Source organism: Cetorhinus maximus, chromosome 4 (genome assembly GCF_964194155.1).
Source record: "Cetorhinus maximus chromosome 4, sCetMax3.hap1.1, whole genome shotgun sequence".
Classification (NCBI taxonomy): Eukaryota; Metazoa; Chordata; class Chondrichthyes; order Lamniformes; family Cetorhinidae; genus Cetorhinus; species Cetorhinus maximus.
In genome coordinates, this window is record NC_135882.1 from 84434822 (window position 1) to 85588254 (window position 1153433).

The following is a 1153433-nucleotide window of genomic DNA, read 5'->3' on the forward strand; positions in this document are numbered from 1 at the left end:
ATGGTGCTGGGGAATGAGCTGAGCCAACTAGACCAGGTGCCTGTGGGGAACATTTGGGTAAGAATGATCATTGTATCATTAGATTTAGATGATTATTGTAGAAGAGCAAGGACCAATTTAAAGTAGAACTTCTAATTTGGAAGAGGGCTAACTTCAATAGCATAAGAGGGGATCTAGCCTGGGTAAAATGAAACCAAAGATTGACAGGAAATGGAACAATGGGTGACCTTCAAGGAAATGCATTAAACAAGGGCGAAAGGTCGGTGAATCAAAGTCAGGGCTCTTTGGATTAACAAGGAAGATAGCAGAGAATATGGTGAACCAAGAAATGATGAATTCTTCAAAAGAGAACCAAGCCAAGAATAATAAATTGAGAGGTGAAGTGAAGAGGAAAGTAAGACTGGAAAAGAGAGAATATGAGCTCAGAATGCAGTTAAAATAAAGGGAACCCAAAAATCTTCTACCGGCATTTAAATAGTAAGTAGGCTGGTCCTATTAGGGACAAAGATATGCTGAGAGGCAATGCTATGGAAATGCTAGAATACTTAATAAGTACTTTGTATCAGTTTTTACTAAGGAAGAGGAACCTGAAAAATATTGGTAGAAGCAGGAATGACTGAGATAATGGATTGGAGAGAAAATTGATATCCATGAAGTATTGGAAAGGCTGGCTATGCTTAGAATGATGAGCTGCCTGGTCCAGGTGGCTTGCATCCCAGGTTGCTAAAGGAAGTGGGGGTGGGGATAGCAGAAAGATTTGCCTTAATCTTCCAATCTTTCCTAGATATGGGGGAGGTGCCAAAGGATTGGAAAGTGGCAAATGTGGCACACTTGTTCAAGAAAGGTTGTAAAGACATTCCTGATAACTAAAGGTTGGTCAGTTTAACATCAGTAGTGGGTAAGGTTTTGGAAACAATAAATCAAGGAAAGAGCTGACAGGCACTTGGAAAGGTTTGAATTAAGGAGGGCCAGCACAAATTTTCAAAAGGCAGATTGTGCTTGACAAAACTGATTGAATTTTTTGATGAAGCAACAGAGAAAGTTGATGAAGGGAATGCCATGGATTTGAAGAAAGTCACCGAGTATCACATAAAAGTCTGGTTAACAAAATTGAGGCTCCTGGAATAGGAGTGTCACTGTCAGCTTGGGAAAAAAAAATGCCTCAAGGACAGAATACAACAAGTCATGGGGCTGAATTTTGACCCCCATTGGGGAGGGTTGTGCAGGGGTGGGCGGGAGCGAGCGCGATCCCGATAAGTGCCCCCAATCGGGTGCGCGCCGCTATTTTATATGGGCAGGCCAATTAAGGCCTGCCCAGTGTGACGCTCACCTGGAAGTGCTGAGTGCTCCCTGTGCAGATGGGGCGGGGAGGGTATTCCCCGAGTTGGGAGTGCACGAAAGAGCACAGAAATCTCCCTGAGGCACCTTTGTGCCTCAGGGAGATTTGTTTAAGTTTAAAGTTTCTAAATAAAGTATTTGAAAACTTTTAAAACATTTCCCCTCATGTGACAGTGTCACATGAGCTGGGACATATCAATGATTTAAAAAAAAAATTATTGAATTTTTAAACACGTCATGAAACTCATCTCACTCTTGGATGAGGTTCCATGAAAAACGCAATGGCCGTCTGGGCTCTTCGCCTGCCCACCAACCTTAAGGTTGGACGGACAGCTCATTTAATTGTTTAAATTAGTTTTTAATAGGCCTTTGACGGTTCAGTGGGCGCGTAGCCGAGTCAGCTGCATGCCCACCGAACTGAAAATCAAAATGACGCATGGTGACGTCAGGACGCCCACCCGATGTCACCGTGCGTCATTTTACACGTCGGTGAATGGGCCCCGCCCCTCTCACCGACCGGAGATTTCAGCCCATGGTAAATGTTTGTTTTTCACACTGGAGGATGGTATATAGTGGTTCTGTTATCATCTCTGTGAGTCTTAGATGGGGTTGTCCATGGGGAGGATTTATAGGTACTGCTGGAGGCAAGGCTGTTGGTAAAGTTAACTTTTATTGAACATTCTACTAACAATGCACAGCACAAAGCTTCACACAGAACTATCTCTCAGCATACTCTGTTGTCACATGATCTTACATCTTTGATGATGTAGACTGTTGATTTACACTTTTAACATTAACCCTTTATGCTATAGTGGTGTTCTTCAAGAGTTACTCCTGACACCAATGCCTTTATGGATATATAAATGACTTGGAAAACAGAGTAAAATTTCAAAATTTCCCAATGATACCAAACCTGGAGGTAAACAGTGAGAATGAGACCAGTTGACTGCAATGGGACATAAGCTAGCAGAATGTGCAGATAAGTGGCAGGTGGAATTTAATACATAGTAGTATGGGGTGCATTTTGGCAGAAGGGATTGAGATAGGGATATAGAATTCAATGGCACAGTTCTGAAGAGTGTGCAGGGACAGAGGGAGGTTCATGTGAAAAGATCTTTGAAGTTGGCAGGACATATTGCGAGAGTAGTTAGCAAAGCATATGGGATCTTAGGCTTTATAAATAGACGTATTGAGTAAAAAAGCAGGGAAAAAGCTGAACCTTTTTATCTGGTTAGGCTGTAACTGGAGTATTGTGTCCAGATCAGGTCACATTACTTTTGTCAGGATGTGAGGGTACTTGAGAAGGTGCAGGGGAGATTTACCAGAAACGTTCCAGGGATGAGGGATTTTAGTTACAAGGTTAGGTTGGAGAAGCTACGAGGTTAGGTTGGTGAGGGAACCAACAAGTGAAAAAAACCTACTAGACCTTATTCTCACCAATGTAACTGTTATAGATGCATCTGTTCATGACAATATCAGTAGGATTGACCACTGCACAGTCCTTGTGAAGACGAAACCCCGTTTTCACATTGTGGATACCCTCCATCGTGTTGTGTGGCACGACCACTGTGCCAAATGGGATAGATTTTGAGCAGATTTGGTAACTATAAAATGGGCATCCATGAGGTGCTGTGGGCCATCAGCAGTAACAGTATTGTATACAACTATAATCTGTAATGTCATGGCATGGCATATCCCCCACTCTATCATTAACATCAAGTTGGGGCATCAACCCTAGTTCAATGCAGGAGGGCATGCCAGGAGCAGCACCAGGCATACCTAAAAATATCAACCTGGTGAAGCTACAACACAGGACTACTTGCGTGCCAAACAGCAGAAGCAGCATGCAATAAACAGAACTAAGCATCCCACAGCCAATAGATCAGATCTAAACTCTGCAGTCCTGCCACATTCAATTGTAAATGATGGTGGACAATTAAACAACTGGAGGAGGAGGCTCCACAAACATCCCCATTTTCAATAATGAGGGACCCTAGCACATTGGTGCAAGAGACAAGGCTGAAGCATTTGAAACCATTTTCAGATAGAAGTGCCGAGTGGTTGATCTATCTCGGCCTCCTCCTGAGGTCCCCAGCATCACAGATGCCAGTCTACAGCCAATTCAACTCACTCCACGTTATATCAAGAAATGGCTGAAGGCACTGGATATTGCACAGGCTATGGGTCCTGACAATTATCCAGTAATAGTACTGAAGACTTGTACTCCAAAACTAGCCATGCCCCGGGCCAAGCTGTTCCAGCTACAACACTAGCATCTACCCAGCAAGGTGGAAAATTACTCGGGTATGTCCTGTCCACAAAACACAGGACAAATCCATCCCAACCAATCACCGCCCCTTCAGTCTACTCTCGATCATCAGCAAAGTGACTGAAGGTGTCATCAACAGTGCTATCAAGTGGCACATACTCAGCGATAACATGCTCACTGACGCCCAGTTTGGGTTCCACTGGGGCCACTCAACTCCTGACCTCAGTAATCCAATCATGGACTAAAGAGCTGAACTCAAGAGGTGAGGTGAGAGTGACTGCCCTTGACATCAAGGCCACAATTGACCAAGTGTGGCATCAAGGAGCCCTCACAAAACTGAAGTCAATGGGAATCAGGGAGAAAACTTTCCACTGGTTGGAGTCATACCTAACACAAAGGAAGGTGGTTGTGAGGTTAGTCATCTCAGCTCCAGGACATCACTGCAGGAGTTCCTCAGGGTAGTGTCCTAGGCCCAACCATCTTCAGCTACTTCATCAATGACCTTCCTTCCATCATAAGGTCAGAAGTGGGGATGTTCACACATGATTGTACAATGTTCAGCAGTAGTTATCAATCAGATCACCATTAAAAACCCAGTTACACCTCTGATTAAAGCTTGACTTTGCAATAGGGGTTCTAACAGTGATATGAGATCAGAAAAGGACAAGCCTCATCCAGTCAATTGATTTGTTGAGGGGTTGCGGAGGGGGTTAGGTGGAGGGCATAGGGCAACCTGTGGCAGAGCAGTGAATAACTTCCGAATTTCTCTGTTAATCTGTGCCTGCGCTAAATCCAGAATTTGCGATCAGATCCGGAGAGGTGATCAGAGTGTCCGAAACCCCACAAATTCTGGCCGTAAGAGCGAGTGACATAATAGAGAAGAAAACGCTAGTTGCGCGTTGGCCGCCTGCTCTCCCTGTGCAATGTGTGCACGTACACTGGGGCATAACTGCGACCACAATGCGAGTTCGAGCTGCTTCCCTTCCAGACCATGAGGGCCAAGTGGAGGGAGAAATGGATGCGCAGATTGAAGCGCAATTGGAAGACGATGAGGCAAGATCCCAACTAAAGAACAGCGAGACCATGGTGACTGGCGGCTGTGTCTAAGTTTTGGTTTATCAGTGGTCAGTGAACGATTTTGAACCTTTCATGTTTGTTTTATCAGTTACGAAACTTTGTTTTGGCAGTAAGGCCTGGTATTCAATGACCTTCTGCATGTTCTGCTGAAATCTCTCCAGCTCTTGGCTAACTCAACAGCCTCGGCCAGCTCGATAAAATTGTTTTATGCAATAAAATTAACATTATTTTGAAAGCCTTAAAAAAAAGCACACTGGGGCATCAGAGTTTGGGCCTCACTGGAAAATAAAACTGACCAAAAAAGAAAGAATCTGGCTTCTCTTCTGCTCTCCCCGTGTTGGCCAACACCTTGCAACATAACTCAGCCCAGTTATTGTGTAAGAAAACAGCAAAACAATCAGGGCAAGTGGAACGATTATATGCGGTTGGATGTCGCCTTGGTCCCGCCTACAAGTGAAGTTCCGGTGTAACTTTTAGGTGCTATGGTGCTGAAAAGTATCATAGCTGGAAAAGGCCGAGTGGATCGTGGGTTTCCAGAGCGGCTGCTGCCAACTCCAGTCACTGAAAACAGTGGAGAGCATGTCGGCCGAGTACAATCCGCAGGAAGGGAAGCCGGGTCACAGCGGCGAGGATCCGCCTGAGGACCAACTTTACTCCGGCTCAATGCTTCGCTCCATCTCGGAGCTCCGGCTCCGAGCGCTGAAGCACAGCCCAGCCTGGCCACTGGGCTTGGAGAATGAATTCCTTCTCAAATTCCTCAGAGCCCGGGACTTCGACATCGAACTGGCGCTGAAGGTGAGGCGACAGAAACAGGCAGACCAAGAGCAAGGGAAGGAGTTAGCTCTAACAGGGCAGGGGGAGAGAAGGACGGTGATGTCGGGGTTATAGGATGTGAGATTCCCACCTGGCAATCGGAGATTTCCAGCGAGCAGAAAGAATAACGTTTCGACACCTAAACTTTTCGATGTTTCCAGTTCTTGACACCTGCCTCGGGTGCCGCAGTCGCTAGCTGGGTTGTAAATAACATAACACTGGTGTTAACCTGGTCATGAGCAAAAATTGAGAGAGAAATATCTCTTTGTCATTCACCCTATTCAAAGACTCGGTGTCACTGCAGCCCGAGCACCATGGATAGTGACGATCGCGGCCCAAATTTCCTTTCCATCACATGGCTGAGCAGGAATATCTCCGCTCTTACCACCTGACATTGGCACATGTTGGAAGCATTTACAAGTTGATATTCAACCTGTTGGGGCTGTGTTATTAATACACCTTCTTTATCCCAGAATTTCTAGTTTAGAAACAGGGACACTATCCATTGGGCCACAAGACCTCCATGGAGTGCCTCTTTAGGGCTGAATCTATGTGTTGTGCAGGTTCCAATCACTTCCACAGTCAATAGAGCCTAGGAGACTCAGCAAAGGTAAGTTTGAAATTATTTCTTTAGGCAGGTAGGAGCAGCACTGCTCCTCTCAGCTCCACATAAATAACCTGTGTTGCAATTGCCCTGGGGAATCCCTCCACCATGAACATGCTGCACACCCATGTCCCTAGGTCACACTGCTAGTCATATTGGCCCGATATTGACCAGTCTTAATCCATTCTACTTGATCCATTTTGGAGGAAGCTAGATAAATATATGAGGGAGAAAAGAATAGAAGGATGTGTTGATGAGGTTTGATAAAGAAAGGTAGGAGGAGGCTTTTGTGGAACATAACCACTGGTATGGACCAGTGGGCTGATTGGCCTGTTTTTGTGCTTCAAATACCATCTGAATATGTAGCTATTTAATCGAGCAAGCTGCCTCTTTGGCACCCTGTCTCTGTCTGGTTGAGTCCTCAAAACAACAGCTCCCTCTTCACCATGGGTATGATTGACCAACCAGGGTGCTCTGTCTTCTGGCCACCCCAGTTTATTTTTTTGTGTATATCGCTGGCTGGCCTTTCTTGGTTTTAAGCCCAATGTTCTTAAAAGTGGGGTAAGGGTAGTAAGTACAATTTAATTCTGAAATGTCAACACTTTAAGCATGATTATGTTATGCAAGTTTGTTCAATTTATCCTGTCCGGTGGGGGGGTTGGGGGGGAGGTGAGAGTGAGGGGTTAGGTCAGAATTCCATTTTAATTGATAACAGATCCATAGATGTTCTCTCTTGCAATGTGGTTCTGGGCAGGCTCTCACAGTATCTCCATTTCGGGAGAAGGATTCCCGTTGACAGCTCTGATGCTCTCCAATGCTTCACTGTCAGTTTTTAGCTCAGCATTTTTATTTAGGATTCGACTTGCTAATTGGAAGTAAATGAGAATTTTCTATACAGGAGGATACACTAACCTGATCATTCTAATGATGCACGGTTTCCGTTGCGAGCGGTAAAGGGCATCATGTCAGAAGCTGTTTCTGCTACAGTCAAACATCTGAGGTATCTCACACTGATCCATGGCCTTCGGGGTCTAGAGATATTTTCCACTTTTCCGTGGAATAATGTGAATGGGACGGATCCCATCGCTGTGAGGGTGGAAATTGGGTGTAAATTGTTGGCTGTTCAGTTTCCTTTGTCTGCTTGGGGGGCGCAGCAAAGAACTCCCACACCAAGTTGGATTTCAGGCCACAGAGCCTGGTGCACTCACACGGTGAGACACTGGTGGGAGAGCAGTGGGGCTCTTCTGGAAAGGGACACTGATTAGTGGGGCTCCAGGCTGAGAATTCCAAGAGAGGAGACAAAAGGCTCCAGGGACCTCTGGAATGAACTTGCAGGGCTGAGGATGGGGGCGAAAGGAAGGAGCCACAATATATCAGAATTGTCCAGGGGCCTGGAATTAGGGTTGCCAGCTGTGATGAAATGTTTTCCTGGAGGTTTCATCACAGGACTTTCCCCCACGCTTCAGCCATTAGTCGGCCAACACGTCTGTCCTTGTGATGCACTGCCTTCCTACACCAATTGGAAAGCAAAAAGACTCATTACCCAATTGGATGATGCTTGACTGTCAGACAAACTGCCTTTTTCTCCCATTTTCAATACTTCAAAGAGAAATGTTCAAAGAAAATAACAAAAAAAAAACAATCTTTTTGAATGTTCAATGATTTTTCTCCAGGGTTGCACACAGCTTTCCTGGCGATAGGCAATTCCTGGAGACTCCAGGCCAATCCTGGAGGGTTGGCAACCCAATCTGGAATGATGATTAAACCAAACTTTTTAAAAATTCATTTACAAGATGTGGATGTCACTGGCTAGGATAGCATTTATTACCCATTCCTAATTGCTCTCGAGAAGGTGGTGGTGAGCTGTCTTCTTGAACCGCTGCAGTCTATGTAGCATAGGTACACCCACATTGCTGTTAGGGAGGGAGTTCCGGGATTTTGACATATTTCCAAATCAAGATGGTGAGTGGCTTGGAGGGGAACTTCCAGGTGGTGGTGTTCCTATGTTTCTGCTGCCCTGGTCCTTCCAGATGGTAATGGTCGTGGGTTTGGAAGATGCTGCCAATGGAGCCTTGGTAAGTTTCTGCAGTGCATCTTGTAGATGATACACACTGCTGCCTCTGTTCGTCGGGCGTGGAGGGTGTGAATGTTTGTGGATGGGGTGCTAATCAAGTGGGCTGCTGTGTCCTGGACAGTGTCAAGCTTTTTGAGTGTTTTTGGAGCTGCACTCATCCAGGCAAGTGGGAAGTATTCCATGAAAGTCCTGATTTGTGCATTGTGGATGGTGGACAGGGTTTGGGGAGTCAGGAGGTGAGTTACCCACTGCAGGATTCCTGTCCTCTGACCTGTTCTTATAGCCACAGAATTTAAATGGCTAGCCCAGTTCAGTTTCTGGTCAATGGTAACCCCCTGGATGATGATAGTGGGGGATTCAGCGATGGTAATGTCATTGAACATCAAAGGGCAATGGTTGGATTCTCTCTTGTTGGAGATGGTCATTGCCTGGCATTTGTATGGCATGACTGTTACTTGCCATTTGTCAGCCCAAGCCTGAATATTGTCCAGGTCTTGCTGCATTTGCACATGGACAGATTCAGTACCTGAGGAGTCGCAAATGGTGCTGAACATTGTGCAATCATCAGCGAACATCCCCACTTCTGACCTTATGTTGGAAGGAAGGTCATTGATGAAACAGTTGAAGATGGTTGGGCCTAGGACATTACCCTGAGGAACTCGTGCAGTGATGTCCTGTAACTGAGATGATTGACCTCCAACAACCACAACCATCTTCCTTTGTGTTAGGTATGACTCCAACTAGTGGAGAGTTTTCCCACTGATTCCCATTGACTCCAGTTTTGTTAGGGCTCCTTGATGTCACACTCAGTCAAATGCTGCCTTGATCTCAAGGGCTGTCACTCTCACGTCATGTCTGGAGTTCAGCCTTTTTGTCCATGTTTGAACCAAGGGTGCAATGAGGTCAGAAGCTGAGTGGCCCTGGCGGAACCCAAACTGAGCATCAGCAAGCAGGTTATTGCGAAGCAAATGGCGCTTGATAGCCATTTGTTGATGACCCCTTCCATCACTTTACTGATGATTGAGAGTAGACTGATGGAGTGGAAATTGGCAGTGTTGGATTTGTCCTGCTTTTTGTGTACAGGACATACCCGGGCAATTTTCCACATAGCCGGGTAGATGCCAGTGTTGTAGCTGTAATGGAAAAGCTTGGCTAGGGGTGCGGCAAGTTCTGGAGCACAAGTCTTCAGTAATATTGCTGGAATATTGTCAGGGCCCATAGCCTTTGCAGCATCCAGTGCCTTCAGCCGTTTCTTGATATTACGTGGAGTGAATCAAAGTGGCTGAAGACTGGCATCTGTGTTGCTGGGGACCTCCGGAGGAGGTCATCCACTTGGCACTTCTAGCTGAAGATTGTTGAGTGCTTCAGCCTTATCTTTTGCACTGATGTGCTGGGCTCCTCCATCATTAAGGATGGGGATATCCTCCTCCAGTGAGTTGTTTAATTGTCCACCACCATTTACGACTCGATGTGGCAGGACTTCAGAGCTTAGATCTGATCCATTGGTAGTAGAATCGCTTAGCTCAGTCCTTCACTTGCTGCTTATGCTGTTTAGTAAGCAAGTAGCCCTGCGTTATAGCTTCATCAGGTTGGCACCTCATTTTTAGTTATGCTTGGTGCTGCTTCTGGCATGCCTTCCTGCACTCTTCATTGAACCAGGGTTGATCCCCTGGCTTGGTGGTAATGGTAGAGTGGAGGATATGTCGGGCCATGAGGTTACAGATTGTGGTTGAGTACAATTCTGCTGCTGCTGATGGCCCATAGTGCATCATGGATGCCCAGTTTTGAGTTGCTAGATCTGTTTATCCCATTTAGCACAGTGGTAGTGCCACACAGCACGATGGAGTGTACCCTCAATGTGAAGACGGAACTTCGTCTCCACAATGACTGTGTAGTTGTCACTCCTACCGAAACTGTCATGGACAGGTGCATCTGCAGCAGGCAGGTTGGTGAGGATGAGGTCAAGTATGTTTTTCCCTCTTATTGGTTGCCGTAGACCCAATCTAGTAACTATGTTCTTTAGAACTCGGCCAGCTTGGTCTGTGCTTGTGCTACCAAGCCATTCTTGGTGATGGACATTGAAGTCCCCCACTCAGAGTACATTCTGCACCCTTGCCACATTCAGTGCTTCCTCCAAGTAGTCATCAGCTGAGGGAGGGTGGTACATGGTAATCAGCAGGAGGTTTCCTTGCCCATGCTTGACGTGATGAGGGTTGGAGTCAATGTTAAGGACTCCCGGGGAAACTCTCTTCCGACTGTACAGCACTGTGCCTCTACTGGTGGTGGGACAGGACAAACCCAGGAATGGTGATGATGTCTGGGACATGATCTGTAAGGTATGATTCCATGAGTATGACTATGTCAGGCTGTTGCTTGACCAGTCTGTGAGACAGCTTTCACAATTTTGGCACAAACCCCCAGAGGTCAACAGGGCTGGGATTGCCGTTATTGTTTCAGGTGCCTAGATCGATAACAGGTGATCAGTTTCATTCCTTTTTATTGGCTTTTTAGCGGTTTGAGTGGCTTGCTAGGCCATTTCAGAATCAATCGCATTACTGCAGATCTGGACTCACATGTAGACTCCATGTAGAAATGTAAATGCACAAGGAGTTTATAGTGTTTTAGTTTAGATGAGGATGATCTGTGATGCTAATCCATTTGAAAAGCAGTCCTTCAACTAAAAAGTTTTGAGAAACACCATCTGAGGAACAGGCATGTTTTTTAATACTTTCCCTGTTGGTATCCTTTTGAGTGAGCCAGAGGATTATGCTGCGATTCTCTTCATATTTCAGCTCTGGAATGTACTATAGTAAATGACGTGATAAATATTAAAATAGATGGAGATTTCATCTTGGATAGAATCAGAAATTTCAACATATTTAAGGCTAGATGACATCCAGCGAAGGATGGTCAAGGAGATGGTATAGGTGCTCTGTGAGCCCTTTACTCATCTCTTCAATAAAGTCGGAATTGTTCCTTTAGATTGGAAGGTAGATCGTCTATCTCCAGTTTTCAAAAAAGTAGACAAATCAGAGCCGGGGAACTACAGGCCCATCAGCCTATCATCTATCATAAGAAAGATGCATAGCAAGATCCTAATAGATGTTCCTTGTGATCATTGGGAAAGAGAAGGGGCCATTAGTGATATTCAATAAGGCTCCCAGAAAAGAAGGTTGTGTCTAGAAGCTTAATTGAGTTTCGTGAAGAAGTTAAAAGGTTAGTGGATAAGGTTAATCTGATTGACATTTTCAGAAAACCTTTGATACTGTATCACACGCTAGGTTACTTCACAAGATATAATCTTGTGATATCAGTGGGAATTTAATACACTGGATTAGGAATTGACTCCAATTTGACAGGGGAAATGTTGTATTCCACAGTTGTGGGTTGCCCTGGTGGCAGGTTACTCATGGTATCCTCCAGTGATTGATACTCACTGCTTTTATGAATGACTTGAGCAGTGGTGTTGGGATATGGTCAGAAGATTTACAGATTACACTAGAATTTTTACAAGTGTTAAATCTGTAATGGAGTACAGCCTTCTGGAAAAAAAGGATTTAGATGTACTAGGGGAATGGGACAATCATGGAAAATGGTGTTTTAACCTGGAGAAAGAAACTCTGGTGCATGTACGTAGGACCAAGACAGAATGTACTTACCATTGATAGTGAACAATGCTGAAAGTGCTTGAGTCTTTCAACTGATTTAGTCATTCGTCACCAGATCTGGGTAGACCGCAACAATGTCTGCTATGTCAAACTGCCCACTACTCCAGCATTGTTCTGTTCTGTATGCAAAGAAAACCTTCCTCCAGCACCGTCTGTTTTCTTAAATCCCTCTCCCTGCTCCCTCCACCCTCACCTCCAACAACAAGCATGAGGTGCTCATGGACCACTTGTCACTAAGATGAGACTATCTGTTCAGCTGCCTCTGCTTCATCCCTCCGTCCATTAGCTCACTGGACCAAACATCCCTCAATGTTCCCCCACTGTATCCTGGCCCTAAACTCTCATCTTTTCGAGATTCTCTTTTATTGGAACATCAAATACTGAATTTTCTTGATTCATTGGAGACTGCTTGGGAAGTGGGAAGGCTGGCAATGTGGTGGGGAAGGTGTTGGGAGCAGAACTAAATGTCGTCCTGGTGTCATGTCATACTGCCAGCAGTGAGGACCTTGACAACATGGCCTCCCACTGGGCAGCCAATTGAGCTACTCAAGTGATCAATTAAGGGTCTCTTCCTGCACCTGGGGGCATATTGCCCATGATGGGAAGACCCACCGACACACAGGGAGACCATCAAGTAAGCCGTGGCAGCCTCCCACCAGGTTCCGGGGAGTGAGTGGTTGCCCTCCTTGAACAGCACACCATGGTCCATGGAGGGTCCCCTCGGTGGCAATGGCCACTCCTACAGAGACAATGCTGCCAGTGCACCACAATTTCCTCCTCACCCCCACCCCCCTGATCACCATGGCCTATCTACCTGGCCCTGCTTGCCCAAGCCTAGCTTATCTCTCTTTGAGGGCACCCCACCATTGAGGTGCCCTCTCTCTGAGGTTGCGGCCTCAGCCTTGGCTACCGCTAGCAGAGGCTGCTGAGGCTGCCAAGCTGCTGGCCCTCTGATTGGGCTGGCAGTTCTTGAGGACGGCAGCCCTGGTGGTGGCTGTTTAATTGTCTGCTGCCGGCAAAATGCCACCCTATGGTCCTATCAATTGCTAGAACATGCTTGGTTCCCATTTTGGCCCCAGTAGCAAGACTTGACCATTAGAGACAAAATTTAGCCCATTATCTTCAACCCCTGTCACAAACGTTATTGATTCCATCTCCCTTTCTGGCTGCTGCTTTAGGCTGAACTAGGCTGTTCACCATCTCTGTCCTATTTGATCCTGAGCTAAGTTTCTGGCCCCTTAGCCTCACTATCATCAAAGCCACCTCTTTCCAAGTCTGCGATATTGCCTATCTCAAACCCTGCCTCAGCTCATTCCGCTGATGGAGAAACACTCATTCTTGCCTTTCTTACCTCCAGATTCAATATTCCAATACCCTCCTGTCCGGCCTCCTATTTTCCACCCAAAATAAATTCCAGCTCAACCAAAGCCCTGCCGCATGTTTCCTAATTCGCAACAAGTTACATTTACCCATCATTGTTCTACTCACTGACCTACATTGGCTCCTGGTCAATTAACGCCTCAGATTTTAAAATCTCTTCCTCATATTCAAATGCCTGTATGGCCTTACCCCTTCACTGCACCTGGTGTCAGAGTGCATATCCAACATCCACCAGCCTCTAGTTAAAGATTAGAAAGGCTAATGCTATTGTCATTAGTCCGTTCTACAAACTGTATGCTGGCCACCAATTTATCTCACTCTGTCTCTTCAGCCACCAGACTTCACCCCAAGCTGAGATTCCAACCCCATATACTGTCCAATCACTCACTTCCAGCTCCATAACATCAGCACCTGAACTATGGTCTCTGACCATCTTCAATCGAAGCACATCCATGTCTTTGTAATTTCTAGAATCGACTATTTTATACCTCTCCTGGTCAGCCTCACAACCTCCACCCTCCCTGTAAACTCATAAATTCAGCTCATCCAAAACCCTGCTGTTCGCATCCTATCCTGCACCAAGTCCTGCTCACAGAACACCCCTGTGCTTCTAACCTATATTAGCCCCTGGTTTCCCCAACACTTCAAATTAAAAATTATGATACTTGTGTTTAAAATCCTTCACGGTGTTGTTCCTTCCAAGCTCTGCAAACTCCTCAGGCCATACAATCCTTTGAGCATCCTGCGTTCCTCCAACATATGGTTTCTAGTAAATCCTTCACTCTCTTTGGCTCACCATTGGATGCTATGCTATGTGCTGGAGATCTCTCTACCTTTGTTTCCTCTCTTAAGAACTTCCTTAATGACCACCTTTTTGTTCAAACTTTTAGCCAGCCCTTCTACTATCTACTTTGGGGAAACATTCATTTTTGAAACTAGTGTCACTAGCACATTGATGGATACAGCAAAGCTAGCCAGAGGCATAAGAGTTCATTCAGGCTGAAGTGACCTTGACAACCTGTCAATTCTAAAGTTTGGCTGCCAGTCAGATTGCAGCATTCAGGATAACTCTGTTTCACAGCTTTCTTGGTGAATCTTAGCTAACGTATATAATGTTCCTCAAAAAAGTCGAGGTAAGTTAGTCTTTCACTTTGTGTTCAGTTAACAGGATAATGGTATGTGGGAGGAGTACCCTTCTGTTGCATTCTGACTCCTTTCTTCCTCAGAAAGTGCACAACATAAACCCTCTTCAGCCATTTAATTATTTATAGTCCCAGCAGAAATGTTGCAAAATGTTGTCAATGTCCCAGCAATCTTTGACCTCTCATATTCACATTCTTGTTACCTCTGTTTTCTGTCAACAAATCGTACAACATTTACAACTAAATAAATATGTGATTTCTGTGGAATAACAGCTATGTGGAAGAAAACGTCAGAGTTTTTTTCATTATTAGTTCAAAGTGTGCTTTCTGAAATGGGAAAGCATGAAGAAATAAAGATAGGCTTGAAGCTGATAGAGTATCATATGGTTATCATTGGGCTAGTCATCAAGGGGCCTAGACTAATAGTTCAGACATCATGCATTCAAATTCCACCATAGTAATTTGAGAATCTGAATTTGTATTAAAACCAAATCTGGAAATAAGAGAATGGTAACAGCAAAAGTGACCATGAAGCTGTTGGATTGTTATAAAAGCCTAACTGGTTTTCTAATGTCCAATAGAGAAGGAACATGCCATATTTACCCTGTCTAGCTTAAACATGACTCCAGGCCTACACCAAGGTGATTGACTCTTAATTGTCCCCTGAAGTAGACTAGCAAGCACTCAGTTCTATTAAGCAGCGTAAAGAAAATTAAGAATAAAACAGAACAGACAACTTGGCTGCATCTAATCGGGACACAGTAAAGGCACACCTAGTCCAGTTGGTTGTGCAAGAAATCTCCTCACTAACATCTGAGGATTGGTTCCAAAATTGCGAGAGCTGTCCCACAGACTAGTCAAGCAACCTCTGGATATAGTCATACTCAGATAATTATACCTATAACAGTAGCCTATCAGATTTCTTCATCAACCTTCCTGGATGTGTTGTGACCCAGCTCAACATTGATCCTGGATCCTAAGAAGTATCATTAATTCAGGTTGAAGATAGTCAAATAAATCGTTTTACAATTACCACCTACTGCCCTCCCACAGCTGATAAATCAGTATTCCTTTATGTTCAAAACTACTTGGAGGATGCACTGGGGTACTAGGAGCACATAATGTACTCTAGGTAGGGGCCACAATGTCCCTCATCGAAAGTGGCGTATTAGTACCACCATTGATTATTGACATAGCTGCCAGACTGGGCTTGCAACAAGTTGTAAGAAAATAAACATGAGGGAGTAACCTACTTGACCTTGTCCTCACCAGTCTACCTGTTGCACATCGCTCTGTTCATGACACATTAGTTGGAGTGATCACCATACACTCCCTGGTTATCCCTTTTCATGGTTTGTCCCTGTGCTAAGTGAAAGAGATTAAGAACAGAGTTAGCAGTTCAAACCACAGCAACCATGAGGTGTAGTTATCTGCAGCAGCAGAATTGTATGCCACCTGTATCCTTCATTTCTGCCTTACTCTCAAGCCAGCTGACAATCCCAAGTCCAATGAATGTAGAAGAGTATGCTGGAAACATCGCTAGGCATCCTAAAAATGAGGTACCAACTTGGGGAAGCTACAACACAGGATTACATACTTTGTTAAACAACAGAAGCAGCACGTTGAACAGAATTATTCTGCTACCAACGGATCAGGTTAAAGTTCTGTACCATGACACATTCAGTTGTGAATAGTGGTGGACAATAAGCAACTAAGGGAGGAACACCCCATCCTCAACAATGGCATATGAGTATAAATGACAGACTTAAGTGTTTGCAGCATCTTAGCTGGAAGTGTCTAGTGGATGATATTTCTCACCCTGCTCTTGAGGTTGTTGCCTTCATTACTTTAAATGATAGGAAGAAACAGCTGAGTGCACTGGAAGGAAAAATAAAACTTGCATTAATATAACACCTTTTATGACCACCGGATGCCTCAAAGCATTTACAGTCAATGAAGTACTCCTGGAGTGTAGTCACTGTTTTAATGTAGGAAGGCTGCGTTTGCTGCCAACGCCATGCATGCACAGTTGCACTGTTTTACTCTGTTACATCATCTTGGGTGACAGAGTAGACAGCGGCCAGGAGAAAAGATGGCGCTGCTCAAATCATAACAGTTGCATTTTAAGCAGCTTGGTATAATTGGCCTTGCTTTTTCTTTATTTTTGGATTCTTTCTTTTAGATTATTTGATTATTGTAAGATGCTGCAATCTGTTTTTAGTCTCTCAGTTTTCATCCTCATTTATCAATACTCTCCCTTTTGATTTGTCATTTATTAATTTCATTTATTATTATTTATAAAATTTATTATTTATAAAACAACTATTCTAATAAAGTCCATAATAGGACAAGACACCAAAACAGATAAAGTCTTTCAGGTTTTTTTTCTGTTTGCTGAATTAATGCAGGGGTTACTGATGAGTGGGGATATGTGGTATAGTATTATGGGATTTGTGTTTATTGCTATTGACTCAGTTATATGTGATGGAATTTCAGAGAATACTTGAGTGTATCCATTGGTCACTTGTACACCTGTAAAATAAAAAGGACAAGCTGCAAATGCTAGAACTCTGAAGTAAAAACAAAATGTTGGAACAGCACATCAGGTCAGTGTGCATTCATACAGAACAAACACGGGATAAGATGAAGAATGCATATCCAAAGAGCTATAACCCATCACTTATCATTATAGATTCTGACAGGTCTAATGTCCATTTCCAGCATTTTCTGCTTTTATTTCATACTTCTTCATATATTCTGAAATACATAGGTATCAAAAATGGACAGCAACTGCAGAAGTTGCATTGTTTATTACCTGAGGTAATGCTACTGTGTATAATTTTGAGGTTGCTATTTTCAAAAAGTGAATGAGTGATTCAGTAATATTGCTTATTTATGAAGCACAATGGAGCTGCAGAAGAACACTGCTGAAGAAGTGTTGCCCTGTCAAGCATGCAATTAAAACTCGCACATGCATGATGCACCATGATGCATTCATTTGTATGTGACTTCATGATCTCTTTGCACAGCATTATAGTGCATTTAATGTATTTGACTTAATGTTTTACAATGCAAAATAAAGTTAGAACAGTTCCTCTTCACAATGTAAACAAAAGGTGGCATTAGGCATGGCACTATTCACTTTTTTTTATTCATTCATGGGATGTGGGTGTTGCTGGCTAGGCCTGCGATAGCATTTATTGCCCTTGTTCAGATAGCATTTAAGAGTCAACCACATTGCCATGGGTCTAGAGTCACATGTAGGTCAGCAGATTTCCTTTCCTAAAAGACATTAATGAACCAGATGGATTTTTATAACAATCAACAATGGTTTCATGGTCATCTTTAGACTTCTAATTCCAGATTTTTATTGAATTTAAATTCCACCATCTGCCATGGTGGGATTTGAACCCAGGCCCCCAGAGCATTACCCTGGGTCTCTAGATTACAAGTCCAGTGACAGTGCCACAATGCCATCACCTCCCCAACTTCTTATGCCCTTTACATGAAATTCATATTCTGTTCATCCTGGACTAATTTTAAAGACAAAGAAGAAATAACAATGCTGTAAATTTGAAACCAAAAGAGAAAATGCTGGAAGCACATAACCAGCCATTCAGAAGCTATAAGGGAAAATAATTCAGAACTTGAAATCATGGCCTATCTTTTTTAAATGTCAAAATATTTTCTCTCGATATTTCCTAAATGTTCACATTAAACTGCGGTGCGCAGAACTGGGATTGTGTTGGTCTAAAGCACATTGCCAAGACTGATGAGTAATGAGATGTGCTTGGTATATTGACACATGTGCAAAGGAACTGACAGGCTGGCCACAGCGGAGTGACAACAGTGGATTTCTGCACATAAGCGGACCAGAGTGCACGCGCAAGAGGGTATTGGCAGCCATCTTGTGTGGTCATCTTGCGTTGGCAGGAGATGTAGGAAATACAGCAGCTAATTTGCACGAACAGCACTGTGATAATCACCAGATAATTTGTTTTTGTGATGTTGTTTGAGGGCTAAATATTGGCCAGGACATTACTCCCTTGATTGTCTTTGAAATAGTCTAATGGAATTTTTGACATCACAGACTGGGCCACAGTTTAACATCTCACATGAAAGAAGGCACCTTGGCCTCCTGTGCTCACTGACCTATGCTGCTGCTCCTGGTCAAGAATGCCTTGAATTTATAATTCTCATCCTTGTTTTCAAAGTGATCCATGGCTTCACCCCTCCCTATCTTTGTAATCTCCTCCAGCCCCACAATACTCTGAGATATCTGTCCCCCTCTAATTCTGGCCCCTTGAGAAAACCTGATTGTAATCCCTCCACCATTGGTGGCCTCATCTTCAGTTGCCTCGGCCCTAAACTCTGGAATTCCCTCCCTAAACCTCTATCTTGCTTTCCTCCTTCAAGACTGTCCTAAAAACCTGCCTCTTTGATCAAGCTTTTGGTTATCTAGCCTAATATCTCCATATGTGACCAGCACGTTGGGGACTTTTATTAAAGGCACAATATAAATAATCTCTTGTCATTAACAGTGCAGCACTTAATCTGGATTGAGGCATAAAACCATTACCATCTGACACAGAAGCAGGAGTGCAATCAACTGAGCCACAGCAAAGTGAAGACTATGGATCTCAACAACAACCCCAGCTGTGGCACTGATGATCAATGCTCCAGAACCAGTCGTACCCCTAACTAAGCTGTTCCAGTATATTAGCATCCATCTACAGTGCGAAAAATTGTAATGCATTTCCTGTCAACAAAAAAGGAAGCAGGACATATCAAACCTGACCAAATACCACCTGATTAGTCTATTCCCAATCATCAACAAAGTGAAGGAAAGAGTCATGAAAAGTGCTACTGAGCAACATCAATCTGGACCATTCAGTTCCAGACCACATTACAGCCTTGATCCAAATATGGACACAGACCTAAATTCCAGAATTGAGGTAAGACTGACTGCTGCTGACATCAAGACAGCAATTGACCGAGTGTGGCACCAAGCAGCCCTAGTAAAACTGAAGTCAGTTAGAGACTGTCCGGTTGCCACGGTCATACCTAGCACAAATGATAATAGTAATGGTTGTTGGAGGTCAATCAGCTCCAGAACATTGATGCAGGAGTTCCTCAGGACAGTGTCTGAGCATATCTATCTTCATTTGCCTTCCTAATTACTTGCTGTATCCGCATACTAACTCTTTATGATTCATGTACAAGGACACCCAGATCTCTCTGTACCGCAGCATTCTTCAAACTCTTTCCATTCAAATAATATTCTGCTTTTCTATTCTTCCTGCAACGTGGGTAACCTCGCATTTTCCCACATTGCACTCTATCTGCCAAATTTTTTCCCACTCAGTTAAGGGCTGTAACTTCCGAGCGCCAGGGTAGTGTAACTGCCGGGCACCCCAAAGCTGCGCTGGGGAGCCCACCCGGCAAGTTCCCAGGTAAGGTTTGCACAGCAATGGACAATTGCCCTGCACTGGGAGCCATCCGAACATGCGACTTAAATCACAAAACATTGGCTGGGGTTCTGACTGTCTTACATCAATAGTTGCCCAGAAAAAGTTAGAAGAATCAAAACCAAATCTGGCTTCTGAGTAACTATTGTACAAACCCATGCATCGACCCCTATGAGACACCCTCCACATCTCCAAACCGCACCCCACCCCCCACACCCCGACTACCCCCCATGGGATTTCCACCTCCTCCCCAATCCCCTCCCACCGTCTATCTGCCCCACAGGGCTCCCCCCCTCCACCATGGGACTTCCCCCTCCCCGCTCCTCACGGGTATCTCCCGCCCAAACCCCGAGGGGACTCCCCCACCGCCAACCATCCCCCCAAATGGAACTCCCGCAGTCAACCCCCCCCACCATGGGACTTCCCCCCCCAACTCCCTACTATCCCCCAGCCCGATTCAACCCAACCTCCCTCACTGCTGACTGCCCGACTGTCCCCTCCTGACTGTGCGACCCTCCAACAAGTGCCGGACTCTGCCCCACCCTGAGTACCCAACCCATGCGCCCACCCCCACATTCTAACCACTGACAAACCTACCTTTTTTTATTATTTATTTATGGGATGTGGGCGTCGCTGGCTAGGCCAGCATTTATTGACCATCCCTATTTGCCCTTGGGACTTGAAAGTGGCTGGGCCTCTAAACCTACCTGATTTATGGTAGCCGGTGCCATAAAAAAGGGGTGTGGCCTCCATGAGTCTGACTCTGAAGCCCTCAACAGAAGGCCTTGGGAATGCTCTGCCTCGAGGGTGAACTTCCGTTGGGGTTTTTCCATTTGTCCTTTGCAGCTTCAGTAAATGATCTGCAGAAACCCTGAAAAACTGGCACAAAATGTGATTACGCTGTTGTCCTGGAGCTTCCTTGGCTTTTCTGTTAGAGATATAGCAGACAAACCCCCACAGAAATTCACTCCCTATATGACCACAAAAGCTGATGTATTAGGAACTTTTCAATAGTCAGAAGAAGTAACCTGCAATACTCTTTGTAGTCACATTTCAATTACGAGTAATAAAGGTATTAAGGTCTTGATATTAAATTTCTATGCCCATTATTTTAGGAAAAGTATTAACATGTATGAACGTTATGAGGCACACTTACCTCCATGCTCAAATTACCAATGTACTCGCTTAACAGGTACAGTCCTTTGTTAATAGTGCAATTTTTTGATCATTAAGTGTGGGTTTTGTTTGAAAAGAGCTCTTTAAAATAATGAATGGGTTTGACAGGGTAGACATAGAATGAATGCTTTCACTTATAGGAGAGCTCAAAACTAGGGGTCATCAATATGAGATAGTCACTAAGAAATCTAGTAAGGAATTAAAGAGAAATGTCTTTTTCTCAATGTAGAATTCACTGCCACATGGAGTGGCTGGCCAATGGCATTGACGTGTTTAAGGGGAAGTTAAATAAGTACATGTGGGAGAAAGGAATAGAAGGAAATGTTGATAGGGTTAGATAAAGCAAATAGAGTGGGAGCAGGTTCACATGGAAAATCAACACCAGCATTGGCCGAATGGCCTGTTTCTGTGTTTTTAGTTCGATTGAAAATAATAAAATTGAAATAGGGCAATTAAAACAAAAAGAAAATGAAACATAATTTAGTTTATGTGAAAAAGAAAACACACAAAGTAAAGCAGTAACCAACACCCATCCAGGACCCTCCACTCCTGCCTGTCCCTCTGTCCCCACCCCATCTTCCAATCCCAGCCCTGGCCGTGTATTCACCATAACCCCTGACCTTCCCCTCTCCGACGCTGAATGTTCAGTGCTCAGCAAAGGACTTAGTTTCATACCCTTACGCCCTCATCTCAATGAATTTCGGGCTCGGCACGATGCTGAATTCTTCTTCCGCCGCCTTCGTCTCCGTGCTCACTTCTTTGGGCAGGAGGCCTCACCCCGTTCAACGGATCCTTTTACCCACCTCCAATATTCTCCCTCCACCTGGACCCCTCCCTCTGGATTCTACCTTCTCTTGATCTTTTCATTGAAAACTGTCGGCGTGACATTAGTCGTCTCAATTTCTCTGCTCCTCTCACCCATTGTAACCTGTCTCTCTCTGAACTTACTGCACTCAGTTCTCTCAGGTCCAACCCTAACATTGTCATCAAACCCGCTGACAAGGATGGTGCTGTTGTCTGGCGCACTGACCTCTACCTCGCGGAGGCTGAGCGTCAACTGGCAGACACTTCCTCCTACCTCTCACTGGACCATGACCCCACCACTGAACATCAAGCCATTGTTTCCAGAACTGTCACTGACTTCATCTCCTCTGGAGATCTTCCTTCCACAGCTTCCAACCTGATAGTCGCCCAACCTTGGACGGCCCGCTTCTACCTCCTACCCAAAATCCACAAACAGGACTGTCCTGGCAGACCGATCGTGTCAGCCTGTTCCTGCCCCACGGAACTCATTTCTCGCTATCTTGACTCCCTTCTCTCTCCCCTTGTCCAGTCCCTTCCCACCTACATCCGTGATTCCTCTGACACCTTACGTCACATGAACAATTTCCAGTTCCCTGGCCCCAACCACCTCCTCTTCACCATGGACGTCCAATCCCTCTACACCTCCATCCCCCACTGTGATGGTCTGAGGGCTCTCTGCTTCTTCCTCGAACAGAGACCCGAACAATCCCCATCCACCACTACTCTCCTCCGTCTGGCTGAACTTGTTCTCACACTTTCTCCTTTAACTCCTCTCACTTCCTCCAAATAAAAGGTGTGGCTATGGGTACCCGCATGGGCCCCAGCTATGCCTGTCCCTTTATGGGGTATGTGGAACATTCCTTGTTCCAGTCCTACTCCGGCCCCCTCCCACAACTCTTTCCCCAGTACATCGATGATTACTTCGGTGCTGCTTCATGCTCTCGTCGGGACCTGGAAAAATGTATTAATTTTGCCTCCAATCTCCACCCCTCCATCATTTTCACATGGTCCATCTCTGACACTTCCCTTCCCTTCCTTGACCTCTCTGTCTCAATTTCTGGTGATAGACTGTCCACCAATATCCATTACAAGCCTACCGACTCCCGCAGCTACCTCAACTACAGCTCCTCACACCCCGCTTCCTGTAAGGACTCCATCCCATTCTCTCAGTTCCTTCGCCTCCGTCGCATCTGTTCTGATGATGCTACCTTCAAAAACAGTTCGTCTGACATGTCCTCCTTCTTCCTTAACCGAGGTTTTCCACCCAAGGTAGTTGACAGGGCCCTCAACCTTGTCCGGCCCATCTCCTGCGCATCCACCCTCACGCCTTCTTCTCCCTTCCGGAAACATGATAGGTCCCCCTTGTCCTCACTTATCACCCCACCAGCCTCCGCATTCAAAGGATCATCCTCCACCATTTCCGCCAACTCCAGCATGATGCCATCACCAAACACGTCTTCCCTTCACCCCCTCTGACGGTATTCCGTAGGGATCGTTCCCGCCGTGACACCCTGGTCCACTCCTCCATCACGCCCTACTCCTCAACCCCCACCTATGGCACCTCCCCATGCCCACACAGAAGATGCAACACCTGCCCCTTCACTTCCTCTCTCCTCACCGTCCAAGGGCCCAAACACTCCTTTCAAGTGAAACAGCATTTCACTTGCACTTCCCTTAACTTAGTCTACTGCATTCGTTGCTCCCAGTGCGGTTTCCTCTACATTGGAGAGACCAAACGCAGACTGGGTGACCACTTTGCAGAACACCTTCAGTCTGTCCGCAAGCATTACCCAGACCTCCCTGTCGCTTGCCATTTTAACACTCCACCCTGCTCTCTTGACCACATGTCTGTCCTTGGCTTGCTGCATTGTTCCAGTGAAGCTCAACGCAAACTGGAGGAACAGCACCTCATCTTCCGACTAGGCACTTTACAGACTTCTGGACTGAATATTGAGTTCAACAATTTTAGATCTTGAACTCCCTCCTCCATCCCCACCCCCTTTCCGTTTCTTCCCCCTCCTTTTTGTTTTTTCCAATAATTTATATAGATTTTTTTTTCCCACCTATTTCCATTATTTTTAAATGTATTTCCACCAATCGTTTATCTATACCTTTTATGCCCTTTTAGTCTTATTTCACCCCACCCCTACTAGAGCTATCTGTACCTTGCTTGTCCTGCTCTCCACTCTTAATTAGCACATTCTTTTAGATAATATCACCACCTTCAACACCTCTTTGTCCTTTTGTCTGTGACATCTTTTGGTTATCTCCTCCTCTCACTGCTTGCTTGTCCCAACAACCCCCACCTCCCTTCTCCCCCCCTTAAACCAGCTTATATTTCACCCCTTTCCTATTTTTACTTAGTGCTGTTGAAGGGTCATGAGGACTCGAAATGTCAACTGTGCTCTTCTCCGCCGATGCTGCCAGACCTGCTGAGTTTTTCCAGGTATTTCTGTTTCTGTTTTTGTTCAGTACTTTTGTTTGTAGGTCACTGGTTTTGAAATCAGGGCCTGAACACTAAAAGTAATGTTGTGCTCTGATTTCTACTGTGTAGTTTGAAAATTTTGCTTGGTGAGAGGTTTTGGCCTGTGTAAAGGGTTGTGCACTGTGAGGTTCATGCTGTGCTAGGATAGTGTACACTTTAACAAAACATCAAATAGTTGCATAATCCCCATTGAATCAAAGCTTAATTTCCTTCATTACGTGCTTTCTTATTTTGGTCTGCTATTGTTGAGTCATTGTGATTATTTAACATTGCACAAAACTGGTTAAACAGGACTGAGCACTCTGTGTTAGTATAAATTTTCCATCAAGAAGTGGTGTAACTGTTTTAAGAAAGTATTTCCTAACTAATAGTTTTTGACAACCGAATATATCCACAGTATGATATTAACGCGACGCCTTATCATTGTACAACACAATCAAGTAATCTGGCTCTCCCATTCTGGTTAATTACCCTGCGCAAGAATGGTAGGGTCTGAGGACCACTGGATTTTGGGACTTGGACCTCATTCCCCTATCAATGGCGATGTGGGAACAGGTCACACAAGATTAGTGGTCATGAGAATAGTGGAGCTGCGGGCGGTTCATTGTGGGGCTTAGTTTGTGTTGGGGAGCAAGGTAGGAGATCTAGGGAGTGTGAAAGTCAGGGATTTTGTTCGGAGGGAGATCCAAAAGTTGCTTTAAGTCCTGGGGGCAGAATTTCCTGTGCCCGCTGGCGTGAGACGTGTTTGGCGGCGTGAGCGGATAATATGGCGAGAAAGCCAAAAATCAGTTTCATGACGTTAGAAGCCTCATTGTAATATATTTGCTTATCATTATAAGCCCATCGGGCCGGAATCCCCCATGCTGAATCATCTGCCCATATTGGCATGATTAGACATCAACATGTTTCACAGCAGCACTTGGTGGGCTGCACTTCGAGGGGAACTCGGAGGTGAGTGCACAGTAACATTGCGCAGTGCTCGACAGGGTCGCCCATTGGACTTCAAGGTCGAGGCACAATAGGAGGGGGGCAAGGGCTGTTCTCAGGTTGAGATGCATTGCTGCCCTGCTAGTGAGGGCTGCCCTGCTGTTGAGGCGAGTTGTGGGGTGGGTGGGGGGCAAGGGCTGCCCTGCGATTAATGATGGTGCACAAGCACATGCAGGGGAGGAGGAGGGAAGCAGCCACACATTAGGGAAACCTTGTATAAAGGTGACCGTTCCTCTGCAGCTGAGACAGTTCAGGCACAGCAACATTGACATGCTTGGAGTTGGGCCTCTAGCTTATCTGCCCACTCAAGCAATGCAGAGGCGTGAAATTGCCACAAAGCGTTCCAGAGCTTTTCACCCCTCGAACACAGACTGCAAACTAATGAGCGTTTTAGTGGACTGCAGAATAGTTAGATGACTGCGCACGTTGTACAATGTCCTTGCGAAAGCTGGCTGTGGAGCAGTCACTGGTGGAGGTGCTCACAGCCTCTTGCAATGTCACCATCCCGGTTTGGGCCAGTCTCCCCCATGGTTCAAGCTAACAGTGCAGCCTTGCAGCGCAGGTTAGGAGAATGCCTATGCTGGAACTGAGAGCACAGCATGCAGTCTAGTGGGTGAATCGGTCAGGTGGAATGGGGCGGAGGTGGGTGGGGTTGCGGGCAGCTATTTAGCGCACTAAACTCTGGCCATCCAAATGCATTAAAGGGCCTTCAGACTTGAGCAAGAGAGGTTCTTAGAATACCCAAGCTAACATACACGCCTCTCTTTTTCATCCTACAGAAGGAGTACATCAGGAGCATTGAGCCTGGTGAACTAGCTATGTGCCTTCTGGCGTACAGAGAGCAGAGTCAATAGAGAAGAGAGTGACAGGGCACCTGGCTGCGCAGAGGGAGGAGCAGCACCCTCTGGAAGAAGAGGCAGCTGGGGCTCCCACATATGCCCTGAAGAGCCACGGTGAGCCGTCACTGGTCGGCGCCTAGCTAGACCCAGGGTCTATAGGTGCCGCCTTTCATTCCTGCAGATGACCGAGAACCAGTGTTGCCAAAGACTGCACATGACCAGGGAACTGGTCAGTCACATCTGCCAATTTCTGCAGGATTTGGTGCCACAGGGACATGGAGGGCATCTACTGCCTGTGACCATGAAAGTAACTGTGGTGCTCAATTTTTTACGCCACTGGCTCCTTTCAGGGCTCCACAGGTGACCTCTGTGGGATATCACAAGCCTCCACCCACAAATGCATCCATGATATCATGGATGCCATCTTCGTGACGGCACACAACTTCATGCATTCCGCTCGGGACTAGGAGAGCCAGGATGCAAGAGCGATTGGAATTGCCCAGATCTCGGGTTTCCCACAGGTGCAGGATGCCATCGACTGCACTCACGTGGTGCTCTGATCTCTGTCGCAGCAAGCGATCAACTATGTCAACCGCAAGGGCTTCCATTCGCTGAATGTGCAGCTGGTGTGCGACCACCACAAACACATCCTGCAGGTCTGCACACGGTTTCCAGGGAGTGTCCACGACTCCTACATTCTCAGTCAGTCACAGATCCCTGACGTCTTCCAGGGTCCACAGAGGCTGCAGGGTTGGCTCCTTGGAGACAAGGGCTACCTGCAGAGGAGATGGCTGCCTCAGACTGCAGCAGACAGAAGGTACAACAAAACGTATGCTGAAACTCACAAATTGGTGGAGCAGACCATCGGGGTGCTGAAAATGAGGTTCTGGTGCCTGGATCGGTCTGGTGGAGCCCTGCAATATTGTCCACAGAGGGTATCATGCATCGTTGTTGGCTGCACCCTTTACAATCTGGCACTGCAATGGGGAGAGGAGCTGGCTGAGGAGGAGGAGATGAAGGAGCTGGATGTCTCTGATGAGGACGTCAACGGGGATGAGGGTGAGGAGCTCCTTAAAGGCAAGCATGATGGGGATGAGGCCATCGCACTGGCCAGACAAGGCATGCATGCTCAGGAGGCCCTCATAGCTCCTAGATTTGTGGATGATGATGACTTGCAATGAGGAGACACTATAGAACCTCACCTTGCATCTGTGAATGTTTAACTCCTGTCTGGCAGTGCACATGCCCACTGTGATAAGGTTTCTGTCAAGGGTACACAGCAGAGACCCTTATAGCCATTTGATTGCAGGAGGATGATGATGGCATTCCATAGATCTTCACATTGCCTCTGCGAGTGTCTGACTCCTGTCAGGTCAAGCGCAACTCATTTGCGTTCTGTGATCAGGGTCTTATCATGGAGACGCAGCCTTAAATACACCTGATCCTTTGTCAGCCTTCAACACCTGATCCCTTCAGGAGCACAGCGTCACTAGTCACAGTTGCTGAAGAGATGGGGGCCAGACCAACCTTAAAAAAGTGCTGAGAGCACACAGACAGAATGAGAGAACTCTGTGACACCTGCCCACTACATTCTGGCAGCAATGACCAGCACCGCTGAGATGCAGGCATCAGTAATGTTTCCAGGGAGTGTGAGAATGGACAATCACTTTGCTTTGAAGGTTACACACTGCACAGGGAAAAGGTCCTGGACTGAAACACCTGCCTTCATCTTATGCAGGAACCAAGGTTTCACATCTGAATGACACGAACACTGCTCATCAGAACAAGGAGCCATAGTCAGGGAGACATTCCTTGGAGTTTATTTACAACAGTGAATATTATGTACAAGGGATTAACACTCATGCCCAGGCTGTGCAATTACATCTTAACATTCCTGACCCTGCCGCTACGTCTTGGTGCTCCCCGGGCATCCACAGCAGAGGTGGAGGCAGCCTGCTAACAGCTACGCCGTCTGTGATGACCTTGGCACACATCCTCTGGAGGGCTGTGACCTGGTGGGCCCCGGCCTGCTTTTGGGGTCCTGCTGTGTGGCAGTGGCACCCTCCTCAGCCTGTGGAGCTGGAGCTGCTGAGGTAACAGGAAGAGTGGATTCGGATAGGCCGGACATACCCGGAGTCACCGGGGTATGTGTCGCTGCGCTGGGTGGAGGATGTGGGTGAGCGCTGTGACGGGTCTTCAATGAAGGTGTCTTCAGATTCCTCTTTAGAGGTTTCTTCAGAGCTTGATTGGAGGCCCTGGGTCGTGGTCCCAGATGTGCGTGTGCAAGCAAGGAAAGATAATTAGTGTATGGCAGTGGCCTGTGAAAGAGGATACATTACTCACGGCATGGCTGTCTGATGGATGTTGCACTGCTGGATCCTCTCCTGGTAGAGCAGCGCCAACCTCACCGTCAGCACAGGAGTGGTTCAGATCCTCATCAGCTAGCTGGATGACTATTTACAAAATCCATTAGAACCTTGATTTCAGGCATTCCCCCACTGGCCTGCGACCTCTTCCTCTTGTGTGCCAGCTTATCCTCACGAATAGAGATGGGGAGGGTGCAAGCAGGACGCCTGCCGGGCCAGATGATAAGCATTCCTGGCATGTGTGGGTGGTGAGTGGTCCCATGGACAGGATGAGGACAATGAAGGTGTGTGTGAGAGAGTGAATCGTAATGTCCCTTGAACTGGCAGTGAGTGAGGGCCCTGTGGATGTGTGATGGGTTTTGAGTGTGTGAATTGAGAGTGATGAGAAGTGATGAGTGACTTACCCTGGCAGAATGGAGGAGATCATTCATCCTTTTTCGGCGCTAGGTGGCTGTCCTCTTTTGTGGGGCATTGGCGCTGACCACTGTCTCCCATGCTGGATTGATCCTGTGGCCAGAGCAGTGACAGAGAACATCACAGCAAGCCTCCACTGGGTCCAAAAAGTACTCGAGGGACACGTCATTGAACCTAGGGACTGCAGTCTTTTTGCTTTTCGGGGCCATCCTGCCTTCTGTGCAGCAGCTGTGGTCTGGAAGCTCTGAGAGGTGTGTGCGCAGCTGGACTTTAAAATGGTGCCAGGCATGATGAAATGGCGAGATGTTGGCGTGACGGGCAAATGAGAGCCTGCCCACCATGGAAACGGCATGTTTCCCGGGAATGCATAATTAATGTGGCGGGTTTGGAATGAAATGGCGTGAAAAGCCACCATTGCGGCCAGCAGGTAAAACATCATTTTACCCGCCTACTATCACACTGAGTGCAAATCTGGAAAGATTCCACCTGATATGTGGCTGCATGAGATATGCCACACATATACCCAGTAGACCTCTGGAAGGATCAGCTGGCAAAAACATTAAATATCACTAGCACTGGGTTGCCTTCCAGTCCACAGGGTCACATGTCATCTTGAAGGAGAGCATAGAGGTCAGCGACTGCTTCCCTAGGCAGCCTCAACCATCTTTAACTATGCCTCTCCATCATCTGCAGGTAATTAATGTGCATATGGGCACTCAATGATGCGCCGGTGCTCTTCATCACACTGGTCCCTGTTGTCTCCATCCTGAGCAGCCTAGGCATCTGCTGCCACCCCTTGTTGATCTTCTGGCCATTGCTGTGCCGGACCCAAGGCCATCATCTCAAAAATCCTTCTCTCCCCTGTCCAAGACTCCAGGAACACTGGGTGAATGAGACCCATGTAGCCTCCAGAAAGCGAAATGTGGACAGAAGGCTGGCAAAAATAGTGTTTACCACTGTTTACATGGCCCTTGTTCCTGATCTTGCACCCGTGCACCAATGGGAACCCCTCTGCTTTTCTTTGACAATACCCTGGTCTCCAACCACCATATTCTAGTCTCCTCCCACATCAGTTTGTTGTTGATTAATGTCACTTGACAATCCCTTCATCACACTTGACATTCCCTCAATCATTAATTTTTTAAAAATCTGGAATTGAAAGCTAGTCTCAGTAATAGTAACCATGAAACTATCATCGATTATTGTAAAAATATATCTAGTCCACTAATATCCTTTAGGGAAGGAAAGCTGCTTTCTTTATCTGGTCTTGCCTACATGTCACTTACAGCAATATGGTTGACTCTTAACTGCTCTCAAGGGAAATTAGGGAAGGGCAACAAATGCTGTCCTTGCCAGTGATGCTCTCGTCCCGTGAATAAATACAAAAAACCCTCTTACCCTCCCTTGGTCAAACTTGGCCTCCCCCCATCATCTTCAACCCCCCCTCCCCCCCATCATACTTAACCTTGGTGAACATTGACTCTCCCTTGGTCATCCTTCACCTGCCCTCAATCAACCTTATTCTTCTTTCTGTCACCCACCACCATCCCTCTCTCAGCCACCACCATCCCTCTCTTAGCCACCACCATCCCTCTCTCAGCCAACACCATCCCTCTCTCCAACTTCCTTTGTCAGCCACCACCTGCCTCTTCCGCCCGTGACCTGCAGAGTGAAGCTTCTCAGCCTCCTCTCTCATCTTCCAGCAGACTTTCCTGTAAACATAAAACAGCTCCAACTCACTGCAAATCTACCTTGAAGTCTGCCTCACTTGCTCCATGCCAGCTTTAACTAGTTGTGAAAATGAAGCCCCATGTTTCCTGTGCATCTCTGATTTAATCCCAAATGTGCCATTTAATCTCAAAACCTCATGCCTTAATCATGTTATGATATGACAGATTGTAATTGCCGGCCTGACCAAATCCCAAAGGGAAACTTGGCCACACTATCACAGCGATATTGCAATTTCTATTTTTATTACAAGAAGTTATGTGTACTGAAGTCAGAGGTAAGATTCCATTACCAGTTCTGGATATATTAAATTAAAACATTTATTAACAAAAGAAAACTTAAACATACAAGATTACAGTTACTCAGTTAAATTTAGTCTTATAACATTTCCTAAATGATTTCTAAATCACTACACTCACAAACACCTTTTTCCATACAAGTCCCTAGAGATTCTTAACCTATAAAACATCCAGTAATATTACTGCAAGGCACCCACTGCTGCTATAAGGGAGGTATTTTACAAGCTTCTCTCTCCCTCGACAATGGAAATCCAACGCGATTAACAAAACCTGGCTTTCTGGACCAACCAGACACTTCTCTGGGGTGGCTAGAAGCTGCTTCCTTCACAAGACTGTGCTTGCACAGCACTCTCTTCAAGACCACATGGCCACACACCTCTTACAGCTTTCAATCTTTTCTTAAGTACATTTTTCCCCTTTCATCTTTAAACCCATTGTTCACAACTGTCTTTTGAAAGTTACCTTTCCCAGAATCTAAAATCTTTCATGTTGTCTTTATGGCCACTACTTTCAGGAAAAATAAACTTAATAACTCTGCCTTATTTATTTATGATGTTTGCCATTGTAAAATTCCCTTTGACCTCTTTGAAATTCAATAGCCAAAGATACACTTCTTATTTATCTCCTAATGCAAATTCCTATTCATGTTTATCTGTATCCCATCTTAGCTCACTCATTTCCACTTAAAATGCCTGCTTTTACACCTAATACCTTTGATGATTTATACCTTGCAGTCTGACTTTCTTCAGTTTAATTAAATTAGTTGCACACATACACGCACACACACACAACACACACACAGCCCCCACAAGCCTGTTTCATAGTATTCCACAATAATATTGGAAAAAAATGATATTTTCTTTACAGTCTGTATCCATTTTATGCTAAGGCATTCCAGTAAAGTTCCAACTCTATGATGTGCGCACTGCCACCCTACCTCCAAGCTGCTACCAGGATAATTCGGCAAGTTTATACCAATGTCGGGAAGTTGAAAATTGTCTTTCCATCCTTTTCAGCACCCCCTGTCCACCTCCCTCCCCGTACACTCGGCTGGCATTAAATCCTGTTTTCAAGGCTTGTACATGAAGGGTGGTCAGTAGGGTGGGAATTAGCAGCTTCAGGAGAGGTCAAGATAAATCTGAAATTTTAAAAGTAAAAGCAAATGTTTGGCATTATCTTTCTAATATTAAGGGTGAGAGGATTCCTATTCATTTCGTCAATTACTCAACTTAGAACTTTTAACATTCTCTTCACAGCTACTATCAAATTACCATAAATGGAGAGCCGAATGCCCTGAGATAAGTGCAGATCTGAGGCCTGTAACAGTCATGGGTCTCCTAAAGGCTGGTTACCATGGGGTTTTGAGGTCTCGTGATTCCAGTGGAAGCAGGGTTTTGATATATAGAATTGGTAAGTATTGCATCTTCCAAGTCTTGCACTCTACTTGATCCTCTAATCCTAGCACTGATTTACAGAACAGACCATTAACCTACAGATAAGTAACATAAAAATACAATATAAATGAATATCTGTAATTCATTGAACTGTTATGGTTGTGATTTACATTGCATTTATATGTGAGGAATGTACAAACAAATCTACTCGGTGTACAGAGACATCTTTAATCAAGGTAAAAGCATAACTGAACAAACCATATTGAACTTTCCTGAGCAAGGTGGGACTAAAGGTGTAACATCTTGAGGAAATTGGGTGAGGTCATGGGCCAGGATTTTATGGCCCCTCTTGCCTGGCGGCATATTACGGTCCAGCCAAACTGAATGGAAATTTAAATGGCTCACCGCATCCACCAGGGTGGAGGTGCCGCGGCGGCGCCATAAAATCCTGGTCATGGTAACAGTGTTGCAAAATGGCAGGATAAGGATTCTCACACAAAACCACTTCTCACATGCCAAGTCAAGCTGGTAATATAGCTCAAAGGTGTTTGGAAATTCCAATTTCTATTTCTGATGCCAATTTTTTTTTGTTACACTGCTAGACAAGCATGTCTTTAGTGTGACTATTACTTGGTACATTATAAATGAACTCTTTCCATAAATATTAACTTAAATAGATAAAAAATGGGAAACAGGAATTAACAGGAAGTAAGAAAGGTTAAAATTATGTGATACAAAGCTTTTGAAGATTTAGTTATCTTATGAAGCTGAAAAATATGATCAACTGATTTGGCTTTCAATACTTGCAAGACCAACACAGTCTAAAAGAAAAAGTATAATAATGTATGCCTTTTATATATCTGGAACATTTATGGAAAAAAATATAAATATAGCTCTTAAGTGCTACAGAGTACAGGAAAGAAAGGTCCATACTTTATTGAGAACAGACGCAATGGTTTAGAGAGTAAAGATACCACTCTGAAAACAGAGCGAGAAGCTCCTGTTCGATACTAATTTTGCGCTGAATTTGATGATCTTAATCCTGAAAAGGGAGAAGCTTTCTGATCTTAATTGCTTTTCAGGAATCCCTGTTAGAAAGTATGTGTATATAAATTTCTGGTGAAGACAGGCTAGAGTTCAGCTGTGATGCCTTATGTAGTAAAATAGTATGTTCAAATTCACTATCTTTGCTCATACATGAAGCATAGCTATTTGGTTGAGGTACTGGAGGGGCTAAATCCTGAAGCATACTTCATTAACAGCCAATGCTTTCTGGAGAGGAGAGAAAAACTATCCAAAGAAGAAAGTAGTTATTTTGAACTCCTTGTTGCAGTAGAAGGATAGCACTGATCTCTCACTGTTGCTTCTACCCCAAGTAGAGGAGGAAACCTCCTTCCCAGTGAAAGGTAATTTACCTGAAAGTTTGGCTGTAAGTTTTAAAAGAGGGATTCAATAAATTTAAAACTTGGTTTAATTTAGTTGCATGCAGCCTAATTACTGGATCACAAATTAATCCTTTAAACTGTTTGAGTTCAACAGAGATATAGCCATCAGGCAAAGACTCAGACACTGAATTAGCGAATAATACCAAAGTTTATTGAACATAAGCAAAATAAAAGAACAGTACACTTATCAATTACTTATCAATTATTTAATAAAAAGAAAACATAAGTATACTTATCAACCAAACCCTACAGACTCAAACCCCGCGCTGACAGAAAACGTCCTCTATCCCCGAGGATATCAATTATCTCAACCCTTTGCGCTGACAGGTATTCGCCTCTGCCTCCGAAGGAAACTATCCAGGGTCCACGGCAACAGGAATTCGGCCTCTGTCCTTGGGCCCAGTGCTACACTCATGATCTCTTTGCTGACAGGAATTCTCGCCTCTGTCCAACTTGGCTTCCCTTCACTTGGTGTACAAAACGAGATGGTTCCCATGGCATGTTTTTATACCTAAAAAGATGTGTGACCCCATCTTAGCCAGTGTTGCTGGAAATGGCTAATTGGTCATTAATATTTTACGGGTTAATTTGATTCATTCTGGCTAATTGTGCAAATTGCCTTAAGCTTAAACAATGGGTTTGCTTCAAGCTTTGTCCCTTATTTTAAGACTTACAGGCAACTCATTCATTAAATCAGAATCTCAGCAGTCAAAGTTGATGCATAGGATAGGATCCCATGGAATTCAGGCTCTCTTTCCCAGACTTTGTGACAGCACTTCAATTCTTTCATAGAGATATTTGTGGAAAAATACAAAAATATAATATTTCTTATTGACATTGATTATTAATTGCGTATCCTTCAATTACAGGGCAATTGGGGTAGTTCCTTCTAATCCAATCATCTGTTGCTAGTCGGTGAATATTATATGAGGTTAGTTTCTCATGTATAATTGTTAGCAGTATCAATTTGACATCTTTTCTAGTATAAGATAGTGACTTGACCAAGTTTGTTCTTTGTAGGTTACATAATTATATAAAAAGCCCATAATAATAATAATAATAATAATAATAATATGGTCAAGTTTGAGCAAGCACACCAAATTCTACAAAAATAAAATCTAGGCCAGATTACATCTCCCTGGGATGAGGGTGAAATATAATGCCAATATATTGATCCCTCAATAAACCTAATCTAACGGAGCTGTGCCTTTACCCAGGGTGGAGGTTTCTCAGTTCAATCATCGTTCTTCTCTGATATTTGACTGTAATAATCAATACAATCACAATGAGCAGTTGAATTCCAACCAAAACTTGAGGTGATTGAAATCCATAAGGGAACTTTAGTGTCCAGATTAAAGTTCCACCTATACCTTTAACTCCAACAACCAGTGTCTCTTCAGCAACCTTTGCATTCCACTGTTGTAGCAGGTAGAAATGTTGGTTGAAGGTTTGCTACAACTTTGTCAGGTGCCTAGGCAACAGTGGAATAACGTACCCAAATCTATTGACATATTCGTGTAGATGTTTCTTCATGTTATCCTTAACAGCAATGTTTAACTAGTGATGATAATACAGATTGTGTGATAGTTCTGATTTTTCTCCAAATCTCCTTGCTCTATTCCGTCCTGCAAGGCCATGATGTGTTTGCATCAGGTTGGTAATCCCATATCAGTTACATTGATCATTACTGGCACCATTCCATGATGTGCATTGTGTGTGAATGACGACTAGACTGTTGCTAGGGCCTGGCCAATGCTTAGGACACTCTAATATCTTGGTAACTGTTCTTGATATATTAACAGGAGATTGTGGTTTAAATTTGGGTTTGATGGCTTTGACATTAAGGTCTCTTTCTTTCCTTTTGGTACATGCTCAAGTGATCCATTGTAAGACTCAAAATTTTCCTGTTTTGGACCAACCAATGGGGATTATATCACTGTATCCTGTTAATGAGGGGAATGTCAGGGTGTTATATACAGACTTCCCTGTTAATTACTATTCTGAGAGCCACTGGAAATTTGTTCTCCAACTATACACATATAATTACCAAAATGATGTTTCTAGCACCATCTAAGCCAGCATAACTACCTATTGTCTTCATTTTGTTCATATGTCAGTGCGGTGCGTGAATTTCAGAGGTCTCCATTTTTCTACCCCATATGTCCCAATCATGTTTCGGTCTTAAAAACCAGACCCAATAAGCCTTGGGTTCCATCTCATCATAGAGATCACATGCCATACGTACTCCTCATCCCTGTTCTACTCTCCAAACTTGCTGCTTCCCTTCTAGAACACATCCCACAGAGCAATCACTCTTAATCTCACCTGTGTCGTTCCAAACTTCTGCTCTTCCTGCATTGCGTGGTGTCACCTGTGAGAGTCTACTGTATGTTGCTTTTACACATTTTTGCCACCCTGGCATTGTAGATGAAAACATTCCATCCACGGTGAATACAACCCACAAGGAGAAGTTCAGATAGAAGGCCATAGACATCACAAAGCATAATCTCAGGAGATCCATTTATAAAAGTGTAGCATTTACTCTCTCAGTTTTTAAACTGATTAATATGGTGTTTTCTGTCTTTACCTTTGCCTTTCACAGTAGTAACATGTTAGCCTATTGAGCAGGGTAATCTGTACACAGCTTCTTTAATATTGTTTTTAAAGCTTTATTTATTCTCTTGACCACTCCAGAAGACTGTGGATGTGGCTGGTGTGAAGTTTGAATTACTTACGATATTTAAGTAAAATTTCCTGTGGTGAAATGTGAGCCTTGGTTACTGCCTACCTGCAATGCTAGTCCCCACCTACAGATTACCTCACTCAAAATTCTCTTACAAAAGTGTTGCTAATTCTAAGTTATTGATATATAAGTATTAATGTCTTAACTATTAAATGAAATGGACTTAAAACACCTTCCAACTCTCTGTTTTTAACTGTATCCACCTTGTGGATATTCCTTACAATTATAATTCTCAGGACCTTAATTGTTCCAATCCAAATTTTGGGCAGAATTTTTCCGTCGGTGAGTTAGGAGTGGGGCCTGCTCACCGCCGCGAAAATGACGCAGGAGGATGTCGGGGGGAACCCCCAACGTCATCCGACCCCATTTAAATATTCAGGAAGGCGGGGGGGACGGCGCGATCAGCTGTCCGCCCGCCGACCTGTCAATGGCCAATTGAGGCCATTGACAGGATAATTAAGCCAATTAAAGGCCCTGCCCATCCAACCTTAAGGCTGGTGGGCAGGCCAGGAGCCCCAGCGGGCTTCTGAAAAGCATGAAACCTCATCCACTGGCAGGATAAGGTTTCATGTCTGTTTTAAAAAACTTCAATAAAGTTTATGTGATAATTATTAACATGTCCCATCTCATGTGACATTGTCACATGAGGGGGACATGTTAATAATTTTTTTATTTTTCTATTTTTCAACTTTCAAAAACTGTCAGTGCTCCCCGAGGCAGCACTTAGTCCCAGGGAGATGTGGGCTCTTTCTCTTTTGGGTGCATGCGCGAAAAAGCGCACTCTGACAGTTGGAGAATCCCTACCCCCCCCCCCGCACAGGCAGCGCATAGTGCTTCCCGTTGGGCAGCCCGCTGGGCGGGCCTTAATTGGCCCGCCCACACAAAATGGTGGCTGGGCCCATTTCGACGGCAGTGATCGGCTGCCTGCCCGCCGCCGAGCCGGTGGGGCCTGCCCACCCATCAAGGGCAAAATTCTGCCCTTTATCTCTTTTTCTTTAATTTTACTCACTTCGACAAGTACAGTGTTTAATTCTATCCTGATTGTTTTGGAGTGAGTTCTTCTATGGAATATGTGTCAGTGCCTTAATGATTTAAGGATGTTATCTCACTCTACTGGCCACATTAGCCATTTCATGCCATGCTGTTTGCCCGAGACCTGTTCTTCTTTTCAAGTTCACCAAGTATTTTCTGACCTGTGAACCAGCCCATTTTTGAACTGATTTCTTGCATATTCTGTTTGTCACTTCACGCGTAACATATCTGTACATGTACAATATCATGCCACACATTGTTAACCCTCGTGATCTTATGAAAAGATCTTGAAATCTTTGCTTATCTCTCCCATGTATGGTCCCAATGCCTAGGTGGTGGCCAGACTTATCAAAAGCAGTTCTCTTAGAAAAATCCATAGGCAGGGATAAGAATGTCTCCATGAGGAAGCTGTCAATTTATTGGTCTCATTTATACTTTCCTTTCACTAGAGTATATTGCCATGAAAATATAATAATTTTCATAATATTATTGTGATTTATGGTATAAGTGGGTTAATAGTTTCTCTGTGTATATCTCTGTATGTGTGGGATTTAATTGAATTGGAGACAGCTGGTCTGGAGTTTTTGAGTTATCAAAAAGAAGCTAGGTTTGAAATGCACAATATGCAAACATGGCTGAAGTTTTAGAATGTGAGGAAAATTTGCATTTACAGATAAATTAATTTGAATTTCAAGGAGATGGTAGGATGTTACACGTAACCAAAAGAAGCTAAGCCAAACAGTGTGTTTATTTTTCCCAAAGGTTACTGATAAAAATTAGTACTATGAAAGATTTATATTATGAGAAAAGTAAAGTTGCAAAGACATATGGGAACAATGGAATTTACATTAAAAATAGAGAAACATGTATAAAGGAGATGAGGCTATGGGTCAAAAGGAGAAGGAATTCTAAGACCTAACAAGTGTGAAAAGCCTCTAGCCTCTGTGCATCAAGTTGCTGTCTACAGGAACCGAAGCTGAGAAAACTCACTGTGAGTATCACTGTCCAGGGTATTGTGAGGCTTTGCCTGGGTCTGTTTAAATATATTTGTTTTTACTGTTGCTTTAACATAAATGTAACTGGGAACCAGATTAATTAGGGGTTTTAGGAGTTATTATAGTAGTAATTTGTAGACCTATGTATGTGCTTGAAATCTTTTCTTTTGTTAATAAATATTTAATTTAGTTTTGTAAAAGATCTCAAAGTCTTGGTGGACTTATTTCTACTGAATTCAAGGCCTGTGTCTCAAAATAAAATACAAATTGCAGAACAGTTGTGGCAGCTGTTTCAAGTTTCCCTCTGCAATTTGAGCAGCTTGGCATTTACCATCCGCTGTGCCATATTAAAATTTTAGTATCAGATTGATATATTCCGTTGAACAATATGCAAGAAGGACAATTCCAAATCCCATTTGGTGCTGTGTTTTTTTTTCCCTGTCTCCATCTTCTCTTTCTAAATGGGACCATCAATTACCATTGTATTGCATTCATGAGTCATGGAGAAACTTTACAGTCAAATAAAATATTTTTGTAACATCTTTAAAATGGAAATCAAATATTTCTACTCAATTCTAGGCATAAGCATATTTTGCTTGTTCATTCTTTATTTTAAATGACATTTGAATTTCTCAAAAGAAATTTGGTAAATTACACTAGACCTTTTATATCTCAAAATTATTCTAAATTCAAATGACAGTGCTGCTGGGCTAACTGGTTTCCTTTAATTTTCCTATATCCATAGAAACTATGTTGTAATATGTCTTTAAGGAATAGCAGTATGACATCATTAGAAGGGAAGAAAGATTTAGGGCCGAATTCTCCCATCTGGGACTAAGTCTAATGGCGGGGGCGGGGGGTGGGGACGGGGAGTGTTTCCCACGGCGGACCCCTATGGGAAATCCTGCAGTATCTTCTGGCCTCGATGTAATTAATTATGCAACCGGGCGTTTTGCGCCGTTTCCTGTGGCGGGCCGGGCTTGATGGCACGCGCCCCACCATAATTACCAGGCGCCATATTTAGAAGGTGCCCGGACACCCACAATGTCAAACCAAAAGGAGAGATGTCTGCAAGGTCATCCGCAGGCCCAGCTCTGAAATTTAGTGACGCCTCTCTGCCCATCCTCCTGGACCATGGTGAGATGCGCAGGAATGTACTCTACCCGCCTGATGGGAGGAGGCCAAACAGGGACACCAATGCTGCATGGGCGCAGGTGGCCGATGCTGTCAGTGCCCGGGGGGGGTGCAAAAGACGTCAACAACACAACACTGGAAGAGGACGAATAACCTTATTCACTCCGCCAGGGTAAGTCTCATCAGATGGTCGCATAAACCACAAAGACTCCAATATGTCAGGGTCCAAGGCCCAATGACAATGGCACGTCCTACTTTACAGCCCTACTTCAGTGCATCCGTGCTGCTGTGAAGTGACCACTATGTCTCCTTCACCCTTCAGCACACATGGAACACTGCTTGGAAGGGAGGTGGGAGATGAAGATGTGGGGGACTGGCTTAGGCGCAGAGGGAAGCAGCAAACTCTACAAATCACATGCCTGTCTGAGCCTTCCCCTGGCATGTGGATGTGTTCAGCACTCTGGAGGGAGCTGGTCCACAACCCTTCTGCCCAATTCACACCAGTGATAACCTGCCACAAAGGTGGGCTATCTGACAAGGGGATGTGTGATAAATGAACCAATTTCCACTGCTCCAAAACATGCAATTCCCCTCAAACATGCTGTTCTCTTTGATCAGGAAAAGATCCAAAACAACCCATGAGAGTGTGAGTAGACGGGAGGGGGTGGTGCCCATTTCTCAGGTCTTTCACAGAGTTTGAGGAGACGGCATCTGAGCTTGCAGGAGTCGAGTGGGACTGAGCAATTGGCTCGGGGGAACTCAGATTTGGGCGTCCACCTAGTAAGGATTCAACCATTCAGTGCAAACTGGAGGATAGAATATGCCTCCATGTTGGAGGCAGCTAATGCTGTCACTTGCATTCTTCTTTCCCACTTACAGGTGCCTCCAGGAAGAGACCAAGACCCAAGGAGGAAGAGGAGAACTCCCTATCAGGCCTCAGCCCCAGCCCAGAGATGAGTCAGGAGGGAGCAGAAGAGGAGAGCTCCACAGCTGTAGTGGCATCAAAGTGGTCACTTGCACCCTTCACCAGCTCAGGAACACACACCTCATTGTGCTAGTGCTAGTTTAGGAAGGGTCTCACCACCTGGTGGTCACCACACGGACACTTTTCCACAGCAGGAGGAGGCAGCTTCAGCTGAACTCCCCGGCTCTTGGAGGACTGCTGGGGAAGAGGCATCTGTGAGGTCCGAGTCAGATGATGAGCCTCTGGAATTGGCCTTCCAACTCATAGTGGAGAGTCAGCAAGAGACAGGAAAACATCACGCAGAGCTGTTGGAAGCCCTCAACGGAGATGCATGCAAGTCAGAGGAGTCTGTCCGCCTGCTGTCTGATGAAGTGGTGCCTATATGTGCGTGCATGGAAGTCGCCATGGGGAAGATGGCCAACGCCATGGAGATAGTCGTCCAGCAGAATGCCCAGTTTCTGCCAGAGATGCGCGCAGACCTGCACTCCATCACGCTAGCCATGGGCAAGTTCCTGAAGTGGTATCATGAGGGGGGAACGGGGCACCTCGACCTCACTCCAGATGTTCCTTCCCCTCAAGGAGTCAGGCTGAGGCCCTCAAGCACCCAAAGGGAGGAGGAGCAGCAGCTGGATGCCCCTGGGTCATCCACTCAGGGATCTCAGAGGTTCCCTCCTAACCTCCTTTGCCTGTGACCCCTTCAACCTCGTCCTCTGTCACCGGAGAGGGAGCAGCTGACCTGCCAGACAGCCAAAGGAAGTCAAGGCCCTCCAGGCCTTGGTTCTTTAGAGGATGACCGCCGAAGTCATCAAAGGCAATAGGACAAACAACTCCACAGGCTGTCTCCAACCCTGCTGCAGATGTCAGGCCAGCACCCAGAAGAAGTGATAGGCCAAGAAAAATCCCCAAATTTTGATCACAAGTGGTTGCACAGGTGAACACAATATGGTCACTGATTAATCTGCAATTATATCCACTTTGGTGTCAGCTGTGGCTCAGTTCATAGCACCCTCGCCTTTGAATCAGAGGGTTGTGGGTTCATGTCCCACTCCTGGAAAACCAAGAACTGTGATTGTACTCGAAAGAAGTTGCAATCTGTGACTGTTGGTAACTCGAAAAGAGTTTCACTGCCTAATGTGCACTGTTTTCTTTCAGCAACATTATATAAGCTTTGCAAGACGCCCCTGCCCACCGCTAGGAGTTCAGCTGCACGCAGCCAGACCATAAGTGATTCTGGAGGGAGGAGTGTGTCTGTGTGGCAGGGTCTTTCAGAGCCCCATGAAAGCACTCTTTTATGCATGCAGAACCTTCATCCATCACACTGATCTCTCTGTCCAAGCATTTTCAATGCCACCTGCTGGGATTCTCTTTCAGTTGTCCATTTGAGCTGACCTGCATCTCCGCCCACCCGCTGATCACACTCCCATGCAGCACCTGTGCCCATCCAACATGAGGCTCCGCTCAGTTTCAATTTGACCACATGGTAATCATAACATTCTTCATGAGCTCCCCTGCAATTCCCCCTCCCCCAGTCACCCATGTCCTTTCCCCCAAAACCATCGATCCCTCTGGCATAATTTGACCCTTCCCACTGTCACCTTCCAGCCTGAACCCTTTGTATTCCAGACTATCCAGATGAATGTGCACACTCCCTTCCTCCCAGAGAACCCCACCCCCATCCACATTGACCTCCCCCACCTCTTCATTCCCACCCCCTGTGTCTGTGTGATCCTCTGTGTCTCCACCAACAACCTTCGCCGCCCCTTCCACCGATACTGTTGTACCCTCCCAGCCTATGGACTCCCTTTTCCCCCTGTCACCCTAACTATCCTGTCCTACCACATCCAACCTGAGTTACCTCCCCAGGAGTCAGATATTGACTCCACCGACCCTTCCCTGTGAGCACATTCATCTGGACATTTCCACCCCCTTCCCACTCCCCTTCACCAACCATCTGTACCTCCCCAAGGCAAAGTCCTTGGAAGAATGCTGAAACCCATACCAAAGTTCCTGAAAGAATGCTGAAACCCATACCAAAGTATCTGAAAGAATGTTGAAGTCCATGCCAAAGTCCCTGGAAGTCTGAAGCCTCAGCGAAGTCGAAGTTGCTGCGTAGATACCTCCCGCTTTCCGATAGCTGCTCTGCAGAGGAGCCATGTGGATGAGGCTCCTCCCACCATGCAATGCACGTGTTTCTCCAGGGTCCGGCAGTGGTAAGCCTCTATCATCATCTTCTCCTCGGATGGCTGCGAGCTGAGCCAGGCCCTAAAGGTAAGTCCTGACCTTTTGCATGTCACACTGGTCCAGATATGTTCTGGACCAGCATGTTTCCCCACCTGCATTGTGGAAAATTGGGCATGGGGGAATGATTCTGGTCAAGCCTTCATTTGCAAATTGGTTTCACGCTGGCCTCTAGCGGGATTCCAGATCCGCCATGGCGGACAACATCAGAAGATCCCACTGTATGTTCACGCTGGTGTGAAACCGATTTTTGGACCTCCCGCCGAATTCTCCACGCTTACCCGCCATTGATCTCACTGGCACAGGCATGGGAGAATTCCGCCCTTAGTTTCACTTTTGCTTTCAGCTGAGCACACACACAAGTTCTGATGTCCTCAAGCTTTTTACCTACGTATTGCTGTTCTCATGTGCCCAATCTTATTAAATGAACCCACAACATGTTTACCCAATTCTTTATCAATGATTGGTGATTATATCATTATAATAACACAACATGTTGATCAGCAGTGTAGAGACCGATGGCAGCAAGATTAAGTACAGGTACAACATAGTGAACAGCCTTAGATCATGCTACATGGGATAAGACGACCCTTGATGTTTTGGTCAGATCACATCGAAGTTACAGCATCACAGAGTGTTGAAAACGCAGCAGGTGACTGCACAGAAAAGCTTTGAAGACTCAGCACTGAGATAGTGCTCAAGTAAAGAGCTGGTAAGCAAATGGATCTCCTGTGCTAAGATTGCAGCGCATAGATAGCCTGTCAGTTCCGTGAGTGGGAGAGCACATCAAGAGGACCAGCACCAGTTTAGCTCAGTCGGGAAGGGCGTGTGACCATAAAATTATAAAAATCTGGCCAGAGAAGGTTGTGATTATAACAGATAGCTTCAGGAGTTGCTGAACAATTGGTTGAATAAAATGCAAAGACGCCATTACTCTCTGGTGCATTCCCTCCACAACTCGTCTTTGTGGACTGATTTTCAGAGAAGCGCGCAAAAGCAGCCACAATGACACTCATCCCAGGTACCACAGAAAAAAGAAGTCAAACGGATATTGCCAGAATGTCTACAAAATTCCCCAGTTTGAATTGGGATGAAACTGATCTACTATCTGGATTCAAAATATTTAAGCAGCGTACATAGCTATGGTTTCTTAATTCCGATCCATCTGAACCAGACAGGCAAAGCATAAAAATTTGCTTAGCAATGGGAATAAAGGATGAACATGTCTGGGTTAACAGAAAAAGAGCAAAGGATCCCCAAAAGATATGGACTACATTGGAAGATTGGCTCAGAATCAGGTTAAGTTCCCGTACTCATTGACTAGAGTTCATGTCATTTCGAAAACAGCCTACAGAATCTATAAACCACTTCATCAGCAAATGCAAAGAAAAGGGTATGTAGTGTAATTTTTCAAATGTAAAGCTAGAAGTCAGAATTGTTGAGTTGGGCGATTGCATTCACTCACATGGAAGCACTCCAGAAACTGCTAGACAAGTCCAAGCATATAGTATCGAAGAGCTACTCAAGGATAGGCGTAAATACGAAGAGATCCTCACAGGTCGAAAAAGCTTACAGGTCCAAAGTACAACCCCAATTGTTGATACACTCACTGGAACACCCAAACCTAGCAAGACATGTGGAAGGTGTGGGCATCTACATGAACCAAAGAAATACCTAGCTTTTCAGCAACTCTGCAAGGCATGTGGCAGAGCGAGCCGTTGGCAGTGGCAGTGCACTAGAGGAAAGGCTGATGCAACTTCAAGGAGCCATGCACTGATCCAAACAGACCGGGCACAATAAGTACCTTCAAGCAATAAGAGTGACCATCTGGTATTCTGTCAGAAATGTATACATGAGGTGATTGACAAGCCATAAAATGACGATGCCATGCATGATGAGGTGAAGAACAGTGAACAAGTGTTTCACACCGCCAACCTCGTGGATAACATAGATGCCATCACGCTGTCCGAAGTATTTGCCAAGATACGAATTATCTGAGCTAAGAAAGTTGGTAACTATTTGTTATTGGCCAAGATTGACACAGGGGCAAGTGCTAACATACTACCTCTGCGAATTCTAAAAGGCATGTATCCACAGACATGGAAGGCCATGGCAAAACCTACTGCAGTGCAACTTTTAGCAAACAACAGTTCACTAATTTCATGTGCAGGATCCATAGTCCTGGAGTGTAAGGACAATCAATCCTCTTGGGTGTCACAGATGCTCTACATCACGGAAACTAAAGGTCCAGTGATTGCAGATCTACTGGCATGTCGTGACTTCACATTAGCAAAAATCCATGGAATCAGTCAGACACCTCAAGGCAGATCAACCTCAGAAACTACTTCTATCACCTCAGTTCACAAACTATCATCAATATGCCCAGAACTTTTGACAAAATTAGCAGTTTCAAGGGAGCGGCAACATTATGCTTGCAGGAGAATGCAAGTCTGTCAGTTGATCCAACACATAAGTGCAGCATCCACTTCCAAGATAAATTGAAGGTTGAACTAGACAAAACTGAGACAGATAGAATCATTAGAAGAGTACAAGATCACACAGATTGGTGCAGCTCAATTAAATATGTCTGAAAGAAGGATGGATCATTGAGAGTATGCATCGATCTACAACATTTAAACGCAGTTTTGAAACATTGTCCTTACAAAATACCCACATTAGAAGAGTTAAATCTGAGATTTGGAGGTGCAAAGTTCTTCTCAAAGCTAGATGCCAAGCTTCTCAACATTTCCTACCCCATTCGGACGTTACTGTTTGCAACAATTTCCTTTCAGGTTGTTAGCCAGGATTTCTTTCAAGCTCACATGGGCCAACTACACGCACTACATCAGGATGCACCTGTGTTACTGATGACATAGCTGTTGTGGCAGAACAAAGCAAAAGCATGATCATAATCTGCATTTATTGATGCAAGTGGCACATAATGAAGGGTTGGTGTTCAACTGTCTGGAATGCGACATCAACGTGTAGCAGATCAATTTCTTCGGCTCTATTTCTTCCAGTGTTGGCATAAGTCCTGATCCAAGTAAAATAGAGGATGTTAAAACCATGCCAACTCCTCAAAATAAGGACAATATTCAAAGATGTCTAGGTCTCTTTAATTTCTTGTCCCCAGACATTCCCAATTTCGCTCAAAAATCTTCATCGCTAAGGGAATTATTGAGAAAGGGTATGCCTTCCCTGTGGCACAAAGACCGCCAATACTTCTTTGAAGCACTGGAACAGTCATTATCAGAAGCACAAACATTGACATTTTACAATCCTGGGGAGACAACTACCCTGGAGATAGATGCCTCACAGAGCTGTCTGGGAGCATGCATACTACAAAAATGTAAACCAAATGCATTTACTTCAAAATCTCAGTCCATAACACAATCCAACTACTCCAACACTGAGCAGGAAACATTAGCTTTAGAGTTTGGAATCATGCATTTTCATACCTATCGGCAAAAGATTTGTGGTAGAGACCGACGAAGCGCAAGCCACTGGAGATGATTTGGTGAAAACCATTAACCAATGCACTGCCAAGATTGCAACATCTCTTGATAAAGATCCAAGGCTATGACTGTGAGATTAGGTATAAGCTAGGTAACTCAATGATCACATCTGATACACTTAGCAGATTGTTTAATCCAGCGAAAACAAAAGATATATCCTTAGATCTACAAGTTGACTTCATTGACATCAAACTGGAAGATGTTCTCCAAATTGACCTGGTACATTTTGCACAATGCAAATGCCATCAGCTACAAGAAGAAACTGCAAAAAAATTCTGCACTGCAGAAACTGTGGAAAACCATCATCAAAGTGTGGCCTGTCTCAATTCAGTTGTCCACGAACACACGAGACCATATATGAGTGATAATGTTGTTGAAGAATATCAGGCTGCAAAGATTCCAGTATGATAACCTGTTTGCCTTTGAGACCACTTTAGCCTTATCAGGACAAGCTAGACATCTCCCAGGGAGTCATTTTTAAAGGCAAACAGGTTATCATACTGGAATCTTTGCAGCCTGATATTCTTCAACAACATTATCACTCATATATGGGTATCGATCAGACAAGAAGACCAAAAAAGAGACAGTCTATTGGCCGGCTATGAATAATGACATTGAAGTTGTCATCAAGAAGTGTGAGGCATAGCAAGAGCATTTACCAAGTCAGCACAAAGAACCATTAATTCCACATGAAGTTCCCCCACACCCTTGGTCCAAAATCATGTTCAACTTCTTTCACATTCATGGCACTGACTTCATTGTCAATGACTTTACCAAGACTTTACACCATTATTCGGCAATTGCACAATACGTCAAGCACAACTGTCGCGCACACTCTAAGGCCAGAATTTTTCCATCGGTGAGTTGGAGGCGGGGCCTGCTCGCTGACACGAAAATGACATGGGATGACATTGCGGGGGGAATCCCCGATGTCATCCCGCCCCATTTAAATATTCAGGAAGGCGGATGGACAGCGAAATCAGCTGTCCGCCCGCCGACCTGTCAATGGCCAATTGAGGCCATTGACAAGATAATTAAGCCAATTAAAGGCCCTGCCTGTCCAACCTTAAGGCTGGCGGGCAGGCCAGGAGCCCCAGCGGGCTTCTGAGAAAACATGAAACCTCATACCCTGGCGGGATGAGGCCTCATGTCTGTATTAAAAAACTTTAATAAACTTTATGTGACATTTATTAACATGTCACATGAGGGGGACATGTTAATAATTTTTTATTTTTCTATTTTTTAAGTTTATAACACTTTCAGTGCTCTCCGTGAAACAGCACTTAGTCTCAGGGAGATGTGTGCTCTTTCGCGCACAAGCACGAAAGAGCGCACACTGACAGTTGGGGAATCCCTCCCCCCCCCCCCCCCCCCGCACAGGAAGTGCATAGCGCTTCCCGTCGGGCGGCCCGCTGGGCGGGCCTTAATTGGCCTGCCCACTCAAAATGGCAGCAGGGCCTGTTTCGGCAGCGGCAATCGGCTGCCTGCCCGCTGCCAAGCCGGTGGGGCCCGCCCGCCCATCAAGGGCAAAATTCTGCCCTAAGTCTTATTTTCAGTTTATTTAGGGTGCCTCGAGAGGTCATTATGGATAATGGTCCACACGTTATTGGTAAGCCATTTCAGGATATGTTTGAGAAGTGGAATATCGATCACACTACTACTCCTTATTATCCTAAATCTAATGTCCAAACTGAACGAATGATTCGCGTGATGAAGTCCCTATTTGTCAAATGTAGAGAGACCAAGCAAGATATACACATTGCAATGTTACATCTGAGAGGGACACCTTTAAGTGCAACTATTCCATTACTGGCAGAGCTCATGTTTGCCAGAGTACTGCATACCAATTGACCCGCTCTTACCCATTCTTCTCTCTCAGAAACTAGAGAGAAACTTTTAAAATTGCAAGAGAAGTTGACCAACCTGCACGATAGAAATGCAGGTACATAATTGTTAAGTTTACAGTTGAAACAACAAGTTTGCTTCCAGGATCCCACAGGAGGTACATGGCAACCAGCCGAGGTGACAAGTATTTGTTCAGAGCCAAGGCCCAATGATGTAATTGCACACAAGGTGAAACAGAGGAGTAACTGAGGACACATCAGATACCTTTCCAGTCCACTGTACAGTCCTATTACATCTAGGATAAGATCCCAAATGCAACCAGGAGCAACATTGAAGCATGACAATCCCAAGGATCACTATTAACCTTCAGACAAGGTTACTATTACAAGATCTGGATGTAGCAGCAGATTACCTTTACCTTTACGCTTTAGAGACTCAGATTGATCAGTTCTATGTACTTATGCAATGATAACTAAACATGAAATTATATGATAAATAGTTATACTTCTTTGGAAGGGGGGGAAAGTATCTTTAAAAAGAAAGGGGGATGTTGTAATATGCCTTCAAGGAATAGCAGCATGACATCACTAGAAATAGCCACTCTCCAAATTTTCCCGTCCCATCCACAACAATGCCCGCAGCTGGCGGGACCGGAAAATCCCGGCCTTAGTTTCACTTTTGCTTTGGGCAGAGAGCACACCAGCTCTGATTTCTTCAAGCTTTATACCTTTGTATAACTGCTGTCATGTGCCCAGTCTTAATAAATGAACTGACAACATGTTTACCCAATCCCTTATGAGTGATTGATTATATCATTACAATAACACAACAATCTAGACTGTGAGTGTGTTTCTTTTAGTTTTTTTTCAAATCTCTTGTTCTTCACATCAAGGTACAATCCTTTATGTGTTTTAAAACAAAAAAGTCTATCGTGGCTCTGTTCAACATACTGTCAAGAAACTTAAAACAAAATGTCCAATATATAAAGTTACATTTAAAAATACAAAAGCTATGGAGATTTTTTTTTAAAAATCAGCTATAAGCTGAAAGGGTTAACTTCTCTGCAGAATTTCAAGGGGCAGAGCAAATCGTTCTTGGAGGCTCTCAGTTGTGTCACCTTACGCACCTTTTTTTAAAAACTCTCTCAAAAAAAAGGAACCAAACTCCATTTTAAACTCTGCTTCCTTAAACTTTTGCACTTTTCCCTCTCTCTCTAATTCCTACAAATTTGTCCTTGGGAATTAAACATGACAAAAATAAATAATCCTTACTATAATTAACTCTGAAACAAAATATTCTGCATCTTACGTTAAACTTGACTTGTTCCAAATCGTTTTTTTAGCCTGTGCAAGAGTTCTTTTCAAAATTCACTTTTTCTGGTAACCAGAATCAATTTCCAATTCATACAATTGAACATTTAAAATTTAAACTGCCGAGCACGTGTGTTTCTTTTATCCGGAATTAAAGTTCCCATATACCCCGACTAAAAGTTTCATTGTGATCACGAGCAAGACTTCTAGTTAATAACTTAACAAGTTCATTAACCTTAAAACTCACAATTTTTTTAAAAATTGCACAAATTTCAAGTTAAATAAAATCTTCAACAAAAAGGATGTTATGAATAATTTCCAATTGCATTTCTGCCACACATCTCAGGGCTTCAGATTAGATTTTTGGGTAGAGCACGAAATACAGCTTGATGAATATAAACAAGAAATTGTTTTGTTGAAACCATAGTTACAAGAAGTGAGAGGACCTGGCTGGATGACTGTGAATTTGCAATTCAGAGTGATGCCAACAGCTCAGGTTCAAATCCCATACCGGCTGAGGTCATCCATGAATGCCTTCTCAACCTCGCTCTGCACCTGAGGTGTGCTGACCCTCAGGATTAAACTCACCGCCGGTCGTCTCTCTGTAATAAGAGAGCAGCTTATGGTCCTCTGGGACCACGGCTTCTTTCACTTTATCCCTGGATCAAAGATCTGAAATTGTATATTGGTCTTGTTGTAAACTGCATTTGGCCTGTTCTTTCAAATGCTGTTTCAGTTCAAGGATTTCTCCATCTATATATCAGAGTTCTGAACTTCTAATCTGGATGGTTCAGGCATCCCATAGTGCACAAAGGTGTCCACTATACACCAGAAAGTGTCGCCCTATCGCTGGCTTCCACATACTGTTCATAATTTTCTCATTGATAAAGGCAACAGCATCTCAGTAGCTGACCTATCTGTCTTTTAAGCATTTGGAATTTCATGTTTGGAAGCCTTTACTGAGTCAGCATGGTACGGGTGCAGGATCCATGGCTATCCTGGCTCTATCTTACAACTTTGATACCTTCACAACTCAGGTGTCTTAGCATTTTACCTCTGTCCCACCTCAGGGTCTCCACTAATGTTAGTTTTAAAAGGGGGATTTAATACATTTAAAACTTGATTTAATTTAGTTGCACGCAGCCTAATTGCAGGATCACAAACTAACCCTTTAAACTGTTTGAGTTCGACAGAGATATAACCATCAGGCAAAGATTCAGAAACTGAATTAGCAAATAATACCAAAGTTTATTGAACATAATCAATATCAATTAACTAATAAAAAGAACACATAAATATACTTATCAACCAAACCCCACAGACTTGATCCCTGTGCAGACAGGAAACACCCTCTATCCCCAAGGATATCAATTAGCTCAAGCCTTCACGCCAACAGGTATTCGCCTCTGCCTCAGAAGGAAACTATCCAGGGTCCACGGTGACAGCAACCTGGCCTCTGTCCCTGGGCCCAGTGCTACACTCATAATCTCTTCACTAACAGGAATTCCCGCCTCTGACCCCAAAGATAAAACTAGTTTCCCTTCACTTGGTGTACAAAACAAGATGGTTCCCATAACAACTTTTTATACCTAAAAGGACATGTGACCCTACCTTAGTCAGTGTTGCTAGAAATGGCTAATTAGTCAATAATGTGGTAAGGGTTAATTTTATTGGTACCGGCTAATTGTGCAAATTGCCTTAAACTTAAATAATGGCTTTGCTTCAAGCTTCATCCCTTAAGACTTACAGGCAACCCATTCATTAAATCAAAACTTCAGCAGTTAAGGTTGATGCGTTCCTGGTAGGATGGGATCCCATGGAATTCAGGCTTTCTCTTTCCCAGATTCTGTGATGCACTTCAATTCTTTCATGGAGATGTTAGTGGAAAAAATACAGATATATACTGTATCCTGACTTCTTATTGACTATTAATGATCAGTTACTTAACTGGGCAGTGGTGGTGCAGTGGTTAGTGCTGGTGCCTCACAGCTCCAGGTACCTGGGTTTGATCCTGCCCTCAGGTGTCTGACTGTGTGGAGTTTGCGTGTTCTCCCTGTGTCACCGTGGGTTTCCACCAGGTGCTCTGGTTTCCTCCCACCATCCAAAGACATACTGGTTAGGTGGATTGGCTACGGTGTCCCCTAGTGTGAGTGTGTGCTCTATGATGGACTGTCCTGGGTATAGCCCGTCTAGCGCCCATTATCTGCCTGGATAGGCTCCGACTCCCCACAACGCTGAAATGGATGAGTGGTTCTGGAAAAGTGAGTGAGTGAGAGTTACTTCTGGGTAACTAGAGTACTGACCCTCCACCACCAGCCCCCACAGAACTCTGCCATCCCCCTGACCCACCACAGGACAACCCCGACTACCCCCACCCCCCTCCTACTAACCCACACCTAAACCCAAATACCTCCCTCCCTACCGACCCCGCACAGGCCTCCTCCATACCCGCCTACCTTACAAACTTACCTTCTGCCTGGATTTTTAAAGTGTCTGGACCTTTAAGCCTATCTGCTTTACGGCAGCTAGTGATGTAAAAAAGGAGGCGTGGCTTCCTTACCTCTGACTCAGCTACCCTCAACACAAGGCCTCGGGAACCCGCTGCACTGCACTGTTCTTGCCCAGCCTGAGTCGGAAGTTCGCGGGAGAAAGGAGCAGCTTGATTTCCAGGTGAGCAGGAGCGGAGTAGCAATCCAACTCTGATTGCCACTCCACGGGCCATTATATCAGATAGGTTTCTAACGTACGATTGTTAGCAGCATGAACTTGGCATCTTTTCCGCCCACGTGTTAGTATAAAATGGCAACTTGACCAAGTTTGTTCTTTGCAGGTTGCATGATTATATGAAAAGCCAATAATAATAATAATAATAATAATATGGTCAAGTTTGAGCAAGCACACTAAATTCCATGAAAGTAAAATCTAAAATCTAAACCAATTTACATCTCCCCAAGATGAGGGTGAAATACAATGCCAATTTATTGATCCCTCACTAAATGTAATCTAATGGAGCTGTGCCCTTAGCCAGGGTAAGGGGTTTTTCAGCTCAATCATCATTCTTCTCTGACATTTGCCTGCAATAATCAATACAATCACAATGAGCAGTTGAATCCCAACCAAAGCATATGAAACAATTGTAATCCATGAGGGAATTTTAATATCTAAAGTTCCACCAGTATCTTTAACTCCAACATCTGGTACCTCTTCGTCAACCTTTGCATTCCACTGTTCCAGCAGGTAAAATTGTTGGTTGGAGGAATTAATTCCTTGCATGAACTTTGTCAGGTGTCCAGCCTATGGGGGAATAACATACACAAATCTATTGACATATTTGTGTCGACGTTCCTTCACCTTCATGTTATCCTTAACAGTGATGTTTAACACCTGATGTTAGTATAGGTTGTGTGACAGTTCTGATTTTTCTCCAATACTCCTTGCTCTATTCCTTCCTGCCAGGCTCTGGTTTTGTGTTTGCACCAGGTTGGTAATCCCATATCAGTTACATTGATCATAACTGGCACTTAAAGGTTGACTCTGTTTCTCTTTCCACAGGTGCTGCCAGACCTGCTGAGTATTTCCAGCATTTTTGGTTTTTAATTTGAGAAAATATCCTTGCCTTCCTCTTGCCCTTTCTCCCCTCCATACCCCTGTCACTGTCTGCAGCCTGCTAAATGTGATCATTTTTCTTGTTTGTTATTCTTCCCTCTTTAACTATTACATGCATGGGCAAGTTTCTTCCACATGGATCAACACATTATACATGACAACTTCCGGAATATCATACATGGTACATAGTTTGTTGCTAATAATCCATATTCCAACTGCTAAATTGTCCTGTTTGAAATAATGGTATTGTCAGTTACAGTATAATACTGCTGGTTACTGCAGCCACTTGCATCATTCACTTAAGATTTCAACACATTGATTAATGTACCAAAGAAATAATATGAGGAAATTATTAAATTAAAATACAGAAGTAAGTTAATTCTCTTTGAAATTCCCTATTATATGGCAGGTGATGGTTTCAAAGAATAATAAATAATAACAAACTCTAGAAATGATAGCTGGGAGAGGCCAAGAGACTTTGAAAAGCGAAAAGTTTTAGGAGATTAGCTTCAAAGAAATTTCAATATCCATTTAGAGTTGGGCAGGATTTTGTTCCCCTATAATTTATGCTTGTGTAAAGAAAGCAGAGTTTGATTCTTATAAGAATTTGGTGCTAGTGGCCAATTTTATGTCTGACGATAAAGGAGTGAACCCACATAATGTACATAGAGTGCAATGCATGGGTCACCATGGACCTTCAATGTAGCAAGAGGCAGCACATTTCCATTTTGTCAGGCAACTGTGTCTCTGGATCAGGGTAGCTGTGTTCAAGCACCAGTTGGCCTGATAACATTAGGCTGCAATCTCTAGTGGCAGACAGTTCAGAAGAGTGGAATAAACTATGTGAGTTGCCATCTGCAGGGGCAGTGGAGAGAGTTAGCAGAACACCAGAGGTAGCACGACCTGGTTTGATTCTTGTGCTATGCACTAAGCAGATCAAGGAGAGGAAGATTAAGGAGGACAATGTGTGACTGCAGGCTTGGTGCTGGATGGAAACGTTCATATTTTTTGGCATTTTGGAACTAAATGTAGAACAGAGGATAGCAATACCAGTACCAGTAAATACCAGTAATACCAATGTCCTTCAGTGAGCGTAAATAGAGCAGTGAGTAGGATTTAAACTAATGCGACAAGGGGTAGAGAGAGCCTATTTTCAGACTAGAGAGACCGTTATTAATTCTTAGTTGAAGTAAATTATAAGATACTATAAGGTGAGAAATGGAAAGAAAAAGCTAGTGAGAAAATACTGTTGTAATAAGGGCAAGGGGTATCAAAAAATTAAATGAAAAAATCACAAAAAGCTACAAGGCCAACTGCTCCTAAAAAATGAAGTCAGGATTTAGGAGCGGGTGAATGCATAAAGCATTCAAAACAAATTTAGAGCATTAAAAGAATGATACAGTCTCTATAACAGATGTGGCTTAGATTTAGACAGGACTAGGAACTGAATATTCTTAAGGGAGGATTTTCCCCTCGTCGGGCGGGCGCAGTGGTGGGCGCAGGAGCGGCCACGAAACAGTCTACACCCACAGTCGGGCCCCGAACATGATTTTATGCTGTCTGGCCAATTAACGGCGTGCTGGGAGCCTGAGCGCTGCCGGAGTGGGGGCGGGAGGAGCGTGATCGCTGAAGTTTGTGCATGCGCGGGGATGCGCTCACTGAAAGCTCCCTGGAGGCACAGAGTTGCCTCAAGGAGCTGAAGGATTTAAAAATGAAATACAAAGATTTGAAAAATAAGGGAAACATGTCCCCACATGTGACTCTGTCACATGACAGGGACATGTTGAAAATGAGTTTAAATTTTTTTTATTGTTTTGTCCACTGTTGGATGAGGTTTTGCAAAAAATGCAAAGGCTGCCTGGCATATTTGCCCGCTCACCAATTGTAAGGTTGGACGGGCAATGAAAAATTCAACATAATTACCATAATTAAGGGCATTAATAGGTCTCTTAATTGTCGGCGGGCATGCCGCTGACTCTCGTAGCGCCCGCCAACCGAAATACCGTAAGCGTCCTGATGTCATCATGCGCTATTTCACGCTAGGCCATGTTGGGCGCGTGCCCGCACGCCAAGCTGAAACTCCTGCCCTTAGTTACTACGTCTTCAGGGAGACAGAGAGGAGAAAGAAAAAGCCAGAGGGAGAAGTGTTTGTGAAAAATTCTAGCTTAGTCTTGGAATGTAAGCATATCCTGGGATCACACCAAAATAGAATGTATAGAATGAAGAAAAGGAAAGAGAAATGTTATAGTTCTTGGTGGACATTCCAGGTCACCAATAATGAAGATAGAAAGGTGGGGAAATCTACAGATAATTCAGAGAGGCATGTAAGAACTTCAGGGCTAATATTGGGTAAATATAACTATCCCAACAGAGGTTGGAATAAGGATAATTGACTGCTATTTTATCACTGATGTGAGTTTCTTTTTTTCAGGGCACTGGGACCCCAAGCATTTTTCAGCCTATGAAGTATTTCGTGTCAGTCTCATTACATCAGAACTAATTGTGAAGGAGGTGAAAACCCAGTTAAATGGTGTGAAGGTTATCTTTGATCTTTGTGGCTGGCGATTTGCTCATGCTTTGAAGATCAGTCCAACAATTGCCAAAAAAATTGCAGCTGTGCTTGTAGTAAGTTTCACATTTCAACTTAAAATTCAAAACCTGTTTTAAAAAACAACAGTCTCAATTTCCACTACTGTTTACCCTGCCACTGCCAACTGGCCAAGTCAACTGCCCTACCTCTGCCATATCCTGCATCCCCTCACAGTATGCCCACATCATGGACCCATTTCTTTCATCCAACCACACCCCACAGCTCTTTCTATTACTGTTATAAAATGATATCCCCATTGCATTTGTTCTCAACACTGCTACCGCATTCCCAGTGCTTTGAAAATCCACAATACTGGTACCTTTCTTCCCATAACCCACCACCTGGTTCTACTGCAAGACCAACTGACCTCCACACCCAGATTCACAATATCCTTTCCTGGTGACAAGGTTTATTTCTGAAGCTTGAACTTACAATGTTTACTCTTTAGAATTTAAACATTATATGTAGAAGATTTTCCATGTATTTGCATTACAGTGAAAAGTCACATTGCTTTTAATGCGACCAAAAGCTGGCTTCAGTTTCATGTTTTCAAACTAGCAACAAATTTAAACTCTGTAATAATGACCAAATGAGCAAAGTTTACTAAAAAATAAACCCAGAAATTGAGGCAACAAAATCACCTCCCAAAACTTGAACATTTTGACTGTTGTTCTGGATAGGGGAGAGAGGCAAGCTGAACTCCTTTATGTTTTGCCATCTGTCTGAAAGGAGAAGTGTTTTAATTTTTGTAATAGGGTGTTATTGTTTCCTCAAACCCTCCTGTTTGTGAAATCAATTTTAAAATGACTCACAGCAAATTCTCTTTAGGGTTAAATCAGAAGTAGTGTTGATTCATACTTTCAAACCCGGGGGATAGTTATCACAATTTACATAAGAACATAAGAAATAGGAACAGGAGTAGACCATTTGTCCCCTCGAGCCTGCTCCGCCATTCAATAAGATCATGGCTGATCTTCCCGTGTTTTGATTTCCATGTTCCCATCTAACCCCAATAACCTTTCATTTCCTTGCCTAACAAGAATCTATCTACCTCTGCCTTAAAAATATTCAATGACCCCACCTCCGCCACCTTCTGAGGCAGAGTTCCAAAGTCGCATAACCCTCTGAGAGAAAAAAATTCTCCTAACCTCTGTCCTAAAAGGGTGACCCCTAATTTTAAAACAGTGCCCCTTAGTTCTGGACTCACCCACAAGAGGAAACATCCTTTTGACATCTACCTTGTCAAGAGTTCAGGATCTTGTATACTTCAATCAAATCACCCCTCTTTCTTCTGAACTCCAGTGGAAACAAGCCCAGTTTGTCCAACCTTTCCTCATAGGATAACCCACTCATTCCAGGTATCAATCTAGTAAACCTCCTTTGAACCACTTCCAATGCATTTACATCCTTCCTTAAATAAGGAGACTAAAACTGCACTCAGTATTCGATGTGCGGTCTCATCAATGCCCTGTATAACTGAAGCATAACATCCTTACTTTTATGTTTAATCTTTCATAATAAAGGATAGCATTCCTTTAGCCTTCTTAACTATTTGCTGTACCTGAATACTAATTTTTTGTGACTGATATATTAGAATACCTAGATCCGTCTGCACCTCAGAAATATGCAGCCATTCTCCACTTAAGTAATACTCTGCATTTTTATTCATCCTGCCAAAGTGAACAGCTTCACATTTTCCCACATTAAACTCCATTTTCCAAACCTTTGCCCACTCACTCAACCTATCTATATCCATCTGCAACCTCCTCATGTCCTTTTCACAACATACTTTCCTACCTATCTTTGTGTCATCTGCAAATTTAGTCACCATGTCTTCACTCCCCTCATCTAAGTCACTGAGTAAATTGTAAAAAGTTGAGGCCCCAGTACAGACCACTGTGAGACTCCACTCGTCACATCCTGCTAATCAGAAAAAGACCCATTTATGCATACTCTCTGCTTTCTGCCAGCCAGCTAATCTTCTATCCATGCTAATATGTTACCCCCTACACCATGCGCTTCTATTTTCCATAATCATCTTTGATGTGGCACCTTATCAAATTTCATTAACACACACAAGCGCACAAAAAGAACATAGGAAAGAAAAGAGTTTTACAACTTTAAAACTAAAGACAAAGATATGGATATTAATTCATGTGAATGTCAGAATCCAGTGAGAGTTCCTTCACGTAGGAGTTAAAGTTCACATGGGTTCAGCTAGCTGAAAGCAGGAGTTGCCAAATTCCTTCAACATTGGTGATGGTGCAGCGAGATGAGGTTGGTATCCAGAGACTTGTTCTGCTCTACAGGCATTGGCAGGAATCTTCCAGAGAACCAGGTTTCAAAGAGGCTGAGACTTGAGACATGCTTTGTTGCCAGCCTGGAGTCCTGCTTTGGTGTTGGCAGGCTGGATGTTAACAGTAGACTGCCCTGGGAGTTCAGGAATCAGAGAATCACAGAATTGAGAATATAATAAATGTATGATAGACGATACAGGATATACTTAAAGAATATGTTCACTCGAATATCCATCATATTTAAAAATGATGGCATGAAATATAAAATAATGTAAAATATATTAAAGGTATTATAATGAATAAATATAAAGAAAGTATAAAAAAACCAAAGCCATCATTAAATGTATAAACTTGAATTAAATAAAAATTGAGATGAGAAGCTTTGATAACTTGTACCGAGGTGGTCCATACTATAAAATTATGGAAGATGTTTTGTTTGAAGTGCATTTTTAAATTGGAAGACCTGAAAAGAGTTGAAATGTAATACAGTAAGTCCCACTTAACGTTGACTCACTCAGTAGTTTCACTTTAACGTTGCTAATAAAGTAGTGACAATACATATGTTTAAAGTTGCTAGAGTTCAGTTGGGATGGAGTGTGCTAGTTTTGATCTGAGCGCTGTAACATTGGGGAGAATTTTCCCCATGTCAAGCGGGCCGAGCGGGCGCGGACCTGATTGCCACCCAGCTCACAATGGCCGGCAGAAGAGGGCTACTGTGCATCACGCAAGTCCGGAGAGTAGGCCATGGGGCAGGCCAGGCCGGAGGGTAGGCCAGTGGGGCAGTGTGCCCCTCGTTTCTCTGATGAGTGCCTAACTGCCCTCCTGGAGGAGGTGGCAGCACAGCGAGAAGTCCTGATTCTGAGGGACGGGAGGTGGAGGCCTGGCCAAATGTGCGTGGGAGGAGGTGGCTGAGAGTGTGAGCTCCCATGATGTGATGTGGCGCACATATATTCAATGACCTCCTGCGCTCAGGAAGGGTGAGTACCATGTTGGCTGAGGTCACTTAATGCAGCGTCACCCTTTCTCCCCAGCGCCATGCACCCCCCCCCCCCCCCCCCACCCCCCCCGCAACTTTGAGCACAGAAACGGCATTAAATCCTTCACGTCATGGATCCCTCGCTGGGTGGGCCAGCAGATATTGCCCATGCCTAGCTCAACCTGAGAGGGTTGAGCTAGGATGGGTTCTGCACCCGCAGCATGTGTGACACTGACACCCAGAGTGTAGAATGGGGGTGAAACTCAAGGATCTGCATCTAGGCAGAATCCTGGAACTGGGAAGCATGTCGAAGTCAAGGTGCTAACATACTGGGAGGCAAGCTTCCAGGTGGTGGGGCACCAATCCATCTGCTGGTGTTTGCGCTCCACGTGCTTGTGCCTCCTTGCTTAGCAAGGTTACACTTTGTGGTGCCACATGTGAAGGAGGCAGCATTTGGGCAATGGCAGGGCTGGGGTCAGCCCTGGCTTGTTTGGGTAAGTGTGCGGCAGCTGCAGGGTGACGAAGAACTGGAGTCCTGCAATGTCCCACTCTGGCTGGGGTGGCAGGGATGCGATGGGAATCCAGGTATGGGGCGGACTAATCAATGCTCCTTTTCAGGAGAAGATTGCATACAATGCGAGTGGATGTGGACAGGCGGAGGCCAGGCCCATATGACGATCCTGACACCTTTTGAGCAGCAGGCCATGGATCTTGAGAGGCGCCATGCCCCCAGGTCCACTGGTGGCGGTGAGGCTGGGGTGCCATGGGGAGGTATGTTTGGCGAGCACTCAAGTCACCTTGTGTGTCACAGAAGCCATGGCACTGCTGAATGCTCAGTGATTGAAGTTAGCAACATGGGTTTACTCTTGATTATGGAAGGATGAGCGCATAATGATCTGGGGAGCAGCATGCAAGTTGACATTGTCTGCACTGTAACTAATCAAATGTCCTTTTTCTTCCTTTCAGCATCACCGGAGCAGGGCCGGGAGGAGGAGGCAGTGGGGCCACCTCTCACCCCTGAGGGCCCAGAGGAAATCCACTCACCAGCATCACACCATCTCTGCCAGGCAGGCACCAGTGCAGATACCAGCACCTCGGTGGGAATTAGATCTTTGGCTAGTGCCCCGGGGCACAGTGGTGAGGGCACTTCACACTCACTTGAGGTGCGGGCAATGACAGAGAATGCCCATGGCGCCGGCAGTCGGAGGACTGCTGGGGACCAGGCAAATGCTCGGTCAGTGGCTGATAATGAGCCTCTGGAGTCGTCCGTGAGGCAGCAAACACTGGAAGTGCAGCAGGGTCTGCGGGAGGATCTGGCGGAGATACATGAGGCTATGCCTGGCATGGTGCCCGTGCTGGAGGAGTCCATGCGAAGCATCACTAATGCATTGAGCCTCATAGCCGAGCGCCATGCTTCCTCCAGGGAGAGAGTGGCAACTCTCATGGAGAGGCTCCTCCAAGATAACAATCAGGGCTTCCTGGGGTTGCGCTCGGACCTGCAAGCCCTCACAGTGGCATTGAACTCAGCTGGTCATTGCCTGTGTGAGAGATGGTTTGGCCAACAAGTATCCCAGCTTGGTGCCCATCCATCTACGGTGAGCAGGGGGTTCCCAAGCGACCTCACGTCGGCGCAGCAGCTGCCTGTCGTCTCTGCGGGCTCCTCTCAGGGCACTCCAGATGAGGGCAGCAGCTCCTCCGCCCCTCTGCCAGTAACCGTGGTATCCGATGAGGCTGCAGCAATTGGGGAGGTGCCAGCTGTGGAACTGGCCACTCCCTCCCAGGCTGGGCCATCAAAGACTCCAGGGGCCAGAGGACACCCGCCATGGTCATCGAGGCCAACAGGACACACAGTGAACAGCTGTCTCAGATGCCAGTGCCAGCGATGGGGGGGCACCTAGATGTAGCACCTGTAAGCATAAATTTAAGGCACCTTAGGCACACCACGAGTTTCTCGCTGGTGCTTTTATGTTGGCCCATAGTAGTGAATTTTTGGTGTGATGTGCAACACCTTTTTTTTGGTTTATGAAGTTACATGTGTTCTCAATAAATTTTGATATGTTGCCATGCCTCAGGGTAATTCCTTACTTCTGCAAGTGGACGGGAACCCATGATGTTATGAGTGAGTTGTTTGACATTGAGCTTTATTGACAAGGGCCTTAGTTAATGTTACTATCCAGGCTGATTTAACACTCAGGTATCGAGTGTGGAGCCTGCAGCCCTGTTGTGTGGTGAAGGCCCATCTGTGGTGGACTAGCTGAAGGTTCTTTGGATTAAAGTCTCCTGAGCGTCCCTGCCTCCCTGGAGTATGGCCGGGTCAGCGTCTACTCCCTCAGCATTTCCCTGCGTGTGCTCATCCTCAGAATCACTGCTAGGATCATCGTCTGCATCTGGAGCATACGCGACTATGTCTTTCTCATCCACTGTGTCACTCCTTTCCAGCGCTAGATTGTGGAGAGTGCAGCATGCAACCACTATCAGCAACACATGATCTGGGGGGTATTGGAGTGCACCCTCTGAGTGGTCCAGGCATCGGAAGCGCATCTTGAGAAGACCAATGGCTCTCTCTACCAAGCCCTTGTGGAGGCGCGGCTCCTATTGTACCACTGCTCAGCTTCTGTTCTTGGATAGCAGAGAGGCATCATGAGCCACCTTCTGAGGGGATAGCCCTTTCACCCTGCAGCCATCCATCAAGCCGGGCCGGAGCACTGAAAAGCCCCGGCACCTGGGAGTGTCTGAGGATGTAGGCATCGTGGGAGCTGCCTGGGTACCTTGTACAGACTTGTAGAATCAGCATCCTGTGATCACACACTATCTGCACGTTCATGGAGTGGAAGCCCTTCCTGTTGATGAAGGCACCGAGCTCACCCGCTGGTGCCTTGATGGCCACATGTGTACAGTCTATTGCACCCTGGAAGCGGGGGAAGCCAGCAATGGCCGCAAAGCCTCTGGCTCGCTGTGTCTGGCTTGCCTGGTCCCAACGGTAGTGGATGAAAGTCAATGCACGCCTGAACAGAATGTCTGTAACCTGCTTGACACGAGTGTGGACAGCTGACTGGGAGACTTTGCAAAGATCACCCACCGACCCCTGGAAAGAGCTGGAGGCATAGAAGTTGAGGGCAGCTGTAACCTTTAGCGCCACTGGCATGGGGTGTCCACCCACATAGTTAGTGGAGATCTCAGGGCCTATCACCTGACAAATGGAGGTCACTGTCTCCCTTGAGAGACGGAGCCTCCTTCGGCACTGCACCTCAGACATATTGAGGTAGCTGCATCGCCGCCTGTACACCCTGGCAGCAGGATAGTAGCATCTTCTGCGGTCCCTTCCGCCTTGGACTTCCTGTTGGCCCTGCACCCCTTGTGCTCCTCTCCTCCCAAAGGTGGCTCCCCTGGAGGCTGAATGTGGACTCCTGGCCTCCTCCCCATTCTGGCCCTTCCTCCTTAGAGGAGCTGCCTCCAGTGGAGAGCACAGCTCCCATTCCCAGGCTAAGGGAAAGCTTTCTGAAAGCTGCAGGCCCAAAAAATGATCTTTACTATAGAGTCCCGACCAAGGCTTTTACGCCTGTGCAAGCAGCTGTAAGAGTTTTGAAGTAAGTATTCCTGCTCACACAGGCAAGTATCAGTAACTTTCACACTTAAATATCTGACAGATAACATTCGCGACCCCACTCACCCCTCTTATCCCGCCCATGGATGAGGTTTATACAAATGTCTCCTACCCACCTGTCCGTTGCACCAGTGCACCGAACAGAAGATCGCACGGGCCTCGAAAAATTGCAGCCAATTGCTGCCTCAAGGGCCTTAAGTACATGATTAATTAATGGTGGGCGCACATCTGAGAATATTGCGCACCCACCCACCTAAATATCGTGATGGTGCGTGGTGATGTTGGGACGCTCGCCCTATATCACCATGCGTTATTTTACGCGTCGGTGTGTGGAGCCCGCCCCCGCACACCAACGAGAAAATTCTGGCCATTGTGAGTCTTCTTTTCAAAGCCATTTCCCTAAACCAAGGGTCCTTAGACAGCACCTTCCAAACCCACGACCTCTACCATCTATAAGGACAAGGGCAGCAGATAGATGGAACACCACCACCTGGAAGTTCCCCTCCAAGTTACACACCATCCTGACTTGGAAATATATCGTCGTTCTTTCACTGTTGCTGGGCCAAAATCTTGGAAGCACTGTGGGTGTACCTACACCAATGGACTGCAGCGGCTCAAGAAGGCAGCTCACCACCACCTTCTCAAGAGCAATTAGGGATGGGCAATAAATGCTGGCCCAGCCAGTGAAGCCCACATCCCGTGAATGAATAAATAAATATTTTTTAAAAATGCAACTAGAAAAGAAATTATACTGGGGTTCTTAGTGGGGACCAGCAAATTTGTTGGAGGGCTGACCTTAGAAGTTGCTTGTAGGAATCCTTAGAACAGAGAAGATTAAGGAGGGATTTGATAAAGGTGTTGAAAATCTTGAATGGTGTTGCTGGAGTAAATAAAGAGAAACTTTTTTTTTCCAGTGGCAATAGGAACATAGGAAATAGGAACAGGAGTAGGCCATTTGGCCCCTCAAGCCTGCTACACCATTCAACTATATCAAGGCTGATCTTCTACCTCAGCACCATTTTCCTGCACTATCCCCTTGATTTCTGAATACCTAGAAATCTATCAATCTCTGTTTTGAACATACTCAATAACTGAGCCTCCACGACCCTCTGGGGCAGAATATTCCAAAGATGTACCATCAGCCCAAATTAATTTTGTATCATGAGACAAAGTTTCCACTTTGGATACAATTGCCAAATTGGATGCAAATTGTGCATAGAATTTTGCTGGTTAGGTTAGATTTCAAATTTCCACTAAAATTCCATTATTAACCACAACCATAAAATCGTCCACCAATCAGCACATACTTGTTTTTTTCCTTTGCATTGAGAAATATCGATTGGTGTATTTAAAAGTGTGACCTGGTGCAGTTTTATTAATGCAGCTGAAAATGGGGTTAGCACAAAGCATAAGCATTTTTAATGCGACTTAGTCCTCCACCTGTGATTGTAAATCGCTGAAAATGACTTTAAAAATACTGAATAATTTGCTAGTTTAATCGATGTACACTAATAAGTTTCTTAGTAAATTGATATTTTTTTAACATGTATAAGTTTTTAAAACATGCTGCTAGTGCCTTTGCACCTGAGAAATTTAGCAGCGTTTGAAGAGCTTTCCAGAACCAGTGGAATCAGTGGAATTTCACCACCCTCGTTATTTCAATATGATGGTTTGCCCAGTTTTATGAATAGGGTTGGCTTTGGACAAAATGATCTTTAATCAGCACTAAATATTGCGGAAACTCGATTTACGCTTGACACAACTTACGCTTGAGTTTCCACGATCTTTTGCACTGGTTCTGCCAATTTCATTCAAACAACACTGATAAAGCTAGTGTACGCTAACAGGAATTCTATCCCAGCATACTTACAGGCAATAGAGGAGACTAATCTTAATTGGCAAATTACATTGAAATCAGACCCAGGTCCTAGAAATAAACAGCTGGTTTGTTAATAGGCTGCCTAGAAATTGCTTTGTGCCCACCTGGAGTTGGGTCTCATGGACAAGATGAGCTTGGAAACTGCATGAAGTGACATAGGAGAGAAATTAGAGAAAGGTACAATTTCAGAACTAGAAGCTAGAAAACATGATACAAGATCCTGTTAGCTTTAACATGGTCATTCATTTCTAAACCAAGGTTAATCTGTTGAAAAACCACTGTGTTATGGTTGTGTAAAATTATACTTTCAGAATGTGGCACCAATATGAAATATAATGAGTATCATTTCCTGCCATTCTTAGGACTCCTTTCCACTGAAGGTCCGAGGTATCCACATGATCAATGAGCCCGTACTGTTTGATTCCGTCTTTGCCATAATTAGACCATTCCTGTCTGAAAAAATCAAAGAGCGTGTGAGTAACCCTTCGCATTTCATTTTTATTACAATTGGAGTGAAAATACTGCTTGTACATCAGTTGAAACAGAAACACATCAACCAGACTTGTTGGAAATACATTTAAGCTAAGCTATAGCTGACTTGGGAAAGTTGTTGCTGGCAATGAGCGCTAAGTGATTATTTCACTTCTCAGCGTGAATGCAAAGAAGATTACTGTTTCATTCTCCACCACTATCATCTAGATGAACAAAAGGTAACAGAAGTACACCATAATGGTGAGAACCAGTAAAGGGCACCATATTGTCTTTATTAGGTGGTTAGATTTCAAGCACAAAATTGTTGGCTATATACAAAAAAATGATACTTTTTGAAAACCGGCGAGAGAAATTGAAGAGCATATAACTTAAATTGAATGTGTTTTGCCCACTTCAGATTCACATGCATGGAAACAGTTACCAGCACAGCCTTTCCAAACACTTCCCAGTTCAGATTCTTCCTCCTGAATATGGTGGCGAAGGGCCTGCTTATGAGGAACTCTGTGAGGAATGGACCAAATTTGTGCAGCAGTCTGAGAAAGATCTTCTTGAACTTTCACTTGTTACTTGATACTTTGTAGCACAGTCTCTGGGGTCTGAAGAACACTACATTGATTGTGTCACATCAATGTAACATAACTGCTAAAAACAAGCAGGTGTCGAGTTATGCACTATGATGCAGTGTAAGTAGAAATTCCTTTGGAACAAAATGTAGGTTTTGTTTGATATTGCAGATTACTGTAGATTAAGAGTACTTTACTATGTATTTTGGTTTCTAACTGAATTGTCTTAAATTTTAATAGTTAAAACTTTAAGAACTGAGGCCTTCTGTATTCTAACTAATTTGTTTGCTCAATTTTAATGGTTTATAACTGTTGGAACGGAAACATATAACCATGTGTAGAAAACATATTGAAAGCCTGTTGTAATATGCAGATCTCCTCTGTAATTTTAATTGCCATACACAATGTTTGAGGTAGTCATATACAACAGTTTTTAGTTAAGAAAATTGCAAAATTATATGCAACAAAAAACAGTAAATTCTACAAGGCTTTGCTGTTACCAAGAAGGCATGTTCATTGAGATCTCAGATCAAATCTGAAGGTGAAAGTGCTTGATTTTTTTGAAGTACGAGGTGCTAAACTGGGAGCACCACATATTGGCTATGTGGACCAATTCTCAGGTCGGTGCTGTGTTGGGCAGGATTCCATGCTGGCTGCCTTACCTTGAAAAATATACCCCATGATGTCTGACAAATAAAGCAATGTGCCTAAGGAGGGGGAAAAAAAAGAACATCTAGGCCCAATTTTTAGTAGGTGAGCAGCTGTGTGTTAGAAACTCACCTGCTGCTCCAGAAGTGTTGCTTGAGGCATTTTAATTCCTGGGCCTCATTTAGTAATCTAGGAGCAGGAGTAGACCACTCAGCCCTTCGAGCCTGTTCTAGCATTTAGTCAGACCATGATTGATCTGTTACCGTAATTCCATTTTTCTGCCTTTGACCTGTGGCTCTTTACCTAACAAAAATCTATCATCTCAGTCTTTAAATTTTCAATTGACCCAGCGTCTGTGTTGGAAGAGAGATTTAAATCACCCTGGCTGACTACCAGAACGTTCTAAGTGGCAACTGTTGGAAATTTTTATGACCCAGAGGTGTAGGAAATTTTTATGACCCAGAGGCCAGCTGCCAACAGCATGTGAGTGGTGCAATCACTTGCCAGGCTGTTCTGAAATTGGTGGGTGGTGGGAGGGAGTGAAATCACAGCAGGGGAGGTTTAAGTTTTCTTTGTAGTGTGTGTGGGTGGTATTGGGAGGGTGGGGTGGGGCTGGTGGTGAGTACGCTCACCCCTTCTTCTTGTGGCCCCAAAAGCAATTTTGAAAGAAAACTAAAAGCTTACCTTTTTGGGCCTCTCCTGCCCCTGATCCATTTCCATGCTGGTTTGGTTTGACAAAAAGCACTGCCATTTCCTTCACAGGCCACCTAGTAGAGATGGGGCAGAATTTTTCATTTGGCGGGTGGGCTCGGTGGGAACGGGCAGGGGTGGGCACGGAGTCAATCACCACCTGCAATCGATCAGCTCCGTGCCGCCATTTTACACGGGCGGGCCAATTAAGGCCCACCCAGTGTAAGATGCGACTGGTAGCGCTCAGCGCTACCTGCGCAGGTGGGGGAAGGATGGAGAGTTGGAGCCAGCGCTCTTTTGCGCACCTGCACTGAGCTGCCTCAGGGAGATTGAATCGATGTTTAAAAAAGTAAATCAAAGGTTTAAAAATTAATTTAAACATGTCCCCTGTGTCACATGAGATGGAACATGTTTTTATATTGATGAAAATTTTTTAAATTAATATAAGCTTCAGAAAACCTCATCCCGCTTGTGGGTGTGGTTTCCTAAAAAATGCAAAGGCCGCTTGGGCTTTTCGCCTGTCCGCCAACCTTAAGGTTGGATGGGCAGTGTTAACAATCACAATAATTACTTTATTAATGGCCTTAATAAGCCGTTTACATTTTGGCGCGTGCGATGCCTACTCTAGCACACGTCATTTCGTGATGGCACGCGGTGATGTCGGGACGCACGTCATTTTACACATCGGCGTGTCGGGCCCGCCCCCACATGCCAACTGAAACATTCTGCCCATAGCACTGAGATCTCCATGCCAACATCAGATTGTGATGTACGTACTTTAAAAAAGGACTCCTCTAGTTTTGGAAGAATGTTGTTGTGGCCTGTTAGCTGGAAAATTAGCTTCTGATGGCCCTAGGAGGATAGGTGGCCCTGATCATTTTAAATGCTCACTCACCTATTTCCACCAAGCACCGCAGGTTTAAATTTGTTGCACAGTTTTTATATTAAGCCAGAAATAGTCTAACTTCATAGAAGGGAAATAAATGCAAAATGGAAAAAAAGTTTAATAAAAATGCTAATTCTTACAAATTGCAATTGTTGAATTTTCAATACTTCTCGTAATGCCAGCAAAGTGGTAGCATAGAAAGCTTAACCTTGTTTTTACCAACAATGTTCTGTCTGATGCTCTGTTCTATCTCAACCAAAAGCTGCAAACAATGACACAGTAACTAAAATGCCACTAGAGGGCAATGCAGTGCAACAATTTACCTTTTGGCAGGATGATTTTGAAATGGGCGAGAACTCAGCAAAGAACTGCGCTCATCAAGAGTTTGAGCTTCAAGGTTACACTGTTGTAACCATATCACCTGCAAGTCTGTCTCCATGCTAGGAGCACAGGATTCATGAATTTACTCTTGCTTACTCCTAGACCTTGAAACTCATATCTTTAACTGCATCCACAGTTTTTTGCTTTTATCTTAGTGTTTAATTGACTGCCACTTCTCTTCAAGGAATGCCTACCTTGAAGAAGTTTTGCTCTTCTCTCCGACAGGATTTCCGTCTCTCTCTTTTGCCTTGTTCGCCTTCATTGCTTTCCATTTCTCTCCTGGTGTTTGACAAGGTGTTTACTAAAACTCGCTTTCACAGCCATATTTCCTTCCTCAGTGACTGTCTCCGTCTCCGAATTACCCCACGTGGATTTCAACTGAAGTTCGATCCCTCATGTTTCAAACCCACCCAGGATTACAGATATCTCCGGCACAACGCTCCTCGGACTGCTGTTCTCATCGCATTCTGAGATCCACACCCAGTGCCATGTGCCGCCATATGAACACACTCGACCTCTCCCTCCGGCAGCACCACTGCACCTTATCTCTAAGCTGCCCATGCCCCCAGTTTCATTTTATTCTTCGTCTCATCCGACGCCTCAACAAGAAACTTTGTCTCTTTCTTTCAGGTGCAAAGGAACGCAAGCTCCAACAACTCATCGACACCAACACCCATCCAGGACCCTCTACCCCTGCCTGTCCCTCTGTCCCCATCCCGTCTTCCAATCCCAGCCCCGGCCGTGTATTCACCATACCCCCTGACCTTCCCCTCCCCGATGCTGAATGTTCAGTGCTCAGCAAAGGACTGAGTTTCATACCCTTGCACCCTCATCTCAATGAATTTTGGGCTTGGCGCAATGCTGAACTCTTCTTCCGCTGCCTTCGTCTCCGTGCTCACTTCTTTGGGCAGGAGTCTTCTCCCCATTCAATGGACCCTTTTACCCGCCTCCAATATTCTCCCTCCACCTGGACTCCACCCTCTGGATTCTTACCTTCTCTTGATCTTTTCAATGAGAGCTGTCGGCGTGACATCAATCGTCTCAATTTCTCTGCTCCTCTCACCCAATCTAACCTGTCTCTCTCTGAACTTGCTGCACATCGTTCTCTCAGGTCCAACCCTGACATTGTCATCAAATCTGCTGACAAGGGTGGTGACCTCTACCTCGCCCAGGCTGAGCGTCAACTCGCAGACACTTCCTCCTACCTCCCCCTGGACCATGACCCCACCACTGAACATCAAGCCATTGTTTCCAGGACTGGTACTGACCTCATCTCCTCTGGAGATCTTCCATCCACAGCTTCCAACCTCATAGTCTCCCAACCTCGGACGGCCCGCTTCTACCTCCTACCCAAAATCCACAAACAGGACTGTCCCGGGAGACCGATCGTGTCAGCCTGTTGCTGCCCCACCGAACTCATTTCTTGCTATCTTGACTCCATTCTCTCTCCCCTTGTCCAGTCCCTTCCCACCTACATCCGTGATTCCTCTGACACCCTACATCATATCAACAATTTCCAGTTCCCAAGCCGCAACCACCTCCTCTTCACCATGGACGTCCAATCCCTCTACACCTCCATCCCCCACCGGGATGGTCTGATGGCTCTCCGCTTCTTCCTTGAACAGAGGCCCGAACAATCCCCATCCACCACTACTCCCCTCCGTCTGGCTGAACTTGTTCTCACACTGAACAATTTCTCCTTAAGCTTCTCTCACTTCCTCCAAATAAAAGGTGTGGCTATGGGTACCCACATGGGCCCCAGCTATGCCTGTCTCTTTATGGGGTATGTGGAACATTCCTTGTTCCAGTCTTACTCCGGCCCCCTCCCACAACTCTTTCTCCAGTACATCGATGATTGCTTCGGTGCAGCTTCATGCTCTCGTCTGGACCTGGAAAAATGTATTAATTTTGCTTACAATTTCCACCCCTCCATCATTTTCACATGGTCCATCTCTGACGCTTCCCTTCCCTTCCTTGACCTCTCTGTCTCAATTTCTGGTGATAGAATGTCCACCAATATTCATTACAAGCCTACCGACTCCCACAGCTACCTCGACTACAGCTCCTCACACCCCGCTTCCTGTAAGGACTCCACCCCATTCCCTCAGTTTCTTCGCCTCCATCGCATCTGTTCTGATGATGCCACTTTCAAAAATAGTTCCTATGACATGTCTTCCTTCTTCCTTGAATGAGGTTTTCCACCCACGGTGGTTGACAGGGCCCTCAGCCGTGTTCGGTCCATCTCCCGCGCATCCGCCCTCACACCTTCCTCTCCCTCCCAGAACCATGATAGGGTCCCCCTTGTCCTCACTTATCACCCCACCAGCCTCCGCATTCAAAGGATCATCCTCTGCCATTTCCGCCAACTCCAGCATGATGCCACCACTATACACATCTTCCCTTCACACCCCCGGCGGCATTCTGCAGGGATCGTTCCCCCCGGGACATCCTGGTCCACTCCTCCATCACCCCTACACCTCAACCCCCTCCCACGGCACCTTCCCATGCAACCGTAGAAGGTGCAACAGCTGCCCCTTTACTTCCCCTCTCCTCACCGTCCAGGTGCCCAAACACTCCTTTCAAGTGAAGCAGCATTTCACTTGCACTTCCCTTAATTTAGTCTACTGCATTCGCTGCTCCCAATGCAGTTTCCTCTACATTGGAGAGACCAAACGCAGACTGGGTGACCGCTTTGCGGAACACCTTCGGTCTGTCTGCAAACGTGACCCAGACATCCCTGTCGCTTGCCATTTCAACACTCCACCCTGCTCTCATGCCTACATGTCTGTCCTTGGCTTGCTGCATTGTTCCAGTGAAGCTCAACGCAAACTGGAAGAACAGCTCCTCATCTTCCGACTAGGCACTTTACAGCCTTCCGGACTGAATATTGAGTTCAACAATTTTAGATCATGAACTCTCTCCTTTATTGCGATCCCCCTTTTTTCCAAATATTTATATAGATTTTTCTTTTCCCACCTATTTCCATTATTTTTTAATGTATTTCCAGCCATTGTTTTATCTCTACCTTTTAGCCTATTTTGATCCCTTCCCCCCACCTCACCCCCACTAGGGCTATCTGTACCTTTATTATCACATTCCTTAGATAATATCACCAGCTTCAACACCTCTTTGTCCTTTTGTCTATGACATCTTTTGGTTATCTCCACCTATCACTGACCCTCTCTCCAGCTCTACCTGCCCCATCCACCCCCCCCTTAAACCAGCTTATATTTCACCTCTTTTCTATTTTTCCTTAGTTCTGTTGAAGAGTCATACGGACTCGAAACATTAACTGTGTTCCTCTCCGCAGATGCTGTCAGACCTGCTGAGTTTCTCCAGGTATTTTTGTTTTTGTTTTCTTTAACATCTTGTTGTTCACACTACAAGTACTGTTGTGCTTCCAAAATGAAATTTCTGCCTGCACATTTTTGGTGTGAGGCACGCTGAGCTCCTTATTGGTGAACACGCACTAGAAATGTGCAGAGTAGGCAGATCATAACGTTACGCTGATTTGACACCGATGCTTCCAATTTGGAGCACAATGCTTGAGCTAATGCTGCCCCTTAAACTTGCACAGCTGAACACGCATACAGCAGCAGGAAGGATTCTCCACCAGAACTATGTAATGGGAAATCAAGTACTTTCAGGTTAGTTACTAATTGATTTCTACTGGCCGTTGCTGTGAATGCACTGGTGGTTTCTTGAGATGTGTAAAGTTGCTAAAGTCTACAGGGAGTGGTGTGGCACATGCTGAAGGACCTTGGCCTGACTTCTAAGATTCTGCACAAAGCTACTTGCTCCCAGACGTGCCCTCATTCTGCATCAGTCCATTTGAGCCATCACAACAAGCCGGAGGGTGGTTAGTGTGTTACAAGAGCTGTCTTTTGATGATGGGGCTCACGATTCTGGTGCATAACCTTTGCACATGTGGGCAGTGTGCAAACAACAGAAATCAAGCTACCACACAAAATGCGATAGCGGAAACAATGCTTCTGCTGCCTGGACCACTCTGGAGAAGGTTTTCAGTTCTTAGCAGAGCACGTGTTAAGATTTGTTGAGTTCAGCTGCATGCTATAGCATGTCATCATGATAAGGGAACATTCTTTGGTACCAGTTATACGGAACCAGCTGAGGTGCAGATGGAGAAGGGGGAAGAGAAAGGTAGGAGGTAACCAACACAGACCCTTTTTGCTGGGCTGTGCTTGATCGACTCATCCAATTGTAATATGAGTAAATACAACCCCAATACCAATTCCTCAAGAGTCCCACCTCACCTTCTGACAATGCCATAGTACTGAAATGGCTCTTATCAAAGTCACAAATGACAGCCCGTGTGACTGTGAAAAGGATAAATTATCCCTCTCGTCCTTCTTGACTTTACTATCACTGATCACACCATCCTCCTTCAATGCCTCTCCACTGGCATCCAGCTGGATGGAATTGCTCGCCTGGCTGCATTGTTATGTATCCAGTTGTAGCCAGAGAATCACCTGCAATTGTTTCTCTTCCCACTCATGCACAGTAACCTCTGGAGTTCACCAAGGAGCTACCTATGACTCCTTTCTGTTTCTCATCTACATGCTGTCTCTTAGCGACATCTTCTGAAAACATGGCATCAGTTTCCACATATATGCTGACAATGCCCAGCTCCAACTCACCATCACCTCTCTTGCTTCTTCCACTGTCTCTAAACCATCAGACTGCATGCCAAATATCCAGTACTGAATGAGGAGAAATTTTCTTCAATTACATATCGTAAAGATCAAAGTCATTATCTTTGGTCCCCACCACAAGCACTGTCCTAGTCACCCGCTTCATCCCTCTCCCTGGCAAATCTCTGAGGCTAAACCAGACAGTTCTCAAGCTTGGTGTCATACAAGACCCTGAAATGAGCTTCTGATCTCGTGTATACCATCATTAAGACCACCTCTTTTCACCACCGTAACACCACCTGACTCCACCCCAGCTTCAGCTCATCTACAGCCAAAACCCTCATTCATGCCTTTGTTATCTCTAGACTCGACTATTTCAATGCAACCTTGGCAGGCCTCCCACATTCCACCCTCAGTAAACTTGGTATCATCCAAAGCTCTACTCCCGTGTCCTAATTTGTACCAAGTTCCTTTGACTCATCACCACTATGCTTGCTGACCTACATTGGCTCTCAGTTAAGCAACGCCTTGATTTGAAAAATCTTATTGTTGTTTTCAAATCCCTCCATGGCCCCTTCCCTCCCTACTTCTGTAATCTCCTCCAGCCTTACAACCCTCAAAGATATCAAGGCTCCTCTAATTTTGGTTTCTTGAGAATCCATAATTTTAATTGCCCCACCATTGGTGGCTATGCCTTCAGCTGCCAGGGCTCTAACCTCCTAAGCCCCTCCATAAACCACTCCACCTCTCTATCACACGTGCCTCCTTTAAGAAGCTCCTTAAAAGCAACCTCTTTGACAAAGCTTTTGGTCATCTGCCCTAATATTCCCTTATGCGGCTGAGAGTCATATCTTTGTTTTATAATGCCTCTGTGAAGGGCCTTGGGATTTCAAGCCTTTCACAGTCTTGAGGAACCAACATCATCTCTGCACGAGCAGCGGCAGTTTGGACAGGCTAACTGACAGGCAACAGCAAGGACACTGGCTAAATGGCAGTGGTGGGATCACAAATGCTGTCACTCTTCAAGAAAGGACAGCAGGTTTGTGTACCACGGAGCCACTGCCACTTACCCAGGAGGTACTCAAGCAATCCTAGGAATTTGTTGGAGGACAGATTTCTGGCCTGCTGTGACACCCTGCAAGCCCCTGTGAACACTGGTATCCACAGTGATGGTGGCAGCAGTCTGAGCTTGCATGTCTTCAGTCTGAGCTTTCAATGCAGCACCCAGATTTTGGGTGGTTTCTGTTTGCGCTGCAATGGAAGATGGGACATCAGCTGTCAGAGGCTGCATCATAGTTGGGTCCATAGGAGTTCTAATGGAGTTTATCACCACTTATGCTCCAAGTTCTGCACAGAATCCTGTGCTAAGTTAGTGCTGGACTCCCCCATCTTCCTTGGCATTGAATACAGGATTTCTTGCAGGCCTACCAATGCAACGAGTATTTCATTGTGCACGTCCGTCATCCTTCTAGTGTACACCACTCCATCAAATTGTGTGTCTCAGTTCTCACAAGCAGATTCAACATGTGACCTTGCCCTCTGACAAGTTGGCACCTGCACTACCCTTATCCCATGTCTGGCTGCAGGCTACTCATGCCTGGTGTCTGACCACGTAGAGATTCCATGTCTAAGATATCCTCCAAATTATGTTCAGTGACAATATCTGAGCTAGTGGCTGTGAGTGCGAGAGTGAGTGACTGTGTTTCTTCTTCTTCTTCACTGTTTTCCTGCTCGTCCACCACGCTGGGCCAGATTATAGGTCTTGGGTACCTGAAAGGTGAAAGGTAAGGCTGCATTGAGGGAAGGGGGTGGGGAGAAATACAAGGTGCATGTTTAAACCATCTGCAGCATTAGAGGTTGTGGGATGAAGGGAAAGTGGGGTGTGAGAATTTTTGATGGTTTCAGCTCCAACACGAATCACGACCACAGTCTTGGCTGCTCCAATGATAGCGACCACTATCTCCTCCATCAGTGTAAGAACATGCAGCTGAGCATGTCCCTTACTGTTGGTTAGCTGCTGAGATCTCTGGTTATGAATGACTTTGTCATTAAAGAGAGAGGGAAGTATGTCAATGAGTATGATGCAATGAGCTTGGTTTATACAGCCGCCATGGTTAAATAATTGGTAATGTGTGTAATGCTGTGAGATGTGGGTGTGAGACATTCAGCAATGTTAAGTATGTGAGGGTGAGATGAAGCTCTGTTAGGTATGAGTTGTGATTAATAGAGATTGTTGGTTGGTGAATGATGAGTGTGTGGTGCATTGAGCAGTGTGTGAATCTGCTTGTGCAGTTGGTGGGGTATGGCATTTGAAGATACATTGACTATTTGTGTGAGTTCATTGAACTTTTTGTACACTTCATCCAGGCCCTTGGGAGTAGACATCTGGTATTGACTTCCCATAGATGTCTGGTCCTATTGTCTTCACAAAGTTTGTCTGGTGGGTCTCCTGTGGACAATCTCCTCCTCTCCACCTCCTGTACCAAGGCCTGCTCTTTCCCATATTATGCTATTATTTAGTGTTCCTCACATCAAAATCACATTTAAAATGACTTACAGCAACTGCTCCAGTCATAATGTGCCTATACTTTAAGAGTTGGAGTTGGCTTTACGTATTGCAGGCTAGCTGTAGCTCATGCTAGCCTGTCACAATTTGGCACCCCCTGCTCATGCATGAAGCTACTCAATGGCACTGTGCTGTCTGCATCAGAAGCATTGGGTGCAAACTAATCCTGCATCGTGATCCACACACCCATTTCTTGGGCCCTGCCCAGTTTGGAGACCGTGGGTGGATCGACCCAGATTTGCACTAAGTGCGTTGGTGGGCAGGTGAAATGATATTTTACCCGTTGGCCGCAATGGTGAATTTTCAGGCTGTATCGTCCCAAACCCACCACATTAATTGTGCATTCCCAGGAAACATGCCGTTTCCATAGCGGGTTCTCATTCACCCGCCACGCCATCAACCTGCCGCTTCAGCACGCCGGGTACCATATTTAAAGTCCAACTGTGCACCATAACTGTGCTCCCAGGCCATGACTGCTGTAAAGAAGACATGGCCCTGAAAGGAAAAAAGACTGCAGCCCCCAGGTTCAATGACGCATTCCTTGAACACCTTTTGGACGCCATGGAGACCCACCGTGATGTCTTCTACCCCCACTCTGACCGCAGATTGGGCAGTAATCTCACTAATCCGGCTGGGGAGGCGGTGGCAGCGGTGGTCAGTGCCAACACCCTTCAAAAGAGGACAGCCACCGAGTGCCGTAAAAGGATGAATGATCTCCTCCGTTCCACCAGGGTAAGTCGGTCTTCTCATCACTTTCAACTCACAAACCCCATCGCACATTCACAGGGATCTCACTCACTGTCAGTTCAAGGGACATCATCATTCACTCTTTCACACTCACTGTCATTGTCCTCATCCCATCCATGGGACTACTCACCACCCACACAGGCCAGGCATAATTATCTAGCCTGGCAGGCATCCTGCTTACAGTCTCTCCATCTCTATTCATGCAGGACAAGCTGGCACACAACAAGAGGGAGAGGTTACAGACCAATGGTGGAATGCCTGAAATCAAGGTCATCGCAAGCTTTGAAAACAGAGCCATCCAGCTGGCCGGCGAGGATCTGCACCTTTCCTGTGCTGATGGTGAGGTCGATGTTGCTCTACCAAGTGAGGATCCAGCAGTGCAACATCCATCAGACAACCATGCCGTGAGTGATGTGTCCTCTTTCACAGGCCACTGCCATACACTAATTATCTCTCCTTGCTGCCACAGGCACATCTGGGAAACAGTCGACATGGTCCATGACCCAGGGCCTCCAATCAAGCCCTGAAGAAACATCTGAAGAGGAAGCTGCAGGCACCCTCTCTGAAGTCCCATCACAGCGCTCACCCGCACCCTCCACCAGCGCAAAGACACACACCTCTGTGGGACCTAACTTTATAGTAGCCTCCGTAAGGTTCAACAGGCTATGAAAAATAACAGACAATTGCACCATTAATGGGCTTATTAGTCCTCTTAATTGTCGGTGGGCGCACTTCCGACTTTTGCACGCACCCGCCGAGCGAAATATCACGCAAGCGTGGGATGACATCGCGACATTCGGCCACGGGCACACGCCCACCCGATCAACGTAAAATTCAGCGCATTGTTACATTATTTGAATTTGTATTCCCTCAAGGAATCATTCTGTACATGTTTTGTTTTTTATTTTGGGTGTCAGCCGTGGATGAGATGTGCATCTGAAAGCATGATAGAGCAACTTAAAGTCATTGGGGACTTTAGTATTGAGTATACCGCAACACAGAAGGCAAGCTTTGGGAAAAGACCAGAGGCTACCCAAACACATGTGAGTGTTGGAACTGTGGGAAGAATAACAAGTTCCACAAAAGAGTGATGTGTCCTGCCTTTGGGAAAATGTACAAAAAGTATAGAAAAAGCAATCATTTCACAGTGAAATGCTGTGTAAATGAATCGCCTGCAAATGGCAAGCGACAGGGAGGTCTAGGTCATGCTCGCGGACAGACCGAAGGTGTTCCGCAAAGTGGTCACCCAGTCTGCATTTGGTCTCTCCAATATAGAGGAGGCCACATTGGGAGCAACGAATGCAGTAGTCCAGATTGAGGGAAGTGCAAGTGAAGCACTGCTTCACTTGAAAGGAATGTTTGGGCCCTTGGACGGTGAGGAGGGAGGAAGTAAAGGGGCAGGTGTTGCACCTTCTGCGATTGCATGGGAAGGTGCCGTGGGAGGGGCTTGACGTGTAGGGGGTGATGGAGGAGTGGACCAGGGTGTCCTGGAGGGAATGGTCCCTACGGAATGCCGACAGGGAGGTGAAGGGAAGATGTGTTTAGTGGTGGCATCAAGCTGGAGTTGGCGGAAATGGCGGAGGATGATCCTTTGAATGCGGAGGCTGGTGGGTTGAAAAGTGAGGACAAGGGGGACCCTATAATTATTCTGGAAGGGAGAGAAAGGTGCGAGGGCAGAGGCGCGGGAGATGGGTCGGACACGGTTGAGGGCCCTGTCAACCACAGTGGGTGAAAACCTCGGTTAAGGAAGAAGGAAGACATTTCAGAAGCATTGTTTTGGAAAGTGGCATCATCAGAACAAACGCAACGGAGGCAAAAGAACTGAGAGAATTGGATGGATTCCTTACAGGAAGCAGGGTGTCTCAATTTCTCTGCTCCTCTCACTAACTCTAACCTGCCTCCTTCTGAACTTGCTGCACTCCGTTCTCTCAGGTCCAACCCTGACTTTGTTATCAAACCTGCTGACAAGGATGGTGCTGTTGTTGCCTGGTGTACTGACGTCTACTTCGCAGAGGCTGAGCACCAATTCACAGACATTTCCTCCTACGTCCCCCTGGACCATGACCCCACCACTGAACATCAAGCCGTTCTTTCCAGGACTGTCACTGACCTCATCTCCTCTGGAGATCTTCCTTCATTGTCTCCCAACCTTGGACAGACCGCTTCTACATCCTCCCCAAAATCCACAAACAGGCCTGTCCCAGCAGACCGATCGTGTCAGCCTGTTCCTGCCCCAAGGAACTCATTTCTTGCTATCTTGGCTCCGTTCTCTCTCCCCTTGTCCAGTCTCTTCCCACCTACATCCATGATTCCTCTGATGCCCTACATCATATCAACAATTTCCAGTTCCCTGGCCCCAACCGCCTCCTCATCACCATGGACGTCCAATCCCTCTACACCTCCATCCCCCACCAGGATGCTCTGAGGGCCCTTAGCTTCTTCCTTGAACAGAGGCCCGAATAATCCCCATCCACCACTACTCTCTTCCGTCTGGCTGAATTTGTTCTCTCACTGAACAATTTCTCCTTAAACTCATCTCAATTCCTCCAAATAAAAGGTGTGTCTATGGGTACCCGCATGGGCCCCAGTTATGCCTGTCTCTTTATGGGGTATGTGGAACATTCCTTGTTCCAGTCCTACTCAGGCCCCCTCCCACAACTCTTTCTCCGGTACATCGATGATTGTTTCAGAGCCGCTTCATGCTCTCGTCTGGACCTGGAAAATTTTATTAATTTTGCTTCCAATTTCCACCCCTCCATCACTTTCACATAATCCATCGCTGATAGCTCCCTTCCCTTCCTTGGCCTCTCTGTCTCAATTTCTGGTGATAGACTGTCCACCAATATCCACTACAAGCCTACCGACTCCCACAGCTACCTCGACTACAACTCCTCACACCCCGCTTCCTGTAAGGACTCCACCCCATTCCCTCAGTTCCTTTGCCTCCGTTGCAAGCATGACCCAGACCTCCCTGTCACTTGCCATTTATCAAGAAAAGCAGTGGTCCTAGTACTAACCCCTGGCGAGCCCCACTCTCCCCTTCATGGGAACATACCTCAACCATCCCAAAAACATATTCTCTTTAGAGGCAGCCATTGTTCCATTATAGTTTTGTCAGGGAATCTCTGAATCCGATTTAGCTGGATCAGATTCTTTCTCACCCAATTGAAGTTGGTCCTCCCCCAATTAATTATTTTTATTTTTGATTATTCCTTGTCCTTTACCATAGCTAATGTCAACCTTGTGATACTCTGATTACTGTTCTCTAAATATTCCCTTAATGACACTTGATCCACCTCATTCACCAGAACCGGATCCAGTAATGACTCATTCTCATTGGGCCTGAAACACAACAATCTCGAAAATTCTCCTGAATACACTTCATATACTCAACCCCCTTTCTGTCCTTTAGACTATTACTATTCCAGTCAAAAAAGAAAGCAAAAGTGACACAGGTGCATTGGTGCATGGAATGTGTGCACCCTCATGGATAATGCCATAGTTAACAGAGCTGAGAAAAGAACTGCTCTTGTCGCTAGAGAGCTGGCTAGGAACAGATTGGCACCCTTATTGAGAAGCGTCCACCTGATGACCGCCAGCTCAAAAAAATTGGTGCAGGTTACACTTTCTATTGGAGTGGCAGTGGAAAAGAAGAAAGGTCTGAAGCTGGCAGAGGTTTTGCTGTGATGAACCATCTTGTCAGTAAGTTGACTTGCCTTCCCAAGATTGTTACTGTGCCAAAGTCAGTCAAGCTTATCATTCTTCATGACTTCAACAGAGGAGTTGGTGCAGATCACCAGGCATGGGAAGGGGTTCTTTCGAAAAACGGGGTAGGCAGTTGTAACAGCAATGGTCTCCTCTTGCTGAAGATCTATGCTGAGCATTAGCTCTTAATCACCAACGCTGCTTTCTGCCTCACTAATTGCAACAAGACGTCTTGAATGCACCCCCGTTCTATGAATTGGCATCTAATTGACTATGTCATCACCAGGCAGAGGGACAGGCAGGATGTGCATGTAACAAAAGCCATGTGCAGTGCTGACTGCTGTAGTGACCGTTATCTTAGCATTTCAAAAAACATCAAGATCTATCCCCCTAGATGCCCCCAGGGCATGAAGGTCCAGATGTCTCAAGGCTCAAACAGGCAGTCATGAAGGAATCTGTCTCAGAGAAACTCAAGAGTTGTCTGTGTGCAGCAAAAATGGACAGTCACTGCACTGAGGATGACTGAGCAAAGTTCAGGGATATGTTGTACTCCAATGCTTTAGAGGCACCTGGCCCTACCTCTCGTAAGCATCGAGATTGGTTCGAGGAAAGACAATGAGGTAGCCCAGGAACCATTGGAGGAGAAACATCACTTCTGTAGGATAAAAACAAAAAACTACTGCGGATGCTGGAAATCCAAAACAAAAACAGAATTACCTGGAAAAACTCAGCAGGTCTGGCAGCATCAGATGCTGCCAGACCTGCTGAGTTTTTCCTGGTCATTCTGTTTTTGTTATCACTTCTGTAGGGTTTACCTCAATGAAAAGCCACCACTATCCAAGCACAATGCCTACCAAAACATCCGCAGGACTGTCCAAGCCAAGCTCTGAGAGGTGCAAGGCACCTGAATCAGAAAGCAGAAAAACTTCAGTCATATGGAGGCCACAAATTCTGGAAGAGATTCTACAATGCTCTGAAACCTGTCTATGGGCCCTAGTCTACTGGTTCATCGCCAATCCTTGGCATCGACAGGTCAACATTGCTCACAGGAAAAGTCCAAATTCAAGAAAGATGAGCAGAGCACTTAAACCACGTCCTCAATCGGCCATCATCTATCAATGAAGAAGCAATAGGCTGTCACAGTTTGCATCAACTGCTCTCTTGATGGCCCTCCCACTCTGTTAGAATGATGAACATAATCAAACTCCTGTCTAGCAGCAAAGCTCCAGGAGCTGATTTTGTCCCATTGAAGTCTAAGGCTGGAGGTCAATGCCTGGCAAAGAAGCTCACTGGAGTCTCTCAGCCTATGTGGAGCATGGAACCATTTTGCAAGAATACAAAATTTCCTCCATTGTCCACCTGTACAAGCGGAAAGGAACTCATCAATCTTGCGGCAATAAAGGAATCTCACTCCTCTCCATCACTGGCAAAATATTCACCAGAATCATTTTGAACCACTTATTGCACATCTCGACCAGGATCTGCTGCCAGAGAGTTGGCGTGGTTTCAGAAAAGATCGTGGAACCACGGATATATTGTTCGCAGTTAGCCAGCTCCAGGAGAAGTCCCAAGAACCGAATATGGACCGCTACATCATGTTTCTTGACATGGCCATAAGGCCTTTGAAACAGTCAGCTGTGAGGGCCTTTGGAAAGTAATAGAGAAATTCAGTTGCTCTGAGAAATTCATCACAATGATTTGACAGTTCAATGACAGCATATGCATGTGTCCTGGATAATGGTGAGTCTTCTCACCCATTCCCAGTCATTAATGGATTTAAACAGTGCTGAATGCTAGCGCCCACCCTCTTCAGCATGTTTTTTTCTGTCTGATCTATGATACCTTCCATGATGGTGATTTGGCATTGAAATCCGACGTCACATGGATGGAAAGGTGCTCAATCTGAGACAACTCCCAGCAAAGACCAAGGTCTCCAAAGACATACTTCATGATTTCTTGCCTGCCTAGCTCCCGGTTCAGAGTTGGATATGCAATGTAGCAAGGACTTGTTCGCCAAAGCATGCGGCAACTTCAGCCTTACAATCAGCATGAAGAAAACTGAAATAGTAGACCAGCCTGCTCCAGGAAAGCCCTATATCAACCCCAATATTTCAATATACTCTGCCGGCAGTGGATAAGTTCATTTATTTCGGCAGCACACTATCTCGGGCTGTCTATATTGACGTTGAGACGCATGCATGAATTGCCAAAGCAAATGTGGCCATGGGCAGACCTTGAACATTAGTCTGGGATTGAAGAAGGGCAAGTCTGCCTATTAATCTGAAAGCCTATAGATCAATAGTCCTGCCCACTCTGCTCCAAGAAAATCATCTATGGAGAGTTTGAGTTTGCACTCTCATTGCACTCAAAGGAAGTGCTGCAAGGACACTCTGAAGGCTTTACCTTGGAGTTTTGATATTGACTTCGAATCATGGGAGAAGGTCGCCCTGGATCGCTGCTCCTGGTGCAACCAAATAAAAAATGGTGCAGTCTCCAAAGCAAGCACATATCAGAGGCACAGAAAAATGGAAAGAGAGGAAATCCCGAGTCAGCAATTCATCCAAAACTCAATCATCTGCGGTATCCTGTCCTAGTTGCAGCAGAACTTTCTGGGTGCAGGTTGGCCTTAGCAATCACCTACCAAACACATTAGATAATGGACATGGTCATCTTCACCTTGAAGGGTAAACAATATCCCAGCCTATGTTAGGGTAATTTAAGTCCTTGTTATCGCTTGTAACAATCCCATAGAGACCATTAACTTTAAAAATAATGAATTTCCCAGTGACTGATGGAAATAAACTGAAGGACAGGATTTCATATTTTAGGACTTTTACTGTAAAATCAACATAAATCAAACAGTACTTAACAGGCAATTAATACATTGAACTAAAGAAAAGGTACTTTCACATGAATTAACTAATGCTGGCGTGGTATGTCTTATACTTCCTCTCGCTGTGCACCGTGCTTCTGGCAGATATGTAGCATTACAAGATCCAGTTCCAAGATACTCCCAGCTTTCCAGTAGGCTCATTTCTCCTGCCATGCTAGGTTGAATCTTCCAGTGTCCTACGAAAATTATCCCACTCTGCCTGAGTAAACCGACTTCCATCAGCATTTCCTTGTTGCTTAAATCTTCAAAAGTCCCATTGGTTCCGTTTTCTTCTTTTCAAACAGAGAACCAACTCTCACCAGCATCCCACTTGGCTGCTAACACAAACACAGTCTTTCCCTGCTCTCTCTCTTGCCCTTGGTGTCTCTGTGCCTCTGTATCCAAAAAGCAACTTCCCCTTTTGTGTCCCATTTTTTCCTTCCCTATCTTTCCAGAACAACTTGCATCCAGGCATGTTTAGGATGCTGTAAAGATCCCATCAGATTGGAAAATAGTAACTCCTCTATTCAAGGAGGGAGACAGAAAGCAGAAAACTACAGGTCAGATATTAATCTGTTATAGGAAAAGCGCTAGAATCTATCATGAAGGAGGGTATAGCAGGGCATTTAGAAAATCTTCAAGCAACCTAGCAGAGTCAACATAGTTTTTTAAAAAGGAAATTGTGTTTGACTAATTTATTATAATTCTTTGAGGAAGTAATAAGCAACATGGATAATGGGGAACCTGTAGATGTGGTGTACTTGCATTTCCAAAAGGCTATTGATAAAGTGCTGCAACAAAGGTTGCTATGCAAAATAAGAGCTCAGGAGTGGAATTTTACGGCCCGATCATGGTGGGGGCAGGGCCGTACAAAGCGATGAGTCGTTCAAAAGTCTTGTGACTTTGGCGGGACTGTAAAATTCCGCCAGTGTAAAATTCCACCCCTTAGTATAGAGGCTAACATATTAACATGGATAGAGGATTGGTTAGTTAACAGGAAGTGGAGAGTAGGGATAAATGAGTCATCTTCAGGTTGGCAAGCTGTAACTAAAGTAGTGTCACAGAGATCAGTGCTAGGGCCTTAACTATTTACAATCTATATCACACAATCACAGAATTGTTATGATGCAGAAGAAGGCCATTTGGCCCATTGTGGCTACACCTGCTCTCCGAGTGAGCATTATGACTCAGTGCAATTCTCCTGCCTTTTCCCCGTAACCCTGCACATTGTTTCAATTTAAATAACCATCTAATGCCCTCTTGAATGCCTCGATTGAACCTGTGTCCACCACATTTCCAGGCAGTGTATTCCAGACCCGAACCACTCACTGTGTGAAAGCTTTTTCTCACATTACATTTGTTTCTTTTGCAAATCACTTTAAATCTGTGTCCAATTCAACAACTCCTTGTTCCATAAATCTCCAAATGTCCCATCGGTTCAATTTTCTTCTTTTCAAACAGAGAACTAATTCCCTCTAACTCCTGCTTGGCTGCTGTATCAATGATTTGGATGAAGGGACCAAATATATGGTTACTAAATTTGCTGATGACACATGGCTAGATAGGAAAGTAAGCAGGGTAGAGGACATAGGAATCTGCAAAGGGACATAAACAGGTTAAATGAATGGGCACAAATGTTAGCAGATGGAGTATAATGTGGGAAAATGTGAACTTGTCCACTTTGGCAGGAAGGATAGAAAAGCAGCATGTTATTTAAATGGAGGGAGATTACAGAACTCAGTGGTACAGAGGGATCTGGGTGTTCTGGTTCATGAATCACAAAAAGTTAGTCTGCAGGTACAACAAGCGATTAGGAGGGCAAATGGAATGTTGATGTTTATTGCAAGGGGAAGGGAATATAAAAGTAGGGAAGTTTTGCTACAGATGTACAGGATATTGGTGAGACCATATCTGGAGTACTGTGTACAGTTTTGGTCTCCTTACTTAAGAAAGGATATAATTGCATTGGAAGCAGTTCAGAGAAGCTTCATTTGACTGATTCCTGGGATGGATGGATTATCTCATGAGGAAAGTTTGTGCAAGTTGGGCCTGTAGCCATTGAAGTTTAGAAGAATGAGAGGTGATCTTTTTGAAAGTAGAAGATTTTGAGAGGACTTGACAGGTTGGATTCTGAATGGATGTTTCCCCTTGTGGGAGAGACTAGAACTAGGGGACACAGTTTAAAAATAAGGTGTCTTCCATTTAAGACAGAGATGAGGAGAATTTTTTTCTCTCAGAGTCTGTGCATTTCTCTTCTCCAGAGAGCAGTGGAGGCTGGGTCGTTAAATATTTTTAAGACTGAATCAGATAGATTCATGCTTGACAAGGGAGTCAAAGGTTATAGGAATAGACAGGAAAGTAAAGTTGAGGCTACAATCAGATCAGCCATGAAGTTATTGAATGGCAGAGCAGGCTCAAGGGCCGAATGGCCTTCTCCTGCTCCTACATCATGCAACTGTATATATGTTTAATATCCAGTCCTTCCTTTTTATGAGTCAGGTCTCTGTTATTGTCACAACATCATATTCCCATGTGGCTATTTGCACTGAAGTTCACTAACCTATTTGCATGTTTACACACATGTCCTGTAAATCTAATTTAGATCATATTTCATTCCTTGTTGGTCTGACCCCACCTCATGGGCAGAATTTGCCGTGCCCGCTGGTGGTGGGCACAATAGGTGGCGTGCGTGGAAAATATGGCGTGGCCTGCTTCATGATGGCATGAAGGCAGATTGTGATCATCTGCTCAGCCTGCCGACGTGTTTCACAACAGCACGCAAGTGATGTGCACTTGGCGGCCTTCACCTTGGGGGAACTGAGGTGAGTGAGAGCAGCGTTCTCCACAGCTCGCCTGTTATTCACTGGCCTCGGGGTACTGGGGGCAACTGATGCCTGGCCCCAGAGGTGACTGCTGTGGGGGGGCGAGGGGTTGGGGGGTTGGGGGTGGGACTCCAGGGACACTTACTGGCCAGCCCCAAAGGCGATTGCTGTGGCGGGCAATGGGTGTCCAGGGGCAAGTGCTGGCCAGCCTCGGAGGCAACTGTTGTCAGTGTCGGGAGGGGGGGGCGGGGGTCAAGTGCTGCCCTGGCACTGCATCCCGCGCACAGGCAATTGAGCTGGGGAACAGGGTAAGTGAGGCCACGCATTAGGGACACCTGTATAAACTGACCATGCCTCTGCAACTGAGACAGATCAGGTGCAGCCACAGTGATATGACTGAGGTCAGGCTCCTAGCCTGCTCATTCAAGCATCGTGGGGGCACCAAAGAGCAACCAATCGCTCCATACTTTACACCCCCACACCCCTGTCCCAACTCCCCAGCACAGACTTCGAGTCCGACACCACTTTATTGGACCGTGGAGCAGTTGGACTGCACACGTTGTACAATCTTCTCGCCGACACTGGCCATGTAGGAGTCACTGCTGGAGGCGCTCACAGCCCCTTGCAATCTCAGCATCCTGGTTTGGACCCGTGTTCCCCATGTCGCAGGTTGAAAGGGCAGCCATGCAGCGCACTCATGCCTGGCCATCCGAGGGGTGACCAGCACTCTCCAGGAAGCATTAAGGGGCAGTGACACAGGGCCAGGAAAGGTGCTAAGTACAGCCATGATAACCACGTCTCTCTCTCTTTCATGCTGCAGGAGGATCACATCAGGATCATGGATCCTGGTGACCTGGCTGTATGGCTGATGGCCTACAGAGACTGTAGAAGACGGAGTAGGGAACGACTGAGGCTCCTGGCTGCTCAAAGGCAGGAGCAGCAACCTCAGGAAGAACGGGCAGCAGGGGATCCTGCACACGCTGCCCTGGAACGACAGTGAGCCGTGGGCGGTGGGTGCCTAGCGACACCCAGGATCTATAGACGCCGCCTGCCATTCTTGCAGATGACTGAGAACCAGTATCGCTGATGACTGCGCATGTCTAGGGACCTGGTGGCTCACATCTGCCACTTACTGCAGGACTTGGCGCCAAGGGGACATGGAGGGCATCTAGCGCCAGTGGCTGTGAGAGTGACCGCGGCGCTCAATTTCTATGCCAGTGATTCCTTTCAGGGCTCCACAGGTGACCTCTGTGGGATTTCACAATCCGCCACCCACAAATGCATCCATGAGGTCATGGATGCCATCTTCTCCCTGGTACACAACTTTGTGCATTTCACCCGGGACCGGGACAGCCAGGATGCAAGGGCCATTGGATTCTCCTGGATCTCGGGATTACCACAGATGCAGGGTGTGATTGACTGCACTCATGTGGCGCTCAGGCCTTTGTCACTACACTTGGTGGACTTTATCAACTACAAGGGCTTCCACTCACTGAATGTGCAGCTGGTGTGCGACCACCAGAAATGCATCCTGCAGGTATGCGCACGGTTTCCAGGGAGTGTTCACGACGCCTACATCCTGAGTCGCTTGCAGATCCCTGCAGTCTTCCAGGGTCCACAGAGGCTGCAGGGTTGGCTCCTGGGATACAAGGGCCACCTGCAGAGTCCGTGGCTGATGACACGCGTGCGGCGGCCTCAGACCGCAGCAGTGCGACAGCATAATGAGGCGCATGCAGCAGCTCGCAACTTGGTGGAGCAGACCATCGGGATGCTGAAGATGCGGTTCTGGTGCCTGGACTGGTCTGGTGGAGCCCTGCAATACAGTCCACAGAGGGAGTCATGCATCGTCGTCATCTGCTGCGCCCTTTACAACCTGGTGCTGCAACAGGGAGATGAGCTGGCTGAGGAGGAGATGAAGGAGCCGGAGGTCTTCTCCAATGAGGAGGACGCCGATGGGGATGAGGACGAGGGGGTCCTCGGCGGTGACGATGTCGGGGATGAGGCTCTCGCCCTGGCTAGATGAGGCAAGCGCACTCAGGAGGCCCTCACAGCTGCCAGATTTGTGGACATTGATGACGACATGCAGTGAGGTGTCCCCAGAGATCCTCACACCGCAGTTGTGAACATTTGACTCCAATCTGGCTTATGGCAACACCAATACCTTCTGTGAGAATGGTCCTGTCATGGCAATGTAGTGGAGGCCCTAATAGTCACTCAATCGCAGGAGAATGATGATGATATGCAGCGAGGTCACTCCATAGGTCTTCACATAGCTTCTGAGAATGTCTGACTCCTGTCTGGCCGAGGGCAGCTCATTTGCGCTCTGTGATCAGGGTTATCTCAGAGACACAGCCTTGAAACTTTAGATATACCTGATGCTGTGTCCGCCTTCAGCACCTCAGCCCTCCAGGAGCTGGTGCACAGCATCACAGGTCACAGATGCTGGTGTGATGGGGGCCAGCCCCACCTTAAAGGTGCTGAGAGCACACAGAGAGAATGAGAGAACTCTGTGATGCCTGCCCACTACATTCTGGCAGCAATGACCAGCACTGCCGAGGTGCAGGCATCAATAATGTTTCCAGGGTGAGGCTGGACCATCACTGTGGTCTAAAGGATGCACAGAGCACAGGGAAGAGGCCCTGGACTGAGACACCTGCATTTTATCTTGTGCAGAAAGGTTTCACATCTGAGTGACGAGAACACTGCTCATCAGAACAAGGAATCACAGGCAGGGTGACATTCTTAGGAGTTTATTGACAATCATGAACAGTATGTACAAGTGATCAGCACCCGTGCCCACGTTGTGCAACCACTTTTACTTAACTTTCCTAACCCTGCTGCTATGTCTTGGTGCTCCCTGGACATTCACGATGGAGGCAGCCTGCTGACTGTGACGTCGTCTGTGATGACTTTGGTGAGCGTCCTCTGGAGGGCCGAGACAGTGGGCCATGGCCTGCTTTCAAGGTCCTGCTGTGTGGTAGTGGCACCCTCCTCAGCCTGTGGATCTGGAGCTGCGGAGGTCACAGGAAGAGGGGATTCGGATGGGCCAGTCACTCCCAGGGTCACCTGGGTGGATGGCCCCGTAGCATGCACCTGCTGATCCTCCTCCCTGTGGGTGCCCGAGAGCCCCTGGCTGACTCCATGAGCGGAAGGGGTAGCTGAATTGAGATCGAGCTGCCCAGCACCCCTCTCCTGTACACACTGTTGGAGATCAACTATGGCATCAGCGTTGGAGTTCAGCCCGCACTGCAGTGCAGGAGCGACATCCTGGACCAAGGCCTCCATGTTGCTGCCATCCTGCCAGTGTTGACATCGGTGTGTTGGCATGCTGGCGCTATCATCTCAGCCTGAAGTCAGACGGACTCCTCCATCGTGCCTTGCAACCTGAGGAGTGCAGTGGACATCCTTTCCTGATGTTCCCGAGATTGCCTTTGCAGCTCCAGCGAGTCCAGAGGCTCGTTATCTGACTTGGACTCAGCAATGTTCTGGCCTCCAGCAGTCCTCCGAGTGCCAGGGACCTGGGAAATCTCTGCCTCCGCCTGCTGTGGATCAGAAAGTGTGATGTGATCACCAGATTGTGATCCCAAGGCTACTCTAAAGCTAGGTCCCATCGAGGTGTGTGATAGTTTGTCAATGCAATAAATGGAAATACACTGCTAATAAAATTTAAGTTTAGTAGCAATTGGGTGTATTATTTTTGTTGAAGGTGTTATTGCTATTTATCTGACTTAACAACAAATGATGAAGGGATCCACTTCCTAGTGTGGGCCATTTGTCTTGGGTTTGAAGAATTAACAGTTCTTGTCAGTGGAGAAAACCTTTTTGCTACAACAAACACTACTAATCTACCTCTCCCTTTGAATTTTACAAATGGTAAGATGCTGAAAATTCCTTTCAGCTTTCCGATAGTGTTGCTCATTATACAATCTACTATATTGTTCTAATACTCTAGATAATTACACAATACAACAGGTGTATTTTGTTATCAAGTTTCCTGCCAGCCAAATATTCATTGCATTGGGCGCCGTTTGTCTGCAATTCTTCAGAATTGATTTTTAAAAAATCAGTATATTCTTAAAACATTAAAATGTGTGAATATATGTATCTACTTTGTTATATGCCTTGGCTTTTCTTCCACACGATTTTATTGAATAACCAAAAATGTCTCCTCCAGCCTCTTTAGATTATACATTTTCAATGAATGTTCAAGTCAGATTTTTACATTTAGGCAATAAATGCTGCTGCTCCTGATTAGCAGGTCAGTAATGATCATACATTTAAGTTTACCACGTAAATTTGGATATGGAACCATACTTAGTTGAAAATCTATTACAGGAACGGCTTTTTGCTTGGCTTCCTGAATAATAAAAGGAACAGTACTGAAGATGTCCACTACAATGTACTTTCTGCAATATTGCGGCTGTTGCATTGCTCATGAAAAGTGATTTATTGCAACATGAATGCCCACAGGACTGATATCCTTGTATGCTTACCAGATATAACTTAAGTTTCATCAATGTTTAATTAAAACATGTTGAACTTATTAAGGGTAATACTTTCAATAGGTAATATTTTAATACATCATAACATCTATAATTTCAATCTGTAATACTGCCCACAATTTGGTGTCCAATTAAAAAAATAAAGATTTTCATTTATGTAGTATTTTTCATGACTTGGGGATGTCAAAACTGCCTTATGACCAATGAAGTAGTTTGAAGCGTTGATATGGTTGAAGTGAAGGAACTGCAGCAGCTAGGCCCTCCAATCACCAATGCATTAAGGACTGAAAAATTTGTTTTGGTGATACTATTTGAGGAATAATTACTGGCCAAGCATGACCAGGATCCTGAAAATGAAGAATTCATCATTAAGGAATTGAAAGAATAGCTGAATAAATGTTTGTCTCACTTTCTGTTACTTTGTTTAGATGCTCTCCATAGTCAAATGTTCAAGAACTTTCCTAAAAACCTGTTGCAAGCATTACAAATCAAACCTCTGGCAGGACACTACCACACTTGGAGCATCTCTGTGAAGGTAGGAATTAGGGAGCCTTTTCAACTGTAATTCTTTTATTTAATATACTTTGAGTAAATTATAATTATGCTTAACTCATAATTACACAGTTCTTTAATATACTCATTTTAGGTTTAAAAAGTAGAAACACAAGTTGATAGGGTTTTTGTTGTCTTTGAGAGATTTTCTTCAATTTAAGTTGTAGTTTATCAAAAAAAAACCATAAAATCAAGGTTTAAATGATGAAATCTGTTCATTTTTATGTATCTATAGTGAATCATTTTCTGTTGAATAAAGTTCAACTCTGATTGGAGATTTTTGAGGGCTGGTATATTTTGGCCTGATCTATGTTGAAATGTAGCTTTTTAAAGCCGGTTTGCAAGTTGACACTGAAGACAAGGAAAGACATGTTATTTTTAAAGTGCAAAATATTTTTTAAAAAGTTATGTTGAGGGCCAGTTAATGGAGGGGAACTGAATACATTTCAAAGTTGGCACCCATTGTCAACATCAGGACTCACAGTTGAGATAAAGGGCAAATTAGGTACAGGTAGAATTCCTTTTAATCTATTTTAACAATCCCTACCCAAAACTTTTAACATTATTTTTGCTTTCAAGTGTACTAAATGCTCTGAATTACTATTTGACATCAAAAGCTCTAATTTGGAATGAATTTGACATCAAATTTGATAGTGCACTCAAAACCAAAGCCAGCGCACTCAAAGCTATAGCCAGCGAGCTCAAAGCCATCCAGCGTGCTCAACAAACTGCACTGAAAAATACAAGGAAATTAATTACGTAAATAATATCTGAATTTATTCGGTTTTTTGTTTAGTCCAAAAACATTGTTCCACTGTACAGTACATGCTTGGCAGCATCACCTGATCCCCATCAGTTCTTAATTCATTTTTAGTCTCAGGGTCTATATTTTCCACTCACCCCCAGGTCTTGGGATCTAAACTCTCCCCTCTGTCTCCCCTTCCAGTGTCATCTCTCTCTCCCCCATCTCTGTCTGGCCTCCGAACTCTCCCCCACACCCCCCTCCCTCCTGCCTCCAGACCTTGGGCCCCACCAAATTCTGGGCCTCTCTCTGCGGTTGAAGGGCCTCTCTCTGGCCTCTCTTCCACACCCCCCTCTTCTCGCCCCGACCTCTCTTGCCTCCCTGCTCCTCCTGCCCTGACCTCCCTCGCCACTCCCCCACCAACCTCCCCAATACTTCCCTTGTTCTAACGATCTGCGTTGTTCCCATGCTGGCTTCAAACCTGCAACATTGGCTGTCCAGAATATGTCACTTCCGGCTTCCAGCTGGCCCTTTAAATGGAGATCTTCGGTTGGCGGGGGAAGGGAAAAGTGGGGAGGGAAAAGTGGGGAGGTGGGAGGGAAATGGGGTGAGGGAAATGAGGACAGGGGGAGATAAAAGGGGGGAGGAGCTAAGGGAGCATGGAGGGGGGTGAGGGGGAAGAGGGGGCTGAGGGGTGGGCGATGGGGGTGAGGGGTGGGGAGAGGGGGGTGAGAGAAAGGGGATGAGGGGCTGAGGGGTGGGCAAAAGGGGTGAAAGGTGGGTGAAGGGGGTGAGAGAGAGAGGTGGGGGGAGGAAGAGAACTGCTGAAATCTGAGCGGTAGGGAATGGGTGTTCTTTTCTGGTTTGGATTTTTACACTTGTCAAGGTAAATGCAAAGGACTGAGCCACCTTCCTGCTGGGATTTTCCAGCCCTGCCAGGGGCTGTGGCTGGGCATGGTGGGGGGGGCAGGGTTATAAAGAAAAATATATAAGTACCTCACCAAAACAGGGTCAGCTTTTTCTAAATTTAGCTCAGTTTTATGATGTTTGAAGCTATCAAAATTCAGAAATATGGAAAATAAATTCTATGATCACTTTTGGTGTCCAAATGCTTAAGTGATGCTGCTAATTGCAAATGTTTGAGCACTTTGGTTTGGGGAATATTGATGACATTATTGTCAGTTAAGGTACTTGTAATGGGTTAAAATTCTGGAACTCTCTCCCTACAGCACTGTGGGTGTACCTGCACCACATGGACTGCAGCGGTTCAAGAAGGCAGCTCACCACTCCCTTCTCAAGGGCAATTAGGGATGGGCAATAAATGCAGGCCTAGCCAGCAACGCCCACAACCATGAATGAATAAAATAACATGATAGTGAAATGATTGTTTTTGAGTGCAACTAATATCAATGTGTACAAATGGACGCTGTTGAGCGCAAATGATGTCAAACTTTTCAGTTGGGGATGTGACTCAGCAACGACTTGAAAGAATATTCAAACTAGGACTTTATTTGCCCGCCCCACCTTATTCCATTTAGAATTACTTGATGAGAGGAAAGACCTTCTGTCATTGCCCCAAGTTGAAATGAGATCTAAAATAAAAACAAAAAATGGTGGAAAGAAACAGAGGGTGGAATCGTCCCAGATGTGCACTAAGTGCGGTAGCAGGCAGGAATAAGGACGTTTTACCCACTGCCCGCAATGGCGGCTTTTCATGCCATATCATCCCAATTCTGCCCCATTAATTATGCATTCCCGGGAAACACGCCATTGCTGGTGGGCGGCCTCCGATTCACTCACCGCGCCATCACCTCGTCGCTTCCTAATGTCGGGCACTATATTTAAAGTGCAGCCACGTGCACACCTCTCAGTGCTTCTAGCCTAAGACTGCTGTACAGAAAACATGGCCCCAAAAGGCAAAAAGACAGCAGCAGCCACCCCACCCCAACCAATCCAGTGATGCGTCCCTGGAATGTCTTTTGTATGCCGTGGAGGTCCGCCAAGATATCCTCTACCCCCGCTCTGGCCACGGCAGGGGCAGCAACATCACCAATCTGGCTTGGGAGGCCAACACTGACCACAAGATATCGGCCATCCTGTACAACAAGAGGCTGAACGGTTTCATCCGTGCCGCCAAGGTAAGTCAACCATCTCATGGTAAACTCACACACTTACAAACCATCACACATTCTCATCTCACTTACTGCCAACTCAGGGGACATCACCATTCACTCTCACATCTCCATCTGGCCTCATCTGCTCTGGAGATTGCCTCCTCATCCTGCCCATGGATCCACTCAGCACACACACACACACATGCACACCTGCCATGCTTCTCATTTGGCCGGGCATGTGCCTTGCTCACACTCACTCCATCTGTCTTTATACAGGACAAGATCGCTCAGATTACATAGGAGAGGTCCCAGACCGGTGCTGGAGTGCCAGGCATCAAGGTCCTCACTTCCTTTGAAGATCACACGTTACAGCTGGCCGGAGAGGATGTGGACCATTACTGCAGCAACGGCGAGGTCGGTGCCAAGTATCCAAATGAGGATCATCCACTAGATCATCCCTCTGGCAACTCAACTGTGGGTCCACTGTTCTGTGTAGCGTGGCAGCCATGCACTAATAATCTCCATTTTCTCCCATAGGCATGTACGTCATATTGCCCTCAAGCAACCTTGGCCCCGACTCCAGTGCTGATAGCACCTGGATGAGGACCCAAGGGACAGCACCCACGAAGATCCGTCACAGCGCTCACCCACATCCTCCACCAGCGCAATGACACACACCTCGGTGGGACCTACATGTACAGCAGACTCATGTTCACAATCTGTTCCACAGCAGGTGGAAGCAGGACACCCTAGGTCACTGCACTCGAGGACTGCTGCAGGCAAGGGGCCTGCTGAGTCTCCTGATTAAGATGATGAGCATCTGGACTCAGTCCTCAAACAGTTGTTGGAGCTGCAACAACAATCACGGGAACAGCAGAATGGGATGACAGCTGCACTCCTCAGATTGCAAGGTACAATGGAGGAATCAGTCCGTTTTCAGTCTGAGGTGATCGCGCCGTCATGCCACTGTACTGAGGTCAAGATTGGCAGGATGGCAGCTGCTATGGAGACCTTGGACCTGTGCAGGCTCATCTCCATCACTGATGCCATAGTTGGCCTCCAACAGTATGAACGTGAGAGGGGTATGAGGCAGCTTGATCTCACTCCAGCTTCACCTTCTCCTCAAGGAGTCAGCCAGGGGTCCTCGGGCACCCATAGGGAGGAGGTTCAGCAAGTGCACACCATGGGGCCATCCACCTAAATGATTCTGGGAGTGTTCCATCCAAATCCCCTCTTCCTGTGACACTAGCAGCTACAGCTCCACAGGCCGAGGTGGGTGTCACTGCCATTCAGCAGGACCTGGAAAGCAGGCCGGGGCCCTCCAGGTCTCAGCCCTCCAGAGGACACCAGCCAAGTTCATCACAGACAGGGTGTAGCAGTCAGCAGGCTGCCTCCACCTCCGCTGTGGATGTTGGGGGAGCAACAAAACATAGCGGCAGGGTTTGGAAGGTTAAGAGGATGTAACTCTTTCGAGTTATCAACAGTCACAGATTGCAACTCTTTCGAGTACATTCACAGTTCTTGGTTTCCGGGAGTGGGACATGAACCCGCAACCCTCTGATTCAAAGGCGAGGGTGCTATGAACTGAGCCACAGCTGACATTGCACAGCCTGGGCATGGGTGTTAATCACTTCTGCATAATATTCACTGTTGTAAAAAAACTCCCAAGAATGTCTCCTTGCCTGTGGCTCCTTGTTATGATGAGCAGTGCTCATGTCACTCAGAGGTGAAACCTTGGTCCCTGCATAAGATAAAGGCAGGTGTCTCAGTCCAGGGCCTCTCCCTGTGCTTTGTGCAACCTTCCCATCAGTCATGCCGGCACCTCAATGGGGTTTGTTATTGCTGCCAGAATGTCCTGGGCTGAAAGCACAGAGTTCTGTCATTCTCTCTGTGTGCTCTCAGCACATTTGAGGTGTGGCTGGCTGCCCATCTCATCAGCATTTGTGCCCGGTGACATTGTGGTCCTGATGGATTCAGCTCACAAAGGATGTCATAGTATCAGGAGAAGTCAAAGTTTCCCCACTGCATCTCCATGATATGACCCTGTTCACAGAGAGTAAGTCAGCTGCCATCAGCCAGACAGGAGTCAGACATTCACATAAGCTATGTGAGGATCTATGGAGTGTCCCCATTGGATGTCATCATCATCCTCCTGGAATGTAGGGACTATGGGCCTCCGCTGCATCACCATGACAGGAGCCTTATCATGGAGGGTACGTGCACTGCCCTCAGCCAGACAGGAGTCAAATGTTCACAGATACAAAGTGAAGAACTATGGTGTCTCCTCACTGCATGTCGTCATCATCCTCCATGAATCTAGCAGCTATGAGGACCTCCCAAGTGTGCCTGCCTCATCTGGCCAGTGTGATGGGCTCATTGCCGCCACCCTCGCCTTCGAGGGCCTCCATGGCCTCATTCCCGTCGACGACGTCTTCATTGGAGGAGACGTGCAGCTCATCCATCTCCTTCTCAGCCAGCTCCTCTCCCTGTTGCAGTGCCAGGTTGTAAAGGGTGCAGAAGGTGACGATGATGTGTGACACCCTCTGCAGACTGTATTGCAGGGCTCCACCAGACCAGTCCGGGCAACGGAACCTCATTTTCAACATTCCTATTGTTTGCTCCTCCAAGGTGCAAGTTGCAGCATGAGCCTTATTGTAGCTTTGCTCTGCTACAGTCTGAGGCCATTGCACGGGTGTCATCAGCCACGTCCCTCTGCGGGTAGACCTTGTCCCCAAGGAGCCAACCCTGCAGCCTCTGTGGACCCCGGAAGATGTCAGGGATCTGAGACCTACTGAGAATGTAGGAGTTGTGGACAATCCCTGAGAACCGTAGACCTGTAAGATGCATGGGTGCACACCAGCTGAACATTCAGTGAGTGGAAGTCCTTGCGGTTGATGTTGTTGGCTGCTTGTTGTCATGGTGATGTGATCACCACGTGAGTGCAGTCGATCGCACCCTGCACCTGTGGAAAACCCGAGATCTGGGCAAATCCCAGCGATCTTGCATCCTGGCTCTCCTGATCCCGGGCAAAATGCACAAAGTTGTGTGTTTTTGCCAAGCTGATGTCCATGACTTTTGATGCATTTTTGTGGGGAGGCTTGCACTATCCCACAGGGGTCACCTGTGGAGCCCTGACAGGAACCACTGGCATAAAAATTGAGCGCCTTGGTCACTTTCATGGCCACTGGCAGCTGGCACCCTCCATGTCCCTGTGGCGCAAAATCCTGGAGCAGGTGGCAGATGTGACTGACCAGTTCCCTAGACATACGCGTCCTTGGCAACAGTGGTTCTCGGTCATCTGCAGGAATGAGAAGGGCCATCTATAGAGCCTGGGTCCAGCTGGACACCGACCAGCATCAGCTCGCTGTGGCTCTTCAGCGACGTGTGCGGGTGCTCCAGCCACCCTTTCTTTCTGGGGCTGATGCTCTTCCCTCTGTTCAGCCAGGTGCCTCCGTCACTCTCTTCTCCTTCGTCTCCACACTCTGTAAGCCATGAGGCATACAGTTAGGTCACCAGGCTCCATGCCCCTGATGTACTCCTCCTGCAGGATGAAAGAGAGAGATGCGTGGGTTAGCATGAGTGCACTAAGAACCTTTCTTGGTTAAGCCTGAAGGCCCTTTAACGCATACCAGAGAGTGCTAGCTACTACTTGGATGGCCAGAGTTTAGTGTGCTTCATAGCTGCCTGAATCCCCACCCACCTCCGCCCCACTCCACCTGACTGATAGGCGGCAGCTTTGCCCATTGGACTGCATGATGTGCTCTCAGCTCAGGTACAGTCATTCTCATAACCCGCACTGCAAGGCTGCACCATTAGCTTGAACCATGGGGGAGACTGGTCCAAACCTGAATGTTGACATTGTAATGGGCTGTGATCAACTCCACCAGTGACTGCTCCATGGCCAGCTTTCACAAGGAGATTAAATAACATGCCCAGTCATCCAATTGTTCTGCATTCCACTATAATGCTCATTAGTTTACAGTTTATGTCCAAGGGGTGAATAGCTCTGGAGCATTTGATATTTGATGTCACTTTCATGCCTCTGCGTTGCTTGAGTGGGCAGATAAACTAGACGCCTGACTCCATGCATATCAATGTAGCTGCGCCTGAACTGTCTCAGCTGCGGAGGAATGGTCACTCTATACAAGGTTTCCCTGTTGTGTGGCTGCTTCCGACCACCCCTCCCCACCCCCTCCACCCCCCCCTCCCCCCCCCCACCCCCACCTCCCCCCCACCCCCACCATGTGCTTGTGAACTACCATCAACTGCAGTGCAGCCCTCGCCCCCACACCCCAACTCACCCCAACCGCAGAGCAGCCCTTGCCTTGGCACTGCACTGTCAGCCAGGCAGGAAAAAGTGATTTGCCTCTGCCCCTCACCTGAGTGCGCAGCACCTCAACTTATAAGTCCAACAGGTCACCTTTGCGTCCTTTGCGCAACTCACCTCTGAGTTCCCCTCGAAGTCCAGCTCGCCAGGTGCAGGCCTTATAAATGCTGTTCATGTACGGATGATCCAGCTTGGATAGATGATTCAGGCAAGCAGGGCTTATAATAATATGCAGATGTGTTAAAATGAAGTTCCCGATGTCCGGCTGCAGAAAAGGCAGCTCGTCACTGACGGGCGAAGCAGATGATCACAAACTAGTTTCACGACATCATAAAACCAATTTTTGGCTTTCCTGCCATATTGTCCGCTCATGCCCATCACCAATGGGCACGGAAAATTCTGCCCAGAGTTAACATTTCAGGTTTTTCAGGACTGAAGATAGAAATGCAAGAGTTTTTAAGGTAGTGAAAAGGGAGAAGGGGCAGGAAGAACAAACGAAAGTGGTAATGGATATAGTAAAGAAACAAAGGGCATGTTCAAATTAGATGTGAATGGCTACATAAAAAACATCTGAGTGCAGCATGAGGGGATAAAGAAAGAAGCAAGACACGACCAACATAATAAGAATAGAGAAGGAAAAAGCACACAGAACATGATGGAAGCAGAGGTTAAAACATAAAATTGTTGAACTTGATGTGAGTCCAGAAAGCTGTCGAATGCTGAGTTGAAGGTGCTGTTCCTTCAGCTTGCTTTGAGCTTCACTGGAACACTGTAGCAAGCCATGGACAGAAAGGTCAGCACGGAGGCAAGGTGGAGAATTAAAATGACAAGTGGTCGGAAGCTCAGGGTCAGGCTTGCGGACTGAACGGAGGTGTTCCACAAAGTGGTCACCTAGTCTGCATTTGGTCTCCCCAATGTGGAGGACACCACATCAAGAACAGTGAATACAGTACACTAAATTGAAAGAAATATAAGTAAATTGTTGTTTCACTTGGAGGGAGAGTTTGGGACCTTGGACAATGAGAAAGCAGGAGGTGAAAACCTAGGTGCTGCATCTCCTATGCTTGCACGGAAAGGTGGTGTAGGGAAGGAAGGGGTAATTAGGAGGTGACTGAGGAGTGGGCTAAGGTGTTCGCTGAGGAAATGGTCCCTACGGAATGCAGGAAGGAGAGGACAAAGGAAGACGTGTTTGGTGGTGCGTTCACACTGGAGCTGGTGAAAATAATGGAGGATAATTCACTTGAATACGGAGGCTGGTGTATAATGTGGGAAAATGTGAGGTTGTCCATTTTTATGGGATGAATGAAAAAGAAGCATATTATCTAAATGGTGAGAGATTGCAGAGCTTTGAGAGGCAGAGGGATCTGGGTGTCCTAGTGCATAAATCGCAAAAGGTTAACATGCAGGTGCAGCAATTAATTAGCACAGCTAATAGAATGTTATCATTTATTGCAAGGGGAATTGAATGGAAGAGCAGGGAGGTTATGCTTCAGCTAGACAGGGCATTGGTAAGACCACATCTAAAGTACTGTGTACAGTATTGGTCTCCTTATTTAAGGAAAGATGTAAATGCATTGGAAGCAGGGAGAGAAGGTTTACTAGATTAATACCTGGAATAGGCAGGTTGTCTTATGAGGCAAGGCTAGACAGGCTAAACTTGTATCAGCTCAGGGCCCACTCGCCGACGCTTAAAATAATGCATGGTGACGTCGGGGGGAACTCCCAATGTCACCGCGCCCGATTTAAATTTTCAGGAAGGCAGGAGCACAGCAAAATCAGCTACACGCCCGCCGACCTGTCAATGGCCAATTGAGGCCATTAACAGGATCAATTAAGTAATTGAAGGACCTGCCCGTCCAACCTTAAAGTTGGCGGGCAGGCCAGGAGCCCCGGCAGGAACTAGAAAAAATATGAAACCTCATCCACGGGCGGGATGAGGTTTCATGTAGGCTTTAAAAAATTTTAATAAAGGTTTTGTAAAAATTATGGACGTGTCCCAACGCATGTGACATTGTCACAAGAGGGGACATGTAAGGAAAATTTTATTTTATTATTTTTGTCTTTTTTACATGTGCAGCTGATCTCCCTGAGGCTGCACTTAGCCTCAGGGAGATGAGTGTGCTCTTTTGTGCGCATGCGTGAAAGAGCACATTCTTGATTTTGGGATTCCCCCCCGCACAGGGAACGCATAGCACTTCCCTGCGGGTGTCATGCTGGGCGGGCCTTAATTGACCTGCCCACGTAAAATGGCGCCGTGCCTCCAATCAGGGGCTCCGATCGGAAGCGCGCCTATACGCGCCGCCCATCAATTTCCCCCCCAACAGGGGGAAAATTCAGCCCAAGATATACCTTTAAGTTTAATTTGTATTTCTGTATTTTGTGAATTAAAAGGATGAAACCTGGGATCTAGTTTCATTTTTAAGTGGGGACAGCAGGTCTAAGGCTTTGTTTGTGTGCCTGCATTCTAATAAGATTTTACAACTCTTGAAGGGAAGTTAAAACAAACGTTAAAAAACTGTGCCTAGCAACAGGGGTCCAGAGAGAGGAACCCACAGAGACAGAGAAAACTAGAAAAGCAGTTTAAGTTCAGTTTGAGTTCAGTTGGAAGCAGCATAGCAGAGGGACAGATAGCAAGTCCTAAACTGAAGTTGAAGCCAGCATTCCAGAGAGGCTGGACAGAAGAGGAAACTGCAGGAGCAGGTTCCAGAAACTGAAGAACAAAGTCCCCAAAACCAGGGAGTGAAACAGGACAAAATCCCAAGAAGATCTTCTAGTCAAAGGAAGGACAGGAACCTGGAAAAGGCTCTGTTAAGTGACGTTAAGAATGAGAAGCAGAGAAAGGCTCCAAGCTTAAATGGAGAACGCTGCAGGACGCAGATTTAAAGCAATATAAGCTTGCAAGAAGCTCGAAGATCCAAAGGGCCAGCTGAAGGTCTCTAACTCTTTACTATGGGCATGTGAAGCAGTGGTGTTCTGTTGGCACAGCTGAGTCAATGAGAGAGAGTGCGTGGAAGAAAGCTTGAATGCACATGGTGATCCAGGAGAGTTCAAAACCCTGGAGGTGGACCCTTGAGAAACATGTCTGATAGAAAGCATCGTTTGGGAGAAGATTGCAAAGTGAGTTCTTCGAGAGTGGAGATTGGAAACCCTGTGTGAAAGGCGGAGCTCAGTGAGACCAGTTGGCTCACAGTGTGACAAGTGTCTGGGGAGGGAGTCGATGAGAAATCCATAGCATCTGTTTGGGGTGGCATCTGTCACTTGGTTTCAGAGTGTGGTGTGTCTGACCACAGGTCGCCTATTGATTTACATGGATTGTATACTTATCAAAACATTTGAATATAAAATAGCTTTTGTAATTTCTGTTAGCCTTACAAATCTGTATATATTGGTAAAGATATAATTGTGGGTGAAGGAGTATTGTAATATAATTCATCTTTTCTTGTTTAATAAATGTTTTATTCTTCTGTTAAAAGCTCATCAACTGACTCCCGTGACCCTGTTCAGTAGCCACTCTTCGTGTATCTAAACAAAAAAGTTAGGATCTATCAAGCCAGGCTCCACCCTGGGATCTGGCTTGTCCAATAATAACATCAGCTGGGATCATAACAAGAGTAACAGATGACTTGATTGAACCATATAAGATCCTGAGTGGATTTGACAGGGTGGGTTTGGAAAGGATGTTTCCTCTTGTGGGAGAATCTAGAACTGGCGGCCACTGTTTAAAAATAAGGGGTCACCCATTTAGGACAGAGGTGAGGAAAAATGTCTTCTTTCCAGAGGGTTGTGAGACTTTGGAATTCTCTTCCTCAAAGGTGTTTGAGGCAGTGTCTTTGAATATCTTTAAAGCAGAAGTAGATAGATTCTTGATAAGCAAGGGGTTGAAAGGTTATTGGTGGTAGTCAGGAGTGCGAAGTTGAGGTTAAAATGAGATCAGCCATGATTTTATTGAATAGTGGAGCAGGCTCGATGGGCCTACTCCTGCTCTTAATTCATAAGCTTGTATGGTGGAGTGGAAAATGAAATCTAGTCCTACAGGTTTAAGGGTCATAGAACATGGCCACCTTCTGCTTTGTAACAATTCTAAGATTCTGTGATTACTGCTCAGAAATTGCTCAGTTCATCCACTAAATCTGCACCAGTGTTTTTGTCCACATGAGCTACGTAAATGATTCCACTCTGCTACTTGCTCCCATTCCTTTAATATTCCTCTTTAAACAATGATCTATTTTTTACAAAAGATTTTATGACTCTACTCTAACAACACTTTAGAAATTGTGCTAAACTTGTATCAAACCTTAGTTAAATGCATTTGGAGTACTAGACAGTTCTGGTTGTCTTATTATACAGAGCATATAGGGTCACTGGACAGAGTGTACCAGAAGATTTACAAGGATGATATCAAAACTGTGGGATTATAATCATCAGGAAAGGATGAACATGTTGGGTCTCTTTTAATCTTGAAAAATCAAGGTGGAGGGGTGACCTAATAGAAGTCTTTAAAATTATATAAGGTTTTGATAGAGTAGACTCAGAAAATATTTCCAGTTGTGTGGAAGAGCAAAGCTAGAGAATATTAATATAATTAGTCACCAAGACGTCAACTGTGGAACTCATAGAAACTTCTTTATCCGAGAATAGGAATGGGGAACTCGCTACCACAGAAAGTAATTGATGCCTATTGTATAGATGCATTTCAGGAGAAGATGGCTAAACATATGAGGGAGGAGAAAAAAAGTTTATGCTATTATTTACATGAGGAAGGATGGAAGAAGGTCATAAGAGCTTCAGGAGTAGGAATAGGTTGTTAGGTCCTCAAGCTTGTTCCGCCATTCAGTAATATAATGACTGATCCTTGACCTCAATTTCACTTTCCCACCTGATCCCTATATTCCTTGATTCCCTTAAGAATTCAAAAAATTAGCAATCTCTGACTTGAATATACTTAAGTACTGAGCATCCATAGCCCTCTGGGGTAGAAAACTCCAAAGATTCACAACCACCTGAGTGAAGAAATTTCTCCTCAAGTGAGTTCTAGATAGTTGACTCTTTATCCTGAGCATACCGCCCCTGGTTCTATACTCTCCAGCCAGGGGAAACAGCCTCTCAGCATCTGCTCTCATAATCTTACACGTTTCAATTCTACTTAATCTCTCCTCATAGGCCAGCCTTTTTATCCCAGGAATCAACGAGTGAATCTTTGTTGTACCCCTTTAAAGCAAGTATATCTTTAGTATGGAGACCAAAATGATGTTTGAATGGAGTATAAGTGCCAGCATTGGCCAAATGGCCTGTTTCTGTGCTGAAACTTCTATGTACTTCGATATCAAACAGCTAATGTTTTATATAGCTAGAACTAGTTGGCAATCTAGGCAAATTAGGACAGTTGTTAATGATAAAATTAATTCTGTTTTAGATGAAAGGAGGTTGGGTGAAAAAAAATGCTCTCAGGCAACTTGTACAGATAGCTGGAAACTTTCCTTTCTGAATAGTGTCCTCATTGTAATTCAAATGGGCAGATTTTCATGGAGGAGATGGGGAAAGTTGAGTCAGGAAACTTTGCGACCCAGCAGACCCATCTGCTTTAAAAGGCCCTCAGTCATTATATTTTTGTTCTGGGGAAACGGGGTAGGATGGTGTTGGGCAGGCCCCAAGTGGCAATGGAAGCAGGTGGATGGCAAGGCTGGCAGGCTAGACTTCCATTTACTGGGACATCGACCCAGTATTACTGATGATTGTCAGACCTTCAAACTCTTGCCACCACACCAATCCTCATATCCCCCATCCCAGTCTATGTCCATCATACCTCCTCCTTTCTTCATCATAACACCTCCATGCCCCTCATACCCCATAGCCCCTTATAATCTCGAGCCCCCTCCAGGCTCCCATATATCCTCCAAAGCCACTCGCCCAGTATCCATATTGGCAGACCTTAGGATGTATTTGAAAAGGACATTAAAAACAAATAAGCTTCTAACAATCTAACCTCATACTAAGATGGCATAGTGGGAAAAAAAAACATTCAAAAAACATTAAATCCTCTCAAGCGGTCAATCTGTTGTAAAAAACAAACATCTTTTTCACTAACCATATTAAAGACAGCTAATTCAATCTTTAATAACCATCTTCAGCTACTTCCTCAATGACCTTCCGTCCATCATAAGGCCAGAAGTGGGGATGTTCGCTAATGATTGCACAATGTTCAGCACCATTCGCAACTCCTCAGATACTGAAGCAGCCCATGTCCAAATGCAGCAAGGCCTGGACAATATCCAGGCTTGGGCTGACAAGAGGTAAGTAATCTTTGCGCCACATAAGTGACAGGCAACAAGAGAGAATCTAACCATCCGCTGCTTGATATTCAATGGCATTACTGTCACCAAATCCCCCACTATCAACATCCTGGGCCTTACCATTAATCAGAAACTGAACTGGGCTAGCCATATAAGTACTGTGGCTACAAGAGCAGGTCAGAGATTAGGAATCCTGTGGCAAATAACTCACTTCCTGACTCTCTAAAGCCTGTCCACCATCTAGAAGGCACAAGTCTGGAGTGCGATGGAATACTCTCCAGTTGCTTGGATGAGTGCAACTCCCATAATACTCAGGAAAATTGACACCATCCAGGATGAAACAGCCCACTTGATTGGCACCCCATCCACAAACATTCACTCCCTCCAACACCAGTGAACATTGGCAGCAGTGTGTACCATCTACAAGATGCACTGCAGCAACTCACCAAGGCTCCTTAGACAACACTTCCAAACCCAAGACCGCTACTATCTAGAAGAACAAGGGCAGCAAACAGAACACCACAACCTGGAACTCTCCCTCCAAGCCACTCACCATCCTCACTTGGAAATTTATCACCATTCCTACAATGTCGCTGGGTCAAAATCCTGGAACTCCCTCCCAACAGCATTGTAGGTATACCTACACCTCGTGGACTGCAACAGTTCCAGAAGTCAGCTCACCACCACCTCTCAAGGGCAATTATGGATGGGCAATATATGCTGGCCTAGCCAGCGATGCCCACATCCCATGAATGAATAAAAAAAACCTCATTTGAAATAAGTGTTTTGGGCCTTTTGAAACTCAGCCAAGCATTCGTTGCCACAGGTATCATAACCATTCCAGCTCACAGACAATGGAACCTGTTGAAATCGTAAAAACAGATGGTTAGGTTTCTTTTAAGCTACACCTGATGTCAAACAAAGCAGTCCAGGAGCTGGATACTTTTTTTCCCTATAACTGACAGTTGCTGAAGATTTTTCATTTTACAAGTATTCTGGGAATTTAAATCACTTCAGATTATTACACCAGAGATCCCAATCATGGCAGTAAAAACATATCTAACCGTTAAAACTGAAAGAACATTCTTTTTCGTATTTCAAAGCCTGTCAATGAAAGAATTCCAGGAGCAAATGACTGTTTTCTTGATTCCCACTTGGGACTGGGGCATCCCTTGTGCTTCACACCTCTTCTGAGAAGCTCTGAACCACATTTACTCACTGAAGGGGCCCAACTCCACTAAAATTACCCAGGCGGGGTGAAGGTCTAAACTGCCCACCCCTGCATTGGAGCCGACAAGAGCTGGAGTGATGCATGTGGGCGGGCTACCTGCAACCTTATCCCATCAAAAATTGCTGGAAATGGGAATGGGACTGGAATCCCAGATCAAATCCCATCTGCCATTTTTAAAGGAGTCCTAAATTGTCTCGGCATAAATCTGGGATAGTGTGTTTTTACTTCTGTTAGACCATTTCTCTGTGCTTTCCCTCGATTCTTTGGTTATTCCATTCTTTTATTTCTTTCCACATTTAAGTTCTCTTTGCTGGGAAAACAGACCTTTATAGATGCCCTTGTGCTGCACTTTGGGGATACAGTTGTGCTTAGAATTACTAATAAGAAGCAAGGTGAGGTCTAAGAAAATTAAGTTGAAAGAAACAAGAATAAGATTTCGGGGTTCGGGAGCCACAGATACCTAAATAGGCAGCCAACTAGTCATAAGTAATTTTAAGATAGTTCATTGAGTTCATTAAGAAATAACAGTTTAGATATGATACATTAACTAACTAAACATAAAAAAGTATACGACCCGTAACAGCATTCCGCTTTCTCGTCGAAATGTTAGGAAACTCTTCCCTCGATCTCTTGATCTACCTCCTCCTCCTCTGTTTCATCTTCCATCTGAAGAACGTAGCTGCCCAACGAACACTGCCACCTCATCAGCACTTTAGCAGTACCTCAGCCTACTACCACCAATTTGACACCAATCTATATATCCTTTTTTGGGGGCTGGTAGCTTACCCAGTGTCAATCATCTATCTAACTATTCTGATCAGTCAATACAGGACAGGTACTCAGAGTGTCTGGGCAGTTACCACTCTCCTTGTGTGTTGCCCCGCTTGAGGTCAGCTTTTTAATTTACATCATGCTGGTCCTTTTTAAATAATTGCATAGATAAGGGAGTACAGAAGATGCCATGTTAACTCAGGAATGACAACATGAACTAAATGACCTTGCCTGTTTCCACAGACCATTTAAAAATTGTTGCCTTTTTAGAAAGTTTTTTAGGGGGTGTTATATTATACAGAAAGTATGTTTATTCAAGACCCCAATTTCTTCCACAAGTAGGAGTAACAGGAGGGAATAAACCTTACAGAAAGGGTTTTGATAAGTTATAGTGAAAATTTTAATCAGATAATTTATGGGGCTGCATGTTAGCATAATGCTTTAGTGTGAAGTTTGGTGCAAGTTCTTGAAGCCCAGTGAATATGTCAGGATGTAACTATTTGCATAGGAATTTCCATATGAAACACTTCTATGAAAATTAAGATGTCTGTCCCAACTTCACTGAACATCACAGTGATGAACATCACAGTGAAAAGATATATTCTGAAAAGTCACAGCACTATAAATAGGCAAGATAATATTTTACGTTCATTTGTTTGAAATTAGGGGCCATTACAGCACAGCAAGCTGGACAATTCTTTTCCTATGATGGGTTACCAAGATCCGTTCGCAACATTAAGTTAAAATATAGCTAGATTTTACATATATTAGAGTCAACTGTAATTTATAAACATACAACATCAATTTCTTGTACAAAAACACACTTTATAGTTTAGTTGCACAATATAGATACTGTTACGGGAATGTTTTGGATAATTTATTTCTATCTTTCTAGTTCAAGTTCTTTTGTGATAAATTTTTAAATTTTACAAACAACAAAAAATTGAGTAACTTCTACAAAATCCTGAGTACTAATATGGACAGCCAACAAGTGGAATTTGTGTCCACCATGGAAGGTAAATGATAATTACTGCTGCCGATCTGAAAAGATTCTTTGAGCAAACCATTTGAATTAATTATACAATATGTATAATATAAAAACAAAGACTGAAATTATATTTTATATCCTACTTAATCATTTATATTCAGAAAGTTGAATCAGTCGTAATATTTTACTTTGCATTATTATTGGCATCCCAACCTCCTACTATTTGTACTGTATTCCTGATTCAGTGAAGCTGCCAGACGGTGTCCTGTGTTACAGTTAAACAGAGGAGACATTGGCAAATGATTAAAGCAGGCTGAGAGATGAACATTATTCTCCAGCTGCACACTATTAGTTATAAAGATTCATAGTTACTTCCAAAAGTCATTCATTCTACCAGATGCTTTCTCTCATTATAGCTACAATGTGCTGACATTACATCACCACAATATCACTGCTTACAAGACTTTCTAATTCTAAAAAATAATCTAAAATTGTTTTTCCTGCTAATTTTCCCCCTGTCTCCTCTCCTGGAGAAATGTACTGCTCATGATACTACAGTTCCAAAGGCAACAGCTATCCTGGGGTTGCCTTATACAATTGGGCAATATATATGTTTGCAATTAATGGAATCTTTCTGTGCACAGGTTGATTGTCATGTTTTATTCTAAGTAAATTATTATATGTAGAGCTCTTGGAATATTTTAAGACGTAATAAAGCACTATACATATTGAAGTTCATTCCATCCATGCCTTCACAGTGAATGTCAGCAAAATATTCAACCTTGAAGACATCACAGCCAGATCTTTTTCTCGCCCTGTGGCCATATACTCACATTTCCAGCAGTGATCACTGGATGGCCAGCAGAAGTTGGGACTTTGGATGGTTGCTCACCTCCTTAGCCAAAGTGCATAGCAGCTAATTGTGGTGCTTTCTACTGGCTGAGATTAGGTAACCATTCACAAACTAGAAACTGAACCTGGGCCTTCTTGGCATGTAGATCTTAGCTATTCTGTGATTCATTGAATAATCTTCCTAAACCATTAAGGGAGCACTGATTGGTTTTACAGCCAAAACCTAGGTCTTGAAAAGCAGAAAGCATGATGGTGAAAAAGCACTATTTCTCATTGAAATGATCAAACAATGGAACTTTGTAAATTGCAGTTTTCTGCTGGTAAAAGTAACTGCTTTATATGTGGTAACCCATCCATAAATGCCATATTTTTGTACTCTTCCATAGTGCAAAAAAATGAATATTGATCCTTGCATATCATATATATGTAGTGCGTGCTTGGAACATCAAAAACTCCATCATCACCCACTCCATATATTTTATGCTCCTACGCAATTAACTGTTATAAATGGATCTGACATGCAAACATATGAATTAGGAGCAGGAGTAGGCCACTCGGCCCCTCAAGCCTGCTCCACCATTAAATAAGATCATGGCTGATCTGATTTTAACCTCATATTCCTGCCTACCCCCAATAACCTTTCACCACTTGCTTATCAATAATCTATGTACTTCTGCTCTATAGATTTTCAAGGACTCTGCTTCAACCACCCTTTAAGGAAGAGAATTCCAACATCTCACAGCCCTCAGTGAAAATCTTTTTCCTCATCTTTGTCCTAAATGGTGACTCCTTATTTTGAAACAGTGACACCGAGTTTTAGAATCTCCCACAAGAGGAACTATCTTTTCCACATTCACCCTATCAAGTCCCCTCAGGATCTTATATGTTTCAATCAAGTCACCTCATACTCGTCTAAACTCCAGCGGATACAAACCTAGCCTGTCCAGCTTTTCCTTATGAGATAACCCGCCCATTCCAGATATTAATCTAGTAAACCTTCTCTGAACTGCTAATGCATTTACATTTTTCTTTAAATAAGGAGACCAGTACTGTACCCAGTACTCCAGATGTGGCCTCACCAATACCCTGTAAAACTGAAGAATAACCTCCCTATTCTTGTATTTAATTCCCTTCTCAATAAACGATAATTACTTGCTAATTACTTGCTGCACCTGCATACTAATCTTTTGCGATTCATGAACTAGGACACACAGATCCCTCTGCATCTCAGAACTCTGCAATCTCTTACTGTTCTGATAATATGCCTCTTTTTTTATTCATCCTGCCAAATGGACAACCTCACATTTTTCTACATTATACTCCATTTGCTAGATCATTGCACACTCACATAACCTATCTATATCCTTTTGTACTCCCTTTACATCTTCTTTACAACTTACTTTCCTACCTACCTTTGTGTCACCAGCAAATTTAGCAACCATACCATCGGTCCCTTCATCCAAATCATTTATATAAATTGTGAAGAGTTGAGGCCCCATCACTGACCCCTGTGGCACACCACTCTTCACATCCTGCCAACCAGAAAATGAGCCATTTATGCCTACTCAGTTTCCTGTTAGCTAGCCAACCTTGTATCCATGCCACTATGTTACCCCATACACAATGAGCTTTTATTTTCCGTAATAACTTTGATGAGGCACCTTATCAAATGCCTCCTGAAAATCTAAGTACAGCACATCCACCAGTTCCCCTTTATCCAGCATCTGTTACTTCTTCAATGAACTCTAATAAATTGGTTAAAACGATTTCCCTTTCACAAAACCATGTTGACTCTGCCTTGAAATTACCTTGAATTTATCTCAGTGCCCTGTTATAACATCTTTAATAATAGCTTCTAACATCTTCCCTATAACAGATGTTAAGCTTACTGGCCTATAGTTTCCTATATTTCAGTGACCGCTAAAAATTAATCTAAAATAGGAAAATGCACTGCAATAACTATATAGTTTAAAACTTCAGCATATCTGAACAGTCTTAATGCATTTTTAAAAATATATTTAGGTGTGCTTGTGGTGTTTTACCTTATTTCATCATAGGTTTTAGCCCCTTCTTGTCGTGTGCACATTCTAATTGTAATCTGATAGCTGAAGAGCTGTTGGAAGTGACAGTCATGCTGGATTTGATTATTTGCTCTTTAAATGTAGCTTTCAGAAACCCTATTTATGCAGTTCAATGGCTCCCTCAGAGAAGCCCTTATGAATGGAACGCAACATTGGACATCCAACACTTCTCTGAAGCTGTTAAGGTGGCCTAGTATTTAGCTGATTTTTTTGTTAACGAAGGTATGACAGACAACAGAAATAATTTACAGCTTTTAGGGCTTAATTTCTGTGCACATCCTTGTGTTCCACCCGGTCATTTTTTTTTTATTCGCGGGATGTGGACGTCACTGGCAGGGCCAGCATTTATTGCCCATCCCTAGTTGCTTTCTTGAACTGCTGCAGTCCCTATGGTGTAGGTATACCCACAGTGCTGTTAGAGAGGGAGTTCCAGGGTTTTGACCCAGCGATAGTGAAGGAACGGCGATATATTTCCAAGTCAGGATAGTGTAGGGCTTGGAGGGGAGCTTCCAGGTGGTGGTGTTCCCATGTATCTGCTGCCCTTGTCCTTCTAGATGGTAGTGGTTGTGAGTTTGGAAGGTGCTGTCTAAGGAGCCTTGGTGAGTTTCTGCAGTGCATCTTGTAGATGGTACACACTGCTGCTACTGTGCGTCGGTGGTGGAGGGAGTGAATGTTTGTCGATATGGTGCCAATCAAGCGGGCTGCTTTGTCCTGGACGGTGTCAAGCTTCTTGGGCGTTGTAGGAGCTGCACTCATCCAGGCAAGTGGGGAGTATTCCATCACACTCCTGACTTGTGCCTTATAGATGGTGGACAGGCTTTAAGGAGTCAGGAGGTGAGTTACTCGTCACGGGATCCCTAGCCTCTGACCTGCTCTTGTAGCCACAGTGTTTATATGGTTAGTCCAGTTCAGTTTTTGGTCAATGGTAACCCCCAGGATGTTGATAGTAGGGGATTCAGTGATGGTAATGCCATTGAACGTCAAGGGGAGATAGTTGGATTCTCTCTTTTTGGAGATGGTCATTTCTTGGCACTTGTGTGGCGTGAATGTTACCTTCCACTTGTCAGCCCAAGCCTGGATATTGTCCAGGTCTTGCTGCATTTGGACATGGACTGCTTCAGTATCTGAGGAGTCAAGAATGGTGCTGAACATTGAGGTTTTATGTGCAAATTTAGGAAATCATTAACAAGATCACTTTTCCCTGAAAAATAATTACTTTTTCTTTTTCAGCACAGAAGAACTTCAATCATTTTTCCAATACAGCAGAAGAAGAGAAGGCTTTGATTTATAGTTATCCACCCATTTACACTGGAAACATTTCTAAGTTAATGCAAATTCATTTAATTGATTAGAATTATTTCAACTCGAATTTCCTCAGTCAATTAAATATGATACAACCACTTTATTGTAGTTCTTCCATTGTGTTCCCTGAATACAAATTGATTATTTGATGTATGTTTTCTGACTTGTGGGGAAGTGCTTTTCACTGTAGAGTATCTATAGTGTTTGAAAATTAGTAACTTCAATCTTCACTTGTAAAATAACTCAAGACAACAACGTTGATATTTTCCAAATGGAATTCAGACCTTAAAAGTTTCTGGCAATATTTCATTGTAAGTTGTGTGACCTTTGGTTGACAGAGGGCATGACACCAAGCTTCCCATTTCCACAACTCTGTTGCATCTCCCCAGTTGTGCTGCAGACCGAGAGGCACTATGCTGTTGTTTCCATTTTTGTTGCAGCCTTTTGTGTGGAACGGTCAGCTAAACCACTGCCCTCCCTTTCTGAATGCACTCTAAAAAATCCAGGAACTCACCACAGCTCCTCAAAAACAATCCAGAATATTTCCAGACACTTGGCAATGGTAGAAGTTCTTAATCACCTGCCTGCAGTTTGGGTGCCTGGCCCTTTAAGAAAATCTACTGTTGGGGCCATCTTGCAGTTCTGTGCCTGTTGTTTGCAGAGTGAGGTTGCCTGGACCTGTGTGGTCCAAATTTGGTATGCTGGCACACAGCTATTCAGGCTGTATGACGTTGGGATATCATTCATTCAGTCTTCTGCCAACGCAGAGGAGGATGTCATGTGAGCTGTGAAGGAATGGCTGGTATTTTATTACAACCCAGCAAAATGACCCTGTGACCCTTGTACCGCCAAAATTTGCACCCTGGGTTTTTCACAGCATACGAATTGAAATTGAAAGAAGAAAGAAATTATTTGCATATTTTACACACTAATCTTCTCTACAGTTCCTCCCTCCTGCCCCATTCAGATGATATTCACTCCTTGATAGAAAATGTTCCACACTTGTTGTTCATCCTCTAGTACCTCAACCAATTGATCATTATTCATTTGTGCATCTCAAACAGAAGAGTTTCAGCAGATTATCACACCCCAGAGGATGGAGAAACATCTAAACTGATCGTATCCTCAGCCAATATCCATACATGTATGTTTCCATGTGGTGGTGTTGGCTAGCGATGAGAAGTGAGAATTCTTGCTCCTTTTCTCCTCCATAATGGAAGTACTGAACCCAATTATAGTGCCTATACTGAATACCTGACTGAAAGCACTAACACAGCAGGGATCAAAGTTGGAACTTCTGGGTTTGCATGGGTCAGATGAACTTGTTGAGTCTTTAGGGGAAAATGTTGCATAAAGCATATTACTAAAAGCAAAACCAGGGAGAGAAATCATGGTCCCTGGTGCTTCTCCTGTTTCCGGGCTCCAAATTGCTCCCCCCACCCCCCACCGCCACCAATCCCTGCCCCACCTCCGACCATCTTTATCTCTTCCCCTCACATCCTTTCGGTGCCCAGAATTGGGAACTGTTGTCACAGTGGGGTTGAATTTTTTTTTTAAATAGGTTTAGCAAAACTTCTTGGCTTTTATACTCAACACCTCCTTGTAGAAAACCCATCAAAAGCTCAGGTTTCAGTGTGATGCATTTTACAACCACGGCTTTGTCAGACACCTACACACAGCTTGGTCATTCATGTTATGCAACCATCTCTTCTTCTTTGAACCAGGCCCTATGGAATATCCAGGCAGCAACATCCAAAAGATTTCAACCTCACAAGCACTGTAAACAGCCATCCTAAGTGAGAATATCTTGAACTAACAGTGACATATTCTATTGGCGCATAACTCCTGGTTTTCTTTCCAAGTTTAAAAATTGCAGAGCCTTCCAGTAAATTAGCACCAACCAATGTTAACAGAAAAATTACATTTCACATCGAGTAATAAATATTTTCTCATTTTAATTTGAAACTAAGCACAGTTATAAATGCCCAGCCTGGAGCATACAACCAGGGGGCAAAGTACTGCAGATGCTAGAAACAGAAAATGCTAGAAATACTCAGAAGGCCAGACAGCATCTGTGGAGAGAGAAATGGAGTTAATGCTTCAGGTCCATGATATGCTCTAATTCTGATGAAGGGTCTCTGACCTCTGTTTCTCTCTGCACAGATGCCACCAGACGTGTTGAGCATTTTCAACACTTCCCGTTTCTACTGGAGAAAAATTAATCCTTTTTGCCAGCCCATCAAAAAGCAATCAGACTTCTTGTGAGCCTCTCATTTCCCCTTCCACAAAAAACCCAGCAGCAGCTGCCTGAGATCTAACTTGGCGCAACATTAAATATTAAATATGATTTCAAAAAAAATTAAGGTATGAAGAAAACACATAGATCTTGCGAAGCAAAAAAATCAATGACAAAGCAATAAATTGATCATTTTTAAAAAGTAATTTAAAAAGATGATCATTAAGAAGTGTTAAGCCGCAGAGGTGAGCCCAATAAACTAATAAAATCTTCTGTTACCTTTACACCTAAGAAGCAGAGCAAGAAAGATACAGACTAGGCCCCAAGATTTGGTCACCAGGGAAGGGGGATGGAACTGAGGTCAAGCTAAGGGGTTGAGTTGAACGAACACTGACCTCGCCTTCACCTCTGGCGGTGCAGACTCCAAGCTGATCTTGGTGGAATTCATACGAAAGTGGGGGTCAGAAGCATGTTGGCCTTCAGCCTGGATTTTCCGCCTCTCCCCGGCTGGTATGGATAGGCTTTTTGGGAGGGAGGAGGAGTGGGAGGGGCAAGGTGGGTGTGTCCCCCCCACATTGAGTAGCCTCTTGTATGTGTGCGTCCACTTCACTCTTAGTCTAGGAGTTCTCACTTTATCATTCAATTTCGTGGGAGGATTTTTGAGGTCAGGAGGGATTTTCCCCACCATTGGATTTACACCTCATGTTGTCAAAGCCCCAACACCACAGTCCTGACTGGAGGAAAAAACAAATAAAGATTGTAAGCCCAAGGCCTCACGATCAGCGAATTAGGAAGCGGCAGGTTCTGCCATCGCAGAACCCCAGGCCGTGTCACAGTGAAAATAAACTATGGGATACAGAAACACAGCACACAGTCTGATACCCAGACAGTCAACAATTTGTTGGGAACCTGCCTCGTTACATTAATGAGATGGAGCTGAAAGAATTTTTCACAGGATGCAGTAATGTAATGGAACTCCGTATTAACACCAAGAGTAGTGGCTGGAGGGGCTTGGGAAAGGCCTGGCACAGGGACCAGGGCCTACACACCATTGAGGGAGGAGACTCGGGAAGGGCTGGAGAGCTGAGGCACTAGATGCTTTATCTCTTACAGAATCACTGGCCTTACCCTGTTCCTTGACATGTTCTTTCTCATTCCTATTTCAAAAAACCATCCAGGTAATTCCAAGAGCTTTCACAGCTTCTTTGAACTTTGATGGCAAACTTTTGTAACTATTAATGGGTTTTAGCAACTGCTCTTGTGCCCAGGCCTGCACATTTGCATATGTGCTCTTTTATCCAAAATCCTGCAGGTCTTGTCTGGCGCACTGACCTCTACCTCGCAGAGGCTGAGCGTCAACTCGCAGACACTTCCTCCTACCTCTCCCTGGGCCATGACCCCACCACTGAACATCAAGCCATTGTTTCCAAGACTGTCACTGACCTCATCTCCTCTGGAGATCTTCCTTCCACAGCTTCCAACCTGATAGTCTCCCAGTGTCGGACGGCCCGCTTCTACCTCCTACCCAAAATCCACAAACAGACTGTCACGACAGACCGATCATGTCAGCCTGTTCCTGCCCCACGGAACTCATTTCTCGCTATCTTGACTCCATTCTCTCTCCCCTTGTCCAGTCCCTTCCCACCTACATCCGTGATTCCTCTGACACCCTACATCATATCAACAATTTCCAGTTCCCTGGCCCCAACCACCTCCACTTCACCATGGACGTCCAATCCCTCTACACCTCCATCCCCCACTGGGATGGTCTGGTGGCTCTCCACTTCTTCGTCGAACAGAGGCCCGAACAATCCCCATCCACCACTACTCTCCTCTGTCTGGCTGAACTTGTTCTCACATTGAACAATTTCTCCTTTAACTCATTTCACTTTCCTCCAAATAAAAGGTGTGGCTATGGGTACCCGCATGGGCTTCAGCTATGCCTGTCTCTTTATGGGGTATGTGGAACATTCCTTGTTCCACTCCTACTCCGGCCACCTCCCACAACTCTTTCTCTGGTACATCGATGATTACTTCGGTGCTGCTTCATGCTCTCGTCGGGACCTGGAAAAATTTGTTAATTTTGCTTCCAATTTCCACCCCTCCATTATTTTCACATGGTCCATCTCTGACACTTCCCTCCCCTTCCTTGACCTCTCTGTCTCAATTTCTGGTGATAGACTGTCCACCAATATCCATTACAAGCCTACCGACTCCCACAGCTACCTCGACTACAGCTCCTCACACCCCGCTTCCTGTAAGGACTCCATCCCATTCTCTCAGTTCCTTCGCCTCCGTCGCATCTGTTCTGATGATGCCACTTTCAAAACAGTTCCTCTGACATGTCCTCCTTCTTCCTTAACCGAGGTTTTCCACCCACGGTAGTTGACAGGGCCCTCAGCCGTGTCCAGCCCATCTCCCGCGCATCTGCTCTCACAACTTCTCCTCCCTCCCAGAAACATGATAGGGTCCCCCTTGTCCTCACTTATCACTCCACCAGCCTCCGCATTCAAAGGATCATCCTCCGCCATTTCCGCCAACTCCAGCATGATGCCACCACCATACACATCTTCCTTTCACCCCCCCCGGCGGCATTCCGTAGGGATCGTTCCCTCCGTGACAACCTGGTCCACTCCTCCATCACCCCTACACCTCAACCCCCTCCCACAGCACCTTCCCATGCAACCGCAGAAGATGCAACACCTGCCCCTTCACTTCCCCTCTCCTCACCATCCAAGGGCCCAAACACTCATTTCAAGTGAAGCAGCATTTCACTTGCACTTCCCTCGACTTAGTATACTGCATTCATTGCTCCCAATACGGTTTCCTCTACATTGGAGAGACCAAACGCAGACTGGGTGACCGCTTTGCAGAACACCTTCGGTCTGTCCACAAGCATTATTCAGACCTCCCTGTCGCTTGCCATTTCAACACTCCACCCTGCACTCATGCCCACATGACCATCCTTGGCTTGTTGCATTGTTCCAGTGAAGCTCAACGCAAACTGGAGGAACAGCACCTCATCTTCCAACTAGGCACTTTACAGCCTTCCGGGCTGAATATTGAGTTCAACAACTTTAGATCATGAACTCTCTCCTCCATCCCCACCCCATTTCCGATTTTTCCCCCTCCTTTTTGTTTTTTCCAATAATTTATATAGATTTTTCTTTTCCCACCTATTTCCATTATTTTTAAATGTATTTCCATCCATTGTTTTATCTCTACCTTTTAGCCTTTTCCGATTCCTTCACCCCACCCCACCCCCACTAGGGCTATCTGTACCTTGCTTGTCCTGCTTTCTACCCTGAATTAGCACATTCCTTAGATAATATCACCACCTTCAACACCTCTTTGTCCTTTTGTCTGTGACATCTTTTGGTTACTTCCACCTATCACTGGCCCTCTACCTCGCTCTTCTTGTCCCAACCCCACCCCCCCTTAAACCAGCTTATATTTCACCCCTTCTCTATTTTTAATTAGTTCTGTTGAAGAGTCATGCAGACTCGAAACGTCAACTGTGCTCCTCTCCACCGATGCTGCCAGACCTGCTGAGTTTTTCCAGGTATTTCTATTTTTGTTTTGGATTTCCAGCATCCGCAGTTCTTTGCTTTTATCCTGCTGGTCCTGCACAGTACTGAAGTTCTACTCAGTTTCTCAGTAGCCATGGCTACAGCCTTGAACTTCCAGATGTTTCTCTTGCATACAAAATACCTGCAGTAGATTCTGTGCCAAATTATATTGTCATTAAACATTTGGTAGAAGGACTTGCTGACACATCCAGCACACAATAAGGATAATGCATCCACTATGAAGAGAAGCTCTCAAAGGTGATCAGACTTGCAAATTTCAATTTACCACGTTTTGCTGCACCCAATTGGAAGGATGTCGAAGGCAGATTCAAATCCCTTCATGGTCAAAACTGGCGCCTTTGAGCTGCCCTGCCCAGCCCAGCTGCCTCATGCTGCCGCCGCTCTCTTACCCAATGCCACCCAATCTGACATCAAAACCAGCCACAAAAACAGAAATTGCTGGAAAAACACAGCAGCATCGTGGAGAGAAGAACAGAGTTAATGTTTCGAGTCCGTATGAAACGTTAACTCTGTCCTTCTCTGCACGGATGCTGTTAGACCTGCTAAGCTTTTCCAGCATTTTCTGTTTTTGTTTCAGATTTCCAGCATCCGCAGTATTTTGCTTTTATCAAAACCAGCCAGACGCGTGGAGCTGGGAGGAGAGGCAGAACAGCAATCATTGGTTGATTAGCCTGTCAATCAGGATGGTCTACGTGCTGGATTGGCTGCTTTGGATGCTGACTACCCAGGTTGACAGATCACTTGGCCAGTGAACCCAGGCCCCCCCAGAGGGAGGGACCCCAGTGATTATGACCATCCGCACCCACCTCTTCTGGGACATGACGAAGAGAACAGTTATCAGTTTTAAAAAAACTATAGTTTTTCTGTAGGTAGCTTTTCTGTTATTTGTTATGATGATTGAAATTTGGAATACTGTGTAGGTTTCTGATTTCCACACTTGAAATGGGAATTTAGTAACTGAAACGGAACAAGATTCTTCGCAACCCTGGTGCTGAGATGAGCTTCTGACCCGATCTCTGTTCCATCACGAAACTGCCCCTTTCCAGTTCTGTGACATCTCAATTCATCTGTTACGGAAATTCTCACCCTAGACTTTGTGATCTCTAATCTTGACTATTCCAATGCTTTCCCAGCCTCCCTCCCATCTTCCATCCTACATAAACCTAAGCTCATCCAAAGCTCTGTTGCCTGAAGCCTAACTCAAACCGGGTCTCATTCACCCATTATCCCTCTGTTCACTGATCTACATTGGCTCGTGGTCTGGCCTTGATTTTAAAATTCTCATCCCTGTTTTCAAATCCCTCCAAAGTCCCACCTTTCCCTACTTCTGTAACCTATTACGCCCCAACAACCCTCCACTATCACTGGACTCCTTTAATTCTAGCCTCTAGAGGCTATGGCTTCAGGCGCCTCGGCTCTAAGCTCTGGAATTGCCTCACTAAATCTTTCTACCTCCCTTTCCTCCTTTAAAATGATCCTTAAAACCTACCTCTTTGACCAAGCTTTGGGTCGTCTGTCCTAACATTTCCTTATGCCACTGGATGTTAAACTTTGTTTGATAACACTCCTGTGAAGCATCTTCGGATGATTTAATATGTTCAAGGTGCTATATAAATGTAAGTTGTTGACTTGCCCACACATTGGAAAACTTGAGATCATTTGTTTTGCTCTTCTTTTCAAGTTTGGCTGTGAGGATTGATTAGAGACTGTTGTATAGTCCGGATAAAAGATTAAGGAGCAAATTCACTGGGAAATATAAAACATTAAATTATATAGGTTAAATGAACCCAGAATTTTATTTTGTCAGTCAGGCCAGATGTACCGAAGAATACAAATTTCTTTTTGACAAATTTAAATAGAAAATTTTAGAAAAAAAATTACTTACATAGAAGATTAATGTTGAAATGATTTCTGATAAGGTAGTGGAATCGATGACATTAGATAATATTTGAGTGCAGTTCATGCTTAACTTAGTGAGTTGAATTCCTATAAAGGGGATGCTTGACTTTTTTCTGATAGCCTTAAATGTATGGAGATATCAAATCAGATGGGTAAGAGATATATGCTGAAAGAAAAACATGCTGCTCTATATCGTATTTCACATTTCGGGGAGACAGTGGCATCGTGGTAATGTCACTGGACTAGTAATCCAGAGGCCCATGCTAAAGCTCTGGGGGCATGGGTTCAAATCCCATCATGGTAGCTGGTAGAATTTAAATTCAATGAATGAATCCTGAATATAAAGCTCATCTCAGTAATGGTGACCATGACAACTATCACTGATTGCTGTAAAAATTCATCTGGTTCACTAATGCCCTTTAGGGAAAGAAATCTGCCATTCCTTCCCTAGTCTGGCCTACATGTGACTTCAGGCCCATAGCAATGTGGTTGACTTAACTGCCCTCGGAAATGGCCCAGCAAGCCACTCAGTTCAAGGACAATTAGGGATGGGCAATAAACACTGGCCTTGCCACTGATGACCACATCCCATGAAAAAAAGATGCCACAGACAGAGAATTCGTAAAGCAGATAACAGCAATAGTGAAAATAATAGTATCTGAGTTAATTCCCACAGTTCTTATTTTTGCTCTGAAATACACTTGGTGAGAGTGCTTACCTATCTGTCTGCTGAAGCGATATTCAGAGAACAAGATGTGATCCCCAACAATTGAGGAGCTAACACATCTGTTATATGGCCTCCATATGTATTCCCTTTGGTGACCTGACTACTTCAGGATAGTAGGTGGCAGTTGGATGAGGTGGTAAGTGGCATGGTGGGCTGGATTGCAGGGTGGGTAGGGTGGCAGGTCAATGAGGTGGTAGATGATAGGGTGGGTAGGGTGCCAGCTGGGCAGGATGGTGAGGTCGGATTGGGGGACAGTCAGAGGGGTAGAATTGGAGGGTTGGGGGGAGTCAAAGAGCCTTGCAGGAGTCAGGGTGGAGATTGGAGGAGAGAACTGGGGGTGAGGTCAGTGGGGGGGAGACCAAGGTGGGGTGTTGGGTGGGGGATGTTGACAGTGTCAGTTATATGGTAACCCAGGAGTTAGACGTGGTTTTTTCCTGCCTCCAGAACAGTTTGCCTGTTATGAACAACCTGGGAGCTAACTGTCAGGTAAACCCACCAAACCCTTTAGATGATACTTAATCCAGAGTTACAGCAAGGGACAGGCACAGGGTTGCTGACAAAATTATCTCGCATGACTGCCACCAGAGTTGAAGAAACTTCAGAACCCTGATGCCAGCCTAATCTTTCAATGAAGGTAACCAAATACCTGAAAATAAACAATGTACGAGCAGATTATCCAGGGCCTGACATAGTTCAAGGTCATCTGGCTATAAAGACCCAGTTAGAACTGATGGGATAACAAGACCAAGGCTAAGAGAGTGAATTACAGTGACTGTGTATGTTATTTTATATTTTTTTCCTTTGTAATGAAATAAGAGTTAATCTCAAAACAAAAACAGAATTACCTGGAAAAACTCAGCAGGTCTGGCAGCATCGGTGGAGAAGAAAAGAGTCGACGTTTCGAGTCCACATGACCCTTCAACAAATAATTCTGTTTTTGTTTTGGATTTCCAGCATCTGCAGTAGCTTTTTGTTTTTTATCTCAGAGTTAATCTCATTGTATTTCTCCATGAGAAGGAGGTGTCACGACAACATAAAATTGTGACTGAGTGAGATCTACCTACAACTTCACCAGCTAACCAACAACACATTGAACTGTTTAAAGTTGACCTTTTTTTTTAAAAAAATAAAAAAAGACACTGACCAAAGATGGCTACCACCAGTCACTGATGCCTGGTTGTAAGTTGACCACTTTTCTGGAAACTTCCTATGTGGATTTCACTGCAGACCTGCCCTGACAGGTTGCATGAAATTTAACACCTGATGGTTGTCAAGGTCCACTTCAAAACAGAGACTCTCGAAAGGAAGGCATTAAAATGTAAAGTGCTGGACTTTAATCAACTGTAATTCTACCAAGACAATGGGAGCTGCTAACCACCCGGATACACCCAACAGACACCTAAAACCCACTTTGGGATGAAATAACCCCATCTCCTGTTGGTTTCTACTATCTTGAAAAGTGCCAAAAGTTTCTGAGATGAAAGATCAAAAATGCGATTGCTTGTTCTACAACAATGACTGCAAGGCATGTTAATCAAATTACTTCTTGGAATACATAGACAGGGGGTTTAAGAACTGCATTTTGCCAAGTCAGAAACAGAAAGAAAAATCAAAGTCGCCTGGAAACACTGCTGAAGGGTGCAGTTACCTGAACTTCAATTCAACTCCAAGAATTTGAAGGAAACCAGTTAACTTCAAATGGCTGCAATGTTCAACAAGGACAAGCAAAGAAAATCTGGTTTGATTAGCTCCTTATTAAAAAGTAAATACATTTAGATTGGAAAAGGCATTTACAAGGAAAAGGAATTTTGAAAAACCTTTGTTACGATTAACTGAGGGGGCTGAATAAAGGGGAGCAGTTCACTTCTCCTCACCTGGTCATAGCATAGGGTAGGAGGGTTTTGCATTATCAAACATTTCTTCTGGTGATGGTTCAGAGTTTCCCATACTTTCATATAATAGCTTAGGAGCATTTGAAATCCAATGTTCATCATTTTTTACTATATTCCGGAACACCTCAAGGGAGCCTTTGAAATAGGTCACTCCTCTCTATTGATGTGGAGTTGGACACTGGGCAATGAGGGCTCGGGGAAGAGATGAAGACTGGGGAATGGGAACTTGGAGGAGAAAATAAAACTGGAAATGGAGGCTTGGGGACCAAGTCAGACTAGGATGGGGATCTGGGTATGGGAAGCCATGAGGAGAAGGGGAATGGGGAGAGGAGAGGCTGGGGGTCAGGGATTTGAGTTCAAGTGGGCAGTAGAGAGAATAGAGTGGATGTGGGGTGTGAAACCTAGAAACCTTACAATGGGTAATTATTGAAAGATGGGGTGGAATTTGATGCTGGCCAAGGGAGTATGTGAAGAGTTGGGCAGGGGCATTGAATAGTGCAGGAAACGCTGTGTCAAGTCCCTGAAATTGGGACCAAATTATGCTAGCTGTAGGGAGGAAGTGGGATGGCAATGCCAACGGCATGCGATGGATGGTCATTTTAATAGTCTTTCATGCAATGAATACTCATTAAACCACACCTTTTAGCAACTAAATGCTACCTTAGCAATTAAGCTTCAGGCACATGGGAATCACAGGCCTTCAATTTCACAACTGGTTAAAGCTGTTGGTGAGCAGTCAAGTCAGTCCTCGAGGCGACCCGCTGCATGTTACCACTTGGAAACTTTGTTGGAAGAAGGGAGAGGAAACTGAGAAGCATTGAAGGGAGGTTCAAGGTCACTGAGAGAAGGCCAAGGTCACTGAAGAGAGGTCAAGAGTCACTGGAGAATGTCTAGGGTTAATTAAAACATGAGAATATAAGAAACAGGAGCAGGAGTAGGCCATTCGGCCCATTGAGCCTGGTTTGCCGTTCAACAAGAAGATGGCTGACCTGATGTGACCTTGACTCCACTTTCCTGTCTGCCCCCCATAACCCTTGACTCCCTTGTCATCAGAAGTGTGTCTAACTCTACCTGGAAAAGATTCAATGACCTGGCCTCCACTGCTCTCTGGGGAAGAGATTCCAAACACTAACAACATTCTAAGAGAAGAAATTTTTCCTCATCTCCATCTTAAATGGGAGGTCCCTTATTTTTAAACTGTGCACCCTTGTTCTAGATTCCCCATGAGGGAAACATCCTCTCAGCATCTACCCTATCAATTCCCTTCAGAATTTTATGGAAGCCAAGCCATGCCTCTTTTTAAAGCAGCAGCTCCTGTATTCCAGTAAGTTTAAATGTCCCAAAGCCATGGGGTAGGGGGGAAGGTAAGTGGGTGAGGTGGGTAGGGTGAATTGGAGAGGCATAGGGTTGAGGGGATAGTTGGGTGGGGATTAGTCAGGGGTTCGGGGGTAGTCAGGTAGTTAGGGGAGGGTAGAAGGGGGGATAGTTGGGTCGGGGATAGTCAGGTCCAGGGATACTTGGGCGGTTGGGGGTAGATGGGGTTCAGGGGATAGTTGGATTGTGGGGTAGTCGGAGGCCAGGGGGTAGTTGGGGATCAGGGAGGTGGTCAGGGCGTCTGTGGTGTAGGAGGGGGTAGGCAGGTGGGGAGCTAGTTGAGGGGTTGGGGGTAGATGGTTATAGGGGTGGTCGGGTGGTAGATAGGGGGTCAGGGAATAATCAGATGGTGGGGTAGTTGGGGGGGTCACAGGTAGTTGGGGGTCAGGGGGTTAATCGGGTATCTGGGATGTAGATGGCAAGGAGTCAAGTGGGGGCTAGTCGAGAGGTCAAGGGCTAGATGGGGTGGTTGGGGTAGTTGAGAGGGTTGGTGAAGGTGAGTCGGGGGGAGCTAGGCAGGTGGGGAGGGTAGTCGGGTGGACAGGGGATGGTCGGGAGTTAAAGTCGGGGTGTTATGGGCAGTCGGGAGAGGTCAGTGGGGGCTCGGGGGTAGTCATGTGGAGGGTAGTCGGGTGGACAGGGAATAGTCGGGAGGTGTAGTCCGGGGGGCGGGGGGGTGGGCGGTGGTCAGGGGGTTTGTCTGGGGATCCAGTGGAGAGTCGTGGGTCAGTAGTATAGTTACCCAGGGGTTAGAACTGGTTTTATTCCTTCCAACATTTCCTGGGTAACTATTCATGTAAGTAAGTCAAAACCATCCAAAGTCTCTGAACTTTAACTCAGAGTTTCAGAGGGTTCCAGATGCAGGGTAATCGCCTATCGGAAGTCCAAACTTCCCCCACAATTCCCACATTGTTAGTGTGTGGGGACCTCCAAGGGGCTCCCCAGTGCGTCTTGGGGGATACCACAGAGGTACGACCATCGAGAGATCAGAAGTTCTGTGCCAACATACCATCTCTTGGGGTTGCCCATGCTTGCTATTGTGTTGCAGCTGGGTTCCTCAAGAACAATGCCATTCCGGGTCAATTCAGGGTGACTCCGCAATGTTTTTTGTCTTACCCAAATCAGGTCCCAAGGGTTCTATAACTGTTCGGGTTGTGTGTAAACTTGAGGTGATCTTACCTGATATCCACACATTGGTTTTCTTTATCCACTCTCCCTGTCTTCTTTAGATAGTCATATGTATTGCCCAGAATGCAGACAGGTGCTCGTGTTGATTTACACAGTGGGCAGCTCCCAGGCTTCTGCGGTTACCAGGAGGGTGATTGATATGAAATAATTTATAGATCTGATGCCAGCCCTCCCGTTGGCAGAAACAGAATGTGAATCATAATGTTTAGCACAGATATGATGGGCAAATGGCCTCTTTCTGTGTCACAACTTTTCTATGGTTCTATGGTTTAAGCTGAGACCAACTTATTCCCCCTAGCACATCCAAACATAGGTAAGGGTCACTGGCCATCAGGACATCCAATGGAGTGCCAGTCCTGGTTTGGAAGGCACTACCCATACCATTACTTTGTCCCATATCTCAGGGAGCTTAGGTGGTTTAAACTCAGTTCCCTGTCTCTCCCTGTCAGCAGCTTCTTGCTCTCATTACTTCCACTTTCATGTCTTGGATTTGCCTGTGAAATGGGTTCTTTGTTCAGAATTCATCTACAGGGAACTCCTCACCTGCAGATATCACCTCACTCAATGATGTTCCTTCTTCGTTTGCAGGATTGTTGTTAACTTCTGGGCGATTATCATATAAGTATGTGTAATTAAGCAACAGATTATACTAGGATTTAAAAGATTCTTCAGCTCTCCCTTCATCTGTATCCATCTTGTGGATCATCCTTATTAAGTATTATTTCTCCTTGGCCTTCAATTATCACAATCCAAAATTCCTTTCACTGTAATATTACTCCTCTGGCCATTACCATCTCAAGTTTTTTTGAAAGTCAGTTTCTCTATAGAGTATGTGTCAGTGCCTTGATCATTTCAAAATGTTTTCTTACTCTTCAGGCCATATTACCTATTTCAAGTTACACTGTTTGTCAGGTAGCTGAGCAAGTCTGGGAACTGTTCCTCAGTGCAGCTGTGTCATGTACTCTCACATGTTAGTTACTTTACAATTTCCCCATCTGTCAGATTGTTCCCTAAAGCTTCAATTGAAAAGCTCCCTTTCACTCATCATGCTTGGTGATAATCTCTCTGCCCTGTCCCACAAATCCTTGTTTTGCATTTGTGGAAGGTTAATCAGATCTATAGGGATCGTGCTGTGTATTCTGCCAATCAGCTTCAGCATCCAGGATATCACTGTCTTTAAAAGGATGCACCATTCAATAATTCTTCCTGGCTTTCAGGTAATTTTCTCAAGGGATCAAAGCGGTCTCCGTCTCAAGGTCTTTGCTCATCTCCCCTGTACGATCCCAATTCTCAAGTGTTGGCCAGATCATCAAATTCAGTTGTCTTAAAAGTTTGTAGGCAAAGACACAATTATCTCCTAGAGAAAGCTGCCGCCTTATTCATTTTTTTTCATGGGATGTGGGCATCACTGGTTAGGCCAGCATTTATTGCCCATCCCTAATTGCCCTTGAGAAGGTGGTGGTGAGCTGTCTTCTTGAACCGCTACAGTCCCTGTAGTGTAGGTACACCCACTGTGCTATTAGGGAGGGAGTTCCAGAGTTTTAACCCAGCAACATTGAAGGAACGGTGATATATTTCCAAGTCAGGATGGTGAGTAACTTGGAGGTGAACTTCCAGGTGGTGGTGTTCCCATGTATCTGCTGCCCTTGTCCTTTTAGATGGTAGTGGTTGTAGGTTTGGAAGGTGCTGTGTAAGGAGGCTTGGTGAGTTTCTGCAGTGCGTCTTGTAGGTGGTACACACTGATGTCACTGTTCGTCAGTGGTGGAGGGACGGAATGTTTGTGGAAGGGGTACCAATCAAGTGGGCTGCGTTGTCCTGGATGGTGTCAAGCTTCTTGAGTGTTGTTGGAGTTGCACTCACCCAGGGAAGTGGGAAGAATTCCATCACACTTGTGCCTCGCAGATGGTGGACAGGCTTTGGGAAGTAGCTCAGGAGGTGAGCTACTCACTGCAGGAGTCCTAGCCTCTGACCTGCTCTTATAGCCACAGTATTTATATGGCTAGTCCAGTTCAGTTTCTGGTAAATGGTAAGCCCCAGGATATTGATAGTGGGGGATTCAGTGATGGTAATGACATTGAATGTCAAGGGCAATAGTTAGATTCTCTCTTGTTAGAGATGGTCATTGCCTGGCACTTGTGTGGCATGAATGTTACTTGCCACTTGCCAGCCCAAGTCTGGATATTGTCCAGGTCATGCTGCATTTGGACATGGATTGCTTCAGTATCTGAGGAGTCGTGAATGGTGCTGAACATTGTGCAATCATCAGCAAACATCCCCACTTCTCATCTTATGATGGAAAGAAGGTCATTGTTGAAGCAGCTGAAGATGGTTGGGCCTAGGGCACTACCCTGAGGAACTCCTGCAGTGATTCCTGGAGCTGAGATGATTGACCTCCAACAACCACAACCATCTTCCTTTGTGCTAGGTATGACTCCAACTAGCGGAGAGTTTTCCCCGATTCTCATTGACTCCAATTTTGCTAGGGCTCCTTGAGGCCACACTCGGTCAAATGCTGCCTTGATGTTAAGGGCAGTCACTCTCACCTCAGTTGTGGAGTTCAGCTCTTTTGTCCATGTTTGAACCAGGGCTGTAATGAAGTCAGCAGCTGAGTGACCTTGGCGGAACCCAAACTGAGTGTCAGTGAGCAGGTTATGGCTAAGCGAGCGCCGCTTGATAACACTGTTGATGACCCCTTCCATCACATTACTGATGATGGAGAGTAGACTGATGGGGCGGTAATTGGCCGGGTTGGATTTGTCCTGCTTGTTGTGTAAGGGACATACCTGGCCAATTTTTTACATTGCCGGGTAGATGCTAACGTTGTAGCTGTAGTGGAACAGCTTGGCTAGGGGCTTGGCAAATTCTGGAGCACAAGTCTTCAGTACTATTGCCAGAATATTGTCAGGCCCATAGCCTTTGCAGCATCCAGTGCCTTCAGCCGTTGCTTGATATCATGTGGAGTGAATCGAATTGGCTGAAGACTGACACGTGTGATGCTGGGGACCTCAGGTGGAGGCTGTGATGGATCGTCCACTCAGCATTTCTGGCTGAAGGTTGTTGAGAATGCTTTAGCTCTATCTTTTGCACTGGTGTATTGGGCTCCTCCATCACTAAGGATGGGGATATTTGTGGAGCCTCCTCTTCCAGTGAGTTGCTTAATTATCCACCACCATTCATGACTGGATGTGACAGGGCTGCTGAGCATGGATCTGATCCGCTGGCAGTGGAATCACTTGGCTCTCTCTATCACTTGCTACTTATGCTGTTTGGCATGCAAGTAGACCTGTGTTGTAGCTTCACCAGGTTGACACCTCATTTTTAGGTATGCCTAGTGCTGCTCCTCGCATGCCCTCCTGCACTCTTCATTGAACCAGGGTTGATCCCCTGGCTTGCTGGTAATGGTAGAACGGAGGATATGATAGGCCATGAGGTTACAGATTGTGGTTGAGTTTAGTTCTGCTGCGGCTGATGGCCCACAGCGCCTCATGGTTGCCCAGTCTTGAGTTGCTAGATCTGTTTGAAATCTTTCCTATTTAGCATTCTTCTTTCACTTGAACGTACATCACTACCAAATTAATATGTTCCATTGACCTACACCCAAGGTGAGTTATTCCAATTCCCATTCGGTGTTGTGACCTTTTTCTCCTAACTCTCGCTCCTACCCTCAGTCACTTCCTCATACCGTTTTACACATGCAATAGTTATCATCTTATCTCGTTCATGAGCCCTGGAGAAATTTTACAGTCTAAAAACGTCTTCAAAATATCTTAGAAACAGAAAGCAAACATTCCTGTTTGATTCCAGGCATTAGTGTATTTTGCTTCTTTGTTATTTCCCTTAAGCAACATTTGATTTTCGTAAAAGTAACCCACTAGATTGCGCCGGAATTTTTCATTTTAAAATTATCCCAAATTCAAATCACCATGTTGTTGGGCTGACAGGTTTTGTTAGTGTTCAATTTATTTCTTCCAAAAACAAACTTTTTTTGATACCAAGAAACCACCTAGACTGTATTTCCATAAGCCTTTTATTTAATTTAGAATTTCATTTATCCCCTTAATTGTCCGGTAAATGTTCCTTTGAATACATGAAATAGCAACTCTTGTTGAGTTATTTTATCAATTCCAATTTCAGAAACAATTATGCCCAGGCTTGTTGGCTTTAAATAGTGGTTTTGAAAAGTCTGATACTCATTGTTTAGTGTGTTCACATCAGATCTCCCGTTCTCAAGCTCTTTGTCTTGAAAGATAACAAATGGTAACAAACAGCCTGAATTGCTAAGGCCAAGTCTATGAAGGGCAAAGCCTTTGTGTTGTGCTTTAATTCTCAAAATTCTTGAGTTCACTTAGAGCTGCAAATTATCATCACTTGCTTAAAAAAAAATCAATTGTCGCTCTGACCAAGAGCTTAATGGGTTAATATGTCAAATCATATCTATAAATTTAGAAACTTAAAAATCTAATAATGACCAATATACATTTAGTAATCCAAAGGTTTGTGATGAATTGAAAAGGAAGCAGCTTTCAGCACAAAAGGGTTAGCTCTGTTGCGTGTTTAGGGGGTGCGGAAGAAACCTGGCACTAAATTCCGTCACTTTACATAATTCCTAAAAACGTCTCCAGTCAAAAGACTAAACTCCATTTTAGAGTTGCTTTATTAAATTATTTTCTTAGCTTTTCCTCAGCTTTTCCCAAATGTTAGATTAAATTCAATTGGTTCAAAACATTTTAGTATTTTCTAAGGCGTTTCTCGCCCAATATCTCGAGTTTATCCTTTCCCTCCTTTAAAACAATTTTCAAGTTCCAATATTTGCTACTTAACTAAATTTGAAAGAAATAGTAAAATGAATCATTAATTTGAATTTTCAGCAGTTCTTTTTTAACTCATATGTTTTGAAAAGCTCAAATTGATTGCTGCCAAACTTCTTCCAAACTTCAGGCTTATTTTATATTTTGGTAACAAACTGTGTTGCTTTATTAAAGTCAGTGCAGAAACTCACAGCATTTTAAATTAATGTTAATTGTTTCCAAACCTTTAAAAAATTCCCTTTGCTCTTTTGAGAACTTTATCAGGAACCAAACCTTAAATCTTTAAACTTTGTAAGAAGTTTCTAACCCAAGGTCAATCCAATTCAGGATCAGTTGTTTCAAAATTCCAATTTACACTATTGTGCGTGGGAGACTGATAACGAAGGTGAGAGCCCATGGGATCCAAGGCAATTTGGCAAATTGGATCCAGAATTGGCTGAGTGGCAAGAAGCAGAGGGTGATGGCTGAGGGGTGTTTTTATGGCTGGATGCCTGTGTCCAGTGGGGTTCCACAGGGATCGGTGTTGGGTCCCTTGCTGTTTGTGGTATATATAAACAATTTAGACTTGAATGTAGGAGGGTTAATCAGTAAGTTTGCGGATGACACGAAAATTGGTGGGGTGGTAAATAGTGAGGAGGATAGCCTTAGATTACAGGAGGATATAGATGGGCTGGTCAGATGGGCTGATCAGTGGCAAATGGAATTTAATCCAGATAAGTGTGAGATGATGCACTTGGGCAGGACAAACCAGGCACGGGAATACATGATGAATGGTAGGACCCTGGGAAGTACCGAAGATCAGAGGGACCTTGGTGTGCATGTCCTCCAGTTCCTTAAGGTAGCGGGACAGGTAGATAAGGTGGTTAAGAAGACATATGGGATACTTGCTTTTATTAGCCGAGGCATAGAATATAAGAGCAGGGAACTGTCTAAAACGCTGGTTAGACCACAGCTAAGAGTGTTGCGTGCAGTTCTGGAATCCACATTATAGGAAGGATGTGATTGCACTAGAGAGAGGGATGTTGCCTGGGCTGCAGAGTTTTAGTTATGAGGAGTAGATTGGATAAACTGTGGTTATTTTCGTTGGAGCAGAGGAGATTGAGGGGGGACATGATTGAGGTGTATAAAATTATGAGGGGCATAGATACGTTAGAAAGGAAGGAACTTTTCCCCTTGGTGGCAGCATAGGTTTAAGGTAAGGAGCAAGAGGTTTAGAGGGGATGTGAGGAAGAATTTTTTCACTCAGAGGTTGGTGGGAATCTGGAACTCACTGCCTGAAAAGGTGGTAGAGGCAGAAACCCTCAGAACATTTAAGAAGTATTTGGATGTGCACTTGCGATGCCATGGCATACAAGGCTATGGGCCTAGTGCTAGAAAATGGGATTAGAATAGTTAGGTATTTGTTGGACCGGCGCAGACTCGATGAGCCAAAGGGCCTTTTTCTGTGCTGTAGACCTCTATGACTCTATGAACATTAAAACTACCCTGTTCTCACATGTGTAAATTTGTATCCAAATTAAAAGTCCCAGGTATTTATCAACTTTTTTCGAATGGTGATTTTTGGCCAGAAATCTTAACCTGAACCATATAACTTAAAACATTGGTTTGTTTAATTGTGCTTTCCTTTAATCCAACTCATTTAAGTACTCTGTTCTCAAAGTACTAAGAGACTTCTTTGCAAAATTATAGTTTAGGGAAGAAAACACACTAAAGCTCTCACACACACATTATCCACACAGATTCTTTATTACACACTTTCTATTCTCCATTCACACTACATCTGTCTTAACAATGCAAAACTTAAGAAAGGTGGTTTTGATTCTTCTTTCTTCAAGTAAAACCGTAATTAAAACTAAAGGGAAAATCAAATGTTGACAATAAAATTTTCTTATACTCAAAACTTACTCTGAAACATCAAGCTGCAGTGAGGGGAAAGATGGATCTTTCAAAGTGACCGAAACTCACTTTCCCTCTGCCCCGGATTTAAAATACAGCCACTTAAACAACAAAACGCAAGACCAGAACACAAAACGTTAACCGAGCTTAGTGCAAAGACTTGTAGGCGCTTTGCATTGATATATGGACACACAAGAAAATCACAGGACACTAATAATATATACAAACAGCAACTTACACACACGTTTTTACTTTTGTTGATCTGGGATCCACTCAGGGTTCCAACCATCCTTATCAGTTAATTCTTTATTTTTGCATATTTCCCTAGCAGGTATTCTGTGATGGGCCTCTGAGTGCCCACCTCCTTCCCTGCCATACTCTCAGGTTAAGTTCTATAGCACGGCTGGCTCTTGCCTATCTAGTGCTTGCAACCCATCGCTTCCCCTGGGACACCAATCCTATGCACAAGGCTCTGCACCTTTGTGAACGTCCATTAAGTATTCCCACCTGCCCATCCCTGGGTCAGTGTGTCTAACTCAATCGTGACTCTTCACCTCAGATGAACACCCATTAAGATCCTTCCCCTGGCTGTCTGTTAGTCATCGGCGATATTCTACACAATGTTGTTTCACTTTATTATCTTTTACCATTTTTTTCCCCTTACTGTCAACCACTCTGACTCCATTCAAATCTGCGGAGAGGAGCACAGTTAACATTTCGAGTCTGAATGACCCTTCAACAGAACTAAGTAACAATAGAAGAGAGGTGAGATATAAGCTGGTTTAAGGGGGGTGGAACAAGTAGAGCTGGATAGAGGGCCAGTGATAGGTGGAGATAGCCAAAAGATGTCACAGACAAAAGGACAAAGAAGTGTTTAAGGTGGTGATATTATCTATGGAATGTGCTAATTAAGGGTAGAAAGCAGGACAAGCAATGAACAGATAGCTCTAGTTGGGGTGGGGCTGGGGTGGGGTGAAGGAATCAAAAAAGGCTAAAAGGTAGAGATAAAACAATGGATGGAAATACATTTAAAAATAATGGAAATAGGTGGGAAAAGAAAAATCTATATAAATTATTGAAAAAAAAAGGGGAGGGGAATCGGAAAGAGGGTGGGGATGGAGGAGAGAGTTCATGATCAAAAATTGGTGAACTCAATATTCAGTCCGCAAGGCTGTAAAGTGCCTAGTCGGAAGATGAGGTGCTGTTCCTCCAGTTTGCGTTGAGCTTCACTGGAACAATGCAGCAAGCCAAGGATGGACATGTGGGCATGAGAGCAGGGTGGAGTGTTGAAATGGCAAGTGACAGGGAGGTCTGGATAATGCTTGTGGACAGATCGAAGGTGTTCTGCAAAGCGGTCACCCAGCCTGCGTTTGGTCTCTCCAATGTGGAGGAAACCGCATTGGGAGCAACGAATGCAGTAGACTAAATTGAGGGAAGTGCAAGTGAAATGCTGCTTCACTTGAAATGAGTGTTTGGGCCCCTGGACGGTGAGGAGAGGGCAAGTGAAAGGGCAGGTGTTGAATCTTCTGCAGTTGCATGGGAAGGTGCCATGGGAGGGGGTTGAGGTGTAGGGGGTGATGGAGGAGTGGACCTGGGTGTCCCGGAGGGAACGATCCCTGCGGAATGCCGCCAGGGGGGGTGAAGGGAAAATGTGTTTGGTGGTGACATCATGCTGGAGTTGGCGGAGGATGATCCTTTGAATGCGGAGGCTGGTGGGGTGATGACAAGGGGGACCCTATCATGGTTCTGGGAGGGAGAAGAAGGTGTGATTCTCTCAGTTCCTTCGCCTCCGTCGCATCTGTTCTGATGATGCCACTTTCAAAAACAGTTCCTCTGACATGTCCTCCTTCTTCCTTAACCAAGGTTTTCCACCCACGGTGGTTGACAGGGCCCTCAACCGTGTCCGGCCCATCTCCGCGCATCCACCTTCACACCTTCTTCTCCCTCCCAAAAACATGATAGGGTCCCCCTTGTCCTCACTTATCACTCCACCAGCCTCCGCATTCAAAGGATCATCCTCCGCCATTTCCGCCAACTCCAGCATGATGCCACCACCAAACACATCTTCCCTTCACCCCCCCGGCGGCATTCCGCAGGGATCATTCCCTCCGGGACACGCTGGTCCACTCCTCCATCACCCCCTACACCTCAACCCCCTCCCACGGCACCTTCCCATGCAACCGCAGAAGGTGCAACACCTGCATCTTTACTTCCCCTCTCCTCACCGTCCAAGGGCACAAACACTCCTTTCAAGTGAAGCAGCATTTCACTTGCACTTCCCTCAATTTAGTCTACTGCATTCGTTGCTCCCAATGCGGTTTCCTCCACATTGGAGAGACCAAACGCAGGCTGGGTGACCGCTTTGCAGAGCACCTTCGATCTGTCCGCAAGCATTATCCAGACCTCCCTGTCACTTGCCATTTCAACACCCCACCCTGCCCTCATGCCCACATGTCCATCCTTGGCTTGCTGCATTGTTCCAGTGAAGCTCAACGCAAACTGGAGGAACAGCACTTCGTCTTCCGTCTAGGCACTTTACAGTCTTCCGGACTGAATAATGAGTTCACCAATTTTTGATCATGAACTCTCTCCTCCATCCCCACCCTCTTTCCGATTCCCCTCCCCTTTTTTTTTCAATAATTTATATAGATTTTTCTTTTCCCACCTATTTCCATTATTTTTAAATGTATTTCCATCCATTGTTTTATCTCTACCTTTTAACCTTTTTTGATTCCTTCACCCCACCCCAGCCCCACTAGGGCTATCTGTACCTTGCTTGTCCTGCTTTCTACCCTTAATTAGCACATTCCTTAGATAATATCATCACCTTAAACACTTCTTTGTCCTTTTGTCTGTGACATCTTTTGGCTATCTCCACCTATCACTGGCCCTCTATCCAGCTCTACTTGTCCCACCCCACCTTACATCAGCTTATATCTCACCTCTCTTCTACTTTTACTTAGTTCTGTTGAAGGGTCATTCCGACTCGAAACGTTAACTGTGCTCCTCTCCGAAGATGCTGCCAGACCTGCTGAGTTTTTCCAAGTATTTTTGTTTTTGTTTTGGATTTCCAGCATCCGCAGCTTTTTGCTTTTATCTGTTCAAATCTTTATAATTTCCAAGGAGGCCTCAGCAGTCAGCCAGACCTATCTAAACACAGGTGGTATAAAATAAACAATACTCACCCCAGTGTCTGTTGCCCGTGGGGACGTCCCTCTTTAATCGGAGCCGTCAGCGGATCCTGTTCGTGTCGCATAGTTGTTGTCTTACAAATGCCACTCGGAGTCCGGAGTTGGTCAGAGAAAGGTATTCTTTATTACGAGCATGGAAGGGAAAGGTTCAAAGCTGCAAAATCTCTCAAAACAGCAGTTACAATAACATACATTCATAGACCGTAAAGGTTCAGCTGGCTGTATAACCGAGCATTTTTTGGCCTCCTGCTCATGGTCTTCATGTGCCCCTTGTAATCTTGCAGACAAGCAAGCTAGAAAAACAGAAAAAAAGCTCAGGCTTATCAACTACAGTAACTTCATCACTGTACACACATAGAAAAACAGGAGTGTAGATCATAGGTTGTGGTGGAAAAATACGGCGAGAGAGACAGCTTTCATGAATATAACTCACATTAATCACATTAGCCCTTTATTCCCCACATCGCTAGGATGACTATTAGCAATCGGTACAATTTCAGTGACCGCTGGAATCGAAGTTCCTCTCAACTCTGCTTCCCTCTTCCCTCCCTTGATTCCCCCGCCTTCCTTCAAGTACCTCACCCTCCATCTCACGATTCTCCCATCGACTTCCTTCCCCCTCCCTCCATCCCACCCATGCCTCCTCGTTTTTTGCATTTCTTGCACGGCAGTTGCTGGTGTGAAATCAGAAGTGCAAATACTGAACGATGAGGGACACAAACTGTAAGGTAAATGCAATAATATTTGGATAAGTCATGTGATCAGGCATCGTGTATTTTGGTCAGAATGTCATCTTACCAAAGCTCCTGGAATGTCTCCAATTCCAGCTGGGTCTTTCTCTCTACAAGGAAGGTGATTTGGCAGCGGCCGGGCTGCGCTATCTCTCTGCAGCAGGAACTGAAACTGAGGGGAATGATGAAAGGTCGCAGCAGACGTCAGACTGCAACAGGAAATCGCCGCCCACTATATCTTAAGTGTATGTTCGTGAAGTAAGTTTGTGGAAATAAGCTCTGACAGTTTTTCCATGCATTGAGAATGGCAGCTTCCCGCTCGCACGTCTATACAACGGTGCTGTGTGTCTGCCTTTCCCTGTTCTGGGATCAACTCTCCACCTCTCCGCTGAACCAGCGGCCTATCATTGGTAAGAGGGCTCTAATACACGGCGGTAGAGAATAGTGTCAAACGTTCTTGGCGAGAGGGTGCTACCCTCAGAGTAGAAATAACTGAGAACAGAAGTTGTGCCATTGTAAGCTCCAGACTCATATAGATGGTTTTTTTTAACTCATTCGTGGGATGTGGGTGTCGTTGGCTAGGCCAGCACTTTATTGCCCATCGCTGAGTTGCCTTCTTGAACCGCTGCAGTACCTGTGGTGTAGGTACACCCTGTTAGGGAGGGAGCTCCAGGATTTTGACCCAGCAATAGTGAAGGAACGGTGATATATTTCCAAGTCAGGATGGTGAGTGGCTTGGAGGGGAACTTCCTGGTGGTGGTGTCTGCTGCCCTTGTCCTTCTAGATGGTAGCAGTTGTGGGTTTGGAAGGTGCTGTCTAAGTAGCCTTGGTGAGTCCCTGTTGTGCATCTTGTAGGTGGTACACACTGCTGCTGCACCCTGTTCATTGGTGGTGGAGGGAGTGAATATTTATGGATGGGGTGCCAATGAAGCAGCTGCTTTGTCCTGGATGGTGTCAAGCTTCTTGAGTGTTGTTGGAGTTGCACTCATCCAGGCTAGTGAGGAGTATTCTATCACATTCCTGACTTGTGCCTTATGGATAGATGGTGGACAGGCTGTGGGGAGTAAGGATGTGAGTCACTAGCTGCAGGATTCCTAGCCTCTGTCATGTTATTATAGCCACAGTGTGTATATGGCTAGTCTAGTTCAGTTTCTGGTCGATGGTAATCCCCAGGATGTTGATTGAGGGGTGTGGAATTAGCAGTGGTAATGCCATTGAATGCCATGGGGCGATGGTTAGACCACCTCTTGTGGGAGATGATCATTGCCTGGCACTTGTGTGATGCGAATGTTACTTGCCACTTGCCCAAGCCTGGATATTGTCCAGGTCTTGCTGCATTTGAACATGAACTGCTTCAGTATCTGAGGAGTCGCGAATGGTGCTGAACATTGTGCAATCATCAGCGAACATCCCTACTTCTGACCTTTTGATGGAAGGAAGGCCAGTGATGAAGCAGTTGAAGATGGCTGGGCCTCGGACACTACCCTGAGAAACTCATGCAGTGATGTCCTGGGACTGAGATGATTGACCTCCAACAACCAGCTGAAGGTATGTATGCAGGTGCAGCAGGCGGTCAAGACGGCAAATGGCCTTCATAGCGAGAGGATTCGCGTACAGGAGCAGGGATGTCTTGCTGCAATTATATAAGGCCTTGGTGAGACCATACTTGGAATATTGCGTGCCGTTTTGGTCTCTTTATCTGAGGAAGGATGCTCTTGCTATAGAGGGAGTGCAGCAATGGTTTACCCGACTGATTCCTGGGATGGCGGGACTGAAATATGAGGAGAGATTGAGTCATTTAGGATTATATTCGCTGGAGTTCAGAAGAATGAGGAGGAATCTCCTAGAAACCTGTAAAATTCTAACAGGACTAGACAGGGTAGATGCAGGAAGGATGTTCCTGATGGTGGGGGAGTCCAGAACCAAGGGTCACAGTCTGAGGATACGGGGTAGACCATTTAGAAGGAGAAATTTCTTCACCCAGAGAGTGGTGAGCCTGTGGAATTTACTACCGCAGAAAGTAGTTGAGACCAAAACATTGTATGTTTTAAAGGAGGAGTTAGATATAGCTCTTGGAGTGAAAGGGATCAAAGGATATGGGGAGAAGGCGGGAGCAGGCTATTGAGCTAGATGATCAGCCATGATAATAATGAATGGCGGTGCAAGATCGAAGGGCCGAATGGCCTACTCCTGCTCCTAGTTTCTATGTTTCTTTTGTGCTAGGTATGATTCCAAACAGTAGTGAGTTTTCCCCCGAGTCCCATTGACTACAGTTTTGCTAGGACTTCTTAATGCCACACTCGAAATTTGTCCAAAAATTTCAAAGGATTATGGTCTGTATAAATGATTGTTTCTGATTAGTTATTTGCAACATAAATTTCAAAATGCTGCAATGCTGACACCAAACTCAAAGTCTCTTTGTCGACTATTGCATATCTTCTCTGTTGTACATTCAGCTTTCGTGAAAAATACCCGATCGGTTTTTCAATTCCAGTGTCATCTTCTTGTAACGGTACAGCCCCAATGCCTATATCGCTTGCGTCAACGGCCAACTTGAATTGCTTGGCATAATTGGGTACTGCCAACACTGGTGTCGTAGTTAATACAGTTTTCAAACTATCAAATGACTTGTGACATTTCAGTGTCCATTGAAACATCTTGTTCTTTTTTAATAGTACAGTCAGTGGAGCAATCACTTGGCTAAAGTTTGGTACAAGTTTCTGGTAAAACCCACTCATGCCCAGAAATCTCAAAACTTATCGTTTTGTTGTAGGCACAGGGATATCCACAATAGCCTTGACTTTCGCATCTCTCTGAGCCACCTTACCATGTCCAATGGTATGGCCTAGATACGTAACTTGTGCTTTTGCAAATTAATTCTTAGCCAAGTTCATCACCAAATTAGCTTCTTGTAGTTGAGTAAATAATTCTTCCAGATGCTGTAAATGCTCCTCCCACGTCTTACTGAAAACAATTAGATCATCAATATAAACCGCACAATTGCTTAGACCTGCAATTACTTTGTGTGTCAGCCTTTGAAATGTCGCAGGTGCATTTTTCATACAGAATCACAGAATCACAGTGCAGAAGAGGCCCTTCGGCCCATCGAGTCTGCGCCAACATGTGAGACACCTGACCTACCTACCTAATCCAATTTACCAGCACTTGGCCCATAGCCTTGATTGTTGTGACGTGCCAAGTGCTCATCCAGGTACTTTTTAAAGGATGTGAGGCAACCCGCCTCCACCACCCTCCCAGGCAGTGCATTCCAGACCGTCACCACCCTCTGGGTAAAAACGTTTTTCTTCACATCCCCCCTAAACCTCCTCCCCCTCACCTTGAACTTATGCCCTCTTGTGACGGACCCTTCAACTAAGGGGAACAGCTGCTCCCTATCCACCCTGTCCATGCCCCTCATAATCTTGTACACCTTGATCAGGTCACCCCTCAGTCTTCTCTGCTGCAACGAAAACAACCCAAATCTATCCAACCTCTCTTCATAATTTAAATGTTTCATCCCAGGCAACATCCTGGTGAATCTCCTCTGCACCCCCTCCAGTGCAATCACATCCTTCCTAAAATGTGACGACCAGAACTGCACACAGTACTCCAGCTGTGGCTTCACCAAGGTTCTATGCAACTCCAACATGACCTCCCTACTTTTGTAATCTATTCCTCAATTGATAAAGGCAAGTGTCCCATATGACTTTTTCACCACCCCACTAACATGCCCTCCGCCTTCAGAGATCTATGGCCAAGGTCCCTTTGTTCCTCAGATGGCATGACATTAAACTGATATAGTCCACTTGGTGTTAAGAAAGCTGATATCTCCGTTGCTCTCTCCGACAACGGCACTTGCCAATATCCTTTTAGCAAGTCAATATTTGTGATAAATTTCAATTGTCCCACTTTCTCAATGCAATCCTCCAACCGTGGTATGGGATATGAATCTGCTTTTGTTGCCATATTTACTTTTCGATAGTCCATACACAGTCTTTGTGTTCCATCTGGTTTTGGTACCAATACAATAGACAAACTCCAGTTACTGCAACTAGACTCAATGATATCACTTTGGAAGCATGAAATCAATTTATTTTTGTACTTGTGATAACTTTGCCAGATTTAATTTATAAGGTTGTTGCCTTATTGAAGATGATATTCTATACATACATCATGTAAAGCTAAATGTGTCTTTCCCAACTTATTTCCACAAATAGGTTTGTGTGACTCCAGTAGCTTTTCCAAATCACTTTGACACTTACTTGGAAGGTAACTCAATATTGCATTTAAATTTTCAAGCACCCCTTCATTATCCAATTTGATTAGAGGAAAATCAATTTCAGAGTTCTGCACCTCTACCTCTTTCTCATCATCCACGATCACTAACTTTTTGTTCTTCTTCCCTGTCAAAGTACTTTTTAAGCATATTTACATGACACACCCTCTATTTCTTTCTTCTGTTTGGAGTATTTATTCAATAATTTACTTCATTCAATTTATTTTCAATCCTGTAAGGCCTACTAAATCTTGCATTTAATGAATCACCTAGTACTGGTAACAAAACGAATACTTTCTCTCCAGAAACAAAGCTGTGGGTTTTAGCCCCCTTATCTGCTTTCACTTTCATCACTTGCTGTGATATCTTTAAATGTTCCCTAGCCAACTCACATGCTCTGTTCTATCTTTCCCTGAAATTTGATACTTAATCCAGGAGAGTAGTTTCTGAATTTTGACCCACCAATTTCTCCTGAATCAATTTTAGTGGTCCCCTTACCTCATGACCATAAACTAGTTCAAAAGGGCTAAAACCAGTCGATGCATTAGGAGAGTCTCTAATAGCAAATAACAAATCCCAATCCTGTGCATAACTCTGACAGTATGCTCTTATCATAGTTTTTAAAGTTTGATGCCATCTTTCTAAAGCTCCTTGTGACCCCGGATGATAAGCTTTTGACTTAAACTGTTTTATCCCCAAACAGTTCATTACTTCCTTAAACAGCTGTGACATGAAGTTTGACCCTTGATCTGACTGTATTGCCTTAGGTAAACTAAGTCTTGTGAAACATTTAATTAACTCCTCCGCAATCTTCGTAGTTGTAATATTTCTTAAAGGAATCACTTCAGGAAACTTAATAGACACATCCATTATTGTTAATAAATACTGATTTTCACTTTTAGTCTTAGGGAGGGGTGCTACACAATCCATAAAGATGCTGGTAAAAGGTTCTTCAAATGCTAGTATTGGAATTAAAGGTGCAGGTTTAATCACTGCTTGTGATTTTCCTGTTACTTGACAAAAATGACAGGTTCTACAGAATTTGACTACATCCCTATGCAATCCTGGCCAAAAAAACACCTCTGTATCTTTCCCTGTGTTTTCCTAATTCCTAAATGTCCCCCATTGGAACTTCATGAGCAATCCTCAGGATCTCATTTCTATGACCTAATGGCATAACAATCTGATGCACCTCCCTCCAGCTTTCATTTGCTGAGATGTAATCTGACCTCCATTTTCTCATTAATATATTCCATCGAAGATAATAACCTATTGGAATACATTTTGCTTCAGTTTCTGAATAAGCTTTCTGATATAACTGTTTTAATTGCAAATCATTTTTCTGTAACTCCACTAACCTCTTAGGGTTAAACGCTTCAACTGAACTGTCCTGCATTCCTTCTTTCTGAACAATGTTATCAAATACAATGCCAGCTAATTGGATTTCAACATCATCTTCTTGCCTTTGAACTGCCTGCTTATCTTGTTTATTTTGTTCTTCCCGATGAGCCTTTGACCTTATTATAATACAATCAGGAAACAACCCAGGACATTCTTTCTGTAGCACTTCTGTTGAAAACACTTCTACCAGCTGCTCAACTACCATAGGTATCACCCACATTTGTAATTCAGCTATATTATTACCCAGAATAAATTGAACCCCTACAATGGGCAATTTTTCCACCACTCTAACTATAACTTCAGCATGCTTTCATCTGCTCTTTAAATTTACCTTCCACACCGGAATAGATTTAGCATCTCCATGAACCCCACTTATTATTACCTTCTCCTGCAACACTCCCTCTGAACAACAAATATCACTATCCCACAACATTAAGGATTGACTGGCCCCTGTGTCACTTAAAATTTTAACATCTTTACCTACTCCACCCTGTACACATGGAAAGATTTCCCTTCACATACAAAGCCTTTAAACATTTCTGCAACCTGCTCCTCAGAATTCTCTTGAGTAAACTGTGAACACAATCCCACTCCTTTACCTTTCGCTGATTCTCCCTGTTTTACCTGTACACAAACCACTGGTTTCTCCTGTGCCTGAGCCTCAGAACCCACAGTACTTTTACTTCCGAGCTTTTCTATACCCCAATAATTCCTACAGATTGTTCCTGCAACCTCCGACACACTGACTTTGTGTGCCCCACTTTATTACAATGAAAATACCTCAATTTTCGAATGTCACTTCTACCTCCAGCACCTTCCTTTTTGTTTTGAGGAAAAACTTCCTGGGAACTTCCAGCTACTCCTCTTCCCTGACTAAAGCAAAAAGCAAAAAACTGCGGATGCTGGATATCTAAAACAAAAATACCTGGAAAAACTCAGCAGGACTGACAGTATCTGCGGAGAGGAACACAGTTAACGTTTTGAGTCCATAAGACTCTTCAGCAGAATTAAGGAAAAATAGAAAAGAGGTGAAATATAAGCTGCCTTAAGGGCGGGGAGGGGGGTGCCGGGGGGTGGGGGGGGCGAGTGGTGGGGCAGTTAGAGCTGGATAGAGGGCCAGTGATAGGTGGAGATAACCAAAAGATGTCACAGACAAAAGGACAAAGAGTACCCTGACTACCTGCCTTCCTTTCACCTTCCCACTTTTTATCCTTTTCCAATTTGAAAGGGTGAGGAAAAAAAGGTTTATCTCGGACAAGCCCCCAATTGTTATGACCGATGCAGTTGGTAAAGTGGAGTTAATTAAAAATCCCAGAGGGAAACTTTAGACAACTGTCACAACCCATAATTTTAAGTGTTATGTTTGAGATGTGACTCTAAATTCAGGAATCAGAACACTAGTTCTCGAGGTTTTACATTAACTAAATGAAACATTTTATTAATTTACACAGGTTAAAATATATGTACACAGGTTACAAATTCCTACTCATAATTTTTAACAAATTCTCAAACTAATCTCCATTGAGGCAACAGCAACATAGACTTAACCAAACACCAGGCAAAGCATTTTCACCTTACAAATTCAGAATTAGGTTATTTTCACTGTGGGGTCAGTTAGAGGCTTGCAGCTGCCTTTTGATCTTACATTGCCTCTGCCTGCACACCCTCACTGAACTTTTTAAATAACTCCTCTTTACCAACTGCATCGGTCATAACAATTGGGGGCTCATCCGAGATAAATTATGTTTCTAATTCCTCAATTGGTTAGGAATTGGTGAGTGGTTTATGAGTACAAGAGGCACTATGAATTCAGGAGTTGAATTCACTGAAGTTATACCTACCACCACTGATTGAATTCAAATTCTTACTGTCTAACCAGTGTCTTTGAACTTTACCTTTTAACAATGAAACCCCATTCATTGTACCAATTTTATTAGTAATACAAACATATTGCTTGGTAGCTGTCAGAAAGGCATCAAGTTTTCACCCTACTTCTTGAACAGTCTATTCAAAAAATGCAAATGCACATTATCTCTCTCACATATCAAAACTAGTACATATCAAAGCACCCAGACTAGCTGGCTTTAATCCAATTAAGACACACCCGCAGACCAAGCCTCTATCTTAAAAGAAAAATATTTTCCAAAATATTATATACATTAATAGCTTCATGACACAGGACATACTGAGGATGGTGATGGTGATGTCTGGGGCATGACCTGTAAGGTATGATTCCGTGAGTATGATTATGTCAGGCTGTTGCTTGACTAGCCTGTGAGAGAGCTCTATGAATTTGGCACAAGCCCCCAGATGTTAGTAAGAAGGACTTTGCAAGGTCAACAGGGCTGTGTTGTTGTTTCTAGTGCCTAAGTTGAAGCCCAGTGATCCATCCAGTTCCATTCCTTATAGAACAAAAACAAAAACAGAAATACCTGGAAAAACACAGCAGGTCTGGCAGCATCGGTGGAGAAGAGCACAGTTGATGGTTTTGCTATTTTTACTTCGTTCTGTTGAAGGGTCATGAGGACTCGAACCGTCAACTGTGCTCTTCTCCACCGATGCTGCCAGACCTGCTGAGTTTTTCCAGGTATTTCTGTTTTTGTTTTTGTTTTGGATTTCCAGCATCCGCAGTTCTCTGCTTTTATTTTTGCTTCCATTCCTTATAGACTTTGTAGTAGTTTGACACAACTGAGTGGCTTGTTAGGCCATTTTACAGGCCATTTAAGAGTCAACCACATTGCTGTGGATCAAGAGGAGTGGGGGTTGCAGGGGGAATGGTGTGGGGAAGAAGTAAAGGAAAAAAGCATTTGTCCATAATGAGTGTAATGTCAAAAATAACAAACAGCTTTGTCTGAAAGCAAAAACATGAAAAACAAGATTCAAAGCGGCACATGGTGAGAAAATAGAAAAGAAAATGGGGGACAGAGTTCATGGCTCTGAAATTGTTGAACTCAGTGTTGAGGCCAGGAAGTCTGTAAAGTGCCTAATCAGAAGATGAGGTCCTGCTCTTCGAGCTTGTGTTGAGCTTTACTAGAATACTGCAGAAGGCCATGGACAGAAATATGAGAACAAGGCGATGAATTAAAATGGCAAGCAACCAGAAGCTTGGTTTAACATGCTTATGTCAAATATTGATTTTTAATTCAAGCTAGAAACAGGAATTGGACTTTTTTAAGGCTGTTTCGAAAAATCTGACACAAGCAATTTCAACCTATGGTTGAAGATGGTCGAATCTGATCTACACCAGCATACATCCCACAGACAGCCAACCTACAAAACTCATTATAAACAGTGATACCCCCTGGGAATTGTAAACATCCCTACTCTTACCTTATCAAAGACATCTATGGCAGCCTTCAACATTATTCAACAGCTGAAGACACACCATTCGAAGGACTAAAAGCCTTGATTTTTTTTTAAAGATAGCTCTCTAGATGAGCTAATTGAGCTATAATTGGAATATACAATTTTTGCTGCAGCTGTAGAGAGAAGTCATGTGACCAGCTAACCTTCCTGTATTTTTAAGCATGTACTCAAGAACATCAGCAACAGTTTAGTTTCCACTTCTCCTCCCAACTAAAAGCTGAGCCCTGTCTGCTAATGTGACTCCATTCTGTGGTAGACATTTTTTAAAAGAAATAATTCAACACCACAGCTGTCTCTCCAGAGGAACAATCAACTCAGTCATATATATTTGAAAATGGAAGCAGACAAGGCAGCAAACTACGAACTGTGAACTTCTTTTATTTTTACGAACTCTAATTTGGCCAAATCAACCCTTTCCTACTCTGTAAGCTGTATTTGTGTGTGTGTGTGGTTTCCATAAGTGTGTGTGTGTCATAGAAGTCAGAACATATTTTTTATATTTTACTCGGGTCCATTTTTTTAAATGTAAAGAACTGACTAATGGCTTGCTGCGTTGTTCCAGTGAAGCCCAACGCAAACTGGAGGAACAGCACCTCATCTTCCGACTAGGCACTTTACAGCCTTCCGGGCTGAATATTGAATTCAACAACTTTAGATCTTAAACTCCCCCCACCCCACCCCCTCCCCCCATCCCCACCCCGTTTCTCCCCCCTCCCTTTTTTTTTCCCAATAATTTATATAGATTCTTCTTTTCCCACCTATTTCCATTATTTTTAAATCTAAAACTAAAACTTTGTTAGTCTTTCCACCCCACCCCCACTAGAGCTGTACCTTGAGTGCCCTGTCTTCCATTCTTAATTAGCACCTTCAACATCTCTTTGATCCTTTTGTCTGTAACATCTTTTGATTATCTGCTCCTATCACTGCTTGCTTATCTCCACAATCACCACACCCTCAACTTCTCTCTCTCCCCCCGCCCCCCCACCTTAAACCAGCTTATATTTCATCTTTCTCCTAACTATGCTTCAGTTCTGCCGAAGGGTCATGAAGACTCGAAACGTTGACTGATTTCTTCTCCACCGATGCTGCCAGACCTGCTGGGTTTTTCCAGGTAATTCTGTTTTTGTTTTGGATTTCCAGCATCCGCAGTAGCTTTTAGCTTTTTGTTTTTAACCCCTTACTTTGTTATACTCAAGAAAACCTGTAAGACTTGTCCTTTATAATCACAGCATGTAAGCAGTTAAGTACACACTGAATTGCCAAGTATAACTTTTTTAAAACAAAAACCCTGTTGCAATCAAATGAGAAGAGGGAAAAGAGGAGAGCCATTCGATTCCTCACCTGGTTGTAACAATAGATGGCCAGATCCATTCTCACCCCAGTGAAGTTGAATTCCCCCCAGTTAATTATTCTTACTCTGAATTGTTCCTTGTCCTTGTCCATATTCAACTTAAACGTTATGATACAATGATCACTGTCCCCTAAATGTTCCCTTGCTGACACGTGATCCACTTGGCCCACCTCATTCCCAAGCATCAGGTCTAGTAGTGCCTCCTTTTCCCGTTGGACAGGAAACAATTGGCATAAACTAGCCTACGTTGGAATCTGTGATAGCCGTTGACCTGAGATGTTGGCCAGAATTTCCGCAGCCCGTCCATGGCGGGTTTTGTGGCAGGCGGGAGTGGAGAATCCAGTGGGAGGCAAAAAGTCGCAAACCTGCCATTGTAAAAACAAATCGCAATTCCCCCGACGGTGTGTTTGTGCGGGTCGCCGACTCATGGCGCGAATGCCATTTGCATTCATTAGCATGTCATGAATGCCCATTAAAACAGCTGCTCGCCGGAATCTTGCCACATCTTCCAATCATCCGTCACGCCAGCAGAAAATTATGTCGGCCTCAAATCCGTTTGAAAAAAGGTGGCGTGCACAAGTTGGACCTCAGTGTGCTGGTAACTTCGAGGTGAGTGGAACATACCTGCCAAAGTGCTGCGCCAGTCCTGTTGCGCTGAACACCACTCTGTTGGGGCTGTAGGGTTGGATTGCTTCTTTTCTTTCCTTTCATTGTCCCGAGGAACACCGCTGTGCAGTGGTACTCATGCAGGCCTCCATTTTCAGAGACTAGCACCTCAACTGGGGGTGGGCTGTAAGGCGAGGGTTGGGTTGACAAACACGATAGGGCCAATGGGGAGGGAAGGCTGTGGAATGGCAGTGAGAGGGAAGGGTGAACATGATGGGGGCCTTCCTGGGGTCATCCTCTAACCACTTTTTGCTGCAGCGTCTGCCTAGGAAGAAAGGAGGATGATCTCCTTGTGACGAAAGCCACTTAAAGCCAATGGCTTCATTAGCACTGTTAAAGGGCTACTCAGAACTTCCCAGTCACTGCATCTCAAGAGTAACACATAGGAATGTAGAATTTTTGAATGCAGGCAATAGTGAAGGAGGCACAGCTGCATCATATATGGCATTCCATCAATGAAGGCCTGTTACATATTCACTAGGTGTGAAACTCCTGATGGGCCAAAGGGCATCCACTCATTAACAATGAGCAACTGATTGGTTATAAATATGCCACATCAGAGATTAGAGCACAGAGCTAGGTTGGGTCACTCATCTCATTTAAACTTTAGTATCCCACGCAGGGCTCAAGATGTTACATATCTGCGATGCCATCTTGGCCACCTCGATGTGTGTCCTAGTGTCTGAGGGACAAGGCAGCATCAGCCACCATGCAGATAGGGCAAGAAAACCTATATAACCTTACAGTTTCCAAATGTGTCATCTTCTGAGCTTCACTTTCTTGCCCCTTGAATAATTAGTGTCTTCAATGTTTCCTTTCAGAGAGAAGGCAAAAGCAGACGTGGATCCAGGGTTCAATGCTGCCTTTGTCAGGGTCTTAATGTAATGGAGGAGGCGTAAGAGGGAGAGGCGACTCTGCGTGCAGCTCCAGCAGGAGGGACATGATCAAGCGGAGCCACAGCATGAACAGGAGGGTCAGGAGGAGAGACCCAGACAATGGGGCGACTCACCAGGCCCAGGGTTTATCGTCCAAGAGTCTCCTATTTACAAATGAGTGAGAGGCAATGCCGTGCACGTCTGCCCTTGTCCCGAGATCTGGTACATCACATATGCCACATTCTTCATAAAGACCTGACACCACGTGGAGTCGGAGTGTATCCTCTGCCAGTGGCTTTGAAGGTGACCACAGCACTCAATTTCTTGGGCTCTGGTTCTTTCCAAGGATCAACAGGCGACCTGTGTGGCATCTCTCAGTCTGCAACACATTGATGCATAAAGGAGGTCACAGATGCGCTTTACAGGCAGGCCCATCATTATGTCAGGTTTGCTTTGGACGAAGATAGCCAGGCTGCGAGATTCACTGTCTCAGGCTTCCCAAGAGTGCAGTGAGCAATGGACTATACCCATGTGGCTAAACAAGCTCCATGGTAGCAGGCCCTAATGTTTATAAACCGCAACGGCTATCATTCCATCAACGTACAACTGGTGTGTGAGCACCGGAAGCACATACTGCACGTTTGTGCATAGCACCCTGGGAGTTGCCATGTCTCCTACATCCTGAGTCACTCACAGGTGCCTGAGATTTCCAAGGGGCCATTACACCTGCAGGGTTGGCTACTTGAGGATGAGGGGTACCACTGAAGTGCTGGCTGATGACATCAGTGCGTCGCCCTCAGAGTTGTTCCGAGGAGAGGTACAACGCTGCTCACAACTCCACATGCTCTTTTATAATGCAGACCATGGCATTTCTAAAGATGCATTTCAGATGCTTGGACGCTCAGATGGCTGACTTCAATACACTCCCGACAGGGTTTCCCGCATCATCACAGTGTGTTGCGCCCTTCACAGCCTGGCAATGCAAAGAGGTCACCCCCTGCCAGAGGATGAACTGGAGGAGGATGAGAGCTCATCGGAGGATGAAGATCTGGAGGCCCAGGAACCTCAAGCGGCTGCTGAGGGTCAGTGTGAGTGCGATCACGCCGTGGAGGAAGGAAGACGTAGGAGATGTGCCCACGATATGCTAATTGCTGACAGGTTCCAGGAAGATTAAAGAAAAGTGAGGGAATATGGCCACATCTCTCCTAGCCCTCAATGCCATTTTCTTTCAACTCAGGGGATATCCAGCCACTTGTAGCAAGAACGAGCCCCGCAGTCACACTTGCCTCATGAATCTCCAGGCCATGATCTTGGCTTTGGTCTGTAGGGCCCTGTGAGTGAGCTGGGAACTGAGAGCCCACTTAGGAACAAGATCGATGCGAGAGAAGACTTGAGGTTTTCGCCGCCATCTAATGATGCAAACACTGCTGCCACTGAGATGTGGACATGTCTAGGGATCTCCTCATCCCATACATGTCTTTTCTTCTGCCATTATCACTAAGGAGACAAACATGCCGCTAGAATATCAATGCTGATGAGCTGCCCTCACTCAATGGTGTTCCTTGAGGAAGAAGGTTAGAAACGCTTACATCGCACATTTCCAATAAAGATTTAAAATACTTAAAAAGATTTAACCACTTCTCCCTGACATCACACTAGGGTGCAGAGACTCGTTCAATTGAGGTTGACATCACAAGAATGGTAATCTCACAGTGGGACACTATCACTGAGTGGGAGGAAGGCTAAATCTCAGAATAAGAGGATTCCAAAGTACAAAATCATAATGTGACCCAAAAGTGACATCAGCTTTTCTTAACTTTACTAACTCAAGTGCTAAGCCTGGGTGCAGCTCCAGCATCTGCAGCAGAGGTTGAGGCAGCCTGCTGACTGCTACATCCTGATGCCTGCGATGACCATGGCAGATGTCCCCTGGTGACCCGTGGCCTGGGGGGCCCCAGCCAGATGAAGGTCACCTGGTCAGGGGCAGAAGCATCCTTGGTGGCCTGAGAAGCTGGAGTGGATGGGGTCACAGGCAGAGGGGGCTGTAAGCGGCTGCACACCCTTGGAGTGTCCTGAGAGGAGGCCCCCGGGGTGTCCGGCTGACGTTTATCCTCCCTGTGGGTGCTGAAGGCCCCACCCTGACTCCTGCAGGAGATGGGGGATCAAGGTACCTCGTCCCCATGTCGCCTACATTCTGATGGTGCCCACCAGGATATGTGGTCATGGAGTGCAGGGCTGAACACAAATCCGGCAAGACCCGCTGGACCAAGGAGACCTCTAGGCGCTCGCATGTTGGAGCCACGACATCAAACAGAACATGGGGATGGACTCCTCCAGACTTTTGCTCTAGTCTGCTGAGTGACTGTTGAATCTCTGCCTGATGTTCCACCGCCTGTCGTTGTATCTTCAGCATAGATTTGGCAGCTGCTTCCAGAGGCTCATCATCTGACTTGGACCGAGCAGGTGGCTGGTCTCCAGTAGCCCCACGAGTGCCGGAGACCTGGGCTGTCCCTGCCTCCGACTGCTGTGGGGACATGTGAGTGAGATGTTCCCCAGAAAGTGAGCCCGAGCCTAATCTACAGCTGTGTCCCACCGATGTGTGTGTCTCTGAGCTGGCGGAGGGTGCGTGTGAGTGCCGGGACGGTTCTTCCGGAGTTTCCTCTTCGGCCATGGCCTGGGGGCTCACACTAATGCTCAATTGGCTTGGGGGCCTTGATCTACTGATGGTTAGAAAATAGAAAATGGAGTTTCAGTTAATGAGCATGAGCTATATAAGACTGCATGTGACTCACTGTGATTGTCAGGATTTGGTGAAGCTGTGGTCTGTACTGGGTTGGTGGAAGAGGCTGATCTCCCCGTCCCCACAGGAGCCATCCCTGTCCTCCCCAGCCAGCTCGGCTGCAGCCTCCTCAAATTTAGTGAGGGCAATGATCTGTGATCTCTCGTGCCTATTGTGTGCCAGCTTGGCCTGTATGAAGAAGGAAGAAAGGCATATGATGAGAAGGGATGGTGCAGAGATTGAGTAAGATGCATGTCCCTTGTGTGTGGTGAGCCCTCCCCAGAAGGGCCAGAAGATGGAGTGTGCGCAACATTATAGATGGGAAGGTGGTGATGTGAAAGTCTCGGTGAGTGAATGAGTGTTGATGTGTGTCCCCCACAAATAGTTGCGTGAGATCCCAGAAGAGAGTAGCCATGAGTGTATGATGCCATGATGAGAGTTTGATATTGGAGGGAGTTGAAGGATGACTTACCCTGGCGGAGTAGATGAGATCATTCATCCTCTTCCTGCACTGGGTATCACTCTGGGCGTGGGTGCCAGCCGCGCTGACCTGCTCCACAACTGTCTCCCAGGCCAGAGAGGTGAGGCTGCTGTGCTTCCTGCAGCCATCCCTGGGATAGAGCGTGTGCCTGCACCTCTCTGATCAAGGCTTGGTGGGTGAAGCGGGGCGCTGCCTTCCTGTTCAGGCTCTCGACCTTCCTTTTCTGGCTGCCAGACATCTCTGATGGGCTGGAGAGAGTGAGCTTGTGTGTTGGACCGGCCTTTAAAAATGGCGACCGGACCTGCCAACCCACCAGCTGACGACGGCCGCATGAACCAACTCCCAACCCGTCAGATGTTTCGGACCCGATATGCGCCTTTGCATAATTAATGAGGCTCCAAGCGCAGAATCGGGTGTGAGCTGCTGAGTCATGGACAGCGGGCTGGGTGCTGCCGAAACTGCCTGCTACGGCACATAGTCTCATTGTGGGAAAATTATACCCGTTAACTGTTTCTCTCATCACAGGCTGAGTGTTTTGCAGCATTTTCTGTTTTTATTTCAGATTTCCAACATGAATAATATTTTGTTTTTGACATTTAATGACATATGTTTACTTAATGTTTACTGAGGTTGAACTTTCTTCCTTGTTTTAGGTATTCTGGCTCAGAAAGCATCAAGTCATTTGGCAAAATCTGGCAGCAGCTACATTGCGGCATCATACGTAAAATATCTAGAATCTGCTGGAGCAAGGGTTGTACCCATAAGGTAGGGATGGACTTCCCTGTAAACTGCATATACAGTGTGGAATTTAATGCACTTTTGGTGGTGAGCTTGGAGACAAGGGTCATTTAATTGGGAGGGTGGGGATCCCGGGAGGGTGGGGGACCCCGGGAGGGTAGGGACCCCGCCACATTCCCTCCTCTGCCCAATTAAGTCTGGGGCAGGAAGGCTTGTGGATGGTCTGCTCTTTCTTACGACTTCCCTCACCACAGCTCCCCCCCCCCACCCCGCCCCCCCAACTTACCCTCACTCACCTGTGGCCTGGGTTCCTTGTCAATCCTAGGCCCCTGGTGGGTGCATTGCCAGTGATGCTGATGGGAAATGGAGTGCATGATTCCTACCCCTGGGGTCCTAACTCCTGGGAAGGCCTGCTGCTGGCCAGTAATGGGCACTTAATACCAGCAGGCTTTCCTCGAGGGCTGCAATGCGGGGCTCCTGCTGGTTCTCTAGCTGGTGGGCAAGTCCCCTGTCTCCAACATTAAATTCTGCCCTCAATATGAGCCCTGATTTTTGCACAGGGGAAGCTGCTGCAGTAAAGTCAGAGCTGATGTCCCCATGTTTAACCATTTGAGTACTGTCCTGTGGTTTGAATATCTGTAGAATATGTAAATATAATTGTTTAGAATGTGTCTCCAAGGCTGCTCCACCCTCATTAAACCTTTAAACCATCATTTCTTTCTTGACGGTCTGCATCTCCAGTTCACTTTTCAGCATATCTGTTTCAGATCCCTTTCTGCCATTCTCTCTTCAAATAGACCATCCGCAATGCAAGCCTCAGCCATCCATCTTGCTCAGCTACGTTCGAGGAAGGTCATTTAAATTAATAGCTAAATAATTCCAGTCCATTCACCCAGAACATGCAACGCTCCCCCATCACAGCATCCACTAATATCGACAGAAATGTTAACACCATCATCTTACCCAGATATTTATCTAGCAGTAGATTCGGTCTTTTTTCTTGTGGGCCAAAAATTTGCCAAAATTATTCCTATCTTTTTCTTTTACTGGTTCAGCCCTGTGCTCATTGTTCTGGACCATTAGATTTGGAGAAGTGTTCTAGATTTACCTTTTCTATATCTTTTATGACTTAATCAGAAATTATCTCCTTTCAAGGTGAAAAACTCTTCAGACTTCTCAGGTTTTGTTTCATAATCATGATCCTTGGTGCCAGGGATCAGCCCATATGTCTCTTTACTGCATTACCTCTAGGGCTTGAATATCTTATTTTTGTTTTGATGATCAAAACTGGACATGGCACTGAAGGCAAAAATAAAAGTAGCTGGAAAAACTCAGTAGGCCTGATAGCATCTGCGGAGAGGAATACAGTTAATGTTTCGAGTCCGTATGACTCTTCATCAATGCTGTTAGACCTGCTAAGTTTTTCCAACTATTTTTGTTTTTGTTTCAGATTTCCAGCATCCGAAGTATTTTGCATTTATCATGGCACTCAGGATGTGGTCTTACCAAAGCACTGTGCAATTTAACATTTAGGTGACAATTCAATATTTTATTTGCTTTGTTGATTAAGGAACAAGTCTCCTAAAACCCCATTACTTAATCTCGCTCAGCTATTTTGACATCATTTGGGGAGCTAGCGTCAGCTTGGCTCAGCTGATAGCATTCTTGCTTGGGATCAGAAGGCTGTGGGTTCCCTCCAGTATAACCTCCGCTATGTTGTAGAAAATGGATGAATGAATAACTTGGTTTGTCTATCTGTCAATATCTCAAAGGGGGTCACTATAGCACACTTATTTAGAGTTTATTTAAAGAGCATTGGATCAATCATTTCCATTGGAAAATGTTTATTTCTTAAGCGGTTTTACAACAATGTGGGTGGCATGTTCAAATACGATGCAAGGATGGGGAATGATAAACTACATAGATGGGCCATTTTTAACCGCCTCAGTAGGAAGATGGATGTTGGGGGATTGAGGGAATGGAAGGCAATCACTCAATCCCCTCCTAGTCAGAGATCCAGCCAATTTTAAGCTCTGGGACTAATTTTGATGCAGTTGGTCAGCTGCTTGGCCGATTTTAGTGGTGAACAACAGCTGTAGGGAAGATGAGTGCAAAAACCGAGCATTGGAGGCTACTCGCCAGGATCAGGAAAAGATAGGAGGCAACAGGGCAAGCTTAGGAGTGAGGTGATAGTGAGAGCAGAGCCAGAAGGATAAAAGACCGTAAGAAAGAGCGAGACTGCGAGCAGAGCTGGGAGAAGAAAACAGCGTAAGAAAGAGCGAGACTGCGAGCGGAGCTGGGAGGATAAAAGGGCATGAGAAAGAGCGAGACTGGGAGCGGAGCTGGGAGGATAAAAGGGCGTGAGAAAGAGCGAGACTGCGAGCGGAGCTGGGAGGAGGAAACAGCGTAAGAAAGAGCGAGACTGCGAGCGGAGCTGGGAGGATAAAAGGGCGTGAGAAAGAGCGAGACTGCGAGTGGAGCTGGGAGGATAAAACAGCGTGAGAAAGAGCGAGACTGCGAGTGCAGCTGGGAGGATAAAAGGACGTGAGAAAGAGGGATACTGCGAGCGGAGCTGGGAGGATAAAAAAATGCGAGAAAGAGTGAGACTGCGAGCAGAACCAGTGAGGAAGAAGAGCCCCGGCTGCTGCTCCTGGTGTGGACTGACCAGATTTGTAGAAAATCATGTGTGACGTCATAGGGAACTAGGTACGTGATTGGTTGGTAAGTATTTTACTTACTTGTTTTGCTTACTTAACGTTTAATACTGGTACAATTTATTGGTAACTGCAAGGCTGTCTCCATAATAAGATTAATTTAGATTAGGTAGTATTTATAGTATAAGAAGTAAAGTAAGGTCCCTAGTATATATTTAATTTTCTTTAAACTAGAAGAAGTAATATTTAAGGGAATAACTTAAGGGTAAGTCAATGCAGGGCAACTCGGTCAAGTGGAATGCTCATCCTGTGCGATGTGGGAAGTCAGGGATGCTTCCAGTGTCCAGGGCAACCACGTGGAGGAAGTGGCTCCATCTGTAGCTACTCGAAATCAGCGTTTCAGAGCTGGAACTGTGGCTGGAGTCACTGGAGCATCTGCAAGCCTGAGATCTTCGTGGATAGCACGTACAGTGAAGTGGTCGCATGCAGGTAAAGATTGCACAGGCAGAAAAGGAATAGGTAACCACCGGACAGAGTAAAAGCACCAGGCAGGTAGTGCAGGTCTCCCATGAGTCCATCTCCCTCTCTAACAGATTTTCCATTTTGGATACTGCTGGGGGAGATGGTTTCTCAGGAGAATACAGCAAGAGCCAAGTCCATGGCACCACAAGTGGCTCAGCTGCACGGTGCTGGAGGGAAAGAGAGCAATAGGGGATTCTATTGTTAAGGAAACAGTTCGATGTTTCTGCAGCCACAGACGTGACACCAGGATGGTTTGTTTTCCCCCTGGTGCCAGGGTCAAGTATGTCACTGAGTGGCTGTAGGACATTCTGAAGGGGGAAGGTGAACAGCCAGAAGTCGCAGTCCATATCAATACCAACAACATAGGTAAAAAGAGGGATGAGGTCCTATGAGCAGAATATAGGGAGCTAGGAAATAAATTTAAAAAGTAGGACTTCCAAGGTAGTAATCTCAAGATTACTCCCAGTGCTACATGCTGGTGAGATCAGGAATAGGACAATAGACCAGATGAATGCATGGCTGGAGAGATGGTGTAGAAGGGAGAGATTTAGATTCCTGAGGCATTGGGACTGAATCTGGGAAAACTGGACAAGCTGGACGGATTGCACCCCAGCAGAACCAGGTGTCCTTACAGGGTTATTCGCTGATGCTGTGGGGGAGAGTTTAAACTGGAGTGACAGGGGGATGGGAACCTGAGCAGGGAGACACAAGAGTGGGAAACAAAGATAGAAATGAAGGACAGAAAAGTAGAAAACTAAAGTGGAAGGCAGAGGAAACAAGGGCTAATAGCAAAAAGGGCTATAGTACAAAAAAGGTGTGTAAAAATGTTAAAAAGACAGATCTAAAGACACTGTGTCTGAATGCACGGAGCTTTTGCCATAAGGTAGACAAATTAACAGCACAAATAGATGTGAACAGGTATAATATGATTGTAATTATGGAGACATGGCTGCAGGGTGATCAAGACCTGAAACTGAATATCCAAGGGTATTCAATATTTAGGAAGAACAGGCAAGAAGGGAAAAGAGGTGGGATGGCATTGTTAGTTAAGGATCAAATCAGTGCAATAGTGAGAAGGAATATTGACTCAGGAAATCTAGATGTGGAATGAGTCTGGTTGGAGGTAAGAAGCAACAAGGGGCAGAAAACATTAGTGAGAGTTGTCTATAGGCCTCCAAACAGTAGTGGTAAGGTAGGGGATGGCATTAAACAGGAAATTAGAGATGCATGTAACAAGGGTGCTACAGTAATCACGAGTGACTAATTTGCATATAGACTAGGCAAACAAATTAGCAATAATACTGTGTAAAAATGTTAAAGAGACAGATCTAAAGGCACTGTGTCTGAATGCATGGAGCATTCGCAATAAGGTAGACAAATTAACAGCACAATTAGATGTGAATGGGTACAATATGATTGCAATTACAGAGACATGGCTGCTGGGTGACCAAGACTGATGAATTCCTGGAGCGCGTATGAGATGGTTTTTTAGACCAGTACGTTGAGGAACCAACTAGGGAACAGGCTATCCTAGATTTGGTATTGTGCAATGAGAAGGGGTTAATTAATAATCTTGTTGTGCAGGGTCCTTCAGGGAAGAGGGATAGACTTATTCATTAGGATGGAAATGAAGTAGTCCAATCTGAAATGAGGGTCTTAAATCTAAACAAAGGAAACTATGAAGGTATGATGGGTGATTTGGCTACGATGGATTGGGGAACTTCAGTAAAAGGCTATGTCTAATATTTAAGGAAGGAATGTATGCATTGCAACAGTTATACATTCCTTTCTGACGGAAAAATACAACAGGTAAAGTGGCGCAACCATGGCTAACAAAGGAAATTAAGGATAGTATTAGATCCAAAGAGGAGTCATATAAAGTTGCTCGAAAAAGTAGCAAGCCTGAGGATTGGGAGCAGTTTAGAATTCAGCAAAGAAGGACCAAGAGATTGATTAAGTGGGGAAAAATAAGAGTCCAAGATTAAAGTTGCAAGGAACATAAAAACAAACTAAATTTTCTATAAGTAGGTAAAGAAAAAGATTAGTGAAGGCAAATGTAGGTCCCTTAAGTACGAAACGGAAGAACAGTCCCAGCAGGTTCGAGCGTGACAAATGTAACCCACTCTTTAAAAAAAAGAGGGAGGGAGAAAAAAGGGAATTACAAACCAGTTAGCCTAACGTCAGCAGTAGAGAAAATGCTAGAGTCTGTTATAAAGGATGTGATAACAGGACACTTTGAAAATATCAATGGGATTAGACAAAGTCAGCATGAATTTATAAAAGGGAAATCATGTTTAAGAAACCTGTTGGTGTTTTTTGAGAATGTAACTAGAAGAATAGATAAGGGAGGACCAGTGGATGTCGTGTATTTGGATTTTCAAAAAGCTTTTGATAAAGTCCCACATACGAGGTTACTGTGTATAATTAAAGCACGTGGGATAGGAGGTGATATGTTGGCATGGATTGAGAATTGGTTGACAGACAGGAGACAGACAGTAGGAATAAATGGTTCTTTTTCGGAGTGGCAGGCAGTGAATAGAATGGTACCGCAGGTATCAGTGCTTGAGGCTCCAGCTATTCACAATATATATCAATGATTTGTGTAGGGAACATATATTTTTATTTTCTGTTGGACTGTGTGTTAAAATTACAGTGGCTGCAGGTTGAAAGACACATCCACTGGAACAGGATGAGAGATATATACAACAATGCAGTCCTGGAACAGAGTATGCTATAGAAGACAGGTTGGTGCCAGAAAGGAGTCCTGGACCAAGGGAGCTGCCTGACAACAGCATTTTAATTGGCTCCTGACCAGGTGACCAGGCTTTGTGTGAGAAGCAGTGCAGCTGAATAGCTCCTAGCCTGAAAGGAACCATACCGAAAACCTCTCTCTCCTGTGTGTGGAAGATTCCAGTAATTCCATGATAAGTTATCTGGCTTTTTCTTCTCATTTCTCTATAACTTGCTCTCTCTCTCTCTGAGGAATCTCCTGTAAAAAGGAAAAGAGGAAAACCACTGTTAGAGACATTGAAAAGCAAGTTCTCAACCAGTGAACTAAATACTGGAAGTGCTGGAAGACCACCTCGTGTCATCAACAAGAATTGAAAGGAATTTGGAAGACATCAATCAAAATCAACTCATCGAATCCTGTAGTCTGGATTGGTGCTATTGAACTGTTTTATCCCACCCTTAAAATCTGTGTCTTGTGTGTGTGTGTATATAGGGATTTAAGAAGGGGGTAGAGTTTAAATTATAGTGTTAGAAGTTAGCAGTTCATATTTCTTTCTTTTGCCACTGGTCAATGACAGTTTGTTCAACAAGCAGTTCTTTACTTATTAAATTTACAAACCTGGTGCTTGCATTCTGTTTATCTAAATTAAACAGTTAGATAGAATTGGGACAATCTGGTGGTTTGGTCAAAATTTTCACACATGTCGTGGCTCGGGGAACAGTGGGGCTTGATATTACAGTGCACTATCCTCAGTGAGTCATGACATTTGGATGAGGGAACCAAATGTAATATTTCCAACCACTGCAGTAGGAAAAACAGAATGGCAGTGTATTATTTAAATGGTGATAGATTGGAAAATGTTGATGTACAAAGGGACCTGGGTGTACACCAATCACTAAAAACAAGCACGCAGCTAAGAAGGCAAAAGGTATGTTGGCCTTCATTGCGAAGGGACTTGAGTACAGGAGCAAGGATGTCTTACTGCAGCTGTACAGGGCCTTGGTGAGACCACACTTGCAGTAATGTGTGCGGCTTTGGTCTCCTTACCTAAGAAAGGATATACTTTCCATGGAGGGAGTGCAGTGAAGGTTCACCAGACTGATTCCTGGGATGGCAGGATTATCGTATGAGGATAGATTGGGCCGATTATGCCTGTAATCACTGGAGTTTAGCAGAATGAGCGATCTCATTGAAACATATAAAATTCTGACAGGGTTGGACGGACTGGATGCAGGGGTGATGTTCCCCTGGCTTTGAGGGTGGGGGGGTGGGCGGTGTCTAGAACTAGGCGTTACAGTCTGAGGATACGAGGTAGGCCATTTAGGACTGAGATAAGGAGAAACTTCTTCACTCAGAGGGTCGTGAACCTGTGGAATTCTCTGCCGCAGAAGGCTGTGCAGTCCAAGTCACTGAATGTATTTAAGAAGGAAATAGATAGACTTCTAGGCTCTAAATATATCGAGGGGTATGGGGAGAGAGCAAGAGTACGACATTGAGATAGAGGATCAGCCATGATCATATTGAATCGCAGGACAGGCTTGAAGGGCTGAATGAACTACTCTTGCTCCTATTTTCTATGTTTCTATGATCTCCAAGACATTCCTAGTCACATGTGCAATTAACCCACTTGTTGAACAGGTTAGTGAGCGTACAGGATATCTATTTACTGCAGTACATTTGGCCACATACTCTACTCAATCTAACTGGCAGTGTCAGTGAGAGTTGAAAACACATCTGTTATAGCAGTTACAATAGCTGTTTGTTGACATTACCCCAAGGGCTATCATTACATCATTATCAATGTTGGGTTATTTTCCACAACTAACAAATATCCCACCGGCAGTGTTGTAAGTTCACAGTTTGATTGACAGCTCAAAGAGGTCATTAAAGGACCAGCTGTCTTTGATGTGTGGTTCTGAATACAAGTTTGTTTGTTTTGATAAGGGATTCAGTACTTGAAGGGTTTTTAACATTTTGAATGGGCTTTCATGAATGGGAGTTTTGTTATTATAGTAATAAATGTAATTGATATTTATTGTGTGCAGTTTTGGTCTCCTTATTTCACCTCAACGTGGCTTGGGTGTGGTGAGTTGGCATGGAGGGTGTAAGGGCAGAGGGTGATGGGTGGGGGGCATGGGTTCACATGAGTAGGCATTAGGTTGGCTTTGGGTCTATAAGGGCCCATGAGGTTAGGGAGTGTATGAGTTGGCATTGATGGCACATTAGGAATGAATGGGGGGCTAGGAGGTTGTGAGGTGTAGGGGTTAGAGGGCCTAAGAGTTAACAAAACAATTGGGGTGAAGTCCCAGAGAACTGAGATTGGCCATTTAATCAGCTTGCCATCACAATAGGCAGCCCCTTTGACTGCCTTTGCCCTGCATCTGGGGCGGAGGGCCCAGCTCCCACCCTGCTTCCACCCCGGAGCAAAAGTTGCATCATTCAGGGCACTTTTTCCCGAGGTGGATGTGCTAAGCTGGGAAATTCCTAACTAAGCTACCCACTTCGGGAGTGAAAATCTGGCCCTACATCTGCTGGTTTCCCTTTATCCACCCTACTTGTTATGCCCTCAAAGTATTCTAATAAATTTATCAAACACAGTTTTCCTTTCATAAAACCAGGTTGACCCAATTGGATTTATCATGATTTTCTAAATTCCCTGCTACTGCTTCCATAATAATAAAATTCAGCATTTTCCCAATGATAGATGTCAGGCTAATTGGCCTATTGTTTCCTGTTTTCAGTCTCCCTCCATTTTTGAATAGAAGAATTACATTTGTAGTTTTTACGCCCACTACCTCTGCAACCACTTCTTTTGGGGCCTTGGGTGTAGGTCATCAGGTCCATGGGACATATCAACCTTTAGTCCCATTAGTGTCCTCATACTTTTTCTCTAGTGGTAATGCTTGTTTTAAGTTCCTCCCTCCCTTTTGCCCCTTGATTTTCTCCTATTATTTTGTCTTCTAACATGAAGACAGATTGAAAATAGTTGTTCAAATTCTCTGTTATTACCTTGTTTCTGATTCTTAATTCCCCGGCCTCATTTATGCAAAGGGAGACGGTGGCAAAGTGTTAATGTCACTGGACTAGTAATCCACAGGACCAGGCTAATGCCACCACGATAGCTGGTGGAATTTGAATTCAATTAATAAAAAAAATATGGAATTGAAAGCTAGTCCCAGCAATGGTGACCATGAAACTATTGTCAATTGTCGTAAAAACCCATCCGGTTCACTAATGCCCTACAAAGAAGGAAAGCGCCACCCTTACCTGATCTGTGACTTCAGACCCACAGCGATGTGGGTGACTCTTAACTGCCCTCTGAAATGGCCTAGTAAGCCAGGCCCTTCAAGGGCAATTAGGAACAGACAACAAGTGCTGGGACACTCACATCCCATGAAAGAATAAGTTTTAAAAAAATATTTAAGGACCAATGCCCATTTTAGCTACATTCTTCCTTTTTATATTCTTGTGGTAGCTCTTACTGTCAGTTTTTATATTCCTTGCTCATTTCATCTTCCAAATTCTCCCCCTTTATGGTCACCCTTTGCTGGTTTCTAAAATTTCCCCAATCTTCTGGCCTACCCCTCTTCTTCGCAGCATTGTGTGCCTTTTCTTTCAATTCGATACTGTTCTTGACATCCAGATGATGCATCCTTCTTGTAGAGTCTTTCTTTCTCACTGGAATACATCTTTGTTGAGAGTTATGAAATATCTCCTTAAATGTCTGCCACTGCTTCTTTACCATCTTACCTTTTAACCGATTTTCCCAGTCCACTGTAGCCAACTCTGTCTTCATGCCTTTGGAATTGCCAATGTTTAAGTTTTAAAGTACTAATTTAAGACCCAAGTTTCTCACCCTCAAACTGAATGTGAAATTCTACTATATTCTGATCACACTTTCCTAAAGCATCTTTTACAATGAGATCATTAATTAAATCTGTCTCACTACACATTACCAGGTCTAAAATAAACTTTGCTATTTCTTATTTCCATCCAAACTGTCTATACATCTTGATCTTCCAAGCCAAGATCATGGCCAGAATTTTCCTGCCCATGCAGGCAACAGATTCCATTGACTTCGGCAGGACCGGAACCACCAGCAGGAGAGGCTGGAAAATCCTACCCCATATCTCACTACTATACTGATCTCATCCTTTAATAGCAGAGCTGCCACCTTTTCCTTTTTCCTATCTTTCCAAGATGTCAATTACTCTTGAATATTCAGTTCCCAGCTTTGGTCACATTGTAACCATGTCTCTGCAATAGCTATAATATCAGATCCACTTATTTCAAATTGTGCTATCAATTCATCCATCTTGTTATGAATGCTGCATGCATTCAGAAAAAGAGCCTTTAACTCTGTCGTTTTACCATTTTTTCCCATTCTGACCTTATTTGCTGGTGCACTTCTCTTTGTATGCGCAGCCCTTCCCTGTCACACTCATTACCCGTATCGTGATCATTACCCATGTCGTTGCTTTGCACTATTGTCTTGCCCTTTCTTGTTAACTTTCTAAATCTCTCCTCACATGAATCCCCCCCACCCCGACCCCCCCCAACTATTTAGATTAAAGCCCTCTAAATCTTTAATTATCTTTCACCTCCTTCCAGTGAGTTCTCATTTAATCAATTTTCTTTAACTGGCTGAATGATTTGTAGTATCAAGCCTAAATTGGAGTTGGTGCATGTCACAAATTGAGATTTTCCTTAACATTGTGTTCCTCAGCATTCAGTTGTGCAATTCTGCCAGATCAGGTACACTGTCTTTCAGGCTTATGCTAATGAGTGGCAAGTAACATTTGTGCCACACAAGTGCCAGGCATAGACCATCTCCAACAAGAGAGAATCTAACCAATTCACTTTGACGTTCAATGGCATTACCTAGGCTGAATTCCTTACCGAAAGCATTGCGAGGTTCACCATTGACCAGAAACTTAACCGGATCAGCCATATAAATACCATGGCTACAAGAGCATGTCAAGCTGGTAATACTATATCTGACTCCCTAAAACCTTTCGATCATCTACAAGGTACAAGTCAGGAGTGTGATGGAATACCTTCCACTTGCTTGGATGAGTACATCTCCAACAACACTCAAGAAGCTTGACATCATCCTGGACTAAGCAGCCTGCCTGATTAGCACCCCATCCACCACCTTAAACATTCACTCCTTCCACCATCAGCGCACCGTGGTAGCAGTGACCACCTACAAGATGCACTGCAGCAACTCATGAAGGCTTCTTTGACAGCATCTACCAGACCTCTACCTGGAAGAACAAGGGCAGAAGGTGCTTCTGCAAGTTCCCTTTGAAGTCACACACCACTCTGACTTGGAAATATGACACCATTCCTTAATCGTTGTTGTATCACCCTGGAACTCCCTCTCTAACAGCACTGTAGGAGTACCTTTACCACATAGACTGCAATGAGTCAAGAAGGCAGCACAACACCACTTTCTCAAGGGCAACTAAGGATGGGAAATAATTGCTGATCTTGCCAGCAATATCCATTTCCCATGAACGAAAAAGAATTCCAATCCACTTGCAAAATCCTTTACCACCCGATTCTGATTAACTTGCACCATTTACAAATGTGACAGGAACTTGTCAATTCAGTTACCACTGGCATTGTCTAATGACAGCTTTGAACGAATAAGGTGGGCTTTTTTCATAACTGAGTTACCAGAGGAGCCATCATCATTTTGGAAGTGATGCTTTTGTTTTCCAATTCCAGCAGGGTTAAAGGATGCGTGATAATGGAACCAATATGGGGACAAAGGTTGGAATCTTGCTCAGTTCGGCAGGTTAAAGTGTCAAAATTAATTAGAGGGGCCAAGGCCCTTTATGGCTAAGTTTAATAGTACAAACCATTTTGTTTAGTTTCTTGTTTTAAAACTGTTGAGCAAAAAGAGACAGTTGTGATCATGTTTGTGTGTGCTTTGGTTGTTTTAGCACTCTGATTATATATAATTAATTAAAAATGCTGATATAACTATAAAGGATAACCAATATTATAATTTTTAGTTATATTTATATAATATTTAATTCTTAAATGTGTGATCCTCCAGGATTGAAATCAAATTTTATTTTATTGAAGTGAAATTGCTTGTTCTATTTTCAAATGTAATAAAGTTAATCTAATGTAGATGTTTTTCTTCTCCTATAGCATTGAACTAACTGAAGCTCAGTATCAAAAACTATTTTATTCCATAAATGGGTAAGTGGTTTAGTAAATCACAACAGTCTTCATTTGAAATATGGATCATTTTTTACATTGTATTATTGAAATTTGGCATTTTTATATCAGAACTGTAGTAAGTTATAAGATCTTTTACTAACAGTGCTTTTGAGAATAAAAAGCATTTTAAGGGCTATAGTGTAAGAATTTTTTTTCTATTGCAGCAACAATTACTTTTACTAAAGTACTTGTGCTTAAAAGGTTAAACTACGGGAATTGAGAGGACAAGGTTTACAAAAGGGAATTCAGTTTGCATAGTGTAAAATAAACAAATGTGTTTTGATATGTTTGCCTTTTATCTGCTGTGGTCCTGAATAATAATAATATCAAGCCAAACCAATGAAAGAGAGTTGCATGAAGAGCTGATGTTTTTACCAATGCACCGCTGCTTGAGCATCATAGTAGCTCCTCACTGTGGGAAGTTAATGCCCAGTTGGTTATGAGTTGTTGCTGCTAACACTGCCGTCAGCCTGGACTAAGGTGCTGTGGTTGCTCAATGTGTTCCTTATCTATAGAATTATCTCTGCAATTTAAAAGAAATTAATATTTTTATTGACAAAGATTTTGATTATTTCTATCTAGAAATACATGTAAACGAAAGGGCAGAGTGTGCTATACAATTGTTGTTAAATCTGATGGCACTAATATAGTGAATTAGTTACCCTATCAATGAAGGTTAGCACTGTGCGACTGAGGTACACAGTGCCCTAATATGCTAGTAATGTCAATTTGTATTTCGCTGCTGTTTAACATCGCTTTAACATGCTGTTTTTGTCATGAAGTCAGCAGGCAATGTATCAAACTGACAAAGGAAAAGTTCTTTATGTAATAACCAAATTTTGAAAGCACAATTATGGCAATGGTTACAAAGCCAACTCACATGTTGGGTGTTTAATCAGATCCTGCCATGAAATAATACTGATGTTAAAACGTTAGTGTGACCAAAAATGTAGCGCTGTTCAGTTATGGTTATCTTCTTACAAAATAATATATTAGGAGTGCAAAAGGATTCCAAAGAGGTATGTGCAACTGATGCTGCTTTTTTGCTTTTAGACTTGGTAGACTGTGAAAAGGGACTAAGCTAAATTTATTTAAATATGGAAAAATGTTTGAGAACAATATTCAGTTTGGAAAAGTTGCTCTAGAGAGGTATTTTGTGAAAAGTTAGAACTAAAGTCTAATTAGAGATAACCTTGTGTCTTATTATGAAAAATGCTATTGCTTAGCACAGTAAATGTGAACTTAGCTGAAGTATTCAATAGGGACCAGGTTCAGTTCTATTTTAGCAGGGAATAGAGAGATATGGGGGTTGGGGCAGGGTAAAGATGGAAATGGTGCTGAATGACACCTTTTGCTTTCCTGTATTTTAGCACATTTACAGATGTTTCAGCCTTGGCTTTTGGTACTGCCATCATTGGGAATAGTTATGTTTATGTTAAAGTTAAAGATAAAGTTCAAGAGAGTCGGGGGGCAGAGGTGAGTATGGTGGCCATTACCAAGGAGAAGGTGCTAGGAAAACTGAAAGGTCTGAAGGTGGATAAATCACCTGGACCAGATGGATTACACTCCAGAGTTCTGAAGGAGATAGCTGAAGAGATAGTGGACGCGTTAGTGGTGATCTTTCAGGAATCACTGGAGTCAGGGAGGGTCCCAGAGGACTGGAAAATCGCTAATGTAACCCCCCTGTTTAAGAAGGGAGTGAGGCAAAAGACGGGAAATTACAGGCCGATTAGCCTGACCTTGGTCGTTGGTAAGATTTTAGAGTCCATTATTAAGGATGAGATTTCAGAATACTTGGAAGTGCATGGTAAAATCGGGCAAAGTCAGCATGGTTTCATCAAGGGGAGGTCATGCCTGACAAATCTGTTAGAATTCTTTGAGGAGGTAATGAGTAGGTTAGACAAAGGAGAGCCAATGGATGTTATCTACTTGGACTTCCAGAAGGCCTTTGACAAGGTGCCGCACAGGAGGCTGCTCAGTAAGATAAAAGCCCATGGTGTTAGAGGCAAGGTACTAGTATGGATAGAAGATTGGCTGTCTGGCAGGAGGCAGAGAGTGGGGATAAAGGGGTCCTTCTCAGGATGGCGGCCGGTGACTAGTGGAGTTCCGCAGGGGTCAGTGTTGGGACCACAACTTTTCACTTTAAACATTAATGATCTAGATGAAGGAACTGAGGGCATCCTGGCTAAGTTTGCAGATGACACAAAGATAGGTGGAGGGACAGGTAGTATTGAGGAGGTGGGGAGGCTGCAGAAGGATTTGGACAGGTTAGGAGAATGGGCAAAGAAGTGGCAGATGGAATACAACGTGGGGAAGTGTGAGGTCATGCACTTTGGTAGGAAGAATAGAGGCATAGACTATTTTCTAAATGGGGAGAGAATTCAGAAATCTGGAGTGCAAAGGGACTTGGGAGTCCTAGTCCAGGATTCTCTTAAGGTTAACTTGCAGGTTGAGTCGGTAGTTAGGGGAAAGGCAAATGCAAAGTTGGCATTTATTTCGAGAGGACTAGAATATAAAAGCAGGGATGTGCTGCTGAGGCTTTATAAGACTCTGGTCAGAACACATTTAGAATATTGTGAGCAATTTTGGGCCCCGTATCTCAGGAAGGATGTGCTGGCCCTGGAGACGGTCCAGAGGAGGTTCACGAGAATGATTCCAGGAATGAAAGGCTTAACATGTGAGGAACGTTTGAGGACTCTGGGTCTATACTCGATAGAGTTTAGAAGGATGAGGGGGGATCTGATTGAAACTTACAGAATACTGAAAGGCCTGGATAGAGTGGACGTGGGGAAGATGTTTCCATTAGTAGGAGAGACTAGGCCCCGAGGGCACAGCCTCAGAGTAAAGGGAAGACCTTTTAGAACAGAGATGAGGAGAAACTTCTTTAGCCAGAGAGTGGTGAATCTATGGAATTCATTGCCACAGAAGGCTGTGGAGACCAGGTCATTGAGTGTATTTAAGACCGAGATAGATAGATTCTTGATTGGTAAGGGGATCAAAGGTTATGGGGAGAAGGCGGGAGAATGGGGTTAAGAAACTTATCAGCCATGATTGAATGGCGGAGCAGACTCGATGGGCCGAATGGCCTAATTTCTGCTCCTCTGTCTTATGGTCTTATGATGTCTCCTCCCACTAGTTGATTAATTACCCACCACCTTTCACAACTTTATTTTGTAGGATTTTGACCTGACCAGTTGGTGTGGGATCGTTTGGCTCTGTTTGTCACATGCTGCTTTTGCTGTTTGGAATGCAGCTTCATCAAATTGCAACTCATTTTCGAAGTGTCTAGTGCTGGATGCTCTTCTACATTCCTCATTGAACCAGAGTTGGGCATCTGAATTGATCGTCTTGAAGGATTGTGGGAAATACAGGGTCACGTGGTTGCAGATTGGGATTGTGGACCATTCTACTGCTAATGGCTCATGGTGCCTTATGGATGCCTAGTTTTGAGCAGTTAGATCTCTCTTAATCTATTCCACTTAATGCGGTGGTAGTGCCATATAAACATGTTGGAGGATGAAGACAGGACTTGAACTCCATGAGAACTGTGTGTGTTCATTCCTACCAGTGCTTTATTGGACAGATGTATCTGTGACAGGTAGATTGGTGAAGATGACATCAAATAGGTTATTCCCTCATGTTGATTGAGTCAGTTCAACATAATTTTTCCTTACTGCTGTTCAACTATTGCAATAAAATGATGTTTTGAATTGATATTGTCATCTCTGATTATTTTTAGGCTGCTTATCCCAGGTGGTGGGGCAAACCTTCTAACATCTGATTTTTCCAAGAATGCAGCCTTGTTTTATAAACTCGCACTTCAGGTAACTACATGTATATGTGTTATATAAACATGTTGCTCAAATTAGCAAGGAAGACTTAGCATTTACATGATGTCCATCTTTATCACAGGCTTGAGAAATGTTATATGTATGGATTTAAGAAGGCATTTCATAAGCTTCTGTATAGGAGGCTTTTTGGTATAATTACAACATGTACTTGTAAAGGAAAGGAGCATGGTTGGATTTTGGTTGAAGGACAGAAAACACAATTGCTTGTTGAAGGATTTTTTTCTGAACTAAGGGATCATGCTCTTGACATATGTTCCATTCTGTATCTAAAGATGGTGCATTATCAATATTTGCAGACAGAAAAATTATAATTAAACATCAAGTGGACTATAAGTGACTTCAGGAGATTGTGGAGATAAACATCAGATGAAATTTAGTGAGGAGAAATGTGGAGTGATTGTTACGGACAGGAGAGAGTTGGTGAGATGGTTCCCCTTTTTCCAACTCATGACTACTCGCAACAAGATGTGTTTTAGAGAATGCTACATCTTTTGTAACCATCTTTTCTCGTTTGTGTATGTGTGCGTGTGTGTGTGTCCTGTGTGCTAACCCCTTGAGTGCTGTGACTTTCAAGAACAGATGCAAAATAGGCTTTCTCGTAGTTTAAAAGAAAGAATAAACATTTATTTTCTCAACACTCGAAATGTAATCGCAACAACATCTACTCAGTCATTCACACAAGACACACTGCATACTCGCATACGGGCACACAAGAAAAGATGGTTACAAAATATGTAGCATGCACTTAGCTTTCTTAAAGAATCCAAAAAGTCACTGTTACTGTGTGTTCTGAAGAGGTACGCTGGAAACATTGGAGGCCTGAGGATTCGGTCTTGGTTCACTGAAGCCAATGGAGGTTGGAAGTTTCTGTCGATGAACTCACAGGGGCTTACTGTATGCAAGAGCAGGTTTCTGGCTTTTCCAGCCAAAGTTGTGATTGAGCCCCTGTGGTGAAGATATAATCTGCAGGTGAAAAAGTACCCCCATTTCTCTGCCTGTAGCCTAATTTCTAGGCAGGTTTCTTCCTTTCTCTGGGCAAGATGTCTTCCCTCTGTAGTCTTTGTTTCCCAGACTGACTGCCCTGGGCTGTCCTTTTAAATTAATAAGTTGTTTCCTATCACAAACCAATTTCTGCCATGTGACCCAGTATCGGTGTTCCTATTGTCCACACAATTGGTATGATGGGCTAAGCAATTGTAACACAATGGAAAATATTTGAGATCTCCACCAACATTCCAGTTATGAGTAGCCTCTGAAAATCTTCATTTGCATTTTCATCCCCATAAGGAAAGAATGAATCTCTCTAATTGAAATGGAGAGGGGCGGCCATCAACATCTGGGACTTCTCAGAGACAGGCGCAAATATGAGTCAGTCCCTGTGTCTGTACAGAAAACACAGGTCACCTGACCCCCTTGGACTCCACCTTGTTGAGATAAATTGTCCAGTTGCATTCTGCTTTTTTAAAAGTAAAATGTCCATCTTCAGAAGTTTGCGGCCATAACTACATGGGTGTAACATCTTTTTTATTCAATCACAGGATATGCGCTTCGCTGGCTGGGCCAGCATTTATTGCCCATCCCTAGTTGCTCCCTGCAAAGGTGATGGTGAGCTGCCTTCTTGAACCGCTGCAGTCCATGTAGTGTAGGTACACCCACAGTGCTGTTAGGAAGGGAGTTCCAGGATTTTGACCCAGCGACACTGAAGGAACGGCGATATATTTCCAAATCAGGATGGTGAGTGACTTGGAGGGGAACTTCCAGGTGGTGGTATTCCCATCTATCAGCTGTCCTTGTCCTTCTAGATGGTAGTGGTTGCAGGTTTGAAAGGTGCTGTTGAAGGAGAATTCCTGCAGTGCATCTTATAGATGGTACACACTGCTGCTACTGTGCGTTGGTGGTGGAGGGAGTGAATGTTTGTAGATGTGGTGCTAATCAAGCGGGCTGCTTTGTCCTGGATGATGTCAAGCTTCTTGAGTGTTCTGGAAGCTGCACTCATCCAGGCAAGTTGCGAGTATTCCATCACACTCCTGACTTGTGCTTTGTAGATGATGGACAGGCTTTGGGAAGTCAGGAGGTGAGTTACTCGTCGCACGATTCCTAGCCTCTGACCTGCTCTTGTAGCCACAGTATTTATATGGCTAGTCCAGTTCAGTTTCTGGTCAAAGATAACCCCCAGGATGTTGATAGTGGGGAATTCAGTGATGGTAATGCCATTGAACAGCAGGCGGTGATGGTTGGATTCTCTCTTGTTGGAGATGGTCATTGTCTGACACTTGTGTGGTACGAATGTTACCTGCCACTTGTCAGCCCAAGCCTGGATATTGTCCAGGTCTTGCTGCATTTGGACATGGACTGCTTCAGTATCTGAGGAGTCACAAATGGTGCTGAACATTGTGCAATTATCAGCGAACATCCCCACTTCTGACCTTATGATGGAAGGAAAGTCATTGATGGAGCAACTGAAGGTGGTTGGGCCTAGGACGCTACCCTGAGGAACTCCTGCAGTGATGTCCTGCAGCTGAGGTGAGTGACCCCCAACAACCACAACCATCTTCCTTTGTGCTAGGTATGACTCCAACCAGTGGAGAATTTTCCCTCTGATTCCCATTGACTCCAGTTTTGCTAGGGCTTCTTGAGGCCACACTCTGTCAAATGTGGCCTTGACGTCAAGGACATCAAGGGTGAGGTCTCAGCTCACCTCGGGAGCTCAGCCCTTTTGTCCATGTTTGAACCAAGACTGCAATGAGATCAGGAGCTGAGTGGCCCTGGCGAAACCCAAACTGAGTGTCAGTGAGCAGGTTATTGCTAAGCAAGTGCTGCTTGATAGCACTGTTGATGACCCCTTCCATTACTTTACTGATGATCGAGAGCAGACTGATGGGGCGGCAATTGGCCAGGTTAGATTTGTCCTTCTGTTTGTGTACCAGACCATACCTGGGCAATTTTCCACACAGCCGGGTAGATGTCAGTGTTGTAGTTGTACTGGAACAGCTTGGCTAGGGGCGCGGCAAGTTTTGGAACACAAGTTTTCAGCACTATTGCCGGAATATTGTCAGGGCCCATAGCCTTTGTAGTATTCAGTGCCTTCAGCCATTTCTTGATATCACGTGGAGTGAATCGAATTGGCTGAAGACTGGCATCTGTGATGCTGGGGAGCTCCAGAGGAGGCTGAGATGGATCATCCACTCGGCACTTCTGGCTGAAGATTGTAGCAAATGCTTCAGCCTTATCTTTTGCACTGATGTGCTGGGTTCTCCCATCATTGAGGATGGGGATATTTGTGGAGCCTTCTTCTCCAGTGAGTTGTTTAATTGTCCACTGCCATTCATGGCTGAATGTGGCAGGACTGCAGAGCTTAGATCTGGTCTGTTGGTTGTGGGATTGCTTAGCTTTATATATCACTTGCTCCTTATGACCTTTTGCAAGCAAGTAGTCCTGTGTTGTAGCTTCACCATGTTGACACCTCATTTTTAAGTATGCCTGGTGCTCCTGGCATGCCCTTCTGCACTCTTCATTGAACCAAAGCTGATCCCCTGGCTTGATCCTAATGGTAGAGTGGGGGATATTCCAGGCCATGAAGTTACAGATTGTGTTCGAGTACAATTCTGCTGCTGCTGATGGTCCACAGTGCCTCATGGATGCCCAGTCTTGAGTTGCTAGATCTGTTCGAAATCCATCCAATTTAGTGTGGTGGTAGTGCCACACAACATGATGGAAGGTATCCTCAAAGTGAAGGTGGGACTTCGTCTCCACAATGACTGTGCGGTGGTCACTCCTACCGATACTGTCATGGACAGATGCATCTGCAGCAGGCAGGTTGGTGAGGATGAGGTCAAGTATGTTTTTCCCTCTTCTTGGTTCCCTCGCCACCTGCCGCAGACCCAGTATAGCAGCTATGTCATTTAGGACTCGGCCAGCTTGGTCAGTAGTGGTGCTACCGAGCCACTCTTGGTGATGGACATTGAATCCCCCACCCAGAGTACATTCTGCATCCTTGCCACCCTCATTGCTTCCTGCAAGTGGTGTTCAATATGGAGGAGCACTGATTCATCAGTTGAGGAAGGGCGGTACGGGATAATCAGCAGGGGATTTCCTTGCCCATGTTTGACTTCATGTGGTCCGGAGTCGATGTTAACGACTCCCAGGGCAACTCCTTCCTGACTGTATACCACTGTGCTGCCACCTCTGATGGATCTGTCCTGCCAGTGGGACAGGACATACCCAGGGATGGTGATGGTGGTGCCTGGGACATTGTCTGTAAGGTATGATTCCGTGAGTATGACTATTTCAGGCTGTTGCTTGACTAGTCTGTGAGACAGCCCTCCCAATTTTGGCATTAGCCCCCACAAGTTAGTTACGAGGACTTTGCAGGGTTGACAGGGCTGAGATTGCCTTTACTGTTTCCGGTGCCTAGGTCAATATCGGGTGGTCCGTCTGGTTTCATTCCTTCTTTGTGACTTTGTAGTGGTTTGATACAACTGAGTGGCTTTCTAGGCCATTTCAGAGGGCATTTAAGAGTCAACCACATGATTGAATTGCAGTAGAGGACCAGAGTTCGGATGTAAAAATGTTTATAGATGAGCAGATAATTTGATAAAGTCTTTTTAAAAAGCAAGTCTGTGGGATCCTAGGTTTTTAAATATGGATATTGTGTACAAAAACAATGAGGTAATGTTTACATTAATCTAATCATTTGTTAGACCACAGTTAAAATACTATGTCAAGTTACTATGTCATATTTTCTTTAGGAAGGAGAAGGTACCAAAAAATTCATTAAGATGATGCCAGTGCTGAATGCTTTGTTCATCAGGAGAGACTACAGAAATTAATACAAAAACAGAAAATGTTGGAGAATCTCAGCAAGTCTAACAGCATCTGCGGAGAAGAAAAAACAGAGTCAACGTTTTGAGTCCATATGACTCTTCTTTAGAGCTAAAGAGAAGTAAAATGTGATGAAATTTATGCTGTTTTAAGGGGGACGGAGCAGGTGAAGCTGGATAGAAGGCCAGTGATAGGTGGAGACAATGGAGAGATTGCCAGAGATATCATGGACAAAAGGACAAAGGGGTGTTAATGATAGTGGTACTGGCTAAAGAAGGTGCTGATGGTAGCATTAAGAAAGCAGAATGTGATAATACCAGGACAAGGGTAAGCACTGTGGAAAGAACAACATGAACAACTGACAGATGGCCGTGGGGGTGAGGTGGGGGGAGGGGATGATGGTGGGAAAAAAGATTGAAAACAGTACCACTATCATTAACACCCTTTATCCTTTTGTCCATGACATTTCTGGCAATCTCTCCTTTGCCTCCACCTATCACTGGCCTTTTCTCTCCTGTTAGATGCTGTTAGACCTGCTGAGCTTTTCTAGCATTTTCTGTTTTTGTTTCAGATTTCCAGCATCCGCAGTATTTTGCTTTTATCTTACAGTAATTAATGTTCTGCTTGTTAAAGCAAAGCAGATTGAGTCAATTTGGCTTAGGCATTCAAAATTATGACAAGTTTATATAAGGTAAATAGGGAAAAGCTATTTCTACTGGTTGGCGAATCTGCTGTAAAATCCCATGATTCAAAGTATTGCACAACTGTTTTTGAAATGCAGTCACCTTTACTCAGACAAACATGCGAGATTGCAGAGTGCTATCATGCAAACAGCAATGAACCAAATGACAAATTGATTTCACAGAATCACAGAACTGTTAAAGCGCAGAAGGAAGCCATTCAGCCCATCATATCTGCACCAGTTCTCTGAATGAACAATTCACTTAGTGCCATTCTCTTGCCTTCTCACTGTAACCCTGCACATTCTTCCTTTTCACATAACAGTCTAATTCCCTTTTGAATGCTTTGATTGAACCTGCCTCCACCACACTCTCAGGCAGTGCATCCCAGACCTTGACCGCACGCTGTGTGAAAAGCCATTTTTCAGTGCCCCCTCATCTCAATCATTTCACGAGGAATAGTTTCTCTCTATCTCCTCTGTCCAGACCCCTCATGATTTTGAATACCTCTATCAAATCTCCTCTTGGTCTTCTTTTCTCCAAGGAAATCAGTTCTAACTTCTCCATTCCATCTTCATAACTAAAATTCCTCTCCTTGGAACCATTCTCTTGCATTGAATTTCATCTACCCCTTGTCTGACCTCTCTACCAACTTGACTATGTCCTATGTTCTTAGATTATCCTCCTCACAGTTCACAATGAGACATATTTTGTCTCATTCACAAATTTTGCTGTTGTGTCCCGTACACTAAGGCCTAGCTCATTAATATATAACAGGAAAAGCAGGGGTCCCAACACTGACCTCAGGGAAAGTCCACTACAAACCTTCCTCCAGCCCGAAAAAGATCCATTAACCACTACTGTCTGTTTCCTGTCACTCAGCCCATTTTGTATCCATGTTCCTACTGTCCCTCTTATTCCATGAGCTGTAACTTTGCTCACATGTCTGATGTACAGCCTGTATCAAATGCTTTTTGGAAATCCATGTATATCAGCAACATTACCCTCTCTGTTACTTCAAAAAAAAACTTTAAAATCCAGTTAAACATGATTTTCCCATAAATCCTATGTTGGCTTTCCATACTAAATCTGCATTTGTCCATGTGACTTTAATTTTGTCCCTAATTATTGTTTCTAGAAGTTTCCCCACCACTGAAGCTAAACTGACTGGCCTGTATTTGCCAGGTTTATCTTTGCACCCTTTTTTTTGAACAGGGTTGTAACAATTGTAATTCTCCAGTCCTCTGGGTGATCCCTGAGCCTAAGGACGGCTGAAAAATTATGGCCAGTGTCTCTGCATTTTCCACTCTCACTTCCCCCCGTTTCCTTGGATGCATCTCATTTGGTCATGGCAGTCTATTAACTTCAAGTACTGACAGCCTATCTAATACTTCCCCCTTGTTAATTTTAAAACCTTGTGTTGTTGAAATTACCTCCTCTTTCACCATCGCTTGGGAGCACCTACTTCCTGAGTAAATCCAGACGCAAAGCATTCATTTAATGCCTCCGTTATGCCAGGCTGTAACTTCCGGCTAGCGTCAGAAAGTGCTGGCCCACAGAAATTAGAAGAAATAAATGCACACTTATCTAGTCTTGAAAATTGCATGGCCACCATGGGTGTCCGGAGCTGAAGTCGGGGACGGGTGGGGCCTGAGGTTGGAGGGGGGGGAGTGCGAGGTATGGCTGAGGTCAGGGGGTTGTAGGGGCTGAGGTCAGGGTGGTGCGAGGCTGAGTTTGGGGGTGGGGTCAGAGGTCGGGTCGGGTCTGGTTGGGAGGTCCAAGGTTGGGTCGAGTTTGGTGGAGGGGGGGGGTGTCCGGAGGTCAGCTGGGGGTTGTGGAGGTCGGGTAAAGATGGGGGCATTCGAAGTTTGGGGAGCCGGAGGTCGGGGGTGGGGGAGGTGGCAGCGTTTGGAGGTCAGGGTGTCCGAGGTTTGGGGTGGCAGTGGGGGTCGGGGCCCGATGTTGGGGTGGGGGGTTGGGGTGCTAAGGTTGGTGGCAGGGGTGGGGGTGGCAAGGTGGGGTTGTCGGAGGGCTGGAGGGAGATGGGGGAGTCCTGTGTTGGGGAAGAAGGGAGTGGGGGTGTTGGAGAGGAGTGGGGGTGTTGGGGAGCCCTGTGGGGTCGGCCTGGGTCTTTACAATAGTTACCCCAAAGTTAGAAGAGGTTTTAATTCTGCTCACTTTTTCTGGGTAACTATTGGTATAACCCCGGCAGAAATTTCGAAATTTGTGATTTAAATCGCATTTTCGGATGGGTCCCAGCGCAGCACAATCTTCCAGAGGAAGTGTGCACTTCTAGGCAATTGCCGTGCAAACCCTTACCTGGGAACTTCTGAGCGGGATTTCCCAGTGCATCTTTGGGGCATTCCCCAAATCCGACGCTGGGGAGTGCAGAAGTTACAGGCCGCTGTCTGCCTCCATGTGTAAATCCCCTTTTAGGTCTCTAATTGGCCCTACTCCTCCTTTAACCACCGTTTTACTATTTATATGCCTGTAGCAGACTTCAGGATTCCTTTTCATGTTGGCTGCCAGTCTCTTTTCATAGTCTCTCTTTGCTTCTCTTATTTGCTTTTTCACCTTCCCTCTGAACCTTCTATATTCAGCTTGGTTCTCAATTGTATTTTTGACCTGGCATTTGTCATAAGCGCACTTCTTCATCTTAATCTCTATCTCTTTTGTCATCCAGGTCTTGCTTGATAATTTCCTACCTAGCTCCCGAAATTCTGACTTCAAGATAATGTTGGTTGAGGGAGGAATGTTGGCAGGGTCTTGGGAAAGTTCCTGTTCTTCTTTAGCTCGGGCTTTGGGACCCTTTTCAACTACCAGAAAGACATGTGGATCTTCAATTTAAAATGTCATTTCACCCCTACAGTGCAGTTCTTCTCTATACTGCACCCGAGTAAGAGTAAGGGAAAACCAGTGGATGTGGTGTATTTGGATTTTCAGAAAACTTTTGATAAAGTTCCATATAAGGGGTTAGTGTGAAAAATTAAAGCACATGGGATTGGTGGTAACATATTGACATGGATTGAGAGTTGGTTAGTAGACAAGAAACAGAGAGTAGGAATAAATGGGTCTTTTTCAGAGTGGCAGGCAGTGATTAGTGGGGTACCGCAGGGATCAGTGCTTGGGCCCCAACTATTTACAATATATATCAATGATTTGGATGAGGGAACCAAATGTAATATTTACAAGTTTGCTGATGACACAAAACTTGGTGAGAATGTGAGTGGTGAGGAGGACATTAAGAGGATTCAAGGCGATTTAGACAAGTTGAGTGAGTGGGAAAATACATGGCAGATGCAGTTAAACCTGAAATTATCCACTTCGGTAGGAAAAACAGAATGGCAGAGTATTATTTGAATGGGGATAGATTAGGAAATGTTGATGTACAAGGAGACCTGGGTATTCTTGCACATCAATCACTGAATGCAAGCATGCAGGTGCAGCAAGCAGTTAAGAAGGCAAATGGTATGTTGGCCTTCATTGTGAGAGGACTTGAGTACAGGAGCAAGGATGTCTTACTGCAGCCAAACAGGGCCTTGGTGAGACCACACTTGGAGTATTTTGTACAGTTTTGGTCTTACCTAAGAAAGGATATACTTGCCATAGAGGGAGTGCAGTGAAGGTACACCAGACTGATTCTTGGGATGGCAGGATTGTTGTATGATGAGAGATTGGGTCAACTAGGCCTCTATTCACTGGAGTTTAGAAGAATGAGATGGGATCTCATTGAATGTATAAAATTCTGACAGAGCTGGATGGACTGGTTGCAGGGATGATGTTTCTTCTGGCTGGGGGGATCTAGAACAAGGGGTCACAGTCTCAGGATACAGGTTAGGTCATTTCGGACTGAAATGAGGGGAAGCTTCTTCGCTCAGAGGGTGATGAACCTGTAGCATTCTCTACCACAAAAGGCTGTGGAGGCCAAGTCATTGAATATACTTAAGAAGGAAATAGATAGATTTCCAGACTCTGAAGGCGTCAAGGGGTATGGGGCAAGAGTGGGAGTATGGCATTGAGGAAGAGCCATGATCATATTGAATGGTGGAACAGGCTCAAAGGGCAGAATGCCCTACTCTGCTTCTATTGTCTATGTGTCTATGATTGTGGACGCCCTCAAGGTGAGAGTATTACCAACTGAGCCTATAGTAATTATTTCAATAATAAAAAAATCTACTCTACATAAATAAAATATTTATAACCAGATCCAGTCAATCATCCCAAGTCATTCTAGCAATTTCTTTGTTTACTGTACATAACTGCAAATTAGAACCACATAAGTTAGAGGAAGATAAGGGTTTACTGCCTTCTACCACTGATAAGTTCTGATTCCTTCAGAGACTTCTCTTTATCTGGACCACACTGCTTGGAACTTTTTTAGGACATCCCAATTCCAGCAGTAAAAAATGTTGCTTGTCTTGATCTGCATAACATGTGCTAACAGTTCGTGATTTCCACATTTAATTAGTGGGTGCTCTCCTGCAGCATTATGGCAATTAGTCTCTCAATAGGAGAGGCCAATGTGGGTATTAGAATGTAATCTAATGTATTTCATGAGGGACAAATAGAGAATGGTTGATATAGGAAGTTAGAGCAATGACTGCAAAGCTCAACTTCATAACACCCATATTTTCAACACTATCGGTGCCATTTTGCTTTCAATATGAAATCCGCACCACATGTAGACACTTCCAGCCTGGTGTGTGCAAGACGCTATTTTGGGGAGATCAGTGTGGGCATTAGGACCACACTCCGAAGTTTGTAGAGTAGACAGAGTTGTGATGTCGAACGGCATGTGACACTGATTTGAAGGCACTGCTGCCATTTGCGATCCCACTCCTCCAGCTAATGTCCTCACTTGAATACACATAGCTGACCATGCATTCAGCAGCAGGAAAGACCTCACCAACCAAAGCTATTTAGAGGGACCATCAACCACTCTCTCAGATTAGTTGCTGATTAATTTTGACTGGCTTTGAATCATAGAATAGTCTCTTTCTATACAGTAACTATTCAATCTGTCATACCCATGTCAGCTGTCTACAAGAGCAACTGGTCCCATTCCTCCACCTTTTCCCTGTAGCCTGGCAAATTTTTTGCTTAAGGGAATTATCTAATTCTCTTTTAAAACCAATGATTGAATTCACTCTGCCCTGACCCCTCATGATTTTGAATGGCTCCATCAAATCTCCTTCAAACCTTCTCTTTTCTCAGGAGAACAGCTCCAGCACCTCTGATCTATCTCGGAACTAAAGCCCTGATCCCTAGAATCATTCTTATATATCTTTTCTGTATCCTCTCTAATGGCTTCACATTCTTCCAAAAGTGTAGTACCCAGAATTGGGCACAATACTCTAGCTGAGACTAAACATCCAAACATGAAGCAAGAGTAGGCCACTTGGCCCCTTGAGCCTGCTCTACCATTCAATAAGATCACGGCTGATCTGATTGTAACCTTCCGCCTATCCCGATAACCTTTGACCCTCTTGTTAATCAAGAATCCATCTAGCTCTGCCTTAAAAATATTCAAAGGCTGTTTCCATTGCCTTTGAGGAAGAGCGTTCCAAAGACTCACGACCCTCTGAGAGAATAAATTTCTCTTCATCTCCATCTTAAATGAGCGACCCCTTATTTTTAAAGCATGACCCCTAGTTCTAGATCCTCCCACAAGAGGAAATATCCTCTCCACATACCAGTGTATTATGAAGGTTCACCATAATCCCCTTGTTTTTGTGCTCTATATCTCTATTTGTCAAGCCCAAAATCCTGTATGTCTTAATAACCACTTTCTCATCCTGCCCTGCCACCTTCACCAAAGCCCCTACCAGTGCAGTCACTAGAGTCCTGGTATTTAGTCACAACAGCCCTCGCCACACTCTGATCAAGCTCCAACGACTTACACCAATCACATCCTCAAACACTTAGTCACCACAACCCACACCATTTACAGTTATCAGAGCCATTGCTATTTATAAACACAAGCTTCCACCATTTTTAAACTCACTACAATTCCTTCTTCCATTTGCAGTTACCACAACCCAAACCAATTACAGGCACATAGATACTGTGCTGATTATTCATAGGTCAGTAAATGTACTGTTGATAGTTTAAATTAGTCCAGGCTTGGGAATGGGATCGCACAGTGGGTTAACGCTTTAGCTTGAATCCACCCTTGATGGATGAGCTGTCTCACCTGCAAGGGTGCAAGCTGAAATGAGCTTGGCGCTTTCAACCAAATGCAGAATGTCACTCGATGTACTTAGTGCAAGATGGCGACTTCACAAAATGAGAACTGACTGACATATACTATAGGCAGAATTTTACGGCTCCATTGCGGCGGGGACGGGACTGGGCCCATTGACTTTGGTGGGAGCGGAAAATCCCACCGGTGGGAGGGGCCATAAAATTCCACCCTATGAGTTTATCGAGCAGTAGTCTGAAGTTAGTTACTGGGTTATGGTAGTTTGTGTGTATTGGACAGGCTTGTGCTTGTGATATTGTAAACCACTTCTTTGGATTGAATGTTTTATTGTGCAGTACACCTGAAGGAAATGAACGTTGGCATTGATGAATGGAATGTCTCTTCATTCTGGCACCTGGTGTCAGCACCATCAATAACTGATACAGACTACTCCTGTCCAGAAAAATGACTCAAAATGAGATGCAAAAGGCTAAATCGGATCTCAAACTTGGGGAAGTTGAGAAATGGAGAAGTTGGAATTGGGAAATCGAAAGCAGGGTTGGGAGGAGATTTTTGAATGTCGGGAGGGAACTGACCAGCTCAGCAGAGTGAACTCTGTAGTTAGTTGCAGGGGAAGAATTGGTGTGCCTGACTCAGTATTGACTGTGGTGAACTGGAGCTGGAGGTGGGGTGGGCGCATGAAAGACATCAGGCAGGAGACAATCACAAAGGTCAGGACGCAGTGAGGCAAGCCTTAAAATTTTGAAATCAGCTTGGCGAAGTATGGGGAGCCAGCTCAGCTTTGCAGACAAGTGAACAAGGTATTTAGTGCAAGTGAAAATGAGGATGCGGGCTGTGGCATTTTAGATAAATTGTGCATTGTTGCAAGTTCACTTATTAAGTGTATTCATCAGGCCGCAGAGTTCATCTATTTTCAGTGTAAAGCACTCCCATCAGTTATAGTTTAATACAATTAGATTCAGTGTAAAGTATTCCCATTAGGTATGGATTTGCAGAAGTGCTTGGTGGTTTGCAGAGTAATGTGAAGTTGGGAGGAATGGTGCTACATGTGCAGAAGACCTTGATTCTGACTTTAGGCCTTCTGGTCCAGCCACTTGCTCCCAGTCATGATGCTGTAGTTCCCAACCCCTTTGACCTGCAGCAGGAGAGGGCAATTGAGCAGAGGTAGCACAGAGGAGAAATAGCTCCTTAAAAAGGGAGGAGAAGGGGAATAAGGGCTCTCAGCAGGAGGCCTTTTTTACTGAGGGTCTTCTGGGAGCATTTCCCTAGCCTCAGCCGAAGCCAGGAGCAATCATCTCCATTTTACGAAGGATGTGCTCATGGAACTTTTGCCACCTCTTGCAGGCAGACTTGCAACATCAGAGGAGGCATGGCAGCTGTGGCTGCGAAGGTAACCGTTGCAATAAATTTCTTCATGCCAGGATCCTTCCAGGTTGACGCAGGCAGCATCTGTAATATCTTCCAGTTTGCCGTCCACTTTAATTTAGACAGCTTCTTTAATTCATACCTCATCTTCCATGCCATTTCACTGTCTTAGTTATTTTAGTACCTGTCTTTATTTATCACTAAAGGAGGGGCATCCTCTTTTATCATCTTCCAGTTGTTACTCTGTTCCAGTTTTTCCAAATGTCTAATTTCTTCTGAACACTTAACTCCTCTGGAAGTCTGTAATCTTGGCTGGAATTTTAAGCAGAGGCAGTGCCTCCCCCGCAAGATGAAAACTGAGGAGCAAGCCTACCTCTGCTTGACCAGGTCGCCCCACAACCGTTGAAAAGCTGTTGGGTCAATCATCTCTGTCTTCCCAGCAGTGTAACCCGTCATTGCTGGGAGCACAGGAACTCCCATTAAAGAGGAGTCATATTTTTAGACATTCATGATAAGCCTGGGGCTTTGCCGGGGGTGTGGAGGGGTGGGGGAGGTGGTTGGGAAACTATCCCACAGGTGCCCAAACAAGATGAGCCACCCCTACCCCACCCTTCACCTCAGCCTACAAAAAGGCTGCGAGGCTATTATTAGCTCGCTTAAGGGCAATTTGTTTATTCCTTCATGAGTGTGGGTGTCACTGGCTAGACCAGCATTTATTTTCCATCCCTAATTGCCCTTGATAAGGTGATAGTGAGCTGCCTTCTTGAACTGCTGCAGTCCATGTGGCGTAGTTATACTCACAGTGCTGTTAGGGAGGGAGTTCCAGGATTTTGACCCAGTGACAGTGCAGGAACGGCGATATAGTTCCAAGTCAGAATGGCTTGGAGTGGGAACTTGCAGGTAATAGTGTTCCCATGAGTCTGCTGAACTTGTCCTTCAAGATGGCAGAGGTTGCAAATTGGGAATGTGCTGTCAAAGGAGCCTTGGTGAGTTGCTGCAGTGCATCATGCAGATAGTACACACTGCTGCCACAATGCGTTGATAGTGGAGGGAGTGAGTCTTTGATGTATTGGATGGGGTGCCAATCAAGCGGGTGGCATTTTTGTGGATGGTGACAAGCTTTTTGAGAGTTCTTGGAGTTGCACTCATTCCAAGCAAATGGAAAATATTCTATCACACTCCTGACTTGTGCCTTGTAGATGGTGGACAGGCTTTGGAATTCAGGAGGTGAATTACTTGCTACAGAATTCCTAGCTTCTGACCTGCTCTTGTAGCCACAGTATTTATATGGCTAGTCCAGTTCAGTTTCCGGTCAATGTTAACCCCCAGGATGTTGATATTGGGGGATTCAGCGATGGTAATGCCATTGAATGTCAAGGGGAGATGGTTAGATTCTCTCTTGTTAGAGGTGGTAATTGTGTGGCACAAATGTTACTTTCCACTTATCAAACCCAAGCCTGAATGTCTTGCTGGATATGGACACGGATTGCTTCAGTATCTGAGAATTCACAAATGGTGCTGAACATTGTACAATCATCAGTGAACATCACTACTTCTGACCATATGATGGAAGGAAGGTTATTGATGAAGCAGCTGAAGATGGTTGGGCCTGGGACACTACCCTGAAATCTTAGTTAAGGCTTTCTCTTTGTAGGTGCTGACAGAGCTGTTGTGTATTTCTAGCATTCTCTTTTATTTTCAGCATTTGTAGTTTTCCCTCTTAGTTTTGAAGTACAATGGTTTGCTAACTCAAGGGTTAAGGGCTAGATTATCACAGAGTTGGGGAGACTTCGGGGACCTTTAAAATGGCGGATGAGACCTGAATCCAGAAGTTCTGCCCCCATTTTCCAGCACATTCCGTTTTCATTGCTAGGAGAAATTGGGGTGGGGGAGGTGGAGGGGGGGTGGGGGGGCGTGAAAATTACACGCTCAAAATGTGAATCAACTGGCACATTTAAACTCTCTGCACAATTGCAGACCCAATTTTCACCCCAGGAATGGCTTCAACCCACAATATATGTTCCACGACCTCAAGGTAGAAATGTGAATGCTCATGAAGGGTGGATAAGATATGTAGAACTATCAAGTTATTTAAATTCCCTGCCCTTTAATTTAAAAAAATTGCCTGCCTGTGTCTCTGAGTGAAAAAATTGGCTCCAGCAGTTTCAATAGTTGTTTGTTGACATAACCCTAAGGGCTTCCACAACATGTCATTATCACAGTGCAGGGGTGGGGGGTGGGGGGGTGCTGTAAGCTCACTGTTTGATTGACAGCTCCAGGAGGCTATTAAGGGATTAGCTGTCTTTATGAATACAGATATCTGTTTTTATAACCGACTAAGCATTTGAGAAGATTTAAATGTATTGAATGGGTTTTCATGAACGAAAGTTTTTTTATATAGTGAAGCTTGTAATAGATACTTAAAACTTTATTTTATTTTATCTCAGCATTTTTTTAAAAATTCATTCATGGGATGTGGGCTTCGCTGGCTAGGCCAGTATGAATTGCCCACCCCAAATTGCCCTTGTTCAGAAGGCATTTAAGAGTCAACCACATCACTGTGGGTCTGGAATCACGTGTAGGCCAGACCAAGTGAGGATGGCAGATTTCCTTCCCTAAAGGACATTAGCCACATGGCTTTTTACAATAATTGACAATGGTTTCAAGGTCATCATTAGACTTTTAAATTCCACCATCTGCTGTGGCAGGATTCAAATCTAGGTCTCCAGAGCATTACCCAGCATCTGTGGATTGCTAGTCCAGCGACAGTACCACTGTGCCATTGTCTCCCCTGAAGGGGGATCATGACTCCTAAGTTCTGGATGGGTGGATACTGGGTAAGATTCTGGGCATGGAGGGTGTAAGGACAAAAGGTAGCAGTGGGGGCATGGGACAACATGGGTTGGCATTAAGTTGGCATAGGGGCTAGAAAGGGTCATGGGGATGAGTGACTGGTTATGAGTTTGCATAGGGTCTGTAATGGGCTACAGGGATGAATGGGGCTGTGTCATGTGTTGGCACTGGGTTGGCATAGTTGGTGAGTGGAGGGACATGGATTTGCATGGAGGGTATGAGAGACCAATGGGTGTGGATGGAGTGCATGGGTTGGTAAGGGTTGACATGGATGGGGCATGGGGAGGGGATATCAGGGCTAGATGGCCTAATATCACTTTGGCACTTGGCAGCCCCTGTGGCCACCTCCAATCTGTGTACGGGGGCGGCGGGCCCAACTCTATCCTGCATCCGCCCACCACCCTGGAATGAAAATCGGGGACTTTATCCAAGGTGAGTGCGTCAATCCAGGAAATTTCCGACTCGAGCTACCACTTCTAAGATGAAAATCCAGCCCTGTATTTACAGTAATGTTCAAGATTCTTTCTTGCAAACATGAAAAAATTAGCGTTCAACATCTAATAATTTAAATTTGCCTGTCAGTCTTCAGAATTATGCTTTTTTCCTACTGATATGTGTTGTGTGCTTGGTTAAATAAAGAAAACTTAAATACATTACTGGGTAATAAATTGGTTGTAAGGATGCTTTCATACCTTTATATTTATGTGTATGATCTCCCACCTCCAGAGTCACTAATTACCATCAGCCACAATCCCAACTGAGAAAAGAACATTCCATCAGTGACTTATTTCTATCATATGGGGACTGTATGTCAACCATGAGTATGTATATAACACTGTTTTATATTCAGCATACAGCAATTGGACAGAAGCTAAAAACATTAGAAGAGATTGGACAAAAGTGAGTGATCTGCCTAAATGAAAGTAGCTTGGGGGTAACGGCATCATTTTGTTTGCTAAACACTTGTACAAAAATAGTAGACTTATCTGTCAACGTAACTTATGCAAGGGCACTTCAGTGATGAAATACAAAGCACTGGTTGTACTAATAGTTGGTAGCATTGATTCTGTCAAACTTGGGTATTAAGTGCAAATTTTCTGATTTTAATAGGCGAATGATCATGGAACTCATTTCCCAGTGTGGGGAACTTGCCTTGGATTTGAAGAGCTGACTGTTTTGACTAGTGGAAAAAAACTTCTGATTGCTACAAACACTTCAAATGTGCCTCTTCCTTTGAAATTCACCAAAGGTAAAAACAAGGCTGAGAAAGTGTGAGTAATTTTGACTTTGGAAATTAAAATCAGGAAAGATATATAATGGGCGGCTGAACTGATAGCTCAAATTTTATCCTAGCCAAACTGGAGTGACCCCCTGCGTAGCCATCTCACAGGAACATCATGACCATTCTCCAATAAGCAGGAAACACTCCTGACACCTGAAGGGTTTCATTGTTATTAAATGTTATAAATAATATACTAGAAGTAACCACTTGGAAAGGTGAGAGCTAGCTTTGGATTAACATTTCTGTATATTACCTTGCTGTAAATTTAAAGTTTCCTGTTCATCCAGCTGCACTGGCAATTTGTTCCATATACTATGTTGTATTTCTTTGCATTTAACTGAGTTTTTCTTATTTTCACTTTATGGCACGTAGTTCAGGTCCAGTCCTTCATCTGAGAAAAGAAGGTTTGCTTAATTGAAAGGGATAAAACTTGAATCTATTAGATTAACCTGCATGGAGAAGCACAACTGCAAGATTGTTTATGATAAGGATTAAGCCCCAAAGCAGGATGTCAGCATTTAGCGTAAAATGAGTGGCCAGTGCAGAATTGAGGAAGTGCTGGATTGTTTTGAGTTAGACATTAAACCTCTTTGCCTGTTCAGATGGATATAGGTGTCAGGTGTGGTTCAGTTGGTAGTATTTGGGCCTCTTGAGTCAGAACGTTATGGGTTCAAGTTCCAGTCCAGGACTTGGGCAGAAAAGTCAAGGCTGACTCTAGTGCTAGTACTGAGGGAGAACTGCACTGTTGGAACTGCTATCTTTCAGATGACACCTTGTCTGCCCTCTCTCATAAAGGATCCCATGGCACTAATTTGAAGAAGAGGAGGGGAATTATCCCTGGTGTTCTAGCCAATATTTACACCCCAATCAACATTACCAAAACATATTATATTGTCACATTGCTATTTCTTGGAGTTTGCTGTACGCAAATTGGCTGCTGTGTTTCCTACATTGCAACAGTGACACTTCATATTACTTCATTGGCTGTAAACTGCTTTGAGACACCCAGTGCTGAGAAAGGCACTGGGTAAATGCATGTTTTTCTTTGTTCCTGTTCCCTTTGTTAATAGTTGGTTGATTATATTGTTAAAGATACATAGGTGATGCGGATTTTTTAATTAAAGACTAAGAGCACTTGTAGAGAGGAATGGCTGAGACACTGAATTAGTACTTAGGGGGCAGATAACTGTAATGCTGCTTCCTGTGAATAAACCAACTATCAAGGAAAAGAAAAGATCTCTGTCTTGTTTCATGCTTCACCATCCTGCTCAGATTCTTCCCCTCTTTCCCTCCTGCTTCTCCATCTCTCCCTCCTGCCTCTCCCTCCTGCCTTTCCCTCTTTTCCTCCTGTCTCTCCCTCTCTCCCTCCTGCCTCTCTTTCTCCCTTTTTCCTTCCCCCTTCCCCCTCTATCTATCTTCCCCCATCTCATTCTTTCTCCATTTGTCCTTGTCAAAGAAGAGCAGAGATCTCTTTCCATATCTTTACCAACATTTTCCTATAATCAATAATATCAAAAAACAAATTAATTGGTCATGTATTTTATTTTATGTTTGTAGCATCATCTGCAGAGACTGAGCATTTGCATACTTAACAACAGTGGGGGCATAGGTGCTGCATAAACACAACGGGCAAGTTTACCCATCCTGCCTGCGGCAGCTTTTGTGGCAGGTGGGACCCAAAAAATTGGATTCCCACCGGCATGTAAACAGTTTGCAATTCTTCCGATGGCAGATTCATGGCGGATTGGGTATCCCACTGACTAGGGATGTGGGCGCCATTTGTATTCATTACCATCTCATGAATGCTCAGTAAATGTGGTCATCGTCGGAATTACACGGCACCTTCCAATCTTGCGTCATGCCAGCAGGAAATCACACCGGTCAGCTTTACATTTGAAAAATAGTGGCATGCAGTGGTTAAACCTCATTCACTCGCGACTTTGAGGTGAGTGCAGCATTCATAGCCTAAACTGCCACAGCGCTGAGCTGGTCTCGTTGCGATGCCAATGGAACGCCACACTGCTGGGGGCGTAGGGTTGGTCTGATCCTGGTGGGTACCCTGTAGTTCTGAAGGACACCACTGTGCAGTGGCACTCATGCAGGGCTGAACACTCAAACAGAGACCAGCATTTCGACTAGGATTGGGGTAGGGGGAAAGGATACCGGACATACGGGCAGGAAGGCATTGCAAGGGGTTGGGATGGAAGGGAGAACGATGGCAGGCAGAGGGGAGACCAAGGGGTGACAAGCTGAAGGTCGACAAGGGAAACTAAAATGCTGACAAACAAGGGGGTGGACGGGATACCACATGTATGAATGGGAGGGGATGCAGACAGCCTCCAGAATTGGAAACGGGGAGGAGGAAGGTTGTATTAGTATAGCACAAGAGGGATGGGTCACACTGAGACTCATAAGGGGGTGGTAGTTGGAAGGGAGACAGTGTAACAGTGTATTGTTCAGTCATGAGTACAATGGGGAACTCGTTGAAAGTCATAATCCTTTGTCTGGGGCCAGCAGGTCAGAGTCAGAGAATAGAGACATTCTGTGGGCTCTGTGGACCTCACAATCAAGAGCCCTGGGGTGCAGCGGGCCATGCTACACGGCTATGCATGGCACGCACATTGTACTCCCACTACAGGGAGGGGCAAGGGCTGTGTGCTCATATGGGATAATGCACAGCTTGGTGCATGGGGTGTTTTCACAGTCCTTGTCCATTTGTTTGTCTGGCTGTGTAGCAGTCTGCAGATGGGATGGTAATCATTATGGGAGGCATCTGCAGTTATATTTGGGGAACATATAATAAAGAGAGGGTGGGTATGTGAAGCTTTCTTGGGGTGGGGGGTTCTCTTCTGTAGGTTGTCATGCACACAGCCTCTAGATGGGGAGGGTAGAGGTCCACATGGAGCAGGGGCACGTAAACAGTGATGGGCTCAGGAGGTAGGGTAGCAATGTTGACCATGGCAATAATGGCATCCATTATTACTGGGAGAGGCTGGAGAATATCAGGAGGGGCCTCTACCTTCACAATGTGAGGCTCCAGGTAAATATCTGGGATGTGGACAGTGAGAAGGGGAGCGTCGAAGCTGGTCTTGAAATAATAGTGCAGAACCATCATCTGGCACTCTTGAAGTGACGACGCAGTTGTAAATCGAAAGTAGAAGCACAGAAGGGGTCTGAGGCAGTGTAGGAGGAGCACACTGCTGGACCAAGGGGCCATTTCTGGGGCCGCCCCCTAACTTGTTGGTTCCACAAGATTAAAATTGAGTCAGAGCTGAGAGAAAGGAGGAAGACCTCCCTGAGAAGGAAGCCATTGGAACCCATGCCCTTTCGCGTGCTGTAACAGGGAAATATAGGAGTCACTGGCTTAACATCACTGTCACTGCATTTCAACATTAACACACAGGAATGTGAAATTTGGGAATGCAGGCAACTGTAAAGGAGGTGTAGATGCTGCATATATGGCATACCATCAATGAAAGACTTTCATGGGCTTTCCAGAATTGGCCAAAGGGCAACCAGTCATTAATTATGAGCAACTTATTGGTAATTAGTACGCCAGATTTGAGATTGGAGCACTGAGCTGGGTCAGATCTCTGTGGGATTGAGATGTTGAGCCTCAGGGATGACATCTTGGTCATCTCGATGTGTCCGTTAGTGCCTCAGATACAAGGCTGCACCAGCAACAGGGCTAGTAGGGCAAAAGCCACTATAGACCATGACAGTTGCATTTGGCTCAAGATTGTGAGCTTCACTGTTTTTACCCGTTATTCATTAATTATTCAATCTATCATTTCAGACAGGAGGACAAAGCAATAATGGATCCAGGGCTTAATGCTGCCTTCTAGACGGTCCTAATAGAATAAGTAGGTGAAGAAGGAATAGGCGATGCCAAGCGCAGCTTCAGGAGGAGGTGCAGGGTGCAGGGCAGCCACAGCAAGAACAGGAGGATAGGCCCAGGCAACTTAGGGGACTTGCTAGATCAAGGGACTACCAAAGAAGATTGTCTTGTTTGCAGATGAGTGAGAAACAATAGCATGCACATCTGCGCTTGTCCTGGGATCTGGTGGATCACATTTGCCACATTCTTCAGGAGGAATGAACACCCTGTGGAGTGGGACGCCATCCCCTGCCAGTGTCCATGGTCAATTTCTTTGCCTGCAGATTGTTCCCAGGATCGATCCAGTCTGCTGAGTGACTGCTGCATCTCTGCCTGATGTTCTGCTGCCTGTTGTTGCATCTCCAGCCATTGTGTTGGCAGCCGCTCGCAGAGGCTCATCATCTGACTCAGACTCAGCCGATGGCTGGTCACCAGCAGCCCCCCGAGTGCCGGAGACCTGGGCTGTCCCTGCCTCTGACTGCTGTGGAGACGTGTCATTGAGGGGTTTTCCAGTAGGTGACCCTGAGCCTAAACTAGAGTTATAACCCACTGAGGTGTGTGCTTCTGTGCGGGTGGAGGTTGTGGGTGAGCGCAGTGACTGTTCTTCCTCAGTGGCTTCGTCAGGTTCCTCCTCCGAGGGTGCCTGGGGGCTGGGGCTTAAATTGGCCCTCCTTGTCTGCCTAGATCTGCTGGTGTCTATAACAGAGAGAATATAGTTTTAGTTCATGAACAGGCATAACACAAGATTGCATATCACTCACTATGAATATCCGGATGTGGTGAACTCATTCATACTGTGTTGCTGGGACAGGCTGATCTCCCCTTACCCGCATGAGCGATCCCTGTCGCCCATCCCCACCACCCCGCAGCCAGCTCAGCGGCATCCTCCCCAAAATCGTCTTCAAATTTACTGAGGTGTATGATGTTGGCCATCCCTCCTCCGGTCTGGGATATTCCCCTTCTGTTGTGGGCCAACTTGGACTGCATGAAGACAAAATAAAGGAATGTGATGAGAAGGGATGGGAGGCTGGGTGAGATGCATGTTCCCTGTGTGTGGTGAGCCCTCCCCAGAAGGGACTGAGGATGGCATGTGAGCAACATGATAGATGAGATGGTGGTGATGTGAAAGGCTTCTGAGCAAATCAGTGATGATATGTGTCCCCCGCTAATGGTTGTGTGAGATCCCTGAAGAGAGTAGCCATTTGAGTACATGATGCCATGATGAGAGTTTGATATGGGAGGGAGTTGATGCTTGATTCACCCTGGCAAAGTGGATCAGATCACTCATCCTCTTCCTGCACTGTACGGCGTTGTGGGTGTGGTGTCCAGCCACGTTGACCTGCTCTGCTATGGTCTCCCAGGCCGGAGAGGTGATGCTGGCACGCGTCTTGAAGCTGTCCCTCGGATAAAGCACATCCCGATGCTCCCCTACTCCTCTGGTCAAGGCCTGGGGGGCATTGTGGCAGAGGCAGGGGGTGCAGCCGTCTTCTTCTGACTTGTAGTCGCCTTCTTTTGGTTGGAAGGTTTCCTGGAGGCAGCTGGGCTGGCGAAAGTGAAATGTGTGTGCTCGGGTGGCGTTTATATATAGAACCCGGACCTTTGATCTCATTAGGTAATGGCAGGGCAAACAAATCAGTTCCTGACCTGCCAGGTCAGTTGGAGTGATGCTCGCCTGTGCATAATTAATAAGCTTCCAAGAGTGTTAACAGGCGTGAATACAAACCATTCCAACCTGTAGTAAATGCACCATGGAACTCGCCCACTGCCGCACTTAGTTTCAAAAATGGAAAATTCTGCCCAAAATATTTTTTTCTTTTCCTCTTCATTTACTGTTAAGCTTAAGAATGTGTTAAGTTTATCATAGCAGATCCTGAAAGCCCAGCTCTCAGTTGTAATCCTAGTTTGGATCCATTAACAACCACATCAGACTACGGTATCTTGTAAAGCAACACTTATTTAGTTTGTCTCAACAAATCTTTTCAACAAAACTTTGCTATTTGATTATCATGCATGTCACTTACACTTAGTCGACATTCACAGTCATTAAGTCGACCTGGGACAGGATTTTTTTCTTGACGATCTTTCTATTAGTGGTGATTGAGGAATTGGGCCTGGGTTTTCGCTGAGTTGTGGAGAGCCTGTGGGATATCCAAAAATGCTGAATGGTTCCATATCCAACAGAACCTATTTTCACTGGCGGCAGGGGTGAAGATCGGGGGTGGAATGTGACTCTCACATGCGAGAAATCCAAATTCAGCAGGCCCCATTTTCACTGGAGCAAGGGTCTTATATCACAGTGTATGATTTATGAATATTTAGAGTGGACGTAAATACTCTTGAAGGGTGGATAAGGTCTGTGAAATTGTTAAGCTGTCAAGTTATATAAATCCTCAGCCCTTTAAACTTTGAAAAAAAACTACCTGCCTGCTTTTTTTGGAGTTCCCCAGGGTAGTGTCCTAAGCCCAACCATCTTCAGCTGCTTCACTAATGACCTTCCCTCCATCATAAGGTCAGAAGTGGGTTTGTTTGCTGATGATTGCACAATGTTCAGCACCATTCATGACTCCTCAGACACTGAAGCAGTCTGTATCTATATGCAGCAAGACATGGACAATATTCAGGCTTGGGCTGATCATGGCAAATAACATTGTGCCACACATGTGCTAGTCAATGATCACCTCCAACAAGAGAGAATCAAGCCGTCTCCCCTTGACATTCAATGGCATTATCATTGCTGAATCCCCCCACTATCAACATCCTGGGGGGGTTACCATTGACCAGAAACTGAACTGGACCAGCCATGTAAATACTGTGTTGACAAGGGCAGGTCAGGGAATTCTGCGAAGGGTAACTCACCTTCTGACTCCCAAAGCCTGTTCACCATAGCATCTGTGGAGGGAAACAGACCAAATAGTTCAGGTCGATGACCTTTCATCAGAACTGCTCTGTTCTGGTGAAAGGTCATCGACCTGTAACATTAACTCTGTCTCCATAGATGCTGCCAGACCTGAGTTTCCCCAGTATTTTTGTTCTAATTTTATATTGATAACATATGCCGTGTAGACTGCCGAACCAATTGGTAAGATCTGTCTTAGTTGTATCTGTCATTTAATGCGTAATTTATAGTTCATAATTGACCACAATTTGCTGGTTAATTCATGTTTAACTTTTGTTGATTCTGGATGCTAGAATGAAGGAGGTTTTCGAAGATAGTATTTAGTGTTTTGCCTTGTTTGACTCTTTATAGTAAACATTCTTCTGTTTTAAACCATGGAATCTTTTAGTAAATAACTGGGATTTCGGGTTGTTGGATAGATTGGAGAGGTTGGGATTGTTCTCCTTAGAAGGCTGAACAGAGACTTGATAGAGATGTTCAAAACCATGAGGGGGCTGGGCAGAGTAGCTAGGGAGAAGCTGTTTTCGCCCGTAAAAGGATCAAGAACGAGAGGGCACAGATTTAAAGTGATTTGCAAAGGAATTAAATGTGACGTGAGAAAAAACTTTTTCACACAATGAGTGGTTCGAGTCTGGAATGCACTGCCTGCAAGTGTGGTGGAGGCAGGTTCAATCGAGGCATTCAAGAGGACATTAGATGATTATTTGAATAGAAACAATGTGCAGGGGTACGGGAAAAAGGCAGGGCAATTGCAATAGATCATAATGCTCATTTGGAGAGCCGGTGCAGACATGATGGGCTGAATGGCCTCCTCCTGTGCTGTTAAGATTCTATGATTCGGTTTCTGTTTTTTAAGAAATAGTTACTGCTTTCTTCCATGATTGTAATAAGTACAATAAGCTTCTTCACAATAAGTAAGTTAGATCTTTATCAAAAATATTTTAAATGTAACCTGTTTGAAGAAACTATGAATTATATTAGGCACTTGGTTTTAAATAAAAATTTGTGAAATGTAGGTATGTGCAACAGAATTGAGATAACAACTGAGCAAAAAAAAAATTGAGTAGGTGTGGCACTGGGCATCATCCATACAGAATACAAAGAAGTAATGTATATATCGGAAAACTTACCTGAGCAGTCTAAAAATGATTCTGGTCGGAGAACAAGTTCAGGACTAAACCTCTGATGTATGTGAAATACTGATAATGAGAAATAACCGATTTTGATAAATGAGGAAATAGATATAAATAAATATTTTATTTTGTTCAGACATGTTGGACAGTCGAATGTTTAAGAACTTTCCTGTGGATCTAATGAAGGCATTGGCTGCAGAACCTTTAACTGGAAACTTCCATCGCTGGAGCCTCTCTGTGAAGGTATGGTATTTAGCACTTTTAGCCACAGAGATCTTACACAGAAAACTAAAGGGTTAATGTGCTACATTTCAGCAGGGTAGGATATAGCTGTGTATTATAAATCATTTGTATACGTGCACTTCCTGTCCACGGACATTACTTTGCCATAATTTATGTCAACATATTTGCATTTCCCATGTGAACAATTGCTTATGGCCATTTGTTGATACACCAAAATGCCCATCTGCCATTTTTTTCTCAGTAACTGAAATTTTAGAATTCCAAATTAAGATTCTTGGGAAAATAAATTTTAAAAAGAGTATCCAAATAGCATGATTAAATTCATCTGTGGATGTGTTTTTAATACCATAATAAAAGTTTTAAAAGCCTCAGATTCATCAAGCTTGGGGCTTGGACTCGATATGCCTACTGAGTGGTGACTCTGTTAGCTGAAGGTTGGTCCTGCAGTCTAAGCAGGTCTCGTGTGTATTGATTCCCACAATGCATCTGTAGCATTTAAACTAACCAAATCATATAAATTGACAAAGCATTCAAACAAAATCTATATTGTGTTTTTCAAAATATTTTAAAGGAAAGCTACAAGAAAGATTTCATAAGCTTGAATGGTAAAATGGTGAAGGCTTTTTTTAAATAAAGAAGAAGATGACATGATGCGGGATTACACAAGTGATTTGGGTTTAGTTATAATTACTGTAGCCTTGGTTTTTAAGCGGGGGAGGGACAGTGGGGGGTGTGGTATTGGGAGAGGGTGAAGTGGTGGTAGTGACACAGGATGAACATCAGGAAAGAGGAAGCTGGTGTGTGGGGCTGAGATTTTCAGGAGGCAGGAGACCATCACTGGGGACCTGAATGAACAGTCCTCGGAAGTCTGCTAAATGGGAGTTAGGAGGCAACCACAGTTGGGGAGGCAAGTGTGGGCAGAACAGACTCCTAGTCCAGAAGGAAACCATTAAAATATTGTTCATACCTGGATGAATTTCACAGCAACTTTGCCTGAATTTCTTGGCACTACACACAGCTCATTTGTCCTGGGGTAACCATCACCAGTCCCTGACTTCTTCAGGTTGAGGATGGAGTCTGGGAGGGTGTCTTCCATCACCCGTGCTGTTAATGCCATGGGAGAGAGGATAATGAGGAGGTTGCAGGAAAAGTTAGCAAAGAGATGTGGCTGCATCATAGGAGGTTGTAGCATATGGAATTTCAGGCATCCACATTCATAGCCAGAACAAAGGAATAGATGGAGACCATGGCAGGCCTAGTCAAAAGACACAGTGGGCTGACTTTTCACTCCCAAGTCGGGAGTGCAGAGTCAGGAAAATTCCTGACTCCACAACCTGACTCAGGAGAAATTGCCCTGAATATTTGGACTTTTGCTCTGGTTGGGGTGGTGGGGTGGGGTGGATGGTGGTGTGCCAGGAGCTACCTTCATTATGTGATTCAGGCTGGGTTAAAAGGCGAAGCTGCTAAGGAGTTCCTGCTGGGAGGAGGGAGGTATATGAAGGTGTTGCTGTTGCTTTGAGAAGACATCAATCAAGAGTCAGGTGAGTACTAACCATAATAATTATCCAACTGGTTGCCTGACACTAGAAGAGATGGTCCATCATGCGGTCACCTGATTGGGTCATCAGCCACCTCTTTAAGGGGTATCTACTTTCCCCCAGAAGCCAACCATGGACCTGTGTCGGTGTTTGAAAAGCTGAGAAAGTTGCAAATTACTCAGGATAAATGAGTTGTGGCAGCTTCCAGGATACCTTGCATAGACGTGCAGGAAAGCCTTAGTGTGGTCACACACCATCTGCACATTCAGGGAATGGAAGGCTTCTCAGTTCACAAAGGCGTCAGGTTGATGCATTAGTGCACCTATGGCAACATGGGTGCAGCCGATAGACCCTTGCACCTGAGGGACGCCTGATAATTCTGCCAGCGCTGTGGCCCTCTGCGCCTGCAATTCCATCTCCCTCAGGAAGTTTATATGCTCCCCATCTGAGAAAAGAGGGCATATGTAACTGCCTTGATGTAGCTGTGTGCGGCTGACTGTGAGCTGCTGCAGCTGTCGCCAACTGATCCCTGGAATGAGCCGGCAGTGTAAAAATTCAGAGTCACTGTGACCTTCAGTCCCACTGGCAGGGCATGTGGATCGGCAGACTATGGTTCGAGATCTTGTCGGACCATGGCACCTATGTCGGTGGTTAATTCCTGGGTTAACGTGAACTGCCTTCTACATTGATTCTGTCATATGACCACCGCAGTCAGTAGACCCTTACCTCAGTGTAATACCTGGTTGTCCTCCTCCGCCTCCTGCTGGCTGGTGTGCACTGCGTTGCCCCTAACTCCTGCCTAGTCCCCTCCCTCTGGCCTCACAAAGGTCACACTCTCATTCCCCTATGGTGGGAATGTGTGAAGGTGCCATCCCTATTTTGCAGCTTCTTTGCCACAATGTGCACTCTTCCTTTTTTCTGGCACACTTTCCTTCTTGCCACCTGGGTGCCCAAGTCATGGGGGGCAAAACCTTCCAAGGCCACAGGCCCACACTCCAACTTCCCTGGGTGTTAGCCACAAACCTGTGATTGAATAGAATTGGGCTTCACACATTTAAGGAGAAAGTCTAAATTTACTAGAGATCTCTGGAGAGGTCATGTACCCTTTTGGAGAGCTTTAAAAATGTTGACAATAGAGTTGGAAAGATAAACTTTCTTTTTCTAAAATAAATATGTAGTATATAAAAGGTCTCAGTAAAAACTATTTATCATGATGTGATATTGTAATTATCAGGCTTATTATATTACACAACTTGAGCCAATTCAGAGCAAATTTGGACTTTACATCAAAATAAAATACCTCTCTTTTTCATCTCATTCCTACAGATTCCTTTTGTTCCATAACTATTATTATGGGGTCCTTTGATCTTTATATTGTTTATTTTAAAGATGTGTACAGAAAATGTCGCTTTCTTTCCTTAATGCTTATGTGATATTTCTATTCATTTAGCATTCAATAAATATATACAGTAGATATTTGCAAATGTTTTGAAACAACTTTAATTGGCTGCATTTTTTGAACATGGAAGAGAAATAACCTTTCAACATCAATTATCTTCATAAAACAAAGTGGTGCCAGAAACCCAAACGTGATATGTGCTTGACTAGTACGTAGGCTCAGCCTAGGTCTCCCGAATAATGTGATAGGTGGATAATATTATCAGAGGAGTTGTAGCTGCTTTTTAAACTCTGATATAGCATTGGCCGGGATTTTTCACTGGTCGGGTGGGCTCAGCGGGGGCGGTTGCAGAGCTGCCCACAATCGGCTCCGCACCGCGATTTCATGCGGGTGGGCCAATTAAGGCCCGCCCGCCCAGCGTGCCGCCTCAGGGAGATTGAAGCGATTGTTAAATAAATAACTGAAAACATTAAAAATGTAATGAAATATGTGCCATCATGTGACTGTGTCACATGAGATGGGACATGTTTTTATTTTCAAAGAAACTTTTTATTTAAGTTGTAAAAGCTTTAGGAAACCCTATCCCGCTCCTGGCCTTTTCACCTGTCCGCCAAGTGTTAGGTTGGATGGGCAGCATAACATTCATGTTAATTGCCTGTTTAATGGCCTTAGTAGGTCTATCAATTATTGGCGGGCACGCAGCCGACTCCGGCATGTGCCCGCCGAATGAAACATCAGAAGACAGCACGATGATGTGGGACACACGCCCAACGTCATCGTGCATTATTTTTTGTTCCGGCGTGTCGAGCCCGCCCCCCTACACTGAATGTAAAATCCTGGCCATTGTGTTTACAGCTCACTGTGAAAAATGCTCCTCAGTTTGTTCTACTGTGAACTTATAAAGCAAATTTAAGATCAGCATTTTCTTTCTAACAAGGATTGTCATTTCTGACCAGGACAGTCATTGGTCTTTATGCAATTGAGTAATTCTATTTGTGACTTATTTTTATCTTAATGTTAACCTTTTGATGTTGATCAGTTATGAGCTAGAGTGAATACTTTTGTCGGTAAAAGTAGTTTTCACATAGCTGACCTGATTTTGAGGATGGAGGTGAAAACAAGTACTTCAAAACTTAATTCCTTTTGATCTAGAGAATCTTGTCGAATTAGCCATAATGTAGTGTAGATGAAGGACTACAGTGTCCACTTTTCTAATATTCAATGCCATTAGCAATGATTCTTGTCAAATCGTCAGTAATGCCTTAAGGCAAGTTATCCAACTCAGCGGAAATCTACAACTTAGTGTGAACACTTCCTCTTTCCTGATGTCTTTACGAAAGTACAATAAAAATTGCTAGAATCAGTAAGTATAATTGTAGATATGGCTGTCAGTTATTGTGAAAACACTGAATGCATTATCTAGATCCTTTCTGAAATTATAATGAGGGCCCTGCCCCTTTAAATTAAATAGATTAATTATCATCAAAGCTGTACCCTTCCTGCACACTGTCTCCTTGGTGGTAGGAAGGGTGGAGCAGTCTTGGGCATCAGTGAAAATATTGATGTAGCTTTTTGATTAATGTGTTTACGTGTAAATAATTTAATTTATTTGTGATGGAGGAGAGGAAAAAGGAAATAAAACTAGGTGCACATCCCTGCCTTCACCATTTGAATATTTGGCCCCTACCAGAGGTGCGTTTCAACCATGCAGGAGAGGCCTTTCACTTGTTGACATCTCTTCATTGCCCTATACCTGTGTTGCTCCTCTCCTTAATTATTTTTCAATGAACTAGATACCTTTATTTTCCTACACAAAGCTACATTTTCACAATCTGCTGTATAATATAGACAATTGCATATTGAATCACATTAGAATCTTTTTGTGATTTAATTCCAGAATTTTACAAGCAATGCAGAATTAAGAAACTTTTACAAAATCTTGACGACTAATGTGGACAGTCGGGGCATTGAATTTGTATCCACAATAGAAGGTACTTGCAAATAACAGTAGATATTCAGTAAAAGTGGGGCCCTCTTAGGATTGCATTAAATTAATTTAATATTCGCAAAGTGCTGTGTTGTGCTCTTATTATTTGTGAAATTTTCCTTAGTCATAATACTGTGGTTCCCCTGGCCTATGACGCTGCTAAATACTTAGTGCGCGTGTACAGAGAAACAAGTTGGCACTGAGGGAAATGAGCTTTCTCAAGCTGTGAACTATTTATATAGCTGCACATTCAGTTTCTGTAGTGCCTCATTTGGCCTAGAATGGCCCGAAATGTGATTGCAGTATGTTGTACTTTACCACCAGCAGTTTGCCACTTTTACAGGGTTGCTTAGTTCAGTGAGGTGCAGTCTTCCAATGTCTACCCTGTCAGAGCATGAGGGCAATAACAGAGGAGCTCCGTTTCCAAACTGAAATCAGTGGAGAATGAAAGTCGTTCATTAATTCGCTGCTGATGTGACATCCCCAGCAGAAAATTAGATTATCAAAACATGTTTTGAATTTCTTGGAGATGTATTTTGGTTCTTTGAGCATTATTTCTTAATTGTCCACCTCAATGATTGATTTTTTTTAAAAAGATCTTCGAAAAGCTAACTTTTTCTGCTATTTCTGGTTGACACTTGAAGTATTTATGCAGTAAAAATGGACTGCCCTGTACTCAACCAAACAATCTGCACCCTGTTCCTGAATTTTCATACAAGTCCCTTCTCTCAAACACCCCCCCCATGTCGGCCTGCATTAGGAGATATGGGTTGATGCCAGTGAGTGTACACAAATTAATAGTTATTCACTGTACAGAAAAGTGATACATCTCTAGGGAAGGTAGGACTATCCCAGAATACCCACATTTGGCTTTGCCATCCCACCTGATGCAGCACCAGTTCATAGGTTTAAATCCCAATACACAGATTTGTAATACACTGTCCCAGCGTGACATGCGCCAGGAAGCGCTATGCACTCCTTGTGTGGGCAGTTGGGGGTTCCCTCAGCCAGGAATGTGCTATTTTGCGTGTGCCAAAGTGTCGCCTCAGGGAGATCGGCTCCGATTTAAAACTTTGAATAAAGATTAGAAAAAAAATTCTCTACCATGTCCCCTCATGTGACAGTCACATGAGCTGGGACACGTCCATAACTTTTATTGTAAAATATTCTGTATTTTTTAAATCGCTCATGAAACCTCATCCCGCCCGTGGATGAGGTTTCATGTTTTTTCACAAGCCCGCCTGGGCTCCCGGCCTGCCCGCCAACCTTAAGGTTGGACGGACAGGTCCATTAATGGGTTCACTTGGTTTTTTAATGCATTTTTAATGGCCTTAATAGGCCGTTGACAGGTCAGCAGGCCCGCCGAACTGACAATCTAAATGATGCGGGGTGACACTGGGACGCATGCCCGACGTCACCCCATGTCATTTTACACGTCAGCGAGCGAGCCCTGCCCCCGCTCGCCAACCGAAAGATGCTGGTCCATGTGTCATTTTAAGAGTATACTTAGAATACAATCTGCAGTTAGAGGGCATGCATGTAATTGGAGCATTTATTCTGGGAAGTCTTACAATTAACTTCTAAGTAGGGTATTAGAAACTTGGGGAGCCTTTATTAGTAGATGTGTCCATTGATGAGTTAAAGGTAGAATTAAGGAAATAATGGATTGTTTGCTTTATTGCAGCACGCAATTACCCTATTTATGGAGTTCAATGGCACCCTGAGAAAAATGTTTTTGAATGGAGCAGAAAGGAGAAGATCCCACATTCCCCCAGAGCTGTGGAACTTTCATTGTTTTTGGCTGAGTTTTTTGTTAATGAAGGTATGGACAATGAAATAAAATAATTAACCTAATTTGTACAATGTAAAGAATTTAGTTTATATTGATTGTCATTAGCAACACGATTTACAGCAATTTTAGTCGATAGAATCTTTGTGGAAATTTTCAGAGTTGAAACTTCACATGAGGATGCTTGTGCCTGTTGGTAATTTTAATGCCTTACTGCAGTTGACAAGTTGTTAAATCTATGTTGTATCCATCTGCTCTCAGCAAATGGCAAAATTAATATTGTGCTAATTGCAAAGACTAGAGAATGTAGGACTAAATTGACACGTGAAAACCTGTTAATACTTTGCACTCCTTCTTACTCCCCGCCACCAATCAATCCTATTTAAACCAAGGTACAAACATAACATTTGTTAGAAACAGAAAATAGAACAGTTGTTGCCTGTTCGGTTTCTTCTTTAATCTAATTAACACACCTCCATACTCGAACTCTCAATCTTTTTTGTCTATTAGCTCACTGAAAGTTACTGCTGTCCTGTGTCTTCCAGGGGCCTGGCATCTATGAGCAGTGGACTTGTAGACCCAGTTTTCCTGGCTTTAGGCTTCCTGGTAGTTGAATTCTTCACCACATTGTTGTGACATGGCAGATGATGTGTGCCAGGTGGACCAAATCCACAAGAGAAACTTGATATCATAATGGTTTTGCAATTTATATTAGTTACGAGAAAATATGTGCCCTGAATTCATAAGTAATGAGCTTTAGAGATTTTTTTAAAAATTACATTTAAATATTTATTAACAAAATAAAAGATTTCAAGCACATACATATGACAACAAATCCTAAAATTCCTAACTGACCTGACTCCTAGTTACACATCCCCTTTAAAGCAACAGTCCAAAATAGATTTTAGATTAAGAACAGAACCAGCAAGTTAACACAATACCCACTTGACAGTGGAATTCCAAATGGCTTTCCCCCAACTTCAGTCTCGTTACATAGCAGACTTATGCAAAAATGGCTGGAGGTTTGTTCAAGGCTGTTTCACACATTCCTGTTAGATCTTAAATGGCCTTCTCTCACATAGCCTTTCATTCTCCTTTATTTATGTTTCCCTCTTTTAATATGTAAAGCCTATTGTTCCATATGTTTTTGAAACTGTATCTTCCTCATAATATAAAAACTTTCATGTTGCCAATATTGTCAGGAACCTTTGGGAAAAAATAAACACATTCCTTAGCCTTGCTTATCTAGCTCGTTGTAAACAAAGGTCCCTTTGAAATCCAGCAACTCCTTCATTTATCTAAAAATACAAATTCCCTTCACACCTTACATGCTAAGGCAGCATCCATGTTTAATCATTAGCATGTCAAGCACATTCCTACACCTAGCTTCTTTTGATGATTTCAAGCTTGCAGTCTACTTGACTCCAAATGTAATTAAATCACACAGACAGACCCAACTATAATCACACCCATAAACCTACTTCACATTAAACCAGAAAAATATTATGAAAATTATTACACTTCCGTCACAACATAAATGAAACAATTTCCTGTATTAACTGTCCCATTTCCTGTGTTTTGTTTTCTTGTTCTTGTCATAATCACAGATCTCAAATGTCAGTAATGAAATTCTAAAAACCTGAAGACTATTACTTTCTTATTTTTCAGCTCGGAAGAATTGGCATCAATTTTCTGATGAAACTGAAGAAGAAAATGCTTTGATTTATAACTATACACCCATTTACAGTGCAAATATTTCTGGCTTCGAGCAAATTTATATAATTGATGGCAACTACTTCAGTTAGAGTTGGGCTTTGGCAGACCAAAAGGGTAATTTTGTGTCTTTGTGTCCTCGGTAGAGAGCACTTGTTTGAAATCTTGCTGCATGATTTTCCGAAAATTTAGAAGTCTGAAATTACACATTAAATCTGATCACTTGACTTGATCTCAGAGTCTACTTCCTGTATCTAAGCAGTTCTGGTAACTGGGGCCATAGCAGCAAACAATTAGTTATCCTGTAGCCGGTGGCAAGGTCAAGATAAACTTACTAGATTTTCTAAGACCCATTTGTTACTGAGCCTTCCTAGCTGCCTCTGATCTACTCGTGTCAGTAAATGTACTGCTGGGGATTCAGCAGTATGTTTTGGTAACAACACATCATGATGCCAGTGTGCATCAACCAGAATGTAACAGACTTGCAATTATATAGAACTTTGATGACCCCAGGACTTCATAAAGAACTTTACAGCCAATGTGATACTTTTGAAGTGTAGTTGCTGTTATAATGTACCAAATATCAGTGTATGAGTATGTAGGAATATCACTGCTGATTTGCACTTGCATGAAATAGGCTCCACATTGAATGCAGTTTATATATGGGGGCTGAAATTCCTGCAGCTCATAGTTTCTGTGAGTCACCACAAATATAAAACCAAATTCTACATTTTGTACTCACATGAAGTTTTCAATGACATTATCTAAATAAAGACTTATCACCTATCCCAAAAATGCCATCCTTATGCAAATGAGGTTCATATCCATCAGAACTGAATGATTACACCTATTTGTAAATAACAAGGCTATCTACACTTTAAGGCTTTTGCCTCTTATTCTCAGTGAAAATAAGTTTTCTTTTGGGGAAGCGCATGGCAGAAAATCATGAAAATGCTGACCATGTTTTTTGTCCATTTGAAGAGACGAGTAGAAAATCATTAGTAATACCCACCTGATGTTTGTGATATGTGTCCCTAGTGCACAAGCTCCTTAAAATGAAAATTTATCTTCCGTCTTTTATTGGTTGTGGGAAGATTCTTTGAAATTTGGTAACAAATAGCATATAAAACTTCAGATTTACTTCAATACATTAAAAACTTTAAATTATGAACCCAGAGCTACATTATTTTCCTCAATATTCACAAGTGTGCTGTTGCCATACAAAAAACCATTTCAATCTTTGCAAACTTTAAATGGGCCAGCCACTTAGAAAATGGCAAAAGACAGCAATCCATTGCTGTATTTTCACAGAAAATCTTGGGATACTTGAATTAACTGAGCTGTATCTGTAAATCAGATTTTCTGCAATTAAAGGAGATGAAATGAGTCTTTAGCGGTAATGTGAGAAAGGAAACTGTGTAGCATGTAAAATGGGTTACCAATTCATTTCTCGTCTGTGTTACGCTGCTTACCCAAGACCAGTAACATACCCAACATTTTTAAATTTGGAAATAGAGTATTGTTTAGGGCTAAGGTAAAAGCAAAATACTGTGGATGCTGGAAATCTGAAGCAAAAACAGAAAATGCTGGAAAAACTCAGCAGGTCTAACAGCATCTGTGGAGAGAAAAACAGAGTTAACATTTCAAGTCCATGTGACTCTTCTTCAGAGCTAAAGAGAAGTAAAGATGTGATGAAATTTATGCTGTTTAAGGGGGGGTGGAGCAGGTGAAGCTGGATAGAAGGCCAGTGATAGGTGAGGGCAAAGGAGAGATTGACAAGGATGCTATGAGCAAAAGGACAAAGGGGTGTTAATGGTAGTAGTAAGAGCTAAAGGTAAGTGGCATTAAGGTAAGAAAACAGAATGTGATAATAGCAGGACAAGGGTAAGCACACTGGAAAGAACAATATGAACAAGTAACAGATGGCCCTTGTGGGGGTGGGGTGGGGGGAGAGGATGGTGGTGGGGAAAAAAATCAAAAATAGGATAAAAGGTGGGGATAAAACAATGAATAAAAATGAAAATAAATAAAAATAAGTGGATAAAAAATAAAAATGATTATTGAAAAAAGAGGGTAAAAAAGGGGCGAGGATAGAGGAGAGAGTTCATGGTCTGAAGTTGTTGAACTCAATGTTAAGTCCGGAAGGCTGTAAAGTGCCTAATCAGAAGATGAGGTGCTGTTCCTCCAGGTTGCGTTGAGCTTCACTGGAACATTGCAGCAGGCCAAGGACGGACATGTGGGCATGAGAACAGGATGGGGTATTGAAATGGCAAGTGACAGGAAGGTCTGGGTCATGCTTACGGACAGACCAAAGGTGTTCCGCAAAGCGGTCACCCAGTCTGTGTTTGGTCTGCCCAATGTAGAGGAGACCACATTGGGAGCAGCAAATGGAGTAGACCAAATAGAAGGAGGTGCAAGTGAAGCGCTGCATCACTTAAAAGGAGTGTTTGGACCCTTGGACGGTGAGGAGGGAGGAGGTAAAGAGGCAGGTGTTACAACCTTTTTTTACCCCCTTTTATTCAATATTTTTATCCGCTTATTTTTATTTATTTTTATTCATTTATACATTGTTTTATCCCCACCTTTTATCCTATTTTCAATCTTTTTTCCCCACCACCGTCCCCTCCCCTCATCCACCCCCACAAGGGCAAGCTGTTACTTGTTAATGTTGTTCTTCTCAGAGTGCTTACCCTTGTCCTGCTATTATCACATTCTCCTTTCTTACCTTAATGCCACTTTCAGCACCTCCTTTAGCCCTTACCACTATCATTAATACCCTCTTTGTCCTTTTGTTCATGACATCTTTGTCAATATCTCCATTGACCCCACCTATCGCTGGCCTTCTATCCAGCTTCACCTGCTCCACCCCCCTTAAACAGTATAAATTTCATCACATTTTACTTCTCTTTAGCTCTGAAGAAGTCATATGGACTCAAAACATTAACTCTGTTTTTCTCTCCACAGATGCTGTTAAACCTGCTGAGTTTTTCCAGCACTTTCTCCTTTTGTTATTGTTTAGGGCTGTTGTGACACAGCATTGGCCAAGACGAGTAAATTGCAAGGCAAGTTATTATAATTTAACCTTTTGAAATACTGTTATGTAGCAACATATAATTATACATTTAAGTGTTTCATTATTTTTGAGGAAACAATTGTCTATGTAGGAAGTAGACTTCCATTTATTGTTGCAAAATGCATTTCACATCAGTGATCTGATCCACTAAATATCAAAAGAACGGATTTCTGTGCACTGCCCAATTCTACAAATCACTGCTATTTATCAACAGTTCAGGTTGTACCAAGACTTTGGAATTTGAGACTGAGATCTGTGATAAAACTCAATAAAATTGACAAATTCGACCTTTGTGCTTGTTTTCTTGGTTGATCCATTGACACACTGAGTAGTGTGTGTGTGTTTTTTGTATTCAAGTGCAGAATACAGCTATAATAAAAGCTAAATACTGCAGATGATGGAAATCTAAAATAAAAACAGAAAATGTTGGAAAACCTCAGCAGGTCCAGCAGCATCTGTGGAAAGAGAAACAGAGTTAACGTTTTGAGTTTGTATGACTCTTCTTCAGAGGTGAAGAGAAATAGAAATGTGATGGATTTTATACTATTTAAGAGGGGGTGGAGCAAAATAGAAAGTCAGAGATAGGTGGGAGCCCAGGAGAGATTGACAAAATTATCATGGATGGAAGACAAAGAGAGCATTAATAGTAGTGTTAAAGACTAAAGAAGGTACTGATAGTGGCATAGAGGGAAGATTGCAGAATGTGTTAATAGCAGAACAAGGGTGAGTGCTCTGTGAAAGCACAAGGGACAGATGGCCAGTGGAGGTAAGGTTGGGGAAAAAAATGGGTCAAGATGGAGGAAAGAGTTCATGGCCTGAGGTTGTTGCACTCAATTTTAAGTTCAGAAGGCTGCAAAGTGCCTAATCGGGAGATGAGGTGCTGTTTCTCCAGTTTGCATTGGACTTCACTAGAACATTGTAGCAGGCCAAGGACAGACATGTGGGCATGAGAGCAAGAAGGTGAGTTGAAATGGCAAGCGACATGGAGGTCTGGGTCATGCTTGTGGACTAAGTGAAGGTGTTTCTCAAAGCAGTCACCCAGTCTGCATTTAGTCTCCCCAGTGTAAGAGACCAAATTGGGAGCAATGACTACAGTAGACCGAATTGATGGAGATGCAAGTAAAGCACTGCTTCACCTGAAAGGAGTGTTTGGGGCCTTGGTCGGGGAGGAGGGAGGTGGTAAAGGGGTACGTGTTGCACCTTCTGCAATTGCATAGGAAGGGGATGAGGAGCTGGGGGTGATGGAGCAGTGGATCAGAGTGTCATGGAGTGAGCAGCCCCCGACAGAATGCTGACAGGGTGAGGAGAAGATGTGTTTGGTGGTGGCATCATGCTGGAGTTGGCAGAAATGGTGGAGAATGATCCTTTGAATGCGGAGGCTGGTGGGGTGAAAAATGAGGACAAGGGGGACCCTATCATGGTTCTGGGAGAGAGATGTGAGAGCAGAGGTACGGGAGATAGGTTGGACGTGGTTGAGGCCCTGTCAATCATAATGTCAGAAACACTATTTTGGAAAGTGGCATCATCGGAACAGATACAACGGAAGTGGAAGAACTGGGAGAATGGGATAGAGTCCTTACAGTGAACAGGGTGTGAGGACTGTAGTCAAGGTAGCTGTGGGAGTCATGTAATGAATATTAGTAGAGAGTCTATCATCAGAAATGGAGAGAAGTCAAGAAAGGGAAGGGAAGTGTCGAAGATGGACCATGTGAATGTGAGAGTGGGGTGGAAATTGGAAGCAAAAATCGATAAATTTTTCCAGGTCAAGAGAAGAGCATGAAGTGGCACCAATGCAATCATCGATGTACCGGAAAAAGAGTTATGAGACGGTGTCTGAGTAGGACTGGAACAAGGAATGTTCCACATTTCCCACAAAAAGGCAGGCATAAGTGGGGCCCATGCAGGTGCTCATAGCCACACCTTTTATTTGGAGCAAGTGAGAGAAGTTAAAGGAGAAATTGTTTAGTGAGAGAACAAGTTCAGCCAGGCGGAGGAGATTGGTGGTAGATGGGGATTGTTCAGGTCTCTGTTCAAGGAAGAAGTGGAGGGTCCTCAAAATGTCCTGGTGGGAGGCGGAGGCGTTGAGTGACTGGACGTCCATTGAGAAGAGGAGGCAGTTGGGGCCAGGAAACTGGAAATTGTTGATATGGCATAGGGCATCAGAGGAATCTCAAATGTATGTGTGAAGAGATTGGACAAGGGGAGAGAGAATGGAGTCAAGACAGGAAGAAATGTGTTCCGTGGGGCAGGAACAGGCTGACATGATGGGTCTACCGGGACAGTCCTGTTTGTGGATTTTGGGAAGGAAGTAGAAGTGGGCTGTGCTGGGTTGAGAGACGATGAGGTTGGGAGCTGTGGAGGGAAGAGCTCCAGGGGATATGAGGTCAGTAACAGTCCTGGAAACAATGGCTTGATGTTCGGTGGTGGGGTCATGGTCCAAAGGGAGGTAGGAGGAAGTGTCTGCGAGTTGGCGCTCAGCCTCTGCAAGGTAGAGGTCAGTGCGCCCAACAACAACAGCACCATCCTTGTAAGCAGGTTGATAACAAAGTCAGGGTTGGACCTGAGAGAACGGAGTGCGGCAAGTTCAGAGGGTGACAGGTGGAATGGATGAGTGGAGCAGAGAAATTAAGATGGTCGATGTCATGCTGACATTTCTCAATGAAAAGATCAAGAGCAAGTAAGAGGCCAGAGGGAGGGGTCCAGGTAGAGGGAGGTGGGTGAAAGGACATGTGGAATGGGGGGAGGACCACTGCCCAAAAAAGTGAGCACAGGAGTGAAAGTGGCAGAAGAAGAGTTCAGCATCGTGCTGAGCCCAAAATTCATTGAGATGAGGGCATTAGGGGATGAAACTGAGTCCTTTGCTGAGTGGTGAACGTTCAGTATCAGAGAGGGGAAGGTCAGAGGGTATCGTGAAAACAAGGCAAGTGCTGGGATTAGAAGAAGGGACGGGGTCAGAGGGATAGAAAGGGCGGAGGGTCTCTAATGGATGTTGGTACCAATGAGTTGTTAGAGCTTGTGTTCCTTAATACCTGAAAGGAAGAGAAAAAGTTTCTTGTTAAGGCATTGGTTGAGATGAAGAACGAAATGGAACTGGGGACAAGGGCAGCTTTGAAATAGGGTGAGTCGGTGCTGCTGGAGAGAGAGATTGCGTGTGTATGTATGGTAATGCATGGCACTGAGTATGGATCTCAGGATTCGGTGAGAACAGCTGTCAAAGGAACGTTATCTGTCCCGGAGAAACCTGCAATCCTGGGTGGATTCAAAACGTGAAGGATGGAACTTCAGTTGGAATTCAAGTGAGCTAAGCTGGAAACAGAGACAGAGGCTGAGGAAGGAAATATGGCTGTGAAAGCGAATTTTGGCAAACACCTTGTCAAACACGGAATATAGCTAAGTAGCTCAATCAGTGATGAAGTTAATCTGTCAAATCCACTTTACACCATCTGGAATTGAGGTTTCCCAAATTTGCACACCTGTCACCAAAGAGATTACCAAAAATGTGTGCTAGATTTCGGTCTAATCCTTTGATTTATGCAATACTCCCATGTATTTTTTAAATCCAGTTTCAGATATTTCTGCCATGAACCCTGTTAAATTAAGTCTGCTAACAAATACAATTTAACAAATTAAAAACAGATATATCTTGTTGCTGAATCTTTATTGTTAATAAATGTACTTCACATATAACTCAAGTTTAGTCTCGTTTTCTGTTAAGTAAATGCTTCTAATGTTTGCAACAGATAGAAGGCAGAGTTTTGCCGTTGGCGAGCAGGGGGCAGGGCCCGTTCGCTAATGCATAAAATGATGCAGGATGACGTCGGGCAGAACCCCCGACATCATCCCGCCCCACTTAAATTTTCAGGAAGGCGGGGGCGCAGCAAAATCAGCTGATCATTTAAACAATTAAAGGGCCTGCCCGTCCAACCTTGAGGTTGGCAGGCAGGCCAGGAGCCTCGGCAGCAAATAGAGAAAACATGAAACTTCATCCACCGGCGGGATGAGGTTTCATGCAGGGTTTTAAAAATTTTAATAAAGTTATTCTGTTAATTATGAACATGTCCCATCTCATGACATTGTCACATGAGTGGGGCATGTTAGGGAATTTTTTTGTTCTATTTTTAATATTTTTCAACGTGGAAGCAATCTCCCTGAGGCAGCACCGAGCCTCAGGGAGATGTGCATTCTTTTGTGCGCATGCGTGAAAGAGCGCACTCTCGCTTTTAGGGAATCCCCACCCCCCCCCCCCCCCCACCCGCACAGGAAGCACATAGCGCTTCCCGCCAGACATCACGCTTGGCGGACCTTAATTGGCCCGCCCACGTAAAATGGTGGTGCGGCCTGCTTCGCTGGCGGGGATCGGCCAACAGGCAGAAAATTCTGCCCAGTGTGTTTGGACTAAATCATTTAAATTGTACAATTGAATTGAATGTGCAGTAGGTTATGCTTACCATATGGCTGTCAAACACTTGTCTGATTGGAAACTGCCCAGGTTGCAGCAGATAAGTAGTATCCAATCACAAAGCTAAAAATCAGTAACTAGGCAATCGAATAAGACTAATGGTACATTTTAAAAATGTATTCATGAGATGTGGGTGTTGCTGCCTAGGCCAGTATTTATTGCTCATCCCTAATTACCCTTGAGAAGATGGTAGTGAGCTGCCTCCTTGAACCACTGCAGTCCATTGGGTGTAGACGCACCCTCAGTACTGTTAGGGAGGGAGTTCCAGGATTTTGACCTAGCGACTGTGAAGGAATGGATACATATTTCCAAGTCACGATGGTGAGTGGTTTGGAGGGGAACTTCCAGGTGATGGTGTTCCCATGTATCTCCTGCCCTTGTCCTTCTAGATGGTTGTTGTCATGAGTTTGGAACATGCTGTCCAAGAATCCTTGGTGAGTTTGGCAGTGCACCTTGTAGATGGTACTCACTGCTACCACTGTGCATCAGTGGTGGAGAGAGTGAATATTTGTGAATGGGGTGCCAATCAAGTTGCTTTGCCCTGTGTGGTGTCAAAGTTCTTGATTGTTGTTGGAGCTGTACTCATCCAGGCAAGTGGGGAGTATTCCATCATACTCCTGGCTTGCGCCTTGGAGATAGTGGACAGGCTTTGAGGAGTCAGGAGGTGAGTTTCTCACCACTGGATTCCTAGCCTCTGACCTGCTCTTGTAGCCACAGCATTTAAATAGTTAGTCCAGTTCAGTTTCTGGTCAATGGTAACCCCCAGGATGTTGATAATGTTGATAGATAGTTGGGATATGAGCAGACTATCAACAGTTGCTGTAATATAAGTTGTGCCTGAAACTAGTTCAGATTGAAGTCAGACAGACATGTCTGATGAAGTGGAAGGTTCAATTGCAGGTAAAGGGCAAAAAATCCCTTGTTGGAGAAAACTTCGCTCAGACGCAGGCCCAGATGGGTTAAGGTCCTTCCCCAAGTTCTGAAAATTTGGGTCAAGAATGATTGTATTCTCAAAGGAATAGGAAACCAGTGGTTAAATTGGATTTGTAAATAAATGAAAAACAAGAAATGTATACAAGTTGTATGGAATTTGAACATTGTGTAAAATTTCATCAAGGAGGAAAGAGGGTAATAGCACCTTTTGTGGCCATTTGTGTGAATGTATGTATATAAGTCAAAACCAGATTAAACCAGTTCAGTTGGATACTAGAACTCCATGTGTATGCTCCAGTTTTTTTGTCCTACAAAGATAGCACAGTATTAAGTTTAAAATTACCTGCTTGGCCTCCTCTGGCCCATGATCCACGTCCCAGCAGATCTGACATGATGGGGAAACTGTCGTTGCTCCTTGTTCAGCTCTGCAACTAAACTTGCAGAACAGGTCTTGATTACAGAATCAGACCCAATGTGCGTGATTAAAGAGGATCCAGCTGCCTGTGCTTCTTACTTGCTCAAAAGAGCAGGTGAACATAGGGAGATAGCAGGAAGGCATAAAAATCAGAGGGGTAAGTGACTGGCTTCATTTTAATTGCCCAAGATTCCAGCAAGCAGGTGGGAGCTAAAATCATGGCCAGTAAATATAATATAAAAATGAACATAGAAGTTGCTGGTTGTTCTAAAAACAAAACTGTTTCAATAATGTTCATTAGGGATGGAAACTTTTGATCCTTGTTCAATCCCATTAAGTGGTTAATCACCATTGAATGATCTCACAGCAACCAAAGATGGACAATGAATATTGCCACACATTTCCCAGTTCTTCTTTAAAAGGATATTGATACAGATCGAGGTTTGAAAGGGATACTTTCATTAAGGGGTCAGATTCTGTTAAGTTATACTAATTTACAAGGATAGCAAAAGCAGAACTGTGCTCACCCATAGGACAAATGCTTGAGGCAATAGTGAGATGTGCTGACTTGGTTATGGTGTGCAAATATGGTGTGTGATTTTTTTTTTATTATTTGAATAGGCCCTTAATGGAAGAAGAATGTGCGCAGGAGCTTTGTCATCAGTATCATTAGCTTCTGAATGGGAATTTTAGCCACATGCAGCTCCTAAAGCAAATCTTGTTGGCCCCATGAAGGCAGAAAAGGTTTTATCGTGGCTTCCATTATGCTAGCAGTAAGCAGCTACAAAAAGGATTGCCAGAGCTGCATAGTGTTGGCGGTTGGAAGGAAAATGACTGGAAGCATGAATCTGGAGAAAACATTGCAGCAACTTGCTAAAGTTTTTCCAACAACATCTCCCAAACCTGCAACCTCTGCCACCTAGAAGGACAGGGACAGCAAGTGTGTGGGACACAAAAACCTACCTACCCTTCCAAGTCACAGACCATCCTGATTTAGAAATATATTGCTGTTCATTCATAATTGGTGGGTCAAAATCCTAGAACTCCCTACCTAATAGCACTGTTGGAGTACCTACATTGCACAGACTGCAGCAGTTCAAGAAGTAGGCTCACTACTATCTTCTTGAGGGCATTTAGGGATGGAGAGCATCCACACCCATGAATGACTTAAAAAGAAGGTAAATAATTGGAATATTTATTTCAATTTAAAATGATGTACATAAAGCATGATAAAGAGGGGTAGAGAAATTTGGGGTTAAGGGGTAAGAGATAAAAAAAAAATGTTTAAAAAAAAACACCAATAATATTTAACTTGAGGAAATGAGACTCCATACTTGTAAAATTAAATTTTCAGGACCAGCAAGGGTGTTTGGCAATAATTGGCATTTATAAGGCCACATTTCCTCTTGTGGGTGAGTTCAGAACAAGGGGTCACTGTTTTTAAAATAGGGGTTGCCCTTTTAGGACAGAGGTGAGGAGAATTTATTTTCCCTCAGAGGGTGGTACGACTTTGGAGTTCTCTGACTCAGAAGGTAGTAGAGGCGGGGATCATTGAATATTTTTAAGGTGGTGGTAGATAGATTCTTGTTAGGCAAAGGAATCAAATGTTATCAGGGGTAGATAGGAATGTGGAATTCGAAACACAAACAGAACAGCCATGATCTTATTAAATGGCGGAGCAGGCTTGAGGGGCTGAATGGCCTACTTCTGCTCCTATTTCGTATGTTCGTATGTTCATTTACTAAGTATGCTTTGAATGTTCTTTGCAGGTCTTCCTCTTTGAAGCAGAAGCCATCCTTCTTTGAAAGTCCATGTTAAAGCTGCTTTGATGGAGGTTGCAGAGAAAATGAATAAAGGTTAAAACTCAGCTGAATTATTTGTGTCCGTCATGGAAGGGATTTACCAACTCTATATCCTTGACACTTGGTGTTCTCATGGCAACTCAGGATGGGCCTTGGCAGTGTTGTCCACATCCCAAGGCCAATTATTTTTTAAAGTTGTCTAAGCTTCAAGTCGCAGGCATTCGTCTACAGTGCAGGCCATGTATTAGTAACCTACTGAGCTTGCTTTCAGAGGGGGGAGAGTTAATCCATAGGCTTTTTTGAGGTTATAATGAGTTTCTTGCAAAAGTTGTCAGAAAACAGTACACTTCCAATATCACTGCAGTGAAATTTGCCCTAGACTTTTACCCTAGACAGAGCATAGCAATTTATTGGCCGTCCCAAAATAAAGAGGTCAAGCCATACATCACATTTCCCAAAGATGTTGTGATTGAGTCTATGTGGCCTCTTCTTTAACCTACTAAGGAAAAATTACAAAACGATGACCATTTCTGTCCACTGAAAGATAAATGCAATGATATTGTTGACTATTGAATAAACCTACACTTTTGTAACAATCATCAATAAAGTAAAATTTTTAAAAATAGGCTGTCTCATGTTGAAACTATGGGCCCCTGCTGGCATGTGAAGGCAGGGGGCTTGTCAAATGCAACATGTGGCCTATTGAGGCCCAATTAATGGCCATTTAATGGCCTCATTCCACTTCCGCCAGTATTTTACTCACGGGTAGGAGGAGGCCTACGCCAGGTGGGCAGTCCAGCAGTTGTCACTGTTTGGGTTGGTGTCAGGAACGAGAGAGGTGGGAACCTCCTTTGTGGGGGGTCCCTGTACCCATCGGAGGCAATCCCATTCCAGGACATACCCACCTTCCCCCACCATGGCCTCTCAAATCCAGCTCCCCCAACGCCGCTCACCGGAGTCTGCCAGCCAGGCCTTGTCGATAGCATGCACTTATCTTGAAATCTGGCTCCATAACCTCCTCTTGTTTGGGGACTGCCCGTCATCCCAGCAGTGGCCAACACTCAAACCTGGCCACAGAGCTGCCAGCCAATAAGATGGGACTTTCTCCCCAGGAGGGGGGTGGAAATCTTGACCTTAGGCAATTAATGCTGCTTCCAGCATAAAATCCCAGAAGGGAAAGCCAGTAAAATTTGAGAAATGACTTGACTGGTCCGAACTAGTATGGAACTCCAGTTCAGACTAGTAAATGTCATTTCGAAGTTTTACTGTTCTTTTCCTTCTGGGATGGCCACGGGGCAGCTGGATTTTTGGTGGGTGGGCTCACTATGGATCTTTTAGTTGGGGATAATACGGTGCTCCGTAAAATTCTGCCCTTTATAATAGTACATATACAAAGGATTATCGTTATGTCTGGTCACACTGCAATGTCATGTTAATGGGTCTGATCTTTTGTTCTTTGGTTACACGTATTCTTATTAATGTGGCAATGCACAGATTTAAAGAATGTTTTGCTTTTCAGAAGAGTCAGCAGTCTTTGCACTCTTTACTGGGATTCATTATCTGAGGAAAGGCAGTGGAAACAAACTTTTCAGTCAATGCTTAACAGGCCTTGGAATGCCTATTCATAGATGTTCTTTCCGCCTCCATATATTTGTTGAAGAAATAATTCACATTTATTAAGCAGCTCTTACAATATTGTACCCATTGTTTTTGACTTATTGATCAGAGAAATTTAAATTGTTGCTTTCTTAATTGAATAATTTTTATAGCATCTTTCAGGCTCAAGATGTACCAATGTACTTCACAGCTAATTGCATGCTTTTGAAGTGTATTTACTGCAGTGTCCATATGTGCGTGTTAACTATAAGATAAAAACATTATGTAGATCAAACCAGTTGCAGTGACTAAACTGGCTTTAAGTCTATTTGTATAGACTAAATTAGAAATCATGATGTTGAAAAGAGGGAATGCTTACAGTTAGCATGTAATCCAATGTACAATTTAATCATTTTAAACAACACAAAATATTTATCATCCATACTAGTTTTTAACATGATACCCAGGGTAATGGACTTTCTAGATAAGTAAATACTGTTTACATAGTATTTCTATCAATAACACCCTCAATACACAAGAATGTGCATATATGTATACAAGATTTTTTTTTAAAAAGTTACACAAAATGTGGTTTATTCAAGAGATTTACACACGAGGTCCAGTATCCAAAGGCTACCTTCAGTGCACATGTATCTGCTGCATTAGTAACACTACACATTTTGTAATCAGTAGAAACTTAGCAGTTTCAAAGGACTTTTGAAACAATAGCAATTCCTGCCCATAACGGACCACTACTTTTTACTGCCTTTTCTAAAATCCATTGTTATATATGGCTAGAGGAGCAGGTTTGTAATATAGTTACACTGTTTGATTTAGAACAATGCATAGCAAAGTGAAAGATGACAGTGCCAGACTTTAGGCATCCAGCCCTGCCAGCAGAGGCTCAGTGGAGTGAAACTTTAGGTTGTCTCTGTGCAGTAGTGCAGACCTGGGGTCATCATGTGTATTGGGGTGGACGGTGCCTGTACTGACAGAGGACCAATGAATCTGAGCAGCTTCATGCTGCTCGAAGGGTGGAAGTGAGGCCTGAGATGGCCTTCAAAACTTCCTTCTTTGGATCACAATGAGCTAAGCTTCACTTGATTGATCATCTCCGGGTTTGATCACCTTTGCTTGGAAATGATTTGGATCCTTTCAGGAGGCCTCAACGTTACACATGCTAGCCGTCAGCTGGTAAGAATTCCTTATGAAGACATGCAGGGCTGACTTTCCAGGGCAATCTATGAATTGTCCAATCTCCATGTATGGAGGTTGCAAAAAATCTGTTCACCCCCATCTCCCATCACCAGAAAATGGCTGGAGCTAAAAATGGGGTGAAATCTTGGCAAAGCTGGACAAATTCTGACCACAGGCATGGCTCCCAAGCTCTCTACTCTTGGTCTTGATCAGAAACTTGAGGCGTCTGGATTTGCCTTCCCATTTTGTTAATGATGTGCTTACTGGTAAGAAAGGAAGTAAAACTTCTCTGGAGAAAATGTTTCCAGAAACCATGTTTTGCTTAAATTGTTAGTTATCTTCCTTGTCTTTACAAATGTGGACAAAGACCAATAGCAGGAAACTTTGTTCATTTGAACTCCATTGCCTCAAAATTAGAATGCACCATATTTTAGAAATTTTTGTATATAACAAAAGATTTTTTCAAAAAATTTAAATCTGCTTCAATGGTTTCATGAACTTTGTGTTTTAAATATTCATTATAAACTTCCTTCTTTTCCTTTTCCCTCAGTATCCACAAAGCATCAAGTTAGACATTACTGTTAATATTAATGGGGATTTATTTGACACCCTGTTACATTAGCAGACAGAAAACCTCTTACTGCTACATTAATTGGTCATCTGCTAATTTCATCAAAAGTAATTTCTAGCCTATAATATCCATGCTATTCCCAGGGTATTAATGCCATTTTCAAACTGATTTTTTGGCCTAGAAATTCAATTGCATCAGGTCTGTTATACAAGCGTAAGATGATACCTAAGGATCCAGTATGGAATTACTATCTACAATCTATATAAATGACTTGGATGAAGGGATCAAATGAATGGTTGCTAAATTTGCTGATGGACACAAAGATAGGAGAGTAAGTTGTGAGGAGGACATAAGGAGCCTGCAAAGGGACATAAATAGGTTAAGTGAGTGGGCAAATATTTGGCAGGTGGAGCATAATGTGGTAAAATGTGAACTTGTTCACTTTGGCAGGAAGAAAAGAAAAACAGCATGTTATTTAAATGGAGAGAGATTGCAGAACTCTGAGGTAGAGAGGGATCTGGGTGTCCTGGTAACTGAATCAGAGAAAGTTATACGCAGGGACAGCAAGTGACTAGGAAGGCAAATGGAACATTGGCGTTTTTTGCAAGGGGAATGGAAAATAAAAATAAAAAGGTTTTGCTACAGTTGCACAAAGTGTTGGTAAGACCACATCTGGAGTACTGTGTACAGTTTTGGTCTCCTTACTTAAGAAATTATATAATTGCATTGGAAGCAGTCCAGGGAAGGTTCACTCGACTGATTCCTGAGCTGAAGGAGTTATCTTATGAGGAACGTTTGGACAGGTTGGGCCTGTATCTATTGAAGTTTAGAAGAATGAGAGGTTATTTTATTGAAACATGTAAAATCTTGAGGGGACTTGACAGGGTGAATGCTGAGACGACGTTTCCCCTTACAAGTGAGACTAGAACGAATTTAAAAATAAGTGGTTTCCCATTTAAGACAGAGATGAGGAGAGATTTTTTTCTCAGCGTGTCATTAGTCTGTGGAATTGTCTTCCCCAGAAAGCAGTGGAGGCAAGCTCATTGGATAGTTTTAAGGCTGCGTTAGATAGATTTTTAATCGACAAATGAGTCATGGGTTCAGGGGTGCAGACAGGAAAGCTGAGTTGAGACCACAATGAGATCAGCCGTGATCTTATCAAATGGCAGAGCAGCATTGAGGGATCAAATGGCCTCCACCTAACTTGTATGTCTATATATTTTTATGTATGGAATGGTGTGCTGAAGTGCCTTACTCATCAGTGATAAACTCCCCTAGCAAATCATGACTCAAGGACATTGCAAGAGCACTATTTAATGGTTTTATCGATTCCATAGACATTAATTGCTGGTTTAATTGACCTCTTGTGTTGCTAGTTAACTACTGAACTTTCTCTTTGCTATTTTCTCCATTCTACAAGGATTCTGAATTCTGGGAACAACTTCTGTGCTAATGGTACAAGATTGTTTTTATTTTGTCTATTCTGCAGTTTCTTCCAGCAACTGGTGGTCTGGTCAGTCTGCCTTTGGTGCTGGAGGATGAACAGGAACAGCCAAGAAGACAGACGAGAACAGGAATGGTTGCGAGAAGAGGAAGGAGAAGAGTGTAGGACTGTATAGGAGTCCAGCCACACTGTGGATCTTCGGTGAGTAGCAATGCCTCAGTTGCCATTGCTTCACCAAGGAGGATGAATGAGCTACATTACCTGCTGCAGCCACAGCTTAGGCCTCAAAGCAGGGCATGAACAGCAATGCCTATGGCAGTCAAGATCACAGTAGTCCTTAAGTTTTGCTCCAGGGATCATTCCAGGCCGCAGCAGGTGATGTAGCATGTGCAATCCATTGTTTGAATATGGGTTATTGGATTCTATGCCAGGAGTAATGCAATACATTCCCCAGATATGCAGCAAAGCAGGACAAGGAGCATTAAGTTTTGCCTGAATTGCAGCCTTCCTTAGGGTTCAAGAGGCCATAACCTGCACCCACATTGTCTTGCCACCCGGACACCTTTCTCAATAGAAAGATATATCATTCCCTGAATATGCAGCTTGTTTGTTATCACAGGCAGCACATTGTACAAGTCGCTACCCAGTTTCCTGGCAGCAGGCATGATTCTTTCATCCTGCACAAGTCCTCTGTGCTGTCTTCATTCCTAGGCTGCCAGGTCACAGACTAGTTACCTGGCTACAAGGCATATCTGAAGTGACTCATAACTCCTGTCAGAAATTTTGACACAAGTGCAGTCTGCAGACACAGGCTGATCTCGTAAGCCATAATGCCACCAGAAATTGAGTAGACCAACGGCATTCTCAAGCAAAGCTTCCACATGCCTCGGTACATTTCCTGATTTTTGGTTATGAACAACATGCTGCATAACATCACTAAAATGAATGAAATGAAAGAGCACCATTGACCACCAGTACCATTTGCTGCCAGAGCTCTTAGAGAACAACTGATTCAAGAGGCCTTCAAGAACTACCCCTCCCTTCTTTAATACACCAACAGTGCCTGCATCCAGATATTCATAATCAATATCTGAGTGCTTTTAAAGTGGAGGCCAAAAGGCTTGCTTTCCCATGCCCTAAACAGCCACACAGTTAATAAGCAGTGAGAGTAGTGCTGGTTGGAAGGCTCTGATTGCTGCACCAGTGTGAACAGATGTATGCAGCCCCATCCCCTGAATGCCTCTTTTGGGGCACAATTGAACCTCTAGGCCCTAGAGTCTAGGAGGAGGATTTTTCCCTCATGATGCGGGCTCGGTGGAGGTGGGCGGGGGCAGTCGGGAAGCCGACCACTGCCCACAATCAGGGCCAGACCGCGGTTTCACGCTGGTGGGCCAATTAAGTGTGAAACACGAGCGGCAGCTCTCGGCGCTGCCTGTGTTGGGGGAGGAGGGGGGCGAGTGTGAACTTCACGCATGCGCGTGGGTGCGCACTGAAAAAGCTCCCTGAGGCACAGAGCTGCCTCAGGGAGATGAACATTTTTCAAGATAAAAAATAAAGATTTCTAAAATGTTATAAAACATGTCTCCTCATGTGACATGTTATTAATTAATTTTAAAATTTTAATTTTATTTTTATTTGCTGTTGGAAGCCTCATTCTGCCCATGGATGAAGTTTCCTAAGAAATGCAAAAGCCGCTTGGCCTTTCCGCCCACCTGCCAACCATAAGGTTGGACAGGCAGTGAAAAATTTCTTTCAATTACCTTTTTAATGGCCTCAATAGGCCTTTTAATTGTCGGCAGGTCTGCTGACTCCGGCATGCGCCTGCCAACCGAAATATCACGCATCATTTTACACTCGGTCAGGTCGGGCACGCGTCCGCCCGACAAGCTAAAAATTCTCCCCTAGAAGTACACTACCTCTGGATGGTTTGCACGATGTGCTCCATGTGAAGGCTATAAATACATTTTTCTGTGGGCTCAGACTACAAGGGTACTTAAAGCTGCCAGGTGCCTTCTAAGAATGTGGAATGAAGTAGACTGAATCTATTAATTTGGGTATTACAATCATGCCACATGCTCTACTCAACAGAAGACCATGACCAAGTTTTCAACTACTTCAGTGAGCAGAACACGGCGATAATGAGAATAAAAGGTTTCTTTAATCACCTAGTCTATAATCCATAGAATGGCCTAAAATGTGTTTCACATAAAATGTTTTTAACATTCACAAGACTACAAAATACTGGGGTGCTAACGTTATCTTACAAATGTGTTAAGAATTAATACTTCATAAATCCATAAAAAAGTATTTTTGTACAAGTTGAAAACTGACTCATTTAAATATTCTACAGAGAAACAGTTACTACTGTCAGAGGGACTGATTTACTCTCAGCACGAGTCCAGTAATGTTTTTCTGTTTCACAGTGGATTTTACTTGAAACAAATCACTTGACTGTACTGAATTCACTGCTTGCTACAGTGTACATACTTTAACTAGATGCTCCATACAAGATACCATTATAGTACAGCAAAGGACAAGATACAGTCAATAATCAGAACCAAGTATTTCATAATCAACTTGGATATGCCTAAAAATTAGTCCTTGACTTGAGTTTTGATCAGAAATGAATTATTATGTGGGTGTACTTGCCCACACCTGATATCACCTAAAATGTTTTCTCTTTTCTCAGAACTGTAGTTTGAAATACATCTTCGTCGGTGGCCTATCCATCCATGATCATTTGTTGTCAGTCATTTACTTCGACCTGGAAGAGATGCAAAAAAAAAAAATCAGCATTGACGCTTTGCAGCAAAATAAGCAATGCTGATTTCAGAATATATGAATCATGCCTTGGCAGCATTAGTCCTTTCACCATAAGCTGTCTGAAAATGTTTCTTAATACTTGGATGAAAAGAGCCTGAAGACACATCAGTATAAACGTATAATTACAAATCTCTGTTATGATTGATCACTGCGCCTTGCCTAATGGTTTAATGGGTAAGTGCAATGCATGGCATAGTTATGAGTTCATACAAAACAGAAATATTTCAGAATTGACCTCTAGCCTCTGCTGAGCTGGCTGATCTTATTGGGGTGAGCAATGATTCCTTACAACAGTTATTGCATTATAAAAGTACTTCCTTGGTTGTAAAGCAGCTTTGGGGGCATTCTGAGGCCGTGAAAGGCAGTATATAGAGGAAAGTCTTTTTTATAGTTGACCTCATTGTCCCTGGGTTAGGAAAGAGAAATTGGTCAGGAACCCTTCCAAGCTCCTTTAATCACGATGTAATGACCCCTGCTGGGACATGCACATGTATTGATGTGAGACTAGGAAAGTGATGCTGCTTGACTATGATGGTTCAATAGTTTGCTGACTCTCAATGCCTATAGTAATACACTAAGCATGATCTCTTGGGCAAAGTACTGGAAAGCTGCCAGTGGTCATGAAACAATATCCCAGGAAGAGTCAGTGCTTCTAGAGAGTATGGGAGGAAATAGATCATTGGGGCATTATTTTCCGCAGAGAGATTGTTGCTTTCCACCTCCATCAGATGAGGGGGATACACTGTCCAGGATAGTATAAGCCACCAGAATTCCAATGTCTCTGTATCAACTAATCAAAGGCATGTTTAGCAGGGTGAATATTTGTTTCACTGCTAATTTAACTCTTTCAAGTTGGATCACTGTCTTGACCCTGGCTGAAACCATTCTGAACTTGACAGGTGGGCTTTCAGTGAGGCTGGAATTTGAATTGGGGTTTTCTGTTTCTTAATAACTTCACTGCTTATAGAGCTACTTGCCCACCATTATATAGGTGGTGTTGAGTTTCTGCTTGTATGTGCTAGTCATGTCAGCACAATCCATGCAGAACTGGCCAAATCAGGGCAAAAGATCATGAAATTTTAAATGTGATTGAGCTACGTTCAAAACTACTTACATTTGTGTTCTCTGTAATCTTTTACGGTGGTTCAAGATTCAGTTTGCCTGAATTAGTTCCTGTCCCAGAATGAATAAACAGCAAAAACTGGTCTTGTATACCTTAAAATGGAATACCAGTAAAAACTGGAAAATAAAAGTATTGGTTCGAGCTGTGTTTTCCTTCTGGGGCCTACAAAACCGGGCACAGCCCCAAGTTGAAATGATAAAATTCTGAGCATTGTGCTGATTCGGGAAGACTCTTCAAGTGACCCTAATTTTCTGAGACACGAGGCAAGTTTTAAAAACTTTTCAAATCAAACAATATTTAAGTTCCTAAGAAACTGTCCACCAGTGAAATTTAAGCGCTCAGTTAATTTTTTTATTGAGGCATTGGAAGTGATTTCAAATCAGGTTACTCACAGGTGGAGGACAGGATGGCCTCATTAAAAATGCTTAGTTTTGCTGATAAATCCATTTTCAGATGCTTTAATAAAACTCCACTGGTGACCACTCTTAAATACGTCAGTAAAAACTTTTAAATGGAAATTAAAAAGAAGAAACAATTATGTTATTAAACTACCCAATTGCGCTGCTTTGTGGAAGATTTTACATTTGTAATTATGCTAATTAATTTAACAGAAAACTGAAGGCAGCAAAATTTCAAGTGCACTTTTGGCACAATTTCCCAATTGTGCCCAAAGCAGAAACCATGCCTTTGAGTTAAACCAGTGATGGTGTGCGCTGCTGAAGGTACCAGTTTGAGTGCTAAAGCATCTATTGCCTCTGAATCAAGTCATTAATTCAAGCCCCATTACAGGACATGATTACATAGTCTAGGTTGACAATCTAGCATAATACTTAGGGAGTATTGCACTGTCAAGAAGTGCAGTCTTTTGAATGAGAGGTTAAACTGAGGCCCTTTCTACTCTTCTAAGTAGATGTAAAAGATCCCATGACACTATTTCAAAGAAATGAAGGAGAGCTCTCTCACTATCCTGCCCAACATTTATCTCCCAAATAACACCAATGTAAATGAACTGATTATTATCTGCTTGTTGTTTGTGGAACTTTGCTCTATGCAATTTGGCTCTCACAATTGTCTAGTAAACACTTTAAGAAGTAATTCAGTGGCTGTGAAGCAATTTGGGACATAAAGAGGCTATATAAATGCAAGTTCTTTCTGTCTGTATGATATATTGAAATCTGTAGGTGATCACCAGATTTGATTTACTATCTGGTCTGTCTGTGATAGGGGTTTTCAATGTAAAGTTACTAATATTTGTAACTAGCCTGGCTCTCAGTGCCTATTCAGTAATCAAGTGTTCTTGCCCTATGAAACTTAGCTGGTCTGCACAGTAGGGTAAAATGTAGGAATCTAGTTTTTGAAAGAGGGCCTATTATTTCTTAAGAAGAGGGTAAATTGTATTTGATAATAATCAGGGCATTTTACTTTAATATTCTTTAAATTGGAACTGAGGATCTTTTACTAATACTGAAGCAGTGTTTTTCATACTCCCCAACTGAAGTAATTTTCCTAAACTTGCCCAGCTGGGGCTGCTTCCCACTCCCCCTTTATCCCTTCCCCTTCTTTATCCTGCTAGGTCCCCTTTTGTTTCCGCTCTCCTCTACCACTCACCCCCTTACCTTCTCATATTGCTCTCCCCCTTCCTTTCACTCTGCCTCCTTTCATCCTCTCACCCCTATCTTCCAGTTCCCCTCTTGCACTGCCTTGCTCCTATTATCCATTTCTCTCTAACTCTGCTTGTTTTTGGCTCTCCCTGTACAAAGGTGTGGGGAATTCAATAATTTAAGAAAAAGTGAAGGCATGGAATTACTTCCTGGTGTGACAGGTTATTGTATTAATGCCCTGTGCCAAAAATAACTACAGGTATATAATTTTAGTTCCATCCCAGAAGTACCACCTGGAGAGGCCAGTTATCCTCCTCAACAGGAAGCATAGGCAGATATCTAGTCACCACCTTGGCTAAACACTATTGGCATTGTGGGCAGACCTAACATGAGCTGAATAGAACAAGAATAAATTTCCATAAAAAAGAAAGCCTCCCGATGTTAATACACGGTGTCTTCTGATATGAAAGATTGTTAGTTGTTCAAACTCAAGCGATAAGTATCACTTATGGATAACATAATTCATAGTATAGATGGCTCAATTACTAAACCATGAACTGTAAAATGTTATTATATCTCAAAGTAGGAAGTGAAAGATCATATGTATATATCTCAAATTATGTTGCACTGTAGTCGGTGTCACTAGAATTACTGTGAATTGCATGCAGTTGGTGCGCTAAGCCACTGGATGGCACAACTGCATCAAAGTGCAATATTAGAAGTAGAATGAGTTCTATTTTTACTAGTAAATACTCTAGAAAACAAGCATCTCCATCCAATGCTACCTGGACCACGATGCCCTGCAAATTTCCACTGGCGATCCTTGTGCTTTGCATTGTATGGTCTCAACTATCTCCTCATCAACTTGGTGCTCTTAGACAATCATATGTCATGACTACCGTTTTCTCCAGCCAGTGTTTACTCTGTTTATATTCTTTTGAAATGCCTTGCCAAGATGACCCTTCTTGTAGCTGTAACAATTTGTCTTCAGAAAAGGATATTTCTGTGCCCAATGTTGGCCTAAGCACTGGTAACAGTAATATTTAATGCTCCTGCTATTACATTTTTGTTGTTAGAGCCTTCTGCTTACCGGGATGCAACTTATTTACTTCAGCAGACAACTAGTAGTTGTTAACTCTGACTTGTCTCGAGTCACGTTCCACCATGTCCATGGACAATGCTGATTAGCAACTTATGTCGAAAGTTAACTTTGGCAATGTCAGCAACTTACTGCGAATGCGTTCACTTTTGAAACCACACACAAATCTGTACCGCAATGTCTTTCCTGAAATTCCCCAAAGTTACAATGGGTGGATAGCTTTTTCAAGCACACGATAAACTCGCCACTGTCCTCAATCCGAACTGATAGTTTTCTGCAATCCCCAATGGCTTGGGACTGTAGTGCTGCTCAAGCTTACACAAAATGCCGACAGCGGTGTGTCTTTTTGCTTGGCAGGGGTGAGCAAATTCTTGAGCATTTCATCCACTTCTGGGTCTGCTTCAGATTATCGCCCTTTTCCTTTACCCCACTGCCTGATTAACAGCCGGGTTATCAAGATCTTAGAGGATATTATTAGCGATGCAAAACATCTCTAGCTACTCCACATACTCATCAAAAGACTCTTGGCCACAACTATATTTTCGCAGTCGCCCAATAATACTTGTTGGTATAGCCATCTCTGAAAGCCAGTACAACCACATGTACAAACAGCCTTTTCCCTAAGACTGGATTTTTAAAACTATTTTTCAGCAAAAAAAACTCATAGTTCCTCTGCTAGTTGGCTGGAAGCTTCTCAAACCCAAATTTTTTTGACTAGGGGATATCTGCAGCTCCACCTCACTGTCAGACTGTGATATCTTTGCAGGACAGAAAAGAGATAGTGTGCCACATGTAAGGTTATTTACCAACTGAAACTGGTTTATTCTGGTCTGACTATGTACATGTACATGTACAACTGGCCACCAGATGGTGCTATTACACCATCACACTATTACATAGACAGCACAATTTCACAGTCTATTTTTCACACAAAATCATCAAGAAACAGAGAGTGAAATTCTACTTTAGCAGGTGCATGAAATGGGCAAGAGTGAATTGAGTGCTAGTTGTAGATCCTACCCTGTTTCCATTGAAGTCATTGGAAAGGAAAAGCAGCTGGGGTGTGTAACGGGTGGTCAATTCACTATTGACAATTTTGTGCTTCCTGCCAAAGCTGAAGTTCAATTCTAAAGTTTGATGCTAACTGCCCCACTTCCAAAGTTAACCATGTGACTTCATACAGAAGAATATTGCTATCTTTACATAAAACAATGAAAGTGACTAAATAAAAGCACACAGCATGTAATGTGCATGCAAACCTTCACTTCAATTTCAAGGAAGAGCATATTTGCAGAAAGGAAGATTTTAATACAGTGTCAGCAGTTGTATTGATAATTTCTTCCCTTAAGGTATTACTTTGCTCAGCAAAGGAGGCAGTGGTGTATTGGTATCATTACTGAGCTAGCGACCCAGGGTAATGCTTTGGGGTATGTGGGTTCAAATCCCACCACAGCAAATAATAAAAATCCGGAATTAAAACTCTAATGATGACCATGAAACCATTGCTGATTATTGTAAAAGCCCATCTGGTTCACTAATGTCTTTTAGAGAAGGAAATCTGCCATCCTTACCTGGTCTGGCTTACATATGACTCGGATGGGCAATAAATACTGGCCTAGCCAGAGATGCCTGGGTCCCATGAATGAAAATAAAACAATTTACTAATTTTCAGGAAACAATCATTTGTTGAAATAAGGGAAATATCAGGTGAAGAAAATCCATTTCCATACAGGTACATTACACAAAAATTTGAATTGTTCCCTCCAATCTCACTCAAGGAAAGAGAAAAACTCCTTAGTAATCAGTGATGTCTTATTTTGGACCAGTTTAACATTGCCCATTTTCCATTTATAATGCTCATGTTTACCCTTTATTTCACTTTCATCACAGTGATGTCTCTATCAGCCTTTCAATCATTAACACAAGTCATATACTAAAGTTGCATTTAGTTAATGGAAATAACTTTAGTAGTTAACCATTACCAATTAAATGTTTTCCAATAAGCAAAATGTGACAGCTGAATCTTTTAATACTAGTTACTGTAGCTGTTAGGTTTCTGGGCCGAACCTTAAACTCCCAAAAATAGATGGGTTGGGATTGTGTTTTCCTGGCCTTGGTAAAAGTGGCAGCTTCAAAGAGATGAAGCTATGAGCAGAAAAGGTTTATGTGAATGATTCCAGGAATGGGGATAGATTATGTGGATAGAGTGGATAGGCTGAGGTTGTTCTCAGAGAAGGTTGAAAGGAGATTTGACAGAGATGTTCAAAATCATGAGGGATCTGGATGGAGTAGATATGGAAAAACTGTTCCCATTGGCAGAAGGGTCAAGAACAAGGGGATATCAATTTAAGGTGTTTGGCTAAATAAGCAATGGCAATATGAGGAAAAGCCTTTTTTTATGCACCGAGTGGTTAGCATCTGGAATGCACTGCCTGAGAGTGTGATGGAGGTGAATTCAATTGTGGTTAACAAAGGTGACTTAGTTAAATACCTGAAGAGAAAAGAATTCCAGGGCTATGGGGAAAAAAAACAAGAGTTGCTCTTGCAGAGAGCCCACATGTGCAAAATCAGGTTGAATGGCCTCTTTCTGTGTTGTAACTATCCTTTGGACTGGAGTTAATGCACCTCCACCACTGGGTTTGAGGGCAGGAGGAGGGGGGCTGGTTAAATCCACTGGGCTGCCTGCTTGTCACCTTCCAGCCTGCCTGTCACCTTACCGCCTGCCTGTCACCTTCCCGCCTGCCTGTCACTTGCCCACCTGCTTGTCACCTTCCAGCCTGCCTGTCACCTTCCAGCCTGCCTGACACCTTCCAGCCTGCCTGTCACCTTCCAGCCTGCCTGTCACCTTCCCACGTGCCTGTCACCTTCCCGCCTGCCTGTCACTTGCCCACCTGCCTGTCACCTTCCAGCCTGCCTGTCACCTTCCAGCCTGCCTGTCACCTTCCCACCTGCCTGTCACTTGCCCACCTGCCCGTCCCACTGCAATTATATCAGCACGGGTGGTGGCATCCGGAAACCTGCACCCCGCCTCGCCCCTTAGCCAATTGAAGGCCTTAGGTAGGAAATTAACATCCGCTTGAGGGCCTCATCCAACCACTGCCAACATTTGACATGAGGCGGGGGAGGCCAAATGGCCCGGCTGGCAGGTTTTGCTGCTCAGGCTGGTGGCGGGCGGGATGCGGGGTCCCTTCTTAAAAGGCCCCTTGGGCTCATTGGAGGGTACTCCCCGCAAGTTGTTACCACCCCCAGGTTGCCCTCCCCCATGGCCTCTCAAACACCAGCCCCTTGTCTTCATTGCCAAGGCCTTCCAGCTTGGTACCCAGCAAAACCCCATCCATACCTAAATGATCCAGTGCCACTCGATTGGTCCAAAACTCCTGGAGAGCTGCTGTACTCTGTTTGGCAGCAGCTTTCTGAGGCAGGACTTCATGATCCAGAAGGTGAAACCCCCACCTCAAGCCTACTAACAGCATATTGGTCCCTGATGTCCCCCTCGGCTGGCTCCTCCCTGACCTTTCAGCTGGGGGAATGGGGAATCCAGTGACCAAGTGCCAGTGGGAGACTCCTTCTACTGAACTTCAGGGCTTGGCACTTAGCAGAAGGTGTAAAACATGCATAAATACATTAACTGTCAAACTCATTTGAACTGTCAGAAGTGTCAAAATGAACCATGGAAGGCAACTGTCAAGCTGTCAGGGTATTTAAAACACCTGCCCTTTAAATCTTTGAAAAAAATGTCTGGACTATGTTTCTAAAAATCTGTACTTGCTACTTCACTCTGTTGACATAAGCTTGAGGGCTACCATTACTGGATTAGTGCTGCATGACTGAATTCACAACCTTCCATTTTCACAGCAGGATGCCTTCCATTTCACAGTTTGATTGACAGCTCCATGGTTATAGGTTATTTTAAGTGGAACTATGAATTCCAATGTTTGCTTTTATAAGTGATTAAGCACTTGAATTCCAGTGTTTGTTTTTATAAGGGATAAATCACTTGAATGAAATATTTGTTTTTATAATGATGTAATTGAAGGAATGTAAATTTAATGAATGGGCTTTTATGATTGAGAGTGTTTTGTTTTAAAATAAAGTCTGCAATAGACACTTTATTTTGAACTTTATTTTATTTAATCTCAGCATGGGTCCTGAGGTCTGTCCATGGTGGTTACTAGGTGAGTTGGCATGGTAGGTGTATTAAGTTGGCATGGGGTTATAAAGGACTATGGGGTTGGTAGAGGGGCGTAGGTTAGCATGAAGGTTATGAAGGGTTATGGGAGTGGGTAGAGGGACATATGTTGGCATGGAGAGTATGAGAGGTTTTGGAGGTGGGGTGGAGAGGCATAGGCTGGCATGGATGATATGAGGCACTATGGGGGTGAGTAGAGGGACATAAGTTTGGCATGGTGGGTATAAGGGCAAATGGGTTGGTGTGGATGGGGCATGGGGAGTATATGTGGGGGTGTCCGGGGGGTGTGAGGGTTGAGGGCTGTTTTTGGTTTCATTGCATTTCTTCAAAATCTTGGACACAGTGCCAGAGCACAGAGGCAGGCCTTCCACCCAGCCCACCTCTGCACCTGGCAGCATCTGCACTTGCTCCAGGGGTGGCGAGCCCGACTCCCAGAGAATCCTACCATCGGAACAAAAATCCCAACTTCTGGAGCACTTTTTCCCAGATTGGGCTTGTGGAGCCAGGAGATGTCCCAGCCTGGGATTGAAAATCCAGGGCTTAGTGTCAATTGGTGCTAAATTAATGGTGTGTTTTGTAAAAGGATAGTACAGAGAATAGGAAGATATATAGAGTGTTTACTAAAGATAACATTGTCCTAGCACAATGAGAAGGATGTCAACTGAAACATTAGCTTTCTCTGGGTTTAAGCTGCTGACTGATCTGATCTCAATTTTCTATTTTTATTCCAAATTTCCAAACCTCAGTTTTCCTTTGCAACTCAGTTTGTCAACACTCAGCCCTCACAACAGTATATTTAAAGCGACTATCAATAGTGCTGGGAAAAGATGTGCTATGATATTTTCAACTAAATAAATTGAATCAAGCCTCCCTTCCCCTGCTATCTGTCTGTAGCCCACTCTGACCACCATTGGAGGCCCGACCAATCCTTTAGGTGAGATAGCTGAACTAGTTAGGTACAGTAAAGAAACATGACCTAAAAAGTGCTCTGATTATACTATAGGTTGCAATTCCACTACATTGCTGAAAGTAGGAAGCATTGATCTTTTGAAAATTAATGATAAATGAATAATATCAGAGTAAAGTAGGCTCTGCTGCTTAAATTTAACCTAAATTTTCAAATATTCTCTCCAACCATTAATAATATGGTCTTTGAAAAATGAACAGTAACTGTTGCTATTAATTTAAATGTCTGAAAGGACAAAAGGAAGAAAACCCCAACTAAGGAAACCCATCAATTCTCGGCCTACAAATAAATATAATCCAACTCGAATCTTTTTATATAATCTTATTTTTTGAGTGAAATGTTGCTTTTAGCCTTTGAAATAAAATTATTTTCAATTTCTTAATTCTTTATCTATGGGGAAATTCAAAGCAAACTCTGACTAAGAGGGCACTCTGAGAAGCTCATTATCTGTGGCCTATGAATAAATACAATATAATGTTATTTAGCCTCGCTAGGGATATGTTCTTATTCCTTATCAAAATGAATTTTGCTGCAGATTTAAATTAATATAATTAATCCTAGCTTCAAAATCCTCAATTTAAATGCCATCTGCTTAGATTACTCATCTATTTTTAAAGCCTTCTTTCCACCCTATCTTTTTATTTGTTCTGTGTGTTCATTCCTCCCTGCACAATCTCCTTACAGCTTCAGCCCTACTTCCATCTTCAGAGTTACGTAAAGAAGCGGGCACCACATGAAACAAATATTATCTGACAATGTTCCCCAATTCCCGGCCCAATTTTCAAACATGTTGATGAGCACGTGCAAATTCCATTGTTTGTGTAATCCTGTAAACCAGATCTTCAGTGACATGCAGCTGATTTCAAACATGGTGCATTGTGTATGCCATGGTCTATAAGCAAAGTCATAATGAATTTGAAATTAATACATGCAGTTGTAATGAGTTATAAATGCAGGAAACTTCTGTTTTTTTTTCCTTCGATTGAGCTAATGAATGATGTAAAAGTGCATTCAATATTATTGTTTTACATGGAGGACCTGGTAATACTGAGGTTCAAATCCTGCCCTTTAATCTATGAGGTCTGTGTTTGAACCCTGACAAGAACGATGTGATGAAAACTTCTTCTCTGCTGGCAGTATTAATCATGTTTCTTATTGACGTACCTCTGAGGAGTCCTGATTGCCATATACGTGATTTTATTGGCAAAAATACTGTTAACCCACCTGATGGAGTTTACTGATTTTTTTTATTGCTTAAATGTTGTGTTAAGGGGCTATGAACTCACACTATATATTTTTACAATATATATATATCCTCATGGCTAATTTCTCAAATTAAAAAAAAACTGGACAAAGACTTTTAAACTCACTAAAGCTATGTCTGTCTGTGACCTGGAACAAAAAGGGCTATTTGGCAGTGTCGAAGGAATTTGCACCTTCTTATCTCTGAAGAGACCCTAACAACCCCCTGGGGGCTGTAGAGACCAAATTCAAAGGGAACTGTACAGAGGCCATCCATAATTCATAAGCCAGGCCTGGTCAATCGGGGCTGATTTGTCTGCTGGGACAAAGGAGCCTTTAAGATTTAATGGTTGAAACATTAACCATCTCAGGGACCCAGAGAAAGAGACATGCACCTTTTGACAAAGCCAAAGTGGAGAGGTGGGAGTCATGTGACATGATTCCCCTCCCCCATCTGAGGAACCAATAATTTGCCTTGTGCAGCTGCAAAGCTCAGTCTGCCATCTTTCCATCTACCAAGCACAGAAAATGGGCTCTGTCCAAGTTTGAACGCCTAGCCCCATTTACACTGTTTGTAGTAGAACTTCTGTACCATGGCCTATAGGACTGATTCATCTCTATGTGCCTATCTCATCTTGGAAGCCAACTCTACTGAAAAAGTCCAGAATCAGTTCAGCCTGCCGGCCTCTATGAAGGAATACTATATTGGACTTTGATTCTGGACTTTGGGCTCACGTGAAACAACAATTCTTTTCTCTGTGGTCTTTGCCCTGTAAATCTTTTTTTCTCTATCCCTCTTTTATTGTATGAGAGAAAAGGAGGCAACATTGTTACCCTCCTTCCACATTTCAGTGTGTGAAAATAAACTAACCCTTTGAGTTCATCCTATCTCAGGTTTGCTGTGGGGTTATTATCAGGAATTGGATCACACCAAAGCCGAGGGGTTGGGTAATATGCCACCGCTTATAAAGGGGGAAGCAAATCAAACATTTTTCTGTTTACAGATGGGTGATGAGAGGAGAAATCAAGGCTGTCTAAATTAACCCCCCACCCCCGTCCTGTCCATAACTGTTGGAATAGTTTCCAAAGTGCCCTTTGTAGAAAATTGAAAGAAAAAAAATGTTGAAATTATGGTAGAATAGATAAAGAGAAGGTATTTCCAATGTCAGTAGGATGCTAACCAGAGCAGGAAGACAGGGATTGGTAGCAGAGTGGTAATGTTACTGGGCTAGTAAGTCAGGGGTCTAGAGTAATGCTCAGGAGATATGAATTCAACTTCCAGCATGGCAGCTGGGGGAAATGTAAACTCATATTATAGATATATTTGGGATAAAAAGCTAGTCTGAGATAATAATGATCATGAAACTAACCAATTGTTGCAAAAGCCCAAATCTGCTTCCTGACCTGACCTGGTCTATATATGACTCCAGACCCACAGTAATGTGATTGACTCTTAACTATATCTGAAATGGTCTAGCAAACTACTCAGTTGTATCAAACCACCATATAAAAGTCAAATAAAAATAAAACCAGATAGATCACCCGGCATCATCCAAGGCACCAGAAATGACAAAGGTTCAGCAGTAAATGCAGAAGACAAGGCTGAAGCGTTTGCAACCATCTTTAACCAGAAGTGCCGACTGGATAACCCATCTCGGCCTCCTCCTGAAGCCCCCAGTATCACAGATACCAGTCTTTAGCCAATTCAATGCACACCACATGATATCAAGAAATATCATGGTATTGTCGCTGGACTAGTAATCCAGAAATGTAACCTGGGTTCGAATCCCACCATGGCAGATGGTGGAATTTGAATTCAATAAAAAATCTGGAATTAAAAGTCTGATGATAACCATTGTCGATTGTTGCAAAAAACTCATCTGGCTTTAGGAAAGAAAATCTGCTGTCCTCACCTGGTCTGGCCTACATGTGACTCCAGCAATGAACAAGAGCAATTAGGTATGGGCAATAAATGCTAGCCTAGCCAGCGACGCCCACATCCCATGAATGAATAAAAAAACAAAAATCTGAAGGCACTGCCTACAGCAAAAGCTATGGGCCCTGACAACATCCTGGCTGTAGTACTGAAGACTTGTGCTCCAGAACTAGCTGCACCCCTAGTCAAACTGTTGCAGTAGAGCTACACTGGCATCTACTCAACAATATGGAAACTTGCTCAGGCATGACCCAACCACAAAAACACATCCAATCCAACCAAGTACCACACCATTATTTTACTCTCGATCATCAGCAAGTGTTGGCAGTGTCATTGATGGTGCTACCAAGTAGCACTTACTCAGGTACAACCTGCTCACCAATGCTCAGTTTGGGTTCTGCCAGGGCCACTTAGGTTCTGACCTCATTACAGCCTTGGTCCAAACATGAAAGAAAGGGCTGAATTCCAGAGTGTGGTAAAAATGACTGCCCTTGATAAGGTAGCAGGATTGCATTTGACCGAGTGTGACTTCAAGGAGCCCTAGCAAAATTGAAGTCAATGGGGGTCAGATGGAAAATTCTCCACTAGTTGGAGTCATATCTAGCACAAAGATGGGTGTGATTGTTGGAGGCCAATCATCTCAGCCTCAGCACTGTAGCAGTTCCTCAGGATAGTGTCTGAGGCCCAACCATCTTCAGCTACTTCGTCAATGACCACTCCTCTAATATAAGTTCAGAAGTGGGCATGTTCACTAATGGTTGAATAGTGTTCAATATCATTCGCAACTCCTCATATATTGAAGCAGTCCATCTCCATATGGACTGGACAGCATTCAGGCTTGGGTTAATAAGTGGCAAGTAACAGTCATGCCACACAATTGCCAGGCAATGACCAGCTACAACAGGAAAGAATCTAAACATCCTCCCTTGACATTCTATAGCATTACCATCACCGAATCCCACACCATTAACACTCTGGATGTTACAATTGAACAGAAACTAAATGGACCAGCCATATAAATATTGTGGCTACAAGAGCAGGTCAGAGGTTGGGAATCCTGATTCCCCAAACCTGTTCACTATTTAAAATGCACAAGTCAGGACAGTGATGGAATACTCTCTACTTACATGGATGAATACAATTTCAACAACACTGGAGGGGTGGAATTTAACCCCCATCCCCTTGGGAGCAGACTCGGCGGTGAGGGGCCCATTTAGTTGGGCAGGAAGGTCTAGGATGTACTATCTATTGCCACCACCCCCAACTACCCGAGTAAGTCAGTGGTGGGTAATGTCGAGGTTGGCCTTGAGACCCTTAGGTGGCAATTAAGGGCCACTTGAGAACCTCATCCTGCCACTTATATTCTACCAGCAGTGGAAGAGGGCCCACACCACCTAGATAGGCTGCTAGATATACTCTGGTGGGCCTGCCTATGAATGGGATAGAGGAAGGGCCCTCTTGTTCAGGCATCTTGTGTGTTGTGGAGGGCCCCACCAGTGACAAGACTGATTCCTGTGAAGACTCCGTAGATTTATGGCAATTGTTAAAAAATGCCGAGGGGGAGATGAGAAATTTGTTCACTCAGTGAGTTTATATGATCTGGTATATATGCACTACCTAAAATAGTGGTGGAAATAGATTCAATGATAACTTTGTAATAAGAACTGGATATACACTTGAAAAGGAAATACTTGCAGGATTACGGGGAAGAACAGGGACTAATTGCATCGCTCTTTGAGAGAACAAGCTCAGGCACAATGAGCCAAATGATTTCGTCCTGTGCGGTATTCTTCCATGATTCCATGTCTTCTTTGGCTGTCTTCATGTCAGAACACATTCTGGACAAGGCTTTCCTTTCATCACTATCACATCTAGTTTGCTGAGCCCACTAGGGGAACACCTCATAGGAATAATAGAGTTAGTAAACCTCCTCCAAATGCAAGGATCTCTGGATGACAAGGTTGTGCAGGGTGCAGCATACTTATATAACTTGGGAGACACAATGCGGGGCTAATAAAAGTGAGCCTCAGAAATGTCATGCCACCTAAACTTTTAAGGAGCCCTGTGTTGTGCTTCATTATGATCCTATTGGTTCCCTGACTCTTACTAAACCTGTGTTGCTCAGTTGTGGTGTGGATGTGGAGGGATGAGCAATCTATGTTGGGACATCTTTTATTCCCCCAGATGATGTCCTGTCATGTTCCTGGAAGATACGATTAGTGGGGTGGAGGGGAGGGGTGGGTGATGGTTGAAAGTTGCACCAATTTAAATCTTAATTCCCTTTTGATCTGTCATAACTGTTTGTTACTGCTAATCAAGCTCTCTGGCATTGTAAACTAACTATTGTAAGCATGGAACCTTATTTCTTCAGGTATTAATTGTTAGTGATTTTAAAAGTATTAAACTTTTAAAGTTTTATTTACTTTTCCTCTCTCCTTTTACTCTTTTCCTCTTAATCCAACCTTTCTCTTTCCTTATTTCTCTTTGTATACCTGATTTGATTTGAATTCACCCACTCTATTTTACATTTCCTTCTCAGCCCTTACCCTATCAACCAAATTAGTCAAGGAGTTATATATAGATGCTTATCCTGTTCACTCAGGTTCAAGACACCCTGTTTGTCACACTGTGATGCTGTCAGCTCATACTTTCAGCACCTTGTCACACAAAATATTAAAAATCTAAACATGTCAAGGCATGTCTAACAGTCCTTTCATAGCAACTTATGACTCATTGTGGCAGCTGCCTGGGAACCTTGCCCAGACTTGCATTATTCTGTTTCTGTGATTTCGAGACAAGTTGCCCATTAATTAAGCAGTAGCCCTTCCAATTTACAAAGGCTACTGGTTGGAGGTCCAGTGCCTTGATGGCAACATGTGTTCAGTCAATGATGCCTTGGACGTGTAGATGGCCAGTCACTGCTGCAAATTACTGAATATCAATGGGCAAAGTGATGTACTGGCTAGCAGGGCATTATGAATAGATTAGTGCAGCTGCACACTACAGACTGGGATACAAAGATGTCCCCTGTTACAGCCTGGAATGAGGCAGTGTCAGAAGGTGCAATGTAATAAGTTAAGAGTTGTGGGGCAGAATTTTACTGGAGTGGGGGTGGGGAGGGGGAGGGTGTGGGGGTTTGTGGGAGGCATGCTGCTTGCCTCGCCAGAAGAAAAGTCATTCCAAATGGACTAACTTTAAAAAAGGCTGCCCTGCAACCACATGCTGGCCTTAAGTACTTGAGAGTGGAATTTCCACCCTTCAGTGAGACTTCCCACCCCTCAGTGAAAGGATGTGCAGCCCTCAAGAACTGCTGGCCAATCTGAATGGTTGGAAGCTCTAGTAGTTCCAGTAGTGCCAGAATACATAGAGGGCACTGCTGGAACTGCAAGTAGGCTCCAGGATGAAGATAACATAAATCCCAGAGACAGGTAAGTCCGAGGTTTTGAATGGGGGAGGATTAGGGAGCCTGAGCAGGAGGGGAGTGTGAGGAAGTTTGGAAGGGGGGGTGGGTTTTGGTGGGAAGTGATAAGGGGGGTTAACATCTTGGGGAAGGTGGGGTGCCCCCGATGCACACAGGCCACACCCATGAAGGATATACTCCCCCCCTTCTTTTTGTCTTTTAACTGGTTTTGTTAAAAGCCTGACTTCTGACTCCTGCCCGCCAACCCACACCGACCATATGATAGTGTGGTCATTGCAATATTCAGGTCAATTGGCTTGTTAACAAGCTCAATTGTCCATTAATTATTTTTCAAAATGGTGGGCGGGCTGCTGATGTTGGCGCTTGCCTGCCTAATGTTTTATGGCAAACAGGTCAGGGGGTGGGCAGGAATGTGGTGGGCTAGCAACCAGTTATATTTTATGTGTCCTCCCCCCACCAAAAACACACCTGGGGGGGTGGGGGGGCTAAAAAATCCAGCCCTTGGTGACTTTGACAGCTACTAGCAAAGAATGACCTTCTGGTGCAGCAGGTCTGATACAGGCTACAGAGGTTGTAACAGCCTGCTTGGAGAAGGTAGTCTCCATAAAAATGACTCTTGGCCTGCAGACCCTCTGGTCTGGGTAAGGCCTCCTGTGAACAGTCCATTCACTTGCTGTGTTCTTGTAGGCTCAACTGCTGTTTGCTGAGGTTGTTGTTGCTTCTCTTGCTCAATCTCTTCTTTCATCCAAATCAATGTAGATATACTGGCAGCTATGATAAGCTGTGAGAGTTTATCAAGGTAGGTAAGACAAAGAATCTCAGCACAAAGCAGTCTGGAAGCAGAAAAGTCTCCTGGCAATCTGAATAACATAAGAATACACGGTTCCCTATAATTCAATTGCCTCCTGGTGAGTGCTCTCATTAATAGTGCTTCACATGGTCCTGAGGAGTCCTGTTTGGGTTTACTAGCTTTTTGGGCACTGGATTAGACTTTGGTAATTCTGTATTGAAATCATTCAGTGGTCCTAATGACATCATAGGACCATAATATGCACACATTGAAGAGGCACCACCTTTCTCTGGCAGGTACGTTGCCAGATAAAAAAATTGTGTGGTTAAAATGGTAGCCAGTGGCAAAGCAGTGGGAATGGGGCGGTAATTACTCTGAAGCATTTTTAACAGTGCACTACCCCATTCCTGCTATGCAAAGTGGATTAAAATCTCCCCTATAGGTTGGTGAAATTTAACTTGAGGTAATAAAATTTCTACCACTCTCCATCAAAAATATGCTTTAACCCTTTGAGTTAAAAGGAGCTTCCAAAACCAGTGTAAACATTTCCACTTCCCATTGTTACGGACAGGAGGGGGTTTAATTTAAACTGCCCTGGGTTCCCCTCTCACCACATAGAATAAAGAACTGTTGTTTCACATGAGGCCGGAGTCCAGATTCAAAGTCCAATGGTGTATTCTTTCACAGAGGTCAACAGCTGAAGATCGATGCTGGGTAATTCACTTTTCCAGTAGTGGTGACTTGAAGGATGGAGTAGGCATGTAGAGATGAATTAGTCTTATAGGCATTGATACAGAAGTTCAGAAGTTGCAGTAGAAACAGTGTAGATGGGGGCCAGGTGTTCAAGCCAGGACAGAGCCCATTTTCTGAGCTGCTGCTTGCTAGATGGAAAGTGGCAGGCTGAATGCCAGTACAGCAAGGCAGTGCAACTGGATTGCTCAGCTATGGGGGTGGTTGGGATTCTGTGACTCCCACCCCTCTACTTTGGCTTTGACAAAGGATATATATTCCTTTGGATTCTTGAGATTGTTTCAACTATTAAGAATTTCAAAGGAGGGCACAGGGTCCTTTGTCCTAGCAGACTGGTAGTCTCCATTGGTCAGGCCTGGCTTAGGAAATGTAGATGGCCTTTGTATAATTCTCTTCAAATTTGATCTCTGCAGCCACAGGGGTAGTTAGCATTTCTGCAGAGATAACGAGGTGTCAGCTTCTCAGATGTTGCCAGAAAGTTCCTTTTGTTCAGGGTTACAGGCAGATATAGCTTCAGCCTTTTTAAAGTCTTTATCCAGTTTTTAAAATTTTATGAAGGAGCTATGTTGATATATATATTTCTTAAAAATATGGTGTGAGGTCTTAGCCCCATGTCACCATTATCAGCCACAGCAAGGTATCTCTGAGTTCTAGAAGTGGCGTCAGAGTAACACAGTATAGTATGTGAATGGCATTAATGATTCGATTAGAGCCTTCTAAACCAATAAAAATGAGAGTTTCCATTTTCATTTTGTAACTAAGATTAAAGTTGCTAAAATTTCAAATAGTTTAGGAATGTAGATCTACTATAGGTTGTTGTTGTTTTTTGGTTCCTAGATATTGTTAATAATCACACTTTCAGGTTGTAAAGATCAAAAAGCCTTTATGTTTCATTTTCCATGTTGTCTTTATCAAAAGAGAGATCAGATTGAACTGCTTATGTACGCAGAAACCTCAGTGTCTCGTGCAGCTGTGAAATGTGGCCTCTCAGAACGCTTACACATAACATATTAGTTCCTAGCTATTTATAGATATTTACAGATAATTTAATAACATATAACAGATCCCAGACTTTAGATTTTCTGCTGTTGATTTTAAATAGTAGTATATTAGTACTGAGTCCTGAATGTTTCTTAGCGCATGCATCAATGCAAGCAATTTCTGGTATGCATTTAAAGCAGCGGTGTATTGAGCAACATACACTATCTACATACAACAGATTTTGTTATAATGATCTCAACTACTACATATTACTTCTTATAGCATGTATTTTCCTCAATCCTGCCTGAAGCTCCAGAAATAAGGAGTGTTCAAACATTAATAATGAACCTCTAATAAGAATTATTTGTGTGCATCCTTTGAGTTTGTATTTACAAGGTTCAATGGCAGTAGAATGACTGACATGCGCTAATACTAAGTATTAGAATTGCATAGCAAGCAATGAAGGTAAGTATTTTACCGTGAATTTAGTTTCTATTCCTGTGGATTAGTATTGTAATAGTAAAACACTAAACCTTACTTACAGGTAAACAGGTGTTAACTGTACATGGGAGGGTTTCTGGGGAGCGTGGTAGGAGTATGACTCAAGTCCACCTATGAAATCAACTGAAACCACAACACAACCACAAATAAATACACAGATTCACAAGTTAAAAGAATGAAATGAATAAAGAAAACAGATATAAAGTGATAAATATTAATTAGAAATAAAAATGCAAATATTTAACAAAAAAAAAACACATTGTTGGCCCAATATCCCTCGGTTAGCTATTTTTAACAGATGTTTTAAACCATTTCACAAAGATACGGTACATTTTACTCATCTTTTCAAAGGGACCTATGGCAGCATGGACTGCATCTTGAATGATTCCAGAGTTTAGTCTCCACTAACCTACCTGGAAAGTGATTCCAGTTATTATTAATCATTCATTGTATGAATGAATGATTTCTAAAATCAGCTCTGAACTTTCCTTTTTGCCAGTTTAATTCTTTATTTATTTTAAATTGAACAATGCTTCCATTAAAACAGTAAACAGGGGAACTCGTTATCTGTTGGTCCACTAGTATTGATAGCAGAAATTTCTAGGCTGGAGAGGTTGTGCGCTTTTTTAAAGTAAATTATATGCTGTTCAAGATAAAGGATATCAATGATGGAGAATGGAATGCTTATTCTTATTCTTAGAATGAAGTCTTAAATTCAAAATAAACTTCCTGCCAAGCAGTCCAATGTTGAACAATAACCCAACTGTACCTAAGTTATGGCCATTGTTTTTGTCCTCCTCCAGTTCACAGAGTCAGTCTTCCTTGATTTAAAGTTCCAGAGGAATTCACTCTGCTACTTGCTACAAGCAGGAACATCAGATCTCACCAAACTGCTGCAAGGTGAAGAATTCCCATTCACAATGTGCAGCAGATTTATTCCCAGAGCAGTAACAACATCTGAAAGTGGTGTTGGGAGGCATAAGGTGGTGAGGATGGTGCACTTTTCATAGGTGGCAGATTTGCTCAAATTTAGAGTTAAGCATAGCCACAGCCATTGAGTTAGAAGCAGGGATGCTTCCTCCACATTATCCCTTTCTGTTTCCTAAACAAACAATCACATTTTTGAGTAAGATCCCCAGTTTAATATCAATTAATGCCAGCTAGTGGGCAGTTGTGCAGTAGACCAGTATTTACAAGGAAATGGAATGAGATTATTCAGGCTATATTTCACTGAGTATCATTAAGGCTATTTAAAATGTTAAAAATATTTTCTAAATGGTATTTAACAACTGCCACAATGTAAAAGAACATGATACTGTTTTATACCCTATGGCTGGAATTTTCCACTCCTGTTGGCAGTGGGCTTGGGTGGACAATATGGTGACAAGGCCAAAAATTGGTTTTATGCCATTGTGACCAGTGTGGGATCTTGCAAGCCTCCTTCTACAAATGTATCCAGCGGGTCACGGGCGCCATCTTCGCGAAGGCACAGAACTTTGTGCATTCTGCCCGGGACCAGGCAAATGAGGAAGCAAGAGCACTGGGATTTGCAGAAATCTCTGGTTTTCCACAGGTGCAGGGTGCCATTGATTACACTCACGTGGAGCTTAGATCTCCATGGCAACAAGCCGTCAACTACATCAATCGCAAGGACTTCCACTTGCTAAATGCTCAGCTGGTGTGCGTCCACCACAATTGCATCCTACAGGCCTGCGCACGATTCCCAGGGAGCGTCCACGACTCCTACATCCTCAGCAGGCCTCAGACCCCTGACATTTTCCAGGGTCCACAGAGGCTGCAGGCTTGGCTCCTTTGGGACAAGGGCTACCCGCAGAGGACGCCCATGCAGCAGGCTCAGACTGCAGCAGGGAGATGGTATAACAAGGCTCAAGCCATGACCTGGACTTTGGTGGAGCAAACCATAGGCATCTTGAAAATGAGGTTCCAGTGCCTTGACAGGCCTGGTGGAGCACTGCAATACAAGTCCCCAGAGGGTGTCGCGTATCATTGTAGTTGGTTGCGCTACACAACCCGGCGCTGCAATGGTGGGCAGACCTGGCTCAGGAGAGGATGGAAGACCTGCATGTCTCCTCTGATGAGGAGGACATTGAAGGGGATGAGGGTGATGTGGTCCTTGAAGGTGGGGGTACTAGCGATGCAGCGATTGCACTGGACAGATGAGGCAGGTGCGCTCAGGAGTCCTTCATAGCCACAAGATTCGTGGAGAATGATGACAAGATGCAGTGAGGACAATCCTGACATCCTCACTTTGCATCTGTGAACGTTTGGCTCCTGTGTGGCCGATGGCAGTGCACATACTCTCATTGCTCAGGCTCATGTCGTAGAGACACAGCGGAGGCCCTTATAGTCGATGGATTCCAGGAGGATGATGACGACATGTAGTGAGGACGCTCCACAGATCTTCATATTGCCTCTGTGAACATCTGACTCCTGTCTGGCTGAGGGCATCTCATTTGCGCTCTGTGATCAGAGTCACATCATGCAGATGCAGCAGTGATGCTTTAACAGCACCTGATCATTTGTCAACCTTCAGCACCTTTTTTTAATATATATATTCATTCACAGGATGTGTGCTTCTCTGGCTGGGCCAGCATTTATTGCCCATCCCTAGTTGCCCTCGAGAAGGTGGTGGTGAGCTTCCTTCTTGAACCACTGCAGTCCATGTGGTGTAGGTACACCCACAGTGCTGTTAGGAAGGGAGTTCCAGGATTTTGGCCCAGCGACAGTGAAGGGCCCATCAGGTTTCATTCCTTTTTTGTGTCTGTGTAGTGATTTGTTACAACTGAGTGGCTTGCTAGGCCATTTCAGAGGGCATTTAAGAGTCAATTAAATGGCTCTGGCCAATTCAGGACCATACCATCACTGGGCACAGATGGTGAAGAGATGGGGGCCCAGACCCACCTCAAAGGTGCTGAGAGGACACAGAGAGAATACCGGAACTCTGTGACGTCTACCCACGACATCACTGATGTGCCCAGTGAGAGTGAATCCAGACCATCACTTTGGTCTGAAGGTTACACACTGCACGGGGAAGAGGCCCTGGACTGAGACACCTGCCTTTATCTTGTGCAAGAACCAAGGTTTCACATCTGAGTGACACAAAGACTGCTCACCATAATAAGAAGCCATAGGCAAGGAGAAATTCTTGAAAGTTGTTTACAATAGTGAACATTATGTACAAATAATTAACACCCGTGCTGAGGCTGTGCAGCTACATCTTCTTAACCCGGTGTGGAGAGGGGGGAAGGGAGGGTGGAGGACCTTCTCGTGAACCTGCTCCTGGGCCTGGCCAAGTTGGCCATTAACAGGTCCTGGCGGGTGATCAAGAGGGTTGTCCGACCCGAATGTTTGCCCCTTTTCCACGGCTATGTTCGCGGCCGGGTGTTCCTGGAGAGGAAGCACGCGGTGTCTGCTGGCATTGTCGAGGCCTTCCGTGCTTGATGGGCACTGCAGGGACTGTGGCGTTTTATGGCCCTCTTAATCACATTTTGGTTTAATGTTTGTAAGTTTCTTTTAAATTTTGTCTTTGTTTTTTCAGTTTCTCTATAAGGAACTGTCTTTTAATTTGTCCCTTGATTTGTTAATTTAGTTTATTTGGTTTTGACTCGAAAGAGTTACATCTTCTTAACCTTCCTAACCCTGGCAGCGGAGGTGGAGACAGCCTGCTGCCTGCTAAACTCCGTCTGTGATGACTTCGGCATGCGTCCTCTGGAGGGTCGAGACCTGGAGGGCCTTGGCCTGCTTTGGGTATCCTGCTGAGGGGCAGGTGCACCCTCCTCAGCCTGTGGAGCTGGAGATGGTGGGGTCACAGGAAGAGGGGATATTGGATCAGCCGGACATTCCCGGAGTCACCTGGGTGGATGGCCTCGGGGGTGTTGAGCTGCTGATCCTCCTCCCTATGGGTGCTCAACGGCCCCTGGCTGACTCCTTGAGGAGAAGGGGAAGCTGAGTTGAGATCGAGCTGCCCCACACCCACCTCGCGTTGACACTGTTGGAGGCCAACTATAGCGTCAGCGATGGAGCTCAGCCCACACAGCAGTGCAGGGCCAATGTCCTGGACCAAGGCTTCCATGGCAGCCGCCACCCTGCCAGTGTTGACCTCGGTGCATCGGCATGCCGGCACTATCACCCCAGCTTGAAGGCGAGGGACTCCTCCATCGTCCCTTGCAATCTGAGGAGTGTACCAGACAGCCCTTCCTGATGTTCCCGTGATTGTCTTTGCAGCTCCAACAACTGATTGAAGACCGAGTCCAGAGGCTCATCATCTGACTCGGACTTAGCTGATTCCTTGCCTCCAGCGGTCCTCCGATTGCCAGTGAACTCGGCTGTCCCTGCCTCCGCCTGTTGTAGAACAGATTGTGTGCCGTGCTCACCAGATTGTCATCTCGAGGCCGCTCTACATCCAGGTCCCACTGAGGTGTGTGTCACTGCACTGATGGAGAGTGTGAGTGAACGCTATGATGGGTCTTCAATGTTGCTGCCCTCAGGGTCCTCATCCGAGGTGCTCTCAGTGCTGAAGTTGGGGTCAAGGTTGCCTGAGGGTGATGTGTCAGATGTGCCTAGGAGAGAAAGTGGAGATTATTAGTGCTTGGCAGTCACATTACACTCAGAACAGCGGACTCAGAGTAGTGTTGACAGAGGGCTGATCTGGTGCAGGACCCTCACGTGGATGCTTCCGCCAAAATCACCGTCGCAGCAGGAACGGTCGATGTCCTCTCCAGCCAGGTCCAACACATGACTCTCGAACAGAGTAAGGACCTTGATGTCCAGCACTCCACCCCCCCGGTCTGGGACCTTTCCCGGTGATTGTGCGCGATCTTATCCTGCATAAAGACAAATGGGGAGAATGTGAGCAAGGCGCATGCCAGGCCAAATATGAAAGATTTCAGGTGTGCGTGTGTGCTGGATGCAGCCATGGATGGGATGAGGAGGCAGTCTCCAGAGGAGATGAGGCCATATGGAGATGTGAGTGTGTGTATGAGAGAGTGAGTGGTGATGTCCCTTGAGCTGGCAGTGAGTGAGATGCCAGTGAATGTGTGATGGGCTTGTGAGTGTGAGATTTGAGAGTGATGAGATAGTTGACTTACCTAGTTGCACAAATGAGATCATTCATCCTTTTTCCGCACTGGATGCCAGACCTCTTGTGTGCAGCATTGGCATTGACCACCCAACCAGAGGCCGGCCACCAGCGAGATGGCATGTTTCCTGTGACTGCATAATTAATGAGGCGGGAAGGGGACGATACAGTGTGAAAATCCGCCATTGAGGACGGCAGGTAAAACATCTTTTTCACGCCCACCATCGCACTTAGTGTAAATCTGGGACGATTCTGCCCTATGACTCCTGTTCTCGTGAAGTTCAAAACACTGATTTCAACATATTTATTCTTCTATTTAAGCCATTTCCACAGCCTCTTCCTTCTTTGTCTCTGCTGTCATGTTATTTACTGTACAAGACACAAGGCACCAATCGCTCATAAGGAATTGGGTAAACATGTTGTGGGTTCATTCATTAAGACTAGGTACATGAGAACAGTTATACAAAGGTATAAAGCTTGAAGACATCACAGCTGGTGCGTGTGTGCTCTGCTCAAAGATAAAGTGAAACTAAGGGCAGGATTTTATGGCCCGCCATGATCATCTCGTCCCACCGAAAGTCAATGGGCCAGGAAATCCCAGCCAAAGACTAGATCACATGCCACATTTCCCTTCTGGTGATGTCATGCTGATATCCCTTAAAGACATATTATGACATCTGCTAGTTCCTTCAGCTCTATTTCGGCATGTAGCTCCCAATCTTCATACGCTTTCACTCACCACTGTCTCAGCCTTCAGTCACAGACCCGTCATCATCTCAGCCCCACAATCTGGAATATTTCCCCCGACCCACTCCATCTTTCTTTCTCTCTCCTTCTTCAAAAGTCTTGGCCATGACTTCAGTCATCTGCTTTTTCCACCCTTTGCTAAGTCTCTATGTATTTTTGCCTTCCTTAAGAATATTGTGACAATTTATTAAGGCTGTCAAAAGTGTTTTTATATTCTTTATTTATTCATCAGGTTTCCTTGCCTCCTGTCCTGAAGGGTTACTCATGCTAGAGTATAGAGCCAGTGGTGTTGTGGCACTTATTGATCCCTTGTATATTTTCTGCCTATGTGAAACTTTCCACTGGTTGAGCATTTTTAAAATTCATTAACAATGTGGTTGTCATTGTTAAGGCTAACATTTATTGTCCATCCTTAATTGCTGTTGAGAAGGTGATGGGGTGTCGCCCTCTTAAAGCACTGCAGTACTTGTGGTGAAGATATCCCATCAGTGCTATTAGGGAGAGACCAGAAATTTATGCCCTCCAACCCGGGGTCAGGATGGCAAGCAGAGTGGTATAAAATCAGGTACCATGCCATGCCCACCACCTACACATCCTCGTTGCATCCCGCCTGCAATTTGATCAGTGGCAAATGAGGTGTGGGAGGCCCGCTCATCCTTGGGTCAACTGAGACTCTTAACCAGCCACTTAATGGCCACTTGAGGGCTTCCCCCTGCCACCACTTGGATTTCACCCACTATGGAGAAGGCCAGCATCAAGTGTCCAGACTACCAGATGAAACCTGGCAGACTGGTGGCCAGACAAGCGGAGGTTGTCTCCTTTTCGGCCACCCTGTGCCCATCAGAGCCCCCAACAGGGTAATTCTCCACCCCCCCCCCCCCCCCCCCCACCGGCCCACCCCACCAGTGTTTCCCTCACCCAGCACCTTGACGATCCCAGCCCACCATGCCCTTTGTGGGGCCTGCCAACCTGGACCTAGCGATACCCTGGACTTGCCTTTAAGTCCGGTCTTTTCTTTAGGACTGCGTGCAGTCCCAGCAGTTGCCAGTGCTCACGGTGGTGCTGCTGGGACAAGAGAGTTCCCAGTCCTTTGATTGGCCAGCTGCTCTCAGAGGCAGGATCTCTTTCTTGATGGGGGCAGAAGTCCTGCCTCAAACCAGTTAGTGGCCCGATAACTGTAAAATGGCTGTGGGGCAAGCCGGCTAAGAGGGGGCAGGCTCACCACTGACTTTTACATCAGGGCACAGGGGCCCTGTCCCTAGCATAAAATTCAGCTCAGGGAATTCCAGGATACTGACCCAGTGACAATATATTTCCAAGTTAGGATTGTGTGTGGCTTGGAGGGAAACTTGGAGGTATGATGTTCCCATGCACCTGCTGTCCTTTTCATTCTTGGTGGTAGAAGTCGTGGATTTGGAAGGTGCTGTCATAGGACCCTTGCTAAGTTGCTGCTGTGCATCTTGTAGGTGATAAACACAGTTGCCACATGCACCGATGTTGGAGTGAATGAATGTTTAAGATGGTGGATGGAATGCCAATCAACCATGCTGCTCCATCCTGAATGGTATGGAGCCTCTTGAGTGTTGCTGAAGCATAGTCCTGTGGTTTAGTCACTATTTCTCCTGTCTCTGATCCAGGAGCTCCAAGCTCAACTCCCACTTCAGGAATTGTTGGCCATGGAAGCAGTGCTAATGATATGGTTCAACAGGTTGTTAATCAGCCTGCTAATCCTTCCAACATAGCCCCACCTTCTCCAAAGGGGAAAAAGGTGTGTGTGTGAATATACAGAACAAACAACGATCCGGGTTAGTGTGGAGAATATTCCATCACACTCCTGACTCGTGCCTTGTAGATGATGGGCAGGCTTTGGTGCGTTATGAGATGAGTTATTCATCACATAATTCCTAGCCTCTGACCTGCCTTTGTAACCACAGTATTGAAGTAGCTTATCCAGTTATGTTTCTGGTAAAATAGTGTCCCCTCACCCCCTAGGATGTTGATGCCAAGGTATTCAACAATGGTAAAGCCATTAAATGTTAAGGGGGGATGGTCAGATGCTCTATTGTTGGAGATAGTCATTGCCTGGCAGATGTGTGGTGCACATGTTAATTGCCACTTATCAGCCCAAGCCTGAAAGTTGTTCCGGTCATGCTGCATGTGGGCACAGACTGCTTCATTATCTGAGCAACTACAAATGGAAATGAATACTGTGCAATCCTCAGCAAATAACCTCACTCTCTGATATCCTGGGGCTGAGATTATTGGCCTTCAACAAGAATAACCATCTTTCTTTGAGCTAGTTATGACTTCAATCAGTTGAGAATCGTCTCCGGCTTCAATTTTGCTTGGGCTCCTTGATGTCACACTCGATCAAATGTTGCCTTGATGTCAAGGGCAATTACTCTCACCTCGCCTCTGGAGTTTTTTAAAAATTCATTCATGGGATGTGGGCTTTGCTGGCTGGGCCAGCATTTATTTTCCATACCTAATTGCCCTTGAGAAGGTGGTGGTGAGCTGCCTTCTTGAACTGCAGCAGTCCATGTGGTGTGGGTACACCCATAATGTTGTTAGGAAGGGAGTTCCAGGATTTTGACCCAGCAACAGTGAAGGAACAGCAATACATTTCCAAGTCAGGATTTTGAGTGACTTGGAAGGGAACTTCTCGGTGGCGTTTCTCTCACCTGTCTCTTGCCCTTGTCCTTCTAGATGGTAGCGGTCGTGGGTTTGGAAGGTGCTGTTGAAGGAGCCTTGGTGAATTCCGGCAGTGCATCTTGTATATGGTACACACTGCTTCTACTGTCGGTGGTGGAGGGAGTGAATGTTTGTGGATGTGATGGCAATCAAGCGGGCTGCTTTGTCCTGGATGGTGTCAAGCTTCTTAAGTGTTGTGGGAGCTGCACTCATCCAGGCAAGTGGGGAGTATTCCATCACGCCCCTGACTTGTGCTTTGTAGATGGTGGACAGGTTTGGGGAGTCAGGAGGTGGGCCACTTGTCACACTATTCCTAGCCTCTGACCTTCTCTTGTAGCCACAGTATTTATACGGCTAGTCCAGTTCAGTTTCTGGTCAATGGTAACCCCCAGTATGTTGATAGTGGGGGATTCAGTGATGGTAATGCCACTGAACATTAAGGGGCGATGGTTGGATTCTCTCTTGTTGGAGATGGTCAATGCCTGACACTTGTGCGGTACAAATGTTACTTGCCACTTGTCAGCCCAAGCCTGGATATTGTCCAGGTCTTGCTGCATTTGAACATGGGCTGCTTTAGTATCTGAGGAGTCGCAATTGGTGCTGAACATTGTGCAATCATCAGCGAACATCCCCACTTCTGACCTTGTATGGAAGGAAGGTCATCGATGAAGCAACTGAAGATGATTGGGCTGAGGACAGTACCCTGAGGAACTCCTGCAGTGATGTCCTGGAGCTGAGATGACTAACCTCCAATAACCACAACCATTTTCCTTTGTGCTAGGTATGACTCCAAGCAGCAGAGAGTTTTCCCCCTGATTCCCATCGACTCCAGTTTTGCTAGGGCTCCTTGATGTCACACTCGGCCAAATACTGCCTTGATGTCAAGGGCAGTCATTCTCACCTCACCTTGGGAGTTCAGCTCTTTTGTCGATGTTGAACCAAGGCTGTAATGAGATCAGGAGCTGAGTGGCCCTGGCAGAACCCAAACTGGGTGTCAGTGAGCAGGTTATTGCTAAGCAAGTGGTGCTTGATAGCACTGTTGATGACCCCTTCCATTTCTTTACTGATGATGGAGAGTAGACTGATGGAGCGGTAATTGGCTGGGTTGGATTTGTCCTGCTTTTTATGTACAGGACATACCTGGGCAATTTTCCACATAGTCGGGTAGATGCCAGTGTTGTAACTGTGCTGGAACAGCTTGGCCAGGGGCATGGCAAGTTCTGGAGCACAAGTCTTCAGTAAAATTGCCGGAATACTGTCAGGGCCCATGTCCTTTGCAGTATCCAGCGCCTTCAATTGTTTCTTGATATCACATGGAATGAATCAAATTGGCTGAAGGCCGGCATCTGTGGTGCTGGGGAGCTCCAGAGGAGGCATGAAATGGATCATCGACTCGGCATTTCTGGCTGAAGATTGTAGCAAACGCTTCAGTTTTATCTTTTGCACTGATGTGCTGGGTTCCTCCATCATTGAGGATGGGGATATGTGTGGAGCTGCCTCCTCCAGTGAGTTGTTTAATTGTCCACCACCATTCACGGCTGGATGCAGCAGAGCTTAGATCTGATCCGTTGGTTGTAGTATCACTTAGCCCTGTCTATCACTTGCTGCTTAGGCACATAAGTAGTCCTGTGTTATAGCTTCACCAGGTTGACACGTCATTGTTAAATATGCTTGGTGCTGCTCCTGGCATGCCCTCCTGCACTCTTCATTGAACCAGGGTTGATCCCCTGACTTGTTGGTAATGGTAGAGTGGGGGATATGCCAGGCCATGAGGTAACAGATTGTGTTCGAATACAATTCTGCTGCTGTTGGCCCACAGCACCTCATGGATTCCCAGCCTTGAGTTGCTAGATCTGATTGAAATCTATCCCATTTAGCATGGTGGTAGAGTCACAGAACACGATGGAGGGTATCCTCAATATGAAGCTGGGACTTTGTCTCCACAACGACTGTGTGGTGGTCACTCCTAGCAATACTGTCATAGACAGATGCATCTGTGGCAGGTAGGTTGGTGAGGATGAGGTCAAGTATGTTTTTCCCTCTTGTTGGTTCTCTCACCACCTGCCGCAGACCCAGTCTAGCAGCTATGTCATTTAGGACTTGGCCAGCATTGGTGCTACCGAGCCACTCTTGGTGATAGACATTGAAGTCTCCCATCCAGAGTACATTGTGCACCTTTGCCACCCTCAGTGCTTCCTCTAAGTGGTGTTCAACATGGATGGAGCACTGACTCATCAGCTGAGGGAGGGCGGTACACGGTAATTAGCAGGAGGTTTCCTTGCTTTGGGCTGATGCCATGAGACTTCATGCAGTCCAGAGTCGATGTTGAGGACTCCCTCCCGACTGTATACCACTGTGCCGTCACCTCTGCAGGGATGGTGATGGTCATGTCTGGGACATTATCTGTAAGGATGACTAGTTTGTGAGACAGCTGTCCCAATTTTGGCATTAGCCCCCAGATGTTAGTAAGGAGGACTTTGTAGAGTCGACAGGGCTGAGATTGCCATTGTCGTTTCTGATGCCTCAGTTGATCTGTCTGGTTTCATTCCCTTTTTTGTGACTTTGTAGTGGTTTTGTTACAGCTGAGTGGCTTGCTAGGCCATTTAAGAGTCAACCACATTGCTGTGGGTCTGGAGTCACACATAAGCCAGACCATTAATGAACCAGATGGGTTTGTTTATAACAATCAGCAATGGTTTTGATTATCATTAAATTTTTTAATTCTAGATTTTTATTGGTTTCAAATTCCACCAATTGCCATGGTGGAATTTGAACCTAAGTCCCTAGAGCTTTACCCTGGATCACTAGTCTAGCGAGAATACCACTATGCCATCACCTCCACTGTTCATTGCCCATGTTTGAAGTTCAATGTTGTAATGAGGTCTGAAACCAAGTGGTCCTGGCAGAATCATCACCGAATATTGGTGAGCCGGCTATTTGTGTGGTAAGTATGAGCAATGTGGTTATGTTACTGGAGTCATAATTCAGGAGCCTGGGCTAATAATCCAAAAACGTGAGTTCAACTCTCACCATGGCAACTGGGAAATTTAAATTCAGTTAATTAAATTCCACTAGCAGGACAGAGCCACCAGAGGTGGTGGGCATTGTGGTATAGAGTCAAGAGAGAGCGGCCTGGGAGTTCTCAACATTGACTCCAATGGGAAGTGGGGTGGTTCATGGCCCGGGAGGGGTGTGAGGGGTGTCCGAGTTCCGGGGTGGTTTGGGGTTCAAGGGGTGGGGGCGCCTGAGGTCGGCGGTGGTTGCGGGGGTGGGTGATGTCCGAGGTCAGGGTAGTGAGGGGTCAGAGGTCAGGGATGTGGGCGGTTGGAAGTCGGGTGAGTTGGGGGTGTCGGAGTTCAGGGGGGTTGGGGGATCAGATGTTGGGAGGGTGGGGGGGTGTCAGAGGTCAGGGGGTAGGGGGGATCAGGGTGTGGGCGAAGTCCTGGGGTGGGGTGGGGGATGCAGTTGTGGATGTGGCGGTAGTCCCATGGAGTCAGTCTGGGTCTTTACTATAGTTACCCAGAAGTTAGAAGAGGTTTTAATTCCTCTAACTTTTTCTGGGTAACTATTGTTATAACCCCAGCGGAACCATCGAAGTTTGTGATTTAAATCCCATTTCCGGATGGTTCCCAGCACAGCACAATTATCCAAAGGAAGTGTTCTGGACAATTGCCGTGCAAACCCTTACCTGAGAACTTCCAAGAGGGATTCCCCAGTGCATCTTTGGGGTACCCCTCCCGAATCCGACGCTGGGGAGCTTGGAAGTTACGGCCCAAACTCGGAAGTTATGGCCCAGGGGGTTGGGCATCATATTTTGTTTTATTATGCTCATGTGAAGCACCTTGGGACATGTCATTACATTAAAGGCTCCATGTACATTGTTGTTTTGTACCAAGGACCATCCCATCGTCCACCTGGAGACAAAGTTCCTTCACCACAGCGAGGACACACTCCATTGTGTTGTGTGGCACTATCATCACTCTAAATGGGAGACTGGCAACAAGAATTGTTGAAGCTATTTATATAGCTCCTTTAATGTAATAAAATGTCCCAAGGTGCTTCACAGGAGCATTATAAAGCAAAATTAGACACCAACAGTTGGTATTAAGGCAGATGGCCAAAGTTTGATCAAAGAGGTAGGTTTTAAGGAGCACCTTAAAGGAGGAAAGAGAGATAGAGAGGCAGAGCAGTTAGGGAATTCCAGAGTTTTGGGCCTAGGCAACTGACGGTACAGCCACCAATGGTGGAACAATTAAAATTGGGGCTTCTCAAAAGGCCAGAATTAGGTAAGTGGGTTATGTCAAAGGGTTGTGGAGCTGGATGAGATTACAGAGATACAGGAAGGGCAAGTCTGTTGCGGGATTTGAAACAAGGATGTGAATTTTAAAGTCAAGGCATTACTTGACCAGGAGCCAATGTAGGTTACTGAGCATAGGGATGATAGATGGCAGTGACCCTGCTGAAACTGCTGAGCTGCCGGTCCTCTGATTGAGCCAGCAGCTCTTGGGGGCTGGCAACTGGCCTTAATTGTGACAGCAGCCCCTGCGACAGCATGACTTCAACCTCCATGGTGAAATTTTGCCATGGTGTCATAGTCAAATACAACTCAATCACTTGTAAAGTTTGCTTTGTATAAGTGTGGCTAAAGACGTTGAATTAGGTGTTTTTTAGGAGTTGCTTGACAAGACATTACCATTTAGATTGATGCCGTGAGCATTAATTGCTTCCCTTAAAAAAAGAAGCACAAAGCATTAGGCACTTATTGAACAATAAAGATAGGGTCATTAACCATCCAGTACTTGCTAGTTAGCTGCCCATGGGATATTTTGCTGTGGATTCCACACATTGAGGTGTCAGCTGTGGCTCAGTTCATAGCACCCTCGCCTTTGAATCAGAGGGTTGTGGGTTCATGTCCCACTCCCGGAAAAACCAAGAACTGTGATTGTACTTGAAAGAAGTTGCAATCTGTGACTGTTGGTAACTCGAAAGAGTTTCCACACATTTCTCACCACTTGCCTCTAAGCCAGAGGAAGGTGTGTTTCCTGAAGGCAATCAATGTGTTTCATGCACCTTCTCAGTTTTACCAAAAAACACCTGAAAGTTGGATGGTGCAATGGACAAATTAATTACAGGTATATTTTCTATAGGCAGATGACCAGTAAATTGTCAGTCAAATTATTGAAGCTAGTTATTTCTGCCTTTTCTGTGGGGAAATTGAGCATAGTATGGAGAGAAAACAGAGGAGAAAATAATCCTAAAAAATAGTTTATGAAAATACCTACTCAAACCCCAGTGACTGAATAATTTAATAATAAGTATATTGGGTTAGATTTCAGTAGTGGGGGGAGTGGGGGGAATTCTACCCTGGGTATGATATTAATGTATGAAATTATTGAGGCAATATGCTTTTTGTGAACTCTGCTCTTTAAGAGAAAGCAGTTTGACTCTTTTTGTCAAAAAAGTTAATGCCTTGGAATACAAGTGGTCTGATTACATGTGTCTTATGCGCCATAGCTTAAAATATAGTACTTAAAGTGAACATAAATCTGAACTACTTTAAGAAATTCTGAGATGCAGTTAACCTTCAACTAACATCCAGGAACACTACAGTGGTATACGTCAAGACAGGAAAGGAGTGAAATGAAATCCTGAGGTGCAGTCTCAGCGGAGGATCTGATTTAGCTCTGAGAATTTGTCTGTCAGTTTCTCCTTGTGGGCTCTGTGATATTTCTACACCAACTGTCAATTCCTTCTGGTTATGTACATTATTGTTTTAATACAATGATCCATCAGAGAAACCTAAAGAGCCACATATTGTGTTACAAACTAAACCAGCAAATGTGCCTCAATGTACATACTAAGTGGGTTTCCCGTATCTGCTACTTGATATAAAACTGTAGCAAGAGTTTCCGTGTAATAAAATTCTTGTTTTGAGTACCAGTTTGAGCAAGAATCCAATCCCTTGCAAAACTGTTCTGCACGTTAAATTTTTGACATCATGTTATGGATCAGATTCTAATAAAATGTACTTCTGGTTCAGACTCTAATATAATGTAAGGAGGTCTTTTCAATGAGTAGACCTGATTTAAAATATTCTGCTGTTCAAATTTTGCCATTAAGCAAGTCACTTCACTATTAATAAAAGTAAAAATTCAATCCAAAGATTCTTATTGTCTCTTCCTGCTATAAATAGGAATTATGATTGTAATTGTCATTATTAGTCAGAGTACAGTAATTTTGTTTCCATGTACTTGTTTAAACTTTCACAGCTGTTGATGTTGATTTTTGTGTTGATAAAAACTAGAATTGATTTTTGATTTACCTTGACACATTAGATGCAATGGTATTAAAAGAAATCTCAGTAGGCTAGAAAATCACTGTCAGAAATATTAGTAGATGAACACTTGACATGTCCATGTGACATTTCTCTTATCCATTATCTTACTGAAGGCCATATTCCACTTATTTTAAATGGAATGCATATGGATCTCTGGTATGGGAATGGAAATAATTGCACTGTTATACAAAGGACAATCTTCTGAGATTGGGTGAGGGTACATTAATGATGCTGAGTAGGAAGCAGGTTTTCTATGCATCACTCATCTTGATGAACAACTGAAAATTAAGAAAATAAAGGAGATGGCTGAAACGGAAAGAATGAACAGTATTTAGTTTGTGTTTGCTGTGACATGAAAAAAGTCAAATAAATAACTTGGGAGAGGAAATTGGTTTAGTCAACAGTGCCAAACAGGTTCAAAGTGAATCAGCAGCCAATTTTTCACACAGCAGTTATTTCCCAAATTTTACTAAGATTCTTACTTTCAACCAAGTAAAAGTGAAAGTGAGACTATGAAACCAGTCTCCAAAAGGAGTGAACTTTAGTTGAAAGAAGAACAGCCTGGTGAAAAATCAGCTATTGATTTGCTACAAATCTGTTTTATGCTGCTGGCAAAGATCAATATCACCCCCACCGACTTAGTGTGAAATTACCATAAAATCCTCACATTACTCTTTCGACTGAAAGTGGCATGTGATCTCCTCTACTCAGTTAATAACACCAATTTCTCTTCATCATTTCCTTTGAGTATGTTACTAGAAGATAACACAAGTTCTCAGCATCTGCCATTGTCAACACATCACAGCATACTCTGTCACTCGGACTGCGTCTCCCAAGCACAAACTGATCGAGGCACATAGGAGATTTTGGGGACAATGCACTGGGTGCGTCAGACTTGGTAGTGATCAGAGAATCAGCAATGTTGTCTCTTAGGGGATCTGCAGCTTAATGACCTAGCATTTACAAAAATAATACTGGCAGAGGATTAAGCCTCAGTGCAGTCATCAATGGTCGTATCAAAGAACAGCAGACCAGGTGCAGGATTCCAGCAGCCCCATGTGTAGTACATTGGGAGATGGTTTACCAACACTACAAACCATTATAGAATGAGTGGCAGGTCTAGAGTAGCAAGGTGCTAACAGCAGTCAGTGATCTTTATCAATGCTCAGAAAGTGACTGCAGAGACCTGGGGTGTCACACTGGAGAAGGATGTTTCTTCTGGCTTTGTCGTGCTTTGTGAGCAGGTACAAATAACCATAAGGCAGGGGTTCACTGATATTATTGGTACCATTAGGCCTGCCTGAAGCCATGCAGGGCCAGTATTTGCTACTTGTGGCAAGACCAAAGTGTGCCAGGATAATGATGCTATCTCAGGGTAAAGTGCATGTATACTCTCTTGCCAGCTCCCTCCAATGCCTAAAGAAAGGGCACCAGACCAGCCCATCTCACCATGAGATGAGGGCCACATCAGTCCCAAAAGGTTGCTTTTGGAATGCAGCATCTTACACATTCTTGACACTCAGGATAGAGCTTTGACAGAAGCTCCGTATAGGGTTCAAGAGTGCACAGAACATATACTTAAACCAAGGGGAAACAAGACAACTATAGATATTATGGAGTCAGAAATCCAGAATTGATGGTGGTGAGATAGAAGCAACAGCATTTTCAAGGTTAGAATTTGGGATATGAGCCAGTTCCACCAGCCATACTCATTTTTATTCCCTCTTGGTTTTCCAGCCCAGGTTCTGGATGGAAGGGACCATCTCGCACATTATGATATTTACACTGGCATGTATGTACAAATGACAAGCATGAGGTGAGGCATCACAATTCTCATTATTTATGATTGCCTTTCTATTGTCATAACCTACATGCAGACAAATGAGGCATTAGCCTTCTCCTGACCTGACCGGCTCAGTGGAAGTTCAGTGCAAGTGATTCATTTAAGGTGCTTATCACCTGGAAAACATTTACCTTGTTCTCAAACCTGTCTGCATATTTCATTTTTTTCTGCTTTGGGGAACCACTGAGCTGGCCTTTGATTTGCATAGGTGACGGACCCTCTAATTACCAGCACATTTCTGACGCTACTCATTGTAAGAGAAATTATTGACCAGTACAGGGTTTTTTTGCATTTTTTGCAGAAATGTCTTGTTAAATGAATTAAATTTGTTGCCTGGGGAGTAAAAAAGGATGTAGATGATTGGTCGCCTAAAAATCAATAATAATTGAGAAGGCAATCCACTGTTTATGGTCCACTGATATTGAAAGTTCCATCCCATGAACCTTTCCCACAATGGAATTGTATGCATGCTTGTTCAAATGTAAAGTAGAATCCTATCTTTATTTGTCATCCAAACAGGTCAGCTTCTAGCAGGAATGAATGGCAATCAAGAATCTGAACTGTCCAAGCTCAGGTTTATTGTAGTCGATTGCAACAGTTCGAGACTACCCAGATAATAACGGTAACACACAGATGGGGGATTGAATTGGAGATCTTGAACAGTAAACTTTTGTTTTCCTCAGCCTTTGAGACATTTCTCACAGTACGTGAATCTGTGTGAAAGCAAAATGGCTGATAGCTATGTCTTCTTTATATACCTACTTCAATTTGAGTAAAGAAAATCTGACACATCTTACATGATATTCCAACTGTGACATCAGCTTGACAATGCTTAAAAAAAATGTGGTGCCTAAAGAAAATTCTCATTATTTGATGTGTCCCTGCTGAGATGTAGTGTGAATCTAAGACAAATCAGTCATTATTGCAAAGGCCATGTCTCACCCTGGAGTGATCCAGAGACGGGTGTGTTTTCAGTACTTACAGCTGTCCTCTTCCTCAGTGAAAACGCTGATCACATAGCAGGCATAGACAAAACCAATGAGCTGTGGGGAGAAGAGACAAAGAGAATCCAAAGTTATATACTGTTTGGAGTATTTTTCACTGCATCTATCCTATAATCCTTGGACCAGCACTAGCTAGTCCCTCTATTCTTATCATTTAAGATGGAGTTTATTTAAGAATATTTTAAAGATGATTTTATGTCCATGTTTCCCCTTTTTAATTTTGGTTGTCGTCAATTCAAGATAGTTGAATGCCAGTAATGCCGCTCTAAACTTTACTTCTCATTGGCCGCTTTGAAATCTTTGGTAGGGAATTGGAAGCCACAGTTGTGAGATGAAGGGACCATGTTTTAGTAAAATATGCCATCTAGTCTTCTGGAATTATTTTTATGAAATCCAAAGCAATATTTGGTGACCCAGACATGAGTAAAAAAGCAACTAAACTATCATAAAACAACTGTTAAGTGCCTAGAAATCACACAATGATCACCAGCTACTTATGATGAAGAAACACACTTTAGGCAGGTCCTTAACAAAAAAAACTGGAGTTGATTTTCATGTTCTTAGTGCCCCGATTTGGCAGATACCAGTTCTTCTGGATTCCTACTGGTTTAAGATCTTCTCGTTGCACCTAGGGTGAGTGTCTGAGGATCCTGCTTGAAGCAGGCAGAAGCTTCATCACTATACAGAAGGGGAAGGGGAAGGGCATCATACCATGTTCTGGCCCATGGATATACAGGACCTTGAGCCTCCAACCCCCACATCCTGTGAAACTTGGTAGAAACAAGATGTTGGATGGACCTGTTAAAAGTCCAGGAACTTTAAAGGCCATTCCTGCAAAAGAATTTTGCATTCCCCACTCCCATGTCCACCACACCCCCCTCCACCCTGTCACCCCAACAGCTGGTACTTGGGTTTTCATGAGCCTTTGTTCCAGTAGTCCTTACTTACTTATTGATTTTTTGATTTAAATCTATTTTGCTCAATTTCCTTTTATTGGCATCAGAGTGTGTGCCACCAGCAATTCTTTGAGCTGATGTGTCCAGAGGGAAATGGCATTAGGAAGGATGCATGATAGATTGGGTTCCCAATGAAGTGATGTGGGCCCTCCTGCACACACCCGCCCCTGCCCCCCATTTCTCACTTTGACCGATGCTGTTGATGGACAACCCTCTCCTCAATGATGGCTGTACCAGCAGATTCCACTAGTGCCACCATGAACAACAACAACAACAACTCATATTTATATAGCAGCTTTAACATAATAACATTTCCCAAGCACTTAAAGGAGCATTATAAAGCAAATTAGACACTGAGACACATAAGGAAATATTAGGTCAGATAACCAAAAGCTTGGTCAAAGTGCTAGGTTTTAAGAAGTGTCCAAAAGGAGGAAAATGAGGTAGAGAGGTGGAGAGATGTATGGAGGGAATTCCAGAGCTTGGGACCCAGGCAACTGAAGGCACGGCCACCAATAGTGGAGAAATAAGGATGCCCAAGAGGCCATAATTAGATGAACAGATTTGGAGAGGGAACGAAAACAATAACTTTGGTCTTCCCAATATTTAATTGGAGGAAACTCCTGCTCATCCATTACTGGATGTCAGTAAGCAGTCTGACAATTTAACAACAGTGGAGGAGTTAAGAGAGGTGGTGGTGAGGTAGATCTGGGTGTCGGCAGCATACATGTAAAAACCATTGCTGTGCTTTTGGATAATTAAGGGGCATTAAATAGGAAGAGAAAAATGATAGATCCATGGGGGACACCAGAGGTATTGGTGCAGGAGCAGTAAGAGAAGCCATTGTAACTGATGCAAAAACAGAATTACCTGGAAAAACTCAGCAGGTCTGGCAGCATCGGCGGAGAAGAAAAGAGTTGACGTTTTGAGTCCTCATGACCCTTCAGCAGAACTGAGTAAAGTTAGGAGAGGGGTGAAATATAAGCTGGTTTAAGGTGGGGGTGGGGGGAGAGAAGTTGGGTGGGGGGGTGGTTGTTGGGTCAAGCAAGCAGTGATAGGAGCAGATAATCAAAAGATGTCACAGACAAAAGGAACAAAGAGGTGTTGAAGGTGGTGATATTATCTAAGAAAATGTGCTAATTAAGAATGGATGGCAGGACACTCAAGGTACAGCTCTAGTGGGGGTGGGGTGGAACGACCATGGGGTGGGACGTCCAATCCCTCTACACCTCCAACCCCCACCAGGATGGTCTGAGGGCCCTGAGCTTCTTCCTTGAACAGAGGCCTGAACGATCCCCATCCACCACTACTCTCCTCCGTCTGGCTGAACTTGTTCTCACACTGAACAATTTCTCCTTTAACTTCTCTCACTTCCTCCAAATAAAAGGTGTGGCTATGGGTTAGCTATGGGCCCCAGCTATGCCTGTCTCTTTATGGGGTATGTGGAACATTCCTTGTTCCAGTCCTACTCCGGCCCCCTCCCACAACTCTTTCTCCGGTACATCGATGATTACTTCGGTGCTGCTTCATGCTCTCGTCGGGACCTGGGAAAATTTATTAATTTTGCTTCCAATCTCCACCCCTCCATCATTTTCACATGGTCCATCTCTGACACTTCCCTTCCCTTCCTTGACCTCTCTGTCTCAATTTCTGATGATAGACTGTCCACCAATATCCATTACAAGCCTACCGACTCCCACAGCTACCTCGACTACAGCTCCTCACACCCCGCTTCCTGTAAGGACTCCATCCCATTCTCTTAGTTCCTTCACCTCCGTCGCATCTGTTCTGATGACGCTACCTTCAAAAACAGTTCCTCTGACATGTCCTCCTTCTTCCTTAACCGAGGTTTTCCACCCACGGTCGTTGACAGGGCCCTCAACCGTGTCCGGCCCATCTCCTGCGCATCTGCCCTCACACCTTCTCCTCCCTCCCAGAAACATGATAGGGTCCCCCTTGTCCTCACTTATCACCCACCAGCCTCCGCATTCAAAGGATCATCCTCCGCCATTTCCGCCAACTCCAGCATGATGCCACCACCAAACACATCATCCCTTCACCCCCCCGGCGGTATTCCGTAGGGATCATCCCCTCCGGGACACCCTGGTCCACTCCTCCATCACCCCCTACTCCTCAACCCCCACCTATGGCACCTCCCAATGCCCACGCAGAAGATGCAACACCTGCCCCTTCACTTCCCCTCTCCTCACCGTCCAAGGGCCCAAACACTCCTTTCAAGTGAAGTAGCATTTCACTTGCATTTCCCCTAACTTAGTCTACTGCATTCGTTGCTCCCAATGCGGTCTCCTCTACATTGGAGAGACCAAACGCAAACTGGGCGACCGCTTTGCAGAACACGTGCGGTCTGTCCGCAAGAAAGACCCAAACCTCCCTGTCGCTTGCCATTTTAACACTCCACCCTGCTCTCTTGCCCACATGTCTATCCTTGGCTTGCTGCATTGTTCTAGTGAAGCCCAACGCAAACTGGAGGAACAGCACCTCATCTTCTGACTAGGCACTTTACAGCCTTTTGGGCTGAATATTGAATTCAACAACTTTAGATCTTAAACTCCCTCCCCCCATCCCCACCCCGTTTCTTCCCCCTCCCTTTTGTTTTTTTCAATAATTTATATAGATTTTTCTTTTCCCAGCTATTTCCATTATTTTAAAATCTACAACTAATACCTTGTCAGTCTTTCCACCCCACCCCCACTAGAGCTGTACCTTGAGTGTCCTGCCATCCATTCTTAATTAGCACATTTTCTTAGATAATATCACCACCTTCAACACCTCTTTGATCCTTTTGTCTGTGACATATTTTGATTATCTTCTCCTATCACTGCTTGCTTGTCCCAACAACCACCCACCCCCCTCAACTTCTCTCTCCCCGCCTAACTTAAACCAGCTTATATTTCACTCCTCTCCTAACTATAGTCAGTTCTGTTGAAGGGTCGTGAGGACTCGAAACGTTGACTCTTTTCTTCTCCACCGATGCTGCCAGACCTGCTGAGTTTTTCCAGGTAATTCTGTTTTTGTTGAGCAAAAGTGAATATGAGTGAGTGTGTGAGAGAATGAATGCATGTGAGAGGTAGTGTGTGAGAGAGAGAGTGAGTGTGTGAGAGAGAGAGTGTGTGAGAAAGTGTAAGAGAGTGTGTGAGAGAGAGTGACAGTGTGTGAGAGACCGTGTGTGTGCACGCGCGTGTGTGTGCATGCGTGTGCACGTGTGTGTGTGTCTGGCTCACTCCCAGTCTCAAAGTTCTCACTCATCTCATTCCCACACACCAACATGAACTCTCACTGACTCTCACAGTGGGTGAGGGGTTGTGGGGGGTGGGGGTGTGGTGGGGGGGGGGGCGGGGGGCGGTAAATGAACACCCTGAGGCTGGGATTGAGCCAAACACACTCACTCTGACCCTCTCACACTCTAATGGTCATCTTTATTAATTACTCTTTTTTTAAAGTTATCTATTTATTACTTTGACATTGCTTTATTTTTGCTCAGCAAGTTGTTTCTTTTCTTCATACTCAATCTCTTTTTAAGCTTCATGTATCTTTCCAAAATTTGGCTGCTTGAGTGGGAAAAAAAATGGAAATGCATCACCTCCCCCCCCTCCCCCCCACAACCTCACACAATAAGGTTGGGCAAGCCTGACCTGGTGTGTGTGGGTGAAGAGAATTAGTGTGCTTTTCACTTTTTGTATATTAGTTTGCTTCTCATTTTCAGCCTACACCACTGGTTATGAAAAGGAGAGCCAAATGCGAAAAGGAGGGCCAACTGCATAAGTAGCTCCCTGTCAGTACACACCCCTCCATCAGCAAGGCCTCTGATGTGCCAACTTGTGGTGACGCACAGAAAGTGGATCCTTCACAGCTCCAGGCTAAAGCTTCAGAGGAACTCAGGAGGCTTGGCCCCCAGACATGCAGTGTGCAGGCCCACCAGCGTGTGGGCACACCCTGGCACACATGATCCAAACTTCCAGCTGTGGACGAATAGCTCCACTGCCTTGTGGCTACCTCAGGAGTTGAAGGTTAAGGCAGTAAGCCCTGACAAAAACCTGGAGTGGAGCCCAAAGACGGAATGATGTTTAAATATGTCATCTTTGCAGCAATGCCCCCACAACCAAGCTAATGACAAACGTAATGCTTTGCATTCCTTTGCACCCAAGTGGTGAGGTCAAGAGGGGGACCCTGACATTTAGGCAGACCAGGGTCTTTATAAATGTTGCACATGGGAGGCAGCAGATAAGCCCAACTTGATTGGCATAGAGAATGGGTGCTCTCTGGCAGTGAGCAGCCACTGTCCACCTCAACTTGGACAGCCTCTGCTGAGTAAGGTGCTGACTCACCATGGTCCATCTACTTCAATGAGCGCTTGGAGCTTAGTGTCTCTGCTCAAGAAGTGGATGGAATCCATTGTACCAGGCAGACAAACAAAATAAGTAAAAAGAAAGATGATGCCAACTCTGATTGTCAAGCTGGAACATTCAGGATTATGTGTGCATAACATTGACAGATAACTTGCAATTGAGAATGCACACAAAACACAATGTTTGACATGGGACTTGATAGACTGAACATTGACATAGCTTCCCTACAAGAAGGCTCGCTGAGAGTGTATCACTGAAAGAAAAATATTACATATTTGTCTAGCAGGGGAAAAGTTCAGAGGAAACACAAGGCTTCACTATAAGGAACTCCCTGCTCTCGATGAACAAATGGTTCAGAATGCATTCTCCCTATCTGCCTCTCAACTCGAACAATGTCAGTGAACAATCATGAGTGTCTATGCTCCAACACTATGCTCCACTAGAGGCAAAAGGCTAATTCCATGAGGAGCTTGACACTGCTATCAGCAGAATTCCTAAAACAGAATATCTTTACATACTAGGGGATTTCAATGCAAGACTGGACGCTGATTGTGAGGCACGCCTGCCTTGGGCATCATGGCATGGAAAAGATAAATGAAAATAGTCAGAGGCTACTTGAGCTTTGCTGCTGCCATTAGTTGTGCATAACTAACTCTTTCAGAACAAACCAAGCCAAGGTATTCTGGAGTCATTAAAGATCAGGGCATTGGCACCAGCTGAATCTAATCATTACTAGACCTACCTTTCTAAGCAACACTCTCAAGACACACAGCTACCACTGCATTTATTGTGATACCAATCACTCTCTGGCATGCAGCAGGTTAGGATACAACCCTGGAAGCTTTTTCATTCAAAGTAGAAATCCGTCCTTGTATCAACATCAGCCTTATTGTCTGCCCAGATAAAAACCAGCTGACCTTTCAGTCGATTGACCAGCTGCCCTCCTGCTTTTCCACACAGAGCACAGAAGCAAAGTGGAACTTACTTGGTGACACCATTTACAATGGGTGGTAGATTCCTCATTGTTCAAGCACATCCAAGCTGTAAGATAGTCTCCTGGGGATCCTCTTATATCTGAAGAGAACATGATCTGGCAGTTCTTGTTGTCGTTGGTGCTTTGGGGAGTTTCTGCAACTACTCCACCTCTGGCCTTCCTCTAAGCACTTTGGATGCTGTGAGTTTCATGTAGATAGTCCTTGAAATACACTGAACCAAATTTCACTGCTTGCCTCCACATGGACCAGTTGGCTGCAGTGTTTTCCCAAGGCCTACTTAAGAGTTTCATCCCACTGCCACTGGTATTAACTCAATGGTGGGCAATAGGCTCAGCATTCTGGGAGCATGAAAAGCAAACCCATCCGGGATTGCTTGCCAGCTCCCAGGGGACTCCCTTCTTCAAAGGCACTCAATGCCTTCTCGAGGGACCTGGCATCGGGAAGGGGAAGGCACAGAGAGCCATCTCCTGTCCTTGCCACTTAGCCCCTAACAACCCCATGACCCCCACCCTGCCAAACCTTTCCTATCATCACTCACCTATAGCCTGGGTCCCTCCATGATCCCTAGGTCTTGGATGAGTGTTGTTCCTGCAGCAGCTGCTGCCTCCCCAATGGCACTGCTGTTCAATAGAGCTGCCAGCCTTTGATTGGCTGGCAGGTCTCAGCAGGCGGAATTTCCGCTCTAGGGTCCTGGGTCACGGGTAAGGCCCGCCATTGGCCTGTAAAGTGCCTGAGTGGCACTTCATTCAGTGGGCCACCCTTAAAAGAGGCAACATGGGACTCTCACTGGCTCTCCAGCCAATGGGCAATACCCCTGTTGTCTTCATTAAATACACCTTCTGAATGCAGTAAGAGCTGCTTAAAGCAAAGTTCAACTGACTGCTCGGCATTACACAAATGACTACTGACTACAACTTTGCTAGAATATCCAGATGTCCTTTGGCACAGGGAATTCTACGGGCATGGATGACAGGATCAAATAGGCAACAGCAAAGAAAGCAGTTTCACTGAAAACAAAGGCAGGGGAGGTCATCATCGACCGCAATAAACAGTGTCGGGTGGAACACTACTTGGGGTTGTACTGTAGGGGAAACATGGTCACCAAGTGTCTTGAACGAGTAGTTGCGATATTATAGATTTTGTAAAGAAAAGCTAATCTTCCTTGTTAAATGGACAGAAGAGGCCTTAAACATGGCTGTCAAAGTCAGCTGACCTTTTCAATGGCAATGTGGTCAAGCTTTCAGAAAAGTTTAAGAGCATTGCAGGAAGACATTCCCAGACATGAAAAGACTTTTGAAATTCAATGAGTCCTCAAACAGACAATGGCTTTCCCTGAAGGTGTGAAAACATTGACCGCTTTTGAACACTGCAGTTTATAAGGGGACCTGCCGAGTCCACCTGAATAAAGGCAACTGGTTGACTGCAGAGCTATTGCAGCTGCTAATTGAATCTCAACTTTCAACCCCTTCACTTCAGAAAGAAAGGAACCCAAGCAAGCGGCCCACAGTGATATCTCACAGAGACTGATTTGAAATCTCATCCTTTAGTTTTTTTTTCTTTATCTGCGTTTTAATCTTAATCTGTATTTTAGATAATAACTTCATCACTTTTCACTTAAATAACTGTTAGCAGTAGTTTTGTAATCTTTACCTTGTTTAAGACTGAGGCTTGCCTGCTGGATTATTTTTAAATTGAACCACTCAAATTAAAAGGGGGGGCTACACACACACACGCACACACACTCTCTCTGTTAGGCCAGAATTTGTCGCTCATTGGGCAGGTGCGCACCCGACCCAAATGAGTGTAAAATGATACGTGATATTTTGGTCGGCAGGCGCATGCCGACAATTAAAAGGCCTATAAAGGCCACTAAAGTAATAATTGAAATAAATTTTTTGCTGTTCATCCAAACTTACAGTTGGCAAGCAGGCAAAAAGTCTTTGGATTTTTTAGGAACCCTCATCCACGGGTGGGATGAGGTTTCTAACAGCTCTTAAAAATTAAACAAAAATTTTAACATTTCATTAATAATATGTCCCTGCTCATGTGACAGAGATGAAGATTTTAAAAATTACAAGTAAAGAATTTAAAATGTGAAAATACACATCCCGCGCATGTTACAGAGTCACATGAGCGGGGACGTGTATTTTCACATTTTAAATTCTTTACTTTTAATTTTTAAAATCTTCATCTCCCTGAGGCAGCTCTGTGCCTCAGGGAGCTTTTCCTGCACATACCCGTGCACATGTGCAAAGTTCCCCGCTCGCCCTCCTCTCCCCCACACAGGCAGTGCTGAGCGCTGCAGCATGCGATTCACGCTGAGTGGGCTTTAATTGGACTGCTGGTGTGAAATTGTGGTTGGGTCCTGATCGCGGGCAGCGGTTGGCTTCCCAACCACTCCCACGCGCCCCCACCAGAGCCCGCCCAACGAGAGCAAAATCCTGCCCCTAGTTTACAGACCACTTTAAGGAAATATCTTTACGTGGTTGTGACACCAAGGAAGCTCTAGACACCATAGAAGCCTGCCTGGCATAGCAATGCTGGATATCGAACTTACAGTGGAGGAACTTAGTAAAGCTATTGACTTGTTTGTCATGGGCAAAGCTTCAGATACTGATACCACCTGAACTCATCCAGCACGGGAAAATAGCTCTCCTGAAGAATCTGCACAATCTTCTCTATCTCTTCTGGAGGGAGGGGGAAGTGACCTAGGATATGTGTAATGCAAAGATTGTGAACCTGCATAAGAACAAGGTCAACCACAGCGATTACAACTACTGAGGCATGTCCTTGCTGAGCATCGTGGGAAAATCTTTTGACCATGTTGCCCTTGTCAGTCTGAAGACCCTGGCTGAACGCATCTGCCCCGAAACCTAATCTGATATCGGAATTGGAAGATCATTGCTGAAAAGAGAAACATATTGCAGAATCCTTTTGTCTTGCACTCATCAGGACAAAATGCAGGAATGTTAAATTCCAAACGATCACAACAATTTATTCTAAAGAAGAAAAGGCTGCTGATTGGTTGGCAAATTGACTGTGATTGGCTGAGGCATTGCCATGGAGAATGCAACTGGGAACCATAGGCTCCCCAAGCACCCGGGTAAGTCAAAACAGACACAAGGCTTGAACATTTTCCTTTTGTTTGCAGAGAACGGATCCCTGCATATGAATGTATGTCACTTCTAGCAAGCATGAGCCAAATTATGAGCTTGACGTCATCTTAAATTGGTATTAGTGGAGCTATTAGTGCACTCGGGACTGTTCAGCAAGAGCTGCCAATCTCTGAATTACACCTAACGGTTGACATTTTGTTTTGGGTTTTGCAAGCACAGGCTGGTTGAACATCGTCTGTCCTCTACAATTGCAGCTCAGAGGCTGGGAATTCTACGGCGAGTAACTTATTTCCTGACTCCCCAAAGCCTGTCCACCATCTACACGGCACAAGTCAGGAATGTGATGGAATACTCTCCACTTACCTGGATGAGTACAACTCCATCAACACTCAAGAAACTTGACATCATCCAGGACAAAGCAATGTGCTTGATTGGCACTTCATCTACCATCTTCAACATCCACTCCCTCCACCACCGATGCACAGTGGCAGCAGTGTGTACCACCTACAAGATGCACCGCAGCAACTTACCAAGGCTCCTAAGACAACACCTTCCAAACTTACAACCTCTACCACCTAGAAGGGCAAGGGCAGCAGACACATGGGAGCACCACCACCTTCAAGTTCCTCTCCGAGCCACTCACCATCCTGACTTAGAACTATATTGTCGTTCCTTCACTGCCGCTGGGTCAAAGTCCTGGAACCCCCTTCCTAATAGCACTGTGGATGTATCTACACCACAGGGATGGCAGCGGTTGAAGAAGGCAGCTCACCACCTCAGGGGCAATTAGGGATGGGCAATAAAAATGGTGTGATAGCCAGTCCTATGAAAGAAATAGTTTCTGCCTATTACAAACAGTCGAAAGACCACACTATTTGATTCAATCTGCCAATCGTTGGGACAACAATCCACAAGTGACATGGTTTTTTCAGTCTGGCAGATTCAAGAGAAATACCATGTACAAAGGAAACCATGGTATATTGCCTTCATCGATCCCATCAAGGCATTTGATCATGTGAACAGAAGTGGTGATTTTAAACTGCTAAAGAAAATTGGCTGCCCCCTCCCCCACCGAAGCTGCTCAGTGTGATTTCCTCTTTCGATGACATCATACTGGGTAAGATCAGCTATGAAGGGGCAACATCACAACACTTTGAGATCTGTAGTGGGATTAAACAGGGTTGTGTTCTAGCACTGACACTCTTTAGCATATTCTTCTCTTTGCTGCTGTCATATGCCTTCAGATCATCTACAGAGGCTGTCTACTTACATACCAGAACTGGTGGAAAGTCTTGCTCGCCTGAGATCCAAGACAAAGATGCACCAAGTCCTCATCAGAGAGTCGCTGTAGGTTGATGATGCCGCCCTAATGTTCCATACTGAGGAACGACTTCAGCGGCAAATGGACAGGTTCTGTCATGCCAGTAGAGAGCTTGTTTAACAATCAGCACCAGGAAGGCAAATGTCATGGTCCAAGATGTTGCCATACCACCAACTATCAGCACTGACAATGTGATGCTGGAGGTTGTTGATGGTTTCACACATCTAAGCTCCACAATCACCAGCAATCTGTCACTTGATGCTGAAATCAACACACACATCGCAAAAGCTGCAGTTGTTTTATGGAACAACAGCAACCCGGCTGAGAATACCAAACTGCGAGTCTAGCAAGCCTGTGGACTCAGTCAAATCCTCTACATTGTGAGACCTTGACAAAATATGCTAGGCAGGAGAAAAGGCTGATAGTTTCCACCTTCATTGTCTCAGACACATCCTTGGCATGATAAAGTCACCAGCTCAGAGGTCCTGGGGTATGTTACTAAGCTAATGACATCTCCACTGGCTCAGCCACGTTCATCGGATGGATGACAGCCATATACCCAAAGACCTTCAGTGCTGTGAACTGGCCAATGGGCCATGACCTCTTGGGCGTACATATCTCTGCTACAAAGACACCTGCAAGCAAAACATGGAGATAGCAGCATGGGCAAGGACACAAACAACTGAGACAGTTGCCAACGGCCATGACCTCTGGAGACCAATTATCTTGAGGGGCATTGGAACAGGCAAGGTAAAACAGGTCAAGAAGGCAGCCCAGAGAAAACAGGACAGCAAATCCTGCACCTTCCCTGCCCACTATCTTTACTTACAGCAAATGCAGCAGAGACTGCAATACCAGAGTAGGGCTCTTGAGCCACACCAGGTGATGTTTAACACTGATTTGACCACCATGGTGTAAACCATCATCTCATGACACAGAAGACTACCAAAGAAGAAACACTTAATAAAATTCTTATATTCATTATCCTTTTCAAAAGGAATATACACCTGTATAATATTAAAAATAATTCATGGCGTAGAATTTCCATGGAGGAAAACAGGAAGACCATGATCCCTGTCATAACTTCAATTGCTTTTAATGCTATTTCTTGAATTTTCACTTCTCTGCCAAAATTATGGTGGGGATTGGGAGAAACCCTGCAGAAATTCTAGCCCCAAGGTTTTTTCCTACTAAAGGGCATTTCCCAGAAGGGAAAAAAAAACAGTAAAAACTGGGAAACAAGAATACTGGTCCGTAGTGGTCTTGTATACCTTAAAATGGAACACCAGTAAAAAGTGGGAAATAAGAATACTGGTCCCAACTGTATTTTCCTTCTGGGTTATTGTATCATCGTCGACATCCTTCTATCCATGTTAGATGATAGACATGCAGTAAATCAAATGTGTTGTGGATGGGGTAGCTTCATATGGTGCACTTTTGTTGGTGGCTGGAGAGACCAAACTGTGGGAGGCAGGTTCTACTGCAAGTACCGCATATGAAGTAGTTATCAGGTGTCACTGTGAATTGTTGCTTTTGGTGTCGGCACCTGTTGCCAAGCTCCTGTCGCCACTGATCATCATGGTGGCACATGCTGGTTCACAGGTGATGTTGCCTTTTTCCTCTGTTGTCAGCTAGTGTCCCCCAGGTGTCAGAGTCAATTTTTAGGGCCTTCACGCATTTTTCACGCGGAGCTTTGGGCATCCTACTGGTCATCTGACTCTGGCTACCCCTCCATACAGAAGATCCTTGGGTATACGATCGTCTTCCATACTGCAAACATGCTCAAGTCAGTGAAGACACCTCTGCTTGACGAGTGCTAACACATTGGGAGCTTGGCCTTTGAGAGGACTGCTACATTCGTGATGTTTCCTTCCATGAGATGTCTAGAACATTCCACAAACAGGGAAGATGAAAGTTGTTGAGCTTCCTTTCTTGATGGCTGGAAGTCATCCATGTTTCACAGTCATAGTACAATGTGCTGAGAATTAAGGCCTTATTAACCCGCATCTTGGTCCAAAGTACCAGTGTGATGTTCATCCATGCATGATTTGTGATTCGGGCAAAGGTAGTAGCTGTTTTCCCTCTGTGCACATCGAGTTCTGAGTCAAGAGGCAGATTGACTGCATCTATGGACCTAAGGTAGCAGAAGTTGCTAACCATTTTCGGTGGTGTGTTATCTGGCATGATCAGGAGGGGAGATGTAACACCCTGTCCCATGATCATGGTTTTCTTGACGTATATAGTTAAGGAGGACAAGGTACAGGCATGGGAGAGACAGTCGATGAGCCTTTGTAGCTGAGTTGCTGTGTGAGGAACTAATGCAGCATCGTCAGCATATAGGATTCTTTGATCAAGATGTGCTATATTTTTGCCTTAGTTTTTAGTCTGGATAGATTACAGAGCTTGTCATCTCACCTATATGCACGTAAACTCCTTCCTTATCTGCAGGGAAGGCAAAGGTCAAGAGCATGGAGAAGAATATACTAAAGTGGGGGCTAAGACACCGCCCTGTTTACTCCATGCTTCATCTTGAAACTGTCTGAAGAGGAGTCGTCAAACTGTACAATGCAGTTCATGCTGTCATGGAAGAATTGGATGAAACTCAGGAGCTTTGGTGGGCAGGCAACTTTCCACAATTATATTCATCCGGTATTCAAGTTGCAGGCAGGATGGGAGTAGGGGCAAAGTAATGCTAAGAGCTATTCTCCAGGGTTTAAGCAAATGTAGGTGAGAGTTTAAAAAATAATTTATCTTCTGTAATGTGGTGCACTGATGAATTAGTTCCCTCCACCCCTCCCCCTAATAAGATCACCTATACAAATCACAGACAGTTCCATGTTGTTAATAGCTCTGTTAAAAAAAAATGTTGTCAATTTAAATTAGGATATACCTTCAAATTATCAAATGTTCTGATACACAATTAAACTTTGACATGCAAAATATTTATTTAGAACTCAAGCTGTGCATTTGGAATGGGCGTAAGGGAGGGAGGAGGACTTATAGACAGGAAATGCTAAAGTATGGGAAAGACTGCAGGGCATCTTTTAATTTTTGTCCAGATTTCCCACCCATCAAACTGGCTACCCATCAAGCGGGAAAGAACCACATCTTGAATGATGGGGAAGCCCAGCACATCAGCGCAAAAGACAAGGCTGAAGCATTTGCTCTGAAGCACCAGAAGTGCTGAGTGGATGATCCACCTTGGCCTCCTCCTCAGGACCCCAGCATCACAGGTGCCAGTCTTCAGCTGTAGTAATTATGGTTTTATTTAGTGTGTAATGTTACTTTCAAGAATAATACTTATTAGGCAAGATCACATGATCTGTAGTAACCATTGGAGAGTAGCGCAGGCTACCTCAGCAGTCGGTATAGAGACAGAGTTGGAGTTGAAAGCACACGTGTAGTTGCTGCTGAGTATAATGTACATAAACTTAATATTTCCATACAAGAAGTGTCTGCAGATCAACTCTCCCATTAGTAGTACAACTCGGCCATCCTACAACAAACTGGCGACGAGGATAAAACAGGATTGAACAAAAGAAATCAAGTCAGCAAGAAATTGGTGCTGTATCTTGCCCAGTGGTTGTAAGTAGCAAGCTTCATTAGAATTGAAGAAGTTATCCCCTCTCAAAATGCTACAATTTGGGAGAATTGATCCATTTGAACCTGCCACAGATTATTGGTCTCAATACACAGAACGCTGCACATTCTTTTTTCAAGTGAACAAGATTACTGGGGAAGAGAAGAAACAAGTGATCCTCTTGATTACTTGTGGGAACAAAACCTACAGCTTGATTCAAAGTTTGATGGCACCCCAGTGCCCCAGATTCGAAGCATTTCTCTGAACTGGTTGACGTCATGAACAAGTCCTACATGGTTGGTCACAGCAGCCCGTATCTGATGATTGAAACCATACTTCAACAGAAGACATGAAATAACCAACCAGGATGGCATCTTATTGTGGGGAGCATGAACAATAGTGCCTTCAAAGGGAAGGCAGCCACTTTTAATTGAACTACACAGAGCACATCCAGGAATTTCCCAAATGAAGACCATAGCACACAGCCATCTATGGTGGCCAGGGATAGATAGCGAAATAGAGAGTTTAGTAAAGCACTGTGTGCAATGTCAACAACTGCAAAAGTTGCCAGTGACAGCTCCGTTATACCTATGGGAGTGGCCAGGTAGACCCCGGGTGCGGTTATACATTATTCCCAGGAAAGGCCCAACGTAGTCACTATTTCTGCTCATTGTCGTTGCCCCTTCAAAATGGTTGGGCATATATAAGGTGAAGTCACCAATGCCAGCCGCTACAACCGAGAAACTATGTCAAAGTTTTGCCATTCACGGACTTACCAGAAGTAGTTGTTTCCGATAACAGCACGGCATTTACAAGTGCTGAGTTTCAATGGTTTAACAGGCTCCACAGTATCACTGGTTAAAACTGCACCATACCACCCTTCCTCAAAAGGACTGGCCGAAAGGACATTACAAATATTCAAGATAGGCATGAAAAAGCTAACTGGTGATTCCTTGGCAACCAAGCTTCCTTTTTCATTACAGGACTACTCCTCACACAACAACAGGTGCCGCACCTGCGGAGTTATTGTTGAAACGCCGTCTCAGGGTGAGGTTGACCTTAATAATGTTGAATTTAGAGAAGAAGGTAGAAAGGAGTCAGGGAAGCCAGAAAGCTAGACACGATTGGCATAGTCACGAGAGGAAATTTACCACTGGAGAACCAGTATATGTGGAAAAATTTAGGGAAGGACAAAACGGGTTACTGGGTGAAATAAGTGCGATGTCTGGACTCTATCTTACCACGTGGAGTTGGAAGGCCAGATCATCTGTAAACATGTGGACATTTAAGGAAGAGAGCGGTAAATCACCAAGATTTGGTTCCACCAGTGACCATAACCGGGTCTGTGTTTCCTGTTGAGGATACTCAACCCAGGACTGACATGTCTGATGTTCCTGTAAGAGTTGAGGATACAGAACTGCAAGTGCCCACCGAAGCACCTGATGTTCAGGCAACTCCAGAAAAGGTTCCTGACAAAGAATCTGAAGTTGTGGAGCTGCAACGTTCCATACATCCAAGGAAACCACCTGAAAGACTGAACTTGCAAATTCCTTACCCAGTGTAAATATTATGTTGTCTTAAAAATATGTACTTGTAAATATAATATGTACAGCCGAGTTAAAGGGGGAGGAATGTAGTAATTATGTTTTATTTAGTGTGTAATGTAAGTTTCAGTTTCCGGGGGAGGGGGGAAGAGATGGATTGTAGGGTGGGCGGATTGTATAAAGGGCAAGACTGTGGGGGAAAGAGATTATGGGGGACAAAATTGTGGGGGAGGGCGCATGTTCACATGGGCAAGAAGGTGGTTGGTGGGGAGATCGCAGCGAGGGTCAGTGATCAGGTGTATGGGGTAAATCAGGGAACAGAGATTATGAAGTTAGGTAGAGTGGGTCAGAGAGATTTCTGGTAAGGGTTTAAAGGTAGCTTTCGATGGGTGGAAACATTCCTGCTCCTGGTGCTTTATATGCACTTACCTTATGGATCCAGCCATTCTTGCCTCCTTTTACATGTTGGGTTTCCCCTGACTGGCATTTATTAAAAATAGAAAGCTTGTAGCAATGGTGGCAGGCAGCTACCTTATAAGCTTTCAATGACTGATACTCCTTCTGAGAATGAATAGATTGCCCATTCCCCCACCCCCATTCCACCTCTGTTAAAACTGCAAATGGATGGGTTCCAGGCAGCTTGGATTTGAGTTAGAAAATTTTAAAAATTTTAACTTGCCACCAAACTCACCTAAAATTGGTGACTAAACTGGTGGCTAAAATTACTGCCACTGCTGCTCTGAGATGTGTGGCCTAAACAGGAAGCGACTAAATTTCTAAATTTAGCTTCTGTGTAAATGACGGATAATATAACAGTAAAGTGCTTTAAATGGAAACTAAAAGCACATGGTTTATCCTTTTATTATATTGCAGGCATCTTTAATCCATTAGTATGATGTCAATGAGACTCAAGGCTCAATATTGGGTGGGCCTTGGGCTTCAATTCCGGCATTAAGGGATCAATCCCTGTACCGAATTTGTGCTGGCCAGCAGCCGTGAATTGATTTCTCAGCCCATCTCTTCCCCCACAGATCTTTGTGTTTATCAGAAATCCTAGCAATTATATTATGGATCTAACAATCATTTATTCAGGCTTACTTTATAAGTTCAGCTAGAAACAGTGTTACAAGAACAAATTCTTCCCCCTAAGATTTTTAGCTCTTAAAACACTTTTAAAAAATGGGTGAGAAAGCTCTTAAAAATGGATGAGAAATTGCCTTGTGATGTAGGCCTTGTGCCACTGTACCAGTGTCCCCCATGCCATACGCTGCTTCCTGCTTGGAAAAGTGCACATGCCAGTGCCCACCGATGCGACGTCAGGACTTCCAAACTTGAATAATGATCATTCAGGCAGTTGCTGTGTCATTTACTCAAAATAAAACAAGCGTGAAGCTGCAAGACAGGGCCTGCAGTCATGTTATTTAAAGGGTCAGGCACCCTGATTGCACATAAGTTAAAGTTTTGGAACTATTTCCATTGCACTGTGTGTGGAAGTACTCTGGAGTGTTTTTATAGTTTTGGTGAGTCCCTGCATTTTCCAGTCAGTGTTGCCCCATCCTCACAGGATTAGAGTGGAGTGGGGCAGAGGAATAGCTGACCTGTTAACACAAAGGCTACAGCAGGTGTGGGGCAGCAGTGGCAGTGCCTCTTGGGTTGCAGCACAACAGGGAGTTGGAGCAGAGGCTGCAGAGAGGAAAAGATCTGCATGATTATCTCTGCCAAGTTGGAGCCGGACTCCTCCATGCTCCTTAACAGTGACAGGGGGCTAGCTAATGCACCCAACATCTTGGCATGTGTGGCCATTCAGTGCTCTCCTGTATGCTGTCTCACTGAGGCCCTCATCTGAGTCTCCTGTAGCAGAACCCATCTGTGACCTCACCCTTTGGTGAGTTGGTAAATGAACCATCCTTTACCTTTGGCCTGGCTGCAGCGCACTCATGCCCAGATGACTCACCAGGTGATGATCTAAACTCTATGCTAGCCTCCAGGGTACATGCAGTGCCAATATCTGAACCGATGGCATGAATGTCACGTTAAATGATGGGGTCTCTTCATCAAGTCTGTGCTTTTTCTTTCTTTCTTCCTAGAGTTCCTGTGACTGGACAGGCAACAGTTCTTGGGTGTCTGAAAGAGGGACTCAGAAGGGAAGGTTGGGACAAAGGATGGGATGTGGGGTGAGAAGCAAAATGTCCATGATCACACCATCAGCAGCTTGCTCATTGTGCCAGATAGCAGGATAAGAATGAGCTACTCACTTCGGTCATAAGAATAGAAAAAACATTTTTTCTTAAAAGGTGTGAAACTTATACGTGTTGATGTTCAAAGAGGCTTGTCTGTGTTCATACAAGGGATGAAAAAAGTTAGCATGCATGTACAGCAACACATTAGAAAGGCAAATGGTATATTGGCATTTATTGCAAGAGGATTGGAGTTGAGGAATAAAGAAGCCTTGCTACAGTTGTACAAGGTTTTGGAGAGACCACATCTGGATGTGCAGTTTTGGTCTCCATATTTAAGGAAGGATATACTTGCGTTGGAGGCGATACAGCGAAGATTCACTAAATTAGTCCCTGGGATGATGGGGTTGTCCAATGATGAGAAGCTGAGTAAATTGGGCCTATGCCTCTCATTCTTCTGAATCCCAGAGAATAATCTCATTGAAACATACAAGATTCTGAAGAGGCTTGACAGGGTAGATGCTAAGAAATTGTTTCTGCTTGTCAGGGAAGTTAAAACACAGGAGCACAGTCTCAGGGTAAGGGGCCAATCATTTAGCACTGGGATGAGCAGAAATTATTTTACTCAAAGGGCTGTGAATCTTTGGAATTCTCTAACTCAGAGGATTGTGGCTGCTCCTTCAGTGAATATAGTTAAGTCTGGGATAGATAGATATTTGGTATCACGGGGAATCAAGGGATAAGAATAGTTGGAGTTATAAAGAAGCACTGAAACATGAACGTGAGGCTGGAAACATTCAACATGATGGATCCCTCTATCTATTCTGATGTTCACTTTGCAATAATTTACATTGGAGCAATATTTTTATGTAACTGTCCTTCAACATACAGCCTGCCTTTAGGAAAAGCAGCCTGGCTGTACCATGCGGTCTGCAAACAACACTGCTGTGGCCTCCTAACAGTGCAGGGGCAGCAGGCAGCATTCTGGAACAGATAGCAGTACCAGGGACACCTGGACTAAAGCTACAATCATTCACGTGAGGTGGGTACACAAAGATTGTGTATTGCTCACCTGAATCTGAACAGTTGCGGGCAGGTCACAAATCGTGACCCTCCATGCTTAAATAACAGGGGTGACCAAATTCTAACCCAATAATTATCTTAATGAAATATTTATTTAAACAAATTAGTTTCAAATTTTATTATGTTAATGAAGTAAAGTGATCGTTAATTAATGATTTAATGTCCTTATTAAGATTTCCAGCTGCCATGCTAGATTGTAGATGTTCCCTCATGCAAGGGAAATTCTGCCATAATAATTTAAGGGATCTCTGATGACATTTTGACATTATTTGATTGGAGATTTTCCATATGATAAGGACAATAGGCGGAATCATCCCAGATTTGCATTAAGTACAATAGCGGGCGGGTAAAACGATGTTTTACCCACTGACCGCAATAGTGGCTTTTCACGCCGTATCACCCCAAACCCACCGCATTCATTATGCATTCCTGAAAACACGGTGTTTCCATGGCAGCCGGGCTCTCATTCGCCTGCCATGCCATCACATTGCTGCTTCATCACGCTGGTCGCCATATTTAAAGTCTAGACGCGCGCAGACATCTCAGTGCTTCCAGCCCACAACTGCTGCAAAAACAGGATGGCCCCGAAAGGCAAAAAGACTGCAGCCCCCAAGTTCAATGATGCATCCCTCCAGTGCCTTTTGGATGTAGTGCAGGCTCACCCCATTCTCTCAGTTCCTTCGCCTCCGTCGCATCTGTTCTGATGATGCTACCTTCAAAAACAGTTCCTCTGGCATGTCCTCCTTCTTCCTTAACCGAGGTTTTCCACCCACGGTCGTTGACAGGGCCCTCAACCGTGTCCAGCCCATCTCCCGCGCATCCGCACTCACGCCTTCTCCTCCCTCCCAGAAACATGATAGGGTCCACCTTGTCCTCACTTATCACCCCACCAGCCTCCGCATTCAAAGGATCATCCTCTGCCATTTCCGCCAACTCCAGCATGATGCCACCACCAAACACATCTTCCCTTCACCCCCCTTGGCGGCATTCCGTAGGGATCGTTCACTCTGTGACACCCTGGTCCACTCCTCCATCACCCCCTACTCCTCAACCCCCTCGTACGGCACCTCCCCATGCGAACGCAAGATATGCAACACCTGCCCCTTCACTTCCTCTCTCCTCACCGTCCAAGGGCCCAAACACTCCTTTCAAGTGAAGCAGCATTTTACTTGCACTTCCCTCAATTTAGTCTACTGCATTCGTTGCTCCCAATGCGGTTTCCACTACATTGGAGAGACCAAACGCAGACTGGGTGACCGCTTTGCAGAACACCTTCGGTCTGTCCGCAAGCATCACCCTGACCTCCCTGTCGCTTGCCATTTTAACACTCCACCCTGCTCTCTTGCCCACATGTCTGTCCTTGGCTTGCTGCATTTTTCCAGTGAAGCTCAACGCAAACTGGAGGAACAGCACCTCATCTTCCGAGTAGGCATTTTACAGCCTTCCGGACTGAATATTGATTCAATAATTTTAGATCTTAAACTCCTTCCTCCCATCCCCACCCCCTTTCTGTTTCTTCCCCCTCCTTTTTGTTTCTTCCAATAATTTATATAGATTTTTCTTTTCCCACCTATTTCTATTATTTTTAATGTATTCCATCGATCATTTATCTATACCTTTTATGCCCTTTTAGTCTTATTTCACCCCACCCCCACTAGAGCTATCTGTACCTTGCTTGTCCTGCTATCCACTCTTAATTAGCACATTCTTTTAGATAATATCACGACCTTCAACACCTCTTTGTTCTTTTGTCTGTGACATCTTTTGGTTATCTCCTCCTATCACTGCTTGCTTGTCCCAACAACCAACCCCTCCCCTTCTCTCCCCCCCTTAAACCAGCTTATATTTCACCCCTCTCCTATTTTTACTTAGTTCTGTTGAAGGGTCATGAGGACTCGAAACGTCAACTGTACTCTTCTCCGCTGATGCTGCCAGACCTGCTGAGTTTTTCCAGGTATTTTTTATTTTTTATTTTTTGTTTTGGATTTCCAGCATCCTCAGTTTTTTGTTTTTAGTCTCCTGTGGTTGCGGAGACAAAAGACTGATTTGCACACCTCAGCAGTTACCCATAAATCCATCTCCTGCAGATTTATATCTCAGAATGTGTAAATAGTTCTGATATGAATGCAAGATGACTATTTCCTCTCCTGGAATGCACAGGAAAAAAATGGGTTAAAAAGATGGCTGTAAAATATTGCAGTGTGTGCTGGTGTCAGTACAAGAAGACCAACTCCTGAAGTAGCAGCCAAAGTCTCTGTCTCTCTCTCTCTCTGTTGCTGGAGGCAAGGCTCAGCAGAAACCACAATCAAAACGGAAATGGGAAAGCCTTTTCAGCTACCCTGCAGAATCATGTGTCTCCAAACCAACTGTAAAACTATCAAAATCGCCCAACTTAACATCCACAATGTACCACGGGCAAGCCAAAGACTTTTTTTTTTACTTTTATTTGGACTCTTAACTTCTCATTCCTGTGTGTGTGTGTGTGTGTGTGTGTGTGTGTTTGCAGCTTTATTATTTTTTCTTGGGTTTTAGTAACTAATAAACTTACTCTTTCTTTGACTCAAGAAAGCTTAGTTAAATTGGTTCCTTCTAAAAGTAAATACATTTGAACTGGGAAAAGGTATCCATGAAGGGATCCCTTTTAAATTAACCTTGTTGCAACCAACCAAGGGGGTTGAATAAAGAAGGGGAGCCAGCTCATCCCTCCTCACCTGAGAACATCACAAAGTTGGGGTCCCGTTCAGGAAGTTAGCAAACTGGAGGGGCCTCACCCAGGGACCGGTCATACAACCAGTGACCTGGCGAATCGTATTACTTAAGCTATGGAGAGGACTTTAAATTAAATTGTGTGGGTGTGGGGGAGGGTTCACGTAAGGGGAAATTTAGAAAGTTAACAAGGAAGGACAAGGCAATGGTGCAGGGTAATGATATGGGTAATGATAAACAGAGTGTGACAGGAAGATACTGAGCGTACAAGCATAAGATTACACCAGCAAATATGATCAGAGCAAGGAAAAATGGCAAAAAGACAGTAAAGCATTTTATCCAAATGCATGCAGAATTTATAGCAAGATGTATGAATTGATAGCACAGATAGAAATAAATGGGTATTATGTTATAGTCATTACAGAGACATTGCTGCCAAGAGACCACGGATGGGAACTAAATATTCCATAAGACCATAAGACATAGGAGCAGAAATTAGGCCACTCGGCCCATCATGGCTGATAAGTTTCTTAACCCCATTCTCCCGCCTTCTCCCCAAAAGCTTTGATCCCCTTACCAATCAAGAACCTATCTATCTCGGTCTTAAAAACACTCAATGACCTGGCCTCCACAACCTTCTGTGGCAATGAATTCCATAGATTCACCACTCTCTGGCTAAAGAAGTTTCTCCTCACCTCTGTTCTAAAAAGTCTTCCCTTTACTTTGAGGCTGTGCCCTTGGGTCCTAGTCTCTCCTACTAATGGAAACATCTTCCCCACATCCACTCTATCCAGGCCTTTCAGTATTCTGTAAGTTTCAATCAGATGCCCCCTCATCCTTCTAAACTCCATCGAGTAAAGACCCAGAGTCCTCAAACGTTCCTCATATGTTAAGCCTTTCATTCCTGGGATTGTTCTCGTGAACCTCCTCTGCACCCTCTCCAGGGCCAGAACATCCTTCCTAAGATACGGCGCCCAGAATTGCTCACAATATTCTAAATGTGGTCTGATCCGAGCCTTATAAAGCCTCAGCAGCACATCCCTGCTCTTATATTCCAGTCCTCTCGAAATAAATACCAACATTGCATTTGCCTTCCTAACTACCGACTCAACCTGCAAGTTAACCTTAAGAGAATCCTGGACTAGGACTCCCAAGTCCCTTTGCACTCCAGATTTCTGAATTCTCTCCCCATTTAGAAAATAGTCTATGCCTCTATTCTTCCTACCAAAGTGCATGACCTTACACTTCCCCACGTTGTATTCCATCTACCACTTCTTTGCCCATTCTCCTAACCTGTCCAAATCCTTCTGCAGCCTCCCCGCCTCCTCAATACTATCTGTCCCTCCACCTATTTTTGTATCATCTGCAAACTTAGCCAGGATGCCCTCAGTTCCTTCATCTAGATCATTAATGTATAAAGTGAAAAGTTGTGGTCCCAACACTGACCCCTGCGGAACTCCACTAGTCACCGGCCGACATCCTGAGAAGGACCCCCTTATCCCCACTCTCTGCCTCTTGCCAGACAGCCAAGCTTCTATCCATGCTAGTACCTTGCCTCTAACACCATGGGCTCTTATCTTACTGAGCAGCCTCCTGTGCGGCACCTTGTCAAAAGCCTTCTGGAAGTCCAAGTAGATAACATCCATTGGCTCTCCTTTGTCTAACCTACTCGTTACCTCCTCAAAGAATTCTAACAGATTTGTCAGGCATGACCTCCCCTTGATGAAACCATGCTGACTTTGCCCTATTTTACCATGCACTTCCAAGTATTCTAAAATCTCATCCTTAATAATGGACTCTAAAATCTTACCAACGACTGAGGTCAGGCTAATTGGCCTGTAATTTCCCGTCTTTTGCCTCACTCCCTTCCTAAACAGGGGGGTTACATTAGCGATTTTCTAGTCCTCTGGGACCCTCCCTGACTTGAGTGATTCCTGAAAGATCACCACTAACGCCTCCACTATCTCTTCAGCTATCTCTTTCAGAACTCTGGGGTGTAATCCATCTGGTCCAGGTGATTTATCCCCCTTCAGACCTTTCAGTTTTCCTGGCACCTTCTCCTTGCTAATGGCCACCATACTCACCGCTGCTCCCCGACTCTCTTGAACTTTGGGGATGTTACACGTGTCTTCCACCATGAAGACTGACGCAAAGTACCTATTCAGTTCCTCTGCCATTTCTTTGTTCCCCACTGCTACTTCTCCAGCTTCATTTTCCAGCGGCCCAATGTCCACTTTTGCCTCTCTCTTACCCCTTATATATCTAAAAAAGCTTTGCAATCTTCTTTTATATTACTGGCTAGTTTACCCTCATATTTAATCTTCTCCCTCCTTATTTCTTTTTTAGTTGTCCTCTGTTGGTCTTTGTAGGCTTCCCAATCCCCCGGTTTCCCACTGCTCTTCGCCGCATTGTATGCTTTCTCTTTAGCTTTTATGCTGGCCCTGACTTCCCTTTCCAACCATGGTTGCCTCGTCCTCCCTTTAGTACGCTTTTTCTTCCTAGGGATGAATTTTTGCTGTGTCTCCCAAATTACTCCCAGAAACTCCTGCCATTGCTGTTCCACTGTTTTTCCTGCTAGGCTCATCTCCCAGTCAATTCTGACCAGTTCCTCCCTCATGCCTCTGTAGTTGCCTTTATTCAACTGTAATACCGTTACATCTTATTCCAACTTTTTCCTCTCAAATTGCAGGGTAAATTCTATCATATTATGGTCACTTCCTCCTAAGGGTTCCTTCACCTTAAGCTCCCTTATCAAATCTGCCTCATTATACATCTCTAAATCTAGAATTGCTTTTCCCTAGTGGGCACCACAACAAGTTGCTCCAAAAAGCCATCTCGTAGACATTCCAGAAATTCTTTTTCTTGGGATCCACTACCAACCTGATTTTCCCAGTCTACCTGCATATTGAAATCCCCCCATGATCACTGTAACCTTGCCTTTCTTACACGCCTTTTCTATCTCCTGGTGTATCTTATGCCCCACATCCTGACTACTGTTCGGAGGCCTGTACATAACTGCCATTATGGTTTTTTTACCTTTGCGGTTCCTCAACTCTACCCACACAGATTCTACATCATCTGATCCTACGTCATTTCTTGCTATCGATTTAATTTCATTTCTTACTGACAAAGCAACCCCACCCCCTCTGCCAATCTGCCTATCTTTTCAATAGGATGTATATCCTTGGATATTTAGCTCAAGGCTATTTGATGTTCCAAAAGTACAGGAAGAAAGTGAAAGGAGGTGAGGTATCTCTGTTAATAAAGGATGGAATCTAACTGAAAGAAAAGGCATACAATGTTGTGAAGGCTACTGGTAGACCAGAAGATTGGGAGAATTTTAGAAACCAGCAAAAGATTACATTAAAGAAAGAGAGGGAGAAATTAAAATAAGAAAATAATCTAATAAGAAATAAAAAGAAACAGCCATTACGAGCTTCTCCAAGTTAATTAAAAGGAAACAATTAACTGAAGTAAACATTGGTCCCTTCGAGGATGAGACTGGGGAACTAATAATGGGAAATAAGAAAATGACAGAGTTTGGACAAGTATTTTGTGTTTGTCTTTACAATAGTAGGCACTGAAACATCCCAAGAATAGTAGAAAATCAAGGGGCAAAAAGGAGGGAGGAACATGAAACAATCATGGTCACTACAAAAACTCATCAATGCTCCTTATACAGCACCTTCCAAACCCATGACCACTACCATCTAGGACAAGGGCAACAGATACATGGGAACACCACCACCTGGAAGTGCCCCTCCAAGCCACTCACCATCCGGACTTGGAAATATATCACCATTTCTTCACTGTCGCTGGGTCAAAATCCTGAAACTCCCTTCCTAACAGCACTGTGGGTGTACCTACACCACAGGAACAGCAGCAGTTCAAGAAGGCAGCTCACCACCACCATCTCAAAGGCAATTAGGGATGGGCAATAAATGCTGGCCCAGCCAGCGAAACCCGCATTCTTTGAATGAATGAAAAAAACTAGAGAAAAAGTCCTAGGTAAACATAGGCTGACAAGTCTCTGGACCTGATGGCCTGCATCCTAGGGTCTTAAAGAAGTGGCTGCAAATATAGCAGATGTATTGTTTGTAATCCTCCAAAATTTTTAGATTCTGGTAAGGCCTCAGCAAATTAGAAAACTACAAATGTAACACCACTATTCAAGAAAGGAGGGAGACAGTTTCCTGCAGTTAGCCTACCATATGTCCTGAAAACATTAGATTCCATTATTAAAGAGGTAATAGCAGGACATTTAGAAAATCATAATATGATCAGGCAGCGTCAACATGGTTTTATGAAAGGAAAATCATGTTTGATTAATTTATTAGAGTTCTTTGAGGATGTAACAATTAGGTTAGATAAAGGATAAACGTTGAATTTCCAAAAGGCATTTGATAAGGTGCCACATAAAAGCTAACTGCACAAGATTAGAGCTCATGGTGCTGGGGTGATATATAGTATGGATAGGGTATTAGCTAACTACAGGAAATAGAGAGTCAGGATAAATGGGTCATTTTGAGGTTGGTAAACTGTAACCACTGGGGCGCCACAGGGATGGGGTCTCTACTATTCACAACCTATATTAATGACTTGGGTGAAGGGACAGAGTGTATTGTAGCCAGATTTGCTGATGATACAATGGTAGGTGGGAAAGCAAGTTATGAGGAGGGCACAAAGGGCTGAATTTTCCCAGGAATGAGGCCCCCACTCCCAGCATAAAAGTTATAGGCAAGCCAGCCTGTGCTTGGCAGGCTCGCTATGCTGTCCTTCAACAGATATCAGGAAGTCCCAGCAGTGACAGCTGCTGATCAAACAAATGTCCGGCAACTCTCTTGCCCCTGCACTGCCACTAGAGGTATTGGCCATTGCATGGACTATAGCGAATCCCATTGAGAAGAGGATCCAGGATTCTGAAACATGGTGAGTTTGGGGCGCGCGGGGGGAAAACAAATCATGGAGAGGGGGCTTCTAATGGACACCGGGTGCCCAAACAGGAGGTACTCCACCTGGCCTGACCACAAGGCTACCAGCTTTACTGGGTTGCCTGGGAAATTAGCATGGACCTCCCCCCAATTGGAAAAAATCCCAGCAGGGCAGGACAAGAGCCTTAAGTGGACACTTGATGCCCCCCATGCTGCTGGTAAAATGCCTGCAGTGGCGGGTTGGTGAAGGGCATGGCACTGCTGCCATGGCGCTCAATTTTATGGCCCCCTCCCCCACCTGCCATCACACACTCGGGGATTGGTAACGTTTAGCCCAAAGAACCTGCAAAGGGATAATGATGGGTTAAGTGAGTACGAAAAAAATTGGCAGATGGAGTATAATGTAGGAAAATGTGAGATTATACTCTTTGGTAGGAAGAATAGAAAAGCAGAATATTATTTAAATAGAGAGAGACTGCAGAATGCTGCAGTACAGAGATACCTGGCTGTCCTTGTATATGAATCACAAAGAGTTAGCATAGGTCAGGTACAGTAAATAATTAGGAGGGAAAATGGGATGTTGGCCTTTATACAAGGGAGATGGAATAAAAAAAAGTAGGGAAGTCTTGCTACAACTGTACAGAGTATTGGTGAGACCACACCTAGATTACTGCATACAGTTTTGGTCTTTTTTAAGGAGGGATATACTTGCATTGGAAGTAGTTCACCAGGTTGATTTCTGGGATGAAAGGTTTGTCTTATGAGAAAAGGTTGAGCAGGTTGAGCCTATAATCATTGGAGTGTAGAAGAATAAGAGTTGATCTTATTGAAATATATAAGATTCTGAGGGAGTTGACAAGGTAGATGTGGCGCCGATGTTTCCCTTCATGGGGGAACCTAGAACTAGAGGTCATAGTTTCAGGTAAGAGAGTCTCCCATTTATGACGAAGGTGAGCAGGAATTTCTTCCCTCAGAGCCTTGTTAATCTTTGGAATTCTCTATCCCACAAAACAGTGGAGGTTGGGTTAGGACCATAAGACGTAGGAGCAGAAGTAGGCCGTTCGGCCCATCGAGTCTGCTCCACCATTCAATGAGCTCATGGCTGACCTGATAATCCTCAATTCCTCTTTCCTGCCTTTTCCCCATAACCCTTGATTCCCTTACTGATTAAAAATCTGTCTATCTCAGTCTTGAATGTACTGAACGACCCAGCCATCACAGCCCTCTGCGGTAATTAAATATTAAATATTCATTTATATTAATATTATATTTATGTTTATATTAATATTAAATATTAATTCGGGTTATTGAATATATGCAAGGCTGAGTTAGACAGATTTTGATCTATAAGGGAGCCAAGAGTTATGAGGAGCAGGGAGGAAATTGGAGTTGAGGCCACAGTCAGATCAGCCATGATCTGATTGAGTGTTGCAGCAGGCTTGAGGGGCCAAATGGCCTATTCCTGCACCGTTTTCTTATGTGTTAATGTAAGATATTAATTCTATATTGCACTTTCAGTTACCACACAAAGCCCAATTTCGCCCACCATTTTCAAAATACTTAAAACTAAAATAACTCTTTTTGCCTTTAACTAACACATCTTTAAAAAATATTTAAAGTCAAAGGTCCCACAACTAATTAGCATTTCTCCTGAAAAACACTGCCACAATACACTAAACATGTCTCAATTATTTTTGATGTTCTTCCTAATTCTCATCTTCAAAGGCAGAGGCAAGGAAACTAATTTCTTAGAAACGGAGTTGAGTGCAGCTTCTCTTTGAATAACATTGTACATGTGTATCTATTTTTCACATTTAATTATTCATGTCAATGCAGATTTTCTTTAAATTAGGGATGCACAACCCCATCAGTAATTCATAATGAGTTATAGCATCTACAATATGTCATGAGTACATGAGTCACTGTTCAATGGGTAATTTCCCAAATGGTATTGTGGGATTTGTTTCAATTATTGGGTAATGCTTTGATTTTAATTACAGAAGGCTGTTAATTCCCTGTTCATATTCCTGTGATGTTAGCCTCACTTATTTGTTGCAAAACAATATCACAACCCATCATTTTCATGAGAAAATGGAATCCTCTGAGGTGGTTGTGAGCACTTTGCAGATATTATAGCCCAGTTCTTAATGTTAATGAACTACTGCAGAAATTAACTTTTACTTTGGTTGGATTTGCTAACCAAGATGTTTAGGTACCCATTTTACTATTCCTTGGAGCTGCTCTAAAATGTCCATTTTAATACATGCACTACGGATCTTCTGATGAAAAAGCCAAACCAGTAATCCTGACAATGAGCTTTGAAATGCAACTGTGAGCCTTTTAACCAGTTGCAATAGTATGGAAAGCCCAAGGCTGCAATTTTCTGAGCAATATTAGAATAATTGAGCATTGTATAGGGAGAAAATCCAGATTACTAGCTAAATTACTAGAAGCCTCCTGAAACGAGTTAAGGAGTGATAGCCAACAATCTCCCAGGAGCACCTGGTGTAGCTGGAGTGGTAGGAAGAGTGAAGGTAGTATTCAAGAGCTGACAGGACATTTTAAAAAAATACATTAGATCTGAGGAAATTTACTTAGATAAGCCTACATATGATTTGACAAGATAAGCTCCAGCTCCAAGAACATATACAATAAAATCCTCTCTCTTCACAGTTTATTGTTCAATGCTGCAAGATGCAAAGTAATGAGAACAGGTTATCTAGATGTATAGGGGTTCTAGATGTACAGAGGTACATAACTGCACAGATGAGGAGAAATAAGTGGCATTGATGACACCTCTTGACAAGAGGTCCATCACATTTTCCTATTATAACATGCAAGGATTCAAACCTCACAGAGCCTGTTTGCAAACATAGATTTCTGTCTGAACAGAATTGTCAACACAAGCCATTTGTGGCTGGGGAAAATATGTTCCAAAATCTGGATGAGTATGGAAGAGTTCACTACTTGAATCTATAATAGATAGACAGTTGTCTGCCTGGCAATCAGCAGGTTGTTACTAGTGGGATACGCAAAGATTAGTGCTGGGCCTTCAGTTGTTAACAATCTATACTATTGATTTAGGTGAAGAGACTGAGTGTAATGCATTCAAATTTTCTGATGACACAAAGCTAGGTGAGAAAGTAAATGCCAAGGAGGATACAAAGGGGAATTCTTACTACCTTTAAAGATTTTCAGAGGCTGGGACAAAAAGTGGGTCCTGATCCCAATGCTGATGCCTGGCCACTCACCTGTGCATTCTCACTGGAGGTGGCCAATTAATAGGCCACCTCAGGGAGCACCATCCTTGGGCAAGACAGTCACCTGGCTGGGCCAATGGGGGATGTGCAGTGTTGTCCTGGCGGCAGCCCACCACAAGAGGTACGTGCTGTGGAGGCACCTTCCGCCGATGTAGAAAAATTTTAAAATAAGCTGTGGACACAGCTGCCAGGCCAGTGTAGTGGAGGTGGACCCCTTCCACTGGATGACCTGTGGCTGCAGCTGTGGCCCTATGGCAGAAGAGGTTCCAGGGGAAGGGATGAATAATGAAGATTTCACTTGCTCACAGGATTGGGCCTGTCTGCTGCTGGTAAGATCCTAAAGGCATCCACAATCAGACCTCAGAGTGGGCAGTTAATTGACACTAATTGCCTAGCTGACACTGCAAGGACCATAGCTGTTTCCATTGCTTATCCTCCTCTAGCAGCATTGGCTAGAGGCAGGAACTGTTGCCCTCTCCTGCCTGCCACCAAAATCACCTCTGGTTGGCTGTTAACATTCCACCCAAAGGGCAGGATTTTACACGTCGGCGAGCGAGGGTGGTGCCCACTCGCCGACGCGCAAAATGACACGCGGTGAAGTTGGGCACAACTCCCGACATCACTGCGCCCCATTTAAATTTTCAGGAAGGCAGGGGCCAGCGAAATCAGCTGTGCGCCCGCTGACCTGTCAATGGTCAATTGAGGCCAATACAGAGTCAATTATGTAATTAAAGGACCTGCCCACCCAACCTTAAGGTTGGCGGAAAGACCAGGAGCCCTGGCAGGCATTAGAAAAAGCATGAAACCTCATTCGCGGGCGGGATGAGGTTTCATGTAGCTTTTAAAAAAGCTTAATAAAGTTTTTGGGAAAATTATGGACATGTCTCAACTCACATGAGGGGACATGTTAGGGAAATGTAACATTTCTATTTTTAGGTTTTTAACATTTTGAGCCAATCTCCCTGAGGCTGCACTCAGCCTCAGGGAGATGAGTGCGCTCTTTCGTGCGCATGCGTGCAACAGCGTACTCTCGATTTTGGGACTCCCCCCTCCACACACAGGGAGCACATAGCACTTCCATGCAGGGCGTGCGCTGGGCGGGCCAATGGCGCCACGCCTCCGATCGGGGATGCTGATCGGAAGTGTGCCTGTGCGCGCCCACCCATCAACTTCCCCCCCCAATGGGGGGAAAATTCAGCCCAAAGAGTCTGCAAAGGGATATGGATAGATTAAGTCAGTAGACAAAAAGGTGGCGGAACGCGTATAATGTGGAGAAATATGAAGTCATTCATTTTGGTCGGAAGAGTAGAAAAACCTTACGGTTGGCAGGCAGGCAAAAAGGCCAAGTGGCCTTTGCACTTTTTTGGAAACCTCATCCACGGGCGGGATGAGGTTTCAAAAGCAAATAAAAATAAAATAAACACTTAAATTTTCATTAATACCATGTTCCTGCTCATGTGACAGAATCACATGAGGGGAGATGCTTCATTACATTTTTATTTTTTTTTATATCTCTTCAACGCCCTGAGGCTGCTCTGTGCCTCAGGGAGATTATGAAACGCGCACTCATGCGCATGCACGAAGACTGTACTCTCCCCGCTCACACTGCCCCCCCACCCCGTCCGCACAGGCAGCGCTAAGCCCTGCTGCTCGCATTTCACGCTGGGCAGGCCTTAATTGGCCCGCCAGCATGAAATTGCGGTCCGGTGCCAATTGCGGGCAGCGGTCAGCTTCCTGACCAGCCCTGCCCGCCCCTGCCGAGCCCGCCCGACATGGGTGAAATTCTGCCCTAAGGGAATCAATGAATTTGGGGATTAGGGAGGAAAGTGGAGTTGAGGTCAAAGATCAGACATGATCTTAGATGACGGAGCAGGCTCAAGGAGCTGTATGGCCTGTGCCTGCTCCTATTTTCTTATGACTTTAGTGTTAGGAAAACTTAGATAAGCCTAACTGATGCTGAAGGATAGATGCTGAAGGATGGACGTCTTAACGGTAGCTGATCCTGCTGGCACTGGCACAGCTGTCTCAGTGTAGTACGGAAAGTCACAACTTTCTACTTTGGTTTTATTTTTACCCCTATTTAGGTACATGGCAAAGGGCTGTAGGTCTCTTTGGAAGGGCAATAGGGCCATTGACTACTTTCAAATGATGTAAGCACAAATTGGATACAATTGGAAAGTGCATGAAAAGAGAAAAACTTGAATGTACCAAGTGTGATGAAGTATTAGTATGGGCATGAGCATTTATAGATGGTCCATCAATGTTAAATTAAGTACAGCTAGTAAGAACTAAATTGAGGACTTCGGTCAATGTGTAATCTGGAGGTTGTAGCAGGGAATGAGTTTCTGAATCTTGACTGAAGGTAAAAATCGTTTCAAATATAATAAGCTTAGTTGTTATTCTTTCATCAATAGATGCTAATTATTAGGAGCCTTGAAAGAAACACAATAGCATGAAGCAAAATGGAAAATTAAAAACAAAATACATACCAAGGCTCTTCACAGGAGTGTGATCAAATAAGCCACATAAGGGAATGTTAGGACAGATCAAACCAACTTAAGGATATAGGCTGCAAAATTTGAAAAGATCTGAAAACAATCACAGGGATCATGATGCGTGAGTAATCCACCTGTTTTGTTTCTGACAGGCAGCGTCAGCGGAATCGTCCGGTCCCATTGTCAACAGGCGTCGTGGCGTCCGGGGGGTTGGGGAGCAATTTGGCATGAGGGGCAGAAATTGGTTTCACACCAGCATGAAAGCATGGTAGGATCATCTGATGGTGTCTGCCAGGGCGGAACACGAATCCCGCTAGAGGCCGGTGTGAACCCGATTTGTATTCCAGTAATGGGACCCGATTTTCCGTTATACCGGCAGGAAAACAGGCTAGCCCAGAATACACCTGGACAAGTGGGACATGCAGAAGTTGGGACTTACTGTTATGTCCTTGCTCAAATTGCGGACATCCGAGGAGAAGAGGATGCTGGAGCCTCACAGTTACCAGACCCTAGAGGATCACATGCATTGCATGGTCGGTGGATTCTCATGGAAATGGCTCCGTCATGAGGCAGCCCATGGAAAGTGGGGGGTCAGCGTTAGTGCTACAGGTCTGCTTCAGAACACCACGGTCTTGGCCATGAGCTGCTACGGGTGATCGGCCAGAGGGAAGAGAAAAACATCAAGCAGTGAGTGGGAGAGGAAGGTGTACCAGGGGCAAGTGGGAGAGATAGGTCTGGGTTTGACTGGGAGAGGAAAGTGTACCTGGGGAGAGTAAGGTTAGGAGTGGAGGGGGGGGAATGAAGGTGTCCATGGAGTGAGGTTGGGATGGGGGAAGAAGGTGTCGGGGGAGTGAGGTTGAGAGGGAAGGAGGAAGTACAGGGGGAGGAGGGTGTAACGGGCGACAATGCAATAAGTGGGGAGGTAGGTATAAGGAAGAAGGAAGGAGTAACGGAGGGAGTTCAGAGTGGGGAATGAGTTCAGCGGTGTGCGGGGGGTTAGGAAGGTGTCCAGGGGGAGGAGGAAGTAAGGGTGGAGGAGGGAGTAACGGGGTGGGGGGGGATGTCTAGTTGAACATGCAAGGGAGGGGTCTGTGGAGTCAATGACTGCCTCCAGGGGAGCGCACTGAGGGTGGGCATGGTAGGGGGTGCTGGTGAGTATGAGAGGGAGCAGAGGGAGCCCGTAAGGTGGGAGGGTGAGGGTGTGTCGGTAGAGGTAGAAAGGACGGCAAGGGTGGTTGGTGAGGACTCAGAGGCAGACACAGACACTGAGAGTGGGAAGGATGAGGTAGGGGAGGTCAGTGTGGATGGAGGTGGGATTCTCAGGAAGGTAAGGAACACGCCCAGAACACACCTGGACAAGTGGGACAGACAGAAGTTGGGAAAGACAAGGGTTCAGGTTGGTAGGTGACTGTAGGGAGGTGGAAGATGATGCCAGGGGAGGGGGGTCAAAAGTGATAGGGGAAAGAACATGGTGACTGGGGGAAAGGAAAGGATGGGGGAGCTGATGATAAACTTGACAACTGCCATTTCGCAGAAATCAAAAGTGAGAGGAGCCTCGTGTTGGACGGGCACAGGTGCTGCATGGGAATGTTGCCAGTGAGTGGGCGGAGATGCAGGTCTGCTCAGATGGACAACTGAAAGGGAACCCCAGCAGGCAGCATTGGAAATGCTCAGGACAGTGAGATGAATGTGATGGAGGAAGGCTCCACATGCATGGGACAGTGCTTGCACGAGGCTCTGAAAGGCCCTGCACCCCCCTGCCTCCCCAACACACACGCACTCACACACAGACACACACACACACACACACACAGACACACACACACACACACACACACACAGACACACGCACTCTCTCTCTCTCCCCCTCTGGCTGCATGCGGCTGAACTGCTAGTCAAGTGGGATGAGGTGAGGGGACTCATAATGCCCGTCAATGAAGCTGAAAGACACCGTTACACATTATTCAGTGAGAGAGAATATATTTTCAGATTATGAAGTGACAAAATGTGTTCACCCGTACAACCACTTGTGATCAGAATGTCTTAACTTTTCTAGGCCTACCACTTCTAGGTGCTGCCCTGACATCCGCAGCAGGGGTGGAGATGGCCTGTGCAATGGTTGACCGTGTTGCTCCTGATGACTTTGGCATGCGTCCTCTGGAGAACAGAGGTCTTGAGGGCCGCAGCTTGCTTTGGCTCTCCTCCTGTGGGCGAGTTGCTCCTTCTGCAATGACAGAGGACGAGGTTGAGAGGGTCACAGGCAAAGGGGACTCAGAGGGAGAGGACAGACTCTGAGATTCTTGAGTGGATAATTCAGGGGTGTCCAGCTTCTGCTCCTCCTCCCTTCAGGTGCCTGAGGGCCTCGTCCTGACTGCTTGAGAGGAAGGATGACTTGGAAGGACGTCGTGGTGCCCCATTTCCCTCTCGCGTTGCCACTGCAGGACTTATCCCATGGCTTCCGCGATGGAGTGCAGGTCTGTGTGCATCTCCGCGTTCTGCTGGACCAGGGTCTCCATGGCATTGGCCATCCTTCCCATGGAGATCTCCATGTGCACACATGTGGGCACCACTTCATCAGAGAGAAGGCGGACACACTCCTTTGACTTACGTGAGGGCTTCCAACAGCTATGTGTGATGTTCCCGCACATTCTGCTGACTCTCCATGATGAAGTGGGAGGCCTAATCCAAGGGCTTGTCATCTGACTCAGACTCGGACCTCACAAATGCTTCTTCCGCGAGTTCAGTCCTCCAAGTGCTGGGGAGCTTGGCTGAACTTACCTCCTCCTGCTGCAGACATGTGTCCATGCTGTGACCACAAGATTGTGAACCTGAGTCTGCTATAGATCTAGGTACCACTGAGATGCATGTCTCTGCATTGGTGGAGGGTGTGGGTAAGCGCTGTGATGGGTCTTCCAGGCTGTTAATTAACAGATGTTCAATTCAGGAGGTGTCCGCTTGGTTGGAGGTGAGGACCTGAGGGAATGGCTCACTGAGGGCTTGGACCATGCCTGTGGTAATGGTGAGGTCAATGGTGAACACCCACATGAGGATCCTGCATCACATCATCCCTCAACGCAAATGTGAGCGTTCTCCCCCCTGCTTTTGACTCTGCTGCCATGCACTAATTATCTCTACTTTGGTTCGGAAGGAGCTCTGCAGTCGCTTGGCAGACCTGACCCTCACACCATCTCATAACCTGCACACATTACCAGCTATTCACGAGAGCAAAATAACCCAAGCACATTACACCATACTCAGTAACACAATTCCCTTTCTCTTGCAAGACAAGGTGGCACATAACCAAAGGAGCAGCATGGGGGCACAGGCAAAACTGTGTATCCTTGTAGTAATTATGGTTTTATCTAATGTGTAATATACCTTTAAGAAGAATGCAGTTAAGGAAGGTCACATGATCTTAGTAACCAATAGGAGAGTAGCACAGGCTACCTCTGTAGTTTGAGTCAGTAGTGTAGAGATAGTGTTTGAAGTGAAAGCACACGTGTAGTTGCTGCTGAGTACCTTTGCGAATAAATATAAAGTTTCCACCTAAGAAGTGCCTGTTGATCAACTCTATCTATAGTACCAGCTCGGCCACCACTTACCACAAACTGGCGGCAAGGATCCATGGGATCCAACAAACTGGCGACGAGGACAAAACAAAATTAAACAAAAGAAAACAAAAAGAAATTGGCACTATACCTCACCCAGTAATCATAAGTAGAAGTTCCGTTCGAATCGAAGAAGTAATTCCCTCTCAGAATTACGCAATTTAGAAGAATTGATCCTTTTGATCCAGCCATGGATGATTGGTCTCATTACATTGAACACCTCATGTTCTTTTTCCAAGCGAACAAGATTACGGGGGAAGAGAAGTGATTTAAGGTAAGAGATAGAAGGCTAAGAGGGGAGTTGAGGAGAATTTTTTTCACCCAGAGGGTGGTGGGAATCTGGAACTCACTGCTGAAAGGGTGGTTGAGTCAGAAACTCTCATAACATTTAAGAAGTATTTAGACATTCACTTGCATTGCCATAGCCTCCGGGGCTATGGGCCAAGCGCTGGAAAATGGGATTAGTTTTTGTTGACTGGCATGGGCACGATGGGCCGAATGGCCTTCTTCTGTGCTGTAGACGTCTAAGAGGCAAGTGATCATCTTAACTACATGTGGGAATAAAGCCTATGGTATGATTCGAAGTTTGACGGCACCCAGTGCCCCAGATTTAAAACTTCTTAATGAATTGGTGGACCTCGTGAAGGGTCATTATCAGCCAAAGCCCTCGGTAACTATGCAAAGGTTCAAGTTTAACTCAAAAAGTAGAGTCCCAGGGCAGACAGTTGCATGCTGTGTGGCAAGTTTGAAGCAGTTAACGGAACATTGTGAGTTTGGTACATCTTTAAACGACATGCTCAGAGATCGTTTAGTGTGCGGTGTGAATGAGTACACGATTCAGAAGAGATTATTGTCCGAAGCAAATTTGGATTTTAAGAAGAGGCTAGAGATAACACTGGCCATGGAAAGCGCAGTAAGAGATTCAGAAGCCATACAGGGCGTGTAAAATGGCGCCATCTTCCACTTTGGGCGGGAAACCCCAGCCAAAAAGGGTGTGAAAGTGCAAAACTCTGCCGAGAAGTCGGAAACACCCCTTGTTTGCCGGAAAATGATAAAAAATGACTAAGCAGCAAAAACAAAGAATAATTTCAATAGAGGTGGAAACAAGCAATCTAATAGCGATTGGTGGTTTAAAAAAATTGAATGTTACTATTGTTACAGAAATGGACATATAATGAGACAGTGCAATAAAAGATTTGAGCAGGCTCTTAAACAAGAGAAAAAACCCAGTGAGATCTACAATGTAGAAGAGCCTGAAAAAACAAATTCAAATATTTATTTGTTGTTTAATTTGAAGGTTGGAAAGACAGAACCAATATTTGTCACAGTGAAAGTAAATGGCAGACCTGTTAGGATAGAAGTGGACACAGAAGCTCCACTACAGTAATTGGGGAACATACCTTCTGATATCTGAATTAAGGTGAACATCAATTAAATTTAGAAGAAACTGCTGCCAAATTAAAAACATACACGGGTGGAGACATTCAAGTAAAAGGCACAAGTAAAGCAATTGGCCATTCTGGAAGCCAATCGGCAAAGCTACCAGTGTTGGTATTGAGAGGCAAAGGACCAAGCCTTCTAGGATGGAATTAGCTAAGGGAAATCAGCCTTGAGTGACCACTGAGATTCCAAAAGGAAGCTGGAGGCGTTCCTGTTTTGGGAAAGGAGCGTGTACGGACTCAACAACCTGAAGAAATGCAGGCTGTCTTAAGCTAAAACCTGGAAGAACAGCAAAAGGAACTCAAAGAGACCTTGCCTAATGATAGAGTTTGAGACGAGGTGAGAAATCTCCGAAAGGAAAACGAGAACCTGCTGAAAGCCCTTCACACACTACAAGATCCCCTCAGGTCTAAGTTTGTACCTCTGGAAAGTATGAAGAGAAACAGAAAGAATTCAGCACTTCTCTGAATAAACTGAAGAATGAGTTGGCAGAGAAGACACAACAATGCTCAATTTTCCAGGAGGCAGCAAACAAATACAAAAAAGAGATGATGGAGCTGAAGAATCAGCTACATGAAGCCAAAGAGACTTTGGAGGCAAAAGTCACAGAATTTTCTAAGAAGCAGATGGATGATGAAATTTTGGGAGACTCAACCACTGAGCTCACTCAAGTCGAGCTTGCACCTGAGAGTAGTCTGGCCAATATTGAAGTCAAAAAGAAGGCCGAGATTAAAGCCAGCGCTAGAAAGGAGAAGGCACGTAGAAAGAAAACACAGGAACACAAATAAGACTTTAACCCTTGCAGCATTCAAGTACACTTTTGTACATAGGCCTTGAAATCAAATTGCAAATGCTGATGCACTGAGTCGTTTGCCTTTACAAGAAAATGATGAAGGTGTCCCAGTTCCACAAAAATTGTTATTTTTGTTAAATTTCTTATTTTCCTTGACGGCATATTCTCGACAGATCAGAGACTGGACAAGTCAGGACACAGTCCTATCTCAAGTATGAGAACAAATGCTTCATGGTTGGTCACAAGAGCCCGTATCTGACAAAATGAAACCGTACTTCAACAGAAGACATGAAATAACCAGCCAGGATGGCATCTTATTGTGGGGAGCACGAGTGATAGTTCCTCCAAAGGGAAGGGAGCCACTTTTAATTGAACTACACAGTGCCCATCCAGGAATTTCCCGAATAAAAACCATAGCACCATATCTATGGTGGCTTGGGATGGATGGTGAAATAGAGAGTTTAGTGAAGAATTGTGTGTAATGCCAGCAACTGCGAAAGCTACCTTCAGCAGCTCTGTTGCACCCTTGGGAATGGCTAGGAAGACCATGGGTATGATTACGCATTGACTATGTGAGACCTTTCATGGGAACAATGTTTCTGCCCATTGTCGATGCCCACTCAAAATGTTTGGGCATATATGAAGTGAAGTCACCAACATCTTCTGCTACAATTGAGAAGCTATGTCAAAGTTTTGCCATTCACAGACTAGCAGAAGAGGTCATTTCCGATCATGGCATTTACGAGTGCTGAGTTTCAACGGTTTATCAACCTCAACGGTATCACTCATGTAAAAACTTCACCGTACCACACTTCCTCAAATGGACTGGCCAAAAGCACAGTTCAAATGTTCGAGACAGGCATGAAAAAGCTAATTGGCGATTCCTTAGCAACCAAACTAGCACACTTTCTTTTTCATTAAAGATTACCTCTCACAAAACAACAGCTGCCACAACTGCGGAGTTATTGATGAAACGCCGTCTCAGGATGAGATTGAGCTGAAAAATGCTGAATTTAGGGAGGAAGGTGGAAAGAAGTCAGGGAAGTCAGAAAACTAGCCGTGACTGGTATAGTCATGAGAGGAAATTTACCATGGGAGAGACGGTATACGTGAAGAACTTTGGAGAAGGACCAAAGTGGCTACCAGGTGAAAAAAGTGCAGTGACTGGACCTCTATCTTACCACATGGAGGTGGAAAGTCAAATCATGCAGAGACATGTGGATCATCTAAGGAAGAGAGAAACAAATCACCAAGAAATTATTTCAACAGTGTTCATGACTAGGTCAACGTTTCCTGTTGAGAGAACTCAACCCAGTACAGACACGTCTGATGTGTCTGATGTTCCAGTAAGAGTTGAGGATATAGGACTGCAAGTACCCACTGATGTTCAGGCAACTCCGGAAAAGGAGGATCCTGACAAAGCATCTGAAGTTGTAAAGCTGAGATGTTCTACATGCATAAGAAAACCACCTGAAAGACTGAATTTGTAAATTACTTACCAGTATAAATATTTTGTTGTCTTGAGAAGATTGTACTTGTAAAAATGAAATGTATTTCTGAGTAAAGGGGGAGGAATGTGAGGATTATGGTTTTATCTAGTGTGTAATATACCTTTAAGAAGAATGTTGTTAAGGAAGATCATGTGATCTTCGTAACCAATAGGAGAATAGTGTGGGCTATGTCTGTAGTCAGAGTCAATAGTGTAGAGATAGGGCTCCAAGTGGAAGCATACTTGTAGTTGCAGTTGAGTGCCTTTGTAAATAAACATAAAGTTTTCACCTAAGAAGTATCTGCTGATCAACTCTATCTATAGTACCAACTCAGCTACCATTTACAACAAATTGGCGATGAGAATCCACAAGATCCAACAATCCTCAACCCCATGGCAGAGATAGCAGTAACGGCTGAAGATGATAGTATCCTCAGGCTTAATCCCCCTTCTCGGATCCCACTTTCCCCATAACCCACAAATTTTGGTATTACAATTTGTGTGCACCTATTGCCTTCCCTGGCTCCCCACCCCTCAACCTGACCCGTGTGCCTTTCTCCTTTTGGATACACAAGAACTGTCACTGGCCAGGCAGTGAGAAAAGAGCATGAAGACAGTGATAATGAAAAAAACACCATCACTCACTCTGACACTCCCCCTAGCTCAGCTATGGCATTATTTCTAATGGCCTAGAGACAGGATCTCCGGGTGGTATGACACAGGTCATGAGAAGGGGGTGTTGTGCAGGGCGGTTGGCATGGCACATGAGTTTTGCTGTAGTTTAGTTGAGGATTTTGATGCAGTGGCATACAGGGGAATGCTGATGTGTATGCACACTGAAATTCTTGCAGGTCAATGCCAAGGAGTACATAGAGGTCCGACACCAAATTTGCACAGTGCTTTTAGCAGAGCTTGGAGTCCACCCTCTCCGGCATGGTAGTGGTAGCTCCATGGAAACATTCGTGGGCTGCATCTATCATGTAGTGTCTGAAGGCTGATGTCTCAGATTCTGTTGCAGCACAAGCAGAAACCACAGAACACCTGAAAGCTACATTAGAAGCTCAGCCTGAAGCTATGCAAGCTGTTTGCTGCCACGAAGGTTTAGCCTGATGTCACATGGTTGTGGATACCAGTATTAAAGGAGCTTGCAGGGTGTCACAGCTCAGCAATCTGTCCTTATGTCCGAGGGTTGCTGAGGCAAACCAGTGACTCTGTGGTGCATGACCATTCATCCTTTCGCAGGATGACAACATTCATCCTCTCATTACTGCCACTCCAGCAGGGCCCTTGCTGTTGCATATCAGCCAGCCAACACACACTGTGGCCACACATGGCAAGGCGATACAGTCCAAAACTGGGCCTTCTAGGCTCAGAGCTTCACAAGGTCATCTTGTAAGGCCACCTGCAGACTCCTGCAATGAACATCAGCGGCCTTTCACCAGCCATGCAGCAGCCACTGGGGTAACACTGCATAGGAGCACTAGGACAGGCATTAAGGCCACGCACAAGAGTGATCAGTTGACATTTGTATGCAATATGACAATGTTTCATTCATAAATTTGGCTTGGATTAATTGTATTGCGGCAGCTTTTATTTGATCATTGTGGTCAAGAGGACACTGGCCTGGATTTTCGCTGAGTTGTGCCAACTTGGAAGTCCTTTAAAAATGGTGGGTGGGCCCAGGTTCTGGGATTCCCACCCCATTCCCACTTCCAGAGGATTCTCACAGGCACAGGATAAGGGTGTGGGTAACCAGCTGGCAAGCAGCATTCACATCCTTGTTGGCTCCATTGCAGGCATGGATAGTTGAACTCCAAGCCGCAACCCCACCCCCCCTCCCAACCCCGCCAACCCACAATCTTTCCATAAGCATGTGTGGTTCACAGCATCTCAGAGAGTCATGAACCACGGGTGAAACCCTAGTCCCTAGTGAGGAATCAAAAAAACAGCCACTTGCTCCTTGAACTATTTCAATGACAGGCTTTGAAATGCAAAAAAAAAATCTGTTTTTTGTTTCAGTTAGGTGCTGTATTGTAAGTTAGATGTGTTTTTACTGCAGTGACTGATTATAGGATTCTGTCCTAGAGAAGTAACTTAACTGTTACATTGATCAGCATTGTGTGAATGTTGAGATGCATTAGAATATTTTTCCTATTATGAACAGTGCCATTATAGATTCAAAACTGAAAAAAAAGCACTGCTTGGGAACTCGACTGTCATGATCTGAAGTGATTTAAATGTCCAAAGATCATGAAATTTGAAAAATAAAAACTGGTCTGCAGCTTTCACTTAGAAAACAAAAAGCAGAAAGGTGCTCCTGGGTGTTGTGTATCACTTTAAAAGACTGTAAGTGAATGGTCGCTAAAGGAAGTGATGTCACATCTCACACCCGGGAGTTGTTAGTGCAGACTTGAATATGCTCCTGTACTTGTGGTGTGTTTATATTTTCTAGTTACAATAAATAACCCACCTATTCATTGTATATAAAAACAAAAAACTACTGCGGATGCTGGAAATCCAAAACAAAAACAGAATTACCTGGAAAAACTCAGCAGGTCTGGCAGCATCGGCGGAGAAGAAAAGAGTTGACGTTTCGAGTCCTCATGACCCTTCGGGTTCTGCCGAAGGGTCATGAGGACTCGAAACGTCAACTCTTTTCTTCTCCGCCGATGCTGCCAGACCTGCTGAGTTTTTCCAGGTAATTCTGTTTTTGTTTTTTATTCATTGTATATTGTTTGTATTCCTGTGACTCCTACATCAGTAACACAGTAAAGGAGCAAATAATATAACATTAGATTGCTTCGATTAACAAACCATTTGGCACAGCTTAGAAAAAGGCCACGGCCATCTGTTTTTGCAGTTTCAATATACTTCATTGTTTACATTTGTAATTGTTTGTTTTGACAGCTCAAACCATTATGAATGCTTAGCTGAGTTCCAAAGGTTAAAGAGCCATTTATCTCAGCAGGGGGCTGTGTAGATAATTTAATTAACAGTTTTAAGAAGTTATCAAATACTTATCTATCTTTGATATAGTTACTGAATACCTGTGTGGTTTTTTTTACAGCAGTTTGACCACTTGATGGGATTTAACATTTTTTGAATGGCTTCTTTAAATGAGCATTTTTGTTTCAGTATGAAGCATACTGAAGAGTGAGAGCACTACTAGATTGTTAGATTATTTTATTTGCATGTCCATTTCAAAGACATTACAGTTGAAGTTTATTGGGTGAGTGGCTATGGAGGACGCATGGCATGAGATGGCATGGGGAGCGTGGAAGGTGTATGGGAGTGGTTGGTGAGAGGGGTGAGCAGTGAGGATTTGAGGGTCTGACATACATCACTACAACTGGGCTGATCTCCCAGGCTGGCAGACTATAATACCATCATTATAGCCTGCCAGCCTCATCATCCATCTGCCTCTGTTGACGTTTTGGCCCTGGCTCAGGAGATGGCAGACCCAACTCCATCCTTTCCCTGCCTCCCAAGAAAGAACATATGGCAAACGGGAGCATTTATAAAGGAGACAGGTCTGCCGAGTCGGGGAGTTTCCCTGCTCCACCTTCTCACCTCATCCATGGAAATCCAGCCCTGTGATGGTCAGTAATAAAGGGAACAAAAGGTGAGGGACAGTTGGTGAATAGAGAATTAGGGCTGTATCAGTATACCGCAATCATATGTATTGATTATGACAGCCTGGCCAGAAAGGGGGTGCATTTGTTGCCTACTCTTTTCCCTCTTCTGCTGGTCTTCTCCTTCTCCTCCCCTTCCTCCTCAGCTGGTTGCTGTCTAGCTAGTGGCAACAGCTATACCCTCATGATGCCGAGGTTGTGCAGATTGCAGCAGACCCCATAAATCTTGACACCCACCCCGGAGAGTGCAACGAGTCTTATCTAGAAAGGTTCAGACAGTAGAAGCATTGTGTAAGTATTCCACTGTTCTGCACTATCACATTTCATGTGGCAGCTGAAATTTGCATACTTCCAGCAGATGCTCACTGCACATAGACTAACACCCTCAGCAAAATGGCTCCTGGCTTAGCCTGCACGAAAATCATGCCTACACACATTTGGGAGGCAAAACAACAGACAAAGTGCTGAAAAATTGGTTGTCATCTGAATTTTGCAGCCATGAACTTGTATTCTATTCAATTCCAGCATGTTTTTGCACAGAGTAAACTGTAAAAATCTTGAGTCAGCTGAATGAGTTTCTACAAGAACATCAGAAATAGGAGCAGCAGTAGACCATATGGCCAATCAAGCGTGCTCTATCATTCAGTACAATCATAGCTGATCATCAGCCTCAACTCCACTTTCCTACCTGCTCCCCATGTCTCTTGATTCCCTCAGAGACAACATCTGTCTATCCCAACCTTAAATATATTCAATGCTGGAGCATCCAGGACTCTCTGGGGTAGAAAGTTCCAAAGAATCACATACCTTTTAATGAAGAAATGTTTTCCTTATCTCAGTCATAAATGATCTGCCCCTTATCCTGAAACTGTTCTCCCATGCTCTAGGCTCTCAGCCACTGGAAACAACCTCTCAGTGTCCATCCTGTCAGACCCCTTCAGAATCATGTCTCTTTTAATGAGATCACCTCATGTTTTTCTAAACCACAGACAATACAGGCCAAATTTACTCAGTCTCCCATTATAGATCAACTCTCTTATCCCAGGTACCAAAACTGGACATTCACTGCATCACGTCCAACATAAATACATCCTACCTTAGATATGGAGCACAAAACTGCACTCAGTACTCCAGGTGTGGTTTCACCAAAACTGCACAATTGTAACAAGACTTCCTTATTCTGTACTCTAATCCCCTTGCGATAAAGGCCAACATGCTATTTGCCTTACTAATTGCTTGCGAACCTTCACTCCACCACCTCCAACACAAGTGTTTCCATCCTTAGATAAGGAGAGCAAAACTGCACTGAGTACTGCAGGTGTGGTCTCACCAAAGCTCTGGACAATTGTAAACTTCCTTATAAAACTTCCTTATTCTATACACCAATCTCCTTGCAATAAAGGCCAACATACCATTTACCTTCCTAATTGCTTGTTGTACCTGCATGCTAATGTTCTTTGTTCCTTGTAGCAGTACACCCAAGTCCCTCTGAGCATCAACATTTACAAGTTTCACATCTTTCAAAGAAAATTCTGCCTTCCTATCCCTACACCAAAGTGAATGAGTTCACACTTCCCCACATTACAGTCCATCTACCATCCTGTTTCCTACTCACTGGACTGTCTATATCTCTTTGCAGCCTCCTTTGTGTCTACCTCACAGCTTACATTTCCACCTAATGCATCTTTGTAGATGCATTACTGTCAGTCTCTTCTTCTAAGTCATTAATGTAGATTGTAAATAGCTGAGGTGCCTGCACTGATCCTTGAGGCACTCCACTAGTCACAGCCTGTCAACTTGAAAATGCCCCATTTATCCCTACTCTCCGCTTCCTGTCTAGTAACCAATCCTCTATCCGTGCTAATACATCACCCCCAACTCGATGAGCCCTCATCTTGTGTAGGTAGCTTATCAAATGCCTTTTGGAAATCCAAACATACTACATCTACTGGTTCCCCTTTATCTACCCTACTTGTTACATTCTGAAAAAACTAACTGTAGTTCCTATTTCCTCTCTTCCTCCTTTCTTTAATAGTGGAGTTACATTTGCTAACTTCCAATCCGCTGGGATTTTATTTCCTTCTTTTAAAATGTTTTTATTCTTAGAGGGAAAAAGGACCTGCTATCTCTATTGAGCATTCATAGCTTGTCTGCCAAAATATATGTCATTCTGAGCAGATAAATATATTCTGAATTCTGGCTGGCAGTTTTCTCCATTACAGTTGGTGTCACACCAAAGGCCAAGATCTACACATTGGTTGAATATAAAAAAGGATTACAAGGCATGCACAGCTAACAGTAAAACTAATTCCAATCCTTGAAATGTGTGATAAGCCTGTTTTCTGCCTGTCCATGGTAATATCATTTCCCTTTCATTTATACTTCAGCAACCAACTAACTAAGCAATCGTTTTATAGGCATTACTAATTATTTAACGGCATTTTGCAAGCTAAACGCCACAGAAACCTTATGATAGATCCTCAAATTGTCATCAATCCTCTGCTTGCTCAGACCATGCTCAGTGACCTGTGGACAGTAGCAGCCTATTCAGTGAAAGCAACACATCTGTACTAAGCTTTTAAGTAAAGCAGTTTAGTGGCAGAACATACTGGGTGTAATCAGCTCAGAATATTTTATTAAAGGACGTTTTCTAAAAATACTCTATCCATTAAGCAGTACTTCAGGACATGTTCCACAATGGTTACATCCTCTGGGAAAAGAAATCCCTGTAGATCATGTGAAAAAGTACACTTAGAGTAGCAAACATTGCTGGGAACCCAGGCTGGGTTCATGTTTTCCTGCCTCATGTTAGAAACACAATGAAGTAAATGACCACGTTTAGAGGTCCAGTCTTCTAATAATAGATTTTCAGGATGTTGGCACATCACTTTGCTTTAAAATTACAAACAATTGCATTTTACTCAGAATATTTGACTGGTGTAGTCCACTGAACAGATCTTGAGACGAATACTTGAGGATTGCAAGGTCTTACCTTAGCGTTAACATTGCATTTAGCCACCTTCCTTGGCATCAAAATGTTAAGAAAATGCTGAAGATGTTAGGGACAGCTGTGAATGTGCTAACCCGAGAAAAAGTATTTTGACTTTGTGAAATGGTGTGAAATGTGTGATTGCAAATTGGCCATTTTACATCTCTCCTGATTTTTATTCCTAATGAATCCAATGAAAACAAAAAGTGGAAGAGATGTAAAACCTGCCGTTGATTCGCAACCTCCTGATTTCCACTATCATACAATGTCAAAAGGAACTCGGTAACGTTTGACTGTGTGTGTGACCTCAACAGAGTTGAGAGTTTGATGAGCTGAGGGAATCATAAATACCTTTCTAAAATTGTTTGGGCTGAATTTTGCCATTGGCGAGCAGGGGGCGGGGCCTGCTTGCTGATGCGTAAAATGACGCGGGATGACATCGGGCAGAACCCCCGACGTCATCCCGGCCCATTTAAATCTTCAGAAAGGCGGGCCCGCAGCAAAATTAGCTACAGGCCCGCCGACCTGTCAATGGCCAATTGAGGCCATTGACAGGATCATTAAAACAATAAAAGGACCTGCCTGTCCAACCTTATGGTTGGCGGGCAGGCCAGGAGCCCCAGCGGGGAATAGAAAAAACATGAAACCTCATCCACCGGCGGGATGAGGTTTCATGTAGGGATTTAAAAAGATTAATAAAGTTTTAGTGTAAATTATGAACATGTCCCATCTCATGTGACATTGTCACATGAGGGGGACATGTTAAGGATTTTTTTTTCTATTTTTACTGTTTTTAGAACTGTCAGCGATCTCCCTGGGGCAGCACTTAGCCTCAGGGAGATATGCGCTCTTTCGTGCGCATGCGCGAAAGAGCGCACTCTCGCTTTTGGGGAATCGCCCCCATCTGCACAGGAAGTCCACCGCCTCCCGGTGGACGTCACGCTGGACGGGCCTTAATTGGCCCACCTACAAGCGGGGCCCGCTTCTCCGGCGGGGATCGGCTCCCTGCCCGCCGGAGATTAGGTCAGGCCTGCCCACCTGGAAGGCAGAAAATTCTGCCCTTTGTACTTAACATTTTACTGTGTTTGTATTTAACATTTAATGTATGCACTGTTTAACTGCAAGTACTGTTTAAGTTCTAAGTCTCATCCAGGGACCTACGCAGGAAGATAGAAACTATCCATTGGCAGCAGCTGAAATAGTTAATTCAGGAAACTAGCGTGAACTGGTCTTGCTGTACCTGGGCTCAGCTAGTCCCTTTGTTTAAAATATATGAATTCAGACATTCTCAGTGCGACCAGCATTGTGACCTCAATGGAGTGTGAGAATTTGGTGAGCTGAGGGAGTTCAGTGAGGATCGGAGGGAGCTGTTCCTTTGCTTTTTCTAACTTTTTCACCCTGTAGGAACTGGTTCTTGCTCTACTACAGGAGACTAAGCTTACTTTTTGGTGAGTATCTGGTAAGTGGTCAAGGTCTATTTTATTCCTGAGGTTTAAAATAGTACAGGAATTTGGTAAGTATAATAAATTTATAAAAGAAAATAAATAATTGAATAAAATAATTAAGTAATTAATTAAAGCACATAAGTATGGCAGGACAGGTGATGTGTCATGGTTGAAGCATGTGGGAGCTCCTGGATACCAGTGTTATCCAGGGCAAGCATGTCTGTAGTAAGTGCCTGTGGCGTGAGCAGCTTTGGCTTAGAATCATTGAGCTGGAGGCTGAGCTGCAGACACAGCTACACATGAGGAGGGGGAAAGATACCTGGATGCTTTGTACCAGGAGGTGGTCACACCCGTTAGGATCGGATCTTCCGATTTGGAAGGTGGTCAGAGACTGGAGGGTGCGACTGTAGCTGAGACAGGTAAGGGGACCCAGAGGGCAGCAGTGCAGAAGTGCAGCCTCTGCAATTGTCCAACAGGTTTGAGGTTCTTTCAGCTTGTTTGGATGAGAGTGGTGGCTGCAGGGTGGATGAGCTGAATGACCATAGCACTGTGCTACAGGAAGCCATTCAAGTGGGGGGAGCACAGAGGAATGTAGTGGTAGTATGAGACAGCATAGTGAGGGGGATTGACACAGTTCTCTGTAGCATGGAGTGAGAATCCAGACGGCTATGTTGCCTGCCAAGTTTTGGATAATTGCTCAGGGCTGGAGAAGAAATTGTAGTGGGAGGGTGTGGATCCAGTGTTCATGGTCCATGTAAGTACAATGACATAGGCAGGATGAGGAAGGAGGTTCTACATAGTCAGTATGAGGAGTTAGGCAAATTAAGAAGCAGAACCTCAAAGGTAATAGTTTCTAAATTATTACCTTAGCCATATTGGCATAGCACAAATAAGATTAGAGAAATGAATGCATGACTCAAAGGCTGGTATGGGAGAGATGGCTCCCGGTTCCTGGGGCACTGGCACCAGTATTGCGGAAAGTGGGATCTGTATCACTGGGACAGTCTACACCTGAACCGTGCTGGGGCTGGTGTCCTCACGAGCCGCCTAATTAGCGAAGTAGAGAGGGTCTTAAACTGAATAGTTGGGGCAAGGGATCAAATTTGTGAAGATGTGGTAAATCAAAGAGTGGAGACCAAGCAAGAGAGAAAGGTACTAATATGGGAAATGATAGATCATGACAGGAAGGGACAGAGAGTACAAATCTAAGAGTAAATCAGCAGATAAGGCTGGAAGCTACAAAAATAATAAAAGGACAAAACTCAAGGCTCTGTATCTAAACATGCATAGCATTGGAAACAAAACAGATGAACATGATAGTGCAAATATAAACAATTAAGTACGATCTGATAGCCATTACAGAGACATGGCTGTAGTTTGAGATAGTTTAGGACCTGAATATTGAAGGATATGTGACACTTAGGAAGGTCAGCAAGTTAGGAAAAGGTGGAGGGGTGGCTCTGTTAATTAATGATGGTATTAGCACATTAGAGAGGGATAACCTAAGTTCAGGAAAGCAGGATGCAGAAGCGGTTTGGGTTGAGATGAGAAATGATAAAGGCAAGAAGTCACTTATGGGAGGGTGTACAGGCCCCCTAATTGTAACTACACTGAAGGACAGAGTATAAAAGAAGAGTTAATGGGAGCTTGTCAGAAAGGTACAGCGATACTCATGGGGCATTTTAATCTACGAATAGACTGGAAAAACCAGATGGGCAAAGGTAGTGTAGATGAGGAGTTCATAGAATGTTTTTGAGCTAGTTTCTTAGAACAGCACGTTCTGGAGCCAACCGGAGAGCAGGCTATACTAGACCTGGTGTTGAGCAACAAGACAGGATTAATTGATAACCTCATAGTGAAGGGACCCCTCAGTAGTAATGATCAAACTATGATTGAATTTACATTCATTTTGAGGGAGAGACGAATGTGTTAGACTAGTATTTTAAAAGTAAATAAGGGCAATTATGAGGGCATGAAAGCGGAGCTAGCTAATGAGGTTAAGGGATGGGTCAATAGAGGTTTAGTGGCAGACATTTGAAGGGATATTTCAGAATACACAGAATAGATACATTCCAATGAGAAAGAAAAATTCCAAGGGTAGGGCCCACCACCAATCGTTAACTAAAAAAGTTAAAAACAGTATCAAACTTAAAGAAAAAGCGTAAAATTGGGTAAAGGCAGGTGACAGGTCAGAAGATTAGAAAGAATATAAAGAACAACAAAGAATGATAAAGGCTAATGAGAGAAAAATTAGAGTACAAGAGAAAGTTAGCTAGTAATATAAAGACGGATAGTAAGAGTTTCTGTAGACAATTAAATAGGAAAAGAGTTAACAAATTGAGCATTGGCCCTATAGAGAGTGCGTCTGTGGAATTGATAATGGAAAGTAGGGAGATAGAGGATGAATTAATCAGGTACTTGCTTCGGTCTTCACAATACAGGACACAAGGAACATCTCAACAATAGCTGTAAATCAGGAAATGGAAGGAAGGGCGGAATTCTACTACAGGCCAGATGGCCTAACATCTGTCGTAGGAAAAATGTTACAAGTTATTATTAAAGATATTAAAGCAGGGCACTTAGATAAACGCAAGGCAATCAGGCAAAGTCAACATGGTTTTGTGAAAGGGAAATCATGTTTAACCAATTTATTGGAGTTCTTTGAAGGAGTCACATATGATGTGAATAAAGGGGAATCAAAGGATGTACTTGTACTTAGATTTCCAGAAGGTATTTGACAAAGTGCCACAGCAAAGGTTATTGCAGAAAATAAAAGCTCGTGGTGTAGGGGGTAACATACTGGCATGGATAGAAGATTTGAGAGCCCACAGGAAGCAGAGAGTTGGCATAAATGGGTCTTTTCTGGTTGGCAGAATGTGACGAGTGGTGTGCCACAGAGATCAGTGCTGGGGCCTCAACTTTTTACAATTTATATAAATGATTTGGATGAAGGGACTGAAGGAATGGTTGCTAAATTTGTTGATGACACAAAGATAGGTAGGAAAGTAAATAGTGAGGAACACATAAGGAGGCTACAAAGGGACATAGATAAGTTTAGTGAGTGGGGAAAGATCTGGTAAATGGAGTATAATGTGGGCAAATGTAAAACTGTCCATTTTGGAAGGATGAATTAAAAAGAAGCTTATTATCTAAATGGTGAAAGATTGCAAGTTCTGAGATTTAGAGGGATCTGGGTGTCCTCGTGCATGAATCACAAAATCTAATATGCAGGCACCGCAAGTAATTAGGAAAGCTATTAGAGTGTTAGCATTTACTGTGAGGGGAATTAATTACAAAAGTGGGGAGGTTATGCTTCAGTTGTACAGGGCACTGCTGAGACCACATGTGGTGTATTGTGTACATTACTGGTCTCCGTATTTAAGGAAAGATGTAAATGCATTTGAAGCAGTTCAGAGAAGGTTTACTAGACTAATACCAGGAAAGTGCAAGTTGTCTTATGAGGAAAGGCTGGACAGGTTAGGCTTGTATCCACTGGAATTTAGAAGAGTAAGAGGCGACTTAATTGAAACCTTTAAGATCTTGAGGGGTTTTGACAGGGTGGATGTGGAGAGGGTATCTCCTCTTGTGGGAAAATCTAGAACTAGGGGTCACTGTTTATGAATAAAGGGTCGCTCATTTAAAACAGAGGTGAGGAGAAATCTTTTCTCTCAGAGGTTGTGAGTCTTTAGAATTCTCTTCCTCAAAAGGCAGTGGAAGCAGAGTCTTTGAATATTTTTAAGGCAGAGCTAGATAGATTCTTGATTAACAAGGGGGTGAAAGGTTATCAGGGATAGGCAGGATTGATTGAGGTTACATTCAGATCAACCATGACCTCACTGAATGGCAGAGCAGGCTCGATGGGGCCGAGTGGCCTACTCCTGCTAATTCATATGTTCGTCTGTTTGTAACTTGAGGTTGTAATTGTTTCCAATTGTATCCAACTGAGAGCTACTAAAGCAGTTTTCCTTTACATTCAGACCTGTTCCCCATTCATTTCTATGGTTTTAAATCGCCGCTAAAAGCAAGCTATTTATCCAGATTTTCTTTGGTAGTTACCTGGGGTTGCCAGTCATTTACTTTTTGCATGAAGAATCACTTAGCTGTCAATCAAAATTTGCTTTAATTTTTAAACATGAAAGCTTTGGAAGCAAGTCCCCATGAGATGCCACTTATGACCAGATATGAAAGGGTACATTTTGGATTAAAAATGGCTAGCATACCCATGATTTTACAATTCATGCTGGCTGCATGAAGTTTTAAAGGGGCAGTATCACCATGATGCCAACTTTTATCCATCAGTAGGCAATACATCATTAGCAATGCAGCAGTAACTGTTGCAGATGATGATCAAAAGGTTAGTATTAGTTTCTAGGAAAAGTACACTGAAAAAAGCATACTTTGTGCATTACAGCAGCTGCTGTAGCACAAATATTCTCCATGTCAGCATGACAGATTTTCCCCAGTAATGGGCTGAATTTTTTGGAGACAACGGAAGTCCAGCCACTGGGGATGAAAACTTGAGGCAACCTCACTTAAGCGGGCAGTGGGACACGAGGCAGCTTATTGCTGGCAGCGGCAATTAAGAAGCCACCACTATGGTTGTCATCCAATTAAGAACTATGGTCCGCCCACAAGAGCTTCCTGACCAATCAGAGGGCCAACACCTCAGCACCGTCGCCAACGGTGGCCATTGCTGAGGCTGGAGGCGCAGGGAGTGGACTTCTCAATAGCCAGTTGGCTGCCTCAGAGGCAGGTAAGTAAGGGAGATAGACACAGTTTTCTGCATAAAGGCTCTGTTGGCTGTCCAATGCCAGAGGCTGGAGAGAAACTTGCAGTGGAAGGGGGAGACTCCAGTTGTGGGTACATTAGAAAGCAGGACCACAAGATAATAATCTCCAAATTACTACCTCAGATATGAGCAAATTGGCAAAGGATAAATAAGATCAGAGAGCTGAATGCATGGCTCAAGATTAGTGTGGGAGAAATGGGTTTTGATTCATAGGGCACTGGTACTAGTACTAGGGAAAGAGGGAGCTGTACTGTTGGGACAGCCTTCACCTGAACCATGCTACACCAGTGCCCTGGTGAATTGTATAGCTAGGACTTCTAGAGAGGACCTTAAACTAAATAGTGGTGTGGGGGCGGGGAGTGGGGCGCAGGGTTCATGTTGGGGGAGATTTGAAAAGTTAAAGAGAAAGGATGAGGCAGTAATGCAGGCTAATGATACAGGTAATGATAACCAGAGTGTGACAGGAAGGCATAGAGCATACAAAATTGAGTGTGCACTAGCAATTCAGGCCAGAGTAGGCAAAAATGGTTAAAGAAACAGAATTAAAGGCTCTTTATCTGAGTTCTTGTAGAATTCATAAAGAGGTGGATGAATTGATAGCACAAATAGAAATACATGTGTATGACAAAATAACCATTGCAGGGATTTGGTTGCAATGTAGCCAAAGCTGGGACCTGAATATTTAAGGGTATTTGACATTTCAGAAGGACAGGAGGAAAGGAAAAGGAAGTGGGGTAGCTCTGCTAATAAAGGATGAGATCAGTACAATAGTGAGAAATAATTTTGGTTCAGAAGATCAAGGGGTAGAATCAATTTGGGTGGAGGTATGAAATAGCAAAGGAAAGAGGCCAGTGTGGGACTAGTTTATAGCCCCCCACCGCCCCTAACAGTAGCTACACAGTAGGACAAGTATACATCAAGAAATAATTGGGGTTTGGAAGAAAGGTACTGCAATAATCATGGATGACTTTAATCTTCACATTGATTGGGCACATCCAATTGGCAATGGTAGCCTGAAGGATGAGTTCATAGAATGTATTCAAGACCAGGGACCAGGCTATTTTGGACCTGGTAATGCGTATTAAGACAGGATTAGTTAAGGACCTAATACTAAAGAATCAGCGAGATATAATACTAAAGAATCACAAGGGTGATCATAACAGAGTGAAAAACATGGGTCCTTAATTAGTGTTTGAAACTTAATTAAGGCAATTACAAGGGTAGGAAGAGAGAGTTGGTTAAAGTGGACTGGGAAAATAGGTTAAAGGTTAAGATGGTGGAGATGCAGAGGCAGACATTTAAGGATATATTATATAACTCTCAACAAAGATATATTTTATTAAAGAAGACTCTGCCTGAAGGATAGACCATCAAATAACATCTGTCATAAGGAAAATGTTAGAATCTATTATTAAGAAGGTTATATCAGTGCACTTAGAAAATCTCAATGCAATCAGGCAGAGTCAACATGGTTTTGTGCAAGGGAAATCATGTTGGACTAATTTATTAGAGTTCTTTGAGGAAGTAACAAGCAACATGGATAAAGGGCAATCTATGGATACGGTGTACTTAGATTTCCAAAAGACATTTGACAAGGGGCTATATCAAAGGTTACTGCACAAAATAAGAGCTCATGGTATAGGGGGGTCTATATTAGCAAGGGTGGTGGAGTTTTTAGCCAACAGGAAACAAAGTAGGCATAAATGGGTAATTTTCAGGTTGGCAAGATGTAATGAGTGGAGTGGCACAGGGGTCAATGCTCGGTCCTCAACTATAGTATAGTTGCTAAATTTGCTAATGACACAACAATAGGTAGGAAGGTAGGAATATTACTGAAATAAGAGAAATGTCTAAGCTTTTCATCTTGCACTCATCAGGACACTTGCAAGAACACCAAGGTAAGGGGGAAAACAACAATTAATACTATATGTGAAGAGAGTGCTGATTGGTTGGCAGGGGCATTGCCATGGCCAATGCACCATTGATGATGAATGATAGTTAACTGCAAAGCATTGCTTGAAATTTAAACCAAGCAGCTTGCCCTGATTGGTCAAGGCATTGCCCTGCGGGATGAGTCAGCGAATGGCTGTCACTTGTTTTGTTTTAGGTGCAATGCATGTACATGTTCTTTCTGTTTGCAAAGAACAGGAGCCTGTGTATTAATATATGCAGCTTCCAGTACATGCAAATGCGCCACATTGTGAGCCCAGGTGAGTTCCTGCAGTGGCAAAGCGAGAGAGAAATGGGGCACCTCAACGTCCCTTCAGGTGCTCCTTCCCCTCAATGAGGCAGGCCGGGGCGGCACCCGAAGGGAGGAGGAGCGGCAGCTGGACACCCGTGGGTCATCCACTCGTGAATCTTAGAGGTTGTTCATCGTTTCCGAGTCCCCTTTGCCTGTGAACCCCTCAACCTTGTCCTCTGTCACAGCAGAGGGAGCAGCTGGCCCACAAGTAATTCCGGAGGGAGAAATGTGTGTTGCAGGGCGTTTCGGTGCCTCGTGTAAGCATTCTCCCACACCTGTAGATTCTTCTCGCATCACACTCATCTCAAAGTCCTGAGCATTTTCAATTCTGCCTGCTGGGGGTCGCATTCAGTTGTCCATCTGAGCTGAACTGCATCTCCGCCCACCCACTGATCACACTCCCATGCAGCACCTGATCTCACCCACCATGACTGTCGTTTCACATTCGATTTGGACAGCATGGTGCTAATTCTGTTTTACTTTTGCTCCCCTGTCCTTTACTCTCCCCCAGTCACCCGTTCCCTTTCCCCAATCACAGTCGACCCCCTTGGCAGCTTCCATCTCCCCTCCGTGACCTACCAGCCACAACCCTTTTCTTTCAGGGATGTCTGGGTGAACATGTACATTCCCTTCCTTCCTGAAAATCCAACCCCCATCCACATTAGCCTCCCCAACCTCCTGCTTCCCACCCCCAGGGTCTATGTCTGCCTCTGAGTCCCCAACAACCACCCTCGCTGTCCCTTCTACCGCTACTGTTAGTCCGCAATGTGAACAAAGTCCTGGTGGTAAATCCCAACTTTTGCACATCACATTTGTCAAGACATGTTCTGCACTGGTGTGTTTTCCCGCCAACATGGGCAGATGACCCCAGGGGGATGAGTCCAGTGGCCTGGCCTTATAATGATATGCTGATGTATTACAATGAGGTTCCCAACATCCGATGGTGGGTACGCAGCCCTCTCTGATGGGCTGAGTGGCCAATTGTAAAGTGGCTCCATGATGTCGTGAAACCAATTTTTGGCCTTCTCGCCATATTATCCGCTCATGCCAGCAAACATGCCCGACACCAGTGGGCATGGAAAATTCCACCCCTGGCGTGGGACTTGAACCCAGAGTTTCTGGCTCAGAGGCTGGGATACTACCCACTGCACCACAAGATCTCCTTGTCAAAGCTTCCACAAGTATATGAAAAAGGAAAAGAGTCGCTAAAGTGAGCACTGGTCTCTTAGAGGATGAAATTGGGCAATTAATGAGGAAATGGCATAGGCTTTGATCAAGCATTTTGTATCTGTCTTCAAAGTAGAAACACAAAAAGCATCCAAGAATAGTTGAAAATCAAGAGGCAAAAGGGAGGAAAGAACTTAGAACAATCACTATCACTAAAGAAAAAATAACGTAAATATTAATGAGACTTAAGGCTGACAAGTCCCCTGAACCTGATGGCCTGCATCCCAGGGTCTTAAAGGAAGTGGCTGCAGAGATAGTGGAAGCATTGTTTGTAATCTTCCAAAATTCCCCAGATTGTGGAAAGGTCCCAGCAGACTGGGAAAACCGCAAATTTAACACCTCTGTTCAAGAAAGGAGGGAGTCATAAAGCTGGAAACTACAGGCCAGTTAGCCGAGTGCCTGTCATGGGGAAAATGTGACAATTCATTATTAAGGAAGTAGTAGCAGGACATTTAGTAAATCATAATAGACCCAGGCAGCATCAACATGGTTTTGGGAAGGGGAGATCATGTTTGACAAATTTATTAGTGTTCTTTGACTTGCAGGGTAACAAAAAGGGTGGATAAAGGGGAACCAGTAGATGTAGTGTATTTGGATTTCCAAAAGGTGCCACATAAGGGGCCACCTAAAAGGTTACGACATAAGATAAGAACACATGGTGTTAGGGGTGATATATTAGCATGGATAGATGACTGACTAACCATCAGGAAACAGAGAGTCAGGAGAAATGTGTCATTTTCAGGTTGGAAAATTGTAACTAGTGGAATGGTGCAGGAATTAGTGTTGGAGCTTCAACTATTTACTCTCTAACTTAATGACTTGGGTGAAGGAACTGACTATCGCAGCCAAATTTGCTGATGATACAAAGATAGGTTGGAAATTAAGTTGTGAGGATACAAGGCCATGCTACAGGATATAGATAGGTTAAGCGAGTTGGTAAACATTTGGAAGCATAATATTTGGGAGAATAATATGGGAAAATGTGAGGTTATCCACTTTGGCAGGTAGAATAGAAAAGCAGAATATTATTTAAATGGCAAAAGGCTGCAGAATGTTACGGTACAGAGGGAGCAAGTTGTCCTTGTACATGAAACGCAAAAAGTCATCATGCAGGTACAGCAAATAATTAAGAAGGAAAGTGGAAAGTTGGCCTTTATTGCAAGGGGGACAGAGAATAAAAGTAGGGAAATATTGCTACAACTGTACAGAGCATTGGTGAGACCGCACCTAGAGTACGGTGTGCAGTTTTGGTCATCCTACTTAAGGAGGGTCATACCTGCATTGGATGCAGTTCAGAGAAGATTCACTCGACTGATTCCTGGGATAAAGGGTTTGTCTTATGAGGCAAGTGTGAGCAGGTTGGGGCTATACTCATTGGAATTTAGAAGAATGAAAGGTGATTTTATTGACACCTATAAGATTCCGATGGGACTTGACAGATTGGGTAGGTGGGGGGAGTCACTGAGCGTCGGTGACGGCCTTCATGTAAGGGTGGCCGTTGCAGCCAGGAGAACAAAGAATGCCCATATAAGAGGGTACCCCAAGAACCTGCTGGGTGGCTGCCAGATTTCACCAAGTGGTCTTTCCAAACGGCAGCAGGCCTTCCCCTTGTGGGCAAAATGCTCAGAGGTGGGAAATGGCCTTAAGTGGACACTTAAGTGGCTCAACTGGCCTCTTGGTTGGAGGCCACCAACTTATCTGCAATTGACAAAATGGCATGGTAGTAGGAAGACACTAGCTACCCGCAACTCCCCACCCCCACACCCCATAAACAGGCCTTTTGTCTGTCCCCAAAGAGTCAAAATTCCAGGCCAATAAAAAAGAATGCTGGAAATATGCAGTAAGTGAGCTGCCATCAAAAAGTGATTCAGATGCAACCCAGTTCTGATAACAGGTCACTTGAAAAACATTAACCTACTTTCCCTTTTCAGCTGTTGACTGACCTACTGTGAATTTCTTGAAATTTTTATATTTTTTCACCCAGTCCTTGTTTTTAGAGTTGTAAACAGAACAGGATAGGACAGCATAAGAAAGAATAAAATATGAAATGACATTGATGGCAAGGGAATAAGTAGAGTTATAGAATGGGAATTTAAGAAGATGGTTAAACATAAAGTGAAAGGAAATCCTATTAAAAATGAGTTAAAATGTCTGTACAGCAATGCACATAGTGTCCATAATAAAACAAGGTTGCTGGAGGGAGTCATGTATTAAGAGGACCCAGGCATAGTCAGGATTATTGAGGCGTGACTACAGAAAAATCAGGGTTGGGAATAAAACATTGTAGGGTATTGTGTCTCACTAAAAAGTCTGGAGATTTGTATGGTATGAACATAAACCATTTATTGTTAACCCATAACTATATACATGTGCAAGGTACACCATGCATGGGCGCTGTCTCCCTGCGGGCTCTTTCCAGACTCTACTCATAGTCTACTATCATGTGACTCTTTACATCATACTGTGGGCAGTGCTGTTCTCCAGTCCCACAACAAACGTTGCTCTGCCAAACACCCTTACACTACAATGGCGTGCTGCTATCCCTTAAAGAATATTACAACATCCCCCTTTCTTTTTAAAAGAAAACTTCTCCCCCCAGTGAAGTATAGCTATTTAAAATATAATCTTAATTTGCTACCCCTTCTTCCTCTCTCAAGTCTCTGGCCTTATAAATTCAGATGGTCTTGAGGCTTGACGAATCTTCCAGGTCTCAGTCTCTCATGTTTTGAGGGACGGTAGCCTCAGTTGCTTTGGGTTGACTTTGTCGGTTTAGCATTGAAATTTTAGTGTTCTGTGCTTTTGGTACTTGGTTGTCTCCATTAGATTTGTTTTTTGTGCTCCTTCATGTTGTGTTTCTCTTTATCAACAACCTTCTGCTTTGTTCGGGCACCAAGGGGCAGGATTTTTCATACGGCGTGCGGAGGCAGGCCCGACATGCCGACATGTAAAATTACGTCGGGCATGTATTCCAACATCATCGTGCAATCCCACGATATTTCGTTTGGGGGGCGCATGCCAGAATCACTGCGTGCCCGCCGATATGTAAACGGCATATTAAGGCCACTAAGAAAATAATTGATCTGACTGTTAACGCTGCCCATCCAACCTTAGGGTTGATGGGCAGGCGAAAAGGCCAAGCGGCCTTCGCGTCTTTTAGGAAAACTCATCCACGAGCGGGATGAGGTTTCCTAAAGCTTTTATTAAATATATATATTTTTTTACCTAAATATAAAAACATGTCCCATCTCATGTGACACACATGAGGGCGCATGCTTAAATACATTTTTAAACCATTTATGTAAATTTTCAACATCGATTCAATCTCACTGAGGCAGCTCCGTGCCTTGGGAAGATTGAACGCGCGAAAGAGTGCTGGCACCGACTCTCCCTCTCCCCCACCCTCACAGGTAGCACTGAGCGTTACGGCTCGCGTATTACGCTGGGCGGGCCTTAATTAGCCCATTCGTGTAAAATGGCGGCGTGAAGTCGATCGCGGGTGGCGATCAGCTCCGCGACTGGCCCCACCCACTCCCGCTGGCTGCCTGCCGCCTGAAAAATTCAGGCCCATGGGTTTGTCCCATGCCCTCTGAAGGGTATGTGCACTCTGCTCATTCCTAGGCCAGAAGATTGCAGTCGGTGTGCAGGGGGCGGGCCCGACACGCCGATGTGCAAAATAAGGCGCAATGACGTCAGGCATGAGCCCCAACATCTTCGCGCGTCATTTAGATCTTCTGTTTGGCGGGCGCGCGCCTTAAGGTTGGCGGGCAAGCGAAGAGCCCAAGCTGCGTTTGTGTTTTTCAGGAAGCCTCATCCACCATGAGATTTCCTGAAAGTTTAATAAAATAATTAAACAAAATTTGTGAGATGCACAAACATGTCCCAGCTCATGTAACACTGCCACATGAGGGGACATGTTTAAATCATTTTTCAGATAATTTATTAAAAATCGGTGCCATCAACTTAATCTCCCAGAGGCAGCTCCATGCCTCAGGGAGTGCATGCGCGAAAGAGCGCAAGCCCCGATTCTCCCTCATCCCCCTGCCCACACAGGTAGTGCTGCTACTGGCCGTGCGTCACGCTGGGTGGGCCTTAATTGGTCTGCCCACGTTAAATGGCAGTGCGCAGCCAATCCGTTGTCACCCAGCCCGCCCGCCACAAGTAAGCTTCTGGCCCTAGAATGGACTCGGATTTTCATTCTCCGCGGGGACCGCCATGTTCTTCCTGGATGTTGACGTTTCAAAAGTGGAACCTTCATTTCCACTTGTTGTACAATTTCAACCAAATATTTGTTTACTCTTATTTTCCAATCCTTTTACAAGTTCAGGAAGCTTTTCATTGAGCTCAGCAACTACTCTGGTGACAAAACAAAAACAGAATTACCTGGAAAAACTCAGCAGGTCTGGCAGCATCGGCGGAGAAGAAAAGAGTTGACGTTTTGAGTCCTCATGACCCTTCAGCAGAACGATTTCTGGTTCTGCTGAAGGGTCATGAGGACTCGAAACGTCAACTCTTTTCTTCTCCGCTGATGCTGCCAGACCTGCTGAGTTTTTCCAGGTAATTCTGTTTTTGTTTTGGATTTCCAGCATCCGCAGTAGTTTTTTGTTTTTAACTACTCTGGTGAGTTCAGTTGTCTTTGTTTCAGAGTTATCTGTAAAATCCTTATAAACACTTATCATCTACCTTGGTATTCAGTACCTTTTGGAGCCTTTATTCCATGGCTACTGACTTCTCCTTAGATTCTCCTAATTGACTTATTAGATCGTCAATCTGTTTCTTAGAATTTTCCTTTTCTGTTTTTGGAGTTTGGATTTGCTGTTCCATTCTGCGTATCTCACCTTTTATGTTCTTCAGATTGGATCAAAGCCCAAGGATTTCAATGCTCTTTTCACAATGAAGTTCCAACATTTCGTTGGTTTTGATTGTTAATACTGCATTCAACTAACTGTCCTGATTCATCAGCGATTCTTTCTCCTGTTCCAGGCATTTTTCATGATACTTAATAGAGACTTCTGGTGCTTGAAGTTCATCAAATTTTAATTGAAGACCTATCTTTGTTGAGTTTGCTTCCACAACTTTATCATTTAGGCATTTCAAGTCTTGTTTCAACTTCCTGCGCGTGACACTCCAGAGTTCTCCTCAATGCTTGTTTTTCATTAACAAATTCATCTTTTGTCTGTGAAAGTTGGTTCTCTACACTGAACAGTTTTTCCTTAGCAGAGCCTAATTCCTCTGTGCTATCTTTCAGGCTCACATTCTGTAATTTTACTTCTGCTACTTGTTTCTGAGGCTCTTCACACTCTTTTGTGAGAATGTCTACTTTCTCTTGCCACTCTAGGTTCTTGATTTTCATTTCTTCATATGTATCTTTGGAAATGTAATTTTTTTCCAAGTTTTCTTCCAAATGTCCAACTGTTTTTATCATCTGTGAGGTCTCTTTCTTCTACCCTTGACCTCTTCCTGATATAAAACATTGCTGAGTCTTCTCTACCAACTGGTTCTTCAGTTCGATCAGAGTGACATTAAATTATCATATTTGTTTAGCAGAGCAAACTTTGACCTAAGGGATCCTTGTAATGTGTGAAGGTCTTTCAGTAGGTTTTCTTTTTCTTTGCAAAAATTGGTTGCTTCATCTTGAACTTTCTTGTAATTCAACAGAGATTCCTTGAGTTTCTTCTACTGTTCTTCCATTCTACTGTTTAAAACAGACTTCATTTCTTCATGCTCTGAAGGGTTATGTATTCCTTTTGCATTTGATCTTGAAGGACAATTAGCTGGTCTTTCAACTGTTTATTTTCTTGTTGACATCTTTATAACTCATGCTGTGCTTCAGTGCATTGCTTTGTCACTACTGATAGCTCCAACACTGCTTTTGTTGAAGTAGTATTCAACATTTTTTTTAGCACCTCTTGTTTTTCCATGGCTACGTATTGAGTCTTTAAAGACCCTTTCAGGGCAGCAACTTCTTTGAGTGCCTTTTCTGCCTGCTGTATTGCCTCGCTATACATCTGTTTGAGTTTTCCCAACTCTCGCTTCAATTTGCCAACTGTGGAATTGAGAGTCATTATTTTCTCCTGGTACCTTTGTGTCATCTCCAAAATGTGTTTGTTCAGATTGCAAACAGCTTGGTTCATTGAAAATTGCAGTCTATTGTGCATTTCTAAAGATATATACCCAGCTTGAATCCTGCGTTTCAACTCCTCCAGTTCAGCTTTGATACAAACATTTTCAGATTTTATTTCAGCTTCTTCTTGCTCCACCTGCTTCAGAGCTGCATCCCTGTCATTCACTACTGGCTGCTAGTATAGTTCTGGAAACATATCAGTGTCTTCGAAAAGGAAATCATTTGGGACTCCTGCCTCAGGCTTCCCAAAAAGATAGAGTCCTGGGACTTCTGGGAACTTTTTCTCTGGTGCCCTTGTGTGGTTTGTTCAGTGACTGTCTTTCACTTGGGGGGCTTTGTCTGCCTCCTTTTAAGCTCTGCACAGTCATCAACTTGAAGACTAAAACATTCATAAAAGGTATTTAATATTTCATTGAAGCTGGTTGAGGACTTATCAATGCATTGCATTAGGATTACTTCATCAGCAAGTTCACCAAAGAAATCTGGACTTTGTCTCATTTTGTGCTTAGACCTGGTGAACTCTGATAATTCAAAAATTCCCTTTTCTAGGCCACCCAATTGTTCATTATGTTTGGCCCTGGGATGAGTCCAAACTGATCTGGTGGTTTTAACTTTCTACCCATGGCTATTTAATGTTTTTCTGTAGTTACAGCTTTAAATGTTGTTGCCCTTATAAGAATGTCCTCAAAATGCCTCCTCATCTGTCATTTTTTCTCTCTCTCTCTCTGTTCTTCCAGTGCTTCTCAGTTTCAGTAGGCCCCTGCTGTGGTCACAGGCTTTTTAAAAACTTATCAACTGTTCTCCCTGCAGGAAATGTTGGAAACAGGAAGCCTGGGCTCTCTGTTTGGTTCCTAAATTGGAGAAAAGCACTAGAAGACGTTTTGTTCTGCCTTCTGTATTTTAAAACTTTTCTTCTGCAGTCCAGCTCAGCCCAACACATGTTATGGTGCCAGGTGGGGACTTGCCATTGCAGCTTTCCTCCAGATGTGCTCTGAATCTGCTGTTCCTGATGGCTGCCTATTTTAAAAAGCAAGTTCAGCTTTTTTTTTTACTGTATTTTGCTCACCCTCCTTGTGATTTGGCTAGGTTGCTTGATTCTGCCTTCAGTCAGGTCCTTCTTTTCATCTGCACAGTGGATTATTCTTTACAGTGGATTCTTCTTTTTTCAGCCCTTTTCCCTTTTGTTTTTAATTTTGCTCAACTTTTTTTTGTGATCTGACCGGGTTCCTTGACTTTGCCTTCGTTCAGGTCTGGCAATGGACATCCATGAGTCCTGGTGGAGTCCTTCCGCCTCCACGTCTTCATTGGAGCTTTTTATTTAGGCAATGTCTGACTGTGTCTTCAATTTCTTTTTAAGTGATCTTCAACTGTGTCTTCAATTTAGGTCCCACTTCTCTCAGGCCAGGCTTCAATTTCTTTACTTTTTCATGCTTTGAGATCCTGGGTTCTCTGGGGTTTTGGGGTCCACTCTGCACTTTCACCATTTTGTAAAGGTTCGTCTGATGTCTCACTAAGAGGTCTGGAGGCTTGTATGGTTGAACCTAAATGGTTGATTGTTAACCCATAACTATATACATATGCAAGGTACTGCCATGCATAGGTACTGTCTCCATGCTGGCTTCTTCCAGACTTTGCCTCAGTCTACTATCATGTGACTCTCTACATCATACCATGGGTGGTACTGTTCCCCAGTCCCACATTAACCCTTGCTCTGCCAAACACTCTTATACTATAACAACATGCTGCTATCCCTTAAAGGCATGTTACAACAGGTATAACATATTTGGAAAAGATAGATAGGGAAAAGGGGGAGGTGGAATAGCTGTACATATTAAGGATAACATAGTGGCAGCAGAATAAAGGGATGTAGCTATCAGCCAAGACAAAAATAGAATCCATATGGATAGACATAAAATATAGTAGAAGGATCCATCACACTAATAGATGTAATCTACAGACCAGCTATTAGTGAAAAGATGGAGGAAGAAATATGCAGACAAATTAGACAATTGAGTAAAACGCATAGAATAACCATTGTGGGGGATTTCAACTACCCTGGTATTGACTGGACAGAAGATGTAGGTAAAGGGGATAGGGGACTAATGTTCCTACTATGTGTACAGGATTCCTTTCTAACCCAATATGTAAAAAGCTCAAAAAGGGAAGGTTCTCTGTTTGATCTAAAAATGGGGAATGAGCCAGAGCAGATAAGAGAAGTAAAAATAGGGGAACGTCTAGATAATTGAAATCATAATATAAAATGCTTTAAGATGATGATAGAGAAGGATATGCCTATGACTAAAATCTATTTAAAAGATTGGAGAAAAGCTGATTTTATGGGGCCAAGAATAGAACTTGGGAAAATAAAATAGCAAAAATATTGGCAAACAATGATTTAGAACACCAATGGGAAACATTTAAAAAGGCTTTCAACAGGATGCAGGAAAAATATAACCTGCTAAAAGAAACGCACAAACTAAACACTAGTGGGAGTCCATGGATGAATAAGTACATAAGGAAGGTTGAAGGTTAGGAAAAGGGGCACACATTAAGTACGTAGACATCAGAGGAGTGCAGGGTAAAAATATAAAGAGATTAGGAGAAAAGTCAAAAAATAATTAGGAAGGCAAAGTGGAATTGTAAGATTAAATTATCAAGGAACATAAAACAAAATAATGAAATATTTTAAAGGCACATCAATAAAAAAAGGTGGTGATGGGAATAGGAGCAAGAATTAATATGGACAGGATAATATCACTGGTAACGATAGAGGGATGGTAGAAATATTAAATAATTATTTTGCATCAGTATTTACCAGGGAGATAGAACAGGTGGACATGACATGGAGATGAGCAATGAGATAAGTGCACTTAAAATAAAAAAAGGGGGCTGTATTGAATAAACAAACTCAGCGAGGATAAAGCCTCTAATCCAGATGGCTTGCATCCATTTTTAAAAAAAAATAATGTGAGGTAGTACATGTTGGGAGGAAAAATAGAGAGGTCACTTATTACTGGGAAGGTGCAAGCCTAGGTGGGGTAGAAGAACAAAGGGATCTAGAGTACAAATACACCAATCACTAAATGTTGTGCCACAGATTAGCAAGGCTATTAAAATAGCAAACCAAGCACTTAGGGGTGGATTTTACTTTGGGGTGGGGGCAGGAAGGGATTACCCGCCCCTGCCGATCTAAAAGTCGGCCAGCACCTCGCCCACGTGAAATCTGGCTGACCCATTTCAATATTACACTGGGTGGCTTTAATTCATGTAGAGTGGGACTTGCACCCCTCAGGGACAGGAATCCTGCCCTAGAGATATGCTGGGTGACCGAATTGGCTGGCCGCCCTGTAGTTCCAGCAGCACCAGAAGACAATAGTGGCCGCTGCTGGGACTGCAACCAACCAGCCCCCACGAAGAAATGAAGATATCTCCCAGACTTCAGGTAAGCTCAGGGATATTGGGCAAGCACAGCTAGAAGACCTCAGTGTGGGGGGTGGTGGAGCTGGGTTTCAGAACCGGGGGATGAGGGGGAATAAAGGGGATGTTACTATCTTGGGGGCAGTGTGCCCCAATGGACACAGGGAACACCCCCAAATGAGGGACCCCCCACTTCCTGCCAGATAGCAGCCTGTGCTGTCAAAGCTGCCAGCTGCTTGTCTTCCTTCCACCTTCCCCTGCAGGCCGAAAAATTGCGGTGGAGGTGAATGAGGTCCTTAAGTAGCAGTTAATTGTAATTAAGGGCCTCAATAGGCCTAAGCATGGGTGGGCTGGCTGACACTGTACCCGCCCCCTCTAATATGGGGTGAGCCAGGAGGTGGCAGGCTGTCCACCCGCTTTATTTTATGTGCCCCCCACCTTCAAATATGCCAGCGGTGGTGGGGTGGGGGGGGTGGGGGGTGTTAAATTCATCCCTAGGCTTTATCTCTGGAGGGATGGAATTGAAAGTAAGGAAGTTATGCTAAACCTGTGTCGAATCTTGGTTAGATCACACTTAGAGTACTGCATGCAGTTCTGCTTCCCATATTATAAAAAGGATATACAGACACTGGAGAGGGTACAGAGAAGAGTTACAAGGATGATACAAGAAACATTTGGGTATAAACATGAGGAAAAATTTGACAGGCTGTGTTTCTTCCCTCTTGAAAATAGAAGGCTGAGGAGTGACCTAATTGAGGTTTTTAAAATTATGAAAGATTGTTGATAAGAGTGGATACAGAGAGAATGTTTCCCCTTGTGAGGAAGAGAATAACTAGAGGCCATCAATATAAGATAGTCACCAAGAGATCCATTAGGGACTTCAGAAGAAGCTTCTTCACCTAAAGAGTGATAAGAATGTGGAACTTACTACCACAGGGAATAATTGCAATGAATATTATAGATGCATTTAAGGGGAAACTAAACAAGCATATGAGGGAGCTGGGAATAGATGGTTATGATGGTAGATATAGATTAGAAAAGATGGGAGGAGGCTTGTGTAGAATATAAACATGAACATGGACTGGTTGTGCCAAATGACCTATTCCTGTGCCATATGTCCCATGTAATCCTATGTAGTTGCTCCTAGATGTTTTATGAACTGTCTGTCTAAAACTGCCTTATTAAACTTAATAGTAACGGGGGATTATTTATAGCTGACAACAGCAAACACAGATTACTGGAATACTTCATTTGCTCTCAGAAAGCCCTACTTATTCTTTAGTGGAAATTAAATATGAGGCCTTTAACATTAATGCTTGTTTAGTTTTTCCTTACTGCCTATAATACTGAATCAGCTCTGTAATATCATCTTACATTTTGAAACAGTTCCTCAGGATCAGTAACATTAAGCAGTTTACTGGAGACAATCAGTGTTCCAACACTTGTGTTTATATTTAGTACTTAAAGGTTATCTGAGGTGATTCATAGATTTACCAGCAATACTTTTTGAGCATGTTATGTAACTAAAAGAATTTACCATCTATTTCTTCTGTGCCCAACAAATTCTGAATGGCTAAATTGAGACTGTCCATTTGGCTACTTTCACGGCAACAACCTACTAAAAATAACCAAACACCCAGGGCCTAATTGCTAAATTGTACATGAGCACAATTTTATGCCCAAAGTGCTTATTATTGCTATCTGTCTTACATGTTCATTATAATGATTATGGGCAGCAAGAAAAACAGATGTCACGTCCATTTTGGTGTTTGGGAATATAAGTGCTGCTTGATTCAAATTAATGAGCCTACTTCATTTTATTTGCGTATACATGCTTGGGCTAGGTGGATACTGCCACAAATTATGTTTTGCTTTTCGTTTTGTTGTTTTTTTTGTGATGGATAAAAATGACAATGTGCACAGAATACAGCAGGTCAAATCTGGGAACCTTTTCAGGCATACTGAGAGTGGAAAATAGCAAAGTCTATTGCAGGATGTAAACGCCTATTCCTATTCCTCTTATGTGAAAGCCTGTGCGTGAGAATTGTTTCAATGGGTGGGGATGAGAAAATGGTAAAAGAATTCACAATCTTCTTTCTGAAGTTGTAGTTCTACGGTATTTACTAAAAAGATAGTCTAATCTCTTAACACATTGGGAAGAGTGATGCAACAACACAGTGTCCTAAGCCCAGCCATCTTCAGCTGCTTCATCAATGACCTTCCCTCCTTCATAAATTCAGAAGTGGCAATGTTCACTGATGATTGCATGGTGTTTAGTAGCATTCGCAACTCCACAGCTAATGAAGCAGTCCAAGACCTGAGCAACATTCAGGCTTGGACTGATAAATGGCAATCAACAATTGCCAGGCAATGACCCCTTGACATTCAATGGCATTACCATTGCTGAATCTCGTACCATCAACACCCTGGGTGTTACCATAGACCAGAAACTTAACTGGACCAGACATATAAATACTATGGCTCCAAAAGCAGGTCAGAAGCTAGGAATTCTGAGGTGAGTAATTCAGCTCCTGACTCTTCAAAGCCTGTCCACCATCTACAAATGGTAAGCCAGGTGTGTGATGGAATACTCTCCACTTGCCCTGATGAATACAGCTCCAACAATGCTCAAGGAGCTTGATAACATCCAGTTCAAAGCTTGATTGGAATCCCGTCCACCACCTTAACCATTCATTCCCTCCACTGCCAATGCACAGTGGCAGCAGTGTGTACCATATAACAAAATGCACTGCAGCAACCTACCAAGTTGCCAAGCAACTCTTTCAACAGCACCTTCCAAACCTACGACCTCAACCACCTAGAAGGACAAAAGCAGCAGAGACATGAGAAGGCTACCATCTGCAAGTTCCCCTCCAAGCCTCCAAGTAACCCTGACTTAGAATTATATCACGTTCCTTCACTGTCACTGGATCAAACTCCTGGAACTTTCTTCCTAATAGCACTGTGTATATACCTACATCAGATGGACTGCAGCAGTTCAAGAAAGTGGCTCACTGCCATCTTCTCAAGGGCAATTAGGAATGGGCAGTAAATGCTGGCTTTTCCAGCAACACTCACATCCTATGAAAGAATTAAAAAAAATACTGGCCCCTGTGCAAGAATGCAAAACTTGTTATGTGATGGGTTTTGCCACTACACTCCCATTGGATGGGTGCACACTGTGAGATGTCAACACAGTATTCAGGGACCGTAACACTTAGCTCCATTCTCCAGAACTTTGGACTCAGTGATGAGATACTACCGCAAATCCAAGGATCATCCCATCAAATTGTATGTCTTTGGCCTTCTAGGTGATTGAGATTGCACTATATCGGGTAAAATGTGTTCAAAAACAACCAGAAATAACTATTGTAATGTAAAATGTCACATCTTCCAAGGAAGCATCTCTCTTGGTTCCCCTAGGAACAAACTGCCATTGGACACTCTGAATGCACGTGAGATGGTGCTTTCAACAACAACTGGCGTTTATATAACACCTTTAAAGTGGTAAGTTGCCCCAAGGCGCTTACAGGCGCATTAAAATTAAACATTTGATACCGAGCCACATAAGGAGATATAGGACAGAAGATCAAAAGCTGGTCAAAAAGGTAAGTTTTAAGGAGCATCTTAAAGGAGGTGAGAGAGGTAGAGGGGCTTAGGGGAAAATTCCAGAGCTTAGAGCCTGCACAGCTGAAAGCATGGCTGCCAATGGTGGAATGATTAAAATAAAGAATGTGCAAGAATCCAGAATTGGGGGAATGCAGACATCCCAGAGAGTCAGGGTGGAGAACATTAAACAGAGAGTGGGGGGTGCTGAGAGCATGGAGAGATTTGAAAACAAGGATAAGGATTTCAAAATTGAGATGTTGCTAGACTTGGTGCAAATGTAGGTTTAGTGAGCACTGGGGTGATGGGTGAATTATATTTGATGCAAGTTAGGATATGGGCGGCAGAGTTTTGAATGAACTCAAATTTGTAGAGGGCGTGGGAAGGGAGTCTGGCCAGGAAAGCATTGAAATAATCAAGTCGAGAGATAGCAAAGGCGTGAATGAGGCTTTCAGCAGCACATGAGCTGAGGCAGGGGTGGAGTCCCTTCACTTGCTGTGAATTTACTTACCGACAGTAGTATTTGGAAGGAGCTGTGAATAACCTCCAGGTACTGAAAGTCAACAATGCAGCCTGTCACTGAGATATAAGTGCGATCATCCAGGCTTTTGCTGGCTGCAGCAGCCAACTCCTTCCTCACACAACCGGGCCCATGCTCCCTCCACCATGAACGGTGCATGGAGATATTAAAGGTCATCAGATCACTATCCTGTAAACAACACAGAAAAATACAATTTAAACCCTTTAATCTTTGAATATTCTACTAAAGTTGTAGAATTACGAATTACTAAATGGCTGATTTTGTCGTGGGGTCTTTTTGTTACTTCATTACACACAATCATGTTGTTTATTATAATTCAGCCAACCAAATGAAGCAGAAAACTTCAAGTTTGTTTCTCATTCCATGCTGAGGTAGCCAGTCTCAGGCAGGGTGTGGTAAAAATGTTACATTTTTCTTCAGCACCTCTGAGCTAAGAGGGAAAATTTGCTTGGGTTCCTGTTACCGCTTGCCATTTAGTAACCTCTGTTGAAATTGGGCATGAACATAATGACCAAGCTTTGCTGCGAAGTTCCCTATTGTGATTAGCCTGTTAAGTCACTGCTTAGGCTAAAAAATGAAAACTGGTCAGTTAAGTGAGATACTCGAGGATGTTTCCCAGCAAGGAGGCAACATCATCAGAGCCACATCAGAGGAGTAAAATGGGCAAAAGAATAGTAATGATACAAATGTTCATTTGTGATTGCCTTCAGCATACGTTAAAATAATGTCACATTCAGAAATCATATTTCAGACATTAAAAAAGTTTTAACAAATATAGATTTTAGTTAACATGGAGAATGGGAAATTACTTTGAATGGAAAGTAAATCTTCGGAGAATTTCCTTCCCATTTAACAACAACCAGCTGGAACCAAACAATTCCTTAAAGGTGCCAGTAAACAGCATTAAATTTGTTTTCTTGTACGTTCTCACTTACTACGCAGTCAGGAGTGGGGGTGGTGGGGCTGGTGTGGTTGGGTTGCAGAGCGAACACTCAGAGATTGCCAAGTGTGTGGGGCGGGTAAAGATTCTGAAAGATGGGGGGAGTTAGGGATCGTGGGGGCATGTCTGAGATCACGGAGTGGAGTCAGAGATTGTGAGGGTGGGGAGAGTTGGAGATCGGGAATGAGAATCAGAAATTGCAGGGTGGTAGGGGTGCCATAGATTGAAGCGTGTTGGGGGTGTTGGAGATTGTAGGGTGATGTGGGGGGTGTTGAGGATAGGGAGAGCTGGAGATTGGTTGTCTGCCCCCCAAACCACCTTTGTTGAAACTGAAAATGGGTGGGTTGGAGGTAGTTTGGTGCCAGATTTGGAAATTTTGGGCAGAATTTTATGGCCCCGTTTCGGTGGGGACAGGGCTGTAAAATGTGGCGAGCCATTATAAATCCCATTGACTTCAGCGGGAACGTAAAATCCCGCTCTCGTAAAATTCTGCCCTTTATGTTTAAATTTTTTAATTTTACAGTATTTAAGGAGATGGGTGAGGTAGAGATTTAGGGATATATTTCATCGAGAATACCAATATTTCTCCATGTTTAAATGGACTTAATGATAATTAGAAATTCTAGCTTATGGAACAATCATTAAGAATACAATTGAGAAGCGCATTGAGAAGCACTCTTAAAATGTAGAATTTAATTTAATGAAATTGTTGTTCACATAAGCACTAAACAGTTTTCTTTTTATGTGGGATCCATAGTAAAACATTAAACAGTTAGTGCATGCACCATTAAATAGTTAGTATTATTTATTGTATTTAAATTGCATTATACTGTGTTTGACAAGGTATTCAGGTCTTTACCCGAAAAATTCTTTTTACATCTATTTACATTTATATTTTCATTCCAGAATTTGTTAAGGTGAAATCCCATTTTAGCAATGAGCCACATTTCTTTAAACAGTAAAATTCATGTCTCTCCTTTTAGCATTACAAACTGCTGTCACAACTAGATTTGACAATTACCTAAGTAAAAATTGAGACATCTTAGAAAAGGATGTATATTACCATTCAATCCAAATATTTTAGCCACTTCATCTAAAATATGAGCATCTGTTCCTAAAGGATGAAGCTATCTCTTTGACCAAGCTTTTGGTCATCTGTCCTAATAGTTTCTTCTGTGACTTGGCATCAAATTTTGTTGGATTACACTCCTTTGAAATGCCCTGAAAGCTTTACTATGATAAGGTGCTATATAACTACAAATATTAGTTTTTGACATGATATTTAATGATTTGATATTTTGACTAGCCTTACTACCTTTTTAGTTATTGTCCACCCTTTTTATACTTACAGCAAGTTTTGTCTTTGACTTGTCTCTCTTTAGGTCCACCCCCATTATTTACCAATGGACAGTGAAAACAGATGACCATGGCATTCCATGGTGTACACCATTCAGGCTGTGGTTATTTGCAATACAATTTCACAAGGGGGCCTGAAACAAGCATTGAACACTATTTTTGAAATTCTAAGGGCCAAATGCATGTTTCCTACATTCATTCTGGACTCCCACTGTGGAGTCCTATCCAATAAGGTGAGCAACAATATGTGAATGCATGCAGGCTGCACACCATATTGGATCCTTAAGCACCCAGTTTATGCCTATAAAACAGGAATAGCACAATCTAACTGAAGGATAATTGCTCCTTTTGAAACAGTGCAGTATAATAAGGCTGCCTGTTACAAATTCTAAGTAAGAAAAAGGGCTGATTTCACTGCCATTTTGCAATTAGTCTATTTTTGCCTGTCAAGATTTTCTCTATGGCATCATTAGTCCTCAGATAGCTTGTTGAAGCGGTTGTTATTCATCAATGAGTCTAAATAGTGAACATTGCCAAACTGTTCAACAGTGGGTAGAAGGAAGAAGAGTAATCATGGTCGAAGTCTTTCATGTTCCAATCACACATCTCCTCAGCAGGATAGTTAAGCTACTTGTAACAACAAAATACATTTGGGCTGTTTCCTGCTTTGGTCCTACTTGTTCAAAAATGCACCCAATAATATTTCAGTAATAATCCCCCTTTAAAGCTTGGGTTTTATGCTGTTGAATTATTTTATGTAACTTTCATGGATTTAAAAGGCTTCATATTTTATGGTCTTCCATTTCTCTGTATGAAAAAAAGAGAATTCTCCAAAGTTGTGGACTTGGAGCAAGGTTTGGCATTTTCTTGCCTGTCTTCATTTTATTTGATTGGTAATTTTTGCTTTGGTAATTTATACTGTAGTAGATTGAATCTGATCAACAACTACCATTAAAAGCAGTAGATTTCTAGCATCCATAGCATTTCTTTGTCCCTTTTCCCCTCTTTTGCTGGCATTGGAGATGGCTGGGAGGTGGGAGGGATGGTAAAATGGTAGTGAAAGACGTCGGGAAGGAAGACCGACGCATTTGCAACACCCAGGGATATTCTCAGCGGCGGGAGTGGTAGTGCTTGGCTGCCCATTGACAGCAATTTTACCAGGCCGGCAGAATTTTATCGATGTTAGAATGGCACCCCTGCCTATTAGGGAGTCCACCAGCTACATTGAAGCAGCCTCCTAATGGCTTCCTGTATGGGCCTTCCTTTGCAGAGGCTCCATGGCCCAAGGAGGGGGCCAGCTCAGCATTGGCTGCCCTAAAGTCCTGACACCACCACTGGAGGGCTCATCCCTCTGATCGGTGGGGTCTGCCTGCCTGGCCTCAGCACATCATTGCATCTCTTAACAGCCTTTCCAGAGTGCCTAAAGATGGAGGTGCCCTCTCCTTTTCCTTGCAGCCTCAGCAGCTGGCACCCCTATTGGTGGTGCTGTTGAGGATGTCGAGCTGCCGGCCCTCTGATGGGGTATGGTGCCGTCCTTAATCAGGCTCTCAATTGACAACAGCTGGGAAAATTGCTGCTGCAGTCCTACCATCCACCCTTGCAATCTTGAAACCTGCATTTGGTCCTGGCCTTTATTTCCCTTTTTTGCCTGATTACCTCTGCCATGAAGGCGGCTGGAGATAATGTTGTAGCCTCTGTTTCTTAGTCTCTTTGTCAGTCAACAATGGGCCAAATCTCCCAAGGAGTGGCAATCACCATCAGAATGTACACCACTCTGCTTACTTACCTTGCACTGGAGCCCCACATTTCTTGCCTGGACTTCCGAACTGGGAAATGTGGAGCATACCTGCTCCTGCAGTCCTTCCCTCATAAGGTAGGAGTGTCAGGGAAGGCCAAGCCATGTCCCCTTTTTGTAGCATTAGTTGCCGTATTCCTGAGAGTTTAAATGTCCCAAAACCACTTTGACAAGATAGGGAGAGAAGGTAAGTGCGGACGAGAAATAAATACGTATGATCTGATAGTCATGACAGAGACATGGCTGTAGGATGACAAAGACTGGGACCTGAATATTCAAGGGTACATGATATTTAGGAAGCACAGGAAGCTAGGAAAAGGTGGAGGGGTAGATCTGTTAATTAAGAATGACATTGGTCAATAGAGAGATGACCTTAGTTCTGGAGATCAAGATGTAGAATCAGTTTGCGTAGAGATGAGAAATAGGAAAGGCAAGAAGTCACTTGTAGGAGTGGTTTATTGCCCCCCTAAAAGTAACCACACTGTAATAAGGGGTATACAGGAAGAAATACTGGGAGTTTGTGTGAAAGGTATGGTGATAATTATGAGTGATTTTAATCTACATATAGATTGGATGAATCAGTTTGGCAATGGTAGCCTGGATGACGAGTTCATAGAGTGTTTTTGGGACAGTTTCTTAGATCAGCACATTTTAGCACCAACCAGAGATCAGGCTATACTAGATCTGGTAATGTGCAATGAGGTAGCATTAATTAATGACCCCATAGTGAAGGCGCCCCTAGGTAGCAGTGATCATAATATGATTGAATTTCACATTCAGCTTGAGGGAGAGAGGAGGGATCTAAGACTATTGTTTTAAACTTAAATAAGGGCAATTATGAGGGCAAAAAGACAGCTAGCTAAAGTGAACTTGGAAATTAGATTAAGGGATAGGTCAGTAGAGATGCAGTCGCAGGCATTTAAGGAGATATTTCAGAATACTCAAAAAAGGTACATTCCAATGAGAAAGAAAGACTCTAAGAGAAAGACACACATCCGTGACTAAATAAAGAAGTTAAAGATAATATCAAATTGAAAGAAAAAGCATATAATTCCGCAAAGATAAGTGGCAGATCAGAATATTGGACAAAATATAAAGAACAAATGATTAAAGAATAACTAAGAACGACTACATGATTAATAAGGAGGGAGAAATTAGTGTATGAGAGAAAGCTAGCTAGAAATATAAAAACAGATAGTAAGTTTCTACAGGTGGGTAAAAAGGAAAAGAGTAAGTAAAGTGAGTGCTGATCATCTAGAGAGAGAATCTAGGGAATTAATAATGGAAAATAAGGAAATGGCCGATGAATTGAACAGACATCTTGCATCTGTCTTCACTGCAGGGGATACAAATAACATACCAGAAATAAGTTTGAATCAAGAGGTGAAAGGGAAGGCGGAACTTAAAACAATGACAATTACCAGGGAAAGGGTACTGAGAAAATTATTAGAACTAAAAGCTGACAAGTCCCCATGTCCTGATGGAATTCTAGAGCCTTAAAAGAAGTGGCTGCTGAGGTAGTAGATGCATTGTATTTAATTTTCCAAAATTCCCTAGATTCTGGAAAGGTCCCATCAGATTGGAAAATAGTGAATGTGACTCCTCTATTCAAGAAAGGAGGGAGACAAAGTATGAAACTATAGGCCAGTTACCTTAACATCTGTCATAGAGATATTGTTGGATCTATTAAGAAGGAGGTTATAATGGGGCACTTAGAAAATCTCAATGCAATCAAGCAAAGTCAACATGGTTTTTGGAAAGTAAATCATGTTTGACTAATTTATTGGAGTTCTTTGAGGGATTAACAAGTAATGTGGATGAAGGGGAACCTGTGGATGTGCTGTACTTAGATTTCCAGAAGGCAGTTGACAAGGTGCCATTTCAAAGGCTACTACACAAAATAAGAACTCATGATGTAGGGGGTACCATATCAGCATGGATAGAGAACTGGTTAGCTAACAAGAAGCAGAGTGGGGATAAATTGGTCTTTTTCAAGTTGGCGAGATGTGACAATTGGAATGCCACATGGATCATTGCTGTAGCCTCAACTATTTATAATTTATATTAATGACTTGAATGAAGGGACTGAATGTATAGTTGTTAAATTTGCTGATGATACAAAGATAGGTAGAAAAGTAATTTGTGAAGACGGCATAAGGAATCTGCAAAGGGACATAGATAAGTTAAGTTAAGTGGGAAAAAGTTTTAAGGTGCAGTATAACAGGGAAACATGTGAACTTGTCCACTTTGGCAGAAATAATAGATAAGCAGCACATTATTTAAATGTAGAGAGACTACAGAGCTCTGAGGTACAGAGAGATCTAGGTGTCCTGGTATGTGAATCAGGAAAAGTTATTATGCAGGTATAGCAAGTGATTAGGAAAGCAAATGGAATGTTGTGATTTATTGCAAGGAGAATGGAACATAGAAGTAGGGATGTTTTGCTACAGCTGTACTGGCAGTTGGTGAGACCACATCTACCGTACTCTGTACAGTTTTGGCCTCCTTATTTAATGCATTAGTAGCAGTTCAGAGAAGGTTCACTTGACTGATATCTGGGATGGAGGTGTTATCTTATGAGGAAAGGTTGGACAGGTTGGGCCTGTATCCTTTGGAGTTTAGAAGAATGAGAGGTGATCTTATTGAAACGTATAAGATCTTGTAGGGACTTGACAGGATGCTGAAAGGATGTTTGCCCTTGTGCAAAAGACAAGAACTGGGGGACACAGTTTAAAAATAAAGGGTTTCTCATTTAAGAGGAGATGAGAAGAATTTTTTCGCTCAGAGGGTTGTGAATCTTTGGAATTCTCTTTCCCAGTGAATGGGGCATTGTGAATTGGATATTTTTAAGGCAGCGGTAGATAGATTCTTGACTAACATGGGAATTAAAGCATATCAGGGATAGGCGGAATGTGAAGTTGAAGCCACATTCAGATCAGCCATGATCCTATTGAATGACAAAACATACCCAAGGAGCCAAGTGGCCTACTCCTGCTCTTAATTTGCATGTTCATATGTTCGTAAAGTAAAATGGGTGAGGGGATAGGACGGCAGGTGGGTGGATGATGGGGCAGGGTGGGTCAGGAGGATAGTTGGAGAGTGGGGGCTAGTCAAGGATAGTCGGAGCTTGGGCTCATAGTTGGGTTGGAGGGTAATCGGGTGTCAGGAGGGCAGTTGGGGTGTGGGAGGGGTAGTTGAAGGTTGGGTGGTTGGTCGGAGGTTTGGGGAGTGTAGTCAAGGGGTCAGGGGGTAGTCAGGGTCAGGGGCTAGATGGGATGTTGGGGTAGTCGGAGAGTTTGGAGGGGGGAGTTGGATGATTGGGAGGGTATCTGGGGATTTGGGGGGGAGTTGGGGAGTCGGGGGGTAGTCGGCTTTTGGGGGTTGTGGGGGTTTAGTCGGGGGGTCAGGGGGGTAGTCGGGGGATCAGTAGTATAGTTTCCCAGGAGCTATAACTGGTTTAATCCGTCTAACTTTTCACGGATAACTATTCTGCTAAATGAGTCAGAATCATCAGAAGACTCCGACTTTAATTCAGGCTTTCCAAGGCTTCCAGATGCAAGGAAATTACCCAATGAAAGTTGAAACTTCCTAGGCAATTCTCATGGAGTCCTTGTGTTGGGACTTGAATGAAAGTTAGCGCACCAACAGGGTATGGCCAAAGGAAGGACTGATTAAATTTTGGTAAAGATGCAGATCTGGATCCTGGAATTTTTTAAAGGCTTTGTTAACATTGGGAGATAGTGTGATTGGACTTTTAAAAAAACTATTGTGGGTTATTTTATTTAGAAAGTTGCGGATTATCTCGGTTGCTGTGGTGGAATTTGTCACAGCTGTCAAAATGTAAACAGAGTTTTCAGAGCAGTTTGTTGGGTATGGATTGGCCTAAAGCTTCTGCAGTAAGATGGAAGCTCTTAATAAAAAGATTTCTTTTTTCAACTTTGTAGCTAGAGGGCATCAACCAGGCAGGAAAGAACTTCAAGGAAGAGCTGTGTAATTGGTAATAATGTTGAGTGAACACAGCATGGCGGAGGTGCAATCTTCACTTGATTGAATTGGATTTGACCTCTTTTTTATTAACCCTTCTTCTTAATCCTTTCTGAGTTTATTTCTCAATCCTTAAATCTTATTGATTAAGGAGATACCTGTACCCTGTTTGTTGCCCTGTTCACTCAATTCCCAGATTCCCTAGTTCCCTCATTGTGCTGTTTTCAGCTCCTACTTTCAACAATTTTGTGGAAAAAATTTATGGGGCTGCGGAATGCTGGGCCACATCTAATTAATGGTAAACACCAGTAGATCCCTTGCTACAGCAAATTCTGGCCCAATGTTTGCACTTTCTCTTAGTGAGAATAAATTGCAGCAGATCATGCCATGGTTTTAATCTTATTATCATTTCAGCTGAGTGCTGCAAATTCATACTTCTGTGGGTAAAACCTCTTCAGAGAGCCTGTTTTATTTTCATTTTCTCTGTTTCAGGGTGTATTATGGTCAGTAGTGTGATTTATCATAGTTAAAGCAAAGTGACAGAAAGCAGATGCCAAAGTATCACGTTTTCTGTGGTTTTGCAGCCATGATTTTATTTTTTGCAGAAATTAACTGCTTGCAGAATTTTCTCTCATTTAGAGATCCTGATCTTGCTACATGGCAGTGCTGCTAACTTGTGTTATTTCCAGTAGGGTTACATCATTAAGTTAAATGCAAAACAATTCTTTCACAATACCCTATTGGGATGCAAGGTCAAGTTTTATGTTTACTATTTGCATCAGCATTTTTACGGCTTTATTTTATTTTAATCAGCAGTGCAACATAATAGGTAAACTAACAGAATAAATATCTGGGCATTTATGATGCCAGGAAGTGTCTTGCCTACTGTACGATGTATAAGGCACAGTCTCACATCTAGTTGTGGAACCACATGTTTTTAGAATGTGAAAATTGCTACTAAGAAAATACAGAATCTGTGTATTACTGATATTTCATCTATTTTATAAAATATAACTCAATAACTGCCAAATAACATTGGTGTCAATGCCATATTACCAAACACCATTAGGGCTGTAAAGTGTTTTGTAGATACATTATCGTCACCAAATATAGCTGACCCACCTTGACAAAAAATGCCTCAATACACACAATTTTTGGGGAGACAGGTGCAGGATGGAGTCCAACCCGCTGACCCTGGAAGCAGTGAGTCAGTGGCCACTGGGGTAGGCGAGTGCTTAGGTAGGCTGAGTAGAAGATCTGCCTTGGTTCTCTGGGACTTCATCACAGTTGTGTTAGATGATTTTAGGCCCTCCACCCCTCACCCCTCACATTCCCTCAACCCCCACCCAACCGCCAACCCCCACAGCCCCTTATACCTTCCATGCCAACTCATGCCCCCAGCCACTCCCCGTGGCTCCTCATATTGTCCATGCCAGCTTAATGCCAACTCATGCCCCTTCCATGCCCATTCAGCCAGTATTCACTAATTACAATACCAGTGAGCCATATAGTAACAATGAGAAGCGTGGAACAGCTGAGAGGGGAAAATAACACCCATTCACAAATATTCTTCTGAAAAAAAAATCTGCTGTTCATACAACCCTATAAAAGTGTTGATCAGACAGACCATTGAATTATCAATACCAGAGGCTGCAAGAATTTCACACCTCTTAATCTTGTTCAAAAAACATTGAGGCATTGACAAAAGAGATCACAGAGAGAACAATTTATTATAACCACTTAAAGATCAATCAAGGAAAACGACAATTCACTCCAGTTGTCAAAACAGAACCTCCTGCTGAGCTAATGATTTTATTGATCTGGGCTCAGGGCCAAACATATGTAAGGAGGCTCATTAATGGAACCCTTATCCTGGGAATGAGAATTAAAATCACAGAATTGGGCTCCATCAGCCATTTTTTACTACATTTTGCCATTCTGACTACGTGAAAATCTGGGGCTCTGTGTCCAGAAGGACCAGTTGCACTTCATTGTGCCAAGGTGTGAAAACCGGCACTCGATTCTCTACTCTTTTCCCATGACAACCAAATGGGCCTGTCCCTGAACAGAGTTTAGTATGATCTCACCACCCCCCATTCTAGGACATTCTGTTCTACCTTAAATTAAGCAAACCATTTTAAACATAACTGTTTTATAAAGTCTCACATTCGTAACACGTGCATTAGTTCTACTGCTAAATCTGTGTGGGCATTTTTTTAGGCATCCTGGGTGAATACCATAAATAGATGTCAGTGCCTTAAATATGTAAATGAGGGGCCTAATGTCAGTTGAAGAGGCCCATTGAGAAATTAGCTAGATATAAGTGGGACTAGACTCAATTCCTGACACAGTCAGGGTTCTTTGTCAGTGAGCTACTCACACAGTCTACTCTTGATCATCAGTAAAGTGATGGAAGGGGTGGTCGACAGTGCTATCAGGCAGCAATTACTCAGCAATAACCTGCTCATTAATGTTCAGTTTGGGTTCCGCCCAGGGACACTCAGCTCCTGATCTCATTGCAGCCTTGGTTTGAACATGGACAAAAGACCTGAACTCAAGAGGTGAGGTCAGAGTGACTGCCCATCACGCCAGCATTTGATTGAGTGTGGCATCAAGGAGCCCTAGCAAATCTGGAGTCAATGGGAATCAGGGGACAAAATCTCCACTGGTTGGAGTTATACCGAACACAAAGGAAGATGGTTGTACTTGTTGGAGATCAATCATCTCAGTCCCAGGACATCACTGCAGGTGTTCCTCAGGGTAGTGTCCTAGGCCCAACCATTTTAAACTGCTTCATCAATGACATTCCTTCCATCATAAGATCAGAAGTAGGAATGTTGACTGATGATTGCACAGTGTTCAACACTATTCAAGACTCCTCAAATATTGAAGTAGTCTGTGCCCATATGCAGCAAAACCTGGACAACAGTCAGGCTTGGGCTGATAAGTGACAAGTAACATTCACGTCACACAAATGCCAGGCAATGACCATCTCTAACAAGAGAAAATCAAATCATTAGACGTTCTTCCTTTGACATTCAATGGCATTCCCATCACAGAATCCCCCACCATCAACATCCTGGTCGCTAACATTGAACAGAAACTGAACTCGACCAGCCATATAAATACTGTGGCTACAAGTGCAGGTCAGAGGCTGGGAATTGTGTGGAGAGTAACTCACCTCCTGACTCCCCAAAGCCTGCCCACCATTCACAAGGCACAAGTCAGGAGTGTGATGGGATACTTTCCACATGCCTGGATGAGTGCAGCTCTAACAACACTCAAGTAGTTTGACACCATCCAGGTCAAAGCAGCCCGCTTGACTGGCACCTTCCACCATCCACCTTCAACATCCACTCCCTCCAACACTGACAGCAGTGTATGCCATCTACAAGATACACTGCTGCAACTTACTAAGGCTCCTTCAACAGGACCTTCCAAACCCATGACCTCCACCACCTAGAAGGACAAGGGCAGGACACACATGGGAATACCACCACCTGCAAGTTCCCTCCATGTCACTCGCTATCCTGGCTTGGAAATATATCGCTGTTCCTTCACTGTTGCTGGGTTAAAATCCTGGAGCTCCCTAACAGCACTGTAGGTGTACCTACACCACATGGACTGCAGCAGTTCAAGAAGGCAGCTCACCACCACCTTCTCAAGGGCAATTAGGGATGGCCAATAATTGCTGGCCTAGCCAGCGAAGTCCACATCCCATGAAAGAGTAAAAAAAAGTTGTGTTTTTTTGTTGAAAAATTTATTCTGTATATCCAGAGGAACAAAACCGTTCCCCTCACTCCAAAGGAGCCATGGTTGCCCCCTGGCCCCTGCCCCCTCAATGTAGTCCACTTCAATCTCCCCTCCCAGAACTTATCTGAGGGCTGCTTCTGGTGAGGTAGACAGCCTGACAGAACATCTTCACTTATAAACCTTTTGAATTGAAATTATAATTTCCAAGTGTGATGGCAGTGTACTAGTCCATGTGGGTGTCATTACAGCTTGACAAGCTCACATAAGCCATTTACAACATAAATGCAGACAGAGAAATTTTTAATGCATAAGGTTGATAAACACACACTCACACACCAACCAGAAGTCCATTGATTTGCGGCGAGTCCAGATGATCCCGGAGGCAGGAGGTGCGGAAAATCCCGCCCACTGTTACAAATTTCAGGGGCGCACCATATTCTACCCTCCATATACCTGAGGTCATCCAAAGCTCTGCTGCCCGTGTATTAATTCGCAACAAGTCCCATTCCTCTATCGCCCCTGTGCTCGTTGACCCACATCAGCACCAAGTGAAGCAACATCTTGATTTTAAAATTCTCATCCTTGTTTTCAAATTCCTCAACGGCCTTGCCCCTCCCGACCCAATCCCCACCCCCTGACCCAACCACACACACCCTTGACCTGGCCGTTCACATCCCCTGACTACCCACCTCCTCAAACTGACCGTCCACTTCCCCCAACCCATTTACCACACCCCCAACTGACTGTCCACACACCACGACCCAACGATCCACACCATTGACCCGACGGTCCACACCTCCCAACTGAACTAACTAGCCTCCGACCCAACAGTCTGCACCCCCCCGACCCAACTAACATCTACCAACCTGATTACCCAACCCCCCCCCGAGCCAACTACCCACCCACCCCGACCCCACAACCCCCTCCACCCCCAACTCGACTATCCGCCCACCCTCACCAACCACTCCACCTGGCCTCACCCAGTCACCTACTCACTCATTCACCCACTCACCCACACCCAGCCACCCACTCACCTACTCATTCATTCACTCACCCACATCACTAGCCAGACCACTAGCCTCACTGAAAGACTTGAGACCTTTAAAAACTTACCTCAACATGGCAGCTGATGTCATAAAAAGGGTGCGTGTACGCTGTGCTGCTCCCATTCGCCAGTTTTTCCCCTGGATGGCTGCACCGAAGTGTCATTATTTCAGCCAGGATTGGAAGTCCTGGCTGAAAGTGCGTAAAAAGACAAGCACGCAATGATCTCCGCTGTCAGCAGCAATGCACTTTGCGCCACCGCTAACTGGAAGATCTGGTCCAATACTTCCTTATGTGGCTCGGTGTCATATTTTGTTTTATAATGCTCCAGTGAAGCACCTTGGAGTGTTTCATTACATTAAATGCGCTATATAAGTTGTTGCTGTTGTTAAGACCGTTCATAAATTATGCTGCGATTGTAACTAGATTACTTATTTGAAGCAGGGACCGAACAGCAGAGAAATAACATCAAGTATTTGCAGTGTTTATAAATGAGGGTTTACATCTATAATAAGGTCCAAAAGTATGAAATAACATGATTTAATTTAGTTCAGTGAAGTCTGTTGTGTGCATGGTTTAGGCAAATTAATGCTCGAGAAGCAGATTTGTGTGTGTAAATATTAAGCTTGAAGTTGTTCACTCCAAAGGCTTGCTTTAGTTTAGGTGTAAAGATCTACTGTCTTTGAATATCAACCAACTAAGTAGCTTGGTTAAGGCAGTGGTTTTCCAATGTAGCCCACGGATCATTATTTCCCTTATATCTTGCAATCCATCCCTTGAAACTCAGACAGTTCAACACTATTCTCATTTTTATTTTTATTATTATGCTGCATTTTGTGCGGACCCGGAGGTTTGACAAGGGCTTTTCTTAATTATGTTGCCTTATTGATGGTTAAATCCTAATCCAGAACACTAACTTCAGTTAGTACCAGAAACTTAACAAATATGGAAATTAATGGGCATGAGGATTTAAATTTTATATGCAACTTAAAGGCTCCTAATATAGATCAATAAACTTTGTGAAGCTTGATTTCCCGCAGGCTAAGGAATGGCAGATATGTTTGAATGTGGATAATTATAATACAATATGCACTGACAGGGAAAACAAAAACCAAACAGGTGTACACTACTGAGGTAGTGTCAACTGGAAAAAGTGGAAAAGGAAGATGAATTACATACAGTTACTGATGATTCACTGAAAATGTCCGATTGATGTCACTATATTTTGAGTAGACTGGGCTGGATTTTCCTTTCCTAATCGAGTCACAAAATGCTGAAGTTACTTTTTTTCTGCTGGAAAAACAATTTTCTTCTGCCTTCCTGACACCAAGTCATTTTTGTGTAGCCTTTTGTGGGTTAAGAAGGTTTGGGTGCAAAACGCACAATCACCTCTTGTGAGCTCAAGGTTCCCATCGTGAGGACCACAGGAAAAATGTATTTCTTCCCACACACCATTTTCATGTGCTGGTTCAAGTTTTGGCAGCCCTAAAAATGTACCTGCTGAGGAGCTGGGAACATTCTGAAAGGTAAGTGTAAAATGTTTTGATACATTCAAACATCATTATTAGATGCTGTTTTGTAATTTAGATGTGTTTTTAATGCAGTGATTCATCAGGGACCTCTGTCTTGCAAAATTAAGTTAACCATTGCATTAGAGTCATAGAGGTGTACGGCACAGAAAAAGGCCCTTCAGCCCATCGAGTCTGCACCAGTCAAACAAGTACCTAATTATTCTAATCCCATTTTCCAGCACTAAGCCCATAGCCTTGTATGCCATGGCATTGCAAGTGAACATCCAAATACTTCTTAAATGTTATGAGGGTTTCTGCCTCTACCACCTTTTCAGGCAGTAAGTTCCAGATTCCCACCACCCTCTGAGTGAAACAATTCTTCCTCACATCCCATCTAAACCCCCTGCCCCTTACCTTAAATCTATGCCCCCTGGTTATTGATTCCTCCACCAAGGGGAAAAGTTCCTTCCTGTCTACCCTATCTATGCTCCTCGTAATTTTATACACCTCAATTATGTCCCCCCTCAATCTCCTCTGCTCCAGGGAAAATAACCCCAGTCTATCCAATCTCTCCTCATAACTAATACTCTCCAGCCCAGGCAAAATCCTGGTAAATCTCCTCTGCACTCTCTCCAGTGCAATCACACCTTTCCTATAATGCTGATTCCAGAACTGCACGCAATCCCCTAGCTGTGGTCTAACCAGCGTTTTATACAGTTCCAGCATAACCTCCCTGCTCTTATATTCTATGCCTTGGCTAATAAAGACAAGTATTCCATATGCCTTCTTATCCGTCTTATCTGCCTGTCCTGCTACCTTAAGGGACCGGTGGACATGCACACAAAATTCCTCTGATCCTTGGTACTTCCCGGGGTCCTACCATTCATCGTGCATTCCCGTGCCTTGTTTGTCTTGCCCAAGTGCATCACCTCACACTTATCTGGATTAAATTACATTTGCCATTGATCAGCCCACCTGACCAGCCCGTCTATATACTACTGTAATCTAAGGCTATCCTCCTCACTATTTACCACCTCACCAATTTTCCTGTCATCCGCGAAATTACTGATCAACCCTCCTACATTGAAGTCTAAATCGTTTATATATGCCACGAACCACAAGGGACCTAACACTGATCCCAGTGGAATCCCACTGGGCACAGGTATCCAGTCACAAAAACACCCCTCAATCATCACCCTCTGCTTTCTGCCATTCAGCAAATTCTGGATCCAATTTGCCAAATTACCTTGGATCCCATGGGCTCTTACCTTTGTTATCAGTCTCCCATGCGGGACCTTATCAAAATCGACCATTGTGTAAATGTTGACATGCATTACAGTACTTTTTTCTATTGGAAAAACTGCCATAATGCATTCAAAGATGTAGAAAGGTGTGTTTTGGTAGATCCCTCCTGTTGTGTTTGGTGCACGGATTTAAATGTATAGAAAACCCTGACTGTGAAAAAAAATCATTCCCTGCATTTGAATCATAAAAGAAATAAGCACCTACTCTTGCCATTGAATGATAGGTAATCTGCTTTGAAATGGAGAGGTCACCATCTGTTCTTTGAATTTCAGGCTCTTGCAATTGCAATTATGTTTTGATAGCTGTGGCCATTATGAATGCTTCACTAAGTTCCAAAGGCTGTTAGAATGCTCAGTTGTGTTGTCACAGCTGTTCAGGGGAATGACTGAATATTTTTGGAGGTTGTAATCACAATCTCTGCCTTTGATGTGGTTTCAGAGTAAATGGTTGTTTACTTACATAACTAATGACCAATTTAAAGGATTAACATTTTTTTTCAATGGAAAACAGTTTTTCTTTGCAGTATCAATGACACACGTTTGAATGAGAGTTTTGTTCGATTGTCATAGGTTTAATTTTTTATACCTGCATCTAAAATGATTCCCATTGCTATTGTATGGCTCCTGGGGACTGTACACAGTCGATACTCGCCGCGTGATAATGGGGGGTACATGGAGGGAATGCAGGGGGCATGGGAATCTGCAGAGACATGGGGTGGGCATGGGGAATTTGAGTGGGCATGGAGGTACCATAGGGGATGGATGGGGGGCTGAGGGGTGAGGTTAGAGGCCTTTAAACAATTTTGAGAGCTGGGCTACTGTGTCCAATAACTGACCTTCTAACAAGCCCGCCTCTGCACCCACATTTCTCCCGCACTCCATTGCAGCTCGCAAACTGCACTGCAAAGCCAAAAACTGTGTGAGAAAACAAACATCCTGGGCAAAGTCACACATGAGTTGGGCGTGCAGTTCAGAAGCTGCAAAAGTGCACAAGTCGCATTTTCTTGAGCTTACATGAAAACCTGGGCCAGTTATCAAATGCTGAGGTATATCTCATATGCGTTTGTTGTGATTTTTACCATGCACAGTTTGCTGGTGAGACTACATTTGGAATTTGTTTTTTTTTAGTTTTGGGCACACTACACTGGAGAGAGATCAGGTGAAAATGAGGCAGATGACTCAATCCTTTCCGTTAAGGATGTAGGAGTCTAAGGGCGGAATCGTCCCAGATTTGCACTAAGTACGGTAGTGGGCGGGTAAAACCAGCCACAATGGTGGGTTTTCATGCCATATTGTTCCAAAGCTGCCACATTATTTATGCATTCTCAGGAAACACACCGTTCCCATGGCAGGCGGGCTCTCATTCACCTGCCACCATCACCTTGCTGCTGCATCACACTGTTGCTATATGTAAAGTCCAGCCGCAAGAAAACATCGCAGAGCTTCCAGACAACCATTGCTGCACGGAAGGCATGGCCCTGAAATTGAAGAAGGCTACAGCCCCCAGGTTCGCATCCTTCAAGCGCCTTTTGGGTGTAATGGATGCCCGCCGGGATGTCCTCTACCCCTGCTCTGGCCGCAGGGTGGACAGCAATAGCACTAACAGCTTGGGAAGCAGTGGCAGCGGTGGTGAGCGCCAATGCTAATCAAAAGAGGGTAGCCAACCAGTGACGCAAGAGGATGAATGATCTCCTCCATTCCGCCAGGGTAAGTCACTCTCAGCTCACACACTCACAAACCCATTACACATCCACAGGGCCCTCACTCATTGCTGGTTCAAGGGATATCACCATTCACTCTCTCACACTCACTGTCATTGTCCTCATCCCATCCATGGGATCACTCACTACCCACACTGGCCAGGCATTCTTATCATTTGGCCTGGCAGGTGTCCTGCTTACACTTTCTCCATCTCTATCCATGCAGGATAAGCTATGACGAAACAAGAGGGGGAGGTCGCAGACCAATGGCGGAATGCCTGAAATCAAGGTCCTCACAGACTTTGAAAACAGAGTCATCCAGCTGGCCAGCAAAGATATGGACCGGTCCTGTGCTGGCGGTGAGGTCGGCGCTGCTCTGCCACGTGAGGGTCCAGCAGTGCAACATCTATCAACCATGCTGTGGGTGATGTGTCCTGTTTCACAGGCAACTGAAATGCGCTAATTATCTCTACTTGCTTTCACAGGCACATCTGCCAAACAGCCGATGGAGTCCATGACCCAGGGCCTCCAATCAAGCCCCGAAGAAACCCCTGAAGAGGAATCTGGAGGTATCCTCCCTGAAGTCCCGTCACAGCGCTCACCCACACCCTCCACCAGAGACACACACCTCAATGGGACCTAGCTTTAGTATAGCCCCGGGGTCACAATCTGGTGAACACACCGCACTGTCTGATGCACAGCTGGTGGAGGAAGGGACTTCCCAGGTTTCTGGCACTCAGAGGACTGCTGAAGGCCAGAAATTTGCTGAGTCCGAGTCAGATGAGGAGCCTCTGGACTCGGTCATGTCACAGTAGCTGGAGCTGCAAAGGCAAGCTCTGGAACAACAGGAAGGGATGTCTGCTGCACTCCTCAAATTGCCAGGCATGATAGAGGAGTCCGTCCACCTTCAGGCTGAGGTGATAGCGCCGGCATGCCAACTCACCGAGGGCAACACTGATAGAATGGTGGCTGCCATGGAGATCTTGGTCCAGGACTGTGCTCCTGCATTGCCGTGCGAGCTCAACTCCATCGCTGATGCCATAGTTGGCCTCCAACAGTGTGTATGCAAGAGAGGTGCCGGGCAGATCAATCTCACTCCAGCTACCCCTGCTCCTCTGCTCCTCCAGGAGTCAGCCTGGGGCCCATAAGCACCCATAGGGAGGAGGATCAACAGGTGCACACTCTGGGCCCATCCATCCAGGTGACTCTGACAGTGTCCTGCCCATCCGGCTCCCCTCTTCATGTGATCCTAGCAGCTCCAGCTCCACAGGCCGAGGAGGGTGCCACTGCCACACAGCTGGATCCCAAAAGCAGGCCGGGGCCCTCCAAGTCTCAGCCCTCCAGCGAATGACTGCCAAGGTCACCACAGACAGGGCGTCGCAGTCAGCAGGCTGCCTCCACCTCCACATTGGATGTCCGGGGAGCACCAAGATGTAGCGGCAGGGTAAGGAGAGTTAAGGAGAATTAGTTGCACAGCCTGGGCAAGGTTGTTAGTCACTTGTACATACTGTTCACTATTGTCAATAAATTTCCAAGAAAGCCTCCCTGCCTCTGGCTCCTCGTTCTGATGAGCAGTGTTCTTGTCACTCAGATGTGAAACCTTTCTGCACAAGATAAAGGCAGGTGCCTCAGTCCAGGGCCTCTTCCCTGTGCTCTGTGCAGTCTTCAGGCGACAGCGATTTTCCAGCCTCACACTCCCTGGAAACATTACTGATGCCTGCACCTCGATGGTGCTTGTCATTGCTGCCAGAATGTCATGGACAGGCATCACAGAGTTCACTCATTCTCTCTGTGTGCTCTCAGCACCTTTAAGGAGGGGCTGGCCACCATCTCTTCAGCATCTGTGATGCTGTGCTCCTTAAGGGCTCAGGTGCTTAAGGTGCATAAAGGATTATTTGCTTCTCAAGTTTCATGGCTGTGTCTCTATGATATGACCCTGAGCATGGAGTGCAAGCGAGCTGCCCTCATCCAGAAAGGAGTCAGACATTCTCAAAGACTCTGTAAGATTTTTGGAGTGTCCTCACTGCATGTTGTCATCATCCTCCTGCATTCAAGCGATTATTAGGGCCTCCACTGCATCTCCATGACAGGAGCATTCTCACAGAGGGTATTCATGCTGCCATAAGCCAGACTGGAGTCAAACATTCACAGATGTGATGTGAGGATCTATGGAGGCACCTCACTGCATGTCATCACCATCCTCCACAAATCTAGCAGCTGTGAGGGCCTCCCGAGCACGCCTGACTCATCTAGCCAGTGAGAGGGCCTCATCCCCATCATAGTCACCTCCGAGGACCTCCTCACCCTCAACCCTGTCGGCATCCTCATCAGAGAAGATGTGCAGCTCCTCCATCTCTTCAGCCAGCTTGTCTTCCCGTTGGAGTGCAAGGTTGCAAAGGGCACAGCAGATGATGACGACGATGCATGACATCCTCTTCAGACTGTATTGTAGGGCTCCACTAGACCGGTCCAGTCACTGGAACGGTATCTTCAGCATCCTGATGGTCTGCTCCACCAAGTTGCGAGCTGCAGCATGAGCCTCATTATAGTGTCGCTCTGCTGCAGTCTGAGGCCGCCACATGGGTATCGTCAGCCACAGTCTCTGCGGGTATCCCTTGTCCCCAAGGAGCCAACCCTGAAGCTTCTGCAGACTCTGGAAGACTCCAGGGATCTGTGATCAACTAAGGATGTAGGCGTCGTGCAAGCTCCCTAGAAACCAAGCGCATACCTGCAGGATGCGTTTCTGGTGGTTGCATACCAGCTGCACGTTCACTGAATGGAACCCATTGTAGTTCACCATGTGTTGCGATGGAGATCTGAGCACCATATGGGTGCAGTCAATTGCATCCTGCACTTGAGGGAAACCCGGGATCTGGGCAAATCCAATGGACCTTGCATCCTGACTGTCCTGGTCCCAGGCGAAATGCACAAAGTTGTGTGCCCTCGCAAAGATGGCATCCATGACCCCATAGATGCATTTGTGGGATTGTGGGAGGCTTGTGATATCTCACAGAGGTCACTTGTGGAGCCCTGAATGGAGCCACTGGTGTAAAAACTGAGCGCGTTCACAGCCACTGGCAGTGGATGCCCTCCATGTCCCTGTGGTGCCAAACCCTGCAGCAGGAGCTCTGGAGCACTTTGTGGCACTTTGATGCCTCTGCATTGCTTGAGTGGACAGATAAGCTTAGAGCCCGACCCCAATCATATCAATGTGGCTGTGTCTGAACGTTCGCAGTTGCAGAAGAATGGTCACTTTATGCAGGTTTCTCTAATGCGTGGCTGCTTCCCTCGCTTGCCCTACCCCCACTCCGAATGCTTGTGTGCTATATTCAACGGCAGGGCTGCCCTTGTTCCCCATCCCCCCGCCGCCACCAGTTGCCTCAATGGTAGGGCTGCCCTTAACCCCTCACTCACCACGCCACCAGTCGCCTCAAAAGCTAGACTGCCCTTAACCCCGACCCCCCCAACACTCCTGAAGCTTGAAGTCCAACAGGCAACCCTGGTGATGCCGCACAACATTACTGTGCACTCACCTCCGAGTTCCCCTCAAAGTGCAGCCTGCCAAGCGCATGCCTTTTATATGCTGTTGTGAAACACGTCAGCCTGTTCCGCAGCAGTTCCAACAGACACAAAGAGAGAGCCAGAGCAGCTCCGGGAGTGTCACAGCCAGGGCAAAGATGCAATGACCTCAGCACAGCAGCAAGGTTGAGTACTGCCCTTTATTTATCCCTCTTGATCACACAGGCAGCAGTCCTTCTCCCCAGTCCCAACAATTATCTTTCCTCTATCACTTTGTTCACTGCCCAGCACAAGTTCACATTACACCACCTCTTATTCTTATTACAAACATATCATTTCTTCTTTCTTCCTTCCTACCAGCCACTAGTAGTATTCTCCTCCCATTTGCTAGCCTTTGCACAATCGCCATTTCTCCCAGGACACACTAAACACTGACTTTCCATTCACGACCTCTTTGTCCTGCTTGCATCTTGCTTCTTCTCCTTCTCAGCATATATACTTATCAACACAAACTCCACCCATCTGCACCCAACCTTTCCAGTAGCCACTCAGTAACTCCTGCCTGCTCTTTCTCCAGGACAAAATGGAGCACAGTAATCACAAGAGAAGCAAGATCAGGGGAGGACTAGCTAATCTCATAATCCTGGTTGAAACTATGGAAATTTGCAGGTCTGCCAGAGCTTGTGCTTTAGCCAGTTCAGGACTCTGAGTTTCACTAAACAGGGTCTCTGACAATGGCTTGTATTCCTTTATTAAGTGCTGGAAAATGCACATGAAGCCAGTTTGATACATCAAATCATTCTGTGAAGCATGCCTTCTACAACTGTGCAATATCACAATGCCATCCTAACTTTCTTCCCTTTTCTCTTTCCTCTATATCCTTCTGAACAGCAACAGCCCCAGCGAAGAGCTGAGAGGACAGTCCTACCGAGGAGGCAGCGTTATGTTGCTTCCACGCATCAGCGCAGAGACTAGCAATGAAATTGACTGCATTAGAGAGCAAGTTAGAGGGTCACATGGTGATTTACCCAACACTAGTACACAGGAACAGGCAGTGGTGCCAGCAACAGCCCAGGAAACAGCTCGTTGAAGGGGGAGGTCCTGTTCCAGCTCAGCTGAATAAGGTAGAAATGATGGTTTCAGGGACCCAGCAATGAGAAGAAAGCTGATGGCCTCACACAAGCAGCTGAACAAGGTAAAGGCAGTCCAGCCATGGTGTTTCACCACCCTGGCTGAATGTATAGAGGAGTCTGCTTGCAGCCAGAGTGATGTCCTCTTGCACAACATCAAAACTTTGCAGTTTCCCATGGAGAATGTGGCCACCTCCAAGGGGTGATGTCACTGGAGACATAATCTGAAAGTTAGAGCCAAGCCTTTCAGGAGTGAAATTAGGAAATAACTGGACAAGCAAAGGGTGATGGAAGTTTGTAACTCTCTTCCTGAAACAACAGTGATGCTGGGTCAATTGTTCATTTTAAATCTAAGATTGATAGATTTTTGATAACCAAAGGTATTCAGAGATATGGGGCAAAGGCAGGTGTATGGTAATCTCATTGAATGGCAGAACAGGCTCGAAGGCAAAATGGCTTATTCCTCTTCCTAAGTTTCTTCACAAAGTAGTCCAGGTTTACATGTTTTGTAGCTTTGGTCAAGGCTTAAATGGCTGCCATGCACATTCTGGGCTCAAACCAATGCCTTGAATAGACAGATGTCCACCTTGAAGAGGCTGGCGCAGAAAAGGCATAAGGGCACCAAGCTGTTACTCACCTTCTAAAGTCTGCCCTCTTATAGATCAGCGAAATAATGAATCCCAGCCTCCTGAGCATGGCAGTGGATCAGTGAGGGCGACATATACAATCCTCTCTCAGAACGTCAGCACTTTGCCATTCCTCAACCAAAACCCAGTACGGTACCAAAAAGCCAGTTTGGCCCTGGCAGAAGTGCAGCAGTCTGTTGCCGGGCCCTCTCAGGCTCCAGGAGTCACCAATCACAATAATCTTTAGCAGCCTTCCACCACATCATCTGAAGTTACTAGGGAACTTCCCACTGGGCTTATAGAGTGAAGAAAATGTCTGTTAAGAGAACTATTGAGCACTTGTGAATTAAAAGATTTTAGTTCTCATTTTTGTTTGTAAATAAATTCATAATTTATTTCACATTTGAGAATTTGATGTATTATCTATTTTCATTAAAAGCTGGTTGTTCTGCATTATCAAAATGTCTCTGATATAAAGGTCAGTCAAATGGCTTTGCTGTTCTTTGTGCAGAATGAAGGTAGTGATGAAAGGGGTTACAAGGATGGTTAATACAGGGGGATTTTTGTTAGGTAATTGAAAAGGCCTTTGATCTGGGTCGCTGATCCTTGGCCTGTTTGGCTGCCCCAGCACCAACCCTCCACACCCCAAGTGCTATGCTCTAACATTTCCAACTGCTGCTCATCCTAGTTTCTGAGGCTATTGCTCCTCTTCCTTCAACCATCCCTCTAACTAGACTGCATAAGCAATACCAGGACTGATGACAAAGAGTATCTAGCAGGGTAAATGTAAGCAAAAAATAAAAAACAATAAACATAGTTGCATACCAATTCTTTGGAAATATAATAAGCTTTGCAGCACAAACACCTCTAATGCTCTCCTGCCTTCAGGTAAGTATCCCTTTGAATTCTTGTAGCAGTTTTGGTCAGTTTCTGACCCAAGCTGTGTCTTGCCCAGTTAAAATAGCATGGGATTCCCAGACATCTTGAAACCCCGAGTTCCATTTGTTTATTCAGATCCTGCCAGTTTCCAATGAGAGGCTTTCTGATGTGTTTTAGTGCTGCAGGTTAAAATGGCAATCAGCTGACTCCCAGAAAAAATGTGACCATTAGTCCTTTTTTGGAATTCTAACCATTCACTTTTCCTGTTCCTGTTTGGGGTGCAGATGGTAATAGGGTTGAACTGAGGCAATACATTCCTATGTTGTATACTTAGACAAATTAGTAAACATGGGCTCGATTTTTTGCACCCACCAGAGTCTGGATTGGAGGTGGGCAGGCAATAGAAAATAGTGCTGCTGGCAGACATGCCAGTTCCCCAGCACCATCCCACCCACGGGCCATTTTCACGGAGGTGAGATGGCGGGGCTGGCATAGCTACCTGCCCATCTTTGGTGGATTGCCGATCAGGCTCGTCAAGAGCCACTCAAGGCCAAATAGACAAGGGCAATTGGGATATTTCAATCAATATTCAGGTTCCCACAGGCAGAGAGATCCAGTTTAGCTGCCTGGAGGTGGGCAGCCAGTGGCAGACCTGGGGAAAGGGGTGGGGGGGAGGGGGGGTGGGGCAGTGCTCCAGGCGGACTTAAAAGCCCTCCCTGCCCACCTGGGTGTTCCAGTAGCTACAGACCATTCTACAGAGAGGTCCAGCCACCCTCAATCCCCAAAAGTGGTGGCTGCAAAAGCCATTTTTTCTAAACTTTAAAAAAATTGGAGAGAGGGCACCTCCATTTTGAAGCGCCCTCTCCCTTACTTACCTTCCAATACATCCTGCTGCTGCTTTCAAGCTGGAAGGCCTCTGATTGGCCCTTCAGTTTCAAGAACTTGCCCATTGTCATTAATTGGATGATAAGCCTGCTCTCTCGGCCACTCTGAGGAAAATCACAACTGTGTGACTTACCCACACAGTACAGGCTTCTGACCCCCATTTGAGCCTGATGGCAGGATTCAGAAACCTGCAAGGAAGATCTTGCCCCAATTTGGAAAACAGAGCAGTATAGTAGGTTGGAACATTAGAGTTTCTCTGCAAAGGAGGTTGAATTGTTGGGTGACCCAAACTAGGCAGTTTATTGCCACCACTGATGGAGACTGTAATTACATTGTGATAAGTTTACATAAGCAGTTTCCATTATGACTATGGATATAGTAATTTATTATGGAATATATACAGACACAAGATTTTTAAAACATTATCTCATTTGCTATTTGTGGGACTTTGTTGTGTGAAGTCTAGCTGCTGTGCTCACTCACAAAACAACAGTGACTGCGTTTCAAAAAATAATTCATTGGATGTGAAGTGTGAGAAATGTGATAAGATACAATATAAAAGCAAAATCTTTCTTTCTTTATTTGATAATGTAAATTGTAAGCAGCCTATTTGTCTTAGTCTGTGAGCATAGAACTAGAAGACACAGGATTAAAATAACAAGCCTCAAGCAAGATAAGAGATAATAAACATTTTCTTTCCACTACAGAGGAATGGATACATGAAACTGTCTTGCAATAAAAGCAGTAAATACTGTATTGACTGACACCTCCAAAAAGAAGTTGAATACATATTTACTTGTGGACAGCATATTTTAAAGTTATGTATGACATGTAATCAAATAATAAATGGAACATACCAGGAGTCCATGTCACCTGAGGTAAAGAATCAATTCAGTTGAACTATGTTTTTGAATCTATAAGACTGATGCACTTAAGATTGGGTAAAACTTGACTTTGGTTTCACCTTTGGCTCAACGGTAGCCATTTCCCTTGGGGTCAGGAGGCTGTGGCTTCAATCATCACGCCAACTATTTCAGCATATAAACCAGGCTAGCACTTCAACACAGTGTTGAGGTAGTGCTGCACTACCGAGGTTGCCGTCATTCAAATGAGAAGCTACACCGAAATTCTATCTGCCCTCTCATTTGGAAATTAAAAAATTCCACGGAACCATGTGAAATTACTGGCAGCAGCTCATTATAATAATTCATTATAACAGCAAGTATTACCATTTCATTAACGTCATGGGCAGGATTTTGAGGTTGTCGGACGGGCGCGGTGGATGGGCCCGGGAGTGGCTGGGAAACGGCCCGCTGCCCGCAAATCGGCCCCTGACTGCGAATTCACGCTGGCTGGCCAATTAGCAGCCAGCCAGCGCGAAAGACGCACTTTTTAGGCTCAGCACTGCCAGAGTGGGGGCGGGTAGAGAGCGAGCGCTTAAGCCAGCATGGGCGCGGGGAAACGCACAATGAAAGCTTCCTGAAGGCAGAGAGCTGCCTCAGGGAGCTGAAGATTTTAAAACCATCAAATAAAGATTTTAAAATGCAGAAAAAAATGTCCACACATCAGACTCACTCACCTAAACATATAGATTATGAAAATGCTGCCCAAACATTTTTATTTTTTTTAATTAATGTCGGAAACCTCATCCTGCCCTTGGATGAGGTTTCCTCAAAAATCCAAAGCTCGCCTCGCCGATTCGCCCACATGCCAACTGTAACGTTGGACGGGCAGCGAAAAATCCAGGTTAATTAATACATTACTGGCCTTAATAGGCCTCTTAATTGTCAGCGAGCGTGCTGCCAACTCTCATGGGTGTCCGCCGACCGAAATATCGCGTGAGTGCGCGATGATGTTGGGACGCTCACCCGACATCATCACACGCTATTTTACGCTTGGGCGTATCAGTCGAGAGTGGAAAATCCTATCCATGTCTGTTTGGGAGGAAAGAGAAGTTGACACCACTTAAAGGTTGCCAGGACCTATTAAACAGGAGATGCACTCTGATTGTAGACAACAGGGAAACTTTCCCAGATAGGAAAAAGGCAGGGAGCAATTCAGAAAGAGAATCCAGGTTTTCAGGTGCAGTGTTGGAGGCGTGGTCCACGTAATGGGCAGAAACAGGGACAACCTGTTAGGGAATACACCTAGGATTTTAGCATTGGTGTTAATATTTGTAATGAAGTGAGGGAAAAATTGCTGAGGCTGGACTGAAGGAAAGCAATCAGATGGTGCTCGTAAAGGTAATGGTGATAAGGATTGTGGAAGTATTGGTGTTTTGGGAATGGGAGGGACTGTTCACATGAAGCACTCTTGGATGTGCTGTTCTCTAAGAGCTCTGTCAGCTCAGGGCAGTGGTAGTTAATGCTGCTCCTCGTCTTCCTTCTCCTACTGCTCCTGTTGCCTCTCCTGTTGCCTGTCCTATTGCCAAGCTGGTGATAAAGGCTGATCACTCATTACAATTAAAGTTGTGCAGCATGCAACAGATGACCAGAAATTCAAATACATGGTCAAAGCTGCACTGAAAAGCTCCTCACTTATTTAAATTATTATAAATTTTTCATGGAATATGAATGCAGCTGGCAAGGCCAGCATTTATTGCCCATTCCTAATTGCCCTTGAGAAAGTAGTAGTGAGCTGCCTTCTTGAGGCGCTACAGTCCAGATGCTGTTGGTACACCCACAGTGCTGTTATGAAGACAGTCACAGGGTTTCTACCCAGCGACAGTGAAGGAACTGTAATATAGTTCCAGGTCAGGATGGTGTGTGACTTCGAGGGGAACTTGCAAGTGGTGGTGTTCCCATGCATCTGCTGCCCTTGTCCTGTTAGGTGATAGAGGTTGTGTGTGTTGCAGAATGAGTCTTGGTGAGTTGGTGCAGTGAATGTTGTAGATGGTACACACTGCTGCCACTGTGCTGGAGGGATTGAATATTTAAGGCAGTGGATACGATGTTGATCAAGTGGACCGCTTTGTCCTGCTTCTTGAGCATGGTTGGAGCTGCACTCATCCAGGCAAGTGAAGAGTATTCCATCACACTCCTGATTTGTGCCTTGTAGATGGTGGACAAGATTTGGGAATTAAACAGATGAGCTATTCACTGCAAAATTCCCAGCCTCTGACCTGCACTTGTGGCCATAACTTTTGTGTGGCTGGTCCAGTTCAGTTTCTGGTAACAGCCCAGTATAGTTGGAATTTTCTGGCCCCGATGGCGTCGGGTGTTATGGTGGGCGGGAGCGGGGATAATATGGCGAGAAGGCCAAAAATAAGTTTCATGTTGCCATGAAACCAGTTTGTGATCATTGGTTCCACCCGTCAATGGCGGGCGGCGTTTCCTGCCGCTACACGTCAGGAACCTCATTTTAATACATTTGCATTTAATTAAACCCTGCTCGCTGGAATCATCCCCCCCACATCAAATTTACCACTCACGTTGCTGTGACTTCAGAATGGCATGCTTCACGACTGCCTTTAAAAGGCATGTACCTGGTGGCCTGAACTTTGAGGGGAACTCGGAGGTGAGTGCACACAACTTGCGCAGGGCTCGTGGGCATTCACAGGGGCACAGGCAAGTCACTTTTACCCAGCTGGCTTTCAGTGCAGTGCCAGGGCAACAACTCCAGTGGGGGTCAGGCCAGGGCTGGGGGTCTTGTTCCCCACGGGCAAGGCAGCACAGGCTAAAGGAAATACGCAAGCACCTGCCTTGGGGTTGGTATGGGGCGGGGTGTGGTGAGGTATGCAGCCACGCACTTGGAAAAGCTTATCAAAAGTGAGCATTCTTCCACAGCTGAGACCGTTCAGCAGCAGCTCCATTGACATGCCTGGAGTCAGGCCCCCGAAGCATTTCTGCCCACTCAAGCAATGCAAAAGCATGAATGTGTCACAAAACGCTCCAGAATGTTTCACCCCTTGGGTGCAGACTGAAAATTAATGTCCATTTTAGGGGGCAGCAGAGCAATTGGCCACCTGGCCAAGTTGAACAATCCCCTTGCGAAAGATGGGCATGCTGCAGTTACTGGTGGAGGTGCTCACAACCCCTTGTAATGTCTTTATTAAGGTTTGGATCAGTGTCCACTATGGATCAAGCCAACAGTGCAGCCTTGCAGTGCAGGTTAGGAGAATGCCTGTGCCTGAGCTGAGAGCACAGCATGCAGTCCAGTGCCGAAGCTGCTGCCAATCGGTCAAGTAGAGTGGGTGGAGGTGAGTGGAGTTTCAGACAGCCAATAAGCATATTACACACTGGCCATTCAAGTGGTGGCCAGCACTCCTATGCATGCATGAAGGGGCCTTCAGATTTAACCAAGAGAGGTTCTTAGTACACCCATGCTAACCCATGCACCTGTCTCTTTGATCCTGCAGAAGGAGAACATCGGTATCATGGAGCCTGGTGTTTTAGCAGTGTGCCTCATGGCTTTCAGAGACCAGAGAAGAAGCAGGAGAGAGCTGCGGCAGCACCTGGCCTGGCAAAGGGAGGAGCACATTCCTCAAGATGAAGGGGCAGCAGGGCCTGCTGTGCACACAGCTGAAGATTCACTGTGAGCCGTTGCTTGTGGGCACTTTGCTAGACCCAGGGTCTATAGATGACGCCTGTCATTCCTGCAGAAGACTGAGAACCAGTGTCACCAATGGCACTGAGCATGTCTAGGCAATTGGTCAGTCACATATGCCACCTGCTGCAGCATTTGCTGCCATGGGGACAGAGAGGGCATCACTGCCAGTGGCTGTGAAAGTGACCACAGCACTCAATTTTTACGCCAGTGGCTCCTTCCAGGGCTCCACAGGTGACCTATGTGGGATCTCTCAAGTGTCCAAGCACAAGTGCATCTAGGAGGTCACAAATGCCATCTTCATGAAAGCACAGAACTTTGTGCATTTTGCCTGGGATTAGGAAAGCCAGGAAGCAGGAGTTCTGGGATTTGTGCAGAGCAGGGGTTTTCTGCAGGTGCAGGATGCCATCGACTGCACTCACATCGTGCTTAGATCTCTGTGGCAACAAGCAGTCAACTACATCAACCGCAAGGGCTTCCACTTGCTTAAAGTTCAGCTGTGACCACCACAATTACATCCTACAGGTTTGCACACGATTCTCGGGGAGCATCCATGACTCCTACATCCTTAGCAGGTCTCAGGTCCCTGACACCTCTAGCTGTACAGGCCAAGGAGGGTGCACCTGCCCCACGGTAGGAGACCAAAAGTAGGCTGGGGCCTTCCAGGTCTCGGCCATCTAGAGGACGCCCACCAAAGTCATCAAAGACAACCAGGTGTAGCCATTAGCAGGCTGCTTCCACCTCTGCTGCTGATGTTGGGGATGCATCAAAACATAGCATTAGCATTAGAAAAATTAAGAAACTTTGACAGCACCTCTGGGTCATGGGTGTTCAATCACTGTATATCATGCACTTTTGTAAATGCATTTGCTGTTCATGAGAATGGTCTCTTCATTTGAAAATGTTGTGCACATGCTTCTATGTGCCCTCTTCTTGTGAGGGTGAGCCATGCTCCCACTCAGTGATCGCCTCCCTTTATGAGCCTCACATTCAGGTGATGTGTAGCTAACTCATGGTAGCTACTCAACCCTCGTGTTATGTCAGGGAGATGCGTCAAACTCTTTATTGGAAATGTTTGCAAAATGCGTTAGTAGCCTTTACTCCTTACAAGACAATATGGACAGCAGCTGTGCTTCTTTACCGGTTTCCTGCACGTCCATTCTCACATTCCTCTCTGTTAATGCTCAAATGGAGCAACTGTATTATGAAGCCAATGACTCTTGCAGTGTCTCGTTAAAGCACAGCAAAAGGCAATGGCTCCAAAAGTCTTTCTTTTTTTTCTCAGCTCAGATTCTATATCAATGTTGTGACTCTAAGCAGTTTGAGGGTGCCCCCTGAAAGGGCTCCTTAGTCCAGCTGTGGCCTCCTCCCACACTGCCTCAGACCCCTCTTGTGCAGATTATTTTCCAGTTTTGATTTTAAACTGTGCAACAGCTTTGTGGCTTCAAGATGGTGGTGCTGTCATTTTACTTTCAGGCCAGCTTCATCCCTCCTTCTGTCAGTGCTCGGGTCCCTACAGTTTTCCTGGAACCTCATGATGTGCTGGTAGACCTCCCTCTGGTTATTCTCCAGCCTCCCTTTGTAATTGTGGTGGACATTCCAGGCCTCCAGCTGAACCCATCACTGTTGATGTTCCCATGTCCCATGTGGACCTCATCCCTCCCCATCCTGCAGCTGTTTGCATGGTCACATACAGAGAAGAACCACCGCCTCCCCCAGGACAGTTTTGTGTGCCACACCTCCGCATTACGTTTTCCCCTTTTACAGGCTGCAGATGCCACCCCTAGCCATGACCATCCCATCTGCAGTCCAGTACCGAGCCAGACAAGCCCATCGCCACCTGCAAGACAATGAACCCACCCTGCACACCAAGCTGTGCCTTATCCCAAGTAAGCACACAGAGCTTGCCCCACCTTGGAGCAGGACCATGACGTGTGTTTCATGCATAGCTTTGTAGCATGGCCCGCAAAGCCCCAGGACTGCCTTTAATCTCTCATCACTCCAAGCTCTTGGCCCCAGACCAGGGACTATAACTGTCTTTCAATGAGCCCTCCCAATCCTTCATGACTGATCACAACACAATCTCTCACGACCCCCTTCCAACCCCACCCTACCCCACTGACCCCCATGACTCTGTCTTCCATTCTTTCCCACACCCTGCACCCCTCCGCCCAGCCAACCCACCACCCCCCGCTCCACTGGTTGCAATGCTGCTCTCTGTTTCAGAGTGCAGCCCTGCCTGAGAGCCACTGCACACACTGAATGCTGTCCTGGGCCAGAGTATGGCGGCACCCACCGTGAGCAGACCAACCCTACAGCGGAGGCACTCACCATGAGCAGACCACACCTACGCGCCCACCAGTGTGGCATCACGCTGGCATTGCTGAGAAACGGGAGCGGCGCTGTTGCAGGTAGGCTTTGAATGTTGCACCCACTTTGAAATCACGAGCAAAGTGAGGGTGGACAGCTGCACGCCACTTATTTCTGAACGTGATTTGGACCGGTCTAGTTTCCCGCTGCCGTGACACAAGATTGGGAGGGGGATCTTGATTCTGGCGAGTGGTGTTTTTAAGGAGGATTCATGACATGGAAATGAATGCAAATGGTGTTCCCGACATCGATTAGCGGGAAACCCGGCCCACCGGCAGCCCGCCATGAAAATGGTGAGGGGAAAATTCTGAACTGATTTCCCGCCGGCGGGATTCCGATTTTTGGCCTCTCCAAATTTTCTGCTCCTGCCAGCCGTGAAAACTGTCACTGTTTCAGGTGGATGACCTTTCATCAGAACTGAAGAAAGAAGTGTAAAAGTTTTTAAGTCAGTAGGAGGGGGAGGGGTTAGGAAAAACAAAAGGGAAGCTCTGTGATAGGAGTGATTAACTAAGAAGATTTCATGATGCAAAAGTCAAAGAGAGTGGTAATGGGAATAGTAAAGAGACAAAGGTTGTGTCCAGATTAGGTGTAAATGATGACATAAAAACCATCTGAATGCAATATGAGGGGATAAAGAGAGAAACAAGACAGCAAAAAAAAAGGAAGTCACACATAGAACAAAATGGAGGCAGAGGCTATAATATAAAGCTGTTAGATTTAATATCAAGTATAGAAGGCTGTAGAGTGCCGAGACAATGAGGTACTGTTCATTGAGCTTGAGTTGAGCTTCATTGGAACACTGTAGCAGAGCAAGGACAGAAAGGTCAGAGTGGGAGCAAGGTGGAAAATTAAAATGTCAAGTGACAGGAAACTTGAAGTCACATTTATGTAGCTGGTTTTATTTTGGTTGGTTTGTTTCATTCTTTATCCCCTCATGTTGCACTCAGATGGTTTGTATGTTGCCATTCACATCTCATCTGGACAACCCTTGTTTCTTTACTATTCCCATTACCAGTCTTATTGGCTTTTGCATCATGAAATCTTTTGCTAATTACTCCTGCACTCCACCCTATCCCTTTTGATCTTCCTACCACCGTGCACCCCACCCTGCTACTGGTTTAAAAACTCTTACATTTCTACCTTCCTTCTGTTCTGATGTAAGGTCATCGATCTGGAATATTGTATCTTGCCACAGATGGGAAGGCGATGGTGTAGTGGTATTGTCACTGGACTAGTAATCCAGAGACCCAGGGTAATGCTGTGGGGACCAAGCTTAGAATCCCGCTACAACAGATGGTGGAATTTGAATTCAAAAAAAATCTGGAATTAAGTTTAATGATGACCATGAATCAATTGTTGTAAAAACCCATCTGGTTCACCAATGCCCTTTAGGGAAGGAAACCTGGTGCCCTTACCTGGCCTGGACTACATGTGACTCCAGACCCACAGTAATGTGGTTGACTCTGAAATGGCCTAGCAAGCCACTCAGTTGTAACAAACTGCTACAAAGTCACAAAAAAGGAATGAAACTGGACGGACCATCCGGTATTGATCTAGGCACCGGAAACGACAATGGCAATTGCAGCCCTGCCAACCCTGCAAAGTCCTCCTTACTAACATCTGGGGGCTGGTGCCAAAATTGGGAGAGCTATCACACAAACGAGTCAAGCAACAGTCTGACATAGTCATACTCATGGAATCATAGCTTACAGATCATGTCCACGCCATCCCTGGGTATGGCTTGTCCCACCGGAGGTGGCGGCACAGTGGTATATAGTTGGGAGGGAGTTGCCCTGGGAGTCCTCAACATCAGCTCGGGACCCCATGAAGTCTCATGGCATCAGGTCAAACATGGGCAAGGAAACCTCCTGCTAATTACCATGTACCACCCTCCTTTAGCTGATGAATCAGTGCTCCTCCATGTTGAACATCACTTGGTGGAAGCACTGAGGGTGGCAAGGGTGCAGAATGTACTCTGGATGGGGGACTTCAATGTCCATCACCAAGAGTGGCTTGGTAGCATCACTACTGACTGAGCTGGCCAAATCCTAAATGACACAGCTGCTGGACTGGGTCTGCAGCAGGTGGTGAAGGAACCAACAAGAGGGAAAAACATACTTGACCTCATCCTCACCAACCTGCCAGCTGCAGATGCATCTGTACATGACAGTGTTGGTAGAAGTAACCACCACATAGTCATTGTGGAGGCGAAGTCCCGCCTTCACATTGAGGATACCTTCCATCGTGTTGTGTGATACTGTGCTAAATGGGATAGATTTCGAACAGATCTAGCAACTCAAGACTGGGCATCCATGAGGCACTGTGGGCCATCAGCAGCAGCAGTATTGTATTCGAACACAACCTGTGACCTCATGGCCTGGCATATTCCCCACTCCACCATTACCATCAAGCCAGGGGATCAACCCTGAATCAATGAAGAGTGCAGGAGGGCATGCCAGGATCATCACCAGGCATACCTAAAAATGAGGTGTCAACCTGGTGAAGCTATAACACAGGACTACTTGCATGTCAAACAGCATAAGCAGCAAGTGATAGACGGGGCTAAGTGATCTCACAGCCAACGGATCAAGGGATTAAGCTCTGAAGTCCTGCCACATCCAGTCGTGAATGGTGGTGAACAATTCAACAACTCACTGAATGAGGAGGCTCCACAAATATTCCCACCCTCAATAGTGGAGGAGCCCAGCACATCAGTGCAAAAGATAAGGCTGAAGCATTCACAACAATCTTCAGCCAGAAGTGCCAAGTGGATGATTCATCTTGGCCTCCTCTGGAAGTCCCCAGCATCACAGATGCCAGTCTTCATCCAATTCAATTCATTCCATGTGATATCAAGAAATGGCTGAAGGCACTGAATATTGTAAAGGCTATGGGCCCTGACAATATTCCAGCAATAGTGCTGAAGACTTGTGCACCAGAACTTGCCGTGCCACTAGCCAAGCTGTTCCAGTACAGCTACAACACTGGCATCTACCCGGCTATGTGGAAAATTGCACAGGTATGTCCTGTACACAAAAAGCAGGACAAATCCAACCTGGCCAATTACCGCCCCATCAGTCCACACTCCATCATTAGTAAAGTAATGGAAGGGGTCATCAACAGTGCGATCAAGCGTCACTTGCTTAGCAGTAACCTGCTCACTGATGCCCAGTTTGGCTTCCGCCAGGGCCATTCAGCTGCTGAGCTCACTACAACTTTGTTTCAAACATGGATGAAAGAGCTGAACTCCAGAGGTAAGGTGAGAGTGACTGCCCTTGACATCAAGGCAGCATTTGACCCAATGTGGCATCAAGGAGCCCTGGCAAAACTGGATTCAATGGGAATCCGGGGGAAACCTCGCCACTGGTTGGAGTCATACCTGACACAAAGGAAGATGGTTGTGGTTGTTGGAGGTCAGTAAACTCAGCTGCAGGACATCACTGCAGGAGTTCCTCAGGGTGGTGTCCTAGGCCCAACCATCTTCAGCTGCTTCATCAATGACCTTCCTTCCATCATAAGGTCAGAAATGGGGATGTTCGTTGATGATTGCACAATGTTCAGCACCATTTGCTACTCCCAAGATACTGAAGCAGTCCATGTCCAAATGCAGCAAGATCTGGACAATATCTGGCTTGGGCTGACAAGCGGCAAGTAACATTTGTGCCACACAAGTGTCAGACAATGACCATCTCCAACAAGAGAGAATCTAACCATCGCCCCTTGATGTTCAATGGCATTACCATCACTGAATCCCCCACTATCAACATCCTGGGGGTTACCATTGACCAGAAACTGAACTGGACTAATCATATAAATACTGTGGCTACAAGAGCAGTTCTGAGGCTAGGAATCCTGCGATGAGTAACCCACCTCCTGACTTCCCAAAGCCTGTCCACCATTTACAAGGCCCAAGTCAGGAGTGTGATGGAATACTCTCCGCTTTCCTGGATGAGTGCAGCTCCATCAGCACTCAAGAAGCTGGACATTGTCCAGGACAAAGCAGTCCGCTTGATTAGCACCACTTCCACAAACATTCACTTCCTCCACCACCAACGCACAGTACCAGCAATCTGTACCATCTACAAGATACACTGCAGGAATTCACCAAGGCTCCTTAGACAGCATCTTCCAAACCCACGACCACTACCACCTAGAAGGACGAGGGCAGCAGATAGATGGGAACAACCATTCACCACTGCTCTGTTTCCTGACATCAGCCAGTTTCATATCCATGTTGGTCCTGTGCCTTTTTATATTTCTGTACTTGATTTCTAAAAAAAATATACAAAAGTATTTTGTAGTTAGGTTGAGGTGAAGCAATGTGTACTCCATGTCACTCACCATCCTGACTTGGAAATATATCGTTCCTTCAGCATCACTGGGTCAAAATCCTGGAACTCCCTTCCTAACAGCACTGTGGGTGTACTTACACCACGTGGACTGCAGCGGTTCAAGAGGGCAGCTCACCACCACCTTCTCAAGGGCAACTAGGGATGGGCAATAAATCCTGGCCCAGCCAGCAAAGCCCAGGTCCTTTGAATGCATTTAAATAATGCTGCCTGATCTGCTGAGTATTTCCAGAATTTTTTGTTTATATTCCAGCTCCACACTATATGGCTGATTCTTAAAGCTCTAAGGGCAACTAGGGCAAAATAATTTGCTTAATCAGTATTACAAAATCCCAGGGGCAAATTTAAAAAAAAACACTGCCAGATCATCCCCACACTGGATTTTACAAGCTCTCTGGACACAGGCTGGGATTGAGAGGTCTCAGAAAATGGTGGCAGAAGGCATCAGGAGGGGAGCCCAGTGGTTTTCTGTTACTGGGATACATTACCAGTGCGGGAACCAGTGGCTCAGCTGCTTGCCAATGTAACTGGGAAGACAATTAAACCACTAAATTGCCCAATTAATGGCCACTTCCTGTCCCCAGCAGCATTTTACCAGCATTGGGAGGGGCCACTGTCATGTGGAGACACTGCTAGGTAAATCCTGGCGACTTCCCAGACGGTTCCTAGAATGGAAGCCCTCCTTTATAGCTGCTCCATTGCCTACACAGGGCCCCCTGGCAAGAATGACTGCCCCATGGCTACAGCACAGCCGCTGGAGGTTGGACCCTCATGATCACCAGGGCCTTCCTTGCCTGTCTTCAGCTTGTTAAAAAAAAATCTTACCTTGCCTTTGAGGGGACCTCAGCATGGAAGCTCCTTCTTCCTGCAATCTAGTGGCCACCACTATTAGTGGTGCTGCCAAGCTGTGAGCCCTTTGATCAGGCTGCAGCTCCAGGAGGCAGGCCGCCCTCCTCAATTGGACATCAGTCCTGGCAGCGGCCTCTTAATTGATGCTTTCAGTCCCAGCAATGGGACAATTCATGAAATGAGGATTTTTCAGCCATCATGAATCATGTCTACTATTGGGATGAGTCCAAGGGTCCCTGGCTGTAGCCTTAATTCTGTCAGTCCAAATATTAAGCTGAATTAGACAAAACTTTCACATCCTCACTATTGCCAGGGCCCTCAGCAGTTTTTGACCTCCCCACATGCTCCTCACCTCTCTTTGTGTGAGGAGAAGAAGTCAGCCATTCACACTTACATAACTTTTACATCTTCACAAATAGATCTTAGATGGAGTACAAAGCTGCTGTAACCATTTAGCACACTTCAAGATGGTGTAAATTTGGTGCATTCTGCTGAAAGGAGCTTGATCATTTATAAAGTTAAATATTTCTCCAGAATAATTATTTGTTCCATTTTTTGTTTACTACTGTGGTCAAATTGGATTTGTTAAAAGAACGTGCATCATGGTAAACTTGGATATATGTTAATACATGTCAGAGAGGACATGCTTTTGCTCGATTGCATTGTTCTTTTTTGACGCAATCCTGCGATAGCAGTATAACCAGCACAAAGGATCATGGAACTTTAAGTCCAAACTGCATTCAGTACATCTTGATCCTTTGTGCTAGTTTCAAAAGGACTCTGCTAAAAGCAGCTGCCCACAAAACCGGTCACACTCCCCAAGGTGTGTTAATCACCATTGGGAGTTTTTTTGCTAACTATGCTCAGTGGCAGGCTTTCAAAAAGGCTCTAAAAATTAAGCTGGGATGTTTTGGTGCAAGGACACTAAGAGGCAAGTTTTGAAAGGTTTTACATTTTTTAAAATGCACAAATGTATTCATTACTCCACCTCAACCTAACTAGAAAATACTTTTGTATATTTTTTTAGAAATCAAGTACAGTAATATAAAAAGGGACAGGGCCAACATGGATATGAAACTGGCTGGTGTCAGGAAACAGAGTAGTGGTGAATGGTTGTTTCTCAGACTGGAGTAAGGTTTATAGTGAGGTTCTCCAGTGTTAGTGCGGTAATTGTAAGTTAAACCTTTCATACTGTTATGGGGATCATGTGACAGTACAGACGTATCAGCCCTAAGCGCGGGTAACCTGAGGGGCAGAGATTTTTTAGCCTTGGTATTGGTACAAGCTTGGAGCTCTGAAAATAAAGTTGACTGTTTCTTATAAGAAACCTGCCCAGTACTCAGCACCAGCTAATAGACCTTGTGAAGGCACATTTTCAGCCTAAACCATCGGTGATCATGCAAAGATTCAAGCTCCATAAGGCCTTAAGACCATAAAATGTAGGAGCAGAAGCAGGCCATTCGGCCCATTGAGTCTGCTCCACCATTCAATGAGATCATGCTGATCTGATAATCCTCAACTCCACTTTCCTGCCTTTTCCCCATAACCTTTGATTCCCTCACTGATTAAAAATCTGTATATCTCAGCCTTGAATATACTTAACAACCTAGCCTCTAGAGCCCTCTGCAGTAAAGAATTCCACAGATTGACTACCCTCTGAGAGAAGAAATTACTCCTCATCTCTGTCTTAAATGGGCAACCCCTTACTCTGAGATTATGCCCGCTGGTCCTAGACTCTCCCACAAGGGGAAACAACCTCTCAGCATTTACCTTATCAAGCCCCCTAATAATCTTATATGTTTCAATAAGGTTGCCACCCATTCTTCTAAACTCAAGTGAGTAACAGGCCCAACCTACTCAACCTCTCCTCATAAGAAAATCCCTCCATACTCGGAATCAACCTAGTGAACCTTCTCTGGACTGCCTCCAATGCCTGTATAGCTTTCCTTAGATATGGGGACCAAAAATATTCACAGTCTTCTAGGCGTGGTATAACTAGTATCTTGTATAGTTTTAGCAAGACATCCCTATTTTTATACTCCATTTCCTTTGAAGTAAAGGCCAACATCCCATTTGCCTTCCCTATTACCTGCTGAACTTGTATGTTAGCTTTTTGGGATTCATGCACAGGGACTCCCAAATCCCTCTGTGCTGCAGTCTTCTGCAGTCTTTCTCCATTTAAATAATATTCAGCTCCTCTATTCTTCCTGCCAAAGGGAATAACCTCACATTTTCCCACATTATATTCCATCTGTCACTTTTTCACCCACTCACTTAACCTGTCTATATCCCTCTGTAGACTCCTTGTGTCATCCTCACCACTTGCCTTCCCACTTTCTTTTTTTATCATCTGCAAATCTGGCAATAGTACATTCACTTCCCTCATCTAAGTCATTAATATATATTGTAAATAATTGAGGCCCCAGCACTGATCCCTGTGGAACCATCCTGAAAATGCCCCCCTTATCCCAACTTTCTGTCTTCTATTAGCTCCTCTACCAATGCTAATACACTACCCCCAACACCATGGGCTCTTATCTTACTAAGTAGCCTTATGTTTGGGACCTTAACAAATGCCTTTTGGAAATCCAAATATATTACACCTACTGGTTCCCCTTTATCTTCCCTGCTAGTTACCTCCTCAAAGAATTCTAATAAATTTGTCAGCCATGGTTTCCCCTTCATGAAGTCATGCTGACTCTGCTTGATTAGATTGTGTAATTCTAAATGCTCTGTTATTACAAGTTGAACTCTAGAGTAAGGGCCCCTGGTGAGTCGATCACAACGTACATCGCAAAGTTAAAACAGTTAATGAAGCACTGTGATTTCGATGATGCTCTAAATGACATATTATGAGATCACCTGGTTTGCAGCGTACACAATGACGCCATTCAGTGCTGCTTACTTTCAGAAGTTAATATAGACCTTAAGTGCGCCATGGAGATGGCGTTAGCAATGGAGAGTGCTGAGAGGGACTTGCAGGCTTTGCAGAGTGTACAACATGGCGCCATACTGCAGTTAGTGCAGGAACCTGCCATTGGGCATGGCATGAAGACCAGGGAGGCAACAACGAAGCGGGACATGGCCCCTACCGCTCGACAAACAAAAAGAAATACTGGAAGCAGCTCACCAGTAAGTCAGAAATTAAAGTATTACCGTTGTACCAGAATTTTGCAGATTTAAAGAGGCAGAATGCCACTACTGTCACAAAAAGGGCATGTTATAAAACAGTGCAAGGCAAGATCAAGAAAGCCATTCAGACAGCAGGCAAAGCTAAATAAAGTGCACAATATAGATGAATCAGAAGCTGCTAATACTGATATCTATTCCCTTTACAATCTCAAGGCCAGGAAAACTGAACTAATCACCGTTACCCTTCAAGTAAATGGACAGCCTCTGGTCATGCAGGTTGACACTGGAGCATCGACCACAGTGGTTGGAGAGCACATCTTTAAATACCTCAGCAAAAGTACCCAGCCATTGAGTTTGGAGCAAACCATGGCTCAGCTAAAAACATACACTGGAGAGGCAATACAGGTGAAAGGTATCACCTCTGTACCTGTATCCTAGAGACAACAGACAGCCCAGCTGCCAGTAATTGTTGTAAAAGGTGAAGGACCTAACCTTTTGGGCTGAGATCGGATGAAAGAAATTAAACTCATCTGGTTAGAAGTTTTTCAAGCCCAAACAGAAAGAAATCCTGAGTTGACAAGGGAATATGATGATGTCTTTTGGAATGGGATAGAAGAACCGAAGGACCTTCACAGGATGCAAGGATCCCTCAGGTCATAGCTGGTTCCACGGGAAAATCATGGAAAGAAGCTAAGCAAATACAGTGCCACTCTGAACCAACTGAAGAAACAGTTGGCAGAAAAAACTCGACAATGCTCAATGTTCCAAGAGGAAGCCAAAAGATACAAAAGAGAGACAGAAGAACTGAAGAATCAGTTGATTGAGACAAAAGAGGCAATAGAAGGAAAAGCCATAGAACTTTCCAAGATGCAAATAGATAGCTCAACCCCCGAACTGAACCAAGTTAAGATTTCACCAGAGAAATTTTACCGGCTGAAATGAAAATTAAGGATGTGGCAAACACAAGAAGAAAAAACAGAATTCAAATCTGAAAGACCAATAAGATATGTCTCCAGCACCTTCTCTGCAGCCGAGAATGGTTACTCACAAATTGCAAAAGAAGGCTTATCTGTCATATTTGGCATAAAGAAGTTCCATCAATGTTTGCATGGTCACCACTCCACCATTGTGTCAGATCACAAGCCACTGTTGGGTTTGTTTAGTGAAGATAAGGCAATCCCACCGATAACCTCTGCTAGAGTTCAAAGATGGGCTTTAATTTTATCGGCATACGAATACACTTTTATGCATTGTCTGGATATGCATATAGCAAATACAGATGCCCTCACTCATCTTCCTTTACTAGATATTATTACATATGCTCCAGTACCTCAAGAAGTTATACTTGTGTTGAATTTCCTGGACTCCTCACCGGTCTGTGCGAAGCAGATAAAGAACTGGACAAATCGGGATTCAATTTTATCAAGAGTCTGAGAACAGGTATTGCTAGGATGGTCAAATGCACAAGTCTCTGAAGAGTTAAAACTATTCTATGCCCATAAACCTGAACTGAGTTGTCAAGATGGTATCTTGTTATGGGGAGCAAGAGTCGTCATCCCTTTGCAAGGAAGAGAATTACTATTGACAGAGCTTCACAGTGCGCTTCCTGGTATTTCGAAAATGAAGATGCTCATGCTAAGTTATGCCTGGTGGCCAGGTATAGACAGTGATATAGAAAAAATGCTTAAACACTGTCTCCACTGTGCCCATTTCAGCTCCATTGCATCTGTGGGAATGGCCTGGTTGACCCTGGGTTAGACTATATAAAGGCTATGTAGGTATATTTTTAGGTACCATGTTTTCAGTGATCATCGACGCACATTCAAAGTGGATGGATGTGTATTAAGTTAGATTACTAACATCATGTGCAACTATTGAAATGCTGCACCAATGTTTTAGTATACGTGGCCTACTGGAAGTCATTGTTTCGGGTAATGGTACTGCCTTCACTAGTACAGAATTCTAGAGATTCAGGAACCTAAATGGGATTAAACATGTCAGAACAGTACCGTATCATCCCTCATCCGATGAGTTAGCAGAAAGAGCCGTACAAACCTTCAAAACAGGCATGAAGAAACTATCCAAAGGAACAATAGAAACATGAATTTCAAGATTTATTTTCAACTATCGCATGACTCTTCATGCAACCATGGGTTCAACACCATCTGAAGTGCTAATGAAATGCCGCTTTCATACAAGATTGAGTCTAGTATTCCCTAAATTAGAGGACAAGGTGGAGAAAACCCATACTAGTTAGAAAGTGAATCAGAATGTTTACAGTAAAGACCAAAAATTTACTATGAGAGAGATGGTTTTTGTGCAAAATTTTGCAAGTGGACCGAGATGGGTTCCTGGTACAATTGTCTCTGAAACAGGACCTTTGTCATATCAAGTAGAAGCGGAAAACAGGATTGTTAGGAAACACAAGGATCATCTCAGAAGTAGAGAGCCACTCCAACAAGCAGTTTACTCCACCTGAAATCGACATTGAACCTTTGATCCCTCACTTCAAAGACTAAATCTATAATTGCATGAGCTGCATATATTTGTATATGATATGGGTTAAGATATTTTTGTAAGTAAGAGTGGTAAAACAAAATTAAAGGAGGAGGAATGTAGTAAGTGTAAGTTAAACCTTTAATACTGTTATGGGGATCATGTGACTGTACAGACGAATCAGCCCTAATCTTAGGGGCAGAGATTTTCTAGCCTTGGTCTTGGTACAAGCATATAGCTTCACCAGGAACTCTGTAAATAGAGTTTATTATTTCTTACAAGAAACTTGCCTTGTACTCCTGGTTCTCTGCACATCCTGATATATGTTAATGAAGTAGACTTTGGTGTGGAGGGCACAATTTCAAAATTTGCAGATGACATGAAACTTGGATGTATTGAGAACCATGAGGAGGATAGTTTCAAACTTCAAAAGGACATAGACAGGTTGGTGGAATGGATGGACAAGCGGCAGATGAAATTTAATAAAGTGATTAATTTTGTTTAGGAAGAATGGGGTGAGGCAATATAAAATAAAAGATATAATACTAAAGGGGATACAGGGACAGAGGGACCTGGGGTCATGTGTGCACAAATCATTGAAGGACAGGTTGGGAGAGGGTTAATAAGGCATACAAGAGCCTGGGCTTTACAAATATGGCACAAAGTAGAAAAGCAAAGAAGTTACGATAAACCTGCATAAAACTATGTTTGTTCTCGACTGGAGTATTGCATCAAGTTCTGGGCACCACACTTTAGGAAGGATGTGAAGAATATGATTTTCTGATCCTATGAATGTAAAATTGGATTACTCATAGGTGGCGGATTGTCACTGTGATGTAAGGTAATTATTTGTTGTGATAAACCAATTTGCAGCTATATTAATCAAAGCACACTAATTTGTCACTCTTAAATATATCATGGAATATTTTAAAAGCAATTTTAAAAAATGTTTTAAATGCTTCTTGCTTCTTTAAATGCTTCCTTCATGGCAGTTTTTACATCTGGTTATTGGCAGTGTTTACAAGTAGACTTGAGCAAAAACTCTGTGGAAAACAACACTTTTCAAAATGGGCTCAATTTGAGCCAGAATCACAGATTTCACCCGAAGGCGAAACTCTGCTCCAATATCAAAACTGTTAGAAAAGTATTGTCTTTCTCACAGAATTGTCATGTTCTGTTTGACATATATAATTTACATTATATGCTGATTAAACGTTATATTACGCCAAGAGAAAAAAATCTTAATTAGATGAAATTAGAATTAAACATGGTGTATAACAGTGCAGAGGACTGTATGTCAGTTTGAAGTCAGTGTTGGTGTCTAAGGTGTATTCAGTGCTCTTTCACTTTAGTTAAACGCTGAGTCATGCTTGCAACATGTGTGATCTTTCCAACAAGGAAGAACAGATAGAACAACATCACTCATATGACCTTGCTTTTTATTTGGGTTTGAATATTTCAAGAATGTTCCTAGCAGTTAAAAAAGGGAATGAATAATCTAAAACTTTGGCACTTGTATGGGACTGCACATTGTGAAGAACCGCTTCCAAACAAACATGGATAAAAGGAGGTTGTGTCCTCTTTTCAGGGACAGATGCTAGAGTAACGCAATTCTCAGATGCTGATTAAATATACATAATGCTGATTCTTTCTGTTTGAGCTTAGAGTGTCAGCATCAGAAGGTTATTTAATGGGCCGAGGCGTCATGATTCTGTCCTCTTCCGCACACACTTTCTTGAAGGTCTTTTTTAATATTAACTAACAAATGAAAATTAAGGACAGATAGTTTCCCTGCCTCTGTAATAGTCAAGCAAAGAAACTTCCTAATTTTGATTTAGTGGCACACCACAAGGGGGAACCTACCCAATGAATCATCAGTGGAACAAAAACAGAAATACCTGGAAAAACTCAGCAGGTCTGGCAGCATCGGCGGAGAAGTGCAAAGTTGATGTTTCGAGTCCTCATGACCCTATTTCTACTTAGTTCTGTTGAAGGGTCATGAGGACTCGAAACGTCAACTTTGCTCTTCTCTGCCGATGCTGCCAGACCTGCTGAGTTTTTCTAGGTATTTCTGTTTTTGTTTTGGATTTCCAGCATCCGCAGTTTTTTGTTTTTATATTTGAATCATCAGTGGAGCTGCATGCTCATTACTATAAGGTTTCAGCAGCTGGATCAAATTGCTTGAATATCTGAAAACCCTCAGGAATCCCAGAGGAATAATTAAAACTCAATGAAAATCTTTTATTATAGCATCCTTAAAAATTAGAATAATAATCAATTGGAAACACTGGGCTGGATTTTCCTCAGCAGACACCTACATAGCTGAATGGATACCAGCCACAACGGCCCTGGTATGGCCCAGGCCTAGTTTCCCAGCAAGAGATCATTACGCATTCTTTTTTAAAATTCGTTCATGGGATGGGGGCATCGCTGATTAGGCCAGCACTGCGTGGGCCTGGAGTCACATGTAGACCAGACCAGGTAAGGGTGGCAGATTTCCTTCCCAAAAGGCCACTATTGAACCAGATGGGTTTTTACGACAATTGGCAATGGTTTCATGGTCACTGTCAGACTTTTAATTCCAGATTTTAATTGAGTTCAAATTTCACCACGTGGTGGGATTCAAACCTGGGTCCCTAGGTCATTACCCTAGATGTCTGGAATACTAGTCCAGTGACAATACCACTATGCCACCACCTGTCCCTCATAGTGGGATTCCTATAGGATTCCAGCCAGCAAGAAGGAGCCTCTCAACAACAAAGGAAAATGAACATGGTTCTGGGACTGCCAATGCAGCATCAGAAAAGGACAAAGACGCCTTAACTGAGCCATAAGCCCTGTAGTTTGCTCTGAGTCTTCTACTGAAGGTCACACCTGATCCTGAGACCAAGGTAAGATGTGACAATGAGCTGGAGGAAGATAAAGCCACAACAATAGTCCCTTCATCCATTTGCTGCATTTGGGGGTTGTCCTGCCCTGACCGCTGGCCTAATGCCATGGCTCACATAGTGGCCCTGGAGACTGACAAGAACATGGGTGGCTGGGTAGGAAATCAGCTGGGGTCCCAGGCCCTGTGCACCTGACCAGTATTAGGATTTGGCATTTAGGGAAGGAAGTCTTGCAGAGGAAAGGAGAAGTAAATGCAGCTCAGATGATAAGGTATGATAGGACTCCCGACCAATTCTTATAACTTTTCGGCAAAATGCAGGAAGGAATCCTCTCCCCTGACTCAATGGTGCAAATCTTGACAAGGTCATGTTGTATAGGCAGGGGGATAGAGTTTTGAATGAGAAACCCGGGTTTCCTACACACGTCATGGACTTTCGTCTCCACAGCGGGGGTATTTTTTTATGCCGGGATCTCCAGCTAGAAGTCAGTCTGATTGACAGGTTTGCCTTTCAGTTGAAAGGGGAGCACTCTGGAGCAGGCTGCAGTTGCAGATAAGGAACCTGCAGCTACTACTGAGAGTATGGAATGGTGGAATCTGATCTCTGGGGGTGGTGTCAAATACTGATGCTGTGGGTGGGGGTTCCTGACCCTGACCATGGTGGGGGACATTTAAACCCTGAACCTGGTGAGTGCGTCTGATCACTGAGCGTGGTAGGGTGGGAAGTCTTTGTGAGCGAGGGCTCCATGGCATCCAACTTGGAATGCCATGAAGATGCACTACTGTTTCTCCTGTCCCATCAGCACTGCTGTAATAGCATTTATCTTCTCCCCAAGTTGTCCTTACCTCCCTTCAGCTGCTGGACTTCCTGTGACCTGGGAAACTCAACTGGCCATTGTAAAAGCTGCAAAACTGGTTAAATCGAAGGCAGCCAGTTTCATTATAACATTTCAATGGCAACCCACCTCCTGGAAGAGGGTTGGCTGCCTGCCACCACCCCTGCTCAGTTAAACTTATTAGTCCGCAGGACAGAGGTGAATTGAGGTCAGATTTGAGGTCTTTAAAGTTTTACCATCTCACTGGATTCCAAACCAGCCATTTTTGGGGATTAAAATTCGCCCCAAAGTGACTGAGAAAAGAGGATTAAAATCAATAGCTAAGTTAAAGAATTAGAGATAATTGGGGAAAACAGGAAAGAAAGTAGATAAACACAAAAAGGCTAAGAGGATTAGCAAAGATAAAGAGGAGAAGGAATATGAAGAAAACCTTAGCATCATATTGAACAGCTCACTGGTCAGACCTCAATCTTGAATATTGTGTTCTGTGCTGCCCGCTGAGATGCAACAGAGACGTTTAACTCATGGAGGTGGTATAGAGAGGAGCTGTGGGATATATCCCTAGTCTCAAAGGACTGAGTTCTGGAAATAAACTGTAAATATAAATCAAAAACAGAAACAGAATTACTGGAAAAACTCAGCAGGTCTGGCAGCATCGGCGGAGAAGAAAAGAATTGACGTTTCAAGTCCTCATGACCCTTCAGCAGATAAATCTCCTGTCTATCACAGACCTTCCTTTTGTCCTTGTCTCACCCACCCCTTACTCAAAAGCAATTACAGCAATAACTTTTCCCAGTTCTGATGAAAGGTTATCGGCCTGCAGCATCTCTTCACAGATGCTGCCTGACCTGCTGAGTATTTCCAGCATTTTCTGTTTTCATTTATGATCAAGAACACTGTTATTTTCTCAAAGAACTCTATTAACTTTGTCCAGCACAACTGTACAAATCCATATTGGCTGTGTTTAGTTAATCCACTGTCTATCTAGGTGAATCTTAATTTATCTCATTTTATGCCATCCAGAAGCTTACATGTTAGCAACTTTAGGATAACATTGGTGGTTACCTGGTTTATCCCTTTTCTCTTTTTGAGCAAAGGTGTTACTTTGCCAAAACTCTGACACAATTTTTGTATCTAAAGATGTCTGAAAGATGCTCCTAAAAGCCTATGTTGTTTTTGTTCTGACTTCTCTGAGCATTCTATGATTGATACCACCATCACCAGGTGTTTTTTCCATTTATGGAGTTCCTCAGATTTTCAGCGCTCTTTCCTTGTCTATAGTTATCCTATGTAATTGCTCTTGTATCCTTGCATTCTTACTGTCACAGCCCCCGTGAAAACAAAGGGAAAAGTTGGTTGCATTGCAACCCTTTTTTTAGTGCTGTGCGCTTTTGCCATGACACTTTTGGTGTAGGTCACACTGAATGCCATTGTGGGTAGGTCATTAGCACAGGTGCTGAAAGTATGCAGATTAGGCAGATTGCAATGATAGCTTGTATTTGACTCTAGAGGTGTTATTTTGGAGATCATGCTCCAGCTAATGGCCTCTCTTAAATTCGCACAACTGGCTATGCATTCGCAGCAGAGAAGACTCCCCACAAGGCCTATTTATAGGGGTCATTAACCACTTTCAGTTTAGTTGCTGATTGCTTTCTATTGGCTGTTTCTGAGTTAGTAGAATTGTTTGGAGGCTTGTACTGCCACTTAGGGTTGGTGAAGTTGACTGGGAGTGGCGTGGTATGTGGTGAAGGCCTTGGTTCTCACTTCAAGGGTCCTGTTCACATCACTTGTTCCCAGTCATAGACACCATAGTTTCTAGCCCCTTTGGCCTGCAGTATGACAGAGAGAATGAGCAGAGGTGACACAGAGGAGGATAAGCTGTTTGAAGAGGGAGGGGGAGAAGGGGGAGAAGGGGTCTCAGCAGGATGCCATATCCAACTAGATTCTTCAGGGAGCTTATCTTCATCCCCATCCTTAGCAAGGAAGAGTGCTCTGATGTTTCCCTTTCACTAAGAGGGTGCTCAGCAAAACCTGCCGCCTGTTGCTGACCAATCTGCAACCTCAGAGAAGGGGAGGATAGTATTGCCAGTGGCTGCAAATGTGACCGTGTTGGGGGATAGGAGGTGGTGACGACCTTGTTAAATGCTCGAACGAGAGTGTCCACTCTCCCTGCAATTTGCGCAGCACCAAGGGTGCCTTCTTACCAAATGCTGAGCCCCCCCTTTGCCCCACTCACCTGCTTATGTGGCCTGGGTGATGCCCTGGGGGAAGCCATAGCTGGCTCCCCACTCTGTACCTGTATGTCCCCACCAGTAGCCGATCTGCAGCAGATCCCTCCTGAAATCCATGAACCCACTTCAAGATTCCACCCTTGCCCTCCCAAAAGCTCTTAAGGAACAACTTATATACTTTAATTGGCCGCAAAATCCCTGTCCCGTTCTCCCCCCACCCTGGTGAAGTTTGCTGGCGTGGGAACGGTGTCCTAAAACTGATACATTGTCTGCTACTGATTGTTTTGGGTCTAAGATTTTTATAATAATAATTTAGGAATGAATTGCTAAAAAAATCTTTGTAGTATCACACTCAGCAAGGCAATGGTTCCCCTTAGCCTAAATTTTAAATAGAAGCTCAAAATGGCTATTACTTTACATTAGAAAATGTATCATTCTGAGCACAGAATTTTGCCGATAACCTCTGCCCCACATGTTGCTACTGTAATATTCACAAGGGATGTTTGAGCCACGGCATCAGTTGTGTTGTACATTAGGGTGAAAAAGACTCTCAAAGTCTTGAAATATTCATGAATTTGAGGTTAGATGACCTTAATTTTTTTGTTTGTGTGATAAAATGAACTAAGTGCAGGTATTCACTCAGACTTTCACGTGCCTGGTATGCAGGAGATATCATATAATATTCATCATACTGGTGTGTATTTTTAGCAAAGCCTGGGAGAAATGTTTCTTTAAGTAACCAGTCTGGTGAGTTGGCCCTTGAACATATGTGAAAATTGGCAGAAAAAGCATCTTCAATAAAAAGCACAAATTGATCAAATAATCCTTTCCATTCACTTTTCTTCCTTTTACTTCCTCCCACATACATTTCTTAGTGGTAAGGGATTTAAGAATATTTATGAAGGCAATAACATAACAAAAAGAAATAGGAAAAGCTTTCTCCGCAATTCTATAAGTTGATGTCTGATCTTCTTCCTCAGTCACCTGTCCAAATCCATTTGCAGCCTCCTTGTTTCCTCCTCACAACTTATTTTACCACCTAACATTGTGCAAAATTGGATGCATTACAGTCAGTCCCCTCCTCTAAGTCATTGGTATAGAATATATATAGCTAAGGCCCAAGCACTAATGCTGCAGTTCTCTGATAGGTACAGCCTGCCAGCTCAAAAATGTCCCATTTATTGCCACTCTCCGTTTACTGTTAAACAATCCTCAATCCATGGTAATATGTTACCTCAATCCCATGAGCCCCAATTTTGTGCAATAACCTCTTGTGTGGCATCTTATTGAATGATTTTGAATATCCAAATAAACTACATCCACTTGTTCCCCCTTATCCACCCTCAAAAACACTAGCAGGTTTGTTAAACATGTGATTTCCCTTCACAAATCCATGTTGACTCTGTTGACTCTGCCCAAACATATTATGATTTTCTAATCGCCCTGGTATCACATCCCTCGTAATAGATTTTAACATTTGTCCTATAACTGATGTTAGGCAGGATCGTGTTGTTGGGATTAATCCTGACTCCTGATTCCCACCTCCCACCGCCACGAAAATTCCTGCCATTGATGACAAAGGAAGGAGGTTATGGTGAACCATTATAAGAGCCTGGTTCAGCCTCAACTGCAGTATTGATTTCAATTCTGAACACCACACTTAAGAAGGATGTGAAGGCTTTAGAGAGGGTCCAGAAAAGATTTACAAATATCTTTCCAGGCATGAGGAATTTTGGTTATATGGGTAGATTGAAGAAGCTCTGCTTAGAAAAGAGAACATTGAGAGGAGATTGAATAGAGATGTCCAAAATCATGAAAGGTCTGGGCAGGGTAGATAGAGAGGAACTGTTCCTATTATTGGGTAGGTCATAAACCAGAGGACACTGGTTTAAGGTGCTCAGCAGAAAAACCAACATGAGGAAAAACTTTTTTATGCTGTATCTGGTGAGGATCTGGAATGTGCTGGCTGAGAGTGGTGGAGGCAAAATCAAGTGTGTAATTCAAAAGAGAATTGAATAAGCAACTGACGAGGAAAAAAAAACTTTTAGAGCATATGGGGGAAAGGACAGAAGAGTGGGACTAACCGAGTAGCACTTGCAGAGAGCTGGCACATACATGACAGGCCAAATGATCTCCTTCTGTACTCTAAGCATTCCATGAATCTATTATTCTAATAGAACTTGTATATGAACTTTAATGGAATAAAACACCCAAGGCACTTCATAGAAGCATTTTAAAACAAAAATGACACCAAGACAAAAAAGGTGCAATTAGGGCAAATGTGCAAACACTTAGTCAAAGAGGTAAGTTTTAAGGTGTGACTTGAAGGATGACAGCAAGGCAGGTGGGCAGAGGTTTAGAGAGAGAATTCCAGAGCTAAGGGCTTAGGCAGCTGAAGGCATGACCATCAATAATGGAGTGATTAAGATCAAAGTTACTCAGGCAGTCAAAATTAGAGGAGCACATATACCTCAGAGGCTGGAGGAGATTACAGAGACAGTGAGGGAAGCAGCAATGGCAGGTTTTGAAAACAAGGAAGATGATTTTAAATTCGAGATGTTGCTGAACAGCTGAATGGAATTCATGGCAGGAAGCTGCCAAGCATCTGAATCCTCATAGTACCTCACTGCATGCCTGCCTACAGTGCTGAGAAAAACATCATGTCCACACGAGAAGGGCATGCATGTTGTCTGCATGCTAATGTATTCTGTCCCTCACAATCATCATGACTTTGCACCGGGCGGAATCATTCCGGATTTGCACTAAGTGCGGGAGCAGGTGAGAAAAAAGTGGTTTTGCCTGCCAGCCGCAATAGCGGGTTTTCACGCTGTATCGTCCCATTCCTGGCGCATCCTGCCTCATTAATAATGCATGCATTTGAAACACCCCGGATCGCTGCCAGAATGCAGTGGGCAGGCGGCACAGCGTTCCATCACTCTCGGTGTGCTCTCAGCACCTTTGAAGTGGGGCTGGTCCCCATCTCTTCAGCATCTGTGACTGGTGACGCTGTGCTCCTGAAAGGGTAAGGTGCTGAAAGCTGAGAAAGGATCATAAAGTGTCACCTCACTGCTTTCTCACACCGGGCACCATATCTGAACTGCAGCCGTGTGCACACTTTTCAATGCTTGCAGCGCAGGGCTGCTGCAAAGAGGACATGGCCCTGAAAGGCAAGAAGACTGCAGCCCACCGTTTTAATGACCCGTCCTTGGGATGCCTTTTTGATGCTGTGGAGGGCCACTGCAATGTCCTCTAACCCCTCTGTGGCCGCAGGCGGCCTATCAGTCTCACCATCCAGCTTGGGAGGTGGTGGCAGAGGTAGTCAGTGTCAACACTGCACAGAAGAAGTTCCCAGTCCAGTGCAGATAGAGGATGAATTATCTCATCCGTGCCACCATCACTCTAAGCTCACACACTCACAAGCCCATCGCACATTCACTGGCATCTCACTGACTGACAGCTCAAGGGTCATCACCACTCACTCTCTCACACACACCCTCACATCTCCATCTGGCCTCATCTCCTCTGGAGACTGCCTGCTCAGCCCTCACCATCTTGAGGCTACTTGCACAGATCAACATGTGCCCCCCACACACACCCTGGGATACCCCCCTTCCCCAGTAGAGCCACTTCTCCCCATTCCCCAAGCAAACCTTATCCCTGTAGCAATTGAAAAGCCACCCCCACCTTACGGCTGATCTGGTAGGTAGAGACCTGCCCGTGAGTCCCCCCTAAAAGTGATGTGGTGCTGCCTGCGAAGCTTGGCGCTGTTAACTGCGAGTGCTGCCCAAAGCAAGGCAGGTAAAAAAAAATCAAAGTCCTGAAATGTAGCTCACCAGGTGCACATCACTTATGTTCAGTTGTGAAACATGTCAGCATGCAATCATGCCAAAATGCCCGGATGATCAGGGTGGGGGCATGAGTCCGGAGGGCAGGCACGGTGATGAGATGGAAATACATTGAAATTAGGTTCCCAATATTGGTCGCTGGCAAACGCGGCCCGCCATTGATGGGCGGATTGGATGATTGCAAACTGGCTTCATGATGGCATAAAACCGATTTTTGGCCTTCTCGCCAAATTGTCTGCTCACGCCCGCCATGATGCCCGACGCCAGTGGGGGTGGAAAATTCGGCCTTAGGCACCCATTTAGTGCCAAACAAATAGTGTGGCTCCAAAAGCTTTGAAGGCCAATATCTGTTAATGTCCCTGAGTTCCTCAATAGTTTCTGGGGGGATTATTTTGCTTAATACCACGTTGACAAATTGTAACAAAAACCAAAATAACTCCCTCATCTTGGTCCATTAAGACCTACAGTTTTGAATTGTTATTTAAACTTGACTGAGGTGTTGGATGGCAGCTATTGCCTGGGGAACAACACCCCAGTAAGATGCACTGCGATTAGGGCTGAGGGTGAAAATTGAAAAAAAACAAAAACCGAGTTGGCATGTGTGATTCTAAGGAAAGTGCTGATTGTTTCTACTTTAGACAGCTGTCATTTACAACAGCAGAGACCTTGATGTGTAATTCTGTGAGCCTACTCTGAACATGCTTGAAAACCTGCCACACAAAAAAAAAACCACAGAATCTGCTTCAGGGTTGTTTGGAGATCTGTCTTGTGGATGTCTCGGGTGATTGAAGAATTTAGCCTAATCTGACTGTTGCTCACAGAAACTGATCCAGACATGCTTGGAGGAGGGAAAATGGCTTTTGTTCAGCATTCAGTCTCCTGTCACAAGTATCAGACACTGACAACTCCTGCAAGGCTACCCCTTTCATGGGACAGTAGCACAAATGTCACTGGGTAATTAATGTGGGCTCTGCTCTTTTACCAACACAGTAAGATACCAAGAAGAACTGAAATATAAAACCTGTCAGGGAAAACAAGATGTAGCTTTCATTGTGGTGGAAATTTACTTATAAACTAGCATGCATTCAACACTGCAACAGTGTCTGTTATAAACATTTGTACACAATCGTGTGTTTCTTTGGTGGCCAGTATGGAAAAAAAATTTAAAGCTTATATTTCCGGATGCAGATTTTGTATTCTCGGCAAGGAAAATCCCAACCTGTTTCCACATGATATGCTGTATGGTACTACATAAGGGTTGGAATGGAAACATGCACTAAAACTAATTTCCTGTCATTCATCTGCAAGTTAAGACATTTTTGGAATATCAAAGAGCGACTCTACGTTTTTTGGCACATTAAAACATACATGCTGTTTGTCCAATGATATTGAGGTCAGATTAATATCTACTAAACAAATGTTTTTTTCTGCTTCATGGAAATTAGGGAGGAAATCAGATTGTTGGGTCTCTATCTCTTTTATGGTGTCTTGAAATTTTTGGGTCTGTCGGGGGCATGGTGGGGGGAGAGCAGAGGTAGTGGGATGAATTTGGGCCTACGTCTTTAGGGGAGGCAGGCTCACCACTGAGAGACAATGAGACAGGATGATTCGAGTCACTTATCCATTTTCTTGTTGTTGTGTTCGAAGGGCACCAGTTTTCCATTCTTGAGCAACCCTCCCCTATACACACACACAGCAGCTTTTGATGTTGCTGGGTTTTCTGATTGCTGATCTCTCTATCTCAGAGACCCAAAACAAAGCAGGTCTTCAATGCCCCACTGTGCCTCTAGTTAACAGTCCAGGCCAGAAAGGCAGCATATTTTGGTTGAACTGCTTTTGTTCAGCACTAGAGTTAGTGGGAGGGGTGGTCTGGGGAGGAGGGGGGGGGTGCAGTAGGGAGGGGCGGAGAGATGGGGCAAATGAAGGGAAGGACTATCTTTCATCGAAGGGTGACTTGGTATGATCCATCCTGAATTAATGCTCAAAATGGGACAAACAGCAAATGTGAAAGCATCAACACCCAGCCAAATTAAAGCACATCTTTTATCTACCTAGTTAGTTTGAAGGCAAGCTTTGAGAGTTTCCAATTGGAAAACATAACAGAAAAAGTGAATTTCTATATTAAATAGTGAATGGGTCTGCAGGAATGTATTCAATAACATGGTCGTTTTCAGGACTTTATATAATACTGTCTTCAAATCTTACTACCGAAAAGGTCAAAAGTCAGCCACTTTCTTGCCATATGGAAACCCATATTGTTCATATTCTATTCAGCACAAAACCTGATACCAATATGTGTTTAACATTGTTTTAAGGTGGAAAACCAGCATTGAAATGGTTTACATAGCTTACAAATAGTATTGCAAGCCATAAATGTGCAAACTAGAGCAGTTTAATGATGGGCAGTGAGAGTGCAGATCTTTGTTTTACGATCTCTTTTCCAATAAATGTGTTTTTTAGAACAATCTGAAAGCAACTGATTTCATGGAGAAAGGTCTTCAAAGCTTCCTCTTGGCCAGATCATGCTTAATTTTCCACTGCATCGAGCTCATGCCAATTATTTTTCAAACTTCTATTTTTGCATGGCATAATTTATTCTCTAATAGTAAAAGAAATTGCATTGATAATGTGACTTTCGCATCCTTAGTAAGTCCCAAAACACTTCACAGCCAACGAAATACTTTAAAATGTAGGGCGGAATTTTCCATGCCCATTGGCACTGAGTGTGTTTGGTGGCACGAGTGGACAATATGGCGAGAAGGCCAAAAATTAGTTTCACGATGTTGTGAAACCAGTTTGTATTTGTCTACTCTGCCCGCCAATGGCGGGCCGCGTTTTTCCGCAGTCAGACGTGGGGAACCTCACTACGATACATCTGCATATCATTATAAGCCAGAATCATCCCCCCACGCTGGATCATCCAGGCACATTGGTGTGATTGCACGCCGATGTGTTTCACAACTGTACATAAGCGATGTGCACCTGGCGACCTGCACTTCGCTCAGGACTTTGAGGTTTGTTTACCTATCTTGCTTCAGGCAGGACTCACAGTCATCAGCACCAGGTTTTGCAGACATCACCAGATCACTTTTAGGGGGGCTCGTGAGCAGGTCTTTACCTACCAGACCAACCATGAGGCGGGGGTGACTTTTCAATGGCTGCAGGGCAAGGTCTTGCTTGGGGAAGGGGGAGAAGTGACCTCAGGCAAGGGAAGAGGCTGCAGGACGAGGGCTGTACTGGTGAAGGAGGGTATCCCAGGGTGTGTGTGGGGGAACATATTGAGGCAAGTGGCCTCAAGAGGGTGAGGGCTGGGGTGGCAGTCTCCAGAGGAGATGAGGCCAAATGGAGTTGTAAGCATCTGTGTGAGAGAGTGAGTGGTGATGTCCTTTGAGCTGGCAGTGAGTGAGATGCTAGTAAATGTATGATGGCCTTGTGAGTGTGTGAGTATAGAATGATGGCATGGTTGCCTTACCTTGGTGACACAGATGACATCATTCATCCTCTACCTGCATTGGATGGTCAACCTTTTCTGTGCAGCATTGGGGAAGGGGGAGAAGTGACCTCAGGCAAGGGAAGAGGCTGCAGGACGTGCAGCATTGGCACTGACCGCCGCTGCCATTGCCCACCAAGCCAGAGTAGTTATGTTGCTGCCCCTCCTGTGGCCATACCGGGGGAAGAGGACATCGCAGCGGGCCTCCACGGTATCAAAAGGCACTCAAGGGATGCATCACTTAATGGGGGACCTGTAGTCTTCTTGCCTTTCAGGGCAATGTCTTCTTTGCAGCAACCCTGGGCTTAAAGTGCTGAGAGGTATGCATGCAGCTGCGCTTTAAATGTGGCACCTGGCATGATAAAGTGGCGAGGTGATGGCATGGCGGGCAAATGAGAGCCCGCCCACCATTTCCCAGGAATGCATGATTAATGAGGCAGGATTGGGCTGACATGGTGTGAAAAGCCGCCATTGCGGCCGGCGGCTAAACCATTCTTCTTCCTGTTCACTATTGCACTTTGTGCAAATCTGGGGCGATTCGTCCCATAGTCACTGTTGTAATGTATGGAAGCCAATTTTCACACAGCTATGAGATTAATGATCAGTTAATTTGTTTAGTGATGTTAACTGAGGAATAAATATCGGCCAGGACACCAAGGAAACTCTCCCTGTTCCTCAAATGCTGTTACATTATCTCTTACTTCTACCTGAGAGTGCAGACAGAGCCTCAGTTTAACATATTATCTGAACGTATACTTCTCAAAGCAGAGCACTCCCTCAGCACTACACTGAAATGTCAACCTGGATTATAGGCTCAAGTGTGTGGAATGGGGCTTGAAGCCACAGCCTTCTGGCTCACTGCTACCACTGAGCCAAAGCTGAACACCAGAAAGGAAGACTTGTATTTATATAGCATACTTCATTACCACCAGCCAATTAAGTACATTTGAATTGTAATCACTGTTGTAATGGAGGAAATATTGCAGCCTCTTTGCACACAGCAAGCTTCCACAAACAGCAATGTAACAGTGACCAACGAGGAGGTCTTGTGGAGAAGCTTTCTTGAAGTTTTCGTGGAGGCCAGTTGGGCTGGGAAGGGTCTTGCCAGCCACATGGATGGGGTTGCCAGAAACAAAGGCAGGTCAGTCAGAATGCAGGCCACATTGTGACTTGCCATGGCAACCATTGCAATGCCAACATTTGCACATTAACAAACAAAAGTTGGCAAAGTTAAAGCTTTCCACATTTCAGGGGGCAATGGGAGGCTTGGAGCAAGGACCAAGGTGAGCTGGTGATGTGTTCTTTAAAGTAACTGAATTCTTATATAATGGGGTAGGACCACTCTGTCCTGCTCAGCCCCTTAGTACTACTTTGAAGTGATCTTCTCACATTAGCTCATAGCCGACCCTGTCCTCACTTCCACTGAGCTGGTCTGAACCGAGAGCTGCTGAAGGCCACTCGGCCACCTGATAATACAAAAGTGAAGAAGATAAGTTCCTAATGAGCTCTCTAACAATAGTAATTGGCCTCGTTGTTGATGTGGGTGAGTACACTGGTGCACCCTCCACCTGTCCTCACGAGTATCGCCGATGTCAGGAATGGAGGAGGGGGTGACTGCCCCCATTCCAATCCGATCTGGCTAGCAAAAACCCAGTCCTATGACTTGATGGCACTTCTTACTGTAGGAATTATTGCTTGGTGCATGATTCCTGTTGCTGGGACTAAAGTTGTTCTCCAGTGTACAACACTCAATGGTGGCATTTGTGTCACTTTCAGCTGCTCTTACAACTGATCTAATCTTTAAATTATTATATTATATGTCAGTAAAACATTAGTACTTTAGACAGCCTAATTAATATTTAAGTGGAAGAAAGTGAAAAGGTACACTTTTCCAATAGAGCAGATAGTGAGTAATTGATGATATCTGTCAGTCTGTGAGGAAGTTATATTCATCCATCTTGTTGAAAACTCACAATATGAAATGAGCTGCAAATATGAAGCTGTGTGATTTGGGAAATTTAGTAGTTGAACATTGCACTTAAGAGCCATATTGCAAAAGACAGACTCAGCACCTCAGCTGTAAGTGTTTAATGAGTTCTGTACGTGTATCGCTGACAATAAGCACTTACAATATGCACTTATATGTATTGTAAAGTCAGGTGTATAATTCACACTTGTATATAACTCCCTCTAATAAGCTTTCCTGTGTCCACTGCTACAAAGAGAATGACAAGTTGGGATTGGCTGAATTGTCCTCAATGATTAAATGACCTGTCAAGATTCAGTATCTAAGATAACACAAGCACAATGGTCTGCTGTGCTTCAGTTTGTGGCACGGTTACATCTGAGTTGGAAAGTTGCCAGTTCAAATCCCGCTGCAGGGACTTGAGCAAAAAATGTGGTCTGACACTCCAGTGCAATGCTGAGAGAGTGTTGCACTATAAGAGGTGCCAACTTTCAGATGAGATGTTGAGCCAAGGCTACATCTGTCCTCCCACATGGAGATAAAACATCCCATGGCACTATATTGAAGAAGAGCAGGGGAATTATCTCTAGTACCCTGACCAATATTTAACCCTCAATCAACACCACATAAACAGATTATCTGGTCATTATCATGTTGCTGCCTGTGGGAGTTTGCTGTGCACAAAATCGTCGACTGCATTTCCTACACGGACTGTTCTTCAAAATTAGTTCATTGGTTGTAAAGTGCTTTGGGACATCCTGAAGTCATGGAAATTATTATATAAATACAAGTCTTTTTTTCATTCACTGGAAGATAAGGGCATGCATATAATTTGAGGAGAGCAGATTGGAGGTACTGCTATACCAATAAATAAGAAGCAAGCCTGAGCTACTGGAAAATTAATGCTTTTCCCATCAGGCTTTTGGGCATCAAACAAAATCTATTCTCAACTTAAAGTAAGGGCTGCTGTACTGTGGTGGTTTCCTCATTAAATTCATTTCAACGTCATCACTGTCAGAGTCCCCATTCCTCCACCAGACGGCAGTCACTGATTGCTCCTTTGCGGCATGACCAGTTTATTTTGTTTTGAGTTTTTATTTCACCTGTGTCAGCATTTATTCATAGCCTAATAAAGAATGTGCAATCCTGCCCTCAACTGCAGACTCCCACCCCTTCAACCACATAACCCAACAGTCAGTCCAATAGCAGGCAGTTACAACAATTGTTAAAGCAGGAGATTGGGAGAAGTCTCATGAAAAATTACTCCCAGGTCACAATTTGGGGAGTGCAGTGCAACCTAAGAGTTCCCGCTGGGTAATAGTTGCTCCATGATTTCTCTGAAGTCAATGATAATCCTCTCACTTAGTCAGGGCACAAGACAGTCAGCATTTGTGGACACCCACTGCAATGTTAATCTATGCCTTCATGATAGGAACTGGCAAAATGGAGGGAAAGTACATATTGTAAAATCTACTGTTTTCGTCACATTGACATAAAAATTGCATCCACTACCAACACTTTACTTACTGATGTACAGTGTAAACGTTACACTAAAGTTTGTAGATCTTAAAGAACTATATGAATCCATGGCTTATATTGCAACACCTAAAACTGTCTATGTTTAACTGAGCACATAATTACTTCTATGGGGGCATCACAAATAACACCAACTATGGTATTAGTTGTTTTGAGGTATATTTAAAAATACTGATGATCAATAAATAGGTTTGTCAGGATATGCTAATATAAAGCTTTAACTGTGTTAATGTCACTACATAGCATACCAGAAGCATTGCTAAAAGAAATTAGATAGGAGATTGAAAGGAAGAAATAAAGATTTGTAATTACCAATTTTGTTCAATCTAATTCAAGTTTTCTCTAAGGTGCCTGTTCTGCAGATTTTCAACTTGAAGAAATAGTACTCAGAATTACACAGAATTTACAGCACAGAAACAGGCCATTTGGCCCAGCTGGGCTACACCAGCTTTTATGCTCCACATGAGCCTCCGCCTACTCCTCTTCTTCTAATCCTATTAGGATACCCTTCTATTTCTTTCTCCCTTATGTACTTATCGAGCAATCCCTTGTGCTGTCTGAGTGTGCACCTCTCACTATCTACGGGTATATGTTTGTCATTAATTTGAATAATAAAAAGTTAGCAACAGTATCAATGACTGATTTATCTGCCCTAATAGGAGTGGCTTGATGAAATGACCTTGATTTGGCATTTACTTTTGATGACCCAACAGGTATTGAGGATTTGGCATGGGAAGAATCATAAGGAATGAAACCTTGTCCAATTACTCCATGGTTTAATGCATCAGTGCAATAATCTACTATATCACCAGGCTGGGTAGGTAAATTTTTGATATTCAATTAATTCTATGTCCATTGTCAAGCTTTAGCTTAACAATGCTTCTGATGGTTCATCCACACAAGTGCTGCAGAACATATAGACCAGGAAACCTCCAGGTTTGATGCCTGGTCTGTACTGAGTTACCCTGTCTCAGTTAAGGTGATGGTGTAGCACTCCACTGATAATTATATCACCAGACTAGATGCAGAGTGAAAATAAAATAATTCATGGCTGCCATCCTGATAACTATTCAATAAACTCTGCTGAAAAGCACATGTACATTTTCATCAGATGAGGACATCCAATGATCAATTAAATAGCTGATATTCACTCTCTAAGCTCACATTGCAAGAATGGTTTCCTGAGTGAACCTGGTGTAATTGTATTTTAGTACAAGTCTAACCTTTAGGAGGGGAGGGGAGAAACATTGGGGTGGGTTTTGACTCAAGCTGATTTTCAGAGGGTAACCACTTCAGGGAGGCCCTTTCCTGCTAACCAGAGATAACTGAAGCCCAGTGCAATTTTTATTGCTGCATTTTATTTAAACGTCACCAATCTAACGGAATAGTTGAATCATCCAGGAGCTGCCCATCAGCTCCCAAGTAAATGGGAAAGGGGGGTTTGGGGTAGGCTTACAAAAATGAAAGAGGGGATGGGGTAGGTGGGGTGAAGGAGTCCACAAATATCCTTGTGGAGCCTGGTGGAGCCCTCCTACGCTCTTGTTCCCATGCAGGAACATCTTTTCATTCTTTTCGTCCTTCCCACCAGCTTTTCGGAAAATCTATGGAAAATTCCCCACTCAGGCCCAGTTTAAATTCCATAGGAGCCCCAATTTGCACAATCCTATGAGGTTCCTATCTGCTTTAGGCAGAAGACCCCTCTGCCCATAGGATCCTGCAGGTTAATATCAGAGACAACGAGAAGCCTGCTGGTTTGTAACTGCTTAGCTGGGAAATATTAAAATTGCAACTCCCCCTCCCTCTTTTGTTGAGGAAGGAGTGGCCATTTAATATTTTCATTGCAGCTGCTAAAATTACCAGGTTTTGCTTTTTATTTTCATTGGGTAGAATCTTACCTATGGCGGCTGGGCTGGGCAGGAGTGGGCGGGGGCATGGGGGGAGCCGATCACCACCCGCGATCGGCCGCACACCTCCATTTTACAAGAGCGGGCCAATTAAGGCCCACCCAATATAATGCGTGGCTGGTAGCGCTACCTATATGGGCAGGGAGAGGAGGGAGAGTCGGAGCCTGCTCTCTTTCACACATGCACACAAAAGAGAGCAGCAATCTCCATGAGGCACGGAGCTGCCTCAGGGAGATTAGGTGGACATAAAGGTTTTTGAAAAATAAAGTAAAAAATTATTTAAACATGTCCCCTCATGTGAAGTGTACAAAATTTATTTATTAATTTTATAAAACCTTCAGGAAAACCTCATCCTGCCCGTGGATGAGGTTTCCTGGAAAACGCGAAAGCTGCTTGGCCTCTTCGCCTGCAATCTTAAGGTTGGACAGGCAGTGTTGTTAATAAGGTCAATTGCTTTCTTAATGGCCTTAATAGGCTGCTGACAGTTCGGTGGGTGCACAGCCGCCTCTGGCATATGCCCGCCCAACGTAGTATCGAAATAATGTGCAATGATGTCGGGATGCACACCTAACATCATCTCGTGTCATTTTACACGTTGGATGTTGGGCCCACCCCTGCACGCCAATAGCAATATTCTGCCCGTTATGTTTTGGGACTGTGTCCTTAATTTAAGGTAAAATTAAAGGGGTTATGTGACCTGTTCTGAAGTCTGCCTGGCAGCAAGCCTGGATGGTTTGATTGTTAAAGATTAAAGGAGGCCCAGATTGTTTTACAGGGAAGAAGGTGCAAGGTGTTTTAACTTTGAGAGAACGGTAGCAGCCTGTATGCTAACAGTGGATATACTGTGTGACTCCAAAGTCCCAGAAGAGTGTTGAGAATGTTAGGTTGTAAACAGTTATGCTTTAAACTGTCCATTTACTTCCAAGGTAAAAGAGATTTGGGGTCTCAAGGATAGCTAATCAGTATTTCTACCTGGATATGAGGTGCATGTGATTCATGTTGTCATGGTGATTGGCTTTGAGAGGGGAGTGGATTAAGATCGCCCCTAGGACTCAGACAAAGTTAGTCTGCCAGGATCCGGGAGAGGGACAGCATCTTTAGACAGCAAGGTGCTGTGATTCACCATGCAGGAATCCAGATGGGAGCTTGTGTTTGGATTGGAAAGTCAAATTTGTGAGGAGTAAAAATGAGGCCTAAAGATTTGCCTAGCTTTAGCCTGTGGAAGAAGTCTCCAGGAAAATACCCACTGTGAAAGACTGTTCTGGAGTTAAATGTTTCCAGGCTGGGAGAGGAAAAGGTTGGAAGTAAACTCTTGGGAGCTAAGAATCATTTTGGACTGAATCTGGGAGAATTGAATGTCTACTTAAAGGATATGTAAAGTTTAACTGTGAAGTGTGTTTTTCCGGTTGTGCTAAAAGTAAAAAGGGAAAAGTTTTGTTTACGGTTTAAAGTATAAGTTGCCTACAAAGATAATGTTTAGTCAATAAGCACTTTTAGTCTGCTGGTACAGTAAAAGTCTTAAAACATGAGATCTTGTCATGTTATCCTTTCAGCTATTAACTGGAAGGTTGAGTTTCTTTTTTAAAAAGTTATTGACCTCTATGGAGATTTTAACACAATGATACCATGTGTAAATGGAGTGTTCGGATGTTATTTGTGTCACTGAACTGAGGAGTTTATAAACAAATAGGGAAATGTTTGTCAAATGTTTTTTATGAGAATGGTATCCCTTTAAAACTGTTTATTTTTGCAGCTACATGTAATGTGAATCAGGCTTTGCAACAGTTATGAATACTGAAAAATTGTATAAAAAACCCATTACAACTGTGACATCAATGCTTGAAAATAATAAAGTAGCTCAGCTTCCTGCAGTAATTGTAACTTTAGACCAGAAATTTCCCCCAGTCGGGGGGTTGTGCAGGGGCGGGGACGGGGACGGGCGCAAACCCGATTGGGGACGCACCGCCGTTTTACGTGGGTGGACCAATTAAGGCCCGCCCAGCATGACGCTCGCCCAGAAGCGCTGAGCGCTCCCTGTGCGGACGGGAGGTGATTCCCTGAAAGAGCGCAGAGATCTCCCCAAGATTTGTTTCAGTGCTAAAGTTCCAAATAAAGGTTTTTAACACTTTTAAAACATGTCCCCTCATGTAACACTATCACATGAGCTGGGACATGTCAAAGAATAAATGTATAAATTTTTATTAGATTTTAAAACACTTCATGAAACCTCATCCCTCCAGTTAACTGTATTCCTCTCCGTAGATGCTGTCAGACCTGCTAAGTTTTTCCAGCTATTTTTGTAGAATTAATGTATATTGGAATACAAAACAACAAATATGTATTCATGGGCCAGAACCTTTGGCTCGGCGAGGGAGGGCGTGGCCCGCTTGCCAACACATAAAATGACATGTGGTGATGTCGGGCATGTGTCCCGACATCACCATGTGTCATTCTGATTTTCAATTCAGCGGGCGTGCATCAGAGTTGGCCATGCGCCCACCGAACTGTCAAAGGCCCATTAAGTCCATTTAAAAACTAATTAAATCACTTAACATAGCTTCCCGTCAAACCTTAAGGTTGGCGGGCAGGCAAAGAACCCAGGATGAAACCTCATCCACAGGCGGGATGAGGTTTCATAAATAATTTATAAGTGAAATAAAGATTTTTATTAAAATTCATAGACATGTCCCCGATCATGTGACACTTTCACATGAGGGGACATGTCCTAAAATTTGTTTTTTCTTTATTGAAATTTTTGAAACTCAAACTGATCTCCCTGAGGCAGCTCCGTGCCTCAAGGAGATTTCTGTGCTCTTTTCCGTGCATGCGTGAAAGAGTCCAGGCCCTGACTCAGCCTCCTCCTCCCGCCCGCTCAGAGAATGCTCAGCACTTCTGATGCACGTCATGCTGGACGGGCCTTAATTGGCCCATCCACATAAAATGGCAGCACGCAGCGGATCGCAGGCAACGATTGGCTGCACGCCCGCCTGTGCCTGCTCCTGCCCAAGCTCCCCCTGACGGGGAGAAAATTCTCCCCATGATATAATTATGTTGTTTTATAACAGTAAAGAAGTAAAAAGGTCTGGGAGTGATTACTTATCATTCAATGATTTGTTAACTTTGCCAGCATGGCAAACAAAGCCTAAAAGTCCACCTCAAGAGAATTTGATGCTAAGTTGAAGATTAATTAATTATATATTATAAAATCATGTTTGTCTAAATTTTAGCATAGGTACTTTTTAAAGTTGTTATAATACCTAAGGTATTAAAAACTAAATCTACACACAGAAAAAACATGCTCTTGTTTAGTTTTAAACAAATATTAGACTGAAGTTGCTTCATTGTATTCAATTCAAGTACAAACATTTTATGGGATTTATTCAAATATGTGTTTAATTGGTGGCTTTTTTGTATTTAAGCATTACTTACACTTGTTTGTCTCCAGTTGTTTTAAGGAAACTATTTCACAGCCTGACTGGTTCAAAATTCTATCTTAAACCTTCGCAGAGTGTGAATCAGAGTGCATAGCTTCTGAGCAAGATAAGAAAAGAACTACCATGTGCGAATACTTAGGCCAGAATTATACAGCACCATCGCGGTGGAGCCATGGCCATAAAATGCAGCGAGTCATTCTAAACTCCATTGACTTTGGCAGGACTGTAAAATCCCGCTGGCATAAAATCCTAGCCACAGTTTAGCACAGTAGCCACAGTTTTTTTTTACTCACAAGGAGATAATTACATTTGACAACTACTGCAAAATCAATTTTGCATCATTATTACTGTTTCTTTTATTCTTTTACTTTTAATAAGTTTCTTTTGAAAACCTAGTCATGGTCCAACAAAGTATTTTTTTTCCATAATTAAAGCAAAATACTGCGGATGCTGGAAATCCAACATAAAAACAGAAAATGCTGGAAAATCTCAGCAGGTCTGGCAGCAGCTGTGGAGAGAGAAACAGAGTTAATGTTTCAAGTCTGTATGATTTCTTCAGGGGTCTCTCCACAGATGCTACCAGACCCGCTGAGTTTTTCCAGCATTTTCTGTTTTCATTTAAGTTTGTTTTACTGCCTTCCAAAGTCAAGAAAATCTCATAAGGAATATGATGAAGTCAGTCAGTAAACGCAAATGAAGTGAAGTGGTTTTCTGATTGATCTTTGGTACACTATTAACTTAGCTATATATCTGGGCAAGTGAACATCTCTCTGGAACATTGAGAGTGAAGGTTCTTCTATGGACTGAGATGCTGAACCCAAAAGATACCTAGAGTAAAATAAAGAAACCCAAAAACTAATTGTTGATTGCGAGTAGAAAATTGGTAGAACTATATTTGGAAAGATCTGTGCACTTTTAGGCTATCCTACCCATGAGGTTTTGAAACAGTTTCAGAAAGGAGCAGTGAGGATGATTCCTGTTCTTAAGCTCTAAGTTATGAGTAGAGATTTCAAGAGCTGCACTATTTTTTATTGGAAGAAAGAGTAAAGTGAGGTGTGGGGCAAGATTTTAACTCACTTAAAATCCATCCATTTGCACAGAGTTAAAATCATGCCTATGATCTAAATGGCTGAGATGCCTACATAATGCAGAGGTCAGCAGGCTATTGACAAAGACTAGGAGGACAGAACTAGAAAACAATCAATGACAAATGTTCCACAGGACTCAGGTTTCTCTTTGGATTGTATACATCTTTTGTTTCTTATTAAAGATTTTGATGGGGAAGAACATTCTAATAGTTTGAAGAAACTGATTCCTCCACAGCATTGTGGCTATGTAGAACAGACTCCTGGCAGAAACTGTTGAGACTGGGTTAATTAGCTACTTTAATAAGCAGCTGGGAATAGTATGGATAGGTATAGACCAAGATGATGAATTACTTCACTCGTCATAGCAGTTCCTGTTTTGGGTCAAGGAGTTATGTTGTCTGAAGGAGAACAGGTCGACCTCATTTTGGAGATGTGAGATGCTTTGTTTGCTTATTTGTGGAGATGGGGGAGCTTTTACACAGGAATGAATGCATGAACCAGAATCTAAGAAGTAATACAATTTATGAGGTGTATGGAAAAAAATAGCCTTGATAGGCCAAAAGGCTCATTCTCATGTTTGAAGCACATATCCCCTATTTTATTATTGTACTTCTTCATGAAAATGGATTTTTTTTCAATGTGCTCACAGATGGCTATGCCTCTGATTGGAGCTGATATTTACATGGCATCTTCCAGTTCTAAGGTAGCTGGGAATTATATAGTGGGGCTTACGAATTTCTAGTATAACTCTGGATTAAACTGAAATTTCTTCGGAATAAGATTCAAACAGAACAATTTTACTCTCTCCAATTCTCAGTCTCTGTGTTCCTCTATAAGTAGCTTATTCAGTGGACTGTCACTAGCACTGTCTTACTAAAGTGGTTGTAGATGCTTAAAGGTACCAACAAATTCTTGCTTTATTAATGCAGAGTCCATCTATCATTATCTCTGGCTGTTAGATCTCCTCTGGTGGGGAAGGCTGGGCCATTCTGACTTTGTGTGATGGTGTTGTGCAGCCAATGGAAATAAAAATCAGATGTAAAATATACTGCTGATTCACTATCCCCCTTTTTACACATCTACACAAAGTCAAAATTACCAGCACCGTTACCCCACCCCCACCACCCAGGGAATCAAATCCAGGGGCCAGGTTTTCCCTTTTGAGGTGGGAATCTTGAGCCGGGAAACTTCCTGACGTGTTAATGCGTCCTCCTGCCTGACAGTGCCTGTCCATGCTATTTGCATGCTAGGGTGGTGAGGGTAGGCTGAATTCGGGGCCACTTCCTCCTGCTGCAGGCCCAAGGCAGGAATGGAGGCATACAGATGCCAAGGCAGGCAGGTTAGAAGGCCTGTCCCTGTTCACTACGACATTGACCCAATTCTGTACATGTGTTAGGCACTCTAGCCCTTATTCCTCTCCTCCTGACTCCCCTTAACCCCCAACCCACCCTCCTGCCCCAACCCACCCCCATACCCCCTCTATACCCCCAATGCCCCCTGCCCTCCCATAACCACACATGTCAACTCACCTCAATTCCACTATGGACAGAACTCCTAAGCCCTATAATAACATTAGGAACTCTTTGAGATGCTCATGGAACTGAAAATAAACAAACAGCCATTTTAAATCCTCTTAGGAGCTCATAAAATTGTCAATCAACCAACAGCTATTAAAATTCCACTTGAAAAACACCTAACCATATTAGGTGGTCATAGGGCTGTCAAAACAAACAAACAGTCATTATAAACACACAGCTTCAAAAAACATAATCCTCTGGGGAGCTTTTAATACTGTCAATAAAAACAAAGCTCACAGTCCCCTTGACAGCTGTAGCAGCAACCCTGTGGTGCTGAATACATTAATGGGGTTTGGAGCTCAGCCAACTTTTCATAATGATATTCCATTGCACAGCTGTGTCAACTAAACTTCCACAGCTGAATAATTCAAATCTTTGAAGTAGCCTGAACAGATGACCAAATCCCCATCATCAATCACTGTATTTAAAACATACTTAAGTTATCATACAGCATCTAATTATGACATGTAAACTTGGCAACACCTTTTAAACTCACCTGTCAAAAGGTTCCCGACTCCAAATCATACTTCCCCCATGGTTGATGATCTCTCTGACCTGGCGTGAACCACATCACCTTCAGAAGCCTTCCAAAGCTGGCCCTACTCCATAAAAACTGCAGGGGTTCTGAAATCACCTTCCCTGCAGTGGAGCCACTGGTGTCAGGATAGTTAAGTGCGGGTGACAAGCTGCACCCATAACCCATGAAATGGCAGAAGGCGGGAATGGGGTCAGGAATCCTGGTATCGGGTCCCCACCGCCTCTTTCCTCCCAACTGGACAGCAAAATCCAGCCGCTATTGTAATCATCAGGGGAGGTAGATTCAAAGGCAGGAAATAATTATATGTAATTCAGACCTCATTTTACATTTGTCCTTATTTGTAGATAATATTTTATTTTATATTATTACTTATAGTTAAACAACAAAACTGAGAACAAATTGAGAAGATTTGTTGAAGAATAAGAGTGCCTTTACAGTACATAGCTGAGAAGCCGGGAGGTGAAAAACTGTGGAACTGAAGAGCCATCACTGAAAGAAAGATGTAACTTCAGCATATCTGATTTGCAAAGGCCAAATCCATTATAAATGTGGCCATAGGAATTTATAGTGGAAGAAATTGACACAAAAGTGTGACAAAAATGTGCCTATGGGAAGTAATGGTAACATAGACATAAGGCAGAATTTTCCCTGAATTGCACTAAGTACGGTGGCGAGCATGAGACAAGACGTTTTTCCCGCCAGCCGCAAGGGCGGTTTTTTGTGCCCTATCATCCGCTTCCTGTCTCATTAATTATGCAGCTACAGGAAACACGGCGTATTCCTGGCGGGCGGCCTCTGAATTGCCCACCATGTTGTTACCTCACTGCTCACCCTGGGTGCCATATTTAAACTGCAGCCGTATACACAGCTCTGAATGCTTGCAGTTCAGGACTGCTCCAATAAAGACATGGCCTTGAAAGCCAAGAAGAGTTCAATGCCTGCTCTGGCTGCAGGAGATCCAGGAATCTCACCACTCCGGCTTGGGAGGCATGTGAGAGAGTGAGTGGTGATTCAGCACAACAGGGTTGCTGATACAGCTGTCAAGGGGACTGTGAGCTTTGTTTTTATTGACAATGTTATAAGCTCCCCAGAGGATTATGTTTTTTGAAGTTGTGTTTTTTAATGACTGTTTGATTGTTTGTTTGTTTGTTTGTTTGTTTGTTTTGACAGGTCTATGACCACCTAATATGAAGTGTTTTTCAAGTGGAATTTTAATGGCTGTGTGGCATTGGTGGTCAGTGCTAATGCTGCACAGAAGAGGTTGGCTATCCAGTAGAGAAAGAGGATGAATGATCTCATCCGTGTTGCCAGGGTAAGTCAACCATCTCATCACTCTAAACTCAATACACTCACAAGTCCAGCACACATTCACTGGCATCTCACTCACTGCCAGCTCAAGGGACATCACCACTCACTCTCTCACACACACCCTCACATCTCCATTTGGCCTCATCTCCTCTGGAGACTGCATCCTCAGCCCTCACCATCTTGAGGCAACTTGCACAGATCAACATGTGCCCCCACACACACCCTGGAATACCCCACTTCCCCAGTACAGCCCTCGCTCTGCAGCCCCTTCCCTTGCCTGAGGCCACTTCTCCTTCCCCAAACCACTCCTAGCCCTGCAGCCATTGAAAAGCCATCCCTGCCCTATCATTGGTCTGATAGGTAGAGTCTTGCCCAAGAGCCCACCTAAAAGCAATGTGGTGCTGCCTGTGAAGCCTGCTGCTGATAACCGCAAAGCGCTGCCCAAAGCAAGGTAGGCAAACAAACCTCAAAGTCTCGAGCGAAGCACATGTTGTCAGGTGCATGTCGCTTATGTACCGTTGTGAAACATTGGCATGATGAGCTCATGATCCAGCGTGGGGGATTGATTCTGGTGAGCAGGGCTTATAATGAGATTCTAATGTACTGAAATTAGCTTCCCAACATGTGGCAGCGGGAAACGTGCCCCCCCCCATTGGTGGGTGGAGCGGACAGTCGCAAACTGGTTTTACGACGACGCGAAGCTGCTTTTTGCAATCTTCCGATATTTTCCGCTCCCACCCACTATGATGCCTGCCGCCAATGGGAGCAGAAAATCCCACTTATAAGGTGCATGCAGATACAAGATTTTTAATATATTACAGAGAGGTATTTAACTGTATTTTCCATGTTCTGAATATTATAAGTAGAAGAAATTCCACCCCCTGCCCCATCATCCTGCCCCAGCTTTCCTGAAACCTTGACATCAGCAGGGATAAAATTCAACAAGAATTAGGTGCTTTCAAGTACCTCATCCAAGTGGTCATTCTTTTCTGGATGAACCTTGATACTGACTGTTGGCAGGTTATTTGACATGAAGTCATCGCAGCTGAACCCAAATTCTGCACTTACTCAATACTCACGCACATGACGAGATCAACAGATTGTGATCAGGAGTGAAAGCCCTTGTTATTTTCCGCTCCCTAGCTCACCCTATTACCCTAACTGAGGTCAGATAACTCAGCATAGTTTAGAATTGAAGTTTTTGCCCTATAAGCCTTGATCAACATCACAAAGTTCAGTTCGACTGAGTAGTGCTTCAACAGAATACTTACTTAACTTGAAGACTATGGTAAGAGAGAATTTTAAGGTTTGATCTCTTTCTAAAATCTAGTCAAGTTTTGCATTCAGTATTTAACTTAGCTTAATTTTCAGATTGCTGTTGTCAAAATAAACAGCATTTCTGTCAGGGACTGAACTCTAATCTACTCCTACTAATTTGAACTCTCTCAATTCACATTTTCCATAACTTTGGTGAGGTGTAAAATGAGTGATGTTGGATTGCCTGCCTGTTATATTATAATCAATAGAAAAGAAAAGCAGACAGAGTGCATAATGGGCAGCTGATTTAGTGTCTCTTAGTTTGGTATTTGTGGATTTGGTTTTTCTTTCTCTCTTGTTTCTCTCTTAGTTCCTTTTCCTAGATTTCAGACACCGGTTATTAGGATTCTGTCATGCACATATCCTCTAGATGCATCTTTCATTCACTTAATTACATGTCTCATCACCACTTCCTTTGGTCTTGCACCATGAAACCTTATGTCATTTAACCTGTAATGCCTTTCATTCTATCACATACCTCTCTTTTGTTCTTTTTCCACCCCTACCCTTTCACTTGCTCAAAATCTATTGTATTTCTAACATTTCCCAGTTCCGATGAAAGGTCACAGATCTGAAATGTTAACTCTGTTTCTCTCTCCACAGATGCTGCCAGACCTGCTGAGTAATTCCAGCATTTGCAGGTTTTACTTCAGATTTCCAGCATCCATAGGATTTTGCTTTTGGATTTGATATCTCCATTTTACAGCCTGCCAAACTTTCTTCAATCAAATTTGTTGTGACAGAAAGCATCCTTTGCCATTTTACTTTAATTTCTTAATTCAACTGAATAATTCAAATTTTTAGCAAAAAAAATCCTTTAAATTAACAGGGGTAAACTGTATGATTCCTACACTCAGCAAATACACCATGTGGTTTTTTGAGGCCATGCCAATGAATTATCCTGGTACCTAGAATTTTGTACCTTGAAACTAAAATAGATGGTGGCTCAAAATAAGCCATTGGGCAGAATTTTGCCCTTGGCAGTGGGATTGGTTGGTGCGGGCGGGGGCAGTCGGGAAGCCAACTGCTGCCTGCGATTGACAGTGCTCCACAATTTCAAGCTGGCTGGCCAATTAAGGCCTGCCCAGTGTGATATGCGAGCGGCAGCGATGAGCACTGCCTGTGCGGGTGGGGGAGGAGGGTGAGCAGGCCTAGTGCAAACTTCGCGCATGCGTGTGAAAGAGCGCTGAATAATCTCCCTGAGTGACGGCGCTGCCTCAGGGAGATGAAGAATGTATTGAAAAAATTATTAAAGAGCAGAAAAAATTAATGAAACACGTTTCCTCACGTGACTGTGTCACACGAGTAGGGGCATGTTTTTAATTAAAAATTAAAGTTTTTATTTCATTTGTGTTTGATTTTGGAAACCTCATCCCGCCCGTGGAGGAGGTTTCCAAAAAAATGCAAAGGCCGCTTGGCCTTTTTGCCTGCCCGCCAACCATTAGTTTGAACAGGCAGTGAAAAATTAAGCACAATTGATAACTTATTGGCCTTAATCGGCCTTTTAATTGTTGACGGGTGTGCTTCTGGCTCCGGCGTGCGCCCGCTGACCGAACTATCGCGCGACTACGTGTTGATGTCGGCACACTCGGCCGACGTCAACACGCGTCATTTCATGCTTGGTCAGGTCGGGCACGCGCCCGCCCACCTAGCTAAAAATTCTGCCCATTATTTCAGATTCAGATTTTAATCTTACAGAGAAAGGTGAGGAGGACTATTTTATTTATCAATGTGCCTCAATGCTCACTGCAAAGGATGTTAAAAGCGATACTTTGTACAGTGGGGAAAAGTAAATATTAGTTTGGGTGATTCCTGAGCAATTTCAGGCTATTAAATTCTGTGGCATGTAAATAGTGGACAGGCTTTGGGGAGTCAGGACTTGCCGCAGGATTCTTAGCCTGACCTGCTCTAGCCACAGAATTTATATGGCAAGTCCTGTTCAGTTTCTGGTCAATGGTAATGCCCAAGATGTTGATAGTGAGGGATTCAGGGATGGTAATGCCGTTGAATGTCAAGAGGCGATGGTTATGTTCTCTCTTGTTGGAGATAGTCATTGCCTGGCACTTGTGTGGCACGAATGTTACTTGCCACTTGTCAGCCCAAGCCTGGATACTGTCCAGGTCTTGCTGCATCTGGGTTGGATTTGTCCTGCTTTTTGTGCAGGACATACCTGGCCTAGATGCCGGTGTTGTAGCTGTACTGGAACCAATTTTGGTAACAGTGCAATCAAACAGGCATTTGTGTGGACAACTGGCTGAGCCCTGACAAGGACATTTAGCAATATAAATGTTTACACTAAGTAATAAACATCTTGATGCACGCAGAGAATTTCTCAGAGTACACACCAGTTAAAAGGGCCTCATTTAGCATAATTTCATTACCATTCTGGCATCCTGGAAACTTAGGAAACCTGTGGGATTCCATTGGGTCAATAAATCTATTGCAAGTTAACATTGTGACAGGGAACATCTTCTCACAATATTACAACACTGCTATATATCAGGCCTGTTTATTAGGGCAAATGGTTAGCAGTCATCTTTGAGAAACTAATCCATTGGCTGCAATTCATTGACCCAAAGTGGTACATTTAAGTAAGCAGATATCTATCCTCCATACGTTTCTAATATTTATTAGAGTGGAATTTTCCCTGAATTGCACTAAGAGCAATAGCAGGTATGAAAAAAGGTGATTTACCCGCCGCCTGCAATGGTGGGTTTTTGCGCTGTATCATCCACTTCCCAGCCCGTCCCGCCTCATTAACAATGCATGCACGGGAAGCACGACTGATTGCAGGTGGGCAGGCTTGGATTTTCCTGCCAGCGCTTCATTGCTCTAGGCACCATATTTAAAACACACCAGAGCGCAACCTACTTCATGCCTACATACCAGGGCTGCTCCAGGTGACAGACGGCCCCGAAAGCAAAGAAGGTGGCAGTCCCTAAATTTAGTGACACCTCTCTGGGGCATGTGCTGGATGCAGTGGAAGCCCGCTGAGAATTCCTCTACCCCCGCTTTGGGCAAAGACCAGCCACCAACTTCATCAATCCAGCATGGGAGGCAGTGGCGGTAGTGGTGAGTGCCAACACCCTCCAAAAGAGGACAGCCACCCAAAGCTGCAAGAGGATGAATCACCTCCTCTATTCTCTCAGGGCAAGTCATTCTTCTCATCACGCTCAACTCACACGCTCTCAAACCCATCACACATCCACAGGGGATCTCACTCACTGCCAGTTCAAAGGGACATCACCATACATTCTCACAAACACCCTTGTCTCCCTTGCCCATCATGTCCTTATGCCGTCCATGGCATCACACACTCCACACATGCCAGGCATCCTTCTCATCTGGCCTGGTAGGTATCTTGCTTACATTCTTTCCATCTGTCTCCATGCAGGATAAGCTAACCCGCAACAACAGGGAGACACCCCAGATAGGTGGAGGAATGTCCGACATCCAGGTCCTCATGGCCTTTGAAAATAGAGCCATCCAGCTGGCTGGCGAGGATCTGGACCATTCCTGTGCTGACAGTGAGGTCGGCAGTGCTCTACCAAGTGAGGATCCAGCAATGCAACATCCATCAGACAACCATGCTGTGAGTGATGTCTCATGTTTCTCAGTCCCCTGCCATACACTAGTTATCTCTCTTTTCTCTTGTAGTCATATCCAGGAAGCAGCCAAGAGCGGCCATGAGCCAGGTCATCGATTCCAGACCTGAGGGCACTTTGGAAGAGGAATCTGTAGACACCCCAATGGAAGACCCATCACAAAACTCACCCACACCCTCCACCTGCGCAGAGACATATACCTCGGTGGGACCTAGCTCTAGATTAGCCTTGGGGTCACAATCTGGTTTTCAGACTGCACTGTCTGATCCACAGCAGGTAGAGGCAGGGAAATCAAAGGCAGCCAGCATGCAGAGGACAGCTGGAGGCCAGGAATCCACTGAGTCCAAGTCAGATGACGAGCCTCTGGACTCGGTCATGGGACAGTTGCTGGAGCTGCAAAGGCAAGCCAGGTAGGGATGTCTACTGCACTCCTTGGATTGCAAGGCACAATGGAGGAGACTGTGGGCCTTCAGTTTGAGGTGATAGCACCGGCATGCTAACATATGGAGGTCAATGCTGGTAGAATGGAGGATGCCATGGAGACCTCGGTCCAGGATATTTGTCTTGCACTGCTGCAGGAGCTGCACTCCATCACTGAGGCACCTACTGGCATCCATCAGTGTCAACACAAGAGGTGGCAGGGCATCTCAAACCCATTCCAGTTGCCCTTTTCTCTCAAGGAGTCAGCCAGAGGCACTCAGGCATCCATAGGGAGGAGGATCAGAAGGTGCACACCCTGGGGCCATCCACCCAGGTGACTCTGGGAGTGTCCAGCCCATCCAATTCCCCTCTTCCTGTGAGCCCCGCAGCTCCACCTCCACAGCTCGGGGAGGGTGCCACTGCCACTCCGCAGGACCCTGAAAGCAGGCCGGGGCCCTCCAGGTCTCAGCCCTCCAGAGGATGCCATCAAGGTTATCACAGACAGGGCGTAGCAATCAGAAGGCTGCTTCTACCTCCACTGTGGATGTGGAGAGCGCACCAAGTTGTAGTAGCAAGGTTAGGAAGGCTAAGAAGATGTAGTTGCACAGCATGAGCATGGAAGTTAATCACTTGTACAGAATGTTCATGATTGTAAATAAACTCCCAAGAATGTCTCCTTGCCTATGGCTCCTTGTTCTGATGAGCAGTGTTCGTGTCACTCAGATGTGAAACCTTGGTTCCTGCACAAGGTTAAGGCAAGTGTCTCAGTCCAGGGCCAGTTCCCTGTGCAGAGTGTAACTTTCAGAGCAAAGTGATGGTCTGGCCTCACACTCACTGGACACATCAGTGACGCCTGCATCTCAGCGGTGCTTGTCATTGCTGCCAGAGTGTTGTGGGTAGGCATCACAGAGTTTCATCAATCTCTCTGTGTGCTCTCAGCACCTTTGAGATTGGGCTGGCCCCCCCCATCTCTTCAGTATCTGTGTCCGGTGACAGGGTGGTCCTGAAGAAGACAGGTGCTGAAGGCTGAAAAAGGATCAGATGCTGTTAAAGTATCACCACTGCTTCTCCATGATATGACCCTGTTCAGGCAAGCTGCCCTCAGCCAGACAGGAGTCAGACGTTCACAGATGCAATGTGAAGATCTATGGAGTGTCCTCACTGCATGTTGTCATCATCCTCCTGGAATCTAGCGACTATTAGGGCTTCCGGTGTGTTTCCATGACATGAGCCTGATCACAGAAGGTATATGCGTTGCCATCAGACAGACAGGTGTCAGACATTCACAGATGCAATGTGAAAATTTCAGGAGTGCCCCCACTGCATGTCCACGAATTGTGCGGCTATTAGGGTCTCACGAGTACATTTGCCTCGTCAGGTCACTGTGATGGTCTCATCACCAGCATCCTCGCCTTCCAGGACCTCATCACCCTCATCCCTTTTGATGTCCTCCTCATCGGAGGAGATGTGCAGTTCTTCCATTTCCTCCTCAGCCAGGTCCTTCCCCCATTGCAGTGCCAGAATATGTAGAGCGCAGCAAGCTACGATGATACGCGACACCCTCTGGGGACTGCATTGCAGTGTTCCACCAGACCTGTCGAGGCACCGGAACCTCATTTTTAAGATGCCAATCTTGTGCTCCACCAAATTCTGAGTTGCTGCATGAGCCTCGTTATACTATCGCTCTGCTGCAGTCTGAGGCCACGGCCTGTGCGGGCAGCCCTTGTCTCTGAGGAGCCATCCCTGCAGCCTCTGTGGACCCTGGAAGATGCCAGGAATCTGAGACCTGCTGAGAATGTAGGAGTTGTGGATGCTTCCGCAGCATTGTGCACAGACCTGTAGGATGCGTTTGTTGTGGTTGCAGGCCAGCTGAACATTCAGTGAGTGGAAGCCCTTGCAATTCATATACTGGACTGCTTATTGCCATGGAGATCTAAGCACCATGTGAGTGCAGCCGATAGCACCCTGCCCCTGTGGCAAACCAGAGAGCGCCTCAAATCCCAGCGCTCTTGCTTCCTGGCTTGCCTGATCCCAGTCAAAATGCACAAAGTTCTGTGCCTTCGTGGAGATGGCGTCCATGACCTACTGGATACACCTGTGTGTGGAGGCTTGTGAGATTCCGCACAGGTCACCTGTGGAGCCCTGGAAGGAGCCACTGGTGTAAAAATTGAGCACCGCAGTCACTTTCACTGCCACTGGCAGTTGATGCCCCCCAAATCCCTATGGTGCCAAATCCTGCAGCAGGTGGCATATGTGAGTGATCACTTCCCTAGACATGAGCAGTCTGCAGCGACATTAGTTTTCATTCATCTGCGAATGGGTCTAGCAAGACACCCACGAGCGATGGTTCGCTGTGGATCTTCAGCTGCGTCCAGATGAAGCCCTCCCGCTCCTTCATCTTGAGGCTGGTGCTCCTCCCTTTGCTGAGCCAGGCACCTCTGTCCCAACCTCCTTCTCTGCTCTGTGTAAGCCAAGAGGCACACAGCTGGATCACCAGGCTCCTTGATCCTGATGTTCTGCTCCTGCAGTATCAAAGAGAGAGATGTGAGGGTTTGCATATGTCTCCTCAGGGCCTCTCCTGGTTAAGTCTCTGGCTCCGGCTGCATCTTAAGGCCCCTTCCCGCATGCCAGAGAGTGCTGGCCACCACTTGGATGGCCAGTGTGTAGTGCGCTTTATGGCTGTCTGAAACCCCACCCACCTCCATCCTATGCCGCTTGACCAATTGGCAGCAGCTTTGGCCAGTTGACTTGAGAGCTGTGCTCTCAGCTCAGGAACAGGCATTATCCTAACCTGCGCTGAAAGGCTGTGCTGTTAGCTTGTACCATGAGTGTTACTGGTCCAAGCAAGGGGCTCTGAGCGCCTCCACTAGTGACTGTTCCATGCTATTTTTCACAAGGGGATTCCACAACTTGCCCAGTCATCCAATTGTTCCGCAGCCCCCCAAAACTCACATCAATTTTCAGTCTGCACCCGAGGGGTAATAAGTCCTGGAGCATTTGGTGGCACATTCATGCTTTTGCAATGCCGGAGTGGGCAAAAATGCTTCAGAGGCCCGACTCCAAGCATGTCAATGGAGATGCTGGTGAACGGTCTCAGCTACGAAAGAATGGTCAACATTGATGAGTTTTTCCAAGTGTATGACCGCTTCCTTCCCTCCGTGCCCCCGGCATGTGCTTGTGTACTTTCTTCAGTCAGTGCTGCCATGCACCCCCGCCCCCCTCCATGGCCCCACTGGAGCCCTGCCCCAGCACTGCACTGAATGACAGCTGGGAAAAAGCAACTTGCTTGTGTCCCCCACCGAATGCGCAGCACCTCTACCTTGATGTCCTATGATCTCCCGTGAGGGCTGCACAAGGTTGTGTGCAATCACCTCCGGGTTTCCCTCAAAGATTAGCTGTTCAGGTGCACACCTTTTAAAGGCAGTCATAAATCACACCGTTCTGAAGTCACACCGGTGTGGGAGTTAAATTTGAAGTGGAGGTATGGTTCCGGTATGCGGGCACAATAATGAGATGCAAATGCATTGAAATTAATTTCCTGATGCTGGGTGGTCGAAAACATGGCCTGCCATTTACGGGGGGAGAGGATAATTGCGTCTTGGATTTACATCACTGGGAAATGCGACTAGGGCAACCTCACGATATTTTCCCCTCACACCGCCAAACACACCCACTGCAAACAGGAGCGGAAAACTCCGGCTTTGGTGTATTGACCCCAGCTGATGTTACTACTGGAAAAGGCAGATCCTAGGGTGGAACCTGGCTTGATAGATCCTAACATTTATCTTGTGTTTAGAAAAGTAGTGGGCAGCTACTGAAAAAAGTCACAGAGTCCGCTGATGAACTTCTAACAAAAGAATAAAACATTTATTAAACGAGAACAGATGAATTATATTACACTGCTCCTTCAACCCCAACTATACCTTTACAGATATATACAGATTTGTAACGATAACACACATTACAAAATCTGCCTTATATTCTAATGTTCACAATAAGTATACAGTCCATGGTTTATGCAGTAAAGGGTTCTTCAAAGGTAACAGGCGCACCAAGGCAATTTTTTTCTTCAGCCCTCGATATTAGTAGTAAGTTAGCAGTCTCAATCAGAAAGGCCATTAGATTGCTGGAGGATGCTGTTCCACCAGTGTTGGCTGCCCTCCAGCACTTTGTGCAAGTGTAATCTTACATTTGTGAACCTTGGTAATGAATATTAGTGAGATATCACTGGGGTATCATAGCAAGCCCAACCCTTTACAACTGCTGTACACACATGTACATTTCAAGTGGAAATTACTGGATAACAATTAACCACCCCCTTCATCTACCTATGATCTCCGTTCCCCAATCTTCCATGTTCAAATCATCTAATTTAACACAAACTACAGATCAAAACTGGGATCTTTCCTCTCACTAAACCATTGGTTTTCAGCTTAATTACAGTACCTTTGACTGGGAATAACTAATACAACATAAACATGGAAACCTCCTACTTTGTTTAGCTCACTTTTACAATGGGGAAACTTGCTAGGTTATTGGGGAAACTAGAAGAGGCACCTTTAACACACAGGAAAATAACTGAGAGCATGTGAATGTGATTGGTTTCTTTTGAGTCTACTGGAATATTGCCTTTTGTTGTCAGTATTAGAATTGTGTTTTCCTTTGGTAGGTGGAGATCAATGTGTTTGGAATTGAGAGTATCAATCAATTCAGGTCTTAGAACTCGAGATTGCACAGGCAGAACTGCTAAGAAGAACTGTCTTTAAAATTGCATCAGTACTAAATTAAAGTTTGAAAATCAACCCAGTCAGGCATGCACAGGCGCAGCACTGCATATTCTATTTGCAGCATTTAACTTTCTTAGCTATTATCCCAGTTTACCAACCAGGTTACTTATTTTAAAAGCATTAAAGGAAGAATGTGTGATACAGAGGCCCAGATTTTCGCCCCCACATTGGGTTCATTGAATTGGGAGGTTGCCTGATTTGGCAAACCTAACGTTTAAAAATGGCCTCCTGCAGGTCAGATTTTAAGTCGGGGGTAGTTGGGGCTCAAATAGGAGACAGAGTGGGTGACCCCAGAATGAGTGTGGAGGCTGCCAGGTGCGGAAGCAGGCTGGTTGGAAGTCCTGCCTCTGTGCTCCAGCGCTGTGTTTAAATTTTTTTAAGATTTCCTCCAGCCCTCACCCCCTCACCTGCCCCCACACCTTCCTAGGCCCCATTAATGCCAACCTATGCCAATCCATGCTCTCCGCCCACCCCGTGGCCTTTCATACTCCATGCCAGCCCATGCTACCCACCCACCCTCCATGGACCCTCATGCCACCATGCCAACTCAGTGCCAACTCATACCACACCATAACCCCCATCCCACCCGCCACCCTTTGCCTTTGCTTCCATGTCAACTCACCTAGTATCCTTTCATACTTCCTGGGCAGCTTTGGCAACTTTGACACATTCTGGACGGCTTGAAACTTCCTTGACAGATTTGACACTTCCTTAACAGCTTTGACACTTCCTTGACAGTTTGAAACTTCCTGGACAGCTTAAAGCTTCCTGGATAGCTTGACATTTCCTTGACAGCTAGACACTTGCTGGACAGCTTGACAGTTCCAATGAGTTTGTGCATAAAAAATACATAGGGCTACATTTTCCCCCCCATTCGGGGGGATGTGCGGGAGCAAGCAGGGGTGGGCGGGTTCCCGATCGGTGCCCCCAGTCGGGGGCATGCCGCCATTTTACGTGGGAGGGCCAATGAGGGCCCGCCCAGCGTGACATCTGTTCAGGAAGCACCTGAGGCAAAGTGCAGTCTCAGGGAGATTGTTGGAAGTTTTTAAAAATTGTGGAAGTGTGGAAAAAGATTCCTGACATGCTCCCTCATGTGACAGTCACATGAGCTAGGACATGTCAATTTCTTTAATTTCAACATTTCATAAACATTTTAAAGCCCTCATGAAACCTCATCCTGCCCGTGGATGAGGTTTCATGTTTTTTCAAAAGGCCGCCTGGCCTCCTCGCCTGCCCACCAACCTCAAGGTTGGATGGGCAGGTCCTTTAATTAGATTAATTACTTTTTTAAAGGCCTTAAGTGGCCGTTGACAGTTCATTGACAGCCAACTCGGCTGTGTGCCCGCCGAACTGAAAATCTAAATGACGCGCAGTGACATCGGGACACATGCCCAATGTCACCCCGCGTCATTTTACGTGTCAGCGAGCGGGCCCGCCCTCCGCTCGCCGACCGCAAGATGCAGCCCATAATCATGTTTAATTCTAATAATCCCAAAGGGTGCCTTACCTCTCCCAAAGGAGTCCCAGGGGTACCTATCCAAAGGGGTACCTTACCTCTCCAAAGGGGGATCCTAGCTATTCAAAGAATCCACCAAGTTCAGACCGCCTCTTACATGCTCTGCTCTGTGCACTCCGGGGTTCACGCAAGCCATGTTCAAAAGTCCCACTTAAGTGGAGATGGTTGGTGATATAAATGGCCAGTTGCCTCCACGAATCGTTTATGCACAAACCCCAGTCCGGCTCCAGTCCTGCCCCCGTGAAGATGGGAAATGCCAGGTTTGGGGTTGGGCTTTAGAAATTTTGTCCATTTCTGGAATGTTCGGCATAACGGAGAGCCTCTCTATTGTGGCAAAAAGCACTTTCCTTTCATGCCTGTGAAAGGAATTTAAGTCCAGCCTGAAATGATGGAGTGAAGGTTTCCCTGATTATAAAGGAAATTAGTTGGTGTGCTCATAATTACCCATAATTTGGTTCCAAGTTTGTCCTAAATGAACAGTGTCACTTTGAGAGGTCACAATATTGGCTGGTGTGAGAATTATCCCATTGGTCCTGCAGGGCTCGCCTCAAAGTTGAATTTAAGGTACTTTGTTAGGGTAGCACATTGAGAGTTTACATTTAACCCATCTTATAAGAACATAAGAAATAGGAGCAGATGAACTTCCTCTGGTCCATTCAGCAGGTTCTAGCTCCCCAGCCACAATCTACCCCTCCTCCCACCCCGCCCCCCACCACCCGACACCAAACTCGCTATGTACCCTGTTTTTTGCTCAAATGGATCATTGTGTGGCAGGTTTTCTGACCTGGCTGACAACCAGCCTGTCATCAGTCTGGCTGTTGGACAGAACTGCAGTGGGAAAGGTTTAAAAATTGCCAGGTTCATGCCATTAATTACTTAAATGTTAAGTTCCCAGCTCCAGCTTTGCCTTCAAGAAAAGGGCAGAAAGTCAAAGGACACCACCTCCTACTGGTCTTCAAGAGTGGCACTGTCATTGTCCAAATTGCTCTGCTGTTCCCTTGCTTAATAATTGGTGCAAGGTACAAGCTGACTCATAGATGGAAGATTTCCTCCCTGTATTACATGTAGCGAAATCATAGCCTGTTGTTTATAAAGGCACTGCAATTTTACTACGCACAATGAAGTCCATGCAGTGCTGGCTATGTGCAAGGCTGACAATGCAGGCATCACAGTTTGTTCCAGCATATACAGGAAGTCTTGTCCCCGTTTAGGGGATTTTATTTTGTGTTTTGCCCATTGAGAAGAGGGATGGTACACTGTAACCTCTCCAGTCTGTAACTCTGGAATCTGGAAGCACCAGTTTTCCAGAATTCTTATATAAAAGCAAAAAACTGCGGATGCTGGAAATCCAAAACAAAAACAAAAATACCTGAAAAAACTCAGCAGGTCTGGCAGCAGCTGTGGAGAGGAACACAGTTAGCGTTTCGAGTCCGTATGACTCTTCAACAGAACTAAGGAAAAATAGAAAAGAGGTGAAATATAAGCTGGTTTAAGTGGGGGGTGGGACAGGTAGAGCTGGATAGAGGGCCAGTGATAGGCAGAGATAGCCAAAAGATGTCATAGACAAAAGGTCAAAGAGGTGTTGAAGGTGGTGATATTATCTAAGGAATGTGCTAATAGGTGACATTAAGAGTAGAAAGCAGGACGAGCAAGGTACAGATAGCCCTAGTGGGGGTGGGGTGAGGGGAAGGGATCGAAATAGGCTAAAAGGTAGAGATAAAACAATGGATGGAAATACATTTAAAAATAATGGAAATAGGTGGGAAAAGAAAAATCTATATAAATGATTGGAAATAAGGGGGATCAGAAAGGGGGTGGGGATGGAGGGGAGAGTTCATGATCTAAAATTGTTGAACTTAATATTCAGTCTGGAGGGCTGTAAAGTGCCTAGTCGGAAGATGAGGTGCTGTTCTTCCAGTTTGCGTTGAGCTTCACTGGAACAATGCAGCAGGCCAAGGATGGACATGTGGGCATGAGAGCAGGGAGGAGTGTTGAAATGGCAAGCGACAGGGAGGTCTGGGTCATGCTTGCGGACAGACTAAAGGTGTTCTGCAAAGCGGTCACCCAGTCTGTGTTTGGTCTCACCAATGTAGAGGAAACCGCATTGGGAGCAGCGAATGCAGTAGACTAAATTGAGGGAAGTGCAAGTGAAATGCTGCTTCACTTGAAAGGAGTGTTTGGGCCCTTGGACGGTGAGGAGAGGGGAAGTAAAGGGGCAGGTGGTGCACCTTCTGTGGTTGCATGGGAAGGTGTCAGAATTCTTTTCAGCTGAGGGATCGCAGGGATTGCTTTTGGAGTCGCGAACTCCCCCTCCACCGAAGCAGCCATGGCGACTGCATGGAGAGGAGAGGACCCAGTCTGTTGGGACATTCCTGGACCCACTGGATCGAAGTATCCAAAAGTGGTAGAAGGTGAGGCCAAAAGTGCTCTTTAACTTTAGAAAATTCTTTTAGCAGCTGAGCGGGCCCGGGATGTTTGTGCTCTGACTTGGTGTAGGCAGAGGCCAGCAAACGTAACTTTGACTGACTGAGTGCAGGAAAACTGGGAGGTCATGTGGCTGAGCTGGGAAGCTAAGTGACAGCTTCAAACTTTGTTGTGTTTCTGCTCTTGGCTGTGTGATATACAGGCTCCTTATTCCAGGCTGGAGACTCTGCATCGCAGGCACTGGCAACTAGGCCAAAATGGGATAAAAAGGGGCTGATTACTGTATGCATGTGTGTGTGTGTTATGTTCCTTCTGTCGGGTCGCTTTGCTCACGAACACGGTTGCACGCCTATCTACCAGTGGGTGAGTTAGCAAACAATATACTGCAGATGCAGAGACCAATATAAGATGAAGTACATGCTGTTTATTTACACAAGTAACAGAACACTAATACAATGCATGCTTCTCCAACCAGACCCTATTCTAAACTACTGATTAACATTATAGCCCGCGCTACACAGCAATTGCGTATTACAGTCACGTGGTCAATTTGCTCACATTCTCTTAAAAGTGTATTGCACCTCAGATTGCCACAGTGTGTGTCTGCGTGTGTGTTTGTGTTTGTGTGTGTGTCTGGGGGCTGAAAGGGGCTGATTACAGTAATGTGTGTATGGGAAGAGCAGCTGATTACAGTGTGTCTGTGGAGGTGAGAGAGGCTGATTACAGTGTGTGTGTTGGGGGAAAGAAACTGATTACAGTGTGTGTGTGGGGGCAGGTAGAGGGGCTGATTACAGTGTGTATGTGTGGGAGGAAAGGGTTTGAATACAGTGAGGCAGATTGATTATGAGAGGCTGATTACTAAAGGTGTGTGTGTGTGGTGTGTGCATTTCAAATTGAGATCACATTGAGAAATAGTTTGGGAAGCATTGGTATAGAGGGTACAGATTAGGTAAGAATTTGATAAAACTGCTCGTGTCTTCAAATGTATACCATGAATTGGCACTTACAAGCCTTAAAGAACATTTATAAAGGACTATATTGCTTAACTGTTGACGATGTCCAATTTTATTCAGACCCCTGTACGTTACTGTACCAGCCCATATTTTCATATTTCAGAGTTGAAATTATCACTCTAAAATCCAAACCTCTGGGAAAGAATTTATTACTAAAATAAAAGAAAATAAAAGGCATAAGCAAGCAAAGAGGCTGACAAATTTTGATTGGTTTGCTGGTATATTTTCAATGAATCAGGAGATAAAAGTTAACCATTTTCTCAAAAGCAAAAGCCTCACTGAATGTGTGCTCTTGTTTTTTTATCATAAGAACATAAGGAATAGGAGCAGAAGTAGCCCATTCGGCCCCTCAAGCCTGCTCCGCCATTCAATAAGATCATGGCTGATCTGCCCAAAGCCTCAACTCCTCTTTCGTGCCAGCTCCTCATAGCCCTCAACTCCCCAATATTTCAAAAATCTATCTACCTCCTCTTTTAATACTTTCAGTGATCTAGCTTCCACAACTCTCTGGGGTAGAGAATTCCAAACATTCACTACCCTCTGAGAGAAGAAATTCCTTCGCATCTCAGTTTTAAATGAGTGTCCCCTTATTCTATAACTATGTACTCTAGTCAAGAGTCCCCCACTAATGGAAACATCTTCTCAACATCTACCCTGTCAAGCCTCCTCTGAATCTTGTACGTTTCAATAAGATCATACCTCATTCTTCTAAACTCTATTGAATAAAGGCCTAACCTGTTTAGCCATTCTTGATAAGTCAACCCCTTCATCCCAGGAATCAGCTTAGTGAATCTCTTTTGAACTGCCTCCAATGCCAGTCTGTCCTTTCTTAAATACAGGGACCAAACCCGTACACACAGTACTCCAGATGTGGCCTCACCAACGCTCTGTACAGTTGTAACTGGACTTCCCTATTTTTAAACTCCAACCCCCTAGCAATACAGGTCAAAATTCCATTTGTCTTCTTAATTATTTGTTGCACCTGCATTGTAATTTTTTGTGTTTCATGCACAAGAACACCCAGGTCCCTCTGTGCTGCATTTTTTTGAGTCTCTCTCCATTGAAATAATAGTCTGCCTTTTGATTCTTCTTACCAAAGTGCATGGCCTCACTTTCCTACATTAACTCCATCTGCCAAGCTTTTGCCCACTCACTCAGCCTATCTATTTCCCCTTGCAGGCTCCTTATGTCCTCATCACAACATGCCTTCCCACCTATTTTTGTATCGTCAGCAAATTTGGATACATTACACTCTGACCCTCCTCCAATTCATTAATGTAGATAATAGTAAATAATTGAGGCCCTAGGATTGATCCTTGTGGCACTCCACTTGTTACGTCTTTCCAGCCTAAAAAAGACCCATTAATCCTGACTCTCTATCTTCTGTGTGTTAACCAATCCTCAATCCATGCTAATACATTACTCCCAATACCATGAGCTCCTATCTTGTGCAATAACCTTTTATGTGCCACCTTATCGAATACCTTCTGGAAATCCAAATATACTACATCTACCGGTTCCCCTTTATCAACTCTGCTTGTTATATCCTCAAAGAACTCTAGCAAATTTGTCAAACATGATTTCTCTTTCACAAAACCATGTTGACTCTGTTTGATTGTGCTAAGCTTTTCTAAATGATCTGCTCTTTCTTCCTTAATAATAGCTCCAGCATTTTCCCAACAACAAATGTTAGGCTGACTGACCTATAGTTTCCTGCTTTTTGTCTCCCTCTCTTCTTGAACAGGGATATCACATTAGTGGTTTTCCAATCTGCTCGAACCCTCCCGGAATTCAGTGATTTCTGGAATATTTTGACCAATACTTACACTATCTCTGCAGCCACTTCCTTTAAAACCCTTGGATGCAGGCCATCAGTTTCGGACGACTTGTCTGCCTTTAGCCCCATTAGTTTCTCAAATACTTTGTCCCTCGTGATAGGGACTGTGACAAGATCTTTCCTTCCATTAGCTCCCTGCTTATCTGATATCTTTGGTATGTTTATAGTGTCCTCCACCGTAAAGACCGATGCAAAATATTGGTTTAAGTTATCTGCTATTCCCTGTTCCCCATTATCAATTGTCTAGCCGCATCCTCCAAGGGCCCCACGCTCACTTTAGCCACTCTCTTTCTTTTTATATAGCCTTAGAAGCTCTTGCAGTTTGTTTTTATATTTCTTCTCAATTTACTTTCATAATCAATCTTCTCCATCTTTGTTAGCTTTTTAGTTATCCGCTGCTGGTTCCTAAAACATTCCCAATCCTCTGGCCTACCGCTAGTTTTTGCCATTTTGTATGCCTTAGTTTTTGATTGGATACTCTCCTTGACCACCTTTGTTAACCACTGGTGGTTCATCTTTCTCATTGAGTCCTTTTTGACTGGGATAAATTTTTACTGAGCTTTATGAAATATCTTCTTAAATGTCTGCCACTGCTCATCCACTGACCTTCCCCTTACTCTATTTTCCCAGCCTGCTTTATACAACTCTTTCTTCATACCTCTGCAATTGCCCTTATTTAAGTTGAGGACACTGGTTTGAGACCCAAGTTGCTCACCCTCAAACTGAATTTGAAATTCAACCATGTTGTGATCGCTACCCTCTAGAGGATCCTTAACTACGAGACCTCTTATTAATCCTACCTCATTACACATTACTAGATCTAAAATAGCCTGTTCCCGGGTAGGTTCTGCAATGCGTTGCTCTAAGAAATAATCCCTGATGCACTCTACAAATTTGTCTTTCATGTTACCCCTACCAATCTGATTTGTCCAATCAATATGCAGATTAAAATCACCCATGACAATTGTAGCGCCCTTCTTACACGCCTCCATTATTTCCTGATTTATACTTTGTCCTACAGTCAGGCAGCTCTTCGGGGGCCTATAGACAACTCCCACCCATGACTTCTTCCCCTTGCTATTCCTTATTTCCACCCAAACTGATTCCACATCATGATCTATTGCATCTATATCACTACTCATCACCACACTGATACCTTCCTTTATTAACAAAGCTACTCCACCTCCTTTTCCTTCATGCCTATTTTTCTGGTACGCTGAATACCTTGAATATTGAGTTCCCAGTCTTGGTCACCCTGCAACCACATCTCTGTAATAGCTATCAAGCATATTCGTTTATTTTTATTTGTGCAGCCAACTCACCTATCTTGTTACAAATGCTGCGTGCATTCAGATAAAGAGCCTTAAGCTTTGATTTTTTAACCATTATTACTCATTCTGGTGTTAATTTCTGCTGCACTCTTCAGCTTATATTTTCTGCCCCTTCCGGTCACACTTTGATTATCGTTCTCCTCTTCACTACGCTGCACTTCTGCTCTCTCGTTTCTTCTTGATTTTTTAAACTTCCCTTCAATTGAACCCTGCCCCCCACTAACTAGTTTAAACTCCTATCTACGACCCTAGTTATACGATTCACCAGGACACTGGTCCCAGTATAAATCAGGAAATTACGGAGGTGTGTAATGAAGCCCGTCCCAACGGAACAGCTCCTTCCTTCCATGGTACAGGTGCCAGTGCCCCATGAATCGGAACCCATTTCTTGCACACCATTCTTTGAGCCACGCACTTACCTCTCTAATCTTATTTACCCTACATCAATTTGCACGTGGCTCAGGTAGTAATCCGGAGAGTATCATGATGACTTAATCATCTTTTTCACAATTTCTTAGCTGAAAACCTTTTGACAAATAAGCAGAAACCAGAAGATACATCTGACAAAACACATCCTGGTGGGCCTTAAATCTGAGCAGATGTTATCATGTGAAAATATTTCCATTTCTGGTAATATGTTGATAGATCTATTTTTCAAGCTGATACATGACACTAGTATTTGGCTTGTAGAGAGATGAAGTAGGGTTTCAAGCACATAAGGCATTGTATAAACAAAATAAAAATTATTATCCTGGCTTGGGAATATATTGCCATTCCTTCACTGTTGCTGGGTCAAAATCCTGGAACTCCCTTGCTAAGAGCACTGTGGTTGTACCTACACCACATGGGCTGCAACGGTTCAAGGAGGCAGCTCACTACCATCTTCTCAAGGGCAATTAAGGATGGGCAATAAATGCTGGCCCAGCCAATGAAGCCCACATCCCATGAATGAATTTTTAAAAATTGTTTATTACAAATTGTTAATTTGGCGGGTGTGCAAATGTCTGCCAGATCTGGACCTTTCAGAGACCTTTTCAACATGTATAAAGTAGAGATTTGTTTGTAATTTAAATAAAAAGCCATCTGGGGCACAGTTGTCTCAGTGACAGGGAGTGATATCAGCACAAGAGCAACTTGATTTTTCTACTAAATAAGAGCATAAAGGCACTATCAATCAAAGCGCTTTCAATTTGCGTGTTCACAAAATAAAATGGTAGCTGTCACAAAGGCTTGGATTTTCACTCCTGAGTCAGGTAGTGTGAGTTGGGGGTTGCCCGCCTTAAAAGGAACCTATCCGAATGGATCTTCGCTCGGGGTGGGGTGTGGGGGGGTCAGGCACTGAATTGAGTCAGGCCCATCACCTCTGGACACAGATCAGAGGCGGCCACAGGGGCTGTCGTGTGCCAAGGCAGGCTGGTTATACGGCCCAACTCAATTCTCTGGAATTTCGTCTCAATTATTTTGTTTAAATATTACGCCCTCTGGCCTTCACCCCTCACATCCCCTCACCTCCCCACCCATCTCCAATGACCCCTCATATTCTCCATCCCAAACCATACCCCCACCTAACCCCAAAGGCCCCTCATATCCTCCATGCCAATCCATGCCTCGCACCCACCCACATGACCTCTTCTAGTCTCCACATCAACTCATGCCAACTCCTATCGCCCCTTATAGCTGCATACCAACAATGCTATTTCATACCAACACACCCACCACCCTTTGCTCTACACCCTCAATGCCAACTCATCCAGTATCCACCATAGGATGACCTCAGGAGCCACGTTGAAATGAATTAAAATAAAGTCCTAAATATCTATTATAGCCTTTACCATAGTAAAAAAAACATTAATGAAAGCCCATTCAAGATATTTAAATCCCTCAAGTACTTAATACCTTAAAAAAACAAGCAGACTCATATTCATAATGCCACATCAAAGACAGTTAATCTTTTAATAAGAAGCCGGTTGTTTTTTTTTTGAATTTGTAAAGGGCTGGGGATTTAAATAACTTCACAACTTGATAGTTCAACGACTATAAAAATTTGTAACACTCACATTGTGGGTTAAGGTCCTTGCTGCAGCAATAAAATGGGGTCTGCTTGAGCTCAGCACTGAGTTCAAATGGCCCTGTTGAGTTTGAGTTTCCCTTATGTGTGATTCAAGACCCCTACCAGTCCAAATGGGATCTGTTGGAAATTGGGGGGGGGGATGGCACTTCCAGTTCTGGGTCCCTCCATTTTGGAAGTAGTGTGGAGTCTTCACAACTTCACAAAAATCCGGGTCAAGGTGTCAGGTTCATGTGTGTCAAAAATGGGTTCATCCAACTATTGAAGTTTTCAATTTCTCCTCATTGCTGTGTGCTCTGGTTGAAATATTTATACAAATTTCCCTTAAAAGATGCAATGATTATTGCCTCAATCACGGCCTGTGGCAAAACCAACATCCTACTTCATAAAGGAACTTTTTGTAACCCCTGTCCTCATAATAATTTTAAACTAATGATCTCTTGTCACCAATTTCCCTACTAAGGAAATAGTTTATCTGTGTTTGCTATATCAGCACCCTAATTTAAAAATCTTTATTAATCTTCTTTCAGCCTTCTTTGCTCCATTGGAAATAGTCCTAGCATCTTAAGGGATAAACATTGCCATTTGAGTTACAAACCTGGCAGGGGACTGATTTCTGGGTCGTGAACCTGGATGTGCCCATGGCAGAACATCAAGGATGATCTTCCCGGAGGAGACCGATTAAGAAATCTCCTCTGGAGTCACCATCTAATTAAGGTGTTCCATTCAAAGATCACAAAGTGAAGGGCAGCTGGCAGCCCCACTGTGGTGGTGGTGGGGCGGGGGGGGCGGTGGTGGGGGGTGGGGGGGGGGTGGTATTCCTGAGGTGCACAAAGCAGGAGAGGGCTGCAAAAAATAGAGGCACTATCTAGTGCAGTGTACCCATGCATTTGTGCTGAGGGTTGTCAATTTGGTCCTTTAAAATTAACACTGCATATTTATCTCATAGTGCTCTGATTTCCAGCACTGGTCTCAAGTCCTGTGAGTAGGTGACCTGTAGACAAAGTAGGGGTCCTGATGCTACCAGTAAAATTCAGTTTCCTTCAAAATGTGGCCACTAATTGCTTCAATAATTGCTGCAATTGGCTTCCTCCTGCCGCCAGGCAAGTAGCTGTCATCTCCCTGAAATAACTGGAACAAAATTGCGAGGAAACAGGAACACATTGTGAGCGAGCCCAACACTTATTTTCCTGAATTTTCCATTACCCCAATTCCCCCTATGCCCCCAACGCCCCATCTCCAAAGCTGCCTCTGTTATGACCACAGTCGATGTTAATTGCTGAACAAACCAAATCCCAGAGGGAAACTTGGCTTACGGGAGAGATCCAGTCACACTTTTGGGATTTAAAAAATTAAAGTAAGAGTATTATTAACAAGAATAAATGAAAACTTAAGCACACAAGATTACAGTTGCACAATTAAGGTTAGTCTTACAAAACATTCCCCCAAAACACTCCACTTGGTCAAACCCACAAGTAAACATCTTCCAGGCAACACTCCCTTATAGATGTTAGCTATAAAAGAAATCCAGTAATATTATATAAGGCAAAATACTATAGCTTCAATAAAGGCATTCCACATGACCTCCACACTCATCCATTCTGCAGTGGAATCTACTTCAGAATAAAACTGCTCGTTGCAGACCAAGACTTCTCTGGCTTGACTGGGTGGCTGATTAAAATGGCATCCTCTCCCAGCCCAGAGCTCCAGCTATAGCTCAACAGCTCAAACAGCTCCAGCTATCTCTATCCTAAGCTCTCCACAGTAATTCGAAAATATCTTTTTCCCCATTTATCTCCCGTTCCATTGTTCCCACACCTCTTTGAGCCACAGCACCGTCCAAAATATAAAATCCTTCATGTCTCTATGTTGTCTTTGCTTTTGGGTCAATAAACTATAATATCCCCACTACTATTTACCTATGGAATTCCTGCAAGATGCAAACATGTTTCTTTGTACCCCTGACTCCTATTTGATATTCAAACAAACTCTCAACTTATCTAAAAATGCAATGTTAGATCTAACCTATTTACTTGTATCGAGGCAGGGAATTACAGGCCAGTGAGTCTCATGTCAGTGGTAGGGAAACTATTGGAGAAAATTCTGAAGGAGAGAATCTATCTCTACTTGGAGAGGCAAAGTTTGATCAGGGATAGTCAGCATGGCTTTGTCAGAGGGAGGTCATGCCTAACAAATCTGATTGAATTTTTTGAGGAGGTGACCAGGTGTGTAGATGAGGGTAGTGCAGTTGATGTAGTTTATGTGGATTTCAGCAAAGCCTTTGACAAGGTCCCACATGGGAGACTTACAAAGAAGGCAAATGCACATGGGATACAGGGTAATTTGATGAGGTGGATTCAAAATTGGCTTTGTTGTAGGATGCTTTAGTGACTGGAAGCCAGTGTCCAGTGGCGTACCACAGGGATCTGTGCTGGGTCCCTTATTATTCGTCATTTATATAAACAACATAGATGACTATGTGGGGGGGAGGATTAGTAAATTTGCGGATGACACAAAGATTGGCCAGGTGGTTAACAGTGATGTTGAGCGTCTTGGGCTACAGGGAGATATAGACGGGATGGTCAAATGGGCAGGTAAGTGGCAGATGGAATTTAACCCTGAAAAGTGTGAGGTGTTACACTTTGGAAGGAGTAATTTGACAAGAAAGTATTCAATGAATGGCATGGCACTGGGAAGTTCTGAGGAACAAAGGGACCTTGGCGTGTGTGTCCATAGATCTCTGAGGTGGAGGGGCATGTTAGTGGGGTGGTGAAAAAGACATATGGGACACTTGCCTTTATCAATCGAGGCATAGATTACAAAAGTAGGGAGGTCATGTTGGAGTTGTATAGAACCTTGGTGAGGCCACAGCTGGAGTACTGTGTGCAGTTCTGGTTGCCACATTATAGGAAGGATGTGATTGTACTGGAGGGGGGGCAGAGGAGATTCACCAGGATGTTGCCTGCGACGAAACATTTAAGTTATGAAAAGAGGTTGGATAGACTTGGGTTGTTTTCGTTGGAGCAGAGAAGACTGAGGGGTGACCTGATCGAGGTGTACAAGATTATGAGGGGCATGGACAGGGTGGATAGGGAGCAGCTTCCCCTTAGTTGAAGGGTCAGTCACGAGGGGACATAAGTTCAAGGTGAGGGGCAGGGGGTTTAGGGGGGATGTGAGGAAAAACTTTTTTACTCAGAGGGTGGTGACGGTCTGGAATGCACTGCCTGTAAGGGTGGTGGAGGCGGGTTGCCTCACGTCCTTTAAAAAGTACCTGGATGAGCACTTGGCACTTCATAACATTCAAGGCTATGGGCCAAGTGCTGTAAATGGGATTAGGTAGGTAGGTCAGGTGTTTCTCACGTGTCGATGCAGACTCGATGGGCCGTGCACTGTGTGATTCTGTGATCTCAAACTTAACACCTCTATCCTTTTCATGTTTTAAACATCCCAGACAATCTGACTGCTATTAATCTCTTGCCCAGCTTAGTAAATCACAAATCACACACACACACACTCATAGCCTTCTTTACAGAATAACACAATATTCCCCAAAATATTTCAAAAATGGACCATTCTCATAACGCCAAGGGGCTGGAAAAATTCTGCATTAAGTGCCTCCTTATAATTATAGTTCTCCATCCCTGGCATCAGCCCAGTCAAAATATGCTGGATTTTTTCTTTGGCTTTAATTTATTTTTATTCCTTGGGGATTTCCAACATTTTTGTTTTGCTTTTCTATTACTTGGAGAGTTGTGAAAACTGTGAAAACATTAGTAAACAGCTCTACTTCTGGCCTTTTGATGGAGAGAAGGACTTGATGAAGAAGTTGAAGATTATGGGGCCATAGATGCTGCCCTGAAAATCTTCTGCAGCAACGTCCTTGAGCTAAGACACCTGGCCTCCAATAAGCACACCATCAATGTTGGTGCCAAGAGTGGTTCCAGACACTGGTAAATTTTCCACCTGTCCCCTTTAACTTCAGTTTTATAAAGGCTCCTTGGTTCCATCCTTCCTTCCTTCTTTGGTTCTCTGCTGAGTCTAGTGACATATGAGGCAGACAAAGCATCTAAGTCTGCTTCAATGGCTAATTTTTCCTGGAACAGGTCGCCAGCCTGTCACCAGAGGCTATTGCCTGAAGGGCGCCACTCCACATCAAGCTTGGCTGACCAGGAGACTCTCCCACTCTTACCACCTGCCATTGGTGCATTGGAAAAACTTACAGATTGATAATCAACCTGTTTCACTACATTATGATCCCGGAGCTTCTGGTTCAGAGGGAGGGACACTACTCACTGTATCACAAGACCTCTGTCCTTGGTTTCATACTTAGACAAAATTTGCCTCATGTCAAGGGTGGCAACTCTCACCTCTGGAATTCAGTTCATACTTAGGTGTCAACCATGGCTCAGTTGGTAGCACTCTTGCCTTTGGGCAGAATTTTGCCGTCAGCGAGCAGGAGGCGGGGCCCACTCGCTGAAGCGTAAAATGACGTGGGATGACGTCGGGCGGAACCCCCGATGTCATCCCACCCCATTTAAATTTTCAGGAAGCCGGGGGCACAGCAAAATCAGCTGTGCACCCGCCGACCTGTCAATGGCCAATTGAGGCCACTGACAGAGTCATTTAAACATTTAAAGGACCTGCCCGTCCAACCTTCAGGTTGGCGGGCAGGCCAGGAGCCCCAGCACCAAATAGAAAAATATGAAACCTCATCCACCGGCGGGACGAAGTTTCATGTAGCGTTCTAAAACATTTAATAAAGTTTTACTGTATTTTATGAACATGTCCCATCTCATGTGATATTGTCACATGAGGGGGACATGTTAGGGAATTTTTTTTGTTCTATTTTTAATCTTTTTGAAAGTGTAAGTGATCTCCCTGAGGCAGCACTTAGCCTCAGGGAGATGTGTGCTCTTTCGTGCGCATGTGCGAAAGAGCACACTCTCGCTTTTGGGGAAGGCCTTAATTGGCCCACCCACGTAAAATGGCGGCGGGGCCCGCTTCTCCGGCGGGGATTGGCTCCTTGCCCGCCGGAGATTGGGTCGGTCCGCCTGCCCGGCAGGCAGAAAATTCTGCCCTTTGAGTTAGAAGGTTATCAGTTCATGTCCCACTCCAGGATTTGAGCACAAAAATCAAGGCTGACAGTCCACCCCATTCCAGTGTCAAAGCACAGCACTCAATCAGCACTGAGACTGAGACCCTGTTTGCTGTTTCAGTTGGATGTAAATGAACTCATGGCACCAGTTTTGGTTTCCTAACCAATATTTATCCTTCAATCAATGTCACAAAAACAGATTATTTTTCAAGGCTGTAATGAGGAATGGAACTGTGCGATCTTGCCAGAATCTGGGCATTGCTGAACAGTTTACTGGTGAATAAGCGGTGCATTGTTAACAACTCCTTCCATCAGCTTGCTGAGGATCGAGAGTAGGCTAACAGGGTGGTAATTGGCTGGAATGGATTTGTCCTGCTTTTTGTGGACAGGACATGTCTGGGCAATTTTTCACTTTGTTGGGTAGAAGCCAATGTGGTGATTATACTGGGAGAGCTTGATTAGAAATCTGGCTAGTTCTGGAGCACAAGTCTTCAGGATTACAGATGGGATCTTGTTGGGGCTCATAACCTTTGCTATGTTTAATGCGTTCAGCCATTTCTTGATATCATGAGGAGTTAATTTAATTGGTTGAAGATTGACATCTGTGATGGGTGTGACTCTCAGAGGATGCCAGGAAGGATTGTCCACTTGGTACTTCTAGTTTAAGATTGTGTTGCCAAGTCCAAATTATATATACTGATAATAATGGTGGATGGAGCACTGATTCCTTGGATACATCACTTCAACCCTTCTTCAAACCAATAAACACCCATTTACTCTAACATTTTTATTCTTGTCTAGCAACAAGCTTTCTACCCCTAATCTTATACCATACACTTGAATTTTTCTAACAAGTTGCTTGTGAGGGACCTTAATGAAAACCTGCTAAAAATCCAGATACACTACATCCAATCAGCCACTTCTTCAAATGGAACTGTATTAAATCTGTCAAACATGATTTGCCTCTAACAAATCAAGGCTATCTGTCCTTGATTAACCCATGAAATTCAAAATGCTCACTAATTTCATTTTGAATTATACATCCAAGAGTTAGTCCACAACTGATATTAGACTAACTGGCTTATACTTACCTGATTTATCCTGGGTTCCATTCTTGAACAAAGATGTAAGATTGCCTACACTTCAGTCCCAATGTACAAAGGCTGGGCTGGAATCTTCCAGACTTATAACATTCTTGGGCTTCCTGTTTATGGGTCCTGCCCCTGTTTGTGTCTGCAGTCTGCCCTCTAGCATGATTATAGAAGGAGGCCAATCCACCTCAGAATTTTCCATCCAGCTAGGGCAGGAGGGTGGGTTCCAGAGGCAGGAGCTCAGGCCAGCGCTGCCGACTGCAAGGCAGTCATTGCAGACACTATCAGCACCAGGGGAGCAGTTGAGATATCAAGAAGCCTATGGCAATTGGAGACATCTATCTCTATGAGTTCCACACTCAATAGGAAGGCAGTGAGATGGGAAGACAGCAACCTTGACATTTTCAGCCAGTATCATTTAAATCTCATCAAATGTAACACATCCTCCATCTCTTCGCACAATGATGACAAGATTGCAGTCTGCCCACGAAATGCCCACCATGTATCTCATTAATTAGATTAAGTATCTGCCTGCTGCTGTTGGGTATGTTACCAGTGCCACTCTGCTCCCTACTCCAGGAAAAGAGCAAGGAGACAGGAACATGTCAGGGAGCTGGTTCAACACTATCACTTATAAAACTCTCCCACCCACCCCGCCGCACCCCACCACCGTCCCAACTTTCAAAGCCACCTTCATAGGGCTGGCTGGGAAATTTCCAGCCAATGTGTATGGTTAGGGAGATCTGTAAAATTCTAGACAGACAATCCTCTTCAACTTCTTCTAATAACCTGGTTTGCTGTCAGGAAGCAGTAACTTAACCAACCTGATTTCTGCAATCTTCTTTCAGAATCAATTATTTTTCTGCAGTTATTGTTAATAATTGTTCCACATCTGTATTTAGTAAACTTACATTCCCTGCAACATCAGTTGTTAAAAAAAGCGCAACATACTTATTTACTATCGCAGTCATATCTTAATCTTCTAAAATTAGACTTCCTCCTTCAATCTAGACTGGTTCAAACCACTCTTTAACTCTTGCTTTATTTTTATATGCTTACCAAACTCTTGTTATTTCCTTTTATATTATTGTCTAGCCATTTATCAAAGCATTTTCTCTTATGCACTTCAAGATTGTAGTGCTGAAGTGCGTGCATATCCAGGACATAATGCATTATGTATTCTGTAATATCTTAATTTTTCAGTCATACTTCATGTGATTATACTCAATTTGTTTCAATAAGACCACATATTGTACTGATAAATATAGAATATATTCAGGAACACTGGGTTTTAGCATTTTACCTTTATACGCCCAAAAATGTGGACATTTGCTAAGTCAAAACCCAAGGTCTATCTAAATAAGTAAGTCTAACAAAATTTACCTTAGATATAGCTCTTAACATTATATTTCTTTGCTCTTTGAGCCTTGCATGTTTAATGACTAGCCTGTGCCAGAGCTGCTCATGGCCAGGTAATGGGAAATGCTTAAAAGCAGCCTGCTGTTACTTGGCCTCTAATATATCTTACCTCCTTCTAGAAAAGAACCACTCTTTTCTCTAATGTTCTCTTTGATGACACGTTAGGTCAAGAATGTGGCATTGTGGGAATCACAAGGATAAATGGACATCATACTATTCTGTAGTATCAGAAACTATTTTTTTAAAGTGACAGGCAATATGAGGCAAAAATAATCTAAATTTATAAGGAGACCTTGGAAAGCCAAACTCATGAGACTTTGGTTTTCAAGGCTCTTTTTCATTCAACAGCAAATTGAAATTCCAACAGCAGCCGTATAGGACTGATAACATTATTCTAACAAACTGCAGATGCAATTGGAAAGATGTCTATTTTTAACAGAAACACTGTGTCACCTTGATAAGTATATAGCAATTTTGTATAACTTTGTTTAGAAGGTTGCACACATAACAAAAAAAACTATGCTACATGTTAAGTACTGCAAGATGGAATGCATAATTTAGATAAAATGAAATCTATGTTTCACGGATTTCTACATTTTCTTTGCTAACTGAGGGCTGTGCTAAAATAAAAATTTAATCCCAATCGACCAGTTAAAAGATCAGCTTCCTAAGAGTCAATGTTAACCAACAGAGAACCCTCTACTGAAATTCCTTACTCAAGAGTCAATGGTGACCAATAGAGAACCCTCTACTGAAATTCTTTACCCAGCATCAGTCAAGTTTGTCTGCCTCAGTTCTGAATGGATAAACCATATGGGTCTTGGGTTCTATATAAGAATATTAAACAGTATGCAGCCAAGATAACCATTTGCCTATCATGATCGCGTTTTCACAAATCACATGCAATGTACTCCAGAACAACAGGAGGAAATTTGTGCATCAAAATCTCTGATCCCCAAAGCTTACTAAGCAAAACCCAAAATATTAATTTACCTTCATGTCTCCACTGTTTTTTTCATTCTTAAATCTTATTTAATCATGAACTTTTGATGAATCTTTCAATACCATTACTTTGCAAGATTACACATCTTCAGGGGCATTGGTCAAAATATTCCAGAACTCACTGGATTTCGGGAGGATCCCAGCAGATTGGAAAACTGCTAATGTGATACCCCTGTTCAAGAAGGGAGGGAGACAAAATGTAGGAAACTATAGACCAGTCAGCCTAACATCTGTCATTGGGAAAATGCTAGAGTCCATTATTAAGGAAGAAATAGCAGGACATTTAGAAAAGCTTAATGCAATCAAACAGAATCAACATGATTTTCTGAAAGGGAAATCATGTTTGACAAATTTGCTAGTGTTCTTTGAGGATATAACAAGCAGAGTTGATAAAGGGGAGCTGGTAGATGTAATATATTTGGATTTCCAGAAGGCATTCGATAAGGTGCCGCATAAAAGGTTATTGCACAAGATAAGAGCTCACGGTATTGGGAGTAATGTATTAGCATGGATTGAGGATTGGTTAACATACAGAAGACAGAGAGTCAGGATTAATGGGTCTTTTTCAGGTTGGAAAGACATAACTAGTGGAGTGCCACAAGGATCAGTCCTAGGGCCTCAATTATTTACTATCTATCTTAATGACTTGGAGGAGGGGGCAGAGTGTACTGTACCCAAATTTGCTGATGATACAAAAATAGGTGGGAGGGCATGTTGTGATGGGGGCATAAGGAATCTGCAAGGGGATATAGACAGGTTGAGTGAATGGGCAAAAACTTGGCAGATGGAGTTTAATGTAGGAAAGCGAGGTCATGCACTTTGGTAGGAAAAATCAAAAGGCAGAATATTATTTCAATGGAGAGAGACTCAAAAAAATTGCAGCACAGAGCGATCTCGGTGTTCTTGTGCATGAAACACAAAAAGTTAGCATGCAGCTGCAGCAAATAATTAAGAAGGCAAATGGAATTTTGGCCTGTATTGCTCGGGGGTTGGAGTTTAAAAATAGGGAAGTCTTGTTACAACTGTACAGGGTGTTGGTGAGGCTGCACCTGGAGTACTGTGTACAGTTTTGGTCCCCGTATTTAAGAAAGGATATACTGGCACTGGAAGCAGTTCAAAAGAGATTCACTAGGCTGATTCCTGGGACGAAGGGGTTGGCTTATCAAGAACGGCTAAACAGGTTAGGCCTTTAGTCATTAGAGTTAGAAGAATGAGGGGTGATCTTATTGAAACGTACAAGATTCTGAGGGGGCTTGACGGGGTAGATGTTGAGAAGATGTTTCCACCGCTGTGGGAATCTCGAACTAGGGGACATAGTTACAGAATAAGGGGACACTCATTTAAAACTGAGATGCGAAGGAATTTCTTCTCTCAGAGGGTAGTGAATGTCTGGAATTCTCTACCTCAGAGAGTTGTGGAGGCTAAATCACTGAAAGTATTTAAAGAGGAGGTAGATAGATTTTTAAAATATCGAGGAGCTGAGGGCTATGAGGAGCTGGCATGAAAGAGGAGTCGAGGCCTGGGGAAGATCAGCCATAGTGAGATAGGCTTTAGGGGCCAAATGACCTACTCCTCCTCCTATTTCTTATGTTCTTAAATCCATCAAGCACAAACCCAGTAGAACATTTCAGGGTGAATATAATTCACAAACCACTATGCTTTCTGGTAAACTTATTTGTTAAGCTAATTTGAATTGAAAAGGTAAATTTGAATTTGAATGAGATGTTCATTAAAAGTATTTAAGTTACATGCTAACAGTAGTTAGTGGTAATGATGACCCATTATACTGTGCCATAGTATCAGAGGGAGAAAACCGCATGCATTCGAGTGAGGGTTTGAACTTGGCTGTGCCATCAAATGAGCTAATCTACAGTGAAGAAGGAAATGTGGATATCAAGGCTTACTCATACACATCTCCTAACAGACGGTCACAGTTGGATGCAGAAAGAGGTCTTGGAGCATGTCACGAGTCTGCCCTGAGTTACAAAATCAAGCCACGTGCAGCGCACTCAAAACTGGAAGAAACAATGGTTTAAATGAAGCAGAGGAATCAAAAAAATTCAACTCCTGAGCTATCACTAAAATGGAAATAATCATCAACAAAATATGCGTGTGATGTTTACGTAAGCAAATAAACGTCAGAGAAATGCATTACTCCAATATAGTAACCTGTATATATATATACACACATATATATATATATATATATATATTTGTTCTGCAAATTAGGCACTATTTTTTCCTGAACATACATACTTTGTGATTAAGATTTAGTGTGAAATGAGTTTTGGGAGCTTTAATTATTTTAAAAGAACTTTTATTATAGTTGAAATATCTGATTGTAAGCCCACATTACATTAAACCAATATACAAACTGGTAAAGAGAATGCCTTTGATAATTTTACTCAATGATTTAAAAATCAATCTGGTGGTTGGACAGATTGTAGAAATAATGCATCCATCTTCCATTAGTGTGAGGTTTGTAATTGAGCAGAAGGAGAGGTGGGTGATTGAAGGCTGATAAACTGAGAGAGCAGAAGAAAATCTGAGCAAGTCTCAGTGCTCTGCTTATAAGCTCCAGTGAGCACTCATCAATAAGTGCTACTTTGGATGCATTATTCCCACTTATTTTAATTGTACAGTCAAGGTCAGAGAAACTAAATTCCTTCAGTAGTTGGTGTGTTAATGGGCTAAGAGGCTATGTATGTGCACATATGCACTTTAGTATGCTTTGATATGACCTACCCATGCCAAATTTCAAAGAGCCTCAAAATCAAACCTACACAAAGCTGAACTTTTCTGGCACATTCCAGCCTTTTCAAGGATCTCCTACATTTTTCTACAAAGTTATTTCCAGTCCTGAAGCTGATCATAACTCATTCACATTCAAAGCAGCTGCAGGCAGAAATCAAGGTGTAGTAGCCTAGTGATGATAATTAGGATTAATGGAGGTTATGGCATTGATATTAATGAGGTGGGTACGAGGAAGTGCATTAATGAACCCAGTGAGGCTGGACCACTGAGACTCTGCTAATCTTAATGACAGACCCTCATTAACATATTGTAGGGACACCTCCCACCCAGAAATTGCAGTCAGGATATTTGGGGACGGACCCCAGCACTGGGAAGGGGGCCTCAGCTCCAGGCTGTGATCAGAAGGACTGGGGGAAGTTTGTGGTCAGTGGAGCTGTGAAGAGGCTGGTAAAAGGAAGGGATTGAGGAAGGTTGGCGATTGAGGCTGGGAGAGGACAACTGCTTCCTGGAAGGGCCTAAGGTGAGCATTCCTGCTCTTTCCAGCCCACAAGGAGTGTTAAAACAGTCACTGACTTTGGTGAGCTCCCACCTCAGATCCACCTCTGGGAACCCCACAGGTCAGGCCTCCCCTTCACTTACTGCTAAATGTAAGTCATGCCACCGATAGTGTAATCAGGCTGTGACTCTTGTACTTTAGTTAGGCCTCAGCCTGACTTTTGTGGGAGCCTTGATTGTGGCCTGGTTTTTGTAGTTTAAAATTTAAAGAGGTGGGAATGGAGTTTTCCAGGTATTTTTGTTTTTGTTTTGGATCTCCAGCATCCGCAGTTTTTTGCTTTTATCTTAGTGTTTAATTGACTGCCACTTCTCTTCAAGGAATGCCTACCTTGAAGAAGTATTGTTCTTCTCTTCGACAGGATTTCCGTCTCTCTCTTTTGCCTTGTTCACCTTCATTGCTTTCCATTTCTCTCCTGGTTTTTGACAAGGTGTTTATCTCCACCTATCACTGACCCTCTATCCAGCTCTACTTGTCCCACCCCGCCCCCCTTAAACCAGCTTATATTTCTCCTCTTTTCTATTTTTCCTTAGTTCTGTTGAAGAGTCATACGGACTCAAAACGTTAACTGTGTTCCTCTCCGCAGATGCTGTCAGACCTGCTGAGTTTTTCCAGGTATTTTTGTTTTTGTTTGGGAATGGAGTCAGGTTGCCTAATCCTGGTACTTTAACCTCCTGATCCTCTGCCATGAATTGAGGGGTGGTTAAATTGAGGCCAATGTTTTCATAACCCACCACAGGAAGTTGGGAAACTAAATTCAATAGTTCTGGTCATCTGTCGTATAGCACCAGAAAAATAGCCTTGGGAACGGTTAGATTGTAGCAAGACACAAATCGATTCACTAATATCCTTCAGGGAAGAAAACCTATCACTCCCCTGGTCTGGCCTAAATATGACTCAATATCTGCTCAACTTTTATTGTACTCTACAGCAAACCACTCTGCTGTAAATCAATTTCTACATTATTGGAGCAATAAGAAAATTATTGGATAGACCTATCAGCAAAAGCCCAGGCATCAAATCAAAATGAAACACTGGCAATTCTAATCCAGTCAACCCTGCAGTGCTCTTTACCAAGCATGGAGAGCTGTCCCAAAGACTGATTGAGCAACAGTCTGACATTGTTGCTCTCTGGATTCATATGCAATATTCAGCCAATATTCCAGAGTTCTCCAAACTACTTAGTTCACCAATAGCAGGATATACCCATTACAGTTAGGGACAGATCCATAGCCCAAATCTAGACATTCATGAAGCAATGTGGCCTATCAACAGCATCAGACTTATATACCACCACAATCTGTAATTTCATATCCAAGAACATCCTCTTACCACCCGCCCCCCAGTTTACATTAAGCAAAGGATGAACCCTGATACAATGCAGAGTACAGAATAGCATGCCATCCAGATCCACAGGCATACCATAGAATGAGGGGCCAGACTAGTGAAAGTACAACACAGATTTACTTGCACGCAAAATACCAAAAGCACCAGGCTACAAAGGGGGATAAGTAGTCCCACAACCAATGGGTCAAAACAAAGTTCTACAGCCTCCAACTACATCCAAATCAAAAGTTATGATGGACAACCAAGCAACAAATGGGGAGGGGATGTGAGGATTCATGAACAGGTCCATTCTTGACTATTGTAAGCCCACTACCCGAGTCTACAAGAAAAAGCTGACATGCTTGCCAAGTTTCTTTAGTCAGAAGTGCTGAGTAGTTGATCCTTTTGTTCTCATCCTGGATTTTTCATTATTATTGTAGAGTAAAGGTTAACATCAGGAGCACCTGATACTGATGTAACAACTGATGTAACTATGATGCAATGTCACATGATGAAGAGGCTGAGATCTGGTGGGAAGCAGCAGTGCTACCTCATGTTGGGTACTGAGATGTATATAGATCTGTAAATAAACAAGAATGTTTTTTATGAATAACAGTCTATGGTCGCATTCTTAGGGTAACAGGCAAACCCTAAAGGAACCCCATATGGACGCCAAACACAAGACGAAACATGATGGCAGTGGGGGTGGCACGGACCCAGAAAAACTCCAAGAGAAGGCTGCAGACCTGAAAGACCTACACATCCTTGGAAAAAGGGCAAGAAGAAAAAAGATTGAAGACTCACCTGAGAACGGAGAATTGTGGGTGCTGCAGGTGCAAGCAGACTCACAGACCCAAGCGGAACTTTCCGCTTCTGTTTGCGGCGGGCGAGTTCGGCGGCGTGAGCGGGAACCATCATGAAATGGCCCTAGTCATATTTCTCAGCGATGTAAATTCAGGACGCGATTGTCCCCTCCCCCCATAAATGACGAGCACGTTTCACACCGTCCAAGGTCGGGAACTTAATTTTAATGCGTTTGCATCTCATTATTGTGCCCGCACCCCGGAATCATCCCCCTCATGTCAAATTTACCTCCCACATCGGCATGACTTCAGAACGGCGTGATTTACAACTGCCTTTAAAGGGCTTGCACCTGAGGAGCTGAACTTTGAGGGGAACTCGGAGCTGAGTGCCCACAGCCTTACGCAGCACGAGCGAGAATCGCATGTGAGGCAGTAAGGAAGAGGCCCGTGCATTCAGCGGAAGGCACAGGCAAGTCGCTTTTTCCTGGCTGGCTTTCAGTGCAGTGCCGGGGCAAGGGCTCCAGTGCAGATGGGGCCAGGGTGAGGCAAGGCAACACAGACTGATGGAAGTGGTACACAGGCACATGCCGGAGGGGGGGAAGGGGGGTGGCTGGGGAGGGTGAGGGAAACGGCTACACACTTGGCAAAGCTTGTCAAACGTGACCATTGTTCCACAGCTGAGACCATTCACCAGCATTCCATTGGCATGCTTGGAGTCGGGCCTCTGACGCAAATTTTGCCCCTCAAGCAACGCAAAAGCATCAGTGTGCCACCAAATACTGCAGAACTTTTTACCCCTCAGGCACAGACTGCAAATTAATGTGAGCTTTGGGGGAGCTGCAGAACAGTTGGATGATTGGACAAGTTGCAGAATCACTTTGCGAAAGGCAGGCATGGAACAGTCACTAACGGAGGCGCTCAGAGCCCCTTCACAATATCTTTATCTTTATTCAGGTTTGAACCAGTAACCCTCATGGTCCAAGCTAACAGTGCAGCCTTGCAGTGAGGGTTAGGAGAATGCCTGCACCTGAGCTGAAAGCACAGCATGCAGTCCAATGGTCAAAGCTGCCGCCAAGTGGAGTGGGGCAGGTGGGGTGTCAGACAACCATGAAGTGTACTAAACACTGGCCATTCAGGTGGTGGTCAGCACTCACCAGCATGCATGAAGGGGCCTTGAGACGCAGCCAGAGTTGGAAACTTAACCATGTGAGGTCCTTAGGAGACAAATGCTAACCCATGCGTCTCTCTCTTTGATACTGCAGGAGGAGAACATCAGGATCATGGAGCCTGGTGATCTAGCTGTGTGCCTCCTGGCTTGCAGGGAGCAGGGAAGAAGAAGATTGCGACAGAGGCACCAGACTTGGCAAAGGGAGGAGCACCAACCTCAAGATGAAGGAGCAGGAGGGCCTCCTCTGGACGCAGCTGAAGATCCACAGCGAACCATCGCTCGTGGGCGTGTAGCTCGACACACGGTCCATTGACAGTGCTTGTCATTCCTGAAGGTGGCTGAGAAGCAGTGATGTCAAAGGCTGCACATGTGTACAGAACTGGTCAGTCACATATGCCACCTGCTGCAGAATTTGAGCCAGGGGAACATGGAGGGCATCCACTGCCAGTGGACATAAAAGTGACTGCGGCGCTCAATTTTTACACCATTGGTTCCTTGCAGGGCTCCACAGAGGACTTGCTGCAAGCCTCCACACACAAGTGCATCCAGGAGGTCACAGATGCCATCTTCGTGAAGGCACAGAACTTTGTACATTTCGACCAGAATCAGGCAAGCCAGGAAGCAAGATCGCTGGGTTGTGCAGCAATCTCTGGTTTTCCAAAGGTGCAGTGTGCCATCGATGGCATTCATGTGGCACTTAGATCTCCATGGCAACAATCAGTCCAGCATGTGAACTGCAAGGGCTTCCACTCAGTGATAACAACTGTGCGGCAGCCTCAAACTGTAGCGGAGAGATGGTACAATGAGGCTCATGCCGTAACCTGGAGACACAGCGGTGATACTTTAACAGCGCCTGATCCTTTGGCCGCCTTCAGCACTGTCCCTTTCAGGACCATGCCATCACCGGACATGGATGCTGAAGAGATGGGGAGCCAGCCCCAGCTCAAAGGTGCTGAGAGCACAGAGAGACAATGACAGAACTCTGTGACATCTGCCCATGACATTCTGGCAGCAATACCAAGAACCATCGAGGTGCAGGCGTCACTAATGTGCCCAGTGAGTGTGAGGCTGGACCATCACTTTGGTCTGAAGGTTGCACACTGCACAGGGAAGAGGCTCTGGACTGAGACACCTGCTTCATCTTGTGCAAGAACCAAGGTTTAACATTTGAATGACATAAACCCTGCTTATTATAATAAGGAGCCACAGGCAGGGAGACATCCTTGAGAGTTTATTTACAATAGTGAGCATCATGTACAAGGGATTAACACCCGCGCCCAGACTGTGCAACTAAATCTTCTTAACCTTCCTAACCCTGCCGCTACTTGTTGGTGCTCCCCAGATATCCACGGCGGAGGTTACACCCACCCCCCCCGGAGTGGTGGCCACTGCTGGGACAGTAATAGTCCCTGAGGAAGACATTCAGTGAAGGAGCCAAGACTGTGCGGTGAGTTCAGGGTCTCGCTGGGGCCAGACTGGCAAGCCCCAATGGGGGGAGGGGGAGCAATGTGGGTGGGAGGCAGGGGTGACAAGAGTGGGAATGTGAAGGGGGGATCCACTCTGCAGGGGTGGGAGGCCTCCTATGAGCCAGGTTATGCATGCCCATCCCCTCCTAGCCTGCTTACCAGGCTGACAGCTGTTGCTGGGTGGTCTGGAGAACTGGTGTGGGCCTCTCCCATTGTGAGAAAAATCGATGAATTGTCTATTTAAGGGCTTCAATTAATCCACAGGCAGGTGGGCTGCCCGATACATCCTCCACTTTGGGCAAAACATTCATGGGACAGAACTTTTAGGTCGGTGGGAGGGTGTGATCGGCGGGTCCAGGATCAGCTGGGGAAGGGACCGCCAACCATGATCTGCGATTTCATGCTGGCTGGCCAATTAACAGCCAGCCCGTGTGAAGTGCACGCTGAAATGCTCAGCGCTGCCGGGGTGGGGGTGGGAGGAGGGCGGGCGCTGTCATAAGCAGGGCGCGGGGGAGCACTGAATGAAAGCTCCCTAAAGGCAGAGAGCTGCCTCAGGAAGCTGAAGGCTTGAAAACAATTAAATAAAGCTTTTAAAATCAGGAGAAAAATGTCCAAGCATCACAATCAGTCACCTGAACATATACATGATAAAAATGCTGCTCATAGATTTTTATATTTTTTATTTAATAGAGGAAGCCTCATCCCGCCTTGGATGAGGTTTGGTGAAAAAAGCAAAGCCTGGCTGATTCGTCCATTCGCCAGCCGTAAGGTTGGACGAACCACAAAAAATCGGAGACAATAGCAGCTTTAATTACATTAATTGGCCTCTTAACTGTCGGCGGGCGCACTTCCGACTTTTGTGCGCGCCCGCCAACCGAAATATTGTGCAAGCGTGGGATGACGTCAGGAAGCTCGCCTGATGTCATCTCGTGTGATTTCACATCCGATTGGGTCAGGCGCGCACCCACACGCCACCTAAAAATTCTGCCCATGGAGATCGTGGGGCATGAAATGGACATGGCACTGCTGGCATGGTGCCCAATTTTAGGACCAACCCCGCCTGTCATCCCAAACCTGGCGGGGGGAGGGGTCAGAGTAAAATTCCAGCCTTTGTCTGTCATACGTATTATCTACAAGATGGATTGCAGCATTAAACTTACTATGATGATACCTCCCAGCCCCATAACCGCCAGGAAGGATAAAAGTAGTAACATTATTGAAAAACTATTCCTTCAAGTTTCCCCCAAGCCTCAAACTGATTTGGACATATATTGCCCATCATTCCTTCACCATTTCAGGTTCAGTATATTTTTAATTTTCGAGATGTAGGCACTGCTGGCAAAGGCAGCATTTATTGGCCATCCCTAATTACCCTTGAGAAGGTGGTGAAGAACCTTCTTTGAGAACTGCTGCAGTCTGTGTGGTTAAGGCACTGCTATAAAACCGTTTGATGGGTTTTAACCCAGGATAGATTTTGACCCAGCAAGCAGGGAATTTCTCACCTAAGACCATTGTTACATTGAGATATATTACAGCTCATCTACTGCTGAAACTCTCATCCATGCCTTTGTTACCCCTAGACTTGACTATTTCAGTGCACTCCAGGCCAGCCTCCCATGTTCTACTCTCTGTAAACATGAGATCATCCAAAATTCTGCTGCTCATGACCTAACTCGCATCAGATCCTGTTCATCCATCACCCTTGGGCTCTCTGGCCTACAATGGCTCCTGGTAAAGCAACACCTTGATATTAAAATTCTCATCCTTGTTTTCAAATCCCTCCATAGACTTGTCCCTCCCTATCACTGTAATCTCTTCCAGTTCCACAATCCTCTAAGATAAAAACAAAAAACTGGGGATGCTGGAAATCCAAAACAAAAACAAAAACAAAAACAAAGGTTCTGTTGAAGGGTCATCCGGACTCGAAACGTTAACTGTGTTCCTCTCCGCAGATGCTGCCAGACCTGCTGAGTTTTTCCAGGTATTTTTGTTTTTGTTCCACAATCCTCTAAGATGTCCAGGCTCCTCTAATCCTGGCCTCTTCTGCGTCCCTAATTTTAATCACTCCACCATTGATGTCCACGCATTTAGTTGTCTCGGCACTATCAGTTCCTTCCCAAGCCCCATCTTTGCCTCTCTACTTTGCTTTACCCTTTAAGACATTCTTTAAAATCTACCACTTTGATCAAGTGTTTGGTCATCTGCCCTAACATCTTCTTATGTGACTCAGGGTCATATTTTGTTATACGATACTCTCTACTTGTCTGAATGAGTGCAGGTCTAACAACACTCAAGAAGCTTGACACCATCCAGGACAAAGCAGCCCACTCAATTGGCACCCATCCATAAACATTCACTCCCTCCACCACCGATGCACAGTGGCAGCAGTGTGTACCATCTACAAGGTGCACTGCAGAAATTCACCAAGGCTCCTTAAGCAGCACCTTCCAAACCCACCGATACCATCTAGAAGGACAAGGGCAGCAGACACATGGGAACACCACCACCTGGAAATTCCCCTCCAAGACTTTCACCATCCTAACTTGGAAATATACCGCCGTTCCTTCACTGTCGCCGGGTCAAAATCCTGGAACTCTCTCCCTAACAGCACTGTGGGTGTACCTACACTACATGGACTGCAGCGATTCAAGAAGGCAGCTCACCACCACCTTCTCAAGGGAAACTAGGGATGGGCAATAAATGCTGGCCCAGCCAGTGACACCCACATCCCGTAAAAAAAAAATTTAAAAAAGCAATGCCTCAGTGAAGCAACTTGAGGTGTTTTATTATGTTCAAGGTGCAATAAATGTGAGCTGTTATTGATGTTTTACGAGTTTCATTATCACAAGGCCTACAATGGTTCAGGGAGAAGGCCCACCACCACCTTTTGTCTCAGCTGTGCATCAGTGAATAACACTCTCACCTCTGAGTGAGATAGTTGTGGGTTCAAGTTCCACTCCAGAGATTTGAGCACAAAAGCTAGGTGGACATTGCACTGCAGTGCTGAAGGAGTGCTGCATTGTTGGAGGTGCTACCTCTTGAATGAGATGTTAAAACAAGACCGCTGCAACCTTCTCAGGTGAATGCAAAATATTCCATGGCCCTATTGCAAAGAAGAACAGGAGAAATATCCTTGGTGTCTTGGCCAATATGTAAACCTCAGCCAATGTCACTGAAACAGATTATTTCAGCACTTTCTACATTCTGGGACTCAGGCTGTGTTCCTGGTCTGGATCCCCGAATATAGAACATCTTTCTTGGAAATATTTCAGTCCCCTTACAAAAGGAGTCAATACCTTCTTGCAGGGTATCTGGAATCTTGGTGCCCTCACCGGCAGAAACAGCATTCTACTTTGGTATGGCGCACATCATTCGTATGTGAGTTAAGAGACCCCGAATCTGTGGTTTTTGGTTGGGACATCAGCAGACATTCCAGAAGGATGTAGCCAGGCACCTACACTGTGAAGTTGCAGCCCAGAGTTTCAGGGGCTCTTTTCTCTAAATCATATACTTTGGTGATAATACACCATCGTGATTAAAAAAAATATCTTCACAGTTACTTGTGCTTTTACTTCAGCCACTGAGAAATGTTTAGTCTCTCAAATGGGAAGAAAATTTTCACATGCTTAAACCAAGGTTGTATTCGATCAATAAAGCATGTACTGTAGTAAATCTTCAGGTGAAAAGCTCCTGAACTTTAAAGAACATTTTTTCACCTTTGTTTAGCTGAAGACAATCATAGGAAGCTGATCAATTCTGCCACTTTGTCATTTGTGAATCAATACCAGTGTAAATGTGATTTTCATTTTAACTGGTATAGCTCCATATTGGTGTAATAAATAGAGGTGACTTCAGTGTGGTCATATGAAATATGAAAATATTATTGTATTACAGACTACTCCATGCTGTGGTACTCCATCATAAATGAAAAAAATAATTGATTTATCATTCAATTCTTTCATCTTATGATGTCCTTTTGTATTCTCACCCACTATATTTGGTGTATTTTTATCAGTGATGCATAACAGCCTGAATATTTCATCACTGCAAAGAGATGGAAAATATTTTCTCAGCTATGACACCGCTTGAGGTAAATCTCTATTTTACAAGATGAAATAGTTTCTGGATGCATTGATTGCACATGACAAATGTTTCCACTTTATTCCCGTCACGCAATACTGAAGACAGAACCAGGGCAAAACCTTATTTAGACATTCCAGTTAAGATTATGTTGATTGAATCCTACAAATAAAGTAGGATAAATAGCTGGTTAAGGGTGAGATTGAATATTGCAGAGGAATAATCAAATACTCCATAGAACAGCATAATTCCTTTGCTGCTGGAAGCTCAGTGAGGAGGGGGAGTGGGAGAGTAGTGTAGTTTCAGATGGGAAACCTGGCTTATACCTGCCATGGAACTTTAACACCGCAGCAGTCTTTATACCAGGAATCTTGCCTGGGGGTCAGCCTGATTGACAGGCTTGGCTTTTAATCAGGAAACGAGCACTCCAGAGCAGGCCACATCCACAGGCAAGGAGCCTGCAGCTGCTACTGGAAACGTGGATGGAGTCTGATCCCTGACCCTGAGGGAAGGGGCGTGGGGGGCACTTTTTGACCTGGGGCAACATCTGAAAACTGATCCTGGAACAGGGCGCTAGAGGGAAATGCATTTTATTTTATGGGAGAAGCTGGTGGGTGGGGCGGGGGGTGGTGGTGGTGTAGGGTGGAGGGGACAGATCCCAAGGAAGAAGCTAAGCTTAGGGATGCAGGGAGCAGCAATCCTCCTCTCCTGGCCCACAAGCTCTTTTGATTTACGGGTTTTGAAGCCTGGGGGAGGATTTTTACCCTTGTCGGCTGGGCCCGGCGGGAGGGCCCTGGAGCAGCCGTGAAGTGGCCCACCACCCGTGATCGGGCCCCGACCGCGATTTCATGTAGGCTGGCCAATTATCGGCCAGTCAGCATGAAACACATGCTGGGAGCCTCAGCGCTACCTGGGTGGGGGGCGGCAGGAGGGTGAGCACTGAAGTTTGCGCATGCACGGGGAAGCACTCACAGAAAGCTCCCTGAAGCCTCAGAGCTGCCTCAGGGAGCTGAAGATTTTTAAAATGAAAAATAAAGATTTGAAAAATAAGGAAAACACGTCCCCACATGTGACTCCGTCACATGAACAGGGGCATGTGAAAAACGGGTTTTTTAAATTTTTACTGTTGGAGACCTCATCCCGCCCATGGATGAGGTTTTGCAAAAAATGCAAAGGCCGCCTGGCCTGTTCGCCCACCTGCCAATCGTAAGGTTGGATGGGTAACGAAAAATTCAATTTAATTAATTGATTAATGGGCTTAATAGTCCTCGTTACTGTCGGCAGGCACACTGCCGACTCTCGCACACGCCCACCGACTGAAATATTGAGCAAGTGGGGATGCTCACCCGACGTCATCCCACGCTATTTCACGCTCGTGCGTGTTGGGTGCGTGCCCACATGCCGAGCTGATAATCCTGCCCCTGGGAAACCCGGCTGACCAGGTTTAAACCTGAAAAGGTTAAATGTTAGGTTCCCAATAATAAATTAAATGACCAAACAACCTCCTGGAAGTGGGTTGGCCACTTTCCCCTTTCTTTCACCTCTGTTAAAACCAAAGTGGACTGGTTAGAGATGCTCTGGGGTTGGGTTTCAGATTTTTATAAATTCCAGCACTTCATCCGAACGTAACCACCCTCCCCCCAAACCCCACCATCTTTATGGGTTAAAATTTCCCCTGTTGAGTATGGAAAGCAATTAGTCAGATTTGAGTATTGGGGAGGTATTTGTGGAGCGATATCTTGGGCCAGAATTTTGCCGTGGTCAGGCGGGCTCAGCAGGGGCGAGTGGGAGTGGTCGGGAAGCCGACCGTGATTTCACGCTGGCGGGCCAATTAAGGAAGGGGGCAAGCGAGCGTGCAGGTTTGCGCATACGCGCGGGTACACGCAGGAAACGCCCCCTGAGGCACAGAACTGCCTCAGGAAGATGAAGATTTTTGAAAATGATAAATAAAGAATTTTAAAATGTTAAAAAAAAATGTCCCCTCATGTGACTGTCTCATGAGCAGGGACATGTTACGAATGAAATGTTAAAATTTTTATTTAATTTTTAATTTCTGTTGGAAACCACATCCTGCCCGTGGATGAGGTTTCCTAAAAAATCCAAAGGCTGCTTGGCCTTTTCGCCTGCCCTCCAACTGTATGGTTGGACGGGCAGTGAAAAATTTAATTCAATTAAATCTTCAATGGCCTTAATAGGCCTATTAATTGTGGGTGGGCAATCTGCCGACTCCCGTGCGTGCCCACCGACTGAAATATTGCGCAAGTGCGCGATGACATCAGGATGCTCGCCCGCCGTCATCGCGCATCATCTTACACTCACTCGGGTCAGGCACATGCCCGCCTGACGAGCGAAAAATTCTGGCCTTGAAGATTTGCTCAATAATTTAGGAAATTTGGAGAAGAATTTTGCAAAATTTTCCCTGAGAGATTAAATAAATCCATGCATGGGTGGATTGTGAATGGCCTGTGGAAAAGAATATTTTCTCATTCTGCGTTTTCTATCCTTTTTCCTTGAAATCTAATAGAAACAGACAAGTGAACACTTTGACTTGATGTTAGACTGATAGCACAGCAATAGCATTAGCTATTGATAATGGCATAGAGGTAGAGTTGCTGCACATATAGGATTTATGATCTTAATCTATGTTAATGAGCATGAATACATGATGATACAAATATTACAGGACAATCTTGATTCATCTGACTGGCTTCAGACTTCAAAAGCAGAATGCATGATTCATTACCTTTATTCTTCAAATTTCTTATATGCCTGCCCAACTTTTCCTTACAATTAATTATGTTCTCAACCTTGACTGCCTCCATGGGAAGTCTATTGCAAACCCTCCTTGTTCTGTTATTTTTACCTAACCTCTATTGTGCTTCATTCCATGTTCTTTCATCATTCTAAAGCTCTTGTCAAGCAATGTCAGGATTCAACTAGTTGATACTTTTAAGTATACTGACTGCCTCATTTAGATTCTTTTTTTGGATCTAAGAATACCCAAGTCACCTCAATTCTAGCATAAGTGAACTCAGCTAATGCAGTCTCTCTTTGCAGCAAAAGGTTACTTATAGGATACCTGGCAGCAGACACGTTCCTGTAATATTACACAAGAACTGCACGAAGTTATCTAAATGGGATGAACCAATGTCCTCCATAGACTTTGGGCCAGATTTTTGCTACAGAGGTAGGTAGCTGGAGTCAAGGAATTTTCCAATATGACATACCAGCCTTGGTTTAAAGGGCCCCAGTAGGCCCAATTTTCACTCCAGGGAGACGGAAGCTGGGGAGAGTTCTGCTCACTGGCCCTAGGAGCAGATCCTGGGCGCGCAAGGGTTTGGGCAAGTGCTGAGGCAAGCTGGTTAGAAGGCCCGTCGGTTCATGGGACATCATCATAGTTGTTTTTGAAGCTGCTAGGACCTGTAGCCCTCAACCCTCACACCCCATAATCACCCCACTCCCATACACCTCATGTTCCCCATGGCCTCTTCATGCCAACTCATGCTCCCCGCCCGCACCCCATGCTACCCCATAACCCTCATGGTCCTCATATCCTCCACGCCACTTCCATAACCACTCATCCAGCATCCAAAATGGGCAGAACTCAAGAGGCACCTGGAGATAACAATCTAATACAACTCTCACTCATATACATTTGATAGTGAATAAAACTCCCATTCATGAAATCTATTTAAAGTTTTTAGATCTCAAGTGTTCATTCTCTTATTAAAAACCAGCAATCTTTTATTCAGACCCACATCAAAACAGCTAATCCTTTAATAAGCTCCTAAAAATCATTGATCAAATTGTGAACTCAGAAGCCCCTGCTGAGATAAATGCAGTTATTGAAACTCAACCAATAATGACATAATAGCCCTTGGGAAATGTAAACAAAGAAATCTATTGAAACTGCACAAATAGATGGGTTTTTTTTTCTAACCTACACCAGATGGCTGGTCAAATCAAAATATTCCAGCAGATGGTGCTTTTTTTTAACTCTCACTGACAGCTTAAACCGGTTTTTTTTCCAAGTTTAAATAGCAGGGGATTTTAAAAAAAACTTCAGAGCATGACACTTAAACAGACCTTACCAATCTTCAAGATCATTTGACTCTACTCCACTGATTTGTGTCTCCTACACTGAAGGTTAAGGCCCTTGGAACATCCAAAGTGAGATCTGTTTGAACTCAGCAGTAAGTTCAAATAACCCTGCTGAGGTTGGGTTTCCCCACTTTGTGTATAACACCCTGCCCCCTATTTCCTGCCAGCAAAAAATTGGATCTGTCTGAAATGGGGGGGGGGGAACTTCTGCATCTGCGTCTCGTCAGCCATTTTTAAAGGTCCACAGAGTCTTTCCAACTCTGCTGGAATCCGGCCCTTAGTATCTTGTTTTGTGATTTGTGTTCTGTTCCATCTACTTAACAATCAATGACCACATTTGCCTATTTACTTGTTGCTGTCACACAATTGTCAAATGTAGATTTGTCCATAAATAGGTCAAATCCTTGTCCTGTACAAACTAACACCAAGATGCCTTTACATCTAATGTTTACTTTATTCTTTAATTTCGTAACTTTGCACTTGTCATCAATGAATTTTATTTGCCAATTCTCAGTCTAACTTTCCAATCTATCAGCATACGACTTGATACAATCTACTAGTACTTGGAACGTACGGCCTACATACCTAGCATCACACTGGCACTGAAATTCATATACTGCATTACTCATTTGTGTGATAGGCAGAGTGTCTTTTTGGCTTGATGGCAGCATCCTGTTAGTGGTGAATATCACTCATGTTGCTACTGCATAGTAGCTGTGTGAAACAGCTAGCTTCACTTGTTGCTCAAAGTTTTGAGATACCTTGTCCTTCCAGGGTACTCTGAGGTAGACTGGGCACTTTTCAGGGCCAAAAGTGATGGCCTTCAATCCACTCATCAGTTTGCGTGATATACAATGTGAAATGATCTGATCAGGGTAGTCCTCATCCTGCAGGGTGCCTTTGATGCACCCTATTTCAGCATCAAGCTTGCATGATGAGCAAATGGCTCGGGCCCTATTTATAAGGCTGTGGATAAGGTCAATCTTATAGCATGTGGAAAAATCCCAAGGTATATATTGACCAGTGAAGGTCGGCTTGCAGTGGACTGTGGTAGAGAAACGCCTGGCAGGTTTCTCAATAAGTACATCCCCTTCCTTGATGTTGACCAGAGAAATGGTGCATTCTCCATGGCAACGCCACTTGCTAACCAATCAGCACTCTCTTCACATACAGCATAAATTGTTGTTTTCCCCCTTAGAAACTTAGAAACTAGGAGCAGGAGAAGGCCATTCGGCCCTTCGAGCCTGCTCCGCCATTCACTATGATCATGGCTGATCATCCAACTCAATAGCCTGCTCCCGCTTTCTCCCCATACCCTTTGATCCCTTTCGACCCCAAGAGCTATATCTAACTCCTTCTTGAAAGCATACAATATTTTGGTCTCAACTACTTTCTGTGGTAGTGAATTCCACAGGCTCACCTCTCTCTTGGTGAAGAAATTTCTCCTCATCTCAGTCCTAAATGGTCTACCCCGTATCCTCAGACTGTGACCCCTGGTTCTGGACTCCACTATCGGGAACATCCTTCCTGCATCTACCCTGTCTAGTCCTGTTAGAATTTTATAGGTTTCTATGAGATCCCCCCTCATTCTTCTGAACTCCAGCGAATATAATCCTAATCGACTCGCATCTGTCCTCGTGTCAGTCCTGCCATCCCAGGAATCAGTCGGGTAAACCTTTGCTGCACTCCCTCTATAGCAAGTACATCCTTCCTCAGATGAGACCAAAACTGCACACAATATTCCAGGTGTGGTCTCACTAAGGCCCTGTACAATTGCAGCAAGACATCCCTGTTCCTGTACTGGAATCCTCTGGCTATGAAGGCCAACATACCATTTGCCTTCTTTACCGCCTGCTGCACCTGCATGCTAACCTTCAGTGACTGGTGTACAAGGACACCCAGTGAGAGAATTCAGAAATCTGGAGTGCAAAGGGACTTGGGAGTCCTAGTCCAGGATTCTCTTAAGGTTAACTTGCAGGTTGAGTTGGTAGTTAGGAAGGCAAATGCAATGTTGGCATTTATTTTGAGAGGACTAGAATATAAAAGCAGGGATGTGCTGCTGAAGCTTCATAAGGCTCTGGTCAGACCACATTTAGAATATTGTGAGCAATTTTGGGCCCCGTATCTCAGGAAGGATGTGCTGGCCCTGGAGAGGGTCCAGAGGAGGTTCACGAGAATGATCCCAGGAATGAAAGGCTTAACATATGAGGAATGTTTGAGGACTCTGGGTCTATACTTGATGGAGTTTAGAAGGATGAGGGGGGATCTGATTGAAACTTACAGAATACTGAAAAGCCTGGATAGAGTGGACGTGGGGAAGATGTTTCCATTAGTAGGAGAGACTAGGACCCGAGGGCACAGCCTCAGAGTAAAGGGAAGACCTTATAGAATAGAGGTGAGGAGAAACTTCTTTAGTCAGAGAGTGGTGAATCTATGGAATTCATTGCCACAGAAGGCTGTGGAGGTCAGGTCATTGGGTGTATTTAACACTGAGATAGATGGGTTCTTGATTGGTAAGGGGATCAAAGGTGATGGGGAGAAGGCGGGAGAATGGGGTTGAGAAACTTATCAGCCATGATTGAATGGCGGAACAGGCTCGATGGGCCGAATGGCCCAATTTCTGCTCCTATGTCTTATGGTCTTATGGTCTCATTGCACTTTCCCCTCTCTCATTTTATAGCCATTCAGATAATAATCTGCCTTCCTGCTTTTGCTACCAAAATGGATAACCTCACATTTATCCACATTATACTGCATTTGCCATGCATTTTCCCACTCATTCAGCTTGTCCAAATCACACTGAAGCATCTCTGCATCCTCCTCACAGCTCACCCTCCCACCCAGCTTTGTGTCATCTGCAAATTTGGAGATATTACATTTAATTCTCTCATCCAAATCATTAATATATATTGTGAATAAGTGGGGTCCCAGCACCGATCCCTGTGGTACCCCACTAGTCATTGCCAGCCATTCAGAAAAAGACCCGTTTATTCCTACTCTTTGTTTCCTGTCTGCCAACCAGTTTTCTATCCATCTCAATACACTACCCCCAATCCCATGCGCTTTAATTTTACACGCCAATCTCTTTTGTGGGACTTTGTCGAAAGCCTTCTGAAAGTCCAAATAAACCACATCCATTGGCTCCCCCTCATCAACTCTACTAGTTACATCCTCTAAAAATCCCAGTAGATTTGGCAAGCATGGTTTCCCTTTCGTAAATCCATGCTGACACTGTCCGATTCTGCCACTGTTTTCCAAGTGCTCAGGTATTAAATCTTTTATAATGGACTCTAGAATTTTCCCCACTACCGACATCAGGCTGACTGGTCTATAATTCCCTGTTTTCTCTCTGCCTCCCTTTTTAAATAGCAGGGTTACATTAGCTAGCCTCCAATCTGTAGGAACTGTTCCAGAGGATATAGAATCTCGGAAGATGACCACCAATGCATCTACTATTTCTAGGGCCACTTCCTTAAGTACTCTGGGATGTAGATTATCAGGACCCAGGGATTTATCGGCCTTTGATCCCATCAATTTCCCCAATACCATTTCTCTACTAATATTGATTTCTTTCAGTTCCTCTCTCTCACTAAACCCTCTGTTCCCCGACATTTCTGGTATGTTATTTGTGTCCTCCTTTGTGAAGACAGAACCAAAGTATGTATTTATTTGGTCAACCATTTCTTTGTTCCCCATTATAAATTCCCCTGTTTCTAACTGTAAGGGACCTACATTTGTCTTCACCAATCCTTTTCTCTTCACATACCTATAGAAAATTTTACAGTCATTTTTTATGTTCCCTGCAAGCTTACTCTCGTACTCTATTTTCCCCTTCCTAATCAATCCCTTGGTCATCCTTTGCTGAATTCTAAACTGCTCCCAATCCTCAAGTCTGTTGCTTTTTCTGGCCAATTTGTATGCCTCTTCCTTGCATCTAATACTATCTCTAATTTCCCTTGTAAGCCATGGTTTGGCCACCTTTCTTGTTTTACTTTTGCGCCAGACAGGAATAAACAATTGTTGCAGTTCACACATGTGCTCTTTGAATGTTTGCCATTGCCTATCCACTGTCATCCCTTTAAGTAACATTTCCCAATCCATCATAGCCAACTCACACCTCATAACATCGTAGTTTCCTTTATTAAGATTCAGGTCTCGGAATCAACTATGTCACTCTCCATCTTGATGAAGAATTCTGTCATATTATATATACCTTATACTGATATTCTTGCGAGTGTTCTGATGAGTGCAAGACAAAAAGCTCAGACATGTCTCTTTTTTCATCAATATTCGATATATTTCCAAGTCAGGATGATATGTCACTAGTAGGGGAGCATGCCAATGGTGGCATTCCCGTGTGTCTGTTGCCTTTGTTCTTCTAGATGATAAAGATTGTGGGTTTGGAAAATGTGCCAAATGATCCTTGACAGATTGCTGGAGTGCATCATGTAGACAGTGTACACGGCAGTCATGATGCACTGGGATGGACTGAATATTTAAGGTGGTGGATGAGGTGCCAATAAAGCAGGTTGCTTTGTCCTGGATGGTGTTGTGCTTCTTGAGTGCTGTTGGAGCTGCACTCATCCAGGCAAGTGGACACCTGACTTGTGCATGGTCAATGGTGAAAATGCTTTGAGGAGTCAGGGGGTGCATTACTCCTGCAGCACATCCAGCATCTGACCTACTCTTGTAGTCACAGTATTTATGTGGTTACTCCAGCGAGCTGCTCCCCAGGATGTTGACAGTGGAAAATTCAGCAATGGTAATGCTGTTGAATGTCATAGGGAAGTAGTTAGTTTCTTTGTTGTTGGAGATGGTCATTGTCTGGCATTTGTGTGGTGCAAACATAATGGAAGCAAACCAGGCAGCTGACCAACAGCATGTAGATGCTTCCTGTTTCCTGGCATGTTTGGTGGAGTTAGGGAATCGCCTGCCAACACTACCCCACCCTCCCTACCCCACCGAGTCTGTCCCATCCGATTCCTGCCACAGCTCAAGCTTTTGAGAATCCTACCATTTTCACCTCTAGCATCACTTGATGCTGCAATTGGTACAGGTTTTAAATACAATTTCCTCATGGCCTCTCCTGATTAGCCCTTGAAACCTTTGGCATAAATCCCAGGGTGGAATCATCCAGATTGGCAGGCAGTTAGCGGGCAGGAAAAACAATGTTTTACTCATCGGCCGCAATGCTGGCTTTTCACGCTGTATCTTCCCAAACCCGCTGCATTAATTACGTATTCCTGGGAAACACGCCATTTTGATGGTGGAGGGCTCTCATTCACCCGTCATGCCATTACCTCTCTGCTTCATTATGCCGGGCGCCATGTTTAAAGTGCAGCCACATGCATATCTCTCAATGCTTCCAGCCCATGACTGCTGCACGGAAGGCATGGCCTTGAAAGGCAAAAAGATGCAGCCTTCAGGTTTACTGATGTATCTCTTGAGTGACCTTTGGACACGCGGAGGCCCGCCGTGATGTCCTGAACCCCAGCTCTGGCCGCAGGATGGGCAGCAATATTACCAATCCAGCTTGGGAGGCGGTGGCAGTGGTGGTCAGCACCAACACCCTTCAAAAAAGGACAGGCACCCAGTGCCGCAAGGGGATGAACTATCTCCTCTGTTCCACCAGGGTAAATCAATCTTCTCATCACTCTCAACTCACACACTCACAAATTCATCACTCATCCACAGGGCCCTCACTCACTGCCAGTTGAAGGGACATCACCATTCACTCTTTCACACACACCTTCATTGTCCTCATCCCGTCCATGGGACCACTCACCGCCCACACGAGGCAGGCATACTTATCATCTGGTCTGGCAGGCATCCTGCTTACACTCTCTCTATCTCTATTCACGCAAGACAAGCTGGCACACAACAAGGGAAAGAGGTTGCAAACTGGTGGAGGAATGCCTAGAATCAAGGGCCTCAAACACTTTGAAAACAGAGCCATCCAGCTGGCCGGCAAGGATCTGGATTGTTCCTGTGCTGACAGTGAGGTCGGCGCTACTCTACCAAGTGAGGATCCAGCAGTGGAACATCCATCAGACAACCATGCTGTGAGTGATGTGTCCTGTTTCACAGTCCCCTGCCACGCACTAATTGTCTCCCCTTGCTTTCACAGGCACATCTGGGAGACAGCCAATGGAATCAACAACCCAGGGCCTCCAATCAAGACCCGAAGAAACCTCTGAAGAGGAATCTGAAGGGACCCTCATTGAAGTCCCGTCACAGCACTCACTCCATCAGCGGAGAGACACACACCTCGGTGGGACCTAGCTTTAGAGTAGCCTTGGGATCACAATCTGGTGAGCACTGTCTGATCCACAGAAGGTGGCGGCAGGGACTTCCCAGATGTCTGGCATTCGGAGGACTGCTGGAGGCCAGGCATTTGCTGAGTCCGAGTCAGATGATGAGCCTCAGAACTCGGTCATACCTCAGTTGCTGGAGCTGCAAAGGCAAGCTCGGGAACATCAGGAAGGGATGTCCACTGCACTCCACAGATTGCAAGGCGCGATGGAGAGTCTGTCCGTCTTCAGGCTGAGGTGACAGTGCCGGCATTGCAATGCACCAAGGTCAACACTGGTAGGATGGCAGCCACCATGGAGACTTTGGTCCAGGATGTCACTCCTGCACTGCTGCGTGGGCTCAACTCCATCGCTGAGGCCATCGTTGACCTCCAACAGTGTGTACACGAGAGGGATGCTGGGCAGCTTGATCTCACTCCAGCTTCCCCTTCTCCTCAAGGAATCAGCCAGGGACCCTCGGGCACCCACAGGGGGGAGGATCAGCAGGTGCAAGCTCCAGGGCCATCCACGCAGGTGACTTCAGGAGTGTCGGGCCCCTCCAAACCTCCTCTTGCTGCGACCTCAGCAGCTCCAGCTCCACAGCTCGAGGAGGGTGCCACTGCCACACAGCAGGACTCCGAAAGCAATTCAGGGCCCCCCAGGTCATGACCCTCCAGAGGACTTCCACCAAGGTCATCACAGACAGGGCGTAGCAGTCAACAGGCTGCCTCCACCTCCTCTGTGGATGTCTGGGGAGCACCAAGACGTAGTGGCAGTGTTAGGAAGATATAGTTGCACAGCCTGGCATGGATGTTAATCATTTGTACATTCTGTTCACTATTATAAACTTCCAAGAATGTCTCCCTGCCTGTGGCTCCTTGTTCTGATGAGCAAGGTGTGTGTCACTCAGATGTGAAATCTTTCTGCACAAGATAAAGGCAGGTGTCTCAGTCCAGGGCCTCTTCCCTGTGCTCTGTGCAGCCTTCAAACCAAAGTGATGGTCCGGCCTCACACTCCCTGGAAACATTACTGATGCCTGCACCTTGGCGGTGCTGGTCATTGCTGCCAGAATGTAATGGGCAGGCACCACAGAGCTCCCTCATATTATCTGTGTGCACTCAGCACCTTTAAGGTGGGGCTGGCCCCCATCTCTTCAGCATCTGTGACTGGTGACAGTGTGCTCTTGAAGGGGTCAGGTGCTGAAGGCTGACAAAGGATCAGGTGCTTTTAAAGTTTCATGGTTGCATCTCCATGATGTGACCCTGATCACAGAGCGCAAGTGAGCTGCCCTCGGCCATACGGGAGTCAGACATTCTCAGAGGATATGTCAAGATCTATGGAGTGACCTCACTGCATGTCGTCATCATCCTCCTGCAATCGAGTGACTGTTAGGGCCTCTGCTGCATCTGCATGACAGGTGCATTCTCATAGAGAGTATGTGCGCTGCCAAAAGTCAGGCTTGATTCAACCATTCACAGATGCAATGTGAGGATCTATGGTGTCTCCTCACTGCATGTCATCATCATCCTCCGCAAATCTAGCAGCCATGAGGGCCGCCCGAGCATGCCTGCCTCATCTGGCCAGTGCGAGAGCTTCATCTCCATCATCATTGCCTCCGAGGACCTTCTCACCCTTATCCCTGTCGATGTCCTCCTCACCAGAGGTGACCTCCAGCTCCTCCATCTCCTCCTCAGCCAGCTCGTCTCCTTGTTGCAGCGCCAGGTTGTAAAGGCCGCAGTAGGCAACGATGATGCGTGACACCTTCTGTGGACTGTATTGCAGGGCTCCGCCATATCGGAATCTCATCTTCAGCATCCCGATGGTCTGCTCCAGCAGGTTGCGAGTTGCAGCATGAGCCTTGTTATACCGTTGCTCTGCTGTAGTCTGAGGCCACCGCACGGATGTCATCAGCCACGTCCTCTGCGGGTAGCTCTTTACCTTGAGGAGCCATCCCTGCAGCTTCTGGGGACCCTGGAAGACTCCAGGAATCTGTGACCGACTGAGAATGTAGGAGTCATGGACACTCCCTGGGAACTGTGCGCAAACCTGCAGGATGTGTTTGTGGTGGTCGCACACCAGTTGCACATCCAGCGAATGGAAGCCCTTGCAGTTGAAATAGTTGACCACTTGTTGCGACGAAGAACTGAGCGCTAAGTGAATGCAGTTGATGGCACCTAGCACCTGTGGGAAACCCAAGATTTGGGAACATCCAATCGCTCTTGCATCCTGGCTATCCTGGTCCCGGGTGAAATGCACAAAGCTGTGTGCCCTCGAGAAGATGGCATCTGTGATCTCATGGATGCATTTGTGGGTGGAAGCTTGTGATATCCCACAGGGGCTACCTGTGGAGCCCTGAAAGCAGCCACTAGCATAGAAATTGAGCGCTGCACTCACTTTTACGACTACTGGCAGTGGATCTCCTCCATGTCCCTAAGGTGTCAAATTCTGCAGCAGCTGGCAGATGTGACTGACCAATTCCCTAGATATGCGCAGTCTTCAGCAACACTGATTCTAGGTCATCTGCAGGAATGAAAGGCGGCGTCTATAGACCCTGGGCTCGCTGTGGCTCTTTGGCAGCATGCGCAAGAGCCCCAGCTTCCCCTTCTCCTTAGGGTGCTGCTCCTCCCTCTACGCAGCCAGGCACCTCCATCGCTCTCTTCTCCGTCATCTTGCTCCCTGTAAGCCATGAGGTATACAGCTAGTTCACCAGGCTCCATACTCCTGATGTGCTCCTCTTGCAGGATGAAGGAAGGAGACCTGTGGGTTAGCATGGGTGTACTAAGAACCTCCCTTTGTTAAATCTGAAGGCCCCTTAACACATCCTGGAGAGTGCTGGCCACCGCTTGGATGGCCAGAGTTTAGTGTGCTACATGGCTGCCCTAAATCCCACCCGCTTCTGCCCCACTCCACCTGCTCGATTGGCAGCAGCTTTGCCTGCTGGACTGCATGCTGTACTGTCAGCTCAGGCATGGGCATTCTCCAAACCCGCACTGCAAGACAGCACTGTTAGTTTGAACCATCGGGGAGACTGGTCCAAACCGGGATGGTGACATTTTAAGGGGCTGTGAGCACCTCCAGCAGTGACTGCTCCACAGCCAGCTTTAGCAAGGAGATTGTACAATGTGCCCAGTCTGTTCAGTCCACTAAAATGCTCATTAGTTTGCAATCTGTGCCCAAACGGTGAAAAGCTCTGGAGCATTTGGTGGCACTTTCTTGCCTCTGTGTTGCTCGAGTGGGCAGATAAGCTAGAGGCCCAACTCCACACATGTAAATATGGCTGCATCTGAACTGTCTCAGCTGGAGAGGAATGTTTCCCTAAAGCATCGCAGCTTCCCTCCCCCACAACATGTGCTTGTGGACTACCTTCAACAACAGGGCTGCTCTTACCCCCAACATCCCCAACAAGTCACCTCAACTGCAGGGCAGCCCTTGCACCCCCTCCCCCACCAAATTGCCTCAACTATGAAGTCCAACAGGCAACCCTTGTGACTGCTCTGCATTGTTACTGTGCATTCACCTCCGAATGCCCCTCAAAATGCAGCCCGCCAAGTATACGCCTTTCTATGCTGCTGTGAAACATGTTGGCGTGCAATCATGCTGACGTGGGCGGACGATCCAGCGTGGGCGGATGATTTCAGTGGGCTGGCCTTATAATGATATGCAGATGTATTCCAATGATGTTCCCGATGACCGATGGAACCCAGCATGCCATTGACGGGCTGAATAAATGATCACAAACTGGTTTCAATTCATCATGAAACCGAATTTTGGCCTTCTTGCCATATTGTCCGCTAATGCTGCCAAACACGCCCGATGCCAGTGGGCACGGAAAATTCCGCCCTCAGATAAACCATGTAAATGAGGTTTTCTCTGATCCTCTGCCAAAGTTTCAGCTGCTGATCAGCAAGAACACCTGAAGAAATTCCAAACAGTAACCTTCTTTAGAGGCTGCAAGTCTTGAGTGGCCTTATTTCCTCAGCAATTTAATGTCAAATATGAGAAATCCTGTCTTTTCAGTACATCCATCACACCCAACGTTGCTATTTTTTCAGTGCATTCAACATGTTGTCTGGCATAATGAATTATAAACTCAATTTTATACATTTTTTGCCTGAGTAATTTGTTTCCCCAACGTATTCAACATTGTGCCAGCATGAACAATGAGCATATTGTATCAACTGTACTGAGGAAACAATTTTGGCATTGCACCAAATAAAAAGTTGCTTGTCACAATGGCTATTCTACCAAATGCCCTAAAATAACAATCTTGGATAAACACTATCACTGGGAATTTCCTTATGGCTTCTTTTCCTTTGCTGCCGTAACTTTCGGTGGAAGTTTGACAGTTAATCCAGGTAAATAGGGTTAATGCCAATGTTCAGATGAAGTTATGACAATGAAGTGGGAGAAGCTCAAAGGAAATTTCCAGCACATCTAAGAAATTGCTTATAAAGCAATGGAAAGCTTATCTTCATGTATTCTGTCATGGAGAAATAGCTCTTCATGCCTGACATCATATTGATTAACAATTAAAGAACTAACATTCTTCAACATATATAAACTATTTCTTCAATATATTAAATATGAGATGCCGAATATGAGAAGCCCTACTTCTTCAAAATAATCAATATAGTGTGTAATGTGAAAAGTAAATTTCTCTACATGTTCATATAATATTTAGCATGAGGTAAAAATTCTTCATTGTCTACATTAAGAAGTCCTATAGTAAGACAATTTTTCCAATATGAAATATGTGAACATAATAAAGAAAAAAGGTGAGACTCATTCATCATGCCCTATCCAGGTGTAACTATACACTATTAACCCAGCCTTTAACCAGGCAATCTCCTGGGAAAACCAGTGTTTTTAATATCCTGCCCAACATGAGTACCTATGGTTCCTCAGTACAACATTGAACTTGAAGTAGCTTGGTATATAGGACCAAAATATTGTTGCATTTTGACTTATCCAGTCTAGTTTTCCCATTATACCCATTACCTCATGATGACTTCCTGGGCTGGATTTTCATCGCCAAGGCGGGTAGCAGGAGTCAGGAAAATTCCCATCTTGGCCTGCCTGCCTCGGGAGAAAATGGCCACAAAGGCGGGATCTTCATTGTCAGGGGCACGGGTGTGGGCTGGAACTGAGCTAGCCAACCTGGGAAAGAGGTTGGAGGCAGCCACAGGGGCTGCCTGATTCTGAGGCAGACTGTTTAAAAGGCCCACCTCAGTGCTGTGGGACTTCGTCCCTGTTAGAATAAAAATGGATAAGTCCTCCAGCCCTCACCCCTCACCCCTCACACACTTTCCATGCCTCATCCATGCCACCTCATGCCCCATACCCATCTCCTATGACCCCTGAGTCCCTCCACCCACCTCTGTGGCTGCTGATGCCCCTATGTCAAGCAATGCCCATCCACCCACCCCCCTCATAGTCCCAGATGGCTCCATACCAAGTTTTGGCACTCCACTCAACTCCCATAGCCTGTCATGCCCCCTGTGCCAAGCTATGACACTTCCATGCCCATTGATACACTATATACTGCATAGAACCAAGGAACCCTATAGTGACAGTAGGATGTATAAAAAAAAGCTTTAAAAAAGTAATTCATTCATTACTTTTGGCTATGTTAAAAAAAATGTCATTTTAATGAGCCTGGATGATTGACACTTCCATTGGGTTGTAGTGAAATTACTTTTTTAACATAACGGGATGTATCAGTGAATGAATGACTTTTTTAAAAGCTTTTTCTTACACATCCTGTTGTCACAATAGGGGTCATTGGTTCTGCACAGTGTATAGTGAGTTAATGGGCATGGAAGTACCATAGATTGGTATAGGCGGCATGAGGGACTATGTAGGTGGGTTGAGGGATAGAGCTTGGCATGGGCCATCAGGGGACATAGGGTTGGGTGGGGGGACATAACTTGGTATAAGAGCATTGGGGGCCATGAGGGTGGTTGGAAGGGCATATCAGCATAGGAGAATGAGGGGCCATGGGGGGGTGGTTGGAGGGGCATGAAAGGCCATAAGGTGGTGGGTTGGGCACCTTACCTTGGCATGAGGGGACTTGAGGAGGACCTTTTGATCTCACCTTTTAAAAGGTCCCCTCATGCAGACTAAGGTTCACGAATCCTCTGAGGGGCCATGAACTATGACTCTTTAAAAACCTGGCCCGAGGTGCAGCTCATGCGCTGGAGCCAGCCAAGTCGGGAGTGCTGGGTGACGTCTTTTGAGCTGAACCAGCATGCACCCTTTAAAGGCACTCCCGAAATTCAGACAGCCTGGGAATGGAGTCAGGAATCCAGGAATTGGTACCTCCCACCATTTGTAAATGGCTCCCAAGCCATCCCATTCTTGGCGAAAACCCAGCTCGACCGAGCCACTGCTCTAAACACAGGTGGGCGGTGGTGCAGGGTCAGCAAAAAACATCCTTGGCCACATGACACATGGGCCGTAACTTCTGAGCTCCAGGGGTGTGTATCTGGGGATGTACCCCAAATATGTGCCGTGGAAGGCCCCAGGCAAGGATTGCATGGCAATTGCCTGGGAAGCTCCTTTGGGCATTTGCCCTGCACTGGGAATCATCTGAAAATGTGATTTAATCGCAAAAGTCCAGTGGTTCTGACTGTCTTACATCTATAGTTACCCGACCTCTCGTAAGACTCCGCCCACCACCGACCCCCCACTGGCCCCCACCCCACCACTACACACCCTGAACCCCTCACCCCCCTCCTACCAGCCCCCAGCACTCCCCACAACCCTCATACCCACCCGACAAACCCCTACAGGATTCCCTGCACCCCCATTACCCACGACTACCCTCCCACCCCGACTCAACCTGGCCCAACCCAACCATAACACCCCAGGCCCGCCCGACCTGACTAGACCCCCAACCCCGCCCAGGCCCAACACGGCCTGACCCCCCACACCCAAGGCAGCCCCCACCCCCCCCCCACCAAGCCCAATCCTAATCCCAGGCCCAACCCAACCCAACCCTCCCCCAATGCTTGACTCAACCTGATCCCTTCACCCAGGCCTGACCCGACACGAGCCAATATGACACAACCCAACCCTTTCACCCTCCTAAATCCTACCCACTTACCATATACACTTAGGCTTCTTCCTGGCTTCTCAAAGTGGCTGGAACTTTAAATTTACCTGCTTTACGGCAGCTAGTGCTTCAAAAAAGGGGGTATGGCTTACTTACCTTCAACTGAGCTGCCCTCGACTGTAGGCCTCGGGAACTGCACTACACAGATCCCGCCCAGCCTGCGTTGGAAGGTCGGGCCAGATAGGAGGGGCTGGATTTCAAGGTAAGTAATTTCGAGCAGAGTGGTAATCTGACTCAATTGCCACTCCCCCGGAATTTACAGGCCAGATTTATGTCTATCAGCTGACAACAAGCAATCCCATCCCACCTTCGAAGGTAGAATGAGTTAATGTAATGCTGCTCTGAGAGACCTTGATGGTCATTCCATCTCCTACATGGTTTGAAAAATAATTTGGCTACTATAACCCACTATAAAATTATTACCTTTCTACAGGGCAAATGCATTAAGCAACATTAATGTAATATGCAGTTGGGCAAGTTGAACTCTCTAATTTCTGACTATTTCAGTAGGTATACCTAGGAAGATGAAATAAAAAGAAATAAAACTGCAAATGCTGTAAATATATAGCAGCTTTGCCAGCTCTAAAAAGAGGTGAGTTAACATTTCAGGTAGAGAGTCTGAGGGAGGGAATGTCTAATGAAGTGGAAGTGGTGAAAACACTTTTGGGCAGATTCTACAATTGTTGACCTTAAATTAACCCCCTCTTTGTCAGATTTCACTTTCTTTTCTGAGGTGTATTTTCAGCACATGCTTTGTGTTCTATATTTTGGTTCGCAATTAAGTATTGTATTGCTTTATGTTGAGTATTTCATGAAATCAAAATTTTACACATATTTCACATGAAAAGTTGCCTTATTCAAAACTGCATTTCTCAACATCAATTTCAAATTCCCCAAAGTGAGGCTGAGGAAAACAGGTTTTTAATAGGTCCCTGTGGAAATTCCGAACGGGCTGCTACATAGACCCAGATCACTTATTTGGACTTCTGTGACTACCCCTCCCCCAGAGTGGAGAGACATCATCCATCAATTGTGACACTTCCTCTAATGTGGGGAGACACCAAGTAAACAACCCTTCTCCTGTGGGCCACAGATCACTGCACCATCTGTGCACACTGGTTATTTTTGTAGATTTATAAGCACAAAGCTTTTACAGAGATACTGCCACTTCCAGCCACTGTCCAATACCTCAAACCACTTTCAATCTGAATTTAAGGACTTTCTGACTGACCAAATGCTACAGTGGGTCTGCATATTTATCCTTTCATTTTTATAGCAAATGATTCTCAGGCATCACGGACAAAGACAGTGGATTGCGTTTGGGGCAATTGCTATCAGAAAGAGTGTTGTGCACTTGAACATAAACCTTGTTAAGTTTGCTTTATATTTATCATGCTAGAGAAAAGTTGAAGTTTTAAATTATAAATTAATCAAAAATGCTAGTGTAGATCTTCTTCACCTATTAAGTATAAATATGGTTGTAGAATCAAGGTTAATATTGAAACGTCACCGTGTGTGTGTGTGTGTATACTCACAGTATGGAATTAATAATAAATGCACCCCTAAATCAAAATGTAAAATATAGTTTATGAACTATAGTACTACTGCTGGGTCACCTTGCATACAGGTCATGCATATCAGAAATAGATATTGGGAAGCTGTGGGCCTCTTATCAATGATTTTCTGTTCATTAAACTAAATGACTGAAAAATCAAAGGCAGCTTGCCACAGGTTCCCTAAATGTTCAGCAGTCAGACACAGCCACACCCCAGTTCCATTCATTTCGAAAATCTATGGCCTGTAGAATTTGTTTTGTTAGAATTACCCAACATATAGAAAATATCGGTCTCAATTATTTCTTCTAGCACCACAAACTAAATAAACTTGGTCTATAAAAAAAATTGTTCTGCCAGCATTGTCTTTGGAAGAAGTGCATTTTCCTAGTTGCTAGTTATTGTAAAGAAAACAAGTCCCAGTATTGTTTTAATAAGGCAGTTATATTATATAGTTTGGATGCAAGGTCAAAACAGCAACACAAACAGTGTAATATAATTCTGAGTGATACTGGTCAGAACAAATGTGGTATCAATTTGAGGATGTAGTTTGTCATCACTTTTAATTCATGTCATGTCACATTCATGTGACGGCACAGTGGTATACATTTGGGAGGGAGTTGCCCTGGGAGTCCTCATCATCGACTCTGGAGCCCATGAAGTCTCATGGCATCAGGTCAAACATGGGTAAGGAAAATTCCTGCTGATTACCACGTACCACCCCCCGTACCTCAGCTGATGATTCAGTACCCTTCCATGTTGAATACCACTTTGAGGAGGCACTGAGGGTGGCAAGGGCATAGGATGTACTCTAGTGGGGGATTTCAATGTCCATCACCAAGAGTGACTCAGTAACGCCACTACAGACCAAGCTAACTGAGTCCTAAATGACATAGCTGCTAGACTGGGTCTGCAGCAGGTGCTGAAGAACCAATAAGAGGGAAAAACATAGATGAGCTCATCCTCACCAACCTGCCTGTCGCAGATGCATCTGTCCATGCCAATATCAGTAGGAGTGACCACTGCACATCCCTTGTGGAGACGAAGTCGGGTCTTCACATTGAGGATACCCTCCATTGTGTTGTGTGGCACTACCACTATGCTAAATGGGATAGATTTCAAACAGATCTAGCAGCTCAAGATTAGATATCCAAGGGGCGCTGTGGGCCATCAGCAACAGTAGAATTGTACTTGAACACAATATGTAACCTCACGGCCTGGTATATCACCCACTCTAGCATTACCACCAAGTCAGGGGGGTCAACCCTGGTTCAATAACAGTGCAGGAGGGCATGCCAGGAGCAGCACCACGCCGACCTGAAAATGAGGTCTCAACCTGATAAAGCTACAACACAGGACTACTTGCGTGCCAAACAACATAAGCAGTAAACAATAGAGAGAGCTAAGCAATTCCATAACCAACGGATCAGATCTGAGCTCTGCAGTCCTGTCACATCCAGTCGTTAATGGTGGTGGACAATTAAACAACTCACTGGAGGAAGAGGCTCCACAAATATCACCATCTTCAATGATAGGGGAGCTCAGCATAGCAGCGCAAAAGGTGAGGCTGAAGCATTTGCAACAATCTTCACCCAGAAGTACCGAGAGGGTAATCCATCTTGGGCTCCTCCAGAGGTCCTTTGCAACACAGATGCCAGTCCTCAGCCAATTCAATTCATTCCATGTGATATCAAGAAACACCTGATGGCACAGGATATTGCAAAGGCTATGGGCCCTGACAACATTCCGGCAAAAGTACTGAAGACTTGTGCTCCAGAACTTGCCACGCCCCTAGCCAAGCTGTTCCAGTACAGCTACAACACTGGTATTTACCCAGCAATGTGGAAAATTGCCCAGGTATGTCCTGCACACAAAAGGCAGGACAAACTCAACCCGGCCAATTACTGCCCCATCAGTCTAAAGTGATGGAAGGGGTCATCAACGGTGCTATCAAGTGGCACTTGCTTAGCAATAACCTGCTCAATGACTCTCAGTTCGGGTTCCGCCAGGGTCACTCAGCTCCTGACCTAATTGCAGCCTTGGTTCAAACATGGGCAAAAGAGCTGAACTCCCAAGGTGAGGTGACAGTGACTGCCCTTGACATCAAGACAGCATTTGACCAAGTGTGGCATCAAGGAGCTCTAACAAAACTGGAGTCAATGAGAATCGGGGCACAACTCTCCGCTGGTTAGAGTCATAACTAGCACAAAGGAAAATGGCTGTGGTCATTGGAGGCCAATAATCTCAGCTTTAGTAAATCACTATGGGAGTTCCTCAGGGTAGTTTCCTAGGCCTAACCTTCTTCAGCTGCTTCATGAATGATCTTCCTTCCATCATAAGATCAGAAGTGGGGATGTTTGCTGCTGATTGCACAATGTTCAGCATCTTCATGTCTCATCAGATACTGAAGCAGTCCATGTCCAAATGCAGCAAGACCTGGATGATATCCAGGTTTGGACTGACAAAGTGGCAAGTAACATTTGTACCACACAGGTGCCAGGCAATGACCATCTCTAACAAGAGAGAGTCTAACCATCACCCTTTGACATTCAATGGCATTCCCATTGCTGAACCCCCACTATCAACATCCTGGGAGTTACCATTGACCAGAAACTGAACTGGACCAGCCGTATAAATACTGTGGCTACAAAAGCAGGTCAGAGGCTAAGAATCCTCCTGACTCCCCAAAGCCTGTCCACCATCTACAAGGTACAGGTCAGGAGTGTGATGGGATACTTTCCACTTGCCTGATGAGTGCAGCTCCAATAACAGTCAAGAAGCTTGACACCATCCAGGACAAAATATCCTACTTGATTGGCACCCCAAGCACAAATATTCAATCCCTCCACCACTGACGCACAGTAGCAGCAGTGTGTACCATCTACAAGATGCACTGCAGGATCTCACCAAAGCTCCTTAGGCAGCACCTTCCAAAACCATGACTGCTACTATCTAGAAGGACAAAGACAGCAGACACATGGGAACACCACCACCTGGAAGTTCCCCTCCAAGCTACATAGCGTCCTGACTTGGAAATATATCGCCGTTCCTTCACTGTCACTAGGTCAAAAACCTGGAACACTCTCCCTAACAGCACTGTGGGTGTACCTACACCACAGGGACTGTAGCGGCTCAAGAAGACAGCTCACCACCACCTTCTCAAGAGCAATTAGGGATGGGCAATAAATGCAGGCCCAGCCAGTGACACTCACATCCCGTTAAAAAAAAGTGATTAAAAAAAGGCAATGCCTGGAGTGAAAAGAAAGGAAAATTTGCATTGACATAGCTTCTTTCACGAACTGAAGATACAAATGGTGAGATTTTCCAGTCCAGCGAGAGGTGGGCATCATTGCGGGCAAGACAGGAAAAGTTGGAAAGTGGCCAAAAATCAATCCCAGGAAATCCCGGCCAAAGTGTTTTACAGCAAATGGAGTACTTATGAACTGTAGTCACTATTGTAAAGTAGGAATTACAGCAGTCAATTTGCACACAGCAAGGTCTTACAAGCAGCAATGTGATAATGATCAGATAATCCATTTTGGTGATGTTGATCAAGGACAGGGCACTGGGGATATCTCACCTGCTCTTCTTCAAAATGGTGCCATGGAATCGCTTACATCCACATGAGAGAGATAACAGGGCCTCAGTTTAACATTTCAGCTAAAAGACAGAACTTGCAACAGTGCATCATTCCCTCAGAACTGTGCTGGAGTGTTAACCTAGATTTTTCTGCTCTAGTTTCTGGATTGGGAGTTGAGCCGACACCTTCTGACTCTGAGGTGAGAGTGCTACCCACTTAATTATGGCTAACACAGTACGAAGCGAATCTTAAGAAATGTCCAGATTGTCAGTTTGTCTGAATTCATTTTAAATTTCAAATTCTTTTACAGCAAATGTCTGTTTAGCTCTGCATTAAAATTTTTAAAAGTGACTTCCATTTGGGCAGCAAGTCACTGAATTTTATTGAAGTGCAGATCTGAGGGGCAGCAGTTAGCTAGTCTGACAGCTGAATATCAATTAGCTGTCTTCGCAATTTGCACATTTTTTCCTTCAGTAAATTCACATGTAACTATATCCAGTTGTTTGGGGAGGTGCACTTGTCAGAGTGGAGAAGAGAGAGTTGTTGATATTCAGAGTAAAGATGCTTTGTCAGATAGTTGTGGGGATGGGCAACGCTCCCTTTTTGTCAGCTTCTTTTATCTCCATGTGGGGCTGACATACAGACTATTTGTTTCTCAGGATTTCAGTCCTACATCTGCCATCTTTCCATTACCTTTTTCCAATTCCTCCCATTTTCTCTTTTCCTTTGAGTATTCCCACTGCCTTAGCTATTTTCCTTCTTTCAGAAGTCTTTTCATTACTGAGATATCTTTACTAAGATGGTTTTTTATGCCATCAATTCCTGGAGGCCGATTATTCAGCCCATTGAATTTATCTCTGTGATTGCAATGTTTGTTTATTTCAACCTTCCCCTATTTTCCTGATTCCATTAATATGCTTGTTTATCCTTCAGTTTTCAGTTCTGAAGAACTGTTTCACTCAGAGCACCAACATGTCTTTTCAACCTAATGATGCTGACTGACCTGGGTATTTGCATTTGTTTCAAATGTTTTAGAATATGCAATTTTCACTAGGTGCCAATGGGTGGTGGGTGAGGGAAACAAAAATAAATGTCATACTGATATTGCAGAGAAGGGTGTCTTGTGGTGCAGTGGTAGCGTCCCTACCTCTAGGCCAGAAGATTTGGGTTCATGTCTCACTTGATGGCCATGAAAGGTGTGTGCATAACATGGCCAAACAAGTTGCTTATGAGTCTGTAATTCCTTTCAATATGTTTGATAATAAGTGGTAAGAGTGGGAGAGTTTCCTGGTCAGCCATACTGCAGAAGGCAATGAAAAACCACTGCAGTATTTTACCAAACATAATCATGGACCAATCCAATGGAAGTCCCTGGTCGCCAACACCCTCTTAGGGCATGGTACCTGAAGGAGGAGGAGGAGGTTACAGTAAAGGCCTGTGAGATTTGGTTTAGGAGAAGAGCAGAGGGCGCTTTACTCTGTGTTTATCACATTTCCTGGCTTGGGAATACCTCTTGCTGACACTCGGTGCTTGAAATGTGTTCCATTCTCCAGGATTAACATCCTTCACTTTGAAGAGCAGAAAAATGTGCAAAAAATGTGAAAATAGAGAGGGGAGAATGTTGATGTTCAGAGTAAAGACCCTTTGTCACATTCAGTGCTGATATTTGTGGGGAAGAAGGGAATGCACCCTTGTTGTCGATCTCATGTCTCCTTGAAGGAAACATATGCACTATTTGCTTTTCAGCATTTCAGTCCTGACTTCAGTTTAACTTTGTGTGTTAATTTTTTAACTTGCCCCAATTTCACATTTCTTTCTGCTTCTCAATGTCTCAGTTATTTGTTTGTTCTTTGTATTTTTGGATTTTTTTTCATTGTCCCACTGAGATTAACTTTACTGAGATATAAAAAAAACCTAAATATAAGTAAATCACCCTGATGATGGTGTGCATAATGTTATCGTACCAACATTACCCAATTAAGCCGACAGGCTTATTACGTTGATATATTTTTCCGAAAATTCTCCAGCTAGTGCAGCTCCACCAATAAATAAATCAGGATACAACTATTTTTATGCTTTACCATAAATAAAGGCTATAGTCAAACTGTCAACAAAACAAGTCTGTGCTTTTTTCTGATAAATGGGTGTGCTGCAGGGAAATATCTTTTTCCGAAGGCGACCTAGGTGTGTCTAGCACTCGATCATTGTTAACTTTAATGGGGGGGTTTTCCATGGTTCACTGAAACAGATGACAATTTAGAAACTAAAACATATGTGAGTCTAGATCTGATGGTGACAATTGCATTCAGTTTTATGCACGGTTTAAGAGCATAAGTATGATCAGTACTGCTTTATGTGGATGTATGGCAGAATTACCTTGAATTAATGAGTTTTCATGCTATATATGATGGAACAAACTTTTCTTCTGAAAAGTACAAGATTAATAACCAGAAATTAACTAATTTTAAGGGCATCCACATTTAGATCTGCACTAGTTAGTTTATTAGAAACTGTAATAACTCGATGGAGCGGACATGTTTCAACAAGAAACAGATAAACTTTATTTCAGGGAGCTTTTCAGGTGCTACACACTCGATCAGGACTTTCATCAGGAAGCCCCACCCCTGGATTGCCCACGCTTAGGGCTCATTGGTCGGAGTTTCCCAGAACATCACATGACCCCTGATAGACAGCAGGCGGGGCTATTCCTTCATTTCCTCCCCTTTAGTTTTTCACAATTTTTATTTACAAAGAAACATTTGAATATCGAACAACATATACATACATACAGCTTCAGGAGATTAAAAATCAAGTCTCTGAGGTGCTCCCTTTATATGGCGAGAGCGGTGTAGCTCTACCACTTGAGGATCCTCAACAGGATTGACAGAATCTAGAACTGCAACACAAGACACATCCTTAGAATGTGGTAGTTCTGGGTTTGGCAATTCCACAGAAACATCAGGCATGTCCTTTTAGGTTGATCAGTCACCTCAGGAATGGATGGTTCGACATTAATCACAGGTGGAATAGCCGTTTGTTGGAATGTCTCTCTCGCATGAATATGATCTACGTGCTTACAAACGATTCTATCTTCCAGTTGTTCTTGGAAAGATACTGGACTAGACTCTGAGACAATGGATCCGCGAGCCCAACAAGGTCCACTTCCGAAACTTTGCACGAAAACTATGTCGCCTACACTGAATGTGTGAGCTTTGCTGTGTATATTGTGGTTCAATTTTTCATTACTCTGATTCCACTCTACCTTCCCCTCTAAATTTGGAAACACCAGACTTAACTGTGTACAAAGGCGTAATTCAGACAGTGTTGAACCTGTCATCGAATGTTGCTTGTATGATAACTGAGGAGACAGCGGGAAAGTCGAAATTCTAGAGTATCTTCTGATAATCTTTTCATGCCAGACTTGAAAGTTTGTACAGCTCCCTCAACTAAACCATTTGATGAGGGATGTTAAGGGATTGTTTTAATATGTCTGATTCCATTCAGATTCATGAATTTCTGAAACTCTGTACTGGTAAAGACTGTACCGTTATCAGAAATAACGATTTCCAGTAGGCCCATGTATGCTAAAACAGTGACGCAGCTTCTCAATAGTTGCGCTCGAAGTTGATGATTTGACTTCGTATACATTCATTCGTTTAGAATATGCATCTACAATCAACAAAAGCATGGAACCTAAGAATGGACCTACACAATCGATATGTAGTCTAACTCAGGGTCGACCAGGCCACTCCCATAGATGCAGTGTAGCTGAAAAGGTAACTTCTGTTGTTGCTGGCAGCGGAGACAGTGCTTGACCATGCTTTCAATGTCACTGTCAATGCCTAGCCACCAGACATAGCTTCATGCAAGCATTTTCATCTTTGATATGCCTAGATGCGCACTGTGAAGCTCTGTCACGAGTGGTTCTCTACCTTGAGATGGGACGACAACTCTTGATCCTCACAACAAAATTCCATCTTGACAGCTTAACTCTGTTTCTGGCATGGAATTGTCTTAAATATTCAGATATAGATGAATTTGACCATCCTTGCAAAACAAAGGCCTGAATTTTTTGTTTGTCAGGCACGCGCAATTGGTGGGCCCAGGAGCAGATGGGAAACGGTCCCCCGACCGCAATTGGCCCCCGACTGCGATTTCACTCTGGCTGGCCAATTAACAGCCAGCCAGCGTGTAACGCACCCTGAGAAAGGTTCAGCACTGCCAGTGTGGGCAGGAAGAGGGTGGCAACAACATCATCGTGGGTGCTGGTGAGCACTTCCACTGAGCTCCCTGAAGGCAGACAGATGCCTCAGGGAGCTACAGACCTCCAAATAATAAAAGCACAAAAATGCAGTAAAAAATGCCTGTGCAGCACAATTAAGCACCTGAAAGCATACCTTATAAAAATGCTGTCACCACATATTTCTTTTTATTTTATATCCTAACAAAGATTTCATCCCGCCCTTGGATGAGGTTTCATCAAAAATGTAAAGGCCACCTGGCTGATTGGCCCATTCGCCAACCATAAGGTTGGATGGGCCACGAAAACTCACTTACAATTGCACTGTTAATGAGCCTAATTGCCCACTTAATTATTGGCGGGTGCTCTTGCGACTGCCACGCGCGCCCGCCGAGCGAAATATTGCGCCTGTGCATGATGACGTCGGGACGCTTACCTGACGTCATCTCGTGCAATTTTACGCCCATTTGGGGTGGGTGCGCGCCCACCCGCAGGACGTAAAATTCTGGCCAAAGTCTCTGACTTTCGACAACATTGGATCTCTGTTCATCCAATTTCCAATTTGCTTCACACACACAGGCAAAGTATCCAAGAAATTCAGTAATAGCACAACTTCTTGTGGAACAGGAGCACGAACAATGCTATCTGGTAACGGGAGATGACTGAATACATCCACATCTGCAATGTGTAAGCCAGGACAGTGCATAAAACTATACTCATACACAGATAATGTCAGAGCCCAACATTGCATTCCTGCTGATGCTATTGGCAGAATGACCTTATCCTCACTGAATAAACCCATTAATGGTTTATGGTCTGACACAATGGTGAACTGTTGTCCATGTAGGTACTGGTGGAATCTCTTCACTCCGAATATCACCGATAAACCTTCCTTTTCTAGCTGGGAGTAGGCCTTCTTGGCTGTGGAGAGGGTTCTCGAGACATAGCCAATTGGACTTTCTAATCTATTTTCCATTCTATGTAAAAACACAGTTCCTACGCCATAAGGAGAGACTCTTTCAATAGGTCACAGTGTACCAATAAATATGATGAATGAAAGAGTTTCTTTACTTTCACAAAGGCTTCTTCCTGTTGTGAATTCCACGGACCAACGGTGATTCTTTTTTAACAAGTGCAATGGTGCCAATACTGTTAATAAGTTAGTCAAGAAGTGGCTATAGTAGTTAATCATACCCAGGAAGGACTTGAGTTCAATTACATTGGATGGTGAGTGTGCATCTCTTATTGCCCAAATGTTCTCTTCTACTGGATGAAAACCCATGGCATCCACCATGTGACCCAGGTAAGTAACTTCTGGTGCTTGAAATGTGTATTTTTCCTTCTGTAACCGTACACCGGCTTCCATGAACCTTCTTAGCGTCTCTTTCAGGTTGGCCAAGTGTTTGGTCTCGGCTAGCCCTGTGATCAGAACATCATCTAGGCATACTACCACTCGGGGAAGTCCTTGCAAAAGACTCTTCATTGTTCTGTGGAAGATAGCGCATGCAGATGATACTCTAAAGGGCAGGCAAGTGTACTGATAAAGAACCTTGTGTATGTTAATAGTCACATATTCTCTCGACATGCTCTCAAGTTCTAATTGTTGGTAGGCGTAGCTCATATCCAATTTTGTTTAGGACTTGCCTCTAGCCAGCTTTGCATATAAATCGTCTGTCCTTGGAATAGGGTACTTATCTAGTTTTGCTGTCTTATTTACAGTCAATTTATAGACCCCACAAATGTATATAGTTTGGTCAAGCTTAACCACTGGAACTATGGGAGCTGCCCATTCCGAGAATTGGACAGGTTGGATGATGCCCAGATTTTCTAACTGGCACAGTTCTGCATCCACCTTCTCGTTCAACACATAAAGCACAGGTCTGGCCTTAAATAAATGTGGTGTCACCTGAGGATCCACATATACCTTGGACTGCACGCATTTCAACTTCCCTAATTCATCCTGAAATACCATGTTATATTTCCTTAGCAGTTCAAGAACTCCTCCTGTTTTCAGATGAAATAACTCAGACCAGTCAAGCTTGATTTTCTGCAACCAATCTTGGCAGCTCCACATCACTTTTAGGGGGGCTCACGGGCAGGTGTTTACCCACAAGACCAGTCGTAAGGCAGGGGTGGCTTTTCAATGGCTGCAGGGCTAGGGCTTGCTTGGGGAAGGGGGAGAAGTGGCCTCAGGCAAGGGAAGAGGCTGCAGTGCGAGGGCTGTACTGGGAAGGGAGGTATCCTAGGGTGTGTGTGGGGGCACATGTTGATCTATGCAAGTGGCCTCAAGATGGTGAGGGCTGAGGACACAGTCTCCAGAGGAAATGAGGCCAGATGGAGATGTGAGGGTGTGTGTGAGAGAGTGAGTGGTGATGTCCCTTGAGCTGGCAGTGAGTGAGATGCCAGTAAATGTGTGATGGGCTTGTGAGTGTGTGAGTTTAGAGTGATGAGATGGTTGCCTTACCCAGGCAGCACGTGTGAAATCATTCATCCTCTTTCTGCACTAGATAGCCATCTCTTCTGTGCAGCATTGGCACTGACAGCCGCTGCCACTGCCTCCCAAGCCAGAGTGGTGAGATTGCTGGACTTCCTGCGACCAGAGAGGGGGTGGCGGACATCACAGCGGGCCTCCAAAAGGCATTCCATTGACAAGTCGCTGACCTCTTCTTGGCTTTTGGTACTATGCCTTCGCTGGAGCAGCCCTGGACTACAAGCATTGAGAACTCTGTGCACGGCTGCAGTTTAGATATGTCACCCGGAGTGAGGAAGCGATGAGGTAACTGCATGGCAAGCGATCCGGATCCCACCACGGCAGATGGTAAAATTTGAATCCAATAAAAATCTGGAATTAAAAGCCTGATGATGACCACAAAGCCATTGCCGATTGTCATAAAAACCCAACTGGTTCACTGATTCCCTTTAGGGAAGGAAATCTGCTGTCCTTACCTGGTCTGGCCTCCATGTGACTCCAGACCCACCAGCAATGTGGTTGACTCTTGAATGCCCTCTGAACAAGGGCAATTAGGGATGGGCAATAAATGCTGGCCTAGCCAGCGACACCCACATTCCATGAATGAATTTTTAAAAAGCAGTTCTGTTTTTAAAATGATCTTCAGTTATTTAAAATTAGGTACTCACACATAGTGGACTAAGCAATCAGTTTAAAAATTCTTATTTTTTTGCTTATACTCCTCTGGCACTTTTACTTCGATTCAGCATCTCACCTTGTTCCACCCCTCTCATTTGTCATTCAAAATTATCATTCTCTTCCACCCTCCCAAATATGATAACAATCTTCTCACCAAGATAGTTTCACTGTTATCTTCTCTCAGCCTCTGCACTGAATGGCTTTGCACCCTCGGTGATTTCAACCTCAACTCATCATGTTCTCTCTCCTCTGAGTTCACTCTCCTCTTATCCTCCCTAAATATCTCCCTCCATGTAATCTCCCCAACCATACACTTGCCCAACGCCCTGACTTTAGGGTCTCATGTGGTTTAGCTAGTCCCATTGAGTCAATCACAAATAAGGTCATTTCTGATCCCTTCCTCATATCACCCTCCACCCACATCCCCCTTCCATGCCCAACCCTTCCTCCTTTCCCTCCTGGAAAGACTATTCCTCAATTCACTTACAACTACATTTTCAAAATCCTAAGTCTGGTCTTTGACCCTGTATTCACCACAACATTTCTGCAGCTACCAATTTACTCAACCAGACCCGTTGATGTCCTCATCCCCCCAAAAAATTACTCCTCCTGGTATGGCCTGATCTCTGCTTCCTTAAGTCGAAGTGACGCATACTTGAACAGATATGGTGGACACCGAGTTTTGCCATTCACTGCTAACTCTGGCTAGACCACATAAAGGACTATCAGGTCCTGCTGTTGTCTACTAAAACTGCTCACTATTCCCCTGTCTTCTCTACTCTCACCTCTAACAATAATTGAAAGAAGCTGATAAACGTCTTTGTCACAAAAACCGAGATCATCCAATCAGCTGTTCCGCCCCTCCCACTAGACCACTGGGCTAAACTTCCTCTAAACCTCCCCCCACCCTAGCCCTGAACTTGCAGCTTTCTCTAGTTTCTCTCCTAGATCCCTTCATACCCCCTCCAAGCTCATCTTGCCATGAGACTCACATACTGTTCCCTTGAACCTATTCCCACTAAGCTGTTGACCACCAAACTTCCCCTCCTGCTCCCCATGTTAGTTGATATTGTAAAGGGTTTTCTCCCTTCAGGTGTTGCCCTCCTCTCCTTCAAATCTGCCATTAATCACCCATCTCCTCAAAAAAGCCCTTGACCCCACCATCCTTGTAAACTACCTCTCCATTTACAGCCTTCCAAAGTCTTTGTACATGTTGTTGACTTCAAAGTGCATTCCTATCTTTCCTGGAACTCCATGTTGAATCACTTTTCTGACCCTGCCACAGTACCAAAATGGCTTTTATCAAAGTCACAAATGATATCCTATGTGACTGTGACAAATGCAAACTATCTCTCCTTGTCCTTCTTGACCTGTGACACAGTTGACTATGCCATTCTCCAATACCTCTCCACTGTTGTCCAGCTGAGTGGGACTGGCTAATGACTCAACCCTCTCCCTGACAACTGCCTGAGAATAAAGCAATCTGTTCACTACCGTGGTGTCATACTTGATCCCAAAATGAGCTTCTGACCGCATATTTGTGCCATCACTAAGACCCCCTATTTCCACCTCTGTAATATTGCCCGACCCCACCCCTGTCTCAGCTCATTGGCTGATGAAACTCTCATTCATGCCTTTGTTGCCCCTAGACTTCACTATTCCAACACACTCCTGGCTAGTTACCCCCTTTCAACCCTCTGTAAACTTGAAGTCAACCAAAACTCTGCTGCTGAGTTCTAACACACACAAAGTCCCTTTCCCCCATCACGCCTGTGCTCGCTGATTTATATTGGCTCCCAGTCAAGTGACCACTTGATTTTAAAGTTCTTGCCCTTGTTTTCAAATCCATGGCCTTGCTTCTCCTTATCTCTGTAATTTGCTCTAGCTCCACAACTTTCCGAGCTCAACCAATTCTGGCCTCTTGGACATCTCTGATTTTAATCACTCCACCGTTGGTGGCCATGCCTTTAGTTGCCTAGACCTGAAGCTCTGGAATTCCTACTCTACACTTCCTCCTCACTACCTCACTTTCCTCCTTTAAGACACTCCTTAAAACTGACCTCTTTGACCAAGCTTTTGTTCCTCTGACCTAACATCTCCTTATATTTTGTTTGATAATGCTCCTGTGAAATGTCTTCAGATATTTTATTATGTTAAAGGCACTATATGTTATGATTAGCCCATTTTCATCTATAGTAATAAAACTGCACCAGGTTACTACTCCTAAATATATCAAACAACATTTTAAAGCTTTTCTTTTAAAGAAGTGTTCTAAAACACCGTCCGATTTCACTGATTTGTGGGAGATTTTGTGCTCAGTGATATGCAAATAAATTTACACAGCAACTTGATCAAAAAAATCACTCTGAAAGCTAGCACAATTTTGAAAATAACTGTGCCTGGATTGTTGATTGTGACCAAAGCAGAAACCCTTGGTCCAGATGATTGACTCCTGCAGGAAGCAGCAGTGACTCAGACATGTACACTTGATAAGAATTTGGAAAGGGATGCGGAATTCTATACAGTTAATCAATGAGGATTACTTGATTCTTGGAGCTCTATTACCTCACACTAAAAATCACTACAATCCATTGGCTCCCGAAAATTGTGAGGGAGCAGCAAAATTTTCATTTGAATGTCAGGGATCAACTGTTTTGCAATTTTCTTTAGTTTCTATTCAATTACTGTAGAAACAGACTATTTAAAAATTAGTAATTTATAATAAAACAACAATGTGGATGCCCAGAGGACCATTTTGCTCTTTACACATCTCTATGATACACACATGAAAATGGCAATGTGCAAAATTACTTTTTATTACATATGAAGGTCAGTAAAATCCACTTCTGCATTGAGCTACATAATGTGAAAATGAATTGTTAGATAATAATCAGAGCAATTCCTAAGTGGAAAACACATAAATCGCACCAAGAAAAAGATTGACGATTTTGGACAAAAAAAATTAATTTCTTCCCATAAACAATGTGTTGCCTCCTCATTTAATTGTTTGTAGCATTCAACCAAGTGCAACCTGCACTGTGAGCTGGCTGAATGCTCAACAGGGAACCTAGCAGTGTTTGAGGCTAGCACGTGTTCCAGCTAGCCTCTAGCAGTCTGTCCCTCTCAAAAGTGAGCTGCATTCATATATAAGGAAGGTGGTGGCCATTGTCATGGAGTAGACAGAAGGGAAGAGGCCATAATGCTGCAAGGAGCCACAAAGCCCTCAATGAACGCCTTAAGAGAGAATGGAAGAAGGTGGCAATGGTGATGAACTCCTAGAGCCTGGCCACAAGGGCATGGCAGTAGCGCCAGAAGAAGGTTAATGGGTGGTCAAAGTAAGTGTATGCAGCTTCATGTGACATCTTCCACCAACCACAGCATGAACCCCTCACAGTAATCAATGTACCAAGACCCTGTTACTCACGCAGTAGCAGTCTTGAACACTCAGGATCCAGGTGTAATGTTAAGATACTCCAACTCACCCTCACACACCCACCAATGCTGCCAGCCTCACATCCACCTCTAGCTGCTTTCACATGCCTCAAACCTTTTAGCTCTGGCAGGCACATCACCTGATCACAGATACAATTTCTCCCATTCTGCCAACTCTCTTTCAGGACAAGTTTGCACACAATGGAAGGGAGCAGAGCAGAACCAGCAGGGGGACAGGGACACCTGCATTTCCTGCGCCCATTGGAGTAGATGACTCTCCTCATCGTGGGTCCAGTTGGAGCAGAGCCAGTTACACATCTGGTGTCACTCAGAGCATTCAGGATGATGGCGTGTTACTCTTTATGCCCCTTCGCAACCCTCACCCCATCCCACTTGCCTCATCCCAGCCTTCCCCCTCTGAATTTCTGATTTCAGATACTCAAGTAGCTGCTCAGTGATGGTAGCTGCAGGAGGAAGAGAGTCAGCAGCATGCCACTAATGAAACAGCACTGTCACTTGATCTGACAATCACAGCCACCAACTCAGATACTGCCACCACACAATCCGCAGAGGCTAGTATAGAATTGGCCTCAGTGTGCTCTGAGCCACCAGGCATGAGTGGGCTACAGCCAGGTCAGGAAGTAGAGATACAAAACAAGAACAGAATTACCTGGAAAAACTCAGCAGGTCTGGCAGCATCGGCGGAGAAGAAAAGAGTTCACATTTCGAGTCCTCATGACCCTTCAACAGAACTGAGTAATATTAGGAGATGGATGAAATATAAGCTGGTTTAAGGTGGTGGGGTGGGAGGAGAGAAGTTGGGGGGGGGTGGGGTGGTTGTAGGGACAAGCAAGCAGTGATAGGAGCAGATAACCAAAAGATGTCACAGACAAAGGAACAAAGAGGTGTTGAAGGTGGTGATATTATCTAAGAGAATGTGCTAATTAAGAATGGATGGCAGGACACTCAAGGTACAGCTCTAGTGGGGGTGGGGTGGAAAGACTGACAGGGCATTAAAGGTATAGATTTAAAAATAATGGAAATAGGTGGGAAAAGAAAAATCTATATAAATTATTGGAAAAAACAAAAGGGATGGGGAAGAAACGGAAAGCGGGTAGGGATGGAGGAGAGAGTTCAAGATCTAAAGTTGTTGAATTCAATATTCAGTCCGGAAGGCTGTAAAGTGCCTAGTCGGAAGTCGGAAGATGAGGTGCTGTTCCTCCAGTTTGCGTTGGGCTTCACTGGAACAATGCAGCAAGCCAAGGACACGCATGTGGGCAAGAGAGCAGGGTGGCGTGTTAAAATGGCAAGCGACAGGGAGGTTTGGGTCTTTCTTGCGGACAGACTGCAGGTGTTCTGCAAAGCGGTCGCCCAGTTTACGTTTGGTCTCTCCAATGTAGAGGAGACCGCATTGGGAGCAACGAATGCAATAGACTAAGTTAGGGGAAATGCAAGTGAAATGCTGCTTCACTTGAAAGGAGTGTTTGGGCCTTTGGACGGTGAGGAGAGAGGAAGTGAAGGGGCAGGTGTTGCATCTTTTGCGTGGGCATGGGGAGGTGCCATAGGTGGGGGTTGAGGAGTAGGGGGTGATGGAGGAGTGGACCAGGGTGTCCCGGAGGGAATGATCCCTACGGAATGCCGCCAGGGGGGGTGAAGGGAAGATGTGTTTGGTGGTGGCATCATGCTGAAGTTGGCGGAAATGGCGGAGGATGATCTTTTGAATGCGGAGGCTGGTGGGGTGATAAGTGAGGACAAGGTGGACCCTATCATATTTCTGGGAGGGAGGTGAAGGCGTGAGGGCGGATGCGCGGGAGATGGGCCGGACACGGTTGAGGGCCCTGTCAACGACCGTGGGTGGAAAGCCTCAGTTAAGGAAGAAGGAGGACATGTCAGAGGAACTGTTTTTGAAGGTAGCATCATCAGCGACGGAGGCGAAGGAACTGAGAGAATGGGATGGAGTCCTTACAGGAAGCGGGGTGTGAGGAGCTGTAGTCGAGGTAGCTGTGGGAGTAGGTAGGCTTGTAATGGATATTGGTGGACAATCTATCACCAGAAATTGAGACAGAGAGGTCAAGGAAGGGAAGGGAAGTGTCAGAGATGGACCATGATAGCTTGTATGTCAGCTCACTGGAAAGTAAGGTTGCTGATGAATTCTGTAACAGGTGAAGACTTTGATGGGGCAGGGTTCTGCACCATTAAATCCTGTGATCCTGGCCAATCCAAGTGCCCATTCATCCTGCTTCTCCTGCTTAGAGAGGACAGGATGTAATCGCCTCTCTTAAATGTAATGATGGACAATGTACTGTGAGATGTTGGCCTGCTCCCACCTTCAATCATCCGGTCACGTAGACATTTAATGAGTCTGTGACCTTTCCAGTCAATGCCAGTGCTGTTCTCATTCTGGTATGAGGCTGCATGTCATATTGATGGAAGTGGCAGTGTTCTGTGGTCACCTCCCTATTGGATCTGAGTTGCTTCAGGCATTGCTCCTGTGTGAGGTGGAGGTATGGGAATTGCTTTCTGAAAGCAGGTGGTAGATAGGCCCTTCAATGGAGAGGTCTCTTTCTCCTCGCTCTTCACAGAGCTTCTCCTCTCTGTAGACTCTGCTTCATTTCTGCTGACTCAGAGGCACTGCGACTACAGCCCCATACTTGTTACAGGACTAAATCCTCAGCCTCCCTGAATGGATGCACCTCATCAACAGTGCCATTTTATGTTATTGGGCCTTCATAGCACCAGCATGGGTCGCACTGTGGAGTGCAATTTTGCAGCCTTTATTTTAAGACGCATGATGGTATGTCTTCTTTGAGCTTCAAGAGTTAATTTGCCATGTATTCATTTTTTGCAAGGTTTCTTCCACTAGGAACCCTGAAACACATTTTTTGCAGCATTTTTCTCTAGCCTCATCTTTTATTTGCAAACTGCACTCTAATTTCTGGCCTTTTATAGTCCCAAGTCCCCAAGCTAGCTGTACTTGGGAGGATGTTTTATATCAGAATGTTCACAAAAACTTTCTTAACTTGCAGTCAACAGACCTTATTTTCTAGAGTGCTACTTCTATCTGAGAAGGAAGTCCATGGCAGGGGTACTTTCCTTGGTGGATCCAGAGGTATTTAGGTACATAAACAGTGGGAAAGATTTAAAGAAACAATTCAAAATATTAAGCAAAAATACATTACATTAAATTACAAAAACTCAGCAAGAAAGATCCATCTGTAGCTTACCAAGAAAGTGTTTGGATGAGTACAAGGCAAAGAGCTTTGACATGTCTCTTTTTTCAGCAATACTCAAGTTCTCACCACTTGCACAGATCAACATGTGCCCCCACTCACACCGTGGGATACCCCTGTTCCCCAGTACAGCCCTCGCCCTACAGCCTCTTCCCTTGCCTGAGGCCACTTCTCCCCTATCTCCAAGCAAGCCCTAGCCCTGCGGTCATTGAAAAGCCACCCTCAGCTAACAGCTGATCTGGTAGGTCGAGACTTTACAGTGAGCCCCCCTGAAAGTGATGTGGTGCTGCCTGCGAAGCCTGGCTCTGGTGACCGTGAGTGCTGCCCGAGGCAAGGTAGGCAAACAAACCTCGAAATCCCGAGTGAAGTGACGGTCGCCAGGTGCACGTCGCTTATGTACAGTTGTGAAACACATCGGCGTGCAATCACACCGAAATGAGCTCATCATCCAGTGTGGGGGGATGATTCCAGCAAGAAGAGCTTATAATGAAGTTCTAATGTCTTAAAACTAGCTTCCCTACGTGCGGTGGTGGGAAACGCGGCCCGCCATTGATAGATGGAGCGGACGTTCGCAAACTGGCTTTACGACAACATGAAACTGATTTTTGCAATCTCCCGATATTTTCCCTTCCCACCCGCTAGGATGCCCGCTGCAAACTGGAGTGGAAAATCCGGGCTATAATATGATCAGGCAGACTCCACACAGTTTTAACAAAACTTATTTGACAAACCTATTAGAGTTTTTTAAAGGTGCAATAAGCAGGGCAGCTAAAGGGGTGCCTGTAGATGTAGAATACTTGAATTTCCAAAAGGCATTCGATAAGGTGTTACATAAAAGGTTAACGTGCAAGAGAAGGTTCTCTTGGAGCTAGAGGGAATATGTTATCATGGATGAAGGATCAGCTCATGGACAGGAAGGCGAGAGTAGGGTCAAATGGGACACTTTCAAAATGGCAGGCAAGCTGTCACTAGTCAAACTAGTGCACAGGAAACAGTTCAGAGATGGTTCATTAGACTGATTCCTGGGATAAAAGGGTTGTCTTATGAACAAATGTTGAGCAGTTTGGGCCTCTACCCATTGGAGTTTAGAAGAATGATAGGTGATCTTATTGAAACATATAAGATTGTGAAGGCGCTTGACACTTTAATATGATCAGACAGACTCCACACATTATACATTAATGATCTAGATGAAGGAACTGAGGGCATCCTGGCTAAGTTTGCAGATGACACAAAGATAGGTGGAGGGACCGGTAGTATTGAGGAGGCGGGGAGGCTGCAGAAGGATTTGGACATGTTAGGAGAATGGGCAAAGAAGTGGCAGATGGAATACAACGTGGGGAAGTGTGAGGTAGGAAGAATAGAGGCATAGACTATTTTCTAAATGGGGAGAGAATTCAGAAATCTGGAGTGCAAAGCGACTTGGGAGTCCTAGTCCAGGATTCTCTTAAGGTTAACTTGCAGGTTGAGTTGGTAGTTAGGAAGGCAAATGCAATGTTGGCATTTATTTCGAGAGGACTAGAATATAAAAGCAGGGATGTGCTGCTGAAGCTTTATAAGGCTCTGGTCAGACCACATTTAGAATATTGTGAGCAATTTTGGGCCCCGTATCTCAGGAAGGATGTGCTGGCCCTGGAGAGGGTCCAGAGGAGGTTCACGAGAACGATCCCAGAAATGAAAGGCTTAACATATGAGGAACGTTTGAGGACTCTGGGTCTATACTTGATGGAGTTTAGAAGGATGAGAGGGGATCTGATTGAAACTTATAGAATACTGAAAGGCCTGGATAGAGTGGACGTGGGGAAGATGTTTCCATTAGTAGGAGAGACTAGGACCCGAGGGCACAGCCTCAGAGTAAAGGGAAGATCTTTTAGAACAGAGATGAGGAGAAACTTCTTTAGCCAGAGAGTGGTGAATCTCTGGAATTCATTGCCACAGAAGGCTGTGGAGGCCAGGTCATTGAGTGTATTTAAGACCGAGATAGATAGGTTCTTGATTGGTAAGGGGATCAAAGGTTACGGGGTGAAGGCGGGAGAATGGGGTGAAGAAACTTATCAGCCATGATTGAATGGCGGAGCAGACTCGATGGGCCGAATGGCCTAATTTCTGCTCCTATGTCTTATGGTCTATGGACAGGATAGATGCTAAGAGGATGTTTCCCCTTATGGGGGAATATAGAACTAGGGGGCACAGTTTCAAAATAAAGGTCTTCCACTTAAGATGGAAATGAGGAGAAACTTCTTCTCTCAGAGGGTTGTTAGTGTTTGGATTTCTCTTCTCCAGAGAACAGTGGAGGCTGAGTCATTGAATATATTCAAGGCTGAGCTAGTCAGTTTATTGAAGATGGAGTCAAGGGCTATGGGGAGTAGGCAGAAAAATGGAGTTAAGGCACCAATCAGATCGGTTATGAACTTACGGAATGGTGGAGCAGGATTGGGGGGACAAATTGCTTACTCCTGCTCCTACCGCTTATGTTCTTGTGAGTGCCACAAGGATCAGTGCTGGGGCCTCAGCAAATAACAATCTATATTAATGACTTAGATGAAGACACTGTAAGTAAATTTGCTGACAATACAAAGCTAGAAGAGAATGTACGGTGTGAAGCAGACAAAAGGAGGCTGCAAAGACAGATTCAATGAGTGGGCAACAAGGTGGCAAATAGAATATAATGTGCAGGCGTTGTGAAGTTCTTTACTTTGGGAGTAAGAATAAAAAGCAAAATGTTTTTTTGAAAACTATGGAACTTCTAAATGTTTATGTTCAGAGAGACTTTGGTATATATGTACAACGTACACACAACTTTAGCACGCAGGTACAGTAAACAATTAGGAAGGCAAATGGCATGTTGGCCTTTATTGCAAGGGGAATGGAGAATCAGAAGAATCAGGAAGTCTTGCTACAATTGTGTAGGGCTTTGGTGAAACCAGACCTGGAGTACTGTGTGCAGTTTTGGTCACTATATTTAAGATAACATATACTTGCATTGGAAGTGGTACAGCGAAGGTTCACTAGATTGGGTCATGGAATGAGAGAGTTGCCCCATGATGAGAGATTGAGTAAATAAGGCCTATACTCTCTGGAGTTTAGAAAAATAAAAGGTGAAATCATTGAAACATACATGACTCTGAAAGGCTTGACAGGGTAAACACCGAGAAGTTGTTTCCCCTGGCTGGGGAATCTAAAACACGGGGCACAGTCTCAGGATAAGGGGTTGATCATTTAGTACTGAGGTGAAGAGAAATTTTTTCACTTGAAGGGTTGTGAATCTTTGAAATTGTTAACACCAGATGGTTCTGCATGTTCTATCACTGAGTGTTTTTAAGGCCAAGATAGATTTTTGGTCTCTCAGGGAATCAAAGTGATATGGCAGCAGGTGGGAAAGTGAAGCTGAGGCAGAACATCAGACATGATCCTATGGTCAAGCAGGTTGAGGGGTTGTATGGTCTACTCTTGCTCCTATTTCTTATGTTCTTATGGCCTTAAAAATACTCAGTGATAGAACATGCAGAACCCCCTGGTGTTGACAATTCCAAAGATTCACAACACTTCGAGTGAAAATATTTCTCCTATACCATCTTACAACAAAACAAAATAAAAGCTTAAAATGGCTTACTTTCCTAGGCCTAGGCTGGATTCACCAACTTGGCTTGGTGGGGATGCCATGATGCAAGAGTGCAACCACCAACCCAAAACAAACACCGAGTTGGTCATTCACCTCATTGCTGTTTGTGGAATGATGCTGTGGAAAATTGTTACTATCTTTGCCTATAAAACACTCATTTATACAATACTTCAAAAAAGTGACTTATTGCGTGAAAAGCTTTGAGGTGTTTGGTCAATGAGATAAAGCAAAATAAAATTGCAAACAAGTGCTAAAATGGATCATTAAATAGAATCTTTAGCAAAGGAGAAGAAAAATAGTTTAAAAGCAAACTGAAAATGGGAATCATGTTTTTAGAAGTATAAGTAAATGATATAAAAAATGGGAAAATGTGTAAAACATGCAGAATGGTCATATTGCTCATGGGCATACCAGCCATCATTCTCCCCAAGTACAAATATTGGATATATCTCATGTGTTACAATCCTCATAGATGTAGAGACCAATTACTTTTAAAAATAAATTTGAACATCCAGTTAATAGCTGAAAAAATTACACATCAATATTTCACAATTTAAGATGTTTATTGTAACAAATGACTAAAAACACGATTAACTAAACACCATCTTTATAGGCAACGTTTACTTTAAACCACAGAATGGAATACTCCCCTCGTTATTCTTAGCTCAACCAATAAAACACACTTCACAGGTATACCTCACACTATCCAACATGATCAATTTCCCCAGAATCAATCCAAAGTGATTCTTAGCTCCCAAGGATATATTGCTGTTCTTTTCTTTTCTCAGCTGGTAACCTGCAATCTTAGAATTACCTTTCACAGAGAGGTTTTCTTTTCTCAGAGACTCCCTCCAACCCAAACTAGGTGATTTTTCCAGCCACATTTCAACTCCCCACAAATTTGGTCTTTTCAATCTAAATGCGAGTTTACACCTGCATTGCTGTGCAGTGAACCACAGGGCAGAATTTTGCCCTTATCGGGTGGGCTTGACAGGGGTGGGTGGGTGCGGTTGGGAAGCCAACCTCTGCCCGTGATCGAGGACGGAAGGCGATTTCATGCTGGCGGGCCAATTAAGGCTCACCCAGCATGAAATGCGAGCAGCAGCACTCAGCACTGCCTGTGAAGGCTGGGGGGGTGGGGGTGGGGGTAGTACGATCGGGGCGAGCATGAACTGCGCGCATGCGTGCGAGTGAGCATTTGAAAATCTCCCTGAGGCACAGAGCTGCCTCAGTGAGATGAAGAGTTTTTTAAAAAATGAAGAAATTAAAATATTATAAAACATGCCCCTTCATGTGACTCTGTCAGATGAGCAGGGGCATGTTATTAATTAAGTTTTTAAATTTTTGTTTTATTTTTATTTGCTTTAGGAAACCTCGTCCTGCCCATGGATGAGGTTCCCTAACAAGTGCAAAGGGCACTTGGCCTATTCGCCCGCCCACCAACAGTAAGGTTGGACGAGCAGCAAAATATTTCTCTTAATGACCTTGTTAATGGCCTTAACAGGCCTTTTAATTGTTGATGAGCACGCTGCCAACTCCAGCACATGCCCGCTGACCGAAATATCATGAGACTGCGTGTTGACATCAGAACGCTCGCCCGGCATCAACATACGTCATTTTATACTTGAGCGGGTCGGGCACACGCCCACCCGCCGAGCTAAAAATTTTAATGGCCTCTAGCTGTTACCTTTCTCCCTGATCCCAGATCCAGGCAGACTCCAAACACTGCCTGTGATACTCAGTAATATTCTAGGAAAGTTTGTAACCTGATCTTTACAATAGCTTCCTCTATATCCTTCTCCATGTCAATATGAATCACATGGAAATTGAATCTAGGTAGAAATGCTTATAAACCATCCTTTATAAATCCTTTACATATCCTTATAAACTATCCATAGCCCAATTCTTTTTCATCTTGAAACTAAATGGAAAGTTTGAAGCACAACTGTTCACAACCTGACATTCTCAATACTTTTCTGGGACTTTGGAGACTCTCAGTTTCCACTTTTAACACAAGGCTGTTGCCACTGGCTGCAACTTGCACCTTCTTCCCAGTAAAACAATCTAAGATTTCCTTTGAGCTCTAACAATTAAACCACTCAGGCTTACTGTCAGGCAGACTTCAGAACAGGTCACATTATACCCCCTTCCACTTCTCCTTAAATTTAAAGACATTATCCCAAAACATAACAATGATTTGACCTCATAATTGTAACACATGTGAAAAGCTGGTACTGTGCATATAATTAGAATACGAATATGTAAATGATGAGGTGATATACTGCGCCAAGGCACGAGGAACATTTCAAATTGTTACTGTAATATACTATTTGAAACACAAGTTTATAAATGCACAAAATAAAAGAAAATATTGAGGTAGATATCAAGAACCCAGATGAGGCTACATTTTAATGTTACAGTATGCACCTTTCTGACAAAGGTGAAAGAAAAGAATCAGGCTATTAACCCATGTCTTCAGGCAGACTTCATCTAAGCCAGCAGGCTGTAAGATGTCTCAGTAACATACACACCATCCCACAGCATTAGGGTACAGCTGTCCACCGTCAGTAATTTATTATCTATTGACAAACTCATCAGCTTCCGCCTTTTGCTAACATTAAAACAAATTTTTACTTGTAAGGGGTGCACCTTGCAAGCTCATCACATATAACCAGTTTTGTCAGAGACTAAGGAAGCATTTTTTTAAGCAGCCCCCATTACCTTCAGTGCTTGCTGAGCACTGTAATAGGAGGGCAGCTCAACTTATGAATTTCCATAGAAGCATTAGATTGAAGGAACCAGTAGTCATTCAAAAGAGGTAGCACATCTGATTTCATCAATTATTTATTGTGCCACTTGCAGCAATCTCTTGCTATCAGACACCACAATGCACAAGATGACATTTGGTTGCCTACCCAAATGGTGAATGCTCAACATTGTTACAAAGAATGAAGGCGGCCCTCCAAGTTTCCCTTCTCAATGGTCTGCAGAATAGAGAGCATTTATCTTGACAAGCCTATAGCAGGAGAAGGTCCCCTATATTATTAGTATGACAGTCCAACCCGTAGCTCATAAGAGATATTCATTTGTATCAGCTGCAGTTGAGGCATCATTTTTTTTCCTGCATAATAGAAGCTATTGGACAGTTAAATCTGCACTTCATCTCCATTAATACATACTGCTGTCACCAAATTCCCTGCATTTAATTTAAAGATGCAAATTTCATTGATGTATTGTTCAGGGACTGATAGAGAGCATACAAACTTTATGAACATTACAAAATGTATAAGACTGCCATGGTTTTAGGGAAGGTGGAGAGTAGCTGCTAACACTGGGAGATTAGGGTCAAATTTTTGGGGGACCAAACTCCATGAAAAGAAATACACAGCAGCTTTCAAATGACAACATTTCCTGTTCAACATCACATGGCTCACAAATTGGCAGAAATGCAACCTGAAATGTAAATCAAAAAAGTTAGGGGTAACGTTTTGAATTCAGTATCCTAGCAGAGGTCTCGCCTGTCAGAAATGTGGGCATGCCATGAGCAGCGGAATTTCAGATATGCACTCCCAACAGGAGTCAGAAAATCTCAGTTGATTCCTCTTGTAGTGTCCTGCAACATGGAAATTATGGAAAAATTATTCCATCAATTTTAATGACTGAAGAAGGGCTTTCTATAATATTTCAGTTTGTATGTTTTAGGTTTCCACAGCATTTATTTACCTCTCTTTATTTGTTACATTTTTTTGTGTGGTAACAAAATGATCTAGTTCCAAGGCACTAGCAACTCTCTGGTATATCACCCATTCTGCATGCATACGTCTAGATAAGGGATTTCTTGTGCTATTTGACCATGGAGAAGGAAAGCAAACAGCATGTGAGGTTATTTTAATCCTATCCTCACTCAACATTCATTTCCAGCAGACATCATTTAACAGTCATCGGGGCAGGAGTCATCCATGACTTCATAGTTTGAGATATTAAATCCAACTATGGGATTTGCAATGCCACCTCAACTGAAATCAGTCAATTCAAACGGACAAGGAATCAAACCTGGGACCGTCTCAAGGATTCAAAAATTTAGTAAGTGGAATGTTTGTCACTCAGTCAGCTTCACTGGGGTCTGCATATACTGCTTCATCGCATAGTCAGCGAAATTTAACCAGTGTATATGGTACAAAGAAAATGCAATGAAACATAAATTTACCATGAATTAGGGAGGAGGGTTAAACAGCTTGAGACTGTAGTTTGGATTTCTGTTCAATTCACACTCACTGACAGTAATTTAAAAATGAATCCTTATTTATAATAGCAAACATGAAAATCTGGCTCAGTAAACCTGCAGTCCGCTCACACGTCTTCTTTTTATATAAAAAAATTAAAGGTGTTCAAGGCTTCTATTTCACATACACTCCTAAAGTTACCTTTGTACTTGCCTAATTTGGAAGAAATGCTTTTCTGCAACCACACTCCCCTTTTACTCTTCAAATCAGTAACTAGGCTCTGTTGGTATGGTTGGCCATTTTCTAAACAGTTACTCCGTAGTTGGTGGCCTGGTTGTGCAGTGATGTCATAGATCTTGCCTTTATACCAACCAGCCTATACAGGCTGGCATTGGACAACTAGACTTTCGGATTTGACTCATGACTCCTGCCCATGTGTAGCTGTAAAGATGGAATACAACATGGGCCTGTGCTTAAACCAGAACATCACCAAGCAATTCATCTGCACAAACAATGCTTCTGCTGCTGGTACATCTTGAAGGAGCTTTTCAGTACACTTCTGACCAGGTATCCAGGTCAGTGGTCATCTACTGCACGCTGCACAATTTTGTCATCATGAGGAACCAGCTGTTACAGTTGTATGATGTTATATGTGCCTGCATGCCATTGTAATGTAAATGTGCTTAGCAGAGCAAGGGTTAATGTGGGACTGGAGAACAGCGCTGCCCATGGTATGATGCATAGATTCACATGGTAATAGACTGACAGAACAGTCTAGAGAGAACACTCTGGAAGTAGCCTACCTGCATGACAACAGCACCATGCATGACAGTAACCTGGGATCTGTAAATAGTTAATGGTTAACGATAAAGGGTTCATGTTTAAACATACAAGTCTGAAGACCTTCTCATCTATGAGACACAACAGCCAACACCATATTACAACATGGCTGGCAGCAGTGGTCACTTCCAAAAGATATCGCATCAGCAGTGATATGAAAAATGGCATTTTAAACAATGAACCTAGAACAGTACCCCAAGGTATGAAAAGCTAAAAGCAGCTGAAGCTGGACTAGAGAGACATGCACTCAAGAAGAAGAATAGAAGAAACAATGAAAGAAGCTTCTTTACGGACTTAGAAGCTGAGGAATCCACCAGAGTGAGTGGAAGTCCATTGCAAGACCCCTGAGTGACACAGAGCAAAGCAAAGCTACAAAATTGCAAGACTCTGAGTGATGCAGAGTCAAAGAACCTGGGGGTTCATTCACAAAACAGTGAGCGAAATTATAAAAACAGAAGCTGTACTTACATTATAGATTAGGTACTGCTCAGAATATCCATAGAGAAGCTGGAAGACAGTGGCAAGTTAAAAAAACACACAAAAAAAAATTGCTGGCAGAGTCAAGAGAGAAACCAGTAGGGCACAGTAAGAAGAGAAAAAGCTTGCAGAGTTAAAGAGACAGGGAACCACTCTCAGTCAGGAACAGCAAAGTTTTTCAGTAAAAAAAGAGTTGCTGCTGTTCTGAAGATTTAAAAAGAAATAGCACTGAGAATAAGGGTTCTTGTTAATCAAACAGGGCTGCCGAGTTGACAAATCGTGGTTTTAAAGAAAAAGAAGCAGCCAATCACTGGAGAGCCCATCAAAATGCTGAAAGTGTGGGACATTCAAAAAAACAGAGGAATATTTCTGCATAGTTGAAAAGAAACAAAAGAATTGCCCTGAAATCAGTCTTTACAGCCAAGAGGAAGAAATTTCTACAGTTTTAATAAGTTTAAATAAAGAAGGCCCACGATGGCCGGGGAATCTATCTAAACCCAGTAAAGAATGGGGATCTCACAACAAAGAAAACCAACAGCTGCAGACAGTTTGAAGTGAAAAAGGTTACTGCACTGACAGACTTAAAAGGGCAATGGCATTTAAAACTGTAAGTACAAGAAAAAAAACAAATGGCCATGGGCAGAAAATTGCAAGAAACCCCAGAGAGGCAGCTTTGTGCCTCAGGGAGATTTCTGCACTCTTTCGCACAGATGCACAAAAGAGCGCAGGCCCCGACTCAGGCAACCCCCACGCCATGTGCAAAAGGAGCTCTCAGCGCTTCTGGGTACACATCACACTGGGCGGGCCTTAATTGGCCCACCCACATAAAATGGCGGCACGGACCTAATCGGGGGCACCAATCGGATCTGCACCTGCCCACGTCCGCCCCCACACAACCCCCCGATGGGGGGAGAATTCTATCCAGAGTTTCTTGAAGATTCTGACACAGTACCCAAACTGCAACAGCAGATGGCAGCATGGAGTGTATGAAGGAAAGCTGTCTGAGGTAGCTCAAAAGAAGCAAAATGTGCTAAAAGTAAATGAAACTGTTCTACACAAAAAAGTTTGCATCGGAGCTGAACAGGAAGATTTGAAGCACAAAATTCAAGCTGAGTCAATGAGGCAATGCATTGTCAGCCAATGTGAGCTGGAAAGAGGCCAACAAGAAAATAAGCAGTTGAAGGAACAGTTGATTGTCCTTCCAGATCAAATGCAAAAAGAATGCATGACCATTCAGCAACATAAAGAAATGAAGAATGTCTTAAACTACAGAATGGAAGCACAGCAGAAGAAACTCAAGGAGATTTTGCTGAATTACAGAGAAACTCAAAATGAAGCAGGTAAGCTTCTCAAAGAAAATGAATAACTGTTGAAGAATCTTCACACACCAAAAGAATCCCTCAGGACAAAGTTTGTACCTCTGGAAAATTACAACAAGAAGGAAAGTGAATGTCACATCACTCTGAACAAACTGAAGAACCAATTGGCAGAGCAGACTCAGCAATGTTCAATATTCCAGGAGGAAGCTGAAAGCTACAAGCAACAGACTGAAGAGCTGAAAAAGCAGTTGATTGGAAAAGAGGAGGCATTGAAAAGAAAAGCCGTAGAACTTTCCAAACTGCGAGCGGATAATGCAGCCATGAGTTGCACAATTACAGAGCCGAAACAGGTTAAGACTTCACCAGAAAAAGGCCTGGCCACCAGTGAATCCCAAATGAAGGACAAGGACAAAGTTCTGTTGCAGACAGAAGAAGAAAAAATAAAAATGAGATTGGAAACTAAATCCAACACTGAAACGCCAGGCTCTAGAAGAAAAGGCTGAGCTGAATGAAAAGATTCCTAATAAACCCTATTGCAAAAGGGTTTGAAACTAAAACAACAAACAAGTGTTTTGCTGAACAAAAACAAACCTGGAAAAACTCAGCAGGTCTGACAACATCTGCGGAGAGGGATACAGTTGATGTTTCGAGTCCGTATGACTCTTCATCAGAACTAAGACATATAGAAATGAGATGAAATATAAGCTGGTAGAAGGGGGTGAGACAGGAGAGCTCGATAGGGGGCCAATGATAGGTGGAGGCCAAGAAGAGACTGCCAAAGATGTCATAGACAAAAGGACAAAGGGGTTTTGATGGTGGTGATATTATCTATAGGATGTGCTAATGGGGACATTAAGGGAAGCAAGCTAGTGGCAGATGGCCCTGGTGCGGGTGGGGTGGGGGGAAGGGATCGAAATGGGCTAAAAGGTGGAGATGAAACAATAAATCAAAATAAATTTAAAAATAGGAGGGAAAAGAAAAAAATATAGTTGTAAAAAAATTTATAAATTATTGGAAAAAGGGGGATTGGAAAGGAGGTGGGGATGGAGGAGAGAGATCATGGTCTGAAATTGTTGAACTCAATATTAAGTCCAGAAGGCTGTAAAGTGCCTAGTCGGAAGATGAGGTGCTGTTCCTCCAGTTTGCGTTGAGCTTCACTGGAACATTGCAGCAGGCCAAGGACGGACATGCGGGCATAACAGCAGGGTGATGTGTTAAAATGGCAAGCGACAGGGAGGTCTGGAGGTTTGACAAAGTGTCTTGCTGAAGTTGTGAAACGAGTGGCAATGAAGGCTCCATTTGTGAAACATATACATCCAGCAAGAACATGGTGCCACCATGGAAAAAGACAATTTGAATCCACTCTAGGAATGAACAGAATGCACATTCTCTTTGGAAGGAATAGGACAAACCCACAGTGTGCGAAAAAAGCAGGCAAGTTGTTAATAAAGAGAAACACAACTTGAAGGAGCACAAAAGCAAATCAAATGGAGATAGCCAAGTACCAGAAATATAGAGTACTACCACCATTCCTCCAAACCTGACAGACTGAGATATGGGGAAATTGTCAAGCTTCAAGACAGTCTGAATTTATAAAGTCAGAAACTTGAGATGGAGGAGCAGGGATAGCAAGTAAAGATTTTATTACAAATAGTTATAGTCCATTGGAAAGGAAAGTTTTCTTTTGAGAAGAAAGGAGAATGTTGTATGAGGTTGTATGTGTCTGCATGCCATTGTAATGTAAATGTGCTCAGCAGAGCAAGGGTTAATGTGGGACTAGAGAATAGCACCGCACACTGTATGATGTATAGATTCACATGGTAGTAGACTGAGAGAATAGTTGGGAGAGAACAGTCTAGAAGCAGCCTATCTGCATGGCAATAACACCAGGCGTGACAGTAACCTGGGGTTTGTAAACAGTTAAAGGTTAACAATAAATGGTTTATGTTTAAGAATACAAGTCTCAGGATCTCATCACTGAGACATCTAAAGAACCCATATTACAACAGTTACCACCACTACTCAGCAAGAATTGCAGCAGCAGGAGGAACATAAAGAGCAGGAACAGTATCAACCACCAGTGCCCTTGGTGCCAGGACTCTCAGAGAGCAGCACTTCCAACAGTATAGCACGTGAACCGTCCATACTTGTGCCAATGCATGAACAGTCCTGTAATCCTTTTCATTGCCAACCTTATGTACAAATACCAGAACTAAAAGCAAATTTATTTTTAAAAACTCACTTCTGTCATGTTCAGGCCCAGTTGTGGCCTGTAGTGCCTTGGCATGGGCCAACGCAGTCTGGCTCATCTGGCTGTGTGGCACTAACAAGGGCACTGGTAGAGTGGATAGTGGGGATGAGCCAAGGTATCACCCTGAGAGAGAACATCAGGTGCCTCTCCTATGAAGCCAAGGCCTCTCTCCTGAGACATCACTTATGCACTCATGTGACTTTGTACAAGACAGATTGTGATGTGACGCTCAGGAGGTGCATGTTAACATTGGCCCCTGGAGCCAGTTTGGCAGCCATCTAAGCTCCCATGGAAGCAGTGTAGGCCATTTATTCCACCGGCAGGTTTTGCAATGCACTTCTCATTTTCTGGTATATGCCAGCTTTCTTTAGTATGCTGGGTCCTCAAAGTCAGCAACTAAGTCCTCTGCAACACAGATAATATGTTATCTTGCCTTCCAGCAAGATGCACCCATGGCACCCAATCTATCTGCCTTAAATCCTGCACTTAGTGCTCAGTGAAGATGCTTCCTATAGCCTAGGCTCTAAAGTATACGTGGTGCCAGTCTCTGATTTAGTGCATGCTCGTGTCAGAACAAGTGATGATGCCTCTTCAGTAAGACTGATCTTCTCATGCAAGAAAGAAGGGAGTGTGTTAATGACAGTCTTAAGAGATGTTTAGAGAATGTCCCTGTCATTGTCAAATAGTTATACCATGTGTAAGATGCAAGGTGTGGAAAGTGAGAGTTTCAATAGTGATGAATATATGTGTATGAGAGGAAGGAGGCGGAATGAAATGTGGTGCAGTGATTATAGGAAAGTGAAAAGAAGCAGATGAGGGGACTATTGCGGGTAGTGAGGCTTGAGATGTACAGGTACATGGTGAGCAAAGATACATGTCTTGAAAACTCTGGTGAGATCATTGTACTTCTTTCAGCATTGCAGCCATATTTCGGGATGGCACTTCAGCAATCGTAGCAATCTGTTGGAGGAGAGATTCCTGGACTGTTGTGACATCTTGGAATCCTGTTTGAACAGTAGTGTCCACAGCCATGATGGCAGCAGTCTGAGCTTGCAGGACAGCAAACTGAGCTTTCAGTGCAATATGCAGACTTTTGGTAGAAGCCAATGGAAGCTGAGACAAAAGCCATCATGCTCAGCCATTGTTGTTAGTTGTAAAGCATTCTTCTGAATGATCTCATCGCCTCCAGCAGCCACAATGCATCCTCCCTTTAAGAGGTTGCTATAAACAAGGTTGCTAGCTTCAAATGGTGCAAGCATGTAAGAATATTGGCTCCCCCCTCATGATACATGCAGCAAAAGAACAGTGTAGCTAGTGCTGGCTGCACATGATAATTATCATAACAGACAAGCAGCATAAAGTTGACATGCTGCCTGCATTACATTGAACAGGTGCTCAGTAATCGTGCAACATGTGTCCTGCACCCATTTTCAGTGGATATTCAGTTCAGCTACCCAGGACTTTGCTCATCTATACATCTCAAGCAGAGCAGCATGGAGACTTGACTTACAAATGCAGCCAGTATTAAATAGTACAGACCAGGAGCTCAGCTTTATTTAACCATTAATGTAGTAGACTGATTATTCTACGAGAGATCATGGGTTGAATTTTATGTACCTCAGTGGTGGGTGGGAGTCTGATTGGAAGTGCATGGATCACCGACCCCCATTCCCCACGTCTTTGAAAGACGTTGCATAATACGCTGTAGCAGCCAATCAACAGCCGCCCAGCGGGGAGCTCCCCAACAGCATTGAGAAATGGGCAAAACGCCCAATCAGTCACAAAAGGCGGGACATCCGAGAACAGAGAGGGCAGGCCGTAGGTCATGGCCAAGCATTTAAAGGCACCCCTGGCACAGGACTCCAGCAGCTGCATCAGAAAGCATTCTTTAGATCCTTACAAATTTTGCCTTGAAGATTTTGAATTCCTGTGAACCATTGCAGTAGGTAAGAGCTTGTTTATAATTGTGTATGACTATTTTGCTGGTTTGGAAGCATTTGTATTTTTGCTTGGGAAGCAAAAGGGAAGAAATACCTTTGGAATGCAGCCTACCCATTTCCCTGATGAATAGTAAGCATTTAGGAAGATATGAAAATCAGGCCTTTAATTCTTATCTCTCCACAGGTAACTGAGAGAATGGAGCCAGGGGCTGGGGAGGGCAAAAGACCAATGATGGCCCCAAAGTTTGACGATGACTCCCTGCAAGCCCTCCTCCAGGCTGTCAGTGATAGGCTGGAGGTTTTCATGCCCGCTGACAGGAAGAGGAGACTTCCCAGGCAGACAAAAGCAGCCTGGACAGAGGTTTCAGCAGAGGTCAGCAGCCTTGGGGTCGTCTAGTGAGCCTAGCTGTAGTGTCACAAAAAGCTGAATGAGAAGTGCAAGGGTGAGTGTGTCACCATTCTGGAGATGGACAGATCTGAAAGGATGTGATATGGGTCAATTATGGGATTGTCCTAGTGTTGCCCAAGTGTGTAAGGCAGCATGATGCAGACTGTTACAATCTTCTTTTGTCTGACATAAACATACCAATCATACACAAGGATTGGTGAAACAAAAATGTGGGTTAATTATTTGAAGATAAGACTAAATACCGATAATGTTCACTGAGAGCTAAGTATAGTACATCTAATCTCTACACTGCTGCTTGTAGACTACCTACAAGTCATGGGACTAATTCAAGGTGGTAATGACTGACTGTTGTTTAAGAAATGCTCCATGAAAGGTACATGCACATCATATCAAAATACAAACATGTCACTCTGCATGGCGGTGAGGATTAAGAAGGTGGGCAGGAACTGCCACAACTGTTAGCTGACAAAGAGCATTGAGAATAGTGTGCTGCCAACAAAAACATAATGGTCACACACTTAAAGACCTGACTGTAGCACAGTGCCATCATTATGATTTTCTTTTTTAATTGCAGGGGAAGGGGGTGCACAATGTCAGAGAGAGTAACAGGAGTAGAGGCAATGTCCCCAGCATTGACATCCTGACAGCCATCGAGGAGATGGTCCTGGATTTGGCTGCTAACAAATGGAGCCGGGCCATAGGTTGAGGTGACGTAGGAGGATGGCCCCAGGGGGTGAGTTTCCAGCAAACAGTCCTAAAGAGGCTGGGGAGGGGATGGTGCTTGAACCTGGGGAAGCTGGCAGGAGGGTAGCACTGATGGTTTGAAGACTTACAATGACGAGGAAGCTGTGCCTCTATGTTGAAGGGTCTAAGGTTCAAACACTGATTCACACCTCCCAATGGTTCCAGTGTTTGCAATGAGGAATCATGTTTCAGTAAACTCACCTCAAACGCACCCCTAATTCTCCTTCCTTTGTTCCTCCCACGGATGCAACATCGGCAGCTGCAAGCGATAGTGCCGAGGGACCGACATTAACCTCTGAGGAGGAGAAGGAAGCCTCAGAGGGTCCAGCATCACATTCTTTCTCCACACCCAGAGCCACTGCAGATACATGTACCTCGGTGGGTTTGTATGGTGTTTGGTATTGAGAGATGGCTGGTGGTTTTATATTAATAATGGTTGTAATAAAGTTAATTGAAGCTAAAATTGATGAAATACCTGCTAAGTGGAAAGAAAAGATAACTAAATCAACGGATGCTCCAGCATGTGCTAAGTTTCCAGCTAAGGGAGGATAAACTGTTCAACCAGTACCGGCTCAGGCTTCAACTCCGGCTGAAGCCAGGAGTAAAAGAAAAGACGGGGGAAGGAGTCAAAAACTTATATTATTTATTCATGGGAAGGCTATTTCTGGTGCACCAATTATTAGTGGTACCAGTCAGTTCCCAAACCCAACTAGAGGACAACCGCCAAAGTCATCCCAGGCAAGGGGGCATAACAGTCAGCAGGCTGTCTCCAGCACAGCTGGCAGCAAGGGGGGAGCACCATGCCACAACAGCTGGAAAAGAATCAAGAAAACCCCGCATTATCATACATGGATGCCCTATTATTTGTGAAATCTGATCATTGTTCTGGGTTATTGTGTACATAAATTAATTTTTTTTCAAATTATTATCCAGCTGCATTTGTGCATTATCTCTGGGTAGTTGTTTGGATTTGGATTTCTTTGATGCTCTTATGTGAGTTTGTGATTAGATGGGTCTCTGTACTTGACATTATTTAGCTGACTCACAGTGCCCTTACATGTTCCTGGTGGTCATGACAGGAGCTACGAGAAGAAGGTGCCAAGGGCCAGGGAGGTGCTACTGAGCCAGAGTCATTCAGCAACCGGAAACTTCTAAGTGCCTGAGCTTCCATTGTCTCACAGGCACCCAGACCCTCCTGTGAAGCAGCCTGCACAGCTGCCTGCTGCAGCTCACCCTCCTCTTCATCGACTCCTCATCAGAGAAACAGGCTGTCTCCATCAATTCCTGTGTGATAGAGTGTCCCCTCTCTGGAGGGCCAGGTTATGCAGCGCACAGCAAATAACTACCATAAGGGACATTCTATCTGGTGCATATTGGAGAGCACCACCTGATCTATCCAGGTATGTGAACTGCATCTGAATTGAATCAATGGTGGCCCTGGTCATAGTGTGACTATTACTGGACCTATACTCAGGCTCTATCTGTGGACTTCTTACTAGAGTCATCAGTCATCTCTTTAACAGGTATCACTTGTCACCAAGCAGCCAGCCATCCAAAGCTTCCAGGCCAGTAAACATCCCTGGTATCTGAGGATGTATGTGTTGTGGCTGCTTCCTAGGTAATGAGCACACACCTTTATAATTTTTTGATGGTGGCTGTACATTTAGTGAATGGTATCCTTTTCGGTTTATGAATCCCCTGGCTGTCCAGTGTGGTGCTTTCATGGCTGCATGGGCGCAATCAATTATCCCTTGTACCTGTAGGAAACTAGCCATGGCTGCAAAGCCTCTTGCACTCTCCGCCTGACTTCTGTTGTCAGGCGTAAAAGATATATGCTGATGGGCACACCTAAACATAGCATCAGTGAAGACCTTAATGTACTGAGGCTGGGCGATCCCATTGAGGCCTCTGCAGCCAGCCTGAAATGAGCTGGAGGCAAAGAGGATCAATGCCACTGTCACTTTTAAGGCAACAGGCATCGGGTGGAGACCCGCACAATTGGAGGCTATCTGAGCAGAAAGTATGTCATACATAGACATGACTGTCTCCCTTGATAAATGAAGTCTTCGGAGGCACTGTTGCTCCATCCTCTGAAGGTAAGACATTCTGTACATTCGGTTGGGAGGGTTCTCCTCAACTGGTTGCCACCTTCCTGCACCTCACAGCTCACCTGCCCCAGGCCAGCTGGCCTCCTCCTTCTCCTCCTCACTGGAAGAGGTGCCTTCAACAGAATGTACAATTCCCATAGGGGACAGCATTTTACAGCACAAATGGTTTAGTGCTCAATGATGACCAGAGCAATTCCTTTTTGGCCCCTTCCCTGAGGAATTGCCCTGATGCCGATGAAAATGATAAGAAAAGAAAAGTTTTCAACATTACCTAAGTCTCAGCAGATTCTTCTGCTAAGGACAGGCAGAGTTACACTTGCAGCCTTTATAGCCACCTTTTCAGCAGTGCCCGGAAAAAAATGTGGCTCCCGCCGGCCGTGTTTCTTGTGCACCCACCACATTATGGCATGGGCAACATTTTATCCCAGTCAGTTAGATTCTAAACTGCCTTAAACACTCATTAGTTATGTATTTCAAAATGGCGGGCAGGCTGCCAATTATGGTGGATAGGTGTGATGATGCAGGTTCGCGACCTGATGCCACCACACTGGCTGACAACGCATCCATGGAACGGCAGCAGTCACACTTTTCCGACATAAAATCCGGCTCCATGAGTTGTGTAAGAAGATAAGTGGAAGAGGGGTAAAAAAAAGAGCCAATAAACATCACAATCTTCAGCTGATGTACTTTACATCGTTTTAAATTGTAAGCTAAATGCTTTGGTTGCTTGTGTTTTCTACACAGTTCCTCTCTCCCATCAAAGCTCGAAAGAGTTCTTTGTGTTACCCCAGTGGGAGAAGTTCTCTCAGTAGAATATGCTTTGGGAACAAACAGATCCACATTGTTCTTCCCAGACAAATGTTCTGCTGTTGTACAAAGTTGCTGAGCTTTAATATTCATTGCACAACAGTTTCTGAATGAAAATCAGTGGCCAAACCTGTGCTATTAATCTTTAAGTAATAGGCAAAGGATAAGGCAACCCATTCTATTATAAATTTCCATACCATGAGTTATGTTTAACTTACTTGTTCTTTATTTTAATTTAATTTAATACAGCAATGTAACAGGTTACCTACCTTAAAAAAAAGTACCTTAAGAATCTTCAAGGTTGTTCGTTAATGTCATGAAGATATATTAATGTCTATAATGTTAGTGGAACTTATTTTTAAAATAAGACTTCTAGTGGTGTCTGTGTTTATGTTTTTAACTGGATTAAAGCCAGCTGGTCTAGAGGCTTTGGTGTATAGAAGAGAAGTAGTTTTGTAATCCTAATTAGGTAAACATGGAGGCAATTTGCATTTTTTCTTTAAACAAACTGGTGTAGCTTGGATTCAAAGAGAGGGAGTGAAATATTACACCCAACCAGGTGAAGCTCAGAAACAATGTGTTTGTTTATTTTTTCCCAAGGATTACTAATAAAGTAGGTATTATGAAAGGGTCTTATTTTTAGAAGAGGTGAAGCTCAAAAGACATAGTGATACAATGAAAATTTGCATTTAAGGAGGAACCTATGTATAAAGGAAGAGAAGGCTGTTGGTAAAAAGGAGAGGGTTTTGAAGATCTAAAGCCTCAAGCCTGTAAGCCTCAAGCCTCTGGCTGCAAGGACCCAGAGCTGAAAGAAACTCATTTTGAATGTTACTGTCCAGAGTATGCTTTGACAGGGGTCTGTTTACATCTATGTGTTTTACAGTTGCCTTAATGGAGGTATAACTAGGAGTCAGATTAATTAGGGGATTTTTAGAAGTTATTATAGTAGTAATTTGTAGACATATGTATGTGCTTACACTCTTTCAATTAATAAATGTTTAATTTAGTTTTATAAAAACCTCTTGAGACTCAGTGGCCTTATTACTGCTGAATTCAAAGCCTGCATCTCGAAACATACAAATTGTAAAAATTGGTTATGACAGTTGTTTTACATTTCCCTCTGGGATTTTAACAGCTCAGCATTTACCATTGGCTGTGTCATAATAGTTAAAAACTTTGAACTGAAGTTGAAATGTGTTTTGAGCTGTAGTAATAGCATTGGCCATTCTACACTGAAGCTCCCATTAAGTTAAAAAGAAAGAGTATTTGATATAAAGGTTAACCTATCGCTATGAACTGTGCAAAATGGTTTGTGTTGTGAAAAAAATTGCAGAATGCCTATCAGTCAGTAGGAGTACCAGGAGCCTGCAAGTCAGTCTTTCAGAATAGGAAATTGCCATTCAGGAGGAAAGTGCAGCTGATAACAATGAAAGGCAGTCTCATATATTAGCTAGAGGGCTGTGATTTTCAGTAGTGGGGATCACCAGGCATGCACTGGGTTCAGGAGTTCAGGTTATTTCTGAAGCGACAGTAGCTTTGCAATAGTTGTATGAGATATAACTAGAAAAAGAACTTTGCCAGTGTTCTACTTTTGTTTCTGATTCAATGCTGTATTTGACAGGAATGAGGACTGGTGTATGAAGTTGGAAGTGATCTGATTTGACCCAATTTGGAAAATAAATTAGGACAGTTTTGGAGAAGGTCAGAATGCAAGTAATGCCTACTACGCCCACAAAGATACTCGCACAAACATCTGGGCATTTACATTGAAATGCTGCTACTTAAGAACCAAAAATAGACAAAGTGACAAAAAAAACTGTTGGGTGAAAGTAGGCTGCCTGGCAGTGGAAGTGCCACACAGTTCTAGCACTGGATTGTCCTAATTGGAGGACTAGGTGTTCTAATCCAAGGGTAAACAACAGCAGTAAAGTTGAGGACTGGTGCCATTGAATGATTTTGCGCTGTTATTTTAATGTGTGCAATTCACAAGGCTGGAGGGGAAGGTTACAGAAAATTACGTACATTAGAAGCATAGCCCAGAAGCAATAAAATCACTAAAAAAAAATCCGCACAGTGTTCACCATATTACATATTTTTTGTCAACTATAATCGACAACTAGAATAGATACATTTGAGAAAGCTACCTTCAACCTTTCCAATTAAAGGAGAAAGCATGGCAGCAGAAATTAGCTGCAAATCATCCACAAAAATATAGAACTAGCAAAAAGGACTTAGTCAAATGTTATCACACCTTATGAGGAAGAACAAGTATTGAATGGTATGTTTGTTGTGATTTTTAACCTAGTTCCCAAGGGGAGCTCAAATTCCAAGATCTTTTCAGCGCTATAAGCTTACTGGTTATTGGCAGCTTCCCAAATTCCAGCACTATAATCGCCTTTGATAAAACACTGTATCATTTTAAGCCCACACAATAAACTTAAAGCTCAATTTCAATTTACAAATTTATGTTCCTTTTTATTTTACACTATTTCAATGAAGTTGTCCTACCACATCGACCAGCACAAAAATGCCAATACTGCTGACAAGAATTTTCACAATGTCACAATGCTGCTTCACATCAACTGTTAAGCTTTTCATTTTCAATAATTCAGAAGAGCTCTCACCATTACCAGCCAAGCTGTCCCTCATGCGGAGGTAGAGACAGTAATGGAATATCTGACTGAGCTGATGTACTTTAGGTTTAGCTTAATGCCTTATCTGTACCTCAATATTTACTAACTCCAAACGTTAGTGGTATTTGCACTCTTTCTCCAAATGCTTGCCCCAAAGACTTTCAATGCTTGACAAGGTGAAATTATGCAGCCATTATTCTCAAAATAAAAGTGCAGGTCATAGCCTTCCTGAACGGAAAAATTACACAGATTGCTCTTTTTATTACTTTGTACTTCAAGGAAGGTTGGCAGGGAATAAATTGACATTAAGTCAAATTTGCCACTAAGGCCTGAATATTATGAAGGGACTCGGGACCCTGATATTGGGGTAAAAAGTGGGTCCTATGCCCAGGACCTTCCAGGCAATTATACCACAGACTGCCTCCTAATTGGCCGACTTGGGTCCGCATCCCAATTAAAGATGATAGGTGGATTCCTGCTGTTGGTGACCCAATCAGAGGGCCATCAGCAATGCCATCAGGAAAGGTGCTGCTCTCCAGAGACACCCGGGCGTGGACATGGCCACAGAAGAGAGACAGGCAGTCAGGCTGACTATCCCTCTCAACCACCTGCTGCCTGGGCTTGTTGATGGCCACCTTGGCCAGGCCCAGGAACAGATCTGCCAGCTCCCCACTGCATTGGGTAGCCAAAGATCAAGAACTTGGGACTGAATTTGAAGCAGAGATTGAGGAGCAGACCCTTCAGATAATGGAAGAGGGGTTGCAACTTTGCACACTCTGTATAAATATGAAGCATGGACTCCTCCAGGCCTTAGTGAATCAGCTTAACCATCTATTGCATAACTGCCGCTTAGCTGCAATAACATTTAAATTTGCCATTACAGTTCAACTTCATGTGGAGTCTATATATTGCACCTATGGCAAGCAAATTCATCATGGCCTGAATTTTCAGCTCGGTGAGCGGGGGCGGGGCCTGCTTGTCAAGGCGTAAAATGACGCACGGTGATGTCAGGTGGGCATCCCGACATCACCCCGCGTCATTTAGATTTTCAGTTCGAACTGTCAAAGGCCTATTAAGGCCAATTAAAAATCAATTAAAGTAGTAAACTGAGCTGCCCATCCAACCTTAAGGTGGGATGAGGTTTCATGAAGGGTTTATAAATTTAATAAATTTTTCCATTAATGTTCATTGACATGTCCCAGCTCATGTGACACTTCACATGAAGGGACATGTCCTAAAATTTTTTCTTTTCTTTATTTAAATTTTTGAAACTTAAACTAATCTCCTTGAGGTACAGAGGTGCCTCAGGGAGTTTTCTGCGCTCTTTCGTGCACATGCACGAAAGAGCGCAGACCCCAACTCAGGGAATCCCCCCCACTGCCTGTACAGGGAGCACACAGCGCTTCCGCGTGCGCGTCACGCTGGGCGGGCCTTAATTGGCCCGCCCACGTAAAATGGCGGTGCGGACCTGATCAGGTTCATGCCTACCCCCACCCTCTCCCACACAACCCCCCCGACGGGGGGAAAATTCTCCCCCATGGCTTCCCACTTATACCATAAATAGTGGTGATACTTCCAGGATATTTTATAAGATCCTTCCATTGAACAGAGGTTAACCTTTTTCGTTGTAAATTTTCTTCGATGACAACACCATCATACTTTGATCTCATTGTGTACAGCACATGTGGTATATTATACTGTATGATGGGGAGTAAGCCATGCTAATTGGCTTATGGCTGATCCTGCTGACTGATAGCAGTGTTATGTTTCACTGCTGGGATTACAACTTATATCCAAGTCTGGTAAATGTTTCATGTGCTGTTATACTTCTGCATTGCCATATTTGGGAGGTGCTTATATTGTGCAGAAAGCAATATATCAATGATGTGTCAGCCAACTGTTGATAGTTAGCCAGAAATACACACCAGGTTTTTGAACATTTATTTCATTCTTATTGAATTTGGGGTAATTTTATTTTAAAAATCTTACTTCCAGAGAAGAATTTTCTGGTCAGTGAGCAGGAGCGGGGCCCTCTCGCCAACATGTAAAATGACGCGCGGTGACATTGGACAGGCGTCCCGACATCACCATGCATCATTTAGATTCCTAGTTCGGCAGGCGCGCAGCCGACTCGGCGCCTGCCGAACTGTCAAAGACCTATTAAGGCCTGTTAAAACTAATTAAGACAGTTAAATGAGCTGCCCGTCCAACTTTAAGGCTGGCGGGCAGGCGAAAAGCCCAGGCGGCCTTCGCATTTTTCATGAAACTCCATCCACGGGTGGGATGAGGTTTCATGAAGTGTTTTAAAAGCCAATAAAATTTTTTTAAATAATTCTTTCACATGTCCCAGCTCATGTGACAGTGTCACATGAGGGGACATATTTTTAAAGTTTTTATTTCCCTTTTATTATTATTATTTTATTTCTCTTTATTTAAATTTACACATGTCAAACTCCGATCTCCCTGAGACACCTCAGTGCCTTGTGCGCGTGTGCGAAAGAGCGCAGGGAATGACTCAGGGAATCCCCACCACCTGCACAGGGAGCACCCAGTGCTTCCGGGCAAGCATCATGCTGGGCGGGCCTTAATTGGCCCGCCGATGTAAAAGGGCAGCGCGTCCCCGTTCGGGGGCGCCGATCAGGTTCGCGCCCGCCCCCGCAGAACCCCCCCAACAGGGGGAAAATTTGGCCCCCCAGAATTTTTTCCTTTAAAACTCCGTCTATCCTACAGCTTTAACATTAAGTGGACAAGTATATGGGACTAATGCTGGATAAATAAATTTCCCTGTAACACATCCATTCAAAGGTATTAGTTTCATTGTGTATGGCCACTGACTCTGGGCCAGACGGACAATAAGTTGTACCTGTGATTAATGCCCAAATAAACTGTGAATAATTTCCAACAAGTTTACCGGTGAACTTACTGACACTGACACAATGGGCAGGATTTTTCAGTCGGTGTGCGGGGGCAGGCCCGACACGCCAACGTGTGAATAATGATTTGCGATGATGTTGGGCGTGCGTCCCGATGTCATCGCGCAGTCCCGTGATATTTCATTTGGCAGGCGCGCGCCAGAGTCGCTGCGTGCCCGCCGATATGTAAGCGGCATATTAAGGCCATTAAGAAAGTTATTGATGTCATTAGCAACCTACCATTAGTAAGGTTGGCGGGCAGGCGAAAGGCCAGCCTTCACGTTTTTTAGGAAACCTCATCCATGAGTGGGATGAGGCTTCCCAAAGCTTTTATTAAATAAGTAAATAAATTTTCATGAATATAAAAACATGTCCCATCTCATGTGACACAGTCACATGAGGGGACATGTTTAAATAAATTTTTAAACCTTTTATTTCGTAATTTCAAAAGCCCTTCAATCTCCCTAAGACAGCTCCGTGCCTCAGGGAGATTGAAGTGCTCTTTCGCGCGCATGCATGAAAGAGCACTGGCCCCGACTTTCCCTCCTCCCCCCGCCCGCACAAGTAGCACTGAGCCCGCCTTTGTAAAATGGCGGCACGGAGCCGATCGCGGATGGCGATCGGCTCCGTGACCGTTCCTGCCCACTCCTGCCGAGCCCACCCGCCGCCTGGAAAATTCAGGCCAAAGGGAAAATCCTATACTTTATCCTATCCTATACCCTGATCCCATGTCAAAATGGCAGGATTTACTCCAGATTGCTTAAATCAGGTAAGTAAACCTTACCATTCTTTATATTAAAAAAAACATTTTTCCAATGTCTGAGTTCTGTCCCATGGTGGGCAGAAATTCATTTAAAATTAATTTTCCTCTTTTTTATTTAGTGTGGATAGCCAGCTCAATTTGTATAGCCATTCTTTTATTACCTGTAAGGGAAAGATTTTTAAAGAATATTAGGTGGTTAAATGCTTTCAGTGGTGGTCTATCTCAAAAGTTAGTCTGCTCCAGTCAATGAATCACAATCTCTGTTACATCAGCTAGAGGGGAAATCGCCCTCACAAGGCCACCAACAAATCCATTCTCTCCTTTATTTTCTGCATCAGTGAGAAAGCAATCCAACAGCACTTATGCATTGGGAGGGGTAAAGATGGTGAGGATCCATTTTAATTGTTCCCACTGGGTGTGACATTAGCTACAGCTGCTCCCCACCCACTTTTCCTTTCTGTTGAAATAAATGACAAGGAGAATTGGGAAGGGTGTAAAATATATGGCCAACTTGTGTAGCCTGATACATGCTTGGGAATGGACAAAATTGATCCCACCAATTACCTAGACAATGAGCAAAAACAGTCTATATGAAAGTGCCATTGGTCTATGTGGTATATGGGTCCCACTCGAAATGAGAATGGCAATCTCCACTCAGCTGCAGTGGGCAAGAGCTCAGATTCTAACTGTGGCTAATTATGTTCTGAGTTGGCACTCAGTTGGCAATGTCACTCAGAAGGGGTAAGAAAGTGTAAGAAATGGAAAAATATCACATAGATCCAGTAAGAATTGCTCAGGGTTACCAGAATGGGTAACGATTTGAGGATTTTGTGGAGAAGCGGATTAGGGCATAAAATAAAAAGTTTATACATTTTAAGTGTCAGCTCAGTTGGTAGCACTGTTTCCCCTCAGTCAGAAGATTGCACTTTCAAATTCCACTCCAGGCACCTGAGTGCAAAAACCTTGACTAACACAGCCTGAGGGGGTGCTGCACTTTCGGAGGTGTTCATCTTTTGGAAGAGATGTTAAAGCAGACCCTGTATGCCCTCTAAGATTGACATAAATGACCACATGGCACTATTTTGAAGAAAAACAAGGAAGTTTTCCCAGGTGTCCTAGTCAATATTTATCCCTCAATCAACATAAAAAAAACAGATCATCTGGTCATTATCACATCGCTGCTTGTGGGAGCTTGCTGTGCACAAATTGGGTTGCTATGTTTCCCACATTACAATAATGACCAAGCTTCAAGAGTACTTCATTTCTTGTAAAGGATTTAGGGACATACTGAGGCCATGAAAGGCACTATACAAATGTAAGCCTTTCTTTCCTTTTCAATTTGGTAAATGGTGTCAGGTGTTAAGCGCTAGTATGTAGGTACAGGCTGAAGGCTAAGCAGCAGGTGTGTCTTGGCCAGACACACCAAAAATAATAGATATCTAAGAAATAAAGGAACACACAACAAAATTCTTTAAAGAGCCAAGCACTTTTTCCAAAACTTCAGAAGAAACATGATTGTCAAAATATATCGAACATATGAACATACAAATTAGGTGCAGGAGTAGACCACTCGGCCCCTTGAGCCTGCTCCAACATTCAATGAGATCATGGCTGATCTGATTATAATCTCAACTCCACATTCCTGCCTGCCCCCAATAACCTTTCACCCCCTCGCTTATCAAGAATCTATCTAGCTCTGCCTTAAAAATATTCAAAGACTCTGCTTCCACCACCTTTTGAGAGAAATAATTCTCCTCATCTCTGTCTTAAATGGGTGACCTCATATTTTTAAACTCTAGCCTCCAGTTCTAGATTCTTCCACAAGAAGAAACATCCTCTCCACATCCACTCTGTCAAGACCCCTCAGGATCTTATATGTTTCAATCAAGTCAGTCTTACTCTTCTAAACTCCAGTGGATGTAAGCCTAACCTCTCCAAACTTTCTTTATAAAACAACCTCCCCATTCCAGGTATTAGTCTAGTAAACTTTCTCTCAACTGCTTCCAACATATTGACATCCTTCCTTAGATAAGGAGACCAAAACTGTACACAATACCCAGATGTGATCTCACCAATGCCTTATATAAGTGAGGCATAACCTTCCTACTTTTGTATTCAATTCACTTTACAATAAACAATAACATTCTATTACCTTCCCTAATTAATTGCTATACCTGCATACTAACCTTTTGCAATTCATGCACTAGGACACCCAGATCCCTCTGCATCTAAGAGCTCCGCAATTTAGATAATATGCTTCTTTTTTATTCTTCCTGCCAAAATGAAAAATTTTGCATTTTTCCACATTATACTCCATTTGCCAGATCTTTGCCCACTTATTTAAGCTTTCTATATCCTTTGTAACCTCCTTATGTCCTCGTCACAACTTACTATCCTACCTATCTTTGTGCCATCAGCAAATTTAACAATCATATCTTTGGTCCCATCATCCAAATCACTTATATAAATTGTAAACAAGTTGAGGCCCCAGCAGTGATCCCTGTGGTACAGCACTCATTACATCTTGCCAACCAGAAATGACCCACTTATGCCTACTCTTTGTTTCCTGTTAGCTAGCCAATCTTCTGTCCATGCCACTACACCATGAGCTTTTATTTTTGCAATAACCTTTGAAGTGGCACCTTATAAAATGCCTCTGGAAATCTAAATATAGTACATCCGCCAGTTCCCCTTTATCCATAGCACATGTTATTTCTTCAAAGAACTCCAATAAACTGGTTAACATGATTTCCCTTTCACAAAAACATGTCGACTCTGCCTGATTACCTTGAATTTATCTAAGTGCCCTACTATAGCGTCCTTAATAACAGCTTCTAACATTTTTCATATGACAGATGTTAAGCTAACTGACCTGTACTTTCCTGCTTTCTGTTTCCCTCCCTTTTTGAACAAAGAAGTTACATTTGTTATTTTCCAATCAAATGGAACCTTCCCTGAATCTAGTGAATTTTGGAAAATTAAAACCAATGCATCAACTATCTCATTAGCCACTTCTTTTAAGACCTTATGATGAAGCCCATCAGGACCCAGGGATTTGTCAGTCCTCAGCTCCAACAATTTGCTCACTGCCACTTCCCTGATGACTGTAATTTTCTTAAGTTCCTCCCTCCCTTCCATTTCCTGATTTACAGCTTTTTTCTGGGATGCTCCTTGTATCCTCTATAGTGAAAACTTATGCGAAATATCTATCCAATTCATCTGCCATCTACTTATTTTCCATTATTAATTCCCCAGACTTACTTTCTATAGGAATAAAGCTCACTTTGTTAATTATTTTCTTTTTTAAGTAGCTATAGAAACTTTTACTATCTGTCTTTATATTTCTAGCTATCGTTTTCTCATACTCTAATTTTTTCCCTCCTTATTAATCTTTTAGTCATTCTTTGCTCTTTTTTATATTCTGTCCAATCTTCAGTCCAGCCACCCATCTTTGCGCAATTATATGCTTTCACTTTAAGTTTGATACTATCTTTAACTTTTTTAGTCATGAATGGTGGCTCCTGCCCTTGAAGTTTTTCTTTCTCGTTGGAATGTATCCTGTGCATTCTGAAATATCCCCTTAAATTTCTGCCACTGCATCTCTATTGACCTATCCCTTAACCTAATTTGCCAGTTTACTTTAGCTAGCTCCACTTTCATGCTGTTATAATTCCCCTTAATTAAGTTTAAAATACTAGTCTTAGCCCCACTCTTCTCTCCCTCAAACTGAATGTAAATTTCAATCATATTATGATTGCTGCTACCTCGGGGCACCTTCACCATGAGGTCATTAATTAATCCTATTTTGTTGCACAACACCAAGTCTAGTATAGCCAGCTCTCTGGTTGGTACCAGAATGTGCTAGAACAAAGAAAAGTACAGCACAGGAACAGGCCCTTTGGCCCTCCAAGCCTGCGCCGATCATGTTGCCTGTCAAACTAAAACATTTTGCACTTCCGGGGTCCGTATCCCTCTATTCCCATCCTATTCATGTATTTGTCAAGCTGCCTCTTAAACACCACTGTCGTACCTGCTTCCACCACCTCCTCTGGCAGCGAAGTCCAGACACTCACTACCCTCTGCATAAAAAACTTGCCCCGCACATCTCCTCTAAAGTTTTCTCCTCTCACCTTAAATCTATGTCCCCTGGTAATTGACTCTTCCACCCTGGGAAAAAGCTTCTGACTATCTACTCTGTCCATGCCACTCATAATTTTGTAAACTTCTATCAAGTCGCCCCTCAATCTCTGTCGCTCTAGTGAGAACAATCCGAGTTTCTCCAACCTCTCCTCATAGCTAATAACCTCCAGACCAGGCAGCATCCTGGTAAACCTCCTCTGCACCCTCTCCAATGCCTCCATATCCTTCTGGTAATGTGGCGACCAGAATTGCACGCAATATTCCAAGTGTGGCCTAACCAAGGTTCTATACAGCTGCAGCATGACTTCCCAGTTTTTAAATTCAATACCCCTGCCGATGAAGGCAAGCATGCCATATGCCATCCTAACTACCTTATTCACCTGCGTTGCCACTTTCAGTGACCTGTGGACCTGTACACCCAGATCCCTCTGCCCGTCAATGCACTTAAGGATTCTGCCATTTACTGTATAATTCTACCTGTATTAGACCTTCCAAAATGCATTACCTTGCATTTGTCCAGATTAAACTCCATCTGCCATTTCTCCGCCCAAGTCTCCAACCAATCTATATCCTGTTGTATCCTTTGACAATCCTCTTCACTATCTGCAACTCCTCCAACCTTAGTGTTGTCTGCAAACTTACTAATTAGCCCAGTTACATTTTCCTCCAAATCATTTACGTATATTACAAACAGCAAAGGTCCCAGCACTGATCACTGTGGAACACCACTAGTCACAGCTCTCCATTCAGAAAAGCACCCTTCCACTGCTATCCTCTGTCTTCTATGACCAAGCCAATTCTGTATCCATCTTGCCAGCTCACCTCTGATCCCGTGCGACTTTACCTTCTGTACCAGTCTACCATGAGGGACCTTGTCAAAAGCCTTGCTGAAATCCATGTAGATAACATCCACTGCCCTTCCATCATCGATCATCTTTGTCACTTCCTCGGAAAACTCGATCAAGTTAGTGAGACACAACCTCCCCTTCACTAAACCATGCTGCCTCTCACTAATACACCCATTTGCTTCCAAATGGTAGTAAATCCTGTCATGAAGAATCTTCTCCCTACCACTGACAATTACAGGCTCACCGGCCTGTAATTTCCTGGATTATCCCTGCTACCCTTCTTAAACAATGGAACAACATTGGCCATTCTCCAGTCCTCTGAGCCCTCACCCGTAGCCAGTGAGGATACAAAGATTTCTGTCAAGGCCCCAGCAATCTCCTCCCTTGCCTCCCTCAGTACTCTGGGGTAGATCCCATCTGGCCCTGGGGACTTATCCACCTTAATATTCTTCAAGACGCCTAACACCTCTTCTTTTTTGATCTCAACATGATCCAGGCTATCTACACACTCTTCTCTTTGGTGAATACTGATGAGAAGTACTCATTTAGTTTCTCTCCCATTTCTTCTGGCTCCACACACAGATTCCCACCTCTGTCCCGGAGTGGGCTACCCTCTTACTTTTTACCTATGTATAAAAAGGCCTTGGGATTTTCCTTAATCCTGGTTGCCAATGACTTTTCATGACCCCTTTAAGCCCTCCTGACTCCTTGCTTAAGTTTCTTCCTACTTTCTTTATATTCTTCACGGGCTTCATCTGTTCCCAGCCTTCTAGCCCTTACGAATGCTTTCCTTTTCTTTTTGACTAATCTCACAATATCCTTCATTATCCAAGGTTCCTGAAACTTGCCATACTTATCCTTCATCCTAGCAGGAACATGCCAGTCCTGAGTTCTTAACAACTGATGTTTGAAAGCCCCCCACATGTCAGTTGCTGTTCTAAGAAGGTACACCGAAAACATTTTATGAATTCTTCATTCAGGCTACCTTTGCCCATCTGATTTTTTCAGTCTATATGTAGATTAAAACCCCCCATGATCATTGCCATACCTTTCTAACAAGCTCCCATTATTTCTTCCTTTATACCCCACCCTACCATGTGGTTACTGTTAGGGGGCCTGTACATGACTCCCACAAGTGACTTCTTTCCTTTATCGTTTCTCATCTCTACCTACATCACTTCCATATCCTTTTCCTGAACTTAGGCCCTCTCATCTCTACCCAAACCTCTTCTACATCCTTTTCCTGAACTTAGGTCCTCCCTCTCTATTGTGCTAATACCATCATTAATTAACAGAGCTACCCATCCACCTTTTCCTAGCTTCCTGTCCTTCCTAAATGTCATGTACCTTTCAATATTCAGGTCCCAATCTATGTCATCCTACAACCATGTCTCTATAATGGCTATTAGATCATTCTTATTTATTTCTATTTGTGCTATCTGTTTATCTGTTTTGTTTTGAATGCTACATGCATTCAGATACAGAGCCTTTAGTTCTGCCATTTTATGATTTTTGTAACCTCTAGCCTTACCTGCTGATTTACTCTTGGATTTTTACTCTCTGTCCCTTCCTGTCAGGGTCTGTTTATCCTTTCTCATATTAATACCTTTCTCCCTTGCCTTGTTTCTAATGTTTGATTTACCACATCTTCCCAAATTTTATCCTTGTCCCCACTATTTAGTTTAAAACCCTCTCTACTTCCCTAGCTATGTGGCTCAATAGAACACTGGTCCCAGCATAGTTCAGGTGTAGACCATCCCAACGGTACAGCCCCCACTTTCCCCAGTGCTGGTGCCAGTGCCCCATAAACCGGAGCCCACTTCTCAAACACCAGCCTTTGAGCCACACATTCATCTCTCTAATTTTATTTACCTTAGGTCAATTTGCATATGGCTCAGGAAGAGATTATTACCTTTGAGGTTCTGTTTTTTAAATTATTGTAATTTTATCATTGTAATTTTAATATTTAGCAATTGTAAAATTTCACAGAAAATAATTCAGAATATAATCATGATCACTAGAACGTCTGGGAACCCTAATTTGAAAGTTGCAGAGATATTCAGTAATCAAAGGACATTTTAAATGCATGTGTCACGGAAATGGGTTCCTATCCATTTGGAATAAACATTTATTTGTTTAACAGAAAACATAACCATGCTTAAATTGTCATTGTTCAGCTAACCATGTGTCATAAAATGACAGTGAGCTCAGAGGAACAGCAACAGTCAACATGATGAACAGCATTCTCATTATTCAATTAGTGGGAAGACACGGGGACATGACGAATTATAATACTGTTGCATTCATAGTGAATGATCATAATTCAGATTTCATGTGGATCCAAATATTGATTACTGTTAATCCCCAACATGATTTATTAATGCAGAGGTTTTATTCGTTTTCTTCTTGGTCGGATGTCAGTTAAAATAGAATACATCCACTGAAATAGTGGGTTGAATTTCCCCACTTATTTTTGGAATGCAAGGCATCTTCATATCCGGGTCTATAACCCAAAGACGAGATCAATGTATCTTCTGCTTCAGCCTTTAAAGATGGTCAATTAAGAGCTCACTTCTGGAATCACTGTCCAATTGGGAACTGGGATGGGTTGAGGAGGAGGGAGGGCACATTAGCCGGTGCAACTTAAAAGGCAGCCAGCAGCCTGCAAATGGCTGCAGTCAGAGTGATGCTGAAGAGACTGGAACAAAAGAGATCAAAATGGAAGAGAAATGGGGAAGAACTGCAGCACATCTCACTGCCGCCTCCTTGGAGATTATGCTGGAGATGCCACGGGCAAGGAGACGTGGCCTGTTTCCTGAGAGTGGGAGGAGGAGGCCAGCCAACATGACCAAGTAAACATGGGTGGAGCTGCACAGGAAGTCAGCAACTGGAGTGTGGTCAGGGCATCAATACAGTGGCAGAAGTGCTTCATGACCTTCAGAGGGGTCTGGCAACGTGAGTGCCCTGCTTCGTTCAAGATGGCAGCCATAAATAATCACATCATCCATAAATAATGCACACCTCTGCACGGAATGGCTGAAAGTCACACTATTTGCAGCAACACAGAGAAATGTGTGCCTTAGCTAGTCTGTTTATTTGTCAAAGGCACAAGCTCCACTCTTACTCACAGCTAAACTGAACACTGCTCTCTGCTCTTCCCAGTGTGATAACCATCAAATTTGTCAAGGTCCTTAGTTAGTGCTGCTGACCTGGCAGATTTTGCACTTAGCTGTTGCATATAGAGGCGGCAGCCCAGGCTTGTCCTGGTGATCCATCTGTGTTGTGCTGGCTGAACGTTCCTGGGATTAAAACATCCCGTGTGTTGCCGCCTCCCTGAAGTAGTCCCAAGTCAGCTTCTACCCCCTCAGCATTTTCCTGTGCCTGCTCATCCTCGGACTCACTGCTGGACTCATCGTGTGCAGCCACAGCCAGTGCGTCAACTTCTTCATCGTCTACTGCGCCCCCCCTTTCCAGCGCAAGATTGTGGAGAGCGCAGCATGCAACCACTATAACCAAGTACGATCTGTGGGGTACTGGAGTGCACCCCCTTGGCGGTCCAGGCACCAGAAGCGCATCTTGAGAAGACCGATGGTTTTCTCCACCACAGCCCTTTTGGAGGCATGGCTCCTATTGTACCGCTGCTCAGCTTCTGTTCTTGGGTGATGGAGAGACATCATGAGCCACCTTCTGAGGGGATAGCCCTTGTCACCCAGCAGCCATCCATCAAGCCGGGCTGGAGCACTGAAGAGCCCCGGCACCTGGGAGTGTCTGAGGACATAGGTGTCGTGGGAGCTGCCTGGGTACCTTGCACAGACTTGTAGAATCAGCATCCTGTGATCACACACTATCTGCATGTTCAAGGAGTGAAAGCCCTTCCTGTTGACAAAGGCACCGGATTCACCTGCTGGCGCCTTGATGGCCACATGTGTATAGTCTATTGCACCCTGGAAATGGGGGAAGCCAGCAATCACTGCGAAGCCTCTGGCTCTCAGTGTCTGGCTTGCCTGGTCCCAACAGAAGTGGATGAAGGTCAATGCACGCCTGAACAGAGTGTCTGTGACCTACTTGACAAGTGTGGGCAGCTAATTGGGAGACACCACAAAGATCACCCACCGAGCCCTGGAAGGAGCCAGAGGCGTAGAAGTTAAGGGCAGTTGTGACCTTTGGAGCCACTGGCATGGGGTGTCTGTCCACGCAGTTAGGGGGGTCTCAGGCCCAATCATCTGACAGATATAGTTGACTGTCTCCTTTGGGAGACAGAGCCTACTTCGGCACTGCACCTCATACATATTGAGGTAACTGCTTCGCCGCCTGTATACCCTGGCAGCAGGATAGCGGCGTATTCTGTGGCCCCTTCCACCTTGGACTACCTCTTGGTCTTGTGCCCCTTGTGCCTGCACCTGTCCTCCCAAAGGTGGCTCCTCTGGAGGCTGAATGTGCACTCCTGGCCACCTCCCCCTTCTAGCCCTCCCTTCCTCCTCAGAGGAGATGCCTCCAGTGGACAGATCAGCTCCCATACGCAGGCTAAGGGAAGGCTTCCTGAAACCTGCAGGCCCAGAAAAGATTCCTCACTGCAGAATGCTGACCTGAAGGTTAAGAGACCAGGCAAAGCAGCTGGGATGCCTTCTGAAGTACTGCAGATCAAACAGGCAAGTTTGAAAAACTTTCAACAATAAATACTTCACAGAGCAGATTCATGACGCCACTGACCCCTCTTATCCAGCCGGTGGATAAGGTTAATACAAACGTCTCCTACCTGCCTGCCCATTGCGCTGACCTGAAGATTGCATGGGCGCCGAAAAATCGGCATCGATTGAAGACTAAAGGGCCTTAACTGGCCCATTAATTAATGGCAGGCACGCATCAGACTTCATCACGAAATATCGCAATGGCGCACGGTGATGTCGGGACACTCGCCCGATGTCACCGTGCATTGTTTTACGCGTGGATATGCAGAGCCTGCCCCCCACCGTCCAACAGAAAATTCTGCCCCGACGAAGAGTCATACAGACTTGTAACATTAACTCTGTTTCTCTCTCCACAGATACTGTTAGACCTGCTGAGTTTTCCAGCATTTTCTGCTTTTGCATCAAATTTGTCACCCTCTTCTGATCTGCACAGTGAACTCCTTCTATTCATCACACTCTAGTTCTTCACCTTGTGAGAGAAGGGAGCAAACAACCCAGAGAGAGTCACACTCTCCCTTGCTGGCAATCCTGACACTAATGGAGAATGAATCCCTTGAGATTGGCAGTGAGGCAGTAGGCCAGGCCATTGCCAAAGGTAAGGTTTATTTGTTTTGTGTACCTTCACTCTCTTTTCGCCCTTGGAGAATGATGTGGAGCATTGGAAGGACTCTGCGGGTTGATTAACAGCGTGCTTTGTACAGCGTGAACACTCCTTCCATGGCCATCCTTGAGCGGGGCTTGAACCCGGGGTCTTTGCCTCGAAGGCAGGAGCGCTACCAACTTAGTCACAAGTCACTCCTGATGGCAAGATTGGAGTTCCACAGAGAGAGGATGAAAGTTTTAACCATTCAGTCAGGATTGGATCAGCTCCTTAATTTGTGCACGAGTTGACAGTTGGATACTAGCAAGATGTCAGAGCTACACGCTATCTGTCAGTTTCCAGAGGCACCGCACCCCTTCGGAAGAAAATGGAGGCGCTCATCCATGCTATGAGTGCCATAATTTCTCAGGAATATGAGCACATATTCTTTCCATCCTCTCCATCCTCCACCCCCTCTCCTCCATTCTTATACCCCTCTCCATCCTCAAACCCTCTCCTCCATTCTCATATCCCTCTCCATCCTCAACCCCTCTCCTCCATTCTCATATCCCTCTCCATCCTCCACCCCCTCTCCTCCATTCTCATACCCCTCTCCATCCTCATTTAAAGAGTGGCCACCCTCATATCACCCTCAATGTCATATTTATCAGGCCAACAAATGGATGCAGCAAGAGTGCTATGGCCTGCACACTATGTCAGCAACTTTGGTAGCAGTGATGGCTCAGGAACGTATAGAAATGCAACCAAGTGCTCACTGTTCTTTGTTAGCAGGGATGTGCAGGTGGACACTGACATGGCAGAGAGAGGCAGGGGTAATGGCAATGGGAGCTTTCACCAAGTTAGAACCAACCATCCGTCACTCCCTCTGCTCTCTGACCGAGATGCAGACACTGCTACCTGGCAGCTGCCCAGAAAGCTTGTACTCACTTGTGGTGGTCACATACCAATTTCAGGTTGAAGGATGGTGGAAACCTTTCCTGTTTACAAATATCAGGTTGCCCTGATAAAGCCTTGATGGCCACATGGGTACAGCCTATATCACCCTGCACCTGAGGGAATCCTGCTATGGAGGCAAAGCTGACAGCCCTCTGGCCCTGACTGGCAGCATCCACTTGGAACTGGAAGTAGTCCAATGTCCTCCCATGTAGGACATCCTTCACTTGAGTGATGTAAATATAGGTGGCAGATTGTGAGATCCTTCAGGTCTCTCTGCTCTCTGGAATGACCCAGATGCAAAGAAATTGAGTGTGATGGTGTCTTTCATAACTCAGCCAATGGGTGGCCTCCCGTTCCTTGTGGTCCCAGGTCATCTTCCAAGAGGCCACACAGGTTGGCAACCACCCAGCCAGATGGCCACATGGGTACAGCCTATATCACCCTGCACCTGAGGGAATCCTGCTATGGAGGCAAAGCTGACAGCCCTCTGGCCCTGACTGGCAGCATCCACTTGGAACTGGAAGTAGTCCAATGTCCTCCCATGTAGGACATCCTTCACTTGAGTGATGTAAATATAGGTGGCAGATTGTGAGATCCTTCAGGTCTCTCTGCTCTCTGGAATGACCCAGATGCAAAGAAATTGAGTGTGATGGTGTCTTTCATAACTCAGCCAATGGGTGGCCTCCCGTTCCTTGTGGTCCCAGGTCATCTTCCAAGAGGCCACACAGGTTGGCGACCACCCAGCCAGATAGCCACAGCCTTTGGATGCAATGCTACTCCGACAGGTTCGGGAAGCAGAAGCTTTGTCTGTACACCTTTTACAGGCGGTAGAGCAGCGATTTCCAAACCATGGGGCATGACAGTAAGGCTCAGGCAGCATCCAGCCCCACCATTACCTTGCTCGTCTCTCGAACCTCAATTTTTCCCACGTTAAGCGCGCACGCTTGGCGGGTCCAGGAGGGGACGGGAAACGGGCACTCAACCACGATCAGCCCCCGGCTGCGATTTCACGCTGGCTGGCCAATTAAGGCCTGCTCAGCACGAAACACATCTTCGCAATGGTCAGGAAGGGCCGGGCGGGGCTGGGAACCTGTCAGGTGCTGGGACCAATGGCAACCTGTTGGTGGCTTTAAAACCGGCAAGGCCGCTTCCCTGAAAGTTGCCAGGAGAGAATCTTTAGAGTCAGTCCGGAGACTGGAACAACAGTCTCACCAAAGTCAGGTGGGAGGGCAGGTTGGATGGGCACTCAGCCCCCCTGTTTCTTGGACGAGTGCCTCGCGGTCCTTGCGGAGGAGGTCGGTGTCAGGTGGGACACCCTCGTGACTAGGGTTGGCAGGAGGAGGTCACCTCACAAGACCAAAAAAGCTTGGGAGGAGGTGGGGCAGCCCAGGTCAGCAGCCACGATGTTGCCAGGCACACATGGGTGCAGTGCCACAAAAGGTTCAACGACTGCTGCACTCAGCAAGGGTGAGCACTGTGTTGGCATGGGCCAGTGTGTTGAAATGTTAAGGACTGGCCGTCCCCCCGTGGAGCTCAGGGGTGTTAGAGTCTGAGTGCCGACTGTCAATGATGCCAAAGCTGGCCAAGGGAGTGAGCCCTGGCTGCTTGGACTGAGTGCCTTGTGGGTTAGGGCCACGACTTGGATGTGCCCTGCAAGGTGTTCCTCAGGTGGGGTTGGCCAGGCTGCAATGGCGCTGCAGGTAGAGAGTGGACTAATCAATGCTCCTCTGTCCTTTTAGGAGAAGAGGAGCCATAACAACATCGAGAGGTCAAGGACAGGCGGAGACCGCCCCCCCAAGCCTCTCAATCATGACAAGGTTTGAAATGGATGCATTAGAGCTAAAGACCCACCACCCACCTCAGTCAGCCAGTCATAAAGAGGCAGGGTCTCTGATGAAGGTAAGAGTGCAGTGCATAGAGGTGAGAGTGTCAGATTGTGCAAACATTCTTGCGTAGTCTCATCTTTATGGGAGCCTCAAACCTGGAGTCCCCATTGATCAAGGAAAAGCGAATGGCACCATGATGCAGATCTCCATTGTCTCACCAGGGTGCCTGGCATGCACAGTGACAGTGTGATTACTTAAACTAATGTCACGTTGTTGTTCTCCCTTAGATTCGCCAGCACGCACTCGAATGCAGGACCCCGAAGAGCCACCCTTGACACCAGATGACCATTGGGCTTCAGATGCACCTACGTCACACACACTCTCTGAACCAGGCACCAGCGCAGATACCAGCACCTCAGTGGGTGTTAGATCGTCGGCTAGAAAAGCAGTGCATATTAGTGAAGGCACTTCATACTCGCTTGAGGAGCAGGCGGAGGCAGAGATTTCTCAGGGCACCGGCAGTCGGAGGAATGCTGGAGACCAGGACGATGCTGAGACAAAGGCAGATGATGAGCCTCTGGAGTCGTCCATTAGGCAGCAGATGCTGGATGTCCAGAGGGATGTGTGGGAGGATCTGCCAGAGATCCATGAAGGTGTACGTTTTGTGGTCTCTGTTGTGGAGAAGTCCATGCAGAGAATGAGCACTGCATTGACCGTCATGGCCGAGCACACTGCCTCCTCCATTGAGAGAGTGGTGACTCTCCTGGAGAGGCAGCACCAGGGACAGAATCAGGGATTCTTGAGGTTGCACTCGGACCTGCAAACCCTCACACAGGCAATGGCCTCAGGTGCTCAGTGTCAGTGTGGGAGATGGATGAGGCACTTAGTGTCCCAACTAGGTGCCTGTCCAACAATGGCGAGCAGGGAGGTCCAGGCTTATGTTGGCACATGGCCTGCTTGTTATCTCTGTGGGCTCCTCTCAGAGCGCTCTGGTTGATGACAGCAGCTCCTCTGCCCCTCTGCCAGTGACCATGGCAGCTGAAGGGGGTGGGGGTGGCAGCAAGACGCGCAGCACTTGTAAACATGAGTTTAAGGCAGCATGAGCACAAAAGGGACTGTTCATGGGTGATATTCTGTCCTGCCATGTTTTGTTAATATGTTTACTGGTGTGGCCATTAACCCCATATATTGTTATATTTATTTGGTGTGAGTGTCAAAATGATATAAATTTTGCTTTTTCTTAATGGTCTGAGTATGCTTCACCATTTTTTTACGTGCAGGGCATGCCAGTATCTAATGCTGGAGGTGAGTGGCTCTAAGCTTTATTGAACAGGCACTGAATGGACTTTGGGTTCAAAGCAAAGGATCATTTCAAACATCCAGGATGAAGGCAGCACCCCTGGCATGAGGTGGAAGCAGATCTTTGGTAGCCCAGCTGAAGGAGCGTTGGATCAAGGCACCCCTGGTGTCCCTGCCTCCCTGGAGGATACAGAGGTCCACCTCCACGCCCTCAGCATTTTCCTCAATGTGCTCCTCTTCTGACTCACCACTGGATTCATCCTCTGTGGCCTATGGAGCTGCGTCAAGATCCTCTTCCTCCAGTGAGTCCCCCCTGCCAGTGCCAGATTGTAGAGATCACAGCATGCAACACTATCAGTGACACCCTCGCTGGGGGGTATTTTAGTTCTCCCCCTGAATGGTCCAGGCATTGGAAGCGCATCTTCAGAAGACCTATGGTTCTCTCTATCCCCGCCCTTGTGGAGGCATGACTCCTGCTATACCGCTGCTCTGTCTCTGCTCTTGCGAAGTGTCATAAGCCACCTTTTCAACGGATAGCCCATGTCACCCAGCAGCCATCCATCCAGTTGGGCTGGAGCACTGAAGAGCCTCGGCACCTGGGAGTATCTCAGGATTTAAAAGTCATGTGAGCTGCCAGGGTACCTCGCACAGACTTGCAGAATCTGTGTCTTGTAGTCACAAACTATCTGGACATTCATCGTGTGGAATCCCTTCTTGCTGACAAAGGCACCCGGCTGACCCGCTGGCACCTTGATGGCCACATGGGTGCAGCCGATTGCACCCTGGATGCGCGTGAACCCAGCAATCGCTCAAAGCTCTCTGGCTTGCTCAGCCTGGCTGGCCTCGTCCATTCGGAAATGAATAAATGTCATTACCCACCTGAACAGAGCAACAGAGCATCAGTCACCAGCTTGATGCAATTAGGGACAGCTGATTGTGGGACACTGCACAAAGATCCCCCACTGGCCCCTGGAAAGAGCCAGAGACATAGAAGTTGAGGGCCACTGTGACCTTCAGAGCCACTGGCATGGAGTGTCCACCCATACATTCGGAGCTGATCTCAGGCCAATCATCTGATAAATGGAGGTATCTGCCTCCCTGGAAAGACAGAACCTCGTTCAGCATTGCACCTCGAACATATTGAGGTAACTGCATTGCCGCCTGTAAACCCTGGCAGCAGAACAGTGGAGTCTTCTGCGGCCCCTTCCTCCTTGGACTACCTGCTGCCCCTGCGCCCCTTGTGCCTGCGCCTCTCCTCCCACAGGTTGCTCCCCTGGAAGCTGCATAGGGACACCTGGCCTCCTCTCCCTTCTGCCCATCTCTTCCTCCTCAGAGGAGGTGCCTCCAGCAGAGACCACAATCCCCATTATCAGAATGGGGATTGATACTTGGCAGGGTCCACATGATCAAAATTCTCCAGGGCCCTTGGAGACACCAATGAGTCCTGAAATGAAGCCTGGAAATGCTAAGAATGAAGCTCAGAACAGAGATGAAGCTGTCAAGTTCAAATAAGCAACCAGCAGCAAACTATCTCCTAAGCTCTTCACTACTCACACTGGCAATGCTGCTGACCCTTTTTATCCTGCCTTTGGATGAGGTTTTGTTAAAAGTGGGCTGCCCACCTGCCCGATTTGCCCATGCGATAAGCACCAAATCGCACAGGCAATGTAAAATCATGAACAATTGCCTTTTTAATGGCCTTAAGTGGCCTTTTAATTGTTGGCGGGCGTGGGTCCGACACCCACGTGCACCCACCAACCTGAAGATCGCTCACGTGCGAGATGATGTCAAGACACTCTCATCTCTCATTTCGTGCTATTTCACGTCCGTTCAGGTCGGGCTTCTGCAGACTCGTGCCTGCCCATGAGGTGTAAAATTCTGCCCTCAGTCTGTCCCTCCAGGCCATGGACTCCTGTTCAACCTGTTAAGCCCAACCCTGTCACTCTGGCGCTGTGGATGCCCTGGGCTCCAACATCAACCACCTCAAGACCCTCAATCTGTGCTTCTGCTGCTTCCTGGCTAAGGTCCATGGGCTGGAGCAGCTCAGATGAAGTAATGGATTCGCGAGTACATAAAACAATAACATTGTTACAAAGTACTTTATATTCACAGATTTTCATATTTATATGGTAATTATAGTATTCAAACTTCAATAACTATGTACTGAATGTTACTATGCAGTTTTATTGCTTTGCTTTTGTTGGTATCTGGGGTCACGTTAATTTTCAATGGTTAAAATCAGGTCATATTGGAAAATATTTTAGGAAGCTCTGTAGTATAGCCTTCTCCTGTCTCTGGGCCCCCATTCATTCTCTCTGCACTGTTCAGCTCCATGTGTGTGCATAGCTTACTGCAGCTGCTGCTCGTCTTGCACTGTGATGCTCCTACCACTGTGTCAGCCCATGTGCTTCATGCTAGACCACCCCCTCTGTGTAGATGGTATCCATGTCACTGTGGAGTTTCAAAGACACATTATCCCCATTGAATTGGCAGAGTTTTTTGTAGGAGGCTTCAGCGGTTTCCTTCAGCCTCAGTAACAATTTTAGTAGCAGCAGTGTCACTGAGTTGCCCCAATAATGACAAGGCTCTTCCTGTGGCTGACCTCAGCCTTGCCAATTTCAGCCTAATTTTAGCTCTAAGTGCCTGTCAGTTTCAGGCCTCAATGATTTCACTGTGTTCTCACCTCCTCTGCATTGACAAGTTGTATGTACTGCGTGGATCCCATGCACCATTGGTAAAATTCCCTTGTCCTGGGGATATTGCTGTGAAGTTTTTTTTCCTAAACAATGGCTTCTCACTACTGCCGGGCGGGTTCCCAATGCCTCAGTCAGAACACCCTGGGAAAGGCAGTCGGAGGCAGAACACATCAGCAAACCAGCCTAACCTATTTTCTTTTCACATTTTCCCAGCCCTCAGCCTCCAAGCCTGCCTCAAAAGGCCTGGGAAAATTTCCCCCAGTATGTCATAAATTCTAACTTAACTTGAATTGTCAACAAAAATGATTATTCTCCCACTTTGTAAAGGGCAAAGCTGCACTCTACATTGTAAAACCCAACATCCAGAAGCGCAATTCCTTTTTTTCCCTTTTCGGATATTCTGAGCAGGTTCATCAAAATTGCCAACCAATAAATACTGAATTTGTTGCTTGGAAAGTAACATTGCTAATTACTACATATAAAGATGGGTCACCTTGAAATATTAGGTACAGGATACTCAGAGAATAAGATATGAGCAATCGCTGCAATTAACAAATGTTAGGTAATTATTCTATAGACATTATTCCCAGAGGACACCACATTAGCTAATTTCACATTCCACAGCATATTTTGTTCTCATATTTCTATTTTTTAGTATTAAGAAGAATGAAAACTGGATTACAGAGAACCTTTTTGTAAATGAGGCCGAGGTAATTAAGAATATACAGCACTTTACAAGTTAACATCAAGGAAAGTGAGTTGCAAGGACGAGAGTGGTCAAACTAAGTGGGGACATGGAGAAAACAAATCATTGTGACATCTCACTAAAGGGAGATGCTGGTGTGACTAGATTTGAATTTATCATTCACCCCTAAACCATTGGAAGCTAGGAAATGTTCACCTGGCTCTGTACATAATGATTGTTTTCAAAGCTGGTCCTTACCTTTGAGAGTCCTCCAACTTCCAAATAGAAGCAGAAAATGAATACGTTCCAGGCGACCCACAAGGCGGTCCAGATAGAGTACTAAACACATAACAAAGATAGAAGGAAAAACAATTAAATCAGTGAGAAAAAACACAAGAAGATATAAGGCAAAGTGAATACACTGAATTTCTCCTGCTCCCCTACTCAACTGTCCTGTTAACGTTAAGAAATTGAAATCAACAATAATACAGGTGCCAAAAAGTTTAGACTTTGTCAAGAATATAACTACCACAGTCCTGATTTATTCACAGTACTAACCTGCACAAAATGTTATTGTCATCATTAATATCCAGAGAGACAGGATGGGAAACATGCTTAGAAACATAAATTTTAGGGACACATCACTATCTAAGGTGTCATAGATCCTCAGAATAGACTAGTTGAGCATATTTTAATGTGTTCACAATGCTTAGATTCAAGATTCTCTTCTTGAACAATTTTTTTTATTCATTCATGGCATGTGGATGTTGCTGGAGAGGCCAATATTTTTATTGCCCATCTAATTGCCCTCGAGAAGGTGGCGTTGAGCTGCCTTCTTGAACTGCTACAATCCATATGCTGTAGGTACACCCACAGGGCTGTTAGGAAGGGAGTTCCAGGATTTTGACCCAGCTACAGTGAAGAAACAGTGATATAGTTCCAAGTCAGGATGCAATGTAACCTGGAGGGGAACTTGCAGTTGGTGGTGTTTCCATGCACCTGCTGCCCTTGTTCTTCTAGATGGTAGAGATCACGGATTTGAAAGGTGCTGTCAAAGGAGTCTAGGCGAGTTGCTGCAGTGCATCATGTATACGGTACATACTGCTGCCCCTGTGCAGGGTGGAGGGAGTAAACACTGAAGGTGCTGGATGGTGCCAATCAATTGGGCTGCTTTGTCCTGAATGGCATCAAGCTTCTTGAATGTTTTTGGAGCTGCACTCATCCAGGCAATTGGAGAGTTAATCCTGTTCTGATCAGAATGTCCAGTGAAAGCTATCTTGTGCTAAAGGTGCGTGCCAGCCTGTATGGTTCCATAAATTCCAGATGTTCTCAGGTAACTGGCTCAAATAAATATTCTTCACACATGAAGCTGGACCAGCTATCCTTTCTGTCTTACAGCATTGAATTTTAACTTCCAACACTGGTGGATTGGCGGCATGTCAGAGGTTAAAATGCAAGAAATCTGAAACAGGAGCACAGCCCAATTCAAACCCATCCACTTCTGGTTTTAATGAGAGCTGGTGACCAAGCCGCTCATGTGAAGCGCATCAGTTATTTAAACATTATAATTAGGCTACTGGTTTTCATTCTAACAAGCATTCTATCTTCAACTACAAGTGGCAGGGTTTCCCTGGTATCAGGAAACTCATCAGCTTAAAGGAAGTGAAAAGGGTTGAAGTCATAAGTGTTGTTACAGAGCTGCTAGTGGGCAAGGAGGAGCAGGAGTGTTTCCCTTTATCCAAACAAGTTACCCAGTAAAACTTCCCCCACCCACACCCCCAGAATACTAAGTGCTCCCCACTCACACAAGCCACAGTCGGATCTCACAACCAACACCCAACATACTCTGGACACTATCAGACTTCCTGACCACCATCCAAAACTCCACCCTAATCACCAATTGATACCCCCGGCTTCCCCCAACCATCATTATGCTTATCGATCTTCAATCCAACCAGCTGATCACTAACTGCACCCACCTTAACCACCATCGGAGTACTCCCCTGTAAACAGGATCCTCAAACCAACATCCAAACCCCATTCCTCCTCCCCTACGATTGGGACCCTGCCATGGAACCCCTCCCTACAATCCATGGAGCCCTACCCAGTGCCTGGGGTAACCCCAAGCTGATTGGGCACCACTCCATCTCCGCCATGAGGAATTCAGGAGAGCATTGGAGGAGCAGCATCAGGCAAACCTTTGAATGAGGTGCCAACCTGGTGAAGCTACAACACAGGACTACATGCATGTTAAACATGCTAGACAACCAACAGATCAGATTAGAGCTCTGCAGTCCTGCTACATTCAGTAATGAATCATGATGGAGAATTAAACAAGTAATGGGAGGAGGAGGCTCCACAAACTTCCCCATTGTCAATGATGGAGGAGCCCAGAAGGTTAGTGTAAAAGATAAGGCATTTGCAATCATCTTTAGCCGGAAGTGCTGAGTGGATGATCCATCTTGGCCTCATCCTGAGGTCCCCAACATCACAGATGCCAGTCTTCAGCCAACGCAATTCACTCAAAATGGTTGAAGGCATTTGATACATCAAAGGCTATGGATGCTGACAATGTCTCAGCTGTAGTATTGTAGGTTTGTGCTCCATAACTAGCCACACCCTTAGCCAAACTGTTCCAATACAACTACAACACTAGTGTCTACCCAACAATATGGAAAATTGCTGAGGTATTTCCTGTGCACAAAAAAACAAGACAAATCCAATCCTGCCAATCAGTTTACTCTCAATCATATGCAAAGTGATGGAAGGTGTCATCGACAGTTCTATCAAGAGGCACTTGCTCAGACCTGGGTGTCCTTGTACACCAGCCACTGAAAGCAAGCATGCAGGTGCAGCTAGCAGTTAAGAAGGCAAATGGTATGGTGACCTTCACTGCGAGAGGACTTGAGTACAGGACTAAAGATGTATTACTGCAGCTATAGAGGGCATTGCTGAGACCACAACTGGAGTATTGTGTGCAATTTTGGTCTCCTTACCTAAGAAAGGATATACTTGCTATAGAGAGAGTGCAGCAGAGGATCACCTGACCTAACCTCCCTGATTCCTGGGATGGTAGGGTTGTCGTTCGAGGAGACATTGAGCTGACTTGGCCTGTATTCACTAGAGTTTAGAAGAATGAGAGGGTATCTCATTGAAACGTATAAAAATTTGACAGGGCCGGACAGGAGTGATGATGTTTCCTCTGGCTAGGGGGTCTAGAACAAGGGGTCACAATCTCAGGATACGGGGAAGGCCATTTATGACTGAGATGAGGAGAAACCTCTTCACTCAGAGGGTGGTGAACCTGTGGAATTCTCTACCATAGAGGGCTCTGGAGACTAAGTTAATGAATATATTTAAGAAGGGAATAGATAGATTTCTGAACTCTAAGGGCATCGAGGGGCATGGGGAGAGAGTGGGAGTATGGCGTTGAGGTAGAGGATCAGCCATGATCATATTAAATGGCGGAGCAGACTCACAGGGCCAAATGACCTACGCCTGCTTCTATTTTTTCCTATGTTTCTATGTTTCTGAAAACCTGCTCACCCGATGCTCAGTTTGAACTCCAGAGAAGAGGTGAGAGTGACTGCCCTTCACAATGAAGCAACATTTGACCAAGCCTGAGCAAAATTGAAATCAATGGGAATCAGGGTGAAAATACTCCACAGGTTAGAATCATGCCTAGCACAAAGGAAGATGGTTGTGGTTGTTGAAGGTTAATCATCTCAGTTCCAGGACTTCACTGCAGGAGGTCCTCAGGGTAGTGTGTTTGACCCACCCATCTTCAGCTGCTTCATCAATGACCTTCCTTCCATCATAAGGTCAGAAGTGGGGATGTTCGCTGATGATTATACAATGTTCAGCACCACTCGCAACTCATCAGATGCTGAAGCAGTCCATGTCCAAATGCAGCAAGACCAGGACAATATCCAGGCTTGGACTGACAAGTGGCAAGTAATATTCATGCCACACAAGTGCCAGACAATGGCCATCTTCAACAAGAGAGAATATAACCATCTTACCTTGACATTAAACAATATTACCATCACTGAATCCCATCCATCAACCTATTGGGGGGGTTACCATTGACCAGAAACTGAACTGAATGGGCCACATAAATACTGTGGTTACAAGTGCAGGTTAGAAGCTGGAAGTTTGACAGTGAGTAACTCATCTCCTAACTCCCCAAAGCCAGTCCGCCATCTACCAGGCAAATTTTTTTTTAAATTTTCATTCCTGGGATGTGGGTGTCACTGGCTAGGCCAGCATTTATTGCTCATTCCTAATTGCCCTTGAGAAGGCGGTGGTGAGCTGCCTTCTTGAACCGCTGCAGTCTATATATTTAGGAACACAAACAGTGCTGTCAGGGTGGGAGTTCCAGGATTTTGACTCAGCAACATTGAAGGAACAGCAATATATTTCGGGACGGCATGTGGCTTGGAGGGGAACTTCCAGGTGGTGGTGTTCCCATGCATCTGCTGTCCTTATCCTTCTACTAAAGGTCATGGGTTTGGAAAGTGCTGTCAATGGAGCCTTTGTGGTTGCTGCAATGGTCCTTGCAGATGTTACACACTGTTGCCACTGTGCGTCGGTGGTGGAGGGAGTGAATATTGAAAGTGGTGGTGGTAGAATACTCTATGCTTCCCTGGATGAGTGCAGTTCCAACAACACCCAAAAAATACCAACACCATCCAGGATAAAGCAGCCTGCCTGATTAGCACCCCATCCACCACCTTAAACATTGACTCCCTGCACCAGAGGTGCACAGTGGGAGTGGTATGTAACATGTACAAGATGCATTATAACAACTCACCAAGGCATCTTCGGGAATGCCTTCCAAACCCGTGACCTGTGTTACCTAGAAGGGTAAGGGTAACAGGCGCATGAGAATGCCATCAGTTGCAAATTTCACTCCAAGCAACAACCCAAACCAACTTACATACAAACATATATGTAAATTAAGAACAGGAGTAGACCATTCGGACCCTCGAGCCTGCTGATCTGACTGTGGCCTCAACTCCACATTCCACCTACCTCAGATAACCTTTAACTCCCTTGTTAGTCAAGAATCTATCTATCTCTGCCATAAAAATATGCAATGATCTTGCCTCCAATGCTCTCTGGGGAAGAAAGTTCCAAAGGCTCACGACCCTCTCAGAGAAAAAATTTCTCCTCATCTCCATCTTAAATGGGAAACACCTTATTTTTAAACTGTGTCCCCTAGTTCTAGTCTGTCCCACAAGGGGAAACATCTGTTCAATATCCACCCTGTCAAGTCCCCTCAGGTTCTTATATGTTTCAATAATATCACCTCTCATTCTTCTAAACTCCAATAGATGCAAGCACAACCTGTCCAACCTTTCCTCATGGATAAAGCCCAATCCCAGGTATCAGTCAAGTGTACCTTCTCTGAACTTCTTCTCATGCATTAAATCTTTTCTTTAATAAAGAAACTAAAACTGTACATATGTCTGGATGTGCTCTCACCAATGCCCTGTAGAACTGTAGCAAAATTTCCCTACTCTTATATTCCATTCCCCTTGCAATAAGCAATAACATTCAATTTGCTGTCCTAATCAGTTGCTTTACCTGCATACTTTTTTTTTGTGATTCATGTACAAAACAAAGAGTAGGCACAAATGGGTCACTTTTGGGTTGGCAAGATGTGGCAAGTGGAGTGCTACAGGGATCAGTGATGGGGCCTCAGCTACTTACAAACTGTACCAGTGACTTGGATGAAGAGACCGAATGAATGGTCAGTAAATTTGCTGATGACACAAAGATAGGTAGAAATGAATACCCAGATCCCTCTGTACCTCAGAGTTCTGCAACCTTTCTCCATGTAAATAATACACTGCTTTTCTATTCTTCCGGTCAAAGCAGACAATTTCACATTTTCCCACATTATACTCCATCTACCAATTTTTTTCTCGCTCACTTAACCTACCTATATCCCTTTGCAGATTCCTTACGTCCTGTTCACAGCTTACTTTACTACCTATCTTTGTATCATCAGCAAATTTAGCAAGCACACATTAGGTCCCTTCATCCAAGTCATTGACATAAATGGTAAATAGTTGAGGCCCCAACACTGATTCCTGTGGCACTCTATTTGTCTCATTTTACTAACCGGAAAATGACCCATTTATGTTTACCCTCTGTTTCCTATTAGCTAACCAATCTTCTATTATACTAAAATGTTACCCCCTATACCATAAGCTCCTATTTTGCGTAGTAATTTTTGATGTGGCACCTTATCAAATGCCGTCTGGAAATTTAAGTACAGCACATCCACAGGTTCCCCTTAATGCACGTTATTTGTTACTTCTTCAAAGAACTCCAATAAATTAGTCAAACATGATTTCCCTTTCACAAATCAATGCTGGGTCTGCCTTATTGCATTAAAATTCTCTAACTGCCCCACTATAACCTCCTTAATATTGGTTCCAGGAATGAAACCGGATGGACCATACAGCATCGACCTAGGCACTGGAAACAACAACGGCAAACACAGTCCTGTCAACCTGCAAAGTCCTCCTTATTGAAACCTGGGAGCTTGTGCAAAAATTGGGAGACCGGTCTCACAGTCTAGTCAAGCAACAGCCTGATATACTCACGGAATCACACCTTACAGATCATGCCCCAGACATCACCATCAGCATCCCTGGTTATGTCCTGTCCCACCCAGCAGAGGTGATGGCACAGTGGTATACAGTTGGGAGGGAGTTGCTTTGGGAGTCATCAACATCGACTCCTGACCCCATGAAGTCTCATGGCATCAGGTCAAACGTGGGCAAGGAAACTGATAAATCAGTGCTCCTCCATGTTGAACACCACTTAGAGGAAGCATTGAGGGTGGCAATGATGCAGAATGTACTCTGGGTGGGGTACTTCAATGTCCATCACCAAGAGCGGCTCGGTAGCACCACTACTGACCGAGCTGGCCGAGTCCTGAAGGACAAAACTGCTAGACTGGGTCTGTGGCAGGTGGTGAGGGAACCAACAAGAGGGAAAACATACTAGACCTCATCCTCACCAACCTGCCTGTTGCAGATGCATCTGTCCATGACAGTTTCAGTAAGGGTGACCGCAAGTCCCTGTGGAGATGAAGTCCCATCTTCACATTGAAGATACCCTCCATCGTGTTGTGTGGCATTACCACTGTGCTAAATGGGATTGATTTCAAACAGATCTAGAAACTCAAGACTGGGCATCCATGAGACACTGTGGGACATCAGTAGCAGCAGAATTGTACTCGAACACAATCTGTAAACTTATGGTCCAGCATATCCCCCACTCTACCATTACCACCAAGCCAGGGTATCAACCCTGGTCCAATGAAGAGTGCAGGAGGATATGCCAGGAGTAGCACTGCGCATGCCTAAACATGAGGTGTCAACCTGGTGAAGCTATGACAAGGACCACTTGCATGCCAAATAGCATAAGCAGCAAGTGATAGACAGAGCTACATGATTCCACAACCAATGGATCAGATCTAAGCTCTGCAGTCCTGCCACATCCAGTCGTGAATGGTGGTGGATGGTTAAACAACTCACTGGAGGAGGAGGCTCCACAAATATCCCCAACCTCAATGATGGAGGAGCCCAGCACATCAGTGCAAAAGTTAAGGTGGAAGCATTCGCAACAATCTTCAGCCAGAAGTGCCAAGTGGATGATCCAACTCGGCTTCTTTCGGATGTCCCCAACATCACAGATGCCAGTCTTCAACCAATTTGTTTCACTCCATGTACAATCAAGAAATGGCTGAAGGCACTGGATACTGCAAAGGTTATGGGCCCTGACAATATTCCGGCAATAGTACTGAAGATCTTGCCATGCCCCTAGCCAAGCTGTTCCAATACAACTACAACATTGGCATCTACTCAGCAATGTGGAAAATCAAACAACTATGTCCTGTACACAAAAAGCAGGATAAATCCAACACAGCCAATAACAGCCCCATCAATCTATTCTCGATCATCAGTAAAATGATGGAAGGGGTCATCAACAGTGCTATCAAGCGGCACTTGCTTAGCAATAACCTACTGACTGATGCTCAGTTTGGGTTCCGCCAGTAACGCTCAGCTCCTGACCTCATTAAAGCCTTGGTTTAAACGTGGCCTAAGAGCTGAACTCCAGACGTGGGGTGAGAGTGACTGCCATTTGACCGAGTGTGGCATCAAGAAGCCCTAGTGAAACAGGAGTCAATGGGAATCAGGGGGGAAAATTCTAGGCTGGTTGGAGTCACACCTAGCACAAAGGAAGATGGTTGTAGTCGTTGGAGGCCAATCATCTCAGTTCCAGGACATCACTGCAGGAGTTCCTCAAGGTAGTGTGTTTGACCCACCCATCTTCAGCTGCTTCATCAATGACCTTCCTTCCTTCATAAGGTCAGAAGTGGTGATGTTCGCTGATGACTGCACAATGTTCAGCACCATTCGTGACTCCTCAGATATTGAAGCAGTCCATGTCCAAATGCAGCAAGACCTGGACAATATTCAGGCTTGGGCTGTCAAGTGGCAAGGAACATTTGTACCGCACAAACGACAGGCAATGACCATCTCCAACAAGAGAGAAACTAACCATCACCCTTTGACATTCAATGGCATTACCATCGCTGAATCCCCCACTATCAACATCCTAGAGGTTACCATTGACCAGAAATTGAACGGGACTATCCATATTAATACAATGGCTACAAGAGCAGGTTAGAGGCTAGGAATCTTGCAGCGAGTAGCTCACCCCCTGCCTCCCCAAAGCCAGTTCAACATCTACAAGGAACAAGTTAGGAGTGTGATGGAATACTCTCCACTTGCCTGGATGAGTGCAGCTCCAACAACACTCAAGAAGCTTGACACCATCCAGGACATAGCAGCCTGCTTGATTGGCACCACATCTGCAAACGTTCACTCCCTCAACCACCGACAAATAATGAGAGTAGTGTGTATCATCTACAAGATGCACTGCAGAAACTCACCAAGGTTCCTTAGGCAGCACCTTCCAAACCCAGGACTGCTACTATGTAGAAGGACAAGGGCAGCGGACACATGGGAACACCACCACCTGGAAGTTTCCCTCCAAGCCACTCACCATCCTAACCTGGAAATATATTGCCATTCCTTCACTGTCGCTGGGTCAAAATCCTGCAACTCCCTCCCTTATAGCACTGTACCTAAACCACATGGACTGCAGTGGTTCAAGAAGTCAGTTCACAACCACCTTCTCAAGGGCATTCTCAAGGGCATTTAGGGATGGGCAATAAATGCTGGCCTAGCCAGCAACACCCATATCCCATAAATGAATGTTTAAAAATTTCCCTATGACAGATGTTGTTATCTGGCCTGTAGTTTCCTGCATTCTGTCTCCCTTCTTTCTTGAATAGAGGAGTCACATTCGCTATTTCCAAACTGATGGGACTTTTCCAGAATCTAGGGAATTTTGGAAAATTAAAACCAATGCATCTACTTTTCCAGCAGCCTTTTCTGATAAGACCCTATGATGACTTGGCACTTGGGGATTGTCAATTTTTAGTTTTAATATTTTTTCTGTATTCTTGCCCTGGTGATTGTAAATGTTTTTAATTCCTCTCTCCCTTTCATCTCCTGATTCAATTATTTCTGTGATGTTACTTCTATATGCCACAGTGAAGGCAGATACAAAATATTTTTTCAATTCATCCGCCATTTCCTTATTTTCCATTACTAATTTCTCAGACTCACTCTCGAGAGGACCAGCACTCACTTTACATACTCTTTTCCTTTTCAGATACCTGTAGAAACTCTTACTATCTGTTTTTATATTTCTAGCTAGCTTTCTCTTATACTGAAATTTCTGCTTCCTTAGTCATTCTTTGCTGCTTTTTATATTTTTTCCAATTTTCTGACCTGCCACTCATCTTTGCAGAATGATACCTTTTTCTTCAACTTGATACTATCTTTAACTTCCTCTATTAGCCACGGATGGTGCATCCTTCCCTCAAAGTCTTTCTCACTGGAATGTATCTATTCTAGAATATTCTGAGATATCTCCTCAAATGCCTGCCACTGCATCTCTACTGACCTATCCCTTAATCTAATTTCCCAATTAATTTTAGCTAGCTTTGCCTTCATGCCATCTTAATTCCCTTCACTTAAGTTTAAAACACTGGTCTTAGATCCACTCTTCTCTCCCTCAAACTGAATCTGAAATTCAATCATATTATGATCACTGCCACCTAAGGAGGCCTTCACGATGAGGTCATTAATTAATGCTGTCTCATTGCACGTTACCAGATATAATATAGCCTTCTCTCTGGTTCACTATAGACTGTGCTGTTCTAAGAAACTGCCCTGAAAACACTCTATGAACTCATCATCCAGGCTAGCTTTGCCAATATGATTCATCCCATATGTAGATTAAAATCATCCATGATTATTGCTGTACCTTTTGCACAAGCCCTATTATTTCTTACTCTATACCTCATCCTACAGTGTGCTTACTATTAGCGGGGCCAATAAATCTTTGGCAGCAATCCTATGGATACAGATATGAGGGATGCTGAAGAATGATACTAACAAAGATTTACAATCATCTGCATCATCAATCAAGAGTTCCTGGTTTGAATCAAATGAAAAAATATAGCCTGCATATTTGTCATGTCAGCCCCAGTCACTTCCACAAGTGACTTCTTATCTTCACTATTTCTCTTCTCGACCCAAACTGATTCTATATCCTGATCTCTAAAATGGAGGTCATCTCTCTATATTGTGTCAATGTCATTCAGTTAACAGAGCTACCCTCCACCTTTTCCTAGCTACCTGTCCTTTCTGTCTTTTTCATCTTGCAGCCATGTCTTTTCTAATGGCCATCAGATCATACATATCTATTTCTATTTGTGCTGTCAATTCATCTGTTTTGCTAAGAAAGCTATATACATTCAGATACAAAACCTTCAATTCTGCCTTTTTCCCACTTTTGCAACCTCTAGCCTTTTTTTCTGGTGATAATTTGAAAGATATTGCTGTTCCTTTATTGTCACTAGGTCAAAATCCTGGAACCCCTCTTCCTCACAGCACTGTGGGTGTACCTACAACACATGGACTGCATTGGTTCAACAAACTGGCTCACCTCCACCATCTCAAGGGCAGTCAGGGATGGACAACAAATGCTGGCCTTATCAGTGATGCCCTCATCCCATTAACAAATATATATTTCAAAAATGTTTCTTTGAGCTGTTTATGTCTCCTATTGTTCATTATAACATTTAGCACATGTTAGCTGTGATGCTCACTAAAGTGAGAAATTCTTGATGTACCCAGTCTGTTATTGTTGGCTTATCTTGGGGGACATTAGGTGTCTTACTTGAGTAAGAAATCTGGCTGGAGGCAAAGATCTTTTCTTCAAAATACTGTTATTTACATAACTATTTCCAAGGTTATAGAGCATCAGGACATACCTACAACTCCTTTCTTAAGTTCTTCTCACTCATCACTCTCTGTGAGTGACATCAATATAGCATAGCTCCTTATACACATGCTCAGTAGCTGTTACTAGAGTAGTGTTGGAGTTAACCCTTTATTCTACACCAAGAAGTAAATGTGTTTGATGTGATAGAATCAGACAGGCCAATAGCCCAAAGCCAACGGTATCCTTCAATTGTAAAAGCTTGAGTCATTTAGCAAATAGAGAATAAAAGGGTAAACAAAATATTATCAGAGATGGTACCTTTGGCCGCAGTGATCCTATGGATAGAGATATGAGGGATGCTCGAGAATAATATTAACAAAGATATACAATCATTTGAATCATCAATTCAGAGTTCCTGGTTTGAATCACATGAAAAAATATAGCCTGCATATTTGTCATGTTTGCCCCAGCTTAGCTGACAACACTCTTGCCTCTGAGTCACAAGGTTCTAGGTACAAGGCTTATGCCGTGTTTCCTACATTACAACAGTGGTTACACTTCAAAGGTACGTCATTGGCTGTAAAGCTTTGAAATGTCCGGTGGTCATTATGTCAGTGCTTGTCTTTCTTTTTTTGGGGGCACAAATCTATTAGGGCTGATTTTAACTTGGTCAAATTAGCATTAACTGGGTGTTATTTGCCTCAAAGTGGCATTATAATTATACTGCTCCATTAACCACCAACACTCCAGTTATCAGCAGTTAAAGGGGCCACTGCAAGGTGTCCAAAGAGCCTGCCTGTTCAAGGTGACAAGATCTCTTACTATGCAAGTGCAATCCTATGATGTACATTGGGTCCTGATTGCCATTTTAAGACAGAACTGAGTGACATGTACTTCGTGCACTGTCTAGTCACACTGGAATGCTCCTCCAGGTTCCACTGTGAAGAACCTGTTTTTTAATTTTTCTTGGACTGTCGCTTTAAAATTGGACAGTGGATTTAAAAAGCTATCATGGCAGCAGTTGAAATATATGTTCACTGGAGCAGGATGAGGAGTATCTACAATGTTGCCACCCTGGAACACAGGGTGCCATAAGAGAACAGGATGGTGTTGGAAAGGAGTTCTGGACTAGGGGGAACTGCCTAACAACAGCATTTTATTTGGCTCCTGACCAATTGACCAGGGTTGTGCGTGGTAACAGTACAGGCAGAACAGCTCCTAGCCTGAAAAGAGGGAAGACCTGAAACCCCTCTCGCCTGAGTCTGTAAGATTCCAGCAATTCTGTCATAATATCTAGCTGGCTATCCCTCACACCTCTGTAACCTGCTTTCTCTGAAAACCCCTGTCAAGGGGAAAAGGAGAAAAATCACCAGTAAAGACACTGAAAAGCAAGTTTTTCAACCAGTGAACCACAGACTGAAAGTGCTGGGAGACCACCTCATGTCATCAACAACAAACTGCAAGGAACTTGCATCAACCCATCTAATCCTGTACTCCAAATTGGTGTTATTGAACTGTTTTATCTCACCCTTAAAATCCATGTTTTGTGTGTCTCGTGTGTGTGTGTGTGTGTGTGTGTGTATAGGGGTATAAGAAGGGATAGAGTTTAAGTTATTGTGTTAGAAGTTAGGAGTTCAAATTTCTTTCTTTTGCCACTAGTTAAAGGCAATTTGTTCAACAAACAGTTATTTACTCATTAGATTTACAAACCTGGTGCTCATATTCTGTTAACCTAAATTAAACACATAGGTAGAATTGGGGCAAAATCTGGTGGTTTGGTCAAACTTATCACATTTGTCGTGGCTCGGGGTACAGTGGGGCTTGATATTACAGCGCGCTATCCCCAGTGAGTTATGACAACACATAAGTAAACTGATCAGCTCCAACCCAAGATCCCTCCTCCACAATTGCAAAACTCCCTCTCCCTCTCACCCCTGGCCTTACCTTCTGGCTTCCAAAGTGCCCAACATTGCATCAGCCTGAATACAACAAACAACATTGGGGGACCCATGTGGCACATGCAACTCGTTGGGTTTCTATTCAAACCCCAATGCCGGAGCCTTGAAGTGGCTCCAGCCTCAATACTTTCGGCACAGACGGGTGACTGACATGTTCCACCAGTCGAACACCCAAAAGCTAAAATCTCCCCCATAGTTTGGCAAGAGTAATGAACATGGTATAATACAAAATTTTCCATTAAAGTGTTATTCACTGTCATATTTTCAGCACTTTGGCAGTGTATAAACAGCAAAGGAACATTTTTCAAGCAAAAAACAATCAACTGGAAGGCATTTGTGCTAGGATCCTGCCATCAAGATACTTCTCTGAGTTCCTTTGTACTTTTTGAGCTTTCCTTAATCCATCTGGCAAGCTTCGAGTCCTTTCATTTCCACATGTCAAAGTGAAAGGCAATGGCTCAGCAACTGCTAGCTCCTTTTACAATCTAATGCATGCTAAGATCTATTAAATATACAAACTGCTAGAATCAGATCTTTAGGGAAGAAGTGAGGACTCTCTCACACACAAGAGTCTGGTGATGCTGAATACAAATTTATGTGGCTGGGACCAATTTTTAAAACATTTATGTTTTGCCATTCCATTTACCTGCATTGTTTCTAATACGGTCAGGCCACCACTAGATATTCACCACACCTCCCCCCACCTGCATTGAAGATTTCTCAGGAGCTTGTCTGAAATTCCCTAGCGGCATATCCTTTATTCCATTATTAGGGAAGAGGAGGAGCAGCACAGGATTGTGCAGCAGTTAGGAAGGATGTAACCCACCAGTTATTACTACTCAACAAATATTATAGAGGCAAAACAGATGATATGAAGGCTATTATGAGGAATTGTGTTGAAGAAGAATGGATTTTGTCAAAGAAGCAGCAGGGCAGCTGTGTCACCCATCGTAGAGGGCCTGTCACTTGCACCCATCCGCCTGCACAGTTTTCTCTGTAGCTATAAAGATGTGCACTACCCTCAACTCTTCGGCACCAGCTCATTTTATGCAAGCATGCATATTCTGTGCAATATTGGCCAGGCTAGAGTATGGGCATTCATCAGGTTAGTGATACTCTTTCCAGAATAGCATGCAAATTGATCAACTTTAGCATCACAGCAAAGCAGCAGTGAGATAGAGTCATGCAGTTTTATAAGGTGGCTGGCTTTACCGAAGTCCTGACTGTAATCAATGACACACACTTTGATTTGCATTCTCCCACAGTACACCTCCTCCCCAGCATAACAACAATTCCAGTTAATGAAGGAGTCACGTCAACAAATAGATGCTAAATTTCTGATCTGTGACTCACAGACACAACATTAATGCTAATTTCTGTGCTTCAGGGAAAGAGATGTATTGAATAGAGATGTTAAGAATTGAGAGTTCAGTGACTACCGGAGCTACATTTGATTCTCTGGATATAATACTTGAGTTAGGTATCACCAAAGAAACATCACTGCGCAATTCTCCTGTCATCCAAGGTTTGCTCCATAGTAGTTTGTATGTATTCAAGACAAGCATCCAGCTGACTGAATTCATTCCAAGCAGCTTCTCTGGCATACTGCCTCTTAATGACTATCTCAAGTCAACAAGTTCTTCCAATAGAGCACATACCACCACCAGGAATTTCATCAGGAGTTCTCCCAATCGGTACTCTAACTTTGTTGTCAAATCAGTGGAAACCCCCTTTATGTGGTTTATCCAAGGTTTCTTCCTCGCTTCACCCAAAGCCACAGTGGCCAATCAGGAAAAAAGGCTGAGAAAATTCTTGATGTATGCTACTCGACACATGCACTTGAATTTTCCTCCTCAATAAAAATAACAAACTGCCATTCGAGTCTCATCCTCATCACAACCTTAATATATTACAACCCGATGGAGCTTCTGTTGCTACACAGACAAGCACAGCAGGCAACTTGTATTTTGGAAGATCCAAGCAACAATAAATTATTGAAAAGCCAGATAATCTGTCTTTGAGTGTATTGGTTAAAATGAAATAACAGTCAGACACTGGAAAAATGCCCTGCTCCCTGTAGGCCATGGGTTCTCTTACACCTACTTGAGTAGGTTTTTGCTTTAAGCTCCCATCAGTAATGCACTTAAGTGCCATCTTAGATTATGGCTCTAATGATCTATAATGGCTATTGGTCTTCTGGCACACTTTCTTCCCAATCTCTCAAGGAATTTCTAAGTCTTATCTAAGGCAGAACCTTTGTTGACACCTAACATGATCCCCTGTATCAGAGGAAACAGGGCTGAGAAGAGGACTCTATAAGATAGGAGTTTCCTCTCCCCAGTTTCAGTGGACTCTGTGTCAGCGTAGAGTTCGGTACTCAGTGAGGTGTGGATTGCCAGCCTCCTGAAGGATGGAAGGCAGAAAGACCATTTCTCCTGTGAGTGGTGCAGCTGTGGTGAGGTTGGGGCTGGGGGGTATGGTGTGCGGGGAGGGGAAACAGAGCCTAAGACCCCTGCCGGATGCAGCAAGCAGCAGAGTTTAGGGCCTGCAAAAAAAAACATACAGGCAACCACAGAGCCCGAGGAAATGAAAGATCTTTCCACTGAACCCATGTTCACTGGTAGGGTTAACACTGTAGGGTACTTGCTGGAATAATCCTAGAGTAATTGCCAGGGATGCACCCCATTCAATTTCAGGGCATTTGTGTTAAACTCTATGATAGGGTTTGAACTTACAGGTTTCTGACTCAGAAGCAAGATTGATACCAAGTCAACCAAACTAATACTTTTAGACTACAATAATACAGCCTTTACATTTATACTTCATGCAGATCAAGAAGGGCTTTTTTTTCAAATTCACCAAAGAAATGGAACCCTGCAGTGGAGGATACATTGATACTCTTGTCTTAAAGATCTGCTCAAATTTCTTATTTACGTTATCTTTCTACTGTGTGTAAGGGCTTTTCAAATTCACCTTCCTCAGCAGGTAAACCTAATTTCACTATTCTAATTACATGCAGATAATTTAACTAGTGTTGGTGATGAAGTTAGCTGTTCTGGTGATTCAATTGCACTTTTTGGCACGGAGGGCAGAATTTTACTGGGTGGCGGGGCATTTTCTCAGTGGCAGGCTGCAATAGAGATCAGCTGCCCACTCCAAGGTGGCAGGCAGCTAATTTGCAAATATAAAGGCCCTATTAAAGGTAATTTTACAGAACCACTGGCATTTTTCTGACAGGAAAGAGCCCCACGACACCACCCCACCCCCCCGCCCCCACCTTCACCGCGTCAAATAGGGAGGACCTCAACTTAATGGGTGAGTCCATCATGAGGCGTTCTGGGGGTCAGCATCTGAGACTGAGGCTCTATGGCCCAAAGTGCTTTTAGCATATCTGCCTGAGCTCCTGAGGTCTCCTGCCTGTTTCAGCAGTGCCCACCTCTCTCAATGGTGCTGCTAAGGCTTCAAAGCTGCCAATCCCCCGATTGGGCAGGCAACATTATGAGTCTGCCCGCCACCTTTAATTGGATAGTGGCTCCACAATTAGGAGGCCACCTGTGGTAAGATCCCTAAACCAGTTCCGCTGCCGACAAATCCAGGCTTGGGACCCTCTTATTGAGGTCCCAATGCCCATGGTAAAATCCAGGCCAGAGTGTCTTCATGGTGCTAGTAATTGGCATTTTTGTCTTGCGCCCAAGCTAGAAGATCTGAATACAGAAGAAAATAATGAAGCTATTGTCACGTTGGCAAACCTTGCATCCTCATCAATAAAAACACAATTATACAATTAGAAACAAGTGACAGTTAATTCTAAGCAGGTTCAGTTCATATGGACTGCATTCATCAACTTTAAAATACTATCAATATTTCCTTTCTAGAGATCCATTATTAGGCATTCAAAACTAATGAAACCTTTACCAGACTTATGAGCTGTTACCTCACATCCCACAGGATCTGTATGGGAAAAGCTGGAGGGTTTAATCTTCTGCCACAATTCAATTCTGGGTGAGAATAACCTTTCACTAATTCAAGCCTCAGCAGCTAAACACTATTTTTTCCTTTAACAAACATCTTGAAAAAGTCAATTCTTTCTCTGGCATCCCGATATCACCTTCTACTTACTGGCAGAAGCGAGTATAACAGCAGAGTTATTAGTCCCACAGCATTGATGCAGTGCTCATGTCAGGTATTTATTCACTGAGAAGAAACAGAAGGAGGGGGTAGCCAGAGTACAATAGGGCATAGGTACCGCATGACTCACTGAGCAAACTACTCAAAGCAGAAGCTCTACTGCCACAGAGCATGGAGAGCCGCGCATGTTGATGAAGCTCATGATCACTAGGGAGGCTGTTATCTTTCTGGACCATCTGGTCCACAAAATATACAGCGACAGTCAACTATATTCACCACACTGCTAGTGGCAGTAAAGGTTACCACTGCCCTCGATATTTACACCACGGAAACCTTTCAAAGCACCACAGGGATATCTCAGGAATCATTGGTGTCCTGCTCACTAAATAAATAACTGAAGTCCTTTTTCACTACGCTCCTAGCTAAAGACCCTTTAACTGTGGCACCAGCAGCAACATCAGGCTGCTCATTTCCCCGGGGTTTTAGGTTTCACTGATTGCATTTGTGTAGCTTTTGGTATACTTATGAGCAATCTACAGTATAAACAGTGGAAGTTATTTTTCAAAAAATGCGTAACTAGTATGAGAACCCAAACAAAAATCAATGCTTGTCAATGCACGGCACATTGTTGTCTGTGCTGAGTGCTGCTTGAGTGCACAGAATGTGAAGCTGTGAGTTTAGTGAGTGAGGGTGTTCGATGAAGAGGGGAAGTATAAATTAATTAAGAAAATAAATTTAACTGACATAATAAGGATGGCCATACGGATGATGTGTCATGGCTGCAACATTGTGGGAGCTCCTAGATGTCACTACAATCCATGGCAACCACATCTGTAGTAAGTGTTTGCAGCTTGAGGAGCTTCAGTTCAGAGTTGATGAGCTGGAGGCCACATGCAGACATTGTGATGCATCAATGAGGGGGAAAGTTACCTGGTCACTTTGTTCCAGAAGGCAGTTATACCCCTTAGGTTAGCGTCATCTGATTTAGTCAGTAGTCAAGGACAGGAGTGTGTGACTGTGAATCAGGCAGGCAAGGGGACTGAGAAGGTGGGAGCCTCAGTCCTTGCAATTGAGCAACAAGTTCAAGGTTCTTGCAGCTTGTGTGGGCAAAAGTGAGGGCTACAGTGTGGATGAGCAGGCTGACTATGGCACCATGTTACAGGAAGCCATTCAAGAGGGGGGAGTTAAAAGGAATGTAGTGGTAGTGGGGAAAGTATAGTCAGGGGGATAGACACTATTCTCAGATGTTGAGAGCGAGAATCCAGAAGGCTGTGTTGTCTGCCCAGTGCCAGGGTTGGGGAGATCTGCTCAGGGCTGGAGAGGAACTTGCAGTGGGAGGGGGAAGGTCCAGTTGCCATGATCCGTGTAGGTACCAATGATATAAGTAAGACTTGAAAAGTGGTTTTACATAGGGAATATGAGGAGCTAGATATGAAATTAAAAATCAGAACCTCAAAGGTAGTAATTTCTGGATTATTACCTGAGCCACTTGCAAATTGGCATAGAGTAAATAAGGTCAGAGAGATGAATGCATGGCTCAAAGAAGTGCATTCCAGTTTGTGGGGCACTGGCAAAACTGGGGAAAGTGGGGTCTGTACCGTTGGGACAGGCTTCACCTGAACCATGCTGGGAACAGTGTTCTAGCGAATTGCATAGCTAGGGAAGTAGAGAGGGCTTTAAAGTAAATAGCAGAGGTGGGAAGAGGGATCATCTAAAAGGAGATTGAGTAAATTAAAGGGAAATGACAAGGCATTAGGTCAAGGTAGCAATAAAGGTAATGATAATCAGAGTATGGCAGTAAGGGACAGTGAGTGCAAACGTAAGAGTATGCCAGCGTATAGGAACAGAGTTTACAAAAACAGTAAAAAAAACTGAATTAAGGGCTCTGTATCTGAAAGCCAGCAGCCATCGCAATAACCAGATGAGTTGTCAGCTAATATAGAAATTCATATGTATGATTTGATGGCCATTACAGAGATGTGGCTACAAGGAAACCAAAGCTGGGACCTGAATATCCAAGGGTATGTGGCATTCAGGAAGGACAGGAAGCTGGGAAAAAGTGGTGGGGTAGTTCTGTTAATTAACGAGGGCATTAGTACTGTAGTGAGAGAGGACCTTAATTTTAGGTGAAACTAAGAAACAGCAAGTAGCAGAAAACATTGGTGGGAGTTATTTATAGGCCATCAAACAGCAGCAGTAATGTAACTCGCAGTATAAATCAGGAAATTAGAGGTGCATGTAACAAGGATAATATAATAATCATGGAGTTTTCAATCTAAATATAGACTGGGTAAACTTAATTAGTAGCAATGTTGTGGAAGACCAATTCTTAGAATGTATGCAAGATAGTTTTCTAGAGTACTATGTTGAGGAATCAACTAGGGAATGGGCTATTTTAGATCTAGTAGTATGCAATGAGAAAGGGCTAATTAATAATCTTGTTGTAAAGGAGCCTTTTGGAAAGAGCAACCATAATATGATAGAATTTTAAATTAAGTTTGAAGTGATGCTGTTCAATCAGAAACTAGGGTATTAAATCTAAACAAATGAAATTATGAAAGTATGAGGAGAAAATTGGCTATGGTGGATTGGGAAACTACTTTGAAAGATACGACAAAAGACAGGGCAGCGAAATGGCAGAGAAACTAAGGATAAAATGTTCCATGCCCGTGTTCAGGCATCATGGTGGACATGATCGGACAATGTGATGGGAAGGCCAAAAACCAGTTTCACAGCTCATGGAACCAGTTTGCAATTGTCCGCTCCACCCACCAATGGCGGGCCACATTTCCCACCGTCAGGAACTTCATTCTAACACATCTGCATATCATTATAAGCCCAGATTGTGGGAAGCATCCCTCCCACGCTGGAACATCCAGACATGTTGGCGTGATTGCGTGCTGAAGTGTTTCACAACTGATTATAAGCGATGTGCACCTGGCAAACTGCACTTCGCTAGGGACTTTGAGGCTTATTTGCCTACCTTACTTTGGGCAACACTCATGGTCATCAGCGCCAAGTTTCACAGGCAGCACTACATCATTTTTAGGGGGTTTCACGGTCAGGTCTCTACTTATGAGACCAGCCGAAAGGTGGGGGTGGCTTTTCAAAATCTGCAGGGCTATGGCTTGCTTAGGGAAGGGAGAGAAGTGGCCTCAGGCAAGGGAAGAGGCTGCAAGGCTAGGGTATTACTGGAGAAGGGAGGTATCCCAGGGTGTGTGGGGGGGCATATGTTGATCTGTGCAACTGGCCTCAAGAGGGTGAGGGCTAGGGAGATAGCCTTCAGAGGAGATGAATCTACATGGAGATTTGAGGGTGTGCATGAGAGAATGGGTGGTGATGTCCCTTGAGCTGGCAGCGAGTGAGATGCAAGTAAATGTGTGATGGGCTAGTGTGTGAGTTTAGAGTAATGAGATGGTTGCCTTACCCTGGCAGCACAAATGAGATCATTCATCCTCTTTCTGCACTGGATGGCCAACCTCTTCTGTGCAGCATTGGCACTGACCACCACTGCTGCTGCCTCCCAAGCTGAACTGGTGACACTGATAGGCTTCCTGTGGCCAGAGCAGGGTAGAAGGCATTGCAGTGGGCTTCAACAGTGCCCAGAAGGCATCCCAAGGATGTGTTACTGAATCAGGGGTGCTGCAGTCTTCTTGCCTTTTGGGGCCATGACTTCTATGCAGCAGTCCAGGGCTGAAACCACTGAGAGGTGAGTGCACAGCCGCACTTTAAATATGGTGTCCGGCGTGAGGAAACGGTGAGGTGATGGCGTGTTGGGTGAATCGGAGGCCGGCCACCAGCAAAACGGTGTACTTTCCGGGAATGCATGATTAATGAGGCAGGATTGGGGCAATACAGCACGGAAACCCGCCAATGTGGCCAGTGGGCAAAATGTCCTTTCTCACACCCGCTACCACACTTAGTGCAAATCTGGGACGATTCTGCCCTTTGTGTCTGTCTCCACGGAGGAGAATACTAAAAAACTCCCAGAAATAATGGAGAATCAAGGGACTAGTGTAAATAAGGAAATGCAAGGTGTTAATATTAGTTAAAAAAAGCACTAGAGAAATGAATGGGACTTAAGATTGACAAATCCCTTGGACCTGACAACCTACATCCCAGAGTGTTAAAAGAGATAGCTGTAGAAATCTTAGATACATTGGTGATCATCTTTCAAAATTCTATAGATGCTGGAATAGTTCCTGCAGATTGCAAGGTGGCAAACGTAACCTCACTATTTAAGAAAGGAGGGAAAGAGAAAACAGGGAACTACAGACCTGTTACCCTGGCATCAGTCCTAGGGAAAATGCTAGAATCTATAATAAAGGATGTGATAACTGGACACTTAGAAAATAATGGTAGGATTGGGCAAGTCAACTTGGATTTATGAAAGGGAAATCATGTTTAACAAGCCTGTTGGATTTTTTGAGGATGCAACTCGCAGAATAGATAAGGGGAAACTGGTAGATGTGGTATACTTAGATTTTCAGAAAGCTGTTGACAAGGTCCAACACAAGAGGTTTGTAAACAGAGTTAGAGCGCATGGGATTGGGGATAGTATACTGGAATGGATTGAGAACTGGTTAATGGACAGAAAACACAGAGTAGGAATAAATGGGACATTTTCAGGTTGGCAGGCTATGACAAGTGGGGGACCGCAAAAATCAGAGCTTGAGACCCCAGTATTCACAATCTATATCATTGATTTGGATGTGGACATTAAATGTAATATTTCCAAGGTTGCAGATGACACAAAACTAGGTGGGAATGTAAGTTGTGAGGAGGTTGCAAAGTCATTTCAAAGGGATTTGGAGAGGCTGAGTGGGTGGGAAAAAAATTGCAGACGGAAATACAATGTGGAGAAATGCGAGGTTATCCACTTTGGTAGGAGAAACAAAAATACAGCGTAGTTCTTAAATGGTGAGAAGCTGGGAAGTTTTGAACTTCAAAGGGGCTTGGGTGTCCATGTTTATGAGTCACTTAAAACTAACATGCAGGTACAGCAAGCAACTAAGAAGGCAAATGGCATGATGGCCTTTATTACAAGAGGATTTGAGTATAGGAGTAAAGATGTCTTATTGCAATTATATAAAGCCATGGTGAGACCGCACCTGGAATATTGTGCGCAGTTTTGTTCTCCTTACCTAAGGAAAGATATATTTGCCATAGAGGGAGTGCAACAAAGGATCACCAGACTAATTCCTGGGATGGAGGGTTTGTCCAATGAGGAAAGAGTAAATAGGCTGGACCTTTATTTTCTGCAGTTCAGGTGATCTCATTTAAACATACAAAATTCTTACAGGTTTGACAGGGTAGATACAAGAGGGATGTTTCCTTTGGCTGGCGTGTCTAAAACAAGGGGACATAGGGCTGAATTTTCTGGCTGGCTGGGGGGCGGAGTGGGCGCGGGCAGACGTCGACCCAATCGCCGCCCACAATCGGGTTTGCGCCGCCATTTTACACGGGCGGGCCAATTAAGGCCTGCCCAGCGTGAATCGTGGCTCCCGAGGACAGAGGGAGTGGGTGGGCAGCAGTGGGCCTGCAATGACCACCAGGTCCAATGGCGACCCCGCGGCCTGTTTTAAAAAGTTGCTGCAGCCTTTCAAAGGCTGTGAATCATGGCCAGTGGAAGGGCTCCCCAGAGCGCAGCTGGTGAGCAGGCCAGGCAGGAGGGTGGGATGGGGCGGCACTGTGCCCCCGTTTTTCTGATAATTGCCTTGCTGCCCTCCTCAAGGAGGTGGCAGCACGGCGGGGGGTCCTGGTACCCCAGGACGGGTGAAGGAGGCCCCCCCACATGACCAATTGTGCCTGGGAGGAGGTGGTGGAGGTGGTGAGCTCCCGTGACGTGGTGCGGCACACCTGGGTCCAGTGTCACAAGCGCTTCAACGACTTGTGACACTCAGGAAGGGTGAGTACCATGTTGGCATTGGTCACTTAACCCAGCAGGTAGGCTTCCCCTCCTTGCTGCCTGCCCCCGCCCCACCCAAGTCTGAGTGTAGTGACTGCATTGAATCATTGACGGCATGTGTCCTTCGCTGGGTGGGCCAGCAGATATTGCACAGGCCGAGGTCACCCTGAGAGGGTGGTGAAGAGATGGGTTCTGCATCCGCAGCATGTGGTACACTGAGACCCACATTACTGTTTTAGGGGCAACCTGGAGGAGCTGCACTAGGCGCAGTGCTGGAACTCCAGGACATGTCAAAGTCAGGGTGATGACATGCTGGGGGGGGAGCTTCAAGGTGGCGTGGCAAAGAACCATCTGCTGCCCTCTGCGCTCCACATGCTTGCGCCTCCTTGCTGTGGAAGGTTAGACCATGTGGTGCCTAATGTGATGTAGGCAGCATTTGGCCAAGGGGGTTGGGTGGGGGTGAGCAGGCTTAGCACCTTTGTGTGAGTGTTCAACAACAGCAGGGTGAGGAGCCCTGATATGTCCCACTCTGGTTGGGGTGGGCCGTTCGCAAAGAGAGTCCAGGTACAATTTGCACTAATCAATGCTCTTCTCTCCTTTTCAGGAGAAGAATGCACATAATGTGGCAGAGCGTGTGAGGACTGGCGGCGGCCAAGCGCAGTTAGCCATTTTCAGCCTATCTGAGCAGGAGGCCCTGGGTTTGGAGAGGCGCCATGCACCCAGGTCCACTGGTGATGGTGAGGCTGGGGTGCCACGGCCAGGTATATTTGCCCACCAGTGAGGTCACCATTGTTCCCCCAACAGCCATAGCAGTGATGATTGTTAAATGATTTAATTTTGCAACATGGCTTGACCATTGGTTATGGAAGGATGAGCGCATAATGATCCGGGGGACAGGGATGCACATTGACATTGTCTCCATGTTAACTGGTCCTTGTTCTTCCTTTCAGCATCAGTGGAGCAGGGCCGGGAGGAGGAGCAGCAGAGGCCCCCTCTCACATCTGAGGCCCCTGAAGTCTCATCAGCGCCACGCCATCTCTGCCAGGCAGGCACCAGCGCAGATACAAGCACCTCAGTGGGAATTAGAACATCGGCTACTGTCCCAGAGCACAGCACTGAGGGCACTTAAAAGTCACTGGAGGAGCTGGCAGAGACAGAGAGTGCCCATGGCACCAGCAGTTGGAGGACTGCTGATAACCAGGCAGATGCTCAGTCGGTGCCTGATGATGGCCTCTGGAGTCGTCCACGATTCAGCAAGCGCAAGAAATGCAGCCGGTTGTGCGGGAGCATCTGGGGGAGAGGCATGAGGCTATGCTTGGCTTGGTCTCCGTGGTGGAGGCAGCTACATGGATGATCGCCGAAGCAATGAGCCTTATGTCCAAGTCCCGTGCGTCCTCCATGGAATGAGTGACGACTCTCGTGGAGAGGCTCCTCCAGGAGAAGAATCAGGGCTTCCTGGGGATGTGCTCTGACCAGCAAGCCCTCACATCGACATTGACCTCAGCTGGTCAGTGCCAGTGTGGGAGATGGTTTGGGCCCCAAGTTTCCCAGCTCGGTGCTCATCAATCCACGGTGAGCAGGGAGGTCCGAAGCGACCTCACGCTGGCGCAGCAGCTGCCTGTCGTCTCTGTGGGCTCCTCTCAGGGTGCTCCGGATGAGGGCGGCAGCTCCTCCCCCCTCTCCCAGTGACCATAGCTGCGACGACTGGGGAGATGCCAGCTGTGGAACTGGCAGCTCTCTCCCAGGCGGGGCCAGCACAGGCTCCATGGGCCAGAGGACGGCCATCAGGATCATCGAGGCCAACAGGACAGCAGAGTCAGCAGGCTGTCTCAGATGCCACTCCCAGCAAGGGGGCAGCACCAAGATGTAGCACCCGGAAACGTAAACATAAGGTACCTTAGGCACACCACGGGTTTATCACTGATGCTTTTGTGTTGGCCCGAGATGAGGTCTTTATGATTTGCTTTGAATTGGAACACCATTGTCATTTTGTTAAAGTTTGCTAAAGTTTCTTTGCTTGTGATATTAAATTCAGACATGCCACCATGGCATGTAGGTGGATGGTTTCCAAAAATGTTATGAGTGATTTGTGGAACATTCAGCCTTATTAACAAGGCCCTTAGTTAATGTTCCTAACCTGGCAGATTTTGTACTTAGGTATTGAATATGGAGCCTACAGCCCAGGCTTGTCCTGGAGGTCCATATGTGATGGGCCAGCTGAAGGCTCGTTGGATTAAAGCCTCCCGGGTGTCCCTGCCTCCCTGCAGTGTGCCCAGGTCAGCGTCTACCCCCTCAGCATTTCCCTGTGCGTGCTCATCCTTGGACTCACTGCTGGACTCATCGAGTGCAGATGCAGTCACTGCATCGACATCTTCATCATCCACAGTGTCCCCTCTTTCCAGCGCAAGATTGTGGAGAGCACAGCATGCAACCATTATCACCGACACATGATCCGGGGGGTGCTGGAGTGCGCTCCCTGAGCTGTCCAGGCATTGGAAGCACATCTTGAGAAGACCAGTGGTTCTCTCCACCACAGCCCTTGTGGAGGCGTGGCTCCTATTGTACCGCTGCTCAGCTTCTGTTCTTGGATGGCGGAGAGGCGTCATTAGCCACCTTCTGAGGGGATAGCCCTTGACACCCAGCAGCCATTCACCCAGCCGGGCTGGAGCACTGAAGAGCCCCGGCACCTGGGAGTGTCTGAGGATGTAGGCGTCGTGGGAGCTGCCTGGGTACCTTGCACAGACTTGTAGAATCTGCATCCTGTGATCACACACTATCTGCACATTCATGGAGTGGAAGCCCTTCCTGTTGACGAAGGCACCGGGCTCACCTGCTGGCGCCTTGATGGCCACATGTGTACAGTCTATTGCACCCTGGATGCGGGGGAAGCCAGCAATGGCTGCGAAGCCTTTGGCTCGCTGCGTCTGGCTTGCCTGGTCCCAATGGAAGTTGATGAAGGTCAATGCACGCCTGAACAGAGCGTCTGTAACCTGCTTGACACAAGTGTGGACAGCTGATTGGGAGACACCACAAAGATCACCCACCGAGCCCTGGAAGGATCCAGAGGCATAGAAGTTGAGGGCAGCTGTGACCTTTAGAGCCACTGGCATGGGGTGCCCACTCACACAGTTAGCGGAGATCTCAGGGCCACTCATCTGACAGATATAGTTGACTGTCTCCATTGAGAGATGAAGCCTCCTTCAACACTGCACCTCAGGCATATTGAGGTAGCTGCTTCGCTGCCTGTAAACCCTGGCAGCAGGAAAGTGGCGTCTTCTGCAGCCCTTTTGGGCTACCTCTTGGCCTTGCGTCCTTTGTGCCTGCGCCTGTCCTCCCAAAGTTTGCTCCCCTGCAGGTTGAGTGTGCACTCCTGGCCTCCTCCCCCTTCCGGCCTTCCTTTCCTCCTCAGAGGAGGTGCCTCCAGTGGAGAGTTCAGCTCCCATTCCCAGGCTAAGGGAAGACTTCCTGAAACCTGCAGGCCCAAAAAAGATTCCTCACTGCACGGAGTGCTGACCTGAAGGTTAAGAGTCCAGACAATGCAGCTGGTGTTTTTAAGTATTGCAGATCACACAGGCAAGTTTCAGTAACTTTGAAAAATCAATATTTGAGAGAGCACACTTGTGACTCCACTGAGCCCTCTTATCCCACCCGTGGATGAGGTTTATACAAATGTGTCCTACCCTCCTGCCCGTTGCGCCCACACGCCAACCCGAAGATCGCACGGGTGCCGAAAAATCGGCATCGATTGGTGCCTCAAGGGCCTTAAGTGGCCCGTTAATTAACGGCGGGGGCACATTGGAGAGCATCGCGCGCCCGCCCAATGAAATATCGCGATGGTGCGCGGTGACATCAGGACGCTCGCCCGATGTCACTGCGCGTCATTTTACGCATGTGCGTGCAGGGCCCGCCCCTGCATGCCAACGGGAAAATTCTGCCCATAGTCTCAGAATAAGGGGCAGGTCGTTTAGGACTGAGATAAGGAGGAATTTCTTTACTCAGAGGGTGGTGAATCTTTGGAACTCTCTGCCCCAGAGGGCTGTGGAGGCTCAGCCATTGAGTATGTTCAAGACTGAGATCGATAGATTTCTACATATTAAAAGCATCAAGGGATATGGGGATAGGGCAGGAAGTTGTTGAAGTAGAGGATCAGCCATGATCTTATTGAATGGCAGAGTGAGCTCGAAGGGCTGAATGGCCTACTCCCGTTCCTATTTCTTATTTCTTTACATGGCCCTAGAAATTCAGGTGTTTCCAAAATCTGAGTGCTTGGGGGGCAAAGGGTTATGTATAGAGGCATAGGGCAAAATCATCCCAGATTTACACTAAGTGCCGTAGTGGGCGTAAAAATCAACGTGTTACTTGCCGGATGCAATGGTGGATTTTTGCACCGTATCATCCCATTCCTGGCGGGTCTCACCTCATTAATAATGTATTCATGGGAAACATGCCGGATCACTGGTGGGTGGACTCAGATTTTCCGACCACAACATGACCTCAGCACTTCCTCACTCCGGGCACCATATTCAAAGTGCACCAGAGCGCAGCCTACTCCATGGCTACAACTCAAGGCTGCTCCAGGCTCCAGATGGCCCGAAAGCAAAGAAGACAGCAGCCCCCAAATTTAGTGATTCCTCTCTGAGGCACATGCTGGACACAATGGAAAGCCGCCGTGATGTCCGCTACCCCCGCTTTGGCTGCAGGAGGTCCACCAGAGTCACCAATTCAGCCTGGGAGGCAGTGGCAGCGGCAGTCAGCACCACTGAAGCACAGAGGAGATCAGCCATCCAGTGTAGGAAGAGGATGAATGATCCCATCCATTCCAGTAGGGTAAGTTAATCACCTCATCACTCTCAACTCACACATTCCCAAACCCATCACACATCCACAGGGATCTCACACCTCAAGGGACAATGCCACTAACTCTCACACATACCATTGACCAGAAACTGAACTGGACTAGCCATATAAATACTGTGGCTACAACAGCAGTTCAGAGGCTAGGAATCCTGCGACGAGTAACTCACTTCCTGACTCCCTAAAGCCTGTCCACCATCTACAAGGCACTGTCAGGAGTGTGATGGAATATTCCCTACTTGCCTGGGTGAGTGTGGGTTCTACAACACTCAAGAAGCTTGACACCATCCAGGACAAAGCAGCCCGCTTGATTGGCACCACATCCACAAACATTCACTCCCTCCACCACCGATGATGCACAGTAGCAGCAATGTGTGCCATCTACAAGATGCACTGCAGGAATTCACCAAGGCTCCTTAGACAGCACCTACCAAACCCATGACCACTATCATCTTGAAGGACAAGGGCAGCAGACACATGGGAATGCCACTGTCTGGAAGTTCCTCTCCAAGTCACTCACCATCCTGACTTGGAAATATATCGTCCTTCCTTCACTGTCGCTGGGTCAAAACCCTGGAACTCCCTTCCTAACAGCACTGTGAGTATATCTACACCACATGGACTGCAGCGGTTCAAGAAGGCAGCTCACCACCACCTTCTCAAGGGCAATTAGGGATGGGCAATAAACGCTGGCCCAGCCAGCAAAGCCCACATCCCGTGAATAAATTTTTTAAAAAGCACCCTCACATCTCCATCAGGCTCATTTCCTCTGGAGCTGACATCCTCATCCCATCCTTGGCTTCGTTCACCACACTAACATTCTATGCAGTGCAGGCGTCCTGCTCACATTCCCTCCATACGTTACCATGTAGGAGAAGCTGGCTGACAACATCAGGGAGAGGTCCCAGACTGGGGATGGAATGGCCTATATTAGGCCCCTCACTTACTTTGAGGAGCGTGCCATTGTGCTGACTGATGAGCACGTGGACTGTGCCTGCGGTAACGGTGAGGTTGACAGCGAACACCCACATGAGGATCCTGCATCACATCACCCCTCTCTCAATGCAACTGTGAGTGCTCTCTCTCCTGCTGTTGACTCTGCTGCCATGCACTAATTATCTCTGCTTTGGTTCACAGGGAACTCTGGCAAGAGATCAATGCCCAGTCCCTCAACTCCATCCAGATCCTCACCTCCAGCCAAGAGGACTCTTCTTCCATTGAAGAGCTGGAAATAAGCAGCCTGGAAGACCCATCACTGCGCTTCCCCAAACCCTCCACCAGCGCAGAGACACACACCTTGGTGGGACCTAGATCTAGAGCAGGCTCAGGTTCACAATCTGGCGGTTACCGCATGGACACATGTCCGAAGCAGGAGGAGGCAGGTTCAACCGAGCTTCCTGACACTCGGAGACGGCTGGGGAAGAGGCATCTGTGAGGTCCGAGTCAGAAGACGAGCCTCCGGGTTTGGCTTTCCAACTCATGGTGGGGGAACATCACAAGAGCTGTTGGAAGCCCTCAACAGAGTGGCAGGAGTGTGACTGCCTGCTCTCTGATGAAGTGTGTGCATTGAGGTCTCCATGGGAAGGATGGTAGACGCCTTGGAGACCCTGGTCATACAGAACGCGGACATGCGCACAGACCTGTACTCCATTGCTGGAGCCATGGGTGAGTTCCTGCAGTGGCAACACGAGAGGGAAATGGGGCACCCCAACATCCGTCCAGGTGCTCCTTCCCCTCAAGGTGTCAGGCCGGGCCCCTCGGGCACCCGAAGGGAGGAGGAGCGGCCGCTGGACACCCCTGGGTCATCCACACAGCAATCTCAGAGGCTGTCTGCTCACTCCGACTCCCCTTTATCTGTGACCCCCTCAACCTCGTCCTCTGTCACTGTAGAGGGAGCAGCTTGCCCACAGGAGGGCAACGAAAGCAAGCTGGGACCCCGAAGGCCTTGGCTCTCCAGAGGACGCGTGGCAAAGTCATACATAGAAACATACATAGGAGCAGGAGTAGGAGTAGGCCATTCGGCCCTTCGAGCCTGCTCCGCCATTCATTGTGATCATGGCTGATCATCCAACTCAATAGCCTGCTCCTGCTTTCTCCCCATACCCTTTGATCCCTTTCACTCCAAGACCTATATCTAACTCCTAGATATAGAATGTATATATATTCATCAGAGGCAACTGGGACGCCATTACACAGGCTATCTCCACCTTTGCCAAGGAAGTCAGGGCAACACCTAGAATAAGTGGTAGGCCGAGAAAAGATAAGAATTTCTGATCACAAGTGATTGTATGGGTGAACACATTTTGTCACTTCATAATCTGAAAATATATTCACTTTCACTGAATAATGTGTAATGGTGTCTTTCAGCTTCATTGACAGGCTTCGCGAGTCCCCCCACTGCATTCCCCGGCCACTAACAGTTCAGCTGCACTCAGCCAGAGGGAGAAGTGTGTGTGGCAGGGCCTTTCAGAGCCTTGTGCTATCACTCTCCCACACACGTGGACCCTTCATCCATCACACTCATCTCACTATCCTGAGCATTTTCAATGCTGCCTGCTGGGGTTCCCTTTCAGTTGTCCATCTGAGCCGACCTGCATCTCCACCCACCCACTGATCACACTCCCATGCAGCACCTGTGCCCGTCCAACACGAGGCTCCGCTCACTTTCGGTTTCGACAGCCATGGTCGTGGCCAAGAATATTGTCAGCTCCCCACTCATTTCCCCTCCTTCAGTCACCCACGTCCTTTCTCCCATCACTGTTGACACCCCGGCATCACCTTGCGCCTCCCTACTACCATCTACCAACCTGAACCCTTGTCTTTCCAGGATATCCAGGTGAATGTGCACATTCTCTACCATCCTGAGAATCCCACCCCCATCCACATTGACCTCCCCGACCTTCTCCTTCCCACCCCCCGGATCCGTGTCTGCCTCCAAGTCCCCACCAACCACCCTCGCCGTTCCTTCTACCACTGCCAATGCACCCTCACCCTCCCACCCTACCGGCTCCTTCTGCCCCCCTCACACTCACCATTCCCTCCCCAGGAGGCAGCCATTGACTCCACAGACCACTTCCTTGCACGTTCACCTGGACATTCCCCTCCCTTATTCCCTCATCCATCTTTACTTCCTCCTCCATCTTTACTCCCTCCTCCGCCAGATACCTTCCCCCCCCTGAACTCCCTCGTCCCCTTGGACCCCTTTCCCCCTCTGAACTCCTGGCTCCCCCTGGACACCTTCCCTGTCCAAGCTCTCTCGTCCCCCTCAGACATCTTCGCCCCTTCAACCTCCCTCCTCCCCCTGGATATCTTCCCTCCTCCGATCTCCCTCCTTCCTCCGGGCACCTTCTCATCTCCTAACTCCCTCCCTTACAGCTTCCACCCTTACACCCACCTCCGCACTTGCTGCATTCTCCCCGTTACACCCTTCTCCCCGCCGTACTTCTTCCTCCCCGCCTCCCCTTGAATGCAGCAAACCCCCTGACACCTTTGTCCCCGCCTCCCAACCTCACCTCCCTGACACATTCATCCTCTGCACTCCCAACCTCACCCCTCCCAACACCTTCATCCCCATCCCAACCTCACCCACTGCCCCCCACCCCCCACCGGTACACCTTCCTATCCTACTGACAGCTAGACCTTCCTCTGCACCCCCGTCCCCCCACCCCCGTGAATCATCGGTCACAGCCTATGGACAAGACCGTGATGTTCCGAAGCAGACCCAAAGCATTAATGGAGGCCTCCCACCTTCCGTGAGCTGCTTCACGGTGGAGCCTTGTCCATGAGAATCAACCCAGTATGTCATATATGTTATCCTCCAGGCTCCAGTAGCTGTAGGGCTTCAGCATTTTCTACTCATTGGATGCCTGCAATCTGAGCAAGGCCCTAATGGTAAGTCCCATCTTCTGCATGTCTCACTTGTCCAGACATGTTTTGGGCCGGTGTAATGGTAAACTGGCATGGGGAGAATGATTCAGGTCGGCGCTTACCTTGAATCCCATTATCAGGATGCAAATCTGCTTCGCACCGGCCTCCAGTGGGATTTGCAGTCCAGACACCATTGGATAATCCGGCTTTCACACCGGCATGAAACCAATTTCCACCCTTCATGCCGAATTGTCTGCCCCCCCCACCCATCATGACAGCCACCACCATAGAGTACAAAAGCAAGGATGTTACGATGAACTTCTACAAAACTTTGGTTTGGCTTCAACTGAAGTAATGTGTCTAATTCCAGGCACCACATTTTAGTGGGGGGGGCTATAAAGACTTTAGAGAGGATGCAGAAAAGATTTACAAGAGTCGTTCCATGGATAAGGGACTTCAATCACATGGATAGGTGGAAGAAGCTTGGGTTGTTCTCCGAAGGGAAGAAAAGGTTGAGAGGATTTTTGTTAGAAATGTTCAAATTCATGAGAGGTCGAAACAGAATAGATTAAGATAAACAGTTCCCATTGGCAGAAAGGTCAAGAACTAGTGGGCACAGATGATAGGCAAAATAAATGATTGGCAAAAGAGCCAACGGCAATGTGAGGAAAATAGTGAGTGATCAGGATCTAGAATGCATTGCCAAGGCAAATACAGCTGGGGCTTCCAAAAGAGAATTGAATAAACACCTGAAGAGAAAAAATTTGCAGAGCTCCGGGAATAAGCAGGGGAGTGGGACTAGCTGAGATGCTGTTGCAGAGAGGCTACATGAACACAATGAGCCAAATAGTGTCCTTCTGTGCTGTAACCATTGATTCCGTGATTCTAAAGTACCCAGCATCAGAATGGTGAGATTTGAGGCTCCTGAAATATTGGCCTTGGAACTCATTGCCATAGAGCAGATACAGTGCAACAGCCCTTAGACGAAAACCACAGATTGGTTCAGAGGTCCACAATCAGATGAAGCAACGGTCAGAGCCCTGAAGTCTGCAATTGGAGGGGCTGCGGTGGTCAGGTCGGGGGTCGGGCGGGGTGGGCAGCATCAATGGAGTTGGAGAAGCGAGGACAGATTTTGGGAGCAATGATTGGGTCCTTTAATGCCTGACCGGGAGTAGCAGGAGTGCACCTCAGAGAAGTTACTTTATTGATTGGCAGGTGATTGTGGGACCAGTTTCAAGAACAGCCTGTGATGGTGCTGACTGGCTTAGGACAAACAAATGTAAGAGCAGAGACCTTGCATGCATAAGTTTGTCATCGAACTAAAACATTAACTCTGTTTCTCTCCCCACAAATGCTGCCAGATCTGCTAAGGATTTCTAGCATTTCTGTTTTTATTTCAGATTTCCAGCATCAGTATTTTGGTTTTGCAAGGCTGATAACAACTCTGATCAATCCCATGTCATAGCAAAATGCGGATACTTTGACACCCATGCACAAACTAAGGATTAAGGAGACATTTGGGGTGTTAAAGCAACATTACAGATGCAGGTATAAATTAGAAGGGTTTTAAAATATGGACCAGAATTTTACGCTGTTTGTGCGGGCACGCGCCCATCCCAGGATCATGTGAAATTGCATGAGCAGATGTCAGGCGTGTGTCCCAATGTCATCACGATCGCCCGTAACATTATTGTGTCCGGGCGCACGTGGAAGTCGGAAGCGCTTCCGCCAACAATTAAGCAGGAATTAAGCCCACTAAGGAGCCACTACAAAGTACAATGTTTTCACTACAAAGTACATGCAGGGTGGGATGAAATGTCTAGGGTTAGATAAAATAAAAGAAGACATTTGAGGGATGATCTGCTACGTAGTCTGCTGCCAGGTGCTTGCATTTACAGTATTCTCACAGTTTGCAGCAGTTTATTGAGCTCATTTCATTTTTAAATTACTGCCGCTCCCTGAGGCAGCTCCACAGCAGCCATCAGCCTTCAGGGAGCGTAAGCCCACACCCCAGGTGTGGCTATGGGTACCCATATGGGCCCCAGTTATGCCTGCCTCTTTATGGGGTATGTGGAATATTCCTTGTTCCAGTCCTACTCCGGCCCCCTCCCACAACTCTTTCTCCGGTACATCGATGATTGCTTCGGTGCTGCTTCATGCTCTCGTCTGGACCTGGAAAAATTTATCAATTTTGCTTCCAATTTCCACCCCTCCATCATTTTCACATGGTCCATCTCTGACACTTCCCTTCCCTTTCTTGACCTCTCTGTCTCAATTTCTGGTGATGGACTGTCCACCAATATTCATTACAAGCCTATCGACTCCCACAGCTGCCTTGACTTCCTCGACTGCCTTGACTCACACCCTGCTTTCTGTAAGGACTCCATCCCATTCTCTCAGTTTGTTTACCTCCGTCGCATCTGTTCTGATGATACCACTTTCCAAAACAGTTCCTCTGACGTGTCTTCCTTCTTCCTTAACCGAGGTTTTCCACCCACGGTGGTTGACAGGGCCCTCAACCGTCCCCGGCTCATCTCCTGCGCATCTGCCCTCACTCCTTCCTCTCCCTCCCAGAACCATGATAGGGTCCCCCTAGTCCTCACTTATCACCCCACCAGCCTCCGCATTCAAAGGATCATCCTCCGCCATTTCCGCCAACTCCAGCATCATGCCACCACCAAGCACATCTTCCCTTCACCCCCCGGCGGCATTCTGCAGGGATTGTTCCCTCCGGGACACCCTGGTCCACTCATCCATCATCCCCTATACCTCAACCCCCTCCCATGGCACCTTCCCATGCAATCGCAGAAGGTGTTACACCTGCCCCTTTACTTCCCCCCTCCTCACCGTCGAAGGGCACACACACTCCTTTCAAGTGAAGCAGCACTTCACTTGCACTTCCCTCAATTTAGTCTACTGCATTCACTGCTCCCAATGCGGTCTCCTCTACATTGGAGAGACCAAACTCAGACTTGGTGACCGCTTTGCGGAACACCTTCGGTCTGTCCGCAAGCATAACCCAGACCTCCCTGTCGCTTGCCATTTCAACAACCACCTTGCTCTCATGCCCTCATGTCCGTCCTTGGCCTGCTGCAATGTTCCAGTGAAGCTCGACGCAAACTGGAGGAACAGCACCTCATCTTTCAACTAGGCACTCTACAGCCTTCCGGACTTAACATTGAGTTCAACAACTTCAGATCATGAACTCTCTCCTCCATCCCCACCCCCTTTCCGATCCCCCTTTTTCCAATAATTTATACTTTTTAAATGTATTTTTCTTTTCCCACCTATTTCTAAATTTATTTTGATCTATCATTTTATCTCCACCTTTTAGTCCATTTCAATCCCTTCCCCCCACCCCATTCCCACTAGGGCCATCTGCCACTTGTTTGTCCTGCTTTCTACCCTTAATGTCACCATTAGAACATTCATTAGATAATATCACCAACGTCAACACCCCTTTGTCCTTTTGTCTATGACATCTTTGGCAATCTCTTCTTTGCCTCCACCTATCACTGGCCCTCTATCAGTCTCATCCCCCTCAAACAGCTTATATTTCACCTCTTTTCTATATTTCCTTAGTTCTGATGAAGAGTCATACGGACTCGAAACGTTAACTGTATTCCTCTCTGCAGATGCTGTCAGACCTGCTGAGTTTTTCCAGCTATTTTTGTTTTTGTTTCAGATTTCCAGCATCTGCAGTATTTTGCGTTTATCCCTCTCTTCTCTTGGTGCCCGCCCTCTTCCCACTCCCCCTGGCAGCGCTGAGTCTTTCTCAACGCACATTTCATGCTGGTTGGACGTTAATTGCCAGCCAGCATGAAATTGCATTCGGGGGCCAATCACAGGCAGAAGCGCATTTCACATCCACTGCCAGGCCCACTGATCATGCATGTCTGCCAAACGTAAAATGCAGCCATGCTCTGGTAAAAATGGTAATTATAACAGGCTGTTTCATGCTGTACATATTTTATTTCATGTTGTACAATATTGTTCTAGAAAAAGGTCTCACTACGCACTTGAATGACAAGCAGTCAAAGGCAAGGTAGGAGGAGCAACTACCAACAGCAGACCAGCCATTATAACCAAGAAGACAGGCGTACGAGGCTTTCATTTACCAATTCTTCCTAGGAGCTCTGACACAGCAACTTCTACTTTTATCAGTTAAATTTAAAATCACAGAACAGGTAGATATATGACTCTTTAAGTTTTTGTAAAGAACTTTTGTTATGAGGATGTACTTTTAAAAAAAATATACATTTTTTAATTCTCCTTTTTATTGGCTGGATTTAAAAAAACAACTAACTGTAATCCTATTCAGACAATGGAGCCACCATAATGCCAGCCAGCCACCATTTACAACTTGCATTGCATTCAAGTCGGATGAAAAGAGAACAGGTACCCAAAACCCCTGGGAAGCATGAAAGATCCCATCTCCTGTTGGTATTCACACTATCCTGAAACTCTTCCAAAGCTTCAGAGATGAGATATCAAAATGCAATTTTTTTTTGGTTCTAAAAACGCTGACTACAGCAGACATGGATTAAATTGGATTCCTCTGGAATGTACAGCCAGCAGGACTTTAAGAGCTGTTTACCAAGCCAGAGAGATCAGAATGCAATACTGAAAGGCTGCAAAGAAGTTGTTTCTCTCTATCTTTATCTCTTTAAAGTATTATGCCAAGGTTTGCAAAGTAACCATCCTGAGAAGAGCAATCTTCTGCAAACAAAGATCTTTGGGAAATAAAACATGAAAACCTGCTCCATACAATTACATCCAGGAAGACAACTGAAAAAAAGGGCTGCAACGTGGAATCACTGCATTGAGAACAGCCAAGGGACCATATATTCCTTTGTTTGTTTATCTTCTTCACAGACTGTAAAACATCTTTCAGGTTATCCTCTTATTCAGCCATTTGTACTAGTGTGCATGTGGGCCCAGGGAATGTTTGCAACATATGAATGGTGTTTGCAATTTACCTTTTTTTTAAATTTAGGAAACAGTGTTCATAAACTTATGTCGATTTTTGTTTAAACTCAGGAAACCTGTCTGGCTAATCCTTCATAATCTGAAAGTGTACATAGTGGGACTCCTCCAGCATTAGCAAAGCACATCCTCTCTAAATTCACAAAAAAGACCTTGTCAGACCTGGAGTGGTAGGATAGGGGAGACATTTTTACTCCTCCTCATGTCATCACAACACTGTACGTATTGTGTCAGTTTTATTTTGGGAGACTAAATATTGCTGGTGTATAATTCCAATTTATAATAAAATCTGAGATTAAGAGACACATTATTGCCAAAATAATGTTATAGTGCTTGAGTTCATCTCTTGTATTGTGTTCAGTGTTTTCCTCCCATATTCAGCTCTTTTGATTAGTGAAATCCTGATGTTCGTGCCATCTTCTAAGGGCTACCTAGCTAGAAATAGTAGCGTTGGGTGGCTGTTACACCCACACAAGGATGCTACATGCAATTCAGAAATGCCATTACCTATATAGGCACCTTCTCTATGCACTTGCATTAGAGCCAGGTGTCTTCTTTGGCTGAGTTGATCATTATATGTAATTGTAGTCGTTTATGCACAGCCATATGATCACAAGATCATAAGATAATTATGAATTAGGGAACTATTTTGCCCATTTCATCCATCTACCCAGAAAGATTCCGAAGTTCCTCAATTGTGGCACTCAATTATTTGTTAAAAGCTTCCAGGGATTTTGCCTCCATTACCCTATCTGCAAGTTTATTCCACATATTGATGGCTCTTTATGTGGAAATTGAATTTTCTTATGTCAGCTGTAGAACTGACTTTAATTACTTTGAACACATTCAGTATTTCTACTGCCATAGTTCAATTAAAATATTTACACATTTATTCATATTCCATAACTGAGTCTATACAATTAACCTTTTATCCTTATACAATCAGCTCTTAAATACATTAAGGTCAATTTTAACCTTGAACGAATGTAGATATAAGATAATTGGCAAAAATATCTGAGATAACATGAGGAAAAAAAACTTCAAGCGAATTGCAGTGATCTACAGTGCCTGAAAGGATGCCTCAGGTAGATTCAATAATAACTTTCTTAAGACAATTGGATAAATGCTGGAAAAGGAAGAATATTGTTGGGCTATGAGGAAAGAGCAGAGTAGTGAGATTGATTCAAATAGGTGACATAGGCATGGTAGGCTGAATAGCCTCCTCTGTACTGTATTATTCTATGATTCTACAAAATTACTCATAATTTCACACAAACTCACACCAAATTCACAATATTATTCAGTATATCCATAAAGGGCATTGATGTAGAAGATGGAAAGTGCACTCTGCTTCGGTGAGAGTTCTTCTGCATCTGTCCTTTGCTTTATCTGTTCTGGGAATGCTGGATTCATAAAATGCATCCATTCCCCAGCAATAACTGCCTTTACTATATAAAGCAGAGAAAAAAAAATCACCCAAATCAAGTAGAAAATGTGATTTTTATACATGCAATTCTCTACCGGCCCCTTGTATATTTTTCTAGCAGGGAAGTAAAGTGCTCATAGAATACATAGAATAATAGAAGTTAATGGGCCTTAACTTCTGAGCTCCCCAGTGTCGGGTTTTGGGGGTACCCCAAAGATGCGCTGGAGAATCCTTCTGGGGAGTTCTCAGGTAAGGGTTTGCATGGCAATTGCCCAGAAATGCACACCTCCTCTAGACAATTACACTGCGCTGGGAACCATCCGAAAATACGGTTTAAATCGCAAACTTCGGATGATTCCACCAGGTTATATCAATAGCTACTCAGAAAAGGTTAGAAGAATTAAAACCTCTTGTAACTTCTGAGTAACTAATGTAAAGACCCAGACCGACCCCACAGGACTTTCCCCACACCCTCGACAACCCCCCCATGGGACTCCCCCCACCCCCAGTGCCGACCTATGACAGTCCCCATCCCCCTGACCTGTGTCATGAAGCTATTAATGTATATAATATTTTGGAAAATAGCACTTAGCCTCAGGGAGATGAGTGCGCTCTTTCATGCGCATGTGTGAAAGAGCACACTCTCAGCTCAGGGACCCCCCCCCACCGCCGCCTACACAGGGAGCACATAGCGCTTCCTTGCAGACATAATGCTGGACGGGCTTTAATTGGCCCACCCACGTAAAATGGCGGTGCACCCCCTATCAGGGGCGCCTATCGGAGGCACGCCTCCACGCGCCCACTCCTGAACTTCCTCCCCCGACAAGGGAAAAATTGTGCCCATAGATTTTAAAAGACCCAGGCAAAGAAACGTGATATTCTGAACAAGTCGAATTCCAAGTAAGTTTTCTTAACTTCAGTCCTTTGAAGACAGCAGCTTGAGGCATAGATGCCGAAGGCTTTTTCACACACTTTTAAGATCTTAAAATGCCTTCCCTTTCACACAGCCCTTGCTCCTTCTTTATGCATATCTTTCTCTTTGAATGCAAATCCCCATTGTTTCACTATGTCTTTGGGCTTTATCTCCCTGATAATAAAACCCTCTCATAGCACTAAGTTTTACCAGTAATCTTGGGGGAAAAGTAAACAAACTGTTTCTAAACTTCACATGGCTAGGTAACACACTTCACCCCTCATTTGAAAACAATTCAGTCTGGTTTATTTCAAAATGCAAATATTCCCTTGACACCTATGTTTCTAGACTTCCCCATGTTTATCTAATTAACATTTCAAACCTAACCTCTTTTCTTAGATCAAAACACCTTGACTAGCTGCTTCTAATTCAATTAAATCACACACACATCCTACTCTTAACTCAATTTTACAATAAATTCCCAAAACCTGATGAGAATTGTTATATCTTCTTGACACGATCTGAAGTCCCGTTATCAGCTGCAGTGTTCCAACAGGGCCAAGGTTTTTACACCTTCAGGGACAATAATTGTCTGTTTGAGGACCCATTGAATTCCAGAAGTCTTTTCATGTCTGGGTATGTCTGCCTGCAATCCACTTCAAACTTTCTGGAAGCTTGACCAAATTGCAGTGAGGTCAGGTGACTTTTGGCAGTCATTTTGAAAGCTTCTTTTGTCCATTTAAAAAGGAAGATTAGCTTTTTTTTAAACAAAATTACATGTTTGTGACAGCTCCTATTTATAGGAGCACAAATGAATCCCTAGTTAATGCCCACCACCTGCTTATAATTAAACAATTTGTATGCAATGAACAGCTTTCCTTCTCCTTTATATAAAAATTAGTCTTTATATGTACAAGCAATTTTTAAAACAAATTAAACCAAAGACCTCCATGTTCTGTACAAAGCATTACATTGAAAGATGCCCCTTCTCTGGGACCCCTAACAAGTTCTTCATTCATGCATTTCTTTATATAAAACAATACGGCAGCTGATGACTTGAGTCCTACCATTTTATTTTAGAGATTTCCTTTCTCTCCAGCATTTCTTTCAAGCCAGCAAGATTAACCAATCCATAATCTTTTCTCACTCACACTTTTCATGGGGCCTACAATATCCCACAATGAATGACTATCTGCAGAACATTTCATGGGTATATTATCTTCAGAATGCTCATTGTACAGTAATTCACTTAAAATATTTGACAAATACAATTCCATATCCACTTTCTCCACAAGAGGCGGGCAGCATGGCGGGCGGGAAGGCAAAATGTCAAGAACGGGGTAAAAAAAAAGTCGCAATTTTCCGCTCCTGCCTTTCATGCCAGGTCGGGTAGTCCGCAGTCCCAGGCCGGGTAGTCCGCAGTCCCAGGTCGGGTAGTCCGCAGTCCCAGGTCGGGTAGTCCACAGTCCCAGGTCGGGTAGTCCACAGTCCCAGGTCGGGTAGTCCGCAGTCCCAGGTCGGGTAGTCCGCAGTCCCAGGTCGGGTAGTCCGCAGCCCCAGGTCGGGTTGTCCGCAGTCCCGGGTCGGGTAGGCCGCAGCCCCAGGTCGGGTAGGCCGCAGCCCCAGGTCGGGTAGTCCGCAGCCCCAGGTCGGGTAGTCCGCAGCCCCAGGTCGGGTAGTCCTCAGTCCCAGGTCGGGTAGTCCGCAGTCCCAGGTCGGGTAGTCCGCAGCCCCAGGTCGAGTAGTCCGCAGTCCCGGGTCGGGTAATCCGCAGTCCCAGGTCGGGTAGTCCGCAGCCCCAGGTCAGGTAGTCCGCAGTCCCAGGTCGAGTAGTCCGCATTCCCAGGTCGGGTAGTCCGCAGTCCCAGGTCGGGTAGTCCACAGCGTCAGGCTCAGGTAGTCCGCAGTCCCAGGTCGGGTAGTCCGCAGCCCCAGGTCGGGTAATCCGCAGCCCCAGTTTGTGTAGTCCACAGCGTCAGGTCGGGTAGTCCGCAGCCCCAGGTCGGGTAGTCCGCAGTCCCAGGCCGGGTGGTCCGCAGTCCCAGGCCGGGTAGTCCACAGCGTCAGGCTCGGGTAGTCCGCAGTCCCAGGTCGGGTAGTCCGCAGTCCCGGGTCGGGTAGTCCGCAGTCCCAGGTCGGGTAGTCCGCAGCCCCAGGTCGGGTAGTCCGCAGTCCCAGGTCGGGTAGTCCGCAGTCCCAGGTCGGGTAGTCCGCTATCGCCTCAGACTGAAGGCGGACTCCTTCATCATGCCTTGCAATCTGAGGAGTGCAGTGGACATCCCTTCCTGATGTTTCTGAGCTTGCCTTTGCAGCTCCAGCAACTGTGACATGACCAAGTCCAGAGGCTCATCATCTGACTCGGACTCAGCAATGTTCTGGCCTCCAGCAGTCCTCCGAATGCCGCACACTTCGGGAGTCCCTACCGCCGTCTGCTGTGGATCAGACAGTGCGTTGAGCTCACCAGATTGTGATCCTGAGGCTACTCTAAAGCTAGGTCCCACAGAGGTGTGTGTCTCTGCGCTGGTGGAGGGTGTGGGTGAGCGCTGTGACAGGACTGCAGGGAGGGTGCCTCCAGATTCGTCTTCGGGGGTTTTTTGGGGCTTGACTGGAGTCCCTGCATTATGGACTCTGTCGGCTGTTTGACAATTGTGCCTGTGAAAGCTAGGGGAGATAATTAATGCATGGCAGTGGCCTGTGAAACAGGACACATCACTCACAACATGGTTGACTGATGGATGTTGCATTGCTGGATTCTCACTTGGTAGAGCAGCGCCGATCTCACCATCAGCACAGGACCGGGCCCGGTCATCGCCGGCCAGCTGGATGGCACTGTTTTCAAAGCCTTTGAGGCCCTTGATTATGGGCATTCCACCACCAGTCTGTAACCTCTCTCTCTTGTTGTGTGCCAACTTGTCCTGCATGGATAGAGATGGAGAAGGTGTAAGCAGGACGCTTGCCAGGCATCCTCTTAAACTTATCTGGCTTGTGCGGGTGGTGAGTGGCCCCATAGGGGCAGGATGAGGACAATGACGGTGTGTGTGAGAGAGTGAATGGTGATGCCCCTTGCGCTGGCTATGAGTGAGGGCCCTGTGGATGTGTGCTGGGTTTGTGAGTGTGTGCGTTGAGAGTGATGAGAAGAGTGACTTACCCTGGTGGAACAGAGGAGATCATCCATCCTCTTGCGGCACTGGGTGGCTGTCCTCTTCTGAAGGGCATTGGTGCTGACCACCACTGCCACCGCCTCCCAAACTGGATTGGTCAGGTTGCTGCCCATCCTGCGGCCCGAGTGGAGGTACAGACCTCCACGTCATCCAGCAGTCACTCGAGGGGCCCATCATTAAATCGGGGGTCTGCAGTCTTCTTGCCTTTGAAGTCCATGCCTCACGGGCAGCAGTGGTGAGCTGAAAGCAATGAGCTCTGTGCTTGCGGCTGGCCATTAAACTTGGCACCCAGTGTGATGCAACAGTGGGGTGATGGCCAGCAACGAAAGAGGAGCCCACTGGCCATTGAAACGACGTGTTTCCCTGGAGAGCATAAATAATGAGGTGGGCTCGGGGCGATATTGCGTGAAAACCCAGCATTGCCATCAGCGGGCAGCATGCCATTTTACCTGCCCGCTACTGCACTTTGTGCAAATTTGGGGAAATCCCACCCAATGTTTCCGTGGGACTGGTTGGTTCACAGTGTGACAAACATCTGAGTGGGTTGTTGAGAAATCCATGGAACCTGCTTTGGTCATATCTGTCACTTACTTTGGAGTGTGATGTGTCTGACCACAGTTCACCTGTAAATTCACATGTACCTCATATTTATGAATGTTAGAGTCAAGGGTAGTTATTGTAAATTGTTTATCTATCTGAATTCATGTCTGTAAAGTTATTGCTGGGGTAAAGGAATGTGTGATTTGAATCATCTTCTTGTGTTTGTATTGACAATTTTCCAACTCCTTTGTCTGGTATAGTATAGTTCATTTTTTTGTTTAATAAATATTTTATTCTTTGTGTTAAACATTCATCAGCAGACTCCTGTGAATTTGTTCAGTAACTTTCCTCCACGGTTTTAAAAAAAGATAGGATCTATCAAGCCAGGTTTCACTCTGGGATCTGACTTGTCCAGTATTAATACCAACTGGGATCGTAACAATACCAATAAAACATTGCAAGATCTGCTTTTAATTGAACACAACTGTTTTCAACAAAACTGATCTGACCAAAAGAAATACCATACCCCAGAGGCATCATTCAGGCTATAGGTAGATTTGTTTGATTTCAAGTTTTCCTTCTGTATCTGCTGCCTCTTTAAGTTGTTTTAGAAAACATCTCTCTCTGCAAAGTATTGCCCTGTGGAAATACTGCAGTGTTTACATCGATTGGCCCATGCTCTCATGAATACATGGCCAAAAGAGCTAAAAAGCTATTTAAGATTGTTTTTTCAGCTGTAAGGAAATCCACTCTAATAGCTGTAGCGCCAGTTATTCTTCAAAATCCCGAACAACTAGCCTCACTTTAGTCTTATGTTATGATCCCCATAGAGGCTGATAACTTTTAGAAAGAAATTCGAACTTCCAGTTAATAGCTGAAAGAATGACAGGTTAAGATTTCACATCTTCAGACGTATACTGTAACAAATGGCTAAAAACGCTATTAACTAAACACTGGGGAGGATCTTCCGGTCGGCGAGCGGGGGCACGCTCACCGACATGTAAAATGATGCGGGATGACACCGGGTGTAACTCCCGACATCAACCCGCGCCATTTCTATTTTCAAGTTGGCGGGGGCACAGCTGAGTCAGCTGTACGCCCATCGATCTATTGAGGCCATTAATAAACCAATTTAGGTAATTGACAGGGCTGCCCGTCCAACCTTAAGGTTGGTGGGCAGGCCGGGAGCCCTGGCGGGCTTAAGAAAAATCATGAAACCTCATCCACGGGCGGGATGAGGTTTCGTGAGGGTTTTTTAATATTTAACAAAGGTTTAAGTAAAAGTGATGGACATGTTCTAACTCATGTGACAGTGTGACATGAGGGGACATGTCAGGGAAATTTTCTAAGCATTTGTCTTAGTAGTTTTAATTCCGAGGTGATCTCCCTGAGGCAGCACTTAGCCTGTGCGAAAGAGCATGCTCTCGGCTGAGGGAACTCCAGCCCCCCCCACCCGCACAGTGAGCACATAGCCCCACTTAAAATGGCAGCGTGCCTCCAATAGGGAGCGCCAATCGGAGGCATGCCTGCTCCTGCACATCCCCCCCAATGGGGGGAAAATTTTTCCCATCTTTGTAGACAACATACTTTAAACCACAGAACGGAATACCACTCTCTTTTTCTTGGCTCAACTGAAAAAAGTGCATTTCACAGGTAGGCTTTACACTGTCCTTTATGTAGATATTCAATTTTCCCAGAATCAACCCAAAGTGATTCTCAGCACCAAAGGGCTGTTCTTTTCTTTTCTCAGCCGGATAAATTGCAATCTTAGAACTGTCTTTCAGAGGCTTTCTTTTCCCAGAAACTCTCCCTCTAGCCCATGCTCGGTGAGTCTTCCTGCCTTGATTTAACTCCCACTAATTTAGTCTTTTCAATCGAGCGCAAACTGCCACCCACATTCCTGCACTGTGAACCATAGAGATAAAAACAAAATACTGCGAATGCTAGAAATCTGAAACAAAAACAGAAAATGCTGGAAAATCTCAGCAGGTCTCGCAGCATCTGTAGAGAGAGAAACAGAGTTAATGTTTTGAGCCCGTATGACTTTTCTTCAGAGCTATTCCATAAGGACTCAAAATGTTAACTCTGTTTCTCTCTCCACAGATGCTGCTAGACGTGCTGAGTTTTTCTCGCATATTCTGTTTGTGATCCATAGAGACTTGTTTGCTCTCTCGTTGTTCCCTCTCTCCCAGATTCAGGCAGACTCCAAAACACTGTCTTTGATATTCAGTGATATTCTAGAAAAGCCTGTAACTCGATCTTTACAGTGGCCTCTTCTGCATCCTTCCCGTGGCAACATGAATCATATGAGCCTTGTATCTAAGGAGAAATGCTAATTATCTATCCTTGAGAACCCAACTCTCTTTCACCTTGGAACTTAATGGACAGTTTAAAGCACAACTATTTACAACCTGATATTCTCAATGCTTTTCTGGGACTTGACACTCACAGTCTCTACTGTTAACACACAGGCTGTTGCCATTGTCTCCAAACATAAACACTTTGCACTTTATTCCCAGTAAAATAATCTGAACCCTCCTTTGATCTCTAACAATCAAACCACACAAGTTTACTGTCAGGCAGACTTCAGAACATATCACATGAGCTCTTTCAATTTGCCTCAAGTTTAAAGGCACAGTCCCAAAACATAACAATCTTATAAACCTCATAATTGTAACACTCAAAAGACCCATTGGCAAGGACTTTTTCAGTACCAATCAACACCCTATGTGAAAAAGTTGCAGACTGGTATCTGAGAATAAACTCCAAACTTTCTCCAAAAATCTAACTCCCTTTGTTTTATCTATCTTAATAGTTTATCCTTAAGTTTATTGGCAGCCACCAAAACTGCACAACCATGAGGATTTCTACTTCTGTTATGAGGCTGTTCTATGGTCTTTATTTTATGGTCTAATCAACTAAAATCACAACTTCTACATCCACTTTTATATCTGCTGGGACCACTACTTCGAGATCTCCCTCTTGCACTATCAGAGGTTATTTGCCCAATCTGTAATCATTTTTTGATGCTGATTCACATCTGGACTCACCATGAGTACTTGCACTGTGCTTTCTTACTTTCCACTCTTTCACCCCATTCTGCCAAATATTGTACCTCGTATCTTGGCCATCATCTTGAACATTCAACCAATATTTAAACTTGCCTGTAGCTTTTTCTGCATGTCCCACAATTGTCACATCCTTCCACTCACTAGACCCCTTTAGAATATATGTCATCCAAGTACCCACTTTGGGCAATTGGCCTATGATGTCATAGCTCTCTGTGTTATGAATCACTCACATTACCACTACCTAGCCCTTAATCTACTATCCATTCCACAGGACCTTCATCACAGAATGCAGGAGGATTTCAGGAATGAGGTGCCTTGTTTACTTCTTTCAGCTGCTCAGAACCTGAGATTTTGTAATTAATTCCAATTGATGGTGAGGAATGAATCTTAATAGTTTGTCATATTTGATAAGCATTGTCTTACTAACACAACCTATTCCTTTTCATTTCCAAATGACTTGTCTCTTTGATAGTATACTAAATCTCCTGCTTTAAACTCTGTCTCAGATGGTCTAATATTATGGCCTGAATTTTCCCGTCGGTGATTTGGGGGCGGGGCCCACTCGCCGACGGGAAAATGACATGGGATGATGTCGGGAGGAACCCCCGATGTCATCCCAGTCCATTTAAATATTGAGGTGGGCGGACAGCGAAATCAGCTGTCCACCCGCTGGCCTGTCAATGGCCAATTAAGGCCATTAACAGGATAATTAAGGTAGATAAAGGCCCTGCCCGTCCAACCTTAAGGCTGATTCCGCCGTCCGCCCGCCTTCCTAAAGATTTAAATGGACCTGAGGTCATCCCATGTAATTTTCCTGTCGGCGAGCGGGCCCTGCTCCCAAATCGCCGACGGGAAAATTCAGGCCTATATCTTCCAAATATCTGGAGTGAATTCTTTGCATGAAGTGCTCATGCCAGGGCAGTTGTCAACTTGCAGTCTGGTTGATCAGATAAAATTTTTGCAGCATTCTATTGATCACGGTATGAAACCTTTCACAGAGTCCATTGCTGAAAGGACTTTCAGCTCTGGTATTCATGACCCTGGAATTCATATTTCATAGAATTGGCAAATTCCCCTCCATTATCAGTCAGAAACTTCACTGGTGTCCCAAATCCAGCCCCTCTCCATTTCTCTATGATGTTGTCTGTAATAATCCTTGTGTCTTTACTAAGTATTATTATAGAAAGGCCAAATCTGGTTGCTAGGTCAATGAAATCTAGGATGAGCATATTTCTGTCTTTATCCCATAACCTTTGATCCGGCAACTACCTTGTCAAAGTCACGTGCCAATAAAAGGCTTATAATTAGAAGTGTTAGCATCCTCTCATACTTCTTTTTCCACATATCACACTTCTCACTGATCTTTTCTGTAAGCCTCTTATAAGCTTAATCGACTATAGCTGCATCTTTTAGAAATATTTTTAACCTTTGGCAAGTAGGATGAATGAATTGTCTCTGTAACTTTAAGACAATTATTCTCCCTCTTTGAGTCTAACACCTGATGCCATTAATAGTTGGCTAACATTCTGATGAAAAACCTTAGGCTTTGTTAAAGGGATACAGTAATGTCCTGACTGGGTAAATTGCAGATCAAATGACTTTCCAAGCGTAATTGTTTTATCATGTTCTATGTCAACTACTTAGTGAATCAAGATAACATTTTAACCGATTTATCCCATATATTGTTGAAGTGCAAAAACTATTTAATACCACACAATTAAAGGAGTCCACAACTTATACATTCATCACAGGACTAAAACTCTTTGTGACCATCATAATTCAGATTCATCATTTTCTTCTTCTTCCTCCTCAAAATTCTCTTTGTCATGTGTCATTTCAAGGACTCTGCCTCTTCGCTTTGAGCAGATATTTTGAATCACATCTAAAGCTGTTCCCTGGGCATTTCTTCATTCCATTATTTTTGATCCAATTGTGTCTTCTGCTATAAAAGCAAGATTTACTAATGGTGCCTGTCTTTAATATTACTTATTGTAATCCTTACTCTGCCTGTCTTTAATATTACTGTTGTATTGATGTCTGCATTCAGGATCTGGATGATTTCAGAATCTGACAATCATTGAGTCTTTGTTTCATCATGGAATGTCACTTTTGTTCCATGAAGGCGGAAGGAAGTCACTGTTCCCCAACAACTGTTTTAAGGCAGTAGACATCAAGTCCAACAGTGTCTCCTTCTCTGAGAATACAACACCAGTTAGAACGGCTGTCTGTATGAGACACCTTAGCACAATCCAGTAATTTAAACACCAGCACCAATTTAGCAATTCCCAAGTGGAATTCCATTAACTTTTTATTCAATCTGTTAATGTCCATGATATATTCCTCCATGAATAACCATCTGTGTTTCAAAATCTATCAAATTCTGACCATGACTCATAGGCATTTAACAGATCATCCTTCTTGTAGGTTTCAGCCAAGAACTCCAATAGAAGGTTCAAACCTTCATCATTATCCAATTGATGGGCATTCTTTGCACAAAATACTTCTGGTTTTACTTCTTAAAGGAAATGACAACACCGAGGCCTTACCTTAATGTTTTCTCTTTGGTAGGGACACAATCCGTGTCCATGTATCCACTTCATTCTTCCACTCGTCATATGGTTCAGACTCCAAGAATATCAGAGGGTACATCAACAAGTTACACTTGCTTTCTGTATTTTCCATAATAGCACCCACCTAATTTCTACATTGCAATTACACTTTTCAGAAATACACTGATAGTAAGAACCACAAGATGAGTATTTTCCATTCTTCCTAACTCACGGACACTAAGGCTAATTGTAGTACTCCAACTTCACTAAGATCAGTTTTATGACAAGTTAATGTATTATTGACTCATTTAGTGAAATTCCAGTCACAAGATGGTTAAAGATAAGGAAGACCTATCAGCTTATTTCGGCTCATCTACCTACAAATGTATTACAATCTTCCTATTGTCGCATATAACAATTTCTTAAGCGATTAAAAAGGTATCAGCCCTACCTCAGTTGGTAGACAGTCTGTTTTCTAAATCAGAAGGTCGTGCGTTCAATTCACACTCCAGGACTTGAACACAAGAATCTAGGGAGTACTGCACTGTCAGAATTGCTTTTTTTTTGGATGAGGTGTTAAGCTGAAGGCCCATCTGCCCTCTCAGGTGGATGGAAAAGATCCCATGCCACTATTTCAAAGAGAGCAAGTGAGTTATCCTTGGTGTCCTGGCCAATATTTATCTATCAATCAACATCACAAAAACAGATGATCTGCTCATTGCTGCTGTGAGAGCTTGCTGTATACAAATAGACTGCTGTTTTCCTGTATTACAACACTGACTGCACTCCAAAAATACTTCATTGGCTGTAAAGCACTTTGCAACATCTGGTGGTCTTTAAAGGTGCTATATAAATGCAAGTCTTTCTTTTTTTGCTTTTTTGCTTCCAGCCCAGAAGGAAAAAATAGTTCGGACCAGTACTCCTATTTCCCAGTTTTTACTGGTGTTCCATTTTAAGGTACACAAAACCAGTTCGGACCAGTATTCGTATTTCCCAGTTTTTTCTGTTTTGTTACCTTCTAGGAGGTCTTTCACCTCCAATACTCGACCTGAAAGCCCATTCCATATGTAAAACTAATTCCTTTCTCTATTGAAAAAGGATTTTTTTACATCAGTGCCACATTTGTCTTATATTAGTTTAAACCTGACTTACAGCCTAGGTTTAGTTAAAACCATCACTACTTCTGGCTTGTGCTCCACATTTTGACTCTATAATTCAGCATTCTATTGGGTTCAGAATAAATCGATAACACAGAAGAACTTTACTTGACTTTGACCCCTATTATATACAGCCACTGACAGTTTATAACAAAACACAACTACATATCATATTCCCTGTAAAGCCTGATTCCAGTTGAGATCTTATATTACCACTGTTTGTTGCTGTAATTTTGAATACCATGGCAATTTAATATGTTGGCACTGCAACCTATTTTACCGTAGAATCATAGAGCATTGATTCATATCTGTGACTCATCAGATTACTGATCCAAGTAAGAGAGAGGTGACAGGTAGAGATCATCAGCATCGCTACAGATCTGAAGGAAAATCCGAGAGAGAGTCTCCATGGACCAGTCCTTCATTCAATTGTCAAGCCAATGGCTGAGATCTAGGAGCAAGCTACCTGGCCACCATCTTGGCCTGGTAGTAGCATGCAGTATTTAGAGAACAGGAGAAGAACAGAGGTGTCTCATCGTTTGTCAATGAAAATCAAATATAAACTTTCCTAGATAATTGCTCTATTCGTAGTTACACGACTTGCTAGAAATTTTGTCCAGCATTTTGTTTCTTTTAACCAAATTGTGTAAGTTGGTAACTTACCACCACAATGTAGCGAGGCCTGTATTGAATTGTTCCAAATAAGCCCAGTATGACAACAATTATGTGAAGGAAGTTGGCCAGAATGGGAGCCCACTGGTAACCTAGGAAATCAAAGACCTGCCTCTCCAATGCTGCCAGCTATAAGAGAAGACAAGAAAAAGCTTTTTAGAAATTGGAAACGGATTTATGTACATATTCAACTCATATTATAATTGGCATCTACAAATACAGTTGGCACAAGTTTGGAAAAGCACTAGACATTTTAAAGTAATTTAAAAGGTTATAGGGCATAAAATATAATTCTCTATAAAAATTACTTCCCAGTTAGGATCTATTAAAACAATTCAAAGCACTTCAACCACTGAGTAACTGAATTCAGTATACCACAAGAGGGCAGCAATCACCAAACCCCCATCCCCAAACCCCACCATCCCTCCTTCCCCACCCCTCCCCCATAGATACATGTATTGGTTTCATTTCTTGGTACCTTACATGGCCTATTTTTCACTTGTCTCTTGTAATCAGACATTGGTTCTGCCGTGTCATACAGAGACCCAAGTGTTTAAGAGGGTGTAATCTTGGGGACAGGTTCCCCAGTGTTTACTGAAGTTCCTTTAGCCTAACAGCTTGATTGTAAACTCACATTTTGTGGGGGTTTTTATGCCATCATATCCACAAACATGGTGACTTTCATTTATGGCAAAACAATTTCATGTCTCACATTAGCAGTATTCCTATAATAAAAGAGCACCTAAAGATTGTCATAGCCTCAGTGTAGACTATTTTATATTTAGCAGTGTGCATCCTTTAAAAATTTGCAGCTAGTACAATGATGTAATGGACCAAAGAACACCAACATTAGTGTCATACATTGAGAGGATCTCTGCCCCATCTCACCTCATCTGCTACAAAAATCCCCATTCATGCTTTTGTTACCACTAGACCTCTATTCCAATGGTGCCCTGACCAGCCTCCCACTTTTCGTCCTCTAAAAACTTGAGCTCATCCAGTTGCCCCCCTCCATACCAAGTCTTGTTCACCTACTACTCTTGTGCCCACAAGCTCCCAGCCCAGTAAAAGCCTCAATTCTCATCCATTTCTTCAAATCTGTCCATGGCCTCAACCCCGCTATCTCTACAATCTCTTCCAACCCTAAAACCTGCAGGGATCCCTATATTGCTCCAATTCTGGCCTATTGCACATCTTCTATTTTCATCACTCCATCTCTGGGGTCATTGATTCAGCTGTCTCGTCTATAAACTCTGGAATTTCCTTCCATACCTCTCTCCTCCTTAAGACACTCCTTTATACCTGCCCCTTTCACCAAACATTTGTTCACCTGTCATAAAGTCTGTGTCAAATTTTGTTTGATAATTGATTCTGTGAAGTGCATTGCATGTTTTACTGTTTTGAAGGTCCAAGCTGTTGTTATTGTTGTTGATGAAAAGTTCAGTCCCATTCATTTTCTCCCACATTATCACCGCCAAACCTTATCCACCACCATTTTCAAACCTCTGAAACATAAAACTCATTACTCCAAAATCAGGAACTAGCTTGAAGTGAAGCAGGGAGGAGGTGGTGGCGTTGACGGAGTGCTATTGCCACTGGACTAGTAATGCAGAGGTAATGCTCAGAAACAGCTTGACAAAGTCAAACTCATGGAATCATACCTTATGGACAATGTCCCATACATCTCCATGCCTCGGTATGTCCTGTCCCACCAGCAGAGGTGGTGGCACAGTGGTATACAGTCAGGAGGGAGTTGCCCTGGGAGTCCTCAGCATTGACTCTAGACCCCATGAAGTCTCATGGCACCAGGTCAAACATTGGCAAGGAAACCTCCTGCTGATTACCACGTACCACCCTCCATCAGCTGATGAATCGGTGCTCCTCCATTTTGAACACCATTTGGAGGAAGCACTGAGGGTGGCAAAGGTGCAGAACGTACTCTGGGTGGGGGAACTTCAATACCCATCACCAAGAGTGGCTCGGTAGCACCACTACTGACCGAGCTGGCTGAGTCCTAAATGACACAGCTGCTAGACTGAGTCTGCAGCAGGTGCTGATGGAGCCAAGAATAGGGAAGAATATACTTGACCTCATCCTCACCAACCTGCCTGCCACAGATACATCTGTCCATGACAGTACTGGTAGGAATGACCACTGCACAGTCATTGTGGAGAAGAAGTCCTGTCCTCACATTGAGGATACCCTCCATTGCGTTATGTGGCACCACCATCGAGGTAAATGGGATAGATTTTGAACAGATCTAGCAACCATGAGGTGCTGTGAGCCATCAGCAGCAGCAGAATTGTATTCGAACACAATCCGTAACCTCATGGTTCGGCGTACTCTACCATTACCACCAAGCCAGGGGATCAACCCTGGTTGAATGAAGAGTGCAGGAGGCCGTGCCAAGAGCATACCTAAAAATTAGGTATCAACCCGGTGAAGCTATAACACAGGACTACTGGCATGCCAAACAGCATAAGCAACAAATGATAGACAGAGCTAAGCAATTCCACAACCAACAGATCAGATCTAATCTCTGCAGTCCTGCCACATCCAGTCATGAATGGTGGTAGGCAATTAATCAACCCACTGGAGGAGGAGGCTCCACAAATATCTCCATCCTCAATGATGGAGCAGCCCAGCACAGCAGTGCAAAAGATAAGGCTGAAGCATTTGCAACAATCTTTAGCTAGAATTGCCGAGTCGATGATCCGTCTCAGCTTCCTCTGGAGATCCCCAGCATCACAGATGCCAGTCTTCAGACAATCCGCTTCACTTCACGTGATATCAGGAAATGGATACAGCAAAGGCTATGGGCCCTGATAATATTCCGGCAATAAGGCTGAAGACTTCTGCTCCAGAACTTGCTGCGCCCCCCTAGCCAAGCTGTTCCAGTACAGCTACAACACTGGCATCTACTTGGCTGTGTGGGAAATTGCCCAGGTATGTCCTGTATACAAAAAGCAGAACAAATCCAACCCGGCCAATTATCGCCATCTATTCACTCCATCATAAGTAAAGTAATGGAAGGGGTCATCAACAGTGCTATCAAGCGGCACTTGCTTAGCAATAACCTGCTCACTGATAATCAGTTTGGGTTACGCCAGGGCCACTCAGGCCCTGACCTCATTATAGCCTTGGTTCAAACATGGACAAAGGAGCTGAACTCCATAGCTGAGGTGAGAGTGACTGCCCTTGACCTCAAGCAGCATTTGACCGAGTGGCGTCAAGGAGCCCTAGTAAAACTGGAGTCAATGGGAATCGGGGAAAAAACTCTCTGTTGGTTGGCATCATACCTAGCACAAAGAAAGATGGTTGTAGTTATTGGAGGTCAATCATCTCAGTTCCACGTCATCACTGCAAGAGTTCCTCAAGGTAGTGTCCTAGGCCCAACCATCTTCAGCTGTTTCATCAATGACCTTCCTTCCATCATAAGGGAAAAAGTGGGGATGTTCACTGATGATTGCGTAATGTTCAGCACCATTCACGATTCCTCAGATACTGAAGCAGTCCATGTCCAAATGCAGCAAGATCTGGACAATATTCAGGCTTGGGCTGACAAGTGGCAAGTAACATTCACGCTACGCAAGTGCCAGGCAATGACCATCTCCAACAAGAGGGAATCTAACCATCGCCCCTTGACGTTCAATGGCATTACCATCACTGAATCCCCTACTATCAACAGCCTGGGGTTGCCATTGAACAAAAACTGAACTGGACTAGTCATATAAATAATGTGGCTACAAGAGCAGATCAGAGGCTAGGGGTCCTGCAGCGAATAACTCACCTCTTAACTCCCAAAATCCTGTCCACCATCTACAAGGCACAGGTCAAGAGTGCAATGGAATACCCCCCAATTGCCTGGATGAGTGCAGCTCCAACAATACTCAAGAAGCTGGACACCATCCAGGACAAAGCAGCCCACTTGATTGACACCACATCCACAAACATTCACTCCCTCCACCACTGACATAATGGCAGCAGTGTGTGCCATCTACAAGATGCACTGCAGGAACTCACCAAGGCTACTTAGACAGCACCTTCAAAACCTACAACTGCTGTTATCTAGAAAGACAAGTGCAGCAGACCACCTGGAAGTTCCCCTCCAAACCACTTTCCATTCTGACTTGGAAATATATCGCCTTTCCTTTGTGTCGCTGGGTCAAAATCCTGGAACTCCCTCCCTAACAGCACTGTGGGTGTACCTACACCACAGGGACCGCAGTGGTTCAAAAGTTCAACACTACCTTCTCAAGGGCAATTAGGAATGGGCAATAAATGCTGGCCTTGGCAGCGATGTCCACATTGTATGAATGAGTTTTTAAAAATGTTTAAGGGTGTGCTTCTTTTACAGTTTTAAAGTGCCAATCTCTCTTCTAACACTCAGATAGTCGGCCCAAAAATGCACAATCCAAAAATGTGCTCCTTATAAGCTCTGCCTTTACAGGTCTCGTGATTCAACTCTAACAATTTACCTATTGGGAAGAATCATCCCCCCTGTCGGGGGGGAAGTGCAGGAGTGGGTGCGCCTCCGAGCGGCGCCCCCAATCGGGGGCACACTGCCACTTTACGGTGGGTAGGCCAATTAAGGCCCGCCCAGCGTGACATCCTCCAGGAAGCGCTATGCACTCCCTGTGTGGGTGGGGAGGGGGGGGGGATCCCCAAGCCGAGAGTGCACTCCTTCGCACCTTCATGCGAAAGAGCACACTCATCTCCCTGAGGCTAAGTGCTGCCTCAGGGAGATCGGTGCCAAATTCAAAAATGTGAAATATAGACAAATAAAAGTTCCCTGACATGTCCCCTCATGTCACACTGTCACATGAGTTGGGACATGTCCATCACTTTTAATTAAACTTTTTTAATTTTTAAAGAACCTACATAAAGGTAGCAGGTTTCGTGCTTTTTCTAAAGCCTGCCAGGGCTCCCGGCCTGCCCGCCAACCTTATGGTTGGATGGGCAGGTCCTTTAACTACTGTAATTCATTTTTAAATGGCCTCAGTAGGCCATTGACAGATTGGCCTGAAAATTTAAATGATGTGGGGTGACGTCGGGAGTTCAGCTAAATACTGGATTTTATAGATTAACATATTTATGTCTCCAATTGATCCAAGTTCGGGACCAAAATTGTGTTGGGTAATACACACAGTAATAATTATTTGTCAACACACAATGAGGCATCAGAATTACAAATATGATATCACACAGCATTTCCTGACATAATGAAACATAATTTTATCCATTAACTACTAATAGTGACAAAGTAGACAAGGGTGTGAAGTAGGGAGCTTCACTTTCTGACATTTGCCTTCTCGCTACCTGAAGAAAGCAGGAAAATATACTCTAATATCCTGTAATGGTATTCATTTTCCCTTTTCCAATTCCAGTTGTAGCATTGGGAATAACTGGTGAATGAAATTTACATCTTTACTCCAACGGGTGTAGCTTTTTATTATTTGAAAAGGATTTTTTTTCAAATTTCCATCTACAACTTCCCTTTTTTGGTTACATTCTCACCTTACACCCTACATAAACATGTGTTTATCTGAAAACTTTGCTTCTCATATGCTCAAGTCTTGTTCACCCGAGCACAATGAGCTGTGCTCACTGACCTACACTAGCCCTCAATCTGACAAGGTGTCAATTTTAATATCCTCATAATTGTTTTCAAATGCCTCCACAGCCTCGCCTCTCCCTACCTTTATAACTTCTTACAGCCTTATGAGGCTCCAAAATCTCTGTGCTCCTTGAATTATGGCATCTTGCATATCCCCAATTTTTATCACTTTGCCAGTAGAGGCCATGCTTGCAGCCACCAAGGCCCTAAGCTCTGGAATTTCATCCCTAAGCCTTTCCACCTCTCTTTTCCTTTCAGATACTCCTAAAAATTTACCACCCTCACTAAGCTTTTGATCATCTGTCCTGATAGCTCCTTCTGTGGCTCAATGTCAAAAATATATTTATTGATAATGGCCTTATTAAGTGCCTTGGAACATTTTGCTACATTAATGGCACTACATAAATCCTAGCTGGTGCTGTTATTCTTGTACATGGGAAACTATCCTTCAGGAATGAGCAATAATTCCACAACATTCTCTCAGGTGAACTCGCTGAACAGCAAATCCAATGGTTCATAAATCCAAATACGCTTTGATCCTAACCAAACAATGCAATTTAAGGCACAATCCCCCTAATATTAATCTAAATTTAAAAATAGTAGCCTGAAATTTCCAGCCGATTGTGCTGTTTCTTTTGGCGTAATTTGTCCAAAATCAGTCTAACTGGTGCAAAAGATTGAGGAATTTTAAGTGCAATTTTCGCTCAGCACGACATAAGATTCCATGCTGGAAGAAGGCTTTGCCCACAAAATAGGCCATACCGTCAAGGTGAATTAATCACCATTGAGAATTTCCACTAATTATGCTCATTTGCAGACATTCAGGAGGTCTTTAAAATTTAAGTGGTTCTTCAGAGCACAAGGGCACTAAAATGTAAATTTTAAAAGCTTTTGAATATGATTTTTGTTTTAATATACCAGGAAGCTGACAACTGTATTGCAATGTAATTATCAAATTGTTTTATACATTTTTTAATAGTAAATGTCAGTCATTTAAATTCAGGTTACTATTAGGCAGTGGATTGGCACTGTGATTAAAAACGCTTATTTCTTCTGATAAACTTATTTTCAGCTTTTTTAATTGAACTTCACTAGATTACCACTCTTAAATATATGAAAGAAATTTTTCAAAGCAAAATTCTGCATTTAAAAAAATTATGCTTTAAAATGTTGTCTGACTGTGCTGGTTCATGGCAGCACTTGCACTTAGTGATATGCGAATGAGTTTGAGCGGGAACCTGGGGGAGAAAAACACTTTTCAAAACAGGCGCAATTTTGGAGGCAATTTGCCGGATTGTGCCCAAAAGTGGAAACTTTACCCCAGTGTTACAGACATGTGCCAGAATGTGACCACTGTTTAAAATGTAACCACATCAGATTATCCGTCATAAAAACAGTGGAGTTACAGCTGGATCCTATTTGTTTACTCAGCTGCAACAGTCCCAGTCACACATGCTTGGCCATCATATCTCTCACACCAGACATCATTTCACGCTTTAGTAAATCTTCTCAACATCAGATCAAAATAAGTATACAGACACTAATGAATTAGTTAGCCATTTTGAATATTACAGAAACTTAGATAGGCCCTAATTTAATCTATAAATATACATGACCATCACAATTTCTATTTACAGCTGCCCAAATATAATTTTGGCAATGTGCACTTTGAAAAAGGTGACCAGCATTCTTAGAGTGAAGATAAATGAGGGTTCCATTCAATATTTATTCAGTGCACTGGATGGACGATAATTGGTCACAGGTTTCCAAATGTAAAGAGGAAAGAAATTAAATCAGCCAGGAGTCCTACTTCTGATCAATTCAATGACTCCTCTTGAAAAGTTTACATGTGGACATTGGTGATGGATATGATAGTAATAGTCTCTAAGGGCTTCCTTGACCAACTGTCTCTAAAGATAAATGCACCAGGCATGGCGCTACCAACCAGAAAGGGCCAAGGAGGTCACTGCTACAGGCAGCTTTTATTGGTTTCAATGATAAGTTGGGGTTGAGGAGTGGAGTGGGAATAACCAACGTACCAATTCTAATCACAGCCACAAATAAACAACAACATGTTCATATAGTACCCTTAACATAATAAAATGTCTCATGGCGTTTCATGGGAGCATCATAAAACAAAGTATAATACCAAGCAATACTGAGCTACATAAGAAGATATTGGGCAGGAATTTCCTGACTCTGTGGTGGTGGGCTTGGAGGTGGTGGAGCGGGGGGGCGGCCATGTTGAGACAGCTCCCAAATGCATGCCGGCCACTGGGGCACTTTCCCAGGCACAGGCTGGAAATCGGCTGCTACCCGGTCCATGGAGATGGCAGACAATTAGGCTGGTTAAGGCCCCAATAAGGGCAATTTTGTAGCCTGCACCCTCGAGGTCTCCTGCCTGCCTCAACAGCGTCAATTTATTCCAGCAGGGGTGCCGAAGCTGCAGAGCTGCTGATTCTCTGATTGGGCCTGCAGCATCGGGAATCCATCCACCATCCTTAATAGGATGGAGAGTTCGGAGGCTGCCTCCTGGAAGATTATTTTGCTGGTCTAGCTTTCAGCAAGTGCGGGCTAGGACCCCCCATTCAGTCCCAATGTGAGGGTCCCGAAGCCCATTGTCAAATCCAGCCCATTAGGTCAGATGACCAGAAGCTTGGTCAAAGTGATAGGTTTCAAGGAGTGTCCTAAGGAGGAAAGTGAGGTAGAGAGGTGAAGAGGCGTAAGGAGGGAATTCCCAGAGCTTGGGGCCTGGCAGATGAAGGCACAGCCACCAATGGTGCAGCAATAATAATTGGAATGCACAAGCGGCCAGAATTAGAGGAGTACAGATATCTCGGAGGGTTGTGGGTTGGAGGAGATTACAGAGAGGCCTATCCATGGAGGGATTTGAAAACAAGGATAGAATTTTAAAATCAAGGTAATGCTTGGCTGGGAACCAATATAGGTCAATGAGCACTGGGGTGATAGGGGAACAGGACTGGATGGAGTAAAAACATGGGCAGCAGAGTTTTGGGTGACTGCAAGTTTATGGGGGGTAGAATGTAGGAGATGAACCAGGAGTGCATTGGAACGGTCAAATCTAAAGGTAACGAAGGCATGAAGGAGGTTTTCAGCAGTGGATGAGCTGAGACAGGGATGAAGTCAGATGATGGGCAGAATTTTCCGTGCCTGTTGGCGTTGGGTGTGTTTGGTGGCATGAGTGGACAATATGGCGGGAAGGCCAAAAATTGGTTTTATGCTGTCATGAAACCAGTTAGCAATTGTCCACTCTACCCATCAATGGCGGGCCACGTTTCCTGCCGTCAGATGTCAGGAACTTCATTGTAATACATCTGCATATCATTATAATCCCAGCTCGCCAGAATCTTTCTCCCCACGCTGGATCATCTGGGCACTTTGGTGTGATTGCACACCGAAGAGTTTCACAGCTGTACATAAGCGACTTTCACCTGGCGAGCTGCACTTCGCTCAGGACTTTGAGGTTTGTTTGCCTACCTTGCTTCAGGCAACACTTGCAGTCATCAGCTCCAGGCTTCGGAGGCAGCACCACATCACTTTTAGGGGAGTTCACGGGCAGATCTCTACCTACCAGATCAGCTGTAAGGCTTTTCAACAGATGCAGGTCTAGGGCTTTCTTGGGCAAGAGGAGAAGTGGCCTCAGGAAAGGGAAGAGGTTGCAGGGTGAGGGCTGTAGTGGGGAAGGAGGTTCTCCCAGTGTGTGTGCGTGGACACAAGTTGATCTGTGCAAGTGGCCTCAAGATGGTGAGGGCTGAGGTGGCAGTTTCCAGAGGAGATGAGGCCAGATGGAGATGTGAGGGTGTGTGTGAGAGAGTGAGTGGTGATGTCCCTTGAGCTGTCAGTGAGTGAGATGCCAGTGGATGTGTGATGGGCTTGAGTGTGTGAGTCTAGAATGATGAGATGGTTGTCTTACCCTGGTGGCATGGATGAGATCATTCATCTTCTATTTGCATTGGAATGCCAACCTCTTCTCTGCAGCGTTGGTACTGATTACCACTGCCATTGCCTGCCAAGCTGGAGTAGTGATATTGCTGGACCTCCTGCGGCCAGAGCAGGGTAGAGGACATCACAATGGGCCTCCACAGCATCTAAAAGGCTTTCCAGAGATGCATAACTGAACTGGGTTTTCTTGCCTGTCAGGGCCATGTCTTCTGTGCTGCAGTCCTGGGCTGAAAGCACTGAGAGGTGTGCGCACGGCTGCACTTTAAATATGACACTTGGTGTGAACAAGCAGCAATGTGACAGTGTGATGGGCAAATGAGAGCTCACCCGCCATCAAAACGGCGTGTTTCCCAGGAATGTATGATTAATGATGCAGGATTGGACCAATACAGCGTGAAAAGCCGCCATTGCAGCCAAGGGTAAAGCGTTCTTTTCCCTGTCCGCTACCGCACTTAGTGCAAATCTGGGATGATTCCGCCCGATGGTACAGATGTGACAATGGGGGGGTCTTAGTGATAGCACAAATATGTGGCTGGATGTTCATCTCAGGGTCAAATATGTCACTAAGGTTGCGAACAGTGTGGCTTAATCTCAGACTGTTGGCATGGTGGGAATGGAGTCGGTAGCTAGGGAATGGAGTTTGGAGTGAGAACCAAAGGTAATGGTTTTAGTCTTCCCTATATTGAATTGGAGGAAATTTCTGCTCATCCAGCACTGAATTCAGATAATGAGTCTGATAATTGAGCAAAAGTGGAGGTGTCATTGGTTAAAAGGTGAGGACAAGATTGGGCTCAATTTTCAGGTCTGCTGCACTCAATTGTCTGCCAACACTCACTGACTAAGCTTCCACGTGGAGAATGTAAATTAGACAAGGTGCCAAGATGTTTCTGGCACCCACAGGGCTATACCTCGTCACAAGTGACTAGCTTCAGGAGAGGAGAAAAGGGACAAAATTAAAAAAACGAAAATGAACACTTGTCATTTTAGATCAACAATGAGATTTGATGGACAGGATTTTACGTCCCGCAGGCAGGCGTGTGCCTGACCTGATCGAGCGTAAAATAGTGCCCGATGGCATCAGGCAAGCATCCCGACTCACGTGATATTTCAATTGGTGGGTACGCGCGAGAGTCGGCAGCGTGCCCGCTGACAATTAAGAGGCCTATTAAGGCCCTTAATCAATTAATTTAAACATATTTTTCTCTGCTCGTCCAACCTTACGTTTGGCCGGTGGGCAAATCAGCCAGGCGGCCTTTTGATTTTTTAGCAAACCTCATCCACGGACGGGGTGAGGTTTCCACAATTAAATAAAAAATAAGTAAAAATTTTGGGGCAGAATTTTTATTCTGTTCATTTTATCATGAGTTCGTCCCAAGTCGGGACATTTTTTCAGATTTTAAAAGTCTTTATTTTGATTTTTTGGGAGCTTTCAGTGCGCGCTCCCCTGTGCAGACATTTGCGCTTGCACTCCTCCCGCCCCCACCCAGGCAGCACTGAGCTTCTCAGTCGGGGGCCGATCATGGGCTGTGGACTGTTTCCGGCCACTCCCAGGCCCGCCTGCCCCGCCCGCCCAACAACCCGAAAATCCTGGCCGATAAATATATATCCAAAGGCAAAAATTGATCATGAGTAATAGTGCAAATCTGCAGGCATGACAAATATCTTAAAGTTCCCAGGAGAACCACAGAAACTATAAGTAAATTAAGTGAGAACCAAACAGGAAAACTAAATTGTTGAGGCAAATGAAAATGGAATATAAAATAATGCTTTAAAATTGCATGTGCTTTTGGTTATGTGCACACCTCTATGTCATGTAGAGGATTGCAATATAGTGTTATGATGGAAGAGCTATTCATTGCGCCTAAGGTTAACTCTAATGGAATTGTCATACATTCCCCTACTCTCACATGGAAATAAAGCTACACATTTTGAAATATGTGTGTCATTACAGAGACTGATTTACAATACACAGCAATATTTTACATTCAGTACAGAAGGCTACATCATTTCCAGTTTGTCTATAGCCATAGTTACAAACATAAGCACTAAAAATAAATAGCTGCAGTGACCCAGGATTCAAACAGCTATCACAACCACACTGGTTAGCAATCATGAATGGCACAATATTAAATTGTTTAAATGCATGAAGCCAGAACAAATATACATCCCCATCAAGAGGCCATCAATAGTTTATTTTTGTGAACAATATCTTGACAAAAGAAGAAAACAAACCAGGATCCTGCCAGGAGCTGGCTCTCAATGGCTAAATGGGGTTTATGCAAGGTAAACAGTGCACTGCCACACTGTCGGATTACAAATACTGGTATAGTCTGCTCTGAAAGTCTCCATCAGATTCTGCCTTATCTTATTGGCAGCTCAAGTGAGTCAATACTGCAAAAGATGTTACACTTATATAAAATATATATTTAGCAGCACGTTTTCCTTCCTTGCTTATGTTAATTTCAACTTAATGTAGGGCTACTAACTCCAAAAATAATATTTAGAGGGTTAAATTATGAGGAATACAAGCTAAAGTAAATTTGGCTTGTACTCCTTTGAATGTAGAAGATTGAGAAAGAATGTTCCTTCTTATAAGCTTCCTTATAAGGTTGAGGAGTTCGCACTTATGCAAAATTTCCTGATAATTCATTCATTTGATTTTAGGGATCAGCCTTTGCCCTCCTTTGTACCATTTCAGAGTTGAATTTTTTTAATGTTTTTATGACTAGAATTGAAAGTGCAGCCTAAGCAGATCCCTATACAGCTTCCAACTTGAATTCTTCTGATCTTCCAAATATTTGAACATTCTATTTTAACTAATTTAACCCACTAAACCCCAGGGCCTAATTTAAAATCCAGGCCTGACTGCCAGGCAGCCATGATGTGTGGCATGCAGGCAGGAGCAGGATGAGTGCAGCAGGAGATAGCCAGCGGGCAATTATGGGGAGAGCCTCCAGAACAGTAAGCGAACTGGGATTAAGGAAAAGGTGATCATTGTCAGGAGGTGTAATTTAGCAACCATTGTACATTCATTGCTCTGGAATGTTTCAAAGGGTGAACAGACCCTAGAGTAACTCATAGCCAATGGCAAATAATGTGAAACAGACCACAAGTCTTTTGATGGTGACTTTTATATTGTAAACTAAGAAGCAATCAAATGCCATACACCATTTAAATTATTAATGTATCATTAAGTTCCTTGCGAATATTCAGGGGCTAAGGCATCAACAGTGAATTAAGTAAAGCAAATACAAATGAAGATATTTTATCGATAATGTCCACATTAAAGTAACAAACAATGATTCAATGTCAATGCACACCACACAAATAATTGGCTTTTGTTGCACTAAAGTACCACAGTTTCAGAATAAATGTTGAGCTCTTGTTTTATACATTATAAGCAATGAAACAAGTCTGGCAGCACTTTAATCTCTTCAAAATGAACATATTGAAAATTTTCAGTTCATTGCACAAGATCTAATTATTTTAGCAATATGTAAATTGTATTTCATCCACTCCCATTACCGGCAGTGCAGGAGCCATGCAGTGCAAAATACGGAGACTGACATGGAACCAATTAACGTGGAGAAGGAAATGTCAGTCTATCGAATGAAGGAAAAAAAGCCCTTGCATTTAAATGGCAACTTTCACATACTCAGGATAGACCAAAGTGCCCGGCAGCCAATTAAGTATTTTTAAGGTGTAGTTACTTCTGTAAAGTAGGCAAATGTCACAGGCAAACTTACACACAGCAAGATCCCACAAACAGCAATGAGATAAATTATCAGATAATCCCCCTTTTAATTGATGTTTATTGAGACATAGGTGTTGGCCAGAGCACCAACAGACCTCTCCTGCTCATCTTTAAACAGTGCAATGGTATCTTTCTTGCACACGGAGTCCCATCTTGTGTAGCAGCTCATTCCTGAAGTGCAGCTAGAACCACCTCAAGATGCAGCACAAAGCAGCAGGAATGGAAAGTACGGGGCCTATTGAGCCTAGTAACAGTTTGAATACAAGTCCTGAGTCTGTGCTGTGCTAGTTACTCACATTGAGCATCCTCAGTTGTGGGGCTGGAGGAAATTACAGAGATAGGGAGAGGTGAGGCATGGAGGGGTTTGCAAACGAGGATGAGAATATTAAAATTGAGGCATTGCGAGGCCTGTCTGACAGAACCTACTTAGATCAAGTTTGCTTTAACTTAACCATTGGGATTGATACTAACACCCAAATACAGGTGGGTTGGGATCAAGCCTAAGGATAAAATTTTTAAAATCTCTAACCCAACCTCAACCCAATTCCAACCCACCCACTTCCAGGTTTTACGGAGGTGGGGCAATGGGTGAGCAGCCACCTCTCCTAGGAGGTGAGTTTACAAATTAGGTCTTTTAATGAGACTGGCAGCCTCCAATTTTACTTGTTTTGCAGATTTTGCAGTGGTTCTCTAGGTTTCCCAGGGGGAAAAATTTTCCCGTGCCAGGGGTGAAGTGCAGGAGCGGGCGTGGGCAGGCACACCTCCGATCGGCGCCCCCAATCGGGGGCACACCGCCATTTTATGTGGGCGGGCCAATTAAGGACCACCCAGCGTGACATCTGTCAAGAAGCGCTATGTGCTCCCTGTGCGGGCGCTGGGGGGGGGGGGGATTCCCTCAGCCGAGAGTGCGCTTTTTCGCCCATGCGCACAAAAGAATGCACTGATCTCCCTGAGGCTAAGTGCAGCCTCAGGGAGATTGGCTCCAAATTTAAAAATGTGCAACAAATGATAGCAAGATTTCTCTGACGTGTCCCCTCATGTGACACTGTCACATGAGTTGGGACATGTCCATCACTTTTACTGAAACCTTTATTAGATATTTTAAAACCCTCATGAAACCTCATCCCGCCCGTGGATAAGGTTTCATGCTTTATCTTAAGCCCACCAGGGCTCCCGGCCTGTCACCAACCTTAAGGTTGGATGGGCAGGTCCATTAATGAGGTTAATGAATTTTTAAATGGCCCCAATAGGCCGTCGACAGGTCAATGGGCGCACAGCTGACTCGGCTGCGCCCCCGCCGACCGGAAAATGGAAATGATGCGGGGTGACGTCGGGATTCCACCCGATGTCATCCCATGTCACTTTATGCATTAGCGAGCAGGCCCCGCTCCCACTCACCAACCGGTAGATTCTCCCCCAGGTCTCAATAAACCCAGCAGCTTAAATGAAGTGGGGATTGATTTGGGGAAAAGGTAAGTGTGTTCACAGCACTGCTTGTGGGCCAGGGGGATCAGGACTACGTTCTTAGACTCCAAGTTCCCCCATTCCATCACCCCCCCACCACTCCCCCAACAATTAAAAGGCCCCTGGTGTCGACGAACAGAACCCCTGGGATTAGATCTTCTCAGGGTTAGCCTGATCCAGAATGGTTCTCACCCAACTGGAAGCTCAGCCTGTCAATCAGATTGACTTCCAGGACAGGAACCTGTCAGGAACAAAAGGCCAAAATTCACAGCTCCACAGAACGTGGGGAACGCAGATGTGTTTCCTGTCCGAAACTCCATCCCGGCCATCCTGTCCAAGTAAACCATCTCTGTAAATATCCAAGCCATCATCCCGCTATCTCTCATGAAGTGCAAGTTGCACATGGTGTCAACATGGACCTCTGGCTTTCCATCTGTTACCCTTTCCCTCAACCCAACTCTTCCCTTTTGCATCTTTGCTTTCAGTAACCCAGGAGCTGCCACTTGACCAGTCAGTGCAGCCTAATCACAAAGGGCAAGAGCTTCATCAAATTTCTGATGAAGAAACACCATCACTTGATCTGATACTTGAAGCCTCCAGCTCAGACACCGACATCGGTCCTCCAACAGATTACAAGGATCACTGTGGCGGCACCTGGAGGGAGTGGCAGCAGCTCTGTAGTGCACAAACCTGCTGTTCTCTCTCAGGAAGAGAGCATTAATGCTCCCACCACTGCCACTCTGCCAGTGCCCAATGTCAACTACCGACCTAGACAGCTGCCACCTATGTCAGGGTGGTATAGTCCAAAGTCAGGCCCAGAGCTGCTCGAGGCCATCCTCTAAAGATATCTGTAGCCTCTCACCGAAAGTCAGTAGCCTTCCACTAACTATGCTGCAGCCACTGGGGTAGCACTGTGAAGGAGCACTAGGGAAGGCAACAGTACACCGAAGGTAGCCACTAAGGGAATATACTAGTTCAGTTTTGTATGTATTATTTGTCATGCCCAGTAAAGGCATGTCATGTTATGAACTTCCAGTGAATACTTTTAAAAATTGAACACAAACAAGCTGTTAAGATGGCTGCCACAAATCATGTGACTTTTTGCATTTGGAATACAGACAGCATCAAGTCTCTGGCGAATACAAAAATAAATATGGACATAGGTGAGGGCACCTCAAAGCAATTTGTGGAATTAATGCATCATATTGTTTAAGGTTGGGCTAACACCTAAAGAGTATAGAGTTTCCTGACTGCCTGTCTCCATGTTTCATTTTAGAGAAAAGAGAAGATCAAAACTCAATGGCCATTGTCAACTTCCCATTGTATCATGATGGCCTTCTCCATCCAAACTAGTCTGAGTGGGCTTCAAAAGTTTTAAGCTGGTTTCAGGGTCCGCACCCTGATTACTTCAGGACCCAACAGATCCATTGGAATGGTCATTTGTCAGCCAGCCTGAGAAGCAGATTTTGAAACCAGCTGCAAGTCATCGAGCAGCCAAAGTACTTAATTTGTTCCAGTTTCAAAGTTCACATGAGAACTAACTGCCTAGATATTTGACTACGAGAAACCTCACAACTTGTTGTGAACCTTTTGCTTTACAAGACCCTCACTTCAGCTTTAAATCATCGAATCAATTTAAGAAATCAAAGGCCTGTCACGTGAAAGGCCAGAGATCATAAACCAGAGACTGAATTAAATGTAATCTATATCAGTGCACTATATTTACCTTAATCCAATCATTGTGTGTGTGTGTGTGTGATGTTACATTAGTTTGGTGTGAGTGTGTGAGAATAAATAACTTTATTTTAAACTCACAAAAGCTTGATGCTGAATTATTTAATTGGAATACACAGTCCAAGGGTAAAAAAGGACACACCTCTTTCTATGCAATACATACTGATTATGGGCAGGAAGAGAGAATATACATTTTGTGTGTGACGTATTAGAGGTCTTGTGGGATAAAATTGTTATGGAATAATCTTCAGTTGGTGGTTTTTATTTCAGGATTTTGACCAAGATGACGGTGTGATGGTCTGCAGCAGATGGATTGAAAGGTGGGGCATTATGAACCAATGGAGTGATGAGATGAAGGAAACCAAAGTCTTAGCAGATGTTCACAGACAGCCTATGTGAAGTGAAGGGGGTCCCGATACATTCTCCCTCCTTTTTCTTCCTCCTCCAGGATAACCTCTGAGGGCTTGGTAACAATAGCTGTTCCCTCATGTTGGCAATGTTGTGCAGGGCACAACAGACCACTACAAACTTGTAGACATGCTCTGGTGAGTGCTTGAGGGGCCCCCCTACCAAGACATCCAGGCAGTAGAGCCATTGCCTCTGCATGCTGATGACTTGGTTCACAATGTTCCTGGTCCCTGCATGGGTCTTATTGTAGATGCACTGTCCTCAAGTGCTTAGGTGGTCAAGCAAAGTATTATCCAGGTGTAAAGCAGGTATCCCTTGTCACTTAGCAGCCATTCATTGATTCTTCATGGTGCATGACTAACTGGCACAGGATGAATGCATTGTGGCTGCTAAGAAGATAGATGGCGTTTACCAAGAGAATCTTCTGATCATGGTCGCACTCCAACTTCACATCAATAGACTGGTGGCCTTTGCAGTTACAGAACATCTCTCTGTTAACGTGTGGGGCTGGGAGAGCCATGTGCATACAGTTGGTTGCAACTTTGGGACTCCTGTCAGCCTGGCAAATCCATATGCTCTTTCACCCTGCTTCTCCCTGGTCAGCCAGGAAATTATAATGGCTCCTGTCCTCCTTTACTGGGTCTCTGTAAACTCCTTAATCCAGTGATTATCTGCTAATGTCACCAGCTCCTGACTGGAAGTATCCTGAAGCACAGAATTTGAGGGCAGCTGGCAGCACTGCCCTCGCTCCCTTATGAGGCAGCAGTCAGATTGTAGGAAGTGGTACAGTTCAGCCACCACCTCCATGGTGAAACTCACACACTTCCCCTGAAATACAAAATGAGAAGTGGACCCCTAAAGATCCTTGGTGGGTAAGGCCTTCTATTGAGAGCTCTCCTCCCTTCCCTCTGCACACAGCTTCCCCTCTCTGCTACCTCAGCACCATTTCCAAATCATGCTGCAGCCCACAAGATAAATGGCAACTATAGCCCCCAATATTGAAACAGGCTTTCACTTGGTAGGTCAACCAACTCCCCTGATCTCTTTGTCAAAATCCAGTACCACTCCCTTGTAAACCCAAAAAGTTTCCAAAATTTCTCTAACAATGCAGAGCACAGCACTTCCACTAACTGCACCAGTGAAAGTAAGTCAAAAGCATCCATAAGTTAGATGGTTGGCCATCTAACTAGCGTCAGTGAGGGGTGATGGGGGTGGTATCCCTTGTGTAGCTGAACATATGCTCAACTTGGAGAGATTAAGAGTTAACTGGACCTGTGTGGTCCAAAATGGCGGATTGTGCACCAAGTCAGTCTTAGAGGCTATTTGGTGTCACGATCAGCCCATTCTGCATGCTTTTGGCACATACACAGCATGTCGGTACAGAGTACCCATCAGTCAGTACATGCCATGTGGACCAGGCCAAACCAGAAATGGCCAGAAGCGTTCCAACCAATATTTTCTGAGTTTGGGGCTTCCCTGGCCTGGCACTATGGGCGATATGGAGCAAAATTCCATGGCCCATGTTCCTTTGAGTGTTTCTAATTTATTGTGCTGCTGTGAATGAATTGACCTTGCATTCTGCAGGCACCATATGCATAGCAAAGCAGAAACATGCTTGCAATAACATGAATGGTAAATAAAAGAATTGTAACTATCATGGCGATCAAAAGAACACTAAGCATTGGGATTAGTACCAGTACAACTAAAATCATTCTCACTTACTTTAACTACTTAAATGCAAATGACCATTTCAAGTGTGTCACTTTCTTCCAAATAAGTTACTGCATTGCAGAATAATAAAACTGCTGGTTGTAAGCACAGAATAAATAATCTCTTCAAGTCTATGAAGATCGTGCTATGTACAAAGTCCTCTCTGATCGCTATGTTTCAAATAAAATTGCACCTTGCACCTGCTCAGGGAATTCCTCACTACTTGCAATATTTTCAACCTTGCAGAGATCTGTCATTTCACATCTCAGCTCTTCTTTTGGGCACTCATTGTGATTCTACCCAACTCCAATAGCTTTGGGATGGATTAAGAGGAATGAAGCCACATTGGGATGCACTCAAGCTCCTAGTGTAAACTGAAATAAAAACAGAAAGTGCTGGAAAAATTCAACAGGTTTGGCAGCATCTGTGGGGAGAGAAACAGAGTTAACTGAGTTCCGAAGAACAGTCATATTGGACTCGAAACCTTAACTCTATATCTCTTTCCACATATGCTGCCAGACCTGCTGAGTTTTTCCAGCACTTTCTGTTTTTATTTCAGATCTCCAACGTTCAAAGTGTTTTGCATTTATCCTAATGTAATCTGATTTATTGGAGCAACTCAGCCAAGGAGTGGACACAAAATCACAAAGGGTGGGATTTTCCAGCCCCGCCTGTCGCCAGAACGCCCAGTCCCGCCAAAAGTCAATGGGTTTTTGGTTGGGCCATAAAGCCTTCTGGGTCCTGCCATGATGGGGGCCGGAAAATCCCGGCCAAAGTTACACTGGGCAGAAATACCAATTCAAAAATGAACGTTGCTTAATAGCTTTGTCTATCCATTGTTTTATTTTTAAAAGCGGATAGCAAAGTATCTTGTATAGAAAATATTCCATGTGTCTTTTTTTTCTCTCTCAGTGGAACTTCCTGTTAAATTTTTTGATTAATAAGATTTAGATTAAATATACCAATAGCAGATCTTTCTCTTTCTGTTCGGGAAATACATAGGATTTTAAAAATATAACTGCTACATTTATGCAATGATAAACAATATCAAAATGGCAATCACATGTTTTATTAACGTCAAGTTTTTTCAGAATCTTGGTAGAACCTACTAGATTATAAAAAGCCATCTTCATGTTTGTATCCAGAAAAACTAAATTGAAAAAGTGCCCAATTCTTTTCCACACATGGTTGACTCAAAATAAAGTATTCTAAAAGTGAACACAATTTGAAAGACAAAAATATTTAAAGACTGCAAACTTTCACAGGCAGCAGATAAAAAGATATCTGAGCACAGTTGGCATTAGTAGAAAATTAGAATTAACTACTGAATGTTTGAGAAGCCTTGGTCTACCTGGTCTAGTTGTAAAAGCTCTAAGGTGAATGTCAATGCAACTCCTTTCAACATTGAAATGCTAAGTTCAATACATCATATAAATTACAATGTCATACTGCCCATATTATTGGTCATTTTTATGAATATTAGAATTCCAATTCATGGCTGCGGTCTACATTTAAGGATCAATCAGGTACACAGCCTCAAATTCCACATTACCCAAGTCCAATTAATGGTTTTTGCTTTGTATAGTACATTGGGTGACAAAAAATATGAACAGTATTTGTGCTTGTTGCTGTCAAGCACTTCAATTTATTCCGTTGTGTCATTTACGTTCTAACTTCCTTAGCTGTGGAATAGTGGAATGTTCTGAGCCCTGTCCTCAAATCTCCATTAAATAAAAGGGCAGAATAGTTGGAAGGTGAGTCAACCTGCATTATTCTTGCATACCTTCAGGCAATAGCCTATCATGAAATCCAAGAAAGCATGGAACAAGAATAGCCCAACAAGCTGACTGTGACAGGAAGGCAGAGAGTACAAATCTAACAGTAAATCAACATATGAGATTAAAGGTTATAAAAAGAATAAAATGATAAAACTGAAGGCTCTATATTTGAATGCACAAAGCATTCAAAACAAAACAGACGAGCTGAGAGCGCACATAGAAATAAATAACTACGATTTGATAGCCATTACAGAGCCATCGCTGCAGGAGGACCTGGACTGGGACCTGAATATTAAAGGGTATAGGACATTTAGGAAGGACAGGAAGTGAGGGAAAGGTGGAGGGGTGGCTCTGTTCGTTAATGATGGTATTAGCACTATAGAGAGGGATGACCTCAGTTCAGGAAGCCAGGAATTGGAAACAATTTGGGTAGAGATGAGAAATGGTAAAGGCAAGAAGTCACTTTAGGGAGTCGTGTACAGGCCCCCTAATGGTAACCATATGGTAGGATGGAGCATAAAGGAAGAAACAATGGGAGCTTGTCAGAAAGGCACAGCGCTGATCATGGGAGATTTTAATCTACATATGGACTGGAAAAGTCAGATGGCAAAGGTAGCCTAGATGAGGAGTTCATAGAATGTTTTTGGGATAGTTTCTTAGAACAGCATGTTCTAGACCGAACCAGAAAGCAGGCTATACTATATTGTACAACAAGATGGGATTAATTAATGATCTCATAGTGAAGGCTCTGCTAGGTAGCAGCAACCATAATATGCTTGAATTTTATATTCAGTTTGAGAGAGAGAGGAGTGGATCTGAGACTATGTTTTTGAACTTAAATAAAGGCAATTATGAGGGCATGAAGCAGAACTGGCTAAAGTGAATTGGCAAATTAGATTAAGGGATAGGTCAGTAGAGATGCAGTGGCAAACATTTAAGGGGATATTTCAGAATACACAGAATAGATACATTCCAATGAGTAAGAAAAAGCCCAAGTGATGGACACACCATCCATGGTTAACTAGAAAGGTTAAAGATAGATAGAATCAACTTAAAGAAAAAATACATAATTGTGCAAAGATAGGTGGAAGGCCAGAAGATTGGACAGAATATAAGGAACAGGAAAGGGTGACTAAAAGATTAATAAGGAGGGAAAAATTAGAGTACGAGGGAAAGCTAGCTAGAAATATAAAAACAGGTAGTAAGAGTTTCTATAAATATTTTAAAAAGAAACAAGTTAACAAAGTGAGCGTTGGTCTTATAGAAAGTGAGTCTGGAGAATCAATAATGGAAGGCAAGGAAATAGTAGATTAATTAAACAGGTATTTTGCATCAGTCTTCACTATAGGGTACACAAGTAACATCCCAGAAGCAGCTATAAATTAGGAAATGGGAGGGAGGGGGGAGCTCAGGAAAATTACAATCACCAGAGAAGTGGTACTGAGTAAATTGTTGGAGCTGTGGGCTGACAAGTGCCCGGGTCCTGATGAACTTCATCCTGGGGTCTTAAAAGAAATGGCCAGTGAGATAGTTGATGCATTGGTTTTAATTTTTCAAAACTCCCTAGATTCGGGAAAGGTTCCATTAGATTGGAAAATAGCAAATGTAGCTCCATTATTCAGAAAAGGGAGGGAGATAGAAAGCAGGAAACTACAGGCCAGTTAGCTTAGCATGTGACAAAGGGAAAATGTTAGAAGCTATTATTAAATAAGCTAAGCAGGGCACTTGAATAAGTTCCAGGTAATTAGGAAGAGTCAACATGATTTTGTGGAATGGAAACCATGTTTAACAAATTTATTGGAGTTCTTTGAGGAAGTAACATGTGCTTTGGATAAAGGGGAACCAGTGAATGTACCATACTTAGATTTCCAGAAGGCATTTGATAAAGTGCCACATCGAGGTTATTGCGGAAAATAAAGGCTCATGGTATGGGGGTAACATATTCGCCTGGAAAGAAGGTTGGCTGGCTAACGGAAGCAGAGAGTAGGTATAAATAGGTCTTTTTCAGGTTGGCAAGATGTAACGAGTGATGTGCCACTGGGATCAGTGCTGGGACCTCAACTGTTTACAATTTATATAAATGACTTGGATGAAGGGATGGATGGGATGGTTGCCAAATTTGCCGATGACACAAAGAAAAGTAGGAAAGTAATTTATGGAGAGGATATAAGGAGTCTACAAAATGATATAGATAGGTTAAGTGAGTGGGCAAAGATCTGGCAAATGGAGCATAATGTTGTAAAATGTGAAATTGTCCATTTTGGCAGGAAGAATAAAAGAGAAGCATATTATCTAAATGGTGAGAGATTGCAGAGCTCTGAGATGCAGAGGGATCTGAGTGTATGAATCACAAAAGGCTAGTATACAAGTACAGCAAGTAATTAGGAAAGCTAATAGAATGTTATCATTTATTGTGAGGGGAATTAATTACAAAAGTAAGGAAGTTATACTTCAGTTATACAGAGCACTAGTGAGACTACATTTGGAATATTGTGTACAGTATTGTAATTTTATTTAAGGAATAAAAAGAATAAGGAAGAATGTAAATGCTTTGAAAGCAGTTCAGAGAAGGTTTACCAGACTAATGCCTGGAATGAGCAGGATGTCTTATGAGGAAAGGTAGGACAGGCTAGGCTTATATTAGAAGAGCATGAGGTGACTTGATTGAAACATATAAGATCCTGAGGGGACTTGACAGGATGGATGTGGAGAGGGTGTTTTTCTTGTGGGAGAATCTAGAACTAGGGGTCATTATTTAAAAATAAGGGTTTACACATTTAAAACGGAGATGAGGCAATTTTTTTTTCTCTCAGAGGATCGTGAGTCTTTGGAACTCTATTCCTGAAAAGACGGTGGAAGCAGAGTCTTTGAATATTTTTAAGGCAGAGGTGGCTAGATTATTGGTAAGCAAGGGGGTGATAGGTTATCGGGGGCAGGCAGGATGCAGATTTGAGGTTACTATCAGATCAACTGTGATCTTATTAAATGGCAGAGCAGACTCGAGGGGCCGAATAGCCTACTCCTGCTCCTTGTTCGTATGTAAGCCTATTCCTTTTATAGATTTTGTCAGGGTGATGTGACTTGTGTATGAGTGATATTAATCTTTAATTTTATTGGCTGAACAAACATGTATTGAACAGTTTAAAAAGGACTTTTAAAAAGCAAGCGAAGGAATCTAATTACCTCAGCCATGAAACAATAGCCACGGCCTGTGCAGGCATGAACTAAGCAATACCTTCTGAAATTATTGTGGGAGGAAAGGTCATGTGACTGCAGTAACCATTTTCTGAATGTCTTTTATTACAGCACGAAAGCCGCTAAACAGCAGTCTGGAAGGAGCCTGCAAATGGGGCAATGACGATCTCCTTTCTCTTCTCTCCCAAATTAAGACCATGGGCAGAATTTTCTGCCTGCCGGGCGGGTGGGCCCGACCCAATCTCCGGCGAGCGGGGAGCCGATCCCTGCCGGAGAAGCGGGCCCCGCCGCCATTTTATATGGGTGGGCCAATTAAGGCCCGCCCAGCGTGACGTCCAGCGGGAAGCCCTATGCGCTTCCTGTGTGGGCGGGGAGGGGGGGATTCCCCAAAAGTGCATGCGCACGAAAGAGCGCGCATCTCCCTGAGGCTAAGTGCTGCCTCAGGGAGATCGCTGACACTGTTAAAAACATTAAAAATAGAAGGAAAAAAAATCCTTAACATGTCCCCCCTCATGTGACATTGTCACATGAGATGGGACATGTTCATAAATTACACTAAAACTTTATTAAACTGTTTCAATCCCTACATGAAACCTCATCCCGCCGGTGGATGAGGTTTCATGTTTTTTCTATTGCCCGCCAACCTTAAGGTTGGGCGGGCAGGTCCTTTAATTATTTCAATGAACCTGCTAATGGCCTCAATTGGCCATTGACAGGTCGGCGGGCACACAGCTGATTTGGCTGTGCCCCCGCCTTTCTGAAAATTTAAATGGGGCAGGATGACGTCGGGGGTTCCCCCGATGTCATGCTGCATCATTTTACACATCGGCGAGCAGGCCACACCCCCTGCTCACCAATGGCAAAATTCTGCCCAATATCTCTGTTACAGTTTATAAGCCAGCACAGAGATAGAGAATTCCCACTAGAAGGAACGTCAGGTGCAAAAATGATCGACTTTTGGAAAAGACAGGTTACATTTTAAAAATAAATTGTCTCCAGCAATTGCAGCTTACACGGGCTTCGACTCCTGGAATTTCAAGACTACCATGGAGAAAAATCTACCACAGCCACAGACACCAGCAAAAGACTCATAAACAGTGAACTCTCTATGTTTTTTTCTTTTTTGTCCTGATCTTTCATTTAGCTAAGAAAGTAACTTCCTATCATATAACTTGCAATTCTGCATGCTTGTATGTGTGTGTAGGTGTGTTGCGAAGGTTGAGGCACGGGTTTACTTTCAACATATTTCTACATCTTTACCTGGGTGGATTTTTAACTCAATAAAAACTAATCCATTTTTGTTTTAAACATAAGAAAGTCTGCCAAACTAGTTTCTTTGCACTCAGCATGTAAATGATTAAGCACAAACATTGGGTAAATACTTTCACCCTTGCTAAATTCACAAAAAAACACTTACAGTCAGACTTGAAGTGGCACCATAGGGGAGTCATTTTTACCCCTCAGTAAGTGGCAGTTACAATTTGTAGTGATTCGCAATTAACACGTTATCACTTCTTTAACACAAGTTGCTGGCTGATTTGTGTGTTAACAGTAAAGTTTGCTGTTCAGGCACCGTTGCAAAATCTGGTCCATAGTAATTTAATCTAATGTTACCATTCAAGCTTGTGGGGCTGGTTCGAAGTTAACAATGACTAACACCATCAGTCTTGGTAATTTAGAGGGTGACAATCTCTAAGAAGGCACGACTGGGAATTACTTTCATTGACCACTGAAAATATTTTCACATTTATACGAATGTCCATAAAGAACTAAGACCAGGATTTCACATTCGGGCGGGCCCGACATGCCGGAACGTAAAATGACGTGTGATGACAGCATCGTGCAGTCTCGCGATGTTTCGTTCGGTGGGCATGTGCTGGAGTTGGCTGCATGCCCGCCGATAATTAAAAGGCCTATTAAGGCCATTAGCAATCTCATTGACTTGAAATTTACGTGGCCCATCCAGCCTAATGGTTGGCGGGCAGGTAAAAAGGCCAAGCCGCCTTTACATTTTTTAGGAAACCTCATCCACGAGCGGGATGAGGTTTCCCAAAGCTCCTACAAATTGAATAAAAACTTTTTTGGAAAATAAAAACATGCCCCATCTCATGTGATGCAGTCACATGAGGGGACATGTTTCATTAAATTTTTAATGTTTCCAATAATTTCTTTAAAAAGCGCTTCAATCTCCCTGCCTCAGGGAGATTGAAGTGCTCTTTCGCATGCATGCACCAAAGAGTACTGGACCCGCTTCTTCCTTCTTCCCCCCGCACGCACAACACTACCACTCATGGCCCATGCTGGGCGGGCCTTAATTGGCCACCTCCCCCTGCCCGCTCCTGCCAAGCCTGCCTGACAGGAAAAATTCAGGCCTAAGTCTTAATTTTTCAAAACCTGTAGGTGATAATTCATATTCTATTCAGAGTAGTATTGAATATGTCTACACAGTTTTTGTTGTTGGAAGTAATCCTCAAAATTTGTATGAACTGTCTTCATGAAACTTGGGAAAAGAATACCACGGAAATTAGACTTCTGAGCATATAAAAGTGCTCAAAGTATAAAGTTCCTTTGTTTATTTTAAGGCTGTGTTTATTTGTGCTGCGACATTTCCTTCATATGCTCTGTGTCAGAGAGTGAGCTGGCTGCATTAAAAAGGAACAAGTTTGCTTAACACAGGCTAATAATAAACTTCAAGTTACCCAGTTTTAGGTCTATGCAGCACTTAACCAACTTGCATGGTTACTTTTGAGCCACAATCATGTGCTTAATTTTGGTGCTGGAGAGGGTTGGCTTTTGTTGTAATGTCTTCTACAGTCACTCAGCCTGCAGATACTCTCTGTCAAGACCCATATCTAATAATGGTCACTTGTGAAAGCAACCAGAATATGGCCAGTGCCATGCAGCAAAATGTCAATGAAAGAGTCAACAACACCATCAGGGAGGGGAAAGGAAAACATAGAAAATAAATATTGGATATTTGTGACCTCAAAAATTATATTCACGAAATTCCTAATACAAATAATGGCCCAGGTTTCCACCTTGCAACTTGTGACATTAGTTAGACTTGCCCCTATCCTTTAGCTTGAAAATATTTTGTCGCAAATTGCTGGAAGTGTGAACTATTAACAGCACGGTGAGGCTAACAGGGCATTTGGTACCTTGGTGAAGGAGGGGATCAAAAGTCTATCTACATAACCTATGAGATTTAAAGGTTAAGAAAAAAACAGGAACGAATGAAAGTACTGGGGAATTCGAGTCAAATCATGCACAGAGAGGAAAATAAAGCGGCTGAAAGGAAAAGTAGAATAAGTAATTTTGAATTTAAATTGCAAACTTTAAACATCTCTATGAACAATAATACCTACAGGAATGTAGGTAATACCTACAAGAATGAGACTCTTACAGTTTCTGTGCCAGAGAGATTGATTGCCATATTTCAGGAACATCAATCTCTTCACTAAAAGGGTCCTTACACTGTTATGTAGTAGTCCTAATACCTGCAGTGTGTTTAATTGATAATTAATACATAAAAGCAGCAATTTCTTAAAACTCTCAAGGAGGCTGACAGCAAGCTGCCATTTTTGCAAGGCTAACAGCAGAATGGCACAAATTGTCCAGCAATTGTGGCAATTCGCAAATCAAATGAATAATTGATCTACACACTAATAGCTAACTACATGTGCATTAACTCTGTTATTTTGCCAACAGATTTGGGCTCAATAATTGATTTTGTATAGGCTTCACTTACAGCTTTTGTTCCAATCAAGAGTGGTTCAACTTGTGTTGAAGTTGCTACTCCAAAAACCTGCTTCTGTTTAAAGGCGACTGCTCCTTCAAACAAAGCAAAGCAGCTTGTTATTAACCCGGGCACCACAGCTGCTAGTTTGTCATGGCTAATTTCCTCTCCTCACAAAACCCCAATTAAATGTTGAACTAATTAATTAACATGCCTTAAAAAGAATAAATAATGATTGTGATTCCATGTATTAAAATGTTTCTTGAAAACATTAGATCCAATGATCTGAACAAGGACAAATTACAATGATCTACCAGCAGAGGAAAGCAGAACACGGGGAAGAGAGGTAGGTTTTAACATCGCTCAATAATGCACAACAGGCTATCAACTCACGATCATCCAACTTTCATGATCACAAAAAGGTACAATCTACCGAGTTAAAGCAGCATGAGGAAAGCCAGTGAGTTGTTTTGTTTCCAGCATCTATTACAGTATATTCGTTAAACAGCTGAATTACCCTTGTGATGTCAGTTCAGAAATGTGGTAAAATGTCATAGTCATAGTACTGTCAAAGAGTAGCACCAAATTCTTTAAGAGGCACAGTAGAATTGCATTATATTTGTTTTTTTTTAATTCCCATTTTCTTCCCTACCCTCAAGGCACTGATGTACACAAGATATAGTTCACAGGCTCTGATCATTCACAATTATCTTAGTCAACTGACTTTTCTTCCTCCAGGAGACAGCGAGTGCCAGTAGCTCAACTGACTGTCGAGGGCATGACTGAGAAGCTTAATGTTTCTTGACCTGACATTCTCACAGCATATTTTCTGGTAGCAATTGTTGGACAGAGATGATGAACATGAACCTTGAGTGCTTTTTCTTTTCTGAGCTTCGGGAAACTAAGGCCAACAGTTTTTTTCCCCCACTGAGATCAGCCAATCCAATAATTAAAGCAGTAGGCTTCCAAGTATGTACGGTTTAGTAACAGTTTGAATGATGTATTTATAAAATAAATTAAAACTAAAATATCATGTGGAGGGGCTACAGTGATAACCCAATGCAACAATCTCATATACTTCTTTTTAGAAATGTAGAAAAAATATGCCGCACTCCTGCCCATGCTGCGCAAAGCCTGCAAGAGACACTCAGAACTTTATTTAATTTAATCTCAGCATGCATCCTGAGCTCTCCCCATGGTGGATGCTGGGTGAGTTAGCATGGAAGGTGTAAGGGCTAAAGACAGTGGTTGGGGGGCATGGGTTGGCAAGAGCTGGCAATAAGTTGGCATAGGGGCTATAAAGGCCATGGGGGTGGGTAGAGGTGCATAGGTTTATCTTGGAGAGTATGAGGGGTCATGAAGTGTAGATGGAGACATGTGGTGGCATGATTTGGCATGGATGGGACATGGGGAGTGTGCGGGGAGGGTGAGGAGAGAGGACTGGAGGGCTGTTTTATGATTTATTTAACAAAAGCTCCCACAAGTTGCCGGTGCACTGAGGCAGGCTGTCCGCCCGGTTTGCCTCCAAACTCTTTGCGGGGTCGTTCTCCACAACTCCCATTTTCAACCTCTCCACCCACCCACCCTCAAACTGATAACCTGAACTTCCAGGGCACTTTCTCCCGAGTCGAGTTTGCGGAGCTGGGAATTGTCCTGATGCTGCGCACCCAACACAGGAACAAAATTTCATGCCTTAGTCTCTGCTTTAAAAAGTCTCTGTCTTTAAAGGTTCAGCTTGGCTTACTAGCTAGCGGATAACAAATCATTATTTGACATAAAGCATGTTTTTGTGGCAGGCGCATTCGCAATTCCTGCTAAGCGAGTCCAGATCAGGGACACTCCTGGTTCCTAATGGCCTCTATGCTCCTTCTTCTGGCTGCTGGCAGATACATAACTGCCTTCTCACGGCCTTTCAAGCTGATGACTAGTTTCTGTGAGAAAAACACACAGATAAACCCAAAACAAGAGACTGCCTCCCAACAATCTATCCCCACGGCAACCTGGGACACCTGGATATCTCAGATATAGATTTCAATAAATTAACTTTGATTTTAAACAGGTCCTTTGACCTGAAAAGTATTTGGATATTTTTGGACAGAAATTTTCGCTCGGTGGGCGGGTGCACACTCGACCCACTCGAGCGTGAAATGGTGCCCGTTGAAGTCGGCCGAGCGTGCCGACGTCAACGCACAGTCACGCAATAGTTTGGTCGGAGAGCGCGCAGAGTTGGCAGCAGGCCCGCCAACAATTAAAAGGCCTGTTAAAGCCATTAAGTAATCAATTAAATTGAAATTTTCACTGCCTGTCCAAACCTTATGCTTGGCGGGCAGGAGGAAAGGCTGAGCAGCCTTTGCATTTTTTTTGAAACCTCATCCACGGGCAGGATGAAGTTTCCGAAAGCAAATAAAAACGAAATACTTTAATTTTTCATTAATAACATGTCCCTACTCATGTGACAGAGTCGCATGAGGGGACATGTTTTATTACATTTCTATTTTTTTAATCATTTTTTCATATCCCTTCATCTTCCTGAGGCAGCTCCGTGCCTCAGGGAGATTATGCAGCGCTCACTCGCGCGCATGCATGAAGTTCACACTCGGCCCACTCACCCTCCTCCCCACGCCCCCCTCCCCCACCGCACAGGCAGCGCTCAGTGCTGCCGCTTGCGTTTCACACTGGGCGAGCTTAATTGGCCTGCCAGTGTGAAATTGTGGTCCGGTGCTGATCGCGGGAGGTGGTCGGCTTCCCGCCTGCCCCCTGCCTGCCCCCTGCCCTCCCCCACCCACCCCCGCCGAGCACCCCTGCCAAGGGCAAAATTCTGCCCTTTAAGATCGTCCCTTGTTTACCCGTTGCTGCCAAACCTTTCTTTGATCTGGGACCTACGTGAATAATTTAAAACTCTTATGACGACAACTGTAAACGTCTTGTCTCGATCAAGACTCAGAAAGGAGCCACCTATTGCTTATCGATTTCACACCATCTAACTCGCCAGTGATGCCCACATCCCGTAAACAAATAAAACCATCGTTTGGATTGCAATTAGTCTAGACTTTGTTCACCAGTTTTTACTACCCAGGTTTTAACACTTACCTTATATTTAGAAATTTAGTTTCCCCAAAATTAAAAGTTATAATCCTACATCAAATGAATCATGAAATCAGACATTTTCACAACAAGAGTTTCTGCTCTAATAGTCTTTCAAGTAGTGACTTCTGGACCCCCACCATCCTCTGGATAAAAATATTACTCCTCATTTCCCCCCAATCTTTTTACCAATTACTTTAAAACTATGACCCCGAATGAATGGCCTCTCTGCTAACAGAAATAAATCCTTCCACTCCAATCTATCTTGGCCCCTCATAAAGTTATCCACCTCTGCTAAATCTCTCTCAGCTTCCCCTGTTTCAAAGAAAACAACCCCAGCCTATCCAATCTTTCCTCATAGCTAAAATTCTCCATTCCTGGCAACAGCCTCATAAATCTCCCCGGTGTCCTTTCTAGTGTAATGATATCCTTCATATCATGTGGTGACCAGATGTACCAGCAGAGATAGGTCGGTGTACACATCTCTAGCTGTGGCCTAACTAGTGTTTTATTCTAGAATAACATCCCTACCCTGAAACTCTAGGCCAATAAAGAAAAGTATCCCATATGCTTTCTCAACCACCATATATAACTGCTTTGGTACCTTCAGGGATTTGTAGACATGCACTCCAAAGTCTCTCTGTTCCTCTGCACTTTTCAGAATCCTACAATTTATTGTGTTTTCCCTCACCTTGTTTGTTCTCCCCAAAGCCATTACCTCACATTTCTCCAGATAGAATTCCATTTGCCACCATTCTGCCTGACAGCCCATTGATACCTTCCTGCAGTCTACAGCTTTCTTCTCACTATCAACCACAGGACCAATTCTTGTGTCACCTGCAAACTTCTTAATTGTGCCCTTACATTTAAACCTAAATCATTGATATATACCATGAACAGCAGAAAGGCACTCACTGGCCAGGCTTTTGACCTCGATGGGCGGGCGGGCCCCACTGGCTCGGCGGCGGGCGGGCAGCTGATCTCCGCTGCCGAAACGGGGCCGGCCGCCATTTTGAGTAGGTGGGCCAATTAAGGCCCGCCCAGCGGCCTGCCCGACAGGAAGCGCTATGCGCTTCCTATGCAGGGGGGGAGGGAATCCCCATCTGTCAAAGTGCGCTCTTTCGCGCGCATGCGCACTGCTCCCTGAGACTAAATGCTGTCTCAGGAAGAGCGCTGAATGTTTAAAAAACTTTAAAAATAGAGAAAGAAAAACATTATTAACATGTCCCCCTCATGTTACTTACAGAATACTGAAAGGCCTGGATAGAGTGGACGTGGGGAAGATGTTTCCATTAGTAGGAGAGACTAGGACCCGAGGGCACAGCCTCAGAGTAAAGGGAAGACCTTTTAGAACAGAGATGAGGAGAAACTTCTTTAGCCAGAGAGTGGTGAATCTATGGAATTCATTGCCACAGAAGGCTGTGAAGGCCAGGTCATTGAGTGTATTTAAAACCGAGATAGATAGATTCTTGATTGGTAAGGGGATCAAAGGTTACGGGGAGAAGGCGGGAGAATGGGGTTGAGAAATTTATCAGCCATGATTGAATGGCGGAGCAGACTCGATGGGCCGATTGGCTTAATTTCTGCTCCTATGTCTTATGGTCTTATGGTCTTATGTGACACTGTCACACGAGATGAGACATGTTAATAAATATGAGTGAAACTTTAATAAATTTTTTAAAAACTGAGGTTTTATCTTTTTTCAGGAGACCGCTGGGCCTCCTGGCCTGCCCGCCAGCCTTAAGGATAGACAGGCAGGTCTTTCAATGAGCTTAATGATCCTGTCAATGGCCTCAATTGGCCATTGACAGGTCAGCGTGCGAACAGTTGATTTTGCTGTCCGCCCGCCTTCCTAAAAATTTAAATGGACCGGGATGACGTCGAAGGTTCCTCCCGACATCATCCCACGTCATTTTCCCCTCAGCGAGTGGACCCCGCCCCCAAGTCGCCGACAGGAAAATTCTGGACACTGTCTATAATCCTTTGCTTCCTGCCACTAAGCTAATTTTGGGTTCAGTTTGCCACTTTTTCTTGGATCCCATGAGCTTTTTATTTATTGATCAGTATGTCATGTGGAATTTTGTCAGAAGTCTTGCTAACATCCATCTCGACTCCATCAAATGTACTATTCTCATTGACCCTCCTTCTTGCTTCCTCAAAAAATTCAAATCATGTTGGTCAGAGATGACCTTCCCTTATCAGATCCATGCTGACTGTCCTTGATTAATCCATGGGCAGAATTTTCTCACTGTCGTGTGGGGGCGGGCCCCACATGTCCGCCCATAAAATAACGCGTGGTGACGTTGGACGAGCGTCCCAACATCACCCTGCGCCATTGCGATATTTCACTGGGCGAGCATGCGATGATGTCCAACACACACCCGCCATTAATTAACAGGTCACTTAAGGCCCTTGAGTGTTCAATCGATGCCGATTTTTAGGCGCCCGTGCAATCTTCGGATCGGTGCACGGGCGCAGCGGGCAGGCAGGTAGGACTCATTTGTATTAACCTCATCCACGGGTGGGATAAGAGAGCTCACTGGGGTCATGAATGTGCACAGTCAAATGTTTATTTTTGAAAGTTTTTCAAACTTGCCTGTGTGATCTGCAGTACTTCAAAACGCATACCTGTGCTTTTTCTGGACCCTTAACCTTCAGGTCAGCACTTTGCAGTGAGGAATCTTTTCTGGGCCTGCAGGTTTCAGGAGGCCTTCCCTTAGCCTGGGAATGGGAACTGAACTGTCCACTGGAGGCATCTCCTCTGAGGAGGAAGGAAGGGCTAGAAGGGGGTGGAGGCCAGGAGTGCACATTCAGCCTCCAGGGGAGCCCCTTTGGGAGGACAGGCACAGGCACAAGGGGGGCATGGCCAAGAGGAAGTCCAAGGCGGAAAGGGCAGCAGAAGACGCCACTATCCTGCTGCCAGGGTATACAGGCGGCGAAGCAACTACCTCAATATGTTTGAGGCTCAGTGCTGAAGGAGGCTCCGTCTCTCAAGGGAGACAGTCAACTATATCTGTCCAATGATTGGATCTGAGATCTCCGCTAACTGTGTGAATGGACACCCCATGCAGTGGCTCTCAAGGTCACAGCTGCTCTCAACTTCTATGCCTCTGGCTCCTTCCAGGGCTCGGTGGGTGATCTTTGCGGTGTCTCCTAATCAGCTGTCCACACTTGTGTCAAGCAAATTACAGATGCTCTGTTCAGGTGTACATTGACCTTCATCCACTTCCATTGGGACCAGGCAAGTCAGGCACAGTGAGCCAGAGGCTTCGCAGCTATGGCTGGCTTCCCCTGTGTCCAGGGTGCAATAGACTGTACACATGTGGCCATCAAGGCGCCAGCAGGTGAGCCCAGTGCCTTCATCAACAGGAAGGGCTTCCACTCCATGAACGTGCAGATAGTGTGTGATCACAGGATGCTGATTCTACAAGTCTGTGCAAGGTACCCAGGCAGCTCCCATGACGCCTACATCCTCAGACACTCCAGGTGCCGGGGTTCTTCAGTGCTCCAGCTTGGCTGGATGGATGGCTGCTGGGTGACAAGGGCTATCCCCTCAGAAGGTGGCTCATGATGCCTCTCCGCCATCCAAGAACAGAAGCTGAGCAGCGGTACAATAGGAGCCACACCTCCACAAGGGCTGTGGTGGAGAGAAACATTGGTCTTCTTTAGATGCGCTTCCAATGCCTGGACTGCTCAAGGGGCGCACTCCAGTACCCCTCAGATAGTGTCTCGGAGATAGTGGTTGCATGCTGGGCACCCCAGCCTCACTGACACCAGTACACCTGGGTGCATGGCGCCTCTCCAAATTGAGGGGCCTCCTGCTCGAAACGGCTTTGAATGGCGATCTGCGCCTGGCCACCTCCAGTCCTCACACGCTCTGCCGCATTATGAGCATTTTTCTCCTGAAAATGAGGGAAGAGCATTGATTACTGCAAATTGCACATGGACTCTCTTCATGCATGGCCCACCCCAACCAGAGTGGGACATATCATGGTTCCAGTGCCACCTCACCCCGCTGCTGCCGAACACTCACACAAAGATGCTAGGCCTGCTCCCCACAGCTCCCTTGGACATATGCTGCCTACATCACATAAGGCACCACACGGTATATCCTTCTATTGTAAGGAGGCGCAAGCACGTGGAGCGCAAAGGGCAGCAGATGGTTCATTGCCACGCCACCTTGAAGCTCCCCTTCCACCATCCCATCACCCTGACTTGGACATGTCCTGGAGTTCAAACACAGTGCCTAGGTGCAGCTCCTCCAGGTTGCCCCCGCACCAGTCATGTGGGGCTCAGTTTAACACATGCTGCAGGGGCAAAACACATCTTCTCATCACCCTCTCAGGCTGACCTCAGCATGGGAAATATCTGTTTGCTCACCCAGCAAAGGACAAATGCTGTCAATGATTCAGTGCAGTCACGACACTCAGAGTTGGGGTGGGGGATGGTGTGGGGGCAGCAGGGGTGTAAGCTGACCTGCTGGGTTAAATGCTCAATGCCAACATAGTACTCACCCTGCCAGAGCGCAACAAGTTGTTGAAGCGCTTGCGACACTGGATCCAGGTGCACCACACCACGTCGCGGGAGCTCACCACATCCACCACCTCCTCCCAGGCACATTTCATTATGTGGGGGAGCCTCCTCCTCCCAATCTGGGGAACCAGCACCTCTGCCATGCTGCCACCTCCTCGAGGAGGGCAACAAGGCAGTCATCCGAGGAACGAGAGGCATAGTGCCCCCCTGCCCTACCCTCCAGCCTGGCCTGTCCCGCTGCCCTACCCTCCAGCCTGGCCTGCTCCACTGCCCGACCCTCCGGATTGGCCTGCTCACCAGAAGCCCTCTGCTGTGGCCTTCCACTGGCCATTGTGAATAGCCTAGAAAAGGCTGCCAGGCCTTCATTTAAACAGGCTGCCGGGTCACCATTGGACCCGGAAGTCTGTGCACGCCCGCCGCCGCCGCCCGCCCACTCCCGCTATCCTCGGAAATCAAGAAATATGCTTAGCAGTCCTTAATTGGCCTGCCTGTGTAAAATGGCGGTGCAGACCCAATTGCGGGCGGCGATCGGGTCCGCGCCCGCCCGCGCCCACTCCCACTCCATCCCCTGCCAGCCAGAAAATTCAGGCCCATGTTTCTCTCAATGATGATTTATTCCATCTTTCAGAACTTGCTCACCACAGAGGCTAGGGTGACTGTCCTGTAAATATTCCATCTATCCCTTTCTGCTTTTTCAAAAACTGGTACAAGTTTAGAAGTCCTCCAGTCCTCAGGCACTATGCCTGTAGTCAGACAGGATTGGAAAAGGATGGTCGGAACCTCTGTTATTTTTTTTCTCTTGCTTTCCTTCGTGTTCACATTTTGCAGGGAAAAAAAATTGCTTCTTTAGTATTTGAAATGTTTAGGACAGATCAGCGAGAAAGGTAACTGACTGTCATAACAGTATTTTTCCATGTTATTGTCTTTCAGAAAATGAATAATGAATTTCGGAAAGAGTTGTGTCATTGGATTAGCATTATCTGCATTTCTCGGCATAAACATTGAGCATTCTAACAAATATTTTATATATTCCATTAAAATGACAGAAAATTTTTCAAACAAACATCACACAAAAGGGAATGTTATCTTTATGCAACAACTTGGATTAGCAAGGTTGAACTTTATATCTGACAGAGCACAAGAGAGAAAGAGCAGAAGCATAATCTGATGTCTAGTTTATTTATTCCATTTTGTTCTTCCTGCTGTGCAAGGCTTCTACTAGGTAATCAACCATGATACTGCTACACCAAAGAGCCTGCATCAATCAGGCACACATTGCCTAGATTTGACAAGAAGGAATGAGTGGTACTGTTTAATCTCTTGGGCTGCCTTATCTGAGGCATTGAAAGCTTCTATTATAGAAAATTGCTGAGGCTAAATGTTTTTATTCATTTTTGCGATTTGAGCATTGCTTGGTTTGGTACAATTGCGGGACTTGCTTATGGTGTCAGCCATGGCTCAGTTAGTTAGCACTCTTGCGCTAAGCTAGGTGTTTGTGTGTTGTTTGCTTTCTCATGTGGATATAAAAGATTCTTTGACCCTATTTTCAAGGACAGCAGGGGAGTTAACTCTGGTGCCCTGGAGGACGTTTATTTGTCAATCATTATTACTAAAACAGATTATCTGCTCATGATCACATTGCTGCTTGTGGAAGTCTGCTCGAGTGCAAATTGCTGCCGCATTTCTTACATTACAACAGTGACTACACTTAAAACGTGCTTTATCGGCTGTGAAGTGCTTTAAAATATGCTAAATAAATGCAAGTCTTGTCTTTTTAAAGCATTTCAGAGACCAGTTAAGAGTCAACCATGTTGCTGTGAGAGTGAGTCATATAAAAGTAAATCCAGGTATGGACCATAGATTTCCTTTGCCAAATCTTTGCAGTTTTTTGTTGGTGGGTGTGGCTGGGCTACTCTTTGAGGCCCGATTGCTGCAGCTAAAAGTGCTCCTTTTTTTTGTAGAAGGCCTATTTCTTCAATAACCAGGATCACCTTGCATCAATAATCGGGATTACAATCCATTAATAATCATGATTCAATTACATAAATAATTGGAATCCTGTTGCATCAATAATGAGGATCCTATTACTTCAATGCTGAGAGTCCTATTACATTAATAATCAGGTTACTATTACACTCATAAACAAAGTACTATAACTTTAAGATTCAGAATGCTACTACATTAATAATTAGGATATTTTTACATTAATAATCAGAATACTACTACAATGATAATCAGGATACTATTACATTAATAGTCTGGTGCCTATTGCATCAACAATCAGGATCTTATTGCATAAATAACCCTATTGTATTGATCATCAGGATTCTATTACGCTAATAATCAGGATCTAATTGCATTAATTACACATTTCTTCTTGGATTAGCAATCAGCTGCTGTTGCCAACAACTCTCGGTTCTCCAAAATTTTCACTCCAGAGGTCACACAAAGTCTAAGGCATTAAAATGGGATCACACCAGTAAAAGGTTTGGGAAGCACTGACTTTGTGAACTGATTGGATTTTTACTATTTCGGGTATCAGATTTTTGTTTGCAGATTTTATTAAACTGCTTTCAAATTTTCAAATTGCCATGGCGGGATTTGAACTAATTTTCTCCGAATTATTAGTTCAGGCCTCTGGATTACTAGCCCAGTACATAATCACTAAACAACTGTACACCTGCAGATGTCTTCTTGAATTGACAGCTCCTAATAATAAGCATAGCTGTTTTAGTTCATGCCCATCATCATGTGCTGAGAAAACCTTGTTAGTGTGGACAGATTGGTTGAAATATACACATTCATAACAAGAAAAATTTCTGAGCATGTGCACTGTAAACAAGATTCAACATTAACACAAATTAAAAAATTATTCTGTTTCTTTCTGTAGATGGTACCCGAAGAACCAGCACAGATGTTAGTCATCAGCCAATTTGATTCACTCCACGTCATATCAAGAAACGGCTGAAGGCACTGAATACTGCAAAAGCTACGGGCCCCGACAATATTCCTACAAGAGCATTGAAGACTTGTGCTCCAGAACTTGCCGCGCCCCTAGCCAAGCTGTTCTAGCACAGCTACAACACTAGCGTCTACCCGTCTATGTGGAAAATTGCCCAGGTATGTCCTGTACACAAAAAGCAGGCCAAATCCAACCCAGCCAATTACCGCCTCATCAGTCTATTCTCAATTGTCAGTAAAGTGATGGAAGGGGTCATCAACAGTGCTGTCAAATGGCACTTGCTTAGCAATAACCTGCTCACTGACGGTCAGTTTGAGTTCCGCAAGGTCACTCAGCTCCTGACCTCATTACAGTCTTGGTTCAAACATGAACAAAAGAGCTGAACTCCAGAGGTGAGGTGAGAGTGACTGCCCTTGACATTAAGGCAGCATTTGACCGAATGTGGCATCAAGGAGCCCAAGCAAAACTGGAGTCAATGGGAATCAGGGGGAAAACTCTCCACTGGTTGGAGTCATACCTAGCACAAAGGAAGATGGTTGTGGGTGTTGGAGGTAAATCATCTTAGTCCCAGGACATCACTGCAGGAGTCCCTCAGGGTAGTGCCCTCGGCCCAATCATCTTCAGCTGCTTCATCAATGACTTTCCTACCGTCATAAGGTCAGAAGTGGGGATGTTCACTGATGATTGCACAATGTTCAGCACCATTCATGACTCCTCAGATACTAAAGCAGTCCATGTCCAAATGCAGCAAGACCTGGAAATATTCAGGCTTGGGCTGACAAGTGGCAAGTAACATTCATACCACACAAGTGCCAGGCAATGACCATCTCCAACAAGAGTGAATCTAACCATCTCCCCTTGACGTTCAATGGCATTACCATCACTGAATCCCCCACTATCAACATCCTGTGGGTTACCATTGACCAGAACCTGAACTAGACTAGCCATATAAATACGGTGGCTACAAGAACAGGTGAGTGACTAGGAATCCTGCAGCGAGTAACTCAGCTCCTGACTCCCCATAGCTTGTCCACCATCTACAAGGCGCAGGTTAGAAGTGTAATGGAATACTCTCCACTTTGCTGAATAAGTGCAGCTCCAACAACGTTCAAGAAGCTTGACACCAAATAGGACAAACTAGCTCTTGATTGGCACCCCACCCACAAACATTCACTCCCTCCACCACTGACACACAGTAGCAGCCAAGTGTACCATTTATAAGGTGCACTGCAGAAACTCACCAAGGCAGCACCTTCCAAACCCACGACTACTGCCATCTACAAGGACGAGGGCAGCAGACGCACGGGAACACCACCACCAGGAAATTCCCCCCAAGCCACTCGCCATCCTGACTTGGAAATATATCGCTGTTCCTTCACTGTCGCTGGGTCAAAATCCTGGAAATCCCTTCCTAACAGCACTGTGGATCTACCTACAACACATGGACTGCAGCGGTTCAAGAAGGCAGCTCACCACCACCTTCTCAAGGTCAACTAGGGATGGGCAATAAATGATGGCCTAGCCAGTGCTGTCCACATCCCATTAATGATTTTTCAAAAAGCCAATAACAAAGGAATTCTATCTACCTCTCATTGCCAAATGGATTTCAGCTTGGGAGTGAGTGTACTGATAAAACACCTGAATAGTGGACCATATATACAAACTAAGAAAGAAAATGGTTCCCTGATTCCATCTTTTCTATCCCACTTCCCCACACCATATATTCAACAAAGCATATGTTTCCTTAATTTTAAAATGAGTTCATTGTGCCTGTATCATCAAACTGCCCCTTGATGCCACTGGGGCACAAAACAGCAAAACAGAAATGTAGGCAAATGAATAATGTTATATCCACACAAAGGCAGCTTTGATCGCACCAAGCAGCCTAACAAAAAAAACTGCCGTTTGCTTGGCAATTAGCCAGATTGCATCTGTTTGCAATTTGTGTTCCCATTAACTATGAGTGACAATTGAACTGAAAACAGGGAGCTATTCCACATTCTCATGTTTTCACAAAATTAAACTGTGACACTTGTGGCACTGAGTGATAATCACATATTCACAGCCACAAGTCTTCCATAACAGATTTGGATTATTGGGAGTAACCTTTGGGAGATGCATGATGCAGCAGGAAAAAGAAAACCAGATGGTGAAACACTGCACATCCGCACACGACTCCTTGCAACCTTCTCAAGAGCAGCATTATCAGATATTTAACAGCAGATTACCAGCCCCACCTTCACTCCTGCCCTAAAAATGAAGAGAGGAGGTAATAATTATGAGGTTATTTTGAGGAAAGACTGGAATCTGGCACCAAGGGCTGAATTTACACACCCCTCCCTTTTCTGAGGGCAGGATGGCAGGTGGGGGGGGGGGGTGTAAAATTGGGCACTATGGCAGCACCATGCCCATCGCTTGCCCACCCCAGTCAGTATACTACCAGTGCCTGGAGGAAGCAATGGCCAGCCTGTTTGCCTATGGGCCAATTGAGGTTGTTAAGCAGCCAATTAATGACCACTTAAGGCCTCCTCCTGCCGTCACTGGGAATTTCCCGTGGCAAGAAAGGCCTACATTGAGTGTCTAGGCTTCCAGGTGAAACCTGGCGGCCTTGTAGCTGAAAGTGTTTGGGCACCCCTGTGCCCATCGGAGGCCATCTGTAAGGTCCCCCCCACACCACCATGCTTCGTCTCACACCCCAGCCAGTCGATCCAGGCCTGCAGGCCTGGCCCCGGTGAGATCCTGGATTTCCCTGAAAGTCTGGGCTCCATCAGCTCCATCGTCTCTTTGGGACGGTCCAAAGTCCCAGCAGTGGTGATCACCCACAGTGGTGCTGCTGGGACAAGAGAGCTGCCAGCCATATGATTGACTGGCAGCTCTTAGAGGTGGGATTTCAATGGGGTGGAGGTTCCATCTTAAGCCAATTAAAGGCCCAGTGGTTGTTAAATGGTTGCCAGGTGATCAGGCCAAGTGCAGGCTGGCTTGCCCTGACTTGTACACTGGGGCAGGGATCCCACTCACACTTTACATAAAATTCAGCCCCAAGTGATGCTGTACAAATAAAATGAGACTGTTTAAAAGTCTAAATTAAGCCCATAATTTTTGGGTTAATTGCTAACTACCATGATTTAAATATGCCCGGAGACACTAAAATGGAGACCTGTAGGTATAGCACTCATAAGCTGATTAGAAGCAATTTTCCTGGAGCAATCATGTAGCCTTCATGTAGCCTCCACACACACAGGTCCACTGAAGGTTTGGGGTGCACTGGCTGACAGACAACAGCACATAGCAAGATAGCTCAGAGACTGAGGGAGAGGGCTCACAGCGTCTCCGCACTGGAGCTTCTGGTGATGGAGGTAAAGTGGAGCGAATGGAGGCCACATTGGCAAAAATTGCAGCTGATCTGTCAGGAGGTTGCCAAGGAGATCACAGTCAAGAACACTGCAACCAGGACATAACTTTAGTGCCATAAAAAATGTTTTGATTTGACAAGAGTGGTCAAGGTAAGATCCCATTTCGCAAACACATTTCTCAATAATTGCACTATCGCTAGCATCACAACCTCAACGCACCATTTAACTCTACCCTGAAATCCACACAGATCATGCTACTGCATCCATTGCAGATATGGCTCACACCTCAGACACACCTCACAGTTATTCATTCATGTGGTGCATCACAAATAAACCTGCCTACACAAACATTCATTATCACCACTCGTTACCTTCCAAGACAAGACAGCACATAATAGGCAGCAGCAGGACCTGACTGAGGGAAGGAAGCACAACTCCATCGCATCAACCCTCTTGAGGCGACAGTGCTGGTGGTAATTAGGACGGGAGTGACAGAAACCCTGGCCACTGGCAGACCAGCAAACATTTAATCTAGGAGTATGTGTCCACTCCAGCTTCCTTACAGATCCATAACCATTCCTGATCTTTAATTCTCCAACCCTATCCTCATTCACAACCTCCAAGATCTCATCACACAAAACCTCCTATAATGGCCACGCACACTGCACCCTAATCCTACTAGCAAACTCCCAGGAGCAAGATCCACCTCACAACCATCCCCCCTAACAACCCTTTCACAGAAAAACTGGAAGGGGAGGAAGAGCCACCTCCCAGCTGGAAGAAGAGGAGAAGAGCAAATAAGAAGGCACTGCATCAATCACTACCTCTGTCGCAGGTACCAGCTCAGGGAGCGGCACTCCGCATAACATAAAGGTGCCGGACACATGCACCGGTCACTAGTGGGTAATAGCTTGCTGGGGGTGGGGGAACTGGGCGAGGTCACATACTAGATCTGCTGTAGGGGAGTGAGGTGAGGACCTCATCAGGATAAACTTCAGAAGAAGGCTGGGTTTGACAAGGCAAATGCTTAGTACAATGGACAGCCTGACTGAATGCTTATAGGTTGTGGTGAGGTGGGTGGAGGTGTCCGCCACCAGTTTGCTCTGTGGTTTGACACAGAGTCTGAAACTCTGAGTGGAGAGACTGGCCAATTCCAGCCAGCAACCTGTGGAATCCTTCATTATCCAGGGTCTGATGACTGAAGTTGCAGCTTTCAATGCAGTCTTGGCAACTTTCATGGAATGCGAGACAGCTTGAATGGAAGGACAAAGTGGAAGCTCAAGCCGCTACCATAGCGGCTCTGTGCTCCTCTGTTGAAAAGGGCTTGCTTGGTGTCTCCAATGGCCAGAGGTCTGTCCTACAAAAGATCATTGGGCTGGCAGAACAGACATCTCCACATAATGAAGTGAGAATTATGAAGCAGGAACTTACTAACCACCCTAAGGCAGCGTTCCTGCTCCCTCTCCTGCGCTTCCACCAATGCCCTTAGAGTTGACTGTCAGCCAGGGAGCCCACACTGCTGAGGTGCTGCAGTCTGAGGTGGGACCATCAGCCCACAGCGCCTCAAGGGCATCGCAAGAGGATGTCTGAATGGCCCCGTTCAGGTTCTCAGCAGCCATACACCGCATACGCTGCTGGCACTTGGGCTGCATAGAAGCAGCAGAGTCGACAAGAGCACCAATAGGTAACCAATAGGGGTAAGCACCAGAGTGAATAGTTCAATATTTGTTAGTATTGTTAAGATTGTGTCATGTTTTTATTATTTGTTTTTTCCCTAGATAAAAAAAGTGATTATTGTAATTGGGCATTGGTGGAATTGGTGAGCGTTTTTTATTATGTTGTTTATGGGGAAGGGGTTAAAAAGTTGAGGAAAATGGTGGACTTCTTGATGGCTGCTTGGGGGTAGTGGACGATAAATCATGTGACAACAGTGCTCCGAGCTTGGATGGTGGAGGACATCTCTCAAAAACGATCCTCAATTAAATAGCAGCAAGCATCTCTCCCAGGTGCAGGTCATTTATCTGAAACCTCTGGTGCTCCCTTGGTCAACCTCCTCCTCCTCTTCTGCTTCCTCTTCCTCCTGAGCTTGACCCCTGGGACACAATGGGTTACAGCAGGTCTCTTATGACAGACAGTGTGGAGCATGCAGCTAGTCAGCATGAATCTGGAGACCTCCTTGGCAGACTGGGCCTTCTGACTGGACAAGGCATTTAAACCTCTGCTTCAGGACCAAATAGACTACTCGAGTGCTGGCTGTGAGTGCTCAGCTGCTGTCTGGGGCTTTCTCAGGGGGGTCATGAGCCAAGGCATCAGAAGGTATCTTTGTCACCATGTAGCCAGCCATGAACATTGCAATGGGGCTCAAAAGTCTTTGGGATGGATGCCTGTCTTATTATGAAAGCATTGCGGCAGCTCCCTGGATAGCAGGCATTCACCAGCAGGCTGAATGACAGTGGTCACAGATGACTCACACGTTGAGGGAATGAAAGGGGCTTGCTTGGCGTCTGCAATGGCACAAAATCAATGTTTAACCATCCGAATAGGACAATGTGGTAGCATTTGGCATTTGGCCTCAGTGTCAGCAGGAAAGTGGTTCAATCTCCTGATGAAGATGTGGCAGTAGACCAGTAAAAATATCATCTGGTCATAAGCTTGGAGCCCGACTGGACAACACATATTCCATAATAATGTTGTTGCATCACAGTGAAAAAAGAAAGATTATAATGTTCAGATATATACAAAGAATATTAAAAAATGAGAAAGACCTTAATGCTGACTGGCTAAATTTATAATAATTTAATTTTAAACTTTGTACCATTATTGCATTATTACTTTCTTACCCTATAGCACAGAATCATCATTCCTTATGTAACATTTGAGTGACTGCTCTTTAGCTCTATTGCCTTCATAGGGCTTTCCAGTCAGTGATTTTCACAACTATCATTTCACTCTATGATAGGCTGCAATGCAAACACAAAACAACAGCAGCCACTTTAGGATTTGTAAGTATCCAAACGATCAATTATTTCATCCATTACTTGTTTGGAAATTCACCCATGTGCCTGTGGACAGTGGTATGGTTAGAGAAAGAGTAATTACTTATTTTTCTCCAAGGAAAACTTAAATCAAGTTACATATTCTACTGTCCTGAAAATGGAGGTCTGCTGAATATCATCAAGCGCTGGGTCCAACTATAATGATAACCATAGATGACCTCTGGACCACCAGTAAACAAAGCGCTTTAAAAACATATTCAAAACAATGGGGTAGCAAACCAAAGCCAATCATACACATCATTATCAGTTTTGGAAATATGTAGGTTTTTTAGAAAGATAAACTCTCCCTTTTGCCTTGCACCATCAAATTTTGTCATTTAATCTCTCCTGCCATTCATTCTATCACATACCTTCCCTTTTGTTCATTCCACCCCTCACCCCTTTCTCTGCTTCTGTACTTACTTAATATCTACTGCATCTCTAACTTTTTCCAGTTCTGATGAAAGATCATTGACCTGAAACATTAACTCTGTATTTTTTTTCTCTCCATCGATGCTGTTTGACCTGCTGAGTATTTCCAGCACTTTCTGTTTTTACTCCAGATTTCCAGCATCATCAGTATTTTGTTTTCATATTAATACAACCTTTTGTTAGCATTTCCTGACATGTTAGGTGCCTTGTTGTTCATAGTTATCTGGCACCAAATAAGCGCATCAATTTGCTCTTGCTAAATTCCATGGTGCTGGAATGAGTCATGCAGACCAACAAGAACCTATTGGTCTACTCTAGACTGAGTTGACTGATCTCAGCCAAGGAGGCAATTGTGACACAGTTGCGATCAGTGCTGCAGGACTAGGGGAAGTGAAAAACCAGTTAATTCTTGTTCCTGCTTGATGTCCAATGACCTGTGCCTGAGATTAGGCATGCATTAGTTAAGGACAAGTGCGGGTTTAGCCATAAAACCTCATGCACATTACTTTGCAGCACCCGCTGTCTAGGGTCACACAGGGGGAAAGGCCATTTTAACAAAGTACCGGAGTACTGCTAGGACCTGTGAGCAGAATCAGCATGAATTTTGCCTTTAGGAAAGGAGAGATAAACCCGTTAAATAAATATTGGAGCCAGATAGAATGAAGCACTGTTTTCATTCCTGTGAATTTCTACAAAAGAAAGATGTTTCCCCAGCTGTTATCCTTTAATTTTAAATGTGCAGTCCTTTATTCTTTATGCTACATACCTTCCAGTGTTCAAACCTACTCACTTTATTTCAGAAGCTGTGCCTTGAAGAGCTACATTTTTTATAGTTTCCTTTGTGTTCATCTCTCCTGTGATACCATCAATGGTAAGCACTTCAGAAATACAATGATCAAATAAATGCATCACATTGAAAGACAGAAGATAAAGTTATAGAGATGAATTGACATCTCCTCACTTTATGACCGACTAAATACATTCTTTTGCCTTACAGTTTAAGTCTAATGTACTATTCAAACCTCTTCCAAAAAAGAGATGTCAGTGCACTTTTCATGTTATTAATGATAGTTCCAGGACAGAATGTGACACTGATTCATTAAGCTCATAAAATGGTGGTTATTATTCAGAGACAGGGTTGTGATTGTTAGATACTGAAGGAGGCAGACACAATAAAAATGACTTCTGCCACTTAGTTCTTTGGTGAAATGCTCAGTAAGTCAGCAGCATCTTCACAGTGTTAGAAAGAAAAATCATGCTTAAAGGAAGTTTTTCTAAGCAATCCAACCTAGGACACAGATGGAGCGGTAAAAGGGTTGATTTTCGTAACCATTGCCCCTAAGAAATACACATTTTCTTGGGCACAATTGTCAGGAAAAAAGGGACAGAGGTGCCTGTTTTAGTAGATTTCTAAACCTTTTACACTGTCTTGCGATGTCCAGTGCTTCCCTGGTGTACAGTGGGGTTGGGCCTGGATTTACATCAGGTACAGGCTCAATACGCTGATGCTAATGAGGCATTTCCAGCCTCTATTTGTGAGGAGAATGCTCTCTGAATGCCCCCACACAGGGGTTCAAAGTGAGACATAGGGCAGCATATTACTGGGGGGGGTAGTTGGGGGTGGCAAACAAAGTCAGCATGCAGCCAACTTGCTGGATGCCAGTCTGCTCCGCAGTCATAATGTACCTGCCAGTGGGACTTCCACTCCTTACTGGGGAAGAAGTTGCACCCTTGGGAGTGCCAGACAATTGGAATGGCCAGCAGCACCAGCAATCCCACCAGTGCCGAGAGTGCATTAGTGGGCACTGCCGGGACTGCAAGTGGTCCCAAGAAGGCTCATGGAACCTGGAGCAGGGTAAGTCCGTGGTCTTGGGCAGCGAGGGTTTGGGCAGTTTGGGGAGGGATGGGTAATGGGGGTGGTGTGTTTTATAGAGCAGGGAGTAGGGGGAAAGGTGGTTTCTATCTAAGAGGGCTGCCCCTGAAGATAATATCCCAACTTCCTTCCCGCCCTATTAATAAGATGGCCTGTCCACACCCGCCTGACTGCCCACGCTAACCGTATTATAGTATGGGCAGTGTAATATTGCAGTCAGTTGGCTTGTTAACAAGCTCAATTGACCCTTGATTATTTATTTAAATATGGTGGGCTGGCTGCTGACTTCCATGCCTGCCCACACTGCCCCCTGCGCCCCCTCCCGTATTTTGGGGTGAGCTCGGGGGCGGGCGGGAAGATGGTGGGTTCGGCATCTGCCCTATTTTACATGCCCCACACCCCCCCCCAGCCAAAAACACACCCAGCGGGGGCACATAAAATCCAGTCCATGGTGTTGTGGTTTGCCCTGGATTTCCATTGGCTACAGGCTCTGCCCATTGGCAGGCTGGAGTTATTCCTCCCTCCACGATGTTTGCAAACAATCAGGGCCTCTGATTGCTGATTTCCAGCAACAACCAAAAGCCCTGGTCTTGGAGGCAAGACATATAGCTCCAGGTTGTAGAAGACTGCAACTTAATACAAATTTCCTATCCTTTCTCTGCCAGTACTAGCCCTGGACAGAAACAAAGGGACAGAGGATTCCAAGAACATCTACATTAATGTTCATCCAACTCTGCTTCATCAAAGTGTTATCGCCCCTCATAAAATACATGACTACATTTGTGTGATAGTTTCAATTCTCATATTGGATACGTGAAATTACCAATTTAGTGTCTCCAATTTAATGCAGTTTGGTGTTAGTAAACAGCAAATAATGGTTTATTCTTTATGTAAAATATATACCAATCTGCTTTCTTCATAACCTCTTATTCATATGGTAATAGTGCAAGGGGAAACTTAACTTAGTGGGTTAGGAAAAAAGTCAAATGAAAACTGTGAGTATCTTAGTTAAAATAATATGTAATTTAACAGTATATTACTTCTCCAGTATTGTATAATTGTGTAGTAAACATTTTGATTTTACAAGAAGCATGTCAGTAACAGAGTTCTGCCTCCTATTTCCCTGACCCAGCTGCATAAAAATGTCTTGGGTTCTGGGTTATAAATGGCATCTACTTCTGTACTTTTCCCAGTTTAAAATGCAATCAGTTCCTCTTTAGTTTCCTTGAAATAAATTGCAGCAGTCCAAATTTCCTGACTTGCCTTAAGAAGGTTTCAAATTTATTAAAAGAAAAAAAACTCCAACAAACACCCTGTAAACCTTTCATCTTTCAGCAGAATGTTTGAAAGCTGCATTCAGCAAGTGTTGCACTCCATTTGGAAGAATAATACTCGAATTACAGGCAATCCTACCAGCTTTTCCATTTATTCATTATCTACTGTTGAAGCATACCCATGTATGTTAAAATCAATGTAATCCCTCTTGTCAGCAGTGGACAGCACTATTATTCGCAGAATGACTCGGAGTTACTAAAAGGTAATATAGCGTTAAAACTGTTTTGGTACAACTGTTAACAAAGGGCTATAACTTGAGGCTGAATACATATCACATGGGCCATACAAACCCTAACAATTCAACAAAGCAATTCAAAAGAATTTTTGTTTCTGTTATTGTGTAATGCATTTTATTTTATGCTCTGATTTGCTCTCTCAGTCATTAACATTGTCTAGGTGGCCTGAAGGGATAAATCCCAATGTTTTGGGAAATGTTATGTGAAATGAAAAATTGCCATTACACTGTAGCTGCATGGATCCAAAGGCATTTAGTAAACGAGCCTCATGTAATTGAGTCATACTGCTGTAGCAAGGCTTGTCAAATATATACAAGGAAAAATGCAGATGATGTGTGTTCTAACAATTGATTAAAATGGTGCAACAGTTTCAAAGGACAAATGGGCTATATCTTCTTGTGGATAAAATCATTATAAACCAATTAGTGTGTAGTAGAAGATATTTCTTTAACTTGACACAAAGGTGAAAATATACCTGTGGTATTTGATAATCATTCCACAAAATTAAAATGATCTGAATTTGGCTATTTTATGTTTCGTGTGAAAATACTTGTTTTGATACAATTTAAATCACTTCAGTTTCAGATGTAAAATTAGCCACTGATGCAATGGTAGTTTTGTACTCTTAATTTTATTGGCACTGTAGTCTAGTTGTAAACATGCATTTCATCCTGTTTGTGAGTATTTCAAACAAAGGATATGCATTCTTGAATACTAATTACTCAAAATTAGAAAGATTTTCACCGAGTTGGGATGATTCAGGAGCCCTTTATAAATGGTGAGCAGGTCCAAATTCCCAATCCCATTTCCAGTTGTCCGATTTTCGGGAGTGTCTTTACAGGGTGCAGGGTGGTTCCTGTCAAAAGCCCACACCTGGCACTCCTGACCTTGTTGGCTCCATTGCGGAGATAGGCATCTCCTAATCCTCCACAATTTTCATGGAGCTGGGCCAGGTTTTTAAAGAGTCGTGGTTCACAGCCCCTCAGAGGAGTCATGAACCCTAGTCTGTATGAGGGGACCTTTTAAAAGGTGAATTTAGAAGTTTTCCCTCATGCCCCTATGCCATGCTCTGCCCTTATGGCCCCTTACGCCCTCATGCCAATTTCAGCCCTTCCACTCTTCTTAACAGCACTGTGGTTTTACCTACACCACATGGACTGCAGCAGTTCAAGAAGGCGGCTCACCACCACCTTCTCAAGGACAATTAGGGATGTACAATAAATGCTGGACAAGCCAGTGATGCCCACATTCCATGAAATAATTTAAAAATCCCACCCTCTATGGCCCCTCATTTCCCCCATGCCAAGCGATGGCAGTTCCATGCCCATTAACCACCATGCACTGTCTAGAAGCAATGAAACCTATAGTGACAGTAGAATGTATAAAAAAATCTTTATAAAAAGTAATTCATTTATTACCTTCTAGGTTGAAAAAAGTCATTTTGCTATAAACTAATAAATATTTCAATCATCTAGACCCTTTAGAGTATCAGTAACAAAAGCCACAAAACCTTGAAACCACTTTTATGCTGTGCAAATAAACATTGTGAAATTGACAGCAGAGATCAGAGAGCCTGAGCTGTCAATCAATCAATGTTTTCTCTAGGGTGCAGCTGTTTCAATAAGCGTAATGGATGTCTGGGCTCTCAGCCAAGCATACATTATGAGACTCGGCTGAGGGCCCAGACAACCATTACAGTACTAAAACACCTGAGTCATGGGGGACCATAAGGAGAGGGTGAAAGGGCCAAGCTTAGCATAGAAAGCATGAGGTGCTTTAGAGGATTGGTGGGGCATGAGATGGCATAGATGGGCACAGGGAGTGTTTGAAGGGTGAGGGGATGTGAGGGGTGAGGGCTGGTGAGCCTTTGTGTTTTTATTTTAACTGGGACAAAGTCCCACAGCACCAAGGTGAGCCTTTTAATTAGCCTTCCTCCACACCTGGTAGCCTTGTAGCTGCCTCCAAACTTTTTGCCAGGTCAGCTGGCCCAACTGCAGCCTGTATATGCCTCCCGGCAATGAAGATCCCACCTTTGCAGGCCTTTTCTCCTGAGGCAGGCCTGGCAAGCCGGGAACTTTCCCAGCTCCCACTACCCACCTTGAGGATGAAAATCCAGGCCATTCTTCCAACATCCCTGACAAATTTCTTTTGAAATGGTTCTCAAAACACTTCATATACTCAGTAACTTTTATCATTCAGAAGTTTAATAGTTTACTGTATATCTGACCATATCACAGTCGTTCCAAAATCCCTTAAGACTGGGAAATAATACTACAGACAAATTTTCCACTCACCCTGTTTGAAAAATGAATGCGCTAAGAAGTGATTTTTTTTCATCTCATGCACTGTTCCAGTTTCTTCAGCAAAATCTCAAACAGGATATTCACCATCACAAATAAATCCTTTGTATAGTTTCTAGGATATATTTCAAATAACTAGGATAAGTCTGAAATGCTAACAGCAGAGAATCCTCAAACTCATCCCTCCACTTTCTGCAGTTCTATTTTTCAGACTCCGAGAACAAACTGCTAGTAAGCTAAGACCTAAACCCAACACATAGCATGATTGCTAACTGTCCTAGCGGCTCAATTCCAAAAGTCAAAATAGACCACAAGGTCCCAGGTTTGATTCCTGATCTGTTTTGGGTGAGTTTAGCTTAGTTGAAGGGAAGCATAATTGCCTTAGTGCTCCTGGAAAAAAAAGGGGGAAATCAGGCAGGGACTCTGTTCCTGATCACTGAATATAATCGCTGCTGGAAGTTGTGCATATCTGAAGTTTTGGTTGACAGAATTCATAGTGGAATAGCTTTCTAACATTCTAAAGAGTGACCATCTCAGTAAGGTAGCAGGAGGCACCTGGTGCATGTGCAACTCCAACCTACCCAAAGAGACAACTGGAAAATTAGAAGAATGGCTAAAGCTTTGGAGTGCTCCTGCATAACCGGACATTGCAGCAATTTGTAGGATGTGCGAGCACTTGCTGAGCTCACAGTAGACTATAGGAGGCAGGGAAACCACGTTGCTCACTCAATCCGGTTCATGCTCTTAGCATGCCTAAAATTACTGTCAAAGTAATAAGTCTGAGCTACACAAGATCTTCCAACACATATTATAAAAATAGATACAAATTTCAGACAATTCTTAATATTAATTACATGGAAATATTTGCTAGCAAAAGAAAATTGCACTTGCATTGAATGATTTATGGAATGAAAGCAAAGGCAGTGGATTTAGTATAACTACCAAGAACTTCTCCCCTCCCCATATTTGGGCACAAAATAGATACTAATAGTTAACTATAGGAATAGGAGTAGACCATTTAGCCCCTTAAGCCTGTTCCACCATTCATTAAGATGATGGCTGATAAGTAACTTAACTCCATTTATCTGTCTTTGCCCATATCCCTTAATAGCTTTGGTCAACAGAATTCTATTAACTTTAAATATAAACTTTACAACTGACGCATCATTAATTACAGTATATGAAAGAGAGATCCAAACTTGTAGCGCCCTTTGTGTGTAGAAGTATTTCACTTCTGAAGGGCTTGTGCTATGTTCACTAGTTCCATAGACTCCCCAACTAGCAGAAATAGCTTCTCTCCATCTACTATATCTCTTCCCCTTAATAGCTTGAAAGCTTCAATCAAATCACCAACGTTGAATGGTGATATCTGAAGTGAAATGCTAAAGGCTCTTTCAGTTACTACAAAATATTTAGAATTTTATCATCAGCATACAAAAAATCAAAGTCTCCGATTGTTTAATGGATGGCAAAAAAATGTTTAAAATGTGAAATGATACACATCATCAGCTCTGATATAACAGGAACTACTTGGGCTATCTTTTTACAAGACCTAACTTGAATAGATTTTTTTAAAAATAATTTATTGAGCTTTGGTACTCTTAACATCATCACTTCATTCTAAATAGTGACTATTTTCTTCAAAATAAAATTGCAGTTGCCAAGTCCCCCACTCGTCATGATGAGTTATGTAAAAGAAATGCAAATAGATGCAGAATTTATGCTTAAAGATCAACTTATGATTACTAGCAGAAGAAGAAAAAATTAACCTTTGAGGTGTTGTGGGAAACTATTTTAAATGAAGTGACGAATATAGACTAACAGAATTGAATGTGTTGCCATTGGAGAAATTAAGATTGAGCGAGGTCTTTAAAATACAGAAGAACACAGTTGAAAACTTATATCTTGCCTTTATTCTGTACATGTGGAACTGGAAGATGAGAGTATAAATTAACAAGACTGGGGACTCTCTAGATGCTAAAACTAATATCTAATTTCCTTTACACGCCAACATTAATGAAACCAATCATAGTGTCCCTAATATTTACTTTTTGCCAAGGTACTTGGTAAATTTTCTACGACTTCTTTTTCTAAAGTGACAAGAGAGCAACAACACAACAATTATGCTGGAGAGAAGTTTCACAAATTTGCAGCAACAGCAATTTACTTTCTGACATTCACTGGGCCTCTCTACTATGGCATAGGAAAGATAGCAGCTAGAAATGTATTGACATCACAGATCACAGTGGTAAAAGCTGTAGGGTTTGAAATGGAAGTCTCAGGCCAAGCTGCAGCAGACACTGATGAGGAGACACTTCCATTCTCTAGAAGATTTCCAAGTCAAAAATGCCTTGTTCTGGCCTTTACAAGTACCAGCTCAGAAACTGGCACTCCAGAGGGATCTATCCTAGGTGATTTACTGAGCATAGGTGAGTAGAAGCAAGTAGGGGTTGAGTTATGTTGGTTCCCCTTAAAATGACAGTTCCACTGCTATCTTCTTAACCAATGTCTGTGATGGTGCTAAGAAGCCGAATGGACCAGACCAGTTGGGTCCTCTCAGGCCTGAGCTCCTAGCACCCCCTAGGTCAATCATCTCATGAGCCCTTTTCTCAGACACAGCAGGCTTCCATTTCCTATACTACAGCCACTGGGGAGAACCTCGTAGAAGCCATAGGCTAGCTGAGTGAGCAGTTAAGGCAGGCACTTGAAGCTTTTAAAAGACTGGCCATCATTAGTATTACAACTTATTGTATTTTGTATTTGGATACTTTCCGAAATCTTTGCATCCAAAGTTTTGTTGCAATATCTGCTGGACCTCCAATGTTACTTGATATTAATACTAATGTTGATTATTGAGTGGAATCCAGTTACTGCAGAGTGAAATGACTGGGACTGGGACAGATATTAGACATGAATGTTAATGCAGGGGAGCGTGGATTCAGCTGAAGCATTGCTCAATGAGCAGCTGCACTGAGTTCTGGCTGCAGGCAACTGTTCTAACCCTCTCACTTCCTCTCCATCATTATTGCCTCTTTCATTATTGTGAAGATTCCCCTCCATCGGTGCTTCTTTTTTGTTGTGCCATTGCAGTGCAAAATTATGCACTATACAGCAAACTACTAGAATATGGGGCGCTTTTTGTGGACTGTTTTGCATCATGCCACCAGTCTAGTCCAGACAACAGAGCCAATGTTTTACAAGTCCAGTGATCTGCTGGTGGAAACACATATCTGGTCTTAAAACAATTCTACCATTGAGGATGAATCCTTGAAAGGAGTCATGAACCATGAGTGGAAAGAGTAGACCTGGTCTCCAACCAGCCCCCAGTCAACCAGCCCCTGCCTTGCTGTACAGGATCAAGAATAGGATGAATGAAAGATTGGCACGAGGTGAGAACACCATGGCAACTGTCAGGATAGAATGGTGAGCATCATGCTGCACAGCACAAACCAGTTGCATGTTAAGAGTGGGACTACTTGCATTTCATGAAGGGAGCAGGATTATATTTGAAACATAATTACTTAACATAAAAAAGAACGTTATCATCATTATATTGGTTTTTCATAATTATTGTCACTAACAAATAGAAGTTAACAATAGTATTAGCTGAAAAGAAGAGGCTTATACATTGCAAAGTATCGGAGTATGCCTGAGGATTTGAAGTGTTTTAGAAACCAGCCAATAAAATGTTGATAAAAAGGGAAAAAAAGGAATATGAGAAAACTATCCAGGGATATAAAAACAGATTGTAGGAGCTTTTATAGGGATATTAAAAGGAGAATAGCTAAAGTTAATGTTGGCCCCTTAGAGGCAAAGACAGGAAAAATTATCATGGGGGGCAAAGAAATGGCAAAAACATTGAACAAGTTTGTGCCTGTCTTCTCAGTAGAAGACATAGGGCAGAATCGTCCACTAAGTGCGGTATTGGGCAAGAAAAAGAATGTTGTAGCCACCGGATGCAATGGCAGCTTTTTATGCTGTATCATCCCAATCCCACCGCATTAATCATGTATTCCCGGGAAACATGCCATTTTGTTGGCGGTTGGGCTCCAATTTGCCTGCCATGCTGTCAGCTCACCACTTCATCATGCCAGGCGCCACATTTAAAGTGTAGCCGCATGCATACCTTTCAGTGTTTCCAGCCCAGGACTGCTGCAAAGAAGACATGGCCCTGAAAGGCTGCAGCCCCAGGTTTAGTGACACATCCCTTGAATGCTTTTTGGATGCTGTGGAGGCCAGGGTGACGTCCACTATCCCCACTTTGGCCGTAGGAGGGGCAGCAACATTACCACTCCAGCTTGGTAGGTGATGGTAGTGGTAATGCTGCACAAAAGATGTTGGCCGTCCAATGCAGATAGAGGATGAATGATCTCATCCATGCCACCATGGTAAGGAAACCATCTCATCACTCTAAACTCTCACACTCACAATCCAATCACACATTCACTGGCATCTCACTCACTGCCAGCTTAAGGGACATCACCACTCACTCTCTCACACATAATCTCACACCTCCATCTGGCCTCATCTCCTCTGGAGACTGCCTCGTCAACCGTCACCATCTTGAGGCTACTTGCACAGATCAACTTGTGCCCCCACACACACTCTGGGATGCCCCCCTTCCCCAGGACAGCCCTCACCCTGCAGCCTCTTCCCTCACCTGAGGCCACTTCTCCCCCTTCCCCAATGTAAGCCTTAGCCCTGCAGCTGTTGAAAAGCCACCCACACCTCATGGCTGGTCTGGTAGATAGAGTTCTGCCCGTCAGCCCCCCTAAAGGTGATGTGGCGCTATCTGCGAAGCCTGGCACTGATGATTGCAAGTGTTGCTCAAAGCAAGGTAGGCAAACAAACCTAGAAGTCCTGAGCAAAGTGCAGCTCGCAGGTGCACGTTACTTATCTACAGTTGTGAAACACGTCAGTGTGCTTGGATGATCCAGCATGGGGGGGTTGATTCTGGCGAGCTAGGCTTATAATGATATGCAGATTTATTACAATGTAGTTCCCAGTGTCCAATGGCGGGAAACACAGTCCACCATCGATGGGCAGAGAGAACGATTGCAAACTGGTTTCACGGCATTGCAAAACTGATTTGGGCCTTCTTGACATATCGCCCGCTCATGCCATCGAACACGCCCAACATCAATGGGCATGGAAAATTCCACCCATAAGTTACAGACCAGAAATAGGGGGTAACCAAGGAGCTAAAAAGAGTGAGGAACTTAAGGGAATTCGTACAAGCAGAGAAGAAATATTGAAGAAACGTAAGGGACGAAAAGCCGACAAATCCCAGGACCTGATGGTCTACATCCTAGGCTTCTGACAGAGGTAGCTGCAGAGGTGATCATGATTTTCTCATATTCCCAGACTTTGGAATGGCCCCATCAGAATGGAAATTAGAAAGTGCATCACCGCTATTCAAGAAAGGAGGGACAGAGAAAACAGAGAACTACAAGTCAGTTGGTTTAACATGAATCAGAAAAATGCTAGATTTTACAATTAAGGAAGTCTTAACAATGCACGTAGAAAATCATTGTATGATCAGACAAAGTCAAATGGTTTTACGAATGAGAAAACATGTTTCAAAAATTTATTTTTGAGGATGTAACTAGCAAGATAAAGGGCAGTTGGTAGATGTAGAACACTTGGATTCCAAAAGTCTTTTGATAAGGTGCTACACAAAAGGTTACTAGGGAAGATAAGGGCTCATGGAGTTGGGGTAATATATAAGCATGGATAGAGGATTGGTTAACGATCAGGATGCAAAGAGTAGGGATAAATGAAACATTTTCAAGTGGGCAGGCTGTGACTAGTGGTATGGAATTTAATGTATGTGATGAGGGTCTCGCCTGCTAGCTGGAGAGCTCCACATCACCTCTTTTCAGGAAAACCCGCCATATTACTGAGTGGTAACGGGCTCTCCCCAGGATCAAGGGCTGCCCGCTAAGAGCTGCTGACCAGACAGAGGCAGCTGCTCTTCATTGCTCATCAGCACCACCAGGAAAGCGGTGGCCACTGACGATAATGCACCCAACTGATGTGCAGAATCGACAAGGGACTTAGGCCACAGGTGAGTGATGGTGGGCGGGGGGAGGTGGGATGGAATCGCAGGTTGGGGGTCGCACGGTAAGGGGGCAGGGATTCAGCAGCAAAGATAGGAGTGTGGCTCTCAGCAGGGCCACACCTTCCTGATGCCGGGCCCCTTGATCAGGCACAGGATTTGCTTTTTGGGCTTCCCACATGGCGAGTCTCCTGCCCACTGCTGGGCGAATACCATTGGTGGTGACAAGAGGCCCTTAAATTAGGTACTAATTACCTACTTAAGGGTCTCAGTTGGCAGTGGAGGAAGGCCAGCAGAGGCTTTCCCACCGCAGATTTAGCCGGGCCAGAGGACAGAAGGTGTCAGGGCCACCAAACTCGCCACAGGTGAGCATATTAAATTCCACCCGTGGAGTTCTGCAAGGATCAGTGTTGGGGCTTCACTTATTTACAATCCTTATTAGTGACTTAGACAAAGGGACTGAGAGTGATATATCTATGTTTGCTGATGATGCAAAGTTAATTGCGAATCTATGCTTTGAGGAGGACACAGGCTGCAAAGAGACATAGGCAGGTTAAGTGAGTAGGCAACAAGGTGGCAGATGGTGTATAATGTGGGGAAGTGTGAGGTTATTCACTTTGGTTGTAAGAATAGAAAAGCAGAGTATTTTTTAAGTGTGAAAATTGTAAATATTGATGTTCAGAGGAACTTGGGTGTACTTGTGCAAAGAACACACAAAATTAGCATGCAGATACAGCAAGCAATTAGAAAAGCAAATAGCATGCTGGCCTTTATTGCAAAGGGAATTAGAGTACAAGAATAAGTAAGTCTTGCTACAATTGTATAGGGCTTTGGGGAGAACACACCTGGGGTCCTGTGTGCAGTTTTGATCTCCATATCTAAGCAAGGATATATTTGTCTGGCAAGTGGCAGAGTGAAGTGGCACACTAGATTGTTCCCGGGATGAGAGGATTGTCCTGTGATAAAAGGTAGAGTAAATTGGGCCTATATTCTCTTGAGCTCAGAACAATAAGAGGTGATCTCATTGAAACATACAAGATTCTGAAGGGGCTTGATAGGATAGATACTGAGAGGTATTTCTCCTTGCTGGGGAATCTAGAACGCTGGGGCACACTCAGAATAAGAGGTCGATCATTTAGGACTAAGATGAAGAGAAATTTTCTCACTCAAAGGGTTCTGAATATTTGAAATTTTCTACCCCAGAAGGTTGTGGATGTGCCATCATTGAATATATTTTAGGCTGAAATAGAGAGATGTTTGGTCACTCAGGTAATCAAGGGATATGGGGAGCAGGGAGGAAATTGGAGTTGAGGCAGAAGATCAGCCATGATCACACTGAATGTTGGAGCAGATTCAGGGGCAATACAATCTACTCCTGCTCCTATTTCTTATGCTCTTATGTTAACAACAATGCCTGTAACGCTGGCCAGAATTTTCTGCTCGTTGGGTGGGCGCATACCCGACCCGAACGAGATGAAATTGATGCGCGATGACGTTGGGCGAGCATCCCGACGTCATTGCGAACTTGCGCGATATTTTGGTCAGCGGGTGCATGCAGGAGTTGGCAGTGCATCTGCCAACAACGGTTGGCAGGCAGGCAAAAAGGCCAAGCGGCCTTTGCATTTTTTGCGAAACCTCATCAACAAGTGGGATGAGGTTTCGATCTGTCATTAATAAAAGATAAAAAATGTTCATACTAATTTCTAACATGTCCCTGCTCATGTGGGGACTTGTTTTTTAACATCTTAAAATTCTTTCTTTATAATTTTTTATATGTTCATCTCCCTGAGGCAGCTCTGTGTCTCAGGGAGCTTTTTCTGTGTACATGCATGAAGGTCCCCACTCGCCCTCCTGCCCCCCACACATAGGCAGTGCTGAGTGCTGCAGCACGCGTTACATGCTGGGCGGGCCTTAATTGGTCCACCAGTGTGAAATTGCTGTCGGGCCCCGATCACGGGCAGCGGTCGGCTTCCCGACCACTCCCGCTCACCTCCGCCGAGTCCGCCTGACAAGGGCAAAATCCTGGCCACTGTTTAGTTCTGAGATGACTGTAATGAGATTGCGAAATGTTTCTCAATTTTAAAAGACAGTCACTGTAAACTTGACATCCAATTAATAGAAACATAATGTAACTGTACACAGCACCATTCCAGCAGCTACTAAGTTTTGATGAATCCTTTGACCTCCAGAGTGGTAGGGTGTGCTCAGAATCACAAAGGACTGCTGCAGCTTTCATCTCAGGAATGCTTTGAAATGTATAACTTCTCAATCAGAGCTTCTTCTGTCTTTGCTTTAGTTCTGAAGTCAGTAACTCGTGCCATTATGCCAAAATACTACTAAAATGAAAATGCTTTCTGCTGTCAAGATGGCCAGACTTCTAAATCAAGGGAGGAAGTCAATGTGCTAAGCTGCTTTTGTACTGACAAGTTCAATCCATCATATAGGTTCTACTAATGGTTTCCGACGCTGGTTACAGAATGTGAATTTCTACACATACAGTAGTACACTTTCATTGGTGTTGCATGCTGTATGTTAATTGCTTTGCCACTGGGGTCTCTATAAATATCTTAGCAATTTAGCTTCAATTCTTTTATTTTGAATTAGTACAAGAAGGAATTAGAAAATAAACGGCAGAATTTTCCGTGCATGTTGGTGTCGGGCGTGAGTGGACAGTATGGCGAGAAGGCTAAAAATCAGTCTCACACCATTGTGAAACCAGTTTGCAATTGCCCACTCCACCTGTCAATGTCAGGCCTTATTTTCCGCTGCCAGACTTCGAGAACTTAATTTTCATACATCTGCATCTCATTATAAACCCTGCACACTGGAATCACCCCCCCACACTGAATCATCCACATGCGTCAGCATTCACAACTGCACATAAGCGACCTGATGAGCTGCACTTTGCTCAGGACTTTGAGATTTGTTTGCCTAACTTGCTTCGGGCAGCACTCACAGTCATCAGTGCCAGGCTTCGCAGGCGGCACATCATTTTTAGGGGGGCCTACCAGACCAGCCGTAAGGCGGGGGTGGCTTTTCATCAGCTGCAGGGCTAGGGCTTGCTTGGAGAAAGGGGAGAAGAGGCCTCAAGCAAGGGAAGAGGCTGCAGGGCCACAGCTGGACTGTGGAAAGGGGATATCCCAGGGTGTGTGTGTGGGGCACATATTGATTTGTGCAAGTGGCCTCAAGATGGTGAGGGCTGAGGAGGCAGTCTATAGAAGAGATGAGGCCAAATGGAGATGCGTGAGAGAGAGTGGTGATGTCCTTTGAGCTGGCAGTGAGTGAGATGTCAGTGAATGTGAGGTAGCCTTGTGAGTGTGAGAGTTTAGAGTGATGAGATGGTTGCCTTACCCTGGTAGCACAGATGAAATCATTCACCCTCTTTTTGCACTGGATGGCCAACTTCTTCTGCAGCATTGCCATTGACCACCCCTGCCACTGCCTCCCAAGCTGGAGTGCTGAGATTGCTGGACCTCCTGCGGCCAGAGCACGGGTGGAAGACATCATGGTGGGCCTCCAAAAGGCATTCCATTGACAGGTCACTGAACTCTTGCTGGCTTTCAGGGCCATGTCTTCACTGGAGCAGTCCTGGGCTGCAGCATTGAGAACTGTGTGCATGGCTGCAGTGAGGAACCGGGTGTGGTAATGGTGTGGTGGGCAATTTAGAGGCCACCCACCAGCAAGACAGTTTGTTTCTTGTGGCTGCATAATTAATGAGGTGGGATGCGGACGATACGGCGTGAGAAGCCACCATTGTGACCGGCGGGTAAAATGTCCTTTATCCCATCCACTACCACACGGTGCAAATCTGGGACGATTCTGCCCAAAGTGCTGCAATTAGGTTGCACCTGTCAGCATCAAGGCAGGATGTGACTGAGTATGACACCAAGGAGGTCTAGCAAAACTGAAGTCAATGGGGGTCAAGTGAAAATTCATACAATATCTGGGGCAATATTTAATGCAAGGGATGATCTCCGTGTTGTCAGATGCTAATTATCGCAGCCCCAAGACGTCATTATAGGAGTTCCTCAGTGAAGTTTTCTTGGGCCAATGATCTTCAGTTGCTTTATCAAAGACCTTTTCTCCATCATAAGGTCAGAAATTATGCTGTTCATTGATGATTCCACAATATTCAACATCATTCACAACTCATCTGATAATTAAGCAGCCCATGCCCATCCTGTGCAAATTAACAGAAATTTTATTTAGATGTCAAATTTAGTGAAGATACTCCCAGAATCATAGAGAGATGGGCCTCACTTATTTGACTGATCTCAGATTGGAACATAGGAACAGGAGTGGGCTTTGCATCCCCTTGAGCCTGTTCCACCACCATTCAATTAGATCATGTTTCTTAATACATTCATAGGATGTGGGCATCGCTGGCTGGGCCAGCATTTATTGCACATCCCCCAATGCCCTTGAGAAGGTGGAGGTGGGCTGCCATCTTGACCGCTGTAGTCCATGTGGTGAAGGTACTGCAACATGGCTCTTAGGAAGGGAATCATAGAGTTTTGACCCAGCAATGCTGACGGCATTATATTTCCAAGTCAGCATGGTCTGTGGCTTGGAGTAGAACTTGCAGGTGGTGGTTTTCCCATGCATCTGTTGCCTTTGGTCTTCTGGTAGTTGCCATGGGTTTGTAGGTGCTGTTGGAGAAGCCTTGACAAGTTTCTGCAGTGCATCTTGTAGATTGTACACACTGGAGTCACGGCGCACTGGTGATGAAGGGAATGCATGTTTAAGATAATGGAGGACAAATCAGGTGGAAAATGATTGATTTGTACCTCAGCTCCATTTATCTGCCTTAGCTACAATCCCTTGATACTCTTAGCTGGTTAAATATCTGTCAATCTCAATCTTGAAAATTTCAATTTCCCAACATCCTCAACTATTTGGGGGAGTGTTCCAGTTTTTCAGTACACTTGATGTGAGAAAGTACTTGCTGATTTAGTCTAACTCTAACTTTAAGATTGTGGCCCTTGTTCTGGATTCCCCCACCAGAGGAATTGGTTCCTTTTATCATCAGTTGTGCTTGAGAAATTTTCACCAAAGAAGCTAAGTTTGGATCAATACAGGAATGATGGCACCAAAGCTGAGGAAAAGCTCCTGCTGATGTGGTACAATCCACTCCTTATTGGACATGAGTCAATCAAGAGTAAACTGTCTGGAATATGGCATGATAATTTCAATATGGACAGTCAGGTGATTGGGGATGAGAGATGTTCTTTTGTCAAAGGTGTCACGATGCCTATCAAGATAACTTACCTGCACATACAGATGTAGCATACACTCATAGGGAAGAGCTGGTCTGAGTCAGTGTTAACCAAAGAAGAGTGAAAAGAACTCCTAGAATGATCACTGATACCTAGGGCAGAATTTCCTGCCTGTCGAGTGGGTGGAGCGGGAGCAGGCGGCGTGGGCGCGGACCCGTTTGCCGTCCACGATCGGCTCTGCGCCGCCATATTACGCAGGCCGGCCAATTAAGGCCCGCCCAGCGTGAATCACAGCTCCCGAGGACAGCGGAAGTGGGCAGGTGGCGGTGGGACTGCAATGACTACCAGGTCCAATGGCGACCCCATGGCCTGTTTTAAAAAGTTGCCGCAACCTTTCAAAGGCTGTGAATCATTGCCAGTGGAAGGGCTCCGCAGAGCGCTGCTGGTGAGCAGGCCAGGCAGGAGGGTAGGACAGGGGGGCACTGTGCCCCTTGTTTTCTGATGATTGCCATGCTGCCCTTCTCGAGGGGGTGACAGCACAGCAGGAGGTCCTGGTACCCCAGGACGGGAGGAGGAGGCCACCCCACCACGTGACCAAATGTGTTTGGGAGGAGGTGTTAAACATAGAAACATAGAAACTAGGAGCAGGAGGAGGCCATTCGGCCCTTCGAGCCTGCTTCGCCATTCATTATGATCATGGCTGATCATCCAACTCAATAGCCTGCTCCAGCTTTCTCCCCATACCCTTAGATCCCTTTCACCCCAAGAGCTATATCTAACTCCTTCTTCAAAACATACAATGTTTTGGCCTCAACTACTTTCTGTGGCAACGAATTCCACAGGCTCACCACTCTCTGGGTGAAGAAATTTCTCCTCATCTCAGTCCTAAATGGTCTACGCCATATCCTCAGACTGTGACCCCTGGTTCTGGACTCCCCCACCATCGGGAACATCCTTCCTGCATCCACCCTGTCTATTCCTGTTAGAATTTTATAGGTTTCGATGAGATCCCCCCCTCATTCTTCTGAACTCCAGCGAATATAATCCTAACCGACTCAATCTCTCCTCATATGTCAGTCCCGCCATCCCAGGAATCAGTCGGGTAAACCTTTGCTGCACTCCCTCTATAGCAAGAACATCTTTCCTCAGATAAGGAGACCAAAACTGCACACAATATTGCAGGTTTGGTCTCACCAAGGCCCTGTATAATTGCAGCAAGACATCCCTGTTCCTGTACTCAAATCCTCTTGCTTTGAAGGCCAACATTTGCGTTCTGTTGAAGGGCCATGAGAACTCGAAACGTCAACTTTGTTCTTCTCCGCCGATGCTGCCAGACCTGCTGAGTTTTTCCAGGTATTTCTGTTTTTGTTTACCATTTGCCTTCTTTACCACCTGCTGAACCTGCATGCTTACTTTCAGCAACTGGTGTACAAGGACACCCAGGTCTCTGTTGCACATTTCCCTCTCTCAATTTATAGCCATTCAGATAATAATCTGCCTTCCTGTTTTTGCTACCAAAGTGGATAACCTCACATTTATCCACATTATACTGCATCTGTCATGCATTTGCCCACTCACTCAGCTTGTCCAAATCACACTGAAGCATCTCTGCATCCTCCTCACAGCTCACCCTCCCACTCAGCTTTGTGTCATCTGCAAATTTGGAGATATTACATTTAGTTCCCTCATCTAAATCATTAATATATATTGTGAATAACTGGGGTCCCAGCACCAATCCCTGTGGTACCCCACTAGTCACTGCCTGCCATTCGGAAAAAGACCTGTGTATTCATACTCTTTGTTTCCTGTATGCCAACCAGTTTTCTATCCACCTCAATACACCACCCCCAATCCCATGCACTTTAATTTTACACGCTAATCTCTTATATAGGACTTTGTTGAAAGCCTTCTGAAAGTCCAAATAAACCACATCCACTGGCTCCCCCTCATCAATTCTACTGGTTACATCCTCGAAAAATTCCAATAGATTTGTCAAGCATGATTTCCCTTTCGTAAATCCATGCTGATTCTGTCCGATTCTGCCACTGTTTTCCAAGTGCTCAGCTATTAAATCTTTTATAATGGACCCTAGAATTTTCCCCACTACCGACGTCAGGCCGACTGGTCTATAATTCCCTGTTTTCTCTCTACCTCCCTTTTTAAATAGTGGGGTTACACTAGCTACCCTCCAATCAGTAGGAACTATTCCGGAGTCTATTGAATCTCGGAAGATGACCACCAATGCATCCACTATTTCTAGGGCCACTTCCTTAAGTTCTCTGGGGTGTAGATTATCTGGCCCTGGGGATTTATCGGCCTTCAATCCCAGCAATTTCCCCAATACCATTTCTCTACAAATACTGACTTCTTTCAGTTCCTCCCTCTCACTAAACCCTGCATTCCCCAACATTTCTGGTATGTTATTTGTGTCCTCCTTTGTGAAGACAGAACCAAAGTATGTATTTAGTTGTTCAGCCATTTCTTTGTTCCCCATTATAAATTCCCCTGTTTCTGACTGTAAGGGACCTACATTTGTCTTCACCAATCTTTTTCTCTTCACATACCTATAGAAACTTTTACAGTCAGTTTTTATGCTCCCCGCAAGCTTACTCTCGTACTCCAGTTTCTCCTTCTTAATCAATCCCTTGGTCCTCCTTGCACAAAGTGCACGTACAGCGCGTGGCCACAGAAGCATTGTTTGCAATCATGGTATCCAAGCAGCCTGCTTCTCTTAAAAGCTCACTGCCTGTAATCATGCCTCACAGAAAATCAGTTTTCAACATTGGAAGGATGGCTCAAAAAGCAAGAGAAAGGACTTCTCACTTTAGTGAGGTTGCGCTGGATGCACTGGTCACCGAGGTGGACTCTGGGAGGGAGTTCCAGAAGCAGAGCTATGTGAATGAATTTCTCACCAAAAGTATTTTAATTTGTGTTTTTTTCCCCTTAAATTATTACAGTCTTATTCGCTCTTCCTTAAATTGAGGGGTGGTACAAGGGACATGCCAGTCAGTTTAATGTTGGTGGTGGGATGAAAGGTTATCAGGAATAGGCAGGAATGTGGGGTTGAGATTACAGCCAGATCAGCCATGATCTTACTGAATGGCGGACCAAGTTCGAGGGGCTGAGTGGCCTACTCCTGCTCCTAATTCTTATGTTTAGAAGCAATAATTCAAGAGAAAATAACAGCCACTTAGGCAACAATTAATTAATAATGGAGAGTCAACACATATTTGTTAAGGGCAAATAGTATTTGACTAATTTGATGAGTTTTTTTGTTGAAAAGGTATATGAGGGCAGTGTAGTTGATGTTGATGTATATGATTTTCAGAAGGCATTTAATGAAGTACCATATAAAAGGCTTGACATCAAAACTAAAGCCCATGGGATAAAGAAGTGGTAGCTACACGGGCTAAGGGAAATTGACAAAAGGGATAGAAAACAGATGAAAGGCAGTTTATTGGGCTATAGGGGGGTGTATCGTGGTGTTCTCCAGGGTTCAGGGTGATGACGAAGTCTGTCTTTGATATGCATCGATGACTTGGACTTGAGAGTACATGGCACAATTTTGAAATGTGCAGATGGCACATAGCTTGGAAGTGTAGTGTACAGTTAAGAAGATGCTAGTATACTTCATTAGGACATAGGCTGTTGAAATGGGCAGATGAAATTCAACACAGAAAAGTGTGGTAGAAAGAATCAAGAGAAACAATACATGCTAAATGGTAATATTTTAAAAGGAGTGCAAGAAAAGAGAGGCCTACTGGTGTTTATGCAGTAATCTTTGAAGATGGCAGAACAGGAAGTTGATAGACCATACGGGATTCTGGACTTTATTAATAGAGGCATAGAATACAAAATCAGAAACTTATATGTATATAATACACTTGCCTCCAGCCCTTGCTGGAGCGCTGCATCCAATTCTGGCATCAAAATTCAGGAAGGACATCAAGGCTTTGGAGAGGGTAGAGAAGAGATTTACGGGAATGGTTCCAGGGATAACGAATTACAGTTACATGAATAGACTGGAGAAGTTGACGTTTTTTTCTTAGACTAGAGAAAATAGAGATTTGATGGAGATGTCTAAATCACAAAAGATTTAAATAGAGTATACAAAGAGAAAATTTTCCTAATAGTTATAAGGTCAATAATCGAAGGGCAAAGATTTAAGGTAATTTAAAAGGGGCAGTGGAGACATGAGGAAAAATATTTTTATGCAACAAATGCCTAAAATTTTGAATGCACTGCCCGATGGGGTGGTGAAAACAGATTCAATGCTGGCTTTCAAAAATAATTTGGATAAATACTTTTGGAACTGTAGAATCATAGAATGGATCCAATGCAGAAGAGGCTATTCAACCTCATCTTCCGACTAGGCACTTTACAGCCTTCTGGACTGAATATTGAGTTCAACAATTTTAGATCATGAACTCCCTCCTCCATCCCCACCCCCTTTCCGATTTCCCCCCCCACCTTTTTTTTCCAATAATTTATAAAGATTTTTCTTTTCCCACCTACTTCCATTATTTTTAAATGTATTTCCATCCATTGTTTTATCTCTACCTTTTAGCCTTTTTTGATTCCTTCACCCCACCCCACCCCCACTAGGGCTATCTGTACCTTGCTTGTCCTGCTCTCTACCCTTAATTAGCACATTCCTTAGATAATATCATCACCTTCAACAACTCTTTGTCCTTTTGTCTGTGACATCTTTTGGTTATCTCCACCTATCACTGGCCCTCTATCCAGCTCTACTTGTCCCACCCCCCCCGACCCCCACCCCCCCGCCTTAAACCAGTTTATATTTAACCTCTCTTCTATTTTTACTTAGTTCTGTTGAAGGGTCATTCAGACTCGAAACGTTAACTGTGTTCCTCTCCGGCGTTAGCGGCGTTACATTTGCTAACTCCCAATCTGCTGCGACCATTCCAAAATCTGTGGAATTTTGGAAAACCCTAGCCAGCACATCCACCATCTCTGCAGCTATCTCTTTTAGATCTCTAGGATATAGGCCATCAAATCCTGGGGATTTTTTGGATTTTAGTCCCTTAAGTTTCTTCAGTAGTTATCTCTGCTGATATTAATTACCTTAATTTTCTCACTCTTATTAGCCCCTGGGTACCCTCTATTTCTGGCATGTAATTTTTGCCTTCTACAGTGAAGACAGACACAAAATATTTGTTCAATGATAATGTCATTTTCTCATTCCCTATTATAATTTCTTCTGTCTCTGCTTCTAAGGGACTAATATTTACTTCAGTGGCGCGCTTCCTTTTTACATACTTGTAAAAACTCCTACAGTCAATTTTTATATTTCTTATTAGTTTAGTCTCATGTTCTATTTTTTCCCTTTTTACCAACTTTTTGTTAGTCTTTTCCCTGCTTCTAAAACACTCCAAATCCTCAGATTTACTCCTATTCTTTGCAATATTCTAAGCCTCTTCTTTTAATCTAATACTATCCTTAACCTCCTGAGTAAAGCACAGATGGATTTTTCTCACAGGCGTTTGTTGAACATTTTAAATGTTCAACAGTTTATTATCGCTATATCTTTTAGTCTATTTACACAATCAGCCTTAGCCAGCACTCCCCTCATACCTATGTAATCGGCTTTGTTTAATTTAAGATTCTTGTTTGTGATTGGAGTATATCACTTTCAAACATAGTGTGGAATTCAATTGTATTTCAGTATGTCCCAGTGAATCTTTTACAATGACATTAAGGGGAGACTTTTCTTCCCCGTTGGGGGGGGTTGGTTGGGAGCGGGCACAGGCGCACAGCAGATCGCCACCCGGTGCGTGCCTGCTGAACTGAAGATCTGAATGACGTGCGGTGATGTCAGGACACATGCCCGATGTCACCGTGCGTCGTTTTACGCCTCGGCGAGCAGGGCCCGCCCCCACTCTCCAACCCGAAATTCTGGCCTAGTAATTAACCTTGCCTCATTGCAAAATACTAGATCTAAAATAGATTTATCCCTAATAGATTTATCCACAACATATTGCTCCTGTAAAGTGTCATGAAAGCATTCTAAAAAATCATTTTCCAGAACACCTTTGCCAATTTGTTTGGCCCAATCCACATGAATATTAAAGTCCCCCACAATTATTACATTGCCTTTGTTATAAGCTCCAATAATTTCTTGTTTAATGCGCTGTCCAACAGTATAACTACTGTTCCTAATTGTTATCCATACTGTTTCTACTTTCTGATTTTCTGAGCCAAGATCCTTTCTCACTACTGTCTTTATGTCATCCTTTATTATCAGGGCTACCCCCCCTCCTTTTCTGATCTGTTTGACTTTTCAAAATGTTGTGTACCCGAAAATATTTATTTTCCAACCTTGGTCACCTTGTAGCTATGTCTCTGTAATGGCAATCAGTTATATCTATTCGTGCCATTATTTCATCTACTTTATTGTAGATGCTCTGTGCATTCAAATAAAGTGACTTCAATTTTATTTTTATTACTATTCCTTGCATTGTCCTTACTCTCTGATGCACTATTACTATTAAACTCTCTGTCCCTTCCTGTCTCACTCAGCTTGTTTTTACCCACATTGATATACTTTAATATTGCCTCAAGTTTTTAATCTTTGAATTTCTAAATCTCCATTCACCTGAGCCCTTCTCCACTTGGTTAGTTCAATACCATTTTTCCCTACTCTGACCACATGTGTTGGTGCACTCTTATGTTTGTACACTCTGCCCCTTCCTCTCACACCCTGGTTACCATAGATAAATTATTCCCTTTGCTAGGGATATGCAGAAAAGATGGCATAAAGTTAAAATTAGAGCTAGATGAATTAGGAACGATGTCACACGAGATGAGACATGTTAATAAATATCACATTACATTTACTAAAGTTTTTAAAAAGGAACATGAAACCTCATCCCACCAGTGGATGAGGTTTCATGTATTATCAGAAGCCCGCTGGGGCTCCTGGCCTGCCCGCCAGCCTTAAAGTTGGACGGGCAGGTCTTTAATTATCTTAATGACCCTGTCAATGGCCTCAATTGACCATTGACAGGTCGGTGGGCGGACAGCTGATTTCGCTATCCACCCGCCTTCCTGAAAGTTTAAAGGGACCGGGATGACGTCGGGGGTTCCTCCCGACGTCACCCCGCGTCATTTTCCTGTCGGCAAGCGGGCCCCGCCCCCAAATCGCCGACGAGAAAATTCTGGCCAAAGTCTATTAGAAATCCAGAACTTCTTTTACCAAAAGGCTATCAATCCTGGGTCAACTGAAATTTTCAAAACTTAGATCAATAGATTTTTATTGAAGGTATCAAGTGATGAACAAAGGTGGGCAAATGGTAAAGATCAGCTCTGGTCTAACTGACGACCAGATCAGGTTCAAATAGCTCAATGCCCTACTCCTCTTCCTAAATTCCATTTTTTCTGTTGCAACAACAATGACAACAACAGCAACTTCTATTTTTATAGCACCTTTAACATAATAAAACACCGACGGTGCTTTGCAGGAACGTTATCAAACAAAGCTCGACACTGAGCCACATAAGGAGATATCAGGGCAGATGAACAAAAGTTTAGTCAAAGACTTAGGTTTTAAGGAGCAGCTTAAAGGATGAAAGAGGGGAAGAGAGGGAGAGATTTATATAGGGAGCAAATTCCAGAATTTAGGACATAGGCAGCTGAAGTCATGATAATCAATGGTGAAGCTCAAGGGACCAGAATTAGAGAAGTGCAGATATCTCAGAGGGTTGTAGGGCTGGAGGAGATTACAGGGATAGGGAGTCTGGAAGTGACAGATGCTTGGATGAGTGTTTCAGTAGCAGCTGGGCTGGGTAGGGGTGGTCACAGGCGATGTCATGAAGGTGAAAGTAAGTAATCCTTGTGGTGCAACAGGTATGGGGCTGGAAGCTCAGAAAAGACAGTTTGTCAAAGGGGAGTTGTCATGTGGTTGTCCAGTAACATATTCAAAGTGGCACAATGATTGGTTAGCCAGTGTTGCATGCAATGAATCAATACAATTACATTGCATTACATAGAATATACAGTACAGAAAAATGACATTCAGCCCAACCAATCCATGCCTATGTTTATATTCCATTCAAACCTCATCCCATCCTTCACCAACTAACTCTATTAGCATGAACCTCAATTCCCTTCTTCCTCTTCTGCTTATCAGGCTTTCCCTCAAACGCATCTATACTGCTCCCTTTAACCACTCGCCATGGTAATGAGTTCCACATTCTCACCACTCTCTGGATAAAGATGTTTTTTCTGAGTTCCCTATTTGATTTCTTGGTGACTATCTTATATTGATAGCCTCTAGTTCTGCTTCTATTCTATCATAATATTTTGAGGGGTGTTTTTGTGACTGGATGCCTGTGTCCAGTGGGGTTCCACAGGGATCGGTGTTGGGTGCCTTGCTGTTTGTTGTATATATAAATGATTTAGACTTGAATGTAGGAGTATTGATCAGTAAGTTCGAGGATGACATGAAAATTGGCAGGGTGGTAAATAGTGAGGAGGATGGCCTTAGATTACAGGAGGATATAGATAAACTGGTCAGATGGGCTGATCAGTGGCAAATGGAATTTAATCTGGATAAGTGTGAGGTGATGCACTGGGACAGGACAAACAAGGCATGGGAATACACGATGAAGGACTCTGGGAAGGACCTTGGTGTACATGTCCACCAGTCTCAAGGTAGCGGGGCAGGTAGGTAAGATGGTTAAGAAGGCATATGGGATACTTGCCTTTATTAGCCCAGGCATAGAATATAAGAGCAGGGTGGTTATGCTGGAACTGTATAACATGCTGGTTAGGCCACAGCTAGAGTGTTGGTGCAGTTCTAGAATCCACATTATAGGAAGGGTGTGATTGCACTAGAGAGAGAGCGCAGAGGAGATTTACCAGGATGTTGCCTGGGCCGGAGAGTTTTAGTTATGAGGACAGATTGGATAGACTGGGGTTATTTTAACTGGAGCAGAGGAGATTGAGGGAGGACATGACTGAGGTGTATAAAATTAAGAGGGGCATTGATAGGGTAGACAGGAAGGAATGTCTCCCCTTGGTGGAGGGATCAATAACCAGGGGGCCATAGATTTAAGGTAAGGGGCAGGAGGTTTAGAGGGGTTGTGAGGAAGAATTTTTTCACCCAGAGGGTGGTGGGAATCTGGAACTCACTGCCTGAAAGGGCGGTAGAGGCAGAAACCCTCATAACATTTAAGAAGTATTTGGATGTTCACTTGCGATGCCATGGCATACAAGGCTATGGGCCTAGTGTTGGAAAATGGAATTAGAATAGTTAGGTACTTATTTGAGCAATGCAGCCTTGATGGGCCGAAGGGCCTTTTTCTGTGGTGTAGACCTCTATGACTCTATGACTCTATTTCAGAGTTTTAAACATCTCTGTTAGGTTACATCTGGTCTTCCCTCTTCCAGGGAAAAGAGACTCAGCCTGTTCATCCTTTCTGATGGGTATAACCTTATTGTCTTGTAAATATTTTTGTACCCTCTTCAGTGCCTGCCATGGCAGGTCGCTGTTCCTGCCAGAGGCCGGTGTGAAATTGATTTGATTCCGGTTAATGGCTCGATGGGAATCCACCCCGCCCGATTTTCCGCTCCGCCAGCAGGAAATCACGCCAGCCCAGAACACATCTGGACCAAAGTGGCATTTACATGTTGGCACTTACCTGAAGAAGGCCTGGGGCAGCTGCGAAGATCAGAAGAGAAGGTGGAGGCCTCCAGCAATTGGACTCTGGAACACCACGTGCAGCGGTGAGTGGTGCATCTACAACGTGGATCTCCTGACGTCAGGATCTTCCAGGAGGCCCATCTATTGGCCTCAGGACCTTTCAGGAAGTGGATCTTCTACCTTCATGGTTGGGTATGGCACCCAGATATGACGATGGGGCGCGTGCCATCCAGTCCACACCACTGTGTGATACGTCGGGAAATCCCCAACTGCATAATTAATGAGGCCAGGGTCGAGCGATATGGTGTGATTTCCCAGCGGCCTCTGCATTGGGAAGCTCTCCCCATTCCTGTCCCCACCACAGGATTTAATCCCAGAAGGGAAAATTCCGCCCTATGTGTCTAATTGTGCTATATTTAGATCTGGGTATTCTTGATGCTGACACTGAGTGACTAAACTAAAAAGCATTTCATTCTCCATCACTAATATCCTACATGCTAATGAGCACAGTAATTGACTCATTTAAAAAATATAACCCAGATATAACCTCCTTGCTGGAGCAACTATATTACTTGGAAAGACATTACATTTATTAGGATTCACTACTTCACCCAATCCTCATTTTGAGATGAGTTATTTTATCTCATGTATTACAGCAGATGTAGATGGCATGAACAAAAGGCGTGACACCTTCAAATTTCACACATGATTCATTTTCAAGCACTTGGAATTGCTTGTGCAAGAAAAAAATAATTACAACCAAGGAATGATACTAGGAAACTGGCTGCTATAACAGTGCACAGATCCACATTAAACATCATATTTACCATATATACTTGAGTATATGTTGAATTATTGGGACCAATTCTTTTAGGCAAGAAGTTAAGGGTTGACTCTTAAATGAGTAATATTTTCAAGGGCTTTACATGCATGCTTGATTTGGGCCCACACCATGCTTTACATGGATTGGCTATCTAGATGACTCCACTGATTGGCCAGCAGCACATAGCCTGTTGCTATGATACAGAATGTTCCCTCACAAGGTCCAATCTGTCGCATTTGGGCATGTTACGCTATTTAGCTCCGAGATTCGAAGCTGCGAGGTGAGGTTGGTAGATTGTGCGGTCATAATTGTGCCTCTTCGGGGAGCGCAGCGCTTGGGCCTGTCCGCAATGGCGATGTTAGCGGGACATCAGTTCAAGCAGCTGCTGGCAGACAAGCAGATCACCCTCAGAGCCTTACTGGGCAACATCTCCTACCTACCAGCTTTTCTCGATGAGTTTGTGAAGGGGCCATGGGGGAAGTGGGGTGGAGAGGGGAATGGAGCAGCTGATAGGCTTTGATCCCTGAAAAATGAAGGTCAACTTTTATACGAGGTACATGAAAAATTTGTAAATTTTAAGCCAAAAATCATGCACTGACTTTTATATGAAACCAACTTTTACACGGGTAAATATGGTACTTTATTGCTGTGAAGCACACTATTTAAACAGTTTACCCTTTCCCTTTGTGGAATCTTCATCTTATTTGTTTCAACTAAATTGATTGGAAGCACAATTGATCAGTCAGATTAATGGACAAATCAGCCAGGTTCTTATAAACTGATATAATCTACCATCATTTTGTATACTGTAGCACTGAGCAGTTCATTAATGTAGTACCGTGCTAAGATCACACTTGCTAGCATTCCTGTGAATTGGTTTTGCAGTTAAGAGAGCAAGGTTACTTATCAGTTCTGACTAATATACCAAGTGGAATGGCTGTAACAATTACCTCTCTAAAATATGTGTATGATAAAGTTTAGAAAGTATGGTGCACAGCTAGCGGCCATCATTTTGTTTCTGGCAGCGGGCTTGCTGAATTCTAAGATGCCTCAATATGCAGCAATATACGGAAAGCCCAATTTGACCTTTACCACCTAATAAAACCTTTTCCCAAGCACCAGGCACAATCCACAGCTAGAACTCAAAGTCATGATTTGTCATTTTTGAATAGTTTGCTATTCACAGTTGTTTTTCTGTTTCCATCAGTGTTGAGAATCAAGCCTGCAGTATGTCAGTCAAGCAGGAGAAATGTTATTATCTAGACACCCACCTACATCTGAGTTTTGGTTAACATCCAGCACTTGAGCTCCCCTCCCCTGCTATGACTAAATTCCAAACTTGCTCTGTTCACCCCCTCCCTTCCTCTTGACACCTTTCCCACTTGCAAGATGTTTTCAACATATCCCACATATGCAACTTGGCATCAAATCTGCTGCTGGCCTCTGCTTTCCAGCTGCTGCTACAGGATGAACTGGCTATTGGAAGGACCTGACGCCTTCCCCTGCTCCACCATAGACATGCTCTTTCCTCATCCGCTCCACTACAAAGTGGGAGGCTGGTCAGCAGAGCACTGAAGTAAGCAAGGCTAGAGGTAATAAAAGCAAGGACAAGGGTTCAGCAACAGATGAACTGAAGCAGGAACAGAGATGGGCAATGTTACAGAGGTGGAAGTAGGCGGAGTTGATGATGGAGAGGATATGGGGTCAGAAGCTCACATGGGTCAAATAAAGCCCCTTGACTTCTGCAATGTTCTCCCACTGGGGTTTGTGTTCCAAATTATTATGCTGTACTAAGTTCTGCTACACAACACTCCTGTTCTTGCTAACTTCCATTGGCATTTAATCCCCAAGGCAATCAATTCAGTCCATGGCCTCTGCAAAACCTCTGTCAATTCTGCTTCTATTCAGTGTCAAGTGCTAAGATTTAAGGCATCTCCTCAAGGCAGGAGATGAACTTGGAGTGGGAGGGGGAGGATCCAGTGGTCATGTCCCATGTAGGAATCAACAACATAGGGTCCAAATTAAAATGCACAAGCGCAAAGGTAATAATTTCTGGATTGTAACCTGAGCTACCCGCCAACTGGCATAGGGTCATGCAGATTATAGAATTAAACAAGTAGCCAGTGGTGAGGGAAGAAGGGATTTCAATTCATGGGCCGCTGGCACCAGTACTGGGGAGACAGCTGTTCCGTTAGGATGGGCTCTACTTAATCCAGAATGGGATTAGCATCCTGGTGAATCATACAACTAAGGCTATGGATAGGGAATAAACTAAAAGAGCAATTGTGGTGGGGGTGGGGTGGGGGGGGGGCGGTAAAGCAGTGTAGCGATTTGGGTAAAGATAGGCAGTGTGGGACAGGAAGTGACAGAGATTTTAACAATAATAGTGAATCCGCAAATAAGATCCATGCAAAGAATGGTGGTAAAACATAGAATCAGAGCTCTTTATCTGAATGCATTTGTAACAAGGTAGACAAGCTATTGAGATAAATAGGTTTGATATAATTACCATTACAGAGGCATGGTCGGAAGGTGACCAAGGTTGGAAAATAAATATTCCAGGGTACACAACTTTTCAAAAAGACAGCTGTGGAAATGTGAGGTCACACTACTCATGTATTGCCATGTATTTTGTTGTTTGTGGGATCAGCACACAATGGGCTGAATTTTCATGTAGCAGTAGTTGCAAGTTTGGAGGCGGGCATGCTGCCAATTTCACATTATTGGCCAGTGTGTTGGTGCCGACATGTTGCCACCTCTGATGTATTTTCAAGGAGGCTGCTTCGGGGTTTGGGGATGGGGGGAGGTGAGGTTATTGGGTGACTCATAACCATCCGCTAGAGGCAGGTGACCAAATAGGCCAATTAAAGTGAAATACAAAAGCAAAATACTGCAGATGCTCGAAATCTGAAATAAAAACGGAAGATGCTGGAAGTACTCGAGATCAGTCAGCATCTGTGGAGGGGGCATTTCTGGTCAATGATGAACCTTCATCAGAATTGATGCAGGCTCCTTCTGAAGGTCTTTCAATGCTTAAAAATAAAAGTGGCCACAGCTGCCGTGTCATCATTGTGCAGGGGTAGCCCTGTCACTCGATGGCCTGCAACCACAGCTGTGGCCTCTGGCAATCTTAGTTGTGGGTGAGGGCGGTGAGTTAAGCAGATCAAATTAAATGGTCTGCCACCGGTTGCACCCATTGGCCAGGCTTCAGCCTCAGCAGGGGGCCCACATGTCATTTGGAAAATTCTGGACGATGTGTGAAGAGTGCCCTCAACAGCTACTTGAATTGGCCTAAAATAAAAAAACCAGAAAATTCTGCAAACACCCAGCAAGTCAGGAGGCATCTGTGGAGAGAAATAGAGTTAATGTTCTCCCACCTACACAGGCGGTGCCCATCTCTGATGGGCGGGCTACTGATTCTTCAGTGTTGGAGACCCTCTGTTGGACCTCCAGCCCCGGAAGCCCATCCGTAATCCTTAATTAAATGAGGCTGTGAGAAGTTGCCACTTAATTGGATGCCTCCTCAAAAATCCTTGGGGTATCGTTGCCAGTATTTCTGGGTTCCTGACCCACATTTCATCCCAACGGCAGGACTGGGACCCGGGGAACAAAGGTTCAACCCAATAACTCAAAAACAGCTTTCAGTCCTGCTGAACAGTTAAGAAACTGATGGAATGAGAAGGTCAATCATCTATGTCTTGAGGGTCTGGGACATGTTACTACATCACTGTTTAAAGTAATAAAGAGATTAAAGAGCTTAAGTGAACCAAAACACCATAGTAACAGAACCACTGGGAGAGATTGGGGATATCAGTGCGTCTTCTTGGCTCTATGTTGTATATCTGAAGTCTGCATTAGCCGTCCTTTAATGTACTGTGGTTTAGTGTTAGTATGCATGGAATGTAGAGATCAAAAGGTAGAATTGGTATAAGTGTTTTGAGCCACTGTTGCTGTAGCCATGCTAGAATGGTAAACAATGAGCCTGAGTCCTTATAGTAAATTGTGTTCTCAATAATAAACAATCAAATAATTATAAGGAATTGTGTAGTATGATTTGTTTGAGTACTCATGTCAGATTGTGTAATGTGCGTTCATTAAAGATGAAGTTCTGATTCTGCAAACATTACAACTAATATCTGTATTTAAAGTAACAAAAGAAAATAGAATAGAAAAACAGTCCAACAACAGGCAGATTGGAAAGGCAGATAAGGCACTCTGATAATAAAGGATGACATAAGGACAGTAAGAAGAAACACTTTTGGTTCAGAAGATCAGGAATCACCATGGGTGGAAATTAGCAATAACAAAGAATTGCAAATGTTGGTTGGGGTAGTATATAGGCCCGCTAAAATTAGTTATACCATTGGACAAAGTATTAGGCAAGAGAGAATTGGAATTTGTAATTAAAGGCAATATTATAATTGTGTGGGGCTTTAATCTTTATACAGGCTTAGTAAATCAAAGTGGCAAAGATAGCCTAGAAAATTAGTTTGTAAAATGCTCTTCGGACAACTTCCAAGAATAATATGTTGTGAACTGCTGTGTTTTATGTCTTGGAAATATGTAGAGATTATACGCTTCAGATTCTATGGGTAGGATTTTCTGGCCGCTCCCGCTGGCAGGATTTTCTGGCCTCACTGAACTCAGTAGAGATTTGAATGGCTCACTGGAGGGGCTGGCAAATCCTGGCCTATGTGTGCAGAAGTTTTATTCAATTCTTTAAAATGTCTGCTCTCATGCTTACAGTGGCTTATTTACAGTTTAATTTCTTTTTCTCGCTCACCACATGCAGGCTTAACTAATCACACACAGAGAATAGATATCAGACACACGTAATCAAACATCACCACAGGAACCAGCTAGGAACTATTTTACATCTAGTATTGTACAATGAGGTAACGTAGATGAGTTATATCATAGTAAAAGATTTGTTATGACGTGGCAGATGATGTGTGCCAGGTGGACCAAATCCACAAGGGAAACTTGGTCACGCTATCACAATGGGCTTGCAATTTGTATTTATGACAAGATGTGTGCACTGAATTCAGAAGTAATAAGTCCACCAAGACCTTTAGAGATTTTAAAAATTAAATTAAAATGTTTATTAACAAAATAAAAGATGTTAAGCACAAACATAAGACTACTATTACTTCCTACTATATTAACTTCTAAAATTCCAAATTAACCTGATCCCCAGTTACACTCCCTCTAAGGCAACACCCCAGAATAGATTTTAGATTTAAAACAAAACTAGCAAATTAACACATTACCCACTTGACAATGGAATTCCCCAAATGGCTTTTCCCCAACTTCAGTTTTGTTAAAAAGCAGGCTTATGCACAAGTGCTGGAGGCTTTATTAAAGCACTTCATTCACACACTACTGTTAGATCTTGCATGGCCTTCTGACACATAGCCTTTCATTCTCCTTTATATATGCTTGTCTTTTTTTAATATGTAAATTCTATTGTTTCATATGTCTTTGAAACCGTATCTTCCTGATAATATAAAAACTTCCCTGTTGCCAATATATCTTGTCAGTAACCTTTGGGAAAAATAAACATGTTCCTTAGCCTTGCTTATCTGGCTAGTTGTAAACAGACTAAGATCCCTTTGAAATCCAAATCTCTTCATTTACCCAAAAATGCAAATTCCCTTCACACCTTACATGCTAAGCCAGAATCCATGTTTACTTATTAGCATGTCAAGCACCTAGCTTCTTTTGATGATTTCAAACTTTCAGTCTACCTTACTCCAAATGTAATTAAATCATACACAGGCCCAACTATATTTACTCCCATAAACCTACTTCACAATAAACCAGAAAATATTGTGAAAATGATTATACTTTCATCACAGATTCACTAGGAAGAAATGATCATAATGCAATTGAATTCTATATTAAGTTTGAGAGTGAAATACTTCAGCCCAAAGTAAGAATCTTATATGTAAACAAAGCCAATTACATAGATATGAGGGGAGAGCTGGTTAAGCTTGATTGGAGAAATTACTAAAAGGTATGGCAGTAAACAACTGGTGGGAAACATTTAAAGAAATGATTCAAAATGTTCAACAAAAATACATTCCATTTAAAACAAAAACTCAGTGCAAAGTTCCATCTGTGAATTACTAGGGAAGTTAAAAATAGTATTAGATTAAAATAAGATGCTTAGTAAGCTGCTAAGAATGGTAATAAACCAAAGGATTGGGAGAGTTTTCAAAATCAGCAAAGGGCAACAAAAAATAAATTAAAAAGGGGAAAAATGGAATATGAGCGTACACTTGCCAGGAAGATGAAAACTGATTGTAGGAGCTTTTACTAGTATATAAAAAGAAGAGTAACTAAAGGAAACGATCCCTCAGAGGCAGAGACTGGAGAAATTATCATGGAGAAAAATTGAACAAGTATTTTATGACAGTCCTCACAGTAGAAGACACACATGTACTAAAAATAGAGGGTAATCAAGGGGCTTAAAATTGTGAGGAACTTAAAGTAATTATTATCAGCAGAAAAAGGTATTAGAGAAATTTAAGGGACTAGAGTCCAACAAATCCCCAGGACCTGATGACCTCCATCCTAGGGTTCTAAAAGAGGTAGCTATAGAGATAGTGGATGTACCTGTTATGATTTTCGAGAATTCTCTAAATTCTAGGATGGTCTCTGTGGATTGGTAGGTAGTAAATGTAACAATGCTCTTCAAGAAAGGAGTAAAAGGGTGAACAGGGAACTACAGGCCAGTTAACCTGACATTAGCCATCAGCAAAATGCTGAAATCTATTATTAAGGAATAATATTACTATTATTATATATTAATATTAACAATGCACTTAGAAATTCATAGTATGATCAGACATAATCATAATGGTTTTATGAACGGAAAATTGCATTTGATAAATTTATTAGAGTTTTCTTTAGGATATAACCAGTAGGGTAGATAAGGGGAGACTATAGATATAGTATACCTAGATTTCCAAAAGACATTTGATATGGTGTCCCACCAAAGGTTAATATTCAAGGTGAGTTCATGGAGTTGAAGGTAATACATTAGCCTGGATGGGAATTGGCTAACAGATAGGAAGCAGAGTGTAGGGATAAATGGGCCATTTTCAAGTTGACAGACTATAACTAGTAGAGTACCATAAAGATCAGAGCTGGGGCCTCCGCTACTTATAATATATATCAATGACTTTGACAAAGAAACTGAAGTAATGTATCCACATTTGCCGACAATACAAAGCTAGGTGGGAACTTAAGCTCTGAGGAGGACACAGAGAGATTTCAAAGAGATACAGATGAATTAAATGAGTGGGTGATAGGGCATACTGTCGAGTGTACTGTGGGGAAGTCTGACGTTATTCATTTTGGTAATTAGAATAGAAATGTTGAATATTTTTTAAACGTGAAACTTTTAAATGTTGATGGACTAGGATGTGCTCATACAATGAATACAGAAAGTTAGTATGCAGAAATCAACTAGGAAGGCAAATGGTATGTTGGTCTTTATTGCAAGGGGATTGGAGTACAGGAATAAAGATGACTTGCTACAATTGTTTGGGGTTTTGGTGAGATCACACCTGGAGTATTGTGCCATATTGAGTGTTTCACAGGTCAGAAACATTGTAGAATAACATCCAACACCTGCTCCAGCCAGGATGCACCTCTCCTTAAAGAAGTCCAGGCTGGTTTTAAGTAATGCTAGCCGCTCATGATTTTGTGCCTCCAGCTCAGGCATGCAGGCGCTCCACGGGATTTTTAGTGCTAGCTGTACATTACATTCATTTGAATTAGTAGCCAGCACAATGCTGCCTGCATTGGAAGCAATGGGTGCGAGATAATCCCACATTGTGATCCCCACGTCCACTTTTGAATCCTGTATAAATTCATGGCCAAGTGAATTTTCACTGTTGAATTTCTCTGTTATCAGATTGATGGAAGCAAAGTTATTTGCAAACTAAATGCAGGTGCAGTAATTATAGTGCATTGTGAAGACTATAAAATGGGACTGTGACCTGAATTTTCGTAAAGACGGAGAGGGTCTCTGGCTTAGCCAAAATGGTGCCAGAGCTCTGATTCCAGATGTGACGGCCCCAAGCCTATTAACCACCATTTTTGTCAGGAGGGAAAGGGAACAGGTGGTAGTTTGCACATTCATGGTTCACGGTGGCAGCTTCTTCAAACAGATTCAAGTTTCACGAGTGGGATGTCCAAAACATGATACGTGGGCTTTACACATTCCAGGAGAAGGTCTGAAGCTGCTGGAGTTATTTGGAGAGGTAAGGTGAGCACTCTTTTGGATAAGTCCAGGGACAACTTTGGGAGAGGTAAGGTGCCCTTTGGGAGAGGTCAAGTGCCCCGTGGGAGAGGTCCTTGGGATTGCTTAATGTAGACATGAATGTGTGTAAAATTAGGTAAACTTATTGGAACTGTCAAAAAGGCAGTCTGCAGTTTTAAAAATTCAGTGGTTGGTATTTAACTCTGTCTGTTGACATAAACCTGAGGGTTGTTATTATAGGATTTGTACTGCATGACTGATTATACAATCTACGGTTATCACAGTACAGCTCCAAGTAGTTATATAGTATTTGATGTGGCGCTATGAATACAAATGCTTGTTTCTATAAGGGTTAAGCACTTGAATGAAACATTTGTTTTCATAAAGGATTAAGGAATTGAAGGAATATAAATGTAGTGAATGGTTTTTTATTAATTAGAGTGCTTTTTTAAAATAGTGGTCGTCAATAGATACTTAGAACTTTGTTTTATTTTATCTCAGCATGCGTACTGAGGTCTGACCATGGTGGGTGATTTGGCACAGGGTAAGGGCAAAGGGTGGTGGGTAGGGAGCATGGGTTAGCATGAGTTGGCACTAAATTGGCATAGGAGCTATAAAGGGCCATGGGAGTGGGCAGGGGGCATAGGTTGGCATGGAGAGTATGAGGGGCCATGGGGGTGTGGGTGGGAGGCATGAGGTGGCATGTGTTAGCATGAATAGAGAAAGGGAAGTTTTTTGGGGGTGGGGGGAAGTGAGAGGTTGTGAAGGGTAAGGGCCGGTGCGTTGTTTTTTGGATTCTTTTTTGACAGTTGCAACAGAAGTCCTGGACCTCATACCCCCTGTGGTTGCCTCCAGACTCTTTTCGGGGGTTTGCCCAACTCCAGTTAACACCAGCACCCACCAGCTTCCTACTCCCCGGATGAAAATCTGGGGCACTGTCTCCTGAGCTGGCTTTGCAGAGCTGGGAATTTTCCTGACTCTGTGCTCCCAACTCAGGAGTGAAAATTCAGGCCTGTTTTGTCATTCCATTTAGCTTATATAAAAGTCTTTATCAAGGCTGCAGAATTTCAGTTTGAGTTCCATTGCACTTGATCTTTGATTCATCTGTAGTGTTCCAAGCAATGTAGCAATTTGTCAAAATGTTTCTGGACTAATGGATTTTTAAAAATAGAGCGTTATGCCAATATGAATGAGCACACTTACTGGGTCAGTTGCAATTCTTCAAAGGCATCTGTGACTTGTAATTTTGTCATGAGTGCTTCTTGCTGTGTATTTACAACTAATTTATTTAAGCTTGACTACTGTGCATACATCATGGGCCTGGAGGGAAAACAAGTTAAAAATGTCTTCTCACACAACTGGAGGATGTACTCATAAAAAAGAACGATATGTTCTCACCAACTGTTACACTGGAGCTTCTGCAGGGATTCTCCCGCAACTTTGGCAGAAAATGGACAGCAAGCCATGGAAATAACAGGAACAACCCTTTATGCTTTTGTTTTCCATTCACAGAATACGGGCATCGCCGGCAAGTCCAGCATTTACTGACCAATCCTAATTGCCCTTTTAAAAGGTGGTGAGCCACCTCATCTGTGTGAAGAAGGAACTCCCACAGTGCTCTTCAGTCTTGATACACCTTGACAACATGAGCTAGTTGGGTTTTTTCAACAGTCCAATAGCTTCACGATCACCATTACTAATAATAGCAGATTTATCTAATTAATTAAACTTAAATTCCCCTACAACTGTGGTGGAATTTGAACTCATATCTCGGGATTATCAGTCCAGCCCTTTGGATTACTCATGCAGTGACATAGGGTGGAATTTTATGGACCCCCCGCAGCGGAGGTGGGGCTGTAAAATGTGGCGAATCGTTCAAAAGTCCATTGACACGGCGAGATTGTAAAATCCCACTGTTGTAAAATTCCACCCATGATCTGCACGGTACTGTATCCAGTTCTCTGGGGTTTCTCTGGATCTTCTGTTGAATTTATGGCAGGAGATCAGGGAACTGCCATGGAAATTATGCCAGAGTGTGGAGTTCTTCCTGCTGCTGAGCATTCACTGTGCAAGGTTAAGAGGTGATATTAGCTTGATCATTGAGCTGAAAAATGTCAGTGCTAGTGTCAAATCAGTGTTACATGCTGGTTCAGGTCATCCTCTACTCACTCTGAAATCTTCTTGTGGTTACTCCCTGTGCACGTGCCAACACCTTCACCAAATGGTGCCTGATGTAGCTCACACTGGAAGGGCTGAATTTAATGGCTGCAGCGGTGGCCCATAAACTGGCTGGAAAGCTGGGGCCATTTTTGGAGATCCAAAGGGATTAAATGTCAATCAGGCAGTTAACTCCCTGCCATTGGGGCGTCTGTGTCTTTAAGATAGGACAGTTAAACATAATTCAATCCTGAATCTTTTGTGAAGAAAACAGTGTGTTCCCAAATACAGAAATATGACATGCTCCCTTTATCCAATCCAGATCATTTACCTATATTGATAAGCGCAATCATCCTAACACTGATTGCTGGGACAAATGCATTGATCCAGTTCTAAAATATCTATTAACCACTTTTCTTTAACAAACCTGCTGCCTTCCTGCAGCATTCCCTTTATTACATGTGTTCTAGTTTCAGCCACAAGCCTCCTTTGTCCCACATGATCAAATGCCTTTTGAATATCCATATGGATATCTAATCCATTTTCTACATCAATACCCACTAATATTGCCTTAAAGAACTCTTAAGTTTGTCAGATATCACTTTCCTTAATTAATCCACATTTTTCTAAGTGAGTATTAACATTATTCAATAGTTTGGCCACTGGAAGGATACCCATGATCACTGCCATGTTGACTGGTCTGTAGCCACCTAGGCTGGAATTTTGCAGCCCCCTTGCAGCGGGTTTCCCTGTGGTGGGACAAGCGAGCCATTGAAATCTCCGTTCACATCGGTGGGACCAGAAGATCCCACCAGCGTGAGGACTAGAAAATTCTGGCCCTAGTTTATCCTATCTCCCTTTTTGAATAAAAGTGTTAAATTGACAATCGCCAGTCCTCTGAAACCATTTTCATATTTCAAGAATGGTTGAAAGATTATGGACAAAGCTTGTCTGGTTTCTGTCATCATTTTGTGATGCATGTTGTCTGGAACCAGCACATTTTCACTTTTCAGTTTCAACATTTCTTTTTTTTTTCAGCACAGCTTTCTCATCTATATTTATCCTGTTTCATTGCATTACCAACTCCATGCCGCATTCCCCTGAGTCAAGTGTTTTAAGTGAAATGTGCTTGATCACTCTTTAGCTGCCACATGTGGTGAGGATAAGGGCGTTCATTCGGGCTGAAATTTGCTCCACTTAAAAACATTTTGCCCATGAGGACCACTTCCAGGTCCCGACCCTGCTTGTGACAGCAATTACCCTCTGCGTGATCTTATGGGAGGCAACTAATTAACAGGACACATTTGCATTGCCATCCAATTAGGCATGGTGGGCAGGCTGATGAGGCATGTGGGGGAGCCTGACAGCCTACGCTGTGGCTGCCATGAAAGTGCAGCTACAGTGATTGAGCCACAAGAGGGAGCACAATAATAGAGGGAGGTGAGAAGGAAAGGGCTGAAACGATCTTTTTAAGCCCCATCATGTTCAGTTGCAGCAGGCTGCATGTGCATCTTGCAGCAATGGCAGGTCTTTGCCTTCCGTTGACTACAGGCTTCCGATTTTTGTGCGATAATTCATAGACCTCATTCACTGGGTTTTCCACTTAGCGCTCGTCTCTTTTGAGCTGATGACCTACTCAACTATTTTCATTGGTTTCCCACCAATGTTGGTGGGTCACCATCAGCAGCCCAATGCCAGGTCCGGTAAAAATGCGTGGAGGTGGAAACACGCTGGGGAGCCGGCCCAACTGAATTTTTTGCAACTTCCCCACAGCCAAACCCAACACCAAGGGCAGGATTTTATGCCCCACATGATCGGGCGTAAAATCACACGCGATGACGTCAGGCAAGCATCCCGACATCATCGTGCACTTTTGCGATCATTCAGCCAACTAAGGCCCTTAAGCGATTAATTAAGTTGTATTTTTTGCTGCCCGCTCAACCGTTCAGTGGGTAAGTAAAAAAACGCAAAAAAAACAATTTCCACTTCATTTTAATCATGTCCCTTTTCATGTGACAGAGCCACATGTGGGAACATGCTTATATCATTTATTAAATCTTTTTTTCCCTTTGTCCAAATCTTCAGCTCCCTGAGACAGCTCTGAGCCCTCAGGGAGCTGTCAGCGTGCGCTCCCCCGCGTATGCACAGACCTCCACGCTTGCCCTCCTCCCGCCCCCACCCCAGCAGCGCTGAGCCTTTCAGTGGGCCTTTCATGTTGGCTGGCCAGCATAAAATTGCGCTCACGGCCCGATCACAGGCGGTGGTCCGTTTCACAGCTGCTCCCAGGCCTGCCCGACAAAGGGAAAATCCAACTCCAAGGGTCTGGGAAAACTCCAGCCATTTTGATTGATTAAATAAAGTTGCTGAATATTATTCAGTAGAGCCTTCCCTCAACTTTGCAAGTACAATATTTCTTCCCCTCACCCTCTCCATACAAATAAACATTGATTTATATTGATTTGGGAGTGGAAGTGCAAGTGTTCATCTCATTATTTTTTCTGAAAAAAACTCCCAGTTTTTCTAGTCATTTATTTTGTAGAAAAGGCAGGCAGCTCAATAATAAGTGAAGCTGGCTTTATATTCTACCAACACATCTGTTTCAGTCGACTCGCATACTGAAGTGCAAGCTGTTCTCGGCAGACTGCTTGTCAATCTTGAAATAAAGCAGATACATCCAAGAGTATCTTGAAGCAGTTTAAATGCAGCACAGAATGCCTCAAAGTAGCTTAACTAGATATCAGTCTTGAGGGAAAGCACTTTTTAAAGAACAATCCAACCTGATTAAATTCCAGTTAGACTTGGGTCCATTAACGATAACAACACTTGACTCGCACAACTTGCAACTAGCTCACAATAATATGTTTTAACAATTATAGTTCAGTTTTTCCTTAAGGGAAATAAAAAGGGCATTGCCTAAATCTTGTTGTAATTGGAAACATAATTAAAACAAAGAACAGTAGTGGCTGCTAAGAATACTCTTTGTAAAATTGTGTTCTTGTGAATGAATGTACATAAGGTAGTTACTAAGTTGGACATCCTGGGGCCTAAATTCAACGTCATTTGCAAACTTTCCAGCTGTAGAAAAGGTATAAGAATAATCAATTTAGCCCAGGCCCAATCCAGCATTTACATCACTGCTAAATTAGTCAATGGCTGGAATTTTCCAGTCCCGTTGGTGCCGGGTGTCATGGCGGGCGAGGGGAACAATATGGCGAGAAGGCCAAAAATCAGTTTCACACAGCCGGGAAACCAGTTTGCTCAACCTGTCAATGGCGGGCCGTGCTTTCCGCTACCACATGTCAAGAACCTAATTTCAATACTTTACAATCTCATTATTAACTCTGCTCGCTGGAATCATCCCCCCATGCTGGATCATCCAGGCACATCGATGTGTTTGCACACCAACGTGTTTCACAACTGTGCATAACTGACATGCACCTGGTGAGCTGTACTTCGCTCGGGATTTTGAGGTTTGTTTGCCTACCTGGCTTCGAGCAGCACTCACGGTCATCAGCGCCAGGCTTCGCAGACAGCACCACATCAATTTTAGGGGGGCTGGCAGGTAGGCCTCTACCAGCCAAACCAGTCATAAGACAGGGATGGCTATTCAACGGCTGCAGGGCTAGGGCTTGGGGAAGGAGTAGAAGTGGCCTCAGAAAAGGGAAGATGCTGCAGGGCAAGGGCTGTACTGGAGAAGGGGCGTATCCCAAGGCACATATTGATTTGTGCAAGTGGCCTCAAGATGGTGAGGGCTGAGGAGGCAGTCTCCAGAGGCGATGAGGCCAGATTACGATGTGAGGATGTGTGAGAGTGAGTGGTGATGTCCCTTGAACTGGCAGTGAGTGAGATGCCAGTGACTGTATGATGGCCTTGTGAGTGTGTGAGTTTAGAGTGATAAGGCTATCACCTTATCCTGATGGCATGGATGAGATCATTCATCCATTTTCGGCACTGGCTGGCCGACATTTTGTGTGCAGCATTGGCTCTGACCACCTCTGCTACTGCCTCGCAAGCCAGAGTGGTGAGATTAATGGGCCTCCTGTGGCCACAGGGGGGGCAGAGGACAGCGCAGTGGGCCACCACCACATCCAGAAGGAATCCCAGTGAATTGGGGGGCTGCCTTCCTCTTGGCTTTTGAGGCCATATGTTCGCTGGAGCATTCCTGGGCTGCAAACATTGAGAAGTGTGCGTACAGCTGCACTTTAAATATGGCGCCCTGTGTGAAGAAGTGGCGCAGTATCAGCGTGGAGTCCGCCCACCAGCAACTCTGTGTGTTTCCCAGGAATGCACGCCGGGGTGGGGACAATACGGCGTGAAAAGCCGCCATTGCGACCAGCGGGTGAAATTTAAAATCCCGCCCGCTACCGCACTTCTTGCAAATCTGGGACAATTCTGCCCAACGTCTATTTCAGTCTTTGTCATTTTTTTAGGTGATTATAGCAGACACCTGAAAGGAACTCGGGCTTCATTTAAATGGGGAAGTAAAGCTCTTTTGCCCACGTTACACTCAGATGCCTAGATTTGCTCAGATTACTCAGAATTTTTGACGCAAAAGCACTGACTGTACTATAAGGGTCTGGCATGCACAGGGTTAATGTGGAACCGAGTACAGTACCACCCACACAATGATGTAAGAAGGCACATGACACAGACCTAGGGGTGGTGTGGTGTTGAACAGAGACATGTTAAGACCTAGACATGGAGGTAGCTCCTTGCCAGTACCCTTTTATATATGTATATAGTCACAAGTAGTTAATAAAGACTTGCTGTTAACATACAGGAGACTATGAAGACTCCTTTAACAGACACATTCCATAACCAACAGCATTCCAACATGGTGTCAGCTCAGGATCAAAAGCCTTCAGCTTCACAAAAATGCTGAAAGACTAAGAAAAAGAAAACCTCAAGGGAAATTCTGACCTGAAAGAAGCTCCCAGCTGAGGCTGAAGATGCTGAGAAAGTTTGCCAGGAAAAGCTCCACAGAAAGGAGCCTGGAAGCTGAAGGCACAGATTTTACTGCAGCAGAAGACTCCATAGAATCCCCTTGGAAGTCCAATTCCACCATGCAGAGTCCAGAGCCTGCAAGGGTGAGCTAAATCTTTTTAAGTTCCAGGCTGCAGCCAGTCCTGAGAACCCTTTTACTAATTCATAGTCAGAAGCACCGATTGAACGAAACCCATAGCATGACTCAATCCCAGCACAAGGCATCCAAGTTCAAAAGAGGAAGCTAAGTTATTAATTAAATTAGTCAGCCTCTCAGGAATGTCGCAACCATCCAATTCATAATTCAGCACGTCTGCGTTGAATTCGAACACCTCGCTACTCGCAGCAGTAAATCACTGAATGAACAAGTCGGCTGACAGCTGACCCATACAGCCATTGTTAAAATGTTTTCTTCCGAAGCGTGCCGCTGCCATTTTGCTGAGCCTACCAAAATCGGCGAACGTGGGAAATCCTTTGATAAAAGCAAAATACTGCAGATGCTGGAAATCTAAAACAAAAACACAAATTGCTGGAAAAACTCAGCAGGTCTGACAGCATCTGTGGAGACGAAGACAGAGTTAACGTTTCAAGTTCATATGACTCCGTTCTGAAGAAGAGGGCAGCAGATAAAACTCAATGAGATTCCACAAAATTTCAAGAAAACTCAAGACGAAAAAGTAATTGAGCTTCGCAGCAAAAGGAAAACCTGTTTAAGGACATTCACATGCCAGAAGTATCCCTCTGGTCAGAATTTGTTCCTCTGCAACATCACAAAATGAAACAGAATGAATTCAACGCTACTCTGAAAGAACTGATGAATTAGTTTTCACAGAAGAATCAGGAATTTTCAATATTCTGGGAGGAAGCCGAGAGTCCAAGAAAGAGACTGTAGCACTGAAGGAAACAGTTGCACATTTGGAAGTAACCTTGAAAAAACATTACATTTCCAAAGAGATACACAAAGAGACAAAAATCAAGAACATGGAATGGCAAACAAAGGTAGAAGTTCTCACTAAAGGACATGAGGCCTTTCAAAAACAATTGGCAGAAGTGAAATTATAGGATGTGAGCTTGAAGAATAGCACAGAGGAATTATGCTCTGTTAAAGAAAAACTGATCATTTTCGAGAATCAACTTTCACATATGAAAGATGAGTTTGTTAAGGAAAACGCGAACTGCTGAGAACATTGGAATGTTGCTCACACTGGATGTAGAACACTTAAAGAGGATTTGAAATGCTTAAATGATGAACTTGTACAAACAAAGTCAACAAAGGTAGATCTTCACTTAAAACTTGATGAACTTCAAGTACCAGTTTCCTCTAGTAAACATTATGAGAAATGCCTGGAGCCACAGAGGTATGGCTTTGAGCTGATGTACATAATCTGTAACCAGCCTTTCTCCCTCCTGAGCAGGGATGCTTACCTAGCCCTGGATGTCCTCCAGGCAGTGGAGGACGTCAAGACTACCCCTGTTGTAAGCCAGCCAGAGCAGCATGGCCCAGAGTACTCAAACATATTCAGACTCAAAGTTCACCTTTGATCTCCCCTCTGTCCTTTTGTCCATTATCATTCCAGGTCCCGGAAAGTCGTTAATAGTCAGCCCAACCTATCATCCACTACATTACCATGATGCCTCCAAGTAGAAGTGGTACCAGAGAATGATCAACAGTCAAAGAAGCCTCTACCTCCAACTACGATGATGGTGCAGCTGATCAACACAGCAACCACTGAGCACACTCTGCAACTTCAAGCCAGCATGCCACAACCACAAGGGATATTGAACTAATAGTAGTCTTTCACCATTGACAACAAAAAGCAGAGGTGAGCATACCACTAAAACCTTTTCTCACCACAGGAATGCTCTTCCTAAGCCTCAGAGGGCATTGAAGGAGCCCACACAGAGAAAGAAGAAGAAAAAGCAGCGCCCTGTTCATCTGCCCTGAAAGAAATTATTGAGGGTACAATCAACCATGGATCAACACAACAGCTGAACCAACCAGGCGTGGTTCAACACAAAGCTATTATAGAAAAGAATGAAAGTATTCCCAAATGTCAGTCCAACCTCCAAGCCAACAACATGAATTGTAACCAACAGAACCTACCACTCCTCCAAGAGAATGAATGGTGAAATAGATGTGTAAGAGTTATAAAGTCTCTAGGCCACCTGAACCGCTACCTTCAAGGATTTGAATGTTGGGGGGGGGCGGGGGGGGGGGCACGGGGTGGGATATAAGGTAATGAGAATGTTGTAATAATGCAGGAGGGGATATAGGGAAATGAGAATATTGTAATAATGCTAATACAGTAATAACAATAATGTAGGAATAGCATTAAGGCAGTAACAACAATTTAAATGCATAATATGTGTAACATTGTAACACATGAAGTAAACTAATGCAACTCCATATCCATTGGATAAAGACTTGGGGGGGAGGTGTAGTATAAATGTCATGAAGCTATTAATGTATATATTACTGGAAAATATTTTTCTTTTAAAATAGAGGTTTAGTCTGTGGGTGTGTCTTAATTGGGTTAAAGCCAGCTAATTTGGGTGATTTGTGTACTAATTTTGAGATGCAAAGAGAGAGGTAGCATGCATTTGCATTTTTTGAATAGAGCATTCAAGAAGTGGGGTCAAAACTACCACCTAGCTAGCAGATACCAAGCAATATGTTTATATTACTAATAAAATTGGTCCTATGAAAGGACTTCTATTGTGAACAGATGGAGTTCAAAAAGGCTGGTGATACAATGAGAATTTACATTCAGTGGGCTGTGCTAGGTATAACTTCATCAGTTGTGTGTGTGCAGGGCAGAGGCAATGTGAAATCAAAAGCAGCTGTAAGCCTCCAACTGTCTCCACAGGAACCAGAGTGAAAAGAACCATATGTTGAATTTGTAAGATGAAAATGCTTTGCCTGGTGTCTGGTCAAGTCTATAGATTGCTGTTACCATAATGGAGATTAGTTGGGAATTGTTAAAAGTTATGATTATAGTCATTTGTAGCCATGTGTATATATTTAACTTGTGTAAATTAATAAAATGTTTCATTTAGCTTATTATAAAACCTCTTGAGAACTAATGGTTTGATTCCTGAATTTAGAGTTGCATCTCAACCATAACACTTAAAATTATAGGTTATGACATTTCTTTAAATCTTCTGGGATTTTTAAATAACTCAGCTTAACCAAATGCATCGGTCATAACAAATGGGTGCTCTTGCTGGGATAAATTATATTTGTAATTCCATTATTGGTTTGGAATTGGTGAATCTTAAGCTTACAAATACGAGAGGCACTTTGAATTCAGGAGTTGGTGAGGTATTTTAGAAATGGTGAGGCTGCAAGATGGCTTTGGCAATTGCTCAGGCTTGACTGGGAGTAGAACATATTACTCTGACTGGGTTGGAGAAAATAATCGGAAGTAAGTTAACAGAGTTGGCAGATAAGTTAAAATTGGGGTTACCTGAGGGTGCTAGCAAATCAGATATATTTAAAAATATAGCACAGCATCCACAGCTGGAAGTGAAACCTGACACTAGTTAATCACAGCTGGAGGTAGTGAGATTTCAGTTGCAAATGTAAAAGGTTGAATTTGAAGCATGGGACAGAGAAATAGTTTTGAAAAGGGAATTAGAAGTTGTGATTGTAGAGAGGGAGGAAAGGGAAAAAGGGAGAGAGTGAATACCAACTGAAAACGTTGGCAGTTAAAAAAGAGATGCCAGTAGGTGAGGAAGGATTCATCTTTAGGGTAGAACCCAGTGGGGATATGCTTAAATTTGTACAAGCTCTTCCAAAGATTGAGGAAAAAGCATTCTTTATTTCATTTGAGAAGTTAGCTAAACAGATGAAATGGCCACAGGAAAACCGGATGTTATTATTGCAGTCTATGTTGTTAGGTAGGGCGCTTGAGGTATATGCTTCACTTTCAGAAGAAATGTTGGTGGATTATGATGTGGTAAAAAAGACTATTCTGAGTGCATATGAGTTGGTTCCTGAAGCATACAGGCAGAAATTTAGGAATATGAGAAAACAGCCTGGGCAAACTTATATTGAGTTTGAAAGAATAAAACAAAGTAATTTTGACCGGTGGACACGGGTGTTAAAAATAGAGACAACCTATGCAGCCCTTAGGGAAGTCATTCTTTTGGAAGAACTTAAAGATTCATTCCCTTCAGTAGTGAGAACTCATGTGGATAAACAGAGGGTTGATTCTGTAAGACAAGCAGCAGAGGTAGCTGATGATTATGAGTTAGTTCATAGAGATAAGCCTTTTTCCCGTCAGCCTTTCAAATTGGAAAAGGATAAAAAGTGGGAAGGTGAAAGGAAGGTAGGTAGTCAGGGAAGAGAAGGAGTAGCTGGAAGCTCCCAGGAAGTTATTTTCTCAGAATAAAAAGGAAGGTGCTGAAGGTAGAAGTGACATTGAAAAATTGAGGTGTTTTCATTGTAATAAAGTGGGGCACAAGAAGTCAGTGTGTTGGAGATTACAGGAAAAATCTGTAGGGATTGTGGGGATACAGTAAAGCTCTGGAAGTAAAAGTATGGTGGGTTTTGAGGTTCAGATGCAGGAGAAAGCAGTGGCTTGTGTACAGGTGAAACAGGGAGAATCAGTGATAGGTGAAGAATTCAAGAGAATTCTGAGGAGCAGGGTGCAGAAATATTTAAAGATTTTGTATGTGAAGAGAAAGTCTTTCCATGTGTACAGGGTGGAGTAGGTAAAGAGATTAAAATTTTAAGAGACACAGGGCTAGTTGACCCTTAATGTTGTGGGGTAGTGATATTTGTTGTTCAAAGGGAGTGTTGCAGGAGAAGGTAATAATAAGTGGGGTTCATGGAGCTGATAAATCTATTCTGTTGTGGAAGGTAAATTTAAAGAGCAAATGGGTGAAGTTATAGTTGGATTTGTGGAAAGATTGCCCATTGCATGGGTTCAATTTATTCTGGGTAATGATATAGCTGGATTGCAAATGTGGGGGATGCCTTGGTAGTTGAGCAGTCTGTAGAAATGTTTTCAACAGAGCTGCTACAGAAGGAACATGCTGGATTGTTTCCTGTTTGTTTTATAATGAGATCAAATGCTCATAGGGAAGAACAAGATAAACAAGATAAGCAGGCAGTTCAAAGGCAAGAAAAAGGTGTTGAAATCCAATTAGCTGGCACTGTATTTGATAACATTGTTCAAGAGGAAGGAATGCAGGACAGTTCAGTTGAAATGTTTAACTCAAAGGGGTTAGTGGAGTTACAGAAAAATGATTTTCAATTAAAACAGTTATATCAGAAAGCTTATTCAGAAACCAAAGCAAAATGTATTCCAGTATGTTATTATCTTTGGGAAGGTATTCTGATGAGAAAGTGGAGGTCGGATCATGTCTCAGCAAATGAAAGCTGGAGGGAGGTGCAACAGATTGTTATCCCATTAGGGTATAGAAATGAGATCCTGAGGATTGCTCATGAAGTTCCAATAGAGGGACATTTAGGAATTAGGGAAACACAGGAAAAGATACAAAGGCTTTTTTTGGGGCCAGGATTGCATAGGGATGCAGTCAAATTCTGTAGAACCTGTTAAGCATGGCAAACAACAGGAAAACCCCAAGCAGTGATTAAGCTGGCACCTTTAATCCCAATACCAGCATTTGAAGAACCTTTTACCAGGGTCTTTATTGATTGCGTATGACCCCTCCCTAAGACTAAAAGTGGAAATCAGTATTTATTGACAATAATGGATGTGTCTACCAGGTTTCCTGAAGCGATACCTTTAAGAAATATTGCAACTAAGAAGATTGTGGAGGAGTTAATTAAATTTCTTACAAGATATGGGCCTGGACTTTCTGGCCCCGTTGTGGGTGCGACCTGCCACAGGCGTGGCGGCGCCCCAGCCAGAAGTCCATTGACTTGCAGCGGGACTGGAAGATCATAGTGGCGGGCGGGTGTGGAAAATCCCGCTGAAGGTTTACCTAAGGAAACACAATCAGATCAGGGGGTCAAATTTCAGTTTAAGGAAGTAATGAACAGTTTGGGGACAAAACAGTTTAAGTCAATAGCTTATCATTCAGAGTCCCAAGGAGCTTTGGAAAGATGGCATCAAACTTTAAAAACTATGATAAGAGCATACTGTCAGGATTATGCACAGGATTGGGATACAGGAATTCCATTTTTGTTATTTGCTATTAGAAACGCTCTTAATGTATCAACTGGTTTTAGCCATTTTGTACTAGTTTGTGGTCATGAGGTAAAGGGACCACTGAAATTGATTCATGAGAAATAAGTGGGTCAAAATTCAGAAACTACTCTCCTGGATTACGTATCAAACTTTAGGTAAAAGATTGAGCAGAGCATATGAGCTGGCAAGGGAACATTTAAAGATATCACAGCAAAGGATGAAAGTGAAAGCAGATAAGGAAGCTAAAATTCGCAGTTTTGTTTCTGGAGAGAAAGTACTAGTTTTGTTACCAGTACTAGGTGATTCATTAAATGCAAGATTTAGTGGGCCTTACAGGATTGAAAAGAAATTGAGTAAAGTAAATTATTTAATAAATACTCCAGATAGAAGAAAGAAGCAGAGGGTATATCATGTAAATATGCTTAAAAAGGACTTTGACATGGAAGAGGAACAAATAGAGGTATTAGTGATGGTGGATGATAAGAAACCAACTGTATCAGTCATAGCATAAGGGTCTGGCACATACAGGGTTAATGCAGAATTGAGTACAGTACTGCCCACACAATGATGTAAGAAGGCACATTTTATCAGTCTGACACCGTGGAAGGCCTTAACACAGCTGAATGATTATGCCATGCATCTTTTACACCTGAGAAATAGGAACAGTGCATGCCAATTCCTACTTCAGAGCCTGGCAGAACTTTCTACTGATACTTTGGTTTGAATTTTCACTCCCTCGGGACAATCCCTGGCTCCGCAAACCCAATGGTCGGATTTTCATTCTGGGGGGCATGGTAAAATGGGAGTCAGCCCCTCACCCCACCACACCACCACCATAATTCTTTATTCATAACCTCAAGCATGAAGTCCTAGAACCATCTTTGTTGCTTTTGTTTGAAGCATCAACAACATCTGAATGTCTATTTAAAGGTACAGTTTCCAAATTTGCACTGGCCTAAACTGCATTCTATCATCGAGTTGAATAATCAAATAGCTGATGAATAATATTTCCCTTCTCTCCCATAACACATTCCATTGGAGCTTCCCACCACAACCACCCCCCCCGCCCCCCCACCACCAAATTCACATGGGTCTGAATTTTGCTCTCATCGGGAGCACACGATTGCAGACCCAGAAGCGGACACGAAATGTGCTTCCGCCCACGATCTTACACTCGCTGGCCAATTGATGGCCAACCAGCATGAAACGTGCCCGAAGAAAGGCTCAGCACTGCCACCGGGAGCGGGAAGAGGGCGGGCACCGAAGTCACAGCGGGCTTGGGTGAGCGCTTCGAGAGAGCTCCCTGAAGGCAGACAGCTGTCTCAGGGAGCTGCAGACCTGCAAATAAGAAAATAAAGCACAAAAATGCTGCAAAAAGTGTTCATGCAGCACAATCAAGCACCTGAAAGCATACTTGATTTAAAAAAACAGTCCCCAGATATTTCTTTCTATTTTAAATCCTAACGAAGATTTCATCCTGACCTTGGATGAGGTTTCATCAAAAATGTCAAGCCCGCTTGGCCTTTTGGCCCGTCCACCAACCATAAAGTTGGACAGGCCATGAAAAATTGCTGACAATTGAGATGTTAATGGGCTTAATTGCCCGCTTAATTGTCAGTGGGCGCTCTTCCAACCCCTGTGTGTGCCCGCCGAACAAAATATTGCACGAGTGCGCGATGACGTCAGGACGCTCGCCCGACATCACCTCGTGCGCTTTCACGCCCGCTCGGGTCAGGCGCGTGCCCACCTGCAAGACATAACTCAGGCCATGGTTTTGTATAGAACTATCAGACTAATAAAACATTTAGATTAGTTAAAAGTATGTATTAATCAATTCAGCATGTAATTATTAGGAGCAATTAATAAGCAGACTTTGGGCTCGCTTGTGGTGTTTTCAAGTTTGCTACCTTTTTAATTAATAAAACTGACATACAGCAATTTTACATGCAAAAATGGTCTCATTAAGCTTCGTTAAGTAAAATCTTTGCTCAAAACAGCCCCATTGTGCATCACATCATTTTGCAGAATACAGTAGATATTTTTGGCCCTAGGCGCTCATTATCCTATAATGGATAACAATGAGCCAGTAATCACTACAAACTGCCCCAAACAATGCTGTTTTGATAATAATTTCAGCAACTGCAATTTATTCCGTTTGAATAAATTCTGCCTTGAGGACAGCAGAGCAAAACTCAAATACACATTACAATTATGTTTGACAAATCGTATAGGCTTCTTGTCAGCCGTCTGACATTGCAATTCTTACAATATATCATTTAAACTGTAGACATAGATATACAGTAAATGAAGGGTAGCGATTCCTAATTTCAAACCAATTTAAAATAAAATTGAGTGATTTGAATGGGCAACAGTGACAGTTTGTGCTTGGCTTTACATTCATCACCTTCCCATCCTCAATCCATCTTGTTTCTTTTCCAGCTTTCACCATGTGCACTGAACACTGAGGCACTTGTCACTGACTTATATTGAACAGTAATCCAAATTGCTTCATCCTATTCCCCCCCCAGCCTTTCCGCCCTGTGCACCTGTGCGCCGACCTCCTTCCCGTCCTCTCATCCATTCTACCTCTGAAACAGTGGGTCTGCCAGTGGATCAGCTTTCATCACCTCTCTCACATCTCCCTCCAGGATGTATGTTCTCTTTTGAATAAAGCCCTTGCAATCCATGAGTTTATTGTAGATTATCACATTGACATCATGGCTGAGGAGAAATAACATCTGTTCCCTTAATGAAGTTTCCCCACCTGACTATACTTTCCACCATTTGCCCCACACAAAGTGCTGCAGTGGTTTCTAAACTTTAGAAAGGAGTGGTGTAGCAGGTGCTGAAGGTCTTGGCACTGACTTCATGGCTCTCATTTTATGAGTGCTGGCCACATGTGGGGAAGAGAGTTGAGGGGTTGGGGAGGAGAGGTCATGAGCCAGATGTAGATACCTTGTCACCAAGCAACTACCCTCTGGTTTGACCTGATTGCTGGAACAGTAGACTGGCATTGAATGAAAGAAACATGACTGCTATCAGGATCACAGGATTCACCAGTGTGGTCGCACAGCAATGGCATTTTAAGTGGATGGTAACCTTTGTGGTTTTGTTACATCTTCCCAATGAGGTGCAGCTTCTGCAAAGCCATGTGTATGCAGTCGATGCACCATGGGAAGCCTGATACTCTGGCAAAGCCGAGTTCCCATGCCTCCTTCCCCTTCCTGTTTAGAGAGAAGACAATGAAGTTCCCTTTCCTGGCATACAGAGTCACAGTGATATTCCAAATGCAGCGGTGGATGATGGACCGTGAGATCTTTGCAATGTTGCCTGCTCCAGTCTGGAAGGATTGCTGGCAAAAAAGAAAGTTCAGGGCCACAGTCACTGTCAGATACCAGCCACGCCATCCTAGCCCTACTCTAAAGCTGCAGGTCCGGCTCCAAGGGATGGCACATTTCTGCGACCACATCCTTGGTGATACACAGCACCAGGCACACTGCTGCTGACTCAGGTGCAGGTAGGATGCATGTTCCTTGAAGACCCCAGCTGGGTAAGGCCTCGTGCTGAGAAGCCTCCACCTCCTTCCTCTGTGAGTAGCTTCTTGTCTCTGCTATATTTGCTCCATCTTCCTCTGATTCTGCAGCCCAAGGGGAACTGCAACTAAAGCCCCCATGACTGGAAACAACCAGATGCCTTTTATAAGCCCACAATGCTTTCTTAACACTCAGTGCCACTCCCTGCAGACTTTACCAAATTTTCACAACTCTGCCAATAACCCAGTGCTTTCACTAACTCTGCAAGAGCAGGTAGATAGTATAAACAGCTAACCTGCAAGTTGAATGGTGATGCCTTTAAATAACACTGGTGGCAGTGGGGGGAGGGGGTGGCATTGGTGGTTGTTGTCACACTTAATGCTGAACATATGTTCAGTTATGTGTGTTTAAGAGAGGGTGTTAGCTGGAACTGCAAGGTCCAAAATGGTAGGTCAGGCATCAAATCAACATTAAGCATCATTTCTCACGTCAGCTGACACCCATAATGCAAAAAGCTACTAGTGCTATGCAGCCAAATTTTGCAGCCTTAGTGTCATCTGTAAATTTAGATATACAACTGTCCACTACTTCATCCAAATCACGATGTCAGTCAGCGTCACGGGCTGATTTGATGCCAGCACTGCCATTCTCAAAGCTCCATTCAGTGATGGTAATGCCATTGAATGTCAAGGGGCAATGGTTAGATTCTCTCTTGTTGGAGATGGTTAATTCCTGACACTTGTGTGGCACGAATGTTACCTGCCACTTGTCAGCCCAAGCCTGGATATTGTCCAGGTCTTGCTGCATTTGGACATGGACTGCTTCAGTATCTGAGGGGTTGCGAATGGTGCTGAACATTGTGCAGTTATCAGCAAACATCCCCACTTCTGACCTTATGACGTAAGGAAGGTCAATGATGAAGCAGCTGAAGGTGGTTGAACCTAGGACACTACCCTGAGAAACTCCTGCAGTGATGTCCTGGAGCTGAGATGACTGATCTCCAACAACCACAACCATCTTCCTTTGTGCTAGGTATGACTCCAAACAAAGGAGAGGTTTCCTCTTATTCCCATTAACTCCAGTTTTGCTAGGGCTCCTTGATGCCACACTAAGTCAAATGTGGCCTTGATGTCAAGGGCAGTCACTCTCACCTCACCTCTGGAGTTCAGCTCTTGTGTCCATGTTTGAACCAAGGCTTTAAGGAGGTCAGGAGCTGAGTGACCCTGGCGGAACCCAAACTGAGCGTCAGTGAACAAGTTATTGCCAAGCAAGTGCCACTTGATAGCAATTTTAATGACCCCTTCCATCACTTTACTGATGATCGCGAGTGGACTCATGGGGCGGTAATTGGCTGGGTTGGATTTGTCCTTTTTTTGTGCAGGACATACCTGGGCAATTTTCAACATTGTGGCTAATTACCAAGCACTTAAGGGCCTCATTCTGCTGCCACTAATATCTACCCAGCAGGGGGGAAGGCACACACCACGTGTCCGGACCGGCATCTTTCCCTGCGCAAGTTTGTGGCGGCAAGGGGTGGGGTGTCTCATCAACCGGCCCTCTGGGCCCACCAGAGGGCACTCCAATGTCTTCCTGAACTCCTGGTTCCCCACCCTCCTAGCCTGTCTACCCCTTCTAGCCTGGCCCTGGCAATAACCCCACCCCCAGTCACCTGGCTCTCGTCATTAGCGAATGGATGCAGCCCCAGCAGTGGCCACTCCAGAGCCGGGCCACTCCAGAGCCGGGCCACTCCAGAGCCGGGCCACTCCAGAGCCGGGCCACTCCACTCCACGGAGGCGGGGATCCTGGTGTCCGGTAAAACCCTGCCCGTGGCTGCAGTATCAAGCATTTCCTTTAAACTACAGCATGACTGGGAGAATAAGCAGAAGGCACAAAGTACAGGACAAGCTGCTAGAAGAGAGAAGATGAGGAGGGAGAGAAGGGTTCTCAGCAGGAAATGATATACACCCAGCAATTTACCTACCTGAATTTCAGCACCCTTCACATTAAGGACAATCTCTTCTCTGAACCGTCAGCAGAATGTTTTTTTTTTTAACAATTCAGTGGTTATATCCCAATGCCACCATAACAAATTTCAAGTGCCCTTATTACCTCCCCCAGTGACTTACCCAAAAATGTACAACAGCTTGCGAAAAATAAAAGTCGATAATCAGTCACAGAAAGTTGGCTTTGAATGGGCCAATGTTCTGCAGCTCTTGATGTAATGGTTGCTTATTTCACAAGCTTCAGAAAATCATGCAGTATTCTGCAATTGAAGATGTGTGGAAGAATTCATCTCCACAACACCACTCAAAATTGTCTGAACATATTAACATGCAAACATACAAATTAGGAGCAGGAGTAGGCCTTTCGGCTCCTTGAGCCTACACAGCCATTCAATAAGATCATGGCTTATCTGATTGTGGCCTCAACTCCAGATAAGCCTTAATCTTATTGAATGGCAAAGCAGGCTCGAGGGGCCGAATGCCCTACTCCTGCTTCTAACTTGTATGTTCAAATGTTCATGTTTGTATGATTTTGGTGGTACTGTGCAGAAGAATGTCCCCAATAACCTTTGACTCACTTGTTAGTCAGGAATCTATCTACCTCTGCCTTAAAAATATTCAGTGAACCTGCCTCCATCGCTCTCTTGGGGAAGAGAGTTGCAAAGATTCACAACCCTGTTGGCCATGATTGCATTAGAGAAAATCCAGCAGTGAGGCCTACCACTGTCTCACCACCCAACTGGGATTTCTCTCTCACTGCCCAGGCTGTGACCTCTGCACCTTCTGCAAGAAAATGATGGTGGGGACATGGTCTCGGCCCCTGGAACAATTATCTCTTAATTATCTATGGGTGTACCTGTACCACGTGGACTGCAGCAGTTCAATAAGTAAACTCACCATAACCTTATCAAGAGCAATTATAGATTGGAAACAATTGCTGCCTTGTTAGCGACGCACACATCTGATGAACGGGTAAAAAAAAAACACTTGTCCATCACAATTGCCACCACTACCTGCCAAGACTTGTGTACTAGCCTCCCACTCTGCTGAAGCCTACAAGGCTGTATTTCTATCGGTTTCTGTCTTTCACTTCAATCCTCAGCACTTGTGATCCTGCGTCCATGCTGACATTTCCTCCTGGGAGATGTTAGGTTCTCTCATAGTAATGGGAATCAAGCCAAGGGCCCACCGTGCATATTCAATTAAACCCTAACCAAAGGAAATGGATCAGGACTGAGAGAGAATCAGTAGGGAGGCAGAAGTCCACCTGCGCCACAACTCCACCCAAGAGGAGAATCGCAGCTGTGGTGGAGTCCACAATACAGTTTGTGGAAGGATTAACAGCCTTTGTGAAAGCCTTCTTAAATTATCCAGAGCTAGTATGTGCCATTTCTGAAGATACCTACTGTGAATGATGCGTGATTATTGCTCATCCATTTGAATGGTAAGCTCTTGATCCGCTTTGTGAGCAGTAACATTGTGAATTTCCACAAACATTTTTAAACTCATTTTATGCTCTCAAAATTCTTCTCAATCACTTTGTATGTTAATGTATACAGACCATTTTCTCATAGCATGATTATCCCAAATGATTTGATTCACTCAGCAGTATCATTGATTAGAATATCAGGAAAGGAGCAAGTGGCTATGTGAGAGCAAGTTACCAACTATAATGGAATTAAATATCATAAACCATCAGAACACTTCATAAATGTTAACTGACCCCTAAGGTTCATTACAGGCTTGAACTCTCTCCCTGTCATTGGTTATATTTGTGAATACAGGCATAGGTGATAAATGCTGCTCTGTTTGGTAGGCTGCTTTTGCTACTGTTTATTCCACTGATGACTGTCAGTTGGTAACTTTTCTTTAAAGCATGATGACATTTATAAATTTTGTACTGTATGCACAATATCAGCAATTACTGCTTTCAGTATCAAATATATAGTCAATACTGAATATCTCAGAGTGATTATTAGGCAATAATAGCATCGAAGGGTTCAGATCATCATCGTTAACCACACACCGAAGGTAAGAGCCCTGTGTGAGATCAGAACCAGCAATGGTCCTTTTGGCTGATAAAAACTATGAACGTCATGAGATTTTATTGTGTTTTGGATCTTTTTTATTGTAAATAGCAGGAACAGTGAAAACTCTGGTTGGCATTCTGCAAGTGACATCTGACGACGTCAACAGAAAATTAATAATGATTATAATATAGTCAGTTCAAATTTATCAAGCAGTAATCAAAGCTTAGTCACCAAGAAATAATATGGGGGAAGATTTCCTCTGTGTGCTATATGTCATAGGTTATATTTTTGAATAGGTTTACAACTTGTTACACATCGTTGGTATATATTAATGTAGGGTATGGAAGAAAAATTGCCCCTGCTATTTACAGGGTAGCAGGGAGGGAGTGGGGTTGGAGAGAAGTTTTGCATTTGGAGTTGAGTTCATTTTATATTCATTTATGGATGCGGGCCTCACTGGCTAGACCAGTATTTATTGCCCATTCCTAGTTGCCCTTGAGAAGGTGGTGGCGAGCTGCCTTCTTGAACTGCTGCAGTCCATGTGGTGTAGGAACGCCCACTGTGCTGTTAGGGAGGGAGTTCCAGGATTTTGACCCAGCGACAGTGAAGGAACAGCGATATATTACCAAGTCAGGATGGTATGTGGCTTGGAGAGGAACTTCCAGGTGGTGGCATTCATCTGCTGCATTTGTCATTCTAGGTGGTAGAGGTCGTGGGTTTGGAAGGTGCTGTTGAAGGAGCCTTGGTGAATTCCTGCAGTGCATCTTGCACATGTTACACGCTGCTGCCACTATGCATCAGTGGTGCAGGGAGCAAATGTTGAAGGTAGTGGATGGGGTGACAATCAAGCCAGTTGCTTTGTCCTGAATAGTGTCAAGCTTCTTGAGTGTTGTTGGAGCTGCACTCATCCAGGCAAGTGGAGAGTATTCCATCACACTCATGACTTGTGCCTTGTGGATGGTGGACAGGCTTTGGGGAGTCAGGAGGTGAGTTACTCACCGCAGAATTCCCAGCTTCTGAGCTGCACTTGTAGTCACAGTATTTTTATGGCTGGTCCAGTTCAGTTTCTGGTCAATGGTAACCCCCAGAATGGTAGGAGTTTCATTGATGGTAACACCATTGAATGTCAAGGGGATATGGTTGCATTCTCTTGTTGGAGACGCTTATTGCCTGACACTTGTGTGGTGTGAATATTATTTGCCACTTATCAGTCCAAGCCTGAATTTTGTCCAAGTCTTGCTGCATATGGACACAGTCTGCTTCAGTATATGAGGAGTCGCAAATGGTGCTGAACGTTGTTCAAACATTCATGAACTTCCTCACTTCTTACATTATAATGAAGGGTAGATCATTGATGAACAGCTGAAGGTGGTTCGCCCTTGGACACTACCCTGAGGAACTCCCACAGTGATGTCCTGGGGTTGAGGTAATTGACCTCCAACAATCAGAACGTTCTTCTTTTGTGCTAGGTATGACTTCAACCAGTGGAGAGATTTCCCCCTGATTCTCACTGACTTCAGTTTTGCTAAGGCTCCTTGATGCCACACTCAGTCAAATGTGGCTGTGTCAAGGCAGTCACTCTCACCTCACTTCTTGAGTTCAGCTCTTTTGTCCATGTTCGGACCAAGACTGTAATGAGTTCAGGAGCTGAGTAGACCTGGTGGAACCCAAACTGAGCGTCAGTGAGCAGGTTATTGCTGTGTAAGTGCTGCTTGATAGCACTGTCAAGGATACCTACCATCACTTTGCTAATTCTGCCCAGTTTAACAACAGGACCTGTTTAACATTTTTGGGCCCCTAATTTCTCAGCTAGACTGAGAGGCAGGCCGGCTGCAGTGTGAATAGACCTGCGGCATCAGGCCTTAGCCACGGAGTGGAGAAGAGAGAGGGAGGGTGTTTGCAGCATGGTGGAGATAGGAGGCTGCAGGTGGGGCACAGAACAGATTGGAAGCTGCAGGGGGGTGGGGGAAGGGGCTGTAGATCAAAGGCCGGAGACCAGGTCGGTTGTGACAAGCATGGAAAGGTTGAAGGAGGAATATTGGGAAGGCCAGGGGCAGGAAGATCATAAGGGTTGGGCGTAGAGATTGGGAGTGTTGAGGATAGAAATTGAGCATAGGGATGGAAGGGCTGGGGTAGAGATTGAAAGGCGTGGCTCTGGGGATCAGAAGGATCTGGGCAGTAGATCTGAAAGGCTGGGGTGAGGCAGGTGGGGGGGCTATAGGCAGAGCCAGCGGATTGGAATGATCAAGGGGAGAGCTCAGTCCACAGCTGGGAAGCACAGAGTAGGGGGGGAGGGATCAGAAATCCCAGGTTGGTGAGAGATCATGGTTCACTGTGGGAGGGCGGCATCTGATCGTAGTGGGGCGGGGGAGGCATGGTCTGCTGATTGCGGGAATGGTTTACAGATGTTATGTCTTCTGGTTCCCATAAATTATAAATAATCACACTTGCACTCAATGAAGCTCCTGCATTTTGGGTTAATAGCTTACTGCTCTCCATTTGGTTAGTGGACTGATAGACTGATACATTATTACTCAGCACATGACTACAGTGAGGCAGCAAATGTGGCACCCTTGGATATATATTCACCTAACAATTTGTTCCTAGCTCTTTACGAATAATATAACAACAGGTAAGCTTGGTGGATTAAGCAGAAGCACTCCTACTCCTCCTGATCCACAAGCAATGCAGGAAAGTCATTTACCTGCTGGATTCAGTAGTCCTTGCCTCTCTTTAGCTGCCATGTTTTCTGAGGCCCAAGAAATCCAGCTGTCCAGCATAAAATTTATAATGAAGGTAAAATTTGAGGCGAGCTGCCTGAATGGTTGCCCCAAAAATGTTAAAAATTATGATAGTGTTTATGCAAATTTATTAAGGAATGATATTTATTTGGTTGAGATCCTGTAAGAGATACATAATTCAATATTCATCTTTTCTCTTCTTCAGCATGTAAGCAAATAAAATGGTAATAGAGCTTATTTAATAATCCTGAATCAATACCAACCTTCTAAATATAAAAGTACTATTAAAGTCCCAAGGCTGTCACACAGTGTATGTTGACTCCAGGCAAAGACCAAGGACATATTTCATGATTTCTTGTTTGCCGATGACTGTGCCCTCGCTGTCGGTTCAGAGCTGGGCATGGAATGTAGCATAAACCTATTCTCCAATATGACAACTGCAACCTTATAATCAGCATGAAGAAAACTGAAATAATGTTCCAGCCTGCTCCAGGAAAGGCCCATCATGAGCCCAAGGTTTCAGTCCATGACCAGAACCTGCCAGTACAGGATAAGTTCACTTATCTCAACAGCATTCTCTTGAGCTGTCTATATTGATGATGTGACACACACAAGAATTGCCAAAGCAACAGTAGCCTTCAGCAGACTTCAAACATCAGTCTGGGAGTGAATAGGAGTAATTCTGCCTACAAACTGAAAGTCTGTAAAGCAATAGTTCTTCCCATTCTGCTCTACACTTGTGAGATTTGGACTGTGTATCAGCGTAGTGCCAAGAAACTCAACCACTTTCACTTGAGCTGCCTTTGGAGGCTTCTGAAGATCAGTTGGCAAAACAAAATACCGGACACTAAAATGCTCACCTAAGCCGGCATGCCATGTTGAGACAGTCACAACTGAATTGGGCTGGTCATGTAGCCAGAATGATTGACAGTCACTTACCAAAGTGAATCTTCTATGGAGAGCTTGAATCTGGGATGTGCTCTCATGGTGTCAAAGAACACTCTGAAGGTGTCACTTTGGAGTTTTAACATCAACTTCAAGTCCTTGGAGAAGCATTTCCAGAATCGCTGTACCTGGCACAACCAAATAAAAACTGCTGCAGCCTCCTTCAAAAGCAAGTGCATATCAGAGGCAGAGGGAAAACACAAGGAGAGGAAATCCCGAGCCAGCAATCCTTTCAAAACTCCGTTGTCTGCTGTATCCTGTGCTATTTGCAACAGAGCCTCCTGGGCAGAGGTTGGCTTCAATGGTCACATACATTCCCACTGGAATCTCACCAGACACTCCCAGATGATGAACCTGATCATCTTCGCGTCGAAGGAAAAACAAGGAAGATGACAGATGAGCTTAGAAACAACTATTAAGCAGATGGCATTCCACAGCTTCATGATGAGTTTTCTTCACAGGGCGGGAACCTCTTGTCAACAGCCCACTGACATTAAAACAGACAATACTGGAAACGCATAGCAGTTCAGTTAACACCCGAAGGTTAAAAAAACAGGGTCGTTTTTCAGATGTAACCCTTTGTCAGATCTGGCATAGGCAGGCAACAGAGATCCCTTCTTTGCATTGAGGTAAATAAAAGTGGAGAGGTGAGAAAGAAGATGCAGCTGTCAAGAGTTCAAAAATACTAGCTATTATCACATAGGCAACCCATAATCATTTGTTAAAAATGATGCAAAGTGTTCAATAAAAAGGTATCTCTGGCTGTATCAGATATTTCTCTCAGACTTGGCACAAAGACCCATTCCCATAAGGTAGACCATGCTCTTAACCAACATTACCTTGTCAATATCTGGCACTGCCCAGGTTGAACTGAAAACCTTCATAACTGTAACAACAACAGAAAATGCTGGAAACACTCAACATGTCATAGATCTGAAAAGTTATCCCAACTTTTCTCACTTCACTGACCTGGTTGAGCTTTTTCATTTTTTTGCCACTTATAACTAATATGGTCTCTGGAAATGGCACTAAACCTCCCCACCAATTTTTAGAATTCTGCCAAGAAATGAACTTAGAGTGGTTTATTAACAGCAGCTTTAATAATATAAACAACAAGTATATGCTGGTCAATATGAACACCTCAATCAGCAATCACCAAAGCCAGATTAACTGGTTATTCATCTCAACTTGTTTGTGGTACCATAAGGTGAACAAATTATTCACTAAATAACAGCAACTACATTTCAAAACCAAACTTACCACACTTCTGGTCTCCATATTACCAACAGGACGTAGAGACACTGGAGAAAGTGGGAAAAAAATATATATAGAAGATAGCAGAACTGAGCGGTCACAACTATCAGGAATGACTGAACAGGTAGGGGTTCCTCTAGAGAAGACTGAGGGTGACCTAAGTGATGTCCTTAAAATTGTGAAGAGGTAATAGGGTGGAAGTAGAATAGATGTTTCCACTTGTATCGAAGTTCAACACTAGGGGTCATAAATAAAAGATAATCACTAATAATTCAGATAATTAGGAGAAATTTCTTTACCAAGAGAGTGGTTAGATTTGGAACTTGCTATCACATGAAAATAGAACTGGAGTGGGCCATTCAGCCCCTTGAGGGGCTGAATTTTCACCCCGTTGGGGGGGAGGTTGATGGACGGGCGCGTGCAGGCACATGTGGGCGCACTTCCGATTGGCGACCCCTGATCGGAGGCGCAGTGACATTTTATGTGGGCGGGCCAATTAAGGCCTGCCCAGCGTGACATCTGCACGGAAGCGCTATGCGCTTCCTTTGCGGGTGGGAGAGCATGCGCACGAAAGAGCGCACTTATCTCCCTGAGGCTAAGTGCTGCCTCAGGGAGGTCGGCTGTAAATGTAATAAAGATAAAAATAGAAAAATAAAAATTCCCTTACATGTCCCCTCACGTGACAATGTCACATGAGTTGGGAAATGTTCATAATTTCCAAAAAAACTTTATTAAAATTTTTAAAACCCTGCATGAAACCTCAACCCTGCATGAAACCTCATCCCGCATCTACTTCCCGCTGGGGCTCCTGGCCTGCTGGTCCACTAATTATTTTAACTGCTCTGTCAATGGCCTCAATTGGCCATTGACAGGTCGGTGGGCACGCAGCTGATTTTGCTGCGCCCCCGCCTTCCTGAAAATTTAAATGGGGCGCGGTGACATCGGGAGTTCCACCCAACGTCATCCTGCATAATTTTACACGTCGGTGAGCAGGCCCCGCCCCCGCTCGCTGACGGCAAAATCCAGCCCGAAGCTTGTTCCACCATTCAGTGAGATCGTGGCTGATCTGTGTCCCAACTCCATCCACCTGCCTTGGCTCCATATCACATAATACACTTGGAAGGCAAAAGTCTGTTGATTTCAGGTTTAAGTGTATTAATAGAGCTGGCATCTATTGCTTTTCTATCACCTTTTGCATGAATAAGTGTTTCCTAATTTCTACCCTAATGGCCTGCCCTAGACTCGCCCAACAACAGAAAAAGTTGATCTCTACACAATCAATTCCTTCCAAAGTCCAAAAAACCTCAATCAAATCCCCCTTAACTTGCTCTATGCCTGGTAATACAAGCCTTGTTTATATCATCCCTCCTCATGATCTAACCCTTGGAGCTCTGATAACATTTTGGTGAATCCTCACTGTCCTGCTTTCAAGGTTAATATATCGTTTCTAAGGTACAGTGCCTAACTATGTGGAGTAGTTGAGATAAATCGCGTAGGTGTATTAAGGGAATGCTTGATTAGTATATGAGGGAGAAAGGAACATGAGTTTATGCTGATAGGGTTAAATGAAGTAGAGTGGGAGGAGACTCACATAGAGCATAAATGCTGGCATAGCCCAGTTAGGTAGAATGGCCTATTTCTTTGCTGTAAATATTGGGTATGAAGCATTTTGGTATGTCCATATGACACTATGCAAGATCGTTCTTCAGATCAAGGTTCTCATCTGGGTGTCTGCAGCCCTCTGCGGTCCCAAGAAGCTTTCAAGCTGTCAGCCAAAAATAACTTAAAGAAAAAAATGACACGATAATAGATGATAATGTCAGAATCAGAGTCAGGACAAACACCGGCTGAGATATCTGCTCAGTCAAGGAATGCCATCCAATGAGAGCAAAGCAGAAGCAAAGTCCTTGTCTGTTTGCATGGGTTATGGTTGAACTGTGGAGAGAGAGGGAGAGAGAAAAAGCAAGACAGCCTGTGAGTGAGTGAGGTAGTGGTGCTGGTTGGTGTTTGGATGTAGTGTGTGGAGGGAGACCCCAGAGGGAGGAAGGGGATAAGTCACTGAGGGGGAGAAACACTATGCAGATTTACAGAGGTTCTTCAGAGGCAGGCAGTGCCCTGGAACACAATTTGCGTGACCTGTGCAATTTTCTTCATTGATATAATTGAAGAAAGATGCATGGATCATGCAAGTAGCGGCCCACAGTGCTGACTGCTGTAGTGATTTGAGGTAAGTCTGCAGAGTGCCACTTTGCAAATGAATTTCTCTCCACTCAGTCTTAGCCAGCAAACAGGGCTGAGAATTAGTGGCAGAGAGAAAAAGAGATACAGGGAGAGTGGTGGTGGTTGGGGTGGCGGGTCGGTGGGGGATTGGGTGTCAAAGCTTTAAGTTTCATCTGTGGTTTCCCCAGTCACATGATTAAGTGTGTCAAATCAGTTGCCAAAGTTCTCTTTATTTCCAGGGCCAGGGTTTTATGGCCCCGCTGCGGCTGATGCAGCAAGCTATTTAAATCTCCATTCAATTCGGTGAGACCAAAATATCCCGTCGGGCAGGAGGGGCCTTAAAATTCTGGCCCAGGTTCCTTCGTACTTCTGATTTCTCCTTAGTTCCACCCCTATATGTGATTTCATTCTCTCCTATGTCTCTTTTCTACACTTTCAACTTTCTTTAATTTTGCACTTGTGTCATGCCTTGATAGTTTGATGGTGCATCTAAGAATGATCACAGTGCTCAAACTGCAGCTTCCAATAGTTGTGGCAATGTGATCATGATGTTCCTGGAGAAATAAGTCCAGAAGCTGGAAGAATCTCAGTGAAAACTGGATAAATCAGGACATTGTTAGTATATGTGGAAAAAACCCCAAAGCGTGCACAGCTTTGCAGTAATATAGACTGGAATGTGGTCATTTACTTTTATATCTACATATTAAAAGCTAATTTCTAATCCCAAACCATCCCCTTGGTGGTGCATTTAACTGCACTTAACAAATCTTGTCCTTGTTTGTAACCTTTTTTTATTTTTACTTTGTTTGTAAAGCAGCAACTGGCAAGAGGTAGGCCTGTGCTGGATGGTTACAGTCATTTCACAAAAGCCTAAACATTTTTAAAAATTGTTTAAATGTCTAAAGTCAATGTACGCATGTGTTATTTGAGTGGAAAACCACTAGTCAAGACAGGCTTGTTACAATTTCTGTGTAACTGAATCAGATAAAGACCACTAGACCATTATCTAATTAATGCAGATATTGTAGATGTATATTGTAATGAATGTGGGACTTTACAACACAGTTATGCTTTAACTTAGGATGAAACAGAAATGTTCTGGGTAGGGGAATGGTGGTCATACTAAACATCTACGCTGAGAGAGGCCCATGTGATCTGGCTGTCATGGAAAAGAAACCCAAAGAGAAATCAATTGAAAATCAAGTGAAATTTTTCACATCTTGACACACAAAGGGACAGCTGCTTTTAGGACCCAGAGACATCAAGAAAGAGTGACAATGTAGCTGCTCTAAACAGCAGGGAAAAACTGTATTTGTGTTAACAGCAAAGCAGGATGCTGGTGAGAGCTGGTTTTCCATTCCAAAATAAAAGATGGGACGTTTGGAGATTTAAGGAATGCGTTGTTGCTGAGGTGGGCCTTGCTGATGGGCATCAGTTTACTCTCACAGTGTTGGATGATTTTTGAAGGACACTGGAAGATTCAGCCTGGTGTGGCGGGAAGAAGTGAGCCTGCTGGAAAGCTGGAAGTATCTTGGTACTGGGTTTTGTAATGCTATATATCTAACAGGAGTACAGTGAACAGCAAAAGGAGTTGTAAGATATATTTTGATTGAATTAGGTAATATGAAAGTACCTATAGTTCGATGTATTAGCTGCTTATTAAATAGCGTTTGATTTATGTTGGTTTTAGGGGTTTTTTGTTTGTTACAGTAACAGTCTTAAAATGTGAAATCTTGTCCTTTGGCTTATTTCCATCAGTCGCTGAGACATCCAGTTTTTTCTTTAAAAGTTATTGGTTTCACTGGGGATTGTAACAATTTTATGAATTTGTAATTCCACAAGTGAATTTACAAGAGATAAATATTGTAATTGAATCTGCTGTACCATTGGGAATTAGAATTGTGTCTACTACCGTATTTATACAGTATATACATTTTTAAAAATGCTTGCTTAAGACAAAGTTGCCAATTGGCAGGATAGTTATGTGAGTTGTCTCTGGTCACTCATACATAGAGAAAAGAGACAAGGAAAGGAACGACTGGAGAGTAGCAGTCACGTTGTAATTAAGTAAAACAAAAATAACAATAAATGTAGATGTCTAATTGTATAACTAATTTTTATACAGGGAAATTACTTGTGCTTTGTTATGGGGTGCATGGAATTTCTATAACATGGGTGGGGGATATCAGAAGCAAAAAGCTGGCAACTCCTGATTTAGATAATCAAAAACAAACCAAATCTGATCAAAATCAGATTGCAGATTTGTCTTAAAGTAACAAACAGGATAACATATTTATGATGCTACCTTCACTAAAATATTGAACAAATGAGCTCCATATGAATGTTGTAAGGTATTCGTTACTAATGTTGTACAGTGCCATTTCAGACTATTAATCTGTTCTTCCAAATATAGGTGGTGTAGATTTTGTCCTAAACCAGACTTTGGGTTACCAGCTGCTGTAGTATGGTCACTGGTGACTCAAGTCCCGTGGGAGGCCCAGCCCATTTTAAGGGCTGAGCCTCATTAGCGATTTTTGGCAGGCCATTGGTGGAGAACAAGTGTCCTGCAGGAACCACACCTGTTCCGAGCCACTGCAATATCAGACATTCTGGCCAGCCCCTGAACGAGAAGAAGGTAGGTCTCAAGGGTTTCCAATTATAATATTCTTGCGGAATATATAATGAATCTGCAGAGCTGTATAAAACACGAGCTTTATTGAAACACATCTTACTGTTCTGGCTACATCTTCCATGAGGCTGCAGGAGACAGAGCAAATCCTGTGATGTTACATCACTTCCTGTGATGATGTACACAGTATCTGACTAGCAAATTAAGCAGTTAGAATTAACCCATTTTACTCTACTGACCTTGGGTTGGAGTGGTGTGGATATTGTTGACCTGGATTGGCAGTAGCCTACAGGCTGGCTTTGAGGAACACAAACAAACACTCTTGCTTCTCCCTGCTACATAAAAGTACAGGGAAACTTACCCATGGGCTCTACTATAGTTGAACCACCAGCTGATACTGTGCACATTCCATCCAGTACTTTTCTAAAATGGTAAACAGAGTCCTCTGTACATCATACAACCCCAGTCAATTCACCAGCCTATCGGTTATCCCCCATGGATTACTACATGGTCACAGCAACTCCGAAAATTAGGCAGCAAGTTACTCTCCAGTATTTCTGGAATGCTCTTGCCCCTATATCTCTTGTAATAAAAGGATAAGTTAAATGACCCAAACGAAGAACTGCATCTGTTTAAACAAGGTCAGCTATTATCATGAAAACTTTGCATTTTCTGTTACAGCTTCTAAAAGATGACATCTTTAGTTTTTATCACCCAGGAAAGGGTTCTTCACTGTTATGTGCGTATGTAGCTAATTTATAGAACACACATTGTATTTCTTGTTCTCTAAACACTGTTTGTGCAATCATAACTTGAACTGGAGAGTAATATATCACAACTACTGACCCATATTCCCCCAAAACTAGATTGCCCAAGTAATAGTGCTAATATTACATATTATAGTCCAACAGAAATGATCAATTTGATACTCATGGGAAGTCTCTAAATAAATCCCTCTATTGTGTTGTGTGGCACTGCCACCATGCTAAAATGGGAAGATTCAAAACAGATCTAATAGCTTATGAGTGGGCATCCATGAGGCACTGTGGACCATCAACAGCGGGAGAATTGTATTCCACCACATTCTGTAACCTCATGGACTGACATATCCATCACTCTACTATTACCATCAAGACAGGGGACCAATCATGGCTTAATGAGAAGTATTGGGGAGCATGCCGGGAACAGCACCAGACATATCTAGGAATAGGTTGGCAAACTGGTGCAGCTACTAAGAACTACAGGCATGCTAAACAGCGGAAGCAACAAACAGAGCTAAGTAATTCCACAAAGAACTGGTCATATCAAAGCTCTGCAGTCCTGCTACATCCATCCATGAATGGTGGTGGATATTAAACAACTAACAGGAGGAGAAGGCTCCAGGAGCATCCCCATCCTCAATAACGGAGCCCAGCACATAAGTGCAAGAGGCAAGACTGAAGCATTTGTAACCATCTTCAGCCAGGACTGCTGAGTGGATGATCCATCCCAGCCTTCTCCTCAGGTCCCCACCATCATAGATGCCAGACTTTAGCCAATTAGATTCATTCCATGTGATACAAAGGAACAGCTTAGTCTACTGGATACAGCAAAGGCTATGGGCCCGACCACATTCTAGCTATAGTGTTGAAAACATGTGTTCCACAAGTAGTCACGCCTCTAGCCAAGCTTTTCCAGCACAGCTACAACACGGACATTTACCTGACAAAATGGAAAATTGTTCAAATATGTCATATTTACAAAAAAGCAGGACAAACCCAATCCAACCAATTACCAGGCTACTCTCGATCAGAAAGTGATGGAAGGTATTGGTTACTGTGCTATCAAACAACATCTACTCAGTAACAAGCTGCTCACTGATTTTCAGTTTGGACTAGTTGGCTCTAGACTTCCTTAGAGCCTTTAGCCAAACATAGACGAAAGAACCGAATTGCAGATGTGAGGCAAGAGTGACTGCCCTTGACACCAATTGGCCAAGCGTGGCATCAAGCAGCCCGAGTAAAATTAAAGTCAATGGGAATCCGAGGGGGGAAATTCTCCACTATCTGAAATCATATCTAGCACAAAAGAAGCGTTTATGGTTGTTGGGGACCAATTATCTTGGCCCAGGACAATGCTGCAAGAGTTCCTCTGGGTATTGTCCTAGGCCAAATGATCTTCAGCTGTTTCATCAATGGCCTTCCCTCCACCATAAGGTCAGAATTGGGAATGTTCATGATGGCTGCACAGTGTCCAGCTCCATTTGCATCTTTTCAGGTATTGAAGTAATCCATGCCTACTTAGAGCCAAACCTGAACAATACTCAGGCAAGCTGATAAGTGGCAAATAACATTCACGTTACACATGTGCCAGGTAATGACCATTGCCAATAAGGAAGAGCCTCACCACCTCCCCTTGAAATTTAATGACTTTACCATCTCCATCAAAATGTTGGTGTTATCATTGACCAGAAACCAATCTGAATCAGCTGCATAAATACTGTGGCTACAAGTGCAAGTCCAAGGCTGGGTGTTATGCAGCGAGTAACTCATCCACATTCCCAACATATCCAATTTTTGCTGATAGGCGAAAAGGGGCTGGACACGATTCACACAGGCAGGAAACCCAAACTCAGCAGGGCCATTTGAACTTATTGCAGAGTTCAAACAGGTCTCATCTTGGCTTTTCCAAAGGCCTTAACTCGTAGTGTGGTGGTCACGAATTGATTGATTCGACATATTGCTCTTTAAGGGTGATAAGGTCTTTTTAAGTGTCATAATCTGAAGTTTTTTAAAATCCCCATGTTCCTGAAACTTGGGTTAAAAAAAAACAGGCTTAAACTGTCAGTGTGAGTTTAAAAAAAATCTTCTGGACTGCTTTGATTGGAAGGCCATTTGGTGTAGGTTAGGAAAAAAATGACCACCTGTTCCACAGTTTTAATAGAGATCTTTGTTGACATTCCCCAAGAGCTCGTACTGTGTCATTGTGCATGCTTTGCTGAGTTTCAAGAGCTACAAAAGCACTTATCTCAGTTGCAGTGTCCTGAGTTCACAGTTTGATTGACAGTTTAAAGAGGCTTGTAAATGATTAGCTATCTTTAATGAGATTACTACATAGAAGTATGTTTATTTTTATAACAGATTAACCATTTGAGGGGCTTTAAAAACTTTGAATGGGTTTCATGAATGGAAATTATTTCACTATCAAGTGTGTAAAATTGGATCTAACAGGACCCTTTAAACTGAGCAGGTCTGTCGAGTCAGAAAATTTCCTGCCTTGACTTACCCACCATGATGACGATTCTTTGGACAGAATTTAATGCCCTTCCCGATGGTAAATTTGGTGGCTGAGGTGCATTTATCAGGTGGGAGGATCGCAGGAGGGGACCCTGCCAGCTTCCCACCTTCACCCCAATTAAGTGCATGGTAGGTGCACAAATATCAAATTGATCATTTTTGTTGGGTTGTAATAATGTAATATTAGCATGAAAAGTCCTCAAGTAAGCTAGTTTTTTGTGGAATATGGGCCCGTGGTTTGATATATTACTCATCCTGCCCACCAATTGAGGCCTTTAAGCAGGTAATTAATACCCAGTTAAGGCCCTCGTTCTGCCGTCGCTGGTATTCAGCCAGTGGCAGGTGCAGGATTTGCTGTGTAGGAAGCCCAAAAAGCAAACCCTGGCGTGTTTGCTAGTGTGCACTCAGTGGAGTCCCTGATCGAGAGACGTCAACCTCTTATCTACCGTCTCCTGAAGTTGCTCTAACACTTGCAGGTAAACAATGCCGAGTATCATTAGCCTTACCATTACTTTGGCAGCAAATTATGGGCCACTGAATTTACAACATACTATAATTGCTATAATTTTAAAGTGCTGTAGCTGTGGGCTTTTGAAGGAAAAGCTGTATACTGAAGTATGCAATTTCTGACTTAGATTTAGTTTTGTGTGATTACAGTCTGGATCAGTTATATGCTCTTTGCCAGTAAGTTTAGATCATTGTTTCTTGTTGCCCTAATCTCCAAAGAGCATAGGTACAGCATTGTGCATTCAGTAATAATGTGACATTGCTCCCGTGAGGGAAGTTCTTACATGCCAGCTGCCCACCTTTTATACAGACATCAGCATTTTTAGCCCTATTCATGCTGTTAGCTAAATAGAAGGAAAATCAGCAGATGTCAGGGCACTGTCAGTCACTAGCAGAACAGCTGAGTAGCAATATTCATGAAACAATCATTTTATATCTTTGAAGAATTATAAGATTTACGGAGCTTAGGAATGAAACAGAAGACTAGGGTAACAAAGAGAGAACAGATTGGGGCCATTGTTAACACATACAAGCAGGCACTGAATCAAATCATCTGCAACTGGAAACTGGTGGTTTCCCAGTTTCCACCCCAATAATTAATCAAATTTTCTGAAAATTCTGATGTCTTTTGGGTGCTATCACTGATACTTCTTTATTGGCATCTGTTCCTCTGTGCAAGCACAAATGTTTATCTGGGTTCTTTCCTTTCAGGAGCAGACCCAGTAGAGTAGCAATTTCACCTTGAGTATTTGATAGATGGCTGATGGTTCGAGCTGTCATTTGCATTGCTGACGTGGTTATTTTGCATTTCAGAACTGTTTGCTAAACTAGCAAATGTCAATGTCAATTTGGATTCATGTGAATATAACCCAACAATAAATTCACAACCAAATTCACCTCACTGCATTCAATTTCAGCATGTCATCTCACAGTGATGACTGCTGCCACTCACCTCGTTCCATGTCTCATCAGTTCGAGATTTTAAGCTGCCAGTTGCATTTCAAATCATGTGGCAACTTCTCAGCACTTCTCAAGCAAAAACCCTTTTTTCCCACTGGGATTATATGTTGTCAGAATCAACCAATCAGATCAGCAAGTGAGCGGACATCATAAGCGATCCCACTACCAATTAATCTGCCCACAGAAATTCCAAATCAAAAATCCAACCTCACCTCCCCCGACACACCTTCCTCTCCCAGTCAATCCTAGAACTTCCTCTCCCACTGCCCGGTACATCTTCCTCTCCCAAACACAGCTGGACCTTCCTCTCCACCCTCTCGACCTTCATCCAATGTGAGCAGGCACTCAACAGTGACTTTCCACCTTCCGTGAGCTGCTTCACTGCGGAGCCATGTCCATGAGAATCCACCTAGCATGCCATGGATATTCCTCCACAGTCCTGTTGCTGTCGGGCTCCAGCATCTTCTGCTCCTTGGATTTCCACGATGTGAGCAAGGCCCTGATGGTAAGTCTCAATTTCTGCACATCACACTTATCAAGACTTGTTCTACACCAGCTGCTTTCCTGCTGATGTGCTCGGATGATCCAGTGTGACGTGCTGATTCCGGCGAGATGGGCTTATAATGATATGCAGTTGTATTACAATGAGGTTCCTAATGTCCGACGATGGGAAATGCAGCCCACCATTGATGGGCAGAACAGATGATTGCTAACTGGTTTCACAACATCATGAAACTGATTTTTGGCCTTCTCGCCATATTGTCCACTCACACCGCCAAATACACCCAATGCCAGCAGGCACAAAATATCCTGCCCATGGCATGGGCAGGGTTTGAAAATCTCAGCACCGTAAATTGTCTTGGTATCCTGTTGCCTTCAGGACAGTTTGTAATTTTCTAAGGGCCAGTGGGAAGGAAGGATTGGGAAATCCACTTCTGACCAATTAAAAGCCCTTAAGCTCCTTCAGGAACTTGTTAAGGGGCCCAGCCTAGTCCATGTTAGTGCAGGGCAGCCGGCTTCACAGCAGGGCCAATTAATAGGTGTATGGCCTAGATTTTCACAGAGTTGTGGAGATCTCCAAATGGTGAGTGAGATGTGGAAGTTCCAGCCCAATTTCCAACAGATCCCATTTTGGTCAGGGGCGGGAAGTGATTCGCACATGAGGGAAGCTGGATCTCTGCAGCGCCATTTGATCTCAGTGGTGAGTTCCAACAGATCTCACTTGCACTGAAGAAAAAGCCTTAACCAGCAGTGTGGGAGTTACGAATTATTTGAGTAGAAGTAAATGTTCTTGAAGGGTGGAAATGTCTGTAGAGCTGTCAATCTGTGAAGTTACTTGAATCTCTGGCCCTTTAAAACATAAAAAAAACCCTGCCTCTATCAATAAGAGGTAAAAAATCTCTGTTCTAGCAGTTGCAATCATCGTTTGTTGACATTAGCATAGGAACTCTTTATGAATGCTTGGCTCTTTACCACAACCTATAATTAACTCAGCAGGGGGGCTCTAATTCCACAGTTTCATTGGCAGCTCAAAGAGGTTATTAAAGAATTAGTTTTATTTGATATGGGGTTAGGAATAGGAGTTTGTTTATTTTTATAAGGGGTGTAAAAGTTTTGAATAGGCTTTCATGAATGAGAGTGTTATTTTCATTTATTGTTCATTTAAAATGGACTTTACCATAGTGCAGTACTGTGGAATGCGATGCAGATAACACTTGCATTTGTGGGTGAGCTGTCGTGTCTGGTTATGTTCAGTGACGTTGAAGGCGGGACATTGGGTTTTAGGTCAGGAATCTGATGTCAGGGTCAAATGAGGCTCTTTGCCCTATGCGGTGTGTGGGAACAGTCGCCTGGCAGTGATTTTCCCTGAGTTAGTCAGAGGCCAGAGGGTGCACTCACCATCCAATTAAGGAGCGTAGGTGGGCTCTCAAAGCTGCAGGGCCAATAGGAGGCCCTCCATCACAGAAGGAGCTGCGGCTTGCAGTTCAGGTGATAGAGAAAGGGTGCCTCCACCTTGAGGCACTCTGTCAACAATTTGTAAAACTTGTAAATTAAAAATCAGCCAAACCTACCAGGCCACCACCATGAATTGGGAATCCATCCACAGAGGAGCCTGCAGCCACAGCTGTGACCAGGTAGGCAGGTAAGCCTCAAAACCTGCTTGGAATGCTGCCACCCATTCCCAGTCTGCCGCTGGGAAGCCAGCTCCAAGCAGCTGTCCTGTTCCTAATGCCACGTGGCCAGCAGGCAAACTGGAAAATCCAGTCAGCCTCTGATAATTGGCCCTTAACTAACCTGGATTGGCTACCCACCACTTGGGGCCATGTAACCGTTCCATCCCCGATGTACAGGAAAAATGGCTGGATTTGGGGTGCTTCAGAAAACTGGCATCTCTGTGTGAGTTTACGTACCCGCCCAAAGCCACACTCGTCTCCATATAGGACCAAAAATTCTACCCGGAAAGTCTGATAACACACTGTTGATAGACATGCATTTATTACTCTCCAGTAACTGGAGACAGAGCATGGACCATTCATGTTAGAGCAACCAATATTTCCAAGGAAACATGAGGAGCAACACTTGGGGTAATGGTGGTGTAGTGGTAATGTTACTGGGCTAGTAATCCAGAGGCCTAGGCTAATGCTCTGGGGACATGGGTTCAAATCTCACCATGGCAGCTGGTGGAATTTAAAATTCAAATAATAAATCTGGAATATAAGCTAGTCTCATTAATGGTGACCATGAAACTATCATCAACTGTTGTAAAAACCCATCTGGTTCACTAATGTTCTCTTTAGGGAAGGAAAACTGCCAGCCTACATATGACTCCAGATCTACAGCAATGTGATTGACTCTTACCTGTCCTCTGAATTGGCCTAGCAAGCCATTCAGATTGAGGGCAATTAGGGATGGGCAACAAATGCTGGCCTTGCTCACATCCCATGAAGAAAAAAAATAAGATGGGTGTGATAGATGGCAAAGCTCAGATTGAGGCAGCCAGCCATGTCTATCTGAGAACACAGAGGGGGGAATTTTCTCCCCGTCAGAGGGGTTGTGCGAGGTCGGGTGCGTAGCCGATCAGTGCCGCCATTTTATGTGGGCGGGCCAATTAAGGCCCACCCAGTGTGACGCACACCTGGAAGTGTTGAGCGCTCCCTGTGCAGGTGAGGGAGGGAGGGGAGGGTGGGGTGGGGTGGGGTTTGCCTGAGTCGCAGTGTGCGCTCTTCCACTCATGCACACGAAACAGCGCAGAAATCTCCCTGAGGCACCCCAGATTAATTTCACTTATAAAACATTGAATAAAGGTTAAAAATTTTTTTTAACCACATGTCCCCTCATGTGAAACTTTCACATGAGCTGGGTCGTGTCCATTAATTTTATGAAAAATTTTTCAAACACTTTAAAAACGTTCATGAAACCTCATCCCGCCCGTGGATGAGGTTCCATGAAAAATGCGAAGGTCACCTGGGCTCTTCACTTGCCCGCCAACCTTAAGGTTGGACACACAGATCAGCTAATTGCTTTATTGGCTTTTTAAATGGCCTTAATAGGCCTTTGACATTTCAGCGGGTGCGCAGCTGAGTCGGCTACATGCCTGCCGAAGTTAAAACCTAAATGACGCGCGATGACACCGGACACACACCCAATGTCACCGTGTGTCATTTTACATCTCGGCGAGCGGGCCCTGCCCCCACTTGCCGAGCCGAAGATTCTACCCAGAGTGTAGCTCCCCATATCTGTTCCATTGTTACTTTAGTTTTTTAATGATTTTTTTCTTGCATTGAAAATGAAAACCAATGTTTTATGATAGGACTGAAAGTGCAATACAGGCATAAAATAATTCATAATAGTAGCTGACCACCTACTGCATTCATATGATGTTTCTCCGTCATCTATTTTCATAGATTTTAATTTTAATTTTAAATAGCTTGTTGTAATTAGACATTTGAAATGTGCAGATTAATCATCATCTAAAAGAGAAAAGAACTTTGGGTATGACCCTCATTAATACTCAATCCTAGGATTTTGTTTCAGTGAAATTGACTCAAATTTACCTCTCTTGTGGCTACCCTGATAATAAAATTGCCCTTTGAGTTAAATCAAGCAAATAAACCATCACCTGCTAATTGGTTGAATGACTGGGACAAGAGCAGATACAATGGCAAACTGGCTTTGTCTTATGAATGTAGAATGCACTGTTGGTTAGGATCATTTTCTGAAAGATTTCACTTTACAAACTAATATGATGCATTTTGGGTTAGACTGCCATTGTGTCATGCCGCATATATATAATATGAACTTTCAATCAATACCTTTAAAACTGGACATAGACAGACTAATAAAATGGCTTTGGCAAATCATGTGATATTTGGCATTTTGAGCTTCAGAGTCCTAAGTCTCAAGCAAATTAAATATGGACATTGACAGCCACCCATGGAATTCACACATTCCTTTGTTTAAGGATGAATCAACACAAAAGGACTAGAGAATTCCAGCCGACCTGACTCTCTGTCTTCCTGAACATCAAAACTCAATGCATGTAAGATGGATGTGAATGGGCCCTATCAACCTTCCGCTGTATCATGATAGTTTCCTTCAACCCAACTAGACAGGGTGAAGCTCAAGGTGCCAAACGACAACACATGATGATTGGAATCAACATACACCCTTTGTTTGGTAAAAGGGCTTTAAACTCGTGGAAGTCACATGATGAGGGAACTATCTTTGTTGTCTTCTTTTAAAACCAGCAAAAATCTGCTCACAGTCTGAGAGTTCCAATAGAAAGCCATCGAACTAGTTACAAGTCATCAAAGCAGCCAAGGTAATAAACACAAATACCTTGAAAATGGGAGATCCGAACAGAATGAAGGACTGCCCGAAACTTTTCCAACTTCAAGTTCACCTGAGAACCAACCTCCTAGAAATTCAACTACAAGAAACCTCATAGCCTGTTGGAAATCCTCTGCTTTACAAGATCTTCATTTCAGCTTTAAAGCATCAACTTCATTGACAAAATTACAGGCATGCCACCATAAAAAAAGACTGAGATAGTTATAAGCTGTAAAAGTGTAAGGAACATATCTTATTATTTCTGTTGGACTATTATAAAGAACATATCTTTTTTGTTTTCTGTTGTCCTGTGGATTAAAATTACAATGGCTGCAGTTTGAAAGACATGTCCACTGTGCACAGTACACCATGAAAGACAGGATGGTGCTGGAAAGGAGTTCTGGATCAAGGGATCTGCCTGGCAACAACATTTTAATTGGCTCCTGACTAGGTAACCAGGGTTTATGTGAGAGCAGTGCAGCAGAATAGCTCCAAGCATGAAAGGAACAAGACCTAAAACCTCTTTCTCCTGTGTATGGAAGATTCCAGTAATTCCACAATAGCTAGCTGGCTATTTTTCCCCATATCTCTATAACCTGCTCTCTCTCCGAAAGCCCGTCAAGAGGCAACGGGGAAAATCACTGTTAGAGACATTGAAAGGCAAGTGCTCAACCAGTGAACTAAATACTGAAAGTGCTGGAAGACCACCTCATGTCATCAAAAGAACTGAAAGGAATTTGGAAGACAACAATCAAAATTTAACCATCAAATCCTGTATGCAAAATCTACCCATTTAATTGGTGCAATGAACTGTTTTATCCCACCCTTAAAATCCATGTTTTTGAATGTCTTATGTGTCTTGTATGTGTGTGTATAGGGATTTAAGAAGGGGTAGAGCTTAGGTTCTAGAGTTAGAAATTAGCAGCTCATATTTCTTTTTTTTGCCACTGGTTAAAGACAATTTGTTCAATTAAACAACAATTTACTTATTAAGATTACAAACCTGGTGCTCGTATTCTGTTACCTAAGTTAGACATTTAGGTGGGTTGATCATACTTTGCATATTTGTCATGGCTCGGGGAGCAGTGAAGCTTGATATTGCAGTGCACTATCCCCAGTGAGTCATGACAAAAGTATATTCCCTTCATCTGTATCTAACCTTTGTTTGAGTGAGACAAATTAGTGAAACAATTCGTTATTTTTGGGTAAGTGAGTGAGAATAAATAACCTTCTTTGTTTTTAATCTCTCAAAAGCTTGCCTCTGAAAATTATTTTAATTTGGGATCCACACTCTGAGGGTAAGAAAATATATACCTTTTACAAACATACTGATCACGGGTGGCAAAGGCAACACATAAATTCTGTCTTTGACAATTGGAATAGTAATTTCTCTTTCTCTATTCAGCATCCTTGTTGTCCCAAGAGTTGCTAATCATGGGCTGTGCCATGATATTGTGGTGATTATTGCTAGAATGGAATATCTAAATAGTCAGTGTGCATCATCACTGCAGGAAATTATGCTATACAGCATGCAATACAGCATTAGGAGTTGTGTTGATTCCCAAGTAAGATGTGCATGTAGAGCTTTCCTGTAACTTGTATATATTATTGTGAGCCTTCAATTCAAAAAGACACAAAGTATTTGTTACCATTCATCAGTGTGTGATTGGTAAGATTATGTGAAGCACCCAGTAACATAACAGATAACACCAGGGGGAAAAGTGAAGAGGCAGGCAGCAGGAACTACCTCAATACAAGGATTGAACCTGTGCTGTTGGCATTATTCCGAACCACACTCTAGCTATCTAGGCAACTGAACCAACTGACCCCATGGTGCTATAAAATTGCACTGAAATCCCTACAATCTTTATTTTATATATTTGGAATTTGTCCACAAAGATTACTTTTGGCTTGAAAAGCAGAAATATAGTTGGCATCAAAATGTTGATAGCTGCATCAGATAACAGTTGGGATTCTCTGTCATGATCCTATACAAATTTCGACGGGATTATGGTAAAATGAGGGGAAATGTAGGTGGCAAGGCCTACTGCCACCTCATGGCTCCGATCAAAATTTTGCTCCCTCAGATGCCACCAGAGTCACCATTGGCAGCTTTTTGACCATTAAGCTTATTCAACTAGCAGCAGCATGGGTACGGGCCCCAGAATCTGAAATTTTTCCCTCCTGTCTAACCCACTTTCTGCCACTTTCCAGTGTCACCATGTGAAAGCTAGCAGCAGACCCGAGGTATAGGTGACAAAGGCCTTGAACTTCCCCACATGGCAGAAGAGGATCGTGCAGTGATTTCCTCTCCCTCCAAATTGGACACAGCATTTATCAATTGAAGGCCCCAGTCTCAACTGAACATTAACTGGGAGCCTCAATGCCCATTTAAGGGTGCTTCTGTCCCTTTTAGGTCGCTTGTCACCTCTTATAGTGTTACGGTAATGTTCTTGCAACAGCACAAGCAAAATTTTGTTCCCTCACACTGAAAGACTCCATCTTAAGCTCAGAAACACTAGCTATGTTTTATTTTCCCCAACTCCAGCTCGGGAGCTCTGAAGCCAGCATTAATACTTCAGTTCCTACTCCAGATACAAGACTTGCATTTATATAGCGCTTTTCATGACCTCAGAACCTTTGAAAGCACTTTACCATCAATGTAATAGCTTTCTTTTAAAAGCATAGTTACTGTTGTAATGTAAGAAATGTGAGAGTCAATTTGCACGCACCAAGTTTCCACAAACAATAATGTGATAATGACCAGATAATGTGTTTTACTTATATTGATTGAGGGATAAATATTGGCCAGAAGACAGAACTCCCCTGCTTTCCTTCAATTTAGTGCAATGGGATCTTTTACATCCACCTGAGAGGGCATGTTTAATACCTCAACTGTAAGATGAATCATCTAACTCAGCACGTAGCAGTAATTGAAAGTAGTTTGAATGGCTCATATATCGAAATAGGTCCTTCAATTTTCCTTCTTTCCCAGTTTAAAAGTGCCTTGCCAATGCTCAGAGCCTCTTTAAAACAGCCCAGCTGAAACCAGGAGCCTACTGTATAGGGAACAATGCAGCAATGGGATAAATATTGGTGCTTTAATAAATATTTCCTTTAAATGAGCATTCCATTAAGAATCTGTCAACTTACTGGTTTGTGCTGTAATTGATGAATTACAGCTGAAGAGCTCATGATGGTCTGTCAGAATACAGCCAATTCTGTGAAAAATATCTGGCCAATGAAACCTACCTTATCACTCATTCTGTATTGATATTTGTCCGTGACTGGCAATAAATAAACTAAGGACCCAACTCCTGATCTGTTTGTCAAAATCTGTCAGGGCAAAAAGGTTGTGACCTCTTAGCCATTTCCCCCTTTTCAGAAGATCATTCAGACAGCGAATGGTGGCTTTTTATTGTCATATCAGTGTCGATCAGCTGTTATCTTCAGAATCCCTAATAGCTGCTTGTGATCAGATTTAACTTTGAAAGCTGTGAGTTGAAACCTTACCTACATCTTCTGCAGTCTAGTTACAACGATCAATCAGGTTGCTCAATAAAAATCTAATTTGTATCATCGAGAAATTCTGGCAGTGTTAGAATTCTGCATGAGGGAATCCTCCATCACATCTCCTCTCCTCACTGAATCAATTATACAACTAATACCAATCAATATGACCTGACCATCTTTCCAAAACACAGTAACAATAGTTGATCTTTAAAATTTCAATTAATTCCCTCAGGCAGGCAAATTATACTTGAACTGTACTATATGAATGTTAAAATGTTTCACATTAAAACCTTTAGGCCACAAACCAAATTCACAGCCTTTAATCCATTACAAGGTAGCAAAACACTGAAGGGGTTAAGTTGATAACAACATACAACAAGAGCAATGTTTGAGTGATATATAATGTCATCTCAACCCTTCAATTTATTCCCGCCTTGCAAGTAATGAATCATACAGATCAGAAGGTCTCAGTTCAATCCCCAGTCTGCTGAATTGGCTTATCACAGAAGGTGAAGCAAAAGGAACATTGTAACTAGTTTCAGGACTTCTGGACCAGAGGGGGGAAAATCAGCCACTGTTCCTCTTCCTGATGTATATCCACTAGCTCCTACTGGGAAGGATATCAACAAAGGCAGAATTTGTTTTGACTATGTGCCTTCCATAATCAAAGAGTTTAGTAGCACTCACTATCTAGACTCAGGTGCAAAGAATGAATTACCAGACATTTTGCAGATGCCTATGGACCTGTACCATAGCAACAAGCAACAACAGTCAATAGCTGGGAAGACAAAATAATATGTTTCCGTTTACATTCCGCTCATCAGTTTAAATCAAAAGTTCAATATGCAATGTACTTCTCTTACTTGTAGCACTGATTTACACTTAGGTAAAGGTAAGTTTGAGGACACAATGTTTTTAGATGTGATTCAGCAATTGGGTAGCACTTGCTGAACAATCCTGAGTGTGCTAATAGCTACGCTAACAACCAACTTAAGATCAAGCTCGTAATATAGCTTATTTATGCTTGCTGGAAGCGGCATATGTTCAGACACAGGGACCCGCTCTCTGTAAACAAAAGGAATATGTTCAAGCATTGTGCTTTCTTTGAATTACCTGGGGTTTCAGAGAGTCTTTCGTTCCCCACAGCTTTGTCCATGGCCAGAGTCAACTTACCAACCAACCAATCAACACCTTTTCGCCTGTAGTATAAATTGTTGTGATTGTTTAAAATTTGGCATTCTTCCATTTGTCCAGATGAGTACAAGACAAAAAGCTTCAGTCCATGTCTCTCTTTTCAGCAATATACAATGTTTCCTTATTTCCTATTTGATCTCTTGAAAATGTCAATTCATGCTGGAGTGCAGTTCATAGGTTCAGGTCACTATTACTCAGATGTCCATTCATGAGCAACTGAGCATGTTGACAGGATATTTAGTAAAGGGGAGCATCATGACCAGGCCAGCATTTTGCAGCAAGTGTCTTAATAGTCAGAATAAAGGTTGATTATCTCCCTCTAGTACAAGCTGCCACACCTGTTATCAGTTAACTCAGGACAGGATTTAATTTTTCAGTTTATTTGAATGGGATTATAATGCAGTCCGTACAGTGTGGCAGGACCTTTACTGTTTGTGTGCTTCATGTTCTTGCACTGAACTGAGCTGATGTTGCTCTGGAAGGTGAGCTCTGGTCATTTGAATACTTGCATGACATTCCCAGTGCATCATACACAAGGAGTGCAGAAAAATTGCTGGTGGTCTGGAAAATTATGGCAGAGATTCGAATTTTAATCGGGGCCAAAGCCTTTTGTAAAACTAAACTCAAGTTTCAAGAACATAGATAATGAATGAACTGGAATATTTACTTAGAATAATGAGACTATAGAGTGTAAAACTTCTCCCTGCTCCATCCCTTTCCCTTGGTTCCGTGCCTGCTCAGACATTCATCTATAACATCTTCCAGTTGTGTTAAAGAGTTGTACATTTGGAATGGTAACCATGGGCAGGAATTTTCGCTCAACGGGCGGGTGGGCGAGGGGGTGAAGGGGTGAGGGGTGAGGGCTGTTTTCTGTTTCAATAATTTTTCTATTGAATTCAACAAAGTGCCAGAGCACAGAGGCAGGCCTTCTGCCCAGCCCATCGCTATACCCAGCAGCCTCTGTACGCAATTAAGGGCAGCGGGCCTGACCTCTAATCCAGCCCACCTCCCTAGAGTGACAATTGGAACTGCGGGCCACAATTTTTAAAGGTGGGGTTCACAGGGCCGGGAATTCTCCCACCTCTGTGAACCCGGCCTGGGAGCGAAGACCTGGGCCCTAGTTAAGACCACACCAAAAAATATGCAACATGATAATAACAGTAGGGGAGACTTTTGGGTCTGCATAGATTGACTGTGATATGGCAAATACTGAAAAATTGTGTCAATTAGAATTCAGGAATATGAAGGAACCTTTTGAGATTTTCCTCAATTCTTTTAAGAACTTAATCAGACAATCCCCTTTGGAGGTATACACCTCATTTTCCAATATTCATTGTGTACAAGGGCAATAAATCAATTGATGGAAACCCAGAAATATCTCCCTGTTAAATCAAGAGGAATTTAAAATAATAGTGGGATTGGTTAAGAAAATGGCATTAAGTAGTTATCATCTACCAAACTTCAATAAAAATTCACAAGCGAAACCTAGAGTAACAGTCCCATGAGTTCTACATTACTTTATTAAAGAAAAACACATTGTCAAGAATATCCTGTGGGAGGCACATTTACATTTTCTTTTCTAAATTTCTAATAGTTATTAAAACAGCTCCCATGAAGTTACTTTTACAACTTTTTATTTATTCTTTTTTCCAAAACCTCATTTAAAAATTAAAGCTGTTCATAAACTACATTGTTTTTGAAGAGATAACACAATGGCTTTCCTAATTACTATTAATATTAAAAGGCTGTCCTTTTTGGAAACTGATAATGAGTAATATTAAAATGCAAAAATGAAGACAGATATCGAGCAGCCTTTCTTAAAAAAGAGCAATATCATTTTAAAATGTAAAATGTAAAAATGGGGTTTGCAGATCAAAAAACAGAATGGGGAACTCAAGAGCATTTCAATGGTAATATTTTGCCCATATTTATTTTGGACCCTGTTTGTTTTTTGTACCAAGCAGATAATTAATTTAATAGATTCATCCCATTAACCCATTAGACAATCCATGTGCAACCAATTTTCAGCACAGAATTTCTCCAGACACATAAACCTGTGGGTAATTAATCAAAATTAGTTATCGGATGTTTATGAATCCACTCTTAGTAATTGATCCCTGAACTAATGGTTGGTGTTGAAGTGCTTTTAGCTGCAACTAACTGCACAAAGCAGGTACCACACTGGGAAAATGACTGATCACTGTTTCTGACACAGCACATCAGGATAACACATTAAAGGGCTTTAATCTATTGGCTTTGGGTTATTAATGAATTCAGTCTGTAGGACCAGAGCTAAAAGTAGGGGGGAAATGTGTGAAACCAAAGAAGAGCTGTCAATATCAGGGGAACATTAAGTGCAGCATTTATAACTCCTCAATGGTCTACTCAGCGGTTAATTGCCATTCCCAATGTGACACTGAGCCAGTTGGATCAGGAAGTTTCAGGATCTATCCTGAGTTAGATAATCTTAAGCAGGATAGCAATTGGGCTGTTAATATCAATATCCCTAGAGTAGGGAGAGGAAAGTCAGACAGGGTTCCTACTCTTGATCACTGCCCCATAATCCCTGCTGAAAAATGTATGTAGCTGGACATTAGCTAAGAATAAAATTACATTGATAATGAAGCCAAACTCAGCCAAATAATCCCCTGAGACTCATTAACCTCAGTTCAAACATGACAAAATGTGACAGCCCACACTCAATGATAACACTTATGCCTCTAAGTCAGAAGGTTTTTGATTCATGCCCCACTCCAGGTTATGAAAACACAATCTAGTCTGGCACTTCAGTGCAAGGGAGGTGATAGTGTAGTGGCATTGTCACTGGGCTAGTGATCCAGGGACCCAGGTTAATGCTATGTCTGAAGCCAGCCATGGCAGATGGTGGAATTTTGGTGGAATTTGAATTCAATAAAATTCTGGAATTAAAAGTCCAATGATGACCATGACCTTGAAACCAAATGTCGATTGTTGTAAAAACCCATCTGGTTCACTAATGTCCTTCAGGGAAGGAAATCTGCTGTCCTTACCTGGTCTGGCCTACATGTGACTCCAGACCCACAGCAATGTAGTTGCCTCTGAAATAGCCCAGAAAGCCACTCAGTTGTAACAAACCACTGCAAAGACACAAAAAGAGAATGAAACCGGACCGACCACCTGGCATTGACCTAGGCACCGGAAACAACAACAGAAATCGCAGCCCTGTTGATCCTGCAAAGTCCTCCTTCCTAAATTTGGGGGCTAGTGCCAAAATTGGGAGAGCTATCTCACAGACTAGTCAAGCAACAGCCTGACATAGTTATCCTCACAGAATCATACCTTATAGATAATGTCCCAGACTCCACCACCACCATCATCATCCCTGGGTATGTCCTGCCCCACTGACAGGGCAGACCCAGTAGAGGTGTCAGCACAGTGGTGTATAGTCGGGAGGGAGTTGCCCTGGGATCACTCAACATCGACTCCGGACCCCATGAAGCCTCATGGCATCAGGTCAAACATGGGCAAGGACACCTCCTGCTGATTACCATGTACCACCCTCCCTCAGCTGATGAATCGGTGCTCCTCTATGTTGAACATCACTTGGAGGAAGCACTGAGGGTGGCAAGGGTGCAGAATGTTCTCTGGGTGGGGGACTTCAATGTCCATCACCAAGAGTGGTTTGGTAGCACCACTACTGATCGAGCTGGCCGAGTCCTAGACTGGGTCTGCCTGCCTGCCTGTCATGGACAGATACATCTGCAGCAGGCAGGTTGGTGAGGATGAGGTCAAGTGTGTTTTTCCCTCTTCTTGGTTCTCTCACCACCTGCTGCAGATGCATCTGTCCAAAACAGTGTCAGTAGGAGTGACCACTGCACAGACATGATGGAGAGTAGGCTGATAGGGCGGTAGTTGGCTGGGTTGGATTTGTCCTGCTTTTTCTGTACAGGACATACGTGGACAATTTTCCACATTGCCGACTAGATGCCAGTGTTGTAGCTGTACTGGAACAGCTTGGCAAGGGCGCGGCAAGTTCTGGAGCACAAGTCCTCAGTACTATTGCTGGAATGTTGTCAGGGCCCATAGCCTTGAGACAAAGTCCAACCTTCACATTGAGAATACCCTCCATCATGTTATGCGGCACTACCACCGTGCTAAATGGGATAGATTTTGAACAGATCTAGCAACTCAAAACTTGGCATCCATGAGGTGCTGTGGGCCATCAGCAGCAGCAGAATTATACTCAAACACAATCTGTAACCTCATGGCCTTACCATCAAGCCAGGGGATCAACCCTGGTTCAATGAAGAGTGCAGGAGGGCATGCCAGGAGCAGCACCAGGCACACCTAAAAATGAGGTGTCAACCTGATGAAGCTATAAAACAGGACTACTTGCATGCCAAACGGAGGTAAGCAATCCCACAGCCAATGGATCTGATCTAAGCTCTGCAGCCCTGCCACATCCAGCCGTGAATGGTGGTGGACAATTAAACAACTCACTGGAGGAGGTGGCTCCACAAATATTCCCATCCTCAATGATGGAGGAGTCCAGCACATCAGTGCAAAAGATAAGGCTGAAGCATTTGCAACAATCTTCAGCCAGAAGTGCCGAGTGGATGATCCATGTCGGCCTCCTCCGGAGGTCCTCAGCATCACAGATGCCAGTCCTTGGCCAATTTAATTCACTCCATGTGATATCAAGAAATGGCTGAAGGCACTGGATACTGCAAAGGCTATGGGCCCTGACAACATTCCGGCAATATTAAGACTTATGCTACAGAACATGCTGCACCCCTAGCCAAGCTGTTCCAGTACAGCGACAACACTGGCATCTACCCAGCTACGTGGAAAATTGCCTAGGTATGTCCTGTCCACGAAAAGGAGGCCAAATCCAACCCAGCCAATTATCACCCCATCAGTCTACTCTCCATCATCAGTAAAGCAATGGAAGGGGTCATCAACAGTGCTATCAAGTGGCACTTGCTTAGCAATAACCTGCTCACTGGTGCCCAGTTTGGGTTCTGCCAGGGCCACTTAGCTCCTGACCTCGTTACAGCCTTCGTTCAAACATGGACAAAAGAGCTGAACTCCTGAGGTGAGGTGAGAGTGACTGCCCTTGACATCAAGGCAGCATTTGTGTGGCATCAAGGGGCCCTAGAAAAACTGGAGTCAATGGGAATCAGGGGGAAAACTCTCCGCTGGTTGCAGTCATACCTAGCACAAAGGAAGATGGTTGTGGTTGTTGGAGGTCAGTCATCTCAGCTCCAGGACATCACTGCAGGAGTTCCTCAGGGTGGTGTCCTAGGCCCAACCATCTTCAGCTGCTTCATCAATGACCTTCCTTCCATCATAAGGTCAGAAGTGTGGATGTTCGCTGATGATTGCACAATGTTCAGCACCATTCGCGATTCCTCAAATACTGAAGTAGTCCATGTCTAAATGCAGCAAGACCTGGACAATATCCAGGCTTGGGCTGACAACTGGCAAGTAACATTCATGCCACGCAAGTGTCAGGCAATGACCATCTCCAACAAGAGAGAATCCAATCATCGCCCCTTGACGTTCAATGGCATTACCATCACTGAATCCTCCATTATCAACATCCTGGGGCTTACCATTGACCAGAAACTGAACTGGACTAGCCATATAAATACTGTGGCTACAAGAGCAGGTCAGAGGCTAGGAATCGTGCGACGAGTAACTCATCTCCTGACTTCCCAAAGCCTGTCCACCATCTACAAGGCGCAAGTCGGGAGTGTAATGGATTACTCCCCACTTGCCTGGATGAGTGCAGCTCCCACAACACTCAAGAAGCTGGACACTGTCCAGGACAAAGCAGTCCGCTTGATTGGCACCACATCCACAAACATTCACTCCCTCCACCACCAACACATAGTAGCAGCAGTGTGTACCATCTACAAGATGCACTGCAAGAATTCACCAAGGCTCCTTAGACAGCACCTTCCAAACCCATGACCACTACCACCTAGAAGGACAAGGGCAGCAGGTAGATGGGAACATCACCACCTGGAAGTTCCCCTCCATGTCACTCACTATCCTAACTTGGAAATATATCACCTTTCCTTCACTGTTGCTGGGTCAAAATCCTGGAACTCCCTTCCTAACAGCACTGTGGGAGTACCTACACCACATGGACTGCAGCGTTTCAAGAAGGCAGCTCACCACCACCTTCTCAAGGGCAACTAGGGATGAGCAATAAATGCAGGCCCAGCCAGGTTTGCCCACATCCAATGAGTGAATTTTAAAAAAGTATTGAGACAGTGTTACATTGTCAGAGGTGCCATCTTTCAGGTATTATAAATTGTGCTTTCAGGAGGATGCAAATAAGCCAATGCAGCAATTCGAAAAAGTGCAGGGAGGCCTTCCAATGTGCTGGATAATACTAATATCACTTAAAAAAAAACCACAGATGTATGTCATTGCAGTCTGTTGGCCCTTGCTGTGTACAAATTGACTGCTACATTTTCCTACATTACAGCAGTGGCCACACTTTAAAAGTATTTCATTGCCTATAAAGTGCTTTGGAACATCCTGAGGTCATGAAATGTACAATAGGAATGTAACTTCTTTGGGAATTTTTTGTCACATTGAGATCTGTCCCTGCTTGCACGCCTGCCCTGGTCACTTCTTTCACAACTTGTGCAAATTGTAAATTACAATATGCATAAAAGCAAAGTTTTCCTAACTTCCCCTTTTACGCTTCATTTTCTAATTTTCGCCTTGGGGCCCCCTGTGAGCTCTTCAACATAAGGAACAATCATTCTGAATCAATTCTGCCAATGACCTTCATAATCTTGAAAACTTCAACAGGAGTATCCATTTCCTCTGTGTTTTACAAAACAAAATGTACGTACTATAGGAAGCACTAAGAAGCTTGCAGTTTGAATCTTCCCATTGGTTTAACGGCTTTCTTAAAACAGTACTATATTAACATCTTGATATTGTGATGTGTTCAGCTAATTAGACCTAGAGTGATTTGCAGCTTCTCTGGGAGTGTATGTTGTAATTGGTTACAACAGGCATTTGTCTGCATTTATCTAAAGAAATCACTTATTCTGCTATCAAAGTAACCAAAGACTTGTGAACACAGCATTCAATTTGTAAGACTTGTCTAGGATTTGAGCCAATTGAATTTAAAATGTGTGTTTTGTTTGGTCTCTTTCCATCATTAGTCATAGGTGTTCAGTAACTTCAAGCTGGGGGAACAAAGACAATAGATTTCTAAGTAATATCAGAAACAAATGCCATTCCGAATCTCAGCAGAATGAAACTTGACATATTGGTGGATGAGGTGGTTGGAGTATCAGTCCTGTTAATTGCCCATTTACGATGATTGGGAGATATAAACAGGCCCAGTTTCTCAGATAATGGCCAGAATTTTTTGTTAGGTGTGCGGGCTTGCGGCCAACATGCTCGAGTGTAAAATGACGCGCGATGACATTGGGTGAGCGTCCCGACGTCATATTTCAGTCGGCGGGCGCATGCAGGAGTCGGCAGTGCGCCCGCTAACAATTAAGCGGCCTATTAAAGCCCTTAATCAACTAATTGTTTGGAATTTTTCGCTGCCCATCCAACCATTCAGTTGGCGGGTGGGCGAAAAGGCCCAGTGGCCTGTGCATTTTTGGCGAAACCTCACCCACGAGCGGGATGAGGTTTTGACCAGCGATTTAAAAAAATAAAAACTTTTTACACTCATATTTAATGTGTCCCTGCTCATGTGACAGAGTCACATGAGGGGACATGTTTTAATTGCTTTAAAAAATTTTATTTTTACCGATAAAAATCTTCAGCTTCCTGAGGCAGCTCTATGCCTTCGGGAGCTTTTAATGCACGCACCTGCAGCGTGAAATCACGGTCGGGGCCTGATCACGGGTGGCGGTCAGTCTCTCGGCCGCTCCCGGGCTCACCCGCTACACCTGTCTGACAAGGGCAAAATTTTGCCCAATGAGTAGCTTGGAGTCAGCTTGGTTAGAAATGGTTTTTCCAATGTGAGGCTGGCCATCAGTAAGTGTATTTTTAAATGCAGTTTACTATGAATATAATAAATAAGGACAATAGGAAGAAAAATATATGAACATACTTATGGACATACGAGCGTACGAATTAGGAGCTGGAGTGGGCCACTTGGCCCCTTGAGCCTGCTCTGCCATTTAATAAGATCATGGCTGATCTGACAGTAACCTCAACCCCACATTCCTGACTACTCCCTTTGTTAAACAAGAATCTATCTAGCTCTGCCTTAAAAATATCCAAAGACTCTGCTTCCCACCACTTTGTGAGAAAACCTTGATAATTTAGGACAGATGTTATGGCAGGCAGGTGGTAAATGCCAAGCTGCCCAAAATCCCAGACTGAAACTTGGGCCAGGATTTTCCGGTCAGCGAGCGGAGGGCGGGGCCCGTTCGACAACACGTAAAATTACATAGGATGACATCGGGCGGAACTCCCGATGTCACCGTGCCTCATTTAAATTTCCAGGTTGGCGGGGGCTCAGCAGAATCAGCTGTGCGCCCACTGACCTGTCAATGGGCAATTGAGGCCATTGAAAGAGTCATTAAACTAATTAATGGCCCTGCCCGTCCAACCTTAAGGTTGGCGGACAGGCCAAGAGCCCTGGCGGGCATTAGAAAAAGCACGAAACCTCATCCACGGGCGGGATGAGGTTTCATGTAGGTTTTAAAGAATTTAATTAAAGTGGTTTTAAAAGTGATGGACATGTCCCAACTCTTGTGACAGTGTCACATGAGGGAACTTGTCAGGGATTTTTTTTTCTATTTTTCTGATTTTTTAACGTACAGCCGATCTCCTTGAGGCAGCGCTTAGCCTCACGGGGATGAGTGCGCTCTTCTGTGCGCATGCGTGAAAGAGCGCACTCTTGGCTCAGGGAATCCTCCAAACTCCTAGTGACACCTCCGTAAAGGCAACAGTAAGACACATAGGGCAAAATTTCACCCACACATGGCGGGCTCAGTGGGGGCAGGTGGGGGCGGTTGGGAAGCCGACCACCGCCCACGGTTGGGAATGGAAGGCAAATCCACACTGGCATGAAACACAAGCGGCAGCGGCCGGTGTGGGCAGCGGGGGTGGTGCGAGCCGGGTGAGCATGATGTTCACACATGCGCCCACAGAACTGCCTCAGGGAGATGAAAAAATATGAAAAAAAAATTTTTTTCTTGTAATGAAACAGGTCCCCTCATGTGACTTTGTTGCATGAGCAGGGACATGTTATTAATGAAATGTAAAAATGTTTATTTTATTTTTATTTGCTTTTGGGAAACTCATCCCACCCATGGATGAGGTTTCCAAAAAAAGTGCAAGGGCCACTTGGTCTTTTTGCCTGCCTGCCAACCATAAGGTTGGACAGGCAGTGAAAAATTTCTTTTAATTAACTTTTTAATGGCCTTAATAGGCCTTTCAACTGTCAGTGGGTGTGCTGCCAACTCTGGCATGTGCCCACCAACCGAAATATCGCACGAGTGCACGATGACGTCGGAACTCAGTCGGGTTGGCATGCTCCCGCCCCCTTAGATAAAAATTTTACCCATAAATTTTAAAAGACCCAGGCAAAGTAAAACAATACCCTGGACAGTCAAATTCAAAGTGAGTTTTTCTCAGCTTTGGTTCTTTGTAGCCAGCAGCTTAAGGCTTGGATGCTGGAGGCTTTTCACACTTGTTGGATCTTAGAATGCCTACCCTTGCACACAGCCTTCTCTCTTTTATACATATTTTCCCCATTGAATGCAAATTCCCTTTGCTTCACTGTCTTTGGACTTTACCTCTGTAACAATCAAAGTCTATCATAGTATTAATTTTACCAGTAATCTTTGGGAAAATTAAACACACTGGGCAAAATGTTTACCTCGGCAGGCGGGCACACGCCCGACCCACTCGAGTGTAAAATGACACATGTTGATGCCGGGCAAGCGCCCCGAGGTTAACGCGCAGTTGTGTGATATTTCATTCGGTGGGCTAGAGCTGGCAGCATGCCCGCCGATAATTGAAAGGCCTGTTAAGGCCATTAACAAGGTTATTAAAAGAAGTTTTCCCTACTCGTCCAATCTTATGGTTGGCGGGCAGGCAGAATGGCCAAGCGGCCTTTGCACTTTTTAGGAAACATCATCCATGGGTGGGATGAGGTTTCCTAAAGCAAATAAAAATAAAATTAAAATTATAAAATGTAATTAATAACATGTCCCTGCTCATCTGACAGAATCACATGAGGGGGCATGTGTCATAACATTTTTCATTTCTTTATTTTTTCTTAAAACTCTTCATCTCCCTGAGGCAACTCTGTGCATCAGGGAGATTATCAAGCGTGCACTTGCGCATATGCGCAAAGTTCACACTCGCCCCGCTTGCACTCCCCCCCCCAACCCTGCACAGGCAGCGCTGAGCATTGCTGCTTGCATTTCACGCTAAGGCCCGCCAGCGTGAAATTGCCTTCCAGACTCGATCGTGGGCGGTGGTTATTTTCCCAACCGCCCCCGCCCGCCCCTGCCGAGCCCGCCCAACAAGGGCAAAATTCTGCCCACTGTTTCTTAACTTCTCCTGGCTAAGTGAAACATTTCACCCCCTCTTTTGAAATCAAGCCAGTCTGGTTTATTTAAAAATGCTAATGCTCCCTTTACACCCCACATTCTGAAACATCCCCCATGTTTACCTACTTAACTTATCAAACCTAGCTTATCTTCTGATACATCAAAGCCTTAAGACCAGCTGCCTTTAATTCAATTAAGACACACACACACACACACACACACAGACACAATCCCCACTATTTCTCTACAATAAATTCCAAAAACATGATGAAAATTATTATATCTTCCTGACACAGAATATAAGCATATGAGTGATTATATATCCTCATAGGGATAAAATACTGGAGAAGGCAAGAGAGGAAAAATGTTAAATTTGAAGTAATATTTCTTTTATTTCTTGTCAGATCTGTCATTGTTTGCAAACATCAGTACTGGCATTCTCCGCAACAATAAAAGTGACATTGTTCCCTCAAAGCAAAATCATATCTTGTATAAGTGCTTTTGTTCTGAAGAACAGTTGTATCTGATCGTACAGAGCTACAGTTTGTGCAATCTTTAAGTAAGAAAAATCCTTGGGCTTTACTGAGCATGTAACAAGGCTGTGTAAAAACGTGGGGCCGGATTGTCAAAGTCAGGTCCTGGATGAACTCTGGGTCCCGACTCCACACCTGAACTGCATCACTCTCTTGACACCATTTTGACATGTAAAGGCAGGAGGAGAGCTTGGCACCCAATTAGAGATGTCAAGCACTGCCAGAAGGCAGGAGCTATCTACCTGGTGCCAGTGGCAAATGCAGGCAGCAGCCATAATCCATACTAAGGAAGCAGATGCCTGCATGAAAGGACCAGGAGGATAAAGATGCCATGGATGCCAAGTTAAGGTAGTGTTAGTTAATCTCTCAAATTCCACAATGAAAAAGACAGAAAGGAACTCTCTTTTGCCCCACAGTGACACTAAGAGCTGCACACTAACGTGCACCAAACTGTTCAGCTTCATCTGGAAAAAAGATTGAAAATCCCAATCTTTTTGGAGCAGGCCCTTTACATAAGAACATATGAATTTGGAGCAGGAGTAGGCCACTTAGCCTTGAGCCTGCTCCACTGTTCAATATTATCATGGCGAACTGATTGTTACCTCAACTCCACATTCCCAGCTACCCCCAATAATCTTTCACCTCCTTGCTTATCAAGATTCTATCTGTCTTAAAACTATTCAAAGACTCTGCTTCCACTGCCTTTTGAGGAAGAGAGTGCCAAAGGCTCGCTACCCTCTGAGAGAAAAGTTTCTCCTCATCTCTGTCTAAATGGGCAACCCCTTACTTTTAAACAGTGAGCCCTAGTTCTAGGTTCTCCCGCAAGAGGAGAGGAGAAACTTAAGGAGCTTAAGGCACTGTTAATTGGCAGCGAGTGGTTTTCTTGTTCCTTTCCTCGCCAGGCCCTTGAATAATTGCAAATTGTCCTGTGGTCATGAGATCCAGTGCCGCCATCCAGGAATGCACTTTTCAAATTGCTCCCACATCTGTTCCCTCCCCCACCGACAATTGAAAATCCAGCTCAGGAAGTCTGTGCACAATGAAATTCAAGATTTTCTTCACTGGAGTAATGGTAAATGCTCGACTTTAGCTACCTAAACATTCATGCAAACAGTAGAAAGATGCCTGTTTGCATAAGTAACACAATTACTAATTTTTTTCACAGGATCACAAAATACTTATGAACAAGGAAGGCCATTCATTCTCTCTCAATTCATCCATCCAAGAACATGATCATTCTGTGGTCACTAACCCACATTCCATTTCCAGAATGTGATTTGGGTAATTTATGAACATTAAATCAAGATGAGCGTTGCCTCGCATGGCTTCCCTTATGCACTCAGTCATAGAGCAGTCATGTATTATGTTTACTAACTCTGTCTTTCTGCTCTCATTCCTTCCCCTCCATCCCAGAACCACAATAGGGCTCCCTTTGTTCTCAATTTCCACCCAACCAGCCTCCATATTCAACAGATCATTTTTTGCCATTTCCACCACTCCAGTGTGATTTCTTCTTATTATTATTTATTCACTGGATGTGGGTGTCACTGGCTAGGCCAACATTCATTGCCCATCCCTAATTGCCCTTGAGAAGGTGGTGGTCTGCCTTTAACCACTGCAGTCCATGTGGTGTAGGAAGGGAGTTCCAGGATTTTGATCAAACAACAGTGAAAAAAATGGCGATATGTTTCCAAGTCTGGATGGTGGGTGGCTTGGAGGGTAACTTCCAGGTGGTAGTGTTCCCACGTATCTGCTACCCTTGCCGTTCTAGATGGTAGTGGTCGTGGGTTTGGAAGGAGCTATCTAAGGAGCCTTGGTGAGTTCCTGCAGTGCATCTTTTAGATGGTACAGACTGCTGCTACTGTTTGTCTGTGGTAGAGGGACTGAATGTTTGTGTAAGGGCTGCCAATCATGTGGGTTGCTTTGTCCTGGATGGTGTCAAGCTTCTTGAGTGTTGTTGGAGCTGCATCTGTCCAGGCAAGGGGAGAGTATTCCATTACACTCCTGACCTGTGCCTTGTAGATGGTGGACAGGCTGTGGGGAGTCAGGAGGTGAGTTACTCAGCAGAGAATTCCTAGCTTCTGACCTACTCTTGCAGCCACAGTATTTATATGGCTAGTCCAGTACAGTTTCAGGTCAATGGTAAGCCCCCAGGATGTTGATAGTGGAAGATTCAGGGATGGTAATGCCATTGAATGTCAAGGGGCAATGGTTAGAGTCTCTCTTGTTGGAGATGGTAATTTCCTGGCACTTGTGTGGCACGAATGTTACTTACTACTTGTCAGCCCAAACCTGTCCAGGTCTAGGTGCATTCAGACATGGACTGTTTCAATTTCTGAGGAATTGAGAATAGTGTTGAACATTGTGCAATCATCAGTGAACAGCCCCACTTCTGATCTTATGATGGAAGGAAGGTCATCGATGAAGCAGCTGAAGATGGTTGGGCCGAGGACACTACCCTGAGGAACTCCCACAGTGATGTCCTGGGAATGAGATGATTGACCTCCAACAACCACAACCACCTTGCTTTTGCTAAGTATGACTCCAACTAGCAGAGAGTTTCCTCCCTGTCATTTTAATTCTCTGCCTTGCTCTCATCCCAATACCTGTGCGGGCGACGGGAGGAGGGAGAGTCAGGGCCAGCTCTCCTTCACGCATGTGCGCGAAAAAGCGCTTCAATCTCCCTGAGGTACGGAGTTGCCTCAGGGAGATTGAATCAATGTTGAAATAATTAAATAAATGGAGAAAAAAATTAATTAAACATGTCCCCTCATGTGACTGTGTCACATGAGATGTGACATGTTTTTATATCTCAGAATTTAAAAAAATTTATTTAATAAAAGCTTTAGGAAACCTCATCCCGCTTATAGGTGAGGTTTCCTAAAAAACGTAAAGGCCGCTTGGCCTTTTTGCCTGCCCGCCAACCTTAAGGTTGGATGGGCAGCACTGACAATTACATTAATTACTTCCTTAATGGCCTTCATAGGCCATTTATAAATTGGCGGGTGCGCAGCCAACTCCATCGCACACCCGCCGAACAAAACATCGCGAGACAGGATGCATGTCCAACGTCATCGCACGACATTTTACGTGTCGGTATGTCAGGCCCGCCCCCGTACACTGACTGAAAAATCCTGCCCATACACATAAAGAAAAGGGCAGGATAGAAAATGGAGTTTTACAACTCCAACCAATGGATGGTAACAGTACAAGAACCATAGAAATGAATGTTAGTTCATGTGATTTCCAGAGTCAGAGTCCAATGGGGAATTCTTTCACATAGGGTTTTGAGTTCAGCTGGTTGAAGCCCAGAATTGTAGAATTTGCTTTACAATTGGTGACAAAATAGGTACACAGAGGATGGGTTGGTTCTGCAGTTGACAATGGGAAATCTTCTAGCAGAGGCAGGTTTTGAGGAGCAGGCTGTTGTTCTGCCTAGAGATCTGCTTCTTGCTGGTTCACCAGTTGGTTGTTAAACTGTAGACTGCCTGTGAGGCTAAAAATTTAATGTTAATACTGTCCAAAAAGGTCAGAGGCTTGGGTCATGTGACATGTCACATTAATGGTTAATTGTAGCTTAACAATCAGTTCCTGTGCTTCTGGCCAGAATTCCATTGTTCCTCCTTAGAAGACAGACGAGTTGGTTATTAGCATCTCTTCCAATATAGTGAGTTTCAATCTCCCTCTTTTGTGATGGCTCTGGTTGGGGGAGCCAGTTTGTCTGCACTTCATCTACTTTCCTTGGTTACAAGGAGTCTGTACAATGAGGTGCAGGATTTCACCAGCTGAGCAAGGAATTCTTTTGTGCTTATAATTGCTGTTGGTAGCTCCCAGAACAAAGGGCCAACCCTATGGTCATGTGACTTGTAGCAACCATCGTTTTCATTCAGCAGAAAATCCATTTTTAAAAATAGCAATAAGAATAAAGCCCTGAACATATAGCGTTATATATCTTTTCATGTCATAGGAACCCAACACCTGAAAGACTAACTCTTGTGTCATTCTATCTTTCCTGTCTTCCACCCTTTCACAGACCTTCCTTTTGTCCTTGTCCCACCAATCCCTTTCTCCAAACATATGACATCTCTAACATGCCCCATTTTTGATGAAAGGTCATCAACCTGAAATGATGGCCCAGATTTTCCATTCTCTGGAGGACTGTACCCGCGAGGTTCCATAAAGATGTAATGGGGGACCACCCCAGAGGTCCGCATGCAAGGACTGCAAGAGAGCACAAGAACTATCCAGGAAGTTTCGTCTTCATCTGGAACCTTCCGAAACTTTGATTTAAGGTCAAAGACCCAAGATAGTTCTGATTTCTTAGCAAAATAGTTACCCAAGAAAAGTTAGAACGATTAAAACCAGTTCGAACTCCTGGGTAACTACACTAGTGACCACCCCAAACCCCCTCTGAACCTCCTGACTACTCCACCGAGCCCTCTGACTACCCCCACACCCTGACTACCCCCCACCCCTGACTACACATCTGACCCCCCCCAACTACTCCACTGACTATCCCCCTATCCCACCGACTACCCCCTGACCCTTCGACTAATCCCCCCCCATCACCCAACTAGAACTCCCCCGACCAATCCTACCCACTTACCTTACACAATTACCTTCTCTCCTAGCTTGTCAGGGTGCCTGGGGCTTATAAACTTACTAGAATACGGCAACTAGTGCCTTAAAAGGGAATGTAGCTACACTCTCCCCAATGCTCCTGCATTGCACTGCACTGAATGCCTGGGTTGGATGTCCATTTAAGAAAAATGCAGCTCCAGACTAAGATAAGTGAAAAAGTGCGAAATGGCAATCTGACAGTAATTGCTGCTCCACAGTAGATTCGGTCCATTGACTCTGTTTCCCTCTCCACAGATGTTGTCTGACATGCTGAGTATCTCAAGCATTTTCTGTTTTTATTTCTGTCTCTAAACTGCTTGGGTTGTCCCAGTTTTTATAGTAGGTTTATTGAAATAACTTGCTTGTTCTCACATATCCTTCATATCTTTGTAGATCAAGCTTCCCCCTTCTTGTATTAACATTCCAAAACTAATTTATAAATGAAATGTGGTAACATGGCATTTATTGCTGCACATATATGTGCATAGGTTGCAAACTGGACTCATCAGCTATACGGTCAATGGATAGCCTTTGTCACCCAGTTGACACCCTTCGGTTTGCTGTGTTGGCTTAAGTGCAGATGACACATTGGACTGCAGAGACTGAAGGAATTATGACTGCTGCCAGGATACTGGACAATGATTTGCATGATTTGCTGCCTACGGCCACATCCCAGCTGGATGTTGAGGGAGTTCTGGTATAGGGCTGAGTTGACATGCGGCGCTTGCAAAGCATTGTGTATCCAGTCAATGGCACCTTGCACCATGGGGAAGTCTGTGATCATAGCGAAGAACTATCATGCCATGAATGAAGATACATGCTTGCTCTCCTTGCTTGTCTCTAGCAAGGAAGGATGAAATGTAGTTAGCCCTTAGATAAAAGCAAAAAACTGCAGATGCTGGAAATCCAAAACAAAAACAGAAACAGAAATACCTGGAAATACACAGCAGGTCTGGCAGCATCGGCGGAGAAGAGCACAGTTGACATTTTGAGTCCTCATGACCCTTCAACAGAACTAAGTAAACCCACCCCCTTTCGGTTTCTCCCCCCTCTTTGTTTTTTCCAATAATTTATATAGATTTTTCTTTTCCCACCTATTTCCATTATTTTTAAATGTATTTCCACCCATTGTTTATCTCTGCCTTTTATGCCCTTTTAGTATTATTTCACCCCACCCCCACTAGAGCTATCTGTACCTTGTCTGTCCTGCTCTCTACTCTTAATTAGCACATTCCTTTAGATAATATCACCACCTTCAACACCTCTTTGTTCTTTTGTCTGTGACATCTTTTGGTTATCTCCACCTATTACTGACTGCTTGTCCTAACAACCACCCACCACCCCCCCCCCCCCACACCACCCCTTAAACTAGCTTATATTTCACCCCTTTCCTATTTTTACTTAGTTCTGTTGAAGGGTCATGAGGACTCAAAACGTCAACTGTGCTCTTCTCCACCGATGCTGCCAGACCTGCTGAGTTTTTCAAGGTATTTCTGTTTCTGTAGTTAGCCCTTACTGTGTAGAGTGGTCTCAGTGACTTACCCTCATGCAACAGTATATGGCAAACTGTGGGATGTTGCAAATATTTCCAATTCCAGCCTGGAAGGAACCAGATGCATAAATGTAAATCGCCATGGTCACCTTCTCAGCTACTGGAAATGTTATGTAGATGCAGTTTGTAGGTTGCAGTTGAGGCTGCAATAAATGGCAATTTAAGTGAGGATGTCCTTACTCAAGCACAAATGTCTAACATATTCTTCCTCGCTGATGTTCAGGTAGGGGAATTGCTCCCTGAACAACCTAGGCAGATATGGCCTCCTGCTGATAGTTCTTGTTGCCTCATCCCTCTTCCAGCATCTTGTCCTGCTCTGTATGACCTCTGTTCATTCTTCAAGTTATGTTGTATTCACAGGGGTAAGCATATAACTGTTTGGAACAACTGGTTTATGCAGAAGCCTTGAAATCAGCAAAAGGTCCTTTAGCACATCACTCCCTGTACACTTTTGCAACTTGAAACAGCTATAGAAAGCACCAAGCACCTGTAGAATTGCAGCAATAGCCAGAAGAAATAAAACAGCAATGAACCTGTAAATAGTTGATGATCCCTCTAAATAGTACTTGTGAAGTGTTCAACTCTGTGAGGTTAGGAAAGGACATTAGCTGGAGCATTGAGCTCCAGATGGCACCACTGGTGTCATAGTTGTGAGCGTGGCATGGAAGTCAATTTGGAGCTCTAAGGGCATTGGAGCAGCCAATAAATGGGCATTAATGAGCCCGCTTTCATACTCAAGGTGTCCGACAAATTTGATCTTAGTTTTTTGACTCATAGACATCTACAACACAGAAGGAGGTCATTTGGCCCATCATGACCCCGCCAGTCAACAAAGATTTGACTACACTAATCCCATTTTCCAGGTTGGCCCATAACCCTGGAGGCTATTGCAATGCAAGTGAATATCTAAATACTTCTTAAATGTTACAAGAGTTTCTGACTCAACCACCCTTTCAGGTAATGAGTTCCAGACTTCCACTACCCTTTGGGTGAAAAGATTTCTCCTCAACTCGCCTTTTAGCCTTCTACCTCTTACCTTAAATCTATGCCTCCTGGTTATTGACCCCTCTACTAATGGAAAAAGTGCCTTCCTATCCACCCTATCTATACCCCTCATAATCTTATGCACCTCTATCAGGTCCCCTCTCAACCTTAGTTGCTCCAAGGAAAACAACCCCAGCCTATCAAATCCTCCACATAGCTCAGACCCTCCAGCCCAGGCAGCCTCCTGGTAAATCTCCTCTGCACCCTCCCCAGTGCAATCACATCCTTCCTATAATGTGGTGCCCAGAACTGCATGCAGTGCTCTAGCTGTGGCCTAACTAGCGTTTTATACAGTTCCAGCATAACCTCCCTGCTCTTGTATTCTATGTCTCAGCTAATAAAGGCAAGTATCCCATATGCCTTCTTAACCACCTTATCTACCTGCCCTGCTACCTTCAGGGGTCTTTAGATATGCACACCAAGGTCCCTCTGATCTTCAGTGCTTTCCAGGGTCCAAACATTCATGGCATAATCCCTTGCCTCGTTAGCCCTCCCCAAGTACAGAAAACCCTGAAGCATTGCTGTGAAATACCCATGGAAAAATCATGGTTTGTTGTAATTCAAGCTCCACCTCTACACTGCAATGGCTGGGAATCAAACCTGGGTGCATTCCCTGGCATAGAACTATACTAGTGATTATATCAAGTTAAAGACTCAGCAGGAATGTGTCTGACTTTGTCTTCTATCAACCTTACTATATCAAAAAATGTCACTTGTTCAGTTACTCATATGCCTACATTTAGTTTGTTTAGCTGTTACTGTTTTTTACTGTTTGGAAGATGAGAAGTACTGGATTTAGAAATACCTGAAAAAATATTCAAGTTCCACCAAAGTGACAAATATTGGAGGTAGTTTTCTGTGTTTGTACTGCCAGCACAGAGTTTTTTTTCACTGGATGCACGTATTGGGAAATTTCTTTCAAACGCAGAAAATCCTTTGGTCTAGTTAGTTATTGTAACATTCCCTCTCAATATATATACAAAATTAACTATTTTTTAATTCTTTCGCAGGATGTGAGTGACACTGGCTAGGCAAGCAATTATTGTCCACCCATAATTGCCCTTGAGAAGGTGGTGGGGAGCTAATTAATTGTGTGTACTTCACCTATCAGCTTTATCAGACCAAGAATACTTTATGCAATTCGCTTTGTCTATAGTTATAGCATTGATATAATGTACATTCAAGATGGACAATGTCACCAGCAAGCAATAGTTCATCTTCTTTGGAAAGTTAGGTTTGGACAATGTACATTCCAATACATGATTGTATTACCTTCAGGAACCAAGAAGAAATCAACAGAGAATCATGAGATTTAAGAAATTGAGTGCAGTTCATGATAATGCTGATTGTACATGACAGTAAAAAAGAAAGGAGCTCTACATGCTTAGCAATGGAATAGCCATTTCTCAAATTCCACAAATTGATTTTGTTTTAAATAAAGTTTATTTTGGTTCAAGACAAGCTACAGTTTATTCTACAAATGTATGTTTTTAAACCAATTTATGTTAATGCGAATGCATTGTCAGTTTAGTCGGTTTGAAGATCAAGACCTAAGTTTTCACACAGGGAGGCTCTCCATCTATGTGAAAATTCTGGTAGAGGCCCAAATCCAGAAGTCCTGCCCCTCAAACCTGGCCTCTGCCATCTTCATAGGGTGGGGGAATGGGGACAGGTTCTAAATTTCACAACTGTGGTTCAAGGAGGGAGCTGCCCCATGTATATCAGCAACTGCTTCTACTCGTGATTTTGGTGAGGTAGGTGCCTGAAACCCAACATATGCAGATTAGACCTTTTAGGAACTGGTGTGAACCATGTGGATTCATTTTGAAAGCCAAGGTACCCTTTTGAAGAGGTAAGGTGCCTTTGGATATGGACCTGGGACCCCTTTGGGAGAGGTAAGGCACCCTTTGGGGCAGGTCAGGTGCTCTTTGGGATTTCTAAAAGTAGACATGATTGTGCATAAAATATGCAATAACTCACTGGGACTGTCCAAGCTGTCAAAGAACTGCCCAAGCTGTCAAAGAACTGCCAAGCTGTCAAAGAACTGTCAAAAAGGTATCAAGCTATCAAAAACTGTGAAAACTCATTGGAACTGTAAAAACTCATTGGAACAGTCAAAGTTCATTGGAACTGTGAAAGCTGTCAAGGGATTTAAATCTGCTGGCTTTAAATTTTTTTTTAAAGTGTGGAGTGTTTAAAAAATCAGTGCTTGATATTTCATCCTGTCTATTGGCATAAGCCTGAGGGCTATCAGTATAGGATTTTTGCTGCATGAAATTGCCACAGTTGAGTGCCTGTTAAGTCAGCAGTTTGATTGACAGATCCAAGTGGTTATAGAATAGAAATGTTTGTTTTCATAAGAGATTAGTTGAAGGAATTTCAACGCATTGAATGTTTTTTGATAAGAGTATATTTTTAAATAGTGACATCATGAATAGACTCATAACTTTATTTTATGTCAGCATGCCTCCTGAGGTTTGCCCAAGGTAGATACTAGGTGAGTTGGTATGGAGGGGATAAGAGCAAAAAATGTGGGTGGGAGGCATGAATTGGTATGAGTTGGCACAAAGTTGGCATAGAGGCGATAAAAAGCCACTGGGGATGATTGGGGGGAATGGGTTGGCATAGAGGGTATAAGGGCCAGGGGGATGAGTGGGGGCATGAGTTCGCATAGTGGTGGGAGGGGCCATAAGGTGTGGATAAAGGGGCATAGGCATTGGGGTATGTGTGACCATAGAGGTTGGGTAGAGGGCCACAAGGTGGCATTGGGATATGTGGAGCCATAGAGGATGGATAGAGGGGAATAGGATGTCATTCAAGTTATGAGGGGCAATAGCGGCTGGGTAGAGGGAAATGGGGTGGCATTGAGGTATGAGGGGCCATAGGGGTAGGTAGAGGGGCATAGATTGGCATTGGGGTATGATGGATCATAGAGGGTGGGTAGAGGGGGTATGAGGGGCCATAGGGGTGGGTGGGTGAGGTGGTATAGGTTGGCATGGATGGGGCATGGGGAGTTAGGGGTGAGGGCCGGAGGGCTGTTTTTGTTTTGTTCATTTTTAAAAATAAGTTCAGCACAGAGGCAAGCCTTCTGCCCAGCCCCCTCTGCACCTGACTTGTAATCCAGCCTGCGCACCCCCATGGAACAAAAGCCCCAACTTCTTATTTTTCTTTTTCCTGGGTCAGGGTTTATGGAGCCAAGAAATGTCCCATCTCTGCGCTCCCGACCTGGGGGCAAAATTCCGGGCCCCAGTAAGGATTGTGTCTGTACACATAAGCAATTTGAGAACAAGGAACAGGAGAAAATACAGGCACGCTGAAGAAAATGGTACATTTGCACATACCTATTCAGACTAAATAGAGTTTTACCCTCAACGGCTAAAAAAAAGGCCAAATATAATCCAGGGAAATAAAGGCCTGAAAAATGTCAGGCAACATTGGCTGACAAAGATCAAAACCATTTTCCTCTGTTAGGATTTTCAATCAGTCATGTTGATTTTTTAGATACTAGTTATTGCACTGATGCTCCTCAGTGGCATTAACTTGATTAAGAAAAGATCTTTCTGCCATCAGTGCAGCTGATTAAACACTGGAAAATTACATTTTTTATGAGTTCCACTCCTTCCTTTGTGTTCAGCTGTGTAACTCCATTGCTGAACAGTGTTTGTATCTGTCTTGGACTACCAATACTGCAGTGGAAACAGTCCCAAGAGCTCATATATGATGTCCTCAGGCAAAATTCACCAACCTATAATTCCTGCCATTGATATCATAGGTCAATGGCCTTGGTGACCAGAAGGCCACCTTTTTCCTTATTTGTTGATCGAATCAGAATAATTGGCAGCTTTCTTTTAAGGATGCCATTCATTTTTTATTGATGCTGTTTTTTTACCATTCCCAATTTTCTCCCTGACAACATTCAAAATCCCTGGAGAACCAACATCGTTTTATCATTATGAAACATACTATGTCAAAATCGAAGTATTGGAGTTCATGCCTTTGAGGAGACTCATGCTGCAGTTTTCAACTATTTTTTAAAAAAGGATTGAATTTGCCATTTCAGAATGGAGCTCAGACATGTGTTCTAGGACTTTTTGGCATTGTGGTCAGTGATGGGCCCGAATGCTGGGGGTGACTCTGCTTCGGCTGTTTGCAAGAACCACAGTGACATTTTACAGGGGTCAGGCAACTAATTGGTTGCTGTTGGGGCTGCCGTCACTTCACTCAGTAGCGCCACTAGGAACAGTGGCCAATACTGGGACTACACATGAAAGGAGAGGGTGCCATTACCCTCCCTACCAGGTCTGGGGGCAATGGGGCTAGTCAGGCAGGCCCTAGTGAGGTTGAGGGAGGGTGGTGGTGGTGTTGGTGAGTGCCACCTCCTTTGCCAACAGGACACCCATCTGTGGAACAAAGAATACATGAGTAATGTGGACTCCTCCTAAGCAGCCCACTGGGAGGCCACCAGGGTTCACCTAGCTGTCCCCCCACATGGCACAGGGCCCACCTGTCACTGATCAAATGCCAACAGCAGTGGCAAGAGGCCCTTAACTAGTCACTTAAATGGCTCAATTGGCCCCTGGATGGGAGGGTCATCCTCCATCTGCCCCATTGCTGGTAACATACCATGTGAAGGATAAGATGATGGGCATTACACCCACAGCCTTCCCTTGCCATTTCACAGGACCCATCCATCCCCCCAACCTGTCCCAAGGACCAGCCCACTGTGTGAACACAGAAACTTGAGCACAAAATCCAAGCTGATACTTCCAATGCAGTACTGAGTGCATGCTGCAGTCGGAAGTCCATCTTTTCGATGAGAGATTAAACTGAGCTCTGTCTGTTCACTCAGATGAACGTAAAAGACCTCATGGCACTATTTAAAGAAGAGCAGAGGAGTTCTCCCCAGTCTCCTGGTCAATACTTCTTCCAGAACCAAGACCTCATACAAATTATCTTTACAGTTTACAGGCTTCGGGCTCAACATTGAGTTCAACCATTTCAGACCATATCCTGTGTCCCATTTTGTTTCCTTCTTTGTTGGTTATGGTTTTGCTCCTTTATTTTTTTCCCTTGTTTTGCTTTTGGAGGACAGCTGTTCATGGTTTTACTATTCACACCTCCTCTAGTCACATCTGTTGTTTCTTTGCTTGTCCTATTACCATTCCCTTTGGCCTTGCAGCACCAACCCTTTTGTCATCTAATGTCTCCTGACTTCCCCCCTATCATAGACCTTCCTTTTTGTTCTTTTATTTGCCCTTCCCCCTTTCAATTAGGTTCATAGACTCATAGACATCTACACCACAGACAGAGGCCATTCAGCCCATCGTGTCTGCGCTGGTCAACAAAGATCTGACTACACTAACCCCATTTTCCAGCGACGGGCACATAGCCCTGGAGGCTATGGCAATACAAGTGAATATCTAAATACTTCTTAAATGTTACGAGAGTTTCCAACTCAACCACCCTTTCAGGCAGTAAGTTTCAAACTCCGACCACCCTCTGGGTGAAAATATTTCTCCTCAACTCTCCTGTTAGCCTTCTACCTCTTACCTTAAATCTAAGCCCCTTGGTTATTGACCCCTCTGCTAATTGAAAAAGTAACTTCCTATCCACCCTATCTATGCTCCTCATAATCTTATTCTTAAAAGCTATTACATTTCTAACCTTCCCCAGTTCCTATGAATGATCATCAACCTGAAATATTAACTCTGCTTCTTTCTCCACAGGTGCTGTCAGACCTGCTGAGTATTTCCAACATTTTCTGTTTTTATTACAAATTACCTGGTGATATATCTCATTGCTAAGAAGAAGTGAAGTTTACTTCGCTCTGAAGAAGTGTCATACATACTCAAAACATTAACTCTGTTTCTCTCTCCACAGATGCTACCAGACCTGCTGTGTTTTTCCAGCATTTTCAGTTTTCTAGCATCTGCAGTATTTTGCTTTTATCTTAAAGCTTAATCTTTGTTTTTTTGTCTTTTCCTGTAGCGAAGCACTTTGCTTATGGCTTCCTATCAAGCATAATGAAGACTGGAAACTTTTCACAATAGTTTATGAAGTCTATGTGATAAACCATTTGTTCAAAGCTAACACAAAGGCTTTGCATTGGCTTCGTTTCTATAGTTTCATATGTACATGAAACGGCAAATGATGGAGGAAGGGTAACAAAAGAGTAATAGAATCAAAGATTCCAGGAACTGATTTATAAACCACGAGAACACCTGGCTCAGTTGGTAGCACTCTTGCCTTTCAGTCAGAAGTGTGTTTTAAGACCCACGCAGCACCAAAATTAAGGTTGATACACCAATGCAGTACTGAGGGAGTGCTGCACTGTCAGAGGTGCCATATTTTGGATGAGATTTTAAATGGAGACCCCCATCTGCCCTCTCAGGTGGACATAAAAGATTCAATTGTGTGATTTCAATGAGACTGGTGTACTCCCCAGTTCTTGGGCAATAATTATTCCTCAATCAACATCAAAAAATAGATTATCTGGTCATTATTACTCTGCTGTTTGTGGGAGCTTGTTGTGTTAAAATTGGCTGCTGGATTCCTAAGTTACAAAAGTAACTACACTTCAAAAGCACTTTATTAACTATAAAGCTTTCTGCTTTTGTGTTAGAGCTTTAGTGCTGATGATTAGTTTACACTGGAAAGGTTTAGGCATACCAAATACAGAATTTAAACACCATCTAAACTAAAACATGCTTAAATTAATGGACCACTCGAGTGTAACAATGGACAAAAATCTGTTTCTGGAGAAGGCCAGATAAATGCATTTTGCTAATTATCTAAAATCAGGTTTTACTCTTCAAAAAGATAAATGACATAGTTGCAGATTGATCTAGCTACTTCGTCAATCCGGAGAAAATCTATCAGAAAGCTTTTGCTGTTTCCAAAGCCCATCTTGGTCTTTTGATGAAAGGTTAGATATGGCTTGGCTGCTTTATGTTACTGTCCTACTTAGAGACTAATCTCCACATATCTTTAATACTAGAATGAAAAAATGTGGCAATGAAATATACAGAATGCTCGATATCTTATCACCATCGCTGACATTTAGCAAACTGTTTCTGTAGAGCTTCGACCATTTGTTCAGTAATGGTGATTGGAACATCTTCCTCTTGGAGAATGTACGACACAATTAGGAGAATTTATCAGGGTCACTGATCAGTGTAATATTCATATTAAGGCAAGTGTTAATGAACTTTATTCCTAGAAGCCCAGTAATTGTATAAATCTTAAACTCCTAAATGTTTATGTAGATTATAGTTCAAAACTGTGAAAAAGTTACTTAATATACCTTAATGAAATGATGTAGCTCTGTAAGAGCGCATACACACAATTATAGTGTAATTGTATCCTGAGCCTGCAGTCAGGACCTGGCCTAGCGCTAAAGCAAAGAGCTCTGAGACTCCATGAAGGAGGTATCAATCTGCTTCACTTCAGGGTCAACACAGGCCTTGACACGCCAGTAATGCTTCAAGTTTATCAACAGTGCAAAGTTGACATTAAATTGTCAGATTTCTGTAGGAGTTTCTCTAAAAGTATAAGTTCTTGAGAGATTTGTTTAGACCTCCTGAATGCAATGCTTGTCTCATGACCATAATGCAAATTAATCTGCTAGGTTGATAGTTCTAAATATTTCTTGCCTTTCAAGACAATGTGCCAACACTAGGGCTGGATTTTACCGGCCATCTGGAGGGGGGTGCTGGGAGGCAGGAAGCTTTACAAAATGGCAGCGGGAGATGTCGGGAGGGGAGAACAATGAGTGGATTTGCCCGGTCCCATTGGCGTAGGGCGTCATGGCGGGTGTGAGCGGACAATATGGCGAGAAGGCCAAAATTCGGTTTCATGCCAGCGTGAAACCAGTTTGTGGCCGTCCGCTCCACCCGTCAATGGCAGGCCGTGTTTCCCACCGCCGCACATCAGGAACCTAACTTCAATACTTCAGCATCTCATTCTAAGCCCTGGTTAGCGGAATCATCCCCCCACATCAAACTTACCGCCCACGTTGGCGTGAATTCAGAATGGCGTGCCTCACGACTGCCTTTAAAAGGTGTGCATCTGGCGACCTGAACTTCGAGGGGAACTGGGAGGTGAGTGCACACAACCTTGCGCAGCGTTCACTAGCATCGCCCATAGGATATTAAGAAAGAGGTGCCGCGCATTCGCCGGGGGCATAGGGAAGTCTCTTTTTTCCGGCTGGCTTTCAGTATGGTGCCAGGGCAAGTGCTCCAATGTAGGTGAGGCAGCAGAGGGGTGAGGGTGATGAGGGAAGCGGCCACGCACTTGGGAAAGCTTCCCAAAAATGAGCATTCTTCTGCAGCGGAGACTGTTCAGCATCAGCTCCATTGACATGCATGGAGTCAGGCCTCTGAAGCTTTTCTGCCCACTCAAGCAATCCAAAAGCACGAACATGCCACCAAATGCTCCAGAACTTTTAACTCCCGGGTGCAGGCTGCAAATTAATGTGTGTTTTAAGGGCCAGCAAAACAATTGACCGAATGGGCAAGTTGTAGAATCCCCTTGTGAAAGATGGGCATGCTGCAGTCACTGATGAAGGTGCTCACAGCCCACTGCAATGTCTTTATTAAGGTTTGGACCAGTATCCATTATGGTTCAAGCTAACAGCGCAGCCTTGCAGTGCAGGTTAAGAGAATGCCTGCCCCTGAGCTGAGAGCACAGCATGCAGTCCAATGGCCGAAGCTGCCGCCAATCAATCAAGTGGAGTAGGGCAGGGGTGGGTGGGGTTTCAGACAACCATATAGTGGTGGCCAGCACTTTTCTGCGCATGTAAAGGAGTCTTCAGACTTAACTAAGGGAGGTTCTTAGGACACATATACTAACCCATGTGTCTCTCTCTCGGAACCATAGAACCATAGAAAAGTTACAGTGCAGAAAAAAACCATTCAGCCTATCGTATCTGCACCAGCAGGAGGAGAACATCAGGGTCATGGAGTCTGGTGATCTAGCAGTACACCTCAAGGCTTACAGGAAGCTGAGAAGAAGAAGAGAGTGGCAGAGGCACCTGGCTCAGCAAAGGGAGGAGCACCTCCCACAAGATGAAGGAGTGGCAGGGCCTGCTCCACACGCAGCTGAAGATCCTCAGAGAGCCGTCACTTGTCGGTGCCTTGTTAGACCCAGGGTCTACAGACGCTGCCTTTTATTCCTGCAGATGACAGAGAACCAATGTCGCTGAAGACTGCGCATTTGGGGAACTGATCGGTCACACCTGCCACCTGCTGCAGGATTTGGCGCCATGAGGACATGAAGAGCATCCACTGCCAGTGGCCATGAAAGTGACAGTGGTGCTAATTATTACACCAGTGGCTCCTTCCAGGGCTCCACAGGTGACCTGTGTAGAATCTCACAAGCCTCAACCTGCAAGTGTATCCAGGAGATCGTGGATGCCATCTTCGCTAAAGCACAGGACCTTGTGCATTCCGCCTGGGATCAGGAAGCAAGAGCACTGGGATTTGCGCAGATCTCAGGTTTCCCACAGGTTCAGGGTGCCTTCTACTGCACTCACGTAACACTTTGATCTCCATGGTAACAAGCAGTCAATTATGTCAACCGCAAGGGCTCCCACTTGCTGAACGTTGAGCTGGAGTGCAACCATCACAAAACCACCCTGCAGGTCTGTGCATGATTCCCAGGGAATGTCCATGACTCCTACATCCTTAGCAGGTCTCAGATCCCTGACATCTTCCAGGGTCCACAGAGGCTGCAGTGTTGGCTCCTCAGGGACAAGGGCTACCCACAGAGGATGTGGCTGATGACACCCGTGCGGTGGCCTCAGACTGCAGAAGAGAGATTGTACAACAAGGCTCAAGCCGTGATCCGATAGGAGATAGGAACAAACAATAGGCATCTTGAAAATGAGGTTCTGGTTCCTTAATAGGTCCAGTGGAGCACTGCAGTACAGTCCCCAGAGGGTGTCGTGCATCATCGCAGCTTGCTGCGTGCTACACAACCTGGCGCTGCAACGGGGAAGGATCTAGCTGAGGAGGAGATGGAAGAGCTGCATGTCTCCTCCGATGAGGAAGATGTCAAAGGGATGATGGTGATAAGGTCCTCAAGGGTGAGGATGCTGGCGATGAGACCATTGCACTGGCCAGATGAGGCAGGTGTGCTCAGGAGGCCTTCATAAGTGCAAGATTCGGGGAGGATGATGACGAGATGCAGTGAGGACAGTCCTGACATCCTCAACTTGCATCTGTGAACGTTTGACTCCTGTGTGGTTGATGGCAGCGCGCATACCCTCAGTGTCATGGAGACACAGCAGATGCTCTAATAGTCGCTAGATTCTAGGAGGATGGTGAAGACATGAATGAGGACACTCCATAGATTTTCAGTTTGCCTCTGTGAATGTCTGACTCCTGTCTGGCTGAGGGCAGCTCATTTGCGCCCTGTGATCAGGGTCACATCATGGAGACGCAGCTGAGAAACTTTAAATGCACCTGATCCTTTGTCAGCCTTCAGCACCTGACCCCTTCAGGAGCACAGCATCACTGATCACAGATGCTGCAGAGATGGGGGCCAGCCCCACCTCAAAGATACTGAGAGCACACACAGAGAGAATGATGAAACTCTGTGATACCTGCCCGTGACATTCTGGCAGCAATGACAGGCACCATCGAGGTGCAGGCATCAGTAATGTGCCCAGGGAGTGTGAAGCTGGATCATCACTTTGCTTGAAGGCTGCACAAAGCACAGGGGAGAGGCCTTGGACTGAGACACCTGCCTTTATCTTGTGCAGGAACCAAGGATTCACACCTGAGTGACACGAACACTGCTCATCAGAACAAGGAGCCATATGCAAGAAGGCATTTTTGGGAGTTTATTTACAATAGTAAACATTATTTACAAATGTGCTTAATACCCATGCCCAGGCTGTGCAACTATATCTTCTTAACCGTTCTAACCCTGCCACTGCTTCTTGGTGCTCCCCTGACATCCACAGTGGAGGTGGAGGCAGCCTGCTGACTGCAACGACCTGTTGTCTGTGATGGCCTTGTCGGGCGTCCTCTGGAGGGTTGGAACCTGGAGGGCCCCAGACTGCTTTGGGTATCCTGCTGTGGGACAGCTGCACCCTCCTCAGCCTGTGGAGCTGGAGATGATGGGGTCACAGGAAGCGGGGATTTGGATTGGCCTGACATTCCCGGAGTCACCTGGTGGATGGCCCCAGGGTGTCAAGCTGCTTGTCCTCCTCCCTATGTGGGCCCCACAGCCCCTGGATGGTTCCTTGAGGAGAAGGGGAAGCTGGAGTGAGATCGAGTTGCCCCACACCCCTCTCACCAACTATGGTGTCAGCAATGGAGGTCAGCCCTTGCAGCAGTGCAGGAAGGACGTCCTGGACCAAGGTCTCCATGATGGCTGCCATCCTGCCAGTGTTGACCTCAGTGCATTGGCATGCCGGCGCTATAACCTCAGATTGAGGGCAGGCGGACTCCTCCAACGTCCCTTGCAATCTGAGGAGTGCACCAGACATCCCTTCCTGATGTTCCCATGATTGTCTTTGCAGCTCCAACAACTGATTGAGGACCGAGTCCAGAGGCTCATCATCTGATTCAGACTCAGCAGATTTCTTACCTCCAGCAGTCCTCTGAGTGCCGGTGACCTCGAACGTCCCTGCCTCCGCCTGTTGTGGACCAGATTGTGATCCTGAGGCTGCTCAGGATTATCTAGGTTCCACCGAGGTGTGTGTCGCTGTGCTGGTGGAGGGTATGAGTGAGCGCCATGATAGGTTTTCAACAGTGCTGGCCTCAGGGTCCTCATCCAAGATGCTCTCGGCACTGGGGTCAGGGTCAAGGTTGCCTGAGGGCGACATGTCGGATGTGCCTAGGACAAAAAGTGGAGATTATTAATGCTTGGCAGCCACGTTGAACATAGAACAGCGGACTTAGAGTAGCATTGGGAGAGGGATTATGTGGTGCCAGATCCTCACATGGGCGTTCGCCACCAACCTCATCGTTGCTGTAGGAAAGGTCGACGTCCTCTCCGGCCAGCTCCAACACGCAACTCTGGAACGGAGTGAGGACCTTGATGTCCGGCACTCCACTCCTGGTCTGGGACCCCACTGGGCGAATGTGCATGATCTTGCCCTGTACAAAGACAGATGGAGAGACTGTGAGCAAGGCGCATGCCAGGCCAAATGAGAAGGATGCCAGGTGTGCGTGTGTGCTGGATGCAGCCATGGACGGGATGAGAGGGCAATCTCCAGAGGAGATGAGGCCAAATGGAGATGTGAGGGTGGGTGTGAGAGAGTGAGTGGCGATGTCCCTTGAGCTGGCAGTGAGTGAGATGCCAGTGAATGTGTGATGGGCTTGTGAGTGGGTGGATACACAAGAGGCCAGAATTAGAGTAGCACTGATATCTCAGATCTCTGCTTTAATATGCCGTCAGTTTCAGAGGAGTCATGACAGTGGTGCAGACATTTCTCTGTCAAAAGTCTCTGCAAAATCCTGGAAAAGATGTTCTTAGTCACTATCATATCCACCACTAACCTAAATTGTATGAAATTTCCATCAGCATTACTTCATTACAGGTTAGCAGAAGAAGTGGCTGTCATAGTGTGAAATAGGCTGAGAAATTGGTTCTGGATGAAGTGGAAAGCACATCTGAATGCACACTTTAAGCTGGCCTCAAGCCTCATTCCACAAAACCAGTGAGCTACATACATCAATCGGGCATTGCAATGTTACTCACCAGCCGAGCCTTTCTCAAAATCTGCCAGCTGCAGTATACCAATGAGTATTTAGCAGCCATTTTTCTAATGTGGCATATGAAATGTATCAGAGGCGAAGCTATGCATATTTATGATGTGGCTAGGTCAATCTTCCAAGTCGAGACTTTCAATTGCAACTAATGCAAACCCATTCCTTAAAACCTGTTTCCACTTTCCAAAATGAATGAGCTTAAACTTAGTTTATTTAGGGAGTGAAACTTTGAGAAAATAGGATCGATTGAATCGTAGCTTTAAACAGTACAGATGGAAGCTATTTAGCCCATCATACCTGTGCCAGCTCTTTTAAAGAGCTATCCAGTTGTTGCAAATCCCTGTTGCATATCCCTGCTCTTTTCCTATAGTTTTGCAAAATTTTAATTTTCAAGTATTTATTCTATTCACTTTTTAAAATTACGATTGAATCTGCTTTCATCACCCATTCAGGCAGTGAATTCCAAATCTCAACAACTCGCTGTGTAAAAAATATTTCTCCTCCTATCCTCTCTTGCTCATTTGCCAATTGTTCCAAATCCAATCCTCTGGTCCTTCTGCCAGTGGATACAAGTCTCTCCTTATTTATTTTAATCAACACCCTTCAAAATTTGGAACACCCCCATTAAATCTCCCCTTAACCTTCCCTGCTCTAAGGAGAACAATACCAGCTTCTCCAGTCTCACCAGATAACTAAATTTCTTCATCCCTGTTATCATTCTAGCAAATGTCCTCTTCACTCTTGCCAAGACCTTGACATCCTTCCTAAAGTGTGTCTACAGATTGAACACAATCTTCCAGTTGAGGACTAACCAGTAACTTAGAAAGGTTTGTTTTACTCTATGTTTCCATTTATATAGCCAAAAACCAGGTGGTAGTGTTTCTGCTTTGGGCACAATTGGCAATCTGGATGCAAGCTACATGAAAAATTGTGTTAATTTTCTAAATTAAATTTTTGGCTCAAGTTCCCTCTCAAACTCATTTGCACATAAAGTAAAATATTTCATGAACCTGCAAAATCGGGCAGCATTTTAGAATGTAATTGTTTATTTTTACTTACTGTTTATTGTTTCATTATTATACATTTAAATATGATTTGATATATTTAAGTGGTAACTTGGTGCCGTATTATTGTTACGACTGAAAAGGGATTTATCACTAAACATTTTGAACAAGTGTCTAGTCTACCAAGTATAAGTAACCTGATTTTAAGTAACAGAAAATGACTTTAAAAGCAACACAGAAACATTTATTAGTAATTTTTAAAAAAATTTAAAACTTTAAAAGGTTTAAGTTATTGCCCCTGCACCAACCAAATCAGTTGAATTTTAAGACCTTTCTCAAAGGCCCACAATTGGGTGCAATTAGCGGAAATTTCCCATGGTGATTATTTGTGTTTTCATTTGATCTGGGTGTTTCTCAATTGTCGGTGCAGACTCAATAGGCTGAAGGGCCTCTTCTGCACTGTGTGATTCTGTGATTCTGTGGGGGCATCATCAGTTTTGTAGGTGAGGCTGGCTTCTAGCATAACATTTTTTTAAAAGCGCAAGATCATGGAAACTTCATTTATGTCAGATATAATTTGTGCTTAAAATTCCACGATCTCTTGTACTGGCTTATCCAATTTTGGGAAAATTGCACTGGAAAACCCAGCACAACCTGGTATAAACTCTATCCTCCCATATGCTTATCTAACAGCTCTATCAAACTCATCCTTCCACCTTCAAAGATTTGTAAATGTGAAAAACTAGATATAATTAAAAGCAAAAAATGGATAATTAAAGTAAGACAGCACAAAAAAGACAGCTTGATAAAGAGAAAAGGGAAATAGGGCTGACAGGTAAGCAGAGCAGAATGAAAGTGCTTAGAGGGTTTAATTTAAGCACGATTGCTTTTTAAGAATGTATTCTAGTTTGAGTGGTTTAATAATAGAGTTGTTTCTTACTATAATTTTAGCATACACTTCAGTGTACACAGTCTGACTTGACAGCAAGCAAAACTGGTCACCCAGGGAGGTACAAATTGTCTTGAATCTGCTGACAGTTATTTCACTTGCATTTGTATAATGCTTTTCACAACATCAAGACATTCCAAAGCATTTACAGTGAATGGAGTACTTTTGAAGCGTGGTCACTGTTGTAGGGAGAGATGGAATTGTACATAAAAACAAATTACAGTGTTAAATTTAATATCTTAGCAAATATGATGAAAGTTTTCTTTTAAAAGGACATCTTCCTTTAAATTTTATAATTCTGACTAATCTTAAATAAGTTATAAAATGCTCTTGACAATGTCTAAAATTTGGATTACTAAATTGGGATCATATTAGAGTGTATGGATTGCTCAAACTGAAAGAACAGATGCTGTTATTAGCTCAACATATCAGATGGCTTTGTTTCCATGACTGAATGAGTAGAAGTGGGATTGATTCTATAGTAAATTAGGCCACTAATTTAAATTGCTAATAACTGCACTTAATGTAAACAACAGAAGTAACTGCATTCTGAAACAGCCATTTATTATCCATTATGAATATGTTGTCATACTTAACTCCTAAATGTATTTATTGGGAAATATGTGACAGAAAAGTGAGCTGCAGAGAGCAATACACATTTCCTGATACTTTGTGATTTCAATTAAGGTTAGCATACTTATAAACTGAAAACTTGTCACTCAATTCTTCATCTAAGTCCTTAGTCATATGAAGAACTTCTGAAGCTTATGTTAGACACATAATTATTCAAATTCATTGCACAATGAGATCAAATACAGCATCCTGAGAATCTGGGTACATATTCTTCCTTAGAACTCATCTCACAGAACTTTGTTACTGGTGCATTTTGGGAAATCAGTTTTGTCATCATTTTTTGTCCAATAATTTTATTTTCTAGAAAAGAGTTATTTATGGACTTTATTAAGTTTATATTGTATATTTGTACTTAGTGGTATTTGCCAACATTTTAGTGTTTTTTTTAATACATTTCCATTTATTTGTAAATAAAAATTCTAGTTATTTGAATTTGTAAGAACTGTTCCGTATGGAATCTTAAGATATCAAAAATCACATAAAAAGTAAGTTTTCAGACACATTTCACACAACTCTGCAAGGGCAGTTTGCCAAAACGAGGTACAGCGACAGATGGGTTAAAAAAACACCATGAAACTATGGGCAAAAATTTAACTGAGTGGGCAGGCACGTGCCCAACGTCAACACACATTTGCACAATATTTCAGTCAGCGGGCGCACGCAGGAGTCAGCAGTGTGCCCACTGACAATTAACAGGCCTATTAAGGCCATTAAAGTAATAATTGACAGACATTTTTCACTGCCCATCCAACCTTACGTTTGGCGGGCAGACAAAAAGGCCAAGTGGCCTTTGGATTTTTTGGGAAACCTCATCCACGGGCAGAATGAGGCTTCCAAAAGCAATTAAAAGTTAAATAAAAAATTTTAAATTTCACTCATAACATGTCCCTGCTTATGTGACAGAGTCACATGAGGGGGTGTTTTTAACAGTGGCAAATTTTTTATTTCTGATGTTTTTAAATCTATAGCCTCAGGGAGCTTTCATTGCGCGCACCCTTGCACATGCGCAAACATCCGTGCTCGCCTTCCTCCCACCCCCACCCTGGCAGCACTCAGTCTTACAGCAAACGTTTCACGCTGGCTGGCCATTAATTGGCCAGTCAACGAGAAATCGATGTTGGGGCCCGATAGCGGGCGGCGATTGGCTTTACAACTGCTCCTGGGCCCGCCAACCGCACCTGCCCAACAGGGTAAAAATCCTGCCCCATAGATAGAGAAAATAGAATAAAAGCTTAAAATTGGAACTGTTCAGAATTGGATTGGATAAATGCCTCAATAATATCTTTTGAAGATGATGCTAACAAATAAAATAAAAGGCGAATAATATAAAATAAGAAAGGAATTGTAGGTTAGTGGTCTGTAAGTACATAAGAACATACAAAATAGGAGCAGGAGTAGATCATTTACCCCTCAAGCACGCTGAGCTACTCAATACCATCATGGCTGATCTTCTGCCCCAACTCTGCTTTCTCAACGATCCATCTCAACCTCCTATTGCGATCCCTGCCATCTCAGATGCCAGTCTTCAGCCAATTCAATTCGCCTCACGTGATATCAAGGAGCAGCTGAAAGAATTGGATACAGCAATGGCTAAGGGCCTTAGCAACTTTCCAACTGTAGTACTGATGACTTGTGCTCTATAAACAGCAGCACCACTAGCCAAGCTGTTCCAGTACAACTGCAACACTGGCATCCATCCGACAATGTGGAAAATTGCCCAGGTATACTTTGTCCATAAAAAGTAGGACAAATCAAATCTGGCAAACTAACATCAAAGCAATATACTGCGGATGCTGGAAATCTGAAACAAAAACAGAAAACGCTGGAAAAACTCAGCAGGTCTGACAGCCTCTGCGGAGAGAAAAACAGTTAACGTTTCGACCCTTCTTTAGAGCTCTGAAGAAGGATCGTACGGACTCAAAACGTTAACTCTGTTTCTCTCTCTGCAGATGCTGGTAGACCTGCTGAGTTTTTCCAGCATTTCCTGTTTTTTTTTGACAAACTAATGCCTTGTCAGTGTACTCTCAATAATCAGCAAAGTGATGGAAGGTGTCACCAATAGTGCAATCAAGTGACACTTATTCACCAGCAGCCTGCTCAAATTGGGTTCTGCCAGGCCACTCGGCCCCAGACCTCATTACAGCCTTGATCCAAATATGGACAAAAGAGCTGAATTCCAAAGGTGAGATGAGAGTGACTGCCCTTGACACTGCATTTGAGTGAGTGTGGCACAGAAGAGCCCTTGCAAAATTGAAGTCAGTTGGAATCAGGAGGAAAGCTATCTATTGGTTGGAGTCATACCTAGCACAAAGAAGATGGTTGTGATTGTGGAGGCCAACCATCTCAGTTCCAGGGCATCACTGCATTAGTTCCTCTGGGTAGTGTCTGGGGCCCAGCTGTGTTCAGCTGCCTCAATGACCTTCCCTCGATCATAAGGAGCAGAATCTTCCCCTCCCACTGTAAGTTCCATGGCAGGATGAGTAAGGTGGAGTGAATCCCACCACGGAGCAGGGCGGACTTTTACGTGTGCTCCCTGCCTCATTAGTTATGCAAGGGCATGTTCCACATCGAGGTTCGTGGTGGGGCGGGCAGGAAGTTGGGTGCCCCACTGTCATGTCCGGATACCATATTTAACAGGCACCCGGACAGCCTTTCGCTAATGGGAAGCAGGAAAGGATGAGCAGGGGAAAGCAGCAAGCCATGGCTTCCTACTTGAGTGACATCCCTCGAGCATCTACTCGAGGCTGTGCAAGAAAGGCAGAATGTTCTCTTCCCCAGGGATGACTGCAGGAGGCTATCCCAGCTGATCACTGCAGCCTGTCAGGGAGGCCCATGCCCCTGGGAGGATGGAGGTTTGCAGTTGCGACTTGGCTGCCATTCACCTGCATGCTCCTTGTAGGCATCCCCCTCCCTCCCTCCCCCTGTCTTCCATCACTCTGCCTGGAGCCAATGCCAATGGCTCAGAATGAACGCCTAGCTGGAGTCTCATTGTTGTGAGAACCCTCCGAGCCAGACCTGATGCCATGTGGCCTTCACCAAATATTGAGGACTAGCAAATGAGAAAGCTCTCATTCAGTCTCCACGTGTTTATTAGGGTTTCCCTTTCATTGTCCAGTTGTGCTGACCTTCAACTCCACCCACCTGAGCAGACCCTCCTACCACCTCAATGTTTTGCGCTAGGACACCTGATCTCTGAACCTGAGCTGGTTCTGTCTCAGGATGGTGGATGTTTCATTTCAAGCATTTCATGTCGCCATCACCTTTTACCCTCCCCTTGCCACCCACCAACTCCCCCAATCACCATCGACCCTCCTGATGTCACCTTCACTCTCCCCTTGGGCCTCCCCCAATCACCCTGGACCCTATCACTGTTACATAGAAACATAGAAAATAGGAGCAGGAGTAGGCAATTTAGCCCTTCGAGCCTGCTCCACCATCATGATCACGGCTGATCAGACAACTCAATAGCCTGCTCCTGCGTTCTCCTCATATCCTTTGATCCCTTTCGCCCCAAGATCTAACTCCTTCTTGAAAACACAACGTTTTGGCCTCAACTACTTTCTGTGGTAGCGAATTCCACAGGCTCACCACTCTCTGGGTGAAGAAATTTCTCCTCATCTCAGTCCTAAATGGTCAACCCCATATCCTCAGACGGTGACCCCTGGTTCTGGACTCCCCCATCATCAGAAGCATCCTTCCTGCATCTATCCTGTCTAGTCCTGTTAGAATTTTATAGGTTTCTAAGAGATCCCCCCCTCATTCTTCTGAACTCCAGCAAATATAATCCTAACCGACTCAATTTCTCCTCATATGTCAGTCCCACCATCCCAGGAATCAGTCTGGTAAACCTTTGCTGCACTCCCTCTAGAACATCCTTCCTCAGATAATGAGACCAAAACTGCACACAATATTCCAGGTGTGGTCTCACCAAGGCCCTGTATAATTACAGCAAGACATCCCTGCTCCTGTACTCGAATCCTCTCGCTATGAAGGCCAACATACTATTTGCCTTCTTTACCACCTGCTGCACCTGCATGCTTATCTTCAGCGACTGGTGTACAAAGACACCCAGGTCTCGTTGCACATTTCCCTCTCTCAATTTATAGCCATTCAGCTAATAATCTGCCTTCCTGTTTTTGCTACCAAAGTGAATAACCTCACATTTATCCACATTATACTGCATATGCCATGCATTTGCCCACTCACTCAGCTTGTCCAAATCACACTGAAGCATCTCTGCATCCTCCTCACAGCTCACCCTCCCACCCAGCTTTGTGTCATCTGCAAATTTGGAGACATTACATTTAGCTCCCTCATTTAAATCATTAATATATATTGTGAATAGCTGAGGACCAAGCACCGATCCCTGCGGTACCCCTCTAGTCACTGCCTGCCATTCGTTTATTCCTACTCTTTGTTTCCTGTCTGCCAACCAGTTTTCTATCCATCTCAATACACCACCCCCAATCCCACACACTTTAATTTTACACGCTAATCTCTTATGTGGGACTTTGTTGAAAGCCTTCTGAAAGTCCAAATAAACCATATCCACTGGCTCCCCCTCATCAACTCTACTAGTTACATCCTCAAAAAATTCCAGTAGATTTGTCAAGCATGATTTCCCTTTCGTAAATCCGTGCTGACTCTGTCCGATTCTGCCACTGTTTTCCAAGTGCTCAGCTATTAAATCTTTTATAATGGATTCTAGAATTTTCTCCACTACCAACGTTAGGCTGACTGGTCTATAATTCCCTGTTTTCTCTCTACCTCCCTTTTTAAATAGTGGGGTTACATTAGCTACCCTCCAATCAGTAGGAACTGTTCCAGAGGATATAGAATCCCGGAAGATGACCACCAATGCATCCACTATTTCTAGGGCCACTTCCTTAAGTACCCTAGGATGTAGATTATCAGGACCCGGGGATTTATCGGCCTTCAATCCCATCAATTTCCCCAACACCATTTCCCTACTAATACTGACTTCTTTCAGATCCTCCCTCCCACTAAACCCTGTGTTCCCCAACATTTCTGGTATGTTATTTGTGTCCTCCTTTGTGAAGACAGAACCAAAGTATGTATTTAGTTGGTCAGCCATTTCTTTGTTCCCCATTATAAATTCCCCTGTTTCTGGCTGTAAGGGACCTACATTTGTCTTCACCAATCTTTTTCTCTTCGCATACCTATAGAAACTTTTACAGTCAGATTTTATGTTCCCCACAAGCTTACTCTCGTACTCTATTTTCCCCTTCTTAATCAATCCCTTGGTCCTCCTTTACTGAATGCTAAACTGCTCCCAATCTGCTGTTTTTTGTGGCCAATTTGTATGCCTCTTCCTTGGGTCTAATACTATCTCTAATTTCCCTTGTAAGCCATGGTTTGGCCACCTTTCCTGTTTTACTTTTGCGCCAGACAGGAATAAACAATTCTGATGAGGGGTCATGCGGACTCGAAATGTTGACTGTGTTCCTCTCCACAGATGCTGTCAGACCTGCTGAGTTTTTCCAGCTATTTTTATTTTTGTTTCAGATTTCCAGCATCCGCAGTATTTTGCTTTTATCTTAGGAATAAGCAATTGTTGCAGTTCATCCATGTGCTCTTTGAATGTTTGCCATTGCCTATCCACCGTCATCACTTTAAGTAACGATTCCCAATCCATCATAGCCAACTCGCACCTCATACCATCGTAGTTTCCTTTATTAAGATTCAGGACCCTCGTCTCAGAATCAACTACATCACCCTCCATCTTGAAGAAGAATTCTATCATATTATGGTCGCTCATCCCCAAGGGGCCTCACACAACTAGATTGCCAATTATTCCTTTCTCATTACACAATACCCAGTCTAGGATGGCCAGTTCTCTAGTTGGTTCCTCAACGTATTGGTCCAGAAAACCATCACGTATACACTCCAGGAATTCCTCCTCTATGGTATTGTTACTAATTTGATTTGCCCAATCTATATGCAGATTAAAGTCAGCCATAATTACAGATGTTCCTTTATTGCATGCGTCTCTAATTTCCTGTTTAATGCCATTCCCAACATCACCACTACAGTTTGGGGGTCTACATACAACCCCCACAAATGTTTTTTGCCCCTTAGTGTTTCTCAGCTGTACCCATACAGATTCCACATCGTCGGAGCTAATATCTTTCCTCACTATTGCGTTAATTTCCTCTTTAACCAGCAATGCAGCTCCACCGCCTTTTCCTTTTTGTCTATCCTTCCTAAATACTGAATACCCCTGGATGTTCAGTTCCCATCCCTGATCACCCTGCAGCCATGTCTCCGTAATCCTTACTATATCATACCTGATTACATCTATTTGCGCCGTTAATTCATCCACTTTATTGTGAATGCTCCTCGCATTAAGGCACAAAGCCTTAAGGCTTGTCCTTTTATTACTTGTCCCATTTCCACTATTTTTCACTGAGGCCCTGTTTGATTCTGGCCCTTGATTTCTCTGCCTATCACTTTTCTTATTCCCCTTTCTGTCTTTTGTTCTTGTCCTTGATACCCCCTCCTCTAACTCCTTGCATAGGTTCCCATCCCCCTGCCATTTTAGTTTAAATCCTCCCCAACCACTTTAACAAATATTCCCCCAAGGTCATCAGTCCTGGTCCTGCCCAGGTGTAACCCGTCCAGTTTGTACTGGCCTCACCTCCCCCAGAACTGGTCCCAATGTCCCAGGAAGTTAATCTGCACATGCCTTCCCTTCCTCCTGAGCCCAGCCCAGTCACTGTTCCTATGCCCACCCTGGTCCTCCCCACTCCCATGATCCATGTCACTATCCTTGTCCCCCTCAATGACATCCCCAGGTGAGAAATATGCCCGCCATTTCCGAACCCTAACCATCTCACTCTACTGCGCCCCAATTCCCCTTTTCACAGTCAGCATCCCCTCATATCACCAGCACCCCAAGTTCTCCCCCCAGGATTCCAATGTCGACACAGCTGCCCCCTTCCTCTGGCCCCACCCCACCTCCCCTCCCTCCACTGTCCCCTTCATGCCTTCCTTGCACCCCTTCACTCCATCCAGACCCCCCTTGCTCTCATCCAGACCTCCCCCACCTTGTTCTCATCCAGAACCTCACCACCCCCCACTTCATCTCCTCTGGACAAACCACCCCCTCAACTTTGTCTTTTAGACACACCATCCCCCCACCTTGTCTTGCATTCACTACCTCCCCTTCATGTCTTGCACTCACCCCCCCCACCCCCCGCCCCACCCCACCTCAATGTCTTCTGTGTGCACCATACCTGTGTCCAGCTCTAGTGGTGCAGCCAGCTTCAACTCCATGTAAATGCTTTAAAATTCTCCCTTGTTGGGTGCACTCCACAAATGTCCAATCAGGTTACAGAACATTGTAAATTCCCGCTGGCAGGACAGAGGATTTGATGAGGGCGCACAATTCTGGTTTGTTGGGATTTTAATGAGCATGCATGAGATGCAAAGCGGGTTCCCATCAAGCTTTAGTGGGAGGCCCGACTCGCCATCAACATGCCATGAACGTCAGGAGTGGATGATTCCAACCTGGTTTGCCGACATTGGGAAACCAACTTTTCGCTCCCTGCCATATCTTCCAGCCCCTCCCACCATGAATCCTGCTGATGGCAGGGTGGGGGAGGAGGAAGAGTCCTCCCAAAGTCAGAAGTTGGGGTGTTCATTGATGAATGCACAGTGTTAAATTCCATTCACAGCTTCTCAGGTAATGAAGTGACTGCACTGGCATGCAACAAGACCTGGACAAATTCAGGCTTGGGCTGATAAGTGATATTCGCACCACACAACTGCCAGTCAATGGGCATCTCCAACAAAAGGAAATCTCATCATCTCCACTTGATGCTCAGCAGTGTTACAGGATCACAGAATTGTTACAGTGCAGAAGGAGGCCATTTGGCCCATCATGCCTTCATCATGTCTCCAAGTGAGCAATTCACATGGTGCCATTCTCCCACTTTCTCCCCATAAACGCTGCACATTCTCCTTTTTCAGGTAATAATCTAATTCCCTTTTGAATGACTTGATTAAACCAGCCCCCACCACACTCAAACAGTGCATCCCGGACATCAACCACTCTCTGCATGAAAAAGATTTTCCTCACATCGTCTTTGTTTCTTTTGCCAATTACTTTAAGGAGAGTATTTTCTCCCCATCGGGCGGGCCGGTTGGGAGCGGACGCAGGCGGGGGCGGAGCTGATTGCCATCCGCTATCAGCTGCGTGCCGCCATTTTACATGCACGGGCCAGTTAAGGCACGGGCGCCCAGTGGCACTCAGTGCTATCTGTACGGGCGGAGGGAGGAGGGAGAGTCGGGGCCTGCGCTCATTGAGCGTAGAAATCTCCCTGAGGCAGGTGATTAATCTCTGGGAGATTAAGTTCAAATTCAAACCTCAAAATAAAAAAAGTTAAAAATCATTTTCACTTGTCCCCTCATGTGACAGTGTCACATGAGCTGAGACATGTTTATCAAATGTTTAATATATATTTATTCATTTAAGAAACCCCTCATGAAACCTCATCCCGCCAGTGGATGAGGTTTCATGAAAAATGCGAAGGCCGCCTGGGCTCTTCACCTGCCCACCAACCTTAAGCTTGGACAGGCAACCCTGTCAAATTGCTTAATTAGTTCATTAATGGCCTTAACAGGCCTTTGACAGTGCAGCGGGTGCGCAGCCGACTCTGGTGCGCACCTGCCGAACGGAAGATCAGAATGACGTGCAGTGACATCGGAACGCACCCCTGACGTCACCACGTGTCATTTTACGCATCAGCATGCGGGGCCCGCTTGATTCTTTCACAAGTGGGAACCATTTCTCTCAATATACACTGTCTAGAATTCTCATGGTTTTGGATACCTCTGTCAAATCTCCTCTCAGCCTTCTTTTCTCTAAGACAAACAGTCCTTACTTTGCCAATCTATCCCTGGTACAAATCTCATGGATCTTTTCTGCACTCTCTCCAATACCTTCAGACCTTTCTTAAAGTGTGGTGCCCGGAACTGGATGCAATACTTTAGCAGAGGCCAAACTAGTGCTTTATCCAAATTAACAAAACATCCTTGCTCTTGTACTTCATGCCCCTAGCAATAAAGCCTAGGATATAGTATGTTTTAGTAACCGCTCTCTTAACGTCCTGCCACCTTCAATGACTTATGCACATATACACCCAGGTCATTCTGCTCCTGCACCCTCTTAAGAGCTGTATCTTTTATTTTATCTTGTCTCTCCATGTTCTTCCTACCCAAAGTGATTACCATCACTGAATCCCCAATCATTAACATCCTGGAGTTACCATTGATAAGAAACTTAACTGGACCAGCCATATAAATACTGTGGCTGCAAAAGCAGGTCAGAGACTGGGAATTCTGCAGCAAGTAGTTCATCCCCTGACTCCCCGAAGCCTGTCCACAATCTACAAAGCACAAGTCAGGAGTGTGATGGAATACTTTCCATTTACCTGGATGAGTGAAGCTCCAACACCACTCATGATACTTGACACCATCCAGGACCAAGCAACCCACTTGCTCAACACCACCTACAACCTTAAACATTCACTCCCTCCACCAACAGTGCACAGTGGCAGCAGTATGTGCCATCTACAAGATACAAAGCAGCGACTTACCAATGTTTCTTCAACAGCACCTTCCACATCTGACACTCCTACTATCTAGAAGGGTAACAGATATGTGAAAACACCAACACCTGCAGGTTCCCCTCCAAGTCAGACACCATCCTGACTTGGAATTATACTGCCATTCCTCCACTGTCACTGGGTCAAAATCCTGGAACTGCCTCTCAACAGCCTAGTGGGTGTACCTACACCAGGTAGACTGCAGCGGCTCAAGAAGGCAGCTCACTACCACCACCTTCTAGAGGGCGATTAGGAATGGACAATATTTGCTGGCCTTACTAGTGACGCTCACATCCCATGAACAGCTTAACAAAAAATCTGTTTTTTTGAACTATTAATGTTGCTTTATTGTTATGTGAAGTTAACCACCGCATACAGCGGGATCCCCAATGGTGCAGTGAGGCTATCCAATAAATATCTGAACAATGCCGAGGACAAAGGACATCCATTGGCAATTAGAAGAATGAATGGTGATCTTATTGAAACATATACCATGTATACTCAAGTAATAGTCGATCTCATGTATAAACCGACCCCTGACTTTAGGCCCTTATGGGCGAGACTAGAACAGTTTCAAAATAAGGGTAATCCCATTTAAGATGGAGAGGTGAAGGAGTTTTTTTCTTTCAGAGGGCCAAGAATCTGTGGAATTCTCTTCCCCAGGAAGCAATGAAGGCAGGGTCAATGAATATTTTTAAGGCCGAGTTAGATAAATTCTGGATTAATAAGGGAGTCAAAGGGTAAAGGGAAAGTATAGTTGAGGCCACAATCAGGTGAGACATGATCTTATCAAACGCTGGAACAAGCCCGAGAGGCCAAATGGCCTACTCCTGCTCTTAGTTCGTGTGTTCATATACATTTGTTCCTGCTCCTATTTCTTATGCTCTTATGGTCTTATGACACAGGTTTGATGTCGAATTAGGTGGCAGTAGAGATGCTAGAATTTGGCTCAGTAGAAGGAAGAAATTAGTCAAGGCTTTCACTTCTGATCATTGGTCAATCACCCCTAATGGAAGCATAAGTGTATGGGCATGGGGTCAGGGCAAGTTCAAGTTCAACTGTCATGCTTCCAATTGGTAAATAGTGTGTCAACTCTCTGGCCATTTGATTTAATGGTGATTGGTGCACATGAAGTTATATCCTAGCAAACGATCAACATCTCCAAGAGAATAGATGATTAATCATTGATTGGTGTATCTCAAATGGTTTCCTTCAAAGTTTTCACATTTTGCAGACATTTTTTTTGCAGCATTTATAGACACAGCGGGAAGGGTGAACAGCTGAAGAATATCACTTCATTGTCATTTTTGATGCAATATTATTACACGTGAGTAATAATATTCTTGTACTTCAAACTACAAGTTCCTCCACTCTCTGCCAAAATGCACCAATCCTGCTGTCTTGGGGTAATATTCATCTAAAACCCTTATAAAAGGTGCATGTAGCTTTTTAAATTCTCAGAACCTTTCATACTGCAAGAGGTTTTCTGAGACACTCTCAAATGAAATAATTTTAATATTCCATGGGCAAAGCAAATAGCAAATGGAGTATAATGTGGGAAAGTGTGAAATTGTCCATTTTGGCAGGAAAAATAAAAAGGGTGCATATTATCTAAATTGTGAGAGATTGCAAATCTCTGAGATGTAGCGGGATCCAGGTGTCCTAGTGCATGAACTGCAAATGGCTAGGGGCGGAATTGTCCAAAATTTGCACTAAGCAGGCGAGAAAAAGGATCTTTCCCCACCAGCCGCAATGGCAGCTTTTCACACCGTATCATCCCATTCCTGCCTCATTAATTGTGCAGCCACAGCAAACACGCCGTCTTGCTGGCGGGTAGCCTCCGATTTGTCTGTCATGCCGTTACCTCGCCGCTTCCTCGTGCAGGGTGTCATATTTAAACAGCAGCCACATGGACACTTCTCAATGCTTGCAGGCCAGGACTGCTCCAGCGAAGACATGGCCCCAAAAGCCAAGAAGAGTGCAACACCCCTCAAATCAGTAACGCATCCCTGGGATGCCTTCTGGATGCCATTGAGGCCCAGCACAATGTCCTCACAAATCCATCACACATTCACTGGCATCTCACTCACTGCCAGCTCAAGGGACATCACCACTCACTCTCGCACACGCACCTCAGTGTGAGTGTGTGAATTTAGAGTGATAAGATGGCTGCCTTGCCCTGGCAACACGGATGAGATCATTCATCCGTTTTCTGCATTGGATGGCCAACCTCTTCTGTGCAGCATTGGCACTGAACAACTCTGCCACCGCCTCCCAAGCCAAATTGGTGAGACTGATGGGCCTCTTGCGGCCAGAGCAGGGTAGAGGCGGGCCTTAACGATGTCCAGAAGGCATCCCAGGGTGTGTCACTGAATCAGGGGGCTGCACACACCTCACATCTCCATCTGGCCTCATCTCCTCTGGAGACTGCCTCTTCAGCCACTTTCACAAATCAACATGTGCCCCCTTGGATACCTCCTTTCCCCAGTACAGCCCTGCAGCCTCTCCCCTTGCCTGAGGCCACTTCTCCCCCCTCCCCAAGCATGCCTGCAACCATTAAAAAGCCACCCCCGCCTTACGGCTGGTCTGGTAGGTACAGACCCGCCCATGAGCCCCTAAATGTGATGTGGTGCTGCCTGCGAAGCCTCGCGCTGATGACCATGAGTGCTACCCGAAGCAAGATAGGCAAACAAACCTCGGAGTCCCGGGCAAAGTGCACGTCGCCTATGTACAGTTGTGAAACACATTGGTTTGAGTGCCCAGATGATCCAGCGTGGGGGGGTAATTCCGGTGAGCAGGGCTTATATTGAGATGCTAAAGTATTGAAATTAGGCTCCTGATGCGCGGCAGTGGGAAACGCGGCCCACCATTGACGGGTGTAGCGGACAACTGCGTGAAACCAATTTTTGGTCTTCTCGCTATATTGTCAGCCCCCCCCCACCCGCCATGACGCCTGATGCCAATGGAGCTGGAAAATTCCAGCCTGGTATGCAAGTCCAGCAAGTAATTAGGAAAGCTAATAAAATGTTATCATTTATTGTGAGGGGAATTGAATACAAAAGTAGGGAGGTTATGCTTCAGTTATACAGGGCATTGGTGAGACTACATCTGGAATACTATGTACAGTATTAGTCTCCTTATTTATTGAAGGATACAAATGTGTTGGAAGCATTTCAGAGAAAGTTTACTAGGCTAATAGCTGAATTGGGTGGGTTGTTTTATGAGGAAAGGTTGGACAGGCTAAGCTTGTATCTGCTGGAGTTTAGAAGAGTAAGAGGTGACTTGATCGAAACATATAATCTTGGGGGATCTTCACAGAGTCGATGTGGAGAGGATGTTTTTTCTTGTGGGAGAATATAGTACTAGGGGTCGCCCTTTAAAAATATGGGGTCGCCCATTTAAGACAGAGATGAGGAGAATTTTTTTCTCTCAGAGGGTCGTGAGTCTTTGGAACTCTCTTCCCCAGAGAGCAGTGGAAGCAGAGTCTTTGAATATTTTTAAGCTAGATAGGTAGATGATAAGCAAGGGGGTAAAAGGTTATCATGGGTAGTCGGGAATGTGGAGTTGAGATTATAATCAGATTAGCCATGCCCTTATTGAATGGTGGAGCAGGCTCGAAGCTTGGCCTGTTCCTACTCTTAATTTACATGTTTGTATTCGCAGGTCAGAAGCTGCACCATTGCAAAGGTATTTTCAAGCACTTTTTAGAATAGACTCACAGCTGTAGAAATCATGGGCTGTGGACTTCACTGACAATGCCAGCATTTATTTCTCATCCTAATTGTTTTTGAGAAGGTGGTAGTGCGCTGCCTACTTGAACTTCTGCAGTCAGATACACCAATGGTGCTGTAAGAGAGGGAGTTCTAGATTTTCACTCAGTGACAGTGAAGGAACGGTGATGGTTCCTGATCAAGTCAGGATGGGTTCTGATTTGGAGGGAACCTTGATAGTGGTGATGTTCCCATGTATCTGCTGCCCTTATTCTTCTAGCTGGCAGAGGCTGAAGCCTTGGCATCTTGATTTGATCTGTCCTTAAGGATATTCTTTGATCTCTGGCATAGTGTTTTCTTTAAGTGGGAAGTGACTCTATTTTTATTGAGATCATACAGCTTTGCAATATTTTTGTCAGTATTCTTTCAATCTATTATGAAGAAATAAAGTTCTACATCCTATTGAAGAAAATAGGCAAAAGTGTCAAAGTAGCCACCAAAAAACTTTCTTTTGTTTAAGATGCACATAAGATCAAAAGTCTTCCCTTTTTGTAGCTTCTGTTTTGATTTAATACCCCTGGCCCCAACCCCACCTTGTTCGATTGATAAGTATCACATATTATTGCTGAGTATCGCATATCATTCAACAGGGAAATGGAGCCCATCTCTGTTAGCTGGGCCTTGATTTCTACCCTCTGCCAGGCTGGGATTGGAGGTAAGTGGCAACTAAAAATAGCACCGCCAGTTGGTGTGGCAGTTGGCATGCCAGATCCCCTGCTCCAACCAGCCCCCAGGTCATTTTTCCAGAGGTGGGGTGGAGGAGGGCAGCTGCATTACCCGCCCACAAGCCATGAGTATCTGATACTGTTAACAGCCACTTAAACCGATTAAAGGGGGCCAACTGGGATTTTCCAGTTGGATTCCAGGTTCTCACAGACGGCAAGGGCAGGTTGAGGTGCTTGAAGAGGCTGAGAGACCCTCAGTGTCTGCCAGCTGGGTTTGCTCGCAGGCTTCCGGGGTTGTGGGAGAGGAGGGTCCCTTATTCAAAAGGACCCAGCATTGGGAAGGGGAGATCCACTGAGAGCCACACCCCTGCCCTTTCTTCTGACCCCCTCTTCACTCTAGTCAGCAACCCACTCCCCACAACCCCTATCCTGCCCTCAGTTACCTGTGGTCTGGGACCCTCATCAATCCTCAGCCTCTGGTGGGTGCATTAACAGCAGCTGCCACCGCTCCCAGTGGGGCTGAGGGTTAATGGAGATTTGTTACTCTCTGATCGGCTGGCATGTCTTGTAGGGTGGGATTTCCACCCCACCCCAACAACTCCACCCCCCCACCGCCCCCCCCCCCCCCCCACCCCTCCCTCACCAGGGTCATAAATCCCAGGGAAAGTCCGGCACTGGACCGTTAAATGCCTGATGGGCAGTAAATTCTGGCAGGTTTTCCCCACCGAGGCGATGTGGGACTCCTGCCGGTTCTCCAGCTGATGGGCGAGAACCCCATCGCCAACATTAAATTTCACCCACAGCGCTGACTTTTTACCTATATTTCAGCCTAATGACAGGGTTCGGGACTCAGTAGGGAAGATCCTGCCCTGGCTTCTGTCAACATACTCTTGATCTGGTCAGTGGGAGGTGCACACTTGAGATTAACATGTCCTTTTCTATATCTCTGCTTCATCACCCAATCAACAAAACTTACCTCTGTGACCACCTCTGAGGCCGCCTCTCCTAAACGCTCGTTTTTTTTGGTTCAGGTCAGTTTTTGCCTGATTACTCTCCTGTGAAGTGCCCCGTGTTGTTTTACTGTGTTAAACGTTCTACCAAAATACAACTTGCTGTTGATTGCAATAGCAGAATGGAGGTCAAGAAATCGCTATGTGAAGAATGACAGGCTTAAACCTACATCCTACCACCACATAGAATATTGTATTCAGAATGTGTTAGACAGCTTTCAATGTAGTACTCATTTCTGCATGGTATCATGGTTTGCCACTCACTTGTCTTTATAATTCTGTATATTCTCAGTTATGTTTTAAAGTCTTTATACACAGCGTGTATTATGCGAGCTAATTCAGAGGGTGCTCTTTATCTCTGAAGCACTTATGAGTTTCAAAATAAAATGACACAGAGGTGTTAAACTAGATTTAGATAGCGTAATGCTTTCTTGGAGCTCTTTTGTTTGAACATATGTTCGCTTTTAAATGAATTTCTTTGCTAATCTGCTAGACTGAAAGGCTGGTTATGTTTTGGTTGTGTGTATATTTAAAGAGTGAAGTTGGCATGGCCTGAACTCTGGAGTAAAACTCTAATATCTGTGCTGCTGGAGTGCATACCTTTGAGTCCTTCTTGAACTGCAATTTCACCAGGCAGGGATTTCATTGGAGTAGAGTTGGGTCTCTCTGCAAACTATGACAGTAGGGTCTTATAAACATGGGAACTCCCAGAAATACCCCTACCAACCCTCACTACCCATCACAAACCCCCGCCCCCCTTCCGCCCCACACACATCCACCACAGGGATGCCTATGTACTTTAGGATAGTTTTTTAACAGGCTATCGCACTCTCTCAGATGTCGCAAATGTCATCGTTAGTACAACTCAACTATCACAGAGTGCTCTTATCACTGGAATATTTGCATTATGCAAGTGCTTCAATGCACTCACATATTCTTATACAGTAAAAATATTGTAATTAAATAAATTACAATTTAACGAGTTGTCCATCTATGAATTGGCTAGAAAAGGAAGCATAAAACGAATCACACAAGCTACCTTTTCACACACATCAGTGAATAATTATACAAAAGCTCTGGCAAAAAGGCCAGATAGAAGTTCACTGGCCTCTTCTTTATGCCAGATTGCAGTGAGAGTGGAAAATTTCTGGCCCATGTCTTGCCATCAAGGGGCACCTATAGCATCAAGGGTATATTCCTTAACAGACTCCAAAGGCAATGGTGTGGGGACGGCAGGAATAGAAGCCATTACTGGAGAAGCGCTCTCTAAGATTGGATAGATAAGAGTGGAATCAAGGAAAAGCTGTTCCTCGAGTTTTGCAGTGGAGGAAAGTCTTTCAAAAAGACTAATGTGATCAACAGTGTCGATGGCTGCAGAGAGCTCATAATTTCCTGAAAACGTGAGTGCTGGTAGACAAAACCATAAAAAAGACAAATGGAGTTCTGCATTTTATAATAGGGCATGGAGTGCAAGAGGAAAGAAGTAATAACAAAGTTGCAAAAAATGTTGATTAAACGACAGTTAAGAATGCTATGGGCAGAATCGTCCCAGATTTGCACTAAGTGCAGCAGCCGGCAGGAAAAACTATTTTCCCGCCAGCTGCAATGGTGGCTTTTCACTCCGTATCATCCCAAAACTGCCACATTGATCATGTATTCCCGGGAAACATGCCGTTTCCGGGTGGGCGGGCTCCAATTCGCCTGCCACACTGCCACCTCGCCGCTTCATCACGCCAGGCACCACGTTTAAAGTACAGCCGCAGTCAGTGCTTCCAGCCCAGGACTGCAGCAAAGAAGACATGGCCCCCAAAAGGCAAGAAGACTGCAGCCCTTGAGAGCCTTTTGGACACCTTTGAGGCCCACTGTGATGTCCTCTACCCCTGTTCTGGCTGTAGGAGGGGCAGCAACATTACCACTCCAGCTTGGTTGGCAATGGCAGTGGTGGTCAGTGCCAATGCTGCACAGAAGAAGTTGGCCATCCAATGCAGACAGAGGATAAATGATCTCATCCATACAGCCAGGTTATGGCAACCATCTCATCACCCTAAGCTCACACACTCAAGCCCATTACACATTCACTAGCATCTCACTCACTGCCAGCTCAAGGGACATCATCACTCTCTCTCTCACACACACTCATATGTCCATCTGGCTTCATCTCCTTTGAAGACTGCCTCCTTTGGCCTCACATCTTGAGGCTACTTGCATAGATCACCACATTAAAAGTGATGTGGTGCTGTCTGTGAAGCCTGGCGCTGATGACTGTGAGTACTGACTAAAGCAAGGTAAGCAAACAAAGCTTGAAGTCCCGAGCAAAAGTGCAGCTCACCAGGTGCACATCTTATATATGCTGTTGTGAAACACGTTGGCGTGTTTTCCCACCGACTTGGACAGACGACCCAGTGGGCTGGCCTTATAATGATATGCTGATGTATTACAATGTTCCTGACGTCCAATGGAGGGGAACGCAGCCCACCACCCACGGGCTGAATGGACGATTGCAAACTGTTTTCACGACGTTGTGAAAGCAATTTTTGGCCTTCTCGCCATATTGTCTGCTCACGTCACCGAACAAGCCTGACGCCAGCAGGCATGGAAAATCCCGGCCTATGTTTTTAACCGGTTGCCCCATTACAGAAAAGACATAGAAAGAATGTATTGTATAGATTCACCAGGGAAACACAAAAATAGTTATGATAGGCACTTGAGATACTGGGACAATTTCTATTGGAGCAAAGACACAGGATATATGGTAGAAGTTAGTAAAAAGATAAAGAGCTGAATTTTTCCGTAGGCGAGCTGGGGACGGGGCCCGTTCGCCGACGCGAAAATGACGCGGGAGGATGTCGGGGGGAACCCCCAACATCATCCGACCCCATTTAAATCTTCAGGAAGGCGGGGACACAGCGAGATTAGCTGTCCGCCCACTGGCCTATCAATGGCTAATTGAGGCCATTGACAGGATAATTAAAACAATTAACGGACCTGGGCTGGCGGGCTTCTGAAAAAACATGAAACCTCATGCACCGACGGGATGAGGTTTCATGTAGGGTTTAAAAAAGTTTATTAAAGTTTAAGTGAAATTTATTAACATGTCCCATCTCGTGTGACATTGTCACGTGAGGGGGACATGTTAAGGATTTTTTTATTTTTCTATTTTTTAAGTTTATGCAGGTGTCAGCGATCTCCCTGAGGCAGCACTTAGCCTCAGGGAAATGTGTGCTCTTTTGTGCGCACGCACGAAAGAGTGCACTCTTGCTTTTTGGGAGTTCCCCCCCCCACCCCCCCCACACCCGCACAGGGAGCGCAAGAGCGCCTCCCGGCGGACATCACGCTGAGCGGGCCTTAATTGGCCCACCCACTTAAGATGGCGGTGGGGCCCTCTTCTCTGGCGGGGATTGGCTCCCCGCCCACCAGAGATTGGGTTGGGCCCACCCGCCCGACAGGCAGAAAGTTCTGCCTAAAATGTTTTGAAAAATTGAATAAGGAAAGCCAATTTCCTCTGTTTGGAGAGTCAATAATGAGTAGTCATCAATATAAAATTCTCAATGAGAATGTGGTCACTTGCTGGAAAGAAGAGGGTGGATCTTGTGAACATCTCCCATTTCCTTGCAGTATTTAAACCAGATGAATTCTCCATTCTCCACTAGAGGGGTGGAGGAAAGTCAGGATCTGGGGTAGAATACAATTGGACCAGGGTTCCACCCCATACAAAAAGCCCTTGAAGTTCTGGTTGGGGGGAGCAGGAAGATCTTCCGTTTAGCCCCTCCACCCCAAATAAATGGTGTGTCTGATAGAGTTTTTTCAAGACATTTTGGAATTTTGCCTATTTCAGTATCGTGAGGCCCAATGGAATTCTCACCAGGTGATATGAATTCCAGTTAGAGTCTTACAGGTGTCAGCCATGGATCAGTATTAGCACTTTCTACTCAGAGTCGGAAGGTTCAATCTATCAAACCCCACTCCGGAGTCTTGGGGCTGAATTTGACGAGGGACATTGGCACCAGGGCAAGAAGCGGATGCCAAGTCCACACTTGCTGGCAGCGGGACCTGCTCAGCAATTTTATCACACACGGCCTCTGCTATTGGCCTTTGTGGGTCCACCATCCAATTAAGGACAGCCGGCAGGCTCCTGATGCTGCCAGCACAGTCACAGTGCCAGCAGGTCTGAAACCTCAGCAGCACCACTAGGAGAGGTGATCACTGCTGAGTTATGCAGGAGACTTGAAGCCTCCAACAGTTAAGTTCAAAAAATGTTTTTAAAATTCACAGGGCCATGTGTTGGAGGGGAAACCCTCCGGGGGAGGTTGTTTGGACTGCGTCTTTGCATCCAGTTGCACCATTGAGAGGACCGCTTTGGGGAGCAATTTTACTGTACCCCGTACCTCTTGCCCCACTTCCTGGGGAGGGAGTTTGGGGCTGGTGGAGAGTAGTAAAATCCTGGCCTTGAGCACAGATTCTAAGCCGGCACTTCAGTGCAATAATGAGGCAGTCTTTCGGATGAGATATTAAACTGAGGGTTCTTCTGCCCTCTCAGTTGAATGGAAAAGTTCCCATTTCAAAGAGGAGCAGGGAAAATCTCCCTGGTCTCCTGGCCAATAATTTATCCTTCCACAAATGTCACTAAAACCATCTATCTCAGGTTATTATCACATTGCTGTTTCAGGGACCTTGTTCTGCGCATATCGCTGCTGCATTTTCTACATTACAACTGTAGCGGCATTTCAGAAATGAGTATTTCATTGGCTTTTAGCACTTTGAGATGTTCTGAAGTGGTGAAAGATGCACTGTAAATATCAGACCTTCATTCTTTACCAGGGCTCTTGGACTATCCAGTGCAAATGTAATCGGGCAAACTAGGAGCGAGAGTACTTCACTTGGCGCTTCAAGCATGCTCCACCATTCAATAAAATCATGGCTGTTCTGACTTTAACCTCAACTCCACATTCCCGCCTATCCTTGATGACCTTTCACCTCTTTAATTATCAAGAATCTATCTACCTCTGCCTTAAAAATATTCAAAGACTTTGCTTCCACCATGTTTTGAGAAAGAGTTCAAAAGCCTCACGATCCTCTGAGAGAAAACATTTCTCCCCATCTCTGTCTTTAATGGGTGACCCCATATTTTTAAACAGTGACCCCTAGTTCTAGATTCTCCCACAAGGGGAAACATCCTCTCCACATCCACCCTGTGAAGACCCCTCAGGATCTTGTATGTTTCAATCAAGTCACCTCTGACTTTGCTAAGTTCCAGTGGATTCAAGCCTAGCCTGTCCAACCTTTCCTCATACGACAACTTGCCCAGATCGATCTCAGAGAGCTGATTTGATATTTAGGGACATTTTCCATCTTTCTCATCACAGAGGAAGAATAGTGGGGGACACTGCAGTATCAAAGCACTAGAGCAGAAGAATTTAAATCAGGGCTTCTCAAACTGTGGGTCACAACCCTGAGTGGCACCATGTAATCAAATTTTGGGACCATGAGCTTCAAGGCAGCCAAGGCTGTCTTGGATCTTGAGCTGATTTCTGGCAGCTGCGACACTCCTTTAAATCCTTGCGTTTTTTTCTTGTTGGTGGGCATGGCCTAATGGACTGCTCTCTGAGGCCTGATTGCTGCTGCTGCAAAAAAAAGCCTGTGAATAGGTAGGTATTCGGGGTTTTTTTTTGAGAAACCCTGCCTTTTATCAATTCCCCCATGAAGGAGAAGGGGGTGAAGGAGTGGGAGATGGAGTGAGGGTGAGTGTGAAAAAGGCGGAGATGGTGGTGAAAAAGGAAGAGATGAGGGTGAAGGATGGGGTGAAGTAGGGAGAGATGAGGGTGAAGGAGGGGGAGAAGGGGTGAAGGAGGGGGAAATTGGAGTGAAGGAGGGAGAGATGGGGCTGAAGGAACGGGAGATGGGGATGAAGGAGGGGGAGATGGGGGTGAAGGAGGGGGAGATGGGGATGAAGGAGATGGGGGTGAAGGAGGGGGAGATGGGGGAGGAGATGGGGTGAAGGAGAGGGAGATGGGGGTGAAGGAGGAGGAGATGGAGGGAGATGGTGGTGAAGGAGGGGGAGAGAGGGGGACACTCAACACCTTTGTACCTTCCCAAGAGTCAACCTGATCCTGTTCTTTCCTGGTATCCACACATGTGTACTTTCTAGTTGGAGTTATTTGACAATATTCAGGAGAAGGAACTCCTGTTCCTATCATTAGGAAACGGAGGCCCCTGGGAGCACCCCTTGCTGCTGCCTAGAGATGAGCCGATTTAATGAATTCAACCTAAAACCTGTACTTAAAGCTTGCAACTTCCCTGGTCTGAACATATTCAATGCATTTGCCCACTGAGCGAAGAAAAAGCCCAGAGAGGCCCATAATCTAGTATTAGTGGGGAGGAATTGCGTAGTGCCACTTCTAGCTACCTATGAGGCCCGGTCTGCCTGCCCTGGAGCAGCACTATGTGAATGAGTTTCGACCCCGGTGGCTTTCGATTAGTAATGAGGAAGAGGTTAATGGTAGTCACTCACAGATGAATTTTTGAATCAATACACATTAAGTGAAAATATCCTGCTTAAATGCACTCATAAATTTTACACTTATGTTTTGAATGGGCAAAACAGGAGGTGCCACATTGACTAGTAAAAAATCATTTGGCATCTATCAATGTCTTCAAACTCAGGCTCCCAAAAGAGTAATATGAAAGACATTCTGCCACAGGCATTTGAAGTGGAAGATTGTTGATAACTTGGCTGGTTTTAAAACCCTACTGTCCAGAGAGCTGTAGCTAGGCACTAAAAATAACAGACATAATCAATTTTTATTGAGAACACACTTCTCAATTTCCTACACAAAATAGGCTTAAAGATGGCAGCATCCATTTTAATTGATCTTTATTAGTCTTATATTAAAAGTTCTAAGACATTGGTAACTTCCCGAAATCCTGTTATTATGCTATTTATTTCCTTCTATCTTGAATGTTGCTTAATTATTATTTCTGCCATCCATGTATTAACACAAATGTAGGTTTATCTATAAGTTTTAAAGTCTGAGATAAGAATATTGTGTAAAATGGGTTTATTTGTATAACTTTCATTTGATTACCCTACCATGAACAAACTTCTCTTCAACAAGTTTACTTGGTAATGCTGCAGCCGCATGGTGCATTTTGTCACACCATTTTCCAGTTTTCAGAGACTATTGTAAAATGGGATGGGTTTTAGAAGGGTATACATCTATAATGCAAAAATGTGGAAGGTGTCACAAATGAATGCAGACCAATTATCAAATGGCATAGAATGGGTAATATACAACACTGAAATTACTGTAATAAAATCCTTTCCCAGTCAGTATACAGTTCCCTTTGCACATCATTTCTTCAGTTAATCCTGCTAGAAAATGTGCCTATATTCAGGCATTTGTTGAGGACAAGATCAAGCTCAGGTGTGATGTCTCCTACCATATATATTCTGTTAATTGAAGGGCATTGTCTCCAAATAGTGCTCTTGCGGTGTTGGCATTTTTGTCTCTCCCCAGAATTTGCAGTACAAACAACAAAAAGCTTCAGTTATTATATTTTTATTTGTTTTCAGCCAATGGATTTCCCCTATGGGGTCACTCTCTGCTACAATGTCATGGCCTTGACTTGTCTGTACATTGTTATACCACCCAAGCAACAACCAGCAGCCATTAAGAATGCATGCTTAATTGGAGTTTTATTTTAAATACTATTTACAATTTAGAACTAAATCACTCTGAGTTGGTCAGCAGTGCATCAGCAGTTTGATTTGGAGGTAACCTTTGTGAATTAGAGAATACAGATGCCAAATAAAAAGAGAGGAAGAAAGAGAAACATTAATGACTGTTATCATCCAAGAGTAAAATGAAGGGCAAAAAAATGACCATCGTCTGGTGGAAATACAACTGAAACGGAGATTACAGGGAAAAAAAGATCTAGCAGAGAGGTCAGATTTTTCCCTTTAGAGGTGGGAAGCAAGGATCGAGATTAATCCTGACACTGCTATCCCACTTCCGGTAGGTGGGACAGCCTGGAGTCCAGTCTGCCATCAGATGGATGCTCTCCACACTCGCTCTAAACAGGTCACCCTCTGAATTTGCTGCATTCTGTTCTCTCGGCTGCAACACTAACATTATCAAACCTGCTAACAAGGACAATGCTGCTTTGCCTGGCATACTGACCTCTACCTAGCAGAGGCCGAACACCAACGCTCCGACAATTCCACCTACCTCCCTCTGGACCAGGCCCCCACAACTGAACATCAAGCCATTGTATCCAGGACTGTCATTGACCTCATGTCCTCTGGAGATCTTCCCTCACTGGTTTCCCAGTTCTTAGTCCCCAACCCCAAACAGCCTTTTTCTACCCCCTTCCCAAGATCCATTAACAGGGCCATCCTCTTAGACTTAACATTTAAGCCTGCTCCTGCTCCACTGAACTGATTTCTTCCTATCTTGACTCTATTTTTTCTCCCCTTGTCCAGTCTCTTCCCACCTACATCTGTGACTCTTCTAATGCCCTCCATCATTTTAACAATTTCCAGTTTCCTGGCCCTAACTGTCTCCTCTTCACTATGGATATCCAATCCCTCTACACCTCCATCCCCTTTCAGTAATGTCTGGGAGCTCTCCGCCTCTTCCTTGAATGGAGGCCCAACCAGTTCCCATTTACCAATGCCCTCCTCCACCTGGCTACATTGGTTCTCACATTGACCAATTTCTCCTTTAACTCATTTCACATCCTCCAAATATAAGCTGTTGCTACTATGGATTTTTATGGAACATATCTTGTTCCATCCCTTCTCAGGCCCCTCTCTCAACTCTTTTTCCAATATATTGACAACAGTGTTACTTCCTACTCTTGCCTTGAATTCGAAAACATCATCAACTTTCCTTCACATGGTCCAATCTCCCACTCTTCCCTTCATTTCCTGGACTTCTCTGTCTCCATTTCTGGAGATAGAACAGCAACAATTATTCATTATGAGCCCACTGACTCCCACTACCCTGACGACACTTCCTCACACCATACATCCTGTAATGACTCTATTCCAATTTCCCCAGTTTCTCCATCTCTGTCGCATTTGTCCTGATGATACCATAATTTCCATATCCTCCACAGCAGTGCTTCTGCCATGTCTTCCTTTTTCCTCAACCAAGGATTCCCCCCACTGCAGTTGACAGTGCCCCTGACCGTACCCAATCAATTTCCAGCACTTCTGCTCTCATCCCTTCCCCTTCCTCCTAAAGCCACAATAGGGTTCCCCTAATCCTCATCTTCCACCCCACCAACCTCTATATGCAACGGGTTATCCTCTGCCATTCCCAGCACCATCAAACACATCTTCCTTTCCCCTCCCCCTTCAGCATTCAAAAGGGAGCATTTCCTCTGCAACACCCAAGTCCACTATTCAATCATCCCCAACGAGCCGTGTCCTCCCACAGCAACTTCCCATACAAGTGCAGGAGATGTAACACTTGCCGTTTTATCTCCTTTCTCCTCACCATTCAAGGCCCCTAACACGCCTTCCAGATGAACGGTTGACGTGTACTCCTTTCAATTTAATCCACTGTATTCATTGCTCACAATGTGGTCTCCTATACATTGGCGAGGCCAAACATAGATTGGGTGGAACACTTCTATTCAGTCTGCAATGGCTCTGAGCTTCCAGTGGCCTGGAATGGGATGGAGTCCTCTCACGCCTTCTCCTCCCTCCCAGAAACATGATAGGGTCCCCCTTGTCCTCACTTATCACCCCACCAGCCTCCGCATTCAAAGGATCATCCTCCGCCATTTCCGCCAACTCCAGCATGATGCCACCACCAAACACATTTTCCCTTCACCCCCCCTGGCGCCATTCCGTAGGGATCGTTCCCTCCGGGACACCCTGGTCCACTCCTCCATCACCCCCTACTCCTCAACCCCCACCTATGGCACCTCCCCATGCCCACGCAGAAGATGCAACACCTGCCCCTTCACTTCCTCTCTCCTCACCGTCCAAGGGCCCAAACACTCCTTTCAAGTGAAGCAGCATTTCACTTGCATTTCCCCTAACTTAATCTACTGCATTCGTTGCTCCCAATGCGGTCTCCTCTACATTGGAGAGACCAAACGCAAACTGGGTGACCGCTTTGCAGGACACCTGCGGTCTGTCCGCAAGAAAGACCCAAACCTCCCTGTCGCTTGCCATTTTAACACTCCACCCTGCTCTCTTGCCCACATGTCTGTCCTTGGCTTGCTGCATTGTTCCAGTGAAGCCCAATGCAAACTGGAGGAACAGCACCTCATCTTCCGACTAGGCACTTTACAGCCTTCCGGTCTGAATATTGAATTCAACAACTTTAGATCTTAAACTCCCTCCCCCCATCCCCACCCCGTTTCTTCCCCCTCCCTTTTGTTTTTTTCAATAATTTATATAGATTTTTCTTTTCCCACCGACTTCCATTATTTTTAAATCTACAACTAATACCTTGTCAGTCTTTCCACCCCACCTCCCACTAGAGCTGTACCTTGAGTGTCCTGGCATCCATTCTTAATTAGCACATTTTCTTAGATAATATCACCACCTTCAACACCTCTTCGATCCTTTTGTCTGTGACATCTTTTGATTATCTGCTCCTATCACTGCTTGCTTGTCCCTACAACCACCCCACCCTCAACTTCTTCCCCCCCACCCCCCCACCCCCCACCTTAAACCAGTTTATATTTCACCCCTCTCCTAACTATACTCAGTTCTGTTGAAGGGTCATGAGGACTCGAAACGTCAACTCTTTTCTTCTCTGCCGATGCTGCCAGACCTGCTGAGTTTTTCCAGGTAATTCTGTTTTTGTTTTGGATTTCCAGCATCCGTAGTAGTTTTTTGTTTTTATAACAAATCTTTACCTTCATTTCCAATTGGCAATTCCCTTTTTGCACTCAAAAAATGAACATTATTTTTTCTGAAAATCCTTGCTAATCAATAAAACCGTGACTACAGTAGTTGTTTAGTTTAGTTGTAAAAGGCCTTGAGAACTGATCCTTCAAAATGAGGCTCAGCAATCACTATTCATTACTTAGCTATCTCACCATAATTATAGTAACAGCTATCCAAGCCCCCACAGCCTGCCAAAGTTTAAGGTGTTCCAGACAATAGGCAAAGTAACATTGTAACATTCATTTAAATGACTCTCATTGACTCCAACTGCAGTAACATCAGTCTAACAATAAAATACCTTGAATATCGAACGCTGAACTAGCCACATAAAGGAACCTTTGTAGAAAGCAGAATTTAAATCAAAATTTATTGAACAGGCTGAATGAATGAGTAGGTCTTTTCCTGACTGTCATTTTTGTAAGTTCAAACCTTGGCTTGTGTTTGTTCTAACACATTTAACATAATCCTGACTGTTTCATTTTATCCTTCTTCAGCAATAATTATTGGACTTACTTTCAGTCTTTAACAGACATCCAGGTTCAACTAACTATACATCATTGAGTTTGCCACAAGAAGGTACCTGAGAGCGGCCCAGGAATAGCCTCCTTTGGGGAGATGCCCAGCCTTCATCTGACACCTTTTCACAGCAATATAGTTGAAATCAGGAGCTTATAGGGATATAGGCATTTACGGCAGAAATTATAACAGTGCTCAGTAGCATTATAAGAATGTTACTATCAAACCTTTTGTTCCTTCTGTTCATTCATATTTAGCCAATAGGTCATAGGTGTATTTACTGCACATGCCTAGGAAAAGAAAAGAGCTTTAATCGCAGCCCAAGCCTCATCATGCTCAGTCATCTCTGGCAACAGAGGCAGGCTTCAGAATTTGATAGGTCTTCAGAACATGGTGGCCCAAAAATTCTTGGAGCTGAGAAGGATGGAATGCTGCTGGACTGCAAAAGGGGAACTGGAAGTTTTGGAAGGAACCAAAATCTGCCAACCAAGCCATGCCTGTCCCATCACAAATTTCAATATTTTTGGGGTAGGTCCATAATATATCCATTTACAATAGGGCTAGCATATTGTAATGTGATGTAAATGAGGATAATGCATCACATAAGATATTTTCCTCAGTTGGGCATGTGGGTATCCCCAGGGTGCGGTGTTGTCATGAATCCCTGGCATTTAGTGTCACTAGGATCTTGGGTGCGGCAGGAGAAGCGGTGGCTGGGGAGGATTTGAAATTTCAAAATCAAGTTATTCAATGCAATTGATTGACAAGGATTCAATTGGAGTATAACAGCAGTTTTAGAATCTTAAAAAATTACTGCAGTTGCAGCATCCCTGTGTTAGAAATGTGCATAAACAACTTGTTAATGTGCCCAGAAACTGGTTGGATGAACTGTGAGAGTCTAGAAATTTCTAGGCACTATCATTAGTTGTAAAATGCCATTGGATATTTAGTTGTTCCCCACAAGCGGATACCAATGCTTCAAAATAAACCACCTTCTCCAGATGATTCTCCAGCCTTGGGGGCTTGCTGATGCTGTGCCAAAGGAAAATTCCTCCCTTCCCATCAAACAACAGAGATGATATAGGCACTGGCCCAAAATATGGGAAAATAGAAGTTCTGGTCTGCTCCAGATCCAACTCTTCTGACCACCTTTCCCAATCCCAGGTCATGTCAGTAATTTCAGGGGTGATGCTTCTGCTTTATAATCAGAAACATTCTCTTTGAACTTTCATTAGCGTTTAGTCTATCAGAGAAGATTGTGTTTTTAAGTCAATAGTCAATAACAGGTGCACTGAAAAAGTGAACATAAGAAATAACAGCATAAAAAAGTCATCAATCCCATTCCTTCCAGAGTTTATGTATAATCTATTCTATCACAAACTCTATCCTACAATGCGCACGTTGTAACTAAAAGCCTAGAATAAATTAGAAGAATAACTTGCTTGTTTCTGAAATGCTCAAATTCCATAAAATCTAATCCTTCCATGGCCTCGTCCTACACTATCTCTGTAACTTCCTTCAATCCTACAACATTCCAAGATCCCTGCACTCCTCCAATTCTGGCCTCCTGAGCATTCCCGATTTTAATTGCTCCAACATTGGTGGTCGAGCATTAGGCTGTCTAGCCTAAAACTCCGGAATTCCCTACATAAACCTCTCTGCCTCATTACCTCTCTCCCCTCTTTTAACACATACTTTAGAATCTACTTTGACCAAGTTTTTGGTCATCTGTCCTATTATCTCTTTATGTGGCTCGGTGTCAAATTTTGTTTCATTATGCTCCTGTGAAACTTGGGACCATTTTGTACGTTAAAAAACACTACATAAATGGAAGTTGGTGCTATTGTTGCCATATTGAAATGAATGGTGAGAAATCCATGCATGAGCCCAATTATTTTTGTATCTTAATAGAATGCATTGTTCCCAAAGGAATAATGGGGTAGATTCTTGTCCTACATGCTCACCTGGAATGAAAATCAGATGGGTTCTAAAGATTGGACAATCTCCTCAAGCATATTAATGCTGTCCAGTTGATGGAAAATTACCTCAATATACTGTTAAGGAGGAATTTTCACCCCAGGCACACATGGGGGATAAAATGTGTTAGTTATTCAAACCCAGCCCCCATCCACCTCCAACCTGCGCACTACTTGTCTTAAAGGACGTGGGTTGGGGGTGAGCAACTGTCATTAAGCTATTAATGTATATAATATTTTGGAAAACATTTTTCTTTTAAAATAGAGGTTTAGTTTGCAGGTATGCCTTAATTGGATTAAAACCAGTTAGTCTCGGTGCTTTGATGTACAAGTTTGAGATGTAAACAGAGAGGTAGAGTGCATTGCATTTTTTGAATAGAGCATTCAAGAAGTGGGGTGAAAACTTGACGTCTTTCTAGCAGCTACCAAGCAATATGTTTATATTACTAATAAAATTGGTACAATGAATAGGGTTTCATTGTTAAAAGTAATGTTCAAAGAGGTTGGTGATACAATGAGAATTTGAATTCAATCAGTGGTGGTAGGTATAACTTCAGTAGTTTTCGGGTGTGCAGAAGCAATGTAAGATCAAAGGCAGCTGCAAGCCTCCAACTGGCTCCACAGTGCAAAGAACCTCGTTTTGAATTCGTAAGGTGAAAATGCTTTGCCTGGTGTTTTGGTTAAGTCTATGAGTTGATGTTGCCTTAATGGAGATTAGTTTGGGAATTTGTTAAAAGTTATGATAGTGGTAATTTGTAGCCATGTGAATATATATTAACCTGTGTAATTAATAAAATGTTTCATTTAGTTTAATGTAAAACCTCGAGAACTAGTGGTCTGATTTCTGAGTTTAGAGTCGCATCTCAAACATAACACTTAAAATTATTGATTATGACAGTTGTTTAAAGATCCCCTCTGGGATTTTTAACTAACTCCACTTTACCAACTGCTTCGATCATAACAGCAACCAATCCAGTCTCAGATGTGGATTGTTCATTAAAATCTTTTCAGGAGGCTGCTTGCCTCTAATCTACTTAAAATATTATTCTGAACCCACAAGGCCAGGTTTCCTAGGCCACAGCATGCCAGAAGTTGATCCATCTTGGTGTCCTGAGGTTGCCATAATCACAGATTCCAGTCTTTAGCCAATCCATCCTTGGCAGTATTGCTGAAGACTTGTGCTCCAGAACTAACCACATCTCTAGCCAAGCATTTCCAGCACAGTTAAAACACTGGCATCTACTCAACAATTTGGAAAATTTTCCAAGTACGTCCTGTCCACAAAAGCCAAGACAAATCCAATCTGACCAACTACTGCCACATCCGTCTACTCTCGATCATCAGCAAAGTGTTGGAACATGTCATCAGTAGTGCTATCAAGCAGTACTTCCTCAGCAATAACCTGCTCATTGATGCTCAGTTTGGATTCCACCAGGAGCACTTAGCTCCAGATCTCATTATTGGTCCATTCATGCATGAAAGAGTTGAATTGCAGAGGTGAGGCGAGAGTGACTGCCCTTGACATCGGCACAGCATTTGACTGGGTGTGGCATCAAGGAGCCCTAGAAAAACTGAAGTCAATGTGAATCAGGGAGAAAATACTTAATGGCTGGAGTCATACCCAGCACAAAAGAAGATGGTTGTGGTTGATGGAGGCCAATTAGCTCAGCCCCATGGCATTACTGTAGGAGTTCCCCAGGGCAGTGGCCAAGGCCCTCCATCCTCAGTTGCTTCATCAATGACCTTCCTTCCATCATAAGGTCAGAAGTGGGGATATTCACTGATAATTGCATAGTGTTCAATATCATTCACAACTCCTCAGATGGGAAGCAGTTGAGAGTGATCTGGCTGTGACATCTGTCACCCCATTGAGCCCGAGCTTTGATTTAGCTGATCTGGCTGGCTAGGTGGGGGCTGCCCCTCCCCTCGCAGCTCAATTTACATCCCTCCCCAAGCTTGGTACTTGGTCACAGAGAATGACCCCTAAAAGAGGGTTGGTCAGCTGGTCTAAACCATATGATATAGCTACCCCTTTGCTAGACTAAACCTCCAAGACCATCTATAGGGTCATGTAAGGAAGTCAAGCTCCAAGACATTTGGAACTCTGTGGCAAGTAACTCTTCCTGACTCCCCAAAGCCTGTCCACCATCTATAAGGCACAAGTCAGGATTGTGATGGAATACTCTCCACCTGCCTCAATGAGGGCAGCACCAACAACATTCAAAGCTCAACACAACTCAGGACAAAGCAGCCCACTTTTTCGACATCCAACCCACCTGCTTAAATGTTCTTTCCCTCTAAGACCAGCACAGAATGGCAGTCGTGTGTACCATCCACAAGATGCACAGCAACTCACCAAGGTTCCTTCTACAGAAGCTTCCAAATCCACGACCTCTACAGTATCAAAGGACAAGGCAGTAGAAACATAGGAACACCACAATCTGCAAGATCTCCCAAGCCATACATCATCCTGACTTTATATCTATATCACTGTTCCTTCACTGACACAGGATCAAAATACTGGAATTCCCTTCCTAATAGCACTGGGGGTGTACTATGCCACATGGACTGCAGCAGTCCAAAAAGGCAGCTCACCACCATGTTATAAAAACAGATTAGCGTGGGCAATAAATGCTGGCCTTGCAAGCGATTCTAACGTTCAGCAAATGAATAAATAAAAGGTCAAAAGAGGCGAGAAGGGCCATTTCCATAGGTTAAATGCATTTTCAATGTTTCTTGTGGGCCAGAAGAAGAAAGTGTCCCTGTCCCAGCCCTCTGCATACCCGATAATAGGATCCCAGGATATCCATGCACCACCACCCCCCACCACCACTATTATCTCTGACTATTCACCATCTTTCCATTCCCATCAAGTGATCTCCAATTACTCATCCACAACCAATGATCACTGAATATTCACCCTCCCCCGTGATCTCTGACTGTTCACCCTACCCCAAGATCCCTGTGCACTCTTTCTTGTGATCTCTGACTGTTCACCCTCTCCTGTGATCTCTGACTGTTCATCCTCTCCCGTGATCTCTGACTGTTCACCCTCCCCCGTGATCTCTGACTGTTCACCCTCCCCCGTGATCTCTGACTGTTCACCCTCTCCCGTGATCTCTGACTGTTCACCCTCTCCCGTGATCTCTGACTGTTCACCCTCCCCCGTGATCTCTGACTGTTCACCCTCTCCCGTGATCTCTGACTGTTCACCTTCCCCTTGTGATCTCTGACTGTTCACCCTCCCCCGTGATCTCTGACTGTTCACTTTCCCCTTGTGATCTCTGACTGTTCACCTTCCCCTTGTGATCTCTGACTGTTCACCCTCCCCTTGTGATCTCTGACTGTTCACCCTCCCCTTGTGATCTCTGACTGTTCACCCTCCCCTTGTGATCTCTGACTGTTCACCCTCCCCCGTGATCTCTGACTGTTCACCCTCCCCTGTGATCTCTGACTGTTCACCCTCCCCTGTGATCTCTGGCTGTTCACCCTCCTGTGATCTCTGTTCACCCTCTCTTTTGACCTCCAAGTGTTTACCTTCCCCCCCCCCCACTCTCCAGCTGCTCATCTCCATACGATCTCTGTTACCTGAAAATTTTAAAGACTGGTTTTACCATTAAATTCAGTAAGATCTTCAGAAAATCTATAATGTACAGGTTTCCTGTCTGCAAGAGACACTCCACCTCCCCTCCAACCCCACACACCCACCTGCTCTCTCCCTGGTTCCAAGCAAATATCAGTACTTTCATGTAACTATTGTGAATCCGCTGCTAAATTCAGGCTAATTGAACAGGTACGTGGTTAAGTTACTATGTCTGGTATATTAAAACAATGATAATTTAGTGCAGCTCAGCTATCTTTTTATAAGTTTTCAGTAATGACTTGACGTACCAGGCAGGTTTCAATAAGAAACAGAGAAACTTTATTACAGAGAGCTTTTCAGATGCTACATGTTCGATCAGGATCCTCGACAGGAAGCCCCAACACCCCAGATAACCCACGCTTAGAGTTCATTGGTCGGAGCCTCCAAGAACATAACGTGACCCCTGATAGACAGTAGGAGAGGCTACACCTTCAGTTACTACATTTCCTGTCCCTTTAATTTTTTTACAGTTTCTATTTACAGAGAACATTTGCATATCCAACAACATATACATATATACAACTCGGGTGATTAAAGGTTAAGTCTCTGAGGCGCTTTCCTTATTCAGTTACAACAACATAGCTTTACCACTTGAGGTTCTTCCACAGAATCAACATAATCAGGAACTACAGCACAAGACACATCATTGGAAAGTGGCAGTTCAGGGTTTGGCAACTCTACAGAAACATCGGGCAGGGCTATTCCAGGTTGATCTGTCACCTCAAAGGTTAATGGTTCGACGTTAATCACAGGCGGAATAGATAGTTGTTGGAATGTCTCTCTATCACGAAGATGGTCCACGTATTTTCAAACAATTCTGTATTCCACTTCCACCTGGAAGGACAAGGGACCAGTTTTGAGACAATGGTTCCAGGAACCCAACAAGCTCCACTTCTAAAATTCCACACGAATACTGTGTCTCCCACAGTGAATCTATGAGCTTTGCTATGAATATCATAATTCAATTTTTGATTACTCTGATTCCTCTCTACCTTCCTCTATAAGTTTGGAAACACCAAACTGAACCTTGTACAAAGGTGGCATTTCATCAATAATTCAGATGGTGTTAAACCCATAGTTGAATGAGGCGTTGTGAAGAATGCAGGAGTCGAGTTTCTAGAGTACCTTCTGATAACCTCTTCATTCCAGATTTGAAAGTTTGCATTGCTCTATCAACTAAACCATTTGATAAGGGATGCTATGTCTGATTCCATTTAAATTCATGAATCTCTGAAACTCTGTACTGGTAAAGACTGTACTGTTATCAGGAATGGTAACTTCCTGTAGGCCATGTATACGAAAATAATGATGCTGGTTTTCGATTGCTGGTGATCTGGAATGGTCTCATCTCTCCAGACACTGGTGAATTTGACCACCCTTGCAATACAAGGTCTCTGACTTTCGACAACATTCGATTTCTGTTCATCCAATTTCTAATTTACTTGGCACACACAAGCAAAGAATTCAAGAAGTTCAGTACTAGCACAACTTCTTGTGGCACTGTAGCATGTAGAATGCTATCTGATAACGGGAGATGACTCAGTGCGTCCACATTTGCACAGTGTAAGCCAGGACAGTGCATAAAGGTATACTCATACGCAGATAATATCAAAGCTCAACGTTGAATTCTTGCTGATGCTATTGGGGGAATGGCCTTATCCTCACTGAATAAACCCATTAATGGTTTATGGTCTGACACGATGGTGAAATGTTGTCCATGCAGATACTTTTCTAGCTGGGAATAACCCTTCTTGGCTGTGGAGAGGGTTCTCAAGACATAGCCAATGGGCCTTTCAGACCCATTTTCCATTCTATGTGATAACACAGCTCCCACACCATAAGGAGAAGCATCACATGTTAATACCAATTCTTTCAATGGATTGTAGTGTACCAATAAACACGATGAATGCAATAGATTCTTTACTTTCACAAAGGCTTCTTCCTGTTGTGAATTCCACAACCAACAGTGATTCTTTTTTAACAAGTGTAATGGTGCTAACACTGTTGATACGTTTGGTAATGAAGCAGCTATAGTAGTTGATCATACCCAGGAAAGACTTGAGTTCAGTTACACTGGATGGAAAGGAAGCATCTTTGATTGCCCTAACTTTCTCTTCTGATGGATGCAAACCAATGGCATCCACCCTGTGACCCAGGTAAGTAAATTTTGGCACTTGAAATGTGCATTTCTTTTTCTTTAATCATATGCCAACTTCCAAGAATCTTCTTAGCACCTCTTCCAGGTTAGCCAAGTGTTCGGATTTGGCTGACCCTGTGATCAGAATATCACCTAGGTATACGACCACTTGGGAAAGTCCTTGCAAAAGACTCTCCATTGTCCTTTGGAAGATTGCACATGTAGATGATACTCCAAAGTGTAGGCGAGTATATTGATTAAGACCCTTGTCACATATCCTCTAGACGTCGCAGAGCTCAGTCAACTGCTTCAACTTCGCTATATAGGTTGCGATGGGCTCTCCTGGGGCCCTAACTCTGGAATTAAACTTAAAACTCTGCATTATTACAGATGGTTTTAACTGGAAATGCGTTTTAACAAGGTCCACTAATTCATTATAGGACTTCGAATTGGGTACTTTCGGGGCCGTCAGGCTGCAGATGAGATTGTATGTCTTGCTACCGCGTACACTCAGAAGGATTGCTTTCTGCTTCTCCGCCGCAGTAATTTCATTTGCTATGAAATAAAAACCAAGGCGCACTACATATTGGCTCCAGTCTTCCATAGTTGCATTGTAAGGATTGATCTTGAAGAGTGGCATGACTGGTGAGTATTCTCTTCTTTTTTTCTTAAGATTCGATGTATTCACATTAACAAAGTGAGGTGCAGCGCCGGAGCTATTTTACCCTCGTCACCAAATGTAATGACTTGACGTACCAACAGATTTCAACAAGAAACAGTTAACTTTATTACAGAGGGCTTTTCAGATGCTATATGTTCAATCAGGATCCTCGACAGGAAGCCCTACCCCCTGGATTACCCACGCTTAGGGCTCAATGGTCGGAGCCTCCAAAAACATCACACGACCCCTGGCAGACAGCAGGAGAGGCTACACCTTCTGTAACTACGTTTCCTCTATTTCCTATATTTTGCTTTCCCCTCCCCCAACCTGTCATGTTAAACAAATGTCACCATATTAAGTACACACCCTGGAAGTCAGGGTGCTTGACATACAGGGTATCCTGACATGGAAAATATAACAAACATAATAAACAAAGAACAGAAGCGAAGTTGCACAATGCAGAATAATCAAACAAACCAAATACTAATATCTTTCCTTAAATTCCAGCCCATTACTAATCCTAACTGGATGAGCTCTATTGATTACTGAGCAGTCAAATTTGACCACCTACTCCAGAATGTATCATTCAAGAGCAGTAAGGATTCTCTTGATTGTCACAATGGATCAACAGTACAGCATGGGCTGTGTGTCAGGGGCAGCTGCTTAGGAGCCACAGTTTTTGTGTACATTGCTTAGGGAATGAAAAGATGAAGCTTCTTTTAGGCTAAATGTTCAAATCAACATGTAATCATGATTAGTCAGCCAAACAGGGGTAAATACTAAAACCCTGGATGATTCCTTGAGTGTTTGATTTTTTTTCTACAAGTGAAGTAATTTGGTTTCAAAATGTTCCTATTTAAATGGCTCCTTTGAGAAACATTCATAAAATGGATTTTAGTTTACACATTGTAACAAGAATGCACTGGTGTGGAATAGGCCTAGGTGATTTCCTTGACATTTTCATTTTTTTTCAGCATTGCTGTCAGTGTGACTGGCCTGAGTTTAAAACATTTTTATTTAGTCTCCATCGGAGTATTTTTTTATATAAAGCAAACATTCAGTGGAGACTGGGGTGAAATGTAAATCTCCTCTTAAGTGCTGTCATTCACTCAAGCTCTGCCCAAAGGCAGGTCTTTGGCTCATTGTCTGCTGATCCTTCATTCTGAGCCCTTTCCTTGACAGTTCTTTTTCCCCAGTGGTGCTTCATCATTGCCTTCCACTTAAAGGAGCAAGGTGAGGAGAGAGGTCCAAAGTCTACCTCGGCCAGAATAGGAAATGAGCTTACACTGTTGATGTTATTCTGAACCACATGCTAGCCAACTGAGTTTATTGAGCCCTTAAATGCTCTGTAATTTTCCAAGTAACCTCACTGCTTGTATTATCTTATGTAGCAGACAGCCTTTTAAAATACATATTATTTCTCTGATTATGCTGGTATGAAGTGCCTTGGGATGTTTTACTACATTAACGGTGCTATATAAATGCCAGTTGCTATTGTGTAAAAACACTGAACCCATGGAATCGCTCTAGCACTAATGAAGAAAGTGCAATATTTTCATATAATTTCAAGAAGCAAAGTTTTTTTTAGCTTTTAATTAGGAAGATTTATTTTTGAAAGTGCAGCAATTTACACCAAATTTGCAGCACAAACAGGTCATTCAGTCCATGCTGATGTTTATGTGTTACATGAGCTCCCTCCCACTCCATTTACTACTTCTCCCCCATTCTTCAACACCTTTCTCCTTCATGGAACTATCTAGCTTCCCCTTAAATGTATCAATGCTATTTGCTTTAACTACTCCAAATGAAGCCCAAAAAGTCTGCAGATTGGGGGAGATAGTGGTGTAGTTGGAACATCACTGGACTAGTAATCCAGCAGTCCAGGCTAATTTCCTGGGGACATAAATTCAAATACCACCCTGGCAGTTGGTGGAATTTCAATTCAATTAATTAATTTAATGAATAAAAATCTGGAATTGAAAGCTAGTCTCAGTAATTGTGACCACTATCGTAAAAACTCATCTGGATCATTAATGTCCTTTAGAGAAGTAAATCTGCTGTTCTTACCTGGTCTGGCCTATATGTGACCCTAGACCCACAACAATGCAGTTGACTCTTGACTGTCCTCTGAAATGGTTCAGCAGATCAATCAGTTCCAAGAGCAATTAGGGATTGCCAACAAATGCTGGCCTTGCCAGTGACACCCACATCCCATGAAATAACATGAAAAAAAAGGATTGTTATTGGTAAGTCGCCCAAAGGTGGCAGTGGAGACTGTGGGCAGAATTTTCTGCCTGTTGGGCCTGACCCAATCTCTGGCGGGTGGGGAGCCGATCCCGGACGGAGAAGCGGGCCCCACAGCCATTATATGCTTCCTGTGCGGGGGGGGGGGATTCCCCAAAAGCGAAAGTGTGCTCTTTCACGCATACGCACGAGGGAGCGCACATCTCCCTGAGGCTAAGTGCAGCCTCAGGGAGATCACTGACACTTATAAAAATATGAAAAATAGAAAAAAAAAATCCCTAACATGTTCCTCTCATGTGACAATGTCACATGAGATGGGACATGTTCATAATTTACATAATAACTTTATTAAACTTTTTAAAACCCTACATGAAACCTCCTCCCGCTGGGGGATGAGATTTCATGTTTTATCTGTTTGCCGCTGGGTCTCCTGGCCTGCCCGCCAACCTTAAGGTTGGACGGGCAGGTCCTTTAATTGTATAACAACACCTATGTGTTGGTATGGGGATCCAGTGCTTAAACAAGCTTATATTTCACCCCTCTCCTAATTTTACTCAGTTCTGTTGAAGGGTCATGAGGACTCGAAACGTCAACTCTTTTCTTCTCCGCCGATGCTGCCAGACCTGCTGAGTTTTTCCAGGTAATTCTGTTTTTGCCTTTAATTGTATAATTGATCCTGTCAATGGCCTCAATTGGCCATTGACAGGTCAGCAGGCCCACAGCTGATTTTGCTGAGCCCCCAGCTTCCTGAAAATTTAAATGGGGCGGGATGATGTCGGGGGTTCCGCCCGATGTCATCCCGTGTCGGCGAGCGGGCCCCTCCCCCTGCTCGCCGATGGCAAACTTCTGCCCTATGTGTTTAAATCTGGGAAACTGGTAAGTGAGGGAGCTGTAAGGGATGATTTCTTTCCAAAATCTAGTCAAGTTTGCTTTTAGCATTTAACTTAACTGTAACAGTAAATCAGACAGGCAAATGTAGTTAATTAATTAGGTAACTAGTTTGAACTGGTTCACTAGCCAGCAGTGGCTGACTCAATTCACTGGAATCTGAACTAACAAAAATACAGGAGGTTTAGTTGATGCACGAAGGTGCCAGTGAATGCTGAGTGCAGCGAGACCAGGTTTTAAATCTGGGATTTTGATAAGTAAGGGAATTTGGTGCAGTGAAGGAGGAGGTGCTGCTCTGGCCTACACAAGGAGTGGCCCAAGAGAGGGAGCCAAAGACAGCGAAACCGAGGAGCTGAAGACCAGAGGCATTAATTAGATGTGCAGGTAGGTGAGTGGTGAGTTTTAAGTTTCTTTTCCTCCTCTAAACTGGGGCAGTAGCTTAAATCGTTACTGGGGATATATAAGTATTATATTAAATTAATAGTGTAACTAATGAAATTGCATAATATAATTGCAGATAATTGGTGAGTGATATTCTAAACTTGAAACCTAATTAGTTAAGTAAAAACAAAATGAAGATGGGAGGGCAGGTGATAGGTTGTAGCTGTAATATGTGGAAGCTGATGGACACCAATGTGATCCATGGCAGCCACATCTGCAGTAAGTGTCTGCAGTGCGAGGAACTTCGGCTCAGATTTGATTAGCTGGGGCCTGAACTACGGACACTGCGATGCATTAGGGAGGATGAAAGTTATCTGGACACCTCACTCCAGGAGGTAGTCACAGCACTTAGGCTAGAACTTCAGATTTGGTCCGTGGTCAGGGACAGGAGGGTGTGACTGTAAGAGGCAGGTATGGGGATCCAGACATTAGCAATGATGGAGACTCACTCAGACCTTGGAAATGTCCAACAGGTTCAGTGTTCTTGCAGCTTGTATGGATGAGAGCAAGGACTGTAGGGATGATGCGCAAACTGACCAAAGCACCTTGATGCAAGGGATCATTCAACTGGGGGGAGAAGTGAATGTTTTAATAGAGTACAGAGTAGTTAGGCAGATAAATACTGTTCTCTACAGCCGAGAGCTTGTGTCCCGAAGGCTGCGTTACCTGCCTGCTGCCAGGATTAAGGAAATCTCCTCGGCTGGAGAGGAATTTGGAATGGTACGGGAAGGATCCAGTTGTCATGGTCCATATGGGTACCAATGACATAGATAGGACTAAAAAGGAAGTTTTGCTGAGGGATTATGAGCAGCTGAAACTAAATTAAAAAATAGAACCACAAAGGTAATAACCTTTGGATTACTACCTGAGCCACGTGCAAACCGGCAGAAGGTAAAATAACATCAGACAGTTGAATGTGTGAGTCAAAGATCAGTGTGGGAGAAATGGGTTTTGATTCATAAAGCATTGGCACCAGTATTGGGGAAAGTGGGAGCTGCACCATTAGGATGGCACTCACCTAACCACGCAGGGACCAGTGTAGTGTTGAATCATATAACTGGACCGTAGAGTGGGCTTTAAACTAAATAGTGGGGGAAGGTTCACATGAGGGGAGATGTGGAAGGTTAAAGAGAAAGGACAAGTCAATAGTGCAAGGTAGCAATCCGGTTAATGATAACCAGGGTGTGACAGGGAGGGACAGAGCATACAAACATAAGAATGGTACCAGCAAAGGTCAGAGTAGGGAAAAATAGTAAAAACGATTAAAGCTTCTTTATCTTAGCATGCAGCATTCATAACAAGATGGATGAATTGATAGCGCAAATAGAAATAAATAAGTCTGATATGATAGTGTGACAGAACAGAACCTGACCCTGTATTTTTTTTTAATAAAATACATCCTCATGGCTATTTCTTAATTTTAAACTAGACTTTTCAGCTGACAAAGAGCATTAAGATAACTGACCCTATGTCTGTGACTCACCAGAACAAAAGAAGTCACATCTCAGTGTCAGAAATGTCACACCTCGTAATTTCTGAGGAGCTACTAACAGACACCTGGGGAGTGCACAACCCAACTTCACCGGGAGTTACACAAAGGCCATTTGCATTTGATAGACCAGGCTTGCCAGCAGAGTCAGAGAGCCTACTAAGACAGTGGCCTCACAAACATTCCTTTTAACCCATAATGGCAGGGACGTTAGCAGTTCTGAAGACCAAGCTGAATTCCAGACACTGGATAAACATCCTTTGTTGAAGACCTTGTAGAGAGGTACGGTCACATGGGGCTGAATTCTCCGGTCGGCGAGCGGGGGCGAGGTGTGGTAACGTCTGGCGGGCGTCCCGATGTCACCGTATGTCATTTAGATTTTCAGTTCGGTGGGCTCGCTGCCGACTCGGCTGTGCACCCACCAAACTGTCAAAGGGCTATTGAGGACATTTAAAACCTAATTAACTCAATTAAATGAGCTGCCCGTCCAACCTTAAGGTTGGCAGGCAGGCGAAGAGCCCAGGCGGCCTTCGCATTTTTATTGAAACCTCATCCACGGGCGGGATGAGGTTTCATGAAGTGTTTTCAAACCTAATAAAATTTTTTACATTAATTCTTTGACACGTCCCAGCTCATGTGACAGTGTCACATGATGGGATGTGTTTTAAAAGTTTTTTTCTCCTTTAGTTAAATTTACACATGTCAAACTAATCTCCCTGAGGCACCTCTGTGCCTCAAGGAGATTTCTGCACTCTTCCACACACATGCGCAAAAGAGCGCTGGCCCCAACTCAGGGAATCCCCCCCCAAACCCCCCCTACACAGGGAGCGCTCAGCACTTCCGGGCAAGCGTCACGATGGGCGGGCCTTCTTAAATTGGCGGTGCGGCCCCGATCAGGGGCGCCAGTTGGGTTCGCGCCTGCCCCCATCTACCCCTGCACAACCCCCCCAACGAGGGGAAGGTTTTTCCCATGATTTTTTTATTATTCATTCACGGGATGCAGGTTTCACTGGCTAGGCCAGCATTTATTGCCCATCCCTAGTTGCCCTTGAGAAGGTGGTGGTGAGCTGCCTTCTTGAACCGCTGCAGTCCATGTGGTGTAGGTACATCCACAGTGCTGTTATGAAGGGAGTTCCAGGATTATGACCCAGCTACATTGAAGGAACGGTGATATATTTTGAAGTTAGCATGGTGAGTGACTTGGAGGGGATCTTCCAGGTGGTAGTGTTCCCATCTATCTGCTGCGCTTGTCCTTCTAGATGGTAGTGGTCTTGTGGTTGGTAGGTGCTAAGGAGCTTTGGTGAATTCCTGCAGTGCATCTCGTAGATGGCACACACTGCTGCTAATGTGCATCAGTGGTGGCGGGAGTGAATGTTTGTGGATGTGGTACCAATCAAGCAGGGCTGCTTTGTCCTGGATGGTGTCAAGCTTCTTGGGTGTTGTGAGAGCTGCACTCATCCAGGCAAGTGGGAAGTATTCCATCACACTCCTGACTTGTACCTTGGAGATGGTGGAAAGCCTTTGAGGAGTCAGGAGGTGAGTTACTCATCACAGACCCAGGTTCTTTCTTATCCCCACCCAGTTACTCTGACCTACTCTTGGAGCCACAGTATTTATATGGCTAGTCCAGCTCAGTTTGTGGTCAATGATAAGCCCCAGGATGTTGATAGTGGAGAGTTCAGTCATGGTAATGCCATTGAACGTCAAGGGGCGATGGTTAGATTCTCTCTTCTTGGAGATGGTCATTGCCTGGCACTTGTGTGCATGAATGTTACTTGCCACTTGTCAGCCCAAGCCTGGATATTGTCCAGGTCTTGTTGCATTTGGACATGGACTGTTTCAGTACCTGAGTAGTCACAAATGATGCTGAACATTGTGCAATCAACAGTGAACATCCCCTCTTCTGACCTTAATGGTAGATGGAAGGTTATTGATGAAGCAGCTGAAGATGGTTGGGCCAAGGACACTACCCTGAGGAACTCTTGCAGTGATGTCCTGGAGCTGAGATGACTGGCCTCCAACAACCACAACCATCTTCATTTGTGCTAGGTATGACTCCAACCAATGAATAGTTTTCCCACCGATTCCCATTGAATCTAGTTTTGCTAGGGCTCCTTGATGCCACACTCGGTCAAATGCTGCCTTGATGTCAAGGGCAGTCACTCTTCCCTCACCTCAGGAGTTCAGCTCTTTTGTCCATGTTTGAACTAAGGCTGCAATAAGGTCAGGAGCTGAGTGATTCTGGCGGAACCCAAACTGGGCGTCATTGAGCAGGTTATTGCTAAGCAAGTGCGCTTGATAGCACTGTTGATGACCCCTTCCATTACTTTACTGATGATGGAGAGTAGACTGATAGGGCAGTAATTGGCCAGGTTGGATTTGTCCTGCTTTTTGTAGACAGGACACCCCTGGTCAATTTTCCACATAGCCGGGTAGATGCCAGTGTTGGAGCTGTACTGGAACAGCTTGGCTAGGGGCATGGCAAGTTCTGGAGCGCAAGTCTTCAGTATTATTGCTGAAATATTGTCAGGGCCCATAGCCTTTTCACTATCAATGCCTTCAGCTATTTCTTGATATCATGTGGAGTGAGTTGAATTGACTGAAGGCTAGCATCTGTGATGCTGGGGACGTCTGGAGGAGGTCAAGATGAATCATCCACTCGGCACTTCTGGCTGAAGATTGTAGCAAATGCTTCAGCCTTATCTTTTGTACTGATGTGCTGGGTTCCTCCATCATTGAGGATGGGGATATTTGTGGAGCCGCCTCCTCCAATGAGTTGTTTAATTGTCTAATGCCTTTCATGACTGGATGTGGCAGGACTGCAGAGCTTAGATCTGATCCGTTGGTTGTGGGATCGCTTAGCTCTGTCTATCACTTGCTGTTTGGTATGCAAGTAATCCTGTGTTCTAGCTTCACTAGGTTGACACCTCATTTTTAGGCATGCCTAGTGCTGCTTCTGGCATGCCCTCCTTCACTCTTCATTGAACTAGGGTTGATCCCCTGGCTTGGTGGTAATGGTAGAATAGGGGATATGCCAAGCCAGAGGTTACAGATTGTGTTCGTGTACAGTTCTGCTGCTGCGTCTCATGGATGCCAAGACTTGAGTTGCTAGAGCTGTTCGTAAACTATCCCATTTAGCATGGTGTTAGGACCACACAACACGATGGAGCGTTTCCTCAATGTGAAGGTGGGACTTCGTCTCCGCAATGTCTATGTGGTGATCACTCCTACCGATACTGTCATGGACAGATGCATCTGCGGCAGACAGGTTGGTGAGGATGAGGTCAAGTATGTTTTTCACTCTGTTGGCTCCCCCCCCAACCTGCCACAGACCCAGTCTAGCTGCTATGTCCTTTACGACTCGGCCAACTCAGCCAATAGTGGAGCTACCAATCCACTCTTGGTGATGGACATTTAACTCCCCTACCCAGAGTGCATTCTGCCCCCTTGCCACCCTGTAAGTGGTGTTCAACATGGAGGAGCATTGATTCTTCAGCTGAGGGAGGGCGGTACATGATAATCAGTAGGCAGTTTCCTTGCCCGTGTTTGACCTGATGCCATGAGACTTCATGGGGTCCAGAGTCGATGTTGTGGACTCCCCGGGAAACTCCCCTCACCACGACTATATTCCACCATGTCGCCACCTCTGTTGGGTCTGTCCTGCTGGTGGATCAGGACATACCCAGGGATGGTGATGGCGGTGTCTGGAATATTGTCTGTAAGATACGATTCTGTGAGGATGACTATGTCAGGCTGTTGTTGCTTAACTAGTCTGAGACAGCTCTCCCAATTTGGCACAAGCCCCCAGATGTTAGTAAGGAGGACTTTGCACGGTCCACAGGGCTGAGTTTGCCCTTGTCATTTCCGATGCCTAGGCTGATGCCGGGTTGTCCATCCGGTTTCATTCCTTTTTTGAGACTTTGTAGCAGTTTGATACAACTGAGTAGCTTGCTAGGCCATTTTACTCTTGCTTGTTGACCAAGTTAATATTGCCATCCTGAGCTGCAAGCCAGTCTACTGCTTTAACACCTGACTAGCAGGCCACACAAAAGGAGCTCTAGCCAGGCTGGACAACTGGCCCCATCTACCCTAACTCTGCTGGAAGTTCTGTACCATATTCTACAAACTGATTGGTCTCTGCGTGTCTATTTCATCTTGCAAAGTCAACACCACCAGAAAAGCAAATCGAACACCACCGGTTTTCAGCCCACTGACTTTCATGAAGGAATTCCTCATGGGACTTTGATTCTGGACTCTGAACCTCACATGAGCCAATATTTATTTTCTCTGTGCTCTCTGTCCTGTAAAACCTTCTTTTTTATACCCCTCTCTTGACAGTATGTGAGTGGAGAGGGATGTTGCGGACCCTGCTTTTCACAGTCTTTGAATGTGTACAACAAACTAACCTTTTTCAGTTCATCCTACATCGAGTTTGCTGTGGGATTATCAGCAGAAATTGGATCACACAAAAACTGAGATAATTACAGCTGTGAGAAATGATCTTAGTTTGGAGAATGAAAACGTAGAATCAGTTTGTGTGCCAGACCAGGTAAGGCTGGTAGATTTCCTTCCCTAAAGAACATCAGTGACCCAGATGCATTTTTACGACAATTGACAATGGTCCTTTTTTTATGGTCATATTAGACTTTTAATTCCAGTTTTTTTTATTGAATTCAAATTCCACCATCTGCCATGGTGGGATTTGAACTCGGGCCCTCAGAGCATTACCTTGGGTCTCTGGATTACCAGTCCAGCGATAACACCACGGAGGGGGTCACGGGGTGGGCATTGTGGTGGAGGGGGAGAAGGGGAGTCAGCAGCAAAGGGAGGAGGGTTGAATCTCAGCACCCCTTCTCCAACTTCCCAATGCCAGGTCCTTCAATCAGGCATGAGCACTTTTAAACAAAGGACCACGCCTGGAAACCCACAAGCAACTCCATGGCCAGAATCTTCAGGTCAGTGAGCAGGGGCGGGCTCTGCTCGCCAATGCGTAAAATGACGTGCGGTGACGTCAGGCGTGTGTCCCGACATCACCGCACATCATTCAGATCTTCAGTTTGGCAGAGTCGGCTGCGCGCCCGCTGAACTGTCAAAGGCCTATTAAGGCCATTTAAACGGCAATTAAAATAATTAATTGAGCTGCCCGTCCGACCTTAAGGTTAGCAGGCAGGCGAAGAGCCCAGGCAACCTCTGCATTTATCATGAAACCTCATCCACAGGCAGATGAGGTTTCATTAAGGGTTTTAAACTTCAATAAAAGTTTTCAAAAAAATTCAGAGGCATGTCCCAGCCCATGTGACACTGTCACATGAGGGGACATGTCTTAAAAAATTTTTTTCCCTTTTATTTAAATTTTCAAATATCAAACTGATCTCCCTGAGGCAGCTCTGTGCCTCAGGGAGATTTCTGCGCTTTTCCACACGCATGCATGAAAGAGCGCAGGCCCTGACTCAGGGAATCTTCCCGCCCGCACAGGGAGTGCTCAGCGCTTCCGGGTGCGCGTCATGCCAATTAAGGGCCACCCACGTAAAATGGTGGCACACAGCCAATTGCGGGTGGCAATCGGCAGCGCGCCCACTCGCACCCGCTCCCGCCCAACCCCCCTGATGGGAAGAAAATTCTCCCACGTAGGGTTTGCATGTCGTACTCCCCACATAGCAAGCCAACTGCTTGGTTAGAACAGCAGTGGCAGGATGAGGCCATTAAGTGGGCCTCACTCAAGGCCACCACCCTCCCACCTGATTAAATACCCCCTGCCACCAAACTTCCTGCTGGAGAAGCATTAAATCCCACCCAAAGAATCTACAAAAAGGATGCACAATCCATGGCTAACTGAAGAACTTAACAATAGTTTTGAATTAAAAGAAAAAAAATGTACAATGCTGCAAAGATTAATGGTAGGCTAGAAGATTCGGAAAATTTCAGAAACCTACAAAGGATGACTAGAAAAAAAAGGAGAAATTAGAGTATGAGAGAAAACCAGCAAGAAATATAAAAAGAAACAGTATAAACTTCTACAATCATATACAAAGGAAAGAGTAGCGAAAGTGAGCATCGATCCCTTAGAGGGTGAGACTGGGGAATTAATAATGGGAAACAAGGAAATGGCAGAGAGCAAGTATTTTGTCTCTGTCTTCACAGTAGAAGACACAAAAAGCATCCCAAGAATCGTAGAAAAGCAGGGGACAAAAATGAGTGAGGAACTTTAAATATTCAAGATCACTAGGGCCTGAATCTTCTGGTCAATGTGCAGGGGTGGGCCCCACTCCCTGACACGCAAAATGACGCACAGTGACATCAGGCATGCATCCCAACATCACAAAACGTTAGCACACAGGTACAGCAAGTAATTAGGAAGGCAAATGGAATGTTAGCCTTTGTTGCAAGGGGGGTGGATTACAAAAGTAGGGAAGTCTACAACTTGATACAACTGTACAGAGAATTGGTGAGACCACACCTGGGGTACTGTGTGCAGTTCTGATCTTCCTACTTATGGAGGGATGTGCTTGCATTGGAAGCAGTACAGAGAAGGTTCATTTGGCTGATTCCTGGAATGAAGGACCATGATCTTATTGAATGGCAGAGCAGGCTTGATGGGCTGAATAGCCTGCTCCAGCTCCTATTTCTTATGATCTTATGATTACGCCGGACACCTGGGTTTGGGTTTTCCACTTCAACACTGGCTAGCCCACAATTATCCGACATCCCCAATTTTAGTTGGTCCACGACTGCAGGCTGTGCCTTCAGTTGCCTAGGCCCCAAGCTCTGAAATTCCCTCCCTAAACATCTCTGCTTCTAAGGATAGATTCTCCTCACAGCCTACCGCTTTGACCAAGCTATTGGTCATCTGACCTAATATCTCCTTATGTGTCTTGGTCAATACATTGTTTTATATCACTCCTCTGAACGCTTTGGAATGTTTCATTATGTTAAAGGCACAATATAAGTTAAAGTTATTGTTTTTATTAAAATGAATCCTGGACTGGTGAGTGTAGAAGCAGAAAATTTCATCCAAACTTTATTTAAATATTGTAAGTCTCCCATGAGTTTTTGAATTGACCTTCTTCATAAGGCTAGATGCAGAATAAACTGGGTTTCAAACTACAGTTAAAGACTGTCAGCTGGAGGGCGGAGTTTCTTGTTTGACTTTGTTACATATTTTGCTGATGTTCACTGCTTTTGAGAAACACTTTTATTTTGAACAGTTGTTTAGCTCGGATTAAGTCCAAGCAAGCTCTACCCGAGCAGACAGGGTTTAAATGAAGAACTGGATCTTGGAATGAGTTAATCCCATAGTGGAGTTAGCTTTCAATTTAGATTTAATCAGAGATAACAAAATCAATACTGTTACTGCATAGACCCAAATAGAATTCTAATGCAGAGAAAAGCTGGATTAGAAGAGCATGAGTAAAATATGAAAGTGCTAGCTCTTTCAACTTGATTTCCTTGATTTTCTTTAATTTCCTTTATCCTTGCTTCTTACCAGTTCCATCATTCCTTCAGCCTCTCTGCACTCCATGAGGATCCTCCTCAGGACCTTGGCCTGATAAATCAATCCCTGGCTACACTGACCACGGAGTTCGGTAGCATTCTTTGGCAATATCTTCCTGACATTAGCCAGTTAATAGACCACTTTGGTGGCTTTCCAGGTGGAGAAAAATACTGCGTGCAATTTAAATAGATTTACTGAGTGATGCAGCTAGAATAACTTTTAGAACAGTGAGAGAGGATTGTGGGCCTGTGCGTTCCTCAATAAAATGGAACAACAAATTGACTTACTGAGTCTCCTGACAAAATAACTGATTTGGCGAAAGCCAAATATAGTGATGCCTAGGAAGGTTTATTGAACTCAAAGTGTCACTGATTCTAGTATATGATAATGGTAGAATGGATTAGAAGTAAACTGGCCAGCTAACAATCAATGGTAGGGCCTTGTAAAATGTTCTGATTTAATAAGCTTCTTTATCTGATGCATTTACTCTCACAGCTTATTTTTCAGCACATTGCAATATATCAACGAACAGCTCTTTAAAACATTCAGCCATCTGCCATTACTCTTCTCTCAGGGGGGAAAATAAAACTGAATGAACAACAACAACTTAAATTTATATAGTACCTTTAACGTAATGAAACGTCCCAAGATTCATGAGGGTGGCAGCTAACCATTCACAAGTGGCAGGTAGCCAATTAGACCACTTGTAGGGCCTATTAAGGCCACTCTCCTGATGCCAGCTGGAATTTTCCAGTCAGCCAGCAGGCACACCCCTTCCCACCCCTGCAGCCAGAATTGCCATAGAGCCACAGCCACAACCATAGGCTGCAGGGCCCCTCTGCACAATGACAGCCTGGCAGCTGTGGCCTCTCTGTCTTTGTGAAGTTTGTCAGGGGGTGCCTCCATCTTGAGGCAGCTCACACCTCGATGTTGGGGCTGCTGATCTTTCAATGTTTGCGGGCCTCTTATTGGCCCTCCAGCTTCGGGAGCCACCCACCCTTAATTGGACAGCGAATGCACCATTTGGGCCACTAATTGGCCATCTTCTTGAAAACTGTGCCTGCGGAGGCACCGACGCAGCGTGAGGTCAGGACCTAGAAATGTTGAGGCCTAACCCAAAAATGGAAGTTCAGCTGAACAGGTCAGGCACAATATGTTGAGTTAAAATTGCCAACAGAACAGTTCTGGTCTATTTGCATTTCTAACTCTGCATGTAGAAGTAATAAATAGCTGCCAACAGTCTCTCTCTTTCTCTCTCTCTCTCTCTCTTTTTCTCGCCATGGTAGCACCTCAGGGCTGTAACTGCTACTTCCCAGGGCCCACTGTTGTATTCCTAATGGCAGCCAGGAGAAGCATTGGTAGTATGGTTGTATAAAAGTGAAATATGCTGGAGCCACACAAGCCCTACTCCATTGTCAGCAGCAGAGGTTTCTTCTGGGGGTGAGAAGGGAGAAATACAGGTCTAACATTAAGGCGGCAATATAGGCCTCAACATCCAAACTGTCCCTTATTTTCCACTACGGTCCTAACTAATTTTGAGTGGAATTGCAGAGGAGAATCTAACCCAATATCTGACAATTTTTCTTTTGAGTGAGGTTTACTCCATTTCTCTCCCCATTTCCTAATCTCCTTGAATCTTAACTGAGAGAGCAACCAGGTAATCTAATCCTAGCCTCTACCTGTTCTGCTCTGTAATGACATGTGATTGGGCTAAAAGTGGTTATAATGAAAAGGTCCTTTTTTAATCTGGCATTATTATGTTCTAAAAGACACCAGTACCGATGCAAGGGCCTCGCTAGCGAGTGAGGTGTGCGACACAAGGCCAACAAGTATCAGGTGAGTAAGTTGCATTTTAGTCCCAAACACACCTCATTCTTGTCAGATACAGTGGGAAGGTTACAATCAGGGCTCAAGCATTCATAGAAGTGTGCTTGGATGAGCAAAATGCCTGTGATTATTATGCCAATCTGTTTTATGTGACTGTTTTACTTCAGTGGCATTTGCACTTACTTTATAACACGGATCTGATCACAAAAGTTTTGGATTATAAGTACAGTAACTGTATTCCTGTGACACATGGATTTGTTTTTCAGGGATTTAAATGCAACTTGCAGTTGTTAAATAAGATTAGCATTCAAAATGGTTGCCCAATGTTTCGAGCTTTTTTGGTCACACTTTCCATTGTTTGGTTGAAGCAAACCAAATTCAATTTCTAATCAGCCACAAAATTGACAAAGATTGATGATAGATTAACATAAATAACATAAATAATTGGAACTATGAATACCCAAATTTGCATTGGTTAAGTGAGAAAGGACCATCATAATATTTAATAAATCCAAACAATACTTTATGTTAAAGACTCCTTGAACAATGGTAAATCTGAAAGCTGTGTCTGCTTTATACAGATGCCACCATGCAAAATCCCACGTGTTTTCAGAATGTTTTATTTTCTATAGCTGTTTAAACTATGGGCTGAATCTTCTGGCTGACGGGCGGGTGGCGGAGCCCGCACGTCAGCGCTTAAAATGTCGCGCGAGCGTCCCAATGTCAGCGCGCGGCATCGCGATGTTTCGGTTGGCGGGCGCACTATGCAGCGTGACGTGCGCCCGCCTTGTTAAGGCCATTAAGTGACCAATCGACCAGGATTTTGAGAGGCCCGTGCGAACTTCGGCTCGGCGCACGGACCCAACGGGCAGGCGGGTAAGTGATTTTTTTACAAACTTCATCCAGTGGCGGGATGAGGTTTGATATCGGAATTAAAGATGTGTAATAACGTTTTTATGTATTTCATTAACATGTCCCATCTCGTGTGACATTTTCACATGAGGGGGACATGTTAATGATTTTTTTTATTTTTCATGTTTCAGTGCCTTTCAGCGATCTCCCTGAGGCAGCACTTTGCCTCAGGGAGATGTGCGCTCTTTTGCATGCATGCGCGAAAGAGCGCACTCCCGCAGTTGGGGATTCCACCCCCCCGCCTGCATAGGGAGTGCATAGCATATTGGCCCATCCACGTAAAATGGCAGAGGGACCCGTTTCGGCAGCGGCGATCGGCTACCCACCCGCTGCCAGGTCAGTCGGGCCCGCCCGCCCATCAAGGGCAAAATTCTGCCCTATGTTTCAGTTTATTCACATGAATATGTGCACCAATAAAAAGATTCTGATGAAAGGTTAACTCTGTTTCTCTCCCTACAGATGCTGCCAGACCAGCATTCTAGCATTTTCTGCTTGTATTTCAGATTTCTAGCATCTGCATTATTTTCCTTGGGATAAAGCTATTTGAGATCTAGTATTGTGCAATTAGACAGGTTTAATTAGTAATCTCATAGTGAAAGATCTGCTAGGAAAAAGCGATCATAATACAATTGAGTTCTATATTAAGTTTCAGAGCAACATACTCCAGTTCCAATCAAGAATCTTAAACAAAGCCAATTAAATAGATATGAGTGGAGAGGTGGCTAAGGTTGATTGGGTAAATAAAATAGGAGGTACGGTGGTAAACAAACAGTGGGAAATATTTATAGAAACAAATCAAAAGGTTTAACAAAAATACATTCCATCAAAAAGCAAAAACATTGCAGGAAAGATCCATCCATGCCTTACTAGGGAAGTCAAGGATAATATTAGATTAAACGAAGAAGCTTATAATGTTGCGAAGAATAGTAGTAAGCCTGAGAATTGGGAGTGTTTTAGAAACCAGCAAAGGGCGAATAAAAGAGAAAAAAAAATAGAATATCAGAGTAACATAGCCAATAATGTAAAGACAGATTGCAATAAGTTTTACTGCTTTATAAAAAGGAGAGTACTTAAAGTAAATGCTGGTCCCTTAGAGACAGAGACCTGAAGTTTTGCGCAGATGGAGAGCCTCAATAAAAATGGCACCAGTGGCCTGAATGCAGAAATCCCACCCTGCACCTGGCCCCCGCCATTTTCATGGTGGGGGTGGGGTGAATGGGGGCAGGTTAGGATTTGGACATGCACGTTTCACGGAGGCAGCTCCCTGTATGAAACTGCAGCTTTCTCCATTCAGGTCTGATTTTCGTCAGCTGGGGGTGGGAAATACATGTGCAGATTAGATCAGGTAGGAGCAGGTCTGAACTTAGCAGAGTAGCCTACCTATCCAGAATTGCTTGGATAAGTAGGCTACCCTTTTAGAGAGGTGCAGGGGCCCCTTTGGACACTTCCTGATAAGTGACTGACATGTGGCCACGTGGAGGAGCTTGGCACGGTTCACCATACATGTAGTCACAGTATTTAACTACAATACTGTAGAATATCCACTCAATGCCTTAAGTGGTTTAGTGCATTCCTTCAGTGCAACGTGAATAGACAGCAACAATGAGAATTCTTTCCTATAGAAAGCCCATGATGGACCATCTGTTCCAGGGCAGCAATCAACTGGACAACATTTAAAGAGTTTACACTCACCTGAGCGCCCAGTAACGTCTCTTCTGGTGGACAGACACTGAACCATTACAAATGATCCTTCATAATGGCCCACTTTTTATACTCGACCGAGTAGCTCAACCCACGCTGGTCCCGCCTCTACCTCTGCTCTACTTCCGGACCCACCACGGCTCCCATTTCACCCGACCCACCCACCCGCGGACTGAAAATCAGATGTCCCGGGACACTTTTACAGATGTAATGTTCATGGAGCTAGGAAATCCCCCAGCTCTAAGCTCTCGACCAGGGAGTGAAAATTCAGGTCAGAGAGAGCAGAAATTATCATGGGGAATGAGGAATTGGCATAGACATTGAAAAAATATTTTGTGTCTGTCTTCACAGTGGAAGACACATATTACATACCAGAAGTAACCATGGGCTCAAAAGAGCGAGAAACGTAATTAATATCAGCAGAGGAAAAGCATTAAAGAAACTTAAGGGACTAAAGCTGACAAATCCCAAGACCTGATGGCCTACTTCCTAGGTTGCTAAAAGAAATAGCTGCAGAGATATTAGATGCGCTATTTATGATTTTCCAAAGTTCCCTAGGCCAGAATTTTATGTTGATTGGGCAAGCGCGCACCCGACCTGAACACACGTGAAATTACACGAAATGATGTCAGGCATGCGTCCCGACGCCATCACACACACGAGCAATATTGAGGTTAGAGGGCGTGTGAGGGAATCAGAGCCGCACCCACCGACAATTACAGGGATAACTAAGGCCATTAAAAACCCTATTGTCCACGATTTTATGTTGCCCATGTGATTGCGCTCTTGTCGCACAGACAAAACAGGCAGGCGGGCAGTCCGTTTTTAACTAAATCCCATCCAAGGGCGGGATGAAATGTTCGGGGTGAAATGTAATAAGAAGAGATATCTGGGGACTGATGTTTTTTGAGTTCTGCTGTCAGGTGCTTGAATGTGTTGCATAGAGACAGTTTGTCTATACAACACAATTGGCCAGCCAGTGTGAAATTGCATTCGGGGGGGGGGCCAATCACGGACGGAAGCGCATTTCACATCCGCTTCCAGGCCTGCCAACGTGGCGCACATGCCAAGCGTGAAATTAGGCCCTAGATTCTGAACAGTCCCAGTTCAAAGAAGGAGAGAGAGAGAGAGAGAACAGGGTACTATGGGCCAGTTTGCCTGAAATCAGTTGCCAGGAAAATACTGGAATCTATTATTAAGGAAATCTTAACAATGCACTTAGAAAATGATAGTATGATTAGACAGAGTCAACACGGTTTTGTGAAAGGGAAATTGTGTTTGACAAATTTATTAGAATTTCTTGAGGATGTAAGTAGGGTAGATAAAGGGAAACAGGTAGATGTAGTGCACTTGGATTTCCAAAAGGCATTCAAAAAGGTGCCACAAAAAAGGGGAATATGCAATATAAGGGCCCATGGAGTTGGGGATAATATATTAGCATGGATGGAGGATTAGCAAATGAACAGGAAGTGGTGAGCAGGGATAAATGGGGTATTTTCAAGTTGGCAGGCTGTAACTATTGAAGTTCCGCAAGGGCCAGTGCTGGAAGCTCAGCTATTTACAATCTATATTATTGAGTTAAGCCAGAATTTTACACTACCCTCCACCCGTAGGAGTGGGCTAGGAGGTGTGAGGGGTGTAAAACCCAGTGGGATCTTAATGGGTGACTCACGCCATGTGGCTGCAGCCTGGTTGCGGACTCAAGGGCTGGGGGTGGGGCGGGGGGGGTGGGGGTCACTCCTGTTTGGGCACCTTGTGCCCCACAGAGGGTCTCCCCAACAGAAAGGGATGCCCATGTTTGCTTGCCACATCACCCTCTGGCCTCCTGATAGCTGCAAAGCCGTGGCTACTGCTGGGACTGCAGCCAGTCTCTGACCAGGAGCTGTGTTGGAGTCCAGAGTACAAGGTAAGTGGGGCAACCTTGCTGGGTCCAGTCAGGCAGCCCCAGCAAGGCAGGGGTGGGGCAATTTGGAGGCCAGGGAATGGTAATCAAGCAGGAAGGCCCTTTCCACTAAGGGGAGCCCACATTGGAGCATAGGGAGTCCAAACAGGAGGGACTCCTCCTTGAGCTCACAGCCATGCCACCAGGGTATATCTGGCAGCCTTGATAAGTGGTGTTGGCCCCCCTGCCATTGACAGTATGTCATGTGGGTAGGAAGATGTTGGATTCCCCATCCTGACACGAACCCTATGATATTGCCAGCCCTTCCGCCTCCCAGCCTGTGTCCAAAGGGCTAGGAAAATTCAGCCCTTGCTGACCTTCCCCCTCTGTCCCATGAAAGGGAATATGGCTGAGGAGGAGGCTAATGCTGCTGCTGGTGTTGCTCTTTGTTCTGCTGGAGCTCTTGGCAGTGGTGTGGCTTCTGCTCTTGCCTCTCATCGGAGGTGAAAAGTGGATTTGCATAATTTGCTCCCGCAACATTCTGAAGGCCGGCAGCAGGGAAGTGCAGCTGAAGGTGAGTGAAGTGCCAGACAGGTGAAGCGACCTCCAAGAAGTTAGCAATCACCTGTCAAGTAGAATAGAACTCCCTGAGAGAAGAAGTGCTTTAAACAGCAGCCTCTCTCCTCTCTCTTGTCCATTGTTGAAGCTCATCAGTGTAACTGATCAAAACCTTCCCAACATTGACAGACAGCTAACTCTCAGGCATATTGGAGTGGCTAGATCAAGAGATACATAAGCAAAGATGTAGAAGTGGATCAAATGCACATCCTCCAGAGGATGTGGCTAAAGTGGGAAGGTGCCCTGAAAGAAGGGAAACTAAATCAAAAATAGATTAACTTAAAATAATTGTTGTTTGGGTTGGATGATTTTTGATAATATGAAAGGTAAGCGATCTTTCATAATGAGTAATCGGTTGTTACTCAGAAATGCTGAGAAATTGAAATTTTCCCTATTTCTGCGTAACATTACTGTACTCTTCCCAAAACCCCCACCTCAACCCCCCATCAAAAGGTCCTTTTATTCCTAAGTGTCATCAGCTGCCTATGGGCTGGTGAAAGGAAATCCCATCTTCACTCGCCACTCTCCCAGCACATCCAGACTAATGCACAAAATTTACATATTGAAATAAGCTGACTCTAGAGAAGTAAAGAAATAACTTGTCTCTATATAATACCTTTCACATCCTCAGGCTATGCAAAAGCATTTGTGCAGTCAATCAAGTACTTTTGAAGTGTAGTCACTATTGTAATGTAAACCTTAAAGCGCACGGTCAGTTATTTCAGGCACAGACAGAGCTGAGAAACAGATATCACCAACAGCAGTGCACGGGAACCACGTTATTAGTCCCAGAGCATAGAGTCATGAAATAGTGAAAAATAAACTTGTCGTCCAAAGTTTCTATCTGATTGATGACTCCTGCTCAATACAGACCTCAAATGGTAATGGCACGGATTTTACAGTCAGCAACAAAAGGGTTACATTACTGCTGATTTTGAAAAAACTGTCTACAAAGATCTAGTGTGTTCTGTGACATTGATTCCCCCTATTACAATGTCAATTTCATTCTGGCAGTATCTAAAGGGATTCTCTAGAGTCCAGGAAGAGTCAAGAATCAAACAGGCTGAGCAGCCAGTCAGATTGAAGAATTCCTGCTGACTGCGAAACGGGAAGTAAAAAAGCACTGATTATCTCCAATTTTTAATATCATTTTATAGAGAACGAAATAAAGATTGGGACATACACATGGAATGAACATCGAGCCTGAAATAAACTTTTAAAATAAAATTATAGCTTTTATCAGTTTAAAATCTATGGATTTTTTCATAATGGAATGCAAGAGTTCTAAAATTAGTTTTTCAGAACCAGAGAGATTGTTCAATGATAAGAATTACTTTGGGGCTGTATTTTCATGGGGCAGGATTTTTACCTCGTCAGGTGGGTATGGCAGGCAGGCCTGGAAAAGGTTACAAAGCTGACCGCTGCCAGCAATCTGGCCCCGGCCGTGATTTCACACTGGCTGGTCAATTAACGGCCAGCCAGTGTGAATCATGCACTGGGAGCCTTAGCGCTGCCTGGGTGGGAGGGGTGGTGAGAAGGCGAGCAGGAGCGCGGGTGTTTCCTCATGCACGTGGGTGCACACACTGAAAGCTCCCGAAGGCATAGAGCTGTCTCAGGGAGCTGAAGATTTTTAAAAAATAAATAAAGACTTTAAAAATGTTAAAAACATATCTCTTCATGTGACTCTGTCACATGAGGAGGGACGTGTCATAAATGAGATTTCAACATTTTAATTTTACTTTTAGTTCCTGTTGGAAACCTCATCCAACCTGTGAATGAAGTTTCATAAAAAATGCAAAGGCCGCCTGGCCTTCTCGCCTGCCCGCGAACTGAACGGTTGGACGGGCAGCAAAAAATCAAATTTAATTAATTTATTAAGGGCTTTAATAGGTCTCTTAATTGTCGGCGGGCATGCTGCCATCTCTTGTGCGTGCCCACCGAGCAAAATACCGCAAGAGTGCATGATGACATCGGGATGCTCGCCCGATGTCATCACGCACTATTTTACTCTTGTTCAGGTCGGGCACGCATCTGCCCGATGAGAGAAAAATTCTGCCCATGGAATCAGGACGATTCTGGAGGCTTTTAAAAAAGACAGGCCAGACCCTGATGCAGAAGCCCTGACCCCATTTGCAGCCAATACAATTTTCATTGGTAGGGAAAAAGGGGTAGGGTGTGAATCACACAGAAGGCACAAATTTATGCAGGAGACGTAATTGCTCTTGAAGGGTGGATAAGGTCTGTTTAAGTGTCATGGTATAAAATTATTTAAATATCCAACTCTTTAAAAATGAAAAAAGAAACTAGGCTGCAGCTGTCAGTTGGAGTAAAAATAACCATACACTCATGGAGTACAGGCTATCTGGAATGGCTTAGAAAAAAACTATTATCATGGGTAGCATTTTTCTCTTGTCAGGCGGATGCGCACCCCACCCGATCGGGAGTAAAACAGTACGCGATGAGGTCAGGCGAGCGTCCCGACGTCATCGCGCACTCTTGCGATATTTCGCTCGGGCACGCGTGAGAGGCGGCAGTGCGCCAACGGCAATTATGAGACCTATTAAGGCCCTTAATCAATTAATTGAATCAGATTTTTCGCTGCCCATCCAACCGTTCGGTTGGCAGGTGAGCAAAAAGGCCAAGCGGCCTTTAGATTTTTTATGAAGCCTCATCCAAGGGCAGGATGAGGTTTCCCACAGGAATTAAAAATAAAATAAAAATGTTGAAATCTCATTTATAACATGTCCCTGCTCATGTGACAGAGACACATGAGAGGACATGTTTTAACATTTTCAAAGTCTTTATTTATGTTTTTAAAAATCTTCAGCTCCCTGAGCAGCTCTGTGCCTTCAGGTAGCTTTCAGTGTACGCAAACATCCACGCTCACTCCCTGCCCCCCACACCCAGGCAGCACTAAGGCTCCCAGCGTGTGATTCACACTGGCTGGCCGTTAATTAACCAGCCAGTGTGTAATCACAGTCGTGGCCCGCTTGCGGGCGGCAGTCGGTTTCATGCCCACACCTGGTTCCGCCTGCCCAACAAGGTAAAAATCCTGTCCTATCTGTACTTGTGGTTTCAATAGACTTCATTGTTGATATTTCCCAAAGTCTGCTATTGCAGCTGAGCCCATTATGAATACTTGGCCGAGTTTCAAACGGTTCAATATCACTTATCTCAGCAGGGGGTGGGGCTTTGTTCACATTTGGATTGATTGCCAATTTTTAGAGGCTACTAAAGCATTTGTTGCCTTTGACGTGGTTACTGAGTAGAATGAGTTTGTTTTTTTATAACAGATTGACCACTTGAAGGAATTTAAAACCTTTGAATGGGCTTCATGAATGAGAGTTTTTTTTCTGAATCCAGTGTTTATGAGTGAGTGCTCTATTGGATTGTTAGAAGTTTAGTTTTTTCTTCGCCACATGACTCCTGAGGTCTGCCCATAGTGGATACTGGGAGGGGGCATGGGGGTGACATGGAGGGGACATAGAGGGTAGGTGGGGGCTGAAGGGTGAGGGCCAGAGGGCCTAACAACCTTTTATAAAATTGAGCTGAAACCTCAGCGAACTGAGGTGGGCCTTCTAACCAGCACACCTTGGCACCATGCCTGCCTTCAGACAGCCCCAGAACTGCCTCTGGAGGTGGCAGGCCCAACTTGATCATGCCCCCACCTCCCCAGAGTGAAAATTGTGTGTGACAGGGCTTTTTATATTAAGGCAAGACTGCCAAATCATGAAATTTCCTGACTCAAGCTACCTGCCTCAGTAGTGGAAATCCAGCCCTTAGTACATTGTTCGAAAACTCAGTTATTCCAATGGTTTTATGCATCATTCCCACTGAAAAAGATGGTTGAAGTTCATGCTAAATCATTGATTTCTGTGCTGACTGCATCTGCAAAGACTGCAACAGAGCACCCTGTGGAGGAACAGGGTATCACTGATAGCAACATCCAATTTCCACATTTAACCATGTGAGGATGCCAGAAGTTGCTGTCAGTTTGACACAATAATGATGGCGAATGCTGATGGTTTTGGTAAACTGGAAATTTTAGGTCACTGTAAATGTCAGGTTTAATTGCATTAATGTGTGCCATTTATCATGCATGGCAGGCTAAGGCCTAAATCCGGCTTCAGAGTTGAGCTGTTTGCTGAATGGTGAGCTGCCCAATAGTGCACAAGTATCACACTCAAATGCACAGAACTATCAATCAACTCACTGTCAAAGAAATTTATGCTATAAACACCAGCTATATTGAATATCCCATTGATATATGTACTGTTTCCAAAACAAGAGCTATATGCTTATTTATAAATCACAGTGCAAAATTATTTAAAATAATCCTCTTCACTTTACTGGCAATAAAGCTATGGATTTCTCCAAATATCTTTCCGGCTCCTTCTTCTGGATCAAAAATTTGTTGAAGATTTGCTGCACTGTAAACTCAATGCCAAATACTTCAACAGCAGAATAACATTGTTTATGGAGTAGACTCAGCCCCAGACTGAAGTACTTCACTTTAGTTCAGCACTTAAACAAAGCTCCTGAGTGAATGAAAGGATTAACAACCTGGAAAAAAGCTTTAAAGCTGTCTCAAGGACAGCATCAAGTAAATGCCATGGGCCATGAACAGGAATGGTTTTAAACGCTAACTTGGATTTTTGTAAACCATTGGATAATTTCTTCTAATAATTCACAAAATTGCTAGAAAGGTACACACCTTCTCATTGTTTACTTGAAATTATCCAACAGTTTTGCAATAAGAACAGCAAAGGATCGTATTACAGGAGCTTTACAACTCTAGTCTGCCTTGATATACTTTCTGTTACTTTGAGTGTATATGTAGAGTTCAGCAATCCTCATTCCTCCTCGAGATTCTTTAATTATCACAAAATAATAAAATAAATCCCAGTGATGTTGCAAATCAGCCTGAAATACTGACAGTAGATAATATAAAACATTTTGTCGGGTTTATGGAACATCTTGTCAGTAGAAACTGTTCTGTGTAAATAATGTTCTGCTTTAAACTAACTCGGCTGGGGCATGATTTTTGCCCCCTCCTCCCCCACCCTGATGAGGGAGAATACAGAGGCAGGAAGGCATGAAAATTCATGTCGCCAGCTGGCACGCCAGCTTGCAAGCACCATCCCACCCCCAGGCCATTTTCCCAGAGACGGGATGGGGGTCAGCAGGGCTCCCCACCCACAAGTGGCAGTAGCCAATTAAGGAGATTAGATGGTCACTTAAGGCCTATTGTAAGAGGTCGAATGAAATTTTCCAGTCAACATGCCAGGCCCACAAGTTGTCAGGGACAAGCCCAGCTGCCTGGAGGTGGCGTCCTGGCAGTATGCAGGGGGCAGTAATCCAGGCACGATTGGAAGCCCTCCCTGCCTGCTTGGATACAGTTGCAACCACAAGCCACCCTCAGAGGGACTTCCCCTCCACAATGATGGCCCAACTGCTGATTCCAATTTTTAATTCCAGCTTTTAAAGTTGGAGAGAGGGCCCCTCAAGATGGAGGTGCCTTCTCTCTCTTACCTGAAAAGGCAGGTTGCTGCTTCTTTAGTGCCGAATAGCCTTCTATTAATCTTCCAGCTTCAAAAGCCTACCTGCTGTCCTTAATTGGACAGCGAGCCCATCCTCTGGACACTAATTGGCCAATTCTGATATCACTGCCGATAGACTGTTTCCCACACAGTACAAAGTTGTGTTCAGACATCGGGGTCCCAACCCAAAACTCAAAATCCTGCCCCAGGTTGCATCGTAGCATGTGCAAATGCATTCTCAACCTCCTACTTTATTTTGTGTCTATTCTGTCTCAATAAAGGCATCCATCTGGCTAGGGTCACTCAGTAGTGGGTTCCTAAATGTCGGAATTGTCTGGAACTGCATGGCATTCCAATACAAAACCTGTGTACAGTCATGACATCTGGTGTCAGTGGCAGGAAAAGGAGAGTAGAAAAAATGAGAATGAATCTTTGGCCTTGAGTTACCTAATTGCAAAAGCAGGACCGATAAACTTAAGAGACCCTGACGAGAATATTTTTTTTCTGGATAACAATTGTTGCTAAAATGGCGTTTTCAAAATCAAAACCAACCCCAACATTTTGCATATGTTGGAATTTTTATTATTTAAACCACAAAACTAGGAGTCAATAACATTAATGACAGATTGCCATTAGAAATGCCAATGACATCTCAATGAAATTTGGGCTGCTTGGGCATTGGGCAGAATTTTGCACTTGGCGGGCATGGCGGGGGCGGTCGGGAAGCTGACAGCTGCCTGAAATTGGGGCCTGACCGCAATTTGGCCCGCCCAGCGTGAAACACGAACGGCAGTGCTCAGCGCTGCCTGTCCAGGGGGGTGGGATGGGGGCGAGCATGAACTTCGCACATGCGCATGAGTAAGCGCTTGAAAATCTCCCTGAGGCACAGAGCTGCCTCAGGGCGATGAAGCGTTTTTAAAAGAAAAAAATAAAGATTTGAAAAATGTAATAAAACATGTTCCCTCATGTGACACTGTCATTAATTAAATTTTAAAACTTCTATTTTATTTTTATTTGCTTTTGGACACCTCATCCCTCCCGTGAATGAGGTTTCTAAAAAAATGCAAAGGCCGCTTGGCCTTTTTGCCTGCCCACCAACTGTAAGGTTGGACAGGCAGCAAAAAATTGAAGTTAATTGATTGTTTAATGCCCTTAACGGGCCTTTTAATTGTTGGCGGGGGCGATGCCAACTCCGCCGCGCGCCCACCAACTGAACTATTGCGCGACTGCACATTGACATCAGGAAGCTCGGCCGACGTCAACGCACATCATTTCACGCTTGAGCAGGTCCACCGAGCTAACAATTTTGCCCATTGTGGGTTTTTTCCCATCAGTTGTCACGTAGCTCAGTACTCCTACACAACAAAGAAATACACAGTCTTCAATTTAAACTCAGGGCAGAGTCAGACCGTGGGGTCCCAAATTGGGCAGTGCACCCAGAAATGTGAAAACTAGCAAGGCTTGGCTGATTTCACTGGCTCAGCCTCATTTACATTCAATTCACATGCTGATCACATCAGCAACAGCCCATCTACAACATACAATTTTCACCTGAAATCCAGAACCAATACTTAAAGGGAGGTTACATTCACTCAATGTGAACCCTGCATTTGGTTTCTACAATTTGTTTGCTGCTTCTAGACGTCTGCAGAGAAATAAGATCATTTAGCCTTCTCCGCCATTCAATATTATTTCAGTGCCATACTCCCACTCTCTCCCCATACCCCTTGATGCCTTTAGGGTCTAGAAATCTATCTTTTCTTCTTAAATATATTCAGTGACTTGGCCTCCACAGCTTCCTGTGGAAGAGAATTCCACAGGTTTCCACTCTCTGGGTGATGAAGTTTCTCCTCATCTCAGTCCTAAATCGCCTTTCTCTCATCCTGAGACTGTGACCCCTTGTTCTAGGCCCGCCCCTCCTCAGCCTGAGGAAACATTATTCCGATATGCAGGCTATCCAGCCCTGTCAGAATTTTATACATTTCAATGAGATCCTCTCTCATTCTTCTGAACTCAAATGAATACAGGCCTAGTAGACCTAATCTCTCCTCATACGACAGTCCTGCCATCCCAGGAATTAGTCTGGTGAACCTTCGCTGCACTCACTCAATGGCAACTATATCCTTTCTTAGGTAAGGAGACCAAAACTGCACACAATACTCCAGGTGTGGTCTCACCAAGGCCCTGTGCAGCTGCAGTAAGACATCCTTGCTCCTATACTCAAGTCCTCTCGCAATGAAGGCTAACGTACCATTTGCCTTCTTAACTGCTTGCTGCACCTGCATGCTTGCTTTCAGCGATTGGTGTATAAGGACACCCAGATCCCAATAACATTTCCCAATCTATCATCATTTAAATAATACTCTGCCATTCTGCTTTTCCTACCGAAGTAGATAATTTCACACTTACCTACATTATAATGCATCTGCCATGTATTTGCCCGCTCCCTCAACTTGTCTGAATCGCCGTAAAGCCTCTTAACATACTCCTCATCACTCACATTCCCGCCAAGTTTTGTGTCATCAGAAAACTTGGAAATATTACGTTTGGTTCCCTCATCCAAATCATTGATATATATTGTAAATTGCTGGGGCCCAAGCACTGATCCCTGCGGTATCCCAGTAGTCACTGCCTTTTTTGTTATTTATTCACGGGATGTGGGCTTTGCTGGCTGGGCCAGCATTTATTGCCCATCCCTAGTTGCCCTTGAGAAGGTGGTAGTGAGTTGCCTTCTTGAACCGCTGCAGTCCATGTGGTGTAGGTACACCCACAGTGCTGTTAGGGAGGGAGTTCCAGGGTTTTGACCCAGCGACAGTGAAGGAACAGCGATATATTTCCAAGTCAGGATGGTGAGTGACTTGGAAGGGAAGCTCCAGGTGGTGGTGTTCCCATCTCTCTGCTACCCTTGTCCTTCTAGATGGTAGTGGTCATGGGTTTGGAAGGTGCTGTGGAAAGAGCCTTGGTGAATTCTTGCAGTGCACCTTGTAGATGGTGCACACTGTAGCTACTGTGCGTTGGTGGTGGAGGGAGTGAATATTTGTGGATGGGGTGCCAATCAAGTGGTGTCAAGCTTCTTGAGTGTTGTTAGTGCTGCACTCATCCAGGCAAGTGGGGAGTATTCCATCACACTCCTGACTTGTGCCTTGTAGATGGTGGACAGGCTTTGAGGAGTCAGGAGGTGAGTTATTCGTCGCACAATTCCTAGCCTCTGACCTGCTCTTGTAGCCACAGTATTTATATGGCTAGTCCAGTTCAGTTTCTGGTCAATGGTAACCTCCAGGATGTTGATAGTGGGGGATTCAGTGATGGTAATGCCATTGAACGTCAAGGGGTAATGGTTAGATTCTCTCCTCTTGGAGATGGTCATTGCCTGGCACTTGTATGGCATGAATGTTACTTGCCACTTGTCAACCCAAGCCTGGATATTGTCCAGGTCTTGCTTCATTTGTACATGGACTGCTTCAGTATCTGAGGAGTCAAGGATGGTGCTGAACATTGTGCAATCATCAGCGAACATCCCCACTTCTGACCATGTGAAGAAAGGAAGGTCATTGATGAAGCAGCTGAAGATGGTTGGGCTGAGGACACCACCCTGAGGAACTCCTGTGGTGATGTCCTGAAGCTGAGATGACTGACCTCCAACAACTTCCTTTGTGCTAGATATGACTCCAACCAGTGGAGAGTTTTCCCCCTGATTCCCATTGACTCCAGTTTTGCTCGGGCTCCTTGATGCCACACTCAGTCAAATGTAGCCTTGATGTCAAGGGCAGTCACTCTCACTTCACCTGCTACGCCGAAAAAGACCTATTTATTCCTACTCTGTTTCCTGTCTCCTAACAAATACTCAATCCATGCAATATATTACCCCCAATCCCATGTACTTAAAGTTTGCACATTAACCTCAAATGAGGGACTTTATCAAAAGCTTTCTGAAAATCCAAATACATCACATCCACTGGTTCTCCCTTATCTATTCTTCTGGTTACAACCTCAAAAAACTCCAGTAGGTTTGTCAAAGATGATTTCCCTTTCATAAATCCATGTTGACTTTGTCTAATCCTGTTGATATTTTCTAATGCCTTGTTATCACACCCTTCATAATAGACTCTAGCATTTTCCCTATTATGGATGTTCGGCTAACTGGTCTGTAATTCCCTGTTTTCTCTCTCCCTCCTTTTTAAATAATGGGGTTACATTTTCCACCCTCCAAACTGCCAGAACAGTTCCAGAATCTACAGAATTTTGGAAGTTGACAACCAACACATCCACTACTTCCATGGCCACTTTTTTTAGTGCCCTGGGGATTTGTTGGCTTTCAGTCCCATTAATTTCTCCAGCACTATTGTTTTAGAAATACTAATTTCCTTCAATTCCTCCTTCTCACTAGACCCTTCGTTCCCTAGAATTTCTGGGAAATTATTTGTGTCTTCTTCCATGAAGAGAGAACTAAAGTAGTTGTTTAATTGCTCTGCCATTTCCTTGTTCTCTATCATAAATTCTCCTGTTTCAGACTGTAAGGGATCTACATTTGTCTTCACTAACCTTTTCCTTTTTACATACTTATAGGGGCTTTTACAATCTGCTTTTATGCTCCTTGCAAGTTTACTCTCATACTCTATTTTCCCCCTCTTAATCAATCACTTGGTCCTCTATGCTGAATTCTAGTTTGCTCCCAATCCTTAGGTTTGCTATTTTTCTAGCAACTTTATATGACGACTCCTCTTTGAATCTAATACTATCCTTAATTTCTTTGGTTAGCCATGGTTGGGCCGCTTTTCCTATTGTGGCTTTGCACCCAGAAAAGAATGTATAACTGTTGCAATGCATACATTCGTTCATTAAATATTAGCCATTTCAGTCAGGAGGAAAGTGCTGTTTGCACAAAGTGGCAAGGGAAAGTCAAACATTATTATCCAGGAAGTTTGGTTGGAGGTGGTAGAGGAAGTTAGCAGCAGGAATAGCACCTTGAGGACCTGGATACAGTGCTTCAAGAGATTGATTGGCATTATTAGATCAGGGGAAATCAGTACAGCTCCTCCCTTCCCTGTGTCTTGCACTGTTCCTGCTCGCAATCCCTTTCCTCCTACCTCCAACATTCAAAACAACCACCACTCCTCCATCACTTCCCTCAACAACAGTCATTGCCTTTACAATACCTCAATATCACTTATGTGCCTTGCGCTTTTTCCTTTTAGTAGCTGGACTCCCAATGCCCACATATCTGTCCGCAGAACTGGGAGAGGAGGGGTAGTGTATTGAGATGCATAGAAAACTGGTTGGCAGACAGGAAACAAAGAGTAGGAATAAACGGGTCTTTTTCCGAATGGCAGTCAGAGACTAGTGGGGTACCGCAGGGATTGGTGCTGGGACCCCAGTTATTCACAATATATATTAATGATTTAAATGAGGGAACGAAATGTAATGACTCCAAATTTCCAGATGACACAAAGCTTGGTGGGAGGGTGAGCTGTGAGGAGGATGTAGAGATGCTTCAGTGTGATTTGGACAAGTTGACTGATTGGGCAAATGCATGGCAGATGCAGTATAATGTGTATAAGTGTGAGGTTATCTACTTTGGTGGCAAAAACGGGAAAGCAGATTATTATCTGAATGGCTATAAATTGAGAGAGGGGAATGTGCAACGAGGCCTGGGTGTCCTCATACACCAGTCGCTGAAGGTAAGCATGCAGGTGCAGCAGGCGGTAAAGAAGGCAAATGGTATGTTGGCCTGCATAGTCAGAGGATTCGAGTACAGGAGCAGGGATGTCTTGCCGCAATTATACAGGGCCTTGGCGAGACCACACCTGGAATATTGTTTGCAGTTTTGGTCTCCTTATCTGAAGAAGGATAATCTTTCTATAGAGGGAGTGCAGCGAAGGTTTACCAGACTGATTCCTGGGATGGCGGGACTGACATATGAGGAGAGATTGAGTCGGTTAGGATTATATTCGCTGGAGTTCAGAAGAATGAGAATCTCATAGAAACCTATAAAATTCTAACAGGAATAGACAGGATAGATGCAAGAAGTATGTTCCCAGTGGTGGGGGAGTCCAGAACCAGGGGTCACAGTCTGAGGATTTGGGGTAGACCATTTAGGACTGAGATGAGGAGAAATTTCTTCACCCAGAGAGGGGTGAGCCTGTGGATTTCGCTACCACAGAAAGTAGTTGAGGCCAAAACATTGTATGTTTTCAAGAAGGAGTTAGATGTAGCTCTTGGAGCGAAAGGGATCAAAGGATATGGGAAGAAAGCAGAAGCAGGCTATTGAGTTGGGTGATCAGCCATGATCATATTGAATGGCGGAGCAGGCACGAAGGGCCGAATGGCCTACACCTGCTCCTAGTTTCTATCCGGAAAGGTGTCTCCTGGGCTGTCTCCACCTTCAGTGCCTGCTCCTGCTCACTTGTGCAACGTTTCTCACAAAGTGGAGACCCCTGTATCTCACTAACTATGCTCTTCCCCCACCCGGATGCCAGTGATTGCACTAATGCTGGAGAGGGATGCACTAGATCAGGGATGGTATCAAGTGGATAAATCACTCAATGTTTTAACACAAGGAAATTAAAAGTTTTTATTCGTTTATATTCTGGTTGTGTCAACAGAATTCTATGTAATAAATTTCATCCAAGTGTTCCTTTAAATTCTGATTATGAATGCATTAATTAGCATTCCTCTGCAAAAAGTGAGGGAAAAGTATAAACAATGAGTCATAGAGTGTATCAAGCTGAAATGCATAATTCATTAAGAGCAACATGAAGAGATTGCTTTAGGTGTTTTACATCCACAGTAAAGAATTTTTTGCATTTGTAAGATGTGGATTTGCAAGTAAAATTGCAGTCACTAAATACAAGAAAGCTCTTGTTTCCATTTGTTTATGCTATGCATTGAGAATAAAGTATCCACCCGATTCACTTTAATCCATTTGTTACTTACACAGGTCAGAACAATTAAGCCTCAGCAACAATTAGGATTGGAAACCTCGACTGAATCAATGAGACTGCAGACAGGGGAAACTAGAGTAATCTGATCTGATGGTCTTCAATTCTAAACGTCTCATGTAAAAACTCTGCAGAAGTGACCCACAAGACTCCAGTATGAAAGACCATCTGCAGGACACCAGAGTACAATTATTGCAGGTGCTGGCAGCCAGTATAGGAAAGAGAATTTATCTAACAGGCCATGACCCAACATCATAATAGACATACAGGATGGGAAGGAAAGAAGCCCTCAGGTTATATGTAAAACGCTGCACTAGGAATGACTGCAATTTTGTCTTGCATCTTGGCTAGAAGTTGCTTATGTTATTATTTTTTTCCACAACCCTGTTTTCTCATCATCAAGGAGCAACAGCTGCAACTTTACACAAGTCTGCTGCATAAAAATTGCAATAAAGATTAAGCCACTCAGATATGCAAATAACAACGGAGAAAACAAAATAATAAATGGTTATATTTGTAACTATAAAAAAAACTTCTGCACTCTTCTCAGTGCAGGATAATAGACAGGTGCTAAATTTCTTCCATAGCTGAAGAATATGAGGACACTACCAGGCAGAAAACTGATGGTAGCGGATTCGCCCCCTGTTATACATTCCACCCATTATGTGTCTCAATTCCACAATCTCTTCACTCATTCAATTGCTAATTGAACTCATTTATATTATCCACTTGTCGAAGTTAAAATAGGCAAAAGTATAGAAGATAACAAGTTGAAATACATTAGAGTTAGGAGTAGGTGGTATTACAGTTAGATCTAGTTTGCCACTTCATATAAAGCTGCACTCAGTTGAGCAGTATATCTGTTTTGGCAGCATATACATGGATTGCCCCAGTTCCAAATCCTGGAAGCAGAGGTAGTTGCATCTCACAGGCAGACATCTGCACTATTTTCAGTGTATCTTGGGAATCCACCCCATGTGAGGTGAAAGAAAGTCCCTTAAACGCAGCATACTGTGGGGCCAAGGTAGCACAATACAAAATTCCAAAACTGAGAACACCCTTTTGCCAATTTAGAAAATACAATAAATCGCTCTGCATTGCCAGATATGGTTTTAATTTTAAATCCGCCATTTAGCAGCACTGGATGTCTGAGATGCACAGAAGTCCCATGTGCCTAACACTGCTAAGGGGTAAAAGGTTGAAAATACTCATATAACATTTTTTCTACATTTGCATGGAATCATAATACACCCACCTACTTGTATATGGATGCATTATGTACCCATCTTCTCCATGGTGGGAATTTTTGACAGACAGAAAGAGGGATGGGGATTCAACATATTTGGGTTTCACCACAACTCCTGCCTCTGCCTGCCCTTATACCACTCCATTTAGAGCACAGATTTCCAGTTTCACATCATTGGCCATGACAGAAGTCTGTTCCTGGACAGAAGGTGCATTGATGGTGCCATTGTTGCAGGCCTCAAAGTCAAGGCCCTTCAAGTGCCGGAGAAAACGAAATGAGACAAAGGGTAGCGTATTACGAGGGGGCTGATGAATTACCCCCCTCCCCCCGCAATGCCCTGTCCCCCCCAGAAGCAAAGTCAGCATGGAGCCAACCTGTTCCAGGCCATCGTTCCACACCCGCCCCCTCCACCCCCCCTCCCCCCCCCCCCCACCCCCACCCACCCATCACACCAGCCAAAACGTGCTACAGGTGGGCTAAATTGGGGCAGTATGGGACTTCTACATCTCACTGCGGCAGATGTCCCACCATCAGGAGCTGCTGGCTAATCAGCACCAAGAGCACAATCGTGGGCGCTGCCAGGACTGCATCCAGGAACAAGAAGTCCCAATGGATCCTGGGGTCAGGTAATTCTGGAGATTTGGGCCAGGGCCTGGGAGAGGTGGGTGCAGAGAGTGCTAATCACTGGGGCCCATACATTCGGGGTGGGGGGGCGGGCTTGGACAGCACTACTCCTCTCTCAAGTGGCTGCCTCGTGTCCTGAGGGTAATGAGTGAGTGCCACATGCTTTCAGGGGACTCGGGGCCCTGGGCTCAACTCCCAGCTTTTGCTACCGGCAACATCATCCTTCTGTGCAGGCAGCCGATGGTCATATCCACAGGCCGCGCTGAACGTCCCGACTCTGAAACCTGGCTGCCATTATTCCAGATTCAACAGAGCCCCTGAACATGGCATCCTAATTGACAACCTCCAGAAAGATGCACCTGACAGGCACACCAGTGGCAGTGCACCTCTCCTGGGCCTTGCCCCCAATACCTGATTCTCCTACCCTTCCTGACTGTTCTAAGTCCCTGCAGCGATGGTAGGTGGTGTCACCGTACAGCGGGTAGAATGTGTGGATTTGGGATGCTCTTTGGCAAGAAACTTATATGGCTGATCTTCCGGGCTACTGAAGAGAGTGAAAGGGGAGGGACCCCCTGATTCCAAGAAATTCTGGGTCTTTCTGGAAGGGTTGGGAACCCCATTCCATTGGTTTATTACAGGCTGAACCCCAGTCCGAGTCATTGTTACCCACCAGAGCAAAAGATGTGTACAGTCTTCCACATACAGAGAAAAGCAACCAATGGCCCTGATATGAGCAGCAGGCTGGCCCAGTAGGAGAATGGACTGTAAGGAAATGAGCTGACGAAAGCATAAGAGAGAGGGAATGTGTGAGTGAGTGAGAGAGAGGTGAGGGGAGAGAGTGAGAGGGAGAGAGAGGGGGAGCATTTGAACACCCTCAGATAGAAAGGATATCAAAGTGGTAGACAGGGGCATTATAGGTTCACCAGGATATTCTGAAGGATGAGGAAGCAGAGGCAAACTTGGGAAGTTTTGGCTTTTTCACTGCAAAGAGTGAGTGATTCCCTAAAAACTTATCCACACACCAGGCTGGATGAGGAAGAAAACCAAGGCTGAAAGATAACAAACTTCCAGCTCCCACTGTAATTTGAATTCACCGAGGCCAGCTCAGAGTGTACGCCACCAGTAGCAAATGCAAAGTCAGTGTTAGTTTCACCCAGCTCCTTAGTTTGGCCATGGCCACCCTCCCCATTCCCTGGTGACTGGGACTTGGGGCCTAGTTTGTCTCTTTAGCTCTGCTTCTTAAGGCAATAAAGATTTTATTAATTAGCTTTGCTGCTTGGCACTTCATAATGCTCATTTTTGTTAAACACTTTTTTAAAAATTATCGATTTACTGCTTTGACATTAGTGTTTTTGTTTTCTTCGTACCTTAACTTTTTTTTGAAATTCATATTTAATGTTGTGCCAAACTAAACCTCAGGCAGCTGCTGCTGGGTTTCTTGCTGAAGGGGAATGAAAGGCTCATGAGGGTTATTTTTGCTCCAATCGAAATGGAAAGTGTTGGTAATGCTCAACACATCTGGCAGCATCTGTGCAGAAAGAAGAGGAGGTCAGTGATCCTTCATCAGAACTAGTATGGACCATGGGCCTGAAGCATTGACTCTGGCCGGGATTTTCTGGCCCCATCATAACGGATCCCGCTGCAAGGGATTCTGAAGCCCGGTCAAAAGTCCATTGGCTTTTGGCTGGACTGGACAATTCCAGTGGAGGGCGGGGCTGGAAAATCCCACCCTCTATTTCTCTCTCCACAGTTGCCGCTTGACCTGCTGAGTATTTCCAACATCTTCTGTTTATATTTCAGATTTCCAGCATCTGTAATACTTTTCTCTCCTATTATATGCTCTATGCTGGTCATTTCTAAGGGCAGGATTTTGCCCTCGTTGGGCGGGCCCAGGAGCGGTCGTGAAGCCTACTGCCACCCGCGATCGGGCCCTGGCATGGATTTCATGCTGGCTGGCCAATTAACAGCCAGCCAGTGTGAAACACACGTGGCACAGAGCTGCCTCAGGGAGCTGAAGATTTTTATCAATATAAAGAAAGAATTTTAAAATAATGAAAACAATGTCACATGAGCAGGGACACATATGGGTGCAACAAGTTTTTATTTTTTTCAATTACTGGACAAAACCTCATCCCACCCGTGGGTGAGGGTTTCACCAAAAATGCAAAGGCCGCTTGGCCTTTTCACCCACCCGCCATCCGAACGGTTGGATGTGCAGCGAAAAGTTCCAAACAATTAGTTGATTAAGGGCCTTAACAGGCCGTTTAATTGTCAGCAGGCACGCTGCCGACTCCTGCGCGCCAAACGAAATATCGCGCGAGTGTGCGATGAAGTAGGAACACTCACCCGACGTCATCGCGCATCATTTTACACTCGTTTAGGTCGGGCGCACCTGCGCAACGAGCACAATGTTCTGCCCTAAGTGCAGTTAGTTTCAATTTAAAATGAGAAAATATTTATCATTCAATGTAAAGTGTACTTTTTCTGTTAATGAAACCCATTTGTGTGAATAGAAATAACACATTATTGCAGATGAATTGGTTAGTGCTAATTTACTGGAAGGTTTTGCCATTTTTAAACTTGGAAGTGAAACCAGGAGCAGAAATGTTTGCTCGGTGGGCGGGCGCATGCCAGGCCCGCTCGGGCATGAAATTACACGCATAGACGTTGGCAGAGCATGCCAACGTCAATGCACAGTCACGCATTAGTTAATTAAAAGACCTGTTAAGGCCATTAAGTTATCAATTAATGTAAAGTTTTCATTGCTTGTCCGAACTAACGCTTGTCAGGCAGGCGAAAAGGCCAAGCGGCATTTGCATTTTTTTGGAAACCTCATCCACAGGCAGGATGAGGTTCCTAAAAGCAAATAAAAATAAAATAAAAGTTTCAGTATTTCATTAATAACAAGTCCCTGCTCATGTGATAGAGTCACATGAAAGGACATGTTTTATTACATTTTTATTCTTTTAATTTTTTTTATATACATCCCTTCATCTCCCTGAGCAGCTCCGTGCCTCAGGGAGATTATTCAGCGTTCACTCACACACATGCACGAAGTTCGCACCCGGCCCACTCACAACAGGTGACCCCCCTGCCACACAGGCAGTGCTGAGCGCTGCCACTCACCTTTCATGCTGGGTGCCTGCATAAAATCATGGTGCGGTGCCGATTGCGGGCAGCGGTCCGCTTCCCCACCGCCCCTGCCCGCCCCCACCGAGCACCCCCGCCAAAGGTAAAATTCTGCTCCAGGGGTCATGCACCAATCGGATTCATCACTGTTAGTTCAAGATATTCTCATTTGTACATGGGATTGTTGTTTGCGATGCTCGTGCGACTCAAGCCTTTTTGATGTTGCTCTCCAGATATTGCATAGGGCCAGGTTCGAAGGATGTAAGGCAGAGGGTTAAGGGGGCGGGAGTGTGGTGTGGAAAAAGGGGCCCAGAAACAGAAGAAAGCACCACAGCCCATAATTTCTCTCCCTGGCCCTGTCTTGGGTAGAGAGGGTTTGGGCAGGTTAGAGAGGGGGGCAGGCGAGTGGTGGTGGTGTGTTTAATGGAGCAGCCAGGTAAGAAGAAAGAGGAGGCTCTATCTTATGTGGGCCACTCTCGATCCACAAAAGGAAGCTCCTGAAGATAGTACCAACCCACCTTTCTTCCCGGCCTTTGAAAAGTTTTTTCAAAAAAGCGGCCTGTCCACTCCCGCCCAACTGCCCATGTCAACCGTTTTATGGCATGGGTAGCGTATTATCGGGGTCAATTGGTTTGGTAGCAAGCCCAATTGACCCTTGATTATTTATTTAAATCTGGTGGGTGGGCTGCTGATTCGGCACCTGCCCACCTCTTTTCTATGGGGGGGTGAGCTCGGTGGTGGGCAGGAAGGTGGGTACCCACCCTAATTTACGTGCCCCCCCCCCCACCACCCAAAACACGCCCAACAAAATGCAGCCCAAAGTGTCTTCACATCCTTTTCCTCTCCTTTACACCCTGAAACTAAGCATTCTTCAAACACATTGGACAGTAAAGACATTCCCAAGATGTCTCAGAATTGTGACCCTAAATTTCTTAAGGATTCTTTTGGACTCTCACCTTAAATTTGGGATTTTCCAAGTAGCACAGAATGGAGACTAGTAAGCCAAGATGAGGTGAACCAAGCTCCAAATAAACAAAATGGGCCCTACCGAGGGGCCCAGGCAATGACAAATAGTCAGTTTTTAAAATTATTTAATGGATCTTGCATTGGAATCACAGAATTATTACAGTGCAGAAGGAGGCCATTCAGCCCATTGTGACTGCACTGGCTCCCTGAATGAGCAATGCACTTAGTGCCATTCCCCATCTTCTCCTGTAGCCCTGCACATTCTGCATTTTCAGATAATAACCTAATTCCCTCTTGAATACCTTGATTGAACATTCCACCACAACACTCTTAGGCAGCGCATTCCAGATTTTAACCACTGCCTCCATGAAAAATTTTCTCCTCATGTTTCCATTGCTTCTTTTGCCAATTATCTTAAGACTGTTCCTTCTCATTCTCAATCCTTTCACGAGCGGGAACAGTTTCTCCCTGTCTACTCTGTCCTGACCCCCTCAGGATTTTGAATAATCAAATCTTCTCTCAGCCTTCTTTTCTCCAAGGACAACAGTCCCAACTTATTCAATCTATCTACATAACTAAAGTTCCTCATCCTGCAAACTATCCTCGTGAATCTTTTCTGCACTCTGTCTAATGCCTTCACATTTTTCCTATGTGTGGTGCCCAGAATTGAGTTGAGGCCAAACCAGTGCTTTAAACAAGTTGAACATAACCTCCTTGCTCTTATGCTCTATGTCCCTATTAATTAATAAAGCCTAGGATACTGTACACTTTATTAACTGCTCTCCCAACCTGTCCTGCCATCTTCAAAGATTTATGCATATATACATCCAAGTCTTTCTGCTTCTGCACCCCTTTTAGAACTATACCCTTTATTTTATATTGTCACTCCGTGTTCTTCCTACCAGAATTAATCACCTCATATTTCTCTGCATTGAATTTCATCTGCCACTTGTCTGCCTATTCCAACAACTTGTCCATGTCCTTTGGAAGTTCTTCACTATTTTCCTCACAGTTCACAATGCTGCCAAGTTCTGCATCATCTGCAGATTTTTAAATTGTGCCCCATACACCAAGGTCCAGGTCATTAATATATATATCAGGAAAAGCTCTGTTCCTGTGGGGAACACCACTAAAATCTTCCTACAGTACAAGAAACATCCATTAACCAGTATTCTCTGTTTCCTGTTTTCTCAGCCAGTTTCATATCCATATTGCTACTGTCTCTTTTATTCCATGAGCTATAACTTGGCTCACAAGTCTTTTGTGCGCACTGTATCAAATACCTTTAGAACTCCATGTACACCATATCAACAGCATTACCCTCATCAGTCCTCTCTGTTACCTCTTCAAAAGTTAGTTAAACGCAGTTTGCCCAGAAGCTGAAAGAGAAATGAAGAGATCTCAGGAGGGGGTGGGGACTTAAGCCTCCCCTCTCTCAACACTCACCTGACGAGGGAAAGAGCCAGATTTTCCACTGCATGCATCCTGCACCTGCCAGCCCCATGTAAGTGAGGTACTCTCCCACTGACCTCACAAACCCAGGTGATTTCAGTGCTGCAGGGCACTGGCAGGTGTGTATCTTGATTTAACCAACATGACCGTGGCCCAATTCTCATTAATATTCCTTAGATTAGTTCAAAAGCAGAAGAAGACAACATAGCTGAGACTTCTCAATTATAATGCTGTGCTGTCAGATCATGTAGCGCCTATGTTTGCAGTCATTAGCCCAACTGTATAGAACTATCAGGACCTAAGGATTCCAAGGGTTTCCTTAAGTACTAGGTCATTACAATGCAAATTCTAGTTGACCAATGAACTGACAGTTCAACAGAATGTTCTCCCCATGTAATGTGACAGATTATAAATGAAGTGCTATTTGCAATAGATGTTAAATCCACTAAAAGTTGTAATCTCTCAAGGCTAGTATCACAGTAGTGGTTAAGACTATGGCCAGAATTTTCAGTCCTGCAGGAGGGCACGCGCCCGACCCAAACGGGCATAAAATCGCGTGAGATTACGTCAGGCGAGCATCCCAACGTCATTGCGCACTCGCACGATATTACGCTCGGCTGGCACGTGCAAAAGTCGGAAGAGCGCCCACCGACACTTAAGCCCTTTAACGGCCCAATTGTAAGCGATTTTTCGTGGCCTGTCCAACCTTACAGTTGGCAGATGGGCCAATCGGCCAGGCAGGCTTTACAGTTTTGATGAAACCTCATCCAAGAGCGGGATGAAACCTCCATTAGGATTTATGAGGTATGCTTTCAGGTGCTTGATTGTGCTGCATGGATATTTTTTGCAGCAATTTTGTTCTTTATTTTATTATTTGGAGGTCCGCAGCTCCCTGAGGCAGCTGTCTGCCTTCAGGGAGCTCACTGGAAGTGTTCACCAGCACCCTCGGTGACGTTGGCGCCTGCCCTCTTCCCGCCCCCACCGGCAGTGCTGAACATTTCTCTGGGCGCGTTTCACACCGGCTGACCATTAATTGGCCAGCCAGTGTGAAATCGCGGTTGGGGACCAATCGCGGTTGGGTAACAGTTACCTGTCCGCTCCCGGGTCTGCCGATCGCACGTGCCTGACAAGCGTAAAATTCAGGCCTATACGTGCTTCTGAGACAAAGATCCTTTGCAGTGTCTATACCTTTCTAACTCTCAATTATTGAAATAGACACAGAAATAAAATTTAGAAATACAAGGCTTTTATTGAACTGTTAAAAATAGCAGGAAAAGAAATTTAAAAAGGACATGCTGGAACAGAATTAAAATAGAACCGAAATAGCATGGAAATAAATGTAATGATCAATGCAAATAAATGGCAGAGAAACAGGACAGGCAGGGTTAAAACTAATCGAGAAAGCAGAAAGTTTTAGGCTGGATTGTAGTTAAATACTGAGATGCTATGCTTGTTTGGCATGATTCCATACATTCAGTAATTTCTTTCTTTATAAGCTGAAACACTTTAAATTGGTGTTTGAATGGTTGGTGGCTTGGCAGTCGAGATGTAGTTATGGTAAGGGTGAGGCAGTGGAAATATTTTGGTAGACTTGTCAAAAGAAATGACCAATGTACCAAAATCTGAGCTTTTTTGCATTCAATTGTAACAAGGAGTAGGTAAGAGAATGTCACTAACACATGGGGGAGGTACAATTCTCAAAAGAGCTGCAGTATCACATGACTATTTATGACTTGTAAATAAGGGCTCATTATACTCTTTAATGTATAAGGCAGTCAATTCTTTAACCAAAGCTAAGGAAACCCAGGCTGCTACAGAATTGTCTTTAGGTTAGCACAGGCACATTATTAATGAATTTTGTACTAAATATTAATATTCAGCTAATAATTTTGGTGAAGTTGATCAGAAAACAGCTATAAAGATAATTGCACTCGTGATAAGCATTCAAAGAACTTGCATTTATATAATTCTCCTTTCGCAACCTTTGAACATCCCTTCGCACTTTACAGCCAATGAAGTGTTTTTCACATGTAGTCACTGTTGTAAATTACAGAAATGCAGCAGCAAATTAGCATTCAAGATGTTCCCACTAACAGCTATGAGATAATCATTTTTAGGGACATTGGTCGAAGGATAACTATTGACAAGAATCTTGGAGAGAACTCCCCTTGTTTACTTTGACTAGTTCCTTTACATCCACTTGAGGGGGCAAATGGGGTCCTGGTTTAATATCTCATCTGAAAGACAGATTTAACTTAGCTCTTACAACTCTCAAGCCTAAAGCTCCACTTATTCCTCTTCCCCAGACTGCCCCACTCATTGGAAAGAAGGACTGGGTTTTTGTCAGATCAAAAGCAAATTTCTGAATTGATCTTGTTTGTATGACTTTGATATGTTGTAGTTTGATACAAGGTTTAACATGTTGCCAAGAAACTCTTATTTCTATACCGATTGCTGCCTTCAGAACAATGAGCCAGAGCAAACTCTGATTAGGTGATCACAAGGGAATGAAATGCGATTTTCAAAGTTAGAAAATCACTGGCACAAACTCACATCCTTCAACTCTGCGCCATGTTTCAAAAAGGCTTTTAAAACCAATTTTCTCCAAACAGGTGTCATGAGCCAAAAATCTACAGTCTTTCTGGCACCCTCCCGCCACAACATGAGTGGGAATGCGCTGAACAAGCTTCAATTTAGGCTGGCAACTGGATATGCCAGGACTAGGGCTCGCTGAGAAGTTTCTGCTCAAACTTGTTGGAGCCAGAGCTAGAGCCCACTCCTTATAAGAAAGTTCGAAGCAGAAGTCGGGGGGGTGGCTAGTTTGGACGATCAACACATCCCTGTAGAACATCAGCAATGGGATGTTTGGTGGGACCAGGTATACCAGGCTGCTGAGTGACCGATGTGGTGCTCACTTGGGGTGGGACGGTGGGAGCTGTTCCAGGCTGAGTAACAGGACTTGGCCCCACAAAGAGCTCAGGTTGTCATTTTTAAAAAATTCTTGAAAATTTTCCAGGATCAGAGGTGGAAGTTCCTGGCAGGCACATTTCTGGAATGCAGCCCTCACCCTGCAGTGACCAAACCCCTCCCCCCATCACCCCTCAATCAGACACAGTTTTCAGCTCTGTGATATTTAAGAGCTGCATAAAGTGGACTATTAACCTGACTGCTTTCAGCTTCAGTTGTGCAGCAGGTCGGGCATACACTGTATGTGCCTGTTGCAATTGGTTCAGGCAGCATATAATATGTGCAGTCTATGACACTCTGCTCTTTGGAGAGGCCTACCATCAAACGAAGCACAACGTTCTCATATCTGTTTTAGTCTGTCCATAGGAAAGATGATATAGGTGGTTTACCTGGTCCAGAAAGCCTCAGTGACCTCCCTCTTCCAGTAGCTTACTGCAAGTGGCGAGATGCCGCTGATGTCACTGGTTGCAGGCTGAAAAGAGCCCATTTCATAGAAGTTGACATCCACAGCCCATGTTTTGGTGTGAGGCTCAAGTTCTGGCTACAATAGGTGCCAGTCTACTTGTTGAAGCAAAACATCTGACGCATTCCTCCTCAGTGAAGTTAATGAGGGGAGAAGTGTTCCCTGAAGACCAGGGAGGAGCAGGAACTTAGCAAAACTGGTATGGGATATAAAGAGTGGTGGCAGAGGAGGCCTGAGACCAGGAGGAGTGGAAACTGGGAAAGATCAGAGTGGGATATAAAGAATGGTGTGAGAGATCAGAACAGGGTATAAAGTATTCTGATGGGAGAGGATGGACAAGATCAAGTGTTTGAAAAAAATCAAAGTGTGATATCACAGGAAAACAGGTAAGTGATAGTGAGTATTTTTTTTCCCCCTTTTCTTTCTCTCTAAACTAGAGCATTGGTTTAAACTTAAAGACAGGAAATTAAAATTTGCAATTGAGGTAAGTAAAACAGGAATTGAGTCAATGATAAGAGTATTAGTATAGAGAAGTTTCACATGAGTGCAGATTACACCAGAGTGTAAACAATTTTGGTAAGTGCGGGAATTCACATAGGTAGGTAGGGGTACCTGCTTGATAAATAAAAAATACATTTAAATAGAGAGGTCAATTAGGACAGTGGGTTAAGTTATAGTAAAGACCTAGAGCATATAACTAAATGTAATAAATTAGAGATAATACCTAAATTAAAATTACAATTTTAGTGATGGTTCAAAACTTGAACATCTAACTAGTTAAATGCCATACAATAGGGATGGAATGGCAGGTGATGAGTTGCAGCTGTAGCATGTGGGAGCTGATGGACACCAGTGTGATCCACGGCAATCACATCTGCGGTAAGTATCCACAACTTCAGCCCAGAGTTGATGAGTCTGACAGTGCAATGCATCAGGGAGGGGGTAAGTTACCTATACACTTTGTTCCAGGAGGCAGTCACAACAATTAGTTTACATATTTCAGATTTGGTCCATGGTCAGGGACAGGAGGATGTAGCTACAAGTGAGGCAGGTATGGAGATCTAGAAAGTAGCAATGGAGGATTCTTGAGGCTTGTGTGAACGAGAGCAGGGGCTACAGAGAGGATGAGAAAACTTACTACTGCACCATGGTAGAGGGGGCTATTCAAGTTGGGCCAGTAAAATGGAATGTAGTAGTGATAGCAGACAGTATAGTTAGGGGGAATAGATTCGATTCTTTGCAGCTGAGAACATGAGTCCGGAAGGCTTTGTTGCCTGCCTGGTGCCAAGGTTAAGGACATCTCCTCGGAGCCAGAGGGGAAGATCCAGTTGTCATGGTCCACGTAGCTACCAATGACATATTTGGGGCTGAGGGAGAGGAGCAGCTCGGAGCTAAATTTAAAAAGCAGAAATACAAAGGTAATAACTTCTGGATTGCCATCTTAGCCAGTAGCAAATTGGTATTGGGTCAATAAGGTCAAAGAGTTAAATGTGTGGCTCAAAGATTGGTTTGGGAGAAATGGGTTATGGGCACTGGTACCAATAATCGGGAAAAAGGAAACTGATTTGTTGGCATGGTCTCCACTTAAAACAGGCTGGGACCAGTATCCTGGTCAATTAAATAACTAGGGGCGGAATCTTCCATATCTATTGGTAGAATGCATGTTTGGTGGCGTAAGCAGACAATATGATGAGAAGGTCAAAAATCAGTTTCACAGCGTCATGAAACCAGTTAGCAATCGTCTGCTCTGCCATCAATGTTGAGCCGCGTTTCTCTCCGTTGGGCATTGGGAACTTCATTGTAATACATCTGCATATCATTATAAGCCCAGCTCACTGGAATCATTCACCCCACACTGGATCATCCAAGAATGTCAGTGTGATTGCATTTCACATATTTCACAACTGTACATAAGCGACATGCCCCTGGCGGGCTGCGCTTCGCTCAGGACTTCGAGGTTTGTTTGCCTACCTTGCCTCCGGCAGCACTCACCGTCATCAGCAGCAGACTTCGCAGGCAGCACCACATCACTTTTAGGGTCTCATGGGTTGGTCTCTACCTACCAGACCAGCCATAAGGCGGGTGTGGCTTTTCAATGGCTGCAGAGTCAGGCCTTGCTTGGGGAAGGGGGCCTTAGGCAAATAAAGAGGCTGCAGGGTGAGGACTTGCTTTGGGAACAGGGGTATCCCAGGGTGTGTGTGGGGACACATGTTGATCTGTGCAAGTGGCCTCAAGATGGTGAGGGCTGAGGAGGCAGTCTCCAGAGGAAATGAGGCCAGATGGAGATGTGAGGGTGCATGTGAGACAGTGAGTGGTGATGCCCCTTGAGCTGGCAATGAGTGAGATGCCAGTGAATGTGTGATGGGCTTGAGTGTGTGAGCTTAGCGTGATGAGATGGTTGCCTTACCCTGGCGGCACAGATGAGATAATTTATCCTCTTTCTGCATTGGATGGCCAACCTCTTCTGTGCAGCATTGGCACTGATCACTGCTGCCGTCGCCTACCAAGCCAGAGTAGTGAGATTGCTGGGCCTCCTGCGGCCAGAGCGGGAGTAGAAGACATCATGGCAGGCCTCCACTGCATCCAAAAGGCATTCCAGGAATGCGTCACTGAATCGGAGAGCTGCAGTCGTCTTGCCTATCGGTGCATGTCTTCCGTGCAGCAGCCCTGGGCTGAAAGCACTGAGAGGTGTGCGTGGCTGCACTTTAAATATGGCACTCAGCTTGAGGAAGCAGCGGGTTAACAGCATGGAAGGCAAACGAGAGCCTGCCTGCCATTGAAACAACGTTTCCCAGGAATGCATGATTAATGAGGCAGGATGGGGATGATACAGAGTGAAATGCTGCCACTGTGGCCAACAGGTAAAACATTCTTTTTCCCACCCGCTAACGCACTTAGTACAAATCTGAGGTGATTCTGCCCTAGGTCTGCAGATAGGGTTTTAAACTAAATAGTTGGGCGGGAAGGTTTACATTAGGGGAAATTTATTAAGTTAAAGAGAAAGGAGAAGGCAATAGTGTAGGGTAATAATATGGGTAATGATAACCAGAGTGTGACAGGAAGGGACAGAGTGTACAAACATAAGGGTGTACCAACAAATATGGTCTGAGTAGGAAACAATTAAAAGGCAACATAAAAGGCTCTTATCTGAATACACACAGCATTCATAACAAGATAGACGAATGGATGATACCAATAGAAATAAATGGGTATGATCTGCTAATCAAAACTGTGACATGGTTGCAATGTGTCTAAGGCTAGGAAATGAATATTTAAACGTATTTGACCTTTCAGAAGGATAGGCAGAAAGGAAAAGGAGGCAGGGTGGCTCAGTTAACAAAGGACAAAATCAGTACAGTAGTGAGAATGATCTTAACTTGGAAGATCAGGATGTAGAAAAAGTTTCGATGGAGATAAGAAATTGAAAGGCCAAGAGGTCACCAGTGGGAGCAGTCTATAGGCACCCCTCTGACATTAGCTATACTGTAGAACAGAGTATAAATCAAGAAATAATGGGGGCTTGGGAGAAATGTACTGCAATAATCACAGGAGATTTTAATCTTCATGGACATTGAGCAAAGCAAGTTGGTGACTTTTGCTTTGAGGACAAGTTCAAAGAGTGTTTTCTGGACAGTTTCTTAGAACGATATGTTGTGGAACCAACCAGGGAACAGGTTATTTAGAATCTGATAATGTGTAATGGGACAGAGTTAATTAATTATCTCATAGTGAAGGATTGTCTAGGAAAGAGTGATCATAACACAATGGAATTTCACATTCAGTTTGAGGGTGAGAAGCTTGGACCTGAAACTAGTGTCTTAAATTTAAATAAAAGCAATTACAAGGATATGAAGGGAAATTTGGATAAAGTGGGCTGGGAAAATAGATTAAGTTAAGATGGTAAGTAAGTTGTGGCAGACAGTTAAGGAGATATTTTGTAACTGTCAACAAAGATATATTCCATTGGGAAAAAAAATTCCATGAGAAGGATAAACCATCCATAGCTAACTAAGAAATTTAGGATAGTGTCAAATTGAAAAAAAGGGCATACAATGTTGCAAAGATTAGTGATAGGCTGGAAGATTTGAAAATTTTAGAAGCCAGCAAAGGATGACTAAAAAACAAAAGAGATATTGATAGTGGGGCATTCAGTGATGGTATTGGCATTGAATGTTTAGGTGAGATGGTTAGATTCTCTTTTCTTGGAGATAGTCATTACCTGACACTTTGTGTGGCATGAATGTTACTTGCCCATGTTATAAAGCCATGCATTATATCAAAAACAACTTTATTTAATTATTGAACTGAAACCACCAGTTGAGTTTTAAAAGACAGAAACCAGTCCAGTGGCTTGATAAAGCAGCTGCTAAGATGGATGAACATTTGCATCACTGTATCTTATAAATTTCAAATCCATTAAAATGGAGTCAGTCTGTCCAGAAAACCCCATCAGAAATAATGACCTTAGAGGAGTGTGAATGGAACATCTCCTGACCCATCCGCAAAGCATCAAGACAATCACCTGGGGCAGGCACTGAGTCAACCCAGCAGTTGCTGCTTCATGAAGAATATAAACCATCCATCAACATCGTTAAACCACCTCAACACCAAATCCTGAGGGACCATCGAGATCAGGAACCAGCCAAATCATCAACCTACAAGAGTTGTATATCACTAACTTTTACTGGATCTTAAAAAAACTGCTTAATCTATCCTCCCACTTTGTAACTTATTTGTGTGTGTGTGTGTGTGTGTGTGTGTGTGCGCGTGCGTGCACGCGTGTGTGAACCCTTGCGTGCATGTGTGCATGAAAGTTGGAGCATTTATATTATTTTCTTTAGACCGGTGTTAAATATAATAAATACTATTCTCTTTTCTTTCTTAAAAACTTACAAGGAAACTTGTCTATGTGTGTCTTTTATAATCACAGCACTTAAAAAGTCAAACACTCATTGAATTGGTAAGCACATCCTTTCTAAAAAAAAATCCTGTAGCAGTCATATGAGGAGTGGGAAAAGAGGGGAGCAATTTTCCCCTCGTCACCTGATACCCAGGAGGCAAGGCCAAGATAAGGAGGAATTTCTTCATCCAGAGCGTTGTGAATGTTTGGAATTCTCTAGCTCAGAGAGTTGTAGAGGCTGAGTCATTGAATACCATCAAGACTGAGATAGACAGATTTTTGAACTGTAGGAGTGCCAGGGGTTATGGGGAACATGTGGGAAAGTTAAATTGAGGTCAAGATCAGATCAGCCATGATCTTATTGTGCAGTGGAACAGGCTCAAGTAATTGAATGGCCTTCTCCTGCTCCTATTTCTTATATTCTTATGTCTTTATGACCCACTGGCCTCCTGGACAATGCTGTCCTGCTCTACCTTCCTTGTTGCTCCCCCTCATACTGATGCCCTGAAGCCCAGCTGGCTGCAGCCAAAAAAGTGTAACACCAGCAAAATATTTCCAGCATTTTCTATTTTTATTTCAGATTTTCAGCATCAATGCTATTTTGCACTTGTATTAATGTTTAATTCACAGCCACTTATTTTCCAAGAATGCCCATCTTGACAAAATTCTGCCTTTCTCTTTGTTGGAATTTCCATCTCTCTCTTCTATCTTGTTCACCTTCGTTGCTTTCTATTTCCCTTCTTGTGTTTGATCAGGTATCAACACAAAACCTGCTTTCACAGCCACAGCTTCCTTAGCAATTGCCTCTACATGGATTCCAACTGAAATTTCACCCATGTTTTCGATCCACTCATGAATTCAAATATCTCCTAGACATTCAAAATTCCTCAAACTGCTCTTCTCGCCGTATCCTGAGATCCAAACGCAAAAACTCAGCTTAAGGCCAACCTCTTATTCCATCACCTTTCTCTCCGCACCCACTTCATTGGCCATGAGTCCTCCCTACTGCACAGTGGATCTTTTTAATCATTTGCAATATTTTCCCTCCACCTGGACCCCTTTTTCCAGCCTCTTATGCTCTCTAGATCTTTTCATTGAGAACTGCTGGCATGACATCGGTCATCTCAATATCTTTGCTTCCCTCAGTCCCTCTAACCTGTCTCCCTTTGAACTTCAACACTTTGTTCTCTCCGCTCCAATTCTAACATCATCATCAAACCTGGTGACATGGATGATGCTGTTCTTGTCTGGCATACCAACCTCTACATGGTAGAGGCTGACCGCCAACTCTCCAACACCTTCTACCTCCCCCTGGACTCCAGCACCGAACATCAAGCCATTGTTTCCAGGACTGTCACTGATGTCATCTCCTCTGGAGATTTTCACTCCACGGCTTCGCACCTCACAGACCCCCCCGAACCTGAACAGCCCACTTCTAACTCCATCCCAAGACCCACAAACAGGACTGTCTTGGTAAAAACATTGTTTTTCAGCCTGTTCCAGCTGAAGTGAACTGATTTCTTCCTATCTCAACTCTATTTTTCTCCCATTGTCCAGTCTCTTCCCACTTACATCTATGACTTTTCTGATGCCCTCTGTCACTTTGACAGTGTCCAATTTTCTGGCCCTAACTCTCTCCTTTTCGCCATGGACATCCAATCTCTCTACATCCCTATCTCCCACCAGGACAGTCTGAGAGCTCTCCACTTCTTCCTTGAATGGAGGCCCAACCAGGCTCCATCCACCACCACGCTGCTCTACCTGGCTGAACTTGTTCTCTCAATGAACAATTTTCCCTTTAATTCATCTCACTTCCTCTAAATAAAAGGTGTTGCCATGAGTATCCATGTGGGTCCTAGCTATGCCTGTGTTTTTTGTGGAATATGTGGAACATTCCTTGTTCCAGTTCCACTCAGGCCTCCTCCCTCACCTTTTTTGCCTGTGCATTGATGACTGTATCAGTGTGGTTTCTTGCTCTCACCCTGAACTGGAAAATATAATAAATTTTTCTTCCCATTTCCAACTTCTCTTGCCTTCACAAGGTTCATCGTTGATTCTTCCCTTCTGCTTTTGATTCTCTGACTCCATTTCTAATGAGAGGCCATCAACAAATTTTCATTGTAAGCCTACTGACTCCTACAGCTACCTTGACTACACTTCCTCGCACTCTGCTTCCTGTAAGGACTCTATTCCATTCTCCCAGTTTCTCCATTTCTGTCACATCTGTTCCGATGATGCAACCTTCAATACCAGAGCTTCTGATATGTCTTCCTTTTGCATCAGCAATAGATTTCCCCCACTGTGATCGACTGTGTCCATTCCACTTCACACACTTCTGCTCTCATCCCTTCCCCTCCTTCACTGAACAACAGTCCTCGCCTTCCATCCAACCAGCCTTCGTATTCAATGGATCATCCTCTCCCATTTCAGCCACCTTCGGCCACCAAACATATCTTTCCCTCCCTTTCCCTTTCAGCATTCCAAATGACACCCTGGTCCACTCCTCAGTTACCCCCAACGCCCTTCTTCCCTTCTCACAGCACCTTTCCATATGAGCCCAGGAGAGGCAACGCCTGCCATTTTATCCCCTTCCTTCCCACTGTCCAAGACTCCAGGTGAAACAATGATTTATTGTACTTTTCACAATTTAACATTCTGTATTCACTGTTCACAATGTGGTCTCCTGTACATTGGGGAGACCAAACACAGGCTGGGCGACCACTTTGCAGAACACCCCATTCAATTCACAAGTGTGACCCTGAGCTTCCAATTATCTGTCATTTTAATTCTTCATCTTGCGCTCACTCTGACCTTTCTGTCCTCGGACCCCTACAGTGTTCCATTGAAGATCAAAGCAAGCTCACGGAATGGGATTGTACATTTTGACCAGGCACTTTCCAACCTTTTGGGCTCAGTACTGAGTTCAACAATTCTAATTCATAACCTCTGTCACCATTTTGTCTCTTTTTTCATAGCTGTTTTTTCTCTCTCTTGTTTCTGTCTTCATCCTTTTCTTTGCTTTCAGATGGCAGCTATTCATGATCCTGCCATTCACCCCTCTTCTAGACACATCTTTTATTTCTTTATTTTAAACAACAGCACTCCATCTGGCTTTGTGTCATGAACCCTTTTGCTATTTAATCTCCCATGCTTTCCACCTTATCAGGGACTTCCCTATTGTTCTTTTCCTTATCCTCCCCTTCCCCCACCCCACCTGCCAGCTCCCCTCCCCCCACCTTCAATTGCTCAAAATCTATTACATTTCTAACATTTCTCAGTTCTGTTGAAAGGTTACAGACCTGAAACATCAACTGCATTTCTGTCTCTACAGATGTTACCAGACATACTGAGTATTTCCAGCATTTTTTATTTTGATTTCAGATTTCCAACATCCACAGTATTTGCCTTAATACCAGCAAAATCTTACTCTGTTTAAATGAAGTGAACTCGCCAGAATGAAAAAAACACACCAAAAATATCCAGAAGTTAACTAGTAGCTGGAAATGAGAAACCAATAACTAACTTCTGGTACAGTGTAAACTATTTAAATATTGCTGTTGAGGAGGCCTTCGTGACAGTTAGCGGCACACTGTGCTGTGAGAGTTCAGAACGTGGCGACTGGAGTGCTAGAGCATTGAAAAATTTAAAATGATTCCTGCAAGAAGAGATGTACCCTCATTTAAATGTTCTTCCCTTTTCTGCTCTCCTGACTCCACGGTATCCCCATTATCCAAAATGGCATGCATTACACATCTAACTGGAAATGTGCAAGTACTCCCTACCTCCATATTGGGAATTTAATAGACCAGTTAGTTCCCAAAAAAAAGGGCACTGACCAACCAAATTTCTTGATCTGGATCTTATTTTTCTACATACAAGAGGCAAGGGCATAACTAACTTGCGAGCTACATTCCACACTGGGTCTATTTATTCAGTGCCCTGTACAACTGCAACCACTTACCCTTTTGAGTGCTTTGTGATTGTTGCAAATTCCAAATACATGATTTGTCACACAGCATGTGCAAAACTAATGTTTTCATGATTTAATGCTGGCAATGTGAAATGGAGCATTTATTCAGTGGAAGATTGAGGCTTTGAATTTATGCCCTCCACTTAGATAGGGGTTTCTACTTCCGTTATTCATGGGTGAAGACATTTATAATGGAATGAAGGGGAATATTCTTCACACAGAGCTGTGAGACTGTGAAATTTACTTCCAGGCTGAGTGGGTGAGACAGAAGCTATATCAAAATTCAGGAATGGCTTCGATAGGAGGATGAAGGGAAAGGTGACAAAGAGATATGAGAAGAGGGTGGGTAACTGCGATGAGAACTATTTGTTCAAATGGATCATAAATGCCTGTTGTCATGTTGTAACTTATATGTACAATATTTCAATGTTTGAATGGAATAAAAGTAATTCTTCCATAATGTAGTAATGCACACTGTTCAATGGGTATTAAACTACACAACAGCCAGAATTTTTGGGCCTTCGAGAGGGGGCGGGCCCCACTTGCCGACATGTAAAATGACGCGCTCTGTGCCTCAGGGAGATTTCTGCGCTCTTTCGTGTGCATGCGTGAAAGAGTGCAGGCCCTGACTCAGCCTACACCCCCCGCCCGCACAGGGAGCGCACAACGCTTGCAGGTGTGTGTCACGCTGGGTGGGTCTTAATTGGCAAGCTCATGTAAAATGGCGGCACGCAGCCGGCGATCGGCTACACGCCCGCCTGCGCCCGCTCCCGTACAACCTCCCCGATGGGAAGAAAATTCTCCCCAAAATTATATATCCATACTGTTCCGCTTTTGGTTCTGCCGTGTTTAAGGGAACCATAAAGAGCAGGAGGGTTCCATTTCAATCTTTAGTCTATGCTGAGTTGGCTGTTCTCAGTAAGGATTGCAGTAATGGTACTACTAGTTGCAGGGTTGCCTGCTTCAAACGTTTGAATGTCAGGTTAAGGCAAGATTGGGCTGGGAGGCAATGGGGCCCAGCATTTAAACAGTCTGCTGACATTCACTCAGAAGGGGGCGATGGGGAAAATGGCAGTTAAAATTGATGTGAAAGGGGAAACCATCCATGTCACTTTATTGTCTAGATGTTGGAATTGAAGCATCATGTATATGTCTAAAGCTGTCATATATATGTCTGAAGCAGGTATGTATGTGTCTGAAGCAGTCGTGAATATGTCTGAAGCTGGTATGTATATGTCTGAAGCTGGTATATGTCTGAAGCAGTCATGTATATGTCTGAAGCTGCTATGTATATGCCTGAAGCTGTTATGTATATGTCTGAAGCAGTCATGTATATGTCTGAAGCAGTCATGTATATGTCTGAAGCTGCTATGTATATGCCTGAAGCTGTTATGTATATATCTGAAGCAGTCATGTATATGTCTGAAGCAGTCATGTATATGTCTGAAGCAGTCACCTATATGTCTGAAGCTGTTATGTATATGTCTGAAGCTGTTATGTATATGTCTGAAGCAGGTATGTATATGTCTGGAGCAGTCGTGTATATGTCTGAAGCTGTTATGTATATGTCTGATGCTGGTATGTATATGTCTGAAGCAATCACGTATATGTCTGAAGCTGTTATGTATATGTTTGAAGCTGTCATATACATGTCTGAAGCAGTCATGTATATGTCTGAAGCAGTCATGTATATGTCTGAAGCAGTCGCGTATATGTTGAAGCTGTTATGTATATGACGGGAAATTACAGGCCGATTAGCCTGACCTCGGTCGTTGGTAAGATTTTAGAGTCCATTATTAAGGATGAGATTTCAGAATACTTGGAAGTGCATGGTAAAATAGGGCAAAATCAGCATGGTTTCATCAAGGGGATGTCATGCCTGACAAATCTGCTAGAATTCTTTGAGGAGGTAACGAGTAGGTTAGACAAAGGAGAGCCAATGGATGTTATCTACTTGGACTTCCAGAAGGCCTTTGACAAGGTGCCGCACAGGAGGCTGCTCAGAAAGATAAGAGCCCATGGTGTTAGAGGCAAGGTACTAGCATGGATAGAAGATTGGCTGTCTGGCAGGAGGCAGAGAGTGGGGATAAGGGGGTCCTTCTCAGGATCGCGGCCAGTGACTAGTGGAGTTCCGCAGGGGTCAGTGTTGGGACCACAACTTTTCACTTTATACATTAATGATCTAAATGAAGGAACTGAGGGCATCCTGGCTAAGTTTGCAGATGATACAAAGATAGGTGGAGGGGCAGGTAGTATTGAGGAGGCGGGGAGGCTGCAGAAGGATTTGGACAGGTTAGGAGAATGGGCAAAGAAGTGGCAGATGGAATACAACGTGGGGAAGTGTGAGGTCATGCACTTTGGTAGGAAGAATAGAGGCATAGACTATTTTCTAAATGGGGAGAGAATTCAGAAATCTGGAGTGCAAAGGGACTTGGGAGTCCTAGTTCAGGATTCTCTTAAGGTTAACTTGCAGGTTGAGTCGGTAGTTAGTAAGGCAAATGCAATGTTGGCATTTATTTCGAGAGGACTAGAATATAAAAGCAGGGATGTGCTGCTGAGGCTTTATAAGGCTCTGGTCAGACCACATTCAGAATATTGTGAGCAATTTTGGGCCCGTATCTCAGGAAGGATGTTCTGGCCCTGGAGAGGGTCCAGAGGAGGTTCACGAGAACTATCCCAGGAATGAAGGGCTTAACATATGAGGAACGTTTGAGGACTCTGGGTCTATACGCGATGTAGTTTAGAAGGATAAGGGGGGATCTGATTGAAACTTACAGAATACTGAAAGGCCTGGATAGAGTGGACATGGGGAAGATGTTTCCATTAGTAGGAGAGACTAGGACCCGAGGGCACAGCCTCAGAATAAAGGGAAGACCTTTTAGAACAGAGATGAGGAGAAACTTCTTTAGCCAGAGAGTGGCGAATCTATGGAATTCATTGCCACAGAAGGTTGTGGAGGCCAGGTCATTGAGTGTATTTAAGACCGAGCTAGATAGGTTCTTGATTGGTAAGGGATCAAAGGTTACGGGGAGAAGGCAGGAGAATGGGGTTGAGAAACTTATCAGCCATGATTGAATGGCGGAGCAGACTCGATGGGCCGAATGGCCTAATTTCTGCTCCTATGTCTTATGGTCTTATGGTCTTATGTCTGAAGCTGTTATGTAAATGTCTGAAGCTGTTATGTATATGTCTGAAGTAGTCATGTATATGTCTGAAGCTGTTATGTACATGTCTGAGGTGGTTATGTATATGTCCAAAGCAGTCATGTATATGTCTGAAGCAGTCATGTATATGTCTGAAGCATTCATATATATGTCTGAAGCTGTTATGTACATGTCTGAAGCAGTTATGTATATTTTTGAAGCTGTTGTGTATATGTCTGAAGCTGTTATGCACATGTCTGAAGCTGTTATGTATATGTCTGAAGATGTCATGTATATGTCTGAAGCTATCATGTATATGTCTGAAGCAGTCATATATATGTCTGAAGCTGTTTTGTACATGTCTGAAGCCTTTACATAGCTGTTGAAAATTAGAAACTGGGAACCAGTTTGATCAAACTCTTTAAATTGATGCTACACAGGAGAGGGCTGGGGCCGGATTCTCCCTTCCTGACACGGGGCCATAGTGCTTTGAGCAGACTTTGGAAATGACCAGGTTGAGGATTCCTGCCCCCATTTTCAGCGCCAGGAACTTTCATCAGCACAGGAAAGGGGGCTGGTTGAGAGTCCACACACTGCTGTCTCAAAGTTGCAGGCTCCCATTGCAGAAGTCGGCATTTTGGAACTTGGATAAATATGGATTAATTAAGAAAAGCCAGCATGGATTTGTTAAGGGTAAACCTTGTTTCACTCATTTGCTTGAGTTTTTTGATCAGATAAGAGACAGAGTTGATGAGGGTATTGTGGGTGGCGTGCTGTACATGGACTTCCAAAAGTTCAAGTGCCACATAACAGGCATATCAGCAAAGTAAAAGCTCACCATGGAATAAAAGGGAAAGTGGCAGCCAGCCACTTGTTGGCTGAGTGCAGGAAACAGAGAATGATGGCGAACGCTTGTATTCAGGCTGGAGGAAGGTATAATGGGGTTACCCAAGGGTTGGGATTAGGACCACTGCTTTTCTTGATATATATTAATGTCCTAGACTTGGGTGTCCAAGGCTCAATTTCAAAATTTGCACATGACACAAAACTTGGATGTATTGTGAATGTTGAAGAGGATAGTAATAGACTTCAAGACAGCATAATCAGACTGTGAAATGAATAGATGTGTGACAGAAGAAATTTAATACAGAGAAGTGTGTAACGGATTTTTAGGATGGCGGGGTTTCCCTCCTTGTTACCCAAAGAATCAGCAGGGAATGCATCCCACGAATACTGACTTCCCTGAAGCCATTTAATGCTCCAAGGAGCATTTATTAGCTGGAGGTGGGACTTCCGCTCCTCACTCAGGAGCAAGTCCCAACTCAGAGAGCTCTCTAGCCCCAGCAGTGCCAGAAGCTGCAGTGGACAGGACTGGGACTGCAAGCAGTACACAGAGGCCGGGATTTTCCATGCCTGTTAGGGTTGGGCGTGTTCGGTGGCGTGAGTGGACAACATAGCGCGATCGGTTTCACGACAGCATGAAACAAGTTTGCGGTCATCTGCTCAGCCCGCCGATGGCAGGCCGCGTTTCCTGCCACTGGATGTCGGGAACCTCATTGTAATACATCAGCCTATCATTATTAGGCCAGCCGCCAGAACTGTCACCACCACCCCCCCCCAACCCCCTCTGAATTGTCCGCCCAAGTTGGTGGGAAAACACGCTTGTGTTTTCATGTTTCACAACAGTATATATAAAGCATGCACCTGGTGAGCTGCACTTCACTTGGGACTTCAAGGTTTGTTTGCCGACCTTGCTTCGGGCAGCACTCGCTGTCATCAGCGCCAGGCTTCACAGAAAGCACCATATCACTTTTAGCAGGGCTCACAGGCAGGTCTCTACCTACCAGGTCAGCCATATGTGGGTGGCTTTTCAATGGCTGCAGGGCTAGGTCTTGCTTGGGGAAGGGGGAGAAGTGGCCTCAGGCAAGGGAAGAGGCTACAGGACGAGGGTTTTACTGGGGAAGGGGCATACCCCAGGGTGTGTGGGGGGCACATGTTGATCTGTGCAAGTGGCCTCAAGATGGTGAGGGCTAAGAAGGCAGTCTCCAGAGGAGATGAGGCCAGGTGGATATACGAGGGTGTGTGTGAGAGAGTGAGTGGTGATGTCCCTTGAGCTGGCAGTGAGTGAGATGCCAGTGAATGTGTGATAGGCTTGAGTGCGTGAGTTTAGAGTGATGAGATGGTTGCCATACTCTGGCTGCACAGATGAGGTCATTCATCCTCTATCTGCATTAGATGGCCAACCTCTTCTGTGCAGCATTGACACTGATCACCACTGTCATCACCTCCCAAGCTGGAGTGGTAATATTACTGCCCCTCCTACGGCCAATGCAGGGGTAGAGGACATCACAGTGGGCCTTCACGGCATCCAAAAGGTGTTCAAAGGCTGTAGTCTTTTTGCCTTTCGGGGCCATGTCTTCTTTGCTGCAGTCCTGGGCTGGAAGCACTGTGCGCGGCTGTACTTTAAACATGGTGCCTGGCGTGATGAAGTGGCGAAGTGACGGCGTGACAAATCGGAGCCCGCCCGCCATCAAAATGGCGTGTACCCCGGGAATGCATAGTTAATGCGTGGGTTTGGGACGATACAGTGTGAAAAGCTGCCATTGTGGCCAATGGGTAAAACATCGTTTTTCCCACCCACTACCGCACTTAGTGCAAATCTGGGATGATTCTGCCCAGATTCTAAGTCCCGAGAGTCCAGGACTAGGTAAGTATGGGCGTCTCAGGGTGGGGAGGAGAGGTGAAGCCTGGGGTGTGAGGAGGTTTGGGCAGAGGAGGGGTGGATGTGTTGATGCAGAGGCTGCCGGCAGGCTGGAGGGGAGGGAGCACTTGCAGAGGGCACCTGATGGTGAACGGAGGTTGTTGATGGAGGGACCCCCACTCCTATCCCCTCTGTCTTTCCAGCCTGAGGCCTGAGCAGGGTAACCCTGGGCTTCCTCCCTCACTGCCCCTGAACTCCTCCTGACAACCTGAAAATTGAGACTGGGCTGGAAATGGCCCTTAGGTGGTCATTAATTGGCCACATAGGCACTTCAGTTGGGGCATGGGTTTGCTGGCCAGGGCCTTGCCTATCCCAGCGCAAAATTGTGGAGGGGTCGGTGCGGTCAGGAGGCTGGTGGGAAGGCCATCCGAGAAATTTTACAGGACCCCCCCTCACTCTGCATCTGTTAGGGGGAAGAAAGTAAATGAGAATTTATGGTAAGGGAGAATTCATTATAAGGGAATGAATTACTTAAATTAGAATCTATAGGCAGGCCAGCACAAATCAGTAAATCAACAATTAAACATTTAAACCAGATGAACCTTATACACTTTCAAACTTTGTACACCCTCAGAGTTTGCAATCACCAGCAAGGTCCTGGGAGTTAGACTGGAGTCAGAGGATGGCAATAACATAGATTAAGTGTGCTCTTCAACAGACAGGGGAAGGACAGATGGTCCCAGCTTAGATAGGAAGGCAGGTCTCTGCCTGGGTGAAAGTACGGTTACCTTTGTACCGGAGACTTATCTGTTTAATGTAAACCTATATGTTGACAAGATCGGAATCTGGAGGATGTTCTTGCACGTGACCAATAATGTATAAATATGTTGAATACTTGTAGTTTAGCAGAGTACTGTCTCAAGCTGTATTGAGATGGTACCCTCCTTGCAATTGCTCGAATAAACGATCGTAACCTGTACCTGAGTCTCCTGTAGTCCATTTATCAAAGACACCACAACATTCTGGCATCGTTGGCAGGATACTTGGATCGGATCCTCGGGACGGCTCTGCAAAGTGGTGAGTATATTCATTTACCACCCGTAGTTAGTGCAGCAGGCCTACCCGAGAACGGTCTGGTCAAGTATCAAAGAATCAAGAGGAGGACTCAGGACAGGAGATAAGAGGTGCCAGGGGTAAGAGGCGGAGCCATGCAGGCGGGCTAGCGGGGCCAAAGCCGCGCAGGAAGGCCGGAACCATTACCCAGTTAAGAGGAGGGCGGAGCCATGCTGGCGTGGTTATGATTTAAAATATAACCTTAGCCGAAGCCGCGCAGGAAGGCCGGAACCCAGTAAGAGAGGAGGCAGAGCCGTGCTGGCAGGTTACGGTTTATAAGCATAACCGAAGCTGCGCAGGAAGGCCAGACCCCAGTGAAACCACACATACATACCTCAGATAACTAAGTTGTTAGGACCGTGCGAACGTACCGCACAGAGATAGACAGGATATAGGAATAGAATGCCGTCAGGGAAACAAAATAGCGCTATGGAACTCGACTGGGGAACCGCGGACTCCATTACGAGGTTCATGGCGGAACAACAGTCAAAAATAGTCACTAAAATGCAGAAGGAGGGGTGGAACCCACAGGGAACCCCCAGAGAACAAAAACAGTGGTGAATAGAGCCAAAAAAAGGATAAGGAAAAGAAAGGGATGATGGTTATTATCACACTGTACCTACAGTTGTGCAGAAGGGTTAATACTAAATTCCAGTCAATTAGAGAGAGAGAAACAAAGTCAGATCCAGGACACCCAGGACCGATCAGAACGGTGGCAGCAGCAGCAGCCTGCAGTGACACTGATCAAGAGGAGGAGAACTCCGAAGGAGAAACCTATGAAGGAGCTGAGGCAGTTCTGCCCTCATATGAACCAACCACCCCACTGTGCCCATTGGATCCCATGGCCCCTATGGCAATAACCGTTAGGAAAAGTAAAGTCAGGAAAGGCGAATTGAAACCCGAAGGGAGAAATGGGGCTGAGGAATAGGAGGAGGATGAAGAGATTGAGAGGGTTACGGAGAAAGTTAAGCAGGTACCATTCAGCCCGGGGGAGAAACAGGTTTTGTTTAAAGAACTGCTGACACCTAAAACTCGGCACAAAAACCCAGATTTCTGGACCAAATTGTGGGAAATGCAAGATTTCCATGCAATGCACCCCCTTGATACCCACATACTGATGAAGGCTAAATGCCCAGGGGATATCTGGGGAAGATTACCCCTGCAGTTTAGAACTGGTGACTGGGCGAAACCCGGGGACGTCCCAGATTGGGAGAAGGCGACAGCCCTGCACAGGGAGTTTGAGAGGGCACTCAAGGAAGCCTTGGGAGAGGGGGAAACGAATTGGGGGTGTATAATGTCCCGTGCGGGATGACGAGAATTTCCTGAAAATGTGGAAGGATGATTGGGACCCGAAAAGGTCCGCTTCAAGAGCTGCTTGTGCTGAAGAGAGAGAGAGAGAGAGAGAAAAGGGGGGTACCCCTGGGGGCGTTAATAAGCACTGACAGGCAGTAGCAGGGGAAATGTGAGCTTTCGTCAGTTTGATTGTCCCTATAGGTGGAGCCTTCAAGGTTCCTTTATTTCCCCCACTGCTATTTGAAGTTTCATTTAGAATATGAGAGTTTTAAGTCGTTAAGTTAAGGATACAGGAATATAAATACATACTTCTAAATGTATGTTTGTTTGTGTGCAAGGAAGCATTCGTATGTGAGCTTTAATGTGTTTTCTTCTGTAAATTATCATTCGTATGTGTAGTTCAGCACTTTAGGTTTGAAAGCTCCATGTTAGATTAAAGGAAAAGTACACTAAAATATTCCAAGTTTTGAGTATAAGGTTTGAGTTGAGGTTTCTGGCAAAAAGGGTTGCAATTTGAAGGTATCTTGAAGCTAGACAGGGTTAGATGAACCAACCTTTGTACCACCCCTTTGCAGACTAGTATCACCAGCTTCCAAGCTGATTGGGATTGATACATCCGAGTTGCATTAATTCATACGAGTTAGTATTCTAAAATTCTGAGGGGAAAAATTACCTGAAGTTCAAGGGATTCTAGGAAAACCAAAAGGGAATAAACACACAACCTAGGTGGTTCCAATGGATAAAAGGGGGTTTCTTTTGATGCGATGAATTAAATATGAAAGGAAATCTGCATCCCAACAGCGCTGTAATTTGAAGTTGGGACAAGGCTTGAGGTGTAAAGCGCAGTGTAGTTTTGAAGATTACTTTTGAATCACTAGGATGCTATCTAAGATAAAGAATGTATCAATAAACATATGGGAATTATAACTTGGATACAAATCAATACACATAAGAAAGAGGTAGTTTTAATTTTGACAGCGTAAATTACATTTCTTACAAAGTTTAAAATTTGAGGTTTGGTTCCTGATAATTTCTCAAAAAGGAATTTTCATTTTAAAAGGTTTGACAACAATTGGCACTAATTCAAACGCTGCAAGCTTTTGTATTTGTAAGTCTGTTCCCAAAATATGAAACTAAGCTCAAGACCTTGACAAAGTTTGGCAGAAATCCAATTTTTGGCTGAGTTAATGAATCTGGGATAATTCTACAAGAAACGGGTCAGACACAATTTAGTGGGTTACTTTTGAGACAATAAAATGTTTGAGAAGAAGATAAGGAAGCAAAACATGTCAATGCCTGATTTCTGTTTTTAAAACTGTTATGAGAATATTTTATTTATTTTAAAGTCTCTCCAGGCAACCTGAACAAGATAAGATGGTAGCTGTTGCATATGTAAAATTAGGGTTAGGGTAAGAGGACACAATATACAAATTTTTTTAAGCAAAGTGAATTTGGTAATCTGGCCATCAGCTGAGACATTGGAAACACACAGAGGGAGATAAGCAAAGATCTAGAGACAGAGATCCTCATTGACATGGAATAGTTAATACGGCCTAAAGAGCAAGGAAACATTATAAATGATCAAGACAATACAGAAACTGAAATCAAGAGAATCTTAGGATGATCATGGTCAGGGGAAAAAAAACTTAGAGATAAAACTATGTGGAATCTGTAGATCAGGAATTGAAATGTAAGGAGAAATAATGCTTAACAACAATTTACCACAAAATGAATATAGGTAAAGGGAAAGCTGGAAAAAGGCCAAATAGATGTATTACTGATTGTATTTAACGTGCCTGCGAGGTACAAAAAGTAAGGCCACAGGATTAACACTATGATGACAGACAGAGTTAAGCGGCTCACAGAGAGAACCATCACTGGAAGTGAAGATACTGAGCCATTGAAAGATAGGGTAAGAAGGTGCATTGTAGAATTGTGTCGGCAGTTTAAAGGAATTGAGGTCTGACATGGGACAGAAGCAGGAGACAGTAGACTGGAAGGAGTGGAGGGGGCCTATGCAGATGGATTCAGATCAGGGAACTCATTTCACAGGAAGAGTCATTAAAGAAATGTATAAATTTAAATATAAACAGAAATTCCACATTCCCTACCAGCCACAAATTCCACATTCCCTACCAGCCACAGAGTCCAGGGATGGTGGAAAGGATGAACTGAACTTAAAAAAAAACATCAATCACAAAAGACTGCAAATCAACTTAATTTCTACAAACAATACAACCAATACTACTTCAAAAGCTAATTGTGCTTTGAGACCCCCCAACAACCCCCTCACTTTCTGACCACCAAATGCTATTTGAAATTGTTCCTGGGATTAGTAGCACTACAGGTCACACCTTGAAATGTCAGTTTGTTACTACGTGTCATTCTCCATTTCATTTATATACTTCTGGAATAAAATAGGGGAATGCATAGACCAGGAACCTATGTGCCATGGAGCCTAGCAAAAGCACTTGCCTCACTTATTTCTTAATAAAAAATGATACCCAGACGCAACCATTAGACAGCAGTACTTGAACTGAATGCCAACTATCTGTTTGTCAGGAGCAGCCTTTGAGGATTACTGGCTGGATATAGTGCTTATTAATTTCCTATTGTGGATGGCTGTATGTGAAGCTGTTTAAATTCCAGCAGCATTGAAAGTAATGTTGTGTGAATTAACTCAGAGATAGGGTCTCCTCTGACTGTAAACTTCTTAGTCACTTGCAAATTGAATCTTTAAATCATTTATTAAAATTACTAACCTATCAGCTCTCCCCACATACATGAGTTATGTTTTAAGCTGTGGTTAATAAGTGAGCCCCAAATGAATCGATATATTGAGCAGGATTTTCTGTTCATCGGGCGAGCGGGCCTGGGAGTGACCGGGAACAGTGCGCTGCCCGCAAACAGCCTCCGACCGTGAACTCACACTGGCTGGCCAATTAACAGCCAGCCAGGGTGAAAGGCGCACTGAGGAGCTCAGCGCTGCCGGGGTGGTCGGGAGGAGGGCAAGCGCTGAAGAGTCTGCGCATGCACGGGGGAGCACACGCTGAATGCGCCCTGAGGGCACAGAGCTGCCTCAGGGAGCTGAAGAATTGTACACACAAAAATAAAGATTTTAGAAATGATATAAACACGTCCCCACATGTGACTAAGTCACATGAAGAGGGACATGTTAAAAATGATGTTAAAAATTTTTTATTGGTTTTTAATTTACTGTTCGAAACCTCACTCCCGTGGATGAGGTTTCGTAAAAAATGCAAAGGTCGCCTGGCAAATTTGCCCGCCTGCCAACCAAACAGATTAGGAAAAAATAGAAATAAATTAATTGACTAAGGGCCTTAATAGGCCTCTTAATTGTTGGCAGGCGCACTGCCAAATCTAGTGCGCACCCACCAACCGAAATATCCTGAGAGTGCGCGATGACATTGGGATGCTTGCCTGACATCATCATGGGTGATTTTATGCCAGATTGGGTGGGGCATGTGCCCGCCCGCGGGACATAAAATCCTGCCCATTGTTTATCAGCAGCACCCAATCCATTCTGTAAGTACAACCATTGCTTTAGTTGAACATTATGATAGAAATCCCCCACCCTGTGCCCCACTCAAAAAGCAACATTGAATGAAATCTTGCTGGAGCGGGGCATCTCACACAGCGTCATTAGTTAAGATTTATTCCTCCACCCTTCAACTCAGAAAAGTTTGCATTGTAATTTTCTGGAAGTACAAGTCCATAAAGGTGCAGCGAATGCAACGGGGCATCTGGGACCTTAGAGAACAGTGGGACCAACTGTGTATCTCCTTAACCAATGAGATTTAAGGATTGAGAAAGAAACAGAGGAACAGTGGAGAAATAGCATGAATTAGGATGGGTGAATTAGAATCAAATCAGGTGTAGAAAGAGCAAATAAGATAGGAAAAGAAATATTGGATTTCTGAGAGAGAGGAGAAAAAGACTGAAAGGCAAATTAAGAAGAACATTTAAAACTTGAACTTTTAAAATCTCTAAGAAGCATTTACTACATGCAGAAAGGAGATTGAACTATTTCAGCTCTACTCTGTCTGGGCTCAGAGGTTGTTTGGCAATGTTCTAACAGTGATCATGTCGTTAAGGGGCATTTACTCTTTTAATCACTAGCCGTAACATTATTTAGCAAGTTTAATGGGCAATTAATGTACAAAGTCTAGTAAGCTTTTAATAATAATGTAGAAGTTAAGGACGAGATGCCGATTGTACAAATCAAACAGTAGAACAATGTAACTCAACCAGCAAGTTCTGGAGATTCACAACTCATGCCGTATTTCTTAATCCCTGGAAATTTCTGGCAGATTTGAGCATTAATAATAGCATGCATCATTAATATGTCATTACTTTTCCAGCAAGATTCAGTCAATAATCTTCCCCGTTCTTCCCTCTTCCGGAAGCTCAACCTCTCATTGGGGCACGGTTACATAGGTACCAGCTGCCCTCCATTAGCTCAGCTCTTCATTCAAGTGGGCATTCTTCATATGTCAACCAGGACAGAGGGACTCGATATTACCCTCCCCACAAAATGGGTGGGAGGAGGTGGGGTGTGATTTGGTTGGGCACTGAAAGGCACAAAATACAATCACAACCCAATGTAAATGGGCATGGTACCATTTTAACAGTGTGCATTTATACTCCAGACAACCAATAAGCCTGTTAATTTGACCAGCTGCCAACTGGAAATAGAAGAATGAAATTTACAGGGAGGTTCAGCCATTAAATCTAGCAGGAATTCCATGGCCCGTCTTGCCAGGTTTTTCAGCCACCTTTGACCTCCCAGCTCTCTCCCCACCTCCCATCAGAGCCAAGGGTGGAATCGTCCCAGATTTGCACAAAATGAAGTAGCGGGCGGGTGAAACGACATTTTACCCATTGATCGCAATGGCGGCTTTGCACGCCATATCATCCCAAAACTGCCGCATTAATTATGCATTCCTGGGAAACACACTGTTTCCATGGCAGACAGGCTCTCATTCGCCGCCACCCACCCCCCCACCCCGACGCTATCACCTCATTGCTTCACCACGCCAGGTGCCAGATTTAAAGTCTAGCCATGCACACACGTCTCAGTGCTTCCAGCCCAGGACTACTGCGGGAAAGATGTCCACGAAAGGCAAAAAGACTGCAGTCCACAAGTTTAATGACGCGTCACTGGAATGCATTTTAGACAGTGTGGAAGCCCGCCATGATGTCCTCTACCCCCACTCTGGTGCAGGATGGGCAGCAGCATGACCAACCAGGCTTGGGAGGCAGTGGCAGCAGTGGTCAGCACCAGCGCCCTTCAAAACAGGACAGCCACCTAGTGCTGCAAGAGGATGAATTATCTCCGTCCCGCAGGATAAGTCACTCTTCTCATCACTCTCAGCTCACACACTCACAACCCATCACACATCCACAAGGCCCTCACTGACTGCTGGTTCAAGGGACATCACCATTCACTCTCTCACACTCACCTTCATTGTCCTCATCCCATCCAGGGGACCACTCACCACCCACACATGCCAGGCATACTTATCATCTGGCCTGGCAGGCGTCCTGCTTACAGTCTCTCCATCTCTATTCACGCAGGACAAGCTGGCACACAACAAGAGGGAGAGGTCACAGACCAGTGGGGAAATCAAGCTCCTCACGAACTTTGAAAATATGGCGATGACCGGGCCCGGTCCTGTGCTGATGGTAAGGTCGGCGCTGTTCTACCAAGTGAGGATACAGCAGTGCAACATCCATCAGACAACCATGCCGTGAGTGATGTGTCCTCTTTCACAGGCCACTGCCATGCACTAATTATCTCTCCTTGCTTTCGCAGGCACATCTGCCAAATAGCCGACAGAGTCCATGACCCAAGGCCTCCAATCAAGTCCTGAAGAAACCTCTGAAGAGGAATCTGGAGGCACCCTCCCTGAAGTCCCGTCACAGCGCTCACCCACACCTTCCACCAGCGCAGCGGCACCTTGGTGGGACCTAGCTCTACAGTAGCCTCAGGATCACAATCTGGTGAACACATCGCACTGTCTGATCCACAGCAGGCGGCGGCATGGACTTCTCAGGTGTCCGGCATTCGGAGGACTGCTGGAGGACCGCAATTTGCTGAGTCCGAGTCAGATGATGAGCCTCTGGACTCGGTCATGTCACAGTTGCTGGAGCTGTAAAGATAAGCTCGGGAACATCAGGAGGGGATGTCCACTGCATTCCTCAGATTGCAAGGCACAATAGAGGCTGAGGTGATGGCGTCAGCATGCCAACGCATCGTGGTCAACACTGGTAGGATTGCGGCCGCCATGGAGACCTTGGTCCAAGGCATTGCTCCTGCATTGCTGCACGGGTTCCACTCCACCGCTGACGCCGTAGTTAGTCTCCAGCAGTGCATACATGAGAGGGGTGCTGGGCAGCTCGATCTCACTCCAGCTTCCCCTTCTCCTCAAGGAATCAGCCAGGGGCCTTCGGGCACCCATAGGGAGGAGGATCAGCAGGTGAAACCCCCCAGCCCATCTGACTCTCCTCTTCCTGTGACCTCAGCAGCTCCAGCTCCACAGGCTGACGAGGGTGCCACTGCCAGACAGCAGGACCCTGAAAGCAGGCCAGGGCCCACCAGGTCTTGGCCTTCCAGAGGCACCTGCTAAGGTCATCACAGACAGGGCGTAGCAGACAACAGGCTGGCTCCACCCCCACTGTGGATGGCTAGGGGGCACCAAGGCGTAGCACCAGGGTTAGGAAAGTTAAGAAGATGAAGTTGCACAGCCTGGGCATGAGTATTAGTCGCTTGTACATACTGTTCACTATTGTCAATAAACTCCCAAGAATGTCTCCCTGCCCATGTCTCCTTGTTCTGATGAGCTGTGTTCCTGTCACTCAGATGTGAAACCTTTCTGTACAAGATAAAGGTAGGTCTCTCAGTCCAGGGCCTCTTCCCTGTGCTCTGTGCAGCCTTCAGACCACAGTGATGGTCCAGCCTCACACTCCCTGCACACATTACTGACGCCTGCACCTCGATGGTGCTTGTCGTTGCTGCCAGAATGTCGTGGGAAGGCGTCACAGAGTTCCATCATTCTCTCTGTGAGCTCTCAGCACCTTTATGAGAGGTGCTTATAAAGAGGTGTTTCTGGCCCCCATCTCTTCAGCATCTGTGATCAGTGATGCTGTGCTCCTGAAGGGGTCAGGTGCTGAAGGCTGACAAAGGATCAGATGCTTTTAAAGTTTCATGGCTGTGTCTCTAAGATATGACCCTGATCACTGAGCGCAAGCGATCTGCCCTCAGCCAGACAGGAGCCAGGCATTCACAGAGGCTATGTAAAGATCTATGGAGTGTCTTCGCTGCATGTGGAGACCATCCTCCTGCAATCAAGCGACTATTGGGGTCTCCACTGCATCTCCAAGACAAGAGCATGATCACAGAGGGTATGTGCATTGCCATAAGCCAGACTGGAGTCAAACGTTCATAGATGCAATGTGAAGATCTATGGTATCTCCTCACTGCATGTTGTCATCATCCTCCACAAAGCTAGCAGCTATGAGTGCTTATCTGGCTAGTGCGAGGGCCTCATCCCTTAACCTGTCTTGGTTAAGTCTGAAGGCCCCTTAATGCATGCCGGAGAATGCTGGTCACCACTTGGATGGCCAGAGTTTAGTGCACTGCATGGCTGTCCAAAACCACACCCAACTCTGCCCGCTCCACCCGACTGATTGGCGGCAGCTTTGCCCATTGGACTGCATGCTGTGCTCAGGCACAGGCACTCTCCTAACCCGCACTGCAAGGCTGTGCTGTTAGCTTGAACATGGGGGAGACTGGTCCAAACCAGGATGATGACATTACAGGGGGCTGTGAGCACCTCCAGCAGTGACTGCTCCACAGTCAGCTTTAGCAAGGAGATTGTGCCCAGTCACCCAACTGTTCTGAAGTCCAGTGAAATGTTAAATAGTTTGCAGTCTGTGCCCGAGGGATGAAACGTTCTGGAGCACCTGGTGGCACTTTCAGGCCTCTGCGTTGCTTGAGTGGGCAGAGGAGCTAGAGGCCCGACTCCAATCATATCAATGTGGCTGCGCCTGAACTGTCTCAGCTGCAGAGGAATGGTCACTTTTTACAAGGTTTCCCTAATGTGTGGCCACTTCCCTCGCCCAACCTCCCCTCCACCCAACATGTGCTTGTGCGCTACCTTCAACCACATGGCAGCCCTTGCCACCCTCACCCCCCCAGTTGCCTTAACTGCAGGGCAGTCCTTGCATCCTCTCCCCCTTATAGGTCGACTCAACTGCAGGGCAGCCCTTGACCCCCACTCCCCCAAGTGGTCTCAACCACAGGGCAACCCTTGCCCCCACCACCCAACGTGCCTCAACCTTGAAGTCCAACAGGCATCCCTTGTGAGCACTCTGCAACGTTACTGTGCACTAACCTCTGATTTCTCCTCAAAGTGCAGCCTGCCAAGTGCACGCCTTTATATACTGTTATGAAACATGTTGTCGTGGGTGGACAATCCAGCGGGTGGGGTGGGGGGGGTGGGGTGGGAGGGTGGGGGGAGGGGCGGAGGTGTGGGTGGGGATGATTCCGGCAAGCTGGGCTTATATGGAGATGTATTACAATGAGGTTCACGACATCTGATGGCAGGAAACCCGGCCCACCATTGGCGGGAGGAGCGGATGATCGCAAACTGGTTTCACAACATCGTGTGACTTTTGGCCTTTTCGCCATATTGTCCATCCACTCAACCGACCAAACACGTCCGTTGCCAGAGGGCATGGAATATCCCAGTGAGGGCGTCTGCAGGGTATGTCATATTGGCTGACTTTATTATTTAAGTGTAATACTCATTATTTGCACCAAGCAATTACCTAAACTCACCCCACAAAATAAAATCTCTTTTACAATTATCTTTAGCAAAGAGAAATGGAAGCCTTCGATATTTCCATCTGATGATTTATTATTATCAATTAAAAGATTTGTCTATATATGCAACACATTACTTTAGAGTCATGGGGAAAAGTCCCCCCCCCACCCTCCCCCCAACCCTGGTGGGGGGGAAGTGCGGGAGGGGGCACGGGCAGGCGCGCCTCCGATCGATGCCCCCGTTCAGGGGCACGCCGCCATTATACATGGACGGGCCAATTAAGGCCTGCCCAGCGTGACATCTGCTCAGAAGCGCTGTACGCTCCCTGTGCAGGCGGGGTGGGGGGGCTGGGAGTGCGCTCTTTCGCGCACATAAGTGCTGCCTCAGAGAGATCGACTCGGAATTTGATAAAAAAATTTCCCTGACATGTCTCCTCACATGAGTTGGGACAGGTCCATAACTTTTATTGAAACCAATAATAAAAATTTAAATATCCTCATGAAACCTCATCCCGCCCGTTGATGAGGTTTCATGCTTTTTCCAATGTGCGCCAGGGCTCCTGGCCTGCCCGCCAACCGTAAGGCTGGATGGGCAGGTCCATTAATGACTTTAATTATTTTTTCAATGGCCTCAATAGGCCGCTGATTCAGCTGTGCCCCCGCTGACCTGAAAATGGAAATGACGCGGGGTGACATCGGGAGTTCCACCTGACATCATCCCGCGTCATTTTTCGTGACGGCAAGTGGGCCCCGCCCCCGCTTGCCGACCGGAAGATCCAACCCATATAGTCATAGAGTTATACAGCACAGAAACAGGCCCTTCAGCCCATCGTGTCCGTGCCAGCCATCAAGCAACTATCTATTCTAATCCCGTTTTCCAGCACTTGGCCCGTAGCCCAGTATGCTATGGCATTTCAAGTGCTCATCTAAATACTTCTTAAATGTTGTGAGGATACTTCTTAAATGTTTGCATTTGTGTTTTGTGTAAGTGCTTTGTTCTAAGCACAATGAGGTTACAACTATCAATCTAAGATATTGCACTGATTGAATTGTAATAACCTATGGACATGCGCCTATTTAATTATTTAACTGTACTAATGCCATGCTATAAAGAATCAACAAAATTGAGAAAGTTTTTGAACAGATACGAATGCAGGACAATTTATGATGAAGTAAACTTCACATTTAACAACATCTAGAAAACATTTTCAAAACTTGCATTATGTCAAAGTTTAAAACTAACCTCAACAGAATGAAGTAATCTACCAAATATTTGTGAAAACTGATTAACGTTTTCTTACATTCCATAAATGTATAACAAATATGCTCATGACTTGTTTTCTGAACCAATTGATCTTGATTTAAAATTTCAGACTTTCTTAAGGCTAATGGAATGTTGGCCTTCATCTCAATAGGGCTGGAATACAAAGAGGCAGAAATGATTTGACAGCTGTGCAGAGCTCTGGTTGGACCCTATATGGAGTACTACATTTAGCTCTGGGCACTGCACCTCATCGTGGATGTATTGTCCTTGGAGCAGGAGCAGCAGAGATTCATCAGAATGATATAAGGCTGAAGAGGACAGTTTGCATAATAGCCTTGTTTGCCACTTAATGTAGAACATTAAGGGATAATCTAATTGAGGTACTGTTGTAGGGTGGCCGAGTTGTACTATTAACAATACAGTTGACCTACAGACACTTAAGTGGAAACCCATTAAGTTTATTTACAATATACTCAGCAACAACTACATGTATGCTTTCGACTCCAACTCTACACTGACTGCTGAGGGAGCCAGCGCTACTCTCCTATTGGTTACTACAGATCATGTGATCTTCCCTAACAAATATTATTCTTAAAGGTACATTACACGCAATAAAACCATAATTACTATATTCCTCCCCCTTTAACTCGGCTATACATATTAAATTTACAAGTAGATATTTTTCAAGACAACATAATATTCACATTGAGTAAGGAATTTACAAGTTCAGTTTTTCAGGTGGTTTCCTGGTATGTATGGAACGTCGCAGCTCCACAACTTCAGATTCTTTGTCAGGAACTTCCTTTTCTGGAGTTGCCTGAACATCAGGTGCTTAGATGGGCACTTGCAGTTCTGTATCTTCAACTCTTACAGGAACATCAGACATGTCAGTCCTGGGTTGAGTATCCTCAACAGGAAACGCAGACCTGATCATGATCACTGGTCGAACCATATCTTGACGAAATGTCTCTCTGTTCCTTAAATGGTCCACATGTTTACAGAGGCATTCCACCTCCACGTGGTAAGATAGAGTCCAATTACCGCACTTATTTCACCCGCTTACCACTTTGGTCCTTCCTCGAAATTTTTCACGTATACTGGCTATCCCACCGTAAATTTCCTCTCACAACTATGCCAGTCGTGTCTAGTTTTCTGGCTTCTCTGACTCCTTTCCACCTTCCCCTCTAAATTCGGTATTATTAAGCTCAATCTTGTACTGAAACGGAGTTTCAACAATAACTCTGCATCTGTTGTTGTATGAGGGGTATTCCTGTAATGAAAAAGAAGGCGTGCTAGCTTCATTGCCAAGGAATCACCAATTAGCTTTTTCATGTCTGTTTTGAACGTTTGAACTGCCATTTTGGCTCGTCCATTTGAGGAAGGGTGGTATGGTGCAGTTTTTACATGAGTGATACCGTTGAGCCTGATAAACTGTTGAATCTCAGCACTCATAAATGCCATGTCGTTATCGGAAATGACTACTTCTGGCAGTCTGTGAATGACAAAACTCTGATGTAATTTCTCAATTGTAACGCCCAACATTGGTAACTTCACTTTACATACGTCCAACCATTTTGAATGGGCATTGACAATGAGCAGAAACATTGTTCCCAGGAAATGTCCAACGTAGTCAATGTGTAACCACACCAGGGTCCACCTGGCCACTCCCATGGGTGTAATGGAACTGTCACTGGTAACTTTTGCAGTTGCTTACATTGCACACAGTGCTTTACCATAATCTCTATTTTGCTATCCATCCATGGTTACCATAGATAGCTGTGTGCTATGGTCTTCATTTGGGAAATTCCTGGATGGGCACTGTGTAGTTCAACTAAAAGAGGCTCCTTTCTCTTTGGAGGAACTATCAGTCCTGCTCCCCACAATAAGATGCCATCCTGACTGGTTATTTCATGTCGTTTGTTGAAGTATGGTTTCATTTCATCAGATAGGGGCTCCTATGACCAACCATGTAGCACTTGTTCTTGCATTTGAGAAAGGATTGGGCCCCGACTTGTCCAGTCTCTGATCTGTCGAGCACATACCGATGAGGAATCTAAAAAATTTAACAGTAAAACAAGTTCCTATGGAACTGGGACATGCTCATCATTTTCTTGTAAAGGCAAACGACTAAGGGCTTCGCTGTCTGTGATTTGATTGCCAGGCTTATGTACGAAAGTGTATTCGTATGCTGCCAGAATTAAGGCCCATTGTTGTATTCTTGCTGAGGCTATGAGTGGTGTAGCCTTTTCCTCACTAAGCAATCCTAACAGTGGTTTGTGGTCTGAAACTATTGTAAAATGGCCACCATGTATGCACTGGTGAAATTTCTTGACACCAAAGATGATAGTCAGGCCTTCTTTTTCTATCTGTGAGTATCCCTTTTCCAACTGATACATGACCCATTGGCTGTTCCGTGCTGTTCTCCATCCGATGAGAGAGCACTGCTCTCACTCTGTAGGGAGATGCATCACATGTCAGCACCAATTCTTTTGTCTGGTCATAATGTACTAATAGATTGGATGAGTGCAACAATTGTTTGAACTTTATGAAAACTTCTTTCTGCAGCGTCTCCCAAGACCAACGTTGGTTCACCTTTGAGTAGAGAATACAGGGGAGCCAGCACTGTAGACAAATCGGGTAAGAACCGCCCATAATAGTTGATTATTCCTAGGAATGATTTGAGCTCTGAGGCATTCTTTGGCGCAGGTGCCTCGCTTAGGGCTTTCACTTCCTGCTCAACCGGGTGGAGGCCCTGTGACCCAAATAGATTACCTCCCTTGCATGGATTGTGCACTTTTCTTTTTTTAAGATGCACTCCAGCTTGCAAGAAACGTTTTAAGACTTCTTCTAAGTTTGCCAAATGTTCTTTTTCAATGAATCCTGTCATCAATACATTGTCTAAGTAGGCTACAACCTGGGGCAGTCCTTGCAGTAAGGTTTCCATTGTTCACTGAAAGATGGCACAAGCGGAGGAGACACCGAAAGGCAATCGCGTATATTGGTACAACCCTTTGTAGCTTTTAATTATGAAAAATTCCCAGGAGGCATTATCCAATTCTAGTTGTTGATAAGTATGACTCATGTCAAGCTTTGTGTACGTTGTCCCTCCTGCCAGTTTGGCATACAGGTCTTCGATTTTTGGAATGGGGTGCCTGTCCAGCTCAGCTACTTTATTAACCGTCAGTTTGTAATCCCCGCAAATTCGAACACTTTGGTCAGGATTAAGGATGAGGACTATGGGTGCTGCCCTTTCTGAGCACTGAACAGGTTGTGTAACTCCCAGTTTCTCTAGCCTGTTCAGCTCAGTGTCAACTTTTTCTCGGAGGGTGAATGGCACCGGTCTCAGCTTCATGAAGCAAGGGGTTGCTTCTGGATCCACATGAATGTTGACCTGCAGGCCCTGGATTTTCCCCAGTTCATCCTTGAAGATGGTGGGGTACTTTCTAAGTAGCTCTGGTAGCCCACTTTCTCTCAACTGGAAAATTTCATATCATTCTAACTTAATCTCCTTTTACCAATTTCACCCAGAAGGCTTGGCCCTTCACCTGCTACCACCATCATGGGTAGCTATGCCGATTGGCTTCCATAATGGACAGTTACTCTGCTTATGTCTTTTACTTGAATGTCTTCACCCGTATATGTTTTTAGCTTGGCACCTGTTTGTTCTAAGCTGAACTGATGTTCACCATTATTCAAATATCTGAAGGTATGTTCCCCAATTACTGTAGTGGAAACTCTCATGTCTAATTCCATTCTAACAGGTTTGCCATTTACTTTCACTGTGTCAAATATCGGTTCTGTCTTTCCAACTTTCAGATTAAACAATGAGTAAATGTCAGAACTTGTTGTTTCAGGCTCTTATACTTTGTAGATTTCATTGGGCTTCTTCTTTTGTTTACAAGCCTACTTGAATCTTTCCTTGCATTGCCTCATCATATGTCCATTCCTGTGACAATAGTAGCATTCGATTTTTTAAAACTGCCAATCGCTAAAAGACTGCTTGTTTCCACCTCTATTAAAATTATTCTTTGATTTCACTGCTAAGTTATTTTTCTTTATTCTTCGGCTAGTGGGGGCTGTTTTCTGCTTTTTGGCAGAGTCTCGCTTTTTCACGCCAGTTTCGCTTGAGGTTTCCAGCCCAATGTGGAGGACGGCGCTACTTTGCGCACCCTGTATTGCTTTTGAATCTCTTGCAGCGCTTTCCATGGCCAGCGCTATCTCTAGCGCCTTCTTGAAATCCAGATTCAATTCGGACAATAATCTTTTCTGAATAGTGTCCTCTTTCACACCACACATTAAACGATCTCTGAGTATGTCCTTCAGAGTCGTACCGAACTCACAATATTCCTAACTGCTTCAAATTTGCCACGTAGCATGCAATTGTCTCACCTGGGGCTCAATTTCACGAAATAAACCTGAACCTCTGCATCGTGACAGAGGGCTTGGGTTGAAAGTGACCCTTCATGAGGTCCACCAATTAATCAAAATTCTTTGAATCTGGGGCACTGGATCAAACTTCGAATCAAGCTGTAGGTTTTGCTCCCACAAGTACTCAAGAGGATTGCTCACCTCTTCTCTTCCTCCGTAACCCCATTCGCATGAAAAAAAACATGAAGCATTCCATGTCTTGAGACCAATCATCTGTGACAGGTTCAAAAGGATTAATTCTCCCAAATTGTGGCATTTTGAGAGGGGATAACTTCTTTAATTTTAAGAGCTTGCTACTTACAATCACTGAGCGAGGTACAATGCCAATTTCTTTCTAACTTGATTTCTTCTGTTCAATCCTGTTTTATCCTCATCACCAGTTTGTTGTAGGGTGACCAAGTTGTACTATTAGTAATAGAGTTGATCTACAGACACTTCTTAAATGGAAATATTAAGTTTATTTACAATATACTCAGCAGCAACTACATGTGCTCCAACTCCAACTCTATCTCTACACTGACTGCTGAGGTAGCCTGCACTACCCTCCAATGGTTACTACAGATCACGTGATCTTTCCTAACAAGTATTAATCTTAAAGGTGCATTACATACTAATTAAAACCATAATTACTACAAGTATTTAAGCTGAATAAAAGATTTGATAGGGTGATTAGAGAGTAACTATTTTCTCTGGTGATGAAAGTCCATTTCAAGGCTGCATAACCTTAAATTTATGGCTAGGGAGTTCATGACTGTTATCAGAAAGCACTTCTTCACGCAAAGGGAAATCTGGAACTCTCTCCTCCAAAAAGCTGTTGAGGCTAGGCTAATTGAAAATTCAAAACTTAGACTGATAAATTTTTGTAATGAAGGGTATTAAAGGTTACGGAATGAAAAAAGTCAAATGGATCTAAGATACAGATCTGTTATTTTCTAATTGAATAGTCGAACAGGCTCAAGGGGCTGAAAGGTATATTCCTGTACCTAGATCCTGGGGTTAACACTTAGGGCAGAATCGTTTCAAATTTGCACAAAGTGCGGTAGCGGGCGTGAAAAAAGATATTTGAGGCACGTTTTCGCGCCATATCGTCTGCTTCCCGATTCATTAATTATGCAGCCACAGGAAACACGGCAATCGCTGGCTAGCAGCCTCTGAATCTCCCACCATGCTGTTCCCTCACCTCCTCATTCTGGATGCCATATCTAAACTGCAGCCACGCACATAGTGGCTGCAGTTTAGATATGGCAGCCCAGGACTGCTCCAGTGAAGACATGGCCCTGAAACCCAGGAAGAGTTCACTGATCTGTCACTGGAATGCCTTTTAGAGGCCCGCCATGATGTCCTCCAACCCCACTTTGGCCGCAGAAGTTCCAGCAATCTCAACACTCCAGCTTGGGAGGCAATGGCAGTGGTGGTCAGTGCCAACACTGCACAGAAGATGTTGGCCATCCAGTGCAGAAAGAGGGTGAATGATCTCATCCGTGCTGCCAGGGTAAGGCAACCATCTCATCACTCTAAACTCACACTCACAAACCCATCACACATTCACTGACATCTCACTCACTGCCAACTCAAGGCACATCACCACTCACTCTCTCACACACAATCACATCTCCATCTGGCCTCATCTCCTCTGGATACTGCCTCCTCAGCCCTCACCATCTTGAGGTCATTTGCACAGATCATCCCACATACATCCTGGGATACCTCCCACTCTCAATACAGCCCTTGCTCTGCAGCCTCTTCCCTTGCCTAAGGCCACTTCTCACCCTTCCCCAAGCTAGCCCTAGCCCCGCAGCCACTGAAAAGCCATCCCCGCCTTATGACTCGTCTGGTAGGTAGAGACCTGCCAGTGAGCCCTCCTAAAAGTGATATGGTGCTGCCCGCAAAGTCTGGCACTGATGACCGCAAGTGCTGCCCGAAGCAAGGTAGGCAAACAAACCTCGAAGTCCCGAGCGCAGTGCAGCTTGTCAGGTGCACGTCATTTATGTACAGTTGTGAATGGGGATTGATTCCGGTGAGCAGGGCTTATAATGAAATGCTAAAGTACTGAAATTAGGTTTCTGACATGTAGCGGCGGGGGAAGCGGACAATCGCAAACTGGTTTCACAACAGCTTAAAACCAATTTTTGGCCTTCATGCCATATTGTCCACTCACACCGCCAAGCACAATCGCCGCCAATGGGAGCGGAAAATTCCGCCCTTATTTTTTCATGCGCATGAGAGATACAGAGCATGTAAATGTCATTGTTATGCCATGACACTAATACCTTGTTAGACTTGTATAGGCCAGCTGCACTCATTTATAATTCTGCCTGCATGCTACTCTCAAATTGGAGGAAAATAGATCTCTGCACAAGTGGAATTAGGGAAAAGATAGTGGAAATAGGAAGCACAAAAAACCCTAGCTACCCCTACCTCCCATGTCCAAATGCCAGTAAAATGTTTAATTAACCCATCAATAACAATAAAAACATAGGCCTGGATTTTTTCTATGGCGGGCGGGCTGGGCAGGAGCGGGCAGGGGTGGGCGCAGAGCCGATCACCACCCACAAATCGGCTGTGTGCCGCCAGTTTACACAGGCGGGCCAATAAATGCCCACCCAGCATAACGCGCGGCCGGTAGCGCTCAGCGCTACCTGTGCGGGCGGGGGGAGGAGGGAGAGTGAGGGTCTGCGCTCTTTCACGTATGCGCGCGAAAGAGTGCAGCAATCTCCCTGAGGCATGGAGCTACCTCGGGGAGATTGAATAGATTATAAAACATTTTAATAAATGAAGTAAAAACTTATTTAAACATGTTCCCTCATGTGAGAGTGTCGCATGAGTTGGGACATGTTTGTGAAGTTGGGAAAATTTATTTATTATATAGAAGCTTCAGGAAACCTCATCCCGCCCATGGATAAGCTTTCCTGAACAACGCAAAGGCCGCTTGGGCTTTGTGCCTGCCCGCCAACCTCAAGGTTGGACGGGCAGCATTCTCAAGTGCTTTAATTAATCCCTTAATGGCCTTAATAGGCGCTTAACATTTCGGCAGGTGCGCAGCCAACTCCGGCGCTTGCCCGCCGAACGAAATATCGCGATGATGCGTGATGATGTTGGGACGCACGCTCTATGTCATGGCGCATCATTTTACGCATCGGCTTGTTGGCTTCTCCCAGCGTGCCAACCAGAAGATTCAGCCCATAAAGATAGTTCAGCAAATTCTCAACATTTTTTACATTTTAAAGTGAGAGATTTAAAAAGTCTGTAGCCAGTGTGAAACATTGGGAGACTGACTCGTTATACATTCAAGAACTATATCCAGCTTGGCTTCAGTTATACGTTACATCTTGTACCACTGTGAAACCAAACCACATACAAAAGAATTATAGACTGAATAAAAGATTTATAGAGCTTTAATGGGGCACTTCAATTATCCAAATATAGATTGGGATAGTAATAGCATGAAGGGCCTAGAAGGGTAAGTTTCTAGAGTGTGTTCAGGAGAATTTTCTACATCAGTATGTTTCCAGTCCAACGAGGAGGAAGGCATTGTTGGATCTTGTTCTGGAGAATGAGGGAATCAAGTGTCAGTAGGGGAATATTTAGCTGATGGTGATCATAGTATCATAAGGCTTAGGTTAGTTATGGAAAAGGACAAGGTACAATTCCGAGCGAAAATAACTAATTGGGGGGAGGGCCAACTTCAAAGGAGTGAGAACAGATCTGGCCCAGGTAAATTGGAATCAAGTATCGAGAGGCATAATGGTAATGGAACATATAGGTTGCTTTTACACAGAAGCTGGTTCGGGTATAGTCGAGGTACGGTCCCACAAGAGGAAAAGGTAAGACAAACAAATCCAGAATTCCCTTGATGACAAAAGAGGTAGATAGTAAATGAAGCTGGGACAGGGTGCACATGAGAGCTCCGAGATGTATAACATAATTGAGAACCAAGTTGAACTTGGAAGGTTCAGAGCAGAAGTGAAGAAACATATGAGTGCAACAAAGAAAGAGTATGAGAACAGACTGGCAGCTAAAATAAAAGGGGATCCAACAGGCTTTTTTTTATTAATTCATGGGATTTGGGTGTTGCTGGCTAGGCCAGCATTTATTGCCCATCCCTAATCGCCCTGGTGGTGGTGGCGGTGAGCTGCCTTCTTGAACTGCTGCAGTCCATGTGTTGTAGGTACACCCACAGTGCTGCTAGGAAGGGAGTTCCAGGATTTTGATCCAGTGACAGTGAAGGACGGCGATATATTTCCAAGTCAGGATGGGGAGTGGCTTGGAGGGGAACTTCCAGATGGTGCTGTTCCCATGTGTCTGCTGCCCTTGCCCTTATCCCTCTAAATGGTAGTGGTCATGGGTTTGGAAGGTGCCGTCTAAGCTGTCGTGGTGAGTTATTGCAGTGCATCTTGTAGATGGTACACACTGCTGCTACTGTGTACCGGTGGTGGAGGGAGTGAATGTTTGTGGATGAGGTGCCAATCAAGCAGGCAGCTTTCTCCTAGATGGTGTCAAGCTACTTGGGCGTTGTTGGAGTTGCACTCATCCAGGCAAGTGGAGAATATTCCATCACACTTCTGACTTGTGCGTTGCAGATGGTGGACAGGCTTTGGGAAGTCGGGAGGTGAGTTACTCGCCACAGGATTCCTAGCATCTGACCTGCTCTTGTAGCCACAGTATTTATATGGCTGGTCCAGTTCAGTTTCTGGTCAATGGTAATCCCCAAGATCATGACAGTGGGGGATTCAGTGATGATAATACCATTGAAGGTCAAGGGGCAATGGTTAGGCTCTCTCTTGCTGGAGATAGTTATTGCCTGGCACTTGTCTGGCACAAATGTTACTTGCCAATTGTCAGCTCAAGCCTGTCCAGGTTTCGTTGCATTTGGACATGGACTGCTTCAGTATCTGAGGAGTCACGAATGGTACCAAATATTGTGCAATCATCAACGAACATCCGCACTCCTGACCTTCTGATGGAAGGCCATTGATGAAGCAGCTGAAGATGGTTGGGCCTAGGACTCTACCCTGATGAACTCCTGCAGTAATGCCTGGAACTGAGATGATTGATTTTCAACAACCACAACCATCTTCCTTTGTGCTATGTATGTTTCCAACCAGCGAAGACTTTTCCCCTCTGATTCCCATTGTCTCCAGTTGTGCTCCTTGATGCCACACTCTGTCAAATGCTGCCTTGATGTCAAGGGCAGTCATTCTCGCCTCTCCTCTTGAGTTCAGCTCTTTTTTTCATGTTTGAACCAAGGCTGTAACGAGGTCAGGAGCTGAGTGAGCCTGGTGGAACCCAAACTGAGCATCTGTGAGAAGTTTGTTGCTGAGCAAGTGCCACTTGATAGCACTGTTGATGACCCTTTCCACCACTTTACTGATAATCGAGAGTTGACTGATGGGATGGTAATTGGCCGGATTGTGTTCTAAGTGTCTATTGCAGAGTTTTTTTAAAGAAAACACTCATTCTTAAAAACCTATTCACTATATTTACATTCCTTCAACTACAGCCTTATAAAAAACAAACATTTCATCAAGTATTTCATACCTTACAAAAAGTCCCACTTAAAAGAGTCTATAACCACTTGGAGCTGTCAATCATACTGTGAAATTGAAGGCACCCTACTGTGATAATAGAAGGTTATGCGATCAGTCATGCAGCATTAATTCAATAATAGCAACCCCAGGCTTATGTCAACAGACAGGGTGAAATAGCAAGCAATGCTTTTTGTTAAAACACTATTTTTTTCAATGATTTAAAGGGCAGAAGTTTTAAATGCTTTGACAGCTTGACAGTTGTCTTTGACAGTTCTTTTTGGCACTTTTAACAGTTCCAATGACAGTTAATGGGCAGGATTTTCCCCTCATCGGGTGGGCACAATATGGGTGTGCCCGGGAGTGGCCGCGAAACGGTCTGCCGCCTGCGATGGCACCCCGACTGTGATTTCACGCTAGCTGTCCAATTAATGGCCAGCCAGTATGAAATGCACGCTGAGAGCTCAGCGCTGCCTGGGCGGGGGCAGGGGGAGCGCGAGTGCTGAAGTTTGCACATGCATGAGGGAGCGCTCACTGAAAGTTCCCTGAAGGCACAGGGAGCTGAAGATTTTCAAAATTGAAAAATGAAGATCAACAAATAATATAAACATGTCCTCACATGTGACTCAGTCACATGAAGAGGGACATGTTAAAAATGAGTTTAAAATTTTTTTTTATGCACTGTAGGAAACCTCATCCCATCCGTGGATGAGGTTTCACAAAAAATGCAAAGGCTGCCTGGCCTATTCGCCCGCCCGGCCTACTCACCCGCCCACCAACCGTAAGGTTGGACGGGCAGCAAAAAATTCAATTTAGTTACCTATTTAAGGACCTTAAATAGGCCTCTTAATTGTCGGCGGGCACGCTGCCGACTCTCGCATGCACCCACCAACTGAAATATCGTGCGAGTGCGCGATGACATCAGGACGCTTGCCCAACCTCATCACGTGCTATTTCAGGCATACGCCCGCATGCTGAGCTGAAAATCCTGGCCAATGAGTTTATGTACCTTTTATGCACATTCATGCCTACTTTTACCAATCCAAGGGGCACTTTACCTCTCCCAAGGACACCTGAACTCCCCAAAAGGTGTTCTGGGACCATATCCAAAGGGGTACCCTACCTCTCCCAAAGGGTACTCCACCTTTCTAAAGGGCTCCACAATGTTTCAACCTGCTCCTACCAGGTCTGAACTGCACACGTCATGTTTCCTATTCCTGGCTAATGAAAATCAAACATGATTGGAGGCACCTGCTGTTTTATATGGGCAGCTGCCTCCACGAAACGCACATGTGCAAATCCTGAGTCAGACCCATTCCCGCTTCTATGAAAATGTAAGTTGCATGTTCAGGGGCGGAAATGACAGATTTCAGCCTCTTCCACCATTTTCGGAATGATGGAGGAGACCTCTGTTGTTACAAAAATCAAGGCCATTGGAAGTATCAAACAGTGTAGAACACAACAATGCTTTCAAACAACAATTTACATTGATATCACACTCAAATAATTGGAATCTGTCTCACACCACTTAGGATACAGTGGACACTTTAAAAGACATATTGCTCAGAAAATCTCAGTTGAAAATTGAAAAGATCCCACAGCTAATTATTTGAGACTTTAAATTGCTGTCACATCTATTTTTCAATCACCATAAAGCGCTGTTTTGTCTTAATATTCATAGGGGAGAATTATCTCCCCGTCGGGCAGGCCGGTCAGGAGTGGACGCAGACGGGTCTGGAGCCGATCGCCACCCGCGATTGGGTGCATGCCGCCATTTTATGTGGGCAGGCCAATTAAGGCCCGCCCAGCGAGACACATGCCCGGTAGCGCTCAGCGTTACCTGTGCGAGCGAGGGAGGAGGAGGAAGAGTCGGGGCCTATGTGCGAAAGAGCGCAGAAATCTCCCTGAAGCACAGAGCTGCCTCAGGGAGATTAAGTTCAGTTTCAAAGTTCAAAATAAAGAAAGTGAAAAGTCATTTACACATGTCTCCTCGTGTGACAGCATCACATGAGCTGGGACATGTTTATCAAATGTTTGAAAAATATTTATTAATTTAATAAACCCTTCATGAAACCTCATTCCACCCGTGGATGAGGTTTCATGATAAATGCAAAGGCCGCCTGGGCTCTTCGCCTGCCCGCCAACCCTAAGGTTGGACGGGCAGTCCTGTCAATTGGGTTAATTAACGGCCTTAACAGGCCTTTGACAGTTTGGCGGGCACGCGGCCGACTCCGGTGCACGCCCACCGAATGGAAGATCGGAATGACACGCGGTGATGTCGGGACGCCCGATGTCACCGCATGTCATTTTACACATTGGCGTGCAGGGCCCACCCCCACACGCCAAACAGAAAATTCAGCCCATAATGTTTCACTACTTTTTTATTCTTTCATGGGATAGATGGCAAGGCCAGCATTTGTTGCCCTTTAGAGAGTGGAGGTGAGAAGGTAGTGGTGGTTATTGTTTAAACTTGACAGGAGAATATCAACATCATCCCACCGTCATACCTACTTTTCTATTCAAATTTCAGAAGTTTTTTTTAAAAAATATCCTGTTTATGATCATCATTAAAAACTAAGGTGCTTAATTTTCTCTTTGATAATTAGAGTACATTATAGCGTGAACAAAGAAACAGAAACAGAATCATGTTTTAAGGTGAAAATTGAAAATCATTCTTTAAAAATCATTTGGAATTGCTAAGTTTGAAGTATTAAGAAGGCCCTGATCTGTAAAAAGCACAGCTGCAAAACAAAGCCAACAGCCTCTGACATAACCAAGGCCCTAATTAGAAATTCTGGTGGGTGGCTGAGCAGCTGGGACGCCTGTTTATCTGTAATGAATAAAGGGTTAGTTATCACTAATTTTTAACATCTCAAAGGCACAATTAAAACTAGGCATCCCAATCCAGCCCCACCTGTGTCCATGAAATAACTCTTCAATGCCCTCTGCAAACAGTCAGCATGTCAGCCAGAAATTTCAATTGCCCAGCATAAGTGTGTCTTTCATATAACTATGGCTTTACTACACTGGTCTCCAAGGGGCCTTAAACATTGTGATTAAACCCATAGTTTATAAAGCCTTCAGCTAAAACAAGTATTGAGCCAATGGAGAGAAATTCTTGGCTTGCAGGATAGTTTAAAAAGTCCCATTTTGCTAAAAATGCTAGTGGTTCAGGGCAAAAAGCTGGCTCCATTATCCAAACCATAAAATTGCATGAAACAACAATGTAGTGATTATAATTCCAAATCCCTGCAAATCAAAGTGAGAACATGGGAAATATTTTTGAATAATGTAATTGCACAAAATGCCCGTAAAACTTACTTAGGTGTGCCATATAATAAATGTATCATCTAACAAACACTATCTTGCCATGCCAAACGTTCATTATATGTAGGTTTCCAATCTATGGACTTCAACGTGGGAAATGTGAGGTCATCCACTTTGTATCCAAAGAAAAACAAATTCTATATGTTCTTAATGTTGAGAATCTAGTAGCTGTGGAGAAGAAAAGTAATTTAAGCTTCCATGTACACAAGTGACTTGGTGCATAGGTGCAAAGAAAAATCTAAAAAGCTGATAGAATGTTTGCCTTTATCTGAAAGAGGTTGGAATACAAAAGGAAGGAAGTTAGCTTCAGTTGCACAGAGGCCTAGTGGGACTCCATGTGGAATACTTTGCACAGTTTTAGGCAATGAACCTCAGGAAAGTTATGTTGGCCTTGGAGGAGCAGAGTGCAGAATTACCAAAAATGATACCAGGACTTAAAAGGTTAAATAGTGAGGACAAGTTGTATAAACTTGGTTTATATTCTCTTGAATTTAGAAGCTTTGAGGGATGAATAAAATGAGGCCTTTAAATGCTAAAGGGGTTTGATAAAGTGGATACAGAGAAACTATTTCCTCTGGGGTGAATCCAGAACAAGATGACACAGTCCTAAAATTAGAGCTATACCATTCTGGAGTGGAATAATCAAGCACTTTTTCACACAAAGGAAGTCTGGAACTTGCTCCTCGAAAAATCTGAATGCTGGGTCAACTGAAATTTTCAAGGCTGAGGCCCATAGATGTTGTTTGGCAATGTTTTCAAGGATTATGGAGCAACAGTGGGTAAATGAATTTAAGGTACAGATCATCCATGATCAAATTGAATGGAAGAACAAACTAAAAGCAGTAAATTGTTATTCCTGTTCTTATGTGAAATTGGCTGCATTAATTATAAATGTACCTTCTCTAATATTGTTGTCTCCCAAAATGAATCAGCTAGGAGCTTGTAATGCTGATGCTGGCCACAGAAAGTAGAAGTGTGCCAATTTCAACAATGACATAACTTACTTTGATGAGCATGCTTACTCCAGTTAATTTCAAACAAGCATCTGGATAAACACATTTGATCAAATAACATATTTGGACAAATAAGTGAGTGAGGGTGCATTTGGAGAAAGAGGGTAAAAGATTATAAATAGTGCAATTGGATAAAGAGCAAATTGAATGAAGACTGCACTTGAATGAAAGAGAAACTGAGATAACTATTGCATTTTGATCTAAAAAGATATTTTGGATAAAGGGAATATTTCAGCACATTGGACTAATGATGCACAAATGAAGATAAATTGAGATAACTGATACATTCAGATAAAGAAAACACAGTTGAATAAAGATGCTTCTGCATAAGCAAGGCTTTTGGACAAACAATATAATAATTACATTATATTTTAATGTTTTTCTATAATTCCAAATTAACATTAACACTGATATAAAAATTACTGATGCCTGAATGACACTACACCCTTAAATGATTAAAACTCTGATTGTGTCAATTAAAAACCATCAATCAGCTTCAGTTTTCCTCCATATGCTTCGCGAGGACAAAATGAAAACAAGAGTTGTGTGTCTGACTACATACCTGAATTTTTATATTTGACCACCATGTAACGACCTAAATGTAAAGCACTGGAGCAAGTAATAAATCATATAACCTTTAGCTTGCCTGCTCATTAATGTATGCCTGCAGACATAAATAACAATTTTATTCCTAGTTATATCTTTCAGTACTGTGGTGCAATCTATCTAACTATTAAGGAGCAATAATTCCAACAAATTGAATACGTGTATAATACATCCTTTTCATTTCTGAGTATGTGCATGCAGGACACAGAAATGCTTTGTCCAGGAATTTCACAACTCTGTTTAGTTTACGTATCTGGAACATATTCAATGATGTTGAAACATGCATTGATCAAATATTGTTTCATTTTTAATTTAACTCTGGAATACTTCATTGAGAAACAATCCTGTCAAGAGTAAATCTATTTAATGAGTTACAATTTTCATGCATTGAGATAAAGAAAAACAAAACTACCACCCAATTTCTATTGTGATAACATTGTGCACAAGCAACAACAGTTTATTTCCATGATGTTATGACACATATACGTGTCATTTATATTACTCAGTAAAACAGAATTCCAGCCAATATGTTTTAGTGCTTGACAAACATGGATAAAGGTTTGCCCAAAAACATTTTACTACTGACAGCGCTCTTTAATAGGTTTATCCCATCTATATCTATATATCTTCTCCCATGCCTCGTGCATTTCAATGATATGACATTCCTGATTTAGTCTATTGTTCCAATCAATGAATAGATTATGAAGATGATTTTTGCCTGCCTACCTCCCTGATTACACTGGAAGATGCAACAGTTGGCAGATAAAAATATGCAAAAAACTACTACCCATTGGTTGTCCGAGGCACATGCCACTCGATTTTTGAGTAGGCTTCAAAAAGGGCACCAGTGTTCTTTCCCAATTCATGCAGGAGGCTTATTAAGATCTTTAAACTCTTCCATTTGTGTGAATGATGCAAATTTGAAGTTCCGCTGGATGGAGGTCATACCCAAAGATAAAACTAGCATTGATACTTGTGGAGGCAGAAGGAACATGAATGGTACATACTTGCACGCACTGCCAGTCAATCAGTGAATCCATCACCGCGAGTGCCTCCAGCCCCTTTAAAAGCTCGTTTGTGGCTTAGCTCTATGGGGGTGGTGCTGAATTGCATGCTCGCTTCACGCAAACCATCCCCCCCATTCTCCACCTACACACTGCAGCCCTGCTCCCCTGATTAGCTAGTTTGCTTGTTCACACTTTTCAGTGCTGTCAACTCCCTGATAAATTGACACCCTTCCATGAAAATGGTTCAGCCATCCTGCCGGTTACATTGATGGCTTTAGTGGACATCCTCTCAACTGCTCACTTGAATTGTATCATCTGGGTGATAATCATTAACGACAAACTAATTTTGTAGTTTTCACAAATATCTTGAGCTGTATTTCATGGGTTTTGGCTGTCTGGGACTAATTACTTATGGTGGAAAGTAAATTCCTCACATAAGTGCATTTTTGCTAAATTGAACTGCTGCTAACTGGAATCAATTGCATAGTTAAATGTGTTTGGAACATTAATATAATAATCTGTTATAAAATGCTGTAAAATATACATGGTCAGCTATTCTTTTAATAATTATTGCTTTTTAATGATGCTACAAGAAATGAATCTCCTACATTTAGTTTTGGCTTAAGACATATATAGTATATGTTCCTCATAGCATTTGGGCTTCATAAATTATAATTTAAATCTCGTTTGAAAATATAATTTTAAAGAACAAGGAATAAATCTTTCAAACCAGCAAGTCTTTAAGCTGTCTCTGGACTGAAATCTATCAACGGGACACATGCCTTCTGGCAATAGGGTTCAGGTTTCTGAAGGGTAGGAACTGCTAAGAGTCAGATCCTTAATCAACAGTGTACAAATTGCAGCTCATAAACAACATGCAATATTTGAGTTCTCTTAGGCAGTCCCTTGGGATCAAGGATGACTTGCTTTCACTCCGGTTCGATGGGTTCTGAGATGGTTGATAAATCCAATATACAATCTGCAGACCCTGCCACATGAGGGGCAGGTGATGCTTGGGAAGGTTAGGTAGATGGGGTGTTTGGAGATTTGTATGCTCCTTCCGATACCTTAACTTCATCTCTGCACGTTCCCAACAAAGTCTCTCGATGTGTTCAGTGCCTTCCTGGTTAAGCCTTCTCCATTTTGGTCAGTCAGAAGCTAGGGACTCCCATGAGTCAGGAGAGATATTTGACCTCTTCAGGGATGCTTTAAGGACTAACTGAGTTCTAACAATTCAGTCCCCAAAACATAGCAATTCAGCCTAACCTGTGCATTTTTTTTTATTCACTGGTTTGCTCTGTTTGACTTTCATGGGCCTAGAGATTTGAAAAGACACGCTTAGTCACAGGAGTATCAGAGTTTGTTGGTGGTCTATGAATTGTTCCTGCAGTTTTTAAAGATTTTTTTCTGTATATTTTGACTCACTGCCTTGACTGGAATGTGACCTGTGTAAGAATCAATGTTGAAAGTTGAAAGTCAAAGTGCCCTAGAACAATTTCTACACATTTCAAAGATAGGAATAAAGCATAAACCAGATACAGCAAAATATACATATATATATTCACTGTGATATAGAAATATATACACAGGTGTATTTATTCACATTTTTCAGATTTTAGTGGGACCATAAAACATATCAACATATTCTACTGGCACCAATGCCAGTAATGTTCTTTCAGCAACGCCTCCTTGTTTTGTATGAATATGGAAAAGGCACTTCAGTAAGAACTGACCTGTTTTTGTCTCATAAATTTGGCCAATTCACTCATTGGCACTGCTGCCTTCAGTGAATTACATGCTCTCATGTCACTTGGTGGTTTATTTTTCATAACACACTCATTATCCTCTACACATTTACTTAACTGGGCGAGATCTCTCAAAGCACATTCATCTTCACATTTACATGATATCAACAAACATAGCATGGTGGCATATCAACATATTGTATAAGCCAATGTATATAAGCCCCTTTTCCTAATCCACTTGACCAAGTTTGCAACCTGTTAGGTAGTAGCTCAATAAAAGGCAAGTGCATCTCCACAGCGACAAAGGGAGGGAAAAAAAAATAGCGGCCACAGCTCCTTTGGATCAAATTCACCAAAACAAGTCTAGTGGTGCATACCACAATGTGCCTCAATAGAAGGCTGCAGACAATGGGCCTGAACTTCTGCGGTGTGGCAATCAGAGTCAGGTTGCCACTCCGCTCCCATTTTCCTACCTTGAAATCCAGGCAATCCTTTCTCGCCCGGCCTTCCGATTCAGGCCAGGTGAGAACTGTGTAGGGCAGCACACTCCTGTGGCCTTCAGTCGAGAGCTGCACAGTTGGAGGTAAAGAGGCCATGCTCTGTTTTTTACGGCGCCAGCCACTTTCAAGCCAGGGAGAAGGTAGGTTTGCAAGATAAGTGGGTAGGACTGGGGGGGTGGGGGGTACTGTCAGGTGGTCGGGGGTGTGATCAGTTGGAGGTGGGGGGGTTAGTTGGTCAGGGGAGGAGGAGGGTGGTCAGTTGGGAGGGGTCGGTTGGAGAGTCTGGGTCGAGTGGGGGGTTGTGGGAGTTGGGTGATCAATGGGGAGTGGTTGGGGGTCAGTGGGGGGGGTCGGGTGGTCAGTGGGGGTATTGGGTAGTCAGTGGGGAAGGTTGGGTGGTCAGTGAGGGCAGGTCAGGTGGTCAGTGAGGTGGGGAGTTGGGTGGACAGGTGGGGTGGTCAGTGGGGGGATCAGTGATCGGGGGGGTGTCCTGTGGAAGTCAGTCCAGTTAACAGGAGTTAGGAATGGTTTTAATTCTTCTAACTTTTCCTGGGGAACTATTCTGGTAGGACAGTCAGAACCATCCGAAGTTTGCGACTTTAATTGTACTTTCAGGTGGATCCGATTGTAGGGCAATTGTCCAAGTGAAGTCTGAAGTTCCAGGACAATCCTTCCTTGGGAACATGTGGGGTTGGGGGTGGTGGGGTCAGCAGTGCATCTTTAGGGTGCCCCTCAGTTATGACTCCCAGAAGCTCGGATGTTATGGGCCACTGTTCTAAATTCTGGGGACAATGTCCAAACGTGTTGGCTGCAACTGTAAGGATGAACCTGTACTTTCCACCCAGCCAACCACTATTGAAAGTTGAAGTAACACACAACCGCTCTGCTAGAGGTTCCCGAGACCCTTCCCTGGTCAAAGAAATTTGACAGAATTTCCATCCTCAGCAACCGATAATGCTATAAGTGATGTAAAATAAAGGAAATAGACTTTTGTCTAGGAACTTACGCTACCTCTTAGCTGAGGCTTTATAATTGGTTGAAATTCCTAAAGTAGCCTAAAATGGTGCTTTAAAGTGAAGGGAATGAAAAAGACTCACTCACTTACCTCAATACCCAGCTCTGTCAGGCAATCTCTCTGCACAATACTGTGACCTCAGATTGGAATTTCCAAGTTTCCAGTTAAATTGCATTAGTCTGCTTTTGTCCGCCCCATACAGTCAAGACTGCATTGTCAGAGGTTTTATATGAACAACACCACCACAACAACTTGCACTTATATAGCACCTTTAGTGTAGAAAAGTGCCCCAAGAAGGACGGGATATCTGGTAACCAGAAATTTGCTCCAAGTCCTAAAAGAGGGAAAAGTGAGGTGGAGAGGCAGGTGGCCTTAGTCAGAGCAAGTCCAGAGTGTGATGACAAAGTGACTGAAGGCACATCCACCAATGGTGGAGCAAAAGAGGGTGTGCGTATGAGAGGCCAGAGTCAGAAGAATGGAGAGTTCAATGGAAGGCTGTAAGGCTGATGGAGGTTTCAGAGAAATGGAGAAGTGATTCCATGAAGGGATTTAAACACAAGGATAATAATTTTAAATTGGAGGCATTGGTGACAGAGAGCCAACACAGTTTGGCAGGGACAGAGATGAAGAAAGATGGGCACAGGGGCCAACACTCTTCAACTGCTTCATCAATGACCTTCCCTCTATCATAAGGTCAGAAGTGGAGATGTTCTATGATAATTGTATAATGTTCAGTTCCATTCACAGCTTCTCATGCATAGAGATCTGGGTAACATTTAGGCTTGGGCTGATAAATGACAAGGAACATTTGCACCACACAAGTGCCTGGCAATGACTATCTCAATCAAGAAAGAATCCAACTATCTCCCCTTGGCATAGAATGCATTACCCTCGCTGAATCCCCCACTATCAATATCCTGGAGATTGCAGTTACCAGAAACCGAACTGGACCCGCCATATAAATACTGTGGCTACAAGAAGCTGGGAATCCTGCAATGAGTAACTCACATCCTGTCTCCCCAAAGTCTGTTCACCATCTACAAGGCACAAGTCAGGAGTGTGATGGAATACTTTCCACTTGCCTGGCAAGAAGCTCGACACCATGCAGGACAAAGCAGCCCACTTGGCTGGCACTCCACCTACCACCTTAAACATTCACTCCCTCCATTACTGACACACAGTGGCAGCAGTGTGTACCATATACAAGACCGTGGGGAGACCATGGCATAGTGCTAATGTTGCTCAACTAGAAATCCAGAGTCCCAGGCTCTTGCTCAGGTATAAGGAAGCTTAACAAGGGGGAACTTACATAAAAAATGTCAAAGGTAAAAATTAAGAAAACAGAAATGTTACTAAACAACAGGCTTTGAGAATTATTTAGAACTTGCATTGGTTCCTATTGGTGATTCTTGAAAGAGACCAAGGATGTCTTAATTTTAATCTAATTTTTATTTCAATTAAGAATGTTACTGTCATTCATAATGGTCATCGTTACTTTTTCTTTGCATGATTTTTGGGTTTTTTTCTTCTCTTCTGAAATCAATGACTCAGGCTGGAAGCAGTTCACAGATGTCAGGAGCCCTCCCATACTTAAACTAGCCAGTCTTTAGATGTGAACGTGGACAGTGACCGTCAGCAAACTCTCAACTTTATAATAAAGTCCAGTCCTATCTTCACACATGTCCACCAGGGGCCATGTCTAGTGATTAGGAGTAAAAGCCCTGGATAATTTTCTACAAAGCTGTGTCCGATTAAAACCCCAACAAAGATTGGTTGATTCGACACATTAGACATTGAATCTGGGAGCTTCCTGATCTACATAGTTCAGTGCCACATGAGACAATGCGTGTGCCTAATGTACAGAAGGCGGCATAGATATATATTAAGGTTAACATCAGTGTTGTAGCTTGCACAGTGCATTTTGTTTACATGCTAAGTGTTCTGTTTACCACAGCATTTTTTTAAAATCGTTCATGCCCTTGAGAACTGAGTTCTCATTTCAGAGAGCATTGAAGAGTCAACCACATTTGCTGTGGGTCTGGAGTCACATGTAGGCCAGACTAGGTTTCTTTCCCTAAAAGGCATGATTGAACCAGACAGGTTTTTACAGCAATGGTTTCATGACCATCATTAGATTTTTAACTCCACCTTTTTTATTGAATTCAAATTCCACCATCTGCCATGGTGGGAGTTGAACCTTGGTCCCCAGAGCATTACCGTAAACCACAGGATTACTAGTCCAGTGACAATACCACTACACCACTGCCTCCCCTGCTTGGGCTTAATTAACCGTTAAATCAAACATATATCCCCAATGTGTAAAAAATAACTTCGATTTTTCTTATTTAAGCTAAGTTTTATTTCTGTAAAGTATGTAGATGGGGCTATTTACTGGAATTAAAAGATTAGGGTTCTCAAATGTTTTATAAGAGGAAAAATTTTTTTTAAAACGCATGGGGCAGTTTTTAGGTTGGCATGCGGGGGAGCACGCCTGACCCGGTCGGACACGAAATCACGCGAGATGACATTGGGCGAGAGTCCTGGCGCCATCCCGCCCTTGTGTGATACTCCAGTCAGGGGGCGCTCGCAAAATTGGAAGCGCGCCTGCCAACAATTAAGAGGCCAATTAGTGTAATTAAAGTGGCAATTGTCTCCAATTTTTCGTGGTCCTACCTTATGGTTGGCGGACGGGCAAATCGGCCAGGCAGGTTTTGCATTTTTCATGAAACCTCCTCCAAGGGCAGGATGAGGTTTCCGTCATTAAATTAAAAATAAATACATTTTTATCATGTATATGTTCAGGTGACTGATTGTGATGCTTGGACATTTTTTTCCTGATTTTAAAAACTTTATTTATTGGTTTTCAAGCCTTCAACTCCCTGAGGCAGCTCTCTGCCTTCAGGGAGCTTTCATTCAGCGCTCACCTGCGCCCTGCTTATGTCAACGCCTGCCCTCCTCCCACCCCCACCCCGGCAGCGCTGAGCATTTCTGCGCGTACTTCACACTGGTTGGCTGTTAGTTGGCCAACCAGCATGAAATCACAGTCTGCGGTCCATTCGCCGGCTGGTCCTAGGCCCGCTGATGGGGCCCGCCCGCCATCCTAAAAATCCTGCCCGTGCTCCTACAAAATTTGCTCTCCAAGTGTGATGCAAATGGAAAGCATGTTTTCTTCTGCTGATGATTCTGTTAGCATTTATCCAGCACAAAGACACTCCTTTTACTTTCAAACCTCTGGGATACTCTAAGCGCAGAGATTGGCTTAGTCAGCTGGCACAATAAGTCTCTGCATTCAAATTTCTCCAGTCTGCATCTGAGTGCTTGGGTTACAAGAAAGTTTATAGTGCTATGACAAAGGAAATAAGCCTGGCTTTCCAAGCAGCATCAATATAAATGCAAAAAGGATTTTGTTTTTCATAAATGATGTGTACCTTTATATTATTATAAATGCTGCCTAACTAACTATACATACATGCTGTTCATATGATTATAATACAACCTGAGCCTCACATCATACAAGCACTTTAAGCTTACACTTGATCCACTAAGTGAAAGAAAGACTCTTCCCTTGAGAAAATCCCCATCTGGACAATATGAACCATGACGCTTTCAAGCTAAAGGGTACCAGCTTAGCAGACTCCCTTGTTTAATTCTTTCTTCATATTAGCTGCTTTTGATTATGCTTGTCTTTGGAGGGATTGAATAATTCCAGAGGCAGGTTTTCAGCCTCTGAAAGGCAAAGGCCAAAAGAGGGCACCACTTACACTCAAAATGTTCATCATTTTGAAATAATCACTTTCTCTCGCCATGGACGTCGTTCAAATTTCCCAGCTGTTAGGGAGGGGAGATAACTTTTGTTTACATATCATCCAGATCACCATACGCCATTGCCTTCACACTAGAAAAAGGCATGAACCAGACTGAACTAAGAAGGGCTATACTCCTGTGTTTGTTTGGAAGTAAAATGGAGATCTTAATTTTTGTTAGTAATATGTTTTTAATATTTTATGCAGTTATATTTTATAGTCACTGAATATAACAGAATAAGAATATTTTTTTCAACTACTAGAGTGTTTGATATCATTACTATAAACTTTCAATAATTGGCATAATTCCAATATTATGCTATGATATATCAACATTTTTTTCATTGGGCTAGTGCTTAACAGAAAAGGGTAATAATGGACGTCAAGGTAATCAAATTGCAAGCTCATCTCGTAGTAGCAATGATGCAACCTTCCACACAAGCGCTTGCGATGTCTTCTTTTTTCATCAACCAAGGATTCCAACCCCACAATGTAGTTGACAGGGCAGCCAACCATGTTCATCACATTTCCACACTTATGTTCTCACCCCTTCCCCTCCCTCCTAGACCATGATAAGGTTCCCTTTGTTGTCACCTTTCATCCTATCAGCCTTTGTATACAATGGGTCATTTTCTGTCATTTCTGCCTCTCCCAGTGTGATGCCACCACCAAATATATTTTTCTCTCCCCTCCCCCATCAGGATTTCGAAGGAACCATTCCTTCCGTGATATTCGGATCCACTCCTCAGTCACCACCAACACCCCAACCCTTCCCACGATGCCTTTCCATTGCAAACACAGGAGATGTAACGCCTTAGTCTCTCTTCACCATCCGAGGCCCCAACTACTTACGTAAAATTATGTATACTTCTTTCAATTTAGTATACTGTATTCGCTGCTCACAATGTGGTCTCCTCTACAATGGGGAGACCAAATGCAGGTTGGGTGGCCACTTTGTGGAACACCTCTGTTCAATCTTCAGACATGACCCTGAGCTTCCGGTGGCCTGTCATTTTGATTTTACACCTTGCTCTCACACTGACATCTCGATCCTTGGCCTGCTGCACTGTTCCAGTGAAGATCAATATAAGATTGAGGAACAGCAACTCATCTTTTGATAAGGCAGTTTACAGCCTTCTGGACTCAACATTAATTTCAGCAATTTCAGACCCTAAACTCTGGCCCCATTTTGTTTCTTTCTCTTTGCATGTTTTGGTTTTTCTCTTATTTTTGCTTTCAGACAGCAACATGCCTTCTCTAAGCACATCTTTTGCTTATTTGTTTCCTTTCTTGCCCCCTCATCATTCCCTTTGAGAATGCAAGACTCAACCTTCTATCATTCTGTCACTCCTGACTTCCACCCAATCCTTTGTCCTTGTCCCATCCATCCCTTGCTCAAAACCGATTACATCTCTAACTTTTCCTAGTTATGATGAAAGGTCATTGACGTGAAACGTTAACTCTGTTTCTTTCTTCATATATGCCTGACCTGCTGAGTATCTCCAGCGTTTTCAGTTTATCTGACTGTATTTGGCCACTTCGTGTGAATCAAGAGGCTAAGGAAGCAGGGAATCAAAATATTAGCATGGCAAATACATTATAGAAAGCATTTAGGACTGCTAACGTGCTGGGTGTTTTGATATTATTGCAAATTTTTAATTTCCTTAAACAGTTTGTCTCCATATTACTTAGCATTAACAATCCTGAAGCACTGACAGATATATCAGGATAATTTGTATGCAGCATGACACTTTTTGTTGGATCAATATAAAAACTTGTAAATGCATTGCCAATGTAGAATTGATCCATACAGATTGGGATAGTCTCAGGTTTGATCCTTAGTTTACAGTGAATACATATATCTCAGCCCAGGCAATGGAAATATGAAAATAAATTTGTATACCACGCTTTTCACAACCTCAGGACGTTCCAAAGCACTTTCCAGCCAATGAAATACTTTCCTGAAGTGTAGCCATTGTTGCAATGGAAGGGCATAAGGCAACTAATTTGCACAGCAAGGCCCCACAAACAGCAATGTGATAATGACCAAATAATCTGTTTTTTAATGATGTTGACTGAAGGATCAATATTGGTCAGGACATGGGAAACAACTCTCCTGTTTTTCATTGAATTAGTTGAGGTGAGATCTTTTACATCCGCCTGAGATGGCAGACATAATGCTACAAATGATCTTGGTGCCCTGAAGAAAGAGAAGAAGATCCTGCTCTTGATTATTATCCAGCAACTCTTGCTGGAAAGTACATGCGTGACATTAGGCACAAACAGAATTGGCTTTTGCTATGATGGCCCATGGTCAATTAGACTGCTGGCTAACTTTCACTGCCTTCACCATCGATGCACAGTGGCTGCAGTGTGGACCATCTACAAGATGCGCAGCAGGAATTCACCAAGGCTCCTTAGACAGCAACTTCTAAACCCACAACCACTACTATCTAGAAGGAAAGGGCAGCCGGTACATGGGAACACTGCCACGTGAAAGTTCCCCTCCAAGCCACTCCCCAACCTGACTTGGAAATATTTCACCATTCCTTCACTGTTGCTGGGTCGCTGGAACTCCCTCCTTAACGGCACTGCGGTGTACCTCCACCACATGGACTGCAGCGGTTCAAGAAGGCAGGCTCACCACCACCTACTCAAGGGAATTTAGGGATGGGCAATAAATGCTGGCCCAGCCAGTGACACCCACATCCCATGAATGATTTTTTTTAAAATCCATGTCTAAGTGCACACATTAACTTGCATTAATTTTTAAGTAATGCCAAGAAAATTGAAAAATGTACTTCATAATTTAATCATAATCCACAAGAATATTTGCATTTGAGCTGCTGCATTCAAAAACTAATTGGGGAATCCTGAATACAACTAAGTTGTTCACAAGCAACAACTTCACAATGCGCTACAAACCTTTCATGAAGCAATTACAAGCATTCTTACCCTAATTTGCTTCACTTCTGTCCTCAAGAAACTACACAGAAACAAAAATTCTTCACGTCACAAATGAATGACTATTTGAAAAAGGTACTGGACCATAGTCAATACATGTGGATCACTACCCTATGAGGAATCACTGGCTTCAGAAGAGGAAGGGAAATAAATAGAGAAAATAATATACAATCTGTATCTAGAGAGACCTCTATTTATTAAGACTTAGATATATTACTGTAATTTAATTTCTTTGTACAGTACTGACTCTGCTGTTACAAAGACTCTCACTCACTCTCCATACTCAAATATCCATTGTAATAAAGAGTTGTGGCACATATTAACTGTCAGCCAAGGCATTTACACGCCAAAGACGCATTATTCAAGTATCAGGGTGTTCTAATCAACAACAGCAGTGCCATAAAACAACTATGCCATTGACTTTCTTTGCTCCATTGCCACAAAATATTGTTGTATCATTGTTACAATCAAAATGGAGGATTTTTTTTGTGGGGAAATTCTACACACTGATTAGTGAGCTAACTGATTGGGACAATTTGCATCAATTTTTAAGTAATGCCAGGAAAATGGAAAATATGCTTCATAATTTAATCATAATCCATAAGAATTTGACCTGCTGCATTCAAAAACTAATTGGGGAATCCTTAGTACAGCTAAGTTGCTCACAAGCAACAACTTCACAATGCTACAAACCTTTCCTGAAGCAATTACAAGCATTCTTACCCTAATTTGCTGCATTAATGACCTCAAGAAACTACACAAAAATGAAAATTCTTCATATCACATTCAATGTTTCCCAAAGATCTCCATTTTCTTTCATTTTTGAAGTACTGTACACATAAATATTGCATATACCGAACACTGGTCAGATCTTAATGACATTTCCAGGTGGCTCATATCCATCCAGGATGAGATATAAAATCTGTCATATTAATTACCAGAACCCACCAAAGAATGAGAATGAATCAGTTCTACAAATCTCTATTTACACTAAAATCCAACAGGAATGATAGACCCTGACTATGCTGTTTCAGGCACTGAAACAAGCAGTCTTCTTGAAGGATGACCTATAGTCCTTCAGTTTAACTCATTTTCTCAATTCCCCAGCACAATGCATCAGTCAGTCAATTACTATGTTAATGGCTCATAATATCAGTTGAAAAGTGTTATTCTTACACTGACTGTGCACTATCGTTCTCCCTCTCACAGCACCTGCATGCTTCTAAATCCTAGGAATGAAGGAATTTCACAACCACACTCTCATGCCTTAATGAACTCCCTCCTTGTGCATAAATAAAACAGAGAACTCTAGAAATATAAAGCAAGTCAGACAGCATCTGTGGAGAGACAAACAGTTAATATTTCAGGTTGATGACATTTCATCAGAATTCCCTCTTAATGGGGCACAGCTGTGGTGAGTAGCTAGTCATTTAGGCTCAGCTACCTAAGTCTCTGCCAGTCCCACTGTTCTCCTTGCCTGCTACCAGCTCACACCCACCTCAGTTTCGCACTTAAAACTGTATGCTTTCCCCTAGTTCCATCCCAGCACTAACAAGAATCATTTTTTCCCACGAGACCTAACTTCTATTTTCTGTCCTCCTTCCAACTTAGCTCCTCAACACTCCACTGTCTTTGTCTGGCCCTGTTCTCAGCAGTATCATCAATTGTGCCCAGTTCTCAATCTCTGCTGTGTTTCTCTACATTGGAACAGTGATTACATTTCAAAAGTGCTTTATTGACTATGAAGCATTTCTAAATGGCCTGAGGACAAGAAAGGCACTAAATTGAGATTCCAAACGACTAAGTCATGCTTAACTGACCTAATATAATTCTTTGAAGAGGTAAACAAAAAGAGTAGATGGGAGTAACATGGATGTCATATGCATGGATTTTCAATAGACCTTCGATCAGATAACATGCTGTAGGTCCATGACAATGGTTAGGGCATATGGAGACAGGGGCAAATAGCTGAATGAATAGCAAATTGGTTAAAATAACAAAAAGCGGAAAGTAGGGGTGAAAGGTGCTTATTCAGATTTGAGGAATATATAAAGCGGTGTTCGATAAGGATCAGTGCTGGATCCATTATTATTCATAATCTACATTAATTTTATTAATTTATGCATCAATGACACACTTAAAAAATTTGTAGACGATACCAAATTTTGGGAGGAGTGGGGGGCCGCATGGCAGATATTTCTAACAATAAAGAAGAATGCTACATAATACAAGAAGGTAAGAAAAAAAAGACTTGCATTTATATAGCACCTTTCATGGCTACTGGACATCTCAAACACAATGAATTTCTTTTAAAGTGTAGTCACTGTTGTAATGTGGGAACCACAGCAGCAATTTTGCACACAGCAAGCTCCCACAAACAACAATGTGATGTTGACCAGATAATCTGCTTTTTGTGATGTTGATTGAGCAATAAATATTGGTTCAGAGACCAGGTATAATTCCTATGCTCCTCCTCAAAATAGTGATGTAGGGTCTTTTATACCCACCTGAGAGAGGAGACAGGGTGCTGCCTTAACATCTCAGCTGAAAGGCAACACTTCTGATAGTGTAACATTTCCTTAGTACTACACTGGCGTGTCAGCCTAGATTATTACATTTAAGTCTTGGAGTAGGGCTTGAACTGAAAACCTCTGACTCAGGTAAGAGTGCTATCATATTATAAAAAAGGACATAAGGTTAACCAGAAAAGTGCAAAAATAATTTACAAGGCTGGTATCAGAACTGAGAGTACAACAATCGAGAAGAATTCTACAGCTGGGGGGTAGGATGGGGGGAGGGGCGGCATGGGCCTGCTCTTTCTTTAGAATAAAAAAGACTTAGAACTGATTTGATGGAGATCTTTCAAATTATGAATGAACTGGACAGATTAAATGCAGAGGGGACGTTTCTACTTGTAGGATAATCCAAAATAGGGGACCATGAATTCAAATTAGTTACTAATAAATCCAATGGGAAATAAGGAGAAATTTATTTATTCAAGAGAATGGTTCTAATGTGGACATTGCTACTACAAGATGTGGCTCAGGAAAATAGCTTTGATACTTTCAAAAGGAAACTAGGTGAGTAAATGAGAAAAAAGGGGATAGAAAGAAATGATGAAAGGCTGAGATGAAATAGATAGAATGGGAGAAGACCCACGTGCAGAATAAACATCAGCACAGCTAGTTAAGCTGAATGGGCTGTTTCTGTGCCATAAGTTCTATGTAAGTTATTACCTTAAAATGCTTCATTCATGCCTAATCTTGCAATTTTCTAATGAAAATAGTTATCAGAAAATAGTCCAGAGTTGGGGCTAAAAGCCATATGACTGGATACCATTTTGGTCAAATCCTCTGCACCTTTTCAAGTAACTTGATATCTCCCAAAAGGTGTAAGGACCAAAACTGCCACACAATATTCCAAGTATACAGCAGTACAGCTGGGGCTTTTCAGTTCACTCATCTATCCTCTTGGTAGAATAGTACAGAAAATGGAATGAAAAAATAAGATCAAAAGCTTATTTCAATCTTGCATTGTGACCAATACTTTCTTGCTCATGTGTCCCAGATAAGGCTGATCAAGTTAATTCTGTTTGTTATTAGAATGCATCTCAGTATAAATTTATCACCAGGGTAGTTTAATTCAAATCAATACATTGCAATATACTACCCAAACTGCAATCAATTTAGTTTGTTTGTTTCAGCAGCCACATTAACCCTAATCAGGCATCCATATGTCTTAAATTTTAATCCAGTTGATTTATTACAAGTTGTGGATAATTTTCTGCTCTGGAGCTCCATCCACTGTAAACTGGGTTGAAACTCCATTTACTTAAAACCTATCACATCCCTATTTTTTCCCATGATGTAAGGTCATCCACCTGAAATTTTAACGCTATTCCTCACTCCACAGATGCTGTTAGACCTGGTGAGTACTTCCAGCATTATCTGTTCTTATTTCAGGTTTCCAGCATCCTCTCTATTTTTATTCAAAAACTCAACAAACTTATTTCACGAAAGACCCTTATAACTAGCACAAAGAAGCATTTCAATTTTCTTTCCAAATCCAAAAGTGATAATGCAGCGCTGTAATCTATTACGCGTTCCAGTCCCTTTTCCTAGTACTTTATAACATTCATTTCACTTTTTTATATCTTTTGCCAAGACACTTTCTCAATGGTGGCATTTGCACTCACAGCAAAAGAAAACCACAGAAATATTGAAAGAAAAGTCAAATTAAAATTCATTATTTCATTTTTAAATAGAATGGTAATCGTGAAATCCCTCTTTAAAGAAATTACAAATTAAAATGTTTTACTCGCATTATAATTCAATCAGTTGTGATAAAGTACCTGAAATAAACCTAGTCAGATCTCTTGTATTCAAGTCACCAAATCTTTTCCAGTTCTCCAATAATTACTAATAAATAGCTCACACTCACAGTGGGTTTGGAGTGGTTGTAAAAGTAGGCATAAGTCTCACGTGATTAGGTTTAAATCACAAGTTGAAAGGAACTATTTCACCTGAAAGCTCCCTGTCATTCAGCCATCGATGCAGCTATTCTTGACAGTGAAAATAAATGGAAAATAAAAACTTTTAAAATGCCATGGTTACAAAGCTCTTAGGAAATGGGGAGGAGAAAATGTGAGACAGGGTTCCTGCTCGTGATTACAATTTATGATTCTTTGCTGGGCACTTTGTGAGAAGACATCAGGTGAGGATAGAATGGGCTCAGTTGTGATCTTCCCCATGATGGGTAGATGCCACATGCAAAGAATGGTCACTTGGGTGAAGTATGGGTTAACTGTTGGCATCTCCAGGCCCTTATTCCAGCTTGAATCTACAACTTCAGGAGACTATGGAAGGAATTGAAGGGGGTGGATGGAAAGAGAAAAGAACAAAAAATAAGCATTTAGCCATGGGATCTTTTGAAAATGGATGATGGTTTAGAGCTGATGTATTTATATTTTGACAAATGGCTTAGGTTGAGGAAGGTCAGCCTTTGAATCTTCCATACCATATCAATAATACAAACCTATCCTATAATTTCAGGTGTTAATAGTGTTGTTGCTGAGTTTACCCCTCTATGGAGCTGCATGCTTAGTCGTTGTACCATTGTGCTAGAAACCTATTAGAACCAATTAATAATCTGGGTTTGAGGCAGTTTGGTCTAGAAACGGTTCACTTCTCAGCTCATAAGATCTTAATATATTCACAAGAAGCCTGTGTCACAGAGATAACCGAACAAAAAATGGAGCAGGCTTCAGCTCCTAGCTCCAAGGTAAGCAATTTCGAATGTAAATATATATATATATATATAATCTGAGCGTCACGTTGCTATGGTGCAGACGCTAAAAGAAAAATCATTATGCACTTTTGGTCCGAACATCCCAGGTGCAAAATACATTAGCAGAGCTATACTGCACCTGCTTTCTGTGCTCACACCAGCAGGCTTTCGACAGGCAATCACTGTCTTTGTCAGTTGCATTATCCACCCAGTTCTATTTCATTTTATTCATGAATAGCCAGATGCTTCCTCTTTTTTTAAAAAACAATCAATACGGTGGCAAGCGTCCTCCATCTAACACATTATTCAGCCAGCAATCATTCCATTTTCATTCTAAGTTTCCGAAAATGTGTCCTTTCTGCACAGAACAAACGTTCGCACTGTTACTGTGTTCCTGGGTGCATTTAGGGTTTCAGCCATGAAAATTAGCAAGCAAAAACAAAAATAAATGTCGTTCGAATTCATAGCACAGCTTACAGGGTCCGGTTTAAACACACACACACACACATACAAAAGAACTAAACCGATGTCTGTAATCAATCATATGCTGAAAAGATAATTTCATTTTAGGCTGCATCCGCCTTCTTGAATGATTGTATAGTTAAAAGAACCCCCATTTACGCCTAGTGAGATTATCCAGAGCACAGGACGTATCGTGAGATTGCTCGCTTCAACATTTGGCTCCCCCGACCACTTCAGCGCCTCCCGGTCGCCTCTTGTCAGAAACGAGCACTGGGAAATGAATAGCTCCCTATATTTGTCTACGTGGTGTTGATGTGGGGTTTGAGGCCAACAGTTCGCCGGTCACTGCCGCTATATTGATGGCTTTAAGTAATGTCAGAGAGGAGATTACAAGAGCCCCATGCTATCAACCCAAAAAGAAACAATAGTTTAACCGCAGCAGAGATACACACACCGAACTGTCAGCACACCCAGCTCCAATGTAAAAGACCAGATAGAAAACAAGTCGGATTTTCCTGGCAGCTTCACACCACACAGACAACAAGCAAACAGACTGCGATTAAACATAACAAAGAGATGGTAGGATAGGGAGACCAAATGAAAAAAAAAACCCCGGGAAAGGTACAAGAGGCGCTTGGTTTCTACAGATACAAATCCTAGACCAGGTGTCCTGGCATTTATGTTTAACGTTGGTGTATACCAATACTCAAGATACAATTGAACTCATCACATATCTGATTTCATCAAACATATTACCCAAGTGCTACACTTGGCCCTGCGTGGACTCAATAGGACTGATGCAGAATTAAACAAACAACCGTTTGTGTTCCGGTTTTTTTCCCTCCTTGCCGCTCATAAATCTAAAATACTTCAATCCCTTCAGCAGTGGGATCACCAAACGTCCCGAGATTGCTCTTGAACACGGATGTCACACTAACCAAGTACAATGGACCGGGCTGTTGTACTCACCAGCTGTAAAGTACAGAGGAATATTAAAGTACATCGGCCTGTGCAGCAACCCATTCCAGCCCGAGAACAAGTCCTGGAGGAAGAATCTGATGGGGAGGGGGCTTGGGGTGGGGTGGGGTGGGGGGTGCCCCTACACCGGCTGAATCGAAACCAACGAGTCTGATCAATAGAATAAAGGGGCTGTTGTAGGCTGACACTCCATATACACAGCACAAATAATGGAGAATAAATGCAGGAAAGGCAGCTACAATCCTACAGCGCTGGCCACGGGATGGGTGATAAGCCTCTTGCTGTCTGCTCGAGTCCCCTCTCACTTGCTGGGCGATTGCGAAGCTCGATCCGATCCCTTGCTGAAGAAGCTTCGATGTGAAGTGGGGAGCTGGGGTGGCCAGGGTTAATGGGCTGGCTCAAAGAAACTTCAGTTGAGTTGCTGGGATTTTCTGAAACGCGACTCGTCAGGGCGCTCTGGGCGGGGCTGCTGCTCGCCAAATACGATGAATACATAAAGCAGGGGGGACCGGGGAACGGGCAGAGGTGCACACGCTGGCACCGGGGAAAGGTCAGGATAAACGATCGGAGAATTGGGGACCGGGAAGAGTTGAGAACTTGTGAAAGGACGGGGTGGGGATAACAATTTGATAAGATACAGCGCTGGCCTATGTTGGACATCATGATTAAGGGAACACTAACACTGGTAAGTTGGGATAAATTGACAGGCTCGGTTACTGAAGTGACAATTTGGTTCAGAAATGTTAACAGACGATAGCGCAGGAAAGTTTCGGGTGCTAGTTTTATTAAAAACCTGAGGGGGAGGGCGTAGTAGATAATACATGATCGGATGAACAGTTTGACTTTAATGACGGTATTTTGTGAATACAACCTATGGATGTGAGAGCGAGTACCGGCAGCTCCCTTGCACAACTTGGTGTTTCTTCAGACTCCCTCCTCAAGCCGCAGGAATCAAAAATCGCATCGATCTATTTAACCTGATACATTTAGAGCCTTTGGAATGTTACAGGAAACAGAACAGCAGATTTAGGGAAGTTCTGAGTCTAGTGTAATACTTCAGTGAATTACTGTACAGGCGAGCTCTTCCTGTTGGGAGCATTGCTATTCTGCATCCTGGTCGAATTTGTTGATGAAAACGGGGACAGTGTAAATTGAGACATGTTTAGCACTGGCTCATGTTGTCCGCACAGAGAATCCTTAAACCCTGATACGTCCAATAAGCAGAAACGAGATGGAAGACAGAGCACCGGATGAATGCGAAAGAAGCAAAGCACCTAATTAAATCTTCAATACATCGCTTAATACTTCGCATCCTTATTCTGAAATTTAGTCACTGATCTTGGCCGCTTTATTGTTATATCGACCTGAATAGGTAGATCAACCTCAGTTAAACAACTCATCTGAAAGTCAGTATCTCAATAAGACAGCACATTCTCAGCAGTGAGCTGAATGATCAGCCGAGCATACGTACTCAAGTTGCGGAATGACATACACACCCACAATGAACTCAGACAATGAGAGTTCTACCGACTGAACTAATTTAACATTTATGGTCGTCAAAGGAACGTGTAATGTAGATGAGAATTAAGGAGCAATATTTTTCGACAAGATCATTACAAAAAATGTAGTTTTGGATACACTTAATTTTAATGTGTTTAATGAATAAGGTTGCTTCCCTTAGAGTGCAGGAGCCTAACTCTGGAAAGGTCTTTTGATGGTGGCAATCCAGATTGAGATCAGGTGTGTTTTCACCACACCAAAGTGTTTAGTAAATATTATTCCTTTTCATACCAACATAGAACACAATGACAAACAAAATCATAGCATTATATAGAATCATTGTGGTGATTTGTATAACATTGTGCATAACTCTCCATCCTCAGAACATCAATGATTTATCCCCTTTCTCTAACTGTAACTCCTGTCAAGGACTTTCAATTCTGTACCACAAACAACAATGAGATAAATGAACCACATAGATGTAGCTCGCTACTTAAGATTTCATTCTTAATGTTTATCTCCAAAAGAAAATTAACTCCATGGATATGATCTTCAACAGTTATAACTGGCACGAGGCTGTACATTAGAGGTAATTGTTGGAATGTTTTTGTTGATTTTTGTCCATTAGGTGACTAGCTCAGGATATACAGTAAGTTCCTTGCTTCCACAATCAATCATTCCAACCTACCATTCATTGCTAATTACCATTCATTATTAGGCCATGCAGAAAGCTATGCAAGTGTTGCTTTTGCCTATTGCCAACATACTATTAATTGCACTGTACTGAAACACCTCTATTAACATCACCTTACAATGTCATTGCCATATTTGTCTCAAATTACATTCTCATGCCAGTCACCTAATTGGAGTTGTTAGACCAAAAAAAATCAAGGTCAATCTACACCTTCTACCACTCTGCCATTTTCAGTAACTGGCAGAGAGGAGGGCTGTGGCTGTCGGGGTGACCAGGATCGGGTCGTGCTGGGTGGCGGAGCAGTGGGCAGGATGCTTCCATGGGAGTTGGCGCATTGCACGTTCGATGGACATCCAGCTCATGGCTAATGCCATTCAAGACCTTAGGACAGTCATGCTTAGCCCCGACATAATACTGGGTCTCGAGGTGGCACAGGTGTGCGGTGGTCTTCCATCCAAGCACACCTTTGTTCGGACAGAATTCCACGTTGACCCCAAGCCCTGAACCCTCCCTCAGCAGCCAATGCCCCGAAACCTGAGTTGCCTCATGGAAATGCCCTCCGTGCCCTTCAGCACAGTGCGGAGGGGTTTCCAGTAAGGGCTGCTGCTGCACACCCTTCACTTCTTTTCCCTCGCCTGCCACCCGGACATGCCCTGGGGTGTCATGTTACCATCCAGCGGAGGAGGTCCCCAGTGGGGGTCCCTCTGCAGAGGTGGTCTCCCACTTTCCATCGGGGACCTGGGGTGGAGGGTGTTGCATGCAGCAGTCCCATACAACCATAGGTTGTGTCGGCTCATGGGCTCCCAAGGTACTTGCATCTTTTGCGTCCTTGTGGAGTCCGTGGACCATGTGTATGTTAATTGTTGTAGGCTGCACCCCCTTTTAGGTTTCTTGAAAAACCTTTTACTGTTGTTTTCTTTGTACTTCAGTCCCACGCTCCTGATCTATGGGCACCCGGTGTGGAGCGGGGCTGGGAGGGAGGTGGACCTCCTCATGAACCTGCTCCTGGGCCTGGCCAAGTTGGCCATTAACAGGTCCAGGTAGCGGGCGATCGAGGTGGTCTTCCATCTGAGCGTACCCCTGTTTGGATGGAATTCCACATTGGCCCAAGCCCCAAACCTTCCCTCAGGGGCCAGTGCCCAGCAACTAGAGTTGCCTCAGGGAATGCCCTTCCTGGCCTTTAGCACGGCGCAGAGAAGTTTCCTGTATGGGCTGCAGCTATACACCCTTCACTTCCTTGCCCTTGCCCACCACCCGGACATGCCCTGGTGTGCCTTGTTGCTGTCCGGTGACAATGGTCCCCAGTGCGGGGCCTCTAAGGGGGTGTCCTCCCACTTTCCATTGAGGGCCTGGGGTGGAGGGTGTTACACGCAGCAGTCCCATACAATGGTAGGGTGTGTCAGTTCATGGACTCCCAAGATGCCTGCGTCTTTTGCGGCCTTGTGGAGTCTGTGGACCATGTATGTTAATTATTGTAGGCTGCACTCCCCTTTTTAGTTTCTTGACAAGTCTTTCACTGTTGTTTTGTTTGCACTTCAGCCCCACGCTCCTGATCTACGGGCACCCGGTGCTGAGGGGAGCCGGGGATGGAGGAGGACCTTCTCATGAACCTGCTTCTGGGCCTGGGCAAGTAGGCCCTTAACAGGTCCAGGCAATGGGCGATCGAGGGGGGTCATCTGGCCCGACTGGCTACATTCACAACTGGGTGTCCCTGGAGAGGGGGCACACAGTGCCCGCCGGCACTGTTGAGGCTTTCCATGCTTGGTGGGCATCGTGGGAACTGGGGTGTTTTATCAATCCCTTTAATCTCATTTTGATTTAATGTTGATAATTTTCCTTTAAATTTTGTATTTTGTTTTTGCAGTTTTCCTTTAAGGAGCTGCCTTTTAATTTGTCCCCTGATTTGTTAATTTAGTTTACTTGGTTTGACTCAAAAGAGTTACACCTTCTACCACCCTACTGCTGAATGCTACAACAGTAGTTGTTGACTACTGATGGCAATCAATTAGCCTTCAACAGACCCAGGCAAAAGGGGCTGAATTTTGTCAAGATGCTGGAGGTAGGCAAGCTGGCAAAGTCACGCTGCCATGTGGAGTACCAGTTGCCAACATCAAGGCACCTCCATGTCATTTTACAAGACGCAACTGCTTTGTGAATGTAACCTCCAATCTAAAAGTGGCAGGCAGGCATTAACGTAGTTAGAGGCACTTGACAGGCAATTATGTGAGGCAGTGAAATGGTGACAGAGAGAGATGGTCTTGGAGAAAATTTTCATCACAAAGGTGCAAGGAAAGTTTGGCTGGCACCTGAAGTCCGAATGTCTGACACTGTCTCTAATAATGGAGGGAGAGGGCACCTATTGAGAGATGAGCTGGAACAGTGGCCCCCACAAAAAAGACAGTCATGTAGTACTCATAGATGCAGAGGTGATGGTTGAGGGGCATGAGGGGCAAGAAGGCAATACTTACGAAATTGAGTAGAAGACCAAAGCATCAGCTTCCTGAGCATGTCTAGAGCAACAGTGTCACCAAAGGCTTCACCTATCAAGGCATGGTGGTTGAGAAGTGCACACTTCTGAAGGAAGGTCCAATGCCTCAAGGCTCAGGGGGTCACACTATGCTAGTAGCTGTCAGGTTGTCAGTGACCTTTAACTTTCTGGCTTTGGGCTCATTTCAGGGGTTGGCAGCTAACCTATGTGGGATCTCATTATTGGCAGCCCATAGCCACGCATCTCAGGCGACAGATGCGCTTTTTGTGAGGACATCTAACTTTGTCGCCTTCAGCACAGATGCAACCAGTCAGGCAGAGAGAACTGTGGAGTTTGCCTCAATGCCAGGATTCCCTCAGGAGCAGGGCTTAATAAACTGCACACATGTTGCCACCGAAGCACCATCATCTGAGCAAGATCATTCATCAACAATGAAGGTTTCCACTCTGTAAACATCCAGCTGGTGTGCAGTGATTGTAGGCGCTTCCATCAGGTTTGCGTGAGATTTCCTGGCAGCTGTTACGATTCCTTCATTCGGCGGCAGTCACAGGTACCTCAGCTCTCCTTTCCACCATACAGCCTCTGTGGAGGGCTCCTGACAGACAAGGGATACCGGTGACCCCACTGCAAAACCCCACAACTGAGGCATAGATGAGATATAACTGTTGCCATCTCCGCACAAGAGCAATCACTGAGTAGCCAACTGACCTCCTCAACATACAATCAGCATGATTGGGGGACATGGTGCAATGTACCCCTACAAGGATTTCCCACATTGTTGTGGCCTTCTGCACTCTACAAAACATGGCCATCCAGGGAGGAGTGGAACTGGAGAAGGTCAGTGGGGAAGAGCCTGTCGGTGCATCAAAGCATGAGGATCTCAAGTTGGAGGCACTGAATAGCAATCCAGATATCGGACTCATGGAGACACACTGACCATGATGGCAGGGTTGCCTGGGACACCCTGATTCAGTGACAAGTCTCCTGAGCATGGCTGAGCTCCAATGGAGGCATTTAAATTGGACAGTAATGCAATATATTTCAGCCCCACTCCAGAGTGCAAGGACAGATCCACATCTGCTGGAGATCTCACTCATACTGAGAGAGCCACATGTCCCTCTCAGGTAAGACCTGCTGACTATGGCCAGAATTTTCCAGCCCCGTTGGCGTCGGGTGTCATTTCAGACGGGTGGGGTGGGGGAGGGGGGACAATATGGCGAGAAGGCCAAAAATCAGTTTTACACCGTCGTGAAACCAGTTTGAGATTGTCTGCTCCATCCATGACGTGCTGCGTTTCCCGCCACCGCATGTCGGGAATGCCATTTTAATACATTTGCATCTAATTATAAGCCCTGTGTGTCAGAATCATCCCCCATGTCAAATTTGCCACCCATGTCAGCGTGACTTCAGAATGGTGTGCTTCATGACTGCCATTAAAAGGCGTGAACCTGGTGACCTGAACTTTGAGGCGAACTCGAAGGTGAGTGCACACAACCTTGCACAGCGCTCGCACGCATCGCCCATAGAACATCAAGGAAGAGGCGCCGCGCATTCACAGGGGGCACAGGTAAGTTGCTTTTTCCTGGCTGGCTTTCAGTGCGGTGCCGGGTCAAGGGCTACAGTAGAGGCCAGGCCAGATGGGGAGGGGGTGCGATGGGGGGGCAAGGCAGCACGGACTTAAGGAAATACTCAAGCACATGCTGGGGTTGGGGCGGTGGATGTAGGTGGTAAGGGAAGTGGCCACAAACTTGGAATAGCTTGGTCAAAAAAGTAAGCATTCTTCTACAGCTGAGACTTTTCGACTTCAGCTCCATTGACATGCTTAGAGTCAGGCTTCTGAAGCTTCTCTGCCCACTCAAGCAACACAAAAGCATGAAAGTGCCACCAAATGCTCCAGAACCTTTCACCCCTTGGGTGCAGACTGCAAATTAATGTTAATTTTAAGGGGCTGCAGAACAATTTGCCAACTGGGCAAGTTGTTGAATCCCCTTACAAAAGATGGCCATGGTGGTCACTGGTGGGAGTGCTCAAAGCCCCTTGCAATGTCTTTATTAAGGTTTGGGCCAATATCCATCATGGTTGAAGCTAACAGCGCAGCCTTGCAGTGCGGGTTAGGAGAATGCCTGCGCCTGAGCCGAGAGCATAGCATGCAGTCCAATAACCGAAGCTGCCACGAATCGGTCAAGTGAAGTGGAGCGGAGGTGGTGGGGTATCGGACAGCCAATGAGTGCATTACACACTGGCCATCCAAGTGGTGGCCTGCACTCTCCTGCATGCATGAAGGGGCCTTTAAACTTACCAAGAGAGGTTCTTAGTACACCTACGCTAACCCATGCATCTGTCTCGTTGATCCTGCAGGAGGAAAGCATCAGGAGCATGGAGCTTGGTGAGGTAACGGTGTGCTTCATGGCTGACAGAGACCAGAGGACAATTAGGAAGAGGAGGAGAAAGAGGAAGAAGCGAAGGAAGAGGAGGAGGAAGAGGAGAGTGGTGGAGGCGCCTGGCTTGGCAAAGGGAGGAGCACGTTCCTCAAGGTGATGGGATGGCAGGGCCTGCTGTGCATACAGCTGAAGGTCCACAGCGAGCCATGACTCGTGGGCACCTTGCTAAAGCCAGGGTCTACAGATGACACCTGTCATTCTTGCAGATGACTGAGAACCAATGTCACCGAAGACTGCACATGTCTAGGGAACTGGTCGGTCACATGTGCCACCTGCTGCTGTATTTAGCGCCACAGGGGCATGGAGGGCATCCACCACCAGTGGCCATGAAAGTGACCGCAGTGCTCAATTTTTACACCAAAGGCTCCTTCCAGGGCTCCCCAGGTGACCTGTGTGGAATCTTGCAAGCCTTCATGCACAAGTGTATCCAGGAGGTCATGGACACCATCTTCGCGAAGGCACAAAACTTTGTGCATTTTGACCAGGATCAGCAAAGCCAGGAACTAAGAGCGCTAGGATTTGCACAGGTCTCAGGTTTTCCACAGGGTACCATTGACTGTGCTCATGTGGCACTTATATCTCCATGACAACAAGCAGTCAACTATGTCAACCGCAAGGGCTTCCACTCACTTAATGTTCAGCTGGTGTGCAACCACCACAAACACATCCTACAGGTCTCCGCACGATTCCCAGGGACCGTCCATGACTCCTACATCCTCAGCAGGTCTCAGATCCCTGACATCTTCCAGGGTCCAGAGAGGCTATAGGGTTGGCTCCTTGGGAATAGGACTACCCACAGAGGACATGCCTGATGACACCCGCGCGGTGGCCTCAGACTGCAGCAGGGGGACGGTATATAATGAGGCTCATGCTGCAGCCCGGACTTTAGTGGAGCAAATGATCGGCTATTTAAAAATGAGGTTCCAATGCCTCAACAGGTCTGGTGGAGCACTGCAGTACAGTCCCCAGAGGGTGTCACGCATCATTGTTGCTTGCTGCACTTCACAACCTGATGTTGCAATGGAGGGAGGACTTGGCTGAGGAGGAGATGGAGGAGTTGCACGTATCTTCCAATGAGGAGAACGTCGAAGGGGGTGATAGTGAGGAGGTTGTCGAAGGCGAGGCTGCCGGTGATGAGGCCATCACACTGGCCAGACAAGGCAGGCACACTCGGGACGCCCTCATAGGCACAAGAGTCAGGGGGGATGCAATGAGGACAGTCCTGGCATCCTCACCTTGCATCTGTGAGCGTTTGACCCCTGTGTGGCTGATGGCAGCACATGTATTCTCAGTGCTCAGGTTCATGTAATGGAGACACAGCAGAGGCCCTAATAGTTGCTAGATTTCAGGAAGTTGATGACGACATGCAGTGACGACACTCCATAGATCTTCACATAGCCTCTGTCAATGTCTGACTCCTGTCTGGCTGAGGGCAGCTCACTTGCACTCTGTGATCAGGGTCATGGAGATGCAGCCATGAAACTTTAAAAGCACCTGATTCTTTGTCAGCCTTCATCACCTGACCCCTTCAGGAGCACAGCATCACCGGTCACAGATGCTGAAGAGATGGGGACCAGCCCCACCTCAAAAAGATGCTGAAAGCACACAGAATGACGGAACTACCCATTAATTTGTCCAGTGAGTGTGAAGCCGGACCATAATTTTGGTCTGAAGGTTACACACTGCACGGGGAAGAGGACCTGGACTGAGACACCTGCTTATATCTTGTGCAGGAACCAAGGTTTCACATCTGAGTGATATAAACACCGCTCATCAGAACAAGGATGCATTCTTGGAAGCTTATTTAAAATAGTGAACATTATGTCCAAGTGCTTAACTAGGTTGTGCAACTACATCTTAACTTCATTTAAATTTTGCCTTTTGTTTTTGCAGTTTTCCTTTAAGGGGCTGCCTTTTAATTTGTCCCCTGATTTGTTGATTTAGTTTATTTGGTTTGGGCCTGAAAGAGTTACATCCTCTTAAACTTCCTAACCCTGCTGCTACACCTTGGTGCTCCCCGGGCATCCACAGCCTAGATAGAAACAGCCTGCTGACCGCTATGCCTTGCCTGTAATGACCTTGACTGGTGTTCCATGGAGGGCCAAGACCTGGAGGGCCCCAGCCTGCTTTTGGTGTCTTGCTGTCTGGCAGTGGCACGCACTTTGGCCTGTGGAGTTGAAGCTGCTGGGGTCACAGGAAGAGGAGATTCGGATGGACCAGGCACTCACGGAAGCACCTAGGTGGATGGCTCCAGAGTGTGTACCTGCTAATCCTCCTCCCTATGGGTGCCCGAGAGCCCCTGGCTAATTCCTAGAGGAGAAGGGGAAGCTGGAGTGAAATAGATCTGCCCCGCACCCCGCTCGCGTATGCACTGTTGGAGACCAACTATGCCATCAGCGATGGAGTTCAGGACACGCAGCAATGCAGGACCGATGACCTGAACCAAGATCTCTATAGTGGCCGCCATCCTACCAGTGTTCACCTTGGTGCATTGACATGCTGGTGCTATCACCTCAGACTGAAGGCAGACGGACTCCTCCATCGCGGCTTGCTAGCTGAGCAGTGCAGCGAACATCCCTTCCTGATGCTCCCGAGCCTGCCTTTGCAGCTGCAGCAACTGAGGTATGACACAGTGGAGAGGCCCTTCATCTTATTTGGACTCAGCAGATTTCTGGCCTGCAGCAGTCCCCCGAATGCTGGAAACCTGGGAAGTCCCTGCTGCTGTCTGCTGTGGGTCAGAAAGTGCAATGTGCTCAACATATTGTGACACTGAGGCTACTCTAGAACTAGGTCCCATCGAGGTGTGCTCTCTGGGCCAGTAGAGAGTGTGGGTGAGTGGGTCCTTAATTAGAGAGTCACCAGATTCTTCTTCCAAGGTGTCTTCAGGGCCTGAGTCGAGGACCTGGCTCATGGACACCCTTGGCTGCTTCCTAGATGTGCCTGCAAAAGCGAGGAGAGATAATTAATGCATGGCAGGGAACTGCGGAACAGGGGAACTGACTCACAGGATGGTTGGCTGATGAATGTTGCACTGCTGGATCCTCAGTTGGTTGAGCATCGCCAACCTCACTGCCAGCATAAGAAATGTCCAGATTGTCGCTGGCCAGCTGGATGACTCTATTTTCAAAGCCTGTGAATGTTTGATGTTGGGCATTCCACCTCCAGACTGTGACCTGTCCCTTTTGTTGTGTGCCAGCTTGTCCTACATGAAAACAGACTGACAGAGTGCAAGCAGGACACCTGCCAGGCCAGGTGAGAGGGATGCCTGGCATGTGTGGGTGGTGAGTGAGACCATGGATAGGATGAGGACACGATCCGCAGGGCAGATGAAGGTGTGTGTGAGAGAGTGAATGGTGATGTCCCTGAATTGGCAGTGAGTGAGATCCCTGTGGATGTGTGATGGGTTTGAGTGTGTGAGTTCAGAGTAATGAGAAGAGTGAATTACCCTGGCAGAATGGAGGAGGCCAATCATCTTCTCGTGACACTGGGTGGCTGTCCTATTTTGCAAGGCTTTGACGCTGGCCATCACTGCCATGGCCTCCCATGCTGGATTGGTGACCTTGCTTGCCGGTCTTCACCCAGAGTGAGCTTCACGGCTGGCCTCCAGTGCATCCAGTAGGCGCCCAAGGGATGCGTCATTAAATTTGGGGGCATGTTCCCTCCCTTTAGCAGCCATGAATTTGCAGCAGCTTTCGATCCCTGAGAGAATGCTAGCTCTGTGCAGGGGTGCCGGGATTACAACAGCCTGAGGTGACTGTGGGGCAGTTGAATCAGAGGCTGCCCTGCCAGTGATCCGGCGTGTTTCCTGGAAATGCATTATTAATGAGGTTGGACACACCAGGAATGGGGCAATAAGACGTGAAAACCTGCAATGTCTTTTTTCCCATCCACTACCACACTTAGTGCAAATCTGGAACGATTGTGCCCTATGTTGCAGTATCTCACATCGAACGACATAGCAAGTGGCACTTTTCTACCATAGCTATTTTAGTCAGAACAAAGTGCATTTCTTATGCAAACAGGTGAACTCTAACGTGATACTACTGCTTCCCTGACCTCTTGTGAAAGCTTCTATGGAGCAGATGGAAAAGCAGGCTGCTCGAGAGGGTCTCCAGGCTGCTCAAATCCCCATGGCAGCCTACCTCAGAGTTACTGTGTGGGTGGTGACACCATGATAATCTGCGCTATTCATATTTGTTTAAGGACAACCTCAGTCATAGAGGCTTGAACCTTAGTGTGTGCCTCAGTCAGAAGGGCAGCCGGACCAGCATCTTTTGAGTCGGGGCCCCATTGTCATAAAGTTATTAATATACATAATATTATTGGAAAATATTTTTCTTTTAAAATAGAGGTTTAGTCTGTGGGTGTGTCTTAACTGGATTAAAGCCAGCTAGCCTGGATGCTTTGATGTGTACTAGTTTTGAGAAGTAAGGGAGATAGAGTGCATTTGCATTTTGTGAATAGAGCATTCAAGAAGTGGGGTGAAAACTACCACCAAGCTAGCAGAGACCAAGCAATATGTTTATATTACTAATAAAATTGGTTCTATGAAAGGGGTTTTATTGTTAGAAGAGGTGGAGCTCAAAGAAGCTGATGGTACAATGAGAACTTACATTCAATGAGATGTACTAGGTATAAGGATAGCAGTTTTGCATGTACAGAGCAGAGGCAATGTAAGATCAAAGTAGCTGTAAGCCTACAACTGTCTCCATATGAACCAAAGTGAAAGGAACCTCATTTTGAATTTGCAAGGTGAAAATGCTTTGCCTAGTTTCTAGTTAAGTCTATGTGTTGCTGTTGCCGTACTAGCGATTAGTTTGGGAATTTGTTAAAAATTATGATAGTAGTAATTTGTAGCCATGTGTATATATTTAACTTGTGTAAATTAATAACTGTATCATGTATTTTAATATAAAACATCTCGAGAACTGGTAGTCTGATTCCTTAATTTAGAGCTGCATCTCAAACATGCCACTTAAAAAATAGGTTATGACAGTTGTTTAAAGTTTCCCCTCTGGGTTTTTTAATAACTCAGCTTTACCAAAAGGCTGTCTCATAATAATTGGGTGCTCTTGCTAGGATAAAAATATTTCGAATTTCTTGATTGGTTTGGAATTGGTGAATCTTAAGGCTACGAGTATGAGAAGCACTTTGAATTCAGGAGTTGGTGAGGTATTTTAGAAGTGGTGAGACCACAAGATGGCATTGGCAATTGCTAAGGCTTGTCTGGGAGGAGAAGAGATAACTCTGACTGGGTTGGAGAAAATAACCAAAAGCAAGTTAACAGAGTTGACAAATAAGTTAAAATTGGGGTTACTTGAAGGTGTTAGGAAATCAGATATAATTAAAAGTATAGAACAGCATCTATAGTTGGAAGTGAAACCTGACACTAGTGAGTCACAGCTGGAGGTAGTGAGACGTCAGTTGCAAATGAAAAAGCTTGAATTAGAAGCAAAGGACAGAGAAATGGCTTTTAAAAGGGAATTAGAAATTGTGAAGATAGAGAAGGAGGAAAGAGAAAAAGAGAAAGAATACCAACTGAAAATGTTGGCAGTTAAAAAAGCGATGCCAGTAGGTGAGGAAGAATTCACCTCCAGAGTAGAACCCAGTGAGGATATGTTTAAATGTGTACAATCTCTTCCAAAGATTGAGGGAAAAGATATTGAAGCATTCTTTATTTCATTTGAGAAGCTAGCTAAACAGATGAAATGGCCACAGGAAAACTGGATGTTATTATTACAGTATAAGTTGTTAGATAGGGCACTTGACGTGTATGCTTCACTATCAGAAGAAATGTCTCTGAATTATGATGTGGTGAAAAAGGCTATTTTGAGTGCATGTGAGTTGGTTCCCTAAGCATACAGGCAGAAATTTAGGAATATGAGAAAACAGCCTGGGCAAACTTATATTGAGTTTGAAAGAGTAAACAAAGTAATTTTCACCAGTGGATACGGGTGTTAAAAATAGAACCAAGGGAAGTCATTCTTTTGAAAGAATTTAAAGATTCAATCCCTTCAGCAGTGAGAACTCATTTGGAGGAACAGAGGGTTGATTCTGTAAGACATGCAGCAGAGATAGCTGATGATTATGAGTTAGTTCATAGAGCTAAACCTTTTTTTTGTTATACTTTCAAATTGGAGAAGGATAAAAAGTGGGAAGGTGAAACGAAGGCAGGTCATCAGGGAAGAGAATAGCTAGAAGTTCCCAGGAAGTTTTTTCTCAGAATAAAAAGGAGTGTGCTGAAGGTAGAAATGACATTCGAAAAGTGAGGTGTTTTCATTATAATAAAGTGGGGCACACAAAGTCAGTATGTTGGAGATTGCAAGAAAAATCTGTTAGAAATTTTGGGGTACAGAAAAGCTCTAGAAGTAAAAGTACTATGGGTTCTGAGGTTCAAGCACAGGAGAAACCATTGGTTTGTGTGCAGGTGATACAGGGAGAATCAGTGATAGTTGAAGAAGTGGGAATGTGTTCACAGTTTACTTAAGATAATTCTGAGGAGCAGGTTGCAGAAACGTTTAAAGACTTTGTATATGAAGGGAAAGTCTTTCCATGTGTACAGGGTGGAGTAGGTAAAGATGTTAAAATTTTAAGAGACACAAGGACTAGTTAATCCTTAATGTTGTGGGATAGTGACATTTGTTGAGCATTGCAGGAGCAGGTAATGATAAGTGGGGTTCATGGAGGTGCTAAATCTATTCTGTTGTGGAAGGTAAATTTAAAGAGTAAATGGAAGGTAGGTGAAGTTGTTGTTGGAGTGGTGGAAAAATTGCCCATTGCAGGGGGTCAATCTATTCTGAGTAATGATATAGCTGGATCGCAAATGTGGGTGATGCCTATGGTAGTTGAGCAGCCTATAGAAGTGTTTTCAACAGAGGTTATAGATGGAACATCCTTGATTTGTTTCATTATTGTGTCATAATGAGCTCAAAGGCTCATAAGGGCGAACGAGACAAATGAGATAAGCAGGCAGTTCAAAGGCAAGAAGGTGTTGAAATCCAGTTAGCTGGCACTGTATTTGATAACATTGTTCAGGAGGAAGGAATGCAGGACAGTTCAGCTGAAATGTTTAACTCAAAGAGGTTAGTGGAGTTACAGAAAAAATGATTTGCAATTAAAACAGTTATATCAGAAAGCTTATTCAGAAACAGAAGCAAAATGTATTCCAATAGGTTATTATCTTTGGGAAGATATTTTGATGAGAAAGTGGAGGTCGGACCATGTTTCAGCAAACGAAAGCTGGAGGGAGGTCCAGCAGATTGTTATCCCATTAGGATATAGAAATGAGATTCTGAGGATTGCTCATGAAATTCCAATGGGGGGACATTTAAGAATTAGGAAAACACAGGAAAAGATGCAGAGGTTTTTTTGGGCCAGGATTGCATAGGGATGTAGTTAAATTCTGTAGAATCAGTTACACATGTCAAATAACAGGAACACCACAAGCAGTGATTAAGCTGGCGACTTTAATCCCAATACCAGCATTTGAAGAGCCTTTTACCAGGGTCATGATTGATTGTGTAGGGCCGCTGATGATTGCACAATGTTCAGCACCTTTTGTGACTGCTCAGATACTAAAGCAGTCCATGTCCAAATGCAGCAAGGCCTGGACAATATCCAGGCTTGGGCTGACAAGTAACATTTGCGCCACACAACTGTCAGGCAATGACCATCTCCAACAAGAGAGAATCCAACCATCACCCCTTGATGTTCAATGGCATTACAATCACTGAATTCCCTCACTGTCAACATCCTGGAGGTTACCATTGATCAGAAACTGAAGTGGACTAGCCATATATAAGTGGGCCAGCCAGCAAAGCCCACATCCCATGAATGAAAAAATATATATATATATAAATATTGTGGCTACAAGAGCAGGTCAGAGGCTAGGAATCGTATGATAAATAACTCACCTCAAGACTCCCCAAAGCCTGTCCACCATCTGCAAGGCACAAGTGAGGTGTGTGATGGAATAGTCACCACTTGCCAGGATGAGTGCAGCTCCCACAACACTCAAGAAGCTTGACACCATCCAGGACAAAGCAGCCCGCTTGATTGGCACCACTTCCACAAACATTCACCGCAAATGCACAGTAGCATCAATGTGTACCATCTACAAGATGCATTGCAGGAATTCACCAAGGCTGCTTCGAAAGCACCTTCTAAACCCACAACCACTACCACCTCAAAGGACAAGGGCAGCAGATAGATGGGAACATCACCACCTGGAAGTTCCCCTCCAAGCCACTCACCATCTTGACTTGGAAATATATCGCCGTCCCTTCACTGTCACTGGATCAAGATCCTGGAACTCCCTTCCTACAGCACTGTGTGTGTACCTACACCACATGGACTGCAGCGGTTCAAGAAGACGGCTCACCACTGCCTTCTCAAGGGCAGTTAGGGATGGGCAATAAATGCTGGCTCAGCCAGCGATGCCCATATCCCATGAATGAATCAAAAAGTAAATAGCTGTTCATTGAACAAACTGTTGTTAACCAGTGACAAAAGAAAGAAATATGAACTGCTAATTTATAACTCTATAACTTAAACTCTGCCCCTTCTTAAATCCCTATTTACACACATACAAGACACATAAGACACACAAAAATATGAATTTTAAGGGTGGGATAAAACAGTTTGATAGCACCAATGTCGACGCGTAAAATGAAAGGTGGTGACATCGGGCAGCCATCTCAACTTCACCACGCGTCATTCTGATCCTCAGTTTGGCGGGCACACAGCGGAGTTGGCTGCACACCCACTAAACTGTCAAAGGCCTATTAAAGCCTGTTAAAAACTAATTAAAGTACTTAACTGAGCTGCCCGTCCAACCTTAAGGTTGGTGGGCAGGTGAAGAGCCCAGGCAGCCTTCGCATTTTTCATGAAACTTCATCCATGGGTGGGATGAGGTTTCATGAACTGTTTTAAAATCTAATAAAAATTTATACATTTATTCTTTGACACGTCCCAGCTCATATGATAGTGTCACATGAGGGGACATGTTTTAAAAGTTTAAAAATCCTTTATTTTGAACTTTGAGGCTCAAACAAATCTCCCTGAGGCACCTCTGTGCCTCAAGGAGATCTTTGAGCCCTTTCAAGTGCATGCGTGAAAGAGTGCAGGGAAACCATTCAGGGAATTCCTCTCCCTCCACCACCCGCACCACCCCCAACCCATCACCACCCCCCAACCCCCCCAGCCCGCACAGGGAGTACACAGCGCTTCCTTAATTGGCCCACCCACGTAAAATGATGGCACAGCCCCAGTCGGGGGCGCCGATCGGGTTCGCACCCACTCCCACCGGCCCCTGCACAACCCCCCCAACGGGGGGAAATTTCTGGCCCAGGATTCAGTGGGTTGATTTTGATTGATGTCTTCCAAATTCCTTTCAGTTCTTGTTGATGACACAAGGTGGTCTTCCAGCAATTTCAGTCTGTAGTTCACTGGTTGAGCACTTGCCTTTCAATGTCTCTAACAGTGATTTTCCCCTTTGCCCCTTGACAGGGGTTTTCACAGAGAGACAGCAGGTTATAGAGATATGAGGAGAAAAAGCCAGCTAGCTATTATTGTGGAATTACTGAAATCTTCCACACAGAGCAGAAAGAGGTTTTAGGTCTTGTTCCTTTCAGGCTAGGAGCTATTCTGCTGCACTGCCCTCACACAAAACCTGGCCACCTGGTCAGGAGCCAATTAAAACATTGTTGCCAGGCAGCTCCCTTGGTACAGGGCTCCTTTCTAGTGCCATATTGTCTTTCATGGCACACTCTGTTCCAGGACTGCAAGATTGTATTTATCTCTCATCTTGTTCCAGTGGACATGTCTTTCAAACTGCAGCCATTGTAATTTTAATCCACAGTCCAACAGAAAATGAAAAGATATGTTCTTTACAACAGTGCAACAGAATTAAAAAGATATGTTCCTTACAAGGGTCCAAGGGAGAAAAAATTAATGACTCTTTGCTGAAATGCACTTAGTATTCGGAACAAAATAAATGAATTAACAGCACAAATAGAGGTAAACGGATATGATCTTATAGTCATTCCGGAGACATGGTTACAAGGAGATCAAAGCTGAGAACTAAATGTTCAGAGGTACGTGACTTTTCGAAAGGACAGACAGGAAGGAAAGGGTCGTGGAGTAGCTTTGTTAGTACGAGGTGGAATAAATGCGATAGCAAGAAATGATCTTGGATCGGCAGATGTAGAATCCATATGGGTGGAGGTAAGAAATAACAAGAAGAGGAAGACACTGGTGGGAGTAGTCTATAGGCCCCCTAACAGTAGCTATACTGTATGACAGAGAATAAATTAGGAGATAATGAGGACATGTAAAAAAAGCAAGAATTCATAGAATGTATTTGGGACAGCTTCTTACAACAATATGCTGTAGATCCAACCAGGGATCAGGCTGTTTTGGATCTGGTAATGTGTAATGAGGCAGGTTTAATAAATGATCTCAGAGTATAAGATCCTCCAGGCAACAGTGACCATAACATGGTAGGGGTTCCCCATTAGTTTGAGGGTATTCAGTTAGAGAGTGAGAAACTTAGGTCAGAAACAGCTATGTTAAACTTAAGTAAGGGTAATTACAAAGGAATGAGGGCAGAGTTGGCTGTAGTGGACTGGGTAAGGAGTTTAACAGAAAAGATGGTTGATAAACAATGGCAGACATTTAAGAAAATAGTTCATGACTCACAAAAAAGATATATCCCAGTGAGGAAGAAGGATTCTAAGAAGGGGATAAACCAACCATGGTTAACCAAGGAAGTTAAGGATAGTATCAAATTGAAAGAGAAAGCGGACAATGTGGAAAAGGTTAGTGGTAACCCAAAGGATTGGGGAAGTTTTAAATGACAAAAAAAATGATCAAAAAAATAATGGGCAGGAGAAAATAAACTTTGAGGGTAAACTAGCAAGTAATATAAAAATAGATAGTAAGAGCTTCTCTAAGTATATAAAAAGGAAGAGAGAGGACAAAGTGAACATAGGCCCCTTAGAAAATGAGGCCGGGGAATTAATAATGGGGAACCAGGAAATGGCAGAGGAGTTGAATAAATACTTTGCATCTGTCTTCATGGTAGAAGACACTAAGTAAATTCCAAAAAATACTAAATAATCAAGGGCAAAAGGGGGTGTGGGGAGGAATAAATACAATAACTATCACTAGAGAAAAGTACTAGGGAAACTAATGGGGCTAAAGGCCAATAAGTCCCCTGGACCTGATGGGTTGCACCCTAGGATATTAAAGGAAGTAGCTACAGAGATAGTGGATGCACTGGTGGTAATCTTCCAAGAATCCTTAGATTCTGGATAAGTCCCAGAGGACTGGAAAACTGCCAATGTAACAGCCTTATTTAAAAAGGGGGGAAATAAAAAACAGATAACTATTGGCTAGTTCGCTTAACATCTGTCATTGAGAAAATGTTAGAGTCTATTATAAAGGATGTAATAGCAGAGCATTTAGAAAAACATAATATATTCAAGCAGAGTCAGTGTGGCTTCATGTAGGGGAAATCATGCCTGACAAATTTATTAGAATTCTTTGAGGAGGTAACAAGCAGGATAGATAAAGCAGGATAGATAAAAATGAACCAGAAGATGTAATATAGTTGGATTTCCAAAAGGTATTTGATAAGTACCACACATAAGGCTACTTAAGATAAGAGCCCGTGGTATTGGGTGTAGTATATTAGCATGGATATAGGACTGGCTAAGTAATAGAAGGCAGAGAGTTGGGATAAGGGGGGCATTTTCAGGATGGCAACCTGTAACTAATGCAGTTCCACAGGGATCAGTGCTGGGGCCACAATTATTTACAATATATATTGATGACTTGGATGAGGGAAGTGAATGTACTATCGCCAAATTTGCGGAAAACACAAAAATAGGTGGGAAGGCAAGTGGTGAGGATGACACAGAGTCTACAGAGGGATATGGACAGGTTAAGTGAGTGGGGAAAAACGTGGCAAATAGAATATAATATGAGGTTATGCAGTTTGGCAGGAAGAATAGAGGAGCAGATATTATTTAAATGGAGAAAGACTGCAGAAAGCTGCAGCACAGAGGACCTCATCAGGGGGTCCTCGTGTATGAATCACAAAAAGCTAACATACAAGATCAGCAGGTAATAGAGAAGGCAAATGGAATGTTGGCCTTTATTTCAAAGGGAATAGAGTATAAAAATAGGGAAGTCTTGCTAAAACACGATGTACTAGTTAGACCACACCTAGAGCACTGTGAACAGTTTTGGTATTTGGTCCCATTATCCAAGGAAAGATATACTGGCATTGGAGGCAGTCCAAAGAAGGTTCACCAGGTTGATCATGGGTATGGAGGGATTTTCTTCTGAGGAGAGGTTGTGGTTTAGGCCAGTACTCATTGGGGTTTAGAAGAATGAGAGGCGACCTTATTGAAACATATAAGATTCTTAGGGGGGCTTGACAAAGTAGATGTTGAAGGGTTATGGGAGATTCTAGGATCAGAGGGCATAATCTCAAAGTAAGGGGTTGCCCATTTAAGACAAAGATGAAGAAGAATTTCTTCTCTCATAGGGTAGTCAATCTGTGGAATTCTTTACCGCAGAAAGCTGTAGAAGCTGGGTCATTAAGTACATTCAAGGCAGAGACAGACAGATTTTTAATCAGTATGGGAATCAAGAGTTATGTGGAAAAGGCAGGAAAGTGGAGTTGAAGATTATCAGATCAGCCATGATCTCATTGAATGACGGAGCAGACTCGATAGGCCGAATGGCCTACTGCTGCTCCTACGTCTTATCGAGCCTACGCTGGCTCTTTCATCACAAGGGACCACAATGCCTTAGGAAACTCTGCCAGTTGGCCACACATTTTGCTTCACTGCTCCACAAGCCCCTGCTTTGTACATAGCACTCAAACCTCTCTAACCCCAGTGAAGTAAACATGGTTGGAGCTGCCCTCTTCCTCCAATATAGACTCCGACGCACTCTCTGCCTGCATTACCTGCTCTTGCTCACGTGCACAATGCTGCTCACCTTATACCACCTGTTCTAAAGTCACCAAAGGCCTCACTGATGTCCATGTTTGTGTCCTGCTGAATGTTACGATTGACTTGCGTGACAGTGGTTCCTCAGAGTACAAGTCATCATCTGATGTTGTCATGACCTCCACACGCATTGCTGTACCGAGCCTATATAAGAGAGAAAACATTAGTGACTCAGCCTCCTTTGTCTCAGCTGGAGCTTCAGCAGACATCTTTCAATGGGTCTAGTAGCTTCCATTTGAAAATACTTCAGAGTTGGAAGCTGCTGCAAAGCAGTTCCAAGGAGCATTCAATAAATTATAGACCCCTCACTGCTGCACATTCATCCCGCAGCCTCCGACTGTCTCTGTTGCTGCCACCCTTGCAACAATCTTTGCCTTTTTCTCTATCAGTGCCAATGTTACCAGGTTGATCACTCCATCGCCTGAACGACTCCTCTTTCCTGCACTGTGCTCTCAGTTCTCCTGCAATGCAAGGATAGAGAGGTCAGCTACACTCAACCTTCCTGTTTGCACATCCTGATCCACTATCTGAAATGATGCTCCTGTCATTGCATTTGCCTAGTGTTTATCTTCATTCTAACCTTATATCACTTAGATCACTTCAGTATGTGAGGGTTGGCAATGAGTAATAATCTCTTCTGTGTATCTAGTCACTGCCTGCTGTAAGGCCTCCTGCTCAGAGGTGCCATCTTTGTAAGTTACTCAGGCCTGACAGCTTGGCTTTCCTTTCATACACACATTTCCAGAATGCATGAAATAATTGAAGCATTCCTGGCACTGGATGCAGGAACTGCTCACCACACACCAGCTGCTGACCTCTGACAATCTCCAGCCATGCCACCTTGTTTTGCCTGACAGGCCTACCCCTGCCGCTCTCAGGACATACAGTGTGACACCTGGCTTACACCACCTCTATCATCACCTCCAGGGTGGCAGCGGGGAACATTGGGGCTTCCCTACCACAGCTGACTGCCATGTCCCTTATCTGGTATACTATCCCCTTAGCTCTACTTCTCCCTGCATCCAGTTTTAAGATTGATTGGTGCCCTTTAAATGAGACTCACCATTTTCATACCATGTCTCCTATTGCACTTGCCATGCTTCATTGCATGGATATCAGGGAGTAACTAAATGGTTGGCTCCTGCAAAATATTGCTGGTTGGTACAACCCAACCTCCAGTGATGTCAGGAACTGGAAATGGTCCCGACATCATAGTTGCACCAAGATTGGCAAAATTCAACCTGGGGTGACAAAAATCCCTTAGTGATGGAAAGCTTATGAGACCCATTGGGGCCCAAAGTCACTTTTCCTCCCAAGCAGGCTACAATTACCACATGTCTTCCTGCAACTGTTCATATACTATATCCAAATTATTATTTTATGAAATAAATCTCTCATTTGCAGTTGAATGGATTAGCATTATCTACTCCCACCATCTCCTTATCATGCTGTTCCATTGATTTACCGCTAAAATAATGGGGATAATTTTAATCAAAATCACTGGGAGGGAAATCCATGAGATTGGGTAAAATACCAATTTCAAATCCCACCCAATATTACTGCCCACTGACTTCAATGTAAAGCTAACATTGCAATGACGTGTGAATTTGCCTTCCTTCAAGCAAAGGCCATGGCCGGTGTTGCCGGAGGTCACCAGTAACGGTTGTTGGCTTAGTACGAAGAGGAGAAGAGTCAATTCTCTCTTAACTCTAAATTCGCTTTATTCATGTTGTTAGATCATCTACATATAGCTTATACGTCTGGTTAAATACAGACATGCAGTTTACAGCAGGTTATACAGTTCTATACCCAAAACTAGGGTCTAAGCGCACACCCACTAGGTTTCTCTGACACTCCCTGAGTGGTCACAGAATATAAAAGCTAATACCCGAAAAGGAGAGCTGACACTGGCCAGGCTTTCCGTTCCCTCTCTTGCGTCTCTACGTTGCTGACGTGGTTCTTCCGCTTCTGCGATGGTTGGTCTCCGGAGTTCTCATTGGCTCCACGCCTGAAATCCTCCAGTCTTATACTGAATCTTATCTCTTCAAGCTGTGCTGTCTCTCTCCAGTTGGTTTAGGCCTGCTTGCCTAGTCTGTGGCATATTCTCATTGGCTCTGTTCCAAGACTTAGGTTGCATTAACCTCGTTACTCCTTTTCTAAATAAGGACTTGTTTCTCATCACATTTCCTTTGTCTTTGCTAATTCAAACCGGTACCAGCCAGCTCAGGCCAGTTACTGAGCTCAGGTTTCAAAAGTTGCTCAGGCCAGTGACTGAGCTCAGGTTACTTCAGTTCAAAAGTTGCTCAGGAGTTTCTCTGCAGCCCCGGCCAACACCGAGATTTTCTGGCCCTGTCATGGGCGCCCCAGCCAGAAGTCCATTGTGGGACCGGAAGTTCCTGGCGGCGGGCGGGTGCAGAAAATCCCGTCCCACGTCTTCCATTTCTGGTAAAGGCAGATGTAAAATCAAATTTGGGTTAGCTTGGAAAGTATGGCATTTGGCCCAACTTAAACCTTTGAGAGCGAAGCAGAAGTGAAATTCCTCTTCCAACCAGAAAAAAATAATCAACTTTCTCCACAATTAACAAACTGATGACAAAAATCATAGCCCATGCCTTAGTATTTCTGATGTTTCATTCTTGCTGTTACTTAAGAGATAAAGTTTAAAAGAGGAATTTCATCTCTTCCCAGTAAACACATGGGCCTGAAATTTTTTGGAAGGTGGGGTCTCGTTTCCTGGCATCCGAAGAGTTGGTAGGGAACACATTCCTGCCGCCTCCGGGTGCCCTGCAACCATTTCACACTCGAATGAGCACTAAGTGGCTCCAGGCCATGTCCACCCCTAACTCAGAGGGAAGTCGCACCTTATGATTGGCTGGCAGCTCTCCAGTCCCTGCAGTGACAGTGCTGCAGTGGACGGGAGAAGAAATGCAGGAGACCAACTCTGGACACTGGAGACCCAGGTAGGTTCACAGGCTCCCAGGACGGGGAGGGTAGGGAAGGTCTGGTGGGGGCGTGAAGGGGGTGATCAAGGTCTTCGGGAAGGAGTCGGGAATTGGGGGTGGGGTGGAGGGAGGTGTGGAGGCCACCGGATCTTAAGGAGGGCCCGACTTCAGAAGGGTCATCTGATGGAGGTGCCCACCACACCCCCTGCCTCTCCCCACCCCGCCGTCCCCCAACCTTGCCCAGATGTAACTTTTTAATTTACAGCCTATCCCACACAAGTTTGATCTCCTGCCAGCCTAAAAATTGAGGCTGGGCGGAAAACGGCCCTTAAGTGCTTAAGTTACACCCCAGTGTAAAATTTGGTGTGGTCAGGGCAGGCGGGAACCCAGAGTGAATTTCACACTCTGCCACCTCCATCCCCACCTAAAAACCCCACTGGTGGGGGAGTGTAAAGCCCTGGCCATGACATATTTTATTTACAAGTTTGTGAGGGATAAAATGTCCCTCTATTTATTCACAACAGTACTTTTCTATCCCACCATTATGGGAAGTGCCTTGAATGTTGTTTATCATTCCTGGACAGCAAAGATAAGTTATTTTTATAATTCATAAAGTAATAAAACATTGTATAACTACAAGAGAGAGCAGAATGGTGTAACTAACTGAAAAATATTATTTGCCACTCCAATTTCACTCTCCTTTGAGTTACCTATTCATCTTTTAATGAAATCAAAGCTCAACTTGGTTGATTGAATGAAACAGACTTGTATTAACACAGAGCCTTATCACATCTTTCAGAAATGTCCCAACTTGTTTCACACACAATCAATTACTTTGAAGTGGAGCAACGGTTTATGCAGGCAAACACAGCAGCTAATATGAGAAATGGAAGGATGTGTTGATGGGGTTAGATTAAAAAGAATAGGTGGAGGCTTGTGTGGACCATAAACACCAGCATTGACCTGTTGGGCTGAATGTTTGTTTCTGTGCTGTAATTAATTTTTAATACTTTGTAATGTGCTTTGTAATCTTGCATTTGAATAGAAGATCTATTAATCTGTTTTTGTTGGTGAGTTATTAAGGTAACATCCTTACTCTTTTTCAGATAGAACCATAAGATCACTATCCTCTATCCAAATCACTGGAATAGGCTGACAGGTCCTCAGTTTTGTATATCACCCAATGAGCTGTACCCCTGACAATGCAACATGCTTGCAGTATTGCATTGAAGTGCCAGCTGAAATTATGTGCTTAAATCCTTAAAGGGAACTTAATAACTGTAAGAAAACAGTTCCCAGATCTAAAAGTAAGTCTTGAAGCTGTTCTAAACATTGGCGTTGGGGGTCATAGAGGGCGAGGGCGGGGTGGGGGGAACACAATATGGCGAGAAGGCCAAAAATCACTTTCATGCCGTCGTGAAACCAGTTTGCGATTGTCCGCTCCATCCGTCAATGGTGGGCCGCATTTCCTGCCACTGCATGTCAGGATCCTAATTTCAATACATTACCATCTCACTATAAGCCCTGCTTGATGGAATCATCCCCCTATGTCAAATTTATCACTCACGTCAGTGTGAATTCAGAACAGCGTGCTTCATAACTGCTTTAAAAGGCGTGCACCTGGCTAGCTGAACTTCAAGAGGAACTCGGAGGTGAGCACACAAAACGTTGCGCAGTGCTCACGAGCATCACCCATAGGATATCAAGGAAGAGGAGCCCCGCATTCCCAGGGGGACAGCAAGTCGCTTTTCCCTGGCTGGCGGTGCAGTGCCAGATAAGGGCTCCAGTGTGGGTCAGGCCGGGCGAGAAGCCAAGGGTGATGGGACAAAGCAGCACAGACTGAAAGAAGTACTCAAGCACCGGCTGGGGAGGTAGGGGGTTGCTGAGGGAAGTGGCCACATACTTGGGACAGCTTGTCAAAAAGTGAGCATTCTTCCGCAACTGAGACCGTTCAGCTGCAGCTCCATTGACATGCCTGCAGTCGGGCCTCTGAAGCTTTTCTGCCCACTCAAGAAACACAAAAGCATGAAAGTGCCACCAAATGCTTCAGAATGTTTCACCCCCTCAGGCGCAGACTACAAATTAATGTGAGATTTAGGGGTCCAGCATTGAAATTGGTCAACTGGGCAAGTTATACAATCCCCTTGTGAAAGGTGGCCATGGTGCTATCACTGTTGGAGGTGCTCAGAGCCCCTTGCAATGTCGTTATTAAGGTTTGGACCAGCATCCATCATGGTTCAAGTTAACAGTGCGCTTTGCAGTGCAGGTTAGGAGGATGCCTGCGCCTGAGCTGACAGCACAGCATGCAGTCCAGTGGCCGAAGCTGCTGCCAATTGGTCAGGTGAAGTGGGGCATGGGTGGGTGGGGTTCCGGACAGCCAATGAGGGCACTACACATGGGTCATTCAAGTGGTGGCCAGCGCTCTCCAGCATGAGTGAAGGGGCCTTCAGACTTAACCAAGAGAGGTTCTTAGGATACATACGCTAACGCATGCCTCTCTCTCTTTGATCCTGCAGGAGGAGAACATCAGGATCATGGAGCCTGGTGAGTTAGCGGTATGCCTTACGGCTTACAAGGAGCAGAGAAGACGAAGAGAGCAGCGGCAGCGCCTGGCTTGGCAAAGAGAGAAGCACCTTCCTCAGGATGAAGGGGCGGCAAGGCCTGCTGTGCACACAGCCAAAGATCCACTGTTGCTTGTGGGCACTTTGCTAGACCCAGGGACTCTATAGACAGCACTTGTCATTCCTGCAGATGACTGAGAACCAGTGTTACCAAAGACTGCGCATGTCTAGGGAACTGGTCGGTCACATATGCTACCTGCTGCAGAGTTTGGCACCATGGGGACATAGAGGGCATTCACTGCCAGTGGCCATGATAGTGACAGCAGTATTCAATTTTTACGCCAGTGTCTCCTTCCAGGACTCCACAGGTAACCTGTACAGAATCTCACATGTCTCCATGCAAAGGTTTATCCAGGAGGTCATGGATGCCATCTTCACGAAGCACAGAAGTTTGTGCATTTCTCCCGGGATCAGGAAAGCCAGGAAGCAAGAGCACTGGGATTTGCACAGATCTCTGGTTTTCCACAGGTGCAGGTTGCCATCGACTGCACTCATGTGGCCCTTATATCTCCGTGGCAACAAGCAGTCAACTACATCAACCTCAAGGTCTCCCACTCACTGAATATTCAGCTGGTGTGCGACCATCACAGACATCCACAGGTCTGCGCATGACTCACAGGGAGCATCCATGACTCCTACATCCTTAGCAGGTCTCAGATCCCTGACATATTCCAGGGTCCAGAGAGGCTGCAGTGTTGGCTCCTCGGGTTCAAGGGCTACCCACAGAAGATGTGGCTGATGGTACCCGTGCGGCGGCCTCAGACTGCAGCAGGGTGATGATGTAGCAAGGCTCATGCCGCAACCCGGACTTTGGCGGAGCAAATGATAGGCAATTTGAAAATGAGGTTCTAGTGCCTCGGCAGGTCTGGTGGAGCACTGCAATACAGTCCACCGAGGGTGTCGCGCATCATTGTCGTTTGCTGCATGCTGCACAACCTGGTGTTGCAATGGGGGAAGGGGAGAGGAGGACCTGGCTGAGGAGGGGATGAAAAAGTTACATGCCTCCCCTGATGAGGAGGACGTCAAAGGGGATGACGATGATGAGGTCCTCGAAGATGAGGATGCAAGCAATGAGGCCATCGCACTGGCCAGACGAAGCAGGCATGCTCCAGAGCCACAAGATTCGGAGAGATTGATGAGAAGATGCAGTGAGGACAGTCCTCAAATCCTTACCTTGTATCTGTGAATGTTTGGCTCCTGTGTGGCTGATGGGAGTGCACATACCCTCAGTGCACAGGCTCATGTCATGGAGACACAGCAGAGGCTCTAATAGTCGCCAGATTCCAGGAGGATGGTGATGAAATGCAATGAGCGCACTCTATAGATCTTCACACAGCCTCTGTGAATATCTGACTCCTGTGTAGCTGAAGACAGCTCACTTGTGCTCTGTGATCAGGGTCATATCATGGAGACGCGGCCGTGAATGCACCTGATCCTTACTCAGCCTTCAACAGTTGACCCCTTCAGGAGCACACGGTCACCGGTCAAAGATAGTGAAGAGATGGGGGGGCCAGCCCCACCTAAATAGGTGCTGAGACCACGGAGAGAATGACGGAACTCGATGACATGTGCCCACGACATTCTGGCAGCCATGACACGCACCGTCGAGGTGCAGGCGTCAGTAATGTGTCTAGTGAGTGTGAAGCAGGACCATCACTTTGCTCTGAAGGTTACTCACTGCACAGAGAAGAGGCTCTGGACTGAGACACCTGCCTTTATCTTATGCAGGAACCAAGGTTTCACATCTGAGTGACACGAACATGGCTCATCATAACAAGAAGCCACAGGCAGGGAGACATTCTTAGGAGTTTATTGACAATAGTGAACAATATGTACAAGTGATTAACACCCATGCCCAGGCTGTGCTTCCTGGTTGGTCTCAGCTGCAATAAGTTACTGCCTGAGCTGTGTGGCTATTGCTGTGGTTGAGGTTGTGCTTGGCGCTGGCTATGGCTGTTCCTGCTGCTGTGGGATTTCCTGTGGCTGTTCCTGCTGCTGTGGGATTTCCTGTGGCTGTTCCTGCTGCTGTGTGATTTCCTGTGGCTATTCCTGCTGCTGTGGGATTTCCAGCGGCTGTTCCTGCTGCTGTGGGATTTCCTGTGGCTGTTCCTGCTGCTGTGGGATTTCCTGTGGCTGTTCCTGCTGCTGTGGGATTTCCTGTGGCTGTTCCTGCTGTTGTGGGATTTCCAGCAGCTGTTCCTGCTGCTGTGGGATTTCCTGTGGCTGTTCCTGCTGCTGTGGGATTTCCTGCGGCTGTTCCTGCTGCTGTGGGATTTCCTGTGGCTGTTCCTGCTGTTGTGGGATTTCCAGCAGCTGTTCCTGCTGCTGTGGGATTTCCTGTGGCTGTTCCTGCTACTGTGGGATTTCCTGCGGCTGTTCCTGCTGCTGTGGGATTTCCTGTGGCTGTTCCTGATGCTGTGGGATTTCCTGTGGCTGTTCCTGCTGTTGTGGGATTTCCAGCAGCTGTTCCTGCTGCTGTGGGATTTCCTGTGGCTGTTCCTGCTATTGTGAGATTTCCAGCAGCTGTTCCTGCTGCTGTGGGATTTCCTGTGGCTGTTCCTGATGCTGTGGGATTTCCTGTGGCTGTTCCTGCTGCTGTGGGATTTCCTGTGGCTGTTCCTGCTGCTGTGGGATTTCCAGTGGCTGTTCCTGCTAATGTGAGATTTCCAGCAGCTGTTCCTGCTGCTGTGGGATTTCCTGTGGCTGTTCCTGCTGCTGTGGTATTTCCTGTGGCTGTTCCTGCTGCTGTGGGATTTCCTGTGGCTGTTCCTGCTGCTGTGGGATTTCCAGCAGCTGTTCCTGCTGCTGTGGGATTTCCAGTGGCTGTTCCTGCTGCTGTGGGATTTCCTGTGGCTGTTCCTGCTGCTGTGGGATTTCCTGTGGCTGTTCCTGCTGCTGTGGGATTTCCTGTGACTGTTCCTGCTGCTGTGGGATTTCCTGTGGCTGTTCCTGCTGCTGTGGGATTTCCTGTGGCTGTTCCTGCTGCTGTGGGATTTCCTGTGACTGTTCCTGCTGCTGTGGGATTTCCTGTGGCTGCTCCTGCTGCTGCTGTGGGATTTCCTTCTAGTCCTCAACTGGATCAAGAAGACTGCTGTCAACAAGGCTGTCGTTGCTGCTGCTATTACAACCTGCTACTGCAGGACGGGGCCTTGTAAGGTCTAGCAAGGCCTGAAGAGCCTGGGAGTGGGAGTTTGGGGAGGGCTGGAGGGGAGAGGACCCGAGTCCAGCCAGAGGAGGAGAACTGTTGCTGCAAGTTGGGGGTGCCTGGGAGAGAAAAGAACTGCCTTTTGTTTGCCTGGTTGTCTGCAGTGGGAGGAATAGAACATCTAAGCAGGGTGGGCTGTAAAAGGCTGAACTTTGAGGGGAAAAAGACCTGTACCCTAATCTGCCCTCTCTTGCTTCGCCCAGAGCCAGCTGCATCTACAGACATTTACCATAATTCCTGAACTTTGCCTGGGCAGTGCTAGCTGCCCAGGTGAAGACTCCTCCCAGCAGAACATTAGAAACCCCCCCTACCTTTGTCCTCTTTGTCTCCCACTCCGCCCCCACCCACCACCTTGCTCTCCCCTTTGCTCTGTTTGTTGTGTATATTTTACCTGCAATGGTGTGGGTGTAGTGCTCCCCGATGGCGGTGACAACATCTTCACCGGTGGTGGGGCCGACTTGAGCCACCTATGTGGGGGCGGTGGCCTCTTCGGCCCCTGCATTTCCTGCGGCCCTGTCACCATTTAAATGGCTGACACATCAGCTTGGGGTGAAGTGTTACCCCCTCTCCACAATGACCATTGAGGCTTGCGTAAAGGCTCTAGCCAGGGTTGTCGGTCCTTTGGCCACAGTCGCAGTCTCGAAAATGTGCGGGAAAGACGTATTCTTTCTACAGGCCGAGCGGGCGGTGCACCTCGCCCTTGAAAAGGGGCTCACGGTGGGTGGGACGTTCCTGGCGATGGACCCTCTGGAGACCACCACCCAGAGGCTCATATCATCAAACGTCCCACCTTTCGTCCCCGCTGGGCCCCTCCTCCCCCACCTCTGTCATCTGGGGGAGGTGAGGTCGGGGGTGGCACTGATCCCGCTCAGCCTGAAGGATGTCAGCCTCCATCACGTGTACTCCTTCCAGCGCCAGGTTTTTGTACGCCTGGTCCTGGAGGAGTGCACCAAGAGGGGTTTTGATGTTGTCTTTGAGGGGGCTGCCTATTGCATTTTTTGCCAGCGGATGGCATGTGGTGCCATGCCTGCAAGGGGGTGGGGCATGTGAGGAAAGACTGCCCCACTTCCAAGGCCACCAATACCATCCGAGCGGCCATGGCTGGAACTGTTGCTCCTCTACCCTCCAAGGGGAAGTGCCGCCGGCAGCCACTGCCATCTCGGCTGCCAGCAAGGCGGGGGGAGAGAACTCACGGGAGAGAAGGTGCGGAGGAAGACCATCCACCTGGAGGCGGCCCCCCAGACCCCCATAACCCACCCTGATCTCCAGACCCCTGAAGACACTTGCTCGGGGGGCCAAAAATCCTCCGGCCCCAGCGACGTGTCCGCGAGTGCTCCCGGGCCCGTGTGCGCCTCAGCGCCATGTGCTGGGCACGGCGGCGTCCCTACACGAGTTCCCGGGTCAAGCAGCAGTGGGGCGCACGACCCCGAGCTGGTGGCCCTATTAAAGAAAGTGGAGCTGCCCAAACCCCCGAGGGCGGAGCGTCCGGAGGGGCTGGACGAAGCGGTTTCCCCAGCCCCAGCCTTACCCAGAAGAGACACCACCTCTTGGAGGGGGAGGACCTTGCGACTCGCGAGGTCGGATGTGTCCCCTCCCCCAGTGAAGTGGTGGTGGCGTCTCTTCCCCGTAAGTCCTCGCTCTGTCCTCTGGTGGGAGGCCTCTGGAGGGTTCCCTTGCTGCAGTCCACTGAGCAGGGCCCCTCGGGGTCGGTGAAGGTATCGCCCTTGTGGTGGTGCCCCACCCTGACCCACCTTGTACCCCCGAGTTGCCATCTGGCCCGCCAGGGAACTGCAGCCCCTTCATAGCCCCAACAACTGGGTCATTGGGCGGCGGTGGTGAGGAGGGCCTTCCCGCTACCTCCCAACCTTCAGCTCCGGGCGCCTCCGTGCCAGGACGGAGCTTTTCCGGACTCGCCGGGTGACCCGGTACTGAGGGGGGGGAGCAGGGCTCTGAGCTGCAGCCACCGTTTGGCCCGTATCCCCAAGAGGAGACCAGAGAGGGCTCCTCTGCCCTTGATCCTGGGGGTGGGGTCGAGGTGGAGGTGGAGCCGACTGGCAGCTCCGAGCCAGCCCCTGTACTCGATATGGGGGAGGGTTTGGAAGCTGGAGATGATGGGGAGGAGGGCGGGGTTTCGGTGGTGAGCACCGGGGACGACTTAGAGTCGTTGTTGGTGAGGTGGTGGATCCCCTGGTGCCCCCCACCAATTCTCCCCTCATCCCTTTACAGGAACTCGAGGATTTTTTAGTGAGTAATCACGGTCGCTAAGACAGGGTCCAGTCAGTACTGGACAGGTGGCATTCTTTTCCTCTTGTGTTCTGGTCCCCCAGCGAGGCCCTCAAGGCACCTGGGCTGGACCAGACAATAGGAGGTGGGCCCACACGTTTCCCGCTGGGCTCCTGAAGGAGAGGAAGGATTAAAATAGTCCTCTCCTTCTTACACTAGGCATGGTGAAGGTAGCACATGCTTCTGACAATGAAGATTACCATAGCTAGCCTCAACATCAATAGCAGCAGGGACGCACAGCGCAGGTTCCAGAACTTCTCGGTCCTCAGGGACGGGAAGTATGCGGTGTGCTTCCTGCAGGAAACTCACACCGTTCCGGGAGACAAAGCTACGTGGCTCCTGGAGTGGCAAGGGGGGGTCTCATGAGTCATCTAGCCTCCAATTCAGGCGGGGTGGCTATCTTGTTGGCCCCACATTTTCAGCCGGAGATCTTGGGGGTCAGTGAGCCGGTGCCAGGCCGGTTGCTGCACCTTACTGTGCGTCTGGGGGGCGCGGCGCTTCACTGTGTGAATGTGTACGCTCCCCTGGGCGCGCAGCAGCAAGCGAGCTTCTTTGAGGAAGTGTCCACTCATCTCGGCTCCATCGACGCGGGCGAGTGCATCGTCCTCGGGGTGGGATTTGAACTGTACCCTCGCGGCCAGGGACTGTCACGGTGCCCAGCACCACTCGCTCGGTGTGCGTAAGTTGCGGGACCTGGTCGGGTCCTTCGACTTGGTGGACGCCTGGTGACATCTCCATCCTGACTCCAAAGTTTTCATTTTTGTGTCACCTGGAGTCGGAGCGTCCAGAATCGACCGTCTTTACGTATCCAAGGTGTTCATGTCCTGCGTTCCATCGGCTTCTGTGCAGCAGGTGCCGTGCACGGACCACCGTCTGGTATGGGTGGAGTTCGTTCCATTCTGCGCTCGGGTGGGGTCCGCGTACTGGCACTTTAACAACCTGCTGCTGGAGGACGAGCGGTTCCTGGACTCGTTTCGTCGTTTCTGGGCTGGCTGGAGAAGGAAGCGGGGAGGCTTCCTCTCCTTGAGGCTATGGTGGGGCGTGGGCAAGACTCATGTCCGAGTTTTCTGTCAGGAGTACGCAAGGGGGTCGACAAAGAGGCGGAAATCCAGGGTAGAGGAGTTGGAGAAGGAGGTGCTCGACCTGGAGGCACGTCTCCGTCAGCCCAATGTGGAACCCAGCCCTGTGGCCGGTGTACGATGAGAAGAAGGGTGCGCTGCGGGACCGGCAACTCGTCGGGTCCTGTGGCGCGTATGTGAGGTTGTGGATCCGGTTCCTCAAGGACTTGGACCGTGGCTCCCCCTTCTACTCACTGGAAAAAAGGCACGGGGTCCATCAGCAGCTCCTTAAGCTGCTGGCTGACAAAGGATCCCTTGTCTCGGATCTGGAGGGCATCAGGGCCATTGCCAAATCCTAATACACTGCCCTGTTCTCTCCGGATCTGTCCAGCGAGGATGCTCGCAGAGTTTTGTGGGAGGACCTGCCACAGGTCGGCCTGGAGGGCGCCGGAAAGCTTGACTCCCCTATAAGTCTGGGGGAGCTGACCGGCGCCCTCGACGGCCTCTCAAGGGGCAAATCCCTGGGGCTGGACGGGCTGACTGTGGAGTTCTTCAGGGTGTTTTGGGACACCCTAGGGAATGACTACGTGGGGGTCCTGGGGGAAAGTATCGCTACCGGGGAGATGCCCCTTTCATGGTGCAGGGCTGTGATTTCCCTGCTGCCAAAGAAGGGGGATTCCGCCACCTTAAGAACTGGTGCCCGGTCTCCCAACTCAGAACAAATTATAAAATCTTTGCCAGGACAATGTCTTCTCGCCTTGGCACTGTGCTGGACCACATGATCCACCCTGACCACTCCTACACAGTCCCGGGCTATACCATCTTCGATAATATCCATCTGGTCTGGGACATCATCCACTTTTCCCAGAGGGCTGGTCTGTCGAGCGCCTTCCTGTCTCTTGACCAGGAGAAGGTGTTCGACAGGGTGGATCGTGAATATTTACTCGGAACTCTGCGAGCGTTCGGGTTCAGGACGCATTTTGTCACCCGGATCCGACTTCTGTACACCGCCGCAGAGTGTCTTGTTAAGGTTAATGGGTCCCTGACGGCGCCCCTTCACTTTGGGAGGGCAGTGCGTCAAGGCTACTGCCTGTCTGGCCAATTGTATGCCATCTGCGTGGAGCCTTTCCTGCGCCTCTTGCGGAGGAGGTTGTCGGGATTGGTTCTGCGCGGGCTGGGCAACGGGGTGGTCCTTTTGGCTTACGCCGATGATGTGCTCCTCATGTTCACCAACCTGGCTGACCTGTGGAGGATGCACGGGTGCCTGGAGGTCTACTCTGCCGCGTCCTCTGCCAGGATCAACTGGGACAAGTGTTCTGGACTCCTGGTCGGTCAGTAGCAGATGGATCCCCTACCCGAGGTGCTCAGGCCTTTCACCTGGAGTAGGACCAGCCTCCTCTACCTGGGGGTCCACCTCTGCCCTGCTGAGGAATCTTGGCCGGTGAATTGGCAGGAGCTGGAGGCCAAAGTCACCACTCGCCTGCAGCACTGGACAGGACTGCCCCAAGTGCTGCCTTACCGGGGTCGAGTTCTAGTCATAAACCAGCTGATTGCCGCCATGTTGTAGTACCGGCTGGTCACTTTGACCCCTTCCCCAGGCTTTGACACAAAAATCCAGAGAGTGCTCGTCGACTTCTTCTGGGACAAAATGCTGCACTGTGTCACTGCTGAGGTCCTGAGTCTCCCGCTTAGGGAGGGCGGTCAGGCGCTGGTGTGCCTATGCACCCAGGTGGCGACTTTCCGTCTTCAGACCCTGCAGCGATACCTTTACGTTGAGCCCCCTCCGAGATGGTGTGCCCTGGCGACGTATTTCTTCCGCCAGGTGCATGGCCTGACTTATGACGTGTTGCTCCTGTTTGTAGACCTGAGGGGCCTTCGTGGCTCCTTGAAGATGTTGCCCATCTTTTAACAACGCCTGATCAAAGTCTGGAACATGGACGCCTCGCGACACAGCTCTCCACCATCAGGAGTAGCGGCTATCGTCAGAGAGCCTCTGCTCAGGAATCCGCCCCTCTGCCCTTTTCAGTGGCTGGCGGAGAGGAGGGCTGTGGCTGCCGGGGTGACCAGGATCAGGGGCGTGCTGGGTGGCAGAGCAATGGGCTGGATGCTACCACAGGAGTTGGCGCATCGCGCATCCGTGGATGTCCAGCTCACGGCCAATGCCATTCATGACCTTAGGACGGTCATGCTCGGCCCCAACGTCATTCTGGGTCTCGAGGTGGCGCAGTTGTGCAGTGGTCTTCCGTCCGAGCGCACCCCTGTTTGGACGGAAATCCACATTGGCCCCAAGCCCCAAACCCTCCCTCGGGAGCCAGTGCCCCACAACCTGAGTCGCCTCGCGGAAATGCCCAACGTGGCCTTTAGCACAGCGCGGAGGGGTTTCCTGTACAGGCTGCTGCTGCACACCCTTCACTTCCTTGCCCTCGCCCGCCGCCCGGGCACGCGTGCCTTGTTGCCGTCCGGCGGCAGAGTTCCCCAGTGGGGGGTCCTTGATGGGGGTATCCTCCCACTTTCCATTGGGGACCTGGGGTGGAGGGTGTTGCATGCAGCAGTCCCATATAACCGTAGGATGTGTCAGTTCACAGACTCCCAAGAGACCTGCGTCTTTTGTGGCCTTGTGGAGTCCGTGGACCATGCCTATGTTAATTGTTGTAGGCTGCACTCCTTTTTTAGTTTCTTGAAAAACCTTTTACTGTTGTTTTGTTTGCACTTCTGTCCCACGCTCCTGATCTACATGCACCCGGTGCGGAGGGGGGCTGGGAGGGAGCAGGACCTCCTCGTGAACCTGCTCCTGGGCCTGGCCAAGTTGGCCATTAACAGGTCCAGGCAACAGGTGATCAAGGGGGTCGTCCAACCTGACTGCCTGCCCCCCTTCCGTGGCTACATTCATGGCCGAGTGTTCCTGCAGAGGGAGCACGCGGTGTTGGCCGGCACCATCGAGGCCTCCGTGCCCAGTGGGCACCACGGGGACTGGGGTGTTTTATTGACCCCTTTAATCACATTTTGGTTTAATGTTGATAAGTTTCCTTTGCATTTTGCCTTTTCTTTTTGCAGTTTTCCTTTAAGGAGCTGCTTTTACTTTGTCCCTGATTTTGTTAATTTAATTTAATTGTTTTGACTCAAAAGAGTTACATCTTCTTACCCTACCTAACTCTGTCGCTACATCTTGATGCTCCCCCGACATCCACAGTGGAGGTGGAGGCAGCCAGCTGACTGCTACACTCTGTCTATAATGTCCTTAACGGGCATCCTCCGGAGTGCTGAGACCTTGAGGGCCCTGGTCTGCTTTGGGCGTCCTGCTGTTGGCCAGCTGCACTCTCCTCAGACAGTTCAGCTGGAGCTGCAGGAAGAGGGGATATTGGATCAGCTGGACAGTCCCAGAGTCACCTGGGTGGATGGCCCTGGGGTGTCGAGTTGCTGTACCTCCTCCCTATGGGTGCCCAATGGCCTCTGGCTGACTCCTTGAGGAGAAAGGGAAGCTGGAGTGAGATTGAGCTGTCCTGCACCCCTCTTGCGTTGACGCTGTTGGAAGCCAACTATGGTGTCAGTGATGGAATTCAGCCCATGCAGCAGTGCAGGACCAATGTCGTGGATCAAGGTCTCCATGGCAGCCGCCATCCCACCAGTGTTGACCTCGGTCTATTGGATGCCGGCGCTATCACCTCAGACTGAAGGTGGACAGACTCCTCCATTGTGACTTGCAATCTTAGGAGTGCAGCGGACATCCCTTCCTGATGTTCCCGAGCTTGCCTTTGCAGTTCCAGCAACTGAGGTAGAACCGAGCCCAGGAGCTCCTCATCTGACTCGGACTCAGCAGATTTCTAGCCTCCAGCAGTCCTCCGCGTGCCGGAGACCTGGGAAGTCCCTGCAACCGCCTGCTGTGGATCAGAAAGTGTGATGTGCCCACCAGATTGTGACCCCGAGGCTACTCTAGAATTAGGCACCACCAAGGTGTGTGTCTCTGTGCTGGTGGAGGGTATGGGTGAGTGCTGTGCTGGGACTTCAATTAGAGTGTCATCAGATTCTTTTTCTGAGGTGTCTTCGGGGCTTGAGTCAAGGACCTGGGCCGTGGACCCCCTCGGCTGCTTCTCAAATGTGGCTGCAAAACCAAGGAGAGATAATTATTGTATAGCAGGGGACTGCGGAACAGGGCAACTCACTCACAGCATGGTTCTTCTGATGGATGTTGCGCTGCTGGATCCTCACTTGGTTGTGCACCGCTGACCTCACTGACAGCACAAGAACTGTCCATATCGTCACCGCCCAGCTGAATGACTCTATTTTCAAAGTCTGTGAGGACCTTGATGTCAGGCATTCCTCCACCAGTCTGCGATCTCTCCCTTTTGTTGTGTGCCAGCTTGTCCTGTATGAAGACAGATGGAGAGAGTGTAAGCAGGATACCTGCCAGGCCAGAAGGATGCCTGGCATGTTTGGGTGGTGAGCTGTGCCATAGATGGGATGAGGATGATGATGATGATGTGTGTGTGAGTGAATGGTGATATCCTTTGACCTGGCAGTGAGCGAGATACCTGTGGATGTGTGATGGGTTTGTGAGTGTGTGAGTGGAGAGAGATGAGAAGAGTGACTTATCCTGGTGGAACAGGGGAGATTATTCATCCTTTTTCAGCACTGGGTGGCTGTCCCCTTTTGCAGGGCATTGGCACTGACCACCACAGCCACGGCCTCCCATGCTGATTGGTGACCTTGCTTGCTGGTCTTCACCCAGATTGGAAGAAATGAGAATTGAAGTAAATCAGAGCAGTTACAGGTCCATTCATACCTTGCCTTTCATTGATAAAAACAGAAATGCTGGAAATACTCACCAGGTCTGGCAATATCTGTGGAGTGAGAAACAGAGGTAATGGCCAGGATTTGCCATGTCTGTCGGCATCGGGCATGTTCAATGGCGTGAGCGGACAATATGGCATGATCGGTTTCACAACGGCGTGCCGATGGTGGGCCACATTTCCTGCCAACGGGTGTTGGGAATCTCATTGTATTACGTCGACATATCATTATAAGGCCAGCCTGCCAGACTCACACCCCCCCACCACTGGATCATCCGCCCACGTCAGCGGGAAAATGCTCCGACGTGTTTCACAACTGTATATAAGCGACGTGCACCTGGTGGACTGCACTTCACTCGAGACTTTGAGGTTTGTTTGTCTACCTTGCTTCGGGCAGCACTCACAGTCATCAGCGCCAGGCTTCACAGACAGCACCACATCACTTTTAGGGGGTCTCACGGGCAGGTCTCTATCTACCAGACTAGCCATATGTGGGTGGCTTTTCAATGGCTGCTTGGGGAAGGGGGAGAAGTAGCCTCAGGTAAGGGAAGAGGCTGCAGGGCGAGGGCTGTACTGGGGAAGGAGGGTATCCTAGGGTGTGTGTGGGGGCACATGTTGACCTGTGCAAGTGGCCTCTAGATGGTAAGGGCTGAGAAGGCAGGTTCCAGAGGAGATGAGGCAAGATGTACATATGAGGGTGTGTGTGAGAATGGGTGGTGGTGTCCCTTGAGCTGGCAGTGAGTGAGATACCAGTGAACATGTAGGGGTCTTGAGTGTGTGAGCTTAGAGTAATGAGATGGTTGCCACACCCTGATTGCAGGGATGAGATCATTCATCCTCTATCTGCATTGAATGGTCAAACTCTTCTGTACAGCATTGCTACTGGTCACCGCTGGATTGGTGATGCCGCTGCCCGTCCTGCAGCCAGAGCAGGGTTAGAGGACATCATGGCAGGCCCGCACGGCATCCAAATGGCATTCCAGTGACACATCACTAAACCTGGGGTCTGCAGTCTTTTTGCCTTTCGTGGACATCTTCCCTGCGGTGGTCATGGGCTGGAAGCACTGAGATGTGTGCACGCAGCTGGACTTTAAATGTGGCGCTCAGCATGATGTGGCGGCGAGGTGATGGCGTGGTGGGCCAATGAGAGCCCGCCCACCGTGGAAATGGCATGTTTCTCGGGAATGCATAAGTAAAGTGGTGGGTTTGAAACAATACTGCGTGAAAACCCACCATCATGGCTGGCAGGCAAAATGTCATTTTACCCGCCCACTACCACACTGAGTGCAAATCTGGGATAATTCCACCCAATGTTTCAAGTTGATGGTCTAACTCTGTTTCTCTCCATAGATGCTATCAGACTTTTGAGTATTTCTAACATATTCTGTTTTTATTTCAAAATTCCCAGCATCTGCAGTATTTTCCATTTGCATTTCATTATCTTGCAAGTTCCACTCCCTCAAATTCACAGCAAGCAGTCTGTTACATAGAGATGTGCACTAAAGGTTTCAAAATGTCCCCATGTAAATAATGGAAAATTATAAATAATGGGAAAATAAAAAATAGCTCGCCATTATGGCCAATCAAACAAATCTATAGTTTTCTCTGTGCCAAAATGTTCATAGCGCTTTCCCCAATGTTTATTCTTTACTTGAGTGGGAATGCTGAGTCCAAGAAACCTAATCAACCGTTTGAGACATCGGCTCAATTGGTGCTTTGGTCTTCATCTTGCATTTTATGATCCCAATAATCATTTCTCTCTGATCTTGTATTTGTAAGCGTGTGAAATGATCAATTTTAGATTTATAAAAAAAATAACTGCAGGTTAATCAAAGTAACATATACAAGAATTGAGTTCTGAGTCAAAAGAGTTAGGGTTTGATAACATATCAGCACTTCGATTAATCTCAATATTGAGGGTACAACACTTTACAAGCTGAACAAAAAAAAGCATGATTATCTAAGGGGAGGATCTTCTAGTCGGCGAGCGGGGGCAGGGCCCACTCACCGACACGTAAAATGACGTCGGGTGGAACTCCTGACGTCACCCCACGTCATTTCAATTTTCAGGTCGGCGGGAGCGCAGCCGAGTCAGTTGTGCACTGGCCAACCTGTCAATAGCCTATTGAGGCCATTTAAAAAGTAATTGACATAATTAATGGACCTACCCGTCCAACCTTAAGGTTGGCGGGCAGGCCGGGAGCCCTAGTGGGCTTAAGGAAAAGTGTGAAACCTCATCCACGGGCGGGATGAGGTTTCATGAGGATTTTAAAATATTTAATAAAGGTTTCAGTAAAAGTGATGGACGTGTCCAACTCATGTGACAGTGTCAGGGAAATTTTGCTATCGTTTCTTTAACATTTTTAAATTTGGAGTCGATCTCCCTGAGACAGCACTTTGCCCCAGGGAGATCAGTGCGCTCTTTCGCATGCATGCACAAAAGAGCACACTCCCAGCTGAGGGAATCCCGCCCGCCCACATGCACTCCCTGGCGGACGTCACACTGGGCCGGCCTTAATTGGCCCGCCCACGTAAAATGGCGGCGCGCCCCCAACTGGGGGAGCCGGTCAGAGGCTGCTCCTGCACTTCCTCCCCCGACAGGAGGAAAATTTTTCCAAAGAATAGATTTATTTGCTTTATACGTTAGATATAGCAATGCAATATTTGTTGCTATTTGCACAATTTTTTTTTTTCCTCCAAGAGAGAATTCACCTCCTCTGCAGTGATCTAGTTGTCTTGAGGTAGAGCAGAGAGGGGATGAGTCTGTCTTCATTTCAGAGTAACTCCTTCTGGAAAGTGATCACGTGTGGACATTGTGAAGGATAGCATTAGGCTCAGCTGTGATCCTGTTCAAGAAGAAAGGGCACTTGAGTAAGGTGGACAAAACCACTGGAAAAATCTCTCAAAAAATCAGTCAGCACCTTCCAGAGAGGAAAGGACAAAATTGGAAGGACTTCTTAAATTTAAGATTCTATTGGTCAATGTCCTTCTCAAGGACAATTAGGGATGGACAGAAAACCCCGGCCTTGCTCATAATGCTAACATCCAAAGAATGAAAAAAAATGTTAATGTTACTCTATACCTTTCATATTATAATCAGTTATCTATTTCAAACAAGGTATATCACATTCAGTCAGAGACTGGAAGTTTGGCTTTTCAGATCCTTTCATTCCAATGGTTTTTTTTCTTGCAGATGCCATCCTCTAATTATCTTTCTCTCTAAAATTTGTATCACCATGGTTACTAGAACCTAAAAGCCAATGGTCATAAATTCCAGCGAATTTATAGAAGCTGTAAATGATTAGCGCTGCCATCATCCTGTAATTTATTATAGACCTTTTTGACACTCTTTCAAATTATTAAAATATTCTGAGACCTCTTTCTCACTTGCAAGTACCATAGTTATCTTAAAATACTCATCTCAACACTAAACAATGCAGCATTATGAGTGCATTTTTAGTTGTTATTCACTTATACTTACAGTCACATTGTGCATTCCCAGAATGTGCATTCCCAAAATGAACAAGCTAATGTAGAACTCAATAAAAGTATGATTAATGGCATGAAGTTACACAGCTGTATGCAAAATATTAAATATTTTGTTTTCTATTTTAGTCAGCTTGAGCTGGAATTCAACCACACCACCCACCACCCACCCTCTTCCCCCCAAAAAACCTAGGATCAATGTGTAATTTAACTTCTAGGGGGAAGCGGGACTGCGTGGAGTTGGGCAGGAATTGGGGAGAAAATGGCCACTGAGTAGCGAAGGTGGAACTCCTGCTTCCATTTTCGTCTCTGGCTATTTTCAGTGGAGCAGGAAAGGGGATGGGGCAGGAACCACACATGCTGATGTTTGGAAGTTGCTGGCACCATTCCAGAACTTTTGCAATTTTCAGCAAGGTAGCTGTGTTTTGGAAATCTTCCTGAATCACATATGCAGAGTGGAGGCTTGAAACATGGACTTAAAGGTGGCAAAAGTATAAAAGGTGAGTAAACTTTGTGATGCCTCCCTTACAGTTCATCATGAAATGCTGTAGCCGGAGTTATATCTGGGTTTACTACAGTGAGTGATTACAGTGCTGTGATTGGAAAAGGTAAATGACCATTAAATAATGTAGTTTGCAGGTTGTTACTTCTGACAACTGGAAAACCGTCATGCGAAAGAACAGCATTATAAAAGCGGAAAAGTCTTCAGGTGCATTAGATTAGATTATCCACTGGATAAATTGTTATTCTGCTTTGCATAATATTGAAAAACTAGTCCAGTGTGAATCCTAAAGCTAATTGTTTACCCCCCACCACCATCCCCATGCCTTTCATTCATTCTTTGTAGAAGAGCTCAGCCATCTGTTTTGTTGTTTGAAAACTTTGACAGATGTATATTGTGGTATTCTGATATGTTCTATACCTTTAAGAAGAATGTTATAATGGAAGATCACATCATGGACTACCTCAGTAGTCAGAAGTTAGAGTCAATAGTGTGGAGACAGGGTTTGAGTTGAAAGCACACAAATGTAGCTGCAGAATACCTTTGTAAATAAACAGAATGTGCTCCACTTAAGAAGTGTCTACTGAGCTACTCTGTCTATTGTACCAACTCGGACATCCCAAAACAAGCGTGCAACATGGATCCATAAGTCCCAACAAACTGGTGACGAGGAAAAAGTGAGGAAAACAGCAAAGATACAATAAACTGGCAACTGGTTTCAAGAATTAAACAAGTTAATGAAAGAAATCAAGAGAAATAAAACCGGGCTGTCCCTCTCATGGTAATTGTAAGTAGAATTTCCATTCTAATCGTCGAAGTAATCCCCTCACAAAATGCCGCAATTCAGAAGAATTGATCCTTTCAATCCAGCCATAGACGATTGGTCTCATTCTATTGTACATCTTTTTTGCAAAGCGAACAACATTGCAGGGGAAGAGAAGAAGCAAGCAATCCTCTTATCCATGTGTGGGAGTAAAACCTATGGACTGATTTGAAGCCTGGTGGCACCCAGTGCCCCTAATTTGAAAAGTTTTGAGGAGCGGGTGGACCTCGTAAAAGATCATTACCAGCCAAAGCCCTCGGTAACAATGCAATGGTTCAAATTTAAGTCAAGAAATAGAGCGCCAGGGGGAGACAGTTGCTTGTTATGTGACAAGTTTGAAATAATTAACAGAACATTGTGAGTTTGATACATATTTAAATGACATGCTTAAAGGTCGTTTAGTGTGCAGTGTGAATGAGGACATGATTCAGAAGAGATTGCTGCCTGAAACAAATTTGGATTTTAAGAAGGCGCTAGATGTAGCACTGGCATAGGAAGTGCAGTAGGGATTCGAAAGCCATACAGAGAGCACAAAATGGCACCGTCCTCTATATCGGGCAGGAAGCCCCAGCCAAAAAGGGGGTGAAAATGCAAGGCTTTGCTAAGAAGCGGGAAACAGCCACCGCTAACAGAAAAATAAAAAGAAATGACTTAGCAGCGAAAACATGGAATAATGGCAACAGAGATGGAAACAGACAACCTTATAATGATTGACAGTTTTTTAAAAAATGGATGTTTTTATTATCATCGACACAGACACCTAATGAGACAGTGCAAGGAAAGAATCAGGCAGACTTTCAAATAAAAGAAAAAACCCTGTGAGATCTGTGAGAAGAGCCTGAAGTAACAGATTCAGATATTTATTCATTGTATAACTTGAAGGTTGGGAAAACAGAACCAATATATGTAACAGTGAATGTAAATGATAGACCTATTAGAATGGAAGTGGACACAGGAGCTTCCACTACAGTAATTGGTGAACATGCCTTCAAATATCTGAATTATGGTGAACATAAGTTAAATTTGGAAGAAACAGATGTCAATTTTTTTTTAAACTTACATGGGAGAAGACATCCAAGTCAAAGGCATAAGCAGAGTTACTGTCCATTGTGAAAGCCAATCAGCAAAACTACCAGTGTTAGTATTGAGAGGCAGAGGACCAAACCTTCTAGGACAAAACTGGCTAAGGGAAATCAACCTTGATCTGTCATAGAGATTCCAAAAGGATGCTGAAAACGTTCTTGTTTTGGAAAAGGACCCAACAACCTAAAGAAATGCAGGATGTTTCAAGCAAAGGCACTGTAGTACAGCAAAAAGAATGGAGGAGAGACCATCCTGAGGGACAGAGTTGAACAACCTCCGAAAGAAAAGTGTAAACCTGCCGAAAACCTTCACACACTACCAGTTTCCCTCCTGGCTGAGTATGTACCTCTGGAAAAGTAGAAGAAGAAACAGAAAGAGTTCTGCACTTCTCTGTGTAAAATGAAGGATGAGCTGGCAGAGAAGACACGACAATGCTTGATTTTCCAGGAGGCAGTACACCAATGCAAAAAAGAGATGAAAGAGCTGAAGAAGCAGCTGCATGAAGCTAAAGAGGCTTTGGAGACAAAAGTTGCAGAATTTTCCATGAAGCAGATAAATGATGAAGTTCTGGGAAACTCAACCGATTTCACTCAAGATGAGCTTGCATCTGGTCAATATGGAAGTCGAAAAGAAGGCCGAGAATAAAGTCAGTGTCAGGAAGAAGAATGCCCATCCAAAGAAGACACAGAACCACAAATAATACCATTGATCCTGGCGGTGTATGCGTATACTTTCATACACAGTTCTGGAAATCAAATTGCAAGCGTTGATGCACTTAGTTGTTTCCCCTTACAAGAAAAAGATGAGGATATCCCAGACCCTCAATAACTCGGATTATTGTTGAACTTCTTAGATTCATTACTGTTATGTGCCGGACAGATCAGAAAATGGATAAGTTGAGACTCAGTCTCACCAAAGTACGAGAAAAAATTCTTCATAGTTGCTCACAAGAGCAGGTATCTGATGAAATGAAACAGTATTTTAACAGAAGACATGAAATAACCAGTCAGGATGGTACCTTATTGTGGGGGGAAGCCATTGTTAATTGAACTACATAGTGCACATCCAGGAATTTCCCTGAATGTAGACCCTAGCACGCAGCTATCCAAGGTGGTCTGGGATGGATGGAGAAATAGAGAGCTTAGTGAAGAATTGTATACCATGTCAGCAATTGCAAAAGTTACCTTCAACAGCTCCATTACACTTTTGGGAGTGGCCAGGAAGGTCATGGGTACGATTACACATCGTTCCCATGAAAGGTCCCACATAGTCAATATTTCTGCTCATTGTTGATGCCCAATCAAAATGGATGGGCATATATGAGGTGAAGCCACCAACGTCTTCTGCTACAATTGAGAAACTGTCAAAGTTTTGCCACTCACGGACTACCAGAAGTGGTCGTATCTGATAACAGCACAGCATTTACGAGTGCTGAGTTTCAACGGTTTATCAGCCTCAACGGTATCACTCATGCAAAAACTTCACTGTCCCACCCTTCCTCAAATGGACTGGCTGAAAGGGCAGTTCAAACATTCAAGTCTGGGATGAAGAAATTAACTGGAGATTCTATAGCAACCAAGCTAGCACACTTTCTTTTTCATTATAGGACCACCCCTCACACAACAACAGGTTTCACACCTGTGGAATTATTGATGAGATGCTATCTCAGGATGAGATTGAGCTTAATAATGCTGAATTTGTTGGGGGGAGGGGGTTGTGGAAAGGAGTCAGGGAAGTCAGAAAACGAGACATGACTAGCATAGTCGTGACAGGAAGTTTACCGTAGGAGAGACAGTATAGGTGAAGAATTTTGGAGAAGGACCAAAGTGGTTATTGGGCAAAATAAGTGCAGTGATTGGACCTCTTTTTTACCACGTGAAGGTGGAAGACTGAGTCATACGTGACATGTGGATCATGTAAGGAGGAGAGAAACCATTCACCAAGAAATGATTCCACAAGTGTTCACAACTGAGTCAATGTTTCCTGTTGCGAGAACTCAACCTAGTGCAGATGCATCTGAAGGGTCGGCTGTAGCTGCAAGAGTTGAGAAAACAGATCTGCAGGTGCCTGCTGAAAAACCTGATGTTCAGAAAACTCCAGAAAAGGAGATTCCTGACAAAGCAACTGAAGCTGTAGAGCTGAGACCTTCTACACACATAAGTAAACCCCAAGAAAGGCCAAATTTGTAAATTACTTAGCTGTGTAAATAATTTGATATTTTGAGATAATTGTAATTGTAACTGTAAAATGTATTTCTGAGTAAAGGGGGAGGGACATGGTAATCTGATGTGTAATATACCTTTAAGAAGAATGTTATAATGGAAGATCACATTATCTTAGTATCCAATAGAGGAGTGACGCAGGCTACCCCAGTAGTTAGGGTCAGTAGTGTGGAGACAGGGTTTAAGTTGAAAGCACACACATGTAGCTGCAGAATATCTTTGTGAATAAACAGAATGTGTTCCACTTAAGAAGTGTCTACTGACCTACTCTGTCTATTGTACCAACTCGGCCCAAAACAAACCTGCAATCCAGATCCATAAGTCCCAACAAACTGGTGACCAGGATCCAACATATACGATATTTCATTATTTCTTTGTAGAAGAGCTCAGCCTACTGTTTGGCTGTTTGAAGGCCTTGGCAGATGTATGAGCCTTTGACTACCTTACAAAATGTTAATGGATGCTGTACTTCAGGATTTGTTTACAAAGCTGACCTGGGGAATGTGAATTTGATGGCTTTGATAGATTTATGAGCTTCTGAAGAAGGTAATGGTTTTTAGTTGCTTATCCAAGTGATGTTTGTTTATTTTGACAGATGCATGAGTTTTTCACACTTCCAAATGTTATCATAAGGCTTGTCAGTTCTGTTTATAAAGTGGATACTGGGTGAGTGGGTTAGGAGGCTTAAGAGGGTAAAGGGGTATGGAGGGGTGATAGGGGAGGGGTTAAAGAGTGTGAATGGGTCTTAAAGGGGAGTGGGGGTGAAGGGGGTAGGGGAGTTAAGGGTGCTTTGCACTGATCTGGAGAACTGGCCTATGTTTCTCTGAAAGGAGGTGGACCTTTTAACCTGGCCACCTCGTCATAGGCCTACTTCTGTCTCTGCCTCGGGCGCACCCACAGAGGGGTTAGGCTTGACCTCAGGCCCTCCTACCCTTCAGGAGATGAAAATCCCACCTGCTGACACTGCTGGGATGGAGACAGGGACACAAAGTCAGTTCCTGCCTCCATGATGAAAAACTTGCATTCATATAGCACCTTTAGCATCAGAAAACACAAGGTGTTTCACAGGATTGAAATCTGACAAGTAAATGGACATTAAGCTAAAGAAGGATATATTAGGACAAGTGGTTAAATGTTTGGTCAAAGAGAGAGGTTTTAAGGGCCATCTTAAAGGACGAGAGAGATGGAAAGTGGGGAGAGGGAGTTCCAGAGCTTATGGCCTAGATGGGAGTAGCGAGCCCACATCCTGCATTCCCAACCTGGCTGGCTCCTTTACAGCAGCAGGTATCTCCTAGCCCCCTTGCAATTTTCATGAAGTTGTGCCAGCTACTCCATGACTCATGGTTCACAGCCCCTCAGAGGAGTTATGAACCATAGTCTGGATTCAGGAACCTTTTGAAAGGGAAATTCCAAAGATCTTACTCATACCCTCATGCCAACACAAAGCCAACTCACACTCCTTCCCATCCCAAAGGCCTTTCATACCCTCCATGCTCATTCACCCAGTATGCACTATGAACAGTATCAATAACAGAAGTTTTAAACTCAGGATATAGTGTATACTGGGTGAATGGGCATGGAAGGGTCATGAACTGGCATGAAGGGTATGAGGGGCCTTTGGGGTGTATGCAGAATGAGTTGCATTGAGGTGTCATGGGAGCATGGAGGCAGCCTGGGGAGTGTTGTTGGTGGGGGTGGTGGGGGGCGGGGGGCGGTGGGGTGGGGTGGGGGTGGATGGTGGTGATTCATGTGATATATGAGGTACAAGGGCCTAAAATGTAACAAAACAACTGGGATGAAACCCCAGAGAACTGAGGCAGGCCTTTCAACCAGCCCACCTTGGCACTCGGCTGCGTCTGTGGCCACATCTATAGGTGTGTATAAACTGGGATAAAAACTTGGGGTGGGGCAGGGGTGGAGATGTGAACTAAAGGACGAACACCCTGAACCCAAAGCTAAAACAGGATGGCAGCAGGCAGAGCATAAAAGATCCTGAAAACTGCAGACCTGAAAGACCTGCAAATCTTTGGAAGAAGGACAACAAAAAAAAAGAGGGAGATCAATAACTCACCTGAGAATGGGGCATAGTGGGTGCAGGTACAAGCTGACACACAGATGTGGAGTCCAGATAGCAGTCAGTACAGATCACAATTTACAAGACAAACTACTGAAGCAGCAACAGATCCATAGCTTAGGACAAGCACGGAGTCTACATTGCCACTCCCAGAATGGTTCTGAAACACTGAAGGCTTGCAACAGGCTCAGCATTAGGACAACGGGAGGAAGAGATTTTCCAGGTGCAGAATAGCTTCAGGTTTTCATAAGAAGGAGCAAAAGCATAAGGTCAGTACTTTATGCAGTAGGGACTGTTGCAGGTGACATAATAACAAGACAGGGAGACGATGAGGTTTCAAGTTCTTACATTGAAGTCCTCCAGGTATTCAATGCATATTTCAGTATTCAAAAAAAATTGGTCATTGAGTGAACACAATTTAATAAGAGGAAACAAAACTCAGCTGAATGCATGGATTCATTCATAAATGACATGTACCGGCTAGCAGAGACTTGTGACTACAGGATCCTCAGAGATTAATTATTTTGTGATTGTATAGTAGTTGGGGTCTTAGTTGAAACCCTATCAGATTTATTACAAATGAGAGAAGATTTAACTTTCACAAAGGTAATACAAATACCTTACAGGCTGAGCTAAGGAAGCTAAACAGAGCAGTTGATCCTGGGGGAAGCCATTCAATATGCTGGACAAGAAAAAGAGTGCAGTGCAGGAAAAGCTTGTAAAAAAGTCAAAAGTGTGCCAACTGACACCTTGAGATGCTCTCGGTGTGGTGGGGAAACCCTGTGCAAGCGTGAAGAATCCACATTTATGATGCTCTGCTCCCCCTGCTGGGAAATTTTAGGACACCTTAAAAATTTCTGCTGCTCTAAAATATAAGTCACTCACAGCAAGAAAGAGAAAATAACAAAGCTAAATCAAATTCAAGAAGTGGAAGAGTCACAGAAAAAAAAACAAATAATCCTCCTAGGAGAAGTAAAGGAAACGGAAAATAATTACAGGAACATTAAATTAGAGAATTCAAGCTAGATATTGATACAGGTGTTTCAGTATTCTCTAATGAAATAAAGTGGCTTAAAAATATCACGTTACAGCCATCCTCCATCCAGTTTCAAGATCCATAAGGGACCTCACTGACAGTGATAGGCTGACAGTTGTCGAGATTAAGATACAAGGATAAAGAAATTATTGAAATCATTATTGTTATACATAATCAGGAGTCATCGTTATGGAGCAGAAAAACATGCTTACATTTGAGGCTGATCTACAAGGTTGATGAAATTGCTGATGAGAAGTCCAGTTTTCAGAAAGGAATTTCCATCTCTATTTTCAGGCTTGATGCTAAGCCTATGTGTCTCTTCATGTGAGAAAGGTCCTTCAGCCACTATTAGAGTCAAAGCAAAATTGAACACATGTTACAACAAGGGGTCATCTCTCCAATAACCATGCCAATAGTTGTGTTCTGGAATGGTCACAGAACTGAAGCCTAATGGTTCAATTAGAGTCCGTGTGAACTTGATTCAATTAAAAAAGTCAGCAGAGCACGAGATCAGCCTGATGGCATCAGTGGAAGAAAGTGTTGCCAAATTAGCAAAAAGCACCCTCTTCACAAAATTAGATGCTAACAGTGGTTTTTGGCAGTTGCCTTTGGACGAAGAATCCAGACTGCTAATTACTTTTATCACCCCATTTGGTCTTTGTTTTAACAGGTTATCATTCGGAATTGCTTCTGCACTGAGATATTCCAAAGAACAATGTCCCAGACCCTAGAAGGCATGGAAAAGATAATTGCAATATGAACAACATTCTACAAGAAGCAGGTTTGACATTAGATGACAAATGTTAATTTACAAAGCCTATGATAAAATTCTTAGGCCATATTGTGCAGATTTGGGGATTTACTGCTGACCCACAGAAACCAAGTTCATTAGAGAGTTGCCACACCCTAAAACATCACAGAGTTACAAAGATAAAAGCAAAGTACTGTAGATGCTGGAAATCTGAAACAAAAACAGAAAATGCTGGAAAAACTCAGCAGGTCTGACAGCATCTGTGGAGAGAGAAAGAGAGTTAACATTTCAAGTCCATATGACTCTGCTTCAGTCAAACAGACTCAAAACGTCAACTCCGTTTCTCTCTCCACAGATGCTGTCAGACCTGCTGAGTTTTTCCAGCATTTTCTGTTTTTTCTTACAGAGTTACAAAGGCTCTTCGGGATGGTCAATCAAGTAAGCAAGTTCCTACCAAACTTAGTGGAAACAACGAGCTGTTATGACAGCTGTTGAGACAAGGTCTACAGTGGTGTTGGAATTCTAGAACACCACAATGCTATTTCAAAAAGACAAAGAAGACTAATTTATTACACCTCAAGATCTCTCATGGACACAGAGAAAAGATATGCAACCGTTCAGAAAGAAGCATTAGCAGCCACATGGGCCAGCAAGAAGTTCTCTCATTATGTCATGGGGTTAAAGGTTTAAAATTGAAACCGATCACAAGCCTTTGGTTACTCTTCTTAGCCTAAAGGAGATCACAAAAATGCCGCCTATAATTCAACATTTTAGACCGAAACTCATGAGATACAATTCAGTTACTGAGTAAGTTCAAGGAAAGCATCAGGCAACATTAGATGCATTATCAAGAATACCAGTGGCAGGAATCAAAGTTGAAGATTTAAATTTAATTGAGGAAGTGGAAGCATATTACTTACCAGCCACAGAAAAAGGATTACAAGAGATTAAGCAAGCATATTAGGAGGATTATGAATGCAGCCAACTAAAAGAGCATTGCCAGAACAGATGGCCAGCTCACACTCCTAACAACCCAGTGCTTCACCAATACTTCGAACAGAGAAAATATCTCACAATCATTGGTGATTTCCTAATTTTTTCATGACAGAATAATCTTCCCTAAAACACAACTTGTCGTTCTGCAGAAAATCCATCAAGGTCACTTGTGAATAGCGAAATTCTGAGCTAGAGTGCAGCAGTCAGTCTGGTGGCCAGGTATTAATCATTCCATTGAAGAGTTAATCTCCAATTGCCTTACATGTGCAGAGATTCACCAACAGAAGAGTGAAGAACTACTGGCACACTCCATTTTTCCTTCAAAGCCATGGGTGCACCTGGGAATGGATTTATTTGAATTTAAAGGCAGGTTTTCACCATCATCATCGATTGCTAATCTAGATGGTTTGAAGTGAATAGTCTGTATAACACCACAGCAGAGGCAGTCACTACCTCACTAAAACAAATCTTTGTGGCACATGGCATCCCAGACGCTATGGTGTCAGACAACAATCCTCAGTTAGCTAACAAGATGTTCTACAATTTTGTGCAGGAATATGGTTTCATGCATGGTGACCACTTTGTCTAGATATCCTCAGTTGAATGGAGAAGCAGAAAGAGGAGTTTGAATAATCAAGGTATCGATGATAAAGAACAAAGATATTAACTTAATCCTTCTTAATTACAGAACTTCAAAACCAAAAATGGTTCTCACCAGGGGTGTAGAACTGCTGGAGTATACTGGAGTGCCACTCTGCCACCTCCAACCAGGGCCTGGGAGAGGGGGCAGACGGTTCCAAATTCCAGGGTCCGAGGGTCCGGGCTCCGTGTTTTAAATGGAGCTCTCATCATCCACACTGAGCAGCCAGCACTTAAGAACTGACAGACTGGCTTAAAGAAAAAGGAACCTAAGAGTTCCAATTTTTTGAAGCCCGTCTGTCAGGTTAATTTCATTCATTGCTGTGCTGCTGCTGGGGAGGTTTAAGGAGGGGAATGGGCGGAGTAGGAATCATTATTTGGTTCCATAAATGTCTACTTTACAATGAACCAAATCACAGATAAACCAAATATTGTCTAGTTTTCTCAAGAGTATTGACAGAAATTTTTTTTTAAAGATGGAATTCTTTCTTTTGTTCTGGAAGAATGCACAGTGAAAACTTGATGTGGAAGACTTTTTAGAAATCAGCTCGTTCTTTTAAATACATTTTAAACTACAGATGAACAGTCCCCAGTAGTTAATTACTTTTGAGACTACTGGTATGTTTATTTACTGGTGAGCCACTAGGTCATTCTTTTGAATTTGTTCAGACTATTAAACCAAGAAGTAGGAACCTTCAAAATTTGCCAGCACTGTCCGCTTTTCACAATTACAATTTACAATTGGGCAGCGCTAGAAAAGAAAAGTTACAAAGGGTCCCAAACCAGATAAACCACATGAACAAAAACCGTAACGAAGGACACAAAAAAATGTAGTTCTGAAGTCGTTGTCATTATTAGTACAAAGTTGATTAATATAAATCAAACGAGCATCAGCTTTGCAAACAATTCCTGCGCCCACTGCCATGACTTCTCTCATGGTGGGCAGAATTTTCAGTGCCGGCTGGCGTCGGGCATGTTCAGTGGCGTGAGCAGACAATATGGCAGGAAGGCCAAAAATCGGTTTCACGGCATCGTGAAACCAGTTTGTGATCATCCGCTCAGCCCTTCGATGGTAGGCAGCATTTCCTGCCATCGGATATCAGGAACCTCATTGTAATACATTATATCAGCATATCATTATAAGGCCAGCCTGTCGGACTCATCCTGCCCACTCCCACCCCCACTGGATCATCTGACCATTCATTGGGAAAACATGCCAGTGCAGAACACGTCTTGACAACTGTGGCGTGTAGAGAAGTTGGGACTTACCGCCAGGGCCTTGCTCACATCACAGACATCCAAAGAGCAAAATACACTGGAGCTGGACAGCAACGAGATCCTGGAGGAATGTCCACGTCATGTTGGGTGGGTTCTTATGGACATAGCTCTGCTGCAAAGCAGCTGAAAGTCACCGTTGATGGTCAAGGGGGTGGGAGAGGAAGGTCTAGGATCGAGTGGGAAAGGAAGAGGTGTCAGGGAGTTGAGGATGGTTGAGGGGGAAAATGAAGGAGTCCAGGGGGAGGAAGGAGCGCAGAGAGGGAAGGGAGACTGGGGGGAGGAAGGGACACGGAGAGGGGAGCAAGTAAGGGTGGAGGAAGTGGTAAGGGTATCTGAGGGAGTCAGGAAGGGGGAAGGAGTAAAGCTGGAGGAAGGAGTTGAGAAGTGGGAAGAACCAAAGTTGTGAGAAGTAGTAATGGTGTCTGAGGGAGTCAGGAAGGGGGAGCGACTAAGCAGGGGGTGTGGGAGTCTGGGGTCAGGTGGGTGGAGGACTAAGGGTGGAAGGGTGGAAGGGTGGGTGTTGGGAAGGGGTTCCGGGGGATGGGAAAGGGATCTAGAGGGGATGGGGGTGGGGTGGGAGGCTGGTGTTCAGGTGAGCACGAAATGGAGGGGCCCGATGGGTTCCATGACTACCTCCTGGGTAGCGAACTGAGGGTGGGTGTGGTATGAGGGAATGGTGAGAATGACCGAGGGCAGAATGAGGCAATACAGTGGGAGGGTAAGGGTTCAACAGTAATGGTAGAAGGGACTGCGAGTATGGTCGATGGGGACTCGGAGGCGGACATGGACCCTGGAGATGAGAAGGAGGAGGTCGGGAATTGAATGTGGATGGGGGTGGGATTTTAGGGAAGGAAGGCAATGTGCACGGTCACCTGGACAACCCCAAAGGAAAAGGGTTGTGGCTGGTAGGTCACGGAAGGGAGATGGAAGGTGATGCTGGGGTGGTCAATTGTGATGGGGGAAAGGAAATGGGTGACTTCGGCGGGGGGTGGGGAGTGGAGATGGGGGACCTGATGGAAAAGTGAATCCAGACCATGCTGTCCACATTGACAGTGAAACGAGAGCCCCCCACGGTGGGCGAGATTAGGTGCTGCATGGGAGTGTGATCAGTGGGTGGGTGGAGATGCAGGTCGTCTCAGATGGACAACTAAAAGCAAACCCCAGCAGGCAGCATTCAAAATGCTCAGGACATTGAGGAGAGTATGATACATGTAGGATCCGCATGCATGGGGCTCCAAAAGGCCCTGCCACACACACATACACACACACACACACATACACACACATATACACACACACACACACACACACACATATACACACACACACACATACACACACACACACACACACACACACACACGCATGACGAGGTTGAGGGGCTCACAGGCAAAGAAGACTCGGAGGGAGAGGACAGCCTCTGGGATTCCTGAGTGTATGACCCAGGGGTATCCAGCTGCCGCTCCTCCTCCCATCGAGCGCCCAGGCGTGCTGGCCTAAATCCTTGAAGGGAAGGAAAACCTGGAGGGACATCAAGGTGCCCCTGTTTCCTCACACGTTGCCACTGCAGGAACTCACCCATGGCTCCCACAATGGAGTGCAAGTCTGCACACATCTCTGTAATTCTGTTGGACCAGGGTCTCCATAGCGTCGGCCATGCTGGCCATGGAGACTTCCATGTGTGCACATGTGGGCACCACTTTATCAGAGAGCAAGCAGACGCCCTCCTCCAACTCACGTGCCACTCTGTTGAAAGCTTCTAACAGCTCTGCGTGATGTTCCCCTGCCTTCTGCTGACTCTCCAGGATGAGCTGGAAAGCCGAATCCAGAGGCTCGTCATCTGACTTTGACCTCACAGATGCCTGATCTCCAGCAGTCCTCCTAGTGCTGGGGGACTCGCACGAGCCTGCCTCCAGCTGCTGCAGACATGTGTCCATGCAATGACCACCAGATTATGAACCCGAGCCCGCTTTAGATCTACGTCCCATCAAGGTGTATATATCTGCGCTGGTGCAGGATGTGGGTAAGCATTGTGACAGGTCTTCCAAGTTGCTTATTTCCAGCTCTGCCATGGGGGAGGTATCCTCTTGGCTGGAGGTGAGGACCTGAATGGAGCTTAGGGGCTGGCTGACTGAGAGCGTCGGTCAGTTGGCAGGGCTCCCTGAGAACAAAGTAGAGATGAGTAGTGCATGGCAGCAGAGTCAAAAGCAAGAGAGAGACCATTCACAGCTGTGTTGAGAGAGGGATCATGTGGTGCAGGATCCTCATGAGGGTGTTCGCTGCTGACCTCACCGTCACCAAAGGTACGATCCGTGTCCTCACCAGTCAGTGCAATGGCACACTCCTCAAAGTGAGTGAGGAGGTCTAATGTGGGCCACTCCACCCCTGGTCTGGGACCTCTTCCTGTTGATGTGAGCAGGCTTCTCCAGCATGAAAACAGATGGAGAGTGTGAGCAGGACACATGGCACTGTGGGGAATGTTTGTGTGGTGAGCGGAGCCGTGGATAGGATGATGATGTGAGCGATAGAGGATATGAGCCTGATGGAGATGTGAGGGTGCATGTGAGAGTTAGTGGTGTTGTCCCATGAGGTGTGAGATCTCTGTGGATGTGTGATGGGTTTGAGAGTGTGTAAGTTGACAGCGATGAGAAGAGTGAATTACCTTGGTGGACCAGATAGGACCATTCATCCTATACCAGCACTGGATGGCTGCCCTCTTTTGCAGGGCATTGGCTCTGACCACCACTGCCACCGCCTCTCATGCTGGACTGGTAATGCTTCTTGTAGTCATTATGGTTTTATTTAGTGTGTAATGCACCTTTAAGAATAATACTTGTTAAGGAAGATCACATGATCTGTAGTAACCATTGGAGAGTAGCGCGGGCTACCTCAGCAGTCAGTGTAGAGATAGAGTTGGAACTGAAAACACATGTGTAGTTGCTGCTGAGTATATTGTAAATAAACTTAATGTTTCCACCCAAGAAATGGCTGCTGATCAACTCTATCATTAATGTTACTACTTGGCCACCCTACAACAAACTGGCAATGAAGATAAAACAGGATTGAACAGAAGACATCAAGTTAAAAATAAATCGACACTGCACTTCACCCATTGATTGTAAAGCTCCGTTAGAATTGACAAAGTTACCCTCTCTCAAAATGCCACAATTTGGGAGAATTGATCCTTTTGAACCTGTCACAGAAAATTGGTCTCAATACATTGAATGCCTCATGTTCTTTCTTCAAGCGAACGAGATGGCGGGGTAAGAGAAGAGGTGAGCGATCCTCTTGAGTACTTGTGGGAGCAAAACCTACAGCTTGATTCAAAGTTTGACAGCACCCAGTGCCCCAGATTTGAAGGATTTTGATGAATTGGTAGACCTCTTGAAGTGTGACTTTCAACAAAAGCCCTCAGTCACGATGCAGAGGTTCAGATTCAATTCGCAAAATAGAGACCCAGGTGAGGCAATTGCATGCTCGTGGCAAATTTGAAGCAGCTAATGGAACATTGTGAGTTCAGTACAATTCTGAACAACATGCTCAGAGATCGTTTAGTGTGTGGTGTGAAAGATGTCACCATTCAGAAAAGATTATTGTCCGAAGTGAATCTGGATTTCAAGAAGACACCAGAGATAGCGCTGGCCATGGAAGGCGCAGTAAGAGATTCAAAAGCAATACAGGGTGTGCAAAATGGCACCGTCCTCCACACCGGGCAGGAAACTTTAGCTGAAAGGGACTCAAAAAAAAAGACCTGCCAAGAAGCAGGAAACAGCTCCCGCCAGCCAAAAAATTAAGAAAAATAACTTAGCAGCGAAATCAAAGAATAATATTAATAGAGGTGGAAACAATCAGTCCTTTAGCGATTGGCAGTTTTAAAAAATCGAATGCTGCTATTGTCACAGAAATGGACAGATGATGAGGCAGCGCAAGGAAAGATTCAAGCAGGCTTGTAAACAAAAGAAGAAACCCAATGAAATCTACGTTTTTAAAAAGCCTGAAGCAACAAATTCAGACATTTACTCGTTGTTTAATCTGAAAGTTGGAAAGACAGAACCAGTATTTTGTCACAGTGAAAGTAAATGGCAAACCTGTTAGAATGGAAGTGGACACGGGAGCTTCCACTACAGTAATTGTGGAACATAATTTCAGATATTTGAATAATGGTGAATCTCAATTAAGTTTAGAAGAAACAGCCGCCAAGCTAAAAACATACACGGGTGAAGAGATTCAAGTAAAAGGCATAAGCAGAGTAACTGTCCATTTTGGAAGCCAATCGGCAAAGCTACCCTTGATGGTGTTAGCAGGTGAAGGGCCAAGCCTCCTGGGGCAAAATTGGTTAAAGGAGATTAAGGTAGAATGGGCTGAAATTTTGCAGTTGAAAGCAAGTGGGCTACCAGAGCTAGACCACCTTTTTCCAAGGACGAACTGGGGAAAATACAGGGCCTGCAGGCCAAGATTCATGTGGACCCGGAAGCAATCCCTCACTTTATGAAGGCGAGACTGGTATACCCATATGCCCTGCGAGAAAAAGTCGACATTGAACTGAACAGGTTAGAGAAACTGGGCATTATACAACCTGTTCAGTTCTCAGAATGGGCAGCACCCATAGGGCAGAATTTTACGACAGCGGGGTTTTACGTTCCTGCTGTCGTCAATGGGATTTATAATGGCTCGCCACATTTTACAGCCCCATCCCTGCTGAAATGGGGCCGTAAAATTCTGCCCATAGCCCCTGTCATTAAACCTGACCAAAGCATCCAAATTTGTGGAGACTACAAACTGACAGTTAATAAAGTAGCTAAGCTAGACAGGCACCCCATTCCAAAAATCAAAGACCTGTATGCCAAGCTGGAAGGAGGGACAATGTACACAAAGTTTGATATGAGTCATGCTTATCAATAGCTAGAGTTGGATAAAGCCTCCCAGGAATTTGTCACAATTAATACTCACAAAGGGCTGTACCAACATACAAGGTGTCTCCTCCGCTTTCAGAAGACAATGGAAAGCTTACTGCAGGGACTGTCCCAGGTTGTAGTCTATTTAGACGATATACTGGTGACAGGATTCAATGAAAAAGAGCATTTGGCAAATTTAGAAGAAGTCGTAAGATATTTCTCGCAAGATAGAATGCGTTTAAAAAAAGAAAAATGCACATTCCAAGCGAGGGAGGTAATCTATTTGGGTCACCGGGTAGATTCACAGGGCCTCCACCCGGTTGAGCAGAAAGTGAGAGCCATAAGAGAGGCACTTGTGCTAAAGAATGCCTCAGAGCTCAAATCATTTCTAGGAATGATCAACTATTTTGGACAGTTCTTACCCAATTTGTCTACAGTGCTGGCTCCCCTGTATTCTCTACTCAAAAAAGAACCAACGTTGGTCTTGGGAGATGCCCCAGAAAGAAGTTTTCATAAAGGTAAAATAATTGTTGCATTCTTCCAATCTATTAGTGCATTATGACCAGACAAAAAATTGGTGCTGGCATTTGACGCATCTCCCTATGGAGTGGGAGCAGTGCTCTCTCATTCGATGGACAACTGCACAGAATGGAATAGGTATCGAGAATGCTCACTACAGTGGAAAAGGGACATTCACAGATAGAAAAAGAAGGCCTGTCCATCATCTTTGGTGTCAAGAAATTTCACCAGTGCATACGTGGACACCATTTTACAATCGTTTCAGACCACAAACCATTGCCAGAATTGTTTAGTGAGGACAAAGCTATACCACCCATAGCCTCAGCAAGAATACAATGATGGGCTTTAATTCTGGCAGCATAACAAATACACTTTCGTACAGAAGCAATCAAATCGCAAACACCGATGCCATTCATCATTTGCCTTTACAAGAAAATAATGAGCATGTCCCAATCCTACAGGAACTTGTTTTGCTGCTAAATTTCTTAGATTCCTCGCAGGTATATACTTGACAGATTAAAGACTGGACAAGTCAGGACCCAGTCCTATCTCAGGTACGAGAAGAAGTACTCCATGGTTGGTCACAGGAGCCTGTATCTGAAATCATACTTTAACAGACGACATGAAATAACCAGCCAGGATGGCATCTTATTGTGGGGAGCATGAGTGATAGTTCCTCCAAAGGGAAGGGAGTCACTTTTAATTGAACTACACAGTGCCCATCCAGGAATTTCCTGAATGAAGACCATAGCATGCAGCTATCTATGGTGGCCTGGAATGGATGGCAAAATAGAGAGTTTAGTAAAGCACTGTGTGCAATGTCAGCAACTGCAAAAGTTTCCAATGACAGCTCCATCATACCCATGGGAGTGGCCAGGTAGACCCTGGGTGTGGTTACACATTGTTCCTAGGAAGGGTCCAACACAGTCAATGTTTCTGCTCATTGTCAATGCCCATTCAAAATGGTTGGATGTATATGAGATGAAGTCACCAACATCGGCCGCTACAATCGAGAAACTACGTCAGAGTTTTGCCATTCACGAACTACCAGATGTAGTTGTTTCTGATATCGGCATGGCATTTACGAATGCTGAGTTTCAATGATTTAACAGCCTCAACAGTTTCACTCATGTGAAAAATGCACTGTACCACCCTTCCTCAAACGCACTGACCAAAAGGTTAGTTCAAACATTCAAGATCGGCATGAAAAAGCTAACTGGTGATTCCTTGGCAACCAAGCTTTCTTTTTCATTACAGGATTACCCCTCACAGAACAACAGGTGGAACACCTGTGGAGTTATTGTTGAAACATCGTCTCAGGATGAGATTGTGCTTAATAATGCTGAATTTATGGGGAAGGCGGAAAGGAATCAGGGAAGCCAGAAAACTAGACACGACTGGCATAGTCAAGAGAGGAAATTTACCATGGGAGAGCCAGTATACATGAAAAACTTCAGGGAAGGACCAAAGTGGTTACCAGGTGAAATAAGTGTGGTGACTGGCCCTCTATCTTACCACGTTGAGGTGGAAGGCTGGATCATTCATAAACATGTGGACCATTTAAGGAAGGGAGGGACAAATCAAGATATGGTCCCACCTATGATCATGACTGGGTCAGCATTTCTTATTGAGAATTACAAATCAAGAAAAGCAGTGGCCCCTCCATATACCATCTCCCAGTCAGAAGTAAGTAAAGTTTTCTGTAATTCATGTTCTTAATAAACTTAAGTTAAATAATTAAAACTGTTGCAAAATGAAATCCTGCTATGCTAAAGACTAATGATTCAAAATACCACATGGTTCGAAATAAAATGCCTACTGGCACTAATATTTTTCACTTAAAAAGATAGTTTTACTGACATTTGGTGACTCAAAATGATTGATACATAGGAAAACAATTAATAGTAGATTTAGAAATCATATGGCCAACTCATTTTCATTGAGCTCCGATGCCTCAACATTTGGCGCTACACTCTTGGTTCTCACCATCAGAATTATTGATGGGAGGATGGCTGCAATCACAACTTCCAGATCTTCAACAAAAACTACAACCTAACATTACGTCAGATGATCATGAGAGAGATACGAAGCGTGAAGAGCAACAAAGACAGTTAAGCTCATCATTTCAACTTCAGGCACAGGGCACAAGTTCTGAAAGTGCACAGCCCAGGGAGAGTATGGATACAGGACCAACAGAAAGAAGGCATTGTAATAGAAAGAGCTCCACAGCCGAGTTCTTATAGAATTGAAAAGAACCATAGGAAATATAAGAAGGAAGCGAAAAGCCTTGATATAATCGGGAATGAAACCAATGGATTCTTGGGCTGATTATCCAGATCTGGATGGAGACAAGGAACCAGAAACACTCTACAACCATTCAGGTGGGAGACACTCCTATCGAATGACAAGAGAGTGCAGTTTGTCCTCAACCTCGAAATGAAGTCAGGATGTAGGAGGATGTACATAATTGGGATAAAGATTTTGAGGGAGATGTAGAGTAAAGGGTTAACATCAAGAGCACCTGCTACTGATGTGATGTCACATGATTAAATAACAGATCTGGAGGGAAGCAGAAGTACAACATTGTGTAGAGCATTGAGATGTATATCAGTCTTTAAATAAACAAGAATTGTTTTTTATGAATAGCAGTCTATATTAGCTTTCTTAGGGAAACATGCAGACCCAAAAGAAACCCTATCTAGACCCCAAATTCAAGACGAAACAACCTCTGATCTATTTCTGGGGGTGGCAGGCTTGACTCCATCCTGCCCTACCTCTCTGGATTGAAAATAATGCTTAAAGGGGCACTTTACTGAGGCAGGTCAGGCAAGTCTGGAAATTTCCCCATCAAGCTACCCACCGTGGTAGTGAAAATATGGCTCATTTCAAGAGCATCCGCTCAGATTATCACCCCAATGTCTCCACTTCATTATTTAATAACAGTGTGAACTTCAAGGAGCTAAATAGTCATGCACCCATTTTTTCATTTGGTTTCATAGCAGGCCCTTTGAAATCAGAATCAAAAATGACTCAGTAAAGGTCTAAGGTTGTGACTGTAATTGCACATATCATTTTTTAGAGATTTAATTGAAAGGGAAGTAATTGTATGGAACTTAGCTAATGGCAGGTGTATATTCTACCTGGTATTCAGCCTGCATTAAATAGAATAGAATAGTTAAGATTTTTCAGCAAGTTTTATCATGCCCCCTTTTACAGCCTGTCACTTTTCAATTAGGACATTGAGAACTCTGATTTGTGATCGCATGGTGGGGACAGTAAGCCTCTACTTTTATTGATTTTAATACTTTCATTTCCTATCTCTTTAGGGCTAATATTAACTCTGCTCACTGAGCAGAAACCAAGCAGGCAGACAATTAAAATGGCTGCAGCAAACTACTCCAATCCCACTGTCTTCCTATGGGCTGTAATTATAACCTGCCCTTTTGAGTAGGCATGTGGGACTCCAACCAGAAGACAGCAGGATCCTTCTTAAATGTTCAGCTCAAAATCCCATGATGTTAACGGGGCCCGACAGCATTTTTAACCCAAGGCCTGCAGTCAGTGCAACATATGGCATGAGGATCAGGGGCCACTGGAGGCTCAGAAAGGCACGTCTCTTAAATTTTTTTTTGTTACCTTGTGAGCCAGAAGGAGCATGAGTGTCCTATCATGTCACATAAGGAAACCTCAGGTCTGCCCTGTCCTGGGCTTCCCTCCCCCAACTGCATTGCTCTCCAAATTGCTCCCCCCACTCCCTGACCCCTACAATAAACACTAACCTGATTTCCAGGAACCATGCCTCCAGGTCCCTGGAGCTGGCATCTTATTGCCTGAAATCCTGTTCTGGCCCACTGACTGGCTTACAATTCTCAGCAGGTTAGACTGAAAGATTGACAGGACACATGCAGGTGAGGCCCTAGAATTGAAATCACATTGCTGAGGCCTGGCAGTTTCCTGTCCACCTAGGCTACAATAGGCACCATGCTCACCAGGAGTTAAAATTAAGGCTTTATTGTGTTATCTATTTCTTTTACTTATGAACTATTTAATGAACTTTAAGCTAAAGTTGTTTCTTAACAGCATGCTCTACAGGGAGGCAAATTAATATGATGTTTCACAGCAGGTCCATTAAAGTCAGGATTAAAAGACAGTCAATGCCTGTACCTGTCCCTGTGCCTGTCTGTCCAGCAGAGGCTTCTACAGCTACCATATTTGCCTCTTCCACCGTGACTCACTCTATCCTTTCTCTTCTAAACCATTAAAAATCTCCAGAATGTCTATCTCTGTACTGGTGCATGAATGAAAAATGGCAATGCAGCTGATTGCTGTGATAAGCTTTGTTGCTCGTATAATTTGTTGCAGTTCTCCTCAGTATAGGCTATAGTCCACCATCACCCCACTACCCCCTGCCCTGCTTCAATTTTGTGTAATCCACAAGTTCAGAAATTGTAATTTTGATTCCAAAGTCCAAATTGTTCACATAAATTGTGAACAGCTGTGGTCTCAGCACTGATCCTTGTGGAACATCACTTCCCACCTTCTGCCACCCTGAATAACTACCCTTTATTCCCACTTTCTGCTCTGTCTTGAAGCCAACTAGCGATCCATTGTGCCACTTGTCCCGTGGTCTGACCTTATTCATTAGTCTACTATGGGGCACCTTATCAAAAGCCTTTTGAAAATCCAGATAAAGTAAATCAAAAATTCAATAAGGTTGATCAAGCAAGATTTTCCCTTAGGAAATCCATGCTGACTATTCATTATTATATTTCTCATTTCTAGATGTTCTTTTATTCTCTCCTTTACTAAAGACTCTATTGTTTTTTCTACCATTCGATGACAGATGAAAGGCTAACTGGCCTATAGTTTCCTGCTTTCTGTCTCCCTCCCTCCTTTCTTGAGTAGAGGCTTTACATTTGCAGTTTTCCAAATCACTGGGAACTTTGCAAAATTTAGGGAATTTTGGAAGGTTACAACCAATGCATCCACTATCTCTGCAACCACTTCTTTTAAGATCCTAGGAGGCAGGTTATCAGGTCCAGGGGACTTGTCCGCCTATAATACCATTAGTTTGCCTTGTACTTTTTCCTCTAATTATAGTGATTGTTTTAAGTTCCAGCTTCCTTTTGTCCTTGATTTTCTGCTGTTATTGGGATGCTTTCATTGTCACCTACCATGAAGACAGATACACAGGACTGGGTTTTCGTGAAGGAGACAAGAAGCACAAGTCCGAAAAGTTTCTAACTCCGCAAACATGTCTCCGTTAAGGAGGTCTTCTCTCAACATATTTTCATTCTGTGGAGGCGGGGTCAGGATGGGGTCAGGTGGTGGCAGGCCCGAAGTGGCAACAGAGACAGGCAGAATGTGAGGCTAGCAGGATAGAATTCCCAACTCCGTTCACTGGGATATCAGCCCAGTTGTAATGATGAATGTCAGACCTTCAAACGCTCACCCCTCAAACCCTCATCCACACCATATGCCCCCATGCACCCTCATATCCCCAATGTTCCCTATATGCCCCCTCATATTTCGCATGTATCCTCCATAGCCACTCACCCAATATATGCAGCCCTCAGGCACCAAACAATAGCAATGGGAATACTTTGAAATTGATATTAAAAAGTACAACTTGAACAATCTAATAGAACAGTCACTGAAAAACCGCAACTATTCATATTTTTAGGAAATCCTGACCCAATGAGAAAAAACATAAATCTCCTCAAAAGGTCAGTCATTGTAAAAACAAACATCTATTCAGCAACCATATCAAAGACATCTAATCCATTAATAACCTATTAAAATTGTCAAACTGTGAACACAATCCCTTGCTGAGATGTGGTTCTGTAGCTTTTGAAACTCAGCCCAAGCATTCACAATGGTCCCAGCTGTCAAATCAAACTCGTGAAAGTGCAAACAATGGAGCCTATTGAAACTGGAAAAAAAACAGCTTGTCCCATTTTTTCTGAGCCACACCAGATGCCATGTCAACCAAATTGGTCTAGGGACAAGGTGTCTTTTTTTTCCCCTCAAGTGAAAGATACAGACTATTTTCTTTTCAAGCATAAAGGCCTGTGGATATTTAAATCGCTTCAAATCATGACAATAGAGTTCTCAAGCACTGTTTTCTTCTATTTTGAATTTTCCCAATGGAAAATGTACTTTAATGCATCTCAACATATACACAATGTTGATCAATATAATGGTCATCTTACCTTTGCAGCAACAAGTCCAATGATCAATCACAGCAGTAAAAATGTTTCTAACACTATCTAACTATTGATCCTGAAAGAACGGATTTTTTTTTGTATTTCAAAGCCTGTCAATGAATTAATTCCAGGAGCAGAAAGGAAAAGGAGATGGGATAGCTCTGTTAGTTAAGGGTAAGATCAGTACAGCAGTAAGAAATTACCTTGGCTCAGGCCAACTCATCTATCATGTTATAAATGTTGTATGCATTTAGTTAAAGTGTCTTTCATTCTGTCCTTTTACCATTTTTCCCTACTCTGGCCCTATTTGCTGGTGCACTCATGTTTGTATGCTCCAACCCTTGCTGTCACACTCCGGTTATCATTTTCCATATCACTACCCTGTACTATTGCCTTATCCTTTTTCTTTAACTTTCTAAATGCTCCTTCATCTGAACCCTCCCCAAATGATTTAGCCCACAGCCCAGTTATTCAATTCACCAGTACACTGGTCCTAGCGCTATTCAAGTGAAGCCCACCCAATGGTAGAGCTCCCTCTTTCCCCAGTACTGGTGCCAGTGGCTAAAAATTAAAACCATTTCTCCCACTCCAATCTTTGGACCACACATTCAATTCACTGATCTTATTTACCCTATGCCAAATTGCTTGTGGCTCAAGTAATAATCCAGAGATTGTTACCTTTGTGGTTCTGCTTTTTAAAGTTAGCCCCTAGCTGCTCATATTTCTTAAGAGACCCTCTTTCTTTGTCCTTTCTATGTTGTTACTACCTATGCGGACCACAAACTTTGTCTCCCACTCCAATTTCTCTCCATTCCCAGGGAGATGGCACTGGATAGGCACCACAGTCTGTGGGACTCTTACTTCTGGCTGCAGAGAACAGCATACACCCCCCCTAATTATACTGTACCTTGCTACTACTACATTCCTTTTTACTCCCCAACTTGAATGGTCCCCTCCCTCACAGTGCCGTGGTCAGTTTGCTCATCCTCCCTGCTTTTGTTCACACAGACTGCAATAATTTTGCATCTGTTGGATAAGTACAAGGGCTGAGATTCCTTCAGTGCTACCTTCTGAATTCCCATATCTGCCACATTCATAGTCACAGTCATAGTTGTCCCTGTCTACAGACCAAATCTAAGGTGCTTAGCCTAAGGGCTGTGGTGCCCCCTCTAACAAAGTGTCCAGGTAACTTTCTCCCTCCATGATGGATTAGAGTGACCAAAGCTTGGACTCCAACTCATCAACTCTGAGCCAAAGTTCCTCAAGCTGTAGATACCGACTGTAGATCTGGTTGCTGTCAATCGCACAGGTGTCCACCATCACCCACATGCTATCGCTGTAAAACATCACTTGTCCCGGCATCTCTATTATATGTTATTTACCTAATTAAGCTTTCAAGTTTTGAAATACCAAAATATTATTTGTAGTTAAGCACTTTAACTAGTTTTAAGTTATAAATTTAATACAGTACTTATATCTCCCAGTTCTAATTTTAAATACTGCCCTTATTTAGAGGAAAGTTAACCATAAAACTCACCAACAAATCATCTACTTGTTCATCAAATTACTGTCTCTCTGAGCCTCAGCTCTCAGATCTCACTGTCTCTGGCCTCCTTCTTTCAGACTGTTCCTTGTTTATTAAATTACCAGAACAGCACCTCTTCTCCCATTGCACTAATTGCCAAGTTACATGCTCTGCAGATGAATACTGCATCAAAGTGAATTCCTTGCTACTTACTCCACGTAATAGCAAAAATCTCCTATATTTATACTAGCAAGAAGTCCACAGACCTGAGTCAGCCCCTGCCGACAAGGTAACCAGTTCGAGCTAGTCACCAAATTAAGTGTGCAGCTGCCATAAGCAAGCAGCTTATTTCTGACCATCACTGTGAAAGTAACCATAGTTAAGGTTAAAGTTCGGTTAAATGTTAAATGCAAAACTTGACTAGATTTTAGAACAAAATTAACCCTTAAAGCACTTAGAATTCCCTCACTCACCAAATTACCAAGTTAAGCACTCCATAGACATGTATTCCATCAAAGTGGACTCTGTGCTACTTATTTATGCTTTACTTTGTTTAAGTATACAGAGAAAGGATAGTCATAGCTGTGGTTCATCAGACCTCATGCAATTCTGGGAACAGGTTGTCTACTGATTTCTCACAGAGAATCATAGTAAGGCATTCTAGGAGATTCTCCCAGAGACAAGGGTTACCAAACCTCCAGGATCATCCTGGAGACTGCAGGAATCAATGATTTATCTCATTGCGGTGAGCTACCAAGGGGAAAAAATCATTGGGGAATTAAGTAAAATAGTGTATTTTCTTTTTGTTTAATTAATAAACACTTATAGTTAGAAAAGTAATGGAGATAAGAGAATGGCCGATTGACTGGAGAGGGCAGTTGGAGATGGGAGGTCATGGTAAGGCCTCCTAAGCGAGCATCAAACCATATTTAGCAACCCTATCAATTGGCTGTTTGCACAGCTGAGTCCTGCTCGATGAGTCTCCTCAAACAGAATGATAACCCTGTCAAAACCCATGAACATAAGAACAGAGTCCAAACATCTCAATCTCAGCCTTGAAAATATTCAATGCCTGAGCACCACAGATCTCTGATGTAGAGAATTCCAAAGATTCACAAAGCCAGCCCTGGGCTTCTGGGAGAGAGACAGGCCTCAGATGAAAAATGTTTAGACATATTTTGAACATGCAAAATGCAACTATGTCGTTAGGTTTAATAATTTTCTTTTAAATTTAATAATTTTATGACATTTCTGGTGTGCTTCTGTGCTGCTGAAAGTGTGCTGGGACAAGACTTCCACCCTCCAATCTCTACCAGCGTTAATTTGTCCCAAATCCTGGGGACAGCATCACTAGGTACATTAGAACAGGAATAGGCCATTTAGCCCCTTGAGCATGTTCCACCATTTAATTAGGCCACAGCTAATCTGTATCTCAACTCCATTTACCTGGATTTTCTTCATATCCGTTGAGAGCCTTACCTAATAAAAATCTACTCAGTCTTGAAAATTTAATTTGACCCAGAGTCCACAGCCTCTGAGAACCTATATTATTTGTGGCGATTCCAAGATATCCTTCCTGTGGAGGACTCACATAATTAAAGCGTTTGTATTTCATCTGGGAATCTCGGAGGGTCTTTTCCTTGTTCCACTGAGGCAGGTTTTAAGATGGGACTGGGAGAAAACTTGGACATGAGGGCATCAGGTCAGCAGGCCAACATGTTCCTACCTCTGGGCGATTTTGCCGGAGGCATGTAGACAATGGAAGCGGATACCTGCTCGATGATGTTCCTGGAATCAGAGTGGCCACCTGCTGAGTGCCAAGCCTGACAGTCCTGAGGAGGTGGTCTCTCAGTGGCAAACCAGCACCTGAGTTAGAGGCTCCATGCCTCCCTGGTGTGGCGTTGGCAAAGATCGCACTCACGGCTCCAGGCTTTTCTCTGAAGGGTTTCCCCTACACTTCAAAGGTTTTACTGGCTTCAGCCCTCATTAATTTTGATTTTTATGCACACATCCAAGACTGCCTGTATGTTGAGGCTCTTTTTGCTGTCTGAGCAGTGCTCAGCTCTCCCTCTGACTGGGTCTGCAGTCTCAGGAGCCCACCCACCGTTCCTTAATTAGACACCTCCGGAAAGATCTCACAGGCAGGTGGGACTCAAAGACCATCTAGGGGGAGGTCTGCATTTGTCCCGGATGGAAGGATATTTTTAATGGCGGCAAGATTCTGCCCAAGTCTTTGCATAAAGACAAAAGAAATCCTTCAAAAAAATCAGCAGCATTCTGTTGCGACTTTCTTAAAAGCAATTGACTGCTCTGGGATCAAGGCTATTGGGAATGGTATTATGGACCCCACTTACAGCCCGTATGGCAAGTTTTGCAGCATCATACGGTGTATCCAACAGTGGTAGCAGAATAGATAGAACTCCACGACAGGGGACATCATCCTGCCAATCCCGGTCTTTATAATTACATCTGGATGTGGCAAGTGCAAAAAGTGCCCACCCCCGGCTCCCTTAATTCTCTCCCCCCCACCCCACCCCCAACCCAATTGGAACAGATTTTGCACCCCCCCCCCCCTCCAAAATCATTGCTTGGGGGCTATGCTTGCAAGGCCACTTTATTATCCAACAATAGTTGACCCAAGTAGGTAGTGGTGGACCATTCCCTTCAATGACTGCTGTCCTTGTAGTAATGGTGCTCCCATCATTGTGTTGGGTAAGAAATTCAGAATAGGAGTCCAAGGATGATGAATAGCGTTATATGTGGAGGGTGTGTGATTTGAAACTAAACCTGGAGGCAATGGTATTCCCATGCCATTGCCTCCCTTGTTCTTCTTGGTGATAAAGGGTCACAGGGGAAAGAGGTGCTGGCTAAATAACTGTACTAAGTTGCTGCAGTGCATCATGCAGATTTTACTGCAGCCAGTGTGCCGGTGGTAGAGAAGTAGAATATTGAGTCCGGTGGCAGACACTGTGCATCAAACCGGTGAAGATGGATTGAAGCATAGGAAGTGTCATAGACTACCCAATCCCTGCTATGCTTTTGTGACTCCTATGTTGATATGGCTGGTCCAGTTCAGATTATGGTAAATGGTGAATCCCACAGTGTTGATGGTGGGCAATTTGATTATGTGGTACCATTGAAAGATGTCTGAGATTTCTTGATCAGGATGGTCATTACTTGGTATTGCGATGATCACAGCCCCATTCAAATAGCCTGCCAAGTTTCACTAGTGGAAGATACCAGAGAGCAGTCAGAACTGATGGAACATTGCACCAGCAAGGACTTCATATTCTCAGGAGAGGAAAGGGGGAAGAACATTTTTTAAAATGCAAGTAATTATTATGTACATCACACTGAAAAATAACCACAACTCCAGGGCCTTGAATTTTCTTGCGTGGTACCCTAATCTCCTGCTGTTCCTTTGGCAGGAGCTTGATGTAACATTGGGTTTAATTCTTGGCGCATATGTTAAATTTGATTTATAATCTGTCCCAGTAATTTTGATCAGGTCTTACCCTTATCAAGTATCAGATTCAAATAAGCATTAATTGGATTTTCTCTTTATAGGTGCAGACTGACCTGCAGTGTTTCCTGCATTGTCTGTCTTTATTTCTTACTGTTATGGGTGGATATTTTTGAGTTCAATTGTTTTGTCTATGATATTCCAATAGGTACTGGCAGAGAGCAGGATACTGACTGTGAGTATGGACTCAGAAAATACACCCTTTAAAGTTTCCTCAGTATCCGGTAACTCTGTGCTCACATCATATTTATTTGAAATGTCCAAATGAGGGATGCAAAACGTCAGCCAAATTGAAGTGAAAATTAAAGAGTGGAATAAAACATTTATTTGTTCTGCATTGACTTCATATGTGTTTTTGGCCAAATTTATAAAATTATTACTACACAAATACTAAAAAAAATGGAAATGGCAAATGCTAGAAACACACAACAGGTCTGCTGGCATTGAAAACAAAAAAAATTGAAATTTCAGTTGTAGATCCTTCATCCACGAGAAACAGTTCAAGAATCAGACAACTCAAAATCACACTATGTGAAATTAGTAACAAATATGTTAATATATTGATAGCAAAGTGCTCAGTTATTTAATGGGATATATTATCTAATTTGAAATATGATGGGTAAAATAGTGGTCAGGGCAAGTTCCCATTTGTCACCAATTATGAGTGCAATTTCAACCTAGAAGACTGAAACGTTAACCACTGGTTTTACAAATGTTGACAGACCTGGTCTATATTGGCAGCATTGTTTCTATTTTTTCAGATTTCCAAAATGAGTAATTCAAAAGAATGAGGTTGTCCCAATTTTGTTGACAATGAGCGGAATTGTTCCATCCCATCCGCGGCAGGTTTCGTGGCGGGCGGGAGCAGACAATCCAGCAGCAGGCAAAAAGTCAGAAATCCACCGGTGTAAAAACAGTTTGTAATTCTCCCGATGGCAGGTTAATGGCAGGTCAGTTATCCCACCAACTAGTGGCGTGAATGCCATTTGCATTCATTAACATCTCATTTATGCTCATAAAAGAGCTGCTTGCCAGAATCTTGTCACACCTTCCAATCTTGCGTCATGCCAATGGGAAATTACGATGGCCTCAAACCCATTTGAAAAGAGGTGGGGTACACAAGCCAGACCTCATTTCGCTTGTAACCTCAAGATGAGTGCAACATACCTAGCCTACCTGCCATAGCACTGTGCCGGTCTTGTTGAAATGAAAGCCACACTGTTGGGGCTGTAGGGTTGGTCTGTTCCTGCTCTTTGCTTACGTTATCCTGAAGAATCCCACTGTGCCATAGTATTCATGAAGGCCTCCACTTTCAGACAGTGACCAGTACTGCAGCCGGGGTTGGGGAGTGCAGGGGTCTTCTACTCCCAGTGGCTGAGACCATTGTCCACAAGGACACCACTGTGCAGTGGTAATCAGGCAGAACTCCAGTTTCAAAACTAGCACTTCAACCGAGGTGCGCTGTCAGGTGAAGGATGGGGATGACGAACACAAGGTGGACAAAGGGGAGGTAAGGCTGTGGAATGGCAGTGAGAGGGAAGGTTGAAGACGAGTGGGCCTTTTTGGGGTCACCCTCTATCCTGTTGTTGCTGCAGAAGTGAACAGGAGTCTGCTTAGAAAGGAAGGAGGAAGACCTCCTTGTGATGAAAGCCACTGAAAGCCAATGGTTTCATTAACACTGTTAAAGGGCTACTCAGAACTCAGTGGCTTCACATCAGTTGCTGCATCTCAAGAGTAACACATAGGAATGTAGAATTTGGAAATGCAGGCAATAGTGAAGAAGGCACAGCTGTGTCATATATGGCATTCCATCAATGAAGGCCTGTCACGTGATCACCAGATTTGACATTCCTAACGGGCCAAAGGGCATCCACTCATTGACCTTGAGCAACTGATTGGCTATTAATATGCTACATCAGGGTTGGAGCTCAAAGCTAGGTGGGGTCACTCCTCTTAATTAAAACTTAGCATCCCACGCAGGGCTCAAGATGTTACATCTGTGATGCCATCTTGGTCATCTGGTCGATGTGTGCGCTAGTGTCTCAGGGACAAGGCGGCAACAGCCACTATGCAAGTAGGGCAGGAAAAACTATATAGCCTTACAGTTTCCAAACATATTATCTTCTGAGCTTCACTTTCTTGCCCCTTGAATAATTAATGTCTTCAATGTTTCCTTTCAGAGAGAAGGCAAAAGCAGATATGGATCCAGGGCTCAATGCTGCCTTTGTCAGGGTTCTAATGCAATTGAGGGAAAGGCAAGTCCGCGTGCAGCTCCAGCAAGAGGGACATGGTCAAGCGGAGCCACAGCATGAACAGGAGGGTCAGGAGGAGAGACCCAGACAACAGGGGCAACTCGCCAGGCCCAGGGTTTATCATAGAAGAGTCTCCTATTTACAAATGAGTGACAAGGAATGCCATGCATATCTGCACTTGTCCACGATCTGGTACATCACATATGCCATATTCTTCGGGAAGGCATCGGCCACGTGTAGTTGGAGGGTATCTCCTGCCAGAGGCTTTGAAGGTGACTGCAGCGTTAAATTTATTTGCCTCTGGGTCTTTTCAAGGATCAACAGGGGACCTGTGTGGCAGCTCTCAGTCTGCAATACATCGATGTATAAAGGAGGTCACAGATGTGCTTTACAGGAAGGCCCGTTATTATGTCACTCTCTCCTCCATCCCCACCCCCTTTCCGATCCCCCCCCCTTTTTTCCCAATAATTTATATAGATTTTCTTTTCCCACCTATTTCCATTATTTTTAAATATATTTCCATCCATTGTTTTATCTCTACCTTTTAGCCTTTTATGATTCCTTCACCCCACCCCAGCCCCACTAGGGCTATCTGTACCTTGCTTGTCCTGCTTTCTACCCTTAATTATCACATTCCTTAGATAATATCACCACCTTCAACACCTCTTTATCCCTTTGTCTGTGACATCTTTTGGCTATCTCCACCTGGCCCTCTATCCAGCTTTACCTGTCCCACACCTCCTTAAACCAGTTTATATTTCACCTCTCTTCTATTTTTACTTAGTTCTGTTGAAGAGTCATACGGACTCGAAACGGTAACTGTGTTCCTCTCTGCAGATGCTGCCAGACCTGCTGAGTTTTTCCAGGTATTTTTATTTTTGTTTTGGATTTCCAGCATCCGCAGTTTTTTGCTTTTATCATTATGTCAGGTTTGCTCTGGATGAAGATCGCCCGGCTGCAAGATTCACCGGCTTCACCCCCATCTCAGGCTTCCCTAGAGTGCAGGATGCAATAGGCTGCACCCATGTGGCTATATGGGCCCCATGGCAGCAGGCCCTAATGTTTATAAACCGCAAGCGTTATCTTTACGTCAATGTACAACTGGTGTGTGATCACCCAAAGCACATACTGCACATTTGTGCCCAGTGCCCTGGGATTTGCCACGACTTCTACATCCTGAGTCACTCTCAGGTGCCTGAGATTTTCGAGGGCCCATTACATCTACAGGGATGGCTGTTTGAGAACAAGGGGTACCCACTGAAACACTGGCTGATGACACTGGAGCATCACCCTCAGAGTCTTTCCGAGGAGAGGTACAACACTGCTCACAGCTCCACACGCTTCCTTATAGAGCAGACCATAGGGATTCTGAAGATGCATTTCAGATGCTTGGACCGCTCAGGCAGCTCACTCCAATACACTCCCGACAGGGTTTCCCACATCATCGCCGCGTGTTGCGCCCTTCACAATCTGACAATGCAAACAGGTGACACCCCCACCAGAGGGTGAACTGGAGGAGGATGAGAGCTCATTAGGTGAAGATCCGGAGGCCCAGGAACCTCAGGAGGCTGCTGAGGGTCAGTATTAGAGTTTAATATTGGAGGGAGTTGAAGGGCGACTTACCCTGGCAGAGTGGATGAGATCATTCATCCTCTTCCTGCACTGGATGGCATTTGCCATTTAAATGTGACACCCAGACTTTCGGCCCTGTCAGCTGACGGCGGGCGGACGAATCAGACCCACCAGGTGATTTGGCCCGATACTCACCTGTGCATAATTAATGAGCTTCCAAGCGCGGAATTGGGCGTGTGTTCCCGCCATTCCGGCCAGCGGGATGGGCACTGCCGAAACCGCCCAACACCGTACTCAACCTCATAAATGGGAAATTCCACCCAGTGGCCCAGGAAGCACTATATGATTCATGCATTGTTCCAAAACATTTACAATAAATGACATGTGTGTTCTTCGAATATTAAAAATCAATATTCCTTCCTCCCAATTATTTTGTGCCTGTTGCGTCAGAATTTTAAGATGAATTTAAAACTTTGACGAAGTTGGCCATTTAAATTTCAAAACAGGATGATGAGTCCTTTCAGACAGTCATAGTCAGACTAGAAAATAGAAAAGTTGGGGCATTGCAACAAGATTACTTGAAACCACTTTAAATGTCAAACATTTTTGTGCTGGGAATCATGCAAGTCGGGAAAAACTGCTTATTTAAAACAGCAATTCTTCATCGCCCTCTAGAGGAACATTTCTAATAGCGCTACCAAAGCAAAATTCTGCAGATGCTGGAAATCCGAAATAAAACCAGAAATTGCCATGAACACTCAGTAGATCAGACAGCATCTGTGAAGAGAAAAAGAGTTAACATTTCAGGTCGATGACCTTTATCAGGATTTGAAAAAGTTTGAGATGTAACAAGTTTTTAGCAAGTACAGAGACAGGGAAAGTGGAGAGAGCAGGGAAAAAAAGGGGATTCTGTGATAGGGTGGAAAGCAGGAGGGATTAAATGACAAAAGGGAAAACTACAAAACAAAATATGGTCTCGAGGAAAATGTCAAAAGCAGACATTTCAAACAACCAACATCTCCTACCCCAAAAAATGGCAGCAGTGGTTATTATCCGAAATTATTGATTTCAATGTTCAGCCTGGAAGGCTGTAAGGTGCCAAATTGAAAACCATTCAGTGATTTGCAAGTTGGGGCAGAATTTTCACGTTGGCGTGTGGTGGCGGGCCCCACACGCCGATGAGTAAAATGATGCACGGTGATGTCACTGCATGCCATCACGATATTTCGGTGGGTGATCTCCGATGCGCGCTCGCCATTAATTAACGGGCCACTTACGGCCCTTGAGCCAGTAATTGATGCCGATTTTACGGGGCCCGTGCGATCTTCAGGCTGTCGCATGGGTGCAACCATCCACGAGTGGGATAGGAGGGGAGAGGGGGATCGTGAGTGTTGTTTGTCAGACATTTAATGCTTAAACTTACTGCTACTTGCCTGTGTGAGCAGGAATACTTCAAAACTCTTCACAGCTGTTTGGACAAGAGTAACAGGCTTCAGGTGGGGACTCTGGAGTGAACATCATTTCTGGGGCCTTGCTGGTTTCAGGAAGCCTTCACTTAGCCTGCAAATGGGAATTGTGCTCTCCACTGGAGGCACCTCCTCTGCGGAGGAAGGGAGGGCCAGGAGGGGGAGGAGGCCAGGAGTCCACATTCAGCCTCCAGGGGAGCCACCTTTGGGAGGACAGGCGCAGGCACAAGGGGCGCAGGGCCAACAGGAAGACTAAGGTGGAAGGGACCGCAGAAGATGCCACTATCCTGCTGCCAGGGTTTACAGGCGGCAAAGCAGCTACCTCAATATGTCTGAGGTGCAGTGCCAAAGGAGGCTCCGTCTCTCAAGGGAGACGGTGACCTCCATTTGTCAGATGATAGGCCCTGAGATCTGCGCTAACTTTGTGGGTGGGCACCCCATGCCAGTGGCATTAAAGGTCACGGCTGCCCTCAACTTCTATGCCTCCGGCTCTTTCCAGGGGTCAGTGGGTGATCTTTGCAGAGTCTCCCAGTCAGCTGTCCACACTTCTGTCAAGCAGGTGACAGGCGCTCTGTTCAGGCATGCATTGACTTTCATTTATTACCGCTGGGACGAGGCCAGCCAGACAGAGCGAGCCAGAGGCTTCGCAGCGATTGCTGGCTTCCCCCACGTCCAGGGTGCAATAGACTGTACACATGTGGCCATCAAGGCGCTAGCAGGTGAGCCTAGTGCCTTCGTCAACAGGAAGGGCTTCCACTCCATGAACGTGCAGATAGTGTGTGATCACAGGATGCTGATTCTGCAAGTCTGTGCAAGGAATCCAGGCAGCTCCCATGACGCTTACATCCTGAGACACTCCCAGGTGCCAGGTCTCTCCAGTGCTCCAGCCCGGCTGGATGGATGGCTGCTGGGTGACAAGGGCTATCCCCTCAAAAGGTGGCTCATGACGCCTCTCCACCATCCAAGAACAGAGGCCGATCAGCAGTACAATAGGAGTCACGCCCCCACAAGGGCAGTGGTAGAGAGAACAATCGATCTTCTCTAGATGTGCTTCTGATGCCTGGACTGTTCAATAACCCCCAGATCGTGTGTCGCTGATAGTGGTTGCATGCTGCACTCTCCACTATCTGGCACTGGAAAGGGGGGACGCAGTGGAGGAAGAAGATGTGGGCGCAGATGCTTTGGCTGCACACGATGAGTCCAGCAGTGAGTCCGAGGATGAGCATGCACAGGAGAATGCTGAGGGAGTAGACGCTGACCCGGGCATCCTCCAGGGAGGCAGGGACACCTGGGAGGCTTTAATCCAACGAACCTTCAGCTAGCCCACCACAGATGGGCCTCCAACACAAGCCAGGGCTGCAGGCTCCATACTCGAGATCTGAGAGGTAACATAAACCCACCAGCGAGAAGCCCATGGTGTGCCTAGGGTGCCTTAAGTGTACGTTTCCGGGTGCTATGTCTAGGTGCTTCCCCCTCGCTGGCACTGGCATCTGAGACAGCCTTCTCATTGTGCCGTCCTGTTGGCCTCGATGACCTTGACGGACGTCCTCTGGCCCGTGGAGCCTGTGATGGCCCCGCCTGGGAGGGAGCAGCCAGTTCCACAGCTGGCATCTCCCCACTCGCTGCAGATTCATGGGATCCCACGGTTACTGGCCGGGGTGCAGAGAAGCTGCTACCTTCATCCAGAGCACCCTGAGAGGAGCCCGCAGAGACAACAGGCAGCTCCTGCGCTGACATCAGTTTGCTTTGGACCTCCTTGCTCTCCATTGATGGCTGGGTACGAGCTGGGATACTTGGTGCCCAATCCATCTCCCACACTGGCACTGACCAGCTGTGGCCAATGCCCCTGTGAGGGCTTGCAGGTCCGAACATAACCCCAGGAAGCCCCTGGAGGAGCCTCTCCACGCAAGTTGCCACTCTCGCCATGGAGGAAGCATGGCGCTCGGCCATGAGGCTCATTGCATCAATGATGCTCCACGTGGACTCCTCCAGCACGGGCACCATGCCACGCATAGCCTCATGTATCTCCGCCAGATCCTCCCGCAGACCCTGCTGCACTTCCAGCATTCGCTGCCTCACGGGTGACTCCAGAGGCACATCATCAGCCACTGACTGAGCATATTCTTGGTCCCCTGCAGTCTTCCGACTGCTGGTGCCAAGGGCACTCTCTGTCTCAGCCAGCTCGTCCAGCGAGTGTGAAGTGCCCTCACCGCTGCGCCCCAGGACACTAGCCGATGATCTAATTTCCAATGAGGTGCTAGTACCTGCGCTGGTGCCTGCCTGGCAAAGATGGTGTGACGCTGGTAATTCCATTTGTTCAGGGCCCTCAGATGTGAGAGGTGGCCCCTCTGCCTCCTCCTCCCGGTCCTGCTCCGGTGATGCTGAAAGGAAGAACAAGGACATTTGATTGGTTCAAGTGGAGACAATGTCAATGTGCATGCCTGATGGATCAATATGTGCTCATCCTTCCATAATCAATGGGGATTCCATGTTGGAAGCTTCAATCACTGAACATTCAACAGTGGGATGGCTGCTGGGACACACATGGTGACCTCAGTGCACGGCAAATCTTACCTCCCCATGGCACCCCAGTCTCACAGCCACCGGTGGACCTGGGTACATGCCATGTCTCCAGCTCCATTGCCTCCTGCTCGTACCTGGTGATTATGGCCAACTGGGCCTGGCCTCCGCCAGTCCGCATCCGCTCAGTGTTATTGTGTGCTGTCTTCTCCTGAAAAGAAGAGAGGAGCATTAATTAGTCCACCCTGTACCTGGATTCCCATTGCATCCCTGCCACCCCAACCAGAGTGGGACATTGCAGAGCTCCAGTTCTTTGTCACCCCGCAGCTGCCGCATACTCACACCAAGAAGCCAGGGCTGACCCCCCTTGCCCACATGCTGCCTCCATCACATTTGCCGCCACACGGTTTCACCTTGCAAACGCCAAGGCCAGCAGATGGATTGGTGCCCCGCCTCCTGGAAGCTCCCCTCCCAGCATATCAGCAACCTGACTTTGACATGTTTTGCAGCTCCAGCACTGCTCCTAGGTGCAGATCCTTGAGGTTGCCCCCAAAACAGTACTCTGGGTGTCAGTCTAACACATGCTCCAGGCGCAGAACCCATCTCAGCACTACCCTCTCAGGGTGAACTAGGCATGGGCAATACCTGCTGGCCCACCCAGCGAGGGACACATGCCGTAAATGATTCAATACTGTAATTGCACTCAGAGTTGGAGTGGCGGGGGGTGGCTGGGGGGAAAGCCTACCTGCTGTGTTAAGTGACCTATGCCAACATGTCACCCTTCCCGAGCACAAGAGGCCATTGAAATGCTTGCGGCATTGGACCCACATGCGTCGCACCATGTCATGGGAGCTAACTCTGTCTGCAACCTCCTCCCAGGCAAGTTGGGTCTGATGCGGGGGCCTCATCCTCCTCGTAGGAATGAGGACCTCTCGCCATGCTGCCACTTAGGCCAGTATTTATTGCCCATCTTTAATTGCCCCTGAGAAGGTAGTGGTGAGCTGCCTTCTTGAACTGTTGCATTTACGAAAGCAACAGGCAGCATTTACGGAAAGTGGAACAGAGTTAATGTATCACATTCTAACAAAAGCTCATTGACTGAATATGTTGACTCTGCTTCTCTTACCACAGGTCCTCACAGACCTGCTGAGTGTGTTCCAATCCATGTACAGGTGATAACTTTAAAAAAAGATTTGAATTTCCAGTAACCACCTTAAAGGAATTGCATGACAAGATTTCAAATTTTAAGACTTTTGCTAAAACATACTTAAAGCAACATTGACTAAACATTTCTTGATAGGCAACTAGTGCTCTAAACTACAGAAAAGATGACCCTTATTAATGTCTTATATGACCGATGATCCCACACAACACACATATACATCACACCACATTTTCCGCAGGATTACAGTCTTTATATGAAATGGTCCACAGCCACTCCCAGCTTCCAATGGGTTCACATCTCCCTGTTTCGCCGGGTCGTAGCATTGAGTGACCACTGAAAGGTGCTTCCCTTCATTTTTGGAGGACTTCTGAACCGACTACCAGCGATGAGGTTCATTACGGTGATTTCTTGTCCCGGCATCATCAGAGCAAACCTTCCGGAGTCTTTAGATTGCAACGGAATGTATCTCTTCAACCAGAAACTATCCTTCCTTCCATATTTTGCCTGGCACTTCACAGAGAACTCGCAGCCTTCTTCCCTCTGCTGACCACTCCAGCTGCAGTCTTTTGTCTTTGTGTCTCTCATTTTCTGTCCAATAACCCAGAGACTGAAAGTTTGTCCATAGTCAGCCCAGCTGCATTTGCCTTTTTCCTCAGGTGTGAAATATGGCATGCACATTTCAATAGACTACGACCTGTCCTCATGCTAACCAAATCATGCCACAAGCTTGTTGTCAGGTAGAACCATAGCAGGTAGCACAATTCTTTTCATTCCTCCATTTTACTGAGTTAAAGAGACAGTCCCAACATCATCATCTTATAAGACCTCACATTCATAAAACCCCCCATCTAAAAGATGAAAATTATTAACATGGTAATAATTTTATACAACACTACCAAAATATAACATTGTAGACAATTTATCATCTAACTTACTACATATGTGTACAAGTATCATTCTCTGCCTTGTTGTCACACTTCACCAGTAAATAGTCTGTCTTGGCAGTATTATCAGGCTTAACCTGTCACACCCAATCTCATGTGACAATTAGGATTTAAGGTTCAGTGTAGATTTTTATTTATTTGTTCACAGGATGTGGGGGTCGCTGGCTAGGCCAACATTTATTGCCCATCCCTAAATGGCCTCGAGAAAGTGGTGATGAGCCAAATTCTTGAACCACTGCAGTACGTGTGATATAGGTACACCCACAATGCTGTTACGAAGGGAATTCCAGGATTTTGACCCAGCAATGGTAAAGGAATGGCAATATAGTTCCAAATCAGGATGGTGTGTGGCTTGAGGAGAACTTGCAGGTGATGGTGCTCCCATGCATCTGCTGTCCTTGTCCTTCTAGACTGTAGGGTTTAGGAAGGTGCTGATGAAGGAGCCTTGGCAAGTTGCTGCATTTCATTTTATAGATGGAGCACACCGCTGCTACTGTGCATCGCTGGTGGAGGGAGTGAATAATTAAGGTGGTGGATGGGGTGTCAATCATGCGGACTGCTTTGTGCTGGATGGTGTCGAGCTTCTTGAGTGTTGTTTGAGTTGCACTCATCCAGGGAAGTGGAGGGTATCCCATCACACTCCTGACTTGTGCCTTGTATATGGTGGACAGGCTTTGTGGAGTCAGGAGGTGAGTTACTCACCCCAGATTTTCTAGCCTCTGACCTATTCTTGTAGCCACAGTATTTATATGGCTGGTCCAGTTCAGTTCCTGGTCAACCGTAACTTTGGCAGTGTCAGCAACTTTCTGTGAATTTGTTCACTTTTAAACCACACACAAATCTGTCCTGCAATGCTCTCTCTTGAAATTCCCCAAAATTACAATGAGTGGACAGCTTTTTCAAAGCCACGATAAACTCTCCAATGTCCTTACTGGGCAACTGATTCCTTGTTCCAAACTGATAGCTTTCTGCAATCTCCAATGATTTGGGACTGTAGTGCTGCTCAAGCTTACACAAAATGTCTGTCAGCGGTGTGTCTTTTGGCTTAGCGGCGGCAAACAAATTCTTGAGCATTTCATACACTCCTGGGCCTGCTTCAGTCAGAATTATCACCCTTTTTCTTTCCGCCACTGCCTGATTAATAACTGGATTATCAGGATATTATTAGCAATGAAAAACATCTTTAGCCACTTCACCAATGCACCGAAAGGCTCAGTTACAGCTGTACACTCAATAATACCGATTGATGCAGCCATCTTCGAAGGCCAGTCCACCGATGTGTACAAACAGCCTTTTCTCTCAAAATGAATTTTTAAGCCTAATTCTCAGCAAAAAGCCTCACAACCCCTCTGCTGGTTTGCTGGAAGTTGCTCCAACTAAATTTGTTTGTCTAGAGAATACAAACCCTATCCTCATCGCCAGACTGTGATAGCTTTGCAAGGCAAGAAAGAGGCGATGTGCCACACAGAAAGTCAAATGCCAACTGAAACTAGTTTAATCCTTTTGGCTATCTATATATACACACACACATACACAAATGGCCACAAGAATGGCTATTACACTATTAAGATACTAGAGAAAATTGGCTGTCCTCCCAAGCTTCGTGACTTCATACAGTCTTTTCTTGATAACATGCATAGCACTATACAGTTTGACGGCCCTACCTCTGAAAGTTTTGAGATCAAGAATGGGGTGAAACAGAGCTGTATCCTAGCCCCTGCTGTGTATTGTGCCCTTTTCTCTGTTTTCCTGACCTACGTTTTCACTGTCAACATGGAAAGAGTGTACCGCCACAGACGATCAGATGGGAAACTCCTCAGCTCATCAAGACTGAAAGCCAAGACAAAAGTATGGCATATCCTGATCAGAGAACTTCTGTATGCTGATGATGCTGCACTAGCTGTCCAGGCAGAAGACCAGCTCCAAAGGCTCATGAATTGTCTGGCCCATGCCTTGAGTCTTGTTCTCTCTCACCATCAGTGTCAAGAAAGCTGTAGTTATGGGACAAGGCATTGTGTCTTCACCTGTGATCAGACTCTACAGCATGCTATTGAAAGCAGACAGCAAATTCTGTTATCTTGGATCTACAGTGACAGATAGCCTGTGTCTTGATAAATGGCTTAGTACACACTTTGGAAAGGCAGCCACCAACTTTGGCTGACTAACAAAACAGATATGGGAAAATAACAAACTGACCTGCAAGACAAAGACATTTATCTGCAAGGCCAGTATCCTCAGCACATTGCTGTATGGCAGTGAAGCCTGGACAACTTACACCTACCAAGAAAAAAGACTCAATAACTTCAATCTCTGGTGTCTATGACACATCCTCGACATCACATGGAAAGACAAAGCCACTAATGAGCATCCTGTCTAGGACAAATATGCCAAGCATGCTAGTGCTAATCAAGCAAAGAAGGCTTTGCTGGCTTTGTGCACAGGATGGAAGATGGTTGCATTCCCAAGGATATGCTATACAGGGACATAACCTGTGTTAAGGGACCAGTAGGGTGCTCAAAGCTCAGGTTCAAGGATGCTATGAAAAGAGACATGAAAGCCCTCAATATGAATTGTGACAAGTGGGAAACTCTAGCTGATGATTGATGCAAATGGCAACACCGTCTGCGGGCAGGGATACACCACCATGACAACATGTGGCCTCAGAAGTTCCAAAGCAGACACCAGCCCTGCAAACAAGGTAGTAGCAGAGATCATCCCACACCACTGACAAGGGACAACTTCATGTGTGCCACTTGTAGCAAACTTTGCCTTTCCAGAATTAGCTTGTTCAGCCATCAAAAGAAGTACAGCAGATGATCTCATCTGACTGCATCAGAGTTTTGAGGCTGCATTATCATCATCTCTTGTAGATGGAAGGATGCCAATCACTATAAGTTCTGGAGCCTGCCAGCCTGCCTGACAATGATTGGACCAAATTACATGTTGCAGAGACCTTGAATTACTATGTATGATAGGATCAAATCATACATTCCAGACAAAATATCGGGTACGTCTTGTCCTCCGATGGGACCAATCAGAAATCTGGTTCATTCCACATGTATTGGAAATAAACAGCCTTAAAACATAGCACTTAATTGTAACTCATTTCTAAATTCTTTCTGTGGTAACAAGGATTAAAAAAAAGCCCAAATCATGATCACATTTATTTTTATGTTCACAAGAGCGTGTGAGCCACAGAAACACTGAACAATAGCAGGATTTGGCAGACAGTGGGCTCCAAGATTTTCTGATACTGCTCTAGAGGCCTTTTTCAAGGAGGTTCAGAGGAAGAGAATTGCCATCTATCCACAGGGGACCAGGAGATTCTCAGATTGTGCTATCCTAGCTGCCGATGCCACTGTACAAAGGGGTTTGCAGGGTCTCAGAGGAGTCCAACAATCTTTCCTCAACAGATTGCAAGGATTGCCGAGTCACTGCCCCATTGGAATGGCTGTGACTCCGTGGAGCACAAACCTGTTGTGCTCTCTCCTGCCACTCTGCCAGTGTCCTTGCTGTTGTATGTCAGCCAGACTGCTACCACCCATGTTTACATAGTCTACAGTTATGCTTTCTAGGGGCAGGGCTGCTTGAGGCTGTCCTCCAAGGCCATTTTCAGTCTCCCCCACTCAAAGTTAGCAGATTTCCGCTAGCCATGCTGCAACCTCTGACATAGGAATATTAAGAGATCCAAAAGCACATGAAAGTATGGGAAAAGAGTGATTAGTTAACCTTTGTACAGAATATTGAATTGTTTGGTTGATAAATTTGGCTTGGAATACTTGTTTTTTGGTGGCTTTTATTTCAGCATTGTGACCAAGAGGACATTTGATGGTCAGTAACAGAGGGATGGGAAGGTGTGGGACTGTTGTTGAATAAGGAATTAGGGTTGTGCTCACCAGCACTGTAGTTGAATGAGTCAATCATAGACAGTCCGAACAAAAAGGCAATGTTTGTTGGGTGTCTCCTCCTGTGTCTCAGCTGGTCACCTTATCGAGTCCATGATGTATTGTGGCACACACCCTGGCAAGTGCTACAGGTTTCTCAGGCAGCAAAGTGTTGCTTAGCACCATAATGGTCTGCTTGATGACATTTCATGTGGCTGGATGGTCTTCATTGTGTGCATGTTGACCAGGAGCCGGGTGGTCAGCAGATAGCCTATGTCACCTGGAATCCACTATGTGGTTTGTTGTGGTGGTCCAAATGCAGGTGGTACAGCAGATTGTCGCAGAATGAAGGCAGCATAATTGCTGCCAGGATACAATGATGCACCGAGTGCAGTCACACATCAGGTGGGCATTAAGGAAATGGAGGCCTTTCTGGTTACAGTACATCTGAGGATGTTGCCGTCCGCAAAACAATGTGTGCGCAGTCGATGGCACTCTGCACCATGGGAAAGTCTGCAATCCTTGCAAAGGCACATGTTCCCTCTGTCTGTGGTATTTAGAAATATTCAGCCCTCTCTGCATACAGAACCTCAATAACGTCCTTTTTGCAACTGTTGTCATCAAAGTGGGAGGTGATGATAATATCGCTTGCTCCAGCCTGGGAGAAGCCTGACACATAAAAAAAGATGGCCACTGTCATCATCACAGTCAATGGCAATGCAGTCCTTGCCTTGCTCTGAGGCTGCAACATGTTGTCGAATGTTGGATATCGTTCAGTAGGTGTTAATAAAGTCTTCGTAGTCTTAAGTAGGTTAACTGTATGCATTTATTAACTACAAGAACTATGTACATATACAGTAAAGGGTTCAAGCTAGGAGCTGTCTCCATGCTTGCGTACACATGGCTCTCTCCAACACTAGGCTGACCCTTAGGTGTGGGTGATGTGTTCTCTTGCATCACTGTGTGGGCGGTACTGTACTCAGTCCCACGTTAACCCTATGTGTGCCAGACTCTTATACTACACCTTCCCCTTAGTCTTTATCTATTGTATTTCAAGTTATCCTAGTTTACCATATGTATTTACATCGTTGTTACTACCCCATCTCTCCCATTCAAGTCTCTGAGTTCATAGGTTCAGGCAATCTGGAGGCCTTATAACACTTCCATATCTTGTTCTCACTACTGTCAGAGGAATGGTAGGTTCTGTCACTGCTGGTTCTTTATGTCGGTTTAGAGGCTGTTCTAGAATTTGGGCATCTTTTCATCCTCTTTTACCATTCCTTGGTATTGAACCACTCTTTGTCGATTCGGCGTTTGCAGTGATAGGTGGTTGTTGTTCCATCCCGTTTCTTACAGGGTGGATGAATGTTGTGCTCATCTCCATGTCATTTCTTCCTCTTCTTCTTTCGCCACGTGGGTTGTCACAATGTCCTCTGTGATGGAAGATGGCCATTCCTGTTCTGAAGATGTGTTTTTTTAGTAAGCTCACCTTTGTGTTTGGCTGTGTGGTGTACTGTCGGCAATGGACGGTTGCTACTTTGTTCCAGCATTATCTGTGGCACTATCATTCTGACCGGTTGTTGCAGCGTTTGCTCTGTGGTCGCAGTGTTACCTCATCAACAGTCATCAGAGCTGAAGGTTGAGACTCTTCTGGTTGTTGGTTGCTCTCTTATCTGCCCTCTACTGGAGCTGTCGTGGTAGTCATCTGAGTGGTTAGCTAGTCTGATCAATGAGGGTTTCCTGACACCTGTAATGGAAATGGACAATCCTGCCCTGCAAAGAAAGAAGACAGTTCAGATTTGAAATCCCAGTCTTCCTTGTTTGGGCTCTTGTGAATTTGCAGTTCTGTATAATTTATGACAGTGGTTGCCTTGACAACTTCTGCCATTTTGGAGAGATTTAGGGCTACACAGGCATCTCTACTCAAGAGGAAAAAAGACTGGTTATGGATGATGTACATCAGCTTGAAGATTTGTTTGCCACCATACGGTTAGTAGTTCCAGAAGGATGCCTATACCGGAAGTCAGATTCGTCCAAACCCATTGTTCAAAGCCAGAGATCTCTCAACCACTGTTATTTGTCTGATAGGACCATAACACTGGCTCTCATGTCCAATTTAAAGATTGTGAGATGGTTGTTAACTGAAATGACCACATTCCAATTGTCATGAAAAGCCGATTACAGCCATGAATTACTTACGGGCTTATTGAACTTTTTAAGGAAGACGTGTGTATGTTTTTAAAGAAATACAAGCAAGGACACTGAGCAAAAGATGGCTGATATTGTAAAGTGACCGCTTTCTGGAAAAATTCCTATGTAGATTATACTGACAGATCTGTCCTGAGAGAACATGGGATGTCACACCTGAAAATGTGTCATGGCCTTCTTCAAGCAGAGACACTTAAAAGGGAGATAGGAAAGATGCAAAAGACTGAATTTTAATCTCCTGGGAGTGCAGAGACAAAAGACTGATTAGCATGCCCCAGCAGTCATCTAAAACCCATCTCCTGTTGATTCATATCTCAAAATGTGTAAAATGCTTGCAGATCAAAGAAAACAGGCTCTGGGTGCAAGACATTTTTTTTCCCCTTACAGGAATACACAGGGAAAGATGGGTTAAAAAGTTAGCTGCAGAGTAGTGCAGTTTGCTAGTGTGCTGTATGTGTGACAGCAACAAGAAGACCAACTAGTCACTCTTGCAGTTGTAAGTGCAATCTCTCTCTCTCTCTCTCACTCTCTTTCTCCCTTTCTCTCTCTGTGACGTCTACTGCCTTGCCTACAGCAACAATCAAAAAGGAAATAGGACAGTTTCTTCAGCTATCCTGTAGAACCAAGCATCTCCAAACCCACTGCAAAACTACCAAAGTCAGCTCTATCAGAATCACCATCTACGCCTCACAGACAAGCCAAAGACTGATTTGTATATCTTTTCTAAATTTTATTTGCACCCTTGATTTCTCATTTCTGGTCTGTGTGTATGTGTGTTGTGTTTTTAATATTTTTCTCAGGTTTTTGGTAACTAATAAACGTATTCATTCTTTGACTCAAGAAAGCCTGGTTAAATTGGCTCCTTCTAAAAAATAAATACATTTGGACTGAGAAAAGGCATCCACGGGGGAGGGGATCCCTTTTAAATTTACCTTGTTGTTACCAACCGAGGGGGTTGAATAAAGAAGGGGAGCCAGTTCATCCTTCTTCACCCAGGAGCATAACAAAATTGGGGTCTCGTTCGAGAAGCTAATAAATTGGGGGACATCACCCGGGGTCCGGTTGTAACACAATATGAGAATCCAGGATCTTTGACCTCACCCAAGAAGCATGGTTTTGAGTCCTCTTGGTATGCAGTCTCAACCTCATGAATCATCTTTGGGTCTTCAGTGTGTTTAGATGTCTTGGCCTTGCACAGTTTGCCGAGATGTCCAATTCTGTTACATTGAAAGCACTGGGCTGAAACTGCAGGAAATTGATCTCACCTTTGAGGGCGCTTTACCCCACAGCGCTGGCATGGTTGCTCTACTGGTCGGTTAGGGCATTGCTTCCCTCAGCCTAGAGTGTCTCTGTTTCTGGGCTGATTAACTAACTGGACTGTGGGGTCCCCCTTGTACCATTGTTTACTTTCTCCTCTTAAATTGGACCTGTGCTGCATGCAGAGTTCAGGCTGCCTAACAACCTGGATAGATTTCTTGAGGGGTTAGATCTTCCTTCGCTTGCAGCATGTCTGAGAGTGCATCGTCCACTATTCCTACAACAATTCAATCCTTGGTAAGTTCAGATTTAGGTCTCCGTATTCACAGCCTTCAGCCATCCTGTACAGATAATTAACAAATGAATCAATGGGTTCCCCTGGCTGCTGGACACACTTATTGAATTTAGGCTTTGAGGGTTTTGTTATTTCTTAGGTTAAAATAAACATCGAATGATTTTAGTACTTCTTCAAATTTAGCAGATGATTCATTGATCCTTATCTAGCAATAATGATATCCGCTATTGGACCTACCAAATAAAGCAGCATGTTAACTTGTTCATCTTCTTTCTTTTAATCCAGACCTGAAGCAATCTTGTTTCCAACGAATATTTTTCTCCAAAGTCCCCAATTATGTGTTTGATCTAAGCCTTGGATAAGTCCAAATTGATCTGGAAGAGTAAATTTTTGATCCATGGTTAAAAAAATTTAAAGTGTAGGTTCAGCTTTAAGAAGTTGCTGGAATTCAAGATGGCACCACCATTCATTTGTGGACAAAGGGTTTACCCACTCTTACCGGTTTTGGTGGGCTCCTGCTATAATGGCATTAACGCACAGCTTTGAAAATATTTTAAATAATGGCTGCTTGGATCGATGAGCTGTAGACGTCTCTGCTTCAGTGCTATGCTTTAGGGTCACAAGAGCGTCAGATGCTGGTCTTTAAAGCTGATTCTTTAGTAGTGATTCTTCTGAATTAACTAATTTTTCTTTTCCTTTTCAGAGGAAGCCAAGACACCACGTGTTCCGGCGCCAACTCAGGAATCCAGTCCCTCTGACGTAGTTTTGAAATGGCAATTATTAACCACTGAACTATTCAAAAGTTTCTCAGGACTTGCTTTATCCTGGAATTTACAAGTTTTAGCTCATCCCTGCAAGCTCTGCTAACTCTGCACATTCTGAGTTTTTGAAGCTGGACTTCCACAGAATTCAGTGGAGTCCTCTGCTGCAGTGAAGAGTTTAATTTCTGCCTTCAGCTTCCAAACCTTTCTTTGGAGCTTTACTCTGGCGATTTCCTTCTACGCCTTTGCTTCTTGAGGTTTTCTTCAGGTCAGAATGCTGCTTTGATTTTTCCTTTAGTTTTCCAGGATTTTAATTTTCCTTTGTAGTCTCTGCGAGGTTTTGAGTTGTTCCATTTGCTGCAGCCATGTTGTAGGTTGATGGATACCATTCGGTAGGTCTTAACGAAGACTTCATTGCTCTAAGTAGGTTAACTGTATGTATTTATTAACTACAAGAACTATGTACACCCATGCAGTAAAGGGTCCAGGCTAGGAGCTGGCCCCATGGTTGCTTGTACACATGGTTCTGTCCAACACTAGACTGACACCTAGATGCAGGTCATGTGTTCTCTAACATCACTGTGCGGGTGGTACGCTACTCAGTTCTATGTTAACCCTACATGTACCAGACCCTTTTACTACACAAGTGGCAAATTTCAGTGGGCACTTTCATTGTGATTTGCAGGTGTCCAATACACTGTTCCTCACTGAGGTTGAAGTAAGAGAGTTATTCCCAGAAGATCCTGAGTGGAAACGGCTTTCTGCTGAGAGCCCATCTCCCCTCCCTCCTTTCTCTTTCAGTAGCATGCCTTCTTTTGTGTTGTCTCTGCAGGCCAAGGGGGATAGAAACTATTGGACCTATATCTGGCAGCAAGTGTCCTGCGCAGAGCAATTGAAGTGAGAAGCAAAGTCCTCATTCTCCCCACTTACTGTAAACTTCGCCAACTTTAGCAGTACAAACCACTAAACACATATTAATTCAGCAGCAGCCAGGAAAGATATATCACCAAAGAGTTGCTTGTTAAAAGTATGGTCTTACAGCCAGTTTTGCATCATAAGCACTTATTTGCAGAATTCTCTCTCTCTCTCTCTGTTCTGAATCTGAATTGCAGCCTGAGTAAACTTGAAACATATTAAACATATTCTACAAAAGGCAGGTTTAGCTAGGATCCATGCAATTCTCATAGGGCAGGATTTTAACCTCGTCTGGCGGGCGTCCTGAGAGAAGTCATGAAACCGACCGCCGCTTGCAATCAGGCCCTGACCGTGATTTCACGCTGGCTGCCCAATTAACGTTGAGCGCTGCTGGGGTGGGGGCAGGAGGAAGGCGAAAGCAGGAGTTTGCACACGCATGCATTGAAAGCTCCCTGAAGGCACATAAGGTTGGATGGACAGCACAAAATTGCATTTAATTATTATTTTAATGGCCTTAATAGGCTTGTTAATTGTCGGCAGGCACACCGCCAACTCCCACGTGAGGCTGCCGACCGAAATATTGCCCGCCCAACGTCATCGCACGTCATTTTTACACGCGAGCGGGTCGGGCACGCGCCCTCGGCTCAGCATAAATTCTGGACATAGTAATGCTTCTTATTTGGACAAAGCAACGGGGTTAAGGTGGAGTTAAGGCCAAAGTTCATGGGCAGAACAACATAGAGGAGGCTGGTTGTAGCTGGTGATTGGTTGGACTGCTATTCAAGAAGGAAGCAGTTTGCCTGATTAAATAAATTCTGAAATGTGATACATGGATATAAGAATTTTATATGAAAATGTTAATCAAAAATTGTGCAGAGTAATTTCTGCACAAATATGGTAGACTCTCCAGTCTTTCCTTCTCTCTCCTGAAACAATTCCCAGCTGTTGGATTAAACATACATCACCATTACAGGCTGCCTGTGACTCTGCTGTGTAAATAAAAAGCTTTTGAATTCCCCCGAATAAAAATTGTCACTATCCATACAAATGTTGATACCTGCAAATTGAAACAGCCCGTCAGCTATTCCTTTTCCAAGGTCATTAATGAAAATGAGAAAGAGCAGTTGCCCTAGATTGATTTCTTCCAAACTCCTGTTGGTAACATTACACAACCCAGTGAATCTCTCATTAATAGCTTTTCTTTCCTTTTTTGTTTGCTAACTATTTTATAATGCGCTTTGCCTTTCACCATATAACCCTGGACTCCTGGCTAGTTTGTATGAGGGATTTTAACAAGTGCTTTTTTGAAGTACAAGGAGACAACTTTAGCTACTTTCTTTCTTGCAGTAGCCATGACATCCTGAAAAAAAACAACAGCTTAGTCATGCATAATCTAGTTTTCCTAAAACCATCAAATTTGAATTTATTACTTAAGGGCCGAATCTTCTGTTCGGCAAGCGGGGGGACGGGTCCCGCTCGCCGACGCGTAAAATGACGTGGGTTGACGTTGGGCATGTGTCCCAACGTCAGCCCGTGTCATTTAGATTTTCAGTTCAGCAGGCGCGCAGCCAAATCAGCTGTGCATCCGCCGAACAGTCAAAGGCCTATTAAGGCCATTAAAAAAGTAATTAACATGATTAATGGGCCTGCCTATCCAACCTTAAGGTTGGCGGGCAGACCAGGAGCCCAGGTGGGCTTCTGAAAAAACATGAAACCTCATCCACGGGTGGGATGAGGTTTCATGAGGGTGTGATAAAAATTTTTTAATGTTTAAATAAAAGAAATTGACATGTCCCAGCTCATGTGAAGTGGCACATGAGTGGACATGTCAGCAATTTTTTTCCCCTTCTTTATTGAATATTTCAAACCTGAGCCGACCTCTCTGAGGCAGCACTTTGCCTCAGGGAGATCTGTGTGCTCTTTGCGTGTATGTGCGAAAGAGCGCACTCCCGGTCAGGGAATCACCCCCCCCGCCCCCGCAGCCTGCACAGGGAGCGCACAGCGCTTCCTGGCAGATGTCACGCTGGGCGGGCCTTAATTGTTCCGCCCACATTAAATGGCAGTGCGCCCCCGACTGGGGGCACCGATCGGGAACCCGTCCGCTCGCGCCCGCTCCTACACAACCCCCCAGATGGAGGGAAGATCCTGCTCTTAAATGCCTGAATTCAGTTTTCTAAGTTGGTTTAATGAACACTTAACTGGACCTTCATTGGCAGTTTTCCATCTTGTAAGACTGCCGTGGTGGTCAACTCTGTGTCACACATCACCTGGTGTGGCTCAGAAGCCCCCACTCTGACATGACAGTTTCTGCTGTATTTGCTGCAGAGGAAAGCAGTGGGCTGAGAAGGTGCACAGTTTGCTGGGCTCTGTTCTCTCTGGGTCCTTTTCTCAGCCAGCTGAGTCTTTTGTTTCTGCTTGCCGCTTCCAATGCCCTTCCAAACAGTCAGCCTCCAGAGGTCACAGCTGTTGGCAACTGTCTCCCAGTTGTCACTGCAAATGTCCACCATCTTCATATCTTGTTTGTAGTTGTCCTTGTAGAGAAGGTATGGATGCCCAGGAAGTAGTCACACAGCCAGTTCACCTCACAAAAGTTCTTTGGCTATACAGCCATCATCCATTTGATGAATGTGGCCGAACCAGTGCAGATATTGTTGGCTTCACAATGAGTGTGTGCTGATTGAATTAGCATGCTCCAAGGCCTCTGAGCTGATGACGCAATGAGATACTGAGGATACATCTCTTTTCATTCTTTCATGGAATGTGGGGGTCACTGGCTAGGCAATTTGCTATTTGTTTCTTGCTGGCTATTTCAGAGGGCAATTAAGAGTCAACCACATTGCTATGGTCTAGAGTTACACGTATACCAGGCCAGGTAAGGATGGCAGATTTCCTTCCCTGAAGAACATTAATGAACCAGATAGGTTTTTAAGACAATTGCTGATAGTTTCATGGCACCATTACCGAAACTGGCTTACAATCCAAATCTATTTTACTGATTAATTGAATTTAAATTCCACCACAGTAGGATTTGAACCCATGTCTCCAGGGTATTAGCCAAGGCCTGTGGATTACTAGCCCAGTAACATTACCACTACTTCACCATCTCCCCGGCAACAGCAAAGGTGGAAACTGTTCAGCCTTTTGTCCTGCCCATGCTGCATATGCTGCCCATGTCTCACCACTGCAGAGGAATGTACTGAAGACACAAGGGTGGTAAGACTCACAGTTTGGTGTTCTCAGGTTGCTTACTCAGCATGGGCATAACAGCTGCAGCTTTTGTGATGCGTGTGTTGATTTCAGCAGTAAATTGCAGATTGCTGATGGTTGTGGAATGTAGATATGCAAAACTATCAATATCCTCCAGCGTCACAATTGTCAATGATGATAGCTGGTAGCAAGGCAACATCCTGGGCCATGACATTAGTCTCCCTGATGCTGATGGTCAAACCAAATTCTTTACAGGCATGTGAGAGTCTGTCCATTCGCCGCTGCAAGTGTTGCTCGGGAGGAAATGCAAGTGGAGCATCACCAGTGTAGAGCACTTGGTGCACCTTTTTTGGATCTCAGGTGAGTAAGGCTGAACAGCTTTACTTACATGCCAGAACTGCAGGAGATATTCTCTGTAGATGACCTGAAGACAGATGACAGCAGCAAAGAATAGAATATGCCAAAGAGGATCGGTACCAGAACACAGCCCTGTTTGACCGCACTGTGTAACTCAAACAGTTCTGATGTTGCCCCATCATAGCTGATTTTGCGTATCATGTTATCATGGAAAGAAGAGATCACACTTGATCAGCTTCAGGGAATAGCCAATTTTCTCCAACAGCTTAAATAGATGCTCTCTCTTCACATGGTCGAATGCCTTGATGAAATCGATGAAGGCAATATATAGTGGTCGCCTTTGTTCACGGTATTTCTCTTGCAGCTGCAGGACTGAGAAGATCATGTCAATTAGTAGTCTGGTCATAGAGAACTTGAGAATTGCTGAAAAAAGAGAAATATCAAAGCTTTTTGTCATGTACTCATCAAGACACTTTGCAAGAATACCAATATAAGGGGAAAACAACAATTTATACTTAATGAGAAGAGAGTGCTGATTGGTTGGCAAGTGGACTCTGATCGGTAGAGGTGTCACCATGGAGAATTCACCAATTGATGGTGACTGACAGTTAACTGCCAAGCGTTGTTTGAAATTTAAACCAGGCAGCTTGACCCAGATTGGTCAAGGCATTGCCCTTAGGAATGAGTCAGCGAATGGCTGTCAATTATTTTATTTAGCTGAAACAGGTACATGTTCTTTCTGTCTGCAAAGAACAGGGACCTGTGTATCAATATATGCCGTCTCTAGTACATGCAAATATGCCCCACTGCGAGACCGACTGATAATCTTAAATTGTTTTTCGGTATAATTCTTAGCACACTGAGGATTATTTATTATGCCAATTGCAGATCTTCCAGCACCTGAAACCACACTGGGGTCCAGAGTAGATGCATTCAGGCAGGAACTGCAGTCTGAGAAGGGTAACACGGGCAAATACTTTCCCCACGATGCGCAGCAGAGAGATGCCTCAATAGTTGTTGCAATCGCTGCAGATGACATTACTCTTATACAGGGTCACAATCTTTTTTCCAGAGAAGTTCATACAGATTCTGCAGGAGTGCAGGTTTCCCATGCTTGATGTATAACATCAGGTATAACATCAGTACCTTCCCACAGCAAGTGAATCAATAGCTTTGCTAAGCTCCTCCATAATGGGTTCAAATCCATCTCTACCTTGACAGGTAGGCTTCCTTGGTGACTGTGTTCTCCCTAGAGTACAACTCAATGTAGTGTTCCACCCATCTCTCCAACTGTTTATTGCAGCCAGTGATACCTTCCCTGACTCTGTTTTCAATGGAGCCATTTTCTTTGATGATGAACCTGTTGCCTTTTTGAATCCTTTGCATATGCCCCTAGCACTCCCTGTATTGATGGACATCTGGGTATTCTGACAAAGTTGTAACCTGTAGTCATTGACGCACCACCTAGCAGTCTGTTGAACTTTACTTTGTGCAATTTTTAGTGCACTCAGAGTCTTCTCGCTCAGACCACTCTTGTAATTAATGAGAGTGGATCACTTGGCTTCAATGACAGGTTCCAACACAGTGACTTTAGCCTTGAACCAATTAAGCATTTTCCACTCTTGCTTCCCATATGTTGAGAGTGTAGTATTATATATGAATTTTGAGGTCATCAGGTGGATGCGGTGGGCAGGCCCGGGAGCAGCCGGGAAATGGCCCGCCACCTGCGATCGGCCCCCAACCGCGATTTCACACAGGCTGGCCAATTAACGGCCAACCAGCATAAAACACGAGTTGAAAGGCTCAGCACTGCCGGGGTGGGGGTAGGAGGATGGCAAGCGCTGAAGTCAACACGGGGCGTGGGGGAGCGAGCAATGAAAGCTTCCTGAAGGCAGAGAGCTGTCTCTGGGAGCTGAAGAATTTGAAACCATCAAATACTTATATTATAAATTGTGAAAAAAATGTGCCCAAACATTTTTACTTTTTTAAAAAATTAATACCGGAAACCTCAGCCTGTCCTTGGATGAGGTTTCCACAAAAATCCAAAGGCCGGCTAGTCAATTCACCCGCCGCCAACTGTAATGTGGGACGGGCAGTGAAAAATCCAGGTTCATTAATACATTAATTAATAGGCCTCTTAACTGTCAGCAGGCGCTCTGCCGATTCTCGCGCGTGCGCCCACCAACTGAAATGTCGTGCAAGTACGCAATGACGTCGGGATGCTCACCTGACGTCATCGCACATTATTTTACGCTCGGGCATGTCGGGCGCACACCCACATGCCGAGTGAAAAATCCTGCCCATAGTGTCTTGATGCTTGTTCCATTTCACTTCTTCACTCTCTGTGGCAATATTGGAGAGTGCCTGTTCAATCAAGATGAGGAATTGTTGGTTTTTGTCCGGGTAGGCAGCATGCCGTATGTTGTTATGACATTTCTGCTTTAAGTGAAAAATACTTCAAGGCCTACAGCCTAACCCAAATGCACACCAGGGAGTGATCTGTATCACAGTCAGTGCTGTAGTAGTTGGGTGCATTGAGAATGTTGCTCAGAGAGTCACGTCCAGTGATGATCAGATCCAGTTGGTGCCAATGTTCTGACCTTGGATGTCTCCAGGGCACCTTGTGACATGGTTTGTTCAGAAAGAAAGTGTTAGTTACACAAAGCTTTTGTAAGTGAACAAAACTCAGATAGTCCCTGTCCATTCTCATTTATCTTTCCCAGGCAATAATGTCCAAGGCAGGACCATGCCTCATGGTCTGTGCTGAACCTTGCATTGAAATCCACTACTAGGTTCTGACTTAGGCATTCTTAGCAGCATTAGCTCCTCAAATAACTGGTCTTTCATCTCTGTAAAGCAGCACACTGTAGTAGCATGGATACTTGTAAGGTTATCTGGCCCTGTTTGTGTTGAGAGATGGATGGAGAGAACATGTTCTGAACCATTTGTGGGAGTTCCACCAACAAGAGTAACATGTTCCTTACAGCAAAGCCTACACCTTCCTCGCACATTTCCACTGAACTCGTGTACTGCCAGATGAATGCTTTTTCTTTCAGTGATCTGCTCTTGGCAAGCCTTGTGTCCCAGCCAGAATCAACCTGGCTACTTTATAAAATTATTATTTTTATTTTAAAAATGGACAAGGCTTTACCCTGACTAGCCATGACTCATACCAGGGGAATTTCTAACCTTCAAAAACTAGCAGGGTATGGTCAGTGCTTCATACGTGGTGGCCCTGTGGGTGATTGGTTCAGTACTGGGCTGGATTTGGAATAGTCATGGTCAAGGGAGGCATAGAGTCATAGAGGTCTACAGCACAGAAAAAGGCCCTTTGGCCCATTAAGTCTGCACTGGTCAAACAAGTACCTAACTATTCTAATCCCATTTTCCAGCACTAGGCCCATAGCCTTGTATGCCATGGCATCGTAAGTGCACATCCAAATACTTCTTAAATGTTATGAGAGTTTCTGCCTCTACCACCCTTTCAGGCATCGGGTACCAGACTCCCACCACCCTCTGGGTGAAAAAGCTTTTCCTCACAACCCCTCTAAACCTCCTGCCCCTTACCTTAAATCCATGCCCCCTGGTTATTGATTCCTCCACCAATCTTCAGCCTGTAAATGGGGAAAACGTAATAAAAGTGGGATGCTCAAAGCTCTCATGGCAGAGGGTGGGGGTGGAGTGCCTCTGTATGTGACCATTCAGATGGCCTCAAGATGGGGACGGGTGAGGTCAACATACAGCATGGGGACATCCATAGTGATGGATTTCAGAGGGGAGGACAGAAATGTCCACAACAATCACAGTGGGCTCCAGGGTTACTGGTGGAGGCTGGAGAGTTACTAGAGGGAGGTCTACCTGTGTATTGTGGGGTTCCAGGATGATCAGAGACACATGAATGGTGACAAAGGGAAGGGTTGAAGTTGGCTTGGAAGTAGAAGTGTAGCACCATGTTGAGACCCCGAAACGTAGTTTAGAAATGAAACTAGCAAAAAAACGCCATGGGAGGGGTCTGGGGCAGTGTGGAAGGAGTCCACGTCTGGACTCAGGGGCTCTTTCAGAGGCAACCCCATTCTTATTTGAATTTCAACATGGAGATGAAGGCTCAGCTGAGAGAACTCATGAAGACTTTATTGGAAAGTTAGAGTTGGAACCAGTAACTCATGGTGTGTTTTTAAGTGAGACTGCACTAGGCATTAGGGCCACAGTAGAGGTGGTCTCTTTGAGCTGTTAGCCATCAGAAGAATATGAGAAGGGAAGAGGCAGCTATCCATTAAGGGTGCACAGCTGCTGGATATATGCAAGAAGCTCTATCAAACCCTGCAAACTACATTGTCCATTTGACATGGGTCTTAGGGTACAAAGCATCCAATCATTTCAAATGTGCAAGGCAGGGGCAAAAACAAATCCAAATTGGACAGGGTATGAGTGCCTTTGGTGAGATTCAAAATTATATGGCTGTGCTCAACCATCTTCCATCCTCTATGGGATTGAGACGTCAAGTTGTTAGGGTAGCTTTTCAGACATGTATGATCAGTGAGGGAGCACCTCAGCTACAAGCCTAGAACAGGGAAGGGTGGGTAGTGACAGCACAGCCCAAGGCATGACAGGAGCTTCCTGGCTTGGAGTGGGAGGTCTGTAATTGTTCAATACATTCGTGTCTAGGATCTATCTGTCTACAGGAAGGAGGGTTGCAGAATGGAGCCTGCGGTCAATGCTGCCTTCTTGATGGCAGTGCTCAGACTGAGTATGAGAATTCAGGCCCGGCACCATCTAGCACAACTTAGAGAAGAGACCTGTCTTCAGTTGCATGATCCAGGGGTGACCCCGGAAGACCCAGAGGCTGAGGAGGTCAGACCCATCCCACGGAGGCGACTGACACAACCAAGAGTCTACCAAAGACCTCTCTCCTATTTGGAGATGAGCAAGAGATCATGTTGTGCATGTCTACATTTCTCAAGATATTTGGTGGCTAATATCATCCTGGGGGAGGACCTGACTCATGTGGACTGGGAGGCCATCCGCTGACAGTGCCCTTGAAGGCCACCACTGCACTCAATTTCTCTGCAAACAGCTTGTTCCAGCGATCCATAGAGGCCTATGCAGCATTTCTCAGGTCTCGACACATAAATGTATAAAAAAGGTGATGGATGCCCTGTACCACAAGGCTCATCATTATTCTGAGAATGGGTGTTTTTTTAAAAATATTTTTGGGGAATATTGTGTTATTCTTGTAAAGAAGGCTGTGTGTGTGTGTGTGTGTGTGTGTGTGTGTGTGTGTGTATTATTTAATTAAGCTGAGCAACAGATTGATAGGAGTCAGGTTGTCTGGGGGGTTTGAGACATGAAAAGGTTAGAGGTGTTAAAGTTGAGATACAAGTAAATGAGTTAGATCTAATATTTGCATTTTTAGATAAGTTGAAAGTTCGTTTGAATATCAAAGGGGAGTCAGAGGTAAAAAGAAACATGTTTGCATCTTGCAGGAGTTCCATAGGTAAATAGTTGTGGAGATATGTATTTTATTGACCCTAAAGCAAAGAGAAGATAGAGACGTAAAATATTTTATGTTTGAAAGGATTTGGGTCTCAAAGAGGTGTGAGAACAATGAAACCTGTGATGAGAGGGGGGGAAAATGGTATTTTAGAGTTACTGTGGAGAGCTTAGCTGGGAGATAGCTGGAGCTGTTTGAGCTGTGAGCTATAGCTGGAAATCTGGAATGGGAGAGGATGCTGTTTGAACCAGCCATCCAGTCAAGCCACAAAAGTCTTGGGCTGCAACAAGCAGTTTTATTCTGAAGTGGATTCCATGACAGAGTGGAAGAGGGCAGAGGTCATGTGGTGTGCCTTTACTGAAGCTACAGCAGTTTGTCTTGGATAATATTACTGGATTTTATAGTTAAACTTCTATAAGGGAGTGTTGCTTGGAAGGTGTTTGCCTGTAGGTGTGACCCAGTAGAGTTTTTTTGGGAGAATGTTCTGTAAGACTAACTTTAATAGTGTAAATGTAATCTTCTGTGCCTAAGTTTTCTTTTATTCATGTTAATAAAACTTTTACTTTTAATTTTTAAAATCCCAAAAGTGTTGCAGGATCTCTTACTGCTGAGATCAGTATGTCTTCTTCTCGTTTTCAGAATATAAAAAAATAGGTTATGTCCCGTAAGCCAAGTTTTCCTCTGGGATTTGGTTTGTGCAGCAATTAACACCAGCTGTGGTCATAACATTATATGAAGTTCACAATGGATGAAGCTAGCCAGGCTGCTAGATTTCTGGGATTTGCCGCAATCTCCAGCTTCCCAAAAACACAGAGTATGATCAATTGCACACATGTCGCTTTAAGAGTTGCCTGGCAGCAGCCCCTGATCTTCGTCAACAGGAAAGGGTTCCACTCCATCAATGTTCAGCTGGTCTGCGATCATCAGAAGCAGATCATGCACGTTTGTGCCAAGTACCCTGGTAGTTCTCACGACTCCTACAGGCTGAGTCACTCCCAGGTGCCACAGATATTTGTAGGGCCATGCCCTTACAGGGTTGGCTGCTGGGTGATAAGGGGCACCCACTGAAAAGATGGCTCTTGACATCTGTGTATCACCCTCAAAGTGCCTTGGAGGAGAGATACAACATGGTACACTCTGTGACAAAGTCCCTCATTGAGCAAACTATTGGCATCCTGAAGATGGGCATCCATTGTTTGGACCGTTCAGGTGGAGCTCTGCAGTATGCCCCAGAGATAGTGTCCAGCATCATGATGTTCCTTCCATCATAAGGTCAGAAGTGGGGATAGTTGCTGATAACTGCACAATGTTCGGCACCATTCACACCTCCTCAGATACTGAAGCAATACATGTCTAAATGCAGCAACGCCTGGACAATATCCAGGTTGGGACTGACAAGTGGCAAGTAACATGCTTGCCACACAAGTGCCAGGCAATGACCATCTCCAACAAGAGAGAATCTAACCATCGCCCCTTGACATTCAATGGCAATACCATTGCTGAATCCTCCACTACCAACATCCTGGGGTTGCCATTGACTAGAAACTGAACTAAGCTAGTCATATAAATACTGTGACTACAACAGCAGGTCAGAGGCTGGGATTCCAGCGGTGAGTAACTCGCCTCCTGACTCCCCAGAGCCTGTCCACCATCTACAAGGCACAAGACAGGAGTGTGATGGAATACTCTCCACTTACTTGGATGAGTGCAGCTCCAACACTCAAGATGTTTGACACCATCCAGGACAATGCTGCCCACTTAATTGGGACCCGATCTACAAACATTTACTCCCTCTACCAGTGACGTACAAAGGCAGCAGTGTGAACCGTCTACAAGATGTGCTGCAGGAACTCACCAAGCCTCCTTAGACTGCACCTTCCAAACCCACAACCACGACCTTCTAGAAGGACAAGGGCAGCAGATAGATAGGAACACCACCACCTGGAAGTTCCCCTTCAAGCCACTCACTATCCTGACTTGGAAACATATTGCCGTTCTTTCACTGTCGCTAGGTCAAAATCCTGGAACTCCCTCTGAAGATGGTACACTCTCCAATCCCGCAATGACCACAGAGACTCAAGCTTCCTTTTAACCGGTTTTATAGCCCTCCGACGTCTCCTAGTGAACTTCTTTTTAACCTAGCCTGTGCTTTTGCTCTAATTCCTGGGACAATTCGAAATTTATAGTCTTTAACTACCCTCTTCAGTTGGCTTCTATCTCATTTTATGGAATTCTGGCGGCTGTGACAAGTAGTATGTAACACTGACAGGAGTCCCGAGATATTGTATGTTACTTCCAAGGAGACCATAGTTACATCATATAGTAGCGGTTTTGACTTTCCTATCCTGACTATCCCACCTGGAGGGGACCTACTACATCTGGAAATTGAGTGGGTCTTTGATATCCATACATAGTCAAAGTAAAACATTGTGTATCATAACAATCATGTCTATCTATTACACATTTATATGTGTCTTGACACTATTGTTCCTCAAGACCCGGTTCCCAAACAAAGGGAGGTAGGTCTGTCCATCTGGCGGTCACATTAATCTCTTGATACATCCAAATGCTTGTTGATGGAAAACTGGTAGGGGGCGCATACGTTCTACATCTCCCATACCACCAACCCAGTCTAGCTCTTTGTCATAAATCCCAATTATCATTACCCCACCACTCGTATCTATGCTTATGCTTAGTGAGGTGTTGCTGGTTGTGTATTTCCCCCTGGGGTGTATCCTCAAAAGTGCATTTGTCAGTTTATCATTGTCCTTACTCTTGGGTAAGTACCACCATCCAGTGAAGTTCCCATTGTTACACTCAAGTGGTGTCAATCGAACTGGCTGCCCTGGGGCTGTTAAATGTAAAGTACTCTTCTAACTCTTTGTGTGATCACACGTGGGGGTCCTGTTCCCAATTGTTCATTTGATGTGTCCGTGTAGTGACTTGATCCGTAATCCAGGTGTTGGGCTTTCTTATCCATTCCCCACTTCCTCCTTGGGGAAGTAGTACGTACTGCCCAGGGTGAAGACAGATGTCATTATTGACTTTGACTGTTGGTGCTTCCCATGCCAGCGCTGACACACCCATAGCCAGGATCACGGACCTGTGGAAACATTAACATTGGCTCCCGTTGTCCAGGTTACCGCTTGGTGATTCATCATATATCTTTAACTGTGTGTAATGCCTCCATTTATTTCCCATTTTCATATCTACAAGTGCACACGTGTCACCTGTCACAATTACCTCGTATGGTCCATGCCCTCTGGGTGCAAACCCTATTCGCTCAGGGCTCACCTTGACCATCACCTTATTCCCCACTTGTGGGGTCCATTGTTGCTCTTTGGATTTGCTTGTTTCCATATCCTTAATCATCTGTCAGTCCCTGACTTCCTTACTTAACTCAGGCAATTGCTTACTCATTTCCTTACATAGTTCCGTATTTTTCGTTTCAGCGGCCCAACATCTCCTCCTCCTACTATAATGCCTTCAAGTAATTGCATGGCCCTTCCGGTCATCAATTCAATGGGCCGAACCTGGTAGTCCTGTTTGGTGTAGCCCTGAGGCGCATCAGAATGATGGGCAATATGGTGGCCCAGCTGTTCCCTGTCTCCTGGATTGCTTTGGCTGTAGATGTTTTTAGAGTTCAATTCATCCTTTCCACCATCCCTGAGCTCTGCAGGTGGTAGGGAATGTGGAGATTCTGTTTAATCCCCAAGAGTTTACTCATTTCTTTAATGACTCTTCCTGTGAAATGAGTTCCCTGATCTGAATCCATCTGGGTAGGCACCACCCCACCCCGACTCCTTCTAGTCCACTATCTCCTGCTGCTGCCCCACGTCGGACCTCAATTCCTTAAGCTGTCTACACAACGCTACAATGCACCTTCTTTATCCTACCTTTCGATGGCTCAGTATCTTCACTCCAGTGGTGGTTCTCTCTGAGAGCCACTTGACTCTGCCTGTTATCATGGTGTTAATCCTGTAGTCTCACTTTTTGTAGCTCGCAGGCACATTAATATAGCCAGTAATACATCTATTTAGCCTTTTCCCAGCTTTCCCTTTAACTGTATCCATCTTGTGGTAAATTGAAGTTAAGTATTATTTCTCCTTACCCTTCAATTGCCTCAACTACAGATCCCGAATAGTTTTACGTCTAAGGTTTTTTTTCCCTGACCACGATCATTAAGATTCTCTTGAGATCAGTTTCTCTATTGTCTTGATTGTTTAAAATGTTTCCTTATTCTTTAGGCCATGTTAACTATTCCATGTCAACAGGGATCTCTGTCTCTAGATCTTTGCTTATCTCCCCCTGTGCGGTTCCAATGTCTCATTTGATGGCCAGATTATCAAATTCAGTTCCCTTAAAGCAGTTTGTACATTATGTCCTCTTTCCCTAACTCTTTCTCCTACTTTCCTCATACCATTTTACACATGCAATAGCTACCATCTCATCTCGTTCAGGTTGTCTGAAGAGACATTACAGTCCAATAAAAAATTCTCATAACAGTTTTAAAACAGAAATCAGGCATTGACATGTTTTGCTTCCTTATCTTCTTCTCAAACAACATCTTATTGTCTCAAAAGTAACCCACTAAATTATGTCTGACTTTTTTTAGCATTATCCCAGATTCATTAACTCGGCTAAAAATTGGATTTCTGTCAAACTTTGTCAAGGCCTTGAGCTTAACTTCACATTTTGGGAAGAGACTTACAAATACAAAAGCTTGCAGCATTTGAATTAGTGCCAATTGTTGTCAAAAACCCTTTAAAATGAAAATTCCCTTTTGAGAACTTTATCAAGAACCAAACCTAATTTTTTAAACTCTATAAGAACTGTAATTTACATTATCAAAATTAAAACAACCTCTTTTTCATGTGTAATGATTTGTATCCAGATTAGAAGTCCCATATGTTTATCGACACATTCTTTATCTTTGGATAGCATCCTCATTATTCAAAGTAACCTGTCAAATTACACTACACTTTACATCTCAAGATTGTCCCAAATTCAAATTTCAGTGCTGTTGGAATGCAGATTTCCTTTAATATTTAATTCATCTCTTCAGAAGAAACCTCTTCTTATCCATTGGAAACACCTAGACTGTGTGTTTATGTCTTTTGGGTTTCCTAGGATCCTTTTGAATTTCAGGTAATCTTTTTTTTCTCAGAATTTTAGAATACCAACTCGTATGTATCAATCCCAATCAGCTTGGAAGCTGGTGATGAGGGTTATTCCCTATTAGTCTGCAAGGGGTTGGTTCATCTCAAACAAACGTAAACCCTGTTTTATCTTTACAATACCTTCAAATTGCGATTTTTGTCAGAAATCTCAACTCAAACCTTACACTCAAAACCTTGGAATGTTTGAGTATACTTTTCCTTTAATCTAATATGGGGCTTTTGACTCTAAAGTGCTGAACTACACACACAAGTGATAATTTAGGTAAGAAAACACATTAAAGCTCACATACAAATGTTTCCTTGCACACAAACAAACACATATATAAAGGTATGTATTTATATTCCTATAATATTGAACTTAACTCTAAACGAAACTTCAAGTAGCAGTGAGGGGAATAAAGGGATCTTGGAGGATCCACCTATAGGGACAATCAAACTGGCTAAGCTCACATTTCCTCTGCTCCTGCCTGTCATGCTCATTAGCCCCCTAGGGGTACCCCCTTTCTCTCTCGCTCTCCTCAGCACAAACAGTTCATGAAACTTAGATCAATTATTTCTTTAAGTTACAAAAATTCAGTAGGGGGCCTTTCAGGTCTCCATTATTCTTCCACATATTCCAATATCTGTTGGTGGCCCCTGGGAGAAATCAATTTGCCGCTGCGACCGGCGCAACTCAACCGAGATATTTCTGTATTAGTTTAGTTTGCTGCAGATACAGACTCAGAGTGAGTGCTGTAGCTTTGTCAGTTTTATCATTAATCTGAGCTTTCCTTGGAGCGTAATTGTGGGTCACTCAGCTGCCAACCTTGTTGTTTCATTTTGCTGATCAGCTTTCTATGCTTCCTGGTGAGGTTAAGGGACATGGTTCCTTCACCTCCCCATTCCGCAACGAACTTGAGTTTGGTCTTCTCGGCCATATCCACACACACACACACTAAATGGTCACACAAACACACCAAAACAGGGACCCACAGTTCTCCCGAGATCTGAGTCTCCTGAGGCTCAGTCGCCCCACACTGAAACAGGGATCCACAGTTCCCCCGAGATCTGAGTCTCCTGAGGCTCAGTTGCCCCACACTGAAACAGGGACCCACAGTTCCCCCGAGATCTGAGTCTCCTGAGGCTCAATCACCCCACACTGAAACAGGGACCCACAGTTCCCCCGAGATCTGAGTCTCCTGAGGCTCAATCACCCCACACTAAAACAGGGACCCACAGTTCCCCCGAGATCTGAGTCTCCTGAGGCTCAATCGCCCCACACTAAAACAGGGACCCACAGTTCCCCCGAGATCTGAGTCTCCTGAGACTCAATCACCCCACACTAAAACAGGGACCCACAGTTCCCCCAAGATCTGAGTCTCCTGAGGCTCAATCGCCCCACAATAAAACAGGGACCCACAGTTCCCCCGAGATCTGAGTCTCCTGAGGCTCAATCACCCCACACTAAAACAGGGGCCCACAGTTCCCCCAAGATCTGAGTCTCCTGAGGCTCAATCGCCGCACACTAAAACAGGGACCCACAGTTCCCCTTAGATCTGAGTGTCCTGAGGCTCAATTGCCCACCTATCCACCTGAGTCTCCCTGGCCGAATCTTTCGGATTCGCCCTATTAGACCTCTGTTCTAGTCTGACGCGAACAACCAGAGAGTATCTTTCAAATGAAAATACTCACCAGATCATTGTTCCACCTTCGCAGAGGTCTGGGCAAATCCTGCTGACTACACCAATTGAAGATGGTACACTCTCCAATTCCACAATGACCACAGAGACTCAGGCTTCCTTTTAATTGGTTTTATTCAAGCATATGCAAGGGAGCCGCAATCATTCCGAAGAATGAAGACCCAGTTCCCTGATTGATTACATTTCATTACTTTTGTACTTTTTCTTATCATAATACATTTGAGTACATTTGAATACATCCAATCGGTAACCAACACACCATGCTAACTCTATCCTGTTGAGTACATAAACATGTGATTTTGCTAACCAATTATTCTAAAGGATGTATACATAATTATATTATCCAGTCAAAATTAAAACACGTACGCAAAGACCTTGGTTCTCACAACTCAAGACTGTTTGTGTTTCATCAAAATCCCCTCTTTGTCCCTTGTTCGTCTTCCCATATCTAAGCTAAAACCATTTGCCCCTTCCCTATGTGAGAGGGGAGTACACTTAATCTAATTCATGTCATACTTTTGTCTCCAGTCTGACTCTCAAGGCTGTCCAATGGTCATCTGGTAGCAGCCATGTCTGCCTGGAGATTTTAAGGGTTTTTCAGTAAATTCTTACTGTATTTTCTTTTAGCATTTTTAAATTCCCCCTAACACCCTCCCTAACAATACTGTGGGTGTACCTACACTACAGTGTTAGGATCCCCAGCTGAGGTTACCAATGGACAAGCCTGATCCCAGGGTGGAACCCAACTTGATAGTTCCTAACTTTTATTTCTTTGTTTAGATACACAGAGAGGGGCTACGGAACAGAATCACCAGAGTTAGCTACTAATGAGCTTTTAACAAAAGCATAAAACATTTATTACACAAGAAAAGATAAATTATATTACAATACACCTCTACCTTTAAAGATATAAACAGATTTGTAAGGATAACACAAGTTACAAAAGCTATCTTAAACTCTAATGTTCACAGTAAGTACACAATCCATGTAAACTAATTGCCAACCTGTGGTCAGACTCACAGAGTGTGTCAGACAAAGTGATAGATGCCACCTCAACCAGATGCTATGGATCTCTCACCAATTCCCGCCCCCCAGATGCGTGTTACACCATGAGCCAACCAGTCTCACTGAACCCCATCTTTCACAGGAGGGTTTTCAATCTCCACTTCCCAAGAACACGCCTTGGAATCCTCTCTCAAACTGATGCTTTCTCTTAAACATCTCCCACAAGGGTTCACCTCCATAGTTTTGAGCTCTCCCCTGGGTCACCATATGCATTTAAGCTTTCTTCCATGCACTGTCTCTCACCGACTCAGCTGTCAACAGTACATGACTACTTCATATGCCCATAGCAAAGTTACCTCTTTGGACCTTCTGGCTTCTCACAAGCCTTTATTTCTTTAAGCTTGAAGCCTTTCTCTGATCCTCACTCTTAACTCTGCTTAACAGGACTTTTTCCAGGTTCCTGTCCTTCCTTTGACTTGAAGGTCTGCTTGGGACTTTCTCCTGTTCCACTCCCCTGGATTCTTGAGGGCTTCTTTAGCTTAGGACTTGCTATCCATCCCTTTTTGCTCCAGTATCTCTATGGCAGCTACTTTCAACCAACTTTAGCTTGGGGCTGGCTATCTGCCCTTCTAGGCTGCTTCTATTTGGCAGCTGTCTGCAAAACTGAGCTTAAAAACCATCATTTCCAGTTTCTTCTGCGTGTGTCTGTGGGAGGGGCCTACCTCTCTGGACCCCTGTTCCTAGGCAACAGCCCAGTTTTTCTGCTCCTGTGTTTTCTTAACTTCTCTTACAGTCATAAACTCTCATTAGACATGCGCATACAGAAATACAAATCAAACTTAAACATTAAAGTTAAAACTCATTCTTAACACCCACAAATACCAATACTTAAATTATCTCTATTTCCTAACAACATGGACTACAGAGGTTCAAGAAGGCAGCTCACCATGACCTTCTCAAGGGAAATTAGGGATGGGCAATGAATGCTGGCCCAGCCAGAGACACTCACATCCCATGAACGAATTTTTAAAAAATCATCGTGGTCAGTTGCATCCTGCACAACCTGACACTCCAAATGGGAGATCACTTGCCACAGGGAGACATGTGGCAGAATACTGAGCTCAGCGGGCAGGTGCACTCCCAACCCAGCCGAGCATAAAATGACATGCAATGACGTCGGGCAAGCGTCCTGACGTCATCACGTAGTCCCGCGATATTTTGTTCAGCGGGCACACACCGGAGTTGGCAATGCGCCCACCAACAATTAAAAGGCCTATTAAGACCATTAAAAAGGTAATTAAATTCAAATTTATGCTGCCCATCCAACCTTACAGTTGGCGGGCAGGCGAAAATGCCAAACGGCCTCTGCACTTTTTAGGAAACCTCATTCACAGGCAGGATGAGGTTTCCTAAAGCAAATAAAAATAAGATAAAATTTTGCTCTTGAATTAAAAACATGACCCTGCTCATGTGACAGAGTCACATGAGGGGACATGTTTTATGACATTTTTATTTTCTTCATTAGTTTTTTTAAACAGCGCTTCATCTCCCTGATTCAGCTCTGTGCCTCAGGGAGTTTGAAGCGCTCTTTCACGCCCATGCACGAAGTTCACTCTAGGCCCACTAGCCCCCCTCCCCCCACCCGCACAGGCAGTGCTGAGTGCTGCCGTTCATGTTCCACGCTGAGCCCGCGTAAAATTGTGGTGCGGTGCCAATTGTGGGCAGCGGTTGACTTCCACCCGTCCCCGCCAAGGGCAAAATGCTGCCCATGGAGATTTCCTCGGACATGTAGGACTTGGAAGGGGAGGAACCTGAGGAGGATGATAATGGTCAGCTTCCAGCTGAGGATGCCATTGCAATAGCATGACATGGAAGATGTGCCTGTGACATACTGATAGCCACAAGGTTCCAGCAAGAGTAAGGTCCAGGCAAGGGGACCCAAGCACATTTCTCCTGTCCCTTAGTGCCATGCCAGGAAAGGCCTTTACAAGCACTTACATCTCAAGCAAGATCAGCATTCGGCCTTGGACCTGTAATCCGCAAGGGTCACAAAGCCTTCATTCTTGGAAAGGTCAGCACTCAAAGCTGTATATTGCCGGTGTGCAAGGTGTGTCACCTGCACATTGTGCAGCCATTGCCATCTGAAGGGGACACTTTCAATGGCCACAGAGATTTGCACATGATTTTAGAGACCACAATGGCTCCAGGTCATGTGCTTTCACACTCACAATGAACACAGCTCAATGTTGAGGGAACAACATTAGATTTAAACCTCCAAGACACAAGAACACATATAATTCTATGGTTTGTTGCAAGGCTTAAAGGATGAAATCTCAATGTGCAGTTACTTTCAGGATATGGCTTGACTCACTTTCCTTCTATGATACAAGTCGTGAGTGACCAATATGAGTCTGCTAAACATCACATGAACCTGAGGCACACAAAGGGAGGCAATCATGGAGCGTGAGCTTGAGTCACCCTTGTAATTAGGGGGCACATAGATTCATATGCAAGGGGCATTCAGATACTGAGGTCATTATCATGAAATGCAAATGTATTTATAAAGGTGCATGATGTATACAGTGAGTGAACACTTGTGCCACAAATGTGCTCTCAGTATTTTTTAATTTTCCCAACCCTACTGCTACATCTTGGTGCAGCCCCAACATCCGCAGCAGAGATGGAGCAGACTGCTGAATGCTATGCCCTGTTGCCTGAGATGACTTCAGCGGGCATCCTTTGGAGGGCCGAGGCCTGGAGGGCCCCAGCCTGTTTTGGGTCCCTGCTGTGGGGCAGGTGCATCCACCTCGGTCTGTGGAGCTGTGCAAGTTTTAATCTTCAATACATAGGCCTCAAACTTACTGGGCTGGAGAGCATCGAAAATTACCCTTACTTTTGGTGGGAATCCAGAATACAAACTGGATCCTGGTTTTGCCAGGTTTTCACCCCATTTGGGCCAAGCCTTTAACCTGGCTGGACCTTCCACCTGCACTCTCATGTCAAGGAGCTTGTCAGGGGAAGTTCCTAGGTTAAAATTTCTCTTTCCAGCCATGAAAGGCCTAGATCAAGAAGAAATAAGGACCTAACTTGAGAGACCTAACATTTTCCAGTTGAAATCTAGGCCATTATGGCCTTCTGAAGGTCCCAAATCTTCACTAAAGTCAGGTAATCAATCTCAGGGGATTGGGAAAAAATTATATTTCTTTGGCCAATCTGGACTTCTGGAAATTCCACTTCATTCGGCTTGGTTCAGGGCAGCCACCACTTCCGTATCCTGGCATGTGCCAATGGCCCTTTCCAGCGATGTGAGTGACTCCATCCCAGGAACTTGATGTTGGGTCTCTAGATTCAAGCAAAGACGCGTGGGGTTTCCACTTAGTGTCACTTCCACCAGTGAAAAAGGACCCCAGGAATTTACTGGTCATAACATTAATTTTCAATATTTACACAGGGTTTTGCCAAATGGGAGTCTTCAGTGTCACCTGCATTCATCAATCATTCTGAGCAGTTCTCAATGCCCTCTGTCTTTGCTCCACTGCAGATATTCCAAATTTAATGGATTTTCCAGCCTTAAAGAAATTAAGGCATCAGTCACTTGTTGAATAGTGTAAAACAAAAACAGAATTACCTGGAAAAACTCAGCAGGTCTGGCAGCATCGGTGGAGAAGAAAACAGTTGACGTTTCGAGTCCTCATGACCCTTCGGCAGAACTGAAGTATAGTTAGGAGAGAGGTGAAATATAAGCTGGTCTAAGGTGGGGGGCAGGGGGAGAGAGAAGTTGAGGGTGGGGTGGTTGTGGGGACAAGCAAGCAGTGATAGGAGCAGATAATCAAAAGATGTCACAGACAAAAGGATCAAAGAGGTGTTGAAGGTGGTGATATTATCTAAGAAAAGTGCTAATTAAGAATGGATGGCAGGATACTCAAGGTACAGCTCTAGTGGGGGTAGGGAAGTGTCAGAGATGGACCATGTGAAAATGATGGAGGGGTGGAGATTGACCCCACCACAGAACATCCAGGTAATTCTGTTTTTGTTTTGGATTTCCAGCATCCGCAGTAGCTTTTAGCTTTTTGTTTTTATCTCTGTGTTGAATAGTGTTTCTCACTTCACCTTGACTAATGTGGCACAAACCACATTCATGCCTTGAAGAACCCAGTCCCCGAAAGGCTGAGGGCTGTGGTAACCTTCATTCCCATTTTGAAGTTTCTACTGTGCGTTGTTCAAGGCTTAAAGTCATCTTGGAAAAAGTCAAACTGTTGTTCAATGACTTCAGTTGTGAAGCACAAACAGTACACAATCAGCCCCACGAATATCTCCTGGAATATCAGTCAAGGCCAGAGAAATCTCTGAGAAGGGAATCTGCAAATGGGGAGATGTCTGTTCCTGCATGGTGTTTCCTCCTTTGGGCCTCTGATCTCTGATTCTCCGCCTCATTTTCCTCTTCCTCCTCCAACATTCCAAAAAGGAGGGGCACTGCAATAAAGTGAGTAACTTTCCTTCATTCAATCAAGAACAGCCTATATAATAGCTTCCTGAAGTAGCAAAAGATGATGGTGGCTGTTATTTGTATATTAATTGGCTGTTTAATTGTATTCAGATGTTGGGTAATAATGGGAAATTCACTTGACTGAAACTTTGCTTGTTGGGTTTGGAAGTGCATATTTGTTAGGTCTGTCTCTGTAAATCAAAGCTTGTAAGTGTGCAAAGGCTAGGCTCCAGTTCTATACTTTACCACCTGGCTACCTGTGTAGCAGTGGCTTCAATTCGCTCTTGGTCAGCTGGTCTCCACTATCTTCAGGTGATCATGGGTGCCTGTGCAGCTGAAAATATGAAAATCTAAATACAATCAACACTCAACATTCCCAAACAACAGCAATTAGAAGATATTCACATCTCAGAGTTGGCCGCTGTTTTAGGAGCAAGTATTCATTTATAATCAGGGTTTAATGGATGGACATAAGACTTTGAAAATACCTGGGAGTGTTGTAGTTTTGCATATAACTCACCTACATCAATATTCTGCGATCTGTTAAGCCATTTAATTTACTTGTGTATGGATTCCCTGTTTCCATGGGTGACATTTTTTAAAAATTCATATTTGCAAAAAAGTAGGCATGAATAAAAAGTCCTGTAAAAAGAGTTATGACACTATTCATCGGTGATTAGCAGTTAATGTGTTCATATGAAAATACTTTGTCAGTTCATATATGAGACAAAGATAGTGTCTATGAATGCTCTAATATTTTGTATATTCATTTTCACACAGAATAATTTCACGGCCTCTGTTTCTGATTATGCATTCATGTCCTGTAGATGTCAGCATCTAACAGTGTTGTGTGAAGTTCCCAAATTCTGGTCAACAGCTTCTTCAGATGGAGTACACATCTGATAATACATAAGACAAAATTGATGCTAATTGGTCGGGGTCAGTTAAACAGTAAAATACCAGTTACATTTAGATCATTGCCATTCTTCTCATAATGACCATTGGTTTAAACTCCTACATCACCGTTGTGAGTCTAATTCCAGAAACTGAGGGTGGAATCTTCTGTTTTCGGCAGGTGTCTCACCTGCTGCCTGAAAAAGCGACGAGACACCCGCACTAACTCTGAGGAGGAAAGGCCGCTGTATCCTCTGCCCAACAAGCAGTTAGGTGGACAGCGGCAAGCCTTCCTCAAGACTCAGGACACTGGAAGATGACTTCTACCTACCAAGAGCTGTCAGCCAGTCAGAGGGGGCAGTCTTGCGGGGTGGAGATCGCTAAGAGAAGGAGCCATTGGGGGTCGGCAGCAAGGGCAAGGGGGTGGTTGTCAGCGGCCACCCCTCTGCCCTTGCCCATGCCCTCGACCATGCACAGCTTAGTGCAGATCGAGGGAACCTATCCCTCCAGCTGACACATAACCCACAAAGTTTTACCAGTCATGCAGGCCGCATGTTGGCAGGCCCGCCTGGAGCTGGGAAGATTTTTTTTTCCTTTTCAGAGCTCTGAGACAAACCAGCAGCTCCAAGAAACAAAAATTGTGCTTCCGAAATCTCTTGATATTGATTCCTCACAGGTAAAGTGCTAGCGCCTCATCCATATGCTATTCACAGTAGAAAGTAGAGGCAGAAAGAGGCCCTTAAGTGGTTGTTAATTGGCCACTTAAGGGACTCAAGTGGAGGTGGGGTGTGAAGGCCAATCATGTGCCTTCCTGCCCAGAACTTCCTTCCAGTGGGGCTGGGAAGGCATTCGGGTGTTGGTTCCGACATCAACTCGCCAAATTCTCAGGTCACATTTTCACTTCAACACAATTTGTAAGTTAGGGAGGTTCCCCTTTCAGTGGGACTGGACGATCCTGACGGTGGGCGGGCCAGTCTTTCTGGACGATCCCGACGGTGGGATCCGGTGTAAACACACCACTTTTTAGAAACACATTAGGAGTGCTGAACAAAGGATAGCTGTATTCTCTTCTGTAGCAACATTTGGCACTCCTGCTGAAAATCATGTATATTAAGGTATTTCAATATTTAAAGTATAATTAGACATGTTTGTGTATGTGTGTGAACAGACATCAAAGTAAATCTGTGCTGTGGATGAGGGTATGGTAGTGTAGTGATTATGTTACTGGAGTAATCCAGAAACTTGGACTATTGTGATGAATATCTAGTTCATGGTTTTTGTTAATATTTTAGAGGTAATGTTTAGTTCTGGAGTGATTTTTATTGTTAAGGCTCTTAGAATCTGTTTTTTTTATTCCTGGCTAGTTTACTCTCATATTCTATTTTTTCTCTATCAACTTTTTGGTGGCCCATTGCTGGTTTCTAAAATGCTCCTGATCGTCTGACTTACTACTGTCCTTTGCAACATTAAGTCTCTTCTTTTAATTTAATAATATCCTTAACTCCCTGAGTGAGCCATGGATAGATCTTTCTTGCTGAGTTTTGGTTTTTGGACAATTTGAATGGTTTCTTTAAATACTTCCCATGACCTTTTTACCGTCATATCTTTTAGTCTATTTACTCAATCAACCTTAACCAGTTCTCCCCTCATACCTATGCAATTGAATTCATTTAATTTTAAGGTTCTTGTTTGTGGTTGCACTGTGTCACTTTCAAACCAAACATGGAATTCAATTGTATCACAATCACTGGTTCCCAGTGGATTTTTACTATGACATTACTAATTAGCCCTAATCCATTACACAATACTAGATCTAAAATAACTTTTTCCCCAGTCGGTACGACAACATATTGCTCCAGGAAACTGTCACAAAAAACATTCTCAAACCCCAATTCTAGACTTGCTAATCTGATTGTTTCATTCTATATGAAGATTAAAGTCCCCCACAATTATTACATTGCCTTTGTTACAAGCTCCAATAATCTCTTGCTTAATGCTCTTAATGGCATAACTACTGTTAGGAGAGCTATAAACTACTCCCACCAGTGTTTTCTGACTCTTGCTATTCCTAATCGCCACGTATACTGATTCTATTTCATGATCTCTTATGAGCCCAGACACTTTCTCACTAATGTCCTTATGACATCCTTTACTATCAGAGCAACCCCTCCTTCTTGGCTATTCTGTCTGCCTTTCTGAAATATTGTGTACCCTGGAATGTTTATTTCTTAATCTTGGTCACCTTGTAACCATGGGCCAGAATTTTACAGCCCATGGGCGGCATGTGCCTGACCTGTCCGGCCGTAAAATAGCGTGAGATGAAGTCGTTATCTTGCTTGGTGGGCGCATGTGGCAATTGGAAGCGTACCCACCAACAATTAAGCAGACAATTAAGCCCATTAAGGAGGCAATTGAAAGTGATTTTTAATGGCCCGTCCAATTTTACAGTTGGCGTCGGGCCAACCGGCCAGGCGGCCTTTACATTTTGCTCAAACCTTGATCCAGGGAGAGATGAAATCTCCATGGGGAAATAAAATAAAAAGAGATACCTGGGTACCGGTTTTTATGAGGTATACTTTCAGGTGCTTGGTTGTGCTGCTTGGGCATATTTTGCAGCATTTTTGTTGTTTCTTTTATTATTTGGAATACTGCAGCTCCCTGAGGCAGCTGTCTGCCTTCAGGAAGCTCACGGGAAGCGCTCACCAGCACCCGCAGTGACATCAGTGCCCGCCCTCTTTCCACCCCAACTGGCAGTGCTGAGCCTTTCTCCGGCCGCGTTTCACACTGGCTGGCCATTAATTGTCCAGGCAGCGTTAAATTATGGTTGGCGGCTCGTTTCCTGTCCACTCCCAGGCCCGCCGATTACACGCGCCTGACAAGCGAAAAATTCAGGCCCATGTCCCTGTAATTGCAATTAAATCTAAACAATTTACCTGTATTTCTGCCACTTGTTCATCTATCTTATTGCGGATGCTTCACACATTCAGATAAAGAACCTTTAATTTCATTTTTTTACCACAATTCCTGCATGGGCCTTACTCAATAATGCACAATTACTGTTAAACTCTCTGACTCTTCCTATCCCACTCTGCTTGTCTTTCCCCACATTATCGCTACACTGTTCTGTTGCTTTGACTTTTCTCTTTGTATTTCTAAATCTCCATTAACCTGAACCTCCCCCCAACCCCTGCTCTTAGCTTAAAGCCCTGTCCACAGGCCTAGTTGTACAATTGGCCAGCACACTGGTTCCAGCTTTGTTTAAGTGGAACCCATCCCAACTGAATAGCACCCTCTTCTCTGATACTGATGCCAGTGCCCCAAGAATTGAAACCCCGATCCCACACCAATCTTTGAGACACACGTTTAATTCTCCAATTTGCTTGACCCTAAGTCAATTGGTGCATGACTTGGGTAACAATCCAGAGATGATGACCCTTGATGTTCTGCATTTTAATTTGGATGCTACCTCCACCACCCTTCTTCTAGAAAAAACAACCTTGGACACCATCAACCTTGCAAACTACAGCTCCATCTCCAACCTCTTTTTCCTCTCCAAAGGCCTCGAATGTGTGCTTAACTCCCAAATACATACTCACCTTCTCTGGGCTCCCATATTTCAATCCCTCCAGTCAGGTTTCCACCCCTGCCAAAGTACTGAAACAGCTCTTATCAAAGCGACAAATGTGATTGATGTCATATCCTATATGATTGTGACAAAGATAAACTTTCCCTTCTCATCCTTCTCAACATGCCAATCATTGAGGACACAATCCTCCTCTAATGCCTCTCCACTATCATCTAGCTGGGTAGCCAGAGAGTTACTTACAATGGCTTCTCTTCCCGCTCCTGCACCATTACCTCTGGTGTCCCCCAAAGATCTATGCTTAGCCTACTCCTGTTTATCATCTACATGCTGCCCCTTGGTGACATAACCTGAAAGCACACCATTTGTTTTCACATATATGCTGATAGCACCCTGCTCTGCTTCATCACCATCTCTCTGGACTCCTCCACATTTGCTAAATTATCAGACTGTTTATTCAACATCCTCAGCACTGGATGAGCAGAAATTTCCTCCAATTAAATATTGGGAACACTGAAGCCATTGTTTTCAGTCCCCGCTCCAAGCTCTGTTCCATAGCTACCAATGCCACCCCTTCTTCCTGATTTTGCAAAATTGAGGCTTTTGAGATTGTCACGTTTTGGGCTACATCTTTAGTTTAGGGTAAAATGGAGGAGAAAGGGCAGGCCCAGGTTATTTTACTGGTAAGTAGGCCCAAGATATTCACACCCATAAACAATGACCAGAGCAGCTATGTTGACGGTGAATAGACTGTTAGTCTCCAAATCCCAGGCAGGTGTTAGAAATGTCAGGATTTGTAAATGGTTATACTTTAAACTGTCTAATTAATTCATAGATGGAATGGAGTTGGGGGGGGCGGGGTGTCTAGAAGATAGCTAATTAGCATTTCTACATGGATACAAGGCCCAAGTGATTCATGTTGCAGAAGGCAAAATGCAGTAGGAAACTTACACTTGCATTGAAGAGAGTGAGTTCATTAAGGTTTAAAAGGGGCTTGAAGATTTGCCTAGCTTTGGCTAGAAGGAGAGATCTCAAGAGTAACCCAGACTTTGAAAGTTAGTTTCGCAATTAGAAGTTATCTGGCTAGATAAAGAAAAATGAGCTAAAAATCACTTTGGTACTGGTTCCAGGTGAATAAAGTGTCATTTAAGGGACAGAGTAAAGTATAACTGTGGCTGGAGGTTTTTGGTTGTTTTAAATGTCAAATGTGAGGACATTGCCGACTGAAATAGTGTTTAGTCATTTTGCTTTTAATTTGTTTGTTACAGTAATAGCCTTAAAATTTGAAACCTTGTGGTATAATTCCTTCAAGTTGATTACTGGGAACATTTTTTAAGAAAAGTTATTGGTCTCTATGGGGTTCACAACATTGACAGCTGTCTGAAATTAAGCCTGTCTCTTCTCAACCTTGGTGTCACATTTGACCCCAAGATGAGCTTCCACATATTCATGCTATCACTAAGGCTGCCTATTTCTACTCCTAACAATGCCCAGCTTCACCCCCTGTCTCAAGTCCTGTTGCTGAAACCCTCATTCATGCCTTCGTTACCTATAGGGTTGACTATTCCATTGCAATGCTGGCTTGTCCACCACATTCTACACTCTGTAAACTTGACGTCATTCAAAACTCTGCTGCCAGTGTCTTAACTCACAGTAAATCTCCTTCCCCCATCACTCCTGTGCTTGCTGATCTATATTGGCTCTCATCTTGATTTTAAAATTTTCATCTTTGTTTCAAATTGCTCCAAGGCCTCGCCCCTTGCTATCTCTGTAATCTCTTCCAGATCCACAACCTTCCAGGATATCTGTGATCCTCTAATTCTGGCCTCATGTGCACTCCTGATTATAATCACTCTAACATTGGTGGTCACACCTTCAGTTATCTAGGCCCCAAGCTGTGGCATATCCTCCTTACACCTCTCTACCTTACTGTTCCTCTTTAAGAAACTCCATAAAACCTACCTCTTTGACCAAACTTTTTATCATTTGACCTAGTATCTCCTTATGTTACTCAGTGCCACATTTGGTTTTATAACACTCATGTCCTGTGAAACACCTTGGGATGTTTTATTACACTGAAGGCACTGTATAAATATAAATTGTTGTTGTATTTAAACAGTACTTGGATGACTACTTGAAGAGCTGTGACCTGGAGGGCTACAGACAAAGTGCAAGAATGTGGATTTAGGCAGCGACATTCAATGGCTTTACCATCACTGAATCCCTCACCATAAACATCCTGGAGATTACCATTGACCAGAAACTGAACTGGATTAGCCATAATAAGTACTGTGGTGACAAATAGGTCAGAGCTTGGGGATTCAGCAACAAGTAATGCACCTTCTGACCACCCTCCACCACCAACCCCTCCAGAGCCTGCCCACCATCTACAAGTCACAAGCCAGAAGTGTGATGGAATACTCTCCACTGGCCTGAATGAGTACAGCAGCAACACTCAAGAAGCTTGACAAAATTCAGTACAAAACAGCCTGCTCCACCAACCAATGCACAATAGTAGCACTGTGTGCCATATACAAGGTACACTAAAGCCATGCACTATGGCTCCTTAATTGCAACTTCTAAAACCGTGACCTCTACCACCTAAAAGAACAAGGGCAGCAGATGCATGGTAACACCAGCAAGATGCGCTCCAAGACACACAACACCCTAACTTGGAACTATATGTCTGTTCCTTCACTGTCCCTGGGTCAAAATCTTGGAACTCTCTTCCCAACATCACTCTCGTTGTGCCTGCACCAGATGGACAGCAGCAATTCAAGAAGGTGGTTCACCACCACCTTCAAAGGGCAATTAGGGATGAACAAAAATGCTGGCCTTTTATCCCATGTTCGAATAAAATAAAATAGCTGGGCTGAGGGAATAGAATCCTTGCAGTTGCAGTGCAACTGAGTTGACTTGCAGGACCTGCAAAGCAATGGCTTGCAGTCAATGGCATCTTGCACCATGGGGAAATCTGCAATCATCATGAAACTGCATGCCCACTCCACCTGCTTCTCTCTGACAAGAAAGAATGAAACGTCTTCAACTTTCTTGTAATATGTAACAGTAGGAAGCTGAGATGTTGCAATTATTGCCTGCTCCAGCATGGAAGGATCCTGATGTGTAAAAGTTCATGGCCATGGTCACCTTCACAGCCACTGACCATGGCATCCTGCTATGAAATGTGCTTACAGCAGTGAGGATGTCTTTAGTGAAATAGAGAAACCTATTACACTGTCCCTTGCTGAGGTTCGGGAAGGTGAACTACTCCTTGGACACCCTGAGTGGATATGGCCTCCTGCTCAGGAGGCTTCCTCCTTCTCCCAGCAGCTTGTCTGGCTCTGTGTTGCTCAAGCTCATTTTCCCTGTCATGCTTGTCACAAAACCAGAATAAGTTTCATAATATTAATGAGGTTTATTGCAAAGTAGTTTTATGGGTGTGAGTGTAGATGGTTCTGTCTGTGTGATTTAATTAAATTAGGGTCAGATAGGCTGCAAGCTTGAATTTATCAAAAGAAGTTAGATCATAAGACCATAAGACATGGGAGCAGAAATAGGCCATTTGGCCCATCGAGCCTGCTCTGCCATTCAATGAGATCATGGCTGATCTGATAATCCTCAATTCCACATTCCTGCCCTTTTCCCATAACCCTTGATTCCCTTACTGATTGAAAATCTGTCTATCTCAGCCTTGAATATACTTAATGACCCAGCCTCTACAGCCCTCTGCGGCAAAGAATTCCACAGATTGACTACCCTCTGAGAGACAAAATTCTTCCTCATCTCTGTCTTAAATGAGTACCCCCTTACTCTGAGATTATGTCCACAGATCCTAGATTCTCCCACAAGGGGAAACAGCCGTTTAGCATCTACCTTGTCAAGCCCCCTAAGAATATTATATGTTTCAATAAGGTCGCCTCTTATTCTTCTAAACTCCAATGAGTACAGGCCCAACCTACTAAACCTCTCCCCATTAGAAAATCCCTCCATACCCAGGATCAACCTAGTGAACCTTCTCTGGACTGCCTTCAATGATAGTATAGCTTTCCTTCGATAAGGGAACTCAAACTGTTCACAGTAATCTAGGTGTTGTCTAACCAGTGTCTTGTATAGTTTTAGCAAGACTTCCCTATTTTTATATGCCATTCCCTTTAAAATAAAGGCCAACATTCCATTTGCCTTCCCTATTACCTGCTGAACTTGTATGTTAGCTTTTTGTGATTCATGCATGAAGACCCCCAAATCCCTCTGTGCTACAGTTTTCTTCAGTCTTTCTCCATTTAAATAATATTCAGCTCCTCTATTCTTCCTGCCAAAGAGCATAACCTCACATTTTTCCACATTATATTCCATCTGCCAAGTTTTTTCCCATTCACTTAACCTGTCTATATTCCTCTGTAGACTCTTTGTGTCAACCTCAACATTTGCCTTCCCACCTATTTTTGTGTAATCTGAAAACTTGGTAATAGTACTTTCGCTTCCCTCATCCAAGTCATTAATATATATTGTAAATATTTGTGGCCCCAGCACTGATCCCTGTGGCACTCCACTAGTTATAGGCTGCCATCATGAAAATGCCCCCCTTATCCCAACTTCCGTTAGTTAGCCAATCTATAGCCATGCTAATATACTACCCCCAACACCATGGGGTCTTATCTTATTAAGGAGCCTTATGTGTGGTGCCTTATCAAGCACCTTTAGGAAATTCAAATATATTGTATCTACTTGCGCCCCTTTATCTATCCTGCTTGCTACCTCCTCAAAGAATTCTAATAAATTTGTCAGGCATGATTTCCCCTTCATGAAGCCATGCTGACTCTACTTGATTATATTATGCATTTCTAAATGCTCTGCTATTACACCCTTTATAATAGATTCTTACATTTTCACAATGGCAGATGTTAAGCTAACTGGCAATAGTTACCTGTTTTTTGTCTCCCTTTTTGAATAAAGGTGTTACATTGACAATTTTCCAACCCTCTGGGACTTTTCCAGAATCTAAGCATTCTTGAAAGATTACCACCAGTGTATCCACTATCTGTGTAGCTACTTTCTTTAATATCCTAGGATGCAACCCACCAGGTCCAAGGGACTTATTGACTTTTAATCCCATTAGTTTCCCTGGTATTTTTTCTCTAGTGATAATTACTGTATCTATCTCCTCCCCGCTTTTGCCCTTTGATTATTTAGTATTTTTGGAATTTACTTAGTGTCTTCTACTGTGAAGACTGATGCAAAGCATTTATTCAACTCTTCTGCCATTTCCTGGTTCCTCATTATTATTTCCCCACCTCAATTTCTAAGGGGCCTATGTTCACTTTGGCCTCTCTCTTCCTTTTTATATATTGAAAGAAGCTCTTACTGTCCATTTTTATATTACTTGCTAGTTTACCCTTAAAGTTTATTTTCTCCCTCTTTATTATTTTTGGTCATCTTTTGTTGGTTTTTAAAAGTTTCCCAATCCTCTGGCTTACCACTATGTTAGGGATAAAAGGCATTTGCTAATGAGTAAACATGGATGAGGTCTTATCATGTAGGGTGTGAAGGAAATTTGCATTTTTAGATAAGTGAAGGAAATTTGCATTTTTAGATAAGTAAAGGAGTTGTTTGGGTTTCAAATGGATGGTAGGATGCTTACAACTAACAAGGTAAAAAGGGCAAGGTTATTATGTTTATTTTTCCCATAAGGTACTAACCATATTGGCAACATGAAAAATTTTTATTATGGGAAAAATATGTCTCCAAAGACATATAGAACATATAGGATGGAATTTACAGATTAAAGAGAGAGAAACATATATAAATAAGGAAGGAAGGTGATGTTGGGGGGCCATCTAAGAACTAAAAGGAGTGTGTAAAACAGCCTCGGGGAAGCCTCCAGCCATGCTTGCAAAAGTCTGCTGTGTCCAGTAACTAAAGTTGAAGAAAAGCCTTTGGAATTCCACTGTCGTGTGGGAGCTGTATTACATTTGCTGGCTTGCTATTTAAATTTAAAAATCTATTTTGGACTGTTGCCTTAAAGAGGGTATGTAGTTGGGAGTCAGGTTAATTAGGTATTTTGGGATTTGTTATTATATTAAGTAACTGTAATCTTATGTATGTGCCTGAAATATTTTCTTTTGTTATTAAATGTTTTAATTTAGTTTTAAAATCTCTAAAAGTGTTAGTGGACTCATTACTTCTGAATTCAGTGCCCAAATCTTCTTGTAATAACTACAAATTGCAAAGCCGTTGTGATAGCATGGCCATGTTTCCCTTGTGGATTTGGTGTGCCTGGAACACATCACCTGCCACATCATAGCATGTTGCAATCCAAAGGACATGTATACAAAGGCACTCACATCTGGGAGCATGTGGTTTGTGCAGAATCTGTGAAATCAGGACTAAGTCTGACAGTAGGTGCCACATCACTCCCTGTAGACTTAAGCAACTTTAAATAGCTCTGGAAAGACCCAAAAACTTCTACAATTGCCACAAGAACTAGTAGAAATTAATCAGCAACTAACATGTAAGTAATTGATGATCCCTTTAAATAGTACTGTTTGAGTTCCTTCATGCTGCTGAACACATATTCAGTTGCACCACCTTAAGATAGTACAGCAGCTGGAGCATTGAGCTCCAAAATGGTAATGCTGGCTGTGTTACACACTACGCTGCACTTTCGGGGGACATACTAATGACCTTATCAAAATTGCATCTCGTGCAGCTAGTGCCAGAAATGTGAACATGTGTTACTGATGCCATTTCAAAGGTAAAAAGGCACATGTAGCACTGAGAAACAGATTGCTATGGAGCCAAGTTTCATGGCCAGTGTGTTTAAATGTTTGTAACACACATCACCAACTGTAATTTCTATTCTAGCATTTCTGGGTCTCTTTGCTTGGCATCAGGCTCAAAATGTGGATTAAGATTCTCATTTAGGTTGTTGTGGCCTAGACTCAAAAGCACCTTTGGTCTAATCTGGTCACTTTGGCTGGAGTGCCACAGGAGTGTTTGATATTAGGCTGGGTCCCAGAAACAGTAGGTCCAGGCTTTTCCTGCCAGTTTCAGTTTGGCCTTATTTGTGCAAGAACCCCCCCATCTGCAGTGATGAAATGCATGGTGAAATTAGCTGTATTAATCTCCTGGTCCGTGCCTGTAGGATCTATGTAAGGATCCAGAACTGGTTAAGAAAATAGCAATCCGCCTCCTCCCAACCCTGGCCTCAGAAAGTCGACCAGGATCAGTGCCAGCAGTTTCCAGTGAGCACATCGCAGCATGGAGAATGAGATATCTTGAAGGTTTACAGACCATTTATTCATAATGGGTAAGGTTTTCAGGCTTAGGAGTATGAGTATTTTGGAGTATTTTGAGAATTTTTGGAGAATTATTGTCTTCTTTCTGTTAGATTAAAATTTAAATTATTTTATGCATAATATTTATATTATCCTGATTAGTAAGGTTTCCACATTTGTTAAGACTTACTAAGTACCTGGCAAAAAGAATGCAAGATGCTTACTTACTGACCAGCAGGTCAGACATTCTTCAGATGGATCAGGTCAGTGCGGACAAAGAAGTGAGAAGTTTAGGTATTGATTTTGTTGGCAATAAGGCTGCTTTGAAGTACTATATGAGAGGACTCTAATTTGAACTGAGTTAGTTTTGGTCTACAACACGATGGCAATTTGTACCATTTCTGTAAGGTTTTTGTTAGTCTTCCATCCAAGCTTCAGGGGCAGATCAAGAGAACCCTATGGAAACTCTGCAATCACACACCACAACAGCAAACTTCCAATGACAGGTTTTATTCATGCCTACTGCTGCCAGTTTTTTTGAACATCAAAAACAACTTATGTTTATGTAGCATCTTTAATAAAACATCCCAGGGTGCTTCACAGAAGAGTTATAAAACAGAGTTTTACATTAAGCCACATGATGTAACATTAGAACAGATGGCAAGAGCTTGGTCAGAGAATTAAGCTTTAAGGAGCTTGTCACAAAAATGAGACAGCAAACTGCTTTTAAGTGCAAGGCCACCTTCCAAGGTGAAGGTGAGAAAAGCAAACAAGAACTCCCTCCAAAAGGAAACTTGAGACATTTCAAAACCAACACTCTAACTAAGGAAGGGATTAAAAATGCCAAGTGCTGAATTTTAATCAGCAGTAAAGAAAATGGGACCTGCTAACCAGCCAGATACATCCAATAGACACTCAAAGCCCCCTGTGGAGGATGAAATAGCCCCACCTCCTTTTGGTTTCTACTATCTTGAAATGTGTCAAAAGTTTCTGAGATGAATGATCAAAATGTGATTACTTGTTCTGCAACAACATCTGCAAGACATGTTAATCGAATTGCTTTTTGGGAATCGACCGATAGGAGATCTTGAAGACAAAAACAGAATTACCTGGAAAAACTCAGCAGGTCTGGCAGCATCGGTGGAGAAGAAAAGAATCAACGTTTCGAGTCCTCACGACCCCTCAACAGAACACATCTTCAACAGATCTTGAAGAACTGGTTTTGCCAAGCTAGTGACAGATAGAATTCATCTGGAAAAACTGCTGAAGGGAGCAGCAAGGATTTTCTCTCTTGCTCTTAAGATAAGGAAAGCCCAATCTCTACAGTATAAAAATCTAACCCAAAGAGATAGTGACTGTCCATTGGAAAGAACCTCAGGAGAAGCCTATTGATTTCTGGGAATTGGGTCATGGAATTAAGAGGAAGGAAATTGTCTCCAGCAAAATGCAGTTATCTGAACTTCAATTCAATTCCAGGATTTTAAAGGGAACCAGCCAACTACAAATGGCTGCAGCACTCAACAATCTAAGTGTCAAGGACAAGCAAAGGACTCTAACTTTTATTACTTCTAATATCTATTTGTGTGTGTCATTGCATCTTTTATCATTTTTCCTTGGGTTTCGGAATTAATAAACTTGCTGTCTCTTTGACTCAAGAAAACCTGGTTTGATTGGCTCTTTATTAAAAAGTAAATATATTTGGGTTGGAAAAGGCATCTACAGGAAAATAAACTTAAAAACCTTTGATACGACAAACTGAGGAGGCTGAACAAAGGGGTAAAAACAAAAAACTACTGCGGATGCTGGAAATCCAAAACAAAAACAGAATTACCTGGAAAAACTCAGCAGGTCTGGCAGCATCGGCGGAGAAGAAAAGAGTTGACGTTTTGAGTCCTCATGACCCTTCAACAGAACAGAACAGTTCTGTTGAAGGGTCATGAGGACTCGAAACGTCAACTCTTTTCTTCTCCGCCGATGCTGCCAGACCTGCTGAGTTTTTCCAGGTAATTCTGAATAGAGGGGAGCCAGTTTGTCCACGTCACCCAGTCATAACAAGCATCATAAAGGAGAGAAGAGAGATAGAGAGGTTCAGGGAGCGGATTTCAAAGTTTAAGGCCAAGGCTGCTGAAAGAATGGCCAGCCATGGTGTAGTCATTAAAATCAGGGTGGGAGTAAAGACAGCAGTGTTTTGGATTAACTTTAGTTTACGGTCGGTTTATGAAGGTTATGGGAGGCTGGTGAGGTTTGTGTTCGAAGAATCAAGTCTAGAGGTAACAAAGACATGGATGAGAATTTCAGCAGCAGGTGAGCTGAAGCAGGGCAGAATAGAGCAATGTAATGAAGGTGGAAATAGACGGTCCTAGTGATGATACGGACATGTGATTGAAATCTCATTGTGAGGTCAAATATGGCACCAACGTTGTGGATAGACAGGTTCAGTGTCAGAGAATTGTTAGGGATAGGGATGGAGTCAGTATCTACGGAACTGAGTTTGTAGTGGGGACCACAGACAATGGTTTCGATCTTCCTAATGTTTATTTGGATGAGATTTCCGCTCATCTAGCTCTGGATGTTGGATAAGCAGTCTGATCATTTAAGAACAGTAGAGGAGTCAAGAGAGATGATGGCGAGGTAGAGCTGGGAGTCATTCATGTACATGTGAAAACTGAGATGCTTTCAGATGATGTCACTGAGAGGCAGCATGTGGATGAGAAATAGTAGGGGGATGTGGATAGATCCTTAAGGGACATAAAAAGTAACTGTGCAGGAGCAGGAAAAGAAGTCATGGCAAATGGTATTCTGGCTGTGGTTAGATAGGTTGTTGCTACTGAATTTTATAAGGTTATGGCATTTTGGGACTGTAGCTTTAAATTTAGGGTAAACAAAGGGGTTCATATGGGCCCTTCTGCAGTCTGCCCGACAGTAAGCCTGGATGGTTTGATTGTTAGAGATCAAAGTAGGGCTTAGATTGTCTTACCGAGAAGGAGCCTGGTGACAATGGCAGCAGTCTCTGTGTTTACAGCAAAGAGAAAAAGACGCTTGACTTTGCAAGCTACAATAGCTGGATGTGGGAAGGAGATGGTCTCTATTCAAAGAGGAGCATCCTGAAGCCTTATATGGATTCCGGGAGATTTGTTCTGGCATGGCCAGGGGAAGAAGAATCATAAGAACAGGCTTTACTGCTGGCAGTAGATTTAAGAAAGTGTCTGAAAATGAACAAAGTACCTGGGGACAGTCACTCAAAATTACAACTTGGCAAAGTGGGACTACAGGAAGCTGGGTGCAACTGTGGACTTTTTACAGGAAAGACTGTAATTCCATGGAGAGTACAATGTGTTATAAGTATAAAGGGGGAATGTTCCTCTCTGTAGTTTAAAGTATAAGTTGCCGACAAAAAAAAGTGTTTTGTCAATAATTTTTATTCATTTGTTACAGGAAAAGTTTTAAAATGTGAAATCTTGTCATGTCATTTGTTCGGTTATCAACTGAAACTTTGAATCCCTTTATTACAATTATAGGTCTCCACAGGGATCATAATAAGATAAGAATGGGGTCAAACGAGTGTAGTTGCACTCAGCTGGACAAGAGTAGAGAAGCATTGGAAGAGGATGGTGTGGTCAACACTGTCACAAGCTGGAGAGAGGTTGAGAAGGAACGAGGAGGGATGGTTTACCTTTGTCACAGTCACATAGGGTGTCAGTTGTGACTTTGATAAGGGCTGCTTCAGTACTGTAGCAGTGGCAGAAACCTGACTGCAGAAATTCAAACAGTGAGTTCTGGGAAATATTGTCACAGGTTTGGGTGGTAGAAACATTGGTCAGAATTTTGCCCTTGGCGTGCAGGCTCAGGGTTGGGGGGAGCAGGGGGAGATCAGGAAGTTGGCCACCTCCTGCGATTGGGCCCAGAAGGAAATTTCCACCCGTGGATGATATTTCCAAAAAAGTGCAAAGGCCGCTTGGCCTTTTCCCTTGCCCGCCAACCGTAAGATTGGATGGGCAGTGAAAAATATACTTCAATTACCTTTTAAATGGCCTTAATAGGCCTTTTAATATTCGGCAGGTGCGCTACCAACTCTAGCGCAGTCCCGCCAAACGAAATATTGTGAGAGTGCGCGATGGCATTGGGATGCATGGCTGATGTCATCGCGCGTGATTTTACGCTCAGTCAGGTTGGGCGCACAACCGCCTGCTGAGCTAAAAATTTTACTCATAGATACATAAAAAATAGGAGCTGGAGTAGGTCATTCGACCCTTCGTGCCTGCTCTGCCATTCAACATGATCATGGCTGATCCTCTATCTCAAAGCCATATTCCTGTTCTCTCCCAATACCCCTTGATGCCTTTAGAGTCCAGAAATCTATCTATTTCCTTCTTAAATATATTCAGTGACTTGTCCTCCACAGCTTCTGTGGTAGAGAATTCCACAGGTTCACCACCCTCTGAGGGAAGACGTTTCTCCTCATCTCAGTCCTAAATGGCCTACCCTGTCTCCTTAGACTGTGACACCTTGATCTAGGCCCCCAGCCAGAGGAAACATCATCCGTGCATCTAGTCTTCCAGCCCTGTCAGAATTTTACACGTTTCAATGAGATCCCCTCATTCTTCTAAACTCCAGTGAAAACAGGACTAGTCGAACTTAAATCTCCTTACATAACAATCCTGCCATCCAAGGAATCAGTCTGGTGAACCTCCACTGCATTCCCTCTATGGAAAGTATATCCTTTCTTACGTAAGGCGACCAAAACTGCACACAATACTCCAGGAGCAAAATTTTACCCTTGACATGCAGGCACGGCCTGACACACCCGTGCGTGAAATAAAGCATGTTGACGTTGGACAAGCGTCCCAATGTCAATGTGCACTCTTGTGATAGTTAGGTCGTCAGGCTTGCGCTGGAGCCGGCAGTGCACTCACCAACAATTAAAAGGCCTATTAAGGTCATTAAGTCGCCAATTGTCCTGAATTTTTCACTGCCCAGGTGAAAAGGCCAAGCGGCCTTTGCATTTTTTAGGAAACCTCATCCACAGGTGGGATTAGGTTTCCTAAAGCAAATAAAAATAAAATAAAAATTTAACACTTGAATTAAAAACATGTTCCTGCTCATGTGAGTCACATGAGTGGATATGTTTTATGACATTTTTATTTTGTGCATTAGTTTTTTTAAACAGCTCCGTGGCTCAGAGAGATTGAAGGACTCTTTCGCGTGCATGCATGAAGCTCGTGCTAGGCCCGCTCACCCTCCTCCCCTCGCCCGCACAGGCAGCACTCAGCACTGCAGCTCATGTTCTATGCTGGGCGGGCCTTAATTGGCCCGCCCATGTAAAATTGCAGTGTGGTGCCGATTGCGGGCAGCTTCTCGACTGCCCCCCCCCACCCCCGCCGCCCTCCAGCCCCTGCCGAGCACCTTCGCCAAGGGCAAAATCCTTCCCCAGGTGTTGTCTCATTAAGGCCCTGTACAGCTGTAGTAAGACACCCTGGCTCCTGTACTCAAGTCCTCTCGCAATGAAGGCCAACATACCTTTTGCCTTCTTAACTGCTTACTACACCCGCATGCTTGCTTTCAATGATTGGTGTACAAGGACACCCAGGTCCCCTTGTACATCAACATTTCCCAATCTATCACCATTTAAATAATACTCTGCCATTCCTTATTTCCTACTAAAGTGGATAACTACATACTTAGCCACATTATACTGCCATGTATTTGCCCACTCACTCAACCTGTCTAAATCGCCTCAAAGCCTCTTATCATCCTCCTCACCAATCGCTTTCCCACCAAGTTTCATGTCGTCACCAAACTTGGAAATATTACATTTGTTTCCCTCATCCAAATAATTGATATATATGGTGAATAGCTGGGGTCCAAGCACTGATTCCTGGAGTACCCCAGTACCACTGCCTGCCACGCCAAAAAAGACCCATTTATTCATACTCTGTTTCCTGTCTCCTAACCAATTCTCAATCCATGCAATATATTACCCCCAATCCCACATGATTTAATTTTGCACACTAACCTCTTATGTGGGACTTCATCAAAAGCTGTCTGAAAATCCAAATACACCATATCCACTGGTCCTCCTTTATCTATTTTGCTAGTTACATCCTCAAAAAACTCCAGTAGGTTTTTCAAACACCATTTACCTTTCATAATGCCAAGCTGATTTTGTCTAATCCTGCTGATCTTTTCTAACTGGCCTGTTATCACATCCTTATAATAGGCTCTAGCATTTTCTCTACTACTGACATTAGGCTAACAGGTCTGTAATTCCCTTTTTTCTCCCTCCCTCCTTTTTTAAATAGTGGGATTACATTTGCCATTTACCACCCTCAAAGACTTTGGAGAGAAAAGGGAGGTTGGAGTTGGGACTGTAGTTTGTGAGAAAGATCGGGTCAAAGATTGTTTTTTAAGGTAGGAGTGATGAAGGTAGTTTTAAAGTGCCTGATGAGATTAACATTGGCCCAGAACTTCTGTTTCCTGGAGGGCGGCGGGGGTTGGTTGTATCCTGGAGTGTAAGCTCTTTTGAACTTAAATTCCAATTTTGTTCATTTGAGACTTTAACCATTCAGGCAACAGGAGACAGTTTAGTGAAGTAACTCAGGAAACTTTATTAAATTATAAGTTAATACTTAACACAGCAGGGCAGCGATTTTACAGGCGTACTATGGTTCTTGCTTCCCGGTTCAACATTGGACACAGGTCAACACAGTCTTCTGCTTCCAGCTGGCAAGCAGCCTTCAGTTTCAAATTCAGTGCACGTTGGTCAGTAAAAGCTGCTGCTTATTAACTCTTTCCAAGTCACAACCAACAGTGTGATCAATTATGTTATTGTATTCTGATTGACCTAAACGAGGTGAGGCTATTTTCTGATTGGCTTATGGGGTGTGCGGTCAGTCTGTGATTGGCCCCAGAAGCAATGGTCATCAATTGATGTCACTTCTCACTATTCTCGGAGTGTTTTTTTAAAATGCCAATTACCTATAGGGCCACCATCCTCATTAAAGTTTATTCCTGTTATTTAATATCTTCTTGCTAAGTCAAAAGGATGTTTTATGGTATCTTCCTTTGACCATTTGTTTAGGATAGGAGAGGCATGCTGTCATGTCTTCATGAATGATACCAAGAGCTCATCGTCTCAGACTCTACTTAATTGGCACAGGTTCCTCATTAAGTCGGAGCCTTTATCAATAACGGTCTTTGCAGGCCACCTGCTAGGTGACATTTTTCTCTGTGGTTGTTGGTAATTGGAATGAGTTATTTTACTTTTAAATCAAAAGGATAATTTGGAAAAGTTGCTTATAACCTTAAAATTATGTAGGCCCAATACAAAAGATTGAAAAATACTAATACAAAAGATTACAAAATAGCTAATACTTAAACGTTATACAGAGTGTGTATAAAATATAAGTGTATAGCAGTAATCAGTGTTTAAAATGTAAGGTAATAAAGTCTCCTTATGCATTCAATTAATACATAGTCTTGAGTGATAGAAGTCTAAAAAGATTATAGTTACAAAACTAGTCACACATTGTTACAAATGTTAGCTCTTAATACAAAGAATACATTGAGCCAAATGTAATTACTTCCTTCTAAAACACTACAAATCAAACTAGCTTAATGTAGAACATGGCTGTTGTTATTCTTTCCCTCCTGACTTTCCTTTTCTGATAAGGTTTTACGGTATGAGGGGATGTAAGCTTGTCCATTCAACTTTGAAGACAGCAAGTCAATGTGCCTCGGTGATAAGGAGATAGATGTAAAAGGGACCTCTTCAGCAGCTGTACTGTAATTAACTCACTAGTATACTGCATTCGTTGCTCCCAATGCGGTTTCCTCTACATTGGAGAGACCAAACGCAGACTGGGTGTCCGCTTTGCAGAACACCTTTGGTCTGTCCGCAAACATTACCCAGACCTCCCTGTCGCTTGCCATTTCAACACTCCACCCTGCTCTAATGCCCACATGTTCGTCCTTGGCTTGCTGCATTGTTCCAGTGAAGCTCAATGCAAACTGGATGAACAGCACCTCATCTTCCGACTAGGCACTTTACAGCCTTCCGGACTGAATATTGAGTTCAACAATTTTAGATTATGAACTCTCTCCTCCATCCCCACCCCCTTTCCGATCCCCCTCTTTTTTTCCCAATAATTTATATAGATTTTTCTTTTCCCGCCTATTTCCATTATTTTTAAATGTATTTCCTTTCCATTGTTTTATCTCTATCTTTTAGCCTTTTTTGATTCCTTCACCCCACTCCACCCCCACTAGGGCTATCTGTACCTTGCTTGTCCTGCTTTCTATCCTTAATTATCACATTCCTTAGATAATATCACCACCTTCAACACCTCTTTGTCCTTTTGTCTGTGACATCTTTTGGTTATCTCCACCTATCACTGGCCCTCTATCCAGCTCTACCTGTCCCACCCACCCTTAAACCAGCTTATATTTCACCTCTCTTCTATTTTTACTTAGTTCTGTTGAAGGGTCATTTGGACTCGAAACGTTAACTGTGTTCCTCTCCGCAGATGCTGTCAGACCTGCTGAGTTTTTCCAGGTATTTTTGTTTTTGTTTTTTCATTAGTATGTTACCTCATTGTGTGTAAAGTCCTATGGGGCCTTTCTTTGTCAAATGAACCTAAGCAGAGTCACAAGATGTTAAATGCTGGATTCTTCTACTGGTTACAATTTAAAAGGATAGTATACCATAAGGTTAACTGATCAATATACTGTGATTGTGTGATCTAAACTAAAACTAATTATTAAATATCAATTTCCCTACAGGAGATACCCCAGAAGATGCTTTGGGGGATCCCTAGGAATTCCCTGTGAAAGGACTGCACAGGAATTGCCCGGGAAGTTTAAACTTCTGATAAGCAATTACACTGTGCCTGAAACCATCCAATACTCCGATTTAAGTCGAAAACTTCAGATGGTTCTGACTCTCTTAGCAGAATAGTTGCCCAGGAAAAGTTAGAAGAACGAAAACCATTTCTAACTACTGGGTAACTACACTACTGACCACCCCCAACTACCATAGCACCCCTCCACTAGCACCCCTCCTCCCCCAACTAGCCCCTCACTCCTAACCCACTAGCTGAGGTCATTGCCGATGTGAGGGCTTGCTGGTCAGAGTGCATCCCCAAAGTCGCCACTCTCTCCATGGAGAGGACGCATGGTGCTTGGACATGTGGCTCATTGCTTTGGCGATCGTCTGCGTAGACTCCTCCACCACGGAGATCAAGCCAAGAATAGCCTCATGTATCTTCCCCAGATGTTCCTGCACACCTGGCCACATTTCCTGCACCTGCTGCGTCGTGGATGACTCCAGAGGCACATCATCAGGCGCCGACTGAGCATGTGACTGGTCCCCTGCAGTCCTCCGACTTCTGGCGCCATGGGCACTCTCTGTCTTTGCCAGCTCCTCCAGCGACTGCGAAGTGCCCTCACCACTATGCCTCGGGACACTAGCCGATGTTCGAATTCCCTCCGAAGTGCTAGTGTCTGCGCTGGTGCCTGCCTGGCAGAAATGGTGTGACGCTATTGAGACTTCAGGCCCCTCAGGTGTGAGAGGGGGCATCTGCTGGTCCTCCTCCTGGCCCTGCTCTGATGATGCTGAAAGGAAAAACAAGGACAGTGGATCAGTTAATGTGGAGACAATGTCAATGTGCATCCCTGTCCCCGGGATCATTATGCGCTCAACCTTCCAGAACTAATGGCCCAGCAATGTTGCAGCAATAACTAATTTAACAATCATCAGTGCTATGGCTGTTGGGAGAACAATGCGGATCTCACTGTTGGCTTTAAATACCTGGCCGTGCCACCCCAGCCTCACTGACACCAGTGGACCTGGGTGCATGGCGCCTCTCCAGCTCAAGAGCCTCCTGCTCGAAGTGGCTTAATATGGAGAGTTGTGCCTGGCCGCCTCCAGTCCCCACATGCTCGGCCGCGTTATGAGCATTCTTCTCCTGAAAAAGAGAGAAGACCATTGATTAGGGCAAATTGCACATGAACTCTGCTCGCACACGCCGCACCCCAACCAGAGTGGGACATATCAGGCCTCCAGTGCCTCCTCTCCCCGCTGCTGTTGATCACTAAGACAAAGAAAGCCTGCTCCCCACTACCCCCAACACATGCTGCCTACGTCACATTAGGAACTACACGGTATTTCCTCCCATAGCAAGGAGGGACAACCATATGCAGTGTAGAGAGCAGCAGATGGTTTGTTGCCACGACACCTTGAGGCTCTCCTTCCACCATCTCATCACCCTGAAAAGGACATGTCCTGGAGTTCTGAGTCTGTGCCTAGGTGCAGCTCCTCCAAGTTGCCCCCAAACCTGCCATGTGGGACTAAGATCAACACATGGTGCGGGGGAGAACTCATCTCCTCATGACCCACTCAGGCTGACCTCAGCATGGGCACTATCTACTTGCCCACCCAGCAAAGGAAAAATGCCCTAAATGATTCAATGCAATCACGACAGTAAGACTTGCGGGGTTAACCTGCTGGGTTAAATGCCCAATGCCAATATGGTACTCACCCTGCCAGAACGCAACAAATCATTGAAGCGCTTACGGCACTGGATCCAGATGCGCCACACCACGTTGCAGGAGCTCACCACCTCCGCCACCTCCTCCTAGGCATGTTTGGTCATGTGGGGGGGCCTCTTCCTCCCATCCAGGAGGACCAACACCTCCCGACATGCTGCCACCTCCTTGAGGAGGGCAGCAAGCCATTCATCTGAAAAACGAGGGGCGCATTGGCCCCCCGCTGCCCTACCCTGCAGCCTGTCCTGCTCCTCTGCCCTACCCTGCAGCCTGCCCTGCTCCTCTGCCCTACCCTGCAGCCTGGCCTGCTCACCCGAACCCCTCTGCTACGGCCTGGAACTGGCCAGTGTGAGCAGCCTACAAAACGCTGCCAGGCCTTATTTTAGACAGACTGCTGCGTGGCCATTGGATGCGGCGGCCTGTGCACGCCCGCTGCCGCCCGCACGTTCCTGCTATCCACGGGAGTCGGGAAATACACTGGGTGGGCCTTAATTGGCCTGCCCGCGTAAAATGGTGGAGCGGACTCGATCACGGGTGGCGATCGGGTCCCCACCCGCCCGTGCCCACTCCCGCTCCTGCTACCCCCTCCTCAAACAGAAAATCCTGGCCAAAAAGAAATTTCTACTGGTTCATAAATTGGCGATTCAAGAACATAAATTACAGATCATCACCCAAGAGTAAAGGAATATGTAACAGAATGTGTTTTCCAGCAGAGGTGTTAGAACATCCAGTACCCTCCCATAAACAATGGTAGAACTAGAATTCATGATAGCTTTTTAAAAAAGAAGTGGTTGAACAATTGAAAAGAAAAACTTTTAAGGGTTTGGAGAAAGGGCAGGGGAGTAGAATAGCTCTTTCAGCAAGCTGGTGCAGATGGTTGGAAGAACTTCCTCCTTATATGGTGTAAATTTTTATGTTTCTATGACAACCATGCTTACTTAACATCAAAATACCATCTATATTTCTACATGGCCTGCAAGTATCCTGTTTCTCAGGGTTGATGGTAAATGATTTAATCTATTTTGACAGAATGCCTTCAAGTCTATAGCACAGCATAACAATTGGGAGAACCACCTTCTCAAGGGCAATTAGGGATGGACAATAAATGCTGGCCTAGCCAGCGACACCCACATCCCATGAATGAATTAAAAAAACACCAGCCAACAAGACTTCTGGTTTAATAATTTTCTGTTTAAGGCTTTAAGGTTGCTCCAGGGTACAAAAGAAAAGATTGTTTTTCCATGAAAAGGCAAAGTGCTAATTAGATAAAGGATCCTCAAAAATCAGTGGTCACAATGCCAGCATTGGAGCTGTGGCTTCTGGTGACTTTCAATAGTGACTATGTTTGCAATTTATGGAGTTATTACTCACTCATTTTATTTCTCTGGAGCTAGCAGATGTATACAACATTACAGTACCCTTCCAGCACTTGCAGTCAGAAAAGTTGGCCCCTGTTTACCATGTGCAAAGGGACAATTAAATAGTTAAAAACTGACCATTCATGCTTGGGGCCTGATACTTTTGCCCAACACCTACTGCCACAGCCCACCATTGGCCTTTTCCCACCCCCCATTCCCTGCAGAGTGGCATCTATTTCAACACATCTACAGACCAATATGCCTCATCTTATTTGACATCCCAATCTCCAATTCAACATCAGATCTTAAAAAGAGGGAAAGCAAGCTCAAAATAGAAAATTGGGCAGACTTCATTACAAACATTTGATCTCCTCACCCAATGTTACTCTGAGCCAGAGCACATGAGAATAAAATCTGCACCATATACTCATGCACTAGTTATCTCATGGTAGATACACCCTGATTGAAGTCATGAAGGCTGAACTACTGTGGCCAAGAGTACATAGGGCAATGTGTGGACCATCTGTGATGCCCTGGACTGGCCCAAGATCCTGCAATTTAAATTATTCCAGGCAAATGTCCTATTATTTCCAGTTTTTCATTGGAAAAGCAACGAAAGCGTTATCAATTACCTGTTTTACACTTGTAATGTTTGCAGATTGGTTGATGGTACTGATAATAACAGAAACATTCTGAGTAGTCAGTTTGTTATAATTAAAGAGGTTAAGCGGGCCAGAAATCATAATTTTAAGTTGCATAATTCAGATCTAGGCTAGATATCAGGAGGTGGTTTTTCTTCCCAAAAAAAATAGTGGACCTCTGAAATAGGCTCCAATGGCAGATGCTGTTTCTATAAATTGCTTCAAGAGCTGGATCCATTTCTGGCTGGGGCTTTCTGACAAATCCAGGAACTTCACCTGTTTCGGTAGATCCTGCGCTCTGAGTAGTCTCTCCTTTTCCTCCACGGCCCTGGTTTTGTGGTTGTGCACTCCTGATGCCCAGGGGCCTTTCTTTGCTCTGCATGCTGCCTCTGTGATGTCTCAATGGCCTCTACGTGCAATGTTGCAAGTCCCATATCCAGGTCCACCCTCCGTGTTGCCCAGGTCACGTCCAAGAAGCCTGGTTCAATTCCTCAATGCACAGGCAAAGCCAGTTACGTTCCCAGCACCTGAGGTGACAGGGACCCTGCCTCTCCACCCTCCCTTGATAAGCTCCTGCAATTTTTCAGTACATGCAGTGAGACCTTTCAGCCAGTTCAAACAATTCAAATAAAGCTCCAAACATTTTCTTTGTCTACGGACTCGACTCTGTTACTGTTCATGCCTCCACTCACTGGGCGCTATTGCTGAGGAATCCTGATTCTTGGCCGCCTCTTGGAAAATTGCATTGTGTCTAACTTGGGGCCTTCTATTGCAGCTTTAATAAGCTTAATTGAAGGCTTGATAGGCATGGGTCTGGTTTCCTTTCCTGTGCTGTGCAAAATGGCCTGTGCCGGAAACAGAGGAGAGACTCTGACCATGATGCTTGTTTGCCATTTTAACTGTCGTACCACTTCTGTTCCATCCTGATTCGGAATGGGAAAATATGGCCTCAAAAGTGCAAAGGGCTAGTAAGGCAGTGGTGGTGGTGGACAAGTCCAAACACCTGTTGCAAATCTTCTTCATACAGACTACATTTTTAAGACAGTAAGTTACAGCAAAGAAATGAGAGTTTCACAAGCAGCTGGGGAAGCTGCGGATATCTTTAAATAGATCCTGCTTGAGTGAACTGCCTTAGCTTTCAACACCTTAGGTTTCCGGTCATCAGCGTAAATTGATGGAATCTAGAAAATAAACTGAGCAAAGTCACATTACCATGTATATGATGTCGCTTCCTCTTATATTAATGAAGCTTGTGACTGTTTCAGACAGGCATTTCCAATCTCCATCTCATGTCCAGTTCAAAATTAGATGCCTCTAAAAACAGTGAGAGATTAGGCAGAACACCAATCCATTACATTAACTGTGCTCTTCTCCACCGATGCTGCCAGACCTGCTGAGTTTTTCCAGGTATTTCTGTTTTTGTTTTTGTTTTGGATTTCCAGCATCCGCAGTTCTTTGCTTTTAATCCATTACACCCCGTTTGTAATCATTTTAAAGTCATAATTGGCCCCATAAGTGCAAAGAATTATATATTTTGATTCGTAGAGTCATGGAGGTTTACAGCACAGAAAAAGGCCCTTCGGCCCATCGAGTCTGCGTCGGTCAAACAAGTACCAAACTATTCTAATCCCATTTTTCAGCACTAGGACCATAGCCTTGTATGCCATGGCATCGCACATCCAAATACTTCTTAGATGTTATGAGGGTTTCTGCCTCTACCACCCTTTCAGGCAGTGAGTTTCAGATTCCCACCACCCTCTGGATGAAACAATTCTTCCTCACATCACCTCTAAACCTCCTGTCCCTTACTTTAAATCTACGCCCCCTGGTTATTGATCCCTCCACCAAGGAGAAAAGTTCCTTCCTGTCTACCCTATCTATGACCCTTTTAATTTTATACACCTCAATCATGTCCCCCCTTCAATCTCCTCTGCTCCAGGGAAAATAACCCCAGTCTATCCAATCTCTCCTCATAACTAAAACTCTCCAGCCCAGGCCACATCCTGGTAAATCTCCTCTGCACTCTCTCGAGTGCAATCACATCCTTCCTATAATGTGGATTCCAGAACTGCATGCAATACTCTAGCTGTGGCTTAACCAGTGTTTTATACAGTTCCAGCATACCCTCCCTGCTCTTATATTCTATGTCTCGGCTAATAAAGGCAAGTATCTCATATGCCTTCTTAACCACCTTAAGGGACCAGTGGACATGTACACCAAGATCCCTCTGATCCTTGGTACTTCCCAGGGTCTTACCATTCATCATGTATTCCCATGCCTTGTTTGTCCTGCCCAAGTGCATCACCTCACACTTATCTGGATTAAATTCCATTTGCCACTGATCAGCCCATCTGACCAGCCCGTCTATATCCTCCTGTAATTTAAGGCAATCCTCCTCACTATTTACCACCCCACTAATTTTCGTGTCATCCACGAACTTAATGATCAACACTCCTACATTCAAGTCTAAATCGTTTATATATATCACAAACAGCAAGGGACCCAACACTAATCTGTGGAACCCCACTGGACACAGGCATCTAGTCACAAAAACACCCCTCGACCATCACCCTCTGCTTCCTGCCACTCAGCCAATTCTGGATCCAATTTGCCAAATTGCCTTGGATCTCATGGGCTCTTACCTTCATTATCAGTCTCCCATGTGGGATCTTATCAAAAGCCTTGCTGAAGTCCAAGTAGACTACACCAAATGCATTGCCCTCATCTACACACCACATCTGGTCACCTCTTCGAAAAATTTAATCAAATTGGTCAGACATGACCTCCCCTTAACAAAACCATGCTGACTGTCCTTGATTAATCCCTGCCTCTCCAAGTGTAGATTAATTTTGTCCCTCAGAATTGCTTCCAATAGTTTCCCCACCACTGAGGTTAGACTGACTGGCCTGTAGTTCCCTGGTTTATCTCTTCCTCCCTTCTTGAATAATGGTACCACATTGGCTGTCCTCCAGTCCTCTGGCACCTCTCCTGTGGCCAGGGAGGTATTGAAAATTATTGCCAGTGCCCCTGCTATCTCCTCCCTTGCCTCACTCAACAGTCTGGGGTACATTTCATCTGGGCCTGGAGATTTATCTACTTTTAAGCCTGCCAGACCACTTAGAACCTCCTCCCTTTCAATGCTTATTTCTTTAATTATATCACAGTCCTTCTGCCTGATTTCCATACCCACATCGTCCCTCTCACTTGTGAACACCGACACAAAGTACTCATTTAGAACCCTACCTACATCTTCCGGCTCCACACACAAATTACCACTATGGTCTTTAATGGGCCCTACTCTTTCCCTAGTACTTGTAAAATAACTTTGGATTTTCCTTTATTTTACCTGCCAATGTTTTTTAATGCCCCCTTTTTGCTCTCCTAATTTCCTTTTTAAGTTCTCCCCAATACATTCTATACTCCTCTAGAGCTTCCACTGTTTTGAGCCCTCGGTATCTGCCATAAGCCTCCCTTGTTCTCTTTATCCAATCCTGTATATTCCTCGACATCCAGGGTTCCCTGGATTTGTTGGTCCCAGCCTTTGTCTTTACTGGAATATGTTGGCCTTGTACTCTGCCTATTTCCTTCTTGAATGAGTCCCACTGCTCTGACGCAGACTTACCTAAAAGTAGTTGCTCCCAGTTCACTCTGGCCAAATCATATCTGATCTTTTTAAAATTGGCCTTCCCCCAATTTAGAACTCTGATTTCTGGCCCATCCTTGTCCTTTTCCATAACAACCTTGAATTTAACGGAGTTATGATCATTATCTGCAAATGCTACCCCACTGATACCTCTCCCACTTGCCTGGCTTCAATCCCTAAAATTAAGTCCAGGACCGCCCCCTCTCTTGTAGGACCTTCTACGTACTGGCTTAAAAAACTCTCCTGGATGCATTTTAAGAATTCCATTCCCTCTAAACGTATTGCACTATGACTAACCCAGTTAATGTTGGGGAAGTTGAAATCCCCCACTACTACTACCCTATTATTTTTACACTTCTCTGAAATTTGCCTACATATCTGCTCTTCTATTTCTCTCTGACTGTTTGGGGGCCTATAGTACACTCCCAGCAATGTGATTGCTCCTTTTTTGTTTTTCAGTTCTACCCATATGGCTTCATTTGAGGAGCCTTCTAAGATGTCATCCCTCCTTACTGCTGTAATTGATTCCTTGATCAATATTGCAATACCCCCTCCTCTTTCACCTCCTTCCCTGTCTTGCCTGAAGACCCTATATCCTGGAGCATTGAGCTGCCAATCCTGCCCCTCTCTCAACCATGTCTCTGTGACAGCAATGACATCATACTTCCATGTGTTGACTTGTGCCCTCAACTCATCTGCCTTATTTGTCAGACTCCTTGCATTAAAATAAATACCATCCAACCTTGCCAAACTCCCTTGTACCTCAACTGGCCTATCATTTCTATGCCTTCCAGCCTCACTTACTCTCTCTTCTAATTTTGGCTGTGCATCTCCCCCTGCTGAACCTCCTCTCAGGATCCCATCCCTCTGCCAAGTTAGTTTAAACCCTCCCCAACAGCACTAGCAAACCTCCCCGCAAGGATGTTGGTCCCATTCCGGTTCAGGTACAACCTGTCCGCCTTGCACAGGTCCCACCGCCCCCCAGAAACGGTCCCAATGTCCCAGAAATCTAAAGCCCTCCCTCCTGCACCATCTCTCCAGCTATGCATTCATTTGGACTAACCTCCTATTTCTATACTCACCAGCGCGTGGCACCAGAAGTAATCCAGAGATTACTACCTTTGAGGTCCTGTTTTTTAATCTGTTTCCTTGCTCCCTAAATTCTGCTTGCAGGACCTCATCCCTCTTTCTACCTATGCTGTTGGTACCAATATGTACCACGATCTCTGTCTGTTTGCCCTCGCCCTTTAGAATGCCCTGCAGCTGTTCAGTGACATCTTTGATCCTGGTACCAGGGAGGCAATATACCATCCTGGAGTCACATCTACGGCCGCAGAAACGCCTGTTTGTGCCCCTTACTATCGAGTCTCCTACCACTATTGCGCTCCCTCTCTTTTTCCTCCCACCCTGTGCAGCTGAGCCACTCACAGTGCCATGAGTGTGGCTGCACTCCCCAGAGGAACCGTCACTCTCACCATTTTCCAATACAGAAAAATGGTTCTTGAGCGAGATGCACACTGGGGATTTCCTGATTATCTGCCTGACACCTTTCTTCTGATTGATGGTCACCCATTCCCTCTCTGTCTGCACTTCCATAAGGTGCGGGGTGACCACATCTAAAAAAGTGCTATCCACAAAACTCTCAGCCTCGCGGATGCATCTCAGTGCCTCCAGCTGCCGCTCAAGCTCTGAAACTCGGAGTTCAAGTAGCTGCAGGTGGTGGCACTTCCTGCGCACGTGGTCTGTCAGAGTGCAAGGAGCATCCAGGACTTCCCACATGTTGCAGGCAGTACATAACACGGGTCTGGACTGCCCTGCCATGCCTCTGAAAAAAAACCCTTACTTTAAGTTAAATATAGTAAAAAAGTTAAATTATTTATGTATTTTAAATAAAAACTAGAACCTTTACCTTTCCTTAGTTTAATATATTTTAAACTGGAGAAAAACACTTATCCGCTACTCACCAATCAGCTCTCACCTTTGTGCTGATGTCACTTTTTGAAGTGACTGCTTCACCATGATGCTGACTGCAGGACACTCTTCCCAGACTGCTTCACTGTGATGCTGACTGCAGGACACTCTTCCCAGACTGCTTCACCGTGATGCTGACTGCATGACGCTCTTCCCAGACTGCTTCACCGTGATGCTGACTGCAGGACGCTCTTCCCAGACTGCTTCACAGCGATGCTAACTGCAGGATGCTCTTCCCAGACTGCTTCACCGCAATGCTGACTGCAGGACGTCTGGTGGTGGGCAATTAAGCAGCCAACAGGAAGCAGAGACCCAAAATATTCCCATCCTCAACAATAGCAGAATTCAACATATGAACGTTAAAGATAAAGCTGAAGCATCTGCAACCAGCTTCAGCAAAAATGCCAAGTGGATGATCCTTCTCGGCATCTTCCTGAAGTCACCACCATCAGAGATGCTGGTCTTCAGCCAGCATTTACTTCAAATGATATCAAGAAAAGACCAAGCACACCAGGTTTTGAACCTTGACAACATCTTGCCTGTAGCACTGATGACCCAGTACAGCTACAACACTTGCATCCAACGACAATCTGGACGATTGCCCAAGTGTGTCCTAAACACAAAAAGCAGGGTAAATCTAACTCGGCTAATTACAATGCTATCAGCCTACTCCCAATCATCGCGAGTGATCAAAGAAGTCATCAATAATGCTATCAAACAGCACTTACTCACTAATAATCCAATCCCTGGTACTGTTTGCGTTCTGCAATGGATCATTCCTTTCCAGATCATATTACACTCTTGCTCGAAACATGGAAACAAAACCTGAATAACAGAGGTGAAGCGACAGTGACTCATGACATTAAGGTAACGTTTGTTTGAGTGTGATCCCAAAGAGTCCTCATAAAACTGATGTCAGCGCGGATAGGCGAAAATCTGCCTGGTGGCTGGATTCATATCTACGACAAAAGAAGATGGTCGTGGTTGTTGATCAGTTCAGTTCCAGGATATCACTGCAGGAATCCTTTAAGTCACACCCAAGGCCTGACTAGCTTCAGCTGCCCATCAATGACCACGGCTAATCATAATGTAGGAAGTTGTATATTGTTCAGCTGCAAATCCCTCAGATAATAAAGCAGTTCATGTCTGCATTCAGCAAGACTTGGACAACATTGAAGCTTGAACCGATAAATGGCAATCAACATTCATGCCAATGATTATCTTGAAGAAGAGAGAGCCTAACCATCACGCTTTGACATTTACCATCAACATGCTGGACTCACCATTGACCAGAAACTGAACTGGACCAGCCTCATAAATGCTATGGCTCCTAGGCCTTGTGAGAGGCTGGGCATTCTACAACAAATAGCTTACCTCCTGACTTAGTAATCAGGTGCTGGCATATAGCCTTGCTAAATTCAAATCATGGCACCTTGAACAGGAACAATTCTGATTTGACACTGTTGTCAGGGGTACAGCCCCTGACACCATCCAGAAATCACACTCAGCTTAGTTTTTGACAGTTGTACATGGCATTGGTATTTGTTTTTTTAATAGCTGCCTTATTCAATCTACTGTAATCGATGCATAATCTAGCCCTCAACAACAGCAATTTATATTTGTACAGGGACTTCAACATAATGAAACATCCCAAGGTGCTTCACAGGATTATTATAAAGCAAAATTAGACAGAGCTACGCTAGGGCAGATGGTCAAAAGCTTGGTCAAAGAGAAAGGTTTTAAGAAGTACATTAAAGGAAAAAAAGAGAGGGAGAAAAAAGAGTATTTTAGAGAGGAAATTCCAGAGTTTGGGGCATTGGCAGCTGAAGGCATGGCCACCAATGGTGGAGCAATTAAAATTGGGGATGCTCAAAGGGTCAGAATTAGATATGCATAGATATCTCTGAGAATTGCTGGGCTGGAGAGATAAGGAGGGGTGAGGTCAGAAGAGTCTTGAAAACAAGGATGATAACTTTAAAATCAAGGCATTGCTTAACTAGGAGCCAATCTAGGTCAGCAAGTGCAGGTGTGATAGGTGAACAGGATTTGTAGTGAGTAAGGGCATGGGCAGCCGAGATTTGGGTAACCTCAAGTTTACGGAGGGTAGAATGTAATAGGCCAGCAAGGAATGCATTGGAGTAGTCCGATCTTGAAGTAACAAAGGCATGAATGAGTGTTTCACAGCAGATGAGCTCAGGCAGGGACTAAAGCTCAGGTGACGTTACGGAGGTGGAAATAGGTGGTCTTGATGCCATGAATGTGCGTTCGCAAGCTAATCTCGGGCTCAAATATGACGTCAAGGTTACGAACAGTCTGGTTTAGTCTCAGACAGTTGCCAGGAAGAGGGATGGAGTCAATAACTGGAGATGGAGATAGGGCAGAAACTGAAGACAAGAGCTTCAGTCTTCCCAATATTTAATTGGAGGAAATTTCTGTTCATCTGGTACTGGATGTTGGATAAGCAGTCTGATAATTTATCAACAATGGAGGAGTTGAGAGCAGCGGTGGTGAGGTAAAGCTGGGTGTCTACAGTAATACATGTGAAAATTAACACTTGGCTTTCTAATGAGGGGCATTGTGTACATGAGAATTAAGAGGGGAGCAAGGACAGATCCTGGGGGAACAGAGATAACACTGCAGAAGCATGAAGAGAAGCCATTGCAAGTGATACTCTGGCTATAAGTTGATGGACAAGAATGGAACCAGGCAAGAGCTGGACAGCAAAAGGTGTTGGAGGAGGATGGCTTGGTCAACTGTATCAAAAGCTACAGACAGGTTGAGAAGGGTGAGGAGGGCTAGTTTACTTTGTCGCAGTCACATAAGATGGCATTTGTGTCTTTGAAGAAGGCCAGTTCTGTACTGTGGCAGGGATGAAACCTGATTGGAGGGATTCAGACATGGAGTTCCAGGAAACATGGGCACATATTTGGGAAATGACTACACATTCAAGGACTTGGAGAGGAAAGGGAGATTGGAGATTAGGGAAGATGGGGGGAAGAGTTGTTTTCTGAAGAGAGGGGTAATGAAGATAGAATTAAAGGGAAGAACAGCACCGGAAGAGAGAGAACCCTTAACAATGTTAGCTAACAAGAGGACCAGAAATGGACATTGGTGGTCAGTAATTAAGTGAGAGTAGGGTCAAGGGAGCTGGAGGTGCGACTCATGGGCACGATGAGCTTGGAGAGGGAATGAAGGAAGATAGGAGAGAAACTAGAGAAATATGCGAGTTCAGTGCTAGGGCAGAGGCAACTTTAGAGGAAGTTTAGCTTGGGACTAGTGGATGGTAGGCAAGTGCCAGAGGCAATTGATCAGATTGTCTCGATCTTAGTGATAAATATGTCCATGAGCTCCTCAACTTATTGTTGGAGGTGAAGACAGACCAAAGAACCATGGAAAAGTTACGGTGCAGAGAGGCCATTCTGCCCATTGTGTCTCTGCCGGCCAACAAAAAGGAAAAAAGAAACTGGTTGCTCATTTTTAATCCCACTTTCCAGCACCTGGTCCATAGTCTTGCAGGTTACAGCACTTCAGGTGCAGATCCTGGTAGGTACCTTTTAAATAAGTTGAGCATTACACTAATTTAGGCAGTGAATTCCAGAATACTCACTACCCTCTGGGTGAGGAAGCTTTTCCTCATGTTCCCTCTAATCCTTCTACCAATCACTGTAAATCTATGCCCCCTGGTAATTGATCCCTTAGCTAAGTGAAACAGGTTTTTCTTTTAAACCTCATCTGGGCCCCTCATAATTTTGTGCACTTCGATTAGTCTACCCCTCAGCTTCCTCTGTTCTAAGGAATACAACCCTAGCCTATCCAATCTTTCTTCATAGCTGCAATTTTCAAGCCCTGGCAACACTCTCGTAAATCTCTGCACTCTCTCCAGAGCAACTATGTTCATCCTGTAATGTGACCAGAACTGTACACAAAATTCCAGCTGTGGTCTAACCAGCATTTTATATAGTTCCATCATTACATCCCTGCTTTTGTATTCAATACCTCAACCAATAAATGCTTTCTTTATCACCTTATCCACCTGTCCTGGCACCTTCATGGACCTGTGGACATGCACTCCAGCGTCTCTCACTTCCTCAACCCCTCTCAATATCCTCCTGTATAATGAGTATTCTCTAGCTTTGTTTGGCATTCCCAAATGCATTACCTCACACTTATCTGGATTGAATTCCATTTGTCACTTTTCCACCACTGAACCAAACCATTGATATAATTCTGGAGACAACAGCTATCCTCTTCACTCTCAAGTACACAGCCAATTTTTGTGTCATCTGCAAATTTCCCAATCATACCTCCCCCATTTAAGTCCAAATCATTAACATATACAACAAATACCAAGGGCCCCAACACTGAGCCCTGTGGAACGCCACTAGAGACTGCTTTCCATTTGCAAAAACATCCATTGACCATTACCCTTTGTTTTCTGTTGCTGAGCCAATATTTGATCCAACTTGCCACCTTCCCCTGTATCCCATGGGATCTCACTTTCTTCGACCAGACTGCCATCCTGGACCTCTCGCTCTCCCCTTCTTTCTCTCACTCTCCTCCTCACTGGAAGTTGTGTCTCCCACTGAGAACACGTTGCCCATCTCTCTCAGATCCTGTATAGCCCTCGGAGATGACCAGGAACAAATATAGCACTCAGTGGAGCACTGGGCAACCTGGAAAAGGCTTCTAACTCATATGATTTTGCAATGAATACTCTGCTCATTCGAAGAAGCACTCCCAGCAGACGCGAAAGGGGATAGGGGTTTAGGAAGACTGTTTGCAGTGGAGAAAAGAAGCCAGGAGTTATTTTCGTATTCAAGGATGATCAAATGAGAGCAAATCCTGATTGTGCTTTATGTGCTCCAGCCAGATCTGGCAGTGCAAGGTTAAACTAATTGTTCACCATATCCTTTCAAATCTGCCTCCTCTGGAGCAGAGATGACAGCTGTACCAGTGGGAATGGCCATGGTGAGAGGGAGTAGTAGTTTTATTGGGGACTAGGGCATCAAAAGCGGAAGCGAAGGTGTGGTTGGGCAAATTGGTGGCTACAGAAATGTTGTAGCGAATGGAGGGCTAAAGGCTACATTGTTGGAACTTTGTGCAGTCTTATATGAATTGGGGGATAGTTTTTTCCAGGGCAGAAAAGGAAGAAAGTATGTTTGGGTCATGAAAGGGGGATGTGGGTGGAGAGTGAAACAACATCACTTGGGACATGACTATAAGAAACACCCACAGACCTGAAGCTGACTCAGTAATAGCTCCTACTAGCATCTTATACTGGTTACCAATTTCATTTTTTCCAGCAACCTATGACATAAGAGCATAAGAAATAGTATTAACAGTAGGCCATTTGGACCCTCGAGCCTGCTCTGTCTTTCAATACAATCATGCCTGATCTTCTGCCTCAGCTCCACTTTCCCACCCTTTCCCATAAGTCCTTGATTTCCTAAGATTAAAAATTTGTCTACCTCAGCCTTTGAATATATTCAATGATAGCACAACCACAGCCATCTGGAATACAGATTTCCAAAGATTCACAAGCCTTTGAGTGAAGAAACTTCTTATCTCAGTCCGAAATGATCAGCCCCTTATCCTGAGACTGTGTCCCCCTGTTCATGTCTCAGAGCTTACCCTGTCAAGTACCATTGGAATCTTTATGTTTCAACGTGATCACCTCTCATTTTTCTAAATTCTGGCAAGTATAGGCCCAATTTACTCAGTCTCTCATCATGAGACAACCTTCTCATCCCAGAAACCAATCTAGTGAAGTTTCACTGTATTACCTCCAAGACAAATAAACCTTTCTTTGATATGGTGACAACTGAGCACAGTACTCCAGGTGTGATATCACCAAAGCCCTGTACTATTGTAGCAAAATTTATTTATTCTTGTAATCCAATTCCGTTGCAATAAAGGCCAATATGCCATTTGACTTCCTAATTTCTTGCTGTACCTGCATGCTTACTTTCTGCGTTCCTTGTATGAGTACACCCAAGTTCCTCTTAACATCAAAGATAAAAGCAAAATACTGTGGATGCTGGAAATCCGAAATGAAAACAGAAAATGCTGGAAAAACTCAGCAGATCTGATGGCATCTGTGGAGTGAGAAACAGAGTTAATGTTTCGAGTCTGTATGACCCTTCTTCAGAGCTAAAGAGAAGTAGAAATGTGATAAATTTTATACTGTTTAAGCGGGGTGGGGGTGGTGGAGCAGGTGAAGCTGGATAGAAGATCAGCAATAGGTGAGGGCTAAGAAGAGATTGACAAGATGTCATGTGTAGATTTATCTACATTTTGTGATTCAGCCTAAACCTGACTTTGTGTTTAGTTCCTGAATCACTTAATGCGAATGTTTGAAAGGGTAAGCTAGATGGACAAATCATTATGCTAAAATCATTATGATATTCTCTTGTAGTGGATTGGTTGCCAGAAGTCTAACATTTTCAGAGAATCTTACATGCAGGGCAACAAACTCTTTAAATTAAGGGACACATCAACCGGGGAGTGGGGTGGGGGTGGGGGGGGGGGGTGGTGGTAAAGGGGGTTAAAATCAACTGCAACTTGCAACTTATCTTGTTCAATCACAACATTATAATTTCTCTGCTGACCAACTCACTCACTTGCAGTCCCGCTTGAATCAATCAAACTCACCCTGGAGACTCCCAGGATTTGAGTCCCACAGGCTGTCCTAAAAATAGGTGACAAAGGGCATCCCTTAAGGGACACAAGACTCAAAATAAGGGAAATCCCTTAAAATACAGGACAGTTGGTCACCCTGTGGCAGGGTCTCTGGGTCAGGATCATGAGGGGTCTGGACAGAGTAGATAGGGAGAAACTGTCCCCGCTTGTAAATGGATCAAGAACCAGAGGGCACAGTTTTAAAGTGAATTGCTAAAGAAGCAAATGCGAGGTGAGAAAAATTTTTTTTCACACAGTGAGTAGTTAGGGTTTGGAATGCACTGCCTGGAAGTGTGCTGGAGGCAGGTTCAACTGAGGCATTCAAGAGGGCATTGGATGATTGTTTAAATAGAAACAATATGCAGGGTTATGGGGAAAAGGCAGGAGATTGGCACTAAGTTAACATGCTCAGAGAGCCGGTGCAGACGCAATGGGCCAAATGGCTTCCTTCTACGCCAGAGCAGCACCTTAGACAGCACCTTCTAAACCCACAACCACTGCCATCTAGAAGGACAAGGGCAGTAGATAGATGGGAACACCACCACCTGGAAGTTCCCCTCCAAATTACTCGCCATCCTGACTTGGAAATATATCACTGTTCCTTCACTGTGGCTGTGTGAAAGTCCTGGAACTCCCTTCCTAAGAGCACTGTGGGTGTACCTACACCACATGGACTGCAGCAGTTCAAGAAGGTAGCTCGCCACCACCTTCTCGAGGGCAATTAGGGATGGGCAATAAATGCTGGTCCAGCTAGCGAAACCCACACCCCATAAATGAATAAAAAATAAACAATTTTGTGAATCCTGGAATTCCCTAGCTTACACCAGTATGGGTGTACAACGTGCTACAGGACTGCGATGATTCAATGGGAAGGGCCAGTGCCATCACCACCTTCTCAGAGAAACTAGGGTTGGGCAGTAAACGTGTCCTGGTACTATCACCTCAATTTAAGACACAAATTGATTTCTTAGCACTCAGCTGCACAATATAAGCTGCCACCAGGCCGCAGACAGCCGCACTTCTCGCGAGACTTTGCTGCTTCCATGTTGCCACGTTCGCTCGGCGCGCACGCTGCACTTCAACCGAACCTGAAAGATACGGCAGCCCCGCCCCCTTCAGACGGAGGGGCGGATCATATCGCCGGCTGTCCAACAGAAATCAGGGCCAGTCTTGGGAAGGAGGCCGCTGATTGGTGTTGGCGTGCTGTCAATCAAGCGGGTGGTGAGTCAGGTTGGGTTGTGACTGTGCCGCCGGGCTCGGGCGGTGGAAATTGGGATTCAGGCTGTGAGCAGCGAGTGTGAGGTGGGCGGTGATTTTTCTGATTCTGTCTGCGCTGCCTCGATTTACGAAACGTTTTAAAGCGAGCGAACCATGACTTCGAAGAACAAGGCTGGCAACAGCAGGTCCAACACCTCGGGATCCAGAAAAGGTGAGAGAGGATGAGTAAGGCGGGATGAGTAGAGGGGGCTCCGGCTGAGCCACCAGACAGCAGCCCTGCTTCGGGAGAGCAGGGATCGGTTACCGCGCCGGGGGAATGCAGCCTTGTTAGTGAGCGCGATTTTTATTTTGCATGTTTTAAAATGCACCTTTTTCCGTTTACCCGCGTGTTGGATGCACCTTGTGTGTGAGGGATCATCGCTTTTCGTGCAAGATTTGCACCGGGTTTCAGTCAGTTCGACATACGCCTTTTCAGAGGTCAAAGGCAAATCTCTGCTCAGCTTTTATACCTGCGTTTTAATTAAAAAGGCATTTTCTGCAGTACCTAACTCTCTTGCAGGATGTTAAACATTTTGCACAGTGGGGAGGAGATGGGTGGATCTGTACACCGATGTGTATCTCCGTAGTTTTTCCTTCATAGACTGGTTACAGCGCAGAAGGAGGCCATTCGTCCCATTGTATCCGTGTCGGTTCTCTGCAAGAACAGTTAAGCGAGTCCCTCTCCTCCGCCCTTTCCCTGTAGACCTGCACATTTTTTTTCTCTTCAGTTAATTATCCAATTCCCTTTTGAAAGGCACCATTGGGCCTCCACCCCACATTCAGGTAGTGCGTTCCAGATCCGAACCATTCGTTGCATAAAAAAAGTTTTTTCTCCTGTTATCTTTGGTTCCTTTGCTGCTCACCTTACATTGCTGCCCTCTGTTCGTTGACACTTCTGCCAATGGGAATGTTTCTCTGTATCTACTCATCCAGACCCTTCAGGATTGTGAACATCTCAATCAAATCTCAAGTTAACCCTCTCTAGCGAGAACAGCCCCAGCTTCTCCAGTCTGCCCTCATAACTGAAGCCTCTCATCCCTGGAACCATTCTCCTACATCATTTCTAAACCACCTCTAATGCCTTCACATCCTTTCTAAAGTATGGTGCCAGACATTGGAGATGATGCTCCAGTTGAGACTGAACCAGTGTTTTAGGAAGGTTCATCATAACTTCCTTGCTTTTGTATGTTATGCCTCTATTTATAAAGCTATTTTCTTATAAACTATTACATAAAATAAGAACATAATATATATAGTTATAACAGTTGAAATTCCATGTTGCATTCAGCTGCTGTGCTGACTGGAAGAGTACATGGGTATAGTTTCATCTGCCAGATGTGGGATTATAACATGTACAATTCAGATGGTAACTTCAAAGCGCATCAGTGGGATTCAGAAATTGTTTACTTCTGTGCACAAGTATTGGGTGTTGCTTGATCTTAAACAATTTAATGTCCATTTCTTTGAAGGCACAAGCCTGTGATATAGCTGAGAAAACTCACTTTGAATGAATGGAAAGTGTTACCTGAATGCTGTTTATATGGTACGATTCCTATGTTGGTTGGGGAAGTGAATTTGGCTACAGATGAAGTGGATGGGAGTACTTAAGGATGCTGTCAGTATGGACTTTTGATATAGTTCACACAAGTGATTAGTAAAAATTAGAACATGTGAAACTGGAGGAACCTCAGGACATAATTTAAAGTTTTTAAAAGGATTTAAAATTGATTGGAGAAAGAGATTAGGGATAAAGGGAATTTACTAATTGGTGAAATGTGAGAAACCATTTTTCTCCAGTAATCTGTACTCTGACCTTGGTTTTTTCATATATAGAACAGTACCGTATGTAGGAGGAAGCAGAAAGTCACAAAGGAACAGCTTAATTGAGTGAGCAGAACTGGCAATTGGAGTTGAATGTGGTGAAGTGAGAGATTTAGATCCAAGGAGAACAAGTCAGAATATTGGCCAAATCATAAGAAGCTAGAAACTGGATAAGCAGAAGCTGGTATGCAGATTACTTAAAAAGTTAGCAGACAGGTGCAAAAAACCATGCAATGTTGGCATTTACCTCGGGGACTGGAATTGCTTGAGTAAATTAGTGACCATGCTGTGGTCAGACAACTTATTGAGTTGTTTTAAGAATGCCATGCAAGGACCCCTTTGTGATTGCTGTCTGTCCTGCAAGAGCTCATAATTTACAAGTGACTATCCTTCTAGGGTGTAGGTGAGTTGGTTCTTGTTTGTATCAAAGTGGTTCGTCAATGTTGGCTGAGATTGTTCATAGTTTATTTGGGGATAGTTCCAGCTGGCTAAGTGGGAAGTTTACTGTGTGGCTTAAGCTTCAGCAGTACTCGTGAACAGGCTTGATTAATGGAGACCAGGCAGGTTCTCTGGAATTTGCTAAGGAGAGAGTAATGTACTCTATGTTGAGCCAACAGAAGCTCTTGAGGATTTCTCAATTTGGAGTTTGTGGCTTTTTAACAGGGAATTAAGATCAACACCATTTGAAAAGTTCAAAGAAAAATAAATGAAAATACTGAATCTACAACTTGCACTTGTTCCTGTAGCACCCAGTTCTATCATCTGAATTGCTAGATAAACTTATTGGCATAAAAGAAGCCTTTAAGATGTCGAAGTTGCACTTTTTAAAAAAAAATGTTAAATTCTAGTTGCAGCAATTATAAATGTTATTAGTTCTACACAGTCTTGTAATTTGTTGCATCATCCATTCTGCCCATTTAATTCTGAGTAACTTAAATAACTGTAAGTAATGCTTCAGGAAAATTATCCGCCTATGAAAATTTCTGCTTACCCTATTAGATAATATAGTGAATTCCAGGCGATTTGATTAAGATCTTTTTAGAAACTTACATTTTCACCCCCTCAGATCGTGCAATTTTTTAGCATTTTGGTGGTAAACCATGTAAACTATATCCAATTACTTGCTTTAGCTCCACTGTAATCAGGTCGAGTGACAAATATTTGTATAGTCTGAGAGCACTGGCATCTGGGTGTTTGATCTCTCTACTTATAGTCAGTACTTTTACAGTACTGTATAGTACTTTTAACGACATTATCAAGCAGATATATTTATTATTCACCAGAGACGTACAGCTAACTCTTTAAAGTTCGTTTTATTAATTAGTTTTAATGAAAGTCTGTTCACATGTTGCAGCTCTGTTGGGGAAGGAAAGCATTTTTGATTCATCTGTTCTGCCCCACCCCCACTGCATAGCATGTGACAATCAAGTTATTTAGAATTTCACGAAGATACCCACATTCTGATGCTGTTCTTTATTTATTTTCCATCTCCTCGTCCTCTACCTTTTTTCTTCTGAGGATATCAGCAGACATTTGTATTGCCGTGCCATCATAGCTGAATCTTCTCTAATTTTCTGTAAATGCGGTACTCCTGTTGCACAATCAATTCCTGCTTAGGCTCTGTATACACTAGTAGATGTGCTAGGTGTATAACATTGAAGGTCATGTTCCTATCCTGTCTTGATATATATATGTATAATCTACATTAGTGATTTGGATGAAGGACTGAATGTATGTTAGCTAAATGACACCAAGATAAGTAGCAAAGTAATTTGTCAAGAGGAGGTAGAAAGTCTGCAAAGGAGTCTAGACAGGTTAAGTGAGTGGACAAAATTTGGCAGGTGGAATAAAATGTAGGAAAATGTGAACTTACCCACTTTAAATGGAGAGCGTTTGCAGTACTTGGTGGTACAGAGGGACCTGGGTGCCCTGGTACATGAATTACAAAGTTAGAATACATATACAGCAAGTGATTAGGAAGGCAAATGGAATATTTGTTTATTGCAAGGTGAATGGAATATAAAAGCAGGAATGTTTTACTGCAGCTGTACAGGGCCTTGGTGAGACCGCATCTAGATACTGTGTTCAGTTTTGGTGGTCTTATTTGGAAAAAAAAACACATTGTGTTAGAAGCAGTACAGAGAAGGTTAACTCGACTCATTCCTGGGATGAAGGGTTATCCTAAGAAAAAAGGTTGAATAGGTTGGGCCTGTACCCGTTGGAGCTCAGAAGAATAAGATCCTGAGGGAACTTGATGCGGTAGATGCTGGGAAGATGTTTCCACTTGTGGCGGAAACTAGAGCTAGTGGACAAAGTTTTTAATAAGAGATCTCTCTTAAGACTGAGACGAGGGTAATTTTTTTTCTGAATGTTGTTAATATGTGGAATTCTCTTCCTGAGTGAGCTGTGGAGGCAGAGTCATTGAATTTATTCAAGGCAGAATTAGACAGATTTTTGATAGATAAGGGCGATGAGGATTATGGGAGGCAGACAGGAAAGTGGAATTGAGACCAGAACCAGATCAACCATGATCTTGTTGAATGGTGGAGCAGGTTCGAAGGGCCGAATGGCCTACTTCTGGCCCTAAGTCCTATGTTTTTGGAAGTTCCTGATTTTAGCCAGGTTATCAACAATGCTATATGAGGAATGATAAGCTGTTAAACCTTAATCTGCATTTAAAAAAAACTATTTCATGGAGCGTGGGCACCACTAGCTCGGTCAGAATTTATTACCCATCCCTAATTGCCCTTGATAAGGGCAATTTCTACCCTAATAAAGATTTTGATGGCTGTTCATGAACTGAACACTGTCTTGTGAAATTCTGAATGTCAGTGAGTTCCAAGCTGCAAGATTTTGTTTGTGATTGCCTGTGGTGGAGTATTTTCATGGGTATGGTGTGGGTATGCTTGGATTTTGGGACTGAATATTTCATGTCTGTAGGATTGAAATACTTTGACCTTCTGTGCCTGTACTAAAAATGTCTTCTGTGGACTAGCTTTGAGGGGTGCTGGTTAGATTAGTGAGCTAGTATGTGGTTCAGAAAAATGCCAACAGTGTGGGGTTTGATCTCTGATCCGGTTGAGGTAGCCTTGGGGCCTGCTTTCTTGCCCTCCCCCATAGTAAAACCATGGCATAAGCCATGATTCAGCAACCCTCCAATAATCAGGAATGCTACCTGGAGAATAGAAGAAGGTGGTTAGCTTTGTGGCTCACTTTACAAACTTAAATGAAATTGACTTTTGTAAGTTAAAAATTTGGGTGTATGATAAAAGTGAAATAGATGAAGACACATACTGAATATAATACCACTATTGTTCCATAAAACTCTGGGTAAAGAAGAAGTTTCTCCTTTTTTAAAAAACTTGCCTTTTGAATATCCTTCAAAATGAAGGACCTTAGTTTTGGGAACTGTGACATTTTTGCCAATTTGTGAACATAATCGAACAGAGTCTGGTTTAATGCAGTTAGCATGGTAGAACTTCCCAACTTTGTGTGTCAAAATTTGAGCCTTGGGTGAAGGTCATCATGTCTTTCCCTTTTAATTTGAAAAGTATAGGAGTCTTTCTTATTAGTTTCTTAAACAGGTTAAAACTGATGGTTGTTTCATTGAGAATTAATTTCCACACCTACAGGCACAAATTAGAGCATTATTCTTGCTCAATCTAATGTGGAATAGATAGTAGTAGTAGTAAAGTAAATTTGTGTACCGTATCTAGCCTGATTGCATGGCATAGAGTAAGGGGTTGACTTTTTTCTCTGTGCTATAATGTTACATAGGCAAAAAACAATAAAAAGCAATGACTACATATTACACACAGCATGTAGTTTGCCTGTGTTCAAGCTAGTAACTCATCCTGGAGTTGAGATGATGTGTTATCTGGATGTCTGAAGCGTTTAACTGACAATTTTCCTATGCATTGGGACAAACATGTAAAGTCGAGAATTGTGCACTATAAATTATAATATTTATGTATTGGAGCAACATCTTACCTGCTGCTTCCAGTCAGTTCATGAATGGAATCCCTGTGATCATGTTTCTGTGCTGGTTACCCAGGACAAATATTTTTGAACATTTTTCTTTTATATTTAAGCAGTTTGTGGAAAAAAAATTGTCCCTGGTTTCAAGCTAATAGAAGCAATAGCTGAAGGAAAACGTGCATCATTTGAGAGATGATTTCCTTGTCAAATACATGGTGGCAACTATTTCAGTTATTTATGGAGTTGGCCACTTGATTACTGTAGCATAAGTTAAAATTTCATGAATTTTCCTTTTTTAACAATACAAACTGCCATAGGAACTATACATATTTAAATTGGCTTGTAAATAAAAAGCAATAGTAAATTATCTTTTATCAAAATTGGAATGATATGCATTATTTTAGTGAGTTATTGTAGATCCTACTTCATTAATGTTCAGCTCTGTGTGTTATAGTAGGAATATACGCTGTGAACATGATAGCTATTGGTTTGCTGTGTAGAGAATTCTATTGGGTCATCAAGTCACTTACCAATATAGGGCAGGGTAGTATGTAGTAATGAGCTCTTCCTGACTAGTGAAGGTAATAACTTCCATGGCTTTTTAGGTAGTTTGTGAAATAAGTTTATTCCTGTTCCATATCCGAATACCTTCCAGGGTTGTATATTAAATCATTCCATCTGGACTGCATATCAGAACTGAAGCTATCTTATTCTAAAGAACTTCACTGAGAATACAAAATTCTGAAATAAGAAAATGCTGGATATATACAGCAGTCCATCAGCATAGATAGAGGAAGGACTGATTTAGGATGTTCATTTTCACATTAATATTGAGATTTTCTCACAGCCAGTCATTTGGGAAAGATAAGAAAAATGTTCTTAATTTGTTCAGAGGTATGCCTGTATAGTCAGTTGAAAGGCAAAGTGAAGCCAGGGAATATGTGAAATGCATAGTCACTTGGTTTTAATTAAATTGAATGTGCTGACCAGCTGTGTTTCATCGTTTTTCCTTGTTCCTATTCCCGTTACCCCCCACTCCTCCGCTCCTGCTTTTAAGAAATGTTGAATCTTGTTCTGCCTTAAGCAGGCCAAAAACTGGTGGGAAGGTAAACAAATGTCTCCTTTTTGTAAGGACATGACCCATTTTGGAAAAGGAATTGGAAAGATATACCCAAATTTAAATTTAGCGATTAACAAAAGAACAAACTTTTAAATTGAAATTGTAAGGTCAGATGTGGTACATAGAAATGGTGGAAAGATTTCAATTTGCCACTTGAGTACTGTCTCTGTTAGCCTCTTTTTGATAAAGAATTGTGCTTTAATAAGGTTCTTTTCATATTCCCTGCAGAGGTAGGTAAAGTGCTTCTTGGTTGGTCAGTTGACCTTTGTACCTAAATTTCCACATTGCTTCATAATAGTATCATCGAATCGTAGAAATTTACAATTGCTAAAGGATACCATTCAACTCAATGCACCGGTGTTTGCTCTTTATAAGAGCACCCTAAAACTAGTTCCTGCATATTGCTCTTTCCCCACAGTCCTCTAATTCAAATATTTATCCAGATTTTCTTTAAAAGATACAGTGGCCTTTCTTAGCCTCCCTCTCGTACATAGGAACATAGGACTTAGGAGCAGGAGTAGGCCATTTGGCCCTTTGAACCTGCTCCACCATTCAATAAGATCATGGCTGATCTGGTGGTGTCTCATTCCACTTTCCTTTCTGTCCCCATAACCCTTGGTAACGGTTTGAAATCGGTGACTCCCTTCACTGACTTCCACAATGCAAAGAAAGTCTTTCCCTATTCATTCTATCAAAAATCCTTAATTTAAAAATATTTGCTTGACCACCTCTGTTCAATACCAGTGGTCTCATGACCTTGGTATAGCTCCCTGCATTGGTCAGTCCTGTCTTCCTCTACTGCCCTGAGAATGTGTCCCACTTTCTTCTTCTTCCCCAAGTATTGAAATCATAGTATCTTTGCCAATCAGCCCATTCTGCCTATGTCAGCTCTTTGAAAAGGTTACTCAATTAGTGTCACTTCCCTGCTCTTTCCCTGTAGCCCTGCAGATTGCTTCTTTAGTATATCCTATTCCCATTGGAAAACTATTGAATTGGCTTCTATCATCATGTCCAGTAGCACATTCCAGATCATAACAAAAATTTTCTGATACGGCGAGTAACTCACCTCCTGACTCCCCAAAGCCTGTCCACCATCTACAAGGCACAAGTCAGGAGTGTGATGGAATACTCCCCACTTGCCTGGAAGAGTGCAGCTCCTACAACAATCGAGCTTGACACCATCCAGTACAAAGCAGCCCGCTTGATTGGCACCCCTTCCACAAATATTCATTCCTTCCATCACAGACGAGCAGTGACAGCAACGTGTACCATCTACAAGCTGCATTGCAGAAACTCACCAAGACTCCTTAGACAGCACCTTCCAAACCTGCGACCACAACATCTAGAAGGACAAGAACAGCAGATACATGGGAACACTACCACCTAGAAATTCTGCTCCAAGCCACTCGCCATCCTGACTTGGAAATATATTGCTATTCCTTCACTGTTGCTGGGTTAAAATCCTGGAATTCCCTCCCTAACAGCGCTGGGTGTACCTACACCACATGGACTGCAATGGTTCAAGAAGGCAGCTCACCACCACCTTCTCGAGGGCAACTGGGGATGGGCAATAAATGCTGGCCTAACCAGTGACACCCACATCCTGTAAATGAATAATTAATAAATAAAATAAATTCTGGCTCTTTTGCCAATTATTTTGAATCTCTATCCTTTGGTTATTGAGCCTTCTGCCAGTGGAAACAGTTTCTCTCAATCTATCCTCATTGGAACTCTGAATTAATTTTGAACACTTCTTTTAAATCTCCCCTTAACCTTCTCTGTTCTAAGGGAGCAATTCCAGTTTATCTAGTCTCCTCACATAGCTATAAAAATATATTTCTTATGCTCTTCTGTTCTCAGTCCTGGTATCATTCTAGTAAATTTCCTTTGCGCGCTCTCTAATATAGATGGTGAAAAGCTGAGACCCCAGTACGGATCCATAAGGAATATGCCACATGCTGCCACAAGTCCCTTTATCTCTCCTCTTTGTCTCCTGCCTCCCAACTAATCACCAACTCATGCCAAATAATTACTTCCAATATAACACAGTACAGGTGATTTCTATTCCAGAGTTTTCAAGCCTGGCTTTTCCAACCAAAGGAACTGTCACATAACTAAGATCTCCAGTTTTGGTGAGGTACAGACCTTAACTGATCAGTATAACTTATTGCTGAACTGTCATTTTGAATTCATAACCAAGTGATTGGACATGAATTTCTAATGCTACATATATTCTCTCTTTCAAAAAGTCATAATTTATAAAGTTGCTTTTAAAAATCCTTTAGCTTGTTATGTTATGGTTAAGCCTACCAGCAATTCCTTCAACGTCAATGTTATGTAACTTGTACTTTTTAAACATCTGTCAACCCCATTTTTGTCTATAAAGTGCCCGCTTTTCTCTTGATACCACGTGAGCGCTGTTTGGCACAGCTGACTTTTTACAATCTCAAACTGGAAAGGTAGGGGTAAAAGTTAATTGGCCCTTGTAGTTTCTTTCAGAAAGATGGAAAATATTAATTGAGAATAATTTGTGAATTGGAATTTGGTTGTGTTTACTGTCTTGCCAGTTGTAATTTTTTTTCTCTAGGATGTGTAAGCCTTTTAAGAGTTAGGTATTTTCTTTTAATGTTTTGCAGAAATCTTTGGGCGTATCTTGTTTTGGAGACTTATTTTTGAATGAGCTCCTAAAGGGAAATGAAATATTTTCTTGAGGTATTGTCTGTATCAAGCACTCCCAGTTCATGGCATGGATAAGTTGGTCTGAGCAAACCGTCCCCCCCCTCCCTCCCGATCTGAATCCCTGAAAAGCACCAAACTGTTGCATCAATATGGTATTTTCTGTCCCTCTCAATTGATTTGTAGTCCCTCAGCTTCTTGTGAGACTAAAATCTGGGTAGTTCTGTGATGTGGGCTTTAAACAGTGCTCAATAGAATTGGATGAGAGTGTCCAATGTCCGTCTCCGCCCCCCCCCCCCCCCCCCCCCCCCCAAATAACATGGGGTCTTTGTAGGTAAGCAGTGGGGCAACTTTTCATTTCAAGAGTTTTGGCTAGATTCAAGCCCAGGTCGGGGTGAAAGACAAGCAGGCAGGCCATTGTAGAGCTTATCTCACTAAAAGGCAAATATCCACAAGCTAGAAAAATTGGAGAATCACATGTGAAAATGTATTAAAGACTTGATATTCTGTTTGTGCATCAAGGGGGCAACACATTACATGCTCTTGGTTGTATTATGATTTAATATTGCGCAGATTGAGTCAGCTCTGAATATGGAATTAACCGATGTCACTGAAACTGAGAAGATATGGGCCCAGATCTTCCGATCGGGTTTGGAAAGCCTGTTTCCGACCCTGATCAGACAAAAATGCATGCTTCCACTGATTTCTCTGACTTCCGATGGAGGATCCTTCACGTTGACTCAGTGCAGCAAACCTCAAGGGAGCAGTGCAGAGAATCCGTGCAGAAGCCATGCCACTTTTTATGGCTCTAGCTGCTGTATTTTGGTAAGTAATGAGTTTAAATGTCTCAAATCTGCTTTGAAAACAGCTACGGAGAGAAGTTAAGGGGGTACATCAGGTCAGTTGGTGAAGGGGTGGAGTGGCAGCTGGGTGAGGAGGGAAATTGGGTCAGGTCACGGTTTGGAGGGAGTTGGATGGCAGGGGCTGGTCAGGTCAGGGCTTGAGGGGGATTACTTGTTTGTGGGCAGTGGTGGGGGTGGGAAATCAGGGGTGGTATTTGTTGGTGGGGGGGGCACAGTATGAGTGATTTGGGGATCAGATGTTACCCAGGCGTTTAGCTAGGATTTTTTTCTCCTGTCTTACCAGAGTAGTTACCCAAGAAATGTTAAGTAAATCGTAACTGTTCGAAGTCTCTGACTGTAACTTTGAGTTGGAACCTTTTCAGAGGCTCCCAGGGAGCAGGGGAATTGTCCATCAGAAGTTCAGACTTTCTGAGCAATTCCCATGTAGTCATTGTGTCAGGACATCTGAAGGGTCCAACGATTCAGAGACTATAAGATCTGGGTCAATGATGGCAGACCAGATATGTAATAATCATGATTCCACTGTTCAATGTATGTACATTGGCTACAGTGTCGTGACCTGCTCGCAGAAGCATATGATATTGGACTATATATTGCACAACAAAATGAAAGTGGTTTAGTTTGCTTGCCTCCTGAGCCGAAAAGTGAAAACGGCTCTAAAATTAAGAGATTGTTACGTGAGCCTAAATGTTTTGTGTAATCTACAGATAAAAATGTCATAACTCATTTGAGTCCAGTTAAATGTTCTTGATGCCGCTAGAGATTAGATTTCTTTATATTGAAAGTTGAAAAATAACTGGCTGCAAATTTTCAGTATTAAGAGAGTATTTTTCTCCTTGTTTAATCTGATCAAGCTAAAGCAAAATCAATGTGCATTTTTTTAAAGCATACTATTACTTTGACCTTCATTTTCTTTATTTCTGCATCAATTCCACAAACGTTAAAATCTTGGTAGACATGACTAGCAGAAATATACTTGAAGGAACTATTTTCCTGATTAAACCTCATACCTTAATGCGAAGATGATTAAAGGGAAATGCCAGGCTCTGAATGACTTCTTGTTTAACCACCAGTCCACTACTGATTTCTGGCAGGAATTACTGTCAGTCCGTTCAGAGAAAGAAAAGCTTCAAAGTGAATGTTTTCATTTAACCGAGAGCTGAGTACAGAGTGATTTTTTTTTTTGTGAGCAATTTTTTGTCAGCATAAGAATATAAGGAATAGGAGCAAGAGTAGGCTATATAGCCCCTCAAGCCTGCTGCGCCATTAAATAAGATCATGGCTGATTTGATCTTGGCCTCAACTTCACTTTCCTGCCTATTCCCCATAACCCTTGTCTATTTCAGCCTTTAATATATTGGGTGTAAATGGGAATCAGGGAAAGCTCTCTATTGGTTGGAGTCATACCTAGCACAAAGGAAGGTAGTTGTGGTTGTTGGAGGTCAATCATCTCAGCTCCAGGACATCACTGCAGGAGTTCCTCAGGGCAGTGCCCTAGGCTCAACCATCTTCTGTTGCTTCATCAATGACCTTCCTTCCATCATAAGTGAACATCCCCACTTCTGACCTTATAATTGCACAATGTTCAGCACCATTCGCAACTCCTCAAATCTGAAGCAGTCCATGTCGAAATGCAGCAAGACCTGGACAATATCCAGGCTTGGGCTGATAAGTGGCAAGTAGCATTCATGCCACGCCAGTGCCAGGCAATGACCATCTCCAACAAGAGATAATCTAACCATCGCCCCTTGATGTTCAGTGGCATACCATCACTGAATCTTCCACTGTCAACATTCTGGGGTTACCATTGACCAGAAACTGAACTGGACTAGCCATATAAATACTGTGGCTACAAGAGCAGGTCAGAGGCGAGGAATCCTGCAACGAGTAACCTACCTCCTGACTCCTCAAAGTCTGTCCACCATCTACAATGCACAAGTCAGGAGTGTGATGGAATACTCCCCACTTGCCTGGATGAGTGCAGCTCCATCAGCACTCCAGAAGCTTCACACCATCCAGGATAAAGCAGCCCGCTTGATGACCAGGAGACTCGACTCATCCCCCTCTTGATACTTGCCGTAAGAGTATCGGAAGGATTTATAGGTTGACAAACCTGTTTGGCCTTGTCACGAATGTACCTTCCATGACCATCAAGCCCTTGGTGGGTGTCTAACCAGGATCATCTGGTTCAGAGGTAGGGACTCTACCCGCTGTGCCACAAGACCTCCCGTCCAGTTACTACTTCCTTAATAATGGATTACAGCATTTTTTCAATGGCAAATGATAGGCTAACTGTCCTATAGTTTCCTGGTTTCTGTCTCTTGTACTGATGCTGGAATTATGCAGGAATCTAGCAGTTAAGTTTTATTTCACTGGACTGCAGGTCACTTGTTAAACACACATCTTAATGTTTATTTTAATGAAGTCACTTATAAATTTAATCATATGTTCTTTCTCTTTTCATAACCTGTTGAAAAGCTTGGTGATAAAACCTGTCAATAGCTTAAATAGAGCATTCTTAATGGCAAAGCATCCACTTTGAAACTTGTTTTCCCTTTTCCTAAAAATAGTGATGTTAAAAACACTGAACAGAATCCTTTTGGCTGTATGGATGTTTGTTGCTGGCAGTTTAGTTGCTGAGACTTTTTCTATTAGTTATCATTTATGAAATCTTATTGCCAAGCAACTTTCTGTCACATTGGCACCCATCTGACTATTCAACCAACGTGCCTAACTTGCCCTGTGATGTACTATCCAATTTTTGCTGCCTTTGAGCGTCTGAATAGTCTGACATACACACATTATTCAGTGATTTTAATCTTTTTGTAATCATATTCCATTAGAAAAGCATTCGTCCAATTCCTCAATAGTTGTGGATTCACCAACATCTGAACTTGTATGTTGAAGGTTGATGTCCCTTGCGATGATTAATGAGTTGAACACTGCATTTCATTATGCTCATGAATTAAAAATTGTATTTAGTGGTGAGGGTGCAGTATTCAGCTTTCTAATTGGATGACTTCATTGTATGGGAGAAATCAACTTTTAATAATTAACGCTGACAGCTAAATATTCTGCAAAACAAGTGCCTTCTAAATTATTTTGTTTTGTTCTAGGCTCTTAGCTATGAACATTTAAACACTGACAAAAATTCAGATGGTCTGTCATAATTTTGCCTAATACTGTAAACAGTTGACAAGTTTACTGCTTTTTAACTATTGATTCTTCCATCTTGGCACAGAAGCTGTGCATCAACACTGCAAGTTCAACTGGAACTGTGAGCTTTCCTAGTGAAGACTTTGACACTGGTAACCTCTGTGAATGGCATGTTGTTGAGCTCTATTATTATTAGTGTTGGATGTTCATAGCAGTTGAATTTATGTGCTTGCATGCAACCTTTTTTTCTGTTGCTGTGTTTTTTCCCTTCTCTGTTTAAGCAGCTCGTAAGCTCCTGGGCTGATGTGCTCTTTGAGTTGACATGTTAGCATTTGTGTTTTGTTAAGTAACTGGAAAATGTGCTGCTTTTATTTGTAAGTTTTTCTTATTGTTCTAGTTGTGCTGTTTAGCAGTGTTAACGTTTTTGTACTGGTGGAAAAAAAATCCTGGACTAACAAGGTTCTTGACCAGGTAGATTTTGCTCCTAACTCTGCATGAATGTACTCTTAGATCATTTGGATTGTCAAACTAAAAATACATTTGTTTGTACAGGGTAATCATTGCTGAGAAGGTGTGGTTCCATTTTTCTAGTTAGGTTGTCATGGCAGAATTTGTTCTAGCTTCATATTTTGATCATTGCAAACGTTTTTTAAAAATGCAATGAAAGTGAATTAGTGCATTACGCAACATTTTCTTGAGATGAAGTACAATACTACCACCTGTAGCGTGCCAATTGTTCACTAGGCATGAAGTGACAATAAACACTTGGCGCATTGTCCATTAAAGAAATCAGCTCAGTATATCGTACACACTAATCTTATGCAGAACTTTCTCAAAAGTTCTCATTAGTCACTCTACTGCATTCAAAATATTCATTCATCCTCATATATTTCCATTTTTTTTACCTTGCCTGATTCTCTTAGACAAACATGTTTCTCCCCTAAAACAGCTTAAAAATTATTACAAAAAGCTAAAAACTACTGCGGATGCTGGAAATCCAAAACAAAAACAGAATTACCTGGAAAAACTCAGCAGGTCTGGCAGCATCGGTGGAGAAGAAAACAGTTGACGTTTCGAGTCCTCATGACCCTTCGGCAGAACTGAAGTATAGTTAGGAGAGAGGTGAAATATAAGCTAGTCTAAGGTGGGGGACGGGGGGAGAGAGAAGTTGAGGGTGGGGTGGTTGTAGGGATAAGCAAGCAGTGATAGGAGCAGATAATCAAAAGATGTCACAGACAAAAGGATCAAAGAGGTGTTGAAGGTGGTGATATCTAAGAAAAGTGCTAATTAAGAATGGATGGCAGGATACTCAAGGTACAGCTGTAGTGGGGGTGGGGTGGAAAGACTAACAAAGTATTAGTTGTAGATTTAAAAATAATGGAAATAGGTGGGAAAAGAAGAATCTATATAAATTATTGAAAAAAAAGGGAGGGGGAAGAAACGGGGTGGGGATGGGGGGGAGGGGGAGTTTAAGATCTAAAGTTGTTGAATTCAATATTCAGCCCGGAAGGCTGTAAAGTGCCTAGTCGGAAGATGAGGTGCTGTTCCTCCAGTTTGCGTTGGGCTTCACTGGAACAATGCAGCAAGCCAAGGACAGACATGTGGGCAAGAGAACAGGGTGGAGTGTTAAAATGGCAAGCGACAGGGAGGTTTGGGTCTTTTTTGCGGACAGACCGCAGGTGTTCTGCAAAGCGGTCGCCCAGTTTGCGTTTGGTCTCTCCAATGTAGAGGAGACCGCATTGGGAGCAACGAATGCAGTAGATTAAGTTAGGGGAAATGCAAGTGAAATGCTGCTTCACTTGAAAGGAGTGTTTGGGCTCTTGGACGGTGAGGAGAGAGGAAGTGAAGGGGCAGGTGTTACATCTTCTGCGTGGGCATGGGGAGGTGCCATAGGTGGGGGTTGAGGAGTAGGGGGTGATGGAGGAGTGGACCAAGGTGTCCCGGAGGGAACGATCCCTACCACCCCACCCTCAACTTCTTTCTCCCCCCGCCCCCCCACCTTAGACTAGCTTATATTTCACCTCTCTCCTAACTATACTTCAGTTCTGCCGAAGAGTCATGAGGACTCGAAACATCAACTGTTTTCTTCTCCACCGATGCTGCCAGACCTGCTGAGTTTTTCCAGGTAATTCTGTTTTTGTTTTAAAAATTATTACATCTGGTGAAATATTTGATTATCTCGTACTTAGCTTTTTAACTCTAACCTCATTCCAAGATGCACTTCTTCATCTAGTACCTTTCGAAAAGAGTTAATTGCCTCTGGGCTTGAGCTGGATCATATACTCCCCCCAACCTTGTTCTTTTCAGCTCTGCAAGTCTCTCCTAATGTGTTAGAGCTCCAAGATATGGAATCATTGCCACTCTTCTCTCAACTTTCTGCTGCATATCAGTGTCCTTTTTCAAGGTAGGATGCCCAAAGTTGCAGTGTTTTAAATGGACCTTCACTAGTGATCTATACAAGGTTGGAATAACACGTTTTGATGTGCAGTTCTGCGTTCTCATAAGTGAACTCATGAATTTGATTAGCTTTGACTGGGAATTTTTAATGAATGACGAGCAATCATTCTCAGAAATTTTAGTAACTTTTCTTCACCTTTTTTAGGAGTTGAAAAGGACCTGCCTGTTGGTTGCTGTGTAGGTGAGTGTATAGGCTGGAGGGATTGACAAAACTAGGTTGCGAAGGTCTTTAGCTCGATGCCATTTTCAGATGTCAGTCTTGGCTCAGTGGTAACAATTTTACCTGTGCCAGAAAGTGGTGGGTTCAAACCCTACTGTGTTAACACTTGAGTGCTTATTCTAGGCTGGTTCTACAGTGCAGTATTGAGAGGGTGCAGCTCGATTGAAGGTGTCATCTTTCAGATGAGATTCTAATGGATGCATTGGTGGTCAAGTGGATGCATTGGTAGTCATCTTCCGAGATTCTATAGACTCTGGAACAGTCCCTACAGACTGGAGGGTAGCTAATGTTACCCCACTATTTAAAAAGGGAGGCAGAGAGAAAACGGAATTATAGACCAGTCAGCCTGACGTCGGTAGTGGGGAAAATTCTAGAGTCCCTTATAAAAGATTTAATAACTGAGCACGTGGAAAGCAGTGGCAGAATAGGACAGTCAGCATGGATTTATGAAAGGGAAATCATGCTTGACAAATCTACTGGAATTTTTCGAGGATGTAACTTGTAGAGTCGATGAGGGGGAGCCAGTGGATGTGGTTTAATTGGACTTTCAGAAGGCTTTCGACAAAGTCCGACATAAGAGATTGGTGTGTAAAATTAAAGCGCATGGGACTGGGGGTGGTGTATTGAGATGGATAGAAAACTGGTTGGTAGACAGGAAACAAAGAGTAGGAATAAACAGGTCTTTTTCCGAATGGCAGGCAGTGACTAGTGGGGTACCGCAAGGATTGGTGCTGGGACCCCAGTTACTCACAATATATATTAATGATTTAGATGAGGGAACTAAATGTAATATCTCCAAATTTGCAGATGACACAAAGCTGGGTGGGAGGGTGAGCTGTGAGGAGGATGCAGATATACTTCAGCGTGATTTGGACAAGCTGAGTGAGTGGGCAAATGCATGGCAGATGCAGTATAATGTGGATAAATGTGAGGTTATCCATTTGGTATAAAAAACAGGAAGGCAGATTATTATCTGAATGGCTATAAATTGAGAGAGGGGGATGTGCAACAGAGACCTGGGTGTCCTTGTACACCAGTTGCTGAAGGTAAGCATGCAGGTGCAGCAGGTGGTAAAGAAGGCAAATGGTATGTTGGCCTTCATAGCCAGAGGATTCGAGTACAGGAACAGGGATGTCTTGCTGTAATTGTACAGGGCCTTGGTGAGACCACACATGGAATATTGTGTGCAATTTTGGTCTCCTTATCTGAGGAAGGATGTACTTGCTATAGAGGGAGTGCAGCAAAGGTTTACCCGACTGATTCCTGGGATGGAGGGACTGACATATGAGGAGAGATTGAGTCGATTAGGATTATATTCGCTGGAGTTCAGAAAAATGAGGGGGGATCTCATAGAAACCTATAAAATTCTAACAGGACTAGACAGGGTAGATGCAGGAAGGATGTTACTGATGGTGGGAGAGTCCAGAACCAGGGGTCACAGTCTGAGGATATGGGGTAGACAATTTAGGACTGAGATGAGGAGAAATTTCTTCACCCAGAGAGTGGTGAGCCTGTGGAATTCGTTACCACAGAAAGTAGTTGAGACCAAAACATCGTATGTTTTCAAGAAGGAGTTAGATATAGCTCTTGGGGCGAAAGGGATCAAAGGGTATGGGGAGAAAGTGGGAGCAGGCTATTGAGTTGGATGATCAGCCATGATCATAATGAATGGCGGAGCAGGCTCGAAGGGCTGAATGGCCTACTCCTGCTCCTAGTTTCTCTGTAAACTGAGACAAAAGAAAATACTGCGGATGCTGGAAATCTGCATTTAAAAACAGAAAATGTTGGAAATACTCAGCAGGTCTGTCACCATCTGAGGAGAGAGAAACAGCAGAGTAAACTGAGTTTGCTTTCAGGTAGATGTAAGAGGCCCACAACATTACTTGGAGAGCAGGAGAAATCTTCTGATGCCCTGGCTAGCATTATTCCTCAAGTGACATCATGACCATAGACTTTCTGGCCATTTGTAGAATCATAGAATGGTTACAGCGCACAAGGAGGCTGTTCAGACTGTCGTATCTGTGCCAACTCTCTAAGACGTACTTGGCTATCCCACTCTCCTTTTTCTCCTTCACTCTACAAATTTTCCTCGTCGCTGTTGGGGTTGCTTTTTGCCATTCACCTTACATCAATGTCCTCTGGTCCTCAACCCCCGCCAATGGGAAGAGTTTCTGCCCATCTACTCTGCCCAAACCCCTCCTGAATTTAAACACCCCTATCAAATCTTCTCTCAAGTTTCATTTCTCTAAAGAGAACAGCCTCAGCTTCATCAATCTTTCCACTTAATGAAGACTTTCATCTCCAGAACCATTCTAATGTCTTCGCATCCTTCCTAAAGTGTGATGCACTACTCTAATTGAGGCTGAGCTAGTGTTTTCTAAAGGTTTACCATAATTCCCTTGCTTTGTAATTATAAAACCCAGGATCCCATACACCTTATTGACCACTTTCTGAACCTGCCCTGCCACCTTCAATGATTTGTGCACATATACCCCCAGGTACTGCAGCTCCTGCAGCCCTTTTTAGAGTTGTACCCTTTATTTTATATTGCTGTTGTAGGACTTTCCAGGCGTGGATTGCGTGACACGGTTCCCTACTTTACAACAGTGGCTACATTTCAAAAAGACCTTCATTTGCTGTGAGTTTTCCTGAAGGGTGTTATGTAAATGCAAGTCCTTCCTTGCTTCCATCTTTCTTTCCTCTCCGTTATTGTGTATACTTTATTTGCTTAGATTCCTATTCCATTTTATGTTGCATTCATTGTACCTATATTTAAAAGCGCCCCCCCAATCATTTCTTTGCTCACTTGTTCAAATGGTTCAGATCTTTCTCATACTTTTATCACCTTTCATTATGTGCTGCCTGGAAAATACCCATATATAGCAACTGATAATCTCCTCTTACTTCGTAAAAGTAAATTATAGTTTAACTTGGTTAGGCCTTTCCCTTCTGGCATAGGGTTGTTACTTTTTTGTGCATATGTGTGTGGACGTTATCATGGAAGTACCTTAACTTGTAAGTACTCCTCCAAGTCACAAGTCATCTTGATGTATAATTACTGTTCTTTCATCACCCCCGGCTGAAAATCCTAGAATTCCAAAACTTACATCATTAGAGGAGTGCCATCAGTGCAACACCTACAGTGATTCCTGGAGAAGGCTTACTACCAGCACCAGCAGGATGGACAATAAATGTGGGCTGTCCCATGAACCATCTTTTTTTAAAAGATCTTTTTATCTTGAGCTTTGATGGTTTGTACTGTTAATTTTCCTTTTTAAAATTCTTCCTGCTCCAATCTTAATCGTCTTGATCACCACTAAATCCACATTATACCCTGGAATTAAACTTGGAAATATATGTAAGTTTAGAGTATGTGGTATGCCAAAAGCTGCTCCTTAAACATGATGCTCTACGTTTTTATTTTCTTTACTGAATTTCTGTTTGACATGGTTGACAGAGGTAAGGAATGAAATTTCACTTTTTGTACTCATTTTGCTCTTTTCAGGGTAATACATACGATGATCAGGTACATTCCGTTCCAGTAACATTTCATAGCCTGAATCTTACTGGAACACCTGTTAGAGCAACATGGATCTTTTTACCAATTTTTTTGCATCACTTCTTTTTGATCTTCTTTTCAATGAGACTGTTTGTTGGGAACTAGTACCTTAGTAAATTTATAGCCAACTTATAGGTTTGTATCTAGTTAAATCTGTGTCCAAGGTTAGCAAGCTAATGCCGACACTGCCACTATTATTTTCATGATTAAATAATGCTTTTATTCAGGATTTTTACAATTGCTCTAGCTTTGTCTAATATTTGAGTCAAAGAATGTGGACTAGAATGATCTCACCCACCCTCCCCTTTCTTTGTCGGGAAAAAACAAGAAATTTGAGTTGGTGAGCGATCTTTGTTCATATCGTAGATGTACTCGTCACATTGGTTGCTGGGACTTAACAGATTTTGTCATTGATTTAAAATAAGTATGTTTCTTGCATTGCAGGGTAAAATAGGCTAAATAGACTATTGAGCTCCAATGTTGTAACACTGCAACGTTGTAAACAGAAACTGGCAGCCTTGAACATGTTCCCATGTCACATGCCAGTTTAGTTCCTATGCCTGCTGTGTGCCCCCCGTCACCACAATTACCTCTAAAAGAGCACAATTATGCTATTTCAACAGAAAAAATCTTCTCTAATGTAGATTCTTGGCTTGCTGGTATTATAGTATACTGGTTGACAGTGTTATTTTCCAGAGTAATGCTTTTTAAAAAAAAAATCAGGTAGAGCATGGATAAGATCAGAGTCTGCCAAAGCTAATTCCCCAAAACTCTTTGAGGGAGGTGAATCTCTGTGATGAGGGCTCAAAATGAGTGCAAGAAGCAGAAAGTGAAAAGACACTTTTTTTAATGTAAAAGATTCTTTGAGCATGAAATATATTGCCGTGTGGGCCTTTGAAGCCGAGTCGTTCGAAGGGTAGGAGGCCCTGAGTTGCTACAGGAAGAGCGTAAGCAAATGTGATCTGAGTAGATAGCTCTGATCATGAAGCCAGCAAAACACTGTGCCAAATAGCTGCTTTTTGTGCTGAAATGACTGGCTCTGTCACTGTTGAACTCAATTTCACCCGACAAATAAACATTGTTGGAGCAGTTCTGCAAATTTTGAAAGCAAGTTAATATATTTCATTTAGTTAGGACTAACTGCTCATTCTGCAATGGTATTGTGCATGGAGATAAGATCAAGGGCAACATCCATGTCAAGCAGTGTTGAAGAGTGAGGAATAATTAGGTCAAGAAAGTGAGAAAGGGGTGTCTTTCATTCTCTTTGTCTCAATGGAAAATTCTTGTGGTATCTCAAATTCAGCAAGTGTTTTGGGATGTGCTGGGGGTGATTGGTCACTTCAGCCAGTCAGAGCAAAATGCCATTGCAGAATGAGCAATAGTCTTAACTAAATGAAATTAGTAGATAAGTTTACCTTCAATGTTTGCATTTCACATGACTGCTCAAAAGCTGTTTAAATGTGGATGTTCCTACATCACATGGACTTCAGCGGCTCAAGAAGGCAGCTCACCACCACCTTCTCAAGGGCACCTAGCGATGGGCAACAAATGCTGGCCTAGCCAGCGAAGCCCACATCCTGTGAATGATTTTTTTAAAAAATGGGTGAATTTATTTTTTAAACTTCTTTAGTGGAATGTGAGCAGCGCTGGCAACACCAGTGTTTATTGCCGATCACTAATTGCCCTTGAGAGAAGGTGATGGTGAGTTGCTTCCTTGAGCTACTGAGGTTTAGGTACATCCACAGTGCTGGTTCCAAGCCTTTGACCCAGTGAGGGTGAAGGAATGGCGACATAGGTCCAAGTCAGGATGGTGTGTGACTTGGAAGGGAAAATACAGGTGGTGGTGTTTCCATATGTCTGCTGCCCCTGTTCTTCTGGATAGCAGGTTTGGAAGGTGGTGCTGAAGGAGCCTTGGTGAGTTGCTGCAGTGCATCGTGTAGATAGTGGCAGCAGTGTGCACTTTGTGCCGGTGGAGAGAGTGAATGGTTAAGGTGGTAGATGGGGTGCCAATCAAGCAAGCTGCTTTGTCTTGGAAGGTGTCAAGCTTCAAGGTGTTGGAGCTGTACTGCTGTAGGCAAATGGGGAGTATTCTGTCATGCTCCTGACTTATGCCTTGTAGATGGTGGACAGGCTTTGGGGAGTTGGGAGGTAATTTACTTGCTGCAGAATTCCCTACCTGTGACCTGCTCCTGTACCCACAGTATTTATATGGCTACTCCAGTTCAGTTTCTGGTCAATGGTAACCCCATGGATGTTGATAGTGGAGGATTCAGAGATGGCAATGCTGTTGAACAGCAATGGGAGATGGTTAGATTCTCTCTTATTGGAGGTGGTCATTGCCTAGCACAAATGTTACTTGCCACTTATCAGCCCAGGTCTGATTTGCTGTCCATATCTTATCTTGGCCCTTGCAGGAACGCACTTCACTATCTGAGGAGTTGCTTTTGGTACTGAACAATGCAATCATCAGTGAACATTCCCACTCCTGACCTTATGATGGAGGCAGCTGAAAGGTTGGGCTTAGGGCACTGCCCTGAGGAACTCTTGAAGCGATGGCCTTTGGCTGAGGTGATTGACCTAGATGATCGGCCTCCAACAACCAAAACCACCTTCCTTTGTGGTAGGTATCACTCCAACCAGTGGAGAGTTTTCCCACCCCACCCTTCCCAGACATCCATTGACTTCAATTTTGTCAGGGTTGCCTGATGTCAAGGGCAGTCAATCTCACCTCGCCTCTGGAATTCAGCTCTTCTGCCCATGTTTAGACCAAGGCCCTAATGGGATCTAGCGCCGTGTGGCCCTGTGAGAACTCAAGTTGAGTTCAACAGAATCAGTCATTTCGGCACTTTCTTTCTGCATTAGGTCCACCAATCTTGAATCTTTAGCCAGTATGGCAGGGGTAGGTGGGTTGGTCATATACCCACAGGGATTGGAGACAATGTGAGGCCCAGTGAGTGCAGCCAGTAACATTCTATGTAACCTTTTCAGGTTTCGGAGTTTGAAGCCAATCTTGGTGTGATGTTGGGATTTGAGCCAGAACCATAGAATGATGCCACACAGAAGGAGACTCCTTGCTTCTTTGTGCCTGTGCCAGCTTTTGGGTAGTGTCTTTCAGCTGATCTCATACCCCTGCTCTTTACCCATAGTGCTGCAAATCATTTCCCTTCAAATATTTATCCAGTTCTCTTGAATGTTAGTAGTGAAATCAGCTTCAGGTAATGAATTCTAGATCACGGCAACTCTGTTGCCTTCCTCGTTACCTGTGGTTTTACCAATCACCTTCAATCTGTGTCCTCTGAATACTGACAGTTCTGCCACCGGAAATATCTCCCATCTCCTCTTAACTATCTTTTCTTGAAGAACAACTCCAATTTCTCCAGTCTTTCCACATAACTAGTGTCTCATCTTTGGTACCATTCCAGTAAATCTCTTCTGCATCCTCTCCTCATCCATCCTAAAGTATGGTGCTCAAAATTGACCAAGTTATTCCAATTGAGGCCTAATGAGTGTTTTATGATGTTTTAGCACAGTTTCCTTGCTTTTGTGCCGCCTTACTCTAGTTAAAAATGTGTGTAAAGATCTTTGGCCTTATTAACAGTATTAACAGCCTTCTCAACTTGTCCTGCTACCTTCAAAGATTTGAGTACATGGGCCCCTTGGGTATCTCTTTAAAATGGTACTATTTAGTTGCCTCTCCTCATTCCTCCTACTAAAATAAATTTCTTTGCACTTGTCTGCATTAAATTTTGTCTGCCCATTTCACCAGTCTGTTGTCCTGAAGTATTTTATTATGAGTCATTTTTTTGAGTTTTGAGTCATCTGCAACCTTTGAAATTATGTCTTATACACCCAAGTCTAGGTCATTATCATTATCAAAAAGAGCAGTGGTCTTAATACTGACCCCTGGGGAAATACCACTGTATACTTCCTCCAGTCTGAAAAAAACAAGTATCAATGCTACTCTTTACTTTCTGTCCTGTAGCCAGGTTTATATCCATGCTGCCACTGTCCCTTTGATTCCTTGAATTTTGTTTAACAAGTTTGTTATGTGGTACTTTGTCAAATGCCTTTTGAAAATCCTTATGCACATTAACTGCACTACCCTCATCAGTCCTCCCTGTTACTTCATCACAAACTTAATTAGTATAGTCAAACACAAATTGCCTATGAATCAAAGTGTGAAGCTAGATAAGTTATGCCTGAGCTGCTGGTTTCTTTTCTGTTGCTCTAAGTAAAGGGAGGTTGTGAAGAACATGGAAATGGCAGGTGAAAAGGTGCAAAATTCTGAGGATGGAGCATGGGCTTAGATCAAGGATGGAATCGGTTTGCCCTGTTTCTGGTCATTAAGCAGTTTTCTTTTGTTACCCTCAAATTCATATCAAAAAGTTAATTTCAGCCTTCCTATGGGGTTCCTCTGAAGCTTATCTACATTCTGGCTGTGACAATGAAAGCCCAGCTATCGCTGTGATGCTTTCCATGGATAGAAGCAAGGAATGACTTGCATTTTATGTTGTGCCTTTCATGACTTCAGGGTGTCCCAAAATAGTTTACAGCTGGTTAAATAGCATAAGTTGGGAAGGATGGCATAGTGGTCATGTAACTGGACATCCATGGGCTGGACTAATGCTCCAGAGACATGAGTTCAAGTCCCATCATGGCACCTGGGGGATTTAAATTCAATTAGTTAAATAAATCTGGAGCAAAAATTATTCTCTTATTGTTGTAAAAACCCATCTGATTCAGTAATTTTCTTTAGGAAGGAAATCTAATGTCGTAACCTGGTCTGGTCTGCATGTGACTCCAGGCATACTGCAATGTAGTTGACTCTCAGCGACCCATTGAAATGGCCTAGAAAGCAATTCAGTTTCCCTCAAACTGCTACAAAAATGCTGGTGAATAAAATCAGGTGGACCACTTGACATCGACCTAGGAACTGGAAACAACAAAAGCACATTCTATTCTCCCAGTTTCTCCATCTCATTCACATCTACTCTGATGATGCTGCCTTCCACAGCTTGTCTGTCCAACCTTTCCTCATAAGACAACCCACTCATTCCAGGTATCAATCTAGTAAACCTTCTTTGAACCGCCTCCAATGCATTTACAGAGATAAGTAATTCCACAACCAACAGATCAGATTAAAGCTTTGTGGGCCTGCCAAATTCAGTCATAAATTGTGTTGGAGAATTAAACAACCAACAGGAAGAGGAGGCTCCACCAACATGCCCGTCCTTGATGTTAAATCCTCAACAAGTAAGTAGGAGAAAGAAGGGGCTGAAGCATTTACAACCACCTTCAGCCAGAAGTGGTGAGTGAAAGAGCTATCTTGGTATCCTGCATTGCCGAGCATCAGAGATGCTAGTCTTCAGGCATTTTGATTCACTCAATGTGTTGTCAAGAAATGGCTGAGAGTGCACTGGATGCAAGGGAAGGCTATTGGCATCCCAGCTGTAGTGCTGAAAACTTCTGATCCAGGACTAGCTGAGCTCCTAGCGTAGCTGTCCCAGTATAGCTACAATACTAACATCTACCCAACACCACAAACTGGAAAATTGCTCAGCTATGTCCTGTCCACAAAAAGCCTGATAAATCCAATACAGTCAATTACTCTCCATTGACTGGAGTCATAGGACAAAGCACAGCAGTAAAAAAGATAATTGTTGTTAGAGGCCAGTCATCTCAGCCCTAGGTCATTGATCCACAAGTTTCTAGGGCAGTGTCCTAGGCCCAATCATCTTCGCTTCATCAATGATTTTCCTGCTATCATAAAGGAAGAAGTGAAGGATATATACTGATGATTGCAGTGTTCAGTTCCATTTGAAACTACTTGGGTAATGACAGTCTGTGTCCACGTGTAACAAGACCTGGGTAACATTCTGGCTTGGGCTGAGAAGTGAGGAGTGACACTCGCATCACTAAGTGCCAGGTAATGACCATCTATCTTGATATACAACAAGGTGGGGTGGGAGAGGGGGTTGTGGTGTGTTACCATTGACCAGAAACTTAACTGGACCAACCATATAAGCACTTCAAGAACATGCCAGAAGTTGGATATTTTGTAGTGAGTAACTTGCCTTCTGACCTTCCAAAGCCAAGTTAGTCCAGAAATTCTCCACTTGCTTAGATAAGTGATGCTCCAACAAAACTTAAACTTAACACCATCCAGAACAAAGCAACATACTTGATCAGCACCCCGTCCACCAGCTCAAACATTTACTCCCTCCTCCATTGGTACACCATAGCAGTTGGGTGTGCTATCTACAAGATGCATTGCAGCAACTTACCAAGCTTCCTTCGACATCACCTTCCAAACTCATGATTTCTACCACCTAGAGGAATAAGGGCAGCAAGTGCACAGAAAAACTACTATCTGCAAGTACCCCTCTAAGTCTTTCACCATCCTGACTTGGGAACATATCAGCGTGTCTTCTTCAGCACTGGGTCAGAATCTTGGAGCACACTCCCTAACACCATTTGAGTTTAGCTACACCTGGTGGTCTGCAGCAGTTGAAGAAAGTCGTTCACCACCACTTACTTTCTCAAGGGCAGTTAAGGATGAACACATCCCGTGAACAAATAAGAGAAAAAAATGTTGTCACTGTTTTGTAGGGAAATGTATGGCCACTATAAACAGATGGTGTGTTATTGATACAAAGCCAAAATACTGCAGATGCTGGAAAATTTGAAATATAAACTGAGTATTTCCAGCATTTTCAGTGGACTGTGTGTGTGGTTTAGAACATTGTAAATACAGTATATAATCAAACGATGAGGTGCTGTACCTTGAGCTTGAGTCATATCTCTGGAGTGGGGTTTAAATCCATGACCTTTCAGCAGGAGAGTGTGTTACTTCTGAGCCAAGACTAGCGCAAGAATAATGTGCTATCTCTCACTTTTTAAGCTTGCATGTAAAGATTCACCAATTAGGTGAGGTGCTGACACCTTGTGGGAAAGTGAGAAAAATGGCTTGCTGCTAAATGTACTGTTGTCTAAAGTTGATAGCAAAAACTTCCTACAAGCCATGCATGACATCAAACATTGAAGCATTTTGCTATTATTAACAGTGCCTCGTGATTGAACAACTACTGAATTATTCATTAAGATGTGTATTCCTGGAAAAATGACGACATAATTTTGTGTTTTCTTCTCATTGAGCAATACTTAGCACTAGGTAGTAAGTGAATATTAATGGTGAATTTTGGTTGGGTAACCCAGACAAGTTTAATGCCAAATAGTTGTTATTCAAAGAGGAGCCTTTCCATATGAGTGCTTGAATCTGTTTGGCTCATGGAGAAAGCAAATCTAAAAATACCCTGTTAGCAGATTCTGCAGGCTGGTCTCGTATCAGGTTATAGCTGAGTTAGCTCTCACCCTATCTATGAAGCTGGATTTTGGATTGCAGAGTTGAACATTCTGATTTGCTTTTCATTATTAGACTCTGTGCAGATTTCCCTAAACTTTATGGAAAGTGTAGATGACCAACACCATGGCAGATGATGCAGGTAATGTTCTGTTTGTATGTGGAATGAACCAAGTATGTTGTAACATTAGATCTTTTGTGTACAAGAAATTTTCTTGAACATCTGCATTTTATGACATGCTAGAATTTGTAGTTGTCTTTTGATTCTGTACTGTGGTTGAAAATTTAATGTGCTTTACTTGGTCTGTAATATAAAGCAGTTTTCTATTTGGTGGTAGAGGACCCATTGCCTCTTAGTTTGTGCTGACCCTGCACAACCTAATGTAAAATTAGTTCAGCTCTGGTCTTGTCGTTGACATGGATCAATCGCAAGCTTGTGGTAATAACAAAAAAGTGGACTGGTTCAGAATGTTTAGCTAATAAAAACAAAAAAATTCTCAACAGTCAGCAGATTTGATAATTCTGTCTCTGCAGATGTTAATGTTTCAGGTCAATGACCTTTCATCAGCTCTGAAAAAATTAGATATACAACAAGTTTTAAGCAAGTGCACAGGCAGGGAAGGTCTGTGATAGGGTGGAAGCAAGAGATTAAATGACGAGATAATGTGGAAGGCTAAAGGAAATGTTAATGAGACAAGTAAAGAAACAAAAGGTGGGTCTAGATGAGCTGTAACTGGGATGAGCAGAATCATCAGCTGCCATTCAAAACCAAAAAAATGTGGCAGAGGTTATGATCTGAAATGAGCTGGAAAGCTGTAAATTGCCTAAGTGTCCTCTGCTTCATTGGGACCAAGGTAGAGGGCAGAAGTCTGAGTGGGGGTGGAGAATTAAAATGACAGGAGACTGGAAGCTCAGGCTCACACCTGTGGACTGCACGAAAGTGTTCCATGAAGAAGTCATCTAATCAGCATTTAGTGTCTCAGTGCAGAGAAATGACTACAGTATATTAAATTGAAAGAAGTATTTATTGTTTTACTGGAAACACATTTTAGGCCTTGGGTAGTGAAAAGGGAGGAGGTAAAAGATGGCTGGAATTGCATTTCCTGTGCTGCACTCCCACTCTGATCCCTCTGTTCTTGGCCACCTACACCTCTACAATGAAGCTCCACCATGGTTGTCATTTTAATTCTCTGCTTCACTCCCAGTATAACCTTTCTCTTGGCTGCCTACACATTTTCAATGAAACTCCATGTAAGCTCAAGGAATAGCACCCCATCTTTCAATGAGGCATTTTTTTTACAACCTGCTGGTCTCAGCATTGAGTTAATCAATTTGAGGTAATAACCTCTGCTGTCCTTTCTGTGGATGGCAGCTGTTAATTCTGCTTTTTCCATTTATGCCTCTAGTCTTCATTTATTTACTTGTCCCATTGCCGTCACCTTTTTGTCATTTAATCTACCACACTATAACAGACCTTCCTTTTGTTCTTTCCTCCCCTGCCCCTGTACTTGCTTAAAACCTGTTGCACCTCTATCTGAAACATTAATTTTCCACAATCATATACATCTCAAGTTTGTTTACAGGCATAGTGGTGATTTCATCTTGAAGATCAAATGATAAATTGTTTAAGTTTGACTTGTCAAATGTCATCAGTTCAGAAGGAAATATGAGAAAAAAACATAATATAAAAGGAAATGGTAAGGTATTTTGTAAGCAACAAAACATGGAGAGAAAAAAAAATAGTTGAAAGTGAGGGGGTGCTGCTTGGAGATGAAGAAATAAGTCTCATTGTGGAGGATGAAGGAGTATTGCATCTCCGAAAAGAGTTGGGACCAATGCCTTTGTGTGTTGGCTTGCTGGAGAATAAATGAATTTAGCAATGGTGGGAAGTGAGATGTAGCATTAGGAAGGAGAATGAAGGTGCACTAGAGTAAGAAAAAGTAAGGTGTAATGTGGAATCAGACTGAGTGGAAATACAGTAGGATCCAATTCAGGTTTACAGTGCATGTATGTAAGTAAAGCATGGCTAAAAAGGTTGATGAGCTGCCATAGTGAAAGGTACGCTGGGGGGAGAAAATGATCATAGTACAATTGAATTCTATATGAAGTTTGAGAGAGCCATACTCCAGTTCCAAACAAGAATCTTAAAGCCAGTTACATAGGTATGAGGGGGGAGCTGGTTAAGGTTAATTGGTCAAATAGACTAAAAGGGATGGCAGTACATGAACTGTGGGAAACATTTAAAGAAGCAATTCAAAATATTAAAAAATATGTGTAAGAAAGAACTTCCCTAATCCACAAATGGATAAGGATAATTTTAGATTGTAAGCATAATCTCTTTTAAAGCATACTAGTAAACTGGGGGATTGAGTTTCAGAAACCTGCAAGGGTGATCAAAATGTTGATTTTTTTTTTAGAATGAGTAAATTTGCCTTCCGTTTCATATTATAAGATCTAGCCAGGAATATATATTTTTTTAAAAAGTAACTAAACTAATTGGTCCCTTAGAGTCAGAGACAGGAGAAATTATTGCGTAGGATGAGAAAATATTAGAGATATTGGACAAATATTTTCCCTGTCTTCACAGTAGACACAAGTTACAAAGCAGAAATACAGGCTAATTGAGGGACTTAAGCATTTGGTCTAAAAGCTGCCGAATTTCCAGGTTTCGATGGCCGATATCCTGGGGTTCCGAAAGAGATGCCTGCAAAGATGGTTGGATGCACTAGTAATGGATTTCCAAAATTCCCTAGATTCTAGAGTGGTCCTATTGGATTGTAAGTAAGTGTAACACAGCTATTCAAGAAAGGAGGGAGAGTCAAAATGGGGAACTTACATTGGTCGTCGGGGAAATGTTAAATTTATTATTTAGGAAGCCTTAATGCGTTTAAAATCAGTATGATCAGACAAATGTCACATGGTTTTATGAAAGAGAGATTGTGTTTGACAAATTTATTAGTTTTCTTTCGAGGACATAACGAGTAAGGTGGAAAAGGGGAGCCAGTAGATGTAGTATACTTGGATTTTCAAAAGGCATTTGATAAGGTGCCACACGAAAGGTTAATATGCAGGGTTGGGGGTAATATATTAGCATGGATGGAGGATTGGGTAATAAATAAGAAACACAGGGTAGGGATAAAGGGGGCATTTTTAAGTTGGCAAACTCTAACTAGTGGAATGCTGCATGTATCAGTGCTGAGTCTCAGCTATTTACATCCATATTAATGACTTGAAGTAAGTAATCAAGAGTAATGTATCCAGCTTTGCTGTTGATACAGAGTTGGGTAGGAATGTAAGCTGTGAGGAGGATAACAAGGTAGCAGCTGGAGTATAATGTGGGCAAGTGTGTTTATGTTATTCACTTCGGTAGTGAGAATAGAAAAGCAGCATTTTTTTTAAAGACAGATTTATAAATATTGATGTTTACAAAGACTTGGGTGTACTCATACAAAGAACACAAAGGTAGCATGCAGGTACAGCAAGTAATTAGAAAGGCAAATTGCATGCTGGACTTTATTACAAGCATGATTGGAGTGCAATAATAAGGAAGTTTCCCTATAATTGTATAGGGCTTTGGCAAGGCCATACATGGAATACTGTGTACGGTTTTAGTCTCCATATTTAGGAAGTCAAGAGTCAAGGAAGGAGTCTGTACAGCAAAAATTCACTTGATTGACTACTGGGGTGAGAGGGTTGTCCTGATGAGGCTGAGTAAATTGGGCCTATACTCTAGTTTAGAAGAATGAAGGGTGATCTCATGGAAATGTACAAAATTCTGCAACGGCTTGATAGGGTTGACACTGAGGTTGTTTCCTTTGGATGGATGGAGAATCTAGAACACTGGCACAGTCTCAGGTTAAGAGATTGATCTTTTTGAACTGAGGTCAGGAGAAATTTCTTCAGAGATTTGAATCTTTGGAATTGTCTTCCCCAAAGAGTTGTGAATGTTCCATTGTTGAGTATATTCAGGGATGAGATCGGTAGATATTTGATCTCATGGGATCAAGGGATATGACAAATGGGCAGGAAAGTGGGGTAAGGTAGGAAGTCGGCCATTATTGCATTGAATGACAGAGCAGATGTGAGGGAGTGATGGTCTACTCCGATTTCTTATGTTGATCAAGGTTTTGTCTTTGTGTATGTGAGCTTCCAAAAGCCATTTGATAAAGTGCCACATAATTGGCTTGCCAGCAAAGTTAAAGCCCATGGTATAATTGGCAGCATGAATATGAAGGTGATTAGCAGGAAAGAGTAGTGGTAAACGTTTCTTTTTTTGGGACTGGATTAAGGTATGCAGTGATGCTCTGCAGATGTTACCAGGAGCACTGCTTTTCTTGCTATATATCAGTGAATTGATGTACAGGGCACAATTTCAAAATTTGCATATGAGAAAACTTGGAAGTAGTGTGAATTATGAAGGTAGTGATAGACTTTGAGGATATAGACAGGCTAGTGGAATGGGAGGGTGCATGGCAGATGAAATTTAATGCATAGAAATTTGAACTGATACATTTTGGTAGGAAGATCAAGGAAAGGGTACAATTCTAAAGTAGGTGCAGGGACAGAGCCCTGCTTGTAGCTACTCCTACTAGGAGGTCGGCTCTAATGGTATGTCATGCTCGTCAGTCTTGTGCCATCCTCACACATCCACTGTAGCTCGTCTGCAACCACTCTGATGTCCGTCATCTAACTATGCCTGGGGATATATGCACAAATTGTTGTAGGTAATAGGGCACATTGAGAATGAGGTTAAAAGAGCATGAAGGATCCTGGGGGAGGCATAAAGCATGTAAGGTTATGCTGAGCCTTTAGAAAACACTGGTTCGGCCTCCATTGGAGTATGGTGTCCAATTATGGCCACCAAACTTTAGGAAGTCTATAGAATCGGTGCAGAAAAGTTATACGAGAGAGTATTTTTCATTGATTTTTTACAAATGATAGCAAAATTGAAAACACATAATATATAGATATATCAATATCGAGCAACTTTAATTTATATACTGCCTTTCATGACCTCTCAACATTCTAAAACACTTAACAGCCAATGAAGTGCCTTTGAATTAAAGTCACTGTTGTTGTAATATAGGAAATGTAACAGCCTGTGTGTGCACAGCAAACTGCAACACACGGTGATAAGTCCTCTGTTTAATTGATGTTCGAAGAAGGATTAAATATTGACCGGGAAAGCTGCTTCTCCAAATAGAATTGTTTACGTCCAGATTCTCAGTTTAAATTCTCATTTGAAATGCAGTGCAGCACTTCCCCAGTAGTCTATTGAAGTGTTTGTGTAGATCTTGTGTTCTCATCTCGCAAATGGGATTTGAACCACCAACTGAAATGCGACCTACTGAGCTGATCCCATTTTAGAAATAACTGGAGAAAAGAAAGTGTTGAAAGAAATTAGCAGAATGCATGATGGTTAGTTAAGTGGCCTGGCACTGTTAGCCTGCACCCTAGCTGCTTAACGTCAGAGCAGAGATGGTAACCTCTTAACTATTCAATCAGAGTCAGTACAGCAAAGGAGGAGGTCATTTAGTCCATTAGTCTACCTCATTATATCCTCATGAGTAATCGGATTTTACCATTGGACTGGATAGTAGCCAATTTAATGTGTTTCTTCAAGAAGCAGGAGAAGAATAAACCAGAAAACTGGAGACTGCTATCTCATTAAAGATCAGCTTAGTGAGCACAAACCAGGATCCAAACACTTCTGGTATTTGTGACTTAGCTACTTGCTGGTTGTACTAACTGGGTAGGGGTGGGACTGTACACCATTTGTAAACATGTCAGTGCAGAGTTCAGTATGCTGTTCATGTAAACTAAATCTTTGAAAAGCATGATGCAATGTTGGCATTGAATTGTAGGATTTTACAGCATAGAAGAAAGCTATTCAACATTTTTGTCAGCACTTGAAGGGCTATCTACATAGCCCTATATTCCTCTGCTTTTCCCTCATCTTATTTTAAAAAATAATTATTTCAAGTATTTATCCACTTTTGAAAGCTATTATGTATTCTGTTGCCTCCACTATTTCTGTCTGCTTTGACATTTAGACTTGACCTGTTGTGTTTTTTAAATTCTCCAGCACCCCTCTATGATAAATTTATACCCTGGGTTACTGACACTTGAGCTTTTGAAAAATAATTTCCCTGCTATATCTTCTGTAGAAATTTTTCATAAAATGTGAGAGGTGATTAAAATTATCTTTCTTTCTCTACTCTAATGGAAAGAACCCTAAATTCTATAATCTACCTTCATGATTAAAGCCTCTAATTCCTGGTATCATCTTGCATCTCTGAATGCTTTCTGTAGTCTTGACATCTTATCTAAGGTGAGGTGCCCAGAACAAGGCACAATAGCCTAGCTGTAGCGTAACCAATGTTTTGTAGAGGATTAGTATAATTCCTTTGGTTTTGCACTTCTGCTTATAAAACCTACAATCCATATGTTCTTTTTCTTTTCCAGCTTTAACATTTTGTCCTCCCACTTTGTACAAATTTTTCAAAGTTCTAAAAATTCATTATATCAGTTTGCATTTTCTTTATTTGTTCATGGGATGTGGGCATCACTGGCCTTGAGGAGCAGTTAGGGATAGGCAATAATTGCTGGCCTAGCCAGTGACACCCACATCCCATTACAAATAATTTTTAAAAATTAATTGCAGACTACATAGGGACTGTCATCAGTTTCCCTTTTTCTTGCAAACATTCTTTTCAAAATGATCATTGTATGTACTTTCTGGGGAATGGGGCATATTTTACCCAGCATTTATAGTGGCACAGAAACTCTATCCCTGGATAGAGCCATGCAAGCATTTGATCCCAGAGGTGGAATGGTTTCTCTGCCCTCTGCCACATTGGATCATGTATAAAGGGATCAGTGTTGGCCAAAAGCAATTTCTTTCTCAAAATCGGCTACTGTTTTCTGCTGACCCATCTGTTCCACACTTTAAGTTTTAAAGGTGCTTGGTGCATTGATGGCTGTCCGTAACTTGTGAATGTCTGTTGTTTGAGAATGCTTCTTGTCTATTTCACCATGGAAAGTGTTTGGGTGTCTCAAATGTCTGCTTTGTGAGTGTCTGCTTATACAGGTTTCACTATTTATGGCCACATTCTGTTTTTCACTCCTGGAACATGGGCTTGCTCCATCTAGCCAACGTATAGAAGTATAGATAGTGTTGATCTAATTCCTAGTGTAATGAACCTACTGTATAACTGTTCCTAACTGATAAGTTGAATCTTCAGGTCAGGAGGATGGCTAGTCTTGGAAATTACAATGTTGCACTTGTGTTGGAGGAGGAGATGTCCATCTGAGGTTGTGCTGTAATGTTGAGGTACCTTTGCTCTACCTCTGACCTGTGGTTTACCCTTAATCGGGAGTGATGGGGCCACTGCTTAAAGTATGAAAGTAGTTAGTCTGTTCTCTGTACTGATTTATGTAGCTGGATGACCACGATATGGAATACAAATCAACTGTGCAAAAACAAAAGTTTGGAGCATATAAATAATAGCTAAACTTTTGTTGAATTTAGACCCTGCTAAACTGGTTTGTTTGGATCAGGTGGGAAGTAAAAATGTTAATTTCAAACAAAAATCCAACCCGCTCACTTCTGATTTTAATGTGGTGTTGACCGATGTACACTTGGGAGGCAATTTAGCCATCAATACTTTTTCGAGTCTGTGTGCCTTCATCTTACCAAGGTTTATACTTTTTTTTTGTTGTTGTTGTCCATGTCTTCCTGATCTTAGGAAACACAAAAGGCAAAAGGAGGCAAGAAGGGCTGAATCTGCAAATTGTGCATTTTACAGGCCCTATTAAAACCAGCAATCTGTCAGCTTCTCTGATACCGTCCGCCAACCCCTAGTAACTACGCTCACCAAACCAACTCCCAAAACCCCCACGATTCCTCTACCACTGCACCTTGACTGTGGCCTTTTCTATAGCCACCATCACTCAACTGTCTGGCCTGACTGTCTATTGGATTGTGTTTTAGGCAAGAAGCCTGGAAAGGAAAATTGTACACCATGGTGTTAAAATTCCATACCATTCAGGGAAACCACCTTTAAGTTTCCTGACACCACCCCGTTCCCAACGACCACCACAACTCTGAAACTCTGTCCATGATGCTTAATTGGCAGATATCATATTTGATGTGCTGTTCACTGAGCAATATAAAACTCTAATGATGTAAAAACGAATTAGGCCATTAATCAGTAACAGCAGCATTTTAAAACTGCCGCTTCACTCAGTTGATCCTGAATTTCATGTATATTTTGTTTGTTTATGGAGACGTAATAGTTTGATCATGTTTATATAATTTAAAAATAAATCCAAAAGGGCAGCGCAGTTTATTTTTAACCTAACAATTGTACATAGTTCTAAATGATCTCTGGTATATTGAAAGATATACACATCTCGTTAGTTTGTTACCTAAATAGAATTTATTTTGCAAAACTGGCAAAAATTAAAGTATGGCAAACTATTACTCTAATCATAAGCATGCTTCCTGAAAATCATTGTTTATTCTGGTATAGTAAAGCAAACCTTCACCATTGCATGCACTTGTTAAATGTGGGAATCATAGAATACTACAGCACAGAAGGAGGCCATTTGGCCCAGTAAGTCTATTCTGGTTCATTCAAAAAGCAATTCGGCTAGCCCCGCTCTCTTGCTCTTTGCCCATATTCCTGCATTTTTTTTTAATCCTTCATGTATTTATCCAATTCTCCTTTTGAATGTTACTACTGAGATATTGTCTACCACCCTATCTGGCAGCACATTCCAAATCCTAACCATTCAATTTGTAAATATGTTTTTCCTCCTGTCACCCCTGGTTCTTTCACTAGCCACCTTTAAAACTGTCCTTTGGAACCAGTTCTTCATTTATTCTATCTAAACCCTTTGTGATTTTAAATACCTCTATCAAATTGCTTCTTACCCTTTGCTGCTCTAAGTAGAACAGCCCCAGTTTCTCTAGTCTATTCACATTAACTGTAATCTCTCATACCTGGAAGCATGCCAGCAAATCTGTTCTGTACCCTCCCCAATGCCTTCATGCCATTCCTGAAATGTACTGAAGTTTTCCTTGAATCACCCCCACTTTAAAGACCACACATTGCTCTTTTACAGTGTTTGCCTGCCAGCCTTTGACTGGAGAGTTCTGGCTTGGTAACTTAGAGTTTGTTGAAAATAGCCCTCCTCTAGTTAAGTATTTGTATTCTAGATTGCTCTTCATCTTTCTCCATGTCTGCTCTAAGCCTTACAATACTATGATCACTATCCTCAAGGTTTCCCCAACTGTGACATTCTCCATTTAACCCACTTCATTCCCCAGGACTCGATCCAGCAATGCCACCTTGCTCGTTGGGCAGGAAACATGTTGACCAGAGAGGACAGATAAATGGAAATTGGTGATACTAAACAAATAATCTGCTTCAGTGTTTGCAAAGTGGAAGACTTTTTGGAAGGAGGTAAATCCGGAATTGGTTAAAAACAAGCTAAGTGACATTTTGAATAAAGGGAAAGTGTTAAAGAACTTAAGCAAGCTAAACAAGGACAGAGTGACAAGACATGATGGATTCATCCAAGTTTAAGGGAAAAGGAGGAATAAATGGTAGAGATCCTATAAATTATAATTTGAGGTTTTGTTGAGTGGATGTGTTTCAGGAGGACTGGAGAATGGCCAATATGATAACCTTTTTCAAAAAGAGAGACCAAGATGACTCAGGTCATGTCTGAATGCAGCGTACATGAACTCAACTCGTGGTTACTGCACAAGACTATTGGAGAAGATTAGGTGATAAATGAAATTGGGGAAGCTGGCAAACTGGTTAATGGAGAGAGTACAGCAGGAGTTAAAGGCAGTTTCTCATTCGTTGGAAGTGGGCAGTAGTGTTCCTCAGGATTCTGTTCAGGGGCTACTTCTGTTCAGTGTGTCTATCAATGATTTGGATATAGGGCAATAGAGTGTTGTGTCCAAATTTCCAGATAAGATAGAAACCATATTAAATGACAAACCAAAGGGTGATCCAATAGAATGTTGGTAATTTGTTGGAATGGATTAAAAAGTGATTTGGTCAATAAATGAGGCGGTACAAGTTAATAAAATTATACCTTGGGAAAAGCTGGGTTCTGTGAAAGAGCGGAGTAATTTTGGACTTTGGGTTTGCAAAGCATTGAATGTGTATATATATATATATATATATATATATATACACATACACGTATAGTTTAGGTGTAATGGTGCATCAGTACTGAAACTTAGACTACATTTTGCTTACTGTTTTGGGCTTCACGCTGTCTGAACGATGTTGAGGCATAAAAAGATACAGCACAAGTTCACTCAAATGCTGCCTAGTATGAAGAAATAAAAATATGAAAGACTTGGAAAATTATTGTTTTTGTTAGATCAGAGGAGTGATTTCCAGAGGTGAAAGGATGAGATAAAGTAGATGGAAGCAGAATGTTTCCAGAGATTGAGGCTGGATTGAAAAGATAGATATAAGGTTACAATAGCAACTTGCATTTATATATAAAAGATTTAGGTGAAACATTATATAGTGGCCATGTGACTGCACTGCAGATTTATGATTAAAACAGAGGCTATGCAAACATTTAAGCTGTATTGTGGAAGGCTGGTTATGATATCGAAATAATAAAGAACTAGCCTTCATTCTTAACTCTATATTTGTTAAAATTTATGTGAACTGAAATTTCTGGAAGAGGAAATTATGCTTATTTGTTTGGGACTAATAAATGTTACTTTGTTCAACCTACCTGTTTTTGGTTAAAAGAGCTCAAATATTGCTGCTGTCAAAAAATCTATTCTAACTGAGGCCTGATTTCTGGTTTTATAAGATGCTTAATATACATAATTGAAACATGGATTAGATTGCAATTTTTTTGTAGCTGCCCACCATGAAAGTTAGAAGCTGGATAACTGCTTTAAAATGCTCCTGTAGCCTTAAAAATCTGAGAACCATTGAAGCCCTGATGATATAGCCTTGAGGCCCTGATGATATAACCTGTTTCATATGAAAACACATAGTTACATAGACGTTGTAATTTAAATTATGGCCAGGATTTTCCCCTCGGCGATTTGGGGGCGGGGCCCGGTCGCCGAGGGGAAAGTGACGTGGGATGATGTTGGGAGGAATCCCCGACGTCATCCTGGTCCATTTAAATTTTTAGGAAGGCGGGCGGACAGCAAAATCAGCTGTCCGCCTGCCGATCTGTCAATGGCCAATTGAGGCCATTGACAGGCTATTTAAAGTAATTAAAGACCTGCCCATCCAACCTTAAGGCTGGCGGGCAGGCCAGCGGGCTCCAGATTATTGATGAAACTTCATCCACTGGCAGGGTGAAGTTTCATGTCCGTATTGTAAAAAATTAATAAAGTTTATGTGGTCTTTATTAACATGTCCCATCTTGTGTGACATGTTAATTTTTTAATGTTTCTATTTTTAATGTTTTTGACACACTCGCTATTCCCCCTGAGACAGGACTTTGCCTCAGGGAGAAGTGCGCTCTTTCGCGCGCATGCGAAAGAGCGCACTTTGACAGATAAGGAATTCTCCCCCCCCACCCTGCACAGGAAGCGCATAGCACTTTCTGTCGGGGATGCCGCTGGGCGGACCTTAATTGGCCCGCCCACTTAATGGCGGCGGGCCCCGTTTCATTGGCGGGGGTCAGCTGCCCACCCGCCGCCAAGCCGGTGGGGCCTGCTCACCACCCAAGGGCAATATTCTGCCCTATGGGTGCATCTAGTATTCTTGGACATGCATTTGAGGGAAACGGTTGCATGTACCTGAATACCTAAAATGAAAATGTAGATGTTCAAAGTGGAAAATTGTTGGGGCATTTCTTGGAAGATGTTTGTCCAAGAACATGCTCCCTGGAAATTTAGAATTATTACATTATAATGATGCATTCTGATTTAATCTTATGCACTTTTGCTTTTCGAGTTACTGAAAAAATATAAATGACTTGGATTTTCTTGGGACATACGAGCATATGACCATGCTAAAGGTGAAGGTGGAAAAATATAACTAGTGCAGTGAAATAAACACACAATGTTAGGAATACCCTGAAGGTCAGGCAGCATCTGTAGAGAGAGAAACAGTTGAGATTTCAGGCCTATAATCTTTTATCAGAATATCAGAACTAGTAGTCCATTGAGTTTGCTCCATAGAGCCTCATGATTGACACATATATCGCCTACCGGTAGCCATGTGCTCTCCTGGGAGGGGTAAAAAGGCCAGATTTGGGAAAATTGATCTCCCCAGTCAGATTTATTAATTTCAAAATCTGATCACTTGCTCATTTACACCACAAGAGAAAGAGGGGGAAAATAGGCCTAGAGTTTGCTTGCATTTGCCCTATTGTCTTCAAAGGGTTACGGCATTGGTAGAGGCTTGACAGATAATTTCTACCTGTGCTGCAAATGAGGAAGGATTCAGGCCATGGAGTGGGAAATAAAGGAGAGCCTAAAATGAGTTGAAGGTTTTATTTTAATCATGTGATGTGGGTGTTGCTGGCAAAGGCCAGCATTTATTGCCCATTTGTAAGCTGCCACCTTGAACCATTACACTTTGTGGGTGTAACCTACACCACAAAGCTGTCGGATAGGGAGTTCCAGGATTTTCAGCCAGTGACAGTAGTACGTAGAGATGCAACATGGAAATGGTTTGTTCATCTCAACAGATGCTGTGTTTATCCTCATACAAGATAAAAGCAAAATACTACGGATGCTGGAAATCAAACAAAAACAGAAAATGCTAGAAAATCTCAGAAGGTCTAACAGCACCATCTGTGGAGAGAAAAACAGAGTTAACGTTTCGAGCCCGTGTGACTCTTCTTCAGAAGAGTTTATCCTTCGTGAGAAATAGTCCCACAATCCTCTGTACCTTCACTCCTCTCGTATCATTTTTATTTACTTTTTCCTTCAAACACATATATCTTATTTGCTATGTTGAGATAGTCTCTTCTTCAGTCATAACTCTAGTGCCTTCCATAATCTCTCAACCCCCTTTTTATAAAAAGATTTCTTCTCTCCTCCCACGGCCCCTGCCGTCTCTTGCTTTTAATGCTATGTTTAATCCTATGTTTATGTCCCCTTGTTCTAGAAAACTATTTCTATCTAATGTGAAAACATCACTTCATAATATTAAACATCTCCATCAAATCACCTAATGATCACCTCTGCTGTAATAAAAGGAGCCCCAGTTATTGTTTGTGTTCACAATTGTATTTCCTTGTACCAGACAGCAGCATGGTGAATCTGCATTGTATAGTGAGTCTGCACTGTATGTTCCTATGTCCTGACACAGGCCCGGCCTCCTCAAATCTCTCCTCAGATGACAATCCTGTCATTCCAGAAATTAGTCTGGGGAATTTATGTAACTTGAGTCTTCTACATTGAAAACGAACACAAAATCTTTGTTTAATGCATCTGCCATTTCCTCATTCCCATGATAATTTCTCATGTCTGCTTCTAAGGGACCAATATTTATTTTAGCTACTCTCTTTTATACTTGGAAAAGCTCTTACAATCTGTTTTTATATTCCTGGCTGGTTTACTCTTGTATTCTGTTTTTTTCCCAACTTCCTGGTGGCCCTTTGGTTACTAAAACACTCCCAAACCTCAGATTTGCAACTGTTCCTTGCAACATTATAAGTCTCTTCTTTAAATTTAATACTATCTTTAACTTCCTGAGTAAGCTATGGATGGGTCTTTTATGCTGGGCTTTTGTTTTTCAATGGAATGTATTTTTGTTGAATATTTTTGAATTGTTTCTTTAAATGTTTCCCACTGTTTATTTATCGCCAAACCTTTTAGTCTATTTACCCTGTCAACCTTAGCCAGTTATGTAATAAGAAGACGTTAGATCACATGAGGGTCAAAGAGGTGGGTTTTAAGGAGTGGCTTAAAGCAAGAAAGAGGGACATAAAAATACCAGGAGGGACTTCCAGAGCTTGGGGCCTAGGCACATGAAGGAATGGCTGCCACTGGTAGTGATTATAGAAGCCAGGTTTGGCAGAATGCAGAGATTGGTGTGGGGGTGGGGCAATGGTGTTTGTCAGGCATGAGGGGAGTAGAGATGGGGAGGGGGGCGAGGCTGTGGAGGCATTTGAAAACTGGGATGAGAATTTTAAAATGGAGGCCTAGCTTATCTGACTAGCCTTGTTCAGCCCTAGACATTTCTCGGAGAGGGTTGGAGTAGGTGACCACTTTGTGACGGATTGAAAACAGTAGCTCCTATCCTCCAATATTTAATTGGAGGAAATTTCTGCTCATCCAATACTGGATCAGAATTTCAGGACCAACTGTGTCAAACTGTGTCGTTGCTCCCAATGCGGTCTCCTCTACATTGGAGAGACCAAACGTAAACTGGGCGACCGCTTTGCAGAACATCTGCGGTCTGTCCGCAAGAAAGACCCAAACCTCCCTGTCGCTTGCCATTTTAACACTCCACCCTGCTTTCTTGCTCACATGTCGGTCCTTGGCTTGCTGCATTGTTCCAGTGAAGCCCAACGCAAACTGGAGGAACAGCACCTCATCTTCCGACTAGGCACTTTACAGCCTTCCGGACTGAATATTGAATTCAACAACTTTAGATCTTGAACTCCCTCCTCCATCCCCACCCCCTTCCCGTTTCTTCCCCCTCCCTTTTGCTTTTTCCAATAATTTATATAGATTTTTCTTTTCCCACCTATTTCCATTATTTTAAAATCTATATCTTTAATGCACTGTTAGTCTTTCCACCCCACCCCCACTAGAGCTGTACCTTGAGTGTCCTGCCATCCATTCTTAATTAACACATTCGTTTAGATAATATCACCACCTTCAACACCTCTTTGTTCCTTTGTCTGTGACATCTTTTGATTATCTGCTCCTATCACTGCTTGCTTGTCCCTACAACCACCCACCGCGCCCCCCCCCAACTTCTCTCCCCCCATCCCCCCCACCTTAAACCAGCTTATATTTCACTCCTCTCCTAATATTACTCAGTTCTGTTGAAGGGTCATGAGGGCTCGAAACGTCAACTCTTTTCTTCTCTGCCGATGCTGCCAGACCTGCTGAGTTTTTCCAGGTAATTCTGTTTTTGTGTCAAAGGCTGTAGGTTCAGAAGGGATAGTTTACTTTTGTCATAGTGAACCAGGTTGGGGCAGTAATTTTGAAGAACAGGCAGGGAGGGTGGGTCAAGGGTTTATTTGAGGAGAGGTGTGAAGATGGCAGATTTGAAGGAGAGGCGGACAGTTCCTGAGAGAGAACTGTTGCTAATGTCAACTAACATAGGAACTAGGAAGGGAAGTTGAGTAGTCAGCACTTTAGTGGGGATAATGTCTAGAGAGCAAAAGGTAGGCCTCATTGAGAAGATGAGATAGAAGAGAAACTAGAGAAGATGTCAAATTCAACGTTAGAGCTAGGGGAAACCTTAAAGGCCATGTGGGCTAGGGGAAAGGAGGAAAGGGAACTAATGGTCTCAATCTTTGTAATGGAAAAGCCTGTGAGCTCTTTGCACTTCCTGCTGGAGGTGAAGGTGGAGGAGTCAAAGGAGGGTGGTTAATGATGGGGAAGAGAAGTTGGATGTTATCTTTACCTTCCTTGATGATCTTTGGCAAGTGGGTAGTTTTATTGATAGAGAGCATTGCCTGATATTTATTCAAAAGATGTAAGATCCAGATTTGGCGGTGAATTAATTGTTAATTCAGTCGCCAGAGACATTCAAGTCCAGTCACTTGAGCTTAAGGAAGTGGAGTTGAGGGATGTACTGAGGTTTTATATTACAATTTTATGTATGTTCACAGAACAATTTTACCTTATTGCCCACTCTTCCTATTGAACTCAATGGTGGGTGCTCATTTGCGATGAGCCCTTCACCCAGTGATTAAAAGCTGAAATGAATCCCATCATAACGTTTTGACTTGTGTTTCTTTTACTTTTTGCACTAAAACCAATTTGTCACTAGCTTTTTTTCCCCCTGTGTTCTTATCCATCTGAGATGCTGCTTTTTACATTCTTTCATTGGATGTGGGTGTCACTGGCAAGGCCAGCATTTGTTGCCCATCCCTAATTGCCCTCAATTTGAGTGTCTTGCTATGCCATTTCGGAGGGCATTTAAGAGTCAACCACATTGCTGTGTCTTTGGAGTCATATGTAGGCCTGACCAGGCAAGGATGGCAGATTTCCTCCCCTAAAGGACATTGGTGAACCAGATGGGTTTTTACAACAATCAACAACAGTTTGTGTCACTATTACTGAGACTGTCTTTTAATTCCAGATTTTATTAATTGAATTTAAATTCTTCCAGCTGTTGACTACCCCCTTACCCACCTCACCTCCCCGACCCAACTCACCTGATTGGGTGACTGCTTTGCGGGACACCTCCATTCAGTCCACAAGCGTGACCCTAAGCTCCCAGCCTCCTGTCATTTTAATTCTCCACCCCCACTCAGACTTCTGTCCTCTGTCTTCTACATGGGCCCACTGAAGCAGAGGGCAAGCTTGCTCTTTTTTCAGTTAGGCAATTTGCAGCCTTCCAGGTTCCACACTGACTAGCAATTTCAGGCCGCATTTTGTTTTGGGTGGCAGCTGCTGATGATTCTGCTCATCCCATTTGCAACCCATCTAGACCTATCTTTATTTTCTTTTATTTGACCCACTACCATTCCCTTTTGCCTTGCAGCATTGTCCTTTTTGTCACTGAATCTCCTATCTTCCACCCTATTGTGGGCTTTCCCTTTTGTTCTTTTTCCCTGCCTGTGTACTTGTTTAAAAACCTGTTACACCTCATACTTTTTCTAGTCCGGATGAAAGGTCATCAGTCTGAAATGTTAATTTGGTTTCTTTCTACACAGCTGCTGCCAGGTGTGCTGAGCCTTTTCAGCATTTTCTGTTTTTACTGCAGATCCTGGAAATCAGGAATATTTTCCTTTTTTGTCATTTATATTCACTTGTTTCCACAGCACAGACAACTAATGAGAGCCTCTTTTTCAGATAAGCACAGCTCTAATAAAAATGGGAAGAAAAGCGATGGACCTTCTGGAAGTTCGTTCTTCACATGGTTCATGATAATTGCTTTACTGGGTGTCTGGTCATCAGTAGCTGTTGTTTGGTTTGATTTGGTGGATTACAAAGATGTTCTGGGTAAGTTCTTCAATTTCAGCTTTTAAATTTCCAAAAGTTTTTTCATTGCACAATATTGTTTTGTGGCTTATCATTTGTCAAATTATTTTATTAATGCAATCCTTTATTTTGTATTTTAGTCATCTTAATTTCTGGGCTACAAATTAACCACAGTTGAGAATACTGGTCAATGGATAGCTCCTTTGCTAACAGCTCTTTCCCTTGTTACAATAATGTAACTGCAACCTGGGACATGCAGATGCAGTGTTTATGGCCAGTTGTTCATAATCCAGTACAGCATATTCCCTAGAAATAAACCAATAAAGTTATAGTTGGATAGGTCATTTATGCAAGAACTATAGAACCATAATGACACTTTGTATCTTATCATAATCGCTCCGACTCGGGGAGGGGGGAGGGGTGTTGGTGGCCTGCGGTACCCGTGGATTATACTAGTATAAACTTCTAGGTATCAGAGCTTACAACTGATGATGTAACTTTAGTTCCAGACATAACCCATTATATTAAAATGAATTAAATAAATATATTTGTGGTGTATAATTGTATAATAATGTTAGTCTTAGTCAAAAGTTGCTTTGTAACGAGTGAAAGCAAATATTTAAAATCAAATTAAAACTACACTAAACTAATCCAATTTGAAACCTCGGATCGGTTTTCACATTCTGATGGCATTCAGCTCTACCTCACTGTCGCCCCTCTTAAATCCTCCACTGTCACTAAATTATCAGACTACCTGCCCCACATTCAGTATTGCATGCACAACTGACTGACCACCCGCATTCTACTCTCTGTAAACTTGAGGTAATCAAAAACCATTCGCTTATGTCCCAACATGCACAAAGCCCTGTTCACCTATCACCTCTTGAGATTGCTGACCTACATTGACTTATGGCCACGCAACACCCTGATTCTCATCCTTATTTTCAAATCCCGCCATGACCTTGCCGCCCCTCCTTATCTTCTGTAATCCTCTCCAGCCCCACGATCCTCAGATATCTGCACTTCTCTAATCCTGGCCTTTTGAGCATCCCAAATTTCAATTGTTCCAACATTGATGCATGTACCTTCAACTGCCAGGGCTCGAGCTCTGGAATTTTCCTCCCAAACCTCCCTGCCTCTCTCTCTCTCTTTCTCTCTTTTTGAGATGCTCCTTAAAACCTACTTGGACTAAGCTTTAGGCTCATCTGCTCTGTTATTGATTTTTGTGGCTTGGTGTCAAATGTTGCTTTATAAAATACTTATAAAGCAACCTGGGATGTTTTTATTACTTTAAAGGCACTATATAAATACATGTGGTTTGTGGGTTTTTTTAGTGTCTCCTGGTCTTGGTTCTTTTTTTTTGCTGTGTTTATAATAGTACTAATCCACAGTGTATAAAAAGTTTTATTTTTATCATGCATGCAGCAAAAGCAAAGGAATTTCGTTATAATTTTTCAGAGGTGTTACAAGGTAGGATTTTATCACTGTTCTCAACCTTCTATTCTGAACTTTCCTTTGTGCATCCGTTTTTCCTGTGTTGAAACCAGCTATTTTTCTCTGTTTTTCTATCCTGTGATTTGCAGTACACATTGGTTTGTTTCCTTCACTTTACTTTGTAATTTTTAGTTTTTATTGTTTGCAATATTGAATATGAGAAGGTAGCTTTCTACATAGTATAGCAAAGCATAGCATTCAGTATCTGCTGCTTCATTGCCCTGGGCTAATTTTAACTTTAACTTTTAGTGATGGCTAAAATAGGCTTTAGTCCTTGTTCTGATCCTCTAATGAGATAAGAGAGGGAAAGCTATTTTTTTTCTCCCCAATGATTTGTATTTCTAATTTGATTTTTCCCAAAATTAAGATTCGAGAGTTTTTTGGAGGTGCTGGTTTAAAAAAAACAGCTTGGAAATGTATGTTGTACTGATTAGGTGTTAATGCAAAACTGATCGCAATCATTTGGATTTTGCAGTCAATGGTAATTGGTTTCAATTTCAGTTAGTGTTTCTAAAATAATTCATGATATCAAAGATTTGTATCACATTTAGTAAAGTGGACCATGCCACATTTGTGTTAAACTTTTGACCATAGTTAGCTACGTTGGATTTCAAAAATATTTTGGTTGTCCAGAGGTTTTCTAATCTAGCTGTTGTCTGACAATATATCTGGTGATATTGGCATACAATATAAATGCATTATTTTATACCACACACCCCACCCATAACAAATTTATTTGAATCACTGCGCAAAATCTAAAAGGCACCAATTTTAAAAATTTTCGAACTTGGATTTGTACATAACTACTTGAATGAACAGGCCATCAGGTCAACGAGCCATGTTCTAATTGGGTTTCTGTTACTTTGGATGAAGATTTTAAATCTAAGATTTGTAGTCCAAAATACAGTTGCAATTAATCTTTAGTAATTTTATTGTGAGCCAGAGTAAGTTTAAAATGCGAGTTATTTTAAATTTGGACAAATTAATTTTTGCTGCCTGATGTTGTGTGGGTGGAAAAGGTTGTTAAATTGCGGATTAATGCTGCAAGAGGGAAAACATCCAATTGAAGTTAACCAAAAAACAAAAAGAAATACTGTTCACTTAAGCCTGCAAATTTCAGTTCATTATTCAACTGGCTTAGTGGCAGCAATTAATGGACCCAGTAGTATTCCTGCTATATACAAGCATTTTGAAATATTGACTGGCCTATCTATAGAAGTAGTATTCCTAACATTCAGCCCATGGTACAAGTAAAAGGGCTAAACGATTTTCACACACTATTTATATTTTAGTTTTTTTAAAACAATATCCTTGTCATTAACTCAGTAATTAATTTTTGTAAATGGCTTTGATGTTGTTAGCCTAAGGAAATATGAGATTCCATTTTATGCTAACTCATTAGTTTTAACTTTTCAGAGTATTTTGATTATCATTAGCTCAGTGTGGATGATATTCTAGCCCTGAATTGGTGTAATACTTTGCAATTTTTAATTTTTTTCTCTTTTTGATTATTTGAATGCTGTATACTTGCTCAAGTTGGGTATTCTTGGCAAGAATGTAAATCTTATGTTCAAAAAGTGTCATTTTATTTCAGTTGGATCTTGGCAATTCAATGAAGTATACCTTATTATGAAATAATTTAATTTGTTCATTCCAGCATTCTTCTCAAACCAGAGCAGTAAGATTAAATGAGGAATTGCTATGCAGCAATCGCCTGTGACATGGGGGTGCTTCCTCTGGGCTGGTGAATGAACCCTGTTCTTTTCCTTTTGGCCATTGGTTAAATCCCTACTCTAAATCTTGCATGGAAATTTATTTTGTTCTTCATTTATTCTTTGTTTCAGTTTCACAAATTTGTTCAAGATGGTCAATGAAAATAACAATGATTTATCTTTTTAAATTCAGCTTACTGATATCCATACTTCACATTTTTTTAACATTGTTGAAAGTCATTATTTAATAGTCTCATGACAAGAATCCACTAGGATTAATTCCAGTGATATGAGGTCACCTTTATGAAAAGGATTCTTTGTAGGCTACTGTTTACCCTTATTTTCACTGAAGTTGTGGAATCCACTCCTTTCTAGGTAAATAATTTGGCTGTAAACATAGTGCACAATTGCAATCAGCAAGCCAAGGCTGACTTCTAATGAGTATAAAGTGATCATTTTAACTACTTCTGTCTGGTAGTAACCGGAGTACTGTATAAATGCATTTTTTTCTTTTACCTCTCTCTTTATCTTTCTCTATCTCTGTCTATTAAATTGTCTTGCACTTCATAAACTATACTTAATTAAAACCATAGGTCTGCTTTGTTTTAGATGTGAATCTGGAGAATTGGCACCTTCTGTCCTATGTAACTTTTACCTTTTCAAGTGGCCATATTTTCAGTAAGAAATTAGGAACATTCCATCTTCTTCTGATAGCAATGGGCTTCGTGAATATTAGATTAGATTGATCAGTCAGCCATCTTGGATCATTGAGCTGTGCCTTCCTACAAGGTGGACACGTAGACGTTTTGTTTCCATGTATAGTTATATAACGCTGATGCATGGATCCAGGTTTAAAATACTATGCTCTGATGTCAATTAGTAAAACATTTCAACAAAAGAATTGTGATAACAGAACAATCATCATATATGTAGCACTGTATTCACGTTTCAGTGAGCAGTGGATCAAGATCACTTTGAAATATACCCTGGTATGCCCTATTCCCTGCATAGAAGACCTTTTTCAAACCTTTTGTTGATTCCCTGCAATACCTCATATGTGCCTTTATTCAATGAAGGTGAGAAAATGTGTAAAACACAGCAGAGCAGTTGAGTGGTTAAATTTAAGAATATTTTTGAGCTTCACATTCTAATAATTGAGAGTTCTTGCATGTTCAAATGGGGCTGTAATAACTTAGTTATATTTCTGATTTTGTTTTAAGCCTATATGCACAGTTAGGCCAAGACTCCTTGATGCATTGTCAGCCTAATTTGCCTTTCGCATGGATTTTGAACTGAGCCCCATCATACCTATTCTTTCTTCCTCCCTCCAGTAATTTACTGCACAGGCAACAAGCTCGACAAGTTTTAAATGTACCAATGCTTAATATTGTTTTGCAGAATTAATTCTCGTTTGTCATTAGCTGGCATGGTGATGTCTCCCTGTTGAACTCAGTTGAAACATATTGGATCCAACGTTTGATAATCAGCCTTCAGGAACATCTCTGCTTTTTCAGGACATTTGTTTCTTTACAACTCCCAAAGACAGGCTGTTTGACAAGATAGTATTTAGATCCAGGACTCACTGGTTGTCCCATTTCTTAAACAAAGCAATAGAATCAACTACAACAGATGATAAAAGCATAATTTCAATTATTGTACTTTTAGGGGGTTTGACTCCTTATTTTCTACTATACTTTGGCATTCTCATCTTTGGCTGTTCTGAATTGTATTCAGTTTAGAATTATGCATACGACATCTGTTTTCTGTTCATTGCCACTTTCAGTATGCATGAATGAATGTGATGGAACTTAGTGTGTGTATTTTCTTGGATAACTCCAAATACATTTTTAAAAAGTGTGCACAGATGATGGGCTTCAAAAGACCAGATACTACATCATGGTTTTATGCAATTATATTGGGGTGGGGGGATGATTTGCTCCATGTGATATCAAGAAACAGCTGAAGTCACTGAATACTGCAAAGGCTATGGACCCTGACAACATTCCGGCAATCATACTGAAGACTTGTGCTCCAGAACTAGCCGCGGCCCTAGCCAAGCTGTTCCAGTACAGCTACAACACTGGCATCTACCTGCCAATGTGGAAAATTGCCCAGGCATGTCCTGTTCACAAAAAGCAGGACAAATCCAACCTGGCCAATTACCTCCTCATCAGTCTGCTCTCTGTCATCATCAAAGGTGTTGTTGACAGTGCTCTTAGTGGCACTTAGACAACAATAAGCCATTCACTGACACTCAGGTTGGGTTCCACCAGGGTCACTCAGCTCCTGACCTCATTATAGCCTTGGTCCAAATATGGACAGAGGAGCTGAACTCTAGAGGATAGGTGAGTGTGACTGCCCTTGACAAGGCTGCATTTGACTGAGTGTGGTACTGAGGAGGCCTAGCAAAACTGGACAATTTAGTCATTGGGAATCATTGGGTGGGAGGAACTCTCCAAAGTTGGAGGCATACTTAACACGAAGGAAGATGGTTGTGGTTGCTGCAAGTCAACCATCAGTCCCGGTGCATCGCTTAGAGGACTGTCCTAAGCCCAACCATCTTCAGCTGTTTCATCAATGACTTTCCCTCCATCATAAGGTCAGAAGTGGGGATGTTCACTGATGATTGCACAATATTCACCATTTGTGACTCCGCAGATTCTGAAGCAGTCCATGTCCATATGTAGCAAGACCTGGACAACATTCAGGCTTGGAATGATAAGTGGCAAGTAACATTCACAAGTGCCAGGCAATGGCAATCTCCAACAAGACAGAATCCAACCTTCTCCCCATGACATTGAATGGCATTACCACAGCTGAACCTCCCACTATCAACATCTGGGTCAGGGGGGTTTGGTGGTGGTGGTTACCATTGACCAGAAACTGAATTGGACTAGCCATATAAATGCTGTGGTTATAAGAGCAGGTTAGAGGCTTGGAATCCTGTGGCAAGTGACTCTTTTCCTGACCCCTCAAAGCCTGTCCACCATCTATAAGGCACAAGCCAGGAGTGTGATGGAATACTCTCCACTTGCATGGATGAGTGCAGCACCAACAACACTCAAGAAACTGGACACCATCCAGGACAAAGCAGCCCACTTGATTGGTGCCTCATCCATCACCTTAAACATTCATTCCTGCCAACACTGGCACCTAGTGGCAGCAGTGTGTACCATATACAAGGTGCACTCCAGTCATTCACCAAGGATCCTTTGACAGCACTTCCAAACCTGTGACCTCTACCGCTTAGAATGTCAAGGGCAGCAGATGCATGGCAACACCACCATCACCTGCAAGTTCCCCTCCAAACTACACACTATCCTGACTTGGAACTATATCGCTGTTCATTGTCACTGGGTCAAAATTCTGGAACTCCCTAACAGCACTGTGGGTGTTCCTACAACACATGGACTACAGCGATTCAGGAAGACAGCTCACCAAGACCTTAAGGACGATTAGAGATGGGCAATAAATGCTGGTCTAACTAGCGAAGCCCACATCCTATGAACACATTAAACTATATTGGTTGAACCATAATACTAAACGTTTTCCCTCCACAACCCACCATCTCCCTCTCTTTTCACATCTGCCCTTGTAGCCATGTTATCTTCTGAGAGAGACAAAAGAAACTAGGGCCAATTAAGGAAAGAAATACACTAAATCCCACACAGATTCCCTGAGGTGATTAAAACCAGTTCAGGAGATCACATGGACCAAGTATTGTCTATAAAGACGCTTGCCTTTTGTACGACACACTCGCAGCCTCAGTCAGGAACTGGCTCCGCTTCCTCTTCAAGGCATTCAGAGAGTCGGCACTAACTTCAACAGCTGACAATGCGTTCCATTGGGCTGTCAAATCTCTGGGAAAAGAATCGCCTAATAACCAGTGTATTCCTACTATTAAATAGTTTAAATTCATGTTCCCTGGTACTCTCCAATCTCTTAAACTGGAATGATTCATCAGTAGGGATTCTGTCCAGCCCATCAATTATTTTATAGACCTCCACTGGGCCTCTGCTGCTCTAAAATAGAGACCATGGTCCTTGAATCAATCTGAGTAGATGAGGTTCTTAAACCTAGGAACCATTCTTGTAGCTCTCCTGGACCTTGTCTAAGGCCACTATATTGCCCATCATATGAGGGATCCAAAGCTGGGAACAGTGCTGTAGATGTGGTTTGACTAGCAACCTACAGCCAAAATTTATATCCTTTGATTTATACTGAATGGTTCTATTAATACAACACCATATCTAGTTAGATTTTAGCTACTGTTTCTCTACATTGCTCGTGAGTCTTTGGTGATTTGTGCATAAATAACACCAAGATATTTTTGTGTCTCGACTTCTTTCAGTATTGTTCCCCTAAAATACAAATATTTTGTTATTTCAACTAATTGTCATTTGCTATTGCATGGTCCACTTCCCCATTGCTTCTAAAGCTTTTTGGATTTGATTGTACTCCTTTGACTTAACCTTTGGGCAAATTTTGGTTGTATTTGCAAACTTACTTAGCATGCACCCAATACCGCTGTCTGGGCCATTATTAGAGACTGTGAAGAGTAATGGTCCAAGTATCAATCCCTGGGGGAACACCACTAATAATGTGCTTCCAAGCTGAACTACATCCCTCAACTGCAACTTTTCAGCTATGGAATTTAAGCTTTTCAGATTTCTATTGATAGAATTTTGTGAAGCAACCTGATGTGAGGTATCAAAGGGCTTTCTGAAAGTCCAGGTAGGCAGCACTTACCAACTTTCCTCATCCAATATAGTGATTTCCTCAAAAATCTCAATTGGTTAAGCATGTCTTTTTTTTTTTCAGAAGCTGTTTTGTGAATTTCTGATGGCACCATTGCCTTCTCCAGTGATCATATAAGGCATCTCATCCCTTGTAGTATCTTCCCAATAATGGCTGCCAGCCTGATAGGCCTGTGGTTCCCTTGGCTTGATTTGTTACCCCCCCAACCCCCCTACAAGAATATAGAATAATGCAAAATAGAAATTCAGTAGCTCTGCCATAAACTGACAATCAATTTGAATCTCCCCCACATTATTCTTTAGTGGCTCTGTGCATTTCTTAAATGGTATTTTGACTTCTGACATAGCTGAAAAAAGATACTTCCACTCTTACTGCCACAATTGTGCGTCATCTTTTCCAAAGATCTTTGCATAGAATCACAAACTTTACAATGCCGAAGGAGGACATTTGGCCCATCAAGTCTGCACTGGCTATCTGAAAGAACATTCTACCTAGCCCCACTCCCCTGCCTTATCCCCAAAATCTTGTGCATTCTTTCTCTTCGGATAGCAATCCAATTCCTTTTTGAATACCTCCAATTAAACCTGCCTCCACTCTCAGTAAGTTTGTTCCAGACTCCAGCCACCCTCCGGGTGAAAATATTTTTCCTCTCCTCACTTTTACTCCTTTGGCCAATTATTTTGAATCTATGCCCTCTGGTTCTTGATGCTTTCTTGAGTGGGAACACTTTCTCACTATTTACCCTGTCCATACCCCTCAGAGCTTGAATACCTCTATCAAGCCTAAAAGCACTAATTTTATGGCAATTTTTGTATGTCTGAATTGCATTTGAATTATTTCCACTTGTCATAAAGTATGGATGTTAACATTGCTTGATTGGAGCGATTTAAATAAGTTATCTAACTCTATAGAACATCATCAGGTTCCTGTCTGATTTTTCTGAAAGAGGCTGATGCTCCAGTGGCAATCACTGTGGTCATGGATTATGTACTGAGTGGAGTTTGTATGAAGAATATGTTGTAATTACTCTCTCTATACTTTTCAAATATTAAGCATCTAAAGATTCAACTGTTCTGGTTAATTTTTTTCACGCTATGCATTCTTTGAAGTGAAATGTGATGAGGGTAATATAATTGTTCTCGTTCTTCCTTTCACTCCCAAATAGGAAAACTTGGAGTCTATGATGCCGATGGAGATGGTGATTTTGATGTGGAAGATGCCAAAATTTTGCTAGGCAAGCATATTCTGATTTTTTTATTTTGCATGGAGTTTTAAAGTTGCATCTTTATTTGGTTGTTGCATGACTGACTGGTTGGCGTTACACTTAAAAGCTAATGAGTGAAATTGTGTGACCTACATTGAACAATTTGTGACTTTCATTTCTCCCCCTCTGCAAAGTAAAATTTGAGACTACAGGAAAAGCAAGGGCACTGAGATAATGCTCTGTGATGCAGCAAATGAGTATATGTAATGCATTGCCTAATAGGCAGAAGAATATATACAAGTATAATTTTAAAACAAGTGGTGGGATTGGCAGAAAATTTTCTTTTTAAAGAAGAAACATACATGTAAAATCATACATGCAGTTTTCACAGTACATTGGGGTTTGGGTCATTACATATGGTGAAAACTATGTTGTTTGGACATCAGGATAATTTGACAGTCTTCAGCATTATTTAGGGCCTAACAAGTGTAGTTGTGGGCTTTGTAGACTCTAAGCATTGAGTTTCTGCTAGTTTGCATTGGTTTTAGCAGTGCAATCTAGCTGTAATCTGCCAAATTAGTGTAAAACATTGCAAAGTTTTAAATGCAAGTGATGTTGAGCATAAATTTACTTTTTTGCAATCTTTTTTAATGCTGATTTGTATAAAAAGATTGTGCTGGAAGGCAGCCCTAACCAAAAAAATTGGCCATGCCCCAGGTCAGTATAACTGAGTTTCTGCTGATTGTCTGCTCATGGAGGCTCTTCAAATTGAGCTTGTTTAATTTAGGTGCACGGGCACCAGTAGGCATGTTCTAGAGTTAAAATGACATTACTGTCAGGTGGAAGAATATTCACTCTATTTATTAAAGCTTATTTTGCGTGATAAACCCATTTTCACCTGAGCTAACAACTACATCTGGTTACCACTGAAGTGCGTTGAATAATTTTTAATGCAAACGGAAAATAAGTAAATGATTACATTCCGTTATGTTGTACTGCTGCATGGAATATGGAAGATTTTACATTTTTGGTTATGTAAATTTGAACCATTACTTCTTCAAAGAACACAGTTTGTGTCAAGTTTCCTGATCGAGTCCAAAATAGAAACTCTATATCATTATCTTTTGTGGGGCAGTGTCAAAGAGTTTCTGGTTTCTTATGACTTGCATGAGGGTGATCTGAGCTGTGTGAAATGTGCCTGGGTCATGTGGGCTTCTATAAATGGATTCCAGCCCACTTGGCAGTTCTTGAGTTCCTGCATTACCGTTTCCTGACTACTGTATGTCCAATATTTATTAGAAGGGCTATGTTCCTCCTCATTGGGAGGATGCATTCAGAAAGTCTCAGGACAATCCAGAATATCTCAGCTTTCCATTTCCTTATCTCCAAATCATCAGGCTCCAATCCCTCCTAAGAAGATTCAAGTAACAATATGAATCCATCAATTGAGTGAAGCCATGGGCACGGTGGCTACCCAGCTGAGTTACTCGCGTCCTTATGGTGGCTTAGTGGTTGTGATACTGGACTAGTAATTTGTAGAACCAAAGTTCAAATGAGAATTTGAATTGCGTTTTAAAAGAAAATCTGGAAATATAAAGTTGGTGTCAGGTTCCTTGTCACTTAAAAAAATCAGATTGTGATCAGACTTAGCTGGTGCATTAATACCCTTTTAGTTATTGGATCTGCTGCCTTGACCAGTTTGGTCTGTATATAACTCCAGTCTTGCATTAACTTGGGCCTCTGAAGTGGCTCAACAAATCTTCTCAGGGCAGCGAGGGATGGGTAATAACTACCACCTATCCAGTAATGCTCATGTCCTGAGAATGATTTTTAAAACCGCCTTAAACTGACACCTCTCTTGCTGAAACTGTTCCAAGTTAAATATAATCTGCAGCACAGAAATGGGGGTCATTTGGTCAGACTGGCCTATTCTGACATTTATGTTCCCCATTCCAGCATAGTCCTATCAATATTGGCTTTTAAAAAAAATCTTAAGATAATTGCAGATTCCCCTTTGATGCGGCTCACTCGTGATTATATACATGATGTTTTTGCAACCATTTTGATTCTGAAACTACAGGAATTCTTTCTTTTCCCTTTTTCAGTTCTACAACACCAGTTGATGGTGCTTGTTTATAGCTTTGTAACGTTGAGAGCCTACTGCTCTCATTAAGACAGTTGGGTTAAAATATTAGTTAATTATGGAGCAATTCCTCTGTCTCTCAGTTTGCATATAATTGTGAATCACTTATGAAAGCAATGAAACATCAAAAATGTTGCATCTCATACTGTAACATCTGGTTCCTTTAGGTAGCCAATCAGTAAATGGGATGCAGAATTTCAGTTACGTGGCGAGACTAGATTTGATATTTACAATGAGTGCTCTTAAAATTATCCTAGTTTTGGCCATTTATGTAGCTTGTAAGCTTATACTGTAGAATATGCAGTTCTTGACACCACTCACTTAAAACTTTTAAAACAGAATTTTTTTTTTTGTTTGTTTTTGAAACTGCCCGCTGCATGTAGTTTGAAAATTTATGACACATTACTATTGCAAGACCATGTTGAGAAGCAGTTTTGCAGAATCAGCTCTTCTCTGTTGTCAGAAAAAGCCACAGAACTGATGAAACAACAGAAAATCCACATGCAGGATTTACTTTTTTTTGCAGTTCTTAACTATTTATCTAGGTGCTGCCTCATTGGGGCATATAGAGGCTGAAGAGTGCAGTGCCACTTCACAGGACTGTATGAACCATGGCTGCTGATGGCTCTGATTTATGTTTTGGTTTTATAAGTTTTGGCGGTGTTGCATCTAAAGATGCTTGTGGAAAATCTACTTTTGGTGGTGCAACCTCTGGAAGCAGCAGCACCACTTCATTTACTTCATTCTGGCTGCCAGCAGTGACAGTTTAATGCTTTTGTTGGCACCACATCAAAAAACTTACTCCTTCGTATCAACTAAGTCTTGATGCAGAAGTGCTATTAAAAAGATTTGCTTTCATTGGTAAGCATAACAATTAAAACTGCAGAAGCTATAATGTTATTGAAGTGTAATACTTCAAGTATGTAATATTTTTGTGAATAGTTTTATGTGCAGTATATGAACCCCCTCACACCTCTGATACAGTTTTAAAGCTCGGCGTTGAGAATTGTTACCTCATGATTTAAAAATTTATTTCCTAGGTGTGATAAATATGGTTGCATTTCATATGAAATACATAAATATTCTGTAACATTTAGTCACTGCATGTAAGAAGCGTGACCTGGAATTACAGAAATTGTGTTAAATAGCGTTTGGAAACTGCAGTTTTGTGTGCAGGAGAGCTAAATCTGAGATTGCAAAAATCACTTAGCTGATTCTTCAACTTAATGCTTCACAACTGTATCATTGCGTCAGGCATTAGCGTTTTAAATACAATGTGCCAGTATTCTATTAGGATGACATGTAATTACTTTCACTTAGAGTAACTGTTACCTATTTTGAGCAGAGTAATTATTTGTATTCTCTTACCTCACTATTTTCTGTATCTGCTGTTGTATGTTCCTTCCAGGACTGGAATGAAAAGTCAACAAACCTCTTGTCTCAGATATAATCTAAGATGTTGGTCGCTATGCGTAGTACTAAGCTAAACTTTTATTGGTTTCAATTATAGCTGCATTGCTCTAAAATAAATGTTCACTGAATGCATTAGATGTGATCGTAATTTTTTTAAAAACTGTTACATAAACCTTGTTACCTGTATTTCAAATGTTTGAGAACGTTGTGGACCAAAAGGTACATGTTGTATGTTGTATCCAACTGGATTCTATTGCTCTAGTTACAAGTGGCAAAAAAAATAGGGTCACCAAATCCAAGTGAGTACACTTCCTGATTTGTATATCTAGTAGCTGTTGCCTCAATTAGAATTCTGGTCCTCCTGTTGTTGACGATTTTTGGGCTGTCCTAGTTACACCCTGAAAAAAAATGCTTAATTAAATACTTTGTTGAATAGAATCTTTGCCTTTACCTTTACTCGCTGATCGATGAATAAGCAAAAGGTTTTTTTTGGTCAGGGTTTGGGGTGATGAGGGTGGAAAAAGAGAAGAGTAGAAGAAGGAAGAACCAGAATTCTTTGTGACCAGTAATGATGTGTGTTTATGATGTAATGCTTGGATATTCACATCCCCATTTTCTTGTAAATAAGATCAGATGTGGGATGTAGAACCCTGCAGTTCTATATTCTTCCATTTCTGTCTGACCGCCTCTTTCTTTTCTCTCCTTTTCCTTTTTATTCTTATGTAGGCCTCACTAAAGGTGATGGTAGTAATGAACAAATTGATACACTCGAGGAAGTCCTAGATATTATAACAGAGGAATCCTCAGATTGGGTTTATGGTTTCCTCTCATTTCTGTATGATGTAATGACGCCTTTTGAAATACTAGAAGAAGAAGAAAATGAAGCATCAGAGGATGTTGCTGGTACGTCAGAGAATGCAGGGGTTCAGGGAAAAGAAAATTGTGTAATACTGGATTTACAGAATCAATAGCATTCATTCTAAAATCCTACATGAAGTTGAGGGGAAAATATCAAAAAGATTTATTTGAAGACCAGCGCAAATAAATTTGAGTGTAGAGAAAAAATAGAAGTCTATTGAGGGTAAGGTGTTATGTGATTTAAGCAATGAGTTTTAAGATGCACCATTAAAATGCTTGTCAAAGCACTGTAGTACTATAAGTAGCAGCAATGGACAGTAAAAAAAAAATGTGAAAGCCCTTAGTTAGCTAACCCATATGGACTGTTGATTGTTTATATGAAACTTTAATGTATATATGAAATGTTATTATAAATCATCTGGTTTTACAACCTACCAAATTCTTTCTGTGGCTGATTGCCATAGGGAGTGGGTAAATGCTTACACGTGAGTGTAACTTACTACTTCTGTGTCTGCTTTAACACAGCCAAATTCATGCTTTTGCGCCTTTTCTTCCTGTGTATTTTTGCACTAATGTTAACCAGTAGAGAGCTGTTGTTGGTTGCCATTGGGCTGGCACATTAATGGTAATGTACTAACAGAATTGACCACAGCTTGAATACTTTTGCATAATTATGCATAGGAAACTTTGCATGTTTACAGAATGTAAATAAGACTCTTCTGTTGATCTAATCACTGTTCAAATATATAATAATTTATTTGTTTTTTTTGTTTGTACTGTATACTAATGTATGAATAGTTCTTGTGTCAAGATTTTCTGGTTGTAATGTCAACATAGCATGAGAAGTGTGTAATGTGGTATCTTTAGTAAAATCACACTGAATTAGCATGTCTGTAATGTTTTTGACATAACTGATTCCGTCAAATGATACTAAAATAAATAAAATGTAAAGATTTGATTTTGGTTGCTGTTATTTAGTAATTGTTTCAGTTGCATTAACTGCACAATGCTTTAATGGGCATTCTTGTAGAAGGATCTGGAATTCTCAACTCCAATGCTTGGTAACTCATTGATTTGATGGCACAGGTGTTTGCATTTTTTTTTGAAAATACAGTAACTTAGACTTAAAAATAGACCCAGTTCTAAGTCATCTGTGTTCCATTCTGAATTTAATTTTATGCACTTAGTTGCTGATTATCAAATATAATGGAGAGTATATTGTAAGTGTGATACATTGAGAATAATAGATGTAAAATATAATGCCCATGTTCAACAATGGGACCACGTTTGAGGAATGGGATATTTAAACGGTTCTATTTAGCGAGGTTTTAAAATGTTTTGTAAAGTTGCTGCAGTAGAAACTTCTGAAATATTGGAAATTAATTTGTCTTAGAATTTCTCATATTCCTTCCCTTCTTTGGAATGGAACTTGCTTCCAACAGTTGTGGAATTAGTGTTCTGCTTTAACTTCAGGAAGGATACACTGTTTCTAGCATGACACATGCAAGGTTAAAGAAATTTTGAAGTGAAGTCAGTTCCATGCAGAATAGGAAAACGACAAATAACTTGACTTAATTTCTTTTGTAGCAAAAATGATTTTCATAATTAAATTTTTTTTCCGTGCATCCTTTATACTCCAATAAACGTACTGTTTTTACTTAATCATGCCGAATTATTTACTTAGTGTTGCAAGGTGAAGTTATGGTACATGCTCCAGAGACCAATGAAATAATGATTAAATGTGTGACTATATATTTGTTCTCGTAACCGCAATGCTAATCTAATATTGGAAGGATATGTGCATTCTAAATTTTCAATGTTCTCTCTGCAGTTGAACAAAAACATTCAGTTTTCATCCAAATGAATGGGGGTGGGTGGTGTCTGGATGGACAGGTGGCAAGGGATGCGGGGCGTGCTCACAGTATGTTGCAAGTACAAACTTAATATTGTGATTTGACAATGAGATTCTTTTTAATCCTTAACCTGTATTTAATCTGCATTATTTACTAATTGACCATACAACTCTGTTTTGGTTAAAATACTTAAAATTGTTTACCTTTGGTTACTGAATCTTGAGCAATAGGTTCAGCTGAATTTTGTACTTTCTTGGAATTATTGTAACATAAACTCCATCTTTCGTTGAAGTGTTTACAGCGTTACACTTGTTAAGTTGAATCAAAGGAAAATCTTCTCGTCTTTAAGGAACAGATTGAATTTCAGTGTTTCATGGAAATTCTTCTGAATAATAATTATTAGATATGGTAAAATCTTTAAAATCAGTGCTTTTTTTTCAAACTGAAGTTGAGTATTTTGAATATTGTCCAGAACCCCTAACATGCTATATCAGAGTGGTAAAAACAAGTTCATATTCATGATCCTCCATGTGGTGAGTTCTTGGCCTTATCCGAGGCATTGCATATGGGAAGTGCGTATGAGCTGCTCCTTCCAAATAGAGAGGAGCAAAATATTGGAGTCATGTGAACTGCTTTCACGCTGTCAAAAAATCCAACTTCAGATTTGTATTTTTGAGCAGTGGGAAACCTTAGCTGGAGATGCTCTTAAGGAAAGAATGAGTCATTCTCATGAAGCATCTTTACATGTCTCTATGTTCCAAAGAAATTCGTTTATGATTACCTTAAAATACTGTTGTTCCTATGCAGGTGAACATGGATGTTCTTTGTTTAATGAGTTCTATAAACATTAATGAAATGATGGCTTAGGAAAAATGTTAGCCAGGACACCAGGAAAATTTGCTGCTTTTTTCCCAATAGTGCCATGGGATCTTTGATTTCCATCTGAATAGCACGAAAGTCTATCATCTCATTCAAAGGAGGGGAATGGAATGCTCCCTGCACTGAATTGCCAGCCAAATTTGTGTATGGTGTAGAGTCTGAGTCCTAACCGGAAACATAACACTTTGCAGTGTAAAGTGCTTTGTTTTTGTTTTTGCAACAAAGTTACTGTTTTTTTAAAGTGTGTGTCTGTGTGTGTTTGTTCCTATGACGTGGGCAGAATTTGATTACTTGGCATTATCCAGTGCTTCGTTGAGAATGTGCTATCTGGAAAAGAATTTGCAATTCTGCACTTTACCACTCGTAACTGCAGCACAATTGAGTTCTGCTATACCAATATAGTATATAAAAGCAAAATGGTGCCGATGCATGAAATCTGAAATTAGAACAGAAAATGTTGGAAATATTCAGTAGGTTTGGCAGCATCTATGGAGAGAGAAACAAACTGCCCAACGTGAATTCCCAATGTTTTGTTTTTGTTTCAGTATAGTAGAGATCTTCTAAATGGCAAATTACCCCGGAAGCGTAAGGTGGCTCAAAAATTTGAGCAATTATGTAGTAGAAGAACAAATGGTATTCTCCACTAACAGGATGCTGCTAAGCCAAAAAGACAGTCTGCCTATCACACAAATGAGTTATGTGGTCTATGAATTTCAGTGCCGGTGTGATGCCAGGCATGTATGCCATACATCCAACAACTGGATCGTATCAAACGGCTGTTCGCAACAGGCAAAGTACTGACTGTATAAAACCAACTTGTGCTTGCATAACTCAAAACATGATGTACAACATTAGGTGTGATTCTGCGATTGGACAACACTTGCTAAATAGTCCAGATTGTGCTAAGAATTACACTGAAAACCAATTTAAGACTATTAGTTGTGCTTGCAGTATGGCTGACACATGATAGAAGCCACATATCTCCACACACAGGGCCACGTCCTTTGCAGACAGAAGGTGCATGTTATGCATTGCGCCCTTTTCAACTAAACAAAAGCTTGGGTGACAGTCACTTCCTGGCCCTTTCCCCATGGCAATTCCTTGACCATTTGGAGTCGACGTGTTGGGTTTGAATTTGAACAAAGGCTTGGCAGTTAACTGTTCTCTGCTGCATTCTTCATGGCAACGCCTCTATCAATCAGCACTCTTCTCATGCAGTATAAATTGTTGATCCCTTTTTCTGATAGTTTATCTTGCGAGCTGTCCTGATGAGTGCGAGACAGAAAGCTTTGATGTACCACCAGACGACTGTTAATTTATTGTTCAACCCCCGGAGGCCGGAGATGCCCTTGACGTTGCCACGACAGACACAAAATTGCTGCAGTATGGGGAAGATTGGGGGTGTTGGGGGAGGCTGGGGCAAGATGGACTCTCATCATGAGCAACAACACTCCTTGATCGCTGATACCTTGTACTCTGATGGAGGAGCCCTTTGCCGTGTCAGAGCATCTCTCAAGGAAGGAGAAAGCAATGCAGGCAGTGTTCTCCAAGTGAAACTCAACAACGCAGAATTGTGTTTTTAAACGAACACATTCCACTTGAACTTTTATTCCCAGAAATCTAATCGTGCAAAAACTGCCATCCGTCCCTTTCTGACACAGTCTGGGGTTGGGGGTAGGTGGAATGAATAGTTTTAGCTGGCTTGCCTGCCCACTAGATTTGAGGTTTGCCTCCCACTCATCGGACTATAGTGTGTTTTGTTTTGGATTTACAAGGATGTTGCAATTTGCATGTATACAATAAAGAAAACGATAAAAATAGTGGCAATATCTTCCAGACTGTTAATGTATAAATGGCTTAAAATGGAGCTTATTTCAGTCAGTTAATTACTTGATTTATATGTGAGCACTTCCTCAACTTGTAGACTGTCAAAAGTTTGAATAATGTAGCTGTTCTCAATATCTGACTTCAGAGGTTATGCCTGTTTAATTATCATCCATTGCACGTGATTGGCATCAAAATATATGGATTGTTTTCCATGGTTCAGTGTATAAAATTCCTGAGGCATGAAACTACGCAACGTGGACCAGAAAGGTTCATAATGCAGTCGTCTTTAGCTTTCTAAGTTGCAAATTTAAATATATTCAAATAATGAATTATTAGGATAGTTTTTCTTGTGAAAGTTGTGACAACTATGTTACATAGTAAAGATGTTTCTTATGCTTTAATTCCAAACGCTAAGTGAAAATAGAAGTGACATTATGGGGAAACATGGGCCCAGAGTTTGCTATGCTAATAAGTGGGGCTGCCAGCATCATTGTTGTTACTGAATAGATCTAATAGCAGTGTTTGGGGTCCAAACATGTGCAGGTAAAGGTTGAAATCTGGAAGGTGCTGCCAGTGATACTTAGCTCTTCTGTAGGCTGCACAGCTTGTATTCATTGCCGATGAAATATACACAGAAGTCCCCCAGTGATGTGTGCTGAGTGTGGTCTAATTGCCCATTATTCTCACTCTAAATTCAGATGGAAAAGTTAGAGCTTGTAGAATCAGGAGTAACTGAACTTTTTAACCATGTAATAAGTAATATGTACAGCCAGCCGACCAACCTCTCCAGCTCTGAAAATTAATTTTTACAAGTGCGCAGTCTCATTCCCTCGGAGGGTTGGGACGGTGAGGAATGAATGTTCCAGAATTTTTAAAATGTAAAATTATTTTTCTATTTAACACTTCTTCGTTAATTCCATATGTATGTCCCAATCTTTTTTCCCCCTTGTTTCCTGCTTTGCCATTTGATTATCTGTGAGGATTCTTCAGTCCAGTTGTCCTTCCCACAGACACCACAGATCCCTGCAGAAGACACTGAATTCAGACAGAGGCTGGATGACTGGAAGTCTCTGATGACATGCCCACTAAAAGTCTATCGGCAACTGTATGAGAGGTGAATGGCCATTCCTTTGCCACTCGCACCAAAATCTGGGCCAAAATCATTGTTTGGCATTCTTCGCCAATAGAACAGGAAAAATGCATTAATGTGAAAGTAAAATTACTTAGTGAAAACATTTCCTCATGTTGAATACAGTGTAAACATATATTGTAGCAACAGCAGGTTTTAGATTCTAAGGCAAACTGTTATATTTTGGATCATGTAAGAAACCATGAGGGAGAACTGGTTTAATGTATTATCTACCTATAGTGAAATCTATCCCAGATTGATTGACAGCAAAGATTTTGCCTGTACGTAGAAACTGTGTCTAATAATTTTGGGTCCCACTGTAACAAAAATGCTTATTGTTGAAGGATTATTGAACTCTCCAGGCCAATAAATGTTACATTTTAGCCTGACAATGGCAGTTATTGCCTGCACTGAAGTTTTATTTTTTAAAATGGAGAACTGATTTGAAGTGATTGTTTGTTTGGCATCCAAGGAGTTAAGTGCTTGTTACAAAGATTTGGTGGTGATTTTGAGGAATAATATAGTTGACAGAGACTGGGTCGCATTTTTATCAGAGGTAATTTCACCACTAGCTTCTCAAGTCTGGTGGTATTGAGGTTTTTTGTTGTGGCCAGTATCAAAAGATTAATTCTTCCTGTTTTCCACCCCAACTATAACCAACATGCTAGAATCATTTGCCATATAATATGATCTGAAGGACATCGGACAAATCTAACGTTAAATTCAGTCTCATAACCGGGTATCAATTATCTTCATGCATCATGAAAGTTTTATTAACATAAAGCACTGTGCATGTGGGTCCTTTTAATTTGTATGCTTTACAACAATTTACATAATTATACATTATTGGAGAAGTTCAGGATTGTGTAAATAATATGTTGAAATTGACTTGTTTGTTTTTGAAGTAACTTAAAATTAAGTGTATTTTTCCTTCTTGTGATAGAACCAGGTGGAAAAGTGAAAACAAAAGAAAAAGCTAAAGAGAAAGGTACTTTGCTAAAATCCAGTACCTGCAAAGCTGGTTGGCTGATTTGGATTTGTGAAAGCATGCACTGCATGATTGTGGCCATTAATGATGAATTGCATCTCCCAGCAGTTGGATATTTTTTCCGTTTTTGCTGTGCTGTAATGTGCAGAGACCTTCTACAGACCATTTTTCCACACTTTAAGTTTCATCTATTTGGAAATAGTGATCAGGAGTCAAGTATAAAAACTTAAGAGGCTAATTTGAATGAAGGTAGGAAATGGTTTTACCAAATTGATTTAGAGTGGATGTTCAGCAATGCTACAGCAGAGTGCAACTGGAACACTTTTTTAATGTATAATGTTGAGCACTCAAGAAAAATAAATGTCTAGAATCAGTAAACTCAGCTTAAACAAGCATGTCCATGAATAGATTAATAAACAAGACAAAAGTAAAATTAAACTGAACAATCTGAAATCTTTTGGGGATGTAAATGAAAATATGCAGAAAATTATTAGAAAGATGATCAGAGCTAGGAGGCAAAGAGACATGAGCATAGCTGCAGATACAAAATATAACACTGAAGCCCTTTTCAATCTTCAGAAGGAGGGGTGGTCAAAGAGATGAAAACCACAAAAAATTCAAACAAGTTTGAAACAGAGAATAAAGTTGAATCTGAAGAAGCAGCTTAGAAATTACGGAATAGGCTAAATTTAAAGTGGACAGAAAACAAGTGGATGAAATTTAATGTAGCCAAGCGTCAAGTGTTGCATATAGGAAGGGAAAATAGATAATATATGCACTCTGGTGTTGCAGTAGCTGAAGATTAAGTTGAGATCCTGGAGCCTTTGTAAATTTGATACTCAGCATATTCAGCCAATGCAGAGCAGTAATCAGCCAATAAAATACTGAACTATATACCAAAAACAAGTATGGCACATGTCAGCAGAATTTATGCACAGCACTCTGGCCAGCACTGAGTTCATCTCTGATCACCGAATTGAGAGGTTTTTGAGAATTGAAGGTAATGCATGGAAGAGGCACGAGGCTGCTCTCTAAAAGTCTGTGTTATGAAAGACTGCAATAACTTAGGATTTCCTAAAAGTCACCTTGCTGCTATTTTTACAGTTATGAGATGTTGCATATGAAAATCACTTTAAATTACCAGAGTAGGACAGATGGCCAAATTAATAAAAGGCAAATTTAGAACTAATATCCAAATTCTTCAGAGGATGGTCAATCAATAATGTGGATGAGGTAAAAACCCTGAAATAATTTTGGAGCTAATTGGAAGTTGTAATGAAACTGTAGCATTGTTTTGAATTGAGGAACTAAAATGGGCCAAATGGCCTTCTACATCTGTAATTACCTTGTGATATAGATTCCTGGATTGATGGTTGCCTCTTTGATTTTATTGTCAATAATGACACAATTTCTAATGATTTCTGGAGTACTTGAAACATTTTTTCATAATGTGTTACTGTACAGTATAATTTTAAATTATTCAACATTTCCAAAAGGCAGTATATATATTTAAACTGTATAGGAAATTGCTTCACTTTCCAAAGGAATTTAATTTTGATTAAAATAGTAGATGTGATTAAATAAAAAGTGACAATTCCATGAAACAAGTCTTGCATTGTCTGTTTTCAGAGTAGTTATATTTTTGACTTGCTCTTTAGCTTTTAAATAGATTAATGCATTTTGAGCATATCTGCTTCACTTAACTAAATAGATGCTTCTGGGTTCCATGGTATAATTCTTAAAATACTGATTTGCTTTTTGTCGTGAAGAAAGATTTAATCTAGTTATTCATTTTCCCCTGTGACATTACATAGTGTGGATCAAGTATGTTTCTGGACAAATATGTTAGGGAGGTGGAAGCAGGCTTCCAAGAAATATTAGCTTACTGTATTGCCTTTTTGTCTTCACTAGCACACCTTGACATGTTAATGCTGAGTAATGTTAGGGCTATTGAGCCAAAGGGAGTGACAGAATGTATTAGGTCAAACCTATATAATTTATTTTGAAATGATTGATTATGAATATTGTATTGATGTGAAATAGAGAAGGAAATGTGAATATTTAGGTGTTTGATAAGTTGCCTCAGATTCATGCGCAAAAATTCAGTATTAAAAGAAACCTAAGCATTGTTGTGGTGCAAATATTACTACTCTTGAGTCTTGAGATTCAAGCAAGCAAGGACTTTATTACAAGCATATGCTGGGAGGAACACAGCCTGATTCTACAGGGTGTCTCTCTGATCCAAAGGCTGCATAACATTTATATATTTTAGTTATCACATTTCACTATGCTGCCTAGTACAACCTCCAGTTAAATACCTAGTGTGCAGAATAATTCAGGCTGCAGGTGTTCTGTTATCTCACTGGGAGGTGTGAATGCCTTGGACCTAATGCCTCCCAACTTGTGCTCTTATTGCCCTAACATTTTTTACCCATCCTGTGAAGGTCATCAAGTTTTATGACTTTTGTTTGTTAGTTGGGTTCCCACAGTACTGGCTACATACCCATCATTCCTACAGTGTTGGCTGTGTTCCCTATCGTGCTTAGAAAGAACACTCATAATTACATTTGCCTATTCCAAAGCTATTAATGCATGTTTTAATCTCAATATCAATCTGAATATGTAATCACTTCTGTTACACCACTTTTGGACCCCAGGTCAGGCTCTACCTGGCTCAGGCAGGACATTCCCAAGACCCTCTGCCCACCAGTAGCTCTTGGGATTCTACTAGAGTCTAGTGGGCTCTTGGTCTGCTACTCTGCTGTTCTTTTATGGCTTTGCCTATGTCCTAATGACCTAAGCTAGGCCTGGAACCATCATTTCATTCAATTGCAAAATCTCCATAAATGTCCTTGAGTTCTGTATTCCTTGGGAAGGGAGTTTCAGTCACAGTGGATACTGAGGTATACCCTTTATTGGCCAGCATTATCATCTGTACTGCTTGGGATACCAGCTTCTCTGATGACAGCAAATACAGAGACTAACCAACAGGACTGCAATAAATGCAACGGCCACTGCCACCCTCCCTACTTACCGCCAGTTATGCTGTATTCTTGCCATCTTGGCTCAATTACCAGCTGAATCTTCTCAATTTCCTAGCATTTCCTGTGGCTAGATTCACCTGCACCCTTCTCCTCATTATTGCTTGACGTCTCTGTTCCATAAACCACCTGGTAGTGGTTAGGGCCCCCTCCACTGCCTCCCAAACCATTTAGCCTGGGGTGTTGTTGACGTTTGATGTCCCGTCCCACCATGGACTGAATACATAGCCCTACCTGCAAGGTGAAAGCCCCCCACAGTGAAGGAGTCAGTGATCTGTAAGCGAGAAGGTGTAGTTATTGTCTCACTCTAATTCTCTATATATGAATCTCGCCTGGTCCATCAAAAAGCACCACTGCGTCGGGGAAGTTTGGACTGCCTTGAAGGCTCTTTCAGGAGGGTTAAACAACACCTCAATGGCAGAATTATTACTGATGTATTTCAGGATATTACAGGAGCAGATGATGCAATGCAGTACAACATTTTTGTGTTGTCATTACAAGGGGTCTATTTCGGCTTGAGATTGTATATCCACAGGATCCCATCTGGTACACCCAGCCATTCTTTTCCACTCACAAGGATTTGAATTTGTATATCCACCTCCTGGATATGTTCTGTTTCTGTTGTATACTCATCAGAAATTGAATTGTCTCCTCTACCTCTCATGAACTCTACTAATTCCTGTCGTTTTTCCTGTAAATTGAGAAGGTCTAATTTCTCCACAGCCTGATGTGTCAAGGCGCTGTACCAAATTTTATATCTTCAATATCTGACCTAAAGTTACCTATCAAGCCCTGAGCCAACATGTTACATGCCCTCCCCTTTGACAGTGAATCTGTTGCATTAATGATGACCTGGGATAGTAGTTTTAACCCCTCTGTTGTACCTTCCCCCGGATCTGTACAGCTGTAAGTGCGTATTCAGTTCCCTGTGCTGTGAACGGCAGATCACCTGCCATCTCCTTGGCTACCCAAGAGGCATAATCATTTATATTGGAGATTTGCAGTGATTTCTTGACCGAGTTGGCACTTCTGAACAAATCCCCCAAGAGACTCTGCTGCCTTCTTCTCCCCTTCCTGATATCCCGGATTCCCGGGCTACGTAGGTTTGGTAATCCTGGGTCAGACGCTGTAATTTTTGTCTCGCCCAACTAGCGGATTCTGCACGATCGCCACAAGCTGCTAGTAGGGTTGGAATGAACCCAGTCAAATTATAGACCGCTTCTACAGTCACCATCGTGACATCATGTCATACTACTTCAGTTTTCCTATTTGACTATACCATCTGGGGGTGGTGACATGGTGCCTGGGCACTTTGTGGGTTTCTGATACCAACAGGTTGATAAATCTAAAGCATCCTGTATCATGACAACCAAGCCGATTAACAACATATATACATTGTTCTTGACGATATTGTCCCTCTAATCATGGCTCCCAAACAAATAGGGGCAGGTTAGCCCATCCCTCCGTGATGTTCACTCCTGTGTTAGACAGATACCAGAATTGCCCCATGCCCGTGCTGGTGGTGTACATTCCCTTTATGTCCACATTTCTAGCCATGTCATTAGTGTAAAAGTCATGCCAGTGTTACTTGAGTCAGACTTCCCCTATTGATAATGTAATCTGAATGACACAATGACTGCTGCTAGTGACTCTTATCAGAAATCTAAATGCTCTGTTTCCTTATCCACTCCGCTCCCTCCTTTAGGTAGCTGCACTCACTGCTCTGGATGCAGACAGGTGGCTTTATTGATGTTCGCGATATTGTTAAGAGGATGATTACTGCTGATGCTGTCCTCCAGATTGCCATTACTCTGAGGATTTGTCTGAAACAAAATAGTTCAGCGAGCTGCTGGTTGCTTTCCTGCTGACAGAAACAGACTCAGAGATATAAGGTTTCACCTGTGACCAATGCTTCCAAACATACACTTGTATCACTAGTCGTCATTACCTGGTAATGTTCTTGCCATTGTGGGGTGTATCCTGGTCGTTCTGGTGCCCTCTTAACCATTACCTTATCCCTCACTTCTGGCATGTACTAGGGGAGCTGCTGCCCCCCCTCACTACTTTCCCAGTCTGCTACTTCCTGCTGCTGTTTCAACTTGGACCTCAATTCCTTAAGCTGTTTACACAACTCTACAATGCACCTTCTTATCCTATCTTTAAATGGCCCAATGTCTTTGCTCCCAGTGGCGGTTCCCTCTGGGAGCTGCATATCTCTGCCTACCATCAGGGTGTTAATCCTGTGGCCCTACTTTTTGTAGCTAACAGGCACATTAATATGGTCAGTAATGCATCGTTCATCCTTCTTCCAGCTCTCCCTTTACCTGTATCCATCTTGTGGTAAATTACGTATTATTTCACCTTGCCCTTCAATTGTCTCAAACTCAGTTTCTTTATATTTTTTTTTACTGCCTTTGACCATGATCATCATAAGATTCGCTTAAAGACAGTTTCTCTATTGCCTTGATTGTTTTAAAAATGTTTCCTTACTCTTTAGGCCAAATTAATCACTTCATGTAAAAGGGGGGTCTTCGTCTCTGGATCTTTGCTTATCTTCCCCTGTATGGCTCTAATGTCTGATGGCCCGATTATCAAATTCAGTTCTCAAATATGTGGTGTGACATTTTCCCTAACTTTATCTCCAACCCTTAATCATTTCCTCATGCTGTCTTACTCATGTAATAGTTAACCATCTTATCTCGTTCAGTTTGTCTGGAAAACTTTACAGTCCAATAAAATACTCTCATAAAATCCTTATAACAGAAATCACACATTTCTATTTGAGTCCAGGATTAACGTTTTGTTTCTTTGTCATCTTCCCCTTAAACAATTTATTTTCTTGTGTATTGCTGAAAAAATGATGTCTAAGCTTTTCGACTTGCAAGAATACCAATATAAAGGGGAATACAATTTACTGTGTGAAGAGAATGCTGATTGGTTGGTAAGTGGCGTTGTTATGGAGAACACACCAGTGATGGTGACTGATAGTTAACTGCCAAGCATTGTTTGAAAGTTAAACCAGGCAGCTTGACCCAGATTGGTCAAGCTGTTGCCCTGAGGAATGGGTCAGCGAATGGCTGTCATTTATTTTGTTTAGCTGAAACAGGCGCAATGTATGTACATGTTCTTTCTGTCTGCTAAGAACAGGGCCATTTGTATTAATATATGTAGCTTCCAGTACACGTAAATGTGCCACACTGTGAGCCTGACTAACAATCTTAAATTATCAGTGTAATTCTTAGCACAGAGGATTATTTAGCAAATGTTCTGCCTATCACACAAATGAGTAATGTGGTATATGAATTTCAATGCCAGTGCGATGCTAGGTATATAGGCTGTACGTCCCGAAGACTGGCGTATCGTATCAAACAGCATGTCCCAGCCACTGTTTGCAACGGGCAGGGTACAGACCACAACCAACCAGCCCATGCCTGCAAAACTCAAAACGGTGTCCAACATTAGATGTGATTCTGTGATTGGACAACATTTGTTAAATAATCCTCAATGTGCTAAGCCAATTTAAGATTCAGTCAGGCTTGCAATGTGGCACATTTGTGTGTAATGGAAGCTACATATATTAATACACAGGGCCCTGTTCTTTGCAGACAGAAAGAACATGTACGTACATTGCGCCTGTTTCAGCGAAACAAAATAAGTGACAGTCATTCGCTGACTCGTTGGTCAGGGCATTGCCCTGAGGAATCAGGGTCAAGCTGCCTGGTTTAAATTTTTAAAAAAATGCTTGGCAGTTAATTGTCAATCACCATCAGTGGTGCATTTTCCATGGCAACGCCACTTGCGAACCAATCAGCCACCACTTCACATATGGTATAAATTATTGTTTTTCCCCCTTATTGGTATTCTTGAGTGTCCTGATGAGTGCAAGACTAAAAGCTTAGAAATGTTTTTTTTCAGCAATGCTCCAGTTCTGTACTTCCAAATGTCTACTAGTTTATTTTTTCTAAAATGGTCTACCCAGTTTCACTGCAGTGGTGTTCTCACTACACCACACTAGGAAATGGTTGATCCTGTTTTACCACACTGGTTCTCTCAGCTCTCACTAGGAAACTGTCTGTACTGTTATCTCACAGCCATTGGTTAATTGGTGCCACACTATCCTCAGTTACTCTGTTTAAGAAGGAAGAGAGGAAAAATACAAAGCCTTGTCGGTTTGAGTGTTATGAGGAAATTATTGGAACCTATTAGTGATTGGCCACATGGGGAAGTATCAGGGCACTAGCTGAATGGCCTCCGATTTTGTTAAAACCGTTCAATGATTGAGTCAGCTTGGATTTGTGAAGGGTATTTATTGTGACTAATGTAGTTATGGTTAGGTTGTTGTCTGTATGTACTTTCAAAAAGTATTTGATGTTCCAAATGAGATTTAGAAAGAAAAAATAATGGAGGCATACAATGCTGGCGTTAAGGTAATGAGAAATGTCTATATTTTATTGGTTAGGCCATATAGAGAGTATAGCAGAGATTCACAGGGTACTGCCAAAGATGAGAAACTACATTGAGGATAAGCTCGAGATAGTGGGAGTTTTTTCCACTGGAAAATAGATGGCCAGGTAGATAGTTATTTTAAAACTAGGATGAATTTGGTGAATATGGAAAGACTACTCCTCTGGTTAGTGTGTCAGTAATACAGAGTTCATGAATTAAAACATATCACTGAATTAGGGGCAAGTTAGGTGATTTTTCATGTTCTGTAGTTATGGGAGTATGGTTGCTGCATTGAGTGGTTGAGACATTACATAGTTAACAGAAAAGCCTAGGAAGACACTGCATTGAAGAGACAACAGGATTAGGAGGCAGTAGGATTAGGAATACATTGTCATGAAGAGCTGGCACAGACACAGTGGACTGATTTACTGCTTTTTTTGTACACTTCTATGGTGCAGTTTCATGTGGTTCTGCTATTGGAATGCAGTTGCAGATGAGATACAGGTATCCAGGCAAGTTTGCATAGTGAGAGAATGGACCTGCAGATCAAGTGATTTGCAAAGTGCTACTCTTCATCCTTTTCTTAATATTAAGAGGAGGCAATATCAGCAGGCTGAAACTGATCTACTGTCCCCAGTGCAGCTTATTTACTTCAACAGCAGGCTTCCAGATGGAGTGTCACCATCAACTGGTAGTGAAAATTGCAAGTTGGATGTGGAATGTCTTCAAGAAGACAAAGGAGGTAATTCTGGAGTGATGTAACCATGATTTATGGGAGAGATTAGGACTGGTATTAAAGGGGAAATCTTGCGAGTTCAAAGAATAGTGGCAAGAATAAGAACTGAGGATTATAGGAAGTAGTAACATGAAACCAAGAACATAAGAAGAGCATTACTTTAAATAATACAGTTTTTATTTTTAAGAGTATAGTATAGTGATGGTGTACTTGTTGATGAATCATCACAAAGTATCATTGTACTGAGTCATTCAATTAGATAACCCACAGTATTCTCAATATTTCATCATATTTTGTTTCCAAGAATAACTTTTAACATGAATGCTCCAAGATATTTCATTATGACGGAAGCAAAAAAAGGGCTTCAAGCCAAGTGGATTTTAAGTGTCTTGATGGAAGATTGGGGGGGGGGCGGCGGGTGAGGGGAATTCCAGAATGTGGGACCTGGTGTGTAAAGTGGAGAGATGCATAGAGGTTCATAGGAAGGGTATGCCTTTTGAGAAGATTAGAGATAGAGTGAAGCCATGGCGCGATGTAAAAATTGATCATTTTAAATTTGATACCTTGGAAAGCTCAGCCTGTGTAGGTCACTAAGGTAAGATTAATGGGTGGGCTGGACCTGGATGAGTAACTATATAGGCAAGAGAAAACATGCATTTACTTAGCTTTTAGCATGATTTCAGGACAGAGACTTACAATCAAGTGCAGTACTTTTTTGTAATGTGCAAATTGGCTGCAATATTTGCCTGCAGCAAGGACCTGTAAACAGCACTTCAGTAAATGGCGATGATTTTTTTTTTCGTGATGTTGATTGAGATAAGTATTGTAATGGATGCTGGGGGAAACTTTTCAACATCTTTTTGAACAGTGTCAAGGGATCTTTTATGTCCAACTAAGAAAGCAGACATGGCCTTGATTAATTCCTTAATTAAATGAAAGCAACTCTAGCAATGCAGTGTTCTTCTGTGCTAACCTGAAGGGCAGTATAGATGCCTGTTAATAAACTTGAAAATGCAGTACTTTGCTTGGGTTGTGTTTATGTTTCTAATTATTGCATCTTTACCAACATCATGATACGGGATTGTCTTCTACATCCATTTTTCAGGAACCTAGAAACATTGGTTCTTGAATTTAGAAGAAAGTCAGATTGATAATCTATTAATTGGACTATCAGTTCCCTTATTTAGCTTATTATAATATGATATATTAAAAAAGGAATCTTAAACCAAAATGCTTTAATGCGTGATGCTTTCTATTGTGCGCCTGTTCTTCCTGCAGGCCTGCTATTTTGTTCCTAATCAAAACAGCCATGTAATTTTGATTGATGTGTGTACTTGTAGTTGTGTTGTATGCTGCTGCAGGGACAGTAACCGCATGAATGCGTGTTGATGATATCAGCATGTGCTAGAACGTGAAATTGCTAGTTTAGGAATGTCCATGTGGGATGAAGGGTGAAGAACAGGCATTCATATTAAAACAATTCTAGCAGGTGTTTTTCTGCTAGATGCGAGCAAAGACCAACCTAAAAAGCAGTTTTAAACTCATCACCTCTTTGTTTTAACCATACTTAGTCCTAGGGTTAAGCAGTTCAAAATATTCTTTCCAGGCACAGCTCAACTTATATCCATATAAGTTGAACTGTCCATAATTTTACTGTTTGCTATTAACATGTTCAGTGTGATTGAACTTCACGTGCACTAGCACTGCTGAAATCCAAATGACTGATTAGCATACATTTTCCAATCTAAAATTCATATTGCTGCATTCAATTTGACTACAACTGACAGACAATATATTATAATTAGTGTATTAATAAAAAATGCTCCTTGCATTCAATATAACATCAGAACTACTTCCCCACCCATATGCAGTACCTAGAGGATTTTTCATGATGTATTTGTAGTAGTATGATCCCCAAATTCAAAATGCTTTTGGAATCTTGTAAGGTAGAGAAAGCTTGGCTTTCTGATTTACACCCCACCCCTCCATCCAGTAATATATGGAGCAGACTCCTTAACTCTGCAATCCAGGCTGTTGTCGTCTTTTTGTTTTTTCGTCAAAACGTTCCTTCCAAAAGTACAGCTTTTTACTTGTATTTTGATTTTCTTTAAAATAATAAGTGAAGGAAGCATTACAAGAGCTTAAAATGGCAGAAGAGAAAGTTGAAACAAGGAAGAAAATTAAGAGACCCAAACCTATAAGAGCTGCTGAGGAAGAGAAGTCTAAGAAAGCAAAGAAAGAAAAGGCAGAGCTGAAAGTGGTAAAACTGAAAAAGGAAAAGCCTGTGAACAAACCTGAAATGAGGAAAAATGGATCTGCAAAAGAGAAGAAAGACAAGGTTGAGAAAGTGAAAACAAAGGAAAAATCTGAGTCCTTGAAAGAGAAGGTTACAAAGCTTTTTGAAAAGCTTAAAGGTGCAAAACATGTGCCTACGGAAGATAAAAAGGAAGCCACTAAGAATCTCAAGGTTAAAACTAGCAATAAGGAGAAGGAAAAGAGGGGGAATAAGAAATGAAGATATCACAATGTGTGAGACACATTGTTCGAGCTACTGCCTATGTTGACCTTCACTGTGACAACAATCTAGTAGATCCCCTCAACCATTTTTACTATACTTTGCTGGTATAAATGATTTAATTGCACCTAGTAGTGCTTTAGTGCTTGAACTTGAGCAACGTAAACTGACAGTAAAAATATATTTTTAGCTAAACTGAACTTTGTTTTCTGCATTTTGGTAGCAGTTCTCTTGTAACTAATGAAAATGGTGAATCTGAAAAATACTACACAGAACAGGAAATGCTGCTTTTCATTCATACAGTAGTAAATGAGACTATTTGTTTTTAAATGGTGTATTAAAACTGAATTCCCATTACTAAAACATCCCCTGAGATCCTTATTTTGTGAACTTGCCCCTAGGTTTACTATGTATGAGCCTGTACAATTCCTATTAAAGCATCAGTTATGAAACACAATTTATCTTGCCATCTGTCACCTTTCTCTTCAAATTTCTTAAGATGTTAGCTTTGTGAAAATATCCAGTTTGTATAAATTGCAATTTTTCAATTAATATAATGAATATTTGTTACTTGTGTTCTTCCATTATAACTTCAATCCTGAAGCTGTATTTGAATGATAGGCAGGTGGTGATGGGCTGCTTTGGATTGGCAGTAGCAAAAATGTTTTCATTCTTGCACTGATGCTGTTTTTAAAAAGAAAAATTAGTTGTAAAATTAACTGAAACAGTCGATGTATCTATAACTATGATAAATCCTGTACAGGGAATGCCAGAAAGATATTTGAAGAAATTTTACGATCTTTCTGCTTGTGTTCTTTCTTTTTTTTCTCTCTTTCACTCTCTTAGTTTCTCTTCCTCTTGTTTCTTTTCTCTCCCCCCCGCCCCGCCCTCCTCTCACCGCCGCCCATGCCTTCGCATAGTGTGAAAATAGCATTGTTTGGTTTCCCACTGCATCCCAGATCCCAAATTACATTTTGGAGATGGGACTAATTTTATAAAATTGGCTTCAACTAAAAACCATGAGGGGTGTCTTTCTCTTTTTTGCCCCCCTCCCCTGAAAGAGGAGGTCTATCTGTCTGAAGATCTTTGGATAAGCCCTGGATATGAAATTTTACGATGCAGGTACTTTGCCTGAAATGTTGATTTAGGCCAGAAGTAAACTTGGTTAAAAGTTGCAAACTGAGTCATTTGAGCCAGTCTTCAAAGCTGCCTAGTTGTGGTATTTAGAATTTTTTCTGATTGAAGTGGTAAAACCAGGATTTGTATTTATATTGTAAGTCCTCTGACTTAGTTCATGCCAGCCTATACAGATTTAATTTTTTTTTTGAGAAAAATGTGGAAGAAGTGGGTAGGCCCCTTGAAGATTTGTATGTTCTAGGCCTTGGAGGCGGGGTGGGAGGGTTGTTGGTGCAGCATGGATTAAAGCTCCAATACTTTTGATTGTAATTTGTTTCTCCCAACTGTTTGGGTTTAAACCCAATCATCTAATTGTCATGATCTCATGTAAACTCAAAATCTGAATTTGCTTGTTCGGGTGAGTTTGCTGCGGTGCAATTGAGAAATAAATTAATACCATAAGTCACTAAAATGAATCCTTTAGAATTTATGAATGAATGCTAGAATGTGAAGCTGGGTTTATCCAATTGCTGCAATATTTGAATATTTTTTGGAAAGTAAGATTGTTTCTAAATTTCAATTCTAAAAATTATCCCTCTTCTACCCTCTGGCAAAATGTCCTTGCCTTTCTAAAACAGTTTTGACTTAAACCATAAGCAATGCCATGGACATGTAATTCTGCATGGAGGGCTATATCGTGTATATCGTGTGTGTGTGTGTAATATATATATATATATATATATAGTCTTCTACATAATGTGCACTTTTTGTCTTCATTAAACTTCCTGTGCCAAGATTTTTAAATCTCTCATTTGGTCAACCTTTTATAATGACAGGACTCATATGTCAATGGCCTCAAATTTACACTGGGGTGGTGATGGGCAGAGGAGAGTTTGGAACAAGCGGGCGTGCAAATGGAATGGAAACCACTACTGCGATCTCTGTGAGGCTTGGACCTCATAATGATGCAGCAGAGTCTCCTTCTTTAAACTGGCAGGACCATTGTCAGGGCTGGGTTGACTGGAGCAGGAAGTTTGGCCAGGGAGACACCAAGGGAATCTAAGGCATAAAGTTAGCACCGGACAAGGGCTTTCAGAGCTGATATCAGCGAGGTACAATAATCTTGAGGCTGGGCACAAATTCTGGTTTCTCCTGACGCAAACGGATTTTGCATAAAAGTAATTTTTCTAAACTCACCATAGCCTCTTCTGGCCATTCAGCACCTCTTACCAGGTTTCTCTAGTGGATTTGAAACTGGGTGACCCTTGCCCTTATGAAAAATCACGTTGCAGCACCATCAATAAAATCATTAGATTGCCTGCAGCAGGAGATCTCAGCTGACTTCAAAATTAAATATATAATGCTGTCAGATAAGAATGGTACATTCTCGGGCTGGTAAGTGGGCTTGGCCTAATTGTGCTCTTCCCCTGTCTCCTCCCCCTGTGAACCAGTCTCGCTGTGGGTGAGGTTGTTATCATAACGTATTACACCCATATCCATCTTCCATTTTCCTTCCTCACTCAAATTTTTTAGTAGTTTAAGAGCATAAGAACTAGGAGCAGGACTAAACCATACAACTTCTTGAGTCTACTTTGCCATTTAATATGATCAAGGCTGATTTTCTGCCCACTCCCCATATCCCTTGATAAATATACTCAATGATGGCCATCCATAACCCTCTGGGTTAGGTAATTCCAAAGATTCACTGCCCTCTGAGTGGAGAGATTTTTCCTAACCTCTGTCCAAAATGATGCACCCCTTATCGTGAGACTCTGTCCCCATGTTCTAGATTCCCAAGCTATGTGAAACGATCTCTCTGTATCCACCGTACACTTTGGTGCAATTTCCCAGTATTTGAACTGCCAGAGACTTTTATTTTGTATTTGCCTCCCTGACCAGCTCAATCTGCTGTGTCTCAGTTTTGGGCCACAACTGTCCTGTGTGGCATAATTACACTTCCTGTAATTACTCTTGCCAGCATTCTTTATTACCCTATCCCTTGTGTCCCAGGTCGTCATTGGCAGCATTTACCCCCCAATCCAATTGATTTTCTTTGCCACATCGACCCACCATCGAAACCCTTGATCAGCTGAGTGCTGGAAAACAGGTTAGAACTTTTGGTCAAAACAAAAACAGAATTACCTGGAAAAACTCAGCAGGTCTGGCAGCATCGGCGGAGAAGAAAAGAGTTGACGTTTCGAGTCCTCATGACCCTTTTGGTGTTGTGAATTAATCACTTCCATCTTTATTCAAATATATTTCAATATATCTGTACACAGTGCCACAAGAGATCTAACACATTGTGCCTCCAATCAGTTTTTCCCCCGTATGCTTCAGGTGTTGGCAACAGATCTCAATTGAGCAAGTAGAACACCTGCCAATCAGCAAGCATTTAGCAAGAATGAAAAGTGCTAATCCTGAGAAGTTACAAATCAAAACTACCAATTTTTAAACTAGTCAATTAACCGCTTGAAATATTTGGAAATTTTAGTGGCTTCCATTTTGCATTCATTCAGCTGAGCACTTATTACTAGAAATAATGTTTGGAACTTGTTGAAATAATAGCATTATGCAGGGGAGGCGGTGGCGTAATGGTATTGTCAGGGTAATGCTCTGGGGAGCTGGGTTTGAATCCCATCACGGCAGATTTGAATTCAATAAAAAAAAATCTTGAACTAAAAGTCAAACGATGACCATGAAACCATTGCCAATTGTCATAAAAACCCATCTGGTCCACTAATGTCCTTTTTAGGGAAGGAAATTTGCCGTCCTTACCTGGTCTGGCCTACATGTGACTCCAGACCCACGTCAATGTGGTTGACTCTTAAATGCCCTCTAAACAAGGTCATTAAGGGATGGGCAATTAATGCTGCCCTAACAAATAAAAAATTTTTTAAATTCTGTATTAGATATTCCTCGAACTATTCTAAGCCTCAAGTTTGTGCAGATGGCCAGACTAGTAGCTATCAGGTGAAGCAATTAATCTGGGTATCAGCCTGTGTTTTCCAATATGCAACTATCCTTACAATTTCCAATAAGGTTTGAGGGCTAGACTGCACAATCAGCAAGACAGGACTCTGCGATTTTTATATCTTATGCAGTCCTGCACTCTACTGATGGAAAATTGCTGCAGACTATCTGTCCTTATTTTTAAAATTAGATGAATACACTTGAGCAACAGTTACAAAGTAGATCAATTTTTACATGAAGCATCTAGGCTGCACGCATCAAATTCATCTGATGAATTATTGCTGCAACACACCTGTCCATTTTTATTACTGGCAATAATTTTCAGCTGCTCCTAATTATTGTCAAAGCACTCTGTCTCCTTGACCTATATTAAGGTTGTTCGTGCTGAGAATTTATAAGTAAATGTAATTATTATGAATTTTTTTTGAAAAGGGCATCTCATTGACTGCAATAGAAACCAATTTTGCTCAGATGGAGGCTTTTATGTTTTATTAATTGTATTAATTCATAATTTTTGCTGGTATAATAAATTCACAAGCATTTTGGCCGGAGTAAGAAATAGCTTACTTGGTGCATAGTGCTGTTTAACAAATATATTTGGACACCACTGCTCTACAAACACTTAGACCAAAGCAACAGTTAGTCTAAGCAACAAAAAGTCAGCAGAAATGGCATTTAACAAAATTATGAAGTAATGCATTCTTTCAGTTTTTTTTTCTGAATCTTTGTATTTATCTAAAAATGGCCTTTATTTTCAACACTGCGTTATCTGGCCTTTTGGTAAGCTGAACACTAGAATGGCTTCTTTAAAACCTTGAACTAATTTCTCCCTCATAACCTCTTGGTAAATTCTGTATTATTGATAATTGCACTAACTCTACTGTGGTAATTATAACTGTGGCCTGTAATTTACTTGTTGATTTCAAGTCACTTTCAAAATTGCATAGTGAGACTTTTGTAATTGGATTACTTGTTTTAACATTCTCCAGTGGTTTTGTTCCATTGTTCATACTTTATAAAAAAAACGCATGTTCCATGCTTAACTAATGTATCAATCTGTTTATTTTGAAATTATTGTGTATTAGATAATTCTGTTGTTGGATTAACAAATAATTTTATCAAATTTCTACAGGATTTGGTAAAATTGCCTGCATTGATTAGGAATTGCAATGACTGTTGAAGTGGTGGGCCCCATCTTTTAAATACTACTCTTATTTAAATCGGCTCCTTTGACTTAAACTATAGTCATGATTTCTCAATTTTTTTCATTACATAATATTGCGCATCAAAGCTCAGCATTTGTAGATTAAAAATCAGAGGAACAAAATAATGGAAAAGGTAATTGTATGTATAGCTGTGATGGATATAAATATCTGAATAACATTTATTCCAGGTGAAATATAATTTGAGAAGTTTATTTTAAAATTACCACGTGGATCTTTTTTGGCGCAACAGAAAGTAAAATCTGAACTTACACCCAAGATGTCTCTGTTTCTTTGTCAAAAAAAAACTAGCAATAGTTTAGGTCAATTTCCATCCCTTCTTATGAGGGGATTTATTTAATAGAATACAAATTTGGAGTTAAAAGCACACAAGCACTTAATTTTTTAAAATTTAAGATTAATTTGGTTTTGTCATTGAATTTTAATTTCCATGGGGTCTGATTTTGTGTGTGTGTGTGTGTGTGCTGACGGTAAAAGGCTCGGTTTGCATTTGCAAGGGGTGTAACCTTCAGCTTAGTTCTGTACTGTCACTGCAAAAACACCATTCAAATCACTCCAGTTGAACAGGTGTTTGATGATCAGTGAATGCTTTCACATCTTAATGTAGAAATTAAGTCAAAGTAAAAATATCTTGATCGAATTTTGAATCAAGTTGACCAACAGATGTCTTCCCTTGGTTGCATAAATGTTGATATTTTTGAATTGTTGCGAGTATTATAGTACTACAAGAATCTTTCCATGATTAAATCTGAGAACACACATTGCTTTTGTTGCTTTTAGCTATTCCTACCGGGAACCTGCTGTCATGGTATGGTGGAAATTATATTGCCAAATGGCTTGTTACAAAGTGCTTTGGAACTTAACTTTTTGCCTTTAAGGTGACCATGCAACTATGTGCATGCAGCTCTATTAAAAATCCATTGGATGGCAATGTGGAATAAATCTTCATGTAAAAATGGCTCCGTGATACTGAGAATAGACCACGTGAAACTTACTGGTATCCTAAAGAAGAGTCACCAGCCAGAGAGTAACGCATCCCTTCACTTTGTAATCCAATCTCCTACCTAGACTTTGCACCCACACCTTCCCAGTGCTTTCCTGCCCCATTGATCTTTTCAGGTCTCAGACTGACTGTTCAATTGACTGACTTTTCAAGTTGGTTTCCAGCCGCCCAATATACTAATGAATTTTCCTGCTCCTTTCCTTTCATCTCTTCCACAACCCTTTCTAATAGTGTAAGTGTCTGACTTTTTCTGCTCTCGTATTCCCCACTTTTTCTTGCCTGAAGTAAAAACTTTGGGAATTTGTTTTCCAGTTTCTTTCAAAATGCTTCACAAATCAACGCCATCATCTTCGACAATCACCACAAATATTGTATCCTCACCACCAACTCCATCCACATCCCTGGCCACTGACTCCAACAGAGTCAGACTGTTCACAGCATTGGCATCCTGTTGTATCCGAGAGCATGACTCTGATTTTAGCTCTGGCTGGAGTAATTGGTATCTCCAAGTTGAATGCAGTTGAGGTTGTGGAAGATTACGCTGCCTGGGCATGTGGGGTAGAATTTCTCAACGGTCTTTAGTGATGTCCTACAGTAAGTAGGTTTGCAATGCATTACATATACACATTTGATCAATATTTATTTTACCAGCTGAATGAAGTATGCATATCTTTGAATTATGCAACCAGAACTACTTAAATTTGCCAGAAATTGTCAGTCATGCAGAATTTTGATTTGTACGTGTGATTGTCTGCGTGTCTCCTTGCCTCCTACATTTTCTTGTTTGAAATAAAGCTTTAAGAATTTCTTCTCATTTTCTTTCCAAATCCTTTTGGGAAATCCGTGGCGAGATCATAGTGTGAGAATGTTAAGGTGCGCTGATGACTTCAATTAATAGCTGTAAAATTTATAACCACCTCCAAATGCAGTTGGTAGTGGTAGCATAGCACAATTTGTATGCTTAAAAAGGTCTTCGGTATATTAAAGTTTTAAGAAGCCCAGTTGATCTGGGCTGAGCTGGACTTGATGCAACTTGTTGTTTTATGAAATCCTTCGACATTTGAAAACAGGATTGAAAGATGGAGGAGGACCTGTTCCTGCTGAACATTTTGGGAAGAACGAAGAACCAATTCAACCATCAGTACATACAATTGTAGAGTCAGGTAAATTTGAGATTCCGTTACATGAAAGTCCCACACGATTGGATACTCAAAAATGATTGTAAACATAAGAGTAAAGATGTTTGCCAGTATTTTTTAATTGGGAGTTTGCAGAATAGAATGCTGGATAAATAATCCCTGCATTATTAAATGGCAAAACCAAAGCTTGAAAAATGACTATTTTAATAAGTTACCGGACTGCAGTACAAATAAACCATTTAACTGCATTACAGCAATGCCGAGGAAAAAATGAACTAAGCTTTTATGGCGTAGATGCTGGAGGCTTTTTCACACTGTTTTAGATCTTAGAATGCCTGCCCTTACACACAACCTTCGCTCCTTTATACATATTTTTGCCTTTGAATGTAAATTCTCATTGCTTCACTATTTCTTTGGACTTTTACCTCTCTAATTTTAAAATCCATCAAAGTACCAATTTTACCAGTAATCCTTGGGAAAAATAAGCACACTGTTTCTTAACTTCTCTTGTCGAGGTGAAACATTTCACCCCACCTTTGAAATCAATGTAGTCTGGTTTATTTAAAAATGCAAATGTTCTCTTTATGCCTATGTTTACCTACTTAACATTTCAAACCTAGCTTATGTTCTGTTACATCAAAGTCTTTAGACCAGCTGCCTTTAATTCAATTAAGCCACACACAGACGCCACCCTTACTCTGCAATAAATTCCAATAACATTGTGAAGATTATTATATCTTCCTGACATCCCCCTCCTTATTAAAAAATGAACCATCATAATTTTAAAAAGGCTCAGAAAATGAAGCTATCTTACATTACCTCTTATACTTATTACACTATTACATTACTAGATGCATGCATTAACATCATAACATATAGACAAATCCTTGGTATCAGCACAAATCATTCTAGTCCAGTGTCCAGGTTTTTAAATGTCCAATTTTCCCTTTAAGCTTCAAACTCTTGACAACGCACCTGCAATCAGATTTTCTCGTCCTGTCACATGTATAATCTATAACCTCAAAATTTGCAGATTAAATGATTGCAGTAATAAACTCCACCCGAAATAGCCTTGCACTTCTGTCTTGAAATTTGTCCAGAAACCTTAAAGGATTGTGGTCTGTATAAACAATTGTTTCTGATGAATTGTTGGCAACGTAAATTTCAGAATGCTGTAATGCCAACACCAAGCCCAAAGTCTCCTTTTCGATTGTTGAATATCTTCTCTGTTGTACATTCAGCTTCCGTGGAAAAATAACCCATCGGTTTCTCAATTCCAGTGTTGTCATCTTGTAACAGTACGGCCCCAATGCCTATATTGTTTACATCAATGACCAACTTAAATTACTTGGCATAATTGGGCACTACCAAAACTGGTGGTGTAGTCAGTACAGTTTTCAAACTGTCAAATGCCTTCTGACACTCCTGTGTCCATTGAAACTTCTTGTCCCTTTTAAACAGTTCAGTTAATGGAGCAATCGCACTACTAAAATTTGATACAAATTTCTGATAAAACCCACTCCTGCCCAGAAATCTCAACTTTTCGTTTTGTTATATGCACAGGGAAATCCATGATAGCCTTGACTTTCACATCTTTCGGAGCCACCTTACCATGTCCAATGGTATGGCCTAGATACGTATTTTTCAAATTCACTTTTAGTCTCGTAGACCACCAAATTGTAATCAAGTAAATAATTCTTCCAGATGTTGTAAATGCTCCTTCCTTGTTTGACAAACTATCAAGTCATCAATACACACAGCACAATTGCTCAGACCTGCAATTACTTTTTGTCATTCTTTGAAATATTGTAGGTGCATTTTTCATATCAAACGGCATGACTTTAATCTGATATAGTCCACCTGGCGTCACAAAAGCTGATACCAATTTTGCTCCCTCCAATAACGGTACTTGCCAATATACTTTTAGCAAGTTGATGGCTTTGTGATAAATTTTGGTTGTCCCACTTTCTCAATGCAATCTTCCAACTGTGGTATAGGATATGAATCCGCCTTTGTCACCGCATTCACCTTTCGATAGTCTACACACAGTCTGTGTTACATCAGGTTTCGGTACCAACACAATAGGCGAACTCCAGTTACTGCAACTAAACTCAGTGATGTTATTTTGAAGTATGAATTCAATTTCTTTCTGTACTTGTGATAACTTTGCAGGATTTAATCTATAAGAATGTTGCCTTAGCGAAGATGAAATTTCTACAGACACATCATGCATAGCTAAATTCATTTTCCCCAGCTTATTCCCACAAATAGCTTTTGTAGACCGCAATAGCTTCTCCAAATCACTTTGACACTTATCTGGAAGGTAACTCAATGTTACATTTAAATATTCAAGTACCCCCTCATTATCCAACTTGATTAGAGGAAAATTAATTTCAGTATCCTGCATTTCTAGCTCTTTCTCATTATCTACTGCCACTAACACCTTTTGGCCCTCTTCCCTGTCAAAAGTACTTTTTAAGCATATTTACATGACACACCCTCTGCTTTCTTCTATCTGGAGTATTTAGTAAATAATTTACTTCATTCAATTTCTTTCAATCCTATAAGGCCCACTAAACCTTGCCTTTAATGAGTCACCCAGTACTGGTAACAAAACTAATACTTTCTCCCCAGCAACAAAATACAAGCTGTAGCTTTCCTGTCTGCCTTCACTTTCATCACTTGCTGTGATATTTTTAAATGTCCCCTAGCCAACTCCCATGCCCTATCCAATCTTTCTCTGAAGTTTGATACATAATCCAGGAGAGTAGTTTCTGAATTTTGACCCACCAATTTCTCATGAATCAGTTTCAGTGGTCCTTTCACTTCATGGCCATAAACTAGTTCAAAAGGACTAAAACCAGTGAATGCATTAGGGACATTCCTAATAACAAATACCAAGAATGGAATTCCCCTACCCATTTCTGTGGATAATGCTGACTATATGCCCTCATCATAGTTTTTAGAGTTTGATGCCATCTTTGTGAAGCCCCCTATGACTTGGGATGATAAGCTGTTGACTTGAACAGTTTGGGAATAAAACAGTTTATTACCTCCTTAAACATCTGTGGCATGAAATTTGAACCCTGACCTGATTGAGTTCACTTGGGTAAACCATGTCTTGTAAAATATTTAGTTAATTCTTCCACAATTTTCTTTGTTGTAATACTTCTCAAAGATTTTGCTTCAAGAAACCATGTAGATACATCCATTATTGTCAGTAAGTACTGATTTCTACTTTTAGTCTTAGGGAGAGGTCCTAGACAATCGATCATGACCCTAGTAAAAGGTTCTTGAAATGTTGAAATGGGAATTAAAGGTGCCGGCTTAATCACTGCTTGTGGTTTTCCTATCACCTGATGTGTGTGCCATGTTCTGCAGAATTTGACTACATCCCTATGCACTCCAGACCAAAAAAATGTTTTTGTATTTTCGCTTATGTATTTCTAATTCCTAAATGTCTTCCTATTGGCATTTCATGAGCTATCCTCAGAATCTCATTTCTATATCCAAATGGTATTACAATCTGATGCACCTCCTCCCACTTTTCATTTGCTGAAACATAAGGCCTCTATTTTCTCATTAAAACATCACCCTTAAGGTAACAACATTCTGGATTACATTTTGCCTCTGTTTCTGAGTAAATTGTCTGATATAACTGTCTTATTTGCAAATCCTTTTTCTGTAACTCCACTAACTGCCTTGAGTTAAACTCTTCAGCTGCATTGTCTTCCAGTCTTTCTTCCTGAACAACCTTGTCAAACACAGCGTCAGCTAATTGGATTTCCACGCCTCCCTGCCTTTGAACTTCCTGTTCTTGTTTCAACCTATGAGCCTGTGATCTCATTATCTCTCAATCTGGAAACAATCCACGATGCTCTCTCTGCAGCACTTTTATGTTGAAAACACTTCTACAGGCTGCTCAACTACCACAGGCATCACTCACATCTGTGATCCAGCTATATCATAACCTAGAATAAATTGAACCCCTGCAATGGGCAACTTTTCCACTACTCCAACAATCACCTCACCTGTTTTCCACTTACTCATTAAATTTACCTGCCACAATGGAATAGGTTTAGCATCTCCATGAACCCCACTTATTATCATGTGCTCCTGCAGTACTCCCTCTGAACATCAAATGTCACTGTCTCACAACATTAAAGATGGACTAGTCGCTGTGTGTCTTAAAATTTTAACATCTTTACCTACTCCACCCTGAACACATGGGAGGACTTTTCCTTCTCACACACAATCTTTAAACATTTCTGCAACCTGCTCCTCAGAATTCTCTTGGGTAAATTGTGAACACATTCCCACTTCTTTACCTATCACTGATTCTCCCTATTTTACCTGTAAACAAACCACTGGTTTTTCCTGTGCCTGAACCTTTACTTCCAGAACTTCTCTGCACCCCTATAGTTCCAAAAAATTTTCCCTACAATTTCCAATCGTGCGTCCAATTTTTTTTTTTACAATGAGAGCACCACAATTTTCGAGTGTCGTTTCTACCCTCAGCACCTTCCTTTTTATCCTGAGAAAAAACTTCCTGGTAATTTCCACCTACGTCTCTTCCCTAACTACCCACCTTCCTTTCGCCTACCCACTTGCTATCCTTTTCTGATTTAAAAGGGTGACGAAAGAAAGGTTTAGCCCTATGAACTATCTCATAATCATCAGCAATCTCTGCTGCTTGTCTTACCATTTGAACCCTCAGTCCCTCCACAAGAGTTCTCACTACCAAAGGAATTGAATCTTCAAATTTTTTCAAAAGAATTACTTCCCAAAGAGCTGCATGTGTCATCTCTATCTTTAATGCCCGCATCCACCGGTCAAAATTACTTTGTTTTACTCTCTCAAACTCAATCTAAGTTTGCCCAGGCTGTTTTTTCATATCCCTAAATTTCTGCCTGCATGCCTCAGGAATCAACTCATATGCACTCAAAATTGCCTTTCCTACCACATAATAGTTCACTGACATTTCTGTGACAGTGAAGCATAAACCTCATGTGCTCTACCCATCAAACTGGATTGTAACAACAATGTCCAGTTTTCCTGTGGCCATTTAATCTGTTTAGCTATCTTCTCAAATGAAATAAAAAATGCTTTAGCATCTCTCCTCAAACTTTGGAAGAGCTTGTACAAATTTAAACATCTCCCCGCTGGGTTTTAGATTAAAGGTTTTTTCATCATCAGAACTTTCCTCAGAATCTGAGATCTCTTTTTTAATTTACAGCCTTTTAAGGTGGTATTCCCTTTCTCAGCCCTTCTGTCTTTCCCTTGCCTTTCTTTATTTATCCTTCTCTCTTGTCTGGAATTCCAGTTCCAGCTTCCTTCCTTTCTTCTGCCTTTCCACTTGCTCCCTTTGAAATGACCTTTCTCTTTTTTTTCTTCTTTCTCTGCCTTTTCTTTTTCTTCTGCATCTAGCTCAAGTTTTTTCCATTTTCTTTGCTTGTTCAAGTTCAAGCTTTTTCATTTCTAACTGAAGTCTCAATACCTCCAGCTGTGACTCACTAGTGTCAAATATCACTTCCAACTTCCAACTGCATTATACCTTCAATTATATCTGCTTTCTTTGCCCCGCAGGTAATCCCAATTGTAACTTCTCCGCCAAATCCATTAACTTAACTTTTTGGTTACTTTTTGTAAACCAGTCAGTTATAACTTCAACTGCCAGACAAGTCTTAGCAACTGCCAAAGCCATATTGCAGTCTCACCACTTAAAACCCCTCTCTAACTCCTGAATTCCAAGTGCTTCTTGTACTCGTAGCCTTAAAATTCGCCACCTCCAAACCAAACCAATCAAGGAATCTCAAATATATCCCGCAAAGAGCCCCAACTTTGTTATGGCACAGCCGATGGTGAAGGTTGAGTTGCTCAAATCCCAAAGGGAAACTTGAAATAATTGCCACAACTGTTGTGCAATTTATATAAATTTCAAGATGCATGCCTTGAATTCAGTTGTAATAAGACCACCGAGTCTCACAGGCTTCTTTCTAAACTAAATTAAACCTTTATTAATAGTAGAAATGATATTAAGTACATACACAGATCTATAAATTACTACTATGATCACTTCTAAATCCCCTAATCTAACTCCCAGTTATACTTTCGTTAAAGCAACAGTAAGACACACCGATTTTTAAAAGACCTAGACAAAGAAACACAATATCCTGAACAATCCAATTCAAAGTGAGTTTTCTTAACTTCAGTTCTTTGTAGACAGCAGCTTGAGGCGTAAATGCTGGAGGCTTTTTCACATTTGTTTTAGATCTTAGAATTCCTGCCCTTACACACACCTTCACTTCTTTTATACATATTTTCCCCATTGAATGCAAATTCCCATTGTTTCACTATTTCTTTGGACTTTGACCTCTCTAATATTAAAATCCATCAAAGTACCAATTTTACCAGTAATTTTTGGGAAAAATAAACACTGTTTCTTAACTTCTGGCTAGGTGAAAAATTTCACCTCACCTTTGAAATCAATGGAGTCTGGTTTATTTAAAAATGCAAATGTTCCCTTTACACCTATGTTTACCTACTTAACATTTCCAACCTAGCTTCTGTTACATCAAAGTCTTTAGACAAGTTGCCTTTAATTCAATTAAGTCTCTCTCTCACGCTCTCTCTCACTGACACCACTCTCTCGCACTGACTGCACTATTATTCTGTAATAAATTCCAATAACATTATGAAAATTATTATATCTTCCTGATACTATCAAAACGCCAACTTCAAATCTTAAAAGACCCAAATTTTTGTCAAGTTATTTTCCCCTCCCATTTTTATTAACTTGATTACCTGTAAAGGTTAATGGGGTCTTGCTAACAGCGTTATTAGAATTCAAATTGAACACACAGTATACATACATTTTCTGGGAGGTGCTGCAAGAGGGACATTTTATACTAATGCTGCTTTTTAAAAAAAATTAAAATAAACTTTCCCCTGCTGTTTCATCAGCTAACAAATGACTGGTGCAGTATACTGTATTACTTGCATAGGATATACAGCACAAACAGGCTATTCGGCCCAACCCATCCATAGCAGTGTTTATGCTCCACTTGAACCTTCTTCCATGTTTTCTCATCTATATCTACTATAATAACCATCTAATCCCTTTATCCCCTCCTATGCTTGCCTAGTTTCCCCTTTTAATGCATCTATACTATTCACTTCAGCCGCTCCCTGTGGTAGTGAGTTCCACATCCTCACCACTCTTTGGGTAAAGAAGTTTCTCCTGAATTACCTATTGGATTTTTTGGTGATCATCTTATGTTGATGACCCCTAGCTAGGCTCTTCCCCACAAGAGAAAACATTCTCTCCCTATGTCCATTCCATCAAAACCTTTCATAATTTTAAAGATATCTATTGGCATAGCTAGAATGCACATGTAACTTTAATATAAAAACAAAAATACTGTGACTACACTAACAAAATTAAATTGCAGCTGCTGTTGTTACATTAAATTATAAGTGTAGAACTCTGTGCAATAGCTGTAATTTTGGCTATTGTACCACATTTTACTTGTTTCTTTTAGCGAAAGAGGGGGTGATTGCTTCTCATTTAATGGCATGAACATGCTCCTGGTAGAAGCTTTACTGATGTCTGTACACATGTTTTAGAATTCTGAGCTAAAATGACTCTGCCTAGAATTAGTCGTTATTTTGAAGACTGATGTGAAAAATGATTTTCAAGGATTCTGCCTTTCCACCACTTTCTTTGAATCTCATTGAAATCCGGCTATTGACGCCTAAGAAGTTGTGATTATTCAGGATTTTTTTATATTTTCACAAATATTTTCCATAACATTTAGATTATTTAAGGTTTTACCAGCTGAATGATTTTGGCTTTCAACTTTCATTTTTAAGTTTCGTTTCCCACCCAATCTTCATGGCAATTTCCAGCCATCTACTTGCCCTTTCTTGGTGTACAATGAGCAATAGTCTTCCGCCTTCAAATAATTAAGTTTTGTGCAGCCTCTTCCTTGCCTAACAATTTGGTGTACACTGGTTTGTCTTGCATTGACATAGAATAATGCATGTCAATAACTGCATTGTTGCTCTTATTACTAGTTTCTACTGACATTGCTTCTTCAGTTCTCCCTTCTACTGGTATTCGTCCCTTGGGCTTTTAATCATCTTTACTAATGATGCTATTCCATTTGATAGATTTATATGTCTTTAAACATTTTATATTCTTTTGACTCCAAATTATCCCATGTTCTGTTTACAGCTGTATTTCGGTAATATCTGAATTCTCAGTAATTGAATATACATCTAATTATGACACTTATTCCAAATATACTTGCACAAATAAAAGCATTTAAGCCTATTCTTTGACATCATTATCTCTGTAATCTGGCCCTTTTGTTCTATGTTGCATTTCTATCACTTCAACAAAATCTGTCCTTGCGTCACTTTACAAGCCCAATCACTTATTCAACTGCATTCAGCACTATTGACTGGCGTAGGATTTGTGACCTGTTAAATTGAATGAGTTTCTCTGGTAGAGACCATAAGAACAATTCATCTCCCTAAACTGATTATCAGAATTGTAACTAACCTTTTTGAAAAAAAATAATCCAGCCTGGAATTGACTGTCTCAAGGCAGGCATAGGAATATTCCTGATATGTGGCTCAGTAAATACCAGCAGTGGATTATAAAAAAAAAATTGAGCATAAAATAAATAAAGCAACATTTTGTCTCATTACTAGCTATTAAATATAAGACTATTTAAATTGAAGCTGTTTCTGAGCAAATACATTATTTTAGAGGCTGACAAAGAAGAACTAGAATCGACGCTTGCAGGTGTGACTCAGGAGTCTCTTAAACCCATCCCAGGTAGGTTTTTTTTTCTTCCAAGCTTAATATTATTCCAGAACCTAAGCAAGATCAAATAGATTTAAAGCATAAAATCAATAAGATGTGAAACCTGATACGTCTTTAGGTATCACTATAATTGATCTGTTGTTTCCACTAAAGTAGTATAATCTGAAAAATTCACAGCAGTTTGCTTTGCTGCTTGAAAAAGAAGTGTGAAAAGGTGCTTGCATTCCCTGTTCTGGCTTTTGTAGAGTGGTGTTGAACAGAAGAATGACAACACAAGGTAGTGGGACTTGTGATATAGAACAATTTGCATCTATTTAGCACTTTTAACACTAAAATATAAAAACATCATGGGTGCTTCACAGGACCATTATCGAACAAAATTTGATACCATTCACATGAGATTTGAGGACAGGTGATCAAAAGTTTGTCAAAACAGTGTGCTTTGAGGAGAATGAGGCAGTGTGGTTTTGGGAGGGAATTCCAGAGCATAGTCTTGGCAGGTAAAGGCATGGCTACTCATGCTGTAGCGATGAAAATCTGGGAAGTGCAAGAGGTCAGAATTGAAGGAGCGTAAAGATCCAGGTAAGTTGTAGGGCTGGAGGAGGCTGCAGAGATGGGGAAGAGCGAGGCCATGGAGGGATTTGAAAATTTTAAAATTGTCTCATGTAGCATGTCTAAATGTAGGTCAATAATCACATACATGATGGGTTAATGTGAGTTGGGAATAAGGTCAGCGGGTGTTTGGTTTTCACTTGTAAATAAACAAAAGATGTTGGAGTGAGTACAAAGCCCAACAATGTAATAATTTAAAATCTTGGGCTAGTTTTTGTAAGAATTGTGGAAAATTCAACCAAATATTAAATATTCATATGTGAATCATATATAGAATACAAAAGAATTTATTGTGCTTAACTCATATTTTTCAGACATACTTTTGTAACCAACTTTTTTGAAAGCACTAAAATAATTATCTTGGTGTTCAGCATTAACTAGATACAAGCTTTGAATTTTACCATTTGTACAAGTTTTAGAAGCGCACACTTTTTTTTTCATAATTAAGTAGAAGAGGCAATTAAAAGGGAAGAAGAACCAGTGGAGATAAGGACAAATGAATTTGATGCTGATGCTGAAGATTCAGAAGATGGTGAAGCAGGTGAGCTTTCATAAACTATTATTGTTTCCAGAGGTGAAATAGGTACGTAATTCTCATTAGTCAGCATTATTACATCAGTGATGTACCCACATCAGCAAGACTTAAAGAAGCTAGCCATCATTTTCCCAAGAGTGAAGATTCACTGTAATGCAGCAGGTTTATACAGTGAGTACATGAATCTTGCGGACCAACGTGATCCCAAGTTAATTTCTGTGCTCCTACTTGCATTAGCTGTCAGCAGAGGTAACAATAAAGGCCACAGCACCCTTGGATTTACAAGGGAGAAAATTTAGTCAAGGTTCCCGCTTGCTATTCAGGGGTCAATGCTGGAAAGTGCATGTGATCGTCAGCTAAAAAATTCTGGATCAGTGTCAGCTGTGATGCTTTCTGGTGTTGGTTAGCTTGCCATTACTCACTACAGAGGCTCATGTATGACTCTTTGGGTATTAACTGTTCCTAGATACAAGGTGTCAGGTAAGATGGGAAAAGAGGAGGGGTAGTGGCATTGATTAAGGAGAAGTTTACAGTGCTGGAGAGAGAGAGAGGACGTCCCAGAGGAGTCGAGGACAGAATCCATTTGGTTAGAGCCAAGGAACTAAAAATGCCTAATTATATTGCTCGGTGTAGTCTATAGGCCACCAGCAAGTGGGAAAAATGTAGAGGAACAAATTTGCAAGTAAATTACAGAGCAGTGCAATAATTATAATGGGGGACTTTACTATCCCAGTCCATATTCAGATAATTACTAGTGTAAAGGGCAGAGGGGCCAGGAGTTCCAAGTGTGTTCAGGAAAATTTTCTACAGCAGTATGTTTCCAGTCCAACAAGAAAAGAGGCACTGCTAGACATTGTTCTTGGGAATGAGGTGGGCCAAGTGGACCAAGTGTCAGCAGGAGAACATTTAAAGGACAGTGATCATTGTATCAGAAGGTTTAAGTTTAGACTATGGAAAAGGATATTGAACAATCCAGAGTAAAAATAATTACATACATACAGACTTAAGAATTAGGAGCAGGAGTAGGCCACTTGGCCCCTCAAGCCTGCTCCACGATTTGATAAGATCATGGTTGATCTGATTATGGTCTCAGCTTTCCATTCCTGATTATCTCCATACACTTTGACTGACTTGTCAGTCAAGAATCTATCAACTCGCCTTAAAAATATTCAATGACCCTGCCTCCACTGCTCTGGGTAAGAGAATTCCACAGACCAACGACCCTATGAGAAAAAAGATTTCTCCTTATCTCTGCCTTAAAAGGGAGATTCCTTATTTTTAAACTGTGTCCTCTAGCTCTTTCCCATAAGGGGAAACATCCTCTGAGTTCACCCTGTATTAACTTTTGAGGTTCTGCTTTTTAATTCAGCCCCTAGCTGCTCATACTCCCTAAGCAGAACCTCTTCCTTGTCCTATCTAGTTGCTGGTACCTACGTGGACCACAACAATTGAATCCTTCCTCTCCCATTGCAATTTCCTCTCCAGCCAAGAGCAGACGCACTAAACCCTGACACCAGGCAGGCAACACAGCTGTCTGGAATCTCACTCGGCTGCAGAGAACTATGTCTATCACCCTGACTATATTGTCTCCTACTACCACTACATTCCTATTCACCCCCCTGGCTTGAATAGCTTTCTATACCAGCGTCCCACGGCTATTTCTCTCATCCACTCTGCAGCCCCCTCTGTCATCCATACAAGCTGCAAGAACCTGAAACTTGTTGGATAGTTGCAAAGTGAGGCTCCTCCACTTCTACATTCTAAGCCCCCATACCTGCCTTACTTGCAGTCATACCCTCTTGAGCCTGACCCTGGATCAAATCAGATGACGCTAGCCTAAGAAGTGTGACTGCTGTCTAGAACAAAGTGTCCAGGTAACTTTCCCACTCCCAGGTGGATCATAGTTTCTTTAGCTTAGCCTCTTGCTCATTGACTCTGAACTAAATATCCTCGAGCCGCAGGCACTTACTGCAGATATGTTGGCCCTAGATCCCACTAGCATCCACAAGCTCCCACATATTGCAACCGCAACACATCACCTCCTGCTGTGGTTTAATTAACTCATTATTTTCTATATTAAAAATTTTAATGTGTCTAGTTTTGTTCTTTTACTATTATTTCAATAAATGTTCTACTTACCCTGATTGAAATTCCCTAGTTTAGATAAGATAAATAGGAAATATTCATCAACCAATCACCTGCCTGCTTCCCAGTGATGTCACACCTTGATTTTTGTTTCCGACCGTGGGGTCTGAGTGGCTCCTGGTTACAGGCGACAGCGGCTAGCCCCAAGATATCCTCTGAAATCTTGCACTGCCTCACCATCTTTATGGCCTCAAAGTCTTCTCTGGGGGAAAGCCAGCTTCAGTGGGGTAGGAATGGACCTAAGCTAGATAAACTGGAATCAACGGATGGCAGGCAATACAGTAACTGAACAATGGGCTGCTTTTAAGGAGCAGATCACTCTGACACAGTTGAGGTATGTTCCCATGGAGAGGAAAGGTAGGACAAACAAATCCAGAGCTCCCTGGATGATGAAAGAGATAGAGATTAAGTTGAAGGAAAAGTGAGCTTATGACAGATGTCATGTGGTAGTACGACTGAATCAGGCTGAATGTCAAAAGTTCAGAGGGGAAGTGGAAAAAAATCAAATAAGCAGAGAGTACGAAAAGAGACTGGCAGTTAATATGAAAGGGAATCCCAAAGTCATTTTTACACTTGGAGGCAGGAGGCATAGCTGAAGCACTATATAAATACTTTGCATCTGTCTTGACCTGCGCAGCAGCATCGTCCTTGGTAATGGTGAAATAGGACGGAGTTCAGATGGTTAATGAGTTTAAAATTTTTAAAGAGGAGGTATTAGGTAAGCTGGGTGTATATGTGCATAAGGCATTGAAGGTGGCAGGACAGATTGAGCGTGGTTAATAAAGCATATAGTGTCATAGGCTTTATTAATCGGGGCATTGAATGCAAAAGGAAGGAAATTATCTTAAACTTGTATAGAACACTGGTTCAGCCTCAGATGGTGTATTGTGTCCAGTTCTGGGTGCCAAATATTGGGAAAAATGTGAAGGCATTAGAGTGCAGAAAAGGTTCACGTGGATGATTCCTTGGAGAAGGTTGAAAGGAGATTTGTTAGAGGTATCCGAAATCATGCCTGGACAGAGTAGATAGGGAAAATTTGTTCCCATTGGTGGCAGGATCAAGGACAAGAGAGCACAGATGTAAAGTAATTGGCAAAAGAAGCAATGGAGATATGAGGGGAAACTTCAAGCAACGAGTGGTTAGGATCGGTAATGTACTGTCTGAGAATGTGGTGGAGGCAGGTTCAATTGAGGCATTCGAGAGGGAATTGGATTATTACCTGAAAAGGAAGAATGTGCAGGGTTACAGGGAGAAGGTGGGGAATGGCACCAGGCAGATTGCTCCTTCAAAGAGCCAGTGCAGATACGGCAGCCAGGTGGCCACCTTCTGTGCTGTATCAATTGTGTAATTCTGTGATGTGCCAGAGAGTGATCAATAACCCTAATGAAAAGTCTCCACTTTCAAGAGAGATGAGAAAATTTGAGGGAAACGTAGGCAATGAAAATTTGCATTTATAAGACCCTTCATGTGCTCTTGATATCCCAAAGCACTTCACAGCCAGAGATGTTCTTAAGGTAGTGACTATTGTCATGCAGGCAAACGTGATGGTCAACTTATGCATAGCTAGATCCTATTCAGCAATTGGACAGATGACCAATTAATCAGTTTTAGTTGCAGTGATTGAGACACACTAGTAAAACTCACCTCCTCCTTTGAATAATGCCATGCGATCTTTTATGTCCAGTTCTGTTAAACTGAGGCCTTGCCTGCTCCCTGGTGTATGTAAAAGATTCCATGCCACTATTTTAAAGAAGCCCCAGAGAGTTATCCCCAGTGTCCTAGCCAATATTTATCTCTCAATCGACATCTAAAAATATTTTGATCATTATTATGTGGCCATTTGTGGGAGCTTACTTTCCTCAAATCAGCTGCCGCAGTTCCTATGTTATACCAGTCCATTTCAAAAGTCCTTCACTAGCTATAAAAACTTTTGAGATGTCCTGAGGTTGTGAAAGGTACTATATAAGTGCAAGTCTTTTTTAAATGCAACACTTCATCCTAAAGAGCAAGACCAGGTTGTGTTCATGTTTAGAATCGTAGAAAGTTTACAACACAGAAGGAGGCTACTTGGCCCACTGTGTCTGTGTCAGCAGAGAAACGAACCATCTAACCTAATCCCACTTTCCAGTATTTGGTCTGTAGCCCTGCAGGTTATGGCACTTCAGGGGCATATCCAGACACCTTTTAAATGACTTGAGGGTTTCTGCCTCCACTACCCTTTCAGGCAGAGAGTTCCAGACCCCTACAACTCTCTAGATAGTCCTAAAAGAGAGACAATGCTCATCAGGGAGAAGGAATTGGTTATAGAAAGTCAGGATAATGTGTGGTGCAAGGGGCATTGGAGACATCCGCTACAAGATAAAGAATTGAAAACAAGGAGAGGTTAGAGGCAAAAGTAGATGGTGATCAGAGGCTTGCAGTGGGGAGACCTGAATATTGTTTCTTTATTTCCAGGAGATGAAATTCTAGAGTTCAGGTTTTGATACTCAAAGATGTATACAACATGATACTTTTGGATTGTGAAACTTCAATGTCATGTTATTGAACCAAACATCGAGTAAAGCACCCTGTACTACAAGAAGTACCTTAATCCTGAATTTGGAGCAGCAGCCCGCTTTGCAACCAACATCTTGTTAGACTATAACTTTATAGTTTTGTTTTGCAAATGAATGACTATAGGAAGTTGAATTTAGGCTGCCTAATCAAATGTTCCATTTAAAATTTCATTGTTGTGCAGGCAGTTTTTTCAATGCGCAATACCTTTAAATTGTTTTGCATGGCACAAGGCCCTACACATGGAGTGTTCAATGCGGAACAAGACCTGCACAGTACCTTTTTAAGCTGCTATGCAAACACAGCTTAGTGGAAACATTGAGCCAAACCCTTAATGACTAAGAGACATTACCCTTTAATTTTGGACAGAATAAAATGAGATTCAGGGGTTTGATCAGGTAAAACATTCTTGGATGGCTGTTTTATGGATTTAACAAGTTACGTTTGTTGTAAACAAACATGCGCAGCTAGAGAGACCTCGGACCTGTTCCAACTTCCCACTTGAAGTAGAAAGTCTCCTCCAAAGGCATTGGAATCAGAATCCCTTCTACTTGAGGAGAGAGCACAGAGTATTTTGCTGAAATCACTGAAGATTCAAACTGGTAGTTGCAAAACAAATTAATTTTAGAATTTTGATCTGTAGAATGTAGTCTTGATCCTTTCTGTCTTGGCAGCCCATTTAATGCTGCATTCTCTCTGCTGAATTGTACATAAGTGATTAATGATACATACATACAAAAGTAAATAAAGATGCCCTTACAGAGGCTTGCTCATGTGCTTCCCATCCTTATTTTGGGATGTTGAAGCTGACATTTGTGGCCAGCTATATCTGTGCTTGTCGTTCATTTTTAATATTCTCATAATCAAGGTTTTGTTTTCTATTTGTAGATGAGTTTAGGTATGAAACAGTTGAGTCTGAACCTGAAGAAACAAACACTCAAGGTTTGTACTCCACACTTTTAATCACTTATTTTAAGCATTATGGAAATATACTTTTAATTAAATACCATTCTTTTTGAATTTAAAATAGTAGAAGAAGAGACAGTGTACGAACATGCAGAAACTTCAGGTTAGTGACTAAATGCTCTGCACTGATTAGTTTCAATTGGATGTTATATCTTGGGCTATAAACAAATGAGTGCATCTTTCTTACAGAAGAATCTGAGTATGTGGAAGATGAAGCAGTGTCTGAAGGCACAGAGGTTCTAGGTACTCCATGCTCCGTTTTATTCATATCTATTTATTTAGTAAAACTTGAGTTTGTTGATATGTGAGCACTGCATTGTGTTTGATATTGGAATACTTTAATGGTGGCTTTGAAGCCCTGAGGTTCCTTCACAATTCATCCATTTGACTGTGACGCTTTGGAAAGTTGCTAAACAGGCACTGTCGTTCCCAATGCCAAGGTACATTAAGTAACAATTCAGCTAATTTGTCAACCCAGCCAGAGAATGATGCATGAAACAAAGACTTAAAGAAGATAAATATATTTGAGGGATAAACTTGTACATGTAATTTGTTCATCCAGCCTAATACTAAGTTAAAGTAGGAGTGTACGCCCTGTACTGCCTGGCTTGAGGTCTGAGAAACCATCTCATGAAGTGCTAAATCCGTGCTTCTAGTTTTGAGATATGAAGTTTGGAAAAATGTTGTCCTTGGTGCTATTGTCTCAATGGTGAATAATTGGATGCCTGCTCTTTCTCATCTGTTTCCAGATGTTATAAATTTATTAATTATTCCAAAGTAATGGGATTCAGTGGCACTTATTATCAACAATTATACATATGGAATAGCCAATAACATTTAAATCATTCAACTGGATGAGTTATCACATACCTTGCACCCATACGTCCTTGAAGGAGGTAATCCCAGGAGGCGAAAGCAAAATACTGCAGATGCTGGAAATCTGGAATAAAAACAGAAAATACTGGAAATATGCAGCAGGTCTGGCAATATCTGTGGAGAGAGAAACAGTTAACGTTCAGGTCTTTGACCTTTCATCAGAACTGGACAAGGAACTATGAAAGATCACAGACCTGAAACATTAACTCCTGTTTCTCCCTCCACAGATGCTGCCTGACCTGAGTATATCCAGCATTTTCTGTTTTATCCCCTTGCAGGACAGCTGTTAATACAAAGAGAACTCTTAGTTGAATGCTTATCAGCTAAAGTCTGCCTGGTAAACAAAACTGACTTTTCCATTTAAGCATTTCATTAGAAAAGAAACTGATATTTCCAGCCTTCTAAGGGAACCGCGCTCAAAAACTAAAGTTAATAAAGAATTCAACTGTTTCTTTAAACGTCCATTGTCGACTGTATCCACGAATATGGGGCCATTCACCACGTGTACACTGTGACATCTAGTTTCACCTTGCCACTGTTTCTGTGCTGCCCGACTGCTAGGGTGACATTCATTTTTGAATGAACTGTGATTTTCTTCAGCTAAACATCAGGAAGATTGTCTTCAGCTCCTGGTTTTAAAAAAAATCTGCACAGTCTGTCACTCATTCCTGAGGCCAACCAGACTGTTTGCAAACTTGACATCCTATTTGGCCCAAGTTAAGCTTCTAACTCCATATCCTTTTTGCCATAAAGACAGCCTATTTCCATCTCTAATATCACCATCTGCCTTTGCCCCATCCCCTATGTTGGGTCACTTACCATTAAAACCTTCATTTGCCCCTTTCATGTCTCAAAAATTGACTATCCCACTCTTCTTCCGGCTGGCCTTCCATCTACTTTCTGTAAACTTCAGTTCATCCAAAATGCTTCTGACCATGGACTACCTCTTCCCCAAAACACAGGGGTTGTTGGGTCATTTGAAACTTTCAAGGCTGAGATTGATAACTATTTTAGGTAAGGGTACCCAGGGACATTGAGCAAAGGCTTTCTTGGTGCCTTGGTAGTTGTGCCTTTAGTCATCTAGGCTCGTGCTCTGGAAATTCTCTGCCGTCTATTATCCTCCTTTAAAACCCACCTCTTTTAGCAAACATTTGATGAACCCTCCTTAATATCTGCTTCTGTTGCTTGGCATCCATATTTTTCTTGTGCCTCTATGAAGCACTTGGGATATTTGACTGTATTAAGGGCATTGTATAAAGCCTTGTTGATTGAAGTTGATGACTATAGCCAACACTCAGGCTATTGTACCTAAGGCATTGATTAGTGCCTATTAATTTCAGAGGATTCTGGACCTGAAGCTGCAGATGTACCTGAAGACAGAATTCCAGGTAGTTATGTGTCTACCATCTCCATAGTAACCATCAAAATTGTGAAGAAAAGTCATGAAAAATAACAGAAATACATTATTTCCCTTCAGAATCAGAAACAAGAGAGCAAGAAGTTGACATTGCTTCAGGTTTGTGGTTTTACCAATAAATATGTTAGCTTTAAACATTGCCCATATGCCTAACCTATTAACAGAAAGCTATTTGTGTTGTAGATGAAGCTGAGCTCGAGTCTGAAGATGTAGTTTCTGAACAAGATGTTCCAGGTATGTACTATAATGTAAGTTTTAACTGGTGCTGTACCTAAAGTCACTTTGAATGCTATGTAGAGCATGGCATAAATCAATTTGGCTGTTTCTCTTTCTGTAAACTGTAAAGAGATGAAATATTTAACTGACATTTGGGAGGAAAGTTGACATTCTTACGAAGAGCTTTAACTGAGTAGGTGTGAAATTACTAAGTGCACTCTAGGGATTTTGCTATGAACTCCTTTCATTCCATTATCATTCAAAAACACAACTACATAAATTGAATTGGAACGGTTTATATACTTAAGAAATGCTGCTTTGACCTCAGTGACGTTAGATTTGCTACTTTTTTTTTCAGGATTGTATGAATCCAATGTGGAAGAGGATTTCTCTGATCAAGTGGACATTGAAGGTGGAAAATTTTGTGCTTATTTACTTGTTGCAAAGTCTTTTTTTGTTTATATACTTAAGAAATGCTGCTTTGACCTCAAAGACATTAGATTTGCTACTTTTTTTTCAGGATTGTATGAATCCAATGTGGAAGAGGATTTCTCTGATCAAGTGGACATTGAAGGTGGAAAATTTTGTGCTTATTTACTTGTTGCAAAGTCTTTTTTTTGTGTTCTGCAGTTGACAGCTATTGTTTGCTTCTGATGTGAAGAAACCTGGGCTGTTGGTATGGGTATGCCAAGTGAAAGTTTTATTTTAGTAATGGTGTATGTTGAAAATACTACTATGCCATTCTTACCACTGTCCTTTCTCAAAATATTGAAAGGACATTAGATTCAAAATCCATTGGGAAATAGTATCCTTGACATTTCAAAATGTGATTTACATGCTTTAATCTTTTTAAAATGGGTAGTTACTTGTTTTATATGTAAATTTGTTTTTTGCTTTGTTAATGAGGCAAGGTAAGAGTGGCAACAGTCTGATTAGGTGCTGCTGATGCAGTGGCACAAGGATTTGAACAGTAGGGGAGGTGGTGTCATAATTCTAATGTCACTGGACTTGTAATCCAGAGGCCCAGGGTAATGCTCTGAGGACATGGGTTCAAATCCCACCATGGCAACTGGTGGTATTTAAATTCAATTAATAAATCTTGAATTAAAAATCTAGTCTTAGTAATGCTGACCATGGAGCCACTGTCGATTGTCATTAAAAACCCATCTGGTTCACTAATGCCCTTTGAGGGAAGGAAATCTGCTGTCCTTACCTGGCCTTGGCCTACAAGTGACCCCAGACTTACAGAAATGTGGTTGACTCTTTACTGCCCTCTGGCCCAGCAAGCCACTCAGTTGTATCAAACCGATACAAAGCCTAATATAAGGAATGAAACCAGATGACCACCAGGCATCAACCGAGGCACCGGAAACGAAAACAGCACACCCAGCCCTGTCCTTACTAACATCTTAGAGCTTGTGCCAAAATTTGCAGAGCTGTCCCACAGAGTAGTCAGGGGCCAGCCTGACATTGTCTGTAAAGCATGTTTCTGTGAGTATGGCTATGTCCCAGATATAACCATCATCATCCCTGGCAGCAGAAGTGGCAGCACAGTGGTATACAGTCGGGAGGATGTAGCCCTGGGAGTCCTCAACATTGACTCCAGATCCCATGAAGTCTCGTGGCATCAGGTCAAACATGGGCAAGGAAATCTCCTGCTGGTTACCACAAACCTACCGCCTGTCCTCAGCTGATGACTCAGTACTCCTCCATGTTGAACACCACTTGGAAGAAGCACAGATGGTGGCAAGGACACAGAATGTACTCTGGGTATAGGACTTCAGTGCCCATGGTAGCACCACTGCTGATCGAGCTGACCAAGTCCTAAAGGACATAGCTGCTAGACTGGGTCTGCAGCAGGTGGTGAGGGAGCCAACAAGAGGGAAAAACCTACTTGTCCTGGTCCTCACCAGTCTACCTGTCACAGATGCATCTGTCCATTGGAGCAGGAGAAAGCCATTCAGCCCGTCGAGCCTGCTTTGCCATTCAATGGCCGATTGAACACTTTTACACAGACTCTCCATAACCCTTTGCGTTATTGTTAATCAGAAATCTATCAATTTCTACCTTAAACATATTCAATGACTGAGCTTCCACGGCCCTCTGGGGTAGAGAATTCCAAAGATTCACAACTCTGAGTAAAGAAATTTGTCCTCATCTTGGTCCTAAGTGGCTTCCCCCTTATTTTGAAATTGTTTTCCCTGATTCTAGATCCCCCAACCAGGGGAAACATCTTACCTGCATCTACCCTGTCTATTCTTTTAAGTATTTTGTAGGCTTCAATGAGATCACCCCTCATTCTATGAAACTCTAGAGAATACAGGTCCAATTTCCCCAATCTCTCTTCGTAAGACATCCCACCATCCTTCCCGCCATCCCCAGAACAAGTCTGGTGAACCTTCGTTGCACTCCCTCTATGGCAATAATATCCTTTTGAGATAAGGGGACCAAAACGGCACACAGTACTCCAGGTGCGGTCTTACCAAGCTTCTATACAATTGTGGCTACAAGAGCAGGCCAGAGACTTGGAATTCTGTGGTGAGTAACTCTCCTCCTGACTCCTCAAAACCTATTTACCATCTGCAAGGAACACTCTACTTGCCTGGATGAGTGCAGTTCCAACAACACTCAAGAAGCTGATACCATTCAAGACAAAGCAACCTACTTGATTGGCACCCCATCCACCACCTTCAACATTCACTCCCTCCAGACAATAGCACGATGGCCGTAGTGTGAGCTAACTACAAGATGCACTGCAGAAACTCACCAAGGCTACTTCGACAGCACCTTCCAAACACGTGACCTCTACCACCAAGAAGGGCGCAGGCAGTAGATGAATGGGATCTCCACCACCTGCAAGTTCCCCTTCAAGTCGCACAACTTCCTGACTTGGAACTATGTCGCTGTTCCTTCACTGTTGCTTTGTTAAAATCCTGGAACTCCTTAACTGTACTGTGGGTGTATCTACACCACATAGACCGCAGTGGTTCAAGCAAGTGGCTCACCATCGCCTTCTCGAAGGTAATCAGGGATGGGGAATAAATGCTGGCATAGCCAGCGATGACCACATCCTGTAAAATAAATTAAAACAAAACACACACTGAGTTCTTGGCACCACATTACTGTAGGTGGATTTCAATAAGTATTGACCTAATATGATCCATAGTTGATTATGTAAGCTGTGGCTCAGTGGTAGAGCACACCTCTTAATTATTGCCAAATAATCTGTCTGATAATGAAAAATAACTTTTGCAAGTGTGGAGTCTCATCTTTTCAATTGTAATTATTGTTGGAGATTCAAAAACACTTTTTTTTGTTCTACTTTTCCTTTTTCTCTTATTTATATTAATCCCATTGTTTTTCACCTGTTTCTCTTTCTGATTTGACTTGTTCTGACTGACACTTCCTAGTTCAGACTCTGGGCTGGATTTTCGTGGAATCTGACAGACTGAAGGCATTTAAGAAATGGCGGGCTGGGCCTGATTCTGGATTTCTTGAGCCTGTTTCTGGAGTTGGCAATTTTTGCTGGTGCAGGATAATGGGTTTGGGTAGCAAACCTGTGCTCTGCACTCCTGACCTGACCAGTTCCATTACGTGGACAGGCATATCACACAACCTGCTGCAATTTTTGTGGAATCCAGCCAGCCCCTCAAGGACTCATGGTTCATGGCGCCTTTAGAGGAATCGTGAACCATAGTCTGGATTCGGGAGCCTTTTTAAAGGTATGTTTAAAAGTTCTTACCCATGCTCGCTCATGACCCCCACCCCCTGTATTCTGCATGTCCACTCATCCAGTATGCACCATAGAACCAATGAGCCAAATAATAACATGGCAAGTCTTGAAATGTATTTAAAAACACCCATTCAAAAATCTCCTTTGGGGAAAAAAAACTGTTCTTACAACCTGAGAAATGTCAGTCTCTCAGCACCATTTGTAATTTCAATAACAGGATCTTTACCTCAATTTATACCTGTTAATCTTGTCCAAATAAACATATAGGCATTGAACAAATTCTTCAGTATTGCTGAAGAAAAGAGATATGTCTAAGCTTTTTGCCTTGCACTCATCAAGATGCTTGCAAGAATACCAATGTAAGGGGGAAAACAGCAATTTGTATTGTAGGTGAAGAGATGCCGATTGGTTGGCAAATGGTGTTGCCATGGAGAATGCACCACTGATGGTGACTGACAGCTACTGCCAAACATTGTTTGAAGTTTAAACCAGGCAGTTTGACCCTGATTGGTCAAGGCTTTGCCCTGAGGAATGAGTCAGCGAATGGCTGTCACTTATTTTGTTTAGCTGAAACGGGCGCAATATATGTACATGTTCGTCCTGTCTGCAAAGAATAAGTTATTCTTCAATCTTTTTTTTTTGAATCAAAGCGAACACATTCTTTCCACCTGTGTAAACAACCCCCCTGCTGAACTAATCCAATAGCGTCTTGGAGGTCAGCCAAGCATTCATAACATGGCCAGCTTGGAACTGTGCCATTGTTGTTATATGGTTCATTGGTTCTATGATGCATACTGGGTGAGTGGACATGGAGGATTTTGGGGGGTCCATGGAAGGGGCATAGAGGTGGGGTGAGAGCTAAACAGCCTCTAACTCACCTGGGCCAAAGTCCCAGAGAACAGAGGCAAGCCTTCTAACCAGCCTGTCCTGTCCCCGCCTCCCCAGAGCAAAAGTATTGTATTATTGTTTAAGGGGTATGTCTGCCAAGTTGGAAATTTCCTGTGTTGCTCATTAATGAGTTTTCAACCTGATTTGCTAAGGGGGTAGACAGTTGTTTGCCCTGTTCACACAGGTCTCTCGTCCCCTATGGAGGACATTGTACCATTTTGGCACTCTAATTCATAATAGGCTATGGGATTTTGGACTGTAATCTAAGTGCAAAGGTATTAAATGGTTGGTACTTCTTGTTTGCTAGTGGGAGCAAAATTTGGCCTACACTCTAAATTGAACAAACCAGTATATAAATTCTTAGGGATTGACCAGCTCTGGATTAACAGCCACATTTATGCCACTTGTTAAATACTATATTTTACTTGCAGATGAAATAGAGGAGGAGCTGCTGATGAGCGATGAATTCATTGAAGGTATATCTTGACTTGTGGCTCAAGTTTGTACATTTTCCACTAGTTTGTATTGCCCTCTTAACTAGTGATTAATATGTCGAAGTAGTGAAATTGTTAATTAGTAGCTATCTTTTATGCTCTTAAAGGTAAGCTGGAGCATACATGGTTATAATTAGTGTTGTATTATGTTATATACAATGTGTTATAGTAGATCTTGCATGGCATTGTGCATGGAGAAAAATAATTAAATCTTTTTTTAAATTTGCTTTTTGCTTCCTTTCCATTCAAATTCTTTTATTGTTTGCCTTCCATCTCACTTTTGCTCTTTCCTTCTATTATGTACTCTCTCTCCTTTTTGTTCCCTCACCACTACATCAGTTAACAATTTTCCCAATTGTTTCCATTTCGCAATTTCTGTAAATCTCACCACCCCTCTATCTGCTTTTCTTGTCTCGTGTTTGTGTAGCTTTCAAGCATATTCCTTTACTGATTTATCTAATGAAGTGGAAATTGGTTATGGTCTGGTTTTGGTTCATAACCAGTGGCACGCTAACAGTGCATACACTAACTGAGAGAAGTTGGCCCTTGGTCTTTGGGACCTCGTTAACATTTATTCGTGAGCTACGAATGGTCCATTGCAATTTTGAAGCAGCTTGCACATTTTACATCAATATCTGGGTCACTTACCTTGCTGACGGGGGCCCTGGGAAATCCTGAATGGGCCTAAAAAGGCTGCTGTCATTAAGACCAATTTTTACCCCATTATCCTAGTTCTTTCCATTATTTTTAAAGCTAAAGGCACACACAGTTGGGAGATAACATTTATAAGGTTGGAGGAGAAAGTGGGAAGAGACTGGCAGAGTCTGAGAGAAAAGGTGAGGTTCAACTGTGAGATCCTAGGTGCAAGTGTTTAAGATTAGGGTTGAGGTTGAAAATTGATGGGGAGTAGGCAGAAGGGAGTGGGGAAGGGGTTGGACCTGTAAGATATTGCGAGGTACAGAAGCATTTCAACTGGATTGTAATTTAGGGTTGTGTGTTCTTGATGCTGTATCTAGCATCACTTGTGTTGGGGAACTTTGTTTTGGGAATACAGAAAGGCTTGAAGCATTGAGGTGGGAGAATATTTGGGGATAAAGGAGTGCTGGAGGAATCGGAGGAAGTTGGCAATTGGTGGAGTAGTGGAGCTATGGAATAAAATGGGATTGTGTTTTGGAAGTTGAGGTAAGGTCAGATTTGGTAACTTTCTGAAGGGAAGGAAATAGGGCTGGAAGCATTAAAGATGTGGAGCTGGAAGAAATTTTAAGTACAGAAAGACCCAGAGTATAGGCTCTGAACCAGGTCTTAGATCATGAATGGAGCACAGATGCCACACAGTGGTTTGCTGCATTAAGAACTTGAGGTTGCAGAGAAGGAACAACTGAAGAGGCTGTGAAATTCTTAGATGACAGTGTACCAGATTCACTGAAAAAGAGAATTGTTAAGATGGGACATGCATCTCAAAGAGGGGGAGGATTTCGCAGCATCTAATTTTGTTTGACCAAAATTTTTTTTCTCTACCAATTAGCCTCCCTGACCATAGTTTGCTTAAGCTGTGTTGTTTAAATGATGTTTAAATGTCCTCAGTTCACTTTTAAACAGTTTGTTTTGATGCTGATATCATGAACTGTGTAATTCAGTCATTCTGAAACTTTATTTAGCCAACCCGTTTAGACTTAAAAAAAATTTGAACCTTATTGTTTGTCTGTCTCTTCCTCCTTTGCTACCTACCCATCCCCTCTCTCTCTGCTCTGACTCGAATTCTCCCAAATTCGAATTGTCTTGTCTCATCCATAAATAGTTTCTTGGCTAGGAGGAGGAGCAAATTAGGAATGACTCTAGGCAGTCAAGTTGGGTTAAATTACAATTAACTTGGACTGATCAGGAGACACTAGTCAGACTGTCACAACTTTAGCAGAAGTGGTGGGCGGGGCTAAAATGAGGTGGTGGGTATGCTACGATTTATGTTGGCTGCAGGCAGTTGAGAGGAATTGAGGCATTTGCCTAAAAAGCAAAGTCCAATATAATTTAAATTGTAACCAAGGACTTACTTTTCAACTGGGAGGAAATCTGAAGATGGAATTTAGTTGGTTGCTTTCCACTTGCTAATTCAGGATTGCTGACTTTAAAAAAAAAACAAGGATTGATTAACCTAATCTCTACATTCTTGCAGTTGCTTACTGAATGAACCTAACTGTGTTAGACTTGTTTGTTTAATCAGCTTTTTTATTGGAAATTCAAAAAGATGTCCTCATTTTAGTTTGTTGACTTTTGTCTGACTGACATCTAATGCCCTAAGATGCAATACTTTGGAAAGCATTGGGAGGCAGAGTTCTAAATATATAAATTGATTAGCAACTGGTTATTTAAAGATTAAGCTTGGTGTCAAATTTTGTTTGATAATGCTCATGTGAAGTGTCCTCAGATCCTTTTCTACATTAAAGGCCCTATGTAAACGTAAGTTGTTGATGGGCAGGAACATGATGACTAGATCAGCTTCTTGTGTGCCTGAATATAAATGTGTTCAATTTGTTGTAAAATGGAAATTTTTAATGTTCGCCTGGCAAAGTAGTTATAGGACTGCCAATATAACTGGAACTATTACCCAGTGAGTGCCATGTCAGGATTGAAGAAAGATAGGGAAGATTTGAGGGGAAAGTTTTAAAATTTTTTAATTCAATTTTAGCAGAAATTAAAGACGTAGAGCCTGAAGATACAGTGGAAGAATTTTATGGTAAGTGCCTTGTTACTCTTAATGCCTCTCTATAGATAAATGTAATCTTTATATTGTAAACAAGCAAAGTTAGGCAGCTGTGAGTATACTGTTTATATGAATTTTTTGCAAAGAAAATAAGTTAATGGCCACCTTGTGGCTACATGAAAAATTGCAGGTTTAAGAATAAAATAATATTTTGTCACTGCAAAGGCCTACTGGGCTCAACAAGCCCTTTGCTTTCTCAGCTGTGATAGTCAACGGAGGAGATAAACATAGACTGAAAATAACATTAAAAAGCTGGATTTTAACTGCTTTTAAATTGCTTTCTATTAGCTGAAGAAACAGAATATGTTCCGGAGACTGAAGACATACAAGGTTTGCTTACTTCCTTAAACAGTCAATTCATGGTTTGTTGTGAGAAGCCTAGCTGTTACTGCATAGAGTGCCAACTAGATCAGATTCCAGGATCAGGGCTATCTGTCCCGGAATCCAGCTATCTCAGCGGGTTTCCGTTTTACCAGTCATCAGTTTAAGCCTCTAGTCTGAAAGCCTTGTAATAGGCAGTTGTGCCAATTCTGGCAGGGGTGAGGGGAGATCAACAAAAACAGAACCTGTTTTATACACCAGCCCACCAAAGACAACTATTGATTGTTGTCTTTGATTCAGAAATAAGTTGCAAGCAACTACCCTCAAAGCATTGACCAGGAAACAGGCCATTTCTTTGTCTTTTCCCCATGAACAAAATTGGTTCTGTGGCATGAGGGGGAAAAAAGGTATGTTTTATGATGCAGTTTTATTGAATTAACAGTTAAGAATCATGTCAATAACTAAAATATATACACCTATTCTTGTGAATCTGTGTGACAATGTTTAATATTTTTAACTGTACTCAGTTTTCTTCCTTGTTCAGATTCTTAGATATATTAGTTCACAACCCCTAAAGTGATTCCATCCCTGGGAGGCCATTGAAAGGCTCTGACCTACAATTTGATGGATCATAAAATAATATTAATTTATGAGATATTTACTGCCTTTGATTCAGTGGCCTCTTTTTTTTTGTATAGAAGTGTCTCCTGTTCTTCAAAATACAGATGAAGATAGCCAATCAGGTTTGCATTGAGATTACCTTTCATAACTGGCTATCATCTTTTTTCCGAATTATTAAAACAAAATCTAACATCATCTGAAAGTGTAAGGGGTGAACATTACTAACAAAATGTCAATTTTATTACTTACAACAGCCTATGGATCTCAGAACTTGGATGTGGAATCTGAAATCCAAGGTTTGTCTGAATTGGCTGTCCTCGGCCCTTTCCTATCCTGTTGTAGTTTGCAGTTTTCTACGCCTGAGTTTTTTTTCCCGTTTGTCTGGGAGTTGTATGCTTTATGCTGTTTTGTAAAACTTTTCAAAAGGTGTTTTGGTGAACCTGTATTTGGGTACAATTCCATTTGTGCTGCCCATGCTTCAGTATCTGTCTCAATTGAACATAATTAGTTAGCAGGTTAGTTAGAGAGTATTCAAACTAATCTTGACCTTGTTCTCATCTGATGTCCTACATGTGCACTTTCCAGTGTGAATCACCGGGTAGTAATCGGGTGCGGGATTCCTAGCTGTTTTTCTCTCCCCATGGTCTGCCTTCCCCAAGCTCAGACCTATCAAGGCCACTGCACTGTCTCAGCTATGGGCTATGGTTGAAATTCATAAATTCACCAAATGCTGCAATGTGCAAATACCAAATAGTTGGCACCAGCAAGGCTACACTGAAGAAAAAAGATTATGCTATTTAATGCTGTAAAGGTGACAAATTCAATCATGGCAGATTTCTAAAATTGTTAAATCAGTTGAAGTGATCAGAACGTAAGCGCCTTTTTTTTTCTGTGTAGTCTGTGTAATGTGGGTGTTGGTTTAAGGTGATTACTTCTGTTCCTTATAACTCTGAAATGGCTTGTTTTGATCGGTCTTGCAGCTGCTTGCATTAAGAAATACAGCATGCCCCTTAAGCTTTTTGCATACTTATTCAGCTTTGTACTTCTCAAGGCATTAGAACATTATTATTCTTCCTATTTTACAGTTGCAGTACCTCTTCCAGAGGCAGTGGAAGAGCCTACAGAGGAAGGTTGGTATCATTTTCAGGTGTAATTTCGTGCCTATGTGTGATATATTATAATTCCTGTGGTACATAAACATAAACAAAATCATGGACAGGAAAACCCACTGGTCTAACTAGCATGTCCACCTAGCTTGTCCCATATAGTTGTGGTGCCCTATGCATCATGATACAAACGCTTCTTGGAGAGGCAATAAGCCAGATATATTATTTTTAATTGTAGTTGATGCATTCATTGAAACAGTGCGAAAACAGTACCTATAGTAGTAAAGGTGGTATTTCATTAAATTAATATTCACCAATAGCTTGCAGTTAAACAGATCAACATTTCTGGAAGTTCTTTGATTTTTGGCTAAGCATACATCTTTTCTGTTGGCCCATTCTCTAAATTCGACTGGCTCTGTCTGATGTTATGATGATAAATTTCCTTCACTCAGCTCTTTTCCAGTCCGTACCCAACTCAGCAAATCTTGGCAAAGTAAAGGCGATCGTAATAACTTGTAACTTCCTACAGTTAAACAGTCATGTAACCTCAATAATTAGAAGATTCCTCCTTTGAGTAACTTATCAAGTTCCCTTTTTTGAACCTTTCCCACCACATGCTTTGTTAGTTCCAGGGACAATGAGTCTCTACAAAAAGAAATGAAGTGCTTTCTGAAATCTAATCTAACTTTATGCCCAATAGTCTGCCATCCTTACCCATCTGCATTAAACTGTCTAAATGTTCTGAGTCCGATCCATTAACCATTTTTAAAACCTTAACATTGGAGATGTGGCAGACCGTGAGGATGATACTAATTGACTGCAACAGGACATTGGGTAGCAGACAAGTTGCAGATGGAATTTAACACAGAAGTGTGAGGTGTTGCATTTTGGTAGAAGGAATAGGGAGAGGCAATAAAGACTTCATGGCATGGTTCTAAAGAGGCCAGAGGAACCTGGGAATTCATGTGCATAGAAGTTTGAAGGTGGCAGGACATACAGAGAACAGTTAGAAAAACACATGGGATCTTGAACTTCATAAATTGAGCAAAAGTAGGGAAGCTATGATGAACATTTATGAAGTATTGAAGAATCCCCAATAGAGTATTGCATCCAGTTAGGAAGGATGTCAGGGTTCTTGAGAGGGTAAAGAGGAGATTTACCATAGTGGTTCTGGGGTGACAGATTCTAGTTGTAAGATTATATTGGAGAAGCTGGGGTTTGTTCTCCTTGTAGGAAATTAGATTAAAGGGAGATCTGATATAGGAGTACAAGTTTATGGCAAGTTTAGATAAAGTAGACAAGGAAAAGTTGTTCCCATTAGCTGATGGTACGAGGCCTAGGGGATACAGTTTTAAGGTTCTGGGCAAGAGGTGCAGGGGACGTGTGGTAAAGACCTTGTACTTGCCACTGCAAGGATGGGGGAAGGGAAGATGATTGATTTCAAAAGGAAATTGGGTGGACACTTTTGGGAAATATATTTGCAGAGCTACAGGGATAGAGCAAGGGAATGGAACTGCCTGGATTGCTCTACTGAGAGCTAGCATGGACTCAATGGGCTGAATGGCCTCCTGTGCTGTTCTGACTCAATCACATGTCTTCTCTAAGGCTGCCTTTCTCAGACCCTCAATTTCCTGCACCATGTGCAAAGATTAAAGCTGAACATATTATTCCAAGTTTGAATGTGGTCATTCTAGCTAATAATCAACTCCCAAATTTCTTTGTTGATAATTGGCAATGCCTGCATTAATTAGTAATTGGTATGTCTAGATTGATATGTGCATGCCTGGATTTTGCCGATTTCAATTGTATGATACTGAATTATCCACATTGAATGACAAATCTCATACACACAGACATGCCTAAACTTGTCTAAATCAAACTACAGCCCATGCATTTTGTTTCAGTTATGTTTCAGCGCATATTTTCATGTCATAAGCAAATTAGTTCCATTTGTGCCCTGCTCTAAATTACTAATGAAAACAAAAGAAAGAGGCTTGCATTAAGATGCTGCTGCCCCTTTTATTCCATTGACTTTTGCTTTGCTGATAAGCCTGTTATACAGCACTGTATCAAATGCCTTTTGGAAGTCCAAGTACACCACATCAACTGCAATACCCTCATCATTTCTCTGTTACCTCATCAAAAAAAACTCAGTCAAGTTAGTGAATCCCAATTTGCCCTTAAATATGTGCTGGCTTTCCTTAATTAATCCACATTTGCCCAAGTGTCTCATTTCTACCTTGGATTATGGTTTCTAAAAGCTTTAGCGTCACCAATGTTAAACTGACTGGACTGTAGTTGCTGGGCTTATCCTTACACCCTTGTTCAAAAAAAAATCGTAAAATTTACAATTCTCCATTATTGCACAGGAGGCTGCCACTTGGCCCATCAAGCCCATGCCAGTTCTCTGTACAGCAATCCAGTCAGTCCCATTTCCTTTCTCTATGCCCCTCACATCCTTAATCTTTTTATTCTGAGGCTCCAGATCCTGGCAATAAATAACATTTAATAGAGGAGTGTCCATTAATGAGAGAGGCTTGGGTCCAATTGGGATTTCATACAGTGGAAGTGAAGAGGTTTATCCCATTCCTTTGTAGCATCATCTTGCTTGGTAAAGACAGATGCAAAGTCGTTCTTTAATATCTCAGTGCCCTCTGCGTCCATGCATGAAACCCTTCTTTGGTCCCTAATCAGCCTCACCTCTCCTTTTTATTGCTTTTTGCTATTTAAATGCTGAGGGAAGTCTTATGGATTTCCTTTTATGTTAAATGCCAGTCTTTTCTCATACACACTCTTTGCTTCTCCCATTTCTATTTTCACCATTTGAACTTTCTATATTCATCTTGGTTCTTGCCTGTATTATCAACCTGACATCTGCCATACACTCCTGTTTCCTGATTCATCTTGCTCGCAATCTCTTTCATCATCCAGGGAGCTCTGGCTTTGTTTATCCCACCTTTCCCCTTCATGCGAACATACCTTGACTGTACCTGAGCTATCCCCTCTTTAAAGCCAGCCCATTGTTCCATTAAGAGTTTTGCCTGCTAATCTGAGATTCCAATTTACCTGACCCAAACCTGTTCTAGCCCTTTTGAAATTTATTCTCCCCAATTTATTATTTTTACTCTAGATTACTCTTTGTCCTTTTCCATAGTTAACCTAAACCTTATGATCCGATGATCACCACCCCCTAAATGTTCCTCTACTGATGCTTGATTCACTTGGCCCATTTAATTCCCCAGAACAAAGTCCAGCAAGCCTCCTTCCTCATTGAGCCAGAAACATTCTACTCTGGAAAATGCTCCTGAATATGCATCAGAAACTCTTTCCGCCTGCCCATCCCGTGGAGGTATCACTATCCCAATCTATTATAGGATAATTAAAGTTTCCCCATTATAACTACTGTACAGTTTTTACACCTCTGTAATTTCTTAGCAGGTTTATTGCCCTACAACCTCCTCACTGGTAGCCCATACAATAGAGCCAGTCATGTAATGGTACCTCTCTTGTTTCTTAGCTCTAGCTAAATGCTTAATATGATTTCAATCAGCTACTTATCCAACATAAATGTCCTATAATGCTGGATGACTTCACTTTTTCCAAAAGCTACCAACCTGGTACTTTATCACTGTCCTTTGAAAATCAAGGTATACAAAATCAGTTGGATTATTCTCATCAGTAATTCCTAAAGAACAGAGGCCGGATATATGGTTCCTGAAGCCATTCTGGGATTCCCTAATAACAACTGAAATCTATAAAAGACCATAAATTTCATATTTCCCAGCAGGTTCTCAACAACTGAAATCAAGCTCATGGCCCTGCAATTACCAAGCTTTGATTTCTTAGATAATGGGACCGTATGGGGGAGAGTTTTCCTATAGTGGGTGGGCTGGGCGGGAGCGGGCGCAGAGCCGATCCCTGCCCGCTGCCATTTTTACGTGGGTGAGCCAATTAAGGCCCACCCAGCATAACGCGTGGCCAGTAGCGCTCAGCGCTACCTGTGCGGGAGGAGGGAGAGTCGGGGGCTGCGCTCTTTCACACGTGCACAAAAGGATGCAGCAATCTCCCTGAGGCACAGAGCTGCCTTGGAGATTGAATGGATTAAAAAACTTTTTAATAAATAAAGTAAAAATGTATTTAAACGTCCCCGCACGTGACAGTGTCACATGAGTTGGGGCAGGTTTGTAAAGTTAGGAAAATTTATTTATCTATTTTATAAAAGCTTCAGGAAACTTCAACCTGCCCGTGGATGAGACAAGGTTTCCTGAAAAACGCAAAGGCCGCTTGGGCTCTTCACCTGCCCGCCAACCTTAAGGTTGGACATTAGAACATGCAGCGTTCTTAACAAGTTTAATTACTTTTTTAATGGCCGTAATAGGCCATTGACAGTTCAGTGGGCACAAAGCCACCTCCAGCGCGTGCCCACCGGCTGAACGAAATATCGTGATGACGTGCGATGACATCAGGACGCATGCCCGACGTCATTGCGCATTATTTTACGCGTCGGCATGTCGGTCCCGCCCCCGCACGCTGATGGCAAAATTCTGCCCATGAGCTTCTATCCAATCAGTGGAGCCGAAGTGCTCAACTGAATGAGCCAGTAGGTGACATCTTACCTTTTCCATTCCATGTTACTCTACAGTACTAAAAGAATCATATTGTGCAGCTCTCTGCATTGTGTATTACCCTTGGCTAAATCCATTTCTGTAGTTGCTTCTGTTGAGACAATTTTAATTGAATTTCTATTTTGCAGTACTGTGGCTCTCATTGCCTTCAGAAATGAACATTATTTTAGAGTATTTATTTAGCTCATCAACCATATCTATATCACACTTAACCTACTCGCAAAGGCCAAATGTGGTCTTTAATTGTTATAAAAACAAAAAACTGCAGATGCTGGAAATCCAAAACAAAAACAGAAATACCTGGAAAAACTCAGCAGGTCTGGCAGCATCGGCTGAGAAAAACAAAGTTGACGTTTTGAGTCCTCATGACCCTTCAACAGAACTAAGTAAAAACAGGAGAGGGGTGAAATATGTTCTGTTGAGACACTTCTCCCCCACCCCCCCACCTTAAACCAGCTTATATTTCACCCCTCTCCTATTTTTACTTAGTTCTGTTGGAGGGTCATGAGGACTCGAAACGTCAACTTTGTTCTTCTCCGCCGATGCTGCCAGACCTGCTGAGTTTTTCCAGGTATTTCTGTTTTTGTTGTGGTCTTTAATTGTATTCTGCCTTCTAATGTAACTGAAAAAACTTGGCCATAACACTGCAATTATCTGCTATCCTTTATCTAATACCTTTTCGGTGTCCCCATACTGGCTTTAATTACCCTCCGCTGTTACTTGTCCCCACTGTCCTGACAATTAAAGCTTTCGTACTAATAACTTTAAAATGAATTGCTCCACATAATCCCTATTTCGTCATTTAGTCTTCGTTTTACTTGAACCTTTCTACCCGAGGGATGTTCAAAGTTTCTTTGTTCATCAGTGGATATTTAAAAACACTGTCCAGTTTTGTGTTTTCTTAGCCAACAGCAAATTGAAAATTTCCCAGTGTCAACTTCAGCACCAAGCTACCCACAACTCCTGACAGATTCAATGTGATTTTTTTTTTTCCAACAGCAAAACAAATTTTTGTTGCACTTAATGCAATCTCTTCAAGCTATTTCCTCACCTTTTTTTAATCATCCTGCAAAATAACATTTTTTAATCAAGGGGTGCTCTTCAAATATCTGAAGAAACCGTAAAAGTTAATGAGCTGAATATTGAACATGTTATTTACCTCATGGGCTGTTTGGTTAGGATAATTTTCGCATGCATGCCAGCCATGAGTTTGATGATCGGTGATGTGGGGTACAATCAGCATCGAGTGACCAAAATCAGTGTGGATTAGCCCCCTTGGCGCCACACCTATAAGAGCTTGGCTATTAATTGAAGGGGCCTCAGCAGCTGTTTACAGTGGGCAAGAATTCTCAAGAGAATTGGAGCATCCTAACTTTCATACGTAATGACTTGAATCCCATACATTAGTAACAGAAAAGGGAAAGGAAGAAATGGCAGCAATGAATGGGAAAAGGAAGAGAAAGTAGAAGGCAGTGAAGGGCCAGAAGTTCAAAATTTGTTAACTAGAAGGAGCATTCCAAGTGTTGAAGGCACAAAACTGACAAATATAGCACAGGTTTCGGGCCTTCAACACTTGCATTTGTCCCTTCAATTTCGTTTTAGTTTTTCTCAAGGTTGAAATGAGTGAATGTTGGGTCATTCCTACAGCTTCAGTTACAGAATCAATATAACTGCTTGTTTTCATGTCAGAGATGATTATCGGGGCTATTCTTGGGTTGTCGCTTTCTTTGAAGTTTTTAGATTGCTATTGTTGGATTTCTGGATTGGCACTACATTTTCCTGATTGATTTAGAATTAAAGGTTGGTATTAAGCTTAAGTTTTAGATTTACATTTAAGTTTCTTTTTATTGCCAAAGAGGAAGAGAGAGACACAGTCTCTCAGAAATGTTGTGGAAAGATTTGCAGGGAAAACACAACTGATGTTTATGGCAGCAGTTTGGAAACTTTGCTGCTTTAGGTCACAACCTAGAAAGCAGAACCCAATGTAAAACTTATCACCCAAATACTGCATTCAGTAACTACATTGGATGTTATAAATGTTTGTTGCTGTCTTTATTAGCCTCTTCCCCTCTCCCTTTCCCCACTGTCCACAATGGAATAAACCACGTGAACCATTTTATAAAGAGTGTATTTCTCTATAAACAGTTTGTGCAATTATACATTAACCAAGTCAGATTGGGAAGAAAGCTGTTTTGTTATGGCTGATCATGTTCTTTGGTACGGAGTGTAGTTAGGTCAAAAACACCGTTCAGAGAGGCATGCTTCTGCTACAGAAGAGTCGCATGCATCTTGTTGGTATTACTTTCCGCAGTACTATTCTCCACCTCTAAATTCCATAGGCTTCCCCGTACTTCCAACAGAGTAACTTTTGCAAGTCTCACCCAGCTATCCTTGTAGCCTTTCTTGGTGATATTGGCAATTGGTACTAACTTAGGACAGTTTTTTTTGGTGTGGGCTCACTCCCTGCCAGACTGAATTGGGATGGTGTAACCTTCTTTGGGTCATCATAGAAATCAGAAAGTGGAGACTTAATTTTGTTTGGACTGGTGTCAAACCTAGATCTGAGGTGAAAGTTGTAGCTGTTTGATCAAAATTTGTTTTCATGAAAGATTGGTTGAGATATCTAATTAGTTTGCTATAGTGTGAGTGTTGATTGTTATCATACCTCAATGGTTTTTGAACTTTTTTCTGTGGAGATCTCTGGTAAATATTGCAATGTTCCCAGGGCATCCTGAAAAATATAGGTATTCAAAAAAGTGTTATTGCAGAAATATTTTATTATATACAGTCTATTTTTGTATTTATTGTGTATTTGCAGCAGAAATGTGTATTAGTAAGTCACAATTACAGAAACCTGACACCAACAACCTAAAGACTTTCCCCAACCCCTGGGATCTTCGCAGTAGGATTTTCAAACAGATACCCATATCCTACTGCAGGCGCACATAGCTTTGATCAAGCCACCATTTTGAAAAACTAAGATGGTTCTGCAAGCCTGGAGATGTTGATCGCACAACTTCCTGCTCGCACACTTACAGATATAATTGCATAAACATTAAATACAGGCAGATGTATATGGTACAATCACTAATGTATTCTTGTGTGACCACTTAGCCTCTGTTTCAAGCAGTGTGGTCTTATACTCTAATTGCAGATCCTGTTGTCAGACTAAGAGCAATGATGCTCCAGTGACAAAGGTGACAGTCTACTATGGTTATAGTAAAATTGAGTACTTAAACCATAGTACATCTTGCTCAATTGCTTTCTGTAACAAACACAAATCTCATCTGTGGCGATTCAAAATTATTATTTCAGGGAAAATAGGGTTTAAATCGCTTTGCATGTGTGTGGACCACTTTGAAAATCTTATGCTGATTCTTGGATCATAAGGCCAAGTAAAGTTTTTAAACTGCGAAACATGTGTGCTTGGTTTTCCTTCAGGAGAGGAAACTTAATTTATTCTGTTAAAATAATGCATGATTAAGCTATTTGAAATCTAGATGCTAAAATAGTCTTTTTTTCTTGATTCACAAACATTTTTTCAAATGCCAGTCATAGCAATGTAACTCCTCATTTCCTCACAGAAGGTGATACTCGGGATGGTGCTGAAGAGCACCCAGCTGAAGAAGGTAATTGTCTTCATTTCAAATGCAAAAAAAGTAATGATTTTTATTGTGCGGCTTCTGTGAAAATTTATTTAATTGTATTTAAGTGTCGCCCAAGGCTGTTTTAATTGTACCTACTATTTGCTATCTATAGAAGTTTGTTATATTTTGTTCGCCTGCCAGCATTCTGCTTTACATTTTATTTTTGAAACCACTTTTTTTTAAAAATTCAGCTACCCAAAGAGAAAAACGAGGAGTAATTGAAAAAAATCTGGTGGAAGGAATTAAGTTCAGGATTTCATTTGTATCTCAGCCATTCATAGCTTTGCTTAGTTATGTATGTTGGGGGAGCTGATCTTTTGTGAGAGAATTGACATGAAGACCTATTCCAACCATCAAGAATGTCTAGCTGATCAAGAATATCTGATTGTTATTTGATGGTAAAGTGGAATTGATCGTAGCTGTAGGGAGTTTTACATTGCAAACCGTTTAACTCAACTACCCACCTTTCCTTCTAACTGGGGAAGAGAACAGGCAGAGTCTGGAAGCCAGTCAAATAATATTTGTATCATTTTGTGATAGGATAGTTCGGCAGAATAGCTGAGCAGTGCCTTTGATTATTTTGATTTTCAACTGTTGAGGAGAGAATATTTTTTTTTTAAAATCCATGATTATTTCAATGTAAACATCTTAATTATTCTGAGTTAAGAAATTTGCAGAAGTTTCCAGCTAATTCTACAAATATATGGTTGTGTTGTAGTGCTGTCTCCCGTACATACTCATTATTTTTCTTTTGTTTGAAATAGATAAATATCAACTTAATCAGGCATATATTATATGAAAGAGGGCAAGATTTCTAAAATCTAGGGGATCCTGGGTGCAGATCTGCATCTCACCACTCTGTGGCGCAATGCAACTGAGATATCTGAGTAGTGTCATGCATCACGAGGACTTTTCCACCACCTCTGTTTAAAGTTTGTCATTTACATTAATTTAAATGTCAATATGCAGACAGGGTACTCTCAGCCCAGGACTTAAATTGCAGAACCTCCTTTAAAATGAGTGAATGCTTTCTTTGTTTTTTTGTGTCACTACAGAATATGTGAATTATGCAGAAGTGAGTGAACCCTCAGAGCCTGACCATCTGGAAGTAACAGGTTAGTCAGAAACATAATTACCACAATTTCACTAGCTTTTTATTCTGGCAATTTTTTTTCTCTCTTTTCTCTCTCTCTCTCTCTCTGAAGCCACTTTTATGTTGGGACCTCTTTTAGTTCAGAATCCAGGTGTCAGGAGCCAGCTTTGACATTTGTTTTGTAAAATTTGGTTTCCTAGATCAGGCCTCCAAGTCCCCACAGATCTGCAGTAAACTAATCGAAAAACAAACACAGGAGCTAGTGTGTGCATAGGAGAAAAAATTTAATGTGCTCTTGTTCTTTTTTCAGGTGAGCCAAAAGAAGTGGACATAGCTGAACCAGGTAAAAAATCAATACACTATTGGAACGCAGTTGAGAGATGTTATTTCCTAAATGTATTCTATTTTTGTTTTGTTGCTATATGATTGTAAGCTGCAGTTGGGTAAACCTGGCCCCTTTTATCAAGGTACTGCCTGGTACTTTATTAGGAATTGTGTTCTCTGCTTCGTATCATTTCCTCCAGCTCAATGCTGATAACCGTACACTGACATTAGTTGAGCGGCGATCAACAAGCCTACCTGGCACAGAATATCAGATCTTGTGGAGACTACGCAGAGGGAGGGACAAAAATTTATGATGGCACTTCACTTGTTCGATCCACGAAAGGGCAGAAATTTCCTTAAGTCAGCTTTCTACTTCTAATGTACTTTCTGCCCAATCATAATGCGATTAATTGTGAAATTTTCATTTCCTGAAATATTCTGTCCTGTGTTATGACAGTCATTCTGCTTAGTGTTTGTTTATTTCACCCTACCCTATGGGCAGGATCTTCCGGTCGGCGAGCGGGGGAGGGGCCCAGTCGCCGATGCGTAAAATGACGCAGGATGATGTCAGGTGGAACTCCCGACGTTACCCCACGTCATTTCCATTTTCAGGTTGGTGGGGGTGCAGCCGAGTCAGCTGCGCACCTGCTGACCTGTTAACGGCCTAAAGAGGCCATTGAGAAACTAATTAAAGTCATTAAAAACACTAGGTTGGCGGGTAGGCCGGGAGGCCTGGTGGGCTTCAGAAAAAGCATGAAACCTCATCCATGGGCGGGATGAGGTTTCATAAGGGTATTTAAATTTTTAATAAAGGTTTCAATAAAAATTATGGACATGTGCCAACTCACGTGAGGGGACATGTCAGGGAAATTTTTCTATCATTTGTATTGCAAATTTTAATTTGGAGCTGATCTCCCAGAGGCAGCACTTAGCCTCCGGGAGATCTGTGGGCTCTTATGCGCGAAAGATCGCACTCTCGGCTGAGGGAATTCCACCCCACCCCAGCACAGGGAGTGCATAGCGCTTCCTGGCGGACGTCACACTGGGCGGACCTTAATTAACCCGCCCACATAAAATGGCAGCACCCCCCAATTGGGGGCTCTCCTGCACTCTCTCCCGCTTCCCTCCCCCTAATGGGAGGAAAATGTTTCCCTATTTTGTAGCTTTTGACTGCTTAGGATTGTGGGTCAATTCGAGATTTTTCTTGAGCAGGTAAAGGCTGAGTACAGAGGCAATTTTTTTGTTATGGCTTAGGTTTTATCAGAGTGACCAGTTTTATTTTTAATATTACAGAAGCAGAGGGCGGAGCAGCTGATTTAGAAGAGGAAACACCTAATGGTACGCCTAAACATTGTCAGCTACATAAATACATATTTAAGAATATTTTATCAGTTGATATAGTGATTGAATGTGTTATGCTCCAGTGCAATATACTGTAGATTACTAGGAAGTACTTTCCTATTCATAGTTTTCCCCCTTCAGTGGAAACTCTGGTCTTGTGATTCGTGACAAACGGAGGCTTTCTCCTTCATTACATCATTTTGGAAGAGCTCAAATTGAAGGCACAATGACTTGGACGCTAGAATTTCAAAATGTGCAAGAGGTTTCAGGGTTTTCACCATGCCCCTCTTTTGGGATGGATTATCAAGCTTCTCGGGTTATTTTTCTGATATTTTTTCATTGCCTGATCTGGTACTGGGAAATGAGGTTGATCAAGTGTTGGTAGGGGAACATTAGAGAACAGTGATCATAGTATCATAAGGTTTAGGTTGGCTATGGAAAGGGACAAAGAGCAATCCAGGGGAAGAATAATTAATGGAGGAGGGCCAACTTAAATGGGGTGAGAACAAATCTGGGCCAGGTGAATTGGTATCAAAAATTGTCAGGCAAAATTGTAACAGAACAATGGGCTGCCTTTAAAGAGGAAGTAGCTCAAGGCTGTTGAAGTGCACTCCCATGAGGGGGAAAGGTAGGACAAACAAAACCAGAGCTCCCTAGATGATTAAAGAGAGAGAGTAAAATGAAGCAGAAAAATAATGCATGTGTAAAATTAAATAAGAGAAGTGACTGGCAGCTACCATAAAGGGGAATTGAAAAGTCTTCTATAAGCATGTAAGCAGTAAGAGTGGTAAAAGCAAGAGTGGGGTCGTTGGGGATCTTAAAGGGCATAGCTGAGGTATTAAATGAGTTCTTTGCATCTGTCTTTAGCAAGGATGACGATGCTGCCCAAGTCATAGTGAAGGAGGAGGTTGTTGCAATACTGGATGGTTTAAAAATTAGTAAAGCAGAGATATTAGATAGGCTGGCTGTACTTAAGAGTTGATAAGACACCTCGACCAGATGAGATGCATCCAAGGATACTGAGGGAAGTAAGGGTGGGAATTGCAAAGGCACTGGCCATAATCTTCCAATCCTCCTTGGATACAGGGATGATGCCAGAGGACTGGAGAATTGCAAGTCTTTTTGCACCCTTACTCAAGAAAGGGTTTAAGAATAATTCCAGTAACTACAGGCCAGTCAGTTTAACCTCGGCGGTGGGAAAGCTTTTAGAAACGATAACCTGGGACAAAATGAACAGTAACTTGGACAAATGTGGATTAATTAAGGAAAACCAGCATGATTTGTTAAGGGCAAATTGATTTTAACTAATTTGCTTGAGCTTTTGAGGTAACAGGATCGTTGAGGATACATGGACTTCCAAAACATGTTTGATAAAGTGCTGCACAACAAACAGCAAAATTAACACCCATGGAATAAAAGGCACAGTAGCGGCATAGATACCAAACTGGCTGAGTGACAGGAAACAGTAGTGGGGAACAGTTGTTTTGTGGACTGGAGGAAGGTATACAGTGGGGTTCCCCAGAATGTTAGTACCGCTGCTTTTCCTGATCTATGTTAATCTAGAGTTGGACTTTGGTGCACAGGACAAAATTTGCAGGCGGCACAAAACATAGAAGTATTATGAATTGAGGAGGCTAGTGATAATTTTCAAGAGTACGTAGGCTGGAGGAATGGGCGGACAAATGACAGATGCAATTTAATGCAGAGAAATGTGAAGTGTTTCATTTTGATTTTAAAAAAAAAAAGAATGAGACACAATAGAAAATAAAGGACACCATTCTAAAGGGGGTGTAGAAACGGAGAGACCTGAGGTTATTTGTGCACAAATCATTGATTAAATCAAAGCAGGTTGAGAAAGTAGTTATAAGGCATATGGGATCCTGGGCTTTATAAGTAGGGGTGTAGTGTTCAAAAGCAAGAAAGTTATGAAAAACCAGTGTAAAACACTGGTTCAACCTCAACTGGAGTATTATATTCAGTTGTGGGCACCACATTTTAGGAAGGATATGGAGGCATTAGAAAGGGTGCAGAAAAGATGCACGAGAATGGTTCCAGGAATGAGAAGCTTCAGTTAAATGTATAGATTGGAGAAGCTGGGGCTGTTCTCCTTGGAGAAGAAAAAAATTAAGAGAACAGGTGCTCAGAATCATGAGGGGTCTGAACAGATTGGATAGAGAGAAACTGTTCCCATTGGTGGAAAGATCGAGAACAAGAGGGCACCAATTTAAGGTGATTGGCAAACGAAGCAACGGTGACATAAGGGCAAAACCTTTTTAAGCAGTGAGTGGTTAGGATCTGGAATGCATCATCTGAGCAGGGTGATGGAAGCAGATTCAATCGAGGCATTTAAGAGGCAACAATTGCCTGAAGATAAATTTGCAGGGCTACAGTGAAAAGGCAGGAGAGTGGGGCTGGGTGAGTTTCTCTTGCAGAGAGTTAGCACAGTTAAGACTGGCTGAATGGCGGCTTCCTGTGCTGTAATTGGGGAGGCAGTGGCATAGTGGTATTATCACTGGATGAGTATTCCAGTGACCCAGGGTAATGTTCTGAGGACCTGGGTTCAAATCCCACCACAGCAGAGGGTGAAATTTGAATTCGATATAAGTCTGATGACCACGAAACCATTGCCGATTGTCTGTTGAAGGGTCATTTGGACTCGAAACTTCGACTCTTTTTTTCTCCACCGATGCTGCCAGACCTGCTGAGTTTTTCCAGGTAATTCTGTTTTTGTTTTGTCATTAAAAACCCATCTAGTTCACTAATGTTCTTTAGGGAAAGAAATCTGCCGTCCTTACCTGGCCTGGCCTATATGTGACTCCAGACCGACAGCCACTGTGGTTGACTCTTAAATGCCCTCTGAACAAGGGCAATTGAGGATGGACAATAAATGCTGGCCTAGCCAGCGATGCCCACATCCCATGAACGAATAATAAAAAAAAATTCTATGATTCTGTAGTGACACAGCTGAGATGGGGAATGCAGCAGTCTGAAGTGGTGAAAGCAAGAATCTATGGCACATCCATAGCGCTATGGTGTTCTGTAGCCTCTTCTGTTTCTCTTTGGTTTTTCTGCTATGCATGCAGTAGGTGCCCTACTAAAAAGAATAAGTTGTATACTGGCTGCCAATCACTGTAACTAGATGCCAGAAGATACTTCAGAATGGAATGGGGATCATTTCTCTTCATTAGTTAGAAGGCATGTTAGATTGCTGCTCAGTCTGTTCTTAACATAATATGAGGAAGATAGGAAGCTGAACCACCAGGCAATTTACTGTGATGCTATTTTGAACCTGTACATGTCAGAATGGATGAAGCTCTGCATGCTTTGCCACCATGTTGTCTAATTTGAAAATCTGTAGGTAGCATCCCATATATTGAATCATTGTTTTAAAATCTAGAAGCATGTTAGTTACATTTAACTTTCTAATGTAACATTCTGAGAAAGTGATTTGTGTCTTTCAGCTTTGTATCACAGCTACGCCAAATGGGAGCTGCAATCTTTCATAGAAATTAGAACTTGAATGTTTCAAACAATCTTTTCTTGTTTTGAAGCAGGATGGAACAGCACTTAATTGTTACTGCAAAGCTTAATCTAGAAAACATAAAACCTATCCTACACCACTACAAAAACAACAAATTACATTTATACAGCATCTTTAATGTAGTCTTTAAGCCACTTCACACAAGTGCTATCAACCAAAATTTTCCACCAAACCACATATTAGGACATATGGCCAAAAGTTTGGCTCGAGGTAGGTTTTGACGAATGTCGTAATGGTGGGCAACAAGGTAGAGGGGTTGGAGAGATTCAGGGAGGGAATTCAGGGCTTAAGGCAGCTGAAGACATGACCACCAGTGGATCATTTTAAATCAGGGATATGCAAAATGCCATGAGTGGAGGAATGCAAAGGTTTTGGAGGGTTGGTGCAGGTTAGAGATGGGGAAGCCCAAGGCATGGAGAGGTTTGGAAGCCAGGATGAGAATTTTGAAATGGCTGTGTTGCCAGACTGGGAGCCATTGTAGGTCATCAAGCACGGGGGAGATGGGTGAGTGAGGTTTTGTGCAAGTTATATGGCAACAGAATTTTGGATGACATCAAGTTTGGGTAGGGTGGAAGATGGGAGGTTGGCCAGGAGAATATTGGAATCGTTAAGTCTAGAGGTAACAAAGCTGCCTGAAGGTTTTAGCAGCAGGTGAGCTGAGGCAGGGCGGAGTTGGCTGATGTTACAGAGGTAGAAGTGGATGGTCTTAATGGAGTGGAATTGTGGTTGGAGGCTCTCATTGGGGTTGAATATAACACCAAATTTGCAGAATCAATTGGCACTTGCCAACTTTTAAAAACAACTGATCTACATGTTTTATTGTAATTCTCTGCCCCCTCCACTGAACAAATAACCCTTTGCTCTATAGCTGTCTTGGCCCTGACAAGAATATTTAAAAAGAACGGTTTCCTTTAAGTTTATATCTCATGACAAACTTTGGTGTTCAACATAAGGAGATATATCAGTCCTGGGGATTGGAAAGTTTCCACTTTAATCTGGTGTCAATATCAAATTGGTGTAGCATCCTTTTTGCTAACCTGATCTCAACTCTGGTATAATATGATCATTTTTGGATAAAGCTTCCTCTACTCTGCCCGACATTGTCTTTGAATTCAAACTTTAGAGTAGCATTCCAACATCAGTCATCCTTATAACACATCAATTTGCCAATTTTTGTTGAATTGCAAACAGTTTTTGGTCATTTAGTTGGTGCATTGTGTGAAATTGCAAATCTTATGGGATATTTGGATTCAGTAGAGGGAGGCTTTTCAAACAACGTTGGATGGATTTTGAATCTTGATAGTGGTGATAAATAGCATGCTTCATTTTCCTTTTAAATGAATTGTACTGGTAAAAGGGTATTATATTTGATGTGAACTTTAAAAGTAATTGATTCCTAAACTTTAAGAATTTTAAAAAACATTGTTTCTCTTTTTGTTGCTTGCTTCTCCTAGAGACAGTTTCACGATCAGGAAATAAGCTAAAGGAAACGCCATCAGGTATTTGCATTTTGCATGTTTTGCACTTTATTATCTATGAGCACCAAAAGAAAATATCTCAAGACTTTTAGTAATTCTACAGAAAATGTATTGCATGGCCCTCTGGTAAGGTAATTAGCTGTAGTCCATGAGAAACCCTTGGAATCTCTAACAGACAGAGACAAGTAGTTATTTAGCTTGAGGGGCATCACTCCGCATCAAGCATAGGGCAAAGCAAGGAGAGAGTCCTCCATGAACTATCAGAGCTGATACAGGGATTGAACCTGTGCCATTGGCATCATTCTGCACAATGCTCTGGCCATCTAGCCAACTGAGCTAACCAGCCCGTCAGTGTTTTAAAAATATTTGACTCTAGTAAACTTTTTAAACGCGGAGGGTAGTGAGCAAAAATATATTTTTAAGAGTTTAGGCTAATCACCAAAGCTTTGCTGCAAATACCAAATAGTATCCATAGCCTTCTATCATTTGAAATTTTTCCCCTACTTCTGTGAATTTGGGCACATGAGTGAATTCATCATCACTTCATTATACCACATCATTGGTAAAGCCACAAGCCACAGATAATTTGGGTAAATTAATATTACCAGTATAATGCAACTATTTTAATGAGGTTCACAGACTTGCAGAATGGTCACAACACAGAAGGCAGCCATTTAGCCTGTCATGTCTGCGCTGGCTCTCTGAAAGTGCAATTTGCCTAGTGCCAGTCCTGACCTTCTCCCCATAGTTCTGCACATGCTGCTTTTTCAGATAATCATCCAACTCCCTCTTGAGTCCCTCAATTGAACCACACTACATTCTCAGGCAGTGCATTCCAGATCCCAACTACTTGCTGCATGAAAAAGATTTTCTTCCATTACTTCTTTTGCCAATTCCTTAAATCTGTGTCCCCTTGTCTTCAATCTTTCCACCAATGGGATCAGTTTTTCCCTGTCTACTTTGTCCAAACCCCTCTTGACTTTGAATACCTCTATCAAATTTCAGCTCTACCACCTCTTTTCTCCATGGAAAACAGGACCAACCCTTCAAATCTATCTATGTAGCTGAAGTTTTCATCCCTGGAACCATTTTCATTAATCTTTTCTACACTCTCTTTCTAATGCCTTCCCATCTTTTCTTAAGTGTGGCGTCCAGAACTAGACGCAATGCTCCAGTTAAGGCCAAACCAAGTTTCTGCTAAGCAAATAGAAAAGCATCAAGTGGAACACAGCAGACAAACACAAGAATTGTCCTTACAAGGTTCAAAGATAATGGTTTGAACAAACCAGGTTTGATTATCTATATTTGGTCTCTGCTTTGAAAACACAAAAAAACAATGCAATAGTCATTTTTAAGTAAATACTTCTGACACTAAGTTTGTGCCAGGCAACTCTCAGATTTTGAGCATCGCTGGCTTCTTGTTGCTGCCTGTAAATATTTTAATCTGTAAATATTGCACTCTATAACTTAGTGTTTTGGGCATTGTTCTACTTGATTGGAAATTAAATAATGCATTACTGGTTTATTATCAATTGTATTTATAGAACTGAACAATGGTTACTGCTGGAGGTGGAATTAATTCTGCAGAATTCCTTTATGTAGTGCACTCATCTTTTAAATCAATTATTAATGTCTAATTTAGTGATGTGCACACAATAATTAACAAATGCACAGCAGTTAACCTAATTTAACAAAGTGGACAATATTCAGCAGCACTTTACCAATTCATGTGACACATTTGCCTTTCTCAAATTGAGCTAGACCAAAGTGCATAAAGACCAGTTGTAGTGACCAGCTACAATTTGAGTACAACTTGTGTCACAGATCTGTTACCTAAAGCTATAGCCTATTGGCAGGTTCCAGATTGTTTTTGCTTATTTCTTAAATGTGATTTTTAAAAAAAAGTTACATGGAGCTGCTGATAGAGCATTTATCTCTTGGAGCACTGAATTACTCTAAGAAAATTAAAATATTGAGAATCTGGATTTTACCCTTTTGACTTGAGATCTGTAACTGTTCTGTTCTGCACTGCAATTAATGATGGTTACATTATGGCTTTTGCCTGAGTTTGTGCTGAAATTCTTGTAAATATTTTCATGTAGCCTCGAGATGGATTTGAGTTTTTGGTTTTAAGCACATAAATCATACTTGCAAGAAATTAACACAGTATGAACCAGTTGGTGTTTATTTTGGACCCAGTTAGTAATTAAAACTGATAACTGCTGTTTTCAATTTCCAAGCTGTGTGTGCAGTTTTGATGTTAATTTAATTTTTTTTAGCTTTCAAATGATCAGAAGCATGATGCAGTCTTCATGACACTTTTTAGATTTTTAATTTGGAGGATAAAGGCACTATGATCCACTGAGAAGAAATTACACATTGTAATTCCTCACCCCAGCATCTCAAGACACTTACCCCACTGAGCATCAATTTAAGTGAATCTGTATATATTAAAGTTTTCAGTCATTCAGATAATATAACATACACATTTTTATATAGCATAGGCGAAGTCGTTTTTATAACATACCCTCTAGAAATTGACCAATAACGAGTAAATTCTCTGCAATCTAAGAACGAGAAGGAAATTTGCACATTAATGCTCGTTGTCAACATTTTTAAGCTGTTAAATGCTAAACTACAGTTCAAAATCTGTCTATATCACTTACATTTAACATTTTTATTCTTTTGAATCTCAAAGTTGCAGGATAGTTTCTGCTGCAGATAATGCTGTACTCCATCCTTCTTGATATTGATCCGTTAGAGTAAAAAGTTACACATCCTGCCAGTGGAACTTAACAACAATAGGCTTGTTTTCTTAAAATCACATGGCTTCTTTCAGTGGATAGCCCATTCAAAAATCTACAAAGAAGACTCGTGAACTCTTCAAATGTTGACACATGACTCTGAAAAAGTTTCTTCTTCCATACCACTGCCAATTAAATATGAAATTCACTTAGGATTCAAAGTACAACTGCTGCAGTGTAGATATACAGTGTAAGATATAATGCTAGAAATTCATTTTATGTTTTTGGACACCTAATGCATGCACCCTGTATCCAAAACAGGAGGTGTGAAGATCTCAAAAATTTAGAGCTTGGCTTCATCTAAACGCAACGGCTATGTACTGGCAGCGGTCATGAATAAGCAAATTTTGGGTACCTGCCTTGCCAGCAGTTGGAGGGGAACTGACTGAGGCCTGCAGCGACCATCAGAAGTGTTATGGAGGCTGGAGGAGCACACCACCTCCTGAGTCCATATCAATTTCAAAAAGTAATTAAACTTATCTTTTTGTAGAAAACCTGAGTGGTGGACGTCCAATGCCACAAAACAAGTATTAGGCACTTTATTGACACTCAAAAAAAATCCTGGTGCCTATTTTAGACAGCTACCCTGGGTGCCTGAAAAATGGCCTAACCAAATTGTGGGTTGAACATTTTTCAGATGATCTTGAGACACATTGGTTATTGAAATTGGCCCTCATTGCACCCATTTTGTGAAATGAAATCCAATTACTACATAAGAAATACGAGCTAGAGTAGGCCGTTTCACCCTTTAAGTCTGCTCTGCCATTCAACAAGATCATGGCTCATCTACCTCAATGCCACCTTCCCACATTATCCTTGCATCTCTTAGATCTTAAGGTACCAAAGAAATTATCAAGCTCCATCTTGAATATACTCAATAATGGAGCATCCACTATCTGGGTTAGTGAATTCCAAAGATTTGCAACCCTTTAATTGAAGAAATGTCTCCTCATCTCAGTCCTACATGGCTGACCCCTTATCCTGAGACTTGTGACCCCATGTTCTGGATTCCCTAGTCAGGGGAAACATTTTTGCAGTATTTACCCTGTCAAGCCCCTTAAAATTTTGTGTCTCAATGTGATCACCTTTCATTCTTCTAAACTCCAGGGGCTATAGGGCTAGTGTACTTAATTTCAAAATATCTTCTTAACCCATCATATTCTTTCTGGCACGTACAGCCTCTAGCTCCTTCAAAAAAATTGTTGGGCCAGTGTAGAAATAGGCCATTAACAGATTTAAGTTGTGCCTGAGGAAAGCAGCTGCAATAGTTTCATGAGTACATGAATACTGTGCTGGATGAGCAAGTAAAGAAGGGCTTGGTTGTTTTCTGTACACTGACACCATACAGACCTGGCATGGTGTTGGCAGAGCATTTGTCTTTAATGTCGTGAGGAGAGACAAAAAAGATTTTCCATCTTTTATTCTCTCACAGGATGTGGGTGTCATTGGCAAGATCAGTGTTTATTGCCCATCACTAATTGCCCTTGGTGGAAGTGATGGCTTGCTAAACCATTTCGGAGTCAGTCGCATTGCACTGGAGTAACTCCAATGGATACAGGCCCAACCTGTCCAACCTTTCCTTATAAGGTAACCCCCCGATCCCAAGGATCAGTTGAGTGAACCTTCTATGAACTGTTTCTAATGTATTTATGTCATTTCTTAAATAAGGAGACCAAAACTGTACACAGTGCGCTTGATGTGGCCTCACCTGTGCAATTGATGTATTAATATGCACTGTTCAGTATATTGGACTGAGGTTTCTGCTTTGAAGTTTGGCTACCCATGCAGAGGCTGCAGGGAAATGGCAGTGGGCAAGAATTGAGTGAGAGTCGGGCATTAAGTCATACAATCACGGCATAGAAGGAGGGCTTTTGGCTCATCGAGTCCAAATCAGTCTTACACCTCTGCTCAATCCCCATAGCCCTACAGGTTTATTTGCTTCAAGAGCCCTTCAATTTCCTTTTGACATAAATGATTGTATCCGTTTCCGCCACTCTCGTGGGGAATGAGTTCCAGATTGTCACTTGCTGTGTTTTTTTTAAAAAATGGTCCTCCTCTCATTTCCCGCTGCATAGTTTACATAGAACATCCTCGTATCCATTCTGCATTTGCAAGCAAAGGAAAGCAGGTTTCTAAGCATTTTCCATGGCTCTTCTCTAAAATGCATATATGAAATTCTCCAGATCCTAATGAGAAGTTTCCTTACTTCATTTCTTCTTGCGGACAGACCGCAGGTGTTCTGCAAAGCGGTCGCCCAGTTTGCGTTTGGTCTCTCCAATGTAGAGGAGACCGCATTGGGAGCAACGAATGCAGTAGACTAAGGGGAAATGCAAGTGAAATGCTGCTTCACTTGAAAGGAGTGTTTGGGCCCTTGGATGGTGAGGAGAGAGGAAGTGAAGGGGCAGGTGTTGCATCTTCTGCGTGGGCATGGGGAGGTGCCATAGTTGGGGGTTGAGGAGTAGGGGGTGATGGAGGAGTGGACCAGGGTGTCCCGGAGGGAACGATCCCTACGGAATGCCGCCGGGGGGGTGATGGGAAGATGTGTTTAGTGGTGGCATCATGCTGGAGTTGGCGGAAATGGCGGAGGATGATACTTTGAATGTGGAGGCTGGTGGGGTGCACCTCCCCATGCCCACGCAGAAGATGCAACACCTGCGGTCTGTCCGCAAGAAAGACCCAAACCTCCCTGTCGCTTGCCATTTTAACACTCCACCCTGCTCTCTTGCCCACATGTCTGTCCTTGGCTTGCTGCATTGTTCCAGTGAAGCCCAACGCAAACTGGAGGAACAGCACCTCATCTTCCGACTAGGCACTTTACAGCCTTCCGGGCTGAATATTGAATTCAACAACTTTAGATCTTAAACTCCCCATCCCCACCCTGTTTCTTCCCCCTCCCTTTTGTTTTTTTTCAATAATTTATATAGATTTTTCTTTTCCCACCTATTTCCATTATTTTTAAATCTACAACTAATACCTTGTCAGTCTTTCCACCCCACCCCCACTAGAGCTGTACCTTGAGTGTCCTGCCATCCATTCTTAATTAGCACTTTTCTTAGATAATATCACGACCTTCAACACCTCTTTGATCCTTTTGTCTGTGACATCTTTTGATTATCTGCTCCTATCACTGCTTGCTTATCCCTACAACCACCCCACCCTCAACTTCTCTCCCCCCGCCCCCCACCTTAAACCAGCTTATATTTCACCCCTCTCCTAACTATACTTCAGTTCTGTTGAAGGGTCATGTGGACTCGAAACGTCAACTCTTTTCTTCTCCACCGATGCTGCCAGACCTGCTGAGTTTTTCCAGGTAATTCTGTTTTTGTTGAGGGCCTTTAATTACCTTAATTATCCTGTCAATGGCCTCAATTGGCCATTGACAAGTCGGCGAGCGGACAGCTGATTTCGCTGTCCACCTGCCTTCTTGAATATTTAAATGGGGCGGGATGACATCGGGGGTTCCTCCCGATGTCATCCCGCATCATTTTCCCGTCGGCGAGCCGGCCCCACCCCCCACTCACCAACGGAAAAATTCTGGCCTAAGGGTGGAGGGACAAATTAATAGTGTTTTATATATACAATTTTTTCTGAAATGGTAAATTACATACCCAGCTCCTGGTCTTCCATAAGTATTTCTGAATCCTGGATCATGTTGAATGTGATAAGTGATCTCTGCTCCATAAGGATGTTACAACATTTTCAGCATGCCTTCTGGGCCATTTATCAAAATCAGTTCAAGATAAACACTGCCTCATAACCCCTTTGACCTATTAGGCCTTATAGCAGCAGCCCCAGTATTTAACTCGGAGATGAACTTTCTGATATCTGTGCCATCACTAAACCTGCCTAATTCCACCCCCATAACATCACTCAACTCTACCTCCACCGCAGCTTAGCTCATCTAATGTTGAAGCCAACATTCCCTCTTTTGAACGTGTGGGTAATTTGAAGTGCACTGCCCCTTTTAATTTTTTTTTTGCAGCCTCCAGCATACGGTAATTTCAAGGTACCGACTTGTGCATGACCTGTGTTCAAACTTTGGGATAGGCACGCAGCTTAGAGGGAAATTGGCTGAAACCCTCGCCCATGCCTTAGTTATCCCTAGATTTGACTATTCCAATGCTCCCTTGACTGACCCCCTGCATTCTACCCTCCATAAACTTGAAGTCATCCAAAACTCTGTTGCCCATGTCCCAATTCACACAAATTTCGTTTACCTAATACTCTGCTTGCTGACCTACATCGGTTCCTGTTTCAGCAACGCCTCCATTTTAAAATTCTCATCTTTGTTTCAAATCCTTCCATGGCCATGCCCTCCACTATCTCTGTAACCTAACTTCAGCCCTCTGAGATATCTGCACTCGTACAGTTCTGACCTCTCGCATTCCTCGTTTCAATTGCTCCACTGTTGGGGTTGTGTCTTAAGCTGCTGAGGCTTGAAGCTCCAGAATTCCCTACCTAAACTACTTCACCTCTTATCCTTTCTTTCCACCTTTAAGACTCTCCTTAAAACCTACCTTTTTTGACCAAGCTTTTGGTCATCTGCTCTAATATCTCTACAGGTGACTCAATGTCAAATTTTGCTTTATAACACTCTTGTGAAGTGTCATGGGAGCAAGCTGTTGTCTTTGTACTGACCTGTGTCCACGAGCGTTATCTCTGGTGTCAGCTTGAATTTCTTTGTATTAGAAATGTTTAGTTGGAGCAGTTAATTATATAGCCTATCTCCAGTAGGTTGAGAATGAGAAAAATAATGCAGCCTGGTTCATTTAAGCTATTTTTCAAGATTTTGCTCATTGAAATGTTTTTCTTTTAGATGAGGGGATAGAATTGTGATCTTTTTAATATATAGTAATATATTATAGTAATATAATGTCCTAGACTGAGCTTCCATAATATCAGCTGGTTCTTAAGGTCCTACTTTATTACAGTGCTCTGTAATAATATTTTTGTTTGCATTGAATTGTGTAAATGATGGTGTGTTTGGGAAGTAAGTAGTGACCTGTATCCGAGAGAAGTTTTTACTGTGGCACAGCCATGTTAGTATCTTTCATTGTTGGAATGAGCTGAGTGTGCAGTTGTATGCAATTCTTGCATGAAAATATCATTTTCATAATATTATTGTGACTTACAGCAAAGGCTGGTCAATGGTGGAGTTTGGATTAGTTTCTCTGTGTGCAGGTGTGTGTTGGGGGGTTTTAATTGAATTGCAGACAGCTAGTCTGGAGCTTTTGAGTTATCGAAAGAGAAGCTAGGTTTGAAATGCTAAATACATAAACATGGTTACAGTTTTAGTGTGTGGGGAACATTTGCATTTTTAGATAAACCAGAGTAGTTTAAATTTCAGAGATGATGGGATGTTGCACCTAGCCATAAGAAGTTAAGCCAAACAGTGTTTATTTTCCCCAAAGATTACTGATAAAATGAGCACTATGTAAGATTTATTTTATGGAAAAAGTAAAGTTGCAAAGACATATTGGAATAATGGATTCATATACTACACCATGGTTGGAAGGTTGCATTGAAAAAGTGGGACAATCAAAATTTATTACAAAGATTGACTTGCTAAGAGGATATCGGCAAGTACCGTTATCGGAGAGAGCAAAGGAGATATCGGCTTTTGTGATGGCAGACGAACTACATCAGTTCAAAGTCATGTCATTTGGTATGAAAAATGCACCTGCAACATTTCAAAGACTGACAAAGTAATTGCAGGACTGAGCAATTGTGCTGTTTGTATTGACAACTTGATAGTTTTCAGTCAAACGTGGGAGGAGCTTTTACAACATCTAGAAGAATTGTTTTGTCAATTACAAGAAGCTAATTTGGTGATGAACTTGACTAAAAGCGAGTTTGCAAAAGTGCAAGTTACATATCTAGGCCATACCATTGGACATGGTAACGTGGCTCCAAGAGATGTGAAAGTCAAGGCTATTGTGGATTTCCCCATGCCTACAACAAAATGAAAAGTTTTGAGATTTCTGGGCATGAGTGGGTTTTACTGTAAATTTCTACCAAATTTTAGCAGTATGGTTGCTCTATTGACTGAGCCATTAAAAAAAGACAAGAAGTTTCAATAGACACAGGAGTGTCAGAAGGCATTTGACAGTTCGAAAACTATATTGACTGCAACACCAGTTTTGGCAGTACCCAATTATGCCAAGCAATTTAAGTTGGCCATTGACACAAGCGATATAGGCATTGGGGCCGTATTGTTACAAGATGACACCGGAATTGAAAAACTGATGGGGTATATTTCACGGAAGTTAAATGTACAACAGAGAAGATATTCAACGATCGAAAAGGAGACCCTTGGTCTGGTGTTATTATTGCAGTATTTTGAGATTTACATTGCAAATGATTTGTCAGAAACAATTGCTTATACAGACCACAATCCTTTCAAGTTTCTGGACAAATTTCGAGATAAAAGTGCAAGGCTATTTGGATGGAGTTTATTACTGCAATTATTTAATCTAGAGATTATACATGTGGCTGGATGAGAAAATATGATTGCAGATGTATTGTCAAGAGTTTGAAGCTAAAAGGGAAAATTGGACATTTAAAAACTTGGACACTAGACTGGAATGATTTCTGTTGATATGAAGGATTTGTACATATATATTATGTTAATACATGCATCTGGCAATGTAATAGTGCGAGGACATAGATAGGTATAGGAGGTAATGTAGGATGGGTTAAGAAAATGAAGCAGTCTTTTTAAATTATGACGGCTCATTTTCCAGTAAGAAGGGGGTGTCATGAAAATAGAATAATTTTCATAATATTATTGTGACTTATTGTAAAGGTAGGTCACTAGTGGGGTTTGGATTAGTTTCTCCGTGTAGGGGTGTGTGTGTGTGTTGGGGGGGGGGGGGTGGCGGTGGGGGGTGTTTAATTAATTTGCAGACAGCTAGTCCGGAGCTTTTGAGTTATCAAAAGAGAAGCTAGGTTTGAAATGCTAAATATGTAAACATGGCTGAAGTTTAATGTGTGGGGAATATTTGCATTTTTAGATAAAGCAGAGTAGTTTGAATTTCAAATAGATGATAGGAAGTTACACCTAGCCATAAGAAGTTAAACCAAACAGTGTTTATTTTTCCCAAAGATTACTGATAATATGAGTATTATGAAAGAGATTTATTTTATGGAAAAAGTAAAGTTGCAGAGACATATTGGAACAATGGAAGTTACATTAAAAAGGGCGAAACGTGTATAAAGGAGATGACGTTACGTGTAAAGAGAAAGGCATTCTAAGATCTAAAGCGTGAAAAGCCTCCAGCCTGTATGTATCAAGTTGCTGTCTACAGGAACCGAAGCTAAGAAAACTCGCTTTGAGTATTACTGTCCAGGGTATTGTGTGCTTTGCTTGGGTCTGTTAAAATCTATTTTGTTTTACTGCTGCCTTAACGGAGTTATAACTGGGAATTTAGGAGTTATTATTGTTGTTATTTGTAGACCTATGTATGTGCTTAAAATCATCTTCTATTAATGTAAATGTTTAATTTATTTTTGTAAAAACCCTCTAAACCTTGGTGGACTTATTACTACTGAATTCGAGGCACGCATCTCAAAATGAAAATACAAATCGCAAAACAGTTGTGGCAGCTGTTTCAAGTTTCCCTCTGGGATTTGAGCAGCTCAGCATTTACCATCTGCTGTGCCACAACAGTCCTTTTATGTTCAAGTTCAGTTGTGCTTTATTTTCATACTGTTTTAATTTTATTAGGTCTCCGAATGAGAGAAACATCTATCTTATATCTCTTGTACTCAGCCTGGTCCTCAATACAATGGCAAATTAACAAGATTGAAGTTGTATACCTCAACACTATTTATGTGCTAATAGCTACACCAACAACAAATTTCAGATAATAGCCCAAGTCTTCCAGTCAGGCTCTGAGCCCCGGTTTCCAATCCTGATCAGACAAAAAAATACCCACTTACCTTCCTCCAATTTCTTTGGGCAATTTTCCAATGGAGGATCCCGCAGAACTCAGTCAGTGCAGGAAATCTCGGAGACATCAGCAAGGCAATCCATGCAGCAGCCATGCCTCCTTTTTACAGCACTAGCTGCTGTATTCTGGTAAGTGAAGTTTAAATGTCCCAAAACTGCTTTGTAAAGCTACAGAGCGAAAGTATAAGGTTTGACAGCTATCTGTCAAACTACTTATTGACTGTAGATGGGCACACCATGAATAATTATTGGAATACTGACCAAGCTCCAAAAGCATCTACCTAAAAGCTAAGTACATTTATTGCCATGTGTATTATCTAAAGAATAATCAAAATGTTTACAAATCTTACCTTGTACTAATTGTACTAAGTTTTAAAAGTGTGAATCAAAGGAATGCTCCTGAAATCCAAGAGCCTAATATTGACTCTGGTCGTTAGCATATTTATTTAAGATAGCCTTCACGTCTCAAACGATTGGAGAGTGGGGAAAGTGGACTAAATAGTGTGGGTGGTTGCTATGAGTAGAAGGTTGGTGTTGTAGGTAATGATCTGAGCTTTGTTGAATTGGTTGGGCTGATGGCTCACTGAGCATTTGTGTAAGCTGCGTTTCTGTAAAACGGGTCCACCTCTTAGAACAACTTAAAACCCATCCCACGTTCCTTGTGAATCATGTTAACTCTGGATCATTTGCCTATAGCTGAGGTGGCGTGAAGGGCAAATGCGCCTGCAGGAGTCTGAAGTTGAAAATAAAAGGCAACTCCATATTCTGTACCAAGGTGCTAATTTCTATTCTGCCTCCCCTGCAAATCTGCCTGATTAGAACTAATGAGGATAATTGCTGCCTTCTGCTCTTCAGTGACTTCAATTGATAATTGCTTTAGCTGCTATGGCACAATGGGATGGCAAGCGAAACTCCAGTATTATTTCAAATGATCTTTCTTGGCACTCTTATAATAAGCGTGGAACTTGTGACCAAGTGGGACAGTCAAAACCCCATCTACCTTTCGCATTGACCACAGTTGATCATTACCATGTAGGTTTTGCTCTATGCTACATTTCCATTTGGAAAATTCATTTTTCTGAAGCATGTCAGGGCCAGCCCAGCTGAGCAATGACACAACATGCTGTGACCATTTTAGGACATGAGCCACTATCACGCTGCTTGATTCATGCTGGAATTCTGCTATAACCTGAGTCACTTGGGAAATCACTGAGAGCTTTGTTCTTACATACGAACATATGAATTGGGGGCAGGAGTAGGCCACTCAGCCCCTCAAGCCTGCTCCACCATTCAATAATATCATGGCTGATCTGAATGTAACCTCAACTGCACATTCCTGCCTACCCCTGATGACCTTTCACCTCCCTCGTTAATCAAGAATCTATCTAGCTCTGCCTTAAAAATATTCAAAGACTCTGCTTCCACTGCCTTTTGAGAAAGTGTTCCAAAGACTCAGAAGCTCAGAAGAAAATTCTCCTCATCTCTGCCTTAAATGAGCGATCCCTTATTTTTAAACAATGATTTAATTATATCCACCTTTTTATTTTTGTAAACTTCAAGTGCAATTTCTGGTGCTAAAGTTGCATTTGCTATCCTCCGTAGCCTCACAGAGAGCAGTGATTGCACTGCAGATTTGATCCTTATGATTTCAGAGAATGTAATATATAGTTACTCAGGAGTTAGGTCAGATAGAAAAATCCTAGTCTACCTCCTGGGTAACTATTAGGTAAGTAAGTTGGAACTGTTCAAAGTCTCTGACTCCAGCTCAGAGTTGTAGACTTTTTCGAGGGTTCCGGGAGCAGGGAAATTGCCCATCAGAGGTTGAAACTTCCTGGGCAATTCTCAGAGTAATTGAGTCGGAAATTCTGAGGGGTCCCGTAATACATCTTGGGGGTACATCACCTGGTCTCTGAATTGTCAGAGACCAGAAGATCTGGTCCAATTAGTCGAGGCTCGTAAGGTGGTTCATTTACACTTGTTAGAAATGACATACGTTTATACGCTGGGACTCATTCTCTGCAAACAGAAGGAATATGTTCCAAGACTTGCACATTTTTGAATTACCCTGGAGCTTTCAGAGCCTGTAGTTCCTCATTGGCTGCTGCCATGGAGAAAGCAATCAGTGACTTGCAATCAGCACCCTTTTCTTTGATATAAATTGTTGTCATCGTTTGAAATTTGGCATTCTTGTATTTGTCTTGATGAATGCCACATGTTTCTCTTTTCAGTAATATTCAAATTCTGTACTACCAATGAACTTAAACATTCACTCCCTCCATCACTGATGCACAGTGGCAGCAATGTGTACTATATGCAAGATGCACTGCATCAACTCAAGGCTGCTTTGACAGCACCTTCCAAACACAGGACCACTCACAAAGAAGGATGAGGGCAGCAGGCACATGGGAACACAACCGCATGCAAGTTCCACTCCAAGCCACACACCATCTTGACTTGGAACTATATTGCTGTTCCTTCACTGTCACAGGTTCACAATCCTGGAACTCCCTTCCCAGCAGCACTGTGGATGTACCTGCACTAGATGGACTGCAGTGTTTCAAGAAGGCAGTTTACCACCAGCGCCTAGAGGCAATTGGGGATGGGCAACTAATGCTGGCCTTGCTAGTGACACCCACATTCCATGAAAGAATTTTTAAAAAAATGTGCTTGTTATTGCAAGCTGCATGCAGAATCATGTGAGAGTGATAAACGACTCTTGTATTAAAGTTTCCCCACAATTTAGATCCTTTTTCAATCTGAAATTAATTTGAAATGTAATTCAGATATTTATAAATCTGAATTTTAAGTAAAATTTGAATGTGACAATCATGAAACATTTCAGTAACACAATTTTGGGAATAAGCTATAAACAAATGGAAATTAGAACTGATACTCTCCTACCTATAGTACTCAAATATTGCTGAAAAAATACATTGTCGAAGCTTTTCGTCTTGTACTCATCAGGACAATTCTCAGTCATCAGTTAACTGGGGCATTTTCCATGGCAACATCACTACCACTCAGTCCACTTGCCAACCAATCAGCACTCTCTTCTCATGAAGTATAAATTGTTGTTCCCTTTACATTTTATATTCTTGCAAATTGTCCTGATGAGTGCCAAACAAAAAGCTTCAACAATATCTTTTTTTCAGCAATACTCAAGTTCTGCACTACCAAACGACTATTTCTATAGTCCTCACTTGTTTCCTGGTTGCAATTAGGTTTATTAAAGAATAATCCCAATGAAAACACAGGTGCTGGGATTTAGAACTTCGTGTGAAGTGTTTACCATTTTATTTTTTTCGTCTTTGTATTTCTGTATCTCTGCAATTGCCCAAACTGAGTGGCTTGTTTGACCATTTGAGGGCAGTTAAGAATCGACCACATTACTTTGGGACTCACGTCGCATATAGACCAGACAGAGTAAGAGCAGCAAACCTCCTCACTGAAAGACGTTCAGTAAACCAGATGGGTTTTTGCAACAGTCCATTATGGCACTTGCTTTTTATTCCAGATTTATTTATTAACGGGCTTCAGTTAGCCCAGTTGGCAAGTGTGTGATGCAGAATGATGCTAAAGGTGCAAGTTCAATCCCAGTACCGACTGTGGTAGTTCATGGAGGCCTGCCTCCTTGCCTTGCACCATGCTTGTGGACTGGTATCCCTCAAGCTGTCTATGCCTCTCCCTAATGGAGAGCAATGCCTATGGCCCCTGGTCTATGGCTAATTACCTTACTTTATTTATTAACTGAATTTCCTTGCTGCTGTGGTGAGATTTGACCTTATGTCTCTGGATCATTAGTCCAGGACTTTGGATTTTAGTCCAGTAATATAGCCACTGTACAATTATTCCCTGGTACAGGCACTCCTCTCTTTTACAAAAACAAAAATACCTGGAAAAACTCAGGTCTGACAGCATTTTGCTTTTTACTCCTCTCTTTTGGTCCCCAGTTTTGACAACACTCCTTTGGCATTCCTCCTCCGTCCAGAGAACAAATTCCTCATTTGGTGTCACAAGCTATGGACATGAGAGGAGCATTAACATAGTTAGCCAATTCCAGCCATGCTTACTGCATAGAGGTTCGATTTTCCTCTGCAAACAAAATATTCCACCTTTTCTCTTTTCATGCTCATTTGATGCCTACTTGTCATAGTTAGCTATGAAAATTACGGCAACACATAGGTATACTTTAAATGAAGTGACCTTGCTAAGTCAGACGTATTCTGCAGGCATCTCTGGGAGTGCTGCGTTTTCCTCTCAAATCGGCAGTCCGTTCAGGTATGAGAGTGAAAGATGATACATAATAACACAAATTTTTCTTTCTTTGCATTTAAGTCATAAAAATTGCCTTGGTGTTTTTAAAAACAAATTGAGTGAGTTGGGCTGAATGGTTGGCTTCAACATGGGCAGATTTTCTATGTACCAGGCCCAAGTCAATCCTTTAAATTCAAGCAATAGTGATTTCTTCGCCCATCAAATACTGGATACCTGCTGAGACTCACCACAAACTAAACTGCGCTTCAAAGTAATTGATTGTATTTGAAGGTTTTGGGACATTTTTCAAAAACGTGCTCAAATGCTAGCATCCCTGCCTCTGAGCCAGAGCCTCTGCAAATAGCTCCCACCCCAGGACTTGGTGGCTAAGGAAGGTGAATTCATAACACGGCCCAACAGGTTGGGTATCAATCTGCAAATCCTTCCTACACGCCAATAGCATGCATTAAAAGTGAGGGAGATTCCTGGCCCTGTAATGGAAAGAAAGTTGGAGCCTCTACCATCATTATCCATAGCTCCAGACTACAGTATGCATGTAAAAGTGCATGTTGCCACAGTAACTTGGACTCCCTGAGAGAACTGTATCATACCACCATCACACCTGTGTTTCTGAAGGTAAAGAGCAGTGTAACCAGGGTATTAATAAATCAGGAGTACATTGGAGTCAGTCTCTTGGTTCTTCTGAAAATTCCAGGAGCTGGAAATTATATCACATTTTTAGATTATAACCAAACTTAGGATGTCATCTCATTTGATTTTGTATTTGGGGGATGAAAAGTGATTGAAAGTTCTGGTTTTAAGAATACATTGTGGAAAATTTTATAGATGGAAAATTTGTATTGTGCCAAAAATGGACACGTGCATTTAAAAGTGGTATCTAAACAAAAATGCAGCTGATCTTTTTCAGTCCAAAATTGTATTAAATGTGTGGGTATGAATCCTGTTTTGAGGTTTTTTTTGGGTCTAATTTTTAATAATACTTTGCTCTTCGAGGAATTTCCATGAGCAATACTCTCGATACTTTTAGCACAAACTGCTTAAAGGTAGCCATTTAATGGTTGAGAGTGGTATGGTTGTTGGCATAATTAGATAAAGGCTTTTTAATTAACTCAGAAGTTTATTGGGATCATTTGTTGTTGAATCCAGTGATAATACAGCGCCAAGTATATTGTATTCTATAGGGCACAAATTTTATCAGTAAATGTGTGGTGATCTTGATTAAGGCCTAGTATGGTAAACAAATAGTGAAGTTTATTGCATGATGGCTGCTAGCATGAGCCTATTCTTTCTTTACAATATTCCTCCATTTAGTTGAAAAAAACACACCTCTGCTTTAAATGATGCAGATCTGTACTGAAGTTACTTTTTAGAGCAATGATCTGCAAAATGAAGGGTTCAGCCAGTGCTCTTATCTGATTGGTGCTCCAGATGGAATCATGTAAATACTGTAATACAAGTACAAGAGAAATTGGTCACTGAGGATTTAAAACAGCAGAGCGTCTTGCAGAATTCACAACAAATGAAGAATTGTCTAAAGGTGCAGATCATTTATAATTATCAGTCAATTCCACTATTTTCTGCCAGGACTTTTAATTAAAAATTTGTATTGTTTTACAGATCTTTAAATCATCACAGACTTCAAAAACATTTGGACCAGGCCACTCTACATTCCACTATTAGTTTTCTTTTAATTTTGCTTTTGTTCTTAAAGCACCTAGTGTGTGACCTCTGGAATTGAAGATAATGTGATGAAACACCCTGAAAGAGATGTGGAATATTTTCCATCAATACATAGTTTTTTTTTTAAGTTATATGTATGTGTATTTTTAATCATTTAACAACTTTGGATCAAGTGTGCTTTTGTGAATTCTGTAGGATACATTGCAAAGGTTCTTGATGTAAAAACCTAACCATGTAACACTAATGACTGCAGTGGTAGAAATTCAGTGAGAAGCGTGTTACCAATCAGTCTACTATGTTCTCATACAAAGTCTGCTCTCAAAAGTTAATGAGTGAAGTTACACAAAGATAATATATTGAAATGAAAGACTTACTAAAGTGTAAATGTGATTTATTTTTAATAAATCAGTATCAGAGTGGACTTCAATGAGTAGATGCAGTAAATTTAAAGATTCTATTTGAACAAAATGTAACCATTTAGCAGAAGAATGTTGCAGATATAGACGTTGATCTTAATTATTATTTTGGGGGAAAGAAATGATTGAAAAGATTGTTTTGTAATTGAGTGCAAATTCAGCTTGCATGCTACCTGTAGCTGTGGAAAGCAAAGTGAACCTTACAAAACCTCAGTGTGAAGAACGGTTAATCAGATCAACACTAGTGTTATATAAAGTGGTTACAAATGTCAGGGAGATTTTAACTAACACTATTTTCAGTAAGAAGTGAGTTTTTTTTAAGCCAAGCTAAGTTTTCTGTTATGAATGTGATAATTATTGGTCAGATTTAGCAATAAAACCTATCAACTGTGATATTTTGCCATCTATGTATATGCCTTGTAAATAGCCTTATGGCTGAAAATTGACAAACTTAATCATGATGTATGGTACTCACATTTTTATTTAAAGCAATGTATTAAATTTTAAAAAGCCATAAAGTTTGAAAGGTTGGGATAATTAGAAAGGAGATGAGTTAGCTACAAATTGGGAAAAATTGCTAATCTGCAATGTTAGGAAAGGTTGTTTTTAAATAACCTATTGTATTTTCATTCTGGCCAAGTATCTCGGTTTGTACAGCTGACTTGACAGTCAGACGTTTACATGTGCACTAACTGAC

General features: G+C 43.8%; 6 protein-coding genes and 2 pseudogenes across 10 annotated transcripts in view; 6 read left to right on the forward strand and 2 right to left on the reverse strand.

Moving 5' to 3' along the window:
* The first annotated feature begins 4986 nt into the window (after positions 1-4986).
* ttpa (tocopherol (alpha) transfer protein) lies at positions 4987-67920 on the forward strand. The gene is made up of 5 exons (XM_078540429.1): positions 4987-5479; positions 32188-32341; positions 55584-55777; positions 64861-64971; positions 65388-67920. The coding sequence occupies exons 1-5, from the start codon at positions 5264-5266 to the stop codon at positions 65559-65561; spliced, it is 849 nt and encodes a 282-aa protein (XP_078396555.1). The 5' UTR covers positions 4987-5263; the 3' UTR covers positions 65562-67920.
* A 13488-nt stretch (positions 67921-81408) lies between these two features.
* Positions 81409-111364, forward strand: LOC144680085 (gamma-glutamyl hydrolase-like; annotated as a pseudogene). The gene is made up of 6 exons (XR_013576484.1): positions 81409-81482; positions 89229-89395; positions 90453-90559; positions 106953-107067; positions 110057-110194; positions 111203-111364. The product of XR_013576484.1 is annotated as a gamma-glutamyl hydrolase-like (transcript).
* A 23673-nt stretch (positions 111365-135037) lies between these two features.
* Positions 135038-203872, forward strand: LOC144679732 (gamma-glutamyl hydrolase-like). Its single transcript, XM_078540430.1, has 9 exons — positions 135038-135216; positions 150655-150766; positions 162812-162862; positions 166623-166707; positions 183766-183904; positions 191980-192086; positions 196921-197014; positions 198695-198832; positions 200468-203872. The coding sequence occupies exons 1-9, from the start codon at positions 135111-135113 to the stop codon at positions 200602-200604; spliced, it is 969 nt and encodes a 322-aa protein (XP_078396556.1). The 5' UTR covers positions 135038-135110; the 3' UTR covers positions 200605-203872.
* A 9310-nt stretch (positions 203873-213182) lies between these two features.
* On the reverse strand, positions 213183-861974 carry LOC144679733 (sodium/potassium-transporting ATPase subunit beta-1-interacting protein 3-like). 2 transcript variants are annotated; one of them, XR_013576410.1, is made up of 7 exons: positions 861610-861974; positions 564919-565056; positions 514611-514691; positions 324986-325183; positions 255084-255184; positions 237467-237548; positions 213183-218766 (listed from the first exon to the last, which is right to left on the reverse strand). XR_013576410.1 is itself a non-coding variant. In XM_078540431.1 (7 exons), the coding sequence occupies exons 1-7, from the start codon at positions 861661-861663 to the stop codon at positions 218757-218759; spliced, it is 624 nt and encodes a 207-aa protein (XP_078396557.1). In that variant the 5' UTR covers positions 861664-861974; the 3' UTR covers positions 213183-218756. The 2 variants fall into 2 exon arrangements, 1 of the variants encoding a protein (XP_078396557.1); XM_078540431.1 differs by having other exon boundaries at positions 255124-255184.
* Positions 861975-972353: 110379 nt separating this feature from the next.
* Positions 972354-972499, reverse strand: LOC144680143 (U11 spliceosomal RNA; annotated as a pseudogene).
* Positions 972500-1008647: 36148 nt separating this feature from the next.
* asph (aspartate beta-hydroxylase) lies at positions 1008648-1068362 on the forward strand. Of its 3 annotated transcripts, none has more exons than XM_078540436.1 (5): positions 1008648-1008874; positions 1052912-1053061; positions 1054466-1054510; positions 1062170-1062238; positions 1066491-1068339. In XM_078540436.1, exons 1-5 carry the CDS (start codon positions 1008817-1008819, stop codon positions 1066733-1066735), a joined length of 567 nt encoding a protein of 188 aa, XP_078396562.1. In that variant the 5' UTR covers positions 1008648-1008816; the 3' UTR covers positions 1066736-1068339. The 3 variants fall into 3 exon arrangements, with proteins under 3 accessions (XP_078396562.1, XP_078396563.1, XP_078396561.1); XM_078540435.1 differs by lacking the exon at positions 1008648-1008874 and adding an exon at positions 1030971-1031172 and having other exon boundaries at positions 1066491-1068362; XM_078540437.1 differs by lacking the exon at positions 1054466-1054510 and having other exon boundaries at positions 1008651-1008874; positions 1066491-1067661.
* Positions 1068363-1072002: 3640 nt separating this feature from the next.
* Positions 1072003-1084493, forward strand: LOC144679736 (uncharacterized). Its single transcript, XM_078540438.1, has 3 exons — positions 1072003-1072295; positions 1073254-1073298; positions 1083642-1084493. Exons 1-3 carry the CDS (start codon positions 1072289-1072291, stop codon positions 1084034-1084036), a joined length of 447 nt encoding a protein of 148 aa, XP_078396564.1. The 5' UTR covers positions 1072003-1072288; the 3' UTR covers positions 1084037-1084493.
* A 2035-nt stretch (positions 1084494-1086528) lies between these two features.
* The window catches only part of unm_hu7910 (un-named hu7910), a 148732-nt gene continuing 81827 nt past the window's right edge, over positions 1086529-1153433 (forward strand). Inside the window, exons 1-22 of the mRNA XM_078541233.1 lie at positions 1086529-1086547; positions 1090661-1090840; positions 1091419-1091511; positions 1100264-1100332; positions 1101381-1101473; positions 1107054-1107107; positions 1107196-1107234; positions 1107321-1107374; positions 1109608-1109658; positions 1109999-1110052; positions 1110161-1110214; positions 1114693-1114737; positions 1117439-1117486; positions 1117802-1117843; positions 1118533-1118577; positions 1118710-1118751; positions 1119541-1119585; positions 1127771-1127815; positions 1128889-1128948; positions 1129237-1129269; positions 1130544-1130588; positions 1135587-1135631. Coding sequence (XP_078397359.1) covers positions 1086529-1086547; positions 1090661-1090840; positions 1091419-1091511; positions 1100264-1100332; positions 1101381-1101473; positions 1107054-1107107; positions 1107196-1107234; positions 1107321-1107374; positions 1109608-1109658; positions 1109999-1110052; positions 1110161-1110214; positions 1114693-1114737; positions 1117439-1117486; positions 1117802-1117843; positions 1118533-1118577; positions 1118710-1118751; positions 1119541-1119585; positions 1127771-1127815; positions 1128889-1128948; positions 1129237-1129269; positions 1130544-1130588; positions 1135587-1135631 — 1255 coding nt within the window. The remainder of the gene's footprint in view (positions 1086548-1090660; positions 1090841-1091418; positions 1091512-1100263; positions 1100333-1101380; positions 1101474-1107053; positions 1107108-1107195; positions 1107235-1107320; positions 1107375-1109607; positions 1109659-1109998; positions 1110053-1110160; positions 1110215-1114692; positions 1114738-1117438; positions 1117487-1117801; positions 1117844-1118532; positions 1118578-1118709; positions 1118752-1119540; positions 1119586-1127770; positions 1127816-1128888; positions 1128949-1129236; positions 1129270-1130543; positions 1130589-1135586; positions 1135632-1153433) is intronic.

What these genes read in the sequence shown, in the direction of transcription:
- ttpa (XM_078540429.1), top strand. Translation starts at nt 5,264, where the DNA reads ATGTCGGCCGAGTACAATCCGCAGGAAGGGAAGCCGGGTCACAGCGGC. An exon ending in AAATTGCAGCTGTGCTTGTA is followed by an intron (nt 55,778 to 64,860) that starts GTAAGTTTCACA and finishes TGCCATTCTTAG; the next exon opens with GACTCCTTTCCACTGAAGGT. An exon ending in CTGAAAAAATCAAAGAGCGT is followed by an intron (nt 64,972 to 65,387) that starts GTGAGTAACCCT and finishes TGCCCACTTCAG; the next exon opens with ATTCACATGCATGGAAACAG.
- LOC144679732 (XM_078540430.1), top strand. Translation starts at nt 135,111, where the DNA reads ATGGCAGCTTCCCGCTCGCACGTCTATACAACGGTGCTGTGTGTCTGC. An exon ending in GAACCAGCGGCCTATCATTG is followed by an intron (nt 135,217 to 150,654) that starts GTAAGAGGGCTC and finishes TCCTTGTTTTAG; the next exon opens with GTATTCTGGCTCAGAAAGCA. An exon ending in CTATTTTATTCCATAAATGG is followed by an intron (nt 162,863 to 166,622) that starts GTAAGTGGTTTA and finishes GATTATTTTTAG; the next exon opens with GCTGCTTATCCCAGGTGGTG.
- LOC144679733 (XM_078540431.1), bottom strand. Translation starts at nt 861,663, where the DNA reads ATGGGTTGCTGCACAGGCCGATGTACTTTAATATTCCTCTGTACTTTA. An exon ending in CCTTCCAAATACTACTGTCG is followed by an intron (nt 255,185 to 324,985) that starts GTAAGTAAATTC and finishes TTCTCCCCACAG; the next exon opens with CTCATTGGTTTTGTCTATGC. An exon ending in CACTGAGGAAGAGGACAGCT is followed by an intron (nt 237,549 to 255,123) that starts GTAAGTACTGAA and finishes TTGTGGTTTCAG; the next exon opens with TTGATTTCATAGGTGGACTT.
- asph (XM_078540435.1), top strand. Translation starts at nt 1,031,010, where the DNA reads ATGCAATCATCAGTGAACATTCCCACTCCTGACCTTATGATGGAGGCA. An exon ending in CAAAACCACCTTCCTTTGTG is followed by an intron (nt 1,031,173 to 1,052,911) that starts GTAGGTATCACT and finishes CCTCTTTTTCAG; the next exon opens with ATAAGCACAGCTCTAATAAA. An exon ending in AGATGCCAAAATTTTGCTAG is followed by an intron (nt 1,062,239 to 1,066,490) that starts GCAAGCATATTC and finishes ATTCTTATGTAG; the next exon opens with GCCTCACTAAAGGTGATGGT.
- LOC144679736 (XM_078540438.1), top strand. An exon ending in AGAAAAAGCTAAAGAGAAAG is followed by an intron (nt 1,073,299 to 1,083,641) that starts GTACTTTGCTAA and finishes TAAAATAATAAG; the next exon opens with TGAAGGAAGCATTACAAGAG.